Source organism: Hippopotamus amphibius, chromosome 16 (genome assembly GCF_030028045.1).
Source record: "Hippopotamus amphibius kiboko isolate mHipAmp2 chromosome 16, mHipAmp2.hap2, whole genome shotgun sequence".
NCBI lineage: Eukaryota > Metazoa > Chordata > Mammalia > Artiodactyla > Hippopotamidae > Hippopotamus > Hippopotamus amphibius.
Window position 1 is genome coordinate 36,986,501 of NC_080201.1, and position 1,153,433 is coordinate 38,139,933.

Here is a 1,153,433-nt window from a genome sequence, read left to right on the forward strand (position 1 = left end):
CAAGCCTTGGTAAAGTCAAGAAAATTGAAATCATATCAAGCATCTTCTCTGACCACAACACCATGAGAATACATATCAATTACAGGGAAAAAAAACTGTAAAAAATACAACCACATGGAGGCTAAACAATATGCTATTAAACAACCAAGAAATCAAAGAAGAAATCAAAAACTATCAAGAAGCAAATGAAAATAAAAACATGATGACCCAAAACCTATGGGACACAGCAAAAGCAGTTCTAAGAGGGAAGTTTATAGCAATACAGTGTTACCTCAAGAAACAAGAAACATATTGAATAAACAACCTAACCTTACACCTGAAACGACTAGAGAAAAAAGAACAAAGAAACCCCAAAGTGAGCAGAAGGAAAGAAATCATAAAGATCAGAGCAGAAATAAATGAAAAAGAAATGAAGGAAACAAGAGCAAAGATCAAAAAAACTAAAAGTTGGTTCTTTGAGAAGATAAACAAAATTGATAAACCATTAGCCAGACTCATCAGGAAAGAAAGGGAGAAGACGCAAATCAACAGAATTAGAAATGAAAAAGGAGAAGTAACAATTGACACTGCAGAAATACAAAAGATCATGAGAGACTACTACAAGGAACTCTATGCCAATAAATTGGATAACCTAGAAGAAATGGAAAAATTCTTAGAAAAGTACCATCTTCCAAGACTGAACCAGGAAGAAATAGAACATATGAACAGACCAATCACAAGTACGGAAATTGAGACTGTGATTAAAAATCTCCCAACAAACAAAAGCCCAGGGCCAGATGGCTTCACAGGCAAATTCTATCAAACATTTAGTGAAGAGCTAACACCTACCCTTCTCAAACTCTTCCAAAATATAGCAGAAGGATGAACACTCCCAAACTCATTCTATGACACCACCATCACCCTGATACCAAAACCAGGCAAAGATGTCACACAAAAAAAGGAAAATTACAGGCCAATATCATTGATGAATACAAATGCAAAATTCCTCAACAAAATACTTGCCAACAGAATCCAATAGCACATTAAAAAGATCATACACCGTGATCAAGTGGGGTTTATCCCTGGGATGCAAGGATTCTTCAATATATTCAAACCTCTCAATGTGATACATCATATCAACAAATTGAAGGATAAAAACCATATGATCATCAAAATAGACACAGAAAAAGCTTTTGATAGAATTCAACATCCATTTATGATAAAAACTCTCCAGAAAATGGGCAGAGAAGGAAATTACCTCAACATAATAAAAGCCATATATGACAAACCAACAGCCAACATCATTGTAAATCATGAAAAATGAAAGCATTCTCTATAAGAACAGGAACAATACAAGGGTGCCCACTCTCACCATTAATATTCAACATAGTTTTGGAAGTGTTAGCCACAGCAATCAGAGAAGAAAAAGAAATAAAAGGAATCCAAATTGGAAAAGAAGAAGTAAAATTGTCACTGTTCACAGATGATGTGATATTATACATAGAAAATCCTAAAGATTCTAGCATAAAACTGCTAGCACTAATCAATGAATTTAGTAAAGCAGCAGGATACAAAATTAGTGCACAGAAATCTCTTGCATTCCTATACACTCACAATGAAAGAGCAGAAAGAAAAATTAAGGAAACACTCCCATTTACCATAGCAACAAGAAGAATAAAATACCTAGGAACAAACCTGCCTAATGGAGACAAAAGACCTGTATGCAGAAAGCTTTAAGACATTGCTGAAAGAAATCAAAGACGACACAAACAGATGGAGGGACATACCATGTTCCTGGATTGGAAGAATCAACATAGTGAAAATGACTGTACTACCCAAAGCAATTTACAGATTCAATGCAATCCCTAACAAATTACCAATGGCATTTTTCACAGAACTAGAGCAAGAAATCTTATGATTTGTATGGAAACACAAAAGACCCCGAATAGCCAAAGCAATCTTGCAAAGGAAAAATGGAGTTGGTGGAATCAGGCTTCCTGACTTCAAACTATACTACAAGGCCATAGTGATCAAGACAGTATGGTACTGGCACAAAAACAGAAAGAAAGATCAATGGAACAGACTAGAGAACCCAGAGGTAAACCCAAGCACACATGGGCACCTTATCTTTGACAAAGGAGGCAAGAATATACAATGGAAAAAAGACAGCCTCTTCAATAAGTGGTGCTGGGAAAATTGGACAGCAACATGTAAAAGAAGGAAATTAGAACACTTCCTAATACCATACACAAAAATAAACTCAAAATGGATTAAAGAACTAAATGTAAGGCCAGACACTATAAAACTCCTCGAGGAAAACATAGGCAGAACACTCTATGACATCCATCAAAGCAAGATCCTTTTGGACCCACCTCCTGGAATAATGGAAGTAAAATCAAGAGAAAACAAATGGGACCTCATGAAACTTAAAAACTTTGCACGGTGAAAGAAACTATAGACAAGACAAGAAGACAACCCTCAGAATGGGAGAAAATGTTTGCCAATGTAGCAATGGACAAAGCATTAATCTCCAATATATACAAGCAGATCATGCAGCTTCATACCAAAAAAGCAAATAACCCAATCCGCAAATGGGCAGAAGACCTAAATAGACATTTCTCCAAAGACATACAGATGGCCAACAAACACATGAAAAGATGCTCAACATCACTCATCATCAGAGAAATGCAAGTCAAAGCCACAGTGAGGTATCACCTCACACCGGTCAGAATGGCCAACATTAAAAAATCTAGAAACAACAAATGGAGAGGGTGTGCAGAAAAGGGAACTCTCTTGCACTGTTGGTGGGAATGTAAGTTGGTACAGCCACTATGGAAAACAGTTTGGAGGTTCCTTAAAAAACTAAAAATAGGACTACCATATGAACCAGTAACTCCACTACTGGGCATATACCCAGAGAAAACCATAATCCAAAAAGAAACATGTACCATAATGTTCATTGCAGCACTGTTTACAATAGCCAAGACATGGAAGCAACCTAAATGCCCATCAACAGATGAATGGATAAAGAAGATGTGGCATATATATGCAATGGAATATTACTCAGCCATAAAAAGGAATGAAATGGAGCTATATGTAACAAGGTGGATCGACCTAGATTCTGTCATACAGAGTGAAGTAAGCCAGAAAGAGAAAAACAAACATTGTATGCTAACTCATTTATACGGAATCTAAAAAAAAAAAAAAAAAATGGTACTGATGAACCCAGTGACAAGGCAAGAATAAAGATTCAGATGCAGAGAATGGACCGGAGGACTCGAGGTTTGGAGGGGGCGGGGGGTGAAGGGGAAGCTGGGACGAAGTGAGAGAGTAGCATAGACATATATATAATACCAACTGTAAAATAGATAGCCAGTGGGAAGTTGCTGCACAACAAAGGGAAATCAGCTTGATGATGGGTGATGCCTTAGAGGGCCAGGATTGGGAGGGTGGGAGGGAGTCACGGGAGGGAGGAAATTTGGGGGTATATGTATAAATACAACTGATTCACCTTGGTGTACCTCAAAAGCTGGTAAAAAAAATGTGTAAAGAAATTATAATCCAATAAAGCTCTTTAAAAATATTTTTTATCTAGTATGATATATGTAACACAAAATTTGACATTTAACCATTTTTAAGTGTAGAATTCAGTGCCATCAATTACATTATAATGTTATAAAACCATCACCACTAATCTAATAAATCAGTTTGTCTATTTCCACAAATAATGCCTGTGGGTTTTGATTATGATTGCATTGAATCTATAGATCAATTTGGGAAGAATTCATGTCCTAAAAATATTAAGTCTTCTAGTGCATGAGCATGGTGTATCATTCTATTTATTTACTTCTGTCAGCAATGTTTTGTTGTTTTCAATACACAAGGTTTGCCCATCCTTTGTCAGTTTTGTTCTTGTTTTCTCATATATTTTGATATTGTAAATGGTATTTTTAAAATTTCATTTTGATTGTATATTATAAATATATGGAAATATATTGATTTTTCCATATTGATCTTGTACCCTGCAACTTTGCTAAATTCATTTATTTGTTCTAATAGCTTTTTGGTAGATTCCTTAGGATTGCCTCCATAGATGCTCATGCCATTTGCCAATAACAGCAGTCTACCTCTTCTTTTTCAATCTGGATGCCTTTTATTTCTTTTTCTTGCCTTCTTGTACTGGCTACAATTGCCAACAAAATGTTTGATAGAAGTGATGAGAGAGAACATCCTGTTTAATTCCTTATTTGGGGAATAAAGTATTCAGTCTTTCACTGTTAAGTATGGTATTAATTATATGGGTTTTTTTTTTTTTTTTTTTGTAGCTGCCTTTTATCAGATTGAGAAATTTCCTTTGTTATAATTTTTCTGAGAGGTTTTTTAAAATAATTAGATGATGGATTCTATCAAATGAATTTTTATACATTTATCAAAATGATTGTGTTTTTTTCTTACTTTGTTAATAAATCATACATTTTTTAATATTCAAATGTTTACATTTCTGGCATAAGAAGGTGCTGATTTTTGAAAAGGATATAGAAACCATCCTTTGCAGTGAGGAAATTAGATGGGAAAAGCCACCCTTCAAATGAGATCTTCCTTTTTAAATTAGCATGTTGCTATCCAGGAGTGACAGATGAGAAACAGCAGCACTTAAACAAATGCTGCAAACTGAGCATCATTTCTGTAATAGGAAGCAGAGTCCAGGCAGTGATTAGAAATATGTGAAATAATGTTATATGGAAGTAAATTGATAATTGGAGTCTCTAGGACCAAAACAGATGAGCAACTCTAAGGCCCTACTTGCTCTATATGATTGATCATGCTTTGAGTCTTGAAATAAAGACTTATTTGAGTCACCATGAAAAGAACCACAGCCTATTACTCACTTCCTAGGCCTGAATCTATTTATAGACCCAGAGCCTCTGGAATAATGGAAAAACCAGGAAACATTGAGTGTGAATATTGAAATAACACAAATGTGAACTGGAAATCTCCCTCCTTGCCATGGCCAGTGGGACTAAGGCCAGTGTAACTGATCATTAAGGGAATGAAAATACTAAGACTATTCAGAAATTACTGGACTCCAGCTGTGAGCCAGTACTAATTCCTGCAGACTCAGAATATACTATGATCCATTGATCAGAATGCAGACATATACAATTTTCTTCCCATCTCTGTACATTTGAACTTTGTTAATTTAGAGGTTTTAGAATTTAAGAGAAAAAGCCTTCTACCTGGAGGTCGCAACAATGTTTACTTGAAAATTCCACATGATTAGCTTGAATTCTTCATGTCACTGGATAAACTACCAAAAAAACAGTTGTGTTGGTTGGGGTGATTGATCCTAATTGTCAAGATGAAATAAGAGACTGCTACACAACAGGAACAAGAAGGAAGATTTCTAGAACCAAAGGGTCTTGAAGGAAACCCCTGACCAAATCTCCACTATAGGAATGTAAATCCAGGTACATAAAGAGGCTCCATGATTCTTCCTCCCTCCTCCCCAACCTACCAGTTGGTATATACATGGCCTAAGCCTAACTAATCAAAAACTCTCCCCCTGTCGCTTTCTCTTCTTCTCTCTCCCTCTCATCTTTTACTGGAAAGATACTTGGATGAAAGGGAGAAATTGTTGGCACTCAGTCATTCCAGCTGTGCTGCCCTGCAGAGGAAACCACTAGCTGCCCACTGATATCCATATGACCATCTTCCACAGTAATGCAGTTGAATGTGGGAACTAGCAACCCAGAGAGGAACCATATTTCCCAGCCCCCATGGTGCCAAGTGACTAAGCTCTCATAAATAGAATGAGCAGAACAATGCCTGCCTCACATATTAAGAAAAAAAATGCCCATCCCTAAACTCTTCTTTTTGCCTTTCTGACAACTGGAATGGCAGTGAGCAGAGGGACTTTAGAGGCCACATGTTTAAAACAGGAGCATTATCATGAGCTTGGATCCTTGAATATCTGCATAGAGCAAGGCTTCTTCTTTTTGAAGCCTTTTTGGCTTCTTCAACATTGGACTACACTTCTTGGACTGTTAGGTGAAAAAAGAAATAAATTTGTTCTTACAGCCACTGAATTAGAGGATCTCTGTTACAAACTTGATCCATACTCTAATAGTCAATTAATTTCTTTTGATCTCAGTCTGATGTCCAGTCTTCTGTCAATTCAGTGATCTCTATAACTAATATAGTAATTACAATTTTAAATTTCCTTGGGGAAATAAATACTGTAATCTGACTCCAGCCATTGCATTAGCTGAAAAAAATTAGATGACAATCCAGTGAAAGCAACATTGTCTTGAAGGGGATGCAAGTTATGGCAGAAATACCTGGTCATTGCCAGTATCTGTTCTTCCCTTCTCCCATTATAATAGTTCAACCACTTGTAGCTGATCACGTGGCTATCCAGATTCCCTTGAAACTAGAAATGGCCATACGACTAAGTTCTAGCCAATGGGATGCAAATAGAAATGATGTATACAGCTTTCAGATTGCTCTCCCCTTACTCTGTCTGGAGTACAGATATGGTGTGTAACAACCTATACTAGAAAATAAGGGCAACACAGTTCACACAGAAGAAAAATAATATAGAAACAGCCTGGGTCCCTGACACCAGGGACTGCTTTGAGAAAGATAAAAATTTCTACCTTATATAAAACACTATTTTTTGGAGGGGGAATTTCATTAGACCAGCCAAAGTAATGTCCTAACTGATGCATAAATTATGTTCTCAAAGTACAACTGAGACATTGAAAGGGAAATTAAAACATGTGGATTGGAAGTCAGGAGAAGGGCTCTGGCTTCAGTGGGGCCACTAACTTGTTAGGTGACTTGAGCAAGTCAGACCCCTTCTTGGAGTCTCAAATTTTCCATCTAAAAATGCAGCCCCTAGCAAGATGAACAGCCAATGAATAAGTTGAGAATATGCCATGCCAAACACAACAAAAAAGAAAAAGAACAGGCAAAATCAAGTCCTGCCATAGGCGAACAAATCCTTGGAAAACATCAAAAACAAAAAAATAAGCCATGCGTAATATAGGGGCAACACTATGCCCTTTCTTTTTTCTTTTTATTTTATTTTTTCTTTTTTGCCTTTGTGTGATTCTCTCAGACATTTGTGTTTTTAAATAAATCTTACAGATTCAGTGCCAAAATCCCATCTGCCTCCTCCTGCTGAGAAGTCATAATGCCATGTTTATGACACCAGGTTCTGTTTCCATGGGGATGATTATGTCAATGTAATTCCAGCATTATGACTTCTGGGTATGTTTGAAAAGATGGGTGAAGGCAATGAAAAATTTTCAAATATACACATTTGTTATTATTCTGATAACTCACAGCCACAGGAAAGATGATCCTGAATATAGAGAAGAGGAACCAGACAGACGCCCACTAAAGGATGACATTATTTTCCTGATTGCTGAAAAGGCCACTTAACCCCTCAACCCTTCTCCCTTGAAGTTTTTGGTCTGCTTCACTTTTAATTTTTTATTTAAGTTTTTAATATAATAATTTGCATGAGGCAGATGTAAGGCTTTTATGTGCTCCATCTCATTGCCTAAATCTTTCATCTGGGTGGGGATTGCATTAAGCTCATCCTGAATAATGGCTTCTATTCTTTAAATCCATTATTTAAATTCAATTTTGCCAAGAAGCTATCACTCCTACTCCATCTGCAAATATGGAAACTTAAATGTAGTGATTCCTCCTGAAATTTTCCAGAGAGAAAAAATGTCACCCATTTAAATGCATGCTTTGAGCACTGCAAATTCCTTGAGCAAACAACTTTAAACAACCTATTTCTTTTTAATATCAAAATTGTTTTTTTAATTTGCTGATTATAAAAGTAATCCATTTACTGTAACAAAATCAAACACTGAAGAATCTAAAGTAAAAAGCAGTGTCTATTCAAAACTGCTATGTTCCACAGAAACATTGTTTTATCTCCATATTTTTCCTAGATTTTTAAAAAAAAGAAACATCAATATTTATGAAAATTGAATCATATAATATTGTAGCAGACTGCATGTTCCAAAGAGGACCACAACAATAACCCCACCCTGTATGCACTTCTGCACGTGTCCTTGCCCCCTTCATGAGAAAGAAAAAGCTATTTCTCCACCGCCTGGAATCTGAGCAGGACTTTGGATGCCTTCAATCAGAATATGGCTGCCATGATGTTATACTAGTTCTGTGCATAGCCCTTAAAGGGCCTGTCAACTTGCACTTCCTACTTCTTGGAAGCTGGCCACCATGTAAGAAGTAGGACTCTCCTGAGACCATCAAGCTCTTGAGGAAGCCCAAGAAGGCCTGGAAGATGAGATTGCACATTGAGAGGTGAAGAAACCAAAGTTCACCAAGGCACCAGACGTGCAAATGAAGAAGCCATCTTGGAAGTGGATTCTTCCATCCCAGCTGACCCAGCTGATATACCTGGGGGTGTCAAAGACAAACGCCCAGCTGAGCCCTTCTTGATTCCTGATCTAAAAAATCAGATGCAGAGTGAAATCATTGCTTTTTTAAATGATTACCAAGAAATTTTTAATGAAGTGGGAAAATACTAATCATGGGACATTGTGTGAAAAAACTGAAGTCCAAAACTATAAACACAGGATGCTAGCTATGCCCTTGCTTGTCTCACTTACGTCACTGCAATAGCCACCTAAATAGGCTCCCTCAACCAGGCATGACCACCTTCAATCCATTCTCTATATTGTAGCCAGAGAGGACTTCATAAATTAAAATGGTTATTTTAAACTCCAAAGTTCTGGGGTTGTTTGTAACATAGCAACAGGTAACCAAAACATATTCTTTGAATATTTTTTGTTAAAACAAGTTAAATGTATCTCATCTCTTTTAAGGGTTCCCATTTTTTTATATGCATTTATTATACTTTTAACTCATCCCCAATAGATGTACTTTTGGACTGTTTTCCCTTTTATTATCATAAATAATACTGCAGTAAATATTTATTTACATATGCACCTATCTGATTATTTTCAAGGGTGAATGTTTATAAGTCATATTCCTAAGCCAAAAGATAATTAAAAATTCCATTTTGGTATCTTCAGCCTGATTATATTTCAGGGATGTACAGAGTTACTTGCACACAAGGATTATATGAGAATTTCTCTTTATTCCACGCTTTCACCATCTCAGGGGCTTATCAAACTTTATAATCTTAACCACTCTGCTAAGGTATAGGTATACATAGTTTCATTTTTATTGGCCATTTCTTATATTTTATAAATTGCTTGTTCATAGAGTATAAACTATTTCAAAGTCATTTTAAAGCTTAGTTTCTTTATATAAATAAATTGATATATAGAAGACATTCACCAATATTTCCATTACTCCTCCCCTTCCGGAGGAACACAGGAGGAGCAGATTTCCCTAATTAAGTGAACTGATGTATGGCTATGTGCCTTGATTTGGATGAAAAAAAAAAAAAGGAAAAAGACACACATAAGACCCAGGAGGAAACCTTTAACTTCTGTTGCACAATTCTCCATTACCTTTTTTCCCCTACTGCATCAATCATGAAAACACAGGTTGAGAGGAAGAGTCCCTAAGATCTAAATGGCCTGGAAGTCTAAACCAATCTGTTGAGAAAATTGCTCTGGAGAGTCTTTCAGACCCTCAGAGTTTGTGTGAGCAAGAAACAAATTTTTCATATTGATGCACTGAGAGTTAAATTGTTTGCTACTGAAGAATAACTTATCTGACTAATACTCAATACAATACACATCTGATTATATACATGCTTTCCAAATGCAGGGTTTGTTGTTTGGTTTGTGTGTTTTTCACTTGGCTCCACCCCTACCTACACATATAACACACACAACGTGGGTCACTTTGCAAGAAGCATTTAAAAATCTGATATGAATCCTTCCATATTTTTCCTTCATGCTCACCATACTATAACAAATATACACATACACATACGTAGGACTGTATGTAAACTGGGATTTTAGTCTTTGTTTAAAACAAAAAAAGTGTACTATTATACACCTTTTTCTACATCTTATATTTCTTGCTCAATAAGCGGTGGGTATATTCCCCTGCTATAACTCTAATTCACTCATTTCACCAATTGCTCAACAGAACAGAGTATGAATACAGTAGAATGTATTCAACCAGCCCCCTCTAGACTGGCATCCACTTTGGTCCAGTGTTGTGCTCTTAGAAATAACGCTGCAATAACCCTTTAGTGCCCATGTCCATTAATACATCTGCTTTTATTTCTATTGGCATTCTTGGAAGAAGCCTGGTAAGGTTAAATGATATATGTGTTTCTATTTCTAATAAATACTGCTAGATTACTTCTGCCAAAAGCTATAACACTGCACATTTCCATCAGGAAATGAGAGCATCATTTTCTTTAAATCCTCACAAGCATTATGTGTGTAGCTTTTTCTAATGAATGTAAACTCCTAACTCTTTAAATTTGCATTTTCCTGGCTACCAGTGAATTTTAGCATCTTTTTATGTATCAGTGACCATTTAAATTTGCTCCTTTATGGCTTTTCCTTAGTCGAATTTCTAACTGCTGTATTTTTTTTTTTTTTGTCAGTTTGAAGAAGTGCTTTGAATAATATGGACAACTTACCCCTAATCTGTCATTTGTATTACACTATTTTTCCCCAATCCATTTTATCCATTCATTTAATTGCTTCTATACCCATACAGAGGTTATTATAATTTGTTTTATAACATCTAAGTTTCTGGTTTTAGTTGAGAAGTTCTCCTTGACCCCTAATTTGCAAGATTTTTTTGCAGGAATATTGTAATATTTGTTGTTTTTGTTTTTAATACTTGAGCATTTAAGTCATGAGGAAACTATTTTACTTTTTTTACCCTTTTTTAGATTTTTAAAAGTTAAGATATTATATAAAATAAAATACTTTTTATTTTATTTTATATTTTATTTTATTTTATTTTAACAATTGTATCCAGAAATATTTATTTACAAAGGATTTTCAGCCAGCATTTCTTTAAATGATAGTGGACAATTGGAAAACACGCAGAGTCCAAGAATTAAGATTAGTCACATAAATTACAGTATATCCATCCAATGCAATTATTACAGCTATGAAATTAAAGAATATTTATTTATTTTTAAATTTTTTATTTTACTTTTCAATCTTTATTGGAGTATAATAGCTTTACACTGTTGTGCCAGTTTCCACTGTACAACAAAGCGAATCAGCTGTGTTTACACATATATCCCCATATCCCCTCACTCTTGAGCCTTCCTCCTGAGCATCCCTCCTATCCTCCCTCTCCCACCCCTCTAGGTCATCAGCAATCATCGAGATGATCTCCCTGCATTAGGCAGTTGCTTCCCACTAGCTATCTATTTTACATTTGATAGTATATAAATGTCAATACTACTTTTTCACTTTGTTCCAGCTTCTTCTTCCCCACGTCCCCATGTCTTCAAGTCTGCTCTCTACCTCTGCATCTTTAATCTTCCTCTACAACTGTGTTCATCAATACCATTTTTTTAGATTCCATACATACGAGTTAGCATACAGTATTTGTTCTTCTCTTTCTGACTTACTTCGCTCCGTATGACAAACTCTAGATCCATCCACCTCACTACAAAAAACTCCATTTCATTCCTTTTTATGGCTGCATAATATTCCATTGTATATATGTGCCACATCTTCTTTATCCATTCATCTGTCGATGGACATTTAGGTTACTTCCATGTCCTGGCTATTGTAAATAATGCTGCAATGAACATTATGGTACATGTATCTTTTTGAATTATGATTTTCTCTGGGTATATGCCCAGTAGTCGGATTGCTGGGTCATATGATAGTTCTATTTTTAGTTTTTTAAGGAACCCCCATACTGTTTTCCATAGTGGTTGTATCAATTTACATTCCCACTAACAGTACAGGATAGTTCCCTTTTCTCCAAATTCTTTCCAGCATTTATTGTTCCTAGATTTTTTGATGAAGGCCAATCTGACTGGTGTGAGGTGTTACCTCATTGTAGTTTTCATTTGCCTTTCTCTAATGATTAGTGATGTTCAGGATCTTTTCATGTGTTTTTTGGCCCTCTGTATGTCTTCTTTGGAGAAATGTCTGTTTAGGTCTTCTGCCCATTTTTGGACTGGGTTTTTTGTTTTTTTTTTTATATTAAGCTGCATAAGCTGCTTGTGTATTTTGGAGATTAATCTTTTGTCAGTTGCTTCATTGGCAAATATTTTCTCCCACTCTGAGGGTTGTCTTTTCATCATATTTATGGTTTCCTTTGCTGTGCAAAAGCTTTTAAGTTTCCTTAGGTCCCATTTGTTTATTTTTGTTTTTATTTCCTTTACTCTAGGAGGTGGGTCAAGAAAGATCTTGCTGCCGTTTATGTCATAGAGTGTTCTGCCTATGTTTTCCTCTAAGAGTTTTATAGTTTCTGGCCTGACGTTTAGGTCTTTGATTCATTTTGAGTTTATTTTTGTGTATGGTGTTACGGAATGTTCTAAATTCATTCTTTTACAAGTAGCCGTCCAGTTTTCCCAGCACCACTTATTGAAGAGGCTGTCTTTTCTCCATTGTATAGCCTTGCTCCTTTGTTGAAGATAAGGCTACCATATGTACATGGGTTTATCTCTGGGCTTTCTATTGTGTTCCATTGATCTACATTTCTGTTTTTGTGCTGTACCATACTGTCTTGATTACTGCAGCTTTGTAGTATAGTCTGAAGTCAGGGAGCTTGATTCCTCCAGATCCATTTTTTCTTTTCAAGATTGCTTTGGCTATTCGGGGTCTTTTGTGATTTCATACAAATTTTATAATTTTTTGTCCTAATTCTGTGAAAAATGTCATTGGTAATTTGATCGGGATTGCATTGAATCTGTAGATTGTTTTGGGTAGTATTGTCATTTTCACAATGTTAATTCTTCCAATCCAAGAACATGGTATATCTCTCCATCTGTTTGAATACACATTTTAAGTGTGCAGTTTGATGAATTGTAGCAATTGTATATGATAAGTAATCACAATCAAGATATAGAACAGTTCCATCATCATGAAATTTTTCTCATGCCACCTTATGTCTCCTAAACCCAGCTCCAGGCAACCACTGATATACTCTTTGTTACTATAGTTTTGCCTTTTTCTAGAAATTTTCATAAATGGAATCATCCATTATAGACTTTTGTGGTTGACTTCTTTCACTTAGCATAATGTTTTTGGGATTCATTCATGATGTGAAGTGCATTAATTTTTTGTTACTTCGCATTGTAATATAGAATACCATAGTATAGATAAACTACCATTTGTTTATCCACTCCCCAGTTTTTGTCTATTGTAGATTGTCCTACTGTAAACATTTGCATACATGGTTTTGTGGACATAAATATTTCTTTCTCTTGGGTAAATATTTTGGAGTAAAACTTCTGGGTCATATGGTAAGTGTATGATTACAGTTAAAAGTACTACCAGACTGTTTTTCAAAATGACTATACAATTTTATGTTTCAACCAGCAATGAAAGAGACTTAGTTGTTCTATATCCTCACCAGCTCTTGGAATTGTCAGTATTTTGAATTCAGCCATTCTAATAGGCATGTCATTATGTTTTTTAATTGGTTTTTCTCTGGTGACTAGTGATGTTGAGAATATTTTCATACATTTATTGGACACTAATATATATGCATTTGTAAAATATACATTCAAAAATTTGGTCCTTGTTATACAAAGAGCTTCTGCCCAATTTTTTTTAAGAATTTTTATTGAGATACAGTTAACATACAATAAACAGCATATATTTAGAGTGTACAACTTGGTATTCCAATCTCCCAATTCATCCCCCCCCCCAACCCTCCCTGCTTTCCCCACTTGGTGTCCATATGTTTGTTCTCTTTTTCTGTGTCTCTATTTCTGCCTTGCAAACCAGTTGATTTGTACCATTTTTCTATAGTCCACATGTATGTGTTAATATACAATATTTGTTTTTCTCTTTCTGACTCATTTCACTCTGTATGACAGTCTCTAGGTCCATCCATGTCTCTACAAATGTCCCAGTTTGTCTACTAACTTTGGGTTTTGTTTGCTCTTCTTTCTCTAGTTTCTTTAGGTGTAAGGTGAGATTGCTTATTTGGGATTTTTCTTGTTTCTTGAGGTAGGATTGTATTGCTATAAACTTCCCTCTTAAAATTGCCTTCACTGACTCCCATAGGTTTTGGATCATTGTGTTTTCACTATCATTTGTCTCTAGGTATTTTTTGATTTCCTCTTTGATTTATTCAGTGATCTCTTGGTTATTTAGCAGCGTATTGTTTAGCATCCATGTGTTTGTGTTCCTTACAGTCTTTTTCCAGTAATTGATTTCTAATCTCATAGTGTTGTGGTCAGAAAAGACGCTTGATATGATTTCAATGTTCTTGAATTTACCAAGGCTTGATTTATGACCCAAAATGTGATCTATCCTGGAGAATGTTCCATGTGCACTTGAGAAGAATGTGTAATCTGCTGTTTTTGGATGTAATGTCCTATAGATATCTGTTAAATCAAGCTGATTTATTGAGTCATTTAAAGCTTGTGTTTTCTTATTAATTTTTTGTGTGGATGATCTGTCCATTGGTGTAAGTGGGGTGTTAAAGTCCCCCACTATTATTGTGTTACTGTCAGTTTCCTCTTTCATAGTTGTTGGCATTTGCCTTATGTATTGAGGTGCTCCTATATTGGGTGCATATATATTTATAATTGCTATCTCCTCTTTTTGGATGGATCCCTTGATCTTTATGTAATATCCTTTCTTGTCTCTTGTAACATTTTTTATTTTATTGTCTATTTTATCTGATATGAGTGTTGCTACTCCAGCTTTCTTTTGATTGCCATTTGCATGGAATTCCTTTTTCCATCCCCTCACTTTCAGTCTGTATATGTCCCTAGGTCTGAAGTGGGTCTCTTATAGACAGCATATATATGGGCCTTGTTTTTGTATCCATCCAGCCAGTCTGTGTCTTTTGGTTGTGCATTTAGTTCATTTACATTCAAGGTAATTATTGATATGTATGTTCTTATTACCATTTTCTTTACTGTTTTGTTTTGTTTTGTTTTGTTTTTAGGTCCTTTTCTTCTCTTATGTTTCCTGCTTAGAGAAGTTCCTTCAGCATTTGTTGTAAGGCTGGTTTGGTAATGCTGCATTCTCTTAGCTGTTGCTTGTCTGTAAAGCTTCTGATTTCTCCATCAAATCTGAATGAGATCCTTGCTGGGTAGAGTATTCTTGGTTGTAGGTTCTTCCCTTTCATCACTTGAAATATATCATGCCACTCCCTTCTGGCTTGCAGAGTTTCTGCTGAGAAATCAGCTGTTACCCTTATGGGAGTTCCCTTGTATGTTATTTGTCGTTTTTTCCTTGTTGCTTTTAATAACTTTTCTCTGTCTTTAATTTTTGTCAGTTGGACTACTATATGTCTTGGTGTGTTTCTCCTTGGGTTTATCCTGCCTGGGACTCTCTGTGCTTCCCAGACTTGGGTAGCTATTTCCTTTCCCATGTTAGGGAAGTTTTCAACTAAAATCTCTTCCAATATTTTCTCAGGTCCTTTCTCTCTTCTCCTTCTGGGACCCCTCTAATACGAATGTTGGTGCATTTAACATTGTCCCAGAGGTCTCTTAGGCTGTCTTCAGTTCTTTTCATTCTTTTTTCTTGACTCTTTTCCGCATCAGTGATGATCACCATTCTGTCTTCCAGGTCATTTATTCGCCCTTCTGCCTCAGTTAATCTGCTCTTGGTTCCTTCTAGTGTATTTTTTTTTAATTTTATTTATTTATTTACTATTTTTGGGGGGTACACCAAGTTCAATCATCTGTTTTTATACACATATCCCCGTATTCCCTCCCTCCATTGACTCCCCCCCCACCCTCCCTCGAGTCCCCCCCACCCTCCCCGTCCCAGTCCTCTAAGGCATCTTCCATCCTCGAGTTGAACTCCCTTTGTTATACAATAACTTCCCACTGGCTATCTACTTTACAGTTGGTAGTATATATATATATCTGTGCTACTCTCTCGCTTCATCTCAGCTTCCCCTTCACCCCCCGCCCCCTCCCAAACCTCGGGTTCTCCAGTCCATTCTCTGCACCTGCGTCCTTGTTCTTGTCACTGAGTTCATCAGTACCATTTTTAGATTCCATATATGTGAGTTAGCATATAATATTTGTCTTTCTCTTTCTGACTTACTTCACTCTGTATGACAGACTGTAGGTCTATCCTTCTAGTGTATTTTTCATTTCAGTTATTGTGTTGCATACCTCTGTTTGCTTGTTCTTTAATTCTTCTAGGTCTTTGGTAAACTTTTTGATCTTTGCATCCTGTCTTTTTTCAAAGTCCTAAATCATCTTCACTATCATTATTCTGAATTCTTTTTTCTGTAAGGGTACCTATCTCCTCTTCATTTAGTTGTTTTTCTGGGGTTTTATCATGTCCCTTCATCTGGTACAAAGTCCTCTGCTTTTTCATTTTCTCTATCTTTCTGTGGCTGTGGTTTTCAGTTCCACAAGACAAAATGCTGCTGATACTGCTTGATACTGCTGTCTGCCCTCTTGTGGAGGAAGCTATCTAGGAGGCTCCTGGGTGCTTCCTGATGGGAGGGACTGACGGTGGGTAGGGCTGGGTGGGTGGAGCTCACTAAGACTTTAATCAGATTTGGTTGGCGGAGCTCAGTAAAACTTTAATCTGCTTGTCTGCCAGTGGGTGGGGCTGTGTTCCCACCTTGTTGGTCATTTGGCCTGAGGCCACCTAGTACTGGAGCCCACAGGCTCTTTGGTGGGGCTAATGGTGGACTCTGGGAGGGCTCACGCCAATGAGCAATTCCCAGAACCCCTGTTGCCAGTGCACCTGTCTCCACAGTGAGCCACAGCCACCCCCAACCTCTGCAGGCAACCCCCCAACACCAGCAGGTAGATCTGGTTCAGTCTCCTATGGAATCACTGCTCCTTCCCCCTGGGTCCTGGTGAGCACACTTTGTTGTGTGCCCTCCAAGAGTGGAGTCTCTCTTTTCCCCAGTCCTGTGGAGGTCCTGCAGTCAAATCCTGCTGGCTTTCAAAGTCTGATTCTTTGAGGATTCCTCCTCCAGTTGCTGGATTCCCAGGTTGGGAAGCCGGATGTGTGTCTCAAAACCCTCACTTTAGTGGGTGAACTTCTGTGGTATAACTCTTCTCCAGTCTGTGAGTCACCCACCCAGCATTTATGGGATTTGATTTTAATGCAATTGTGCCCCTCCTACTGTCTCATTGCAGCTTCTCCTTTGTCTCTGGATGTGGGGTGTCTTTTTTGGTGAGTTCCAGTGTCTTTCTGTTGATGATTGTTCAGCAGTTAGTTGTAATTCTGGTGCTCTTGCAAGAGGGAGTGAGTGCACGTCCTACTCTGCCATCTTGATCCCATCTCCCTGCCCAATTTTTATTGGGATGTTGACTTCTTACTCTTGAATTATGTTATTTATATATACTAGATACAAGTCCTTGCAAAAACAAATTCTCCCAATTTGTCATTTGCATTTTTACTCTCTTGATTGTGTTCTTAAAATCCCAATGCTTTTCATCTGAAGTACGTTTTATAATTTGTTTGCATTTTTTATTTTATGCTGCCTTTATCCTGTTTAAGAAATCTTTGTGTAATCAAAGTCACAAGGATTTTCTCCTATGTTTTCTTCCAGAGTTTTATTATTTTAGTTCTTACATTTAGGTCTTGATCCACTTTTAATTAACTTTTTCTTGTGCTAGGTAAAGGTATAAATTCATTTCTTGCATATGAATATATATTATTCCAGCACCATTTGTTGAAAAGACTCTTGGCACTTGATTGTCCATTTAAGTGTGGGTCTATTTCTGGACTTTATTTTGCTCCATTGGTCTCTATGACTATCCTTATGCCAATTTCAATTGCTACAGATTTACAGTAAACTTTAAAATAAGGTAGTCTTGCAAATTGATTTTTCTTTTTTTAAATTGTTTTAAGTATTCTAAGTCCATTGTCTTCCTATATAAATTTTTTGATTTGCTTGTATCTTCAAAAATCCTACTGTTTTTCACCTTCTCAGACCCTGGAGCATCCCAGATGCAGAGCCCAGATTGTGGAGATGTGGATACAGAGGAGGCCCAGAGTAGATGGAGTAACTGTTCTCTAATCTGTTCCTTAACAGATTTGCTTTCTTGCCTGAAATGACTAACATATAGGACAAAATACATTAAAGAAAGTTTCTCAAGACATATAATATCAACCAAAAAAAGGACAGTGGTCTCTGAAAGGTGAAGAACAAATGAGGCGAGCCCTATAATTGCCCTACCTATGGCCTAGAGAGAGTTCTCAGGTAGCAGCACAGGGCAGGGCAACCCAGGTGGAACATAGCAGTCTCCCTAAGTTGAAGACAGGAGCTGGGATCCAGAGAGGCTGAGGTAGCTAGAATTAGCAGAGCAGAGTATTGAAAAGGAGAGAAAGAGCTGCAAGGAAAAAGAACTCCAGAGATCTGTGACAGTCCCAATACTCTTCAACCCATGTGTGTGAGAAAACTATCAAAGGATTAGAAGGGAAAGTGCTCCAGGAGTACAAAGGGCCAGCATAGTGCCTGTTCACGTGATCTGGAGTGAAAAATCTTCATAATTAGAGGAACTGGTAGAATACTAAAAAGAGTTTGCCTCAATAGTGGAGAAATTTTTACCCTAAAATGAACATTGCTCTGTTCCCTTCTACCAAAGCTTAAGGTAAGACCCAAAAGGATCAAATTATTTCCAAGTAACATAATTGTATCCCAAAATGAAGTTCAAGTATATTTAAATAAGTATACATTAAAGAATAATGTACACAAGGAAAATTTCACAAAGCCTAGAATACATTCAAAAATTAAGAAACATGCAAAGAAGTAGAAAAATGCAAACCATAGTGAGGAAAAAAGTTGTTCAGTCAAACTGACCCAGAAATGACACAGATAATAGAGTTAGGAGACAAGCATACTAAAATAGTCATTATAACTGCATTCCATATGTTCAGGTTAGAGGAAGATTGAGCATGATAAGTAGGGACATGAAAGATATTTTAAACAACAGAAAATCAAACTGGTTTTTCTTTTTTCAATCTACTTCCTGTTCTTCATATTGGATAATATTTATCATTCTATCATCATATTCACTTACATTTTCTTCTTTCATATCCATTTGGATTTTAAGTCCATCCAATGAATTTTTAATTTCAGAAGTTTTATTTTTTATTTCTAGAATTTCTATTTGCTTCCCTTTTACTGTTTTTATTTCCTATACAGAGATTTCCTTTTCTATGCTGAAATATTTTCATTATTTAAAGATATGTTTTATTTTACTTTGTTGAGATAGTTGTAATAGTCATTTAAATAACCTTGTCTATTAGTTGCAGCAGCTCATTCATCTTGGGAGGGGTCAGGTCATACTTGACTGACATCTCCTCTTGAGAATACATTCCATTTTCTTAGTTCTTTGTATGTTAGATAACTTGGAATTATATCCTGGACATCATGAATGTTAAGTTGTGAACATTCTGGATTCTGCTATTTTTCTCTCATGAGAATTTTTAGCATAGAACGTCCTTGCCTGGTTTAAACTTCACACTGTCTTTGAGCAGCAGCTCTAGTACCAGCTTAGCCCTGTTGTCTTTAGCTGAGCTGCTTGGAGTCTCCTGCATATGCATAGTTTGAGAGTCATTATGCAGGTGTACAGGCCCCTCCCAACTCTTTCCAGCACTCTCAGTATTCCTGCTTCAATTTTCTCTTTCCCCTACAGCTGCTGTGGGCACTGCCATATGGACTCACAGAGAGGAACTTGCTGAGCTACTCATGCCCCTCCTCCAAGTAAGAGTGCACTTCCAACTAGAGTCTGTCTGCTTCTCATCACCCTCCCACACTTTCAGGCAATCACTTTTTGTATCATGTCTGGGTTTTATCATTGTTTTCTGCAGTGAGGGGCGGGTGCAGGCAGGTCGTGCAGTGTGGCCTTAGTTCATCATAACTGGAACCCTGGGAGAGTTCAGGAAGGAGTTATCTTTGGATGAGGTGTCAGATCAGAGTCAATTTAGCTGAATGGCTAATGGTTCTAGTGCATTTATTAAATAACCTATATTTTCCCATAGAAATACACATTTCTATCATGTGTAAAATTCTCAAGCATTGTCACTTATTTTGAAGTCTCTTTTCTATAACCCTGATCTGTCTATTCCCATGCAGCTATCACGTTGATTTAAATACAGTGACTGTGGCATAACCTTAAAAAGCAAATTCTCCATCATGGTTATTCTTCATAATTTTCTAGATTGTTCCTACGCATTTATTCTTTAATATATATTCTAAGATTATTCATTTCAATTTTTTAAAGTATTTGTATTACTAATTGGAATTTCATGAGGTTTATATATTCATTTGGGGAGAACTGCTGCTAACCATAAGTCTTTCTCTCCAAGTTTCTTGGGGAGACCTTCCTTTTATCAGTGAGATTTCATAATTATCTTCAAATAGGTCCTGTGCCTTCTTTTAAATTTATTCTAAACATTGCATAATTTGTCATTTATAATGAATGTCATATAACAATGTCATTTAAAACTAACATTTCTATGTGCTGCTTTCTAGAGTAATGTAATTCATCGTTATATTACTTATATCCAGCCACCTTAGCAAATTCTGATACTTTCTTAAAAAGTAAATTTAAAAACTCACAAAACGCAACCTTTTGATTTTCTGTTTATAGATGCCATTAGCAAAGGCATTGTTGTTCTCCCTTCCCCTTGTTTATGCCATTTTGTTTGATGCTTTATATTGTTGCAGTTCTAAAGACTCAATACTAAATACTAGCTATAGTAGGTATCCCCTATCTATAGTCAGATCATATGAAATCAGTTTATTTGCTGTTTAGTTCATTTTTGCTGCTGTTATTATTGAATCATGATTTGTTGTCATGATTCAAGTAGTTTCCTTTTGTTGCTATTTTGCTCACAATTTTAATAGCTACTGAATTTTATCAAATATCTTTTCTGTATCTATCGTTATAATATGACTACATCCTTTACTGTATTATTATAATGAACTACATTGATAGATTAGAATATTGACCTTGCAGGACTTCCCTGGTGGTGCAGTGGTTAAGAATCTGCCTGCCAATGGAGAGGACATGGGTTCAAGCCCTGGTCCAGGAAGATCCCACATGCCACAGGGCAACTAAGCCCATATGCCACAACTACTGAGCTTGCACTCTAGAGCCTGTGAGCCACAACTATTGAGCCTACGTGCCACAACTACTGAAGCCCACATGCTTAGAGCCTGTGCTCCACAACAAGAGAAGCCACTGCAATGAGAAGCCCATGCACCACAACAGAGAGTAGCTCCCGTCTCGCCATAACTAGAGAAAGCCTGCGCACAGCAATGAAGACCCAATGCAGCCAATTAATTAATTAATTAATTAATTAAAGAAAAGAATATTGACCTTGCATTCTTGGAGTAGATCATACTTAGAGTTATTATAGTTATTATTGTCTTGATTTTTAAATGGCCCCCAAAATTAACAAAAAGAGTTCAGCAATGATTCTATATTCATAAGCAACATTGGTTGATAGTATATTTTATGAGAATTATCACCATTAGGTGTTAAGATTATCCTGGTTTCATAAAGTAATGTAGGAGGTTTGGATTTTCCATGCCCTGAAATATCAAAACACATTGGAACAATCTATTTTCTAAAGGTAAAACTCATCTTGACATTGGTGCCTTTAACAATGAAAGAACTTGAATAAATTTCTAGTTTTTCCTATGATCATCAGTTTATTCAGGTTTTACAATTCCTGAGTAAAATTTAGTGATATCTATTTTGCTAGGAATAATCTATTTCCTTTAGGTTTCAAACCCGGATGTCATCAAGTTGCATGCAGTATTCTTCTGTCATTTTTAAATGGTTATAGCCCCTTACTCATTCCAAATCTTGTGTATTTTTGCTCTTTCTCATCTTAGTTAGGCTTGCAAATGTTTCTGCTTTATTTTTCCAAAGAAACCAATTTCTGGATTTACTTATCTATCTCTTTTTCTGTTTCATTATTTCAACCTTTATCTCTATTAATTTTCTTTTCTTAGTTACTTAGTTTATTTGGTTACTTTTTATAACTTTATATGATGAGTATTTTGTTCCTTTAATAGTTTTATCTTTCTTCTTTAAAAATTAAGACACTAGATTTTGGAGAGTTCTGCTGTGCTGGGTCATTTTACTTTGTTGGTGATTTCTTTTAAGTTTCTTCTCAAATTCAAGCTTTTTCTAAAGACCTGTTTCTTAATTTCCAAGTAATTAAGTTTTTTTTAAAACCCTCTCATTATTTATTTCCAATTTTATTGGATTATAATCAGAAAGTATGGTCAGAAAATTTTAAGGTTCTTTTTCATGGCCAAGTCCAATTTTTAAACTGTGCATGAAACCTGTTTTGTATCTGAAAGATGTAAAAGTTCTATATACAATTATCAAATCAAGTTTGAGTGTGATCCAATTCTACCACATCATTTCTTTTTTAACAAATCTTTTCTTAAAGGGAGACTAAAGCCAACTGAAAGAGCACCCAGTAGCCAGAGTTGTAACAATTTGAGCAACAAGATAAATAAAATAGTATTGAGTTGTAACATAAAATATAATATAAATTTCCATGAGTCCACTCTGATATAAATAAATTATTGAATAAAATTGGGAGAGAACAGATAAAACTCCAATGCAGAATTACAAATAATTTACCTGGCAACTCTACTTTCAAGGATATGGAGCAGAGCTCACAATTCTTAAGTGTGGGTTGTGCATAGTGACTTCCTTCCACAAAGTACAGTACAGAAAGAAGAGGAGGAAAGTAACCTTACATTGGAGAAATATGAAAAACACTACTTCATCCAGGTGATCAAGGTTAACATCTACATGATAAGTCACTCTTATAGTATATCCCCTTGATATGATGTAACAGGAATGGTATTTTACCTCTGCGGTATTTCTCCCCAAGAAAACACTACAGTTTACTCAAGAGAAAAAAAAATCAGACAAAATCCCACTTGAGTGAAACCCCACAAAATATTTGACTAGTAATCAAAACTGTCAAGGTGAGATGTCAGCAAAAATGGCAGAATAAGGACCTGCCAAAGTCCTCCCTCCATAAAAGCACAGAAAAACTGGCAAAAGTGGACAGAAAAAAAAACTTAGGGCAGCAAGCTTTGTGACATTATAACTTAACATTCCCCACACCTCAGCACTGTGGAAGCCTTGAAAAATAATAACCTGCATTCCTAATGCTGCACAAGAGGGAGCAGAATGAGGCTGGAGCTCTCTCTCAAATCCTCATCACCAGAAAGGAGCCATTATATGACCAATCTGATGGTCATATAAATTATTAAATAAATAAGTAATTGGGAGAGAGCTAATAAATCTCCATGCAGAATTCCAAATAATTTACCTGGCATTCAATAGAAGACCTCACTCAAAAAGTTTTCTTTGACTTCACTCAAATAGTCCAGTGCTAAAATCTTGTCCTTGGGAGGCATTTGTCAAATGTTAAAATCTTGGTTGCCTGAGGCAGTGAATAAGAGTTGGGGCAAACAATGGACTAACCAAAAAGCTTGAAATAAAAAGCTGAGGAATAAGGTATCTATAGGGGCTGAAAGGTCATGCACATGCATAGGGATACACACATGTTCAGGAAAGATCTGAGACTTGAGGAAAGTCCCAAGTTCTAGCCTCTGACTGGCTTTGAGTCTCTGTGTAAGCATCAAGTTAAGACAGTGGCAAAGTTGGAAATCACCAGACTGAGTGTTGAAGGTATTCCTAAATATACACACAGAGCCCCTTGGCAAATGCTCATAGACTTACTGGTTCCAGGCATTTAAGGCAATTTCTGTCCAATCATTAGCTGATTGGACACTAAGAGACTTCAGTGTCCACATATGACAAATATATAGACTTTAGAGAACTATTTCAGAAAAGTCACTAAACAAACAATAAAAACTACAACAAACAGCAATAGAAAAACCTAGGTAGTGTAGAGAATCTCATTTTCAGTGTTGTCATACATATTATTTGAAATGTCTAGTCTTCAACAACAAAAAGATATGGAACATGCAAAAAAAAAATCCATCAACAGGAATCCAGTGAAAATTGTCCCTTAGGAAGCCTAAACATTGAACTTACTAGACTAAAATTTTAAATCAACTATTTAAGTATTCCAAAAGGTAAAGGAAACTATGTCTAAAGAACAAAAGGGATCAAGCAAACAATGTGTCACCAAATAGAGTAAAAAAAATTAAAAGATGGAATTTATAAAAAGGAATCAAACAGGAAAGCTGGAGTTAAAAGTATAATAACTAAAATGAATAATTTACTGTATGGGTTCAATGTAAGATGTAATGCAGATGCAAGCAGTCAGGAGAGGAATCAGTGTACTTGAACATCAGATTAGTTGAAATAATTCAGATCAATTGAACTTTTCAGTCAGAGGAATAGGAAGAAAAAGGAATGAAGAAAAATGAACAGCATCTCAAAGACCTGTAAGTGTCTTTGTGACACCATCAAGTATACCAACACAAGCCTAACGGGAGTCCCACAAGCCTAATGGGAAGCTAGAGTGAGAGAGAAGGGCAGAAAGAATACTTGAAGAAATAACGGGTGGAGACTTTCAAAATTTGATAAAAGAAATGAATCTACACATCCACGAAGCTCAATGAACTTCAAGTAAGTTAAACTCAAAAAGAGCCATATCTAGGTATCATAATCACTCAAAAGCTAAAGACAGAGAGAATACTTAAAACAGCAAGAGAGAAGTGACTCTTCATGAACACAAACTAGGGATCCTCAATAGGACTAATAGCTGATTTCTCATCATAAATCCTGGAAGCCAAAAGGCAATGGGATGACTATTGAAAGTGCTAAAAGAAAGCAAACAAACAAAAACCCTGTCATGTCAACCAATAATTCTATATCCAGCAAAATTATCCTTCAAAGAATACAGGCAAATTTTAGGCATCATCAGATAAGATAAAGAGCTGAGAGAATTCATCACTAGCAGATGTGCTCTGCAAGAAATACTTAAGGAAATCCTTCAGGCTGAAATGAAAGAACAAGTGACTTGAATTTCATGAAAAAATAAAAAGACCAGTAAAATTAACTAAGTAGTTAAATATCAATGACGTATTTTTTTGTTTGTATCTGTTTTTTTCTCTCAGATTTAAATTTTTTAAATTAATTGTGCTCATGTTTGCACAACACCATGGATACACTAAAAAATATTTAATTGTATACTTCAAATGGGTGAACTATATGGTAGGTGAATTATATCTTAGTAAAGCTGTTACCAAAAAATAATAAACAACTGGACACATGGTGGCAATATAGTATGGTACCCTGGATGGGATCCTGGAAGAGAAAAAGGACATTAGGTAAAAATTAAGGAAATATGGATAAAGTATGTATTTAGTTAATAATAAAATATCAATGTTGGTCAATTAATTGTGACAAATTTACCATAATATTCTAAGATGTTAACAATAGGAAAAATTACATATGGGTATATGGGAACTCTCTGTACTATCTCCCAATTTTTATCTTATCTGAAACTGTTCTATAATTATATTTTATTTAATTTATTTTTATCAAAATAAAATTGATTTACAATACTGTAGTTTCAGGTGTACAGTAAAATGATTCCATCATATATATTATATATATATATATTATATATATATATACATACACACACATATCAGATTATATTCTATTATAGGTTATTACAGGATATTGCATATTGTTCCCTGTGTTATACAATAAATCCTTGTTGCTTATCTATTTTATGTATAGTAGTTTGTACCTGTTAATCTCATACTTCTAATTTCTGCCCCCCAACTCCTTACCCTTTGGAAACCTTAAGTTTGTTTTCTATATCTGTGAGAATGTTTCTGTTTTGTATATATATTCAATTGTATTATTTTTTAGATTCCACATATAAGTGATATCATATAATATTTGTCTTTCTCTGTCTGACTTCACTTAGTGTAATATTCTCTAGATCCATCCAATGTTGCTGCAATGGCAACATTTCATTCTTTATTATGGCTGAGTAATATTCCATTGTGTATACATAATGTATGTCTTAAACCAATCATCTGTTGAAGAGCATTTGTGCTGTTTTCATGTCTTGGCTACTGTAGATAGTGCTGACATGAACATTCGGGTGAATGTATCTTTTTGAATTAGGATATCTGTTTTTTCCGTATATATGTCTAAGACTGAGATTGCTGAATCATATGGTACCTCTATTGTCAGTTTTTTAAGAACCATCCATACTGGTTTCCATAGTGATTTCACCAATTCACATTCTCACCAAGAGGGTAGGAGAGCTCACTTTTCTCCACACCCTCTCCAGCATTTATTATTTGTAGACTTTTTGATGATGGTCATTCTGAACAGTGTGAAGTGATATCTCATTGTGGTTTTGATTTGCATATCTCTAATAATTAGCAATGTTGAGCATCTTTTCATGTGCCTGTTGACCATCTGTATGGCTTTTTTTTTGAGGGGGGGTACACCAAGTTCAATCATCTGTTTTTATACACATATCCCCGTATTCCCTCCCTTCCTTGACTCCCCCCCCCGAGTCCCCCCCACCTTCCCCGCCCCAGTCCTCCCCACCCTCCCCGCCCCAGTCCTCTAAGGCATCTTCCATCCTCGAGTTGCACTCCCTTTGTTATACAACAACTTCCCACTGACTATCTATTTTACAGTTGGTAGTATATATATATGTCTGTTGTATGTCTTCTTTGGAGAAATGTTTATTTAGGTCTTCTGCCCATTTTCTGATTGGATAGTTTGCTTTTTGATATTGAGCTGTATGAACTGTTTGTAAATTTTGGAAATTAACCCCTTGTCAGTCACATAGTTTACATATATTTTCTCCCATTCCATAAGGTTGTCTTTTTGTTTTGTTAATGGTTTCCTTTGTGTGTAAAAGCTTTTAAGTTTGATTAGTTCCCACTTGTTTATTTTTAGCTTTTATTTCTTTCGCCTTGGGAGACTGACCTAAGAAGATATTACTACAATTTATATCTGAAAATATTTTGCCTATATTCTCTTTTAGGAGTTTTATGGTGTCATATCTTGTATTTGGATATCTAGACAAAAATAAACCACCTTTAGTTTATTTTTGTGCATAGTGTGAGGGAGTGTTCTAACTTCATTGATTTACATGAGTCTTTCCCAACAGCATTTGCTGAAGAGACTGTCTTTTCTCCATTGTATATGCCTCTTTAGTCAAAAATTAATTGACCATAGTTGGATGGGTTTATTTCTGCGTTCTCTATTTGGTTCTAGTGATCTATATGTCCATTTTTGTGCCAATACCACACTGTTTTGATTTCCGTAGCTCTGTAGTATTGTCTGAAGTCTGGAAGGTTTATGCCTCCAGTTTTGATTTTTTTCTTCCTCAGGGTTGCTTTGACAATTCTGGGTCTGTTGTGTTTCTGTGTAAACTTTAGGATTATTTATTCTAGTTCTGTGGAAAATGTCATGGGTGATTTGATAAGGATTGCATTAAATCTGTAGATTCCTTTGGGTAGTATGGCCATTTTAACAATATTAATTCTTCCAATCCAACAACATGGGATATCTTTTCATTTCTTTGAGTGATCTTCAATTTTCTTTATCAATGTTTTGTAATTCTTAGGTTTATTCCTAGTTATTTTTTTTGGCGCAAATTAAAATGTTTTTTTTTTTTAACTTTCTGATCTTTCATTTGTTAATATAAAGAAATACAACAGATTTCTGTATATTAGTCTTGTATACTGCTACCTTGGTGAATTTATTTATTAGTTCTAAAAGTATTTTTGTGGAGGAGACTTTTGGGTTTTCTATATAGTATATCATGTCATCTGCGTATAATGACAAATTTACCTCTTCCCTTCCAATGTGAATACATTTTATTTCTTCTTCTTGTCTAATTGTTGTGGTTAGGACTTCTTTCCTATATTGAATAGAGGTGGTGAAAGTGGACATCCTTGTCTTGTTCCAGAATTTAGTGGGAATGCTTTCAGCTTTTCACCATTGAGTATTATGGGTTTGTCCAAAAAGGCTTCTATTATGTTCAGATATGTTCCCTCTATACCACTTTGGTGAGAGTTTTTATTCATGAATGTATGTTGAGTTTTATCAAATGTTTTTTCTGCATCTGTTGAGATGATCATGTGGTTTCTGTTTTTTCTTTTGTTAATGTGGTATATCATCACATTGATTGATTGGCATATGTTGAACCATCCTTGCAATCCTGGATTGAATCCAACTTGATAATGGTGTATGATTCTTTTTACGTATTGTTGTATTAGGTTTGCTAATATTTTGTTGAGGATTTTGAATCTATAGTTATCAAAGATATTAGCCTGTAATTTTGGGGGGAATGTCTTTATCTGATTTTGGTATCAGGGTGATGGTGGCTTCACAGAATGACTTTGGAAGTTTTCCCTCCTCTTCAATCTTTTGGAATAGTTTCAGAAGGATAAGTATGAGTTCTTCCTTTTATGTTTGGTAGAATTCCCTACTGAAGTCATGTAGTCCTGGACATCTGCTTGCAGGGAGTTTTTTGGATTTTTTTTATATAATTACAGAATTTATTTCATTTCTAGTGATCAGTCTGTTCAAATTACCTCTCTTCTTGACTTAGTTTTGGCAGGCTTTATGTTTCTAGAAACTTGTTTGTATCTTCTAGGTTGTCCAATTTGTTGGCATACAACTGTTCATAGTATTCTGTTATGATTTTTTAAAAATTTTCTGCAGTGTTTGTTATTTCTTCTCTTCATTTCTTATTTTGTTTATCTGAGTTCTCTCTCTTTACTTCTTTACTGCCCAGAGTTGATTTTTTTGTTTGTTTTGTTTATACTTTCAAAACTTCAGCTCTTAGTTTTATTGATTTTTCTATTGTTTTTTATCTCTTATGTATTTCCTTTATTATTTCCTTCCTTTTGCTGACTTTGGGTTTTGTTTTTTCTTCTTTTCCTAATTCTTTTAGGTGGTAGGTTACGTTGTTTATTTGATATTTTTCTTGTTCTTGAGGAAGATCTGTATCCCATAGATGTTGTAAGGCTGTGTTTTCATTGTCATTTGTCTCGAGGTGTTTTCTGATTTCCTCTTTGATTTCATTGCTGACTCACTGGTTTTTTAGTAACATATTGTTTAGTCTCCATGTGATCATTTTTCCCCACATTTTTCTTTCTGTGGTTGATGTCTAGTTATATACCATTGTGGTCAGAATAGTTGAAATAATTTTAATCCTCTTGAATTTGTGGAGGCTTGTTTTGTGTCCTAGTATGTGATCTATCCTAGGGAATGTTCCATGTGTGCTGGAAAAAATGAGTATTCTGTTTTTTTCAATGTAGTATCCTGTAGATATCAACTAAGTCCAACTGTTTTATCATGTCACTTAAGACATCTGTTGCTTTATTGCTTTTCTGTCTGGAAGATCTGTCCATTGATATCAGTGGGATCTTAAAGTCTCCTTTCAATATTTCTATTAGGTTAAGTTTATCATTGTTTTAATCTTTTAGTTTTTGCTTGTCTGAGAAATTCTCTCTCTCTCTTTCTATTCTAAATGATACTATTCTAAATGATAATCTTTCTGAGTAGAGTATCCTGGGTTGCAGGTTTCTCCTTTCAGGACTTTGACTATATCATGTTTTTCCTTTTTGTCTGCAAAGTTTCTGTAGAGAAATCAGCTGATAGCACTATGGGGGTTCCCCTGTAACTGACTTTTTTTTTCTCTTGCTGCCTTTAGAATCCTCTCCTTATTTTCAACTTTTGCCATTTTAATTATGATTTGTCTTGGTGTGAGTCTGTTTGGGTTCATTTTGTTTGGGACCTTGTGTGCCTCCTATACCTGGATATCTGTTTCCTTCTTTAGGTTTGGGAAGTTTTCAGTCATTATTTCTTTAAATACTGTTTTGATCCCCTTTCTCTTTCTTATCCTTCTGGAACCCCTATTACGCATAGGTTGGCATACTTTATATTATCTCATAGACCTTGTATGTTGCTTTCTTTTTTTCTTATTTGTCTTTCTTTCTGCTGTTCTGTTTGGATGATTTCCATTATTTTAACCTCTGCAGCACTTATTCATTCTTTGTATTATTCAGTCTACTATTCATTGCTTTTAGATCAGTTTTTATCTCAGCAATTGAGTTGTATAATTTTGATTGGCTCCTCTTTATAGTTTCTAGTTCTTTGTTAGTGATCTGCATTTCTATCAATTGGGAATAGTTCCTCTGCTTTTTCATTTTACTTAAATTTCTTTGTCTTTATGAATTTAGGATAAACAATTACTGTAGTCTTGAAGGGCTGTTTTTATGTAGGAGCATCCTTGTGTAGACAGTGTGAGCCCAATATTTTTGGTGTGAGGGCTGTTTTTGTTATGGATGCCTGCCATGTAGTGTGCTGGCTGTTATCCCCTTGATAGGGGGTATGATTAGTGTTGTGGTGACCAGAGCCTGCACTGGATGTTGGGCAGGGCCTCCCCTTTGCCCTGTGGCTGTCACAGCCCTGTTGGGGGCAGGGTATGCTCCCCATTTGTAGGAATAGAAGCCCTGAGGGTTGGGTTCAGTAAAGTTCTATTGCCCTTAAGTGTGTACTCTCTCACCAAGGGGGTGAGTGCTAAAGCAAGTGAGGCCTGTGTAGTTACAGAGAACCTATGCACCACTTATGCAGGCATCTGCAGTTCTGCACAGAAGCATCCCAAGTTTGCATCCCATTCTCCTTTCTGTTCATCTAGTGTTAGGCTCTCATGGGAGGCCAGGGCATTGTGGCTGCAGGAATTGAGGTTGTTGTGCTGCAGCCTGGAACCTATACTGCTGCTATGGTAGGTCTCTCCCAGGGCCAGTTGGTTCCAGGTCCAGCTCCAAGCTGTGATACGAGCTGGGCAGAACTAGAGTACTCCCTCTGGGAATGAACCACTACATACTCCTACACAGGGGCTATGAACTGGAGATACAGGGTTCTGTGATGCTGCCTGCCACCTGATGTGCACACCAACAAAGTCCTTTGCTGCCAGACCCACCCCCAGACCCGCCCCCACTGTGGGAGCACTAATAATGGGCTCCAATGTCAACCCCACTCCCACAATGTGCATCTCACTAAGCCCACTGCTGCTAGAGCCACACACTGCCAATAAGCATGCTGACAGTGGGGTTTCTATGATGGACCCACACCCAGCCCTGCAAGCACTAACAATGGTTAGGCCAGGACAATGCTCCAGGCCCTGTGACCTGTATCTGCACAGCTAGGCTGAGTCCTCTTCCTGGGTCCATCTGCTGAAGCCCGAGTTTCAGTGCCTAGCTTCTGCTGGTACTAGCAGCCCCACTGGGAGTGTGTTTCAGGCTGGGAAGTGTAGGAGGTGGTAGCTGTCAGAGCAAGTCTCTCTCTGCCCTGATTGCTAGCAAGCCAGCATGCACGCACTCCTCATGAGCAGAGTTCAGACCCCTATTGTCCCTCTATCTGTCCCAGTGGACCTCCCAGAAGGCAAGGAGGGTTCCAGGGCAAGGAGTCACCTGTGTGGACCTTTCCTCTTTCACAGGTCCCCCCCCAGGGTTGCAAGTCCCATTCTGATGCCTTTCTGTTTCTTTCCTCCTACCCAGTTATGTGGGGATCTTTCTTGCAGCTTTGATTGTATAAGAGCTCTTCTGCCAGTTTTCAGTTGGTTTCCTGTGAGAATTGTTCCACATGTAGATATATTTTTGATGTGTTTGTGGGGAGAGGTGAGCTCCATGTCCTCCTACTCTGCCATCTTGATCTCTACCCCAATTATAGCTTGTTTTAAAAATCATCTGTACAACTCTGAGACAGGTAATTGAGGTGCCCACTTTAATTAAATTTTTATTGATTCTCCCTCACTTTATGTATTTAGTTCCTATTATTTTTTGGTGCACATGTATTTCTTTGTTTTTAAGAACTTTTATTGAGATACAATTGACATACAATAAACCACATATATTTAAAGTGTACAATTTGATATTTTTTTTCTTATTAGTAATGTATATATGGCAATCCCAATCTCGCAATTCATCCCACCCCCACCCCCCAACCCCTGCTTTCCCCACTTGGTGTCCATATGTTTGTTCTCTACATCTGTGTCTCCATTTCTGCCTTGCAAACTGGTTGATTTGTACCATTTTTCTATATTCTGCATATATGGGTGAACACATATTTGATTTTTCATTACATAATATTCCTTATTTATCCTGTTTAGTGCTTTTACCATTCAATCCCACTTTAATTTCAACAGGGCCATTTTAGTGGGCTCATGGCACATGTGGTTTCTACATGACTACAATAAACTGGGATCTTTGATATATTTTTATTTATCACCTACACTTCTTCTTCACAGACTGTTTTGTAATCACCAGCACTTTATAACTTCACCTGCTTCCTTTTTGCACCATCTGCATCTCTACCTCCCAGCTCATAAATTTGCTGAGTATTTATTAGAATTCCCCCTACCATACTTCTGTTTGAAGAATTTTTGCTTTTGTTCTCTCTTATATAACAATGCCAGTCTATCCATGTACATTTACAGGTATTCTTTTGTTCACCTCATTTTCTGGTTTTTCCCAACTGAAGTTCTCTATTCTTTTTTTGTGGTCAGTCATTTCCTTGGTACATTCTTAGCTGGAGCTTTATACTTCAACTTCCTGCATATAAAGAGATAATTTAAGATCCATTTTTAAGAATTCAGTACCTCAGAAGTCACAGGAATCTTGAGGTTTATGAACAATTTAAGAAGTTATTAATGGAGAGAGGTAATAATTCAAACTGTCTCTCAATCCCTTGGTTTCTACAGAAGGGTAGGAAGACATTTCCTACCAGGAAAGGCAGAGACTTTTCTCTTCCATGAAAGACTTAGAATTCAACACATGTGGAGGCTAATATTGGAGATTGCTGGAACTTACCCTCCTGGATCAGACAGAAAGTATTTGATGCAAATGTTAGTGCAATGAGCACAACTGAAAGGGCAGCTTGTCCTACTGTAGAGGGAGTGTTTAAGACAAGTAGAACAGAGTTGCCACCCCCGCTGGCTAGGAGAAGGCAAGCAGCCAAGACTGCCCAGGTGATAAGAGTAGGTAGTATTTTTTCTGCTCTCATTTTGGAGACCTTACCAAGTAAGATTTGGTTTTCCAAACAGTCTTCTTTGTAGAGAGAAGCTATGCTTCAATAAAAATGAATTCTTTTTCTGTTACCAGTCAGGTTTATTTTAATAAATAAATGTGTTGTTCCAAGCGCCTGATTCCAAGTAAAGATGGGAAAGGCAGGGGAAGGGAAAAAAAGGAACCAGGGAGTTTTCATGTCTGCCCTCCATGTGAATCTACTGTAGGAATTCCTCTGCAGCAATCACTTGATTCCTGATCCAGGAATCACCTGATCCAGGAATCTAACCTGAGATTATTTGGGAGAAGGTACATGTTCAGTTTTCCAGAGAGAATGACCAATACTTAAAGCTTTAACATAGCCAGAGAAAGATAAGTAGACCAATTTTGGACCCCTGACAAGCTTAACTGAAGATTTTACCCCAGGACAAAGCAGGTGAGTTACTTCAATATTTCCTCTCTACGTATTGATGTGCATTCTCTCAGCCTTTTCAAACAACATTCTAGGACCACTGGTCTGGGCACAATGCCTGATGGTAATTATTAATACAAGTTCATTTTTTCAGATCCCAAGGAAGAGACCTAGTATGTATTTTTTATTGTAAGCTAAATAGTATTTGATGCTACATATGTGAAACATCTTGGCCAAAGTCAGATGAGTGAGTCCTAGGACCAGGTGGGAGTATTCATATAGTCTTACATGAGGCACTTCAGTTCTTTTTATCCTCAAATCTGCTCTCACCTTGTCATTTGAATATACAACATCTGTGCCATTGTTCTCAATTGCACTCTCTGATGGGAAGCTATATGACTTGATCTCTTACATATTATAGGTGTTTCATTAGGATTATCATTTAAAATAAGGAAAAGAGGCTCACTCCAGGGTGCCACATATTAAACGTTTTATCTCTTCTCTTTGAAACAATCAGAGCTGAATGTTTTTACAGATAATACCAGGTCTCATTAAAGGGGAGTAAGTGCTCACTTTTATGAACACTTTTCAGATTTCTCAATAACCTAGCTTATAAACATTTCCCTCTTCTCTTTTCCCATTTTCATGTTTCCCCTAATTTCCTTACCTTTTGAAATTCAGCTGGAGCGTCTCTGTCTTGTGTACCCTTGGCTGTGTTCCCCTTACTTTGCTTCCAGAAACAATTTCTGTGTGTTATTTACTTAATGCCACCCACCCACATAGTCACACTCAAAATACAAAAGTTTGCCTGTAATGGGCAGTCAGTAGTTGATGTCTTTATGTAATTTTCATGCTTTGCATTGTGTTTTGGAGAGGGAAAAAATCAATAAAGCTAGTTGCTGTTGCCCTTGCTTTACCTTCAGGTGTTATTATTATTATTGAGAAATAGTTGAGTCTGCAATTGGACAGCCTCTCCTCCTTTAAAAGGCAATGATGTGTCATGAGTGAAGGAGTCCATGGCACTTCTCCTCTATCCCCTCCACCTCTGGCGTGGACTGGGGTCATTCTAGATCCAGAGCACTAGTTCTCCCTCTCTGCATGGGGGCCCTTGACTTTATGCTCAGTTGAGTAAGTTTCTTTAGCATAGCAGAAGTCTCTCAGGTCATCCTCTAGCCTCCAGGCTGAGCCAATCCTAATCCCTTCCTCAGGAATATGGATTTGGACTGTGTAGCAAGATCCCTAGCATGTAAAATCACACATTGCTGGTGGCCCTGCCCTCCACCAGGTGACCTGGAGGACAGAGGAAGCAAAGACCTAGAATGAGGAAGAGGTGCAGAGAGGAGCCACAATGAAGGCAAAGAGAGGATTCCCCTTGGTGGCATCCATGTCCTTGATTTCATTCTTTTCTGCAACCCAGCTGCATCTGTGAGCTACCTGATATCCTTATAATCAATCCCCCTCACTTGTTTTTTCCCCTTGAACAGCTCCAGTAGCCATCTGATCCAACCAACCAGGTCCTTACTATCAAACATATCTGTCTTGAAGAATTGTTCTTCTCCTCTCCTTTTCCCTTTTCCCATGTAACTGCTGGCTTTTGCCTTCATGGTTTTGCTGCGTATGTACTTTTACACTTGTGCGGTGTATATGGATCTGTGTCCTTGTGGACAAAAGACACACTTATCCTATTCATGAATAAGTGCAGCAAAAGGCATTCCAGAACCTCCTTTCAAAACAGGAGGGAAGGGGGCAGGGCACAACCTTTAAAATAATGACATAGCCATTGAGGAAATGACAAAATCTGGTTGGAACTGATTACGTACAAGATGGCAGAAGATTCAACTTCCAGCAGACCTTAAGCTGCATTATATGCTCATTGTAATGCATTAGCATGATAAACTGTTAACGAGTCCAAGCTCGCTCTGCTCACTGCATGACAGGCCAATGAATCAGAGATGAGGTGTTGAGGCAAGGAATACAACTTTATTCGGAAAGCTGGCAGACCAAGAAGATGGCAGACTAGTATCTCCAAAAACCATCTTATTGGGGTCTGGTTGCCAGCTTCTTTTATAGAACCAAAGAGGGAGAGGCTGTGAGGAAGTAAAGTAAAAAGGGCCATCGGTCTTGTAAAACATCTCCAGGAATGACCAGCCTCAGTGAGGGGATGTGTTAATTTCTTCTTTCTTGCAGCCATTCACAGGTGGGCAGGGCAGATTGCCTGCCTGTGAGCTGAACAGAGGCACTTTAACATTCAGGCAAAGGGGTAAGATTCCTTGAGGCAGGCCATCATGTATAATTATAATAACAAAAGCAGCAAAAAGCAAAGGTTAAAGTCAAACAGATTGAACATGGAGTATGATTTAGCTCTTCCCTGTTACAAAATGACACACCCACCAGCACCATGATAGTTCTGAGGCCGACCATAAAAGGCCAAAAAGTGGGCAGTGGCCCAATTTCTGGAAATCCCTGCCCCTTCCCCAAAATAGTTGGAATAATCTTCCCACTCATTAACCTATGAAATTACCCAACCCATAAAAACCAACCACACCATATTTTGGGGTCTCTCACTTTCTGAGATGGCCCCTACTCTGTCTGTGGGATGTGTTTCTCCCAAGGCCTCTCTCACCTTTTGAGATGGACCATAATCTTTCTATAGAATATATATCTCTCTAAATAAGTCCACTTCTCACCTATCACTTTGCCTCTCACTGAATTCCTTCTGTGCTGAGACATACAGAATCTGAGCTTCATTAAGTCCTCAGACTAGGTGTGCAATCTCAATTAAAAGACGGTGAGTTTGAGTCCCAACCTGGGTTTTTACTGGGTTCAAATCCCATTTGAGGTGTGCGGTTTCCCCTTGGTGAGCCACCTGCACCCTTTATCAGGGGCAGTCACTCTTCAGCACCAGTCTATGTGGAAATGCAGAGCAGGTATCAAAGAATCTTTCATTTTTTCACAATAAATAAGAAATATGAATTTTTACAAGACATATCTTGGTTTTGAAATGCTGACTCAATTTGTGTTTAATAAGACAAAAAGACAACCCTCAGAACGGGAGAAAATATTTGCCAACAAAGAAACTGACAAAGGATTAATCTCCAAAATATACAAGCAGCTCATGCAGCTTAATATCAAAAAACAAACAACCCAATCCAAAAATGGGTGGAAGGCCTAAGTAGGTATTTCTCCAATGAAGACATACAGATGGCCAACAAACACATGAAAAGATGCTCAACATCACTAATCGTTAGAGAAATGCAAATCAAAGCCACAACGAGGTATCACCTCACATTGGTCAGAATGATCATCATCAAAAAATCTAGAAATGATAATTGCTGGAAAAGAGTGTGGAGAAAAGGAACCCTCCTGCACTGTTGGTGGGAATGTAAATTGATACAACCACTATGGAGAACAGTATGGAAGTTCCTTATAAAACTAAAAATAGAACTGTCATATGACCCAGCAATCCCACTACTGAGCGTATACCCTGAGAAAATCATAATTCAAATAGATACAAATAGATACATGTACCACAATGTTCATTGCAGTGCTATTTACAATAGCCAGGACATGGAAGCAACCTAAATGCCCATCAACAGATGAATGGATAAAGATGTGGCACATATATACAATGGAATATCACTCAGCCATGAAAAGGAACAGAATCAAGTTATTTGTAGTGAGGTGGATGAATCTAGAGTCTGTCATACAGAGTGACTTAAGTCAGAAAGAGAAAAACAAATACTATATGCTAATGCATATATATGGAAGCTAAATAAAAAACAGTACTGATGAACCTAGTGGCAGGGCAAGAATAAATACGCAGACGTAGAGAATGGACTTGAGGACATGGGGGGGTAAGGGGAAGCTGGGATAAAGAGAGAGAGTAGCACTGACATATATACCCTACCAAATGTAAAATAGATGGCTAGTGGGAAGCTGCTGTATAGCACAGGGAGATCAACTTGATGCCTGGTGATGACCTAGAGGGGTGGGACAGGGAGGATGGGAGGCAGGCTCAAGAGGAAGGGCATATGGGGATATATGTATAAATACAGCTGATTCACTTTGTTGTACAGAGGAAACTGGGCCAACATTGTAAAGCAATTATACTTTAAAAAAGACATGAAGAAAAAAAATTTGTGTTTAATTATGCAATAGACCAACAAAAAGAAACCCCACAAAACAGTGAGTGGGCTGCTTGAGATCCCTGCTGTAGACCTTTGCCATTCCAAATGTGGTCTGAAAACCAGCAGCACTGGCATCACCCAGGAACTTACTCAGAATGCAGAGTCCCAGGCCCATCCCAGACCTGATGAATTGGAATCTGCATCTTAACAAGGTCTCCAGGTCATTTGTCTGCACATTAAAGACTAAGAGATCCTGGCTTAATTCACTTGTTCATAAACTGGGCTTCATTTTGAAATTATCTGAGGAGATTTAAAAAGTACTGTTATCTGGCTCCCACTCCCAGAGATTCTGTTTTAATTAGTTTGGAATGCAGCCTGGGCATTTCTTAAGCTCCCCAGTTGATTTTAACATGCAGCAAATGTCAAAAACTGCTGGTCTGCCACAAGACCCCCCACGTCCTATCACCTCCCAGATAACACACCCAGCAGTACATTCAGACCTTATGTGTCTTGGTCTGTGAGCTGGCGACCCCTGGTCTGGAGTTGCAAATATTGCCAGAAGACAGAAGACTTTAGGTTTTGGTCAAAAACACCATGTTTCAAGAAAGTGTTTAATTTGATAGTCCTAAATTAAGAAGACAGGAATTTCTTAAATGCTGCCAATAAACACTGAGTATGAATATCTTAGGGAAAAAAAAACTATTATAGCCAAAAGAACTCAATTACACACTACAAATTTTCCAAATACATAGAGCTAAGCTAAGACCTGCACCTTAAATGATCTTAGCCATCTGAAAATTCCAGTCCTTCGAAAATGTAGTCAAATAAGCAACAATAGCAAAATAACCAAGGTTGAACCCTGAAAAAATGGACACCTAAAATTAGAGTACAGGAAACATGTTCTTTTCAATTCTGAGACCTAATCATGCACCCTGATCATTGATCCTACATTCCAGCAGCTAAAACAAGCTTTTTTTTTTTTAGTATCTGTGTCTATGTATACAGTTCTCCCAGTGTAATAAACTGCAAACAAAAAAACAAACCCACAGTCCTTTACCCTCCATGTGTCTGTGCTCTTTGCAGTGTGATGTGGTTTCTCCCATTAAGAGGGAAAGTCTATTGCCACCCTTTGAATCTGGGCTGGCCTAGTAAGTTCCCTTGGCCAGCAGAATGGGCAGAAGGGATGTTGTCCAGTTCTGAACCTAAGCATCTAGAGGCCTTGATCATTGTTTCTCTCTCTTTTGGGCCCCTGCTTCTGCAATGTGAGTAAGCTGGATTAGCTGAATTCAGAGAAGACCCAAGGCCTTTCTAAACCAACTGACAGCCAGCTGACATTTGAGAAAACCCAGCCAATATCAGCAGTCACCTACCTGATCCACAGCTAAACAAAGATGCATGAGCAAGCCTAACCAAGATCAAAATATTCACCTAACCAGCCCACAGAATCATGAGTCACATAAAAGTTTGATTGTTTTGGAGTGATTTGTTACACAGCAATAGCTAACTGACATACCCACCCTAGAGAATTTCAACTAGACATTAAAGTTCTAAAGAAATAACTAGAAAATAGCTAAGCTAAACTAGAAAAGACTAAGGAAGGCAACGAGGCCAACTACATGGGAGATGGCATCTCTGTCCTTGTTCACCAGGAGTGCACAAGGGTTCCCTTCTGCACAGCCTCACCAGCACTTATTATCTTATGTCTTTTTGTTAATAGGCATCCTAACAGGTGTGAGGTGATATCTTATTGTGGTTTTGATTTGCATTTTCCTGATGATTAGTGTTATATACCTGTTGGCAATTTGTGTGGAAGATCCTGTTTATTAAATACTCCCTTAGAAGTATGCTCTAGATATGTCTCTTTGTTCATACACACACACACAAAGTGACAATGCAATACTTGTCTCATTAAATCATCCCCAGCTCCTGAGAGTCTCAGGAAAGAGAGCTATGTAGCAGGTCACTGTTGTCATTTCTTCACATCATCTTGAGCTGGACACCACCCAAGACAGGTACCTCCCAGAGAAGGAAATGGTCCCAAGTGTTAGCAGTGAGCCAAGAGCAGCCCAGCCATGTGAATCAGGAATGTGCAAGGAAAGTATTTTTCGATAAGTTCCTGTGAATAGCAATTCTTAGAAAGCTTTCTATGGGATGCCATCTGGATGCGTAACTATCACCAGGATAAAACAGCGCTGGCTTCCACTCTAGCCACGTACATATCTTATAAATATCTATACTCCCAAGTTTTCTGAGTTTTTATTTTTAAAAAATTAAGGGAAACTTTATCTTTTCACATTTGGTTTTCAATACAATTGTAGCACATTTTCCAAAATGCCAAGTAATCTAAAAGTAATTTACATCTGAGCTAGGAATATGTCAGATTTTTAGAATATTTTCCTTCTTACTTCCTGAATTCTGCTCTGACTAATCTAGTAGTAAAATTAGTTAAGTGTTCAACTAGACACAAACTGCATGATTAGAGAGGATAGCTGTGAGAGCTGGAGGGAAACTAGGCTGATTTAAAATTTATCAAGAGATCATTTAATTCCATGCAATGAGCATTTCCTGCACTGACAGGGAATCAGTCATCATTATTCATTAAGACACAACCCACATGGAGCTAGATTAAGGAGTGATCATTCAGAAGCCTCACTAGTTTTTACATACAAATGAGACCCCATGGTTTTAACAGCACAGACCAGCCTACAGGTGGCAATTTCACCTTGCAGGTCATTAAAATGAGCCTGTCCTTGGAGCTTTATCCAGCAGACAAGGCCTCACCTCACTACATTCAGCCTGAAATGTGCAGCACGTTGCATCTCGCTGCCTCGATTAAACTGCACCAATCATCCAATTATTTCTCAAGCCTCTCTTGAAACAAGCCCCTAGAAAACCAAGAGGAAAAATCAAATTGAAGAAGGAAGCCCCAGGATTTCAATAGGCTTTAACCACAAAGGCTTCTATTTACTTCTAGGTGTACAAGGGGTAGAAGGGAAATAAGGCTCTTCGTCTCCTGCCTGGTCTCCCACAGGCAGGGACGTGGCTCAGCGGCAGAAGGTAAATGTGCCTCATTGTGAAGTCTCCTCTGGCCTCTCATTCTTTCCTTCCCTCTAGGCTAACCAAGCTGGGTGCCGTCACCTTGGCTACTAACGCATAAATCTTAGAGAGGAAGCAGCTCACTTTACTGACTGCATCATTAACTAGCAAGACCATTCTTTACATTTGATAAAGTGACCTGCAAATACATCTTTTGCAGAAAGTGTACATCCAAATGTCTCTTTACCAATAAAAACCAAGTGTCTGTGAAAAGACTCCTCTTGAGAAATGTAACTAGCACTTTCTGAATCCCTGCCCTCTGGCTGACACAACACAAAGCACTGGGTGCCCATGTTACATTTATTCTGAATCACTCCAGTGGGACTTGAAGTTCAGATGGGCCCTTCCTTTGCTTATGGATAGGCAGGAGAGGTGATGCAGAGTAAGAAATGCTGCAGGACAATTTAATAAAATGAGTCCAGCTTCCAGTTCTTCCCAGAGGACAGGGAGACATGGTTGGGAGCATGGACTCTGGAAGCAGACCAACTTGAGTTTGAATTGTAATTTTACCACCTCAAGACCTTGATAAAGCTCTTGAACTACCTCCCACCCTGAGACTTGGTTTCTACTGAGATAGAGATACTCCCTTCTACTTTAAAAGTGGCAATGAGGACTAGATGAAGTCATAATTCATGCAAAGTGCTTAGCACAGTATTTGACACACAGAGAGTATTCAGTCAATGCTGGCTGTTATTATTTATTTTACTATTTTCCTTGGTTTAATCTTTCAGTCCCTTACTGGAGTATCCTGAGAGTTTTAGCTAAAGCAACTTCCAGCAGATGGAAGTAAGAAGCAATTGGAGATCATTTGCCATGATGGTGATAAAGCAGTAATTAAATAGGAATTACCACCCAAACTCAACTGGGCAGGAGGGATAGGGTAGGAAATCTGGCCTATTGGTTTTTTATCAGAGGAAGAACTGTGCTTGTGGTAATGCTGGAGCTGGAGGCAGAAGAGTGTGGAGTTGAGAGGAAATGGGAGCCTCATCACCTATGGCTTTGACGTTGATTAAGACTCCATTCTTTGTACCACACCCTTCAACAAGACGAAACTTGAACACAGGCTGTGCTGCAAAGAGACCCAGTTTCGATTCACTGGCTCCCAGGGCCAGCCATCTGCCACGTCTGATTGGGGAGCAGAGATGAAATTAAATAGCTGCGGCATCACTTCCCCACTCCCTAAGAAACCCAGTGGAGGATGGCAGGCTGGCTGGCTGTGGCCACTTACAGGGCAGCCCATTCTGTGTTAATGGAGCAGAAACAAGCAGGACAGGAAAACTGGGAGAGATGCATCTTATGTTGTTTTCATAGAGGGACCTCAGGGAAAGACAATATCCCACAGCGATGTGAGTAAAAGAAATGAGAACCATGTTAGTCTGGTGACATCTCTATCAGCTCAAGGTTTCCCAGACCAAAGGAGCAAGGACAACTTTGAAAATAGTTAGGAGAAGAGCAGCCGCAAATAAGAAAAAAGGCTTATGCATGAGTTCACTGCCAAAATGCAAAAGCAGTGCAGTTCACCCACAGCATGGAGATGAAAGCCTTCATAGAGGCAGAAGGCACAGCTGGACCAGGAGCAAAGGGACCTTAGTTCTAGTCCCTCCCAGACACATAATGGGGGGGGGGGGGGGCGGGCGGGGAGGTGGTGCTCTGTCAGCACTTTTTTTCACATTCTTTGTTGACATAGATGAGAGACATTAGGAAGTGCAAGTGAGAAAGCAAGACCATGAAAAGCACAGAGAAAACCGTCCAAAGTTGGCCTGTGCTTGCTACAGCCCCTCCCCAAACAGCACCCCTGTGTCAGCGCCTGCTTACAGCTGCGGCCCCAGCCCTGCTATTAACCAACTGTGGAACTCAGAGATTCATTTTCACCTGCCAGCTGGAGGTGCTGCTGCTTGTTTTGCCTCTGAAATGTTATGAGGTGGATTCATTTAGGGCTTTACAGAAAAGATGCTGTCAGTGTCCTGTTCCTCTCCAGTGAGGCACAAATAAGACAGTAAATAAACCGAAGATTGGGAAATGGAGATTGGGGACCACCTCATCCCTTTCCTCCAGCATCTTACAAGTGAGCCAGCCATGGCTTGGGAAGGCTGGCTGATTTCTATAAGGTCATACACCCTTTTCAGAGATGGATCTAGGACTAGAATCTACAAAGCTCTAGAGGAAAAAAGCTCTCCATTGTTAGGAATTCCAATACTGAAGTATGAGTAAATTAATGACAATCTCCTTTATTGAAGGCATGAAAATCAGGATTGATTTTTTTACAGTTGTGACAGCTCACAAGAATCAAAGTCCTTCCCATTGAAGAGGAAAGTTAGAAACTTACCCTCAGCTAAAAATAACTCCATGCTTGTTTTGCTTTTGTGAAATATGCTTGCTGTGCCAAGAAAAAACAGAAAAACAGGATGACCTAACAATCCAATGTAACTTTAAGATGTTTTGCTACTTGGTGTACCCCCCCCAAAAATAATAAATAAATAAATAAATATATATTTTAAAAAAAAAAAGATGTTTTGCTAAAAAATGGAATGTTTTGCACCTGCTCTTGTAAGTTTCTGTTTGGAAACTTCCATGCTCTGTAAACATGTGCACTATAAAAGTAAAGCTCACCTTGAGTTTCAGGCCCAGAACTTTGGAGCGTTAGCTCGTCTGGGGCCGCAGGCTTAATAAACCTGAGCTCTCCAACCCTCCAAGTGTGGTGTTTGGTTTCCCGACCGACCAATTTCTGCAGCACCATGTCTGAGTCTATAAACTCAAAAAAACAAAACAATAAAACAACTAAGGGACAAAGCCAGCCAGGTTTGCAGAACAGGGTGGACCTGGGACAGCAGATACAGCTGGGTGAGTGTAAGGTGGCTGGGCGAGTCCTCAGAGGATACCAGCTGGGGTTGCCTGAAGCAGAGAAGTAAGAACTTCTAACATGCAAGGCACCCTTCTAGGTGTGCTGAGCTCACAGAGATGTAAGAAAGGGTGTGGAAGGGAATGATGCTACAATGTTGGGATCAGATCCCATGGAGTGTCACTTTCATGTACATTACATCACAGCAAGCCACCGAGCTAAGTATTGCTCTCCCTATTTTACAGAGAGGAGCCTCCAACAGTGGCAGAGAAGGAATCATGTTAATGTGTCTGTGCATATTCTTCCTCTGCCTGCTCACAATTTAGCTGGAAACGAGTAAATACATAGAGAAACTCAGGTGTGCTCATGAAGCTGACATTTCAACAAACTAAAGACTGTAATGTGGGAAAAGGAAATAAACATTCTCTGGTGTCTGCACACATTGTGTAGCACAGGGATGGGTGTGAAACATGATCTTGACAGCTCCTTCACTCTGCTTCTGTACCAAAGGGGCTGCTAGATGCTCCCATTAGCAGAGGGCTGGCCAGTTGCAGAGTACAGATTTGGGACCTTTCCCAAGACACAGTTTAAGAGGTCTGAACTCTGTCAACAGTGCGGAGTCAAAAAAGGGTTTCTGGGCAGAAAAGGAACTGGATTGGCATGGTGCTTCCAGGGGAGCTGGTCCAAAACAACAAAACTCAGGTTTGAAAAGTTGGTAGGAAGGGGTACTTGGAGCAAGAAGATGAGAGGTAATGAAGAAGTGATGAAAGTGGAAATAGAAGATGAATGAAATTACTTTAGGGCCCTGCCTATAGACAGCCTGTATGGTTAATTCATGTAAATGTGGTTATATGATATGGACCCATTAGGCTAGAGCATGCAGTTAGCAAGAATCTCCTAGAAATAATGGCTTTGAGCTAAAGGACTCTACCCCAGTGGGCAGCTGGTGAGGAAATCTTTCTGGGAAGGGAGGCGCTAGAGGCTCTCAAGCCCTGGAAAAGTGTCTCCTGCTTTCCTTAGCTGGGAGAGGCCCATCACCAGAGAGCACTTCTTCCAGACACATCAACCAAAGACTCCGGGAGATGAAGAGAGAGGTGTGTTTTCTGTTCCACTATTGGAGTCCATCCTTCCCCTCGTGCCCAGCTTCTCATCCAGTGATGGGGCTGAGCCACCAAAGTCTCCCACGCTGATTCCCTGAAAAACACGCAGAATCACGTCTTATTCCTGAGGGACTATCATGAAAGCACTTTGATGGTTAACATTTTTAATGAGCAAGAATAGATTTTTAAATTGTTGGTCCTATTACCCAGCTCTATCCCTGGGCTTCACTCAGAGTTAACCCCATGCCCTACTTTCTCCACCTATCACAAACAGAAAAGCTGGTTACAGATCCATTTCTTCCTCCCACCCTCTCCCCATTATTAGTACCTTAGTTGTAGCTGTCAAGAGACCTTGCAAAAGGAGAGGATGCTATAATTCAGCATTAGCTCACCAGAAAACACTAGTGGGAGTTGAAATCACAAGCAGGCAGAGAATGAAGTAGAACCAGAATTCATCACAAAGTCATTTTCGCCTCCCACACTGCCCTATGACCCAGACAAGAACCCTTATTTGCGAAGAACAGAAGGACTTCCTCCTGCATATCATAGGAAAAACATCGTGATGGTTGGCTGATGCTCTTTTAAGTGTCAGGATGTTCATTCCTCTCCTGGAAGAGAGCAGTATATTTAGAAATGCTCTGATCTTTTATCTACAATCAGCAGAAAAAATGTATAATTTAGCTCACTTTGAGGAAATGATGTTTGGACTGGAGTCCAAAAGCAGATGACGTGGATAATTGGCAATTCTCTGCCTCTAAGAACCGTGACAAATGTCACAGAAGAGCCTTGGCCAGCACTTCAACAAGAGATCCCCTAGAAGCCCTTGGGCACCTGCCTGTCCTGACAGGGAGATGTGGAGGAGGGCAGCTCTTGGAGGTGGCTGGCTGGCTTCAGGCACCTAGCATTTCAGCAATAGTAGTTTTGAAGGTAGAAAGCAAACTCTGCAAATGTAGCCAAGTCATCTTAATAAGGCCAGAGCCTCTTCATTAAAAAGAAACAGCACTTGAGTTCGGAAATCCAATAGAAGTTGCCACAGTGAATTGAAAAGGATGGAGGGCACTGGCTAAATATGCAGCTAAAGGCACATATGAATTTGTTACCTTTTCTTTTCTTTTCTTTTTTTAAATTAATTATTTTATTTTCCACTGTGTTGGGTCTTCATTGCAGCACAAAGGCTTTCTCTGGTTGCGGCGAGTGGGGGCTACTCTTCGTTGCGGTGCTCGGACTTCTCATTGCAGTCATTTCTCTCATTGCGGAGCACAGGCTCTAGGCATGCAGGCTTCAGTAGTTGCAGCATGCGGGCTCAGTAGTTGTGGCTCACTGGCTTAGTTGCTCCGTGGCATGTGGGATCTTCCTGGAGCAGGAATCAAACCCATGTCCCCTGCATTGTCAGGCAGATTCATAACCACTGTACCACCAGGGAAGTCCCTAGTTGCCTTTTCTTAAAGCTGGTCTCAAATTAAAGGCCAAGTGGCTAACCAGGGCCAGGGGAGGTAGTTGAGTGAGAGCTAGGGACTCTGGCACTCGGCTCAGATGCTGCACAAATGGCCTGGGCCTTACCAGGGCCTGTCCCTCTTTGTTTCCAACCCTGCAACAAGTACCCCAAGTTCTTCGTCACTCCAAGGCATTCAGGTCAGCCCCCTGCCTAAAACCCTCCAATGTCTTCCTATGGCACTTGGACTGAAAGCCAAACCCCAGTCAAGGCCTGCAGGGCTCCCACCTGATTTAGCTCCAGCCCCACCCTCTAAACTCACATCTACCCGTTCCCCTTTGTTCACTCCAGTTCAGCAACTCTGGACTTCTTTCTGCTCTGTGAACACAGCTAACTTGTGGCGGGTTCCTTCCCATCCTTCAGTTCACACATTACCTGCTCCTAGAAGCCTCTCTGACATTCCCTAGATAAATACCTCTTGCTCCCTCCACAACTCTCTAATCACTACCCTGTTTTTGGTTTTGTTTTTGCTTTTTTAGTCACCAAGCTCTGACATGACTGTATTTCTTTACTTGTTTATGGTTTTCTCCACACTAGAAGAGAAGGTCCTGGAGAACAAAGACCTAGCTTGTCTTGTTTACCACTAGATCCCTAGCACCTATAACAGTGCCCAGTTGCTATTTTTAAATGAATGAATGAATAAATGTCTTAGGAGACTCATAATAATAAAATAAATCGAGAAATAATTCTTCTAAAACTCAGCAATCAGGCAAGTACACATGGAAATACATCAATCTGGAAATCTTCACAGAGAATTCCATCACTGCAGCTCCAGCCACCTCTCTGCTCCCAGGTAGCACCTGACAGAATACAGAAGTAATTTGTAGCAAGTCACTTTATAACAAAAACCAGAGGTTCTAGTTGTCACTCCCCAGAGCCACTTACCTTCATTCGTAAGTATTTTTACCCAGAGATGTGTCCTGCAGTCAGTCCCATTAATATCTTACATAAACAAGCCACAAGAGGCATCAGTTGGAAAGTCTTTAAAATGATGTCTCAAGCAGTCTGAACACAGGCAGTAATTTCAAAGTCAGAGTCACGTTGCTGCTTGGTAAGGAGCAGCCTGTGGTGGAAAGGAGAAATTGGAATTGGACTCTCCTTCTGAAGTCCACTTACCTGCCTTTTCTTCTTACACTTCCATTTAGATGTTGTCTAGGCTGCCAAGTGCACACCCAGGGAACACAAAGAAGGCAGTTTGTTCAATTAGGATGCAAATTGTGAGCAGGTTTCATTTTGAGTCGCCGATCTAGAAAGAAAAGTAGAAAGAGATGAACTATACAGGGCCAAACTGTGCTTGCTTCCCTTCAGAGTAATTCTAACATTAAAAAAGGTTAACGGTTTGTAGAAAGATGGGCGTGTGGTCAGTCTGAATTCTCTCCTACGGCTCCCTCCCCGACTAACCGATTTCTATTGGTTACAGAATTTCCTCAGTGGTGACATAGATGTGTGTGGTACCTCTGTGAAGCCACAGCAAACAACAAAGAAACTATTCAGGGGATGTATAATAACAGTGATAACGCCCATAATAACTCAGCTGCATTTCCCCAGGAATCACGCGGGGAGACAGAGCTGAGCAGAGACCCCGGGGCAGGGACTGCGACCCTGGATATTGCTTGGCTGCTTCTGCAGGTATAGAGCCAGCCTGGGACTCTGCAGGAGGAGGACTTCCCGAGGGGAAACTTGAAAACTCAGGGTCTGATGGACTTGGAACCTCTAAACTCAGGGTCACTGCTTCCCACTGCAGTGTGACAGAGGCCTGAGGGCATGTGCATAGAAAGCATTACACGAATCAGGGTGGCCAACCTTTCTTTTCCAAATCTAAGAAAAAAAAACATTTAGAAGGCCAGACCTACTCAGAAGGGCAGCCCTGTGATTGACTCACCCTCTTCCACCGTTCAACCAATATTTAAGCGTATGCCACATGCAAGGCACCCTGTTGGGTGCTATGTACTCGATAGACAAGATAAAAACATTTCCTGCCTCCCCTAGAGCTTTTGTTCTAGTGTGAGTTTGTCTTTTTTTTTTTAAGGACAGCTTTATTGAGATATAATTCACATACCGTACAATTCACCCATTTCAGGTGACAATTCAATGGCTTTTTACATATTCATGGGGTTATTCAACCATCATTACAATCTATTTTAGAGCACTGTCATTACTTTAAAAGGTAGTATAAGTTTTAAAGGAGTTAATCGCTTAGTCAGTTATGAGTGGCAATTGTGGTCATTGCTTCTATTCTTTGGGAGAATGAAGTGAGTACCAGGAGGACCTCTCTGGTCTCTGATCTCCACGATGGCTCCTAGTAAAGTGACATTTGAATTGGGAACTGATGGATGAGTAGGAGACAGACAGGCAAAAGGAGTGAAGTGAGGAGGGGGCGGAGAAAACAAGGGCAAAGGTTTTGTGGTGAATCTGAGGAACTGAGACAAGAATTTTGAATTTTATCTTAGAACAATTGGTTTTTTAATTTTAAAGAGTTTTAAGTCTCCCTACTCTCCCCTCACCCCCCACCCCGCCATGGTCAGAGTTGCATTTCAAAAGAATATCTCCTGCTGTTGGCTGGAGAACGGATTGGAGGGAGGCAAGAGTGAAAGCAGGAAGGCAGTCAGGAGCCCAGCACAGAAGTCCAGCCACAAGATGATGGTGGCCCATGTTGGGGTGTTGGCCATGGATGTGAGAGCAGCGAGCTGATGCAAGATTTTTCAGGACCTGAATTCAAAGACCTCGATATTGATTGACTGTGGGAGTGATGAATCCCAAGTATGCCTGCACAGCTGGAATGTGGGTCATGGAAGGATAACTGGAAGAAAACCAGGATTTGGGGAGTTGGGAGAGAGATCATTACAGATTCAGTACTGGATATATTGACAATGAAGTGTGTATAGACTGAGCTGTCAAATAGGTAGTTGAATATGAATCTGATGCCAGAGGTGAGATCTGGGCTGAAGACACAAACACAGGCTGTTGACCATTGATGTCCTGAAAGCAGGTGAGACCACCCAAGGGAGAGACCACAGAGCAGAGAAGGGGGCCTTAGGCAAAGCCAAGGGGAGCACCAACATTTTTTTAAATTGAAGTATAGTTGATTTACAATGTCGTGTTAGTTTCTGGCATACAGCACAGTGATTCAGTTATACATGTATATACATATATATTATACATATGTATTATTTTTCATATTCTTTTCCATTATGATTTATTACAAGATATTGAATATAGTTCCCTGTGTTATGCAGTAAAATACTTTATCTATTTTATATATAGTAGTTTGTACCTGCTAATCTCAAACTCCTAATTTACCTTTCCCCATCTTTCCCATTTAGTAATTATCTTTGTTTTCTATGTCTGTGAGTCTGTTTCTGTTTTGTAAATAAGCTTGTTTGTATCATTTTTTAAGATTCCACATGTAAGTGATATCATATGGTATTTATCTTTCTCTGTCTGACTTACTTCACTCAGTATGATGATCTCTAGGTCCATCCGTGTTGCTGCAAATGGCATTAATTCATTCTTTTTTATGGCTGAGTAATTGTCCACTGTATATATACACCATATCCTCTTTATGCATTCATCTGTCAATGGACATTTAGGTTGCTTCCATGTCTTGGCTATTGTAAATAGTGCTGCTATGAACATGGAGGTACATGTATCTTTTTGAATTATAGTTTTATCCAGATATATGCCCAGAAGTGGGATTGCTGGATCATATGGTAACTTCATTTTTAGTTTTTTAAGGAACCTTCACACTGTTTTCCATAGTGGCTGCACCAATTTCCATTCCCACCAACAGTGTAGGTGGGGGAGAATGCCAATATCTTAATGGTGGGTAGAAGAGGATCAGCTGGTAGAAGAGGTTGAGAAAGAGCTACCAGGGAGGAGGAGGTAAACCAGGAGAGTGTGGTGACCTGGACACCAAGGGGAGATGGTGCTTTGAGGTGGGAGAGGCTATCTGTCTAAACACTGCTGAGAGCTGAGGCATAAAAAATGTCCATTGGACTTGATGACAGGAAAATTATGGGCGACCTTAGTCATTTCAGTGACAGGGAGGTAAAGGAAAAAGAACTTGTGCAGACTGTTTTGAGAAATTTGGCTTGAATGGAAGGAGAAGGATGGTGTGGATGAAGGGTCATGTGGGGTGAGGAAGGAAGGTTTATTTTAAGATAAGAGAGATGTAAGCAAAATGTAATGCTAATAGGAAGGATATAGTGAAGAGTAGAAAAGAAGGAGATTAACTGATGGGTAAGGAGCTTAAGACAGGAGAGGGTGAGATCCCAGCACAGCTGCAGGTGTTGGCCTTCCCTGGCAGGGCAACCTGCTTCTGCCCCCAGGAGCCCAAAGCAAACCTTGGTTTCATCTACAGACAGGAATGAGCCCACATTACACTGGAAGCAGAGATGATGTTCTCAAAAAGCCTGGTTGGGCACTGTTTGCTCTTAACTATGCACTGGATGTGGGATGAGAGTGCTTCTTACAAGCACCCCAAACGCGCGCACACACACACACACACACACACACACACACACACACTCTCACTCATTAAACATGTGTTTTGGAAACAGGAATCCCATAGGAGACCCTACTTCTACTTCCTGCCTTAAAGGCTTTTCCTTGCACAGCTGAGACTTCCGTTTATACCTCACACATCAAAACAGCCTTTGTCCATTCTTTCTGCTCTCAGAGTTCAGGCTGTCCATCCTTCACCTTCTCAGGATGATAATAAATGGCCAAGCCCCATGGACAGGCCAACTGGGACATAATAGCAGCAAAAGGAAGGTCAGAAATACAATAGCCCTCCAGAGAGGTGGTGCTTGTGTCACTACAAGACATCATTTTCCCAAAGGCAACAAGACAGACACTGAAAGATCAGTGGCAACAGAAGAGAGCAGCTGTTGCCTGACTCCCTGCCCCACTGACATGGAGAATTCACGGAGCCTCTGGCCTGAGCTGGAAGGGAGGCCACTGTCCCCTGTCCAGTCAGAATTCACCTGGAGTGGCCTTTGGTGTGGCCCCAGAGTGGCTGGTGAGGACGAGGACAGAGTTGGGCCACTGCGCTGGTGGGGGGAAGGGGAGCCACCCCAGAGCATGTTGTGAGGGTAAAATGGGATGATGGCTGGGAAGCATCCTTGAACAGATGGCTAATGTTGTCATGAATCATTAAATGTTGGACAGATTTAGCAAAGATTCATGTAGCCCTCTAGCCTGTATGGGAGCTTTGGGCCAAAGGCTGTGTGGTCACTGTTCTAACACCAACATGGACATACTAAAATCAGGCTCCTGTCTGTACAATAATCCAATGCCAGAATACAGTTAAAACTTCATTTTATACATTGTGTAATCAAATAACTACTATGTAGACTGATTGTTTTATATCAAACAACCTTCAATAATTACATACTAAAGTGTTATGCTTGTCAGTGCTGTTTCTCATTGATCAGCCAGTTTCTCTTTGCAATGACCCTCTGTGATGTGGAGGGTGGCTTCTGGTTTCCCTCAGGCATCTGTTGGGGAGAGGGAGCCATAAGAGACCTACAGATGAGCATGTGTTTCCTTTAGTTAATACTTTGCACTGTTGCCTTGGGTCTCTTAGTTAAAGAATCAAAGGGGGAGAGACAGGAATACAACACCAGAGAAAGCAGAATGCATGCCAATGGTAGGAATATGAGAAATTTGAAGATGCACTAGGAATACACCAAAAGACACAATAATTCCCACAGAGAACCAGCTGAACACCAGCAAATGACCTCGGACATCAGAAAGGACTGCAAAGATCCCGACATAACTGGGTAGGACAGAGGGAAAATAAAAAAAAAAAAAGAAAATGAGGAGGAGAAGGAAAGGGACCAGTCCCACACCCTAGGGTGGGGGTATCTGAAACAGAGGGGAGATTGCAGAATTTGGGGAAACATCCCTTATCTGATGGGGAAACCCCTTCTCCAACGGGGAATTTCCTTGGGTCAGTAGGGAGGCATTTATGACTGTTCAAAGAGGGTGAAGCAACTGAGCTGTGGCAGACAGGAAAGAGGGAGTAACAGATGGAAGGTCTGCACCACGGCTCAGTGTGCCCGGACTGAGACTTCAATTCACAGCTGAACAAGGGGTCTGGGAGAAGGAGCGTGGGAACTGGAGAACTGGTTCAGGGTAAAAAACATTGCTGGCAGTGGGGAGATGGACTGAGAGGACAGGAGGGAAGATATCCGCAGCAAAGAGGGCCTACCGCAGAGAGCCGTGAGGCCATAGTGGTGGCTGGATACTGCTGACTCACAAGCAGGGGTGAGGAGCCGTGGGCATAGCCTCTCTCTCCACACTTGTGACAGACAGAGGAAGGACCCCTGTGGGCCAAGCTAACACACTCAGGGATAACAAAGGCCCCCAGGTGGGACTGGCCTAGAGTGCCTGCAGCTGAGAGCCAAAAGCCCACAGAGTGGCCCAACTCTGAGACATTCTGTTTACACCTGAGCCACTGGCGTCCCACTGCAACAGGCACTGTCATGGCCCACTGAACCACTGTGTCCCAGACAGGGCACCACTGCTCAATTACTCCCAGGGGAAGGAGGCACTATTGTATCCTCTCTCTCCCCACAGACCAGTGCTTACAGATGAACAATAAAGGAAGCTCTGCTGGTCACAGATTAATACAAAAAACCCAAGGCAGGTAAAAGGACACTTACAGCTGAGACCCCAAGGAAACAGAAATAATAGTATTAATTCTATTGAACTGGTCCATTCTGGGGTCAGTTCTAGTTTTTTTTGTTTTTTTTTTTGTTTTTTTGTTTTTTTTAATTATGATCTTAGTCCAAAGGGATCTACAAGTTTTATAACATACTTTTTTATTCTAATTTTTATTCTATTTTTATTTTTAGCTTTTTTATATATTTCTATTTCTAGGTAAGTTTTTTGTAGTGCTGACTGTATCTCTCCTACCTTCTTTTCATCTCTTTTATAAATTTCTATTTTTTTCTTTCTCTTATTTTGAGTCACACAATGCTCTTCTGTTGCCCTGTCTTCTACCTGTTTTTAGTTTCTTCTATCTTAATATACTTATAAGCAATATTACTGGTCTGCTCTGTCTCCCTGCTTTATTCTCCAGATGACACACTGCTTTGGTATTTATTATTAGGTTTTTGTCTTTATCTTAGTTCTTAGTATAATTGTCTGATTTCATTCTGAGAATCTTCAGTCTGTCTGGTGGTATGCTAGCTCTTTATTATATTTGATCCTAGCTTTCAATATCTCCCTGGATTTTTTTTTTTCTGTGTGTGGTGTTATTTGTTTGTTTGTTTGTTTGTTTTTGCTTTTGTTTCTGTTTTGTTCTGTTTTGGTTTTGAATTTCTGTTGGTTTTCTCTTTGAATGTCTGGTAGCATACTGGGGTTCTTCTGTCAGGTTTTTCTAGTGCCTTATGTTCTATTGGATTCAGTATTTGTGTGTCTTATACATGTATGTGTTCCCTTGACTTAGTACTTGTTTGACTCAACACGCTGCCATTAGTCTGGGACTTGGATAGTTTTCTTTAAACCCCTTTATTACCAGAACAAACAACCTCTGAAGTTGGGACTACCATGAGGAAACAAAGAAACACCATGCAGGCAAAGGAGCAGGAAAAAAACCCACAAGACCAAATAAATAAAGAGGAAATAGGAAAAATGACTGAAAAAGAATTCAAAGTAATGATAGTAAAAATGATCCAAAATCTCGATAACAAAATATAGAAAATACAAGAAACAGTTAATAAGGACTTAGAAGAACTAAAGAAAAAACAAACAGTAATGGACAACAAAATAACTGAAATTAAAAATACTCTAGATGATATAAACAGCAGAATAACTGAGGCAGAAGAATGAATAAGTGAGTTGGAAGATAGAATGGGGGAAATAACTACCACAGAGCAGGAAAAAGAAAAAATAATAAAAAGAATGGAAGAGAGACTCAAGACCTTGGTGACAACATTAAGCACACCAACATTTGAATTATAGGCATCCCAGAAGAAGACGAAAAAAAGAAAGGGTCTGAGAAAATATTTGAAGAGGTTATACTGGAAAACTTCCCCAACATGGGAAAGGAAATAATTAACCAAGTCCAAAAAGCACAGAGAGCCCCATACAGAATAAACCCAAGGAGAAATACACCAAGGCACATATTAATCAAACAAATGACAATTAAACACAAAGAAAAAATATTAAAAGCAGCAAGAGAAAAGCAGCAAATAACTATAAGGGAAAACCCATAAGGATTACAGCTGATCTTTCTGCAAAAACTCTGCAGGCAAGAAGGGAATGACAGGATACACTGAAAGTCCTGAAAGAGAAAAACCTACAGTCAAGAATACTCTACCCAGCAAGAATCTCATTCCGATTCAATGGAGAAATCAAAAGCTTTAAAGATAAGCAAAAGTTAAGAGAATTCAGCACCACCAAACCAGCCTTACAGCAATTGCTAAAAGAAATTTTCTAAGTAGGAAACACAAGAGAAGGAAAACACCTACAAAAACAAACCCAAAACAATTAAGAAAATGGTAACAGGAACACACATGTCAATAATCACCTTAAATGTAAATGGGTTTAATGCTCTAACCAAAAGACACAGACTGGCTGAAAGGATACAAAAACAAGACCCTTCTATATGCTGCCTACAAGAAATCTACTTCAGACCAAGGGATACATATAGACTAAAAGTAAAGGGATGGAAAAAGATATTCCATGCAAATGGAAGTTAAAAGAAAGCTGGAGTAGCAATACACATATCAGACAAATTAGACTTTAAAGTAAAGACTGTTACAAGAGACAAGGAAGGACACTACATAATGATCAATGGATCAATCCAAGAAGAAAATATAACAATTGTAAATATCTATGCACCCAACATAGGAGCACCTCAATACTTAAGACAAATGCTAACAGCCATAAAAGGGGACATCGACAGTAACACAATAATAGTAGGAGTCTTTAATACCCCACTTACATCAATGGACAGATCATCCAAACAGAAAATAAATACGGACACACAAGCTTTAAATGACACGTTAGACCATCTCGACTTAATTGATATTTATAGGCCATTCCATCCAAAAACGACACAATACACTTTCTTCTCAAGTGCACACAGAACATTTTCCAGGATAGATCACATCTTGGGTCACAAATCAAGCCTTGGTAAATTCAAGAAAATTGAAATCATATCAAGCATCTTCTCTGACCACAACACCATGAGACTAGATATCAAATACAGGAAGAAAACTGCAAAAAAAAAAAAAAAAAAATACAAACACATGGAGGCTAAACAATACACTATTAAACAACCAAGAAATCATTAAAGGAATCAAAGAGGAAATCAAAATATATCTAGAAACAAATGAAAATGAAAACACAACAACCCAAAACCTATGGGACGCAGCAAAAGCAGTTCTAGGAGGGAAGTTTATAGCGATACAGTCCTAACTTAAGAAACAAGAAAAATATTGAATAAACAACCTAAGCTTAAACCTAAAACAATTAGAGAAAGAACAACAAAGAAACCCCAAAGTGAGCAGAAGGAAAGAAATCATAAAGATCAGAGCAGAAATAAATGAAAAAGAAAAGAAGGAAACAATAGCAAAAATTAATAAAACCAAAAGCTGATTCTTTGAGAAGGTAAACAAAATTGATAAACCATTAGCCAGACTCATCAGGAAAAAAAGGGAGAAGATGCAAATCAACAGAATTAGAAATGAAAAAGGAGAAGTAACAACTAACACCACAGAAATACAAAAGATCATGAGAGGCTACTACAAGCAAATATATGCCAGTAAATTGGATAACCTAGAAGAAATGGATGAATTCTTAGAAAAATACAATCTCCCAAGACTGAACCAGGAAGAAATTGAAAATATGAACAGATCAATCACAAGTACAGAAATTGAGGCTGTGATTAAAAATCTCCCAACAAACAAAAGCCCAGGGCCAGATGGCTTCACAGGCAAATTCTATCAAACATTTAGTAAAGAGCTAACACCTACCCTTCTCAAACTCTTCCAAAATATAGCAGAAGGACGAACACTCCCAAACTCATTCTACGAGGCCACCATCACCCTGATACCAAAACCAGGCAAAAACGTCACAAAAAAAGAAAATTACAGACCAATATCACTGAGGAATATAGATGCAAAAATCCTCAACAACATACTAGATAACAGAATCCAACAGCACACTAAAAAAATCATACACCATGGTCAAGTGGGGTTTATTCCCTGGGATGCAAGGATTCTTCAATATACACAAATCAATCAATGTGATACATCATATCAACAAATTGAAGGATAAAAACCATATGATCATCTCAATAGATGCAGAAAAAGCTTTTGACAAAGTTCAACATCCATTATGATAAGAACTCTCCAGAAAATGGGCATAGAAGGAAATTACCTCAACATAATAAAAGCCATATACGAGAAACCAAAAGCCAACATCGTTCTTTCTAAATGGTGAAAAACTGAAAGAATTCCTTCTAAGAACAGGAATAAGACAAGGGTGTCCACTCTCACCATTATTGTTCAACATACTTTTGGAAGTTTTAGCCATAGCAATCAGAGAAGAAAAAGAAATTAAAGGAATCCAAATTGGAAAAGAAGAAGTAAAATTGTCACTCTTTGCAGATGACATGATAGTATACATAGAAAACCCTAAAGACTCTACCAGAAAACTGCTAGCACCAATTGATGAGTTTAGTAAAGTAGCAGGATACAAAGCTAATGTGCAGAAATCTCTTGCGTTCCTATATACTAATAACAGAAGAGCAGAAAGAGAAATTAAGGAAACTCTCCCATTTACCATTGCAACAAAAAGAATAAGATACCTAGGAATAAACCTGTCTAAGGAGGCAAAAGACCTGTATACAGAAAACTATTAGACACTGATGAAAGAAATCAAAGACAACACAAACAGATGGAGGGACATACCATGTTCCCGGGTTGGAAGAACCTACATTGTGAAAATGACTATACTACCCAAAGCAATTTACAGATTCAATGCAATCCCTAACAAATTACCAATGGCATTTTTCACAGAACTAGAACAAGAAATCTTATGATTTATATGGAAACACAAAAGACCCCTAATAGCCAAAGCAATCTGGAGAAGGAAAGATGGAGTTGGTGGAATTAGGCTTCCTGACTTCAGATGATACTACAAGGCCACAGTGATGAAGACAGTATGGTACTGGCACAAAAATAGAAAGGAAGATCAATAGAACAGAATAGAGAACTCAGAGGTAAACCCAAGCACCTATGGGCACCTTATCTTTGACAAAGGAGGCAAGAATATACAATGGAGAAAAGACAGCCTCTTCAATAAGTGGTGCTGGGAAAACTGGACAGCTACCATGTAAAAGAATGAAATTAGAACACTTCCTAACATCATACACAAAAATAAACTCAAAATGGATTAAAGACCTACATGTAAGGCCAGACACTATAAAACCCCTAGAGGAAAACATAGGCAGAACACTCTATGACATCCATCAAAGCAACATCCTTTTTGACCCACCTCCTGGAATAATGGAAGTAAAATCAAGAATAAACAAATGGGACCTCATGAAACTTAAAAGCTTTTGCACAGCAAAAGAAACCATTAACAAGACAAGAAGACAACCCTCAGAATGGGAGAAAGTACTTGCCAACAAAGCAATGGACAAAGGATGAATCTCCAAAATATACAAGCAGCTCATGCAGCTTCATACCAAAAAACCAAATAACCCAATCCACAAATGGGCAAAAGACCTAAATAGACATTCTCCAAAGAAGACATACAGATGGCCAACAAACACATGAAAAGATGCTCAACATCACTCATCATCAGAGAAATGCAGGTCAAAGCCACAGTGAGGTATCACCTCACACTGGTCAGAATGGCCAACATTAAAAAATCTAGAAACAACAAATGGAGAGGGTGTGCAGAAAAGGGAACTCTCTTGCACTGTTGGTGGGAATGTAAGTTGGTACAGCCACTATGGAAAACAGTTTGGAGGTTCCTTAAAAAACTAAAAATAGGACTACCATATGAACCAGTAACTCCACTACTGGGCATATACCCAGAGAAAACCATAATCCAAAAAGAAACATGTATCATAATGTTCACTGCAGCACTATTTACAATAGCCAGGACATGGAAGCAACCTAAATGCCCATCAACAAATGAATGGATAAAGAAGATGTGGCATATATATACAATGGATTATTACTAAGCTATAAAAAGGAATGAAATAGAGCTATATGTAATGAGGTGGATAGACCCAGAGTCTGTCATACAGAGTGAAGTAAGCCAGAAAGAGAAAAACAAATATTGTATGCTAACTCATATATACAGAACCTAAAAAAAAAAAAAAAAATGGTACTGATGAACCCAGTGACAAGACAAGAGTAAGGATGCAGATGCAGAGAATGGACTGGAGGACACAAGGTTGGTGGGGCGGGCGGTGAAGGGGAAGCTGGGATGAAGTGAGAGAGTAGCATAGACATATTGATACTACCAACTGTAAAATAGTCAGTGGGAAGTTGCTGCATAACGAAGGGAGATCAACTCGATGATGGATGATGCCTTAGAGGGCCGGGATGGGGAGGGTGGGGGGGAGTCACGGGAGGGAGGGAATAAGCGAATATGTATATAAATACAGCTGATTGATTTTGGTGTACCTTAAAAACTGGTACAAGAGTGTAAAGCAATTATATTCCAATAAAGAGCTTAAAAAAATAAAATAAAGAGAATTAAAGGGAACTTCACTGGCATAATGTATTTTAATCAAACACTTGCCAACTACACTCCTGTTAAGGATATGGGGCATTGGGCCAAAAGGGGAAGGAATTGTGTTGGGATCACCCCCTTACTCCACCTCCACCTCCACAACAGAGAAAATTAATGGCACTGCCTTGGATACATTTGAGAAAACCACTTAACTAACTGCTGACTCTGCTAGTTCTACTTATTTACTTCCTTGTTCAATAGAAGTTGAAAAATCACTTGTATTATTAATTTGTGTAAAACCTTCCAGCATCAGAAGGTGACTCTAAAGCTATTTTTACAAAGTAAAGTTGGAATTCTCAGCTTTCTGCTTTCAAATGACTACAGTCATTCATCAGTGGTTCTCATAAACATCAAGCTTACAATTTTTTTACCTTTCATTTTCTAGATGAGATAAACATGTCTAGGTTTACTGAATTTCTCTAACTCTCACTGCACAGTCATATATAAAAGTACCAAAATAGCCCTTCGTCCTTTTCCTATCTTCAGACAGTCAGACAATTACCTCTCCCTTTAGGAAAATCTCCATTCATGTTGAATATTTATTATCTCTTTTCTGTCAATCAAGAAGCATTTATTCAACTTCTGCTACAAGTTTAGCACTGTAATGGGTGGTGGGTAGAGCCTTTATTGATTGCTGGGCCTCAGAGGGCTTATACGTCATCTAAAGAAAGCATTGTCCTGATGAAACAATGAATGCACCAGTGGATAGTCTGTGTTCTGTAATTGTACAGAATTATGTGGCATCCTTGGGCTTTCCAAGACAAGAGACTAGTAGGAAGGTGAGGGGACAGGAGGATGGAGGAACTGAACCAGAGAGAAGGCCAGGGAAATACATTTCAGGCAAGGGGACCACATCTGTATCTGTTTTGAAGACCATGATTAGCCTGAACTAACTCAAAAAGGCAGATCATAAGTAGCTAGTGAAGGTTTATTTACAAGATGAGCAAGGTGTTTACAGACATTGAGTTTTGCAGTGGCCAGAATGGAACGGATAATTAGACTTGAGTCGTGAAACTGAATGAGTGGAGGATATATAGTCAAAGTATTTGGCAGTGGCTAGCTCCAGGGGCAGAATCTTGAATCTGCTGTCAGTGGGGGAAGCAAGGAGGAACAAAAGCACCCAAAAGGATCTTTGGGGTATAAGAAGGCAGGGAAAAGCATTGATTCAGAGGACTGCAAATGTGGAAGCCAACCTGCAGTTTGTTCACGATGTCCTTCAGGGATTCTTGACTCCCCAGGATGGCATCCTTTCTCTCCTAAGGCAGCAAGACAAAGGCACATACCTTATAACCACATCTAGGTCACAATTCTTTTCAATGGTGGCCCCGGGCTTGCCGGGGGTTGGGGGGGTGGTGGTGTGCCATGGACTGTAATTTGAGAATAAAAGGTGCCTTCCCTCACAGGATGTGCACTTCCTGAGTTAGACACTGGACCTCTGGGTTTAAAAAAAACATTCCACATAAGACAACCTACCCTGTTTCAAAACCACCACTCTAGCCAGCCTCTCCTATAACCCTGGGAGCTAGAGACTGGTAGAGGCTCACTCTGGGATCCTCCCAGGGTCTGGCTACAGTCTCTGCTGCCCACCTCCCCCAACACCACTGCAGTGTCCATAAGGAGTTTCACCTCTAGATGGGGGCTCACCAGGACTGGGGTAGGAGCACAGGTAGAAAAGCTTCTGTCTCATCATCTGCTCTGGCATACACATGCTACAGTTTAAACCAAATTCAGGACTTGTTTTGAAACCATGGGTCTTAGAAATTGTTAAGTTTTGGATGAGAAGAGATGTTTATAAGCCCTACTGTCCCTGTCAGTCAAATGTATCACGTCCATGGGAATTTTGGCCTAGGGAAATATCTGCCCAAAGGAGAACCCACTGAGTGTCCTGGGTTCTAAGGAGAGCTATCCTTAGTTGGGTTAGGGACTCTAATAAGGGTGGGGGAGGGAGGATGCAATGCAGCAGAAGCCAAAGCAGCAGAAATGGAAGAAAGTTTCCATTCTTTCATGTTTACAACAGGGAGGATTCTCCCTTCCCTGAGGACACTATTTCAGACTTGCTTTTTCTTAGCCATTATTGTCATTAAAAAAACAGATGATAGATAGATAGAAGATAGATAGATGATAGATAGATGATGATAGATAGATAGATAGATAGATAGATAGATGATAGATAGATAGATAGATAGATAGATAGATAGATAGATAGATGATAGATAGATGATAGATAGATATAGTTTAAAAATAAAATTAATCCAAATCAGCTTTTTAAGAAGGTGAGCAAATTTTTAGAGCCCAGATCTGAAATCATGTAGATCTCTGTTCTGATTCTGGCTCTGCCCAGAATGTTTAACCTCTGGGCAGAGCCAGGTTACTGTTTCCTCATCTGTGAAATGGCAGTAATGACAGTGCCTTCCTCATAGAATTACTGTTAGGATTAAATGCGATAAATCATCCCAGAAGCTTAGCAGAGGTAGAGCCAAAACTCCTGATGGACATCATGGGGAGGTGTCCCAGGTAAATCTATAGGCAGGCTCTGAACAGGATCCCAAAGGAAGTCTCTGGGTACATGGCTCCCTGTTTTGTTTTTGTCGTTGTTTTTAATATATTTATTTATTTATTTATTTTATTGGCTGCGTTGGGTCTTCATTGCTGCACACAGGCTTTCTCTAATTGTGGTGAGCAGGGGCAACTCTTCATTGTCATGCACAGACTCCTCATTGAAGTGGCTTCTCTTGTTGTGGAGCACAGGCTCTGGAGCGCAGGCTTGATATCAATAGTTGTGGCACATGGGCTTAGATGCTCTGTGGCACGTGGGATCTTCCTGGAGCAGGAATTGAACCCATGTCCCCTGCATTGGCAGGCAGATTCTTAACCACTGCGCCACCTAGGAAGTCCCAGCTCCCTGGTTTTTAGTCATCTTCTGGGGCAGCAGGCATCCTTCTTTCAGGCTGAAACCTGAGTCTTAAACCACGTTTTCTCTTTGTCCCATTTATGATTTTGTGATTACAGACAGTGATACAGGCAGGCAAGCAGTCCCACTCCCTGCTGAGGAACTTTTTCTTGGTTCAAGCCAGATGTCAAGTGGGCAGTTACAGAGAAACAAAGCCATCAGGGTCCTGGCAGTGGAAACAGGAAGATAGATTCTGAAGACAGAAGTAAGAAGACAATGGGACTTGGCAATTGATGATGAGGGTTTGGGGATAATGGGGATGCCATAGAGAAGAGACCTTGAAGCCAGAACTGGGAAGTGTCTGTACTGGGGAGGAAAAACAAGTTCTACATAATTTAGATAAGAAAGGGTTTGATGAAAGATGGTAGAACAGATGAGGGTAAATTTCTAGTGGACAAATAAGAGATACAGTGTAAATATATATACACACACATATACATGAGTTATGAGGATAGAGGTGATATTTAAGGCAAGAGAATGATATTTAAGGCACAGGGAGTGAAAGTTTAAAGCAAAGGGGCTAATGCACACAGTTACACAAATGGAACATGTATTGATAAAATGGCAGAGTTGAAGGAACCTATGCAAAAACATAGCCCAACTCCATCACTTTAAGGATAAAGAAACGGAGGTTCAGAGAGCATCCGCGATTCATCAAGTGGTCCACAACATCCAGAAAATGGGAGATCAGGGGCCTGGGACTAAGTTCTCAGACTCCCAGTTTTTGTCCTTTCCTGCCGTCCTAGGCAGGAGACCAGGAAATGGCTGTATGCAAAGTGAATGCTGATTAATACTGACCACCAGAATGAAATTGGTAAGCGTGAGCTTCTAAACTGGGGTAAAATGAACTTATGAGTCAGGGAATTATGCATACTAAGTAAGTGAATGTCCTTTGTCCTTTAACATAGATCAATGAGAAACAACAACAACAAAAACCAAACCCAGAAAAATATCTTAAAATGAAATGGAATCTCTTTAACTGAGGGCTGATTAATGATTTCAAGGGCTGGAGAATCATTCCCCTACTTTTTTCAGGATAAGGAAGTGGCAGAAAAATTTGGATTCAAACCATTTCATTTCTGCTTGAATTCATCCTGCTTCTTTTCAGCCCAGAGTCATGCATGAAGTTGACCAGAAGGAAAACTTGATTGTGCTGCCAGACTTCTAGGTCGTAAGCTGTGCTTTCATAATTTGCAATATCTCCCATCAAAAAACAATTGAATCTAGAGATACTATCAAGATGGTGGAGTAGGAAGACGTGTGCTCACTCCCTCTTGCAAGAGCACTGGAAATACAACTAACTGCTGAACAACCATCAACAGAAAGACACTGGAACTCACCAAAAAAAAAAAAAAACCACCCCACATCCAGAGACAAAGGAGAAGCCGCAATGAGACAGTAGGAGGGGCACAATCACGTTAAAATCAAATCCCATAAATGCTGGGTGGGTGACTCACAAACTGGAGAACAGTTACACCTCAGAAGTCCACCCACTAAAGTGAGGGTTCTGAGCCACATGTCAGGCTTCCCAACCTGGGAGTCCAGCAACAGGAGGAGGAATCCCCAGAGAATCAGACTTTGAAAGCCAGTGGGATTTAACTGCAGGACCTCCACAGGACTGGGGGAAACAGAGACTCCACTGTTGGAGGGCACACAACAAAGTGTGCTCACCAGGACCCGGGGGAAGGAGCAGTGACCCCATAGGAGACTGAACCAGACCTACCTGTTGGTGTTGGAGGGTTGCCTGTAGAGGTGGGGGGCAGCTGTGGCTCACCGAGGAGACAGGGGCACTGGTGGCAGGGGTTCTGGGAAGGGCTCATTGGCATGAGCCCTCCCAAAGCCTGCCATTAGCCCCACCAAAGAGCCTGTGGGCCCCAGTGCTAGGTAGCCTCAGGCCAGACAACCAACAAGGTGGGAACACAGCCCCACCCATTAGCAGACAAGCAGATTAAAGGTTTACTGAGCTCTGCCCACCAAATCGGATTAAAGTCTTAGTGAGCTCCACCCACCCAGCCCTACCTACCATCAGTCCCTCCCATCAGGAAGCACCCAGGAGCCTCCTAGATAGCTTCCTCCACAAGAGGGCAGACAGCAGTATCAAGCAGTATCAGCAGTATTTTGTCTTGTGGAACTGAAAACCACAGCCACAGAAAGATAGAGAAAATGAAAAAGCAGAGGACTTTGTACCAGATGAAGGGACAGGATAAAACCCTAGAAAAACAACTAAATGAAGGGGAGATAGGCACTCTTACAGAAAAAAGAATTCAGAATAATGATGGTGAAGATGATCTAGGACTTTGAAAAAAGACAGGATGCAAAGATTGAAAAGTTTACCAAAGACCTAGAAGAATTAAAGAACAAACAAACAGAGATATGCAACACAATAACTGAAATGAAAAATACACTGGAAGGAACCAAGAGCAGATTAACTGAGGCAGAAGGGCGAATAAGTGACCTGGAAGACAGAATGGTGATCATCACTGATGCAGAAAAGAATAAAGAAAAAAGAATGAAAAGAACTGATGACAGCCTAAGAGACCTCTGGGACAATGTTAAATGCACCAACATTCGCATTAGAGGGTCCCAGAAGGAGAAGAGAGAGAGAAAGGACCCGAGAAAATAATAGAAGAGATTCTAGTTGAAAACTTCCCTAACATGGGAAAGGAAATAGCTACCCAAGTCCAGGAAGTGCAGAGAGTCCCAGGCAGGATAAACCCAAGGAGAAACACGCCAAGACATATAGTAGTCCAATTGACAAAAATTAAGGACAGAGAAAAGTTATTAAAAGCAACAAGGGAAAAACAACAAATAACATACACAGGAACTCCCATAAGGGTAACAGCTGATTTCTCAGCAGAACCTCTGCAAGCCAGAAGGGAGTGGCATGATATATTTCAAGTGATGAAAGGGAAGAACCTACAACCAAGAATACTCTACCCAGCAAGGATCTCATTCAGATTCAAGGGAGAAATCAAAAGCTTTACAGACAAGCAACAGCTAAGAGAATGTAGCACCACCAAACCAGCCCTACAACAAATGCTAAAGGCACTTCTCTAAGTGGGAAACATAAGAGAAGAAAAAGACCTACAAAACCAAAACCAAAACAATTAAGAAAATGGTAATAGGAACATACATATCAATAATTACCTTGAATGTAAATGGACTAAATGCACAACCAAAAGACACAGACTGGCTGAATGGATACAAAAACAAGGCCCATATATATGCTGTCTATGAGACCCACTTCAGACCTAGGGACATATACAGACTGAAAGTGAGGGGATGGAAAAAGATATTCCATGCAAATGGAAATCAAAAGAAAGCTGGAGTAGCAATACTCATATCAGATAAAATAGACTTTAAAATAAAAAAATGTTACAAGAGACAAGAAAGGACATTACATAAAGATCAAGGGATCCATCCAAGAAGAGGAGATAACAATTATAAATATATATGCACCCAATATAGGAGCACCTCAATACATAAGGAAAATGCTAACTATGAAAGAGGAAATAAATGCAAGGCAGAAATAGAGACACAGATGTAGAGAACAAACATATGGACACCAAGTGGGGAAAGCAGGGAGGGTTGGGGGGAAATGAATTGGGAGATTGGGATCCCAAATTGTACACTCTAAATATATGCTGTTTATTGTCTGTTAACTGTATCTCAATAAAAGTTCTTAAAAAAAAAAAAAAAAAGGTTGAATCTAAAGAGCTAGAAATGCATGTTGCATGAAGGATTTCTGATTACAGCACCCACTTTCAGGCTCAGAAAACAAACACTTCTTTAAATGATCCAAAGCCCTTCTAAACTGATCATCTATACTGGTGGCTCAGCCAGTATTTGAACCAAAATTGCCACTTAAACCTGCCCCTGTAGTTCACTGTACTGAGAGCACAAGATGGGAGAGTTAATTATCCACCTTGCATTGTATTTCTCTACCAAACACAGGAAGATGGCAGGGTGAGCACTTGATGGTGAGTGACTGATGTTATCGAGTTTCTTCATTTTCATTTTATCATGGGGTTGAAAGAAGAGTACACTCATGCTGTGAACGTTCGTGCTTATTTGGTACCTTTCAGTGTGCTCTACAAGATGGAACTGGGACCTGCTTTTTCTGTCAGATGGACATGCCTCAGGTAATCTCTTTGAAGCAAGGAGGAGGATTAGCCAGGTTCCAGAGTAAATGTTTCTCTCGGAGCAGCAGGGATTCCAGCTGCCCCATTTAGGGAAACTGCTCCCTTGGTCCCCACTGTGCCATTCCTATGGTGCATCACAGAGGAACCTATGCTGTTGTAAAGCGGGCATATGGGCTATGGGACAGCAAGAGAGTACCCTACCCCAGATTTCTCAGATTTTCAAAAATAGATGAGCTTGTTTCTTCATGAAACCTCTTTAAACCAGTCATGTAACAAGTTTGAGAATTTTAATGTATCAAAAATTTAAATCTTCAATTTAAATTTCTTCCACATCTGTGAAATAATTATTTCATTGTTCTGAGTGCTAATACTGTGATCTGGAATCTGATTGTTCAGACACTATTTGTGGGGCCTTGGATAGGATGTTTCCTCAGTTTCCTCATAACGTAAAATGAGGATACTAATAGTTCCTACTTCATAAGGAAGAACTAATATACATCAAGCACTAAGCCCAGTGCCTAGGATCTTAAGTGCTCAGTAAATGTAAGCTATTGTTAGGCTCCTTTATTACTCCATTAAGCTAAGAGGTCTAATGTTTTCTTCAAAAACCACCTCTTGGATTTATTGTTTTTGTTTTTGAATTAATTTCTGTTTCACTTTATCATTTTTTCTTGTGCTTTCCTTACATTTAATTCAAAACTTCTTGCAATGAGTATTTAATTCATTTATTTCCATTCTATCTTGTTTAGTACTATGTTTAAAAATACGAATTTTTGTCTGAATGTGGTTTTAGCCTTCTTATATGTAGTAATTTGATTCCAGTATAGATATTTTGAAGTTTCAATTTAGAAAGGAATTTCAAAATTTCCAAGAATCTGGCTTGTTTCTCTTTTGCTTATGAAACTAGGTGGGGTTTTCTTTGTCTGTTTGTTTTCCTTTTTCTTTACATAAAAGAATGCTGTCATTACTATTTCTAATTTTGAAGTCACTGGAGGCTTTGACACCCCAAATTTAGTCAACTTCAAAATGTTTTAGGGAAACTAGAAGGTGTAATCTGAGTTGTTTGGATATGGAATTAAATATTTATATATTAGTGATTATACTATTCCCATGCAATCATTATTTGTTTGTAGATTTAATTTGTCTATGTTTTTGTTTCCCCTTGCATTTTCAGATACTTGCTTTACATATCTTGATAGTTATACTGGTTAAAAAATTGTGCTATATTCTTTCTGTCTGAATAACTGGGATAGTTTCTATCTCTTGACAGAACACTGGCTCAATAGTCAATGATGGGTGTTCTAGTAAGCAGAGTATGTTGGGGGGTGGGGAGGGGCAGAGATGGCCCCACAGTGAAAAAGAGACCAAAGCAGTTTGGCTACCACATTCATCTTAGTCTCTGTCATGTCGGCCCACGGGAACGGGGGAAGAGCACAGAGGGGTAAGCAGGGAGGTTTATGGGCCAGGCCTGTAAGTGGCACTCACTGGTCCTGCTCACTTTCCATTGGAGAACATTCCAGTGAAGTCACAAGGCCACACTCAGCTGTGAGAGAGAATAGACTGTATGGTATATCTGAGCAGCCATATGGCAAGCTGTAATTGTTACCGTGCAAGCGAAGAACTGATTTTGATGGACAGCTAGCAATTTCTAGCATGATGCTGTTTTTTGTTTTGTACATTGAATTAGGCCACTTGTATTCTAGTTATAGATTTAATGCTTTTTTTTTTTTAACTTCTAATTCAATGTTGTCTGATAGCAAAGAAGACAGTTGCAGTTATAGTGGATCTAGAGACTGTCATTTTTCTTTTGTTTTCTATCTTGTGTTATATGGTTAATTTTCTGAACACCCGTTACTTTCTGGTAATTTAAAATTACCTTTGTATTTCAAATTGTAAGCTTTTAAAAACTTGATTGCTTGATTTATTAACTTTAAAAAAATGAAGTGAATATTGACATCTTGCTGTGAAAGACAAGGGGATTAGCTCACTCATACTTCCTTCTCAACCCCCACTGAGTTTTGTCAGCAAGCTGTAGGATTTTTGTCCCAGCCCATTAGTTATATTATTTTAAATTGCGAAGTTTTTCTTTCAAGTCATCTTTACATTCTTTACTATAAATATAAATTGCATTGTTAATTTTATATTTTAATGGATTCTTTTGTTTTTAATGTATCAAATTTTCTCCATTACTATACTTTTCACATCGATCCCCTTGGTTGACTGGATTTCGTCAAATATTATTTTCAAGAAAGGTTTGTGGTTGTTAAGATTCCTGAGTTATTGCCTATTTAAGAATTCTTCATTTGCCTTCATAACTGGCTGGGAAAAAACTTAGGTCACACTTTTTGTGAACTGGTGAGGAGAAATTCAGCCCTATGTGATGGGAATTTTTTGGTCTGAACTTCTCCAAGATGTTTGTGTTGCTCTTTCCATATCAAATTTTTCTGAAACATGCTGTATCCTCTTTTTCTTTTGGTTCTCCCTTATCTAGGGAAAACTTTATCATATCTTTGAATTTTTTTTCTGTGCCAATCATAGCCTTCTCTACCCACGGATATCAATTCTATATTGGATTAACCTTGTCCACCCCCATTTCTTTTCTTTTCCATTTTCATTCACTGTGGTTACCTCTCTGATTTGCCAGTCTCTCAGATGAAAAAATCAAAATGCCCACTCCTAGTAGCTATTCCCTTCCTTGGGGAGCATGACTTTGGAAGTCATGTTTTTTGCACATTGCACAAAGTGCGCAGTTGAGAGGGCAACAGGGGGCAGAAATGCAGTTTATGCTAGGTTCTGTGTCACGTGTCCTAGGCTAGTATGGGTCTGTATGTGCTCAGAGAAAGGATCTTTTTCTTTGCACAAAGGTACTAAACCTTGTGCCTATAAGGCTGAGTGTGCTGAGAAAGGGTGCCTTCTCCTAATTCACACAGCTGTCAAGTGGGCTGGCAGTAGCCCTGCTGGAGAATAATGTGGGACAGTGGTATGTGGTGCGGGAAGAACTTCCATCCTGGAATGACATTTTCTGTCTTTTTCCCCTGGTTGCTGAGTCAACTCTCATTTGATTCCCTCCAAATGCATTAGGTTTTTCATCATTTATCTACTGACCTGGTCCTCACCATGTGCAGCTTCTGGGAGGCCGTAGGATAGAAGCCAAATACAAATTCCAGTGAGTCTTTTGTCTTCCTGCTGCTTTTCAGTTTACGGGTTGAGTTTGTATTGCTTCCTTAGTTTGAATGCTGCTGACGTTGTTTTGATGATCCTTTCTCCCTCATTTTTCATTCACATTTTTAGGTTCCGAGATAGAGTAGTTTCATGAATCTGACTGCATACTATAATACCTCCAGCCTCTCCTTGATTTAAATGTGGTCTCCCTGTGTTGTTATAACTGTTTTCACATTGCATTGACTCTTCTCCTTTTCTATGTCATCTATTTAATATGCATGCTCATGCAGTACTTTTATCTGAACCTACTCTTTAGAGTTCTGGTGAAAAGTTAAATTTATTCAGGTATTCTATAAATGTTGTTTGGTGTCCATAAGGCACTGCAAGCTTATCACATATTGGAGATGACATCAAGATGATCCCACACTCTGATTTTTTAAAACTGAAATATGACTTTTTCAGACTTAAAGAAAATGGAAGGAAATCTGGAAAACACCATGTTTCTTAAAATGATGTTCTGGAAATGTAGCTGAATTTGACATTCAGTGAGGAGTTTCCAACAGACATTGCTTGTACAATAAACTTACACAGTGAATCTGCCATTGTGATAGAGGAAGCTTTAAATCAGATTTAAGTCTTGTCATGCCTGGATAAATGTGCTAATATTTTCAGTCAGTCTCTGTACAGCTGTTGAAACATTTTGGCTCTGCAGGCCTAATAAGACTTCTAAAATTCATGAGTTCTGTGTTCTAATTCTTATTATTTTTTGCTTTTCTAATTAGAAAGCTGTCATTGGCTTCTGTAGAGGGAATATCAAGATTTATTGATCCCAAAATATCTTTCAGAACAACAAATTTTGAATTTCATCAAAACACAAAGTTGATACATATGTCACAGATTCTGAATGCCTTCAGTAGTGGAAAACTTCAGAAATCTGCATATATAACATTTAAGCAGGAAGCTAAATCTCATATATCCATTTGCAAATGATGTTTGATTTCAGCTAAGACAGTGGCAGATTCCTGGCAACTTTGCTCAGCTAATCAGACTTTTTAATTTTTAAAAATACAACATAGTTCATTTTCCTCTATATTTCAGCAAATATTAAATATTTAAAGGTTTTTTTTTTCTTTATTTCCAGTTGCCCTAACTATGAAGTATCAGTCCTCAATTCTCTCCATGGGTTTCATGCTTGTTTTATAAACTAGTTGCTTCATTATCTTTTCATAAACTCTCTTAATATATCAAGTCTTATCTTCTTTGCCATATTCCTGTCCTTAAGATGTTCTTGACCATCAACAAAATGAAAAGACAACCTACTGAATGGGAGAAAAGTATCTGCAAATCATACATCTGATAAGGGACTAATATCCAAAATATGTAAAGAACTCATACAACTCAATAGCAAAAAAAAAAATCTAATTAAAAAATGGACAGAAGATATGAATAGACATTTTCCCAAAGAAGACATATAGATGGCCAACAGGTACATGAAAAGATGCTCAACATCATTTAGTGAGCATCTTTTCAGGAAAATGGAAATCAAAACCATTATGAGAAATTATCTCACATTTGTCAGAATAACTATTAAAAAAAAAAAGGAAATAACAAGTGTTGGTGGAAGTGTGGATAAAAAGGGACCCCTATGCACTGTTGGTGATAATGTAAACTGCTGCAGCCACTATGGAAAACAGTATGGAAGTTTCGCAAAAATTAAAAATAGAACCATCATATGATTTAGCAATTCCACTTCTGGGTGTTCACCCAAAGAAAATGAAAATGCTAACTTGAAAAAAATCTGCACCCTCATGCTCATTTCAGTATTATTCATAATAGCCAAGATATACAAACAACCTAAGTGTCCACTGATGGACAAGTGGATAAAGAAATATTCCACTGCATATTATTCAGCCATAAAAGAATGAAATCCTGCCATTTCCAACAACACAAATGGAACTTGAGGGCATTATATTAAGTGAAAAAAGAGAAAAAAAAAGACAAATACCGTATGATCTCTCTTATCTGTGGAATCAGAAAAAAACAAAAAAGCAAGATCATAAACACAGAGAACAGACTGGGGGTTGCCAGAGGTGGGGGCTGGGGTATGAGAGAAATGGGTGAAAGGGATCAAAAGGTAAAAAGAAAAAAATAAGCAAATATGATGCATTACTGAGCAACAACAACAAAAGAAGAAAAGAAAAAAGGAGGCATTTGTTTTTTTTTTTCTGGATGCACAAACCTAAAAGCAGGATGGAAGTAACCAAATTACCAATTTCAATTCAAGTTACTTTCCTCTTTAACTATAATACTACTAGAAAACTTACATTGACATATGTCTTATTTTATGTCCATGCTCACATTTTACCTGTTTTCTGTATTTGCATATGGGGAGTGGGGAGAAAAGAAAATAATAGAGTGAAAAAAACCACCTACATTACTCTAAGCCATTTTGTGCATGGTGAAATTGTTTTTTCTTCTCAAGAAAATGTAAAGTCATTTCTTTTTCTTAAACACATTCCAGACATTTTAAATGGATGTTTCCTCAAAAAGCTGCAAAATTCACAAAGGAGTTCCTTGAAGTATTTTCACTATTGTAAATAAGCAAACAAAAAAAGGCAAATCTATATACGTGCGTTTGTATTTTTGAAGAAAAAAATTATACATATGTAAATATAAATTTAATATACATACACATATAAGGTAGGAACTGAATCAATGTAAATATATTTAATACATGCATGTTATGTGCATGTTAATTTTCCCCACTGAAATAGTATTTATTATTGCTGTTTTTTCAAGGAGTTCAGATTATTTCATGCAAATCTAATTAATCTTCAGTACTTCTTCAAGGTGAATAATAAAGCACAATTAGCTGCACTTCTTTTTCTTATGTCAAGGAAAAAGAGAATCAAATATATAACAACAGAACAAGCTCTTTTTTTCTGTCACTCAGAAAAGTTGCATTTTTATATAGCAAACATACAGAGCGCACAAAAAATATAATGTGATAGATATATTTGTTGCATGTGTGTGTATGCACAGTTGGCTCTCTGTATTCATGGGTTCTGCATCCACTATTTCAACCAACCACGGATCAAAAATATTCAGAAAAAAAATTCCAGAGAGTTCCAAAAAGCAAAACTTGAATTTGCAGTGTATTGGCAACTATTTACAGAGCATTTACATAGTATTAGGAATTATAAGTAATCTAGAGGAGATTTAAAGTATACAGGAGGATGTATGTAGGTCATGCAAATACTATGCCATTTTACAGAAGGAACTTGAGCATCCATGGATTTTGGTATCCATGGGGAGTCCCGGAGCCAATTCCCTGTGGACACCGAGGGAACACTGTACAGTTTGATGGACTTTAGTACTCAAATGCATTCACATTGCCAAATATAAATTGTTCCAGCTCTTTCAAATTATTGACCATTTGAGACAAAAAAAACCTTTCAGTGATACCGCTTTTATTTCCTATTATTTATGTTATCATTGGAATTTTCTTCAGAGCCAGACTGATGCTCTGAATCGAAGGGAAAAACTCAAATTGAGTGACCAGTGAGGAATTCTCAGTGGATAATGAGCGCTTATAGCATTTATCTGGAGGCCTGCAAAAGTGGTTTGTAATCCAGTAAGATCATGGTTGTGGACAGAAGCCAGTGAAAGGTTTGGAATCAAAGACAGTGCAATCAGATAAGACAGCCTTAGTCCAGAATTCTTGTAGAAGCAAGGAGAACTCCTAAACTGGATCATGCCCCATAGCCTGAATCAGCTGTTGCTGGCTTCTCCTCAGCGGGTTTAAGAAAAATCACAGTCTGGGGCAGACTAGTGAAAAGTACACAGATTCTGTAATGACATACAGAAATCTGAATTCTTTTCATATTACAAGTGGAGGAATTTATTACATAATCTGGACTTTAGTATTCTTACCTATAAAACTGGGAAAATGATTTTTATTGCATATGATTAGTATGCAAATTTGATACTATAATTCACGTGAAACACTTAATACATAATAGGTTCTGAACAGATGTTATTTTTTGCCTCGATTTCTGAAAAAAAAAAAAAATTCTGTAAGTCAGATTTTACCTCATTTTTCTCAATTTTGCCAAGCAGCACACATATGATTTCTCATGCAAGATCCAGGTGGTGTATCTCAAAGTTATGAGGAATGTGCCCAATTCCTCAGATTTTTTCATGTGTCCTGCATTCATTTATTTGACATCAATTTGACTTGTCACTGAAGCTACCTGTTCTTTCTTAGATCCTTTCAAGACTCTACACATGGGTTACATTTTTTGTGACAAGTTTGACTTCTCAGGTGAAACTCAATAATAAGAATGGTCAGAAAAATGACTCTCTTTGGGGCTAGGGCTCACATTAATGGGCTTCATTGTAATATTCAGTAAGAAAATAAAATAATAAAATTTAAATGTTTAATCTACTTTATATTTTTATTAACATCTGCTTCAGTAAATTTGGTAACAAAGTATGAGTAATGGTAGGTACCATAGATTCTCTTCCTCATCCTGATCAATTAAATGAAAATATTCAGGAGGAATAAACTCAATATTGTGAATAATGAGAACAAAGAATGTGCCCAGATATATTCATTAATTAAGCAATAAAATTTAATGCTTTTAATTTTGTTTTTTTATGAGTGCAAACTAGATTAACAGTTCATACTTCTGAACAATCTTACTTAAATTCTATTTTTAGTAAGAGCACAAAGAAAATATTTGATCAGATATAGATTTATTACTTTAATCCAACTCCTACAGTTAGCACAAATACAAAACCACAATCATGTTTACAAGGTAAAAATTGTACAACAGCTCTGTATACTAAAATATTATCAATAATGCAGTTTGAAAATCAAAATATCAGCTGGCTGATTTTGCTTTTATGATGCATATTAGTATCTTTTTCTAGCATTATAATGCCACTTAGAAATATTTACCATTCTTTCAATTTATTTTCATTCCTAGTATGCATAATTAGTTGGAAAATTCATTTAATTGGCAGTAAGGTGGGAATTTAGTCCAAAGTGCAAAGACTCGTTTTGATGAGCTACGTAATCATAAAACATGCAGTGGTGAACTTTCAATTCATAAACTATTACTATTGTTCAGTAAAGATTATTGTAGCTGGCATTCATGAGAGCTTATTTTCACTTGATTATAAGCATGTCTCACCATCAGATTGGTTATGGCATGCAAGAGGTCCAAAACTCTGCCAATGGTGTGGCGACCACCTCACCAGCACGATGAGCCCACACGTTAACGGCTGCCTTGATTCAGCTTCAACACAAACTTAACACAATTATGGAAAAACTGTCTCAACAGAGTCTCTAACACCTTCCTTACTAGCTAACCAGACATGGGTCATCATTGCTTGGCTTGACTTCTCCTTCCAGCAGGAAATTCATCACAACCTTTGTCAAATAGCTGCATGTTCCCCTTTTTCCCAGGGGCGGAGTGTTGTAAAAGGAAGTCATGTCATCCTACAAAGGAAAACAGTAAGCAAGTCGTTTGATTTTTTGTTTAAAGAGTTGACAGGTAAAATCAGTGTCAGCCTAGAGGGAAAAATAAATTCATAGAAAGATTTCCTCGTGGAAAATATGAGCTTCTTGAGTTTTTCTTTTATTTTCCTGAGGCGTCTTCTCAGCATATAAAACAAAGACAGACATTTTTAGTATTCTCCTCTTTGCTGATAATTTTTATTTACTTAGGGAACCTTTTTACAGACAAGCATAAAATATTAAACAGAGAGCCTGGAAGGGACTATATTAGGTAGTATACAGCACCAATGTAGCCTATTACTTGTTCTCATCCTCCCCAGAATTTAATTTTATAGCCTTCTGGAATCTATGGCTCTTTTCTGGTAAAACACATTTTAACTGCTAACTATATAAAGGAAAATTTATCTCTTCTTAGATTTCTTTTTAGTCAGAACTTCATAGCTGAATTGACTAGTAATTAACTAAAAAGTAACATTAATTCCTCAAATAAATCAGACTTCCCTCTGCCTCTCAGGTACTCTATTTTGTACTCTGTAAATCTGTTTCGTAAGTTAAATGATAAGAGATTAGGGATATTTTGAAGAATCGAGACAAAAAAGCAATTCTACAAAAAAGCTATTTTTCCTACTTACTTGTTTTTCAACTTCCTTTAGTCGACTCTCATCTTTTTGAAATTCATGAAATGCTTCTTTCACCAGTTTGTCTAGATCTACTTTGTCTTGAAATTCCAGCTCAGGGTTTCTTTCCAGTACAATGGATACAACCATTAGTAACTAGAAGAGACAGACACATTGAAAGTCAATTATATGAACCATAAGAGTGACAGAGTCTGGATATGTTCTCATTCTTTACTCAGACAGATGGATGGTCTTCGTATTCCACAGTGTGTTCTGTAAAACGATAGGCTTTAGGATCATCCATGAATGGAATCTTCCTGACCTTGCACATTAGTAGCATGAGTTCTGTTTGGAAACCTTACCTTTTTTTTTTTCATTGTATGTATCCCTGTAGCTGTATGGAAATGTTTTTTTAGTCACTTAAATAAAGCTAATAATAACTTAGAAAAATGACTTTTCTAATCCTGTCAACAGTACACAGTGCCCTATTCCCCCAAAGTGTCTGAACTCTTTCTGGTCTTTAGGATTTAATCCTTGGTGCCAAGAAACCAAAACAGTGTCCAGTGGAGCAGAGGCTGCCTGGAAAGAGGTGGTAGGCAACAAAGGCGGAGAAGGCAGATGAGTTCAGTGGAGATTCTGGATCTAGGCTCACGATCAAATGACTTGGAGTCTAGCACCCCAAAATGAGTATAATTTTGTGACATCATAGTATTTCTCAGGGGATGGTTATGTTTTAAACAAAATACTTAACTCCGACTCTTTGTGACATGAGTACTCTTTGGTTTGTATAAGCTATCTTAGTTTTAAGGCATCATCCTACTGTTTGGCTACCCAACACATTTACCCTAAGTAGTAATGTTCATTTTATATGACAAACTGTAATATGCAAAGATTGGTATCTGAGTATACAATGCTTGGTAAACACTTTCTGATGATGATTATGGCTCCTGGTTTATACATGGAACAGGAAAAAGGCCTCATGATTCCTAACTTGGGAATTTTTCTGAATGTACTTTATTGAAATGCTTCCCAAACAGAGCCTGAAAGAACCAAAGGAAACAGAAAAGTCTAGGGGTCACAATGGGGGAGACGTTGGGGCAGGGCTTTAGCTAAACGAATTCAAAGTTTTGCTCACATTCTAAAGGAAAATTTCTTCTGCAAAGAGAATGACTTCATTTTAGGGACATCTATGGGCACAAGATACCAAAAGGTTAACAGCACAAGGAAGGCATTCATACCCTTCTAAAAATCCCATCTTTTCTTGACCTGCGTCTCTGCCTCACTCCCACACGCTATGAAACCGACTGGCAGATATTCCTTCCCAAATCCTGGCACATCAGAGATAAGGCTGAATCTCACTCAGCTGACTGCAGCTCCAGACATGCTGGATTTTAGGAGGTGCCACATCCAGGCCAGCACTCACTGAGAGCTTCTGTATCAATAAGACATATTACCTGCCCTCAAGAAATACAAAGTCTGATGGAGACATTCCCAGAGAAACAGACAAAGTGAGGATGAGCTACAAATTATATCCTTTTGAGAGATTCTCTGTGTATTTGATATAATGTTTTAAGAAGGCAAAAAATAATGTGTCCACATGTGTATGCATGTGTGTGTGCATTTTAGCATTTAACTTTATATGCAGCAATAATGATACACAAAATTACATGCCTTCTCTGTTCACAGAGAGGTGTCTGGAAAGGTGTCCCTTAAAACATCAGTGAACATCTACTGCTAGCAGATAACACAGACTTTTTTTGGCTTTCTTTTCTATAATTTTCTAAACTATTGAAACTTTCTACAATAGTCATGAGTTATTTCTGTAAACAGAAAAAAATTAAAATAAGACAAATAGAGAAAGGCCACTTCCTCTCTTTTATGGTGTTGTTGATGCACCTCCTGTGGGGGTGAGCACGTGGCTGAGAAAGTTGGGCAGTCAGCCTTTCTACCCTGATGGATTTAAGATGTTTGAATTGTTCATGTGCCTCGACTTGGGTCAACGATGGAAATCTTCTGCAGGACTCAACTGGAGAGGTGGAATTCCTGATCTCTTGGGCAGTTTCCTTTATACCAGTCTTCAGGGAACATACAGAAAGCACTTCTTCAGCAATCTACATTTTAAAATACAAACCTCCACAACGATCTGTCTGTATTTTGGCTGGTCAATATTTCCCAACATGTCTTCAACAAGAAGAGAGAAATTCATCTCATACATGGTCATATCTGACAGGGTCGGTTGCTGAAAGAAACAACTCAGCATTAACATGCTGCATTGATACACCCTGGTTCCCACTTAATAGGAAAATTTCATTTTCCAGTCAATAATCTTTTTAGCTTCTACAAAACCTTAGAGAGCATTTTCAGCTATATGACAATTTTATATATGTCAAACTACTGAAGCCAACCAGCTGACTATTGTGATAAATTACACCTCCTGTTTTTAGTAGTTATCTTTACTGTATTAATGTTTTTAGGGAAAAGGGGCTATATTAGAAAACCACTTCGATATACAAAAGGAACAGCCAAATATTAAGACAACAAATAAAAGTATATATTGCTTGCAGAATTAACACAAGAAGTTATGCTTGGTGTCAGACTTCAGCATGTAAGTCACTTGCTATGGAATTAACATCATTTCTGTGGCAGGTCCTTTCTGAGCTGGCAGAATAAAAAATGCATACAAATAAGTGACACAACATTATGTGCAGAAATCATAAGCAAACAGAAAAAAGCAAAACAAACAAAAAAAAAAGAGTTCTCTACTCTTTATATTTCATTTAAGACAAGAGTTTTGCAAAATCTTCCATTCACTTTCCACAAACCAAATGAAAGCAGAAAATTCGAATCAAGTCTGGGCATGGTGGATAATCTTCAAAGGATGGAAAGAAAGGCTCTAAAAGTTAGGCTTGTATAGTGGAAAGCAGATGGAGTCACCAGAATTACTACTAGAGATGCAGAGATGATGAGTCATACTTACTTGCTTTTATCTCAGTGATAATTTACAGTGAACTTAATCAAAGCCTCAGAACAATGTGTATCCACGTACAACTCAAAATGGGACCCAGCAGAAATGTCTCCTTTCAATCAAATGATAGCAATGTTATTCTGCTTGGTATAATAATGCTTCAATCCTATATTCGATATGGTCCATCTATTATATTCTGTTTTCAATACAATCCAACTATACTGTTAATGTTAAAAGGTAGTACCTAATTTGGGGAAAATGAAGCTGGTTGTTGAACAAGGTACAGGCATACCTTGTTTTATTGTGCTTCGCTTTGCTGCACTTCATAGATTTCTTGTTTTTTACAAATTGAAGGTTTGTGGCAACCCTGTGTTATTAGATGACCGTTACCAATTTTTAGCAATAAAGTACTTTTTAATTAAGGTATGTACATTGCTTTTTTAGACAATGCTATTGCACACTTCGTAGACTACAGTATATTGTAAACATAACTTTTATACCCAGTGGAAAGCTAGAAAATTTTATGTAATTTGCTTTATTGCAATCGTCTGGAAACAAACTTGCAATATTTGAGACATGCCTGTAATTATAACTGTTTAGATGTCTAACGATGAGATTAATGGGGTTACAGAAGGAAAGAAAGAACTTTTCAAGGGTTCTCATCAATTTCCTTTTAACATATCTCATTTGAAAAGTCAATCTAGCTAGTATGCAGTACGATAATTAAAGCTAGAGATGAGACATCAAGGTTGCCTTATTTTCCAGTCTCTGAAAGAAGTAGCAAGTGTAGCAGAGAAGAGAAAAGGATCAGGAGTCAAACTGCCAGAGAAGAAGGTCACACTCTAGGTCAGCTACTTCCTAGATGCGTGACCTTGGGAAAACCACTTAGCTGTGCTTTGGCTTCCTCTTCTGTCAAATGGTAATAATAAAGTACCTACCTCAAAGACTGTGTGAGGATTAAAGGAGCACTTAGAAAAGTGCCTGGCACATAAAACTATATACGTACTTAACATGTAGTTGTTGTCAACAAGGTGAGGATACTAAATGTAGGTAGCCCAGGTGATTAGACAATTAAAAGACTACCTGGCAGGTATTAGCAGGGGCCAGGAAAGAAGCTAACAAAAGGTTGCCGCAGTTCACTGTACACAAACACAAGGCCTAGCAGAAGCAGCAGGACGTGAACAGTAGAGGCCGGTTCCCCACCCACAGGAGAGAGAGCTGCTCTATACAATGGTCACAGAGCATCTGGGAAAGGGCTGGAGCACCTATACTGGCAACCAACAAGAACCACTCAATAGTTTGTGAATAGCATAAAGAATACTTTCAGAAAGTTCTTATTCATTTTTAAAAATAAGTCATAGATTCACAAAGTTCGAAATCTGAAAGGGTTTTCAGTAAAAAGCCCGCTCTGTCCCCACAGACAACAGTTCCTTTTTCCCAAAGGCAAAGGAAAGAATGCTACCACTTTCTTGTGGGTCCTTTCAGAAACACCCTATGTACATATAAACAAAATGAGTATGGGTGTGTGTATTTAAGAATATTTTATTTTCACAAATATAGAGATCAAACTAGTAGTTACCAGTGGGGTGAAGGAACAGGAGAGGGGCAAGATAGAGGTAGGGCACTAAAAGGCACAAACTATATATAAAATAAATAAGAGCTACAAGTATATACTATACAGCACAGGGAATATAGCCAATATTTTGTAATAACTTTAAATGGAGCATAACCTATAAAAATATTGAATCACTCTGTTGTATACCCAAAACTAACATTATAAATCAACTATACTTCAATAAAAAGAGAATACTTTGCATAAAGACCTTCATCAAAAATAATTTGGTTGATGTTTCAACACTATAAACAAATACAGTACCCCATTTCTAGAAAGCCTAATTATTCACATTTGTGCATAAGTGGAATGATTTAGGTGTCAGGATTAAATAAAATAATTAAATCAAAGAGGCAGGCCAGTTTATATAATTTGGGAAACCATCTGAAGGCAGGAACACAAATTCATTTGAGCCAGAGGTAAGTTACATCTTGATTAAATAAGTGTCTGATGACCTAAAAAGTTACTGTACTTTTCACATTCAATGCAGTTCTTAACTAGTAATTTCCTTACCAACAGTCACCTTGTTTCTTAAGACTTGATCTGGTTCTGTCTTTTGAATGTATGTTTTCCTGCTTGTGAGGTTCCCCTGGCCCGTTACACTTGGTGGTGAAGGAATACCACACTCAGTAATGCCCATGTGAGAAACCCTAAATTCACTAATAAACAAACAAAGGAAGGGCAGATTGCTTGGCAAAAGGTTTGACCACATGGTTTCTTTAAACTGAGAACTTCCTTGAAATATCTGAAATATAATACAAAAAACTTTTTTAATTAAATACAACTTTTAAGCAAAATATCCATTTGTAAAGCCTCTTCCTTTGTAAAGGAACACTAAAATTGAAAAATAAAAGGAACTCAGATTGGGAAAAAATACTTCCAATCCAACTGACCAGACTTCTTATTTTCTCCCTTCAGGTATCTGGATACCCCTCCTTTCAATTTTCTTAGAAAATGGAATAAGTGGAAAGATCATTTGCAAAGCAGAGAAGGAGAGAACTCTCTGCTCCTTCAGGTCCGTTTAGAAGTCCCTTTTACTGACACAAACACAGTGGGGCTGTACCTGTGGCAAATGCCTCCCAGCTACAATGATTCCATTGGGGGTGCGCTCCAGGATCTGCCACACTCGATCATAGAACCCAGGGGGAGTTCTATTCAAAGACCCATCGATCTGACGCCTGTTCAGCCAACATCTGTAGACCAAAAGAAAACGCCTCAGTGTTGAAAAACAAGCTTGTTCTGGCAGAAAGCAGGGCTTTTATATGGATTAATTGTTCCAATAGGGTGAGCAATAAAAGCCAAAATCCATCAATGATGCATATCTACCATGTGTTACAGAGGTTACTAAATATTTCATAGTGAAAACAGAGCTTGCAGGAAAGGAGAAAATTCCCAAGATTTTAAAAAATTTAACAGGCAAAATGTTATTCTCCAGTAAGTTACTTACAACTCACACTATGTGATCAAATGACTTTCTAACATGCAAAAGTAGCTCAATTTAAAAACAAAGGAGCAGTCAATTTCAAAATAAGTTCACGTGATCTTCACACACAATAAAATGTAGGCTCCATGAAGCATGGGCATTGTATATATAGCTTGATCCCTCCTATATACCTCTCCAAGAAAGGTGGTTAATAAACACCTGATAAGTGGGTGGATGCTCAAAAAAGCATGGTATATCTAATGAAATTACCTTACTTTAAATCTTATATGTTAATTTAAACCTTATATTTAGTTTTCTATTTAAATATGTTCAAAGTACCAGTGCTGAAAAATCAGCTACCAAATCTTACATATTATAATAATTGACATATAATAGTCAAAATTCTAGATCTATTATTTTTATGGATTAAGTATTAAATCTTAAAGACATAGTAGTTACTTCAATTACAAACTACTAAAGATGCAGAATTTGCATAATCTGAAAAGAACACACAAATGACACAGTAGTATATTCTTACAAAAGCTGAAGATAGGAACAAATATAAATTTTTTATACTTGGTATTAAAACAGACAGCAAAGTAAAATGTGTCATCAACCACAAGGTGAACATGTAATGACCAACAATATTTCTAGGCGTGAAAACAGCTATACAGGATCCAGCAAACAGAAAAACACATTTTTATTCTGGTGAAAGAGGACCAATGAAGTTACATCACTACGTAAGTGAGGAGGCATCTTTTTTAGATGTACAGCTTCTTTTGGCAGACCCACACTTGTGTGGCTGGGTTTAGTGCTATGCTAAAGAGAAAAAGCCAAAGGGGTTCCTTCATGATGTTTTATTTTGGATAATGGGTGTGCAAACTGAATATCCTATATTCTGCATTTGATTTTTTTCGCCCTATTCCCTTTGTTTGGCAACAACAAAAAAGATGTTGTCAGAGTTCTATGAAGTCATGGTTTATACTATAAAAAGGAGACGTTTGCTTAGAAAAACATAAAAGGTAGAAATGTGTGAATACTCACAGAGGAAGAATTATTTTAGAAGAATTCTCTTATTTTTATATTTTGGCTTTTTATTTTGAAAAAAATTTAGACTTACAGAAAAGTAAAATAAAAAATTAATGAAGTTCCTCTTTACTTAGCTTCCTCTACTTCTTGTTATCTTACATAACCAATAGTACAACTATTGAAACCAGGAAATAAACATTGATACAATACTAGTAGTCTATGGACCTTATTCAAATTTTGCCAATTTCACCACAAATTTCCTTGTTTTAGTCCCGGATCCCATCCAGGACCCCCCACTGCATTTAGTTTCCAGGTCTCCTTAGGCTCCTCTAATCTGTGACAGTTCCTTAATCTTCCTTTATCTTTCAGGGCTGACATTTTAGAAATGTCAGTTATTTTGTAGAATGTACCTCAATTTAGGTTTGTCTGACGTTTTCTCATAATTACACTTAGGTTATGCATTTTTTGCAAGAATACCCAGAAATTGTTGTACCCTTCTCAGCACAACATATTAGGTGGTATGTGATATTGACATATCTTATTACTGGTGATATTAACCTTGATCATTTGGTTAAGGTGAAGTCTGCTGGGTTTCTTCATTGTAAAGTTACAATTTTTCCTTTTATAATTAAAAAACTATCTTGAATGGAAATTCTTTGAAATTATGCAAATTTTCCATTTCTCATCATACTTCCACCCACTAAATTTAGTGGTCTTGCCTGCAGGAGTTATTACTGTTGTATTTGCCTAATGATGATTTTTCTATTTCCATCATTCCCTCTACACTTATTAATTGGGATTCTATTGTGATAAGAGTCCCTTCTCTCCTGTTTATCTATTTATGTCAGCATGGACTCATGGATATTTAATCTACCAGATGTAATGCAATAGTATCATTATTTATTTTTTTGCTCAAATTGTTCCAGCTTTGGCCATTGAGCCTCCTTCATGTTAACACACCTGTACAATTTTGGGGGCACTTTCCTACTTTCTAGTACCACAAGATGCTCCAGGTTCATCTTGTGTTTTTCCTGCTCCAGCCCTGGAATCAACCATTTCTCCAAGGAATGCCGGTTCCTTTCATTAGAAAGTGGTATTTGGAAATCAATATCTGGGCACTAGGCTTGCTTATTGCTATTGGGGTTTCATTGCTTCTAGGTTCTCTCAGTGGACAGTTAGGAAAGATATGATGTATGCTCACATATACATATATGTATATATCCACATTTAGTTTTGTATCTATCCATCTGTGTAAAAATCATGAATTTATACTGATACTCCTAATTCCAATCCAACACCACAGGGTATATTCTAGCCACTCCCCTTTCTTTATTTGTAACTACATTTTCCAATAGCGAAAAAAATCTGGCTCAAATTAGCCACAATGTATTTACTTATCTATTCAATCTGTGTGTGTATGTATACATACCATATATATAGCACTATGAGTGTTTATGTATGTATGTGTGTGTGTATAAAAATTCCAGAATTGTTAATTCCTACCTTTGTGAGAAAAAAAAATTATTATACGGAATATAGGATTTGTGTGCAGTTCTTTTTTTGTTTAGCTTTACAGTATCTAGTCAATGTTTCCCAAAGGTACTTTGGTTAATTCTTGTCTTCCCCTTCCCCTTCAATGTAGTAGTAGTATTCATTTGTAATATGGTTAGGGTCAATATTACTGTTTGTATTCTATTTTGAGTACCTTCCACATCTGGATTAATTTTAACCAATTATTTATGTTTGGGGAATATAAAATATTACCATAGTTTAAGAGTCAGAGCTATTCAAATGGTATACTCAGGGAAATACTGCTCTTCCCCTCAACCCTACTGCTCTATACCTATTTTTTTCATTCTTTCCACCCTGTTCCCACCCATTCCCTGAAGGTAACCAAATTCATTAGTTTCTGATTTATCCTTCCTGTATTTCTTCTGCAAAAATGAGCAGATATCCCCTTCTTTCTTATATGAAGAGTAGCATTTTACACATAATCTTTCATACTTTGCTGTTTTTATATAACAATATAGCCTAGAAATTATTCCATATCAGTTCATAGAGACCACACTCATTCTTTTTTCACAACTTCATAGTACTCTACTGTGTGGATGTACCACAGTTTATTCAAATAATCCCCCATGTATGGGGACTTAGGTCATGGGCATTCCAAAGTTTGCAATTATAAACAATGATGCAATGAATAACCTTGTGCATATATATATTCACATTTTTGGAGGCAAATCTCCAGGGCGGGTCCCTAAAAAAGTAAGATTGCTGGGTCAAAGGGTAAGTGCACATGTAGGCTTTTATTAGATGTCAACTTCCCATACAGAAGGGTTGTACTCACCAGCTATATATGGGAGTATCTGTTCCTAAAGAGCATCAGCAAATGCTTGCCATACTGTTTAACTTTGCCAGACTGATAGATGAGAAATGCATCTCAATGTGTTTTAATTTACATTTCTCTAATTATGAGTTAGTTTGAACAGCTTTCCGAATATTTAAGGTCCATTTTTTAATGTTTCAATGAATCAATCAATCAATCAATCAGTCATATTTTCCCCCATTTTTCTCTTAGGTTTTTGGTTCTCTGTTCCTCAATTTTTAAGATTCTTGGACACTAGTTCTTTGTAACAAATGTTTTGTTCCAGCTTCTCAGTTGTCTTTTGGCATCGTCTATTTTTTACCATGCAAAATGTTGTTTTTAATTTTTATATAGTCTTATTAATCTTTTATTTCCCCTGGGTTTGAGTCATAGTTAGAAAATCTTTCCCATACCAAGGTTATAGAGGAATTTACCCATGTCTTCTTTTAGCACTAGTACAGTTTTTTTTTTTACGTTTAGATCACTAATCTGTTTGGAGTCTATTCTTGAGTACAGTATGATGTATGGATTTTATTTTATCTTTTCAAATGGCTATCCAGTTATCCCATCACTATTTATTTAAAAAGTCCATCCTTTGGGTGATGACTTAGAGGGCCAGGATAGCGAGGGTGGGAGAGAGTCGTGGGTGGGAGTCGCAGGAGGGAGGGGATATGCGGATATATGTATAAATACAGCTGATTCACTTCGGTGTACCTCAAAAACTGGCACAAGAATGTAAAGCAATTATATTCCAATAAAGAGCTTAAAAATAAATAAAATTAATTAAAACAAAATGTCCATCCTTGACCCAATGATTTGTCACCTTTATCATACACAAAATTTCCATATGTGCTTGGGGGGGTCTATTTCTGGACTTTCTATTCTGTTCAACTGTTCTATTTTTCTCTTTATGTACCAGCATCACATTATTTTAATTACAAAGGCTTTTAAATATTTTTACTGTCTCTCTTAGAGCAAGTTTTTGTTTTATGTTTTTCTGGTTATTCTTGCATGTTTGTTTTTCCACAGAAAGTTTAATATTAACTGGCCTAACTCTATAAAACAGCCTGTTGGAATTTTATTGGAATTGCATTAAACCTGTAACAGACATCTTTAAATTGTTGAGTGTTCCTGTAGAAGAACAAGGATACTCTTCCATTTGTTCAAATCTACTTTTGCAGAAGACTTCTTTTCTAGGTATTTCTAGGCATATAACTATACCACCTTGGAAAGTGTCAGGTGCACAAATAGTGCTCAATAAATGCCTGCCTAAATACTTATATTAAAGCTCTTTCTGTAATAAAAATAACTCCAATTCAACAGAATCCAAAGTATTTGTTTTGCTTTTATTCTAAGGTTAGCACAACTTAAGTCTAAGACAGGGTTTACCCTAAAGAAGTTTACAGTCTACTTAGAGAGATGGAGTTGCAGGCAAGATATTTAATTAAAATTGCCAAATCCAAACTTTTACGCCAAAATGTTGGGAGGAGATTGTGAGTGCTACAAAGGATCAGAAAGGGAATTGACCAAAGTGGAATGAATAGAATAATAAAAATTAAGAAACATTTACAAACTATACCTGAAAAACGTATAAAATTCAAGTCAACACAAAATCACAGTTGAAGACAAACATTTTATATCTCTATGTATGCTGCCCATCTAGTAGTCTTTGATACTCTGCTGCATTTTATATTTCATTACATCTTACTAATTTCATATATATACACACACATATATATATACACACATATATATATAAAGTGTTATTGTAAATCCAGTGCCCCGTGAGTAACAAAGGACCCTCATTACCTTTCATTCTGTTGAGGCTGGAGAATATCCAACAGCAGCTGTTTCACCTCACTAGGTGACAGCTGATATAAGTCTCTGGCGGGCTTGTTTCCGCCACGGATCTGCAGTTCATACTCCATAGCATGGATGATCCACCTGAAACAAAACGGGAAACATGAAGCAATAACTCTAGAAATAAAATCACCCTGTGCTTCTCATGGCAATGCCCATAACAGCACTGACCCATCCAAAGGGGAATGAAGAAAAGGCCATTTGAATTTCCTGAACTGCTGATATAATTACTTCCATCAAGATTATGTGACATGATCGGGAGAGAAAAAGATGGCGGCGAAGTAGAGAGACGTGGAGTGCATCCCTCTCCACAGATGCATTGGGAATGCACGGAAGGACACAGTCATTCCCACAGAGAACCAGCTGAACACCAGCAGACGGCCTCGGACACCGGAAAGGGCTGCGGAGAACCTGACATAGCCGGTAGGGAGGCATCTACGAGGGCTCAAAGAGGGTGAAGCGGCGGAGCTGTGGCAGACGGGAGGGAGTGAGAAACATACGGAGGGTCCGCAGCGCAGCTCAGCGTTCCCGGACCGAGACATCGATCCGCGGCTGAACGGAGGGTCCAGGAGCGGGAGCGTGGGAACCGGAGAGCTGGTTCAGGGGGAGAAACATTGTTGCCGGTAGGGTAGGGTGACGGACCGAGAGGACAGGAGGGAGGAGGTCCGCGGAGAGGAGTGCCGATCCCTGAGAGCTGCCCGGCCATGATGGCGGCTGGAGGCTGCAGGCTCCCGGGCGGGGGGGAGGAGCCGCGCGCATAGCCTCTCTCTCTCTTTCTGCGCCTCTGCAACAGGCAGCGGAGAGACGCCCTGCGGGGCCACATAAGGCGCTCAGGGATAACAAGCACCCTCAGGCGCTCGGGCGGGGCTAGATTAAAACTCCTTGCAACGCCAGCAGCAGGGAGGCTGCCGAGAGAAAAAAAAAAAAAAAAACCAGCATCAAAAAGAAAAAACCCCGAGAGAGGCCCAACTCTAAGACTTTCTGTGTACGCCTGAGCCACCAGCGCCCTCTGCAACAGGCACCTCCAAGCCTGACTGAAGCAACAGTGCGCCACTGCTCACTCCCTCCCAGGAGAAGGAGCCACTATTGCACCCTCTCCCTCCCCACACACCGAGGCTTACAGACGAACAATAAAGGAACCTCTGCTGGTCACAGAATAACGCAAAAAAAAAAAAAAAAAAAACCCAAGGCAAGGAAAAGGACACTTACAGCTGAGATGCTAAGGAAACAGAAATAGTAGTATCAATACCTATTGAACTGGTCCATTCGGGGATCAGTTCTGGATTTTTTTTTTTTTTTCCTTTCTCTTTTTTTTTTTTTTTTTGATTTATTAAATACGATCTTAGCCCTAAGGGATCTACAAGTTTTACAACATAATTTTTTAAGGATATTTTTTACTCTTTTTTTTTTTTTTTTGCCTTTTAAAATACTTCTATATCTAGCTAAGTTTTTGGTAGTACGGACAAAATATCTTTCATACTTTCCTTTCATCCCTTTCTTTTATACACTTCTATTCCTTTCTTTTTCTTTGCATATTTCCAACCACATTACGCTCTTCTGTTCCCCTTTCTTCCAGCCATTTTAAGTGTATTTTATCTTAACATACTTATAAGCAACACTATCGGTCTGCTCAGACTCCTTGCTCTATTCTCCAGATGATGCACTGCCTTGGTATTAATATTAGGCTTTTGTCTTTATCTTAGTTCTTAGTACAGTTGTCTAATTACATTCTGAGAATCTCCATTCTCTCTGGTGGTACTCCAGCTCATTTCTATATTTGATCCTAGCTTACAAAATCTACCTGGATTGATGTTTGTATGTGTAGGGTGTTATTTGTTGTTTGTTTGCTTTTGCTTTTGTCTCTGATTTGTTCTGTTTCAGTTGTCAATTTCTGCTGGGTTTCTCTCTGAATATCTGATAGCACACTGGGGTTCTGTCAGGTCTTTCTAGAGCCTTATGTCCTAACGGATTCAATAATTGTGTGTCTTATACATGTATGTGTTTCCTAGACTGAATATTCGTCTAATCCAATACTTGGACATTAGTCTGAGGCTTGGACAGTCTTCTATAAACACCTCTATCACCAGGACAAGCAACCCCAAAAGCTTGGACAACCATGAGGAAACAAAGAAACACCATGCAGGCAAAGGAGCAGGAAAAAAACCCACAAGACCAAATAAATGAGGAGGAAATAGGAAAAATGCCTGAAAAAGAATTTAGAGTAATGATAGTAAAAATGATACAAAATCTCGATAACAAATTAGAGAAAGTACAAGAAACAGTTCATAAGAACTCAGAAAAACAAACAGCAATGGATGACAAAATAACTGAAATTAAAAATACTCTAGATGCTCTAACCAGCAGAATGACTGAGGCAGAAGAACGAATAAGTGAGTTGGAAGATAGAATGGAAGAAATAAACGCCACAGAGCAGGAAAAAGATAAAAAAATAAAAAGACTAGAAGACAGCCTCAGAGACCTCAGTGATAACCTTAAACGTACCAACATTCGAATTATAGGCATCCCAGAAGAAGAAGAAAACAAGAAAGGGTCTGTGAAAATATTTGAAGAGGTTCTAGTGGAAAACTTCCCCAACATGGGAAAGGAAATAATGAACCAAGTCCAAGAAGCACAGAGAGTCCCATACAGAATAAACCCAAGGAGAAATACACCAAGACACATATTAATCAAACTAACGACAATTCAACACAAAGAAAAAATATTAAAAGCAGCAAGAGAAAAGCAACAAACAACATATAAGGGAAAACCCATCAGGATAACAGCTGACCTTTCTACAGAAACTCTGCAGGCCAGAAGGGAATGGCAGGATATACTGAAAGTCCTGAAAGAGAGAAACCTACAGCCAAGAATACTTTACCCAGCAAGAATCTCATTCAGATTTGAGGGAGAAATCAAAAGCTTTCCAGACAAGCAAAAGTTAAGAGAATTCAGCACCACCAAACCAGCCTTACAACAAGTGCTAAAGGAACTTCTCTAAGTAGGAAACACAAGAAAAGGAAAACACCTACAAGATTATGTGACATGATCAGACTCAAAAATGAGGCCTGCTCTTGCATATGTGGTTAGGTAGTAAAACATGAAAATAGACAGGTACATAGGTTCTTACCAAACGAGACTGATGAGTAGTAGCTGCCGCACTACTATTTTCTTAATACTAGATTTATGAAAAAAAAACAAATAGGATAAAAGTAATTCATTTTAAGCAACAGGCTGAGATATGCTCTTATACAAATGTTCCTTTCTCAGGAAGGACAAGTATTTTTTACCTACTTGATTTATTTTTTAGTCATTCCCTTGTAAGTGGAAGGGACAGAGAAATACCTGCCTTTGAAATACACAATACAGGGATACAGTTAGTTATAACTTAATTATACTAGTATACTACAGAACATAATCAAGATTCCAGAAGAATCTATTCTTTAATAGATATTTAAATGCTGTTCATGTACCTATTCTTAAAAAATCTATGAGATATTTAAATGCTGTTCATAAAATATACTTTTATGAAAGAACTTTAATATGATTATTTAGGAAAACATTTATTGAGCATTATTTGTGTGCCAAATAGTTATATGCCTAGAAATGCCTAAAATAGTTCACTATTTTATGTATCAATAATTTTATTCTTTAATTTGAGAAGCTTTTAGTAAGTATGTTTACAGTTTCATTTCATTTCATTTATTGCATTCTGAGGAAAGAACTCAGATAAACTAGTTATGCAAACTAAAGAAAACTCTGGAAATAATACTGTGCCTTAGGGAACCAGAACTCTATACATCATTAGGAAAAGCTAGGGAATTAGTTTTACACAGCAGATTCCTATGCTTTATCCTTAAATCCTTTGGTGAACACTGAATAACAAACAGAAACAGAGAAGCTCAGCATGTGGAAAGAACATGTCTTCATTCACCCAGGCTTTGTCTCCCAAAGGGGGACTGTGTAGCCAGCCCATAGGTATAAACGTCTAGTTACAGCAACAAAGATTTAAAGTGATGAAGTTACTGAACCCAAATATTTCAATATCTTTCTCTTGATATACTTCTTTGAAAGACTGCCTACAAGGTTATTGCAGGTACAGAGATGAAAAGGTTAGGTAGAAATAATCAAAAAGTTAAAGTCCTTATTTCTGCCAAGGTTGGTTTACAGAACAACAGTAATGTATCCTCATGGAATGACTTTAATGTCTCTCAATGGAAAAAATGGTAAGAAAAATGGTTATCATTTCCAGTTGAGCAGGAAGTAATATGTACCAATCATATTACCCTGCCCACTGGGCCAGGCCATAGGTCACAAGGCAGTGTGTCCCTGCTCTGTGACTGCTCCAATCCCTATGATAAGGCAACTTTCAGCTCTTTTTCTTATCCTCTTCACTATTCTTTATTGTTGCCATTTCTGAAAGTTAAAAATTTAACTAGTCTGCCAGTCAAAATGCAGACTATGTGTTACATGACACTGAGACAGATTATACAGGCATGAGAGATACATGAGGCTGGAACATAATAATTAAAAAAATATATAGCATTACTATTACCACTGATAGTACATGAGAAATGTTTAATACTTGCTCTTTGGTAAGAACAGCACAGATGGCAAGGTATTTACAAACAACAAATACATGTTTGTGAGTTTCCTATGTGCAACAACAGAACATGTGACAGAGTTAAAATGTACAACTTGCGCTTTGCTAATCTGCTGAAAAGAAAAACTGGACTAAATCTGTATTACTGCCAAAGACTAGAATTTATTTACTTGTTCATCTTCATTATTAGGAACTGCATTTAGTCAAAATGTTATACAAGCATAAAAGCCACAAGGATATAGTTATTAGTTACTTTGGATGTTTTGATGTTAAAGTTGCTTATGAAATTAGTTGTTACAGCAACATTTCACTTACAAAAACTGCTCTATGGACACTCATTAAAATTAAAAATTCTATTTTTAATTTTACATGTTAGGCAGAGTTGTTTTCTATTTATTATTTTATTTCTTTATTTAACATTTAAAATTTACATTTGAGGAAGCTTAGTATAACAGAAGGAACCAAATTAAAAACTTAAAGACCAGTCTTTTGTCTTCCCAAACAAGTTAATGGCATGAAAAGAAAAATGGAGTGGGGGTACTGTGCTAGATTAAAAGTAACTTAAGAGATGTAACAACTAATGCCATGTGTGGGTCTTCTTTGGGACCCTGGTATTTTTAAAACAAAGTCATTTTGGGGACAACCAGAGAAATACAAATAAAAATGGTGTATCAGGTAACATTAAGGAATTATTGCTAATTTTGTTGGATGTGATAATGGTACTGTGGTTATTAAGAAAATGTCCTTTTCCTTGCTTTAGATATATACTTCCTATATTGAGTTAGTCAAAAATCTCCTTGTTTTTTTTTCTTTTTTTAAATAAATGTATGTATTTATTTATTTGCTCTGTTGGGTCTTTGTTGCTGTACACGGGCTTTCTCTAGTTGCAGTGAGTGGGGGTTATCTTCATTGTGGTGTGCAGGCTCCTCATTTTGGTGGCTTCTCTTGTTGCGGAGCACAGGCTTTAGGTGCGTGGGCTTCAGTAGTTGCAGCGCATGGGCTCAACAGTTGTGGCTCAAGGGTTCTAGAGCACAGGCTCAATAATTGTGGCACATGGGCTTAGTTGCTCTGCAGCATGTGGGATCTTCCTAGAGCAGGGATCGAACCCACGTCCCCTGCATTGGCAGGCGGATTTTTAACCACTGCACCACCTAGGAAGTCCCCCTTGGTTTTTAAGTAAAAATAAAAGGCACATTTTTCATTTTCACCAAGAACTTTATTGAACAACATATTCACCCTTTTGTTCCACTACCTTCTGCCATTTTTCAGGCAACTTCATAATTCCATCTTCCCAAAACTTTTTACCTTTTTGGGCAAAGAACTGTTCCAGGTGCCTTTTACAGCCTTCCAGGGAATGGAAGTTTTTTCCATTGAAAGAATTTTGTAAAAGCCAAAATAATGGAAATTCGAAGGCGCAATGTCTGGTGAACATGATGGATGAATCAGAACTTCCTGGCCAAGTAGCAACAGGTTTTTGCCTGGTCATTAAAGAAATATGTGGTCTTGCATTATCCTGATGGAAGATTATGCGTTTTCTGTTGATTAATTCTGGATGCTTTTCGTTGAGTGCTGCATTCAGTTGATCTAACTGGGAGTAGTACTTGTTGGAATTAATTTTTTGTTTTCTGGAAGGAGCTCATAATAGAGGACGCCCTTCCAATCCCACCATATATACAACATCCCCTTCTTTGGATGAAGACTGGCCTTTTGTGTGGTTGCTGGTGGTTCATTTCGCTTGCCCCACAATCTCCTCCATTCCACATTATTGCACAGTATCCACATGTCATCGCCCATCACAATTTGTGTTAAAAACAGAATGTTTTCATTATGTTTAAGTAAAGAATCGCATGTGGAAATATAGTCAAGAAGGTTTTTTTCACTTAACTTATGTGGAACTTACTGACCCCATTTGCAAGTTATTTTTCAAATGGGAATACTGTATTACTATTACTTGTTCAGCGCATTTTATGAAATTATTTTAAAAAACAAATAAGACAATCTTATGTTAAAACTATTAAAAGGCTTTTGAAATTATAGAGTTCAATTTGTATGTTCAATTGTTATGTTCAAATTATGTCAGCAAACTCCTTTTATTTGACTTCTCAGACTCAGGTTGGAAGAAGTGCTACACTGATATAACTTCCGGAGGTATCCTCTTCTAAAATAAGATTTTAATAACCTTAAATTTTTTAAAACACTTACTTTTTAAGGTCCTCCCAAAACTTGAGTTATATAAACTAAACACTATCTACCACATTTACCTTTTAAAATCTTCAGTACCATAAACAAAGGTAGTTGAAGATCTAAAAATTTCCCCTCAGGCTTCTCTTTACAAAATCTCAGCAGTTCTGTGAGCAAATTATAGAAAACATTGTACTCAGCAGCCACTAAAAAAAGAAGGTGACTGTTTTTCATTCATTTGAGCACAAATGAATCTAACTTATTTGTCAAGATTGTTAAAAATACATTATTCATTCAAAAACATTGGCCAAATCAATCTGTTTAGCTTGGAATTCTTCAAAAGACTAAAACAGAAACAGCAAAATAGCCTCAGATATGAACAGTCAGACACTTAGAGAAGGTAAATAACCCAGTGAGTAACACAGTTTAGAAAATCAAAGACATTTAAATATATTTTTAGAACTACTAATACAAAAGGGAATTAATTCCTTTGCATGGGAAAATCTGGCTTCTTACCCTCATTCCTGCTGACAAAGTTACCAAACCTGATTTGACAATTCCAATGTAAAAGCACTTAATGCAAAATGGGGAAAGCAAGCAACTGTGGAAGGTCAAAAGAATGAAGGCTATCCTTGGACCAGATCCTTATAAATTCAGTCTGTCTAAAGAACCAGGGACATGCTCTACTTGCCAATAAGCAAATGAGACAGAGGCAGATACACATGACTGACCAGATCAACCTTCAAATGTATCATGGTCTGACTTGACGATGAATTCCTCCACATTGCTGGAAAAATGTGAAGAGGCGGCCTAGTATTCCTACACAGTGCTGGGAATAAGCTTATCCTTCTAAAAACTCTGTTGATGTGAGGTTGGTTAGAATATTGCATATACATTGGCATTTTTCTTTCCAGTCTGCCCCAATTAAGAAGTGAAATATGAAATAAGGTACATGGAAATCTGACATCATTGGTAAATCAGAATAGCTGACATTTTCTCAAAAAATGCCATGAAGAGTAGCACTGATCCATAGCAAGAAACAATTAAAATAATCATTTTGAGGTTATTTCAAGTTACTAAGAAGTGTTTGTCAAGTTTACTGTTAAAGAAGTGAACGAATAACTGTCTACGCAAGTATTTTACTACACTATAGTAGATGAGAAAGTTGCAAGAAGGGACTATTTTGCTCGATTCCTATTAATACAGAGAGGGTGAAAATTTGATGAGGCAAAGTGAGCTTCCTGTTTGGTTAACTGGAGAACAATCGCTCACCCACTCTATCTCGGATCCGATCATAACAGAATAGAGGTAGAACTCCATCATTTCACTTCCTTACCTCGTATCAAATGTCAAAAACAAAGTACTATGAATGAGCATCAGACCATGCTAACGAACTCAGAGCTGCAATTACCTCCTTTTTCCTTTACTGCATGAACAATGTTATAGTCTGGTACCTATGACACCAGTGGACTTCTCTAAGCATTGGATGTGTGATTCACAGATGCAGCTGTGGGCATTAGAAGACAAGACATGCATGGATCGTAATTGCTTACAGAGGATGTTCTGGCAGTATGAAAAGCAGGCATGAAAAAGACTTGATAACATATATCCTCAGGGGTTATCTCCTGAATGACAGACCTAGAACAGAAAGCAGTTGCCTGGAGGTCTTTACAGTAATGGGCCTGTCAGGAACTTGATCTATTTCAACATGAAAGCTGGAGCACAAATCAATAATGCGACAGCAAATCAAATCATTATCACACTAGAATACCATTCCTGTGAGCAGGTTAATTCTGTTCACCAGAGTGCCTGATAGCAGTAATGCTGAAGAAATTGCACTGGCAGGATTAACCTTGGGAAAAAGAGAAAAGGAAAATGGCGGTATTGGTTTAAAGCATTTGAGGCAGTGGGTTATGTTAATAAATACAATTTAAAAATCCAAAAACCTCAGAGAGAGAGGTTAAAACAGAGAGACACAAACATACACAGTGCAGGAGAATTATGGGTAAGATGTACCACGACCAAGGCAAGTGTTCTTCTTTTTTATGTCCATTCAGCCTGGTGAATGTTGGCACTTCAGGAGGAATACAGTGTGAAAAGCTGACTGAACTATCAATCTCCTTCATCATAATCAACATTTAAAAGATAGAAACAACAGTAAAAAGTCAGATATGAATGAGTCTGAAATGCTTTAATTAACCTACAAGGAAGTAAAAAAAGAATGCTTTCCATAAATCCCTTCCCTTCTTTCTTTTAAAATCATACTACAAATGGGTGACTTAGAAAAGCAACAAATTCAACAATTTATAAGAAATCTGACACTCAAGGACCCTACAGATGAATAATTTGTTCATCGATTTTAAGCAAACTAAAACCTTCCAGGGCCCAATTCAAGGTAAATTTTGTAAAGAAACATATAAATAGAGTATGTGTTTGCTGTTAACAGTAAATTAACGTGCAAGCTGTTCATTTAAGGAGCTGAGATCTGAGTAAAATTTATTAGGAATAAAGTGCAATAAAAATATATTAAAAAGATACAAAAATACCTTTTTTCTTTTCAGAGGGGCACTATCACAAACCCCACAGACAGGATAACTACAGTTCCCTGAGGTTGTTAGATATCCTTTGAGTAGAGACAGGGTTCCAAAACCTATGGTGGAGGAGCACTGTGGGCAGACACAGGAGAATTTCTGAGTGTCTACCATGTACTTCAAGAGGTCCCACCAGGTGATGGAGGGGTGAGACCACGCCAGATGGCAGTGGAGAATCCAAAAGGGATTCTGAGTAAAGGTTTCTATATGAAACACTTGGGGATCAATCCATTGGGCCTTGAAAGAGAATCAACTATGGTGGAAAGGGATACCTTTAGGGTGAACATCTCTTGTGGGAGCAGAGGGTCTTTCAAACCTAGGACTGGAAGACAAGGGTGAGTATGTGTGTATTGGCAGGGGTGGGTGGGGGCATGGGATCCTCCTCCTTGGGATCTGTGGTCTGTAAAAAGAAATCCCCAGAGGTACTTGTTCTCCAAATGCCATAAGATAGAGGACCTCAAATTACCAAATGTCACAGCAACACTGTTTAAGTTTTATCCTTTGCAAAAGACCTTCACATTCCTTACCCAGAACCCCCCACAGTCCAACGAGGAAGCGAAAGCAGGGACGGCCTCCCTCTTTCATATACATGAGAGCTGGAAGAGGGATGGGGAAGCATGAACTCTGGAGTCATTCACCTGAGGTTCAAATCCTGGTTCTTGGTCTTGTAACCAAGGGTAAGTTACTTAATTAAGCTGAATTTTCATAGTATCTTAATATATCTCTTGCACTGTACAAGGGGCTAACTTAGAATCAGTTCCAAATCATTCCCATTTTCTTGGTTTCATGATGAATGAAGGGGGGCAAAACCTCATTTTTTATGTTTGTTAACCTGCAACTGTTCGGCCTCCTTGGTGTGTCTTGTACTGTACAATACTAAATAGTACTGATCCTGGACTGGAGGACTGACAAACGAAAGGCAAAAACCATCACGAGCCAATGCACATCATAGCTGCAAAATGAATACTTGAATATAAAATGGGTCATAAGTTGAAATCAGTTAGAAGGGACCATAAAGGCCATAAGGTTTTAGAAACAAACAGTAAGGCCTGTTTCCCTGAAAAGAGAGCAACAGTATATACATAAGTGAAAACACGCACAAAGTACTCAAGATTGAAGTACAAGAACTTTGGAGTCAGGCAGTCCTGGGTATAAATCCCAATTAAAGTTACTCACATATGTATCCCCTTAGATCCTTACTGGGAATGTAGCTCAGACAAGTACCATTATAAAGGTAATTTGTACCATACTCTGATATGACTAACTGCCCCATTCCATTAATAGATGAATGGAGAAAGAGCCACAACCTTCTAGTCTCTGTATGACTAGATTTTCGTATAAACAAGGCTCTGTTTAACTTTTGTCATTTCCTGAAGGACATGACTTGTATGAACCAAGTGCATTTATCAAAATTAAAAGAATCCTTTCTTTCTCTGAGTAGAGAGACATGTTTTTGTTTTCCCTAAATTCCCCATCACTAGCTCAAGGCAAACTATCTGAATCTACTTATAACCTGTATATTAAACAATCTGTCAAATTTTATTGAACACCTCCTGTGAGCTAGACCATAATACAGACAGGAAAAGAAGATCTAGTTTTTATCCTCAGCAGAAGTAAATTTCTTAAATAAATTACTTCTTATTAAAAAAAAATTAGACTCCTCACCAGATAACCACGTCCCAGTGTTTAGAGCTGACCCTGTGAGTCCAGCATATGGGGGAAAAACACATGATTAGTTGAGCGGGGACACTGTTAATCAATGGGAATATTATGCCACAACTGAGTCCAGGATGAGTTTCAGGACAGTGAATAATTAAAGTTTCCTGGCAAATTTCTTCATTAGGAGGGTTTTTTTTCTATCATCAGATAGTAAGTCAGATGCTCTGTCCTGACATTTTTATTTTGGGTGACAGTTTGAGGAAAAAAGAGTACTGTATTTCTCACAGAAGGCATTGAACATACAGAATAGCAGATACAAAAACAGGAAGAAAACTATTTTTAGAATAAACTAAACATACTTCATTCTCATGCAGAGAAACAAGCTTCAGGTCAGATTTGGATTCAAGAAAGACAATTACATTGGATTGTTGAGAGAACATAAATTAGCCTAAAATGCTGAATAATCAGTAAAGGAAAAACTACTAGAAGCTGAAAAACACAGCATTGTAAAATCCCAGGGAACAGTTAACTTTTACTCTAAGCCTTTGCTTAAGTCACAGCAAGGATGACTATCACTTAAAGAGTCTCCTGAATGGAATATTTATTACAGAGAATGTGCTTTGTTAAGAGTTATAAACCTATACTTCTCAGCCTCAGAGAAATGCCTGAATTTGTGACAACAGAGAACTTTTAATACCTGTATGGATACAAAGAATCATGCTTCTTTTCATTTAAAGAATTCACATGAAAGACCCATTTCTGCAACCTCATATATAGTCAAGAACTGGAGTTGAAAGTTTAGAGCTAACAGAGACTGAACAATCAGGATGTGATTCAAAGTTCTTATAATTGATTTGGAATACATCCTAATATTTGAAAGGAATTATTTTAAGGGATAAAAATAAAGGACAACTTGTATGCAGAGTGAATTCATTTTGCAATCAAAAGAAAGAGGAGATAAAGAATGGGAAGCTCACCTGAAATATACTCTAATTGAAATCAGGCAAATAGTTTAAAAACTAAAAGAATTTAAATAAAACTGAAAAGCATAACTTATAAAGTAGAAATCTCCCAGAGAAAACTGACACCGATTTTATGTATATTTTTCCACATACACATTATAGATATATATGTACAGTATTATTGTTCTTTTATAAAAATGGAACGATACATTTGCAACTTTTTTCACTTAATTTATCTTGGACATTTATAAACGCCAGTATGTTAACTCAATCTTGTTACTTGTAAGGGCTGGGCAGCATTTTATTGTATGGCTCACTATTTCAAACCAGGCTGAAATGAAGACTGCTGTTGAAGTATGTCTAAATTCCTAGAATGAGAATTGTTGAAACAAGAGGCATTCAGATATTTCCCAATAAGCAACTAGTTTTTAATATAGTTTTTGAAGGAAAAAATGGGCAATCATTTTACATAAAGTACTTCATACACACATGCAAAATTAAAACTAAGAAATGAAAGGGAAATCAATCCAGCAATAAAGAGGAAAGGAAAAAAGTAACAACAAGAAAGCATGGTAACTAGAAAACAAAATAAAATGGCAGAAATAAGTCCAAATATAAATGAAATGGCCCAAATATGACAAATATTTCTATTAAAAGATAATCTCAGGCTGGATTAAAAGTAAATATGGCATGAATTGTTAAATATAAAAGACATATCAATACAAAATGAAAAAAGAACACTGAAGGTGAAGGAATGGAAGACAGTATACCAAGCTAATAACAACAGAAAAAGAAAGCAGGCATGGTAGTAATACTAGACAAAAAGAATTCATTTGTTATATTTTATGCATTGTAATGGGATCATGGTTATGCTTTTAAAAAGTCCTTACGTCTTAAAGATACACAGCGAAGTATTTACAGATTAAATGATATGATGGATTTGCTTTAAATCCAGAGGGGAGTGTGGGTGAGGTGGGTAGTGGTGGGGTATGACTGAAATAAGATTGGCCATATGATGACATTGTTGAAGCTGGGTAATAGTATGGGCTTTATTATACTATTTTCTATACTTTTGTAGATGTTTGAAATTAAAAATAATTAAAAAATAATTTGATTACAAAATAAATGACACAAAGTAAGATATATTGTTAAACATGGTAACAAGCACAAAAACAAAGCTTTAAAATATATAAGGCAAAAGTGATAAAAATGCAAGGAGAAACTGACAAATTCATAATCAGGAGAACATTTTACAATTTATCAATAATTGAAGGTCAAGTAGGACAGAAATAGTAAAGATACTGGTGATCTAATTATACAATTAGCAAGCTATACACTCATTCACACTCACACACATTCATATATATTTGTGCCTGACAAACTACATATTCTTTTCAAACACTTGAGGAACATCCCCCAAACTGGCCACATATTAGGTTACTCTATATGTTTTATTGTTGTGGTTCTTTTTTTTTTTTGACATTTTTACAATTAGAACAGATTCACGTGATACTTGTATTCAATACAATAAAAAATGTTTTAAAAAATGAAAGAAGCATTTATACTTTATTCGGTGTGGTAGGCCTCTTAAGCATATTATCTTGTTTCATTTCACACAAAACAGTGAGGCTGGTATGAAAGTCAGAGGGAGGTTCAGTCGCTGGCCCCAGGCCACTTAAATGATGAGTGGTGGTCAGGACTTTCACTCAGTTCCGCTGGATGCCAGAGCCTGGTCACGTGCCTTTCCGCACTGCCTCACACAATGCTTGATTAGAAGATTCAAGGTTACCAGAGCCTTACTTTCAACTTCTCCCACGAGAACACTTACGATTTTAATGACTAAAAATTAGATTTTGGTAGAAAATGGATGCAGAAGAAAATTCTTAAAAGGACCAAATTTTTGAGTGTGTCCTCCTGACACCTAGTTTTAATAAAAAAAGCATTCTCTTAAGCTTTATCCATTTTATTTATAGGAATTTTTGCAAGTATTGTGCACAGTGGGGTTTTTGTTTGTTTTTTAACGTGATACACTTGTTTAAACCCCTGGAGTTTGATTTTACTAGAGAAAAGAGTTACTTCACTACATCTTACTTGGGAGTTAAATAAACAGGAGGATTTTTTCAGGCTATTAGTATTTATTTCTTCATACCGCCAGACATCTCTATGACTTAGGGGAAGATGCACTTTCCTAAATACCCACTGAATCTGGGGCAGCACTTCACTCAGAGAGGCTGAGAACAACTTGAACAATTCTCCTTATGCAAATGCAAAGTACTTTACTCACCCAATTCGTATTTTCAGCATGCCACTGAATAACTCCGGGTTATTGGAGATGATCCAGCCAATATGGATGACCAGTTCTTGCTGAATGACCGCCTCCCTCTCATCATGGATATTACACTTGTAATAGATGATGTTCTTAATCACTCTTGGAGACAAAGGATTAGAGATAACCTCTTCTTCATGCCCAAAGGCACCCAGAGTTACCTATAGGTGGCAGAATTTTATTGTAAAAATTTCCTAGCTACTAGCAGATAAAAGAAAAAAATTCAAGGCTCAGGATGACTGGCAGGCTGAAATTACTCTATGCAAGCTAGGGAATTAGGTAGAATAACTGTTCCTGCTATTTATTAAAATGGCTTTCAAAGCATGACTCCCACTGGAGTTCATGATGGTTCAGTCTGGTCTGAAATACAAGGGCAGGAGAGGGTCCCGGTTAGGGGAGTGGAGGTGAGTGGATAAAAGCAGGGAAGGAATGTAAATAACTATTAAGATAAAATTATTCTGAATAACTTTAGTACTAGAAACTCCCCAGAGAAACCAGAATACATTGACTAGTTTTACTTTAGTGTATAGTCTATATTCAAGAGTATATTTTTCACTTCTTCTACAATTGCTCATGTGGAAGTTTTTGCTCTTTAACAGCACTGTAATCTTTTCAAAGTCAGGTGCAAGGACATATAGTTGTAGTGCAGCCTCACTCTTCCTGGCATAGTCCCAGGCACCCAATGAGTGCTGAAATACTTGTTGATGTACCTCTGGCCTGTGGAGGGGAATGAACAAGGCTGCCCACAAGCCTGCGAAATGAGAAAGCACAGAGGGTAATGGCAATGAAAATTCAAAGCCGAAAGTGCTATTGAGGCTGGGCAAGAGGAATAAATACTCTGCTCCCCCTTTCTCCTCTCGCCTTAGCATTCTGCCTCCCAGAGAAGTCTTCAGCCCCTCCTTCCTCCTCATTACCCTTCTCTCTCTTCCTTGTACAGTGCACAATTATAAGAGGCAGGAAAAAGAAGAGGACATCAAAGGGTCCGGTGTTTTCTGAGATGAGGGGAGAAAGCAGTACAGGGAGTCTTCTGCCCCAACTTTGTGATGGAGTGAAAACTGAGAACTGCTAGCTTTTTGTAACAACCAGTTAGTCCAAGTATGATTACTTTTATTAAAATGTCAGCTTGTACACGGGGCTGGGGTGGGGGGCGAAGGGGAAGCTGGGACGAAGTGAGAGAGTAGCATAGACATATTTACACTACCAACTGTAAAATAGATAGCTAGTGGGAAGTTGCTCTATAACAAAGGGAGATCAACTTGATGATGGGTGATGCCTTGGAGGGCGGGGCGGGGAGCGGGGGAGGGAGTTGCGGGAGGGAGAGGATATGGGGATAGGTGTGTAGGTGCAGCTGATTCACTTTGATGTACCTCAGGGACTGGTACAAGAGTGTAAAGCAAATATATTCCAATAGAGAGCTTTAAAAAAATGTCAGCTTATAAAGAAGAAGACAAACAGAAGGCACATCATTGCTTCTGGAAGCAATGATGACTAAACCACTATTTCATTCCAGAGAGCTTAAGGTGATTTGAAAGTGCTTTGTAGAAACAATATTACTTCAGTTCTCAGGGTGGAATTTCATAAATGAGCAACTGCAAACGTGGAATGCTCCATTCTCATTTCTTTTTTGTAAAAGGGTTTATAATGCAGTCAATGAATGGACTTCATACACCTGAAGGGGAGCTGGCAGCCTCCCAGGTAACCAGCTCTGTAAGTGACTGCTTCCCTAGAAGATGTGCTGGTCTGGTGGTTAATGGTCCAGCCATAGCCTCAGGACAGGCTCCAAGGCCTCCAGGATTCTTCTCTGGGGAACAGAATCTCAGGATCACAGGCTGCAATTCCCCTCTACATAGTGTATAGAATGGACATGACCAACCCTAACTTACCCCCTTCTCCAACTGTCAGGTGCCAGTGACCTCAGAGATTGCCAAAAACTTCTCATATGCTCATACGTCATAGAATTAACTATATTTTCAGATATACTACAGGGGCCTAAAATCCAAGGAAAAATGGCTTCCCAAAGCCTGTTTACATTCTTTAAGAGGTGGCTCAGTCCAAGCCAACAATACAGGACTCTGTGGCTGGATTTGAGGATTGCAGTGAGGAAAGGCACCGGACAACTTACCACCTGTGGCTTGGTCTATTTAGCTGATGAATGAGGATGAAAATTCTACCTCTTAATAATTTGGAGAAAATAGAAAACAACATATGTGAAAAGTTATTTAAATTTTTCTCAGGAGTTTTTTTATTAGTACAATAATTTTTTCATTGTTATTAAATATTAAAGAAAAAAATAATTTGTTCTTTCAACATTTCAAAAGCTAGATGTCATGATGAAATAATTTCAATTTTAATGAATTAAGAGCCCTCAGATATGAACAATGGGTTGATTCCATCAAAGAGGGTTAAAGTTTTTTGTATTATTAAAGCTTATTACATTCCTAGGTTAACCGTTGGGAAGACATGATAAAGCACACATATTGCTAAAGAAGAGATAGAGAGCAAACAGGTTTTCATTCCAATCAAAGATGATTCAGCCAGGTAATTAGAGCTTATAGAAAACAAAACAAAAAATTAGCAGCCATATCCCACTCCACATGCCCACATGCACAGGCTCAATTCAAACCCACATTCACCAAGTGCCTCTCCAGAGCAATGCTGGGCACACTGGGACAGGTGCTGGACAAGACATAGACCCTGACCTCCAGGGGTTCATGGCCCACCCTGGGTGAGAGACACACAATCAAATGAACCGGGATTCAGGGCAGGTTGTGAGAAGTGTTGCAGGCCTATTGCAAGGACTCAGAGGAGAAAGGGACTGCTAACTAGACTCTGTGAGGAGGAACTGGCAAGAGCTGGCCCTGGTGTGAGGGGAAGAGAGGAGCTGGAAGGAGAGGTCACCTGGAGGGTTAAGGATCTGGGGAGCCAATGCATTTCTAAGGGGGAGAAGAATTTAAGTGGAGTAGAAGGGAAAATGTGCCCTTCACTACTCCCTGTCTTTGCTCCATCTACCCTAAGCCTGTCTGGAGTGCTTTAATAGGTATCATACCATTTTCTTTGTCAGCGTCTTCACTGATCTCAAGTTAACACAGGAGTTGAAAATTAAAGCTCTAAAGTGCAGCACAGATACTTAGTATCTGTGCATCTTTAAGACTAGATTTTGCTTGGGGAAGGAGCCTTTTGTAGAAATGCCTGAGCCACTGTAAATGTGGTTGTGAGAGGCCTATGACACTGAAGCTTGCCAGATTTAAAAGCCAGGATCCTACCCAGAAATCTTTGTGACTGTGACCAAGGGTCTGAAAATCAGATACTTACCTGTTTGCCCTGCACTAAAACATTAGTAATGGATGGGGCCAGGCTGTCCACTAGTTTACTTAAAAGACTTGCTGCATGGCGTACCACCGACCTGGAGGCAAAGAAGAGAGCAGGCCAGAGGTTGACAAATCTAAATGATGAATGAGTGGGGCCCCTGAATGGGGAGACTTAAAAATATGCACAATTAGGTCCTCATGTAATAATATGCAGGAAACACTGATCCTAAGACACAGGACTGAACAGCTGAAATTTCCCAGACTGCAGGACCACCCAGAATTAGGGAGGGAAAACCTCTTCCTCATCTCTGCCACCAGCATTATTCATGCCATTAACAACTTAAAAAGAAAGAAAAAGGAGTCTAACTATCCCCCTGGCAGGGAGTGGCAAAGGAGGAGGAATTGATTATTCTGATTTTGCATTTAAAAATTCATTATTAAGACTGTCACTGGTACATGCCCTCTATTCCTATAATCACTTTAAATCAAGTTTCTTTTGGTGCCTAGATAGCCAAATTCCTGGATTAGGGGACTCACTTAGTACTCAATTTTAGGAAGTGATACAATGAGATACCAGCAATTATTTTTTCTTGCCAGAATGTTGGAGGAAGGAATTCACACTGCTATTTTTACATTTCTGAAAAAGTCTTAGACTGTAAGAACAGATTTTTAAGCATAGCACATGCAATACATAAGACATTTTCCCCCCTCAAAAGTAAAAATTCATGTGGAACTTTTAGATGGAGAAAATAAAATAAAAATGTAGGTTTAAAACTCTTTTCTTGTATTTCAGGATATCCATGGGAGCTGACCTATAAAAAACACTTAACATTGCTTAATCTCAACATAGATGAACTAGTAGAAAATTAAGTTATATCTGATAAAGTTAGTGAAACAAACATTTCCTACTTTTAGAGAAGCTTTCACCCACACACTATAAGACCAAAAGACGTATTTAACCCTCAGAACGCAAATAAGCCCACACATTTCAAGCAGCTTGAATTTCCAAATTCTGTGCATGTTACCTGTTTCCCATGTACCAGAAAAGTAGTAATATGTGGGGCTATAGAGGAAGAAAATTTCTGGGTAAATGCAGCCCCGTAGCGTACCGCCAACCTGGGTGTGTCAGTGGAAAGCCATAAAAGGGAAAATACAGTAAATAAAACTTCCAGGAGTTTGTTCCTTTAAACATAACAGTCAGGACTCTAAACGTTTTCTAACCATTTATCTAAAATACAAGTATTAAACATAAAGCAAAAATAGGTTTGCTTAACCAAAGATAAGATTATAGACCACATTTGAAATTTACTGCCTAAAAAGCAACATCTATTGGTTTGCATGCCTTTACTGTGCCAAGAATTTACAGCAAAAATCTGAGACTTAACCACAGGATTATTACATAATTTCTTCTGGGTTGGAATGGTACATTTACTACAAATCATAGAGCTGAAATACTGCTAAGAGATTTTCGTCTAATCCCCTTATTTTAGAGATTAGAAAACTGAGGCTCACTGAGGTTAAAGGAGTTTCTTATGACACTGCTTGAGACTTTTTTTTTTTCAAAATTAGATAATGGGTTATTAAAAAATATATGTGTACATTTATATACTCTTAATTTCAAAATGTTAGATTCTGCTAGTAAAACTGTTAGAATTGCTCCAGAAATGCAGAGGGCATGCATTTAGGAATACCTACCCCACTGTGAAATTAAACAATCTTATCTCAACTTACCTAATTTTTCTTCAATCTCTGGGAAGATACTACCTTTGTAGAACATATCAGTTACTTTTTATGAAGCAACTACAATCACTGGCATTCATTCAACTTGTCATGAGAGAACTATTTCCTAAGTATATTATTTTTTGCTTGTGATTAAATGAAACACTGGCCTCTTCATGACCATTGATAACAGAGCAAGTTTCCCAAATACAAATTAGAACCTAAAGCACCCTGCTAGGATAGCGGAGGTACAGAGTAGGAAAGAGTCATTAGAGCATCATTCCAGCACGTCCTCTTCAGGTTCTATTCCTAAGGATGTCTTTACTCCCAGACATGTTTTTAATATCTTGGGAAAGCCACGATAAAATGCAATGCAGGTAGATCCTTAGAAAGTAGGCAGAGTCACAGTGCTGTAACCTCGAAGTTTAAAACTAAATATTAGGATGAATAACCACCTTTAAGACTGGTCCATTATCTTTAGGATACTGAATATGATAACACAAAAATAAAACAAGGACGCTAATACGAACCAAAGTTTTTTGCTGCCAGCTCTTCTATAGACTCTCTCAATGTGATCAGAAACAGTACCTAGACATCGGATAATAGAGTCTTTGTTGAAAAAAGCTTTTAATTAAATGCATAACATTTATTATCCTTAAAAAAAAAAAAATCACTCTTGAATTTTCATTTTGTTCCATTAGAGTTGATACATCCATCCATTAGTGTTCTGAACTACCTGACATTTTTAAATATGTGACCCAAATACATAGTGTGAATGTCCCCAGCCCTTGTTACTAATTAGTTTGAGTCTATGGTTTTGATAAGTACTTTATTTCTTGAAATTTATCATTTTCTTAATACACAATCTGTGTTTTTAAAAAATAAAAATAAGTTATTTTAATTTAACACAGAAAATAAAAAACAGAATATAGCAAATTGAACAAATACTGTAGACTCTGAATATATATAATTCTTCATTTATTTGTTCAAAAAAACTTTATGTGATTCTGTTACGTGCATGATCATATAACAGTGCTCAAAAAAACACTGCTGGGTTTCACTCTTTGGCAGCAATTTACATGTGGTCTAGCCTCATGACTGGTTTGTCAATAAATTAACCATGTGACAAGACACAGCACAAAAAAGGAAATGAGGGTAAAGAACAAGATCTTTATCATTTTACCCTAAACTTATTTTTATAGCTTTATAACAAATTGGATAAAATTATATTCAGATTCTGCAGATGCTTATGATTTTCAATGTATAAGCTTTCACAGATTTAAAACATTTAAAATCTTTTACATATCTAAGTAACAGATGAATATTATTCCCAAGTTTATAACAATGGTTTAAAAAATAATTCAACATTTTCATTACAAACTATTTTATATAAATTTTGTTTTATTTTAAAGCATTACTAAAATAACCATTTGTTTTATTTTAAAGCATTACTAAAATAACCATTTGTTTTATTTTAAAGCATTACTAAAATAACCATTCTGAATTCTAGGTTCCTAATGAAATGTTCGCTTTTTAATGATCCTATTGTTTTAAAGTATAAATTTTGATAAATGTCCTCAATATAACTGGGATCATGCTTATACTGTGATTTTTAAGATTAATTAGAAACGTGAATGATTCTGTTTGAAATTTGCTTAGGGTTCTTCTGCCTTTATTAAGTTAAAAAAAATTAAGACTATTCAATTCACTGTATAATACTCAAGAAGGTTATCTCTTAGTTACAATAAGGCAAAAACTAAGTAGACCTTATTGGAATAAACAATTATGTTTAGTTCACTACCAGAACTATAAATCTTATTAATTACATTGCTGTTTATAATATCGACTCAATTTCTAATTCTAACCAAATCAATATGCCTCTCTGGACAGAGGACTTTCAGATGAGCCAAAAACTTTGAGTAGCTAGACATCAAATACTTGAAATGTATCCTACACTATTCTGTATTACAAAATGCCAGAAGTAGACCATGATACAGAATTCAAAAATTCCTTAGAGTAGTGACTCAACATATGAATGTATATTTCAGGGACAATTGGGTTTCATCCTTAATGCAGAGTGGACAAGAACATGATTAGAAATGATTTATTTCTGTAAATAATCTTGAGAGTACAATTCTATTAAATGCCATGTTCCATTCCACATGGCTGCTGCAGACCATGAAGGACCTAATTTTTATACCTATAATGATTCAATATTGTTCTTGAAAACACAGAAAAGAAAACTGGAAACAAAAACTGTCAATAAACGACTATGGAGTCATCAGAAGTTAACAGTCACAGGCAGAATCCAGGCTTCAACACCATTCAGACAATCAGAGAAACAAACAAGCATCACTGCATGAAAGCAATTCAGGAGTTCATTCATCAAACAATCTATTCCACTCTAGGGAGTACGAATGAACATCTTCCTTTTAAAAGTTTAAAAAAAGAGGTTTAATAGAGGAAAAGATAAGTTGTAACGTTTTAGTGGATATTCATTATGCATATTTGATATATATTCAAAAATACAGAGCTCTTTTTATTTAAAAACGTTCTCTTAGACATGTACTCTTACCTTCCTTTGTGATGAAGTTGGGGCCTTCTCTTTTGAGCAGTACACCCAGCAGGATGGCTTGGCTAGCAAGACAACTACAATCCTGAAAATATAAATCACTATGAGTAACTGGAATGAAACGGGTACAAAAATTACCACAGGGCGTAACTAATCATGAAACCACATGATGCAAAGAGGAAATATTCTGCTACGCAATTGAGAAAAGACAAAAGGTCATTGATATACTACCAAGCATTAGATGACATGATAGAACTCTTTATTTTAGCTATCTTGGAAACAGAGGATAGACAAGCTGGCTTCCTGAGGTAGCAGGATTTAATAACCAAATTTTCCAGGAAACAAGATAAGTAATAAGTAGAAAATATGTTGTCTATAAGCATTAATACTGATTCTGCCACTCTCTGAGAGATTTGGCCAAGTCATTTAACCGCTCCCTTTTTGACTTCACTTGCTCATAAATGGGAGGCCATGCTGCCATCAACCCACTGTGGAGAGAAGGATGAAAGGAGGGGACATGTGTAGACTGATTATTTTATGTGTTATGTTTTATGCCTACTGTATCATATTCATGCTTATGTAGATCTATAGATACTATCAATGAATCACAAGAACTGGTATCCAACAGGTTATATATTTAGCCTATACCTCAAATTTGTATGGTCCAATAAAATGTCACTGTGTTTATAGCTCTACCATTAGAATTTCATTTCCTTTGATAGGTACTATACCCTACACCCCAACCCCTCCTCCTTTAAAATGAAAACAACCTCAGGGAAGGTATAATACTAGGTTGCTAATATAATGTTCATATGGATGTAGATATAGGATTGCTTTCCTCAGAGGCTGGAGAGACTCAAAGCAAGCATCAACCCTAAATACTGAGACAGCAGGGAAGACCAGGCTGGGAAAAGGAGAGAAAGGGCACTGAAAGAGAAATCTGGAGATTCTCAAAGGCAACTATACTTCTGTACTTCTTTAAGGGGCTATACGATACTTTCATACTCAAGACAACCCACTCCTTAAGCATCTTCAAGACATCCACGCTAAATTAGACCATGAGAACTACCTCTTATTACTGCCTCAGGTATAGACAAGCCATCTACCTCCAGGTTAATTGATACTTTCTCTGGGAAGACAAAAAGAAATATGGTTTGCCCCCAGGAGTTCCTGCTCTGCCAACCTCACTCAGGGCCATATGGGAATTGAATCTTCCTCACATTCAGTTTTTGAAGAATTTCATGGGTGGGTTTGTTTTTCCATTCAGTAATGGTGACATCTGGCTGCTGTTCCTGTTCAGGAGCATTGGAGGTGCTGCTTTGTCGTTTGACTTTTGAATGTTTGGGAACTTCTAGTTCCTCAAAACTCTTAAATTCTGGAAGCCTAGAATTTAAAAGAAAAAGTTTCAGAGTTCCTGCATTCTTAATGTAATCTCAAGAAGCACAGTAATAACCTAAAGGAACTTACTCTTCTGTGTCACTGATTCGTAAGAAGTCAAGTTGTTCTACCACAGCTCCAGATATTAATGTCTGAAATGTGATTGAGAAAAGAGTCACAACTCTTAAATTCATCAAGCTATAACCTTATGATCTATGCACATACTTTTCTGTAAGTACATAATACTTTTTTTAAAAGTTTACTTAAAATATACATCAGAGGACTTCCCCAGTGGTGCAGTGGTAAGACTCCGAGCTCCCAATGCAAGGGGCCTGGGTTTGATCCCTGGTCAGGGAACTAGATCCCACATGCATGCTGCAACTAAGAGTTCGCATACCACAACTAAGGAGCCCATGTGCCAAAACTAAGGAGCTGGTGAGCTGCAACTAAGGAGCCCGCCTGCTGCAACTAAGACCCAACCAACCAAATAAATAGTAAAATTTAAAAATACATATATATGATTTTTAAGTAATTTCTTAAAATGAGCATTCTAAAATCAGAGATTTTCACATACTACAACCCCCCTGAAATAGAACATACACATCAAGCTACAAGTTCATGAGTCACAATAAGTAGTAGAATCAACATAAGATGAACTGTTTTTTCTTTCTGTCCTCTTATTTATTTTTAAGCTCAATTAAAATTCAGTACTTATTAAAATGTTAAAAGATAAAATTTTGAAATTAAAAAAAACCCATGAAATACTAACGTTGTCTTTGGAAAAGATAATGTGAAATTACACTCTGGATTTTGCTACCGTAATAAATTTCAGGACTATCCAATGATGAGATACTGCCAAGTCTCCATTTTTCAGGACTATGAAGGTGTTGATTATCTGGGCCAGTGCTTCTCTACGTTCTGGCAACCAATATTTGGTCATTTTATATTCTATTAGTTCCTGATTATAGCTTGAGCAAACTAAATGAGGCCAAACTTGAACATAGTTGTTGTTTGTCAGTGGTTCATGATGAATGTATAAATGAATGATAACCCACAATGATTTTTAGCACTGTGTCACTTCTAATTATCTGATGAATTGTCAGATAAAAGTGAGAAATGTACTGCCCAGAAAACAAGCCATAAATTATTTTAAAAATAAGGCAGTTCTTCAATCAAAACTCTTACATATATCACTTTATTTTCTCACTGTTCATTTAAAATGTGAAGCAACAGGATACAGGGAATGTTGCTCTTGTTGGCGAACCACCCAGAGTTGTGCTGCTTTCTCTTTCAGTGAAATCTCATAAAGTAGATCATCAACAAATACCCACTACAAATGGCAGGATGGACATGTTACCAGCAATCGTACTAAAGCCTCCTTGCAGAGTCTGAGTAAGAAAGGCCAAACATGCAACTGATCTGCACGTTTTTATGTGGCCCAGCCACAGTCAGGGTCTGAGAGCAGAGTCTGTGCCTGGGCAGAGAACAGCGCCAAGCACAATGGAAGTCTACAGAGTGATATTTCCTAAGATGCAGGCTTACATCCACACATCTTGCTCTCTAGTTAACTAATCTGTTAGACAAATATTTACTGAACACCTATATATGCCAAGCACTCTGCCAGGTATTGAGGATATAGCATGAACAAAATAAAGTAGACAATAAACAAACAAACAAAAACCTAAATATGCTATGTCAGATGATAAGTGCAAAGTTGAAATGAGAAAGGCAGTGGATGAGGAATGCTGGGGCAGAGAAGGAGGAGGAGGCAGGGTTGCCATTTTATATAGGCGATTAGAGAAGACTTCTCTAATAGGGTGACATGTAAGTAGAGACTGAAGGAAGTGCTGCAGTCAACAATATGGATCTGAGGGAAGAATGAACAGCAAGTGTAAAGGTTCTGAGGCAGGAGCATGCTGGGTATGTTTTAGGAGTAGCAAGGAAGATAGTGTGGCTGAGTAGAATTGGCAGGGGAGAATGGTAGGAGATGAGGTCGGAGAAGAAGGTCCAGATCATGGACAGCACTATTGGAAGAACTCTGGTTTTCACTTAGTGTGAAAGAGGAGGTCATTGGAGTCTTATGATATAGGACATAATCTAACTGTCCTATGACCAGGTAGAGTAGGAAGAAGCTAATAACTGTGTTATGGCTAGTAGGAATTTAGGAGACTACTATAAAAATCCAGGTGACAGATGATGCAGCTTGGACCATGGTGTTAGTGCTAGAGGTGAAGGGAAGTGGTTAGATCCTGGACATAATCTGAGGGTAGAGAAAACTGGATTTGATAATGGATTGTAATGTGGGTTATGAAAAAAAAAAAGAGTCAAGAATTTTTAACTCTGAGGACTTCCCTGGTGGCACAGTGGTTAAGAATCCACCTGCCAGTGCAGGGGACTCGGGTTCGATCCCTGGTCCGGGAAAATCCCACATGCCGCGGAACAACTAAGCCCATGCGCCACAACTACTAAGCCTGTGCTCTAGAGCCCATGTGCCACAACTACTGAAGCCTGCAGGCCTAGAGCCTGTGCTCCACAGCAAGAGAAGCCACCGCACTGAGAAGCCAGCGCACCGCAAGTAAGAGTAGCCCCTGCTTGCCACAACTAGAGAAAGCCCGCATGCAGCAACGAAGACCCAATGCAGCCAATAAATAAACACATAAATTTATTTAAAAAAAAAAGAAAAGAAATTTTAACTCTGAAAGCTGATAGGCAATGCCAAAAACGGGGTTGCGGGGGTGGGGGGCGAAGGAGAAGCTGGGACGAAGTGAGAGCGTAGCACAGACATATATACACTACCAACTATAAAACAGAGAGCTAGTGGGAAGTTGCTGTATAACAAAGGGAGATCAACTCGATGATGCGTGATGCCTTACAGGGCCAGGACAGGGAGGTGGGAGGGAGTCGCGGGAGGGAGGGGATATGGGGATATATGTATAAATACAGCTGATTCACTTTGGTGTACCTCAAAAGCTGGTACAAAAGTGTAAAGCAATTATATTCCATAAAAGAGCTTAAAAAAAAAAAAAAGAAAGAAATTTTAACTCTGAAAGCTGATAGGCAATACCAAAAATATAAAAAAAGTAATTTTGATTTAATATTTTCTATTTGTATTAGCCTAACCACCTTAATTCAGCTCATAAACATTTAATCTGAACTAACAGACAAGTTCTAGATTCCATTAATAGGCTTTAGAGCTTTTGATTTAAAAAATTCAGTTGGTTGCAGAGGCTCCTGAATTAGTTTTTTTTAAAAATTGAAGTATAGTTGATGTACAACATTATATAGGTTACAGGTATACAATACAGTCATTTCACAATTTTTGAAGGTTATACTCCATGTATAGGTATTGTAAAATATTGGCTGAATTAGTTCTTTAAAAATATTGTAATTAATTTGCTAGGCATTAATACCTTAGTTCTGATAATAATTAAATAACTTAATATTGATACAATGCAATACAGTATTTAAAAAGGTATCCTGCTCAGTGATATTCAATTATATTCCACCAGGCCCTTTCTAAGTAAACATACCACCTGAGATTGTACTCCATCCCATTATTCTGCATCCCTATCTGGCTTTATTTTTGGTTCTGCTCCCCTACCAGAATAAATCTCATGAGGTCAGGGACCTCGTACATTTTTTTCACCATTATATCTCTGCTACCTAGAGAGGGCACTTGGTAAATATTTGTTGAATCAATGAACCAATATTTACCCATTTCTTACATAGAGAACACAGCAGTGAGCAGAGCACACTGGGAATGCAGAGATGAGTAAAGCCTGGCCTGATAGAGTTTTCAATCCACACAGAGACGCAGACATAAAAAACTAGCTATACCTAAAATAAGAGCTAGAGCAAATCTCAAGGAAAATGCCACAGACATTGGAAGGAGAAATTAATTCTAGTCCTGGAGACTTCACTAAAGAGGTGACATTGACCTACGTTATAAAATTAAAGTGTGACTTACAAGGAAAAAAAAGAAAAAGGCAATTCTAGAATAAAGTAACAGCATGAGCAGGAAAAAAAAGTCAATTACATTAAAGACTTTGAAAGTACTCAGGATACTTGGGGAGTGGAAAGCAGGGCTGGGAGTGAACTGCATGAACCCTGTTCTCAGGACATGGAAGCAAAATGTATGTCCTTCAAGCAGAAGGTTAGATGTTTGTTTTCTGGGGAGACTGAAGGGCCCAGTAGACAAAAATCTCCAGATATCAGCACCGGGGGATTCCCCCAGCAAAAAGGGCCCTCGCCACCAGACTACCTTTCAAGTAAATTCATCATGACAACGATCCTTGTTGCCAAACACACGGCTTCCAATAAACTTTCTATTCTTTCACTCTTAAAAAGGAAGGGATAGCTAAAGATTACCAGACATCTGATAAACGTCTCCAACATGAAAGACTGAGCCCCCCCGAAAACAGAGAAAAGAAACCTGAAAGAGATAATGTCGAAAGGAAAAATTTCCAAAGCTCTCTAGTTAATGTTCTCAGAATAATAAGACAAAATATAACATCCAGAAAAAAAGGACAAGATACTATGAATAGGAAAATTAAAAACATGATAGCCAAAACACAAAACTCAACAGAGGAGCTGCTTGATAGATATCAAAGAAATCGCCCCAGGAAGCATTACAAAAAGACACATTAATAAAAAATAAGGGGGAAAGATAAAAACTTAGAGAAAAATCAATCAATCAAGTATGCACAATACTGAATACAAGCACCAGTGAATAAGCATGTAAACGTGCTATTTACCACATTACCTACAAATTTTCCTCTTTCTTACTCAATATTAAGTATCTACTACATAAAAGACCATGGAATGATCACAACTTTTTAAAGGAAATAAGGCATTTAAGTCCATAATGGACTACAATTTGGATAGTTTATGTTAAAGGTCATAAAAGGATATTAAAAAAGAGAAGTGTCATTTCTGGTCTGAGTGATTCTAGAGAACTGGCCTTTAAAGTCTGTTAGTAAGACTTCAAACCCAGTGATGTTGAGAGAAGGGAGGCCACTCTAGGCAGAGGAAATGGAGTGTGCAGAAAGGGGCAGAACCTCACAAAGTTGAGAACACAGCAATAATCTGTATTGGCTGAAGAAGAAAGAATGTTTAGTAGGAGACAACTGTGACAGAGAGGCTGCTATGGCTGTAGGGAACCACAAAGGGCTTCTCTTATTTAGGAGCTGTGCAAATAATGCTGTAAAAACTCTGATTGGAACAAGGATTATCTCCAGGTTGGATGTCACTGTGTGGTAAGGAAAAGAGCACTGGACCAGGGAGTCAAAGAACCTGAGATTATACAGCAGGTCACTTTACCACTCTGGACCCCAGCTTCCCCAAATGCAGAGGTAATCTTTTAAAGTCTAAAATTCTGGTGGGAAACCACTGCAACTGCTCAAGCATCAGATTGGAGGGATCAGATAAACAGGTTGGTGAGAACAGGAATAGGAAGGTAGACAGAGAATAAAACCTTCAGACAAAAACCTCACACAGAATATAATTAAGAAACATAGCTGTATCTGTGGATTAATTGTGCTAGAAACAAAAACACTGACACTCAGAAGCCTACCTGGAGACGATCAACATGAACTTTGACTCCTCCAACCATGCCTTTCTTAAAAGCTGCCAGCATATCTAATATGGGATTAAATCGGCTACCTCTGAAAAATATAAACAGATAAACAAAATGTACACATTAATAAAATGAGAAATTAGTAATCTAGTACCAAGTGCCCTTTACATATGCAAAACACTCTGTCGCATGCTGAGATGGATATAAAAATACAAGGAGGCCCTGCTTCCGAAGGGTTCACGGTGTTAATGGTGATGAGAGGCGTGAACCTCACTTCTTTCATCAACCTACCTTATATTGTCTTCCCGGATGAGAACAAGGAAAAGTGGACGTCCATGCATCTTCCAGTATTGCTTAATAAACTGCAGTGCATTCTATTAAAACATAAGAATGAGGCAGGATGTAATGGCACAGTATCTGAGCTGATCAGGATACTTAACAATTAGTGGCAAAGAGCCAACAAAGCTCTTCTGTATCAGGATAATTCACAACCAAACCCTGGATAAGATAGACTACCTAGGGGTAGAAATGTTCTAATACACACAGGTTAAGCTAGAAACCATTTTAATTTTAAACTTCATTCTAAAAATAATCAGATCACACATGTTTTAAGGCTGCTTTTTTTTCTTTTTCTTTTTTTTTTTTTTGAGGCCTAATAAATAGTTCAAGAATGGTCCCAGGGAAGGAAAATCAACCCAGGGTTATCATCCAGAAGATTAATTCTCACTCCACATTACTGTAGATTTATATTACAACAGGTAGAAGATTGGGCTGAATCTATACAGAAAATCGGAAACATGGAGAGTTCTATATTTGACTCATTTTCTATCAGCACCACCCTTATCACATCAAAGACATACATAACACTTCATTATGTGTGAGGTACTATTCAGAGGGCTTTGCATATATTAACTCCTAATCCTCAGGACAGCCCTATTCAGTTATACAGATGAGAAAACAGGGACACAGAGAAGTTAACTAACTTGCCCAAGATCACACAGCTGGTAAACAGTGGAGTAAAGATTTTAACAAATGAAATCTGGCTCCAGACTTCATGCTCTGGGCCATGACCCTAAGCTTCTCTACTCTACAAATGGAAAAGGGAGTGGAGGAGATTTTAATTGAGTGGGTATTATGAGTTAGGTGAGGTTCTACTTGAAATTCTTCATAAATAAAATCATTTTGCCAACTCAACTTTTGCTCAAAAAGAGATAAACTTACTGTCGTATGAACATGGTTTACAAAACAGTTCCCTCTCTGCTTTTACAACTACAGTATATATCCTTTCATCCCATTTGTAGTAGGTAGAACAAGCCATACAACTTCATATAAAACAGAATACATCTATTATTCTAATGCTGCAAGCAGTTTAACTCCTCAAAGCTATGCAGGTATTGTTGTACTTTCATATTTGATACCGTGTTAACCCAGTATCGTAGACCCGGGAGCACATACGATAGAAGCAGTAGAAACAAAGTCTTCCCATTTCAATTAGAAGGCATTCTGAAGCTACCTTTATGTCATCTATCAGCAGTAAGACATCTTGAGACATGTAGAAATCACTTAGGTCAAAGATGATAGGGTAACAAACCACAGTCTTTCCTAGAATGCGATAAATCTGTAAGGGATAATTAAAAAAATATATAACAGACCAAAGGCAAAGGTACAGTACGACAAGTCCTAATAAAAATTAAAACTGATGTTTAATTCTGAATAAACAAACAAAATAATCTTAGTAAATGCTACTATAATCAGGTATCTTACAATGCTTAGAAATAATATAGCAGTGAGATGCTTACTTATTTTTAGAAGAATTTGTGATATCACACAAACCTAATTATTTACTTGGAGAAAATAACAATTTAGATAATTAGCCCAAGTATATGATGAAATGTGAGAATGGATGCACAGCAGGTCAAACATTCCCGTGTGCGGTATTACAGTCTGAACACTGCTCTGGAAGGAAATTTAATGAGCACCTTTGATGTACCGAGGCAGCCAATGGGCCTATCTGGCCTTCCGCAGAGTCCTAATTTTTCATTGATACCCAGATGGAAATAAGCCTGTAAGACACACACATGTAAATTAGAGCCAGACAAAACTTCATGCTTTTCCTTTTCTGTCCCCTTTTCCCCCCTTGACTACTGCCCTGCTAATTTCTGATTTTTCCAGAGAAAAAAGAGACCAGGGAAACTTTATTCAATGGATTTGTAGGAAAACAATCCAGCTAATGACATCAAGTTAGATTCTGGGGTACTGGGAGATTTGAGAGCAAAACTTTTGCAGATCCACTTACCAGCATTCTAAAATTTGACATTGTTCTTCCACTGTCACGCCATGAATTTATAACTTGCATGGCTCTATCTGATTCATACAAGCACAAAGAGAGACAAATGCTTCCGACGTGATAAAAGTTTTGGCTATTTAACATATATATACTACCAACTGTAAAATAGTCAGTGGGAAGTTGTTGTATAACAAAGGGAGTCCAACTCGAGGATGGAAGATGCCTTAGAGGACTGGGGCAGGGAGGGTGGGGGGGACTCGAGGGGGGGGCGTCAAGGAAGGGGGGGAATATGGGGATATGTGTATAAAAACAGTTGATTGAACCTGGTGTACCCCCCCAAAAAAAAAAAAAAAGTTTTGGCTATTTAAAATTCAAAAAAAGAGGGCCACGTAACTTCTACTAGATTCCCACCTTCAAGTATTTCCCATCAAAGTGGAAATGTCTTCACTGATTTTTCTGATTATATGAATTTTATGAAAAATTTAATCCATATGCTACAAGTGAATGGTCCTGTTACTCTCAAAACACCTTAAACAACAACTATTTCACTTTGGTATGTGTTAAAAGGAGTGTAATTTATTGTGTGATCCCTAAGAAACACCAAAAGTGTAAGACAGGGTTATAGATCTTTAACAGTACATAGATAAACATACACTCATATCACACACACATATATATGTACACATTTATGTAAATAGGTTCATATACTATATAATCTGATGTTCCATTTTTTTTAAACTTAATATTGTTTTTTCTACAAAGTAAAAGCAGACTTGGAATGAGCTAGGAGTTAATCAGTGCCACAGCCGAGCTCTTAATCCAATCAAGAGGTCTCCTTACCCAATTTGCCAAAAATCCCAGTTTTTTGTTATTTCTAAACTAATTCAGTAACCATCTTTGGACATGCACTATTACTTCTGCAGGATAATTTCCTAGACCAGATGGATCAAAGAGAATATACATTCTCTTTCAAACATAATGCCAGGTTGGTCACACTCTGGAAATAATGAACCAATGACATCGACATTAACAGTGTATAGGCCATTTTTGTCACTCTCTTGGGTCATAATCATATTTCATTTTAGTTTTAAATAACTGTATTCAAATATTTATGGTTGACCATTTTCCCATATATTTAATAGCTATTTGTATGTTCTACACACTTTTTCCTTTTTCCCTTCTCTACCAGGCGTTCGTCATTCTTTTTCATTTGTAAAAGGTCTTGGTATGTTAAGAGTATTACCCTTTTATTAAATATTTTACTCAATTTGCTCATCTTCAATGTTGTTATGAAATGTGAGAATGACTGCATAGTAGTTCAAACATCATTTCAGCATGTGGCATTTCAATCTAAACATTTTTCTGCTAGGAAATTTCACAAGCACCTTCGATGTGCCAGGTGGGTCATGCCACCTTCAACTATATTTAGTTAAATCTGTCAATCACTTCCTTAATGGCTTTTTGGCACTAATGTTATTCTAAGAATGGACTTCCCCTCCCAACAGTTGTAAACTGTTCTCCTATTTTTTTCTAGTGATTTTATATTTTAAATCATTAAAAAATATTTAAATCTTTAATCTGTCTGGAATTCATTTTTGTATCTGATGAGAGGTAGAACTCTAACCTAACAGAAAATCAAACCAACTGTCTCTACACAATCTACTGGTTATGATTTGAACTGATTTCAAATATCAGCCTCAATGTATACAAAATTAATGTCATCACCAGAGCTCTCTGTTCATTCTGCCATGGTGCACACATGTATGTCAGAGTTAGCTCTGCCTCTTTCTTCTTCTGCATTGAATGTTCCTAGAGAATAGCACCCCCTGAGTTGGCACTGTGCCTTAGCATACAGCTTGTGCTCAGGAAATAGCTGATGGATGAATGAGGGAGCAAGTGAATATCCTCCTGAGCCACATGTGCTGTGCATATTAATTCTGGAACAGCAGTGGTTTTAGACAAAGTCAACTGGCCAGAAAAAGTATGCTATATGCATTATACTGTACAGGTACACTGAAAGTACAGTGCACAGCACTAGATGGAGATCACTTTCCCTTAAATATTTTCAACTTTTCAGAAATAAATTTATGTCTAAACTACTTTACATTTCTTCTTGTAGGCAAATGATTATATTAATCAACCATGCATAAGTTAAAATATACTGATCTAGGTAGGCTTGAAGGAAATCATTAAATACTACTCTATTACAGTAAAAGCATTTTCCTAACTTTCTGAACCATGGTAGAGAAGGTCTATGACAATTAAGCAATCAGATGCAGAATGCTCCTTGCATTCTAGGGTGTAGATAATACCATCCCTACGTTGTACACATTCACACCATTTAATGCACTGAAACATACAGTAGGGACCAAGCCACCCAGAAATACAGAAATACTTCATTCTAGATCTGCACTGTATTCAGATCTCTCATGAGGCAAATCAAACCACAGTTACCATATCATGAAACATTAACCACACACAGTGAAAGCCCTGCCCTCAGCTGTCTGCCCTCATACCCTCTTCAGTGGGCTGAAGGAGGGTGCAGCTTCTCAGAGGAGAATGAGCAGCCATTGGCATAAGAATATATGTATTAATTAAGATGTGAGGGAACATTTTTACTTTTAAAAGGCAGACTATAAGAAGCAATGTAGCAGGCAGTATATGTTAGAGGATGAATCCCAAAATGCAGCTAGCTTGAAACAGAGGCTGCAGCCACAGAGAATCTTCCATTCTGACATGTGTACAGGGAAGCTAGGCTCCTGGTCACAAATCTGTCTTATTAGCCATGCCACACACCCAAACTGTAAATCATGTGTTAATACCATCTTTATAACAACAAAGTATAAAATAAGGTATGACCTGTTATAAGTTTTCACTTTGTAACAAAATGTTTCCTACCACCTTTGTGATTCCTCAGTACCATGTACGAACATCTGTCATAGCACTGATCAAAGTGGATTGTCATTGACTATTTTTCCTGTCATCCCACCAGACCCAGAGGTCTCTGACTGAGAACAGCTTTAAGCTTTTATTTTGTTGTAACATTAAGGTTTTAATCAAAAACATTTTAATCAACTTAAATGACTTAATCTTGATCATTTGAAAGAGACTATTCCAAACACTTCCACCAAATACTGTGAACTTTGTTCCTGTACTGCTTTTAACAATTATCAAATAAAAACAGTGGTTTAAAAATAATTAGTGGAGATCAACAATTTCCCATCCCTAATGAGGAGTAATATTCCTAAACTCAGGCATTGCAGGATCCGTCTGCAGAGCAATGCATATAAAAGGCCTCAAAAGTCATCTTTTAATCCAATCCGATAGGTATATAACTATATCAAAGATAAATTCAGATGTCACTTTATAATTATTTTGAGACCCAGCAAACCAAAGAGGGTAGGAATTACTTCAGACTCCAAACAGTAAGGCAAGAGAACAAGGGAAGTAGTTATTACCAATAATATTTAGGTGAGAAGATTTCTTTAAAAGTTAATAAAAGAGAAAATAAATGTAAAGGTTAATTTTATATACCACTACTAAAATTAAGCTTAATTTGTTATTTAAGTGATCAGTCCAGGTTAGTAATAGACTTTAGCAAGGAGCAGAAATCAACAAGACCAAGGCACACAAACACAAAGCAGTTATTCTTTAGTAACAATGTCTGACAAAGTGGGTCTCTCAACTTAGAAAGATTTTTGGATCAACGACTCTATCTTAGAACTGTATTTTAATGTGCTTCTTGACTATAAACTAAGTCTAATCATCATGCTCTAGTACCTCCACAAAGGAGACAATAAAGAAGCAGAATCACTTACTTTCACAAGCTCATGCTGGGCCCAGATTTGAATGGGTTCTACCTGTTGAGGAGTTTGAGTCTGAATACCATATGTGTTGAGGAACACTTGAAGGCTAAAAAGTGTAGGGAGAAAAAGAAACATTTTCAATAATGCATTTATATGGACAATGGTGAAGGAGGAGGATAAAAGGGGAGCGACTATGCTAGCTTGGAGTACATTATTCATCTGTTAATGTCAGCAGTATGTCATCTGCACTGGAATCCAGAGGCCCTCTCGGGTTCTTCACAAAGCATCAGCTATGAGCTTTGGGGGATGGCAGAGAGGTAAGCACTAACTTGGGAGTCCCCATAATGTTTGCACTGATTTCTCAAAACTACACACCAACTAAAACGAAATTATTTTTAAACATGAAAAGAATGTTATTCTGGCACTTAAAGTGACATTAGTGACATCCTTGAAACCCTGTCAAGGGGTCTATGAAATTAATTTTCTACCACCACACTATAAGCCTAAAGCAATCAATCCCCTTCCCTCCCCCTCAGAAGAACACACCACCCAGCTGGATTTCATACCGTTGGCTTTCCGCTATGAGCGCTACATAAACGACCAAATCATTTTCCAGTGGGCCCTGTAATACAGAATAAGGGAGGGGGGAAACATTTAAGATCTGGTCATCATCAGCTATAATGAGAATCAAGGACAATATTAACCATCTCTAAGCAGTTCATTAAAATGATGGACACCAGCTGGCTCTAAGCAGTCACCTCTCTTTCCTTGTTCTCCACTGCCTACTGATCAATTTGATGGTGTAGACAGAGTAATGGAACACCCAGGAATCGCAAGCCATAAATCTCAGCACTACTGGAGGGGCTAGCCTGTCAGGGCTATTTTGAATGATGCATAAGAGCAGTGTGGGGACCGAGAGTCATTTTCCATCATTTAACTACGAAGGGTAGAGGAGGAACTAAAAATAAAAACCCAACTTATGTATTCTCTAAAAAAATTACTGAGTTAAAATTGTTCATTTGACATCTTCACCACATAAAGCTATTCCCTTTCTTGTTATCCAGTTTTCCTGTGGCACCTTATACATCAAAATAGCTTTATTATAATATATAGCTTCTATGGTAGAGAATGAACTACCCAGTTGACTATATAATTAACACTGTTCGTTAAATGCAAGCTGCTGGGCTTAATAGTTCTAATCAAAAATAGTGTTGGATATTTGCTACTTTTTTTGGTGTGGAAAAGATTCACTATAGCATATATTACGCATTGTTAAAACGAATCCAATTTTGAGCTTGTATATAGCTAACACACAATATTATGAGGCACCAATAAATTACAGTATTGGGAAGCTCTGAAAATACTGATCAAATATAATTTCTTTATAGTAATGAATTCAACATTCCCAATAGTATGCTGTAAAATATTTGCTTTACTATCAGTCAGTTCCTCTCAATGGTATTCAATATGCCACTATAATTTATGTATGATAGAAGGTAAGAAACACCAGAATACATATATCAGCAGTAAATAACATACAAAGGATGGTTCCCAGAATCATCGTGAAAATGCCATTTCTGGCAGTTTTCAATGTGATTTAAATGAATATATAAGAGAAAATATGATGGAACAACTGTACAAAAATAAATACACATTAAAAATGCTATAAATCCTATTTTTATTTGATAAAGACTTTAAAAGTTAATGCTCTTCAAAAGAATAAGAAAAAGTAATTATTCGGAGTCACATCAAGATTTCTAACAAATGAAAACACTAAGCTTTATTTTTCTTGGATGAAATCTCCTATTCATCAAAAGGAGAAGTAACCCTAGAGTGGGCCATTATCTATAATCTTCAGAACAATGAGAGTTTTTAAATAAAAAGCAAGTGAATACATATATTAATTAGAATGCAGATGTTATTCCAATAACAATAAATAAGGCAGCTTACAGATCCTAATTGGTAAATTGGCATCTTCTTTTTGAGTCATAGGCCTATTTAAGACAATGTTGTTTCTATTTGTATGACAGAGCACTCAGATCTCAAAGGCCCACTACACACATTGAATCATAGAGAGCACCTGATTAGGGGACTATTTGATGGCTGAAGAACTCTTTCATTGTGAAAACTCAGCATTTCAGAAAGTTTCAATTCACAAACCATCTACCATAATGAGCTCAGGCCTTTAATCCCAGCCAAAACGGGACCCTTCACTCCATTTCCACCCACAGAAAGAATCTGCATCACCAGTCCCACCCCAACAATTCTCTTCCTTTCACTGACAAAGTTGAAACTATCTTTTGTCTATTTTCATAATTTTCTTCAAATAACCAAAATTGTTGTCTAAACCAATGAAGTCTCTCTGAAAACTTGCTAACAGTAATTAATACCTTCTATTTCTGAATGGTATTTTCCTTAATAATATTATAATATCTGCTTTTAGGTTCACAAAGTACACATGAGCGCGTGTGTGCACACACACACACATTCATATACATATACATGCTCAAGCCCAGTGTGGTCCTAGTGCTCTCCCTTTTATAAGCTTTTATGCACTCATTCATTTGACCAATAGTTAAGACATACTAACATACAAGGCTCCATGCTAGACCCTGATGCTACAAGATGAATACAACCCAGCATCCATCCTTGAGTTTAAAGTCTATTGGAATAGACAGATAAGCTTTCAAATGTGTTTATTATCACAGAAAAGTATCCCACTGATATCTTTCTTTGCCAGTACAGATCTACCTCTTTCAAAAAAATTGGCTAAAAGACATTACATTATATGGATGTACCATAATTTATTCAAGGAATGATTATTTTAGTAACATTTAGGTGGTTTCCAATATTTCAGAGAATCCTGAGGATTTAGGGAGAACAGTGTCAAGTACAGTATTTGAAACACAGTAATAACAAAGGGCACTAATACTTTCTGTACCTGTACTTATAGCTTTCACAAGTACCCTAGGGCAGCTGCTTTCTCTTCCTTGTTGAGATTTGCTATAACATCTATGTTGCCCTAGATTCCACTGGCTTCCACCATTCTAACACAATAGGACCATCCACTATCCCATTTTTATAATTACTTCTTCTCTGAATAATTCCAAACATCTTTTAAAAGAAATCCTCAGGTGGAATATACTCCTGGGGTGGCTGGTCCACGGTGCTCTCTCCTGGTTAAAGGAGGCCTTTACCAACACCATGGGTGGAACTCAACGATGCCAGCTTAGGCTATTTTTTTCCAGATCTTAACTCCAAGAACCTATCCAGGCCGTAACACAGGTCTTGGGTGGGAAAGGGCGTGAACTCTCTCACCTTACTGGCAGAACTGCCCCCATGGACGGAGTCACCTGGTAACTGGATGGATTAAGAATTAAGGACAGAAGATGGAGGAGTAGGAGGACGTGCACTCACTCCCTCTTGCAAGAGCACCGAAATTACAACTAACTGCTGAACAACCATCGACAGAAAGACACTGGAACTCACCAAAAAAAACCACCCCACATCCAGAGACAAAGGAGAAGCTGCAATGAGACAGTAGGAGGGGTGCAATTGCATTAAAATCAAATCCCCTATGTGCTGGGTGGGTGACTCACAAGCTGGAGAACAGTTATACTGCAGAAGTCCTGGCGTGAGCCCTTCCAGAGTCCACCATTAGCTCCACCAAAGAGCCTGTAAACTCCAGTGCTGGGTCACCTCAGGCCAAACGACCACCAGGGTGGGAACACAGCCCCACCCATTGGCAGACAAGCAGATTAAAGTGTCACTGAGCTCCATCCACCAAATTGGATTAAAGTTTTACTGAGCTCCACCCACCCAGCCCAACCCACCATCAGTCCCTCCCATCAGGAAGCACCCATGAGCCTCCTAGACAGCTTCCTCCACAAGAGGGCAGACAGCAGAATCAAGCAGTATCAGCACTATTTCATCCTGTGGAACTGGAAATCACAGCCACAGAAAGACACAGAAAATGAAAAGGCAAAAGACTTTGTACCAGATGAAGGGACAAGATAAAACCCCAGAAAAACAACTAAATGAAGAGGAGATAGGCACTCTTTCGGAAAAAGAATCCAGAATAATGATGGTGAAGATGATCCAGGACTTTGAAAAAAGATTGGATGCAAAGATCGAAAAGTTGCAAGAAAAGTTTACCAAAGACCTAGAAGAATTAAAGAAATCCTCAGGTGACTTATCACCTTACCAATTTTCTCTCCCTTTATTTCTCAGACATAGACTATCACTATTTACTTACCTAGCTCTGTACTCTGCCAACTAACCTGCTTTTCCTTTGAGATGGAAGTCCTTATCCTTTAAGTCCTTGTTCTTCAGTTCATCCCACTTCTTTCTCTTTCTCTCTCACTAAACTCATTCAACTCTGGTATCTTTCATTACCACTTCTAAGCAGATGATTTCATATTTATATTCCTAGTCTTGAACTTTCTCTTGAGTTCTAGTTCCCACATTTTTAACTTCTTTCTGGACATTTTCTTTTGGCTATTTCCAAAGTTAATAGGTCTAAAACTCAACTCCTTATCAACCTTACCTCCATTCCAAAGAGGCTCACTCTAGCTCAGAAACTTTGAACCATCTTTAACTCCTCTCTTTTATCCTCTATATCCAATTTGTCACCAAAATCTTGTCAGTTCTTCCTTCATAAAATACCTTGCTGGAATCTCCTTCTCTTTTCATTTCTATAGCAACACTCAGGATTGAAAAGTAACAATAACAGTAGCAACATTGTAGATTCTGTGTGGGAGGAGGCACTGATCTAAGTGCTTTAACAAACCATTATCCCCATTTTACAAGTAACAGAAATGAGGCACAGAGAAGTTTAAGTAACTAATCCAAGGTCATATAGCTAGTAAACAGCAGAGCTAGAATTCAGATCCAGGCAGTCTGACTGCAGAGTCTGTGTTCATAATCATTCACTTATTCTGCCTCTCAAAGAGTGGAAAGAGGGTAACTTTTAGAAGTGAAAGACCCACAAAACAAGTTCCATCTTGTCACTTCCTCTCCCATGAGCCTGGTTATTTAATTGGAGCCTTAAACTTACCATGGACAAAACTGAACTACTGACTTCCATCTTTAAATTCATTCACCCTTAAAGTATGTCTTATCTTTTTTTAATTTTATTTTTTAATTGAAGTATAGTTGATTTACAATATTGTGTTAGTTTCAGGTGTACCACAAAGTAATTCAGTTATAGACATATATGTATATTTTTTTCAGATTATTTTCCATTATAGGTGTTTACAATATATTGAATATAGTTTCCTGTGCTATACAGTAAATCCTTTTTGCTTATCTATTTTATGTATAGTAGTTTGTATCTGTTAATCCCATACTTCGAGTTTATCCCTCCACTCACTCCTTCCCCTTTAGTTTGTTTTCTATGTGTGTGAGTCTGTTTCTATTTCGTATATAGATTCATTTGTATTATATTTTAGATCACACATATAAGTGATATACAATATTTGGCTTTCTCCGTCTGACTTACTTAACTTAGTATGATATTCTCTAGGTCCATCCATGCTACTGCAAATGGTATTATTTCATTCTTTTTTTTATGGCTGAGTAATATTCCATTGCATATATGTACTACATCTTCTTTATTCATTCATCTGTTGATGGACATTTAGGTTGCATCCATGTCTTGGCTACTGAAAATAGTGCTGCAATGAATATTGGGGCGCATGCGTCTTTTCGAATTCGAGTTTTTGTCTTTTTCAAATATATGCCAAGGAGTGGGATTGTTGGATCATACAGTAACTCTGTTTTTAGTGTTTTAAGGTCCTCCATAGTGGCTGAACTAATTTACATTCCCACCAAGAGTGTAGGAGGGTTCCTTTTTTCTCCACACCCTCTCCAGCATTTATTACTTGTAGACTTTTTGATGATGGCCATTCTGACTGGTATGAGGTGATAACTCACTATAGTTTTGATTTGAATTTCTCTGGTAATTAGTGATGCTGAGCATCTTTTCATGTGCCTGTTGGCCATCTGTATATCTTCTTTGGAGAAATGTCTATTCAGGTCTTCTGCCCATTTTTTGATTTTTTTTTTTAATTATTAAGTTGTATGAGTTGTTTGTATATTTTGGAAATTAACCCCTTGTTGGTCACATTGTTTGCAAATATTTTCTCCCATTCCATAGGTTGTCTTTTTGTTTTGTTGGTGCTTTGCTTTGCTCTGCAAAAGCTTTCAAGTTTGATTAGGTCCCATTTGTTTATTTTTGCTTTTATTTCTTTTGTCTTGGCAGGCTGATTTAAGAAAATATTGCTGTGATTTATGTCAGGGAATGTTTTACCTATGTTCTCTTCTGGGAGTTTTATGGTGTCATGTTTTACATTTAGGTCTTTAAAATATTTTGAGTTTATTTTTTGATTTTGGTGTGAGGGAGTGTTCTAATTTCATTGATTTACATGAGGCTGTCCAGCTTTCCCAACACCACTATTTCTTAACTATTTAAGACCCCATACTATGCACTCATCTGATCTGGCCAAAAATGTGTTGTTATTCTTGATTACTCTTTTTCCTTCAAACCTCATAGCCAGTAACAGCTAAAACAAACAAAAAAGATAACACTTATTGAGCACTGTGTAACCATATTATTTACTCACAAAACACCCCTAATTAGGTTAGTTACTACAATTATTCTCATTTACTAATGAGAAAACTGAGGCACAGAGTGATTAAAAAACTTACCTAAACATCATATAACTAGTAAGTGGCAAAGTAGGGATCCAAATCTGGGCAATCTCATCTATCTCTTAAACATTACAGTATACCGTCTGCCTCCCTAATATGCTAACTCGCCAATAAGTCCTATTGGTTCTACCTCCAAAGCACGTCTCAAATACACCACTTTTCTCCATTTCCAATGCTACTACCACTCCACTCAAAGACACCATGATCTTTCACTTGGTCAGCTCTACCTACCTCTACTAAGTGTTCTACCCCACAATTTACACAGTCTACTCTGCAAACAGCAACAAGGGTGGTTTTTAAGAAAGTGTAAATCAGACCATCTTACCACCCCCCACATGCATACCCACAGATACCCTGTTTAAAACTTTCCACTGTCTTCCTACTATCTACAGAATAAGAACCAAAATGCTTATCAGAGCCTACAAGTTCTTACATAATCTAGCTCCAGCCTACCTCTTCTTTCTCATTCTTCCTCCTCTGCTTCACCATGTTTTAGCCACACTGAGTTCTCTCTGTCCACTGAAAATGACAACTGTGTTCCTATAACAGGGCCTCTGTACTTGTTGCACTCTTGCTTGGAGTGTTTTCCCTTCAGATTGATGTATGAGGCCCTCTTATTATGCACGTGTCAACCATCATCCCTTCCTCAGAAAGGCCTTCACCTTCTACCATGGCCAGCCCCCCCTCTATTGCTTTACCTTATTTTGTGTACTTCACAGCACTTGTCATCTCCAGAAATTATTTGATATTATTTACTTATATATTCACTGTTATTCATCCCTATCAGAAAACAATCCCCTGAGGACAAGGACCTTGATTTATCTTGTCCATTGCCTAAAAGAATGGCTGGCACACAGTAGGTGCTTACTATCTGATGAATGACTGCCCAGGCAAGTTTCGCTATGTTCTTCTGTGTTTATCTATGAAATGAGAATAATGCTATTTAGGAGGCCCATAGGCAGAGGATCAAACAAAAGAGGGCTTATAAAAATATTCATAAACTTTGATCTGCTAAAGAAATGATATTTATACTATTATTTGTTGTGTTACTATATCAATTAACCTCTCTAAGCCTCAGTTTCTTCATTGGTAAATTGGGATAATAAAAGTATCTACTTCTTAGGGTTATGAGGATAATACATAACATATGTAAGCATTTAACACAGTGTCTGGCATATACTCTTTTTTACAATATAATATACATACTTCATTTTTTATTGAAGTATAGTTGATGTATAATCTTACATAAATTACAGGTGTACAATATAGCATTTCACAATTTTTAACAGTTATACTCCATTTATAGTTATAAAATATTTGGCGTATACTCTTAAGTATTTAAAACAATTAGCCCTTTTATCAATCCAGTAACATGACCACAAGCCTGGATCACTGTTACAGGCTTCCTGGACTTCCTGCTTCACACCTGCCTCTGCCCATCTTCTGTACTTTATCGTCATGTAAATTTTCCTGTATCAGTGATTTTCACAAAGAAGTGGTCAAAAAATGTTTGTTGAATGAATGAAGAAATGGGAGGAAGGGAGGGTGGGTGAGTTATGGCATGTTTAGGACATCACTTTCATACTCCCAAACCAGCGTTTCCCAAATAAAGCCCCAACTTCCTGAGGACCTTGACAACGTCACTGCTATCTGCAGTTCCCTGTCTGTCCCCCTCTGTTTGCCTGAGAACACTCCACTAAAACAAACAGAACAGTTCATCACGTCCATCTCAAGTTTCTGTCCGCTGTCCTACATTTGCACTGCTCGTTCTGTTCCTTTCTGCTTATCCAGTTCCTGACTCACTCTTTCAACCTAGTCTCCTCCATAAAATTCCCCAAACATCAGGGTGCCAAGACATCTTCTGTCTCTATCAGCAAGACCAGGTGTTGTCTGTATGAGTCACTTGCCATCTCTCTGCCAGGGCTTTTTTCATGCTTATGAGTGGTCTATATAACTACAGAGTGTACCCTTGAGGGAAGTCTCATGTTCTTTTGTCACTTAGCATGTACTACATAGCACCTTATACCAAAAGAAGGCAGTTGGCACTTGTTTGATGGTCTGGAAGAAGAATATTTTTTTAAAGTATTGTTACATTTTCATTAGCAATACATGTATCTTCTCTTGAGCATAAAGGACAAATATTTGCAAATATAAACAGGATATTTTTAACAAAGGGAAAGAATCATAACAATGTACACTTATTTTTTTTATAAATTTATTTATTTATTTATTATTTTATTGGCTGTGTTGGGTCTTTTTTTTTGCTGTGCGCAGGCTTTCTTTTTAGTTGCAGTGAGTGGGAGCTACTCTTCGTTGTGGTGTGCGGGCTCCTCATTGCCATGGCTTCTCTTGTTGTGGAACACGGGCTCTAGGCGTGTGGGCTTCAGTAGTTGCAGCACGTGGGCTCAACAGTTGTGGCTCACAGGCTCTAAAGCACAGGCTCAATAGTTGTGGCGCACGGGCTTAACTGCTCCGCGGCATGTGGGATCTTCCTGGAGCAGGGATCGAACCCGTGTCCCCTGCATTGGCAGGCGGATTCTCACCACTGTGCCACCTAGGAAGCCCTACACTTATTTTTATAAGCTATTAAGGAATGTGTAAGTCATTTTAACTACATGATTCAGGACCAACAGCCTATAGTTGAAAATATTCTGATTTAAAACTTTCATTTCTATAAATGAATAAAGTCAGATTGGGTTTTTTTTAACATTTTTTTAATTGCAATAAAAAACCACATAACATAACATATACTATCTTAATCATTTTTAAGTGTACAGTGGAAGTGAAACTTCTATAGTGTAACCTGCTGGTGAGCTGGGCACTACCTGTATTAATACTGCAACCCATCTTGCTCAAAATTTAAAACTATGGTAATTACAACACTGCATGTACATCTGTCTAGATTCAAGTTTTCAAATTACCCAAACCTGGTCAAAGTAACAAGGCTAGGAGATTTTTAGCTGGGAGCTATAAATAAAACAATATAATACAACTTGAAAGTTGTATTCAAAGGGTATACAGAGAAACTTAAATGTGAATGTACCCTAATGGCTTTCCTTCCCCTTGTTCTTCTTTAAATTTCATTTTAATAGACAATTAATTCATATGGTTCAAAAACTTTAAAATTATGAAAAAGTTTTCAGTGAAGTCTCTCTCCTACCTGTGGCCCATGCATCCACCCCACTGTCTACCAACCAGGTAATTGCTATGATTATGTATGCCTGTTATGTAAGCTGGTACAGCCACTATGGAAAACAGTTTGGAGGTTCCTTAAAAATCTAAAAATGGAACTACCATATGACCCAGTAATCCCACTACTAGGCATATATACCCAGAGAAAACCATAATCCCAAAAGAAACATGTACCATAATGTTCATTGCAGCACTATTTACAATAGCCAGGACAGGGAAGCAACCTAAATGCCCATCAACAGATGAATGGATAAAGAAGATATGGCACATATACACGATGGAATATTACTTGGCCATAAAAAGGAATGAAATTGAACTATATGTAATGAGGTGGATAGACCCAGAGTCTGTCATACAGAGTGAAGTAAGCCAGAAAGAGAAAAACAAATACCGTATGCTAACACATATACATGGAATCTGAAGAAATGGTACTGATGAACCCAGTGACAGGGCAAGAGTGGAGATACAGAAGTAGAGAATGGATTTGAGGACATGGGGCTGGGGTGGTGGGGGCGAAGGGGAAGCTGGGACAAAGTGAGAGAGTAGCATAGACATATTTACACTTCCAACTGTAAAACAGATAGCTGGTGGGAAGTTGCTGTATAACAAAAGGAGATCAACTTGATGATGGGAGGTGCCTTAGATGACCAGGACAGGGAGTGGGGGAGGGAGTCGCGGGAGGGAGGGTATATGGGGATATATGTATAAATACAGCTGATTCACTTTGGTGTACCTCAAAAACTGGTACAAGAGTGTAAAGCAAATATATTCCAATAAAGAGCTTAAAAAAAAAGCAAACTAGAATCTATAATCTTACTTTCTCACATTTTAGACAAAAGGTAGCATACTATCAGCACATTTTTCCACTTAATTATATACCATGGTGTTCTTTTCATATATTAGTATACAGAACACACTCTCATTTTTGGTTATAACTGCTTAGCATACCCTTATTAATGTCATCTTTTCACATCTTTTATCATTTAAGGCTAGTCAATCTTTAGCACTGAAATCTCTGGACAGGTTATAGTTAAATAGTGGAACCATTAAACATCAGGTTTTACTTTTCACTCAACTGAAATCATTCAGAGGCATTACTACCACTGGATTATGTAGGGCACTAGAAGACTGTTATAAGAAAAGATCAGTAAGATGGAATTCTGGGAGGGGGCAGTGGGAAACATGTGAGTCTCTTCTAGCAGAATGGCATAGAAAGATGTACAGATTCTGTCCATTTATAACGTATTCATGGAAATAACATGACAGCCTATTAATAAGATTTATATTACAATTGTATTGATTACATTGGTTTTATACTACAGTTTAGAATGCCAAGGAATTAATATAACTCAAGAGCCTGCCTGCCATATGTACTATCACAAAACCTCCCATTTTTAAAGATGAGGAAACTGAAGTGAAGAGAGGTGAAATAATTTGTCAAAGGTCATACATTCAGTCAGTGGTAGAACGTAAACCTGACTGCAGATATGTCTAAGTCTAAAGTCAATATGGTGCATGTCATGGTATGTATTGCATGAATTATGTGCTGCTTGCTGCTGTGGTTTGTATTAGTCCAGGTGCTCCAGAGAAACAGAGCCAACAGGATGCGTGTGTGTGTACGTGTGCATGCACACACATGTGTGTTTGTGAATGTATAAAAAGAAAGAGATTTACTATAAAGAACTAAATCAGGCAATTATGAAGTCTGGCAAGTCCCTGATCTGCAGGGTGAGTCAGCAAGCTGGAGACCCAGGAGAGCTGATGGTGTAGTTCTAGTCCAAAGGCCAGGTGGCTCAAGACCCAGTTGTAGTCCAAAGGCAGGAAAAAAGGCCAATAATCCAGTTTGAAGGCCATTAGGCAGGGAGACTCCTCTCTTACTTGGGTGAGGGTCAGTCTCTTTGTTCTCTTCAGGCCTTCTGGGATGAGGCCCACCCACATTAGGGAGGGCAATCCAACCTGCTCACTCTACTAATCTAAATGTTAATCTCTTCCCAAAATATCTTAACCCTCATCCAGAATAATATTTGACCAAATATTTTGGCACCCCATGTCCCAGCCAGGTTGACACATAAAATTAACCAACACACAGTTGTAGGAATGTATTACAATCACAGGGAGCAGAGTGGTGAGCAAAAGCCTTTCTGTTCTACCAACATTTACTCTTCATTCACTGGACAACAGGTCTGAAGAAGACTCCAAGTGGTGTCTACAAAACACATTTTCTTATCTCCTTTTTGATAAGAGTATATTTCTTAAATTCTTGGCATTTAAATTTAAAAATTACCTCTTCTATTAAATATTGTTTACAGTATGTAAAACTCATAATTCTTATTTTTGCAACACTGCATTAAGCCCTGGTCTAAGTAGCTTTATTTTTAATACGTGCTGTGCTGCATAAAATAATCTACGGTGGCTGGCTTGAAGAGGTCTTTTACTGAAAGAAGAGCACAGGAGGAGGGAGAGAAGAAAAGAAAAAAAAGAAGCCAACAAATAAACAGGTCACACCCCATCCAAGGCTGGTCTTGCCTCAAGGGCAGTGCATTTGAAACATTCTCTGCCTCTGCTTCTGGGCCTTACAGAAACTCATTTATGCTCATTAGCCTTCATCAGTAGGTCCTGCCAACATCCAGTGTTTTTCCATTACGTTCATTTTTCAGTAAAACCTCATTAGCTGAAGAAACCAGGCAGATGCTTTATACATCTCAATTCCAACTGGAGACACCGTACCCACAGTATTTTTCCTGCAAGAGCCAAGTAACAGGCTACAGCAGTTTGAACACAGGCACATCCTGACTGGAACACACTGGCATCTTGTTCTGACACGTTCAACTAAGCCAAATCAGCTACATGGAGAAAATGAATAGGGAAGCAGAGGAAAGGTAAGTGGAAATATCTGACAAATAACAAGAACAAGCATGGTTAAAAAGCTAAACTTGGCTTAAGAGTAGAGCCGGCCAGGGAGAAAATGGCCCTTTAGGATCCTTGTATTTATACATTGCATTAATGATTATACAAGCTTTCTACTTAAGAGGAAACAAATGAATTTTAAACAGTATCCCCAGACCTCAGACACATAGTTTCAAATGCCTGAATGAATAAATTAGGCAATGTTTTTTTGAGAGCAGTCCTTTCAATGACTGCAATTATCTTGGAAGAGAATACTAATCATCACTTCGTGGCAACAAATTGATTTGTAAAACTGTTTTCACTCCTGTCTAAGCACATGCTGTAACTGGGTGTTTCTATTTTTTCATCTTAAAGAAATGACTGTGCTAAAGTTCTTGTCTATTTCCTGGAAACAATGCTAAAATGACTATATGGGTCCAGGTGGAGAAACCCTGACTCACGGTGTTCACACAGATTTAATTATAACCAACAGGAAGAACGAATGATGAGAAACTTATAGAAACGCAACACAATGGTCAACACAGGGAAAGACTGGTAAAATGAGGGTGGGACAGGGGAGGTAGAGGCAGAAGAAAGGGCATATAGGTTCCAAAAATCTAGCCATTTCCCTCTCAGGGTTTTTGTGTTGTTTCAAAGGACCTCAGGTGTTGGAGTACCACCAATGAAAGGTCTCTAATGGTAGACAAATGGAAACCAGCTATTTAGAATCATGAGGGAAAAGGAAGCAAGTCATAGCAAGCCAACTTGGTTTTGGTTTTTCTCCTTTGGATGCCTGTACTGAGTAGATCATTCTCTGGTGTCTGAGGTAGAAGGGGCCACATTTATCATCTGGGAGTGGGTAACGAAAAAGGTGTGAGGGAGTCCATGAGAGGGCTCCACTTCAGCCACAGCAGCACAACTTTTAAACTATTTTTTATGCTGAAATTCTGCCTATGATTTTGTCTGAAAAATCTGTTTCCTTGATAAAAATCAGTAACCCACTTGATGAATGAGGAGACTGAGGTACAAGGCAAGGGAAATGGTCCAGGTCCGGTAGCAAGTTAGTGGCAGACCCAGAAACAGAATCCAGGTCTCTGGACTGACTTGTTCTAGTGTTCTCTCTACCAAGTCAGACTGCCTCATCTTACCAGCTAAACAGTAAACTCTTCAGTACACTAGAGAATTGCCAAGTGCACGACTCCACATATGAGTGGAAATGAATGCACAAGCCACATGTACACTTACTACAATGTGAAAGCCACCTAAGAAGAGAGGCTTTGAAGGGGGAAAAATATAAAAACCTGTGCTACTTTCTCTATCAGCACTAGAGGCTCTTTCTAAGAACAAAAAGACTGGGCTAATTAAACAGTGCAAGGGAGAACCTGTGATAAGATTTACAGCTGCTGGGTTAGAGACCAAACAGTTACAGAGGAACCCAGCAAACTCTAGAATCCAACGAGCTTTTAACTACATAGAGCCATCTTCACTGGTTGAGGCCAAATTGTTTCCAGTGTGGATTCTCACTGGGCACCTGACTGCAGAGGACATACACTACCATCGCTCTTAGCAGAGTAAACCTAAATGTCTTCCATATTGATGAGATCGCAATTCAACAAATCTGTATACTAGGATGCTTAGGGTTTGTTCACTTGCTCATTCATCCTAACTTCATGGTATGCGCCAGGGATGGCAAAAAAGACAGATGGAATGTTAATTCCTATTCTTCAGGAACTCACCATATAACAGAGAAGACAAACTATATATGGGGTTCAGTAGGATAGTGAAAACAATGCTTTTAGCCGGTGCTTTGAGGGCAAGCATCTAATTTCGTCTCAGAGAATTGAGGACTTTCTAGAAAAAGGTATCTGAGGAGTAAGAATAAAAAAGATAAATGTAAAGGATGATATAATAGAGTAACTGCAGACAGGGCTACCTTAGATTGATGGTCAGAAAATAATTCTCCTGGGGGGTGTCATTAAATCTGAGACTGAATTCAATATCAAAAAGGAACAAGATCTGGTAACAAACACTCAGGCAGAAGAAACAGCAAAGTCCCTGAGAAGAAAAGACCTGAAGGGTTTGAGGAACTAAGAGAAGACCAGTGTATTTGGAGCACAACAGGCAAGCAAAAGAATAAGAGATGAGGGTGGAGTTAAGCCCCAAAAGGGCCTTCTAAGCAACAAGGCATTAGGCTTTCATCTAAGTGGAACAAAAAGCTACTAAAAGGATTTCAAACAAGGGAAAGACTCAATGTAATTTACATTTTTAGAACAACAGTAATAAATACATATATAGTACCTACTATAGGCCAGGTTCTGCCCGAGCATTCTGTATATATTAACTTGTAAGGGCTGCTATATAGACATGGTTTGCAGAAGGCAGAGTGGACACAAGGAGATTCACTGAGGGCTGCAGGTGAGAGATGATAGTGGTTACAATGAAGAAGGAGCAAGTGAAAAGATTTCAGGAATATTTAGGAAACAGAATTGACATGACACGACTGGATTGGGAAGGAGAGAAGTAGTGACATAAGTATGAAAGAATCAAAGATTACTTCTATGCTTTTACAAAGTTTAAAGGAGAAGGGAGTGTTCAATGGTGTTGAATATCTTTGAGGACAAACTAAAATCTGAAAAAAGAGCAATGGATTTATCAATTAGGAGGTCATGAATAACCTTTTGCATGTGGTTTTAGTAGGTAGGTGGTATAAGCAGTCAGACTGCACAGGGTAAGGAACAACTGGAAGCTGAAGAAATTGAGATGGTGCAAGTATTTTTCTAAGATGCATTAAAGGGAAGGAAAGAAGGGAATGTGACAGAGGGGCAAAGCTGAGGAATTTTCTTTTTTTCTTTTTAAAGTCAGTGACAATTAAACATCTCTATATATTCAGGAGAAGAAGTAAGTAGAGGCAAAGTAGTTGACATATAGAAGAAAGAATGGATATCAAAAGAGAACAGGATACAGGTGGAGGGAAAAAAGTTGAATGAGCTAGTGCCTGGGATTCAAAAGAAAAGATCCATTCATTATTAGAGGCATCTCAGCATGTACTAGAATACGTTAGTCTAGTTTTTCTTATTGAAATATAGCTGATTTACAATATTATATTCGTTTCGGGTTTACAACATAGTGATTCAAAATTTTTATAGATTATACTGCATTTAAAGTTATTATAAAATATTGGCTATATTCCCTGTGCTTATTTATTTTGTACATCCTTGTAGCTTATTTATTTATACATAGTAGTTTACACCTCTTAATCCCCTACCTCCATTAGCCTAGGTTTTAATTTTTATTTTTACAGACATTTCTGAGAACTTAAAACTCTATCGCCCACTTTTAACAATTTTGACCGACTGCAAGGAAGGGCTACAGACGATTATATATTCTTCATTGCCACCTTGAACTTGTATTCTTGGGCTAACTTTATTAGTTTTTTCAGTCTCTGATTAATGATAGAAGAATAATCAGGGTTCAGTTATCTAACCATGCCTCAGTGTCCCCTTTGCTCTCCAAACCGCACACTCCCAAAATGGAAGATGTTTTAAATAAGACTGAGGAAATAAAAAGATGCTCACAAAAATAATTAAGAACAGTAAAATATGAAGATTTTCTCATGAAAATTCCTAAAATTTATGAAATTATGTAAAATTAAATGCATTATATGAATATGGCCTTCTCCTAAGCCACTGAAAGTGATTCCCAAAAGATGTATTTCTTTGGCATTATATTCTGACATTTCTAATTTAACATTTTTAAGAAGTATGGGATGCAACAGGATAATGTAATCTGAGAAAATGCAACAGATAGTTAAGTTGTATCTAAGCCAAATCAAAACTATTTTTAATTTTTAAAGAGGAACTATTGATATCTTCCATATTAAAAAAATACCACTTGTCCAAATTAAAACACTGATTTGCATGTGTATAGGGACAGTCTTAATCAAAGACATAAAAAGAAATAAGAGGAATTTAACAGGTCAAATACTCAAAATTTAATTTCTTCTAAATTGAATATAATCTAAAAAATATATTCAAATGGCTCCTTACTTAATGAGGCTAATCCTTCCTTTACATTCTTTTCAATTCTTCACAAATTCAAATCTTAACATATCTTCTGCAAAAAAGCCCAACTATAATGTTTAATCAATAGACATTATAAAAGTTTGTACAAGAAGTATTATATAATGATCATTAATAAGGTCAAACACTCCGAGTACTAAAAAAAACAAAAATAAATGAAAAACTTTCCAACACAGGAGAAAACAAAGGAATGCAGAAACTAGTGGTTTCACATTCCTACTGGTAAGTGACTGGTTGATAAATGATTATTTGTTGGCTTAGCTATAGAAGCACTATGCTAGCTGTTATGTGGAAGGTGCAGCAATAAAAGACATGCTGCTTAAGACTATCTACCTTGGTCATAATTAAGGGATGATGAGGACACAGTAAAATGACATTAATATTATAAGCCCCATTGACAATGATTCTTCGCTTAAGCAAACTTTAGTCAGGCTCCTGAACCTCCTTGTAGGCTCATCTGTGTGCTTCCCTGTAAAATTCAGTTTTAGCAAGAATCCTGCTAAGTCAATTTAACCAGAACCCTCACCACCAATACCTATTTGTTCACCCTCTGTATCTGTTCAGATTCCTTATCCTCCACCATTTCCCAAGTGATATCTGATCACCCTGGCCTGTCTTAAGCAAAGAATCCTGTTGGTTGGTTGGTTTAGCCAGAATCTCCCTTATCTGCGATATTTCTTCTCAGTAATTTTCCATCCACTGACCAGCACCCGGCTCCTCAGTTATAAACTCCCTCTTGCCCATGCTGTACTTGGAGTTGAGTCCAATCTCTCTTCACCACTGTAAAATCCCACTGCAGTGGTTCCTATACCTACTGTGATTGTCCTTAACAGTCTGCCTTATCATTTTTAATAAGTGTCACTGAATAGTATTTTCTTTAATACCATGCAGTAAATGTGTGTACAAAGCACACCAGGCCACACTTCAGGACCCCAGGGTTCCCTCCCTGGATATGTACCTGTGTGACCTTGGACATGTCACTTCTCTTTGAATCTCAGTTTCCTGCTCTATAAAATGATGGAATTAAACAAGACATTCTTGATAATAATCTCTTAATATATTTTTAATATTCCACCATGTATGTGACACGCAGGTAATGAACACAGTGGTATGGCAAATAATTTTGAACTTTATCAGGGAAACAAGAAGGAATTAACTCCTCTCTACAGAGCTACAGGCAGTTTTATGGTTTATATAGATACACTTGATTAAAAAATAAAACATTCCCAAATCTAGGCTAAGGTCTATAATAATACATTTGGATCAAGTGTGTCTTAGGGAAGGAAAGTTTCTAGAAAGTGATTTTCATTTGTATGATTTTTATGTAAGTGTGAAAAATTGTTTTATCTTATAATCTCTTGCCTTATTTTCATTAGTTAATAAACACTATGGAATATAAAATATTTCATTTAGGAACAGAAAAATAAGTAGAGACCTTTTAATGGAAAGCAATTTAGCCACATCGACAGTCTTAAAAACAGTATAATGTTGCAGTATACATTAAATCTTAATCGGCTCTTATCAGGATAAACTTCTAAAACAGAAGTTAATACATTAAAGGGTATTACATTATATGGTACAGGAAACTTGATATAGCCATATATCACATTATATAATACAGGAGATTTGATATAGCCAAATAAAAAAAATCATATAGACATTTAATAAGATATTTTATAGAAATAATACAAAAAATAACTGATAATATAAATAAGTGTTAGCGACCGCAAAACTGAATATATAATAAGGCTATGCATAATAAGAAAGCCTATGCATAGTAATAGCCAGAATGTTGAAAATATAATGTTTTTCTCTGGACTTTTTAGGATTTTTCTCATTCTCATTAATGAGAAAGTAATATTATTTACAAAATAAGTTATTTGGAATAAAATAAAAATAGCAATAATATTTACTTGGTCTTATAATGTCAGACATTTTGTTAAGAGCTTTACATATACTATTACCATATAATTACATACAGCCACCATGAGTTATGAAGTATTACCCTTATTTAATAGATGAAGAAAGTGAGCCGTAGAGAGAGTAATTAAACCATCCAATGTCACAGAGTTAGTAAGTAGAAGAAACCAGTTTTATAGCTAGGCCTGTATGATGCAAAGCCACTACACTATATCACCTTCTTAAAAATAAAAATTTATTACATATATATGTAGTATTCTTTAATCTTCAGAAAAATAATTCGTGCAAAATTTTATGCACCTGTATTTTCAGAAAACAAAGTATGAAACCCCCTTTTCTTCATTAATTTGAAAAATGAGAGACCAACAAGTGTATATGTTTTCAGCTCAAATCTATACAAATATGTACATGATTTAGTAAATAAGTACTGACTTTAATCCTAAATTTAGAAACTTTACAGCTTGGAAAATAAGCTCTTATGACTAAAAAGCATTCCTTTCATATTGGCCTTTTCTCCAAAGACTGCCAAAGTAGATCAATCCATTTTAATTGGCATAGTAAATGTGCTAGTCTACTTCTCAGATTCAAAGCTTGGGTGTCACTGAAAATGATAAATGTGACACTGAATTCTCTCAAGGGTGCTTCAACACACATGATCTGCTCTATCATGATGATGAGGCCATAAATGTAAAATACTGCTTCAAGTAGCTGACCAAAAATAGTCATATTTTATTCAGTACAATGGCAAAAATACCTGGAATTCTCTAAGGACCCTGTAAGAGAACACTGCTCCTCAGGGAGTAGGGCTCCCAAAGCCCAGTCCTCTGGTTGGCAGCTCCTTGTAATATGGACCATTAAATAAGAGAGGGTTACACCTCCTAGAATAATGGATATAAAATCAAGAATAAACAAATGGGACCTCATGAAACTTAAAAGCTTTTGCACAGCAAAAGAAACCATTAACAAGACAAGAAGACAACCCTCAGAATGGGAGAAAATACTTGCCAATGATGCAATGGACAAAGGATTAATCTCCAAAATATACAAGCAGCTCATGCAGCTTCATACCAAAAAAGCAAATAACCCAATCCACAAATGGGCGGAAGACCTAAATAGACATTTCTCCAAAGAAGACATACAGATGGCCAACAAACACATGAAAAGATGCTCAACATCACTCATCATCAGAGAAATGTATGTCAAAGCCACAATGAGGTATCACCTCACACCGGTCAGAACAGCCACCATCAAAAAATTTAGAAACAACAAATGTTGGAGAGGGTGTGGAGAAAAGGGAACTCTTCTGCACTGTTGGTGGGAATGTAAGTTGGTACAGCCACTATGGAAAACAGTATGGAGGCTCCTTAAAAAACTAAATATAGAACTATCATATGATCCAGTAATCCCACTACTGGGCATATACCCAGAGAAAACCATAATCCCAAAAGAAACATGTACCACAATGTTCACTGCAGCACTGTTTACAATAGCCAGGACATGGAAGCAACCTAAATGCCCATCAACAGATGAATGGATAAAGAAGATGTGGCACGTATATACAATGGAATATTACTCAGCCATAAAATGGAACGAAATAGAGCTATATGTAATGAGGTGGATAGACCTAGAGTCTGTCATACAGAGTGAAGTAAGCCAGAAAGAGAAAAACAAATATTGTATGCTAACTCATATATATGGAATCTAAAAAAAAAATGGTACTGATGAACCCAGTGACAGGGCAAGAATAAGGATGCAGATGCAGAGAATGGACTGGAGGACATGGGGCCAGGGGGAGCGGGGGGCGAAGGAGAAGCTGGGACGAAGTGAGAGAGTAGCATAGACATATATACGCTACCAACTGTAAAATAGATAGCTAGTGGGAAGTTGCTGGATAACAAAGGGAGATCAACTCGATGATGGGTGATGCCTTAGAGGGCCAGGACAGGGAGGGTGGGAGGGAGTCGCAGGAGGGAAGGAATATGGGGATATATGTATAAATACAGCTGATTCACTTTGGTGTACCTCAAAAGCTGGTACAAGAGTGTAAAGCAATTATATTCCAATAAAGGGCTTAAAAAAAATGAGAGGGTTAGAACAGAAATAAAGGATATGTTTTTCTTCAAAAATCGATAGACCTTTAAAAACTTTTCGTAGGTTTGAAAATGAGAAAAAAAAAAGGCAAGTAGGGAATTCCCAGGTAAATTCATAAATTTATTTATATTTATGAATAAATGGGATTTTGTTCTCAAAAGTAAAATGCCAGGAATATAAGTGGGCTCAGTGCGTTGAATCGGAATAGGGGCACAAATTGAGACTTGTAGTAGATTCATTAAAACAATACTAGATCATAATATTCCTCCTACATCTTTATTTTGAACAATAAACCTTGTTTTCTCAGGTCTATTTTTCCTCTTTTACATTTCAGCCATGACTATAAGAAATCCTCATCTTGTAGATGAAATATTTCATTATATCACATGCCTATTATTGGAAGCTTTAATTTTAACAACTTCAGTGGGTTAATTAGAATGATGCTATCATATTTATTTAAGCTTTTTTTTTCTTCAAATTTAACTTTTCTAAGTTCTGTATGTTTTTGACCAAGCATTCAATTTTCATTGGCTCTGGTATAAACACTAGTTGACAGGAGACTTTCATTTCCCTTAAAGACTGCAGGCAGTATTCCTGAAGAGAACCTCTGTGTAGCTGTGGCATACGCAGGCTAGGCTTTCAGAAGCATTTTTGATGCCTTGACTATTTTATTCTGTTTCATTATGATAATTATAAGAACTTCTGTTCAGCACTCAAATTCATTCCCATGCTTGCAGATAATTTTGGCTTTCTGGTCCCACACAAGCACTTTCTTTTTTTGCCAAGCTAATGAAGCAGAGTTTTTTTAATCCTTCAAGTAGAAATTATGCCTCAAACTGGTTAAACTATTTCAGAGTATTAGAATGAACAAATAAAACTGAGCTTCATGCAAAATTTCCCTAAATCACCTAAGATTAATAAACCTTTAAAAACTGTGAACAAATCTGAAACAAGAATATAAAAAAGGGAAGCAGGTATAAATCCATATTCTAGGAGTGCTATATAACAAATCTACTAAATTAGGAGAGGCTTTTAACCTGTCTTGGACTGCAGCAAACTCACTTCCTGAACAGATGGTCTCCCACCATTTAATCACTCTTTAACTCCCTACAATCTGGCTTCTGGGCACAGTATCTACTAAAATCACTCAAAGGTTACCAATAACCTAGATCATGGAAGCCAGCAAGAAAAGTGATAGGAGATTCACAGTCAAACCCAGCCAAATAATTTTATAGATTAGAGAACTACACTCCATAAATGTTAGATCTTTCCCAGATTACATTGAGGGTGAACAATTCAAAATCTAAATACCAGCATCTGAGTTTCTGCCAGTGCTGTCCTGTTCTCCCTAGCCAACTAGGTAGTCAGCTTTCTTGAACCACCACTTCAAAGTTAACATTCTTCACACTTTCAATCCAATGACACTATTTTACCTTCTTGCTAGATTCTTTTGTCCTGCCCTTCATTGAACAGCCCTTTACTACATCATCTGCATTACCCATATCCTGACAAAGAACTAAGCCTCAAGCCTAGCTTTCCAATCTGCTCTCGTAGTTTCAATTCCCATCATGAGCCATGTGCGATAGCAACATGACCTTGTAACTTTTCTTCTCATTAGCTGTTGGGTACCTCAATTAACTACCATGTCTGCAGTGAAACTATCAAAATGCAAATAATAAATAATAGCTAACATTTGTTGAGTGCTTAACTATAAGTGAGGGGCTGCTCTAATCTCTTTACCTAATATTAACTAATTTAAATCTTCAATAACTCTATGAAGTATTATTCTGATTTCACATATGAGGAAACTAAGGCACAGAGAGGTTGATCAACTTGCCCACACTTGGATTCAAACCCATACAATGTGCCTCCAGAGTCTGTGTTCTTGTTTTTACCAGGCTGAACGTCTATATGAAGTCTCTACTATTTACATTCTTGAATACTAAAACAGCATTTTCATATCAAAGTGTTTTTTTCTGTGACTTTTCCTTTGATATTAGAATGGCTTACTTATATAAAAATTCCGTTACATTCAATATATATCTCAAGAAACAAGTTCAATTTTTTGCAAATTGCTTTAAAAATGAAGAAAAGAAATCCAATTCCTGGCTGGTCTCATTCTATTGCCTATTAAATATGTTAGTTTCAGATCGCATCCTGCAAACATTTAAGAAGATATTGTTTGTTTTCTTATTGAATCAGGAATCTTCTGTATATAGTTTAGTATAACACACATTTCAAAATAAAGTCCATTTGCTATACAGAACTCCAGAAAGCCCCAGCTGCTATAAAAGCATGTTCTTTTTAGGCTCACCTTATCCCCAGTGGAAAACCATGATGCAGAACACAATGAAGCTGAAATGTACATGGTCAACTGCTTACAGTTTCTTCCAAATATGAATGAGTAGCAAAGGCTTGAAACAAACACTGTATCCAAGTGACCTATCTCACATAAACATGCAGAGGCTCTGCAGTGAGAACAGTCTAAGTCTCATTCACAGATAATCAGCAGGTAGTCAGCACCAGAATTACCTAGGCAACAGAAATGATGGACCCCCAACAGGAACAAGTTAGGATGAAAGAAGAAGGGGAGTAAATACTCAAATAAAGAAGCTTGCTAGCCTCTGAAAAGTATTTTCCTTTGGATAAGGAAAAAAGGAATTCCCTAATAAAATTACTGTTAGAGTTGTGGACCTGGTCTCATCCCCATGCTAAAAGGGAAGACGAAAGTAACAATTGGACTCTTTTAACATGATAAATGTTATATATAATAAATCCCAGCATGCATTTTGTACCGATATAACATCTTTCCACTTAATTGTTCAGATCATTTCCACAGGCCTCTCAGTGTCCTAAGGCACTGGTGAAACTATTTTTCTGTGATGTGATATTGAGCCACGCTGTTCAGGAAGCAAAATATTTCCTCTGTTAACTCCTGCATACCATTATGAAGATCACTGCTTCCATGCTTGACATCCTTTCCTCCTTTCCTTCTTCAGCTAACACCTTCATACTAGTTCTGCCACTTGACAACTTTGTGACCTTGGAAAAATTACCAAATCTCTCTAAGATTTATATTATCTATCTGTAAAACGAGTATAATAATATTTATTTCAGAAAAGTGTTAAAATCGAACAAAATACATATACAACAGCTTGTACAATGCCTATATAATAAGAGAAGCACAATCAATAGTGGTTTTCTGTTTCTCTCACTTCCCTTCTCTAGGCCTGTCAAATACCAAATGAGACTGACAGAAGACAAAGAAGAATAAGACACATTCCCTATGCTGAGGAACCCTGCCAGAGAGGCAGGCATGCAAGTCAACAACTACAATAGCGTGACAAATGTTATAATGTGTAATATGCAAAGGGCTAGAGGAAAGCAGCCTTCTAAACCCATAGGACTTGTTTTCAGGGAGTAATTTATAGGATGATTAGATAATATGATCTTCTGTATAATTTATCTTTTCCAAATCAACGTGACATAGGAAAATAAGGGTAAGTGGAGCAGCCATGGTTACCCTATCTACAAGAATAAAGACCAGGTTAATTAACAGTTTGGTATAAATTATTCTTTTTCACATGTTTCTTTACCAATTTAAATAATTTGGGCATTTAATTTATTTGGTTTGCATCTACTTGGGGCTATCACAACTATACAGTGAACATCTACTCTATTCAAATCCCAGTGTTAGGTTCATCAGCCAAGATATGAAGAAGCACAGAGTGTGGCTGGAGAAAAAGGTATTTAACAGAAACAATGATATAAGACTCAAGAATGGGAATTGAGTCCTGGGCTTCTAGTTCTAGAGGGTGGTGTGAGCACATACGCTCAATTCTCATTCCTCTCCAGACCCCACAGAAATGACCATATAGATGATAAAAATAAACAAAAAAGATTAAAGCCATAGAAGTAAAGAGAAAAAGAAAAAGGGGCATCAAATAAGACATTTCAGTACATTTCTAGTGTAAAATGTAGCCAAAAGAAGTTCATTAATGAAAAAAGCAGAGCAGAGGAGGCCTATATAACCAAACTATACCACTTAGAGCATTGCCATGATGCTGCCACAGGTATGGGAGCTCACCCACCAAACAGAGGAGTCCCCGAGGGGTACTTGGTTTGCAGATACAATGGAGGGCAGATGGGAGAAGTGGGGCATGACACAGAACTGATTAAACGCTACAGTGGCTGGCCTGAGGCCCTACACAAGGAATCACAGTCGGCAGTAAAATGGGCTTTTTCTCTTACTGTACTGAACAAACTGGCTGGGGTGAGTTAATGCTTCTAGTGTTGGCAATGGTGTCCTCAAAGTAAAGCCCTTCACGTTCTGGTATTGGGCAAGGGTGATGAGAGTCTTGTTTGTTCCAAACCAGATCCCCAAGAGATAGAACTCCCAATCACATCTTCCTCACCTCCTGTCGGGGTTGGGGGATGGGGGGAGGAGACTACTTAATACACTGACAATAATCAGACCATCCATCACCTAATATACGATTGAACAAATGAAGATCACCAGGTATGTGAAAAATAATCAACAGGAAGAAAGGGAAACAACACAATAATAAAACACACAAAATTACCTTGGATATTATGCTTAGTGAAATAAGCCAGACATAGAAAGGCAAATAGTGCATGATTCCACTTATATGAAGCACCCTGAATACACAAATTCATAAACCCAGAAAGTAGAATAGAGGATACCATGAGCCGGAGGGAGGGGAGTAAAGAGAGTCATTGTTTAATGGGTATAGAGTTTTTGTTGGGGATGATAAAAAGTTTGGGGAATAGACAGCAGTGACGGTTATGCAACATTGCAAATGTATTTAATGCCACTGAATTGTATACTTATGAATGGTTAAAATGATAAATATCATGTAATACATATTTTGCCACAATAATAAAAAAGAAAAAGATCACTCAGGAAATTCAACAAATGGTGCTGTGACAACTGGATATCCACATACAAAGAATGAAGCTGAATGCCTACCATATACCATATACAAAAATTAACTCAAAATGGATCAGAGGCCTAAATGTAAGAGCTAAACCTACAAAATTCTTAGAAGAAAACACAGGCATAAATCTTTGTGACCCTGGGTGAGACAATGGTTTCTTAGATATGACACCAAAAGCACAGCCAAAAAAAAAAAAAGATAAATCGGACTTCATCAAAATGGAAATTGTCTGTGCTTCAAATGACACCATCAAGAAACTGGAATAATAGTTCACCAAATGGGAGGAAATGTTTGCATATAATAGAAGGAACTTATATGTAGAACACATAAAGCACTATTACAACACAATAATAAAAAGACAAAGAACCCAATTTTAAAATGACCACAGTATCTTGAGACACTTGCCCAAAGAGATACATACACATATACCCAAAAAACACACGAAAAGATGCTCAACGACTTTAGTAACTAGAGTAACCAGGGAAATGCAAATCAAAACCACAATGATAGACCACTTATATACTAGAAGGATATAATCAAAAAGACAGATAATAACAAGTGTTGACAGGAATGCAGAGAAATTGGAACCCTCATACATTGCTGGTAGGAGTGCAAAATGGTGCAATGACTTTGAAAAAAGGCCTGCAGTTCTTCAAAATGTTAAACACAGAATTATTATATGACTCAGCAATTCCATTCTATCCAAGAAAAATGAAAACATGTCTACAAACACTTTACACAAAATTTCATGGCAACATCAGTCACAACAGTTAAAAAGTGGAAAGAACCCAAATGTCCATTACCAGGTGGATGGATAAATAAAGTGTGGAATATACACACAATGAAATGTTATTTGGCTACAGAAAGGACTGAAATGCTGATATATGCTACAGCACTGATGAACTTTGAAAACATTATATGGAGTGAAAAAAGCCAATCACAAAATACCACACATTATATGAAACCATTTATATGATATACCCAGAATAGGAAAACCCATATAGACAGAAAGTAGATTAGTAGTTGCCTAGGGCTGGGGTAGGGAGAGAGAGAAAGGTTGAAGAAAGTGGAGAGTGATTGGGCTCATGAAAATATTCTAAAATTTATTGTGATGAATATACTAAAGACCATTGAATTGTACACTTTAAATTAAAGACTTGCACAGGATGTGAATTACAACTCAATAAAGCTTTTATTGAAAAATAAATGTTCAATAAATGATAGCAAATATTTTTTTTAAAAATTACTCTACAGAGAAAGAGACTATTCAAGGAACAGAAGAGATCTTAACTCTAATTTTATTCATAGAAAGTCTTATGAAGATAAATTATCCATAAAAAAAGGGACAAGAAGGAACAAGATAGCCTGGACTCAGTTTTCTTTCCTGTTCTAAATACAATTATTTACCCTGGAAATAATTCAATGGATAATGAGTCAAGGACACTGAGAGCTGGTAAGAAGGCAGTAGACTTGGCTGGCTAAGAACCAACCTCAGGACTTGAAGAATGGCAATGTGCTGAGATTCCTAAGATCCCATACACACTGGGCTGAGCATTGTAGAAGCCTGCAGCCTGAAACAACCAACAGGCATAGGCAAAAAAATAAACACAAAAGCAATAAAATCTGTTCTCTCTGGCCAAAGGACTGGGAAACAAGAACCACAACATTGACCAAGCAGGGAAATCCAACTCCAGCTCCTCTACTGAGGTACTAATTGACTAATCTGCCTTCAGCAGCAGCTTCAAAGCCTTAATGGGCCCATCCAACCTCTGCTTTACAACCAGGGCACTTGATGGGCCAATACGACTGTAGCATCAGCAAAGAAGCCCCAGTGAATTGTCCTGACCCCTGCTCGACAAATCTGGTTTTAGCAGGCAGTCTAATTTCATCTATGACAGTAGCAGCGAAGCTCCAAGGGCCATCCCAACCCCTCCTCCACAACCAGTACACCAGCATGGAATTTTGAATAGCTTACAGCAGCAGCTTCACAGCAGTGACAAGCCTACCCAACCCCTGCTCCACACCTGGGAAACCAGCAAGTGGGCCGATTACACCTGCATCAGCTGAGCTTGTTAACTCCTGGCCTTCCACCCAGTGGCATAAGGAGACTTAAGTCAAGAGAAATGGCATATTATCTGCAGAAGAACACAAATTTGAACTGGCATGGGATTTCTCATCAGAAACTATGGGGGCCAGAGGAAGTACACAATAATTCTTAGTGCTGAAAGATGACAACTGTCGATCAGGAATCTTGTATCTAATGAAAGTGTCCTTCAGGAATGAAAGGGAAATACGCATTATTAGACAAAAGAAAACTAAGAAATTTGTTGCTAGCAGATCTACTCACAAATAATGTCTAAAGAAAGCTGTGTAATAGCCAGTGGGAAGTTGTTGTATAACAAAGAGAGTTCAACTCGAGGATGGAAGATGCCTTAGAGGACTGGGACGGGGAGGGTGGGGGGGACTCGAGGGAGGGTGGGGGGGGAGTCAAGGGAGGGAGGGAATACGGGGATATGTGTATAAAAACAGATGATTGAACTTGGTGTACCCCCAAAAAAATAATAAATAAATAAATAAAATTAAAAAAAAAAAAGAAAGCTGTGTAAACAGAAAATGATAACGGAAGAAGGCAGGGACATTCAGAAAGGAAAGAATGATGAAATGCTAGAAATTGAGATAAGCACAATACACTTTTACCTCATGACTTTCTTTAAGGGTTACATTTACGCTGTTCAGAAATTTAGAGACAGCGGTGAAAACAGATCTGGCTTTTTTAAAAAAGAGTCTTTTCTGGAAATGGGGAAACTGCAGACTGATTAATACTCCCAAATGTAACATAATGCAACTGCACTGTAATCTCTATATTATTTCATTTTTTACAAAATACATCTATGTAACTTTTTTTTATAAATAAGTAAATTAATTAATTTATTTTATTGGCTGTGTTGGGTCTTTTTTGCTGTGCGCAGGCTTTCTTTAGTTGTGGTGTGCGGGCTCCTCATTGCTGTGGCTTCTCTTGTTGCGGAGCATGGGTGCGTGGGCTTCAGCAGTTGCAGCACATGGGCTCAATAGTTGTGGCTCACGGGCTCTAAAGCGTAGGCTCAAAAGTTGGGGCGCACGGGCTTAGCTGCTCTGCGGCATGTGGGATCTTCCTGGACCAGGGATCGAACCTGTGTCCCCTGCATTGGCAGGCGGATTCTTAACTACTGCACCACCTAGGAAGCCCTATGTAACTTCTATATGTAGTCAAAGGAAGAGGAAGTGTATAGGATTTTAAAGGATTATGCCTGAAAAATAGGCCTGGGTTTCAGGATGAAGGTTGCAGTAAGAGTGGCAGCCTAGGAGCGGGTGTGGATTAGTTGTGATATTAGATCAGCAAGATGGCTAAGACTGTAGTACAGGGATGGCTGGGAGAAATTTGGAGAAATTGCAAGATATAAGTGAAAAACAGGGAAATGAGGTGACTGTGTAAGGGTATAGACTCTACCCTGTAGGCACTACAGTGTCATGGAAGGTTTTCAGGAAACAACATAAATGAATCCATACTTTATAAGATCATGTGTTCTCAAGCACAGAGAATAAACAGGAGAAGAGACTGAAGACAAAGAGAGATTATTAAAACCATGCCACTGAGAAGTAATGAAGTCAGTGGGGATGAATATGAAGAGCTGTGTAGATGCTGCTGTGAAGGCAGAGCCAATATGATATCCACCTGAATGTAAGAGCTACTGGCATGAGAAGGGAATACTGAAGATGATCCTTATTCAAGATAGGGACTCTGGAGAGAAGAGCTGCTCTGAAGAGAGAAGATAAATTTGGCATTAGAAATGCTGGGTTTCCTTTTTTAATTTTAAACCACTTTATTGAGATATAATTGACATACAAAAAAGCTGTATGTATGCAGGAAAACAACTCAATGAGCTGGAGTTAAGTATACACCCAGAAATGTTGGTTTTAAATACTAGATTTGTGGAGAGATGATCACCAGGTAGCTGGAAATTCAAGTTTAAATATTAGGAAAGAGGTCAGGATTAGAGAAATAGATTTAAAGATATTTGCATAAGTTCACTATTTCCCATGACATACCTTCCTCCCACATATACAATCAAGCACACTCAAACATTCAAGTTAAACATTAAGACTTCCTACATAACAGGTGTTATGGTACCATGACAGGTACTAAAGCTACAAAAGTGAATAAAACATGGTCTCTGATTTCCAGGAACTTACATTCTAACGTCTGCAAAGGTTTTCTTGTTTTGTTTTGGTCAAAATCTCACAGTACCATAAAGTATATCTGCTTCTGCTCACAATGTGTTTCTACTCCTCTAAACTTTATTTATAAAAGGGGATTTTATTCTCCAAGTAACATCAAGAGAAAACAGCAATTTCTGACTAGTGAGAGAGTGATGAGGAGGGTCACTCCAGGTGATACCCTTTTCCAACCTCAGCCTTAACCCCAAAAGTACTTCCCTTTTCCTAAAATGAATTTGTTAAGGGTAATGTTAAGAAAATCAACAGCTGTCAATTCAGTCCTCAGTGTTTTGGATTTGTAATGTGCCAACAGCCCCATGCATACTCGAAGGAGCAGACTGTTCTACAGTTCTGGCACACTCCCTGCTCTCTGGATTCTGGAAAACTTCCTTCTGCCATAACCCTTCTGTGAAGGAATAAGCTGGTCCAGCAGGCCTGGGTTGTTTAAATTCCGAAAATTCCCAAGAAAGGTATGCTTTCAGGATGGGCTTTCTGGCTTCTTAGAATGTTCTGTCAGAGTGTTTCTGCATGTCTGAGGCCCTGGGCCATACTATATGACTCTGTCTGGATGGTTTATGCTAACAAGGTCAACAATTTATGGTCAACATCTGCTTTTTCTCTGGAGGGGGCTAGAGCTTAAATAACTGAGGTCAATCATGCAGGTGCTACATGCTTACACGACTGACCCCCAATAAAAACCCTGGATGCTCAAGCCTGAGCAAGCTTCCTTGGTTGGCAACATTTTGCATATATTGTCACACATCATTCCTGGGTAACTGTGTCTCACATGACTCCACTGGGAAAGAGTACTTGGAAGCTTGACCCTGGTTTTCTCAGGACGTGACCTGTGTACCCTCACTTATTTTATCCTCTCTCCTTTTTTTGTAATAAACTTTAAGTGTAAGTATAACAGCATCGGAGTCCTATGAGTCCTTCTAGTGAATCGCTGAGGTTAAGAGTGGTCATGGGGACCCCTGATATAACTTCCTTCAAAGTCAGGAATTTCTCTGGTTTCCAGGAAATATCTGAACTTTACTACTCTACTTACTTTTTCTGACATTTGTCAGGGTCAATCCCCACAGATCAGTTAATTCCAAGATCTGACCTGGTCAGTCATGATTGAGAGGACACTGACATCAGCAGTTCAGGCAGAGGGCCATGTCTGACTTCCATATTTCACCAAGCCAAGCTGTCAAGCCCCAACAATGGATGCAGACACGGCAGGTCTTAGCTACTGCTTAAACGGCTGAGAAAAATGGCACAGGCACCTCACCATTTTATATACCACCACAACCAAGCTGCCAGTAGGATGGGGCAATAACACCTCCCAGCAATTTTCTGCTGTCAACCCTTCCTATCATCTCCTTCTCAGAAACGATATACAACTCTGCATGGATGTAATCCCCACACGATTGCAGGGGAGAAGTCCCTGTCCTGACCGTAGAACAAGGCTCTTAGATAGGATGTGACTCCACCTGGGAGGTATGTCACAGATAAATGATTTCAATATAAAAAATGCACCTACAGTAAATTCTCTATAAAATTCACTCTCACTCACTTGTACTCTGACTTCTTGAGTGGGAGAGAAAGAGTTGCAAGTATACTGTATGTTAAAAATTACATATAACCCACAATGCTCCTTATATGTTTCAAGCATGAAGTACGTATTTAAGTTGTTGATTTTGTTAGCTCTGTGCTCTGATGTTCTCTGGTTCCTGCCTCAAATCTGTGACCTCAAATCTGTGACCATCAGGTCTCTTTATATTCTAAGAGAAGGCTTTGAGATTTCATCAACCTAGAAATGGGTCACATATGCTATGTAAATGATACACACTAGTCTTAAAATGGCTCAGAGTCACAGCACTAGATAATAGGAAGTTAAATATATTCCCATGTTACCATTTCTCCAAGTAAAACTGCATGTCTCAAATATGTACAGAATGTACGCTTGTAGTGCACTGACACGAGGGGTAGACAAAGGCCAAATCCCTGCCTTATATAGGAACTAGTAGGCCAGCATAAAATTTCTATCACATATTAACATAGGTATTTTACGTTCTTGAGAAAATCCTAACATTATTTACAAATCTCCTCCAGAGCTTCTCACCTAGAAACAAACCACTCAGTGTAACTAGATGTTTAGTTGAGGGCAAGCAAAAGAAGCAGAGAAACAGTGTGACAAGACCTATTGATACTAATGAGGCTGGTTGGCTCTCCCTTTTTCTCATTGAAACAAGCGTGTGTGTGTGTGTGTGTGTGTGTGAGAGAGAGAGAAAGAGAGAGAGAGAGATACATATATTTTTAAAGTAAAAGGAGCATTTCAATTTTGTAAGCATATTTTCTGTAAGTGCTGATGCTATTCTTATTAAATAAATTTTAACTGCTTGGAATCCCAGGCACACACTCAGGTTCATTCCCTTTCTCCTCAGGCAGTTTTGACAATCCACACAACATTTTCATTTTAACAGTTCTCATTACTGGTATCGTTTAATACTTCAGGGTTTGCTCAAGTCAACATTGGTCTTGCTGATCCTGCAAACATTATGTTGACACAACACAGTCTGAATCCATAGCTACTAAATGTAAAAAAAAAATTTAACTATTCCTTCACCCAACATGTCACCAAGTACTAAGAACAACTCTATCTGTCACTCAGTCCTGTCACAGAGACACAGCACTGGATAGACATCAAGTGCAGGGCCTTCCATGGAATCCCACTCCCTTCAGTAACAGTGGCATCTAATCTGTCCCCAAGCCACCCATACATACTGCATCTTCTCAAAGACATCTGACACCTTATACTCAACTTTCACTGTGAAGGTGAAAATATTTACTTGTGAGACACCTTGTTAAACACATCTGACTCACTTCCTCATTAACAAATAGCCCTTTACCACAAGTAAATCTTAACTAACCAGAAGACAGAAAAGTCTTGCCCTCAGAAGGAACAATAAAAAGCCATTCATAATAAAATTTCTTCTTAAATTAAGCTTAAATGTCTGGATGAGTCTAAGTTATAAAATAAAATATCTCTTTACCTGATTGGAAAACCTCATGCTCACATTACGTTGATTTTGTAGTGGGACATAACGCTGAACAGGATCAATGTCTTTAGGACTAATTAATTCATCAACTGAAAAAAAGAAGAAGGAAAATGGTATGATCAAAAATGTATCTGTACAACACTGTAAACCAACTAGACCTAATACATGTTTATAGAACACTCCATCCAACAAGAGAGGAATATATACCCTTCTCAATGAGCATGTAACATCTTTCATATGCTAGGCCATAAAATAAGCCTCAGTAAATCTAAAAGGAATTAAATCATACAAAATATATACTTTGATGACTCTGAATGAAATTAGAAATCAATAACAGAAAGAAGTTTTATAAATTCACAAACATACTAAAATTAAACAACACACTCCTAAATAACCAATGGGTCAGAAAAGAAATGAAAAGGGAAATTAGAAAATACTTTCTGATGAGATGATTGAAAAAGAAGACACGACATACCAAAACTTAGGGGATTTAGGTAAAGCAATGCTCATATTAAATGCTTAAATTAAAACAGAAAATTCTCAAGTCTATAATCTATATTTCATGTTAAGACAGCAGATGAAAAGAGCTAACTAAATCAAAAGCAAGCAAGAGGAAGGAAACTGAGTGGAAATTAATGAAATAAAGTATAGAAAAACAATAAAGAATGTAAATGAAACCAAACAGATTCTTGGAAAACTCAAAAGTTGACAAACATTTAGCTAGACTGACCAATAAATAAATAAATAAATAAGAAATAAGACTCAAATTACTAAATCAGGAATGAAACTAGGAACATTACTACCGACCTTAAGGATTACAATAGAATACTTTGAAAATTGTATGCCAACAATTTAGATAACCTAGATGATATGGGCAAATACTAAGAAATACATACATTACCAAAACTGACTCAAAGAGGAATAGAAAATAAGAACAGATGTGTAACAAGTAGTGACTGAAACTTTCCACACAAAAAAATGTCCAGGACCATGTGACTTCATTGATTAGTTCTACCAAACAGTTAAAGAAGAATTAAAACCAATCTTTCACAAAATTTTCCAAAAAACAGTAGAGGGACACTTCCCAAATCATTCTAAGAGGCCCGTATTGCCCTAATACCAAAATCAAAGACACCACAAGGGAAGAAAAGCACAAATCAAAATCTCTTTCTGAATATAGACACAAAATTACTCAACAAGAATACTACCAAACCAAATCCAGTAACATATAAAAATGATTACATAACATGATTAAATGGGACTTATCCCACAAATGCAAGAATGGCTTAACATCCCCAAATCAGTTATTGTAATACACCATACCAATTGAACAAAGGACACAAAAACTGCACAACCATCTCAGTAGTCACAGAAAATAGCTGACAAAATTCAACATCTTTTCATGATAAAAAGCATTCAACAAATTAGGGATAGACAGGAACTTCCTCATCCTGATAAAGGGCATCTATGAAAAACCCATGGTTAATGTCACACTCAATGGTAAAAGTCGGAATGCTTTGCCCCAAAGATCAGCAACCAAGACAATGATGTCTGCTCTTGCCACTTCTATTCAACATTGTGCTGGACATTCCAGTCATAGAAATTAGGCAAGAAAAAGTAATAAAAGACATCCAGATTAAAAGGAAGAAGCTACAGTAATTAAGATAATGTGATACTGGCATAAAGACAGAGATCAGCGGAATAGACTGAGAGTCAGAAATAAACCCTTACATGAAGGTCAATTGATTTTTGACAAGCGTGCCAAAACAATTCAATAGGGAAATGAATAGTTTTCTTCCCCACACAAAGTACTGGGACAAGTGAATATACAAAGGCAGAAGAATGAAGCTGGACATCTTCTTCACACCACCTACAAAAGTAAATGCAAAATAGATTTTAAAAGTTAAATGTAAGAGCTAAAAATATAAAACTGTTAGAAGAAAATATAAGAGTAAATCTTTGTGACTTTGTATTAGACAAAATTATATCCAAACATAAGTAACAAAAGAAAAAATTAGATAAATTGGACTTTGTCAAAATTATAAGCTTTTATGTCTCAAAGGACACCATCAAGAAAGCAAAATGACAACCCACAGAATGGGAGAAAATATTTGCAAATCACATATCTTGCAAGGGACCTGTATCTTGAATACATAAAGAACTCTTACAACTTAACAATAAAAAGACAAATAGCCCAATTTAAAAATGGCCACGCTATCTAAATAGACATTTCTCTAAAGAAAATGTACAAATTACCAAGAAGCACATGAAAAGATGCTCAACAACATTAGTCACTGGGAAATGCTTATCAAAACCATAATGAGATAACACCTCCTACCCATTAGGATGGCTAATATCAAAAAACAGACAAGAGTAAGGGCTGGAGAGGATGTAGAGAAATTAGAACCCTCATACATTGCTGGGTGGAAGGCAAAATGGCATACTTTGGAAACTAGCCTAGAAGTGCTCCAAATGTTAAACACAGAGTTACCATATGACTTAGCAATTCCACCCCTAGGTATATACCCAAAGGAAATGAAAACATATTTCAAACAATAACTTGTTCATGAAAGTTTACAACAGCATTATTCATAATAGCCAAAAACTAGAAACAACCCAAATGTCCATCATTTGATGAACAGATAAATCAAAGGTGGTATATCCATACAATGGAATGTTATTCTGCCATAAAAAAGAACAAAGTGCGGGAATTCCCTGGTGGTCCAGTGGTTAGGACTCCACACTTCCATGGCAGGGGGCAGCTGTGATCCCTGGTCGGGGAACTAAGATCTGGCATGCCATGTGGTGCAGCCAGAAAACAAACAAACAAACAAAGTGCTAACATTGGGTGGGCAAAAAAGTGCCCTTGGTTTTTTAAATAAAAATAAAAGACATATTTTTCATTTTTACCAAGAACTTTATTGAACAGTGTATTCACCCTTTTGTTCCACTATCTTCTGCCATTTTTCAGGCAACTTCATAATTTCATCTTCCCAAAACTTTTTATCTTTTTGAGCAAAGAATTGTTCCAGGTGACTTTTACAGTCTTCCAGGGAATGGAAATTTTTTTCAATTAAGAGAATTTTGTAAAGACCAAAATAAATGGAAATCTGAAGGTGCCATGTCTGGTGAATACTGCGGATAAATCAGAACTTCCCAGCCAAGCCGTAACAGGTTTTGCTGGTCATCAAAGAAACATGCGGTCTTCCTGATGGAAGATTATGCATTTTCTGTTGACTAATTCCAGATGCTTTTGTCGAGTGCTGCTTTCAGTTGGTCTAACTGGAAGCAGTACTTATTGGAATTAATTGTTTGGTTTTCCAGAAGAGGCTCATAATAGAGGACTCCCTTCCAATCCCACCACATACACAATATCACCTTCTTTGGATGAAGACCAGCCTCTGGTGTAGTTGGTGGTGTTTCATTTCCCTCACTCCACAATCTCTTTCATTCCACATTGTTGTACAGTATCCACTTTTCATCCTCCATCACAATTTGTTTTAAAAATCAAACGTTTTCGTTATGTTTCAGTAAAGAATCGCATGTGGAAATACAGTCAAGAAGGTTTTTTTCACTTAACTTATGTGGAACCCAAACATCAAAACGATTAAGCATAACCAAGCTGGTGCAAATGATTTTCAACACTTGATTTGGATATTTTGAGTATGTCAGCTATCTCCTGCTTGGTATAATGTTGATTGTTCTCAATTATTGTTTCAATTTGATCACTTACCAATTTCAACAGGTCTACCCGACCGTGGAGCATTGTCCAGTGAGAAATTTGCAGCACGAAAATTCACAAACCACTTTTGACAGGTTTGATAAGTCATAGCACCTTCTCCATATACTGCACAAATCTTTTTGTACATTTCAGTTGTTTTTACCTTTCTTGAAAAAATAAAGTATAATATGCTGAAAATGTTGTTCTTTTTCTTCCATCTTCAATATTAATATGGCTACACAAAAATTCACCAATTTTGATGTCTTTTTTTAAATGCACACTGATATGACAGCTGTCACATACAACCTAAAAAAATTGTTTCAAATGAAGTTAAAGACAAGTAAGTGCTACTAGAAGCCATCTTACAGAAAAAAACAAATGAACCTTTTGGCCCACTCAATACATAGATGAAATCTGAAGATAGGCTAAGTGAAAACAGTGAGTCATAAAGGCTATACATTATATGATCTGAGGTATATAAAATGTCCAGAATAGGTAAATCTATAGAAATAGAAAGTAGATGAATGATTGTCTAGTTCTGGGGGAAGGATGAAGAGATTAGCAGTACGTGGGGAGTGACTGCTAAAGGGTATGGGGTTTTTTTTTGGTGGGGCGGTGATGACAATATTTTAAAATTGACTGTGGTTATGGTTGTACAACTCTGTGAAATGCTAAAAACTACTGAATTGTAAACTCTAAATAGGTGAACTGTATATAATTTTACCTCCATAAAGTTGTTCTACAATAAAAATAATGTACTTGTAAGTGTCAAGGAAGAAAACTTCATTGAGGGAAGACAGTGTTTCCTGACACTAAATTTTAAAAGAGATTTCTGAGATGGAGAATTTTTTATGGGGCACTAACCAGCAAGAGGGTAATGTCTTCAAATGCTGTTGTACTATAAACATGGAAGCCTTTTCCACATGGTAGTTCCTTGTGGTAATTTCAGATGAAATACAAGGATACAACAAGGAAGGCAGGGGACTTTCCTGGTGGTGCAGTGGTTAAGAATCCACCTGCCAATGTAGGGGACGTGGGTTCAATCTCTAGTCCGGGAAGATTCTACATGCCAAGGCTAAGCCCATGAGTCGCAACTCCCGAAGCCTGTGTGCTCTAGGGCCCGTGCTCCACAACAAGAGAAGCCACTGCAATGAGAAGTCCACGCACAGCAACAAAGAGTAGCCCCCGCTCATCACAACTAGAGAAAGCCTGTGCACAGCAACGAAGACCCAATGCAGCCAAACAAAAACAAAACAAAACAAACAAAAACAAACAAAACAAACAAGGAAGGCAGTTTAGAGTGTTTGGGAAGGGAGGATAGGAAGAAGGTACTAAGTCAGTGCTCTCTGCTGTTTTCTGCTCTAAGGCACCTCAGACCCACTGACACCTCAAACCCACTGCACCTCAGCAGGGGTTCTCTGTGGGCCTGAAGGAGATTATGCTGGGAAGGGGTGAAACCCTGAAACGTAATTCTGCATAACCTCTTTGGAGTGCAAGTTGGCAGTATCTATGCAAATTTAAAGCAAGCATAGTCTCTGACCCAGCAATTTGCACATCTTTAAAGTTTCTGTTATGCTCAGACATATGAAAGTTAACTGAATAATAAATCAAAAAAGAGACTCCAACTTCTCCTAAAGTGAGTCTGCACACGTGTTTATTTTTACTGCACTTAAGCTGTAAAAATGTGCTCATTTCACTCCTGATCTTCAGTTCTATACTGATCATGTAAAAACATGCTGAGTTTTATACAAATTCACCTGAGTATAATATTTACTTAAAAAAATTACAGCCCATTTTCCATAGCTTTTTAGGTACTGTTTTCAGGCAGTGAATAATTCTGAAAAACAGAGGAGGGAGTCAACCACAAAAATGCTAGTAAATTCTTTGCAGCATTGGGACTGTTTCTCATTATATTTCTATTCTGAGGTAATTTCAGGGCACATGTGCAATGTTATTCAATAGACAAAAATCACCAAAGGTGTTTTTAGTAATTCTTGGAAGATGTTTTCCATAATAATAACAGTGATAATAACAGAATAACAAGAAAAAGGAGAAACAGCAGCAGCACGGCCACAGGAGCCGCCACAGCCTACTGCCTCTGCAACAGCAGCCACAGCAATACTTACTGCTTTCTCTGTTCCTGGCATTGTATAAGCACTTTGCATACATTAATCCTCACAGCACCCCTATCATCTTACAGATGGCAAAATGGAGGCACTGAGTGGAAAGCAACTTGCACATGGCTAGAAAAATGACAGAATTTAGATTCAAACATAGTAGTCTTTTTCCAGAGTCTGGGCTCTTGACCACATACTAATCTTGCCCTATAAGAATACTGACATTCTATACACAGAGGGAAAGATAACCAAGAGGAGGACACAATAAACAATTCAGACCTTAATATGTTATTGTTTTCCTACCCCAATCAGGGAGCATAATATAGAATGTTCTCTCTCACTGAAAAAAATATACTTTTGCAAAATTTAAACCAAGTCAACATAGGCTTGATTATGGCAAATAGTGACATATAATTTCAATTTATTAATATTAGCTTAGTTTATGATACAGGGTTGATTAACACAGTGATATTCTAAATGGGAGCAAATTATCTCCCTATCTCATTTGTCTAATCGTTGTGATGTGAAAAAATTTTTACTCCAACAAGCGTTTTACATAATTAATGTTTCACTGTCATTCTACAGAAATGAAGTTGTATCTTTATTATTTTTGTTATCTATAAATGACGACTGATAAATTAAGAAATCTTATGTCCTTGGAAAGCATAAATGCTAATTTATTAACAGTGATATGAATCAAATAGTTAACTGAATCTTTTGAAAAAGCTTATTTCTTTGCATTTCCTTCTCATTTCTCTCTTTGTTCTAAACTTGTATACTAGCTTGATGTACAAACTTATACCATCTGCTCATCTATAACCCACAGGCTGTATGCTTCTTACTCATGGCTATACCCTGCTACCTTGCGTAGCACCTGGCATTTGGTAGGCACTCAAGGGAATTATTAAACAAAACAATAAATTGGTGGGTTAACAAATCTGGGTACATTAATTGCCATAATCACTGATTTCCATAATGGTAAAAGTAATAAATACCTTAAAAGGTCAAATTAATAGACATTTTTCCCCCCACTGCACTGATTTTGATCATTTAGGAGGCAAAAACAAAGTTCTTCATTGTGCCAATTCTACAGCGCTGGTTTTCTGGGGAAGAGTGACATCCCTGAAAGAACTCACACCAGCCTAATTATAGAATATTTAAAACAAAAAAAGAGAAACAAGGATATGAGAGCAATGGCTTTCTACATTTCACAGTACATTACCACACCTCACAGAATCAAGCATTTCTATAAATAGGGAGAGCGGTCTTTAAACCCTAAGAAGACACATTAGGTTCATTAATATTTGCATTTTTATGCACAGAAAGGTTTATGAAATTTGTCAATAATTTTTGAGGGTAAAAAGAAAATATTAAAAAAAGAATTTTTGTCTCGTGAATGAAATGACAGTTTAAACAAAATTTAACAAAGCAAGTACTTTTTTTATCATGACACAAAAATTACATAAGACATACAAGGCCCAGCAGATAATTTATGGGGTAAAATTATGTGCTTCAAAGCCTAACCAATTGTTTTGTTTCTTTGCATCAGTCTTTAGTTGGCACTCTGCTTAGGTTGTTTTTTTCTGTTTTGAATTTTTGTTGGTTTCCTCTTTAATTGTCTGATTGTGTTCTGCAGTTCTTCTGTTTGGTTGTTCTAGTGCTTTATGTTCTACTGGGTTTGGTATTTGCTTTTTCTTGCGTGTATGTGTTTCCTTGATTCAGTATTTGTTTGTCTGACTTAACCTTTTACCATTAGTCTGGGGCTTGGATAGTCATTTTTAATGCCCTTTATTGCAGGGATGAGTGACCTATGGAAGCTGGATTCCTCGATCAGAAGTCAAGTCGGAGGCTCTGGGGAGGGAGAACTGAGTCCAGGACGCTAGACCACTAGAGGGAATATTAATTGCAGAGAACTCTCAAGGAGGCCTCTATCAGAGTCTAAGACATGGCTTCACCCGACTGCCTGCAACTGCCAGCGCTGGATACCTCACACAAAACTACAAACAAGACAGGCACACAAACCCACCCATCAGCACACAGATTACCTAAAGCCATACAAAGCTCACAGGTAACCTAAAACACATCACCTGACACAGCACTGCTCCTCAGAGGGAAAAGACTCAGATCCACACACCAGAAAGCAGGCACCAGAACCTCCCATCAGGAAGCGTACTCAATACACTGTACCAATCCCAAAACAGAGGGCAGAGACTAGAAACAAGAGGAATTACTATTAGGCAGCATAGCAAAAGGAGACATCAAATGCTATCAATTAGACAAAACGAGAAAAAAAAGAAATATCCTGCAGGCAAAGGAGCAAGATAAAAACCCACAAAACCAAAAAAATGAAGAAGATATAGGCAAACTGCCTGAAAAAGAATTCAGAGTAATAATAGTAAACATGATCCAAAATCTTGAAAACAAGAGAATATACAAGAAACATTTAATAAGGAACTAGAAGAACTAAAGAACAACACAATGAACAACAACGTAATGAACAACACAATAACTGAAATTAAAAATACTCTAGATGGAATCAACACCAGAATAACTGAGGCATAAGAACGAGTAAGTGAGCTGGAAGATAGCATGGTGGAAATAACTGTCCCAGAACAGAAAAAAGAATTAAAAAGAATGGAAGACAGTCTCAGAGATCTTGGGGACAATATTATGCACATCAACATTCAAATCACAGGCATCCTAGAAGAGAAGAAAAAAATAAGGGGTCTGAGAAAATCTTTGAAGAGATTATAGTTGAAAACTTCCACAACATAGGAAAGGAAATAATTAACCAAGTCCAAGAAGCACAGAGAGTCCTATACAGAATAAACCCAAGGAGAATCACAATGAGGCACATATTAATCAAACTGATGAAAATTAAACACAAAGAAAAAATATTAAAAGCAGCAAGAGAAAAGCAACAAATAACATATAAGGGAAAACCCATAAGGATAACAGCTGATCTTTCTACAGAAACTCTGCTAGCCAGGAGGGAGTGGCAGGAGATAATTAAAGTCTTGAAAGAGAAAAACCTACAGCCAAGATTACTCTACCCAGCAAGAATCTCATTCACAATCAATGGAGAAATCAAAAGCTTTACACACAAGCAAAAGTTAAGAGAGTTCAGCACCAACAATTGCTAAAGGAACTTCTCCAGGCAGGAAACACAAGAGAAGGAAAAGACCTACAAAAACAAACCCAAAACAATTAAGAAAATGGTAATAGGAACATACATGTCAATAATTACCTTAAATGTAAATGGATTAAATGCTCCAACCAAAAGACACAGACTGGCTGAAAGGATACAAAAACAAGACCCTTATATATGCTGTCTACAAGAAACCCACTTCAGACCTAGGGACACATACAGACTGAAAGAAAGGGGATGGAAAAAGATATTCCATGCAAATGGAAGTCAAGAGAAAGCTGGAGCAGCAATACTCATATTAGACAAATTAGACTTTAAAGTAAAGACTATTACAACAGACAAGGAAAGACACTACATAATGATCAAGGGATCAATCCAAGAAGAAAATATAACAATTGTAAATATCTATGCCCCCAACATAGGAGCACCTCAATACGTAAGACAAATGTTAATAGCCATAAAAGGGGAAATCAACAGTAACACAATAATAGTAGGAGACTTTAATGCCCCACTTACATCAATGGACAGATCATCCAAACAGAAAATAAATAAGGACACACAAGCTTTAAATGACATGTTAGACCATCTCGACTTAATTGATATTTATAGGACATTCCATCCAAAACCTACAGAATACACTTTCTTCTCAAGTGCACATGGAACATTCTCCAGGATAGATCACATCTTGGGTCACATCAAGCCTCGGTAAATTCAAAAAAATTGAAATCGTATCAAGCATCTTCTCTGACCATGAAACCATGAAACCAGATATCAACTACAGGAAAAAAACTATAAAAAATACAAAAACATGGAGGCTAATCAACACACTATTAAACAACCAAGAAATTACTGAAGGAATCAAAGAGGAAATCAAAAAATACATACAAACAAATGGCAATGAAAACACAACAACCCAAAACCTATGGGACACAGCAAAAGCAGTTCTAAGAGGAAAGTTTATAGGAATATAATCCTACTTCAAGAAACAAGAGAAATCTCAAATAAACAACCAACCTTACACCTAAAACAATTAGAGAAAGAAAAACAGAAAAACCCCAAAGTGAGCAGAAGGAAAGAAATCATGAAGATCAGATCAGAAATACATGAAAAAGAAATGAAGGAAACAACAGCAAAGATCAATAAATCTAAAAGCTCGTTCTCTGAGAAGATAAAATTGATAAACCATTAGCCAGACTCATCAGGAAAAAAAGGGAGAAGATGCAAATCAACAGAATTAGAAATGAAAAAGGAGAAATAACCTATGCTGCAGAAATACAAAAAATCAGAAGACACTACTACAAGCAACTATATGCCAATAAATGGGATAACCTGGAAGAAATGGATAAATTCTTAGAAAAGTACAATCCTCCAAGACTGAACCAGGAAGAAATAGAATATATGAACAGACCAATCACAAGTACGGAAATTGAGACTGTGATTAAAAATCTCCCAACACACAAAAGCCCAGGGCCAGATGGCTTCACAGGCAAATTCTATCAAACATTTAGTGAAGAGCTAACATCTATCCTTCCCAAACTCTTCCAAAATATAGCAGAAGGACGAACACTCCCAAACTCATTCTACGAGGCCACCATCACCCTGATACCAAAACTAGGCAAAGATGTCACAAAAAGAGAAAATGACAGACCAATATCACTGATGAATATAGATGCAAAAATCCTCAACAAAATACTAGCTAACAGAATCCAATGGCTCATTAAAAAGATCATATACCATGATCAAGTAGAGTGTATCCCTGGGATGCAAGGATTATTCAATATATGCAAATCAACCAATGTGATACATCATATCAACAAACTGAAGGATAAAAACCATATGATCATCTCAATAGATGCAGAAAAAGCCTCTGACAAAGTTCAACATCAATTTATGATTAAAAACTCTCCTGAAAATGGGCACAGAAGGAAATTACCTCAACATAATAAAAGCCATATATGAGAAACCAACAGCCAACGTCATTCTAAATGGTGAAAAACTGAAAGCATTCTCTCTAAGGACAGGAACAAGAGAAGGCTGTCCACTCTTACCACTATTAGTCAACACACTTTTGGAAGTTTTAGCCACAGCAATCAGAGAAGAAAATGAAAAAAAAGGAATCCAATTTGGAAAAGAAGTAAAATTGTCACTCTTTGCAGATGACATGATAGTATACATAGAAAACCCTAAAGATTCTAGCAGAAAACTGCTAGCACTAATTGATGAATTTAGTAAAGTAGCTGGATACAAAATTAATGTGCAGAAATCTCTTGCATTCCTATACACTAACAATGGAAAAGCAGAAAGAGAAATTAAGGACACTCTCCCATTTACCACTGCAACAAAAAGAATAAAATACCTAGGAATAAAGCTGCCTAAGGAGGCAAAAGACCTGTATGCAGAAAACTATAAGACACTGATGAAAGAAATCAAAGACGACACAAACAGATGGAGGAACATACCATGTTCTTGGATTGGAAGAATCAACATTGTGAAAATGACTATACTACCCAAAGTAATTTACAGATTCAATGCAATCTGCAGCAAATTACCAATGGCATTTTTCACAGAACTAAAACAAGAAATTTTAGAATTGGCATGGAAACACAAAAGACCCTGAATAGCCAAAGCGATCTTGAGAAGGAAAGACAGAGCTGGAGGAATCAGGCTTCCTGACTTCAAACTATACTACAAGGCCAAGGTGATCAAGACAGTATGGTACTGGCACAGAAACAGAAATATAAATCAATGGTACAGAACAGAGAACCCAGAGATAAATGCACACACATATGGGCAGCTTATCTTTGACAAAGGAGGCAAGAATATACAATGGAGAAAAGACAGCCTCTTCAATAAGTGGTGCTGGGAAAATTGGAAAGCTACATGTCAGAGAATGAAATTTGAACACTTCCTAACACCATACACAAAAATAAACCCAAAATGGATTAAAGAGCTAAATGTAAGGCTGGACACTGTAAAACTCTTAGAGGAAAACATAGGCAGAACACTGTATGACATATATCAAAGCAAGATCCTTGTTGAGCTACCTCCTAGGATAATGGAAATAAAATAAAAAATAAACAAATCGGGCTAATGAAACAAAAGCTTTTGCACAGCAAAAGAAACCATAAACAAGAAAACAACCCTCAGAATGGGAGAAAATATTTGCTAATGAAGCAACTGACAAAGGATTAATCTCCAAAACATACAAGCAGCTCATGCAGCTCAATATCAAAAAAGCAAATAACCCAATCCAGAAATGGATAGAAGACCTAAATAGACATTTCTCCAAAGAAGACATGCAGATGGCCAGTAAACACATGAAAAGATGCTCAACATCACTAATCATTAGAGAAATGCATGTCAAAGCCACAATGAGGTATCACCTCACACCAGTCAGAATGGCCATCATCAAAAAAATCTAGAAACAATAAATGCTGGAGAGGGTGCAGAGAAAAGGGAACGCTCCTGCACTGTTGGTGGGAATGGAAATTGGTGCAGCCACTATGGAAAAACAGTACAGAGGTTCCTTAAAAAACTAAAAATAGAACTACCATATGACCCAGCAATCCCACTACTGGGTATATACCCCTGAGAAAACCATAATCCCAAAAGAAACATCTACGACAATGTTCACTGCAGCACTGTTTACAATAGCCAGGAAACGGAAGCAATCTAAATGCCCATCAACAGACGAATAGATAAAGAAGATGTGGCATGTATATACAATGGAATATTACTCAGCCATAAAAAGGGATGAAACTGGGTTATTTGTAGTGAGGTGGATGGACCTAGAGACTGTCATATAAAGTGAAGTAAGCCAGAAAGAGAAAAACAAATACCGTATGACATATATACACTACCGAACGTATAACAGACAGTTAGTGGGAAGTTGCTGCATAATACAGGGAGATCAACTTGATGATTGGTGATGACTTAGAGGGGTGGGATATGGAGGGTGGGAAGGATTCACAGGAGGGAGGGGATATGGGGATATATGTATAAATACAGCTGATTCACTTTGTTGTACAGCAGAAACTGGCACAATAGTGTAAAGCAATTATACTCCAATAAACAGCTTAAAAAAAAGGCTAATCAATTCTTAGCTGCAGTGACACATTAGTATTACATATATTAAGAAATGAGCTGTGGAGAAAAAGAAAATGTAGATTCTCAACCTGATACATTATAACAAAAAATTCCAAATTTATAGAATGTTTCTAACTCAACTGATTAACAGGATCTAAATACATAAAGATTTTAAATTTACTTCATCAAAAAATAGCCCAAGCAAAGTTTAGGGGCAAATGGGAAAATACAGAGAGGTTAAGTTTCCTAATATATAAAACATTCATGCCAATTGATAGGAAAAATCATAAAACCAAAGTTAAGTGAGCAAAGCAAATAACTAGACAACTCATAGAGGACAGAGAAATGACTGAGAAATATGTTTCCAACCACCAGCATATAAATAAAAACATATCTTAATAGGTTAGCAAAATTTTTACTTTTGATGCCACAAAGGTTATAGGTGACATAATCACCCTGGAGACTCCTGAATAAACCAATAAAGTCTTTCAGTCATGGGCTGTGTAACTTTGGCTGAGTTGCTAAACTCTTCTGAACCTCAGTTACAACATATAACACCCATCTCATAGAGAAGATAGGCGGACTACTTAGGATAATATTTGCAAAGGCCAGAGCACAGACTATGACAGATTTTAAGCCAGGAATTATTTCAGGGCAACAGTCTGACAACATGTATGTAGAGTCTTCTCACTCTCGAGGCATCACTGCTTTCATAGCAGCAATTCAGCTAAAAATTTTAGTTTTAAGAAAACCAGTCATTTACACAGTAAGCTAAAGGAAGAGAAATCTTCCCAGGTGAAACTTTTAAAGCAATACTGTATTACATGTACTTTCAAGATGTTTACAATGTCTACTGCACAGAAATCCTACTTTAGGTCACTATCAATCTCATGGATACCATGAAAAAGATAACAAAAGAGCTCAGAAATTGCTATCTTTCTGCTTGAAGTTTCCTGAAATGTGATAGTTGGGAAACCTCTTAGCAACCACAGTGTAGAAATAAATCTGTATACTTTTATCGCTTTATTTTTTCTTTAAGTGATCACTAACAAAACTGTGGGCTATAATGAGCAAGGCATCAACTGTATCTGAATTCAACAGACCAATGAAAATCAAGACCTCAGTTTCTCATGTCCTCATGCACACTAGGGGGCGCTTGATCACTGACTTTCAATAGATTTCCAGGCTCAACCACTGGCTTTTATATTTGAGGTCAATTGGACAAGAAATATCATGAATGAAATCAAATGCAAAAAGACTTGTCTTAGTTACAAACATTGGAATTAGGAAGCAGTATATCAGAATAACCAAGCTGCCCTCAGAGAGAAATATATCCTAGGTTGTCACATTTGATTCTTGCTGTAAAGCTACTCTGACTAGCACAAAGTAGGCCTCTACAAATATCAGCTGGATCACTGAGTAGATGAATGGTTAGGAAGCAACTAGGGACACATTTACTTCTTGTGATGTTTTGTGGCTATGAGAGTACCTATAAGGAGAGTCCATAAGTATCCTGAGTTGCCTGTTTAACAAGAACTATGAAACATATTTTCACAAGTACTATCTCCTAAATGGTGGCTGAGAGGAGAGGGGAGGGTAGAAGGGAGGGCAGGAGGTAGAAAATCCATTCAAGTATATATTTGTCCCACAGTAAATGCTTTAGTATATTTTCTCATCAGTTAATCCTTATAACAAAAATAAAGAAACTGATGATCATGGAAGTTAAGAAAATTCAAGTCACTTAAGTAGTAAATGGTAGAACTTCTTTTCAAGCCCTGAACTGTCTAGATCCTAAACTCATGGCTCCCAAACTCTAGATCTTTCCACTATAGTCTAAGAAAAACATAAAGGAAAGGAAAAAAGGAAGAGAAACTAGGAGAGGAAGAAGTGGAGGAAAAACATAATAATGTCAGAGAAATAATCTATATCACATGATTATAAGTTTGTTGGGTGTTAACAATCATTTAAAATATAGTTCCTACTGGCAAATGAATTGAGTTCCAAATAATGACTTACTAAAGAATTTTAGGAACCGAAGAAAGTTGGGAACGTCACATGTACATAACATTTTGGATATTTTAAAGTACTTCTATGTCTAGTTTATCACTTTAAAAGTCTCTTGTTAACACTCCTAGGAAATTAAATAACACCCATCCTCAAAAGAGAAGAATCCTCTGTGAAAATCAAAAAGTTTTTCACTCTACTGTATACTTTGGGAGTTTGTGTGTATTGCAGAGAAAGTTGCAGTTAATTAAAACTGCTCAATAATTCAAGCTTAATCAAAGAACATGCCTTGTTTTAACTCTTGATGTCTATTAACAGTGTTTTCAAAGCATCTATCCTAAAAAAAAATTCTTCTATTCACCTATCTTAAGTTATAAAGTATGTAAAAGCTCTAATCTTTATGATTTGATCTTATAGTAGTACCTAAATGAAGGTCATCTCTGTGAATGTCTGATGTAAGGAAAGTTAGCTGCATATACAGTAGTTGCCCCATCCACAATTTCACTTTCTGCAGTTTCAGTTACCTGTATTCAGTCACAGTCCAAAAATATTGAATGGAAAACTCCATAAATAAATAATTCATAAGGTTTAAATCCTGTGCTTGTATTCTGAGTAGCATGATAAAATCTCACACTGTCCTGCTCCCAAATGGTAACCCCAACCATCCCAGGATCTCTAATTATGGACACAGTCTGCTTCTGACATTGGACCATCGACACCACCAAGGCGCCATGATCCAGGATCAACAGAAGCAGATGATCCCACTTCTGACACCTCCTCAAAAGGTCAAGAGTATACTAATGCTATGGCACAGGCCTACATCATTCACCTTACTTTATCTCATCAAGGAAAGGGTAACTTTCCTTACCCTTTACATCAGGCATTCACAGAGATGACCTTCATTTAGGTACTACTATAAGGCATTTCATCATCTCACATCATCACAAGAAGAGGTGTGAATACAGTACAATAAGATTTTTTTTTTGAGAGAGACCACATTCACATAACTTTTATTGCAGTATATTGTTATAATTGTTCTATTTTATCATTAGTTATTGCTGTTAATCTCTTACTGTGCCTAATTTACAAGTGAGACTTTATCATAGCTATGTATGTATAGGAAAATACATAGCATATATAGGGTTTGGTACTATCCATAGTTTCAGGCATCCACTGCTGGGTCATGGAATGTATCCCTGTGGATAAGGGAGGGATGTTATGTTATTTTACATTACTCTAGTTTAACTTTAAAAAAATTTCAATCCCAAGATCATGACTTTTCAGTGACTTTTATGTAATAAATACTCTTAAGGTTATTTATGCAAAGAATTCAAAAATGTACACTGCTTTCTACAGACTATCTCTTACATGAACATTTTCTAAACTTTCAAATTTAAACAACAATTAAAGGTATAACTAATGATCATTTTCTTCTAAAACAAGTCAAATGTTTTACCTTAAAATATGTCTTATCTGGTTTAAAATAAACACTTTTACGATTTATTAACCTATCTTATAGCAAACACTGATTTTCTAACAGCCTAAATTTTCTAAAGAAAAAAATTACTGTAATAATTAACTATTTTCTGAGAACATGGTGGGTAGTTCAGGCATTGGGCCAGGAAACAGCATATTGAGTCTTTCTGCTCTAACACTGGAATAAACGTAACATAGTTTTGTTGTATAACAATTCAGTAAGGCATATATAGAGCAAAATATTATTAAATTTCACCAGTTACAGGTGGGCTGAATTAGTAAAAGCTGTATATTACAGAATATTTTTAAAGATTTACTGTTCTATTATTTTCATGTAATTCCACTTAACTGCCCACAAAATGTTATTAAGCAGATAACCAACTGAGGTTCCTTTAATGAATAAATAAGACTTTGTTAGTTAATGTGGTGTCTGGAATCTTAGTAACATCCATAGAAGTCTGATGGTTCATGTTGCGGGGTGGGGGGGGCAAGTATACAATAGTCAAGAGTAACTAAATGATTCAATCATCTGAGACCTTCAGTGAGTTGTTAACCAGATGACACACAGCTAGGTCAGAGGGTGCTAATTAATATGCAGCATCTCTTTTTTTAGCAGGAGATAAGTACGTGGTTTCATCGTTTGCAACACACCTACTGCATGTTCTCTACTGCCTTTTTAGAAGTGCAGTAGGCAAAAGAGAAATTGACCGTTTCTTTGAAGGCTCTTTCTTATTCAAAATGGTCAAGAAACAGAGATGAAAGCATGACCTGGACTTTCTGTTCACTCTGGTCTTAACATAAGAAAATGCTATCTACACTCAAAATCTGTCTACATTCAGTACATTTATTTTGGAATAAGGAAGGTCCAATGTTTTACTACTGATTGATATTGTTTTCAATCTTTTTCTTTTTTTTTAAAGTTCAATCTGCTTATGTAGAATAAGGTCAATTCTTCATTCCCAATTCACTAGCCTTCTTAATTTTGTCTGGAGGCTTTGCTCAAATAGCAATTTTTCTAGCTGTATCAACCCCAAGCTGGATATATAGCAAAAATGAAGAAGGTTTAGATCTCAAATCCCATATCCCAGGTACCAGTTTTCAGTCTCAGATTCACAAGAAAGCTTCATCATGCTCATCTGTAATTTCCAAGTGTACTATATAGAAACTTATGATTCTGATGATAAAATTCTCGTTCTTACATAGGTTAACTACTCCTTTGCCAAAATATGTTTTTTTAGCTGATTATCAACAAGGCTTCTTTGTATTCATGCTAATAAGATGGAAATAAAACTCTAACTAGAGGTAACCTTACCAACTTGACTTGATTCTAAGAAAAATACTTCATGTATATATATTTTTCTTTTGGAAAATCTTAAAACCTGTATAAATAATATCAACTCCTTATCAAAAAGCTGTCCCTTTAAAGAACAAAATTTTTCTACAGGTTCTTAAATTAGCAGTACGTATAAATGGAGACCCAGAACATATAGTTAGGAAATGAGCAAACTGAAAGCAGCATTAACCTAATTTTCTTTTCTTTGGTTAGCTTCTGTCTGCTCTTATATATCATTTGTGTAAAGCTTGAATTGGAAATCTGGACTTTGAAATATTCTTCCCTAATGGAATGTAAAAAAAAAGAAACCAAAGATGATTATTCTTACAGCACAAATTTAGCTTTTATGTAGTAATGTTAAGAACAACAAAGACAATACCAATATTTCACACAGTAAGCAGTTCTTTTAGTGCAGGTACTGTATTTACAATCAGCCTGTTTCATAATCTGTTTATCATAAAAGAATTCTGACTACTATAACCTTTTTGATGGAAATGCTAATAATATTTAAAATTTTAGCAAGGAATGGTGCAGTGAGATGCATAATGTTTTTCTGTGTTCATTAAATTAATCTTCATTTCAATGTGTCCAAAGACACTTCAGCTGAAGTTTCAGGAGAAGCTGAAAAACAATTTTGCAAAGAATTATGAATTATGGCCCCATTATGTCTCCACCTCACTATGTAAATTGCCAATGTATATTTATTGGAAAGAAGAGAATTTTGAGACACATGATTCCTCTTGGCAAGTGGTTTACTAAAGCTATGACCAAGCATGATTGTTATACTCAATCAGAATTGTATTACATTTATAAAAGAGATTCAAAGTTTCCATAGCCTTCTGCTAGGAACCTATCCACTAAGCTGAATGCAGTCCCCGAATGGTCATAGTGGTACCCACAGCTATTTGACCTTCTTCCCAGAAATGTCCATCATCATTCAGTGCAATAGACATATTAATATAATTTTACATGCTAAGAAACTCCCCCAAGACCTCTCAACAGCATGAAACACCACCAAATCCAAGAAAAATGTCAACAAAGACATACTTATTTCTAAAGACTTGATAACAAGAAAAAAATAAAAAACTGTTCCCAACCTTCTTCACTTACCCAGAAGTTTTGTGATGATATAAAGGGCTTGTCCCCAAAGAAATAGTTTTCCATCACGGCCACAGTTGCTAGGAAATCGTTTCTGACTACCAGGGTTTCTTTTTTCAGATTCTACAAAATCAGCTGGCACATAGTAGTACTTTGGTATGACAGGATAACCTATGGAATTTAAAAATAAATATTTAAAATATTACAAATCAGTGTCCTCCCCAAATTTTCCCTTCAGAAAACTACAATGATTACAAAGCAGAAGGAGAGAAAGATTGTCCAATAGAATATAGGAAATTTTGACTCCTTTCAGAAATTCCCAGTGAAAAATGTGGAAAAATCTTCTTTAATTTGACAGCATATGTTATATGTTAGCCAACAACGTATACATAATCTCTTTTAACAACATTTAATTTAACACCTTTAAATGAATCAATAAATATACAGTATGCAAATATTTAGAGAAATAGAAGAAGCTATTTTTAATAGGATTAGTCTGTGGAAGCTTTACAAATAAGATACTGTGTAATTTTAAATGAAGAATTATAACCCTGAGTGATTGCTTAGAGCAAAGAAATCCCCATTTTAAACATTAAGCTCATTGTCTACTATTCAATATCACTGAAGAGAAAAAAAAATCATCTTCCCCCTGTGACCAACCCATTTAAAAACATTTCTTGGTAGAAACTAAAAATTGTTTTAAGACTAGAATCTTTGTGCATGATGTAAAGGGAGAAAAGTCAACATTCTAATAGAGTGCTACAGAAGACTTTTTCTAACATCAGCCCACAGTGAACTATTTTTCTAATAATACTACACAGATTTTCCTAAAATTTGCTTCTTTTTTCATGCATCAATCAATAGTGATATTTGTATCTAAAACCCGTAAAAAGGTCTATGATACACAGAGAATAGTCTGAACACCACTCTCTCAACATGAGGAAGCATAAAGTGTGATACACAAACTACCACCTCAATGTACCAATGATCTACCACTGAATACTGAAAGATCTGATTCAAGGGATTTTAAATATACCCGTTACAAGATTCATTACATTATTTCTCACATAGGGCAAGTCGTTATTTGGACATAAAGACAAAAAAACTGGTCTTAAACATTAATATTAATTTGAAATTCAATGTTTATCCATAAACATTTTGCTACTTTAACATTACAAGTATTTGAAAAGGTGAGCGCATAATATAAAGTACTTACTCTAAGATACTTGTGGAAAACTCTAAAGAATATGATAAACTTTGTGTGAGACAGAAATGGGGCCTGCTGCTGTGATTGCCAGTTTGTGCATCATGTCTGTAAGACCACCCATTTTTTTCTTTAATCAACACACCATAATTTTTAACTTCCAGATAAATATGTCTTCAAAGCTGTTCACTCATGAGAATATTTTATTACTTTACTAATACTTCTAAACACTGAAGATACCTGGAACTTCTCCTTTGGAATTCCTTTGAGAATTAGTTTTCTAGTTATACAAAAAAAAAAATCAGTTATGTTCCTTTATGGTGCCTGCTGGTGTTTAATGGAAACCAATATATTAATCATAAGTCTGGACCTTTTGACCATTTCTAAAATATTAAATCCATCCTCAAAGGATCACACTTTAGAACCATGGCAGACATTCAAAATAATGTGCAAAAAGCCCTGAAACATCTCCAAAGAGGAAGCCAAAATATTCTTGGCAATGGTAGTGCCTTTAGGCTAGGGCAGAGCCTCCCTTAGTGGCCCTCTGAGGGGGACAGCACTGACGGGGACAAAAAATATCTGGTGACGTGGATAAAAATGAGTCACTATATTACTGTCACACTATATAGAGTGAAGGAGTTTCACAGTAGGTAACAGAGTCTGCCCACCTGGCAAACTATTGTGTAGTAACTGTAGCCATGACCACTTAAAATTCATCTCCCTCTCCATCATCTTGCCTGATGAACTCCTTTTATAAAAACAAGTTTATTATAACAAATTAAGAGATTATTCTAATTCATTTGCAGCCCCATTCATTCTTTCATTTGAATATAAATTGTTCTTTTTAAAAAGGAATCATTTATACATTTCAAAGGAACATTTAGGGAATACTGGCAGAAAGAATTTCTTGAAAAAGCATTCCAAATATACCATCCGTGGTCTGATGAAGTACTGGAGTCAGAAGATCCTGATATTCTTTTACTTGCTTGGGGTTGCCTCTAAAAACACCTAAAATGTAAAATATAAAATCCAATAGCATTTGAGCTCAATAAGCACTACAGAAATTTTATCTTAGAAGAAAATTAATCTGATTGTAATTATTTTGGTAATTTTCTATGTAAATAATAAAAATAAAATGGAAAAAGGTAATGCAAATAAAAGTATATGGTAGTTTTCCAGGAAATAGATTTTAGAAGATCATGTTAGCATTTAGAATTGAAAACTGAATTTTAATTGAAATTTCTCTATTCTTAAGTGTAAATATTATAGATATTCACATCATAAATCACAGTATTCCCAATTTCTATTCATAAAAATTCTTTTTCATAAATATGAAAATATATTTATATCATTTTAAAAATAGTTCAAAGTTTTTTTTAAATTCTTTAAATGATTTAGCATTAACTCAGGAAGCAGAAGAGTAGCATATAAAAATGCAGAGTAGTTACCATCACTACAGTACAGTCTATTTTGCTGGCTGAAAGGAGTCATATTTCATTTCTCCTCTTCTTTAAACTTATATCCTACAGTTTAAATTTCAGGAGAAAAGCTCACTTACCATCAATCATCATGTAAAGGAAAAATATGGGAAATTCACATTCAATGCCATCAAACAGCTAAAACAGAAAATAAAATATTAAAAATTTCACCAACAGTTATTTAGAATCATTATATTAGGACAATTATATTAATTAGAACACTTACATTGTTAGAATATATATATATACATAAAAAATTTATTTATTGTAATGACAAAACTGGACTGATTTTATAAGTATTTTCATTGTTCTTTTAAAAAAAATTCCCATAATTCTTATTATTCAAAAGCTCATTCATTTAATCCACTACAAAGTAGTCATTCATTCCTCAAATATTTACCAAGTACTTAGTAATGCCTGGCATCAGCCTGCAGTAGGTTCCAAAATGTCTATACATTGTATATGTATCAAGAACCAAGGGCATGAAGCATCTGAGCCTACCCAGGGGGTCAGGAAAGGGTTTATAGGAAAGGAGGTGCTTCAACTAATGCTTGATGGATTTCTCTGGGGAGATGACCTAAGGGAACTCCATACAGAGAAAACCAAACTACATACTAGAGATGCATCAAAGGACGAAGTATGTTAAAGAAACTACTAGCAATTCAGTATTCCCACAACAAGCAAGGAAGAAGTAGTGACAGCTGAAGTACAACAGATGGGCCAGGACAGCCAGATCAGGGAGGGCCTGAGAAGTCATGCTAAGAGACAAAAACTTTGATCTGAAAGTGACAGGGTACCACCGAACAGGATCAAATTTACGTCCCAGATGAAGAGCTGGCAGTACTGAAGACAGTTTTAGGACAAGAAATAAGGAGACCAACTGGAAGGCTGCTGGGAACAATCCAGAGAAAAAGGATGTTAGCCTAAATTGATGTTTCTCAACTTCAGCACTATTGACATCCAAATAATTCTTCATGTGGGGGCTGTCCTGTGCATTGTGGGACCTTTAGTAGCCTCCCTGGCTTCTACCTTCCAGTTGCCAGTAGCACCCAACAACTTGTGACAACAAAAAATATCTTCAAATATTGTCAGATGTCCCCTGGGGAGCAAAATCATTCCTAGTTGTGGGTCACTAGCCAAGCAGTTAATAAAGAGGAAGGGACAGATTTTTAAGACAGAAAGGTGGTAAAATTTGCCAGCCTTGGTGAGTGACAAAGAAGGCTGAGTGAGAGGGAAGAGCCTAGGATGAATCTCAGGTTTGGGGCTTGGGCTGAAGAGTGGAAGGTGAACAGAGGCACACTGCAGGGCATTCTAGTGAGGATGTCCAAAAGGCAGGTGAATATGTGGTAGGGCACTTAAGGGTGAAGTATGAGTTAGGGATAGAGATCTGGGATTAACAGTGATTGCTAGAGCTATGACTGCATGGGTAGCATAAAAAGAGAATAGGGCTGAGAATGGATTCCAGGAGATGAGAAAAGTGTAAGTGGAGGCAGAAGAAGAAAAACCTGCAAAGCAGACTAAGATGGACAGTGGGAGAACTAAGCAAAGAATTAGGAAGAGAACAAAGTCACAGAAAATAGAGGAGAACCTCCCAAGAAAGAGGACTTAGTTGACACTCAAATGCCAATAAGAGGTTCAGTGCAATAAAGTTAGAAAAGCATCCACAATGACCCAGTGACATAAACTATCTGAAGCCAACACAGCTGGGGAGAGGAGCCAGACTGCAGTGTAAAGGAGTAAGTAAGAGGCAAACAAGAAGCCACAGCTAGAACACACCATGCTCTTCAGAAGTGTGACAGCAAAGAGAGAGGCAATGGGAAGCTGACAGGGAGGAGTCTGGGGTTTTTTTTTTAATGATTTTCAATCTACCCCATTAAAGCAAAGTCTTCAGCAATGTAGATGGATGCTTACCTTTTTGGGAATGTTACAGTTTTCTGGGCAGCTTAAAAACAGCTAGAATAAACCTAGATATAGGGTATGTATGTGTATTTGAAACATAAAATCTTTAAAACAATATCTAGAGGAGTATATTTCAGAGGAAAGTGTCTAAGCGAAATAGAAAAAAGAGATTTTGCTTAACATATTGAAAATTAGATCACAAATAGATATTTTCTATCATATTAGACAAATGGTATAGCAGGCAGGCAAATTACTGAAAGTGTAATAGAAAAATCACTCACCCACGACTCAATATGGCCCAATATGAGCAAATGAGCCTCAACAGCTAACACTTTTTCAGTGCTTACTATGTGCCAAGCACCATTCTAAGCATGTTTATATATATTAAATGATTTAATTCTCATAAAAACCTCAATAATAGTAGATACTAACATTATTTTATCAATGAAGAATATTAAACACAGAGAGGTTAATTAACTTGCCCAAGGTCAGATAGCTAATAAGTGGCAGAGCCAGAATCCAATACCAAGAAGTCTGCCTCCTGCATCAGTACTTTTAACCATTCTGTTACGCTATCTGATATGAGATATTTTTTGATACCTTAATTTCAGCTGGTTTGTAGTAGCGTCTATTAGGATCTTCCAATGATGTTCTATACCCATCTCTCAAGAAACGCTTAAATCCATACTTTCCTTTTAATTTTCTAACCACTTTATCAAGTGTCTGGTTAAACAGAACTTCATCATCCAAGGCAAATGCAGGATAACTGATGCAGGGGAGCAGGGCAGCATCTGTATTCTGAGGGCAATAAGAAAAAGAAGGGAAGATAAGTACCTGTAGTCATCTGATCAACACAGCTCAAGGAGAATCACAAAGATGAAAAGCCACTAAGGTTATCTAACTGACAGTGAGACTGCTGTGCTCCAAGGGACAGACAGATGTTTATATGGCATAGTTTGGAGAACCTCACAGAGGAGATAAAACTTCATTCAATAATAATGAGTGTTTTCAAGGTTCAACACTGGACTCAAACTTTAACACATTATTTAAGTCATGTAAAAATTTAACACCAACAATTAGTCATTAGGACTAGTCTGTCGTAACAATTTGTTTATAATAGTGAAAACAAGAAAACAATCTAAATGTCCAACAATTAGCTAAGTAAATTAGCAGCCATTAAAATTTATGTTATAGAAATGTTTACTGATATGGAAACATGTCCATTCAAAGAAATAGGTTATCAAGCACTATGAACAATATTCCTCCAGTTTTGTAAAGTAAAAATATTATATGTGTACATAAAAATACATGGAAACATACAAACCCAAATGTTGTCACCCTAAGATTATAACTGAATGGTGGAATAATGAGTGGATATATTTTTGTTATTTGCTTATTTGTGGATTCTGTTCATCTTTTATCATAATCTTATATTACTTCTATAAAATAGTTATTTAAAAATAATTAAATTATCCTATTTTAGGTATTTTCTAAGAATAGAGCCACAAATAACCCCTAGAAAAATCTGCAATCAGGTATTATACAGGCATATAAAAGCTTATTAAACATAGGAAAAAGGTGAATCGAATGAGAAAGAAAATAAGGAAAGCAATTTTATTCAAAAGAAATTAAAATTATGAAAAAATTTTTCTACATTTCTAATACAGTAAGTCCCCTACATATGAACAAGTTCCATTCCAAAAGCATGTTTGTAAATCCAATTTGTTCATAAGTCCAACAAAGTTAGCCTAGGTACCCAACTAACATAATCAGCTATATAGTACTATACTGTAATAGGTTGATAATACTTTTCACACAAATAATACATAAAAAACAAACACAAAAAATAAAGAAAACATTTTATATCTCACAGTACAGTACCTAGAAAAGTACAGTAGTACAGTACAGCAGCTGGCATACAGGGACTGCATCGAGTGAACAGGAAAGAAGAGGTACTGATGAGGAGGGAGAGGAGGCGGGAGATGGTAGAGCTGAAGGATCCTTAGCAATAGGAGAGGGAGGGCAAGCTGAACCTTCACTCATGCCTGACGTTGACGGCACAGGTTCTGGTTCCTTGCCAGATTCAATTTTATCTACCCTCTTGAAAAAAACAATCCAGTGATGTCTGGGTAGTAGCTCTTTTTTCCTTGTCATACATAACACGGTAGCACTGGATTGCATTCTGAATGGCTGCTGCAACCTTCATGTACTGTTCTACATTCCGGTCCCCTGCCTCAAAAACTAACAGTGCCTCCTCAAATAAAGAAAATCCCCTTGCCATTTCCTGTGTCATGAATCTCTTCGGTTCTTCAGTTACTTCTTCTTCCTCTTGTCACTTCACTCTCTCAATTATTTTCACGTTTGTTTCCATCATTTTTGCTTGGCGCTTCTTAGCAGTACCAGCTACATCATTGCTGCTTTTAAGCTTGCTTCTGGACATCCTGGGCTTGAAATAAAGATACTGTACTACTATACTCTATACAGTACTGTACAGTAAAGTACACAAAAGCACAACCACTTGTAGAGGATGCACACACATGACAATGTACGCCAGACACGTGAACTAGCTTATGCGATTGGACATGTGAACATACATTCGCATCTTTGAAAGTTTGCAACTTGAAGGTTCGTATGTAGGGGACTTATTGTACATAATACTCCATGACCAAAGAATTCATTTTGGTATAATGTTGCTACTCCCTCAAAGAGGAAAAAATATATCTAGTTCTCTACTGTTCTACAAAAACTCAAAGGACGAAGCAGCTTTCTCTACTGCTCTGCTTACTTCCTAAACAAGACCTCCACAGGCCAGAGGAGTTAAGTGGCATTCTCTCTTCTTATCTCTTCTGCTAACTTCTAACACTTTAGAGCATTTTCTTGGAAAAAGAAACAAAACCACATAACAATCATAAACAACAGTTCATATTAATTTATTATAAAAACATCTCACATGAGATCTTGACTCTCTGGGTAACAGTGAGCACAAAGTTTGCCGGTTGCGATTGTGGGCATCGAGATCCACAAATATAACTGACCAAGAACAGCCCTGGAATGAGACAGAAAAAAAATTTCCTAGATTAACACAAACACAACTTGTAGAACATTTGGCAATTTGACTGAAATAAATTTCACATTATAAATCAATATTACCTCAATTTACAAAAACAATAAAATTTTTTAAAAAGACAAGCAAAACAAATTTCACAAAACACTGGTTGCATTTGAGAGTGGCATTACAGAAGATATTAATTTTTTGAATACCTTCAGTATTTCTCAAATGTCTTGCAATAAACATATCAATTTTATAATCATAAAAATGTTATTTTTACATTTTTCTGATTTCTCCTGTTTTCTTGTAAATCAAAATGTATTGATTATAACTAACAAAGGATATTTATTTTAGTAAAAACAAAAAATAGGTTAGCCAGCACTTTTGACAAGGAATTAAGAACTAACTTGGATTCACAAGATCTGAATTGTACGGTTCTAATAAAGAATGATCAAATGAATTTAGATATAAAAACTATTTGATTAAAATATGAAGACAGGAAAATCTCAATAATAACATACATAATATTTGCCAATATTCACTATGTGTCAGGCACTGTGTTTTATGCTTCACGTGGATCATCTCATTTAATCCCCTTATGTAGACATCATTATGCCCATTTTACTGAAAAGGATGCTAAATCTTAGTACAACAGAGGCAAGAATTCAAAATCAAGTCTGACACAGGAGCCCACACCTTGAGCACTAAGTTATGCAGTTTCCCACACTAAAAATTATCTTTCAAGTAAGAAGCACAAACTTGAATAAAAAATCAAGTGTAACAAAAAATGATAATTGGTCTGCTAACCAAGTTAAAAAAATTTATCAATACTATTTAGCCATTAGTGCTTTCCATATTCAATAGCATAGTTGTTAAATAAACGTGGCTTTGTTCTTTTATTGGGGAGCTAGATATTTTGAAAACACAGAGAACGAAACTGAAATACAATGGCTGCTTCCATTACAAGAGAATACTCAGAAAAATACATGGGGAAAGGAAGAACAACACCATTGCAAACTTTATGTTGCTTCATTACCTTCTAAATCTCATATCAATTCTCACCAACTTCAAAGATGCATTTGCCCTAAAGATAAAATACACTGACTGAAATTCAAACTCTAGTAGTACTAGGCCCTAGATCCAAATATCATACTCACACTGTACTTTTTTCCTGTTAACCCATGCTCATACACGAACATTAGCTCATAAAATAGAATGATTTCTCATTCATAATATTATTTCTTAAATTGCTTTGAACTCTGACAAAAAATGAACAAGGAATGAGTGAGGCTGTCTCTCAACCAGATCAATGCTAAACTGTCTTTCTATTATTTGAAAGTCCCTACTTCTCATGTCTATTCACAAAATGGAGTCCAATAAACCTTCATGCAGTAGCTGCCACTGTCAGACTAATGTGTCCTCTGCTTTGAGTAAAGCAAGACAGAACATGACCTCTGCGCTCAAGGAGCTGACTCAGGTGGTATACAGTCCTAATCAGATGACTATTAAAAGACTGCTTGTGGAAATACATGACTATGTATCAGGTGAGTTGTTTAGATGAAATAATAATAATAATAATAATAATAAGCATCTAAAGTTAACAGGAGACAAACAAAATAGAGAACTTGGGGTACTTCATGGAGAAGGTGAGGGTCAGAACTAGGATCTGAATTTTGAGGGAAGGGGGAGCAAGTAGAGCAGTTAGAACAAAACAGCAGAGAAATGAATGCATATGAGATGTTGGGAGCGAAAGAATACAAAAAATAATGGGACATAATTTATCCTCAGGCTGATAATTAATAAAGTTAATTACATGTCAACTCAGTCTGCCTTGAATTGAATTTTTTAAAAGATACAATCTAAGTAGGATAATTTATAAATAATGAAGTGAAATGGCAAATTTGGCAATTCTTGCACTATTTGATTCACATAAGCAGCCAACTTCTATTTTCTAGCCACAAATAGTTTATCTAGATTCACCAAAGTATTTGTTCAGGTCTTTTCCTCTGCCAGCCTCTAAGAAATACACACAAAAGGAAAAATAACCTCATAATGCTACCATATTTTAACACTAAGATCAAAGGCTAGTAAACTACATTGTTTGACTGTCATCTTAAAAAATATACCATATGCTTTAGGAATACGGCCTGGATTTACAGAAGAATAAAATTCACCCAAGCCCATGGGCAGCTATTCCTATTCAGAAGCAAATTTTTAAAAAACATCATCAAGGAGACCTACAATGGAATTAATTATCACCCACTTTAAATTATCAGACAGACACATTAATTTTAGGCCTGCAAATTTCAAAGGAAGCTAGATATGTCTGCATTGCTCTGAGCACTGCATAATATGAGCAATCTTTCTAGTTATCGCCTTTTAGATTCTGGCCTCAGCTCATCTGTCTGTATCTTGATTTCTCTAATTAAAGATAGGAATATGAAAAGATGTTTTATACGTATATGTCATTCCAGAGTATCTGATTAACTTTGGTTATTTTATTTTTATCTTTTTTATCTTTCACTTCCTGAAACTATCATAATTCTGCCATGATATCCTGACTCCATCTAAAGAGCATAGTTTAAGACTGACAGTTCAAATTTTACTCCCAAACTGAGTTTCTGTAATTGCTTTCTACTATATACATTACAAGATGATTCAACCTGACTTGAGTTCCAATGATGGGAAAGAGCTGCACTGAACCATCTACCCAGGTCTCCATGACCACAACAAACACTTCTGAGATGGTACCTACGGCCAAGGGTGACATCTATGACTGAAACAGGCTGGGACCTGGGACAAACATCTCCTCTCCTCGAACAACAAAATACAAAGAAACTATAAGGGACTAAAAATAACTGCTTGCATGCAGCAGTTGGGCAAATTATGGACAGCAAGATACAAAGAGACCAAAATTCCAACTGCCACTTCTGAAGAGCCGGGAGCAAAACAGGATACTGTTCATGTCCCTTGCATACAATACCACCAAAGAGATGGGCAAACTACCTAAGTCACCTCTCCAGCCTGACCCCTGGATACTCCCCTACCCTCACCCTGTGTAAAGAACCAATTTGCTCCCTCTCAGCAAGCAAGCAAGCAAGGCAACCTGTAACTTGTTCTCTCTCCCCGCTGCTGCAGGAGCGGCCCCAATAAAACCTTCATGAATTTCTTGCCTGGCATCTGATCTATTCCTATTGATTAAGGAGGCCAAGAACCCTGGTAGGTAACATGACCATAAAATGATCTCTTTAATCTCAATTCAAAGTGAAATGATTTGAAGGCCTGTCTACCTTTCTTTTCCTCATTAGTGACTTCTCTAAACCTGAGCTAATGGGCTTGCTACCCTCATCTAGCATTAAAGAATAAAACAAGATGAAACTGATCAGTGTATCTACTGTGTCAATACTATATATGACCTTCTCTATTCTTCTGGAAACAAAACCACACCACCATGCTCAGGCGACTTTCTTAGCATTAGGCTGTCCTATAGCTCTGTGGCAGAGCCAAGAGAAATAACGTTTTTGTATTCTGCAGAAATGATATTACTGATAGGAATTATTGCCTCTGTACCATGGCTGTGGTGGTAATGTGCCTGCAAACAGCCAACTTTTACTTACTGATCCAACAGTAGCTCCCAGAAGCCCCTCTCACTAGAGGAAATTCTAGTCACATATTGTTAAATGAATTTTCAAACTACAGAGAGAAATGAACCTGAGTGTTAATTCTCAGGGTTTTAGAAGAGTAGAGCTGAGACTCAGACCCAGGAATCACAAAACTGTTGCTGATGTCTGTGACATGTGCTAAGTATAACTTATGATTTATTTAAGTATTGTCAAATATTTATATATCACTGTATATACCACTGTATATATTTATATATCACTACATATATTGTCAAATATATATATATATATACACAGAGAAAATATTTGAAACCTTGATGAAGTAAGTGATTCTCATATTAAGGATTATATGAGTATGAGTCTAAATGCTCCAAATTAGCCTTTATTATAAACTTATTTAAAAAATTAAGCCACTTGATCAAATTTTCTTCTTATATATTTTCTCCCAAACAAAAGTATGTTTTGAAAATAGTTTCAGAGTAAAGATTTAAATAAGTCCTTTTTCCTTAATAATGAGGCAAGTCTAACAACTTAAAAAAATAAGAAAGGAAGTGTAGGAACACATAATAACCAAAGCTAAAGGCTTATTCCACCTAACAATTTCCCATAAAAATAAAAATTAATTTTGTCTTATCCCCCACACCAAAGCATGAAAGGGCAAAAGTTCATCAAGTGGATACCTCCTTCAGAAAGAAGATCAATAATTAAAAAGAAAATGGTGTGGTCAAAAGGTACAAACTACCAGGTATAAAATAAATACGTCCCAGTGATGTAATGTACAGCATACTTTTGAAAGATGCTAAGAGATCTTACAAGTTCCCATCACAAGAAAAAAAAGTTGTAACTATGTGTGGTTATGGATGTTAACTAGACTTACTGTGGTGAGCACTTCACAACAGATACAAATGCCAAATGATTATGTTGTATACCTAAAACTAATATAATGTTTTTTTTTTAAGTAAACATAACAAAAACATGTTGACTATAAATTTTAGCCTTAATATGCCTGGATCACTCAAACAAAGAATTTTTTTTTAAACTACAATGATTTTTTAAAAATTAATTAATTTGTTTATAGGCTGCTTTGGGTCTTTGTTGCTGCGTGTGAGCTTTCTCTATTTGTAGCAAGGGGGGCTACTCTTCCTTGCAGTGAGCAGGCTTCTCATCGCGGTGGCTTCTCTTGTTGTGGAGCATGGGCTCTGGGCGTGTGGGCTTCAGTAGTTGCAGGACACGGGCTCAGTAGCTGTGGTTCACAGGCTCTAGATCGCAGGCTCAGTAGTTGTGGCTCACGGGCTTAGGTGCTCTGCGGCATGTGGGATCTTCCTGGGACCAGGGCTTGAACCCATGTCCCCCGCATTGGCAGGTGGATTAAGACAAATTTTTAACTTGTTATATTCACAAAAGAGAATTATATACGCTGTTTCTTTAAAAAAAAAAAAAAATCAATTCACCAATTTCTCCTACCTCCCACATCCTGCCTCTGGCAATCACCAATCTGTTCTCTGTATCTTTGAGATTTTGATTTTGTTTCTTTTTAAAGATTCCACATATAAAAGATATCATACAGTATTTGTCTTTCTCTGTCTGTCTTATTTCACTTAGCATACTTTACTTAGCACCTAGCATAATGCCCTTAAGGTCCATCTATGTTGTCACAAATGGCAAGATTTCACTCCTTTTTATGACAATAATATTCCATTGTATATATGTATACACCACAAATTCTTTATCCATTCATCCACTGATGGACACTAAGGTTGTTTCCATATCGTGGCTATTGTAAATAAAGCAGCAATGTATCTGTATATTGTTTTAGGTATTACGCACACTTCAGCAACATTAATTCTTCCAACCCATGAGTATGAAACATTTTTCCATTTATCTGTCGTCCTCAATTTCTCTCATCAATTTCTTACAGTTTTTAGTGTGCAGGTCTTTCATCTCATTGGTTAATATGTATATTGTTCTTTTTGATGCAATTGTAAATGGTATTGTTTCCTTAATTTCTCTTTCTGATAGTTCATTATTAGTGTATAGAAATGCAACAGATTTTTCTGTATTGATTTGTATCCTGCAACTTTATTGAATCTGCTTATTAGTTCTAACAGTTTTCTGATGGAGTCTTTAGAGTTTTCTATATATAATATGTATATCCATGTCATCTGCAAACATGTCATGAGCTGCACACCTCTGTTATGTGACCTATGAAAAGCCACCTCAATTCTCTGACCATTCATTTTGAGAGAAAGGCCCTTCCAGTTCCAAAGGTCTATGATTCTCTGAGTTGCCACCAACAGGGGACGCATTTTTTGAAAGCTCTATGTTAATTAAGTTAAAGACACATGACCAGGTCTTCCAAAACACTGTATCAATAGTCTTTAGAAATAATTGAGAATACTCATTAGACCTCAAGTCTTGAGGATGTTTCTTTAGGTTTTCACTTGAATTAAAAACTTTTCTTTATGTTAGTTCTTTTTCCAGCCACAGACTTTTAATTAGACCACAGATCTTTTAAGTATATGGAGCAATATTACAAACTGATTATTGTTTAGCAAGTACATTTCTAAGCTAACTGCTGTACAGGTGGGAATTTTAACATTTTCAAAGTCAGGTTTCTGTAATTCTCCACATCAGAAACAAAGATAAAAGGGAATTTGTAAAACTAGGATACTATGATATTATCCAACAAATCAGAAGATGGAGAGGCCCTACTTGCCAAATGTGACACCTGTGTGGCTAAAGGTATAAAACCTTATTTGTCTATATTTCTATCTGAAATAATCAAGGAATAGTCAAGTCAGCAAACATTTGGTGCACAGCTCTGCCAGAAACAGACATGAACTAAACAAGGTCAAGAATTAACTCTGCTGAGAGCAATTGTTCTCATCCTCAGCTGCACACTAGAATTCCCAGGCAGTTTAGAAAAATCTCAACACCACAGCATCCCTCTAGACAATTAAGTCAGAATCTCTAGGGGTAGAGCCCAGGCATCAGTATTGTTTTTTAAATTCCTCAAATCCAATGTGTAGCCAAGACTGAGAATTTATGGCTGGAGAACAATACCAGCAGTATATTTACAACTCGGAATCAGAATGCATAGTAAAGCAATTCAGTACTTTTAGAGTTATGGCTAAGAAATCTACAAAAGCTTCCTGGGAAACGTAGGCTGAAGGCACACCCCTAAAATACAGGTAGTTAGGAAAGGTACCATATACGTGTGTGGGTATATATATATGGGGAGGGGATGCATACTAGATACATAAACAGCGTACACTAAGACTCAGGTAAGACTCATCAAAGGAGATGGCACAGTTGCAAAAAAAGCGCTGACCACTACTTTGTAACAGCTGATCTAGACACGCAATTCCATTCAGCTCACTACTTGGCTGCCATGGAAGGCAGAAGAGCAAGACCTGCATCTTTCCAGACTGCTGTTGTAACACTACTGGTTTATTTGTAACTCTTCTCAGTCTCCTTCATATATCCCTGAGAGGTTTTTGAGTCCAGTCACTCTAATACCCTTCTTTAGTATTACCAGCACTTCATTAGTAATAACATGAGGTATCACTTATTGAGGGTTTAATCTTTGCCAAGCACTATGCCAAGTTTTTTATTTGCATGACTACCTTCTGAGTTAGGTCCTAATGTTAATATTTCTATGTTTTTTAATAAGGAAGCTGAGACTTAGGTAAATACCTAGCCAAAGTCACAAAATCACTGGTAGGAGTATAGAACACACAGTGATTCTATCTCCTGACCCTGAATACAATGGCATTCCTTTATGCCAGATAATCTTACTACTCACTCACTCACTCCTTTCTTCCTTGTCTACCTAATACATATACATATATTCTATAAATATTTATACACATGTATACACATATTTATACATGTGCACATATTTAAATGAATGTATTAAGAGTGAGGCAGAGGGATAAAGGAAATGAAAAGTATCTAAGGGACCTCCCTGGTGGCGCAGTAGTTAAGAATCCACCTGCCAATGCAAAGCAGGGGACACGGGTTCAATCCCTGGTCCGGGAAGATCCCACGTACTGCAGAGCAACTAAGCCCATACACCACAACTACTGAAGCCTCCGTGCCTAGAACCCATGCTCCACAACAAGAGAAACCACTGCATTGAGAAGCCCACGCACCCCAAAAAAGAGCAGCTCCTGCTTGCTGCAACTAGAGAAAGCCTGCACACAGCAACGAGGACCCAATGAAGCCAAATAAATAAATAAATAAATGTTTTTTAAAAAAGAAAAGTATTGAAAGATACATGTAGGATTTCCATGAGTATGTTGACTCTTCAGAGAGACAGAAATGTTGATACAAGCCAAGGGATCAAAGCCAGAGACACCAAGAATCTCCAGGAGAGGCATAATATTCATTCTCATGATTTTCGAAAGGCTCACACACACCCCAATCCCCACAAGCTCTGATCCCTCAACTTCTCCAGCCAGAGGTCTCGAGAGAAAATGAGTATGGGAAGTGTGTGATTTAGAGTCACCTCTTGGGCACCCACAATGAGGTGCTACTCCCCCTCTTCCCAATCCTTTCGTGTCTGTGGTCATTCTTCATCCTTCATGTCCTGGATTTAACCAGAATCCTTCTTCCTCCAGAGGAAGGATTCTTCCTCCAGAGGAAACTGATGTGAGAAAAGAGTTTATATATGTAGTGAGGGGAAGAGAGGCAATTGTGTTACCATGCTCCAATCTGAAACTTTCTTAAATGCAAGACTTGAGGTACCTAGTATCAATATTACAATTGCCATAACAAAATCCATGTCACATTTTACATTCCTAAAAATGTATCTTCACTGACTTCATTAAGCATTTTAATAGCTTAAGGTTAATTACAATATTAGTTGCACAGTTCCTTTGCCTTCCCATCTTAGGAATCTTTAAAAATTGCTAAAGAAAATTAGTCTACTGTTGATTCAGGGAAGTAACCTGTATTCCTGCATATTATTCCTTCCATTGACAGCTCAACCCATGGTCACCTGATCAGGGGTAGAAATTGGTTAAGGATATAAAAATTTGAGGCAACCCTCAAGGTTTCCCTTTTATCTGAAAGAAAATGAGTTTTGGACATATGATTACAGCCAGTTGAGGGTTAAGCTAGGATCACAATTTCCAATTCTTTGGCTTCATGCATGAAGCAAATTCCCCTCTGCATGACATATACATCTACATACATTAAACTGAAACCAACAAGGGAACTGACATGGAAAATATATAGTATATAATGCCGGGCATACTTAAAAATGTGAAAAGTGACCAGAAGACTAGAAGAAAAAGTTACTGAACAAAGAAAATGAGAATTCTTTATCAAGAGTTTTTTTTTTAATTAAGCAATCTTTTTTTAGTTAGAAAACTAAAATTTAAGAAGCAAATGATATTCAAAGGAAAGGTTGTAACCACGGGCTGCTACATAAATTTCAGACATTCTCTGATCATAATGAATGACTTGGTTAATAAATGACCAAATTAATTAAACATGCAATTCAAAAAAATAATCAAAGTCTATTGTTGCTATTACTGGTTTTTTTTACCTGGTTGCCAAAAAGGTTGAATCCATTAATTGCTTCTAGAGCTGCTTTTGCTAAGCCAACAGAGCTAGAAGAGAAAAGGAAATACCTTATAACTGATGCAACTGGCTACAAAATAAGAACCATTATCTGATGAATATTCACAAGCAAGTTTCTTTATTAACACTTATAACAACCTTCCTAAGAAGAATAATGTCTAAGAGACATCAGTCTGACATTTCACTATTTTAATTTTTCTTTCTCATAGTTAGTGACCTTCAGGGAAAAATATTTCTAAGTTCAACCTGATCTAGACAAATGGTCATACTATTGATGGGAGTAGTCTTAACGTCAGTATCATTTATATTCACTAACTCAAGGGAAAAAAAAACAGATTAAGTTTAGAGGAAGGTCTGCTATGATGATATGTGCATAGTAATACCAGGTTGGGTATCATTCATTAAGATTAACTAACAGCTTTTCTGATGTCAATTCTGAGTCCTAGAAAAGATTTCACATATCATACACTTAGCACAGAGTGTAGTTTAATATACCCATTCAAACAGTCTTTGCTTAAGGTCCAATAAAATAGGCATTATTTTATGTTCACAGAGCAAATGATCATCATCTCATTTTTTGCTATATTCTTCTCTTTGAAATAAAATGTGGACTCCTTTGGCCTCTCAAATGCCTCATACTAGTGCTAGAAAATGGGAAGACCCAAATTTCATTAAAAATATGACTGTCATCTTATAAATATCAACCTTTAAATATTTTAGATCTAATATCTAGTTTATTTTACTTACTGCAATTTTTTTTGTTTTATTCTCAAAGCAACTGCATATTCCATTAATCATTTAAAATTAATGATCTGTCATCATTCCTCTAAAGCAGTGATTATCAAAGTGTGGTTCCCAGAGTAATAGCATTACCTGGAAACTTGCCAGTTCTCACTGCTCTTTGGGACTGGGTTGTTAACAAGCCTTCTATATGATGGAATGTTCTTAAATTTGAGAACCACTGTTCTAAGCTATTCATGTCATCATGATCTGTATTTTCTATGGGTTGTTTACATGAAATGTTATCAAGTAAGTATTAATTTTACTATAGGATAGTAAATAGGTGGGAAACATTTTAAAATGAATGGGAAGGAAATATAGCCAATATTTTATAACCTTAAATGTAACAGAACATTTAAAAATTGTGAATCACTATGTTGTACACCTGAAACTTATATAATACTGTACATCAACTATACTTCAGTTTTAAAAAAAGGATAATTAATGTATGGAGATAGTGATCAGGTGGAAGATAAAGATAGGAAAACAAAAAATTATAATTAAATCTTTGAATCGGCATACCTAAGAAACTTTTGACACATTAACTCTCAGATGCCAATTTTAAGTTTTAAAATATCTTGGAATTGGTAAAACAATGCAGTTTATAGGAATAAAGTGAAATCCAGGACCTCAAAGATGAGCTAAGAGAAGGAACAGATTTTTTTGGTTGTTTTATTACAAAAGTAAAAGCACAAAGGTGAGTGACAGACTGTAAGATTTTATTCACAGCCAATATGATCACTGATCTACAAAAATGTGCTGCTGGTGCTATTAAGTACCTTTGGCAAGGTCCCAACAGAGAAGATAACTATCAAAATCAATTTTATTTCTACATACTAGCCATGGACATTTGGAAATTTAAAATTAAAAATAAATACCATTTACTATCACATGAAATAACATGTAGTATTTTAGTATAAATTTAATAAAATATGTGCAAGACCTGAACACTGAAAAATATTTCTGAAAAAATTAAAGAAGACCTAAGTAAAAAGATACCCCATTTTCACAGATTGAAAAACTGAAGATCATTAAGATGTCAATTCTCTCCAAAATGACCTATAGAGTCAATGCAATCCCAATCAATATACCAACAGGCATTTTTGTAGAAATTGACTAGCTAATTCTAAAATGTCTGTGAAAATGTAAAGTCCTCGGATAGCAAAAAGGTTTTTTTAACAGAGAGCAAAGTTGAAGGACTACTTCGGAGGCAGAAGAGCTCCGTGACTATGAAGGCAAAAGAAGAAATTTCTGAAAAGATGAGAAGAATCTGTGGTAGGGTAGAATAGTTTTTCTTGGATTTAAATAAAGCTATTTATTCTTGAAAAAAAAAAAAGCTGAAAGACTACTTGATTTCATGACTTACCATAAAACAACAATTATCAGTGCCATATGGGTTAGGGCACACATATAAATCAATAAAACAGTCTAGCAATAAACCCACATGATCAAAGCGTCAGGTAAGTCAATGGGGAAAGAATAGTTTTTAATGGTGTTGGAATAATGAAATATCCATATGGAAAAAAGATAAACCTCAATCTTTGCCTCATACTGTACACAAAAGCTAATTTGAAATAGATCACATACTTAAATGTAAAAGCTAAAACTATAAATCTTTTAGAACAAAACCTCGGAAAAAGTCTTCATAAATTTGAAGTGGCAAAAATTTCTTAGACACATAAAGCACTAACCATAAAACATTTTGATAAATTAGACTTCATAAGAATTAATATCTCTGATCTTCAAAAGATGCCATTAATAAAATGAAAAGGCAAATTATGCTCTGGAAGAAAATGTGTGTAAAACACATATCTCACAAAAGACTTGTACCCAGAATATATAAAGAACTCTTAAAACTCAGTAAGAAAACAAACAACCCACTTTAAAAATGAGAAAAAGATTTGAACACTTTGAAGTGAAGATATATGAAGATACATAAATGGCACATGAAAAGATGCTCAATAAAATTAGTAAACAGAGAAATACAAATTAAAATTACCACATGCGCATAAGAATGATTAAAAATAAAAACACTAACAATAGCAAGCATAAACAAAGATGTGGAGCAATTGAAATTCCTACCATACATTACTGGTAGGAATGAAAAATGATAAATCCTTTCAAAAAACAGTTTGGCAGCTTCTTAAAAAGTTAAAACACACATCACATAACTCTGGAATTCTACTCTTAGGTATTTCCCAAGAGAAACAAAAATATATGTTAACAAAAAGATCTGAATCCAAATGTTCACAACAGCTTTATTTGTAATAGCCCCAAACTGTCAACAACTCAAATGCCCATCAACAGAAAAATGGATAAACCAAACTGTGGTTTATCTGTACAATGGGATACTACTTGTCAATAAAAAGGAACAAAAGACTAAAAAAAAATACATGAATGGGAAGGTGGAGTAGACATAATTTTCCTTATTCTTCTAAGTACAATTAAAAACCCTGGACATTACATAAACAAAGATAGAAAGGCTCAAAAAGATGGAAAGAAGGCAGACTGCCTAGGAACCTCAGGATTCCAGGAACAGCAACTATGGTGAGTCTCCTGAGTATCCTTTTTGCCTCATATATACCAGACTTAGAGCTGAAGAAACCAACAACTAGGTGCATACAAAAAATCCCTAATGCGGGGGGGGGGGGGGGGGAATGAATTGGGAGATTGGGATACCAAATTGTACACTCTAAATATATGCAGTTTATTGTAAAAAATAAAAAAATTTTAAAAATCCCCAACAAAAGTCAATGGACCAGGAAAATGGCAGCCCAGCAAAACAGAAAACTTGTAGACAATAACCCCTCAAAAAAACTGTGATCCTACCCCCACCCACTCCTGTAAATGCTAAGTGGGAAATCTAGACTTCTATGCTCCTGAGTCTATAATGAGGAACTATACCCAACATCCAACCCCCTCAGTTGTGGTGGTGTCAGAAAAAATCCAGGGAGAAAGCCAAGACTTTCATTCCTGATGGATGGTAAAAAGTCTCCCCTCTCACACCTCAGTGTCAGTGGAGATCACATGGAGAGCCTAGACTCTCATTTCCACCCATCAGAAATTAGATGAATCTCCCCTTCCTCTTGGGATGGCACCAGAAGAAGTCCACTGGAGAATTAAAACTTTCACTAATAAAAAACAAAGCAAAACAAAACAAAAAACCTTTCACTACTGCCCAGCTGTAAAGAGGCCACACCCTTTCCCTGTCATGTAAGTAGAGGCCTACTGGACATCAGTAATGAGGTACCTCTATCTTTCCCAGCCAGGGAGGTATTAATGGAAGTCTACTAGGGAGCTAGACATAACAACTCAGACTCAGCAGTAATGAAGAGTCTCCATCTTGGGTGTCAACAAAAAAAACCCTGGCCTTACATTCTCACCTGGCAGTATTGGGCCGGTGTGCCTATCCCCTTCCCCTTTCAGAGTGGTGTCAAAAAAATACAGATAAAATGAAAAATTAGAGTCCCCGGGGTCTTATAATACCCCAAATGTCCATGTCTCAAAACAAACAAACAAACAAAAACCACTCCTATCTAGAATCAGGCCTATCTCAAAGTGAATAAAAAAGGACAATCAATATATAGTAACACTGAGACAAAAGAGATGTGAGAATTACCTAACAAAGATTTTAAAGCAGCCATGAAAAAAAAAAAAGCTGCCATGACAAAAAGGCTTCAATGAGCAATTATCAATATGATTGAAACAAATGAAAAGAGAAAGCCTCAGCTAAGAAACAGAAAGTCTCAGCAAATTTTTAGAACTGAAAAATACAATAATCAGAAGCTCAGTGAACAGAATGGAGATAGAAGAAAGAATAGCTAAACTGGAAGATAAAACAATAGAAATTATCCAGTCTGAACAAAAGAGAGAAAACAGACTTAAAAAAAAAAAAAAACAAATGAAGAGAACCTCAGGGACCTATGGGACTTTAACAAAGATTTAACATTCATGTCACTGGACTTCCTGGAAGAGAGAGGAAAAATGGTAGAGCTAAAAAGAAAACCATTTGAAACAATGGCAGAAAATTTTCCAGTTAGCAAGAGACAAAAAAGCTGAGTGAAAGTCAAACAGAATAAAGCAAAAATATCCATTCTAGAACACAACATAATTTCTGAAAACTAAAGACAAAGAAAAATCTTGAAAGTAGCCAGAGATAACACTTTACCTACACGGGAAAAACAATTAAATAACAGTGAATTGCTTAAAAGAAACCACGAAAGCTAAAAGGATGTGACACAAGAGTTTTTAAGCATTGAAAGAAGAGAATTGTCAACCCAGAATCTTATGCCAATAAATGTCTATTTATTTATTTAAGCAAGGCATTCTCAGATAAAGGAAAAATAAGCGATCTGTCACAAGCAGATCTACCCTAAAAGTATGACTAAAGTTAAGTTCTCAAAACAGAAAGGAAATGCTAGGTAGATAGGGAGAATATGGTAAACAAAAATACTGATAAATACAACAGGCTTTTCTTCTCCTCTTGAGTTTTATAAATTATGTTTGACAGTTACAGAAAAAGTTATAACACTGTGGTTCTAAATGTATATGAAGGAAATATTTAAGATAATTATATTATAATAAATGGGGGAGAGTAACAAGACACAAATGAAGGTAAGGTTTCTATAATCCCTCTAACTGGTAAAATGATGATATCAATACACTGAGTACATATGTATACACAGTAATACCTAGAGCAACCACTAAAAAGCTGCAGAAAAAAAGATACATTCAAAACCACTACAGATAAACCAAAATGGAATTCTAAAAAGCTGTTTAAGAACCCAAAGGAAGGTAGAAAAAGAAAACAGAGAAATGAAAAACAAAGAGAATAAACACAAAACAAAAAAAAAAATGGCAAACTTAAGCCCAAACATATCAATAATTACAGTAAATGTAAAAGGAAACTAAACCTTGAGAGATTAAGTGTAAGTGGCTTTCAAATGCATCCTTACTTTCTCTTTGGTGAAAACTCTCTTCCCTACTAGAATCTATGCAGACCATTTTACCCTGGTTCTCAAAAACAATTAAGCCAATAAACTGGGATTAAGATACTGCCCTACTGACTCAAATCTGCAGTCTAGCATTTCACTGCCAGTGAAGAAAGAACCTCATGCTTCCACAGGTTAAACAAATTCCATAGCAATTCACATGGTACTGCTAGTATACTTAAGGCAGGCACATGGTCTCTTTTCATAGCCAAAATCACTTTAAAGATATGACAAGGCCTACAATCTGGAGGAATAAAATCCAAATGAAGAATATGTGGTGGTTTAAAACACGTCTGCAAAATCTTTGACACTTCCCCCATTAAAAGGTGAAGCCTAATTCCCCTCACTAGAATACAGCCTGGTCTTACTGACTCGTAACAAATAAGATGCAGTGAAAGCTATGCTGCATGATTTCCAAGGCTAGGTCATAAAAAATACAACTCCCACATGGCCTGTGGGTTTTGGGACACTGAACCTTGGAATCTAGCCACCATGCTGTAAGGAAACTATATGGAGAAACTTCATACAAAAGTCCCAGTCAACACTGATACCTGAGTGAGGAAGCCTTCAAAGTTGACTCCAACCCCAGCCATGACTGATGGCAAACACATGAGATCCTAAGCACCCTAGCTAGTCTAGTCAACCCTCTGAACCGTGAGAGCTAACAATAATAAAAGACTGTTGCTATTTTATGCATCTAAGTTTGGGTAATAATAAGTAACCAGAAAAGAACCTAAGGCAGGTTCCTAACTGCATATGCACCCAGCACCATCATACCTAGCCTTGCATACTCCAAATGGAAACCAAACAGTACCTACATATTGTTCTAAATTCTTAGATTTACATTCTTAGAACCTAAGGGTTAGAAGAGCCTGTAGGAGTCAAACACTCTGACAATTCATGCAAAAACATTCACTGCCAACTGGTTTTTTTGCTTAAGGATGTGTCCCCAGTGCCCTAAGAGTTCTCCATTAGCCCCCAGTACACAAACACTTAGAGGCATTTAACCTAGTAATACCAGAATACTTCCACTTACAATGTGAGGTATATGTGTCATTAAGACTGTTCACAGTTGAAACCTGAGTTACAAATCCTTAAAGTGAGAAATAAAGCCTGTTTCATAGGGAAAAAAAAAAAAAAAAGACTGTTCACAGTATTTTGAGAAGTGAGAGAAAATAACTTATTCAAAAGGCAAATACGTAAAAAACCTCTGTACCTGGAGGAGACATATAATACAGACACATAATTCCGTATGTTTAAAAAAGGTGCAAAAAGACAGCTAAGGAATAAATTTGGAAATTGTCTCCTAAATAAAGCATTACAAAAGAAACACTATCTGGACTAGAGAATAGGTCAAATTCTTACCATTTTAATTTTCTTTCCCAATGCAACTGGTTGAATAATTGGACTCAATTGAAATTCACAAATGTGTTAATTTATTATTCACTGGTTATTTAAATCTGTGGCAACAGCAAGCTATCTAGAAACACAAACACACTCCTATTGTGATCTTACATTCACTGCTAAATATAATATGTATGTTGTAAGAATTAAAAGTATTTTACTGGCACAAGACATTCTCAGACAATTATTGCATGATTAGCTAATGAACATACTAATATTAGGTGACTATTACCAACTGAACATTCACCAATATGATTCTTGCAAGGTGTTACCTCAACACTTACTTAAGGGGACTAAAATAAAGTGATGTTTACCTGGGAGATAGTTTGTAATAAAGTGATTTATTGCATAATTGAAAGCTTTTCTAGAGAAGATGATGGGTTTGGATGAGATGACTTAAAACCGACCATGGAATCCAAAAGATTAACTGGCAAGCATGGAAACTAAATTCACAATCTCCTATTCATTAACATTATGCTTTAACTCCCTGAGCTACCCAAGCATACTTCCTGAAAGAAAAAGAACTTTACAGTACTATGGTTTTAATGGATGCTCATGAATTGTTCAGTACAGAAAAAATTCCTAAAATGAAGCAGAATGGATGGACAGTTGCTTCTGTCATAGCTCAATGACTGTAACAGCAAAAATGACTTAAAAAGACTAAGTAGTTACTTTAAATAACAAGCATTGTATGAAATAAAATGGTCACTAAAAGCATCTTAAACTGAGTAAAGTGGTGCTATGATGGTTACTTATCTGATATTTTAGTGATAGCTTTCTTTATTGGAAAAGCCTAGAGAATGGAATATAAAATAGTAAAAAACAACAACAAAAAACCACACACACACACACACACACACAAAACCCAATAATCTTTCCATCTGGATATATAACTACAATAATGTTTCCATTTGGGAATATATCTACATTACTAAGTTACTACTAAGTTATTACAGCTTTCCTTTTTGCTTCCCAATCGTCAAAAAATTCAAAGTTAGATTTGGGATTCAATTCACATTTTATAGAAGACTCATATCTTCTCCAAAACAGAGTTTTGGTTTAAAGGACTTAAAGGTAGCCCCAGGGAGTAGAAATATCCTTACATAAATGAGGAAGGGAAAATATCAAAATTAAAATACTTGAATTAAACTTGCAGCAGCTAAGAAGACTACCTGGATATGTAACTCTGGGGATTAAGAGTTAGTGTTACAATAAATAGGTACCAAAATAATATATGAAGGAAAATGTAATTAAATCAAATAACATAAGAGTTTTAAATGTAAGGGAATTTATTAAAAGAGTTAGAGAATAAACAGAAGAAAAAAGGAGAATTATTTGAAATAGTTCCAGACACCCTAGGAGAAACTAAAAGGAGTATGCTGCTTGAGGAAAGTTAAGTCAACAGAAAAACTAGGAGAGCAGGGAATGCTTGCTTAGGAAACAATGAGCTATAATGAGCTTAGAGCAATGGACTCTTTTTACCAAATCCCTGAAAAGGGTGAGGCTGCTGTGAGAATGCGGTTTGGTTAAATGTAATGAGATCATTTTTTAGAAAAAAATTCTTAAGTTTTTTAAGAAATGCTAAATAATTCAAGAATTTGGACTAAAAGAGATACCAGCAAACCTGGGGCTGAAAAGGGCAGGTGAGGAAGGGACTAACAAAAGCATATGCTGAATCAAGCTTTACTGATTGCTAAGCAAAGATATCCTTGAAACTTAGCAAAATGTCACCAAGACTGTACACCCTGATGTTCTTTCAAACTTCATGAAAACTTTTTAAGACTTTAAATTACAATGTGATACATCTGAAGGCCAACTGCCTGGAATTCAGTTCTGGCTCTACTACCTTCTGATTTGTATCATTTCAGGAGTGGATGGGAGGAAAGTACAAAACCTTCTAAACATTAGTTTCTTCCTGTATAAAAGGTAGTAACATTTCCTGCCTGGCATAAATAAAAATTATTCTGTAACTGTACAGTGCCACAGATTGCAACTATTACAGGACCACTGAGCATGGATGCTGAAGAGGGAGGCTCTATCTTCAGAACACTATGTGTATGTATTTTGGGGGCTCGGGGGGCAGTAATCTTTGATCAAGATGCAGTTTAGAAGGGATGTGCACAGTGTGGCAAAAGGAAAAAGGGACATTTACCAAGCCAGGGAGCACAAGGCCTTAATAAGCATCAAGGCAACAGTCAGATTGTGCTCTCTCTGATTCCTCCCAAGGAGGACTGCATGGCAGAGATAGAGAATGGCAAAGAAAGTTAGAGGACAAAGGGCAGTATGAGTACTTGCAGCAAGAATTACTATATACTATTTGAGGCTTTCTAAAATTATGAGAACAGCTTAAGGATATAACAAGGATATTGCATTCAGCAATCCTTGGGTCAGATCCAACTAAGCACAGATAGTACTAAGATGTCTTACAGTAACAGACTAAGAATTGTGACTTAATCCCTGACTGGCAGCAGCTCTACATTCCACTCCCCAGGCATAAGCACAGAAAGATATTGGCCTCCCACCACCACTGCCATCCCTGTGTCCATGAGTGCCATAGGGCTCAGGTCTCCTGTAGATTCAAAATAGACCATTTTGGCAGCAGAGGTGACATATCTAAAACAGGCTTGTGGATATCTAAGCTAAGAAGCATTTGGGGAAGAAAATGTTTAAAGTTCTTTAAAGTGTTATACCATGGAAAATTAGAAGATGAATGTTAAATGTATAAAACCCACACATCCAAAGCTAAATGGCAAACTTCATTTCCCATCCATTTGAATAAAATTGGCCTGCTACAATTAAGATTAATTTTGCATGCAAAAGGTAGCAAAGAACATCACTTAATGATCTTCCAAGCCTTGAAATAAAATCCTTAATGATTCAATTTAAATACTGGCACCTCAGTTACTGGAAAACAAGTTGGAGCCTGTTTTTTCACTAGAGACCTCCCAATAACCTCACTTTCTATGGTTAATGGTAACTTCTACCCAAGGTTCTTTCTGAGTTTACTACAGTTTGCATAAACAGGAAAAAACCCTACTCCAAATATTTTATACCGAAAACAACATCAGTGGGACCACACTGGCATATATTAAATAGTTATTAAAAAGCAGAGAAGGGACCTGATAAATCATAAATACTAAAATGGTAAATTTTAAAAAATTCACCCTTTCCTATCATATAAACTTTCTGTCTTGAATTTGATTGATAATCTGGAAAGCTGAGAACTTACAGCTGATATATAATATTATCTTCCTATTTTTAATATTTTCCAGAATTTGTTTAATGTCTGAATTGAACTTTAACACAAATTATTTCTTTCCCTTACTGTCTTCCTTACATACTGCCACTATTCTATTCTGTATTACAAAAATGCCTCCTATGAATCATAAAATTTATAGAAAAGTTTGTATGGTAGTCATCCAGAGTTAAATGAAAAATCCTTTTTGTTTCAATCTTTGTTATTAAAATATTCTTAAATGTGTGAGTATACTTACATTTCAGTGTTTACTTATGCCAGGTGTTCAAATGCTTTATATATACTAACTCAATCTTTACAAAAACTTTATAAAGTAGAATACATTATTATCTTCATTTTATAAATGAGGAAACTGAGGCATAGAGACATTATACAGCTAGTGATCTGGAGCCAGTTTTTGGTTTACTAAATATCTTACAGCAGCTTGATTTTTTGTGTGTGATTAGTCCTTCTATCCAAAAAAGTACAGTGCTGCAGATTCCTCTTAAGCAGCGTTTCTTGTTTCTCTAAGTCTCAATGATGTAAGCTGACCTACAGCTGATAACCTTTAGCTTCTTAAAACTTTCAGTGCAAAATGGATAGGACTAATTGAGCTATATTTTTTAGTTAAACAAAATATAAAGAGTATGAGTATCTCACTAGGATAAAAATCAGCTCTATAACACGAAAGGGAATTTCACATGCAATGCACATAAATTGGTGTTTGACAATTTTATTGTACTTGATCTTTCAAACAGTGTTATTTCAAAGAGGAAAAAGAAAATGACTTGGTTGAGCAGAAAGGCCAAGCCTTGCATTGGATACTGATATGCATGTACTGACACCTTGGAAACCTGGGAAAGACAACCTGCTCTTTTCCCGAATCTGTTGATGGGCACTGAGAACAGACCCTTCCTTTAATTTTAAGTGAATTTCATCTAAATCATATATATAAAAAAAAAAAACATGAAAATTACAGACACCAGACTTCCAATCTAGTTCTTTGATTTTTCTTTATACTCCACATATTTAAATTAAAAAAAAAAAAACACACTCAGAAATCAGCAAATTACCTTGAATGCAGCTCTGTGCTGCCATTGTTATATTTGCTTCCTCTTTCCCAGACACCAAAGTCAGGCACACGGTAAACTCTTTCTACACAAAATACAAGGTTCTGAATAAAAGAGACCTAAAAGAAAAGAAATGAAACATAAGGACATGTGAAATAACAGGACCTTTAGATATTGATAACAACAATTAGATATTTGAAAATTTGGATTTGAAATTCAAATATATACTAGCCTACCAACACTTTTTTAACATGCTGAAATTCTTGTGATTATTACATTACTATGAATACTCTCTTATATCCAATTTTTCTAATATAAAGCCTAAAGGGAGAACCTAATATACACAGTACAGAAATAAAATTTAAATCTGTCGATGTTCCAATTATAATTCTTCAATGATGTATTCATTGAAGAGGCTATTCATGAGGGCTGTGCATCTTAAGAACTGATAAAAATATAAAGCAATGTTTTATACTAGATAATAATATTTGGAATCTAAAATGTCAAATGTTAAAGAAACCTAAAACTTTGAAGATAAAAAGTTATTTCTCAGTTCTAAAATGAGTCCGTCTCATGTTAGATCAACCTAAAATCTTGAGTCTCTTACTCCTGGAATCTAATCTTCCTCCTGCCTTTTCCATAGCTATAGGTGCCCATTTTTATACTCAAAGCTTACAGTTGGAGATGGGCCCAACCAATAGTCCAGGAGTCACAGCTTTCGGGTAAAGATTTTAGACATTTAATTAAATTTATACTTTCAATAGTAACTATGGAAAGGAAAGATTATGGTCAGTTCTTACCTAGTAAAAGCTGATTCATTTTATTAAAACCATCTTATGTGGGCTACTGGTACTATTTACAGGGCTTTTAATTTAGTCATCATGTTTGGTTCAATATCGCAAACTGAGTATGTGCATCTTGCCTACTCTTCATGTCACTATCCCTCTAAAGTGGCAATACATATTATTCCCCCGCCTCCACCCTACACACCTAATTAACATAATGTATACTTTTAAGGATGACACGATAATAACACTAAAAACCAAGGTAAGGTTCCACCAGTAGACTAGAAACTTTGAGAAATTATAGGAAGAGAGAAAGCAGTAGGAAAGAATTGGTTGAGAAACCAGAGCAGAGGAAAACACATCTTCTTAAAATGATTCTTCCTTGTTCTGTAGGGTTTCTAGAAAGTCTCTATGCCCAGAGTCAACAAATACATTGATCAAGAGTTGACTAGGAAGCAGTCCACTTAGATTCTCTCACAAATGATGAATGGCTGAGGCAGCTGAATCCCTGACCTTTTCATTCTCAGTCCCAACATAGAGATATCTGCCCTCAGAGCCAAGAACAACCCACACGTTTCAGTGAAGGAAAAAGCAACTAGGGTGTTGGGGCCTCACAGAAATAGAACAGAGCATTCTAGGTTTCCACAAAACATACACCTATCCCATCACTTCTCTACCAAAGAGTGCAGCAGTACATACAGTAAATTTGTTTACTTCAAATATTGGGGAGGGTCTTCCCAGCTTTTCCAATTTCTTGTTACCCTACCTATTTCCCTAAGGAAAACTTGCCTAAATAAAAATCCTGATGTACTTTCATGAAACCTGGTGTCTTCAGCTTTTTCATGGTCTTTAGAGTTATTTAGATTCTATAAAATTTACAGGAAATACTTTACTTTTGTCAGGTCTCCAAGTTAAAAGATGTGAAACCATCTAAATCTTTCTTCCTTTTATGACAAACTTCTCAAGTATATAGTCCATATACTGCTTCTTTCCCCTCTTAGGAGGACTTCAGGACCAAGCCTGGGCCCAAGTGAGGCAGTCTGCTCAGCCTGCATGAATGATATAATAGGTGGCTGGAAAGGCATTTTTGGCTAACAAGCCCTATAAGGAAAACTAAAATCCACTTACATTCCAGTTCTGCAGAAAAGGAGTTTGAAAATTGCCATTCCACTTCATCCTAACAAGTAAAAAGCTTTTTAACTCTTCCTGGATCCAGAGAAAAGGGAGGGCACAGAGCAAACGACTGTCCCAAGATTGGAGAGGCCCAAAGGCAAAAACAGGCAGTCATGGCTTCCTAGGGCATAGACTCATGAGCAGAAATCCCCTAGGGAATCAGTGTTGGGGCAGTAAAACCTGAACTGTAACTGACGAATTGCTGGAGGCTCACTTAAAAACTCTTGAAAGTTAAAAACTTCAGGAGGACCCAGTCAAAAAAGGGTCCCCACAATATTGTGAGATTTACCTCCAAGAGCTCAACCAGGTTCCCATATAAAATATCCTAGAAAAATCCCCGCTGGCTTCCAGCAAGGAGAGGGGAAAAGGAACCATTCTGAAACACACTGAAACATTCTGTTTTCTTAAGAGGGGTCTCCCCTCAGGGGAAACTATTTAGCCAAAGCCAGACCTGCCTGGGCTATTTTCAAAGCCTAACTGACTGCAGAAGGGAAATACCAATACCAGGCAGCTCCAACCTTCCACATGGGAAAGAGAAATTCTCAATTCCAGCCTACCAGAGCCATCCTGTCCTACTTAAGTGGAGAGAAACATACTGAAAACACTTAATGAAGTTCACAGTCCAGGGGCACAGGCTAACTAAAAGACTGGGACCTAATCACAGGATTATAGAAGGCTGACTAAAACACTGCCTAATCATAGCAAAATAACAGCAACAATGTATCAATAACTGGTTATGTGTCTTTATGACTATATCTTACATGTGTATGTTTATGTATGCTTATATATAAATAAAATAAATGACAGCAAAGATACAAGGGATGAGAAGAAGGAATTAGAATTATTTTGTTATTAAAAAGTACTCACACCGTGTGAAGTAATAGTGTTATCTGAAAGTGGGCTTAGATTCATTGTAAATGTATATTGCAAACTCCAGGGCAACAAGTAAAAAAAAGTAAGAAAAAAAAGAAATGTAAATGATATGATACAAAGGAAAGAAAACAGAATCATATAAAAAGCTCAATTAAAACAAAGGCAAAAAAGAGTGGAAGACAAAAACAAACAATAAGGGCAACTAATAGAAAGTGGTAATCAATATAGTAGATAGTAATCCAACTATATCAATAATCGCTTTGAATGTCAATGTTTCAAATGCACCAATTAAAAGACAGAGATTGTTAGAGTGGATCAAAAACCATGACCTAACTATATGTTGGCTACAAGAAACCCACTTTGACTATAGACACATATAGATTGAAATTTAGTAAATAAATGGAGAAAAATATACCATGCTAACACTAATCACTAGACGAGAAAGCTGCAGTAGTTATTTAATTTCACACAGAGCAGACTTCAAATAAGGAAAGCTATTAGGGATAAAGAAGGGCATTATATAATAATAAAGGAACTGATTCTCCAAGAATACATAACAATCTTTAACGTGTATGTGACTAACGAGAGAGAATCAAATTGTGAGGAAAAAACCAATAGAACTGGATAGGGAAACAGATGAATTCACTATCCAAGTTTAACACCTCTCTATCAAAAACAGATCCAGCAGGCAGAAAATCAGTAAGGACATAGTTGAACTCAACAACGTCCTTAATCAACTGGATATAAATGATGTTTATGGACTGTTTCACCTCAGAAGAGCAGAATATATATTCTTCTCAAGCTTACATGGAATACTCAAAGACACACCACATTCTGGGTCAAAACCACACCTTAACAAATGTAAAAAAATATAAATCACACAACGTCTGCTCTCAGTCCACAACTGAATTAAAGTAGAAATCAATAACACAAGGACAACTGGAAAAACCCCAAACATGGGGAGATTAAACAACATACTTCACCCATAATAATATATGGGTGAAAGAAAAAAATGAAAGGGAAACACAGCTTTTCAAAATTTTAGGGATGCAGTGAAAGCAGTGTGAGAGGGAACTTTACAGCACTGAATGCATATATTAAAAAAGACGAGATCTAAAATCAATATTCTAAGTTTCTACCTTAGAAAACTAGAAAAAGAGCAAACAATCTAAAGTAAGAATAAGTAAAAAAAAAAAATCATGAGAATTAGAGCAGAAACCAATGAAATTTAAAATAGGAAATTAACAAAAATCAATGAAACCAAAAGCTGGTTCTTTGAAATGATCAATAAAATTAATAAACTTCTAGCTATGCTAACTAAGAAAAAAAGACAAGAGGACACAAATTACTATTAACATAAACAAAAGAGGGGACATCACTACATTTCCCATGGAAATTAAGAGTAAATAAAGGAAGACTAAGAGTAACTCTATGCCCATAAATTCGATAACCCAGATGAAATAGACCAATTCCGTGAGAGCCACAATAAAACAAAACCAACAAAAAAATAAACAGATAATCTGAATAGACCTGATTTATTAAAGAAATTGAATCAAAAATTAATGACCTTCTGAAACAGAATGCATCAGTTCCAGATGGGTTCACTGGTGAATTCTACCAAATATTTAAGGAAGAAATTACATCAATTCTCTATAATCACCTTCAAAGGATAAAAGCGGAGGGAATACCTCCTAACTGATTCTGTGAAGCCAACAATACCTTAATACCAAAACCAGGCAAAGACATTATAAGAAAACTACAGACCAATATCTCTCATGAACATAGATGTAAAAATCCTCAACAAAATATTTGCAAATTGAATCCAAAAAAGTATAAAAAGAATTATACACCACAAACAAGTAGAATGTATCTCAGGCATGCCAGGCTGATTCAACATTAGAAAATCTATTACTGTAATACATCACAACAGACTAAAAAAGAAAAATCACATGATCATTTCAACAGATGAAAAGTATTTGACAAAATCCAAAACTGATTCATGATAAAAAAAAACAAAAAAACTCTTGGTAAACCAGGAAAATAGGGGAACTTTCTGAAATTGATAAGGACTATCAACAAAATATATACAAATAAAATAATCTTTAATGGTAAGAAACAAGGTTTTCTCACTAAGATCAGGAACAAGGCAAGCATGTTCCTTCTCACCACTCCTTTTCAAGATCATACTGGAAGTCCTTGCCAATTTAATAGGGCAAGGAAAGGAAATAAAAGGTATTCAGACTGGGAAGGAAAACATGAAACTGTCTTTGATGGCAGATGACATGATCATCTATGCAGAAAGTCCAAAAGAATAAACAAAAAATTCTGGAACTAATAACCAAATTAACAAGTTGCAGGATACACATTTAATAAATAAAGGTCAATTACATTCCTATATACCAACAGTAAGCAAGTGGAATTTGAAATTAAAAACTGCACCCCCCAAAATGAAACAGGTATAAATCTAAGGAAATATATGTAAGATCTATATGAGGAAAACTACAAAACGGATGAATGTAATCGAAGAACTAAATAAATGAGAGATCTGTCATGTTCGTGAGTAAGAAGACAATATTGTCAAGATGTCAGTTCTTCCCAAATTGATCTATCTATTCAATAGAAACCGAACCAAAGTACCAGCAAGTTATTTTATGGATATTGACAAACTGATTCTAAAGTTTTTACAGAGAGGCAAAAGACCCAGAATAGTCAATCCAATTTTGAAGAAGAACTAAGTTGGAGGAATCACACTACCCAACTTCAAGACTTACTATAAAGCTATGGTATTCAACACAGTGTGGCACTGGCTAAATAAATAAATAAATAAACAAACAGATCAAAGGAACAGAAAAGAGAACCCAGAAACAGAACACCATAAGTATAGTCAACTGATCTTTAACAAAGGAGCAAAGATAATACAATGGAGCAAAGACAGTCTCTTCAACAAATGGTGCTGGAACAAGCGGACATCCACATTAAAAAAAAAATGAATACAGAGACAGAGCTTATACCCTTTACAAAAATTAACTCAAAATGGATCATTGACCTAAATGTAAAAGCAAAACTATAACACCTGGAAGATAACATAGGAGAAAATCTAGATGACCTTGGGTATGGCGATGCCTTTTTAGATAAACCATCAAAGAAATGATTCATGAAAGAAATAATTGATAAGCTGGACTTCGAAAAAGTTAAAAACGTCTCCTCTGTGAAAGATAATGTCAAGAGATTGAGAAAACAAGCCACAGACTAGGAGAAAATGTTTACAAAAGACACAACTGATAAAGCACCATTAACCAAAATACACAAAGAACACATAAAACTCAACAATACGAAAACAACCAACTCGACTTAAAAAAAGTAATTAACATTCTATGTTTGCAATGCATGTTTACTACTCTGTGATTCTGGTATTCTAGCCCTTGAATACTTATAACCCATACCTTTGTTTTATACCCAATTACGAAATATTCCCATTTGGATTTTCCATTAAACACCATGTTCTAAATTCTTCCACAATTTGTAAGTACTTCGCAATTCTGTTTTTCACTATAAGACCACTGGTTTTCTATGCTCCAGGTCTAGAAACATATCTGTGGCTACTGTGTCTTCTTTATCCCCCATATCATTCTGACACCAAGGTGCTATTTTTCACACCACTATTTTTTTTTGTCAAAAAGGTTCTGTGAATCTTGACACAGTATCACAATTCTCATGTCTAATATTCAAAGCCTTCATCATCTTCCCACCCTAAGCCTGTGTGCCTCTATACACTCCACAGTCTAACAGAAACCGTAGATTACAACTGGGCTTGGTCTTGCTCATTTCAACTGAAACACTTTTCTATGAACCTTCCTTTGTCCCAGTTCAGATCTTCCCTACTTGGTTCCCCTAAATTGCACTAGACCACAGTTCTTAATTTTTCTTTGTTTAATGTGTTTTTCCCCTCCACCTCTAATTAGTATTCAGGTCTACCATCTCTTATTTACAATATGAAAATCTCACAAACTCTGAAACCCATTGTTTTCTCTTAACTCATTTGTCAGCAAAACCCAGAACTGACATCAGATTATCTGCCTTATTTATCACCCTTTATGTGAATATGCATATGTCAGTGTAGAAATATTAAGGTGCTGTGCATGTGATTTTGCCCTAGATCTTGCTAGAGTTATCACATAAATAAGGTACCTTATTACCTTCAAAACACAAAAAAATTTGATATGTAAAACTTACTTGGTCCCAAAGTATGGGATTATAAAGAATTATGGACCTGTATAACTTTCTATGAACTCGGAAATATATATTTCTTGTGTTGATACTTCACACACAAGTAATACTGTGCTTTAGTAAGGACTGGGCATTTGGGGGAAATAAGCAATTGCTAGAACATGAAAATAAAGATCGCAACCAATTTCCAAGGGCAGGGTATTTTACGTGCTAACTTCAATTCTGACCCTAGTTTATGTACTGACTCTAGTTTATGTACCCAATGTTGTTAGCCCTTTGCTCCATCTTTACACCAATTTCTAATTTGTGTTACCTTGCTTTGAAGGCATAAGTCTTTTGGATACTTTTGGAAAAAAGCCACTTTTGCAAAAAAGACTGTAGAGAAAGATTTCTAATCTGAAAGAGCCAGAATCAAACGTTTTCTGTGGTATTTTCTGTCTTAGCTATAAAATAATAATTCAAATGTCTGAAATAGTTTCAAAACAGAGTTAAATGTCAGTGAAACAATCACATTTTGGGAGACAGTGAATTAGTGTTATAGTGTGCTAAAAACAAAATCTAAATAGATGTTATAAAATTTAAGGTGTATGTAATAAGAAAAATAATGACAAATTAGCAGTTAAGAGGGCCTCAAACTGAATAAGTATTGATGAAATCTATCTGAGTATTACTGTGTTGTTTCTGGCCACCAAAAAAATCTTTTTTTTTTAAGCTTTTTATTGGAATATAATTGCTTTACACTGTTGTGCCAGTTTTTGCTGTACAACAAAGTGAATCAGCTGTATTTATACATATATCCCCACATCCCCTCCTTTCTGTGACTCATTCCCACCCTCCCTATCCCAGCCCTCCAAGTCATCACCCATCATCAAGTTGATCTCCCTGTGTTATGTTGCAGCTTCCCACTAGCTATCTATTTTACATTTGGTAATGTATATACATCACTGCTACTCTCTCACTTCATTCCAGCTTCCCCTTCGCCCCCCACACCATGTCCTCAAGTCCGTTCTCTACATCTGCATCTTTATTCTTGCCCTGTCACTGGGTTCATCAGTACCATTTTTTTAGATTCCATATATGTGAGTTAGCATACAGTATTTGTTTTTCTCTTTCTGGCTTACTTCGCTCTGTATGACAGACTCTAGGTCCATCCACCTCACTATACATAACTCAATTTCATTCCTTTTTATGGTTGAGTAATATTCCATTGTATATATGTGCCACATCTTCTTTATCCATTCATCTGTTGATGGGCATTTAGGTTGCTTCCATGTCCTGGCTATTGTAAATAGTGCTGCAGTGAACACTGTGGTACTTGTTTCTTTCTGGATTATGATTTTCTCAGGGTATATGCCCAGTAGTGGGATTGCTGGGTCATATGGTAGTTCTGTTTTTAGTTTTTTAAGGAACCTTCATCAAAAAAATCTTTAAATCTTATAAAACATAGGATAGTGGGGCAGTTAGTTCCACAATGTCATTTAGGGACCCAGGTTTATTCCATCACTTGTTCTATAATTCCCCACGGGTTTTCTGGGGATGAGGGAAGGGGGAGGCAAGAGAAGAGACTTTATTTTATCTATTCTGCACAAAATTCATGTTTTCCTCAATTCATAATATCAGTCATAAATTCTTCAAATATTGCCTTTACTTGATTCTCTTTATCCTTTTCCTCCTATGAAACATATTTTGGATCTTCTCATTCTATCCTCAATTATTCTTAAACTTTCTTTCATATTTGCTATCTTTTTACCTCTCTCTTCTACGTTCTGGGTAACTTCCCCAGAACTATTTTCCAGTACATAAATTCTTTCTTCAGCAAGGTCCAATCTACTCTTTTAATACATCCACTAACCTTTTAGTTGTTCATATTTATTATTTCTAAAAAACATATTAGGTTATTTTTCAAGCTTTCTTTTTCATTCTTTATTTTGTCTCTACAATATTAATCTTTAAGAACTGAACATTCTTATCTTAGAGCCTCCTTCAAATAGTTGTTCTATTATCTAAAATTCTTTTGTATTTGCTGTATCTGGTTATTTGTTTTGAATAATTTACCTCATGTATTTTTAAGTGTTTGTAATTATTTAACTCATTTCAGCAAAGGTTTTCATTTGTTGATATGTATCTAAAAAGCTACATCTTTCATCTTTATTTCAGACCCCACTTCAGCATATGGTAGAAGCTTAGGGTTTCAATATAGGGTTCTAGACAATAGTAGTTTCCTATTCTCTGGGCCAGTGGGTTGAGGTTTTTAGTCCTCCTTCCACAGAGAGGAAAGTGCTTTATAACTTCATGCACAGGACTCGCATGTAACACCTCATTTTGAATGAGATCAAGGCAACATCTCTAAGTGTCAATGTGAGTTTTTAAAAACTCAAGCCCCTGCCCCATAAGATCTATGGTAGACTGATTGCTAACCTGGCCTTAATTCTTCACTCTTCTCTTAATCTATACCTTTGGAAATACAGCTTTACAGTTCTTTCCAACAAGGGGTCAGACACATGATTTGCTTTGGTCAGAAGCAATTTGTGGCAGAAACGAGGGTGTACCAATTCTGAGTCTAAACCTCAAGAGGCCCCACACGCATCTGTTCTCTCAGATCCTTAACTTTCCCATGAGAATAAGCCTAGCTCCATTCTGAAGGATGACAGACCATGTGGAGCAAAGATGACTTACAGCCACATGCCATCCTAAATCACCTACTGACCTGCCAACTAGTTATAACCTGCATGAGTAAGCTAAACTAAAATCAGCTGAGCCTGGTCATAATCAGCAGAACTGGCCAGGCCTTCTGTAGACTTGGTAGGAAACTCAAGCTGTTTATAGACACTACATTTTTAGGATTCTTTGTTAAAAGAACTGTAACAGCTAAGTGATACAATATATATGAATCTATTAGGCCCCTGGGCTTACCCATACCACCATATCAAATACTAATTTTCTCTTCATTTCTAGCATCCAGGGATTTCTTTTTCTTCCATTGGTGCTTGTTTACTTAGGTGGCTTTTGAAAATAAATTGTTATCGTTTACCTAGTATTCCATATTTTTGGAGTGAGAGAGGTTAAACAATCACCTTATTTAGTTTTATTGTCACATTTACAGAAACCTGACCAAATTTCTCTCATGACAGGTATCCCTCTAACTTTCTGGTTGTCCCCAAAATGTTAGAAGTAAAGCTTCTTCCAGTTCCTGGAATAATCTATCTGTCTCCCAAACTGGTTATTCCTACACAGTATTGCCTCTCTGAAGTATATTCTTTCTTTTTTTTTAAGCACTTTTATTGAGACACAGTTAACAGTCTCTAGTATATTCTTATTTCACCTCTGCACCCAGCTAATTCCTATACTACCTTCAAAGATCAACCTGAGTGAGGAAATTTCCTGGGAGAGAAAAACTTCCTTGACTTACTAAGTCTGGATGAACTACCTATCTTATTTACCATTATATCCTAGCACCTATCATAGTTTCTTATACATAGAAGTACCTCATAAAACATTTGTTGAACAAAATTGGCATATATTTTACACATCTGTAAACACTGACAGAAAAGCCACTTATCTTTTTAGCGCTTTCTTAATGAGGAAAAAGCCATTCCTGTCCTAAAGCAGTGATCATTTGCATGCACATACTTCAAGAATATTAAAACCAAAGAATTAATCTTTTCTCAACTGAACTACTCCTGCTTTCTTCCCAAAATATTAAAACAGTTTGTCACTGATGAGGAGTTATTCTTCTAACTATGTTATTACAGGTGACAAGTGTAGGTATATCCAATTCTAAAGACCTTTCATTCAGAGATTTCAAGGAAAACATTAATTATTTATGTCATTCTAATAAAAATACTGAAAAAAATTACATAAATTATGCCAGTCCAGAATACTGCAACCAACTGAAAACTAATAGCCATTTTCCAATACCATTAAATAACCAAATAATATAACTTGATTTAAAATGCCCATAAAAGGTCTTTACTAATTTTTAAGTGAGCCAAGTGAAATTTTCATAATATAGTAAACCGAAAAATACTAAAGTCTTCCCTTAAGACTTCCCAGTCAGGCAATGTGGGGACACTGAATAAAAATAAAAGGATTTCAGAACTGGAAAACAATATCCTGAAAGAACATTATTCACTGATGAAATATTTGAATACTAACTTTAGCACCTCATTTTAACATTGGTGACTTCATTCCCACAGCAGTTGAGAATCTGCAGCTAACGGTAACAGAATCAAAATGTACTAATGTTGCAGAAGAATGGCTAAGGAACAAAACAGATAATTTAGGTCACTGGAAAGGTTATTCTGTCACACTATGGAATATTAATGGCTCTTTTCTGTTTAACTCTTAACAAGAAATACAGGAAGATCATATATCCTAAACACCACTTAATTACATGGAAAGGGAATTGTTCAAAATTTCAGTTCCTTGCAAAAGTTCCTGCTTTCCTCTTAATTTGGAATAATTCTGAAAGTTAAATTTTACGCTATAATTAAAAAATGATCACTCAGAATTTGCTTTACAGCTAAATGCAACAATATATTTTTAGTTTGACCAATGTGAATAAATTCTACTTCCCAAGAAGTCATTTTACTGTCCAAATAGAAATCTTTTCACAAATGGATACTTTCCAAGGAAGCAAGAGATTCCTTATATGTAATTCTAAAGTAGCTGTCATACTGTTTAACAGATTTAAATGCATTATTATAAATAATTACGAATATTCTTTTCCTATAATATGTCATATAAAGAAGTGAGTTCATATTAAATAATGACTATTTTATGAATTTTAGATAATTTGTATTTATTTCAGCAATAAGTGAAGCAGTCATTCTAGCTTACCAAAAATTATCTCATAAAATTATCATTTAAATAATTTATCAGCTCTATTTCAATAACAACTAACATTTGGGAATATGTCTGATGGAGACACTTTTCTTTATTTGGATAAAGAAATCTGTACCAATAGGCTTAAATATTTTTTAATTCCCCAAGTTATAACATCCTGAAATGAGAAGCTATTATAACAATTAAAAATCCATTTTAATCCTATTGAACATTGTTTAAATTTCTCGTCTCTCCTGTCTCTTATCAAAACCACACAAGCACCAAAACAAGCAAACAAAATTCAATTCAAAAAATTTCAAAGAATGTGTATGAAACTAGGAACAAATTTTTATGTGGGAAACATTTTTATCTGGTTAACAAAAATAAAACTGTTATTTTTAAAAATTCACAGACTGGCTTAGAAAATAGCTCAAGAGATAATTTATACCAACCATAGCTTTCTGGGTATGTCCACTTTTAGCACCTACTGGAAATCATTTAAATTAATGAAAGCTCATCAAGGCCCTTTTTTTTCCTAGTACTAAAAAAATCTGAATCCTCTCCAATGCCTGTAAATTCAACTTAGATGACAGCAGCCCAAACTAGGTGCAGCACTGCGAAAATGATTTAACCACCCATGAGTAATAACTTGCATATTAATTAACAAATAACAACAATAAATCATAATAATAAAAATAAATCATAACCAAGATGCCTCTTAAATAACACTGTAATACAGTCTAAATTATGTGTACAAGTATCATCAACAAGAGAAAGATGAATTACCATTTTAGGTGTGAAAAATACGAACATTTAGAGAGAGAGAATGGGATGGGAGTGGCATGGGGAACACAGAATGGTAGCATTGGTTAGACAATGAATTTGACTGGACTTACCTTCTAGAGGACACTCTACCCTCGACAGGTCAACATTTTGTCTCTTTTAAAATATCCCTATCTATCTATCTATCTATCTATCTATCTATCTATCTATCTATCTATCTAACTATATACTGGTGTGTACATGGCTGGCTTAGGAGGCACTATATCTCTTATAAGACATGACCACCACAACAAAGAAATGAGGTAGAATAGGCTTTCTTTTATTAAGAAAAGCTGAGCTTTGGGGTGAGGGAAAAAGGATAAGAGAATATCTCAAGGAAAGTAATTTCCTGATTCTTGTACACTTACATTGTGAAAATTCAATATATTGTAAATGAAAGGCAAAGAAAGCAAACAACTACATGCAATAAATAAGGTGGCCATTAGCCACATGTGGCTGATTGCCAAGTAACTAGTCCAAATTGAGATGAACTTTCAGTGTAAAATACATACCAATTCTGAAGACCTAGCACAAAATAAAGAATATAAGATATCTCATTAATAATCTTTTCTATTTATTACATGTTAAAATAAGGATATCACAGATATACTGCATTAAGTAAAATACAGTATTGAAACTAATTTCATCTGCTGTTTCCATTGTAGCTATTGAAAATATTTAATTACATATGTGTCTCACACTATATTTCAAATGGACAGCGTAACTATAGAGGTTGGAAAAAAATAAAATGTTTTCCCAACTTGCCTGCTCAGCTGGAAGTGGCCTTACAATAGCTCTGACTAATAAAGCATAAGAAGTCTGCTGGGGACTTTTGGGAAGGCTTTTGATGTTTCTGATAAAAAGAGCCACTTCTGATTAAAAGTAGCTAATATACCAATTTTATCAACCTTCCGCCCTTCTTTTTGCCACGATGCCAGTAGTGAGAACAGCCATTTTGAGATGATGAAGAGAAGAGAAACTCACAGACCAAGCAGCTAACCATCTCCAGCACTGTATTATATGAGAAAAACAAGCACCTTCTCATTTAAGCCACTGTAGTAATCTGCAACAGATACAGGATGAAACAATGTAGTATTTCATAATGAACTATAATTTTAGAAGGGCCAGGGTGAAAGATAAATTTCAGATAGTCATATGACTAGCTATATTAAACATGACAACCTTAAATTTATTTAGTAACAGTCATATATCCAAAAAAAAAAAAGGCTAGAAGAGCATTTCTACATAATCACTTGAGAGGTTTGTATTAATTTTTCAAAAAGTCAAAGACACTAATTTGGACATAAGAAAAAATTACCAAGCAATCTCAAGGTAATAGCTGTATTCTAAGAACTTCTCAAATACACTATTCAAAAATGGGTACAAATATTCAGCCAAACATAATTTATAACAATATTACTATTATAAAAGAAATAGTGTCTAAGCAAAGGCCTGGCTCACAACTGGTGTTCACTCAACATTTGAGAATAAACAAACAGTTGCACATGCCTGACACATGGTAAAGAACCTCAGATAGCTACTAAATGTGCTGTTACACAGATGTTTAAATGTGACAAAATGGTTGTAGAATACTGAAGCTTTTTTTTAAAAATTGAGGTATAATTGACATAACAATAATATACGTTTTAGGTATACAATGAAGTTATCTTTTTAATGCAGTTATAAAAAATACATTAGGACTCCTAGGTTAACTGAACTGAACTGAAGGATAAAAAGCTGTTGGGGAGAAGGTATAAATAGAAAGTTACATTAAAAATAATTACAAATGGGAATTCAACTCAGAGAGTGGCAAAGACCTCAGAAAATCTAGTCATCCATAAAAGCAGTGAGAATACTGACAAAAATCATCAAAACCAACTTTTTCAGAACTGAAACTTAAGAGCTTGCAACAATGCAAGGAGCATTTAATCAAGAAAAATGACTGAACTCTCACTTAAGTAGAATGAGCTTTGGAAGTTCCTATCCCCTATTTCCTATTCCCTCTCCCTTGCTCAACTGTAGCCTCATAGTAGTCATGAAAATTAGTAGACTGAAAGCCACCAGAAGGGACAAAAAAGGTTTGGAACTCCCCAAAATCACCATCTTAGTGAACTGTCACTATGTGAACTGTCCGACAGCTTCTTAGATACAGTCACTCACAGAGCTTTTCTTTAAATGATCTGACCTGGAGCTTGTACAATGCACACAGCCATTTCCTTAGGCATGTACTGAACAGTGGCAACTATTTAATATTTCAACTGTCTAAAAGCTTTCTTTTTAAAAGATGGGCAATGAGATGTACATAGTGGTCTGTGAAAATCACCAACATATTCCTGGGAAGCCAAAAGGATATGCACATGTGCAGGATTGTGCCCATAACTGGAAAAGACCTGAGACATAATCTCACATCTCTAGCTGAACTTGAAGCTCTGCAAAAACAGGAAGTGAAGGCTAAAAGAGTTATATACTGCCTGTGAGAATTTTCATGTCACGGCCCAAAACACACACAGAGAACCTTGGGAAAGGTTAGGAGACTTACTGGTTCAAAGCAGGTAAGTATATTCTTGTCCAATCATTAAATGGATTGAGCTGAGCAAAGACATCAATGACTACATATCACAATACAAACTTTACAGAAATTTTCAGGAAAGACAGTAAACAAATAAGCACAACACTGACAATATCACGCCTTAGAGAAGCAGGACATGACCTCCAGAGTTAATACATTATATTATTTTAAATGTCTGGTTTTAACAACAACAAAAAAAGACATGAAAAGAAACAAAAAATTATGGTCCATGCATCTGAATAAAAGAAATTGATGGAAACTGTCCCTGATAAAACCCAGACTCTGGACTTACTAGACAAACATTTTAAATGCTCTAAGAGCTCAAGGAAAGCATGTACAAAGAAATAAAGATGATTTGGTCAGAACAATTTGGTGAGAACAATGCCTCACCAAATAGGGAGAGTCAATAAAGAGGTAGAAATTATAAAATGAAACCAAAATAAAAAGTTGAGTTGAAAAGGGCAATAATAAGAATAATTGTATTCAACAACTGTACTAAAATCATTCCAAGTTGTTCTCGAGTCACCATGGAATGAAATTACAAATCAATATCAGAAGAAAATTTGGAAAATTCATCAATATGTGAAAATGAAACAATACACTGCTAAATAACCAATGAGTCAAAGAAGACATCACAAGGGAAATTAGAAAATACACTGAGATGAAAGAATATAAAACCATAATATAACAAAAATAATGGGATGCAGCTGAACAGGCTGCAGAGGGAAATTTATAACCACAAATGCCTATATTCGAAAAGCAGAATGATAGCAAATCAAAACTCTAATTTTCAATCTTAAGAAACTAGAAAAATAAGAGCAAAATAAATCCATACAAAGCAGAAGAAAGGAAATAATAAGGACTACAGAGGAAATAAATAAAATAGAGAACATAAGAATAGTAAATCAGTGAAACCAAAAGTTGATTCTTTGAAAACATCAGTAGAACTGATAAATCTTTAGCTGAACTCACCAAGAAAAAGAGGAGCTATGATTCAAATTACTAAACTAATGAATGAAAGAGGAGATATTAATACCAACTTTGGAGGGGAAAAAAAAAAGGATTCATAACCTAGATGAAATGGACAATTTCCTAGAAAGACCAAAACTGACTCAAAAAGAAACAGAAAATCTGAATAGACACATAATAAGACACTGAAACAATAATCAAAAATCTTCCCATCAAGAAAAGCCCAAACACAACTAGTTTCACTAATGAATTCTACCAAATGTTTAAAGAAGGTTTAATACCAACCCTTCATAAAATGTTCTAACAGGAAGAAATACTTCCCAACCCATTCTCTGAGGCCTTTATTATCGTAATACCAAACTCAGACAAAGATGTCACAAAACAAAAACAAAATACATGCCAATATCCCTTAAGAGCACTGATGTGAAAAATTCCCAACAAAATACTAGAAAATGGAATAAAGCAATATATAAAAAAATTATGTATTATGACAAAGTAATATTTACCCCACATATTTTAGGTTGATTTGAAATAAGAGAATCAATCAGTGCAATACTGGGATTATAGTCAATCAGAACATATAAACAATGAACATGAAGATAAAACAGAAAAAAAACTCCAAATCAAAGTAGAGATAGTAAAAAGGATAGGGAAAAGGATAGAAATAAAGAGATCAAAAGATACGGGGCAAGGTATAAGAGTCTAATATACATGTAGCTGGATAAAAGAAAAAAAAATGGAACATAAGCAATATTCCGAGTAGACAGTAGCTGAGAACTTCCCAAATATTATGAAAGACATTAAGCTCAGATTTGAAAACTTCTACAAGCCCAAAGAAGGATAAATACAAAGAACAGCACAGGTAGCACAAAGGCAAAAACCAAAGGCAAACTTTTAAAACTGCCCAAGAAGACAATGTTTTCACATAAGCAACAATAGAATTCAAGCTGATTTATTAACAAAAGCAATAGAAGCCAAAAGACAATGTAAGGACATATTTAAAATGCTGAAAGAAAATAACTGTCAATCTAAAATATATTTCAAAATTAAAACAGAAACAAAGACATTAAAAAAAACAAATAATAAATAAGGAATGGACAATGATGCTAGACAGAATATCCCAGGAAAGAAAGATGATCATCATAACGGTGTATGTGAAAGCATATGTATATAAATGAATACACAGTTCAATAGTGATGTCTACAGCAATAACTTTGATGTTTTGTGCAGTTTAAAATGTATGTAGAATTAAAATAAATGCAAACAATACCACAATAGTAGGTGATAAGAAGGTATATAGACTAAAACGTGGTAAGGTTCTTGAATGATCTGAAAAGCAGTCAAACTATAAATATTGAGTAGACTCTAGTAAGTTGAGGATGCTGTGATTTCTAAAGTAGCCACTAAAAAATAACAAAAAAAAGCCTAATAATAATAAGTTAATGAGGAAGGGGGATGTTATAATAAATAGTCACTAAATAAAAAGAAAACGTTAAAAAAAGGAAAAAAGGTTGCAAAGAATAGATAGGACCAATAGCAAACAGAAAGATGAAAGATTTAAACCAAGATATATCAATATTTACATTAAACATAAATGAACTCCAATTAAAAGAAAAAGATTGCCAGACTAGATTTTAAAATAATAAGTATATGATGCTTACAAAAAATACAAGATACAAATAAGAACACAGTTTGAAAATGAATGAAAGTTTTAGAAATACCATACAAATACTAATCAAAACAAAATGGTCTTCTCAAAGTAGACTGCAGGAAAGAAATTTCATAGAAGTTAAAATGGGACATTTCCAATTAAAAAGTACAACAATCTCAAATCATGACCATGAAATTTTATATACACATACCCACACATGTGTGTATATACGCATGTACTGACATACATATATATATTTGTGTACATGTATACACACATACATACATAAATCAGAAAATTATAGAACTAAATGGAGAAAAATAAATTCACAATCACATTTGCAAACTGAATGAACATAGCAGATGAAAAACTGCACAACATATAAAAGATAACAAAATGATTAACAGTTTACCTAATTAACATATAAAGCACATTGAGGGACTTCCTAGGTGGTGCAGTGGTTAAGAATCCACCTGCCAATGCAGGAGACACAGGTTTGATCCCTGGTCTGGGAAGATCCCACATAACGCGAAGCAATTAAGCCCGTGCACCACAACTATTGAGCCTGCGCTCTAGAGCCCGTGAGCCACAACTATTGAGCCTGTGTGCCATAACTACTGAAGCCTGCACCCCTAGGGCCTGAGCTCTGCAACAAGAGAAGTCACCCCATGAGGAGCCCATGCACCACAATGCAGAGTAGCCCCCGCTCGCCACAACTAGAGAAAGCCTGCGTGCAGCAATGAAGACCCAACACAGCCAATAAATACAATAAATAAATAAATAAATTTATTTAAAAAAATAAAAAGCACATTGAAGCTAATGGCATTTTTATCATGTTTCTATGAAACATTAACCAATAACTACCATACCCTGTACAACTTGTTTCCTTATTTCATCCAGGACTTTTGCTCAAAAGCTCTTTTCCAGAAAGGCCTGTCCTGATAACTCTACTTAAAACAGTTTTATACTTTTATTTTCTAGTTTCCCCCTTACATGCGTAAAAAAATTATGTACCACTTTCGAACATTACAGCCTATATTTAAATATTTATTAATTCTCTTTTCCTTATTATAATATGAACTTCATGACATTAGAGACTAATCTCTTTTTTCACAGCTATGCTCTGTTTGGCCCACTGTAGAAACTCAATAAATATTTGCCATATAATTTGCATGATTCATGCAAGGATGCATGAATGAATACACTCATCCAAACATGAATGAATCTGCAAACCCTGGGTCACCCTGGCTGCCCTCATTACTTGAACACAATGAAGTCACATGACATGTATCACTCATATCTGCACAGGATAAGCAAAGATAGAACACTGTAAGTATAATGAATGGACACTCTCGTGCCAGACTACACAGTTTAAATCCCAGCCCTGGCAATGACTACATGTGTGACCCTGGACAAGTCACTTATCGGCTCTCTGCATTATTTTCGTCATTTGTAAAATGAAGATAATAATCGTACCTACCTGATAGCATTGTAAAGATTAAAGAAGTTTATATAATGCAAAGCACTTTGAACAATGACAGCATATAATAAATGTTATATAAGTGCTTACTACTACTACTATTTCATTATTATTGCTACTTCATAATTTTGGGAAACAAGGACAATGATGCCTTTTAATTTTTAGAGGAAAACATCCATAAATACTTCTGAGCAACCTATTCATTTTTTAAATAAATTTATTTATTGATTTTATTTTTATTTATTGGCTGTGTTGGGTCTTTGTTACTGAGTGCAGGCTTCCTCTAGTTGGGGTGAGCACGGGCTTCTCTTGTTGCAGAGCACAGGCTCTAAGTGCACGGGCTTCAGTGGTTGTGGCACATGGGCTCATTAGTTGTGGCTCATGGGCTATAGCGTGCAAGTTCAGTAGTTGTGGCACATGGGCTTAGTTGCTCCGTGGCATGTGGGATCTTCCCAGACCAGGGATCAAACCCATGTTCCCTGCACCGGCAGGCAGATTCTTAATCACTGTGCTATCAGGGAAGTCCAGCCTATTCACTTTTTATGTGCACACTTTTGAGAAGCAGGAACTAAGAATATCTTATAACACCTCTAAAATTACTCATAGAGATTTATTCTAATTATTAAAAGACAGAAACCCCTCAAGTTCAGCCTGAAAACCATTTCACATCAAAAAGTAGAGTCTGTAACACAAAAGTATCCACACAAAAAACAGAAGCAAAACACCAAACAAACAAAACAAAACAAAACCTGCTGATACCTTAAGGAGAAAACATGCAAACAAACCAAAAGTCAAAACAAAGCAAAGAAATAGGATAAATTAAAAACCTATCTTTAAAAATAAAAGTCTCAGTATATAAGAGAAAAAAAAATCATATTAAAAAAAAAAATCTAACAAAGTTCAACTAGAAACTATTGCTTAGTATGCTGGCTCCCAATCATACCTCACATCTACTATTAATGCCCTGTGTAGTACCCTCCCACACTGATTAACTGACTCGTGTAATAAATAGGATATTGTAGAACTTCCCTGGTGGCACAGTGGTTAAGAATCCGCCTGCCAATGCAGGGGACACGGGTTATATCTCTGGTTGGGGCAGATCCCACATGCCAAGGAGCAACTAAGCCCGTGTGCCACAACTACTGAGCCTGTGCTCTAGGGCCTGTGAGCCACAACTAGTGAGCCCATGCACTGCAACTACTGCAGCCCACATGCCTAGAGCCAGAGCTCCACAGCAAGAGAAGCCACTACAATGAGAAGCCCGCCATCAAAGAGTAGCCCACACTCACTGCAACTACAGAAAGCCTGCACTCAGCAAGGAAGAACCAACAGAGCCAAAAAAAATAAACACACACAATACATACATACACACACATACATATATAAACAAACAAACAGGATATTGTAAAATGACGGAGGTTGACTTCTGAGGCTAGGTCGTAAAAATCATTGTACTTCCATCTTGCTCTCTTGGATGACCTTCTCTGAAAGAAGCCACCTGACATACTGTAAAGACAATCAAGCAGCTCTACGGAGAGGCCTCTTGCCAACAACCATGTGAGTAAGCCATCTTAGAAGTGGCTCCTCCAGGCTCAATAAAGCCTTCAGTTAACTGTAAATCTGGCTGATTGAGTGCAACTTAAGAAAGATCCCAGGGACTTCCCTGGTGGAGCAGTGGTTAAGACTCCATGCTCAGAGTCAAGATGGCGGCACGGGAAGACGCAGAGATCACGTCTCCCCACAAATAGAACAGTTGCCAGAGGCCAGTGGGGGACCTGAGGCCCAAGCAGACCGCAGGAACCCCGCAGCAACTGGGTAGGACCTGGGGGAAGTCAGGGGGGCGGGGAAGGGGAAGCCAGATGGGACCAGCACCCCTGGAGGGTGGCTGGGTTGGGGGGAGGTTCCCGCCTGGAGGGACCATTGGGGGCTAGGGAGATTGGGGAAACTGCAACTGGGTTTCTCCTGCCCAGGAGGCTAGGAGTCCTGCTGAGCTCCTCAGCTTGGGGGCCTGCTGGACTCCCCAGCGGGGTCCTCCACCCTCCAGGGCCCCCTCCAGGTTGCCTGGGTCCTGGGGGTGTGGGAAGGAGGGAGGAGGGGCAAGGAGGTGGAGAGACGGAAAGGAGGGGGTGGGGGCTTTGAGATTGGGGAACGGGGAGGTGAGAGGGCGTTTCGCCTGCCCTCTTGGCCAGGGAGGCCAACTGGGCTCCCAGGCCTGATCCTTCACTCTCCGGGCTCCCCCCAGATGCTTGGAACCTAGGAGAGTCGGGCGCGGGGGAGAGGAAGAGAGGCAGATAGGGACCATACCAGACTGGGAGACCTAGGGAAGTGGCGGAGGCGTTACCCTAGCCCAGTTGGCCCTGGGAAGCCTGTTCAGCGTCAGAGTCTGGTCTCCTGCCTTTCAGTGCCCTCTGCAGCTGTGAGGGTTCTAGGGGAATAGGAGGGGGGGTGACAAAGAAGAGAACCCAAGAAGGAGGGACCCTCTGAGACTGGAGGACTAGGGGAGGTGCCTAGCATTTCTCCCACCAACTCGGGCCCAGGGAGCCCTCTGGGTAACTTGACCTGGTCCTTTGATCCCGGGACCAGAGGCATTCCTGGGCCCCTTTGCCTCATTGGGCCTAAGCCCCATTCCCCACCACCACCAGGGCCTTTTCTAAGCATAGGCCCTGCCCGTTGCCTAACTTCTCCGCCCCCACCCCTGCCCTTGTCTAAGCCCCATCCCCACAGCCAAGGCCTTTTCTGTTTTTTGTTTTTTGTTTTTTTTTTTCTTCCAACCACCTCACTTAGGCTATTGCAGTTGTTTTACCGTCCAGTTGTTGCTTCATCTTTTTTTGTTTTTAATTTTTTCTAACACATCTCTTAGTTTCCTATTATCGCATTTTTTATCTTGCTATTGTTCTGCTGTTCTCCTACTTTTTTTTTTTTTTCATTTTCCCTGCTCCACATGGCTTGTGGATCTTGATACACAAGCCCAGTGTCAGGCCTGAGCTCCTGAAGTGGGAGCTCTGAGTCCAAAACATTGGACTAATGGGGAAACCCAGTTCCCAGGGAATATTCTTTAGAGTGAGGTCTCCCAGAGGTTCTCAGCTCAATACCAAGATCCAGCTATACTCAAGAGGCTACAAACTCCAGTGCTTGAAACCTCAGGCAAAACACCCAGTGGGACAGGAACACAATCCCGCCCAGCCAAAGTGAGGGGAAAATGAGATGACAAAAAAATATGAATGGAATGAAGGAACAAGGTAAAAATACACAAGACCAAATAAATGAAGAGGAAATAGGAAAACTGCGTGAAAAAGAATTCAGAGTAATGTTAATAAAGATGACCCAAAATCTCAATAAAAAAATAAAGAAAATACAAGGAACAGTTGCTAAGGACTCAGAAGAACTAAACAGCAAACAAACAGTAATGGAAAACAAAATAACTGACATTAAAAATAGTCTAGATGGTATAAACAGAAGAATAACTGAGGCAGAAGAACGAATAAGTGAGTTGTAAGATAGATTGGGGGAAATAACTACCACAGAGCAGGAAAGAGAAAAAAGAATAAAAAGAATGGAAGACAGTCTCAGAGACCTTGGTGACAACATTAAGCACACCAACATTCGAATAATAGGCATCCCAGAAGAAGACGAAAAAAAGAAAGGGTCTGAGAAAATATTTGAAGAGGTTATAGTGGAAAATCTCCCCAACATTGGAAAGGAAATAATTAACCAAGTCCAAGAAGCGCAGAGAGTCCCATACAGAATAAACCCAAGAAGAAATACACCGAGGCACATATTAATCAAACTAACAAAAATTAAACACAAAGAGAAAATATTAAAAGCAGCAAGAGAAAAGCAACAAATAACATATAAGGGAAAACCCATAAGGATAACAGCTGATCTTTCTGCAGAAACTCTGCAGGCCACAAGTAATGGCAGGATATACTGAAAGTCCTGAGAGAGAAAAACCTACAGCCAAGAATACTCTATCCAGCAAGAATCTCATTCAGAATCGACAGAGAAAGCAAAAGCTTTACAGACAAGCAAAAGTTAAGAGAATTCAGCACCACCAAACCAGCCTTACAACAAGTGCTAAAGGAACTTTTCTAAGCAGGAAACACAAGAGAAAGAAAAGACCTACAAAAACAAACCGAAAACAATTAAGAAAATGGCAATAGGAACATACATGTCAATAATCACCTTAAATGTACATGGATTAAATGCTCCAACCAGAAGACACAGACTGGTTGAATGCCTACCAAACAAAGACCTTTACATATGCTGTCTACAAGAAACCGACTTCAGACCAAGGGATACATATAGACTGAAAGTAAGGGGATGGAAAAAGATATTCCATGCTGGAGTAGCAATACTCAAATCAGACAAATTAGACTTTAAAGTAAAGACTATTACAACAGACAAGGAAGGACATTACATAAAGATCAAGGGATCTATCCAAGAAGAAGATATAACAATTGTAAATATCTATGAAACCAACATAGGAGCACCTCAATACATAAGGCAAATGCTAACAGCCTTAAAAAGGGACATTGACTGTAACACAATAACAGTAGAAGAGTTAAACACAACATTTACATCAATGGACAGATCATCCAAACAGAAAATAAATACGGACACACAAGCTTTAAATGACACATTAGACCATCTCGACTTAATTGATATTTATAGGACATTCCATCCAAAAACTACAGAATACACTTTCTTCTCAAGTGCACACGGAACATTTTCCAGGATAGATCACATCTTGGGTCTCACATCAAACCTTGGCAAATTCAAAAAAATTGAAATCGTATCAAGCATTTTCTTTGAACACAATGCCATGAGACTAGATATCAATTACAGGAAAAAATGTAAGAAATACAACCACATGGAGACTAAACAATACCCTATTAAACAACCAAGAAATCACTAAAGAAATAAAAGAGGAAATTAAAAAATACCTAGAAACAAATGACAATGAAAACACAACAACCCAAAACCTATGGGACACAGCAAAAGCAGTTCTAAGAAGCAAGTGTATAGCAATGCAGTCCTACCTCAAGAAACAAGAAAAATATCGAATAAAGAACCTAACGTTACACCTAAAACAATCAGAGGAAGAACAAAAAAACCCCAAAGTGAGCAGAAGGAAAGAAATCATAAAGATCAGAGCAAAAATACATGAAAAATGAAGGAAACAATAGCAAAGATCAATGAAACTAAAAGCTGATTCTTTGAGAAGATAAACAAAATTGATAAACCATTAGCCAGACTCATCAGGAAAAAGAGGGAGAAGATGCAAATCAACAGAATTAGAAATGAAAAAGAAGTAACAACGGACACCACAGAAATACAAAAGATCATGAGAGACTACTACAAACAACTATATGCCAATAAATTGGATAACCTGGAAGAAATGGATAAATTCTTAGAAAAATACAATCTTCCAAGACTGAACCAGGAAGAAATAGAACATATGAACAGACCAAATACAAGTACGGAAATTGAGGCAGTGATTAAAAATCTACCAACAAACAAAAGCCCAGGGCCAGATGGATTCACAGGCGAATTCTATCTAACATTTAGAGAAGGGCTAACACCTATCCTTCTCAAACCCTTCCAAAATATAGCAGAAGGACGAACATTCCCAAACTCATTCTACGAGGCCACCATCACCCTGATATCAAAACCAGGCAAACATGTCACAAAAAAAGAAAATTAAAGGCCATATCACTGATGAATATAGATGCAAAAATCCTCAACAAAATACTTGCCAACAGAATCCAACAGCACATTAAAAAGGTCATACACCATGATCAAGTGGGATTTATCCCTGGAATGCTAGGATTCTTCAATATACGCAAATCAATCAATGTGATACACCATATCAACAAATTGAAGGATAAAAACCATATGATCATCTCAAAAGACACAGAAAAAGCTTTGACAAAATTCAACATCCATTTATGATAAAAAAAATCTCCAGAAAACGGGCATAGAAGGAAATTACCTCAACATAATAAAAGCTATATATGAGAAAGCAACAGCCAGCATCATCCTAAGTGGTGAAAAACTGAAAACATTCCCTCTAAGGACAGGAACAAGACAGTGGTGTCAACTCTCACCATTATTATTCAAAATAGTTATGGAAATTTTAGCCACAGCAATCAGAGAAGAAAATGAAAAAAAAGGAATCCAAATTGGAAAAGAAGTAAAATTGTCACTCTTTGCAGATGACATGATAGTATACATAGAAAACCCTAAAGACTCTACCAGAAAACTGCTAGCACTAACTGATGAATTTAGTAAAGTAGGAGGATACAAAATTAATGCACAGAAATCTCTTGCATTCCTATACACTAACAATGAAAGAGCAGAAAGTGAAATTAAGGAAACTCCCCAATTTACCACTGCAACAAAAAAAATAAAATACCTAGGAATAAACCTGCCTAAGGAGGCAAAAGATCTGTATGCAGAAAACTATAAGACACTGATGAAAGAAATCAAAGATGACACAAACAGATGGAAGGACATACCATGCTCTTGGAATGGAAGAATCAACATTGTGAAAATGACCATATGACCCAAAGCAATTTACAGATTCAACACAATCCCTATAAAATTACCAATGGCATTTTTCACAGAACTAGAACAAGAAATCTTACGACTTATATGTAAACACAAAAGACCCCAAATAACCAAAGCAATCTTGAGAGGGAAAGAAGAAGTTGGTGGAATTAGGCTTCCTGACTTCAAAGTATACTATAAAGCCACAGTGATCAAGACAGTATGGTACTGGCACAAAAATAGAAAGGTAGATCAATGGAACAGAATAGAGAACTCAAAGATAAACCCAAGCACATATGGGCAGCTTATCTTTGACAAAGGAGGCAAGAATATACAATGGGGCTTCCTAGGTGGCAGAGTGGTTAAGAATCCGCCTGCCAATGCAGGGGACACGGGTTCAATCCCTGCTCCAGGAAGACCCCACATGCTGCGGAGAAACTAAGCCCGTGCGCCACAACCACTGAGCCTGTGCTTTAGAGCCCGTGAGCCACAACTATTGAGCCCACGTGCTGCAACTACTGAAGCCCACGTGCCTAGAGCCCGTGCTGCGCAACAAGAGAAGCCACGGCAATGAGGAGCCCGCGCAGCACAACAAAGAGTAGCCCCCACTCACCGCAACAAAAAGAAAAGAAAGAAAGCCTGCGCACAGCAAAAAAGACCCAGCACAGCCAATAAAATAAATAAATTAATTAAAAAAATATACACAATGGAAAAAAGACAGCCTCTTCAATAACTGGTGCTGGGAAAATTGGACAGCAACATGTAAAAGAATGAAATCAGAACACTCCCTACCACCATACACAAAAATAAACTCACAATGGATTAAATGGCCCTACATGTAAGGCCAGACACTATAAAACTCCTAGAGGAAAACATAGGCAGAACACTCTATGACATACATCAAAGCAAGATCCTTTTTGACCCACCTCCTAGAATCATGGAAAGAAAATCAAGAATAAACAAATGGGACCTCATGAAACTTAAAAGCTTTTGCACAGCAAAAGAAACCATTAACAAGACAAGAAGACAACCCTCAGAATGGGAGAAAATACTTGCCAACGAGGCAATGGACAAAGGATGAATCTCCAAAGTATACAAGCAGCTCATGCAGCTTCATACCAAAAAAGAAAATAACCCAATCCATAAATGGGCGGAAGACCTAAAAAGACATTTCTCCAAAGAAGACACGCAGATGGCCAACAAACACATGAAAAGACACTCAACATCACTAATCATTAGAGAAATGCAAGTCAAAGCCACAATAACGTATCACCTCACACTGGTCAGAATGGCCATCATCAAAACATCTAGAAACAATAAATGTTGGAGAGGGTGTGGAGAAAAGGGAACTCTCCTGCACTGTTGGTGGGAATGTAAGTTGGTACAGCCACTATGGAAAACAGTTTGGAGATTCCTTAAAAAACTAAAAATGGAACTACCACATGACCCAGTAATCCCACTACTGGGCATATACCCTGAGAAAACCATTATCCCAAAAGAAACATGTACCATAATGTTCACTGCAGCACTATTTACAATAGCCAGGACATGGAAGAAACCTAAATGCCCATCAACAGATGAATGGATAAAGAAATGTGGCACATATACACAATGGAATATTACTCAGCCATAAAAAAGAATGAAATTGAACTATATATAATGAGGTGGATAGACCTACAGTCTGTCATACTGAGTGAAGTAAGCCAGAAAGAGAAAAACAAATACCGTATACTAACTCATATATATGGAATCTGAAGAAATGGTACTGATGAATCCAGTGAGAGGGCAAGAGTGGAGATACAGATGTAGAGAATGGACTTGAGGACATGGGGCTGGGGCAGGGGGCAAAGGGGATGCTGGGACGAAGTGAGAGCATAGCATAGACATATTTACACTACCAACTGTAAAATAGATAGCTAGTGGGAAGTTGCTGTATAACAAAAGGAGATCAACTTGATGATGGGTGATGCCTTAGAGGGCCAGGACAGGGAGGGTGGGGATATGGGGATATGTGTATAAATACAGCTGATTTACTTTGGTATACCTCAAAAACTGGTACAAGAGTGTAAAGCAAATATATTCCAATAAAGAGCTAAAAAAAAAAAAAGATTCCATGCTCCCAATGCAAAGGGTCCAGGTTCAATCCCTGGTCAGGGAACTAGACCCCACACGCTTGCCACAACTAAGAGTTCTCATGCCACAACTAAAGAATCTGTGTGCAGCAACTAAGGAGCCCATCTGCTGCAACTAAGACCCAGCTGAATCAAATAAATAAATAAATAAATATTTTTTTAAAAAAGAAGCAATTACTAACAACAAAACAAAAAGAAAGTGGTTAGCTGCTCCTGAATTCCTGAGCCACAGAAACTATGAGATAATAAACGTTTACTCTTTTAAGCCACAAAGTTCTTAGGTAATCTGTCACACAGCAACAGATCGCTTTTATACGTGGGTGAGTCAAAAATTATCCGCACTCTGGCTGTAGAATTTATTTCAATTAACTTTTAGAAAAGACAAATACATCATTTTTCGACAGAATCTCCTTGGTTTTCAATATACTTTGTCCATCTGTCAACAAGCTTTCGCATTCCCTCATTAAAAAATGTTTTAGGCTAAGTTGCGAGCCACAAATGCACCACTGTCTTCACTTCTTCATCAGAAGTGAATGTTCATCCTTGTAGGGATGCTTTCAGGGGACCAAACAGATGAAAGCCTGATGGAGCAAGATCAGGACTATAGGGAGGATGCTTTAATACCTCATAATGAAGTAATCCACAACAGATTTCAGTTTCAAAAAATTTGTGCGATAAGTACTGAAACAACTCACAGAACAGCACAAACAGAAACGTCTGCTATCTGCAAACAAAATTTGGACCATACTTTAAGGAAGGTGAAAGTTTCTTAAAAAGCATCATTACTGGTGATGAGACATGGATTCATCACTGCAAGCCTGAGAGTAAACGGCAGAGTATGGAATGGAAACATCCTCAATCGCCCACCAAGAAAAAGTTTCAAAAGTCAACCATCAGCTGGAAAATTGATGCTTACAGTTTTCTGGGATTCTCAAGGGCCAGTATTGGAACATCATCAGGAAAAAGTTTCAACAATCAACAGTGTTCGTTACAGTGAGATGCTTATCAAAGAGCCGAAGCCTAAACTTCCGATTAAATGCAGGGGACTGCTATCCAAGTGCATTGTGATCTTGTGTGACAATACACGCCTGCACACTTCTGCCCTTATTGTCAACACTCTGCAAAAACTTCCTTCTGAGGTGTTAAAGCATCTTCCCTATAGTCCTGATCTTGCTCCATTGGACTTTCACCTGTTTGGTCCCCTGAAAGCAGCCCTATGAGGACGAAGATTCACTTCTGATGAAGAAGTGAAGACAGCAGCGCATCATGGCTCACAGCTCAGCCTATAACATTTTTTGAGGGAATACAAAAGCTTGTTGACAGATGGACAAAGTGTATTGAAAAGCAAGGAGATTATGCAGAAAAATGATGTATTTGCCTTTTCTAAAAGTTAAGTAAAATAAATTCTACAGCCAGAGTGTAGATAATTTTTGACTCACCCTCACAGTAAGAAATAATTTCCATATGTCATCCAATCTGAAAACATTGGAAAGATCCTCTAGGTTTGATGGTAGACGATATCTTTGCAAAATAAAAAGTAAATGGTACATAAGACATGGTTGGCAAAGAAGACTTTTCCAGGTTTCATGTAGATCAGGCACCTACAGATTTGTACAGTATTTTAAAATAAGGCTCTTATAACCTATACCTCCTCTAAAGAGTTGAGGAAATAACTATCTGGCCATTCTTGAAAAAACAAGCTTTCAAACGTGGAAGTTACACTCAAACATATTATCTAAAGGAACTGGAGTATGAAGGACCATCTAACAAATTTGCGTCAGTACAACTGTCTCTATAGACATTCCAAGTGCTACCCCCCGTTAATGTTTATTTCCACTTAAATTTTAAGCTTGTAAGAAACATATCTGACATTACTTTTTTCAAAACTAACATGACACTGTGACTTGTGACCAATCATTAAAATATACCAAAATTAGAGTCATATAACAGCATGACATTAGTAAAGGGACATTAGAATCCATACAGGCATTTTTTTCCATCTCCATTTATAAAGATATAAGTGATACAATTTAAAACAGAGACATACAATAGGTCTTAATATTTTAATAAAAAAATAAAAGCAAATCCAAAATGTAAAAAGGAAAGATGATAATTTTACCCTTTGTAAATCTTTACTTTCAAAGTATTCTCTAAAACTTATAGTTTTGGGGTCACCAAAGTCTAAAAGGTCCCTTATTTATTAAAGAATTATGAGTTTTTCATATAATGAGGCTTTTCCAGAAAAAGGAAGGAAAAATTTATTTTAAACACAAAACAAAATCTCATATGAGGGTATGTGAGGTTTTTTGATGTTAAATAAAGTAAGTTTCTCTGGACCCATCTCTGAATAATACTGTTTTTGTCTCTTTTAATCTACTGTTAGGTAATTTATTTATGAAGGATGACATGGAACGTGACATAGAATGCCACGTGGTAGTTCACTATTTTTTCCCCCTCCAACAGATATAAATGAGTTATCTCCATTATTAAACAGAAGGACTGACGTAAGTGAACTTTATATTTAGTGAATATATACACAAGAATGATCTAAATAGAAGTTTCCCAACCCCTCCCTTACCCAAAATGTTTGAATACCACTATTTCACAATATTATAAAAACTGAGAACTACCTGGATGAAATGAAAACATGTAATTCTTTGATAAATCAAACAGAAGAAACCAAAAGTAGGTACTATTAATTTCTTCTTATCATTATTGCTTCTTTATTATTTAGCTATACTTCCAAATAGGTTTTACTTATGTATATTAAAAAGGCACAGCTGAATGAATGTACAAGATTATGAACTACTAGAGGGCAGGACTATATGCAAAAACTTCATAGCACCCTCAGCGCAGTTCAATGACGACTTTGGTGCTTACTATATAATACAATTGTTCTCCCTGCATGGATCACAGGAGAAAAATGATAAGTATATATAACATACCTACTCTTTGATGGAATTCTCATTGTATATACCATCTCAACTTTGCTTCAACTTTGGCACATTTCAAAATGTGTTAGTACATGGGTCTGTGTTTGTTCAAGCATTAGTGCCTATGAAAGAAATGTTTCTCAACTTTGTGATATAAATTATTTTCAAATTTTCTAATAAGAATAAGAACATTCTTTTGAATGTTCTAATCTTTTGAATGCACTTATCTTTTGAAAAACATCAAGAACTCTATTGAGGTCGCACAAATAAAAACAACAAAATATGATAAACGTATTTTTTTTACTTTTAAAAGGATGGGTTACAAAAAGCATATGAAAGAAATAATAATTGTGAGAAAATCTGCAAATACTATTTTATTTTCATTGTTACTAAAATTTCAGAATGTTACAAGTTTTTATTTCAGATCACCTGAAATATAGCCTTCATAGGAGTAAAGTTTTAAAATCTGTTAGATATTTTGCTCATTTTTAAAGTGCTGTTGCACTGAAAATATAAAGACTTCTTGGCTGAGTATCCAAAATCCAGTATCTGACTATATGAGTTTAAAAATAACCCATTTTATACAACTAAAAATAAATTTCAAAAAGTAAAAGAAAAAAATATTCTCAGAGATGAAATTTAGTACTAGAGAATTTGGGGAAATCATACCTCATCAGTGTTATAGACAATCTGGAGTCCTGAGGAAATCATTTCCACAAGGTAAAGAAGATAGAGTGACACTGTATTTATCTGAAAATAAACAATTATTATAATAGGTTAAAGGAAATAACAAAAATACTATGTTATGAAATTAAACATAAAAGATAAAATTACAGGTCATTTGCTTTACTAGTGTCATATGAAAGCTACCTCCTTTCCTATGAAAAATGAAGGAGCTGTGGATTTACTTCATAATAAAATCTCAGCTTTGTGTGTAAAACTCTAAAATCCTCAAATTCATTGTGATGGTTATTAATAGCTGATTAGGGACTATTTTGCTTTCTAAGATTTATTCTTAAACTCTAGATCTAAGTACTTCCACTTTGAAACAGTTCTGCCCACAGGCAGCTAAGTAATGTCAATCCAACTCAAGTGTATGTAAACAAAAAAATTCTTTGGCAAGTAAGACATTAGGACTATGCCAGTACACCATGAACAACAGGCAGTGCATCTTGTATTCAGAGAATACAGAACTTATGTAAGCAACTGCTGGAACATATTAATCAATAATTTAAAATATATTTATGAACAAATGAGTTTTTTAAATGAGTGTTTTTCTTTTAGTTTATTAGTCTATTAAAGATAAACATTATATGATCTGAACAAAACAAACAAAAGCAGAAGACAATAATGTCCACTTTAACCAAAAACAAAGATTCTCATAGAATTCTGAATAGGATACGTAAATTTTCTAGAGAAAACAGGCAGTGAAAGATGAATACTATAACATGGACAAACCTTGAAAGCATTACGCTAAATGAAAGAAACTGGTCACAAAAGACCATATGTTCTATGATTCCATTTATATAAAATGTACAAAATAGACTTATTCACAGAGACAGAAAGTAGACTGGTAACTGCCTAGGGTGGGGGTCTTTGAAGAAGATGGGGAGTGACTGCCAATAGGTACAGGATTTCTTTACGGAGTGATGAAGATGTTCTGAAACCGACTGATGTTGGCTGCACAATTTTGTGAATAGATTAAAAACCACTGAGTTGTATACTTTACATAGGTGAATTGTATATTATGTGAATTATATCTCAACAAAGCTGTTATCTAATAAACAAACAAATAATAAATGGGAAGCAGTGCAAATTTTTCATTTAGCCAGGAAACTGCTAACTTGAGTTAAAAACAAAGAGAAGCCAAGATGGAATTTTCTCACCATATAATTCTAACCCAGAAGATTATTACCCACTAACTGCCTTGGTGCCTTGTGCCTTCCTTGACTCTCCTCCAATCCTTTCTAAGAAACTGACAGAAAGTTGGGGCAGAAAATTATTCATGCCCTAGATGCCTTGGACAAAGCAGCCTTGTGCTGCCAGGCCTGCCATTGCAGGTAGCTCTCTCAGGAGCCAGGACTATCCTGAACGTCTCCTGACTTCCCAGCACTCGAAGTCCAGTGGGTGTCGGGGTCTTCTCAAGGTCCAAGTGGGACACATACAAAGATAGAGGATTCCAGTTCTAGGTGTTTTAGATCAGCATCAACTCTTTTTTTTAAAGAACTTTTAATTGAGATACAGTTAACAGACAATAAACAGCATACATTTAGAGTGTACAATTTGGTATCCCAATCTCCCAATTCATCCCCCACCCTCCAACCCTCCCCGCTTTCCCCACCTGGTGTCCATATGTTTGTTCTCTACATCTCTGTCTCTATTTCTGCCTTGCATTTCCTCTTTCATAGTTGTTAGCATTTGCCTTATGTATTGAGGTGCTCCTATATTGGGTGCATATATATTTATAATTGTTATCTCCTCTTCTTGGATGGATCCCTTGATCTTTATGTAATGTCCTTTCTTGTCTCTTGTAACATTTTTTATTTTAAAGTCTATTTTATCTGATGTGACTATTGCTACTCCAGCTTTCTTTTGATTTTCATTTGCATGGAATATCTTTTTCCATCCCCTCACTTTCCATCTGTATGTGTCCCTAGGTCTGAAGTGGGTCTCTTATAGACAGCATATATATGGGTCTTGTTTTTGTATCCATTCAGCCAGTCTGTGTCTTCTGGTTGGTGCATTTAGTCCATTTACATTCAAGGTAATTATTGATATATATGTTCCTATTACCATTCTCTTAATTGTTTTGTGTTTGCTTTCGTAGGTCCTTTTCTCCTCTTATGTTTCCCACTTAGAGAAGTGCCTTTAGCATTTGTTGTAGGGCTGGTTTGGTGGTGCTGCATTCTCTTAGCTGTTGCTTGTCTGTAAAGCTTTTGATTTCTCCCTTGAATCTGAATGAGATCCTTGCTGGGTAGAGTATTCTTGGTTGTAGGTTCTTCCCTTTCATCACTTGAAATATATCATGCCATTCCCTTCTGGCTTGCAGAGTTTCTGCTGAGAAATCAGCTGTTACCCTTATGGGAGTTCCCTTGTATGTTATTTGTCGTTTTTTCCTTGTTGCTTTTAATAACTTTTCTCTGTCTTTAATTTTTGTCAGTTGGACTACTATATGTCTTGGCGTGTTTCTCCTTGGGTTTATCCTGCCTGGGACTCTCTGCACTTCCTGGACTTGGGTAGCTATTTCCTTTCCCATGTTAGGGAAGTTTTCAACTAGAATCTCTTCCAATATTTTCTCAGGTCCCTTCTCTCTCTCTTCTCCTTCTGGGACCCCTATAATGCGAATGTTGGCGTATTTAACATTGTCCCAGAGGTCTCTTAGGCTGTCTTCAGTTCTTTTCATTCTTTTTTCTTTATTCTTTTCTGCATCAGTGATTATCACTATTCTGTCTTCCAGGTCACTTATTCGCCCTTCTGCCTCAGTTAATCTGCTCTTGGTTCCTTCTAGTGTATTTTTCATTTCAGTTATTGTGTTGCATATCTCTGTTTGCTCTTTAATTCTTCTAGGTCTTTGGTAAACTTTTCGATCTTTGCATCCTGTCTTTTTTCAAAGTTCTGGATCATCTTCACCATCATTATTCTGAATTCTTTTTCTGTAAGGGTGCCTATCTCCTCTTCATTTAGTTGTTTTTCTAGGGTTTTATCCTGTCCCTTCATCTGGTACAAAGTCCTCTGCTTTTTCATTTTCTCTATCTTTCTGTGGCTGTGGTTTTCAGTTCCACAAGACAAAATACTGCTGATACTGCTTGATACTGCTGTCTGCCCTCTTGTGGAGGAAGCTATCTAGGAGGCTAGTGTGTGCTTCCTGATGGGAGGGACTGATGGTGGGTAGGGCTGGGTGCGCAGAGCTCAGTAAGACTTTAATCTGATTTGGTGGGCAGAGCTCAGTAAACCTTTAATCTGCTTGTCTGCTAATGGGTGGGGCTGTGTTCCCACCTTGTTGGTTGTTTGGCCTGAGGCTACTTAGCACTGGCGCCTATGGGCTCTTTGGTGGGGCTAATGGTGGACTCTGGGAGGGTTCATGCCAATGAGCCCTTCCCAGTACCCCTGCTGCCAGTGCCCCTGTCTCCTCAGTGAGCCACAGCTGCCCCCCACCTCTGCAGGCAACCCTCCAACACCAGCTGGTAGGTCTGGTTCAGTCTTTTATGGGGTCACTGCTCCTTCCCTCTGGGTCCTGGCGAGCACACTGTTTTGTGTGCCCTCCAAGAGTAGAGTCTCTGTTTCCCCCAGTCCTGTGGAGGTCCTGCAATCAAATCCCGCTGGCTTTCAAAGTCTGATTCTCTGGGGAATCCTCCTCCCGTTGCTGGACTCCCAGGTTGGGAAGCCTAACGTGGGGCTCAGAACCCTCACTTTAGTGGGTGGACTTCTGCATTATAACTGTTCTCCAGTCTGTGAGTCACCCACCCAGCATTTATGGGATTTGATTTTAACGCGATTGCGCCCCTCCTACCATCTCACTGAGGCTTCTCCTTTGTCTCTGGACGTGGGGTGTCTTCTTTGGTGAGTTCCAGTGTCTTTCTGTCGATGACTGTTCAGCATTTAGTTGTATTTCCAATGCTCTTGCAAGAGGGAGTGAGCACACGTCCTCCTACTCTGCCATCTTAATCCTTTTCCCAGCATCAATTCTTAAGTAACTTTTCTCAGAACACAGTAGGGAAGAGCTTCATCCCATTGACAGGGTCATCCAAACATTTTCTTAGAGCACTGACAGTGGCCTGCCAGAAATGATCTCAAAGAAATTCCATCACTACTGACAGCCACTTACAGCAACACCTCAAAGAGCTCTCTGCTCTGACTTTTAGGAGGCTTCTATGAGAAAATATTAGTAAGTGGCAAATTGTACAGGGACTACCAAATAACAGGTTGACTAGCACCTGTTTGAAACCACCTATGTGCTAGGCACTGAGCTTAAATTCTGAGATACAAAAATAAATGAGCCATTATCTTCTGAAAACCCTATATCAAATAGTAAACATATTTGTCAAAGCAAAAGGTATAGAAAACCTAACTATGTGATAATCACAAGGAGAAGGTTGAGCAGCTACATATTCACGTAACACTAAATCTCCAAGGAACTGGTTACAAAGAAGCGTAAGAGTTTCTGCTGCAAAGAAATGGGGACACAACCGTCTGTGTTTGGAGGAATCATACTAAAGTAAGACATTTCAGCTCTCTAGAGAGAAAGGAACTATAAAAAGGAGATACTCTTATTTTAGTAAGGAATATATGAATAATAAGTAGTCAGTCCTAAAGACTGCAGAACCAAATGATGAACAGGAAGAAAATCCATCACAGATAAATAGAATATATAATATTTGTATCCTAGAAACAAGGCAATAGGATGTCCTGCTAAAAGGAGTACACAGATGTGAGAAAAAAAGTGAAAACAAAGTCTTACAGTGTATTCTTAGCATACAAAATTTATATATAAAATTTAATATAGTATATATGATAAAATTTATAGACTCCAGAAATGCCCTTTGGAATTACATTTTAGTGGTATGTTTTTAGCTTTATAGAAGGTTGATATATATTAAAACTGAACTGTCATGTAACAAAAACTTCTGATTTGCTACTATATTACTGTCAATTGTCTTTTATTCCCTAGTTCCTAAATATTGAAATTCCTCTAAATTTGATAACAAGCACAAGCTTTTGTCACTGAAAGTGCTACAGGATTCCTCCTTCGAAATAATAATAATATTATAATCCATCCACCTGTTCTTTTTGCTTTTGGACCACGAACTCAGTCAAATTCAATGTTCAATCACAATACCTAATTCAGTCCTGGTGGGATTTCTTCATTTCATGGTTGATTTTCTACTTGTATTTTGAATAATTTATGAAAATCTACCTTTTAAACATTGTAAATAGCCTCAAATTTTCTATGATGCAGAGTATAAATGGAAAAGAAAATTTGTAATCTTTTCTTTTTACCTGAAGATGACCATATTCTTCATAGGAGAGGATCTCATCTCCTGTATGTACACTGAAAACAGAGTGAAGACATGTTGTCGGTCGCGGATCCTGCTTAAACTGCTGGACCTAGAATAGAATATAAAATTTAAATAATGCTACTAACTCATAGTCTTATCCAAGATCTATGATTATAACCAGAGATTATAAATTATTTTTCAAGAAACTTTCTAATGGGGAAAGCAATAGCTTATAGAGAGAGGACAGAACAAAGTAGAAATGTTAGTTTTTCTAAAGAAACAAAACACAGATAAAACTCAAAACTATTAGTTTAATAGAGTTAATACAATTGTTAAATATTTAATTGACACTTCACAAACATAGCAACTCAGGTGTACTAGGGAGCTTGTTAATGTCGTAGCATTGACTTTTGCACTGTTTTGCATCTTATTTTAGAGACAAATAATGGTTTACTCTGTAGGACAGGATTTCGAGGATTGTATCTCACTGTACTGTGATTTGGAAATGCTTACACAACACTGAATGAAAGAGTGCTTCAGGCCACATTCTAATTCAGTAAGTGTTCACAACTTCAAATGCTTTTCTTTCTCCAGGGATCACAAATTTAACCCACACTCTTGTCGATGTGTTTTCATTTCTTTTGGCACATATAACTCTCATTACTAAGGCACCAATTCTAAGAGGATATAGCCCATACCGTTAGCTGTTAACTGAACATAAAATTTAACCATTTTAGAATACTAAGTAAGTACTAAGTGACAAAAAAGACAAACTCCAAGGACAAACAGATATTAATTCAATTCAGCAAATATTTACTGATACTAGTTATATGCCAAGTATGCCAAGTATGAGATAAATAGGAACAGAGAATGAATAGAATGAGACATAGCTCTATGTAAAGGCAATGACTTCCTTCTCTCTTTGATAGTATCTAGGCGTTCCTGATCTTGCCTTGTTTCACTTGGCTAAGGAACCACATAGAACCATACTCTCTTCTCTAACTTCAAATTTCTTCTCCATTCTTAAAGTCTTATCTCAAAAAAACCCCCAAATTTTCTTTTATAAAGTCCCTTCTGAACCCCAACTAAAATTTCTTCCTTTGGACTCCTACATTAGGGTGCTTATCCCTCAATTATGTCTCCAGTCTTTTATTTTTATGAGTTGTCTATATCTCCCACTAGCTTCTAGAAGTTACACTATCCAATATGGCAGCCACTAGCTACATGTGACTAATTAAATTAAATTACAATTATATAAAATTTAGATATTCAGTCCTTCAATCACACTAGCCCCAGATCAAGTGCTCAACAGTGACATGACTCGTGATTTCTTTAACTGTTCAACACAGTAACAGAAAACATTTAGATCATCACAGAAGATTTACTTGACAGTACTATGCTAGAGGGCTAACACATCTTTGTACCCTCAAGAGCCCAGCACAAACAAATAAGCCCTCCCTATGGTTGAAATCAACAAAATAAAAGTCAGGACCTATCAACAGATAATCAGAAATGAGAGAGTGAGGATAAAGGTAGGGACATACACCTTCTATCTATGTAGTGACCAAGCTATCCAGTGCTAACTCAGAGAAGGTGAGAAGGCTACCCCTTTCTCAATATCTGAAACTGCTGGCAATAGTCTTAGACTATACAAATAGAAATCAATGTGGTCACTACTTTCAAGTACCATGACTATTATCTCAAAGTGTTGAACATTATTCTTAGACAAAATGTAGTTAAATTAAAACAAAATATATTTTGCCCACTTGATAAGGATCTAAATGGATAAGGTTTTATTAGTTTAATAAAGTGATTGCTGCAGTTGACAAGGCAGTGTTTGTCATTTGTCTTCAAGATACACAAGTACTCAGCATGAGAATTTATATTCATTCAATCACTGTGTCAGGGGAAAAGCAACTACTAAATGATTAAAGATGCTCAAGTGGGGAATTATATAATTATGCTTTGAGTCTTAAAGTTGTTAAAAGACAAAGAATTTAAAATTTCAGAAAAAAAAGCCCCAAACTCTATAAGCTTTGAAAACTAATGGGGCATACTGCATGTAAAAATAGACAAAAAGTACTCTTGAAAGCAGTCAAAATCAAGAGGACTTTAATTAGTATTGTGTGATATCTGGCATTTGGCAAGTAAAAATAAAGAATGATTAAAGTAAAATTTTCTAGATTAAAAAAACTAGAATAATGTTTTTTCTTCTTGTATTTTATTTAGACTTTTCCTGAAAACTTTAATCATTGTGAATAAGCAGTTTATCATTCAGGAAAAGGTACTGAGTATTTTGTCATCCATTCTTAATTTATAGACTTAAAAAATGCATGTAGGCGGGAGAAATCATCTCATAAGGGAATTTTGGAAGAATAAATTTTATAAAATTTTAATGATTTCTCATGAATTAGAAACTACTTAGCATTTTACACAAGTAAACGTTTTAAGGAGATAATTAGGGGCAGCAACATTCATAGCCTATTGTAAAGCAAATCCCTGCCCTCTAACACTAGCTGCAGATTGAATCGATTCTGAAATCTGAATGCTTCTCCTTAAAAAGTGTTAATAAAAACAGGTATATGAACATTTAAAAGTAAAAAAAAAAAACCTAATGTTAATAAGCAGATATTATTACAAGCAGCAAAACAACAATAGAAATCATATTGCTCTACATTCTGCATATCAAGGAAAACTCTATTCACTCAAATTTGTAATAAATTAAAATATCTCCTTTAGGTAGAAAATGTTAGAAAATATGTCAGGAAGCATGCTTTATAGTGAGAAGCAACAAAAGTGGAGAGTCTCAGACTTTCTAAGCCATGAGTTTACTTCAGAAGATGAACCTTAAGGTCAAAGAACACATGAAGACTACAAATATGCTTAACTTTAGTTTTAAGGGGAGGCCAACAGATATAATTTCATATTTAAAAATACGGTAACAGTCTCTACTGCTATGGAATCATGAAGGAAAAGGTGAGCACCAATAGAGGTGAAGGCATGGTGGGAGGCACTGAGCTGGATGCATGGTTCACTCTCACCAAGTCGTTTGTGGATTATAGTAATATCCTTCATTCCTACTCGAAAGGTTATGGGACTCAAGAAAGATTATAACAATGAAAATGTTTTAAAATTTGTAAAACGCTACATTTTGTAGTATGCAGAAATACCTAATCCTAACGTGACCTATACCTTCTTACAACTCACACTTATTTTAATGGCCTACCATGCTACATAAGGCAAAACATGATAATCCTTTGTAATTTAAGGAATTCAAGACAGCTTAAGTTACATTCAAGCTGTATTCAAAAGAAAACATAATTGTGAATACTGGTTAGTAAAGCTGAATAATATTTAAAAAAGGACATTAACAATTGGTTAAACAAGTCACAAAGAGAAAAATTTGTATCACTTTCTTCCTTTTGATAATTATAATTTAAGTCTGTCAGCCTGGTTAGCAAACATATGAAATTCATGGTTCTCACAATGTTTCCTTGACAGAAAAGTTGAATTTATAAACATAAAGCATTCATGAAATGATAAATGTGAAATAAATAGTAAACTTCTAACACTTAGGAAAAAATAACTTTAATGACAATTACTTCAATATATATGACATAAAAGTTTAATTCAAATATGTCAATATGACATACCACTTTATTTCAATCATTGAAGAAAACCTTTATAATAATGACTTGCAAAGTCAAATCTCAGTAGAGAAATTACAGGTTTTTCATATATCTCTATTATCAACTTGTGAATAAATTTACTTTCTCTGCAAACTAACATTTTTTGGTTGTCATTTTCTGGTGACAGAATATAAGTGATTTTTGTTTTCATTTTTATTTCAGATACAGGTCTTAAAAAATGTGCTATCACAAAAACTTAATATAATATTGATATGATAGAGATATATAAAGTATTAAGTGATCAAAATTGCCTGCATTAATTACCAGAGTGCAGCTTTGCTAATGAATCATCAAACCTGGGAGTGGTCTTGGGAAACCATGATGCACTGATGTAACTATGTGGACACTTACTATATTAGGACCTGGAAACACAGAGGTGTAGGTAAGTAGGGGGAATATCACATTATACTTGTATAGAGCTTTACAGTTTATAAATTTTTATTATGCATATTATTTCTTCAATTTCCAAAATAACTCTGTAAAGTTTCCTGTTTTCTAAGCCTATAATTCCTGCCCTCTTTACATGTAAATGAATGAATATTATATTCATAAACTAGAGCTCCCTTAAGCCAGAGTATTCACATGTCCAAAAGGAATTTTCATAAGGATGTTCTCAAGTAATACAATATTGGTTAGAATTATGGCTATCGTGAGGTTCCTGAGAAACATGAGTATTTATCAAGCAAACACCAGATGCAAGATACAAACAAATTCAAGCCCAAATAACAATTCTCAACCAATCTCACTAAAAGTATTTCTTCAATTTCAGTATTTCAAAACCCTGGGCTGGGAAGGCAGAGCTATTTTAACCTATCTAGACTGCCCTAGGACGTGGCTTTACCTTTTGAAAGTACGTTCTTCTTCAGAAGATGCTATTGCTATATTGGTTAAATTAATGCCTCAGAATGATGTGAGAATTTCAGTCCACACTACAGTGTTTTACCTTATCAGCCTGACGCATATAGCAGTAGAGAATTCCTCTCATACATTTTATAGCCGAGTGCTCCAGCTCATGGGTTCTCCCCTTGTCATCATCAATGCGCCTGGGTGAGAGAGATAACTCATGAAACAAATTGGAAACGCATTTGAAAAGGAAGCAGAGCTTTTCATAATTAAATATTTAACTATCTAGCTAATCCTATGTTCTGGCGACATCTACTAATTCTGTAACAGTGAAACTCCATTTTCCCAGCAGATGTAGAAATGCTGCACAAAAAAAAAAAAAAAAATCCCATGATGAAACCTGTGCAGATTTCTCCTTCTTTTAAGGAAGTAAGCCAATTGCTTTAAAAATAGTATAAAATGTTTTCAACATTGACTTGGCTGAAACTTTAAAGGATATTTCTATACTGGAAAAATCTGCCAAAAGATTTTTTAAATTCACTGCTGCACAGTAGAGGCAATTTTAAATATCAATCCCTTTAGGTTATACAGTGGCCATTTGGATTCAAGGAAGAGTAGATTAAGATAGGCACATGTCTTCTTTGTTCTGCCATGTGTTTAATAATGCCAGGCTGGGCACTTCAGTCAGGAATGCCTTCAACTAAAACATGCATCCATCCAGTATGATACATGATGCATTTGGGTATAAAGTTTTGTATGCTCAGGTCTTAGTTTAGAATCAATTGACCATAGTTTATATCTCTTGCTTTTAAAAAGAAAAAAACAGCTAACACCTATTAACCTAGGTTAAGATGTTCTTCTGTCTTTAAGTTCCTTTTTTATTATTGATCAGTGGCCTCAAAAAAGATGAATAAGCGTCACCCACCAATGAAAAAATAAAAGTAGCTTATTCATTGTTTTACTAAATCTTAACTAAAATATCTGGCCATCATCCTCACTTGATAAAAAACATCACCTGTCTCGTTAAAAAGTATACTATAATTACTTCCTCTTTCAATTACAGATCTCACACAACACTAATGGACAGAATGATGATCATTTTAACATAGTATGGGGAATGTCAGTAAAAAGTAAGTTATTTGTCATTAGAACATCATTCCTCCTTTCATATGCAGGTGCTAAAATAAAACTAGTATGGTTTTGCTCTGTGATCTACTTTCCCCCTAATGTTACTGCCAAGTGTTCACAGAAGCAAAGTATGGTGTGGTTAACAGTGGACAAGGCACTGATAAATGAAGGAAACAGTATATCTGGAGTATAATAATCCCAATGAAATGTTCTGTACATAATTTCCATCTCATCTAAAAACAAAGAAATAATTCAGAAAGAAACAAAATGAAGTTTTTCTAAAATTGCCTTTAAAATAATTCTCTGCCCCTAATTTCCACAAGCACTAAACCAAGACTAAAATATTCCAAAATAATTCAGTCACAGTAAAGAATCCTTCTATTGCAATGGAGTTTTCATGTTTATCCTTTCTTCTGTAAATAATAGTGGTAACCAGTAGGATATTTCTCGTCTGACTTAGAAAATAAAAGAACAGTTGCATTTGAGTAAAAACATTTAGGCAATTAGTATATATCTATTCCCTTTCCTAAGATAGAAAAAATGAACCTGGTGATCCAAAATAATTCCCCCATTTTCTACCAGGAACTGGCAATATTCTACTCTCTTTAGCAAGCTCTATGGATACAAGTTCAAGTTTTAATATGATCTTAATAATATTTTTAACTTAAAAAACAGATAAATAACTTTAACTTTAGTCAATTTATTGATCACAAGCTATGTGGAGATGTTGATCAGCTATATCTACAATATGAAGTCTTGAGTTTATATCTAAACCAGAATTCCATACTTATAAATATGTAACTAGTGAAGAAACTAAACACTTGAATCCTATCATTGATGCATTATTTCCTCATAGCCAAGCTTCAAGGAAAATAAAATAAGAATATTGTTTGGTCATGTGACTTGACTGTTTACTAGCACTAAGCTAGGGCCACCTGTTATATTCAATTCCTAAAATAGCAATAAATCTGACAAGGGAGGGAACAGGCTAACTTCTTACACGAAGGCATCCTCTCTCTCCCTTAGACAGTACTGTGAGCTATCTTGTCAGTGTCTGCCTTGAGTTTTTGTATTTCCAACATATGCAAATTTAAACAGTCTGAAAGTACTTTTTCAAGTCAATACTCTTAAAAAGTTTACTCTTCTAAAATATAAAAAGTAAAGAAAACTAAATTCCATATTTAAATCCTAATTTAAAGCCATGTTTTTTTCTAGAAGTTATATTAGAACAAAAAATGCAAAAACCCTACATGATACTTTTTAGTATGGCACAAAGTATAGGTTGAACTTTCTTTTAACAGATTTTGTATAATTGACCAGGTTCAGAAACAGTTTTAACTTTAACCATGTAAATCAATATACTTATTTATAAAATAAAATAATATAATTATAATAGTTATAATCATATAATATAAAAATTTAATTATATTAATTATAATTATATTCACACAATTATAATGTAATATAGATATAATACAATTACATATAATGTAATACAGATATAATATATTATAATTATATATAATGTAATATTATAATTTTAAACAATGGTATATTCAGGACTACAACTTGATATGTAAATGACAATTTAAAAAATCAAACACATTAATAAGCATTTCTTTCCTCCTCCAAAATAAAACAAAATTACAAAGTGAAACTGTAATATTACATTTAAGAAAAAGAAACTATTTCAGTGTATTTTTGCAAATAAGTTACTTCATTGTCTCTTGACTTTATCTAATTATTTAATTAAATAGCATCAAATTATACTCCTAATGTATATGAAATATAAATGTGCATAAGATAATCCTTTTAAGTCCTCAGTAAACATGCACACACACACAAATTCAAACAGAAGTGAGGTTTCAAGAGATTGACAACAATGATTAAAAACTAATACAATTAGAAAAATCAAATTACTTCCCTTTAAAAAATTAATAACTATATTATGCATTCATTACCAATAAGAGATAGATATAAACTCCTGAAGAGAAAATACTGACAGCTTAATTTTTGAGGAATTCTTCCTAATATAATCTATATGATTTCATTAGTTTTTACAAGTAGAACTGGAAACAAAATTCTACTAATTTTACAACATGGGGATTCTCTAAACAAATCATCATGACTTCATATTGTAAAAGTAAAAAGGGCTTCATAGTAATTCTGTTGTAAGTATCCTTGCATTTCTCCAAATAGAAGACATTTTGCTTGCTAATAAAACAAAAAATCTGCCATTTTAACTGCATAAGAAGATAAATTACGCAGGGAGTTAGTACACAGATAGTGTCCCGAACAAAGAAGGGACTTTAAATTCTCTATCAGATGTTTGAAGCCTTCTGGGAAAAGGCCTGTACTCTTGCCTTTTTTTAAGCAATTTTCTACCAACATTTTATTTAGAAAAATTTCAAATCTATAGAAAAGTTAAAAGAATGCTACAATGAATAAACCTTTTACTCTTCCCCTGGGTTCACCAGTTGCTAAAATTAGCTTGCATTCTCTACCTATAATTTATTTTCTACACTATTTGAAGTATCATTACACATACATATTTCAGAATTATCTCCTAAAAACCAGGACATTCTCCTATATAATCATAATATCATTATCACACCCAAGGAACTGATACTATAATGTCTTATAGTGTATATCAAATATAATCCATTTATCCCCAAAATAGACTTTGTAACAGGGGTCCCCAACCCCCGGGCCACGAACTGGTACTGGTCTGTGGCCTGTTAGGAACTGGGCCTCAAAGCAGGAGGTGAAAGGCAGGCGAGCGAGAGGAGCTTCATCTGTATTTACAGCCACTCTCCATCCCTCACATTACTGCCTGAGATCCGCCTCCTGTCAGATCAGCGGCAGCATTAGATTCCCATAGAAGCTCAGACTCTACTGTGAATTGAGCATGTGAAGGACCTAGGTTGCACGCTCCTTATAAGAATCTAATGCCTGATGATCTGAGGTGGAGCTGAGGCTGTGATGCTAGCACAGAGGAGCGGCTACAAATACAGATTATCATTAGCAGAGAGGTTTCACTGCACAGAGACCATAATAAATCAACTGCTTGCAGACTCATCAAGACCCTGTTAGTGAGTGGCAAGTGACAGTTAAGCTGCATCTGGTGGCAGGCTTTAAGAATCCAACACTTACTTTAATCTGTGGTGGCCCGCCTATTATTTTATTTACCACTTCCATCCGTGCCTCTTTCCCACACTGTGCACTTGTCTCAGTCACAGTTTTGGTAAGCCCACAAGCTAACCTTAGCCAAAACTGAGTAAAAAGTAAATGTCGCTGGAGAGCTTCTTTGAAAAAGGGGAAAGACCTAATGATGAGATGGCAGAAGACTCTAAGACTGTCAACAAAAAGAAAGCTGCATTTAAAAGAAAATACAAAGAGTCCTACCTAAATTATGGGTTCATTGCAACAGGTGATTCACATTTCTAAGCCCAATTTGTATAATATGTGATGAATGGCTATCCAACCAAGCCATGAAAACTTCAAAACTGCCTCGCCACATTGAGACAAAGCACCCTACATTAAAAGACAAGCCTCTGGAGTTTTTCAAAAGAAAAAAACATGAACACAAAGAACAGAAGCAATTATTGAAGGCCACCACTTCATCAAATGTCTCTGCACTGAGAGCATCATTCTTAGTGGCTAACCACAATGCTAAAGCTAAGAAGCGCTTTACTATTGGTGAAGAGTTGATCCTGCCTGTTGCTAAGGACATTTGTCATGAACTTTTAGGAGAGGCTGCATTTCAAAAGGCGGCACATGTTCCTCTTTCGGCTAGCCGCATAACTAGACGAAGTGATGAAACAGCAGAGGATACTGAGGCACAACTGTTAGAGAGGATTAACGAGTCACCATGGTATGCAATCCAGGTCGACAAGTCTACAGATGTTGACAACAATGCTTTGCCTGATGTATTTTTCAGAAGGATACGCATGAGGATATGTTACATGCACTTTTGTTGCCAACCAACACCACAGCTGCAGAAATATCCAAGTCTTTGAATGATTACATATCAGGAAAACTGAATTGGTTATTCTGTGTCAGTATATGCATGGACAGAACAGTTGCCATGACTGGACGACTTTCTGGTTTTACTACTTGGGTCAATGAGATCACTTCTGAATGTGAGTCTACGCGCTGTGTCATCCATAGAGAAATGCTGGCTAGCCAGAAAATGTCACCTGAACTTAACAACATTTTGCAGGATGTGATTAAAATTATAAACCACATTAAAGTACATGCCTTTAACTCATGTCTGTTCACACAGCTCTGTGAGGAGATGGACAGAGAGCACACACATCTTCTCTTATACACAGATAAGTGTATAAGAGAGATAAGTGTATGAGATAGCTTTCTAAAGGTAAGTGTGTAAGTGTATAAAGATAAGTGTATAAGTAACATAGCTTTCTAAAGGTAGATCGCTGGCCAGAGTTTTTGAGTTACAAAAGCCACTCCAGAGATTTCTTTTAGAAAAACAGTCAACAGTGGCAGCACATTTCAGTGACACAGAAAGGGTCTCAAAACTTGCTTACATGTGTGACATCTTCAAGCTGCTCACTGAACTCAATCGGTCCCTTCAGGGGAGAACAATACCTGTGTTCAACTCAGCAGATAAAGTGGCTGCATTCAAAGCCAAACTGGAATTATGGGGGTGACGAGTGAACACTGGGATTTTTCACATTTCAAACATTAGCAGAGATTTTGAAAGAGACTGAGCCAGGGCCTTCTCTCTCCCAGCTGGTGTATGGTCACCTATCTGAGCTTTCAAAAGAGTTTGAGCATCTCTTCCCAACCACAAAAGACCCCCAAACTGGGAAGGAACGTTCCATGACCCATTTGTGAATAAGCCAGATGAACCGACTTTGTCCGTGCTAGAAGAGGATCAACTGCTTGAGATGGCAAATGACAGTGGCCTAAAAAACATGTTTGAGACAACTTCAAATTTCCATATGTTCTGGATTAAAGTTAAAACAGAATATCCTGAGATTGCCACAAAAGCATTGAAAAGCCTGCTTCCATTTCCAACATCCTATCTTTGTGAAGTAGGGTTTTCTGCAGTATTAGCAACCAAAACAAGATTATGGAGTAGACTGGACATAAGCAACACACTTTGGGTGTCACTGTCTCCCATCACCCCCAGAGGGAACCATCTAGTTGCAGGAAAACAAGCTCAGGGCTCCCACTGATTCTGCATTATGGTAAGTTGTATAACTATTTCATTATATATTACAAGGTAATAATAATACAAATAAAATGCACAATAAATGTAATGCACTTGATTCATATAGAAACCATACCTCCAACCCCCCACTTGACCCGTGGGAAAACAGTCTTCTAAGAAACTGGTCCCTGGTGCCATAAAGGTTGGGGATCACTGCCTTATAGTGCTTTTTAACGCATGATTCAATTAAGGTTCATGCATTGCATTTGGTTCTCATAATCTAGCCATCTTCACACTTATTTTTTCTTTTTTCTTTATATACTTTTATTGGAATATAATTGCATTACAATCTTGTACCAGTTTTTGAGGTACACTAAGTTCAATCATCTGTATTTATACACATATCCCCGTATTCCATCCCTCCCTCAACTCCCCCCCACCCTCCCCATCCTAGTCCTCAAAGGCATCATCCATTCTCGAGTTGAACTCTCTTACAGCAACTTCTCACTGGCTATCTATTTTACAGTTGGTAGTATATATATGCCTATGCTACTCTCTCACTTCGTCTCAGCTTCCCCTTCACCCCCCACCCCACCAAACCTCAAGATCTCCAGTCTATTCTCTGCATCTGCATCCTTGTTCTTGTCTTGTCACTGAGTTCATCAGTACCATTTTTAGATTCCGTATATATGAGTTAGCATACAATATTTGTCTTTCTCTTTCTGACTTACTTCACTCTGTATGACAGACTGTAGGTCTATCCACCTCATGACATATAGCTACATCTCATTCCTTTTTATGGCTGAGTAATATTCCATTGTATATATATGCCACATCTTCTTTATCCATTCATTTGCTGATGGGCATTTAGGTTGCTTCCATGTCCTGGCTATTGTAAATAGTGCTGCAATAAACATTATGGTACATGTTTCTTTGGGATTATGGTTTTCTCTGGGTACTTGACCAGTAGTGGGATTACTGGATCATATGGTAGTTCTATTTTTAGTTTTTTTTTTTTTTTATATTTTATTTATTTATTATTTTTTGGGGGGTACACCAAGTTCAATCATCTGTTTTGGTTTTTTTTAAAATTTTTTTTATTTATTTAATATTTTTTGGGGGGTACACCAAGTTCAATCATCTGTTTTGGTTATTTTTATAATTGTTTTTATTTATTACTTTTTGGGGGGTACACCAAGTTCAATCATCTGTTTTTATACACATATCTCTGTATTTCCTACCTCCCTTGACTCCCCCCCCACCCTCCCTCGAATCCCCCCCACCCTCCCTGCCCCAGTCCTCAAAGGCATCTTCCATCCTCGAGTTGGACTCCCTTTGTTATACAACAACTTCCCACTGGCTATTTTACAGTTGGTAGTATATATATGTCTGTGCTACTCCCTCACTTCATCTCAGCTTCCCCTTCACCCCCCCGCCCCCTCCCAAATCTCAAGTTCCCCAGTCCATTCTCTGCATCTGCATCCTTGTTCTTGTCACTGAGTTCATCAGTACCATTTTTAGATTCCGTATATGTGAGTTAGCATACAATATTTGTCTTTCTCTTTCTGACTTACTTCACTCTGTATGACAGACTGTAGGTCTATCCACCTCATGACATATAGCTCCATCTCATCCCTTTTTATAGCTGAGTAATATTCCATTGTATATATATGCCACATCTTCTGTATCCATTTGTTTCTTGATGGGCATTTAGGTTGCTTCCATGTCCTGGCTATTGTAAAGAGTGCTGCAATAAACATTATGGTACATGTTTCTTTTTGGATTATGGTTTTCTTTGGGTAGATGCCCAGGAGTGGGATTACTGGATCATATGGTAGTTCTATTTGTAGTTTTTTAAGGAACCTCCAAATTGTTTTCCATAGTGGCTGTACCAACTTACATGCCCACCAACAGTGCAGGAGAGTTCCCTTTTCTCCACACCCTCTCCAACATTTGTTGTTTCCAGATTTTGTGATGATGGCCATTCTGATCGGTGTGAGGTGATACCTCATTGTGGCTTTGACTTGCATTTCTCTGATGATGAGTGATGTTGAGCATCTTTTCATGGGTTTGTTGGTCATAGGTATGTCTTCTTTGGAGAAATGTCTATTTACGTCTTCCACCCATTTGTGGATTGGGTTATTTGCTTTTTTGGTATGAAGCTTCATGAGCTGCATGTATATTTTGGAGGTTAATCCTTTGTCTGTTGTTTCGTTGGCAACTATTTTTTCCCATTCTGAGGGTTGCCTTCTAGTCTTGTTTATGGTGTCTTTCGCTGTGCAAAAGCTTTTAAGTTTCATGAGGTCCCATGTGTTTACTCTTGATTTTCTTTCCATGATTCTAGGAGGTGGGTCAAAAAGGATGTTGCTTTGATGGATGTCATAGAGTGTTCTGCCTATATTTTCCTCGAGGAGTTTTATAGTGTCTGGCCTTACATGTAGGGCCATTTAATCCATTTTGAGTTTATTTTTGTGTATGGTGTTAGGAAGTGTTCTAATTTCATTCTTTTACATGTTGCTGTCCAATTTTCTCAGCACCACTTATTGAAGAGGCTGTCTTTTTTCCATTGCATATTCGTGCCTCCTTTGTCAAAGATAAGGTGCCTATAAGTGTTTGGGCTTACCTCTTAGTTCTCAATTCTATTCCATTGATCTTCCTTTCTATTTTTGTGCCAGTACCATACTGTCTTGAGCACTATGGCCTTGTAGTATCGTTTGAAGTCAAGAAGCCTGATTCCATCAACTCCATTTTTCCTTCTCAAGATTGCTTTGGCTATTCAGGGTCTTTTGCATTTCCATATAAATTGTAAGATTTCTTGCTCTAGTTCTGTGAAAAATGCTTTTGGTAATTTGATAGGGATGGCATTGAATGTGTAAATTGCTTTGGGTAGTACAGTCATTTTCACAATGTTGATTCTTCCAATCCAGGAACATGGTATGTCCCTCCATCTATTTGTGTCGTCTTTGATTTCTTTCATCAGTGTCATAAAGTTTTCTGCATACAGATCTTTTGCCTCCCTAGGCAGATTTATTTCTGGGTATTTTATTCTTTTTGTTGCAGTGGTAAATGGAAGAGTTTCCTTAATTTCTCTTTCTGCTCTTCCATTGTTAGTGTATAGGAATGCAAGAGATTTCTGTGCATTAATTTTGTATCCTGCTACTTTACTAAACTCATCAATTAGTGCTAGCAGTTTTCTGGTAGAGTCTTTAGGGTTTTCTATATATAATATCATGTCATCTGCAAAGAGTGACAATTTTACTTCTTCTTTTCCAATTTGGATTCCTTTTATTTCATTTTCTTCTCTGATTGTTGTGGCTAAAACTTCCAAAACTATGCTGAATAATAATGGTGAGAGTGGACACTCTTGTCTTGTTCCTGTCCTTAGAAGGAATTCGTTCAGTTTTTCACCATTGAGAACGATATTGGCTTTTGGTTTCTCATATATGGCCCTTATTATGTTGAGGTAATTTCCTTCTATGCCCGTTTCCTGGAAAGCTTTTATCATAAATGGATGTGGAATTTTGTCAAAAGCTTTTTCTGCATCTATTGAGATGATCATATGGTTTTTATCCTTCAATTTGTTGATATGGTGTATCACATTGATTGATTTGCGTATATTGAAGAATCCTTGCATCCCAGGGATAAACCCCACTTGATCATGGTGTGTGATTATTTTAATGTGCTGTTGGATTCTATTAGCTAGGATTTTGTTGAGGATTTCTGCATATATATTCATCAGTGATATTGGTCTATAATTTTCCTTTTTTTGTGACACGTTTGCCTGGTTTTGGTATCAGGGTGATGATGGCCTCATAGAATGAGTTTGGGAGTGTTCCTCCTTCTACTATATTTTGGAAGAGTTTGAGAAGGATAGGTGTTAGCTCTTCTCGAAATGTTTGATAGAATTCACCCGTGAATCCATCTGGCCCTGGGCTTTTGTGTGTTGGGAGATTTTTAATCACGGCCTCAATTTCCGTACTTGTGATTGGTCTGTTCATAGTTTCTATTTCTTCCTGGTTCAGTCTTGGAGGACTGTATTTTTCTAAGAATTTATCCATTTCTTCTAGGTTATCCAATTTATTGGTATATAGTTGCTTGTAGTAGTCTCTCATGATCTTTTCTAATTCTGTGGTGTCCGTTGTTACTTATCCTTTTTCATTTCTAATTCTGTTGATTTGCGTCTTCTCCCTCTTTTTCCTGATGAGTCTGGCTAATGGTTTATCAATTTTGTTTATCTTCTCAAAGAACCAGCTTTTAGCTTTATTGATCTTTGCTATTGTTTCCTTCCTTTCTTTTTCATTTATTTCTGCTCTGATCTTTATGATTTCTTTCCTTCTGCTCACTTTGGGGTTTCCTTGTTCTTACTTTTCTAATTGTTTTAGCTGTAAGGTTAGGTTGTTTATTCAATATTTTTCTTGTTTCTTAAGGTAGAGTTGTATTGCTATAAACTTTCCTCTTAGAACTGCTTTTGCTGTGTCCCATAGGTTTTGGGTTGTTGTGTTTTCACTGTCGTTTGTTTCTAGGTATTTTTTGATTTCCCCTTTGATTTCTTCAGTGATTGCTTGGTTGTATAATAGTGAATTGTTTAGCCTCCATGTGTTTGTATTTTTTGCAGTTTTTTTCCTGTAATTGATATCCAGTCTCATGGCGTTGTGGTCTGAGAAGATGCTTGATACGATCTCAGTTTTCTTGAATTTGCCGAGGTTTGATTTGTGACCCAAGATGTGATCTATCCTGGAAAATGTTCCGTGTGCACTTGAGAAGAAAGTGTAGTCTGTTGTTTTTGGATGGAATGTCCTATAAATATCAATTAAGTCGAGATGGCCTAATGTGTCATTTAAAGCTTGTGTGTCTTTATTTCTGTTTGGATGATCTGTCCATTGATGTAAGTGGGGTGTTCAAGTCTCCCACTATTATTGTGTTACTGTTGATGTCCCCTTTTATGGCTGTTAACATTTGCCTTATGTATTGAGGTGCTCCTATGTTGGGGGCATAGATATTTACCATTGTTATATGTCCTTCTTGGATGGATCCCTTGATCATTATGTAGTGTCCTTCTTTGTCTCTTGTAAGAGTCTTTACTTTCAAGTCTAATTTGTCTGATTTGAGTATTGCTACTCCAGCTTTCTTTTAACTTCCATTTGCATGGAATATCTTTTTCCATCCCCTTCCTTTCAGTCTATATGTATCCCTTGGTCTGAAGTGGGTTTCTTGTAGACAGCATATGTAAAGGTCTTTTTTTTATATCCATTCAGCCAGTCTGTGTCTTCTGGTTGGAGCATTTAATCCATTTACATTTAAGGTGATTATTGACATGTGTGTTCTAATTACCATTTTCTTAATTGTTTTGGGTTTGTATTTGTAGGTGTTTTCCTTTTCTTGTGTTTCCTGCTTAGAAAAGTTCCTTTAGCACTTGTTGTAAGGCTGGTTTGGTGGTGCTGAATTCTCTTAACTTTTGCTTGTCTGCAAAGCTTTTGATTTCTCCATTGAATCTGAATGAGATTCTTGCTGGGTAGAGTATGCTTGGCTGTAGGTTTCTGTCTTTCAGGACTTTCAGTATATCCTGCCATTCCCTTCTGGCCTGCAGAGTTTCTGTAGAAAGGTCAGCTGTTATCCTTATGCGTTTTCCCTTATATGTTATTTGTTGCTTTTCTCTTGCTGCTTTTAATATTTTCTCTTTGTGTTTTATTGTCGTTAGTTTGGTTAATATGTGCCTTGGTGTATTTCTCCTTGGGTTTATTCTGTATGGGACTCTCTGTGCTTCTTGGACTTGGTTCATTATTTCCTTTCCCATGTTGGGGAAGTTTTCCACTAGAACCTCTTCAAATATTTTCTCAGACCCTTTCTTTTTTCTTCTTCTTCTGGGATGCCTATAATTCGAATGTTGGTGCACTTAATGTTATCACTGCGGTCTCTGAGACTGTCTTCTATTCTTTTTATTCTTTTTTCTTTTTCCTGCTCTGTGGCAGTTATTTCCCCCAATCTATCTTCCAACTCACTCATTCATTCTTCTGCCTCAGTCATTCTGCTGGTTATAGCATCTAGAGTATTTTTAATTTCAGTTATTTTGTTATCCATGGCTGTTTGTTTTTCTGAGTTCTTATGAACTGTTTCTTGTACATTCTCTATTTTGTTATCGAGATTTTGTATCATTTTTACTATCATTACTCTGAATTCTTTTTCAGGCATTTTTCTTATTTCCTCTTCATTTATTTGGTCTTGTGGGTTTCTTCCTGCTCCTTTGCCTGCATGGTGTTTCTCTGTTTCCTCATGGTAGTCCAGACTTCTGGGGTTGCTTGTCCTGGTGATAGAGGGGTTCATAGAAGACTGTCCAAGCCCCTGACTAATGTCCTAGTGTTGGGTTAAACAAATACTAAGTCTAGGAAACACATACATGTATAAGACACACAATTACTGAATCCATTAGGACATAAGGCTCTGGAAGGACCTGACAGAAGAATCCCAGTATGCTATCAGATACTCAAAGAGTAACCCAACAGAAATCGAAAACCAAAACAGAAGAGAAACAAAAGCAAAAACAAACAAATAACACCTTACACATACAAACACTAATCCAGGGAGACTTTGTAAGCTAGGGTCAAATATAAAAAAGAGCTAGAGTACCACCAGACAGAATGGAGATTCTCAGAATGAAATTAGACAATTATACTAAGAACTAAGATAAAGACAAAAACCTAATATTAAATACCAAGGCAGTGTGTCATCTGGAGAATAGAGCAAGGAGTCTGAGCAGATCGATAGTGTTGCTTATAAGTATGTTAAGATAAAATAAAGTAAAAATGGATGGAAGAAAGGGGAACAGAAGAGTGTAGTGGAAATATGCAAATAAAAAGTAAGGAATAGAAATGTATAAAAGATAGGGATGAAAGGAAGGTATGAGAGATATATAGTCCGTACTACCAAAAAGTTAGCTAGAAATAGAAGTATATAAAATGGCAAAAAAATAAAAATAGAATAAAAAATATCATTAAAAAAATGTTATAAAACTTGTAGATCCCTTAGGACTAAGATCATAATTAATAAAGGGAAAAAGGAAAAACAGAACTGATCCCAGAATGGACCAGTTCAATAGGATTGATACTAATATTTCTGTTTCCTTAGATTCTCAGCTGTAAGTGTCCTTCTATTCGCCTTGGGTTTTTTGTATTATTCTGTGACCAGCAGAGCTTCCTTTACTGTTTGTCTGTAAGCACTGGTGTGTGAGGAGGGAGCGGGTACAATAGTGGCTCCTTCCCGTGGGAGTGACTGAGCAGTGGCGCACTGCTGTTTCATTCGGGCTTGGAGGTGCCTGTTGCAGAGGGACGCCAGTGGCTCAGGTGTAAACAGAAAGTCTCAGAGTTGGGCCTCTCTCCAGGTTTTTTTTTTTTTTTTTTTTTTCTTGACAGCCTCCCTGCTGCTGGCGTTCTTGGCTGCTTTCCGGGGCTTTATGCTAGCCCCGCCCGAGGGCCTGAGGGTACTTGTTATCCCTGAGTGCCTTAAGTGGCCCACAGGGGTCCCTCCACTGCCTGTTGCAGGCGCTGAAAGAGAGAGAGAGAGGCTATGCCCGCAGCTCCTTCCCCCTGCCCGTGAGCCTGAAGCATCCAGCTGCCATCATGGCCAGGCAGCTCTCAGGGGCAGGCTTTCTTCGTTGCAGACCTCTTCCCTCCTGTCCTCTCAGTCCGTCACCTTACTGGCAATAATTTTTCTCACCCTGAACCACCTCTCCAGTTCCCACGCTCCTGCTCCCGGACCCTCTGCTCATCTGTGAATCGACGTCTCAGTCCGGGAACACTGAGCTGTGGTGTGGACCCTCTGTGTGTTTCTCACTCCCTCCCATCTGCCACAGCTCAGCAGCTTCACCCTCTTTGAGCCGTCGTAGATGCCTCCCTACCGGTTATGTCGGGATCCTTGCGGTCCTTTCTGGTGTCCGAGGTCATCTGCTGGCGTTCAATTGGTTCTCTGTGGGAATTACTGTGTCTTTTGGTGCATTCCCAATGCATTTGTGGAGAGGGATGCACTCCACATCCCTCTACTTCGCTGCCGTCTTTTACTGTCTCCACACTTATTTTCTAATCTTCTATGATTACTACATTTTTTTAAGAGCCCAAGCAAGTTATCTTACTTGTCACAAACTGGCTTTGTCTGATTATTTATTTACAGGTAGAGCCATTTACACATTTTGGTAAGAAGTCAACGTGGGTGATGTGTCACATCAGAAGGCACCTAAGGTCAGTCTGTCCCACTACTGGTTTGCCTACTTGGTTAAGGTGTTACTGGTCCCAAGACCAACAGTTGCTTGACATTTAATGAAGCTACACTGTGCTTACATAGAATATGTTAGAAAATGCTGGTAGTGACATTAGCAAACAAGTGCTGAAGGTGACTGCCTTCATAATATCTATTTGATTTTCTTTACAAGTGCAACACATCAATGATGTAAGAGAGGAATCACGTTCATGTGAAAGATACAATTTTCAAATCAGAAATACATGCTCATATCACCTTCAGAGAATTAATACTCAGAAACCTAATTTTAGGGCTTCCTAGGTGGCGCAGTGGTTGAGAACCTGCCTGCCAATGCAGGGGACACGGGTTCAATCCCTGCTTCAGGAAGATCCCACATGCCGCGGAGCAACTAAGCCTGTGTGCCATAACTATTGAGCCTGTGCTTTAGAGCCCGTGAGCCACAGCTATTGAGTCCATGTGCTGCAACTACTGAAGCCCACGAGCCAAGAGCCTGAGCTCCACAACAAGAGAAGCCACGGCAATGAGGAGCCCGTGTACCACAACAAAGAGTAGCCCCTGCTCACTGCAACTAAAAAGAAACCCCATGCACAGCAAAAAAGAGTGAACACAGACAATAAAATAAATAAATTTATAAAAAAAAAGAAACCTAATTTTAGTTAAAATGTATCACTACTGACTGTGTCAGAACCCACATCAGATGATTTCTATATATAATGAAATATAGGTGAACTTGTGTATTGTGAAAAGATTGATTTTTCTTTTACTTTATGAAATAATTATTTGACTTACAACTAGATTTATCAAGTGATACCCCAAAGAAGTGTAGTGAGAAAAACATTAAACTGGGGGAGGGAAGGAGAAGAGTCCTGGCCCTGGCTCTATCATTAACTAGTTGTGTAATTTTGAACAAATCTGTTAACTACTCTAGGCCCTAGTTTTATCATCTGCAAAATTCAATCACCATCAATTTCCTCTATGATTGAAACCAATCAACTCAATGAGAATGGGCAATTGATTCTGTCAAAAGCTAATGCTGATTTACAAACCTAGAGATGAGAAAAATTTTGGTCACAAAATCATAAAATGTCAGAACTTGTCTCATGTAAATCCTTAAGAAAACTGAAAGGTTTGGAGGCCTAAAAGGAGATGTGAGCAGTTGCAGGTCACACAGTGACTCAGCAGCAGAGCCAAAAGGTAGCTGCCCACTTTGTCTTGGGCCTACAAAACCCTATTACCTAGACTTGGGGTTACTAGTAAAAGACACACCAGCTTTACCTGTATGCAAGAGCCAAAGCCCAGGCCCCAGCAGCGCAGTACAGACTGTCGTGGATCTTGGCCTTCTGATCGTTACCACATGTTTTTGTGGGAAAGAGACCTGTGGTTGGACTCTGATACAGCAGCAATGTTGACTTGACTGCAATTGAGGACAAGAAAAAGAATGAATTATATAGCCATCCATTTCCCTTGAGCTGAAGGTCTTAAACTTCTTTGGTTTCCTCATCCTACAATTTTGTTGTTTCTCAACTTAGCTTTAGGATAAAACTTCTGAAGATGTAGAAACAACTCCAGGTAAGTAACTCCAGCCTAAGTAGGGATCCACCCTGCAGGTAGGAGTCTTTCCACTTTTGAGGAAAGAACTCAGCTAATTGGCACTTAAAAAGCCTTTAGCACACCCTCGTTAATGTCAATAAGTGTTATAAGGCAATATCAGCTACAGAAAAAAAAAAAGATTAACCAAAAACTAAGTATATTTTCAAAAATCAGTTCAATAGAGAAAAGTAAAGCAAATATACAACAAAAAGTTGCATACATTTGCTAAGTCCAAAGCTAACTCAACTCTACACAGGCCAGAATCCTGTTTTTCACTGATGACCAACTTGTGCCTGGTCTTCAGAGCAATGTATTCATTTTATGTACTGTTATTGTACAGGTTAGTGATATGTTTAACATTTCAAAACTGAATCCCATCCTTACTTGACACGAAAACAGCAAGTGAATAATTATTTTGTGAACATTCAACTTAAGCAAAAGAAGTCTGAAATCAATGTTTTCCAGTATGCACAGGGTCATCATGCATGCCAAAATCCTCAGACACTTGAGTCCCTTATCTAAAATGGCTAATACAGTAGGCCCTCCATATCTGCAGGTTCTGCATCTGCAGATACAGAAAGCAGACTGTATTACCTTTTATAAAAGAGTCCTAAAATAGAAAAATAAACACACTAAAATTACATTTCCTAAAAGCTATTTTCTTCCTGCCTAACTATAAATGGATAAATGGAGTAATGTTTTTCCCAAAAATAAATTAAGTTACTCTAATCCAGATTGGCATATGTCAACTACTTTAAGACAGTTTTTCAAAGGTCTAAAGTACTCTGGTCCATCACAGAGATTAAAGAATTAAATTTATTTTTCTTTTTCTCAGACTAAACTGACATTATCATTTCTTTCAGAATACCAGGGTATTTATTATTTTTCCCAGAGTAAAAAACTGGTCTTCATAGTCTGAAGTAAACAATTGACATTTCCTTTAAAAGGTAGTTTAATCTTTTTAGCTAGTTATGGCTACAAAGATAAGTGGGCAGCATAAGAATATACACCAGAATCTTGACCAAGATAAGTTGAAATAAGGCTTCACAAGATACTGACACAAACAAAAAAATCCTTCTCCTTAGTGAGACAAATAAATCAAATTTTATATTTGACATACTAGGCCATGTAAATGGTACAAGAAGCAAACTGACCAAAAATTAACAGCATTTCCAACTTATGGTCTGATGAACAAAGAGCCCCATACATACATATTTCAAAGTTGCTTTCTTAAATTAAATAACAAAATTTGCCAGGTTGATCCTGACAAAAACAAAACAGCAACAACAACAAAAAAAAGGACCTGACATCACTAACAATAACCTGAGATTACCTTTTGTAGCTCAATGAATTAGAAATGGATATAAAAGCCTCAGGACTATACAGGAACCATGTATAGGTAATGAGCAAGGATTACTTCTACAAAATCTTTGTGTAAGAATTATTCAAGAAACAGCCTCTAGTTCTCAAATCTGGTAATGTTTAGGAAGTTGAAAAGGACACAGAGGACACTGGTGACAGTTTCAAATTATTCAAGGGACAGATATGACTTGCCAGATTCCTTTTATAGTCCCCATATCACATGCAATTGGACTATGTATCTGTCTAAGCACTGAAACTACCCCAACATCCAAATGAGAGAACATCATCTATATAACATATGTAATATAACTAAGGCAGAATAAATACCAATCATAGCTACCTGAGGACATGTTTTCCTCAGGTTTTGCTTACCAATTCTGTAATAGTGATCCAACTTATCCCACAGAGTTTCATTATCAGGTCTCGGAAGATTAATGCTTTTAAGAGGTTCATAAACTGAGCCTGAAAGATAAATGAAAACCCATCAGATTCAATCATTTTCACCCAGATAAACAAAGAAACTTCCAAACAAACAAAGAAACACTACTTAGCAATCTAATTTTCATTTTTATAGTGAACTATCATATTTTACTACTTGTCAAATCTTGGTGAGGAAAGGAGAAAGAAGAAAGCACTTGTAGTATTTATTTTTTTCAAACACAGTTTTATTGGAACACAAGCACTTCCATTTGTTTACCTATTGTCCAGAAAGCACTTGTAGTATTTCTAAACGTCACAAGGTATCCCCCTCCTCACCCCTGGCAGTCAAGCCAACTAACTCATGTGTATACTAGTCCTAACAACTCAAATATCAGTAGCACCCCTGTGGTAGTCTGGTAGCTCAATAATTTCAGTTCCTTCTGAGAAATATCAATATATCTATTTACATGCCCTGAAACCGACACCTTATTCCTTATGCTCATGTTTTGTCAGGCAGTTTTCTGTCAAATGACCATAATCCCAAAACCTCAAGGAAGAAGATACTGCTACACGTTCCAAAGTCATCCACTTCATGAATATTCAGGTAGTTTTCATACTGAAAGCCTGAAGCCTCCACTTTCTCCTAGGTAGATAATACTTGCCTTATTATGTAGACTATAAGCAGAAACCATTTCTACTTCTCAGCCATGGAAACTACACCAAGATGTTAGCAGGGTACACTGCTCAAAAACTACAGAATACATGTTAATCACGATAATCTGCCACAAAATGGATACAGAAAATTGTTCACTTGACTAGTGCACTTTGTCAACTGCTAACTGAAAGGAAGACATCTGACCCTTCAGCCATAAGAATAAGTACTGCCTCTCATTCTTGTTAAAAGCACTCAGAAATTATAAACATCTCAAGGTCACAATTAATCCACTTTGGAACGCAGGTAATGCATGTCATATAGTCTAACAACATAGCACATGAGTGAACCTATAATCTACCGGGGTGGGGGACGGGGTCATGTTGGCATGCATTAAGAATCAGTTGTTAAAGAAAATTAAAGCATTTATGTTCGTAAAATTGCTATGTCCAGTGTGCTAGTTTAAAGCCAAGTTATTTGAAATCTCTTTATGTTTAGGGGAGGTAAGGTAAAGATCTACACATTCAGGCAATAGTCCCATTATCCTCTGTTAGAAAGAGACATGACTTGTGGATGGAAACAGGGAATACAAAATGACTTGCTCTGAGTGAAGAGATTTTTCTAAAAAAGTCTTCACAATGACACCAACCAGAATGGCCCCACAGTGAAATATAGAGAGGACTACCAACATAGAGAGGAAAGCATCAGGACTGCAAAGGAGGCAAGGGCCCAGACATGCCCTCTGCCATCCTGCATTCAACGAGCTCTGGGTACGTTTAAGTATATTGGGAGTATATAGGCAGCCTGGCAGCTGGGAAGGAATGTTTGCATGGTAGGTGAGAGACTCCGGGAGTATACACACTCTCAATAAAATCCATCCATAATTAATAAAATAAAATCAGGTACAAATCATCATGTTTTAAATTGTGCTTATGGATATACAAAGACTAGAGGGGACACGTTTGCCCGGGGGAAATGATTGTGGGATGATTTGTTTTTATTTAGATTTTATTTAGACTTGTTTTTATTTATTTTGTCAGAAAATGAATTTTTTTATTTAAAGTACTATTCGTAGAGCTAATATTTTGCTTTATATAAGAAAAATAAAATCACCAAAAGTTGCATATGTATTTTCGTTACAATTAGGTAACTAATACATGTGCATATGGATAAAGATTGAAATAGAATATGCAAAACTGAAATCTACCTGCATTATAACAGTAGGTGAATTTATTTTAAAAGATTAATGACGTATCATGGTTTTTAGAAAAAAAAAAAATACTTCCTTTAAAAGTGCTATTACATTTAAAGGTTCCTCTTATTCCCCAAAAAAGACTAAAATGATTCTGTCATCTAATGTTTTTCAATAAAATTACCCATGGAGTTTCTTAGAAGCAACAATAAACAAACAGGAAACCAGACTTTTCAAGAAAATAAATACCCATTCAGTACACACTAAAAGAGAAGATGTTCAAAGCAAAGCAGAAAAGTGAAAAAGTAAAATCACTTAATCACTGAGAATCTAGATTTTCTTATACCTTCCTATATTGTCAAAGAAAGCCCATGGTGAATTCAAAACAGCTTGGCTAGATAAATGTCAACACTTTGGTGATCACCACTATATTGCTTCTGAAGTAACTGCATAAAATTAAATAAGGATGTTTCACACAATTTATGGTGTTCAGTACCACAAATGTGAAGTCAAAGGAAAAGTAATCAAGGGAAACATTTTAAACAAGAATTAGACATCCGAAAAGCATCAATACCAATAAAAACGTGGGGGAGAAAGCAATCAACAATGGAGTACAAATTCCAAAAAAAAAAAAGACTCAAAATAACAAAACTCTTTCAAAGTAAAATGAATTTTTAAAATATAAATTTCTCTTTTCCATGTTTTTCTCATTTGAATTTTGCCTATATCCAAACACCACAAAGTAAAATGTAATTTATCAGTTGTCAAGTCTGTAAAATGAGTTTAAACATGTCAATCTGATTTTTTACCTGTCAATTCCCTTTGTATTAGAAAAATACAATCTACATCTTCATTTCAGAACACATCATGTCAAAGGGATAGAGTGACAAAGAAGATGAAGCGGAAGTTGTTACTTGAACAGAAATATTACAGCTTTATCATGAAGGAAGAAAGGGCTAAAGAATTAAAGAATGAGTTGCCTGAGACATTTCTGTGACACATAAACAGTATTATAGAAAGAGTATAAATTTAACAAAGGTATAAGCTTTCTTAATTTTGCACTATAAACCCAGAAGTTTTCTGAGTGCTATGAAGAAATCACGAAACAGCACTGGTAATTCAAATAGCATCTGTTAAAAGCATAAGAAAGATGACCAAAGAGAAAATTCAAGGTGGAAAACTGATCAGCAAACCAAAACATCAAAAGTGTGTTATTTGGGCATCTTACTTTTCTTTATATGATTCAAAGCTCTTTAATACACACAAAAACATTATTAATCAAGATTTTGATGATCCCTAAAGTAGTTTTATCATTTTTTCATGTATGGTGGTAGACTAAGATAAATATCAGTATTTATTCACTCAGTTAATATATACAGTGAAGGCATAAGACTCTGGACCATACATCTAGTAAGCTACCAAGACCTACAGATTAGGAAGAAGTAAGATAAGGTCTGGAATAAGATATATGTGTGTGTGTGTGTGTGTGTGTGTGTGTGTGTGTGTGTGTGTACATATGCACATATGAGTAATTAGGTAGAGTAGTGAGTTCCTTAAAAGACAAAGGACAGGAAAATCTAATCCCCCTGTGGGGCTCTGAGAACAGGGAACTCCTGCATTGCAATCTCTAAAAATCTAGCAATTTCAAATAATGAACTGCCATCTAATTATGAAGGTAACAACTGAAATCCAGGAAGATGTAAAGTCATAAACATAAATACATATATGCACACATTCTTAATATAGTTCTAAAACATACACGTCTCATGAAACAACATACTATATACTAAGATCTTTTTGAAGTGATACACATGAAGGTTTAGGTGAAGAAAGTGTATTACTAAAGGGTAAATTTTATTAACACACTGACCCAAGTATGCCCTTTCACAGGATAGAGAATTTTATTATAAATTTAAATCCTTAGAAAGGACCATAGGATTCTGATTTTCTCCCTCAATGAAAATAATTTCTTTTCAGATTTTTAAAAAAAATGTAACATTCTATCACCCTAAAAATGGTATCATTAACATTTTGGTACATTTTGGTACATAACATTTTGGTACATTCTTCTCAGGTAATTTCTACTGTGTATATATTTTTTAATGTGTACATTTTTAATGTGTATATATATTTTTAGTATGTATATATCACACGTACACATAAAATTTACCATGCATAGGATCATAACATACATACTGTTTTTCTCATGGATGTAAATCCTTTTTTTCCAAACCTCATCCCTCATGCCCTCTTCTGTCCTCATATCCATACTTTTTTCTATGTTTATATAATCAAAGATAGAGGCAAAAATGACAGAAGAGTCTGCCCTTGCTTGTTTTATAAAAATAGGATCATGACACAGACCGGTCCTTGCATTTAGCTCCTCTCATTTAACAACAAACAGGGAAATCACTAACAGTGATGGCTCTTTCTCATAGATGCTATATATTCTAGGGTGTTGATGTACTTTACTCCACTAGCCCCCCCATTAGTGGTTATATAATTTGTTTCCTATTTTTACCATCACAAACAATACTGCAAAACACAGATATACATAGATATAGCCGGGAGTATGCTAGAATCAGTTAGAACTGGCTGGAGACAGTCAACTGCCAAATTTTCAGGAATTCTGGAACTGGCTGTGAAACACAGCTATAACTGAAAATTAAATTATATAAACTTACAACTAATTATTAAAAACAATGGTAATAAATAATCAAACCTTATCACTTCCTAATTATTTTACTACATTTTACTATCACATGTTTTTGAGTTTATTTAAAACTATATATCTGTACATTGGAAATACTATGTAATAGGATGTTATAATACATCTCTTCCCAACTCTGCATTCAGTGATGTCACGTACAGAAGTAGTACTGAATTAAATAATAAATGTACTTTTTACTACAAATGACAAATTGCGTTTTTTTTAAAAGGCTAAAATAATTCATATTTCTACCAAAAATATAAGTGCTTCATCTTTTAAAAGCTTTTCCAATATGATAGGAGTAAAGCAGTAGCTTTCTTTTTACTTAACTTTCATTTCCCAGACTATTAGTGAGTTTGAGAATCTTTACAAACTGGGCATTTGGATTTGCTCTTCTGTGAATTGCCTACATCCTATTGCCATTTGCTGTTGTTCTACCAGTGTTTTCATCATCAGTTTCTAAGAGCTCTTTGTAAGTTTTGTGTGTTATTTAACATTTCCATTTCAAATATTTTCCCCTGAGCTTTCATTAGTATACCAATATCAAAATTTAAAAAAAAAAAGTAACAGTCACTCTGTTTCTTTCCTCATTTGGTTCCAGTGTTCCTTTCTGTTTAAAAAGCTTTTTGATAACCCTGAGGTTACACATATAGTCAGTTACTGCAATTTTCGGCTAAGTTTTTTTATAATTTTAACATTATAAAATGTTAAAATAAATTTTCTCACTTAGCTATTTTATCCATTGAGAATTTGTTTTCTAAGCTGATTTTAAAGTAAGTAGTAAATTCCATCATTTTTAAAAAGATCAAATTGGTCCAATTTTTTCGGGGCGGTTACAAAATATTCAATAGAAAGATCCATTTGTCCTAAATTATAAACAGAGAACATCTCAAATTATGGGATTCAAAGAGACCATTTCCTCTTGAAATAATACAACTTAATTTTCAAAACCTATATAAAAACTCTAGTATCTAATAATGTAGTACTTGGGCTACTTATCTGCAAGTTTTCAAACCCATCATGGACATATGATATTTATGAACAGCTTAAACCATCATTGGCTTCATGTGCAGTTACATTAATGTCTCTAAAAATCTCCACTGCTTGGAGCAACATATATTGATTTTTTTAAGTATTGTATGTAGCACTCAATATTGACACAACATTAAAACATAAAGTAAGCTGCACTTTTGCATTTTCTACAGGTCTTGAGTTCTAACAGAAAAATACATATAAAGCATGAAAGTAGAATCTTAGCCCAAGGAAAGAATCAATCAATATCTTCCATCTGCATTTTACTCATGATTCTCTAACTCTGGGAATGGAGCAGGGTGAGGTTCACCAGTTCTAATGACTGCAACTTTGGAATCTTCTCTTGCCTGAGCTAATGGTAAGCAGCTAATTTTATAGACATAGGACATTAAGAGCTGTGATTTTTCAGTCAGGAAAGTCTCAAAAAGCCTTAGTCTCTTTTTTTTTTTTTTAATTTTATTTATTTATTTATTATTTTTTGGGGGGGGACACCAAGTTCAATCATCTGTTTTTATACACATATCCCCGTATTCCCTCCCTCCCTTGACTCCCCCCCACCCTCCCCGTCCCAATCCTCTAAGGCATCTTCCATCCTCCAGTTGGACTCCCTTTGTTATACAACAACTTCCCACTGGCTATCTATTTTACAGTTGGTAGTATATATATGTCTGTGCTACTCTCTCGCTTCGTCTCAGCTTCCCCTTCACCCCCCCGCCCCCTCCCAAACCTCGAGTTCCCCAGTCCATTCTCTGCATCTGCGTCCTTATTCTTGTCACTGAGTTCATCAGTACCATTTTTAGATTCCGTATATGTGAGTTAGCACACAATATTTGTCTTTCTCTTTCTGACTTACTTCACTCTGTATGACAGACTGTAGGTCTATCCACCTCATGACATATAGCTCCATCTCATCCCTTTTTATAGCTGAGTAATATTCCATTGTATATATATGCCACATCTTCTGTATCCATTCGTTTCTTGATGGGCATTTAGGTTGCTTCCATGTCCTGGCTATTGTAAAGAGTGCTGCAATAAACATTATGGTACATGTTTCTTTTTGGATTATGGTTTTCTTTGGGTAGATGCCCAGGAGTGGGATTACTGGATCATATGGTAGTTCTATTTGTAGTTTTTTGAAGAACCTCCAAATTGTTTTCCATAGTGGCTGTACCAACTTACATTCCCACCAACAGTGCAGGAGAGTTCCCTTTTCTCCACACCCTCTCCAACATTTGTTGTTTCCAGATTTTGTGATGATGGCCATTCTGATCGGTGTGAGGTGATACCTCATTGTGGCTTTGACTTGCATTTCTCTGATGATGAGTGATGTTGAGCATCTTTTCATGGGTTTGTTGGTCATCTGTATGTCTTCTTTGGAGAAATGTCTATTTAGGTCTTCCGCCCATTTGTGGATTGGGTTATTTGCTTTTTTGGTATGAAGCTTCATGAGCTGCTTGTATATTTTGGAGGTTAATCCTTTGTCCGTTGTTTCGTAGGCAACTATTTTTTCCCATTCTGAGGGTTGCCTTTTAGTCTTGTTTATGGTTTCTTTCGCTGTGCAAAAGCTTTTAAGTTTCATGAGGTCCCATTTGTTTATTCTTGATTTTCTTTCCATGATTCTAGGAGGTGGGTCAAAAAGGATCTTGCTTTGATGGATGTCATAGAATGTTCTGCCTATATTTTCCTCGAGGAGTTTTATAGTGTCTGGCCTTACATGTAGGTCTTTAATCCATTTGGAGTTTATTTTTGTGTATGGTGTTAGGAAGTGTTCGAATTTCATTCTTTCACATGTTGCTGTCCAATTTTCCCAGCACCACTTATTGAAGAGGATGTCTTTTTTCCATTGTATATTCGTGCCTCCTTTGTCAAAGATAAGCTGCCCATATGTGTTTGGGCTTACTTCTGAGTTCTCTATTCTATTCCATTGATCTTCCTTTCTATTTTTGTGCCAGAAAAGCCTTAGTCTCTTAAGCCTAAATTTCTGAAGACTCTGAAGTGCAGAGGCTAATAAACTAATAAGAAAGTACATATAAAGAAGCAGTTGAATAACCAAAATCCCAGAGCTAACATGTTCTCCAACAAAATAATCAGGAACTAAGGAGAATCTGAAGCCCTTGTATTGTAGAGGGTCAAAAAGCCCCACAGTTTCATGAGGTTTGGATAGTCCTTGTACTTACATGCATGTAGAGAAGGTGTGGAGGGCAGGAAGGGTACAGACCAGGAAGGCATGGAAAAGCAAAGAGACAGCCTTCTATATGAACATACAAAATATATGCAAAATACACCTGTGGTTTATCAGTAAATTATTAAAACATTAATTTCTGAGCTGTTAAGATAGCAAGGTTTCCCAGAGTATAATAATTATATGTTTATCATCTATATATGATACAAGGTACTTTCAAGCAACTCTGAAATTTAAATTAAACCATTAACTTGGGATGATTTCTTCATTTTAAAATTCCCTTTTACTCCTCCACTGATAAAAACTAGAAGGATGCTACTATAGAAGGGACAACTTACTCTAATACGTTCTCACCTTTGTATCCCTAATGCTGCTACTAGGAGGTTCTCAATCCAAATATTTATTAAAATGAACTGGGTGACCCACATGATTAGCAGAGGCCTTCTTGAATTCCACAGGCAGAGTTAATTGTTCCATATTCTGCATTCTTACAGCACTTTGTAAATACCTTAAGTTCAGTTCTTGCTTATGACAAGATATTGTATTTTCACTATTTGATTAATGTGTTATACCACACTGGAAGCCTAACTATAACAGGGACCATATCTAGTATATAGTAAATGGCTGTGAAAGTTTGGTAAGAAGAGGGAAAATATGGAGAGAAGCTGACAAAAATAGTTTTCCTGAAAAGTTTGTTTTCAGGAAACATTTGATGACCAGTTTACATTATTCTCACAGGCTACGCTATCTCCTGTTACTGTCCTATCCAACCTAATACAATGATCTAGTCCCATCTCTTCAGACTTTCATGATTAGTAAGGTTGAAAAACTTATCTTACTAACTCCAGAATGAATACCCATTAGTTTTTACAGTTAAAAGATCTGAATACACTATACACGACTCAGCACTTTAAGCATCTTCAAGATCACCAACATCTCCTTGCAAAACAAAAAACAGAATTTAAATCATGATTTCCTTTACTGTTCAGTTCCACCATGCAGAGAAATTTCAATGTGCCCCCAGCATAGGAACGAATATGACACCTCCTTACAATAAAGTACCTTGAAACAGTTAAAGGAAAGAGGTAGACTATTTGTAACATCATGAAAGACCAAAAACACATTGTATGAAAAAGTAATGTCATAGAATAAGATTGCACAGTATACTCTGTGTTGCAGAAAGAAACATGTATGTGTGATATTTACAAATGTATATGCATATATAGATAACTAAGTTATTTTTAAAAACCTTGAAGGATATATACCAAACTGTTAAAAATGATTAGTATTAGGGAGAGGACAGTGATTTTTACTCTATGTATTTCTGACTGTGTAAATAGTATATGAGAATGTATTCAATTACCACTCATATAATTTCTTAAAATGAGAAAGGGAAATTTTGAATGCATACTACTTTGCTTTGTACAAGATACTTTATATACATTGTCCCATTTCATCATCCTGACACATGAATGAGGTTGGCATTAAACTGAAGAACAGAGAAGTTATTAAATGGCAGTCTGAATGTGAACACAGGGTTCTCTAAAGAAACTATATGTGTGCTCTTTGTCCTATACCATGAAACCTCATAAAAACACTGGGCTAGAAGAGTTAAGAGCCCTTAATCCCTGTTTTCATTTTCTGCTTTAAAGAAGACCGATCCAAAATTATATGTACATATATATATACATATATGTTTACGTATTTAACCCCAATTTATTATCACAGTTCATCTGAACCCTCAACTTTTTTTTGTCAATTCGATTCCATTTTTATATTTTTTTATTCCTTTTTTATTGGAGTCTAGTTGTTTTATAATGTTGTGTTAGTTTCTACTGTACATCGAAGCAAAGTAGAGTTCCCTCTGCTATACAGCAGGTTCTTATTATTTTATACATGCTAGTGTATATATGTCAGTCCCGATTCATCCCAACCCCCCCTTTCCCCCTTGGTGTCCATACATTTGTTCTCTTTGTCTGTGTCTCTATTTCTGCCTTGCAAACAGGTTCGTCTGTATCATTTTTCTAGATTCCACATATATGCATTAATATACATTTGTTTTTCTCTTTCTGACTTACTTCACACTGTATGACAGTCTTTAGGTCCATCCATGTCTCTACAAATGACCCAGTTTAGTTACTTTTTATGGCTGAGTAATATTCCATTGTATACACGTGTCACATCCTTATCCATTCGTCTGTCGATAGGCATTTAGGTTGCTTCCATGACCTGGCTGTTGTTGAAACTTCAACTTTTTAAGCCTTTCTCCACGGCAAGTTGGGTAAGAAACATATTTTAAATGTAAAATATGAAGTGGAAAATATAAAATACTGCAACTTCTTAAAAATAAAGTAAAACGTGCCTCTTCAACTCATCCAAATAAGATGAGAAAAGGCCATTCCACTGTTCCCATTTTATTTTTAATAAAAAGGTATTAAGTTCTTCCAGCGACCTTTAAGGAAGGAGCACAGCCTATAAAATCTATTTAAGGATATTAAATCTGGTTGATGTTTCATGTGTTGACCTTATGAATACCAATCACTCAATTAGCTATTTCATTTTCCTTTCTTATTTATAGTCTAGTAGAGTACCTTGCCATAATATACCATGAATGTGTATGATTTCTGTGAGGTCAGAGTTGTATTCTGACAATTCTAATGTTTCTAAAAAGTTTCTGGAACTCTCTTTGTGAAAAAAAATGCATTCAGAAATGGCACAATTATTAAAAATTCTCAACAGTAGTTGTTTCATTCACTGTTATAACCTCAGTGCCAACAGTGCCCGGAACACAGTGAGCACTCAATAAATATTTATTGAACAAATGGAATTAATATCCTGTGGTACCCAAAATTTGCCAAGTTACTCAGAATCAGCTGCAGTGAATAAGGTCATTCATCACAGCAGATGAAGTTAGGTAAGACTCACTGATCAATACCTTAAGCTGTGACCATATAATATGTACAATTCTATTTTAATCTATTCTGTTCTGTTCTTCTATTGCTCACAAAGAAGGATCTGAGTGAAATCATAAAGTATATGATTTAAAAATGATTTGATTACTAGAATAAATGAATATAGCTTATAAGTCAGTCACTTTATAATACTAATCTGAACATATAAGATTTCTCAAGAGAAACCCAGAGTAATTATTTCATACTTATATTACAAGTAAAAATTTTCAACTCCAAACTTCTAAGACTTAAATGATAGCATCTCAGTTAAATAGTAACTGAATTACATGGAGGGGAAAAAGAACTTCACTATACACCATTCCCAATCTTTACAAGAAATACTTAATTTTATTATGTCTTCTGTTATTGTAGTGATTAAAAACATGTGACATTAGGCATTTTGCTGTGTCATATGTTGTATACACAAGTCCTACAGAAATAATGCTTGCAAGCTATATAGCATTTAGAAAGATGGAAACAAGCCATTTTCCTTTATCATTTACATTTTTATAATTCCTGGTCTGTATTTCCTGTCTTGGCAGAGTTTAGCAATGCATTTAATATGAATGTTATTACTACTAATTATAAATTGTCCTGATAATACTTTTTAGGGTAAGCTTGAATAGAGGAAGTCTTGAATGTTAAAAAAAAACATCACAATAAACTATGAATTAGCAAAGTAAGCTAACCATAAGAATAAAAACATTCTCAATCACAATCAAACAAGAAATACTTCTGACAGTATAGAGTTTGTAGACAATGGATGCTAGTTAATTTTCTCCTCATCAAAATGCAGTAAAGTTTAGATCACTGGCTAAGTAAAACAGGGCAGAGACGTTTTTGCAATTTTCTATGCTATACTAAACATCAGACTTTGGCAATTTGCTTCAAAGCTGTCCAGAGAGTCTGTGTCAATAGACTGCCTTCTGTGAAGACACGCATACAATAAAATCATAACTGACCAAACTTTCTTGTATGGAATCCAATCATATCTTTTAGAAGTCATCTTTTACTCTAGCGAATAAGGTTAATCCCAAGGTTCAATCTTGTAAGAAAAAGACATCTCCCTGTTCTCCATCGCCCCTCCTCCTCATCCCCCAGAGTGTAAGGAAGCTCCTGGATAGAGACTGTCATAATACCTAGGAGGTTGTGGAAAGAACATGGGCTATGAAAACAGACAGATCTTGGCTATAGTCACAGCTATGTCTTTCGTTTGGGCTCTCTCTAAGCTAGGTCTTCTCATCTGTAAAGTGGAGGAAAATTATTTAAACTCACAGTATTGCTGTAAGACTTAAATGAAATATTTTAAGTATAGCACTGGCATAGTGTATATTAACTACTAATTGTCTTCCCTTCTCCACCCTTAAACTTTTGAATCTCCTCTAGCACTAAGAGTAGGACTGGTCACAAAATGAAAAATCGAGGAATTCTGATTAATTGACTTTGTTAGGTTAACATCAGAAACCTCTTGATCAATGCAAGGATGGAAACCTCACACAGTGATTTTAAATCTGCAATTTCAAAAATCAGTAATTAAGGAAGAGCAAAAAGATAACTGAGTGGAATTTGAGCTGTAAATGTGATATTAAAATACCCTTGGGTTGCTATACATAATTTAGTGTCTATGTGCAGAAGCCATAGGAAACCAAGATTACCACTTTCTCTAACCATGCCAGAGGAAGGAGCATTACTTAGGGTGAAAGAGGGAGAAAAGCTCCACTAAAATATGACCCTGTGCTACACAGGAGTGATGCTAACAGGTCTTCAATAACCAAAATGAGTAATTATTTCTGAAAAAGCGTGATTATTCAGAACTAACCTTACCCTCACTAACAACCTTCCAGTCCGATTACGGCCAACTGTCAAACATCCCCAAAAGACATGCCATCTCTGTGGAAAGACAAAGCAAACTCAAGACCCTTGAGAGCAGAATCAAATCTGTCATTAAGAAGCCTAAGATGCACATTGGGCTGCTGTATCCATGTTTTAATGAAGATATTGAAACACAAATTAACCTACTTTCTAATACATACATTTTAAATTATAGAATTAAAATACTATAATAGGCATTCTTCAAATACTAAATGTATGCATTAAGCAGTATAGTATTCAAACCATCTAGTTTGGCTTAAATTGTTTCATGTCTATTCTAAGTGTAGCTTAACTTTGCCATATTTTTTATGGGCTATTAGTTTTTTATGTAATACAAAACTGAAAGAATGTAACTCTGGGTGAACACTAAAACTATTAAAATTTTGCTGTACTTTAATTTGCATTATAATTTAGTTGCAAGAACTTTATAGTAGTAAAAAAAGTGAAATAAAAACTAGAGTCATGACAATGGGTATTTAAGTCATGTGTTCAGTATAAGGTATTCAGCCTATACTACTGCAAATGAAACTAAACTATACTGTAACATGAAACCACACAGAAATTAGCCTTGAACTTGCTAGTTTTTTGCAGTTAATTTGAAGACCTTTAACTGTTTCCTCTCTTTTTCAAACAATTATATCTATTACTGTTGCCATGAAAATCCTGGCCTCTGTTCACTGATGCCAAATAGAAATACAGAGACAGAGCTTTGGAGGAGTAGAAAGGAATAGCTTTACTACTTTGCCAGGCAAAGGGGGAACACAGAACTGTGACCCGCCTCCCTGGGGAATAGGGAGAGGTCTTACAGTTGGGGCTTGTGGTCAGGGGAAGGCAATAAAGATCAAGGCAGTAACAGTCTTGCATTCTTCTGATGGGTTGGTGGCGAGGTAAGTAGGACTCAGAATCATCAGCCTTCAAGTCCAACTGGTCTGGGGTCTATATGCTTGTGGGCAACATACCATCATTAATCATCAACTTCTCGCACCTGGAGGGGGTTTCAACTTCTACAAAATAGGTCAAAGATATTGTTGTGTGTATTGTTGATGAGGAAACAGGACCTTGCACCAAGGCTACTCTTGACTGTTTCTCCCAGGTCTCATGCATCCCCTCCTTTCACTAATTAACAACTGCTTGGATCTGCCCATTGGAACTCAGGGAAGGTCATGGAGGCTGAACGAAGGCTGTTTCCTATAATCAAAGAAATAGGGCACACAGAAAGGCTTAGGGGCCTACTTGGTATCATTACTTGAAGCACCTATCCTCATTTTTATGTTCATTGTATAAGATTGCTGAATCCTATCGTACAAGGAAGCCTAGGGGGAAAAAATTTTTCTAAAGGCAGTGTTTACTGGCATCATTCTGATGAACTGATAAGCTACATGAGACATGAAAGAGGCCAGATCCCCCTCATACCACCACCACCACCAGGGGCCTCCACAAAGATCTACAAGCAATCAGCACTTCAGTTTCTCAAAGAAATACTTGTGGAAAATACATTTGAGTAGGGGGAAAAAATAAGCTTAACTTCTAGTGCTGATCCAATATGCCTCTCATTTCTATTCAATTGGCTAGGCAACTCCATGAAAACGGAGGCAGTCAATACATCTTGAAGCAGAGCTGCCTACTGAAATGGAGACTACAAGATCCTCTGGACATAGAAAGGATCACCAAATATAATTAAAGAAATAATGTACGATAAAGACACGAAGGAAATGTGAATAACATACCCAGTCATTTCCAATAACATTTGTTGAAAAATTTAACTTTTGTTGTTAATGTTTAGCAATGGGCTCAAACAAAAGTCCTGAACTAGCAACCCCAATGCCTTGGGTCAGCTGAGTAAAAGGATTTAGTCCAGGTAAATCCAGGTCAGAAGTCAGAACCTGGAGTAGACCAGCAAACTGGTAAAAGCAGAAAGCCACACTAGTAAAAGAAGGCCACAGAAACAGTCATGGTCACGTAGGAACTTTGGGGTCATGCCTAACAGGAATTAGGAACACCAATAGTGACATATTTATCTAAAGACTAAGTTCAAGACTGGGAACATGAGTTACTTAATTCAGAGCCCAAGATATAAAAGACATGAGGCGAGAGAGTAGCAAAGGCATATATATACTACCAACTGTAAAATAGTCAGTGGGAAGTTGTTGTATAACAAAGGGAGTCCAACTCGAGGATGGAAGATGCCTTAGAGGACTGGGGCAGGGAGGGTGAGGGGGACTCGAGGCGGGGGGGAGTCAAGGAAGGTAGGGAATACGGGGATATGTGTATAAAAACAGATGATTGAACCTGGTGTACCCCCCCAAAAAAAATAATAAAAAAAAAAAAAAAAAAAAAGACATGAGGATGTTACAAAGGACTGCTGCTCAACAACTGTGGTGCTATGGATAGACTTTTGCTCCCCAAAGTATAGTCGATCCAGTAGCAGCAGGGCCCTGCCTGGAAGCTTGCTTGAAGTGCAAACTCACAGGCCACGTTCTAGACCTGCTTGTCTCAGAATCTGCATTTTAAGGGGATCTAAGGATCTACAGAGCAAGTTATTCCATCTTGTAAAAAACAAGAGGGGGAGGGGAAGAAAGTGAAGAAGAAGGGATCAAAATCAAATAGCTTTGTTGTCGTAGGAATATCCAACTCCACAACCCCTAGAAAATAAGGCTGTAAACCAACTAAAATAACTTAATATCAAGACTAACATCTTGTTCATTAAAGCTCGCTTCAGGACCTCAAATCACTGTACAACCAATCCAAAGCTATCATGTCATCAACTCTGCCCAATCCCAACCAATTCCCCATCTTGTAAGATATGCCTTAAAATCACGCAACCTAAGTTCTAAAACCCTGTATTCTCCCCTGACTGCCCTGATAGTCAATGGTTAACAGCCACAACATTTTGAAGTAGAAAGGAACATGAACAAGCATCGAGTCCAAGCCCTTTATCTTATGGTTAAATTTCACAATTTGCTCAAGAATGCAGAGCTAGTTAAAAACAGAGGTAACATCAGAAATAAGATCTCCTGACTCTCGCTTCAGGGGTCTGATTTGTTTTTTAATTTACATTCATTATTTTGAGCTTTATGTCCTAGAGGATGACACTGCTTAACTCTAACATAATTGACCAATATACGCAAAACACTACACTTAGTGGGAACTCTCAATATCCATCATGCCAGACTGAATATAAACACATAAATTCACTTTTAAGCAAACAGATCAAAAAAGTAAAAAATAATATAGGGACTTCCTAGGTGGTTAAGAATCCACCTGCCAATGTAGGGGACACGGGTTCGATCCCTGCCCCAGGAAGATCTCACATGCTGCGGAGGAACTAAGCCCGTGCACCACAACTACTGAGCCCGTGCTTTAGAGCTCGTGAGCCACAACTATTGAGCCCATGTGCCTCAACTGCTGAAGTCCACGCACCTAGAGCCCATGCTCCACAACAAGAGAAGCCACGGCAATGAGGAGCCTGCGCACCACAACGAAGAGTAGCCCCCACTCACCACAACTAAACAAAGCCTGTGTGCAGCAACGAAGATCCAACACAGCCAATAAATAAATGAATAAATAAATAAATTTATATTAAAATAATAATAATATAATAATCTTATTATTACCAGCATCATAATAAAAATAGCTAACATTATTTGAGCATTTACCATGTACAAATATGCATGCTTTCATTTTAGTCTCACAACCCTATTATGTAGGTACTGTTATTATTTCCATTTTACAGATTAAAAAAAATGAGGTTAAATGACTTAACCAAAGTCACACTGCTAGCAAGTGGAAGGGCTAAAACTTAAAACACTGAGGTATGCTTTGTTTCTTTGTTTGTTTCACATAAAACAAAACAAAAAAGATGAGTATACATTTATTATTTCAGGTGTTCTCTTGAAAATTTCATTTCTTATTATGAAAATAATACAGATTCCCAGCAATATATAACCTGCTTCCAAAGGAACATTTAAATAAGAAATACCATTTTAATAACAATTTTCCCCAAAATATTAAGTCATTTTCCAAGCAATTCTGGTACTGATCACTGCACTTTCTCCATGTTAGCTGTGTAAGGGAACTCTTTCAGCTATCATATACTTGGTGCACCTGTCCTTAACCTAGACTTCATTTCCTTTTATTTCTATTAGTTCAAGACAACTGCAATGAACAAGAACTAAAAAGAACTCTCTTTTGTAAGTTAAATACGTAGTAACTGCTAGGCTCTGACCTGATGAGGTCTAACATGAAAACAGATTTTTCTTTAGTGTGTTATTTAGCCCTGTGTTTAATAGTTTTACAAAAAAGATTTTATATCATTTCTTATTCTGAAAATTTTTGAACTTACTCTAGGTGGCAAGATTTAAAAAGTTAATATCTTCCCACTTTATTTAAAAGTATATCATTTCACTCTCCTTCAATACGATATTCCTGAAATTTAAATGCCAAGTTCAAATTTCTTGGTATCTTAGGTACACTCTAAAGTGTGACAGACAAGACCTATTATGTAACCTTGATCTCTGTGTGTAAAAAAATACACTACTGATGACTTACATTTTTATAAAAATGTAGATGAATAATCTATGTGATTTCTTCCATTTTCCCTTCAAGGGAAGCAAAAATCAGTACACAGAGGCTGCTCAAGCTTTTTAAGCAAGGGGCAAAGGAAGTCAGAGCCATGCAGTTTGGCCCTGGAGATGCTGTCCACAGTTAAAGAACAATCAAGAATGCCCTCATCAAAGTCATAAACTTATTACACACTAGGGTCACTATTTTGCTCCATATATTATACTTTTTTTTTTTTTAATTTGAACTTTGAACCTTTTTAGACTTGACCAGTGGGGGAAATATATTTAGTATGAAACTATGTTCTTATTCAAAAACAAATGGAAAATAAAGCACTGCAGCAGAGAATGAAAGTGGGAAAGGACGGTGGAAAGGTATCCAGAAGTCCAACAGTGAAAGATGCTGAACATCAGACTCCAGGTTTGCATTTTATTCTTTGAATAACAGAGAGCTGCTGGGGAGGTTTATGGAAGGGCATCATATGATCCAAACTTTAGAAAGATAACTGTTGGCAGTGTAAAAGATTGCAGACAAGTGGTAAGTCCTAGGCACAAGAGTCCACTTTTGGTTAAAATATTCATCCTAGGGTCCTGAATTAAGATAGTGACAGCAGGGATACAGAGGAGAAGGAATATTCAAGAAATATTTAAAAGGAAGAAAAATTAGACTGAGGAAACGCTTCAATTTGCTACAGGTCTTAGGTACAAATATCAGTATCATACAGAGTAATACAGAAGGAGAGTCTAGTGATAACTTCTAATCCTCAAATAGTTTTCTATTCCTTTAAATAATAATAAACTTTACATCCTGCTAGGATTTTTTTTTATCCTTGCAATCATTGAGCAAATGATTATTATCAAAGCTACAAGCCTATTGAAAATTGGGATTAGGTGGGTTTAACAAATTAATTGTGCTTCATTGCGTATTTCCATAAAAACGAGATAACATATCCAAAACACGAGGACCTCAGAACTGATAGAAACAACAGATAAAAAGTCATAAAAAGAGTCCACAAAGGAAAGACAATTACTGTCAGAAATATGTAAATTAAGAAAACAAGCAATTATTTTAAATACCTCTTTATTAAAGATATTTAACATAGACAATTCATTGTTTTCAGGAGACCATTTAAAAGATGTTTAACACACAAAAAAGGTAAAGGTCTAAAATCAACTAGCTTATATGAACTGTATTTAAAACAGGCTCAATTTGAATGGGAAAAAAACCATCAAAGCAGAAAGAATATCAATAAGAATGATTAATGCTCTCTACCAAATGCCTAGCATAATACCAAATGATATTATGTTTAAAAAAAATAAGACTTTAAAGAAATTATTTTAAAATAAAATATACTTTTTAAATGTATTTAGCAACTTCCCTGGTGGCACAGTGGTTAAGAATCTGCCTGCCAGTTTACTGTATGTCAATTGCATCTCAATAAAAGTTCTTAAAAAAAAGAAAAAAAAGAATCTGCCTGCCAATGCAGAGGACACAGGTTCCATCCCTGGTCCAGGAAGATTCCACATGCTGTGGAGCAACTAAGCCCACGTGACACAACTACTGAAGCCCATGCACCTAGAGCCTGGCTCCGCAATAAGAGAAGCCACCACAGTGAGAAGCCCGTGCACCACAACAAAGAGTAGCCCCCACTCGCTGCAACTAGAGAAAGCCTGCACGCAGCAACAAAGACCCAATGCAGTCAATAAATAAATAAAAATTAAAAAAAAAAAGTAGCTAGAAGTATGAAAGTTTGAAGTGGCACCCAATGGGGCATGGCTCTATATACTACACTACATCATGAGCAAAGCCTAATGATTAATGATACACAGTGCAAGTCCTCTAGAGCTTCAGGTTTCTTACTATGAATTTCCAGGTGAAGTCACCTAACAAATCCACAGCTCCAAACTGGTCAAAACCTAACAGTGTTGCCCACTTTGGAATTAGCCACAGGCTGCTCTGTTGTTCAAAACTTATTTATTATAATGTTTTTGCTTAACGAAAGAGGATATAGCAAGGCCACCTACATTAAGATGGTCAAATTTTACACACACACACACACACACACACACACACACACACACACACCTGCACACAGGCTACTTGAGACCTGAGGCAAAATTTCCATCCTTGAAATCGATCAGTAAGTGCTTCTATCAAAACATTTAAAATCAAACATCATAGTAAGTTTAGAGGTTTAGTCCATTGCCCTTAATTTTTGAAGTGTTAGCTTTGCACAACTGCCATTTGGTTACACAGATGAAAAGTCATGACAGAAATATATTCAGAATACAGGAAAAAAAAAAAGATGAAACTGAAATCATCCTAAATCAGAAGCTGTTAAAAGTCCAGATGTAAATTATTTTAAATTTTTTTAAATAATAATAATAAAAAAGAATAAGCTGCCCTATAAGCTGAAAACTCCATGGAAAACAGTCCACTGACTGAAGCTGCAGCAAGCCAAGGTCATCTTTTTGGCATATTAATGATTTATAATTATAATCAACCATCAGGTACTTACCGTCAAACTTCAAAAGTTAATGTAACCACATCAACAAGAAGAATTTAAATATATACAAAATTCTTTACTGGTTCAACTGCCAGAGGAGAATAGAAGTGCAATAATGAATACAAGTTAAGAGTATGTTTTCAAAACATACCATGAAGAGAACACATACATGAAGGACTGTCCAAAGTTCAACTGCCCAATCCAAACCCTGTGCCTGTCCTTGCCAATCTACATTCACAGCTTTAGCCACAAGACTCCATCTATCATACAAATAATAACATGACCACTCATCCCACGACCAGGGCCTACATATCTGCAAAAATTCAAGTCTTGAATCTTAAATGGTTGAATAGGAAGACCACAGAAGTGGCATGATAATAAAAGGAGTACAACAGTTAAAACAATAAGCTTTAAATATTTTTATATAACAAATTAAAAACTAATGTATATTTCAAAAGTCAACAAAGAACACATGAGACACATAGTACATCAGAACCCATAGAAATGGCCAATTTCAATTTTACACTTAAAAAGATTCTCACTGGTTCTGGAAGTCACCTAATGTACCATATCTGCCTATAAAAAGCAACTTCCTCAAGAAACCAGTGAAATATGAACTGAAAGAGAAGCTATGAAATTAAGAAATTAAAAATAAAGAATAGTTCTTTTTAAAGGACTAAGATAAAGTCATATTACTGATGGTAAAAAGAAACTAATAAAATCTATAGGGGAAAAAAAGAACAAATACTAAAATAAAAAACAGCAATGAATTTTTCACCTTTTAAAAACCACTTCTAATCAAGGCAGCCAAGGCCTAACGTGACAACGAGAACAAGTATGAATTTATTAAAAACACATCATAGAAAACTACAATGAACAATCACAAAGAAGTTACCAAATTTTGAAGACCAAGTATATAACATGTGCAGTTACAATTTTCTTTTATGTGTTTTCTAGTCAGGGATTATTTTCAAATCTCTTTTGGATCTATTTTCAAGACTCAAAACAAAAAAAACAAAAAAACACATCCTAACTGCCTAAGTGTTTACCAATAAAAACAACAACAAAAAATCTTTACATCTCCCACAAACCCAGTATCTTTTAAAAGGTAAATCAAATTTCTATGTCTCTTTAAGCCTGAACCAAGAAAAGATATGGCAGCTCCTTGTGTGATTTTGCAGATTATTTCTCAGAAATAGAATCGTTAATCTCTACTTTAAGATATGGACAGAGATTATCATAATGATATAAAAATAAGATATAGATTTATAAGAATTTGCTACATATACACACAGAAATGTTCCTGTGTTAAATTTGGCCACATTCTAAAAGTTACTCTGTTGAATCAAAGATATGGCACAAATAAACAGTAGATAATCAAGGTGGCCATAGTTTCTGAATCTAGACTGATGACAGAGTCAATATTTGTGCTTTCACAACCATTCATTATCAAAGATGGACTGAATGCCCCAAATGCCCAGCACTGTGCACTATGCTAGTTGTTAAACATAGAGATAGAGACACATAGCACATGGTCTCCACCATTAGGCTGCTCCCTGCCTTCTCACCACTTTCCAATTTATTTGCATGATAGCCAGAGGATCTTCATAAAATATTATGCAGGTCTTATCATTCTATTATTTCAAATTTTCTACAGCTTCCCCTTCCGATTACAATAAAATCATTGTATCTTCAAGCCTTCCAGTGCCCTGCCCCTCCCAGCCATCCTCTCTTTCATACTATTGTCATTCACAATGCTTTGTCCTTTGAGAATATTGTTCTCAAATATCCAGCTTTATCTATCTCCAAGATCCTATCCAAGGGCACTCCTCATTCCAACTTTTCATCTGACTCCTATTTCCTTTTTCAGCTCAAATGTCACTTCCACAGACACCTTCTTTGAAGTCCCACGCTAATCCTGCAGGAAATACAGAACTGACAAGTGGTGCTAAGCAGAGGAATAACAGGATCAATTTTAGAAAAATGACCCAGATAAGAACTTGTAAAATGGACTAGCTAGAGAGGTGATACAATGGGAGATGATGGCTACAGGTAGCAAAGTTAAGTAGGAAACAACTAGAAGAGGCCAGGAGAGAGTTAGAGACTGTATGTATGTATGCAAAAGCCCTGTAGTCATCTTTAGCTTTGCGAAAAGTTCCATGGGCTACAAGTTCTCTAAGACCAGTTATCATACACAGTCATCCCTTGATATCCATGGGGGATTGGTTCCAGGACCACACCACCCCTGCCAAGGACACCAAATATGCAGACTGCTGAAGTCCTTTATATAAAAAGGCATGGTACAGTTAGCCCTCAGCAACCTCAGATTGTAGAACCCACAGATACAGAGGGCCAGCTGTATTACAAACTTTCCACAACATCAGAGAGGTCCAGTAAACATTAGCTAATTTGACATGAGTGAGAGAAGAGCAGTGAACATCACTAAGATGCAAACAGTAATCACTGGCATTCATTTATGGAATACTAGGCATTATGCACGCTGAAGAAGGGGAAGGCGGTAATGGCTGGGAGCTCTGGCTGAGTTTGTATCCTAGCTGTGTGACTTTATGTAAGTTACTTTGCTTCTCTGCATTTTGATTTTTGAACAGAAATAGTCAGCAGTCCTATTGCACAGGACTGTTGTGCGATTTAAATGTAAAGCACCAAGAACACTATTAGTCACATATTAAGTACTCAGTAAAAATTAGCTACTGAAATTGTCTCTCTTGCCATCATCAACATTATATTTATTATTGTTATATTAGTATCATTACAACTACTAAGTACTTCATAGCCATTATTTCATCTTCACGAAGGAACTTACGAGGGATATACTGTTGTATCCACTGTATAATTACAGAAAGTAGGTAAAAAAGCAGCTCACAAAGCTTATAAGTTTCATACTGAGATTTGAGCCTAGTTTTATGAGTCCATATACTAACCACATTACCTTATCTTTCAAAAGGGGCAGGAGGGACTAAGCTATGATAAGTAATATGAGTTTCTAAGCAATATGATGTACCGAGCATTTATTATCCTCCAGGCACTCCTCTGGGATCTACAGATACAGGAGTGAACAAAACAGATGAAGTCTCTTCTCTCATATGTCACAGAGAAGCTAAGAGGAAAATATCAAATAGTGAGAGGTATACTAGAGTATTAAAATTAAGAGTGATGTGTCTGGGGACCACTTAGATTGAGTAGGTAAAAAGGCCTTCCTAAGAAGGCTAAGTTTAACAAGTGAAGCTAAAAGACGAACAAAAGGGAAGAAAGGTGCCAGCAAAGTGGAAGGACATGGAATACATCCCTCACCACAGATGCATCAGGAATACACCAAAAGATGCAATAATTCCCACAGAGAACCAGCTGAACACCAGCAAATGACCTCGGACACCAGAAAGAACAGCAAAGATCCCGACGTAACTGGGTAGGACAGAGTGGGGAAAAAAAAAGGAGAAAGAGGAGGAAAAGAAAGGAAAGGGATGGGTCCCACACCCTGGGGCGGGGGGATCTGAAACAGATGGGAAATTGCAGAATTCAGGGAAACGTCCCTTATCTGACAGGGAAACCCCTTCTTCAATGGGGAATTTCCCTGGGTCAGAAGGGAGGCATTTGGGATCATTCAAAGAGGGTGAAGTGGCTGATCTGTAGCAAATGGAAAAGACTGAGAAACACACGGAGGGTCCGCACCATGGCTCAGCATGTCCGGACTGAGATGTCAGTTCACAGCTGAGCAAGGGGTCTGGGAGCTGGAATGTGGGAACCAGAGAACTGGTTCAGGGTGAGAAACATTGTTGGCAGTGGGGAGACGGACTGAGAGGACAGGAGGGAAGAAATCCACAGCAGAGAGTGCCTACCGTGGAAAGCTGGGCAGCCATGGCGGCATCTCGATACTGCTGACTCACAAGCAGCGGGGAGGAGCCGTGTGTGTAGCCTCTCTCTCAGTGCCTGCATCGGACAAAGGAAGGACCCCTCTGGGCCTGGCTAATGCACTCAGGGATAACAAAGGCCCCTGGGGGGGGCTGGCCTAAAGTGCCTGCAGCCAAGAGCAAAAGCCCGCAGAGTGGCCAGCTTTGGAGTCATTCTGTTTACACCTGAGCCACTGGCATCCCTCTGCAACAGGCACTGCCACAGCCAACTGAGCCGCCATGACCCAGGCAGGGCGCCCCGGCGGAGTCGTAGCAGGGGGGAGGAGCTGCCATTGCAGTCACTCTCTCAGCCTGAGCTACTGGTGTCCCTCTGCAACAGTCACTGCCCAAGCCGCCCAAGCTGCTGCGACCCAGGCAGCGTGCCACTGCTCACTCACCCCCAGGGGAAGGAGCCACTATTGTACCCTCTCTCTCCCCACACACCAGCGTTTACAGACTAACAATAAAGGAAGCTCTGCTGGGTGCAGAGTAATACAAAAAACCCATGGTGGGCAGAAGGACACTTACAGCTGAGACCCCAAGGAAACAGAAATATTATTATTAATTCTATTCATCTGGTCCATTCTGGGGTCAGTTTTAGTGTTTTGTTTGTTTGTTTTGTTTTCTTTTTATTAATTACTATCTTAGTGCTAAGGGATCTACAAGTTTTATAACATATTTTTTATTCTATTTTTTATTCTATTTTTATTTTTAGCCTTTTTAAATATTTCTATTTCTAGCTAAGTTTTTTGTAGTGCTGACTGTATCTTCGCTACCTTCTTTTCATCTCTATTTTTTATAAATTTCTATTTTTTTCTTTTTCTTTTCATATTTTGAGTCTCACGATGCTCTTCTGTTGCCCTGTATTCTATCTGTTTTTAGTTTCTTCTATCTTAATATACTTATAATCAATGCTATCGCACGACTCTGTTTCCTTGCTTTATTCTCCAGATGACACACTGCTTTGGATTTTATTATTAGGTTAGGTCTTTATCTTAGTTTTAATTGTCTGATTTTGTTTGGGGAATCTTCAGCCTGTCTGATTGTATCCTCGCTCTTTATCATATTTGTTCCTAGCTTTCAAAATTTCCCTGGATATGTGTTTGTGTGTATGTGGGTTTTTTTTTTTTGTTTGTTTTTCTTTTTTTTAACTTACTTACACTCTTAGTCCTAAGGGATCTGCACATATTATAACATATTTTCTAATTCTTTTATTCTATCTTTTTCGCCTATTTTTATTTTTAGACTTTTTCCATATTTGTATTTCTAAGTTATTTGTAGTGCTAACTTTATCTCTTCTACCCTCTTTCCTTCTCTATCCTTTATACATTTCTCTTTTTTTTCTCTCTCTGCTTTTTCTTTTCATACTTCCAGTCGAACTATGCTCTTCTGTTGCCCTGTCTTCTATCCTTTTCTAGTTTTTTTTTATCTTAATATACTTATGAGCAATATTATCGGTCTGCTCTGTTTCCTTGCTTTATTCACCAGAAGACGCACTGCTTTGGTTTTTGTTATTAGGTTTTCTCATTGTCTTAGTTCTAACTATAACTGTCTGATTTCATCCTGAGAATCCTCAGTCTGCCTGGTGGTACTCTTGCTTTTTATCATATTTGATCCAAGCTTTCAAAATCTCCCTGGATTTGTGTTTGTGTGTGGGGATTTTTTTTTTTTTTTTTTTTTGGTTTTGAATATCTGTTGATTTTCTCTTTGATTGTCTGATGGCATACTGGGGTTCTTCTGTCAGGTGTTTCTAGTGCCTTACGTTCTATTGGATTCAGTATTTGTGTGTCTTATACATGTATGTGTTTCCTTGACTTAGTATTTGTTTGACTCAATACTCTGCCATTAGTCTGGGGATTGGACACCCTTCATTAAACCTCTTTATTGCCAGGACAAGCAACATCTGAAGTCTGGACTATTCCATCAGAAGTCAAGTAGGAGGTTCTGGGGAGGCAGCACTGAATTCCGCATACTAGACTACTAGGGACGCCTCAGACACAGGGAAGAATAACTGCAGAGAACTCTCAGGGACTCCTGTATCAGAGTCTAAGACTTGGCTTCTTTTGACTGTCTGCAACTGCAAGTGCTGGATACCTCACACCAAACTACAAACGAGACAGGAACACAAACCCACCCATCAGCACACAGACTACTTAAAGCCATATTAGCCTCACATATACCCTAAAACACACCACCTGACATGGCCCTGCTCATCAGAGAGAAAAAACACAGAGCCAAACACCAGACCCCCACACCAGGAAGCCCACTCAAGACACTGGACAAACCCCACCACAGGCGGCAGAGGACAGAAACAACAGGAATTAATAATAGGCAGCACAGGGAAAGGAGACAGCAAATACTATACATTAGACAAAATGAGAAAACAAAGAAACACTATGCAGACAAAGGAGCAGGAAAAAACCCACAAGACCAAATAAATGAAGAAGAAATAGGAAAATTGCCTGAAAAAGAATTCAGAGTAATGTTAATAAAGATGATCCAAAATCTCAATAATAAAACAGAGAAAATATAAGAAACAGTTAATAAGGACTCAGAAAAACTAAAGAGCAAACAAACAGTAATGGATAACAAAATAAAATTAAAAATACCCTAGATGGTATAAACAGCTGAATAACTGAGGCAGAAGAACGAATAACTGAGTTGGAAGATAGATTGGGGGAAATAACTACCACAGAGCAGGAAAGAGAAAAAGAATAAACAGAATGGAAGACAGTCTCAGAGACCGTGGTGACAACATTAAACGCACCAACATTCGAATCACAGGCATCCCAGAAGAAGAAGAAAAAAGGAAAGGGCCTGAGAAAATATTTGAAGACATTATAGTGGAAAACTTCCCCAAAGTAGGAAAGGAAATAATGAAGCCCAAGAAATGCAGAGAGTCCAATACAGAATAAACCCAAGGAGAAATTCATCGAGGTACATATTAATCAAAGTAATGAAAACTAAACACAAAGTAAAAATACTAAAAACAGCAAGAGAAAAGCAACAAATAACATATAAGGGAAAACCCATAAGGATAACAGCTGATCTTTCTGCAGAAACTCTGCAGGCCACAAGTAATGGTAGGATATACCGAAAGTCCTGAGAGAGAAAAACCCACAGCCAAGAATACTCTACCCAACAAGAATCTCATTCAGATTTGATGGAGAAATCAAAAGCTTCACAGACAAGCAAAAGTTAAGAGAATTCAGCACCACCAAACCAGCCTTACAACAAGTGCTAAAGGAACTTCTCTAAGTAGGAAATACAAGAGAAAGAAAAGACCTACAAAAACAAACCAAAAACAATTAAGAAAATGGTAATTGGAATACACATGTCAATAATCACCTTAAATGTAAATGGATTAAATGCTCCAACCAGAAGACACAGACTGGCTGAATGGATACAAAAACAAGACCCTTCTATATGCTGCCTATAAGAAACCCACTTCAGACCAAGGGATACATACAGACTGAAAGTAAAAGGATGGAAAAAGATATTCCATGCAAATGGAAGTCAGAAGAAAGCTGGAGTAGCAATGCTCATATCAGACAAATTAGACTTTAAAGTAAAGACTATTACAAGAGACAAGGAAGCACACTACATAATGATCAACGGACCAATCCAAAAAGAACATATACCAATTGTAAATATCTATGCCCCCAACATAGGAGCACCTCAACACATAAGGAAAAAGCTAAGAGCCATAAAAGGGGAAATCGACAGTAACACACTAATAGTAGGAGACTTTAACACCCCACTTACATCAATGGACAGATCATCCAAACAGAAAATAGATAAGGACACACAAGCTTACATGACCCATTAGACCATCTCGACTAATTGATATTTACAGCACATTTCATCCAAAAACTACAGAATACAATTTCTTCTCAAGTGCACACGGAACATTTTCCTGAATAGATCACATCTTGGGTCATGTGAAGCCTTGGTAAATTGAAGAAAACTGAAATCATATCAAGCATCTTCTCAGACCACAACACAATGAGACTAGATATCAATTACAGGAAAAAAACTGTAAAAAATACAAACACATGGAGGTTAAACAATTCACTATTAAACAACCAAAAAATCACTGAAGAAATCAAAGAGGAAATCAATAAATACTGTAAACAAATGACAATGGAAACACAGCAACCGAAAACCTATGGGACACAGCAAAAGCAGTTCTAAGAGGGAATTTTATAGCAATACAACCCTACCTTAAGAAACAAGAAAAATATCAAATATACAACCTAAGCTTACATCTAAAACAATTAGAGAACAAAGAACAAAGAAACACCAAAGTGAACAGAAGGAAAGAAATCATAAAGATCAGAGCAGAAATAAATGAAAAAGAAAGGAAGGAAACAATACCAAAAATTAATGAAGCTAAAAGCTGGTTCTTTGAGAAGATAAACAAAATTGATAAACCATTAGCCAAACTCATCAGGAAAAAAAGGGAGAAGACACAAATCAACAAAATTAGAAATGAAAAAGAAGTAACAACTGACACCACAGAAATATGAAAGATCATGAGAAACTACTACAAGCAACTATATGCCAATCAATTGGATAACCTGGAAGAAATGGATACATTCTTAGAAAAGTACCATCTTTCAAGACTGAACCAGGAAGAAATAGAAACCATGAACAGACCAATCACAGGTACGGAAATTGAGGCAGTGATTAAAAATCTCCCAACACACAAAAGCCCAGGGCCAGATGGCTTCACAGGCGAATTCTACCAAACATTTCGAGAAGAGCTAACACCTATCCTTCTCAAACTCTTCCAAAATATTGCAGAAGGAGGAACACTCCCAAACTCTTTCTACAAGGCCACCATCACCCTGATATCAAAACCAGGCAAACATGTCACAAAAAAAGAAAATTACAGGCCAATGTCACTGATGAATATAGATGCAAAAATCCTCAACAAAATCCTAGCTAATAGAATCCAACAGCACATTAAAACACTCATACACCATGATCAAGTGGGGTTTATCCCTGGGATGCAAGGATTCTTCAATATATGCAAATCAATGTGATACATCATGTTACCAAATTGAAGGATAAAAACCATATGATCATCTCAATAGATGCAGAAAAAGCTTTTGACAAAATTCAACATCCATTTATGATAAAAGCTCTCCAGAAAACAGGCATAGAAGGAAATTACCTCAACATAATAAAAGCTATGGATGACAAACCAAAAGCCATCACCATTCTAAATGGTGAAAAACTAAAAGAATTCCCTCTTAGAACAGGAACAAGACAAGGGTGCCCTCTCTCACCATTATTATTCAACATAGTTTTAGAATTTTTAGCCACAACAATCAGAGAAGAAAAAGAAATAAAAGGAATCCAAATTGGAAAAGAAGAAGTAAAATTGTCACTCTTTACAGATAACATGATATCATACATAGAAAACCCTAAAGACTCTACCAGAAAACTGCTAGCACAAATCGAGGAATTTAGTAAAGTAGCAGGACACAAAATTAATGCGCAGAAATCTCTTGCATTCCTATACACTAACAACGGAAGAGCAGAAAGAGAAATTAAGGAAACTCTCCCATTTACCATTGCAACAAAAAGAATAAAATACCTAGGAATAAACCTGCCTAAGGAGGCAAAAGATCTGTATGCAGAAAACTTTAAGACACTGATGAAAGAAATCAAAGACGATACAAACAGATGGAGGGACATACCATGTTCTTGGATTGGAACAATGAACATTGTGAAAGTGACTACCCTACGCAAAGCAATTTACAGAGTCAACACAATCCCTATCAAGTTACCAACAGCATCTTTCACAGAACTAGAACAAGAAATCCTACTATTTGCATGGAAACACAAAAGACCCCGAATAGCCAAAGCAATCTTGAGAAGGAAAGTTGGAGTTGGTGGAATTAGGCTTCCTGACTTCAAACTATACTACAAGGCCACAGTGATCAAGACAGTATGGTACTGGCACAAAAACAGAAAGGAAGATCAATGGAACACAATAGAGAACTCAGAGGTAAACCCAAGCACCTATGGGCACCTTACCTTTGACAAAGGAGGCAAGAATATACAATGGAAAAAAGACAGCCTCTTCAATAAGTGGTGCTGGGAAAATTGGACAGCTACATGTAAAAGAATGAAATTAGAACACTTCCTAACACCATACACAAAAATAAACTCAAAATGGATTAAAGACCTACATGTAAGGCCAGAGATTATAAAACTCCTAGAGGAAAACATAGGCAGAACACTCTATGACATACATCAAAGCAAGATCCTTTTGGACCCACCTCCTAGAATCATGGAAATAAAATCAAGAATAAACAAATGGGACCTCATGAAACTTAAAAGCTTTTGCACAGTGAAAGAAACTATAAACGAGACAAGAAGACAACCCTCAGAATGGGAGAAAATACTTGCCAAAGAAGCAACGGACAAAGCATTAAACTCCAAAATATACAAGCAGCTCATGAAGCTTCATACCAAAAAAGCAAATAACCCAATCCACAAATGGGCAGAAGACCTAAATAGACATTTCTCCAAAGAAGACATACAGATGACCAACAAACACATGAAAAGATGCTCAACATCACTCATCATTAGAGAAATGCAAGTCAAAGCCACAATGAGGTATCACCTCACACCAGTCAGAATGGGCATCATCAGAACATCTAGAAACAATAAATGCTGGAGATGGTGTGGAGAAAAGGGAACTCTCCTGCACTGTTGGTGGGAATGTAAGTTGATACAGCCACTATGGAAAACAGTTTGGAGGTTCCTTATAAAACTAAAAATAGACCTACCATATGATCCAGTAATCCCACTACTGGGCATATACCCAGAGAAAACCATAATCCAAAAAGAAACATGTAGCATAATGTTCATTGCAGCACTATTTACAATAGCCAGGACATGGAAGCAACCTAAATGCCCATCAACAGATGAATGGATAAAGAAGATGTGGCACATATATACAATGGAATATTACTCAGCCATAAAAAGGAATGAAATGGAAATATATGTGATGAGGTGGATAGACCTAGAATCTGTTATACAGAGTGAAGTAAGTCAGAAAGAGAAAAACAAATATTGTATGCTAACTCATATATACGGAATCTAAAAAAAATGGTACTGATGAGCCCAGTGACAGGGCAAGAATAAGGATGCAGATGCAGAGAATGGACTGGAGGACATGGGGTTTGGGAGGCAGGGAGCGCAGGGGAAGCTGGGATGAAGTGAGAGCGTAGCATAGACATATATATACTACCAACTGTGAAATAGATAGCTAGTGGGAAGTTGCTGGATAATAAAGGGAGATCAACTCGATGATGTGTGATGCCTTACAGGGCCAGGACAGGGAGAGTGGGAGGGAGTCACGGGAGGGAGGGGATATGGGGGTATATATATAAATACAGCTGATTCACTTTTGTGTACCTCAGAAGCTGGTACAAGAGTGTAAAGCAATTATATTCTAATAAAGAGCTTAAAAAAACATTTAAAAAAAAGTCTTAAAATAACAAAATGAGATTGCCATATATACATTACTAATAAGAAAAAAATTACGAAATTTTACACTCTAAATATATGCAGTTTATTGCCTGTTAACTCTACCTCAATAAAAGTTCTTAAAAAAAGAAAAGATGAACAAAAGGAAGAAGCTGACCAACCAGCAAGATAAGAGGTCATTCCAGGAAGAGGAAATAGCTATTACAAAGAGCCTAAATGAAAACAAATTGTGTCTTAAGAAACCAAAGCATGCATGGCTGAAGAGCAGTAGGGGAGAAAGGGATATTCCATGAGGAGATTAGAGAAGCAAGCAAAAGCGTTGACTTGGGGTCACCCAAGGGAAGGACTGTGGATTTACTGGTAAAGGTAATGAAGGATCTCAGGAAGGTTACATGATCTGACTTACATTTTTAATAGATTTTTCTCACTGCTGGGTAGGGAACAGATTGCAAAGGGGCAAGAATATGAAGACAGGAAACCAGGCTATTTCAGTAGTTTAGATCACAGATGAAAGTGGCTTAGACTACGGAAGAAGGAATACAACTGGAGAAAAATAAGCAGATTTCTCTATAGGTTTTTGAAAGTGGAATAGAAAAGATTTACAAATGAATTGAATAAAAAGAGTGAAAGTGAGGAATAACCTCCTTATTTTCAGCTTGAGCAACTGGAAGAATAATGCTTTAGTTTACTGAGATGGAAAAGATTTAGGGAGGCATATATTGGGGGTAGGAAAAGGATTACAAAATAAGAGTTCTGTTTTGGCCAGGTTACATTTGAGATGTTCATCATATACCCATATGGAAATTTTCAGCAGGCAACAGGATCAGAATCAGGAATTCTGGGGAGTTCCTCTTACCCCTTTTCTGGCTTCACAGAAGACTAAAGATCAAGAACACAGTAAGAGGAAAATAGCTTCTATGATGTACAATGTAAGTATTCTCTAACAGTCTAAAGCAGTGAGATAAGCCACTGTACTCTTTGTGAAATCTTCTCACTTATAAAATCTGAAGCATCATCTTTGCTGAGGATAATGACAGAAAGAGAGTAAGCTTTAAGATCAGTAAGATTCATGCCAAGGGAGTTAAGCCACATCATATGGCTTCTATTTCCTAAATATTGTAAGATTTTAGTGCAGGACACAGTAAGAAGAGATCAGGGCTCCCAGCAGGATACAATTTACAAGTGCTCCTTGTAAATAAATCAAATCAAATTCCATCCTCCATGAAGGCAACCCATAGCATACCCAATATAAGCCAAAAATCTCTTCTAACTCTACATAAAATAATGACTGCTCTCCTTGCTGTCTAACAGGAGTTTCCACTGAAACCGTCAGAAATAATTTCTTTAAACTTGTAATGATTACAGACAAAAACAAAATGGACTTAGATTAAAACATGAGGTAGATTCTAGTTAATCTGATTCCATCCAATTGTATTTTAGCATGACTAGTTTTCTTAACTAAATGGCTACCATGAGAGTAGATATCAAAATGAGAGAAAGAGGTAAGCAACCACGTCTGTTTTTGTAAAATCCTACTCTTAAACACATACCGGCAATATTGTAAAAGGCATACATTTTTTAGGAAAGATAAAGAATAAAACTTATTGGGCAGCTACCAAGTATCAAGTGTTTTGCATATAACATGTTATTTAATCCTCACAATAACCCCTTCAGGTAGGTTTTATTACCCTCATTTTTACAGAGAAGGAAACCAAGTCTTAAAGATCAAACAAGATCAGACAAGTAGTAAACAACAAAGCCAGGATTAGATTCAGGTATAGCTGCACACAAAATGTGTACTCTTTCCTTAGGCTCTTAAAAGGGGCCACAACACATAACAGTCCAGGAGCCTCAGGCCTATGGTCTCTTTAAGCTAAAAGAACCTTATTAATTGGTTGAATTTGTTAAATTAGGCTGAAAACAAGGCTGCTATGTAAGTGCCTAAAAAGAACAGAGTGTCAGACACACAAAATAAAAAAGTTGAATTTTGCCCAGAATATACAATAAAACTTTACCAGGTATTGATATGCCCATCAAATCAAATAAATCAAATCAAATTAATCAAAGAACCTAAAAAGAAATAAGTAAAGGAGAAAACTCAAGTCACATGCTGATAAACTCAGATGCTGATAAATTTCCAGAGCCAAGACAGAGATAAGCCAATGATTCATTTTAAGGAATAATTTTTTAAATTATCTTATCTAAGAATAAAAGCAAAAATGCCAAGACATTTCTTACCTCATCACAAAATGCCATAACAATTACTAAATAACTGAGTTGTAACGCCAATGTGATTTCTCCAGCTGACCAATTCTGCTAACCTAATACAAAACTGTAACAGTCAATGGGAAATGGAAACAATCTAAGTTACTGGACGCTACACTCCTTCCCTAATAATTAGTTCATTCATCTTGGTTGTAGAATCTGCCTGTAAATTCATTGTCTTGTATGTTTTACCACAAGGCTCTTTAAAGAAAAACCTGGACATCCAGATCTCTTTTTGGATTTAAGCAGTCAAAACAAAAGAAAGTATATTCAACCACAGCACACTGACACATTAGCAGTCAGAGCACAACTCAAGCATGCACACACAGAAATGCAGGACACACTGAATTCAATAAAGAGTAGAAATAAAGAAAACATCACAGAAACAAATCCAGGAGGAATAAAGAGGGTTAAAATGCATAAAACCATCTAGGTATATTAGAAACTAATTTTCCAAAATCGAGATACTGGCTATCACTTTTGGTAACATTAGTTTCTAGCCAAAGGTAAAAGGAAAAGCTCAGCTATAAACCCAGGACATGCTTTAAAATGACTGTTAAATGAAATCACACTATTAAACACTTTCCCACAATGATAACGTCCAAGGAACTACAATAGCAGAAAACAAATCATTTCCAACATAAATGCAGTATTTCTAAATTAGTAAATAAACTATAAATGCCAAACCACTCTATTTAACAGATAAAGATTTTAAGTATTTCTTTATAATTATCAGTAAGTTTTGGTTAGATGAACCCCAAGTGTCAATACTGAAAGTAATTTATAAGGAATCCATCTTTTAAATGGCTTATAACAATTAAGTGTAGTATTTTTCAGTTTAGTTTCTTGGTGCATTCTATTTTGATTTAATAATATGGTACTGGAAAAACGTCTTGTATATGGCTTTAAACACTCTCTGTAATGTTAAAGTACAGTTCTTAGGTTTTGAAATTTTCAGGACTATTGATGCATAAAAGCGTATCTTTAGCATTCTATTTCCCCGTAACTGCTGAATGACTTTGGCAGTGCTGAAAACCCATCAAGCCCTTACTAGGAAAGCCAAGTTGAAAAAGAGAGCCTGGTGCTTAAAAGAAAGCATAGCTCAAAGACATATGTCCTCTTGTTCTCTTAGTTCAATGGTTAAACCAGAAATCAATTGGCAATGTTACATATAATATACTATTTTGTCATTTAGCAGATGAAACTATCGTTCCTTAAAGTATAGGCTTTGTTTTCTCCTGTTTGGGATTCTTTCCTAAGCTATATCCTATTTCTTTTCTTCAAGATTTTTCCCCTCCATCTTGCCAAAACAGGGCTTAAAATACAAATGGGAATAAAGGGTAGGGGAACGACTGCTGAAAGATTATGGTGAAACCAAAAAAGTATTTTTCACTGTCACTGTTTGGACTGGCTTATCTCACTTTTACCTGTTAATGAGTCCTGAGGCTTGAATACTCTGCTTAAGGCACACTAAAGACAAAGCAGTCTCTTGCCAATAGGCTTTTCCCAGTGTTCACACACAGAACAGGTTTTAAATGGCCCATGGTGGGTCACAACCCACAGAAAAAAGCCCCAAAGACTTGTCTTCACTTCAACTCTACGGCCACTTAACAAAGCCCTTGTCCTCCGGATGCACTCAAAGGCCTGGATTCCTAATGGAAATCCATACATGGTCTTTCCTGAATGCATGGACCTCTTCCAAATTGTTTTCAAACCCCAGGGCACTCATCTGGGGATCAATTCCACAGCTTCCATCCAGCTTGCAAAGGGTCTCACCAACAAGACGGTCTAAGAGCCAGTGCACCAACACCTCCTCCAGCCCTTACACCAGAAAGCCATGGGATGGAAGGCAAAGCACGTGGCCTTGAAAGATAATAGTCTCAGGACATGGGGCAACTTGCTTCAACTCTGTGGGCTTCCCTTTCCCGTCTATGAAAATGCATATTGAAATACCTACTTCACAGGGAGTTGAATGACAGAAAATAATTGGGACGCTGATCAAATTTTTTAATTTATAAAAGTTACTTTGTTATGCAAAAAGACAAAAATTATTGAAGTAGCTTTTTATCTACTCAGGTGACAATTAAGGCTCCCAGATATGAGGAACTGCCCCTGGTCAAACAGAACAAGTGTCAAGACAGGGGCTCCGCACTGCACTTCTCATGCCTCTCACACCACAGACCACATTCAACATACAGTGCAAACTTGAGCCCAACAATAAAAGAAATGGTGCTCAGGCTTGGGCCCACCAAAGGGGAAATAAAACCAAAATGATATCATATGGTGACATCAACCTTCAGAAACAAAGATATTTAAAATTACCAAGTGACCCTTTTGGGGTCTACACACTTACCAGACCTTAAGAAAGCTGGTGGAGAAGAGACGACTGCATCAGATGAGCTGGCCATTTCAAATTGTTGACTCTAATCATAAGCGTCGCAGGCTAAACTATAGCAATTTTCAAAACTGTTTAGTGAAGGTTAGAAGCAATCAGCGTTAGATTAATTGAAAGCAGAGTGAGCAGTTATTAACATGATGCAGTGTGCAACAAAGGCAATAATTGAGGTTCATTATAATTTTATTTTTTCTTTTATGACTTGAAAATTTGATTTTCTTTGCTTTGATAAACTACATTTGCTTATATGGATGAGGCAGGAAATATATAATGGCCACTTATTAAACATTATGTAAGAGTACCATCCTCTATGGAGCAGTGAAGTGATTATGCTACTATGTAACAATGCTCAGAACTTTGCAGTGGCAATCTGTATCATAGTCAGGTTAGTTCAAGCTTCAAACAAAACACTTTTTATACTCCTCTAAAAGTAACAAAAAGAATCAAGGTGACTGCTTTTAATGACACAGGAGCTCAATGATTCACTGAAGAAACTTTATAGTCTACACTGCACAGTTATCAGAAACTGAAACCTCAACTAATTTGGAAGGATGACTTCAAATGGTATCTCTTTTATTGCTATGATGTAAACATATAAAAACATCCAACATTTATACAAATGCACTCAACTACTTTGTACATGAAACTGCATTTTAAGTGACAGCATTCAACAACAGTCAAATAAAATTTCAATTTTTTTTTCCTCAGAAAAAGAAAGAGAAGGTAGGCTTTCAAAGCTTACTGTTATGACATGCAATTCAGAGGAAACTAAGACTGGAGAAGAAAATAAACCGCATGAGTTCGTTAGAGGAAAAGAGAAATGATGTAAAAATATATGTTGAGGGTAGAGCTCAGTTTCCTGTAAGAAAACTCCAGTTACTCTCTTTGACCAGATACTATCAACCCAATAACACTTTTTATAGCCCAGATAGACTCACTGTTAGTGGTCAACTCAATACTTCAGTATGACACAAAAAGTTTGAGAAAAAATATGAAACAAAAATATATGTGACTATGTAACTGTATTGACTCTAAAATGTACTAAGGACAAATTTTTGAAAAATTCTCTCATACTTGTGGTAGTTTTGCTATAATCCTAAGTAAACAAGTGAGGAACTATTTTTAAGGTTTAAAAATAGAATGGAATAAGCAACAAAGATGGGGTGGATTTCTCCTCTATGATTTATGAAATTAGATACTTTCTTCAAAAAAAAAAAAAAGACAGCTAAGAACTCTGCTGTCTGCACAACTAAGAACTTAAGAATTTCATGAATGGGAAAAGCCAAAATATAATGGGGTAAAAAAAAAACCCAAAACCCTAATACCAATGCAAATGTAGAGTTAGTTTTCCTAGGGCTATGTCTTTAACGGTTATTAGATTATCCACTTTGACATTAGCATTTCCCCACAGTAACTTAGACGGTAACAACATTCCTTCAAAAGGAAAGATTCTTAGTTGAAGACTTGTCATTCCACCATCTTTCCTGTTTATAGGGACACTTTTTAGCTCGAGATTACATCCAGCCAGGCAGCAATAAGAGAAGTTTCAATCCTGGCTCTCAGATGAGTTATAAGCCACAAGTGTTAACTTCAAAGTCGTGACTTCGCAATTTGAACAAGTCAGTTCAGGACGCTTGAACTGTTATAACTGCCTGCGCAGCGTGTTCTGACCTAGCTGGCCTCCGGGTTGGGAGCCACAACTGGGAACTAGGCGTCCTGGGGCCACTTGCCCAGGGAAGGGGCCCACTTCCTTCTGAGCCCGAACTATGCTCAGTGTGACCGCCTTCGTGGCCCGAGGCCCTGTCTCCCGCAATTTCTGCCACATAGATAACTGACTAGAGCTCAGAACTTGTAATGTGAAAAGGAGTTACGAAATAAGGCAACGAGCAGCCGCCGGTTTTCTAGAACCGGACCCTAGTCACATATAGGAATGACTTTCGGGGAGGAATACAGACTTTCGGGGAGGGCACTCCGGTGAATGTGGCCGCCGCCTGATTTCTAAGACTCCAGGCGAAGTCGGCACCACCACCTACTTTCCCAGAGGGAACACACACGAAATCCAGTAGGGGAAGCAAAACTGAGTAAAGGTGGCATCACCACTTAATGGGGGAAGACATTTGAGGAAGTCAGGGACCACCGTCTGCTTTCTAAGGGGAAACACGCGGGCACAGGTTCATTCCAGGAACCCCAACTGCCTCCCGCCCACGGCTCTTGAGGGGGAGCACCCCCTACGGTGCGGGGGAAGGGGTGGCGCCCCAGCCAGCCAAACCTGAGCGCTTGATCCGGGCTCTTCGCTCCAAGACCTTCCAGCTCACTTCTGCCATGAGCCCCGCCATCGCTCGGGCCGCCGCCTTGGCCACCGCCCCCGGGGCCGCCTGTCAGCTCCGCCCGGCCGGCCCCGCCCCCCGGCGCGACACTGTCGGGAGGAGCGCCGGCCGGAAGTGAGCGCGCGGGCGAGCTTCAACCTAGCGCCGCGGCCTCCCGAGCGTCAGAGGGGCAGCCCTAGGGGAGAGTGAGAGGGGAGCCGGGCGCGGTCGTACGAGCGTCGGAGCTGCGCTCTTTCTCTCTCGGACGGCGGCACGGTGCTTTCCGGCTGCCGTCAAGCGCCGCAGTGGGCCGGCCGGCGGGGGCCGAGGGGCTGCCATGGCGGCGGCGGCGGCGGCGGCGGGCCGGCTGCCGGGCTGCTGGGTGCTGCTGGCGCCGCTGCTTGGGGGGCTCGCGCTGCTGGGAGTCGGGCCGGTCCCGGTGCGGGCGCTGCACAACGTCACGGCCGAGCTCTTTGGGGCCGAGGCCTGGGGCACGCTGGCGGCCTTCGGAGACCTCAACTCTGACAAGCAGACGGACCTCTTCGTGCTGCGGGAAAGTCAGTGCTTGCCCGGCCCTCCCTCTGTCCGCGTGCCCCTCCCGGTGTTCCCCACACCCTTTGCCCGGATGCCCGGTCCTCCTGCATTTCCCGGCCCTTCTCTCCTAACCCTGTTTCTCTCCCTTTATTTCCAGCAACCTTGACAGCTTGCCCGTTTCCTCCATCTTTTCCAGACCCAGGTCCTGGCCTGACCACTCCACAGTTTGATCCACCCCCACAAGCACTCGCAACACCCCAGTTTTTTGTTTTTTTCCTGAGAAGACCGCGGCCTTCACTCACGCACCCCGCCCTCCTCATGGAATCATCTGCCTTCCAGAGTCCTTCCTGATTACCAGTAGTCTTCGTAGCTTGCCCCTGTGTTCCCTCCCAGAGCCCCTTCATTCCTGTCTGCTTTATTTCTTCCAGTTTCCCTTCCCCTTTGATGAACTGGAAAAGGTGCGACTTGACAATTTCCTCTCATAGAGGACTTCTCCCTGTCTCCTCATTTACCTTACTCACCCTTCTCTCCCTTTGTCAGGGTCCCAGCTTTGTTAGAAACTACTGTTCCTTCCCAAGGCTCTAAACCCTCCGCAGTTCACACAAGTATTTTGCAGGCGCCACTAATAAACCCAGTATCTCCCTGGAAAAGGATTCTAACACTGCAGGCTTTTCTCCCTTCTGGGCTGCCCTAGTCTTTTGCGTGCAAAAGACTTCCTTGCTTTGGCCACCACCCTGATCTTCCAAATCTCTGCTTTCTTTTCCACCTTGAGGTTCTTGGAAGTTCTTTGCTTTAACCATCACTAAACAAACTTTTTTTGTAAATCTTGATGCTGACAATGGGCATTAGAGGGTCTTAGTATTCTTGAGTACTCACAAAGCAGGTACTGTTTAAGGTCAAGGTTGTGAGAGAAGGAAGTGAAGCACTTATACAGAGTTTGACTGACAAGATCTTGGCCCAGATCTCTTGGAGTCCTCGCCAGCACCCCAGAGCCTCTTGTGTACCTTGGGTATTTCCCCTATCTTTGTATGACTCCATGTACTGCAGGAAGGGTGCATACTGCCTAACCTATAGCCACTCCATCCAAACTGGAGACAGAGACTTTCCCCATAACTTTAAAGATGCCCTGTGTTTGACTAAACAATTTCAAAAGTCTGTTCCAATGAGTGCTCATTGAGCTCCAAAAATGTATCAACCTGGGGGATGGTTCTATAGGAGCCACAAGAGGGTAGTCTTGTAGGATTGAGTTTTTTCTGCTTAAATATGAAATCATGTCCTTGTTACTAGTCAGATACCTACAGTAGGAGTTTCTGTGTCCTTGGTGTGATGCATCTGTGCAATGAACTAAACAGCCTTATGAGAGGCTGAGTTAGGTTTGAGGAAGACAAGACTTAACACACAGTATAGTTATATGGCATACTTTTTATACACTTTCTATAAGTCTGTCGATCTGATTCCTGGCAGAAGCTATTGGCTTCAGTTTGCCTTGACCAACTACAATTTAACATATTCATCCTTCTAGTTTCCCTGCTGCTTTCAATATTGAATTTGTGATATGCTGTTAGGAATCCCCATTCCATTAGTCTAATAGAATCAACCTTGAGAGGGCAGACAAACTGGAGTAAAATAAAAGTTTTCTTGTTGAAAACGGTGCCCAGAAAGCTTCTTTTAACCACTGATTGTTTGTCTCACTGGGAAGCATTTTTCTAATATATATTCGCTTCTTTTAGGAAATGATTTAATCGTCTTTTTGGCAGACCAGACCGCACCCTATTTTAAACCCAAAGTAAATATATCCTTGAAGTAAGTACAAATGTATTTGTTTCTGTAAAACAGTCATTAGTGTAATAATAGATATGCAATAACTAGTTGGATTGTCTTTGAAATCAGTTTTACTCTAATGTGTTGTTGTGATACAAAACCTCTAGTTATGTGGTATGAAACAAATAATTTGTTAGGAAAATTAATGAACATACCAAAGTTAAAAAATGATTTACTTTAAGAAATAAATAATTTTGAATGGATCCAGGTCTGTTCCTACATAAACACCTCTCAGTCCCTTGCAATCTCATATGCTTTCTTGAATGTCTTGGGGATTGTCCCTCATGCTGAGTGTGCCTATGGGAACAGCTCACTTACAGGCTCCTCCGGTCAGCTTTGTGTTTTGTGGTCTGAGGGAGGAGTTTGCACTGGTGTCAGTGACCTCTGTTCTAATTTTTCCTTTGTTGACTGATAGGTGGTGACTGCTAGGTGACTGATAGTGTGATTTTGAGCAAATTCAAATCAAGCTGAATTTTTTAAATGATCATATAATAGCTCTATTTTTTATATGTGACTGGCATTGCATGAAACACAGTGACCCCCATTGATAGTGAGCCAACACAGTTTTGTTACTACAAGAAGCAAGGATTGATCACTGTCTGGAGGAAGAGATGAGTCAGTGCAGGCTAAAGTGGCAGCTTCCAGAAAGTTATGGGACTTGAGCTTGACCTTAAGATAAGTGAAATTTAGGTGAGAGCTTTCAAGTTTCAGGACACAACATTAACAAGAGATGGTAATAAAAACAGCATGTTGTGAGGAGGAGGTGGAAAGATTTGCCTGACGGAAGTTTAAGGTATACTTTGAACAGTTATGGACTAGGAAGATGAGATCAGGGTAATCTAGGAGCCTTCATAAATATCGGAAAGAATTGCCTCAATCCCGTGAAAAGTGGGAAATCATTACAGGTTCTTATTTAGATCTTATTAAAAATACCATTTATCAACTTAAATGGTATTTTAAGTTGGTTTACTTGTTGACATGTGCAGGATAGTGTGTAGAAAGATCAGAGATTACCTCAGAAACTGTTCAAAAAGTTTAAGAAGTCCCCATATGGGCTGCTGAGCGCTCAGATTCTAGAGTATTTAACTTAAACTCAGACATATGTAAAAAAAAAATTGCCCTTGAGTTAGAACATTGAGACATTGAGGGCATAATCATAGATGGATAAACAGGAGCTTATCCCTCTTGAGAAATGTTCCTGGATACTAGATGTCAGCATGCTTGGAGTGGGGAGGGAACACATAAATATTACATCCAAGAAATAAACTGCCTAGAAGTGGTTTTTCATGGAAGATTAAAAGTTAAGGAATTTTATGGGCTATTAGACTTGGGTTCCACTGAATTTTTTTAAAATCCCAATTAATTTCTTTTTCTTGATTAATATAATGTTTTTTATACTTTTAAAATTTAAAAACTCTTGTATTTATTTAAGATAGTTTTCAAAACATCACTGTCCTTCACTGTTTTCTTCTCCCACTCCCCTATTCCTCTCTTAAATGCAACTACTTTTAAAACTTTGAGCTGTTTCTTCTGGTGTTTATTTCCATATTTTTAAATAAGTTTTTAAAGTGTAATTTCCTGAGTTACCATTTTGGATTTTTTGTTAGCACAGACAAAGAATCAGCATCTGTAAATTGTCTCCATCTCTATATAGTTATGTCATATTTTAGCGAGGTCAGTAATCATTGTATACATTCTGGCCGTGTAGATTATGTATACTTCAGAGCCAAGCAGTATATAGTATTTCATTTCTCTGTGGTTTTTCCCTCTTAGAGTAAATGATTCTTTTTGAAAAACTAAATTGCACAGTTTTCTGTGTACATGTTCTTAATTTCATTGCAGATTTTCTGTCATATCTGCCATATACCTGTGCTTTTTTTCTCCATTAGTCCTCTGTACTCCTCCCCCATCCGAATTCATTCTCTAGGCCTTCTGCAGAGTTACTATTCGGAGACTTTCGCTTTGTTATTCTTTGTTTATTTCTTGGATTCTGTGCCATTTTATTCTTTGCTTCTTCATTTACTTCACTGGAGTGTATCCTTCAAGAAATTCCTGAGGAAGGATGCATGGGTATGTCCTTCCATTTCCAAAACCTTTTTATACTCCCTCTTTGACTGGCCTGTAGTCTTCTAGCTTCATAGGTTGCCGATTTTATTTTATTTATATATTTATTTTTAATCATTTTTTAAACACAGCTCTCTGTTACAATGATCACGTCTTTTTTTTTTTTTTTTTTTGGCTTGTTGGGTCTTCATTGCTGCGTGCAGGCTTCCTGTAGTTGCAGCAAGTGGGGACTACTCTTCGTTGCAGTGCATGGGCTTCTTGTTGCAGTGGCTTCTCTTGTTGCGGAGCACAGGCTCTAGGCACACAGGCTTTAGTTGTTGTGGCATGAGAGCTCAGTTGTGACACAGAGGCTTAGTTGCTCCACGGCATGTGGGATTTTCCCGGGCCAGGGATTGAACCCGTGTCCCCTGCTTTGGCAGGCAGATTCTTAACCACTGTACCACCAAGGAAGTCCCTGGTTGCTGATTTTAAATCCATTGCTGTTATTTTTCCTAATCCATCAAGTATGACTTGTTTTATTTTTAATTTTAGAAGTTATCAGGGTGTCCTCTTAATCCGTTTTCTTTGAAATTTCATAATATGTCTTGATGTAGACAATTTTTCATTTATTACTCTGGGCATCAGGTGGGCCCCTACAAGCTGGAGGCTTCTATAGTTGACTTTTTGAAATGTTCTTATATTATTTCTCTGATGATTTTTTTGTTTCCTCTTTCAGGAATTCCTACTAGTTGGTTATTGGACTGCCTAACTCCATCCTTTATTTCTTTATTTCATTTGTGTTTTTGTCATTTTTTGTCATTTTGTGTCTTTTTTCCCCCTAGGAAGTTTTCTTAATTTTATCTTGGCTTTTTATTGACTATTTTTATGTTAGCTGTCATATTTTTTTTTTATCTCCAAGAAGTTTTCTTTTTTCTCTTATTGTTCTTTTCTCTCAGCTTGCTGTTCTTTTTTCTTTTTTAATGGATATATTTTCTTATGTCTTCAAGTGTAGTTTTGAAATTTTCTTTTATTCCCTCGATTTAGCTCTGTTTTTTTCAGATTCCTTATTGCTATTTGTTTTGGCCCTCTTCAGTCATAGTTTTCTTTCAAAGGCACATAACTCTTTATTATACTATATTAAGAATAAGGTGCTAAAGAGCTAATTGGAAACTCTGCACAGTGGGACTTACCTCCTGTCTCTTGTCCTGTAGGTATGTTTCTGGCTGACTGGCATCCTAGGAATTTGGCAGAACTGGGGGCAAGGGCCAAACTGTAAACTTTTGTAAACTTTCCATTAACTCCCTGTTTTTAGCCTTAGGCCAGTATCTTACCCTCTCCTGTAACTTGTAACTCTAATGCCTGAAATTTCCCAGAAATAGACTACTTGGTTGTTGCCCATGCTGAGCAAGAGGGAGAAGGGACCACCACAGACTTTCACTTAAACCTGTTTACAGCCTTATGCCTTACTTTTGTCTTCTGCTATTTCTGATGACTCCAAATTCTGAGCCTTTCAGAGGTTCTTCAAGACAAAAACCTTCTTGAGCCTTTTCTCCAAGTACTTTAGCTTATACAGTTGACCATTGAATGACATGGGTCTGAACCATATAGGTCCACTTATATACAATTTATTTTCCACTGAATACATACTGCAGTACTACACTGTGCGCAGTTGGTTGAATCTGTGAGTGCAGAACCGAGGATGTGGAGGACCAACTGTAAAGTTATATGTGGATTTTGTACTGCAAGTGGTCAGTGACCCTAATCCCATGTGTTCTTCAAGGGTCAACTGTAGTTTGCTTGCCCTGCTAAGGCAATTAGCATCCCTCCATCACCTATGTCCTTTCATGATCTCTTTGTCTTTGAGGATTATGCTTTAAAAAAAAAAAATCATTCCGTATCATTTTAGAAGGTTCTTTGAAAGAAGAAGAGATAAATGCATGTGTCAATCTGTTATTTTTTAAAGTTCTAATTACTATTTTTATGGCCATTAAGAAGCAGGGCAATTTTAGTAATAAAACCTGATCAGGTTAAGTTCCCACCCAGTCCTTTGTAATATATTACTGTCTATTTCAGGATACTTTTTGACCCCCAATCATGAATTTATTTGAACAAGTATTACTGCCAGGTACGTGCAGCATATGTATGACTGCACATGCATACGTACACAGGTACACATACAGACGTATACGCTTAGATACGGCTTGCTGCATAGTTGCATGTGCTTTTGCTACATCATCATTTATAAAGACCAGCTATTTTTCATGGAAAGGTTAAAGTATTGCTGGAATTCTTTGAGGAAACTGGCATTACAAAAAGTATTTTATCGTAATAAGGATCGATTTTAGAGGCCAACACAACTGAATTTGAATTCTAGCTATTCCATTTAACTAGCTATTTGATACTGAAAGCTGCTTAATCACTCCAAACCTCAGTTTCTTGGTCTGTTCAGTGAGAATAACAATACCTATTTCAGGTGATGGAGATTATCAGATAATAGTTATTAAGCACTTGATATAATATCTGAGACACAGTAAGTAGCTGCATTAAAATAGAGCTATTATTATGTTATTTTTCTTAATTATTCTTATTGTCAGTATTTTCCTCATTTTCACTTTAAGTAAAACCTATTATATATATTTTTATGTTCTTGATGCCGTTTAGAAAATAATTATCCATAGACTATTTGGAAACTATTTGTTCTTAAGTAGAATTAAATGTAAATTGAATTTAAGGCCTATTTTTTTCATTGGGTCACTCAGACGACATTATGACGAGACTCCAGAATGTTTTGTTAAGTTTTCAAAGTTAATACAAACCATTTTAGAACATTTTATTATTAAAAATGTAGAATTAGGTATGTATGTTTTGATAGTGTATTGCCAGGTTTGGTCAGAAAGAACTTACTTTTCACTGTGAATCTTGAAAGGCTTTCAGAAATAAAATGACTATTTAGTTTTCACTGTAAATTTCAAATCTGCATTAAAATCCAAAATTAAGTAATTTATAATGTCTTTTTTAAAAAGACAGTGATACTCCTCAGTGCTTTAGCAGTTGATAATGAGCCTCCATTTTTTTTTTTCTTTTCTTTTTTTTTTCTCTGACCATTCATGGGATCATGGTTCCCCAACCAGGGATCGAACTCACACCCCCTGAATTGGAAGTGCAGATTCTTAACTGCTAGACCGCCAGGGAAGTCCTTCCTCCATTTGTATAAACACCATCTGTATGTCCTGGTATCTCTGACAAAAGAACTAGGGGAAAGGACTAAGTCAGTGCTCGAACATAAAACTGTGCTTCCTCTTAATAAATATTTCAGCTTTTTCTTGTTTCTTAAGACTGTATGCATTCATCCTGAATTCCTTCATAGACCAAAGAGGCCTACATACATGAAGGATGATAAGCTATTAAAGAAGAGAATGAATTCAGTTCTGTGAATTTTTTAATTTTGCATTAAAAATATTTTTGTATGATGTAAATATAGAGGTATCCTTTTCTATTATAGCTCTTCTAGAATGTTTGTTTATTAAAATATTTGTTTCTTTTAGCAATTACAGTACATTGATAACAAGTGTAGTCCCGGGGGATTATGATGGAGATTCACAAATGGATGTTCTTCTGACATATCTTCCCCAAAATCTTGCCAGCGGTGAATTAGGAGCTGTTATCTTCTGGGGACAGAATCAAACATTAGGTGAATTTGTTTTAAGAGTTTTTAGTATTTATCACTGGATATTACAGGAAAAATATGCTTGGTATTCTTAGGTAATTGTAACAAAAATAATGTTCAGAAATCAGTTCAAAAATGCGGTTCTTGAGTGTCAGTAATTGTCTCTAAAAACTTTTTAAAAGTCTGTTTTCTGATTCTTCTTTTTCAACTTGGAACTGGTCTGCAGTCACCTGCAGGGAACAGAATCCACACTGTTAGCTTAAGGAAGAGAGAGATTTATTAAAGGATTTTTTTGCTTTACAGAGTTATTGGGTGGCTGAAGAACACACAATGGGTTGAACTTTCAGGAACAATCCTCAAAGCCTTCAAAGAAGCTACAGCCTTTTTACCATCAGAAAGTGGCCATTTGCACAACAGGTGCCAGAATGACACTTGTGCACCAGCAAACTGAATGCTTTACACGCTGCCTCTTAGTACTTACAATTCACTGATCAGACATTAAGGCAGAAATGGTGGAAACACAGCCTTCACCTCATTCCTGCCTTGCAAAACTCACAGTGTATCTAATTAGCAAGGCTACATTTTATTTAAAATCTTAGATGCAAGGATAACTGAGAAATGCTATCTTTGGTTTCTAGTCTCACCAGTACAGGAAATCACAAAAAGTTTAGAGTAGAGGTTGAGAGTCAGTCTACCATATCAACCCACAGAACCTCAGGTCTTATTTGAAAAGGCAATTAATTATACTAAAGTGGACAACCTCCTTCATGGAGCCAGAATGAAGGACAGAGGAGGAGAGGAGGGCATGGACATTTTAGAGTCGAGTAGTTTTGAATATATTGGATTCTTTACATCAAAACCTTAGTTGTCAACTGCCCTAGTGCTAAATTGTATAGAAAGAAGACTCATCTAAGAGATTTTGAGAATGAAGACTCAAAAAGAAGTTACTGTAATGCTGGTCTTCACTGTAGAATAAACCCTCCCAATAGTTTATCTTTACAAATTTGATGTCCATTTAAGTTAGATTTATAATGTCTCATTAATGCTAATAGTTGGAATTAATTTAGAGATGAATCTTGAAAAGAATAAAAGAATATTTTTCCCTAAGTACAAATATCAAAAATAATATTTTATAAAATGCCTGTTCATTTTTTTTTTTTTCTGTTTTTTTGTTTGTTTTTACAGATTCTAGCAATATGACCATACTCAACAGGACTTTTCAGGATGAACCACTAATTATGGAGTAAGTGTGTGCTTGCTTCCCTTTGAATGATTTTAAACTTATAAAATAAAATCTTTCACGTAGGAAACTACTTTGCTAAGTTGTATTGACTCTAAATTCATTCTCCCTTTAAAGCTGATGGGGGCCTGTTCTCTTAATTATATGGTATTCATTTGCCATGATGGAAGAAAGAGAAAAATGAAATTCATTATTTTGGAAAGAGGAAGAGATTTGTCTTTTTGGTTTTGTTTTAATAGCTTTGTATATGTCCATGATGGATCTTTGTTGATCCTAGCCATGTCATTACTCAGAGAACTAAGATAACTGTTTTTGGATAAAACTGTTAGTGATTGATTGACAGATATGAAAGGTAGAGGATTTCCTCTAGTAACTTAGAAAGATTTCTATATTAAGGAGAAACTTTGTCCTTTTTACAACTCTTCCTTAGTATTAACATTTATCTCCGCAAAGTAGAGTCATGTACCAGGATAAAGTTAATCCAGATTTCTGTTAGAATTCTGGTAATGTTGTAGATAGCGTTTTGGGGACTAAACAATGTACAGCCACATTCTTGTTTCCAGTGCTGCTTTTTGTACAGTTATTAAAATCATAGTCATACATCAGTAGGTCTGTGACCATTAGAAGTCTGAACTTTAATTCACAGATTAATCTTTTTAAAGGTGCTCAACTTGATTTCTTTTATAATTGTGTCTTCTTCATTGTTGTTACAATATTCAATGGCTGGTATAAATTTTTATACTAACTAGGGATTACTTTTGTGGGTTATTTTCCGTAAGCCCATCTGACTGAGTAATGAGAGTCATGATTCTGTAATAATGGTCTCCTTATCACTCACAGACCACCTAGGTTATGCAGAGGTTACAGACAACATCAAAATCTCACAACAAAAGTTCTTGCTTACACTGCATGTCCAGTGTGGTTCAGTGATAGGCTCTTTTGCCAGCGCTCAGTGTCTTACAGGCCCCTCTGTCTGTGGATTGGACCATATGAAACATGTTCTCATTGCCAAGATGGCTGAAGAGTCCAGAAACAAAAATTAGACGCTTTGGCCTCAGAGTGAAACGTCACTTCTGACATTCCATTGACTACAACAGATACTGTTGTATGTCTACTACACCTCCTCAAAGTTTTTTTTTTTTCTTTTTTAAACTAAATTAGAAGTGAGAATTTAATAGAATAACTGCTTAATGTTTTTAATGTTTTCTTTCCAGCTTCAATGGTGATCTAATTCCTGATATATTTGGTATCACAAATGAATCCAGCCAGCCACAGATACTATTAGGAGGGTGAGTAAATATGATTGTATCCATGTAATTAATTGTACATGTTGCTGCTGGAGGGACTGTGTATCTATGTGAACTGATTGCTTTAACCATTGGTGGAAAAGCCCCAGCTCATTGGGAATCCTTGTTTAAGATTTTTAAAAGGGCATTTGGTCAACATATAAGCTTTCTCAAACACTGTGCATTTGATCTGCAACTGGTTTCTGTGTAGAGCCAGTTTAATCCTTTTATCCATCTGAAAATTAGAGATACAAACTTTGCAAGTCCCCATTTAAAAATTGGTTCATTATATGTTTTTAGAAATGGAAAGATTTAATTTAAATAGTATGAATAGCTGCCATCTTGATTGAATTCTCCACCTTAGTCATATTAGCTCCCAGACGTTTATTGATAAGCCTTGTTCCTTCTTTGTTCGATGAGCAATTAATAATTGCCTGAAAGTGTAAACATTCTCTCTCTAAGCTCTGGAAACTTTTCCATGTATACTCTATGACCAGTATGTGTACTAGGACTCTCTTATTATACAAGAATGCTATTCTTAGGGAAAACTGTCTGGAATCTTGTAGTTCAAAGATCTCCATTATAATTCCTCTACACTTAAAAAGAACTATATTCCTAATACAAGAATTCATGATAGCAAGATACTTTTTGTGAGATACCTTCAACTTGGTTAATTTTTTCGATATTTGATAAGGCAAACATTTTAAGAGTACAGAACACTGTACTCTTTTTGACTTTCCAGCAAGTACAGAGTACCACCTTTATCAATCTGTCTTCCCAGGTATTATAAATCTAATGGATTTTCCTTCTGTGTTTTGTAGAAATAGTGTATTTTTATGATTACCTTCTGAAATGTGATTCACAGGCACAAAGACAAGTAAATTGTCAAAATTTGAGCTATTCTGAAGTGAAGCTGTCACATTTCCTATCACTTTTTCTTAAAGTTTTCAATAAAGAATGAGTGTTTTTATGCTAGTCATAGTGACCTTTGAAAGACTTATTGTGAATCTTTAATGAGAAACCTGTTTTTTCCTCAAACTTTGAAAAATATCTGGAAGAGAATCCTGCTTTAGAGACCAACTGGATGGAGATCTTGCTTTGCCTTTGTGGCCATGTCTGGGAGGAACTGAGTGTGGGTGGGACAGGAGAAGGCACAGGCCACTCCTACCATGGCAAGTCCTGCTTGTTTGCCTTGGGTAGACGTGATTGAGAATGTTATGATGACTTTTGGCCTGGTTTATTTCATGGTAATCTCCATTTTAGTGAAAGAAGTATTTGGAATATCTCTAACATGTTGTGATTTGACCTTTAGAAATTTAAACTTATAAAACAGCTATTCTAGATAATTGAAAAAGTAAAAACTACCTAGATATTGTGTGATAATGTCATAGCTTATTTATTTGTTCTGAATTCTCTATCACATTTTTTTTCTCTGATGCTTCTTTAAAAACTCATTCTGCCCAAAGACATATTTACTTTTAGTTTTTATACATTATACTCTGGTATACTACAGCATACTGGAGTGATACTCTGCTATTTTATATTTCTCATTTAAACTTCAGTTACAGATTAAACAATAGTGGCTAACCATATTATAGGTAACAAGTTTGTGTCCCACATTTGTCCTGATGCGTTTGTCCTGATAACATTTAAAATGAAGTTATATAAATTAGCAGAAAAGAATTTCTGTCAAGAGCATTGTCAGGATGACTGTTGCTAGCACTGTCATGATTCAGACAACAGATAGCTGAATACGTCTCTATGAGGGCAAGCATTAATATGTTACTAAAGTAAGAAAAATGTATTTAGCCATATCAATTTTATAAGTTAAAGACATATGATTAGGTGTATAAGTGAAAAAAACATTAGTGTTGCCATTTTGGACTATTTGTGTGACTTTTGATTGGCAGCCCAATCTTATCTATCAAGAAATCTAACCTATCTTTTGCTTTCTTTCCTTCTGCTCACTTTATGGTTTCTTTGTTCTTCTTTTTCTAATTGTTTTAGCTGTAAGGTTAGGTTGTTTATTCGATCATTTTCTTGTTTCTTAAGGTAGGACTGTGTTGCTATAAACTTCCCTCTTAGAACTGCTTTTGCTGCGTCCCACACGTTTTGGGTTGTTGTGTTTTCATTGTCGTTTGTTTCTAGATATTTTTTGATTTCCTCTTTTATTTCTTTAGTGATTTCTTGGTTGTTTAATAGTGAATTGTTTAGCCTGCATGTGGTTGTATTTTTTTGCAGTTTTTTTCCTGTAATTGATATGTAGTCTCATGGCATTGTGGTCTGAGAAGATGCATGATATGATTTCAGTTTTCTTGAATTTGCCGAGGTTTGATTTGTGACCCAAGATGTGATCTATCCTGGAAAATGTTCGATGTGCACTTGAGAAGAAGGTGTATTCTGTCGTTTTTGGATGGAATGTCCTATAAATATCAATTAAGTCGAGATGGCCTAATGTGTCATTTAAAGCTTGTGTGTCTTTATTTCTGTTTGGATGATCTGTCCATTGATGTAAGTGGGGTGTTCAAGTCTCCCACTATTATTGTGTTCCTGTCGATGTCCCCTTTTATGGCTGTTAGCATTTGCCTTATGTATTGAGGTGCTCCTATGTTGGGGGCATAGATATTTACCATTGTGATATGTTCTTCTTGGATGGATCCCTTGATCATTATGTAGTATCCTTCCTTGTCTCTTGTAATAGTCTTTACTTTCAAGTCTAATTTGTCTGATATGAGTATTGCCACTCCAGCTTTCTTTTGACTTCCATTTGCATGGAATATCTTTTTCCATCCCTTTCCTTTCAGTCTATATGTATCCCTTGGTCTGAAGTGGGTTTCTTGTAGACAGCATATGTAAAGGTCTTTTTTTTATATCCATTCAGCCAGTCTGTGTCTTCTGGTTGGAGCATTTAATCCATTTACATTTAAAGTGATTATTGACATGTGTGTTCTAATTACCATTTTCTTAATTGTTTTGGGTTTGTATTTGTAGGTGTTTTCCTTTTCTTGTGTTTCCTGCTTAGAAAAGTTCCTTTAGCACTTGTTGTAAGGCTGGTTTGGTGGTGCTGAATTCTCTTAACTTTTGCTTGTCTGCAAAGCTTTTGATTTCTCCATTGAATCTGAATGAGATTCTTGCTGGGTAGAGTATGCTTGGCTGTAGGTTTCTGTCTTTCAGGACTTTCAGGATATCCTGCCATTCCCTTCTGGCCTGCAGAGTTTCTGCAGGAAGATCAGCTGTTATCCTTATGGGTTTTCCTTTATATGTTATTTGTTGCTTTTCTCTTGCTGCTTTTAATATTTTCTCTTTGTGTTTTATTGTCGTTAGTTTGGTTAATATGTGCCTTGGTGTATTTCTCCTTGGGTTTATTCTGTATGGGACTCTCTGTGCTTCTTGGACTTGGTGAATTATTTCCTTTCCCATGTTGGGGAAGTTTTCCACTATAACCTCTTCAAATATTTTCTCAGACCCTTTCTTGTTTTCTTCTTCTTCTGGGATGCCTATAATTCGAATGTTGGTATGCTTAATGTTATCAGTGAGGTCTCTGAGACTGTCTTCTATTCTTTTTATTTTTTCTTTTTCCTGCTCTGTGGCAGTTATTTCCCCCATTCTATCTTCCAACTCACTTATTCGTTCTTCTGCCTCAGTCATTCTGCTGGTTATAGCATGTAGAGTATTTTTAATTTCAGTTATTTTGTTATCCATTGCTGTTTGTTTTTCTGAGTTCTTATGAACTGTTTCTTGTACATTCTCTATTTTGTTATCAAGATTTTGTATCATTTTTACTATCATTACTCTGAATTCTTTTTCAGGCATATTTCCTATTTCCTTTTTATTTATTTGGTCTTGTGGGTTTTTTTCCTGCTCCTTTGCCTGCATGGTGTTTCTTTGTTTCCTCATGGTAGTCCAAACTTTTGGGGTTGCTTGTCCTGGCAATAGAGGTGTTTATAGAAGACTGTCCAAGTCTCAGACTAATGTCCGAGTGTTGGGTTAAACAAATACTAAGTCTAGGAAACACATACATGTATAAGACACACAATTACTGAATCCATTCGGACATAAGGCTCTGGAAAGACCTGACAGAAGAACCCCAGTATGCTGTCAGATATTCAGAGAGAAACCCAACAGAAACTGACAGCCAAAACAGAACAAAACAGAAACAAAAGCAAAAACAAACAAACAAACAACACCTTTCACTAATCCAGGGAGATTTTGTAAGCTAGGGTCAAATATAAAAAAGAGCTAGAGTACCACCAGACAGAATGGAGAGTCTCAGAATGAAATTAGACAATTGTACTAAGAACTAAGATAAAGACGAAAACCTAATATTAAATACCAAGGCGATGCGTCATCTGGAGAATAGAGCAAGGAGTCTGAGCAGATTGATAGTGTTGCTTATAAGTATGTTAAGATAAAATAAACTAAAAATGGATGGAAGACAGGGGAACAGAAGAGCGTAGTGTGATTGGAAATATGCAAATAAAAAGAAAGGAATAGAAATGTATAAAAGATAGGGATGAAAGGAAGGTATGAGAGATATATAGTCCGTACTACCAAAAAGTTAGCTAGAAATAGAAGTATATAAAAAGGTAGAAAAAAAAATGGAATAAAAAATAGAGTAAAAAAAATATGTTATAATAGTTGTAGATCCCTTAGGACTAAGATCGTAATTAATAAAGGGGAAAAAAAAAATCCAGAACTGATCCCAGAATGGACCAGTTCAATAGAATTGATACTAATATTTCTGTTTCCTTAGATTCTCAGCTGTAAGTGTCCTTCTACTCTCCTTGGGTTTTTTTTTTTATTCTGTGACCAGCAGAGCTTCCTTTATTGTTCATCTGTAAGCATTGGTGTGTGGGAAGGGAGAGGGTACAATAGTGGCTCCTTCCCCTGGGAGTGAGTGAGTAGTAGCGCACTGTTGTTTCATTCGGGCTTGGCGGTGCCTGTTGCAGAGGGACGCTGGTGGCTCCAGTGTAAACAGAAAGTCTCAGAGTTGGGCCTCTCTCAGGGTTTTTTTTTTTTTTCTCGGCAGCCTCCCTGCTGCCGGCGTTCCAAGGGGTTTTAAGCTAGTCCCGCCCGAGGGCCTGAGGAGGCCCACAGGGGTCCCTCCACTACCCGCTGCAGGTGCCAAAAGAGAGAGAGAGGCTATGCCCATGGCTCCTTCCCCCCGCCTGTGAGCCTGCAGCATCCAGCTGCCTTCATGGCCGGGCAGCTCTCAGGGGCAGGCACTCCTCGCCGTGGACCTCTTCCCTCCTGTCCTCTCGGTCTCTCACCTTTCTGGCAACAATTTTTCTCACCCTGAACCAGCTTTCCAGTTCCCACGCTCCTGCTCCCGGACCATCTGTTCAGCTGTGAATCGACGTCTCAGTCTGGGAACGCTGAGCTGCGGTGCGGACCCCGTGTGTTTCTCACTCCCTCCCGTCTGCCACAGCTCAGCAGCTTCACCCTCTTTGAGCCATCATAGATGCCTCCCTACCGGTTATGTCGGGATCCTTGCGGTCCTTTCTGGTGTCCGAGGCCATCTGCTAGTGTTCAGTTGGTTCTCTGTGGGAATTATTGCATCTTTTGGTGTATTCCCAATGCATCTGTGGAGAGGGATGCATTCCACGTCCCTCTACTTTGCCACCATCTTTTTCTAACCTAACTTTTGCAATTTTAAAAAGTGTTATGCTTATTTTTGCCAGACCCAGGATTATTCTAAATTTAATTAAATTTGGCTAGCACCTTAATCTTATGGGAAATTTTACAATGATATTTTTTTTTTTTTAAGATTTTTTTTTTTATTATTATTTATTTATTTTGCTGCATTTGGTCTTCATTGCTGCACACGGGCTTTCTCTAGTTGTGGCAGGCAGGGGCTACTCTTAGTTGCAGCGTGCTGGTTTATCATTGCAGTGGCTTCTCTTGTTACAGAGCACGAGCTCTAGGCACATGGGATTTAGTAGTTGTGGCACGTGGGATTTAGTAGTTGTGGCACGTACTCTCAATAGTTGTGGCTTGAGGGCTCTAGAGCACAGGCTCAGTAGTTGTGGCACACGGGCTTAATTGCTCTGAGGCAGTTGGGATCTTACCCGCCCAAGGCTGGAACCCATGTCCCCTTGGCATTGGCATTGGCAGGAGGATTCTTAACCACTGCTCGCTTGGGATTTTGTTGGAAAGCCTAAGGCTGTAACATGGCCCAGTACAGGCATGGAAACAGGAGATTGCCCACAGATAAAACTAGCGTGATCAGTTTGGCTGGAGTAAGGGTGCAGATGGTTAGCTAAGCCAGCAACAGTAATAGGTAGAAGAATCTCTTTTAATTGCTACAGTGGGGGTTATCTGATAGGGACAGGAAGGGTGCTAAATCTGCTGAGGTGCCGGAGATAAGTGAAGTGTGTTAAATGTACAAAGGTGAGGCTTCAGTTTGTACCTCCGCCTCACTTTACAATGACTTGATATAATGTAATAATGTGCCACATTACTTAGAAATAACACCTAGCTATTAAGTATTAGAGCAGTTTTTGCACTGATGTGAGGTTATCATTAATGAGCATTTTCTGTAAAAGGGTGTTTGAAACTGATGTTGCGTAAGCATTCAGAATATTGTTTTTCGTATTGATGTGAAAACACTTGTACCTATAATTTTAATCAAAGCCAAATGTAATGTTGGTCTGTTGAGATTTTCTATGACTCATATACTGAGTTCAAACACATTACTGGGTCAGGCCCAAGTATACCTGGGAATATTAATATATATTAAGTATGTGACAGACAAGTACTTTTGCCATACTCCATTTACTTCATAAGTATTTGCATGAGTATTTTGAATGGAATATTAATGGCACTGAAAGCAGCCATTTTTAACTGTTATTTATGTGGGTGGATATTTTTCCTCCATTAGCAGTAAAAACTATCTTTATTTAAATACAGGTATTTAATCTCAATTCAGACAGAATAAATCCCTGTTTTTCCATGTAAGCTTCTGTCTTCTCACATTATAACCAATGACTGATTTATTAAATTACCCTACATTTTTACTGCTGATTTTGTTTGTTTGCTGGTGCATTACAGAAAATAATGCAAATATTTATCTTAATGAAATAATATGATATTTGTCATGTAAATCTATTGTTTAGAAAAAATATGAAAATTAAGAGATTTCTAACCCAAAATAAAAACAAATAATCACCAAGACAACTTTTAACTTTATAATCAGCATTAGTACTCATAATCTTAACAGAAAAAGATAGCTTTGAGATGATTCATATTTTTTTGTAATTTCCCTAGGAGCTCTCTCCCTTTCTCATCTTATACACCATTTATATTTTGAACATCATTGTTTAAAGGAATCTATTAGGACTTAAGAAAGAAGTTTTTTATTGGTATTTCCTTAGAAACAGAGCATCAGTTTTCTAGCTTTTCTCTTTTCCTAAAGAAACTTTGCTACTAGAGATAAATTCAGTGATGCTTTCCTTTCTCGCCTAAAGCTTTTTCTTTTCAAAATTAAGCCAGAGAAATATGTGAAAAGCTTTCGCAGATAACTTAGAATTGTATGTGCTGTGATTATTTCAACTGGCATGTTACTCAAGGAGCCATAATTTTATTTCCTGGAGTTCTACGAGAAGCTTTTGCGGAGTCAGTTAAATGACCCCCAATTCCCTGGTGATTTATCACACTGCTTTGTGTTACGTTTGGTTGGCAGTGTTGTATGTAGGTGAAATTTTGATTGTTTCCAAGTGAATTTAAGATATTAGTCTCAAAATTTACTCACTTTGCTTTTAGTTAAATCTTACAATTTTTTAGAGGTGTTTTCTTTACAGTAATCATTCAGAAAGAGAGCTTCTTTTGAGTTTCTGTGCCAGTAATAGTTCGACAGTAATAGTTCATCATAAATGTTGGTGATGTTTAAAAGTGTTTTGAATTCAATGTAGTTCTGTTAGCATATATCAAAATTTTATTTCCTTCTTTGAGAGGAAACCATTCTTTTTTAATAAATTTATTTAGTTATTTTATTGGCTGTATTGGGTCTTCTTTGCTGCGGGCTTTCTCTAGTTGTGGCGAGTGGGGGCTACTCTTTGTTGTGGTGCACGGGCTCTTTATTGTGGTGGCCTCTCTTGTTGTGGAGTATGGGCTCTAGGCGCATGGGCTTCAGTAGTTGTGGCACATGGGCTCAATAGTTGTGGTGCACGGGCTTAGTTGCTCTGTGGCATGTGGTAGCTTCCTGGGACAGGGATCAAACCCATGTCCCCTGCATTGGCAGGCAGATTCTTAACCACTGTGCCATCTAGGAAGTCCCCATTTTGTTTTGTTTTATTACTATTTGCATACGTATTGAAAAAAAGTCCATTTTAAAACAAGCATAGACTACCACTGACCTGTACTCTTAAAAATGGTTAAGATGATAAATTTTATGTATATTTTACCACAATAAAAATTAGAAAAATAAAAACAAGCACAGTTAGAGCAGACGTTGCATAAGCTTGGTATATATTTTTCAACTTAGGGTAAAATGAATCAAAATAATTTATAATTCCTGAAAATACATGTTAAGTTCTCTTTTATTAGAGTCCTATTGCATGTTTTAAAAATGTATATGCTCAAGAACAAGGATGCAGATACAGAGAATGGACTGGAGAACTCGAGGTATGGGAGGGGGTGGGGGGTGAAGGGGAAACTGAAACGAAGCGAGAGAGTAGCACAGACACATATATACTACCAACTGTAAAATAGATAGTCAGTGGGAAGTTGTTGTATAACAAAGGGAGTCCAACTCGAGGATGGAAGATGCCTTAGAGGACTGGGGCGGGGAGGGTGGGGGGGGACTCGAGGGGGGGAGTCAAGGAAGGGGGGAATACGGGGATATGTGTATAAAAACAGATGATTGAACTTGATGTACCCCCCCAAAAAAAAAAATGTATATGCTGTTGAAAATACCCTACAAATACTTGATTTTTCATAGTGGAGACCTAGGCTCTGAGCTGCATGAGTTCCTGCATTCCAGAGTAGTTCTGAGTAGAGATGAGGGCCTGTGCTTCTCCTCAGACTGCCTACTGCTGCTAGGGACATCTCTCAGGTGTAACATTACTGTTGCATACTCTATGGAGGTAGGAACATTTGGACAAAGTAAGAATATGGCTAAAAGAAATCTCCGCATTTTCTCTTATGAACGTAAGGTGCTATTTCTGAGAGGTCCTTAAGTTTTCTCTGGGGAGTTCACTGGTGGTTAAGGCTCCGTGCTCCCAATGCAGGGGGACCGGGTTCAATCCATGGTCAGGGAACTAGATCCCACATGCATGCTGCAACCAAGAGTTAGCATGCTGTAACCAAGGAGCCCACCTACTGCCACTAAGACCCAGTGCATAAATAAGTAAATAAATAAATAAATGTAAATAAATGGTTTTTTTTTTAAAGAAAGATTTATTTGATCTGTCCCATATCTTTGAATATAGAGGCCCAAGAGTGAGTGAATTACCCATCAAGTGTTTACCAGGGTAACTTTGTTATTCAGCAGTGCTTCTTTTCCCATTCTTCTCTCATGTATCCTACTCCTTACCATGTGCCTCCTGAAGAGGCATACCCCTGGGTTGCACGGCTTATTGTCCTCTGTGAGGCTTGGGGTTGGATGGGGAAGGATGAGAAGAAAGAGAATCTTAAACAATCCTATGTGCTTTTTTTAAATATCTACTTAGTAACTCAGGAGGTGAAAGTTTCCATCAGATGTCTCATATTTTTCTCACAACAGAAAGCTGTGTAGCTCAAGAGACTCTCAAGGAGCCAGCTAATTCAAAGGTTAAGTGACCACTATAAGCTTGCAATGTATAAATAAATGGTAGATCTGGGATTTGAATCTTGCTCTTCCAAGTTCTAAAGCCTGTGCTCTTGCCTTCGACTCTGTACAGCCATTACCATTGTTACAGTCACAGAGGGCCTTTGGTGGTGCTCCAACATGGTTAGCTTAGGCTTTCTCATAGCACAGTGGTTGTTTTCCAAGAAGCAGCAATACAAGAGGTGTAGACAGAAGCTGGAGATCCCTTTAAGGCCCAGTCCTGGCAGTTAAACAACATTACTTCTGTGGCATTCTAATAAAAGAACTACCTAATACTCTAGGGGATTTGAGGATTATGGATCCTGCCTGTTGCTGTGGGCATGCCTTAATTGAATGTAAAAGAGCATGTGGGATGGGAAATAATGTGGCCATCTTTGGGTGCACTGCATAGTAGGCTGTGTTTCTTTACCATAAGTAAAGACTTGCAAAGGAATATGCAAGCACAAATCATTTAAGCAACTAGATCCTCAGGTTTCATAGGTATTCCTGCCTAAAATCGATGAGTCTGAGAATGTACTTGTTTTCACTATAACTTTCTCCTCCTTCATATAAGAATGCCATATTCTTTACCCTTCCTAAATCTCACTAATGATACATTTCCTGAGGAGTAAATACCCATCGGGCACCAAACACAGATACACGAAACTAATAGAATTTCCAGTTTTTCCTCTTTCATAATACCTATTTCTCTTCAGATGAAGCTTGGCAGCAAAAAGAGCATTTTGATCCACATTGAGATGTTCTGAATTCAGATGTGCTAGAGTGGGGTTGTGGGAGTAATGACAATTTTTGTTTAATGACTTTGCCTCCTCCATTCCCTGACTACTGTCAAAGAATCTTTAATTATTGAGAGAGGGTCCTGGGAGAGCACAGCAAAGAGCATCCTTAAGAAACACCAAATTTGACAAAGCAGACCTTTCAGCTATTGTTGGTACTTTATCCCTAAGACACATAATTAAATGGAAGGAAGGTACTTTTCATGCTGATGTAATTCTGGATCATGATGATTATTTCAGATGTGACTGGAATGTTCTCAAGGACTACCAAACCTATGGATAAAACTTTTACATAATTTCTTTCATATTTGGTATGCATTTTTCTACAATGTATCTAAAACCTATTTTATCAAATCATATCAAGAAAATTCCATTTAAAGTCAAATATCTTATTTTGTCATATGAAATGTTTACTATTTTCTTTCTCCTAATTGATAGAAAATAAATTTACATGCTGGCTCCTGAGCCAAATAATTGTTTGCTGTATATACTTTTCTCATTTATTAAAGTCATAGGGAAACATTTGGTATGTCTAAAGAAATAAGAAAGAAATTGTGTCATTTCTTGTTTTTATAATCTATTTTAATTTAATTACTCCAAAAGCCAGATACCAGTGTTCAGTATTCACATGCATTTAATGGACTATTAAGTCTTTTATCATACTTATTGTATTATAAATTATTTTAGCTGTTCTTTACATTGCGTTGCTTTAAGTTCACTAAAGGTAAAGAGCATGTTGCCTTACTATCTTGTTTTTATAACCTATTTTATGAAAATAGATAAATCAGTGTTATCAAAATTACCTTAATTTAATTTTGACTGCTTTTAATAATCTTTCCTACAATGTATAATCTGTACTTTTCTCAGAGGTTTTTATAATATTCCTTGAAACACGTTAACACGTTTATTTGAATTGAAAAAATGAGGTCAAACTCTAATAGAAAGTGACTTTCATTTAGAGATTGGTTTGACAGTGAGGACTGGCGTTGCTAATTAGATTATATGGCAGGCATTTTCCATAAATTGAATGAACTAAATCAGCAGCTCTAATTTTTTTTTTTTTACTTTTATCATGGAAAAATTTAAACATATGCAAAGGTACAGTGAATAGGACAATGAATTTGCAAATAATACACCTGTCATTCAGCTAGTTAGCAGCTCTTGGCCAGTCTTATTTCATTTACAACTTTTCCTTCATTCCTCTGTCTAGCTCCCTCCCCAGACATTTTTAACCTATAAATATTTAAATATATATCTCTAAAAAATAAAAATGTTTTTTTTTTTATGTTAGTAATTTCTTTATTTTTTTTTCTTTTTTTTATTTATTTATTTATTTATTTATTTATTTATTTATTTATTTTTTGGGGGGGTACACCAGGTTCAATCATCCGTTTTTATACACATATCCCCATCTTCCCTCCCTTCCTTGATGCCCCCCCCAAGCCCCCCCCCACCCTCCCCGCCCCAGTCCTCAAAGGCATCTTCCATCCTCGAGTTGGACTCCCTTTGTTATACAACAACTTCCCACTGACTATTTTACAGTTGGTAGTTTATATATGTCTGTGTTACTCTCTCGCTTCGTCTCAGTTTCCCCTTCACCCCCCGCCCCCTCCCATACCTCGAGTTCTCCAGTCCATTCTCTGTATCTGCATCCTTGTTCTGGTCACTGAGTCCAACAGTACCATTTTTAGATTCCGTATATGTGAGTTAGCTACAATATTTGTCCTTCTCTTTCTGACTTACTTCACTCTGTATGACAGACTGTAGTTCTATCCACCTCATGACATATAGCTCCATCTCATCCCTTTTTATTCCTGAGTAATATTCCATTGTATATATATGCCACATCTTCTGTATCCATTCATTTGTTGATGGGCATTTAGGTTGCTTCCATGTCCTGGCTATTGTAAATAGTGCTGCAATAGACATTATGGTACAAGTTTCTTTTGGGATTATGGTTTTCTTTGGGTATATGCCCAGTAGTGGGATTACTGGATCATATGGTAGTTCTATTTGTAGTTTTTTAAGGAATCTCCAAATTGTTTTCCATAGTGGCTGTACCAATTTACAGTCCCACCAACAGTGCAGGAGAGTTCCTTTTTCTCCACACCCTCTCCAACATTTGTTGTTTCCAGACTTTGTGATGTTGGCCATTCTGACTGGTGTGAGGTGATACCTCATTGTGGCTTTGACTTGCATTTCTCTGATGATTAGTGATGTGGAGCATCTTTTCATGTGTTTGTTGGCCATCTGTATGTCTTCTTTGGAGAAATGTCTATTTAGGTCTTCTGCCCATTTGTGGATTGGGTTATTTGCTTTTTTGGTATGAAGCTTCATGAGCTGCTTGTATATTTTGGAGGTTAATCCTTTGTCCGTTGTTTCATAGGCAATTATTTTTTTCCCACTCTGAGGGTTGCCTTTTAGTCTTGTTTATGGTTTCTTTTGCTGTGCAAAACCTTTTAAGTTTCATGAGGTCCCATTCATTTATTCTTGATTTTATTTCCATGATTCTAGGAGGTGGGTCAAAAAGGATGGCGCTTTGATGGATGTCATATAGTGTTCTGCCTATGTTTTCCTCTAGGAGTTTGATAGTGTCTGGCCTTACATGTAGGTCTTTAATCCATTTGGAGTTTATTTTTGTGTATGGTGTTAGGAAGTGTTCTAAGTTCATTCTTTTGCATGTTGCTGCCCAGTTCTCCCAGCACCACTTATGGAAGAGGCTGTCTTTTTTCCATTGTATATTCTTGCCTCCTTTGTCAAAGATAAGGTGCCCATATGTGTTTGGGCTTACTTCTGAGTTCTCTATTCTATTCCATTGATCTTCCTTTCTATTTTTGTGCCAGTACCATACTGTCTTGATCACTATGGCCTTGTAGTATAGTTTGAAGTCAGGAAGCCTGATTCCACCAACTCCATTTTTCCTTCTCAAGATTGCTTTGGCTATTCGGGGTCTTTTGCGTTTCCATACAAATCGTAAGATTTCTTGCTCTAGTTCTGTGAAAAATGCCATTGGTCATTTGATCGGGATTGCATTGAATCTGTAAATTGCTTTGGGTAGTACAGACATTTTCACGATGTTGATTCTTCCAATCCAGGAACATGGTATGTCCCTCCATCTGTTTGTGTCGTCTTTGATTTCTTTCATCAGTGTCTTAAAGTTTTCTGCATACAGATCTTTTGCCTCCTTAGGCAGGTTTATTCCTAGGTATTTGATTCTTTTGGTTGCAATGGTGAATGGGAGAGTTTCCTTAATTTCTCTTTCTGCTCTTCCGTTGTTAGTGTATAGGAATGCAAGAGATTTCTGTGCATTAATTTTGTATCCTGCTACTTTACTAAACTCATCAATTAGTGCTAGCAGTTTTCTGGTAGAGTCTTTAGGGTTTTCTATATATAATATCATGTCATCTGCAAAGAGTGACAATTTTACTTCTTCTTTTCCAATTTGGATTCCTTTGATTTCTTTTTCCTCTCTGATTGCTGTGGCTAAAACTTCCAAAACTATGTTGAATAATAGTGGTGAGAGTGGACACCCTTGTCTTGTTCCTGTTTTTAGGGGGAATTCTTCCAGTTTTTCTCCATTGAGAACAATGTTGGCTTTTGGTTTTGCATATATGGCTTTTATTATGTTGAGGTAATTTCCTTCTATGCCCATTTTCTGGAGAGCTTTTATCATAAATGGATGTTGAACTTTGTCAAAAGCTTTTTCTGCATCTATTGAAATGATCATATGGTTTTTATCCTTCAATTTGTTGATATGATGTATCACATTGATTGATTTGCGTATATTGAAGAATCCTTGCATCCCAGGGATAAACCCCACTTGATCATGGTGTATGATTTTTTTAATGCGCTGTTGCAGTCTGTTAGCTAGTATTTTGTTGAGGATTTTTGCATCTATATTCATCAGTGATATTGGTCTATAGTTTTCTTTTTTTGTGACATCTTTGCCTGGTTTTGGTATCAGGGTGATGGTAGCCTCGTAGAATGAGTTTGGGAGTGTTCTGCCTTCTGCAATATTTTGGAAGAGTTTGAGAAGGACAGGTGTTAACTCTTCTCGAAATGTTTGATAGAATTCGCCTGTGAACCCACTGGTCCTGGGCTTTTGTGTGTTGGGAGATTTTTAATCACTGCCTCAATTTCCATACTTGTGATTGGTCTGTTCATGGTTTCTATTTCTTCCTGGCTCAGTCTTGGAAGATTGTATTTTTCTAAGAATGTATCCATTTCTTCCAGGTTATCCAATTGATTGGCATATAGTTGCTTGTAGTGGTCTCTCATGATGTTTTGTATTTCTGAGGTGTCCGTTGTGACTTCTCCTTTTTCATTTCTAATTCTGTTGATTTGCATCTTCTCCCTTTTTTTCTTGATGAGTCTGGCTAATGGTTTATCAATTTTGTTAATCTTCTCAAAGAACCAGCTTTTAGTTTTATTTATTTTTCTTATGGTTTCTTTCCTTTCTTTTTCATTTATTTCTGCTCTGATCTTTATGATTTCTTTCCTTCTGCTCACTTTAGGGTTTCTTTGTTCTTCTTTCTCTAGTTGTTTTAGGTGTAAGGTTAGGTTGTTTATTCGATCATTTTCTTGTTTTTTAAGGTAGGACTGTATTGCTATAAACTTCCCCCTTAGAACTGCTTTTGCTGCATCCCATAGGTTTTGGGTGGTTGTGTTTTCGTTGTCATTTGTTTCTAGATATTTTTTGATTTCCTCTTTGATTTCTTTAGTGATTCCTTGGTTGTTTAAGAGTGAATTGTTTAGCCTCCATGTGTTTGACTTTTTTGCAGTTTTTTTCCTGTAATTGATATCTAGTCTCATGGCGTTGTGGTCTGAGAAGATGCTTGATATGATTTCAATTTTCTTGAATTTGCTGAGGTTTGATTTGTGACCCAGGATGTGATCTATCCTGGAAAATGTTCCGTGTGCACTTGAGAAGAACGTGTATTCTGTCGTTTTTGGATGGAATGTCCTATAAATATCAATGAAGTTGAGATGATCTAATGTGTCATTTAAAGCTTGTGTGTCTTTATTGATTTTCTGTTTGGATGATCTGTCCATTGATGTAAGTGGGGTGTTCAAGTCTCCCACTATTATTGTGTTCCTGTCGATGTCCCCTTTTATAGCTGTTAGCATTTGCCTTATGTATTGAGGTGCTCCTATACTGGGGGCATAGATATTTACCATTGTGATATGTTCTTCTTGGATGGATCCCTTGATCATTATGTAGTGTCCTTCCTTGTCTCTTTTAATAGTCTTTACTTTCAAGTCTAATTTGTCTGATATGAGTATTGCTACTCCAGCTTGCTTTTGACTTCCATTTGCATGGAATATCTTTTTCCATCCCTTTACTTTCAGTCTATATGTATCTCTTGGTCTGAAGTGGGTTTCTTGTAGGCAGCATATAGAAGGGTCTTGTTTTTGTATCCATTCAGCCAGTCTGTGTCTTTTGGTTGGAGCATTTAATCCATTTACATTTAAAGTGATTATTGACATGTGTGTTCCAATTACCATTTTCTTAATTGTTTTGAGTTTGTATTTGTAGGTGTTTTCCTTTTCTTGTGTTTCCTACTTAGAGAAGTTCCTTTAGCACTTGTTGTAAGGCTGGTTTGGTGGTGCTGAATTCTCTTAACTTTTGCTTGTCTGGAAAGCTTTTGATTTCTCCCTCAAATCTGAATGAGATTCTTGCTGGGTAGAGTATTCTTGGCTGTAGGTTTCTCTCTTTCAGGACTTTCAGGATATCCTGCCATTCCCTTCTGGCCTGCAGAGTTTCTGTGGAAAGGTCAGCTGTTATCCTGATGGGTTTTCCCTTATATGTTGTTTGTTGCTTTTCTCTTGCTGCTTTTAATATTTTTTCTTTGTGTTTAGTTGTCGTTAGTTTGATTAATATGTGCCTTGGTGTATTTCTCCTTGGGTTTATTCTGTATGGGACTCTCTGTGCTTCTTGGACTTGGTGAATTATTTCCTTTCCCATGTTGGGGAAGTTTTCCACTATAACCTCTTCAAATATTTTCTCAGACCCTTTCTTGTTTTCTTCTTCTTCTGGGATGCCTATAATTCGAATGTTGGTACGCTTAATGTTATCAGTGAGGTCTCTGAGACTGTCTTCTAATCTTTTTATTCTTTTTTCTTTTTCCTGCTCTGTGGCAGTTATTTCCCCCATTCTATCTTCCAACTCACTTATTCGTTCTTCTGCCTCAGTCATTCTGCTGGTTATAGCATGTAGAGTATTTTTAATTTCAGTTATTTTGTTATCCATTGCTGTTTGTTTTTCTGAGTTCTTATGAACTGTTTCTTGTACTTTCTCTATTTTGTTATCAAGATTTTGTATCATTTTTACTATCATTACTCTAAATTCCTTTTCAGGCATTTTTCCTATTTCCTCCTCATTTATTTGGTCTTGTGGGTTTTTTTCTTGCTCCTTTGCCTGCATGGTGTTTCTTTGTTTCCTCATGGTTGTCCAAACTTTTGGGGTTGCTTGTCCTTGGGTTTTTTTGCGTTATTTTGTGACCAGCAGAGGTTCCTTTATTGTTCATCTGTAAGCGTCGGTGTGTGGGGAGGGAGAGGGTACAACAGTGGCTCCTTCTCCTGGGAGGGAGTGAGCAGTGGCGCACTGATGTCTCAGTCAGGCTTGGAGGTGCCTGTTGCAGAGGGCGCCGGTGGCTCAGGCGTAAACAGAAAGTCTTAGAGTTGGGCCTCTCTTGGGGTTTTTTTCTTTTCTTTTCTTTTTTTTTTTTTTTTTCTCTCGGCAGCCTCCCTGCTGCTGGCATTGCAAGGAGTTTTAATCTAGCCCCGCCCGAGTGCCTGAGGGTGCTTGTTATCCCTGAGAGCCTTAGGTGGCCCGCAGGGCGTCTCTCCACTGCCTGTTGCAGAGGCATGGAAAGAGAGAGAGAGGCTATGCGCGTGGCTCCTCCCAGCCGCCAGTGAGCCTGCAGCCTCCAGCAGCCATCATGGCCGGGCAGCTCTCAGGAACGGGCACTCCTCTCCGCGGGCCTCCTCCCTCCTGTCCTCTCGGTCCGTCACCCTACCGGCAACAATGTTTCCCACACTGAACCAGCTCTCCTGCTCCCACACTCCCGCTCCTGGACCCTCCGTTCAGCCGCGGATCGATGTCTTGGTCCGGGAACGCTGAGCTGCGCTGCGGACCCTCCGAATGTTTCTCACTCCCTCCCGTCTGCCACAGCTCCGCCGCTTCACCCTCTTTGAGCCCTCGTAGATGCCTCCCTACTGGCTATGTCGGGCTCCCCGCAGTCCCATCCGGTGTCCGAGGCCGTCTGCTGGTGTTCAGCTGGTTCTCTGTGAGAATTACTGCGTCCTTCCGTGCATTCCCAATGCATCTGTGGGGAGGGATGCACTCCACGTCTCTCTACTTCGCCACCATCTTTTCCTCCAGTCAAAAATAAGAATGTTTTTAAAATACATAATAACAATGTATTTATTATACCTAAAAAATTAAGATTAATTTAATATTAAATTTCCAGGGAGATTTTAATGAACATATATGAACAAAATTTCTTAGCATCTATAGCTATAAAGATGAAGAAAAGGAGTAGGCTTTATGCTGAATCCTGTCTCATTCTAGCAATGTCATGCTATTCTAAAGATAAGTAAACAAGTATATTTTAAAGCTCTGTTCATCTCTTTAAAAAAATGCATTTCCAATAAAATTTTACCTTTGGTTTAATAAGCTGTCAAAGCATATGTATTTTCATCAGTGGTACAGTAATAGTTAAAATAACTTAACCAGGACTTCCCTGGTGGCACAGTAGTTAAGAATCCACCTGCCAATGCAGAGAACACAGGTTCAATACCTGGTCCAGGAAGATCCCACATGCAGTGGAGAAACTAAGCCCATAAACCATAATTACTGAGCCTGAGTGCTGCAACTATGTAGCCTACATGCCTACAGCCCATACTTCACAACAAGAGAAGCCACCACAATGGGAAGCCCACACTGCTACAAAGAATAGGCCCCCACTCACCGCAACTAGAGAAAGCCTGTGTGCAGCAACGAAGACCCAACGCAGCTAAATAAACAAACAAACAAACAAAGTAAATAAATATTTAAAATAAATAACTCAACCTCAAAGAGATGTTTTTTTAAACACCTGGATACATAAAGCTAATTTAAATACCAATTTGAAGACGAACATTTCTTTGGAGACATATGATAGGGTGATCACTAAGAAGACCAGATGTAAAAACATTTTACATCATGATAAAGTTCTGTAAGAGAAATAGAACAGAAGCACAAGTTCAAGGATAAAGGGAAGAAGAACTTTTTTATGTGGCTTGTGGGTGTATGTGGATGATGGTAGATAACAATCAGTATGGTATCTATATTCACACTGGATAAATTTTTAAGAGTAATTTTTTTTTTGAAGTTGCTATACAATATTATATAGGTTAGGTTATAGGTGTACAATATAGTGATTCACAATTTTTAAAGGTTATATGCCACTTATAGTTATTAGAAGATATTTGCTCTATTCCCTGTGTTGTACAATATATCCTTGTTTTATACTTAATAGTTCATACCTCTTACTCCCCTGCCCCTATAGTGCCCCTCCTCCTTCCCTCTCCCCACTGGTAACCGTTAGTTTGTTCTGTATTATATCTGTGAGCCTGCTTCTTTTATGTTATATTCACTAGTTTGTTGTATTTTTTAGATTCCACATACGAGTGATATCATACAGTATTTATCTTTCTCTGACTTATTTCACTTAGCATAATGCCCTCCAAGTCCACCATGTTGCTGCAGATGGCAAAATTTCATTCTTTTTTATACTGAGTAGTATTCCATTGTGTGTTTGTATGTGTATGTGTGTGTGTGTATATATATATTACACACATATATATGTCACATCTTTATCCATTCATCTGTTGTTAGGCACTTAAGTTGCTTGGCTTTTGTAAATAATGCTGCTATGAACATGTATGTTTCTGAATTAGTGTTTATATTCTAGGTATATGTACCCCAGGAGTGGAATTGCTGGATCATATGGTAGCTCTCTTTTTAGTGTTTGAGAAACCTCCATACTGTTTTCCACAGTGGCTATACCAATTTACCTTTCTACCAACAGTGTATGAGGGTTCCCTTTTCTCTACATCCTCACCAACATTTGTTATTTGTGTTCTTTTTGGTGATAGCCATTCTGACAGGTGTGAGGTAATATCTCATTATGGCTTTGATTTACATTTCCCTGATAATTAGCCATGTTGAGCACCTTTTCATGTGCCTGTTGACCATCTACGTTTTCTCTTTGGAAAATTGTCTGTTCAGTTCTTCGGCCCATTTTTTAATTGGGTTGGTTGTTTTTTTGATGTTGTTATATGAGCAGTTCATATATGTTGGATTTTAATCCCTTATTGGTCATATCATTTGCAAATATTTTCTCCAGTTCTGTAGGTTGGTTGTCTTTCCTTTTATTGATGGTTTTCTTTGCTGTGCAAAAGCTTTTAAGTTTAATTAGGTCCCATTTGTTTATTTTTTTGCTTTTATTTCCTTTGCTTTAGGAGATAGATCAAAAAAAAATATTGCTGTGATTTTTGTCAAAGAGTATTCTGCCTGTGTTTTCCTCTAGGTGTTTTATAGTATCTAGTCTTACATTTAGATCTTTAATCCATTTAGAGTTTATTTTTGTATATGGTGTTAGAGAATGTTCTAAATTTCATTCTTTTATATGTAGCTGTCCAGTTTTCCCAGCACCACTTATTGAAGAGACTATCTTTTATTCATTGTATATTCTTGCCTCCACTGTCATAGATTAATTGACTATAAGTGTGTGGGTTTATTTCTAGGCTCTCTATTCTGTTCCATTCATTAGAGTAATCATTTTATTTTAAAATATCAATAATTCTAATAGAGTTAAAGGTTATGTGTCTTGTAGCCATTTAAAATGATGAAAATATTTATATTACTTTCTTAGAAATGAACTTAAAGGTATTAAGGGATATATGGGTTTTGTAAATTCTTTGAGTCTATTTGAGCAAAAATTTTCAAGACCTCTGGACTAGGCAGCTAAGAGAAGCATGCTAGACCTATCTTCACACTAGACCCATCTCCTAGTAACTGCTTTTACCTGGATATCGTAAATAATGACAACTCAGTACAGGCTGATCAATGAAAAGTGGGTGGATTAGCAGTCATTTCTGAGAGCAGTTACCATAGGCAACTAAAAGCTACAGTTGACATTAATTACATTTAAATTCATCCTTTGATAAATGCTGTTCTTTGAGATTAAGGATGATGATGCCCACAAATTAGAACACTTTGACATAATTATGTTTCTTGTGGGGCAAAAGCTAATAATTGGAATTTTCTGCAGAGGTCAAGAAATGTCAACAGATAGATTCAGCATGGCTCAGAATTGCTCACTTTTTCATCTCTGCTGTTTCTTCCTTTGTCATCAGAGCAGTTTGCATCTGTGACCTTGCCCTTCAAATGGAGTTGACAAAATTATAGTTTATATGGGTATACTTGCTTGAAAAATATGGTGTCTGTTTCTTATTGAAAAACTACTTTGTGTACAAAGAGCAACATTAAAGGCATAAGAAGTGAATTTTATTTTCAACTATTCACATTTTTAAACAATTTAATTCTGTTAGACAACTGTATATACATTCAGTTTTCGATCATCTTAAAATATACCACATAAGAAACAAAAGCTCTTTCTCTCTCCCCCCACCTTTGGTTGGCATCAAAATGGTAAATAAACACTGTATGTAAAATAAACTGTAAAGATCTACTAACTGCCTTTTAAGAGATGTTAGTGTAAAGTATCAGAGCATAGGCAACGACTTTAAAATTTAAAATACTGTGAGGAACTTGAATATTGATTTGAAATGTTCAAGATAGCAATATTACAATAAATATTTTGTTAGGAGGAAAACTCATGGGGCCCAGAAGGAAAACAGAGTGAGTAAAAATTATTATTTTTTTTTTTTTGGAATATAATTGCTTTACACTCTTGTACCAGTTTTTGAGGGACACCAAAGTCAATCAGCTGTATTTATACATATATCCCCATATTCTCTCCCTTCCTTGACTGCCCCCAACCCTCCCTGTCCCGGCCCTCTAAGGCATCACCCATCATCGAGTTGATCTCCCTTTGTCATACAGCAACTTCCCACTGGCTGTCTGTTTTACTCTTGGTAATATATATATGTCTATGCTACTCTCTCACTTCATCCCAGCTTCACCTTCACCCCCCACACCCACCAAACTCGTGTCATCCAGTCCATTCTCTGCATCTGCATCCTTGTTCTTGTCTTGTCACTGCGCTCATCAGTACCTTTTTTTTTTTTTCTTCTAGATTCCATATATATGAGTTAGTATACAATATTTGTTTTTCTCTTTCTGGCTTGCTTCACTCTGTATGACAGACTCTAGGTCTATCCACCCCATTACATATAGCTCCATTTCATTCCTTTTTATAGCTCAGTAATATTCCATTGTATACATATGCCACATCTTCCTTATCCATTCATTTGTTGATGGGCATTTCGGTTGCTTCCATGTCCTGGCTATTGTAAATAGTGCTGCAATGAACATTATGCTACATGTTTCTTTTGGGATTATGATTTTCTCTGGGTATATGCCCAGTAGTGGGATTACTGGATCATATGGTAGGTCTATTTTTAGTTTTTTAAGGAACCTCCAAACTGTTTTCCATAGTGGCTGTACCAATTTACAGTCCCACCAACAGTGCAGGAGCGTTCCCTTTTCTCCACACCCTCTCCAACATTTGTTGTTTCTAAATTTTTTGATGGTGGCCATTCTGACCGGTGTGAGGTGATACCTCATTGTGGCTTTGACATACATTTCTCTGATGATGAGTGATGTTGAGCATCTTTTCATGTGTTTGTTGGCCATCTGTATGTCTTCTCTGGACAAATGTCTACTTAGGTCTTCCGCCCATTTGTGGATTGGGTTATTTGCTTTTTTGGTATTAAGCTGCATGAGCTGCTTGTATATTTTAGAGATTAATCCTTTGTCCGTTGTTTCGTAGGCAACTATTTTTTCCCATTCTGAGGGTTGCCTTCTTGTCTTGTTTATGGTTTCTTTTGCTGTGCAAAAGCTTTTAAGTTTCATTAGGTCCCATTTGTTTATTCTTGATTTTATCTCCATGATTCTAGGAGGTGGGTCCAAAAGGATCTTGCTTTGACAGATGTCATAGAGTGTTCTGCCTATGTTTTCCTCGAGGAGTTTTATAGTATCTGGCCTTACATTTAGGTCTTTAATCCATTTGGAGTTTATTTTTGTGTATGGTGTTAGGAAGTGTTCTAATTTCATTCTTTTACATGTTGCTGTCCAATTTTCCCAGCACCATTTACTGAAGAGGCTGTCTTTTTTCCATTGTAAATTCTTGCCTCCTTTGTCAAAGGTAAGGTGCCCATAGGTGCTTGGGTTTACCTCTGAGTTCTCTATTGTGTTCCATTGATCTTCCTTTCTGTTTTTGTGCCAGTACCATACTGTCTTGATCACTGTGGCCTTGTAGTATAGTTTGAAGTCAGGAAGCCTAATTCCACCAACTCCAACTTTCCTTCTCAAGATTGCTTTGGCTATTCGGGGTCTTTTGTGTTTCCATGCAAAAATAGTAGGATTTCTTGCTCTAGTTCTGTGAAAATTGCCGTTGGTAGTTTGATAGGGATTGCGTTGAACCTGTAAATTGCTTTGGGTAGTACTGTCATTTTCACAATGTTGATTCTTCCATTCCAAGAGCATGGTATGTCCCTCCATCTGTTTGTGTCGTCTTTGATTTCTTTCATCAGTGTCTTAAAGTTTTCTGCATACAGATCTTTTGACTCCTAGGCAGCTTTATTCCTAGGTATTTTATTCTTTTTGTTGCAGTGGTAAATGGGGGAGTTTCCTTAATTTCTGTTCCTGTTCTTTCGTTATTAGTGTATAGGAATGCAAGAGATTTCTGCGCATTTATTTTGTATCCTGCTACTTTACTGAATTCATCGATTTGTGCTAGCAGTTTTCTGGTAGAGTCTTTCTGGTTTTCTATGTATAATATCATGTCACCTGCAAAAAGTGACAATTTTACTTCTCTTTTCCAATTTGGATTCCTTTTTTTTCATTTTCTTCTCTGATTGCTGTGGCTAAAACTTCCCAAACTATGTTGAATAATAATGGTGAGAGTGGACACCCTTGTCTTGTTCCTGTTCTAAGAGGGAATTCTTTTAGTTTTTCACCATTTAGAATGATGATGGCTTTTGGTTTGTCATCTATGGCTTTTGTTATGTTGAGGTAATTTCCTTCTATGCCCATTTTCTGGAGAGTATTTTTCATAAATGGATGTTGAATTTTGTCAGGAGCTTTTTCTGCATCTATTGAGATGATCATATGCTTTGTATCCTTCAATTTGTTAATATGATGTATCACATTGATTGATTTGCATATATTGAAGAATCCTTGCCTTCCAGGAATAAACCCCACTTGATCATGGTGTATGAGTGTTTTAATGTGCTGTTGGATTCTATTAGCTAGGATTTTGTTGAGAATTTTTGCATCTATATTCATCAGTGATATTGGCCTGTAATTTTCTTTTTTTGTGACATGTTTGCCTGGTTTTGGTATCAGGGTGATGGTGGCCTCGTAGAATGAATTTGGGAGTGTTCCTCCTTCTACTATATTTTGGAAGAGTTTGAGAAGGATAGGTGTTAGCTCTTCTTGAAATGTTTGGTAGAATTTGCCTGTGAATCTCTCTGGCCCTGGGCTTTTGTGTGTTGGGAGATTTTTAATCACAGTCTCAATTTCCATACTTGTGATTTGTCTGTTCATAGTTTCTATTTCTTCCTGGTTCAGTCTTGAAAGGTTGTATTTTTCTAAGAATTCATCCATTTCTTCTAGGTTATCCAATTTATTGGCATATAGTTGCTTGTAGTAGTTTCTCATGATCTTTTGTATTTCTGTGGTGTCCGTTGTTACTTCCCCTTTTTCATTTCTAATTCTGTTGATTTGCGCCATCTCCCTTTTTTTCCTGATGAGTCTTGCTAATGGTTTATCAATTTTGTTTATCTTCTCAAAGAACCAGCTTTCAGTTTCATCAATTTTTTCTATTGTTTCCTCAATTTCTTTTTGATTCATTTCTGATCTAATCATTGTAATTTCTTTCCTTCTGCTCACTTTGGGGTTTCTTTGTTCTTCTTTCTCCAATTGTTTTACATGTAAGGTTAGGTTGTTTATTCGATAATTTTCTTATTTCTTGATGTAGGACTGTATTGCTATAAACTTCCCTCTTAGAACTGCTTTTGCTGCATCCCATAGGTTTTGGGTTGTTGTGTTTTCATTTTCATTTGTTTCTAGATATCTTTTGATTTCCTCTTTGATTTCTTTAGTGATTTCTTGGTTGTTTAATAACGTATTGTTTAACCTCCATGTGGTTGTATTTTTTACATTTTTTTTCCTGTAATTGATATGTAGTCTCATGGCATTGTGGTCAGAGAAGATGCTTGATATGATTTCAATTTTCTTGAATTTACTGAGGCTTGATGTGACCCAAGATGTGATCTGTCCTGGAAAATGTACCGTGTGAACTTGTGAAGAAGTTGTATTCTGTTGTTTTTGGATGGAATGTCATAATGTTGCTTATAAGTATGTTAAGATAAAATAAACTAAAAAAGGATAGAAGACGACAACAGGAGAGCGTACTGTGACTGGAAATATGAAAATAAAAAGATAGAAATGGAAATGTATGAAAGATAGAGATGAAAAGAAGGTAGGAGAAATATATAGTCAGCACTACAAAAAACTTAGCTAGAAATAGAAATATATAAAAATGCTAAATTAAAAATAGAATAAAAAAGTATGTTATAAAATTTGTAGATCCCTTATGGCTAAGATCGTACTTAAGAAAGAAAAGAAAGAAAAAAAAACTAGAGCTCACCCCAGAATGGACCAGTTTAATAGAATTAATACTAATATTTCTGTTTCCTTAGGGTCTCAGCTGTAAGTGTCCTTCTACCTGCCTTGGGTTTTTTGTGTTATTCTGTGACCAGCAGAGCTTCCTTTATTGTTCGTCTTTAAGCGCTGGTGTGTGGGGAGGGGGAGGGTACAATACTGGCTCCTTCCCCTGGGAGTGAGTGAGCAGTGGCACACTGTCTGGGTCATGGCGTTTCAGTCGGGCGTGGAGGTGCCTGTTGCAGAGGGACACTGGTGGCTCAGGTGTAAACAATATCTCAGAGTTGGGCCTCTCTCCGGGCTTTTTGCTCTCGGCTGCCGGCATTCTAAGCCAGCCCCACCGAGGGGCCTTTGTTATCCCTGAGTGCCTTAGCTTGGCCCACAGGGGTCCTTCCTCTGCCTGTTGCAGACACCAAGAGAGAGAGGCTATGCCCGCGGCTCCTCCCCCTGACCCATGAGCCACGAGCATCCAGCTGCCACCATGGCCCGGCAGCTCTCTGGGGCAGGCACTCCTCGCTGTGGACCTCTTCCCTCCTGTCATTTCGGTCCCTCTCCCTGCTGCCAGCAGTGCTTCTCACCCTGAACCAGTTCTCCGGTTCCCACGCTCCCGCTCCCAGACCCCCTGTTCAGCTGTGAATTGACATCTCAGTCTGGGAATGCTGAGCCGTGGTGCAGACCCTCCGTGTGTTTCTCTCTCCCTCCCGTGCCACAGCTCAGCCGCTTCACCTTCTTTGAGCCATCGTAAATGCCCCCCTGCTGGTTATGTCGGGATCCTTGCGGTCCTTTCTGGTGTCCGAGGTCGTCTGCTGGTGTTCAGTTGGTTCTCTGTGGGAATTATTGCGTCTTTTGGTGCATTCCCAATGCATCTGTAGAGAAGGATGCATTCCACGTCCCTCTACTTCGCCACCACTTTTCTCCTCCAGTTCCTAGTTTTGAAGTAGCTGAGAGCAAAGGGTGGTGATTTAAAGATAGAATGAGTGTGCAGATAACATACAAATCTTGTCTTTAGGGCCATTCCACTCTACAAAGGCTGGACTCGTCGAGTCACCAGCACAGATGCCCACCTCGAGCAAGTGAACATTTTTTTAAAGGTTGGGACTTGACCTGCCTGCAGGCACTAGCTCTGTGTAAAAAGGGCCAATTGGCTGCCAGACCTTCTGATATTTCAAGAGAAGCTGGAAATCCTAATTTTTATTTGGAATCTGATATTTAATTTGTTTTACTCTGAATTCAAACTTTTGTAAACAATGTGTAGGTCAAATAAAATGCATTTTTATGCTGAATTTGGCACATAGTCTGCCACTTTGTGACTTTTGCTTTATCACTGTTCTAGATTCTTCATTTGAAATGTACATTTTATTAAATAGTTCTTAGGGCAAAATGTCACAAGTTAGTTGAGATTTTACAAAAGTCTAGATAAAACTTATTTCAAAGCAAACCTGTAAAAAAATTCTGTGGGAAATTAGATCAATAACTACTTGCATAGTAATTAAAGACAGCCATATGATTAGCCTCCTGGAGCTCAACTGTGTAAAGGCTTGTATTTTTTTACATCTATTGAGATGATCATGTGGTTTTTATCCTTCAGTTTGTTATTGTGGTGTATCACATTGATTGATTTGCGTATATTGAAAAATCCTTGCATTCCAGGGATAAACCCCACTTGATCATGGTATATGATCCTTTTAATGTGTTGTTGGATTCTGTTAGCTAGTATTTTGTTGAGGATTTTTGCATCTAAATTCATCAGTGATATTGGTCTGTAGTTCTCTTTTTTTGTAGTATCTTTGTCTGGTTTTGGTATCAGGGTGATGCTGGCTTCATAAAATGAGTTTGGGATTGTTCCTTCCTCTGCAATGTTGTGAAAGAGTTTGAGAAGGATGGATGTTAGCTCTTCTCTAAATGTTTGATAAAATTCACCTGTGAATCCATCTGGTCCTGGACTTTTGTTTGCTGGGAGATTTTTAATCACAGTTTCAATTTCATTACTCGTGATTAGTCTGTTCATATTTTCTATTTCTTCCTGATTCAGTCTTGGAAGGTTATACTTTTCTAAGAATCTGTCCATTTCATCCAGGTTGTCCATTTTATTGGCATATAGTTGCTTGTAGTAATCTCTTATGGTGCTTTTTATTTCTGCAGTGTCCATTGTAACTTCTCCTGTTTCATTTCTAATTTTATTGATTTGAGTCCTCTCCCTCTTTTTCTTGATGAGTCTTGCTAGAGGTTTATCGATTTTATTTATCTTCTCAAAGAACCAGCTTTTAGTTTTATTGATTTTTGCTATTGTTCTCTTTGTCTCTATTTCATTTATTTCTGCTCTGATCTTTATGGTTTCTCTCCGTCTACTAACTTGGGGTTTTGTTTGCTCTTCTTTCTCTAGTTTCTTTAGGTGTAAGGTTACATTGTTTATTTGGGATTTTTCTTGTTTCTTGAGGTAGGATTGTATTGCTATAAACTTCCCTCTTAGAACTGCCTTTGCTGCATCCTATAGGTTTTGGATCGTTGTGTTTTCATTGTCATTTGTCTCTAGGTATTTTTTGATTTCCTCTTTGATTTCTTCAGTGATCTGTTGGTTATTTAGTAGTGTATTGTTTAGCCTCCATGTGTTTGTGTTTTTTACAGTTCTTTTCCTGTAATTGATTTCTAATCTCATAGCATTGTGGTCAGAAAAGATGCTTGATATGATTTCAATTTTCTTGAATTTACCAAGGCTTGATTTATGACCCAAAATGTGATCTATCCTGGAGAATGTCCCATGTGCACTTGAGAAGAATGTGTAATCTGCTGTTTTTGGATGTAATGTCCTATAGATATCTATTAAATCCAGCTGATTTATTGTGTCATTTAAAGCTTGTGTTTCCTTATTAATTTCCTGTCTTGATGATCTGTCCATTGGTGTAAGTGGAGTGTTAAAGTCCCCCACTATGATTGTGTTATTGTTGATTTCCTCTTTCATAGTTCTTAGCATTTGCATTATGTATTGAGGTGCTCCTATATTGGGTGCATATATATTTATAATTGTTATCTCTTCTTCTTGGATTGATCCCTCAATCTTTATGTAATGTCCTTTCTTGTCTCTTGTAATATTTTTTATTTTAAAGTCTATTTTATCTGATATGAGTATTGCTTACTCCAGCTTTCTTTTGATTTTCATTTGCATGGAATATCTTTTTCCATCCCCTCACTTTCCATCTGTATGTGTCCCTAGGTCTGAAGTGGGTCTCTTATAGACAGCATATATATGGGTCTTGTTTTTGTATCCATTCAGCCAGCCTGTGTCTTTTGGTTGGGGCATTTAGTCCATTTACATTCAAGGTGATTATCGATATGTATGTTCCTATTACCATTTTCTTAATTGTTTTGGGTTTGTTTTTATAGATCCTTTTCTTCTCTTATGTTTCCCATTTAGAGAAGTTCCTTTAGCATTTGTTGTAAGGCTGGTTTGATGGTGCTGCATTCTCTTAGCTGTTGCTTGTCTGTAAAGCTTTTGATTTCTCCCTTGAATCTGAATGAGATCCTTGCTGGGTAGAGTATTCTTGGTTGTAGGTTCTTCCCTTTCATCACTTGAAATATATCTTGCCACTCCCTTCTGGCTTGAAGAGTTTCTGCTGAGAAATCAGCTGTTACCCTTATGGGAGTTCCCTTGTATGTTATTTGTCTTTTTTTCCCTTGTTGCTTTTAATAACTTTTCTCTGTGTTTAATTTTTGTCAGTTTGACTACTGTATGTCTTGGCATGTTTCTCCTTGGGTTTATCCTGCCTGGGACTCTCTGCGCTTCCTGGACTTGGGTAGCTATTTCCTTTCCCATGTTAGGGAAGTTTTCAAAAACTAGAATCTCTTCCAATATTTTCTGGGGTCATTTCCCTCTCTCTTCTCCTTCTGGACCCCTATAATGCAAATGTTGGTGTGTTTAATGTTGTCCCAGAGGTCTCTTAGGCTGTCTTCAGTTCTTTTCATTCTTTTTTCTTTATTCTTTTCTGCATCAGTGATGATCACCATTCTGTCTTCCAGGTCACTTATTCGTCCTTCTGCCTCAGTTAATCTGCTCTTGGTTCCTTCTAGTGTATTTTTCATTTCAGTTATTGTGTTGCATATCTCTGTTTGTTTGTTCTTTAATTCTTCTAGGTCTTTGGTAAACTTTTCTTGCAACTTTTCAATCTTTGCATCCAATCTTTTTTCAAAGTCCTGGATCATCTTCACCATCATTATTCTGAATTCTTTTTCCGGAAGAGGGCCTATCTCCTCTTCATTTAGTTGTTTTTCTGGTGTTTTATCTTGTCCCTTCATCTGGTACAAAGTCTTTTGCCTTTTCATTTTCTCTATCTTTCTATGGCTGTGGTTTTCAGTTCCACAAGATGAAATACTGCTGATACTGCTTGATTCTGCTGTCTGCCCTCTTGTGGAGGAAGCTATCTAGGAGGCTCATGGGTGCTTCCTGATGGGAGGGACTGATGGTGGGTTGGGGTGAGTGGGTGGAGCTCAGTAAGACTTTAATCCAATTTAGTGGGTGAAGCTCAGTGACAGTTTAATCTGCTTGTCTGCCAGTGGGTAGGGCTGTGTTCCCACCCTGGTGGTCGTTTGGCCTGAGGCGACCCAGCACTGGAGCTTACAGGCTCTTTGGTGGAGCTAATGGTAGACTTTGGAAGGGCTCACGCCAGTGAGCGCTTCTCAGAACCCCTGCTGCCAGTGCCCCGTCTCCTCGGTGAGCCACAGCTGCCCCCTACCTCTGCAGGCAACCCTCCAACACCAGCAGGTAGGTCTGGTTCAGTCTCCTATGGGGTCACTGCTCCTTCCCCCTGGTTCCTGGTGAGCACACTTTTTTGTGTGCCCTCCAAGAGTGGAGTCTCCATTTCCCCCAGTCCTGTGGAGGTCCTACAGTCAAATCTTGCTGGCTTTCAAAGTCTGATTCTCTGGGGATTCCTCCTCCCATTGCTGCCTGCCAGGTTAGGAAGCCTGATGTGGGGCTCAGAACCCTCAGGACCTCTTTGGTATAACTGTTCTCCACCTTGTGAGTCACCCTCCCAGCATTTATGGGATTTGATTTTAATGTGATTGTGCCCCTCCTACCATCTCATTGTGGCTTCTCCTTTGTCTCTGGATGTGGGGTGGGTTTTTTTGGTGAGTTCCAGTGTCTTTCTGTTGATGGTTGTTCAGCAGTTAGTTGTAATTCCGGTGCTCTTGCAAGAGGGAGTGAGCGCACGTCCTCCTACTCTGCCATCTTGATTCTTCTGTTGTATTTTTTTAATTCACTTTTGGCCTATAATTATAAATTTGTTGGAAACATGAGAAAACTCTTCTGAAATGACTTTATGTGAGACTTGTCATAGAATGTCTAGCCTGAGTGATTTTTTTGTACGTAATTAAAAATACCTTAATGATTAGAATTTAAAGAACTGATGAATCAATGGCATATCTTAAACCAAACTAGTGATTGTTAAATTGGACTTAACTGAAATTATTTTAAGCATTTCTAACCTTGTGTAGTATGAAAAAAAAAAGACATGAATGCTTCATATTGAATTACCATACAACAAATGCTAAATATTTTTTAATGTATGTCAATATTTTCTTATCATAACCCTGTATTGGGGGGGTTTGGTTAAAGTAATACAATCAAGTTGTAGGAATACTGCTTGGTTTGGTTTTTACTGTCTTGTTTAGTTTATAGATGATAGCCAGTATGTGCTAAAAATAGTGTAGAAGAAGGTTATTGGGAAGAAGTTACTGTTTGTAGAACATGGACACTTTGCATAGAGAAAATTTTCTCCTGTTGAATGCTTATTCTTTTTCCCAGATTCCACCTGCCAATAACAAATTAGTCAGTTGTTTCTTTCCACTTTCCAAACACTTAAAGATGAACTTTACTTGCTATCTACTCAGTTGGGTACTGTGTTGACAATTAGATTGGACTTAATTAGCCTTTAATTACTGTTCAGAGATGACATATCTATACTTCCATATTGGACTGTGACATAGTACTGTGAAAAAAATAGCAAATTCTAACTAGAAGTAGAGAAGAATGGGAGATGCTACTTGAGATTACGATTCAGTTCAGCCAGTATTTGGGAGCCAGGTCCCAGTTAGGCATTGTAGATACAAATATCTATGAGTCACTGTACCTGTGATACACTCTCAGAGAAATAGTTCCTCAAGTAACTTTAATGCAAACCAAAGTGTTATTAGAGTGAAACAGTGAGAGAAGAGTAAAGGCCTTTTTGGAGGAAGCTGATTAAAGTAGGGCCTTGATAAATGGGAATGTCTCTTCTTTCTGTAGTTCATAATAATCTACCAGTATGACCTTCCTAATTTTGATAAATGTGCTTTGGTTATATTAGATGTTAACATTAGGAGAAACTGAAGGATATGTGAAAACTTCGTACTATTGATTTTTTTAATGAGATAAAATTCACAACATTATTACAATTAACCATTATTGTATACAATTTAATGATATTTAGATCATTTACCACATTGTGCAACCATCACCTAGTTCCAGTGGCTTTTCATCTCTCCAAAAGGAAACCCTGTACCCATTAAGCAGGCACTCTCCCTTTCCCCTCTACCCCCACAATGATAACCACTAATCTGCTTTCTGTCTCTAGGATTTTCCTATTGTGGGTATATCATATAAATGAAATCACACAAGATGTGACCTTTGAGTCTGGCTTCTTTCATATAGCATAATGTTTTAAAGGTTCATCCATATTGTACCATTATCAGTACTCCAGTTCTTTTTATGACTGAATAATATTTCCATCATATGGATATATGTCATTTTGTTTATCCATTCATCCATTGGTGGATATTTGGGTTATTGTGAATAGTGCTGCTAAGAGCATTCATGTACCAGTATTTGTTTGGATACCTGTTTTTCAGTTCTTATAGGTATATAACTAGGTATAGAAGTGCAGGGTCATATGGCAATTCAGTGTTTTACTTTTAAAAGAACTGCCAAACTGTTTTCATAGCTAATGCACCGTTTTATATTCCTACCAGCAGTGTACAAGAGTTTCCATTTCTTTTAGCAGTTTGATCCAATTGAGTTAATTTTTGGTATATGGTATGAGGTAGGGGTCTAAATTCATTCTTTTGCATGGCTCAAAACTTTGGAATTAATATTTATAAAAGATAATTATCCTTCTCCACAGTCTTGGGAAAATATCACCCATGATAATATTATTTTTCTTACTCTTAAAGAATTAAAGATATAAATATGAGCTAAAATTATAAGACTCTTAAAAGAAAGCATAGGAGTACATTTTCACGACCTTGGATTTGGAAATGGATTCTTAGATCAGACAGCAAAAGAAGAAAGCAACACAAGACAAATTAGATGAACTGGGAAGTTGTATAACAAAGGGAGTCCAACTTGAGGATGGAAGATGCCTTAGAGGACTGGGGCGGGGAGGGTGGGGGGGACTCGAGGGGGGGGAGTCAAGGAAGGGAGGGAATATGGGGATATGTGTATAAAAACAGATGATTGAACTTGGTGTACCCCCAAAAAAGTTTAAAAAAATAAAAAAAAACAAACCCCCCCCCCCAAAAAAAATTTTATACAGTACAGGACACTATCAAGAAACTGAAAAGACAGTGTGCAGAAGGGGAGAAAATATTGGCAAATTCTGCATCAGATAAAGATCTAGGATCTAGTCTATGTAAAGAACTCTTCCAATTCAAAGCAATAAATAACCCAATTTAAAAATAGGCAAAGAATTTGAGTAGACATTTCTCCAAAGATGTACAAGTGGCCAACAAGCACATGAAAACATGCTCAACATTATTAGACATCAGGAAAATGTAAATCAAAACCACAAGAACCCTTCAGGATAGCTATAATAAAACAGTAATAAGTGTGCACAATGAAATAGAGATATTGGAACATCCACACATTGCTAATGAGAATGTTGGATGATGAAAGCAGTTTTGACAGTTCTTCAGAAGTCAGGTATAGAGTTAACATGTGACTCAGCAATTCTCCTCCTAGGTTTATACCCAGAAGAATCGAGAACATATGTACATGTCCACATAAAAATTTTACATGAATATTCATAACAGCATTTGTTTGTAATAGCCAAGCTTGGAAACAAGTCAAATGCCCATCAATAGTTGAACAGATTAACAAAAAATATAGCTATATAATTAAATATTATTCAGGCATAAAAAAGACTGAAGTACTGACACATGCTACAACATGAATGAACCTGAAAATATTATTCCAAATGAAAGAAATCAGGCACAAAAGGCCATATATCATCTGATTCCATTTATGTGAAGTGTCCAAAATAGGGAAATCCATAGAGACAGAAGGCAAATTAGTGTTTACCAGAGGCTTAAGGGAGGGGAGAGTGAGAAGTTGCTAATGAATAGAGAGTTTCATTTTGAGGTGATGAAAATGTGAAATTAGAGGTGGTGGCTATATGCTGTGAACATACTAAAAAACCACTAAATTGTATACTCTAAAAGAGTGAATTTTAGAGTGTGTGAAATAGCTAAGAATAAATGAGTTTTTAAAATATCTCACTTGCAAAAATTTTTGTTTTAAAACACTGCTCGTTTAAAGTTTGCCTTAAAAAAATTTTTTTTTTTTTTTTTTTAGGAATTTATCATGGCATGCTGCATTGACCACTAAAAATAAAATGCGAATTCCACATTCTCATGCATTCATTGATCTGACTGAAGATTTTACCGCAGGTAAGTTGCACATAAATGTAAAATATTTCTTTTAGGCTGCCAAAGAATAATGAGATTTTTACTGTTTTCCTAGTAATCATTTGCTATTGAATTGAACATTAAAACCAAAATGTAAAAGGTTATAAGGAAATCAGTGATATTGGAAAAATGTAAAAAGTAATGGATGTAATAAGTAAGTCTTTAGTTATTGTTTTTGCTGTTTGTTAACCACTTCAAAATTTGGGTTATTGACTAATAAATGTTTCAAATTTAATTATAAGAAAAATATTTAGCTTAAGTATTAAAGAACTTCAAAGACTTTAAAAATTTTTTATTATGGAAAATTTTAAGCATAGAAAAGTAGGCAGAATAGTATGGTTACACACATTTAGTCATCAGCTAGCTTCAACAATAATCAGTATATGGCCAATCTTGTTTCATCTGTATAACTATCCATGAGCCCTTCCCACCCAGATAATTTCATAGGAATTCCCAAACATTATGTCATTTCATTTATAAATATTTCAGTCTGTATCTCTGATACAGACGTTTTTATTTTTAACAACCACAAGATCATTTTCAAACAAAAAGATTAATGATATTCTCTTAATATCAAATATTTATTCACTATTCACTATTTATGCCCCAATTCTCTCCTAAATGTTTTTATTAAATTAGGGGCTAAATAAGGTACATACATACAAAGAAAAAACATGTCTTACAGAATTTCTTAAAGTGTGGATTTTTGCTGATTCTGTCCCCCTGATTTTAATGTGTGACTGTGTCCCCTGTATTTCCTCTAAGCCATTGATTAGAGTTGGGGCCTTGATCAGAATCAGACTCTTTTTTTGGTTGAGAATGCTTCCTGGGTGTTGCTTTTTGTTTCAGCTCATTAGGAAATATGTGATTAGGTTCTCTCTTTTGTGATATTAAGATTGATCAGTAACTTCAGTTTTCTTCAGCATGGACCATTCATTATAATGCTCTCCTAGTGGTTTGAGCAGCTACTGATGATCATTGTTAAGTCCACTATTTCAAAAGGATTTACACAATCATAGCACCCTGTATCTATCACTCCTCAGCATATATTATTAGCTGGAATTTTCTATTAAAAAAAAAAAAACTGCTATCATTTTCTTTTTAGTCACCCAAAGCACAGTTGAGATGGGCAGGTTAAATGCTTGAATTTTCTTCCTTCTCATTTTTTTCCAATTTTTTTAAACTTGGTAAAATACACATAACATAAAATTTCCATCGTGGCCATTTTATGTGTCAGTAATATTAAATACATTCGTAGTATTGATCTACCATCCAACTCTTTTCATCTTGTAAAACTAAAACTCTATACCCATTAGATAATAACTCTCATTCATCCCTTTCCTCAACAGTGTGGCAACCACTGTTCTATCTTGTTTTTTGACTACTATAAGTACTTTGAATAAGTGAAATCATACAATGTGTGGTATTTTGTAACTGGCTTATTTCACTTAGCATGATGTCCTTAAGATACACCCATGTTGTAGCATATGTCAGAATTTTCTTCCTTCGTAAACCTGAATTGTATATAACCACATTTTGCTCAGCCTCCACATTTTAGCTATTGTGAATAATGCTGCTGTGAACGTTGATGTACAAACATCTCTTAGAGATCCTGCATTCAGTTCTTTTGGGTATATATCCAGAAGTGGAATTGCTGGATTGTATGATAATTTTGTGTTTAATTTTTTGAGGAATGGCCATCACAGCAGCTTTATCACTTTACATTCCCACCAACAGTGTACAAGGGTTCCAATTTCTCCACATACTTGCCAACATGTGTTATTTTCTGTTTGGTTGGTTGTTGTTTTTTTTTCATATTTAGTCATTCTAATAGGTGTAATGTGGTATCTCATTGTCGTGTGCACTTGTTGTTTTTTGATTTTTTGTTTGTTTGTTTTTCTTGCTGCTGCACTTGGCTTGAAGGATCTTAGTTTCCAAACGGATTGAGGGATTGAACCCAGCCCTAGCAGTGAAAGTGCCAAGTCCTAACCAGTGGACTGCCAAGAATTCCCTTATTATAGTTTTGATTTGCATTTTTCCTTGTGATTAGTGATGATCAGCACCTTTTCATATGCTTATTGGCTCTTTGCATATCTTTTTTGGAGAAATGTGTACTCAAGTCCTGTGCCCATTTTTTAATTGGGTTGTTTCTTTGGTGTTGTTGAGGTTTAGTTACTCTCTGTTCAGAATATTGCTCCCTTACCAGATACATGATTTGCAAATATTTTCTCTCATTATGTGGGATACCTTTTAACTCTGTTGATAGTGTCTTTAGATGAAAAAAATTTTTTAATTTCATGAAGTCCAGTTTTTCTGTTGTTTCTTTGTTGCCTGTGCCTTTCGTGTCCTATCCAAAAAATCATTGCCAGGTGCACTGTCGTGAAGCTTTTGCCCTATATTTTCTCTTGAGAGTTTTGTACTTTTATCCCTTTCATTTAGAGTTTCGATCCATTTTGAGTTAATTTATGTATATGGTGTTAGATAAGGGTCCAACTTCATTTTTTTACATAGATATCCAGTTTTCCTAGCACCATTTATTAAAAAGACTTGTCATTTCCCCATTGAATGGTCTTACCATGCTTGTCAGAAGTCATTTGATCATATATTCAAGGGTGTATTTCTGGGTTCTCTGTTATTTCACTGATCTTTATGTCTGTCTTTATGCTATTACCACACTGTTTTGATTACTATAGCTGTACCACACTGTTTTGATTACTATAGCTTTGTAATATGTTTAATAATCAGGAAGTGAGTTCTCCAACTTTGTTCTTTTTCAACATTGTTTTGACTATTTGAGGAGGTCCCTTGAGATTCTATATGAGTTTTAGAACAGGTTTTTCTGTATCTATAAAAAGTGCCATTGGGATTTTGATAAGAATTGTTCTGAATCTGTAGGTCACTTTGGGTATATTGACATCTTAAGAATATTGTCTTTCAGTCCATGAACATGCAATGTGTTTTTGTTTATTTGTCTTCTTAATGATTTCTTTCAATAATGTTTTGTAGTTTTTATTGTATAAGTCTTTCACCTCCTTGGTTAAATTAATTCCTAAGTATTTATTCATTTTGATTCTATTGTAAATGAAGTGTTTTATTAATTTCCTTTTTGGATTTTTCATTGTAAGTATATAGAAATGCAGCTGATTTTTGCATGCTAATTTTGTATCCTGCTACTTTTCTGAATTCATTTATTAGTCCTAACAGGGTTTTGTGGGGTTTTTTTGTAGAATTTTTAGGATTTTTTATGTATAAGATCATATCATCTATGAACAGAGATAATTTTACTTTTTTTTTCTAACTTGCATGCTTTTTATTTCTTTTTCTCATTCCCCCCATTTTTTTTTACCAGTTTTCAAACACTTCTAATCTGCTTTTGCAATTACATTTTTATATAGCATACTAATTGCAAATGAGTAAAGCATGCCTAATGGTTGCTAAAAGTAATAGAACGTCCTTCCTTTAAAAGTATTTCACGTTTAAACTGCTAAACTTTATTTGAAAAATAGGTAGCAAATAATATTTTATAATTCAAACTTTTTATTAATTCTGGATGATTATGAGTTTTACTAGAGCATTTTCATTATCAAGATACAATTTGCAAAGTTAAGAAAATTTTAGTGTTGAAATTTACTTTGGATTTTACTGGTTTAAAACAAACTAGGCCACAAATTGAGCAAAACCCCAGTGGGTCCTTTATGATTCTAAGAGGTTAGGCTCCTGAATATGGGTTCAGATTGGAAAGAGGAGAGTTTAAAAAAAGAGAGGCTACTTTTAGTGTGGTATACCGGTACACTAAATCACGTGAAAACACAAAAATAAAGTTTTTAGTACATTGTCCTGGAAATTGTTAAAAACTTGTTTTTCAAGATAAGGATATTCTGTAGTTATAGGCTCATTTTCTGTTATTTCATTCCATTTATATTCGCACACATACACACACAGACTTTTTTATTTTACGATTCCTTTTTTAAGAAAGATCTATTTTACATGAGGTTTTGGAAACTTAGTTTCTCTCAGTTCAGTAATATTAGACTTCCTTAAACAACACTGACTCTGCCTTTAAGGTATTGTTTTGTTTTGTTTTGTTTTATGAATAACAGTGATTATTGTCAGATGTTAGAAAATATATCCAAAGAGACATCTCAGTAGATTTTGTTTTATTTAACAATGACATGAATACAAGTCATCCCATTACAACAACTGGAAAATCCAAAAGTAAATACATATAAATTCTTTAAAGCATACTTTTAGTTATTTAAGTATTATTGAATTTCACTAATTTATTCTAAAAAGCTGTAGCTGGACTGGGGATGTGAACACAGATATGTGATTTCAGGATATATTCATCAAAGAATGACACCAAAACATTTTAATTTCTGCTTTGCTCTCCCATCCTAAAGTCAGTATCCAAGGGTGAGGAATGAAAGTCAGTATTCAGGGGTGGAGATGCTAGCCTAAAGTACAGCTGTGAAATAGATGAAACCTTTCTTGAGGTCCCTCCTTCTGTACTGTTCTTGGTCTCTTTCACCCTTCTCGGGCTCTTTCTTTCAGCCAGCTGATGCTCTCAAACTGACCCCCAATTGCCTGAATTTTCTACGGGTTGTTTCCATCTCTTGAAGTAAACTTTCCCCTTACCATTTATGCCAACAAAACTTTTGCAGGATATCTACCTAGCCCAAGTGATAAACCAGTGAAAACAAGGTAAAGATTTGCTGCTACAGATTTTCCCTGGCCAAACAGCACATGCATTTCAAAAGAGGCCTTGAGTCCCATAAGCACTGAGTAATATAAAAATTAGCAGCACTTTGTCAGAGTCAGTGGGAAAATATTTTGTGATGGGCAGTTTTCTCCACTACCCCTTAAATCAGACCTCCTGCATGACTACAGTGCTACATGGTTTCCACATAGAACTAATATAGACAAGATGGACCCAACTATTTAAAACCCTCCTAACTGGGTCTTTGTCCTCATCTCTTGCTTCTTCAGCCCATTCATCCTGCACATTCTGCACCTTCAAAGCACTAAGGACCAGGCCACACCCCCATTAGAAACCTTCCCTGGTTCCCCATTACTTACCAGATGATTTCTGAACTTCTGTTCTGTCTTCTAGATGTCCTGTGGACTGGGCCTGTCCTGCCTTTCTGGTCTCTTGTGTGATTACACCCTACATGACCTGGGGTTGTTTTGTTTTGGTTGATTGGTTTGTTTTAGATTCCATATATAAGAGAGATCATATGGTTATTTGTCTTTCTCTGTCTGACTTATTTCATTTAGCTTGGAAAATGCCATTGAAATATTTTTGGTTCTTTTTTGTTTTTGCACTTAAATGTTTGATCCACTTGGATTTTCTTGCTGATATTTTTGTTATATCTTTAGATACATGTCTCTCTGTATTGATAGCCTCTGAGGGTTCCTAATTCAGCAGTACAGGCTTCCTTATAATTCCTACCTTACTATTGAGGTATTAATTCCTACACTTATTGTTTACCCATGTCCTGCCTTTTTATAGAGCATGTGGGTCATCAAAAGCTTCTTTTGATTTTCCGTAAATAAAAGGAATCTTTGGTCATTTAAACAAGAGATTTATTACACTTAGATAAAAAAAGACTCACTTTAAAAGGAACATCATAAATAGAGGCATTAAAATTTTTACAAGTGACAACGTAAGTATACACAGGAAACATAACCTCTTTATTTTCTAAAATCAAGGCTCTATGCCTTGGGCAGGTATTGTAGAAATAGAATTTAAACTTCTAAGTTAAAATTATGTATCTTGGTCTCTTGAGGGTTTTAATTTATTGGTTAAATTTATAGTTTTTCTGGATCTTAACCCATTTCTCTTCTCCTAGCAAAAATGGCAACTGGGTGAGCCTAAGGTTAGGCTTATATGTCCTCAAGGAATTGGAAGGAGAGGTCTTTCTTTGTATCTCTTCTGAGGTTCTCATACCACCGTATTGATGGCCGTTGTGTATTCGGTGTCCTGCTGATATTTGGCAGCTGGGGACCTCCTTATCTCTTCTTCTGGCTCAGTCAGAGCCTCCTAGTCTTTCTTGGCTGACTTGATCCTGTCTTGAATCCGATCTGTTTTAATGGATTCCTCTGAAGCTCCCTTTTCCATCGAGCCCTCTGACTTGGATTGTCCATTGTTCATCGTCTACCATGGAATTCATTTGTCTTGTACCATAGTAGCCCATGGAAGATCCATTGACCCTCAACTTGGCTACTCTTGATATTCACCACAGGGGGTCTTAAGTCCCTTTGCTACACATGAAAATCGAGAGAAGTTTGAGAATACTAAGTTAGACCCTCTATGCTCTGTTTTCTGTTCTGTGAGGATAACCCCTACACATAGCTATCACCTCAGAAGATAGGCCCCTCCCTGAGTTCCAGTAGGAAGCAAGGTCCTGGTCTTCCTTTGTACTTTGCTTTCCTTTCAACTTCATCATTGTTATCCCCCCTCCAGGTTGAACCCTCACATCAGGGGTGGTCAGGGAAACTGGCCTTGACCCTGTTCTGTCTTCCTGCAATCTCTGACTCCCTCTCTTTACCCCAAGCCTTCTCATTGCTTCTCTAGGTAGCTGACATCCAGACTTGAGTTTTTTCTACCTGTGACTTAAAGTAAAATTTGTTCAGATCCCTAGGTTTACATTTAATATGTAAACAGAATTCTGGGGATTTAAATATCTGTTTTCATTCTCAACAAATTCTGACTTTAAATGCTTTTTCCTGGCTGGAGATTCAAAAACTGGGCATTTTTGGAAATCAGAAGCTGAATATTGGCTCTATTTTGCGGTCCTGGTGTAATAACCCTTATATTTACCTAGGCCAACAGTTCTCTAAGTATAGTCTGAATATCCCTGAGGATCCCAGACACCCTTTGGAGGGTCCATGAGGTCATAAGACATTATTTGCCTTTTCACTCTTTTCACTGTCATTCTTGCTCTCATTCTCTCACAAGTGTACAATAGGGTTTTCCAGAAATTTAGAAACATATAATGATTTTATCGTTCTGACATCTTATGTTTTAAAAATGTTTCAGTTTTAAGTTTTAATATAATAAATTATATCAATAGATATAGCTCACATAAACACAACCTCTTTGGGGTCCTCAGTAATTTTTAAGAGTGTAAAGAGATGCTGACACCAGAAAGCTTGACAACTGCTGCCCTAAGCAAATGGATGCATCTAGCTGACTGGAGTCACTGTACAAAGTAACGAGAAAGAGTAATGTAATATCCTTCATACATACATACATTTATCAAGCAAAGATAAGATCTTGGCTGTGACAAGTCAGATAGATAACAATCTCTCTGAGCATTGCTCCACCCCTCTTTCTTGTTCCTGCCAAATAATTATCATGGTCCTAGCATCTGACAGGCAGCCAAATGAAGGAGCTCAGAGGCTGATCCATTGGTGAGATGTTCATTTCCTTCAGATGGGTTCTCAGAAGTAGAATTGCTGAATCATATGGTGGTTCTATTTTTTATTTTTGAGGAACCTCCATATTGTTTTCCGTGGTGGCTATACCAATTTATAATCTTGCCAGGAGTGCCCAAAGATTCCCTTTTCTCCACATTCCCACTAGCATTTGTTATCCGTCTTTTTGAGGCTAGCCATTGTAACAGGTGTGAGGTGACATCTCGTAGTTTTGATGTGCATTTCAGTGTGACCTGGAAATTTCTTTAATATCACAAATATTTTTTCACTAATTCATCACTTTCAATAATTGTTTACTGAGCCTCTACCCTGTGAGGCATTATACTAGAAACCAAGAGTTCAAAGATGAAAAACAAGGTCTCCAGACTCAAGAGCTACAATGACATGAATCTCAGGGATATCATTATAGCAAGACATCACACTATGTATGCTATATTCAGAAGTTTAAACTTGGTTTTTAAGCACACTAATTTGTGTCTTAAATGTTTTAAAATTCAGCAGAATTTCAGATCCAGATGCACTTTTATATTCAAGAGTATTATTTGTTCGTAGTGCATTTGATGGAGCTATACAAGATTCTTATATTTCTTTCCTTGCACACTTCTGCTGATCTCATGGCTTTAAGCATTATCTACATTCTAATGACTCCCAAATTTATGTATCTCCAGGCTGGACTTCCCTCTGAGAGCCAAAATTTCATATCCAACTACCTACCAGCCATAACTACATCCATGTCTGTGTCTGATAAGACATTTCAGACCATGTTTCCCAAACTTCAGCCTCCTCAACCCGTAATTTTCCCATCTCACTAAGTGGCAGCTCCATCCTTCCAGTTCCTCTGTCAAAAATGTTGGAGTCATCCTCACCACCTCTTCCTATCACACACAACATCATCTATCATGAAATACTGTTCATTCTACTTTCAAAATATGTGCACAACCTGACCACTTTCACCACCTCCACTGTAACCATCCTGGTCCAAGAAAATGTCATTTCTCACCTGAATTATTCCAATTACTGTCCCCCTGCTTCCACCCTTGTCCCGCTACAGCCCTGTTTTCAACATGTGAGCTGCTATGATCCTTTAAAAATGAAAATTAGGTCATGTCACTCTTCCTAAGGTTTTCCAGTGGTTTCTTTATTACATTTAGAGAACTAGCCAAAGTGCACAAAATGGCCTGCTAAGCCCCACATACTCTGGCCCACCATCACCTCTCTGACTTGCTATTTTATTTTCCCACTTGTTGCCTTGCACTGAACATGCTGAACTCTTTGCTGTTTCTTAAACACTGCAAAGCATGGCCCAGTCTCAGGGCTTGGGTTGAGTAGCTATTGTCTCAGCCTGGAATATTATTCCTCCAGTTATCCCTACCACCTCTTTCAAGTTATTTCTCCAAATAAATTTTACTTCCTTCACATCTTCACTCACATGTCATCTTATTGTCAGTGAGACTTGCTGTATCTGAAGTAGCAACTTTCAAGCACTCCCCTTTGCTCTTTCTCCGCTGTCTTTTTTTTCCCAAAGCCCTTTCACCTGCTGAAATACTCTAAGCTTATTTTTATTATGTCTTCTCATACTGTATCATGAATTCCATGAGGGCAGGGGTTTTTTGTTGTTCTGTTCACTGTTGTTTCCTCAGTGCCTAGAACAGTGCCTGCTACCAAATAGGGACTTGATGGATATCTGTTGAATAGTAGTAATGTTGGCAGCAGAACAGAATCTGAAGACATATGGCATGTTTTTAGGTGCTCAAACTGTCCCTAATTGGTAGGCCTTTTTCAGCTAAAGGTTTAACTGCTAACAAAGGAAGCTCCTTTGTTTCCAGAAGTTTAAACATATATGATTAAATGGATTTTCTTTTAACACACCACAAGGGATTTCTCAGAGCTATATACAAAACTTAAGAACTTAGGCTGTGAGAATTTTATCGAAGCAGATGTAGAAAATAACGGAGACATTTCTCAAGAGTTCTGTCCATTTTTCTAAAAATCCAAATTAAACCATTCCAACCCTTAAGATAACATAGGTTATCTTATAAATCCCTTCTAAATGCATTCAGTTTGAACTGATTCAAATTCTGTTCCAGATAATAGTTGATCTTTATCAGCAAAGATGAAGAGACCTGTTTACTAAAAACTGCAGTTGTTTTTGATGTTATCTGATAAGGATAAGGCACCACGGAGAGAAAGTATTAAGAAATGTCTTTTTTTGTAAGCATTCTATAACTTCTCTGATACTTTCACACGTTTATACCTTAACACTTCTGAAACTTTTCAGACATATTAGTCTTTTGTAGCAATTTTACACTTGCTTATTTTATAACTATTAGTACCTATTATTAGTACCTGGTCTTAATCCAGGGATGCCCACCCCTTCCTCACCCCTCCCCACAAAGGTCTTATCAAAGTGTTGAATCTGCCATAATTTTTTTAGTTTTTATCTGAAGGAGAGTTAAGAATTAAAAATAATCACTACCATTTATTGAGTACTTAGAATGAGCCTGGCCCTATTCTAAGCAGTCTATATGTATTCACTTATTTAATCATCATAACAAAATTATGGAACAAGTTCTGTTATTAACCCCATTATGTATATTGTGAAACCAACATAGAGAGGTTAAATAATTTCCCCAGAAATCACACCATGGAATCCCAAAGCCTTTCTGCCTCTAAACTTTCGGTTTATTACATATATGTTTCATAACTGTAGACCTGTATTCTTAATATTGTTGTGATCCTAAACCCTTCTGAGAATCTGGGAAAAGTTATAGAAACTCTCCCAAGAAAAAATGCCCATAAAAATAAAATTTTATTTTCATGAATACCCTAAGAACTATCCACAAACTCTCTCAAAGGATCCCCGGTTAAGAATGAAGTAATACAGCTCATTTTAAATATTTGAACATTACAGACATATATGATGCGGAAAACACAATCCCACATTACATGAACCCTAGATAGTAACATTGTTATTGCTTTGGTTTGTGTTTACCGGATTGTTTTTTTAAGCATATTCTATGCACAAAAGAACCCATATGTGATTTTATTTGGGGTTTTTTTTTTAATGATTTAAGGACTGTTTTAAAAAGTAAAGCCTCTGTTCATCAGAAGATGTCATTAAAATAAATTGCGAAGACAGCCACATTCGGAGAAGATATTTGCAACATATGTAACCAAGCATGAATTGGGTTCCAAAATAATTATAAATCAAGAAAAAAGACCACCTACTAGAAAAACTGGCAAAAAATATGGGCAGGCATATCACAAAAGAACAGATAGAAAGGGCCAATAAACATACATGTACAACATTTATAGAAATAAGAGAAATTAAGTGAAAGCTTTCTGCATTCAGCACTAATTATTTCTTTTCCCATTTTTTTTACTCTGAAAACCTCCAAGCATTCGGAAAATATTTTAAAAACTATTCAATATTCTTCACCTTGATTGAACAATTTTTAACTTTTTACTGTATTTTCACATATATACATACATGCATGCATGCACACGTGCACAGATAAAGAGAGAGTTTCCCTGCACTATTTAAGAGTGAGTTGTGGACATCTTGACACTTCACTTGTAAATACTTTAACATGCATCTCCAAAGAACAAGGATGTTCTCCTACAGAACTACAATACCATTATTACACATAAGAAAATTAGTAGTTATTCCTTAAAATCATTTAATAACCAATCCATAGTCACCCTTTCACAATTATTCCAAAAATATCTTTCATAACTGCTTTTCTTCCTATTGAGGGCCCAATTAAAACTCACATGTGTATTTTGTAATTATTTCTGTATTAGCTCTCCTAATCTAGCTATACTCTTGCTTTTTTTTTTTTCTTTTAAACAATATTGATTTTTTGAAGAGTCCAGGACACTTGTATTATAGAATGTTCTACATTATGGATTTATCTGGTTGTTTCCACATGATGTTTAACTTTTGAGCACCAGCTTCTTAAAGTAAAAAAACAGAAGATGTTCCAGTAAGCTCAGTGTTGTTGGCTTGGTATGTTTTTACTGAATAGGTGAAATTTTTTTTTATTCATTATGAAGAAAGAGGGAACAAATACTATAAATATTGCAAATATGATATTTTTAAAAAAAGAATTGAAGTATCAAGTATAGTGAGTGCTTATTATCTTAGTTGTATTTCCACAAAAAAAGTAGTATGTGGGTCATTGCAGTTATAGGGTCTCTGTCATCTTTTAAAATATATTAAATATTTTTAACTTTTTCTTATACTGGTGCAATATGTTAATTATTGAATAGAATAACAACATGGAATTTCTTCCTTTGATTCAAATTAAGTGGTACTTGTTGCAATGAGGTATGATTTTTTTTCTCGTGTTAAAAACACAGCTATATTTCAGTACATGAGATTCTGATATGTTGTATATCTATTCTTTGGTTCTATGCCACGATATTTATGCTCATGTTTTATATTCTGGAAATAAAAATAGTCTCCTTATGTACCTGATCAATTTGGTCATTAAAATCACTTACCTGTAAACTAATACACTTACCTGTAAAAGCTGTTGAGATCACACAAAATAGTTGAAGTCAGTTGGGCATTTGGTACCAAATGGAAATATATTCCAGATATTTATCACAGAATGGTAAGTGAACACTTTTTTAACAGCCATACACACTGGCTCCAGGTGGCCTGAGCCAAGGTCCTGTAGGGGGTGGTAGCCATGGGCTTTGGATTCTTCTCTAGACACCCTGGATTTTGGGCAAGTCCCTTTTGTTCTTTGAGACTTTGTCTTCTCATTTGTAAAAATGGGATAGTATCACATAGCTTGATACATTGGCTTTAGAGTGTTTCTCACTAAGAACTATAATAAGAAAATATTTTATTTCATAACCTGTACACACAGTTATACCATGTATGTTTATAGATACATACTTATACATGTATAAACATTTTTATACAACATTTACCTATACTATTTGTGTTATACTTTAAATTGTTGATGAAATTGATTTCATGACCCATAAAGAGTTTCAAACCCTTGGTTTGAAAAGATTCAATTAGTTTCAGATTCTACTACCAAAATGATTCTGCCACTTTGGTCATTCAGTCAGCAAACATATATTGAGCAATTCATGGGCCCATGTGAACAAAACAAAATCTGCTCTATTTAATAATTATCTTCATGGTCCATCACCCACACCTCATTTCAGGCACCAGTCTCATGGACGTACCTAGTCCTTATCTCCCAAAACTCCTGACCACAACCTCCTATCCACTTTGCCCTTATTTAACCTCTAGGCAGCCTCTGACATAAATTTTCTGTCCTTGTGATACTTGCTCTCATTGACCATGGTGAAACCTGGTTTTCTTTCTTTTCAGAACCTTCTGTGAGTTTCTCTTTCTCTCTCTGATCCATAAATGTGGGTAAAGTTCAGAATTTTGTCCTCAACCCTCTTCCCTTTTTACACTAAATGCTCTCCTTGGGCATTTCATCGATTTGTCCACTTCCATGGCTTACATCAATTACGTTAGTTATGCTACCAACTCCCAGATACATATCTCCTATCCAGGTCTCTCTTATGGATTTTACCAATGTCCTGTAACCTATAGACATTTCAAACTCAACATGTCCAAAACAAAACGTATTATCTTTCCTTCAAAACCTCCTTATCCTGCTTTGCTTCCTATCTCAGTGGTGGCAACATCTCCTCAGTTGTCAAGCCATTTACAGGAGTCATTTTTGTTCCCCTTCTTTCTCACTCCTCACATCTAGTCAGTTCCCAGATCTTCATGATTTTGCCTCCTAACAAACTAACCACTATTTCAGCTACCCAGTTTTAGTCCACTGTTTCATCTTGCTTACTTTACTGTGATAGTCTCCTGACTGGTCTCGGCCACCAGTTTCCTTCTCTTCAAGTCCAGTCTCCAGGGCATTCTAACATCTACAATAGACATTTGATCTTACCATATGCTTATTGAAATGTATTAGTGGCATTTTATTACCAGCAGGAAGAATGCCATGCTCCTTATCATGGCACACAGGGATCTTTCTGGTCTGATTTCTGCCCAGTGCTCCAGCCTTAGCTCTCACTAACCCCCATCTCTTGATGCTTCATGCCCAAAATTCTCTGAACTCCCCCTTCCCTCCTTTCACCTAGCTAACTTTTACATATCCTTTAGCTCTCAAATGAGTCCTCTCTTTTTTCTGGGACACTTTCTCTGACCCCCAGCATAATGGCTACTACGCTATTATAACTGCTTGTCCACCTGTCTTTTTCTTCTTACAGAGTGTCAGCTCTTAAGGAGAGTGACTGCTCTGTTCACCGTTTTAGCCCCTGCTCCTAACACAATCCCAGTGTCTAGTAATACCTATTTGAATAACTAAGGAAGGAATGAAAATGAAAGAAAGCCAGTTGCTAAGGGAGACAGTGTATTATCATGGTTAAGAATGCAGGGTTTGCATCCAGTGAATCTGGATTCCAGCCTGGCTCTACCACTGACCAGCTGAACAAATTATTTTGCCTAAGCTTCAAACTCATCTGTAAAAATGAGAATGTTAATAGTTCCTACCTTGTAGGGTAAAGAATAAAATTAGAGAACATATGCAAAGTATCCAGCACAATGCCTGTAGTATAATACAATACAGTTAGTTGTTATTTCATTCCGTTCTAATATATGAGCAGGTAGAACTAAAAAGCTATCTGACTATCATTGTATTCTTTTTGATAATAAAAACACACATACGTAGATAGAGAGCTACATGACCCACTGACAGAGATTGCTTACTTAATATCAAGAAACACAAGGCATACTATTATATATGGTCTTCAATCCCCGAAGATATTAGAAAAAGTAACTGATTTCCCAATTAGATAAAAATGCAACTGTCATGTGAGGTAAAACAAAATCTGTACTTATTATAGGGAACTGTGAGCCTAACTGCAGCGTATTAAAAATGTACTTTATAAGTGTATGCTGCATGAAATAGAAAGGGACTTTATTGTAGCTGATAACAGGTGGAAAGAATGTGAGGTTTCTGACGGAAACTAATGCCTACTGAGGTATGTCGCAAAGTGTTTTTTCTTAAAGTAGGAAAATAAAATGTAGCACTCTGTTAAAATTCACCTAATAATATTGCTCCATTTACCCTTTATCTCATTTTCACTGAATCTATTATCTATTAATAGATGATACCAGTTAGTTTACTTGCACCTTGATAATATTTCGTATACTCTCTGCAATCTGTTAGAGTAGCCCCAGCCCTCAAAATTTGATCTGTGAAGCAAGGGAAACACTTATCTGAGCTGATTAAAAGTATAGGGAGAGAAGCTCTTTCCTTCTTGATGCAGAAAGTTCTTCCCTCGTTGTGGGTTTTATCTAGCCTGATCCATGCATGTGGTTTGATTTTTTTAAGATTTTTTTTATTGAAGTATAGCTGATTTGCAATGTTGCACCATCTCTCTGTACAGCAAAGTGACAGTTATACACATACATACATTCTTTTTTTTAATATTCTCATGCGTGTGATTTGGAGAATTGAGCCTCTCTCTCTGATTATTGTTCACTAAAACATTGTCTGTTGAATAAGCTTTCCATGAGTATAGAAAGGGCACCAGTTAGCTCTTTAATGTCACTAGGACTCCATTTGGTACACTAGAGAAGGAATAAGTGACACTTTGCTATTATGGTTATCATTCTGAACAGGATGCCTGCCGGCAGATTAAATTCTTTACCTGTCAGAAAGAATCTGATTTATTTGGGGGCATTATTGCCTTGGTGACCTTGTTTGGTGTTTTATTTATTTTCAGGGCGAGGACAAGGAAGGGCAGCCTGAATCAAGTTAGTATTTTCTTCTTAGAAATAGATTGACTTGGTTATATTCAGTCTTTTATAAATTATCATCGTTATAGAAAGTAACTGCTAACTGAAATGAGCCGAACAAACTTACAGAACAGCTAAAAAAAACAGTGGTACAAATTGTAAGCTTGATTTATTAATGATTTCCTTCTTGAAGAGGAGGAGTTAAAATGATTGAAGAAGTTTAGTGATCTGTGTTTTGCTTTCATGAATATTTCCAAAATTGAGCTGTACAATTTGCACTCTATTTTTTCAGGAAGTATTTAGATACTTCTTATATTATTAATTCAGGCCTTTTTTTCTTTTCTTGCCTCGTGATTCCTGCCATATCTTTGTTCCTCAGCACCTCTAAATAGACACTGAGAATGAAGAGAGAGGAAATTTAAGTTTTTCACGTTTTCTCTATTTTTAGTAGTTGAAGGGTGTGTGTGGCAGTGCTGTCAAAAGCAATGTAGCTAAATGTCTGAATTTCAGGTTAGCCAACTGTGTGCTTTGTTAACTATGAGACCTGATGTCTCTTATCCAGGGACTTACTGTTGTTAAGGAGATGAGACATCAGTGAAACATTAAAGACTGATGAAACTTTTGCTTAAAAGTGCTTGTAAACTGAAAAGGCAAATTATTGATAAGACTGCAGTCATATGTAAAGCCTCCCAACTCAATGAAGTGTCATTTCTTTGCTCAGAGATCTTCAGTGTCTTCTCTTTATCCTCTAAATTAGTTGCTAGTTTCTTAGCCTGCAGGCATTGTGACCCTAGCATCCTTTCCAGCTTTATCTTCTGACCTCCCCTGCTGGTATCCTACACTTCAGCTGAACTAAAGTCAGTTTTTCCTGAATGGGCTCTGGTTTTCCTCATTGCCATGCCTTTGCTTATGTTGTTTCCTCTAAGAGTTTCTCAACCATGGAATTATTGCCATTTTGAGCTGGATAATTCTTTGTTGTGGGGAGCTGTCGTGTGCTTTGTAGAATATTTAGCAGTAGCCCCAGCCTCTACCCTCTAAATACCAGTAGTATCCAAAAATGTCTCACACATTGGCCAAATGTCCCCTGGGAGGCAAATTACTCTTATGAATTATTTCTGCCCTGTGTTTCTGCAATCTCCTACTCCTTTCATTGGCTTTTGCCTAGTTTACTGGAGACATAATGCCTCCCAGGCAGTTGTCTAACTCCTGCCATCATTTTAGATGATTTCGTTGTCCACAGAGATGACCTAGCCCAGCACCATGACCTCCACACCTCAGCCACCTCAGTTCACTCCCTATACCTTGTAGGTACCAGAAAATAAACTGTCCCCCAAATTGCTAAGCAGATATCCTCCTCACCTACCACACCTATCCTTTTAAGCTGCCTGTTTGAAGACGTCCCCTGCAACACTTTTTGGACCTTGCTGAGACTTCCAGGCCACGGAGAAACCCTGCTATTTTTAATTAATTAATTAATTAATTAATTTATTTATTTATGGCTGCATTGGGTCTTCATGGCTACATGTGGGCTTTCTCTAGTTCTGGCGAGTGGGGGCTACTCTTCATTACAGTGAGCGGGCTTCTCATTGTGCTGGCTTCTCTTGTTGCGGAATACAGGCTCTAGGCACATGGACTTCAGTAGTTTTGACACGAGGGCTCAGTAGTTGTGGCTTGCGGGCTCTAGAGCACAGGCTCAGTAGCTGTGGTGCACGGGTGACCCTGCTATTTTATATTCACCTATCCCCCCTCCAGCCTGGGCTTCCCTCTCTAGCCATGGTACATCATTACAAACAGTCTCTTGCAAATAACACTTAACTTCTCTCATGCTGTCACACTCAGACAATAATCCTAGGTAAACCCAGTCACCTGCAGTCTTTCTCCAAGAAGAACACATTATAATCACTGAGTATAATCACTGTCCCTAATCTCACTCTCAACATTCTAAAGTCAAAACCTCAGTTTATTCTGTCTCATAGTTCCTGAACTTTTTCTTCACTTTGTCACACTTTGAAATTGAAATCTCCTTTCTCATCCTGCTATGTGTCAGGTGGTCTGTCTGTCTCTCTTCCCCCTCTTCTCCTTTCCCATTCTTCTTCCCTCCCTCCTGCTACCCTTGGAGAAGAAAGCAGCACACACATTTCAGCAACCACTAACAGCTTGTATCTGTTCCCATGTTGGCATTTAGCAATGTATTTGCTCCAAGTAGCTTCAGAGGCAAATGTAGACCTGCATTCCCACCCCTGCCCCGCATATATTTAAGAAAATAAAAAGGGACAGTTGAGTGTTTTCTGCTACTATCAAGTCGACTAAAGTAACAAAATATCATTGGGATAACTGAAAAGATGTAAATTGGGTCATCAGATGTCTAAAACTTTAGGCAGTCTTTTACCAGGAGACTGATATGACATTTAGTAGCAGATTATGTTGCATGGTTTGATATTTCATCACACCTGCTTTCTGAATATAGATATGTTCTTAATCTGATATCCAGGATTGCATACTACTGATATTAAACACAAGGCAATGATGTATTTTATGCAGAAATGAAAAAAAAGTTTTTGAAACTCAGTTTTTCTGACATTTTGAAATTGAATATTTTCATTCTATTCTAGAATAGAATTTAATTTTAAAACAGTGCTTGGTGCCCTTAGATACTCAGCTCTTAATGACTGTATAATAATGAAAATAGAATTGTGTTTTGCTTCTATTATACAGTGTTTTGCATGTATTAATAAACCTCAAATAGTGCTTCTTAATCACCTAAAGATAACTCTCACTCTGTTAATAATTGACAGAATTGTAATGATATTTTAACTGTTACTAGTTACCTTTTCATGGGTTTAGATTGTAATATATACTTTCAAATCAAGCTTGTTTGCCAGGGCACTTTACCTGAATTAGAATGTGTGACCTGCTATGTGTTTTAATCTGATTGACAGTTTATGGCGTCCTCAGGCAGCACACACGTTATGCCAATAAACTTAAATGATTGTGGTAGCGCATCATATTTTTAATACCCAATGTAATGTACAGTAAGTAAATAGTTTGAATTATTATCTAGTCATATTCAAGATGAACTAAGTCAGTTTCGATCCTTTATATTTGGTTTATTATGAACTTAAAGTCTATTAACATTAAATGTTCTGAACCTTGAAACTATTATATCGGTGCAATTTAAGAAGAATATGAAATTAACATTCAACTTACGTTATTTAAAAATGTTTTCTCCAGGATGTTTACATTTCTCTTAAGAGAAATTGTGTATAATCACAAGACTATTACTTCATATTGTATGTTAGCATGCAAAGCAAAAAATGTCTAAAAGGAAATATTTAGTTGCACCATTCCTACCCTTTCCCCTAAAACCAAGAAAACTGTTTCCATTAATTAATTAATTTTTTTTTTAAGACTGGCTGAAATCATGGAGTAAGAAGAAATTTAAATTGTTAATAACTGGAGATCTAATTTCACTTGTAGCACCAGGGATCTCAGATATCATTCATGGGAGTCAGGTGCTTTGAGAATATTTTTAAATGCTTTTAGTATCCATGCTTAGAAACCAAAGAAATTAAAATGCGGGGTAAAATGAGCTAAAAGCACATAGGATGACTTTTTACAAATTAAGAGGTCGTCTTTTTTTTTTTTTTTTTTTTTTTTCCAATTTGATTTTTGAAAGAACCTTCATTACAGTGCTCTGGCAAGTAATGGGACCTTTGGCACTCCACTCTAGGAAAACACATAGTGCCAGGGACATGGCATCCTGTCAGAATTCTGAAAGACAATGTGGGTCCCCCCACCACTATCACCTTTACCAAAGTGAAATAGAATTTCATTTCTGAAATAAACTTTAAAGTGGAATTAGTCTATGTGATTGAGTCAGGACATTATAAAACAAAGCTATCAGGAAGGCAGAGCAAACTGAGATACAGGGTACTTTTTGACTCCTGAGAGTTTCAAGCTATCAGCTGACTTAAAAGTATGTAATATTTTCTCATCAATTTAGTAATGAAGGTCAGTATGCCAAACAAACACACCTTTTTTTCCTTAAAGGCAGCACGGAATATATCTATAAGATACCTCTGTTAGATCTAACTTTAAATTTTTCTGACCTCTTGGGCCAGAGTTAATTTTTTATGATCATTAAAAATATGCTGATGAAAGAAATAAATGGGTTCTCTTACAAAAAAAATTTAGGGTATGGACTACTAAACATAAAATAGAAGGTTCTCTCTTTTTTTTTAACTGTACAATTTGATTTTTTTTTTCTTATTAGTAATGTATATATGGCAATCCCAATCTTCCAATTCATCCCACCCCAACCTCCCCCTACTACCCTGCTTTCCCCCCTAGGTGTCCATATGTTTGTTCTAAAATAGAGAATTCTTAAAGCCTGCTGTGCTATTCAGTAAATCCTTTCCCATTGCTCACAGAAACATTTCTAGTATTGATCCTGAAACAAATGGTAATTATATAACGAAGTATGTAAAATGTTTAATATCTCAAAGTATGAGTCCTAATCCATTTTCATAAGCAAGAACTCAGTTTACCTTGGTGTCACCTTAAGAGGCTTCAATTAAAAGCTGTATATTTTAAATGACACTAACCTGCTAATGTGTTATGGCTACCTCTAGCTCTATTAATCCCCAAAACATAAAACAGCCAGATTTTTGATGAAGTTTGGTATAATTCCATGGTCTTATATTTAATGACTCATTTTACATTGATAGTAACATAAAATCACTTTTTCTTAATAAGAACTCTTAAAGTTTTATTTATTCATTTTTTATTTCTGTACATAACATAAAATATACCAAATAACCATTTTAAGTGTGCAGCTCAGCTGTATGAAATGGATTCATAATGTTGTCCTATTATCAGCGTCTTTCTCCATATCTTTTATCATCTTATAAAACTGAAACTCTACCATATTAAACAATAACTTCCCCATCTCCTCTTCCCCAAAGCCCTTAGCGACCACCATTCTACTTTACACCTCTATGATTTTGACTATTCTACATACCGCATATAAATGGAATCAAAGTATTTGCCTTTTTGTGATTGACTTATTTCACTTATTATAATATCCTCAAGATTTATCCATGTTATAGCATATGTCAGATTCCCTTTTTAAGGCTGAATAATATTCCATTGTATGTATATATACGGCATTTTTCTTACACACTCATAGCTTGATAGACACCTGGTTGCTCCACATTTTAGCTATTGTGAATAATGCTGCTATGAACATGGGTGTACAAACATCGTTTAGAGATCCTACTTTTGATTGTTTTGGATATATACCCAGAAGTGGAATTGCTAGATCATATGATAATTCTATTTTTAATTTTTTGAGGAGCCACCATCACAGCAGCTTTACCATGTTTTATTCCCACGAACAATGCACAAGGGTTCTAGTTTCTCCAAATACTTGCCAGTATTTGTTATTTTCTGTTTTTTTCATAGTAGCCATCCTAATGAGTATAATGTGGTATCTCATGGTTTTGATTTGCTTTTTCCTATTACTCAGTGATGTTGAACATCTTTTACGTAAGGATTGGCTATTTGCGTAGCTTCTTTGGGGAAATGTCTATTCAAGTCCTTTGTCCATTTTTTAATCAGGTTGTTTTGTTGTTGAGTTTTAGAAGTTTCCTATCTTATTTGGAATATTATTCCTTTATCAAATATGCAGTTTTCAAATATTTTCTCCCATTCTTTGGGATGCCTTTGTACTCTGTTGATACTGTGTTTTGGTGTAAAAAAAAAAAACTTAAATTTTAGGATTTGTCTGTTGTTTCTTTTGTTGAATGTGCCTTTGATGTCGTACTCAAGAAATCATTGTCATATCCAGTGTCATGAAACTTTTGCCCCGTGTTTTTTTTGAGGAGTTTTTTACTTTGGATCTTACATTTAAGCCTTTAATTCATACTGAGTTAATTTTTATATATGGTGTTAAATGAGTGTTCAACTTTTTTTTTTTTGCTTTTTTATCCAGTTGTTTCAGTGTTTCAGTACCACTTGTTGAAAATACTAATCATTTCCCCCATTGAATGGTCTTGCTGTCCTTGTCAAAAATCATTTGACCATATATTCAAGGGTTTATTTCTGAGCTCTCTATTCTTTTTCACTGACCTATGCTATATATATATATATTTATGCTACTACCAACCACACTGTTTTGATTATTGTAGCTTTGCAGTAAGTTTTGAAATTAGGACATGTTAAGTCCTCCAACTTCATTCTTTTTCAAGATTGTTTTGGCTGATTTGAGGGCCCTTGAAATTCCATATGAATTTTAAGATGAGTTTTTCTTTTTCTGCAGAAAATGCCAATGGGCAATGATAAGGATTGTTCTGAATCTATAGGTAACTTTGGATAATATTGACATCTTAACAGTATTATCTTCCAGCTCTTGAACATGAAATATGTTTCCATTTATTTGTCTTATTAATAATTTCTTTCAGCAATGTGTAGTTTTTATTGTACCTCCTTGGTTAAGTTAGTTCCTAAATATTTTATTCTTTTTTATTCTATTGTAAATGAAAATTTTTTTTAATTTCCTTTTTGGATTGTTCATTGTTAGTATATAGAAATGCAGCTGATTTTTGCACATTAATTTTGTATCCTGCTACTTCGCTGAATTCATTTATTACTTCTAACAGTTTTCTTATGGAGTCTTAATAGTTTTCTACATATAAGATCATATCATCTGTGATCAGAGATAACTGTAATTCTTTCTTTCCAATTCTGATGCCGTATATGTCTTTTTCTTGTCTAATTTCTCTGGCTAGAACTTTCAGTACTGTGTTGAACAGAAGTGGTGATATCAGTCATCCTTACTATGTTCCTGATCTTAGAGAAAAAGCTTTCAGTCTTTCACTGTTGAGAATGATGTTCACTGTGGGTTTTACGTATTTAACTTTTATTTTGTTAAGTAGTTTCCATTTATTCCTAGTTTCTTGAGTGTTTTTATCATGAAATAGTATTGAATTTTGTCAGATGCTTTCTCTGCATCAATTGGGTTGATCATGTGTTTTTTTCCTTCATTCTGTTAATGTGGTATATTATATTGATCAATTTTCATGTGTTGAACCATCCTTATATTCCAGGAATAAATCCCACTTGACCATGGTGTGAAGGATTCCACTTGATCCCTTTGGTATACTGCTGAATTCAGTTTGTTAATATTTTCTTGAGGACTTTCTGTCAGTAATTCATAAGGGTTACTGTTTTGTACTTTTGTTTCTTGCAGTCTCTTGATCTGGCTTTGGTATCAGGGTAATGCTTACCTCATAGAATGAGTTAGAAAATGCTCCCTTCAATTTTTTTGGAAAAGTTTGAGAAGAATTGGTATTATTCTTCTTTAAATATCTGGTAGAATTCACTAGTGAAGCCATCAGAACCAGAAATTCTTTTTGTTGTTGTTGTTGGGAGACTTGATTACTGATTCCAACTCTTAAGTTGTAGGTCTATTTCGATTTTCTATTTCTTCATGATTTACGTTCATAATACTCTCTTTATCATCCTTTTTATCTCTGTAGGGTCAGCAGTAATGTTCCCACAGTCATTTCTGATTTTAGTAGTGTGTACCTTTTTTCTTTTTTTCTCTTTGTCTTTCTAGATAAAGTTTTGTCAATTTTGTTTACGTTTTCTAAGAACCAACTTTTGGTTATATTGGTATTCTCTATTATTTTTTTAGTCCCTTTTTTTTTTTTTTTTTTTTTTTTTAAATCTCTACTCTGTTTCCTTTCTTCTGCTAGCTTTGGGTTTAGTTTTTAGCTTTTCCAGTTCTAAGTTGTAAAGTTAGATTGTTGATTTGAGATTGTTATTGTTTTTTAATGGAAGCATTTATAGCTATAAATTTGTACCACTGCTTTTGCTGCATCCCATAAGTTTTGTAAGCTTGTGTTTTTGTTTTCATTCATTTCTAAGTGTTTTTTAATTTTCCTTGTGATTTTTTCTTTGGTCCATTGGTTTAAGGATGTGTTGTTTAATTTCCACAGATTTGTGAGTTTTTTAGTTTTAATTCTGTTGTTGATTTCTAACTTCATCCCATTGTGGTCAGAGAAGATAGTTTGTATGATATCAATCTTTTTAAATCTTAAAAAGAGTTAATGTGTGGCCTAACATATGTTCTGTCTTGGAAATATCCCATGGGCACATGAGGATACTTATGCTGTTGTTGGGTAAAGTATTCTGGTTATGTCTGTTAGATCTAGTTGGTTTATTTTGTAGTTTAAGTCCTCTATTTTCTTACTTATTTTCTTACTGACTGTTCTGCTAATTATTGATAGTGAGGTATTGAAGCATCCAACCATTATTGTAGAACTCTTTTTATCTTTATATTTTAGAATATGGACTACTTTATAGTTTATTTCCCATTTTGCTGATCTTTTATTAAGTGTGTAAATGTTTATAATTGTTTTATCTTCTAGCTGCATTGAAAGTTTTATTAGTAGGTAATATTTGTCTTTGTCTCTTGTAGCCTTTTTTGATATATAGTCTTTTTGTCTAATGTAGTATAGCCACCTCTGCTCAGCTTTGGTTACTATTTGCATGGAATATCTTTTTCCATCCTTTTACTTTCAGTCTTGTTGTGGCTTTGAATTTAAAGTGAGTCTCTTGTAGAAAATATGTAGTTGGGTCATATGTTCTTATCCCTTCAGCCGATTTCTGCCTTTTCATTGTAGAGTTTTTATCCATTTACATGTAAGTTAATTACTAATATAGAGGGACTTTTAACATTTTGCTCTTTGTTTTCTATATAAGCTGTAGCTTTTTTCTCATTTCCTAAATTACTGTCATCTTTTGTGTTTAGTTGATTTTTTTATAGTGAAATGTTAAATTCCCTTCTCATTTTGTGTATATTCTGTCTCTATTTTCTTTGTGGTTACCATAGGGATGACACTTAGTATTCTAAAGTTATGACACTCTAATTTGAATTTATACCAGCTTAACTTCAAAACATGAACTTCATAAACTCTTCTTCTTTACTACTGTCCCCACACTCCTTTAGGTTGTTGAGATTCATTATGTGATCAAAAACATAAATTAATAAGTCTTTTAAATGCATTAGTCTCTTAAAGTATGTTATAAACAAAATGTGTTGTTATAAACAAAATGTGTTGTTACAAACCAAAGTTATGATATTACTTTTTAGAGTAGTGATTTTTTTAAACAATGTAATATTCCCTTATATCATGTAGAAAACAAAAAGTGGAGATATAAACCATTGTTACAATAATGCTAGCTTTTATAATTGCCTGTGTATTTACCTTTATTGAGATCTTTATTTCAACATATAGCTTCAAATTACTGCCTAGTGTCCTTTCATTTCACCCTAAAGGATTCCCTTGAGCATTTCTCTCAGAGCAGATCTAGTGGTCACAAACTGCTTCAGTTTTTGTTCATTTGGGAAAGTCTTAATTCCTCCTGTGCTGTTGAAGAACAGTTTGCTGTTGAAGAACAGTTTTGCTGGATGTAAGATTCTTGGTCGATTTTGTTTTTCTTTTAGCATTTTGAATATATTGGCCCACTGCATTCTGGTCTCCAGTGTTTCTGATAAAAATCTATTTATAGTCTTACTAAAGATTCTTCGTATGTGAATTGCTTTCAAGATTCTCTGTCTCTTGAAAGTTTTGATTATAATTTCTTGGCATAAGTGTCTTTGAATTCATCTTTTCTGGAGTTTGTTGAGCTTCTTGGATGTTTATATTCATGTCTTTCATCAAATTTGGAAAGTTTTCCAAATAATATCAAGTATTTAGAGTCTGGTTTCTAAACAGGGAAAAAGAGAAAAATGATGGAATGTGAGTAGAAAAGAGCCCTAGCCCTTTAAATCCCCCTGGAAGTCACTTCAGCAGGAAGGGAGGGGGATTGCAACAGTGCAACAACAATGGCTGCCGTCCTTTTTGTCTACACCTCTGTAATCAGAAGCGGCAATCAGTGATCAGAGAACAGATCTCTGATATTTGGAGGTCAGAGTCCTTTTTGCCAACCATAACTGCTCCAAGAACATGTGCACAGTAGCCTTCCATGGAGCTGGAGGTGCAGAATGAGTGGCTGATACTGTGCTAGGAGCTGCAATAGACCAAAATTAACTGTAGTTTACTATGTAAGCCTTCCCCTAGAACTTGCAAGCCTTCAATAGACTATAGAATTCCAAAATAAGTACATCAGATAGATTCTGCAAGTGCAGTTGTTTTCTTGGTGAGGAGATAGAGTCTTGGTGCTTCCTATTCCTACGTCTTCCTCTTCCCTAATGTCACTCCTAACTCTGAAAAAAAACCTCAAGAAGATCAACCCCATAAGCACTATAGAAAAGCCAGATTTGCCTGTTAACTCTTTGCCACTCATTCTTGTAGAATCTCTCCAATCTACTAAGGATCCTATCTTGAGCTCCAAGAACACTTCATCACCAGTACAGCCCTTTGGGTAGTGTATTGTGCATGCTGTATATCCTTAAGCTACTAGTTATCTAATTATGCTAGAGGAATAGAGGCTCAGGCACCCTCAAGTATGATGAGGTCAGAAAAAGAGCAGATACATTAGGTGGACATGTCTTTGGCCATTGTTACAGATTGGGGAAACTCTAGGGATATCTCTCTTTGTCTCTTTTCCTGGTCATACTCAGCTGTTAGGCTTCACTGATTGCCAGCTGATTGTTCTATTATTTTAAACAATACCTTGGGGCATAAATTGCTTCATAGTCTGGTATAATTAAGTTTGCACTCCTTTGCATGTTAGTTTTTTAGGTCAGTGTTTTAGGTTCAGACCCCAGGAAGGTTCTTCTTATTTATTCTTCCCCTAGTTCTCTCTGGGAAACTATCTGGTCTTTGGTTAGGTTATTTCTTTTTTTTTTCTTTTTTATTGGAGTATGATTGCTTTACAGTGTTGTATTAGTTTCTACTGTACAGCAAAGTGAATCAGCTATATGTATACATATATCTCCTTTTTTTTGGATTTCCTTCCCATTTAGGTCACCACAGAGCACTGAGTTCCCTGTGCTAAACAGTAGGTTCCCCTTAGTTATCTATTTTATACATAGTATCAGTAGTGTATATGTGTCAATCCCAATTCCTCCCTACCACCCTTGTTATCATTATGTTTGTTCTCTACGTCTGTGTCTCTACTTCTGCTTTGCAACTGCTTTGCAAATAAGATCATCTATGCCAATTTTTTTAGATTCCACATATATGCGTTAATATATGATGTTTTTCTCTTTCTTACTTACTTCACTCTGTATGTCTGTCTCTAGGTTCATCCACATCTCTACAAATGACCCAATTTCATTCCGTTTTATGGCTGAGTAATATTCCATTGTATATATATACCACATCTTCTTTATCCCTTTATCTATTGATGGACATTTGGGTTGCTTCCATATCCTGGCTATTGTAAATAGTGCTGCAGTGAACATTGGGGTTCATGTGTCTTTTTGAATTATGATTTCCTCAGGATATATGCCCATAGTGGGATTGCTGAGTCATATGGTAGTTCTATTTTTAGTTTTTTAAGGAACTTCCATACTATTCTCCATAGTGGTTGTATCAGTGTACATTCCCAACAGTAGTGCAAGAGGATTCCCTTTTCTCCACACCATTTCCAGCATTTATTGTTTGTAGGTTTTTCTGATGATGCCCATTCTGACCATTGTGAGGTGATACCTTATTGTAGTTTTGGTTAGCATTTCTCTAATAATTAGTGATATAGGTTATTTCTTTCATGAAACTGGCGGCTTCCTCTTAATTGCTTTTCTGCCATTGGTTTTGAGTGAGCCCTTAGGCTTGAACTTCCCTTCCTTCTGTTTTTTGTTTGTTTTTTTTTTAATTTTTTATTTTTTTTGGGGGGGGGGTACACCAGGTTCAATCATCTGTTTTTATACACATATCCCCGTATTCCCTCCCTTCCATAACTCCCCCCCTTCGAGTCCCCGCCACCCTCCCTGCCCCAGTCCTCTAAGGCATCTTCCATCCTCGAGTTGGACTCCCTTTGTCATACAACAACTTCCCACTGACTATTTTACAGTTGGTAGTATATATATGTCTGTGCTACTCTCTCACTTCGTCTCAGCTTCCCCTTCACCCCCCGCCCCCTCCCATACCTCGAGTTCTCCAGTCCATTCTCTGTATCTGCATCCTTATTCTTGTCACTGAGTTCATCAGTACCATTTTTAGATTCCGTATATGTGAGTTAGCATACAATATTTGTCCTTCTCTTTCTGACTTACTTCACTCTGTATGACAAATTGTAGTTCTGTCCACCTCATGACATATAGCTCCATCTCATCCCTTTTTATTCCTGAGTAATATTCCATTGTATATATATGCCACATCTTCTGTATCCATTCATTTGTTGATGGGCATTTCGGTTGCTTCCATGTCCTGGCTATTGTAAATAGTGCTGCAATAAACATTATGGTACAAGTTTCTTTTGGGATTATGGTTTTCTTTGGGTATATGCCCAGGAGTGGGATGACTGGATCATATGGTAGTTCTATTTGTAGTTTTTTAAGGAACCTCCAAATAGTTTTCCATAGTGGCTGTACCAACTTACATTCCCACCAACAGTGCAGGAGCGTTCCCTTTTCTCCACACCCTCTCCAACATTTGTGGTTTCCAGACTTTGTGATAATGGCCATTCTGATTGGTGTGAGGTGATACCTCATTGTGGCTTTGACTTGCATTTCTCTGATGATTAGTAATGTTGAGCATCTTTTCATGTGTTTGTTGGCCATCTGTATGTCTTCTTTGGAGAAATGTCTATTTAGGTCTTCTGCCCATTTGTGGATTGGGTTATTTGCTTTTTTGGTGTTAAGCTTCATGAGCTGCTTGTATATTTTGGAGGTTAATCCTTTGTCTGTTGTTTCGTAGGCAATTATTTTTTCCCATTCTGAGGGTTGCCTTTTAGTCTTGTTTATGGTTTCTTTTGCTGTGCAAAAGCTTTTAAGTTTCATGAGGTCCCATTCGTTTATTCTTGATTTTATTTCCATGATTCTAGGAGGTGGGTCAAAAAGGATCTTGCTTTGATGGATGTCATAGAGTGTTCTGCCTATGATTTCCTCGAGGAGTTTTATACTGTCTGGCCTTACATGTAGGTCTTTAATCCATTTGGAGTTTATTTTTGTGTATGGTGTTAGGAAGTGTTCTCATTTCCATCTTTTACATGTTGCTGTCCAATTTTCCCAGCACCACTTATTGAAGAGGCTGTCTTTTTTCCATTGTATACTCGTGCCTCCTTTGTCAAAGATAAGGTGCCCATATGTGTTTGGGCTTACTTCTGAGTTCTCTATTCTATTCCATTGATCATCCTTTCTGTTTTTGTGCCAGTACTATACTGTCTAGATCACTATGGCCTTGTAGTGTAGTTTGAAGTCAGGAAGCCTGATTCCACCAACTCCATTTTTCCTTTGCAAGATTGCTTTGGCTATTCGGGGTCTTTTGCGTTTCCATACAAATTGTAAGATTTCTTGCTCTAGTTCTGTGAAAAATGCCATTGGTAATTTGATCGGGATTGCATTGAATCTGTAAATTGCTTTGGGTAGTACAGTCATTTTCACGATGTTGATTCTTCCAATCCAGGAACATGGGATGTCCCTCCATCTGTTTGTGTCGTCTTTGATTTCTTTCATCAGTGACATAAAGTTTTCTGCATACAGATCTTTTGCCTCCTTAGGCAGGTTTATTCCTAGGTATTTTATTCTTTTTGTTGCAATGGTGAATGGGAGAGTTTCCTTAATTTCTCTTTCTGCTCTTCCGTTGTTAGTGTATAGGAATGCAAGAGATTTCTGTGCATTAATTTTGTATCCTGCTACTTTACTGAACTCTTCAATTAGTGCTAGCAGTTTTCTGGTAGAGTCTTTAGGGTTTTCTATATATACTATCATGTCATCTGCAAAGAGTGACAATTTTACTTCTTCTTTTCCAATTTGGATTCCTTTGATTTCTTTTTCTTCTCTGATTGCTGTGGCTAAAACTTCCAAAACTATGTTGAATAATAGTGGTGAGAGTGGACACCCTTGTCTTCTTCCTGTTCTTAGAGGGAATTCTTCCAGTTTTTCCCCATTGAGAACGATGTTGGCTTTTGGTTTTTCATATATGGCTTTTATTATGTTGAGGTAATTTCCTTCTATGCCCATTTTCTGGAGAGCTTTTATCATAAATGGATGTTGAACTTTGTCAAAAGCTTTTTCTGCATCTCTTGAAATGATCATATGGTTTTTATCCTTCAGTTTGTTGATATGCTGTATCACATTGATTGATTTGCGTATATTGAAGAATGCTTGCATCCCAGGGATAAACCCCACTTGATCATGGTGTATGATTTTTTTAATGTGCTGTTGCAGTCTGTTAGCTAGTATTTTGTTGAGGATTTTTGCATCTATATTCATCAGTGATATTGGTCTGTAGTTTTCTTTTTTTGTGACATCTTTGCCTGGTTTTGGTATCAGGGTGATGGTAGCCTCGTAGAATGAGTTTGGGAGTGCTCCGCCTTCTGCAATATTTTGGAAGAGTTTGAGAAAGATAGGTGTTAACTCTTCTCGAAATGTTTGATAGAATTCGCCCGTGAACCCATCTGGTCCTGGGCTTTTGTGTGTTGGGAGATTTTTAATCACTGCCTCAATTTCCGTACTTGTGATTGGTCTGTTCATGGTTTCTATTTCTTCCTGGTTCAGTCTTGGAAGATTGTATTTTTCTAAGAATGTATCCATTTCTTCCAGGTTATCCAAATGATTGGCGTATAGTTGCTTGTAGTAGTCTCTCATGATGTTTTGTATTTCTGAGGTGTCCGTTGTGACTTCTCCTTTTTCATTTCTAATTCTGTTGATTTGCATCTTCTCCCTTTTTTTCTTGATGAGTCTGGCTATGGTTTATCAATTTTGTTAATCTTCTCAAAGAACCAACTTTTAGTTTTATTTATTTTTTCTTATGGTTTCTTTCCTTTCTTTTTCATTTATTTCTGCTCTGATCTTTATGATTTCTTTCCTTCTGCTCCCTTTGGGGTTTCTTTGTTCTTCTTTCTCTAGTTGTTTTAGGTGTAAGTTAGGTTGTTTATTCGATCATTTTCTTGTTTCTTAAGGTAGGACTGTATTGCTATAAACTTCCCTCTTAGAACTGCTTTTGCTGCATCCCATAGGTTTTGGGTTGTTGTGTTTTCATTGTCATTTGTTTCTAGATATTTTTTGATTTCCTCTTTGATTTCTTTAGTGATTCCGTGGTTGTTTAGGAGTGAATTGTTTAGCCTCCATGTGTTTGTATTTTTTGCAGTTTTTTTCCTGTAATTGATATCTAGTCTCATGGCATTGTGGTCTGAGAAGATGCTTGATATGATTTCAATTTTCTTGAATTTGCCGAGGTTTGGTTTGTGACCCAAGATGTGATCTATCCTGGAAAATGTTCCGTGTGCACTTGAGAAGAAAGTGTAGTCTGTCGTTTTTGGATGGAATGTCCTATAAATATCAATGAAGTTGAGATGATCTAATGTGTCATTTAAAGCTTGTGTGTCCTTATTTATTTTCTGTTTGGATGATCTGTCCATTGATGTAAGTGGGGTGTTCAAGTCTCCCACTATTATTGTGTTCCTGTCGATGTCCCCTTTTATAGCTGTTAGCATTTGCCTTATGTATTGAGGTGCTCCTATATTGGGGGCCTAGATATTTACCATTGTGATATGTTCTTCTTGAATGGATCCCTTGATCATTATGTAGTGTCCTTCCTTGTCTCTTGTAATAGTCTTTACTTTCAAGTCTAATTTGTCTGATATGAGTACTGCTACTCCAGCTTTCTTTTGACTTCCATTTGCATGGAATATCTTTTTCCATCCCTTTCCTTTCAGTCTATATGTATCCCTTGGTCTGAAGTGGGTTTCTTGTAGGCAGCATATATAAGGGTCTTGTTTTTGTATCCATTCAGCCAGTCTGTGTCTTTTGGTTGGAGCATTTAATCCATTTACATTTAAAGTGATTATTGACATGTGTGTTCTAATTACCATTTTCTGAATTGTTTTGGGTTTGTATTTGTAGGTGTTTTCCTTTTCTTGTGTTTCCTACTTAGAGAAGTTCCTTTAGCACTTGTTGTAAGGCTGGTTTGGTGGTGCTGAATTCTCTTAACTTTTGCTTGTCTGGAAAGCTTTTGATTTCTCCCTCAAATCTGAATGAGATTCTTGCTGGGTAGAGTATTATTGGCTGTAGGTTTCTCTCTTTCAGGACTTTCAGGATATCCTGCCATTCCCTTCTGGCCTGCAGAGTTTCTGTAGAAAGGTCAGCTGTTATCCTGATGGGTTTTCCCTTATATGTTGTTTGTTGCTTTTCTCTTGCTGCTTTTAATATTTTTTCTTTGTGTTTAATTGTCGTTAGTTTGATTAATATGTGTCTTGGTGTATTTCTCCTTGGGTTTATTCTGTATGGCACTCTCTGTGCTTCTTGGACTTGGTGAATTATTTCCTTTCCCATGTTGGGGAAGTTTTCCACTATAACCTCTTCAAATATTTTCTCAGACCCTTTCTTTTTTCTTCTTCTTCTGGGATGCCTATAATTCGAATGTTGGTACGTTTAAGGTTATCACTGCGGTCTCTGAGACTGTCTTCTAATCTTTTTATTCTTTTTTCTTTTTCCTGCTCTGTGGCAGTTATTTCCCCCATTCTATCTTCCAACTCACTTATTCGTTCTTCTGCCTCAGTCATTCTGCTGGTTATAGCATCTAGAGTATTTTTAATTTCAGTTATTTTGTTATCCATTGCTGTTTGTTTTTCTGAGTTCTTATGAACTGTTTCTTGTACTTTCTCTATTTTGTTATCCAGATTTTGTATCATTTTTACTATCATTACTCTAAATTCTTTTTCAGGCATTTTTCCTATTTCCTCTTCATTTATTTGGTCTTGTGGGTTTTTTTCCTGCTCCTTTGCCTGCATGGTGTTTCTTTGTTTCCTCATGGTTGTCCAAGCTTTTGGGGTTGCTTGTCCTGGCGATAGAGGTGTTTATAGAAGACTGTCCAAGCCTCAGACTAATGTCCAAGTATTGGATTAAACGAATATTAAGTCTAGGAAACACATACATGTACAAGACACACAATTACTGAATCCGTTAGGACATAAGGCTCTAGAAAGACCTGACAAGAACACCAGTGTGCTATCAGATATTCAAAGAGAAACCCAGCAGAAATTGACAACTGAAACAGAACAAATCAGAGACAAAAGCAAAAGCAAACAAACAACAAATCACACCCTACACATACAAACATCAATCCAGGGAGATTTTGTAAGCTAGGATCAAATATAGAAAAGAGCTAGAGTACCACCAGAGAGAATGGAGATTCTCGGAATGTAATTAGACAGCTGTACTAAGAACTAAGATAAAGACAAAAGCCTAATATTAAATACCAAGGCAGGGCTTCCTAGGTGACGCAGTGGTTAAGAATCCGCCTGCCAATGCAGAGGTCACGGGTTCGATCCCAGCTCCAGGAAGATCCCACATGCCACGGAACAACTAAGCCCGTGTGCCAAAAAAAAAAAAATATACCAAGGTAGTGCGTCATCTGGAGAATAGAGCAAGGAGTCTGAGCAGACCGATATTGTTGCTTATAAGTATGTTAAGATAAAATAAACTTAAAATGGCTGGAATAAAGGGGAACAGAAGAGCGTAATGTGGTTGGAAATATGCAAATAAAAAGAAAGGAATAGAAATGTATAAAATATAGGGATGAAAGGAAAGTATGAGAGATATTTTGTCCGTACTACCAAAAACTTAGCTAGATATAGAAGTATATAAAAAGGCAAAAAAAAAAAAAAAGAATAAAAAATATCATTAAAAAATTATGTTATAAAACTTGTAGATCCCTTAGGCCTAAAATCGTATTTAATAAATCAAAAAAAAAAAAAGAGAGAGAGAGAGAGAAAGAAAAAAAAGAAAAAAGAAAAAAAAAAATCCAGAACTGAAACCAGAATGGACCAGTTCAATAGGTATTGATACTACTATTTCTGTTTCCTTAGCGTCTCAGCTGTAAGTGTCCTTCTCCTTGCCTTGGGTTTTTTTTGCATTATTCTGTGACCAGCAGAGGTTCCTTTATTGTTCGTCTGTAAGCGTTGGTGTGTGGGGAGGGAGAGGGTACAATAGTGGCTCCTTCTCCTGGGAGGGAGTGAGCAGTGGCACACTGTTGTTTCCGTCAGGCTTGGAGGTTCCTGTTGCAGAGGGCGCTGGTGGCTCAGGCATACATAGAAAGTCTTAGAGTTGGGCCTCTCTCGGGGTTTTTTTCTTTTTGATGCTGGTTTTTTTTTTTTTTTTTTTTTTTTTTTTCTCTCAGCAGCCTCCCTGCTGCTGGCATTGCAAGGAGTTTTAATCTAGCCCCGCCCGAGTGCCTGAGGGTGCTTGTTATCCCTGAGAGCCTTAGGTGGCCCACGGGCGTCTCTCCACTGCCTGTTGCAGAGGCATGGAAAGAGAGAGAGAGGCTATGCACGCGGCTCCTCCCCCCTGCCCGTGAGCCTGCAGCCTCCAGCCGCCATCATGGCCGGGCAGCTCTCAGGGACGGGCACTCCTCTCTGCGGACCTCCTCCCTCCTGTGCTCTAGGTCCGTCACCCTACCGGCAGCAATGTTTCTCCCCCTGAACCAGCTCTCCGGTTCCCACGCTCCCGCTGCTGGACCCTCCGTTCAGCCGCGGATCAATGTCTCCGTCCGGGAACGCTGAGCTGCGCTGCGGACCCTCCGTATGTTTCTCACTCCCTCCCGTCTGCCACAGCTCCGCCGCTTCACCCTCCTTGAGCCCTCATAGATGCCTCCCTACCAGCCATGTCGGGCTCCCCGCAGCCCTTTCTGGTGTCCGAGGCCGTCTGCTGGTGTTCAGCTGGTTCTCTGTGGGAATTACTGCATCCTTCCGTACATTCCCAATGCATCTGTGGAGAGGGATGCACTCCACGTCTCTCTACTTCGCCGCCATCTTTCTTCTTTCTGTTTTAAATAAAGTCATTTCCTTAGACAAGAACCTTGATACTCTGTGTTACAGCCTGCCTCTCCTCCTGGCAGGAATCTCTGAGCCATGGCTCCAGAGGTGGAAGTGTAGACAGTGATGTACTTCCCTTCCCATGACACCCATGCTTTAGGAGCGCCGGGTGAGGGTGGTAGTTTCTGATCTTTGTGGTTTGTCTCTCCAGCATGGAACCAACAAATGAGCTGGGATGCAGGTTATCAGAGCCCTGCTGTTTTGAATGTGCTGTGCCTGCGTAGATCCTCCACCCATGAATGGGGGCTGAGTTGAAGAAAGGATTCTCTGACATCTTGGCTATACTTGCTTAGAATTTAGCCTCTGCAACATGTTGCTGGGAGAGATGAGAAATCCTGGTGCCTGACCCTCCCAGGAACATACCATAGCCCTTGATTACACTAGAAGAATAGATCAGTGTAGAGGAACACTTTGATTGGTACTGGGGAGAAAGGAAGCCCTTTGGTTTTGTCTGCACCTGCCTGGTGCAGAGGTTCTATCACACTGAGCTAGGAGGGGAAGGCAGAGAGCAAGTCATGGTTCAAATACCACAGACTCGCTGTTCTTACTGAGTTTTAGTATATTTTCTTGAATAAATGTTTCTTCATCTAAAACAATTTCCAGAGACTTTAAATGGTTGGGTTTTTTAAATGATTTTCCCCAGTCGTGCTTGTTTTGCTGGGGAGCAGGTCTACAGCACTAGCTCCTCACAATGCGATTCCAGAGATGGAACTTTCACATTTGATAGGCTTTTGCCAACCTAGAAGCAGTCCATCATAATGCCAAATGGTGGGTTTTGTTTAAACCTATGGCATTGAATTTTGTTGCTCATTCTTTTGGGGAGGTGGGCTGTTTCAGGATGAAGGTTTATAGTGGACATGGGATTATTATATAACACAGGTTTATTCTGCTCTGTTAGAGTTTATTGTATAAATTAAATATGATGAATTTACAAAGCATCAATAGAACTTTCTTATCTGGCTTAACAAGCCATTCCTTCTTATTTTTCATAGTGTTTTAATTAGTTTTTTAATTTTAAATGATGAAGTTCCAATTCTTACATAAGGCCCTTTGACATTAAAAAAGAAAGGTTAAAACTCTTCTTATTGAAGCAAGCATTCTTAATGTGACCTATAAATAACATTCTACACTACATTACAAAAGGCAGAGAAGACAGTTGTAAAAAGATTAATTAGGCTTCCTAGGTGGCGCAGTGGTTAAGAATCTGCCTGCCAATGCAGGGGATACGGGTTCAATCCCTGCTTCAGGAAGATCCCACATGCCATGGAGCAACTAAGCCCATGTGCCACAACTGTTGAGCCTGCACTTTAGAGCCCGTGAGCCACAACTATTGAGCCCATGTGCCACAACTACTGAAGCCCACTCACCTAGAGTCCGTGCCCTGCAACAAAAGAAGCCATGGCAATGAGGAGCCCACACACCACAACGAAGAGTAGCCCCCACTCGCCACAACTAGGGAAAGATTAATTAATTTTATAAGGTTTACTATTTGCATTACAACTGTTTTCCATATTGTTAAAGATATACTTTTAGAGTTATCACATTTCTTAAATTATTTCATGTAGCTTGAAATGCATTTAATAGATACTTTTCATGTTTAATCACTACTGTACTTATTTCTGCTTTAATAGAAATATATTTCTAATTTCACATGTGAAGTTTAAGGACCACTTTAATCTAATTCCATAATCTTGAGGAAATTATTTACTTCTCAAAATTATCATTAACTTCAGATTTCGTATGGCTGGAATGGGTATATGAGCAATTTTTGTGATTGTCAAGTGTACTTAGTGTGTATTATCATTAATAAGCTTTACCTCACATTTGTTTTTGAATGAGTTAGAGGCCATGAGTATGTCTCATTATTTTAACAAGTTGCTTTAACTTGTTTCTTAATGATGTGATCATTCAGTTTTAACTTATTCCATATACAAAGAGCTTTATATACTACAAAATGACATGTGTTGGTAGCATTAGCATTTCACTGATGTATCATTACTTCTAAAACTAATTACCTGTTAAGTTTCTGACCAGCAGAAATATTAGCTTCTCAGGGAAACCCTCCCCAAATTCCCCCCAACAGTACCTCTGCCAACTCAGTACCCACCGTATATGTTCATAATTCTAGCTGAGCCTTTGCCATGTTCTATTTGTCTGTTTCCACATCTGTCTTCTCCAGGGAGAAAATGTTCTCAAACGCAAGGAGCTGCCTCATTTGTGTTTATCCAATACCTAACTTAGTGCTAGGCACATAGGAGATCCTTAAAAGATGTTGAATGAGTAGGTAGATAGATATGAAAGAAATTTTAAAGATCATTTAGTCTTATCACACCATTTTAAAGAAAAGGAAATGAAGCCCAGAGAGGTTAATGCTTTGCTTTACTTTTTCCAATTTATTGGAATTTATTACACTTTAAGCATTTTATTACTACATTGCTCTAGATTCAACAAAAATATTCCCTTCCAGTATATTCCAAAAATGATGCATAGAAACCATATATTATAGGTGGATTATATCATTAAGTCCACTATTATTCTAGTCTGCAGAAAAACAAGTTAAGAATAGAAAACAATACAGAAATCAAGAGTTTCTAGACTGGATGGGACATAACTGCCTATTGTCAGATGTTTGCTTTTGAGTAACTATGAGTTTAAATCATTTTAAATAACTCATTTTGTATGTTTAACTGTGCTGCTCTTGGATTTATAAGAGGAATAATCTGCTAAACTTTGCTGACCATATGTATTATATTTTGCAGTTCAGTCTGACATAGCAGTTATCAGAGAGACAGACAGCTTCTACTCATAAATTTTAGAGCATTCATCACTGTGATTGAATTGTACCACTGAAGAAATAAATTACTTTCAGGTTGAATTTGATTTCAAATGTCTGGCCACTATTTTTGTGAGCAAAGTCGAGGTTTCTTCTCTAACCCTACCCCTTGAATAGCAGCCCATCATTCAGTGAAAACTAAGAATTCTGTTAAAAATGAAACAGCTCATTAGACAGAAATGCATAAAAAATAAATTTGGTGGGAAAGTCCTTTAACATCAGTATAGATACTCAGAAATCCTAGATGACATGTTTCACCTGCCAGAAGAACTGGTTTTGGATAGTAGTGCTTGTGAAGGCAGTTTCTAAACAGTTAGCAAGTATGACGTCTTTATATATGTTTGTGTAAATTTGTAACATACACTTAGTGTGTATTTTACGTTAATAAGGTAAGCTTTACCTAACATTTGTTTTTGAATGAGTGGACATGATAAGAAAGGATCAGAATTTGGGAATGAAAGGGAATAATGGAAGTAGGTAGCTTTATTGTATAAACCAAATGTATGCAGACTGACTTCACTGGCCTAAGAAAAATCATAAGGCCAAATTCAGTTCTAAAATTTGTATTATAAAACCTTCATCCAAAAAAATTAATTTTAATGAGAGTTTATGGAAAATCTGAAAATCTTAATGATGATTAATGCCAAGTTCCTGTACCCCAGTTCTTTCCATCATTAAGTATTATAATCTCTAATGAATTCTTTACCTTCTGGAACATAGAGGATTCTTCTAGAAGATGAAGTGTGTTCTCATATTGGAGTTTTAAATTAATGTGTGTTAACCCGTAGAAACATTACAAGATTAGAAAAATTAAAGCTTCAAACTTGGGGAACTTACCTGGTAGTCCAGTGGGTGAGACTCCACGCTCCCAATGCAGGAGGCCCAGGTTTGATCCCTGGTCGGGAAACTAGATCCCACATGCTGCAACTAAGAAGTCCACATGCCACAATTAAAGTCATCCACATGCCACAACGAAGATCCTATATCCCACAACTGAGACCCAGCGCAGCCTAAAGAAATACATACATACATACATACATAAACACTTAAAAAAAATGCAAACTCCCCCAGATTCCTTAAGACCCTGATCTCATAAGAGTAGAGGAAATATATGACTTCAACTGAGATTCATATAATACTATGGGATTCAAAATATTACTAAATCTTTGAAGATCACTAACTCACCATAATTACCTTGATTACATTTCTCTTAAAAATCTTAACATTCGAGTTATAAAAAATAAATTCCCTATAATAAAAATGTAGCAATTAGAATATATCCATTCTCACTTGTTAATAATGTTCATCAAATGAAAGTTCTAACCCCCGTTAAATGTTCAATTTCAGAACTTTTAACAGGCTCCCATCAATCAGCCTTTTTTTTCTTACAGAAGTTCTAATAATGCTTTGACTGATAAGGGAAGGCAGGGCAGGAGTAGGTTTATAGTTTACCCAGCATTAAGGGCCTTCAGTCTTATAATAATGTTTGCCTGTGTTCCGGAGTATGGTATTTAAGTCTCTAGTCAGAGCTGTCTGCTAAGCATAGAGAATCTTCATTTGGGCCCCAATGTTTCAAGATAGGAAAGAGAAAGAAAGGGAAAAGAAGTCTGGATAGAAGCTTATGAACTTAAAAGGTGAAAATTTAAAATGATTCCTTCTTTTAGAAGGAATTTCGAAATTTAGGCTTCTTCCTTAGAATAGTATTGTGTGAATGGGGACCCATCCAAATAGGTTCCTCATATCATCTACTAAACTAGTACATCTGTACAGAATGTTATCTGGCAGTATTGTTTGGTATAGGGAATATAGGAAATAGGGTTGGTTCTCTGTGAACAAATATGTAACCAAAGTAATAATCTATCAGAGGTTTTAATCTAGTACCTCAAATTGACTTTGCAGATGTGTTTTTAATTTTTTCCCATGCTGCTTAAAATATTTTGAATTATATTTCAATATTTTTCAAGTGTGGTTTTCCATATTAAAAATTATATTTCTGTAGCAACAACAATTGGCTAGAACTAACTAGTTGCTCTCCTCTTTGGTCGATAATGGGCTCTTTTTAGTTCCTCTCAGTCCCCTACTTCCTACTGTCTCTCCCATCCGGAGATCTTTAGTCAGTTTGTATGCCCTGTGCCTTTTTACTATTTGATCATCTTGGTTGTACCAGGACCTCTTAACTTGTTTAAGTTAGAGCCTCATGCCTTATAGCATTTGAGTTGATGACCTCTGAGCTTCAGAATGCAATTAAACCACTGCTGTGAAAGGGAAGAGTTGTTGGCATTAGCTGGTTTATCTTAATGATTTCAGCAGTCATATGGTCTTCGGTGTACTGTTTTATGAACAAGTGGAAGCAGATAAAAGATAATTTTATTCTACACTCTTATGCTGCCCTTTCACTAGTGTAACTGGGACTAAGAAGGACTGGACAGTACTACAGAACAGATGTAAACATGAACTTGGCATATCCTCCTGGCTCAAGCATTGGAACAGTACGGATTACTGCTTTGAAGCATTCTTTGTGAAAATGTCTGATGCTTCCAGAAAATACCAAAAATGTTTTATTAGCTGTCTTTTTTCCAAATGAACCATGAACTCCTTTGGAAATACAGTGACTCTCAACATCCAAGGAGAATTTCTTCATGCAGGAACTCTAAATGACATTATGAATACTACTTTTTAAAAATTTCCATTGGAATATTTTTCTTAAAACATTGAGATGTCACACTGAAAGGATACAATACCAGAAATCACAATTTTTAATCTCTTCCTTCATACCATAGTTAGTGATTAACCTTTGTTTTGATTTTTCCTAACATAGTTTAGTTCACATAGTCCAACTTCCAGCTGAAGTCTTTAAAACTTCTAAGGCTTCCTTTTGATGCCAGCATTAACCAAAGGGTTCTTCATTTGAAAGAAAGGCTGTGCTGCGCTTGGGAACAATTAAAATGCAGTAGCTTAATCCTTTCAAGCTATGAGTGGAGATAATTGAAGCATAAACCATTTAATGTTTTTGTACACACAACTATGCGTCTATATTTTGAGAAGAAACTGCATGTACATTGACTATTTTCACTATTTTACTTATTTGAGGAATCTAATGAACAAGGATTTAATTGAGTTTGGGGTTTATATCTTGAATTTTTCACTAACTCATAACGCAATCTTTTGATGAGAATGATTTCTTCAGATCAAACCAGTGATGTCAGCTATCATCATATTGTTTCTATTAGCCTTTTTTAATTGGTTTTCAAGACAAGAAAGGCAAACCCACATCCAGAATATGTATCTACTTCTGTAAAATGAATTGCTGCCGGTTCTAGAGTAGATGAGATCCAGTATCACCATACCCCCAAATCCTTATTGTGGCTCATCCTGCACCCCATCTTCCCTACCCCACCCCTCAACCCCTACCTTGATCAACTACTCTCAGAATATAGTCTCGTGCTTAGTCTCCTGGCTCCTACCAGTACGTGTTAGCTAGGCTATAGTCCCTTTCTCCCTCAAATGTCCACACATTCCTGGTCAGGCTATCTTGTAACTTAACCCTACTTTTTGGCCTAGTGGCAGCAGAGAAGGTAGGACAGACTGTAGGAAGTGGAAAGACTGTTGCCTAATGAGGGTAGATACTTCTCCATCATCTTCCAGCAAGAGAAAACACTAGCCTTTAGGGGAAACTTCTTCATCATCTTCAAACAAGAGCGAATGTCAACCTTTAATAGGCCACTGAAAATGGGGATTCAGGATTTTCAGGTTATCACCTAGATGTTCCTATCCCATGGGTCAGGTATCATTCTTTCCCATCTAGGGCTCTAAACTTAACATAGCAGACCTGCTTAGGTTGAGAATTTAACCTTTTGGGGAGCTCTTCTACTCTTAACATTAAGTCCTGGTCATAGTCATCAGCTTTACTTGCCCTCCTGCTACTGGAGATGAGAACCTCTTGTTTTGCTCCCCAAGAGGCCCTCTGGCTTTCACACTTAGTTTTTAATTTCATTTCTCAATAATCGTACTCAGCCTTTGTGTTTTTCCTGTATTTCCTCAATTGTGCTTAGCAATAACCATCACATTCTACTGTCTTTATAGTTAGTGTTTTTCTCATATTTCTCAAAAAGCCTTAAGTATCACACCCAGTAGTACATTCCCTTCCACCAGACGACTATCCCAAGACAGCATCAGTAAAAGATAGTGTGGCTGTCTGTGCATGCTTACCCCTAGTGAAGGAATCCTTATTGCCAGCACCGTGATAGGTGATCCAACTCCAAAATCTTAGTATTTGCTTTCTCAGATCACTTTTGGTATCAACTGTTGTAGATTGGGTTCACTGCAAAGAAAATTCTGGGATGGAGATTAGTGTACAAGAAGTTTGTTTTAGAGAGTGCTCTTGTAGTCAGTATGAGTGGAAGGGAAGAGTTGGGCTATGATTCAATGTCAATAGAAGCCTCAGCTGACCTTGAGACCTCTGAATGTGAAATGGCCCTGCAGAGTTGTCCTGAGTTGTGGTGAGGGAGTCTAGTCTTTATTCCTCTGAACTGAATAGTTATTGAATGCAGGCTAGCACAGAAAAGGTCACAAAATTTGGCAAGGTAGCTCTCTTCAGGCAAAACTGTCCACCAAAGGGCTGACTCCTTAGGGCTCTCTGCCAGCAGCATTTGTGGCAGCTGAGGGAATAAGTCCTTCGTTCCTGTGAGGGGTCTCAGTGGCATGTCACAGCATCCATTAGTTTTATAGAGTACATTTCCTTTAATTTTATTGTGTAAATTACTCTGAACCATGTGGGAGGGTAAGAACTTTATTGCTTTGTTGACTAAAATTTTTTTCTAGCTGTTATTCTCGTTTCAAAGTCCGACTTGATTCTTCATATTGAATTGTTAATAATGAATTGTCTATTTTTATTTCTCCACATAATGAATTATTTAGTTTTTTCTGTAACTTGTTTACATAAGTGAATGATGAAATTTTTTTAAAATCTGTTTTATAAGGTACTTCCAATCTCTCATCTCACTTTACTACTTTTCAAAGTCTTAATAAATAGCTAGTGAAGCTGTGAAAGTAGAATCAACAAACATCATGGCAGTAGCAAAATCTGAGCCTGGAAATGTAGGTAGGTAGGCTTTCATCTGACAGGTAATGAGATTTACCCTATATCCTGAAAGAGCAGGAATGAGATCAGATTTGCACTTTTGTTTTTAATCATGCTGATAGCAGTGTAAAGGATACATGGGCAAAGGAGAGATCGGTTGAAGGTATATCAGCACACAAATCATTGATGTTGCTTGGGAGTTTTCCTAGAGGAGTATGGAAGTAAACACTTCATTGGGCGTATATGTTTGAAAGATCAAAGAAGTTATCTTTGTAAAAGACTACATTTCTATATCCTTAGGCAAAGCATCCTTGCTTGATGTGGTGAAAATAAATGCAGAGATATTTGACACATTGACGTAGATAATTGTTCCAGAGTCAGTTTTGAGTTCAACTAATAATAAAAGTGAACAAGTTATTTAGCTTTCCGAGTATTCTTTGAAAATCTTTATTATTATAATTATGGCATATATTAGCTTTATTAAATTTGTATAGGCCTTTACAGAAAACATTAATATGAATGATAGTCTTCTAAACATATTTAATTGGATGAAAAAAAACCTTTAAGAAAGTCATGGTCTTTATTACCACTTTCATCTTTTTAAAGTGCAAAAGAATAATGTCATTTTAATATTCCTATGAGTCGACTCATCATTTTAAAACTTCTGTATTTATTAAGTAAAATTGCCATTATGCAAACATAATAAATGCAGCTACTAAAATAGACTTGCAGATTACCTGGCTTTTGCATTGATAGATTGTTTGATTTGACTGTCAACCTACTGTTTTCAAAAAAATTTTTTTTAATTATTGCACTTTTTAATAAAACTTTTTTTAATTGGAATATATGAAGACAATTCAACTACTTAAAATTTTAAATACAATTTATTGTTCATTTAACATGAGCGCTAAAGATTGTGAATGCTGTAATACTGTTATTTATAATAATGCTGAACCTGACTATGATATATATAGTTAAGTGTCACTTTTAGGGTGAGAAAGCAAAATGTGATTATGATTAGAATATCTTTTTTAAAAATATAGCCTACCTTAGAATTAAAATGTGTAAGATAAAAAAGTAGTGCACATAATTGTTCTTAAAAATAAAGAATGCTTTTGAAGGACTAATACTAAATGCTCCCTTAAAATACATTTTCCTTAATTTTACTGATACAGGATCATCTGCTTTCCTTTCTTTGTTGGATCAAGCTCATTAAAATATAATTTAGGGAATTCCTGGCAGTCTAGTGGTTGACTCTGCACTTCCACTGTGGGGTGTAGAGGTGGGGGCAGGTTCGGTCCCTGGTCAGGGAACTAAGATCCCACATGCCTTGTGGTGTCGCCAGAAAGAAAAAAAAAATAGCATTTCTCCTTGATCTTGTAAGGAGGTCACATGACCCACCATTGATGATGCTTAGATGTGGATCATATAAACTGTCAATAAACATCACTTAATGTACAAAAAAGTACTTATATATATATATATATAATTTAAAATTTGTTAAAGTACAACTGTATTAAAACTATTTTTTATGTATTGTATTTCTTCCTGTTTCTAAATGTACACATTGGTAACAAAACATACAATTCTGTTATTTTCCTCCTAGATTTATTCCTCACAACATTGTCTGCCTCTGGTACCTTCCAGTTTGAGATATGGGAAAATTTGGTAAGAAATCTTTTCTTTGAAGCATTTTTAAATGATGGCTTTCAGTAAAAAGCACACAATTTTAGAAAATAAAATGAAAGTAATCAATTGGTCGGTTGGTTTCAACAATAAATAGAACAACTTTAAGAGCTTTTGGTTGCATTGCTGCATTCAAACTGCTGAATATTGCTAAAGGAAATGATTCATTCAGCATCAATTCCTCTGCAGGTATTTAGGCATGACTGCCAATTAAACCAATCAGTCTGCCCTAATGTGCATGTTAACAGGGCCCCTGCTAGGTTGTCAGCTGTTGAGAAAGGTGCTTGTCATTTAATATGTCAGCATGATAGTTTGTTGAAGAAAACCCCTTTTAAAAGACTGATTTTCCTCCTTGCCTTCAGGCTTATATGAAAAAATAAGAAAAACAGATACTAAATTTACTGCCAAGTTGACCAGGATTAAGGAACCTTTCCCAATATAGTTTTTTTAATTGTAAGTAGAATATCCCCAAACTGATGTCATGGTTTTACTTTATTTTTAGTTTGATGTAGAATATATGAAAGATTAATTAATGAAGAATAGACTACCCAGATTTTTAAAGTTGAATTACAGGTGCATAATGGAGGACAGGATTTGAAGATATACCAAATTGGCCAGCTGAGAGACATTCATCAAATAATGGTCAAGTATTAAACCTCACTTTCCTCATATGGAAAACGGGTATAAGAGTGCTTCATAGAGTATTTGTGAAGATAAAATGAAATAATTTGTGTAAAGTACCTGGCACACAAGAGACGCTTATCAGATTTTAGTTTGAGATCAGTTTATTTCCCAGCTATTTACTCCAGATTGTCTTTTATTCAATCCAAATTAAACCCATAACATTTTATGGATTTTTGTTAAAATACTCATGAAAAATAAACAGACCTTTAAAAATGTAAAGAGCAAGCCCATGGAAGAAGATTCATTATATGCCATCTCTTATAGCAGAGTCATGACTCGGGTTTCTTCATGGTAGGAAACTGGGATGAAGGGAAGAGCTTTGTTTAGGCAAGATTAGGGCTTTTAAATGCTACTAGCTACTTCCAACCTAAGCAGTTTGATCCTTTTTTCTTGTTTTTATGAGGCAAGAAAAAAGACATCTAAACCAGAAAGGTTTCTTTGTTTAATGTACTATATTTTTAATGTAGTTGTATTTGTTTTCCTGATGATAGAAATATGGTTTTTATATTCTTAATTTCTGTAAATGAAATCTTCCACTAGTGGGAGATACGTGTTTTCAGGTGGCCTTGAAAACAGTACTTCAGGTTAATCTTGAGGTATTAGAAAATGAGAAAATCACTCATTTTGGTTAATTAACTAGTATCCATCTGGGGGAGAAACACCTCATTACAAATAATGTATATATATTATATTTATTTATTATATATAATATATATTATGTATTATTTATAATAATAAATATATTTTATATGTTTATATATAAATATTTATATATTATATATATAAAAATTATGGACTACTTTTAAGTATATTATTTCATCTCAACCTAGGCTGATTTAAAGGTAATGAAGTCAAGCAACTCAATAGGAGAAAAATCTGCATGAAGATAGTAGATTTTAACTAGGATCTTTTTTCCCTTTATTGTTTTCTTTAAAGAAAATTAGTAAACTGGCTATTTGACAATAGAGACTAAGGGTTTTTCTTGAGATAAAACAGCTGGGTCAGTATGGTACTCATGTTAACAATAATATAAAAGTCATTAGTACAAATTAAGGAGAATGTAGACTCAAAAATATCTAGTTCAGATAAAGTGTAGGTTTTGTAAAATAGGATCATTTTTAATTAGAGATTGGACAAACAGTTGGCAGTCAAACCCTATAAAACCATATTAGCTAATAGAAGAATATGAGCTGCAACAAATCTTTTTAGTCAGTTGTGTGCACAGCCCCTTGGTAGGTGCTCTGGGAGATCAGAAGTCAACAGAAGACAAGGAGGAGGGCTAAGATGTCAGTGTACGCAACTCTGACTGGTATGATGAGAGGTACACACCTCGTGCTACAAGGAGTTAAAAGACAGAGCAGTTGCTTCCATTTGGTCCACCCAGGATCATCAGGGAAGGCTCAAGGAAGATGTGGTATTTGAAATGGCTAGTACAGATGAGCAGGATTTTAGTGACTGAAAGTGAAAAAAAGGAGGAGGAGGCCAAGGACATGCACAGGAAACACAGGGTGTATTCAAAGTAGAAAGTGGCTGGTTTGGACCAGAATATGAAAAGATATTGGAAGGTAAGATTAGAAGAATTGGTTTAGACAAGATTAGCAAAGGCCTTGACTCCTAAACTAAGTATTTTGATCTTTTAATATATATCCACTAATATGTATAAAAAATAGATAACTCTAATAAGAACCTGCTGTATAGCTCAAGGAACTCCACTTCACTGTACAGTAGAAACTAACACAATATTGTAAAACAACTATACCCCAATTTAAAAAGAAAAATTTATTGAGAAGGTTAAGGTTTTAGGAGTGAGAGTGAGGTAAATAGTTTTCATTATTGCAGTTTATCTGGCTATTGCATATCAGATAGGTTAGCATGGAAAATCTGGAGGCGGGGAGATAACAAGTAGAATTTACTATATCCTTGGAAACAGGTGGATGATTAAAGAAGTAGAATGTTGGGAATAGACAAAAAAGGCTAGATATGAAAAGACAGAATGACCGTTAATGCAAGGGTAACAGAAACAACAAAGGAAGATCTAATTTGGGGCAGGAAAAAAAACTCTTTTAGATAAGAGACATATCAAGGAAATGTTTAGGAATATAGTACTGGAACTCAAGGAAGAGAATAGGTAAGTATCATGAATGGAAAGAGTTTAAGAGAAGAACGGCAAAGCCAGACCCGTGGACAACACCCACCACCCTTAGAAGTTCAATCTTGGTGCTTAACTGCCATTTTAGGCCAGATGATTCTTTTTTCTTTCTTTTTTTTTTTTTTTTTTGAAGTGTAGTTGACTTTCAGTGTTGTGCCAGTCTCTGCTGTACATCAAAGTGTCTCAGTTTTATACATATATACATTCTTCTTTTATATTCTTTTCCATTTTGATTTATCCCAGATTGGATATAGTTTCCTGTGCTATACAGTAGGACCTTGATGTTTATCCTTTCTAAATGTAATAGTTTGCATCTACCAACCCCAAACTCCCAGTCCATCCCTCTCCCTCCCCCACTCCCCCTTGGCAACCACAAGTCTGATCTCTATGTCTGTGAGTGTGTTTCTATCTTGTAAATAGGCTCATTTGTACCATGTTTTAGATTTCACTTGTAAGTAATATTGTATTTGTCTTTCTGACTTACTTCACTTAGTATGAGAATCTCTAATTGCATCCATGTTGCTGCAGATGGCATTATTTCGTTCTTTTTATGGCTGAGTAATATTCCATTGTATATATGTACCACATCTTCTTTATCCATTCGTCTATTGGTGTTCATTTAGGTTGTTTCCATGTTTTGGCTATTGTGCTGCTATGAACATAGGGGTGCATGTGTCTTTTTGAATTAGAGTTTTGTCTGGGTATATATGCCCAGGAGTGGGATTGCTGGATCATATGGTAATTCTATTTTTAGTTTTCTGAGGAACCTTCATACTGTTTTCCATAGTGGTTGTACCAACTTACATTCCCACCAACAGTGTAGGAGGGTTCCTTTTTCTCCACACCCTCTCTAGCCTTTGTTATTTGTAGACATTTTAATGATGGCCATTCTGACCAGTGTGAAGTGGTACCTCATTATAGTTTTATTTGCATTTTTCTAATAATTAGTGATGTTGAGCATCTTTTCATGTGCCTACTGGCCATAGGCCAGTTGATTCTTTATTGTAGAGATCTGTCCTGTGCATTGTATGTTGTTTAGCAGTATCCTTGGCTTCTACTCATTTAGATGCTAGGAGCTGCCTCTCAATTATAAGAATCAGAATGTCCATAAATTGTCCAATGTCCTCTGGAGAACAAAATCACCTCCAGTCAGGAACCATTGCTTTACATGAATAAAGATGTAGACACATGATAGTCATCCTGTGTTGCTTCCTGATCATTTTTTAACACTATAAATATGGTGGTTTTAATAGTAAATATTAAAACCTGTAGGCCAAAGCATAGGTGGTCATCCATGAAAAGATACTTGTTACAACATAGCACCTGTGGTTGGGATTCAAGCAGAAAATGGCAAATCCCTTGTCAATGGCAGTGTGTTAGCTGCTTCGATGGTGGTTAGCAGAAATAATAGTATTACTACTAGTGTTCCTACTACCAATAATAGTTAATGTTAACTACGTACATGTCTGTGCATATGCTGAGCTAGTGAGCACTTTATACGGGTTATCTTACTAATCCTCACAAAAACCTTGTAAAAATTCATTTTAGAAAGAAGTAAACGGATGCTTATATGAGAACGGACTTGTTCAGGCCTCAGAGCTAGCAAACAGTGGAGCTGGGAGTTGAACTAGGAAATCTGTCTCTAAAACTTGGACCCTTAAATCATTGCACAGTCATTCCAGAAACCAAGTAGGTGAGAGAAAAGGTAAAAGACATAGTTGTAGCAGGGAGTTGGCCTGAATGGGCCACTCAAGGATGAATGTAATTCTCATCTCATTTGAATATCTTTTCCTAATTAACCCCCAACAGAATCTTCTTCTTTGAAATCTATAAAACATAATATCTTTCCTACTTAACTCGTACCACTCATATGTTACCTTCAGAAATTCTATTTTCCTGACTTATATCTTATCTCCCAACTGGACTGTAAACTCTTTGGAAGTAGGACTACTTTTTATACTTTATAGTCCGAAAACCACGGTACTTGAAAGCAGAAGGCACTCATTCTCTCTGAAATTATGATGGTGATTTATTAAAAGATAGCATACCCAAATTGACACCAAGGAAAGCACTCCAGATGTACATCTTCAACTCAGAATAGTTTATTTTATGATAAAAGTGGGACAGAAAATTGGGATAAGTTTTTGCAATACAACAAAAGTCTTAAATTATTTATTTCCCTGCTTTAGTTAAAATGCTTTGTTTCATCCTTGACAAATGAATGGATTATGATGGTCTAATCCAAAACTTTCTATCTTTAACAGGATGGAAATTTCTCTGCCAGTACTGTATTAGAAAAACCTCAAAGTATGATGGTGGTTGGACAGTCAGCATTTGCCGACTTTGGTAAGATTGTTTCTGTCTTTGAAAGTCTCTCCATCTCTCTGACCTAGTCATATTAATCCCCTGTATCTGAAAATAACATTAATGTCTTCAGAACTATTACAGATTTAAAAGATGCCTGTCCTAGTATTATGCATGGCATGTGGTCAATTCTTTAATGCAATAAGGAGCAATTTATGACATGTGTTTAAATTATAGTTTGAATTTAAGGGACTCCTGTTTGCAAGAGTAATGTGCAAAACAAAGGTGTGTACTGAGGCTTTTCTAGAGAATACCAAATAGTAATTATGACGTTTTTATGTACATCGACACTATGGAACAAAAAATACTTGAAGAAATTAACCTAACCTCTTGAAACTGCTTGAATATTAAAAAACATTTTTGTTTACATCTTAATTCCAAGGAAGAGTAGCATCTATTATGAATCTGTTTTCCATAGATTCTACACAATAAATCAAGTTCAGAACTTCCAAAACATATATGGTTCTTTCATTATTTGTCAGAGTTGTTATTAAAAGGATTTTGGTGTTAGATGGAAAAGTGGTCTAGATGACCACTACCTAAGAGTCCAACACTCACTCCCATCCTACTTTTCCTTCATTCTAACCAGCAAACACCTGAGCCTTTTCCTCAAAATGCAGGTGACATGTTACCACCTCATTTGTAAAACGAGGATGATGATTATAACCACCTCACAAGACTACTGTGAATAACACAGTGTGAGTGAAGCAAAGGGTCAGGCACACAGTCAGCACACAGGAAATTACTGTATAATCTGTCTTTTCATTGGACTTGTTTGGTCTTATTGTTGCTGCTTTTTACTCAGCTGACTAAATCAACTCGTTGTTCAGTGTCATAGAGACGTGTCCCATGGCAACTAAAGCAGGAGGTTTGATAGTGTTACTTGATGAAAATTTCAACATGAATCTCTCGTACTGTATTTTAGTTTTATTACGTTGAAAACTCCTTTGATTTTTGAGCAGATTTTTAGGGCCTGATTTATAGTCTTTAATGCAGATAGTCAAGTGATAGGATACATGAATTTTTCTTTTACTTTGCTGATGGACTTGATTAGCTGGATTAATGACAAATCCCTTTGCAAGTCTCTCTCTGGGGAAAAAATATATATGCATTACATAATTCTCAGGAGGCTCACGGACCTCCCTTAACCCCTGGTTAGGATGTGCCTAATAAAAGATGTTTGTTTTATGGTTGTGTGTTTTCTATGATGAAGTGCTTTTCTTGTAACAGTTATTAGTAGCTTTACTTAAAGTTTTTTTTTCATTGTGCTAACCATAAACATAGACATTTACATGTTCGTATTTTTTCAATGTGCAGAATGTAGGATATAGTCAATTAAACATAACTATTTCTCCCCTATTTTTAATAACTTTAGGTAGTATATCAGTAAACTTTTTTAATGGATCAGTAAATTCTAAATAAATAGCCTACACTGTCTTTTTAAAACGATGTATTTTTAGCTGGGTATTATCAAAAAACAAGACTGCTTATGAGTCCAAACAGATGGCAATGAATAAGGTTATGAATATTAATGTATAAAAATATGCATTTTCCTATACCTTTGAATATGTCTGTGAATTGCATCCTGCCCTCCAACCTCCACCCCTCCCACTCCTTTTGAACCAAGGTAAGGAAAATGACTGACAGCCAGGAAGTCAGCATGATTTCAGAAATTCACCATTTGTAAAAATAAAAAAATCAAAAAAGAAAAAAAAAAAGAAATTCACCATTTGTTTGGTTAAAAAAAAGCACATCCTTGAAGCACATGCTTGAATAAATGATATAGTTCACGGGAAGAATCCTGTACCAAAAAGGAGTGTTTAAATGGCTCCTAGCTCACTTAAGTTGTCTAGGAACAGAAGTTTTTTACCTATGATGGGAGTTTTTAGCTTCTAGCGTAAAATATTTTTTAAAAGATATCAAAAAACCTACTCTAAAGTGTAGGCTATGCTGATATAGTGAAAGGGAGGTAGGATGATTTGAGGTCAAATCAGGAACTTTTAGCAAATAAAACAAGGAAATAATTAGTCAGACTTATGGTAACATTATTTATTCCCTTTATAAGACAAAGAAATACTTTCTCAGAAATCAACTAAATAAAACTCTATGAAATGTTACACTGCCAATAAAAATGATAGTTATGAAAATTGTTGGGAGAAAAAAGCAGAACTGTATGTTGTACAATATGATTCTCTTAAAAAAGTCAGCCTAGAATGAAATATATCAAAATGATAATAATGGTTATGTTACAGTAGGATAATAGGTTACCTGTTTTCCAAATTTTCTGTTATGTGGTTACATTAATTTAACAATGAAAAAGTAAATTATATAAGGATAAGAGTCAACTATGGCAAGAAAGAAACCAAAGTATGTACTTAAAGTGTTCAGACTTTTTGTCTTAGTACCTCTAAGTTCACATATGATTGATCCTATCCTCATAGTTGCATGAACACTCCTTCAGAGAAGGTCATGTACTTCCACATAGTCTTTAACTCCTTTGTAGCTTTGTTGATACAGCCGTCCCTAGGTGTCCACAGGGGATTGGTTCTAGGACCACCCCACCACCACCAGTTCCTGCCAACTACTGCCAGATACCCAAATCCGAGGATATTCAAGTCTCTTATGTTGTAGAAAATTATGTAGTACAGTCAGCCCTCCATTTCTGTGGCTTCTGCAGTTGGTTGAATGGATGCAGAACCTGTGCATATGAAGGGCCAACTGTACCTTTTTAAATTAACTTCAGAAAGTGAAGTTAAACAAAATCTTCTGGTCTGATGGGATATGCAGAAGGTAATGCTTCTGGGACATGGAATAGGAAGTCAGGGGAAGATTATTAGACTCTCTGAGATGCCTGAGATTTTTATATCAAAAGAGAGGTAGATTTCAAAAGATGTGGTACACATATACAATGGAATATTACTCAGCCATAAAAAGGAACAAAACTGGGTCATTTGTAGAGACGTGGATGGATGTAGAGTCTGTCATATAGAGTGAAGTAAGTCAGAGAAAAACAAATATATATTGATGCATGTATGTGGAATCTAGAAAAATGGTATTGATGAACCTATTTGCAGGGCAGGAATAGAGGCACAGATGTAGGGAATGGACATGTGGATATGGTGGATGGGGGATGGAATGAGCTGGGAGATTGGGATTGATGTATGTGCACTGTCATGTGTAAAACAGATAGCTAGTGGGAACCTGCTGTATAGCACAGGAATCTCAGCTCAGTGCTCTGTGGTGACCTAGGTGGATGGGATTGGGGGGTGGTAGGACGGAGGGGATATATGTATGCATATAGCTGATTTAGTTCGTTATACAACAGAAACTAACAGAACATTGTAAAGCAACTATACACAATTTAAACAAACAAACAAACAAAAGATTTAAATGGTTTTAAAATACTGGATTTTCTAGGGTTGGAAACCAGTCAGGAGACAGGTCAGGCATGAGGTGGTACAAGCGTGAGCTAACTACATCAATTGGAGGGACAGATGTGAGAAACTTTGTGAAGAAGGAATTGGTAAATGTACTGATTGGTTTGACGCTAGAAGGAGTTTTAAAAAAAATAAAAGAATCAGAATCATTCTTTTCTCTACCATTCTTCATAGAGGTAGGTAATCAGGAGAGTAAGCTGATTTGGATATTAAGATACTTTAGAGTCATGACTTTAATAATGCTACTAGCATTGTGTCTAGTAAGGAAACAAAGCTGGAACATTTATGAAACATAAGTTTAGTAATAAAACCAAAACAAGTCTGAAAGTCCTCCAAGAGCTAAGAGATCAAGAACCAAGTGAGCCCTCCAAGGAAGAGAGTGTGATTAGAGAGTTTGATAGGAATAGGGAGGGAGCAAAAAAGAGTGCTAAAAGATGGTTAAAAAGTATTGATGATAATAAAATGTGATGCACAAGGACGATCATGAAAAGGCCTTTGGATTCATAGGTTAGCAAGGCACTAGTGGCCCAAAAGGTGTCATTTACAGAGCTCTTTAGCAGTTCCTGAGCCATAGAAATCAGCTAATAAATAGTGGCTGCTGCTGGTTGTTACCTGAGCCCTGGCCTCACGCTTAGGAGATGTGCAGTGCATAAGTGCCTGTAATAGTTAGCAGTCATCGTCTAGAAAACTTGTTTTGTGTCTTAAACTACTATATCACTCTTTTAAACTGTGTTAAAGTTGAGTGTTTTGCTAGGTAGGCTCAGAATATCAAAGTCTAGAATTTTGGCAAATAAGGTAGTATCTCTTTATTAAACTACATAGGACATAAAAGTCAAGAAAAATAAGGTACATTTTTTCAATCAAAAAAGTTTACATACAACCAGACTTAGAGAAAACATTAATTTTATATGCAATGCCAGATGTAATAGAAATCAATAAAAAGCTGCAAAACTGAAGGGCGAACACAAACCTTAACAGAACATCAACATTTTCTATAGATTGAAACATATATATATATATTTTATTTATTTATTTATTTATTTATTTATTTATTTATTTATTTATTTTATTGCCTGTGTTGGGTCTTCATTGCTGCACACAGGCTTTCTCTAGTTGCAGCGAGTGGGGGCTACTCTTTGTTGTGGTGCACGAGCTTCTCATTGCGGTGGCGTCTCTTGTAGAGCATGGGCTCTAGGCGCGTGAGCTTCAGTAGTTGCTGCACATGGGCTCAATAGTTGTGGTGCACGTGCTTAGTTGCTCCACGGCATGTGGTATCTTCCTGGGGCAGGAATCGAACCCATGTCCCCTGCATTGGCAGGTGGATTCTTACCCACTGCACCACCTAGGAAGTCCAAAACATATTTTAAATCTCTTAATATACATAAATTTATATATCCAAATCTAACTCTTATGTATCAGATCATCATAAAAAGATCACACTTTATTCTTCAAGTGAAGAAAGAATACTGGCATATTGGTGAAGCCTAGGAATTGTCAGTCAGGCCTAAATAATCATATAAGTAATAAAGGATTTAATGAAAACAGAAAACTTTGTCATCCATGAAACTTACTAACATATTGGAAAATATTGAATACCTTAAATAGTGTCATTTATGAGTGAAACCAAATCTTACTCAATTGAGTATCCCAATTGCCTAGTGCAGTAAATAATAAATGAGGTTTACTAAAGTGAAGGAGGAAAGGAGGAAAACCCCACAATCAGGTTGTGTTATGAAGTTTTTATGCTGCTTGGTAAAAATTCAGATCTTAATTCCAAATTAACTACAGTACACCTGAAATAGTTCAAAATAACAGCAGTTATACTTCCTCTTGTTTTACAGCTGGGTATATTTGGTAACAATTTGATAAATTAAAATTGTTTCTTATTAGTTTTGATCTGGAAATAAAAGAAAATCACATGAGCCATGTATGGAAATTTAAAACTCATATTTAGCCTGAATGCTAATGGGTAATTAAATTTTCAGATTCTCTTTTTTTTTTTTAATTTTTATTGGTGTTTAGTTGATTTACACTGTTGTGTTAGTTTCAGGTGTACAACAAAGTGAATCAGTTATACATGTACCTATATCTACTCTTTTTTTTACATTCTTTTCCCATATAGACCATTACAGAGTACTGGGTAGAGTTCCTTGTGCTTTACAGTATGTTCTTACTGGTTATCTGTTTTATATATAGTACTGTATATATGTCAGTCCCAAACTCCTAATTTATCCCTACCCACCCCCTCATCCCCTGGTAACCATAAGTTTGTTTTCTACATCTATGACTCTACTTCTGTTTTGTAAATAAGTTCATTTATATTTTTTCTTATATTCTACATATAAATGATATCATACAATGTTTGTCTTTTTGTGTCTGACTTACTTCATTCAGTATGACAATCTCTGGGTCCATCCACGTTGCTGCAAATGGCATTATTTGTTTTGTTTTTTTAATGGCTGAGTAATATTCCATTGTATATATGTACCACATCTTCTTCATCCAATCCTCTGTTGATGGACATCTAGGTTGCTTTATGTCCTGGCTATTGTAAATAGTGCTGCAGTGAACATTGAGGTGCATGTATCTTTTCAAAGTATGGTTTTCTATGGGTATATGCCCAGGAGTGGGATTGCTGGGTCAAATGGTAGTTCTATTTTTTAGTTTTTTAAGGAATCCCTGCACTCTTCTCCATAGTGGCTGTACCAGTTTACATTCCAGCCAACAGTGTGTGAGGGTTCCCTTTTCTCCACACCCTCTCCAGCATTTATTGTTTGTAGATTGTTTTAATGATGGCTGTTCTAACCAGTGTGAGATGATACCTCATTATAGTTTTGATTTGCATTTATTTAATAATTAGTGATGTTGAGCATCTTTTCATGCACTTTTTGGCTATCTATATGTCTTCTTTGGAGAAATGTCTGTTTAGGGCTTCTACCTATTTTTTGATTGGCTTCTTTGTTTCTTTGATATTGAGCTGCATGAGCTTTTTGTATATTTTGGAGATTAACCCCTTGTCAGTTGCTTTGTTTGCCAATATTTTCTTTCATTCTGAGGGTTGTCTTTTCGTTTGGTTTATGGTTTCCTTTGCTGTGTGAAAGCTTTTAAGTTTAATTAGATCTCATTTATTTATTTTTGTTTTTATTTTCATTATTGTAGGAGGTGGATCAAAAAAGATCTTGCTGCGATTTATGTCAAAGAGTGTTCTGCCTATGTTTTCCTGTAAAAGTTTCATAGTGTCCAGCCTTACATTTAGGTCTTTAATCCATTTTGAGTTTATTTTGTGTATCATGTAAGGGAGTGTTCTAATTTCGTTCTTTTACATGTAGCTGTCCAGTTTTCCCAGCATCACTTATTGAAGAGACTATCTTTCTTGCATTGTATATTCTTGCCTCACTTATCATAGATTAGGTGAACATAGCTGTGTCTTTCCTTCTCAAGATTGCTTTGACTATTCAGAGTCTTTTGCATTTCCATACAAATCGTAAAATTTCTTGTGTCAGTGCCATACTGTTTTGATGACTGTAGCTTTGTACTGTAGTCTGTAGTTGGGGAGTATGGTTCCTCCAGCTCTGTTTTTCTTTCCCAAGATTGCTTTGGCTGTTGGGGGTCATTTGTTTTCCCATACGAATTGTAAAATTTTTTGTTCTAATTCTGTGAAAAAACGCCATTGGTAATTTGATAGGGGTTGCAGTAAATCTGTAGATTGCTTTGGGTAGTATACTCATTTTCACAATATTGAATTTTCCAATCCAGGAACATGGTATATCTCTCCATCTGTTTCTGTCATCTTTAATTTCTTTCATCAGTCTTAACGATTTTATGAGTCTTCTGCCTCCTTAGGTAGGTTTATTCATAGGAATTTTATTCTTTTTGATGTGATGGTAAATAAGATTGTTTCCTTAATTTCTCTTTCTGATCTTTTGTTGTTAGTGTATAGAAATGCAACAGATTTCTATGTATTAATTTTGTATCCTGCAACTTTACCAGATTCATTGGTGAGCTCTAGTAGTTTTCTGATAGCATCTTTAGGATTTTCTGTGTATCTGCCAACAGTGACAGTTTTGCTTCTTTTTTTTCCAGTTTGTATTCCTTTTATTTATTTTTTCTTCTCTGATTGCTGTGCCTAGGACTTCCAAAACTATGTTGAATAATAGTGGCAAGAGTGGACATCCTTGTCTTGTTCCTGATCTTAGAGGAAATGCTTTCAGTTTTTCACCATTGAGAATGATGTTTATTGTGGGTTTGTGGTATATGGCCTTTATTATGTGGAGATAGGTTCTCTCTATGCCCACTTTCTGGAGAGTTTCTATCATAAATGGGTGTTGAATTTTGTCAAAAGCTTTTTCTGCATCTTTTGAGATGATCATATGCTTTTTATTCTTCAGTTTGTTAATATGGTGTATCACATTGACTGATTTGGGTATATCGAAGAATCCTTGCATCCCTGGGATAAACCCCACTTGATCATGGTGTATGATCATTTTAGTGTGTTGTTGGATTCTGTTTGCTAGTATTTTGTTGAGGATTTTGGTGTTTATGTTCTTCAGTGATAGTGGTCTGTAATTTTCTTTTTTTGTAGTATCTTTGTCTGATTTTGATATCAGGGTGGTGGTGGCCTCCTGTAATGAGCTTGGGAGTGCTCCTTCCTCTGCAATTTTTTGGAAGAGTTTGAGGGGGATAGGTGTTAACTCTTCTCTAAATGTTTGATAGAATTCATCTGTGAAGCCATCTGATCCTGGACTTTTGCTTGTTGAAAGTTTTTTAATTGCAGTTTCAATTTCAGTACTTGTGATTGGTCTGTTTATATTTTCTATTTCTTCCTGGTTCACTCTTGGAAGGTTGTAACTTTCTAAGAATTTGTTCATTTTTTTGAGGTTGTCCATTTTATTGGCATATAGTTGCTTATAGTAGTCTGTTATGATCTTTTGTATTTCTGTGATTTCTGTTGTAATTTCTCCTTTGTCATTTCTAATTTTATTGATTTGAATCCTCTCTCTTTTTTTCCTAATGAGTCCGGCTAAAGGTTTATCAATTTTGTTTGTCTTTTCAAAGAACCAGCTTTTAGTTTCATTGATTTTTTTGCTATGGTTTTTTTCATTTCTTTATTTCCGCTCTGATTTTTATGATTTCTTTCCTTCTACTAACTTTGGGTTTGGTTAGTTCTTTTTTCTTTAGTTGCTTTAGGTGGAAGGTTAGGTTGTTTATTAGAGTTTTCTTGTCTCCTGAGGTGGGACTGAATTGCTATAAACTTCCATCTTAGGATCACTTTTTGCTGCGTCCCATAGGTTTTCGGTCCTTGTGTTTTCCTTGTCATTTGTTTCTATGTATTTTTTTAATTTTCTCTTTGATTTCTTCAGTGATCTTGGTTATTTAGTAGCATATTGTTTAGCCTCCAGCTGTATGTGTTTTTTACAGTTTTTTTTTCCTGTAATTGATTTCTGATCTCATAGCTTTGTGGTCAGAAAGGTGCTTGATATGATTTCAATTTTCCTAAATTTTCTGAGGCTTGATTTGTGTCCCAAGATGTGATCTATCCTGCAGAATGTTCTGCTGTGTTCACTTAAGAAGAAAGTGTATTCTGCTGCTTTTGGATGGAATGTCCTATAAGAATCAGTTAAGTCTATCTGGTCTGTTGTATCATTTAAAGCTTGTGTTTCTGAATTTTTTTCTGTCTGGATGATCTGTCCATTGGTGTAAGTGGGATGTTAAAGTCCACCACTATTACTGTGTTACTGTCAGTTTCCCCTTTTGTGTTTCTTAGCATTTGCCTTATGTATTGAGGTGCTCCTATAGTCGATGTGTAAATATTTAGTATTGTTATGTCTTTTTCTTGGATTGATCCGTTGATCATTATGTAATGTCCTTCCTTGTCTCTTATAACAGTATTTTAAAGTCTTGTTTATCTGATATGAGTATTGCTATTCCAGCTTTCTTTTGATTTCCATTTACATGGAATATCTTTTTCCATCCCCTCACTTTCAGTCTGTATGTGTCTCTAGGTCTGCAGTGGATCTCTTGTAGACAGCATATATATGGGTCTTGTTTTTGTATCCATTCAGTTAGTCTGTGTCTTTTGGTTGGAGCATTTAATCCATTTACATTCAAGGTAATTATCAATATGTATGTTCCTACTACCATTTTCTTTATTGTTTTTGGTTTTGGTTTTTTTGTTTGTTTGTTTGTTTTTTGTAGGTCCTTTTCGTTTCTTGTGTTTCCCACTTAGAGATTTTCTTTTAGCACTTGTTGTAGAGCTGGTTTGGTGGTGCTGAATTCTCTTAGCTTTTCTTTGTCTGTAAAGCTTTTACTTTCTCAGTCCAATCTGAATGAGATCCTTGCTGGGTAATCTTGGTTGTAGTCTTTCCCTTCGTTGCTTTAAATATATCCTGCCACTACCTTCTAGCCTGCAGAGTTTCTGCTGAAAAATCAGCTGATAACCTTATGGGGATTCCCTTGTATGTTATTTTTTACTTTTTCCTTGATGTTCTTAATATTTTTTCTTTAAACTTAATTTTTGTTACTTTGATTTATATATGTCTCAGTGTGTTTCTCCTTGTGTTTCTGCTGTATGTGACTCTCTACACAACCTGGACTTGGGCAGCTATTTCCTTTCCCATGATAGGGATGTTTTCGACTGTAATCTCTACAAATATTTTCTCAGACCCTTTCTCTTTCTTTTCTTCTGGGACCCCTATAAGTCAAATGTTGGTTCATTTAATGTTGTCCCAGAGGTCTCTGAGACTCTCCTCATTTCTTTTCATTCTTTTTTCTTTATTCTGCTCCTCAGCAGTTATTTCCACCATTCTGTCTTCCATGTCACTTATTTGTTCTTCTGTGTCAGTTACTCTGCTGTTGATTCCTTCTAGTGTATTTTTCATTTCAGTTATTGTGTTTTTCATCACTGTTTGTTCTTTAGTTCTTCTAGGTCCTTGTTACACGTTTCTTGTATTTTCTTAATCTGTGTCTCCATTCTATTTCTGAGGTTTTGGATCATCTTTACTGTCATTATTCTGAATTCTTTTTTGGTAGGTTGCCTATTTCCTCTTCATTTATTTGGTCTTGTAAGTGTTTACCTTACTCCTTAACCTGTAACATATTTTTTTGTCATCTCTCTCATTCTCTCTCTATCTCTGTCTCTTTTTTGTTGTTGTTGTGGCTGTGTTCCTGTCTTGCTGGTTGTTTGGCCTTAGGTGTCCAGCACTGGATTTTGCAGGCAGTTGGGTGGAGCCAGGTCTTGGTGCCGAGATGAGGACCTCCAGGAGACCTCACACCAATTAATATTCCTTGGGACCTGAAGTTCTCTTTTAGTCCAGTGGCTTGGACTCAGTGCTCCCACCACAGGAGCTCAGGCCCAACCTCTGGCCTGGGAACTGAGACCTTACAAGCTGTGCGGCATGAACAACAACAACAAAAAACCAACAAACAGACAAGAGCAGAACAATAACAAGGAATAAAAAATAAAATAAAATTCGAAAAATAAAAACTATATTAGAAAGGCTAACAATAAAAATAACACAACACACTCAAAACAAAACAGAACCACCACAACAAAAAAGAATTAAAAATAAAATAGAGAAAAAAATAAGAATAAAAATAAAAGATAAATTTTTTTTTAATTTTAATTTAAAAAATTTTTAAAAAAAATTCCCTGGTGCCTTTTCTATCAGTGTCCTTGCCCTCACCGTGAGCTACAGCCTACCCCCACCTCTCCAGTAGGCCTCCAAGACCTCTAGGAGGTCCCTGAACCCACTGTGTCAGCCTTACCTCTGCATGTTTTCCTCTCACCCATCTATTCCTAAAGCTGTCCCAGAGCACGTGCCCACACAGGTCAGCTAGGGCACAGGCCTCCACAGGCATACCCTCAGGGGCTGGCCCAGCCACAGGTGGCCTTGGAAGGGCACGTCACTTGGCCCGCCTGGACCTGGGAGGCCACAAGAGGCCTCATAGAGGGGTAGCACTCCAGCTGCCAGGACCCTCGCAGCCAGAGGAGGCTTTGGCAGAGGCAGGGCTCAGGGCCAGAACCTGTGTGGCTGGAGGAGGCCCCAGCTGAGGCAGGCTCAGGCCTGGGACCCACATGGCTGGAGGGGCCTCTAGTGGAGCAGGGCTTAGGCACAGGATCCATGTTGCCAGAAGAGGCCTTGGCAGAAGTGCTGCAGGGCTCAGGCCTAGGACCCACGCAGTCAGAAAAGCCCTCGTTGTGGGGTTTAGGAGCAGGGCTCAGGCTCTGGGACCTTTGTGGCCAAAGAGGTCACTTGGGAGGAGGACTCAGGGCCAGGACCCACACGGCTGTAAGAGGCCTTGGCACAGGGGAAGGTGAGGGGCTGGATCAGGCCTGGGACCCGCATGGCTGGAAGAGGCTTTGTGGGGGGGAGGCGGTGCCAGATGGGCAGCAGGACTCAGACCTGTGACCCACACAGCCAGAAGAGGCCTTGGCAGGGGAGAGAGAGGCGAGGTGGAACAGACTCAACCCTGGGGACCCTGTGGCCAGAGAGGGCCTTTGCGGGGGTGGGCTCAGCCCCAGAACCCCAGCAGGCTCACCAGGGCCTGAGCATGCAGGGAGACGCTTGGTCGCATCCCCTCCAATCCACCAAAGGTCCCTCTCCATCTCCACTGATCCCCTTACCATGAGTGGGCTCCTCCAAGCATGGGAACCTGTCCCCTCTCCCAGCCCCCATCAGGGGCTCCAGTTCTGTTTTCTTCCACCTGCCTTCACCCACACATCCTACCTGGTCTCACGGTGATTCCTCTCATCTCCCTGGGTGTCTGAGGTCCCCCACCAGTGCCTAGTAGGTGTCCTAGTTGTGAGGAGACACAAACTCCACATCCTCCTACTCCACCATCTTGATTCTGCCTCTTCATTTCTAATTTTATTGATTTGAGTCCTCCATTTTTTTCTTGATGAGTCTGGCTGAAGTTTTATAAATTTTGTTGTTCTTTTCAAAGAACCGGCTTTTAGTTTCATTGATCTTTTCGATTGTTTTCTTGGTCTCTATGCCATTTATTTCTGCTCTGATCTTTATGATTTCTTTCCTTCTGCTAACTTTGGATTTTGTTTGTTCTTATTTCTCTAGTTGCTTTAGGTATAGGGTTAGGTTGTTTATTTGAGATTTTTCTTGTTTCTTGATGTAAGATTGTATTGCTATAAACTTCCCTCTTAGAACTGCTTTTGCTGCATCCCATAGGTTTGGGATCATTTTTCATTGTCATTTGTCTCTAGGTATTTTTTTATTTCCTCTTTGATTTCTTCAGTGGTCCATTGGTTATTTAGTAACATTGTTTAGCCACCATGTGTTTGTGTTTTATACAGTTTTTTCCTGTAATTGATTTCTAATCCAACAGTGTTGTGGTCAGAAAAGATGTTTGATATGGTTTAAATTTTTTTTAATTTATTGAGGCTTGATTTTCTACCCAAGATGTGATCTATCCTGAAGAATGTTCTGTGTGCACCTGTAAAGAAAGTGTATTCTGCTGCTTTCAGATGGAATGTCCTATAACTATCAATTGTGTCATTTAAGGCTTGTGTTTCCTTATTAATTTTCTGTCTAGATGATGTATCCATTGGTGTAAGTGGGGTGTTAAAATACCCCACTCATAGTCGCTTTTACATAAGGATTTTAAAGATCAAATGACTTCATATAGACAGATGATTATATTACAGAATAGGCTGTATAGGGTAAAGTTCTAAGTATTATGCTTTCTGGGCTTGGTCTCATTTTTTGAGTCATTTAAGACTGCCTTTCATTTAAGTCCAAAGACTTAATAATGGACTTTTGTTTGTTTGTTTGCTTTGTGTGTTTCCTATAGTTGAAAATTGGCTGCTCTTTGTTAGTAAGTAGCCTTAGTAATTTTTTCACTAAAAAGGACAGTGAATTCCAGTTGACATTAATCAATAAAATAAAATTTTTCAGAAATTCTCTCTTAATTGAACTAATATAGCACCTTCATCACCAGTCAGAAATTAAGTAAATATAAATACAAAATACTTTAGTATATGGAATTTGGACAACTAGATGTAAGTGCTGGATTCAAGGAATTTGAAATATAATACTTTGAAATATAATTCATAAAAATACCATGAATTTTATGGTACAGACATATCAGTTAAGTCAAATAGTTTATTCTTTAAAATTGTGTAGTGATCAGGTTTTCTTCCATTCATTTTTCTTCCTGTTTGGTCCCAAAATATGTACAAGATGTTAATTAACCTATTCAAGAAATACTTTTTTTTGAGTGCCTGCTATTCAGAATATTCTGGATGCTTCACATGTAGCCATGAATGAAGCATACAAGAACCTTGCTCTCATGGAGTTTAAACTCTGTTGAGGGACGGAAAACAACAAGAAGTAAACTTGGAAAATATTTTTAGAAAGAGTTAAGACCTTTGAGGAGAGAAAAGTACTGTAAGAGGAGGTGTGAAGGCCTATTTTCTGTAGCTGATGGGAGGTTATATTTGACCTTGGAGTTGAATGAAGTCACAGGAGATCTTGGAGGAGTGTTCCAAGCGGAGATAACACCTAAATGAATGTTCAAGGTACAGAAAGAAGGATGGCAGTTAACCAAGCCTTTAGGGACTTGAGAACCAAGGTAAGGAATTTGGGTTTTATTCTAAATGTAATTGGGAGCTTCAAGGAGACTTAAGAGGATATGTAGTTAATTAAGGCAATATTTTAGACATATTAATTTTGAGATGTCTATTAGACACTAAAGTGTTATACAAGTGGGAGATACAAGCTCTAAAGAGACATAGAATTGGATATCAGTATATCTTTATTAAAATACCTTTTAGAAGATGGATAATGGATAAATAAAGGAGTACCTGCCCAGAGTATCCCACTTTTCTTCCTAACACTACAAATGTAACTTATTCCAGCCACAGTGGTCTCTTTGGTGTTCTTCATACAGGCCAGGCACAGTCCCCTTAAGGGCTTTTTCCTCTGCATGGAAAGCTCTTATTCCAGATATTCTTATGGCTCACTCTCTCACCACCTTCTAGTCTTGCTAAAATGTCACCTTCTCCAGGAGGCCCTCCCTGACCACTCTATTTAAAATTGTAACTCCTGCCCCAGCACTCCTGATCTCTTTCCCTCTTTACTTTTCTCCATAGCATTTATCACTATCTGACATACTGTGTTTTTACTAATGTACTTACTCCATTGCTGTGTTTTGTTTAGTGCTATATCTCATGCCTTAGAGCAGTGTCAGTCACATTGTAAATACTCAAAGAATAATTTTGAATGAATATTTAATTTAAAAATATTTTAATTGATTTAACTAATTGGTTTTTAATAGTTGAGCCCAAATTTAGGGCATGTCTTAAATGTCTTCAACCATAATCCTAAGCCCAGACTTATTAGTGTCATTCACATGATGAGGACTGATCTAATATTACTTTTGCTCATTTTAATTAAAGTTAAGTGATTGAACTAAAAATTGTTCTGAATCTCTAAAATAGATGGATGCTGATTTCAGTAGGAGACATCCTAGGTCCTTATAAATTTTAATTGTTAGTTTTCATATTTCCATATTTCCAATTCCTGAATTCTGACAACATACATTATCGATAGTATTTACATCATTTAACATTTAAACAGACCACTGTATTTGTACAACTTCTCAATATCCTTTTAGATCTTTCTAGTGTCAGTTTGTTCTGAAAGATTAAAGTAAAAGCAACCAATTTAAATAGTTCTGTCTCTCAGACCTGCCCCTGTCCTACTAAGGAAAGATAGTACTATTAAAATTTTGGGTAAAACCAAAATACTTTATATGCACCCACTGCCATAAGGCACGGGAAGTGAATAGGCATTCTTAGAATAGTCTTCTAATGTACGTCTAGTTCGTTAGTATTTCCTTTCCATTCCATGTCACTGTGGAGATTGCACTGCAGCAGTTGCCATAGCAAAAGTGATTAGTCTCTGAATTTTTCTTCTAGCAAAGACTGTGAGGCATCTTTCTGAGTCATGGATGCCAGATGTGATTTTGATAAATATTTTGAATGCTTTTTGATTGGAAATGGTAATTTATATACAAATTGTAAAATTGCTACTTCAGAGTCTTGATTTTATACATACTCATCATTTAAAGCAGACCAGGCTGTACTCCTTTCATTTAAGATTACAAATATGAGGGAAAGTCTAGGACCCTTAATCCATGAAGTCTTTATGTATAAGTTTGTATATGATAGCGTCTTGCCTTTCTAGGTAAGAGGTTTTTTTTAGTAAAGGTATCTCTCTGACTTAGTATATTCTCAAGGCTACATTTTTCTTTTAATTTTTTTAAAGGTGCATGGTAATATGAGAGTGTATTTATTTCTTTGAATATTAAATTTAAAGTACTGAAGGAGTTTATAGGATAATGTTATTTTTACGTTATCACTTGGCTGTTTTGTTATTAACAGGTGATATTTTTAATACTTTATCTGATACAGCCTGCAGCTAATTGGGACACTTGTCTCTCTAAGCCTGCCCTGTTAATAGAACAGATCTATGATAATCCATGTACCTGACCTGTGAACTTCACCATGCATTTATCTCTGTTGGTTGATTGCCACAGTACTGGGAAAGTGATTATTACAGGATCTTGCCTATTCTTAGGCCTTCTAGTTACATATAGCCTGGGAAAGACTAAAAGACAGTGAAATTTATTCCTCTCTGGTACATTATACCTGAGGGGAATTCCCTGCTATCATTCAGAGCAGTATAGAATAATATACTCCCAGAACCTGAAAATAAATTATGAAGATCCCCTTTCTAAATGTCCTACGTCATTTTCAAGTAACTCAGGCTTCCATTTCAACCCCATTTTCTTTGCAACTCTGCATTTTCATTCTGTGTAAATGCCCCATCCATTGATAAGCAAAAGCAGAAATGTGTTTCTTGGATAAGCACAAGCTCTCTATGCTTATCCTTCACCCAATAAAGAGTTGAGTGATGGGTTGGATGGATAGATGGGTGGTGGATGAATGGATGAAAGTGCCCTTTGCTACTTATGCCTTGTCCAGAGCAATCCATTTCCTTAGCGCCTCTCACAAAGCAATTCCATTTTCCTGTTCATTCCACAATAGCAAGTCAGTACCCTATTATTCTCTGTAACACCTAGAGACAAATGGACATTATCTGTACCTAACCTGCCCCTGCTTATCATAATACCACAAACAACTAATGTATTCTTAATTTAATCAGTAGGTTTTCAAAGTTTTTTTAATCAGTGACATTAAGGATTTAGGAGTTTAGTATTTTTCAAATATTTGTTTACTTCTTTTTCATAATGCTTAATAGTTATTATTTACCAGAAACTCTTTTACAGATGTTTTATATTTATCTCAGTTAATCCTCCCAGACCTCTCTGAGGTGAGCACTATTTTTTATCCTTGTCATACAGATGTGGTAACAGGGGTTCAGATGTTAAGAAACTTGCCCAAGGGCAGAAAACTAAGAAGTAGTAGAACTAGGATGTGATCCTTGGCTCTGTTTCACAAGCTGTGAGACACCTCTTCTTCTGCATTAGTTCTTAAAATGTGTGAGCATCCTTGATGATGGTCTCTAACAGTGACCTCCTGGGAAGCATTGTTTTGGTTTTTTAAAGCCATGTAATATATTGATGGTGAATCTTTTCCTTCTGCGCCCTGCATTTTATGGTGGCTTTTCCCTTAATGTTTTTATAATTTTTATACTATCTGACCATTTTCTAAGTCATTATCCATCTCAAAAATTTGATTATATATATATATATATCAATAATTCTAGAATATATAATGCTATGGATTCCAGAAAAAATCAAAACCAGGCATTGGTGATTTTGATACAGAATTCACTATATAATAACATCTCTTGCATTAAGACAGCTTTTCATAAAAGCTCTTTATCAAATGTAAAAAATTTATAGTTTTTATTAGGATGAAATCATTCTACTATTAAATTTCTGAGTACATGTCATTTCCTAGAAATAAGCGCCTTGATTTCTCTTTGATTTTGGTTTTTCCCCCTACTCCAGATGTTTATAGTTTTGCAGCCACATGTCTGTCTTTTTCAATCAGTTTTTAAAACTAACTCACTTCTAAATTGTGACTCATCGTTTGAGACCAGGATCTCTGTAAATTTATTTAAACACATTCTTTCTTAAACATTCACTAATAAACGTATAAAAATTCTTTATGTCCTCTCCTAGTTCATATTTTTTGTCAAGAATTTTTTTGCCTCATATTATACAGATGATTTCTTTTTCTATTCTCCTTTGAAGTAGTAGTCTTTATTTGAAAGATCTATATTTGGCATGTGTTAAGGATGTCAATTAAGTCTCCTACATCTCATATTTCTTATCTTTGCAAAATAGCTGCCAGTTTTAAAAGTGACATATTTCATGATGAAAAGTTAAGGCAGCAGAGAAAAGGGATTTAATAGGTGGTTAAAGACAACAACAACAGCAGCAACAAAAACCACGATTTGAAATCAATCACCAACTCAGTAAAAGTGGTTGAGGGCTTATAGGGTAAGTATATTTTTTATTTTAAATCTATTACAAATCCCTATAGCAGTTCTATTTTGCTCTTAAAGATTTGCCATAGGCTTTAGATCCAAATAGATATAGATTCAAATTTCAGTTCTGGGTAAGTCATTCAAACTCGTTTTAACCAGCATATTTCCTCATATATAATATGAGGTTATAACTAGCTTGTGGTAAACATAAAATAAATTGGTATTGTAGGTGCTTTATTGCCATGACATTACATACTGAATAAGTGTGAGCTGCAATAATAATAATATTTTAGACCATTGAGTCTTAACCTCCTTCATGTCTCTTAAAACTGTCCTTTCCCATGGTTACTTCTTTAACTCATTTCTCTCCTAGCTTACTGAAAGATTACTGACCTTCTGGCTCTATTCTTGTGCCTCTCCAAACCATTCTTCACTCTGTAGTGCTGCTTCTACACAAAATGAATCTGAAATACTAAAATCCTTTAATAGCTTCCTGTGTCCTTATGATAAGGTCCAGTCTTTGCTGTGGTACACACGCCCTTTTAGATCTGGCTTCTTTTTACTTATCTATAACAAGACTGCACGGACACAGTGATCTACGTACAGTTCTCTAAATATAGCATACTCCTTTTTCTGTTTCAGTTCCAGGCGTGAATGTGAGATTCCCTTTGCCTAGAATCCCCTTTCACCTCTTTTCACCCACCTAATCCCTCATCATTTTTCAGGTTTTAACTAATAGTTATTTTTAAAAACACTAATCACAGTACCTGATGCATACTAGGCTCTCTGAAAGTGTTTGCTGGGTGGAAGAATAAATTGCTTATTTGATTGATTAGATGGTTATGTCAGGTAGAGTTTCAAGTTAGAGTGACTTGCTAAATCCTTTTTGCTCCTGCGGCACCTACTCTATTTTAGCATTTGCCAAACTCTGGTGCAACTATATATTTTTTTACTTCTGTTTCCCTTCCTTACATAGGAGTTCCATGAGGAAAGAGTACATGATTTTCCACATTTATATTTCAATGTCTAGAATATTGATTGGCACACAGTAAATGCTTAATAAATGTTTAATGAATAATTCCTTTGAAAGAAGTCTGTTTATTTAAATATTTTTAAATTTTTAACAATTTTATCAAGCTGTAATTTGCATACCATGACAGTCTCCCATCTTAAGTGTAGAGTGTGAGCTTTAACAGACTGTAATGAAGTCGTGTAACCATGACCACAATCCCAATTTTAGAATATTCTCATTAACCCACAAAATTCCCTCATACCCATATGTATTCTCCTATACAACCCAGCACCATATAACCACTAATATGCTTTTTTTTTAATTATGGTAAAATCTACATAAACATACAATTTGCTACTTTAACCATTTTTAAATGTACAGTTCAGTGGCATAAATTACATTCATATTGTTGTACAGCCATCTCCACTATCTATTTGCAAAACTTTTCATCACCCCAAACAGAAACTCTGTAATTAAGCAATTATTCCTCATTCCTCCCTTCCTCCAGCCCTTGAAAGCCTCTAATCTACTTTCTAATCTCAATGAATTTGCCACTCTAGATACTTCATGTCATAGGAGTCATGCAATATTTGTCCTTTTGTATCTCATTTATTTCACTTAGCATAATGTTTTCAGGGTTCATCAGGTTCTATCAGATATCAAAATAAATTTGTTTCCTTTTTGATTATCCATTTGTCTGTTGATAAACTCGAGTTCTTTTCACCTTTTAGCTATTGTGAATAATGCCAAAATGAAGATTGGCATACAAGTATCTGTTTTGAATCCCTGCTTTCCATTCTTTTAAGTATATACCTAGAAGTGAAACTACTGGGTCAAATTTTGGGGGAACCATTAACTTTTCCATAGCAACAGCACCATCTTACATTCCTATCAGCAATGCACAGAGGTTCCAATTTCTTCACATCATCGCCAGCACTTATTTATTATTATTATTATTATTATTATTACTATTACTACCTTCCTAGATGACATATGTCATTGTGGTTTTCATTGGTATTTCTCTAGTGACTAATAATGTTGAGCATCTTTTCACGTGCATTTAGGCCGTTTGTATACCTTCTTTGGAGAAATGTCTGTTCAAGTACTTTGCTCATTTTTTAATTGGGTTGTCTCTTTTTATTGTTGAATTGTTGGAGTTCATTGCGTATTCTAGATGTTAAACCCTTTATCTGGCTATTTTAAAATGTATATCTAAATACATATGATTTGCGAATATTTTCTCCTATTCTGTGTGTTGACTTGTCACTTCTTGATAATGTCTTTTGGTACATAAGACATTTTAATTTTGATAAAGTCCAATTTGCCTGTTTTTCCTTTTCTTCCTTCTGTTTTTATTTTCATATATAAAAATCTAGTACCAAATCCAAGGTCATAAAGATTATACCTTATGTTTTCTACTAAGAGTTTTATAATTTTAGTTCTTATATATTTATTTTTTTAATAATCATCTAGTTTATATTCATTTTTTCACTTTGGTAAACAATATATGAGGCACAAACAAACAAATATAGAGAGTTCAACAACATGGGGTACCCTTCTATACCACGAAGAAAGATGTCACTTTTTGAAGTGTTAATAGTTAACCCTTTCTCACCATATCTCTTATTACCAAATAGAAAGAAGTCTTAAAATTGAATGCTACCCAGTATTACAGAAAAAACTGACTCATAACTTAAAGGAATCTTCTAGAAGTTTTATAGTTGGTCCTTCTATCTATAGAGAGAAGAGTTGCTTAAATAGTAAAGTTACAAGAAAGAAAGACACTAAATCAACTTTTTAAACCTCAAATGAAAAAAAGGTTAAAATCTTCGATTTTTATGGTCAGAAAGCCTTTTCTCTATATCACCTAGGGAAATTTAACTCATTGTTCATTAACTTTTTTTTTTAAATTTATTTACTTTTTTTTTATGTACTTTTATTTTTGGCTGCGTTGGGTCTTCATTTTTGCATACGGGGTTTCTCTAGTTGTGGTAAGCGGGGGCTACTCTTCCTTGTGGTGCGTGGGCTTCTCGTTGAGGTGGATTCTCTTGTTGCGGAGCATGGGCGCTAGGTGCACGAACTTCAGTAGTTGTGGCACATGGGCTCAGTAGTTGTGGCTCTTGGTCTCTAGAGCGAAGGTTTAGTAGTTGTGGCGCATGGGCTTAGTTGCTCTGTGGCGTGTGGGATCTTCCCAGCCCAGGGCTCGAACCCATGTCCCCTGCATTGGCAGGCGAATTCTTAACCACTACGCCACCAGGGAAGCCCTGTTCATTAACTTGTTATTCTCTGTCTAGAGATACATTGTAAATTCCAACACAAAAAAGGCAGTAACTAACTTTTGCTTTTCTTACTCGCTCTAAAACATATCAAAATAATAATGATCCTTTAGTGTATAATGATAATGATCCATAGTAGTGTATATATGTCAATCCTGATCTCCCAATTCATCCCACCCTCCCCTTCCCTCCATGTCCACATGTCTGCTCTCTTTTTCCTGCCCTGCAAATAGGTTCATCTGTACCATTTTTCTAGATTCCACATATATGCATTAACATACAATATTTGTTTTTCTCTTTCTGGGTTTTTTCACTCTGTATGACAGACTCTAGATCCATCCACATCTCTACAAATGACCCACTTTCGTTCCTTTATATGGCTCAGTAATATCCAGTGTATATATGTACCATATCTTCTTTATCCATTCATCGGTCATTGGACATTTAGGTTGTGTAAAATAGATAGCTACTGGGAACATGCTATAAAGACAGGAAGCTCAGGTTGGTGCTCTGTGATGACCTAGATGGGTGGGATGGGGGGGGGTGTCGCGAGGGAGTTCCAAGAGGGAGGAGATATAGGTATACATATAGCTGATTCACTTCATTGTACAGCAGAAACTAACACAACATTGTAAAGCAATTATACTCCAATTTAAAAAAAAATAATGATCCTTGATGTTTGTATGTATAGATTTTTAACAAATGCAAGCTCTCCCTCATACATTACTTTATTCAGTTCTTACTAAAATTCAGGAGTAGATACAGCAGTATTCTAGAGCCAACCTGTCTCAGCTCCTGAGAGCTGATTGCTAAGTTTTCAAAAGTAAGTTTAATAAAAATAAATATTAAGTTATATAACATAATCAAATAAATTGTATTGGAAACTAAGGTAGTAAAAACTTAAGACATCATATCTTAATTACTTTACTACAAATTCTATCAATCAGAAATTTTTTCTCTACTAAGTAACTATTATTAGACTAACTTTATTTTTTTAATTTTTATTTTATATTATAGTTGATTAACAATGTTGTGTTAGTTTCAGGTATACAGCAACGTGATTCAGTTACACACATACATGTATCTATTCTTTTTCAAATTCTTTTGCCATTTAGGTTATGATAGAATACTGAGCAGAGTTCCCTGTGTTATAGAGTAGGTCCTTGTTGGTTATCTATTTTAAATATAGCAGTGTGTTTCTGTCCATCCCAAACTCCCAATATATCCTTCCCCCCACCCCCCTGTTAACTATAAGTTCATTTTCTAAGTCTGAGTCTGCGTCTGTTTTGTAAATAACTTCATTTATATCATTTTTTTTAGATTCTGCATATATGTGATATGATATGATATTTGTCTTTCTCTCACTGACTTTACTTAATATAATAATCTCCAGGTCCATCCATGTTGCTACAGATGACATTATTTCATTCTTTTTAATGTCTGGGTAATATTCCACTGTATATATGTACCGCATCTTCTTTATCCATTCATCTGTTGATGGACATTTAGGTTGCTTCCATGTCTTGGCTATTGTAAACAGCACTGCAGTGAACATTGGGGTGCATGTATACTTTCAAACCATATTCGTCTCCAATATATGCCCAAGAGTGGGATTGTTGGATCATAAGGCAGCTCTAATTTTAGTTTTTTGAGGAACCTCCACACTGTTCTCCATAGTGGCTGTACCAATTTACATTCTCATGAACAGTGTAGGAGGGTCCCCTTTTCTCCACACCCTCTCCAACATGTATGGTTTGTAGATTTTTTTTGATGATGGCCATTCTGATTGGTGTGGGGTAATATCCCATTGCAGTTTTGATTTGCATTTCTCTAATTATTAGCAGTGTCGAACATCTTTTCATGTGCCTCTTGGCCATCTGTATGTCGTCTTTGATATTTATTTCAGCCTTCTGCCCATGTTTTGATTCAGTTGTTTGCTTTTTGATATTGAGCCACTTGAGCCGTTTGTAAATTTTGGACATTAATCCCTCGTTGGTCACATTGTTTGCAAATATTTTCTCCCATTCTGTGGGTCGTGTGGTTTTTTTTTTTTTTCATTTTTGTTTATGGCTTCCTTTGCTGTGCAAAAGCTTTTCAGTTTATTAGGTCCCAGTTGTTTAGTTTTGTTTTTACTTCCCTATGAGATGGATCAAAAAAAGATACTTCTGCGACTTCTGTGAGAGAATGTTCCTGTGTTTTCTTCTAAGAGTTTTATAGTATCCAGTCTTACATTTAGGTCTTTAATCTATTTTGAGATTATTTTTGCAGATGGCATTAAAGGATGTTCTGATTTTATTCTTTTACATGTAAATGACCAGTTTTCCTGGAACCATTTATTGAAGAGACTGTCTTTCCCCCATTGTATAGTCTTGCCTCCTTTGTTGTAGATTAATTGACCATAGGTGTATGGGTTTATTTCTGGGATTTCTATCCTGTTCCATTGATCTATAAGCCTGTCTTTGTGCCAGTACCATACTGTTTTGATGACTGTAGCTTTGTAGTATAGTCTTAACTCGGGGCGCATATTTCCTCCAGCTCTGTTTTTCTTTCCCAAGATTGCTTTGGCTATTTGGGGTCTTGCATGTCTCCATACAAGTTTTAAGATTTTTTTGTTCTAGTTCTGTGAAAAATGCTGTTGGTAATTTGATAGGGATTTCAATGAATCTGTAGATTGCCTTAGGTAGTGTAGTCCTTTAAACAATGTTGATTCTTCCAATCCAAGAATGTGGAATATCTTTCCATCTGTTTGTGTCATCTTCAGTTTCTTTCATCAGCATCTTACAGTTTTGGAGTATAGGTCCTTTGTCTCCTTAGGTGAGTTTATTCCTAGGTATTTTATTCTTTTTGATGTGAAGGTAAATGTGATTGTTTCTTTAATTTCTCTTTCTGAACTTTTGTTGTTAGTGTATAGAAATGCAACAGATTTCTGTATATTAATTTTGTATCCTGCAACTTTACCAGATTCACTGATGAGCTCTAGTGGTTTTCTGGTAGCATCTTTAGGATTTTCTATGTATAGTGGCATCAGTGATAGCTTTATTGGGTTGGTCAAAAAGTGCCTTTGGTTTTAAGTAAAAATAAAAGACACATTTTTCATTTTCGTCAAGAACTTTATTGAACAACATATTTGCCCTTTTGTTCCACTACCTTCTGCCATTTTTCAGGTAGCTTCATAATTCTCTCTTCCCAAAACTTTTTATCTTTTTGAGGAAAGAATTGTTCCAGGTGCCTTTTATAGTCTTCCAGGGAATTTAAATATTTTGCATTAAGACAGTCTTGTAAAGAGTGAAATAAATGAAAATCCGAAGGTGCAGTGTCTGGTGAATATGGAGGATGAATCAGAACTACCCAGATTTTTTGCCTTGTCATCAAAGAAACGTGGTCTTGAGATATCCTTATAGAAGATTATACATTTTCTGTTGACTAATTCTGACACTTTTTGTTAAGTGCTGCTTTCAGTTGGTCTAATTGGGAGCAGTACTTGTTGGAGTTAATCGTTTGGTTTTCTGGAAGGAGCTTATAATGGAGGACTCCTTTCCAATCCCACCACATACACAGCATCACCTTCTTTGGATGAAGACCAGCCTTTGGTGTGGTTGGTGGTGGTTCATTTAGCTTGCCCCATTATGTCTTCCATGCCACATTATTGTACAGTATTGACTTTTCATCACCTGTTACAAATTGTCTTAAAAATGGAACATTTTCATTATGTTTAAGTAGCAAATCACATGCATAAATATGGTCAGGAAGGTTTTTTTCACTTATGTGGAACCCAGACATCAAAGCAATTCATGTAACCAAACTGGTTCAAATGATTTTCAACACTTGATTTGGATATTTTGGGTATGTCAGCTATCTCCTGTGTGGTATAACGTTGATTGCTGTCAGTGTCTCTATTTGATCACTATCAACTTCAACTGGTCTACTTAATCATGAAGCATCATCCAGCAAGAAATCTCCAGCACGAAACTTTCCAAACCACTTTTGACACATTCGATCAGTCACAGCACCTTTTCCATACACTGCACAAATCTTTTTTTGCATTTCAATTACATTTTCACCTTTCTTGAAGTAAAGCATAACATGCTGAAAATGTTGCTTTTTTCTTTCATCTTCAATATTAAAAATAGCTACACAAAAATTCACCAGTTTTGATAAGTTTTTTTTTTTAATGCACAGTGATATGACAGCTGTCACAATACAATCTAACAAAATTGTTTTGAATGAAATTAAAGAAAACTAAGCTCTACTAGAGCCATCTTATGGGAAAAAATGAACAAACCTTTTGGCCAACCCAATACTTCTTTTCCAATTTGAATTCCTTTTATTTCTTTTTCTTCTATGATTGCCATGGCTAGGCCTTCCAAAACTACATTGAATAAAAGTGGCAAGAGTACACATCCTTGTCTTGTTTCTGATCTTAGAGGAAATGCTTTCAGCTTTCTTTTCAACACTGAGTATGATGTTAACTGTAGGTTTGTCACATATGGCCTTTATTATGTTGAGGTAGCTTCCCCCTATGCTGACTTTCTGGAGAGTTTTTATCACAAATAGGTGTTGAATTTTGTCAAAAGCTTTTTCTGCGTCTGTTGAGATTATCATATGGTTTTTTTCCTTCAGTTTGTTGATATGCTGTATCACATTGATTGATTTGTGTATATTGAAGAATGTGGATGAGACAGGGCTGTACTGGAAGAGCGTGCCAAACCAAAGTTACAACAGTAAGGAGGGAAAATTGATGCCAAGCTATAAAGCAGTAAAGGATAGGCTAACTGTTGTTTGGTGGCAATTCTTCCGGCGATATGAAGCTGAAGCCTCTCTTAGTTTATCATTCAGAGCACCCAAGAGCCCTTAAAAACATAGCCAAGGACTCTCTTCCTGTTGTGTGGAAGAGTAACCCCAAAGCCTGGGTTACACAGGCCATTTTCCAGGACTGCTTTTTCTGGCACTTTATCCAGGAGGTAGAGAAATGTTGCTTGGAGAAGGACATCCAATTCAACATTCTTTTGCTGCTCTACAGTGCTCCAGGCCACCCCCCATTCATGGACGAGTTTAATCCCAATATCAGAATAGTGCATCTGACACCAAATACTACATCATTCATCCAACCTATGGACCAGGGAGTTATAGCGACTTTCAAGGAATATTACTTACATCACTCTTCGTTAGGCAGTAAAGGCGAGGGATGAATCAGGAACAACGTTGTGACAATTTTGGAAGGACTGTAATATCTACAAGGCCATAAAAACATTGACTTTGTCTATTTTTTGGAAGAGTTCGAAAATTTGATGCGAATTCTTCTTTAAATACTAATTTAAGCCCAGGGAAGCCTTCTGCTTGGATTTCTTAGTTGCAAAATTTTTGATTAATGGTTCCATCTTTCTGCTTGTTATAGGTCTGTTGAGATTTTCTAGTTCTTCTTGATTCAGTTTGGTAATTTGTGTGTTTCTAGGAATTTGTCCATTTCATCTAGGTTATATCATTTGTTGGCATTACAGTTATTTAAACTACTTTCTTATACTGCTTTTTATTTCTCTAAAGGCAGTGATAAGGTACCACTTTCATTCCTAATGTTAGTGATTTGCATCTTTGTTCTTTTTCCTTTGTCATCCTAGCTACAGGTTTGCCAATTCTTTGGATGTTTTCGAAATAACAACTTTTAGTTTCATTGTTTCTCTTTCCTGTGCTCTGTTTTCTTTATCTACACTATAGTCATTACTATTCTTTTTCTTGGTTTAGGTTTAGTTCACTTTTTTTCTAATTCCTCAAGGTATATACTCAAGTTATTGATTTGAGATCTTTTTTACTTTTTAACGTAAGCGTTAAATTTACAGCTATATGAAGCCATTAAAAGCCATGGAGGAAACTTAAATGCATACTACTAAGAGAAAGAAGCCAATCAGAAAAGGCTGCATATTGTACGATTCCAATCATACGGCATTCTGGAAGAGGGAAAACTATAGGAGACAGTAAAAAGATCGGTGAATGGCAGGATTGGGGAATGGAGGGATGAATTGCCAGAGCATCAAGGATTATTAGGGCAGTGAAAATACTCTGCATGATATCATAATGATGGCTCCATGTTATTATACATTTGTTCAAACTCATAGAATGTACACCAAGAGTGAACCCTGATGTAAACTATGGCCTTTGGGTAATTATAATGTGTCAGTGCAGGAGCATCAACTGTGACAAATATACCACTGTAAAGGGAGATGTTGGTAATGGGGGAGGCTATGAACGTGTAAGGGCAGGAGACATATGGGAAATATCTGTATCTTCCCCTGAATTTTGCTGTGAACCTAAAACTACTTTTTTTAAAGTCTCAATTTAAACAAACAATGAGTACACAAATAAATAAATAAATAAATTTATAGCTATAATTACCTCTGAGTGCTGCCTTCAGTGTATCCCATAAGTTTGGATATGTTGTCTTTTTATTTTTATTCATCTGTTTAACTGTTTTCTAATTTCTTCTTTGGTTCTTCTTTGACCCATTAATTGTATGTGTGTCATTTAATTTTCATGTATTTGTGTCTATTTCTGTTTATTCTGGTATTGATTTCTAGGTTCATTTCATTGCAGTCAAAGAATATACTCTGTATGATTTCAGTCTTTTTAAATTTATTGAGACCTGTTTTGTGGCATAACATATGATCTACCCTGGAGAATGTTTCATATGCGCCTGAGAAGAATATACATTCTACTGTTGTTGGTCAGAGTGTCTTATACATGTCAGTTAGGTCTAGTTGGCTTTTTAATGATGTTTAAGTGCTCTGTTTCCTTTTTAATTTTCTGTCTAGATGTTATGCATTACAGAAAGTGGGGTATTGAAGTCTCCAACTATTATTGTAGAACTCTGTTTCTCCTTTCAGTTCTGGGAATGGTTGCTTCATATACTTTGAGGCTCTGTTTTCTCGTGTATATGTGCTTACATTTGTTATATCTTCTTGATGAACTGACCCTTTTGTCAGTATATAATGTCCTTTTTTGTCTCTTGCCACAGTTTTTTTTTTATTTAAAGTCTATTTTCTCTGATACTAACGTAGCCTCCCCAGCTCACTTTGGTTACTGTTTGCATGGAATATCTTTTTCAGTTCTTTCACTTTCAGCCTGTTTGTGGCTTTGGGTCTACATTGTGTCTCTTGTAAATAGCATATAGTTAGACCTCTCTTTTTTAATCCATTCTGCCAATCTCTGCCTTTTGATTGGAAAGTTTAATCCATGAAAAAATGTCTTCATTTCTTTCTTTTGTGTTTAGTTGACTCATAGTGAACTATTTTGCTTCCCTTCTCATCTTCTTCTACATATATGTTGTTGATTTTGTGTATTCATGTTACCATGGGATTACATTTAAGAATCAAAGGCTGTGGGACTTCCCTGGCAGTCCAGTGGTTAAGACTTTACCTTCCAATGCAGAGAGTGCAAGTTCCGTCCCTCCTGGGGGAGCTAAGATCCCACATGTCTTGCTGTCAAAAAAAAACAAAACAAAGAACAGAACCAACATTGTAACAAATTCAATAAACAGTTTAAAAATGGTCCACATCAAAAAAGAAAAAAAATCTTTAAAAAAAAGAATCGAAGTAACATTATAACTTGAAACAACTTAACATTATAGCATACAAATAAATTGTGACCCTCAGTGGCAATTAAAACTACTTTACAGTTGTGAAGGAAATTCAAGATGTTTATCTTCTGAGAAAAAGTGCTAATTAGCTCATTAATGATACAGCCGAATGACTAAAATTTTCTGAAATACTTTTTTCATGGAAATTTCAAAATCATTCTGTCTACAGTATTTCTTTTTCAAAAGAATATTTCAAATTAGTCTACATCTTTCTGAAATTTGTCCTTTTTTTAATTATTTTAAACTAGTCCATGTTTATTTAAAATGTTGCCAATTATGAAATGATCTTGAAGGTGAATCTCTTAAAGGTACATATTTCAGTGAAAGATGAGTACAGACAGAAGTTGTAGGATAACACTAATTAGTGGTATTATGAACATCCATTTTAATGAGAGCCATTTTTCACCCTCTTTGGATGTAACACCCTCATTCATGCACTCCAGAGGAATCTACATGACCATAATCCTTCCCTGCTTTTTTTGCAATGATGAGTCTCGGCTTATGTGAAAGCTACTATCTTTGACATTGTAGTATCAACATTTAACACCTTTGAGTATTCACCATCCTAACAAAACTACCATTTATTAAGCGTATATGTGCCAAGCACAATGCAAAGGTCAATGGCTAAGAATATATGCTCTGGAGTCAGGCTGCCTGGGTTGTATTCTGGCTCTGCCTGTTACTAATTCATCAATTATGGGTAAGTTACTTAACCTCTTGGTACTTGTTTCTTTTTCTGTTAAATGGAGGAAATAGTATAGGATAATAACACAGTAGAAGTTTAAAGAAGGTAAGTGCAAAACTTATAACAGTGTTTTGAACATAGTAAACACTCAATTCATATCATTATCATTTAATATTTACAAGAAAATGTTGGGGTAATGTGTGTATTTTTCAGGTAAAGAAATTAAGGGTAAAAAATGGTAATTTGCCCATGGTCATACTGTTATCAAGTGATAGCTGAGATTTGAACCAAGTTCTTTCTAACACCTAAGCCCATGCTCTTAAAAACTGTACTCTGGCCTTAGTGGAAGTGGTCTCATGTTAGTGTTTTAGAGGAATCTAGCCTTTTCATTTTATGGCTGGAAAAACTGAATTGGTGAAGCACCTTAGTAACACAACAGTCATAAAAGCAAAATGTTTCCCATTCCTAATCTGTTGTGCCTTCTACTACGTCCAGTCACGTCTATGTCAACTGAAAAAAAATACACCACCTCAGAGTTGAGAATTATGTTTTATTTGGCAGACAAAACTAAGGACTTAAACCTGGGACCCAGAATCTCAGATAGCTCTAAGAGACTGGTCTGAAGAGGTAAGGGAGAAGCCAGGATATATAGGAGGGTGAGTCAAAAGTTAGGGTTAGGGTTAGGGTTAGGGTTAGGCACTCTGGTTATATTAAAACTGCACTGTCTTATGAGCACTTTCCATTCAAGGCTACTGTCTCCCCAGTCATTACTGTGCAGGTGTGAACGTGTTACATCAGTTCATTTGTAACTGCAGTGCAAGCAAACATGGATGCCCCACTTGTGATTTGCACAAAAGAAGAACAGTGTGCAGTGATTTATTTTTTGTGGTCTGAGGGTGTACCTGGTGCCGTTATTTATCAAAGACTTTGTGCACAGTGTGGAGAGAATGTTTTGTTGTCAAGAGGTGTGTACGAATGGATAGAGAAGTTCAAGGCAGGTTGCACAAGTGTTAGCCATCAAGAAGGAGCCTGACGCCTGTCCGCAGTTGATGACAACATTGAGCATACACATGAAATGATTCTGTTGAATAGACAAGTGACAGTTTTCTGGGATCCTCAAGGGCCAGTATTAGAAAATTATCAGGAAAAAGGTTCAGCAATCAACAGTGCTTGTTACAGTGAGATGCTTACCGAAGAGCTGATGCCTGAACTTTGGATTAAACACAGAGGACTGCTGTCCAAGGGCATTGTGAACTTGCATGACAATGCACGTCTGCACACTTCTGCCCACACACTTCTGCCCACACTGTCAACACTGCAAAAACTTCATCATGAGGTATTAAAGCATCCTCCCTATAGTCCTGATCTTGCTCTATCGGACTTTCATCTGTTTAGTCCCATGAAAGCAGCTGTTCAAGGATGAAGTTTCACTTCTGGTGAAGAAGTGAAGACAGCAGTGCATTCATGGCTCGCAGCTCAGCATAAAACATTTTTTAATGAGGGAATAAGAAAGCTTGTTGACAGATGGACAAAGTGTATTGAAAAGCAAGGAGATTATGTCAAAAAATGATGTATTTATCTTTTCTAAAAGTTAATTAAAATAAATTCTGCAGCCAGAATGTGGATAATTTTTGACTCCCCTTGTAGAAGTTTTTGCAGCAAAGACCAGAGAGTCAGAACTTCAAAAGGTTACTGTTAATTAAAGAGAACCAGATATCTCAAGTTATGGAATTTAGCACTTTTCTGTGTATGGGAAGATGCAAGAGTCTGGGGTCACTGAAATCATTCCTTTGCTATGCACCTCAGCTACCTGAGGCCAGTATCCTGTGCTTTCTCATCCTGAGTCTCCTCAGGGCTCAGCCATCATGGGTGACTGCAGCTGCTGACTGCTAGATGGCAGGCATCCTGTTTCTGTTCTGAGTTTCCCCAGGGCTCACCATTGGGGCAGCTGTGATGTGATGGTTTGATGGCTGCAACATCCTTTGTTTACTGATACAGCAGGCAGTTGTTTTTTTTTTTTCATTGATATCTATATATCCTGAGAATTCTTTAGAACAGGTTTCATCATGTGCATTTTGATTCTGATATCTGTCCAAATTTAAAATACTGGATTTCTGGCATTTAAATAAAGCTTGTGGGTATAAAGATTTCAGTTCTTAAATAATGAAACGAATTTTATTTGTGCTGTCATTTTATGCTTTCTTATTCTTATCGGAAATGGAGTTTGAGCCATTTTGCTGCACTTTGCTTAAGTGTGAATTTTCATGTTTAAATACGTTTCTGTTCTTTTGATGTTAAGGCCTTATTTCAGATGCAGAATTACATTGATGAAAAGAGACTAGCAGCCGCCTTTCCCTAATGTATGAGATGTACATTAATAAATGTATAAAGCAAAAAAATAGGATTTTGTTTCAGTTTCTTGTTTATTTTCGGAATTCAAATTATAGGTTTGACTTAGCTGGCAATTTGTCATAATAGGTTAATTTGTCTTTTTCTGCTGTTTTACCAACTTGGTGTTAAATAATATATGGTTTGATTTTTAAAGATATATTCAAAAGTTTTAAAGCATTATTAATAGGAATATTTATTCATTTTATATGATACATGAACATTATAGAAAAATTATACTATATCTATGTATGGTTAAATAACCATACAGTATTTGTCAGATTCACAGACATAGAAAAGGAACTTATGGTTACCAAAGAGTAAGGGTTGGGGGAGGGATAAATAGGAGCTTAGGATTAACAGATAGACACTTTATATAAAAATACCTTATATAAAAAAGATAAACAAAAAGGTCCTACTGTAGCACAGGTACAAGATATTCAATATCTTGAAATAACCTCTAATGGAAAAGAATGTGTACAAGGATATATATACACACACATATATATCTGAATCACTTTGCTTTACAGTAGAAGCTAACACAACTTTGTAGATCCACTGTACTTAAACTAAAAACAAGAAAAAGGAAGGAGTTTTTGATAATATAATATTCATATAGCTTAGATTCAGTCATAAGAATCTTAAGAATAATCTAACCTTCTTCCCAGCTTGCGGAAGTAAAATAAACAAGGCATTGCCATATAGAATGTTTAGGAGACATCATCACGTACCCACTGAGGAGTGGGCTGATTTGGGCCTCTTCACCCCTTACCTCCCCACTCACCAAAACAGCTGGCTTTTACCTCTATTCACATAATAGAGCAGGGGGATCTCAGAATAGGAATTTGAATACATACGTCATTAGTTTGCTTTATATCCTTAAGTAGGAAAAAGATTATTAAAACATAGTAATCAAAGAATCAGTATATTCGACAAATCAGAAAAGCATCAGTAGATAAGTCTCCTGGAGACGTTATTGAAACTTGATGGATATTTCAGTACTGAAATGACAATGCAAAATATTTTATCATTTCAAAAAGAACAATAAATAGAATTGGCAAGAGAGAAAAGAAGTCATCATGAAAGTCCTATTTCATGACCAGCACTCACAAAGCCTAAAGCTTTGTTAAATCAAATTTAGTTAACTTTCTGTATCCTTGACCCCGCCTCAAAATTTCCAGCGTTACCATGTCTGTTAGGAACCAGCAACATCTTATTAAAGAATTATAGTATTTCTGTCCTGATCATGTTCCTCTTCCTTCACAATATGTGTTTCTTGTCACTGAAATTCTGTTAAGGCCCTAGAACTTCGTACACTCGTCTTTAATCACCTAAGTATATTAGTGTATATTTATATCAGCATAACTTGAAAGTCAACTTGGATGCTATTTAACATTTGAAGAAAAATAAGCAAACTAATATATGTATTCATAAATCTTCAGTTTATGTTATTTAAAAATGAATATTTTAAAGAAAGTAAGTTTGTACTTTCCACATGATAATGTGACATGTTCTTCTTTTCCTGTCTGTGTATGTGTGTGTTTTGCAGGACCTGTTTCTTATTGTCACAGTTTGGTTCTTGAACATTAAACAAAAAAGAAATCAAATATTTCCATGCATGAGCCCTATTTTTTATACTATTCGTCATTTATTTTAAAATTCTGAATTTTATTTCTCTAAAGAATCTAATCTGGCTAGTATAATATAATCGTTTTTGTATCATATTCAATGTATTTTTGTGCCGATAATGTCGCTTACATTAATGATGTGTTCTTCTGAAAAATATAAAGTGATAATGCTTTATATACAGTAAGTCACCTACATACGAATGAGTTCTGTTCTGAGAGGGCATTTGTTAATTCCAATTTGTTTGTAAATCCAACAAAGTTAGCCTGGGTACCCAACTAACACAATCAGCTATGTAGTACTTTACTGTAATAAGTTTATAATACTTTTCACAGTAATACATAAAAAACAAACACAAAAAATCAACATTTTTAATCTTACAGTACAGTACCTAGACAAGTACAGTAGTACAGTACAACAGCTGGCATACAGGGGCTGGCATCAAGTGAACAGACAAGAAGAGTTACTGACTGGAGGAGGGAGAGGAGGTGGGAGATGGTAGAGCTGAAGGATCATCAGCAATAGGAGTTGGAGGGCAGGCTTCAATTTTACTCACGCCTGACGTTGATGAAACGCACTTTGCATCTTTGCATCTTTGAAAGTTCACAACTTTAAGGTTCATATGTACAGGACTTACTGTATTATAGTGGAAATGAACAGGAAATTTTTTTTTTTTAGTATGTGTATTTCCAGCTTTATATTAATAATGAATAACAAAAAATGTAGAATATATGAATACATTATCTGTCATATGTCTCACATGTCTCTTGACAAATGTAATGGAAAAGCTATTACTTCTACCTATATTCTAGGTCCATTTTAGCAAGAAATGTAGTTTTAGAAACTCTGTATAGGAATCTTTCAGCACTGGGTCCCACGTGGTAAAAGTTAAAGAAAGCCTTGAATTCTGTTTAGAACCTTCTGCCTTTATTTAATTAGTTGTGTGACTTGAAATATTTATATCTTTTGTATGCTGTAGCCACCCATGAGTGAATTTTCCAGATGGTGGAAGGAGTCACTTTGACTTATTCCCCATTTGAGCTGTCATGACGTGTTCTACTCTATAATTCAGAAATCACTGCTTTATTTTTATTGTTGAACTCAGAGTTCCAGGTTATAGATCAAAATATTTAGCCATCTACTTATAGTTTTTTCCCCCATCTGTGGAGTAACATTTGTCAGATCCTAAATTATTGCTTTCATTTTTCATGACCAAATGTTTCAGTGTTTCCCACTGGAAGCGTTTCAGTGAGTCCTGGAAGTAAGAACTGGGTAGAAAAAGCACTCTGTTCTTGGGGGAGTTATGCTTTTTTACTCTCTTGCCCACCTGCTACACAGAGTATACCACTGTCCTAAGTACACACAGCATACCACAATGATAGAAGAGGTATATAAGGATAATGTACTCCTTTATGATAGTTTGCTGCTCTGTCATTTTCCCCAAGTTATTTCCCCCACATTTAATTTTCACTGTGGCCCCTTTCAGTGGCCAAATTATGTTCCTTTTGATCATTTTACCGAAAAATAATACAAGAGAAATTGAGTTTCTTTTCTGAAAATGATGGAACATTCAGTAAGTGGTGTGAGGCAACTGGATATATCCATCTGTAAAAAAGTTATAACTAACATCATATGCTAAAATAAATTCCAGGTGAATCTAAGATTTAAAAATAAAAATAATGTCCCAAAGTATTGTGAATTGAAAAATCCTTTATAAGTTGTTAGCAATAGCTAGAAGCTATAAAGGAAAATGTTAATAAATCACTGACAAAATAATAATTTTCTTAATGTTAAAAGTATTCCTACAAATTAGCAGCAGAGGAAAAAAAAAAAAAAAAAGACCAACACTGATTGTTCTGCCTATATTCTCTTCCGGGAGTTTTTTGGTTTCAGGTCTTACATTTAGGTCTTTAATACATTTTGAGTTTGTTTTTATAAGCAGTGTGAGGAAATGTTCTAATCTTGTTCTTTTACATGTAGCTGTCCAGTTTTCCCAGTACCACTTATTGAAGGGACTGGTTTTTTTGCATTGTATACGCTTACTGCCTTTGTCATAGATTAATTGATCATAGACAGGTAGGTTTATTTCTGAGTTCTCTATTCTGTTCCATTGATCTATGTGTCTTTTTTTGTGCACTATCATGCTATTTTGATTACTGTAGCTTTATAGCATAGTCTGAAGTCAGGGAGTGTGATATCTCCACTTTTCTTCTTCTTTTCTCAAGATTGCTTTGGCAATTCAGGGTCTTTTGTTGTTCCATATAAATTTTATTATTATTTTTTCTAGTTCTGTGAAAAATGTTGATATTTTGGTAGGGATTGCATTAAATATATAGATTGCTTTGGGTAGTATGGACGTCTTAATGTTAATTCTTCTAATCCAAGTGCATAACATATCTTCCCATTACTTTGCATCATTTTCAGATTCCTTCATCAGTGTTTTATAGTTTTCAGAGTATAGGTTTTTTACCTCCTTGGTTTAGTTTATTCGTAGATGTTCTATTCTTTTTGACATGATTGTAAATAGGATTGTTTCCTTAACTTCTCTTTCTGATAGTTCATTACTAGTGTATACAAAAGCAACAGATTTCTGTATATTAATCTTCTACTCTGCAGCTTTACTGAATTCATTTCTCAGTTCTAATATTTTTTTGGTGGAGACTTTAGGGTTTTCTATACATAGTTTCATGTCATCTGCAAATAGTGACAGTTTTACTTATTCCCTTCCAATTTGGATGCCTTTTATTTCTTTCACTTAACTGATTGCTGTGGCTGGGATTTCCAGTACTATGTGAAATAGAAGTGGCAAGAGTGGGCATCCTTGTCTTGTTCCTGATTTTAGAAAGCTTTCAGCTTTTCACCGTTGAATATGATGTTAGCTTTGTACTTGTCATAAATGTAAACTTAAATAAAACTTGTTGAGATATGTTCCCTCTATGTCAACTTTGATGAGAGTTTTTTATTATGAATGGATGCTGAATTTTGTCGAGTGCTTTTTTTCTATATCTGTTGAGATGATCATGTGATTTTTATCCTTCCTTTTCTTAATGTGGTGTATCACATTCATTGATTTGTGAAAATGAGCTATCTTTGCATACCTGGAATAATTCCCACTTGATCATGGTATGTGATTCTTTTTATATATTTTTCAACTTTATTTGCTAATTTTTGTGGAGGATTTTTGCATCTATATTCATCGTAGATTCTGGCCTATAATTTTTTTTATAGTATCTTTGGTTTGGTATCATGGTAATGGTGGCCTCATAAAATGAATTTGGGAGTGTTCTACTCTCTTCAGTTTTTTGGACGAGCTCTTCTTTATATGTTTGGTAGAATTCCCATGAAGCCATCCAGTCTGGGACTTGTGTTTGTTGGGAGTTTTTTTATTACAAATTATATTTCAGTACTAGTGATGGATCTGTTCAGATTATCTATTTTTTCCTAATTTAGTTTTGGAAGGTTATATGTTTTAGAAGTTTGTCCATTTCATCTAGGTTGTCCAATTTGTTGGCATTGGACTGTTCCTAGTATTCTCTTATGATTTTTGTATCTCTGTGTTATCAATTGTTATTTCTCCTCTTTCATTTCTTATTTTGTTTATTTGGGTCCTCTGTCTTTTCTTCTTTTTTTTTTTTTTTTTTTTTTTTTTAATTTATTTATTTATTTTTTGGGGGGGTACACCAGGTTCAATCATCCGTTTTTATACACATATCCCCATCTTCCCTCCCTTCCTTGACGCCCCCCCCAAGCCCCCCCCACCCTCCCCGCCCCAGTCCTCAAAGGCATCTTCCATCCTCGAGTTGGACTCCCTTTGTTATACAACAACTTCCCACTGACTATTTTACAGTTGGTAGTTTATATATGTCTGTGTTACTCTCTCGCTTCGTCTCAGTTTCCCCTTCACCCCCCGCCCCCTCCCATACCTCGAGTTCTCCAGTCCATTCTCTGTATCTGCATCCTTGTTCTGGTCACTGAGTCCAACAGTACCATTTTTAGATTCCGTATATGTGAGTTAGCATACAGTATTTGTCCTTCTCTTTCTGACTTACTTCACTCTGTATGACAGACTGTAGTTCTATCCACCTCATTGCATATAGCTCCATCTCATCCCTTTTTATAGCGGAGTAATATTCCATTGTATATATATGCCACATCTTCTGTATCCATTCATTTGTTGATGGGCATTTAGGTTGCTTCCATGTCCTGGCTATTGTAAATAGTGCTGCAATAAACATTATGGTACAAGTTTCTTTTGGGATTATGGTTTTCTTTGGGTATATGCCCAGTAGTGGGATTACTGGATCATATGGTAGTTCTATTTGTAGTTTTTTAAGGAACCTCCAAATTGTTTTCCATAGTGGCTGTACCAATTTACAGTCCCACCAACAGTGCAGGAGAGTTCCTTTTTCTCCACACCCTCTCCAACATTTGTTGTTTCCAGACTTTGTGATGATGGCCCTTCTGACTGGTGTGAGGTGATACCTCATTGTGGCTTTGACTTGCATTTCTCTGATGATTAGTGATGTGGAGCATCTTTTCATGTGTTTGTTGGCCATCTGTATGTCTTCTTTGGAGAAATGTCTATTTAGGTCTTCTGCCCATTTGTGGATTGGGTTATTTGCTTTTTTGGTATTAAGCTTCATGAGCTGCATGTATATTTTGGAGGTTAATCCTTTGTCCGTTGTTTCATAGGCAATTATTTTTTCCCACTCTGAGGGTTGCCTTTTAGTCTTGTTTATGGTTTCTTTTGCTGTGCAAAAGCTTTTAAGTTTCATGAGGTCCCATTCATTTATTCTTGATTTTATTTCCATGATTCTAGGAGGTGGGTCAAAAAGGATGGCGCTTTGATGGATGTCATATAGTGTTCTGCCTATGTTTTCCTCTAGGAGTTTGATAGTGTCTGGCCTTACATGTAGGTCTTTAATCCATTTGGAGTTTACTTTTGTGTATGGTGTTAGGAAGTGTTCTAATTTCATTCTTTTGCATGTTGCTGCCCAGTTCTCCCAGCACCACTTATGGAAGAGGCTGTCTTTTTTCCATTGTATATTCTTGCCTCCTTTGTCAAAGATAAGGTGCCCATATGTGTTTGGGCTTACTTCTGAGTTCTCTATTCTATTCCATTGATCTTCCTTTCTATTTTTGTGCCAGTACCATACTGTCTTGATTACTATGGCCTTGTAGTATAGTTTGAAGTCAGGAAGCCTGATTCCACCAACTCCATTTTTCCTTCTCAAGATTGCTTTGGCTATTCGGGGTCTTTTGCGTTTCCATACAAATCGTAAGATTTCTTGCTCTAGTTCTGTGAAAAATGCCATTGGTCATTTGATCGGGATTGCATTGAATCTGTAAATTGCTTTGGGTAGTACAGACATTTTCACGATGTTGATTCTTCCAATCCAGGAACATGGTATGTCCCTCCATCTGTTTGTGTCGTCTTTGATTTCTTTCATCAATGTCTTAAAGTTTTCTGCATACAGATCTTTTGCCTCCTTAGGCAGGTTTATTCCTAGGTATTTGATTCTTTTGGTTGCAATGGTGAATGGGAGAGTTTCCTTAATTTCTCTTTCTGCTCTTCCGTTGTTAGTGTATAGGAATGCAAGAGATTTCTGTGCATTAATTTTGTATCCTGCTACTTTACTAAACTCATCAATTAGTGCTAGCAGTTTTCTGGTAGAGTCTTTAGGGTTTTCTATATATAATATCATGTCATCTGCAAAGAGTGACAATTTTACTTCTTCTTTTCCAATTTGGATTCCTTTGATTTCTTTTTCTTCTCTGATTGCTGTGGCTAAAACTTCCAAAACTATGTTGAATAATAGTGGTGAGAGTGGACACCCTTGTCTTGTTCCTGTTTTTAGGGGGAATTCTTCCAGTTTTTCTCCATTGAGAACAATGTTGGCTTTTGGTTTTTCATATATGGCTTTTATTATGTTGAGGTAATTTCCTTCTATGCCCATTTTCTGGAGAGCTTTTATCATAAATGGATGTTGAACTTTGTCAAAAGCTTTTTCTGCATCTCTTGAAATGATCATATGGTTTTTATCCTTCAATTTGTTGATATGATGTATCACATTGATTGATTTGCGTATATTGAAGAATCCTTGCATCCCAGGGATAAACCCCACTTGATCATGGTGTATGATTTTTTTAATGCGCTGTTGCAGTCTGTTAGCTAGTATTTTGTTGAGGATTTTTGCATCTATATTCATCAGTGATATTGGTCTATAGTTTTCTTTTTTTGTGACATATTTGCCTGGTTTTGGTATCAGGGTGATGGTAGCCTCGTAGAATGAGTTTGGGAGTGCTCCGCCTTCTGCAATATTTTGGAAGAGTTTGAGAAGGACAGGTGTTAACTCTTCTCGAAATGTTTGATAGAATTCGCCTGTGAACCCATCTGGTCCTGGGCTTTTGTGTGTTGGGAGATTTTTAATCACTGCCTCAATTTCCGTACTTGTGATTGGTCTGTTCATGGTTTCTATTTCTTCCTGGTTCAGTCTTGGAAGATTGTATTTTTCTAAGAATGTATCCATTTCTTCCAGGTTATCCAATTGATTGGCATATAGTTGCTTGTAGTAGTCTCTCATGATGTTTTGTATTTCTGAGGTGTCCGTTGTTACTTCTCCTTTTTCATTTCTAATTCTGTTGATTTGCATCTTCTCCCTTTTTTTCTTGATGAGTCTGGCTAATGGTTTCTCAATTTTGTTAATCTTCTCAAAGAACCAGCTTTTAGTTTTATTTATTTTTCTTATGGTTTCTTTCCTTTCTTTTTCATTTATTTCTGCTCTGATCTTTATGATTTCTTTTCTTCTGCTCACTTTAGGGTTTCTTTGTTCTTCTTTCTCTAGTTGTTTGAGGTGTAAGGTTAGGTTGTTTATTCGATCATTTTCTTGTTTCTTAAGGTAGGACTGTATTGCTATAAACTTCCCCCTTAGAACTGCTTTTGCTGCATCCCATAGGTTTTGGGTTGTTGTGTTTTCATTGTCATTTGTTTCTAGATATTTTTTGATTTCCTCTTTGATTTCTTTAGTGATTCCTTGGTTGTTTAAGAGTGAATTGTTTAGCCTCCATGTGTTTGTATTTTTTGCAGTTTTTTTCCTGTAATTGATATCTAGTCTCATAGCATTGTGGTCTGAGAAGATGCTTGATATGATTTCACTTTTCTTGAATTTGCTGAGGTTTGATTTGTGACCCAAGATGTGATCTATCCTGGAAAATGTTCCGTGTGCACTTGAGAAGAACGTGTATTCTGTCGTTTTTGGATGGAATGTCCTATAAATATCAATTAAGTCGAGATGGTCTAATGTGTCATTTAAAGCTTGTGTGTCTTTATTGATTTTCTGTTTGGATGATCTGTCCATTGATGTAAGTGGGGTGTTCAAGTCTCCCACTATTATTGTGTTCCTGTCGATGTCCCCTTTTATAGCTGTTAGCATTTGCCTTATGTATTGAGGTGCTCCTATATTGGGGGCATAGATATTTACCATTGTGATATGTTCTTCTTGAATGGATCCCTTGATCATTATGTAGTGTCCTTCCTTGTCTCTTGTAATAGTCTTTACTTTCAAGTCTAATTTGTCTGATATGAGTATTGCTACTCCAGCTTTCTTTTGACTTCCATTTGCATGGAATATCTTTTTCCATCCCTTTCCTTTCAGTCTATATGTATCCCTTGGTCTGAAGTGGGTTTCTTGTAGGCAGCATATAGAAGGGTCTTGTTTTTGTATCCATTCAGCCAGTCTGTGTCTTTTGGTTGGAGCATTTAATCCATTTACATTTAAGGTGATTATTGACATGTGTGTTCCAATTACCATTTTCTTAATTGTTTTGAGTTTGTATTTGTAGGTGTTTTCCTTTTCTTGTGTTTCCTACTTAGAGAAGTTCCTTTAGCACTTGTTGTAAGGCTGGTTTGGTGGTGCTGAATTCTCTTAACTTTTGCTTGTCTGGAAAGCTTTTGATTTCTCCCTCAAATCTGAATGAGATTCTTGCTGGGTAGAGTATTCTTGGGTGTAGGTTTCTCTCTTTCAGGACTTTCAGGATATCCTGCCATTCCCTTCTGGCCTGCAGAGTTTCTGTGGAAAGGTCAGCTGTTATCCTGATGGGTTTTCCCTTATATGTTGTTTGTTGCTTTTCTCTTGCTGCTTTTAATATTTTTTCTTTGTGTTTAGTTGTCGTTAGTTTGATTAATATGTGTCACGGTGTATTTCTCCTTGGGTTTATTCTGTATGGGACTCTCTGTGCTTCTTGGACTTGGTGAATTATTTCCTTTCCCATGTTGGGGAAGTTTTCCACTATAACCTCTTCAAATATTTTCTCAGACCCTTTCTTGTTTTCTTCTTCTTCTGGGATGCCTATAATTCGAATGTTGGTACGCTTAATGTTATCAGTGAGGTCTCTGAGACTGTCTTCTAATCTTTTTATTCTTTTTTCTTTTTCCTGCTCTGTGGCAGTTATTTCCCCCATTCTATCTTCCAACTCACTTATTCGTTCTTCTGCCTCAGTCATTCTGCTGTTTATAGCATCTAGAGTATTTTTAATTTCAGTTATTTTGTTATCCATGGCTGTTTGTTTTTCTGAGTTCTTATGAACTGTTTCTTGTACTTTCTCTATTTTGTTATCGAGATTTTGTATCATTTTTACTATCATTACTCTAAATTCCTTTTCAGGCATTTTTCCTATTTCCTCCTCATTTATTTGGTCTTGTGGGTTTTTTTCTTGCTCCTTTGCCTGCATGGTGTTTCTTTGTTTCCTCATGGTTGTCCAAACTTTTGGGGTTGCTTGTCCTTGGGTTTTTTTGCGTTATTCTGTGACCAGCAGAGGTTCCTTTATTGTTCGTCTGTAAGCGTCGGTGTGTGGGGAGGGAGAGGGTACAACAGTGGCTCCTTCTCCTGGGAGGGAGTGAGCAGTGGCGCACTGATGTCTCAGTCAGGCTTGGAGGTGCCTGTTGCAGAGGGCGCCGGTGGCTCAGGCGTAAACAGAAAGTCTTAGAGTTGGGCCTCTCGCGGGGGTTTTTTTTTCTTTTCTTTTCTTTTTTTTTTTTTTTCTCTCGGCAGCCTCCCTGCTGCTGGCGTTGCAAGGGGTTTTAATCTAGCCCCACCCGAGTGCATGAGGGTACTTGTTATCCCTGAGAGCCTTAGGTGGCCCGCAGGGCGTCTCTCCACTGCCTGTTGCAGAGGCGCGGAAAGAGAGAGAGAGGCTATGCGCATGGCTCCTCCCAGCCGCCAGTGAGCCTGCAGCCTCCAGCCGCCATCATGGCCGGGCAGCTCTCAGGAACGGGCACTCCTCTCCGCGGGCCTCCTCCCTCCTGTCCTCTCGGTCCGTCACCCTACAGGCAACAATGTTTCCCACACTGAACCAGCTCTCCTGCTCCCACACTCCCGCTCCTGGACCCTCCGTTCAGCCGCGGATCGATGTCTTGGTCCGGGAACGCTGAGCTGCGCTGCGGACCCTCCGAATGTTTCTCACTCCCTCCCATCTGCCACAGCTCCGCCGCTTCACCCTCTTTGAGCCCTCGTAGATGCCTCCCTACCGGCTATGTCGGGCTCCCCGCAGTCCCATCCGGTGTCCGAGGCCGTCTGCTGGTGTTCAGCTGGTTCTCTGTGAGAATCACTGCGTCCTTCCGTGCATTCCCATGCATCTGTGGGGAGGGATGCACTCCACGTCTCTCTACTTCGCCGCCATCTTTTCCTCCTCTGTCTTTTCTTCTTGATGAGCATGGCTAAAAGTTTATTAATTTTGTTTATCCTTTCAAAAAACCAGCTCTTGATTTCATCGATGTTTTCTTTTCCTTTTGATGACTTTGGGCTTTGTTGTTCTTGAGGTGAGGTGTGATAGAGGTATGAAATTAAGAGACACAAATTACTATGTAAAATAATTAAGCAACAAATATATATTGTACAACACAGGAAAATAGAGCCTTTTTTTGGTAATAACTTGAAATGGAGTAAAATCTATAAAAATGTTAAATTGCTATGTTGTACACCTGAAATTAACATAATATTGTAAATCAACTATGCTTCAGTTTTAAAAAGACAGGCATCATAATTAGTAAGAATAAAACCACAGTGAAATACCATTCTCATTAGAGTGGCAAAAATCAAAATATTGAATAATTTTTTTTATTGGTACAGCCTCTCTGGCAGATTCTCAAAATGTGGTCCAAAGTATGTATCCTGAGGAATGGGGAGAGGTTTTCCTGCAAGTTTTTCAGGGAGTCCACAAGATCAAATTATCTTCATAAGACCACTAAGATATTATTTGCCTTTTTCACAGTGTTGACTCTGATGACATGAAAGAATGGTGTGTAAAGCTGCTTGCCATTTGGCACAAATCAGAGTAGTGGCACCAAACTTTATTACCATTCATTGTATTCTTCACCACCATACACTCACAATATTAAAATAAAGATGAAAGAGAAAGAAGAGTGAAATAAGAAAAAGAGTTCCACTTAAGAGTATTTATGATGAAGCAAAAAGATAATAATTTTTTTAGCTCTCAACCATTGGCTACACACCTTTTCAATACTCTGTCAGGAGGTAAAAAGTATGCATAAAACAATTCTGCACAGAGGATGGTGGTTGTCTTAATGAAAAACACTGGTGTGCTTGAGTTGCAAGCTGAACTAACTCCTTTTTTTTTAATGTAATAACGATTTTCACCATTTTTGGCTTGAAGAACAACTGACAGACAAACTGTGGTTTTTCAGACTTGGGTATTTGGTAGCCATTTTCTCTAAAATGAAAAAAGTGAGCTTGTCACTTCAAGAAAACAACTGATGGGAAGATGCCAATTATAAAATTTGATCTTTCAAGCAAAAATTGGAATTTGGGAAAACTTTATCTGCTACCATGAGCTGACAGCTTGTCAATACCTAAAAACAGTTTTGATGAGATTGATGGTGATGTTAACGAATGTGAATTTTTTATATTGTGTAATGAAATGTTTCAGAATTTGCAAGGTCTGCATAACTCAATGAACCATTCTCTTCTAAATGTTTGATGCGTGATTTTACAAAGTCGTGCATTGGTTAAACACATTCACAGTGCAAGAGAGACTACTGTATTCAGAGTAAGAAAAGTTTACTGAAACAGCTTCAGATTCTTCATTGCAAGTAACTTTTAAGAAATTATCACTTGTTGGAGCAGGAAGATTTGTTTCTTCACTAAGTACATTTTTGTTGAGAGCTCACCATGTTCCAGGTGCAGAGATCAGCAGTGAATAAAAGAGGCAGAAATCCCTGCCCTCATGACTCTTATAGGATAAAACAAAGCCATTCTTTTAGGTTCATCCAAAGGGTGAAATAGGGGCTTCCTAGGTGGCGCAGTGGTTAAGAATCCGTCTGCCAATGCAGAGATCACGGGTTCGATCCCAGCTCCAGGAAGATCCCACATGCCGCGGAGCAACTAAGCCCATGTGCCAAAAAAATAAAAAAATAAAAAAGGGTGAAATACATATGAAACAACTCTCTTTAGTACGAAGATCAGGCACCTTTAAGTCATTCCCTGGCATTCATTTCATAAGATATATTTATATTGCATATATATGTAAATGCATAGCAAAGTTTGGGGATAACAATAATAAAATGGGTTCATTTTGCATGTAAAAAAAATGAAATTCTAACTTGTTGAGTTTTGATTATAGCATGTAAGAATATCAGAGTTATCTAGAAAGACTATTAAAATACTTCCTCCAACTACATATTCGTTCAACTACACATTTTCATATTTGTCAACCAAAACAACAGATAGGATACAAAAGCAGTATGAAAATCCAGCTTTTCTCTACTAGGCCAGATAATGCCATTCTTCTCGCAAGATGTTTTTGTTTTGGAAAACAGTTATTTTTCATGAAAATATTAGTTATGTTTCTATGTGATATATTTATGGTTTTTATTTTCACTGAAATATGTAAATAATTCTTTGTCTTAATTTCAAGTTAATACCCGTAGAAATACCCATAAATATAACCCACATAAACAAACATTATTGGGGTCCTCAGTCTTTAAGAATATAAAGGATTCTTGAGACTAGTTTCAGAACTGCTCTATTGAGATTAAAGTAAAAATTTCAATTACATATAATCATTGAATCAGTAATTTTGATTTTAGGAATTTATACTATAATTTCTCAAAGATGAGATATTATATGTACAGAGTTATTCGTTGTTGGATTATGTTGATTACCCAAACATTGGAAACAACTCAGTGTTTGTACATCAGTAGAGAATTGGCTATATTGAGATACACCCATAAAATTTAATACTGTACTATATATGAGGCAGATGTAAATTTATCAGTGTCAAATGCTCTCAAAGATATATTAAATAAAAAATTCAAGGTACCAAAAAGTGTGTAGTGTACGCTACCATTTGTACAAAATTGTATATAGTATATGTATATGCGTAGCCTATATGGCGAAGGATACACAAGAAAACTTACTATAGTGGTTGCTGCTGGGAACAAGAGTAGAAAGAAGACATTTCTGAAAACCTGAATACCTCTTGAACAGTACTAAAAAAAAATACAGAAACAGGTGTATCTGTTCTCCCCGAATCCTATAAAAATTTTGAATATTTTTCAGGTTTTTTTCCCAAAAGTACATGTCTAATTACTTACTAGGAGTTAAGCCAGGTTAAAAATCTAAATCTAATTAATCTTAGTTTTGCCTTCTTACCATTACATTAAAATCTCCATACACTCTCATGGAGTGGCAAGACATTCACAAAAAACAGTTATTTTTTGTAGTAGTAATTGTTTTGCCGCCGTAATGAGTTGACCTGCTGAAGAGGTACAAAAATTTGCCAAAGATGACTTGGACTCAGTCTCAAGAAGCTGGAGCAAATACAGACTGAGTCCTAAATGAATAGTGGAATTTGATTAGCAAAAGAAGTTTGCTGTTAATGGAGGAGCATGATTAAGACAGAAATAGGGTACATGTAACACACCCTGGTGTCAGTGGAAGACAAGTATAAGTACCTCAGAACAGCGGTTCAGCCAGAGGGCTTTTGAAAATATACATTGCTATGCCCCACCTTCAGAGGTTCTGATTCATTAGATCTGCAGAGAGGTATAAGAATCAACATTTCTGACAAGTTCCCAGATGACGCTGAGGCTGTGAGACTGGGAGCCACACGTTGAGAATCACCGAATTGGAGAAATTGTGATTTACAAAGTTGATGGGTAATCTAGGGCCAGAAAAATGAGTTGTAATTTGCTTAAACAATACCAGGGTCAATTAATTTCATGAGACTAAAAATGTTATGAATGTTTAAGATGAAACATAATATAAATGCAACCCTTTCTCATGTATATCTTCTTCTTTGTCCTCTGCTTAATTAAAAACAAAAAAATTATTATATCATAATTCATTAGAATCCATTTTTATGAATACAACTTTATTTTAGTGTTCTCTTGATTTTAAAATTAAAATTTATCAGAATATCAGTTTTAATCATTAGATCTATCTCATTAAAATTATCTGTTGTAGAGAGGAATTTCATTTGAAATTTGGCTAAGGCCAACATCAGATGGAAATTAACATGTGTTTAGTGTGTACTTTAGCCTCTAAGGGTCCACCATTCAAAAGGCCAAATTTTATCCAGAATTTTATAAAGTGAGTTAATCAAAATGCCATTCCTTCTGTTACAGTTTCTGTTGAGCCTTTGAGAAGGAATTTTAGCCTTCATAAAACTTGAGGTATATAATGTACTGAAGTCCTGACAAGAAGGCAGTCCAGAGTTAATAATTCTTAAGGATTGTGTGCCAAGTTCACAGACTGGTACCTCTATCAGCATGACTTTCCTCAGTCACATTATTTTTCAGAGAATTTGCTTATTATTACTTCCTAGCTTTGTGCCTCTGACTCATGTGAAACTAATTTTTCTGAAACTACTTCCTTCCTTAAGCATAATAACTTATTAAAAAAGTAAAAGATTCCTGTAGTCTGAGGTTAAAAAAAAAAGATATGCAGATTATAAAAGACAAAGGCTATGAAAATATTCTAGATTAAAGGAGGCTAAAAATAACAGTTAAATGCAATTCCTATTCCTAGGCTGGATCCCGAGTTTGAGGGGCAAAAATGCTACAAATGATGTTATTAAGTCAATGGACAAAATCAGAATATAGATATAGTACAACAGATGAAAGTACCTGTGTGAATTGATACTTGTACTGTGGTTAAGAGAATATCCCTATTCCTAGGAAATGCCCACTCAATTATTTAGGGCTAAAGGGCTATAATGTATATAATTATGGTTCAGAAAAAAAACTGATTTCACAGAGCATACAAATGATCAAGTTGGATTGGTTCAAGATGACAGAGTAGAAGGATGTGCACTCACTACCTTTGTGAGACATCCGAATCACAACTAACTGCTGAGCGATTATCAACAGGAAGAGACTGGAACTCACCAAAAGAGACACCCCCACATCCAGAGACAAAGGAGAAGCCGCAATGAGATGGTAGAAGGGGCGCAATCATGATAAAATCAAATCCTGTAACCACTGGGTGGGTGACTCACACACTGGAGAACAGTTATACCGCAGAAGTCCCACCAACTGGAGTGAGAGTTCTGAGCCCCACGTCCGGCTTCCCAACCTGGAGGTCTGGAAACAGGAGGAGGAATCCCCAGAGAACCAGACTTTGAAGGCCAGTGGGATTTGATTGCAGGACATCCACAGGACTGGGGGAAACAGAGACTCCACTCTTAGAGAGCACACAAAAAGTAGTGTGTGCACCAGGATGCAGGGGAAGAAGCAGTGACCCCATGGGAGACTGAACCAGACCTACCTGCTAGTGTCAGAGGGTCTCCTACAGAGGTGGGGGGTTAGCTATGGCTCACTGTAGGGACAAGGACGCTGGCAGCAGAAGTTCTGGGAAGTACTCATTGGTATGAGCCCTCTGAGACTCCGCCATTAGCCCCACAGAAGAGCCTGTAGCCTCCAGTGCTGGATCACCTCAGGCCAAACAACCAACAGGGAGGGAACTCAGCTGCACCCATCAGCAGACAAGTGGATTAAAGTTTTACTAAGCTCTGTCCACCAGAGCAACACCCAGCTTTACCCACCACCATTCCCTCCCATCAGAAAGCTTATACAAGCCTCTTAGATAGCCTCATCCACCAGAGGACAGACAGTAGAGGCAAGAAGAACTACAGTCCTGCAGCCTGTGGATCAAAAACCACAATTACAGGAAGACAGACAAAATGAAAAGGCAGAGGACTGTGTACCAGATCAAGAAACAAGATAAAACCCTAGGAAAACAACTAAATGAAGTGGAGATAGACAACCTTCCAGAAAAAGAATTCAGAATAATGATAATGAAGATGATCCAGGACCTTGGAAAAAGAATAGAGGCAAAGATCCAGAAGATGGCAAGAAATGTTTAGGAAAGACCTAGAAGAATTAAAGAACAAACAGAGATAAGCAATACAATAACTGAAATGAAAAATACACTAGAAGAAATCAATAGCAGAATAACTGAGGCAGAAGAACAGATAACTGACCTAGAAGAGAGAATGGTGGAAATCACTGCTGTAGAACAGAATAAAGAAAGAAGAATGAAAAGAAATGAAGAGAGCCTAAGAGACCTCTGGGACATTAAATGCATGAACATTCGCATTATAGAGATTCCAGAAGAAAAACAGGTAAAGGACCCAAGAAGATATTTGCAGAGATTATATTCAAAAACTTCCCTAACATGGGAAAGGAAATAGCCACCCAAGTGCAGGAAGTGCAGAGAGTTTGAGGCAGGATAAACCCAAGAAGAAACATGCCAAGACACATAGTAATCAAATAGACAAAAGTTAAAGACAAAAGTTATTAAAAGCAACAAGGGAAAAATGACAAATAACATACAAGGGAACTCCCATAGGTTAACAGGTGATTTCTCAGCAGAAACTCTGCAACCCAGAAGGGAGTGACATGATATATTTAAAGTGATGACAAGGAAGAACCTACAACCAAGAATACTGTACCTAGCAAGGATCTCATTCAGATTCAACAGAAAGTCAAAAGCTCTACAAGCAAAAGCTAAGAGAATTCAGCACCACAAAACCAGCCCTACAACAAATGCTAAAGGAACGTCTCTAAGTACAAAACAGAAGAGAAGGACCTACGAAAACAAACCCAAAACAGTTAAGAAAATGGTACTAGGAACATACATATCAATAATTGTCTGAAATATGAATGGATTAAATGCTCCATCCGGAAGACACAGACTGGCTGAATGTATACAAAAACAAGACTAGTATATATGCTGTCTACAAGAGACCCACTTCAGACCTAGGGACACACACAGACTAAAAGTGAGGGGATGGAAAAAGATATTCCATGCAAATGGAAATGAAAAGAAAGCTAGAGTAGCAATACTCATATCAGATAAAATAGACTTTAAAATAAAGAATGTTACAAGAGACAAGGAAACTACACAATGATCAAGGGATCAATTGAAGAAAAGGATATAACAATTATAAATATATATGCCCCCAACATAGCAGCACCTCAATACATAAGGCAAATGCTAACAGCTATAAAGGAGTAAATCGACAGTAACACAGTAATAGTGGGGGACTTTAATACCTCACTTACACCAATAGATAGACCATTCATACAGAAAATTAATAAGGAAACAAGGTTTAAATAACATGATAAACCAGATAGATTTAATTGATATTTATAAGACATTCCATCCAAAAACAGTAGATTACACTTTCTTCTCAAGTAGACACAAAACATTCTCCAGGATAGATCACATCTGGAGTCACATATCAAGCCTCAGTCAATTTAAGAAAATTGAAATCATATCAAGCATCTTTTCTGACCACAATGCTATGAGTTTAGAAATAAATTACAGGATAAGTAAAAATAAAAAACACAAACACATGGTGGCTAAACAATATGCTACTAAATAACCAAGATAGCACTGAAGAAATCAAAGAGGAAATAAAAAAATTTCTAGAGACAAATGACAATGAAAACATGAAGCTCCAAAACCTATGAGATTGCAGCAAAAGCTTTTCTAAGAGGGAAGTTTATAGCAATGCAATCCTACCTTAAGAAACAAGAAAAATCCCAAATAAACAGTCTAACCTTACACCTAAAGGAACTAAAAAAAGAAAAACAAACAAAGCCCAAAGTTAGTAGAAAGAAAGAAATCATAAAGATCAGAGGAGAAATAAATGAAATAGAAATAAAGAAAACAATAGCAAAGATCAATAAAACTAAAAGCTTGTTGTTTGAGAAAGTAAACAAAATTGATAAACCTTTAGCCAGATTCATCAAGAAAAAGAGGGAGAGAACTCAAATCAACAGAATTAGAAATGAAAAACAAGTTACAGCAGACACCTCAGAAATACAAAATGTCGTAAGAGACTACTACAGAGCAACTATATGCCAATAAATGGACAACCTGGAAGAAATGGATAAATTCTTAGAAAGATACAACCTTCCAAGAGTGAACCAGCAAGAATAGAAAATATGAAGAGACCAGTCACAAGTACTGAAATTGAAACTATGATTAAAAGTTTTTCAAAAAACCAAAGTCCGTGACCAGATGGCTTCACAGGTGAATTCTATCAAACATTTAGAGAATAGCTAACACTCATCCTTCTCAAACTCTTCCAAAAAATTGCAGAGGAAGGAGCACTCCCAAACTCATTCTACGAGGCCACCATCACCCTGATACCAAAACCAGACAAAGATACTACAAAAAAAGAAAATTACAGACCACTATCACTGATGAATTTAGATGCAAAAATCCTCAACAAAATACTAACAAACAGAATCCAACAACACATTAAAAGGATCATACACCATGATCAAGTGGGATTTATCCCAAGGATGCAAGGATTCTTCAACACAAGCAGATCAATCAATGTGATACACCATATTAACAAACTGAAGAATAAAAACCATATTATCATCTTAATAGATGCAGAAAAAGCTCTGACAAAATTCAACACCCATTTATGATAGAAACTCTCCAGAAAGTGGGCATAGAGGGAACCTACCTCCACATAATAAAGGCCATATACCACAAACCCACAGCAAACATCATTCTCAATGGTGAAAAACTGAAAGCATTTCCTCTAAGATCAGGAACAAGACAAGAATGTCCGCTCTCACTGTTATTATTCAACATAGTTTTGGAAGTCCTAGCCACAGCAGTCAGAGAAGGAAAATAAATAAAAGGAATCCAAATTGGAAAAGAAGAAGTAAAACTGTCAGATGACAGTTTGCAGATGACAAGATACTATACATAGAAAATCCTAAAGAAGCCACTAGAAAACTACTGGAACTAATCAATGAATTTGTTAAAGTTGCATGATACAAAGTTAGCACACAGAAATCTCTTGCATTCCTATACACCAACAGCGAAAGATCAGACAGAGAAATTAAGGAAACAATCCCATTCACCATTGCAACAAAAAGAATAAAATACCTAAGAATCAGTCTGCCTATGGAGGTAAAAGACCTGTACTCAGAAAACTATAAAACACTGATGAAACAAATCAAAGATGACACAAACAGATGGAGAGATATACCATGTTCTTTGATTGGAAGAATCAATATTGTGAAAATGACTGTACTACCTAAAGCAATCTACAGATTCAATGAAATCCATATTAAATTACCAATGGCATTTTTTACAGAACTAGAACAAAAAAATCTTAAAATTTGTATGAAGACACAAAAGATGCTGCATAGCCAAAGCAATCTTGAGGAGAAAAAACAGAGCTGGGGGAATCAGACTCCCTGACTTCAGACTATACTACAAAGCTACAGTAATCAAGACAATATGGTATTGACACTAAGACAGAAATATAGATCAGTGGAACAGGAAAGAAAGCCCAGAGATAAACCCACACACCTATGGTTGACTAATGTATGACAAAGGAGGTAAGGATATACAATGGAGAAAACAGAGTCTCTTTAATAAGTGGTGCTGAGAAAGTGAACAGTTGCAGGTAAAAGAATGAAATTAGAACACTCCCTAACACCATACACAAAAATAAACTCAAAATGGATTAAAGACCTAAATGTAAGACTGGACACTATAAAACTCTTAAAGGAAAACATAGGAAGAACACTTACATAAATCACAGCAAAATCTTTCTTGACCCACCTCCTACAGTAATGGAAATAAAAACAAAAACAAATGGGACCTAGCAAAACTTAAAAACTTTTGCACAGCAAAGGAAACTATAAACAAGATGAAAAGACAACCCTCAGAATGGGAGGAAATATTTGCAAATGAATCAACGAACAAAGGATTAATCTCCAAAATATATAAACAGCTCATGCAGTTCAATGTCAACAAAACAAACACAATCAAAAAATGGGTGGAAGACCTAAATAGACATTTCTCCAAAGAAGTCATGCAGATGACCAAGAGACACATGAAAATCTGCTCAACATCACTTATTATTAGAGAAATGCAAATCAGAACTACAATGAGGTATCAACTCACACAGTTAGAATGGACATCATCAGAAAATCTACAAATAATAAATGCTGGAGAGGCTGTGGGGAAAGGGGAACCCTCTTGCACTGTTGGTGGGAATGTAAACTGATACAGCCACTATGGAAAACAGTATGCTTTCTTTAAAAACTACAAATAGAATTACCATATGACCTAGCAATCCCGCTACTAGGCATACACTCAGAGAAAACCATAATTCAAAAAGACATGCACTCCAGTGTTCATTGCAGCACTATTTACAATAGTCAGGTCAGGGAAGCAACTTAAATGTCCATCGACACATGAATGGATAAAGAAGATGTGGTACATATATACAGTGGACTCTTACTCAGCCATGAAGCAGAACGAAATTGAGTCATTTGTAGAGACATGGATGGACCCAGAGACTGTCATACAGAGTGAAGTAAGTCAGAAAGAGACAAACAATATTAACAATGTATGTGTTGTATATTAACACATATATGTGGAATCTGGAAAAATAGTACAGATGAACCAGTTTTCAGAGCAGAAACAGACACAGATGTAGAGAACAAATGTATGGACACCAAGCAGGGAAAGCAGGGATTTGTGGGGTTGGGGGAATGGGATCAGTTGGGAGATTGGGATTGATATATATATACTAGTATATATATATAAATTGGATAACTAATATAAAAACAAAAAAAATTTAAAAACCAAACAAAAAAAAAGATCAAATAAATGGGGTAAAATGTTAATCGGTCAATCATTTACAGGAATAGGTTAAACCATTTACAGGAATTCTTGTACTATTATTTTTATTATTGCAATTTTAAGTTTAAATTATTTACAAGTAAAAAATTTTTTGAAACAACATGCAGAAAAGTGAAACGTGTAAGATTTAAAAGTTTGGTTGCCTTTATGAGAGAGAAAATTTCCTTTGCACATGAAGTTGGTCTCTCAGAAAGCTATTCTGTCACTTCCCCTAAGTATCAAAATATAGCACTCGAGTCAGCACAAGGAGCACATTCACTGATAGAGTTCTAGACTTCTGTAACCATATCTATAAAATATTACTGATAATTCCTACTAAAATGCATGATTATGATGTTATGACATGAGTGACTTATATGTTTAACAGAAGGTTATTTGCCAGCATTAAGTATCAGCCAAGTCATGGTCAAAATACTTGTGAGAAATAGGAAACTACTCAGAAGAAAGAGAAACTAGGAGAAAAGAAAAGTGTAAGTCAGAATCTAATCTGAGTATTTTGCCATTGGGGTAAAAATGAAGACCACAGACTTAGTAATTGCTCTTCTGGTTAGTTCCACATTAATTGCAATAAAATGGTTTTTTAATGAAGTCTGTGATATTACTAGAGTCAGTTTTTAAATCACATTTTGCGTTTAATTCTTACTTGGCTAGCTCCTTTTTTTTTTTTAACTATGGTATATATTTATACCCTTGGACAGCCTTCTCATTTTCAAGTATTCCTGCCTAGAGTTGCATCTTTTTCTCTCTCAACTTCTTTTACAGTAGTCCAGATGTATATATGTCATATTACATGTATCCTCTGTACTTTCCATTATTAATACAACTATTTTTTAATGTTATTCTCCTCTAAGTAAGGGTTTGTTATCACAAAGAATATTAAACATGAAGATCATAAGTAATTAAACTGTGAAGTTAAATGAAAGAAATTCATTTTTCACTATGCTGTGCCTTTTACTTTCCCTTCCTGAAATTTTCATCCCAAACAGCATCAAATTCCTTTTATTTTTCCTTTTGAATACATCACTGGAGACTTCATAGGCTTGTTATAGTTATATATCTCTTAATATTTAAACCTACGCAAGGAAGGACTTTTTTTTTATTGTTAATCCTTATATATTCTTCCAAGTGAAGGTACTACCTCAGGCACACATTCAATGATACATTAAACTATTGTTAATAAATCAGTGATTAAAGCAACACAAAATTAGGCCCTAAATTTAAAAGCTACATGACTACTCCATTGTGTGAATGTTCCCGTGAAGATTTAGCTCTAGGACATCAAAATCTGTAAACTTCATCAGGTAGGGGGCAGTAGATAGGAGGGAGCACTAGAGGAACTCTTAAGTTCCTCAGTAACCTCATCTCTAGAGGTCTTTGCAGAACATTGTGCAGCTGTTTAAAAACCAGTCAGTTGAAAATGACATCTGTATTCCCTTCATTTGCCTTTTTAATGATAAAAATGTATTGGTGCTTTTCAGAATCTAGGATGCTGAAAGCTTTATAACTCTTGAAGTTTATGCTGTATAAAAGAGGCTTAAAAGCATGTGTAAAGATAAATTATGTGTAAAGATATTTAAATAAGCCACATAATAATGGGTTGCTATTGTCATGCTTATTTTTCTCCTGTGGCAGCAATAAGTATGTAAATAAGTCAAAAGCTACATTTTTTTATCTGATGATTTTAACATTAAAACCTGAAATGAGGTGTTTTTCCAACATTGGATAAATATTTAACAATGGAAAAGTGAGCAATTTAAAACAAGTCATGGTCCAGGTAATGGCTACTAAGGGCCAGAGTGTTTTTTTAATTGAATCACATTCACTACAAAGCCATGCGTTAGATTCCTTGGTTTATCTAGATTAATGCAGACTTTGAACAAATAGGAAATTTAATCTGCCATACAAGAACACTATTTTGTGGCTGTTAATGGACTCGAAGTTTCTTTTGGCAGATGGAGATGGAAACATGGATCACTTATTGCCAGGCTGTGAAGATAAGAACTGCCAGAAAAGTGCCATTTACTTAGCAAGATCCAGGACAAAGCAGGTATATCTACTTGTTTCTTAATGTACATAGAGCTGTATTCTTGGGAAAATATTTTCAGAGGTTAGAAAAAGTATCTGAAGGATCAGAAAAGAGAAAAACCAAACATAAATTTACTTCCTCATTTTAACTTAAGTACATTTAAATCTATTTTTATTGGTTTATTGAGAGAAAAAAATACTGTTGTAATCATTTCTAGTAAAGAAAACCCATTCTTGATCCTATAATTAAATGATCTTTTAGCCTTTTATATGCTGAGAATGTGATGACACACTATAACTATAATAAAGTATTATATAGAAGAATATCATATCTATTTTCAAAGCTAATCTTATTTTTATTTGTGATATCTATTTCATTCTCTAATGCCGACTTATACCTGAAGCTTGTAGGTAAACAATTTAGAATTTGATAATCACAGCAGAGGATTAATGTGAGAATGATAGGTTATAACATTGAGACTTTTTCCATATTGGTAGCACCTGAAAGGAAACCAGTAATATAGTAGTAGAATTAATCAGTTATATTTTCTATTTTGGGGTAATAAATGATAGGATTACATTTTAATTTTTTTAGCCCTAAGACCCTAAAGAAAACAAATCTTCCTACAGTCAGCATTCTAAAAGCATTTAACTGTTACACCATAACCTTTATTACCTTGAACTTTTTTAAAGTTTTGAATCACGGAAAATATTAGGTCAAGTAACACCTCATCGTTGGTTCATACCTGTAAGTAAACCTAGTAATTACAGCCTGTCTTCAAGTGACCGACTACTGTAAGAATATTTTCAAATTATTCAGTCATCTCTCTCTGGGAAGATAAATGTCACAGTTCTTTGTTGACTGTTAAGGATGTCACATTAATGAAAAATCTTTTTACTTCTTAGACCTTAATACATATACCTTAACAGAAATACTTTATCCTCATTAATAAAATGTCAGCCTCTTCAGAAACTTGTGATAACTTGACATTTTGTGAAATTTCTCATCCTCTTCTGAAACAAGACCAGCAATTTTTTTTCAAAGTCACATGAAGTGTTAAAATATTTTGATGATATACAGTATTCTTTTGCATTAAGAAAGATTGCAAAATTTATTGCAGATACAGACCAGTTTTCTTAAACAGCTTGTTTTCTATAAATTTGTCTTTATAGTTAAGCCATTTTTTTTTCCCTTGGCAAACTGTGCTTTCTTTGGATAACATAGAAAATGTTTGGGATATCCTATGTATTAAACCCTTTTCAAGAAGCCACTTTTTATGTAGTTTGGCTTGGAGGCATATATATGAGTCACCCACTTATAAAGAAAAACACATCTGTAGGCAGGTTTGACGTCCTGTCGTTTCAGGCCAGCTGCGCCTGCTTCTATTGGGACATCTCCAGGTTATGTGCCAGTATCCATGGTCTTAGCTAATTATGGGCACATCTATCATTTAAATGTAATGATTTCCACTCTTCACATTTTTAGTTTGCATTAGGTTATTAAAAGTAAAGATTTGGGCATTCAGAAGAAAAAGGGATTTGCAAAACCTCATTTGAAAATGAAACTATTCTCTGTGTTCTCCTCATTATAATCAGTATAGAAATAAAGAATTTATTTGAAATGTAGCTTCCAGCTGTTTTGGAGACAAAGCTCATTCTCCTGGACACGCGGGGTTGGTCAGGTCTAGCGTTGTCTGGAAAGCCTCAGAGCTGCTTGGCTTTGAGAATAATGGCTGAAGTCATCGCCACACACAAGAGGCAAAGCAGGAGAGCAAGGGAGGCTCTGTCGTGTTCTAATTCTTCCTATGCTGGTCCTCTGAAGGGCCATCAGTAGTAGGTGATATTATAACTTTTAAAATACTCATTTGAGGTTATATTTCTGCTCAACACACATTTTAAAATGGACAGTTCAGCTACATGATTATTAACATCAGTTCAATCCTAAGATTTTGTGATTCTGTGAAAACCTTCTAAGGCTCTATGTGCTAGTTCCAGGAGAGGTGAATAGTGATAAATTTTAAAAGAGACTGTTTTTTTTCCAGAGTGTCAGTTACCTATTTATCAAAGTAAATTATAATACTCTACCACTTTGTAGAGATAAAGAATTTAGGTAAGGTGATGCTTATCTTGAGGACTTTAGTGGATCATTTGTTTTACAAATGGTGACTTTTTTTCTGAAATAACTATAATATCCGATTTTTTTTTCTCTTAACCCGCAGTGGATTCCTGTCCTACAGGATTTTAGCAATAAGGGCACACTCTGGGGCTTTGTGCCTTTTGTGCATGAACAACAACCACCGGAAATACCGATTCCAATTACCCTTCATATTGGAGACTACAACATGGATGGCTATCCAGATGCTCTTGCCATACTGAAGAATACATCTGGAAGGTATGGAAATTAAGTCAAATGAGAAATATTTGTAAAATATCTTCACCATGACACTTTGTAGCTGAATAGCACCTAATGTGGTACAGTTCCTTAAATAAGAAACACAAAGAGCTCAGTTCCTATTTTTTACATTGTGCCTGAACTTCTCCCAGCTGCTTAGAATACCTTTTCTTTTTCTGTTCTATAGAACAGTAAACGGCTTATTTTTCATTCAATAAAACTTGATCTTTAAAAGGTCAAAATTCTTATGAGCAAATGACTCAGTTACATTTTGAGTCTGAAGACCATGGAGGTTAAGAGTTGAGCCTCGGCGTCACTCTTGGTCTAGCCACTTAACACCTTTGTGACCTTGAACAGATTGCTTAAACTCCTCATCTGTAAAATGAGAGTAATAACTGCACCTCTACCTTGGAGTTGTAGTGGAAATTAAATGAGGTAAAAATAAATGAAACAATTAGCAAGATACTTAGCACATGCTGCCTTTGGTATCAGTGAATGTTGCCTTACTGTTGCTTGTTTTGTAATGGTGTTGTGAATTCCAACATGGCCATTGATAATATTTGTAAATACAAAATGTTTTAGTATATTTATTGCATTATCAATGATTTTGAATGTTATTGCTACTTTTTTTTCCTTAGGTAGAGGTGCGAGTAGCTAAAGAAATATGGTTAAATTCACAATTACCCTGATCTTGGCAGATTCCATAAACAGGACTCTTCCAAAATTTTAATGCTTTATTATATTCTTCATATTACAATTCGGTTATTCTTTCTTGCCTCCTACATCATATCTATACATAATTTTTCTTCTGAGCATTAATTCATTTGTTGACTCTGTAATTAGTGATGATTCAGCTCCACATCTACTACCAGGCTCGTGATGCAATACAACTTTCCTGGGGTAAAAAAAATCAGACTATTGTTGATTTTAACATCAAACAATGTTATCTAGAAATGTGATTTTTAAAAAATCATACATTATTAGTGAGTGTCCCTAAATATTTATAGAAAATTATGAAAAGTCTTTACTTAAAGTTTTTAAGGACCTTGATTTGAAATTATAAGTGACTCCAAGTTGTGTTTACAGAATTTTCCAAGGATATGAGCATCGTGCACCGTAATGCAGAGTAGTATACACACTCGTAACTTATGTGTATGAAGCAGATCTGATGTAACCAAAAGCAACCTCTGAGTTCAATGTGATTTTTATTCCTTTGAAGATATAGTGGCACATAACAACAAAGAAATGTAAAAATTAATTTGAACATTTACCCCATTCAAAAGAATAAGAAATTACATCCTAAATTCAAGTGTGATTACTTATTCTTAGAAAAACATGCAAACACTTTATATTTTTGTCATAAAAGTTTTTTTATCAACATATTCTTCAAACCAGCAAATATTTAACTTACCTTAACCATTCAGTAATGATGATATCAACGAGTTCAGCAGTGAACACTATGGCTCTATAGGAAACATAAGGTAAAAGGCAGTCATAGACTTTTTTTTTTCTAATTTATTATTTTTTTCAGGGGGTACACCAAGTTCAATCATCTGTTTTTATACACACATCCCCGTATTCCCTCCCTCCCTCGACTCCCCCACCACCCTCCCTCGAGTCCCCCCATCCTCCCCCTCCCAGTCCTCTAAGGCATCTTCCATCCTCAAGTTGAACACCCTTTGTTATATAACAACTTCCCACTGGCTATCTATTTTACAGTTGGTAGTATATATATGTCTGTGCTACTCTCGCTTCGTCTCAGCTTCCCCTTCATCCCCCGCCCCCTCCCAAACCTCGAGTTCTCCAGTCCATTCTCTGCATCTGCGTCCTTGATGCTTTTATAAAAGCAACTGTATAAAACCCAGGGTTTCTTTTTTGTTCTTTTGGGATAGATGAGAACTGAAGGATAGATTTCAGTGCATCTCAATGTTCATTAAATCACTAGATGAGAAGTAGCCCTGTACTTGAGAGATGTGTGTCTAGAAGAATTCAACATAATATATTCTTTGAAACATAGAAGAAGGAAAATAAGACATAATGTGCATAATAATCCTTTTCTACTGTTCACTTTTGTTGAAAAAGCATTTTATAATTTTTAACTGACTTCAAGACCGCTGCATTGCTAAGTAGTACAGGGTTGCAGTTTATAATTTCAGGGGTTGTTACCTACAGAATTCTGTCTCTTTTTTTTCTGCAGATTTTGAAAATCAGGTAGAGATTAACTACACAGTTGAGGATAAAATCCACAATATGTGTTTCATGAAAAGAAGTTCTGAAACCGTGACAACTTGTTTCTTTGTTTTCAGAGAAAAGTTGCTGTTTGGGTTTCTGTTTGTTTTTTATTTTATGCTAAAGGTCTAATTGTTGAAAGTTAATCTATAAAATCACATTACATGAAAAAGATCTCTATTAATGACATTTATAGAGGCAGTGAGTGACTCTAAACAAAACACCATGATCTGAGATCAGCTATTTTACATCTGTGCCACCACTGACTGAAAACCATGGTTTTTTCCCTTGGCTATCCCATTTCTACTCAGTTGCCCTGTGTTTACTGTCATCTTCCATGTGTAGTCATGTTGTCTTAATTGTCTGAATTTTTTTTTTGAAAGAAGAAAGGAAAACTTGGAATGATATTATTCCAATAGTATGCTCTTAAACTAATAATAATTCTATTTTTAGAATTTTTTAATTTTATGTAAAGTAACACTGAAAAGATTTTTTATGTCCTAAGCCTTTAGTATAGATGTAGAAAACTTTTTTAAAAGGAACAGGAGGATAAATTATAATAAAGACTATTTGAGTACTATTTATCTAATTAAACTTTAGCCCTTATGGATTTCTAATCACTATTATCTCTTAATTAGCCAGAGTTACTAGAAAAGCTAGTACACAAAAATGAAAAGTTTAAATTTATTTTTGCCCAATATTTGCTATATTGGAAATTTTATTTTATGCATATATTAGAAAAAAATTCCTTAAATACTCCCCTAGAAATGTTAATGTCGTAGGTAAAATTAAATACTAATTTAAATGTAGAGTTACTATTAGGTTTCTATAGGAAAATTTGATAAACTACATTTAAATTAATATTCTAAACCATACTGTATGATTTTTTTTTTAATTCAACACTAACATAGATTGTAATTTGCTCAGAATAAATGTGTGTTTGTTTAACACAGGTACTATAATCTAGAAGTTGTGTTAATGGCTTATCATTTGTCAAGCACATAGAGTGCATATTTATACCTTATTTTAAGCATTTAACTAAAGATATGAGAGTGACTTTTAATCTTTGTTCTGACTATTCCATATTACTTAATCAGAATGTTAATATATTTAAGAAAAGTTGTATTGTTATTAATAAATTGCAAGTCAGTGGATCATATTCTATGCAAAACCTCAGCTTCCAGCAGGGATTTATAGACAGTGCAAATCTGAAAGTACTAAAAGTACTAAAAAAAAAAAAAAATTTTTTTTTTAAACAAAGGGTTTTAGCAGCAAAGGAGCAGATGCTGAGTATTAGCCATGAGAACTCCCCAAATCAGTTAAATGGCAAGTAAATCAATAAATGGCCAAATACAATATGTTCCTTGTCAGTTAATGCCAGAAAGAAAAGGGCTTTAGTTTATAAAGTGATTTTCATGCAAATTGCTTCACAATAATTTCTCTGGAGTGCTATTATCTTTACTTTGTAAGTATGGAAGTAGTCTCAGATAAGTCAGATTACTTGTCCAAAATCACACAGTTGTAACCAGGACTCTAATTTAAGTTCACAGAATCTGAATCCTTTTTCTTTCTCTGTAAGAAAAAAATTTAGAAGGAAGTAATGTATATCCAAAAATAACACATTTTTAGCAGAGGTTAGACATGATGATTTGGGCAAATCGTAAAAGTCACTCTGACGAGAGAAAGAAGGAGCAGGCTAAAGACAAATAAGTAAAATCCATAAGTTTTCTGAGTCTTGCTGTCAGAGGAGATTGATTATGTGCAAGTATGGGGTCTCTTACATTAGTAATTCGGAAACTAGAGGTATAATTTGGATGTGTTGGTGGTACACACTCAGGCTATCATTATGAAAGGATGGAAGATGACCAGAAGCAAGTTGGGATCTGGAACTTTGTCAAAAAAGAATTACTGGGAACTTTTGCAGCTATTAGCTAATTACCCATTCAGTATAATCTGCACTTTCAACTTTATCCTCAGCTTTATAAAATCATTTAGGTTCACATTGATACCCTGAGTCACCAAGGAAAGGTTACATTATGCTTCAGATGTTCTGCTTTAGTAGGCAAGGAGATTGATAGTACAGATGCCTATATTCACTTGTATATTTCAAGCCACTGTTGTTTTTCATTTTTATTATGAAATTTAACAAAGGGTTTTGTCATCATTTTAAATTAAATCAAATATTTTACTAATTTTATGCTTTATTCTTCAAATGCTTCACCATAATCTTTTTTAAATGAAGTTAATCACCATCTTTTCCATGAATGTGAAAATATAACAGACTTCCTAATTTACAATAAAAGAAAAAACATTCCATGCCTGTTCTGCCTGAGAATGTTTAGTGGTAGTTTGCAAAACAAATCTTGATAGGCTATGTCACATAATTTCCATCTGTTCAAGTGTTACTAGGGAGAATAGCCTGTTTCTGACATTACAACCTACATCACTAAGTCTTATGATCTAAATCATTAACTAATCCTTAATGAATAATAACTGGGTAGAGAAGTTATCTGCATTCACAGCTTATTGAAGACTGAAGAATATTTTAATATTTTTGCTTAGCGTGTTTTATAGAAATATACATGGGGTAGAGGAAGGTTTTTTTGTAAAATATTAGTTTTTCAAAATTAATAAGGGTACTGAATTCAACAATCATATTCACATCACTCTGGATTTAATAAAATGTATTGCTCCCTCCTAAGCAAATAATTATAATGCCTCCAGAAGCATTCAATATGTGATTTTTTTTAGTTTTTTTAATCTTTATTGGAGTATAATTGCTTTACAGTATTGTGCTAGTTTTTGCTGTACAACAAAGTGAATCTGCTATATGTATGCACATATCCCCATATACCCTCCCTTTTGAGCCTCCCTCCCACACTCCCTATCCCACCCCTTTAGGTCTTCGCAAAGCATCAAGCTGATCTCCCTGTGCTCTGTAGCAGCTTCCCACTAGCTATCTATTTTATATTTTTTAGTGTGTATATATCATTGCTACTCTCATTATGTACCAGCTTCCTTCCCCTCAACCCCCTGCAGTGTCCTCAAACCCATTCTATACGTCTGCATCACTATTCCCGCCCTGCCACTAGGTTCATCAGTACCATTTTTCTAGATTCCATATATATGCATTAGCATACGGTATTTGTTTTTCTCTTTCTGATTTACTTCACTCTGTATAACAGACTCTAGGTCCATCCATCTCTCTACAAATAGCTCAGTTTCATGACCCTTTTTATGGCTAATATTCCATTGTATATATGTGCCACATCTTCTTTATCCATTCATCTGTCGATGGGCATTTAGGTTGCTTCCATGTCCTGGCTATTGTAAATAGTGCTGCAGTGAACATTGTGGTACATGTATCTTTTTGAATTATGGTTTTCTCTGGGTATATGCCCAGTAGTGGGATTGCTGGGTCATATGGTAATTCTATTTTTAGTTTTTTAAGGAACCTCCATATTGTTTTCCATAGTGGCTGTATCAGTTTACATTACCACCAACAGTACAGGAGGGTTCCCTTTTCTCCACACCCTCTCCAGCATTTATTGTTCCTAGATTTTTTGATGATTTAGTAAAATGTATTACTTCCTCCTAAGCAAATTATTATAAAGAAGCATTGATATGTGATTCTTTGAAAATCAGTTTTTACAATATAGACTGTCTTATCAGGCTTAACTTTACTTTCATTCTTCGCTTTCTGATTGTACTGTCTTATTTAGTAGCTTCTATACCTCAAATGAGGGAGTATATTAAATTAGCCCAGTATGAGGTGGCAGAATAAAAGATGACAGTATATGTTTGAAATCTTATCCTGGATAACTCATCATTGAAGAACTCATACTGTTTCATCACTGAAGAACTCATACTGCTATGTTGACTAACCTTCACTCACATACCAACTTCAGCTTCAGTAGTTGGAATTTATAAAGATCGTATTTTTCCTACAATAAGGTTGCCTATTGTTCTGTGCTAGCAAATCCTGTATTAAAATTTTTATCCCATACTGAAATGAAAAGGGATCCACTAGTTATGAGGGGGAAAATTATGTAGATGGTAAGTTAAAACACTGGCAGTCTCTGTTAATTCCAAAAGGATATATATTAAAAAATGTTTACTCTATTAGAAATCAGTTTTAATCAATTAATAATTACTCCTGCACACTGAGTTTATTGGCATGACGTTGCATTCTTCTATAATTTTTACATTTCCTTTGAATCCATAGGTATAGTCACTTCATGTTTGTAATACTTGCCTTTTTTAATTCCTTCATCAGACTTAAGCCTGGTCTGTTTTATTATTTCATTAATGTCTCTGTTTTTGTTGTTGTTATTATAGTTGTTTAAAAAGTTACTCTTATTTTCAATGATAAGGTGGATTTTTTTCACAAATATTTTATTTATTTCTGGTTCTGTATTTAATTCCATCCCTTTTTTGCTTTCTTTAGATTTATATTTGTTTTTGTTTGTTTATTTCATTGAATACTTAATAGAATTTTCCCATTTTCTTATTTTCTAATAAGTGTTTTTAAGACTATTTTCTGTGTACTTGGCTTCAAACCACGTATTTTGATAATTGGTGGTTTTATTGTTCTTATTTTTTTATTTTAAATTTTTCTTAACCTACAAGTTATTTTAAAAGGTGTTTTTAAATGTTTGTGTAAATATGTTTGGAGAATTGTTTTACATTGTTGTCTTAGGGTTTGCGTCTATAATTTTATTGTTCATTCTTAAGGTTATTGCACTGCACACGTAGGTCTGACTTGTGTGATACTTTTCAAAACTTGTTGAGATTTTTCTGATAGTTTTATGGATAACTGAATGAATGGTTACTTGAAATATCATTTGTGTTGTGTTATTTAAATCTTCTAGGGAACTCCCCTAGTAGTTCAGTGGTTAAGACTCTGCACGTCTAATGCAGGGGGCGCAGGTTCGATCCCTGGTCAGGGAACTAAGACCCACATGCCATGTGGCGTGGCCAAGAAAAGAAAAATTAAAAAATAAAAATTAAATCTTCAGTATACTCCTATACATGTTGATGTACTTTTAAAAATATACTTCCACTATGGAAGTATACAATTGTCAGCTTCTTTATCAATTTTTAATTTATGTGCTTGCAACCTTTCTATCCCTTTCTTTTCAGCTTTGCTTTGGCATTTTATTAAGGAAAAATTCGCATTCAGTGAAATGCAAAGATCTTAAATGTACAATTTGATGAGTTTTGATAATGTTTATACCTGTGTAACCAGTACTCCAGTCAAGATGTAAGACATTTCCATCACCACAGAAAATTTTCTCATGCTTCCCTTCTAGTTAATCCCCAGCCTCAGAGGTACCCAGTGTTTTGATTCCTATCAACATAATTTGATTGTACCTGTTTTGAACCCTAGAACACTGAGAGTAATTAAAGAAGACCAAAAAATTAAAAAAAAAAAAAAACAAGGGAGAGAGATACCATATTCACATATCAGAATACTCAGTATTCTCTCCAGAGAGCTGACTTTCTTGATCTATAAATATTTTTTATTCTTAATTTCTCCAACCTGGTCTATAGATGAACGCAGTTGCAGTCAAAAACCCAATAAGCTTCTGTAGAAATTGATATGCTGATCTAATATTTATCTGTAGAAAACTAGTTTATCTCGATTAAAACATTTAGATTAAAACCTAGGTTAGTCAAAATTATCTTGAAGAAAACAACAAAGATGGAGGACTCATTTCTACCTGACTTTAAGACTCACTGTGAAGCTGCAGCAACTGTGTTATTTGTGTAAGAACACATATAGAGATCAATGGAACAGAACAGTGAGTCCAGAAACAGAGCTATGCATTTATGATCAACTGATTTTTTTTTTTACATAGACACTAAGGCAGTTCAGTGAAAAAGGTATACAAATGGCCAGTAAACATATGAAAAGATGTTCACCATCAATGGTAATTAAGGAAGTGCAATTAAAGCCATGATACACTTGTTCATACCCACTAGAATGATTGCAACTAAAAAAGCCAATAACACCAAATGTTGGTAAGGATGTAGAACAACTGGAACTCTCATACGTTTTTTGATAGGAGTGTAAAATTGCATAATCATTTTGGAAAACTCTTCATTTCTTCATGAGGTTACACGCATGCCTTTCTTATGATCCAGCAGTTTCCTTCCTAGGTATTTATGCAAAACAAATGAAAACTTAAGTTCACAAAAAGACTTATGAAAGAATGTTCATAGTGTCTATTTTAATATTTATTTATTTGGCTGCACCAGGTCTTAGTTGCAGTATGTGGGATCCTTAGTTGCAGCATGCAGGATCGTTTAGTTGCAGCATGTGGGGTCATAGTTGTGGCATGTAGGGTCTTGTTCCCCAACCATGGATCGAACCTGGGCCCCCTGCATTGAGAGCAGGGAGTCTTAACCACTGAACTACCAGGGAAGTCCCTGTTTATAGTATCTATATTCATAGTAGCACCAAATTGGAAGCAAATCAAAGGTCCAAAAAGAGAATAAACAAATGATGGTATATTTATACAATATAATAATGCTTAGCAATAAGAAATAATCATAAATTACTGAAAAAGGGTAGTCAGCAGCATGGATGAATCTTCAAAATCTTAGGTTAAGTGAAAAAAGGAGTACATGATGAGAATTTTTAAAAACTGAATATATGAGTTTCTATCTCTTAATAGTAGAATATAACCTATTCAAAGAAGCAGTATAATTTAGTGGATAAAAGCTTGTACTGTGGAGCATAGATTCAAATTCTGGCTCTATTATTACCTGTGTGACAATGGCAAATAACAACCTCACTGTATCTCAGTTTTAATATCTGTTAGTGAGAATAATAATAATACCTACCTTATGTGGTTACTGTGAGAATTGAATAAGGACTTACAGCAAGGATTTAAAACACTGCATGGCCCAGCGTAAGTTCTATGTGGTATATCTACTATTATTTTAATTATTATTAATATTCTTATGTGGTCACACATGCATTAATTTATTCTTGCCATTTTATATTTGTATTCATCATTTTTTCTCATTTTTCTGCCTTCTGTTGAATCATTCAAATTTTTCTTCCTTTTGTAGTTCCTAAGATGGTTTGTATATTATAAATTTCATTTCTGTTGAAGTCATTACACTTAAATATTTAGTTCATACATTTAAACTTCATTTTTTTAGTGAACTACTATAGACAAAACAGTCCTTAGGACAAGATTTTTAAGTTCCACTCCAAATTCAGGTTTTTAAGTTCCACTCGAAATTCAAGTAGTCTGAAAACCCAGGAAAAGTCAGTGTTTCAGTCTGAGTCCGAAAGCCCAAAAAAAACTAATGTCCCAGCTCAGCAATGGCAGAAAGAATTCCCTCTTAGCCTTTTTGTTCTATTCATCTCTTGAATTGATGGGATGAGACCCACCCACATTAGGGAAGGTAATCTGCTTTAGAAAGTCTACCAATTTGAATGTTAGTCACACCCAGAAACACCCTCAGACATGCCCAGAATAATGTTTAACCAAATGTCTGGGCACCCCATGGCCCAGTCAAGTTGACACAGAAAATTAACCATCAAAATCTTTTTTCTGATCTCTGCTTCCATTGTTACATCTTCTCTCTTGCTCCCATTCTTATACTTCCCTTTTGTAAGGAACATTGTGGTCTTCTTCATGGGATGATTTCCTAAAGATTCTCTGACTTCCTAAAGATTCAGCCTCATACTACGTGCAAACTCCATCTCAACATCCCCAAAAGTCTCAATCCATTAGTGCATCAACTCAAGTCCAGAATATCAAGTCTTATCAGCTCAGAAGTCCCAGATCTCATCATGTAAATTATCTAAATTAGGCACATGTAAGGCTATCAGGATAATTGATATAGGAAACAAGTTATTTGCTTCCAGAATACACTGGTGGGACAAACATGGAATAATAAGTACTGCCATTCAAAAAGGGAGAAAACTAAAGGAAAAAGGAGTTGTTGGTCTCAAGCAATTACAGAATCCAACTAAACATACTACTTTTGGTTTGAAGGCTTAAGTCTAATCCTCTGTGGCCGTCAACTCCATTCAAGGGCCCTTGGATCATCCTTTTTTCCTAAAGGGCAGTACTTGTTTGCAGCTTAGTAATTCATCAGTCTCTTTCCTGCCTGTAGAATTTTGAGAGTCTAACAGCCTTCTTTCATTTCATCCTCTCTCTTTTCCTTTCCATCCAAGCTGTTAGTATTTCTGCTAGTATAGCATTCTCAAACTCTTGATGAGTCTCCTGCATGTGTCTTAGGAATTCTCTCCGTCATACAAGACCCTTCTCTACAAATCTTTCTTGAATAAACCCATCTCCATTTTTGGCTTCTGAGATGGCTAAAGGGATATACATGAGTCATGGACCTAATCTCTTCAGAGATATTTGTGATTGTGTACTTTGATTTTTTTGATCCTTTCAAGACATTAATGAAATATTGTCCATGCATGTCCTTGACATTTTCTCCTGAACATGTTTTCCTGACCGAATTTCTTAATTTTTGTATCTTTTTTAACCTGCATAGGCTGATAATTTCCCAAATCATCAAGTTCAGTTTCTTTTTGATTAACAGTCCTTCCCCAAATGTATTTCCTACCTATCACATTTTTTATAAACAGTGAAACCAAGTTTTACCTTCAGAAGTTTTCTTCAAAATCTCTTCTCTACATTCATCACTTACAATTCTGCTTTCCATATTATTGTTGGACACAAGTCAGCTAAGCTTTCTGCTGCTTTGTAACAAGGATCCTCTTTCCGTCAGTTTCCAATAAGTCCCTCCTCTTTTTAAGCCCTTACCGGCAGAGCTTTTAACATCCATTTTTTCACCAACAATCTGTTTATGATGATTTAGGTATATTCTGTGAAGGTATAGATTTTTAAAATTATTCTTCTGAGCCTTCACCATCAGTCTTTAACATCCATATTTCTACAAATAGCAGTCTGTTCAAAGCAGTTTAGGGTTTTTCTATCATGCGCCTCAAAATTGTTCCAGCCTCCAGTGGTTACCTAATTTCAAAGTCACTTCCATATACTTAAATATTTGTTACAGAACTACACCACTTCTTGCACCAAAATATGTATTTGTTTCCTATTGCTGCTGTAGTGTTATCACAAATTTAATGGCTTAACAATAAAAATTTATTTTGCAACAGTTATAGAGGTCAGAATTTCTATATGAGTCTTATGAAGCTGAAACCAGGCTGTTGGCAGGGTTGGTTTCTTCTGGAGGCTCCAATAGAGAATTTATTCTTTGCCTCTTTCAGCTTCTAGAAGCTATTCTTGTTCTGCTGAGGCCCATATCATCAGATCTGCAGGCTCTGCACACATCACCTTCTTTCTCCTCTGCTTGTGTCCTCATATCACCTTCTAACACTAACTTTGACCTCCTTCCTCCTTCTCATAAGGACCCTTGTGATTACATTGGGCCCACCCTGATAATCAGATAAAACACAGGATAATCTCCATACCTCAAGATCCTTGATCACCTCTGCAAAGGTCCTTTTGCTGTATAAGCCAAGATACTCAGAAATCCTGTGGATTAGGATGTAGGCAACTTTGGGTGACCATTATTCTGTCTGTCACAGGTTGTGTGTTGGCACATTTTTCTCAGGATAATTGCTGATATTTACTGAGCACTGCTGATGTATCCTGGTGATTTGCTCAGAGTTTTAAATATGATATTTCATATTTAATCCTCACTGCTATCCCAGTAAGCTGTCTCGCCATTTTCCAGTTGAGCAATTGAGGTTACCATAGAATGAACTGAACACAACAGATGACATATTGGAGGTGATAGATGGTCTTTAAATGCTATATTTTCATAACCTAGTGGATAGCCAAAACAATAATTTTTTCTTTATACATCTTTATTGGAGTATAATTGCTTTACAATGTTGTGTTAGTTTCTGCTGTACAACAAGTGAATCAGTTATATGTATACATATATCCCCATATCCCCTCCCTCTTGAGCCTCCTTCCAGACCTCCCTATCCCACCCCTCTAGGTCATCACAAAGCACTGAGCTGATCTCCCTGTGCTATGTAGCAGCTTCCCACTAGCTATCTGTTTTACATTTGGTAGTGTATATATGTCAGTGCTACTCTCTCACTATGTCCCAGCCTCCCCTTCCTCCTCGCCCCAGTGTCCTCAAGTCCATTCTCTACATCTGTGTCTGTATTCCTGCTCTGCCACTAGGTTCGTTGGTATCATTTTTTCTACATTCTATATATATGAATTAGCACATGGTATTTGTTTTTCTCTTTCTGATTTACTTTACTCTGTATGACAGACTCTAGGTCCACCCACCTCACTACAAATAACTCAGTTTCATTCCTTTTTATGGCTGAGCAATATTCCATTGTATATATGTGCCACATCTTCTTTATCCAGTCATCATTTGGTAAGCATTTAGGTTTCTTCCATGTCCTGACTATTGTAAATAGTGCTGCAGTGAACATTGTGGTACATGTTTCTTTTTGGATTATGGTTTTCTCTGGGTATATACCCAGTAGTTGGATTACTGGGTCATATGGTAACTCTGTTTTTAGTTTTTCAAGGAACCTCCATACTGTTCTCCATAGTGGCTGTACCAATTTACATTCCCACCAACAGTGCAGAAGGGTTCCCTTTTCTCCGCACCCTCTCCAGCACTTATTTTTTCTAGACTTTTTGATGATGGCCATTCTCCCTGGTGTGAGGTGTTACCTCATTGTGGTTTTGATTGGCATTTCTCTAATGATTAGTGATGTTGAGCATCTTTTCATATGTTTGTTGGCCATCTGTATGTCTTCTTTGGAGAAATGCCTGTTTAGGTCTTCCACCTATTTTTGGATTGAGTTGGTTCTTTTTTTGATATTGAGCTGCATGAGCTGTTTCTATACTTTGGAGATTAATCCTTTGTCCATTGATTCACTTGCAAATATTTTCTGCCATTTCTGAGGGTTGTCTTTTTGTCTTGTTTATGGTTTCCTTTGCTGTGCAGAAGCTTTCAAGTTTCATTAGGTCCCACTTGTTTATTTTTGTTTTTATTTCTGTTACTCTAGGATGTGGGTCAAAAAAGGATCTTCCTGTGATTTATGTCGTAGAGTGTTCTGTCTTTTTTCCTCTAAGAGTTTTATATTGTCTGGGCTTACATTTAGCTCTTTAATCCATTTTGAGTTTAATTGTGTGTATGGTTTTAGGAAGTGTTTTAATTTCATTCTTTTACTTGAAGCTGTCCAGTATTGCTAGCACCACTTATTGAAGAGGCTGTCTTTTCTCCATTGTATATTCTTGCCTCCTTTGTCAAAGATAAGTTGACCATATGTGCATAGGTTTATTTCTGGGCCTTCTATCCTGTTCCATTGATCTATATTTCTGTTTTTGTGCCAGTACCATACTGTCTTGATTACTGTAGCTTTGTAATATAGTCAGAAGTCAGGGAGCCTCATTCCTCCAGCTCCATTTTTCTTTCTCAAGATTGCTTTGGCTATTCAGGGTCTTTTGTGTTTCCATACAAATTGTAAAATTTTTGTTTTAGCTCTGTGAAAAATGCCATTGGTAATTTGATACACATTGCCTTGAATCTGTATGTTGCTTTGGGTAGTATAGTCATTTTCACAACGTTGATTCTTCCAATCCAAGAACATGGTATATCTCTCCATCTGTTTGTATTGTCTTTGATTTCTTTCATTGGTGTCTTATAGTTTTCTGCAGACAGTTCTTTTGCCTCCTTAGGTAGGTTTATTCCTAGGTATCTTATTTTTTTTGTTGCAGTGGTAAATGGGAGTGTTTCCTTAATTTCTCTTTCTGATTTTTCATGGTTAGTGTGTAGGAATGCAAGAGACTTCTGTGTCTTAATTTTGTATCCTGCAGCTTTGCTAAGTTCATTGATTAGCTCTAGTAGTTTTCTGGTTAGCCAAAATAATCTTGAAAAAGAACGGTGTTGGAGGTCTCAGACTTCCTGATTTCAAAACTTACTAAAAGCTATAGTAATCAAAATGAGTGTGGTGCTGGTAAAAAAAACAGACAGTACAATAGAATAGAAAGCTTAGAAATAAACCCTGACATATATGGTCAAAATGATTTCTGACAGAGGTGCCAAGAATATTCAATAGGGAAAGGACACTTTTCTCAATAAATGGTGTTGGGAAAACTGAATATCTGCATACAAAAAAAGGAAATTGGCCTTTTACCTTATGCTATACACCAGTGTTCATTGCTGCACTGCTTACAATAGCCAAGACATGGAGGTAACCTAAATGTCCATAGATGGAAGAATGGATAAAAAGATGTAGTACATATATACAATGGAATATTACTCAGCCATCTGCGTCAACATGGATAAATCTGAAGATTATCATTCTAAGTGAAGTGAGAAAGACAAATATTATATGATGTCGCTTATATTGCAAAGTCAAAAAAAAGTTGTACAAATGGACTTATTTGCAAAACAGAAACAGACTCAGAGACTTAGAGAATGATATTATGGTTACCCGGGGGAAGGGTGTGGAAGGAAGGGTAGATTGGGAGTTTGGGATTGACATGTGCACACTGCTGTATTCAAAATGGATAACCAGGAGGCACCTACTGTACAGCACTGCTCAGTATTCTGTAATAACCTAAGTGAGAAAAGAATTTGAAAAACAGTAGTCATGTATATGTATAACTGAATCAGTTTGCTGTATATCTGTAACATAACATTGTTAATCCATTATACTCCAATATAAAATAAAAAATTTTTTAAATGTATATATGTAATAAAAAAATTAACTCAAAGTGTATCAAAGAGCTAAACACAAGAGCTAGAACTATAAAAGACTTACAGAAGAAAACATAGGGGGACATCTTTACAACATGGGATTTGGCAGTATTTCTTGGTGATGACACCAAAACATAGACAACAAAGGCAAAAATAGACAAACAGAACTACATCAAAATGAAAAAATTTTATGCTTTAAAGGACACTATCAACAGAGTGAGAAGACAGCCCACAGAAAGAGAGAAAATATTTGCAGTCATGTGTCCATTAAGGGATTAATATCCACAATATATAAAGAATTCCTACAAGTAAACAAGAACCACCACCCTCACCCTTCCAAAAAAAAAACACAATTAAAAAATAGGACTTGGATACACATTCCTCCAAAGAAGATATATAAATAGCCAGTAAGCACATGAAAAGGTACACTAGGGGAATGCAAATCAAAACCATAGTGAGATACCTCTTCTCACCAGTTAGAATACCTATTTTTTTAAATAAAAGAATTAACAAAGTTTGGTAAGGATGTGGAGAAATTGAAACTTTTGTGTGTTTCTGGTAGGAATGTAAAATGATACTTCTGGATATATCACCAAAAGAATTGAAAGCAGGGACTCCTACAGATATTTGTTCACTGTGTTCATAGCAGCCTTATGCACAGTAGCCAAGATGGAAGCAACCCGTGTGCTCATCAACAGACCAGTGGATTTTTAAATGTGATCTATACATACAATAGAATATTATTCATCCTTGAAAAGGAAGGAAATTTTGACATGTTATTAAAATATGAATGAACCTTGAGGATATGCTCAGTGAAATAAGCCAGTCACAAGAGGAAAAATACTATATGATTTCACTTACAGGAAACACCTAGAGTAGTCAAATTCACAAAGACAGAAATTAGAATGGTGATTACCAGGAGCTGGGGGAAGGGGGGAATGAGGAGATAGTGCTTAATGAGTACAGAGTTTTAGTTTCTGAAGATGAAAAGTGTTCTGAAGCTAGATAGTGGTAATGATTGTACACCAATGTGAGTATACATAATGCCACTGAACTGTATACTTTTAAGTTGTTAAAATGGTAAATTAGGTATATTTTCCACAATTAAAAAAATCATAGAATGTTAAAAAGTGTTTTCTTCATCTGCAGAAATGGAAACAGTATAATATTTTATCAAAGAGAAAAAAAACTATCTTTCCTTACTATAATAACCTTGAAAATACCTAAAATATTCCTTTAATCAACTAAACTGATTATCTGGTTTTTTTTCTTCTGTTCTTATCTTCATGTTATTTCAGTTTGTCAAGGTATTTTTTTCTCTTAAGCAAATTATACTTATCCATATATTCATTCACTCAGAAACAAGGTATTGCTGGGCATTTTTTTTCAGATGCTAGATATACAGCAGGAGCAAGAAAAGATAAAGCCCTTGCTTCTCATTGACCTTTATATTCAGTGTTTAGGGCTGAGGCCCAGATGTATACTTTAACATGTTTGTCAAATAAGGCATTGCCAAAGTAATAACATTTGAGATTAAGCCAAAATTATGAGAAGGAGACAGCCACTTGAAAGCTACTGACTGCATCATAAAACTTGGTCATTAATTTACTCGTTGAACAAATTTTAGTGAGGGTGTAACATGTTCCTGGCCAACATGTTATTTGGAAATAACATCAGCCTAGAGCTGATACTGTAGGGGGAAAAATAGACCACAGACAAATACATGTAAATATATTATAAAATACAGGAAGAAAGTGCCATGTAAACAAAATTAAGCAAGCAATTGCGTGACAGGATGGGAGTGGAGGCCAGCTAAGAGGAGGTAGATAATTTTGGATATAGAAGTCAGGTGAGACTTTTCTATGGCCATGATATTTAGCTGCTCACTGAATGCAGTAATCAGGAAGCCATGGGAATACCTGTTAATGAACGTTCTGTGTAGAGGGAAAAGGTCCTGAAAGATCATGTTCGAGTGTTCCAGGGAAGTGACTGTGGCTAGAGTAAGTGATCCAGAAAATAGTAGTAGAAATAAGTCCAGAGAAGGAGCCAGGGGCCAGATCATTTACAGCTTTATGGGACATAGTAAAGGCTTTAGATTTTACTTGGAAGTATCATTGGAAAACACTGGAGGGTTTGAGCAGAGGCAGGATTTGAATTTTAAAAGAATCATTTCTAATTATTCTTGATGCTGTTTGGAGAATGCATTTGAGGTGAAGTTGGGGAAGATTTGAATAAGGGAAACCAAATAGAAAGCTTCTGCAGAATTCTAGGCAAGAGATAACAGTGGATTAAGGTGGTAACACTGATGTTGTGGGAAAGTGATGTTTTGCTATATATTTAAAAGTAGAACCAACAGGCTTTCCTTATAAATTGGATGTAGAGTCTAAGCGAACGGGAGGAGTCAAGCATGACTCCCTGGTTCTTTCCCTGACTGACTGAGTGGGAGTACCATTTCCTGAGGTGGGGAGCTGCAGAGGAGAAGCAGTTTGGGCACTGGAGAAACGAATATGTAGAATCTGTTTGGGTGGGGATGTTCATTACTCATCCCAGAGGAGTTGTTGCATAGGTACTTGAATATCTAAATATGTAGTTCAGGAGAGATAAAGTTGAAGAGAAAAATATTGAGAAACAGTCAGCTTGTATTTAGTATTTAAAACCTTAATGCTAAATGAGATAATTTAGGGAATTTGTATAGATAGAGAAGCAGGCTGATAACTGAACTATAGGGCCCTCACACATTGACAAGTCAGGAATAAAAAGTAGCCAGCAAAGGAGACTGAGGAGGTGTGGCCAGTGAGGAAAACCATCACAGTGTGGCTCCCAAAAGAATGAATATCAAGGTGTATTAAGTGATCAGCTACCTTAAATGTTGCTTAAAGTCTGGATAAAATGAAGCTTGAGAATTCACCATTAGATTTAGCAATGCAAAGCTCTTAGTAATTTGAACAAGATTGTTTTTGAAGGATTAAAGTCCAATGAGAGTGGATTCAAAAGTAAGTGGGGGTTTCCAGTTTCAGAGAAGATAATCAAAATGCATCTTATACTTCCTACTAATTATACCTAAAAATACATAAGATACATAAAACAATTAATATAAGACTCTGAAAGGTAGATAAAAGGACATAAACTGGCTAGGGACCTGAGGACTGGAGGGACAATCCAGTGATTAGTTCTCTAGTTGTTGTTTTTGTAATATTTTTATAGTTAGTTGGAGGTTTGGGTTGTTTGTTCAGTTGTTTTTATGTCTTAAATATTCTGGCCTGACACAAGAGTAGCCTACAAGAGTAGCTCAGAAATGCCATTGAGCAAAGGCAGAACAAATGCCCTAAGTAAGACTCTCAAGCAAGAGGACTGGGAAGATGTAGGACTTGTACAATAGAAGTCATTTTTGGCCAAATGTGTTATTTCTTACAGAGTAGGAGGCTAGAAGCCCAACAGCCAAGGTGCCATCTGAACTGGTTTCTGATGAGACCTCTCTTCATTACTTATAGACAGCCACCTTCCCGTTGTGCTCACATGAACTTTCCTCTGTTTCTAGTGTCTTTTTCTCCTCTTAAAAGAGTACTAGTCACCTATAGGATTAGGGCATCACCATAAGACCTCATTTTACCTTAATTACCCTAAAGGCTCTGTCTCCAAATTCAGTTATGTTGGGGGTTAGGGCTTCAACATATGAATTGGTGGGCAGTGGGGGGGGGAGGGGGATCATGATTCAGTCCAAAGACCTGCTGTACTGCAAATGAACACCATGACAGAAGCCACCATCCGTCTTACTGGCTGCCATGGAGATTGGGGAGTGGAATACATATGTCAACTGTGCATTGACAGAGACAGTCCTCTGCTTCTCCTCATCTGGTAAACAGACTGAGGCAAAGCCCTGTTGACCATTCCCACCTTCCATTATTCTTTCCCTCTTAAGTGCTTTGGAGACTAAGAATGGAGCATTGTTGACCATCCCCACCCTTCTATAAGCAAATGCCATCAAAGAGCCAAGGCCCTATTACCTACTAACAGTAGAGTGAAGAAAGGATTAAAGAGAGGAGAGAGCTAGAGAGATTCTTTAAATCTGTTTGAAGTCCTTGGTATGTAGCCATGCATGAAAATGACAAAGGTCAACAGGCTAACTTTTGATAATTGAACTGCAGTGTGAAATACTGCCTAGGTTAAAAATGGGTCTGGTAGCAAACAAGCAAACAAGTAGAACAACACAGTAGCTTCAAAATCTAAATTGACATTCAAATTGAATTCCACAAAAGTGAATGGAGACAAGAATTCTGATTGACTCCTCTAAGAAAAAGATTTAAATAGAAACTAAAGTCTTGTAACATGAGTCAAAGGTACAATCCGCAGTTGCTCATTGTTATACCATTGAACAAGGAAAACCTCAAATAAGAAAAAAACAATTGACAGATACCAACAAGATAACACAGATAACAAGAATTATGTAAAAAGTTTAACCAATTGCCATAAAAATGCTTCAGTAAGCAATTACTAACCCTATTGAAATAAATAAGAAAACAGCAAAGAAAGAGAAGTAATAAACCAAAAAGGAAATCTTAGAATCAAAAATTATAACTGAAGTTTGAAACTCACTGAATGCCTCAATAGCAGAATGGAGATTACAACATAAATAATTGTTAGTAGGCATTATCCAGCCTGATAACAGAGAAATTAAGAATTGAAGACAAGATGAACAGAGCCTTAGAATTCTGTGGGACAATAATAAAATACCTAGCATTCATGTCAGAAAGCAACAGAAAAGACTGCAGGACTGGAGACTTCCATGGTGGCACAGTGGTTAAGAATCTGCCTGCCAATTCAGGGGTCACAGGTTAGATCCCTGGTCCAGAAAGATCCCTCATGCCACGGAGCAACTAAGCTCATGCACCACAACTATTGAACCTGCACTCTAGAGGCCACTAGCCACAACTATTGACACCGCATGCCACAGCTACTGAAGCCCACATGCCTAGAGCTCGTGCTCCGCAACAAGGGAAGCCACTGCAATGAAGAGTAATCCTTGCTTGCCACACATGCAGCAGTGAAGACCCAATGCAGCCAATAAATAAATATATTAATTTTTTTTAAAAAGAATGCAGGACTGAAAAATATTTGAAGAAATAATGGCTGAAAACAGCCCAAATTTAGTGAAAGATCTAAACCTACAGATTGAAGTAAGTGAGCAAACTTCAAAAAGATTACACCCAAAGAAATTCACACATCATAATCAAACTTATGAAAACTAAAGATGAAGAAAAAAATCATGAAAATGATCAAAGAAAAAAGAAGCATTGCCTTTAAAGGAATAGTAGTAATTCAACTGACCACATGTTTCTTATCAGGAACCAGGGAGACTAGGTGTAATTGACAGCATTTTTGAAGGGCTAAAGAAACTGCTGGAGAAAATTATGCCAGAATTCTATGCCTTGCAAAACTATCCATCAGGGATCAGGGTAAAATGAATACGTTCTCAATGGAAGAAAGTCCAAAAATTCAAAGTCAGCATGCCTGCTGTAAAATCACTGTTAAAAGAAATTCTTCAAACAGAAATAAAATGACCCCAAAAGAAAACTTGGAATATCAGTAATGAAGAAAGAACAATATTTGGGTAAATACATAGATTATTCTTTTCCTCTGGAATTATTTAAACTATGTTTGATGGTTGAAAGCAAAAAATTTAACATTTTCTGATGTGGCTCTGAACATTTGAAGAGGTAACGTTCCAGATAATTAAGTTGTAAAGGGTAAACAGACCTAATTGGTAAGTTTTCTACATGGCAATGAAGTGGTAAAACAAAACAAATAATGTAACTTTTTCTGATATGGCTCTCAACTTATGAAGAGATAATGTTCCGGATAATTATGTCCAATAATTGTGTTGTAAAGAGTTAACAGAAATAATTGGTAAGTTTTCTACATTCCAGTTGAAGTTGTAAAACAGTGATGTGTGTTATACATAAATGTATTCCCTAGAGCAACCCACTCTAAAAGAAATTAAAAAAAAAATACAGAGATACTAAAAAACACAATAGATAAAGAGCAATATTTTAAAATATTCAAATAACCAACTGAGCATCAGTAAAGGAGAAAAAAATGAAACAGTGAAAACAACAGAGGAATTAATATCATAGCCAACATAAACCTTATAAATACTTATATTAAATGTAAATGTTTGAAACACACTAATTAAAAACAGAGAATGTCAAAATAGATTTTAAAATTATGACCTTATGTTATGTCGTCTACCAGAAAATCACTTCAAATATAATGATATAAGTAAGTTAAAAGTGTGGGAAAACATACCATGCCAACAATAATCAAGTGAAAACTGAAGTAGCTATTTTAACACAGTAAACTAGACTTCAGAGCAAAGAAAATTACCGGGACAAAGAGTGATATTACCTGATTACACAAAGGTTAATTCACCAAGAAATATAATAATCCTAAATGTATATGCATCAAACAACAGAGATGCAAATATATGAAGGGAAAGCTGAAAGCAGTAAAGGAAGAAATAGGTAAATCCACAAACTTAGCTGGGGACATCATTACCCCTCTCTTGGTAAGCAGTAGAACTACTAGACAGGAAAACAGCCAGATAGAGAAAAACTGAGCAGCAACACTGTTAACCAAGAAGATCAAATTCACATTTACAGAGCACTCATCCAACAACAGAAATATACACTTTTTTCTTGTAAGTTCAATTGACCTACAACACTGTGTTCTGAGTACACAATATTTCTATACATTACAAAATGATTACCATGAAAAGTTGAGGTACCATCTGTCACCATACAAAGTTATCACACTGTTATTGACTATATTACCTATTGTGTACATTTCCTCCCCATAACACTTTTATTTTCTCACTGAAGTTCGTACCTCTTAATTACCCTTACCTATTTCATTCATACCTCCACACTCTTCCCCTAGGGCAACCACCTGTTTGTTCTCTGTATCTGAGAGTCTTTTCTGTTTTGTTAAGTTTGTTCATTTCTCTTGTTTTTGAAATTCTAAATGTAACTGGATATACAGTATTTGTTTTTCTCTGACTTATTTCACTTAGCATAATACCCGCTAGGTCCATTCATGTTGTCACAAGTGGCAAGATTCCATTTTCCTTTATATCTGAACAGTATTCCATTGTATAAATATGCCATGTCTTTTTTATTCATTTATATATCTGTGGCTACTTAGGTTGCTTCCATATCTTGGCTAGTGTAAATAATGCTGCAGTGAGCATAGGGCTGCATTATCTTTTCAAATTAGTGGGTTTTTTTTCTAATGCCCAAAAATGGAATTTCTGGACCATATGGTAATTCTACTTTTAATTTTTTGAGAAACCTCCATACTGTAAAGCCTCCGTAGTGGCTATACCAGTTTACATTCCCACCATCAGTGCATGAGGGTTCCCTTTTCTCCACATCATTGCCAATGCTTATTATTTGTTATCTTTTTGATAATGAGTCATTCTCACAGGTGTAAAGTGATGTCTCATTTTGGATTAGATTTGCATTTCCCTGATGATTAGTGATGTTGTGCATCTTTTCATGTGTCTGCTACCATCTGTATGTCTTCTTTGGGTAAATGTCTATTGAGATCCTCTGCCCATTTTTTAATCAGGTCAGTTTTTTTGATATTGAGTTTCTTGTTTATTTTGGATATTAACCCCTTATCAGATATATCATTTGCAGATATCTTCTCACATTCAATAGGCTGCCTTTTCACTTGTTGATAGCTTCCTTTGCTATGCAAAAGGTTTTTCATTTGCTAGAGTTCCATTTGTTTATTCTGACTTCTGTTTCCTTGCCTGAGAAGACAAATCCAAAAAATTATTGCTAAGACTAGTGTGAAAGAATGTACTGCCTATATTTTCTTCTAGGAGTTTTGTGGTTTCAGGTCTTACATTTAAGTCTTTAATCCATTTTGAGTTTATTTTTTGTGTGTTTTGATAAAGAAGTTCACTTTGATTCTTTTCCACGTAGATGTCCAGTTTTCCCAGCACCACTATTGAAGAGGCTATCTTTTCATTATTGTATATTCTTGCCTATATTATTGACCATATAAGTGGGCTCATTTCTAAGCATTCTGTTCTGTTCCATTGAGCTATGTGTCTGTTTTTGTACCAGTACCATACTGTTTTGATTGCTGTAGCTTTGTAGTATTGTTTGAAATCAGAGTGTGCTATTTTTTTCTTTGTTCTTCCTTCTCAAGATTGCTTGGGCTTTTCAGGGTTACTTGTGTTTCCAGACAGATTTGAGAAATCTTTGTTCTACTTTTGTGAAAACTGCCATTGGTATTTTGATAAGGATTGCATTCAGTCTGTAGATTGCCTAAGGGAGTACGGTCCTTTTAACAATATTAATTCTTCCAATCTTTGAGCACTGTATATCTTTCTACTTGTGCCATCTTTACTTTCTTTCAACAGAGTCTAATAGTTTTCTGAATACAGGTCTTTTACCACCTTGGTTAGATTTATTCCTAGGTATTTTATTCTTTTTTGATGTGATTATAAATGGGTTTGTTTTCTTAATTTGTCTTCCTGATAGTTTGTTGTTAGTGTATAGAAACAACATATTTTTGTATAATGATTTTATGTCCTGCCATTCTTCTGAATTCATTAATTCTAATAGTTTTGTGCCATCTTTAGGATTTTCTATACGTAGTATGATGTCATCTACAAACAGTGACAGTTTTACCTCATCCTTTCCAATTTAGATGCCTTCTATTTCTGTTTCTTTTTCTTTTCTGATTGCTGTAGCTAGGACTTCCAATTCTGTGTTGAATAAAAGGGACAACAGTTGGCATCCTTGGTCCTCATGTTAGAGGAAATGCTTTTCGTTTTTCACAACTGAATATGATATTAGCTGTGGACTTCTCATTTATAGCCTTTATTGTTTTAAGGCATGTTCCTTCTCTACCCACTTTGTTGATATTTTTTATCAAAAATGGATTCTGAAATTTGTCAAAAGCTTTTTCTGCATTTAGATGATATGCTCTGTCCTGGAGAATGTTCATATGCACTTAAAAGCAATGTGTATTCTGCTGTTTTGGGTTGTAAAGTTCTGTAGACGTCTACTGGGTCCATATGATCTAATGTGTTGATTAAGGCCAATGTTTCCTTATTGATTTTCTGTCAGGCTGATCTGTGCATTAATGTGTCAACCAAAATTTCAGAAACAGAGACTTGATTGAAATAATGGGACATTTATTTAGGGTTTGTTAGGACTGCAGCCTGGGAGACACAGATTCAAGAAGCACTTCAACTCTGTTCTGTCAGACTACAAAATGGAAGAAACTTATAGAGATAGAAATTGTAAGGCCACAGTGAGCTGGCAAAAGGTAAGAGTGCTTGTTAAGCAAGAATTTGTGGGGTCTGAAATTATTGCATAGTCACAAGGGGGAACCTTGAGACTATAAAGTTGCTGCTGGTGGATGTTCCAAATACTGGTGGTGTCTTTGGTTTTGTACAGTTCAGAGAAAATTCAAGTTCTCAGTGGTGCAGAGTTATGTCTGAGACCAGATCCTCAATGGCCACATGACTACATTTTTGTAAGCCTGAACTATGATTATTTCATTATAGTTTCAGTTTGTCATCAGATGTAAGTGAGGTGTTAACGTCCTCTACTATTATTGTTACTCTCAGTTTCTTCCTTTATGTTTGTTAGCATTTGCTTTATGTATTTAGGTGCTCCTATATGTTAGGTGCATTTATATTTATAATTGTTTTATCTTTTTGTTGGATTGATACCTTGATCATTATGTAATGTCCCTCTTTATCTCTTGATACAGTGTTTACTTTAAAAAGTCTTTTTTGTCTAATGTAAGTTCTGCTACCCAGCTTTCTTTTCATTTCCATTTCCATAGAATACCTTTTTCCATCCCCTCAACTTCAGTCTGTGTGTGTCTCTAGATCTGAAGTAAGTCTCATATATATATAGGCAGGTTTTTTTTTATCTATTCAATTACTCTGTGTCTTTTGACTGCAGCACCTAGTCCATTTACATTTCAAGTAATATTGATAGCTGTGTACTTATTGCTATTCTCTTCATTGTTTTCGGGGTGGGGGGGAAGTGTTGTAGTTCTTTGTGTTCCTGTCTTCTTCTTTTATTCCCTTCCCTTGTGATTTGATGACTGTCTTTAATGTCATGTTTGGATTCTTTCTCTTTGTGTGTGTGTATCTACTATAGATTTTTAGTTTGTGGTTACCATGAGGTTTATATAGAGCAGTTTATAAATAATGATTATTTTATATTGCTGACCTCTTAAGTTCAAATGCATTTTATTAACAACCCTACATTTTTACTGCCCCCTACTACATTTACTGTTTCTGACATCATACTTTACATCTTTTTGTATGTTTATCCCTTAACTACTTATTGTATATGTAAGTGATTTTACTCCTTTTGTCTTTTAACCTTTCTGCTGTCTTTATACATAGTTGATTTACTACCTTTACTGTACATTTGCTTTTCCCAATGAGATTTTTCTTTCATAATTTTCATACTTCTAGTTGTGGTCTTTTATTTCCATGCAGTAAAATCCCCATAACATTTCTTGTGAAGTCACTTTTGTGATGAGGAACTCTTTTAGCTTTTGCTTGTCCATAAACCTCTTTATCTCACCTTCAATTCAGTGATAATCTTGCCTTATAGAGTGTTCTTGGTTTTAGGCTTTTTCTTTTCCTTCCATCACTTTCAGTTTATCATGCCATTCCCTCTGGCCTTCAGAGTTTCTGCTAAAAAGTCAGCTGAACTGAAAAGTCAGTTCCCTTATATGTAACTAGTCATTTTTCCCTTGTTGCTTTTAATATTCTCTCTTTATCTTTAATTTTTGCCATTTTAATTACAGTGTGCCTCGGTGTGGTCTTTGGGTAATCTTGTATGGGACTCTCTGTGCTTCCTATACCTGATGTCTGTTTTTCTCCCCAGGTTAGAGACATTTTCAGCTATTATTTCTTCAGATAAGTTCTCTGCCCCTTATTCTCTTTTTCTGCAACCCATATAATGTAAATTTTAATATGCTTGATGTTGTCCCAGAAGTGTCCTTATGTAGGAGTCCCAGAAGCACACATTTCTCTCGTCACCAGAGCTATATGCTCTAGGAGTGCCCCATTTGTGGGCTGCTTGGGGTCATGTGGGCTACCCCTAGCCCAGTTAGCTCTCAGGCCCCACCTCATTGGGAAGCTGCCATCCATTGGTGTGCAGGTCCAGGTCCTAGAATGGCTGGCTCTACAGCCTGGGGAGTTTGGGGCTAGTGCCAGTATGCTGGTTTGTGGGGCTAGGTCCCTGGGTGGCTGGCTTCAGGGCTCGCATGCCTGCAGTTGGCACCAGCCCACTGGTGGGTGGGGTTGGGTTCTGGGATGGCTGGCTGCAGGGCCTGCTGTTCGCAGATCTGGGACTAGCCTGCTGGTGAGCAGGACCAGGTGCCACGGCAGCTGTTCTGGAAATGGAGTCACCTGCTAGTAGGTGTGGCTAAGTTCCTGGGTCGCATTCTTCAGGGTCTTGGGCATCCTGTGGCTGCTGCTGGCCTGCTAGTGGGTGGGGACTGTTTCTGGGGTGGCTGGCTGAGGGGCTTGTTCTGACCCAGAAAGACCTACAGTTGATGCCGACCTGCTAGTGTGTGGGGCTGTGTCCTCACATGGCTGGCTGCTTGACCTGGGCATTCTTGAGACTGGTGCTTACCAGCTGATATGCGTGTAAACCCCCAGCACTAATACATTAGAGGGAGTATTCTAAAATGATGCTTGTTGGCACCAGTGTTATTGTGGTAGTAAAAGTTCCCCAAAATGGCTGCCACAAGCATCTGTATCCCCAGGACTAGTCCCAGTTGCCTTCTACTTGTCTGGGAGGCTCTCAGGAATCAGCAAGTTTATCTATCCTAAGCTCCTTTCAAATTACACCTCTGCACTTGATCTTGGAGCATGTGAGATTTTATGTGCACCCAGGAGTGGAATCTCTGTTTTCTAGAGCTCTTCAGCTCTCCTGTGTGCAAGCTCTGCTGACCTTCAGTGCCAGATGTTCTAGAGGTTTGTCTTCCCAGTGCAGGATCCTCAGTCTGGGGAGCCCACTATGGAGCTCCCTCCTTAGGGAGAACTTCTGCAATTTTGATTGTCCTCCAGTTTGTGGGTCCCTCCATAGTATGTAGGTCTTGGCTATACCACATCTCCACCCCTCCTACCAGTCTTGCAGTGTTTCCTCCTGTATATCTTTAGCTGCGGAAAACCTTTTTTGCTAGTCTTCAGGTCATTCTCATCGATAGTTGCTCTGTAAATAGTTGTAATATTGATGTGCCTATGGGAGGAGGTGAGGTCATTTTCTTCCTACTCCACCACATTGGCAACTCTCCTTGAAGTACATATTCTTTTCATGCAAACACATGGAACATTTACCAAAATAAAACAAACCTTACCATATTTACTTGTACAGCATATGACCATGACAGAATTAAACTAAAAGTCAATAAGTGATAATAAGAAAATCTCTAAACACTTAGAAATTAACCATGCTTCTAAATAAGTGAGTCAAAAAGGAAGTCTCAGGAAATTATTAATATATATTGAACTTAATGAAAATGGAGATACAATATATCAGAATCTTTGGGATACAGATAAAGCAGTTCTTAAGAGAAAATTTATAGGACTAAATATTTACATTAGAAAAAAATATCATTATCAAATCAATAATCTAAACTTCTAGCCCAGAAAACTAGAAAAAGAAAGCAAAATAAACTTGAAACAGTCTGAAGAAAAGAAATAATACTCATGAAAGAAGATTTCAATCAAATGAAAAACAGAAAAGCAATTGACAAAGTCAAGTCAAAAACTGGTTTTTGTAAAGATTAATAATTGTTAAACCTCTAGCAAAACAGGCAAAGAAAAAAAGACAGAGGATAGAACGTATCAATAACAAATGAAAACAGGATATCACTACAAACCTCACAGACTTTTAAAGGATAGTAAGGAACTGCTCTGAACTCTACTGTGCATAAATCAACAATGTATACATAATGGATCAATTCCTTGAAAACTGCAAACTACCGAAATCGACACAATGTGAAGTAGATCATGTGAACCAGGTTATAACTATTAAAAATATCAAAATTTTTGTTAGAAGACTGCTGAGCAAGAAATCCTCCGACCCATATAACTTCACTGGCAGAGTCTACCAATACTTTTTAAGAATAAATAACTCCATCTCTATACAGTCTCTTCCAAAAAAACAGAAGGTGAAGGAACACTTTTCAACTAAACTTATTTTAGGAGGCTTACATTTTTGTGATACCAATCCACACAAAGAGAGTACCAAAAAAAAAGAAAACTACAGACTGATATTATTCATGAACAAAAAGGCAAAATTGCCAAAGTATTAGCCAGTTGAATCTCTCTGATTCTCTGGCACCAAATGGGTATCCAACAATTCAGTCCTTTTCTGACACTACTGTTCCAGGTAGTTAGCGTCAGACACTACAGATTTAAGGGTTCAATCCCACAATAGTGCCCTCACTTCACATGTCAGTTGTAAGTTCCAGATGTCCAGGCTGCCTGGACTTCTATCTGACTTGGCTAAAAATTTGAGTTCCCGCAACATCCGCACCTTTCAGGTTTGATAATTTGGTAGAAACCACTCATAGAACTCATGAAAATGTTACTCCTACTATTACAGTTTATTATAAAAGATACAGATGAATATGCAGGTAAAGAGGTATGTAGAGACCCAAAGGGTCCTAAGCATAGGATCCTTTGTCCCCATGGAGTTGAGGTATGCCACCTTGAAGACACCCAGATGTGTTCACCAACTTGGAAGCCCCCTGAATTCAGTTGTTTAGGGCTTTAATGGAGGTTTCATTGTTTAGGCATGGTTGATTAAATCATTGGCCGTTGGTGGATGAGCTCCTGTCCCTCTACCCTCCCCAAAGGTTTTAAGGCTTGTTCTTTCTGGCAACTAGTCCCCATCCTGAAGCTATTGAGCAGCCCGCCAAGTCTTATTATCATTAACTCAGATATGGCTGCAAGGGATTTGTTTGAATACCAAAAGACATCCCTGTCATGCAGAAAATTCCAAGGATTTGAGGAGCTTTGTGCCAAAAACTGGATTCAAAGACCAAATATATATTTCCTGTTATACCACAGAATCCCAGCAATATGGCAAAAGAATAACATCTTGACCAAGTGGAGTTTATTCTATGAATGCAAGCTTAGTTTAATATTAAAAAATTCTTCTATTCTTCCACTTAATACTCTGAATGAGGAAAAATCATAACAATTAACATAGAAAAGTTAGTTGACAAAATTCAACACTCATTCATGATTAAAAAAAAAAAATCTCTCAGAAATGCGGAAATAAAGGGAACTTCGTCAACTTGGTGAAGAACTACCAAAAAATCTACAGCTAACTTTATACTTAATGATAAAAGGCAGATTCATTATTTCTCCTTAAGATTGAAAACAAGGCAAATATGAATACTCTGACTGCTGTCATTAAACATAGTACCAGAAGTCTTACCCCGTGCAGTAAGGCAAAAGAAGGAAATAAAAGACATAGAAATTGGAGAGGAAGAAATCAAACTTCCCCTGTTGCAGGTGACAGGAGTGTGAATGGTTGGAAACAAATTAACAGCACAATACAGTTTAAAATAGAAAAATGAAATACTTAAGTATAAATAAAATTTGTAAAGTATCTATATGCCAGTAACTCCAAATGCTGATGAAACAAATCAAAGAAAACTGAGGAGACATAACATATCCTTGAATTAGAAAACTTAGCACAGGAAAGATATTGTTTCTCACCATATAGATTTAATGTCATTCCTATTAAAATCCAATTTTGATAGGATTTTTTGTAGATATAGACAAACTGATTCTGTAATTTATGTGGAAAGTCAAACGATCTAGGATAGCTACATCAGTTTAAAAAAATAAAATTATAGGAATCACACTACCTGAGTTAAAAATTTTACTACAAGTATATAGCTACAATTTTCAAGACAGTGTTGTATTGGCAAAGCAATAGACACATAGATCAGTGGAACAGATTAGAGAGTTACATAAGTACAGCTAACTGATTCTTGACAAGAAAGGCAATAGCATTTCAGTGGTGAAATGATAGTCTTTTCAACAAATGGTGTTAAAACAATTGGATATCCATAAGCAAAAAGAAAAACCTCAACCTAAACATCACACCTTATACAAAAATTAACTCAAAATGGATCACAATCTTAAATGTAAAATGTAAAAGTATAAAACTTTTAGAAGAAAACAAAAAAATCTTTGTTAACTGAAGAGCTCTTAGATATGGCATCAAAAAAAAATCAATAAAAGAATGGTGATTAATCTTTATCAAAACTCACATCTTTTGCTTATGCAAAAGACATTGTTAAGGACATTTTAAAAAACAAGCCACATACTAGGAGAAAATATTTGCAAATCTCATATTCAAAAACAACTTGTGTTCATAATGTATAAAGAACTCTAAACTCAACTGTAAGAAAACAAGACTGAGTGTATAGCCTGGTTCCTAAGTTTTTATGAGGGTTAAACTTGGAATAAACAAGACGTGTTTCATTTCAAGACTTTCATAAGTACGTATTTACCATTTCTCAAGTTACTCTCTTATCATAGATTGTACGTAGCTGTGCTGTCAGTAATACCTAGTGTCACATTAATTCCCATTAGCTGATAATAATCAGTGTTTCTACACTAATTGCTCGGTCATTTTACCCTCACATATGGAATGTGTCTCCCTTCCTCCCCATTGCCACTACTGGATTTTCCCTACAATAGCAGCATCAAAGATTCTGAAATAAGTTTCACAAGTGTTTTCTATACAGAAATATTTTTTTAATCTAAGCCTGAGTGTGACAGGTCTGTAACAGAAAAGCAGCCAAATTGCTTTCTGAGCAGGAATAGAAAGAACAAGTCTGCTTGTCTCTTATGCCTTCTCTGAGCCCCTTTCCCATTTCACCTAGGCTCTGGGCACCTGTGCCTAATACTCTGCCATCTGAAATACAGAGCAAGGCAGCACTAAGTTCCTCTTCTGTTCCTGAACCATACTAAGCCTAGTCCTGATGTCTGGAAAGAAACATTTGTAAATGACTTCTTCCACTCACCTTGCAAGTCTCCATCACTCAAAGAAATCTGAACGCTTTGTCACATTTGCTTCACACCATTGAGATACAGCTGAGACCTCTGTGAATCTTGTGTTCTACCCTTTCGTCTTTGTGTCTCTTATTTACATGGAAACATGTATGGCGCAGACACTTATACATAGAATCTCCATTTCTAATATCTCTTAAATAGGTTTGTTTGCTTTGAACAAAGACTGGAAACAGTACTCAGGACCCACAAATGAACAGATGTAAATTTTAGCTCCTTTTTAGACAATTGAATAAATATCAATACTCGTTATAAAGTTGAAACAAATTCCTTGTATCTTATTTATCCTGTATAATTTCATGAAACACAAAATTATTTGCATTAAGATGCTCTTGCCTGAGATACTCTTACTGATTGTAGCAGTTCTTAGCTTGGACTAGAAACATGGTCTCCCTCCCAAATCTAAGAGCTAGAAGATCCTCTTACTGATTGTACCAATTCTTAGCTTGAACTATAAACATAATCTCCCTCCCAAATCTAAGACCTATAATAAATACACTTGCATATCACAGACAGCCATCTCCTTACAGCATAAGAAATGTAGATAACATATTCTTCAAAGCACAGTTTTGTTATTATAGTGTGTATTTTATGTTTGTGTACTAATTCTTCAAAATTCACTGTGTATTTTACATTACGCACATCTTAATTTGATCTAGTCACATTTCAGTTGCTCAGTTAGCCACGTGGAGCCTAATGGCTACCATATTAAATAGCACAGGTTTGGACTAAGTCATCACATTCTTTACGGCCTGAAAATTCAAGTCGGTGGTTATAAATCCAATTTTATTTGTTATTACCATTTAAAATTGCGTGGTAAAATGACCACATCTAATATTCTCTTTAAATGTCCAGGTATTATGCTCACTGTAAATATATTTTTATAATATTTGAATTTTATAATTGGGAAATAAAAGTGCATGGATTATATTTCTAATAAAATTAGCAAACTGGATTTAACATAATTTTATGTCCATTATGACCTGTGTAGCTCAATTGAATATATAGTATAGAGTGTTTTTATATATCATTGGGTGTAAGTTACCACCATATTAATGCTAACCACTGGCACTCAGTAGACTCTTCACATGTGACAAAAGATTACAGAGAATAATAATAATTCTATCCATTTTAATATTAGAAACGTATACATAGAATCAATTTTGATAATACTAATATATACTGTGGTCATAAAGATATTTTCCTATAGTTTATCATATAAGCTTAAAAATTTTTCCTTCACATACAGGCTTTTAATCTACCTAATTATTTTCTAATTATGTTCTTTTCCTCTTGGATAGCCGATTGTCCCCATATTTGTTGAGTAGTCTGGTGTTTTTCCCCACTGATTATAGTACAACCTTTGTCATATATCAAGTTTCTCTATGTACATGGTTCTGTTTCTGTGCCTTCTATTCTGGTGCCTTACCTTGTTTGTCAGTCTCTGTACTCATTCTACATTGTGTTAATTATTGTAGCCCTAGAATAAGTTTTGATATCTAATAGGGAAAACCTTCCCATATAATTTTTTTTCAAAATTGTCTTGATTATTCTTATTCTGTTTTTTAATCCACATAAATTTTAGAATTAACTTTTCTTGTTAAAAATAAAAAAAACCTCTATTTGGCCTCTGATGGATTTGATTTCATTGTATTTAAAGATTAATTTGTGAGGAGCTGGCATATTTGTGATGTTGACTCTTCTAATTCATAACGTTTATTCATATTTTCTTTAAGTATTCTTTAGTAATGTTTGTCATTATCTTCATAAAACTTCTGTCATCTTTCATTAGATTAATCCTTGGTACCTTAGAGATTCCATTGTTACTATGAATGACATTTTTTTTCTTTTTTTCTTTTCCTTTTTTATTTTTCTTTTTTGGCCATGCCATGGAGCATGGAGGCTCTTTGTTCCCTGACCAGGGATCAGACCTGTGCCCCCTGCAGTGGAGGCATGGAGGCTTAACCACTGGACCACCAGGGAAATCCCTGAATGAGATATTTTTTCTATTGATTTTCTTTTTTTTCCCTAAGCCTCTTTTTTTTAAATTTTTATTTTATATTAGTGTATAGTTGATTTACAATGTTGTGTTAGTTTCAGGTGCACCACAAAGTGATCTAATTATACATATACAAATATCCATTCTTTTTCAGATTATTTTCCCATAGGTTATTACAGAATATTTCCCTGTGCTATACATATGTCCTTGTTGATTATCTATTTTATATATAGTAGTGTGTATATGTTAATCCCAACCTTGTAATTTATCTCTCCCCCCACCACCTTTCCCTTTGGTAACCATAAGTTTGTTTTTTAAGTCTATGAGTCTGTTTCTGTTTTGTAGATAAGTTCATTTGTATCATTTTTTTAGATTCCACATGTAAGTGATATCATATAATATGTGTCTTTCTCTGACTTACTTCACATAGTATCAATATGAAAATCTCTAGATCCATGCATGTTCCTGCAAATGACATTATTTCACTCATTTTTATGGCTCTGTAATATTCCATTGTGTATATGTACCACATCTTCTTTATCCATTCATCTGTTGATGGACATTTAGGTTGTTTCCATGTCTTGGCTATTGTAAATAGTGCTGCAGTGAACACTGAGGTGCGTGCATCTTTTCGAAGTATGGTTTTCTCCAGATATGTGCCCAGGAGTGGAATTGCTGGATCATATGGTAGCTCTATTTTTGTTCTTAAAGAAACTTCCATACTATTCTCCTTAGTGGCTGTACCAATTTCCATTCTCACTGATAATGTAGGAGAGTCCTCTTTTCTCCACACCCTCTCCAGCATTTATCATTTGTAGACTCTTTTGATGATGGCCATTCTGACTGGTGTGATATGATTTTGATTTTTGATTTTTTGATTTGCATTTCTCTTATACTTACCCATGTTGAGCATCTTTTCATGTGCTTTTTGGTCTTCTTTGGAGAACTGTCTAGTTAGATCTTCTGCCCAGTTTTTGATTGGGTTTTGTTTTGTTTTGTTTTTGATATTGAGCTTCATGAGCTGTTTGTATATTTTGGAGATTAAATCCTTTGTCAGTCTTTTCATTTGCAAATATTTTCTCCTATTCTGTGGGTTGTCTTTTCATTTTTTCTTTGGTTTCCTTTGCTGTGCAAAAGTCTTTAAGTTTAATTAGGTCCAATTTATTTTTGTTTTTATTTTCATTACTCTAGGAGGTAGATTAAAAAAAGGTATTGCTGAGATTTCTGTCAAAGAGTGTTCTATGTTTTCCCCTAAAAGTTTTATAGTATCCAGTCTTACATTTTGGTCTTTCATCCATTTTGAGTTTATTTTTGTATATGGTGTTAGAGAATGTTCTAATTTCATTATTTTACATGTAGCTGTCCAGTTTACCCAACACCACTTATTTGAGGAGACTGTCTTTTCTCCATTGTATATTCTTGCCTCTTTTGGTGTAGATTAATTGGCCATAGGTGTGTGGGTTTATTTCTGGGCTTTCTATCCTGTTCCATTGATATATGTCTTTCTTTGTGCCAGTACCATACTATTTTGATTACTGTAGCTTTATAATATAGTCTGAAGTTGGGGAGCCTGATTTTTCCAGCTCCATTTTTCTTTCTCAAGATTGCTTTGACAATTTGGGGGTTTTTTGGTGTTTCCATACAAATTTTCAGATTTTTTTGTTCTAGATCTGCAGATGATGCTATTGGTAATTTGATAGGTGTTGCATTGAATCTGTAGGTTACCTTGGGTAGTATAGTCATTTTGACAATATTGATTCTTCCAAGCCAAGAACATGGTATATCTTTCCATCCTGTTTGTGTCATCTTTGATTTCTTTCATCAGTGTTTTTGCCTCCTTAATGGGATTGTTTCCTTAATTTCTCTTTCTGATCTTTCATTGTTAGTGTATAGAAATGCAATAGATTTCGGTGTATTAATTTTGTATCCTGTAACTTTACCAGATTCATTGATGAGCTCCAGTAGTTTTCTGGTAGCATCTTTAGGATTTCATATGTATAATATCATTGGAATCTGCAAATAGTGACAGTTTTACTTCTGTTTATTTTCTAAGGATCATTATTGGTATGTGAGAAAACTGTTGATTTTAGTACATGGATCGTATATTCACCAATCTTGTTTTATTCTCTTATCCTAATAATTTGTGTATTATCTTGGGTTTCCCCTGTATATTTTCATTTCATTTGAAAATGAGCATAGTCAGGGTTTTTACGATACAATTGTTATATCTCATCCTTCTTTTTCTGGTCTTATTGCATTGGCCAAGACTTTCATTACAGTATTCAGTAGTAATGGTTGTTTTCTGGCATCATTAACTTGTTTGTGATCAAAAATTGTATTTTTATTCAGAAGAGAAGTTTACTTTATAGTATGTAACAGAAGCTGGCATGATTTACCAGAAGGCTAATATGGCATTCTATGATTTAATTGAATGCATGTTTTTCTAATAAACACAAATTATAGAAATTTAGAAAAACAAATGGAAAAATAAATTAAAATTATCCATAGTCACTTTACCCAGAGATGATCACTATTTGCATTTTGGCAGATATGACAGAATCACAATTTAGGCTTTAAATGAGTCTAAAAATGGGAAAATTACTCCGAAAATCCCTTAAATCACCCATAAGCTAAAAGAACTGTAGATAGAGGTATATGGACCTGTACAATTCTCCCTGTACATATAATATATACTGTGCAATGAAATACAGAAGAATACACATGAAAATACAGTTCTCTAGCCTTTTTACTATACTTTTATTGTTGTTATCGAACAACAGATTATATAGCATTCTCTCACAGTGTGCCAAGCATTATACGTATCGTTGAATTTAGGATGTTAGAGGTATATGGGTCAACTCTAGTATCTACATGCTTTACTGACTTGAGCACCTGTGCTTGTGTAAGACTCAACTCCCTCATATAAAATGTGCCAGATTTTATAAATACCTATTATTGTGTATTCACTTGCTAGCATTTTTGTTTAGGCCCATATTTAGCATTTCAATAATGATGCCTTTTGTAATACAAAAATAGCAAGTAAAGAAATATAATAGCAAGGGAGAGACATTCCAAGAAAATATATTGTTCATTCAAGTCCTTTCAGGAGGTGGACAACCAATGTCAACTAAACAGAGTAGAATAGCAGATTGATACATGCTCAGATACATGTGGGAAATTTAGCAAAAGATTTGTGAACATGGATCCAATCAAGGGAAACAAATATGATTTATAAAATTCATGATAGCCAAGCTTTTAAAATGCTATTGTTCATAGAGCTTAGAAACTTCTTCCCTCCCTTCCACATAAGTAAACATCAGAAACCAAGTAGAATACCAAAATGAGAGTGATACGTAATGATCATTTTTTTGTATATTGTACAATGTGAAATAGAGTTCTAAAAAAGTGAACGAGAATCATGGATTACCTGAATTCAAACTCCTTTTGCATTATAGCCATTATAGGTAGGGTGTGTAAACAGACTTACTCAGGTTTTTTCCCACAGACCAGAAGTTGAACTCCTGGTCTTTCCCACTGAGTTTCAGTCTTTCTACATCTTCAACAACTTACTCTTTGTTAGCATGAGTATCCTAACATGAGAATCACAGTTTATTAGTGATATTTTATATAAATTTTCATTATCATAAGTATGCCATTACTTCAAATTTTTAAAGCCATCATTATCCCCAAAATAGAATTTTGTCTCACCTTCAAGTAATGGTAAAAAGTAAATTTGAGTGATGAGCTTAAATCTTAAATTGGGTCACTTGGGGTCACTCAAGGCAAAGGCCTGACAAGGAAAAAGGTTTTAGCTTTATAAAAGCACTAATTGTGTTACATCTGGTTTTTGTTTCAGAGTTTTAGATAATTATGTAAATTTTTGTCCTCTGCTTAATAAAGGATTTAATAGGTGATTATGTATACATTCCAGGTTTAATCTTATTTTATTGCATTTTCATTGATGGGATAATGCACTTTTTTTAAGGTATGGAATTATCTTAACTTAACATGTCAAGCTTTTCCCAAAAAAGATAAAATTGAAGTTAAATGTGGTTAGTTCTTTTGTCTCACGGGTATTCAAGTACAGAGGATTTCTTACCTTTTATGAACCCATGAGTATTTCATAGAAGTTGATTTTAAAATATGGTATAAACATGAAATATGGCTGGTGACAGAACAGTTTGTTTTCCTTGATTGAATTTAATTGGTATCCCCAACTCTAAATGAATCTGACTAATATTTATCTAAAACACAGATGAAGCAGTTGTCCAGAGGAGTCACCTTGGTAGAATAAACATTTCTTTAATAATGTTTAAAACACTTTAGAAGTTCTTCTATAAGAATTACCTGTATGGGGAGTGATTGTTAATAGGGATGGGATTCTGTATGTGTGTGATAAAAGTAATCTGGAATTTAACAGGGTTGATGGTTATACAACCTTGTGAATATACCAAAGCCTGCCAAATTGAACACTTTAAAATGGTGAATTTTTTGGTAAATTAATTGTCTCAATAAAAAGAAGTCAGTTAAAGAATCAGACTCACATAAGTCTCTCTGCTTTATATATACTTTGATTTTGTACAAATATTGCACTAACCAACCTATTTACTAACCTTAGTCATAACACTTAAGTTCACATTTACTGTTCACATTAAAGATTTACCATCTCTGGGAATGTCAGAAGACTCAACATCTTCCGAAGGCGTCCTCAAAGAGGAATCACAAAATTGTCCTCAGCAATGGCATTGAAATAATTATAGAGCATAATAGGGAGCTTGCTTGGAGGACACAAGATTTGTGTGTGTGGTTATTCTTTTATAAAAACCAGTCATATTAACTTCACTTTTTCAGGTATCTCACAAGGCAGCCCAGAAAAATATTTGTCCATCCCCAGAGTCAGAGTCTTTTTTTATTTTTTAATAAATAAATAAATTTATTTATTTATTTATTTATTTATTTATTTATTTATTTATTTATTTAATTTTTGGCTGTGTTGGGTCTTCATTGCTGCACACAGGTTTACTGTAGTTGCCGCCAGCGGGGACTACTCTTCGTTGTGGTATGCAGGCTTCTCTTGTTGTGGAGCACGGGCTTCAGTAGTTGCGGCACACAGTCTCAGTAGTTGTGGCTCACAGGCTCCATAGTTGTGGTGCAGGGGCTTGGTTTCTCCACGGCATGTGGGATCTTCCCAGACCAGGGATTGAACCATTGTCCCCTGCAATGGTAGGTAGATTCTTAGCCACTGTGCTACCAAAGTTAGAGTCTTATCAGGGGTACAAGTAGCCTACATCTCCATTTTCCTTTGCTTCTAACATACTTGATCACTTCAAAAAAAGAGGAGCTGAGGAGAAAGCTGACAGTGCTTAACAATAAATAAAGCTTTTAGTGTTTATTTTTCTTATTAAAAAAGCATTACCTGTTATCTTTAAAAATATTTATTGAGTGCCTGTTCTACTGAAGCAGATTCTGGGTGCTCAGGATACAAGAGTGAATAAGAGATAAATTTAGGAAAAGTAGACAGTAAACAAGGAAATCATGAATAAGAAAAATAGAAAGTAGTGCTAACACTGTGCAGTAAATTAAGTGATGTGAGAGTGACTGGTGATTACAAGAAAACACTGTTTTCTGCCTACTACAAAAAACTACATACAAATCAAAAGAAATAAAATAAAACATACTTAAAACCCTGCCCACCAAGAGATAACCACCATTAGTCTTAGGTGTATGTCCTTTCAAACCCCGCTCTACCTCTGTGTGCTCAGGAGTGTGTATAAGTATGTGTGTAATGTTTTGTTTGTATTGCAAAATAAGAACGTACTATTAATGCTGTGTTGTGATCTGCTTTTTTCATTTAAAATGTTATGAACAATTTTACATATCAGTAATATTACTTTTATAATGCCATTTTAACACTTATAAAATATTCCAATTGGTTGATTTAATGTCTTCATTTATTGGCTGCTTGGATGTCAATTGCTTAACAAAAAATCACATGAAAGATGTCACATTTAGCTGAAGTTCACATAATTTAAAAAAAATTATTCATGTCTAATGTTGAATGATACAAGTTTCTCTCCATTACTGTAAGATATATACTTTTCATTCTTCTGGTTTGGTTTGTTGTTTTGTTTTGTTTTGTTTCTGCATGTGGCATCTCAGTTCCCCAACCAGAGATCGAACCCATACCCCATGCAGTGGAACCATGGAATCTTAACCACATGGACTCCCAGGGAAGTCCTGGGTTTTTTTTTTTTTTTTTTTTGGGGGGGGTACACCAGGTTCAATCATCTGTTTTTATACACATATCCCCATATTCCCTCCCTTCCTTGACTCCCCCACCTCGAGTCCCCCCCACCCTCCCTGCCCCAGTCCTCTAAGGCATCTTCCATCCTCGAGTTGGACTCCCTTTGTTATACAACAACTTCCCACTGACTATTTTACAGTTGGTAGTACATATATGTCTGTGCTACTCTCTCGCTTCGTCTCAGTTTCCCCTTCACCCCCCGCCCCCTCCCATACCTCGAGTTCTCCAGTCCATTCTCTGTATCTGCGTCCTTGTTCTTGTCACTGAGTTCATCAGTACCATTTTTAGATTCCGTATATGTGAGTTAGCATACAATATTTGTCCTTCTTTTTCTGACTTACTTCACTATGTATGACAGATTGTAGTTCTATCCACCTCATTACATATAGCTCCATCTCATCCCTTTTTATAACTGAGTAATAGTCCATTGTATATATATATGCCACATCTTCTGTATCCATTCATTTGTTGATGGGCATTTAGGTTGCTTCTATGTCCTGGCTATTGTAAATAGTGCTGCAATAAACATTATGGTACAAGTTTCTTTTGGGATTATGGTTTTCTTTGGGTATATGCCCAGGAGTGGGATCACTGGATCATATGGTAGTTCTATTTGTAGTTTTTTAAGGAACCTCCAAATTGTTTTCCATAGTGGCTGTACCAACTTACAGTCCCACCAACAGTGCAGGAGAGTTCCCTTTTCTCCACACCCTCTCCAACATTTGTGGTTTCCAGACTTTGTGATGATGGCCCTTCTGGTTGGTGTGAGGTGATACCTCATTGTGGCTTTGACTTGCATTTCTCTGATGATGAGTGATGTTGAGCATCTTTTCATGTGTTTGTTGGCCATCTGTATGTCTTCTTTGGAGAAATGTCTATTTAGGTCTTCTGCCCATTTGTGGATTGGGTTATTTGCTTTTTTGGTATTAAGCTTCATGAGCTGCTTGTATATTTTGGAGGTTAATCCTTTGTCCATTGTTTCATAGGCAATTATTTTTTCCCATTCTGAGGGTTGCCTTTTAGTCTTGTTTATGGTTTCTTTTGCTGTGCAAAAGCTTTTAAGTTTCATGAGGTCCCATGTGTTTATTCTTGATTTTATTTCCATGATTCTAGGAGGTGGGTCAAAAAGGATGTTGCTTTGATGTATGTCATAGAGTGTTCTGCCTATGTTTTCCTCGAGGAGTTTGATAGTGTCTGGCCTTACATGTAGGTCTTTAATCCATTTGGAGTTTATTTTTGTGTATGGTGTTAGGAAGTGTTCTAATTTTATTCTTTTACATGTTGCTGTCCAATTTTCCCAGCACCACTTATTGAAGAGGCTGTCTTTTTTCCATTGTATACTTGTGCCTCCTTTGTCAAAGATAAGGTGCCCATATGTGTTTGGGCTTACTTCTGAGTTCTCTATTCTATTCCATTGATCATCCTTTCTGTTTTTGTGCCAGTACTATACTGTCTTGATCACTATGGCCTTGTAGTATAGTTTGAAGTCAGGAAGCCTGATTCCACCAACTCCATTTTTCCTTCTCAAGATTGCTTTGGCTATTCGGGGTCTTTTGCGTTTCCATACAAAGCGTAAGATTTCTTGCTCTAGTTCTGTGAAAAATGCCATTGGTAATTTGATCGGGATTGCACTGAATCTATAAATTGCTTTGGGTAGTACAGTCATTTTCACGATGTTCATTCTTCCAATCCAGGAACATGGGATGTCCCTCCATCTGTTTGTGTTGTCTTTGATTTCTTTCATCAATGTCTTAAAGTTTTCTGCATACAGATCTTTTGCCTCCTTAGGCAGGTTTATTCCTAGGTATTTTATTCTTTTTGTTGCAATGGTGAATGGGAGAGTTTCCTTAATTTCTCTTTCTGCTCTTCCGTTGTTAGTGTATAGGAATGCAAGAGATTTCTGTGCATTAGTTTTGTATCCTGCTACTTTACTAAACTCATCAATGAGTGCTAGCAGTTTTCTGGTAGAGTCTTTAGGGTTTTCTATATATAATATCATGTCATCTGCAAAGAGTGACAATTTGACTTCTTCTTTTCCAATTTGGATTCCTTTGATTTCTTTTTCTTCTCTGATTGCTGTGGCTAACACTTCCAAAACTATGTTGAATAACAGTGGTGAGAGTGGACACCCTTGTCTTCTTCCTGTTCTTAGAGGGAATTCTTCCAGTTTTTCCCCATTGAGAATGATGTTGGCTTTTGGTTTTTCATATATGGCTTTTATTATGTTGAGGTAATTTCCTTCTATGTCCATTTTCTGGAGAGCTTTTATCATAAATGGATGTTGAACTTTGTCAAAAGCTTTTTCTGCGTCTATTGAAATGATCATATGGTTTTTATCCTTCAATTTGTTGATATGATGTATCACGTTGATTGATTTGCGTATATTGAAGAATGCTTGCATCCCAGGGATAAACCCCACTTGATCATGGTGTATGATTTTTTTAATGTGCTGTTGCAGTCTGTTAGCTAGTATTTTGTTGAGGATTTTTGCATCTATATTCATCAGTGATATTGGTCTGTAGTTTTCTTTTTTTGTGACATCTTTGCCTGGTTTTGGTATCAGGGTGATGGTAGCCTCGTAGAATGAGTTTGGGAGTGCTCCGCCTTCTGCAATATTTTGGAAGAGTTTGAGAAGGACAGGTGTTAACTCTTCTCGAAATGTTTGATAGAATTCGCCCGTGAATCCATCTGGTCCTGGGCTTTTGTGTGTTGGGAGATTTTTAATCACTGCCTCAATTTCCGTACTTGTGATTGGTCTGTTCATGGTTTCTATTTCTTCCTGGTTCAGTCTTGGAAGATTGTATTTTTCTAAGAATGTATCTGTTTCTTCCAGGTTATCCAATTGATTGGCATATAGTTGCTTGTAGTAGTCTCTCATGATGTTTTGTATTTCTGAGGTGTCCATTGTGATTTCTCCTTTTTCATTTCTAATTCTGTTGATTTGCATCTTCTCCCTTTTTTCTTGATGAGTCTGGCTAATGGTTTATCAATTTTGTTAATCTTCTCAAAGAACCAACTTTTAGTTTTATTTATTTTTCTTATGGTTTCTTTCCTTTCTTTTTCATTTATTTCTGCTCTGATCTTTATGATTTCTTTCCTTCTGCTCCCTTTGGGGTTTCTTTGTTCTTCTTTCTCTAGCTGTTTGAGGTGTAAGGTTAGGTTGTTTATTCGATCATTTTCTTGTTTCTTAAGGTAGGACTGTATTGCTATAAACTTCCCTCTTAGAACTGCTTTTGCTGCATCCCATAGGTTTTGGGTTGTTGTGTTTTCATTGTCATTTGTTTCTAGATATTTTTTGATTTCCTCTTTGATTTCTTTAGTGATTCCTTGGTTGTTTAAGAGTGAATTGTTTAGCCTCCATGTGTTTGTATTTTTTGCAGTTTTTTTCCTGTAATTGATATCTAGTCTCATGGCATTGTGGTCTGAGAAGATGCTTGATATGATTTCAATTTTCTTGAATTTGCTGAGGTTTGATTTGTGACCCAAGATGTGATCTATCCTGGAAAATGTTCCGTGTGCACTTGAGAAGAAAGTGTAGTCTGTCGTTTTTGGATGGAATGTCCTATAAATATCAATGAAGTTGAGATGGTCTGATGTGTCATTTGATGCTTGTGTGTCTTTATTTATTTTCTGTTTGGATGATCTGTCCATTGATGTAAGTGGGGTGTTCAAGTCTCCCACTATTATTGTGTTCCTGTCGATGTCCCCTTTTATAGCTGTTAGCATTTGCCTTATGTATTGAGGTGCTCCTATATTGGGGGCCTAGATATTTACCATTGTGATATGTTCTTCTTGAATGGATCCCTTGATCATTATGTAGTGTCCTTCCTTGTCTCTTGTAATAGTCTTTACTTTCAAGTCTAATTTGTCTGATATGAGTACTGCTACTCCAGCTTTCTTTTGACTTCCATTTGCATGGAATATCTTTTTCCATCCCTTTCCTTTCAGTCTATATGTATCCCTTGGTCTGAAGTGGGTTTCTTGTAGGCAGCATATAGAAGGGTCTTGTTTTTGTATCCATTCAGCCAGTCTGTGTCTTTTGGTTGGAGCATTTAATCCATTTACATTTAAAGTGATTATTGACATGTGTGTTCCAATGACCATTTTCTGAATTGTTTTGGGTTTGTATTTGTAGGTGTTTTCCTTTTCTTGTGTTTCCTACTTAGAGAAGTTCCTTTAGCACTTGTTGTAAGGCTGGTTTGGTGGTGCTGAATTCTCTTAACTTTTGCTTGTCTGGAAAGCTTTTGATTTCTCCCTCAAATCTGAATGAGATTCTTGCTGGGTAGAGTATTCTTGGCTGTAGGTTTCTCTCTTTCAGGACTTTCAGGATATCCTGCCATTCCCTTCTGGCCTGCAGAGTTTCTGTAGAAAGGTCAGCTGTTATCCTGATGGGTTTTCCCTTATATGTTGTTTGTTGCTTTTCTCTTGCTGCTTTTAATATTTTTTCTTTGTGTTTAATTGTCGTTAGTTTGATTAATATGTGTCTTGGTGTATTTCTCCTTGGGTTTATTCTGTATGGGACTCTCTGTGCTTCTTGGACTTGGTTCATTATTTCCTTTCCCATGTTGGGGAAGTTTTCCACTATAACCTCTTCAAATATTTTCTCAGACCCTTTCTTGTTTTCTTCTTCTTCTGGGATGCCTATAATTCAGATGTTGGTACGTTTAAGGTTATCACTGAGGTCTCTGAGACTGTCTTCTAATCTTTTTATTTTTTTTTCTTTTCCCTGCTCTGTGGCAGTTATTTCCCCCATTCTATCTTCCAACTCACTTATTCGTTCTTCTGCCTCAGTCATTCTGCTGGTTATAGCATCTAGAGTATTTTTAATTTCGGTTATTTTGTTATCCATGGCTGTTTGTTTTTCTGAGTTCTTATGAACTGTTTCTTGTACTTTCTCTATTTTGTTTTCAAGATTTTGTATCATTTTTACTATCATTACTCTAAATTCTTTTTCAGGCATTTTTCCTATTTCCTCTTCATTTATTTGGTCTTGTGGGTTTTTTTCCTGCTCCTTTGCCTGCATGGTGTTTCTTTGTTTCCTCATGGTTGTCCAAGCTTTTGGGGTTGCTTGTCCTGGCGATAGAGGTGTTTATAGAAGACTGTCCAAGCCTCAGACTAACGTCCAAGTATTGGATTAAACGAATATTAAGTCTAGGAAACACATACATGTACAAGACACACAATTACTGAATCCGTTAGGACATAAGGCTCTAGAAAGACCTGACAAGAACACCAGTGTGCTATCAGATATTCAAAGAGAAACCCAGCAGAAATTGACAACTGAAACAGAACAAATCAGAGACAAAAGCAAAAGCAAACAAACAACAAATCACACCCTACACATACAAACATCAATCCAGGGAGATTTTGTAAGCTAGGATCAAATATAGAAAAGAGCTAGAGTACCACCAGAGAGAATGGAGATTCTCGGAATGTAATTAGACAACTGTACTAAGAACTAAGATAAAGACAAAAGCCTAATATTAAATACCAAGGCAGTGCGTCATCTGGAGAATAGAGCAAGGAGTCTGAGCAGACCGATATTGTTGCTTATAAGTATGTTAAGATAAAATAAACTTAAAATGGCTGGAATAAAGGGGAACAGAAGAGCGTAATGTGGTTGGAAATATGCAAATAAAAAGAAAGGAATAGAAATGTATAAAAGATAGGGATGAAAGGAAAGTATGAGAGATATTTTGTCCGTACTACCAAAAACTTAGCTAGATATAGAAGTATATAAAAAGGCAAAAAAAAAAAAGAATAAAAAATATCATTAAAAAATTATGTTATAAAACTTGTAGATCCCTTAGGGCTAAGATCTTATTTAATAAATCAAAAAAAAAAAAAAAGAGAGAGAGAGAAAGAAAAAAAAGAAAAAAGAAAAAAAAAAATCCAGAACTGAAACCAGAATGGACCAGTTCAATAGGTATTGATACTACTATTTCTGTTTCCTTAGCGTCTCAGCTGTAAGTGTCCTTCTCCTTGCCTTGGGTTTTTTTTGCGTTATTCTGTGACCAGCAGAGGTTCCTTTATTGTTCGTCTGTAAGCATCGGTGTGTGGGGAGGGAGAGGGTACAATAGTGGCTCCTTCTCCTGGGAGTGAGTGAGCAGTGGCACACTGTTGTTTCCGTCAGGCTTGGAGGTTCCTGTTGCAGAGGGCGCTGGTGGCTCAGGCATACACAGAAAGTCTTAGAGTTGGGCCTCTCTCGGGGTTTTTTTCTTTTTGATGCTGGTTTTTTTTTTTTTTTTTTTTTCTCTCAGCAGCCTCCCTGCTGCTGGCGTTGCAAGGAGTTTTAATCTAGCCCCGCCCGAGTGCCTGAGGGTGCTTGTTATCCCTGAGAGCCTTAGGTGGCCCACGGGCGTCTCTCCATTGCCTGTTGCAGAGGCGCGGAAAGAGAGAGAGAGGCTACGCGCGTGGCTCCTCCCCCCCCGCCCGGGAGCCTGCAGCCTCCAGCCGCCATCATGGCCGGGCAGCTCTCAGGGACGGGCACTCCTCTCCGCGGATCTCCTCCCTCCTGTGCTCTAGGTCCGTCACCCTACCGGCAACAATGTTTCTCCCCCTGAACCAGCTCTCCGGTTCCCACGCTCCCGCCCCTGGACCCTCCGTTCAGCCGCGGATCGATGTCTCAGTCCGGGAACGCTGAGCTGCGCTGCGGACCCTCCGTATGTTTCTCACTCCCTCCCGTCTGCCACAGCTCCGCCGCTTCACCCTCTTTGAGCCCTCGTAGATGCCTCCCTACCGGCTATGTCGGGCTCCCCTCAGTCCTTTCTGGTGTCCGAGGCCGTCTGCTGGTGTTCAGCTGGTTCTCTGTGGGAATTACTGCATCCTTCTGTGCATTCCCAATGCATCTGTGGAGAGGGATGCACTCCACGTCTCTCTACTTCGCCGCCATCTTTTCTCTCCTCCTGGGTTTTTTTTAAATCTTCTATCTGCTCGCTGGGCACATTCCACAAGGTAGAATCTTCAGCTATTGACTTTTTTTCCTGTATTTCTTTCCTCAGCTATTGCATTCATATTTACAACACAAGTTGTCAACTTCTAGGTGAAAAACCCCCAGATCTTTATCTTAGACCATGTCTTCTTTGCCATGTAGCTGTCCAACCATCTCCTTAAACTTGCCCTGTCTAAAGCCAAACTTAATCATACCTCCCCATCTCTTCAAATCTAACTCTTCCTCATAATTTCCCTGTTTACTACAAAGATATCTTCATGGCCCCAATCATTTTAGCATAGAAAAGTTAAATTACCTTTGACTCCTCCACAAAACAAATACGATCCTCTTTCATAATGTGATTTTCAGACTTTTTTTTTTTTAATTAATTTATTTATTGGGTCTTCTTTGCTACATGTGGGCTTTCTCTAGTTGCATCAAGCAGGGGCTACTCTTGTGGTGTGCAGGCTTATCATTGTGGTGACTTCTCTTATTGAAGAGCACAGGCTCTCAGCGCACGGGCTTCAGTAGTTGTGGCTCGCGGTCTCTAGAGCACAGCCTCAGTAGTTGCAGCACACGGGCTAAGTTGCTCTGTGGCATGTGGGATCTTCCCAGACCAGGAATCGAACCTGTGTCCCCTGCATTGGCAGGCAGATTCTTAACCACTGCACCACCAGGGAAGTCCCCAGACTTCTTTCCTTTTCCATCATCACTGCCACCTCCCTAGTTCAAGACACTTTCTTCTTAGCCTGAATTATTATTTTACAGTTTCCTCATTGATTTTTTTATTTGGTACCGCCTCCCTTTCAATTCTGCCTATAACCTCTGGATCTTGCTGTGTCAATTATCCCCACTTTGCCTTCAGAATCTTCTCATTACACCCTCTCTTCCTCCCAATCTTTATTAAAATATGTGCAAGTCTCCCCAAACTTAAAAATGTTTTTGTGACTCTGGAGAGCTGTCTCTGCTTTATTACCTCAAACTCACCCTTAACTTGCCAAAGTCTGGCTTCTGGCCATTCAGTCTACTAAACCTCTCATTCAGTCCCAGTGATTTCTAATTGACAAATCTAGTAGATCCTTCACAGCCTTATGTCACCAGATTTTTGTCTACATTTGGCTGTTGATAACTTACTCCTAAAACTTTTTTGGTTCTCCCTATATTCTCTCTCACTGTTCCTATACCATCTCTTCTGAGAACTCTTCTTCACCTTGGCAACCTTAAATATTGGTATTTCTGAGGGTTCCATTCTCAGCCCTTTGTTCTCACTCTGCATATTCTTCATTTACTTTGGCTACTTTAGTTACCATTTAGAAGCTTAGGACCTTTAAATCCCTGTATCTGGACCTTACACCTGCGTGTATAATTGCCTAATGGATCTTCACCTGGATGCGCTACCAATGGCACCGCAAACCTGAAACTATCTTCTCTTCCCTAAAATTGTTCTTAGTTTTCTGTTTATCTCAGGTGGTGGTAACATCATTCACCTGATCATTCAAACCAGAAATGTGGAAGTCATCTTTCATTTCCCTTTCTCTTCTGCTTCATCTCTCCCTTTCCCATCATCCAGCTTATCACTGTATTATACAGTATTCACAACTAAACAAAAAGTAGTATAATTTCCTAACCAATCTTTGTTCCTGCTGTGTGTATACTTCATAAGTTGCAGTGTGTTCATGAATTTCTTACTCTGAAAGTCTCAGTATTCTGTTTATAACATTACCCAGCTAACAAACAAAATGACCATTATATTTCATTTTACATAATTTAGAACACAAATATTATATACCTAGAAAAAATGTTGCATTGGCCACCGAATTCACTAATACAAGGGTTGCCTTTGAATAAAGATAAATTAAAACATGACAAAATATTTTCTAACCACTTATTTGATAGGAGCTTAGTATTCAGTCTTTCATCCTATTAAGTTTTGCCTTTCAGTTGGCCTTGCCCTACAGAAGTTGCTTGCTTCCTCTTTTCATTCAAGAAACATTCACTTTCTGCCCTGTGACTCTCATAGCCTAGCTGCTATCTGGGGAATAAATGTATTGCTTTTGCCCATAGCTCAAGTGAACTTTATTCTGGATATCAAGTTTATTACCTCGTTTGAACATTTCTAATTGTCAGTAATCTGTATTACAGGAACACTTAAATAATTTTAGTAATTTCAAAGTGCAGGTCATATATATACATATATATGTGTGTATATATATGTGTGTGTGTATATATATATATACAGTAAAACCTTGGATTGCAAGTAACTTGTTCTACGAGTATTCTGCAAGACAAGCAAACATTTCTAATAAATTTTAACTTGATAAACGAGCAATGTCTTGCAATACGAGTAGTACGTGATGCCAAACATCACATAATCACAACTGAGCCAATGGAGCTGACCATCAACGAACTGATGGATCTGCATCGCAAGCAACAACAAGAGGTTATGAAGGAGATCTTGTCTGCAAAGGAGGAGGAGAAAAAGGCAGAGGAATCCCTCACCTCGAATGAGATTAGGGAGATGTGTAAAATGTGGGAAATAGTGCAAAATTTTGTAGAAAAGTACCACTCGAATAAGGCTGTAGCAGTGCAGGCGATGAATCTGTTTAAGGACAGTGCAATGTCACATTTCCACGAAATCCTCAAAAGGAGGCAAAAGCAAGTGTCATTGGATAGGTTCCTTGTTAAAGTTGCACGAAAAGAAAAAGATTCCATTAAGCCGATAGATAGCAGTGATTCCGTTAGTGATAAAGTTGTCCTACACAATAACCCTCCTCTCTGTTGTCTCCCTCGCACTAGCCACGAAGGTTTTAAAAGGTAAGTGCAGGTTAATTTGTTTATTTTTCTTTATATTTTGTATTTGCTTTATTGTTTTGTATTATATTACTGTATTGTAATCATTTTTATATGAATATTTTTGGGTTGTGGAACAAATGTTCTGAGTTTCCATTTCTTATGGGGATATTCGCTTTGATATACAAGTGCTTTGGATTACAAGCATGTTTCTGGAACGAATTATGCTTGCAAACCAAGGTTTTACTAGATAGATAGATGAATGGATGGATGGATGGATGGATGTGAGCTTAGCTGAGGATCTGCATTTACCAGTAGCTGGGCAGCATGAGTTTCAGAGCAACAACTCAAAAAAAAAAATTGTTTCATTTTTTTAGAGGATTCCTAATGGACTTATTTGTCTTTCTTAATTTTTCTTCTGTGTGTAGAACTGTCTTCAGGTTTACACAGAACAGTAGACATATCCCCAAATTGAAGCTCTTTTCCTTCCATGTAAGCCTAGGCTGATAATGAAATTGGGGAATTAAGAGGAAAAGAGTTAAGGACAATCTAGAAGAGCAGAACTCACTGGATGTAGAAATGGCTAAAGTAAACCCACAAGCTCTAAGAGCAGCCAGGGAGAAAATCAAACTTAAAGTTAAATGATCCATCACACAGCATATTAACAATAACAACTTAAAATAACCCAAACTTTGTCAAGTGGTAGCTTATCAAGAAACAACACCAATTTTATAGCCTTGAAGAGAAATTAAAACCAGCCTTAAAAGGCTGCACACTAGACGTGTAAATATTGGCCTGTTCAGAGAAGCGGCATGTGATACGTGCATTTTACATGTTATGTCACTTAAGCATTTCACATGGGTATTTTCTGTGGGTTAAAATTTTCTGCACACATTGTGTGAAATGGAGAAGACAAGTGTCAAAACCATAGAATTGTACTTTTTTTTTTTTTTTTTTTTTTTTTTGGCTACACTGTGGGATCTTAGTTCCCCAACCAGGGATTGAACCCATGCCCCCTACAGTGGAAGTGCAGAGTCCTAACTGCTGGACCGCCAGGGAATTCCCTATTTTTTATTACGAGCTTTACTGAGGTATAATTCACTTGCCATGTAATTCACCCACTTACCATATACAATTCAATGACTTTTAGAATATTCATGGAGTTGTGCATCCATTACCACAATCAAGTTTGGAACATTTTCATTCCCCTAAAAAGAAGCACACCAGCCTTTAGTCATCACTCTCCAGTCTCACCAGCCCTAGGAAATGACTCATTTTCTCTCAGTTTTGCCTATTCCTAACATTTCATATAAATGCAATCATACAAAACATGGTACTCTATGACTGGCTTGTTTGACTTAGCATAATGTTTCCAGGGTTTATCCATGTGGTAGCATGAATTAGTACTTCATTTCTTTTTGTTGTTGAATAATGTTCCATTGTATGGGGACTTCCCTGGTGGCACAGTGGTTGAGAATCCACCTGCCAACGCAGGGGACACAGGTTTGATCCCTGGTCCAGGAAGATCCCACGTGCCGTGGAGCAACCAAGCCCCTGCGCCACAACTACTGAGCCTGCGAGCCACAACTACTGAGTCTATGTGCTGCAACCACCAAGCCCGTGCGCCTAGAGCCCGTGCTCTGCAACAAAAGAAGCCACCGCAATGAGAAGCCTGAGCACCGCAATGAAGAGTAGCCCCTGCTCACCACAGCTAGAGAAAGCCTGCACATAGCAATGGAGACCCAATGCAGCCAATTAATTAACTAAAAAATATTCCGTTGTATGGATACACCACATTCCATTTAGTCCTCAGTTGGTATATATTTGGGTTGTTTCTACTTTTTTGGCTATTATGGATAACAGAGCTATGAACATTCATGTACAAGTTTTTGTGTGGACATGTTTTCATTTCTCTTGAAATAACCTAGAAGTGGAATATACTTAGAAATGGAAGTCTTTGTTGAACCATTTGAGAAACTACCAGACTATTTTCTAAAGCAGCTGCACTATTTTACTTTCCCATCAGCTGTGTATGAGAGTTATTTTTCCATAAACTCAGCATTATTTGTTATTACCTGTCTTTTTTTATTGTTACCATCCTAATAGATATGAAGTGTTATCTTATTGTGGTTTGCAGTTTCCTGATGATTAATGATGTTGCGCTTCTTTTTTGTACTTAATGGCCATTTGTGTATCTTGCTTGCATAATTGTCCATTTTGATCCTTTGCCATTTTTAAAATTGAGTTATTTGTCTTTTTATTGTTGAGTTATAGTAATTCTTTATGTATCCTAGTTACAAGGCTCTTGTTAGATATATGATTAGTGAAATTTTCTCCCATTCTGTGGGATGTCTTTTCACTTTCTTGATGGTGTCCTTTGAACCACACATGTTTTTGTCTTGACAATGTCAAGCTTATATTTTCTTTTATTGCTTGTGTTTCTAGTGTTTTCTCATGAAGGAGTACTATATATTTTTAACAGCTTTATTGAGGTTTAATTGACATAGAGTAAACTTCACATATTAAAAGTGTGTACATTGACAAGTTTTGACATGTACATACACCTGTCCAAGTCTTTGGCCCACATTTTATTTGGGATATTTGTTTTTTTCATTGTTGCATTTTGAAAGTTCTTTGTATACAAATCCTCTCGTTATAAATATTTCCTCTCATCTCTGGCTTGTCTTTTTCATTCTGAGAACAGTGTCTTTCAAAGGGCATAAGTGCTTAATTTTGAAAAAGTTCAATTGTTATTGATTTTTCTTTAATGGATTGTGATTTTTAGTGTCATATCTAAGAAATTTTTACCTAATTCAGTCACAAAGATTGCCTCCTATGCTTTCCCCTCGAATATTTATAGTTCCGCATTTTACTTGTAGATCTGTGATCCATTTTGAGATAATAATTCCATATGGTGCAAGATATGGACCCAAGTTCATTTTTCGGTAAATTGTTGCAGCACCATTTGTTGAAAAAACTTCCTTTTTCCATGCAATTGCCTTTCTTTGCTAATACGCACTTAACTATATGTGTGTTGGTGAGTATATTTTTTCGCTCTCTGTTCTTTTCCAATGATCTTTTGTCCATCTTTGCAGCAGTACTACATACTTTAATTACTGTTGGTTTATAGTGAATAGTGAATTCAGATAGTTTAAGTCCTCAAGCTTTATTCTTTTTTACCAACATCATTTTGGCCATTCTAGATCCTTGGTATTTTCTATGAATTTTAGGATCAGTTCATCAATTTTTGGAAGAAAATAAAAAAGTCTCCTGAGATTTTGATTGATATTACATTGACTCTGTAAGTCAGTGTGGGGATAATAATTGGCATCTTAACAATATCGAATCTTCTGCCCTATATCGAGTCTTCTGCCCATGACCACTGTGTGTTTGTGTGTGTGTGTGTGTCCTTTTATTTTATTTAGGTCTTTAATTTCAGCATTGTGTTACAGTTTTCATTGTACAGGTCTTGTGCATCTTTTGTCAGATACCCAAGTATTGCATTTTTTTTATTGTTTTTGTCACTCGTAGATTTTTGTTGAAATTGCTGATTGTTGTTTGCTAACATATAGAAATACAGTTGACTTTTGTATACTGGTCTTGTATTCTGCCATCTAGCTCTATGTGCTTATTAGTTCTGGTAGGTTTTTTGTATAGGATTTTCTAAATAGGTGGTCAGATAATTTATGAATAAAGACAGTTTTTCTTCTTCATTTCTAATCTTATTGCCTTTTCTTTGTTTTTCTTGCCGTTTGCAATGTCTAGAACCTGTAATACAATGTTGAATTGATGTGGTGAGAGCAGACATCCTTGTCTTGGAGGAACAATGATCTTAGGAGGACAACATTCAGTCTTCACTAGTAGTATGATGTTCAGTGTACATTTTCTGTGAATACCCTGTAGCACGTTGAGAAAGTTCCTTCTAGTCCTAGTTTGCTGAGAGTTTGGATCAGGAGAGGATATTGGATTTTGTCAAATATTTTTCTACCTTTATTGAGGTGATCATATGGTTTTCCTTTTTTAGTTTCTCTAGTGAATTAAACTGATTTATTTTAAAATGTTAAAGCAACTTTGCATTCCTGCAGTAAACCCAAATTGATGATTATTTTTTATTTTTTTATTGCATCTGTAGTCTTCACTTTTGAGGTACTTATTAGTTCACTGAAACATGTCCATATCAGAATCCTGTTTTATCTTTGCATGGTTCTCTGGTTATCGTGAAGCAGAGACATGAATGAGTTTGAATGAACACTGTACCGTGCAAAGCAAGATCGGACTATACTGTTGGATTTGACATTCTAGAATATTGTTAAAAATTTTTGCATCTGTGTTCATGAAGAATATTGGTCTGTAGTTTTATCTTTGTCTAATTTGAGGTGTAATGTGGCTTCATAGAATGAGTTGAGAAACACATCTCTCTCATCTGTTTTCTAAAGAGTTTTTGTAAATTGATTATTTCTTCTATAAATATATTTGGTGGAATTCATCAGTGAAGCCATCTGGACTTGGAGTTTTTCAGGTTCTTTTAGAAGGCTTAAAACTACAATTTGAGTTTCTTTATCTTCTGAATGAGCTTTGGTTGTTTGTGATTTCCAAGGAGTTTGTTCATCTAACTTGTCAATTTTATTGGCCCAAAATTTTTCATAACATTACTTTATTACCCTTTTAATATCAGTAAAATCTGTTGTGATGTTACCTGTCTCATTCCTGTTATTTGTACTTTGTGTCTTCTCTCTTTTTAAATTTTTTAAATGGCCGTTCTGGTTGGAAGTTCATCAGTTTTAAAATTGTTCTTCCCAAGAAAGACCTGACTTTTGGTTTTGTTGATTTTTCTCTATTTGCTGTTTTCTACTTCATTGCTTTCCTCTATGGTATTATTTCCTTTCTTCTGCTTATTTTAAATTTTATTTGCTCTTATATTTCCAGTTTCTTAAGGAAGGAACTGAGATCATCAATTTGAGATCTTTCCTCTTTTCTAATAGTGTTTAGCACTATAAATTTCCCTCTAAGTATTGCTTTAGTGACATACTACAAATCTTGATATGCTATGTTTTTATTTTCATTCAGTTCAAAGTACTTTGTGATTTCCCTTCTGATTTCTTTTTTTCCTCATAGTTTATTTAGTGGTGTTTAATTTCTAAATATCTGGAGATTTTCCAGGTATCTTTTATTGATTTTTTTCCCAGCTTTGTGAGATATAATTGGCATATAGTGACATTGTGTAAGTTTAAGGTGTACGATATTATTTGATGTATGTACTCGTATATATTGCAAAATGTTTACTACATTAAGGTAGTTAACATCTTTTATCTCACATAATTGCTATTTTCTTATTATTATGGTTAAAAACATTAAAGCTCTACTCTCATAGCAGCTTTCAAGTATAGAGTACCGTATTGTTAACTGTAGTCACCATTTCTGTACATTGGATCATCTGAACTTAATCATCTTATAACTGAAAGTTTGTGCCCTTTGACCGACATCTCGCCATTTCCGCCACCCCTCAGCCACTGGCAATCACCATTCCACTCTCTATTTCTGTAATTTCAATGTTTTTAGATTCCACATACAAGCAGTATCATACAGTACTTGACTTTCTGTGTCTAATTTATTTCACTTAACATAATGTCCTCTGGGTTCATTCAGGTTGTCACGAATGGCAAGATTTTCTTATTTTTTTAAGGCTGAATATTCCATTGTATATATACACCACATTTTCTTTATTCATTCATCCATTGATGGACACTTAGATTGTTTCTATATCTTGACTATTGTGAATATTGTATGAGAGTTCAGATATCTCTTTGAGATCTTGATTATCTTGATTTCATGTCTTTTCAATATATACCCAAAAGTGGAATTGCTGTATTATATGGTAGTTCAATTTTTAGTTTTTTGAGGAAACCTTACGTTTTACATCTGCCTATGTCATTAACACCACACTGTGTTGTTTAATTATCAGTTATCTTTAAAGAGATTTAAATAACAAGAAAATCTTTTCTATTTGCCTACATATTTCACATTTTCACTGCTCTTCATTCCTTTGTGTAAATACAGATACTCATCTGGTGTTGTTTCCATCTGTCTGGTGGACTTCCTTTAACAATTCTTATAGTGCATAAGAAAAATATTGACATAAATGAGTATATAAGTATTATTAACCTTTTAGTGAAAGAAACCATAAATTTTAAAGACAATAAAAGATTGGGGTGAAATGTTTGTGACATATCAGAGTAATAATAATAGCACATATGATAATAACAGCAGATATTGAAAGTGTGTGGTGCTATGTACTGGGTGCTCTGTTAAATCATTTACCATGTATTTTCTCATTTAATCCTTACAGCAGCCACTTGAGATAATGTACTGTTTTGTTTTGTTTAATTTTTATTGGAGTATAGTTTCTGTACAATGTTGTGTAAGTTTCTGCTATACAGTGAAGTGAATCAGTTATACATATACATATATCCCCTCTTTTTTATATTTCTTTCCCATTTAGGTCACCACAGAGTATTAAGTAGAGTTGCCTGTGCTATACAGTAGGTTCTCATTAGTTATCTATTTTATACACAGTAGTATATATGTCAATCTCAATCTCCCAATTCACCCCACCTTCTTTTCCCCATCTTGGTATCCATAAGTTTGTTCTCTACATCTGTATCTCTATTTCTATACTGTTTTTATACTCATTTTACAAATTCAAATGTGAGAATAACAGGTAGGGGCTAATGTCCTTAACAATCAGAGATCTAAAAACCAGTAATTAAAAAAATTTAAGTGCCAATTCTTAGAAAAAATATGAATAGCTGATAAACATAAAAGTAATACTCAGCTTCACTCATAATCAGGAGAATGAGATAATTTTTAAGCTACCCAATTGGCAAAAATAAAAGCAATGTTACTAAAATTGGCAAGATATGAAGAAGGATATATATGTGTACACTACTAGAGGTATAAATTGGTACATTTTTTTACAAGGCCATTTAGCTTTACCTATTGAAGTTTAAAATATGCATATCCTTTGACCAGATGACTTCATTTGGAAATCCATTATACAAATTCTCAAGGAAAAATAATGTGTGTGTGTGTGTGTGTAAGGGGAAACAATTGAAGACAATTGATTATCAATAGCAGAGTGTTAAAACAGATGATGGCTTAGCTGTATAACGGAGTAAGCATTGAAAACAATGAGCATGTGGGGAAACAGGCAATTTGATGGGCTGCTGCTGGGGGATATAAATTGGTACAGCTTCTCTGGAGGGGAGTTGGCAAAATAGATATCAAAAGTCCTCATTCAGATTGTATCCCTTTTCCCCATGTGTGTGCTATATTATTGAGGGGAAAGAAGTTGCTGAATCATATGCATAGTAGAACCCAATTGGGTTTGTTTGTTTGTTTGTTTTTGAAGAATTGTACTCAAATATTTGTATGTTCCAGAAGACAGTTTGGAAAGATGCACACCAAATTAACAGTGATTATCCCCGGAAAGGAAGTATTTCAGCTTTTTAAATGTCCCTATTACTTGAGTTTTATAACTTTTGTAATCGTTTTGAAAAAAAAAATTTTTTAAAGCTATATTGGTTGTAATTGGCAAAAACAAAAAGCAGTTTACTCAAAAGAAGCAAGATTGTTTCTCCCCAAGGGTTTCCAAACCAAATGAATCAGAATTCTTTCTTCCTGGACTTAAATGGAGTTTTATTTTTATAAATAAGATGTTGGACTCTACCTGTAGGGCTCAGTAGAGCTTAAAAGAACTGAAATTTTACAGACCCCATCCCATGTTCCAGAGTACAAGACCAACCTGTTTAGTGAGCATTCAGACAAGAACCGTGGTGCGTGGCATTTATAATCTTTACACACTCATATCAAAAATTAAAATGACATATTAAATGATGCAACTGCAGTTAGAGTTTTTGTTGTAGGTTACATAGTATATTTGAAATTGTGGCCAGTTATGATACAATAATGAAATCCTTGCATCCCAATTTTAAAAAGGGAAACCAGTGACAAACAGTCACTCAGAATGTTGCCAGTGTGATACATTGGTTATAGAAAATTGTAGAAAGGCTGCCGTGGGAATTCCCTGGCAGTCCAGTGGTTAAGACTCAGTGCTTTCACTAATTGATGAGTTTAGTAAAGTAGCAGGATACAAAATTAATGCACAGAAATCTCTTGCATTCCTATACACTAACAACGGAAGAGCAGAAAGAAATTAAGGAAATTCTCCCATTCACCATTGCAACAAAAAGAATAAAATACCTAGGAATAAACCTGCCTAAGGAGGCAAAAGATCTGTATGCAGAAAGCTTTAAGACATTGCTGAAAGAAATCAAAGACGACACAAACAGATGGAGGGACATATCATGTTCCTGGATTGGAAGAATCAACATAGTGAAAATGACTGTACTACCCAAAGCAATTTACAGATTCAGTACAATCCCGATCAAATGACCAATGGCATTTTTAAAAGAACTAGAGCAAGAAATCCTACGATTTGTTGCATGGAAATACAAAAGACCCCGAATAGCCAAAGCAATCTTGAGAAGGAAAAATGGAGTTGGTGGAATCAGGCTTCCTGACTTCAAACTATACTACAAGGCCATAGTGATGAAGACAGTATGGTACTGGCACAAAAACAGAAAGGAAGATCAATGGAATAGAATAGAGAACTCAGAAGTAAGCCCAAATACATATGGGCACCTTATCTTTGACAAAGGAGGCACGAATATACAATGGAAAAAAGACAGCCTCTTCAATAAGTGGTGCTGGGAAGATTGGACAGCAACATGTAAAAGAATAAAATTAGAACACTTCCTAACACCATACACAAAAATAAACTCAAAATGGATTAAAGACCTACATGTAAGGCCAGACACTATAAAACTCCTGGAGGAAAACATAGGCAGAACACTCTATGACATCCATCAAAGCAACATCCTTTTTGACCCACCTCCTAGAATCATGGAAATAAAATCAAGAATAAACACATGGGACCTCATGAAACTTAAAAGCTTTTGCACAGCAAAAGAAACCATAAACAAGACTAAAAGGCAACCCTCAGAATGGGAAAAAATAGTTGCCTACGAAACAACGGACAAAGGATTAACCTCCAAAATATACAAGCAGCTCATGAAGCTTAATACCAAAAAAGCAAATAACCCAATCCACAAATGGGCAGAAGACCTAAATAGACATTTCTCCAAAGAAGACATACAGATGGCCAACAAACACATGAAAAGATGCTCAACATCACTCATCATCAGAGAAATGCAAGTCAAAGCCACAATGAGGTATCACCTCACACCGATCAGAATGGCCATCATCACAAAATCTGGAAACAACAAATGTTGGAGAGGGTGTGGAGAAAAGGGAACGCTCCTGCACTGTTGGTGGGACTGTAAGTTGGTACAGCCACTATGGAAAACAATTTGGAGGTTCCTTAAAAAACTACAAATAGAACTACCATAGGAACCAGTAATCCCACTCCTGGGCATATACCCAAAGAAAACCACAATCCCAAAAGAAACATGTACCATAATGTTTATTGCAGCACTATTTACAATAGCCAGGACATGGAAGCAACCTAAATGCCCATCAACAAATGAATGGATACAGAAGATGTGGCATATATATACAATGGACTATTACTCAGGTATAAAAAGGGATGAGATGGAGCTATATGTAATGAGGTGGATAGACCTAGAGTCTGTCATACAGAGTGAAGTAAGTCAGAAAGAGAAAGACAAATATTGTATGCTAACTCACATATACGGAATCTAAAAATGGTACTGATGAACTCAGTGACAAGAACAAGGACGCAGTTGCAGAGAATGGACTGGAGAACTCAAGGTTTGGGAGGGGGCAGGGGGTGAAGGGGAAGCTGAGACAAAGCGAGAGAGTAGCACAGACATATATATACTACCAACTGTAAAGTAGATAGCCAGTGGGAAGTTGTTGTATAACAAAGGGAGTTCAACCCGAGGATGGAAGATGCCTTAGAGGACTGGGGCAGGGAGGATGGGGGGGGACTCGAGGGAGGGTGGGGAGGGAGTCGAGGGAGGGAGGAAATACGGGGATATGTGTATAAAAACAGATGATTGAACTTGGTATACCCCCAAAAAAAATAATAAATAAATAAATCAAATTAATTTAAAAAAAAAAAAAAAGACTCAGTGCTTTCACTGCCAAGGGCCCTGGTTGGGGAAACTAAGATCTCACAAGTTACACTGCATAGCCAAAAAAAAAAAACAAAAACAAAAAAAGGCTGCATTTATCACTGGTTCTCATGTTTTGATATAATCTAATAACAAAATAGTGTTCTTCATTTCTGTGAAATATCTAGTAAAATTGTTTAGCTAAAAAGGTAGGATAGGTAAATTACCTGGAAAAAGTTTTACAAATTAGAATTTTATTATTTTTTTTGTTTGTTTAGTTTTTATTTCATAATCATAAAGTTTTCAATTCAGCTAAACTTGGAGGGGAATAAGGAAAATATGGAACCCAAAGAACTGCAGTGAGAGGACAAAGATTATAGGATATTTCAAGCAGATGGGGGTGAAGGGGTGCTCTCCTGAGCTACAGAAGGAGTGGTCTGGTGGTTAAGATAAAACAAACACAAGTCAAATTTATTAGATTTGTCCACAGTCAGCAATCGTGATCTTCTTGCTGGTCTTGCCATTCCTGGACCCAAAGTGCTCCATGGCTTCCACAATATTCATGCCCTCTTTCACCTTGCCAAAGACCACATGCTTGCCATCCAACCACTCAGTCTTGGCGGTGCAGATGAAAAACTGGGAACTGTTTGTGTTGGGGCCAGCATTTGCCATGGACAAGATGCCAGGACCTGTATACTTCAGGAGGAAATTCTCATCATCAAATTTCTCCCCATAGATGGACCCCGCCACCAGTGCCATTATGGTGTGTGAAGTCACCACCCTGGCACATAAATCCTGGAATTATTGTGTGAAAGCAGAAACCTTTATAACCAAAGCCTTTCTCCCCAGTGCTCAGAGCACGGAAGTTTTCTGCTGTCTTTGGAACTTTGTCTGCAAACAGCTCGAAGGAGATGTGGCCCAAGGGCTCACTGTCGACCGCGATGTCGAACATGGTGGGGTTGACCATGGCTAGACTGCGCGGGAGGCTCCAGGGTGGCAGCGTCTGCAAGGCCACAAATTAGAATTTTAAAATCAGTTATTAGACAGGAGGCAAAGGAGAAATTATTCCTTCTAGTGGAAGAACACTGTTATATGTTTGGTCTTGATCAAAGCCACCTCAAAGTTTTCTATGTAAATGTTATAATCTGGGAGTTTAAACTATATGTGTTGGAATTTTTTATCTAGAAAAATAGCGTGAAGCCAATCTTATATTAAGTACATCAAGGAAATTGAATATATTGCATATGTATCCTTACTCAATTGAACACTGAACAATTTACCTTTCTTATAATAGAACTTTTTTTCTTTTCCAAATTGCCCAGACCCAAAGTAATACCCAAAATAATATTTTCATATGGAAAAAAAGAAATCGGTCTTTATACTTTTATTTAAAATAATTATTAGAGAAAATTGAGCAGTAATAAAATTGAAGCCTTTTACCTTATTATTTTCTCTGTAACATAGAGGGACATGAAGGAATGTAAATATTAGAAAATGCCTATAAATAGGAGCCATTACATAAAATCACACCATTTACAAAAGTTATTTCTATATTTAAAGAAAATATTTTTACGTGGCCTGGTGTGGCACTACATAAGAGTGGTGATAATATAAACACTTTTTCTAAGATCTAACTGGATGACAGGAATTGTTCTAAGTACTTTGCACTTGGTATTTCATTTCTTTTTTTACAACAATTCTATAAGTACTCTTTAATTTTTTAGCATTTTTTTAAGAGTTATTTTATTATTTATTTATTTTATTTGTTTATTGGCTGTGTTGGGTCTTTGTTGCTGTGCATGGGCTTTCTCTAGTTGTGGCGAGCATAGGCTACTCCTCGTTATGGTACAAGAGTTCCTCATCGTGGTGGCTTCTCTTGTTGTGGAGCACGGGCTCTAGGCATGTGGGCTTCAGTAGTTGCGGCACGTGGGCTCTAGAGTGCAGGCTCAGTAGTAGTGGCACGCAGGCTTGGTTGCTCTGCAGCATGTGGGATCTTCCCAGACAAGGGCTCGAACCCGTGTCCCCTGCATTAGCGGGCCAATTTTTAACCAGTGAGCCACCAGGGAAGCCTATAAGTATTCTTATTACCCAGTTTGCAAATAAGGTTCTGAGTCTTCAGGAGGTTAAATAACTTGTTTAAGGTCCCATAACTGCTAAATGACAGATCCAGAATTTTAATCCAGGTAATGTGGTTCCAAAATCTAAACTCATTTGCCTATAGAGTAGGATTCAAAAGGGAGGACTTCATAGCTATGCAAAGTACAACACTTCTTTCTTTTTTCTTTTTTTTTTATTAATGTATCTGAGAGATGGTTAGCAATATCTACCCTGCTGTCCATCTGGGAAGCTGAAATTGTATCATTGTAGATTTACTGCTTTGGGTTTACAAAATTTGTGAATGTCAGGAATCTCCAGTTAAAATGCAGATATTCACCTGAGGAGTTATACACATCTAAAGGGATGATGACAGTGTCCAGGAACTCAGTAATGAAACACAGGTCCGATGGCTGTATAACAACGGCAAGGGAGGGCAGAGAGGTGGAGCTGGAAACCACAAGAGGAGAAGCCAACAACCAGCTACTCTCAGGATTTTTGCCAAAGGCTGAAAAAAGAAAATCACCAACAATTTAAGTTTTTTATGACGCAGGACAATAATTAGTAACATGTAGGGATTTTTTCATATTACTTCAGTGTGTACCATTTACCATCGTCTCTTTGATTCTAGGAAATACGGCACAGCTGATGATATTCAGCATTGGTATGTTATATTAATTAAATGCCTTTCTTTTGTCTCACAGCAATCAGCAGGCCTTTTTACTGGAGAATGTCCCTTGTAATAACGCAAGCTGTGAGGGGGCGCATCGTATGTTTAAAGTCTACTGGGAGCTGATGGACCTAAACCAAATCCGAAATGCGGTGGTTGCCACCTTCTTTGACATTTACGAAGATGTGAGTTCAGAGCTCTTCTGCGTGTTTGGAATCTAATTGCCATCCACCTTATCTCACTTTCGCTTCACCCTATTTGACCAGAAAATGTAGATGAGATAATGAAAGCAAATGAGTTAATTAAAGATAGCCCCTTTTAATGTTAAATGACAGAGGGAACAAATTTATTGACACCACTGGCTCATCAGTACAGTGAAGTATGAAAACGCCTCTATCTCATTTTATGCTTGTTTAGATTAAACCACTAGGGAGTCATGCTCATGACAATTATGCACTTGCAGGAATAAAGAACAGCCAACAGATAACAGATAACTGCCCTTAAACCGGCACAGGATCACAGAAGAATGGGTTTCCATGTGTACTCTCTCTTAACTTTGTAAACTAGAGGTGGCGGCTGTGGCCACAGATTCTTGTGACTGTCTTCAGCTGCCAAGTAGCCTGGGAAAGGCATTCAGGGTCCTGGTTTTCTTCTTTCTAATGTCAAAAGCCAGTTTATCACTCAGAAAAATAATAAATTCTGATTAAAATGTGTTAAATTCCAGAGTTAATGTCACAGTATACCCTTGTAAAATTACTTGATTATTTTAAAAAGTTAAATCTCCATCAGGACATTTATATCCAACCCTAACCCTGGTTGGTTTGTTGTTGTTTTTTTTGATAAGAGGCTGATTTTCAATTATATGAATTATCCGAGACCTGTTTTCCTCTGCCTCGCTGCTACCGAATCTTGTGTTATTTCAAGCAATTTCCAAGCATAAAAGTAATTGGTAAAAATATCACAAGAAAGAAAATCGAGAATTAACTAAAAATCAATTTTTAATTTCTGTACATAAAAAAATCATAAATGAAATTTAAAATTGTGTTTAAATCTGGGAAATAAATTAGCTATGAAAGAATTAAGTAATTAACATTCTTAACATAGAAAGGGTTTATTCAGACTGATGCAAGTCACCAAAAACTCCCACTGGAAAAACAGAACATAATTAAGTCAATGTACAGAAAAAAACACAAGTAGCTAACATATGAAAGGATACGATAAATGATCAACCTCATTGAGTCAGCAGAATGGAAATTTAAATGAGCACACCTTTTTTTTACCCCCAGTAAAATTAGCAAAGCTTCCCGCTTTTTTAGGAAAAAAAAATAATGGGAGCCTGAGCAGATAAAAAGGTACCTTCTTTCTCTGATGATTGGAAACACTTTGGTAGTCCAAAGCACAGGCCTTTAAAAATTCATGCAGGTATAACTGGAATGAAATACAAACTATTAACAGTTATCTTCAGAGATTAAAATTATAGGTGTTTTTCATATTATTTATATTTTAATATTCAAGGTTTTAATTTTTAATAGTATTTTTATTTTAAACATCAAATTGAACAAATGCGGTTTATATTTACATGATAAACATATCATGCATTTTCATCATTTTTTTCAGACAGTCCAGTAGTTTGTTCTTACCATTTTGTTTATGTTTTTTTCCAGGGAATCTTGGACATTATAGTACTAAGCAAAGGATATACGAAGAATGATTTTGCCATCCATACACTAAAAAATAACTTTGAAGCAGATGCTTATTTTGTTAAAGTCATTGGTGAGTATTTGTTTTATATGTTTTATATGTTTTATTATTGTTATTTAATTTTGTATTCTGTCAACGCGCATTTTCCAAAAAAAAAAAACATGCTCCTGCATAATTTATGTACAACTCTCCAAAGCAGACGATCAACTTCTATACGACAGTACCACCCTGTTCAGATTTTGCCAGCTGTCCCAACTATGGCTCTTTTTCCTTCTGACCCAGAAGTCTGTCTAGGAATACCTACTGTCACATCTCCAATCTGGAGCAGTTCCTTTTCATGTCCTTATCAATTTTTAAGGATACAAGTGTTACATTCTATAGGATAATCCTGTTTCTTCTTTACCTAGCTCAGGATACACATGCTTTACAGAAACTCCACTATGTGGAACTTAGTGGAACCAATGCTGTGCCCTCTCAGTGCATCAAATCAGGAAGCACATGATGTTGACCTGTCCTACCACCATGATGATAACCTTGATCATCTGGTCATCTTGATGACTACTAGGTTTCCCCACCTTAAATTCACTGTTTCCCCTTTTGTAATTGATTAGTATTTTGTAGAGAGGTATTCTGATATTACTTTAATATACATTTCCGTATCAAATTTCTATCTACCAGCCTTAGAGTCCATTGACAACTCTTGCCTGAATCAACCATCTATTTGATAGGTGTCAGAGTGATTCTGTTTCCAACACTCCTGCATTTTTTAGTTGGCATTCTACTCTAAGGAAGATCTTTCGCTTATCTCATTTATTAGTATAGATCTGTGTGTTTGTATTTTATTCAGTAAATAAAATCATTTCTTTTAAGGTTAAAATTGTTCCCAGTGGGGGCAGTAAGAGCTCCTTCGGGCTGGCTCCTTTATCTTTTTGACATGTGCTCTGGCAAAACAAAATATTCCAGTTTCATCTTTTACCTGGTTCCTTTTAGTAGAGGATGGTATTTAAAAACCCAGTTCTGGGTGCTCAGTGTACCGGTTGCTACTGGGCTGTTATTTCTTCCAGGTTCTCTCAATGGACAGAGCTAAGAAATACAGGTAATGTGTCACACACACACAACACACAAATATACATACCTATAACTATTTTATATGTATTGTTTAACAATGAGTTTATACCATTACTTCCATTTCTAATCCAACACAACATTTCAAGGGTTCTTTCTAATCTTTTCTGCTTGTAGACATCTTCTCTAACTCCCATTTTCCTCAATATAGTTACTTGTTTGTTCATTATTACCTGTTCCCAACCGCGCAAACTATCTGCCATCTCCTCCACCTAACACTTGTGTTCATCATAGAGATCCTGTACATGTTTTGTTAAGTGTATGCCTAAGTATTTTATTTTTTTGACGTGATTTTAAATGGTATTGTGTTTTTAAGTTGTTTCCACATGTTTGTTTTTAGTGTGTAGAAATACAATTGATTTTTGTGTGTTGATCTTGTATACTGCAACCTTGCTCAACCCACTTATTAGTTCCAGGAAGTTTTTTTTAGATTCCATGAGATTTTCTGCATAGAAAATCATGTCATCTGCAAAGAGGGACAGTTTTATTTCTTCCTTTCCACTCTGTGCCCTTTTTTTTTTTTTTTTTTTTTTCTTTTTCTTATTCTGGGTAGAATTTCCATTACTATTGATATGTTGAATAAGATTGGTGAGAATGGACATCCTTGCCTTGTTTCTGATTTTAGGGAGAAAGCATTCCATCTTTCACCATTAAGAATGATATTAGCTTTTTGGAGATGCTCTGTATTGTGTTAAGGAAGTTTCCCCTATTTCTGCTTTGCTGAGAGTTTTATCATGAATTGGTGTTGAAAGGTAACTGTTTTTGTGTCACTGTTATTATAGTTGACATCAAGACAGCCATATCAGTTCATTTGTGAATGAAATGACACAGTATTTTGTATAAATATTTATTACAGTTTTGAAATGGTCATAAATAGCTAAACACAGAAAAGCAACAGAGTAATGAATGTGTTGAGAGATTTGAGAAATGAAAATCACAGAAAATGTAATTTTCTTTTCTAACCAGCAAATTCACTCTTATTTGAATGCACTAAGAGTAACTCCGCATCTTCATCACTACTGCAGCCACAGAATACTGGTAGTATGAGTCTAACCATTTCTGTAGTTTTTATCCATGTGACTCTTTCCTATTCTTTACGATTTTGATGGGGGTATTACTTGGCTATTTCAGAGCTGCTCAGGAAAAAGTAAGCTTCTTTAAAGAACTAAGTAAGGATACCACAAACTACTTGAAAATGAAATGATGTGTCTGAGGTTTTTCTTTAATCCAGGGAAGTAGGAAATGGAGCATAGATGAAGCGACTTTGGCCATGTGTCGTTGACAGTTGAAGTTGTGTGGAGTATGAGTAGGCTTCCTGATACTATTCTTTCTAATTTTGTTTATGTTTGAAAAATTACATGTAAAAAATTTTTAAAAACCCAAGGGTCTCTTAGAGTCTGTGGCCTGTAACTTCCTAGCCTAAGTCCAGGATGGGTGTCACTGGGTAGCACTGCCATCACCTTAACAGTATCCTGGGGAAAATTTTCCCCACACATTTCCAGAGGCAGCCAATTTGGTGTAGGAGGTTTTAATTTTCGAAAACAAGACAACTTTACACTTAAGGATATTAACATAAATATTAATAACATACTTTGCAGAAAGGTCATGGGAAATGAGATACTAATTTAGAGCAATCATTTGTAAAAATAACCTTCTGGTTGTCTTGGGATGCTCTTCCACTCTTTCCTTTGATTGTTAGTTGTTTTCCTTACGCAAATAGTTACTAGTATATAATTACCCTTTCAAAGCCATCTACAATGTCCAGAGTTGATTTTGCCTAAAGTAATTATTATTCTAATGCTCAAACCGGCCTATGTTAAATGTCACAATATCTCAGTTAAGGAAATTTGGGGACTTAAGCTTATATACATGGCTAAGAAAAGGTAAAACTATCATTTTGCATGTGCCCTCACTGATTCCCACGAAACCACAGATGCACAGAATGCTCCTCAGACGGGACTCTGTGTGTTGCTTAATTGGAGGGCTTCCCTAGCTCCACTGAATCAGAACTAGCTCCTAGCTCTGTTTTTGTCTTATTCCTGTCAGCTACATTTAGAGGTTCTGCATCCTGATTCTACTAGTACTTAGCACAAATTTCTAACTTTCCTTGGATTTTTAAAATTGTAACAGTATCTTCACCTTTCACTTCCCAAATAAGATGAGACCTTTCAAAAGCTTTTATTCCTCTGCCTTCTTCCAGATTTTGTTGAAATAATGTGGAAGTGTATTTCTGGATGATTGATTTGGGTTTATCTTTTGTGCCTTCTACTTTCTAAATCCTTAAGTTACAACCATGTTATCAATGATTATTTAAACTTAAGTTTTACTAGCTTTATTGCCACCACTTACTTGTATACCACATGATATTTGCTTTGTATCCATGTGTCTTAAACAAAAACTAAAGACATTTTCCAAGAATGAATGTGAATAGTCAGTCACCCATAATCCAGGCAAGGATTTTTCATTTTAAATGCTACTAAAACCATTATACAGTATTGACCTTTATAGCTTTGACTTTATTCTACTCATCCTTCTCCCACCCTGCACATTGGTTTGATGTTACAGTATTTATGCACAATTATTGCAGTTTTTTGGTTTTGGCATTTGTGTAAAGTAGCTAATGTAAACTGAATCACAAAGCTAGAAGCCAAGGTTTTATACTTTAAATATCTTTAAGAATACATGGGCTATAGTGTATAATGTGGTTTCGTATGAAATGTTAAGATCCTAAGCATTGTCATTTTAAAGAAAACTTATGAACTGCACATCCCATTAGTCATTAGTCATATGTTTTGAACCAATTTAATCTAATAACCAGTAACTCACATAGTTCATTAAGTGGTTTAATTGCAGCCTGTGAGTCGGCTGTCTTAAATTTCATTAATCACTGTTTAAAACTTTGGTTTTTAAAGTCTAGGGGTATTAGAAGTTACTTTTTAGAGCAATTTATTTAAAAGGGCATTATAAAATGCTATAAGAAATCTATATAGACTTTTATAATATGGTTACAAATACTAATAAATTGCAAAAGTTATTGAAATGGTTAAAATCTTTAAACTTCTAAAACTTAGACTGGATCAGCCAAGATCACCTACTTAGTAGGAAAACATTTATTGACACTTGAAATGGGAAACACAGAGATACTTAAAAACCAAACAGTTAAAAATAGTTTTTGCCCTCAGGCAGCTCACAATGGCAAAAAATACAAATAGTAAGAGGCTGAAATTATATACCAGTATCTGTCCTGTTAAATTTCTCTTTCCCATAATGGGCCCTTTATGTGTTTCAGCACTTCCCAGTTTTTGTTGTAGTTGCTTAAGAAAAATGTTTTACTGCACTTATAGTCCTATGCTTATTATAATTGTCCCACTTCTAGGAAGTAAGTTTTTGCTGTAATAATAAATTCTTCTTTGGAGCATTTAGGATTTTTTTTTTCCCTAACTAAAGCACAAAGGATAGAATTTTTATTTTGATGTCACTAGGTAAATTACATTCTTGCACTGATTTAATAGACTACTGGTACTGTTTACTTGTTCATAAGCTTGAGTTTATGGAGTCTTAAAATAGTAATTTCAGGGTGGCATTTGTAAAAGCACGTTTCTTTTTTGATTATGTAAGAATTTAAGGCATTATTCCTTTTATATTTGTAAATTTTTGATTTGGTATTTGTTTTGTTTTCTCATTGCAAAAATAAGGCAGCCCATTGTAAAACATATGGCAAGTCTGGAAGCGTATTTTTAAAAAGATGTGCTCTTTGCCACTTATTAGATATAACTACTGTGAACACTGAGCATACTACTGGTTCCTAAAGTTTCGAAAGGCACTGCAGCAATGAAAGCTGATACTTTTGAATCCTGGAATCCAGAATTATAGAATCCATAATTTATTTTAAAAGACAAACAAGAGTAGCTAATATTTATTGTTTATCATGTGCCAGGTCCTCTGCCAAGTGTTTTGCATGGGTTTTCTCATTTAATAGTACCTATATGTGATAATTTTTAAACGCAAATACGTGAGAAGTGTAACTTTTAAAAATAGTATAATCTTACATATGGTGTAAGGAGAAAGAGAAAGCAGAAAAATTAGCTTACAAAATAAGTTATACTCCTGGTTCTGCTCCTCATTTCTGACTTTAGAGAGCATGTATCATCCATAATCCAGCCTCATTGATTCCGACTCTACCTATTCAAAGCTCTTAATTTTCTAGATAGTTTTGTTATATGTGAGCAAACTTACACAAAGAGCCCTTTAAAACTAGACCACTTCCCTCTATGCTAGGTCAGAGTGTTAAGCACCTAAAACTACCCAAAGCAGGATCGATCCCAGTTTGAAAGTTTTTGTAAACCTTATAAATTATTTTATCTTGCCACATTATTTTAAAGATTTTTCTGACTGTATAACAGAGAAAGGTGAAGTGGTTTGCTCAGGCCCATACTTTGCATTGGCTCACACAGCAAGAGATGGCCCTGCTTAATGCAGTACCCTATATTGTATGAATAGGATGCCTGAAAGGAGCTGAACTTGTGGTTTTTAGCCAGTGTTGGTATCAGATAGTCACTTTGGGATTTATTCTTGGTCAATGACACATAGACTTTAGTATGATTAAATCTGATATGAACAGAAACTGACAACATCGAAAGTCCTATTAATAACAGAAGATGAACTACTAACACATATATGAAATGTATGCTATATTGTGTTTCTTAGAAGCATTTAATTCGGTTCTTCCTTTCCTTTTGAAGAAGTTACATCTGATTTTAATATGTTTAAACGTTAAAGCTATTTTTAAATCATACTATGAACGTGTCACATTAATATACTGCCAAATATGGGGAGAGAAATGAGTATAAAAATTTCCCTTATGTAGCCTGTACATTTGAAGAAACCTAAAACTTTTCAGACTTTTTTTAAATTTTATTAATTCAAGGGGAAAAGATAGTAAGTCATATGTATGTGAGTAGGTGTGTTCCTTTTTTTCTGATGGTGAAACTAAAGGGTGGGTCACAGAGGGATTTAGAGATAAAGCCAAAGCTAAAAGTAAAATTTCACTCTTCTATAGCATTCCTTAACAAAGGAGTAAAGTTACTGAAAGTAGCCAAAGACATCCTTTTTCTGCCTTATGTCAAACATACATAGCTAGTACAGCCCAGAAACCGTGCAGTCTGAGTCTGCCTTTCCTGCTGCAGTAGCCATGTAGATGTCACTGGAAAAAAGGTCAGGTTGTTGTGTAGGTGAAATAATAATTTCAGGCTAAGAAGAAGTTAACCTTTATTTGGGAGTTCTGAATTCCTAATTAAACAGTATTATCAACCAGAATATTAATTAAGCTCAATGATTAGTGTCATTCTTGCTTGAGTGTGTAGTTGCAAAACCCAAAGAAATGCATATTCTATTTGTATTATGTAGACAACTCTTTTTATAAGACGTGTGTACAGACACACCTCAGAGATACCGTGGATTTTGTTCCAGACCACTGCAATAAGTGAATATCACAGTAATGTGAGTCACACGAATTTTTTGGTTTCCCAGTGCAAATAAAAGTTATGTCTGCATTATGCTTTACTCTATTGTGTTCACTACCACTATGTCTTTAAAAAATTGTAATTGTAATTAAAAAATATGTTATTGCTAAAGAATGCTAAGCGTCATCTGAGCTTTTCGCAAGTCATAGCAGTAACATCAGAGATCACTGATCACAGATCACCATAACAAATATAATAATAATGCAAAAGTTTGAAATATTGTGAGAATTTCCAAAATGTGACACAGACATAAAGTGAGCAAATGCTGGTAGAAAAATGACGCCGATAGATTTGCTTAACACAAAGTTACCACAAATCTTCAATTTGTAAAACAAACACAGTAACTGAGATGTATAATAATGGAAAGTGCAGTAAAACAAGGTATACCTGTATAATATATATGACATTACATGTATGATATGTACATATGTATGATACATTTAAATCTTATCATTTTGATCCTATTATACACTCTAGTGTGAAACCTCAAATTTAATAGAGGAAGTCTTGTAAAAAAACAAGATAGATACAGGAACCTAATTTTTAGCTTGCTATATACAAAACGAAAGAGACTATTATGTAATTTGGAGTAAATACTCTCGACTGTGCTAAACAAAACAGAGATTTTATCTTGTACAGAAAAGAAAATAATCCAATGGTTCATTGATTTCCCATCTTCTATAAACGTAGTATAATGTGTTTTTTAAATGAGTTAGTGTCTGGTGGTCACATGGTCTTTCAAAAGAGTGCCATTCCTTTTGTGACCTTGAGTAATGTACTGGCCCAAGCTCCAATTTCTGCTTCTGGAAAAAAAAAAGGGGGGGGGGGTGGGGGAGGAGGGTAATTAGATTTACCTCACAGCCTTGCTGCACAGATTAAGGAAGACCATGTATGAAAGCAAATTCATGTTCAGAGTTTGGCACTTACCAAAACATCAGTGAATGTTTGCTTAAAAAATGCTTGATAACCTTTCTGGAGGATAGTTTCACTATACATGCCAAAAGCTTTAAGATTAAACCCAGAAATAATTATATTCTATGAATGTATCCCAAGGAAATTATCAGAGATGTGCCAAAGATTTGTGTATAATGCACTATGTCTATAAAGGTGATCTTCCCAGTGGTGTTTTTAAGAGGAAAAAAGTTTGGATTATAGCGTAGGGCAGAACCTAAGTATCCTAATGAGGAGAATGATGTGTATACCTATATGTATATATCCATCTACACATACAATGGGATACCATACAATTATGTGGAAGAAATATATTTAACGATATGGGGAAAATTTGGGTTACATTAACAAAAAAAAGTTTACAAAATTGTATTTAGCATGATTTCATTTATGTAAAAAAAAATTTTCTTTTAGGTATTTGTATGTTAGTCTACTCAGACTGCCATAACAAAGTACCACAAGCTGGGCAGCTTAAACAACAGAAATTTATTTCTCACAGTTCCAGAGGCTGGGAATTCCAAGATCAAGGTGCCAGCAAGGTAGATTTCATCTTGAGGCCTGTTCTCTTGGCTTGTAGGCCCCCACCATCTTGCTCTGTGCTCACATGACCTCTTCTTTGTGCCTGTAGCAGGGAGAGAGCAAGAGAGCAAGCCTTCTCATGCCTCTTCTTATAAGGATACTAATGCTGTCAGGTCAGACTCCACCCTATGACGTCATTTAACCTTAATTTCTTCCTTAGAGACCCCATCTCCAAATACAGTCACATTGGGGACTAGAACTTCAGTTTATGAACTTTGAGGGGGCGGGGTATACAAACATTTAATCCATAACAGTGTAATACCTTACAACAAGTTGGTAACAATATCTAGATGGTTGGGTGAAAGTGATTTTTATTTAATTCTTTTTACTTCCCTATATTTTTTAATTTTTTCTACAATAACATATACTCAAAATGTTCACAAATATATATAGTAAATGACTGGTAGATTAGTGGGTCATTTTTTGTTCTAAGGGTCAGCCTTTTGTTCTATTCAGGCCTTCAACTAGTTGAATGAGGCCCACACACATTATGAAGACCAATCTGTTTTACTCAGCTTATTGATTAAATGTTAATCTTATCCAAAAACACCCTCACAGAAACACCTAGAATTTGGGTCAGGGGTGGGAATGGGGCAAGATAGCTAAGGGGCACAGGGTTTCTTTATTGTGGTGATGAAAATTGTGTTGTTGGTTGCACAATTCTGAGAACTTACTAAAAACCATTGCATAGGACACCTTTTTAAATGGGTGAATGCTATGGTGTGTGAATTATATCTCAATAAAGTTGCTACAAAAATGTGTGTGTGAAGGGAGTTTTGGAAATACTGTAGATCTGTTTATTAGCACTTACATCAATCACCATATCCAGTATATTCTCCCACATTGCACATTATTGTCTTTGCTTTTGACTACTACTTAGTTTTTCTCAGTGATGATCGATCCATTTATGTAGCAAGCATTTATTGCTATCAGTAGGAATCTCTGTACGTGGAAGAGGAAGATGTATGCATGTAAAATAGGTAAAGGACAGTGAAAAGAACTTTATACTCAAATGTCGAATGGAATTATATGTGCAATAAGATTATTAAGATCAAAGAAGGCTTCTGTGAAGATGAAAGGTGAGAACCTAGATCCTTGAAAGATGGTTAAGATTTGGACAAACCAAAATGAGTAGAGGTATAACAGTCCAGGAGAGGGTGGCCATGATCATAGTAATAAGAATGAACAGATAGTAAGAAGTAAAAACTCTCATCTTCTTGTACTGTGTTGAAGATTAATAAGAGAGAATATTGATAGTATTCATTGATAAATGGGCATCTGTGGCAAAGAAAAGATTTTTGTCAGTGACCCAATAACTGCAGATACTTACTGAATTAGTCAGGATTCTCCAGAGAAACAGCGCCAATAGAATATAGCAAAAGAGAGAGACAGAGAGAGAGAGAAAGGAATTATTATTACAAGGAATTAATTCATGCAGTTATGGAAGCTGGCAAGTCCAAAATCTGCAGAGCCAGTGTCCCAGTCTGAGTCAAAAGGCCAGCAGGCAGATGTAGAACCAGGAAGAACTAATGTGTAGCACGTCATGCAGGAAAAGCTGATGTTCTCTAGTTTGAAGGCCATTCTTACGCAGGAAAGGGTCAGCCTTTTGTTCTATTCAGGCCTTCAACTAGTTGAATGAGGCCCACACACATTATGAAGACCAATCTGTTTTACTCAGCTTATTGATTAAATGTTAATCTTATCCAAAAACACCCTCACAGAAACACCTAGAATAATATCTGACCAAATATCTGGGCACCTCATTACCCAATCTGGTTGACACATGAAATTAACCATCACACTTACTATTTACTCTCTTCATCAAAGAGAGTCTATGATCAAATTTGTAGATTAAGAAGATGAATTTTGCAGCAGTGTTCAGAGGACAAAAAATTGATGTTCATCAAAAAAAAAAAAAAATAGATGTTCTGACCCAAGAGGTCAGGCTGAGGGTAACCACTTTGGAACATAGTCATCCAGGTATGAGCTGATAAGACAGTAGAAAGAAAGTTGTAGCAATGGGTGTAAATAAGGTAAAAGTGTATAGCGTGGTGAGATTTTACACACGTATACTCCCTTGTACCCACACTCCTATCAAGATAAAATATTTCCAATACCCCAGAAAGGTCCCTCATATTCCCTGCAAAAGTGTAACCACTATTCTGATCTCTGTCATATATTAGTTTTTCCCTTTGGTAAAAATGTAATCATACACTGTGTACTCTTTGTATCTGACTTCTTTGGTTCAATATTATGTCTATGAAATTCATCCAAAACATACATTTGTAAATAGAATCTTACTGAACATATTTGCCTTTGTCAGATTTCTTTTTTGCCTTGTCAAGAGAGTATAAACACCCTTTCATGTCAGCACTTAACGTCTCTCTCATTCTTTAAGAGCTCCATATCATTCCATAATACTGTAGATGTTCCATAATTTATTTAGCATTTTCTCCCTTAGTGGACACATAGGTAGTTTCCAGTATTTCACAGACATGAAATTGATGAGTTGAGGGGCTGTGTTTTTAGTATTAATAGATAATGCCAAATTACCTTTCCCAACAATCATATACATTTATATCCCACCAGCATGACACTGTCCAGTTTACAACATATTCATCTGAGAGCTCTAAATTTTTATTTCACTAATAAATTTGTTTTTAAAATAAGTAATGCATGCAAATGGTGAAAAAAATACAAAAGAGTATAATAGTGAAAAGTAAGTCCCTTTTCACCCCTATTTCCCAGTGGTCCAATTCTTTTCTCCAGAAGCAACCTCTTCTTTGTGTCTATCCAAGATATTTTGTGCACACACAAGCTCATATGTTTATAGCTTTTATTTTATGTAAATGGTAGTTCTAGACGTTGCTTCCTCCACTTAACACTATATCTTGGAGATTATACCATAACAATATAATCGAGGGCTACCTCATTATTTTAACTGCTGAGTAGTACCATGTAGTATGGATACAACATAATTTAATGAGTTTCTTATTGATAGATACCAGGTTATTTTCAGTTTCTTGTTATTATAATTAATGCCACAGTAAATATCCTGTAGAATAAATTCCTAAAAATGGAATTTCTGAAAAATAATATATGTACACTTTTTACATAAGCTCTGTTGAAATATAGAAAAGTGTACATAAGTACACAGGTCTGTAAATTTTGACAAAGTAAATGCACACATGTAAATAAACTCAGATCAAGAGAAACATGATACCAGCAACCAGAAGCTTCCTCATGCCCACCCTTTTCATTACTAACCCGGTTCACGTACAGGTTACCACTAATTTAATTTCCAGCACCTTAGGTTAATTCTGCCTGGTTTTAAAATTTATAAGTATTTTTTATTTTAACAGATGTCCCTTCATAGAAATTGTATCAGTTTGCACTTCTACTTACAGTATAGGAGAATGTACATTTCCTAACACCTTCACCAACCCAATGGATTATTAAAATTTTTGCGTTTTACCAGATATAAAGTGAAAAGTATTGTCTTTATTTTTTTTGAAAAGTATTGTCTTAATTTGCATTTTTCTTGTCTTGAGTAAAGTTCAGCATCTTTCCATATGTTCCAGATCCATTTGTATTTTTATTTCTATGAATGGTCCTTGTCCTTTTTCATTTTCTTATTGATTTATAAATGTGTCATATTATATATTAGGGAAATTAATCCTTTGTGATATATGTAAATATTTAAATATTTATTTATATGTAAATCCTTTGTAAATATTCTTCAGAGTTTGTCATTGATCTTAGATTTTGTTTTTCCTACAGACATTTTTATTGGTCTTTTTCCTGACTAGTGAGATTGAGTGTCTTTCTTCCTGGTTTTTGGATTATTTGTACTTTCAATTCTGGATATTGCTTCTTAATATCCTTTGTTTTTGTTGGATTATCATCTTCTATCCCATGTCTAGAAACTCCTTGTATATTGGCAATAGTACCTCTTTGTATTTTTTTTTTAGAATTCATGGCCCCTTGTCATTAGTTTTTTTTAATTTTATGGTATCTTTATTTTGTAACAGCTGTATTGAGATGTAATTTACATACCATTACCATTCACCCATTTCAAATATACGATTCAGTGGCTTTCAGCGTATTTACAGAATTGTGCCAACATCACCACAATCAACTGTGGAACATTTTCATCACCACAGAAGAAACCCTGCACCATTTTTTTTTCACTTTTTATTTTATATTGGAGTATGGTTGATTAACAATGTTGTGATAGTTTCAGGTGTACAGCAAGATGATTCAGTTATACATATACTTGTATCTATTCTTTTTCAAATTCTTTTCCCATTTAGGTTGTTACATAATATTGAGCAGAATTCCCTATGTTACACAGTAGGTCCTTGTTGGTTATCCATTTTAAATATAGCAGTGTGTACATGTCAATCCCACACTCCCTAAATGTCCCTTCCCGCCACCCTTCCTGTGTAACCATTAGTTCCTTTTCTAAGTCTGTGAGTCTGTTTCTGTTTTGTAAGTAAGTTCATTTGTATCATTTCTTTTAGATTCTGCAAATAAGCGATATATGATATTTCTTCCTCTGACTTCACTGAGTATAACAAAAACTAAAATAGAGCTACCATATGATCCTGAAACCCTGTACCCTTTAGCTTCCACCCTCAACCCCCCATCCCAGCCCTAGGCAACCACGACTTTCTGTATCCATAGTTTGTCCATCCTGGATATTTCATGTAAATGGAATCATATAACATGTGGTCTTTTGTGTCTGACATCTTTCACTTAGCATAATGTTTTCAAGATCCATCCATGTTGTAGCATGCATCAGTACTTTATTCCTTTTCATTGTCAAATATCCCACACTATGAATATACCACATTTTGTTTATCTATCAGTTGATGGACATTTGGATAGTTTCCACTTTTTGGCTATCATGAATAATAATGTTTGGAACATTCATTTACAAGTTTTTGTGTGGACATATGTTTTAATTCCTGTTTTTTTCAAGCTCATTATTGGTATATAATTGCTTTACACTGGTCTACCAGTTTTTGCTGTACAACAAAGTGAATCAGCTGTATTTATACATATATTCCCATATCCCTTCTCTCCCACAGCCTTTCCACCCTGCTTATCCCAGCCCTCTAAGTCATCACCCATCATTGAGTTGATCTCCCTATGTTATGCAGCAGCTTTCCACTAGCTCTCTCTTTTACATTTGGTAGTGTATCTTGATATATAACTAAGAATGGAATTGCTAGGTTAAATGGGAACTCTTTGTTTATCTTTTTAAGGAATTGCGGACTGTTTTCCAAAGCAGCTGGACCATTTTACATCCCCAGAAATGTATTGAGGGTCCAGTTTCTCCACATCTTCACTCAAATTTGTTTTTATCTGACTTTTTGATTATACCCATCCTAATGGGTATGAAATGGTATCTCATTGTGGGTTTGTTTTGATTTTTTACAGTCTTAACCATTTGCATGTGTGGTATTAAAAAAACAAACAAAAAATATAACATAAAATTTACTGTCTTAATCCTTTTTAAGTGTACAGTTCAGTAGTGTTAAGTATATTCATATTGTTGTGAAACAGATCTCCATAACTTTTTCATCTTGCAAATCTAAAACTCTATGTCCATTTAATAACTGCCTCTTTTCCCCTCCCCTCAACCCCTGGTAACCACCATTCTACTTTGTTCTCTGAATTTGACAAGTTTAGATACCTCATGTAAGTGATAGCATACAGTATTTGACTTTTTATGACTGGCTTGCTTAGCATAATGTCCTCAAAGTTCATCCATGTTGTAACATGTGACAGGATTTCTTCCCTTTTTAAAGTTGAATAATATTCCATTGTGAGTGTATACCACGTTTTGTTTATTCATTCATCTGCCAGTGGACATTCATTTGGGTTGCATCCACCTCTTGGATATTGTGAATTGTGTACATTTCATTGTGGTTTTGGTTTGCATTTCCCTGATCACTAATGATGCTGAGCATCTTTTCTTGAGCTTTTTATATCTGTATATCATCTTTGGAGGAATGCCTATTCAGATCCTTTGCCCATTTTTTAATTGGGTTGTCTTTTTTATTATTGAAGTGTAAGAGTTCTTTATATTAGTTGTGTCTTTTCCAAATGTAATTTTCATGTTATGAATCAAAGCCTAACTTTATTTTCCTCCAAGTAGCCAATTATCCAGTACCATTTATTGAGTAATCCATCTTTTCCCTCCTTTAACAAATATTTATTGAGCAAATACATTTGGCTAGACCATAAAAAAATGATAAAAATTATGCAGAGTATACATACTGGTACAAAGACAGACTTTTGACTAAATTATGTACTATTTAGCAAGATAATATTTTAATGAAGGTTTAGGAAAATCATTTGGGGACAAGTGAAAAAGAAATACCAAGTCTGCCTAGAGTTGAGCGAAGAGGAACAAAGGAGAGAGAGAAGTAAAGTCATGGAGTGTTTGAGGATAAAAGAGTGATAACGAGGCACTGTGCTGGGATAAGGAACTTAAACGTTGAAAACTGATTTGCTAGTATGAAACATTTATTTCACTGTTTCCTCAGGTTGTATTTAATATAAACCTACTATAGTAAATAAACAAGTATCTTCTTTTGTGATGAAATAGGTCATGTTCATTTCTTGATGCCTTTGCACTTTATATACTCTGCCTATGTATAATATTTGTATTAGAATGATTGTCATTTCACATTTGTATAATATAAATATAAGGAACCATTTTCCATGGATATATTTGAACTAACCAGTAACCACAATTATTATCGATACAGTTCATGCTTACTGAGCAGTATTATCAGCTGTCTTCCTTTAATTTATAACATATAGAATATTTAATAGCACATAAAATCTGCCTTCTTACAAAGAAATTACTTCACATGAGGTGGTAGTAGTATAGTTGTGTTTCAAAGCTCATGTTAGTTATAGAAAGAGTGTTCAAATATCCTAATCTTTTCTTTTTTGGTAATTATAGAATAAATGTGTCATTAAATTATTTTTGTATATTAGTTGTAGATCCATCAATTATTTTATAGTTATGTTCTCCATAAAAGTTATCAAGGGTGCCCATACTCTTTGACCCAGAAAATTTGACTAGATAAATAGAAATAGTCTAGTTTGAGATATGAAGAGTTAAATGTTCTGTTTGTTTTTTTCAATTTAAACTTTAATTGGCTTGCATTTGGCATTTCTGTGTCAGATTCTGAGCCATCCTTGGAATGTAGCTAACCAACTGGAAAATAGGGCCAACAGTAGGTATGATATTATAGCCATAATTAATTACATCACCTGTATATTTCACAAAATGGAAGCAGCTTGACTGCTTAATAAAGGATTGGCACAAAGTGAACAAAAGAAACTTAATTTACTTAGACCTAAAGAAATTGGATTGGTTTTTTCTTTTGATCATGAATCAATAGGGCATAGTAATAGATTTTAGGGGGAAAATTAGAGCTCACTTTAAATATAAGCTTACATTATAATAGTAATAATAGGCTTTTTTTAATTTTTCCACAGTTCTTAGTGGTCTCTGTCCTAATGAATGTCCTCGTAAGATAACAGTAAGTAACCTTAACTCTCAGTGGTAAATATTTCTGTGAAAGTTCTCTGCATGATAGATACACACAAAATAGTTGTTATAGGTTAAATGAAATTGATGTTACTTTTTTTTATAAATTATTTAATTAATGGCTGCATTGGGTCTTCATTGCTATGCACGGGCTTTCTCTAGTTGTGGCAAGCAGGGGCTACTCTTCATTGCGGTGCACTGGCTTCTCATTGCAGTGGCTTCTCTTGTGGAGCACAAGTTCTAGGCATGTGGGCTGCAGTAGCTGTGGCACACAGGCTCAGTAGTTGTGGCTCATGGGCTCTAGAGCGCAGGCCCAGTAGTTGTGGCGCATGGGCTTAGCTGCTCTCTAACATATGGGATCTTCCTGGACCAGGGATTAAACCTGTGTCCCCTGCATTGGCAGGCAGATTCTTAACCACTGTGCCACCAAGGAAGTCCCTAATGTTACATTTAGAAATGATTAAAGTATCCTTCAGGGCTCAAGTAGAATTTACTGGAAATAAAGTACCTTTCCTAAACACTGTCTCACCTCAAGGTTCACTTCCTTAATGAAGTCTTTTCTGATAGTCTTGGAAAAATAACCAGACATCCCGTTATTTCTGGGCATACTGCTGCCATTTTGGCGTATATAATACTTGATCACACTTTATCTGTTTGTATTTAGTGCCTCTCCCCAGACTTGAGGTAAAGAACCATGCCATCTTTGTATATCTCATTTATAGCAACAGGGTCAAGCATATAGTAGACAATTAATAAATTTTTCTGGTATAATCTTAACATTGACTTGCTGTCTAATGGAATATTTCCATACAATAATAAAATGTGAAAATAATTAGGCTTATGTTTTGAAATTGCCAGTTCGTGTAAATTGTAGTAAGAATATTACAGTATATTTAAAAGCATGTGTGTGCATGTTTGTGTGTGTGTGTGTATGTGTATGTGTGTTGGTATATCCCTGTTTGAGTCCTCATAGTAACCCTTGTTACATAAGGAACTAACCCCCATTTAAAGATGAGGAAACTTGAGGCTTAGAGAAATAAATCATCCAAAGTCGTAGAGCCATTAAGTAATGGAACTAGAACACAGAACTAGGTGTTCTGATTACCATAATCTCATATTTTCACTACATCTTTAAAGCACTACTTCATTATCAATGTTTTATGTATGATTGGGAAACCAAAGATTTGTATGTAAAGACTTAATCTAGACTCTTCTTGAGAGCAAGACCTCTGGAGCAGTGAGGAAAGCAGGTCTATGAGCTGTGAAGCAAGGATGGTTTTTCAGAGATGACCCAGATTGAAGCAAAAGGGCCATGACTTTGTATTCTGCATCAATCAGACATTGCATGCAGGCAATCCCCAGGAAGGGGTTATAATTTGTACAAGCCAGCTCCCTTTGGCTGAGAAAAATTTTTAGGTAAGAACCCAACTGTGAGCTATCAGCAACCAACACTTGGAGCAGCTCAGGGAATATTTCCTCAGTCCTGAAGGGAAGGTCTGGACTGTGTTACCACATCCAGTGTGAATGGTATGAATGTCTGGTCAAACCTATCTGCTTTCATATCATTATAAAAATGTAGATATATAGTAGGGGAGGGTCTGAGGAAGAGAGATGCAGAGGGTATGTCAGAACTCTTTGTACTTTCCACTTAATTTTGCTGTGAATCTAAAACAGTTATAAAAATAGTCTTTTTTTCAATTAAGTACAATTTTAAAAAATTGGATTAATTGGAGGCCAAAGATTAAGTTGGTTATTCAGGTATAGTCTACCCAGTTTGTGAAATATTCAGATCCTTTGTTCCTATTCTTTTCTCTGATTGACTGTATTCCCATCATGTGGCTCTTTCATTACCTAGTCAAGCAAAGAACTTAAAAAGTTGTAATTGAACGCACTCATTTTACCCACAAGTTCTAGCAGAAAATTTGTTAAGAAGGGCTGTCTGCTTAAGGCAGGTTATACTTCTAAGATCACTAATGCTCCCATTCTCGTTATCTTAAACTAAAAGCCACTTCTGTCATATGGAGAACAGAGTCATTTAGAAAGTCACCTAAGTAAAGTGCAGCATGCAGAGCTATTCTTGCAATGATTACCCTAACAGTCCAGCACCTTTGGGCTTTTCTGCAGGTGATACATCTGTCTCCCATTCTTCCATTTATTACGTTCTTTGGAAGTTCAGATCCTGTTGAACTGCCCTTCACATCTATCATTTTCCTTCCCCACTGATGTCATAGATCACAATTTTACAACAGCCTAAAAGAAACAGATGCGCACTATACTCCCCCAGTTTTCCATATATCAAATGTATGCCCACTTGTGAAATTATTTATTTCGTGGTAAAGTGGGCCTTTTTCATAGTGCTTTGACATCAGATCCACTTGATCATAGTAAAAAATGTTATGTTAGATATGACCCAGTGTGAGACTAAGAGGAAAAATGTGCATACCATATGATAATTCTTTACCACTTGTTTAATTATAAATTGAATAAATGCTTTTCTGCTGCCTATTTATTCCCACCTGCTGCAGGCAACCTATTTGATATATGGAGAGAGGAGAAAATATTCAAACCAGCAGCTAATCTCACCCAAATTCCTTTATTGCCATGCTGAAAACCCCAGAGTCTTTCATTTTCATTCAGCTTATCTACCAGAAATGTTTTACTTTTGAAATCTCAGTGGCATCCATCAACTCTCTGATCAAAAATTATTTTTCCAGCCCTCTCACTCTTATTATTATAACTATACATACTCAACTGTAAATCTATTAATTTCTTGACCTGTATCAACCTGTTTTTTTTTTACCTCCCTCCTTAGTTAGCTACCATATATCAACCATCATTTTTGCCACTACCTTTAACTCCCATAAAGCACTCTCCTTTTACTCTACCTACCTGGCAAAATTACAACCCTGGGTTAATCCAGCTCTCTCTCTTCTTCACTCCTAGATCTAGGCTACTGGGCATTTCTGTAGAAAAATATACAGCCCTGAATATTGTCACCACCACTAAGGCATAGTTGTCAACCTCAAATGAGCATTCCTAATTGTATCACAGTCTTCTATGGATCCCTGGACACCTTTTCTCCCATTTGTTTTCTCAGGTTACTTTCAGGGTTTTTTCTTTGTCTTTGATTTTCTGCTGATTGAATATGATATGTATAAGTATAGGTTTTTAGGTATTTTTCATGTTTGATGTTCTCTAAGCTTCCTGAATCTGTGGTTTGGTGTCTATCACTAATTGTGGAAAGTTCTTATATTATTTCTTCAAATGTTTCCTCTGTTCTTTTCTCTCCTTCTTTTCATTTTGGTAGTCCCACAACACATATGTTACACCTGTGATAATTGTCCCACAGTTCTTGAATATTGTTCCAAATTTTCGTTAGTTTTTCTCTTTGCGGTGCAGTTTTGGAGGTTTCTATTGATATATCTTCAAGTTTACTGATCCTTTCTTCATCTGTGTCCAGCTCATCAGACATTCTTCATTTCTATTGCAGTATTTTTTATTTCTACCATTTTCTTTTGATTCTTTCTTAGAGTTTCCATCTCTCTGCCTACATTAACAATCCTTTCTTGCCTGTTGTCTACTTTTTTCCATTAGATCCTTTATCATATTAATCATAGTTATTTTAAATTTCTGGTCTGATAATTCCAACATCCCTGCCATATCTGAGTCTGGTTCTGATGCTTGCTTTGTCTCTTCAAATTTTGTTTTCTGCCTTTTAGCATGGCTTAAAATTTTTTGTTGAGAGCCACACATGATATATTGGGTGAAAGGAACTGTGGTAGATAAGCCTTCACTATGAGGATTTATGTTTATCTGCTAGGAGTTAGACTGTGAACTGTTTGTGGTAACTATGCTGTAAACAGGCAAAATTTTCCTCTAGTGTCTTTGTCTTTGTCTACTCTGTTGTCTTTGTGTCATCCTACAGACTTCCTCTTAAATGGGTCTGAGGTTTGCAGTTCTTTTAATTGATGTGGTGGTGAGGTATAAGGCAATGCAAGAGAGGCATCCTATAATCCTGTGATTAAGTCTCAGTTTTTTAGTGAGCCTGTGTCCCTGGGCTGTGGCTCAAGTGCTTCTCGGCTTGCCCTCCTTTATAGGTTAAACAGGAAGGCTATGGGGGCTGAAGTTAGGTATTTCCTTTCCCTTAGGTTGATTAGGTTTTGGTAAAACCCAAGTTATTTAAGCTCTAGCAAAATAGTTTTCCTTAAGGGTGAACTGTTGTGAAGGAGAACAAAGAACTCTGGGCATAATTTTAAATGGTTCCTTTACCCTCTCTGTGCTAGAAGCAGGAGGGTTTTTACCCCCAATCCTCCCCTCGAGAATTTGATGGAGCTCCTGGAGGTGAAACTTAGAAAGGCAATCCTAGGGGAGCCACAGATTTTTCTTTCTCCACCGGAGTTTTGAACTCTCAAACTAGCTCACACTGATTCTCCAGCAATTTCTCAATCACAGTTTAAGTGTTCCTGCCAGTACTGGCTCCAGTTTCAGTCTTCTGCTTCTGGGCTTCTGCTCCCAATAAGTTGTGATTCTCTGTATCCACCTTTCTCTTCAGTGTTCAGGGTAGCCGTTGCTCTGTTACCTTAGTTCTCTAATGGATCAAAGCAGAGATGATTTTCTGTTTCTTCAGAAACAGAGTACAGGAGTGATGACTTCCAAATTCTACGTGTCAGGCCAGAAACCAGAAGCTCTCCTTGCATGTTTATCAGTATTGTTTTATTTTGTTTGCTTATTTCTTACAACTTTATTGCAGTATATTGACATGCAATAAACACATATTTAATATATTCAATTTGATGTTATGATGTATATAATGTATACTTATATACACAATATATCTTCTTAATAAAGATATATAGATGGTAGATAACTATTATCAAAGTAATGAATATATCATACTCAAAGGTTTTTTTGTGCCCCTTGGCTATCCCTCCTTCCCATTTCCCTGACCCTCCTTCCCTCCCCTGCTTTTCCTCAGGCACCACTGATAGGTTCTCTGTCAGTGTTGCTTTATTTTAAAAGTTGCTTTTGTTTTCTTACCTCATGGCTTTTTCCATGTATTTTCCTCGGTGACATTTATTGCTCTTTACTCTGAATTCTTTTTGGGGGGAAAAATTTTAAATATATATAAAAATATACACTAGTGTAGTAAAACTCCTTGTGCCCATACTACCATCCAGCTTTTAACACTATCCTCTTATACCCAGTCTTATTTCACCTGTGCCCCTGCCTACTGCTTATTCCCCTTATGTCCTCCCTTAGGTTATTTTAAGGCAAATTCATCATATCTTATATTTTGTAAATACCTCAGTGTGAGGTAAAGACTTTACATGTGAGACTGGAAATTCTTATTCCTCATGAGAACTATTTTATGTTCTTCCCAGTCTCCCCTTACAACCAACTCCAACTTCCAGTTCTTAGAAATTCACCTTGCCTCCTACCTCAAAGAGAAAATAAGAATGTAAAATGGGAATTTCTTCAACTATCTGCAGTAACTTTGGGAAAATTACTTAGCTCCTGTTAAGTCTCTTTCTCCACATCAATATAATGGGAAAGTCATAGTACCCACTTATATTAGTTTCCTGTTGCTGCTAACAAAGTACCATAAAATTAGTGGCTTAAAACAACACAGATTTATTCTTGTACATTTGAGGTCAGAACCCTGAATGTGCTTCATGAGCTAAAATTGAGGTGTCAGCAGGACTCCATTCCTTCCAGAGGCTTCGGGGAGAATTCATTCCCTTGCCTTTCACATCTTAAAACCACCTACATTCCTTGACCTATGGCCCCTTCCACCATCTCCAGATCCAACAGTGCTGCATCTTCAAATCACTGACCCTGACCCATCTTGCCTTCGTCTTTCACTTATAAGGACACTTGTGATTACATTGAGGCCACACACCCTGATAATCCAAGATAATCTCCCCATCTCAAGATCCTTAATCACGTATGCTTGCTTCAGCAGCACATATACTAAAATTGCAACCACACAGAGAAGATTAGCATGGCCCCTGCGCAAGGATGACATACAAATTCATGAAGCATTCCATGTTTTTAAGAGAAAGAAAGATCCTTAATCACGTCTGCAAAGTTCATTTCCAATATAAGGAAAAATATTTAGCAGGTTCTGGGAATTAGGATGTATACCTCTTTAGGTTATGATTATTCTGCTTACCATACTCCCACCTAAGTTTTTTATTAAGATTAGAGGAATTAATGTAGGTAAATCATAGTGGAGGCCTAATACACAATAAGTATTCAAAAAGTATATCTGCTATTATTTGTCAACATTAATGTTTCTTCCCTGCCTCTGTAACATCTCTTTATTAGTAAGGATAGTGAGTTCCAAATATTTGAGAAATGTTGGTGTGCTATCTGCCTTCAGAATAGGACTAGAGGTCGACTTTACTTCTTGATTTTTTCTTATCATGTAAATCTTTAATATGTGTTACAGAACTTATGAAATATGAATATGGAAGATATGAATATCTTCAGTGAAAGCTACCATAAACGTCTGTGAATCAGAAGAACATATTCTTATTTCCTATTTTTTTCTTTAAATACTCAACTAATTTTTTGAATTTTTTATTCTCAGCACAAGGTACATTTTGGCCTTCCTCTGTGTTAGTGGAGATTATAGCTTCTTTCCTTGTCACTTGGTAATTTGTTTTACCAAAGCCTAGTGCCTTTCCCCACTTTATAGATTATGAGTTTAGAAGCAGGCAGATGAGTACTTTTCCATTTGAACAGCAGAAGAGTTTAGAAGTAGTCCTTTAATACTCTATATACGAAAAGAGTCTGTGCACATTCATTTTTCTTGATATTTTTTCTTAACAATATATCATGAACATATTTCCATGTGAGTCTATATTATACTTCTTCACTCTTTTTTTTGAAAATAATTTTTTATTATCTATTTTATACATATTAGCATGTATATGTCAACCTCAATCTCCCAATTCATCCCACCACTCTCCCCTCCCCCTGCTTTCCCCCTTGGTGTCCATATGTTTGTTCTCTACATCTTTGTCTCTATTTCTGCCTTGCAAACTGGTTCATCTGTACCATTTTTCTAGATTCCACATATGTGCATTAACATATGATATTTTTTTTTCTCTTTCTGAGTTACTTCACTCTGTATGACAGTCCTTGGGTCCATCCACGTCTCTACAAATGACCCAATTTCACTCCTTTTTATGACTGAGTAATATTCCATTGTATATGTGTACCTCATCTTCTTTATCCATTCATCTGTCGATGGACATTTAGGTTGTTTCTGTGTCCTGGCTGTTGTAAACATTGCTGCAATGAACGTTGTGGTGCATGTGTCTTTTTGAATTATGGTTTTCCCTGGGTATATGCCCAGTAGTGGGATTGCTGGGTCATGTGGTAATTCCATTTTTAGTTTTTCAAGGAACCTCCATACTGTTCTCCGTAGTGGCTTTATCAATTTACATTCCCACCAACAGTGCAAGAGAGTTCTCTTTTCTCCACAGCCTCTCCAGCATTTGTTTGTAGATTTTCTGATGATGCCCATTCTGACCAGTGAGAGGTAACACCTCGTTGTGGTTTTGATTTGCATTTCTCTAATGATTAGTGATGTTGAGCATCTTTTCATGTGTTTCTTGGCCATCTGTATGTCTTCTTTGGAGAAATATCTATTTAGGTCTTCTGCCCATTTTTTGATTGGGTTTTGTTTGTGGGTTTTGTTTTTTTTTTTTTTGGATATTGAGCTGCATGAAGTGATTCCTTCTAGTGTGTTTTTCTTTTCAGTTATTGTATTGTTCATTCCTGTTTGTTTGTTTTTTAATTCTTCACGGTCTTTGTTAAACATTTCTTGCATCTTCTCCATTCTTTTTCCAAGGTTCTGGATCATCTTCACTATCATTATTCTGAATTCTTTTTTTGTTGTTGGAAGGTTGCCTGTCTCCATTTCATTTAGTTGTATTCCTGGAGTTTTATCTTGTTCCTTCCTCTGGTACACAGTCCTCTGCCTTTTCATTTTGTGTGTCTTTCTGTGATCATGGTTTTCGTTCCTCAGGCTGTAGGACTGTAGCTCTTCTTGCTTCTGCTGTGTGCCCTCTGGTGGATGAGGCTATCTAAGGGGCTTGTGCAGGCTTCCTGATGGGAGGCACTGGTGGTTGGGAATAGAGCTAGGTGTTGCTCTGGTGGGCAGAGCTCAGTAAAACTTTAATCCGCTTGTCTGCTGATGGGTGGGGCTGCCACATTCCTTTTAAATAGCTCAGTGCGGGCAGAGATAGTATCAAATTTGCTTGCCAGTGTATTATACAACCTAGCACAGGACCTCGTGCTTAAAAGTTTGTCAGTTGACTTCTGTAGCACTAAAATGTAATCTCTTCATCCACACCCATCTCTTTTCTGTTTTCCTTTCACTAAAAATTAATGCACCAATTATGCTGTGGGTCCTACACACTTCTCAGGGACCTCATTCCATTGCTTATTCTATCAGGCCTGTGAATTCAACTCCACTTCCCTGTCGGTACCGTCTCTTCAGCATTTAAGAATGCACAAATCCCTCCTATATATAAACACATATACAAGTACCTTCCAAAACCCCACATCCTCTACAGCCACTGCCTAATGCATGTTTGCTCTTCCAGCCAAACTTTTTGAGTCGTCTACAGTTGGATCTCTCCAATTTACTTCCATATTCTTAACACACTGTTGTAATCAAGGCTTTGGCATCACTCCACTGAAACTACCCTTGATTCCGCTGGCCAATTTTAGGAACACTCCCTTTCCTTGGCTTCCTTTATGCTCTCCCTTCCTGGATCCCCTTTTACTTCTGTGGCCATTCTCCCAGGTTCCTTTATGGACTTTTCCTCTGCCCATCCTTTAAATGTTGCTGCATCTCAAGGTTCCATCCTAAGTTCTCTTCTCCCTCTATGTGTACTCTTGAAGTATTCCAGTTTCTCCCCTGGCTTTTTTTTTTTTTTTTTTTGTAATGTTGAGTACTCCGAAATCTATTTACCAGCTGTCTCTCCTGAGCTTCCTACCTTTATATCTTAGTGTCTTATAGAGACCTCTAATATTGAAATCTAATGTGTCCCCATAAAAACCACTCCTCTTCTCATGTTCCCCATCTCAGTTACCTTTTCCTTTCCCTCACCCCTCAAATCTACTAATTATTCTCTCCCATTAACTGTCACTTCTCTCTATCCTGTTACTTTAGATGAGCCATCATCATTTTTGGCCTGACTGGAGTCATCTGAGTCATCCTTCAAAAAGCAACCAGAGTGATCTTTCTAAAATCAGTGGCTGCCCTTTGCCCTTGAGAAATGGTTCTAATTTTGTTTGTAGAGTTCAAGCCTCTGTTTATCTCTTCAGCCTTATCCCTTGCTGTTCCTCCTCACACCCTCTCTCAGCTCTCTGTCAGGCACACTGCACTACTTGTTCTGTGTGCTCTCTCATCTTGCATTTTATTCCGCTACTCTGAAGCCTCCTCTTCTTATCTTCTCCAGAGTCTTCCAAGTGATCTTCAGGTGAGCTGTTAGATGATATTTCCTGTGAGAATTATTCCCTGGCTCCTCTTTTACATAGGATTAGACACATGTTCTACTGTTTCTTAGCACCTTGTGCTTAGTTAGTCCTACTACTTATCTTCTGTTATATAGTTGGTAAGCTATCTGTATTAACTCCTTGAAGAGGAAAGGCTGTGCCTGTTTATTATTCTGTCCTTACTCCCTAACACAGTGCTTTACACATAATATAATAAATTTTTGATGTATTATTAAATGAGCTTTCCCTAAAATTTGGTTTATTTTTTTAATGGTCCTTCATTGATAAATTTACCATGCCATCTCTTACCAAAATCACATATTCACTGTTAAGTGTGAGCACTTGCAAAATAAATTACAACTTATTCACAAGAGAAATGCACTCTGCAAAGCCCTGATATAAAGGGAAAACATACCTTATTTATGTTCCCAGAGATATGTCTTTTTACAGTCCTTTACGAAGGAAAATTATCTTATAGTTCTAACAGGAAAATAACCAAAAATAAAGAGAATAATATATTGAATTTAATGTCTTGAAGAAATGAATAAGAAACAATATAAAAAATTCAGTATTGAACTAAATTGGGCAATGTGACTAACACTAATGAAGATAAGGAAAAATATCAGTGAATGTTTATGAAAAACATGATTACCTTTGAGAAAAATAAAGTCATGCTGTAAATCAGCTATTTTTCTAATATTTTAGAATCATAAATTTATATTGCATAATTAAACCTAATACTGATTTTATATGTAATATCTGTAATACCATATAAGACATAGTATGTTGGGGCTTCCTAGGTGGCGCAGTGGTTGAGAATCCGCCTGCCAATGCAGGGAACATGGGTTCAATCCCTGCTCCAGGAAGATCCCACATGCCACGGAGCAACTAAGCCTGTGCGCCACAGCTACTGAGCCTATGCTCTTAAAAAAAAAGAGAGAGAGAGAGAGAGAGAAAAAAAAAAAGACATAGTATGTTAAGTTCTTCCAGTTTTGTTTTACCTTCCAGAGCCAATGATGTAAAATATATTTGGTCTTCACTGTAGGAACCCAAGTCCTTGAAACAGATCCTTAAATAATCAGGTACTTGAGACAGATATAGAAACCACCAGGATTTCTCCAGGATACTGAAAAGGATAGTTTTCTGAGGAAAATAGCGGCATTCCAACCCTAATTTCTTATGTCATAAAGAGGACAATTAGTTAGAAAGAAGCTATGTAATACAACACCTAAACTACATTACATCAGTATGACACATCCTAGAATAAGAAAAAAACAACCAAACAGTCCTTTTTTACTTACAGTATGGGAAAGTTGAGATATCAGTGATGTTTTTTAATTTAACTTCCTGAATTCCTTGAAATATCAGATGTGACATTTTAAAGGAAAGGTAGGATAATCTGTGGGAGATTTGTAGTAACATTTTCACAAAGAAAGTGAACTTACTAGATGATTGGGTAGTGTTCAGCATTATATAGGAATAACCAATTCTTAATCCTTTCTTACAAAAATTTATTGTCAATTTACTAAATATTTTCCATAAAAATGTATCTGCTTTATTAAAAAAATTTTTGAGAGAATAGTTCATTTTATAGAAACCCTAGTACGCCTTCATTTCATTAAGCAAGAACTCTTTGCACTTAGATAATGAAGATTATCATACTACTTGCCATAGGTTGCATCCTCAAAAGTGTGTCTGGAAAATTCAAATGAAACTAAGGATGTACAAAAGTAGCACCAGGTCCATTCCTAGACACCCTGACTCAAAACCTGCTCCCACCATTTACAAACTTTTATCTGTTCAATCAGGAACTTATATGTCTCACTGTATAATAGAAGAAACTGTCTCATGGAATTCTGAAGAACTCCATAATTATTCACTTAAAATAGGAAGTTAAAAGTGATTGCTTATTTTATATATCATTAAAGTATGACTGTGTATATTAAGTACCTTTTCCTTACCCCCATGTATATGGAAAACATTTCTAAACATTAAAACATAGGATTGGCACGTAAGTCTATACCCAGCAAACTACCTCTCAGAAGTTTGTCATTTCTGCCTTATTACTTCTCCTGCTGGATAGAACAGGGTGAGAAAATTCCACCCAGTGGACCAAATCCAGCTTGCTGCCTGTTTTTGTGAATAAAATGTTAGTGGAACATAACCACACTCATTTGTTTACATACTATCTATGTCTGCTTTCATGCTACAACATCAGAGTTAAGTAGTTGCAACACAAGACCTTATGGCTCACAAAGCCTACAATATTTACTATCTGTCTGGCTTTTTAAAGAAAAATTTTGCCAACTCCTGGGCTAAAATAACAACTACGATAGAAAGTAAGTTGCTCTCATCTTTCTCTGATTTGCTGTGTGTTCTGACCAGTACACCTAAACTTTTTTAAGCCAGCATCCTAATTATCCATTTAATCAGATATTTTCCTTTTCTGAGATGTTCCCTCCAAATCATTTTTAAACTATCTCTTGTGACACCACATAAAATACAGAATTCTTTTGTTTGAAATATTCTGCATTTATTGTTGAAAGTAAAACAGTTCCTCTCTTCATGGTTATTATTCTCTCTCTGAATTTGTCACATGCAAATTAAAATTTGCTTCTACATTTTAATAAAGGTTGCTTGATGCTAAAATATCTATATTTTCTGCTGTATCCTATGTACCTCTTCGCTTGTCAGGGCAATTCTGCTCCCACACACATTCCAGCCAGATTCTGCACTTCACTATAGCTGGCTAATAGGCTAAAGTTTGCCTTTAAGAGGAAAAGGTCATGCTGTTTTATTTTATAGTTATGAATGAAAAATGAGTATGCTGATGTCATAATCGTATGGGTCAAGAGTAAACAGCTATACAATAAATACTTTAAGATCATATCTTTTACAGCTAAAAAAATTAAGTGTAAACATTGCAAATTATATCACACAATTCGGAAAGCTTCTTAATGATCCCAATACAAATCTTTCTCTAACTGACTTATAGTTCTGTGAAATTTCAGTTGTGAGCCCTCATTTAACTCCTTTGCCTTTGTATTGGTTGAAAAAGGAGTATGCTACTAGAAAAACAATTTTTTGCACCACTAAAAGCAGCTGAAAAGAATGAGAAGTATTTCAAACATTGTTTTTTATGCACTCAACTAAATTAATGGTTTTATTGTCTTGTATTTAGTAAAAATCCAATCATTATACAAAGGTGTAGGTTATAGTAAATACTCTGATAAACTGCCAATTTTTATAAAGTATACAAAGTGTAGTCCCAATACATCAGTGGCTTTTAAAGAGGAGTCCCCAAACCACCAATGTCAGCATCTCCTGGGAACGTATAAGAAATATACACTCCTAGGCCCTACCAAGACCTACCAAACAGAAACATCTTGGGATGCAGCCAGTGAATCTATAATTTAATAATCCCTCTAGGAGATTCTGATGTATGCTAAAGTCTGAAAACCACAACCTTGGACTTTTAGAAAAGTGATTACTGTAAGCTAACAGCCTTGTCTTCTTACACAGCAATTATATATACTCAGAAGTGGAATTTCATCCAAACATACATTCTTGTGAATAAATTATTCCTGTAATTTTAGAATCCCACAATACGCTAAAGAAAATTAGAATATTAACTTGTTAATTGTTTCTGGTTTTGATCAAAATAATTTTGTTCACTCAGTAGTTCAGCATAATTGAAAATGAGATATCATTACCAAAAAGACATTAATTTATTTGGCCAAAATAAAAAAATAATAGTGCATACATATTGAGGACTTACTGTGTGCCAGGCACTGTTCTAATTGTTTTGCACATATTTACTCAATGTTTACTACAATCCTATGAGATACGTACTATGATTACGCCTAATTTAAATTGAGGAAACTGAAAGCTAAATAACTTTCCCAAGGTTACACAGAAGATAAGTGGAAGAGAAAAAATTTTAACCCAGATTGTCTGACTCTAAAATCTACATTCTTAGTTTCAAAATTTGGAAAGCTAATACCTAAAATATCTTCATGACATGAAATATATGGAATAACTCGGAGGCCTTTAAATTTTTGTTTTAAATATCTCAAGCTGCCTTTACAAAATACGGTTGAAATTTATTTTCTCACAGTTCTGGAAGCTGGAAGTCCAGCATCATGAAATAAGGGTGCTAGTATGGTCAGGTTCTGTTGAAGGCCCTCTTCCTGGCTTGCTTCTCCTCACTGCATGCTTACATGGCCTTTCCTAGCTTTGTGACAGGGGGAGAGAAAGAGAGGAAGTTCTCTGGTGTCTCTTCTTATCAGGACACACAAGGGCCAGGCCCTCATGACTCTAACCCTGACTCCTTCCAAATATCATCACATTAGGGATTGGGGCTTCAACATATTAATTTTGGGGAGACACATTCAACCTATAACAATTTAGTAAAGTATTTCAGAGAAGTAAGAAAGAAGTTAAGTGAAATATTCACAGTTGTCATTTTTGCTGACTGACATTCCCATAGATTGCATTCCCGGCATATCAGCTTTTCAGATTTTCATAAGGGAATTCAAGATATGTGTATAAATACTTAAACTGGAGGAATTGTTTCAGAAATCCCTAATCTTTTAAGTTGAAAATTCCTTAATGATACCAACAGTCACTCCCCAAATAATAAATTTATAAAAGTTGAGGTTCTTTGGACCATCACTAATATAACCAAGGTATATTAAAGGTATTAAAGATACAGCAATACTGCTAGCACCTCTACTGTATTAGAAGAGACACAAAGTAAAAAGTATCCAAGTTTTTACACTTGCTGAAGGCATAACCATATTTAGTACATTTTGCACTGAACATTCATATGGAGGTAAATGGCACTATTTAAGGGGGAAGAAAAATCCTGAAACATGTTTAATGCTATGACATAAGGGGTAAGAAACAGAAACACATATGCACAGGTATCAGGTACATCATTTCCATTGGAAAAGGCAGAGTAAGGATTGAATTATTCATTATGTACATAGTACAGAGCAGCAGTTCTCAAACTTCTTGCTCTGAAGACTCTGAATACTTTTTCTTATGTGAGTTTTATTTATCAATATTACTCTATTTGAAATTAAAACTGAAACAACTTTAAATATTCTTATTAAATCATTTGAAAGCAATAAACCCATTTACATGTTAACCTATATTTTATGGAAGGATATTTTCTTTTTTTTTTTAATTTTATTTATTTATTTATTTTTTCTGGGGTACACCAATTTCAATCATCTGTTTTTATACACATATCCCAATATTCCCTCCCTTCCTCGACTCCCCCCCACCCTCCCCATCCCAGTCCTCTAAGGCATCATCCTCGAGTTGAACTCCCTTTGTTATACAGCAACTTCCCACTGGCTATCTGTTTTACAGTTGGTAGTATATATATGTCTATACTACTCTCTCACTTCGTCTCAGCTTCCCCTTCACCCCCCGCCCCCTCCCATACCTCGAGTTCTCCAGTCCATTCTCCGCATCTGCGTCCTTGTTCTTGTCTTGTCACTGAGTTCATCAGTACCATTTTTAGATTCCGTATATGTGAGTTAGCATACAATATTTGTCTTTCTCTTTCTGACTTACTTCACTCTGTATGACAGACTCTAGGTCTATCCACCTCATTACATATAGCTCCATCTCATCCCTTTTTATAGCTGAGTAATAGTCCATTATATATATATGCCACATCTTCTGTATCCATTCATTTGTTGATGGACATTTAGGTTGCTTCCATGTCCTGGCTATTGTAAATAGTGCTGCAATAAACATTATGGTACATGTTTCTTTTGGGATTGTGGTTTTCTTTGGGTATATGCCCAGGAGTGGGATTACTGGTTCCTATGGTAGTTCTATTTGTAGTTTTTTAAGGAACCTCCAAATTGTTTTCCATAGTGGCTGTACCAACTTACATGCCCACCAACAGTGCAGGAGCGTTCCCTTTTCTCCACACCCTCTCCAACATTTGCTGTTTCCAGATTTTGTGATGATGGCCATTCTGATTGGTGTGAGGTGATACCTCATTGTGGCTTTGACTTGCATTTCTCTGATGATGAGTGATGTTGAGCATCTTTTCATGTGTTTGTTGGCCATCTGTGTGTCTTCTCTGGGGAAATGTCTATTTAGGTCTTCTGCCCATTTGTGGATTGGGTTATTTGCTTTTTTGCTATGAAGCTGCATGAGCTGCTTGTATATTTTGAAGGTTAATCCTTTGTCCGTTGTTTCGTAGGCAACTATTTTTTCCCATTCTGAGGGTTGCCTTCTAGGCTTGTTTATGGTTTCTTTTGCTGTGCAAAAGCTTTTAAGTTTCATGAGGTCCCATTTGTTTATTCTTGATTTTATTTCCATGATTCTAGGAGGTGGGTCAAAAAGGATGTTGCTTTGATGGATGTCATAGAGTGTTCTGCCTATGTTTTCCTCCAGGAGTTTTATAGTGTCTGGCCTTACATGTAGGTCTTTAATCCATTTGGAGTTTATTTTTGTTTATGGTGTTAGGAAGTGTTTTCATTTCCATCTTTTACATGTTGCTGTCCTATTTTCCCAGCACCACTTATTGAAGAGGCTGTCTTTTTTCCATTGTATATTCGTGCCTCCTTTGTCAAAGATAAGGTGCCCATATGTGTTTGGGCTTACTTCTGAGTTCTCTATTCTATTCCATTGATCTTCCTTTCTGTTTTTGTGCCAGTACCATACTGTCTTGATCACTATGGCCTTGTAGTATAGTTTGAAGTCAGGAAGCCTGATTCCACCAACTCCATTTTTCCTTTGCAAGATTGCTTTGGCTATTCGGGGTCTTTTGCGTTTCCATACAAATCATAAGATTTCTTGCTCTAGTTCTGTGAAAAATGCCATTGGTAATTTGATCGGGATTGCATTGAATCTGTAAATTGCTTTGGGTAGTACAGTCATTTTCACGATGTTGATTCTTCCAATCCAGGAACATGGGATGTCCCTCCATCTGTTTGTGTCGTCTTTGATTTCTTTCATCAGTGTCTTAAAGTTTTCTGCATACAGATCTTTTGCCTCCTTAGGCAGGTTTATTCCTAGGTATTTTATTCTTTTTGTTGCAATGGTGAATGGGAGAGTTTCCTTAATTTCTCTTTCTGCTCTTCCGTTGTTAGTGTATAGGAATGCAAGAGATTTCTGTGCATTAGTTTTGTATCCTGCTACTTTATGAAACTCATCAATGAGTGCTAGCAGTTTTCTGGTAGAGTCTTTAGGGTTTTCTATATATAATATCATGTCATCTGCAAAGAGTAACAATTTTACTTCTTCTTTTCCAATTTGGATTCCTTTTATTTCTTTTTTTTCTCTGATTGCTGTGGCTAAAACTTCCAAAACTATGTTGAATAATAATGGTAAGAGTGGACACCCTTGTCTTGTTCCTGTTCTAAGAGGAAATTCTTTCAGTTTTTCCCCATTTAGAATGATGTTGGCTTTTGGTTTCTCATCTATGGCTTTTATTATGTTGAAGTAATTTCCTTCTATGCCGATTTTCTGGAGAGCTTTTATCATAAATGGATGTTGAACTTTGTCAAAAGCTTTTTCTGCATCTATTGAGATTATCCTATGGTTTTTATCCTTCAATTTGTTGATATGATGTATTACGTTGATTGATTTGCGTATATTGAAGAATCCTTGCATCCCAGGGAATAAACCCCACTTGATCATGGTGTATGATTTTTTTAATGTGCTGTTGGATTCTGTTAGCTAGTATGTTGTTGAGGATTTTTGCATCTATATTCCTCAGTGATATTGGTCTGTAATTTTCTTTTTTTGTGACATCTTTGCCTGGTTTTGGTATCAGGGTGATGGTGGCCTCGTAGAATGAGTTTGGGAGTGTTCGTCCTTCTGCAATATTTTGGAAGAGTTTGAGAAGGGTAGGTGTTAGCTCCTCTCTAAATGTTTGATAGAATTCGCCCATGAATCCATCTGGCCCTGGGCTTTTGTGTGTTGGGAGATTTTTAATCACAGCCTCAATTTCCGTACTTGTGATTGGTCTGTTCATAATTTCTGTTTCTTCCTGGTTCCGTCTTGGAAGATTGTATTTTTCTAAGAACTTATCCATTTCTTCCACTTTATCCAATTTATTGGCATAGAGTTGCTTGTAGTAGTTTCTCATGACCTTTTGTATTTCTGAGGTGTCCGTTGTTACTTCTCCTTTTTCATTTCTAATTCTGTTGATTTGCATCTTCTCCCTTTTTTCTTGATGAGTCTGGCTAATGGTTTATCAATTTTGTTTATCTTCTCAAAGAACCAGCTTTTGGTTTTATTAATTGTTGCTATTGTTTCCTTCCTTTCTTTTTCATTTATTTCTGCTCTGATCTTTATGATTTCTTTCCTTCTGCTCACTTTGGGGTTTCTTTGTTCTTCTTTCTCTAGTTGTTTTAGGTGTAAGGTTAGGTTGTTTATTCGATAATTTTCTTGTTTCTTAAGGTAGGACTGTATTGCTATAAACTTCCCTCTTAGAACTGCTTTTGCTGCATCCCACAGGTTTTGGGCTGTTGTGTTTTCATTGTCATTTGTTTCTAGATATATTTTGATTTCCTCTTTGATTTCTTTAGTGATTTCTTGGTTGTTTAATAGTGAATTGTTTAGCCTCCATGTGTTTGTATTTTTTGCAATTTTTTTCCTGTAATTGATATCTAGTCTCATGGCGTTGTGGTCTGAGAAGATGCTTGATATGATTTCAATTTTCTTGAATTTGCTGAGGTTTGATTTGTGACCCAAGATGTGATCTATCCTGGAAAATGTTCCGTGTGCACTTGAGAAGAAACTGTATTCTGTAGTTTTTGGATGGAATGTCCTATAAATATCAATGAAGTCGAGATGGTCTAATGTGTCATTTAAAGCTTGTGTATCTTTATTTATTTTCTGTTTGGATGATCTGTCCATTGATGTAAGTGGGGTGTTCAAGTCTCCCACTATTATTGTGTTACTGTTGATATCCCCTTTTATGGCTGTTAACATTTGCCTTATGTATTGAGGTGCTCCTATGTTGGGGGCATAGATATTTACCATTGTGATATGTTCTTCTTGGATGGATCCCTTGATCATTATGTAGTGTCCTTCTTGTCTCTTGTAATAGTCTTTACTTTCAAGTCTAATTTGTCTGATTTGAGTATTGCTACTCCAGCTTTCTTTTGACTTCCATTTGCATGGAATATCTTTTTCCATCCCTTTCCTTTCAGTCTATATGTATCCTTGGTCTGAAGTGGGTTTCTTGTAGGCAGTATATAGAAGGGTCTTGTTTTTGTATCCATTCAGCCAGTCTGTGTCTTTTGGTTGGAGCATTTAATCCATTTACATTTAAGGTGATTATTGACATGTGTGCTTCAATTACCATTTTCTTAATTGTTTTTGGTTTGTTTTTGTAGGTGTTTTCCTTCTTATGGGTTTTCTACTTAGAAAAGTTCCTTTAGCACTTGTTGTAAGGCTGGTTTGGTGGTGCTGAATTCTCTTAACTTTTGCTTGTCTGGAAAGCTTTTGATTTCTCCGTTAAATTTGAATGAGATTCTTGCTGGGTAGAGAATGCTTGACTGTAGGTTTTTCTCTTTCAGGACTTTCAGTATATCCTGCCATTCCCTTCTGGCCTGCAGAGTTTCTGTAGAAAGGTCAGCTGTTATCCTTATGGGTTTTCCCTTATATGTTATTTGCTGCTTTTCTCTTGCTGCTTTTAATATTTTCTCTTTGTGTTTAATTGTCGTTAGTTTGATTAATATGTGTCTTGGTGTATTTCTCCTTGGGTTTATTCTGTATGGGACTCTCTGTGCTTCTTGGACTTGGTGAATTATTTCCTTTCCCATGTTGGGGAAGTTTTCCACTATAACCTCTTCAAATATTTTCTCAGACCCTTTCTTGTTTTCTTCTTCTTCTGGGATGCCTATAATTCAGATGTTGGTACACTTAATGTTATCACTGAGGTCTCTGAGACTGTCTTCTATTCTTTTTATTCTTTTTTCTTTTTCCTGCTCTGTGGCAGTTATTTCCCCCATTCTATCTTCCGACTCACTTATTCATTCTTCTGCCTCAGTCATTCTGCTGGTTATAGCATCTAGAGTATTTTTAATTTCGGTTATTTTGTTATCCATGGCTGTTTGTTTTTCTGAGTTCTTATGAACTGTTTCTTGTACTTTCTCTATTTTGTTATCAAGATTTTGTATCATTTTTACTATCATTACTCTGAATTCTTTTTCAGGCATTTTTCCTATTTCCTCCTCATTTATTTGGTCTTGTAGGTTTTTTTCCTGCTCTTTTGCCTGCATGGTGTTTCTTTGTTTCCTCATGGTTGTCCAGACTTTTGGGGTTGCTTGTCCTGGCGATAGAGGTGTTTATAGAAGACTGTCCAAGCCTCAGACTAATGTCCGAGTGTTGGGTTAAGCAAATACTAAGTCTAGGAAACACATACATGTATAAGACACACAATTACTGAATCCATTAGGACATAAGGCTCTGGAAAGACCTGACAGAAGAACCCCAGTATGCTATCAGATATTCAAAGAGGAACCCAACAGAAATTGACAACTGAAACAGAACAAATCAGAAACAAAAGCAAAAACAAACAAACAAACAAATAACACCTTACACATACAAACACTAATCCAGGGAGATTTTGTAAGCTAGGATCAAATATAAAAAAGAGCTAGAGTACCACCAGACAGAATGGAGATTCTCAGAATGAAATTAGACAATTGTACTAAGAACTAAGATAAAGACAAAAACCTAATATTAAATACCAAGGCAGTACGTCATCTGGAGAATAGAGCAAGGAGTCTGAGCAGATCCTTAATGTTGCTTATAAGTATGTTAAGATAAAATAAACTAAAAATGGATGGAAGAAAGGGAAACAGAAGAGCGTAATGTGATTGGAAATATGCAAATAAAAAGAAAGGAATAGAAATGTATGAAAGATAGGGATGAAAGGAAGGTATGAGAGATATATTGTCCATACTACCAAAAGGTTAGCTAGAAATAGAAGTATATAAAACGGCAAAAAAATAAAAATAGAATAAAAAATAGAATTAAAAAAATTATGTTATAAAAGTTGTAGATGCCTTAGAACTAAGATCGTAATTAATAAAGGAAAAAAAAAATCCAGAACTGATCCCAGAATGGACCAGTTCAATAGGATTGATACTAATATTTCTGTTTCCTTAGAGTCTCAGCTGTAAGTGTCCTTCTACTCACCTTGGGTTTTTTTGCATTATTCTGTGACCAGCAGAGCTTCCTTTATTGTTTGTCTGTAAGTGTTGGGTGTGTGGGGAGGGAGAGGGTACAATAGTGGCTCCTTTCCCTGGGAGTGAGTGAGCAGTGGCACTCTGTTGTTTCATTCGGGCTTGGAGGTGCCTGTTGCAGAGGGATGCTGGTGGCTCAGGTGTAAACAGAAAATCTCAGAGCTGGGCCTCTCTCAGGGTTTTGTTTTTTTTTTTTCTTGGCATCCTCCCTGCTGCCGGAATTCCAAGAGGTTTTAATCTAGCCCTGCCCGAGTGCCTGAGGGTACTTGTTATCCCTGAGTGCCTTAGGTGGCCCACAGGGCATCTCTCCACTGCCTGTTGCAGAGGCGCGGAAAGAGAGAGAGAAGCTATGCCCGCAGCTCCTCCCCTCGCCCATGAGCCTGAAGCATCCAGCTGCCATCATGGCCGGGCAGCTCTCAGGGGCAGGCACTCCTTGCCGTGGACCTCTTCCCTCCTGTCCTCTCGGTCTGTCACCTTACTGGCAACAATTTTTCTCACCCTGAACCAGCTCTCCGGTTCCCATGCTCCTGCTCCCAGACCCTCTGTTCAGCTGTGAATCGACGTCTCATTCCGGAAACGCTGAGCTGCGGTGCAGACCCTTTGTATGTTTCTCACTCCCTCCCATCTGCCACAGCTCCGCCGCTTCACCCTCTTTGAGCCATCGTAGATGCCTCCCTACTGTTTATGTCAGGATCCTTGCGGTCCTTTCTGGTGTCCGAGGTCGTCTGCTGGTGTTCAGCTGGTTCTCTGTGGGAATTATTGTGTCTTTTGGTGCGTTCCCAATGCATCTGTGGAGAGGGATGCATTCCACGTCCCTCTACTTCGCCGCCATCTTTTTTTCCCAGAAGAATATTTTCCAAAATAAAAAATTAGTGAAGAGTAACATTCCTTTGCATTTTTTCAAATATCCTTAATACCTGTCACAATAATAAATAAGAAACCCATGGAAGATTCTCACATCTCTTTCTGCATTGTTTTTTATTGTCTTGGTTGATATATTTTTTTTAAAAAATTAACCTTACACAGATGTATAGTAGGAAAAGGGAGTGTTTCATATGCTTTTCGGATAACTATACCAAAACTCAAGGTGGCAGTTGCTTAAGGGTTAGTTGTAATGTGGAATTGGAAACTATATCAGTGAATGTTTCCAACTCTGTCACATTACCCATTGGTTATTTAGAAGCCTGTTGTTTAATTTCCTGCACATTTATGAATTTCTCAAATTTCTTTCTTTTGTTGATTTCTAATTTAATTTCATTTTGTGGTCAGAGAACATTGTACAATTTCAGTACTTTTACATTTATTGGGACTTGTTTTATGGTCTAGTATATGGTTTCCCTTAGAGAATGTTCCATGTGTGCTAGAGAAGACTATGTATTCTGCTAAAGCTGGGTACAGTGTTCTATACATGTCTACTAAATATAGTTGATTTCTAGTGTTGTTAAACTCTTCTGTTTCCTTGTTGATCTTATTCTTCATTGATCTATCCATGAATGACACTGGTTTATTATTAATAATTCTAATAGTATCCAACAACCATTATTGTTGAATTCTCTATTTCACCCATCAATTCCTCGTGTATTTGGAGGCTCTGTTGTTAGGATGTATTTTTATTTATAATTGTATGTCTTCTTGTTGGATTGACCCTTTTATGTTTATAAATTGTCCTTTTTTATCTCTGTAATATTTTTATCTTAAAGTCTGTTTTGTCTGATATTACTGTGGCTACTCTAGTTCTCATTTGGTTACTATTTCCATGGTATATCTTTTCCATGCTTTTTACTTTCAACTTATTTGCTGTTTTTGAATTTAAAGTGTGTCTTTTATAGACAGCATATACTTGGATCACGTTGTTCTATCTATTCTGCTAATGTCTGCCTTTTGATAGCAGTGTTTAATCCATTTACATTTAATATAATTACTAATAAGGTGGATTTATGTCTGCCATTTTGCTATTTTGTTCCTAATATATCCTATGTCTTTTTTATTCCTCTTTTCCACCATTACTGCTCTCTTTTGTGTTACATATTTTCTAGGACATGATTTTAATTCCCTGGTTTCTTGTACTCTATATTTGAAGTTATTTTCTTCCTGTTTCCTCTCAGAATTACACTTTCCATTTTTTTCATTATTACTTTATGCAGTAGTGTTTTAGATTAGATAGGAGAAAAGAGCTACAAACAAAAATACATTTGAACCATGTAGTAAATTTACCTATAGTTAACCTTTACTGATACTTTTTATTTCTGTGGATTTGGGTTACTGTTTAGTGTACTTTCAGTTCAGCCAGAAGAACTCCCTTAGTATTTCCTGTTAATAACAAATTTTCTCAGTTTTTATCTCACAGTGTGTTAATTTTCCCTTCATTCTTCAAGGATAATTTTGCTACATTTTAGACTTCTTGGTTGACAGTCTTTTTTGTTCAACACTTTGAATATTGATCTTACTGTCTTCTGGACTCCTGGGTTTCCTGATGATAAATCAGCTTTAATCTTATTGAGGATCCCTTGTACATAACAAGTTGCTTATCTCTTGCCGCATTTAAAATTCTCTTTGGCTTTCAACAGTTTGACTATGATGTACCTTGGTGTGGATCTCTCCAAGTTCACCTTACTTGGTGTTCATTGAGCTTTTACGTGTGCAGTTTAATGTATTCAGTTAAATTTGGGCAGTTTCAGGCATTTTTGCATCACATATTCTTTCTGCCACTCCTCTCCTCTCTGCTCCTCTCATCTCCTCTCCTCTAGGACTCCTTTTATTGTAGATATTCTTGATGGTGTTCCACAGGTGTCTGAGGCTTTGTTCATTTTCTTTATGTTTCTCCTTTTACTTTCTGTTCCTCAGGCTGGATAATCTGAATTGACATATCTTCAATTTTATTGATTCTTCTGCTGATTTAAATCTACTATTGAGCCTCTCTAGTGAATTTTTTATTTCAGTTATTGTACACCAGAAGTAGTGTACAGTAATTTGTGTGTATGACTTATATCTCTTTATTGATACTCCATTTTGGTGAGATACTATTCTCATAATTGCCTTTACTTTCTTTGAACATATTTATAATAGCTGATTTAAAGTCTCTACTTAGTAAGTCAAACATCTAGGCTTCCTTGGGGGAAATTTCTGTTGACAACTTTTTTTTTCCCCTGTGTATGAAGCGTGCTTTCCTATTTATGTGTGTCATAATTTTTTGTTGTTGAAAACTGGACATTGCAAATAATGTGTCCACACTGAAAATCACCCCTTAAGTTTGTTGTTATTGCTGCTGTTTGTCCAGTGACTTTCCTGGAGTATTACTGTGAAGTCTCTACTCTTTATTGTGTGAAGCCATTGAAGTCCTTATTCAGTAAGTTTAATTGTCAGCTATGAGTGGACAGTTTTTCTTAAATAAAAGATTGAGAGATTAAGGCCTTCTCAGGTCTTTTGTCTGAAAGCAGGTTACACATATGTGTGGACTTATAGATTCCCAGGAATATGTCAGAGCTTTTCAAAGCCCCCTTTGAACATCTCATTTTTCCTTTTAAGTTTTGCTCAGCCACTCATTAGCTCAAACTGATGTCACCATCTCAAGCAGCTTCAATAAAAACAACTACTAACGATTGTTTTTAACAAACTTCCAGTTCCATAGAGCTGTTCACACCAAGTAAGCTCTCAGTCTGGCCAAATAAAGACAAATATTGAGAATGGAGCTTTTCAGGGAGCTGCCAGACAGGTCAAATAGTGATAATTCTCTGAGGATTGGACACTAGGGAGTTCCACCCCTCCCTTCACTGCTAGGCTGTTCATTTTCAAAGCTATCTTAGTAGTAAAGCTGTTGGTTTTTAGGACTACTTCAGAGCTTGGGAGGGGTTATGGGAATAGGACAGATTAAAACACAACAAAGTAGACTGTTCTTATTGAGAGTCAGTTGTTTTTCTTAGAGACCGCTTAATTCTTGCAAACTTTTGGTTAATTCTCAGAGCTCAAAAAGAATTTTGTTTTGACAATTTTTGAAAGTGTTCTTATTTCTTTTATGAAGGAGATATTTTTTTGGTCCTTACGAGATCTAGAAGTGATTCTCCTCTACTCTGTTTCTTCAAAATCCAATGGTCTGTCTTGTACTTTGAATGATCTTTCATGCATGCATGGTTTTGTAACATCATGCATTGGTCATTTGGAAAATACTGTTTTACCGAGGTATGCAGATCTTCCCAGTATTAACACATTTCATTACATAATACTTAAAAATCACATTTGTTAATATCACCACTGATCCTGTAAGTAAAGTTTTTAAGTTTTTAATGTGTCAGGTTCATAGTGGTAGATACGGGTCTTCCAAAACTCCAATTTCATTTGTAAGCTCAAATTTTATCAGGAGCAACAAATATTATCAGTCATTGTCCCAAAAGTGACACTCAGTTTGTCATTTTCAAGAAAATGTTGGCTACATACCCAAGTCTGAAAAACCATAGTTTAGAGCCACTGCTAATTACCCACCCTTTTTACCAAGATTTTTGGACTCCAGGGGTCCTTATGCCACACTTTGAGACCCACTGCTTAGAGTTATGAGGTCTGGATTTCTGGACCTTTTCTTTCAATATCAGAGTGACTGGTGCATGGTGAGAAGTTAATTTCAGCTTTAGGACTCATAACAGAGACTTGCTTACCTGATTTTTTTTAATTGACTCTGGGGCAAAAGAGAAAAGCCTAAATAAATCTGTAAAATAAGATTGTATGAAAAGGAGTATGAAATTTTACAAGTGTGAATTAGAAAAAAAAATTCAAGAATATAATTAGGAAGGTTCACGAAAAAAATAGTACTTATAGCCAAAGATATCAATCTTCCAGTACATAGCGTAGACTATGGGTAATAAAGTAAATTTCAGGTTACAACACTGTGATAAATATAGCCTCATAAGTGTTATCTCCAAGCTTCATTGCAATGAGACAGGTTTAAAGTATTAAAGGGCATACCCTATTCCAGAGAAACAAACCTAGGAGAGATGAAATAATTTATGTTAAGAAGTGTATACCACATAAGCAATGTTTGTTTCTAAGCATGTGAAGCAACTTACAGCTGGTAGGAATGTAAACTGGCAATACCACCTCAGTAAAAAAAAAAAAAAAGAATAGGCACTACCTGGTACAGTTGAAGATGCTTATATCATATAACTTTACAGTTCTACCTCTGGGTACATAACCCCTGATAAATGTTTGCTCTTGTGCATCAAGTGACATACATAAGAATGTCATGTTTATCATGGCAAAAAAAAAAAATGGTAACAAGTGTTGATCAACAAAAGAATGAAAAATATTTATGCAATGAAATACTCTACAGCCATGAAAAGTGAACTACAGCTACCATGCTTAAGCATGGATCAGCCTCAAATTAATATATTTTTTAAATAATTTTATTTATTTATTTATTTATTTATTTATTTTTACTGGCTGCATTTCATTGCTGCACATGGGCTTCCTGTAGCTGCAGAGAGCAGAGACTACTCTTCATTGTGGTGTGCAGGCTTCGCATTGTGGTGGCTTCTCTTGTTGCGGAACACGGGCTGTAGGCACACGGGCTTCAGTAGTTGCAGCACATGGGCTCAATAGTTCTTGAGCTCAGGCTTAGTTGTTGTGTGGCATGTGGCATCTTCCTGGAACAGGGATTGAACCCGTGTCCCCTGCATTGGCAGGCAGATTCTTAACCACTGATCTACCTAGGAAGTCCATACATAAAAATTTTTTTTTTGAAGGGAAAGGGGGAAATTTATTGAATTCTTACAATGTATCCAACCTTGTGCAAGGTCTTATTTAACTCCTAAAACAACTCTGTGTTTAAATATCACTATTCCTTTATTACAAAAATTAAGCAAGATCAGAGAAATTAAGTAACTTGCCCCCAGATGCATAGCTGGTAACTGGTAAAACCAAGCTCGTAACCCAGGTCTACCTAGCTCAGAGCCCAAGCTTATCCTAATATTCCAGGGAGCAAGGACACCAGGGAGCCAAATCACAGAATTTCATAAAGCCATCTATCTGTTGGACACTCATGTTTATAGGAGCATATTCACAATAGCTAAAAGGCAGAAGCAACACAGAATCCATCAACAGATGGATGGATAAATAAAATGGGGCACAAACATACAATGGAATACTTTTCAGCCTTAGAAAAAAGGAAATTCCTACACGACACATGCTACAACATGGATGAAACTTGAGGATATAATACTGAGATTAGCCAGTCACAACAAGACAAAGAATGTATGATTACACTTATATGAGGTATCTAGAGGAGTGAAACTCAGCAACAGAAAGTAGAATGGTGGTTGCCAAGGGCAAGGGGAAAGAGAGGAAGGAGAGTTGTTATTTAATGAGTATAGAGTTTCAGCTTTGCAAGATATAAAGTGTTCTGGAGATTGGTTGCACAACAATGTGAAGGTATTTATGTATTTATTTTTACTTTAAATTTTTCTATTTTGGAATATTTTTATATTTATGGAACAATTGCAGTGATGGTATAGAGAGTTCCCATATGCCCCTCACCCAGCTTCCCCTACTGTTAACATCTTATATAATTACTATATTTGTCAAAACTAAGACACTGACTTTGGTACAATACCATTAACTAAACTCCAGACTTTAGACTGTATCCACATTTCTCCAGTTTTTCCTTGAATGTCCTTTTCCTGTTCCAGGATCCCAAAAAAGACGCCATATGACACTTAGATGCCAAATCTCCCCAGCCTCCTCTGATCTGTAACAGTTTCTCATACTTTCCTTGTTTTTGATGATCTTGGCAGTTTTGAAGAATGCGGGTCAGGTGTTTTGTAAAATATGCATTGAATACTTGCTCATGATTAGGCTTGGGTTGCAAGTAGGAACTGGCTTTTCAATCTACTTTTAATTAAAATTTAAATTTGATACTTGATTCAGTTACCAGACAACTTTTAACCTTGTTTGGAAGAACTTAGATATGTGAATCTACTTTTTCAGCTGTAAATTTTATGACATCCAATTTCAAATCAGTGCTTTCTAATGAAAATATAGCATTCAAATTGAGATGTGTTATAAATGAAAAATGCATACTGGATTACAAAGCCTTAACACAAAATGAAGGATATGAACTATTGCATGAATAATTATTTACATCTATTACATGCTGAAATGGTAATATTTTGGATATACTTAGTTAAGTCATATATATTATTAATATTAATAATTAATATTAAAACAGGCATAAACAAATATATTTTAACATGTATGTATATGATAAAACTTATAAAGGAAAAAAGGAATAATTGCATGAAGAATATAGTTGAATGGACGTTAAACTATGAAAATATCTGTGATTTGCTTTAAAATCGTGCATATCTGAGCAGGGATTAAGATGACAGAGGAGGACTTGGAGCTCACCTCTCCCCACAAATACATCAAAAATACATATACATGTGGAACAATTCTCACAGAAAACTAACAATTCTCAGCAGAACTCCTAGAAAACCAAAGCTGCAAGACAGATCTCCATGTAACCAGGTAGCATGGGAAAAAAAGGCATTGGGTTGGGACCTGCATCCTTGGGAGGAAGACAGGATCCACACAGACCGACCCTTTCCCTGAGGAGCAAGCAAATTGAGCCACAATTTCAGCATCCCAGTCCTAGGGTTCTGCACAGAAGAGACAAACCCCCTTACCTCCTGGAAATCTGCTGAGATGGACAAAAGGGCTGGAGAAGCCTAAACTCTACTCACAACAAGTGCACATGTGCTGGCTTGCCAACAGTCGGGGCAGAGAGAGCCTTGCACTTGTGGCTGCCGCCTTGCTGCACTTCCCAACAGAAAGGGGCAAGCACCCCAGCCCCACTCGCTCCACACCACAGCTTGACATGAAATCTGGGGAAAGACTCAGTCTAGCTACGCAGAGACAGACTGGGACACAGAAATATTAAAAATCATAGAATAGACCCACCTCCTAGAGTAATGGAAATAGAAACAAAAATAAACAAGTCAGATCTAATGAAACTTAAAGCTTCTGCACAGCAAAGGAAACTATAAACAAGACGAAAACACAACCCTCAGAATGGGAGAAAATATTTGCAAATGAATCAACAGACAAAGATTAATCTCCAAAATATATAAACAGTTCATGTAGCTCAATATCAAAAAAACAAACAACCCAATCAGAAAATGGGTAGAAGACCTAAATAGGCATTTCTGCAAAGAGGACATACAGATGGCCAAGAGGCGCATGAAAAGCTGCTCAACATCGCTAATTATTAGAGAAATGCAAATCAAAACTACAATGAGGTATCACCTCACACGGGTTAGAATGGGTATCATCAGAAAATCGACAAACAGTAAATGCTGGAGAGAGTGTGGAGAAAAGGGAATGCTCTTTCACTGTTGGTGGGAATGTAAATTGATACAGCCACTATGGAGAACAGTATGGAGGCTCCTTGAAAAACTAAAATGGAATGACCATACTGGGCTTATACCTAGAGAAAACCATAATCCAAAAAGATACATGCACCCCAGTGTTCACTGCAGCACTATTTACAATAGCCAGGAAATGGAAGCAACCTAAATGCCCATCAACGGATGATTGGATAAAGAAGATGTGGTACAGTGGAATATTACTCAGCCACAAAAAGGAACAAAATTGGGACATTTGTAGAGACATGAATGGACCTAGAGACTGTCATACAGAGTGAAGTCAGAAAGAGAAAAACAAGTATCCTATATTAATGCATACATGAGGAATCTAGTAAAATAGTAGAGATCAACCAATTTGCAAGGTGGAAATAGAGACACAGGTGTAGAGAACAAACATATGGACACCAAGGGGGAAAAGCAGGGCTGGGGGGGGATGAACTGGAAGATTGGGATTGCCATATATACATTACTAATAAGAAAAAAAAAATTAAATTGTATACTTTAAAAAAATCATAGAAGAATACTATGAACAGTTATATGCCAGCAAGTTGGACAACCTAGAAAAAATGTACAAGTTTCTAGAAACATACAGCCTGCCAAAATGGGTCCAGAAGAAACATAATTTGAACAGATCAATCACTGGAAGTGAAATAGATTCTCTAATTAAAAGAAGAAAGAAAAAACTCCCTGCAAACAAAAGTCCAGGACCAGATGGCTTCACTGGGGAATTCTACCAAGTATACAAAGAACTTATACCTATCCTTCTCAAACTATTCCAAAAAGTTGAAGAGAGAGGAACACTCTGAAATTCATTCTATGAGGTCACCATCACCCTGATACCAAAACCAGACAAAGACACTACAAAAAAGAAAATCATAGGCCAGTATCTTTAATGAATATATATGCAAAAATCCTCAACAAAATATTAGCAAACCAAATCCAACAATACAGAAAAAGGATCATACACCATGATCAAGCTGGATTCATTCCAGGCTCACAAGGATGATTCAGCATACACAGACCAATCAATGTGATGCACCACATACAAAAGGAAAGACAGAAACTGCACACATGATCATCTCAATAAAGGCAGAAAAAGCCTTTATTGACAAATCTGACAAAATTGAAAATCCATTCATGATAAAAATTCTCACCAAAGTTGGAGGGAATGTATCTCAACGTAATAAAAGCCGTTTATCCCAAACCAAGAGCCAACATAATACTCAATGGTGAAAAGTTAAAAGCCTTCCCAGTAAATTCAGGAACAAGACAAGGATGCCCATTCTCACCACTTCTATTCAACATAGTATTGGAAGTCCAAGCCGTAGCAATCAGACAAGAAAAAGAAATAAAAGGTATCCACATTGGAAGGGAAGAAGTAAAACTGTCACTATTTGAGAAGACATTATACTCTATATAGAGAACCCTAGTGTCTCCACAGTAAAACTACTAGAACTAATAAATGAATTCAGCAAGTTAGCAGAATAGAAGATTAATATATAGAAATCTGTTGCATTTCTTTATACTAATAATGAAATATCAGAGAAAGTAAAAGAACAATCCCATTTAAAATCACATCAAAAAAAATATTTAGGAATAAACTTAACCAAGGTGGTTAAAAAAACCTACATGCTGAAAACTATAGAATGCTGATAAAGGAAACTGAAGATAATTCAAAGAAATAGATACCCCATGCTCTTGGATTGGAGGAATTAATATTGTTAAAATAGCCATACTATCCAAAGCAATCTACAGATGTAATGTGATCCCTATCAAAATACCCATTTTTCACAGAACTAGAACAAATAATTCTGAAATTTATATGGAACTGCAAAAGACCCAGAATTGCCAAAGCACTCTGAGGAAGAACAACAAAGCTGGAGGTATAATCCTTCCAGACTTCAGACTATACTACAAAGCTAAAGTAATCAAAACAGCCTGGTATTGGCACTGAAACAGACACACAGATCAATGGAACAAAATAGAAAGTCCAGAAATGAACGCACCCACCTATGGTCAGTTAATCTATGAAAGAGGAGGCAAGAATATACAATGGAAGCTGGAGGGACCAAAAGCTAGTACAACAGCCTTTGCCTCCCTCCTCCCAGCTTCTAAACTTATCGGACACAGGTGAAGAGAGGAAGAAAGAAAACTAGAATATTCCTGGACTGCAAGAACCTGACCAATCACTGCCAGCCACAAGCCTCCTGCCTCTGCTGCACCCCATCTGCATGTGACAGGTGTGCTCCTGATTAATGCCTCTTCTCTCTCCCCCTTCCCTCCCTCCCTCTCTCCTTCCCTCCCTTTCTCCTTCCCCTTCCCCGTTCTCTTCTTCTCCTTCCTCCTCCTCCTTCTTCTCCTTCCTCCCCTTCTTCTTCTCTTCTTCTCCTTCTTCTTCTTTCTCTCTCCCTCTCCCTCCCTCTCTTTTTTCTTCTCTCCCTCCCTCCCTTGCTCTCTCTCTCTCTCTTTCTACAGTGTGCTCCATAGCTTCATACTAATAAGCTTGAGAATGTTGGGGTCTTGTCATCTTAGAGTGACAACCATACAGAGGAAGAATCATGGAGAGGACCTATGTTGAGTATCCCTAAAGAACAGTGCAAAGTGAGCAGTTCTTAAGACTCTTTCCTGGGGACAACAATGGGTTGCGACCCATCCTGTCTCAAGAACTCCTGATTAAGCAGCTGAATCCAGGCTCCCCCTACCCCTAGACTTTTTTTTTTTTTTTTTTTTTTTGCTTCCTGCAGCTCCCACCAGCCAGCCTCAGGGAGCACATGTGCTGTGGGAGGCTTCCATCCCATCCTGAAGCAAGGAAAGTAACGGCCCAACAAATATTCTTCCAACAGGACTCTTTACTAAACTAAACATACATACTACCCCAGGAAGAAGTACCAGCATGGAAAACTACTTTACTCTTAAATCAGAGAAGCTGAAGAAGCTAAAATTTAGCATCCCATAGTTTTCTCTGAGATATATATGCAGGATCAGCAAGCATGGGAAATGCAAACCAACCCCTGCAGGGATTGCCATGGGCTACGCGTGCATGTCATGGATTCTGTGAGAAAATTCCCCTTGAGACAGCGTCCCATTCAAAATTTGTCCATATGTAGCTTAAAAGCCACCCAGGTTGTCCTATCACCTACAGCAATTATTCACATGCAAGGGAGTCAAGAGAGCATATCCTACTTTGGAGGTCAAAGAATCCCAACAATACTGGAAGGGTGTGTTTTGGGGAGCAGTGGGAATAGCATTCAATTTGTGGGATGAGACCAATTATAAAATTGTTATTTTAAAGGCTTTTAAATGCTACACAGGATGAACTGCCAACATCCCGAAGAATTATAAATAGAGCTTCATGTTTTTGTGAAAATGTCATATATTCATTTCTTAGAGTGTTTGGTTCCTGTTATATTATCAGTGCCTGTCAGTATAGCATGATGTTTTAGAATGTGGACCCTGTATTCAGACTACCTATGTTTAATTCTGGACTGCTGCTTACTAGACGTGGGGCCTGATACAAAGCCCTCATTTTTCTCATCTTGAAAATGGATATAATAGACTGTTGAGCCAATGCATATAAAGTTGTTACTGCTATATCTGGCATGTTGTAGATGTTCAATAAACTTTGGCTATTATTATGGTTGTTTCTAGAAATCTGAAATTCTCAGCATATTCACTGAGATCAGGATAATACTAAAGACAGATCATTGAGACCTGGTAAACGCTATAAATACACAGTAAATTCTTCACTTAAAGCTCTACCAATATTCAATGCCTGAACACAATTCTTCGCTCTTCTAGCTGGGACACTGCATTTTGATGATATTTGATCATGGCATCAGAAGAGACTAAATTCACAGAAAGACTTAGAAATTCCACTTACTCATAAAATGGGATAACTGAATAAAAAATAAAAAATATAAAATCTGTTCAGATTTCCACATCAACTCTGTTTTGTCCTTCAAAAAGGAGTCTTTTGGGGTCAATTTCAGTAAAAATTAAATTTATTAAGGGAGATAATTCAAGCAGTTATGCTAATTAATGTGTTAGAGCCATAAAATTAGACACTTAACACTGTCTATGTTGTCCAGATAATTAGATGAAAACTTTCCTTTTATTCATTCCATTAGCCCAGGTAATTTATGGTAATTCCCTATAGCCTTCTTGTTTATAGATTTTATGGACCTAGGAGACTTAGATTCCATATAAAAATTAAGCATCTGGGGATTTCAGAAGCAACATGAAAAAGAAAAGAATATATAGTGGAGAAAAGAGTCTCTTCAACAAGTGGTATTGAAAAAGCTGAACAGCTACATACAAAGCAATTAGAACACTCCCTCAAACCATACACAAAAATAAATTCAAAATGGCTTAAAGACTTAAATATAAGATGTAACACCATAAAACTCCTAGAAGAGAACATAGGCAAAACATTCTCTGACATAAATTGTAGCAATATTTTCTTAGATCAGTCTTCAAACCAAAAGAAATAAAAGCAAAATTAAATAAATGGGACCTAATCAAACTTAAAAGCTTTTGCACAGCAAAAGAAACCATCAACAAAATAAAAAGATAGCCTATATAATGGGAGAAAATATTTGCAAATGACATGACTGACAAGGGCTTAATTTCCAAAATATACAAACAGCTCATACAGCTCAATAGCAAAAAAACAATCCAATTAAAAAATGGGCAGAAGACCTAAGTAGGCATTTCTCCAAAGAAGACATACAGATGGCACATGAAACAGATGCTCAGCATCACTAATTATTAGAGAAATACAAAGCAAAACTACAGTGAGGTATCACCCCACACCAGTCAAAATGACCATCATCAAAAAGTCTACAAAAAGGGAACTCTCGTATACTGTTGGTAGGAATGTAAATTGATGCCGCCATATGGAGAACAGTAGGAAGTTTCCTTAAGAAACTAATAGAGTTACCATATGATCCAGCAATTCCACTCCTGCATATATATCCGGAAAAAATGAAAACTTTAATTCAAAAAGATACATGGACCCCAATGTTCATCACAGCACTATTTACAATAGCCAAGACATGTACAATAATTAACCCAATCAACAAACAATTGGCTTAAGACATTGTGCATATAGAGACTTCCCTGGTGGTGCAGTGGTTAAGAATCCACCTGCCAATGCAGGGGACACAGGTTTGATCCCTAGTCCCACATGCCACAGAGCAACTAAGCCCACATGCCACAACTACTGAGCCCACGAGCTGCAACTACTGAAGCCCACATGCCTAGAGCCCATGCTCCGCAACAAGAGAAGCCACCGGAACGAGAAGCTCACAAACTGCAACGAAGAGTAGCCCCTGTTCACCACAACTAGAGAAAGCCCACTGGCAGCAACGAAGACCCAAGAGAGCAAAAAAAAAAAAGAAAAAAGATATGGTGCATATACATACAATGGAATATTACTCAGCAGTAAGAAAGATTGAAATATTGCCATTTACAGTAATATGGATAGTCCTAGAGAGTAGTATACTTAATGAAGTCAGTCAGACAGAGAAAGATGTCACTTCTGTGTGGAATCTACAAAATAATACAAATGAATCTATATGCAAAACAGAAACAGGTTCAAAGGCATAGAAAACAAACTTATGGTTACCAAAGGGGAGAGGAAGCAGAGGAGGGACAAATTAGGAATATGGGATCAACAAACTAGTATACATAAAATAGATGAGCAACAAGGATTTACTGTATACCACAGGGTTAACATCTTCTTTTTAACAACCTATAAAGGAATATATGGAAAAAAATAACTGAATCACTATGCTGTACTCCTGAAATTCAATATTGTTTGTCAACTTTACTTCAGTTTCTTTAAAAAACATTCATGTCTAAAGAAAAATGCTTTCTTTTGCTTATCTACAAAACAGCAATATAGATATAGAATTTTGGTAATTCTTTCATGGAAGTAGTATGTTGTACAAAGCATAATATTCTTCTTTCTGCATAAAAATACTTCATTAACAAGTTTGTTTTTATTATATGTGTGATAGTCTTTCATGAATCTTGCTCAATTAACAATGCCTTATGAGTGATTCTGTTCTTGTAGCAACCTGTTTTCTCATGGTCATTGAAGCATGTGGACTTATACAGTTCTTAAAATCTCAATCAGGCAATTGTAGTATCAAGGACAATTTCTTGCCTGTCATCTTGGAGGAAAATCATTTTAAATAATTAATTAGATAATTAGATTATCTAAACTTCTTTATTAATTTTTCCCTACTTTATTGGGAAGAACAGTAGAATTTTTAATTCTGTGAAGTGTTCAAAACATTTCTTGATCATTTTCTCATCTCTTCTTAGGATACCTATTGCAAACATTGTTTGTTTTTTTAATATTTATTTATTTATTGGCTGAGTTGGGTCTTCGTTGCTGTGTGCAGGCTCTCTCTAGTTGCAGCAAGTGGGGGCTACTCTTCATTGTGGTGCGCAGGCTTCTCATTGTGGCAGCCTCTCCTGTTGCGGAGCACGTTGGCTCAGTAGTTGTGGCACACAGGCTTAGTTGCTCCACAGCATGTGGGATCCTCCCAGACCAGGGATCGAACCCATGTCCCCTGCATTGGCAGGCGGATTACCAACCACTCTACCACCAGGGAAGTCCCACATTGGTTTCTTTATACCCAATTTAATTAACCTTGATTTCTAAAGAGAATAAATCATTGTATCAAGGTATGAAGAACGTTCCAGAAATGAGCAATACACAAGTTGGAGATAAACCTAACCATTGTAACTAGGCTCTGCCAGTGATGTTTTCCTTAACTGGAAAATAATGTGTTCTCTAAGTCTAGTGCGGGAGATAAAAACGTTTTGGGACTACTCAGCAATATTTTTTATTCTATTATGATTATTATGGATGGATTTTATTTACTTTTATATTTATTGGGAAAATATAAACTATGTCCAGTTGTTCCAGAAGGGAAAAGCGATGCTATATTCAACAAAAATGTCATAATAAAACTATTCCAGGTGAGACCAAAAGTAGTAAAGAAATTTTTGCCTAAAATACTGATTCTTATGTAATAAAGAGACATTATTAGATCTTAGAAATATCCAATAAAATTAATGAAATATATAAATACAACTATCAAATCATTTAAAATGTTAAGAATTTCCTACTAATACAGGGGTTTTTTAGTAGATAACACTGGTTATCTGTTTATGAACATGTTCTCCAAGTAATTGCCATCTATGTAAGAATTTTATGTAGGAGTGTTTACTTTTTGTAATAGATTTGTCTGAAACTTCAAATGATACACTTATTTTCCAAGGTTTAACTATTTCTTTTTTATTACAGCCCTTTGGAGTGAATCAGCCTGGACCTTATATCATGTATACAACTGTAGATGCAAATGGATATCTGAAAAATGGTTCAGGTAAGACTAGATATGCATAATAGCATCTTTAATCAATATATTAACAAAGTAAACTGGATGACAAAAATTATCATCACGTTTTCACACTCTTTAAAAAATCTTCACTTTTTTATAATATACTTTCTTTATACTTAACATCAGTAGATTACAAAAGGTCTTCATGACAAATATATTAACATTAAATTCTTCGTGTATCCCTACTATATGGAGCCAAATCATTATCCTTATTTTTCAGTTAAAGTAACAGAGAGATTGGGAGCAGTTGCTTCACTTATCTTGATCAAAGTATGAAGTGGTAAATTAGTTAACAGAGCTCATCTTAGAAGAAGTAAAAATTAGGAATCCAGTCTACTCCTGGACTAAAACTAGTTTTTTCATATGTGGACTAGAAACTGGAATATTATACTAATTTATATAATATTATGTAATCATATGTTTTGATATATGATTATAAAGAAAAATCATGTTTTACATTTGAATAAAGGGAAATGCAATCAGTCAAGACAAAAGGGAAATAATATGATCCAGCCAATGCTCCCCTAGGCATTTACCCAAGAAAAGTGAACGCACTTAACATCCATACAAAGGCTTGTTCACAGTGTTCATGGCAACTTTATTTGCAATAGCTAAAAACTAGAAATGACCCACATGTCCATCAGTTGGCAAATGCATAAACAAATTGATTTGTCCATACAGTGGGACACTACTCAGCAAGAAATAGAATCAATCTCAAAACAGTTAGGTGGGGGGGGCGGGGGGGGGGCGGTTTGCCGGGAATAGCCAGACAAAAAAACAGTATATACTGTATGATTCCATGAACATATAAGATTCTAGAAAATGCAAATTGATCTACATCAGCAAGCAGGTCATCAGCTGGGAGGGACAAGAAAGAGGGATCACGGGGGAAGAGGAGACTTTTGGGGGTCAGAGATGTACTCCTGATCTTTTCTGATTTCACAGACATGTATACATACATATGTACACCTATGTACATATACACATATATGTCAAGACATCAAATTGCATGCTTTAAATATGTGCACTTCATTTTATGCCAATTATACATTTATAAAGTTAAAAAAAGAAAAAAAGAAAAGAAAAAAGGGAAATAAGGCTAAGCAGAGGATGTCTGATCTTGACAGATGGCTAGCTGACTGAGGTAAGATGCAAACCACAGTAAATACAACTGTGAACATTTCAATTCTCTAAGAAGGAAAAGGAATTCTAACATATTCATATGCTTCTTTGATACTGCTAGAGTCCTAACCATGAAGAAGTACATGTAATTAGAGTTACTGTCACTCCTCCATCTTGTAAATGAACTAAACAAGAGAGAAGAACTCATTTTATGGCCATTTTCATTTTATATAATGGCCTAACATAATATACCAGAGTGCATTTCCTTTTAAGCTAATTGTACACATTTAATACTGTCATCCTGTTACTGCATCAGCATGTTTTGTTTCCATAAGACACAACAAAACAAAAAAAACTGAAAATTCAAGGAGAAGTTGACAAACTCAATTAGTTTACCCTTGAACAACGTGGAAGTTAGGTGCACCAATCTTCTGTGCAGTTGAAAATCTGCCTGTAACTTATAGTTGGCCCTCATTCCTCCATATCCTCCAGTTCAACCAAGTGTGAATTGTGTAGTACTATAGTATTTCCTATTGAGAAAAATCTGCATATGAGTGGAACTGCACAGTTCAAACCTGTGTTATTCAAGGGTCAACTGTATAGTCAGATATGTTAATATACCACTGTCAGTCAAGGAAACAAAATAAATCTGAATATAGATGATTTGAACAAAATACTATTTACATTTTAATTCATATATAAAATTGTATATAAAAGATTCCAGGACCAGCTGGTTTTATTTTTTATCAGTTAACTCTTTTAGACTTTCAAGATGCAGATAATTTTAGTTCTAAATTAGATGTTTCAGAATGCAGGGGAAAAAAATGAAGTTACTTATTTCATTTTATGATAAAATAAAGCTAGTATAATTTTATGGCTAGTACACAAAGCCAGCATACCCAAAACCAAAAACTTAGCTCACTGGTGAATTATTATTCAAAAATGCTATCTAAAATACTAACAATTTAAATTCACCTGTACTTTGAAAGATTGCTTACTTAAGACCATCAAGTAGGTGATTATCTCAGGAATGCACTGATGGTTTGTTTAAAATGGTGAAAATCTCTTTATTATCATAACAGTAGATCAATTTTTTAAAGATTTGTCTTCCTCTTTTTTTTTTTCACATAATGGTATGTTGTATAAGTCTTTCCATGTCTGTTCATCTAGCCAGTCCTAATTTTTTTTAATTGAAGTATAGTTGGCTTATAGTGTTATGTTATTTCAGGTATACAACATAGTGATTCATTATTTTTATAGATTATATACCATTTAAAGTCATTATAAAATATTGGTTACATTTCCTGTGCTGAAATTATATCCTTGTGTCTTATTTATTTTATACCTGGTAGTTTTTAACTCGTAATTCCCATCCCCTATCTTGCTCCTCTCCCCACCACTCTTCCCTCTGTTAACCGCTAGTTTGTTCTCTGTATCTGTGAGTCTGTTTCTGCTTTGTTATATTCATTTGTTTGTTCAACTTTTTACATTCTATATAAGTAAAAACATAGTCTTTGTCTTTCTCTGTCTGACTTACTTCACTAAGCAAATACCCTCAAAGTCCATCCATGTTGTTGCAAATGGCAAAATTTCATTCTTTTTAGTTCTAGTTTCCTTTGGAATTGCTTTGTTTGTGGATGCAGTAACTGGATTATTCACTTTTTTTTTCAGTCTGACAATACAACAGTAAAGATCTATGTGATATATTTTTGTGCAGTTAAATGAATCATTCTCACTTCATAGAAAAAAGTCCAGAAGAATACTCATCCAATTATTAACATTTATCTTGGGAGAACAAGATTTCAAGAGATACACTTCCTATTTGGTACATTTCTATAACTATTTACTACTTTTAATCCTTTTTATTAAAAAGAAAAAAAAAGATAAAAGATAAATTTTACAGCAAACTGAAACCTACCAAAAATACTACTCTGAAAATTATAGAAAAGATTTTTTAATCAGTGATTGTTGTTCACAATATATATTTATTGAAACTCTACTACAAACCAGGCATTGGCACCTAGTAGGATATCTTATTAGATGCCAAAAACCCATTCAATAATATTCTCTACCCATTGCTTTTTTTTTGAATAAATTTATTTGTTTATTTTACTTATTCATTGGCTGTGTTGGGTCTTTGTTGCTGCACACGGGCTTTCTCTAGTTGCTGTGAGCAGGGGCTGCTCTTCATTGTGGTGCGCAGGCTCCTCATTGTAGTGGCTTCTCTTGTTGTGGAGCATAGGCCCTAGGTGTGTGGGCTTCAGTAGTTGTGGCATATGGGCTCAATAGTTGTGGCTCACGGGCTCTAGAGCACAGGCTCAATAGTTGTGGCTCACGGGCTTAGCTGCTCCGTGGCATATGGGATCTTCCTGGAGCAGGGCTCGAACCCGTGTCCCCTGCATTGGCAGGTGGATTCTTAACCACTGCACCACTAGGAAGTCCCCCGTTGCTTTTTTTTTAAGTGAATGGAAGAATATTTCTTTAGCATGATTGCTTTTTAATCTACTTCAAAATAGTAATGGAACTTTGGGTTTATTCTCACTCAGTTAAATATTTACTTCCCTAGATTGGGAAGGAATTTGTAAGCATAAAAGCAAAGGAGAAAATATCTATAGAAAAAATAAATGCATAAATCAAATGAATGCACACATTTTCGTGGCAAAAAATCATAAACAAAAATAAAAGGCTGTAGCAAACTGAGAAAATCAAAATGTCCAACAATAGAGAAATAATAATTTTTTAATAATTTCCAGCCTACAGAATATTTTAGAATAATTTTTAATAAAATGAACAGATGTTTAAGGTATAATACTTGGGAAGGAGGCACATCTGTTTGCATAATCCAAATTGTGTAGTTGTGGGTGTGGATGTTTTTAAGTGTACCCATGTGTAGGAAAAATATAAAAACAAAATGACAAAGAAATGTTACCAGGATTGTGGTATTGTCTTCATATAGTTTTTGCATTTTAGTTTACTACACTGATCATATATGGCTTTTAATTGGAGAAATATGTTAATAGTAAGTAATCATAATAAATATTTTTAAAATATTTCAAGCATATGCTATATTTCATGCATAAATATATGTTCTTAACAGGGAAGTGGCACTTAATTTAATTGACTTAGGCAGTACTATTATGAAAACCTGTCCCAAATCTTAAAGGATGAAAATTTCTAGTTTAAGTGTTAATTAAGCATGTTGAAGTCTCCAGAAATATTACTTGGTTAAGCCATACCTTCCAACCCATCCAGTCCTATTAGTAGAGAACTTTCCACTCTAGGAAGAGAATGGCTCCATATGAATACTTCAGAAACTGCACCCCTGGTTTTCTTACAAAACAGCTAAGGGTCATTACTCATTTAGTGGGTCATGAAATGAATTTAATGGCTTCTGATAAGCACTTTTTATTTAATAGAATAAAAGAAAATATCAAGAGTACCCCACATTTGGTATTGTTTCATGAAAGTTTTATTTTAGGGTTTGTGTATCTGTGTTCTTACTGGGTGATGACATGAAATGTAGTTTTTATTGTGGGCTGTGGTCAAAAAAGTTTCAAAGCCACTGCAAAGACAATAACATTGCCTTAGTGTTATTCAAACTCCTGACCTAATTACCTTTTCTTCTTGTAGACAGATCTTATCATTGTTACCAAATACTCTGTGGTCTTACTCCACTTCCTAGCACAACCTGAACAGCCAAATGTTATGTCAGTTATATTACAGAGGAGTTATTAGTTTTCTAAATAACCATTTACTATTCTTGTAAATTAGCCAGAGATCTGCAACAAAGACCCAAATTTCCTAAGTAATGTTGGATAAGAACTTAGTAAATAGGAGCATGTAGACCAAATTGTGTGGATTAGGGAGTTGTTGGTCATTTCTAAATAATAACACTGTTAGACCAAGAGCTGTTTTTCTACCTCATAAGTTGCATATTTGGCCCTTCTCTTATAAAAATTATTTCTCTTTAGTCCTCTAACATTACTGTTTGTTAACGTATCTGAGAAAAGCATAAGTAACCTTTACCTGCTATGCACCCTTCATCATAGGCCTCAAATATAAGAGCAGTTAAAATATATGGTAGACTGATGTGAAAGGGTAAAGAAGCATTTGGATTAAGGTATAGCAAAATTCATATTGATGGTAAACATTAGATTATTGAGAAAAAATGATTTGTAACACATAAGCACATTGTCTGTCTATAATTTTAACCTTTCAGGTTTCTCCATTTTAACCAGTAATTGCCAATTACATCTTCCAGTGTCAAAACATTTTCTTCTTCATGTTCAGTTCTCACCTACATATTTTCTGAAATTATCTTCAAAGTACAGTCATGTTCCATTTATCCACATGTAATTATCCATAAAATTTTTTTTTTAGTCTTGAGTCATTTTAATCACTCATCACATTTTAAATTGTCATATGCAAAAATTTGAGCTTGGGTAATACTTAATCAGGCATATTTTTGTGTCAAAAATCATAATTCACAACAAAAGAGAATGGAAAGAGTTATTATGCCCTGCTAGATTATCCATGACATTCTTCTTATCTGAAAGAATGAATTCTTACGAGAAGAATCATTCCCTTTCATTAACCTCACACCAACTAAAGATCTCACACGAATAGTTAAGTCCACAGAGATAAAGATGAGGGTGTGGCTAATAAAGTTTTTTTTTTTTTTTTTTTTTCACTGAAATGAAAGATAGAAAGGGAGGGAGGGAAAATATGGAATAGCTCTAAGCAATACTGATATATCCTCTTCATTTAATTGTAAATTTAATTAATTAATTAATTACAAGAAGTACAGAAAGTCTTAGAAACTGTAAGGAAGTTTACAAATTTTTTTTTATAAACTTATTTATTTTTGTTTATTGGCTGCATTGGGTCTTTGTTGCTGTGCATGGGCTTTCTGAGGTTGTGGAGAAGCAGGGCCTACTCTTCATTGTGGTGCACAGGCTACTCATTGTGGTGGCTTCTCTTGTTATGAAGCACGGGCTCTAGGCACACGGGCTTCAGTAGTTGCAGAGCATGGGCTCATTAGTTGTGACTCACGGGGTCTAGAGCTCAGGCTCAGCAGTTGTGGCACACTGGCTTAGTTGCTCCATGGCATGTGGGATTTTCCCAGACCAGGGATCAAACCTGTGTCCCCTGCATTGGCAGGCAAATTCTTAAGCACTGTGCCACCAGGGAAGCCCTGCTTACTCTAAATTTAGATAACAATTGTCTGAACAGTTTGTCCTCAGTAACATAGAATGTTGAGATCTCTTAGAAATCTAGTTTCTTTTTATATCCCTAAGTGGCTTCCTACTGCCTGAGAATCAAGGACTTTTATAATTGAACCCTAAATTACCTGTGTATCAGCCTTATCTTTTCTTATTCCCTTTATGCATCCTACACATATCCAGCTTCGTTTCCAGTATATTTAGCTTTCTCCACTTCCAAGATCAAGGCCTTTGTTCACCCTTTCAATCTCTACCTCTTCCCCATTCTTATATCTCAGAACTTCCAAATATGACAGTACTAGCACCACCCCCTCAGTTTGTCACTAACCCCACTCTCAAAACTGGAAATAAACTCTCTTTCCACCAGATGTCAATAGAACTTTATCTTGTACCTCTCAACACCTACCACACTCTACCTGTATCAATAGTTTTGTATTATCTCCCGTATGACTTGCAGGCTCATTGAGGACTGGTTCTATACCTAATTTTGTATTTATGTGTGTTGCCCATTCTAGGACATCCAAGTAGTTGTTGAATGAATGATTACATAAAATCAGTACTAAGCCTTCCATTTTTTTAAAATAAGTTTTAAGGCAGAAAACTTTACCAAAATAGATCATGGTGACAGTTCTTATCTGGTTATAAGCAGATTTTTTAAAATGTAATATAAAGTAGTGGAAATAGTTCATAAAAACTGAATTAAAATTACTAGATCTGTGGATGTTTATTATAATTATAAAGCCCCTGTGTTGTGCTGGGCACTATTCTAGACCCACTACATGTTATCTCATTGAATTTCACAGTATCCTTGTTTGGCAGCCCTCATTCTGTTGAATACAACTGAGGAAACTGAGGCTCTGAAAGCTAAAGTAATTTAGCTGTGTCATTCAGCTATTAACTAGTCGAGCTAGATTACTCAAGACTGTCTACCTACAAAACCCACACATTCTTAACAGCACTCCAGTATTTTTAAATGTCATCTTGTCAAAAGCTTGGGTATGCTAAAAAGAGGAAATCATCCCTAATAATCTTTGTTTCATTTCTGTTTAAACCATGGTAACTGTGTAAAGTGAAATGATGACTACAATTTAACAAACACAACTGTTGTTTTGTGATGTTTCTGTTTCTTTTTTATTGCTATAGGCTTATGATTTTTGTACTTCATGATCTTTTATTTTTCATAATGATTTCAGAAACAGCACTTAGGTAATAGGTACATTCCTTGCTTTCTGGAGATTGCTGATTCTACTTTATTTTGTAGTTGAGTGATAGTAAAAGAGTCTACTGACCCAGTGATTCTAAAACACTGCTTGATGTTAGTTCTTGAGGGATATCATCATTATCTTTTATGACCTAGGACTTGAGGGCTACTCTAAAGTAATATATAAACAACAGTGAGTAGTACTCATTCTGATCAGGAACTATGCAAAGCATTTTACATGGATATCTTCATTTATAGTATTAGGTGTAAAATTTCCTGTCAGATGCATATATTGCATAAAGTTTTTCAAATTAAAATACATGATAAGGACTTCCTAGGTGGTGCAGTGTTTAAGAATCCACCTGCCAATGCAGGGGACACAGGTTCAAGCCCTGGTCCAGAAAGATCCCACATACCACAGAGCAACTAAGCGCGTGCGCCACAACTATTGAACCTGCGCTCTAGAGCCCATGAGCCACAACTATTGAGCCCATGTGCCACAACTACTGAAGCCCACACGCCTAGAGCCCATGCTCAGCAATAAGAGAAACCACTACAATGAGGAGCCCATGCACCACAATGAAGAGTAGCCCTCCGCTCTCTACAACTAGATAAAGCCCGTGTGCAGCAACGAAGACCCAACGCAGCCAATAAACAAAATAAATAAATAAATTTTTTAAAAATACATGATGAAAAAAACACTACAGTATCATAATAGAACATATATTGATAGATAGGAAGAAAAAAAATATTTCCAGTACAATAAGTAAAAGTTATGATCCTGGTATTCTGCTCTTGCATTTCTTTCTTCCTTGATTTAATGAAGATAGATTTCCATTTTTCTAACACATTCTGAAGAAGATAGTAGATTCACCTTAAAACAACTAACATTTATAACATTCTTCAAGTCCAAAGAAGTTACATTTTCAACAGTTAAGACTGTAATTAAATTGTCATTTTGATCAAAGAGCTGGACCATATTTACAACTAAAATGCATGAACAGATTATTTTATTCAGTGTATCATTTTGCCTATCTTAGTATATTTAAACCTTGTCCATGTGAGCAGAACTACTTTTTAAAGTTTTTCAGTAATACATAGTACTGGTAGTTTTACTGTACAAAACAGAAATGACAGTCTACTTATATTTGAAGGTTATTCTAATATAATTACTAATTCATGGGCTGAATACTAAGAACCAAATAGTGTTCCTGCCAAATGTTTATGTGAGGCTATTGTTATTCTTTTCTGTTAAACTAGTTAATAGGAAGCACTTATTCTTTAATCAGTATACATTTTAGAATTTCTTTTAGTGATCTCTGAATAATTTAATAAATAAGATGGAATGGGTGTTCATTATTGCATTAAATTATATCTTTCACCAAGGAAGATACCACTTAATACACTCAAGTAGCTTAGGGAAGGATACGCTAGTGGTCTGAAGGACTTCTTGCCATTAAAAACAGAGAGGTTATTCCCTAATATTGACAAACTCAGACTTAGTTTTCAGATTAGAGAACTAACTATAAAGAACAAAAAGGATACAGATTAAAACCTTGTAATTAATTTTTAATGTCTACCAAAATCAAGCTAACTGATATTATTTAATGTTCTCCTAGCATTAATTCTTTTCATACCCTACCCTGTGAATCAATAGTTATTTGAAAGACTGCTCTACAGTTATAACTACAGTTATAATAGGAAAGCACTTAGATACAGGTATTACCTCAAGCAGAAACCTTACCTTATATGGGGATGCTCAGCAACAACCACCAAAACAATTAGAAAATGGATACAGGCCTTGAATAGATATTTCTCAAAAAATGATATACCAGTGGCTAACGAATACATGAAAAGATGTTCAGAATCAATAATCATTAGGAAAATGAAAATCAAAACCACGAGATTCCACCTCACACTTATTAGGATAACTATTGTCCAAAAAAAACAGTAACAAGTGTTGGCGAGGATGTGGAGACATTAGAACCCTTGTTGATGTGTGAAAGGTTGAATGTTTATGTTCCCCCAAAACTCATGTGATGAAATCCTCATGCCCAATGTGATGGTATTAGGAGATGGGGTCTTTGGGAAGTGATTAAGTCATGAGGACAGAGCCCTCGTGAATGGGATTAGTTCCCCAGAGAACTAATTAAAACACAAATTGCTGAGTTCTACCACCACAGTTTCATTTCAGTAGGTCTTATGTAGGATCAAAGAATTTGCATTTCTAAGTTCCCAGAGGGTGGTCCAAAAGTCCAGGGACCACATGTTGAGAACTATCAATAAGATTTTTCACAACTAAGAATAGTTTGAAGTATACGTATTATATTTTCTCTCTCTCTCACTTTATATATATATATTTTTTGTATAAAGTTTAATACATATTTAGGGATCCCTGACCTAAATAACTTGTAACTCATTCAGTTTCTCCATATCTCAACAACTGGAAGTTTTTATGTCAGGTGTAAGGACATTTAAGAAGGCAATATAGGAAATAAATTTATGTTGTTGTTACTAACTAATGTCATCATTACTTTTGTTATTATCTGTTTTGGTTTTTTTGTTGTTGTTGTTATTATCTGTTTAAGGGATATCATTTTCTGGGGGGAGGGGAGGTGAACTATTATAAATTACTTATTTCTAATTTATAACTAATAATATGCAGAAATCAACTTAAATTTTTTGAGCTGTAAATGTGAAACTTTGAAGTAATTTAATGTGGCATTCTAATACACTGGCAAATTTTAAGACTGATATTTTAGTTCAAATTTACTCATCCTGTAACTATTTCAAATAAATGTACAGAAAACATGAGAGAGTTTAATGTTTGATGGCTGAATAATTTTGCTGTTTTCTTTATAAGACTTGATTCACTGTGACAGAATATTTTGTTTTCTTAATATTAAATCAGTAGCAATAGTCTGATACTACTACCTATCCAAAATGTAATCTCTAAGCCCTATAAGAAGAAATTATACTACAGAGTTTATCACATCTTGACTTACCCTAACTCAAAATACACAATCAGTGGGACAAATATACTGAATTAAAAACAGAGAAAATAATTTTGTCATGTATTTATTAAAACTGGTCCCTAGGTCTAATAGGTTTTACTTCCAGGAACTCCACTAGATTTTCAGGATGAAAAGCCAAAAAAGATCCCCTTATATATGCCCAGAGCATTCCTGATAACAAAAGCCTACGCTCCAAGAAAAAAGACCTTTGGTAGGGGAATGGCACCAGCCCATCCAACCTTCCTGTCTCACTTGGGGGTGGGGGGGCGGTGCAGAAACCGAAGAACCACTTCTGAAGCTCACAGCCCAGGGACACAGGCCTATGAAAATTGTTCATAGGACTGTAGAATTCGTCCCTCCTCAATACCACCTTACCACTACCACTTCTGAAGAAACAAAGCAAACATCAGAATCAGACTCACATGTGTCACAGATTTTGGAATTATCAGACAGGAAATTTACAGTAACTATGATTAATATGTTAAGGGCTCCAATAGAAAAAGTGGACAATATGTAAAAACAGATGGATAATGTAGGCAGAGAGGTAGAAATTCTAAGAAAGAATCAAAAGGAAATGCTAAAGATCAAAATGATTGTAACAGAATGAAGAATGCCTTTCTTTGATGGGCTCATCAGTAGAGTGGACACGGACAAGGAAGAAATCACTGAGCCTGAAGATATGTCAATAGTAATGCCCCAAATTGAAATGCAAAAACAAACAAACAAACAAAAATAGAATGGAGGAAGAAAAATACAATAGAACATCCAAGAACTGTGGGACAAAGTGAAGCATATGTATAATTGGAGTATAAGAGCAGAAGAAAGAACAGAGTGGAAGACAATATTTGAAGAAATAATGTCCAAGAATTTTCCAAAATTAATGACATACACCACAGATCCAGGAAGTTCAGAGAACACCAGTTGGGATAAACATCAAATCTACACCTATATGTATTATAATCAAACTGCAGAAAACCAAAGACAGGAAATTTTGAAAATTAAGTCGGGAAAAAAATACCTTACATATAGCAGAATAAAGATATGAATTACAGCCAACTTTTTATCAGAAACCAATGCAAGCAAGAAGAGTGAAATATTTGAGGTGTTGAAAGAAAAAGCCACCAACCTAAAATTGTATATACAGAAAAATTATCTTTTAAACACAAAGGAGAAATAGACTTTATCAGACCAACAAAAACTGAGGGAAGCATCACCAGCAGATTTGCTCCCCCAAAAAAGTTAAAAGAAATTCTTTGGGGAGGACTGTGATAGGTCAGAAACTCATATCTACATAAGAAAGGAATAAATATTCTTTAAGAGAAGAAATAAATGAAGATAAAATAAGACCTTTTATTTCTTAGTTGATCTAAAAAATAACTTTTAGATTGTTTAAAGTAATAATAGTAAGAGTATACTGGGAGATGATAGTATATGAGTAAGTGACATGAATAACAGCAATGTCATAAGAGATGGGAGCAGGAACCAGGATTATTCTGTTATTTATTTAAATTGGTCCTTTCCTGGAAATGACAGTCAGCAAATCCTTACCACCAGCTTTGCATGATAACCTCTTTCAGTAAAATAATAGTGGGTTATAAAACTTAAATTTACTTTATCTTCAAAGATGAGAGTGACTTTGCAACACTTCCCCCTAGTTTATAGAGAACTAAAGAAGACATGAGATTAAATAAGCATAAGGAATATTAAGAATAAATCAAAAAGAAACTTATAACAACAAATATATAAAATAAGTATGAGCAAGTAAAAAAGACACGAGTAAAAGAAGAGAAATTACTAAGAGAGTGATTGTATATTGACAAATGAAAAGTTCAAGAGCCTGAGAGTCATTTGTAATATGTATGTGGTCTAAGAGTAGGGGCTGTGCGTATAGACAGTAAATTGCACAGTGATAGTGGTTTGCTCTGTGATGATTTTATTATTAATCAAAAAATATTTATTGATCATACAAATACAAGCTATAATCATAGGTACTTTAAGAAGTATAAAATATATTCATTATTCTCTAAAATCTACAGTTATTTGGAGAGTAGAAACAAGAAAAAATAAGATAAGCCACTAATGAAAGATTTTTAAAAAACTAATAACTTTCTGGAAGATGACTGACTTTATTATTCACAGGCCCCTTCTATGAGGCTTCAGTGTATAGAGTGGAGTCTAAAGAAAGGGCTAGGATTCCATATCATTATCTACAAGCCTTCATAGAAATTTGATATCCTTCTCCTTATTTGCCTGGATAACTGAACATGACACTTTGCCAGGTGCTGTGAATGTGCAAAAATATTAAGACGTTGTTAATTTATATTTCAGATACCAAAGAACTTTATATTTCAAGAGCTAGACATATGCATTTTAAAATATCTTCTTAAATAATAATTACAAAGCAATAAATAATAAGCATCAAATTAGTGGCAACAGTAAGTGCAATAGGAACTCAAAGAAGGAAGAGGCCATTGTGGACTGATTAACAGCTGACATTTTTGTGAAGGAAGTCTTCATTTGAAGGATTGGTGTATAATATGGATCAGAAATGAACAAGAAGTAATATAGATTTAGCATTAGCAAAGTCAAAACATGAAAAATGTAACTTTATTAGGAGCAACACAAAAAGGAAATAATTTGACAATCAATAAAGAAAATCTTGTTCTTTTTTTAAAACAACACACAAAAGCTATAATATCTTTGAATATTTTCTTTTTATTTTCATAAGTGCATTGAGGAAAAACTCTAATATCCTAGACAGATGTTCCTACTGGTTTTATTTAGTTGCTTTAGGGTCTTGGTATAGCTTGGCAAATGACCTGCAATTTAGTATAGACATTGGTCTTTACGCAAAATATTTCTTAGTTTAAACTTCAATTCAGTGAGCAGTTTGCCGACCATTATAATACATTTTACTTAATTGTGTATATGTATAAAAAGTAGCAATTTAGAATATGAATGCTACTTAATTTATTTCAAGATTTTGTATTCTTTTAAAATCAATAAACAATGCAAAATAGGCCTGGTTGCCCATTTCTTAAATATATTTTACAATAAACAAAAAAAAGAGAAAGAGAAAAAGAAAAAACAAATGAACAAATGAATGAAAAATCTCCATTTTAACAAGTACACTACTGGGGGCTTCTGGTTTCTGGTCCATTGTGTAAAGAGCTTGGAAATCATACTCCCATTCTCCCCTCCACCCCCCGCCAAATGATGACCAAAATGAAAATCAACAACTCTTCTTAGATCCATTAGAGAATTGAAGACACAGAGCAAAGCACTGCCCCCAGAACTGGAAAGACAGACAAATGCATAGAGTGGCAGCTTATAAGAGCAGAAGCCATAGCTAGGGCCAGCCACTGGCAGGAACACTTAAAGGGTAATTCTGGAGACTCAGTTTGAGACTATTTTAAGAGATTAAAAACTCCTGCCTTTGGGGACCCAAACTTTCATGATTTTTACCTCTGTGAGCCACACCAGGTTCTCATGGTCAAGATCTAAGAAAAATCCTCTTGTGCTTGTGTCAGGAAAAAGGGGGAAAGTAAACATTTTCAAATACTCCCAGAGCTACTGTTCTCCTTAACAGAGGCCTGCCCTCAAGGGAAATTATTTTACCAAAATCTAACCAACTTTGTTTTTCACCAGAGCCTAACTGACTTGAAAGAAATGAAATATCCAGCTCTAGCACCCTCTAGCTTTCCTGTCTCACCTATGAGGATGGATTGGGAATGGAGGGGAAAGGACCTGAGAAGCAGTTATGAAAGCCACAGCCCAGATTCATAGGCTCACTAAAAAACTGACATCTAATTATAAGACTAGAGAACACTTACGGTCCCCCTGCATCTTACTACCACATCAGTCAGGCTCCTATACAACAACAGGGGATTACAGCTGAGCAAGGTTCAAACCATGTTTAAAAAGGAAGCCCAAAGATAACAAAATAGAGAAAAACAAGGACACTAGAGGAAATTTTAGCCTCTGACACCTGCAGCTACGGCAACCAGTAAATGCAATCTAATTCACAGCCAGCTAAACATAAAACATAAAACCTCACACTAAAAGCCTGTTTATCTTAGTTCTCTTTACTTGATACATCATGTCCAGCTTTCAACAAAAAATTACAAGGCATGCTAAAAGTCAAAAAAACAAAACAAAAAACCCCACACTTTGAATAGATAAAGCAAGTATCAGAACCAGACTCAGTTATGACAGAGATTTTGGAATTATAAGACTAGAAATTTAAGGAAAGTATAATTAGTATCCTAAGGGCTCAAATGGGGGCGGGGGGGAGGAAATGCTAGAAAACAAAAACACTGTAACAGAAATGAAGAATGCCTTTGATTGGCTCAGCAGCAGTTTGGACATGGCCGAGGAAAGAATCATTGAGCTCGCAGATGTCAATAGAAACTTCTCAAACTAAAAAGCAAAGAGAAAAGGGAATAAAAAAATATATAGTTCATCTCAATGAATATTGAGGTGCAAATTGCTATACTAATGACCCCAATGACTCATAATATAGTTTCCTTCCACATTCACTCTACTTAACCACGGGGACATCAGCAAACATGATACAAGTAGAGCCTTGATAAGCGTTTAGACTTTGAGAACTTACCCTCTTGGAATGCTGCCCTGAGATCTGCCCAGTCTAGTCACCTTCAGAATGAAAGATTGTAAGGAGAGATGCCTACCCAGTCAACCCAGCTGACCTACCAGCTGAATGTAGCCATGTGAGTCAGCTCAGCCAACCCAGAGTCATGGGAAATAAAATGGTTATGGTTGTAAGCCACTAAGCTTTGAGTTGGTTTGTTATACAACAATAAATAATCACTAAAAGGAATGTATGATTTGCTTAAGAGCCAAATGTGAAAGAATTTACAGAGCTGGACCTGTCAACATTATTAAAAAGGTATGTTTGGGGAGTGCAGACTTGAGTAGACAGTAAAGGGAAAGTGCAGAGGAGGAGAAGTTGAAAACTTAAGAGTTTAAGAGAATGTGCTTATTGATATTCACAACTTTAGTCACGTCCTCTAGGAGAAAGGAACATGTGAAATAAGTGACTTTAGTAAAGCAAAAACTATAAGGTACTTTTGTGTTTTGTGTCTACTGATATTCAAGAATTGCATCTAGGTCTCTCCAAGTTGACTAACATGTGGCAGCTACCTAGTCTAATAAACATTTATTTTTAAATCATGTTTCATTAAAAATAACCTATCTTGCAATTTGAAATGAAAAAAACTGCCTCTCACCTTCGGTTTATAAAGTAGCTATGTGTCTTTTATCCCTGTTTCAGAACTAAACAGTTTTACTCCTTTGTGGGTTTTGTTGCAACCAAAAAACACAGCTTATAGCAAAATGCCATGGCCCATTGAAGAGGTATAATCTCCAACTTGAAAAATAAAGTGCACTAAAGCACAAGCCAAGCTTTCCCATTTATCTAATTTATACCACATTGTCCACGTCAGAAACTAGAGTTTACCTTTTTAATCCAGAGAATGACAGCTGAAACATAATTGCTCGTAACCTCAGAAAAGTTTACCTGCTTAATACAACTCTCTAAAGGAGCACTGACCATTAAATTAGACCTCCACAGGCAATAGCACCCAATGCAATTTGGCTTTATGAGAGTTGTGGGTTTATTTTATTGTTTCCCTTTACATTATTTTTTAGTGCACTGGCAATGGTCTTTATCATTACTTCATTAGCTGCTTATGTGCATTAAGCTTTAGAAAAGCAGTTATCAAAATCAAACCGCTCAATATCTCAAAAACTTAAACATAGTTACCATATGAACCATTAATTCCACTCCTAGGTATATTCCCAAGACAGTCTACAATATATGTCACACAAAACCTTGTACATGGATGTTCATAGCATAATATTCATATTCATAATAGCCAAAAAGTGTAATAAACAAACCAGAAGTCCATCAACTAGTGAGTGGATAAACTGTGGCATATCAATACAACAGAATATTATCCCATTAAAAACATGAAACATGCTATAAAATAGGTGAACCTTGTAAAAACATTATTCTAAGTGAAAGAAACCAGATACAAAGGGCTGCGAATTACATGATTCCATTTATATAAAATGTCTAGAATAGGCAAATCCATAGAAATAAAAAGGAACTGGCGGTGAGGAGTACTAGGAACTGGGCCAGAGAAGAAATGGGAAGTGACTGCTAATGGGTACAGGGTTCCCTTTTGGAGTGATAAAAATGTTCTGGAATCAGTGGTGACAGTAGTACAACCTTGTGACTAGACTGAAAACCACTGAATTGTACACTTTAAATTGGTGGACTTTGTGACGTGAATTATATATCAGTTACTCACATTCTAAATGTATAACTGGGAAGCAGATTGATAGGTAAAGCTTGAACCAGGGTTCTAAGCTTCCTGATTTATTCCAAAAGAGAAATCAGAAAAACTTCTAAGAAAAATCAGTGTTACGCTGTTTTTCAGGACCTAATATAAAGTTGAAATTCAACCTAAGAAAAAAAAACAGAAAATAAGAGGAATGATTATATAATAATTATAAAATAATCAAAACTAACATTTGTATAATGCTTGGCAGTTTTTAAAGCACTTTTATATACATTAAAAGTTAAGTACTGTTGTAATTGCCTCATAAAACCCATTCAATAGGTGGTATTGTAATTCTGATTTTATAGATGAGAAAATATTCAAGTTATGTTTTTCTGTTGTATCTTTAAGCATCCCAGGTCAAGATTTGTCTTTTTCATCTCTGTGTAAAAGGCATACAAGGTGCATTCAGCAAATGTTAAGGTGAACGAATAAACAAATCAAGGCTTAGGGAGGGCAAGGGACTTTCTAAAGATCAAACAAAGCACTGTCGAATCCTGTGTTTGGCATTCAAATCCTGTGTGCTTTCCATAACATCACATCACAGGTCTCCTGTGTTAAGGAACACATTTGTTCAAATTCCAGCCTTTGAGCTGATATCAAAGTTACTTACTTCAAGCCAAAATGGAGGTCTTCAACAGCAGTCATTGGTGTGGCATATTATTAGACCTCAAGAAAAACTGAAGTTAAACAATTGTACAAATTATACTTTGTTATTTATTACCAAACCTTCAGGTTAGTACAGCAGACATTTACCAAGTACCTGGTATGTGTCAGCCACTATCCTGGGCCCTAGGAATGGGACATAGAAATGACTAAGTTACTAGATTGGAAGCACCTCTTCTTATGGAGCTATTTTCAGTCTAGTAAGAGGTTCTTCCACATATTTCATCACTTTATCCTTGTCAGTTTTCTAGAAGCTGAGTTCAGAAATGTCACAATACTCCAAAGGATTAACAGTCAAACATCAGTAGATGCCTTTACTTCCACTATAAGCCACCCATTGACTACCATCATTGTTATAAGAAATTTTCCATAAATGGCTACAATCCTAATTTCTGAAAACCAGGAATTTAGCATTTAGGCATGTAGCTTCATGAATTCCCTATATAGTGTTCACTTACTGTAATACAGGCTCTTTCTTCTAGATCCACATTCTAGAGCACCTGGTAACACCACATACTTTTTAAAGGTATTAACTACTTTCTGTACATAGATTATACCTTTCTATGAAGATAGCCTATTTCTTGTTCTTAAGCTGATTTCTAAGTAGGACTATTAAAAACCAAGGTGTATTTATATAGTGACATTAAATTAACACTTCTTAGACTTATAATTTGATCACAGATTGATTAAGATGCTTCTCTAGTCAACAGTGCCTGATATATAGCAGGTGCTTAATATCTATAGAATAAACAAACTAATTAATCACAGACTTAGTGATTAGTGAGAATTCACTTACACTGGAAACTAGGTTTTCTCAAAGTCTGAAAAAAATGATGCACCTTAGTCATATAAGCCAGTAGAAGACTCTAACATCAAGCAGAGAACAACTGCTTCATTTCTTTTTCCTATGTGGGTTGCCATCCATTTATTTTTTTCTCTTTTTTAAAATTTATTTTTGGCTGCGTTGGGTCTTCATTGCTGCGCACAAGCTTCCTCTAGTTGTGGTGAGCAGGGGCTACTCTTTGTTGTGGTGCACAGGTTTCTTATTGTGGTGGCTTCTCTTGTTGTGGAGCGCTGGCTCTAGGTGCACGGGCTTCAGTAGTTGCAGCACGTGGGCTCAGTAGTTGTGGCTCACAGGCTTAGCTGCTCTGCAGCATGTGGGATCTTCCCGACCCAGGGATTGAACCCATGTTCCCTGCATTGGCAGGTGGATTCTTAACCGCTGCGCCAACAAGGGAAGCCCCATCCATTTAATTTAAGTCAGTGAATTTTAAGACAGAAAAATAAGAAGATAAGAAGCTATGATTTAGTAAATGTTTTAAATATCAAGTCTCTATAGCCAAATTTTAAAATTAAATACCAATATTTTTATTATTCTCAGTCAAAATTTCTTTTGGCTTCTCTTCACCTTCCAAATCTATTTTGTCCTCTTTTTTTCCCCACTTCTGAATTCTGGTGTCACATTACAATATGATGTTGAGAATCACAGGTAAGTTTAGCCTGTTAACAATAAGTAGCCTTTCTTTCCTCAATGACTGTGTTCTATATATTGGAATTAGCTGTCTCTCCCTAAAACTGGCTAAACACTTCAGCAATGAATTTAAATGTTGAAGATCATCACTGTTTTATTACATTTTATCACTTATTTTCTTTGACTACTATTCTATCTTAGTTGATAATTTATTGTTAAAAAAGTGGTCACTGGTATATTACCAGAAATCGTCCTACTATAACAGCTATGATATTCTATATTATCCAGAATATTTGGGGCAGTGGGGTCTCAGATCAACTCAAATATTTTAGTAAGAAGCCACAAAGGTCACTTTAGATTTTTTAATTAATTTCCACAGAATTAGAATATATATATATGCAGCATCTGACATAGAGATTCTTTTCTGTAAAGTTCACATGTAAGTTGTTTGAAAGTTTTAAAATTATTTTAAAATATCAGGAAAAGGATTATATTATCAGAGTAGATCATAAACACTAATTTCATTGCTGGACTTTTTCTGGCTAGGATATCTGATTTGATAAACATTTACAATGAGCCTTATCACAGTAGATAACACAAATTATTACCCCAGGTTGGCATTCAAGAATAAGCTACCATGATAATTGTTCTAGCTAGGAAGATTTTATTAGCTATATCAGAAACTTGCTCCATTAGCAATTAAATTAGAATAGCAGGAAAGGAAAAGATTTTTAAATTTTTAATTTTATCATTTATCAAAACCTTTTTAATCCATTGATTTTAATAGCATCCTAATCACTCTTGATAACTCAATAACATAAAATATGAAAACATATTTTTCTTTCAAAATCTTAGCTTAATTTTTCTTGACATTAGTCTACCATTTGTTATTGTCTAGCTTGCTATTCTCACAATTATAAATTCTTCTCACAGAGAAACATTGTCCCCTACCTAATAGCCCCATTGTTTTCTTATAAGAAAATATAATTTAAAACATACACCACATGGGACAAAAACATGATGATGTTTCTTTAACATCCCCCTGCAAGGAGTGAGAATAGTCCTAAATTTTTTATTCTGCCAGTTATACATTTCTAAACTACCTGGAATGAGCCAGAGAACCTGAGCTTATTCTAGTGTCGGTTAAGGGCTAGCCCATAGCCAGAGGATTGTCTTGTTCATAATTGTATCCTCTGTGAACATAATCATATTAAACTTGGTGCCCATAATAGAAGATCAACAAGATAAACCAACCTCATCTCACAGAAGACTTGCTTAAGTAGCTCTGACTTTAGGTATAGAATGGGAACATCACAAAGCCCAAGATATGCTCAGTGGGCTCAAATGCCTTATATAGAGATCCAAACTGTAAAAGAAATGAACAACTGACATTGGCAGGGGGAGGGGGTACTCTTGTCATTAGAAGTCCTTTTTATATAGCAATAAGACATATCACACTTCTTTTTCAACTGAAAAAGGGATCACAGGTAATGATGAAGGGTGTGGAATTTGGAATTAAGCTGCCAAAATGAAAATCCCAGCTCCACCATTTAGTAGCTATGTGGTTTTGGTCAAATTGTTTGACATCTTGATTTCCTCATAATAAAGTGAAGATAATTGATATCACAAATGCCTTTTATGTATGTATTATAAATTGTATTAAAAATTCTTATTTATAACTGATACTTTAGGTGGACTGTATTTCTATACTGGTATCTATGTGGTATAAATTGATATAGTATTTTGAATTGGAATTTGTTACAAGTCTCAGATCTGACACATTTGGAGGGTAAAATTTCTTTCATTTCTTCATTCATTTGAACAAATACGTACTGAGTGTCTAATATATGACAGGCCTGTTCTAGGCCTTTATAATATAGAGGTGAATAAAACAGACCAATTTCTCAGCCCTCAGAGAGATCACTTTCTAGTAGGTGAAAAGAGGTAATAAACATAAGTAAGTTATTTAATACTATGTCATGGTTAGGGGGGTGATATCTACTGTGGGGGTGGGGAATAAAGCAGAGTAAGAAGGGTAGAGAAGGAGTCATCAGTTTTTTGTAGGGTGGTCAGAGGGGCCTCTCTGAGAAAATGTCATTTGAACAAAGATTTGAAGAATATAAGGGAGTTGTACAAATGGTTAACTTTTTTTTTAAGCTCTTTATTGGAGTATAATTGTTTTACACTGTTGTGCCAGTTTCTGCTGTACAACAAAGTGAATCAGCTGTATTTATACATATATCCCCATATCCCCTCCCTCCTGCGACTCCTTCCCACCCTCCCTATCCCACCCATCTAAGTCATCATTAATCATCAAGTTGATCTCCCTGTGTTATGTAGCAGCTTCCCACTAGCTATCTGTTTTACATTTGGTAGTGTATATATGTCAGTGCTACCCTCTCACTTTGTCCCAGCTCCCCCTTTGCCACCTCCACCCCATGTCCTCAAGTCTGTTCTCTACATCTGCATTTTTATTCTTGCCGTGCCACTGGGTTCATCAATACCATTTTTTTTTTAGATTCCATTTATTAACTTTTGAAAAATACTCCAGGTAGAGGAGAAAGCCAGAGTAGAAGCCTTAAGGTATAAGCAGTCCTGGAATTTCCAAGGAACAGCGAAGAGACCAATGTCTTGGAGTAGAATGAAAGAAGGGGGTTAAGGAGTAGAAGATGAAATCTGAGTTAAATGCGGGCAGGGAGTATAAACTGAGTGAAACAGTAGATTATAAGAAGAACAACCGTTAAAGCAGGGAAACTAACTAGAAAGCTATTAAAATAATTCTGGCTAGAAATGATTGTGACTTTGACCAAGGTGATAGTCATGGAAGTAGAAGTAAGTGTTTGGATTGTGGATATTTGGGGATTGTGGATATATTTTATTTCTTGGCAGACTGGGTAGAGGATATGAGAAAAAGAAAGTACTCTAACTATAGGGTTACTGGCCAGAGCACGTAGAAAGATGGAGTTGCCATAACTGAGATGGAGCAGGTAGTGGAAGAAAAAGTAGGAGTTTTGTTTTGAATATATTCCCTTGGTAATGTTTTTTAAACATGGAAATAAGAAATGTTGAGCACATGGTTGGATATAAGAGCTTAGAGTTCAGGGATTGGAATTCTAGGCTGGAGTTATAAATTTGGGAGTGTTGGGGACTGATCTAAATAAGTTAACTTGGTCATACGTAACTCTTGGGTTCTTTTGGAGATAATTGTAGCCAAGGAATTTATTTTCACCAAGGATTAGCAGCTACTTTCCCTACATGAAAGAAAATCTCAAACCAATTTTGTGCAAATAAAAACGTTAAATATACATTCATTGGCAAGTGGACACAAGACTGTTGGTATAATGTTTTACATTACTTTGCACAAATGGCTCACTAAAGGGCAGATGAGACTATATATTAGTGAAATTAGAAAATACTTGGAGAAGATTGAAAACAAATGCGACATACCAAAATTTAAGGGATGCAGCAAAAGCAGTATTCAGAGGGAATTTTATAGCTGTAAGCACCTATATTAAAAACAAGGAAGATTCCCAAGTCAACAACCTAACTTTAGACCTTAAGGAATTGAAAAAGAAGAGCAAACTAAACCTAAAGCCAGTAGAAGAAAGGAAATAATAAATATTTAAGCAGAGATAAATAAAATAGAGAAAAAAAAATAATAGAATCACAGAAATCAAAAGTAGGTTTTTTGAAAAGATCATCAAAGTTGACACTCCTTTAGCTAGACTGAATGAGAAAAAAAATAAAAATTTTTAAAAAGACACAAATAAACAAGGGGACATTACTACCAACCTTGCAGAAATTGAAAGGATTATAATTGAAAAGTGAATACTACAAACAACTGTACATCAACAAATTAATCTAGATGAGTAGAAAAAAATTTAACACACACAATACCAAAATTGACTCAGAAAGAAATAGAAAATCTTAACAGACCTATAACAAGTAAATAGATTGAAAAAGCCTCCAAACAGAAAAATCAAGGACCAGATGGCTTTACTAATGAACTCTACAAACCATTTAAAGAATTAGCATCAGTCCCAGTCACACTCCTCCAAGAAATAGAAAAGGAAGGAACACTTCCTAACGCATTCTGTGAGGCTAGTGTTACCCTCATACCAAGCCAAATAAAGATGCCACAAGAAAACAAAAACAAAAACTACAGACCAGTATTGCTCATGAATATTGATGTAAAAATCTTCAACAAAATGTTTACAAGCCATATCTAATAGGACATTATAATAAACTGAGCAAGAGGGATTGATCCCAGGAATGCAAAGTTTGTTCAACATAAGAAAATCAGTTAAGATAATCCCAGTTATAGAACTAAGGAAAAAAACAAGTGAGACATGTGTTTTCATAGGAAAGACATTTGACAAAAGTCAATACCTTTAAAAAAAAAAAAACAGCAAACTAGAAATAGATGAGAACGTCCTTAACTTTCATAAAGGATAAAGGTCATTTATGAAGAACCCATAGCTGACATTATTCTCATTGGTGAAAGACTGAAAGCATTCCCCCTAAGATTAAGAACAAGACAGGGATGGCCACCTTCACTACTGGTATTCAACTTTGACTGGAATTCCTCAATACAGAAATTAGGCGAGAAAAGGAAATAAAACGCATCCAAATTGCAGATGACACAATTCTGTATATAGAAAACATCTTAGAATACGCACACACACACAAAAAACTCCAGAGCTAATAAATGAATTCTGCAAAATTGTGGCGTACAAGGTCAACACCCAAAAATTAATTGTGATTCCATACATCAACAGTGAACAATCCAAAAAGAAATTTTTTAAAATTCTTCAATTTACAACAGCATCCAGAAGAATAAAATACCTAGGAATACATTTAACCAAGGAAATAAAAGACTTATATGCTGAAAACTACAAAACATTGCTGAACTAAATTAAATAATACCTAATAAATGGAAAGACATCCCATGTTCATGGATTAGAAGACTTATTAATGTTAAGATACCAACATTCTCGAAAGTGCTCTATCAGTCCAGTGCAGTTCATATCAAAATTCCAATGGTTATTTTTGCAGAAATGGAAAAGCCAGTGTTCAAACTTATAAAGAATAGCAGAGGACCCTGAAAAGCCAAAACAATATTGAGAAAGAAAAACAAAGGAGAGGAGCTTATACTCCCCAAAATCAAAACTTACTGTAGTCAACTGTGTAGTGCTGGCATAAAGGTAGACATATAGACCACTGGAATACAATTGAGAATCCAGAAATACCCAAACATCTGTGGCCAGTTAACTTTGACAACATTGCTGAGACCATTCTGTGGGGGAAGAACAGGCCTTTCAATAAATCATGCTGGAGCACCTGGATGGCAATATACAAATGAAGTTGGGTGCCTATCTCACTCTATATTTTAAAAATTAAAAGTGAATTGATGACCTAAATATAAGACCTAAAACTAAAAAACTCTTAAAAGAAAACATACAGGTAAATCTTCATTTCCTTGGATTTGGCAATGGATTCTTAGACTTGACACCAAAAGCATTAGTAATAAAAGAAAAAAAAATGGATAGACTTGACTTCTTAAAAATGAAAAACTTTTGTGCACTAAAGAAGATTTTCAAGAAAGAGAAAAGGCAGCAGCACAGAATGGGAGAAAATATTTGCAGACATTTTCTGATAGACATCTAGTATCCAAAGTATATAAAGAACTTTTAGGGACTTCCCTGGTGGTTCAGTGATAAAGATTCTGAGCTCCCAATGCAGGGGGCCCAGGTGTGATCCCTGGTCAGGGAACTAGATCCTGCATGCTGCAACTAAGATCCAGCACAGCCAAATAAATAAATATTAAAAAAAAAAGAAGAAGAAGAACTTTTACACCTCAACAATAAAAACACAACTCAGTTAAAATAATAGGAAAAGAATTAGACATTTCTCCAAAGAAGATACACAAATGACCAACAAGCACATCAAACGATATTCAATATCACTGGTCATGAAGGAAATGCAAATGAAAACCACAGAGTTACCGCTTTACAACAACTAGGATGGCTTTAGTGAAAAAGAAATAATGTGTTAATGAGGATGAAGATAAAGGAACCCTCACACATTGCTTATGAACATGTAAAATGACAATTTCTCAAAAAATTAAACACAGAATTACCATACAACCCAGCAGTTACACTTCTGAGTATAGTACCCAAAAGAATTGAAAGCAGGGTCTCAAAGTGATATTTGTACATCCATTTTCATGGCAGCATTACTCATAATAGCCACAAAGTGGAATCAAGCCAAATGTCTATCAATGGATAAATGGATAAACAGATTAAAGAATATACATACAGGGAATATTATTCAACCATAAAAAGAAACAAAGTACTGACACTTACTACAATTTATATGAACCTTGAAAACATGCTAAGAAGCCAGACCATGTGTTATATGATTCCTTTTATATGATGCATGTGGAATAGATAAATCCACTGCAAGCAGACTCGAGGTTACCATGTGAGAAGGAAATGGGGAGTTATATAATGGGTATGGAGTGTCTTTATGGGGCAATAAAAATGCTTGAAAACTAGAGAGAGCTGTGTTTGTACAATATTGTGAATACATTAAAGGCCACCTAATTTTATACTTTAAAATGGTTAACTGGGGACTTCCCTGGTGGTCCAGTGGTTAAGACTCTACACTCCCAATGCAGGGGACACATGTTCGATCCCTGGTCAGGGAACTAGATCCCACGTGCTGCAACTAAGAGTTTGAATGCCACAACTGAAGATCCCATGTGCCACAACTAAAAGCTGGCACAGCCAAATAGATAAATAAATAAATAAATAAATATTAAAAAAAGAAAAGCTTGTGGAAATGTAAAGTAGTACAATCTTATTTTAGAAATCAGGTTTTCCTTTGAATGTCATTATCCAAGTGTCCCAGCATAACTTGTTGAGATTATTCACCCAATGAGTGGTATTCCTGCTCCTTCCTCTGGTATTCCATATATAGGAATGTAAGAAAATAATCTAATCTGGGTGCCGATAAATATTGAGATGCAGAGATGTTCACTAAAACATTGTTTATAGTAGTGAATATTAGGAGAAATCCTTAAGATGCAACAGTAAAAGATTAATTTTAAATTATGACATAGGCAATAAAGTTATATTTTTAATAATATCTGTATATACTTAGAGAAAATCATTTTAAAATGTGCATATAATAATATCTCTCTTTTAACTCTGTATCTTTGGTTTTCTTTTAATGGGATTTCAGTGTTCCAATAATATTTCTCTCTGCTTATCTTTTTTTAAAGAATTTTTTTAATTAATTAATTAGTTAATTAATTATTGGCTGTGTTGTGTCTTTGTTGCTGTGTGCGGGCGGGCTTCTTCTGGTTGTGGTGAGTGGGGGCTACTCTTTGTTGCAGTGCGCAGGCTTTTCATTGTGGTGGCTTCTGTTGCGGAGCACAGGCTCTAGGTGTGTGGGCTTCAGTAGTTGTCTCTCAGGCTCTAGAGAGCAGGCTCAGTAATTGTGGCGCACAGGCTTAGTTGCTCTGCAGCATGTGGGATCTTCCCAGACCAGGGCGTGAACCCATGTCCCTTGCATTGGCATGTGGGTTCTTAACCACTGTGCCACCAGGGAAGTCCCTAAAGAATTTTAGTGACATGAGAAAATACTCATGAAATAACATTGAGTGAAGAGCAGTAATACTAAAGTATGCTAATGTGTTTATTTGTGCATGCACATGCCTAGGCAAAAAAATTACTTGGTTAAAAGTATACCAAAATATAATCATGTGTTTACTCTGAGATTTTGGATAATTTATTTTCATTATTCTTTTTAATAGTTTTAAAGTTTTCTTATGAAACATACAATTTTAATTTGGAATTTATGTTCTATTATCTTCTTAATAGAGTACTATTGATAAATGTTTTTATTTGGTTTTTTTCAGTAAGGTAATTATAGAAAAATTCTTTATAAGTCTAGTTTGATGTCTATTAAGTCAGTCTTTGCTAATAGTATAATAAAATGTGTATATATTTAACATTTACTTTAACAATGTTTACTGTATGTGAGGCACTCTTTTAAGCATTATTATTCAATCAGCATAACTCTACAAGGTAAACTAATTCTATAGCCCATGTAGTTTCCTCGGTGAGATCAAAAAGCTGATCTGTTCATGCAGTTGCTTTACAGTTTTATGTACGTGGTTTAATTTTATTAAGAACACCTATCCCTAAATTCACTGATCCTTTTCATTATACCTTTCTCTTACTAACATAAGAATTAAATTAAAAATCAGATATATATATATACACACACATACACTTTCCAATGATTTCATATTTCTGGGTAACATTATTAGATGTTTAGCAGAGTCCCACAGAATATTGAAATGTTTAGATTTTTTTTTTTTAAAAAAAGCCCTGTCATTTTTTTTTTAATTTGGCTGTGCCAGGTCTCAGTTGGGGCACTGGGGATCCTCGTTGCCACATGCAGGACCTTTTAGTTGCAGCATGAGGGATCTTTAGTTGTGGCACACGAACTCTTGGTTGCAGCATGTGGGGTCTAGTTCCCTGACCAGGGATCAAACCCGGGCCCCGTACACTGGGAGCATGGAGTCCCAGCCACTGGACCACCAGGGAAGTCCCTAACCCTGTCATTTAAATATTCTGTTTAATCATGTAACAAATACCTAGCAAATAAATACACTCTTTTAAAGTGAACCATAATAGGGAAAGATTGATTTTTGGAATGCCAGTGTGAGGACTTCATGAACCTGCTCTCCCCTCCCCCCCCATAAAACAAACAGATAAACAAACAAAAAATACTGCCCAAACAACTAACATTAACCATCTCAGAACTCTGGAAATTAACCAAAGCCACAGAATGTTCTGAGCATTGTCTGTGCAAGAGGAACTACTGATACTTAAGACAACAGGGTCTGTGACATTTTAACTTGGGGCTGTTTCCAGCCCACCTCCTCTCTCTACTGAATGGTGCAGCAGCCATGAATAGCTAGTAGCCTCACAGTCAGTGGAAGGGACGGACCTTTGGAGACCATTAAAATTCCCATTCCTATAGCACTGTAAATAGTTGTCTAAACTAACAACTCCTTGGAAAATCTCCATTCTCAGGATGTTGGGGCTATTTGACTCAGAGTTCAACCCAGTGCAAAACAAACAAACAAAACAAAACACACACACAAGCAAACCTTTTCCTCCAGGACATTACCAAAAACAACAGTCTGCTGGAAAAATCCCAGGTATAGTGAACAAGAGCCTGGCCAAAACTTATTCTTGGAGATCTAGACAGCTAAGAACATGCCTAGAAAGGAAAGTACCTCATTCAACTACTTAGCTTGAGTGTGCTACCTTGAGGCTCTGCTCAAGCAAGAAATGAAAGCTAAGGCTATCCTGTAAAGTACCTGAAGTTTGAAGGCATATCTTTGCACACAAATCCCACTGACAAAGGCTGGAAGATATACAGACGAGATATTTAAGGAAATCTCATGGCCAGTCACACAAACAAGTGAAAGCACTGGTAAGACTATAGAGAAGTATAAAATATGGTTTATGTATTTCTGTTAAATAATACCTCTTATTTCCTAGGTGATTTACAGAACAACTGCATAAAGTAATAATTATAAATTTGTGTTGATGGGCTGATAATATATAAAAATATAATTTGTAAAATAACAATAATATAAGAGCAGGGATTTGGGGGCAAAGTTGTTGTATATGCTAGGTATTGTTATTTTGTTAAGTTAATATGCTAATTGCAATCCCTGGGCAACCACTAAGAAAATAGCTCAGAAAATATATAATAAAAGAAACAACTATGGAATTAAAATGGTATAATAGAAAACAACAAAAGAAAGCAGCAGTGAAGGAAAAAAAGACATATAGAAAACCAATAGCAAATGGCAGGCAAAGTCCTACCTTATCAGTAACTACATTGAATGTAAATGGAATAAACACTCCTATCAAAAGGCAGAGATTGGCAGATTGGATAATATAATATGACCCAACTAGGTGCTATCTGCAAAAGAAGCACTTTAGATTCAAAGATACAAATAAGTTGAAAGAAGAAAAAACATGCAAAGAGTAACCAAAAGAGAGCTGAAGTGACCATTCTAATATCAGATAAAACTAAGACTTTAAAAACAAAAGTTGTTAATAGAGGCAAAGAAGGACATTTTATAATGATAAGAAGGTCAATTCACATGGAAGATATAACAACTACAAAGACATACACACCTAACAACAGAGCCCCCAAGATACATGAAGAGAGAAATCGAAAATTCAGCAATAAATAATTGGAGACTTTATTACCCCACTTTCAATAATGTATTAAACAACCAGGCAGAAGATCAATAAGGAAAGAGAAAATGACACTATAACCAACTAAACCTAACAGACTTGTATAGAATACTCCACCCAACAACAGAAGAATATGCATTCTTCTCAAGCACACATGGAACATTCTCCAGGACAGACCATATGGTAGGTCATAAAACAAGCCTCAATAAATTAAAAAGGATTGAAATCATCATAAGTATGTTCCCCAACTACAACGGGATGATATTAGAAATCAGTAATAATTTGGAAATTCAAAGATGTCTGGAAATGAAACAATATACTCCTAAAAACCCAATGAGTCAAAGAAGAAATCATAAGAGAAACTAGAAAGTACTTTAGGTGAATAAAAACAAAAACACAACATACCAAAATATATGGGATGCAGCAATTCTTGGAGGGAAATTTATTGTTGTAAATGCCTGTATTAAGGAATAAGAGCAATCTGAAATCAATAACCTAACCTTCTACCTCAAGAAACTAGAAAAGAAACAGCAAACTAAACCTAAAGCAAGCAGAAGACGACATAGGGGAAATACATAAGGAATAGAAAATTATAGAGAAAAACCAGTTGAACCAAAAGTTGGGTTTTTTAAAGATTAACAAAATTTACAAACCTTTAGCTAGACTGATCAAGAAAAAGAGAAGACTCAAATTACTAAAATCCAGAATGAAAGAGACCACTACCAACCTTAACACCTAAAAGGAAGCTACAAAAATGGCCAATAAGCACACGAAAAGAAAGCTCAACATTATTAGTTATTAGGTAAATGCAATGAAAGCCACAATGACATAGCAGTTCATAACCACTGGAATGGCTGTGATCAAAAAGATAGACAAAAGGACTTCCCTGGTGGCGCAGTGGTTAAGAATCTGCCTGCCAATGCAGGGGACGTGGGTTTGAGCCCTGGTCCAGGAAGATCCCACATGCAGTGGAGCAGCTAAGCTCGTGTGCCACAACTACTGAGCCTGTGCTCTAGAACCTATGAGCCACAACTGTTGAGCCCATGTGCCACAACTACTGAAGCCCGTGCACCTAGAGCCCATGCTCCACAACAAGAGAAGCCACTGCAGTGAGAAGCCCACGCACCACAATGAATAGTAGTCCCCACTCACTGCAACTAGAGAAAGCCTGCACACAGCAACGAAGACCCAATGCAGCCAATAAATTAATAATTTAAAAAAAAAGATAGACAAAGTGTTAGTGAGAATTTGGAAAAATTGGAACCCTCAACTATTAATGTTGGGAATGTAAAATGATACAGCCATTTTGGAAGACATAAGTTGGCACAGAAACTTGTATGTGAATGTTCACAGCAACATTATTCATAAAAAGAGCACACATTGCATGATGGCATTTATATGAATCTCTAGGACATGCAAATCTATAAAGAAGGTAGATTAGTGGTTACCTACATCTGGAAGGGTAGGGGTTAGAAATAGGAATAACTGCTAATGGGCATGGGGGTTTTTTGGGGGGGTGATGAAAATGTTTTAAAATTTGATGGTGCTTACAGCTCAACACCTTTTTGAATGTACTCAAAACCACTTAACTGTATACTTTAAATGGGTGATGTTTATGTGATGTGAATTATATCTCTTACTGTTTTCTTTAAGAAGTGAATCATTAATATAAAGAACTGGGCATTTCATTCCACATTTTTATCCTTAAAGATGAGTTCTAGCATCTAAATTTTTAACATTTTATCATTTTAACATTTGATGAGAGCAATGTCTCCAGAGATGTATTGTTCTTTTTTCTTTTTTTAAATAAATTTAGCTGGACAACTTAGCCAGTCGGCACATTTAGCTCTCCAGCTGCCATACAATGTACTTGGTTTAGGTCGAAGTGCAAATTTTCTTGATCACCTTTATGTTGGTATTCCCCGTCCATCTGGAGAGAAGGTGAGTAAAAAATTTACAATTAATCTATTTTTTAAAATTTACTATTCAAATATTTGAATTCAAATATTTTTATTCCCTTTAAAGAATTTTCAAAATTCGTTGGTGGTGACCTATCCAAGCTTATCTTACATTATAATTTGAAGCACATTATAATTTGAAGATATAAACTTTAAGACTTCCTACCCCTCCTCTTCCCTGCTTTTTCTCTTATTTTCACCATCTAGCATACCAATATTTTTATTTTTATTGTCAGACGCCACCTCAACTTGAATTTTAGCTCCAAAGCAGCATTTGTATATAGCACTTTGAACAGAGCCTGCTATATGAGTGTTCAATAAATACTTGTGGAATTAATGAATCCATGAGACAGAAATACAATCCTTCCTGGAAAAGATCAAGAAATTTTTGCCGATAGGAGCCCCGTTTGGGGCCTAATATATGTAAATTCAGCTTAATCCATACTAGGATTTCAATTAATCAAAGAGTACTTAAACTTTTTTGTTATTTACTTAGAATAATTATTGTTTTTAAAGTGTACTAAATGTTAAATGTTCTTAAATTCTTTTTCCAGTCTATACGAAAACAAGAATGGACCGCAATCATTCCAAATTCTCAGCTAATTGTCATTCCGTTTCCTCACAATGTTCCTCGAAGGTAATGTCCTTGCTTGAACTGAATGTGGTAAAAATACTGTCAACTCTGAATCATAGATACAGTTACATCTTTTAAAAACTCTCTCTGTTCCTGCTGTGTTCCCAAGAGTGTCATCACTTAATTTGCTTCCAGCAAACTTTAAATGGCTAAACATACCTACACAATAGGTCACTGACATTTTTCATGAAAAACAAATTAAACCTTATTAGAAAAACAGCAGGTTAACAAACTAGGGATTTATACATATTCTGCTTAAATAAGTTGGTCTTCAGTTTACTGGCCATAAATTCTAAAATTTCAGGCTGCTGAACTTTATAAGCCATGATCTTTTTAGCAAATGCTTTGAGAGGTGGTATGTATCCTACAGTGGTTAAGCATAAATTTTGAAGTTCAACAGACCCAGGCTAGAAACTCAGATCCACTGCTAGCTGACTGAGACTGGAAAGTAGTCTTTTGTCCTCTCTGAGGGTCAATTTCTGCACTGTCGAAATTGGGAGATAAAATACCTACCTTACAAGAATGAGGATGAAATATGCTTAACACAGTATCCAGCATATAGTAAGTTTTCAATGAAGAGCAGGTATTTTTATCCTTATTAGCAAAACGTGTACCTTTTATAATGTAGCATTTAATTCTAAATCTTTATCTCTGTTTGTTTTTCTTTAAATTATTAAGTTGATTCCATTATTTCAAAAAGTAGGTGATGAAGGTATTCATTAACATTTAAATTTCATTGGGAAAAATATAACTTGTTCGTAAGGCTACTCTGATGTCAATGTGAAAAAATAACCTATGAATATGTAACTAGTGGCTTATTACATTTCTTACCAAAATACAGGCTATACTGTTCTTTTTTCTCCTTCCAGTTTTATTGAGATATAATTGACATACAGCACTGTATATGTTTAAGGTGTACAGCATAATGATCTGAGTTACATACATCAAGAAATGATCATCACAGTAAGTGTATGGAGCATCCATTATCTCCATAGATACAAGATTAAAGAAATCGAAAAAAATATATTTTTCCTTCTGATAAGAACTCTTACGATCTACTCTCTTAACAAATTTCATGTAAATCACATGGCAGTGTTAATTCTATTTATTGTGTTGTACATTACATCCCTAGTACTTATTTATCTTATAACTGGAATTTTTTACCTTTTGACTGCCTTCATCCAGTTCCCCCTCCCCACACCTCCCACCTGTGGTAACCACAAATCTGATCTCTTTTTCTATGACTTTTTTTAAAAAATGTAACCAAGCCACAATACTACGTTAGTTCCTGTTACACAACATGGTGATTCAGTATTTCTGTACACTGCACAATGATTACCAGAGTTAAGTGTGGTTACAGTCTGTCACCAGAGATACTACATAATTATTGACTGTACTCCCCACACTGTACATTTCACACCCATGACTCATTTACTTTGCAGCTGAAATTTTGTACCTCTCAATCACCCTTACCCATTTCTCTCCTCCCCTCATTCCTCTCCCCTCTGGCAACCACCTGTTTATTATCTGTATCTATAACTGTTTCTGTTTTGTTGTGTTTGTTCGTCTTGTTTTTTAGATTCCACATATAAGTGAAATCATACAGTATTTATTTGTCTTTCTCTGACTTTTTTCACTTAGCATGATACCCTCTAGGTCCATCCATGTTGTTGCAAATGGCAAGATTTCATTCTTTTTTATAGCTAATATTCCATTGTGTGTATGTATATATGTATAAATATGTGTAGTTCTGTTTTTAATTTTCTGAGGAACCCCCATACTGTATCTGTCTTTAAAATGGGCAGAGGATCTGAATAGACTTTTTTTCCTAAGAAGACATACAGTGGCCAAAAGGCACATGAAAAGATGCTTAACCTCACTAATCATCAGGGAAATGCAAATCAAAACCACAATGAGATATCACCTCACACCTGTCAGAATGGCTATCATCAAAAAGAAAACAACTAACAAGTGCAGGTTGTATTGTTCTTTATTAAATTTTTAGAGGGGATATTTAGATGGTTTGCTAGAACCAGCTCATGCCACCTCATGAGCTGATTGTGTGCATCTCTTTCCACTTCTGTTCAGTGAGGTCACATTAATCAGCTATGATGGGACTGTTTGCACCATGAAAATTGACAAGTGCCACTCAGGGCTTTGTTTTCCCTCCAGAGAGCCAGTTTACCAGCACACCCCTAGAGGTATTTTATGGTGGATTTATGGGCTTTAGAACTAAACTACTTAAGAAAACAACATTATTACAGCATTATGCTTGAAATAAGATAACATCAATAATAACAGTATGGTCTGAGTTCAGACTTTTTTAATGAGTCTATTAAAATTTTGAAATTTGTAACAAGATGAATCTGCACAAGTAAGAAACTGTATGAATTATAGTACTTCTATATCATGAATGTCATGACAGTCACTTAAAATAGTGGTAAAGCAAAAGACAATAAAAGGAAAATGCACTTAGAATATGCATAATAAGCAATGATTTGTGATTTTAAAAAGAAGATATCTGTGCATATATGTTTATGTATGTATAGAATGTCTCTGGAAGGATATGTAAGAAATTGAGAAGAATGCTTCTGAGTAAGAACTGAGTATTGGCCATTTGGTCAGTGTTTTTCATACCAAAATTCCTTTATTCGTGGGTTTTTAAAATCTATTTTTAAATTAGAACTACCCAGAAAAATCTCATGAAAGGACTTTATGAGATTTTTGAGGTAAGGTACTAAGAATAGCTAACCTCAACTAATTAACAGTATTTGTTTCTTAAGGTTTTCTTATTCTTGAATTTCTAGGAAATTCTGTTATAGCCTTTCTTCCATAAGCTCAACATATTTCATGTTTCTCTTGCTCTTTCTGGAAGAATGTTCTTTTCAAATTTATGTACATAATAAAAACCAAACTGATTTTAGTTTCAGGTGTATTTTGAGATTTATTGACTAGAGGCTAACTTATGGATCAGTAAATTTTAATTATTCCAAAGTAAGTCAATCACTGCTTGCAGTTAATCAGAATAATCTTACCTTTATTAAACTTTTAAAATGAAAATATATCCATTATCTATTTTCAGAGAGAACAAAAGTTCTTTGTATATAACTACCTGCAGTGTTGGTGATACAGACCTCAGTTTCAGGCTTTTCAGGGTTTGCAAGTGCTGTGTTAAATGGGCTATTTTAGAAGAAAGAGCAAGTTCTATTTATGCTAAAGTTTGTATATTGCCATTAACATTGAGGGACTAAAAGTGATTTTGTAAGACGTCTCAGTGTCACTGTAATAATGTGATCATGTAAACCCTCCGACATGACATTTTGCACAAGCATCTATCTACACCTCCTTGGACATAGTCATAGTATACATGTGAACAGGGGTCAAAAAATAAGATATAGAAAGCTTACAAAAATCATGTGACTACGTAGCCTTAAAGTTCAAAGTTTCAAATGCAAGTCAAACAAGACATAAAAACAATGTCTAGAAAAAAAAAACAGTGTCTAAGATTGCCCAAAGTACCCTTGATAAGTTTACTTAAGATTAATTCTCACAGGAGCAAAGAAAAATATCAAAGCCACTCATCAAAAATTCTGTTCTCTTTCAGTTCCCAGAGTAAAACGCTGAACTCTGATGGATCGTCAATATTCTCAACCCTATCTAATTTTAATTGCTTTTGTTTTACTTATAGTGAATGGTTTATGAGTTAAATGAATGGACTGATACATTAGTTAATAAGCTATTTTGCTTTTTAGTCTCAATAGAATTTTGTTATTTTTAAGTTAAAATGTATACTTTTAATTCTTCTCTTTTCATCTGCAGCTGGAGTGCCAAACTGTATCTTACACCAAGTAACATTGTTCTACTTACTGCTATAGCTCTCATCGGTGTCTGTGTTTTCATCTTGGCAATAATTGGCATTTTACATTGGCAGGAAAAGGTTTGTTCATTTAAATGAAACAGTAACTTTAATTTATAATAGTAATGTGTTGCTCTTTATAAACACTATATTTTAAACTTTTTCACATGACCAAGATTTTCTGATTTTTCAAGTTCTGTCCATAATGTCATCTTATTGATGATAATTTCTTTCATCCCCTTAAGTTACTAATGTCTCTTAGCAATTCCTACAGATCAAAGAAGACTGTATTTTAAACCTTTGATACTGTACAAAAGTAATAAAGTGAACACCCCCAAATCAACAGGTATATCAAAAAGCTTAATTAGAAGTAATTTTATAATGGCCTGAAAAATAATAATCATTTCTTAAATGAGCCTGTGGCCCATTATTTACCTATAGAGCCATGGACATTTTTTTCTGGGAATAACAGCTATCTCTTTATAAAAAATTAGAGCAGAGGAAGTTTAGGTGGGAAGTAACAAAGTGATAAACATCTTTTCCATCTATCAAGTATTCTTTGCACTAAACTAAACTGATTTCTGTTCTTTAGTATAACACCCTAAATAATAATTAAAAACAAAACTCCAGAAATGTAGTTTTTGTATAATGTTTATTGGAAAAAAAGGCTATCACATAAATTTATTAGTAGTTTAGATATAAATTGAAAAAGCTGATTTCTACTTCTATATGAATATATATTCAGTACATAACTAGTAGGTTCCAGTAATGTTCTCCAGAAAGGGCTTCTTCGTGTCACAAAAGTTTTCCTTTTTTGCACCTATTCTCTTGAGATTGTGATATTATGATAATCATTTTTGTTAACTAAAATTACCATCAGTTTTATGTTACCTGTTTTATGAAAAAGAGAACATGTTAATTGTTCTACTAAATGTTCATAGGTTTGTCTCTAAAAAAAAATCACTCCTTTCATATAAAAAATAACAAAGTTATATATTCAGTTGATTTTAAAATTTCAACTTAAGAGGTAAGATCAAAGGTGACCCTATTCAATTTTGTCTGTAAGTGTCAGAACACAGTATGAAATATTACATAGCTCTGGACCTATGAAGGAAAGGAAATTAATTTTATTAATTTCACAGGAGATCTGATTACAGTATAAACATTGTAGACTTACAATAATAATGATGCAGTGGCTAAAAGCTGAAGTTTTAAATACAAAAATGGATTGAAATACTTATTTGTGTACTGCCTCTGCCTGTGGTACTGTGGTTCTTCTCCTACCTCTTAGACCACTTCTCTTTCACCTACACTGGCTGCTCTTTCTGCCACAGTGTCTGCCTAGGGCCTCTTCTTTGTACACTTTCCCTGCCAGTTTTATCTAACTAAAATCATGGCGTGAGCTATTTTCCTCAGAGATGCCCAGCCCTCATCTCTCTCTAAAGGTCTCTGCCCCACTTCCACTGTTGCCGTGACACCTCTACAACATACAGTTTCCTAAAGCTGTCTCTCTCTTCTTTCTCACTACAGAATTTAATGTTTCCCTCCTGATCGTGCCTGCATACAATCTCTGCAGCTGACTCCACTTCTGAATTCCTTACACCAGTGCTTTAGTTTAGTTCAGCTTCTTATTATATCCTCCCTGTCTTCCCAAATTCCATTCTCTCCCCTTTACTCCATTTATCACATTGCTGCCGGATTACTCATCATTAAGTTTAGTCTTAATCATGTCACTCCTCTGCTCAAAAACCTCTGGTGACTATCCCCTGCCTAAAATGTGTAAGTCCCTTAGCCTAGCCTTCATAGTGCTTCCATGTGACCACCATACACCTTTCCAGCCTCTCTTTCATTAGTTGCTTTCACATATCCCAGGCTCCTGCCAGACTTCCCAGGATTGTTCCTGTTCTTCCCCCATCTTGTAGTGATTGTCCCTCTTCATTTCCATAAATACTGTCTTTTCAAAGCTTTCCCTTTCATCATGCCAATCCAAAAGTAATCTCTGTCTCAGAATATTGGTAACGTTTTTCACTTGTTGTCCTGAAGTATAGTTATTTAGTATGTTTTGCTTTTTTCTTTCTAGGCTTTAATAAGTTCCTTGAGAACAAGATACAAAACTGAGGGGTTTTCTAATCCCTCAAAATTCCAAGCACGAGGAATTTCCCTGGTAGTCCAGTGGTTAAGAATCCATACTTCCACTGTAGGGGGCACGGGTTCAATCCCTGGTTGGGGAACTAAGATCCCATATGCCATGCTTTGCTGAGAACAGAGAATCAGTGAATATAGGCAAAATAAGTAGGTTAACCCCAAAATAATTAATGTATTTTAATATAATTAGTTTAGATTCAGTAGTGTTAAGAATGGGAAAAATGTAATAGTTGATTCCATTCTTACAAAATCTAATGTTTACTTCTACTTTCAAATAAATAATAACAAACTAAGCTTTTAAGAAACATTTCTTGTTGGTTTTTTAAATTCTATTTAGGGGATCATTAATTATAAAATAGCTACTGTAAACTATAAAAATATTTCATAAGATTATTGCATAATAAAATCATACCTTTTACCTACTAATTGCTGAGGGCTTTTATTTTTTTAATTAATCAGTTCATATTTCAGAAAATCTTTTCTTGAGGTTTTCCTATCATTTATAAACTAGTCTAAAATTCTTTTTCAGAAAGCAGATGATAGAGAAAAACGACAAGAAGCCCATCGGTTTCATTTTGATGCTATGTGACTTGCCTTTAATAGTGCATAATGGAACGGCTATTCACTTGATTAACTGAAATACTAAACTTGGCTTATAGAAGAAAATAGCGGATTTTGAATATTATTTATAAATGATACATTCCTTGGTAATTATTGGAAACTATTCAAATAAATATGGTCTGGATGTATTACAAGGTCTTTTTTAAAAGCACTTTGTATACAACAATTTGGGTTCTTTTTCAATTGTGCTGTATATTTTTGTTCCTCTGTGGAATGTGTTGCATGTACTAAGATGTTTACGTATTTATAATCTTATTAGAATAATGATGATGGAAAAAGACACGTGTAAATAAAAATATTTAAAATGAGCAGGGTTTTTTTGTGTTCCACTTGAATCAATCTTGCTTCTTATTCTAACAGTGCAAATTATACTTTTGTGAATGTATCACAGATAAAGTTATCAACCATTCACCCTCAATAATAGCAGGTGAGGGGTCTTTCACTGATAGCATACAATACAGTGATTGGGGACTCTGGCTTTGGAATCGCAGTCAGACTTGCCTTAAACTCCTGGTTACACCATTTACAAGCTGTTTGAACTTGGCTAATTGCTTCAGCCTTAGTTTTCTTGTTTATAAACAGAGCTAATTCTACTACTCACCTGAGTTATTGTATACATTAAATGAGATGATGTATGCAAAGTACATAGCTTGGTGCCTAGCACAAAGTAAGTTTTCAATAAGTGGTAGTTATTATTATTATTATTATTAAATAATTTTTGTAGACTTCTACAACTAATTATCAAAATATATAGACCCGGTAGGATTTTATTTTCAGGCATGTGGAAATCATAGCCTTTGGAAAACCTAAATTCTTGGTGGTTGACACCCTATATATGATTTATTACTTGTTTATATTAACTGAAAATTATATCATAATACCCTCCAGGAATTAATATGCCCTAATAATTTTCATTTGAACAGTGATCCTTATCATGTGGTAATGAAAAGCATTTGATTTCTTGAAAGGAAACTGCTGTAGATAGCATCTGGGAATGCAAATCTTCAATCACATTTCTATTCTTCAGAGCTTGTAAGAGTCTATAATTTACATTCAGACTTCAGTGCAAATTTTTGTGAACTCCACCTCACCAAAAAGTTACATCTGAGATAGGGAAAAAAGTTTATATATCAGTGCTAATAACTTCCTAATGTGCAAATGGACATATGATGGCTATAAAACACAATTTTGTTCTTCATGTTATTTTTTTCCTTACAGTTCACTGAGAATGGCATGTGTATAAGTGGTTTACTTTGTGTATCTAAGCATGTTAATATGTCTTCTTAATAAATAATCTGTATTGAAACAAAGTATTTGGGTGACTGTGTAAATAATTGCTTTGGACCATGATAAGCCTTAGAGGTTATGAGGTCTAAATCACAGATTTGGACAGAAGTGACTTGCCTATAGGCATCTCCTGACTACCGTGCCCAGTTAAATTCACTAAACATTTATCAGCCTACAACACTGTGCCACACACTATCCTACACAGTCCCTAAAGACAGGTAGGTTTAGTATCTATCAACTGATATAGCATGAGTTTTAAAACTCAATTGTAGTCAGAGTCTACAAGGAATAGTGTTATAGGCAAATAAAATGTTAATGACAATTAAAAATATTGATACAATCAGTGGCTTTGTACTGTGTTTCTGTATCTTGATACTAACCTTCAATGCAACATCAGTGTCATTCCTTAAGGGGCAGCAGGTGAACAATGTGTCACAACATTGAGAATCAAATGCAGTTGACCCTGAACAAAATGGGCTTGAACTGAGCAAGTCCCCTTATAAATGGGTTTTTTCAATAAATAAGTACCACAGTAGTACGCGGTTGGCTGAATCCGCAGATGTAGAATCTCGGATACAGAGGTCCAACAGGAAAGTTATACTCGGATTTTTGACTGCGCAGAAGGTCAGCACCCATGTTGTTCAAGGGCCAACTGTACAAAGATCCTTGTATTAATTTCAAATACTATAGTGGAAAGAGCACAAGACTTTGAGGACAAACTAATCAGGATTCAGAGCCTAACTCTCCCATTTTGTGACTTCTAGTCAGTCACTGTACCCCTTTGAGCTCTGGTTTCTTCATCTGTAAAACAAGGATATTGAATGATACCCTATCCTAAAAAACTGTTTTGAATCTTAAGTAGCAATATGTGCATAGAAGGTGCTTGATAAGCGCTGGTTCTTTTCTTCCCTCCCGTTTCCCATTGCAGTGCCAAACAACAACTTAATATTTTTGACACTCTCCCACTGATCTATACTTCTATAATCCTCCTCCTTTTGGTAACTAGGAGGAGTAATTAAGACTTAATAACCATTTTGAAAATAACAATCACAGTACAGGCAAGCCTCGTTTTATTGTGATTCGCTTTACTGCATTTCACAAATACTGCATTTTTTTTACAAATTGAATGTTTGTGGCAACCCTACATCAAGTAAGTCTGTTGGTGCCATTTTTCCAACAATATTTGCTCACTTCATGTCTCTGTCGCATTTTGGTAATTCTTACAATATTTCCAAATTTTAAATTACTATTATATTTGTTATAGTGACCTGTAATCAGTGATTTTTGATGTTACTATTGTTTTTTTGTTTTGTTTTCTTTAAGGTATGTACACTGTCTTTAAAAAGACATAATGCTATATTGTATAGACTACAATACACTGTAATCATAACTTTTATATACAGTGGGAAACCTAGTAAGTTCATGAGACTTGCTTTATTACTACATTTGCTTTATTGCGGTAGTCTGGAACCAAACCCACAATATCTCCGAGATATACCTATACTTGTAAATATAATAAATACATTGTTGCTTATACACCATTTACCTGGACTAGCCCTTTATATTTCTCCAGCCAAAAAACTATATATTTTCAGAAACTTAATTCTCAAAATAGTTTCTCCTAGAAGGCCTCAGGATTAAAGGTAAAAACTTAAAACATACTTCTTATACCCTTCCCACTCTTGATAAAGGTAGGGGCCTATTACAAGTAGCTAAACCTAGAGATTCACCCTCAGATTAAGTATCCCTATAAATTTGTGACGTGCATCTCTACTAAAGGCAGTGGTTACTAAACCATCAAAGGTGAAAAACAATCTTGGCATCATAGATACAGCCTTTTCAAGCAGAGAAATCCTATAGCAAAATGTTTCAAGATATAGGAAAAATAAGATCACCAAGATTACTAAGATTAAGTAATCTTATAAAAACTAAGGATTTCGTAGGTGGCACAGTGGTTAAGAATCTGCCTGCTAATGCAGGGGACATGGGTTTGATCCCTGCTCCAGGAAGATCCCACATGTCATGCAGCAACTAAGCCCGTGAGCCACAACTATTGAGCCTGTGTGCCACAACTACTGAAGCTCATGCGCCTAGAGCCCGTGCTTTGCAACAAGAGAAGACACTGCAATGAGGAGCCCACGCACCGCAATGAAGAGTAGCCGCAACTAGAAAAAACCCGTGCACAGCAACGAAGACACAATGCAGCCAATTAATTAATTAAAGTTTAAAAACTAAAATAAATTTTAGTTATTACTAAAAATAAGATCACCAAGGTAAATTTAGATAGATTTGTACAAGGGTCCAGTGAATTCACATGGCAATTGCAAAAAAAATGAGCTTTATTCCATGTTTTAAAAAATAATTTTCCATTAGTTCTTTAGAAGATCTCTAAGAAAGTATAATAGTCAGGAAATATTAATCTTCAAATAGCTAGAACTAACTACTCAAAAAACAAACTCAAAAATTTGAAATATGTCCAAGAGACCCTGATTACTGAGGATTAAGCTAGGATACTTAAGGGCTAACTCCTCAGTATAAAATGAACTAAAGTTAAAGCCCTTGTGATGACTCGCAGCCTATCTTTACATCACCTAGCCAGTTATTTTAAAAAACTAGGGAGATAATAGATTAGGCAGTGCTCTTGATCAACACCTGGACAGGAGAAAGGAAGGAAGCAAGATTGGGCAGAGGCAGAAATCAAGTTGTGATTCATTCTCAGTGGAAGAGATAGGATGACCTCTTCTATCTCCTAACCTGTCCTAAGGGTAAGAAGCTGGGCCTTTACACCCCCACATTTATCAGTCATTGGCTGTAGGCTGCCCCAAGAGCCTCTATCAAGAAACAAAACGGGCTTCTCTGGTGGTTCAGTGGTTAAGAACCCATCTTGCAATGCAGGGGACGCAAGTTTGATCCGTGGTCAGGGAACTAAGATCCCACATGCTGCAGGGCAACTAACCGTGTGCACTGTAACTACTGAGCCCATGTGCCACAACTAGAGAGAAGCCTGCACACCACAACAACGAGCCCGTGTGCCGCAACAAAATACCCCTTGTGCAGCAACTAACACCTGATGCAGCCAATAAATAAATAAAATTTTTAAAAGGCAGAAATAACCAATATCAGAAATGAAAAAGGAGATATAACTATAGATAAAGTATATATTAAAACAAAATTAGGAAGATGGTAAGAACAATGTTATACCAATGAATTTGAAGGTTTAACAAAATAGACCAATTCCTATAAGGACATCACTAAAATAGATTCAAACAGAAAATCTGATTACTTCTCTGGTAGATGCTGTAATGTCCACATCCTCCTTCAAAAATAAAGGATTTATTACCCTAATTTCTGGGAGTGCCTTCAATAGTTGGCTGTCAGTCCCCTTTGGGGACTGCCTCAGCTAAAGAGAGCAGACTCAACTAAGATCACTCCACTTCTCTTGACATAAAAATCCTAAATGTGTATAAACTAAATACATAAAGTGAAACAGACCTGTAAGGAGAGACACATCACAATTTAGGTTAGAACTGTCAATACTCTTCTACAGTGATTGATTTAAAAAAAAAAAAGTAGAAAATAAGAAAATCAGAAAACTTAGAGATGGCCTGAAAAGCACTACCAATCAACTTAACCTAATGGATATTTATAAAACACTTCAACCAACAACAGCAAAGCACAAAGGTGTCTTAAGTACACATGGAACATTCACTAAAAGAGAACTTTATCTGGGCTATAAAACAAACCTCACCAAACTTAAAGGAATATACATCATACAAAGATCCTCAGACTAAAATTAAACTAAAGAGATACCTGGAAAACACCCAAATGTTTAGAAATTAATGCACTTTAAAATAACCATGGGACTAACAAGGAAGTCTCAAAAGAAATTTTAAAATATTTTTAACCAAATAAAAATAAAAATACAATGTAAGTCTTCAGACTAACATTGAATTCAACTAGAAAGATACCTGGAAAATACCAAAATATTTGGAAATTAATTCACTTTAACATAACCATGGAGTCAATGTGGAAGTCTCAAAGGAAATTTAAAATTTTTTTAACCAAATAAAAATAAAAACATAACATAAAATTTGTAGGAGACAAAGCAGTGCTTAAAGGGAAATGTATAGCATTAAATGCATATATTAACAAAGCTTCCACCCTAATAAACTAGAAACAAGATTACATTAAATCTAAAGCAAACAGAAGATAGAAGGAAATGATTAGAGCAGAAATCAATGAAATAAAAAGGTGGTTGTTTGAAAAGATTAATAATATTGATCCACCTCTGACCAGGAGAAAAAAAGAATAGACATAAATAACCAATGTAATGAACAAAAGAGAGGACATCACTACTGACCCCACAGATATTAAAGGCATAATAAAAAAAAAGTTAGGAACTAGCTATGCCCATTAATTCAATAAATTAGATTAAATGCATCAATTCCCTAAAAGATACAAACTACCAAAACATACCCAAGTGGAAATCAATAAGCACCATATCTATTTTTAAAAGATAAATTTTTATATTAAAAAAAAAAAAAACTTCCACAAAAGAAAACTCAGTGGAACAGATGGTTTCACTAGCAAATTTTACAAACATCTAAGAAATAATGCCTATTCTACACAGCATCTTGAAGGAAAAAAAAAAGAGGAAGGAGTATTTCACAACTTTTATGAGGTCAATATTTCCATAATGCCAAAACCATAATGCCAAGACATTACAAGAAAATAAAACTACAGGCCAATATCCCTCATAACAAAGATACAAAAATCCTCAACAAAACATTATCAAATTCTGTGCAGAAATCTATAAAAAGATAATATATCATTACCAAGTGTGTTTCATTCCAGAATGCAAAACTGGTTCACTATTCAGAGGGGAAAAAAGCAATATAATTTATCATACTAGTATGTCAGAAAAATTATTTTATCCTGTCAATAGACATAGAAAGCTAATTTGACAAAATCTAACATCCACTCCTTAATTAAAAAAAAAAAAAAAACTAAGCAAACTATGAATAAAACTTCCTTAACCTATTAAAGGGCATTAATTTAAAAAAAAAACAAATTACAGCTAATATTGATACCTACTTAATGGTTAGAGACTGAATGCTTTCCCCCTAAGATTAGGTACAAGGCAAGGATGTCCTCTCCCACTGATAATTTTCAACAGAAAATTATAGATTTAATAACCTATAGATTTAATGACCTATAGATTTAATAACATCACCATCAAAATCCCAGCAGTATTTTTTGTGGACATAGACAAGATTATTATAAAATTTATACGAAAGAGTAAAGGACCTAGAATAGCTTAAAATAATTTTGGAAAAGGCAGCAAAGTAGGAGGTCAAACTACCTGATTTTAAGACATTATAAAGCTATAATAATCAAGATAGACGGATAATGGAAAAAGATAGACACATAGATCAATGGAACAAAACAGAAAGTCCAAAAATAAGCCAGCACAAATATAGCTATTTGATCTCTGACAAAAGTGTAACAGTGATTCAGTGGAAGGTGGTCTTTGAAATAAATACTGTTAGAATATTTGGTCATCCCTATGCAAAGAGGAAAAAGAACATTGACCTAAACCTCACACCTCATACAATAATTAATTCAAAATGGATCATAACCTTAAATGTAAAACATAAAACTATCAAACTTCTAGAAAAAAAAATGAGAATATATTCATGAACTGGGATAAGGCAAAGAGTTCTTAGAAATAACACCAAAAGTATGATCCATAAAAGAAAAAAATCTAAATTTAAAAACATTTTCTGTGCCAAAAACACTTTCAAGAGAATGAACAGACAAGCTACATACGCGATGGATATATTTACAAATCACATATTCAACAATGGACTTATATCCAGAATGTATAAAGAACTCTCAAAACTAAACAATAACCCAACTGAAAAGTGAGCAAGAACTCGGACACTTCACCAAAAAAGATATATGAATGGCAACTAAATTCATGAAAAGATACTCAACATCATTTGCCATTAGGAAAATGAATATTAGAACCAGAAAAGATACCACTACACACATATTACTGTATCAATAAACTTGCATTTGTTTCAGTTTTAGTAAACAGCTTTAAGCATAAAGCAAACAGATCTTTCAAAATGGGATTTTGGCTTTTAAGAAAAAGATACCACATATGTCAGCAACGTTACTCTAAACTATATAATTAGGACCTTTCTTACTTTTTCACAATCAAATGAAAGTAACTGGAAGACCAGAAATTTTGCTGATAAGGTTTAAATACTTAAGTATGGGTAGTAGGTAATATTTCTTAAAACTTTTCTTGCTTTGGAATTACCCTAAGTAGAAATTTGGAAACAAGTGTAGGTGACACTGTTACTGAAAGAAATGGTTTTGACTCCCTGGAGACAAGTCTTCTTCAATATCATCAGCACAGGGATAATTTAGGTACATGAGTGTATGGACTGAACTGTGTCCTCCCCAAAATCCATATGGTAAAGCTCTACCCTACAATGTGACTGTATTTGGAGATAGGGCCTTTATGGATGTAATCAAAGTTAGATGAGGTTATAAGAGTACAACCTTAATATAATCTGAGTGGTGTCCTTATAAGAAGAGACACGAGGAGTTTGTGGTGCCCAGAGGAAGGGCCATGTGAAGTCAGAGCAAGAAGACTGCAGTCTGCAAGCCAGGACAAGAGGTGTCACCAGAAATTAATTTGGACTTCTAGCCTCCAGAACTGTGAGAAAGTAAATTTCTATTGTTTAAGCCATCCAGTCTGTGGCATCTAGTTATAAGAGCCCAAGCCAACTAATTCAATGAACTAAAAAATTAAAAAATTTCCTCTTTTCCTTCGCTAAAAACACCCCACAGTTATATAACACTGAAATCTTCATACACTGAGATCCCATATGACTTTGCTTTTCACTAAATTTCGCCATCATTGTAGCTATATCTGCACACTGTAAGAAAAGCAGTGTGAGACCTCTATTTTTTTTTTTTTACTATAAATAGATTCTCTAATAGCAGTTTGGTTATGTGTCGATTCCTATATTTTCCTTAGTTACGCTATATCTCTGTATATATCATAACGAAGGCTGCCATAACAAAAGGTCACAGACTGGGTGACTGAAGCAACACTCATTTTTCTCATAGTTCTGGAGGCTAGAAGTCCCTGATTAAGGCTCCAGCCAATGTGGTTTCTGGTGAGGGCGCTCTTTCAGGCTTGCAGGCCACTGCCTTCTCATCAGGTCCTCACATGGCATTTCTTCATGCTTGTACTCTCTGCTGACTCTTCTTATAAGACACTAATCCTCTCAGGTCAGGGTCCCACCCTTATGACTTCATTTAACCTTAGAGGCCTCATCTCCAATACAGGCACACTAGGGGTTAAAACTTCAACACATGAATTTTAAGAGAAACATTCAGTCCATAACAATCTCTAAACATAACCTGTCTTTTAGGCTATTGTTTAATAAAATGTTAGCGCTCCCAAACTCCAGCAAAAAAAATAACAAAAATCTGGTACATAAACAATGAGATAAAATGCAGCATTTTTTAAGTAAGTTGATGCTCCACAACACCATTTAAGTGCTACAGAAGGCTTGGTCAGAGAAACGCGAACTACAAGAATGAACTGTGAGGAGTTGGAGAGACTAGACCTATGCCTGGAAGATGCAGCAGCGAGCAATGAAAGCAGAGTCCTCAATCACCTGGGCACTGGCAGGTAATCTGGGAAGAGACTGGGTGCTACTGGGCGGTCTTCCAGGGAAATAATATTTCAAATACAGAACTCCCCAGCGGCAAGAGATGCAAACTGCTTTCCTTTTGATTTAGTCAACATATGACCACACTGTAGTCTCAGCTATGATCTGTGCTTTACTACATTCCTTGGAAAATCACTACAGACAATTACACTGGTACATCCAAAAGATAGGTGTCTTAAAAGGTAGCCACGAAATGAACATTTCCAATCCACTCCTTGGGAATCTATTCCTCAACCAACATACTAGAGAAAAGACTTCTAAGGTTTCACCAAAATGGTACTACCAGTAAGAGGTACTAGGCTGAATGAAACAATGCTGTGTATATACTTTGTGAATTACTACGGTTGCTCTAATCTCTCCCCTTTTATTATATCTTCAACTCAACTGCCAGATTAATCTTTCCAGAACTCCACTGCTCCACTATTAAAAACTGCCTCTGGCCTCCTGAGTTAAGTACAAGCTCCTTCGCTTTAGCAATCAAGCAAGAATCTCCATAGTCAAAACCCACCATATTCAAGTTGATCTTCACTACCAATCACAATACTTGCCCCAAATGTGATCTCACCCCTGCTCCTTGTCTGACTTGAAAGCTCTTCTGCCTTCTCTCCTCTCCACTTGGCAACCACAGACTTTTCATTCTTTGTGTGTCACCTCCTTCATGAAGCATTCTCTGATGACATCATACACACAAGGATTCTTCCTTCAGTCAACAATTACACATTAAGAACCATTATTTCATGAAACAGGAGAAGTTACAACAGACACTGCAGAAATAAAAAGCACCACAAGTGACTACTACAAGCAACTATATGCTAATAAAATGGACAACCTGGATGAAATGGACAGAGTCTTAGAAAAGTATAACCTTCCAAGACTGAATCAGGAAGAAATAGAAAATATGAACAGACCAATCACAAGTAATGAAATTGAAACTGGGATTGAAAATCTCCCAACAAACAAAAGTCCAGGACCAGATGGATTCACAGGTGAATTTTATCAAACATTTAGAGAAGAGCTAACACCTATCCTTCTCAAGCTCTTCCAAAAAATTTCAGAGGAAGGAACACTCCCAAATTCATTCTATGAGGCCACCATCATCCTGATACCAAAACCAGACAAAGATACTACAAAAAAAGAAAATTACAGACCAATATCACTGATGAATTTAGATGCAAAAATCCTCAACAAAATACTAGCCAGCAGAATCCAACAATACATTAAAAGGATCATACAACATGATCAAGTGGGGTTTATCCCTGGAATGCAAGGATTCTTCAATACATGCAGATCAATCAATGTGATAAACCATATTAACAAATTGAAGAATAAAAACCACATGTTCATCTCAATAGATGCAGAAAAAGCTTTTGACAAAATTCAACACCTATTTATGATAAAAACTCTCCAGAAGGTGGGCATAGAGGGGACCTACCTCAACATAATGAAGGCCATATACAATAAACCCACAGCAAACATCATTCTCAATGGTGAAAAGCTGATAGCAGTCCCTCTAAGATCAGGAACAAGACAAGGATGTCCACTCTCACCACTATTATTCAACATAGTTTTGGAAGTTTTAGACATGGCAATCAGAGAAGAAAAAGAAGTAAAAGGAATCCAAATTGGAAAAGAAGAAGTAAAACTGTCACTGTTCGCAGATGACATGATACTATAGACAGAAAATCCTAAAGATGCCACTAGAAAACTACTTGAGCTAATCAATGAATTTGGTAAAGTTGCAGGATACAAAATTAACACACAGAAATCACTTGCATTTCTATATACTAACAATGAAAGATCAGAAAGAGAAATTAAGGAAACAATCCCATTCACCATTGCAACAAAAAGAATAAATACCTAGGAATAAACCTAACTAAGGAGGTAAAAGACCTGTACTCAGAAAACTATAAGACACTCATGAAAGAAATCAAAGATGACACAAACAGATGGAGAGATATACCATGCTCTTGGATTGGAAGAATCAACGTTGTGAAAATGACTATACTACCCAAAGCGATTTACAGATTCAATACAATCCCTATCAAATTACCAATGGCATTTTTCACAAAAGTAGAACAAGAAATTTTACAATTTGTATGGAAATGCAAAAGACCTCGAATAGCCAAAGCAATCTTGAGAAGGAAAGATGGAGTTGGTGGAATCAGGCTTCCTGATTTCAAACTATACTACAAGGCTACAGTGGTCAAGACAGTATGGTACTGGCACAAAAACAGAAATGTAGATCAATGGAACAGGATAGAAAGCCCAGAGATAAACTATGGTCAACTAATCTATGACAAAGGAGGCACAGATATACAGTGGAGAAAAGGCAGCTTCTTCAATAAGTGGTGCTGCGAAAACTGGACAGCAACATGTAAAAATGAAATTAGAACACTCCTTAACATCATACACAAAAATAAACTCAGAATGGGTTAAAGACCTAAATGTAAGGCCAGACATGATAAAACTCCTAGAGGAAAACATAAGAAGAACATTCTTCGACATAAATCACAGCAAGATCTTTTTTGATCCACCCCCTAGAGTAATGGAAATAAAAACAAAAATAAATAAGTGGGACCTAATGAAACGTCAAAGCTTCTGCACAGCAAAGGAAACTATGAGCAAGACAAAAAGACAACGCTCAGAATGGCAGAAAATATTTGCAAGTGAATCATCAGACAAAGGATTAATCTCTGAAATATATAAACAATCATCCAGCTCAATATCAAAAAAACAAACAACCCAATCAAAAAATAGGCAGAAGACCTAAATAGGCATTTCTCCAAAGAAGACATACAGATGGCCAAGAGGCATATGAAAAGCTGCTCAACATCACTAACTATTAGAGAAATGCAAATCAAAACTACAATGAGGTATCATCTCACACCAGTCAGAATGAGCATCACCAGAAAATCTACAAACAGTAAATGCTGGAGAGGGTGTGGAGGAAAGGGAAGGCTCTTGCACTGTTGGTGGGAATGTAAATTGATATAGCCACTATGGAGAACAGTATGGAGGTTCCTTACAAAACTAAAAATAGAGTTACCATATGACCCAGCAATCCCACTGCTAGGCATATACACAGAAAACACCATAATTCAAAAAGACACATGCACTCCAATGTTCATTGCAGCACTATTTACAGTAGCCAGGACATGGAAGCAACCTAAATGTCCATCAACATAAATGGATAAAGAAGATGTGGTACATATACACAATGGAATATTACTCAGCTGTAAAAAGCGATGAAATTGGGACATTTGTAGAGACATAGATGGACCCAGAGATTGTCATACAGAGTGAAGTGAGTCAGAACGAGAAAAACAAATATTGTATATTAACACATATATGCGGAATATAGAAAAATGGTACAAATCAACCAGTTTGCAAGGCGGAAATAGAGACACAGATGTAGAGAACAAACATATGGACACCAAGTGGGGAAAGCGGGGAGGGTTGGGGGAAAATGAATTGGGAGATTGGGATACCAAATTGTACACTCTAAATATATGCAGTTTCTTGTCTGTTAACTGTATCTCAATAAAAGTTCTTAAAAAAAAAGAAAAAACCATTATTTCAGAAGCTGAGAGCGCTCCTTCCAATTCTTTTTGCCCACCATTGTCTGTGACTTACATTTAATAATCTTAATACTGTCCTACTCTCCCGCTAAGTCACTTTATTATATTTGTGGAAAAGGCTCTTAAATGTTTTATTTACTAGTTGGTTCTTGTGTGCAATCTCAGTTTAACTGTAGGTGATTTTCCTTAGGAAGCCAAACATACACACCTTGTATACCTTCCACAGCACGTGGTAAAGGGCTAACTACTTTTATATTAATTGATGTTAAATATGTTTTCACTTGTAAACCTTGTTAATACTTACTTTTCAAGGGATAGAAGGAAAGAGAGATTTTCAGTTGCCGCAAATTGTCCTTAACTTTTACTTGTTATTTATGAAGTCCCTACTGTGTGTCAGAGATATAGGCATAAAAATTCTATTATGATAGGGCCTTAATCACGGATGTTTCACCAGCACCTATCACTGTTTTTGCACGTAATTAACGCTCATTGGAATGTTTTGAGGGGATATATGAATCTAGCCTCCTTGCCCTCAAGCAACCTATATTTCAATACAGGGGGTAAATGAGATACAGGTGAGGAACGAATAAAGCAGTAGATGGGCAAGGTAATTTCAGAGCGTGATAATCACTATGGAGAAGATAAAACAGAATTAATACCACACACTATGCAGTTGTTTGCAAATTTGGAGATTTTGTATCAGCGGAGTCAAGCGACCCCATCAGCACAACTTGGTGGTAAACAGGGCAGTCTCCGGAAGCAGCTTTCTTGCATTTACAACCCTACTTCCCTCACTCACTGTGTGGCTCTGGGCAAATTACTTAACCTTCCTGGCCTCCTTTCTTCCCATCCTCTAACAGTATCATGAGGTGAATCGAGGATTACAGAATTGACACATAAAGGGTTTGGTGCTGTGCCTGGCAATCTGGGAAAGCGGTCCGTAAATGTCAGTCAGTAATCATTCCCGGGTCGGTCAGGTGAACTCACCCGGCGATAAAGGCAGGTGAGAACCTCAGACCCGCTCTGTCCCGAGCCCCGCCCAGATCCGCGCCCCCCGAGCCGAGGCAGGTAGGTAGTGGAGCAGGGCTGAGCGGCACAGGGTTTTGACCTTGAATTGAGGTCCTAGGAGGCCGCGGGGTCGGTTCCCCCTTTCCGTCTGCCAGGGCAGACGGAGGTGGGCAGGCTGACGGGGGCCGCCGAGCCGGGTGGGAGGCGGGCCCCCGTCCCTCCCTCAGGCGTGAGGCCTCGAAGGCTCGGACCCTCGCACCCCGCGCCCCGGGGCGGCGGGGAGCGGGCCGGGCTCTCCCTCGGCTCCGGCCGCTCGGAGCGCAGGCGAGACGGCGGCGCCCCAGACCTCCTCGCTCCGCCCCCAGCCCGGCGGTCGCCATCCGGGCGCACCGCCCACCCAGGGTGCGAGGCCGCGGGCGGTCTCGCCAGGCGATTGGCCGGGAGGGGTGCGAGGGGCACGCGGGCGGGGGCGGGGGCGGGCGGCGGCACATGCGCGCCGGCGGCGCGGCCGGCACGCGGCGCTCGCGCTCCCTGCTTAAATGAGCCTGGGCTCCCCGCGCCCGCCACTTCAGCGGGGCCCGCGCCGCGGCCGCAGGCGGAGCAGCCGGCGCAGGTCCGGTGCCCCGCGTCCGCGCTCCTTGGCTCCGAGGCGGTCGATGGGACGGAGCTCCGCGGAGCAGGAGGCGGCGCCCGTCGGGGGGCTGGGGCCGCGCGGGAGCCCGCCGGGAGGCTTGGGCATGGCGGGCCGCAGGACCTGAGCCCTGCCCCGCGGGGAGCAGCCTGGTGGCGGGCGATGGGGACGGAGCGGGGCTGCCGCCGCGCCAAGCCGTGAGCGCCGCGCTTCCGCCGCCGCCGCCGCCGCCGCCTCGTCGCTGCCTCGGCCCCTCGCGAAGCGCCGGGCCGCTCGGGAACATGGCCCTGGAGCAGCTCTGCTCGGTCCTCAAAGGTAAGCGCCCGGGGCCGCGGACGGCGCCCCCTGCGGGCGAGGCCGGCGTCCCCGCGTCCCCGCTGGGCGCCGAGCGGCCGACGCGCCCCTTTGTCTGGCGCGAGCGGACCGCGAAGCCCCCGCTCCCGCCGCGTCGACCCGCTCCCCGAGCGCTTCTCCCCGGCCCCTGCGTGCGGTGGCGGGGGAGCCGGGAGCGCAGCGGGACGCGGCGGCCCCTCCGGCCCTCCGAGCTGCGCCCTCGCGCCTCTTCCTCGGAATTGCGCGCATCGCTTTGCAAAGTTGTGGGTTTCGAGTGGAGTGAAGGCCGTTCTTTTTCAGCGTCAGTAACAGAAAGTCATTCCGAGCGAACAATGAAAACCCCAGCTGAGGCGTCGCGGCGCGGCTCTCGAGAAGCCCCGCGGGGGCGGGCGGAGGAACGGCCTGCCCGCCGGCCGGGTCCCACCTGCTGCGGCCACGGAGGCTGCGGCACCACTGCGGGCGCCGCGACCCGGCCCGGCCCGGCGCCGCTGCTCGGGGCTGCGCCCAGGCGCTTCCCGGGACCTCAGGATACCCTGCCGCCGCGGTCCGGTCCTTTCTGGTTTGTTGTACCGGGAATTAAAAGAGTCGGCTTGCCAAGTACACAAAGCCCCAAAACATACTACAGCTGCTTTGCATTTTCCAGGAGGTGTTGTTTTCGGTTAAAATTTACATACGTAGATAATTAAGATTGTGATATAAAGTTTCTGAAAATCGGACTGAATAAATCCTTTTTTCGGTCCTCAGAAGGAAACCCCACCACCAAAAAAGGGCTTCCCTTTTCCGCTACAGACTTAGATTGAAAACGGAATAGCTGTGTATTTGTAATGTTATTTTTTAAAATATTGGGTAAGAAGTTAAGGCATTGATTAGCGGTACCGTACATCGCTTTTCCTTGTATCTTGATATTTGTACAGTGAAAAATGTTGGATTATTTTTCCCACTCCATATGAACACTTTTCAAATTTGTTTTACTGGAAAAATCAGTATAATTCTGCTTTAAATTTTAAATGCACAAATTGTTCTTCAGATATTTCTAAATTCATAATTGATATTTTAGCAATTTAACTACCCACTGTATACGTCTGTGTACAGTTTGTACTAAGGTAACCTAAGACTTTCTATCTGGTGATTGTTTCGCAGTTACCCCATAGATTATTAATGATTTTCTCATTGTTAAAATTTTAAAACTCTGAAATCAATTTCTGTCGTCTTCCCTGTCTGCAACTCCCAACTTATATCACTATCTCTTGGAAATTAAGATCTTATTTTACTTTTTCAAAATACACCACGTGCACAGTGGGATTTCTGATAGTGCTCCTTATCTGAATTTTCTTCCTTGTCCTCATTGCCTTAGGATGTCCAGTATAATAACGACATTCCATCTGAGTAGCCCCCTCTGGGGAGAAATCATGTAGATCCATTATATAGCTTTACCTGCAGAACTTGACGAAACTGAGCTGGATAGGACGGAATCTCTCATACTCCTGGAATGGTGAAGGGTTTTGCAGCTTTTCTGCCTTTGCCTTTGTCGTTGGTACACACTGCCCTCTCTGGCCACCGTGGTGAAGCATTAGTTGTTGCACCTTTCAGAAAAGGATTCTGTGGTTGATGGCAGAGCTACAGTGAAAACAATGTTGTATCTGGCTTTTCTTTTTTGAATTTTACCCAACCTACACTATGTTTACATGCTGGTGTATTTTTAAAGCTCAAGCTAACTTGTTGTTGTTAGGTTTATTAGGGAGAAAGCAAGCTATCTTCAAGTCTTCTAAAGTTTATGTATATGTACTTGTAAATATGGGGAATTGGTCTGGAAAGATTCAAGAAATAACAAAAGTTGATTTTGAGAAGGAGATCTGGGAGACTGAGAAGAGTAAATGGAAGATTTCTGTTTCACTGCACACCCATTTGTATCATTTGATTTTTTTTTAAACCAAATGCATGTGTTACCTATACAAACATTAGTATTTTTAATTTTTAAAAATTACCTTTTAAAAAATGTTGGCTTTTCCCCAGGTGCTACCATTCATTATGTGCACCAATGCATGAAAAAGTAGCCCTTAAGTATCCTGTAAGGTGTAAATTGTTTCAACATTGAAGAGGTTCTTATCAGAAGCAGTTATTTAACATTTGCATAATTATAGATATTACCTTCCAAAAGCCTTGTTTGGAATATTACGGTCAGTTTCTACTAAAACAAATCATCCATAATGAGTGTGTGAAATTTTAAGTAGAAGGTAATTTTCTTTAAGATGCCATTGATTCTTTGTTTTACTTTCAGCAGTGAGAACAAAACGATAACTCTGCTAGGCTTTTAAACCTTTCATATATTGTTAAAATTGAATAATTCACTTTTAACTGTTTATGATCACTCCAGGTCTTATAAAATTTGATTTGCCTTCTGTCAAAGTTAAATAAGTATCATAGTCCCATGAAAATATTACATTAGGTTTATAAACCCGTTTTTCACTGTTCATATTCATTCTGCACACTTGCTTCAGGAGAATCCTATTAGATTCAGTTATATTTAAATCTTTATAAACTGTGGTTAAATTTATGGTGTTACAATGCATAACTATCCCTTGGCACTGTGTTTTAAAAATCTTCCCTGCAACTGTGACAAATTTTAACTCCTGTTCTTCATTCTTAAGCCTCTTCCAAGAAATTAAACCATACAGAAATAAGTACCATAATGAAAAACTATCCCTTTAATAAGGAAGTTTTTAAACATAGCCTTGTTAAAAATTAACTTTTTGGGCTCTTTCCCCCCAGGAGTTTGAGAAAATGTTTTAATATTGAAAGTTGAAAAGTCTGATTAAATGATGGTTTTATTATAGTAAATCCGCAGCTTCAATGCAGTTTATCTGTGTTTTGAAACAAAACTCACCTTTTAGGAAAAACATGCAGCCCTGTAATACACATACATGTGCATTACAAAACAAGTTCAAATCAAAGCCACTTTCCGTCCTTTTTAGGAATAAGATAGAAAAAAGATAAACTGTAAAGTTCATATCTAAAATTCTAAAAAATAATCCAAGTTCTGCTCTTGGTTACTACCCATTCAGCACAATCTCCTATCATTTTAAAATTTATGATCCTGCAGAGTAGTTGATGATTTTTTTTGTTCCCCTGCACCATGCAGCACGCGGAATCTTAGTTCCCGGACCAGGGATGGAACCCATGCCCCCTGTGTTGTGAGTGCGGAGTCTAACCACTGGACCCCCAGGGAAGTCCCTGTTGGGTTTTTGTTTGTTTGTTTGTTTTTTGTTTTTTTGATGTGTCCCTGGGACACTTTGAGATCCCAGTTATTGTGGTCTTTGAGTTGGAAAGGGGAATCCTGAAAGGTAATCTAACCCAGTAGTTTCCAAACTTTCTTTAAACAGAACTCCCTCAAAGGAACTCTTATGAGGGGGTACTTAAAAACTAAACAGAAGCAACAGATAAGAATGCACCACGATTAGACAGAAGCCTGTGTGCTGCAGCTGTGACCCAGGGCAGCTAAATACATAAATAAATAAAAGAATAAGGGTGCTCTGACTGCGGAGGAACCTCACCCTCTCAGTCGCTCATCAGAGTGGCCCCCGAAGGACTGACACTTTTTAGCGTATTTGTTTACAAAATTACAGGGTGTAATAATCTGAAAGTTCAATTTGTCCTAGTCAAAATGACATTAAGGTGTGTTGGTTTAAATATGCCTAGAGTAATATATTGCAAATTACAACCTTAGCGGGTGAGAAGATATCAAAAGAGATCTTCAAAATGTGACCTGGTCGTGTTAAAATCTGATGGTAGTTGCTGTGGATGTCTGAGGAAGACTCCTGTATAATTAGAGCATACAAAACAGCCATCTCAAGAGCATTTGGCTAACAAGAAGGTTGTCACATTCTTCAGGACAGAGAAAGCACTTTTGCAGTTGCTCTTTCTTATAAGTGATTAACAACGTGATTAGCATGTGAGGCTGGAGTGATCCCTAAGTTCGCCAAGGTCTATCTTCTTTCTTAACTAAAAAGTAAAATTGTTTGATTAAATTAGGGTACTGTTCTTTTTCTGTTCTTTGGAACATAGCTGATGGAAAACAAGTTACTGCTACCTCAAGGAGTATGTGGACTCTAATTGAACTCCATTCTGCTTTCATTATAGAAAATAGTGAGGAGCAGGGAGACCAGTTAGGCGGTTCTTACATTATGGTATCTCATGATAGGTGTACCAAACCTTATGTTTACCGCTTAGTTGCTAAAAACAGGAAGGCTTAGAAAGAGGTACGTTTAACTACTGACAAAGGTAAGTTGAGTCAGCTTGAGGAAATTGAGTGGTAGCATATCTGAAAAGGAAAAAAAAGTTCTTTTTCTGTCCCCTGATTCATGCTCGAAGAAGCGGGGTCGTCTGTGTGCCTACTATTAACCAAGATGTGTGCTTGTTAATTTGTTAGTGCAGCTCTGTACTATGTGTTGTAGTTACTAGAAGATATAATAGGGATTTTGCTTAGTTACTTCATGTATTCATCTGATTTTTTTTTTTTCTTTTTTTTTTATCTGATTTTTATTGAGTGTTGTTGTGGGTCAGCCAGTCTTCTAGTTGCTAGAGATGCATCAGTGGATCAGACAGACAAGTCCCTCTTTCTAGTAGGAAGAGACAGATAATAAGCAAAAAAATAACAGGTAATGTAAGTAATAAAGTATTATTTATATAATAAAACAGGATGAAGAAGAAAATGTAGAGCTTCTTTAGCAGTCAGAGAGGCCTCACAAGGCCTGAATAACAGGAAGGAACCAGCCATGCAGAGAGGGTCTAGGCAGAAGGAATAACCAGTCCCTAAGGCAAGAATTAGCTTGGTGTGTTGAAGTAATGGGAAGAAGGCCTGTGTAGCCATAGATAGCAGTCGGAAGGTCAGAGGGATGGTCAGTTACCAGATCACATAGGACCTCTGGAGTCAGAATAAGGAGTATGGATTTATTCTAGATGTAATGGGACTCTATTGGAAGATTTTTATGAAAGGCTGTGATGTAATCTGATTTATGTTTTGAAAGGATCACTAGCTGCCAAGTACCGAGTGGGCTATAAGGGACTGTGGCAGAAATAGCCAGTTTTCTTCCGATATCCGTTTTACTTTTCAGTGATTCTCTGAATTTTAACTAAGCACACAATCACGCAGAATGAATACTAGATTTTCCAGCTTTCCTTAGGATTGGGTGTGGCCATGTGACTAAATAAGTCTGATCAGTTGGATGTGTGTTCAACTTTGGGGAAGTGGTGGTGTTTTGGTCATTCAGTTAAAATTTTTATTTTGAGATCACTGTAGATTCTGGGCAGATGTTTTTAAAGGAAGGAAGAATGCCCTATGACATTTCTCCATTCTTGCTGACTGTAATGCAGGCATGGTAGCTGAAAAGAAGATACAGTACCTGGCACTCCAGTATCTATATTGGACCATGAGATGACCTTGGAAATGAAAGTCGTACACAACTGAACAATAAGATAGAAGGAGCTTAGGTCCCTAGTAATGGTATAGCCTTCACTCTAGCCCTTGACTACTTACCTGGACAGTTTGTTTACTTAATAGAGAATATCTTGTTTAAACTACTTGTTTGGGTTTTTTATCACTCATGCCAAACGTTATGCTAACATGATAGGAATGTGCAAAATCAGTGAAAGAAACAAAACCAAATAGAGAGCTAGTGAATAGTCACAGAAATGAAAAGTATGAATGCTATCTAATAAAATTTATCTTGAAAGAGTTCCTAGAAAAAGCAGGGTTTTAACAGCGTGAAGGTAATTTTGTAGAAGCAGAGGGAGGTCCATGGCAAGTTCAGATGTTCAGAAACAATTAGTATTTGTAGGGACATGATGAGAATACACACATACACACACACACACACGTAGTAGAGCATTCACCAACATTTCCAATACTAACTCATCAACTCCTTTGTGCCCACCCTCTGCCCTGCCCCATCCATCTTGGCCCACACCTGCTTCTATTGTCACCAAAAGAGAAAACAGGCAGCCTCTTTTTCTTTCAGTATACTGTCACTGTCCTATTGCAATGCTCTTCAAAGTGTGGTCCCAGGGCCAACAGCTTTAGCATCACTAGGGAATTTGTTAAAATACAAGCTTTCAAGCCCCACGCCAGGCCTACTAGATCAAAATCTCTGGAAGTCCCCCCCCCCCACTGAGTCTGTGTATTAATAAGCCCTCCAGGTGAATATGATACACACTAAAGTTTGAGAACTGCTGTCCCAGTGATTCATTTTTTAACCTGGAAGAACTGATGAGTGGAATTTGTACATTTTTAAGCCTTGATATATATTACCATATTAACCTCCCAAAAGCTTTGCCAGTTTACAGTCCAGTGGCAGAATAAGTTAGTTTCCTATATCCTGACCAACACTAGAAACTGCATTTTTTTTTTATATTAGTAAAGCTGAATTTCTCCTTTTTTTGGTCACATTTTTCTAGTGGCATAATCTTTTTTCCCATTTATTTGTAGTTTTTATTTATGTTTCTGTCTTTTACAAATGGTGTTCTCCCAGAAGTATAAATATAATTCACCTTTTTTCAATCTGCTATTTGTTTTTCTATTTATGAATAGCTTTAGATAGGGATCTGTTTTTTCCCAAAATGATTAACAAGTTATCCTAGAACCATTTATTAAAACTGCCCTCTCACCAAGTGTTTCAAATATCACATATATCGTAAAAAATTCTGGGATGTATATGTCTGTTTCTGAGCTTTTTCTTTTCCATTTTCCTATCTTAAGGCTCCTTGAGAATAAGGACCGTGTCTTCTTAGTTTGTTGTAGTTCCAGGGACTGACTCACTGCTTGTAACACAGTGGATGCTAGTAACGTTTGTTGACAGGTCATCTATTTCTTCCTCTACTGTTGCTACATTTTATAATTACTGTAGCTTTACAGTAAGTATATTATTTTTATGTATTTTAGTCTTTTATTTTTATATTTTCCTTGGCCAATATAAAAAAGTCTTTAAGATGACCATTAGAAGCATTTTAAGTGCCCAAAAAACTAAGATTTTTATTAAAACACTATTAAATATTGTATGACTTACTGGGAAGAATTGTTACCTTTACATTGTTTTATATTAAATTTATTTACCTGTTTATTTAATTCATTTTGGTCTTACTCTCTTCCCTTAATAGGTGTAATTATTTTCCAAGTAATTCTCTTGGGACTTCTAAGTTTTAAAATATCATTGTCTATAAATAATAATTTTGTCTCCTTTACACTATTTATTGCATTGGCCAAAGCTGCCACTATTAAGTAACAGTGGAAAGAATAAACCTGACCTTGATTTTTAGTTGATTGAAAAGTACAACCTTAAACTGGAAGGTCTGGGGACTAGATGGCAAGTAGAACTCTGATAACAATGATTCAGGGTTAAAAGAAGCAGCTTGGAGGATTGTACTTAATACCTTGAATAGCACCTGTCTTATCATTTAAGCCTTCATTTTTAAGTCACATCTGTACACTGGTCATTACACTACACTGCACTAAACTCCAGAACCAGAGGTGAGGAAGTAAGTGGTGAGCACTACCTTTTTCAAGCATCAGATCACAAGCAGTTCTCTGCATAACCAGACTCTGTGGTTGTGGAGTTTAGAATTTTTATTTTGGCATGAATTTCAGCCTTAAAAAATCAGTGCCTTCCTGGGTACATTGTCTTTGAATTCGAAGTGTGAGGTATTTCTGGATTTGAGAAATTATTGGAGAAGAGGGAAGAGGGGAGCAAGTGACACATATATCGGGACTAAGGACAAAACAGAGCACAACAGCACTGCTTCATGTACTAGATAATTCCAACATTTGGCATCAGTGGAGTTTGTTTTACTATCGCAGCCTGATTATAGCAAGCAATTTACAAAGATCCTGTTATACAACTAGGAGGAAACTGTGTTTATTATGATATAGAATTTAGGATGATTAATAGTCACAACTGTATCACCATAGCTATCACTAAATATTTGTCCCTGATTGTTTTGCAGATTTGCCTTATGTATATATCTTTTTTTTTTTTTTTTAATTCAGTGGCACAGTTCATTCGGTTGATAGAGTTGTGAATAGCTTTTTTAAACATTTGGTCAGGATTGTGAGCAACACCCTAAATAATGTAGAAAAGATTAATAGGGTTATTTGGTCTTATACTTTTATTTTTATTACAATTTTTCTACCTCGGTTGTATGTTCTTTGCAAATCGCATAAATCAAGTGTTTTACAAAGCCAAATTTTTATTAGTCATTATATAGTATAATTTTCCGGGCACAATTCATCTGTTTGCCATAGTTTTACTGTTGCTGTCCTGGTTTCAGTTTATTGATTTCTTACCTTCCCTTTCTTCCTGGCTTTGTGTTACTTGCTTATATATTGTGAATTATAAATGTGAAAACTGGAAGATTGTTACAGCTGTGAATCAGGAGGAAAGGTATAATGAGCACAGAATTTTGACCAGTTGTGTGTCATGTGAATGGGATGATATGCCTTGGGAAATAGTGTCCTCTATCAAGATACATTGATCCAGATGGTTGTGATACTTGCTGAATTCTCAAGTATCTAATGTTACCCTAGTCTGTCTTTCTGTCTTTCTGCCTGCCTGCCTGCCTGCCTGCCTGCCTGCCTCCCTCCCTCCCTCGCTCTCTCTCTCTCTCCCTCTCTTTCTTCCTCCCTTCCTCCCTTTCTTTCTTTCTTTCTTTCTTTCTTTCTTTCTTTCTTTCTTTCTTTCTTTCTTTCTTTCTTTCTTTCTTTCTTTCTTTCTTTCTTTCTTTTCTTTCTTTCTTTCTTTTTCTTTCTTTTTGTTTTTGGCTGCACCTCACTGCTTGCAGAATCTTAGTTCCCCAACCAGGGATTGAACCCAGGCCCTCAGGAGTGAAAGCGCAGAGTCATAACCACTGGATCGCCAGGAAATTCCCTACTCTTTTTGATTAGAAATCTTCTGTTTAAAAAAAAATTTTTTTGAAAATCCATTCCTCTAACTCCCATCTAGTGCAGAGATGTGAAGAGTTTGGAGGAAGGATTGTTCCTACATAGCATGAGGTCTTCAGCAGTACTAACAACCAAAGAAAAGGAGGGGAAATTAAAGTTGAGAGGAAACAAAAGTCAACAAGAAACCAAAGATGAAGATGTATGATTAGATTATAAGATGTAAACAACACTAGATGATAAGAACTCTGTACATTGGTGACTTTGGCTAGTAGATGCTGAGTGCATGCTACTGAGTGAGCAGTGGCTTCACAGTCACTTAACTAGCAATCTCTTCAGTGCATCTATCTCCCTCACCCCTAAACATCCTTTAAGTCCCCAGCTGCAGTTAACTCCACGCCTGAATTGTTATAAATCTCTCCTCCTTCCCATTTACACTACCTCTGCTCTGCTTCAAGACCTTATCATCTTTGCTTCCTAAGTGACCTCTCTTTTTAAAAATTTAGACTCCATACAACCATTAAGATTAGTGGTCTGAAACACAAATGTGATGTCACAGTGATTTTGCCTTGTAGTCAAAGGTCCAGACTCTTTAGTATGGCATTCAAGTCTTTTTCCAATCGTATTTCATCCTCCTGTTTCTAATCTGATGTACCACTTTTCCCCTCCACATGCTAACTGTACTATCTTACTCAGAATTTGCCAACACCTCCTATAGGTAAGTGCTTATGGCGCCATGTTTTTGTCTAAGCTGTTTCTTTCTCCATCTCTGGGGTAGAAGTTCTATCAGGTTCCGCTGGAATATACCTTTTGTTTCTAAAGTTTTCCTCACTCTATTCCTCTTAGCGCCCAGCAGAATGAATGGTTCCCTTTTCTGCTTCAGTTGTGCTTTCTGTATAGCCCCTGTTAAACTCCTTTTCACCTTGTATTGTAGATTTTCTTTGACAATAGGTTGACTCCTTAAGGACAGCAGTTTGTCCTGAAATCTATCATTTATTTAGCAGAATGCCTAGCACATATAATGGACTTTGTGCAATGTGCATCATCTCATTTAATCTTCATAACAACCCTGTGAGGTTGGTGTTATTAGCACAGTATCCCCGTTTTACAAATAAGTGAACTGAGCTGAAAAGACCTCACAGCTGGTACAGAGCAAAACTTGAACCCCAGCCTAGATCCACCTGACTCCCAAAGTCCATTTTCTTTTAACTGTTTTGCTGTATTTCTCCCCTACCTCAATCTGTGTATCCTCAGTGCCTGCTATTCAGTAGGTGCTCTGTGCGTGCTTGCTGACTGGATGAAGAATAAAAACTCCAGTTCATACTGGAGGCTGGTAGTGTGGTTTCCATTGAAAGGGAGAGTGAAAGATATCAGTGCATCATTCTTAAAAATAACGGTGTTATCTTCAAAACACAAACATATACAAAACAATATATTCATTGGGTATCAGAAATGTTAAACCGGGGGGTGGGGGAGAAGCTCCATTTTCTGAATAATGCTAGCTTCTGTAATGCAGAACACAGCATCGTACCGCACAGCTGTAGAGCGTCTTGAATCGATTTCTAGAAGACTGCTGCCCCCTTACTTCTGTCTTTATTACGGATGTTCTTACAAGGCAAATAATCTAATTGAAGTTTTACTGACATAGTACATTGCAGAGCGAGCCATTATGTGTGTAAAGTCTTTGAGGAGATGGAGTACAGTAATTACAGGATAATTGGTCAGCACAGTTTGTTGTAAAAAAAAATAAATAAAAAGTATGTGCTTTTTAATCATCATGAAATGAAAATGTACTATTAGTGCTTGTATAAATGAGTATAACATCAATTATGTTTTTTCTTGGGTTGTCCTAAGTGCCAAATAGTAACATTTAACACTTAAAAATCTTGAGAGCAAATAGGGGGTTTTAGTTCATCTTTTTTTGTCATCTGATTTTTCTTATAAACTTGGTAAAATCTAATGTAGATTCAACTTTTTTAACTTCTCTTCTCTTTTATTTCTCTAGTGTTGTTAATAACAGTACTTGTAGTGGAAGGGATTGCTGTGGCCCAAAAGACCCAAGGTAAAGAACTTACAGTGCTAATTTACTGCATGTTCAGGACAGTGGGATGGCTTATTTGGAAGGATTACAACTTTTAAGTACTATTTCCATAATCCCTCTAGGGTATTCCAATAACCTAAGGCTTTCTGTCGACCTATCAGCCTCAATTCAGCTTGGTTCAGCTGCAGTTAACTAGAGTAAATTGTTAACATAAAGTCTTGCACTGATGAATTTTAAAAATTGGCATAATTAGTGACTCCTAGAACACTATGGATTATGTCCAAAAATTAAATGATTCATGCTTTATCACTAAGCAAAAACAAAAATCCCTTTTTCCCAGTGTAGACAAATGAAACATTTCCATCAATATTTTATTCAAAGCCCTGGGGACCTGTTCCAATTGTCCTTGTCTATGAAAGAGAATTAGCTAGTGTGACTTTTGAGCCAGATTTTCATAGCAGAGTTTAGTACATTTCCTAAGTAACCTGATTTATTTTTATTTTCATCAGAGTTATACATATACATGACAAAAATCAAAGCATTCTGAAAAAGTTAATTAGGAAAAATCAGTCCCCCAGCCTACTTTAACCCACTTCTCCATGAAGATAACCACTCTTTTAGCTGATTCCTTTGGTATTTTCCTGCATATTTCTAAATAACATACTATACGGTTATTCTTATTTCAGTTACAGGCAGTAGACAATAATTTTCCCACCATGGAAGATGAGAATTAGCTCTTTCATGCACCTACTCTTCAACCTCAACCACATGCAAGTGTTCTTTTAACTTTATGCCCACAGCACCCACATCAATATCATTATAATCCTGGTTACATCTGTTCAGGATTTACATGAAGTCACCCACTGGGCTTTTTCAGTATGAAAATTTTGTCTTTGGGTGTAGGAAATTTTTCTTTCCCTTTTTTCTTGTTTAATTTTTAAAATTCCCTTTTGTCCATTTTCTCTCTTCGGTCTTCAAAGAACTCTTGTTTTGATTTATGTCATAGAGTGTTCTGCCTGTGTTTTCCTCTAAGAGTTTTATAGTGTCTGGCCTATGTTTAGCTCTTTAATCCATTTTGAGTTTACTTGTTGTGCACAGTGTTAGGAAGTGTTCTAATTTCATTCTTCTACATGTAGCTGTCCAATTTTCCCAGCACTACTTATTGAAGAGGCTGTCTTTTCTCCATTGTATATTCTTGCCTCCTTTGTCAAAGATAAGGTGCCCATATGTGCGTGGGTTTATCTCTGGGCTCTCTATTCTGTTCCATTGATCTGTATTTCTGGATCAAAGCAAGATCCTTTTTTGACCCACCTCCTAGAATACTGGAAATAAAAACAAAAATAAGCAAATGGGACTTAATGAAACTTAAAAGCTTTTGCACAGCAAAAGAAACCATAAACAAGACAAGAAGACAACCCTCAGAATGGGAGAAAATATTTGCCAGCAAGGCAACTGACAAAGGATTAATCTCCAGAATATACAAACAGCTCATGCAGCTCAATATCAAAACAAACAACCCAATCCAAAAATGGGCAGAAGACCTAGATAGGCATTTTTCCAAAGAAGACGTACAGATGGCTAACAAACACATGAAAAAGTGCTCAAAATCACTAATCATTAGAGAAATGCAAGTCAGAGCCACAATGAGGTATCATCTCACACCGGTCAGAATGGCCATCATCAAAAATCTAGAAACAATAAATGCTGGAGAGGGTGCGGAGGAAAGGGAACCCTCCTGCACTGTTGATGGGAGTGTAAATTGATACAGCCACTATGGAGAACAGTATGGAGGTTCCTTGCAAAACTAAAAATAGAACTACCATATGACCCAGCAATCCCACTACTGGGCATGTACGCGGAGAAGACCATAATCCAAAAAGAGACATGTACCACAATGTTCATTGCAGCACTATTTGCAATTGCCAGGACATGGAAGTAACCTAAATGCCCATCAACAGATGAATGGATAAAGATGTGGCATGTATATACGATGGAATATTACTCAGCCATAAAAAGGAATGAAATTGAGTTATTTGTAGTGAGGTGGATGGACCTAGAGTCTGTCATACAGAGTGAAGTAAGCCAGGAAGAGAAAAATACCTTATGCAAACTCATATATATGGAATCTAAAAAAATGGTACTGATGAACCCAGTGACAGGGCAAGAATAAAGATGCAGATGCAGAGAACGGACTTGAGGACACAGGATGGGGAGGAGGGGGCGAAGGGGAAGCTGGAACAAAGTAAGAGAGTAGCATTGACATATATATTACTACCGAATGTAAAATAGCTAGTGGGAAGCTGCTGTATAACACAGGGAGATCAACTCAATGACAGGTGATGACTTAGAGGGCTGGGATAGGGAGGGTGGGAGGGAGTCGCAGGAGGGAGGGGATATGGGAATATATGTATAAATACAGCTGATTCACTTTGTTGTACAGCAGAAACTGGCACAACAGTGTAAAGCAATTATACTCCAATAAGCTTAAAAAAAAAACTTGGTATTTCATTACTTATTTAAAAAAAATATTTTCTATTTTCCATTTCTCTTTTAAATGTTTTCTTCTCAGTAGTCTTCATTGAGACTTCCTAAAGTTTATCTTCTAAAGGAAGAATTGGAAAACTTTTTTCTCTAAAGGGCCAGCTAGTAATTGTTTAAGGCTTTTCAGGCCTTTATAGCCACAGGAGCACGTACTCAGCTCTGCAGTGGGAGGGTGAAAACAGCCACAGACAGTACACACATGAATGGGCGTGGATATATTCCAGTGAACCTGATTTACAGTAACAGGGAGCAGGCCAGATTTGGCCCAGGGCCATAGTTTATGGACCTCTGCTCTAAACTTTCTATTTTTTTCATTTTATTTTTAGAAACTTTCTTTTGTTTTCTGAATATTCTTTTTATTTTAGAGTATGCCGTATTCTTGTTTTATAGATACACATTTGACCCTTGAACAGTGCAGGTGCTAGGGGTACCGATCCCCACGTGGTCAGACACCTGCCTGTAACTCTGCGGCCAGCCCTCCGGAGTCGCAGTTCCGCAGCCTCACATTGAGCTGACCGCACGCCAAGTAGCGTGTGAGTGCACCCGTACAGTTCAGTCCCTTGTTGTTCAAGGGTCAGCTGTACTCTCTTGTTCTCTGAGGAGATTAAATGATTTGTTTAGTGTTTGATTTTTTTCTTAATAGTCTATAATCTTTGTTTCCTCAGAGTTGCTTTTTGGTTTTTAATCTGTTTTTCATACTAGAGGCTTTCCTCAAATGTCTGGTGCTCCTTGACTGTCCCTCATAATCATGAGGGGAGCACGCAGATCTGCTCATTAGCCATCTGCCAGTGTAGACGGGCTTCTTTACTGCCGCCCTCCCTGGTGAGTGACCGAGTCCACATCCTTGAGTCTTTTTTCTTTGGGCTCATTAGATTCCCCAGAAAAGATTAAGATTCTGTTTCCTGCTTAGAGGCTCTAATTCTGACGAAGAGGCCTTTGGGGAGTTGAGTGCGGGGAGAGACGGGGAGTGTGGTTCAGCATGTTAACATTCACCTCATCTCCCTGTTTTCAGCTTGGTATTTTCACCCTCAGCTGTGCCTGGTATCCCCTGGTCCAGCAACCCTGTTGTACCTTCTCCAAAGAAATAGTCTAATTTTCTGATATGGTGATAGAGCAGCAGCAGCCTTGATTTGTGGAGTAGGGGAGGATATTAGAAATCAAATCGATTCCAAAGAGACTTTTAACCAAGCCTCATGTGTTTAAAAAGCCCAACTTCACCACCACCTCCACTTCCAGAGATACCTATACTGCCAGTTGTTATCATCGCATCCACTTCTTTGTACTTACGAGTTCATGCCCGTAAAAAATGATTTACTGTTGTTTAAGTGGACTTTGAAGGAGCAGAGCTAAATGCATGTGTTCAATCTATAATCTTTAACAAATAAAATCCCTTTGTAACCTTTGAGTCTTATTTGACTTTGTGTTAAACTAAATGTAGAGGTACCATACCAGAGATAAACTCCTGGGATCCTTTTATTTTTATGTCAGAATTGAATTTTATAGAGTTTTACTGATTTATCAGGTTCTCCCACATGGTTTTGCCCTTGTAAAATCTAAGCATTTTATTTCCCCACTTTTACATGGCAGACTTGTCCTCCAGAGCAAATGTTTCTAGCCAGCGCAGCATACTGTCTTCACCTTCCTTTCACTTCTGCTATATTTAATTTGTTATGCTAAATTTGGCAGTAGTTCTTAAAGATTATGTATACGTGTGTGTAACAGAGTGGGCAGTTGTGGGGAAGTTGTGGGGGGAACTATAAGTAATATTTTAAATTTTTTTCATAAGATGGACAAAATATCGGAATCAAGCACATTCCTGCAACCCAGTGTGGCATTTGGGTTCGAACCAGCAATGGAGGTCATTTTGCTTCACCAAATTACCCTGACTCATATCCACCAAACAAGGAATGTATCTACATTTTGGAAGGTATTTGACCAGTTTCTGTCTTTCGTTGGATTAGTTTTTACTTTATTGTAAAACTAAATACATTGGTTAAATGCCCTGTTTAACTAGTTTGAACATTTAAATATGTATTTTAATTAAACTAGTCATTATAAGTATTTCTTAATACTGACATTAACAAAATAATGGTTGAAATTTTATTGGAATTTTGGATCTCTTAAAGTATAATTTAACTAGATGCATCAGTATAAGAAACTTCTCTGGTAAAAAACTTAAGCTTACTGGCATCTCTTATTAGGCATTATGCAAATTTATGTCCACAGTTACATTAAATGTTTCTTTCATTTCTTCTGTTTTTCTATTCATCATGGTACATTGTATTTCATGAACTAAGCATTAGCTTCTCAACTCTAATTTTAATTAATTAAGTACATTTAACTAATTTAATAAATATCATATGCCAGAGGGAAAGATTACGGTAGTTCTACAGAGTAGCATTATTATTATTATCAATATACAATATAACAGCATGAATTTTGTATATAACAGTTCTCATTATGATCCTCATGTGTGAAACAATAACAGAGCAGTTGTTGTGCTTTTCTCACTTGTGTCAGGCCATTTTTACTTTCTCTTGTTTGCATGGCCCTGATTTGCTCACTCTTATTTTCTAGCTGCTCCACGTCAAAGAATAGAGTTGACCTTTGATGAACATTATTATATAGAACCATCATTTGAATGTCGATTTGATCACTTGGAAGTTCGAGATGGGCCGTTTGGTTTCTCTCCACTCATAGATCGTTACTGTGGTGTGAAAAGCCCTCCATTAATTAGATCAACAGGGAGATTCATGTGGATTAAGTTTAGTTCTGATGAAGAACTTGAAGGACTGGGATTTCGAGCAAAATACTCGTTTATTCCAGGTAAAGAAGTTATTGTTTCAGTGGCTAGGTCTCACTATGGTTTTAGAATCTTATGACTAGAAAAGAGATAGTACACATCACATTATTTCTTACATTTCTTTATGTTTTATAGCATAAATCAAAGCCAAAGACATCACAATAAATACATTTAAAGAATAATTCAAAAATTATCTTATTTTCATGATCTCTACCAAAAATTATTTTGGCAGGTTTTTTCCATTGGAATGATTGAATTAATCACTCATTTGGATGAACAGTCTCTAGAAAATACTAAGCAATAGAATAAATAGCATTCTGCACTTGGAGACAAAAGATCTGGCTTTGAATCCTTTCTCTACCACCTACTAGCTATAAAGTTTAGTATTGAGCACAGAACTGTGCCTAAGAGTTGCTGTTGGTAAGATGGGAATATCTTCCTGAGGCCGCCATAATTTATTACCAGAAACCTGGCAGCTGAAGACAACGTTATTTATTCTCTCAGAGTTCTGGAGGCCAGAATCCAGCAGGGTCACGTTCCCTGTGGGAACTCTAGGGGAGAATCCATTCCTAGCCTCTTCTAGCTTCTTGTGGCTGCCCCAGCATTCCTGGGCTTGTGGCCTCATCACTCCAGTCTCTGCCTCCATCTTCACATCCCCCTCTCTCCTCAGAATCCTTAGCTTAATCACATCCTTTGCCTTAGAATGTAATACTCACTTTTTTTAACCTTATAAGGTAATATTCATAGGCTATGATGATTAGGATGTGGACATATATTTGGGTGGTGGGAGAGGACATCCATTCAGCACACTCTACCTATCTTACCTACCACACAGTTATGTGGGAACACCTTATAGTGCTTAAAGTCTGCTCACTGTAAAAGTATGCATATCCCTAATGCGGGAGCACAAAGATACACTAGTTATTGCTCCTGTCTTCAAAGAGCTTCACAGACTTAACAGGACAAAGAAGTAACCTAGTGTAACAATTATATAATCTTTTTGCTTTTATCTTTGTTTTCATGCAAGAAATTTGCTAACTTAAAATTAAAACATATTAAAATGAAAATATCCATATCCTTATCACCCTATAAATAAAAAAACTATTAACAATATGGTATGCATCCCTTCAGATGTTTTTCTATATCGTTTATTTCGTTTATTTTACATAACGGAGATCTTGCTGTTCTTTCAGCCAGATTACTGGCTTTTTGGCCTAAACAGCATAGTCAGCATTTTTTTCCCTGTTAGCACATGTATTATGGGGATTTTTAAGTGTCACTTCAGTATTTATTTTCACAACATTTTCCAAAAAGTAAAATTTATTCTTTTTTTTTTTTTTTTTTTTTTTAAGAACAGTTTTAGGCTCACAGCACAACTGAGCAGAAAGTGCAGTTACTATATACCTCCTAACCTCCCCTCCCCCCCCCACACAGCTACCTCCAAAAGGTAAAATGAACATCCTGCACCAGGGGTACATTTGTTACAACTGATGAACCTGCAGTGACACAACATCATCACCTGAAGTCCATAGTTTACATTAGGGTTCACTCTTTTTTTTTTTTTTTAATTGGAGTACAGTTGTTTTACAATGTTGCGCCAGTTTCTACTGTACAGCAAAGTGAATCAGCCATAGGTATACATATATCCCCTCCTTTTTGGATTTCCTTCCCATTTGAGTCACTGCAAAGCATGAATAGAGTTCCCTGTGCTATACAGCAGGCTCTAATTAGTTATATATTTATACGTAGTATCAATAGTGTGTATATGTCAATCCCCATCTTCCAATTCACCCCACCACCCCCCCTTGGTATCCATAGCTTTGTTCTATAGGATTCACTCTTAGTGTCGTACATTCTGTGGGTTTGGACAGATGTATAATGACATGTCTGCTGTTACAGTATCATACAGCGTATTCCTACTGCCCTAAAAATCCTGTATGCTCCACCTCTTCATCCCTCCCACCCCAGCCCCTTGCAACCACTGATCTTTTTACTGTCTCCACGGTTTTGCCCTTCAGAATGTCATATAGGTGGAATCATACAGTATGTAGCCTTTCAGATTGGTTTATTTCACTTAATAATATTTATTTAAAGTTTCTCCATGTTTTTTCATGGCTTGGTAGCTTGTTTCTTTTTAACACTAAATAATATTTCAATGTGTGCATGTACCACAGTTTATCCATTCTGTTGAAGGATATCTTGGCTGCTTCCAGGTTTTAGCAACCACAGATAAACCTGCTATAGACATCCATATGCAGGATGGACAAGTTTTTAACTCATCTGGCTAAGTATCATGGAGTGCAATTGCTGGATCACATAAAAATTTGTCTTTAATTTTTGGTTAAATAGATGGTGGCGATGGTTGCGCAACATTGTGAATGTACTTAATGCCACTGAATTGTACACTTAAAAATGGGTAGAAGGGTAAATATTATGTTTTATGTTTTACTACAGTAAAAATAAATTTTTAAAAATTGCAAACAGGTGTCTAAAAAAATTTAATTTGAAAATTCAGGTAGGAGACATATGTATCAACCTGCCAGAATGAAAAAATTGCTACTCTAAAATATCTCAGAATCTTTAATTAGCCTGTTTAAACCTATTTTAATTCCCAGTTTATTACATGTAACTGGTTGCTCAATTCTTGTTCAGACTGTTTTTTGTTTGGCCGCACCACGCAGCATACGGGATCCTCCCAACTGGGATTCAGACCTCTGCCGCCTGCAGTGGAAGTGCGGAATCTTAACTGCTGACTTTGGGCATGGTTATCAAAGTAGGAGGAAAATATTTAGCTTAATTTAGAATACATCACAAAGTCTGTTCTTTTTTAACTTAATAAACTAAACCCAACCTCCCTAAATGAATGGGAGTAAGGACACTTCAGCAATTTCACAGAGAAATCTAAATCTTAAGCAGCATTAGAGTAAAAAGTCATAGCAACTATCTGGCAAATGAATCAGAATTTCTTCATATGTAGGCAAGAATTCTAGGACATTGTCCTTGTTGCACTAAAATTTTCAGAATTATCCCAGTTACTTCCAGGAAGTAGCAATCCATTGAGAGCCTCTACCTCAACAATTATCAGCAGTAGCTCAGAGAGTTTCATTTATTTGAAAGATACTAATTTCTCATCATTGTTAGTAGGTTTCATCCGTATTTACAAATCACTAGACAAAATTTATTTTGTAAATATGACTTTAAATAACTAGACAGCCATGATTCAGCTATTTATGAATTGCCTATTCATTTTGATTTTTTTTCTTTAAGTGGTAAAATTGTGGCATCCTCACCCACATTATAAAGGCAAGAAAGAGTAAGAAAGAAAAATGTTAGTCAGAAAAATTGTCTAGAGAATTAGAATCTAGTCCTGACTTTGCCATTATATGATCTAAAAAAGTCATAATGTCTCTCTGATTCAGTTTCCTCATCTATAAAATAGAATATTACATGATCTTCTTGACGTTACTGTCATTAGGATAAAATTAAACGTAGGGTATGTAGAAACTCTGAAGTACTATAAAATGCAAATGTAAGGTAATATAGTCTAGAAATCCTAAGCATTTTATCATAATTTATCTGTATTTTAACCATAAGCCGTATGAAGTTGTTCTCATGATACATAAAACTAATCGAAGAAAAAGAGCTGCTTTTCTTCAAAGAATCTTTACCTATAAAGTTGCCCAACTTTGGTTTTTAATATTTTTAAAAACATTATTCAAATGATAAAGATGTCTGTTTTTTCTTTCAGATAGTCTAAACTTATTTTCAAAAGTATGACTGTATATAAAACTTTGTAATGTCTTTTTGATACTAAAATATCAATTCAGTTAATTTAGTTCATAAAAATCAAATATCTGGCTAATTTAATTAAATCAATTATTTTGATATAAACTATTGGTTGTCTGTTTTCTATGAACTATTTCGCAATGCAGAGTATCCTGCATATCATCTAGTCATCTTTCTTTATCCTGCCATTGTTAAAAAACAATTCACTAGCTACTACTGTGGTGGGGTGGGGGGTGGGTTGTAAATTAAATGTAACATAAAGTTCACTATTTTAACCCTTGTAAGTGTACACGTCAGTGGCATTAAGTACACTTACAATATTGTGCAACCATCGCACTGGCCATTTCCAGAACTTTTCTGTCATCCCAAGCTGAAACTCTGTCCCCATTAAACACTTAATTCCCCATTGCTCCCTCCCTACAGCCCTGTGAAAACAGTCTCTATGAATCTGACCAATCTAGGAAGCTCAATAAGTAGAATCATATAATGTCCTTAACTGTCTGGCTTATTTTACTTAGCATAATGTTTTTGCTTTTGGGGGTGGGGGGGGGGGGTATTTTTTTTTTTTGACATATGATAGACTGCATATATTTAAAGTGTAGAATCTGATTTTTTGTCTTATTAGTAATGTATATGTGGCAATCCCAATCTCCCAATTCATCACATGCCAACCCCCCCACCCCCTGCTTTGCCCCCTTGGTGTCCATATGTTTGTTCTCTACATCTGTGTCTCTCTTTCTGCCTTGCAGACCAGTTGATCTGCACCATTTTTCTAGATTCCGCATATGTAGCATAATGTTTTAAGACTCATCCATGTTGTAGTGTGTGTCAGAATTTCATTCCTTTTTAAGACTGGATAATATTCCATTGTGTTATATATACTGCATTTTGTTTACTCATTCATCGTCAGTGGACTAGCTACTGCAATTGACAGAGTTGTGAGTTTTCAGGTAGCATAATTAAGCTATTCATAATGGGATCAGAAGTATAAACATTATCATTATAAAAATATCAATCCTATAAGTGGGCACCTGAATATGCTCATAAATCAACAGTGGTCTATAGTTTATACCAGTGAAAGCTTTTTCTTGCTTTGTTATTAAATGTAGCATTAGACATAAGACATTAAGCCTTAAGGTAGCTCTAAAATATCTCAATGCCAATGACTTTCTTCTTTTCTCTGTTGCAGATCCAGACTTTACTTACCTAGGAGGTATTTTAAATCCCATCCCAGGTTTAGTATACTACGTCTTTTTCCTCATGGCATCTTTGATCAGTCTTATTTTCCTTTGAACATCATTCATCTGTTCTTTCTAGATTGCCAGTTTGAGCTGTCAGGAGCTGACGGAATAGTGCGTTCTAGTCAGGTAGAACAAGAGGAGAAAACAAAACCCGGCCAAGCAGTTGATTGCATATGGACGATTAAAGCTACTCCAAAAGCTAAGGTAGTATTAAGTATGCAGTCACTTCTGAGAAGAACATAGTAAGATGTGATTTGTATAATGTATTATGTTGGTTCATGCAGATACTTACTGATTATTTAAACTGACCTTATTAAACCAACTTTAAAAAATTTTTATTTCAGTCACATTACTGAACATCTCCTAACATCTCAGCATTGTTGTAATTAAATAAAGTACAATATAAACTTCAGGAATATCACACATACATTAATATTTTAAGAATTTTAAAATTCTTAAAATCTGTGTATTCCTAATTGTAGAGTTCAAGTATTGATCAGTGTGATCATGGATTCATAAAGACCTTTATGAGGAGGTAAAATAGGCCATAAGAGGCTAAAGTGTATTGTCAGAGGTCTTGGAGTTGGTTATAACAGTGTCAGAAACAAATTACAAATATATTATCTTAGTTCTGTGTTCTTACCATGCTGTCTTCTGCTAATCATGTAGAGTTTTTATTGGAAAGTACCACAGGGAAGGATGTTTTTAAATAACTCTGACAGATTGAGACTGGTTGCTAACTGCTTCTGCTTTTTGCTTTTAATTTGTACTTCTAGGAATAGTAACAGTAAAAACTATGTTTATTGTGTATATATGTAAAAGGAGAAAAGAAAGAGTGCGGGTAGGAGAACAAACCTTTAAAGAATTGTGAAAATCAAATTTAAATTTGCTGGTAATATGATCGAATAGATAACCTGAAAACCTGCCTATTATAACACCTAGAAATATTGGATAAAATAGAACAGACATCCTTTTAAAAGCATTGATAAGCTCCTGAAAAGGCGATAATTCTTACGAACTAGAAATGAAAGAACTATAAATCAGAGCAATAAAAACTGAAAACTGAAATTGATGGTACAGATGGCCCTTGCTGATTTTGGTAACCTATGACTACTCAGGGGTAGACAAGCCAGGAGCTTGGTATTACCCACACTGAGACAGCAATAAAAAGCCTAGGATTCACATGGCTTTTGAGAAGTCCCTCACATAGAGCTGGAACCCTCAAAGGGAGATGATTGCTGTGAAATGGTAGATTAGAAAAACTCTTCCACTAGTGCAAATTGGTAACAAGTTTATTTTTCTGGGCTCAGTCTCAGGATGGGGGTGAGGCTGAGGTTTCCCCTGACAGTTCACACTTACAAACTTATCTTTATTAGAGTTTGGGGTGTGAATTTATATTCCATGCTGAGCCTAGGAACCACTTAGCCCCTGAAATGAACAGAATGGTCCTGGCCTTATTAAACCTCTGAGACACCTGGCAAAGATAAATACAAAATAACTGTGGACGCTACAGAATTGCCATAGCTAAAACACTGCTGAAGGTATGCTTACAACCCAAAATTACAACACACACACGGGTGAACGACCAACCATGAGTAAATGAGCAGGCATAACTCAAGAGGTTTCTTAGATCCTCAAGAACTGAAGTGTTTTAAATGTCCTACAAGTAGTAATCCAAAAAATGAGAAAGAAAAGTACCAAGCACACTTTAAAAATAACCAATAGACCTTCCTCAAGTGAAAAGTATAGTATTGAAAGATAGATTTGAGAAAATTACCCAGAAAGTAGCTTGAGAAATGGGGACAGTGGCAATTTAGTAAGAAAATTTCAAGAAATGACAAAAGGCATTGACATGAAGTAACTCCCCAAACAAGAAATAAAAATGTTTTAATCAACACACAGTTACAGTGGGTACCACAGACAACAAGAATATCTTCAAAACAACTAGAGAGAAAAGAGAGCTTGCCTACAAAGAATAACAACAGAATAATCAATACCAAAATAGAAGCCAGAAAACAATAGAATAACGTTTTCAAAGTGCTAAGTAAAAACAAAAACTGACAATCTAAAATCTGAAAATTCCATGTCCAGCTAATCCGTCATTCAAGAATGAGGGCAAAATTAAGGTATTTTGGGGCAAAAATAATAATTGGACCAAGGGCTATGGTTAAAATCCAACTATCTCTTGTTTTAGGTTAACTGCAGGAAATTTTGAAAATAAAAAAACAGGAAAGAAATAGCAGACAAATACCAAAAGAGCTGATATAGCTATTAAAATTGAAATCAAAATGGTCACTGGTTCACAAGGAAGATGTGTGTGTGTGTGTGTGTGTGTGTGTGTGTGTGTGTGTGTATTTTGGGTTTTTTTTTAAGCTTATTTATTTATTGGACTGTGTCAGATCTTAGTTGCAGCATGTGGGATCTTTCGTTGCGGTGAGCAGGATGTTTCGTTGTGGTGTGCGGGCTTCTCTCTAGTTGTGGCACATGGGCTCCCAGAGCGTGCAGGCTCAGTTGTTGCAATGCACAGGCTTAGTTGCCCCACAGCAAATGGGTTCTTAGTTCCCCAAGCAAGCAGGGGTTGAACCCACGTTCCCTGCATTGGAAGGTGGATTCATAACCACTGGACCACCAGGGAAGTCTCAGAAGATATATTTTAAATTTTATGTATTAATATAGCCTCAAAACGTACAAAACGTGAATTTACAGTTGCCAAGGAAAGCTGACGAATCTACAATTATAGTGTGTACTTTTTTCTACCTCTCAGTAATTAATCAAGCATGCAAAAAAAAATGGTCAAGACTTAGAAGTTGTAAACAACACAGTATGCCTAATGGAACGTGGTATCTTGACTCCCAACATCCGGAGAATTTGCATTTTCTACAAGCATGCATGAAACATTTATGGAAACTGATCCATACGCTGGGTGGAAAAAGGAAGTCTGACATACATACCAGTCCTTGGTATCATGCAGAGCCTCCTCTGACAAAAATGCAATTAAATTAGGAACCAGCAACCAAAAGATAACTTAAAACCCATATGGTGCTAGGAAAGTTGGACAGCTGCATGTAAATCAATGAAGTTAGAACACACCCTCACACCATACGTACAAAAAATAAACTCAAAAGGGCTTAAAGACCTAAACATAAGACATGACACCATGAAACTCCTAGAAGAGATCACAGGCAAAATATTCTCTGACATAAATCATACCAGTGTTTTCTTAGGTTAGTCTCCCAAGGCAATAGAAATAAAAACAAAAACAAACAGGACCTAATCAAACTTACAAGCTTTTGCACAACAAAGGAAGCCATAAACAAAATGAAAAGAATTTACAGAATGGGAGAAAATATTTGTAAATGATGCAACCAGCAAGGGCTTAATTTCCAAAGTATACAAATAGCTCATACAACTCAACAAAAAAAAACCCAATCAAAAAATGGACAGAAGACCTAAGTAGACATTTCTCCAGAGAAAAAATGCAGGTGGCCAATAGGCACATGAAAAGATGCTCAACATTGCTAATTACTAGAGAAATGCACGTCAAAACTACAATGAGGTACCACCTCACACTGGTCAGAACGGCCATCAGAAAGTCTACAAGTAAATACTGAAGAGGGTGTGGAGGAAATGAAACCCTCCTACACTGTTGATGGCAATGTAAGTTGGTACAGCCACTATGGGAAACAGTATGGCGGTTCCTCAAAAAACTGAAAATAGAATTACCATATGATCCAGCAGCCCCACTCCTGGGCATATATCTGGGCAAAACTGTAGTGCAGAAAGATGCATGCACTCCTGTGTTCATAGCAGCACTGTTTACAATAGCCAAGACATGGAAACAACCTAAATGGGGTCCATCGACAGATGAATGGATGAAGAAGATGTGGTACATATATACAATGGAATACTACTCAGCCATAAAAAAGAACGAAAGAATGCCATTTGCAGCAACATGAATGGAACTAGAGATTATCATACCAAGTGGAGTAAGTCAGAAAGAGGAAGACAAATATCATATAATATCACTTATGTGGAATCTAAAGTATGGCACAAGTGAACCTATCTACAAAACAGAAACAGACTCACAGACATAGAGAACAGACTTGTGGTTGCCAAGGGGGAGGGAGGGGAGGGGAGGGATGGAGTGGAAGATGGGGGTTAGCAGATGCAAACTATTAAATATAGAATGGGTAAACAACAATGGGTAAAGTCCTACTGTATAGCACAGGGAACTACACTCAGTGTCCTGAGATGAACCACAATGGAAAGTAGGTTTTAAATGTGTGTATATACATGTATAACTGAATCAGTTTGCTGTACAGCAGAAATTAACACATTTTAAATTTAGTGAACTTCAATTTTTTAAAAACCCATATATGTTTAGAAATTTAATAAGATACCACCTCATAATTGATAGGTCACAGAAGAAATCAGGGTGGAAATTTGAACACATTTATTTTAAACTTAGCAATAGTGAAAATACTACATATCAAAACTTGTGAAATACAGCTAAAAGTACTTTAGAGAATTTATGGTCATAAATGCTTCTTTTAGAAGAAAAAGATTTAAACTTAATGAGCTAAAATTCAACTCAAGAAGCTAAAAGAATGACGAAAATATCCAAAGAAAGGGTAATAATAAAAGAGCAGAAATGAAATTAAAAATTTACAAAAAGAGTCAACAAAACCAAAAGCTGGCCTTTTGTTAAAAAAATTTAAACACATACCTCTGGCAAGATTGATCTAGGAAAAGAGATATAAATAATATTAGAAGTGGAAAAGGTCATAAATCAACTACAGCTGAGATTGAAAACCATTTAAGACAAACTATGAAGAAGACCTGCTGAACAAAAGAAAAAACAAACTGAGTATTTCCTCAATGAATAAATTACAAAGGGAAAAAGAAAACCAGCAGGGGAACCTGCAGATTAAAAAGTGTAAGTCAAATGAGTTTGTCTGGATTCAAACAAACTAAAAAAGCAGTCAGGGGAAGAGCATTAAGAGACAACTAGAAGTCTGAACACTGGTATTTGATATTAAGAAAGTATTCATTTGTTTGGTGTGATAGTATGAGGTTATTTTTTAAAGTCATCTTTAACAATACATTTGGAACTATTTACATGTGAAATGTTGTCTCTGGAATTTGTCTCAAAATAATACATGAGAGGCAGAGGTGGGGAGAGGTATAGATAAAGCTAAAGTTGGGGATGGGAAATGGGTTTATGATAGTATTTTGTCTGCTTTTGCATGTTTGGAATTTTCCATAATCAGAGTGCTTTTCCTGAAATATATAATGTATGTGTATATATATACACATTTACATATATATAAAATTTATCAAAATTAAAGAAATAGAAAACCTAAATACAGTCCTACCAAATTGATGAAATTGATTTTGTACTTGAAATTTGTTAACAGAAAAACTGGCCAAATTAGATTTTTACCAAAGACTCAAGGGACATGTTATAAAAACTTTTAGAAAACTGAAGAAAGAACTGTCCACAGCCTGTTTTGTCAAAACTAAATAAATAGCATGGGAGAATTTTTTAAAATATTTATTTATTTATTTATTTATTTATTTATTTATTTATTTATTTATTTATTTGGCTGTGCCAAGTCTTAGTTGTGGCATGCAGGATCTTCATTGTGGCACGCAGGATCTTTTGCTTGTGGCATGCGGACTCAGTTGCGGCATGCATGCGGGATCTAGTTCCCCAGCCACGGATCAAACCCGGGCCCCCACTGGACCACCAGGGAAGTCCTTGAGTGAGAGAATTTTAGAGCATTTCATTTATGAAATGAAATGAAGGAGGGGGCAAAAGACCCAAAAGACTAAGCAGTAACAAACTAAACCTGACAATTTTTTTTTTTAGAAATCATGACCAAAGATGGGCTTATCTTAGAAATTCTTGGACAGTTTAATATGAGAAAATCAAATGATGTAGTTTACCATATTGACACTTCAAACGAGAAAATCCAGATGTAGCAATAGATGCAAAAAATATTCAATAAAATTTAAAACCTATTGATAAACGAAAATCTCTCAGTAATCCCAACATAGGATGTATCTTCAGCACAATGAAGAATATGTATTCAGTGGGCCAAAAAGCACCTTCGGTTTTTTAAGTAAAAATAAAAGACACATTTTTCATTTTCACCAAGAAGTTTACTGAACAACGTATTCACCCTTTTGTTCCATTACCTTCTGCCATTTTTCTGGCAACTTCATAATTCCATCTTCCCAAAACTTTTTATCATTTTGAGCAAAGAACTATACCAGGTGCCTCTCACAGTCTTCCAGGGAATGGAAAGTTTTTCCATTAAGAGAATTTTGTAAAGACCAAAATAAATGGAAATCCAGACATGCAGTGTCTGGTGAATATGGCGGATGAATCAGAACTTCCCAGCCAAGTTGTAACAGTTTTTACCCGGTCATCAAAGAAACATGCGGTCTTGCATTATCCTGATGGAAGATTGTGTTCTGTTGACTAATTCTGGATGCTTTTTGTTGAGTGCCACTTTCAGTTGATCTAATTGGGAGCAGTATTGTTGGAATTAATCATTTGGTTTTTCCAGAAGGAGCTCATCATAGAGGACTCCCTTCCAATCCCACCACATACACAACATCACCTTCTTTGGATGAAGATCAGCCTTTGGTGTAGTTGGTGGTAGTTCATTTCGCTTGCCCCGTGACCGCTTCCGTTCCACACTGTTGTACAGTATCCACTTTTCACTGCCCGTCACAATTTGTTTTAAAAACAGAACGTTCTCATTATGTTTCAGTAGAGAATTGCATGCAGAAACACCATCAAGGTTTTTTTCGTTTAACTTAAGTGGGACCCAAGCATCAAAGCAATTCACACAACCAAGCTGGTGCAGATGATTTTCAGCACTTGATTTGAATATTTTGAGTATGTCGGCTATCTCCCAAGCGGTAAAACAGTGATTCTTCTCAATTAATGTCTCAGTTTGATTGCTGTCGACTTCACTGGTCTACCCAACTGTGGGGCACGGTCCAGCGAGAAATCTCTAGCACGGAACTTCGCAAACCACTTCTGACCCATTTGATCAGTCACAGCACCTTCTCTGTACACTGCACAAATCTTTTTCTGTGTTTCAGTTGATTTTTTACCTTTCTTAAAATAATAAAGCATAATATGCTGATAATGTTTTTTTCTCCCACCTGCAATATTAAAATGGCTACACAAAAAGTCACCAATTTTGATGCCTTTTTTTTTTTGGGGGGGGGGTACACCAAGTTCAATCATCTGTTTTTATACACATATCCCCATATTCCCTCCCTTCCTTGACTCCCCCCCCTCGAGTCCCCCCCACCCTCCCCGCCCCAGTGATGCCTTTTTTTAAATGCATGTTGATATGACAGCTGTCATAATCAATTTGTTAAGTTGTTTTGAATGAAGTTAAAGACAACTAAGTGCTACTAGAGCCATCTTCTGGAAAAAAACAGATGAACCTTTTGGCCAACCCAATACTAAAATCCTAAAGCAAACAACGTAATTAATGGTGAAACCTTAAAATCATTTTCTTTAAACTTATGTTTATTGCCAGTATTTTATTGGTGGTGGTCAGTGCAACAAAATGAGAGAAAGGAAAGTTCATTAATTATAAAAATAAATTGCTTTTCTGTACTATAGCCAAAAGTAGTTTGAAAGTAAAACTTTTGGGACTTCCCTGGTGGCACAGTGGTTAAGAATCCACCTGCCATTGCAGGGAACTTGGGTTCAATCCCTGGTCTGGGAAGATCCCACATGCCGAGGAGCAACTAAGCCTGTGCACCACAACAACTGAGCCTGAGCTCTAGAGCCTGTGAGCCACAACTACTGAAGCTTGTGTGCCTAGAGCCCATGCTTTGCAACAAGAGAAGCCACCATAATGAGAAGGCCGTGCACCGAAGGAGGAGTAGCCCCTGCTCGCCACAACTAGAGAAAAGCCCACACACAGCAACGAAGACCCAATGCAGCCAATAAATAAATAGATTTTTTTTTAAAGTAAAACTTTTTTAAAAAACGCTTTAAAAAGAACAAATCATAAAGTACCAAGAAGTAAAATTTTAAATTACATTGAAATACATAAGGCCTACAGAAATGGGGAAAAAAGACACACACACCATTTTCATGAATGGGAAGATGGAAATGTTTATTGTTCCCTAATTAATCTTATCAATTTAAAATTCAGTCCAAATCCCAGTAGGGCTTTCTGGGGAACTTGGCAAGCTAATTCTAAAATTCACAAAGAAGAGGGAAGGGTCCAGAAGAACCATGATGATTTTGAATAAAAACAAAGTGGGAGTACTTACCCTTCGAGATAAAGTTGTGGTAGTTGGACAGAATGCATTCATCACTGGGTATGCAAACTGGTAAAACTGAGTAAAGTATCTAAAAGTAGGACCACACATATATGGAAGCTTGGTATATAATAAATGTATAGCGTGCCAGATCAAAAGGAGATACTTTATAATTGATGCTACAACATTTGACCATTGATGTGCGATCCCTGTCTTGCACTTGACATAAAATTCATTCTTAAATGTTAAAACTAAAACTTTCAGAAGAAAATATAGGAGTATAGTTCTGTTAGACTGGCCAGAAAAGTTTGTTCAGTTTTTTCCATAAAAATGGCTCTAATAGTGCTTAGTTGTTTTTAACTTCGTTTGAAAAGATTTTGTTAGATTGTATTGTGACAGATGGCATATCAACATGCATTTCTAAACTTATTAAAATTCGTGAATTTATGTGTAGCCATTTTAATATTGAAGATGGAAGAAAAGAAGCAACATTTTCAGCATATTATGCTTTATTATTTCAAGAAAGGTCGCTTTGGGAGGGCTCACGCCAATGAGCGCTTCCTGGAACCCCTGCTGCCAGTGTCCTTGTCCCCGCAGTGAGCCACAGCTGCCCCCCACCTCTGCAGGCAGCCCTCCAACACCAGCAGGAGATGCAATATTAAAAGCTGAATTGAAAAGTTGAAAAGAATTTGTGAGGACTTCCCTGGTAGCATAGTGGTTAAGAAACCCCCTGCCAATGCGTGGGACACGGGTTCGGTCCCTGGTCCAGGAAGATTCCACATGCTGGCTTAGCAACTATGCTTGTGCACCACAGCTGCTGAGCCTGTGCTCTAGAGCCCGTGAGCCACAACTACTGAGCCAGAGTGACACAACTACTGAAGTCTGCGTGCCTAGAGCCTGTACCCTGCAACAAGAGAATCCACCACAGTGAGAAGCCCGCACACTGCAATGAAGAGCAGCCCCCACTCACCGCAACTACAGAAAGCCTGCATGCAGCAATGAAGATGCAATGCAACCAATAAATAAAAATAAATTGATTAATTGAAAAAAAAAGTCAAAAAGCAGCTGAAACACACAAAAAAGAAATATGTGCAATGTATGGAGAAGGTGCTGTGACTGATCGAGTGTGTCAGAAGTGGTTTGCAAAGTTCCATGCTGAAGATTTCTCACTGGATGATGCACCACCGCCTGGTAGACAAGTTGAAGTTGATAGCTTGGTTGTGTGAATTGCTTTGATGTTTGGGTCCCACGTAAGTTAAACGAAAAAAACCTTGATGGTGTTTCTGCATGCAATTCTCTACTGAAACATAATGAGAATGTTCTGTTTTTAAAACAAGTTGTGACGGGCAGTGAAAAGTGGATACTGTACAACAGTGTGGAACGGAAGCGGTCACGGGGCAAGCGAAATGAACTACCACCAACTACACCAAAGGCTGATCTTCATCCAAAGAAGGTGATGTTGTGTATGTGGTGGGATTGGAAGGGAGTCCTCTATGATGAGCTCCTTCTGGAAAAACCAAATGATTAATTCCAACAATACTGCTCCCAATTAGATCAACTGAAAGTGGCACTCAACAAAAAGCATCCAGAATTAGTCAACAGAACACAATCTTCCATCAGGATAATGCAAGACCGCATGTTTCTTTGATGACCGGGTAAAAACTGTTACAACTTGGCTGGGAAGTTCTGATTCATCCGCCATATTCACCAGACACTGCATGTCTGGATTTCCATTTATTTTGGTCTTTACAAAATTCTCTTAATGGAAAAACTTTCCATTCCCTGGAAGACTGTGAGAGGCACCTGGTATAGTTCTTTGCTCAAAATGATAAAAAGTTTTGGGAAGATGGAATTATGAAGTTGCCAGAAAAATGGCAGAAGGTAATGGAACAAAAGGGTGAATAACATTGTTCAGTAAGCTTCTTGGTGAAAGTGAAAAATGTGTCTTTTATTTTTACTTTAAAAACTGAAGGAGCTTTTTGACCAACCCAGTATAGCCTTTGGAGGAAACAGTTTATTGAAAACAAAGAAGACACAAGTACAAACCATAAAGATAAAATTTATCAATTATACTACATTAAAATAAATGACTTCCAGAACCAGCGAAGATAAAGTTAGCCCACTACGGCTTATTACTTTTAATTTATTATAACTGAAAACTCTAGGTAGAATACGAAAAGCAGCTACATAAGGATTCTGAAAAGTAACCATTAGAAGGTGGGTGTGGGAATGAAGTCAAAACTTGAATAATGACCCCAAAAGGGGGTGAGAGTCACAGTTTTTTTCCTTCTCCTTTGTCTTTTGGCCTGCTTTCTGGAGCTGATAGCAGGTGCAGACAGCAGAAAGTACTCTAGGCAGAAGACTGAGAAAGGAGCCCTTATAAACTCAAGGGGACCATCCCTGGTTGGTTTGTTTTTCCCCCTTTCTTAGGTCTGTCCAAGGTCAGCACCAGTCCCAGCAGCTACAGAACCAACTAAAACCCCAAGAGGAATCCTGTCTCCTTAACCAGTGGAACTTGGAAGAGGATATAGTGTTATGTGGAGAGTATGGAGGGAATCCCTTTTTATTTTTTTCTTTGTTCTTAGTCGCTCAGAACTCACAACAGGTTAGGAGACTAAAAACTCTGAGGGAAACTTATCTTTCTGGCCACCAGAGGAACTGGGAAGAGGAAACTGTGTTATCCAGAGAATGAGAAGGAGTTCGTGGAGAACAGGAAGCTAGAGAAAGGAAGGCATGAACTCTGGCTTACTCCTGAGCTGCATATGCATGGAGCAGGCCCACAGAAACTTGGCGAAGGTGGTGGGGACCAAATTACATCACAAACACTGTCCAAGTGCCTGAGTAAGGCATGCGCTGGGCAAGTCTACGTAGTGTAGCAAAGGCCTTGAACACTGAACCAGCACTGGAACCAACACCCACACAATGAGGCAGTATGTGCAATCTGAACCTTACTGGGTAGGTTGCCTGATAAAACAATAGAACTCAACATTTTCCACAGATTTTTAACAGGACCCACAGTCTCAATGTTGGATTCAAAATGTCCAGGATATAATTTTTAAATTACTTACAATATAAAGAACCAGGGAAATGTGATTAGTTATGAAAGGAGAAAACAGATTCCAACCCTAACAGGACTCAGATGGTAGAATTATTGAAGATTTTAAAGCAATAATATAACCATGTTTCATGAGGTAAACACTCCTGAAATGAGTGAAAAGATAGATATTAGCAGAGAAATAGAAGCTATAAGAAAAGAATCAAATGCAAATTTTAGAATGGAAAGAATATATCTTAAATTTTTAAAAAATATTCACTGCATGGGCCACTAGGCGAATGGAAATTGTAGAGGAAAGTCAGTAAACTTGAAGATGACTCAGTAGAAACTACCTAATCTGAAATACTGAGAAAAAAAGATTGAAAAGAAGTATACTAAAGTCTCAGGGACCTGTGCAACAGTTTCAAAAAGCCTAAAATTCATGTCACTAAAGTACCAGAAGGAGAAGAGGAGGAGATTGTTATGGAAAAAATATTTGAAGAAATAATTGCAAAAAAACAGGTGAAAGACATAAATTTACAGATTCAAGAAGCATAACAAACACCGAACAGGATAAAAACAAACAAAAAACGGAGCCTACGCATATCAAATCAATTAACTTGAAACCAAAGATTGAAAACTTTGAGATCTGACTGATAAAGGATGCATCTTGTATAAGGGGACAACAATTTGAATGACTGTGGACTTCTCTTCAGACATCATAAAAGCCAAAGATAGTGCATCAAAACCTTTAAGTGCTGGAAAAAAATAGCTGTGAACTTCAGAATCTTATATCCAGCAAAAATATCCTTTCAGATATGAGGGCAAAGTAAGTGTGTGCCTTAATGAAGACAAAGAACTCATCTCTTGCAGACCTGCTATAGAAGAAATGCTAAAGGAAATTTTTTAGATAAAAGAGAAATGGCACTACAATCTTGGAATTTCATGAATGAAAAGGCACAGAAATGGTAAACATCTGGGTAACTAAACCATTTTACCAACATCAGGAACAGAAGAGAGGACGTTGCTATGGACCCTCCAATAAAACAGTGGACCTTTCTGTGTCCACAAATCAGATGGCTCAAATGAAATGAAGTTCCTTAAAAGCCACACACTGCCCAAACACATGTAAGAAGAAATATGTAACCTGAGTGGCCATATATTTATGAAATAAATTGAATTCCCAGTTTAAAACCTTCTTACAAACAAAGCTCCTAAATGGATACACTGACAAATTATACCAAACATTTAATGAAGAAATAATGCCAATTCTTCACAATCTCTTCCAGGAAGTACAAGAGGAGGAACACTTCTAAACTCATAAGACAAGCATCACCCTGATATCACCAAAGACATTATCAGGAAAGTACTGATCAACGTTCCTCCTGTGATATTTTGCTTTGTAATAAATATATATATATTTGGTCTTCATCCCCATTTCTGGCGCAGAGCTCACAAGACCTTTGGAATTTCCTGAGTGATAAGAACAACAAGAACATGTTTTGTTATAATATTTGGTCTCATGTCCTCAGTTCCTGAAAATGTTTCTGAGTCATAAATTTGAAATGAGTGTCTTGTTATTCATAACAAGCCCCTTTCAACCACAAGTGAGTTTATGTTAATGAGGTGACTTCTGGAAATCCCTTAAAGATGGAGGCTCATTACCAGGGTAATTGGTAATCTAACAAGTAAACTGGCTTTCTGAGTCCTGTGAGCCACTCTAGCAAATTAAAGGAACCCAAGAATGAGATCTTAGGAACCTAGCAAATTAAAGGAACCCAAGAATGAGATCTTAGGAACCTCAGATTCATAGCCAGTCAGTCAGAATCATGTGACAACCTGGATTCGTGTTGGCATCTGAAGTGGAGGCCAGTCCCCTAGGAGTAAGCCCTCAACCTTAAGAATCTGATGCTGTCTCTGGGTAGATGGTGTCATAACTGATTGAGCTGAATTGTAGGACACCCAGCTGATGTTTGAGAATTACTGGTGGTGGGGAGGGAAAAAAACCCCCACATGTTGGAATTGGTATCATAATTGTTACTCCAGAAAATACATGCAGGACTTCCCTGGTGGTCCAGTGGTTAAGATTTAGCTTTCCAGTGCAGGGGTCGCGGGTTCAATCCCTGTGGGGGATCTAAATAAGATCCCACATGCCTCATGGCCAAAAAAACAAAACATAAAGCAGAAGCAAAATTGTAACAAATTCAATTAAAAAATTAAAAATGGCCCACATCAAAAAGAAACTTTTAAAAAATTGATTTAAAAAAAAAGATGAAAAATCCTTAACAAAGTATTAGCCAGTCTAATCCAGCAATGTACAAAAAGTATAATACACTTAAATAATCATAAGCAAGTGTGGTTTATCCCAGGAATGCAAGGCCGGTTCAGCATTTGAAAAATCAGTGTAACTCATTATATAAATTAAGAAGGAAAGCTACATGATTACCTCAATTTGTTAACAAATCAACACACCCATTCATGATAAAAAGAAATATTACAGAAGTAAGAATAGAGTGGAACTTCTGTAACCTGATACTGTGTCTGCCAAAATCTACAACTGACATCATACTTAATGGTGAAAAGCTGAATGCTTTCCCCCTCAAATTCAGTAACAAGGTAACTCCCATTTGACACCATATTGGAAGTTGTAGGCAGTGCAAAATGACATACAGAGTGAAAATTGTTTTTGCAGATGACATGATTATGTAAAAAGTTAACATGAAATATCCCCTCAAAAAACTTCTGGAACAAATAGATTGGCATGTCGCAGGATAAAAGACCAATAGACAAATATCAATTGTATTTCATATATTTATAGTTGATCCTTGTTTGAACTGCATAGATCTGCTAATACGTGGATTTTTTTTTTAAGGGTAAATATCTGCACCATCCATGGTTAAGTCCACAGGTACAGAACCAAGGATATGGTGGGCTGACTATGAAGTTATATGTGGATTTTTGACTGCAAGGAGGGTCAGCACCCCTAACTCCCGTGTTGTTCAAGGGTCAGCTATACTATCTGGTTCAATATTTGAAGAATGAATAATTGGAGTTCAAAATTAAGAAAGCAGCAGTACCATGTAAAGTAGCACTATCCCCTCCGCCAAAACAAACAAACAAAAAAACAGGCACAGCTGTAAACTGAAAACCTGCAGAACCCTGATGAAAAAATTCAAAGAAGACCTAAATAAATGGAGATATATACTGTATATACCTGTCGATGGACTCAGTAGTGTTAATATCATTTATTTTAAAATAGATCTGTATAAATGAACACAGTTGATATTAAAACCCCTGCTATATTTTTGTAAATGTTGACAAACTGTTCCTAGAGTACAATGAAAAGGTAAGGAGTTATAAGAGCCAAAACAATTTTGAAAGAGTACAAAGATGGAAGACTCACGGCCCGATTTCAGGACTTTAAATCTTCAATAATCAAGACAGTGTGGTACTGATAAAAGGACAGACACATAGGTCAGTGGAACAGAATAGAGCCCAGAAAAGAATTCATACAAATACGGTTAATTGATTTTTTTTTTTGCAGAGATGCAAAGTCAGTTTCAATGGAGAAAGAATAGTCTAGTCTTCAACAGATGGTGCTAGAACAATTGCATACCCATATTTCATTTTAAAAAAAAGGAAAAAAAAAGAACTTTGACCTATACCTATATCCTAATATATAAAAAATTAAACTGGATCTAAACACAAGTATAACACTGTAAAACTTTTAGGGAGAAAGCATAGGAGAAATCTCTGACATTGCATTAGGGAAAGTCATAAATTGGACTTCATTAAAATTACAGCTTTTTTTCTGTGAAAGACACTGTTGAGTGAAAAGGCACTAAGAAAATATTTGTAAATCACTTGCAAAAGTCTTCTTTAATCCAGAACTCAAAACTCTACAAGATAAGTACCCAGTTTTAAAATGGGCATAAGATTTGAATAGACACCTCACCAAAAACAATTTAGACATTTCAAAACTGCAAATTAAAACCACAGTGGAATAGCTCTATATCTCTATTAACATAAGTAGTTTTTTTAAACAACAATACCAGGTGCTGGGAACTATGTAGAGCAACTGAGAATTTAATAACACTCCTGGTAGGAATGCAGAATGATAACAGTCATTTTGGAAAACAGCTTGGTGGTTTCCTATAAAGTTACCATGTGATTCAGCAGTCTCCTGGCTGGGTACCCAGGAGAAAGAAAAACATTTACACACAAAGAAACATGAATGTGAGTGTTTATAGTAGCTTTATCCATAATAAAAACTGGAAACAGTTTAAGTGTTCCTCAGTGTTTAATAAACTGTGGTACACACAGTGTTCATAGCAGCACTGTTTACAATAGCCAGGATGTGGAAACAACCTAAATGCGCATCAACAGGTGAATGGATAAAGAAGATGTGGCACATATATACGATGGAATATTACTCAGCCATAAGAAGGAATGAAATTGAGTTATTTGTAGTGAGGTGGATGGACCTAGACAATCTGTCATACAGAGCGAAGTAAGCCAGAAAGAGAAAAACAAATACTGTATGCTAACTCACATATATAGAATCTTAAAAAATGGTACTGATGAATCCAGTGACAGGGCAAGAATAAAGATGCAGATGTAGAGGACGGACTTGAGAAGACACGGGGTGGTGGGGCGGCAAGGGCGAAGGGGAAGCCATGACCAAGTGGGAGAATAACATTGACATATATACACGACCAAATGTAGAATAGATGGCTAGTGGGAAGCTGCTGCATAACACAGGGAGATCAACTTGATAATGGGTGATGATGACTTAGAGGGCTGGGATAAGGAAGGTGGGGAGGAGTCACGGAAGGGAGGGAATATGGAGATACATGTATAAATACAGCTGATTCACTTTGTTGTACAGCAAAAACTGGCACAACAGTGTAAAGCAATTATATTCCAATAAAGATCTTAAAAATAAACTGTGGTACATCTATACAGTGAAATTTATTCAGGAGTAAAAAGAAACAAACTATTGGCGATGCAGTAGAATAGAAGAATCTCAAATGCATTGTGCTAACCAAAGAATCCAGTTTCAGAATACTGTGATTTTATTTATATGGGGAAGGTGGAAGTATAGGACAGAAAAAGATCATTGGTTGCCAGGAATCAAGACTGAAGATGGATTTAGACTGCCAGTGAGCAGCAGGAGAGAATTTGGGGGTGATGGAGCTTCTTGATTGTGATGGCTGTCGCTTGACTGTGCATTTGTCAGAGCATTTTATCATGTGTTACTTGAGACATGACTAAATGTCTTGATGTGACCACCTGTCAGCAAAGATTGAGAAACAGGAATGCTCTTAACTTGCTTTGGAAGGGTAAATTGCTACAACCACTTTGGAAAGTCATTTGGCGTGCTCTGGTAAAGCTGAAAATGGTCATGTCCTACAACACAGCAACCACGCTTCTAGATAAATACCCAGATACTCATCGTATGAGAGCATAACAAGAATACAAGGATGTTTACAGCAGTGTTTAAAGTGGAAGCAAGCTAAATGTCCAAAAAGAAAGTGGATAGTGACATTCCTACAATTGAGTCAATATTTTAAAATACACACAAAAATAAATGAAATGAAATATACAAAAAATACTATATATTTTTATAGATACATAAATTTAAAAATGTACATAAGATGTATTAATATCATACTCAGGATAGGATATGTAGGAAAGATAATGGGAACATAGAAGGTTTTAGCTGTACAGTTGACCCTTGAACAACACAGGGTAGGGCTGCCAACCTGCTTGCAGTTGAAATTCTGAGTGTAACTTTATAGTCAGCCCTCCATATCCAAGGTACTGCATCCTCAGATTCAACCAACTACAGACTGTATTACTGTGTATATACTTACTGAAAAAAAATCCGCACAAGTGGGCCTGCACAATTCAAACCCAATTGTACACAGAATTGAACTGCACAGATCCACTTATATACAAATTTTTTTCAATAAATATTACAGTACTATACAATCTGTGGTTGGTTGGATCTATAGATGCAGAACCACAAATAGAGCAGACTATGGGACTTGAGCATGTACAGATTTTGGTGTCCAGAGCAGGTCCTTTCTAGAACCTATTCCCCATGCGTACTGAAGGATGACTGTTCAGAGGGGGGTCTTTTGACAGTATCTAATAAGTATTTAAATGTTTAAGTGAAATTAATACTTTAGATCTTGCTCTTTTTTGAAATACTTCATGAAGAAATGATTCTATATTCGTAAGTTTTTTAGGAGTGTGATCTAGAATGTTGAATATTGAAGAATGTTACTTTTTATTAATAAAAGTAAATCAATTTTTTAAAGTTAACATAAAAAATACTGTTCACAGTTGACATGGAAAGTGAATCAAATTTTTTAAATTGTGTTAAACTAAAAGAGTAAACAGATGATTTTATTTAAGTATTTTAAAAGAAAAAATGTTAAAGATCACCATAAACCTTGAATACTCAAAATGGGGTAAAGTAGTTCACAGGTGATGTTCAGGAAAAATTCGCTTATATATACAAAAGGAGTCATTGGTGTTCGAGTATGTAAATAGTGTTTTAGTCTATTTTTATCAGTGGCCTTTCCATAAAAATAACAGCTTTCTGAGGATTTCATTGCATTTCTTTTGGGGTCTTTGGGGGCTCTAATAAAAGACATCCTTCTCCCCACTGGAGTTATGAACCAGTTGAGAACATGAGATTCAGAATAGCCCCTTTATTACAGTAAAGGCTAGGGGAAGCAGCTTAGTGAGAGAGTCAAACTAGACTTGCTAATTCCCTACCCATCAGGCACACCTCCTACCTAAGTCTAGACTGGACCATCCCATCCAAGGAAAGTACATCTGCAGAAGAGACCCACGTACCCAGGTCACTGTTTCTCTTACTTACTGGTCCAGGGAAAGAGGGAAGGAAAAAGGGACCAAATTTCCACCCCAACCATGTGACTCTCCACTTCTCTGGGGAGGGTATAGGGGTGAATAAGAGGCCAAGAGTCTTTATGTTTAGTAAAAGATCTCATTTTCTGCAAAATGAGAAATATTAGAAATATTTTCTGAAGATTAGTTGAATTAAACTGTTAACATCAATATTTAACTGTATCCACAATAGAAAAGAATGTCATGCTTGTCATATGACTTACCTTAAATCTTTGACTTTTACGAGTTATGTATTTAAAAAGCATTTACTGTGGCCTTGTACAAGTACCATGTTTCTCAAATAGGTATAGTATTAGTGATACTCACTGCTAGAGAACCATGGGCAGAATGTTTTGGTTATATGAATGATGGAAAAAGTTAAGAAAACAGATGATATATTTTAAACAAACATATTGCTTCTGTGTTAAAATACATTTTTTGGAGGTTTTGTGAAGTTTCGAAATGGAAATCCATTGCCAGTAATTTTCCACCATTCTCATGAAAGTGGCAAATTGGTGGTTTAACTCTGAGCTATATTTTTGAGTTTTTGTTCTTAATTTTATGTCATCAAGGTATTTTAGGGGGAAAAGTATTTTTGTTTTGTGAGGCCCTTTAAATTAAATGATGGGTGTGGCATCATACTGCTGCTTCAGAGACAGCAACCAGGAAGTGAATACCCACTAGATGCCTCCAGAGGCAATCAAAGAAATCTTCATTCTTCATTTGCTAAAATTTAATTTTAATTGTAGAGTCACATATGAGCAACTAGAGCCAAAAAGTGAACTGTGTGTAAAAGAGTGTGTGTGTGTGTGTGTGTGTGTGTGTGTGTGTGTACCCACACATGTAGAAGCATCCCAGGGAATGGGAAGAACATACACTTCAAGAGCCAGACCAACCTAGGTTCAAATCCTCACCCTAAGTAACCTTGGACAAGTTCCTCAATCCCTGTGACCCTTAATTTCCTCCCAGCCCACAGAGAATAATACCTATTTCTTTTGGAGATTATGCTCAAGGTCTTTCTAAGCCTACAGTCTAATGGAACTCTTCAAATAAGAATGGGTCAGGCACATTTTAAGAATAACTTAATGCCAGGTAGCAAGCTGCCTATGAAACTTGAGGAAAGGGCATAAGCAAAATAGAAACTATAATAATGTTTATTTTGAAACTCCAGTTTAAATCTTTCTGACCGAAAATGTAGGAATTGTTAATTTATGGAGTAAAATCTTAAAACCACTTAAATGTGCAGCAGTAGGATAGTGTGTAAATAAATGACAAGACGTCACGGAAATGATCACAGTTATGAAGAGTATAGATAAGTTTTGATGTGTTACAACAAGAGCAAGATGTGTGTATCTTACCATTAAATTTAGGTTTTAAAAATGTGAAGAAAAACTGAATAAAGTTAATCACACTAATTGTTAGAGTAATAGAATTATGTTTCTTTTATTTTCCCAGTTTGTCAGGACCACAAGATTGCTTTTATAACAAGGAAAATATGTAAGATAGTCATGCATTCATGGAGCTAGAAATTTCTTCTCTTTATAGACGGGACACAGACTTTAGGCTCCTTAATGCTTGGTTCCATTATTAAGACAACCAAAGAAACAGACCATTAGTCTTAGTTCTTTTACCTTAGGCATCAGCCTTTTATCTATTGTTTTTCTGTCAGCTGTTATAATTCAGTTCAAAGTTACATATTGATTGGATAATAGAATTACAAAATTAAAATTAATGTATCTTTTTAAAAGCACTGTTTTTCCTTGTTTTAATGTTACAGATTTATTTGAGGTTCCTAGATTATCAAATGGAGCACTCAAATGAATGCAAGAGAAACTTCGTTGCAGTCTACGATGGGAGCAGCTCTATTGAAAATCTGAAGGCCAAGTTTTGCAGCACTGTGGCCAATGATGTAATGCTTAAAACAGGAGTTGGGGTGATACGGATGTGGGCAGATGAAGGTAGTCGGCTTAGCAGGTTCAGAATGCTCTTTACTTCCTTTGTGGAGCGTAAGTAAATAATTCCTATAGCATTGAGATCTTTTACATAATCATTTATTCAGAATACAGTTATTGAGCATCTCCTTTACACAAAGAATGTAGAAGTAACTAGGTCTTAGTATGTATTCTTAAGGAATTGACTATCATGGGTGAAAAAAGACATGGTAATGCATAGATTGCAACACTACCTATTACAAGGATACAAACATATGACAGGGAGTGCAGAAAGTGGAGACTTCTCTCAAGATTTTCAAAATTAAAAATAATTATCAGTAGTATGAATTCAGCTTGGTGAATAATTGTGACTCCACCAAACCATGCTCCCCAAAGATTTAGGTAGACTTTTTTTTAACTTTTAAATCAATATTAACCATATAGAAAGTTGTAGAAATAGTAGAGTTCTGCTATGCCTTTCACTCAGATTCCCCTAATGTTAATATCTTACAGAACTGTAGTAAAACTGAGTATTAACACTGATGCAGTATTATTAACCAGTATATAGACCTTACTCAGAAATCACGAGTTTTCCCATTAATGTCCTTTTCTGATCCAGGATTCCACATTGCATTTAATTGTCATGTCTCCTTTGGTCTCCTCCATTTGTGACACTTCCTCAGTCTTTAATGATCTTGCATTTGAAGTGCACTGGCCAGCTAGTTAGTAGAATGGCCATCGATTTAGGTCTGTCCAATGTTCTCTCTTGCATTCAACTGAGCTTATGCATTTCTGTCAAGAATACCATAGAAAGCCCGTTCCACTTTTCTCAGTACATCATACCAGTGAGGTAGGGTACATAATGTGGGTTTGCCTTACCCTAACTTGGATCACTTCCTTAAGATACTGTCTGCCACAGTTTTCCACTATAAACTTAATAATTTTTCCTTTCTAACTAACAAGTCTCTTTGGGAGTATGCAAATACCCTTTTGCTCACTAATTTTAACCCCCATTAATGATCTCCCTGTGTTATGCAGCAGCCTCCCACTAGCTATTTTACAGTTGGTAGTGTATATAAGTCAATGTTACTTTCTCACTACGTCCCAGCCTCGCCTTCCCTCACTCCGTCCTCAAGTGTAGTCTCTACTTCTGCGTCTTTATTCTTGCCTTGCCACTGGATTTATCAGTACCATTTTTCTAATTTCTATATATATGCATTACCGTATGGTATTTGTTTTTCTCTCTCTGACTTACTTCACTCTGTATAACAGACTCTAGGTCCATCCACCTCACTCAAATAACTCAATTTCATTCCTTTTTATGGCTGAGTAGTATTCCATTGTATATATGTGCCACATCTTCTTTATCCGTTCATCTGTCAATGGATATTTAGGTTGCTTCCATGTCCTGGCTATTGTAAATAGTGATGCAGTGAACATTGTGGTACATGTATCTTTTTGAATTATAGTTTTCTGAGGGTATATGCCCAGTAGTGGGATTGCTGGGTCATGTGGTAGTTCTATTTTTAGTTTCCTAAGGAACCTCCATACTGTTTTCCATAGTGGCTGTATCAGTTTACATTACATTACATTACATTACATTCCCACCAACAGTGCAGGAAGGTTCCCTTTTCTCCACATCCTCTCCAGCATTTATCGTTTCTAGGTTCTTTGATAATGGCCATTCTGACCAGTGTGAGATGATAACCTAATTGTGGTTTTGATTTGCCTTTCTCTAATGATTAGTGATGTTGAGCATCTTTTCATGTGCTTCTTGGCCATCTGTATGTCTTCTTTGGAGAAATGTCTGTTTAGGTCTTCTGCCCATTTTTGGATTGAGTTCTTTGGTTTTTTTTTTTTTTGATATTGAGCTGCATGAGCTGCTTGTATATTTTGGAGATTCATCCTTTCTCAGTTGCTTCGTTTGCAAATATTTTCTCCCATTCTGAGAGTTGTCTTTTTGTCTTGTTTATGGTTTCCTTTGCACAGCAAAGTTTCATTAGGTCCCATTTGTTTATTTTGTTTTTATTTCCATTATTCTAGGAGGTGGGTCAAAAAGGATCTTGCTGTGATTTATGTCATAGAGTGTTCTTCCTATGCTTTCCTCTAAGAGTTTTATAGTGTCTGGCCTTACATGTAGGTCTTTAATCCATTTTGAGTTTTTTTTGTGTATGGTGTTAGGGAGTGTTCTAATTTCATTCTTTTACATGTAGGTGTCCAGTGTTCCCAGCACCACTTATTGAAGAGGCTGTCTTTTCTCCATTGTATATTCTTGCCTCCCTTGTCAAAGATAAGGTGCCCATATGTGTGTGGGTTTATCTCTGGGCTTTCTGTCCTGTTCCATTGGTTTATATTTCTGTTTCTGTGCCAGTACTATACTGTCTTGAACACTGTAGTTTTGTATTATAGTCTGAAGTCAGGGAGCCTGGTTCCTCCAGCTCCATTTTTCTTTCTCAAGATTGCTTTGGTGCTTTGGGGTCTTTTGTGTTTCCATACAAATTGTAAAATTTTTGTTCTAGTTCTGTGAAAAATGCCATTGATAATTTGATAGGGATTGCATTGAATCTGTAGATTGTTTTGGGTAGTATAGTCATTTTCACAATGTTGATTCTTCCAGTCCAAGAACATGGTATATCTCTCCATCTGTTTGTATCATCTTTGATTTGTTTCATTGATGTCTTATAGTTTTCTGCATACAGGTCTTTTGCCTCCTTAGGTAAGTTTATTCCTAGATATTTTATTCTTTCAGTGGCAGTGGTAAATGAGAGTGTTTCCTTAATTTCTCTTTCTGATTTTTCATTGTTAGTGTATAGGAATACAAGAGATTTCTGTGCATTAATTTTGTATCCTGCAACTTTACCAAATTCATTGATGAGCTCTAGTAGCTTTTTGGTGGCATCTTTAGGATTTTCTGTATGCAGTATCATGTCATTCGCAAAGTGACAGTTTTACTTCCTCTTTTCCAATTTGTATTCCTTTTATTTCCTTTTCTTCTCCGATTGCCTTGGCTAAAACTTGCAAAACTATGTTGAATAATAGTGGTGACAGTGGGCACCCTTGTCTTGTTCCTGATCTTAAAGGAAATGCATTAAGTTTTTCACCACTGAGAATGATGTTGGCTGAGGGTTTGTCATATATGGCCTTTATTAAGTTGAGGCAGGTTCCCTCTGTGCCCACTTTCTGGAGAATTTTTATCATAAATGGGTGTTGAATTTTGTCAAAAGCTTTTTCTGCATCTATTGAGATGATCATGTGGTTTTTTCCCTTCAATTTGTTGATATGTTGTGTCACATTGATTGATTTGCATATATTGAAGAATCCTTGCATTCCCAGTATAAACTCCACTTGACCATGGTGTATGATCCTTTTAATATGCTGTTGGATTCTGTTTGCTAGTATTTTGATTTTTGCATCTATGTTCATCAGTGATGGTGGCCTGTAATTTTCTTTTTTTGTGACATCTTTGTCTGGTTTTGGTATCAGGGTGATGGTGGCCTCATAGAATGAGTTTGGGAGTGTTCCTCACTCTGCTATATTTTGGAAGAGTTTGAGAAGGGTAGGTGTTATCTCTTCTCTAAATGTTTGATAGAATTCACCTGTGAAGCCGTCTGGCCCGGGGCTTTTGTTTGTTGGGAGATTTTTAATCACAGTTTCAATTTCAGTGTTTATGATTAGTCTGTTCATATTTTCTGTTTCTTCCTGGTTCAGTCTTGAAAGGTTGTACTTTTCTAAGAATTTGTCCGCTTCTTCCAGGTTGTCAGTTTTATTGGCTTATAGTTGCTTGTGGTAGTCTCTCGTGAACCTTTGCATTTCTACGATGTCAGTTGTTACTTCTTTTTCATTTCTAACTCTGCTTTGGGTCTTCTTCCTTTTCTCCCTGACAAGTCTGGCTAATGCGTCCTGTACTCTTTAGATAAGCCCATTTTTTTTTTAATCAGTTCCTTACTTTCTGTTACTGCAGGATGAACCAGGCTCAACTTGTGTTTTCTCTACCTCATCCTTGGAACCAACCATGTTTCCAAAAAGTCATTTCCTTTTTGTCCAGTGAGAAATCTGGCTCTAAGTATCCACAATGTATTTACTTATTCGATCCTAGGATACACATAAAGTAATTTTAGAATTGCTCACCCATATCCCTGTTAGAAATTTCCTAAAAGAGTACACCGTTTGTGTGCGGTTCTTTTTGTCTTGAGCCATGCTGTAAAAATATAGTGTACCAGTTACTTTGGTTAGTTGTTTTCCTCTCTCCTTTCCTTGTCGTTCACCTGTAGTACACTTAGGTTCATTTGTGACTGTTGTGATTGTTTATATTTAGTTTTGTGTCCCCCCCCATCATAGTTACTTTAAATTGTTTTTATTTTTGGAGTACCTGGAATATTGCCATTATTCAAAGAGAGCTCTACAAAAAGATATACTCAAATACTGTTCCTTTCTTAACTCTCCTTTGCCAGTCCCACCCCCCCCACCCCCAATTCTTTGCACTCCATTCCTACCAACTCTCTGTAGGTAACTAATCATATTAGTCCTTGGTATATCCTTCCCCCATTTCTTTTTACACAAAAGAGCTGATACATGTGTATTTTCTCATATCCTCTTTTTTCTTACATGAAGGGAAGCATATTATACTCTTTGCACTTTGCTTCTTTCACTTTGCTTCTTTCACTATACTGTTAAGTATATGGAAGTATGGAAATCACTCCATATCATTTCATAGAGATCATCTTTATTATTTATAACTCCATGGTAGTACATTATGTGTACATACTTTATTCAGCCATTCCTCTATTTATGGGCTTATGGGGTTATTTACAGTATTTTGCAATTACAAGCATACTGTTACAGTGAATAATGTTATGCATATGTATTTTCATATTCTTGGAGGTATATCCTCTGGATAGATTCCTAGAAGTAGGATTGCTGATATAAAAGGTAAATCTTTTGTAGTTTGCCGTACCCCTCCTGAATGGTTGTATATTTTTTTATTTATGATAAAATACACCCTCAACCATTTTTAGGTGTACAGTTCAGTGGCATGAAATACATTCACATCATACGACCATCACCACTCTCCATTTCTGGAACCTATGTAACATCCCAAGTTGAAACTCCATGCCCATTAAGTAACTCCCATGCTCCTATTCCCCCAGCCCCAGGTAACCTCTATTCTACTTTCTGTTTCCGTGAATTTCACTATTCTAGGTAACTCATATAAATGGAATATTTGTCCTTCTGTGTCTCATTTTACTTAGGATAATGTTTCTAAGAATTTCAGTCCTTTTTAAGACTGAATAATATTCCATTAAATACCACATTTTTGTTTATCCCTTCATCTGTTGATGAACACTTGAGTTGTTTCCACTTTTAGGCTGTTATGAATAAAGCTGCTATGAACATTAGTATGCAGTTATCTCTTTGAGTCTCTGCTTTCAGTCCTTTGCAGGATATACTATACCTAGGAGTGGAACTGCTGGATCTTGTCGATATTCTATATTTAAATTTCTGAGGACCACCAACTTTTTTCACAGCAGCTGTGCCGTTTTACATTCCCTCCAGCAGTGCAGCAGGCTTGGTCCCCATCCTCACCAAAACTTATTTTGGAGTTTTTTTTTTTTCTAGTAGCCATCCTAATGGCTATAAGGTGTGATTTTTTTTTTTCATTGTGATTCCAATTTGTCTTTTCCTAATGATGAGTGATGTTGAGCATCTTTTCATGCTTCTTCGCCATTTGTATACCTTCTTTGGTGAAATGTCTACAAGCATACCTCATTTTACATTTACATTTTATCGCTCTTCACAGATACTGAATTTTTTACACGTTGAAGGTTTGTGGCTACCCTGCATTGAACAAGTCTATCAATGCCATTTTTTCAACAGCATTTGCTCGCTTCATGTTTCCGTGTTACATTTTAGTAATTCTCACATTACAGACTTTTTCATTATTGTATTTATTATGCTGATCTGTGATCAGTGGTCTTTGATGTTACTATTGCAAAAAGAGTATGACTTGCTGAAGGCTCAGATGGTAGTTAGCATTTTCTAGCAATAAAATATTTTTAATTAAGGTAAGTACATTGTTTTCTTAGACATAATGCTATTACATAATATACTATAGCATAGTATAAAAGTAACTTTTATATGCAGTGGGAAACCGAAAACTGTATGACTCACTTTATTGCAATATTCACTTTATTGCAGTAGTTTGAAAATGTGGTATGCCTGTATTTAGTCCTTTACTCACTTTTTAGCTTGGTTGTTGGTTTTTTGTTAAGTTGTAGAAATTCTTTATGTATTCTGAATATGAATCTCATCAGCTATGTGATTAGGACATAGTTTTTCCCATTCTGTGCATTATCTTTTAACTATCTTGATTGGATACTTTGAGATACAAAAGTTTGATGTAGTCCAGTTTGTCTCTTTTTTTCTTTTTTGTCTATGCTTTGGATGTCATGATCAAGAAATCATTGCCAAAGACAAAGTTATGAAGCTTTTCCTCTGTTTTTTAAATATTTGATAACAAGTTTTTATTGATTTATAACATTATGTGTTTCATGTGTACAGTGTTATATTTTGCTTTCTGTATACACTACAGCATGCTCACCACCAAAAGTTTAGTTTCCATCTGTCACCATACAGTTGACCTCCTTTACCCATTTGCCTTTCCCACCCCTCCACCCCCCGTAACCACTACTCTGTTCTCTGTATCTGTGTGTTTCGTTTGGTTTGATCTACTGTTTGTTTGTTTGTTTGTTTGTTTATAATCCACATATAAGTGAAATCACATGGTATTTGTCTTTCTCCATCTGACTTATTTCACTTAGCATAATACCCTCAAGGTCTATCCATGTTGTTGCAAATAGTAAGATTTCATCTTTTCTTATGGTTGAGTAGTATTCCATTGTATATATATACCACATCTTCTTTAACCATTCATCTATCAGTGGGGCTTTGGTTCTTTCCATATCTTGGCTATTGTAAATAATGCTGCGATGAACACAGGGGCATAAATCTTTTCAAATTAGTCTTTTCTTATTCTTTGGATAAATACCCAAAGTGGAATAGCTGGATCACATGGTAGTTCTGGTCCTTAATTTTTTGAGGAATCACCATACTATTTTCCGTAATGACTGCAACAATTTACATTTCCACCAACATTGTATGAGGGTTCCCTTTTCTTCACATTCTCTCTAATACTTATTATCTCTTGTCTTTTTGACAGTAGCCATTCTGACTGGTGTGAGGTGATGCCTCGTTGTTTTGATTTGCATTTCCCTAATAATTAGTGATGTTGAGCATTTTTTCATGTGCCTGTGTCTTCTTTGGGAAAATGTCTATTCAATACCTCTGCCCATTTTTTTAATCCAGTTGTTTGGTTTTTGTTGTTGAGTCATATGACTTCTGTTATTTGGATATTAACCCCTTATTGGATACATGATTTGCAAATATCCTCTCCCATTCAGTGGGTTGTATTTTCATGTTGTTGATGGTTTCCTTTCCTGTACAAAACCTTTTTAGTTTGATGTAGTCTCACTTCTTATTTTTGCTTTTATTTCCCTTACCTGAGAAGACATATCCAGAAAAATTGTTGCTAAGACCGAGAGCAAAGAGTACACTGCTTGTTTTTGTTAAGGAGTTTTATGGTTTCAGGTCTTACATTCAAGAATTTAATCCATTTGGAGTTGATTTTTATGTGTGGAGTGAGGTAATGGTCTAGTTTCATTCTTTTGCATGTGGCTGTCCAGTTTTCCTAGAGCCATTTATTGAAAAGACTATTCTTTCTCCATTGTATGTTCTTTGCCTCTTTGTTGTAAATTAGTTGTTCATTTACATGTGAGTTTATTTCTGGACTCTCAGTTCTGTTCCATTAATCTCTGTGTCTGTTTTCTACGAGTAACATGCTATTTTGAATACTATAGCTTTGTAATATAATTTGAAATCAGGCAGTATGATACCTCCAGCTTTGTTCTTTTTTCTCAGGATTGCTTTGACTATTCAGAGTCTTTTATGTTTCCATATAAATTTTAAAATTTTTTGTTCTGTGAAAATGTCCTAGGGATTTTGATAGTAATTGTACTGAATCTATAACTTGTTTTAGGTAATATGGACATGTTAATGTTAATTCTTTTAGTCCATGAACACAGAGTATATTTCCATTAATTTTTGTCTTCAGTTGCTTTCAACAATGTCTTATAGTTTTCAGTGTACAGGTCTTACACCTCCTTAGTTAAGTTTATGCTTAAGAATTATATTCATTTTGTTGTGATTGTAAATGGGATTCTTTTCTTAACTGCTCTGTTAGTTTGTTGTTAGTATATAGAAATGCACCAGATTTTTGTATGTTGATTTTATACCCTGCAACTTTACTATATTTATGTATTCTTTACAAAAATTTTTGGTGAATTTTTTAGAGTATTCTATATGTAAAATCATGTCATCCACAAATAGTTTTACCTCTCCTTTTCCAGTTTGGATACATTTTATTTCTTTTTCTTGCCTCATTGCTCTGGCTAGGTCTTCCAATACTGTGTTGAATAAGAGTGGTGAGATTGGGCGTCCTTGTCTTGTTCCTGATCTTAGGGGAATAGCTTTAAGTTTTCAACATTGAGTATGATGTTAGATGTGCATTTGTCATGTATGGCCTTTATTATATTTTTGGTACATTCCTTCTGTACCTGTTCTATTGAGAGTTTTTGTCATAAATGAGTATTAAATCTTGTCAGATGCTTCTTCATCTATTGAGATAATCATATGGTTTTTATCTTTCATTTTGTTCATGGGGTGTATTCCATTGATTAATTTGTGGATGTTGAACCACACTTGCATCCCTAGGGTAAATCCCATTTGATCACGGTATATGATCCTTTTAATGTATTGTTGTATGGTTTGCTAATATTTTATTGAGTATTTTTGCATTTGTGTTCATCAGAGATACTGACCTATAATTTTTTTGTGGTGCCCTTGCCTGTTTTTGATATCAGGGTAATGCTGGCCTAATAGAGTGAGTGGGAAGTATTCCCTCTTCTTTGTTTGAAGAGTTTGAGAAGGATAGGTATTAAATCTTTGAATGATTGGTAGAATTCACATGTAAAAAGCCGTGTAGTCCTGGACTTTTGTTTTTGGAGAATTTTTGGTTACTGTTTCAACCACTTTACTAGTGATGAGTCTGTTAAAGTTTTCTATTTCTTTATGGTTCAGTCTTGGAAGATTGGGTGATTCTAAGAATTTGTCCATTTCTTCTAGGTTGTCCAATTTGTTGTCATATAGCTGTTCATAATATTGCCTTATAATCTTTTATATTTCTGTAGTATCCTTGTTAGTTCTCCTTTTATCAAAGCCTTCTCTCCTTTTTCGTAGTCTAGCAAAAGGTTTGTCAATTTTGTTTATCTTTTCAAAGGAGTGGCTCTTAGTTTCATTGATCTTTCCTATTGTCTTTTTAGTCTCTGTTTCACTTATTTCTGCTTTGATCTTCTTTCTTTCTCCTGACTTTGGACTTCGGTCACTCTTTTTCTGGTTCTTTTAGATGTAAGGTTAGATTTATTTGAGATTTTTCATGTTTCTCAGGGTAGGTCTGTAACCTTCCCTCTTAGTATTGCTCTTGCTGCATCCCCATAGATTTGGTATGTCATATTTTTATTTGTTTTCAGGTATTTTAAAATTTTTTCTTTGGCTTTTTTGCTGATCTAATTCTTGTTCAGTAGATTTGTTTAGTCTTCACAAATTTGTGATTTTTTTCTACCTTTCTTTTTCTAGTTGATATCTAATTTCATAGTGTTGTGCTCAGAAAAGATGCTTGATATGATTTCATTTTTAAATTTGCTGAGATTTGTTTTACATCCCAACATATATTCTATCCTTGAGAATATTTCATGTGCACTTGAGAAGAATGTGTGTTTTGCATTTGGATAGAATGTTCTATACTAATCTGTCAAGGCTATCTGGTCTGATGTTTCATTTAAGTTTACTTTTCCTTGTTGACTTTCTGTCTGGATGACCTATCCTTTGATGTATATGGGGTGTTAAAGTCCCCTACTATTATTGTGTTGTCAATTTCTCCCTTAGGTGTGTTAATAATTGCTTTATATAATTTGGTGCTCCTATGTTAGGAACATATACATGAATAACTTACATCTTCTTGATGAATTGTCTCCTTTATCGTTATATAATGTCCATCTTTGTCTCTTGTTGCCTTTTTTGGCTTGAAGTCTATTTTGTCTGATACGAGTATGGCCACACCCACTTTCCATGACTGCCATTTGCTTGAAGTAACATCTTCCATCCCTTTGCTTTGAGCCTATGTTTCTCCTTGGAGCTGAAGTGAGTTTCCTGGAGGCAGCGTATAGTTGGGTCTTGCTTTCTAATTCATCGAGCCGCTCTTGGTGCCTTTTGATTGGTGAATTCAGTCAGTTTACATTTAGGGTGATTATTGATAAATTAGAATATAGTACTGCCATTTTATTTTTTGTTTTCTGGTTGCTCTGTATCTCCATTGTGGTTTTTTCCTTGTATTTCTGTCTGCTATTTTAGTTTGGTGATTTTCTAGGATATTTTCTCAGTTTCCTGTTTTTATGTTTTGTTGTTCCCATAAGGCTTCTACAACACATCTCATAGTTAAAATACTCTTTTTTTTTCTGTTGATAGCATCGTTTTCATTTCCCTGTATGAGTTCTGACCTTTTCCTTCTCCCCTTTTATGTTTTAGATGTCCCAATTATTCAATTATTTCTTTTTATGTTGTGAGTTTGTTACCAAATTGAAGTAGCTATAGTTATTTTTACAAATTTTTTTCCTTTAACACTTATGCTATAATTAAGTTGTTTAACAACCTATTCTGCTATAGAGTTGCAATTTTCTGATTCTGTCACCTCACTCAAAGTTTTGTATACTTTTGCCTTTTCATTTCAGGTAGAAGAGCTCCTTTCAAAATTTTTTGCAAGGCAGGTCTAGTGTTAATGAACTCTCTCAGGTTTTGTTTGTCTGGGACAAAGCCTTTCTTTCTCCTTCATATCTGAATAATAATTTTGCTGGAAAGAGTAGTCTTGACTGTTAGTTTTATCTTTCAGTATTTTGAGTAGGTCATACCACTTCCTCCTGGTCTGTAGAATTTCTACTGAGAAATCTACTGATAGCTTGCTTAATGGGGGTTCTTTTGTAGGTTACCATCTTTTTTTCCCCTTAGCTGCCTTTAAAATTCTTTCTTTAAAGTCATTGACTTTCAAAAGTTTTAATATAATGTGTCTTAGAGAAGATCTTTCTGTATTGTGGTAATTAGATGTTCTCTTAGCTTCACAAACTTGTATATCCAGTTCTTTCCCCAGGTTTGGAAAGTTCTCAGCTATTATTTCTTTGAATAAACTCTGTGCCCTTCTCTCTCTCTTCTCCTTCTGGGATACCCGTCATTCTAATGTTACCTTTCCTAATAGAGTTAGATAGTTCTCATAGAATTTCCTCGTTTGGGGGTCTTAATTCTCTCCTTTTCTACCTGTATCATTTCTAGATTTCTACCTTTGCACTTCCATATGGTCTGCTGCCTTTCCAGTGCTTTCTTCATCTCATTTATTAAGTTCTTCAGCTCCAGAATTCCTGGATGGTTTTTTTAGAGTTTCAATCACTTTGATAAAGTATTTGTTCATTAAGTTTATTCCTGAGTACATTGAGCTGCCTTTCTGAGTTTTCTGGTAGCTGGTTGAGTTTCTTTGTGACAGCTAGTTTGAATTCTTTATCAGATCGCGTTACTTCAAGACTCTAAATTTGGTTTCTGGAGAGCTTTCATTTTCTTTTTGTGATACTGTGTTACCGTGGTTCCTCACAGTGTTTGATGAGTTGTTCCTCTGCTGGCATATTTGAAGTAGCAAACACCTTTCTTCTTTAGTAAAGCTTTTTTTGCCCCCTAGTTGATTCTTTTTTTTTTTTTTTTAATATTTATTTATTTATTTAGGCTCACTCAGTCTCAGTTGCAGCCGTTGGGACCCTCATTGCGGCGTGTGGGATCTTTTAGTTGCGGCATTTGGGCTTCTTAGCTGCAGCATACAGGCTTCTTAGTTGAGGCATGTGGACCCCCAGTTGTGGCATGTGAGCTTCTGGTTGTGGCATGCATGCAGGATCCAGCTCCCTGACCAGGGATAGAACCTGGACCCCCTGCATTGGGAGTGCGGAGTCTTACCCACTGGACCACCAGGATAGTCTCTTCCCCTATTGATTCTAAGGATTTAACAGGTTAGTAATTAGAGGCCTTTCTTTAGTTTTCCAGTAGGTGGCGCCATAGCACAAGTTTTGGTTTCTCTTACCTGAGCTGCCTCTGGTTATACAATGTTTGAGAATCAGCGCTTTCCTCATTGCCATCTTCCTTATTGTCAGTGCTTGTGCCTCCAGGGTCGTTGGCGTCTTGCTGCTGACGGTATTGCCACCTGGGGCACTAGGGTTGCGGGCACCTAACATGTCCAGGGTCTACCGAGTTGCAGGTGCTGCTACCATGGGAGTTAGGGGGAGGGGAGGAGGGGAGCTGGGGTTCCAGGTGTCTCCACTGTGACTGGGATTATCTGGTTTGTAGGTGACACCATTGTAGGCAAGAGGAATGGGGTAGCAGGTCCCAGTGCCTTTGGTTCCCTGTGGCTGCAGGTGCCACTGTAGCCAGGAGGTTGGTATGGGCTGCCTCCCATGCCACTGCTACCAAGTTCTCTGGGTTTTCAGGCTCAGCCACAGCAGCAAAGTGGCAGATATTGCAGGCAGTGACTGCTGTTCCCTGGGTTCCACCTCCTGTGTGTGTTCCAGTCCACCCACCTTTAGATATACAGATGTGTGCAAATCTCCAGTGTCCTGGTCTGTTGGGCAGAGTTGAGTCATGGATGTTTTCCTGGTTGTAGACTGAAGGGGAGAGACAAAGGTAGCAAGCACTTGCACCATCATCTTGCTGACATTACTCCCTTTCTCTATGTTTTCAAGAGTTTTATGTTTTCACTCTTACATTTAGGACTTTGATCCATTTCAACTTAATTTTTTATATAGTATAAGATAAGGGCCCGGCTTCATTCTTTTGCATGTGAATGTACAGTTTTCCCAGGACCATTTATTGAAAAGACTGTCTTTTCCCCTTTTAATGGTCTTGTCACCTTTGTCAAAAATCAATTGACATGTGAGGGTTTATTCAAGAGGCTCTTTATTCTATTCCATTGGTCTATTTGTCTATTCTAATGCCAATACCAACTGTTTTGATTACTGTAGCTTTGTAGTAAGTTTTAAAATTAGGAAGAATCTTCCAACTTTGTTTTTCTTTTTCAAGATTGTTTTCACTATTCAGGGTCCCTTGAGATTCCATGAATCTTAGAATAAGTTTTGCTACTCTGCAAAAAATACTTTTGGAATTTTGATAGGAATCACGATTAATCTGTGGATTGCTTTGAGTAATAGTGTCATCTTAACAATATTAAGTCTTCAATCCATGAACCCAGGATGTCTTTTCATTTATTTATCTTAATTTCTTTTAGCAACATTTTATACTTTTCAGTGTACATCTTGTATCTCCTTGGTTAAATTTATTCCTAAGAATTTTATTCTTTTCAATGTGCTGTAAATGTTCCATTTGTTCCTTATTAGTGTACAGCGATGTAACTAATTTTTGTTGATTTTGTATCCTACAACTTTGCTAAGTTAGTTTATTTGCTCTGAATATGTGTGTGTGTGTGTGTGTGTGTGTGTGTGTGTGTGTGTGTGTGAGTGTGGTCTTTTAGGGTTTTCTACTTGTAGGATCATATCATCTGCAAACAGAGATAACTTTATCATTTCTCTTCCGATTTGGATGCTTTTATTTCCTTTTCTTGCCTAATTGCTCTGGCTAGAACTTCTAGTACACTATTTTGAATAGAAGTGAAAGTGGACATTCTTGTCTTGTTCCTGATCTTAGAGGGAAAGCTTTCAACCTTTCACCATTGAGTATGACGCTAGCTGTGGGCTTTTCACGTAAAGCCTTTATCGTGTTGAAGAAATGTTCTTCTATTCCTACTTCATTGAGTGTTTTTATCATGAAATGGTGTTTGATTTTGTCAAATGTTTTTTCTGATTCACTTGAGATGATCATGTCTTTCCCTTTCATTCTGTTATTGCATTTTATTACAGTGATTGATTTTTGTACATTGAACCATCTTTATTGTGCCTTTTGGTCATCATATTGAAATGTTGCTGAATTCAGTGCTTGTATTTTGTTGAGGATTTTTGCACTGATATTCATGAGGGATATTGGTCTGTACTTTTATTTTCTTGTAGTATCTTTGTCTGGCTTTGATATCAGAGGTGCTGGCGAATAAATGAGTAAGAAGTGATATCTTCAACTTTTTGGAAGAGTTTGAGGACTGGTGTTAATTTTTCTTATGTGTTTGATAGAATTCACCACAGAAGCTGTCTGGTCCAGGGCTTTTCTTTGTTGAAGATTTTTTGATTACTGATTCAGTCTCCTTGCTAGTTAGATATCTACTGAGATTTTTTTCCTTTTGTTCAGCTTTGGTAGATTATGTGTTTCAAGGAATTTGTTTCATCTAGGTTAGCTGTTTTTTGGCATGCAGATTGTTCTTAGTATTTTTTTCTAATCCTTTTTCTGTCTGTAAAATCTTCACTAATGTCCCAGCTTACATTTCTGATTTTAGTAATTTGAGTCTTTTTAATCTCTTTTTCTCTTCTTCTTAGTCATTTTATCTAAAAGTCTGCCTATTTTGTTGATCTTTTCAAAGAACCATACTTTGGTGCTTTTTATTTTCTCTAGTTTTTTTTTTTCTCTATTTTATTTATCTCTGCTCTAATAATGCTTCTGACAAAGGCATGGAACTTTGAGTTTAGTTTGCTCTTCTTTTTCTAGTTCTTTAAGTTTTTGATTTGAGGTCTTTCTCCTTTTTTTGTCTCCTTTCTTTAATGTAGGCATTTATAGCTATAAATTTCCTTCTTAGCGCTGCTTTCACTGCTTCCCAGAAGTTTTGGTATATTGTGCTTTCATTTTCATTTGTCTCAAGATATTTTCTAATTTCGCTTGTGATACCTTCTTTGATCTGTTGGTTAGGAGTGTGTAGTTCAATTTTCATATATTTATGAATTTTCCAGTTTTCCTTCTGTTATTGATTTCTAGTTTCATTTCATTGTGACTGGAAAAGGTACTCTGTATGATGTCAATCTTTTAAAATAAAGATTTTTTTTTTGTGGCCTAACATATAGTCTGTCCTGGAGAATGTTCCATGTGCACTTCAGAAAAATATATCCTTTTTTTGGATGGAGGTTTCTGTATATGTCTGTTAGGTCCCATTGATTTATAGTATTGTTCAGGTCCTTTATTTTCTTATTGGTCTTTTTATTTTTTAGCCACCCTGCATGGCTTGTAGGATCTTAGTTCCCTGACCAGGGATTGAACCAGGCCGTGGACAGTAAGGGTACGGAGTCTTAACCACTGGACCACCAGGGAATTCCCTCCTTATTGATCTGTGTGGTTTTATTCATTATTGAAAGTGGAGTATTTATGTCGCCAACTGTTATCATAGAACTGTCTAATTCTTCCTTAAATTCTAACAATGTTTGCTTCTTATATTTTGGGGCTCTGGTTTTTGGTCCATATACATTTATAATTATTATGTTTTCTTGGTGAAGTGACCCTTTTATCAATGTACAGTGTCCTTGTTTGTCACTTGTAACAGTTTTGGCTTAAAGCCTGTTTTTGTCTGATGTAGGCAGACCTTATTTTATTGCACTGCACTGTATTGAACTTCATAGGTACTGTGGTTTTTTTTTGTTTGTTTGTTTGTTTTTTGTAAGTTATTATTACGTTTTTATTTTATTTTATTTTATTTTTTATTTATTTTTTATTTTTTATTTTTTTTTTGGGGGGGGGGTACACCAGGTTCAATCATCTGTTTGCATACACACATCCCCGTACTCCCTCCCTTCCCTGACCCCCACCTCGAGTCCCCCCCACCCTCCCTGCCCCAGTCCTCCAAGGCATCTTCCATCCTCAAGCTGGACTCCCTTTGTTATATAACAACTTCCCACTGACTATTTTACAGTTGGTAGTATATATATGTCTGTGCTACTCTCTCGCTTCGTCTCAGTTTCCCCTTCACCCCCCGCCCCCTCCCATACCTCAAGTTCTCCAGTCCATTCTCTGTATCTGCATCCTTATTCTTGTCACTGAGTTCACCAGTACCATTTTCAGATTCCGTATATGTGAGTTAGCATACAATATTTGTCCTTCTCTTTCTGACTTACTTCACTATGTATGACAGATTGTAGTTCTATCCACCTCATGACATATAGCTCCATCTCATCCCTTTTTATAGCTGAGTAATATTCCATTGTATATACATGCCACATCTTCTGTATCCATTCATTTGTTGATGGGCATTTAGGTTGCTTCCATGTCCTGGCTATTGTAAAGAGTGCTGCAATAAACATTATGGTACAAGTTTCTTTTGGGATTGTAGTTTTCTTTGGGTATATGCCCAGGAGTGGGATTACTGGATCATATGGTAGTTCTATGTGTAGTTTTTTAAGGAACCTCCAAATTGTTTTCCATAGTGGCTGTACCAACTTACATTCCCACCAACAGTGCAGGAGAGTTCCCTTTTCTCCACACCCTCTCCAACATTTGTGGTTTCCAGACTTTGTGATGATGGCCATTCTGATTGGTGTGAGGTGATACCTCATTGTGGCTTTGACTTGCATTTCTCTGATGATGAGTGATGTTGAGCATCTTTTCATGTGTTTGTTGGCCATCTGTATGTCTTCTTTGGAGAAATGTCTATTTAGGTCTTCTGCCCATTTGTGGATTGGGTTATTTGCTTTTTTGGTATGAAGCTGCATGAGCTGCTTGTATATTTTGGAGGTTAATCCTTTGTCCATTGTTTCATAGGCAATTATTTTTTCCCATTCTGAGGGTTGCCTTTTAGTCTTCTTTATGGTTTCTTTTGCTGTGCAAAAGCTTTTAAGTTTCATGAGGTCCCATTCGTTTATTCTTGATTTTATTTCCATGATTCTAGGAGGTGGGTCAAAAAGGATGTTGCTTTGATGTATGTCAAAGAGTGTTCTGCCTATGTTTTCCTCTAGGAGTTTTATAGTGTCTGGCCTTACATGTAGGTCTTTAATCCATTTGGAGTTTATTTTTGTGTATGGTGTTAGGAAGTTGCTGTGTTTTTTTTACAGATTGAAGGTTTGTGGCAACCCTGTGTTGAACAAGTCTCTTGGCATCGATTTCCTAACATTTGCTCACTTTCTCTCTGTCACATTTTGGTAATTCTCACAGGATTTCAAACATTTTCATTATTATTACATTTGTTATGGTTATCAGTGATCTTTGATGTTACTACTGCAGAATGACTTGCTCAGATGATGGTCAGCATATTTTAGCAATAAAGTATTTTTTAATTAAGGTACATACATTGTGTTTTTAGACATAATGCTACTTGCACACTTAATAGACTACAGTAAAATGTAACTGTAACTTTTATATGCACTGGGAAACCAAAAACTTCATGTGAGTACTTGAATACTCACTTCATTGCTGTAGTCTGGACCCAAACCAGCAATATCTCTGATGTGCACCTGTATTTGTATCACCATCCCAGCTCTCTTTTGCTAACTATTTGAGTGGAATATCTTTCTCCATCCTTTTACTTTCAACCTAATTATGTCTCTGGATCTAAAGTGAATCTCATAGAATATCATATAGTTGGATCTTGGTTTTTTTTATCTTTTCTGATAATCTCTGCCTTTTGAGTGGAGAGTTTAATCCATTTACATTTAAAGTAATTGCTAGTAAGGAAGGACTTCTGCAATTTTGCTGTTTGATTTCCATATGTCTTACAGCTTTGTTATCCCTTATTTCCTTCATTACAGCTTCTTTTGTGCTTAGTTGATTTTTGTAGTGACATTCGGATTTCCTTCCACATATGTTCTTTAGACATTTTCCTTGTGGTTACAATGGGGATTTCGTCTTTTTCTGATTGCTTAAGTCTTTAAAGGTATCTTTACTGTTTTATGAACATGTGGGAACTTTTTCATATTAAAAGATGTCATAGCTCATGTGTAGACACACTGACCCAGCTTATAAGTAGAGAAGCTTTGAGGACAGATTTTAGAATTCTTCCCTTAAACTCTTGGTAATTCAGGTGAACAAATCCTCACAAGGCAAAATGGTTCTGTTGCTTTTTTATCTCCTATAAAAGTGCAAGTGACTTGTCAGTATTTCCTAATAATTATTTTGTTGATTTTGCTTATTGTAAGAGCAGATCATATTGCATTGGCTTTGACAAACTGCATTCACACCATCATGTTTTTGACTTGGTTTTGAATGGCCCTTCACTTTAATCTACATCTGGACAGGGCAGATTAGCCTGTTTAACAGGTTTCTTTCCTCATGAGACACAAATGTTTTAGCTTTTATATCCTGACTGATGAATATGGTATAATGGTAAGCTATATGATTTTTGCAGATCCAAAGTTAGTAAATATTTCAGTATAACAGTAAGATATTATCAGATATTTTTCTTGAGAAATTTGGGAATTAATAAGTTTACCCTTTACTTATAATATCAAGGTATTATATTATTACTCCTTGGATTCTATATTAATATCATGATTGCATGTGAGCATGTACAGGCTTTATTATAGCTTAACTCTTCTATTTTTAATTTTAAAGATCTTTTTGAATTGCCAGATGGTCATTTGGGTTATGAAGTTAATTTTAGCCACGCAACCTTCCTACCTGCCTTCCATTCATTTATTTAACTTTTATCATACGAGGTATTTGCTATGAAGATACAAAAATGAATGGTACAGTCCCTGTCCTAAAGGATCTTACATCACTTAAGTGAGGTGATATATATGCAGATAAGGCAAATGCAGGATTGACTATGGCAAAGACCATTTAAGACAGAAAACAAAGTGCTTTCTTATTAAATATCCAAGTTACTTCTAGCGGGCAGCATTGATTATGGAGCAAGTAGTTCTTGAAGGAAGGCCCTTTGAGTTTATCCTTGAGGGTAGGTAGATTTTAGAAGATAAGACGTGTTAATTGGGGTTGTTCCAAACAGAGGTAGTATAATGAAAAAGGTATAGAAGCAGAGCTCATCTGGCCCACAGGAAGTAGTGGAAGGGAGAACAGAGAGAAATGAGCGAGGAAAGGTAGATTAAAGCTAGAACTTGAAGACCTTTAAACTAAAAGCTAAGTTTAGACTTTATCTTACAAGCATTGGGGACTTTTGAAGTATGTTATACTACAAAAAGATATAATCAGAGCTGTGCTTTTATTGGGGCATGGAGGCTACTTCAAAGGTTACTTCCATGGTTAAGTTGGGAAACCAGGAAGGTCTGAACCAAAGAAGTGACAGTGAGGAGAAAGAAGAGTTGTGGAGACAGCCTCCAACAAGGATGCAAAGTGACAGAGAGTGAGTCAAAGGTACTTAGAATTTGGGCCCTGACTGACTTGGAAAATGAAAATTGAACAGATAAAAGGAGAAAGTTTTGTTATTTTGGGTGCAGTGAATTCCTCAAGCAGTGGGAAATGTCGAGTTCAGCAGTGGTATTTGCCGCAAGTAGACTGTGCTGTTGCTTTTTGTTGACCTATAGATATAACCTCAGTTTGTTTCTAAAAACTGTTTTATTGTGAAAACATTTCAAACTTGAAAACTAAAAAACAACCCTACAAAAGGCTGTTTCACTGTTTCAGATAACTACAAATCACCGCTTGATACAAAGAGGCAGTTAGCAAGAAAGCCCTTTAGCCCTCTTACTTTTTCCTCAGTATATTTACTACCAGCATCTGTACCCCTGCTGCGCAGTACAGGGTCCGTCAGCCACGTGTAGCTGGTGAGCACTTGTGATGCAGCCAGTCTACATTGGGATGTGCTATAATTACAAAAATATATCCCAGAGTTCAGAGAGTTGGTATGAAATAATGAATGTAAAATATCTCATTAATAATGTTTTACATTGATTACAAATGATAACATTTTGGATATTGTTGCAAGGCTCCCCAATACCACCCACATATTAGGTGATTTGCTAGGACCAACATAAATTTGTCATAACAGCTAAGATTATTACAGTGAAAGGATCAGTAAGGGAAAAAGACTGCCCAAGTCTGGAGAAATCCTTTCACAGGCTTCATTATGCTCTCTCCCTCCCAAGTGGGCACACTGAGCATGTTCATTTCTCCAGCAACCAAAAAATGCAGTAATGTACAATGTTTCCGCCCAGAAAAGCCCATTTAGAGATTCAGCGCCCAAGGTTTTTATTGGGAGCCATTCACATAGGCACTCTCTGCCTTGCATATACCAAAATTCTAGACTCACAGAAGGAAAGCGAGTATTTGGCATAGATGACATTGGTAACACAAACTCTAGGCACTGTGAACCACCCTTACCAGTCAGGGAATGGAAGAAAGCCAAGCTCACAGATGCCATAGGGCCAACTTTGCACACAGAGCCTTCTAAAGGCAGCAGCCTTGGTCCTGCTGTATGTATTAACTTTCTGCGCAGATATATTAGGTTAAATAAACTATCAGTAGAATTAATTCCGCCTGTTTCTTTTTAAAGGCTTTTTATGGCTCCTGGTTCATATTCTTGACTCACATTATATTTATTTTGGGTAGCAGTGGTCTAAAGCTTATACGTAAAATTCTTCTCTAATGTGTTTTAGTTATATTCTCTATAAACACTAACGATTTCTCTTTAATACAAATCTGATGAGTAAACAGGTGACAAGCCTCCTTCAAGTGATGTTTTTACACTAATCACTAAAGGTCAGACTAATCGAAGATTGCAGTAGACTTAGCTCCATATCCCAAGTGTAGCTTTATCACCCAAGAACAAAAAGAAAACCTCCCCTCCAAGAAAAATGTGTGTGATCAAAATAAAGGATTTTGGGAATTTTTATAAAACAAAAGTCCCAGTTTAAAAGTGTCCGTTTGATTAAGCACATTTGAGAGCTCCAAACAGTACATTTTTACATGCTTATCATTAATTCAAATTGTGAAACTCTCTTTTGTTCTTCTCTAAACTGTTAATGATTTGTAATTATAAATCATCCTTGAAAATATTTCTAAGGAGTTTATATAAATGGACTAGTTCTGCGTGAGAGATTCACTTCATATCTACTTACTGTAGATTGCAGATGTGACTAAAATAGTACAGCTTGGCTGAAATGAATGGTATAGAATAGCAGCCAGGATATGTATGACTTCTTCCCAAGCACTGAGTACTAATATATACCTAACTCTTTAAGAAAGGGAATGGTTTTAGGAAAGTAATTTCCAGGACTAGAACTGTGAAAGCAGCAGAAGATATTTTTGTTAAAATAAATGCATAATGTGATTTTCAGTGACATAATGCCCTGCGGGCCCCCCCCCCCCCCCCCCCCGCAGGCTTAGGTGAAGGATAGAACAGTCTTTTAGCATCATTGCCACATCTCATCAGAAGTAGAGGGAAGCTAAAACCCTAACCCCCTCTTCTCTCCCACACCATGACCCAGTAGTGAGTGAAGGGGAAAGGAGAAAGTCTGCAGGCTGTAAGTAGAGAGCAGTTCATAACTGGCAGTATTTCTGCTGTTATCTCTGTCCCTTATTTATAAAGACTTATAATTCAGCCATTTTATATAGTTTTGAATTGAAGCATGTCGTTAGCAACCCATGTCAATAAGTGATACTTTGAGTCTCATTCTAAACACTTATGCTTGTCCATTGAACATTACATTTGTAATTTTAAATATAGCTCACATTTGTACAAAACGAAATCTGACAGTATCAGTGCTGCTTTCTAACTGCTTTAAATAATGTGGAGAACAGTTATAAAGAACTCTATGATGAAAAGCCGAGGGTATTTTCTACTCAGTGTTCAATCAGTGAGAAACACTGAGCAGAAAACCTGTCTTTTGGGCCACCTTTGGAGCTATGAAGAGCCATAAAAGTACTGTCACATAGTGTTCTATTGATGAACTTTAGAGCTAATGATAGTTTGACTCAGAAAATCAGAATACTTGGAAACCACAATGCTGTTTATAACTTCACTCACCCTGTCTTGAAAATAACTTCTCTTCCCTGTATCCCCATTTGTGAACTGGGTAAAATGGGGAAAATAAGAATTCAACATGTAATATGATATAGTATATAGTAGAATTATGGTATGATATATAAACAAAAAACAGAAAACTCCAGTTTTTAGAAATGAGGAATTCAAAAGTGCTATATGTTCTCTAGGACATTAGTTATATTTTAAAGCACACACATTTGTGTAATAAAATTTTATGATATATATGACACACCAGAAATGAGTACACGAGCTAACTTTGTACTTGAATAAAATACCACCATACATCGTCATTGGCTTTTCTATCCTTAATCTAACAGCTTATGTGTGTAACTAATATTTATTGTCCTTATGATGAGCTTTGAGACCATTAAGGGTTTTTTAAGAATTATACTAAATATGAAATTCAATGGCATATATTCCATATATCTTTACTGTTTTAAAAATTTTTTTCAAAATTCCAAAGAGTGCTTTTTTCCCTCTTTGTCTGTGGTAACGCATCCCTCCATCCATCAACAGACACTTGGGTTGCTTTCACCTTTTGGCTCTGGTGCAGAATGCTGCTGTGAACAGCAAGTGTCTGTTCAAGTCTCTGCCTTCAGTTTTTAAGAGTACATACCTAGAAGTGCAATTGCTGGAGCTTATGGTAACCTATATACATTTTTGAGGAACTGTCATACTGTTTACCACAGAAGCTGCACCATTTTACATTTCCACCAGCAACGCACGAGGGTTCAGTGTCTCCACGTCTTCACTAACATTTTGTTTTAACATTTTGAAAAAATGTGCCAGACTATATACTAGTTTCATAAGAACCATGGGAAATACAGTGGAGCCCTGAGTAACAGGGGTGTGAACTGTGCAGGTCCGTTTATACATGGATTTGTTTCAGTAGCAAATACTCCTGTACTACATGGTCCATGGTTCGTTGAATCCACAGATGAGGAGCTGTGGGTGCAGCGGGGCTGACTATGGGGCCTGAGCATCTGTACTTTGGTATCTGCAGCAATTCCTGGAACCAGTCCCCCGCAGATACCAAGGGATGACTGTATATTCGTATTGTCTTTACACTAAAAACAGTCTTTTGGTGCCGAACCTAAGTAGAAGTTTACATGAGCCAGCATCAGAGAATACTGGCCTTTGTCTTATTATTTGTGTAGTACGGAGTGTATTCACAGAAAAGCCTTTGAGGTAAGATACTGACTTTATAAGATTAAATATAAAATAAATCAGGATGAGTTATAATCTGTATGCTTTCTGTTCTTAGCAACAAAGTTTTCTTTTTTCCTACAGCTCCCTGCACAGGCAGCACTTTTTTTTGCCACAGCAACATGTGCATCAATAATTCTTTAGTCTGTAATGGGGTCCAAAACTGTGCATACCCTTGGGATGAAAATCATTGTAAAGGTAAGTCTACTGGCAAAGGCCAGCCTTTTTGAGAGAGGAGAGGAGTGGCCATTGCCTTTCATTAAGAAAAACTTAAAATGTCTTTGTCTACAGCTGTGCTTGGCATAACTGCTTTGGCAGGAATGAAGACATATAAAATAAGTGTTCTCCTTAATGGATCATAGACCTCTGGGATGTGGTAAAAGTAAAGAAAAATATTTGTTTATTTATTTATTTATTATCTGCTTTGGGTCTTCATTGCTGCACATGGGCTTTCTCTAGTTGCAGCAAGTGGGGGCTACTCTTTGTTTCAGTGTGCAGGCTTCTCATTCGGTGGCTTCTCTTGTTGTGGAGCACAGGCTCTAGGTGTACAGGCTTCAGTAGTTGTGGCACACGGACTCAGTAGTTGTGGCTCGTGAGCTGTAGAGAGCGCAGGCTCAGTAGTTGTGGCACACGAGCTTAGTTGCTCTGCAACATGTGGGATCTTCCCTGCCCAGGGATCGAACTCATGTCCCCTGCTTTGGCAGGTAGATTCGTAACCACTACACCACCAGGGAAGTCCCTAAATAAATACTTTACTATGGAAAGTTAATTTAATCTGATATGGCTATCTAAAGTACTTGAGATTTCATTTTCCTAGATTGGGCTGGTTGGCTCCTGTTATGGCACAGGTGACTTGCTCCATCCCATCTTTTTTAATACTTTTACACCTGGAGATCTTCACCTTTCTCTAAGCTCTTCTACTTAGATTCTTAAGCCTGGACTTTTCCTACCATCTAGCTATTTGGTTTTTGGTTTTTGGTTTTTGGTTTTTCCCTCTCCTTCAACAACATGAGTGTGGACCCAACTTGTCCCCAAAGCCTGCTTGGCCACGAAGCATCTGATTCTAGCGAATCTTCACCAGTGCCTGAGATTTATGGGCCTGAAGAAAATTGTGCATCTTTGCAAATGTCACCTGCTGAGGCCCTCGACACGGAGACGGTCTCTCCTCTTCCTTCCTCCATGGATGTGCTTATTCAGGACAGTCCTGATTCTTCCACAAGCCCCAGAGGAAAACTACAGCCCACGTCTGCCGAGAAGAGCACAGAGAAGGAAGAGAAGGTCCCGGTCAAGAAACAGGAGATCAGAACCGTGTTCTGTCAGACCCAGCTGTGTGTACTCAATGACAGATTTCAGAGGCAGAAATACCTCAGCCTCCAGCAGATGCAAGAACTTTCCAGCATCCTCAACCTTAGCTACAAACAGGTTAAGACCTGGTTCCAGAACCAGAGAATGGAATGTAAGAGGTGGCAGAAAAACAATTGGCCAAGGAATAGCAACAGTGTGACTCAGGGCCCAGCAACTACAGAATACCCAGGCTTCTATTCCTACCACCAGGGATGCCTGGTGAACTCTTCCACAAACCTGCCCATGTCGGGTAACCAGACCTGGAATAACCCATCTTGGAGCAACCAGAGCTGGAACAGTCAGCCTTGGAGCAACCACCCCTGGAACAGTCAGACCTTGTGCCCTCAAGCCTGGAATAACCAGACTTGGAACAATCAGTTCAACAACTATGTTGAGGAATTCCTGCAGCCCCAGATCCAGTTTCAGCAAAATTCTCCAGTCAGTGATTTGGAGGCTACCTTGGAAAATGCTGGGGAAAGCTATACCCTCATACAGCAAATGGCTAAGTATTTCAGTTCCCAGCAGCAAATCATGGATTTATTCCCAAATTATTCTATGAACATACAGCCTGAAGATTTGTAACGATGGCTGTATTATTCAGTCTCAATTTGAGCAGTGACTGTATTCTCTAGAATTTTTCTTTTAGAATTATGTATCTCTCTGACTTGATAAGCTGCTTTTCATTATGCCTTTTGTGTCAGTTTGGGGGGGGTATGGTTGGAATCTAATCAAACAGGTTTCAGAAGCATGGGCTTCTATGGACAACATGATAAAAGATGTCTGGCTATAGATAACTAGATTATAATACTATTTTTTGGATAGCTTTAGGATCTAGAACCTAAAAAATACAAAGCTATGTGACGAAGGATTGTTCATATTTTCTGGGATGGGTAGGCTTTACTTGTTAAGAACCTCAGTTGTGTTAAGGTGAAGGGTTAAGCTACAATGTGCTTTACAGACTTCCTCTGCCATTTTTGCTATTTTACTACAACCCCTAATTTGTTCATCACTCTAGTATTTGTAGAAAGATGTTTTGTAATTTTCCCACATCATAGTAGTACCAGTTTGGCTGGTGCATTTATAAGTATAAATAAATAAAAAATATCCATTTAAAAAAACAAATAAATAAATAAAGTACTTGAGAGCAAGTATTTTCAGGTAATCATTCAAAAACGGTAGACCACGATAACATACCTGAGTGGGTTAGTCAGATCATTTTTATTCTCTCTTGCGTATGGCCATCAGTAGAAATACTGTGGGTATACTCAAACCTACCATAGAACAGAAAGCTACACTTGCTAGAACAAGAGTATTTTGCTTTGGCATTTTCTGTGTTCATGTATTGCTTTGATTTGCAAACTATGTATTGATATTCCTTCTGAGTAAAGAATCAAGTTCTTTTCCTTTTTCCTAGTCTGTCTAGCTGTGTTATGATTCATTAGTTTAACCAGAAATCATAATAGGATTTTTTGTTTAAAAACCTAATTTTAAATTACATTTTCTGTGTTGTATTTGACCCAAGTGTTCTACTTTACCAATTTGTGGCAGGACTCATGAACGAATTTTAAGAGCCTCATCGTTTTTCTTTCTCTTCCTGCAGAAAAGAAAAAAGCAGGAGTGTTTGAACAAATCACTAAAACTCACGGAACAATTATCGGCATTACATCAGGGATTGTCTTGGTCCTCCTCATTATTTCTATTTTAGTACAAGTGAAACAGCCTCGAAAAAAGGTCATGGCTTGCAAAACTGCTTTTAATAAAACTGGATTTCAAGAAGTGTTTGACCCTCCGCATTATGAACTGTTTTCACTGAGAGACAAAGAGATGTCTGCAGACCTGGCCGACCTGTCGGAGGAACTGGACAGCTACCAGAAGGCGCGGCGCTCCTCCACCGCCTCGCGGTGCGTCCACGACCATCACTGTGGGTCGCAAGCAGCCAGCGTCAAACAGAGCAGGACCAACCTCAGTTCCATGGAACTGCCTTTCCGAAATGATTTTGCACAACCACAGCCAATGAAGACATTTAATAGCACCTTCAAAAAGAGTAGCTACACTTTCAAGCAGGCACATGAGTGCCCTGAACAGGCCCTAGAAGACAGAGTAATGGAAGAGATTCCCTGTGAAATTTATGTCAGGGGACGAGAAGATTCTGCACAAGCGTCCATATCCATTGATTTTTAATCTCCTACTGAAGGTGACGTGAATTATGAAGTATGTACGTCTGTAGCCTACAGAGCACCCATGCCGTTTGCAGCAGCCAACCCTTTTCTCCTGTCAGAACTAGGAAGACTTTCATTTCCCATTAACCTACTGTAATGGTGAAGTTTTTATTATCTCAGGCAGTCTATATATGTTACCCCAACCAAGGAACTTACTCCATTCAGTAAAAAACAAAAAATAAGCATCTACTGCTGAGTGTCCTAGAAACAAAGCGCGAGTTACGTGGTAGCATTTGGAGAGAGGGGCGGTGTCGCAGCTGCCTGCTGGCCTTCGCAGCAGGAAGACTGCTCCTGACTGATACAGCTCTGTCAGTATTTTGATCCCACAATAAGTTTAAAAGTAAGATTTTTCTTCACACTGCTTTTGTTTTTTTCTTTTCTCTAAATTTAATTTGTTTTATAAGCCAGTAATTTTACCATTTCCGTTTCTTATATAAATGGTTAATATATCACACATATTTCAATATAGGCATTTGTTCTAGAATTTGTCAAAATATAACTAGTTACTGTGGTAAGTGCCAGTTAAGACACAGAGTTGTGTTTCATCCATCTGTTACTTTTTGACTAGTTTCTCTCCTGCTGCCTTTTAATTACTGAGTCCTTAGTCTTTATTTTCTGTGATATGATTTAGCACCTTTAAGTCATATTTCGTCTTAGTTATACTAGAAAGTTTCATAACCCTGGGATGTATGTATCATTGGCAGTTATGACTAAAAACTTGAAAAAGATTAGAATTTTTAGAAATGCTTTGAAATTTCCCAAGTTTTATCACATTCAGTGATAGCCCATTCATTCCTGTGAGCAAAAAAGTCATTTAATTCATTTTGGGGGAGGCCAATCATTATGTTTATTTCCATTGTTTCTCATTACTAGATCTGTGTTTTCTATTATTTTTTTAAAGATTATTTCCTTCCCTTTGTATTAGTAAATCTTATAGCATATGGTAACCAAGGTTGTATGAGTGTTAAAGGAAAATGCCTACGAAACTGTGTAAGCCTTCAGATTGCTTCTTACTTGGGACAATACATTTTTCTAGTTCTTACCAAGAGTAACAACTTCCACTTTTTTTTAAACTGCACTTTTGACCTTATTTTTTTTTATGGTATATAAACGATAATTTATAAACATGATATAAAAACTCATTGTGTTTTTTTAGACTTTTGATATTATTTGATACTGTACAAACTTTATTAAGTCAAGATTAAAGACCTACATGACAGAGTTCTTTCAGTGTTCACATTAGCGGTTTTGTGTACAAATGTGCTGTGATGGAACTGTACACTATAATTTATTGTAAAGACCTTGGTAATGTGTACATAAGTGTTTGTTTCCTCTTATTGCATTTAGTTTCTGATAAATTTTTCACTGTGTGATATTTATTATTCTAAATCACTACACATCTGATATTAAAATTACATTGTTACATGATTCTTCAGTCATGTTACTTATGGCACTGAGATTTTGGATCTTAAGATATATATGGAAAGGCATCCATTTATTGAATGATAACTAATGCAGACATGACATTTAAAAGGTAAATTCTCATTTTTGATATTTTTTGTAGTTAAATTCTCAGTGAAATGAGAGATTAAAGTTTCACTGGATTTCGTTGTTCTTTTTTAAGTATTACACCTATATGTCTTCTCAGATTAATGAAAACTGTGACCTTAAATATGATACATATATAGTACTCCTTCAAAATGCTTATTATATCACATTTCTTATTTTTTAAAAAGTATATACTACCCAGAAGATAGGAAAACCTACACATAGTGTTGTCTTAAGTTTTTTTAAAGTCAGCATAATTTCCTGTTTTAAAAATATAACTTGGGAAGGTAAAAAGACTTAATGAATGTAGTATTCAATGAAGTAATGAACCAGAGCCAGATTAGGTAGCTGAATTCCTTCAGTAGCTGTCTGAATAGGCATTTTAGGAGGTAACATGCCAGACAACGTTTAGTAAATCCTTGATATAATAATAACTGTGATCTCATTATTAATGATAATGAAAGGAAAATTACCATATTTTCTATGTAAAATTTTATCGATTTAAAAAAAAACAAATAACTGTTAAATACACTTTTAACATCTATAGTAGAAAATAATACAATATGTTCAACTAGTCACTTGTAATTGTATTTTTATTTTTGAGATTTGTATCCTACTATCTCTTAAAAGGGCATGAAGAGGCCTACAAAACAGAAAGCCTTTGAAGAAGACATTTAACATTGAAACAGCACAGAAGTACATGGTTTCAGGCAACTCAGCAAGTAAAGCTTGGACAACAAATTTGATTCAAAATTTTCTTGTTGCTAAAACAAATGAAATCTTTTTGTTTTTCATAGTAGAAAATGCAAACTTATCTGCAAGAGGCTAGTTTTCTCTTAAACTAAAGAAAGGAGGGTCTTTATACTGAACGACATTTTCTCATAATTTAAAGAAAATGCAAAATACAGAGAGAGGCCATAATGGTAAATCTTAACCCAGTGAAGGCACATCTCAGTGTGGTCTAGGAACTACAGAAGGAGATGATCAATAGCTTAGCCCGCCTGAGACTGGTTTATTATTTATTACTCACTGAACTGTGGGTGAGTATTCGATCTCATTTGTTTCTTAGTCAAACATTTGGCCGCATACGATGTGAAGAGAAGAGAATGAAGCTAATAAATTTTAGGCATTATTACCAGAATAATGCTAATTGCTGTATATACTCTTTCATCTTTGAGGTCATTGAGAAAACTTTGCAGTTGTTTGCTAATGTGAAAGCCATAAATTTGAGTAAGAAGAAATTTAGCCATCTTGTGGAAGTTACTACACCCTTCACAGAGAATATAGCCCCCAGTGTTAAATGAAGAACAAAAGAGGCAAATCTGGAGGAGAGAAATCTTCAGTTCAGGAGCAGCATTAGGTGCGCTTGTACAGCGCTGTGATTTGTGGCATCATTGATCCCAAATTTAACACAAGGTATCAGTCCCCAAGTGCCCTCAAATTGCAGGAAAAACCTGCTAATCGCAACATCTAAAGTTTGTAGGAATAAAGTATGATGTACCTTTTGTGAGGGGAAATGTTCACCCCAAAGGTTTAACAAAAAGCAAAGGATTTTCCACATTTCAAATCACAAAAGAGATCAAAAACACTCTTTTACTTTGACTTGTTAACAGCTGTGTCGTGTCTTTGTCATGTTTCATATGATTATGAGGCATGAAAAGAACCTCCTAAATGCCTGAACATTTTTATAGTTCTGCTCTTGTCTGGTGAGGTTGCTTCCTTGTTTCAGGAGTGTGTCAGCTGATGAACAGGACAGGAAAAGCCTAGCTGGGATAATTCTCTATCAGAGAAAGGTATGCTCTCTTACAAAATGGTGTCTGCTGTATGGTGCATGATCAGAAGGAAGCTTGAGGTTTTGGTTTTTTTACGATCCAAGAAAGATTATCTGCTCCAGTGTTATAATGAGAAGACTGAAGCCCAGAGAAGAGAAGGTAGTGCCCGCGTCTCGGAGCTAGTCCAGCACCCTTTCCTTGCTTTCTGCTATCTCCCTGCTTTAGCTGGCTATATGCTTTAAAGGCTGCTCTAAACAGTGGCCCAGATGTTTCATGTAAGCTTGTCAATTATTCTGATTTAAAATGTAATGTATTCAACAGTTTTTTTCAAAGCATTATATTTTACTTTTTTTCTTTATGTAACACTTTGTTATTCTGCAATTTTGTTGCCATGATTTCTTGGCACCTGCAAATTCTGCAAGACAGTTACTGTGAATTCTTAATAAACAATGTTTGTTAACAATTTATACCCTTGAGGCTAGACAGAAAGAGCTTTCAGTGTTTTGTTTTTGTGATCTTTTATAAATCTAAAGGAAACAATGTATACTCTAGAAATTAAAACACTTGTGTGTGCTCTATCTCTTGAGTTTGGAGAATGATTTGAGTTCTGAGCTAAATAATATGACAAGCGGACCTCGGATATCTTTTTTTAGCTTTCTGCAAAATCAGTTATCCATGTTTTATATACCTCTACTAATAACAAACTCATAATTCTGAATTTGCTTTTTTAGAGCAGCTTATCCATGTATTTCTGTGGTTGGTTTAATGACTACAAAAGCCCAAGAAGCCGACGACTGGGGTGCATGTTTAGTGTGTACTGTATGTATATTCTTTTGCAACAATGATCTTTCTTTTAGAGATGAATTTCCAGACCACAGAAGACTCCTCATATGCTTAACACTGGATTTGATACTTCACAGTAAAGAATTTGACCCTTTGAACTGGGAATAAAACTTGTGTTTTGATTTCCTTGCTTGCCTCAATTTCCAGTCTCTAGAAGTGGCAAACAATCCTGATTTACTTCCCAGGCAAAGTTAGCATTTCCTATCCAGTCACTTCCAAACTAAAATAATCATAGTTATGATAAAAAATAAAAGCATCCTCAGGCTATTGCACAATTTTTAGTTTTCAAATAAATCTTCAAGTGAAGCACTTAAATTTTAAAAAAGAAAGACAAAGATAGTCTTAGGTTGCCTGCAGGATCCAGGCTGCTCCTCTGGTCACTGAAGTGATCGTGAGGTCTTCCACAGAGTGGGCTGTCAGACACGCTGTCCTTTTGAGGTGTAGAGTGCACCAGTCATAGCCAAGTTTAGTCAGGATGGGTGACTAGATTTCATGAAAGGTGTACCCTGAGGAGAAAACAAAGGAAGGCAAAAACTTTTGAGTTTTGCAGTGACACAGATCAAGGAGCAAAAGGAGAAGAAAAGAAGGGTAGTTGCCACTGGTCTGTCTCCACAAATAGTTACAGAGCAATTTTATTTTTGGTGTTATTTAGGATCAAGAAACAACTTTTATCTAAAAATGGTCTCACCCTCCAAGCTTTGTCATACTCTGTAACATCTGGTGACAGCAGGCCACTGAGCTGGTACATTTCTTTATTGAAACATTTTGAGTACCTGCTGATTGCCTGAAGGAATTTCCACCAAAAATCTAGGTTTTGAACCATGCTTTTCAAATCTTGTTCTGTTCTTCCAGTGATGACTTTGTCTAGGATTTGTATTAAGCTTTGTATTAAGTGGTATTTCAGAGAAGCATTCACAAATTTTGAACCCAAAAATAGTCATGTGAATTGTAGGGGAGTTCTTTCTATACCTTTGAGTTATTCTATGAGTCTATGTGTTACTCCTCAGAAGACAGTTTAGCTCCAAAAATATGCCCAAGTAACTTGCTGCAGCTGACTCAAATACATGGCCTCTGCCTTTCTCAGTCATAGTCTGACGGCAACCTTACTTTCTCAGTCATTAGTTTTTAATATTAAAGAAAATAATAAAAATAAAGCTTGTGGTAGGAGGCTTCTACGAGCCTCCCAGCAATTCCTGCCTGCCGGTATTCAGAAACCTGTGTCATCCCCTGTCCTTGAGTGTGAGCTGGACCTAGTGACCTGCTTCTAATGAATAGAATACAGCGAAAGTGACAAGTCTCCTCTGAGATTAGGTGACAGAAAGACTCTTCTGTCTTGCTTGCCCACCATTACTCTGTGCTTTCCTGCTCCAAGATGCTCTACGGAGAGGCCCATGTGACAAGAAACCAGGGTTTCCAGGCAACAGCACAGAGGCCCCCAGTCCAATCACCTGCAAAGAACTGAGTCCTGCCAGCAACATGTAACTGGGTCTGGAAGGGGTTCCTCCCCCAACCTGGAGCCTCGAGATGACCACAGACAACATTCGCTTATGGCTTGTGAGGGACCTTGAGCCATGCCCAGGTTACTAACTCAGAAACCCAAGATAATATATGTTGTATTAAGCTGCTAAACTTGGGGTAATTTGTTATGCAGCCATAGATAATGCGAAGCTAGAAAAGACAATGGCATGTCCTAATTTCACCCCTGGGGTAAAAGTATTGATGGACTCTAACATGATGTTTTATGTTTGCAGAAGACCTATCAGTGCAGCGGGCACATCCTGAACCTGGCAGCATGGAATGAGGAGAGCTGGTCTTCCTCCTGCATGAGTACCTATCAGCTATTTTAGCCTCCCAGCCACAAATAAAAACACTGAACTAAATCCATTCTCTCTCAAGAATGACAAAAGATACTGAACTTTGATTCTGCATTTGAAATGTAAATAATATTACAATTAAACCCTAACTCTTGAATAGTGTGCCTTTTAAATCACTCATCAAGTCTCCTCTGAGTAAGATGAAATTAAAATGAATAAAGAATAAAATTCTATTCAAATTCTATATAGTATTCCCATAATTCAGTCAAAATCTGTCATATTTCCAGTCATATTAACATCCAGTTTCCTAGACTGCAGAGCTACTTACAGCTCTATCAATACTGAACTTGAAAAGGTGATTCTCGGGAAAACTGATTAAGAAAGCAAAGGAGCCCCCATCCCTGCAAAAAAAAAAAAAAAAAAAAGAAAAAGAAAAGGTTGAGGGGACTGCACTAAGAAAAGAAATACAGATCTTTCATGTCCAGAATCACCCTACCCCAAAAATGAGAAATGTAGCCAAAACATTTCTACAGAGATTTTTCTGTTGTGATGCAAAATAGAGTTCCTGGAAGAGAATGTGCGCTCTCTCAGTCTCTCTCTCTCTCTGTCTCTCTCTCTTTTTTTTCTTTTCTTTCTTTTTTTTTTTTTTTTTTGCTTTGCTTTGTGTCAAAATGATTGAAAGACCAACTCTGCAAAGTTTTTTTCTTTCTGAAATTGTTTTCAACAGCTGGCTGACAGCCACAGCCACATGCTACAAAGATAAAATTGTATCTTTCATCATATCTGTGTATAAATATTTCCTTTGAATTTGAAGCTGCTATTGCTGACATTGTTTTGCCCTGTGCATAGAATTGTGTCCTAAATCTCTTTCTAACGTGAATGCGTCAGACCTTAGCCTCTAGAAATAGGATAGTACCTGTTGCTTTGAAAGCTCCACCTTATACCCTGATCTCTACAAGAGGCACCAAATGAATCTCTAGTCTTCCCATCCTGCCATTTTTAATTGCTAGATGGCAGACAGTGACTGTGCTGCTTGAAGCTTTACCTTTTTTTCTGCAGTATTGGGAGAAGTGCCTGCCTTTCCACTAGGAGCCTTGTGGATATCCTCTCTGTCATGTAAAATAAGCATACCCACACATGTACTGTCCAAAAACTTTCCTGCTATCACTACTTCCTTTCATAAGGATCCAGTGTTTTGTTTTCCCATTACCCACAAATGCTCACAGATTTTTTAAGGAAATACTACAACACCAAACCAGATTCTCTGAAGAAACTCCCAAAGTTTGTCCATGAAAATGAGGGAACTTCCCTAACTGGTGCAGGTCAGTGCTAGGCTGAGAGGTGTACAGAGAAACTGCCTTTATCAAAAGCCATGGCTTAAAGGACGTGCCAGGGAATGCTTCTGTTTTAAGCTAACACTTTCACCTAGAAAAACAGCTCGCTTCTCTTCCCCTCATCAGGTAGGCAAAGAAAGTGCCTGCACACTTTTTAATTGTAGGTTTACATAAACCCACAATTCTAGAGCATTGATTTGTTGGACCGTAATCTACACTTCAACACACTGAGCTGCATTTGGCGGCATGCCAGATGTGTAAAGTTGGCATTTAATGACGGCATTTCAGTGGCAGCCCCAGAATTTAGTACAGTACCACTGTCGAATACCAATGTGCCAGTAGCAAGAAAACAAGAGAACAGAAACAGCTTTCTCAGCTACCTTTTTTGTCTCTTTCTGGGAGATGGAGAAACGGAAAGCAATTAACTAGTTCATGGAAATTAACAATTTCGTGGAAACTACATCTCATAAAGAAACTCCCGTCAGAAGCAACCTATGGTAGCTGTTGCTATGTTCCAGGACTTTATCAATCGACCAAAGGTAGGTTAATTTTTAATACTTTAAAATATTAATTATACTGCCTATTTATGAAGTTTGTGTTTTTCCTGAAGATGTTATCAAGCATTTTTACTTTCTGAAAATAATTATGGACATCAGAAGTATTGTGAATGACATCACCATGTGTAACATCATTTCTGCCTCTCATGATTTACAACATGGAGTTCCATTTCCTTTTAATTAGAAGGGAGAGTGAGAAAATCTAATTTTGAAAAACATGAATTTTCTTATCCTAAAGAATGGGGTTTCTCAAACAACACTGTTAACATTTTGAGCGCGTGATACTTCATTACAGGGGGACCATTTTGTGTATTGTAGGATGTTTAGCAGTGTCCCTGGCCTAGATTCCAGCATCACCCCCATGTGTGACAACCAAAAGTGTCTCCAGATATGGCCAAATGTCCCCTGGAGGGAGGGGTCAGAATCAGCCCAGGTGAGAACACTGCTATAACGAGATTAATAACAAAAAGCAGTTGAATTCTATTTTGAAGAAATACTTCAGCTACTTAGCCATAAAAAAGAATGAAATTTTGCCATGTGCAATGACACGGATGGACCTGGAAGGTATTATGTTTCGTGAAATAAGTCAGACAGAGAAAGATAAATACTCTATGTTATCACATATGTGGAATCTAAAAAATAAAACTAGTGAATATAATAAAACAGAAACAGACCCACAGATAGAGAGAACAAACTAGTGGTTACCAGTGGGGAGAGGGATGGGGGAGGGGCATAATAGGGGTAGGGGATTAAGAGGTACAAAGTACTATGTATAAAATAGATAAGCTACAAGAATATATTTTACAGTATAGGGAATATAGCCAATGTTTTACAATAACTTAAATGGAGTATAATCTATAAAAGTTTTGAATCGCTATGTTGTACACATGATACTAATATAATATTGTAAATCAACTATGCTTCAATTAAGAAAAGAAAGAACTATTTCAGACTTATGAAAAGATATAGAAAATAGTGAGCATCCACATACCCAGAACACTGCCTAGCCCCTCCCTGTTTCATTTCCTTTCTTCGCTCTTCATCCCCCAGAGGCCCTAACTGTGGGGTTTATGCACACTATGCATATATTACTTAGAAATTACATATATTTCTCCCTTGTATGGTTGACATTCAAACTTTCTCATCTGTGCATACCTCTAAAGTTAATATTTCTACTCTGTTTCTAAACAGAGCAAGAATCTGTCTTATCTCCAGTCACTCTTTTTCCATCTTGCATGTTATTATAGTTTTATGGGTTGTTTTTTTTTTAATATCTCCACAAAGTGGTCAGTAGTGACCATTCTTTATAGTGAATATTTAGACTTTTCTCTATGCTTGTCAGTTCATTTGCTCTTCCTACCTTCTTGCATCCCAGACCTTACTACTGGGATCACTTCCCTTCTGCTTTCCTTTGGAAGTTATTTACTGATGCTCTGCCTAGTGATCTGTCCAATTTTTGCTTTTCTGAAAAATCTCTTATTTCCTCCTCATTATTGTATGACAGTTTATCTGGGTATAAAATTGATATTGACAGCTATTTTCTCTCAGTGTTTATTCTATGATTATCTGGCTTCTTTTATAAATCTAAATTCCTTTATCTATCAAAATAATCTGTCTTTTCCCTCTTAACTGATTTTATAATATTCTCTACTATTTTGTCATTTCACTATGATCCATGTCTACATATGGATTTATTTTTGTATTATTCTTATGATTCCATATGCTTCTTGAATCTGAGGATACATGTTTTTATCATTTATGAAAATTCTATCTTTCATGTCTCTTAATCACTTAGTATTTCCATTTCTTCATATATTCCATGTGCTACCTATTCTGTTTAGCCATATCCAACTTCTGTTTAACTCATGGTAGTTGGTTTTCTTGGGTTCCAATGAGTACCTAACTTGAATGATTATATTGGTTATTTCTAGAAATTCTATTTAGTTCTTTTCCAAATATACCTGCTCCTTTTATGGTATATTTTTCTTTACCTTTGCTTTTATTCTCTTTTCTCTGTTTAACAATTTTATAAGTATTTTATATTCTGTATACGATAATTCCACTACCTAAATTTCTTGAGGGTTTTAGTTATTTGTCCTCTGTTTTTTTTGTTATGCATATTTATTTTTAAAAAATTTTTATGGGAGTATAGTTGTTTTACTCCAATAAAATGTTGTGTTAGTTTCTACTGTATAGCAAAGTGAATCAGCTATATGTATACATATATCCCCTCTTTTTTGGGTATCCTTCCCATTTAGGTCACTGCAGAGCATTGAGTATAGTTCCCTGTGCTATACAGTAGGTTCTCATTAGTTATCTATTCTATACATAGTATCAATAGTGTGTATATGTCAATCCCCATCTTCTAATTCATCCCACCCCTCCTTCCCCCTTGGTATCCATATGTTTGTTCTCTACATCTTTGTCTCTATTTCTTCTTTGCAGATAAGATCATCTATACCATTTGTTTAGATTCCATATATATGTGTTAATACACAATATTTGTTTTTCTCTCTTACTTCACTGGTCTCTCTGTTGACTCATGCACATAGTAGTTGATTGCCTTGGGTCGTTAATTTTCTTTTTATTGTGAGTGCATCTATCAAAAGGCACTGTACCTGTAGGAATTTGATGAAGCCTGGTGTGAGGTATATTTCCTCCAAAAAGGATTTGCATTTGCTTCTATGAGATACCCCCAGGGTATTTTCAACCCAGGATAACTTTAGATTAATTTCTCATTTTGGGATTTTCAAAAAAAATTATAAAATTCTTTATTTTTTTATTAAAGTATCATTTACATTCAATAAAATGCATACAATTTGTGTCTAGTTGGGTGAGTTCTGATAAATATATACACCCATGTAGCCACCATCCCAATCAAGATATAAAACCTTTTTATTGGGAATTCCCTGCTGGTCCAGTGGTTAGGATCCGGGCCTTCACTGCCAAGGGCCTGTGTTTGATCCATTGTTGGGCAGGGAAATAATACCCCGCGAGCTGCTTGGTGTGGCCAAAAAATAAATAAATAAATAAATAAATAAATAAATAAATAAATAAAACCTTTCTATCACCCCAAAAGATTCCCTTGAGCCCTGTCTCCTAAGCCCTAGCAACCACTGATTTGCTTTCTGTCATCATAGTGTAGATTCATATTTCCTAGAGTTTCATATAAATAGAATTATATGTTATGCACTCTTCTGTGTCTGGCTTTTTTTACTTAAAATAATGTTCCCATTCATCTATGTGGTTATATATATCAATAATGCATACTTTTTATTGCTGAGTAGTATTCCAGGGTTGAATATACCCCATTTCATTTATTCTTTTGTTGATGAACACGTGGATGGTTTTCAGTTTTTGACTGTTATGAAGAATGCCTCTGTATACATTCACATACAAGTCCTTGTGTGGATGTATATGTTTATATCTCAGTCAATATCAAAGAGTAGAACTGCTAAATCATATGTAAGTACATATTGAACATTTAAGGAAATTGACAAATTGTTTTCCCAAAATTGCTGTACCATTTTACAACCTCACCAGCAATATATGAGTTCCATCTGCTCTACGTGCACATGAACACCTGTAATGATCAGTCTTTTTAATTTTAGCCATGTTAATGGGGATGATATCACATCGTTTTAATTTGTATTTCCCTGATGATTAATGATGTTTTGCATCTTTACATTTACATGCATATCTTCTTTGCTCAGGCTTTTATATATTTTGCCAAATTTTTTTAATTGGGTCGTTTCCTGTTATGGACTATATATACAGACAAACATACATACATACAACCCAAATGTAAGTCCTATGTCAGGTGCGTGTATTGTGAACTTTTTCTGGCTTTTATTCTCCTTTCTTTCTTTAAGTATTTTAAACATAATTTTCAAATATTTTAAACAGAATAGTTCATATTCTGTGTTCACTAATTCCATTATCTAAATTTCCAACTGATTTTGCTGCTGATAAATAGAAATGCAGTTGATTTTTGCACATTAACTTTATACACAAGCTTGCTAAATTCACTTATTCTAGTGGAATTTTATAGATTCCTCTACATTTTTTTATATATGCAAACATAACATCTGTGAATAAAAGCAGTTTTACACTGTTCTTGTCCCAAATTACTGTACTGATAACTCAAAGAAATAAAAAGGCACGGGCTTCCTAGGTGGTGCAGTGGTTAAGAATCCGCCTGCCAATGCAGAGGTCATGGGTTCGATCCCAGCTCCAGGAAGATCCCACATGCCGCGGAGCAACTAAGCCCGTGTGCCAAAAAAAAAAAAACAAAAAAAAAAAACAGAAATAAAAAGGCACATGTAAGAAACAACAAGTGCTGGATTTACTGGCATTGAAAGGAATTAAGCCAGAAGGCTTCCTGAAGTGTTCTGGGCACTTTTCAAAAGGAGGAGAGGGACAACCTGTTGAGAAGGTGGGTACACTTCCCAAACAATGTGAAGACTCAGATTGCAGGGGGATTCCTGAAGCTGACAGTAAACTGGGAGCCTGTTGTGTGTCTGAGTAACTGTGAGCAGCCCTCTTCTTGCACCTCACAAGGCAGGGAGGGCTGCAACAAGCCTCCCTGGAAGGTCTCACTCACCCGGGCCTGTTTTTCAAAAACTTTTGCGATGATAAAGGGAGTAGAATGTGGGTACCACATTATTAATTCTGATTGCTCAGAATATACGTATATACTTTCATACACATCCAGAATCCAGAATCTCATGCCATCACACCTTTTCATAGTGCTGAGCTGGAGATGAAAGGGAATAGAACAAGCACCAAAGAAACCAGAAAAGATGAAAGGATCCATTTCTTCAAATAACTCCAAAGACTTGAGAGACTCAAATTCTGCTTGATGGAGTGAATGCTGCAGATCACGTCAGCAATCAATAAGACAGAGCACATCTCCAGAGAGCTTTGAATAGGAGATGAACAAGCCCTAGCCCTGAAAGATTAGGGTTCCCTTGACTTTGGTCAGTATGCTGAGAATGCTACCCACTTGGGGTGAATGTTCCTTCCCATCAGAGATAGAGTGGACAAAGTTACAAATGATCACACAACCGCCTTCCCACCTTTATAAACAAAGCATTTGTATTAGTCAGGACTTTGACTTGGAAATAAACACAGCCTAAAACAATTCAATTAAGCAAAAAATGGAAATTTATATGGCTCACATAGATAGGAAGAATACTGGGAAAACTCACATAATATAGAAGTTCTGCAGGAACCAGGGCTTCAGAGGCTGCAACCTGGGACCTGACACATCCAGATTCATCTCTGCACACATCTGTTTCTTGGTGCTGATCTCATTCTCTCTCCCTACAATCAGGCTTGCTGTACATGGTAGGTACATGCTTACATTCTCCCAGCACCTTCGTTCCAAAGACCAAAAATGTCCCAGGAAGAAATCTCATGGCCCAATTATTGTACCACTTCCTGAGGCCAGTGGGTTGGCATATTCTGATGGGCTAGGTCTGAGTCACTTGCCCATTGGCTTGGATGGACAACCCCATTTAAATCACCTGGGGTGGGAGAAGACTTTCCCAAAGGAAAAGGGGGTGGGAAAGGAGAGCAGACACAGCTGAGCGCTGTGGTCCAACGTGACGCTCTATCTGCTCTTACGTGCATTTTGTCTTTTATCCTCCCCACACTTCCCACCCAAATCACTCAATATAACTTCCTGGATGCTTGATTTACTTTTTAGGGCATGCAGTGGGTAAAAAAAATTATTCCCCAAGACAAATGGATGGAACCCCAGAAGCCCAGAGTTGAGATGAGAAGTTGCCTAAGGAATTCAGGGAAAGAGTTGGGACAGACAAATGGCAGCGTGGAAGGGGCATAAGATGTTAGCAAACTTTAATATTTATTGAGCACTTACTAAGATTTATTAAGTGTTATAAACTTTGCTTTTTCTTCACAACTCGATTTTACAGGTGCTATAACTGAAGCTTAGAGAGATTAATCACCACTGAAAGGTCACACAGCTCCTAACTGGCTGCGCAGGAGTTCCAGAACCTCTTCTCTCAATCACTTTTCTGTATTGCTTCCCAAGGTGAACTAGATGTCAAAAGACTGGGGTTTAAACTATAAACAGGTGGGCTGTTGGGGTGAGTGCTTTTTACTTTTTACTTTCATGTATTTTCTCGATTTCATGAACGTATATTAATTCTAAAAACAAAAATACCTTGTACAGAAAACAGAGAAGCCTGGGCTATGGCTGTGAATCTGCTTTTAACTCACTTCCCAACCCTGACAATCTTTCTTTGCCCCATCTCTGGGCATCTGAGTTCTGGATCATCTCTGTGGCCGCTGACAGCTCAGATTTCCTGGGATCCTTGTCTGACCTCCCCTCCCAGGCAAGGGGACCAGTTTCTGGATCTAAGCTAGGTGAGAAGGCTGGACCCATAGATCCAAAATGCAAAACCAGGTCAGGGTAGCTCAGGAAGCCAAAAAACTCCAGGCATAGAGTCCAAGGCACAGGGAAAGGACAGCCACCTGGTGTGAAGGAAGGGCTGACAGGGACCAGGTGAGACATCCCAGCCAGGGCAGGAGAAGCTCCCACTCAGCCAAGCTGAGGCTGAGGGTGCGGACATCCGAGCACACTGCCTTCCCTCCATCTGCACCCTTTCCTCTGTGGAACTACCCTTTGCGCGCTGCATGCAGTCTCAGTGGGGCCTGTCCCTCCTGAGCAGAGTGTTAGAGTCCTAACACGTGCTTCCTCATGGGGACACCTCACTGTTTCTGATGTCACATCCCCTGAGCTGTGCTGGTTCCCATCTGCCCCAAAGATTGCTTCTTCCACTTTTCCTTCTGTTAAGTGTCTGCTTAAGTTCGCCAAAGTCAGTTTCTCTTACTTGTAACCAGAGAACCCTAACAGGTACAACTCTCTTTCTTTGTGTGGATAATATAATTTCACTCTGCCAAATTTAGGGTCCATAATCACTTACTGACTCCCGCTGAGTGCCAAAATCTGTACTGAGCACTGCCACAGAAATGCGGAGGAAAAAACCCACGGGTGCAGAGGTGGTCCACCCAGCTCCAGTACTGAGTCGCTTCTGGGTGCCCCGACCGAGCGCTTGACAACAGGCACTCGTGTCCAGCTGGAGTCCATCTCTAAGCTGCCAGCTTATGGTGAGATTTGTTCTCACGATGACCAGATCCTAGCACCCAGTCTTGCCCACGGTTTGTGACCCAAACAATGGTTGCCTGGCACCACCTCCCAGCCTGCACCTGACTGTGCTCCTCCTGCCCCTCATTTTCTCTCTGGCATTTGGCCTTGGACCTTCGCTTGAGGCCACTGCTCTTCCTGGACTGACTTCTGGCTTCCCTCTCCAACTGTGACTTGAATGTTCATTCTGTCATTCATTCAACAAATACTTGTTGAGCATTCCCAGCTGCCAGTCATGAAGGATCCTGTACTGAATTAGACAGACATGGTCCCGTCTGCATGAACTTAGAAGCCCTTAGAGAAGGCTGGTGTTAAACAAGCAATTAAAATAAAATGTGATGCATGAGGCAGAGGAAATTGAAGGACCTGCAGGGGTGCAGGGCAAGGCCCTAAATCTAATCTAGAGCTCAGGAAAGCCTCCATGAACAGAAATGAGTTTGAAGAGCACATGATGAATTCAAGATGAACCTGTTGAGCTGCAGGACCTGGACGGCATCCAGGTGACTGTCTTGCACTTTGGGTCGTGGGATCTCCTGCTGCTCTGGGCAAATACCCTCCCACCCAGACCCAACCCAGTGCCCAGGATCCCACGACACCAGCTCAAGGCCCCTGTCATCATTACGTTCCCTTGAATGTGAAACAGACACATTGAGGTCTGTCATCCAGGATGTCCCAAGCCAGCTGGGGAGATGAGTATGGCCCCTGCAGAACAAGAGACGCTTACTGGGGGCTGATAGCCTCATGCTTTGCTTGGTGGTGCCTCAAGGTGTTAGAGAAGGGTCCGCTGAGTTGTCAAAGCTTCATCGCAGCACCTACCAAACAAGAAGGGGGGGGGTAAATATTTGCTGATTGATTTATGATTGTTTGCAGAGCTGGGCCACAAAAACAGAAGGTATCTTGACTGAGGCAGGCTTCACCTGAGCTGGCCAGCCCTCAAGCAGCACTGGGTCAAAGAAAGGGGTAAGATGCCCAGACTGAGAGGGCGGAACAGAAGGGGCTGCCCCGGCGCGTAAACTCTGCTTAGATGTTTCATCCACCTGCATCTCTTTCCTTGGCCTGGTTTTAATTTCCATGAGCCAACTTGTCTGTTTCTTTCCACCCCTCCTCCCTCAGGGCCTAGTCTTTTCTCCTTATGGGATGCTGATCCTGCATCCTTGGGCCACAAGCAGGGGGGCTCTGAGGAAGTGCTCAGTCTTCCACAGGGAGCATTTAAATGTAATCTGCCCTTTAAACTTGTATTGCTGAGAACGCTTGTTCAAACCAAAAGCAATGTGATGACAGGGAAAAAGTTTTTTTTAAAAAAAGGTTACAATAATATCAGAACTGATAGTTGCACAGTGACACTCAAGAGGGGTGGAAAGTTCAATTTTAGATGTAACTCAAAGTAATACTCATAAGTTTCCCCCAAGCCAGCACAGTGCTGGAAAATGAAAATAGTATGTGGCTGGTGGCATAGACAGGCTCTGGGTGCCCTGAACCAGCCACCAGCCCAGCACATCTGCCAGCAGGCCAGCCCCATCTGGTACCCACTGGTAATTTTTCAAGCCAATATCATTTAAGTCTGAGGCTGAAACAGCCGATGGAGGAAGGGACACTATTGAGATTTTAATCTCACTTGTTGGGGACGGGGTGTGGAGGAGTTGGCCCCCTTCTCCAGGCCACTGCCCTCCTGGATCAGAGGGAGGCCCACTTTTACCTCTACCATAGGCCTTTATGAATTATTTTAATAATCTTTTATTACAAAAGCAAAACATGTGAGTTTTAGAAAATGAAAAAATACTGACAAGCAAAAATGAAAAGAACACATTTCCAACCACTCAGAGGTAAATTACCACTCTAGCTCCTTAGTTGAGGCCTGCCAGAGTTTTTCTCTGTGCAGATTTGTACATGTATTGTTTTTACCAAAATGAAGTCATATTGCACATTGATTTTTTTTGTCTGTCAACTTTTATTTTGAAAATTTTCAAACCTACAGTAACTTGAAAAACTAGTATAATGCGTACCTGTAAATGTTTCACCTAGAGTCATAAGTTGGTACCATTTTGCCACATTTGTTTTGTCTCTGTCTCCCTCTGTCCCCAGTATATATAAATTTCTGTATACCTGTATCCAGATATAGATATGTATATATCTATATACAGATATCTATACAGATAAACATAGCAATACAGCTATAGAAATACATGTTAACCATATGGAGTAAGTTGCTCATAGCATGACCCTTCCCCCCTAAATACCTTAGCATTTCTCCTAAGAACAAGGACAGTCACCTACACCACCACCAAACAATTAATGCGCTAACAAAATTTAACACTGATACAATACTATTAACTAATACACAGCCCATAGTTCCCTAATCACCCAATACCGACCTTTATAGTTAGTGTCGTAGGCTGGATTCTTTGGAAGCCAGTACCTATCGAGGTGGAGCTTGGAGTACAAGGTGCTTATCAGGCATCTATGCCTGTGAAAGGGAGCAGGATTGGGCAGAGGAAGAAGCTGAACCACACGGGCCTGGCAAAGCCTCCGTCCACCCAATGGGGAAGCTCTGGAAGGAGCGTTGCCCATCAGGGGGCCCTGTATGCAGCCAGCACGGCTCCACAGCCCTGCCCGGGTCAGTCACTCCAGGGGCTGCCCTGGGAAGGGCCTGACCTGGGGCGAGGCAGCTCTCTTGATGGAGCAGATCTGAAGGTGCTGCCCGCTGGCCACTCTCTACAGTTGGGCAGCATGAGGGGGTCTGGGTGGCACATCTCCTGGTCTTCATTCTGGATCCCATCACGTGTCACTTGCTGCACTAAGTTGTCATGTCTCTTAAGTGTCCTTCAAATTGTAACATTTCCCCTGCACTTTTTTGTCCTTTAGGATATTAATACTTTGAATGGCCCCGTCAGTTGTTTTGTGGAATGTCCTTCAATCTGGATTTGTCTGATATAGAGTTTCCCAACCTCCTTTGTTCAGCCAAAAGTCTCCCTTCCATTTTAATAAATTTCATGTCGTGTGATACCCAAACAACCATCAGATTTTCCCAACTGACTGGCCACTTCATCCAACCAGTGTCCAGTCCTGGACCACAAATTGCATCTGGTCGTTACGTTCCTTGCATCTGGTTCCTGCGTTCTCTGCACCTAGCACCGTATTCTTGTCATGGGAGTAGACCTGGTGGAGAGAGCAGCCACGTGCCCTGCAGACCCCACCCTCTGAGCTGTCTGAGCGCTTTTGTGTGGGGGCCCCACCTGATGACTTCCAGGCGATCGTGCTGGGCTATAGTCATCACGGGTGGTGATGCACGCTTTGTGAGACACGTATTAGCTGGTCAGTATGCACTCTGAATCTTGAGACGTGGGTCTCTCACCAAGTCGCCAGTGCTCACTCTCCCGTCTCCTGTTTTCACAGCTCCCCGTCCTCCTTCAGGTATTTACAAGAGCAGATGTGCCCAGGCATAGCCGTGCTCCCAGCAGGGGCATCGGAGTGGGAGTGAGGGAGGAGGGCGGTGAGGCTGGCGCTGGAGGCAGAGCCCCACCCTGACTCTGTCCTCACCTTTCTGTGGGACTTCAGATAACACCCCTTGACCTCTCCTCTCACCGAGCACACAAATACAACCCTCCTTGCCCTGCCCAGATTAAGCCAGATCTCAGAGAAGTCCACACAACCAGCCTGCTTCTGCCACCCCTGCCCAACTCGCCCTCCCTTCAGTGACGGGCAGCCAGGTCTCTCAGGCACCGATTCAGACCCAGCGCAGAGGCCAAGGGGGAGTGTGGGTGCAGGAAAGCCCCACCCCCACCCAGAAGGAGTCACTGAGAGCTCCCCACGCCCAATCCTGGGACCCCGTCAGCAAACACACAGACACATGCATGCACACACATGCACACACGCATGCACACATGCATGCACACACACGCCAGCCTCTGCCATTGTCACTCCTCAGCAGCCACAATACAATCAGGGCAGCCTTCTGGGAATTAGACACTCCTTGAAAAGGAAAATAGCTGTAAATGATTGAGAGAAATTTTCTTGGTAAGAACGCATCAGGAGGCAGAGATGTCAGTTAATTAAAAGAATAAAGTGGGGCCTTCTCTGGGCTCAAGCCAAACCCAGTGCTGCAAAAACAGTGAGATTCCCAGAGCCCTTTTCAAGCACTTACTTTCTGGAAGGAAGGGAGAGCTGTGCTCCCATGGCCAGGGTTAAGGAGGGAGAGAATGAAAGAAAGACAGTCAGAGGGACAGAAAGACAGAGGCAGAGATGAAACCATGAAACTCAGATTGGGGCTTGAACCCACGGTCTTTTAACTGAGATCACACGCCTGGCAACACCTCACCCAGAGCAGAACCAAGTACCCCCCCCCCCCCCCCCCAGGACCAGAGGGCAGAGGACCAAACTTCTCAAACCACTTCACCTTCATGCCTATCATGGTTTTCCTGACCCTTCTCCCTGCCCTTCATTGTTCCTGGGCTGCTCTCAGGGTGGAAGGAACTGGGCTTTTGGAGTTCAGAGACCATGGTTCCAGTCCAGCCAGGGCTGCTGAGTACAGTCATATGCCTTCTACCCCAAAATAACTGGCAGATGGAGTTCTGCTACCAGCTGTGTACTTATAGGACTGAGTTCACCCAAAGGTGCTGATACCGAGCAGGACCTTGTGGGGCTCCTGGGCACAAAAGCCTTTCTATGTCCCCCATTTCTTGATTACAGGAAATAGGCTTCATTCAGCCATGACCTTCCCTGAGTTCCAATAAGCAGGTTCAAACAGTCGTTAATCAGGGAAGGGAGGGGATGCAGAGATGAGGGAGGAACAGTCAAAAGAAACAATAGTGCAGCCTTGGGGCAGGGTCCCGGTTCCCCCTCAAGGGAGTAACAATATCTTTGAGCTGTTTTGCAGATACTGAAACCCCCACCAGGTGGGATAAATTAATGGGATGCTGCGCACAAGCACATAGACCCCAGACCAGTTGGAACCAGAAGGTTGATGACACTGACTCCCACTTACCTCACCACCAACCAATCAGAAGAATGTCCATGAGCTGATCATGCCCTCTTTGGACCGTTACTATAAAACTCCTCACTACCTCCTCCAGGTCGGGACACACAGTCCTGAGGGCATTAGCCCAGTGTGGCCCCCTTTGCCTGGCAAAGCAATAAAGCTATTCTTTTCTGCTTCACCCAAACTCTGTCTCTGAGAATTAATTTAGCATCAGGGTACAGAGGCCAGATTTGGTTTCAGTGCCATATGGGCTCAGAGTGGCCCCAGTCAAGGCCCTACCACTACTCAGCTGTGTGAGCTTAGGAAAGTCATGGCATCTCCTCCAGGCCTTGGTTTTCATACCTGTAAATTGGGGGTAGTAGTGATACTTGTTCTGCCCAATTGGCGGGTGTGGGTTCGTGACACATGGGATCTAACATTGCTTTGTGAACCATAAAGATGCTGGCCCTCCTCCAGGGCTCCCCCGTGGCCCTGCCCGGGCCTCCTAGTATGCCAGTGTAACCTAGCAGGACCCTATGGGGCCTGCCCGGGACAAGCCTTCCCCCATGTCCTCTGCTTTAACTCCCCTCTGATGTACCTAGATAACAGTATTTGATGTACATTTCCTGAGTTGTTTTACAGGTGTGAAAAGCCCCCACCAAATGGAAGATGTTAACTGCTTGGTGACCATGAACACTTAGCCCCAGGCATCCTGAAGCTTGTGGCCTGATAATATTAACCCCTGTGACACCACCGTCTTCCCTCACCATCAGCCACTCAGAGAATGGTGCACGTGCTGATCACATACCCTGCATCCCCTCCCTCACCTGGCTTTTAAAAATGTTTTGCAGAAACCCTTCAGGGAGCTCAGGGCTTTTTAGGGCATAAGCCACCTGCCTCCTTGCAGGGCCCTGCAATAAGCCTTCCTCTGCTCCAAACCCCCATGTTTTGGTTTGTTTGGTCTCACTGTGCGTTGGGCATGCCAACGTGGGCTAGCACCAGGGTCCTGCCCCAGCTCCCCTCCTGAGACCTGGCAGTGCTTTGGGACCCTGCCCCTGTTGTATCTGCCCCCTCCCCCATCCTTTTATTTCTCCTTCTGAAACAGTAGGGAAGGGGACAGGGCACAACCTTTGAAAGAATGACATAGCCTGAGGACATGACATAAACTGATTAGAGCCAGATGGGTCCAAGATGGCGGACAAGTTGACTTCCAGGCACCATGACAGTTCCAAGGCTGACCATGGGGATCAAAAAGAGGGCAGTGGCCCAATTCCTGGAAATCCCTGCCCCTTCCTGAATCAGCTGGAATATTCTGCCCACCCATGAGCCTATGAAACTACCCACCCTTACAAAAACTGACAACTCCCACACCCTGGAGCCTTTCTCAACCTCTGAGACGGCCACACTCTGTCTGCGGATTGTATTTCTCTATAAATACATCTCTAGATAAACTTCTTACCTATCACTTTATCTCTCACTGAATCTTTCTGTGATGAGACGTGAAGAACCTGAGCTTCACTGAGTCCTAAAACCAGGTGTGTGATCTCAGTTGGAAGATCTTGGGTCTTGGCTGGGTTTGAGTCCTGGCTGCATTGGTTCAAGTCCCAGGTGGGGTTTAGGCTGGGTTCAAGTCCCAGCATGTGGGTTCAAGTCCCAATCTGAGGTGCACAGTTTCACTTCCAGACCTCTTCTCAGGTTATTGTACATTTTCTTTATTGATTGATATTTTCTTCTTATTGTAAAAACAATCAAGGTCCTGGTTTAAAAAAAAAACAGCTCTCTGGGATAGAAGATGAAAGGAGGTTTCCCTTCCCCAAACCCCTCAGCCTCACCCTACATCGGCAGTCCTGCATTGCAGAAGCCAGCTCCTCGTTGTTCTCTCCGAAGAGCCCAGGCATGAGACAGCCTCCACCGGCAGGGCACCCGCCCTGCCCCACTCTGGGAAGCTGGCTTGCCCGTGCACCCTCAGTGGATGTTTGTGGGGAACGGAGGGCTGCACACCACAACCTCCTCAGCGTGAACCTCTGAGCCCCCTTGGTCATTTCTGGGCAGCTGCTGTTCACACCCCACCACCAGGAAATACAGGTGGGGGGCTCCCGGTGTTTTGCCTGAGAAGGAGTTGCTGACTGGGGTGCATTTATTACCAAGTCCAAGCTTGCTCTGCTCGCCACACAGCAGGTGAAGAAATAGGGAGACAAGGTGTTGAGGCAAGAAATACGACTTTATTCAGAAAGCCGACAGACCGAGAAGATGGTGAACTAGTGTCCCCTGAAACCATCTTATCAGGGTCTGGATGCCAGTTCCTTATAGAACAGAGCAGGGAGGAGGTGAGGGAGTAAAGTAGAAAGGCCATTAGCTTTGTAAAACATCTCCTGCTTTGCCAGCCTCAGGGAGGGGATGTGTTAATGTCTTCTTTTCCGCAGCCATTCACAGGTGGTCAGGGTCACATCGTCTGCCTGTGAGCTGAACAGAGGCACTTTAACATTCAGGCAAGGGGCACGGTTCCCTGAGGCAGGCCATTATGTATGATTATAATAACAAAAGCAACGAAAAGCAAGTGTTAAAGTAAAAGAAACAGATCAGTACGGAGTCAGATTGTGCTCTTCCCTGTTACGTGCTGGCAGCTTTTCTGAAATGCCGATAAATCACCAATCTCTGCCTGACTCACCAGGACAGATTCAGTCACTTTATAAACTGCGTCACCCCCCTACCCAGTGCCATTATCATCCCATGGCGGTTGACAAATATAAAACTCCAGTTGGGGGAGTTGACTAAAAAAATATGTGCACAACCTAAAGGTTGAGTTGTTTTACTCAGGGGACATACTGCGGACTTCAAGCCTGGGAGGCAGCATCTCAAGTAACGTGAGAGAACTCCTCCCAGGAGGCGAGGGGGAAGCTAGGACGTATAGAAGTTCTGCAACAAAGGGCAGGGAGTAGGAACAAAAGATTACTGTTAAAGAAAACCAGACACCTCAAGTTAAGGAATTGAGCGCTTTTCTGTGTGTGGGGAGATTCTGGGCTCACTGAAATCATTCCTTTGATATACACCTCGGCTATCTGGAGCCAGTATCCTGTGTTTTCACATCCTGAGTTTCCTCAGGGCTCACGGTGGAGAGTGGCTGCAGCCCAATGACTTAGATGGGGGGTAGTCTTTGTTTCCTTCCCGAGTTCCCTCGGGCTCACCAGCTCCCCATCAGGGGTGGCTGCGATTTGCTGACATGGCAGGCAATATTCCATTTCTCAGGCGCATCCCATCTGCAGGCCTCTGGCCATCGGGGTAGGCATAGGAAATGAGTGCACCATCCGTGGGTCTTTCTAGGAGGTAACTGCTGGTCAGAGGCGCCTGGCTTCTGGTCCCAGCTTGTTCTGGCTGCAGTGTGACTGTGGGCGAATCTTTCCCTCTCTTTACCTCAGTTTTCCCATCTTTACTAATCAGCATTGGTTGAATTCACTACGTTTTACTGGTAAATGCACTTTATTTGTCATGCTTTTGAGTCCTAACACGCATGCCCTAAGGCAGGTACTTACTTTGTTATTGTCCTCTTTTTTGTTGTTGCAAATTCAGGAATCTGAGGCAGGGAGAGGTCAAAGGACATCCCTACAGGGCACAAGACCCGTGGTGGCAGAGCCAAGGTTTAAGTCTAAGCACAACCCCCACATCATCCCAGGCTGCCTACTCAGGAGGCCGGAAAGGGGATCCTCCAGCCCAGGAGAAGCCCGAGGCCTTTTTTTCCGCAAGGGACTTGGGGGATGGGGAGGAGAGAGCCTGAAAAGCACTTGCTGGGCTCCTGCCACTCAGGGAGGCCCGGGAGCGGGCGGGGAAGGCAGGGGACCCTCCGGGGTGATTGGCGGAGGGAGACCCCCCAGGGGCGTTCGGAGGCAACACAGGGCCGGGCCCGGAGCGAGGGCTGCTTCGTGCAGGACTTCGCCTCCGCCACCCCTCACCCCAAGGTGGCTGTGGCCTCTCCCCTCTCAAAGCCTTAAAGCCCCAAAGGGCCAGCTCTGCCGGCTGCCCGAGCACAGGGGTGGTGTGAGTGAGCCCCGTGCCGCCCTAGTGCAGCGCGGCCCGAGCCTCCGCCTCGGCTCGCTTGACTTCCCTGGGGCTCCTCTTAAGGCAGGGGGCCTACACAGGCCCCGCTGCCGGGGCGACACCAAGAAGCAGTGGCCTTCCCGGGCTGTCCCCATCCCCCCAGACATGTCCCGAGAGGAGAGGCCCAGGAGGCCCTGGAGACTGCGGTGCAGGAGAACAGGACCTCAGTCCCTGCCATGCACACGCTTCCCGGGGGACCCTGGGCAAGCTTAGGACTCGTGGTTTCAAGAGACAGAAACCTGAATCCAACCAGCTCCAGGAAAAGGGGGTTATCGGGAGGACACTGGGGCTTCTCACCACCCATGTTCCTCAGGGACGGCTAGAATGAAGGACTCAAATACCACAGGGTGCTGCCCCCCCCCGCCCCGCCCTGTCACTACATCTGCCTTCCTGGCTCCCTCCGCATAGGAGGGGCAGAGCTGCCATGGCTCCAGCCATCACCAGAGGGGCTGCTCCCTCGCCTCACTCCCAGCCTGTCACGTCCCAGAGAGGGGCTTTGATTGGCCACGTTCCTGTCAGTAGCCCGTTTCCAGCCCAGTCAGGTTGGCCAAAGGGGCAGGGCAACATGACAAAGGCAGAGCCCTGGGCCACCTGTGTGTCCAGATCATTCCCAGAGGAGGAGACTCGCTGAGGGCCGGGAAGCCCATCCAGTTGCTGTCTGTTACACCTCTCTGCGAGACTTAATTTCCTCACCAGTGAATTGATGCTGATGTTGACCACTTCATGGCTGTCTGTGAGGTACGGATGAGATGGTGCCTAAGTAAATCGTTTGGTGCCTGGACGTAATCCACAAATATTAGCTTTATTATTCTTGCTGTAGTTGTTGACAGGATTTGCCTTAGCCAAGCGAGGACGGAGGTTCCCGCTGAGAAGGCTGTGGGTGCAGCAGGGCCTCCGCTGTGGGTCCTGCCTGAGCCCTGGTCCTCCTGAGGCCACTCACTGGTCCGTGAACACGCCCAGGGCAGCGGAGAGGAAGGCTCCCTCCCTAGCTGTACCACCACCCACCCCCATCTTGGTTTCATGGCCCATCAAACGGACAAGAATCCAGGTTTGCTTTCCTTCACTACAGTCATGAGCAACAAGCAGGAAAACGTGAGAAGAGAAAACGGCAAAATCTTATTAACACTTTATTGTTGTTGTTATTCATTATCATCTCCAGAAAACTGCTGGGATTATGAGGCTGTGTTTTCCTCACGTTTCCTCTAATGGCCGTTACCATGAGGGAAGCCATGCAGACTTAATTTGCTAATGCCAACTACTAAACTATGCAAAACCAGAGCTGCTAATGAATTTCTCCCCTCTGGCTGCCGGTGCTGATTCGTTTGGGGGTGCCTGGTTGGGGGGGGAGGGGCCTGGGGCTCACTGGCCCTCTTCCACACCCGGCAGCCGTCCACCTGCACACGCCCCCTGGGTGAGGGTCTCCTGAGATGTGGCTCCCTATCCCAAGGGGCAGCTGAATAGATTCTTTGGTAATTCAAGATGGGTTTTGGTTTTTTCAGTTTGAAAAGAATCAAATAGCTTATCTCAGAAGGAAGGAAAAGGACCCCTTTGAATTAAATGTAAGCCCACAAATGACTTCTCTTTCTCTGCTCTATTTCTGATGACTATTTATAGATCTGAGTCCTGTCACTGCAAAGAGGGACCTTTTCCTCCCCCCCCCCCCCCGCCTCCACTGCTCTCACCCCAGCTCCCTGAGGACGACGGTCATGGGGGCAGCTCAGCTGAGGCTTCCCTCCTGACAAGACGCTCCTCCAGGAGAGGCCTGGGTCTGCATGCCCAGGGCCAGGCTGAAGCGGGGCACAGGGCTGGCCTCGTGTCCGTCTGCTAATCTGTAAGTCACGGCAAGCTAAGGAAAAACACCCCTGGCTTAGGCCAAAGAAGGTAGCTTACCAGAAGGATGTAAGCAGCTCACAGGTGAAGAGAAAGGCCTGAATGAACTTTCCCAGCCTTGGAAACAGCAGGCGCTGGGGTAGCCTGGGGAGCCAGGTGACAGGAACTGTATTTTTAGGGCACAAATCCTCTCCAGGTGCTCTTAGCCAAGGTGGTTCAGATCTCTCAGAACCAACCCCTGTGTGACCTTGGACACGTTTCTAAATCTCTCCAGGGCTAATTTATTCTGCGAAATGGGGCTCACAGAGCCTTCCTCCCCATCTCTCACAGCTGTGGTTATGTATAACCCCGATGCCAGCTGCAGTCATGCTGTTCTTTGAAATTTAAATTAAATTGGCTGGGACCTCAATCCCCTGTGAATGGGAAATCCAGTATTTTCCCCCAAGATTTCTGTGACGCCCTGGGAATGACTGCACTCAGGGCCACCTCCTGACCATGCTGGTGTCCCCAGCCCGCCTGTCTCACTCCCGTGGCTGTTGTGATGTCTGCTCAGAGCTGATCCCAACATGCAACTCAGCCCCTCCCGAAAGGCTCCCAGGAGACATTTCTGTGGAAGAGCCTTTACTGAAAATGGGGCAGGGAAGAGGAGGGTTACACTGCTGATCACAAACAACCATACAAGGCATATTAGACTCTGTTTTCAAAGACATGGGGAGGCCATGTAGCCTAGCGGTTAAGAGCTCAGCCTCTGAAAGGTGTTCCACGGAGGCTCAAATCCCAGCATTACCACTTACGGGGCATGCAACCTGGAACAAGTGACTTCACATCACTTCCCTGCAGAATGAAGGGGTGTGTGTGTGTGTGTGTGTGTGCGCGCGCGTGTGCACACACACTTGTGGTAGCACCCAGTACAGAGTGAGTCCACATAAGAGTTACTGACTCTCACGAAGAAATCAGCCTCCTGTGAATTCCCTGGCGGTCCAGTGGTTAGGACTCCGTACTTCCACTGCACAGGTTCAACCCCTAGTTGGGGAACTAAGCCACACAGGGCAACCAAAAAAAAAAGAAAGAAAGAAAAAGAAATCAGCCTCCTGCCATCTTGCCCCATGAGGCCCACCCACAACCCCCACCCAGAGATAACCACTGTGAACATCCCCAGAGTTTTATATGCACACATGTCCACACATGTCAACATGCTTCCCACTGAACTGAGATCCTACGTAGACAGAGCTCACTCTTCCCAGAAGGGGAGGCCTGTGGAGGGGGCCCAGAGGAAGACTTCCTTCCTCTTGAGAAAAGCAATGAGAAGGAACCCAGGACCACTGCTGGCTGCCCAGGGCCTTGAACTTCCAGGACGCAGACGATCCTGAGTCCCCTCTCCTAGCCCATTCCTGTCAGCAGGGTGAGGCAGAGGGGCAAGTCAGGGCTTGGAGGTGAGGGTCCTCAGGGATGGGGCCTGACACAGAGACTACAGAAGCCCCTGGCCCTGAGAAGAGGCCAGATTACAGGGTGTGTGCACAGGGGCAGGAAGGTAACATCTGGTACATGTGTGTACACACGCTCACACAGCAGCCACGGGGGTCCCTGCCACGGCCGCACCACTCTCTTTCCTTTGACTCAACTCTGAGCTGCCCTGCAGTCAGGAGGGCTGCTCAAAGAGGAGAGCCCGGTCAGGACCTGGCAGCGAAGACCCCATCGGCCTTTCCACAAACACCATGCACACCCACAAGCACTGGGCACTGTTCACAGCCTGAGCAGGAGTCAGAGAGACCTGCGCTCAGAGCCCCACCCTGCCCGCTGCACGGCCCTGGGGGTGTGGCTCAAGCCCCCTGAGCGCGTGCCTGTCTTGCTGCTGTGGGGATTAAGGGATCATCAGTGTGGCAGGCTTGGCAGAGCACAAAGGGCCCACAACTGTGGAAGCCACAACGATTACCTCAAAAACCGACAAGCAAGGGGAGCAGCGGCTCAGCCTCCCATGGGCCGGAGGCATGGAGCCTCTTCACTCCACTTGTTTCCAGCTTTCCACAGTTGTCTCATTTATTCCACCAACAAGACCACGTTCTCCTGATGGGATTATTGAATCACTACATTTGGAGCGTTAGTCTGAAAAGACCACTTGCTGTGGTCAGCCCGGGCAACATCTGGGGTCTCTGAACCTTGCCTCCGGTCTCTAAAATGGAGAAAAATCAATCCCATCCCAGGACTGCCTAGAGGACACATGAGAAACTTCTTGTAAAAGTGCTTTGTAAACTGAGGTGCTGTAGACCCTCGAGGGAGTTGTGTGGGGTACAGGCTGTGCCCCACTAGAAGTTTCCCTAGAATGTTTAGCAAGGGGACAGGAGGGAAGAGGAAATGCTGGCCACACCCAGAGCGTGTCTCGGTCTCTCTCCTCTCCTTCCCTCCCTCCTCCCTCCCTTTTCCTTTCATTCAACACACATTCTCTCTCCTGACTTTTTAGGGGGAGGAGAGAGTAACAACACTGACAACAGCTCCTCATTTTTGCACACACTTCACCGTTTACAAAGAAAGCACTGTCACATGATCACATCTATTTTCTCTTTTGATCACTGAAATTCACATTTAACTAGGGCATCCAGTGTTTCATCTGGCAACCCAATACCCAGCCTCTGGGAGACCTCCCTCAGCACCTGCAGTCCTTGGCCCAGGCCCTCCCAGTGACACCGGGTTCCTGGTTTATCTGGAATTCATTGATCCAGGCTTCAGCAATGGCCCGGGCACCCCCGGTGGCGACGGCCCTGTGTCAGACTCTGTGGGGGTGAGATGACCTGGCAGGGTCTGCCCCGGAGAATCTCAGTGGGAGAGAGGGGATCACCCGTCAGCAACACTGTTACAAGGTGCGAAGCGCCAAGTGCATCCATGATACAGAAACTGAGGCCCAAGAAAGAAGTTATACAGTCTCTCCAAGTGTGAAAGCCGCGGTGTTATTCCTCCACCACTTTCACCATCCCTCTCTCTTCCTGAAGTGTTTCCATTCCTGTGCCCTTCTCCCCCTTCTCTTTCAAAGGTTTCCCTCTAGACCAACCATCAATACCCTGAATGTTTGGAAGGAAAAGTCTATCAGTGCTTCCCTTCCTGGGGGCCATTCATTCTCTCCTCCAACCAGTATTTCATCAGGTGTCTTTTGTGTGTCAAGCCCTGGGCTGGATGCACTGAGATCACCACGTGGGTCCTGCGGGTCCTGGGCCAGCAAGGGCTTCCCCTCTCTCCTCTACCCTTCCTGCCTCCCTCCCTCCCTCCCACCTTCCTGCCTCCCTCCCACCTTCCTGCCTCCCTCCCGCCCACCTCCCTCCCGCCCGCCTCCCTCCCTCCCTCCTGCCTCCCTCCCTCCTTGACTGCGCTCTTCCCTCCCCCCTCCCTCCCCCCTCCTCCCCCCCATACTCCCCGCCTACCGTCTGAGTGCCGGTCTCGCTCTCAGCGCTGGGGACACACCTCTGCCCTCCTTGCTCTCACGGGGCTTTCAGGAAGACCCTCGCTGTCACAGAGGAGGGGATGTGCCCTCGGTTTTCTCTCCTCTTTGATTTAGTTTCAGAGCAAAGGAAAAAAGAACCGCCAACCTGAGGGAAACGGGGCCGCTTTGCTCCTGGTGGTGAAGGAAAATCATTTCCCGAGCCCGCCCGCCCTCTGGCGGCCAGAGTCGGGGACCCGCCGCGTTCGCGTTACCCCGACGTGCTCGGGCGGCCGGGCCCCCGCGGCCTGGCTCCGCCCTCGCTCCGCCCGTGCTCTCCCGGGCACCACGTGCGACCCTCCCTCTGAGTCCCCCTCCGAGACCACCTCCTCCTGGCACCTTCCCAGCCCACCTCAACTCGAAGTCATCGGCGGTACTCGGCGCTCCCCAGCTTGTAACAGTGCTGCTCTCCTGTGGAACCGGAACCGGGGGTTCTCCCGGGCAGACCCTGCCAGGTCCTCTCATCCCCTGAGAGCCTTCCCGGGGAGGGGCGCCCGGGCCATTTCTGCAGCCTGGATCAATGCATTCCAGATAAACCAGGACCCAGACTGGGAGGGCCTGGGCCGAGGGCCAGCAGGAGCTGGGGGCGGGGGGGGGGGGGGGTCTCCCAGAGGCTGAGTGTTAATTAGTTTGTCAGATGAAACGCAGGATGTTCCAGTTAGATTTTACTTTCAGATAAACAATAAATGAAAAAATACTTTTTGTGTCTGTGTAAGTATATCCCAAATACTGCAGGGTGCATACGTACTTAAGCTAGAAAATGTTTTTGTTGTTTATCTGAAATTTGATTTTAGCTGATGTCCTGTATTTTATATGCTAAATCTGGCAAGCCTACTCAGTGGAGTAATGGCCATAAGATGCCCATCTGGACAAGGTGGGGGCGGGCTGGAGGGAGGCTGGGCAGACAGATGCCTTGCGAGGCTGGGGCAGGGCAAGGGGTCTGGGTCTAAATCCACCTCGGGGCCATAGAGAAGAGAATAGCAATGCAAACTTCAAAGCATGTTTACCTGGAATTTACATCCACATCATGGTGGTGAGGTGAGGGTGAAAACGAGGAGAACCTTGCCTGTTCTCAAGGCTCTGCTCATATGCTGATCTGCCCTCCCCAGCCCAGGCTGCAACCACATGTCCAGTGGCAACACTGTTACAAGGCCAAATACAAATACATGTTGTGGCTGTGGAAACTGAGGCCTGAAATAAGGTACACAATGCCTATAAAGTCACACACTACATATGAGAGCCATGGTACCATTCCTCCACCACTTCTGCCATCCCGCTCTCTTCCAGAAGTGTTTCCCCTCCTTACTGTCCCCTCCTATGTCTTCAAACTTGTGTCTGCAGGACAAACCAGCACATACCACACCCTTAAGGGCAGAAGCTGGTCTCCTCTGTGTTTCCCCCAAGGCACCTAGAGGTGTCAATAATTGGTGTCAAACGAATGGATTTAAAGAGGGAAAGTCTAACCCAGGAGGGGCTGCCTCCAAGCCTAAGGTATCTGATTGGTGTAAAGTCCCTAGAATGAGGCCTGGCAACACAGTCAGTGCTCTGTAAACGTCAGTGCTTTCCTTCATAACAACTGCTGACACACTGCTTCCTGGGAGGTGTCGCCACTGATTCTTCTGGAATGGTATTGCATTCCAATTCTTTCCCACACTTGATGGCACCCTTGACAATCACAAGATCTTTGGGGGAGATTTCACTGGTTTTCTGAACAAGGGTTCAGGTGGGTCCTGAGAATGCGATGTGACAGAACATTCCCTTGGAGAAACTATCTCTTGGCCTCATTTCGCAGTGACCATGGCTGTGCATCTATGTTTCTAGCAGTATTAGAGCCCATTTATAATGATTTAAGGTAATTACACTGGACAGGAGTTTGATGGCTATTAGGCCTCTTTATTTGGCTGAAAATCATTTGAAGCGTGAAGCTGCGTGAGACAATCAAGCGCCAGTACCATCACGAAACATCCTTGTATTTGGAACCAATTTAGAGTGTCATTTTTGATATCACAGATTATCCATCTTCAGATTCCAAGTCCTTGGTATCTGTGTTCTCCTGCTCTGGTATCAGGAGGACAGCCAACGGCAGTAGGCCTGCCCTGGGAGTGGGCAGCCAGGCCAGCACCAGCCCTAGGAATTGAATTCTCAGGGACCTAACACTCAGCTTTTTCACCAGCATCATTCCACCTTCTGTTTGCAGCAAGATCCTCGGACAAGTGGAAATGCCACCTAAAGTCTAGCCTCAGTGCTCCTCCTCTTCCCTTCACTCACAGAGTGAACAGGATAGACAAGACTGCCGCCAGCCAGCACACAACAATGCCAGCTCATGGGGGCTGGCCCTCATACCAAACCTGATGCTCTCAATATTTGAATATCACTCCTGAGTAGAACAGTCATGGAATTATAATGAATAAGATTCTCTCAGGCTGTGACTGTGCCATGCCAAAAAAGCTGGATTAAAAAGTAAAAAATTAATCAACAGGCCAGATGTTTAATTTTCCACAATGACAGATAGAACACATTCCATCTAAATGTTTCCATGTAGATATATACTCTGTTTTTTTTTCAGATCACTGCAACTTGCCCACAGCAACACCTAGGATATGGTTTCATATATGTATATTTTTATAAGCACAGGAAAAGTAGATTCTGCCCAAGAAGAACTGAAGTAAGGTAAGGCCATGAAAGTGCAAGATTGACCCATGGCCACTGCTGCTGTCCTGATGCCCCCTGTGCAGGCTCAAGGGCCCTTCCACTGTCTCCAGGGCCCCCTGGTAAGATGTCTCTCTCTAAAAGCAAGAACAGCAGGTGCCACGTGATTTGTCTGACCATCATTTTAATGAGAAAGAACAATATGGGAGCAATTACTGGGCTGAGGAGCCCAGGGTGGCCTGGGCCTGGCAGGTCTGATTCATTTATTCTCTTCTTTGTTGGGAAACTTGGACTGACTTTAATGATGAGAAATAAAGTGGCTCCCAGGAGCCGCTCTCGACACTAATGGAGCCCGGGCACCCTTTCTTTAAATAGACATTGAAATATGCAAGAACACCTATGTCATCTGAACACCCACGGACCAAGTTTTGAACACTTTAACTGCTCTTGGTAATTGGATTCTGTAAAACTCCAGCCATTTCACTGTCTCCATTTGGTGGGGGGGGAAATTCATTGTTTTTAATATCTGCTGGTAAACTGAGGGTTTTATTTGCACAGAGAAAACCCGTGAAACAGAAATTGGAGATAAGGATGGGAAAACTCCTTCAGTTTTGTACGGGTGACTTTAGAATTTTCCTCTCCCTCTCTTTCCGCCTCTGCCCAGGCTGGGGGAGTGTGCATGAGACCATCAGATGCTGATGGTTTTAGGCCATATGCTCTCTGCTTCTATTAAGGTTGGGACAGGAAGCCATTTACAGGAGCCTGGGGAGGGTGATGGCTCCGGCCTCCCTCCAGAGAGGTGGCACAAACCTGGACACAGGTGTCCACCTGACTGCCCTGGTCCAGCCAGGTTCTGAGGAGCAGGGGCTGAGGGTGCAGCTTTCTGCTTTAGTTAACTAAGCGTCCTCAGTGCTGGCCTGTGCCCTGGCCCCAGCTGTGGATAATGAGTGCTCAGCATCCTAGAGCCCTCTGCTCTCCCTCCCTGGTATTTCCATCCCCACCCACAGCCAGACATTTCCTCTGAGCCTAAGAGCCAAAACTCCTACTGCCTTCTTGACATCTCCACATGGACGAGTCAAGCTCAACACATTCAAACCAAACTCTGGTGTTTCCCCCACCTACTCCCATTCCAGTGCTCCCTGTCTCCAGGACGGGCCCTCTGACCTTCCAATGCATAAGCCACAAACCTGGAAGTCACCTGCATCCCTTTGGAGTTATCCTTGTCCGAGCCATGTCCCTAAGAACAGACCATGTCCGTCAGTGGCGCTGGCACACGTCCAGCCTCCAGGGCCTGCATGGGGAAGCAAGGGGAAGCCTTTCTTCTAGGCAAGGCAGGCTGGAAGTGCCAGGAAGCTAGAACTCTCCAGGAGCAGCCTTTGACCAGTGACTGATGGCTCCCTTATTCTTCTGAGATGTGTGTTTTTTTCTCATTTCACCACGTTTCCTGCAGGAATAAGCTCCAGTTGCCCAAAGGCAGGATGGGCTTCATAGGCTTGCAGTGTATACAGCTGTATGGGGCCCCATTACTTAAAAGGCCCTGTGCTTGGCTGAATACTCTGCTGTCACCGTTCTGAATGTCTCGATAATTTATGAGCACAAGCCTCACATTTTCATTTCGCACAAACTGTGCAAATTGCACAGCTAGTCCTGCCCAAGAGGTAGCTGGCTTGAGAGGACCCTGGCTGCCTTCCCTCCTTCCTTCCCCATCTCTCCTCCCCACTTGCCTGTTGGTATTTCCTGACCCCAAATAAATTACTTGAACTCAAATTCTTGTCTCAGGATCTGCTTCTAAGGGAAGCTGACCCGTGACCCTGACATATCCATTTCTCCAGAATCTGTCCAGTGTCCTTGGTTTATCCTCACCTAGCCTTGACACTCTCTCTCCTGGACCACTGCAGTGGCCTCCCAACTGTTCTCTCCATGTCCACTTTGTTCCCTCCAATTCCCTCTCCACAGTAGCCAGAGGGTTGGTTGGTGGTTAGTTGCTTGGTTTGAATGTAAAGCTAATCATGTCACTTTCCTGCTTGAGACATTTCAAGGGTTAATTGTTGAAGCTGTTTGATGGTACATAGGGACCTGTGATCTTTTTCTTCCTACTTCTGTATATATTTTAAAAACTCTATAATAAAAGCTAAACTACAAACAAAGTCTCCATCACTTCCCAGTGCTATTAAGAGAACCGATAAAATCACAGTGGCCCATGAGGCTTGCATGAGCTGGCAGCCCTTGCTTTTTTGCCATCTGTATATTAGCTATCCTGGCCTTTCTCTTCCTCAGATGCGCTGTGCTCCTTTCAGCCTCAGGGCCTCTGCACATGCTGTGCCCTCCACCAGGAATGCCTTCTCTCATACTCTTACTGCCTCCCAACAGTTACTTAGCATCTCTGTTTCTCAGTTTTTCCTCATTTGTGACACAAAGGTGATACCAGCACCCACTACACAGTGCTTTCTCATAGGATTGTTATTAGGATAAAAGAGCAAAGCAAACACTCAAAAAACAGCAGCTATTAATACTGCAAAAATAACACTGCTTCCTCCAGGATTTGAATAAAATTGACAGTCCAGGAAGCCTGGCCATGTTTATGCTGAGTTCCCTTGGTGTCTGCACCTCAAGAAGCTCCTGGGCCAGCCAGTTGCTCTCTACCCTCCACTCATTATGGTGAGACTCAAATGAACCTTAAAGATATCGAGGGCCTACAGGCATGTAGCATGATCATCGCATGCTTGGGGGACCTAAGAGAAGCAGTGTCGCTCAGTGAATCAGAAGCCCTAAGCCTCTGCCAGCCTGCTTAACTGGTTCCTTCTGGCTGCTGTTGGCCTTTGATGGGGCAGCCACACATTCAATCAAGGTCAACCTGAGGTTATCAGAATTAACCAGAGGTCAAACAAACACTTCCTCTCTGATTCAGCCAGCTCCTTGACCTGCTATGTGGCCATCTGATCATGGTTTAATTGGGTATCTTCATGTCCACAGAAATCCCAAAGGGCATGAGGTGCTGGAGTTAGGAAATAGAGAGCAGCCCACAGTTCCTGCGGGAGACTGTGTCCCCACAAAATTCATATAAGATCCTAATTCCCAATTTGATGGTATTTGGGAGGTGAATAGGTCATGAGGATGGAGCCCTCATAAATGAGACTGGTGCCCTTATAAAAAATACCCTAGAGAGCCCCCTTGCCCCTGTGGCCATGTGTGGTTATAGTGAGAGGGCAGCTGTCTATGAATCAGGAAGCAAACCCTCACCAGACACCAAATCTGCCAATACTCTTATCTTGAACTTCCCAGGCTCCAGAACTGTGATAAACAATTGTCTATTGTTTAAGCCAGCTAGTCTATGGTATTTTGTTATAACAGCCCAAATGGAATGAGACAGTTACCAAATGCCTCTGTGCCAACCTTTTGAGACACCTCATTGATTCATCCCAAAGTTACTCTCCTTTGGGGTTCTAAGGTTCAGAAGAGTCAGGAAATTTGCTCAAGGTCATACCGGCAAGATTCAAAACCAAGCCTCCCTGGCCCTAAGCCTGAACTCTTTCACCAAGTTTTGGCAGTTCTCGAACTCAAGATTCCTAGGCCCCATCCTCCCACTGCTAATTCAGTAAATCTGAGGGCAGGCCTGAGAATTTGTACTTTAAAAGTTTCCTGGGTGACTCTGAAGATCATCTAGGTTTGAGAACCATTTAGAGGGAGCCACCGTATTTCCCCAAATCCAAAAAAAATGGCCCCATGAGGCTCAATTGGTGAACTGGGCCCAAGTCCACCACTCACTTTTAACATGGTTAACCAGTCTATTTTGCATCAAGCCTGTCATTTTAAATCAAGCCTTTTAACATCTAAACATATAAAGTCCTTTATTTATTGACCAAATCTCTGTCCCAAGATAGCATTTATTCTGTGGCTATGTGCACTCTAGACACCTCTGGTTCTGTGCCCTCTCTCATACTGTGACCGCCTAGAAACAGAAATTGAGCATCTATCATAAGCTGCACAGAAGGACACATAGTACATGCCTCAGCCCAGCACACGTGGCTTGATAGGAAAAGACGTCCGCCTTGTCATCCTCCAATTTTAGTTCCTGGAGCTCTGTAGGCTCCTTTCTGGCAGGAAAATTAGACCAAGAGCTGCTTTAAAGATACTGTTCTATGCCCTCCAAGGCATTACTAGACTGGAATCATGTAGGCACTTTCTAGAGCAGAACCACCTCTGCAGTCAGAGCTGCGAGTCTAAACCAACTCAGGAGAGAAATTGCTGCTTATAAAAAGGAGACTTGCTGAGCTTATAAATGGCTTTTTTATGAACTTCTTTTCTTGCCTCTGGTTTCAGCACTGGATCATGCTAGATTATGCTTCTAATGCCTTAACAATTCAAAAATTAGGCTTATAATAAGAACCACTTTTAATAAGTCAAGGAATTGATCTGAAGAGTGGCTTATTGCATGCAGACTGTGTTTCTCTTTGTTCAAACATTATAATTCTCTTGTTCTACTACCACCTACAGAAAGCGTCAAAGAGCAATAACCGACTTAATAGCTAAAATAAATGTTTAAATTTTCTGTGTAAAAAATAATAATGTAGCTAAACTTATACATTAAAAAATAAGTTATTGGCTCTCCTGATGAATCTCTTTCCTTCAGAATTGGCCAGAAAATATATTTAAAATGCCCCACAGAATTAAAAAAAAATGCTGGGAGAGGCAGAGAAATGATTATGACAGTATAAATGATGACAAAACTTTTTAATGAAAAGCAGAACTTAGTCAATTAACTCTTGTCTACACCATGTCAGCAAATGTGTTTAATCTTTTCCCACTGAATTTTGTTTTTTCTTACTAAACTGATACAATTTGCCTAATTGGCATCAAGACTTGCAGTGTACCAACTTCTGTTAGTGCAATTAACTCAGTCCCTGCATGTATGGCAGAGACAAATAATGTGTGGAGTGTGGTGGCCTGGCTTCTCTGTACATCCCATCACTGGGACTTAAGAACCAAAGACATGCCAGGTGACAGATCCAGGATTTAGCCTCTGTGACCTTTTTGTTAGGGTCACTAGACAGACACTATATGGACACAAACCAAAGGCACATTGAAGAAGGGACACAACTGAGCCTGGGATGGGGACAGGTAGAGAGGTTTCACCAAGAGGGGACTTTGCAGCCACGTCTTGAAGAATGAATAAGAGAACAACTGGCAGATCACATTGTCTAAGAGACCAAATAACCAGATAATTGCTGCATAGTCACTTCATTACATGTTGTAGAGCTGGTGCGGTGCTGAGTCCTCTCTCCTTGCAAATGTCCTCTCCTCTTAAGGAAAGTGTTACTGGCAGGAGACTTCTGCTGGTACACATCCTCAGCTTTCCATTTCTGTTTCCATGATTTCCTTGCTAACCCAGAGAACTGACTTGGGCAGCACATCCATGGCTGTGGTGACAGGGAGCACTTCCTTCTTCTCCTCCTTATGGTGGTCCATCAGCACAATCAGCTCATGGTCAGGGCAGGACCATTCAGGCAGCTTTTTTGCAGCTTGACTGTGTCTCCCTGCCCAGTACTCATTTTCAGCTACTCTAATCTTTCCTGTGTTGACCTACAACCTTTTAATCCAATGTCCTGTGCAGACTAGGGAGAAGAGACACCCAGTGGGCTGCCGAGGTCTGGGGATCTGGGGCCACAGTGAGGGATCCTTCAGGGTAAAAGGAGTTTCAGTGGCCTGAGTCTTTGACTAGGAATCTGGAAAGTAGTGACCTCTTCGGTGAGGGCTGACCAAAGCCATTCCCAAATGGCACTCTTTGTGTATGATGGGCTCCACTTTAAGAACTCTCAATTTATGAAAACCTGAATTGACAAAACAAATACAAGGGCACACACGTTTCACTCAGTATTCAGGGCGATTCATACATTTCATCAATGCTGACTAATCTTTTTCTGTAGGGTCATATCTCGTGTTGCTTTACTATCTCAAATTCTCAGGGACGCTAATTCTTTTGTGGCTGTGTCTGCTGATATTCTATAATGGTCTATGAATTTCACGTTTTGAGCTCATCTTTCCCTGGCGCACATACGTGTGTGTGTGTGTGTGTGTGTGTGTGTGTGTGTGTGTGTGTGTATGCACCCTCACACAGGTGTTCTGTGAAATCTGGAATGCAGAAATTCCACACAGAGCAGGTCTGAGTTCCCCTCTGCTGAATAGCCAAGTATTTCACCTGTTTGTGATTAGATTCTCTCTTACATTTATTGGCTGTATATTGCTACAATAAGCAGCAAGAGTAAATCTGGGTTCCACATCCTTGCATGGAGTAAACTTGGGGTTTCAACTTCTCAAGAAGGTCTCTCTTTTTTCCATCCAGAGTCCTGACGAGATAAACTCCCATGCTTTGGGTCCCCTAATCACAGAGGTGCAGCCATTCCAGAACTCAGGTTTACACAGGTGTCAATTCCAACTCCCCACCACTTGTGACTGAAGTCCATGTGTCCTATCCCACTGTGGCCAATAAACTGTTTGGATAGTATTAAGGTCTGCTGTCCTTGGGCCATCATGGCATCGACTTTCATGGGTACCAATCTGGTGTGAACATCTCTTCACTGTTGGCATGTGGGGAAATCTGTTTATTTTGAGCTTGTCCTTGAATTTGAACTTTTCAAAAAATATTTTACTCTACTGTTTAATCCTTCTCAAGCTCTTCCAAAAAATAGAAGAGGAGGGAACACTTCCAAACTCATTTCACGAGGCTGGCAATACTCTGATACCAAAACCAGTATATCACAAGAAAAAAAAAAAGGCCAATATCCCCATGAACATAGATCCAAAAGTCCTCCACAAAATATTATCAAGCTGAATTCAACAATATATTAAAAGGATCATACACTATGATAACATGGAATTTGTTCATTAGATGCAAGGATGGTTTAATATTTGCAAATCAATCAATGTGTTACACCACATTATCAAAATGAAGGATAAAAATTATAGAATCATCTCAATAGATGCAGGAAAAGCTTTGGACAAAATTCAGCATCGATTTATGATAAAAACTCTGAACAAGTGGGTATAGAAAAAAGGTACTGCCACAGGATAAAGGCCATGCAAGACAAGCCTACAGCTAACATCAAACTCAATGGTGAAAAGCTGAAAAATTTTCCTCTAAGATCAAGAATAAGACAAGGATGCCCATTCTCACCACTTTTATTCAACAAATTATTGAAAGCCCTAACCATAGTAATCAGAAAAGGAAAAGAAATAGAAGGTATACAAATAGGAAAGGAAGAAGTAAAGCTGTCACTATTTGCAGATGACATGATACTATACATAAAAAATCCTAAAGATGCCACCAAAAAACTACTAGGGCTAGTCAATGGAGCCAGTAAAATTTCAGAATACAAAATTAATTTACAGAAATCTGCTGCATTTCTATACACTACAACAAACTATCAGAAAGAGAAATTAAGGAAACAATTCCATTTACAATTGTATCAAAAAGAGTAAAATACCTAGGAATAAACCTACTGAAGGAGGTAGAAGAACTGTACTCAGAAAATATTAAGACAATGGTGAAAGAAACTGAAGATGACACAAACCAGTGGAAAGATATACTGTGTTCATGGATTAGAAGAATTAATATTGTTAAAATGACCACACTACCCAAAGCAATCTAGAGATTCAATGCAATCTTATCAAAGTACCAATGGCATTTTTCACAAAACTAGAACAAATAATTTTAAAATTTGTATGAAAACACAAAAGACTTTGAGTAGCCAAAACAACCTTGAGAATGAAAAACAGAGCTGGTGGTATCATACTCCCTGACTTTGGGCTGTAATACAAAGCTACAATAATCAAAACAGTGCACTACTGGCAGAAAAACAGACACATAGATCAATGGAACAGAATAGAGAGCCCAGAAATAAACCCAAACACTTATGGTCAATTAATTTACAACAAAGGAGGCAAGAATACACCAGTCTCTTCTATAAGTGGTGCTGGGAAAACTGGACAGCCAGATGTAAAAGGATGAAATTAGGACATTTTCTAACACAATATACAAAAATAAACTCAAAACGGATTAAAGACCTAAATGTAAGACCAGGCAACATAAAACTCCTAGAGGAAAACATAGGAAGAACACTCTTCACCATAAACCACAGCAATGCTTTTTTGAATCCATCTCCTAAGGCAAAGGAAATGGAAGTAAAATAAACAAATGGGCCCTAATTAAACTTAAAGTCTTTTTCACAGTGAAGGAAACCACTGAAAAAATGAAAAGACAACCTACTGAATGGGAGAAAATATTTGCAAATGATATAACCCCAAGGGGTTAATATCCAAAACACATTAACAGCTAACTCAATATCAAACAAAACAAAACAAAAGAACAACAACAACAACAACAACAAAACCCCCAAACCCCACCCAGTCAAAAAATGGGCAGAAGACCTGAATAGACATTTTTCCAAAGAAGATATACAGATGGCTAACAGGCACATGAAGAGATGCTCAACATCACTAATTATTAAAGAAATGCAAATGAGGTATCACTTCACACCTTTCAGAATGATTATCATTAGAAAGTCTATAAATAACAAATGTTGGTGAGAATGTGGAGAAAAGGGAACTCTGGTTTGCTGTTAGTGGGAATGTAAACTAGTACAGCCATTATGGAAAATAGTATGCAGGTTCCTCAAAAAACTAAAAATAGAAATACCATATGACCCAGTAATTCCAATCATGAGTTTATATCCAGAAAAAAACCCCACTAATTTGAAAAGATATATGCACCCCAATGTTCATAGCAGCATTATTTACAATAGCCAAGATGTGTCCATCAATGGATGAATGGATAAAGAAGATGTGGTATATATACACAATGGAATATTACTCAGCCATAAAAAGAATGAAATCTTGCCACTTGAAACAACATGGATGGGGACTTCCCTGGTTAAGGCTCTGCACTTTCACTGCAGGAGTTGCAGATTCCATCCCTTGTTAGGGAACTAAGATCCCACATCCTACATGCCACACAATGCAACCCATGCCCCCCCCCCCAAAAAAAGAAAAAAGAAACAAACAACATGGATGGACCTGGAGGATTTTATGCTTAGTGAAGTAAGAAAGACAAGTGTTGTATGTTTTCACTTATATGTTGAATCTAAAAAATTAAACAAATGAGTATAATAAAACAGAAGCAGATCCAAAAGTACAGAGAATAAATTAGTGATTACCACTGGGAAGAGGGTTGGGAGGAGGGGAAACATAGGGGAAAGGGATTTTAAGGTACAAACTACTAAGTATGAAATAAATAAGATACAGGATTTAATGTAAAGCAAAGGGAATACAACCAATATCTTACAATAACTTTAGATGGAGTATAATCTATAATAATATAAAATCATTATGTTGTACACCTGAAACTAATGCAATATTATAAATCAATTATACTTTAATAGAAGAAAAGGAAGGAAGGAAGGAAGGAAGACAGAAAAAGAAAGAAAGAAAGGAAGAAAGAAAGAAAAAGAAAGAAAGAAAGAAAGAAAGAAAGAAAGAGAGAGAGAAAGAAAGAAAGAAAAAGAAAGAAAGAAAGAAAAAGAAAGAAAGAAAGAAAGAAAGAAAGAAAGAAAGAAAGAAAGAAAGAAAGAAAGAAAGAAAGAAAGAAAGAAAAAGAAAGAAGGAAAGAAGAAAAGAAGGAAGGAGGGGGAAGGAAGGAAGGGAGGGAAAGCAGTGGAGACATAGATGATATGATATATGGGGATCCCCAACAAAAGGAAGTTATCAACCAATAATTCTTTACAGAAATCTGCTGTAGAATTGACCTCAAAGAGCAAATAAATACCTCTAAGACTGTATTTCTCAAAGAACTCTAGGGACCTTCAAGGTATCACTAGGGGCTCTGTGAAAGATCATGATTCAAAAAATAATAACAAATATCAGTTATGAATGTCACATGCCTTGTGATGAAATGATGGACAAACAAGTAAATTATGATTTAAAAAGTAGAGTAACCCATAAGGACCTATGCAATTGTTACACTGAGCTTCCTGACAGGCAAAGAGTAATGGGAGATGCATGTTTCTTTTTATCAAAAAAGAAAATGTGTCAAATATAAGAAAAACTTATCATACTAAAATTAAACTCTGATCTTACAATATAGGTCATGGTAGGAGAATCTCTGGTGGGAAGGTGTAACCAGCTATCATTATTCTAAATACGTGTATGATGTTTACACTTTTTATTTCATATAAAATTAGTAGATATTTGTTGTAGAAAATATGAGACTCCAGACAGCCAGAAAGAAAATTAAACTCTCGATAAATCTTACCTTAGTTTATGGCATACCCATGCCATGCAGAATACTTAGGACTGATACAGAAAATGACTCTGTGCTGTCTCCTGAATCCTCAAAGAAAGACAAAAGCTTTCTAAGAAGGTATAGTATAGTGGACTCTGGTGGCTGCTCTGTCACTTTACTATATAACACTAGGCAAATTCAGCTCTCTTCACCTCAGTTCCCTCATCAGTAAATTGGGATAGGAACAATACCTAGTTGAGGGGTTATGAAGGCTAAAGGAGCTAATAAACGTAAAATGACAGGCACATAGTAACTGCAAGTCAAAGATTTGTTATTATCTGTAGAAATCAATTTAATATTATAACCCAATTCTTGGAAGGTTGATAATGTACCTAAGTCACATTTGGTAACTCTCACTTATTTAGGAGAGTTCATTAACTAGGGTGCTGCTTTCCTTGACCATGGCAGATAACAGGAAATTTATTGTACTTGGTGTCATAGAGGAGTACATTAGAAAAGATGGTTAACATCACTATGACCTCATGTATAGCTTAATATGGACATAGATGGATAGATACAGAAGTAAAGTAACTATAGATTTATGTGCATACATGGATTAATAAATACATGTATACATATATATACATATATTTCTCCTAACTTTGCCCATTGAGAGGGCCTCACTAGCAATGAGAAAACCCAGTGTTGAGATCTTTTTTTCTTTTTTCTTTTTCCTCAGATCTTTATTGGAGTATAATTGTTTTACAATGTCATGCATTTTCTGCTGTACAACAAAGTGAATCGGCTGTATTTACACATACATCCCCATATCCCCTCCCTCTTGAGCCTCCCTCCCCTCCTCCCTATCCCACCCCTCTAGGTCAGCACCAAGCATCCAGTTGGAGATCTTATTTTCTAAACACCATCATCCAACAAAAGAAACCAGGTCTCCCTGGAGAAATGGCTGATTTTTTTTTTTAGGTCTGGAGTAGGGAAAACATAAAATAAGCCTTGAGCATCTTGTAATACCAGAAAGTACCCATAAAAAAAAATTAAAAAAAAAAAGATGGGGACATGTCAAAGGGACACAGAAGCCAAACTGGAAGAGCTCCCAATGGCCAAGGCTGGAAAAATTTAAGCAACAAAATAAAAAATATTATTGGGTTATAACCCAAACATAAAATAAATATACATGAATCAATACTTATGTAAATAAACAAATGAATAAATAAATAATGGAGAAAAGACAAATATTTTGCAGAAGAATTTATAGATTCCCCTTCCCTCCAGGAAGTGGAGCTTAACCTTCACCCCGCCCCCAAGATGGACTTTACTTAGCAATTTTCTTCCAAAGAATAGAGTATGGTGGAGGAGGGGCAGGGAGTAACTTTACAGTAGAAAAACATGGCAAACACCACCTGATCCAAGTGATCAAGGTTAGCATCACCAATGATAAGTCATGTTGACAGCATGTACCTTGTAGGATGTGAAGAAAAGGATACTTTGTCTCTGTGATATTCTTCCTAAAACCCATAACTCCATAATTGAGAAAAACTTTAGATAAACCCAAATTGAGGGAGAGTCTAGAAAATACATAATCAGTACTTCTCAAAACTGCCATGGTCAGGAAAAATAAATAAAAACTGAGAAAGAGCCATATACCAGAGTAGAATAGGGAGTCATGATGAGTGAATGTAATGTGATACACAGGATGTTACTCTGGAACAGAAAAAGGACATTAGTAGAAAAACAACTGCAATCAGAATAAAGTCTGGGACATGGACGGACCTAGAGACTGTCCTACAGAGTGAAGTGTGTCAGAAAGAGAAAAACAAATATTGTGTATTAACACATATATGTAGAATATAGAAAAATGGTACAAATCAACTGGTTTGCAAGGCACAAATAGAGACACAGATGTAGAGAACAAGCATATGGACACCAAGTGGGGAAAGTGGGGAGGGTTGGGGGGGAATGAACTGGGAGATTGGGATACCAAATTGTACACTCTAAATATATGCAGTTTATTGTCTGTTAACTGTATCTCAATAAAAGTTCTTTAAAAAAAAAGAATAACGTCTGGGGTTTAGTTGATAGTAATGTATCAACACATGGAGGCTAAACAATATGGTACTAAACAACCAAGAGATCACTGAAGAAATCAAAAAATACCTACAAACAAATGACAATGAAAACACAACACAAAATCTATGGGATGCAGCAAAAGCAGTTCTAAGAGGAAAGTTTCTAGCAATGCAATCCTATCCCAAGAAACAACAAAAATCTCAAATAAACAACCTAACCTTACACCTAAAGCAATTAGAGAAAGAAGAAGAACAACCAAAAAAAGTTAGCAGAAGAAAAGAAATCATAAAGATCAGGTCAGAAATACATGAAAAAGAAATGAAGGAAACAATAACAAAGATCAATAAAACTAAAAGCTGGTTCTTTGAGAAGATAAACAGAATTGATAAACCATTAACCAGACTCATCAGGAAAAAAAGGGAGAAGACTCAAACCAACAGAATTACAAAAGAAAAAGGGGAAGTAACAACCAACACCACAGAAATACAAAAGCTCATGAGAGACTACTACAAGCAACTGTACACCAATAAAATTGACAACCTGGATGAAATGGACAAATCCTTAGAAAAGTACAACCTTCCAAGAGTGAAGAAGGAAGAAGTAGAAAATATGAACAGACCAGTTACAAGCACTGAAATTGAAACTGTGATTAAAAATCTTCCAACAAACAAAAGCCAAGGGCCAGAAGGCTTCACAGGCAAATTCTTTCAAACATTTAGAGAAGAGCAAACACCTGTGCTTCCCAAACTCTTCCAAAATATAGCAGAAGGAGGAATACCACCATCACCCTGATACCAAAACCAGACAAAGATATCACACAAAAAGAAAATTACAGGCCATCACTGGTGAACTTAGATGCAAAAATCCTCAACAAAATACTTGCAAACAGAATCCAACAGTGCAATAAAAGGATCATACACTATGAGCAAGTGGGGTTTATTCTAGGAATGCAAGGATTCTACAATATAAACAAATCAATCAATGTGATACACCACATTAAGAAGAATAAAAACAATATGATAGTCTCAATAGATACAGAAAAAGCTTTTGACAAAATTTAACACCCACTTATGATAAAAACTATCCAGTAGGCGAGCATAGAAGGAACCTACCTCAACATAATAAAAGCCATATGTGACAAACCCACAGCCAACATCATTCTCAATGGTGAAAAACTGAAAGCATTTCCTTTAAGAAAAGGGACAAGACAAGGGTGCCCACTGTCACCACTATTATTCAACATAGTTTTCGAAGTTTTAGCCATGGCAATCAGAGAAGAAAAAAATAAAAGGAATCCAAATTGGAAAAGAAGAAGTAAAACTGTCACTTTGAGGATGATGTCACCCTCAAAGATAGAAGATCCTAAGGATGCCAGCAGAAAACTACTAGAGCTCACCAATGAATTTAGTAAAGTAGCAGGATGCAAAATTAATGCACAGAAATCTCTTGCATTCTTATACACTAACAACAAAAGAGCAGAAAGAGAAATTTAGGAAACACTCCCATTTACCATTGCAACAAGAAGAATAAAATATCTAGGAAGAAACCTGCTTAAGGAGGCAAAAGACCAGTATGCACAAAACTGTAAGATGCTGATGAAAGAAATCACAGGTGATACAAACAGATGGAGAGATATACCATGTTCTTGGATTGGAAGAATCAACATTGTGAAAGTGACTACATGACCCAAAGCAATCTACAGATTCAATGCAATCCCTATTAAATTACTAATGGCATTTTCCACAGAACTAGAACAAGAAAATTTACAATTTGTATGGAAACACAAAAGGTCCTGAATAGCCAAAACAATCTTGAGAAAGAAAAATGGAACTAGAGGAATCAGTCTCCCTGACTTCAGACTATACTACAAAGCTACAGTAATCAAGACAATATGGGACTAGCACAAAAACAGAAACATAAATCAATGGAACAGGATAGAAAGACCAGAGATAAACTCACACACGTATGGGCACCTTGTCTTTGACAAAGGAGGCAAGAATATACAATGGAAAAAAGACAGCCTCTTCAATAAGTGGTTCTGGGAAAACTGGACAGCTGCATGTAAGAGAATGAAATTAGAACACTTCTTAACACCATACACAAAAATAAATTCAAAATGGATTAAAGACCTAAATGTAAGGCCAGACACTATAAAACTCAGAGGAAAACATAGGCAGAACACTCTATCACATACATCACAGCAAGATCCTTTTTGACCTCCCTCCTAGAATAACGGAAACAAAAACAAAATAAACAAATGGGACCTACTGAGACTTAAAATCTTATAGATAGCAAAAGAGACCGTAAGCAAGACAAAAAGACAACCTTCACAATGGGAGAAAATATTTGCCAAAGAAGCAACCGACAAAGGATTAATCTCCAAAATGTACAAGCAGCTCATGCAGCTCAATATCAAAAAAACAAATAACCCAATCTACAAATGGGTGGAAGACCTAAATAGACATTTCTCCTAAAGAAGAAGTACAGATGGCCAATAAACACATGAAAAGATGCTCAACATCACTAATCATTAGAGAAATACAAGTCAAAGCCACCATGAGGTATCACTTCACACCAGTCAGAATGGCCATCATCAAAAAATCTAGAAACAATAAATGCTGGAAAGGGCATGGAGAAAAGGGAACCCTCCTGCACTGTTGGTGAGAATATAAGTTGGTACAGCCACTATGGAAAACAGTATGGAGATTCCTTAAAAAACTAAAAATAGAACTACCATATGACCTAGCAATCCCACTACTAGGCGTACACCCTGAGAAAACCATAATTCAAAAAGATACATATACCACAATATTCACTGCAGCACTATTTACAATAGCCAGGACATGGAAGCAACCTAAATGCCCATCGACAGATGAACGGATAAAGAAGATGTGGCGCATATATATAATGAGCCATAAAAAGGAATGAAATTGAGTTATTTGTAGTGTGGTGGATGGATCGAGAGTCTGTCACAGAGAGTGAAATAAGTCAGAAAGAGAAAAATACCATATGCTAACGCATATATATGGAATCTAAAAAAAAACCTGTACTGATGAACCTGGTGGCAGGGCAAGAATTAAGACGCAGATGTAGAGAATGGACTTGAAGACACGGTGGGGGGTGGGGGGGGGCTGGAAGATGGGACGAAGTGAGAGAATAGCATTGACATATATACACTTCCAAATGTAAAGTAGATAGCTAGTGGGAAGCTGCTGCACAGCACAGGGAGATCGGCTTGGTGCTTTGTGAAGACCTAAAGGAGTGCATTAGGGAGTGTGGGAGGGAGGCTCAAGAGGGAGAGGATATGGGGACATATGTGTAAATATAGCGGATTCACTTTGTTGTGCAGCAGAAACTAACAGAATATTGTAAAGCAATTAAACTCCACTAAAGATCTGGAAAAAAAAAAGAATAGTAATGTACCAAGTTGGATCTTAGTGTTGTGACAGACTTACCATGGCAAAGTAAGATATTAAAAATAGGGAAGACAAGGTGAAGAGTTTGTGGGAATTCTCTGTACTATCTTCACAACTGTTCTATAAATCTGAAAGTACTCTGAAATAGTTTATGAAGTCCACCTTCCCCTCAAAAAAGGATGGGCAAATATTTGTTTTCTTCTAGATATCTGCTCAGTTAGAGTCTCAACAGTCTGCTCCTTATTTAGGTATCCAGGTAGATCAATCCTGAGTGTCCCTATTTCTCACCAGTTTTGCACTTACAGTCACTTTTTGGTTCCTGTAAGCATTTTAATCCAAGTTACATTAAAATAACATTTAAAAATAATTTTGATACATTTTTCAGGTACATAAGGTACAATCAGCTACCTTGTTTCCTTCATAAGTTTATTTTATAATTCCAGTGGAAAGAACCATAGTATTCTTCTAACGTGGTTTGAAGTCATATAATCTTAATCTTTGTTACTCACAATCCCACTGTCTTCTAGACTTTGGCAGTGAATTTATTATTTTATTTTTAAACAATAAAAGTAGAATCCAGAATCCCTTATTTATCAGTTTTGAAGAACAATAGAAATGATTGTGAAGTTTGAGATATGATGGAAAGACTAAAAATAGATCAATACTACATTTGCTAATTTGCCAAGTTTGAAGTGGATTTTTTTAATTAAATGGACACTGTAAAGAAAAAACTTTTAATCTCATTAAATGCCTCAGAGGCATTTCCTCTGCACTTAGTGCCTGGAATACATTCAAATTTTCCAAGGGTTCCTTTAGCAGCTTTTGTCGTGTTTTTTCTTTTCTTTTCTTTTCTTTTTTCATACTACAGTTTATTTTTAGAAATTTTTATTGAAGTATAAGTGACTTACAATATTATATTCATTTCTGGTGTAATCAAATCTAGCGATTCAGTACTTTTATAAGTTTCCAAAAAATCACCAGGTAAGTCTAGTTACTAGCTGTCACCAAAGTTATATTATTGAGTATATTCCCTATGCTGTATGTTACATCCCTGTGACTTGATTATGTTTTTTTAATTGAAGTATAGTGAATTTACAATGTTGTGTTAGTTTCAGGGGTAAAGTGATTCAGTTATACATATTTTTTTTCAGATTCTTTTCCATTATAGGTTATTAAAAGATAGTAAATATAGTTCCCTGTGCTATTCAATAGATCCTTGTTGTTTATTTTTTATATAGTAGTGTGTATGTGTTAATCCCAAACTGCTAATTTATCCACCTCCCCCCCCCCGCCCGAACCCCAGCTATCCTCTTTGGCAACCATAATTTTGTTTTCTATGTCTGTGAGTCTATTTCTGTTTTGTAAATAACTTCATTTATATCACTTCTTCAGATTCCACATGTAAGTGACATCATATGATGTTTGTCTTAATCTGTCTGACTTACTTCACTTAATAAAATAATCTCTAGGTCCATCCATGTTGCTGCAAATGGCATTATTTCATTTTTCATGGCTGAGTAATATTCCATTGTATATATATACACCAGAACTTCTTTATCCATTCATGTATTGATGAACATTTAGATCACTTCCATATCTTGGCTATTGTAAATAAAGGTGTAATGAACATAGAGGTGCATATATCTTTTTGAATTAGTGCTTTTATTTTCTTCAGAAAAAATACCCAGGAGTGGAATTTCTGGATCATATATGGTAGTGCTAGTTTTAATTTTTTGAGGGATCTCTATACTGTTTTTCATAGTGACTGCACCAATCTACATTCCCACCAAAGATGAAGTAGGGTTCCCTTTTCTCCACATCTTTGCCAACACTATTTATTTATTGTCTTTTTGATAATAGCCATTCTGACAGGTGTGAGCTGGTATCTCACTGTTGTTTTGATTTGCATTTCCCTGATAGTCAGTGATGTTGAGTATCTTTTCATGTGCTTGTTGACCATTTATTCAAATCCACTGCCTATTTTTTGAGTTGTTTATGTTGAGTTGTATGAGATCTTTAGGTATTTTGGATATTAATCCCTTATCAGATAGATCATTTGCAAATATCTTCTCCCATTTAGTAGGCTGCCTTTTCATTTTGTTAATGCTTTCCTTTGCTGTGCAAAAGTTTTTAGTTTGAGGTAGTGCCATTTGTTCATTTTTGCTTTTATTTCCCTTCCTGAGGAGATGTTTCCAAAAAAATATTGCTAAGTCAGATGGCAAAGAGCATATGTTTTCTTCTAGGAGTTTTACACTTTCTGTCTTACATTTAAATCTTTAATCCATTTTGAGTTAGTTTTTGTGTAGGTGTGAGAAAATAGTCCAGTTTGATTTTTGCGTGTAGCTGTTTAGTTTTCCAAACACCTTTTATTGAAGAGGCTGTATTCCCCACTGAATATTCTTTGTTATGGATTAATTGACCCTATAAGTGTGGGTTTATTTCTGGGCTCTCTATTCTGCCCATTGATCTATGTCTCTGTTTTGCTTTGTTTTTCACCAGTACCATGCATGTTTTGATTACTGCTGCTTTGTAGAATAGTTTGAAATATGGGGATGTGGTACCTCCAAGTTTGTTCTTTCTCAAGATTGTTTTGGCTATTCAAGGTCTTTTGTGTTTCCATACAAATTTTACAATTATTTGTTATAGTTCTGTGAAAAAAAATGCCACTGGTATTTTGATAGGGCTTGCATTTAATCTATAGATTGCCTTGAAGAGCATGGTCATTTTAACTATACTAATTAATCCAATCCATGAACACAGTATATCTTTCCATTTGTTTGTGTCATCTTCAATTCTTTCATCACATATAGCTTTCCAAGTACAGGTCTTCTACCTACTTGGTTAGATTTATTCCTAGGTATTTTATTCTTTTTGATGTGATTATAAAAGAGATTATTTCCTTAATTTCTCTTTCTGATAGTTCATTGTTAGTGAATAGAAACAGAAAAGATTTCTGTATACTAATTTTGTATCCTACAGCTTTATTGAATTCCTTTAGTTCTAATAGCTTTTTTGATGGTGTCTTTATGATTTTCTAGGTATATTATCATGTCATCTGCAAACAGTGACAATTTTACTTCTTCATTTCCAAATTGGATACTTTTTATTTCTCTTTTTTGTCTGACTACTGTGTCTAGGATTTCCAATATGTTGAAAAAAGGGATGAGAAGGCATCCTTGTCTTGTTCCTGATCTTAGAGAAAATGCTTTCAGCTTTTCACCATTGACTATGATGTTGGCTGTGGTTTTGTCATATACATGGTGTTTATTATTTTGAGATATGTCCCCCCTACACCCACTTTGTTGAAAGTTTTCATCATAAATGAATGTTGAATTTCATCAGAAGCTTTTTCTGTATCTATTGAGATACCATATGGTTTCTATTCTTTAATTTGTTAATGTGGTGAATCACATTGATTGATTGGCAGATTTGTAGATATTGAACCATTCTTGCATCCCTGGAATAAATCCCACTTGATCATGGTGTATGATCCTTTTAATGTATTGTTGAATTCATTTGCTAATATTTTGCTGAGGACTTTTGCATCTATGATCAGAGATATTGGCTTGTAATTCTCTTTCTTTTTTTGTGGTGTATGGTTTTGGTACCAGGGTGATTATGGCCTCATAAAATCAGTTTTGAAGTGTTCCTTCCTCTTCTGTTTTTTGGAAGAGTTTGAGAAGTATAGGTATTAACTCTTTAAATGTTTGGTAGATTTCACCAGTGAAGCCATCTGGTCCTGGGCTTTTCTTATTACTGATTCAGCTTCATTATTGGTAATTGGTTTGTTCATATTTTCTATTTCTTCTGATTCCGTTTTGGGAGAGTGTATGTTTCTAGGAATTTATCCATTTCTTCCAGATTTTCCATTTTATTGGAATATAATTGTTCATAGTAATGTCTTATGATCCTTTGTATTTCTGTGTCAGTTGCAACTTCTAGTTTTTCATTTCTGACTTTATTGATTTTGGCCCTCTCTATTTTTTTCTTAATGAGTCTGGCTAAAGGTTTATCAATTTGTTTTATCTTTTCAAAGAACCAGTTCTTAGTTTTCTTTGTCTGTTTTTTGTTGTTGTTTTGGTTTTTTGGTGTGTGTTTTTTGTTTGTTTGTTTTCATCTCTTTAGGCTGCTTATTTGTGATTTTTCTTGTTTCCTTAGGTAAGCCTGTATCACTATAAACTTCCCTCTTAGGAATACTTTTGCTGCATCCTATAAATTTTGGGTTGTTGTGTTTTCACTTTCATTTGTCTCTAGGTATTTTTTTTCTCTAGGTATTTTTTATTTCCTCTTTCATTTATTCAGGGATCCATTGGTTATTTAGTAAAATATTGTTTAGCCTCCACCTGTTTGTGTTTTTTGCAGTTTTTTTTCCTATAGTTGATTTCTAGTCTCATAGCTTTGTGGTCAGAAAAGATGCTTGATATGATTTCAGTTTTTTTTAACTTACCAAGTCTTGTTTTGTGAGATGTATGTTATCCATACTGGAGAATGTTTTATGTGCATTTGAAAAGAATATGTATTCTGCTGCTTTTGGATGGAATGTTCCATATGATCTAATATGTCATTTAAGGCTGGTGCTTCCTTACTGATTTTCTTTCTGGATGATGTGTCCATTGATCTAAATGAGGTGTTAAAGTCTCCTACTATTATTGTGTTGTTGTCAATTTCTCCCTTTATGTTTGTTAATATTTGTTTTATGTATTTTAGGTGCTCCTATGCTGGGTGCATATATTTTTACAATTGTTATATCTTCTTGTTTAATTGAAGCCTATATCACTATGTAATGTCCTTCTTTGTCTCGTTTGCTTGATATAATTATTGATACCTACCCCACCCCCAGCTTTCTTTCAGTTTTCATGTAATACCTTTTTCCTTCAGTCTGTATGTGTCTTTAGATATGAAGTGAGTCTCTTGTAGGCTGCATAGGTATGGGTCTTTTTTTTTTTTTATCCTTTCAGCCGCTCTATGTCTTTTGATTGGAGCATTTAAAATAATTATTGATATGTATGTTTTTATTGCCATCTTGTGTTTGTCTGGTTTTTTTAAGAACTTTTATTGAGATACAGTTAACATACAATAAACTGCATATATTTAGAGTGTACAATTTGGTATCCCAATCTCCCACTTCATTCCTCCCCAGCCCTCCCTAATTTCCCCACTTGGTGTCCATGTTTGTTCTCTACATCTGTGTCTCTATCTCTGCCTTGCAAACCAGTTGATGTTTAATTGTTTTGGAATTGTTTTTGTAGTTCCTTTTTTTACAATTTTATTTATTTATTTATTTATTTATTTATTTATTTGCTGTGTTGGGTCTTTGTTGCTGCACACAGTCTTTCTCTAGTTGTAGTGAGCAGGGGCTACTCTTCCATTGTGGTGCACAGGCTTCTCATTGCGGTAGCTTTTCTTGTTGTGGAGCAAAGGCTCTAGGTGTGTGGGCTTCAGTAGTTGTGGCATGTGGGCTCAATAGTTGTGGCTGGCAGGCTCTAGAGCACAGGCTCAGTAGTTGTAGCTCATGGGCTTAGTTGCTCTGCAGCATATGGGATCTTCCTGGCCCAGGGATTGAACCCATGTCTCCTGAATTGGCAGGAGGATTCTTAACCACTGAGCCACAAGTGAAGTCCCTGTAGTTCCATTTTATTCCTTTTGTCATCTTTTGCTCTCTTCCATTGTGATTTGATCACTATCTTTAGTGTTATATTTGGATTCCTTTCTCTTTTTTGTGTATATCTATTATAGATTATTGGCTGCCATTACTATGATATTTATATATAGCAATATACATATATAATTATAATTTTATAATATATATAATTATTTTAAGTTGATCTCTTAAGTCTGAATGCATTCTAACAACCCTGCATTTGTACTCCCCCACACTCAAACTTTTAATGTTTGTGAGATCATATTTTACATCTGTTTTGTGTATCCCCTAACTACTTATTGTGGGTGTAGATAATTGTACTTCTTTTATTGTTTAATATTTTTACTACCTTTGTAAGTGATAGATCTACTACCTTTACTGTATGTTTGTCTTTACCAATGAGATTTTTCCTTTCTTAATTTTCATATTTCTAGTTGTGGGTCTTTTCTTTTCTGCTTAGAGAAGTCCATTTAACATTTTGTGTAAAGCCAAATTAGTGGTGCTGAACTCTTTTAGCTTTTTCTTGTCTTTAAAACTGTTTATCTCTCCTTCAAATCTAAATGATAGCCTTGCTAGGTAGAGTATTCTCAGTTTTAGTCTTTCTCTTTTCATCACTTTGAATATATCATGCCACTCCCTTCTGGCCTGCAAAGTGTCTACAGAAACATCAACAGATAGTGTTTAAGAGTTCCCTTGTACATAACTAGTTGGTTTTCTCTCTTGCTTTAAAGATTCTTTATCACTAATTTTTGCCATTTTAATTTTAATGTGTCTTGGTGTGGACCTCTTTGGGTTCATCTTGTTTGGGGCTTTCTGTGCTTCCTGGACATAGATGTCTGTTTACTTTCCCAGGTAGGACATTTTCAGCTATTATTTCTTCAAATAAGTTCTCTGCCTCTTTTCCTTTCTTCCTTTCTTCCTTCCTTTCTTTCTTCCTTTCTTTCTTTCTTTCTTTCTTTCTTTCTTTCTTTCTTTCTTTCTTTCTTTCTTTCTTTCTTTCTTTCTTTCTTTCTTCCTTCCTTCCTTCCTTCCTTCCTTCCTTCCTTTCTTTCTTTCTTTCTTTCTTTCTTTCTTTCTTTCTTTCTTTCTTTCTTTCTTTCTTTCTTTCTTTCTTTCTTTCTTTCTTTCTTTCTTTCTTTCTTTCTTTCTTTCTTTCTTTCTTTCTTTCTTTCTTTCTTTCTTTCTTTCTTTCTCTTTCTTTCTTTCTTTCTTTCTTTCTTTCTTTCTTTCTTTCTTTCTTTCTTTCTTCCTTCCTTCCTTCCTTCCTTCCTTCCTTCCTTCCTTCCTTCCTTCCTTCTTTCTTTTTTCTCCTTCTGGGACCCCTGTAATGTGAATGCTAGTATGCTTGATGTTGTTTAAGAGGTCTCAAACTATTTTCTTTTTTTTTCTGTTCAACTTAGGTAGTTTCCACTGCTCTGTCTTCCAATTTGCTCATCTGTTCCTCTGTATCACCTACTCTACTGTTGATCCTTCTAGTTCATTTTTACTTCAGTTATTGTATTCTTTATGTTTCATCCTTCTTTAGATTTTCTAAATCTTTGTTTAACTTCTCACTATGTCCATTTGTCTCTTAGTTCATTGAGCAATTTTATGATCACTATCTCAAACTCTTTATCAGGTAGATTTTTTATCTCCACTTCACTTAGTTCTTCTTCTAGGGTTTTGTCTTCTTCCTTCATTTCTAAAATATTCCTCTGTTGCCTCATTCTGCCTGGTTCTCTGTGTTTACTCCTATGAAGTAGTAGGTCAGTTACATTTTCTGATCTTGGAGAAGAGGCCTTAGTAGAGGATATCCTATAGGGCCCAAGAGCACCCTCCCCTCTAGTCACCAGAGCTATATGTCCCAGGGTTGCCCACTATGTGGGCTGTGTAGGCCCTTCTGTTATGGTGAGGTTACCTACTTTGCGTGTGCTGGCAGACAGGATTGGCCACTGGCCCAGTTGGCTGCCAGGCCCTGCCTTATGTTGTGATTGCTGGCCTGCTAGTAGGCAAGACAGATCCCAGCACAGCTGACTATATAATCCAGTGTCTTGGGGCTGGTGCCAGCCCGTTGGTGGGTGGGACCGGGTTTCAGCGTGGCTGACTGAGCAGGCTGTGAGGTCCCAGGGCTGGTGCCAGTCCACTAATGGGCAGGGCTGGATCCTGGGGCAGCTGGCTAGGGGAGGGCCAAGGGAGCCTTGGGCTAGTGCCAGCCCACTAGTGGGCAGGGCCAGATGTCAGGGTGGCTGGCTGTGGGACCTGGGGTCTAGGGATGTGCTAGCCCATTAGTGGGTTGGGCTGGGCCCAGGGCTGCTGCTGGCCCACTGGTAGCAGGACTGGGTTCTGGGCTTGTGTAGGCCCACGGGAAGGTGTGTAAGCCCCTGGAGACAATAGGCTAGAAGGAAGACTCCAAAATGGCACTTGCTAGCACAGTGCTCTCACGGTGGAACAAGCTCCCCAAAATGGCTGCTGCCAGCATCTCTGTCCCTGGGGTGAGTCTCTATTGCCAGCCGCCTCTCCAGGATGCTATCCAAGATCAGCAAATGGGTCTGACTCAGGCTCCTTTCAAATTACTGCCTCTGTACTGGAACTCAGAGTGTGTGAGATTTTGTGAATGTCCTTCAAGAGCAGTCTGTCTCCTACAGCCCTCTTGCTCTCCCACATGCTGCCACTGGCCTTCAACGTCAGATGTTCTGGGGGCTTGTCTTCCTCATGCAGGCCACCTGGGCTTGGCGGCCCAATATGAGGCTTGGACCGCTCACTTCTTGGGGATAACCTCGGCAATTCTGATTATCCTCTTTGTGGGTCACCTACCTGGGGGTTTGGGTCTTGGCTATGCCACGTCTCTATTCCTCCTACCTGTCTCACATTTCCTTCTTTATATTTTTAGTCGTGGGAAATCTTTTCTGCTAGTCTTCAGGTAGTTCTCATAGAGGGTTGCTCTGTAAATAGCTGTAATTTTGGTGTGCCTATTGGAGGAGTTGAGCTCAGGCCCTTCCTACTCTGCTATCTTGATGATGCCTCTGTCATATCCTTTTCTAAAAGATATTTTCCCCAATGTGCAAATTCCTTTAGTGCAAATTTTTGCTCTACTCTTATTCTCTGAAGAAAGGTATCAAAATTGTCACTATTTGGAGGGAGTTTTAATTTCTCACTCTCCTAGATTAAAACTATCTTCTCTAATGTCTGTATTGATTTGGCAGAAATCTGCCAAGATCTTGTTTATAGAGTCTTATAATTTTATTTTTATAACAAAAGTAACATAAACCAGAAAGTTGAGAATAGAAGTTGCAACCAAATCGGCATGCAGGTTTGTTTTGGTAGGTCCTAAATAGCTAAAAAAAATCAATTTTCCATAAAAATTTGAATTTTCACATTGTCTTTTTTTTTTTTTTTGGATGAACAAGTTTATTTGTAAATTTAGTCAACATACATAATTGACCTAAAAACTTCAATAGAAGGATAAATCTTAAAACCACTTGGAAAGCCGTCTCTATGAAGTGATTTTCCCAGAACCTTATACCAGATAACACCATTTTAACTGGCAAAGGTTCCATAAACTGAAGCTGTGTCCCTCCCCCACAGCAAGTTTACCCTAAGGGTTATTATAATACAAACTCCACAAGGAAAAGTTCGGTGTTGTTCCCTCTTGGTAGAGGAAAAACTCAACCTAGTTATGAGACCAACCACAACACAAAGAAAAGCTGCACTACCTACTATATAAGTAACAGATGATGCTGGTGTGAATAACTCATATTATAGTCTAGAGCCCTTATAAATAAATCCCCCCGTTAGTGTTTGCATCATCAGCTAGAGGGTTAGTTAACATGTGGTAGAATGAGGACTTATGCAAGGCATAATGTGCAAAGCATTTTACTACGTATGAAAACAAGTGCAGTCTAGGTACGAGAGAAAACCAACCGGACTCTAAATTACACACACCTTAATGACAAGACTCCCCACCACATGTGAATGTAAAACATTTAATTTAAAAATGTTGACACTACAATATATAAAATAGCTATTATAAATGCACATAGTGTATTCTATAGCTGCCAGGTTTACTTTTTTTTTTTTTTTAAGGAAACTGTAAGTTACACTGTGGTTAAGACTTGTATTTTCACCCTTGAAAAAGCCCACATTCTATCACAGTGATGTATGGTCAGACTTAACAGCCCCAATTGTTGAACACTTGGATCAAGTCATAACCAGTTTTATTGCAAAAGGACCCTGTACACATTTATCAATTCTAGTACCTTAATAGCTACCCAACAAGTCATTAACATACAGAAACATGCATCATGAGAAGCAAGAAATATCACCCATCCCTTCTGCATATTAGCAACTTGTCACTCCTGAGCAACAGTGCTCACATCACTGAGGTCTGTGAACAGTCACTTTTCGCATTCATCCTGAGTGAAAGATGGAATGACTTAAGTACAAATGTAACATATTATAAACAATTTCTTACCAAAAAAGTCACAAATTAAACCAAAGTATTTTACAAAATTTACCACAAAACACCATAAAAACTGCCTTCACTTAAGCTCTCTCTCCCCGTATCCGGCGAGCCAACTGGATGTCTTTGGGCATGATGGTGACTCTCTTAGCGTGGATGGCACACAGATTAGTATCTTCAAACAAACCCACCAGGTACGCTTCACTAGCCTCCTGCAGCGCACCGATGGCGGCGCTCTGGAACCTCAAGTCGGTTTTGAAGTCCTGGGCGATCTCCCTCACCAACCTCTGGAAAGGCAGCTTCCGGATCAGGAGCTCGGTGGATTTCTGGTAACGACGGATTTCTCGAAGCGCAACGGTCCCGGGCCTGTAGCGATGAGGCTTTTTCACCCCGCCGGTAGAGGGAGCGCTTTTCCTGGCCGCTTTAGTGGCCAGCTGTTTGCGGGGCGCTTTGCCACCCGTGGACTTACGAGCAGTCTGCTTGGTTCGGGCCATTTTCTTTCACCCAATACCGAAGTCTTCGGCCCCCTCTCCGACCGCCGCGCCGCTCCTGCCACCCAATGAAGAGCCGCAGTCACTGAGATAAATCAGAGGCTCTTCCAACGAACGACTAAACCGCTCTGCCTTCACATTGTCTTTTAATTAATTAATTAATTGATTGATTTTATTGGCTGTGTTGGGTCTTTTTTGCTGTGCGTGGGCTTTCTTTAATTGCGTTGAGTGGGAGCTACTCTTCATTGTGGTGCGCGGACTCCTCATTGCCATGGCTTCTCTTGTTGCGGACCTCAGGCTCTAGGCATGTGGGCTTCAGTAGTTGCAGCACGTGGGCTCAATAGCTGTGGCTCACGGGGCTCTAAAGCGCAGTCTCAATAGTTGTGGCACACAAGACTTAGTTGCTCTGCAGCATGTGGGATCTTCCTGGAGCAGGGATCGAACCGATGTCCCCTGCATTAGCAGGCAGATTCTTAACCACTGCGCCACATAGGAAGCCCTCACATTTGAACCAGCAGTTCTGTTAACATTGGACTCTTTTCTTTTCTTTTTTCTTTTCCTTTCCTTTCTTCTTTTCTTTTCTTTCTTTTTTGGCCACACTGCATGTGAGATCTTCATTCTCTGACTAGGGATTGAACCCATGTCCCCTGCAGTGGAAGCGTGGAGTCTTAACCACTGGACCACCAGGACTCACATTTCTATCTGGCTACAATGAGTTGACATATGAGTCTTTCGGAACACCACAATCCTCATCAATCCAAATTGTAGTACCCTCGATTTACCCCATTTGTGCCTCTCTGCAGTGAATTAAATGTCCAAGTCCTGATCTAGAATAGCAAATGCTTTCTTTGTCTAAATGATTTTCTTTGAAGCGTCATAAAGAGAAAGAGAAAATAACTAAACATATGAAACAAAATGAACCTTGTACAAACCCTACAAACCCCTATAAAACCAGCTTAAAGTAATCAGTTTACACATGTTTAGAATAAGGTAATAAAGAAGTTAACAACAACTTATTATAAATGTACTAATTTTCAGATAGTACTATTGAAGCTGCCAACCACAATTTGGGGTTCTTGGTTGAGTACCCAAGAAACAAAGTCAGTTCCCAACCAGTACCCACCTTTGCAATTGCCATGGGATTCTACCCAGTCCTAATGACTTTAAATTCCATGCTGAGTGTTTTTCTAAATTTGAAGTGTAATTGTGACTAGAAAACATCAGTTCACAGATGATGAAGCATGGTCAATGGTGTTGAAAGAGGGAAAGAGATGAATACCTTTTCTGCATCCTTTACCATAGTGACAGCACAGTTACAGACTTTGCTGCTAAAAAGCCTGCTTGGGGAAGAGCAGCACAAACATGGCAGAGATGCACGCTGTCACCCAACTTCTCAGCCTATGTCGGACATTGACTTTTTAATGTCTACACCATGAACAAAACTATACGTATTTTCACTTCTTTCCTAAAAGCTTAATCTGTGAAAATACTATATAGTGGGAAAAAATAAAGGAGAACTGATTTATTTTTTTCAGCCTAATAGAATGTATATACTGCTTTTTCTGTTAATTATAATAAAATTCATTTTGTCTTAAGGATTTCTAAATATTCTGCCACATCTTAGAGCCCTGAATCGAGAGTCCTTCCTATACACTATGTAATGGGCTCCCTCTCTCTAAAGCAGGAGTTGGTAGAGATGTATCTGGAAAGTTGATTTAAAGGCAGGAAACCACATAGTCCTGTTGTCCCAAAGGTAAACAGGACCAATGTGAGCTGGGGAGATGTAGGTGACCTCACCACCCCCACCCTAAATTGTTTGTCTCCCAGGACCAAGACTTGATCCAGCCCACTTTCTGGGCCTTCTCAGCTGTTCCTTTAGGGCTTCTCTCTTCAGGAGCAGACAAAGAACAGATTCTACTGCCCTCTGGTTCAGGTTTGCCAAATATTCTGCTCCTTTTAAGCCTATAAAGTGGGATACAAAGGGGAAGACTGAACTTCAACAAATAGAGCCCTCTGGGAAATTAAATGCCGACCTGGTGGAGCACTTCTAATGGATTTTCCTTCACGTGATGTAACAGGAGGAGGCTGATGTGCTGGGGCTAGATGGGATGGGGCCAGATGCAGGTGGAGCGGAGGGCCCAATGGGTATTGTCCCAGAATAGAAACCTAAAGGAAAAGCTAAGGGATCTTACCCTAGCAGAATAGCCGCCCCTTTTACCGCTTTGCTCTTCACCCCCTCCCGACCTTCATCTATCCCAAACTGAAACAAAAGACACCCTGGTTGGGGGCTGGTAGACTGGTGGGCAGAAAAGAGAGGTGGAGAGAAAGTGATAAAGGTTTCACATAGATGAAAACTGGGTAAAGGGTGCCGAATGCTGTCCTCTGTGGACAGTGCAGAAAGAAACACACTAAAACCCAAGAGTCTGAGACCAAATAGGCTTGTGTCTCCTTGTGTGGGGAAAGTTGCAGAACCCCAGAGAGGAAATGACTGCATAGGAGTCTAGGCAGATGTGGCTTCAGAGAGACAGTGTGACTTCCCAAAGCCCAAGCACAGCAATGGAAGCAGCAGCAATGATGCCATTCACAACAGTGTAGACCCGGTTACACGACCTAAAGGGACCAGGCAGGTGGGGGCAGGGATGACTTCATGGACAGTTGGTAGGCAACAAAGAGGACACACCCCAACTTCCTGGTATGCCAAAAGCTCCTAGAACGTAGACGTAACCACAGGAAAGGGAGGAACTCCACATTTCCACAACCTTGGTCAAATAGGGGTCCTAGATAGAAATTGAGTTATAGAACAATAGAAAAAGTTCTATTTCTTGCCTACCTCAGTTGTGTGCCCACTACAAAATGTAAACTGCTCTGGATTTAGCCAAGGACCATAGCACCGTGAAGCTGAAATCATAAAACAGCCACGGTCAGTATATTTGAAAGGAATAACGCATAGTGTTGTATTGCTTATTGGGAATGAATGATTTATTTCATGATCTAAATTTTAAATCCTTTAATATGCCTCCTGAGGGGTCATCTGATCTGGAAAACTAAAAAGGAGTGAATAACTAACTAATGAGTGAAAAAGACTACAGAAAAAGCATAAACTGTTTTACTGAATTTTTTTCTAACATGAATTGCTTTGATCAAACAAGGTAAATTAGTAAACCAATCTGTTTCTAGATACAATTTTTATTAAAATTTGGGGAAAACTGTGCATTCTATGCAATTATTTGTGTGTAAAATGTATGTATGCTTACATGTGCGCAGAAAATGCCTGAGATGATGCATAAGAGACTGTTATTAACAGAAATTACCTTCTAAGGAAAAAGGCTGAGAGTCTTGAGTAGAGGAAAAATAATTCTTTATTCATGAATGTATCATTTTAATTTTAAAAGCAACTCAGCAATTAGCGAAAACAACAAAACCCGAAAAACCTAAAGCCATTGGTAAATCAAAGTTATCAGAGGAGTAGGCAGAGGAATCCAGTGAGCAACGAGAGTAGGACAGAGGAGGCCCCCTGAACTGGGGGCACGCAGCTCCCATAGTTCCTGGTCCCAGCCTCCTGTGGTAGCTCTTGGTCTTGGGTCAGGTTTCAGTCAAACCTTATAAATCCTTGTAATAAAACTTTGGGGAATTCCCTGGCTGTCCAGTGGTTAGGACTCCACATTCTCAGTGCTGAGGGCCCAGGTTCAGTCCCTGGTTGGGGAACTAAGATCCCACAAACCTTGCGGTCCAGGCGGGTGAGGGGGGACTAAAAACCTTCTTTACCTGAGTAAGCTCAAGGAGATCTTTGTTCCTTGCCACCCAAAGAGTCCTACTGAAATCGCCAGTCTCCTGGGAAGAAAGGCTGATTTGAAAACAAAATATCTAGACGAGACAGGCCCAGCTCATCTACTCTACCCATGAGCAATGGGAAGGAGTCTGAGTCACAATTTTGACCCTGTGTTTTTCACCCTTTATGGCAACTCTGTGGTCTCTCATCTGCCTTCTCTTGGCCATGGTTCTGACAGATGGACTGAATTCTGTAACATATAGCTGATAGGTGATATCTGGGCAGATTTTAACTGCTATTAATATGATGATGCACTTTATTTATTAATGTATTTCAGTTGAAAGTGGATTTTGTGATTTTGGTGACCCATAAATCCCTTTGAAATTAAAAGAAGGTAGAATATGTACAGTAATTGAATGGGAGTGACCTGCTGAAATATCAAATGTTTCCTTTCAATAGGACTGTCAGAAGCTGCTGTCCTGAAAAAAAAAAAAACAGAAATAAAAACAATACCAACTAACCAACCAAGCCCACTAAATACATTCCAGCCTCAAGGCTTTTGCAGCTGCTGTTTCTTCTGCCTTGAAGGTTCTTCTCTCAAAGAGCAGTATGGCCAGTTCCTTCACCCTCTTTCTGGTCTCTGCTCAGTTGTCTTCTTTATAATGAGGTCTTCCCTGGCCATCTTATTTTAAATAGCTTCTCCTACCCACAGTCCCATGCCTTCCCAGCACTCTGTAGCTGCATTTTCTCCTTTATTTTATCCTTAGCTTTTAGTGCTATTAGATATTCTTTAATTTGTTTTTTGTCTTCCCCTCCTAACTGAAATGCAAGCTCTATGAGAGCAAGGAATTTGCTGTTTTATCCACAATTGTATCTCTAGTCTCCAGTACAGTGTCTGGCACAGAGTGAGTGTGCATCAAAAAATTGTGGAAAGATTGAATGAAAACTGTATATTGAAAAGAAGACACACAGATGAGTCTTACAAAATTGCTGGACATTTTCCACACATACTCCCCCTGTGCATCTAAGATAAATCCTTCCACTACATAGTGACACTTACAAAGACAAATCAAGTGGCTGTATAATAGGAGGGCTGGGTGAACATACATTTTACCCTTACATACACAGTACTCACAGGCCCCACTGAGACTGTTAATGCCACAGGTTCTCTGTTCTTAGACCAAATCTAAATCTTCTACATGCTGTGTGATTTGGGGCCCATTTCTTACTTTGCCTTCTGAAATAAATAAAGATGGTTGATAATCTTCATAGCATAGCTAATGTTATAAAGATTAAGATAATGCATGTAAAAATTTATAAATATGTCATAAGAGTGACTTGTTTTTTAAATATGCCACATATTTCCTGGAGTGACAAATGGTTCAAAAAATGTAAGAATATAGAGGAAGAAATTTGTGTGCTGGGTAGGGTTGTGTCCTTTCAGAAGGAGAATCTGAATAACAATTGCTGGGGATGGAAAGAAAGTGAGGGAGAGTTTTCCACTGACTTTCCCTCGTCTGGTGTTGTGGGGGAGGTGGGGAATGAAGGAGATCCAGAAAGATTTATTTAACTTTATTTTCTTTCAAGGTTGATATAATTCTGAAAAGCAGTCACCAAGTTGGATTCAACATGTAGAAGCCACTTCATCTGCCAGCTTAAGAGTAGACAGGCGCTACCACAACCACTGAGCCTGTGCTCTAGAGCCTGTGAGCCACAACTACTGAGCCCATGCACCTAGAGCCCGTGCTCCACAACAAGAAAAGCCACCACAATAAGAAGCTGAAATGAAGAGTAGCCCCCATTCGCCGCAACTACAGAAAGCTCACATGCAGCAACGAAGACCCAACACAGCCAATAAAAAATAATAATAATAATTAATTAATTAATTTTTAAAAAAAGAGTAGATAGGCACTAAATGACATGAGTGGATGGAAATGAGAAAGTGAAGTTCAGGGTGAATAAAAGAGAGGTTTGTAATGGGAGCAACTGAAAAGATGAGGTCATTATTACATAAAGGTGGAAGTGCTGGCACAGTGGGGCAGTGGCAATCTGAGTGTATTCAGGACCACTTTTGTGCTTTATGAACTTCTTAAAGCAGAACATAAAAGTCTCAGTTAAGAGAAATCAAACTTACTACAAAATAAATTCTCAAATTCACAACTTATCACTGATAGGGGACGTATTTTTTTGATAGTGGACATAATAATACAAGCTCAACAGGAATCTAAAGAAATGTTAATTGAATTACAACATGTACAGAAAAAGCTCAAGAGTAGATGTTTCTGAGCAGAACCCTGGTACCATTTGCAATGTGTATATATTTTAATACAAAAAACTTTGTGTTTTATAAACCAAAAGATTTTAAAGTAAACTCATATGCAAAATGCTTGGGAAGATAACACATTCAGAAAAATTTATTTGCTCAGCAAACATGTATTCAGTGTCTACTCTATGCCAGGTACTTTGCTAGGAAATAGAAAAATAAAGACAAAAGTCACAAGCCCTACCCATTAAGAGCTTAAATTCTATCAGGTTCAACTTTCAAGTTAAACATAATCCAGTGCAGAAAATGCTAAGCACATGCCTAAGTCAAGAAATTGGTTGGGACATGTTACTTTGTATTACCATTTTTTAGGGAGCTTTATATTTTTGCTTTACACATGTGAACAATGTTTCAGTGCAATATACTGTGGTCTCAGACATAACTCAGCACCAACTGTAAGAGAATTTCCCCACGGTTTTCACCCTTCACTTCTTTTTCTCACACCTCACAACAGATCCATAAGCCATTACTTTCTGTGTTGTCTTTAAAAATCAATACAGAATTCAGCCACTGCTAAGTATCTGGCACCAATAACACCCTGGACATCTCTTGCCTGGATTGTTGCAATAACCTCCTAACTTCTGCCCTTACTGCTCTTCAATCCATTCTTGACGCAGCAGAGTACCCTTTGAAAATGTCCATCCCAACACATTACCTCTCTGCTCAAAATCTTTCAATGTCTTCCCACCTCACCCTGGGTAAAGGCCAAAGTCTATACAATGAACAGAAGGCTGTGTGTTCTGTCTTACTTTACCTTTCTGACCTTGTCACACTTCTTGGCATACTCCTGCTGCGGGATCTGTATACCTGCTATTGCTTCTGCATCAGTTGGAATGTTCTTTCCCCAGATACCTGGCAGATCCTTCCTTCACTCACTTCCATCCAAGCTTTACTTAAATGTCACCATCTTAGGGAGGTCTTCTCTGGCCACCGTATCTAAAATTTCAATACGATATCCTTTCCCCCAGATTTCCTATTCTCTTTTCCCTGCTTTTTCTTCTCCTTAGCATTGATTGTAATCACACTTAACATATATTTTACTTACCTCGTTTACCAGCTAGAATATAAGTTCCATGAGGGCAGGGACTAAATCTGGGTGTTGTTCACTGACATTGTCCCCCAAGTGCCTAGAACAGTGCCTATACTATAAATATTTCACTTATATATTTGTGAAATGAACAAATGGATGAGTATATGAATTTTTTATACAAGGAATTCATTATTATTCATTATTCATTCCACAGATATTTGACTGCTTTCTTTTGAAAAAGATTCTCTCATTGACCAAACTCTACTCAGATTCCCCTGAACTCTTTTTCAACTAGGCTTAACTTTTGGACTTCTGTATTCATCTACTGTGTTCTCCAATTTAAACAAGAATCCTAATAAATCAGTTGAGCCAGAATCTCCCATCCTGCATATCTCATCACCCTCAATATCTAACCAGGTTCCTCATTCGCTACCATCCCCCAGATGATGTCTGATTACCCTGGGCTGCCCTCAGCAAGAATCCTGTTAGGTCAGTTTAGCCAGAATCTTACCTTACCTCTGATGTTGTTTCCTAGTAATTTTCCATCCACTGACCCCCACTCTGCTCCTTGGCTATAAATTCCCACTTGTCCATGCTGTGTTAACAGTTGAGCCCAATCTCTCTCTCTCACTGCAAAACTCCACTCCAGTGGTACTATACCTATCACTATAGTGCTCTCCTCCCCACCCCAGTCGTTTTCCTTACTATGCTTTAAGTGTCATTTTAATACTTTACCACTATGTACAAAGCACTTTTTAAAGTAGAGGAAATAAGACGAGCAAGAGAGATATAATTTCTGCTCCCATGAAACTCACAGAAAAGTAGGAAGGGATCTTTAAACTCCTTTCACCCTCAGAAAACTTACTGCACAGCAGGACATAAGAACCATGGTCTTTGGTCTGTGCACAAATCTACAGATGGCATTTCCTTTACCCTTATAGAGCATCCTGGAAACTAACCATTATAGTATTTATCTCCCATCTCCAAAGAGCAATGGAATCCTTCTTATTACTGATAAACCACAGTCACGTCTCAATGTTCATCCAATTCTGGAATCCAATTGCTGGAAAACAGAGGCAGTGTTGAAGCTGTTTTCATGATGAATAATGGTCTTTGAGGAAAGAGGCCACGCCCATTCTAAAGTACCTGGGAAGAATGAGTATTCAATAAATGTTAGTTATTGTTGTTACTGATGACCACCTCAGCAATGGAGAATAGCCACAACTTGTGGCCTTTCCCAGAGCAACTTTTAGAGGAGTGGTCACAATTAACATTTAGAACTTCATTAATCCTGTTAAGAAAAGAGATAAAAGAATTCTTATAAGAAATTCTTGCAGCAGTTGAGGCCTGGCTTTTCACTTCAGGTCACCATTGATATGGTGGCTTTTTAGATAAAGAGATGTATTCATTCATGAACCTTCTTAGTCTGCCAGGCCCTAATCTGGCTGGAAAAAAAATATTTAAGTAGCTTATCTTTAGTTTGCTGAAAGAAAATTTCAGAATGGATCTTCTCTCCAAGGAGACACAGACTTGACCTATAATCATTTCAGTGAGTTTTATGACTCATGGAGATCCCCCTAAAGAGTATTCTACTATGGTTTCTTTTAGAGGAAAAGAGGGCCTCCATCACCAAGGCCAACAATCCTCTGAATTTCTTCTATGTATTTTTCCAGTTGGACCTGAGTAGCTTGTTTCTTTAGCAGAATAAATCTGCTAGTCAAGTTCACGGCTAAACCACATCTAAAGTAATGTCTCCATTACGTTGACCTAGAAACCGTAATTCTAAGATACTGTTCTTACAATTTTGAGGTATCTTTCCCTGAAACATAGGAGAAAGGTAATGACTGAGCTCAAATGACAAAGGCTGAGGCTGATGGCTGTTGGCTTTAGATAGTCCCCTGGGAGCTCTTTAATTCTAGGATATTTGAAATTAATGCCTTCTGTTCTAAAGAAAACTTGAAATTTTCTTTTGATTAAAGCAATTTCCTTTAAAAATTAAGCTATCAAAAATAAATTCAAAACTTCTTTCAGCCTTGTAGAATACCCCTAAAGAATTAGATCCTATTTTCTAAAAGTTGGGAAATAAAGAATAATTTCTACGGCATTTTCATCTCTGGCATAGATACATATCTTAATTACCAGGTAACAAGTCAATTGTCCATCAATAAAGAGCTAATAAAATAAATTATGGTACATTCTCACAATGTATGTTACTACAAAAAAGAATAAGAAAAAAAAGATGACGAAAATCTCTACTGACATGGAAGGATTTTCAGGATTCATCAGGTAATCAAAGCTGGTGCAGAGCAGTGTAAATAGTATTCTACTTTTTAAATTTAAAAAAGTAGAGATAAGAATATAAGTTTGTATTGCTTGACTTGTATAAAGAAACAACAACAAAAAAAGAAACAATGTAAGGATAAGTAAGAAATATAGGCAATTGGGGTGAGGTACACAGGGGTGGAGAGGACAGAGATGGAAGCAAAGTTTCTCTTTGTATAATTTTGAATTACATGAATGTATTTACAAAAAATAAATTTAAAAACCTTAATTTGCTTGTAAGCAAGATGTCTACATTCATAAAGTCATACGTCTATGAAACATTCAAGTTGAGATAGATGAAACTGAAAAATAGGTGATTCTGAAAATCATTTAATGAAATTTTTCTAAGGTAGATTGAATCTTTTTTTTTTTTTTCTTTTCCCTTTAAGAAACTGATCAATCCTTCAGACCTGGAAATTTAGAGAGAAAGCATTAGGACTCTTGATTAGGCTATCCAATATCTTTTAATATAATTCAAGTTCTGTAATAAATCATTCTAGGGCTTTTACAGCCAGATCTCATCACATTTGAACTGTTTCAAAGCAATATTGGCTGATACTAGAAGAAATTTAAATTCCTGTTGATTGGGTCTAAAATTATTGTCTGAAATTCTTCCTCTCTGCCCTCTGGAATTCACTGCCCATCAAAATTCCCATAGCCTCAACTCCTTCTGTGAACTTTCCCTTTGCTTTCTTATTCAAATGGAAACTGCAGCCCTCTTAAACGTTGGCTGCTTTTCCTCCTTTCCCCTGGGCCTGGAGTGTGACTTCAACCAGTCCCCAGACTTTGAATGCCACCTAGGATAACTGTTACAAAATTTCTATCCCAATCCTGATCTCTTCCCTGAGCTCCAAGTGATTAGATCTGATTCCTTAGTCTACATCTCTAGTTAGATATTGGAATTTCCAATTTAACTCTGCCAAAATAGTTCTTGATTCATACAACTGCCAAATCTGCTCCTTCCTTACTTAGCCTTTTTCATCTCTATAAACGACTTTACTACCACTTTAGTGCCTCAGATAAAAATCTGAAATCATCTTGATTTTTCTCATCATGTTTAAAAAATATTTTATTATTTTATTTTTGTTTTGTCTGTATTGGGTCTTTGTTGTGGCATGCGGGATCTTTTCCTGTGGCACGTGAGATTCTCTCTAGTTGTGGTGTGTGGGTTTTCTCTTCTCTAGCTCTGGCGAGCAGGTACCAGGGTGCATGGGCTTAGTACTTGTGGCGTGTGGGCTTAGTTGCCTCACGGCATGTGGGTTCTTAGTTCCCCAACCAGGGATTGAACTTGCGTCTCCTGCATTGCAGGACGTATTCTTTACCACTGGACTACCAGGGAAGTCCCTTTCATCTTTCAAATATTTACATCAAATCCATCAGCAAGTCCTATAGGACCAGGACCCATAATCCACTGATAGTACCACATTCTCACTGACATCCATCGTCAAACGTTATTGTCTCTCTCCTGCACACCTTTAAAGTCTTTGTTCTAGAAATCTTATGATTTGTATGGAAATGCCAAAGACATCGAATAGCTAAAGCAATCTTCAGAAGGAAAGACAGAGCTGGAGGAATCAGGCTCCCTGACTTCAAACTATACTACAAGGCTACAGTGATCAAGACAGTATGGTGTTGGCACAAAAACAGAAATGTAGATCAATGGAACAGAATAGAGAGCCCAGAGGTAAATCCACACACACATGGGCACCTTATCTTTGATGAAGGAGGCAAGAATATACAACGGAAAAAGGACAGCCTCTTCAATAAGTGGTTCTGGGAAAATTGGACAGCTACATGTAAAAGAATGAAATTAGAACACTTCCTAACACCGTACACAAAAATAAACTCAAAATGGATTAAAGACCTAAATATAAGGCCAGATACTATAAAACCCTTAGAGGAAAACATAGGCAGAAGACTCTATGACATAAATCAAAGCAAGATCCTTTTCAACCCACCTCCTAGAATAATGGAAATAAAGTCAAAAATAAACAAATGGGACCTAATGAAACTTAAAAGCTTTTGAACAGCAAAATAAACAATAAACAAGAAGACAACCCTCAGAATGGGAGAAAATATTTGCCAACGAAGCAACTGACAAAGGATTAATCTCCAAAATATACAAGCAGCTCATGCAGCTTAATACCAAAAAAGCAAATAACCCAATCCACATATGGGCGGAAGGCCTAAATAGGTATTTCTCCAAACAAGACATGTAGATGGCTAACAAACACATGAAAAGATGCTCAACATCACTAATTATTAGGGAAATGCAAGTCAAAGCCACCATGAGGTATCACTTCACACCAGTCAGAAGAGCCATCATCAAAAAATTAAGAAACAATAAATTCTGGAGAGGGTGTGGAGAAAAGGGAACTCTCCTGCCCTGTTGGTGGGAATGTAAGTTGGCACAGCCACTATGGAAAACAGTTTGGAGGTTCCTTAAAAAACTAAAAACGGAACTACCATATGACCCACCAATCCCACTACTGGGCATATACCCAGAGAAAACCATAATCCAAAAAGAAACATGTACCATAATGTTCATTGCAGCACTATTTACAATAGCCAGGACATGGAAGCAACCTAAATTCCCAACAACAGATGAATGGATAAAGAAGATGTGGCACATATATATATACAGTGGAATATTACTCAGCCATAAAAAGGAATGAAATTGAGTTATTTGTAATGAGGTGGATAGATCTAGAGACTGTCATACAGAGTGAAGTAAGCCAGAAAGAGAAAAACAAACACTGTATGCTAACTCATATATATGGAATCTAAAAAAAAAAATGGTACTGATGAACCCAGTGACAGGGCAAGAATAAAGATGCAGATGTAGAGAACGGACTTGAGGACACAGGGTTGGGGGAGTGGGGCAAAGGGGAAGCTGGGACAAAGTGAAAGCGTAGCACTGACATACATACACTACCAAATGTAAAATAGATAGCTAGTGGGATGTTGCTGCATAACATAGGGAGATAAACTCGATGATGCATGATGACTTAGAGGGCCAGGAAAGGGAGGGTGGGAGAGAGACGTGGGAGGGAGGGGATATGGGGATATGTGTATAAATACAGCTGATTCAGTTTGGTGTACCTCTAAAACTGGCCCAGGAGTGTAAAGCAATTATATTCCAATAAAGAGCTTTTAAAATATAAATAAATAAAATAAAGTCCTTGTTCTAGTCTCATAATGGTCTCTGCTTAGCTAAATCCAATACTGGTGTCATTGAAAGATTGTTGGGGTCAGAGTATTAGAGGGCGTGGAAAGGTAGGTGGTAATCAGTGAATGAGATTGAGAGTTTGGCAATGACAAAGTCCTAAAACCAAGGGAGTGAGTAGCTCCAGGGCAATGGAGGATAAGACCATTGGATATGAGTTCAAGGAAGTGAGAGGCCAGGGTGTTGGAAGGATCATTTACACATACATTTCAAGCTAAAAATTAAGACAGCAGTGGAGTTGGAGAGTAAGCCAAGAGTTATAATTTTTGAGAAATAAGAGGGAATCTAAGGGGTCAATAAATTGACAATGTAATGTCAGGTAGTAGGTGGTACTGTCTGGTAACTAAAAACTAAAGACTTTACATTTTCAGGAATGTGGGAGGGAGAAACATCTCAAAACAGCAATGAGATTCACCCATATTATCTGCAGGCTTTACTTCTAAAATATATACTAAATCCATTCACCCCTCTCCAGTTTTACTGTTGCCATCCTAGTCCACGCTGTCTACTTTTCTCTCTCTCTCTCCTGAATCCCTGCAATTGAGCTTCCTAATTGGTTTCCTTCATCCTTGTTTACCAACATTTTATACTGTGTGTCTTTGATACTGTGATTTGTTTTAACCTGAAGAAATTCACTGAGAAAGAAGGTATTTGATAAGAAAATTAAAATGACTCCCAGATTGTGACTACCTTGATAACTAAATCAGAATTAAATGCGCTTTCTGTATTCTATTCATTTTTTTCTCTTTCTTAGCTATGATTTCTTTTCTTCTGATTAAACAATGCTAAGACCTCTTAGCACTATGTCTAGGAAAAAGATTTGACACTTAAATGTCACTATAGATTTTGGATGATTTTCACAATCTATGTTATCAATTGTTTAATAAGTTGTTCTAACCCTTAAGGTATGGAAATTTTATTAAGCAAATTCACAACTTTAGAATATTTTAAGAATTGTATGCCAGAACAAAAGCATGTGTTCTTCACATGTGAATTGACTAAATAAAAATAACAGTATTCTAGAAATATATCCTATGGAAGCAACTAAGAATATGCACAAAAATTAGACTATAAGGTGGTTCATAGAAGCATTGTTTACAATGTTAAAAAAAAAACTATAAACAATCTAAGTATTCAAAACTAGAATCATCGTAGACTATTCTTAAAAATACAATGTCTTGCCCTATTTCTGATCAATTCAGTCAGGACCTCTGGGAGGACAGTGGAATTTTAAAAAAACTCCTCCAGGGGTCCTAATGTGCAGTTACTGAGTATTATAGGTGAGACTGCCCAGTCTTATCTCTTTATACACCATCAATGTGTAAATTTACATCTTCAGCCTAGACTGCAGGCCTTTCAATCCCATTCTTATAAACCCACTGCTTACTCAACATTGCTCTTTGAATGTCTAATAAGCTTCTCTAATTTAACAGGAACTCTTATTTTTATCCCACTCCCATTTCCACCCCAAATTTAATTCTACCAGCCCCAAGTTCAAAACATATCCAGAATGCAACCATTCCTCACCAACTCCGACTCTTCTACCTGGGCCCAAGTCATCCCTCTCCTGGCTTTTATTACAATAGATTCTCAACACAGCTACCAGATGCATTTAAAATGCCACTTAGTTTATGTTTCTCTTCTGCTCAAACCCTTTAATGGCTTCCCATCTCACCCAGGGTAAAAGCCAAAGTCTTTACAATGGACTTAATTGGGTCTTTCACAGCATCTCTGACTTCAGCTCCTTCTACTATCTCCTTAACTTGCTGTCACCCAGCCATACTGGCCTCCTTCCTCTAATAAACTAGGCATGTTCTGCTTTAGGGCCTTTGTAGGCCCACTGCTGCAAGTTTTCTCAAACAGCTTCGTGGCTAACTCCCTCACTTCCTTTAGATTAAAGTTCAAATATCACCTTATCAACGAAATCTTCCCCAAATATATAAATTGTCCAACCCCAATACTTCCTTGTCTCTCTTCTTTCTCATCGGTTATACTATATATTTGTTTGTTTACCTTCTGTCTTCACCACTAGGATGTAAGTTCTGTGAAGGAAGAGATTTTGTCTTGTTTATGATTGTATCCCTAGCCCTGAAAAATGCCTGACACATAGTGGGTACATAATACATATTTGTTGAATGAATGAACATATAGACGTTTTCACCATTATTTTCCCTCACACAAATGGTTAAACTTTCCAGTTTCTCTGCCTACTATACTATTGCAATAAACTGAAACTTTAAATGTGCTAATTTATATGGAAGGTCTGACATGACAGGGTTTGACAGGTAGGCAGTGGGGGTATACAACCATATGCACCATATGTATACATGTATGTATATAAATGTATATATGTATGTAAACATAGATACATATATACCATATATAACCATGCTGTCCCATCACTAAACAATCCAGTTTAGGAACTGCAAGGAATGCAGATTATCCAATGATCCAAACCCCACAATTTTTTCTTCTCAGAGTACCAACAGTCATCATTAATTCTAATGGTACTAATATCTTCATGACAAGGGTACTGTCTTCCACATACCCTGAAAAAATATTTCAACTGGAGTCACCTGCTCTACACCTTCCCAACTAGTTAAATTTATAGAACACTCCACACAACAACAGCAGCAATAAACGTTGTTTTCAAGTGCACGTGCATGTGCGTGCATACATGCGCACGCACACACACACACAAAAACTAGCTAGATAAAAGGCAGAAAGCAAAACTACTGTCTGAACTGCCTGAATCATACATACAAGGCTATCTAAAATAATGGATTAGATGGTTCTGTATTCAGTTAGTTGTGAACAATATGAATGGCCTTTCTGGTTCATATAGTCTCCTTATCCACCTCCTCCTCACCTTAACACCACGAAGTTACACAAGTATACCAAATTAAAAAAAAAAAAAGATTAAAAAAAAAAAAGAAATTGCACAACAATATAAACCTGGCAGAAATCTGAAATCACTCCAACTTCAAACTTTAAATTATTTGCCTAGTGAAAGCGGCCCTCAGATGCACTGTGACTCAGCAATTTTATGATGCCTGAGACATAAATGAGATAAAGGTCTTGTTCCCTTCATGGCATTAGCTAAATATGGAGCTGAAATAAATGAGCTACCTTAAAAACACAGTCAGTGGCTGAAATGTTACAGTGCTCATACTGACACAGGTTTGATTCAATAAGTGATGACAGGGAGGAAAGCACGTGTCAGCTGAAGCACACAGAACTGTCCTGAAATAACTTGTTGACCTGTAACATTAGCAAATAACAATGCTGTCTACAATTAACACGCAGAAATGGAGAAAATATTGTAAATAAATGAAAATAAAATAAAAATATGAACTGTGGTAACTGATTTAATTCAGGTAAAAAAAATAACTTAGACCTGTGGTGGGATGGGGGAGATTTACCCAGCTATTCTTCACTAGAAAACAGAAGCTAAAATTGAACCAAGGGAAAACCCTTGCAAAAAAAGAAAAAATATTAAGTAAAACTAAAACAAATAGAAAAGTTCAGCTCTTTTTGACTCTCTACGGACAGAAAGAAAATAAGATGAAAATAAAATAATACACTATATGAAGGTTGCAATAAAGACAAAGTTTTCAACTCATTCTCATGTGGAGCAGGCATGGATGGAGGAAGAAGAGGATATGGTAATTGGCAAGCAGGGAGAGCTGGATAGCTGAGATCAGGAAGAAGTACTGAGGAGCATCCCATATAGGCAGTGGAGGAAGTTGGGGAATCCCACTTGGGAATCCAAGAATTTAAATAAGACAGTTTATAGGCAAAAGGGCCCCCAAAAGTTGCTAATACTTAGTTGGTTTTAGCTCCTGTTTTTAGTATCTGTATCAACTCTTTTAATCCTCAAAACAAGCCAATGACATAAATACTATTAAGCCCCATATCACACTTGAGGCAACAGCCTCAGAAAAGTTGAGTAACTTGCTCAAGGCTACCTTGTTAATAAATGGCAGAGCCAGGCTACGAGCCCCACACACTCTAACTCCACCACCACGTTATACTGCCTCTTACCAAGCACTCAAAATGCGAAAGGGAAGGGGGGATTGAAATTATCAAGGTCTTTACTGCATTCAAAACCAGAACTTCATACTGCGTCTTATGAACATCTCAAAATGTGAAAAGGAAGTGAGGAAATTGAAATTATCAAGGTCTTTACTGCATTCAAAACCAGACCATCTGCATTCAAATACAGAAGAGTGAATTTCCCCCAAGGAATTTACAGCCTATTAATGGAGTTCAGACTTACAGCAAAATACCATTCAAGTCCCACATCAGACCTACCTACAAAAGGCACAAGCCAAGGGTGGCGGAAACTCAAAATGTTCCCACTAACCAATGTTCACCAGGTTGTCGAACCAAGGAAGACTTCACTGAAAGAGTAGCATTGTGGACAGGGTTTGAGAAAAACAGAAGAGTTAGGTGAAAAGAGCATCGTGACTTCACATCAATTACTCCCCAGGGTTTTCAGGATAAATTTCAACTCCTTACATTGGCACTCAAGGCCCTCCAAACCAGGTCTGGAGGAATAAGATGAGATGCCTATGCTGGAGTGTTTTATCACCAGTTCAGGTTCCAAAGGATCAGAACATCTTATTTTTTCTGTTTCCATAAATCGTTAGTGGGTTGCACGTAGACACTATGGCTTATCCTTTGTAACTCTCCCCTCTACCAGTCCAGGTGTCCATACATCTTAGTGCGTGGTGGGTACATAGCAAACATTTTCTGAAGCGAATCTAAATCATGGGCAGCAATCACCAGATGACTGTGCGCCCAGTCAGGCTGCCTGATACCATCTAGACCTCTGGTGTTGGCTAATTTTAAAGTTAGCAAGTAAGAAACTTAAACACATGATCCAGATGCAACGGGTGGAAATTGTGGATCTAGAAGCCACAAACCAATTGCGACAGGGCGTGAAACAATTGTGAAAATCTAAACCCGGACTAGGAATTAGATGAAGGAATTCATTACATGTGGTGTGACTCTGCCTTAAAAAGTCATCTGTTAGACATATATACATAATTTATAAACGAAATGATTTCCCTTTAAGACACTGGAAGTAGGGAGTATGGGGGGAATAAATGAAACAAGATTGGCAAAATGTAGCGAACCTTTCTACTCTTCGGTGTAACATACTACTTTTGGTGAATGTTTAAAAATGCCCTAATATAAAACACACACAGAACACACACACCCAGATGCCGTTTTTCATCGTAAGCCCCGAGGGAACTAGACCCAGAGGGTCGGCCGGCGGCATCTTGGATTCTGAAGACGACCTCCGCGAGCCCGGACCGACTTTCTATCCCGCCGGACTGGAAGCTGAGACCAAGGTGGCGGCCGTGGGCCGCGTCGGCCTTTTCATCCTTTCAGCACCCCCATAAACGCCTCTGGAGAGAGCTGATGTCCCGGAAAGCGCCGTGCAGAGTTAGTTACCCCGGTCTCTAAGCTGGGCGGGCCACCGGCCCAAAACCTCCAGTGAGCCGAGCACCCTGCCGCCTGCCGCCTGCCGCCTGCCGCCTCCCTCACTCCCCACGACCCCCATCCCCGCGGCCGAGCGCTCGGGGCGGGCTCCGCGTAGTGACGTCACGGCGCGCCGTGCGTCGGGTCAAGGTTCGACTCCGCTCCCCCTCGCTGTCTCGCTCCGCCTGCGCCGCCGCTGCCGCTGCCGCCGCTGTGGCTCTGGCTCCGCTCCGCCTGTTCCGCCGCCTTCCTCCCTGAGCGCTGCCCGGCCGGCCGCCATGGCGAACGTGGCCGACACGAAGCTGTACGACATCCTGGGCGTCCCGCCTGGCGCCAGCGAGAACGAGCTGAAGAAGGTACTGGGGAGCGGGCCGGCCGGGCAGGGTGTGAGGAACGCGGGCCTGCGCGGCTGGGACGGCCAGGCCGCGCTGCGGGTCGGCCCTGGAGCGGGCGGCGAGACCGGTCCGCGGCGGGTAGCGCACCCCGGCCTCGGCTGACCTTGGGCCGCCGGCCCCGCCCGCAGATGCAGCAAATAAAACCCACCTCTGCGCAAACACGACGAAAGCGCTTCCTTCCTCTCTCCCCGGCGGGCGCCGGAGGCCGGGCGCTCCCGGGAGGCAGCTGCCTGCCCGGCCTTCCCCGCGCCGAGGTCACCACCCTGGAAGAACAGGTTGGACCGAGGCGCCCGGCGCATCCCGGCCGCGGGAGAGGAGTTGACCACGCCGCGGACGTCGGCGTCAGAGCCGCGTCGGGGCTGGTCTGGGGCTTGGCGTGGGGTCGAGGCCGCCCCTGCCGGCTGCCTGCGGGAACGTAGGGATGTTTCCCGGGAGCCGCGGCGGCAGAGCTTCTCCGCCTCTCCTTCCCTCGCCGTTGACCTGGAGGTGGCGTGGGTTTGTGTCTGGGTGCATTGTTCTGTGGGCAGGTGACCCAAATGTTCTGTCTCGGTTAGGAAAAAGCTGTGGGTCCCAGCCAAACACCTGAGTGTACACTGACTAAAAACAAATAGAAGGCTTCATTATCGCTTTTTGCAGTGCTGCGATTCTTTCATCTCAGGATTTCAAAGCATTTGAGGCATTTGATTAAGCCCCACAGCATCTTCACGGGGCTTAGAGTATCCGGATTTGTAAGCTTAGAGAAATGAGAGTGCTCCTTAGGCGGTGGGACGGGTGCAATTGAGAGTAAAGGGACTTCCTGTTACCTTACCGGAAATGCTATTCGGTGTTACATAATTCATGTCTGTGAATGAACGTTTAAGTGCTTTATATCTCAGCCACCCAAATGTATGCAGCTCCACCAAGACTGAGGTCACTACAATTAAGACCCTAATCAATCCACTGTATGAAAATAAAACATGACCTTGGAGCTTTTCTTGGCTTTCTCCTGATGTTACAGTTAAAGGAGTCATCATGAGCCCGGATTCTTACCTTAGCTTAATTTTAATAATAGTGTTTTGCAGGCTGTAGAGCTTAACAGTCATTTCTCATTAGAGTTTATTGGAGTCTTCTTGGTCTGGTTACTGGCCATCAAAGACATTTGACAGTAGTGAAAATGGATTTTTCAGTATTTTGTTTTTCTCTGTGGCCTTGTTTCATTGTTTGTATCTGGCTTCAGTATAATCTATTTTCAAGTGTAAACTACTGTCTGCTTTGTTATTAGTGAGTAAACAGTATTAAGTTGGGAAATGGCCAACAGTGCCAATGAATAAAAGATATTTTGGGGAGGTTATGATTTTAGAATGTTGCTTTTCAGAAAATTGGATGTTATAACCTTTTTTTTTTTTTAATCTTTTATCAAAGGCATACAGAAAGTTAGCCAAGGAATACCATCCTGATAAGAATCCAAACGCTGGTGACAAAGTAAGTTATTTGAGACTTTTTCCCCCTGAGATTTCTGTTTTAAAGTTATACTGTCCTTCTTGGGAAAAAAAGGAAAAGTTGTAAGAAAAGTCCCATTTATGTCCATAGGGCCAAATTTTTATGTAAAGAGTATTGGTTTTATAATGGGAATACTAATATTCTAGGCAGTGGTAGGTGGTAAGTAGGACCGGTATCAAACCAAAAGTAACTTGTAACTTAGAATTAAATGAATTCTAGATTCCTACAGCCTTTGCCTATTCTTTTACTTGAAAATCCAGTTTTCCTTTTTACTTTTTCTTTATAGTTCAAAGAAATAAGTTTTGCATATGAAGTACTATCAAATCCTGAGAAACGCGAACTATATGACAGATATGGAGAACAAGGTCTTCGGGAAGGTAGCGGTGGAGGTGGTGGCATGGATGATATTTTCTCTCACATTTTTGGTGGGGGATTGTTCGGCTTCATGGGCAACCAGAGCAGAAGTCGAAATGGCAGAAGAAGAGGAGAAGACATGATGCATCCACTCAAGTGAATATCTTTTTTCTTTTTAAAAAAAAATACTAAATACTCTTTTTCAAGTAGAAACACTCAGTAAAGGAGGAAAAGTATCAAAAAATATTCTATCCTTTATCAGAAAAAAAAAAACCTCCCATTTGCCATGCTCTTCTCATTGAGTGACTAAGTTGAATTTAATGACCTGGATGTTGGTATTTTGCTAACAGATCTTAAAGGATGGTTGGTGTTTTTATAGAGTAGGGAGATGGTTTTGGTATATGCTTCTGAGGCTGCTCGTTTTTAAAATTTCAATTATGAAGATTCTTTTCTTTGAAGTATTTAAACCTCCTGAGTTTTTTTTTTATTTAAAAACTTACAAAGTGAGTGACCATCTGGCTAGTTTGTTGACATGTTACAGTCACTCATTACTTGATCCTCATTGTGAACTCTCGTAGATTGATTTCCATGGAGCTTGCTGGCTTCAAGCCTGACATTAACCTGCCAGCATATGAATGGTGTCTGACCTTGATCTTAGACTGTGAACCCAAAATAAAAATAATTATTTTACTTTGCAAAATTTGTGAGGGCTTTTATCGTGTTAATTTTTCATGAACCAGTTATGGTTTTACTAGTAAATGCCAAAGACTGAAGTTCAAATGTTTATTTAAAATATTTCTTTTGAGTATACAAGTTTATACATTTGAGTAGATAAGAGGAAGTAAAGTGTAATTTGTTAAAATTTTCCTGTTATTACAACATTTCATTTTGGGTGGTTTTGTAATACTCCATTCCATGGTTTATTTAATCATTCCCTTTTCTATAGGATGTTACCAATTTTTTTCTATAATAGCGCTGCTGTGAGTATCTTTATATATAGCTTTGTCTGTCTTTGGCAGAGATTCCCAGGCAGACCTCAGAGTTTTGAGGCTGATAAATACAACTTGCCTTGTAGAGGATGGTGCCAGTTTAGCTCCACTGGTGGAGAGTGCCAGCTTCACTAGACCATTACCCGCATTTTTCCTTCTTTTGCCATGTTTATTGAAATGACAATTTTTTCTAGCCTCTTGCATAGTGGTGTTGCATACTGATTGCAGTTTAATATGTAAGGGGAAGAAGACCTTCTTATCATGTAAATGGTTGGTTAAAAGTTCTTAGGAGGAGTATAAAGGGCTGATGGAACCAAGTGCTTTGGTCTAAGGCCTAGATATGCTATTGTTTGTAAGTGCTGGTAATATCTTGACCTTAAGTGTTTTGATCTTATACTATCTAGAATGTATAAAAAATTTAGCTTAAAATAACAATTTTGAGAAAGTTTGAATGCCACAAAATAGTATAGGTTCTTTGCAAAGTACATTTAACTTTCTTTGTTCCTCTATTTTAAGGTAAATCTTTACTACTAAAGGAGATTTTAAAACACTGTGAGAAGGGTAAAACCAAATTAAATGCACTGCTTCCAAATTGTACATTAATATTTTTGAGACATCTGATATACATAGATTTTTTTTTTTCAGGTTTATTTGGAAATGAATGGTCCTGCAGTTCAAATATGCTGTATGAATAAAGGCATGTCTGGTTTTATCAGTTGAGATTTTTAATAGGCTTTTTAACTCTGCTGTTTTGGTGTCATAGACCCCGTTGAAATTTTTGTAAAAGCTGCTCGAATTTTGCTTATAATTCACTGGGTTTTTCAGAATCTAAAACTTGTTCTAGGCTCTCTTTTGGTAACCTGTTCTTCTATTTCAAACTTTAGATAAGGCCAGTGTTTTTTTTTTTTTAAGACATAGGCAATCTAGCTGCCGCCCATAAATTGTAATATAACTTTGTAGCCTTTCTGAATTGTCCTTGAAGGGCACAGTAGAGCATGGACTCTGGACTGCCAGACTGCCTATATGTTCTTGGGCAAGTTACTTAATTTCTCTGTGCCTCAGTTTTGTCCTGTGAAATGAAGATAATAATTTTACCTCATTCAGAGGGTTGGATTAGGTGGAGATCTTCCCTGAGGCCAGAAGAAGGTGTGATGTTTTGAGTTTGTTCAGTTGTCAGCTTTATCAGAAAATATAGCACAGTAAATTATTGGCCTGATCCTTTAGGTTCTGGCTTTGAGCACGACATATATTGTTGATAGCCATAAATAATTTGAGCTACAAAATAAAGTCTCACTCAGTGGACTTAATGTAAGGTGTTCTTGAATTCTTTGTTTAAAAGGTTATAATGGAATTTGCTGTATCAGCTATTGTTTATATCTTGTATTTAAAAGAACTTGGCAAAATTTGAACCTAATTCTTTTCTCCCCAGAGTATCTTTAGAAGATCTGTATAATGGCAAGACAACCAAACTACAGCTTAGCAAGAATGTACTCTGTAGTGCATGCAGTGGGTAAGTGTGTTTTTTGGTTATGAAATAAATTTCTTCTGTTCTTTCAGTGGCACATTTTACATCAGATAAAAATCGTTCATGGCTTCAAACTGACTACCCAACCCAGAATTTCCGATACCTCTGAAAGTCAGTTTAAATACCAGTCATTGGGGGTTGAAGATGAGGGTGAAAAGCACAATTCCTGTTTGTCATGGCCTAAGGGGAAAATCTAATTTATACTTTTGCTTGCTTTAGCCAAGGTGGAAAGTCTGGAGCTGTTCAGAAGTGTAGCGCTTGTCGGGGTCGAGGTGTACGCATCATGATCAGACAGCTGGCCCCAGGAATGGTGCAGCAGATGCAGTCTGTGTGTTCTGACTGTAATGGAGAAGGTATGCATGTCAGTGTTTCTCTGCTTTTATGTTGGAATGGATTGGGAATGCAGAAGTTGGAGAGGTTTACAGTTTTTCAATGTGTGTTTGTATTCATTTTATTAAAGATACAGAGTTCTAAAAGAAAAGTGCAAAAGTAATATTTCCTTATGCATAGGCCCAGTGAACACAGATAAACAGTAAATTTATATTATGTTGAGTGAAACTTTAGTCTTTTTTTCATTCCAAAAAGACGGGCAAAGTTTTTTGTCCCTTTATGCTTTAAAAGGTTATATTTGGTAAAAGGGAGACAGCAAATTGTTTACTTCTCATTTTGATAAGTGGAGAATTTTACTGTAAGCTTTAGTTAGTTTTCGAGGATAGATTAATGCAAGTGAAGCTCTTTACGGAAGTAAATATTTTAGACTTTGTGGGCGAATGGTTTCTGAAACTGCTGTTCACTTCTGCCCTTTTAGCACTTTTATAGCCACAGACAATATGTAAACAAGTGAGCATGACTGTCTTCTAGGTAAATGTTACTTATAGAACAAGGGCATGCCCGGTTTGGCCTGTGAGCCTTAGTTTGCCAGCACTTGAAAGGTTCTGTGTATGTAATGTCTAGTATAGTAGCCACTAGCCACCTACGTGTGGCTGAGGAACTGAACTTTTAATTTTAATTATTTTAAACTTAAATAACTACAGATGGCTAGTGGCTACCATATTGCACAGTTCTAGAACATTCTTTTCCAAATTGCTTCTGGAAGTGACAAGAAAATTTGGAGAAGCTGCATATCATATTCCCCTCCTGGTGAGTCTCAGTGCATGTTACCTTGTTAAAGTTACTAGTAGTTCCCACTCTCAAGAAATCAGAGTTTATTGAAATCTTTTCCCATGTGCCATTACCATTTTAAGGAACAGGTGCTTTGCAGAACATACTTTGCAGAAGCAGTGTTCTTGAAGTCATTTATACATGTCATCTAAGCATTAAAAGTGCCAATAATTAGCCATTAGAAATTGGTGATTTTTTTTTTCCACAATATACCGTGTACAACTTTGGTTCTATTATATCACTGATCAGACATTTCAGAAGAATACATAAAAGAAAAAAACTATTGGAGTCATAAAGGGTGTTTGAATTTGTATTTGGTTTTCTCTTTCCATTGTTAAATTTAAGTGAAACTAAGACAAAAAATGAAGAAGCAGTTGTAGAAGTTCTAGCATCTGACCACCGATTTTGTTTGCTTGATCCTTAGGCTTTGTTTTAACTTTAAGTAGAGTTAGGAACTAAGAAAATATTGTTTAAGAAACTTTGGAATAGAAGAGACTAGGTAGCTGGGTCCTTTAGGTAACCTGCAGTAAGCTGTGAGTTTTTGTTATTAAGAATGATATTTTAATCAGAAGTTTAGGTAGCAGTTTAAAGACATTTAGGAAATTTATTTAGTGGATAAAGGCATTATCAAGACCTATCTTACTTAAGAGTGCAGTATAGTACCTTTGATGACCTCTTTTTCCAGGGGAGGTAATTAATGAAAAGGACCGCTGTAAAAAATGTGAAGGGAAGAAGGTGATTAAAGAAGTCAAGATTCTTGAAGTCCACGTAGACAAAGGCATGAAACATGGACAGAGGATTACATTTACCGGGGAAGCAGACCAGGCCCCAGGAGTGGAACCAGGAGACATTGTTCTTTTGCTGCAAGAAAAAGAACATGAGGTAATTTCCTTTTTATTTTCGCCTCAGAAGACCAGAAATGGGTCTTTTATGCAAGATACAGGTTGGATCAATTTGAGTTTCCTGAAGCAACAGTGAACACAGATGAAGTTGTTAAGTGGTTAGGCTGAGTTCCTAAGAACTGACTTGTTTAGTAGACCAATAAGATGGGTGCTGGTCAGAAACACTGTAGAAGGAGTCGCCTTGGTCCCAGCTCTGCCATTGCCTATTGTGTCTGTACCCCCATTTCCTTGTTTATGAAAATAAGGGCATTAGACCAGATAATCTAGGCAGCTTTGTTTTCACTGTGAAACTCCTTTGACGGTTGGTGAGTTGGTGAGGGCTTCAGTCCTCAGTACTGCTCTGTTGATTTGATTTACATATTGGTATTAGGTATCCATGTGAGCTTTTCTTGAAAGAAAAGATTCTGCAGTTTAAAAAACATTTTATTTTTAAATTTCTCTTTTTTCTTTCTTTTTTTTCTTTTTTTGGCCATGCGTGGCAAAATGAACTGAGCTGACAATGTCGCCTGGTGTATGTTATTTTGATGGTACCATTGCATCTGTATTTTTTAAATGTGCGATGGAGTATTATAGACCTTTATTCATGAAGAATATACCTGGAGCTTTGTTAACCACCCACATTCTTGAATATAGAAGCATTGGACAGGAATCTGGCTACATATTTGATCACATTACCATTTCGAGTTCCTTTGGAAGTCTTTAGATCACAGGTCAGCTGCCTTTTTTAGTTCACACTAAAATTTTCTCCCATTTGATGATGATTTCTACAAATAAAGTAAATTTTAAAAATCACTTCAAGAATCCAATACAGGATAAAGCTATATTGAGATGCAGATTCTGGGAATTTGCATAGATTCATTCCCTCACTGGACTGTGGCTTGCTCTCCTAGACTAGCCTTCTCAAGGTGTACTAGTCAAATTTATGCCTCAGCAAAACTGTAAATTGCTATATATCTTGCCAAACCTACCAATGGCAAGCGTCCCTAGATTGCTTTTTTTTTTTTTTAAGGGAGTAATTTATAGAATTCTGCTTAGAGTGTTAAGGGTTGAAATGTTCCATAAGTGTATTGGAATTTTAAAAAATAGAAATCACTGGTCTTGGAGACAAGGGACTTAAGTTCTAGCTCTCATTTACTAGCTTTAGCCTCTCTGGACTTGGCTTTGCATACTAAAAAAAAATGTCATCCCTCAGAAACAGTGTATATCTTATCAAAAAGCAGTTCAGTTTTGAGAGTGCTGTATATGCATGTGTATCATCTTTCAGTATAGGTGTGTGTGTGTTTTGGTGATGTTGCTATCAGTGCATTTGTACAGCAAAGAACCGCAGTGGTGGGTAACACCTGGTGATGTTAGTTTGTCCTCTGTACTCTATATTTTTACTTTTCAGGAATTATTACAGCTTCTGAATGTTTTACTGTTTGATTTTTGGTAATCTCTCCTCATCAGTCTTGTTTTTCAAAAATTTCCTGGCCATTCTTGCCTGTTTATTCTCTGTTTGAATTTTAGCATCAAATTGTTCACTCTAACCAACCTTCCTGCTGGTCCCCTCCCCCACAAAAAGCAGCCCTAATACCATATTTTTTATTGGAATTACTTTAAGTCGAGCTCTCGCATCCAAGAACATAGTATCCCTTCTTGCTCCCTACTTCTAACATAGCTTTAACCAAAAGGTATTTGTTTAAAGATGATTCTTGGAACAATAATGTAATGAGATGTTCAGAAACACTTTCGTTTTACAAGCTTGTGAAAGGATTGAAAAGTCCTGCTAAAGAAACCTTATTGAAAGTAATTTTCCACCCATTGTGAGAAACACCTGGGTAAACTTGCATAAAGTAGTATACATTCAGTGGTTCTTGAACGTTAGCATACGTTAGAATTCCTTGGAGGGCTTATTAAAACTACAGATTGCTGGGCCTCACCTTCATAGTTTCTGATGCAGTGGGTATGGGATGAGGCCCAAGAATGTACATTGCTAACCAGTTTCCTGGTGCTGCTGCTCCAGGACCACTGGTGAAGAGAGATGAACTTTCCTTCCTACGTAAATTTAGGAGGATAATTTAGGAAAAAGAGGATATCTTTCAGGTTTCCTCTCCTCTCTGAATGAACCATCCAGCATTATTCTTTGGAAGAGACTATTGTATTGAAAAAAAAACTTAGGTGACCTTTCACTGTAGTTAATTTTATTTCAACTTAAATTTCAAAAGTTAACTAATAGATATTTGTAAATTCTAATAAGCAGAAGTTATAAGTTGGGCATGTGTGAAATCGGATGTATTTTTCCCTACACATCGAATGCTCAAACATTTTTTAATGGTTATTGAATAACCTTTGCATTACCTAGTCCTTAGGCTTATAGTGTAATAGTAAGCCAACTTTAACATCTGTTCTATATTCACCTAAGCAAGTTTTGGATTTTAGGGGAGGAAAAACTTGTTTGTACTTGCATGAAGCATGGGGTTTGAGCCTCTTTACTGGCTGAGCATTACTGGTTGAGCTTTTTTAGTTGAACTTGGGCCATCCCTTCCCCTGTTAGGATCATGTCTGGAGGAAACTCCAAGTGAACCTATTCTACAGAATCCCACTGGTGCTTGTACAGCTTTTTGCTCAGAAGCAAGGTTCAGAAATGGGCCATAATTATAAAATATACCTGGTTCTGTGTTTTCATTCCTTTATTGTTACGTGCATGGTTCGGCGTCAGAAGTTGTTACCTCTTTATGTTGTTTGAAGGTTGAAATAAAACAGTTTGGTCCCCCCCCCCCCCCCCCCCCAAACAAGCCTTATGAGCTATTTTCCCAATTCCAATTCTTTCGTGAATGAAGTTTCTAGCATATTACTTGAGAATACCTAGGTTTCCTTATATAAATTTAGGGAAGCTAGGAATGGCTTTTGCAGCAAATGGTAGAATTAAGGTTTTGAAATTGATTCAAGGAACACAGCACAACAGAGTATGTCTCCATAATTTTTTAAAAACATGTTTTTTGTGTACTTTATTTGTAGGTGTTCCAGAGAGATGGAAATGATTTGCACATGACATACAAGATAGGACTTGTTGAAGCTCTATGTGGATTTCAGTTCACATTTAAGCACCTTGATGGACGTCAGATTGTGGTGAAATATCCTCCTGGCAAAGTAATTGAACCAGGTAAATCTTGAATTTTGACTGATCCAAGATTCTGTGTAATCTTCCACAGTAGGTAACTCCAAAAAATATTATCAAGTACCTTCTTGGGTAAAAGTTCTTAACACCTTCCCCTTTATTTACTCAAATAATAGGATGTGTCCGTGTAGTTCGAGGTGAAGGAATGCCACAGTATCGTAATCCCTTTGAAAAAGGTGATCTTTACATAAAGTTTGATGTGCAGTTTCCTGAAAACAACTGGATCAACCCAGACAAGCTTTCTGTAAGTGTTCTCCAAATTTAGGCAACAGATGACTTAAAGTTTAATAATAGTTGTGTTTATATGTCACCTTCCATTCTCAGTGCTAAGATTAGCTCACATAATTTATTAATTTGAGTGATTGATGGGCTGTCCTGGTTGTTATTAAAGTGAGAATAGCTGATGTAAAAGTTTAGAGGGCCAAGCAGGAAATAGTGAAGGAGTAAAGCAGATTGGGTGTGAGGTGGTGGTGGGAGGATTGGGACTCCCTGGAGAGCAGATCTCTCACCTGAAGAGAGCAACCTTCCAGCTTAGCATCTGCTGGTTGTTCATGCGGGAAGGCATGTCTAGTGTGAAATTTTCCACTGTTTAAATGTTAGCAACAGATTCTGTTTTTCTGTTTTCTAAGCAATAGATTGGTTGCACAAAAAGATGTCTGCAGATTTGGTCTGTGGGTCATCCATTTGTGGTCTCTAGCTTAAAGTGCAAAGACTGTGAGACATATACCTTGGATTGTATCAAAAGGGAAATTGATAGTTGATAAAGATAATCTTCCAGCTAACCTTATTTTTGTTTACTTTAATGAAGGAATTAGAAGATCTTCTGCCATCTAGACCAGAAGTTCCAAACATTATTGGAGACACAGAGGAGGTAGAGCTTCAAGAATTTGATAGCACTCGGGGCTCAGGAGGTGGTCAGAGGCGTGAAGCCTATAATGATAGCTCTGATGAAGAAAGCAGTAGCCATCATGGACCAGGAGTGCAATGTGCCCATCAGTAAACTCTGCAAACAGATTGCACAGGTGGATTTTCTTTCCACTTTTGCCTGGTTTGTTTTCAGCGATCCAGCTAGAGAGTCTGGTCAGTCCAGATGAACTGATGGACATCTGTTGGTCTATGTGTAACTTTTAAAATTGGTATAGTATCTACAGAGTGTATAATTTAAACTAACCACAAAGCTTTACATCTTCATTTCGACTGTTCTGTAGCAGAATAAAGCACTTGAAAGGAAACAAGACTCCCTTTCACACATGGGTTATAAGTCTCAGTTCTGGTATCTGTGCTTGATTTTTATCAGTTTTGTGTAGATTTTACGTTTCATATTTTAAATTCAAATCCCACATTGTAAAGTATGTGTACAATTTGTCCTGAAGCTTTGTGTTTGGCTGCACCTGCATAAGCTGCTACAAATAGAATAAAGAATTTCATAGCCTGTATCTATCATTTAGATGCATGGAAAAATGGGCTTTGCACACAATGGGTTTGGAGCTGACTGGGAACAATGGAAAAAATAACAATAGCTGAGCTGTGGTTGTAAAGTTTGGATCCCCTCCCCCCCTTTTCTTTTTTTTTTTCTTTTTTTTCTTTTTTTTTTTTTTTAACCATCTTGTGAAAGGTTTCTGAAACTCAATAATAAAAAGCAGTTGGTGTAAATTACTCTTTGTCTCACATTTTTAGAAGGAGGAAATATTTTGAAACTGTAAAATCTATCCTTAAACTGGAGAATGTATCCTTAGTTCTGGTTCTTAAACAGCCCTTAAAAACCCATTGGCCTGAAGCTTATGCCTCAGGGACATGCCCATTTTATAGTTTCAAAAGACAAAAGAAAGTTTGATATGTTGGTAGAAACAGGCTTTATTGGCTTCAATTAATGCTTTGTAGAGTCAAGGACGTCTGAGTTCTATAGCTCCTAAGTTATGATCCTGAGCACTGGGGCCAGGTTAACCTGGCCTCTATATTTCCCCAACCCACCCCCTTTTTTAAAAATAAGGTAACAGCAAATCAGTATTAGAACCATGTCTGCATAGAACCTGTTAAAATGCTCTGTTTTCATTAAATGTTAAGTTAAAGATTCTCGTCTCCATTAAGTTGAATATTTGAGATTGGGGGAAGCATTGATTACTATTGTTTTGTAGAAAGTTAGACTCTTAGGCTGGTATGAGAAAAATCAGGTAAAACTACTACGAAAAGGATGTTGATATTGCTCCTTTCATCTTCTATTACTTTCTTTTCATTCCCAGAGTAGATATTTTTAGAACACACTTTAATTTTAGGGAAAAGAGATACCAGTTGTAGGTTTTACATTTGGAAGAGGACAAACGGGAGAAAGCGGAAAACTAAAAATTTTAAATGTATTATGCCACCCTGAGCCTAATTGTAGTGCTTGTAGTTTATTTCTAGGTCTACTGGAACCTGAATGAAAAAAAAAAAAAAAAAAAAGGTGTCCTGGCATTAATCAGGGCCTGTGAAGTTTAAATTATTGCCCTATCCACTCTACCTCCATTGTACAAAAACTATTTTACAACCAGCCTGGGCAAGATGCAACAGCATAGTAGTTTTGTATCCAAGGTTACTTCCCCACAACCACTTTAAGCGTAAGAAATGCAGTGGCAATACAAAGTTTGTAGCCTTTCCAATAAAGGTTTATAAAACATTAGAGTTGTTCAGTGTAGTCTTTCTTTCAATTCTTATACCCAGGTTTTTGGACTACAGTAGAGAACCACATGGAAGGGGAATAAAACCTTGCTAAGGTCTGTTATTTCACTGAATCTACTGGCTCTACATTGTAGAGCATCTGTCTAGAGAATAAGCGTATGTCATCAGTACAAAGAACCTTCTATAATAGCTTTATTGAAATATAATTCCTATACTATTAAATCTGCTTTTAAGGAAGGGCATGCAGGGAATTCTCTTGTGGTCCAGTGGTTAGGACTCCGTGCTTCCACTGCTGGGGGTCCAGGTTCAATCCATGGTCTGGGAACTAAGATCCCACAAGCTGTGCAGCCCTCCCCCCTCAAAAAAAGTGCGCACTTAGGTAGTTTTCAGTGTATTCACAGTGTTTTGCAACCATCACCACTCCATTAGTATTTACTCCATTAGTATTCCCTGGTCCCTTGCTGCAATCTCTAATCTTAGTTTCTAAGTATTTGCCTATTTCGGACATTTTGTATAAAATGGAATCAGAACGTGGTCGTTTGTGATATGTTCATTTAGTATGTTTTCAAGGTTCATCCCTGTCATAGCATGTATCGGTATTTCATTTTTATGGCAAAATAATACTCCATTATATAGAAATACCATGTTTGTCTACCCTTCCATCAGTTGGTGGCATTTGAGTTTTTCCATTTGGAATAATGCTGCTATGAACGTTCATGTACAAATTTTTGTGTGGACATATTTTAAATTCTTTTGGATAAACCTAAGAGTGGAATTGCTGGGTCACATGGTAACTGTTTAATCTTTTTAAACTGCCAAACTTCCAAGAAGGCAGCACCATTTTACAATTCAACAACGTGTGAGGGTTTCAATTTTTCCATGTAACTGCCAACATTTGCTATCTCTTAGTATAGCTATCCTAGTGAGTATGAAACGGTTTTGATTTGCATTTGCCTAATGACTAATGATGTTAAGCATCTTTTCATGTGCTTACTGGCCATTTGTGTGTTTTTAGAGAAATGTCTATTCAGATCCTTTTTCCATGCTTTATTCATTAGGTTTTCTTATTTTCTAACCTATTTTTGTTCCAAGACACCGTATTACACTTAGTCATACCTGCATAGGCTCCTCTTGGCTGTAGCAGTTCTCAGATTTTCTTTGTTTTTGATTGATGACCTAGACAAATTTGAGGAATAGTGGTCAGATATTTTGTAGAACGAACATTGTAATATTAGTATTACATATGTAAAAGTTGATTCTTACAGGAATGAATTGGTATAATGTTTAAAAGAAAAACCTGTTTTCCTCTACTCATACACTTCTGACACTAGCTGGAGCTAGTCAGACCCCACAGGTTAAGGGCTGAGTCCCACAAGACTACCTAGTCTTCAGACACCAATCACAAGTCCTAGGTTGTCACCTGTACTTCTGACCAACTGGCTATGTAAATCAAGCGTACCTACAACCCCCTCCTCAGTTTCAGTAATTTGCTAGAATGGCTCATAGAACTCAGGAACACTTTACTTACTAGATTAGCAGGTTATAACAGATACAACTCAGGAACAGCCAAATGGTATAGGGCATAATCATTGGCCACAGTCTCAGCTCCTCTCCCCTTCTCAGAGGTCTAGGGGTGGGACTGAAAGTCCCAACCTTCTTACCATATGGTTGGTTCCCTCTGGCAAGCAGCCCCCGTCATTAACACAAACTCAAAAATGATTGAAAGGGGCTTGTTATAAGTTTAAAGATACTCCACTAACCCCATCAGGAAGTTCCATGGGGTTTTAGGAGCTTTGTGCTAGGAACCAGGAATGAAAACCAAATATATTTTTCTTATTCTATCACAGCATCACAATGTTACTGATATTTCAGTGAAACACAGCTGCATATTATAAACTCTCAAGGCACGTGTGTAAAAGTTACTTCCAATAGTCTTACTTGCATGAGTGAATCAGTGGTGTTACTTCAGGAGAAACACAGGAAACCTCGCTCCTACCATCTGCCAACGTTTTGCTTAGTTGTTCAGTTCCAGTATACATGTATGGTAGTATCAAAACAACCCATACGCACATGGGAAGAAACTGTATCAACTAGAGTATAGTGCAAAGCATAGTTTCTTTTACCTTTAATTTTATAGACTCCATTTCCTAAGTTACTTAGGTCAGCACCTTTTCCCCCACCCCCTTCCATGAGATTGTTTCATGTATTTGTAATATAGTTAAATCCTGTGATTGCATTAGGTCATCAATTAGGTCTTATCCTAGAAACTGCCCCACCACCACCTCCTAAATAATTTTTAAAAATCTGCATACAGGGAATTCCCTGGCAGTCTAGTGGTTAGGACTCTGTGCTTTCACTGCCAAGGGTGCTGTTTCTGTCCCTGGTCGGGGAACTAAGATTCCGCACGCTGCTTGGCGTGGCCAAAAATAAATAAAATCAAATCTGCATACATTAAGGGTCACTCTTGGTGCTATAAAGTTCAATATGTCTTGACAAATGCATAGTGTCATGTATTTACTATTATAATGTCATACAGAATAAAAAAATCCCCTGGACTTCACCTATTCAACTCCTCCTCTCTCCCGCTCCTGAATCCGTGACAACCACTTACTATTGTGCCTTTTCCAAAATTTCATATAATTAGAGTCATGTAGTATGTAGCCTCTTCAGTCTGCCTTTCACTTAGCAATATGTACCTAAGTTGTGTTCATATCTTTTTGTGGCTTATTTATTATCACTGAAGAAAATGCCATTGTATAGATGTACCACAGTTTACGTATCCCTTATCAGATGTTTGATTTGCAAATATTTTTCCCATTCCATGGGTTGTCTTCACTTTCTTGATAGTGTCCTTTGAAGCGCAAAGGTTTTTAATTTTCATTAAGTCCAGTTTATTTCTTTTGTTACTTAAAGTTTTTTTTTTTTAAAGTTTATTTGTTTATTTTTGGTCATGTTGGGTCTTCATTGCTCCATGGCATGTGGGATCTTCCAGGACCGGGGCTCGAACCCGTGTCCCCTGCATGGGGAGGAGGATTCTTAACCACTGGGCCACCAGGGAAGTCCCTTATATAAAGTTTTTAACCAAAGTGTATAACACTGGAGATGACTTTCAGTGTTCATTGTGGTATGGTAGCTGTCATCTGGCTCTGGGAGTATGTAAGACATTGTAGATCTTATTTGGTAATTGATAATGTACTTGGGAAGCCCACATGAAGTTACTGTTCAACAGTTACATCTATTAGGTCTTGGGTATTTTGCCCCGAGTACTGGTCATACCCACTCATTTTTTTTCTTCCAATTTTATTGAAATGTAATTGACCTACAGCACTGTATAAGTTTAAGATGTGACAGCATAATGATTTGACTTTCATAATCATGATATGATTATCACAATAAGTTTAGTGACCATCCGTCATCTCACATAGATAACGACAGCCAAGAAATAGAAAAAAACAATTTTTTCTTGTGTTGAGAACTCAAGATTTACTCTGTCAACTTTTATATAATGTAGAGCAGTGTTAATGACATTTATTATGTTGTACGTTACATCCCTAGTACTTATAACTGGAAGTGTGTACCTTTTGACTATCTTCATCCAGTCCTCTCTCCCCACACCTCTGCCTCTGGTAACCACACATCTGATCTCTTTGGCTGTGAGTTTTTGAAGTATAATTGACCTACAACACTGTGTTAGTTCCTGGTACACAATATAGTGATTTGATATTTCCATACATTTCAAAACGATCACCATGATAAATCTAGTTGTCATGTGTCATCATACAAAGATATTACAATATTATTAACTGTATTCCCCATGCTATACACTTCCTACCTGTACTCATTTATTTTGTAACTGAAAGTTCTCTTAATCTCCCTCACATATTTCTCTCATCTCCCCACCCTGCTCCCCTTGGTAACCACCTGTTTGTTCTCTGTATATATGACTCTGTATCTGTCTAGTTATGTTTGTTCATTTGTTTTTTTTTTTTTTTTTTTTATTTTATTTTTTTCTAAGCCCCATGGCATGTGGAATCTTCCCAGAGCAGAGCTCAAACCCATGTCCCCTGCATTGGCAGGTGGATTCTTAACCACTGCGCCACCTAGGAAGTCCTGTTTTGTTTTTTAGATTCCACATATAAGTGGAATCATACACTATTTGTCTTTGTCTGACTTATTCACTTAGCATAATACCCTCCAAGTCCATCCATGTTGTCACAAATGGCAAGATTTCATTCCTTTTTGTGATTAATATATATATATATATATATATATAAAGTCCCTGTATATATATCCTATATATATACACACACCACACCTTTATCCATTCATCTATTCCTAGACACGTAGGTTGCTTCCATATCATAGCTATAGTAAATAATGTTTCAATGAACATAGGGGTGCATACATCTTTTCACATTAGTGTTTTTGTTTTCTTTAGGAAAATGAATTGCTGGATCACACATATGGTAGTTATATTTTTATTTCTTTGAGAACTCTTCATACTCTTTTCCATAGTGGCTGCTATACCCAGTCATTTTCTTGCCTTTCCTTGCTAATTCATTTGTTTACGTCACACATAGTAAGTTAGATCCATAACCCTAGTCTCCCTGTCTGGCCTTACTAGCTTGGAAGTTTTTCTAGTCTCTCATTGTTAAGTAAATGCATTTTATGTTAATATAAATAGCTGGAGTTTGATTACAAAGAAATGCATGTAATCTAATAATAAAAACTCCTGGGAATTCCCTGGCAATCCAGTGGTTAGGACTCAGTGCTTTCACTGCCAGGGCCTGGGTTTGATCCCTGATCAGGGAATTAAGATCCCACTAGCTGAGTGGCTTGCCCAAAATAGTAATAATAATAATAATAATAATAACTCCCAAAGTCTTGTGATTAATTCATCTCCAGTTACAAGGGATTTGATAAAATTCTGTAGCCCACATAATCTGGCACAGACTTCTAGAGAATATTGTTAGTATGATTCTAACTGGGCCTGAGAAAGCTCTTTAGCAAGGGTAGATTGAGAACATTCAATCAATGACGTACTTTAGCAGTCTACGTGTGAATAGCTAATCCACTCCTGTGAGCCACGAATTATTTTTTCTGTTAGGAATGCAGTACACAGCCATTAAAAAATCAAACATTACAGAACTTCGTGACTTGGAAATATGAGTAATCCACTGCCCCTGTCAGAACCCATGTGCATGAGATTATCAATACAAATAGATTGGTCTTTATTCTTCAAGATTTTTTTTTAATGCATATAGAACCAAATCTCCCATCTTTAGTCCTCCTCCCAGAGGCAACCACTTTTACCAGTTTCTCATGTGTGTATGTAAAAATGGGATACAACTTATTTTACAACTTTTCTTTGGTCTTATTATTCCTTTGTCAATTTGCATACTAATACATAAAGATCTGTCTTCTTTTAAATGATCTCAAAGTTATATTATTTGAATGAACCTCTGTTCACTCCTCTATTGATAGATATTAGGATTGTTTCTAATTATCTCAATTACAAACAATGATATGCATAATATCTTCATAAATATGTCTGCTCATTTGTACACAATGTACAGATTACAAAGTTAAGCTTCTAATGCAAAGAACGCTGGCATGTAGTAGAACTTAAATAAATATTTATTGAATGGAGGAAGTGCCTCTTGATCTTCTGAACCAAATGTAAGATCTGAAGGCCTTAAAATAATTACCTAAATTCCTGAAAAGGAACTCTAAAAAGTAATATATCCCTGTTAGTCCAACGGTGTTAGATACTAGTGATTTCTCAACCTCTTCACCACTAGGGACCTCATGCTGAAATATCATTTTGTGTGCTAAACAAGTTATGATCACCCACGTTTTTACTTTATCGAGGCACAATTTTCAGTCTTGAAAGCTATGATGTAACTCACAGTAAAACTAAAGCCATAAAATAGGGATGTGTATTTAAAGCGGTCTACTTTAGAGGACACAAGATTTAGTCAAGGAGACCACCTCCTGAGACACTACAGGTACTCTTTCAGGGAAACATCCAACTAAAGACAGCCTAGTACCAAACCTCATGCACAAATCCTGATGTCACTGGGAACTGGACTTCCCATATGGGCAATTGTTTTTTTAGCTGGACGCAAGTCTCTAAGGTTCTGGCCTTGCTCAGGCATCTAAAAGGTAGATTGTACAGAGCTCACCAGGAGGGCTGAGCTATTTCTTCAAAAGCATAGCTGATCCCTTGTCCTCACTGCTCTTGACGACCAGACTCTCCAAACAAGCCTATTAATATGGCATGTGGCATGACAGGACAACATGGAGACACCTCACCCCATCTCCTTCTCATCCCTTTGATGCAGGAATGTCTTATTTAAAGCAGCTTAGGTTCTAAGTCCTTTCTTGCTTGATCCTAGACATCAGTCAGTAGCTAGGTATCCAGGATGATCATCCTAGGAAAGACAGGCAGTGTTGGATATTCCCTGTGTATCTGAACAGTCTAGAAACATCCATCAGTGGCCCCACTATAGGAATCTATGCTTTGAATACTGCACTTCTTGCTATCAAAAAAAGAGAGAGAGATTCAACTATTGGTTAGGGTCTTGTCATAGCTGATGCTTCAGAGGTGGGAAAGTTAGAAGACCAAGGATGTAGGGGTGTTTCACTGGCCATCACTCCTTTAGAAACCCTCTGACTCCTTATTTTTAGAACGGCTTTGGCCTTAAAGAGTTTGTTCACAAAGCTTCCTTGTCCTTTGTATTTTACTCACAGAGGACTATTGACTACATTTTTTCAACACAAGATTCCTTAAACTACTAAATACATAAATAAATAGATTTAAATTTATTTATTTACTTATTAAATAAAGTTAAGATAATGTTTAGAATGACTTTGCCAGTGGTATACATTTTTTTAAAATAAATTTATTTATTTATTGGCTGTATTGGGTTTTCTTTGCCACACATGGGCTTTCTCTAGTTGCCACGAGTGAGGCCTACTCTTCCTTCCGGTGCTCGGGTTCCTCGTTGCCGTGGCTTCTCTTGTGGAGCATGGGCTCTAGGCATGTGGGCTTCAATAGTTGCAGTGCATGGGCTCAGTAGTTGTTGCTCACAGGCTCTAAAGCGCAGGCTCAATAGTTGTGGCACACGGGCATAGTTGCTCTGCGGCATGTGGGATCTCCCTGGGGCAGGGCTCCAACCCGTGTCCCCTGCATTGGCAGGTGGATTCTTAAGCACTGCGCCACCTAGGAAGCCCAGTGTTATACGTTTTTATCTGACCAAGACATTTCAAAGCAAATAATGTTTAACTTTCTGCTTACACTGATGAGTACATATTTGCATCTAAGACACCTTGTGATTGCAATGAAAAAAAAAGCATACCAGTCTTAAGAAGTAGTGAGGCACATCTGGAGGAGGAAGTGTCCATAATACATAATACATTGTATTGTTGAAAGTCCAAGAGTCTCAATCCGTAGACAATCACGGATGATCATGGGTCCAGGGGTCTGTCTGTTAAGAGTTCACATGAAAGAGATCAGCTTATAAAGAAGTAAAATTTCAGCACACAAGCTCCCCAGTGTGGACTATTTAACTTTTTTAAGGTCCTGAATTTGAATGTAGTAGATCCACAAAGAGAAAGAACCTCTTCTTGTTCCATAGACTGGATCCCTCTCTGTTTGCTTGAAGAGGACAAAAAAGGTGACTATGTCAGGTGTGTTAGGGGCTTATAATGGGCTTTTTTTTCTTTTCTTTTCTTTTTTGTATTTTAGCTACCTTCATTCAATCCCCTCTCTCCGGATAATTATACTCTGGTTTTCCTCTAAAGCCAGGGGTCAACAAACTATAGCCCATGGGTCAAATCACCTACCACCTGTTTTTGTAAAAAAAAAGTTTTATTCTTTTACATATTTTCTATGCTGCTTTTGTGCTACAATAGCAGGGTTGAGCAGTTACAACGGAGACCATGTGGTCTGTAAAGCCTAAAATATTTGCTATCTTCTCCTTTATAGGTAAAATTTGTTTACTTCTGCTCCGAGGGATCAGTACCTTCCTCACTCTCAGCTCTTGTGAATTAGAGCCAGTTAAAGTTGGGTTTTCTCTCACTTGGCAACCGAGTCCTACCTGCCACAAGGGTGGACTCTGTCTCCTGGAATGGCCATGCCCAGAGCAATGGCTCCGGTCCATCCCCATCACAGATGGACAGGAAGTATGTTCCTCTGACCGGAAGCTGCAACTCGTTTTCTGTCAACAGGATCAAATATTTGAAATTGGGAGTTCCCAGAAAATCCTAGGTGCATGGTTATCATCCAATGATGCTCATTTATACGTATGTTGACAGTGGTAGAGGGCGTATATATTTGATGAGAAGGCAATAGTGCTGTGGACTAACAGGCTTAGCAGGATGGTAGCTTGCTGTCTCCCTCTACGTCTTAGGGTGTGGACAGTGTCATAATAGCTCTCTAACAGCATGGAATGACTGACATGTGCCAGGCTCACGGCTTAGTGTTTTACATATATTACATCACACAAACCCCACAACAACCCTGTAAGGTAGAAATTATTATTGCCCCAGTTTACAGGTAAGGAAGCCAAATCTCCGAGATATTAAGAAATGTCAGAAAGGTCACATGGCCAATCAGTGATGAAGAGAGGATTCCAATTCAAGTCCAAACTCCAAGGCCCAGGCTCTTCAATACGACACTATACAACCAAGTCAGCAAGCCCGTAGAAGCAGCAGCTCTTTGTCCACCCTCCCAGCACAAATCCTGTGTGGGGCACCCATTGGCCTGGTGTTGGTCACGTGCCATCCTTGAACCGATCCCTGGGGTCAGGGGCATTGGACTGGGTCCCATGCCCGACTGTGAGCCTGAGGTGGGGCCATTGTCACCTAAATGACATGACCTGGGTAGTGGCAGTGCTTTCATATAGAAGCATTCAGGACTAGAAGGGGATAGCATTTTGTGTGTATGAGAAACATCAATTGTCCACATTTGTGGGGGGTGGGCAGGGAGAGGCTGGGAGTTGATGTGTTGCCTCCACTCCAGCTGGAATGTTCAGAGGTCACCCCTAGAGGACCCTTTCTGACAAAGAGATGCAGATTTATCAGGGAATAGAGCCTGTGGAGAGCACCTGAATTAGGATCTTGACAACATCTGAGACAAGTCAATTGTTAAATATCTTGGTTTCCTTCCCTGCAACCTGGTGAAAGAGTCTTATCCGGCTCTCAAAGCCAAAGTGTCAAAATAAGTACAGCCTACAAAATGAGAATGTAGCAGACAGAGTCATCTGTAGGCCAAAACCTGCCCAGTGACTCATAAGGAAACAAATTCTCGCCTGACTAGAGTCTGGTATGCACATCCACCCACCCATCCAGGACCCATCCCACCCTCCCACTGCACAGAATCTCTGCACTGACACAGTCATATAATTGGCACACGTCCATAACGTCTATTTAATCCATTTTCTGTCTTGGTAAGAGGGTTTCAAAGATTAGGGGCTCTGTTCAGTGTTCCTGGGTATCAGGCATTCTTTAGGGGCTGTGTGCCCAGGTGTTTTGCACTTTCATCTCTCAAAGTTCAAAATGACGAAAGAGATGGGCTCAGCTACTAAGTTCAAGAATGAGCATTTGGAAGATGCCTTAGAGGACTGGAACGGGGAGGGTGGGGGGGACTCGAGGGAGGGTGGGGGGGGAGTCGAGGGACGGAGGGAATACGGGGATATGTGTATAAAAACAGATGATTGAACTTGGTGTACCCCCCAAAAAATAATAAATAAATAAATAAAATTAATAAAAAAATTAAAAAACAAACAAACAAACAAAACATGATTGAACTTGGTGTACCCCCCAAAAAAATAATAAATAAATAAATAAAATTAAAAAAAAAAGAATGAGCGTTCCCTTTTTTTATTTTTTAATTTTTTTATTTTTGAGCGTTTGCTTTTAAGTACACATGCGCGGGCACACGCTCAAGCGCACGCGCACCCCCCCCTCCCCCCCCCCCCCCGCAGCCTCTGGGGATGGGTATTGGGTAGGTGACCAGCTCCCCCTGGTGCTTAAACACTTTTTCATCTGGAAATTCCCTTTCTAGGCCTTCATCTTGGGAAAATTATGTCTGTGCAACAAGATTCAAAAGATTATGATTGTAAGGAATTGGAAATTACCTGAACATTCCCCATTAAATTTTGTTACATCCATTCAATGTATAGCATGTAGTTGTAAAAACACAATGTTGTAAAGAATGTTTTATGGCATGATGTTAATTATATAACAGAAAATGCATTCAATATGATGCTGTTTTTAAAATATATGCCTGCATAATGGTTCTGACAGGATGTACCTGAAGTTGAAAACAATGATTTTTCTCTGCATTTGAAGGTTATGGGTGTTTAAAAATGTTTTTATTACAAAAATATGCACAAATGTCAAATAATACAGTGAACCTCTGTGCACCTATTGCCCAGGTCATTCATTATCATCAATATTTGGCCACGCTGGCTTCACCTATCTTTTCCCCAATAAAGAAACACGTTTAATCTTAAAACTTATACTACTTTGTTGAATAGTAACGTCACACCTATTTTTTTAACTGACCTCTATTTCCTGAAGTATTTTAAAGCAACTATCAGACATCACTGAATGCCATCCCTATATACTTCAACATGTGTCTTTAAAAAGGACATTTCTTATGGGTTTACAATGCCATTATCACACCTAACAGATCAACAATAAACCTTCAGTTTCTGCCCTACCTGGATTATATTCGTATTTCCACGAGTGATTTTCTCTCCTTTTTGTTTGTGTTTTCTAGTTTTTTTTTTTTAACAGATAAACATAACTATTATTTAAAAAGCAACCATTTACAAAATTAAAAATCCTTTGATTTACATATTTTTTTTCCAGGAACACAGATTGCATTGAGCAATTAAATACTAAATCTGATGAATCCAGCAAAGCTCTAAAGACAAGGGCTTACGGCATTTTAGCAGCTTAATGATTCTTAAGAATTCTTCTTAAGGATTCATCAGCTGAAGTATTTCAGGGCATAACAACATTATGAGGGAAAATCCTTTGTCTTTAAGAGAGAGACAGAGACACGGAGACTGAAAGAGGCAGAGACAGAGCAAGTAGGAGAGACTGGTTTCCAAAAATCAAACACTAGTGAGGATCAGCAGTATCTCAAGGGAACCTAGGAGACCCCCCTCTCCCCGCTCAAAACCCACATTCCTACCTTTAAACAAAATTAGCCCCAGCCTCACTTACTGCGCTGATAAACCCTGCAACAGTTGTGGATAGCTGTAGTCACACCATTTCCTCCTCTCATTTCCTTTTACTAAAAATCAAGCTGAGCGGTTTGAGCATTTATAGACCAGATATGTATAATTCTGTTTTCCCCTCATTTTTCCTTATGCATATACTAACATATGCTTTGTCAGCAGCAACAGGAACTTAACTGCAGCTAACTTGGCCAAAAGGGAGAATTTATTGGCTCTTAGGATCCAATAAATCAGATAACCAAGCCACAGGAACAGTGGGGATGTGGCTGGGGACTTTGAAGCAAAGGAAGAAATTCAGAGCAAACCCCATGAAGGCCTTTGGGCCGTGGACTCTCATCTCTGATCTTCTCTCAATGTCAGTTTTGTTGTCTCATTGAAGACCGCTTTCCTCCATGAGACAAGATCCGTGTCTGTCTTTGGGGCTTGGGTTTCATATTTTAAAAATAATTTAGCCTTTTGAGAATTAGACTGTGTTTCAAGTTAGGCAATCCTGGGAATGGACTTACTGACGCATCTGCAGCCCAGGGGGTGCAGACTCACCTTAGAGTGAGGCAGCTCCTGACACGGGGGGGAGGAACATTCCCAGGACAGGGTGAGTCTGATCAGATAATACTGAGAGGTCCACCACTGCACCACATACGGCCATTGCAATTGCTACTTCCATTTAATAGTGGATCCTGGATGACTTTTAATGTCAGTAGATACAAATGTACTAATCTGGATTAACAGTTGCCTGGTAGTCCTTTGGAGGGATACATCAATCTCTCATTAATGGATGTGTAGGTTTCCCCCCCTTTGGCTATGGCCGACAATGCTGCCAAGAACATCCTTGAATACTGTCAACGAAAATTCAATTAACTGTCAAGTTAAGAAGAAACAAAGGGAATTTTATTCAAGCAAAATTGAGGATTATAACCCAGGGGGCAGATTCTCAGAAAGCTCTGAGAATGCCTGTTAGAAATTGAAGGCACAGTCATATACATTTTTGAGACAAAGGATTGTACATGGAAATGACATACTGATATTTTACATAAAGTTCACCAAGGACACATAGTCCAGGTAAGCAGGTACAGAGTGAGCAGCAAGTCACCCTGACCCCCTGCAGAGCTGGGAAAGAACATTGTTCGTTTAAAAAGTTACACTGCTAGCGTCAGAAGAAAGAAAACATAATTGCTCTTTACAGTTGAGCGGGCACTCCCATCTTTGAGGAGCTCTGGTGAATGTAATGCAGATGCACATTGCACAGTGTGGTGTGGGGGAGGCCCAAACAAACACAGCGAGAGGATTTTATCTTTAATTTTTTCTTGTCCTGCCTTAAACTATTAACTTTATTTCACACACACACACACACACACACACACACACACACACACGATCTTTCACAAGTGGGAAAACGTTCTAGGATAAATTCCTAAAGGTAAAATTTCTGGATCAAGGGATGCATGTATTCCCCCCCAGTTAAGACTGTTGACTTACAGTTTACTTACAGTGAAATACATGAATCCTAAGTGGACACTTCTGTAAGTTTTGGCAAATGAATAGAAGAGTGTAACCCACAGCCCTCTGAAGACACGGAACAGGAAAATGTGGCTCCAGGCTCTGATGGAGTAACAGGCACTGGATTTACCCAACCGCCTTAAATAACTATAAACTGCGGGGAAAAAACACATGAAACAATAGTTTTCAGACAAGAGACAACAAGCAACATGACAGAGTTCCCTGAGAGATGGGGACCAAATGAAGAGAACCCTAGGACGGCCCCAGTTTTCCGCCTCGTGAGAGATTCCAGGCCACAGTGCAGAAAAGGGGTCCCAAACAAAGCTTTTGCAGACAAGGCCTCTGTGGATATGTGTTTCTATTTTTCTTGGGGAAACACTGAGCTAGGAGTGGAATTGCTGGGTCACAAATTAGATGTACAAAGTAGACTTTGTAAGAAGCCACCAGTTTTCCAAAGTGATTGTATCACCCCCAAGATTTTGGTTGCTCCAGGCCTTCAGCATTTGGCATTGTCAGTCTTCTTCAGATCAGCCACTCTAGTGGCCACTCAGTGTTTTTAATTCGTATTCCTTTCAGTCACTGATGATGTCGGGCATTTTCCCATATGCTCATTGGCCTTTTGTATGTCATCTTTTGTGAAGTGTCTGTTCAAGTCTTTCCCCTGGTTTTTTAAAAAATTTTTTTCATTGGAGTATAGTCACTTGACACTGCTGTGTTAGTCTCTGCTGTACAGCAGAGTGAATCAGCCACACATATACATATGTGTCCTCCTTTTTGGATTTCCTTCCAATTTATGTCACCATAGAGCACCAAGTAGAGTTCCCTGTGCTATACAGTAGTTTCTCATTAGTTATCTATTTTATAGATAGAAGTGTATCTATGTCAATGCCAATCTCCCAGTCCATCCCACCCCCCCACTTTTCCACTTCCCCTGTTTTTCAATTAGGTTGTTTGTCTTATTGTTACTGACTTTTGAAGTTCTTTATATACTCGTTACAAGTCTTTTATGAGATTTACGTTCTGAAAATGTGTTCTCCCAGCATGTGTCTTGTCTTTTAATTTCCTAATCATGTCCTTTTAAAAAGCAGTTCTTAATTTTGATGTGGTTCAATTTATCAAAAGTTTTTAAGATTCGTGCCTTTTTGTCCTAAGAAATATCTGTCATAAATTGCAAAGATTTTCTCTTGTTTTCCTCTAGAAGATTTATCATTTTATCTCTTACATTTAGGTCTGTGATCCACCCCAAGTTTTGCATATATGTGAGGTAGGAGTTGAAGTTCATTTGTTTCTCTATATGGGTACCCAGGCGTTGCAGCACCATTTGTTGAAGAGACTCTCCTTTCCCACTGGATTGCGTTACCATGCTTGTCAAAAATTATTTTGTCAATACAGATGTGTCAAAGATACGTATGTATGTATGTGTGTGTGTGTGTGTGGTCTTTTTATGCCAAAGTCGTAAAAGTATGTGGTTCTATTTCTGGACTCTGTTCTGTACTTTATTTTTGTCTATCCTTAAAGTAATACCATACTATCTTGCTTACTGCAGTTTTAAAGTAAGCATGTGTATATTTAATGTTGACTGTGCCAAAATGCCCTCCCTCCAAAATGGTACAAACCCACACTCCTATCAGCAGTGTATCACTGTTGCTTCTCCCACTCCTATCAGCACAAGCATCATCAACCTTACAAACCATGGGACCACATCTTACCCACTGATGGTTCCCCATCACCAAGAACTGTGCCTGACACACAGCTGCCCAGCCAGTGCTGGATGAATGACAGGAGTTGTTAGCATCTCCATGAATATTGCCAACACTTATTAAGCTGCCCTGGTGGGTAACAAAAATGAGATGATCAAGCTAAACTCCAGGCAAATGATTCTGAAAGCCCAAAAGATTATGTCGTTAGGATTCGGGTGGAGTAATAACAATAAAAATAATAGCAAAACCTTACACAGTGTTTCTGTGCAAGCCTGTGTCTTTGTTGTCATGGCTCAGTTGTCACCCATGCATTCAAGCAGTTAGAAGACAGGACAAGGAAGAAAAGGGACACAGGGCAGTTTTCTCCTAAGGAAAGTTCCCAGCAGCTGCCACATGACATTATTTATGATGTCCCATTAAATTTATGGCCACACATAGCTGCAAGGGAGCCTGAAGAATGTAGGCTTGACTTACCCAGTTCTTCTTGATTTCTCAGATTTGGTTTTCTGTCATGTACAACCAAAAGAATCCTAATTTATACACTTTAATTCCTGGAGTGGGGCTTTGGCACTCAAAGTATATCATGATGCTGACTCAAAAGATTGGGGGCATTTTGTTTTAAAGTTTTAAGGTGGAAATAGCAAATAGCGGCTTGCTTTATCTGTAAAGGGGAAAATGTCCACAAATTTTTTTGGGGGGGGGCACAACCCCATGTAAATACCAACCCCAAATACCAGTTCCTAACTGGTGCCAGCAAGTCAAGATGGACCTGCACCAAAAACAAATGTCCAGTTACACTAGAGTTGTAAAAAGTATTTTTTAATGGACCTACCTCATAAAAAAGACTCTAGGCTAACTGGACCCAATGCATTTATATTTCAGAAACTCTGTGACTAAAAAAAAAATAAAAAAGGTTACCACTGACAAAAAAATAACAAAAATAACTAACCTGTATACTCTGTCTACAGAACATGTTCTGAAGGGAAGGAGTCCTCACTTCCTTTACATGTCATTTTCATATTGTATCTAACATTCCAAGTGTGTATTTTCCCTTCAGTTTAAACACTTATTGAACATGTACCATATCAGCACTGCTCTAAAGATTAATCAGATTATCACAGAAAGTGGTCAACAAATGAAGCTAGTTGCCGAGAGCTATGCTAAGTTCCACACACAGACACACACACACACAGTTTTCCCATTCAGTGCTCACAGTTGTGCTATTACCCCATGAGTAGGCATTATTAGCCCCATTTTGCAGATGGCAACACTGAGGTTCAGTGATCTCACAGCTAGTAAGTGCTAGAGCCAAGGTGTGCACCATGATCTGCTGGGCTTTGGAGGTTCATGGAAAACACCCACTCCTGAGCATGTTTCATGACAAGCCTTAACACAAGGGTGAGAGGGGAATACCCTCTGTATGTACGGATATATTATGTGGCATTATTTTTAAAAACCAAGACTTGTATATAATCTAAACGCTTAAGGGTGCAGTTAACCAAATGACGATTTATCCATAAAACTGATGAATGAATTAGCCATCCAGACTGCTCATCAGGCATTTTTATGAGCATGTTCTAATGTTGAAGGGGGAAAAATTAGGATCTAAACGCATGTCTCAACCATGTAAAAATACTCTCAGGAAGAGGACAGTAAGGAATGTTAGGGGAATTCCCTGGTGGTCCAGTGGTTAGGACTCCACGCTTTCACTGCCCAGGGCCCAGGTTCCATCCCTGGTTGGGGAACTAGGATCCTGCAAGCCATGTGGCACAGACAAAAAAAAAAAAAAAAAAGGAATGTTAGGCTTGATTAATTTTGGTTAGAGGAATACAGGGGATTTTAAAATTTCTTCCTTGACTTTTTTCCCACATGAACATCTTTACTTCGATAATCAAAATTTTTTTTGTTTTACACTGTTATTTAATGTACACTTTTGTGCTCTGACCTAAGCATCACTAGGATTCTGGATGTTTCTACAGTTTTGAAATTTAAGGGCTTCCTTGGTGGCACCATGGTTAAGAATCAGTCTGCCAATGCGGGGGACACGGGTGCGATCCCTGGGCTGGGAAGATCCCACATACCGTGGAGAAACTAAGCCCGTGCACCACAAATACTGAGCCTGCGCTCTAGAGCCCGTGAGCCACAACTATTGAGCCCACGTGCCACAACTACCGAAGCCCACGTGCCTAGAGCCTGCGCTCTGCAGAAAGAGAAGCCACCACAATGAGAAGCCTGAGCACCACAACGAAGAGTAGCCCCTGCTCACTGCAACTAGAGAAAGCCCGTGTGCAGCAACAAAGACCCAATGCAGCCAATAAATAAATTAATTAAAAAAAGAAATTTAATATCTTCAAAATGATTTCAAGGTTATGCATTCAGAGCAAAGGCAGACGAAATTGGGGAGAAGACAAAAAAGATTCATGAGAGTCAGCCCTTCATATCCATCAATTGAACCAACCTCAAATCAAAAAAATTTTTTTTCAGAAAATTCCAGAAAGCAAAAGTTGACTTTGCCACACACCAGCAACTATTTACATTGCATTTACAACTATTCATATAGTAGTTACAAGTTACATTGTATTAGGTGTTATAAGTAATGTAGAGATGATTTAAAGTATATGGGAGAATGTGCATAAATTATATGCAAATACTATACCATTTTATATAAGGGACTTGAGCATCCTCAGATTTTGGTATCCTGGGGGATCCTGGGACCAATCCCCTGTGGATACCAAGGGATGACTCTATCTCTTCTAATATTTTTAGTGATAGATTCTTTTTTTTAATTGTGTTGATCTACAATATTATGTTAGTTTCAGGTGTACAGCATAGTGGTTTAGTATTTGTATAGATTATACTCTATTAAAAGTTATTACAAAATAGTGGCTATAGTTCCCTCTGCTGTACAATATATCCTTGTTGCTTCTCTATTTTATGTATAGTAGTTTGTATCTCTTAATCCCATACTCCTGTCATGTCCTTTCCCCTTTCCCTCTCCCCACTAGTAGTTTGTTTTCTAGATCTGTGTTTCTGCTTTGCTATATACATTCGTTTGTTTTTTAGATTCCACGTGTAAATGATATCATACGCTATTTGTCTCTATCTGACTTACTTCACTTAGCATGATATTCCCTAGGTCCATCCACATTGCTGCAAATGGCATTGTTTCAATCTTTTTTTTATGGCTGAGTAATATTCCATTATGTGTATTTATGTATATATACCACATCTTCTTAAGCCAATCATCTGATGATGGGCACTTGGGTTGTTTCCATGTCTTGGCTATTGTAAACAGTGCTGCAATGAACATTGGGGTGCGTGTATCTTTTTGAATCAGTGTTTTCATTTTTTCCAGATATATACGCAGGAATGGGATTGTTGGATCATATGGTAGTGCTATTTTTAGTTTTTTTGAGGAAATGCCATACTGTTTTCCATAGTGATTACACCCATTTACATTCCCACCAACAGTGTGCGAGGGTTCCCTTTTCTTGACACCCTCTCCAGCATTTGTTATTTGTAGACTTTGTGATGATGGCCATTCTGACTGGTGTGAGGTAATTTGTTTTTTCTTTTCCTTTTTTTTTCTTTCTCTAATAATCAGCGACATTGAGCATCTTTTCATGTTCCTGTTGGCCATCTGTATGTCGTCTTTGGAAAAATGTCTATTTAGGTCTTCCGCTCATTTTTTGATTTTTTTTTTAACATTGAAGTGTATGAACTGTTCATAGTTTTGGATGTTAACCCCTTGTTAGTCTTGTCATTTGCAAATATTTTCTCTCATTCAGTAAGTTGTCTTTTCGTTTTGTCAATGGTTCCCTTTGCTGTGCAAAAACTTTGAAGTTTAATTATTTATTTTTGCTTTTATTTCTTTTGCCTTGGGAGATAGATCCAAAAAAATATTGCTACAATTTATGTCAAAGAATGTACTGCCTATGTCCTCTTCTAGGAGTTTTATGGTTTTAGGTCTTATATTTAGGTCTTTAATCCATTTTGAGTTTATTTTTGTATATGGTGTGAGGGAGGAAATGTTCTAATCTCACTGTTTCACATGTAGCTGTCCAGTTTTCCCTGCACCACTCATTGAAGTGAGTCTTTTCTCCATTGTACATTCTTGCCCCTTTGTCGTAGATTAATTGACCGTAGGTGCAAGGTTGTCTCATTTTTTTAAGTGGGAGATTGAAATCTCAATAGGAAACTCTAGCTGAACTGTTCCTCTTAAGAGAGCTGGGTGTGTGTCGGCAGTAAGTTTCACTTTCCTTTCTCTTGAGAGTTCTCCTGGCTTGGTGGCAAGACAAAGGCCAAAAGCAAGGCATCTGGAAGACCTCAGAAGGCATTGTGGAGAGAGAAGAGGTGGGTAGAGGCACCCCCAACTAGGTAGAGAACGGCATCAGCCCCTCCCTCCCAAGCGTCACCCACATACTTCTTTTTAGCCCAGCACCGCTGGGTGGATGGGATTTGAGCACTGAACCATCTGGTGGCCATTCCACGTGTAGGCTTTTTGAGGACAGTGACCACATCTTATTAGCTTCTGATTCCGCATTCCCTAGAAGTCTGTGGCTTATGCTGGGTCCTTATTTGAACGCTTTCTAGGTGTAGTTACAGCAAACACTATACCAAAAATAATCTAGAGTGATAAATGTATTTCCCAATCCTTGTCTATTTAATAAACTCTTTGCATAATAAACCACACCAAGTTTGCTCCCCAGACAAGATGTACGTGGTCCTGGATGTGTGTGTGTGTGTGTGTGTGTGTGCGCGCAGAACATCTCCAGTCCCTTGATTATCAACCAGTAATGACTTTCAACGTGCCTTGAACACAGCACCCCCAGCCCCTCTCTAAAGAGCCACCTGTAGTAAATGAGGTTTGTGGGTGCAGCACCACCTCCAGCCCCCAGTCCTGTGGGAAGCAGCTTCTCCAATGGCCCTGATGGGGCTGGTGATTCTAGGCCCTTCTCTACCTCTGCGCATGCACAGGACCAGCCAAAGGACTCTATTCTCAAAGGCTACAGCGACTGTTCAGGGAAGGGCATGTGGACCAAGGCAGAGCCCTCCTGTGGGATTTTTCGATGTAGAAATGGATAGACAAGCAGGCAGGCTTTGCACTCAACAGTGCACATCAAAACTAAAGTCAGCATCCCTCCAGGATTTCAATAAATTCCTCTTATATGATGCAATAAATTCCCTGCTGCTTAAGCTACTTTGAGTATGTTTCCATGTCTTCCACCTGAAAGAATCCTATTTTTAAAAAAAAAATATTTTTCAAATTTTCTTTAATAAAGACAGAAGTTTCAGTTTTAAGTGAAAAATAAAGTTTTGAATTCCAGAGCCACACGTTAAAATTGACGTGGTCTGGGAAAGCCTGGGAAATGCACGAAACCCCTTGTAGAGGCAGCTCCCCTTTCCCCACTGGCTTCAGGGCTGCTTCTCCAGATCCCCTGCCTGCCTGCCTGCCCTCCCCTGCCCCCTGCGAAGAAGCTGCTAGTTCTTGTTTCACTCCCACTAGAAAATCAAGATCTGTTTTCATTTGAACAACATTCTGCTTTAAAGCATCTGTGAAGTTTTCCCACCTCAAGCAATAAAAAGCAGCCCAGGGTCCTTGGGGTTGACACCTAAGAAGAAATGGAAATGGAAAAGCTGTGACTTAGGAACATAAGAATGACCATAAGACTGAAGATGTACAGTTAGTGACGCTTGATATTTAGATGTAAACTACAAAGAAAGTGAAACAGTCGCCATTTTGGACATATATTTTATTGTTTAGAAATTTCCACCAGAGCTATCATGAAGTACCTTTGTCAGGAGATGCCTGTGAGAATCCAGATTGGAAAACAGAGACAGGCAGGCCTGCCAGCTCTTCCTGCAAATCCACAAACATGGGGACCACCAGTCCAGCCTCAAGGTGCAAAGTGATGGACCACCAAGGTATAACCCAGCATCCCCCATGTGCAGATCTAGATGAACAGCAGAAAACGTCACAGGTTTAGATTTAAAGCGAGACCTCAAATGACAAATGACTTACTCTGGCGGTGCCCAAACAAGACATCAGAACCTGCAGAAAAATCTATCATGATCAGCGTTCCTATCTGAATGAAGTTAACCTCCTAAACCAGCGGACCTTATTAAGTTTTTACTCATTTATTTTAAAAGCAAACCAAGTATATACAGCATCTTTTTAAAAAAATCATGTAAACATTGCAAAGTTTTTAGGGGTTATTTATAATCGGAAGAGATTTATAAAAAACTACTGGACTCGTTAAAACTACAAATACTAAGCCCACCTCCCCCCATGAAAAAAGCAATTGTTACAAAAATATAAAAAATATACTAGCTTCTACTATTTAACCTTTCCACCAGAAATCTCACAACTCTGGGACACATCCTGGCTTACATACCAGCAATGAGCACAAGTGCAATTTTCTGATTTTTTAAGGAAGAAAAAGTTCCAAAACATTCCCTTTGTTATTTGAGATTGTGGCTACTTTCTTCAGAGGGACTGAAATGCTAGTGGGTGGGGATGGTTTGAAGTTTCCTGCTGCAACCCCTGCATGGACCCAGCGTGGGAGTTATAGCACAGGAGGCTGCTTTCAAAGCTCACTCCTTCAGCCTCTTCCGATTTCTCTCTCCAGTCCCTTCAATCTCCCTTTGGAATGGGCTGGATCCCCGGACTCCTGAGCTGCTCTTGGCTTCCCTAACCGCCCACCAGGGAAGGCCCACTGCAGGAGAAGAGGGCATTTAAGTCTGCTCCCGCCTGCAGTGCTCACTTTCTGGGAGCACGGGTTGGGTCCCCCTCCCAGGTTTGCTCCTGCCAGGGAAGCTGCACGCTTGGCAGATAATCCCCCACCCCCGAGAGATGACTGATGCTCCAGGACAGTCTGCAGAGTCTGGGAGGGGAGCCAGCAGCAGAGGTGGAGGGCAAACACTTTGCATGTAAAGTAAAATACTTCTACAAAGTTTGAATCAGATCACATGTACGCAGCAACCATGCTACCAGGCACTTGGACCAATTAAGAGCTAGGAAATGGACCAAATTCTGCTGAAACAACTCAACAAACACTACAGGAGGAGGCTGCGGTTTACTATCTTCATGTCCTTAAGGATACCCCTCACTCACTAGGACATTTTCAGTGTTTCCTTGCCCTACTATCACCTAAAGGCTCACTCAAGCCCTTGGGTGAGACTGGTTGCTGGGTAACAGTGGGATGGATCCACACCGCCGGGTAGAATCCCTCCATGTGACTGGGATGTTGCTGGGCTGAACCCCGTGTGCCTGGAGTCCAGGGAGACCTCTAGATGGGCGTCCCAGCCTAAGCTTGCTCAAGAGAACCCTTCACCCAAAGCCCTCGTGTATGTAGAGTCCTCATTACCTGCTGTGTGCTCCCAGGTGGAGGCCCAGTTCAACTCGCAGCCTGGCTCACACCCACTCCTCCCCTGAAGGACCCTATGACCTTGGCCATAGCACCCCCCGTGCCTGCCACCACCTAGTCTGGCGTCTGGTCCAGACCCGTGTGCTGCTGACCTTACCATTCTCGTCTGGGAGCAGGCTGCCTGCCTCCAGGTCAGGAGGGCGGGCCCTCTCTGAGCCCCCACTGGACTCCAGGCTCTCCTGTTTGAAGGACTAGATCACACCGCTAAGGGTTTTATTTCACAGATTACAGCGGTGAGTTTGGGATTTCCAGTCCTCATCATGGTTAAGTTATACATTTCCCGACACCTTGTTTCTCCAGATCTGAAACAGCTCATCCAACACACCTTGGCTGTTTCAAACCCCGAATGAATTTTCCAAAAGCAACAATAACAGATTCAGAGAACACCACCACATACGCCGAGCAAGTCCCCTCTACTTTGGTTACATCAAACAACAGGGCTTCTGAGACATCCCCAATTCACATTTGCTCAAGAAGAGAGGTGCTCCCAACATCAAGGCACAAAGAAAGAAGTCTCCTGGGGCAAAATGACGATGAAAGCGACCAGTGGCCTTCATCAGGCCTGAGGCGGAGTCGCTGGGGGAGGTGAGTCCAGTCTGGGCTGGGTGGGCATCAGGAGGAAGGCTGAGGGCCAGGTCTCCCTCTGCGGCCCGAGGAGTCCTCATGCATACGTCTCCAGGAACTTTATGTGGAAGTCCTTCACCTTCTGTAGGACGGTCTTTAGCTTCTCCACTGGAGGAAGAATGGTCATCCTGTCAGGAAAGAGAACAGCATCAGTCAGATGAGCTGCTCTGGAAAAAGGGGACAGAAGTCACCCCGGCAGGTAACTCCTCCACCTGCAGCTGCAGAGACCAGGAGGGTGGGCCAGCCGCGTGGGGAGGGACAGGCCTGTCTCGTCCACGGCGACAGCTCCAGGCCCAAGGTAGCACCCAGCATGTGTTGAACCACTTTTCCCCACCATTCACACCTTTTTTAAAGTCAACTCACACATGTGAACAAAAGCAATAAGCCAGTGGCAGCATCTCGGCACACTAACACATCCACTCATATCACAGGTCTGCCCAGCACGCGGACGGGTGCACAGAACCTTCTCTAGCGCGTGCCTCTTGGTATTTCCTATGGCTACGGAGTGAGATTCCACTCCTGCTAGATAGGCCTTTTCTATCTCCACCATCAGTCTCAGAGTGAGAAACTCCAGTCACAACGTTCCTCCACAGGAATTCCCATGTTGCCATGGTAACCAACTCCTCCCTCCAATACTGTCAACCTGCTTCCCAGCCCTACAGGCAGACCTGGAGAAGTAACCGCTTCTTGAATGAGCCATGAATTGCCAAGATGAACGCAACTAGGGTGGAAAGGCCATCCACACATATTTGTCCATGAGGGGGCGCTACTCACGACCTTCACCGACTCAAGACTTAGCCCCAGTGGCTAAGCTCATGACATTGCTTTTCTGCTGCAGGAAACATCTGAGAGTGCCGCGCATGGAGAGTGGTGCTGTTTGGAACAGTGCTGGCCTTGGTGGAAGCCTCTGCTGAGCTGCTCCGGCTCGCCCAGCAGAGTCACGTGCCTGTGAAAGGCGGCAGAGCAATTCTACCATGTCTCAGAGGCAACATCCCAGCAGACTTTTGGTACAGTGGACAAGCAACTGAGCCCTTGGATGCTATATGATACTATCACGGAGTTGAAAAGGGACAAGGGAAGGAAAAGAAAACACAGCACTGGGAACACTGCAACTGCAGATGGCATGTGATAGAAAGATGCAGTGGAGGGGAGGCAGAGCGGTCAAGGAGATGACCTTGGAGTCCACCCACAGTCTTCCTTAGTCCCTGGTGCAGGATCTCAGCTACCCCTGCGGCAGGAAAGAACGGGAGTGGGATGAGGGGGACGGGGTTCCGCGCATCCCAGTCTCTGCAGCCGCCGTGCTATTAAGAAACCCAAGTTGCCCAAGACAAACTGGGGACCAGGCCCCTGGTACAGAGCAAGTGGTACCTGAAGTGGTAGGTGCCTTCCCTCTGCCCAAAGCCGCTGCCAGGCACAACGCAGATGCCCGTCTCCTCCAGGAGCTTCATGCAGTAGAACATGTCGGGGGCCATCTTATGGGCCTGCAGGAGCGGGACAGAACTTAGGATTCATTCCTGGTTTCACACAGCACAAACATTACAATCTCAAAGCCAAATACAGAGATGGCAGGTTCTTTCCCGTGGCAGGGCCTGTCTGCCCTCCTTTCCTGTGAGAACCAAGGCAGGACGCTGGGTGCTCTAGGCAGCTGGGGCCAGGAACAAAAAACCCAAAGGCTACTTGGGGACAGCTGTGGGCAACAGGGCTTCTGCTCTCCACTCGGGAGCGCCAGCCTGTTGCCTGTGTACCCCACCCCCATGCAGCAGCTCCACAAGCATTGGTCGTGGCCTCCTATACACCAAGCTGGGGCTCTGCTCTGTGCCCGGAGGGCCTTAAGGAACAAGCCTCTCAGGGGCCCTGCTGATGGCGCTTCTCACACTTCAGTTTGCCCACCCAGGCCACCTTTTAAACAGATTCTTGTGCTCCCGTATCAGAAATTCCGATTCAACTGGCCAAGGGGTGGGGCCAGATTCTGACTGTTTAACGGTATTGAGGAGGTAAGGGGGTGTGAGGACACTGTCAGAGATACTGCTCTGGCCCTTGACCCTCAAACCAGGGTCTGTGGCACCACCTGAGAACCTATTAGAAATGCAGAACCCTGGGCCCCTCCATAGACTCCTTGAACCAGAATCGACATTTTTAACAGGACCCCAGGTGATCCAGGTACACATTCAAGGTGGAGAAGCGCTGCTCTAGGTGCAGTGGCCGGTGGAGGAGACAGCTCTCGATGCCTTCCCAGCATCTGTTCAGTTTTAAATGCATCACATCACACCTGGGCACCTGCCTTCAGCGTACCACTCACCTGGGGCCGACCTCACGCCCGCCCCATCACCGCAGCATGCTGCAGGGCTAGGTCTCCAAGAGCCCATCATCTTACACATTAAGTACCATCCCATCTGACCAATAGATACACAAAGTTCAGAGCCTCTAGGGCCAGCACATTTGCTCCCCAAGGCAAGAAGCAGTCCCAAGTGAACCCAGTGAGAGCTCCAGGCGTGGCCCAGCCCGCTGACCTGAGCTTCCTCCACGGCTCTGGCAGGGATGAAGATTCGAGGAAAGGCGTACATGGCGCCCTGCAAGGGGTTGCAGTGGATTCCTGGGACTTGGTTAAATAGGTCTTCTGTCAGCTTAGCTTTTTTGGCCAGGTTACCCAAGACGGATTCTTTCTCCTGATGAGACAGAGAAAGCCCAGGAATCAGCATCTCTGGACGTCAGGGCTCCAGACACTGGAAACTCTCCCTTCAAACTAGGGCGTCAGGGCAGACTGGTGAGAGGCGAGCTTGCGTGAACATGAGCACAGCAAACAGGGCAGGTGGGCGAAACACACGTCCCCCTCTAGGAACTTTTACAACGCACGCTCAGTCCATGAGGCTGCCACGTGCCCCTGGGCAGGGGCACGTGAGCCAGGGTAGGTCCTAGGTAGCCTGTGTCATGGGTTCTACTCTTGTACCAGGATGTCATTCCTGAAAAGGAGAAAAACCTGCCCATTGGTTTGAAAGAACTTGGCCCTGAACGGAACACCCTAAAACATGCTTCTAAGAGACGGCCTCACCACTTCATTCTGGGGAGCCACCCTCCCCTCAACCCCATGTGGTGTGTTTGGGGCACATGATCCAGGCAAAGCACTTCTGCAAGTACTGCTGGAGTTCGGGGGTGAGAGGTGAAGAGGTGTGGCCCACGAACAAATGGGTCAGCAAAACACAGCATGTACACACAGTGGAACGTCAGCCTTTAAGAGGAGGCACATTCGGACACATGCCACAACAGGGATGAACCCTGAAGACATTACGCTAACTGAAATAAACCAGTCACGAGAAGGCAAATGCTGTATATGAGGTACCTAGAGTAGCCACAGTCACAGAGACAGCGGGTAGAGTAGAGGCTACCAGGGGCTGGATCGGGGGGGGGGGAAGTGAGGAGTTACTGTTTAACGGGTACAGAGCCTCAGTTTGGGGTGATGAAAAGGTTCTGGAGACGGATGATGGTAATGGCTGCACAACAATGTGAGTGTACTTCATGCACTAAACCGCCCAGTTAAAAATGATCAAAATGGTAAACTGCATGTTCTATGTATCTTACCACAATTTTTAAAAAAGGTTGTGAATGTAGAACAGTTGGGAAATGATTTCTTGGTTATATGACTAATAAATTCCATTTCTGTTTAAACTAGTTAGAGTTGGGTTTTTGTCACTTGCTGTTAAAAGGGTCTGACTGCATCACTTCAAGCTGCAAGCATATCTGGTTAAGCAACAGGCAGGCCAGTGGCCTAGAATCAATGCCATGCTCATCCATTCCCTCTTTTAGTTTAGTAACAGAATCACCCCCCCACGCCAGGGTGTTCTCAGGATACAAAGCCATTCCCTCTGGGTGCCTGCCTATCCGTGGTGCTCACAGGTGAGAAAAGGAAAGGGTGTCCCCCTCCACACACACACATGCAACAGTCCTCCCACTTCAAATACAGCCCAGCTGCATGCTGAGACTTAACCTCATTGGGGTGGGTCAGGCACCACGTGGAACCACGAGCGCCCCCTGGAGGCCATCTGGAGAGAGGCTGGCCATGGAGACTATACGTGGTGAACACTGGCTGCAGCAGTGATGCAGGCAGGCCACGGGACACAGCTGACTCACCCTGCTGAACTGCTCGAAGGATTCCTCTCCTGGCACTGGGGGGTTCACAACGATGTCCATGGCAGCCTGCCCAGACACCGGCGGGCACAGACGCACTGAGAGCAGCTTCACCAGTTGGCCCTTGATCTCGGGGTGCAGGTTGATCACCTCCATGTAGCCTCCTCTGTAGCCACACCTAGAAGGTTGAAGAGAGGGAGAGGACCCACCAGTCACAGAGAGACCCCTACTAAGTGCATCCAGCCGGCCAGAATCTTCCGTAACCATCCCCATGCCCAACACTGAGCTGCCCGGTGTGGCCGAGTTCTTGCCAATGAGAAGTGAATGGGAGCGATGTGTGCAAATTTTACATTACTTCCTTTAAAGCATGCTTTCTCCTTCCTCTCTCCTTTTCCCAGCTTCCTGAGAAATGCAGCCTCAGTGCTAGAGATGATGCATGTTGAGAAGACAGAGCCTGTCCGCCAGCCCATCTTCAAATGACCTCACACAGCAGAGACAGTCCTGAGCTCCCCCTGCCTTTGGACTGTTATCACAGAGACACACTTCCATCTTGTTTGAGCCACTGTATTTTGGGGCCTTTTGGTTATAGCAGCTTAGCCTGACCTCTAATTCACTAGCCCTGCTCCAAAGGGGCACATGATTAAGGCCCGGCAACCCCTGCACAGGTTCACGGGGTGGGCATGTGAGCAGCAGCCGGAGGATTTTGCTGGAACTTCCTGATGCCTGATAAAAAACCAACACAAAGGAAAACAGCAGGGAACTTCCTGGTGGTCCTGTGGTTAGGACTCACTTTCACTGCCGAAGGCCCGGGTTTGATTCTTTTTTTTTTTTTTAAATATTTATTTATTTATTTAGGCTGAGTTGGGTCTTCACTGCTGCGCGGGCTTTCTCTAGTTGTGGGGAGCGGAGGCTACCCTTCATTGCAGTGTTCGGGCTTCTCAATGCGGTGCAGAGCACCGGCTCTAGGTGCCTGGGCTTCAGTAGTTGTGGCACATGGGCTCAGTGGTTGTGGGAACTAAGAACCCACCAACCACACGGTATGGCCAAAAAGGAAACAAAAAAAAAAAAAAGAAAAAAAAAAGGAGGAAAGCAGAGCTGAGAAAGAAAACGACACAAAGCCAGAAAGCAGAGACAGAGACCCAGTGACATTTTTAAGCTCGGATTCAATTTTACTCCTTGACTTTTTACTGATATGGTTTTTTAAAAAAGCCTCTTTGATGCAGGTCAATTCAAATTGAGTTTCTGTTACTTATTGCCAAAAGGATCCTGACTGATACAGCATCAAATCTCATGAAAATAAGCTGAGATCATACAAAAAAATAAAACCTTTCAGAACCAAATCAGCTCCATCAGCTACACTTTTTGGAGCTATGTCTCCTTCTCTGGACTGTGACTGACAACATTCAGATTAATGACTACAGAAAGGCAGGCACCAGCGCCTACCTTCCTCTGTATATGCACACACCCACCCAACCTCAGAGTGCCTGATATGATGAGACACTCAATAAAACACTTTGGGGATCAGGCTGCAGAATGAACCGGCAAAGACGGATCCCCATCTGATCCCTCAACTGGTCTTTCCAAGACGGGAAGATAAGTTATGGCATCTCGGAAAGGTCTCCTTTAACAAAGCTTGAAAGAAGAAACTTTCTGCTTTATCCTCTGCTGATGAGCAGACAATCAAATTGGGAAAAGCAGTGTAATCCTAGATAATCAGGACCTGAGGGCAACAGGATGCCAACTCAGGTTACCGACATCCAGAGTATTACCGTTAAAAGAGGAATCAATAACACAGATGGACAGATGGGTAGGTATGTGATAAACACACTTGAGTTTGAAAAATGAGTTAACAAAGAACATATTTGTTTAGGAAAAGAGCTACACAACACATGAAAGTCTAGCAAGGAGGCAGCACCACTGCGGGGGTAGACCAGAAAGACCGGCATAAATCAACCCCTGACTACATCAAATATAGCCCAGAACAGTTGGGCAACCATCCCAAGGGGACAGCTCACTTGACCTGGCCAAAATACTTCTTGAAGCTTCACAGTTATACTGGCCTCCAGACCCCCTCCCACACCCTGACACCTGGCATGTAGCAGAACCCCACAATGAGGGGAATGACTGTCCTTAGCTGTAAATGCACCGGCCTTTCCACCTCACTCTAGTTTGCAGGTTCCTCCTCTCCTCTCCTAACTTCTGAGCAGTGAGGGCCCAGGTTCAGTCCCTGGACCTCTTCTCTATCTACATTCACCCCTGGTGAGATGTCCAGGCTCAGAGATCTAACTATCTAACAACTCATACAGATATCTCGCAAACTTTAATCTCTGGCTGGATATCAGCCCTGAGCTGCAGCCTCACACATCCATCTCCATCTGGACATCCAATAGGCATCTGCAAATTTTACACATCCAAAACCAACTTCCAACGTTCCCCCCAAACCTGCTTCACCCATAGCCATTCTCATCTATTGATGGCAACTCTGTCTTTCCTGTTGTTCGAACAAAAAACTTGGCAATCATCCTTGATTTCTCTCTCTCACACCCACCTTTTCCATCAAGCAATACCTGTCAGCTCCACCTCCAAACATATCTAGGATCCAACATCTTCTCCCCACCGCTACCCTGGCCCACGATATCTCCTCTGGACTACAGTAGCCTCCTGACTTGAGTGCCCGCTTCTGTCCCTGCCCCCAGCACACAGCAACCAGAGAATCTGGTAAAATTAAGTCAGGAGAAGTGACACCTCTGTGTAAACCCTCCAAGGGTTCCCATCTCACTCTAAGTAAAAGTAAAAAATAACCTAAGAAGCCCAGGCCATTTGGCCTCCTATGACTTTTTTGGTCTCAGCTTCTTCCACTTTCCCTCTCACTCCTTTCTAGTCTCCTTGTCACTCCTTGAAAAGCTGCTCCTTCTACCCCAGGGCCTTTGCACATGCTGTTCCCTCTGTCAGGAATGCTCTTTCCTCAGACATCTGCGTAGCTCCCCACCTCCCCTCCCTTGGGTCTTAATTCAAAAGCCAACTCGTCAGTGACCAGACCCCACCTCTTGGCATTCCTATCTCTTCTCTAATTATTTTTATCCACTTGACATGTGATATTCGTTTGTCTACTGCCTCTCTCTCCTCATTAAAGCATAACTCTGCGAGGGCAGGGATGGCTGTGGTTTGCTCACTGCTGTAACTTCAAGTGCCAAGATCAGTACTGGACTCATAGCAGGTGCTCAATAAATATTAGCTGAATGAACGAATACAGGACTGAAGCTGACTCTTTGGCCCCAGAGGGTAGGCAGTGCTAAGGCAGGGTGCATACAGAGCTCCTGCACACAGAGCCTGGCCTACTGGCCCAGCAGCATTTGTCCACGCAACCTGCCTTCCCTGGCCCTCAGAATTCAGTCAAGGTCAGAGCAATAGCGACGCACTGGCAGAAAATACCAGCGTTGGAAGCTGCTGTGAGGTCTTGTTTTCATTTCATCACAGCCTTATTTCATACGCGCCCTCACACAGGGGCTGTCCTCCACCCACCGCGCTCCCCTTGGGGAGTGCGGCCTGTCTCCTCCTGCTTCTTAGATCAGCAGAGGCTGTAGATTAGGGCAGCCGTCTCTGTGCAGCAGGTTGAGGTGGGGCAGGGTGGAGCAGCCCTGGGACCAGGCAGGCCCCGGGGCAGCGGGAGGGAGGTGGGGGCCCACATACTCGCCCATGTAGCCCTTGGAGGTGGAGTGGAAGGAGGCGAGCTCCACGTTGCTGGAGTACTCGGGCCCCATCTCGTAAAGCACCTTCTTAAAGGCGTGGAACCTGCAGTCCGGAGAGTACACGTTGTCCTGGTACACCTGCAGGAGGGCACGGGACGGGGGCGATCAGCACAAGCCCCCCAGAAGCCTGAGCCACCCCGGCGGCGGCTGAAGGAGGGCACAGGTGCTCCGGGCCAGCCTGCAGCCAGGCTGCCTGCCACGAAGCCCAGCCTCAGATGCCACTTCCAAACCGGATGTGCCTGAGGGAACCTTCCGGAACAAGCAAGGAGGGAAGGCCTTGGGCTGGACGCCCACTGGACTCCCCCACAGTAGCCGCACCCAGTCTCCAGACCTCCTCTCTGCCTCGTGTGCCAGTGACGACATGGAGGACCCCGCCTGCCCGAGCAGGTCTCCCTCCCGCAGTGTGGTGCTCACTTCCGTCAACACGGTGAGTGGTGAAAGCACTTCGTGTACCTGGGCCCTGACCTCCCCACCTGAAGGGCTAACCGAGTTCCCTCAGCGCTTCATGGCTCTCACCCAGTTTTCCGCCCACCATCACTGTCAGTCCCCACACACTGTGTGCCTCCCTGTCCGCACACTCTAGCACGCAGCAGGCAAGCACCCCATCTGCCCTCGGAGATGAGCTTCCCATACCCAGTTTGGAGATGAGGGAAACTGAGGCTCCCCGGGGCGCTGCGGGTCAGCAGGCGGGTCAGGCCAGCACCGCCTTCAACAGGCCAGGCCACGCTTCCTCCTCTCCCCAGCTCCTCTACTGCCGCCCCCACCCCTCGCTCTCTTCCCAGACCCTGAGAGAAGAGGTCTGCGCACCAGGTCACTCTGCAGCTCCTTCTCTCCTATATAGAAAGGAAGATTTTAAGGTCCGTCTGCTAGTAATCATGGCAACAGTTTGGTGGGTAAGCCCCGGGGCGGGGGGGTGGGTATAAGGAGCAAAGGATGGAGCCCGTGTGCTAGAAGCTACCACTAACTAGAGATTATGCAGAAATGAAGACGTGAAAACAGGATTTGACAGGTCTTTAATTTCTTCCTTGCAAAGCAGGAAAAGAATGGGCAGGACTTGTCTCCAGAACTGGGGTTCAAGAAGCAGCAGCTGTGAGGTTAATTGAGATTCCCCTCCTCATAGGACACAGCTCTAGGCCCACCCAGCACCCACTCTCCCTTCTTAAGAGGCCCTCGATTTGCCTCAGGGAACACCCTCCCCTGCTCTCTGTCTGCAGGTCTGGGGGCACAGGGCAGAGACCCCACCCTTTGCCCAGGGCCTGGTCAGTTTGCATATTGCAACCACTGGGCCACAGTCATTGATTCAGAATTGGGCGTTTGACCCAAGTTGCACCAATGAGGCTCAATCCTGAGACTTTTGCTGGAACCACCAGGAAGAAATGCTCCCTTTCTAGGCTGGGAAGATGGCAGGCCTGTGTGTGAGGCCAAGGCAGCAGGATGGAATGAGGGAGGAGCTGGAAAATATGGAAGTCCCTGGAGCCAGACCCACTCCTTAGACTCCAACACCTTTTAACTTGTCAAATTTAAAGTAGCTTGGGTTAGATTTCTGAAACTTATAACCAAGATTCCAGACCAATATAAGGATGATTTTCAGTCACAGTCTCACAGGTTGTAACACTGAACATCCTCAATCTTGTGAGAATCTCTCCTCCAACACCTAGGAAGTTCTCCCTGGCTATACAGCAACAAGGCCTGGCTCCCTCCCCCAGAATAGAAAGCACACCCTCACCTCTGAGAGCTGAAGCTGCTCTTACCTCATCAGCCAGGAGAAAGAGCTTCTCCTCCCAGGCAAAGTGAATGACGTCCTCTATGCACTTTCTGCTCTGCACCTGACCTAAAAAGTCCCCAAACAAAAGCAGAAGGTAGGTTGTAATGCTGTTTAAATCGTCCCTACGTAAGAATCTCAAGCAGGATCATTTAGGTATCTGTGTTCCCTTGTGACTCTGGGGGACCACCCTCCTTAGCTGCTGTGACTGATGGGGTGCCGTCAACCTCCAGGAAGCCCCGAGGTTCAGCCCCTTCCCGCGGACTCACTGAAGCCAGGTACGTGGAGCGAGCAGTGTTCCACACCTAACTTCCTTGTTATTCTTATTAGAGGTGTGTGGTGTAGAGGTGTGTGGTGATCTGTGCCGGAGGACAGGAAGGCATGGAGGCATCATAAAGAGCAGGAGAATAAAACTGAAGGAGTTAAATCATTCGGCCCTGCTCCCCTCCTCACCCCACAGCAGCAGCACATGAGAACTGCACTGGCTACACCTTCTCCCCACACAAGCTCGTGAGGCAGGGACATGAGCTATAGGCTCAGTGCTGACCCTCAAAGCCAGCACTCAGCAGGGCCCCCGGAAATACTGTGGAATAAGCGCTAAACGAACGACCCTGCCCGCCAGCTCTGGTTTCTCCCATCAGCAGCTACGCGGGAGCTGCACCCGCTGAAGATGCTGTCGGGTACCCGCAGTGTCCCTGCCAGGGTCCCCCTTCAGGGCTTGATTCAGTACTTCATCCATCTTAGAGAAATGAATGCCAGCAGCAAAATGTTCACCCATCAGTTCACATGAAATACTGTGGGTTTAGGTGGGGAAACGAACACATGCAACAAGGCAGAAATGAACCTTTCCCAGTATTTCCCGAGGCCCACTGTGAGTGTTGCACTGGGATGTCTGACGCGCTCACATAGCTTCTGGAAAAGCCCCAGTCAGGCTTGCTTACTTCTCACAAAAGGCTGTTTCTTTGCTATACATAAATGTGCATCTATGGATGTTACATATACGTATACGTCTACACGTGTATGTATGTGCACATGTACTATTTATAGATGCATCTATATCTTGATGTAAAGCAGTATGTAGAGTATGCTACCTTTCCGTTAAAAACAAAAATAATTATATTCTTGTCTCCGTAAGAATAACAAGAATAAGTCTTAGAAAAAAACATATAGATGTATCTTATAAGAGCGTGGTATGATTCAGCCAGGATTTCAGACTTAAACTATCTAAGCAACAAACCAATTCCTCTACAAAGGGACCAATGTGTCTCCTGCCAAGCAAGGGCCAAGCGGGCTTCCTATGAAGCAAGCTCACGGCTCTGGGAATTAGGAAGGGCAGTAGCCCTGGATGCTACAAGGAACCAGCCGCTGTTGCCACAGACAGACAGTAGCTGCCTATCCAGGGGGCTGAGCCTGGCTGCAAATGTTTCTTGTCTTCCCTCCCAGGGCTGCCATCCCACAAAGTGTATCCTGTTAGAATGCAAGCCAAGGTTCCTGCACCAAGAGTATCAAACCATGTGTGCATGACGCCAGGGGAAGTGCTAAGGGCAAGGCCAGGCCTCAGGAGGCCTGCCGCTGAGAAGGAAAGGAGACCTGCTGTGCGCAAGGAACCCCCTTGATAGGAGCGATGCAAACTGTAGGACAAGGACAGAGCTTGCTTCTCTCCAGTGCCTGGGAGTGAGCAGTCACTCGGAACATGCCTGCTGAACCAGTGGATGGACAAACATGCGGTGCTGCAGGAGCCTCGCATAGGCTCTGGAGGGGCAGGGCACAGCTGTGCCCAGCAGGGGGAGACACAAGCCCACCCCACAGAAGAGGTGGCTCTGGAGCAGGCCACAAAGGCTGGGGAGGGGTCTTTGAAGTGCCCCTTGCCAGAGGCTGAGCCACAAACTAATGGGGACACCTGTTGCTTGCACCAGCCCAGCATCCTGCCCTGCTCTGAGCAACAGCACTCAGCTGCCTCGGGGGGAACTCCCTCTCATTAAACTCCAGCAGAGGACGTGGGGCACAGACCCAGCCAATCAGCCCCAGCGATTTCACTAGGTCAGGCATGGGCAGGTTGGCCAATGTGTGCCAGTGAGAGTCTGGCCTGGGGCTCTGGCTGAAACTACGGGCAAGGCTCTCTGCAGAGGACGCTCAGCTGCTGGGCAATGACTGGAACTGCGGAAGGCCACTCCAGGACAGACACTTCCTGAGAAGGATTCCAACCCGGAGATGAGCAGAGCTGGGAAACGGCCTGGGGCTCCTATGGAAATGACGCTGATTCAAGGGTGCTGCTTTACCCTGGACTTCACAGACCCACTGCCTTCAAGTCTTAAGATGAGTTTCTGTCTTGAATTCCAAAGAGCCCTGTTAAGCTGCTAATATTCCAGTCCATTTTGATACCTTTTAGCCAAAGTGGTCATAGTGTGTGGTCCAGGCAAGACATATGGTCATCACAGGTGGGTTTCTATTTTCCATCCCCCATCTTCCAAAAGCTGATTTTCACAAATTAAGACCCCAGAGAGAGAATTCCCTGGTGGTCCAATGGTTAGGACTCAGTGCTTTCACTGCTGGGGCCTAGGTTCAATCCTTGGTCAGGGAACTACACAAGCTGTGCAGCATAGCCAGAAAAAAAAAAAAAGACCTCAGAGAGCAAAACTAACCTCTGCCTGCTCATAAAATTATTCTTTAGAAAAATTGCTTATATTAATATATACTCACATGACCCTCCCCCCCCCCCTTTGACCTAAAACAGGAAAGAGGAAAGTCTAGTGCAGTTGTTTCTCCCCAGACAGGTGAAGATTTATGTAAGCACCTGGCCAAGAAGTTACCAACCCTATGATATAAACTAGGTATACAGAGTATTTCCCAAGATGTAGGACCTGCTACTGCAAGTTTGGGACCCGTAGCATCAGCATCACCTGGGAACTTGTTAGAAATGCAAATTGTCAAGCCTCACTCCGGCCTAATTACATCAGAATACCTAGAAGTGGGGCCCAGAAGCTTCTTGCGTTTGTTTTCGTTTTTTTAACAAGCTGAAGTTTTAGAACCATCATCCCAGGGCAGTGCTTCTCATCCTCAGCTGCACAGAATACTGATGTCTGGGCCCCATTCCCAGAGATTCCGGGGTGTGGCCTGGCCTTTGATGTTTTTAAAAGCTCCCTTTCTGATTCTAATGTGCAACCGGGCTTGAGAACCCAGCTCTGTCGTTTTTCCTACCGCACCATGGTTAGACCCTCCATCCCTTTCCCCAAGCAGATGGTGTAAATAAAGCAGGGTGCAGGGCAGCTGCACCCATGTTCTGCACTCGGGAACTCAAGTAGCGCTTTCAGCTGATTGAAGCATCATTTGATGTTCCTAAGAAGCAGATTCCACAATCAACTCCACCATGCTTTGGCGCTGACCCAATTTATCTCAACAAAGGAGGAGAGAGGAGCCCTTGTTCCCGGCATCCGAACAGCATTGAGGGCACATGAAGCCAGCAGCCCGGAAAGATCAAAAGAGGCAGAACTGTGCATTTTTTTAAAATAAAAATATGCAAAATTAGGAGCGCTTTTCTGCTTCTGGAATCAGGTTTTTTTTTGGTTTGTTCGCTTTTGTTTTTAATAAGGCATTTCCTTTTCAGGCCTCAAAATACACAGCAATGCTGTGTCAAAGAAAAACAAAAGCGCACACACCAGCAATCTGAAAACTGGTTCAGAAAAACAATAAGGAGTAAGGGTAAAATGAGACCTATCATTAATGGTGACAGTTTGTGCACGACCTCAAAGAGAAGATTCTGTGCAAATGCAAGAACAGGAAAAAAACCGGTCTTAATAATAACACAACCCTGCCCAGGAAAATGCCTGCATTTGCTCACCTCCTAAGGTGGCCTGTGGCAAATTTTATGGCTTTATGTTAGCAAGTCTGGAGTTGGACTGGGAACCTGGGAGCAACAAGGACTTCATTATTTCTTAGATCTTGGTGTCCAGGTGTCCAGTACTCCAGCCACCCTGCCCCTATCCCCCAAGAAACTGGCAAGCAAGTAAAGCACAGACCTGTGGGGTTCCCGGGGTTGATGATGCACAGCACCTTGGGGTCACAGTGCTCTTTTGCCTCCCGCACGGCCCGCCGGAGCTCGTTCACATTCAGGGCCCAGCAGTTGTCTTCATCCAGGTAATAGTTCACCTGGATGGCATCGAGTTCAGAGATGACCGCCGAGTAGAGGGGGTACTGTGGGATGGGGATCATCACACCCGTCCGTGACTTGCCACCCCCGGAGACCAGGATCTTTAGGATTGTCTGCAACAGAGAAGTCACATCTTACAAGGCCACCGTCACTTTCCACTTGTGGGGGCTGACCAACAGCTGACAAGCTGGAAGGCCCCAACCCCCCACCTTTCACCAGCCACCCCACTGCCTGCCTCCAGCGCAGCCCCACGTGACTTGCTGAACTTTCCTGAGTCTCACGTTCCTCATCTGTAAAATGAGGTCGCTGTGGGACTTCCCTGGTGGTGCAGTGGTTAAGACTCCATGCTCCCCATGCAGGGGACCCAGGTTCGAGCCCTAGTCAGGGAACTAGATCCCACAAACATGCCACAACTAAGGAGTCCACCTGCCACAACTAGACCTGGTACAACCAAATTAGTTAATTAATTAGCTAATAATTTAGTATATATATATAAATGAGGTCTGCTGTGAGAAATAAGCAAAATGTTTTAAAGTTCTTAGTATAGTGCATGGTACGTAAAGACAATACTTGTTAGTATATATATGTATTTTTTGGTATTTTTCAAAGAGGTCTTTTAAGGCAGTAGCCCACAAACTGGCCCTGTCTCAGAATTACTCTGACCTCACCCCTGAAACTCATTCTGTATGTCTGGGGCAGAGCCCAGGAATCTGTCTGGTCAGTAACAGTGCCCAAGGCTGGATAGACCCTTGAAACAAGGGATTGTTGAAATGTGATAAAATACTCAGCTACTGCCACCAGGTGGCGCTTCAACCTGGCTGTTTCCTGAGCTGAGTGGGCCCTAGGTTCACAGGATTCCTGAGAAACCAGGACCGGGGAGTCCTGCGGGGCACTGGTGGAGATGGCAATAAGTCACTGAACTAATAAGCCCAAACTCTTCTGGGCGAGTCCCCACCTTATTTATACACAGACTTAGCTCCTTTCTCTGGCTCTGCTCCTCGCTGCAAGAATGCCACTGGACTAAAAACGGCAATGACCTGATTCTTTCACTACATCTTGAGGACCCCTCCCCCCACCCTCCTCTGGAACCTCTACCTATACCTGGGTTTCTTTGGGAATAGAGAGGGGCCTTGATGGCAGAACAGTGGAAGACGCCATGTTTGGGAGCCTGAGTCCAAAACTAGAATCTCAAATGACTTAGAGCAGGCAGACCACCTAAGGTCTCTGGGCCTCAGTTTCCTCCCAGGCTCCAGGAAGTTTAATGCATTTGAAAGGCTTTAGGAAAGGACTAAAGCATTTAACAAACACCAAAAGCAAGAGCCTTGGAAGTCAAGAGACACAAAGCTAACTCCATCAAAGGAAGGGTCAGACAGGACAAGCTCTCTGAGCAGGGAGAACAAGTGAGTGGATGGCACCCAGCACTGACTGGGCACGCGGGCAGGGTGCCGGATGGGAATGGAGGCTGCAGGTTCCTCAGGCCCTGGGTTCAGCCCCTTCTGCTATGGAACCCCTGGTACCAGCCCCTCTTCACCTCGTCCACAGCTGATCCCCAGCCCAAACCGCCTCTTCTGTTGCCTCCTAAACATTCCCTTACATCTGTGATGCCCCTTCCTGCCACAGTTAAAGCTGAAGAACCTAAATCTACTTACGTCCCTCTGCCTACTTTGAATTCTTCAGTGGCTTCCACAGTTTTTAGGACAACAACCCTTCAGGCTCAGGCCCCACCTGCCTCCCAGCCCATTGCCGGTAAGTGGCCCTCAACACGTGCGCTCATGTCCCCCCGCCCCGCCAATGCTTCATTTCCAAACATACAGCCTCCTTTCAGCTCAAGGCCACTGCACATGTTGACCTTCTGCTCCAAATCTGTCCCTCCCCTGCCTCCCTGAGTTCACACCTACAAAGCTTCCAGATCTCTATCTGCTCAGCCTTCCTTGGAGAAACCTTCCTGCCCTCCCCAGCCCCCCAGGTCAGAGTTCCTGCTGCTCCCTCCTGTAACTTTGTCCTCTTCCAGAAGAGAAACTGAAAGCTTAAGATGTGGCATGTATTTACGTGCTATTAACTCCAATCTGATCCAGTACTGATGTGTAAGCAGAGGCCAAAGGTGTTTGGTTCCCCAATGTCTCCCCAGCACCTGGCACAGTGCCTGGCAGAGGAGACAAACTGTATGTGCTGAGTGAGAAAGGCTGATGCCGCCAGGAAGACGGGCACCCTCAAGGGCCCCAGGACTCCTCCCAGCTGGGCCTGCTGGTGCCACTCTGGAGGGAAACCAAGGCTGCAGGAGTATCCAGGTTCATGAACACTGAACAAAGTAAGGACAGCAGGCTCTCAGGGTGATCCAGACAGCAGGGACCAGAGGGAGGCCAACCTTTCCTCCCAGGCTGTACCCCTGCTAACTGGCTCACACACTTGGCCCCAACATGCAAGGCTGTTCTTCACGTGGGTGAAGAGTGGACAAAAACAAGCTCTCCTCACGTACAGAAATGCCGTCACTAGCTCCAGTGGTCAAGTAAATATTGTCCGGGTCTGCAGGTACACCACCATCTCTCCTGGTGATATAGGCAGCCACATCTTCACGGATGCAGTTGACGCCCTGGCTAGCACTGTAAGACCCTGTAAGACAGCAAGCAAGACAGTGACTAGAGGCGGGACGTCTGGCTCCACAGAGTCTGTGATATCCATATAATTAACTGGGGGTGGGGAGGAGGAGGAGGTCAGGGAGGTCTCAGTGTGGCCCCTATTTCCACTAGTCTAGGCTCTGGAATTGTGGCAAGCTGCTTACCTACCTTTCTGGGCTTCATCCACCCATTCCTGTCACTATCCAGCTGCCCACTCACCCACCCACCCGTCCATCTGCTATCCATCCATTCATCCATACCTCCACTCACCCACCCACGCACCCACCCACCCACCCTTCTGTTCGTCCACCCACGCACTCATCCGTTCACCCACCCGGTATTTACCGAGAACCTACGTCTATGTCAAGCATTATTCCAGGCCCTGGCTTCTAACCAGTTAAACGGTGCCCACACCTGTTTTACCCACCCTACTGGGATTTAGACAGTATGTACCATTACAGCTGGGACAGCTATGCTTTCATCACTGTTGCCTACACAGGGTTCCACAAACTTGAGGATGGTCACCCCAAAATGGCACCACCTGCCTGTCCAGGAGTCCAGAGCCCTGACCAGCACCAACCACAGACTCCCTGGGGCTGCGGGGTGTGACCTTCCTACCTCCACCCTATGCCAACAACATGCTCAGGTTGCCAGTTAGGACCAAAATCCAAACCATCATTTATATGGAGTTCAAAAACAGTGGTGACCACTTTGGGCTTGAGGGTATTGACTGCAAAGGGGCAGAGCGGAGCCTTTTGTGGTGTGGGAACGTTCAATGCTGTGATCTGAGCAGGGGTTACACAGGTGGGCACACATAGGTGCTGTACATTCATATCTGTGCGTTTTACAGGACGCATAATCTTTCGATGAACGTTCTTGTACTGAAACGCACTGATTCTTCAAAGCTCAGATCTAGTCTCTCTAGGAAGCCTGAGATACGGCCCCACCCCAGCCTCTCTCCCAGTCTGTGATTTCCCCAGTTATTTTATATAGATGAAGCCCTGCCTCCCCATGCTGACTCGGGGGCAGGGACCATCACCTATTTCTTCAGTGCATCTCTGTAGAGCACCTACCCCCTGCTTGGCCCCGCCCCACCACACCCGTGTAGGGCACTCTGCCTGGAGACTGATGGCAACCTTCCTCCCACGGCCCATAAACTGGCACCATCTGCTAAATCCCCCAGTGTCATCACACCCAGACCCTTTCACTCGATCACACTCAGTTCTTAAACCTCAGGGCCTTTGCACACACCATTTCCTGTCTGGTGTGCATCAGCAGATTCTCTTACCCTCCACATGAATTTGAATGCTAGTTTCTCCTTAAGTCCTCCCTCTACATTAGAGTCCCTTGTTGTAATCCCACAGCTCTCTGCTCTTGCTCCAAGAACTCATGAAAACCGGGGATTATGTTTTTGTGTTAATTCTTTTTAATGTTTGTTTCTCCCAAATCTGACAGTGAGCTTCATGAGGACAGAAACTCCACCTGCCTTGTTCACCAGTGTCCCTCAGGGCCTAGGGCAGTGCCTGGAACACGGTGTGGGCTCAGAGAGGAGCTGATGAGGGCATTATCTCCCACCTGCCCCAGGTGTGTCTAGGTTTCACCTTAATCCTACTTAAGATCCAGGACACAGCCCTGGCTGACACTGAAAACACTTGCTGATGAAGCTTAGCACATGGAACAAGATCCCCTCCCCGCTCCCCAGACATTCACATCAGATATGCAGGAGTAAGCCCCTCCCCGCCCCCTGGGTTGCAGTTCCTGGAGTCTCAAGCCCTCGGCATGGGTCTTTGAGAAGTGTCTTTGTCCTCCGGGCTGGGCAGAGGGTGCAGGAGGAAAGGAGCCTGGAGGCTGGGCCTCTGGGTCATTGTACTGCCCTCTGCCAGCTTGTGGTTTAGTACTTGCCACGCAAGGTGCTGGCCCACACCCCATCCAGGGAAGCAAAGGGCAGCTGGCCCCTTCCTGAGAGACATGTGAGGGACACAGACTTGGACGGAGGGCTGGTAGGGTGATCACAGCCAGGAAGGTAAGCACAGGGCTCTCCATAACGGGAAAGAGCAGAAAAGGGGGAGGGGACAGGCAGGGAGGTGACAGAGGCCAAGTGTGGCTTCTGATCTCCTGCTGAACACGCCGCAAGAATCCCTGTCCCAATTTGTGGAACACTCGGGCACGTGTCCTAAAAAAGCCCTTAGGACAACTATTATCCTCAGGACAATGGAAGCCGATTCCCTACGTAGGCACCAGCGAAGGAATGAGGAAAAATAAACAGGAAAAAGAACATGAGATGAGAACAAAGAGCCGGAGGCCTGGAGGCTGGAAACCCATCTCAGCAGGGACGGGAGAGAAGATCATCTTCACATCTACAGGGCCTCCCTCTGTCCCTCTGGTGCTGGGGGCCGAGGCTGGGGGTGCGCTCCCGGCACAAAGGAGCACAGGCGGTCGACAGGGACACGACACACAAGTGCGGAGGGGGTGGGCGGGCGGCACCTTCAGAGTGAGGAAGCCACCGAAAGGGGGCCACAGGCACCTCACAGCGCAGCCACAGGGACGTGAGAAGCTGGACCTGCTGGGCAGGTGCCTCCCTCCGGCCTCCCGCTTCAGAGGCCACCTTGGGGGCTCAACCTGCTGCTCTGAGGGAGGGCTCAGCCTCCAAGCCGGCTCCCGCTGTAACCCCAAATCCAGCCAAACGCAGGCTCGTGTACCTGAAGTGCCCCAGGCACCAAAAGATGGCATTGACCCCGTCAGCAAACAGGAGGCTGACAGAGCACGGACAAGAAGAACGTTGTTTTTCATTTACTCTGCACGTCGGCCATCCCACACACATTCACACCCTCACGCGACACATAACCTTCCATTTGGGGCCGGGGCCCAGGCCCACACGGAGAACACACGTTCTTTTCACCCCCGCTGGGACCTGGCAAGTTGGGGCCTCACCCAGGCTGTTCCCGCCACAAGCCTGCAGGATCCGCCGGGCTCGTTTCTTAGCATCTTCTGGGAAGCTGGGGCTGTCCAACAGGTTTGGGTAGGTACAGAGTGCCATCACCTGGAGGAACAGAGGCATGGGCTGGGCTGCCGGCACCCCCCACCCCGGAGGGGCACAAAGGGCGTCGGGCAGGAGACAGCGTGAAGATGACACCTCTGAGGGACAGAGCCGCTGCAGGCCGCTCCACAAGGGGCCCGCCTTGTGGGGGCCTGGGGACAGGTGGGGAGGAGGAGAGTGGACGCTCTGCAGTGGGAGGTGCTGAGAGGCAGGGCCCGTGATGACCTGGGCCCGGGCTGCCAGCAGAGGAGCTGGGAACAGAACGAGGCTGCCACTCTGCCCCAACCCCTCCATGAAGGACAGCGGCTCACGTACCCAAGGCCACCGGGACCAGGGGTTCCAGAGCAGGGGGCCGGGGCTGAGCAGGCAGGTGCACCCCAGCTGACAGGATTGTACAGACCCGTCCTTACAGCCTAAGCACCCCCTCACCCACCCCTCCCACTCTCACCCCTTTTCCTGGCCAGAACTGAAAACTGAGTCAGATTTTTCACCTCTGTAACAGAGAAAATCACCCCAGCCTCACAAATTAAGAGGATTAAGCAAGGAACTGTTTGCAAAAGTGCTGGTAAACCCCGCTTAGCGGGCAAGTCTAAGCCGGACGCTTACGAGCGGTGCCAGGAGCACTGAGGCAGGCTGGGGCTCACGGCTCTGACACCAGTTGGGGGACTTCAGGTGGGCGCAGGCTTCTTGGAACCCGGCTTTTCTTCAAATAGACTTGTGCGATAGGTGGTGACCTGGCCTGCCCTCCTCCCTGGGGCGCTTGGGAAGGCTGGAGGAGGCCAGCACCAGGTGGGAGAGGCCGGGCCTGCCATGGCCAGTGGCAGGGCTGGATCTGGGAGTGTGCCAGCCAGCCAGAAAGGGCTGAGGCAACAGGAGCCTGTTCATACCCAGGGCCCCAGGCACGTGTGGGGAACCCCTGCAGAGCGAGGCCACTTGGGGCCTCTCCTCTCCTAAGCTTTGTGCTTCCAGGATGAGCGTTCAGGACAACCAGGATGCTCTGACCTCCTCCTGCCTCCACTTCCCTGGCAGAGCCACTGTGTCTGGTCTGACCCAATTCCTCATCATGGGCGCAGCTTGGGGCCTCTGACATTCCTGGGCAGCTGGCATACTCCTGAGGTCAGCAGCAGTGGCCACGGGAGTCCACGCAGTGGATGTTCCTGAGGTCACTGCTAGCCTCGGTTCTTCTCCCCCATACCCTGTGCGAATTTCCTGAGGGGCTGCAGGCTGAGGCCCAGGGCCCCCAACACCCTCCACCCAGACAGCAGGGCAGGACTGTCCTTCCCGTGTGCCAGCGCCTGCAGCAGGAAATACAGGCAGGAAAAGACCCGGGTGTTCAGCACTCAGCTTTCCTGCCTGCCCCAGCCTGCGAACCTTAACCACACAAGGACCAACTTTGCTCCTAAGTGGGCCCCATTCCTCTCCAGGATAAAGTTCTCCCCGCAGCTGCTCTCCAGCCTCTGTTCAGCAAGCCCTGTGGCACTCGCCCACCTTATCTTTTCCCCTCTGGCCCACCAACCCCACAATTTTGGCCCATGCAGCATCCTTGCAGTTGGTGCTCAAACTGAAACACTGAAATGTGCCTCTTGAAGGTCTTCACACTCATCGTTTCACGGAGGCCCCCAGCAGTCCTCCGAGCAGCATCTGGTGATCTCCACTTGCCCAGAGCCACCCAATGGTAAGCAGCAAAGCCAACACTCAAACCCAGGGATTCTCACTTGGGAAGCCATAGCTGGACCCCCACACACCACCTCCTAGTCCACTGGGCCTCCACCTCTCGCATCTACTCTCTGATGCCCTCACCAACCCAGCTCCGAACTCAGCATCCAGGCCCACGCACCTGGGAGCCTTGTATACTAGAGCAACCTCAAAATGGGTTTAGGAATTTTAGACAGCTTTGGAAGGGGAGGACACTGAGGGAGAGAAGCAGCGGGACATCAGGCACTGGAGGGGGCTGCTACTTCAAAGGCACCTTCCTGTGGGATTCTGGTGTCTGCTGTGTCCTGAGGTGGCTGGACAGGCAAGGAGGCAGAGGTAATGTAATGGGCCTGGCTGGCTGGTTCCCTGTTCTCCCAGTGACCTCTGTTCCTGAGGGCCAGCTCACCTGTCGGAGGAAGGTGATTGGCTGCTGGCCCATGGCTTGGGCATCCCCGATGTTGGCACGGATGACCTCAGTGAATGGTTTTTTGATACCCTGAGTAGAGAGAAGGCAACAGGTGGTTACTTGGTGACTCTCAGACCCTGGATTCCAGAGGCCAAGCAACGCTCAACAGGATATTAATAAGCAGCCCTATTCTGAGCCTTGCCAGGTGTCAGGCACAGTGCCCTCGATATGCGTGGTCCCATTTGACCTTCGCAGCCATCCCCATGAGGAAGAGCTAGTATTGGGCTGGCCAAAAAGTTTGTCTGAGTTTCTCATAAGATGTTACGGAAAAACCCGAACGAACTTTTCGGCCAACCCATATCAACCCCATTTTATAGATGAGGAAATTAAAGCTTCAAAAGGTGACCCACGTTCTGAAAAGGCTAGAAGAGCTTTCCTGGGCTCCCAGAGCACCCTGAGGCAGCTGCAGCTCCACTCTGAGCCTGGGGCAAATGTGGCAGGAGGCAGGGGTCAGCAGAAGAAAACATCAGGGACAGGATCCCACACCTGCTCGCTCCCCGCCCCCAAGCGCAGCTCCACCTCCACCCCTAAGTGAGTGACGGGCGCTGCAGCCACCCTCCCCTCCAGAAGCCATCGATCAGCAAGGACCTCTCGGGGGTCGTTCTCTTGTAAACCTGTCTTTGTAGGATGAAGAGTGCGGGCTGATTTTCACATTGAAAAAAAAAAAAAGCATCAGGGATGAAAACACCGGCTGAAGAGCAAAATTGAGGCCACTGCCTGAGCAATGTGTTTCGCACAGAACAGAGATGGCAGAGAGAGGAGGAATCTGGAAACCCTGGCAACGTCACTGGGGAGGTAACTGTAGGACACCCTGGCTGCTGCAAAGGAGAAAATGCAGTTTGGATGGAGAGTTGTGGGAATCTGAAAAGGTGGGAACTCCACAAAGCTCCCTGATAAATCCAGAATCAGCCACAAGAGTTAGAATCAACTGCAGGTTCAAGGACCTCCCAGGGCAGCTGAAAGGATTATCTAAGACAAACAGTATGAAAGCACTTGGCAGAGTACAAATATCATCTTTTTACAAAGCTGGACCAGGAACAAGGTTGCAAGGGTCATGGTGGAGGAAGAAGGTGGTGGGGCAAGGGGTAGCCTGGGTGGAACGCCTGGCCACCTTCCCTTTCCCCAAAGGAATCCTAAATACAAATTTTAAAGGTACAATTCTATGGTTTTGACACGTATCTGCTCCATTTCACACGTGTGAATAAAAGCAACTTTAGAAAACTTTCCCTTTTTAACTCAGTAACTTAAGTAAAGACCAACGGGCTTAAGGGATGAAAGCAGCTGCCAAACAAGTTTTCCTGACCCTCATCTGCCCCCCTAAGCCCCTCCCATGTAGAAATTCTCCAGCTGCATCAAGAGCCAGGAGGCACAGGGGGCTCGGGAGGGCACCCCAGAGACAGCCCTGGACCTTCATAAACACGGCCCGATGAGCCTCCAACAGCTATGTCTGGAGGAGGGGAGGAGGGGAGCAGGGGAGAGAGAGGCCTTTTAATTCCCTCCTGCCCCTTTCACCAGGTTCTTCGGGGCTGGCCAATATGGAAAGGGGTCTCAGGGGGCCCAAGGCAGCGGGGCAGCACCACCCACTGCCCAGGGCTGGGCCAGGGTGAGGGCAGGCACCCTGGAGACAGGCTGTGGGGCATGTGGCCTCAGGGATCATCCCACAAGCGGAGCAACCAGGTCACTGTGTGCAAAGGGGTGGGCCTGAGCCACCCCTTGGCACTGGCCTGGGCCGCTGGCAGGCGACACTCTGTCAGCCTGACTCAACTGCCACGGCCCCCCGGGCCTGGCCAGCTGAACTCAGGTGATTTCCACGGTGTGGGCACAGTCCACTCTTTGGTAGGAAGTAAATCTGTCATGGCCCAGGGCCAGAAACGACAACACACAGCTGCGGGCCCTCGGCCAGCCCCATGCAGGGAGAGAATGGTGCCTGGACGAGATCCTGGATGTTCCTTTCCTGTGCCCTCCCCCCGCACTGCTCAATGAATTCGGAGCCTGCTGACAAGCAGCCTGGGAGCATAGGTCTGCGTACCTATGGTCTCCAGATACTTTGCTATGAGGGCTAAGCTGGGGGATGGGAACTGGCTCCTCTGAATGGGCAGGCGACCAGCCTGCCCAGCCAACAGCCACCATACAAAGGAGACTCCTGTATCTAGGTGCTTGAGATCTACATGGGTTGGGAAATACCAAGGAGTCAGGGGCAGACGCCTGCCCACGGTGACTCATCCAGGCCTGCAAGCACACCCAGCAGCAACCTCACCTCAGCTCCACCCCCGGGAGCCTGCCGGGTCAGCACGTAGCTTCCTAGTTCCAATTCTCAGCATCCTAGAGCCCACCTGTATAACTCACCTGCACACATCCTGCCCAGAGTTGCCTCCCTGTGGAGCACTGAGATGAGAGCCACCACAGCGGGGCTCCCTTCCCACAATTCAGCTCTAGGGGGGCTCAAGGAGCAGGCCCCCAGGCTCTGGGGATGGCATGTTTCAGAGGGTGTCGGCAGGGAGAAGGAAGAAGGAGGTATCATCGTCCTTCCCAGCTCACTGGCCCAGCATTAGGACAATGGACAATTCTAATAGGCACACGGCAGTTTCCTCGAGGTCGGGATGGCTGCTGTCATTTCATATGACATGCTAGTGGCAAGGTGTGGTAGGACAGTTACTCCCCAGAGAACCTCCCTCTCATTCAACAAACACCTGTAAATCATGCCCTGTGACAGAAATGGGCAACACAAGAGAGGCTACCACCTTTGAGCCCAGGCTGATGAAGAAGTAGACTCAGAGAAGGGAGAGAGGGCACAGATGACCCCAGGCCAGGAAGGCCATGTGAAAAGACCCCGGGGCCATGAGCAGGACTGGCGCAGGCAGGAAGTCCCACAGAGAGCTCAGAAGGAAGCCCCAGAGACAAGCTCAACTAGTCCCCAGGGTCCCTGAAAACGGGTGCAGGGCCCAGCTGAGGAAACTGAGGCTCAGCACAGGGTCTGGCCCCAACCATCATGACAAGCAAAGCTACAAGAAACCGAGGCAAACCTATACAGGCCTGTGATTAAGAGATGAAGTGGGAGCTCCAAGGGCTATTTCCTAACCATAGCAGGGAAGGCTAGAGGTAGGCTCCTGAACTCTGGGGGCCTGTGGGAGGGTCCACTGTAAAAGCTGAGATTTGCAGGGCAGAAGCAGGGATGAAAGTTGAATGAGCTCCAAACAGGATAATTCAAGATAGCAAGGCGGGACTTCCCTGGTGGCGTAGTGGTTAAGAATCCGCCTGCCAATGCAGGGGACACGGTTTGATCCCTGGTCCGGGAAGATCCCACATGCCGTGGAGCAACTAAGCCCGTGTGCCATAACTACTGAGCCTGCGCTCTAGAGCCCATGTGTCACAACTACCGAGGCTGCGTGCTGCAACTACTGAAGCCCACGCACCTAGAGCTCGTGCTCTGCAACGAGAAGCCACCAGAATGAGAAGCCCGTGCACTGCAAGAAAGAGTAGCCCCTGTTCGCCGTAACTAGAGAAAGTCCGCCTGCAGTAACAAAGACCCAATGCAGCCAATAAATAAATGAATAAATAAATTTATTAAAAAAAAAAAAAAGATAGCAAGGCTAAGGCCCAGGCAGGAGAGAGTAAACCCCACCAAGCACATTGAAAGAGGGACCCTTGGCACTTCTCCCCAAGTAACTCTCGTTAGCTTGAAAACAAATACTCTTGTTACTGATTGGGGAAGTCCCTGGGGGTCCAGGGGTTAGGACTCTGCACTTTCGCTGCTGAGGGCCTAAGTTCAGTCTCTGGTCGGGGAACTAATAATATCCCGCAAGCCATGCAGCTTGGCAACCCCCCCCCCCCCCCAAAAAAGAGTTCTGATTGGCTTCTAGTTGTTCAAAGCATCACTAAACATCTCCAACTAGTCTTTAGGAGAAATAAGTTGCTCCCATTTTGTAGAGGAATAACGGAGACCAAGGTGCTCTGAATGACTTGTCTGAGGCCCACAGTACACAAAGGCAAAGCCCGGGTTAGAGGTCCTTGGTGACCTGGGCAGGGTGGGTAGGTGGATGGTTCACCCAAATGCAAGCCTGCACTACAGATTTCTTTAAGATAGTATCTAAGCTCTAAAGCAAATGACCTGTGAGATTTCACCTCTTGTGCTTAGCATAACCAGAGTTTCCAAATTGAGTTCTTAGCTAACAGTAGGTACTACAGCATTCTCCATTTTTACCTGCGTTTAGATGCAGCACACTGATGTTAACAGTATTGTTTTTCCCTTCATGAATGTTTTGCCCTGATTGTGTGCTTTACAAACAGAAGCCCTTCCTGTCTCCACTTATGCCAACCTCTTCCCCTCCCCCAGTAAAACAAGGGAAAAAGAAGTAGGTTGAGGAGGAACTGTCAGATCTTTTCAAAACTCCCACTAATGGCAGCTTATTTTTAAGCACTGCCCCCAATGAACACCAGGATCTGAAGAGCTGATAGGCCCTCCCACTTGGAGCTGCTGTCAGTAAGAAACAGGGCCTCCCAGAGAACACACAGACCAGGCTGGAGGAGAATGGCCCCTTTCACACACCTACTTAGTCAAGCGCCCCTCCTCCTTCAGGCTCTCCGGAGCATTCTCCTCCCCTCCTACCACAAAGCAAGATGGACGGGACCTGCCTGGCAAGCCACCCCACAGTCAAAATCCAGAGCCACGTGTCCAGCCAAGCAGCCGGTACTGTTTACAGAGCACCTGGTGAAATGATTCCATAAGGCAGCTTAAAGGCCTTCAGATGGACAAAGAGGCACAAAAGTCAGGGCTTGGGGAAACCCTGGGCCCACCAGACTTTCCTTTTATAGACTAGGGAAACCAAAGCCCAAAGAGGATAGGCGATTCACCCCAAGTCACTCTACTCCCTGCAAGTCCCATCCCTAATCAAATTGAAACTTTTAAAATAACATTAGTCCAGTTTTGATCATTAAAGTTCAAAACAGAGGTAGAAAAACTGAAGCTGTGCAAAACTAAGCCAAGCCAAGCCAAGCCAAAAAAAAACAAAAACAAAAACAAACCACTGGGAAAATATGGCTCTCTCAGAAGGGGCACTGTTTAAGCTAGCAAAATGGAGAGGCTGTCTCTCGAGAATGAAAGGTTCAAGCAAGGCTATGTTGGCTTGGCTGGGGCTATTATCTTCTGCACCAAGAGTCAGGCAACTGAGATTAGACCAAGTGAGAAGAGAACAAGAAGGCATGGATTTGAACAAAAGCACTAGAGAATGTAGGTGGACAGAAAGACTGTCTCAGCTTACTCAGGGGTAGGACATGGCAGTGGGGCCATCTGTCCTAGACATCACAGGGTGTTTCCAGCCCAAATGACCAAGAAATTTCTCCACCTCAATGATGGAGCCATACCCTGTTGGAACACCTTCCTGGTTCCCCACTGCACACCAAACTTTGCACCATAAAGTACTGAGCCCAGCACACAAGACTCCAGTCCCCCTTTTCCATCTCATTCATCTACATATCCCTCTGTCAGACAGTGCTCTCCAAACGGCACCAACCCCCTTCCGCAAATGCCCAGAATTCCCAACCTTCTTTTTTTGCTCAAAGCCCTCCTTCCACCTGGAATGCTCTCACATTTTCTCTGCCTGCTAAAAAAAATTCCACCAACCCTTAAAGAACTGGGGGAAGAGAAGCTCAAGCCCAGAGAACAATATGGCAATCAATTCCCTGAAGGCACAGACAGTGTCCCCTTATGTCCTAATCATCCTGGAACTTCTTGGAGCCCACACCCCAGCTGCTATGTAACAAAAAGTAGAGATAATCCATGGAACCCCTACCAGCTCTGGAATCACAAAAATCAGTTGTCAAGTGATAAACTGGAAACAATTTAACCTCAGCTTTAACAGGGAGACTGTTGTCTTAAGGAGGGCCAGCTCCAGTCTGCCAGATATCAACGAGAAGCAGAACAGCAAAAACCCGTTTTCTCTGCCTGTGGCCAACCTTTGGGACAGGAAGGCACAGAGACCCAGCCAGCCTTCTGTGGGCCAAGCTTTAAACTCAGCCATGCGAGGAGTCAGAGGGAGACACTGGACTCTGACTTGTCCAACTCACTGTTTCGTGTCAGCAGAACTGGTTGTCCCAACGAGGTCTCAGCAGGCCATGAGCTCATCAAATCCCCAAAGTCCCCGTGTTAATGTCATGGTCCCACCATGGCTTCCTCCCATGCATTCAGGGAACACTGTTACCAACTCACCCCCAAGATGTCCAGTTCTGGTGCCTATGAGAGCGAGATCAAGGAACGCTTTCCCCTTCTGGGTTAGGCCTATCTTGAGCTAGCAGCTGGGTATTTCATCAGTTCTTACAAATCTTAGGAGTGTTTACTTTTTTTACATTACCTTTCTTGACTCCACCTCCTGAGTTTCCCCCAGCTTAGAACTCTGGTGTCCTACAGGGGCATCTCTTACATCCACCCCAGCCACCCTGGTTGTAGGGAGGCAGAAATCACTACCAGGTGTGTGGTCACTTTACCTACAGCGATGAACTCAAGTTAAGATCCCAGCCAGCCGGCCACCGGGAGAAAGAACATCCCAGGGCCACCCTACCACGGTCCAAAAGGCCCAAGCCTCTGCTACCCACTGGGGGTGACTGTGTCCTCAGAGAACAAAATATGTCTGTTAGTCAAGGATCCAAAGGGGGCCTAAGGGAAGGAATTGTGCAGGACCCTCCTCAACGACTCCACTTTTGTCAGGAATCATTACTGGCACAGTGACCCAAAAGGTCTCAAACAGAGAGAGAAAAAGCTTTGGGAGCAAACCCAAGTCTCCTCAGAGCCTTCCTGCCTCCGCTGGCACCTAACGTGATCTCTGAAATTCTCCGTATTTCTTTACTGTCTGTTGTTGTCCTCCCCCCACCCCCCCAATGGATCCTGGTTCCACGCGGGTAGGACAGCCACATAGCAGGCAGTGCCTGGCACTAAGGGCAGCTCAATCATAACTGATGAATTCAATTCAACAAGTGAACCGTATCTGAGGGCCTTACTGTGTGCCAGGTGCCAGGCACTAGTGGGTGAAGGGATGGGGGGAGGGCATTCTCTCGTTTCAGACAAGGTGGGCCGCATGAAGGAGCTGGCCACGCGGGTGGGAGGAAGTCCAGCGGGCGAACCCCAGCAGGGGACCACCGCTACTCTTCCCCCTACCAGTGCCCCCTAGCCTCCCCGGGCCCTCCCGCCCCACGGGCCTCAGCGCCCGCGCTCACCCGCTGCAGCTCGAGCTCGATCTCGCCGGCCTTGAGCACAATGGGTCCCCGCACCGCGTACTCCACCGCCTTCACCTGCGGGTTCATGGACTCGAGCGTAAGGATGCGCTCGCGCCTGCTCCGCTCGGGTCGCACCTTGAGCACCGCCGAGGCTTCGGCGGCCGCACTGCTCTGACTACGGCCCCAGGGGCCGAGGGTCCGGGGGTAGCAGCCCCGCCGGACCAGCGCCGCCGCCCGCTGCATGGCGCGCCCGCCCAGAGAAACCTTGGGACAAAAAGGGAAAGAGAACAAATACGTCGTGCACAGCCCAAGGCGGGCACGCGGGCACCCGCCCCCAAGCCCAGCCAAGGGCTCTTTCAGCGAACGGTGCCAGCCTGGCTTCGGGGACGGGTGGCCACCCCTCGGCGACTCGGACCCTGCACCTCGCCACTGCAGAGCCAAAGCGCTGCACAACCGGGTTTCGCAAAGGATGCGCCCAGTGCATGCATGCTACGTGCCTGTCGCCGCCTAGCCACCCCTTCCTCTAATCCGGCTAGAGCGCGCGCCTGGAGCTGCTTCTCCACTCGGGCGCCCGCAGCCGCATCCCAGCGCACGCACCACTCGGGCCCCAGCGCTCGCACACCCACTGCCGGCGAGTCCGCCCGGGCCTGCCCGCTGGCCCCTGGGCCTTGTAGTCCCCCAGTCTGTTTTCAGAGCAGGTGTGGAGAGCTGGTCGAACTACAAATCCCATAGTGCCCCGCGCTGGCCTGATCGGGGGCCGGGCTGGAGGCGGGAGCGGCGGTCTGGCTCCGCCGCGCGCTGGGCGGGCTCTTTGTCTGGCAGAGGGAATGCGGCGCCTAGAGGGGGTCTGGTGGGGGCTGTCCTTCTCAGCCTTCTGTGAATTTAGAGCTTTTTGCAGCTTATCCCTGGAAGCGCACCGCGCATTCCCCCATACACCCCTTCCCCCAACACCTGCAAGGACACAGGCTGAGAGATGGTGCAGTCCTCACGCTAAGTTTCATCAGCCAGGGCCCGACGGTGGCAGTGGCAGCTCTGCGGGGGCTGGTAGAAAGAGGCGCTTAGGAGTTTGGGACTTGACTGCCGCTCTTACCCGTCTCAACTTCGGTTTCTTGTCGTCAAAACGGAAATCAGCTCGCAGCCTCTAAGGGTTGTCATGAAAATTAAAGGACCAAGCAGCTGGTGTATACCAGGTGGTCAGGCTTCCTGACAACTCCATTTGAAACTCTACCCCACCTCCATTACCTCTCTCAAATTCCTTTCTAGCATCAGAAACTTAGACACTTTTTACTGGCTCCCCCATTAACCATGTAAGCTCCAGGAGGCAGGGGCAGCGTTCTTCCTGTTCATCATACTCACAGCACCTCCGAGTGTTCACAGCACACAGTAAGCACTCAGTAATTGTTGTTGAAGAATGAATGCTCAGTGCATGTTAACTATTATTTTGGCAAAGGTACCTGCAAGCAGAGGCATCCTGGTTTACCCAGAGTGAGTGAAGGGCGAGAGTAGGAATGGAAGAAACCTGTTCTGAGACACCAAAATCAACAGAGAGGATGTGGGAGAAGTCACTTGCTGTCTCTGGGCCTCAGATTCTCTATCTGCAAAATAAGTTGCATTAAATAACCTCTAAGGTCCCTCCTGGGCTTGGAAATTCTGTGTCTAGGTGTTTTCAGGCAGGTAAACAGTCCAGAGCTCCCTCACGCCAATAAACACACACACATCAGATTTGTGGAATGTGGGGGGCAGGAGGCACTTAAAAACACAGTAGTGTAGGGGAGAAGGTACTAGAAAATCTGGGTTTGAATATAGGTGCATATAGCCACTTACTACCAGTGGGCTGACTTTGAACATGTTACTTCGCCTTTGTAAGCCGTTTCCCCACCTGTGAAATGGGGTAACACACCAACCTCATGGGACTGTGGGGAAAGTTCAGTGAGGTAACTGTAAAAGTCAAGAGTTTGGAACCTAGTGCTATGGATCACTCTTGTTCATCCTTGTCAAGGGAATGCCATATATTTTGATTAAATTAATTGATTACCAATGAAGGGGAAAGGGGGATGGGGAGAGCAACAGAAACCACAGATCGCGCCGAGTATTCCTATGTTAGGCCTGCCAGGGCCCCTGGAAAGTTATTTGGGCCTCTCATCACTGGTCCCACCCCCAGCACCTGTGTCTACACCAGTTCCTTCCCAGCCTCTGTCTCAATGGATAGGTATTCAGTCTCCAGGTAAAATATTCTCCCCTAGGGAGCTTAGCTACTCTAAGGACTCCACTGCCTTCAATGTCTGCCTAGTTGGGGAGCTACACACCTACACACTCCTCTCCACCTCCAAAACACACTTAACCTTGACCTACGTATGCTGTAAACACATTCCCTTCCTGCTGTCTCCACCCTTGATCAGAGGGGACAGTGGGCTGGGAGGCAGGGCGGGCTTAGGTGAGCACAAATCCATTTGCGCAACAGAGAAAAACAACAGCCAGCACACAGCCCATCTACGTGGGATCCCTCGTCATCACTGTAGAAAACTAGTGTCCCAAATAGGTCCTTTGCCAACTTGTCACAATCACATGAGGAGAAAGTTCCCTTGCTTTCCTGTGAACCATAGTTTGCAGTATGCAAAGCACTTTCTTGCCTATCACTGCATTTGAACCTCATAGACATCAATGAAAGAGAAAGGGCAGGCATTATCCCTATTTTACAGTTGAGGCTCAGAGAGATTAAGTGACTTGTTCAGGTGGCACAGTTAAGTGTAGAGTAGTACTAACTCAGTACTGCAGCCCATAAACGCAGAGACCAGGCTTGCGTAGCTCTCTGGGTTTGGTAACTTGAGCTGCCTATTGCAAAGCTCTGAGCCCTTAAAAAGCTTTCAGATGGTAGTTGTGGTGATAATGATCATGGTGGTTAAAGTGTGAACTCTGCTTTTATTTTGCCCCTAGACCAGGTCAGGGTGGGGCAGGAGGCAGGATCCTAAATATTAAAGATAAAATCTGGCTGAAATAATCATAAATGCCCTCCCCGTGAGCTGAGAGATCCAAATACACAGCAAGCTCTTGATGACACAAACAGTTGGGAAAGTCATATGTGTGCAAGACATGGTACCAGTCTTTATTTCTTTCCTCAATAGGTTTTTCCTGGGCAACTATCAGGTGCCAGGTACTGGCTGAATTCCGGGTCTATAGTGTGTTTCAGAGACCCTCCTTGCCTACACAGAACATACAGTTTCTTAGGGAAGGCAGACGATAATTGCACACAGAAACATGATTACAAACTGTGATAACTGCTGAGGACTTTTATGAGCACTTATAGCCCAAAGTTCTGAGCAAAGGTTTCCCTGGGAAGTTGCCTGTCAGCTGGAGCTGCCCGGCAGCCTGGCTGGATGGTGAGGGATAGCAGTACTGGCAGGGGTGGTAGACACAGAGATGTGCCCTCTCACCTGGGAAGGAAGAACTTGCCTTTAACCAAGGGGTGTGGTCAACAGACAGCCTAGCATAGCACGTGCACAGAACCGCCTTGCCTGAGGTCACCGTCACACCCTATTATTGTTCCAGCGCGTCCCATAGTACTTGTTCCAGAACTTCCCCAGGAGGTTGGCTGAAGGTTTGGCAGGTTTGCATCATGGTTTTTCTCTCTTCTGCCTGATCCTGCTTCCTCCCACTTCCTCCTATAGGAGTGGATTCCTAATATCCATCTTGTACCTCACACTCCATTTCAGTGTCAGTGGTGAGATGGATGGCATCCCAGGTCATGGATCATTGAAGGCCAAGAAGTCTGAAGAGCTCCAAGAAGGCTAGGGTGACTGCAGATTAGGGAGGGGCAGGGCTGGAAGACATCGGTCAGAGGTGAGCTGTGGTAGGACAGGCAGGCCAGGTCCTGAATGTGAGAATTTTGATTTTCATCCTAAGAACAATGAGAAGCCCCTGGAAGGCTTAAAAAATAAGGGAGTGACATGATCTTATTTATGTTTAAAATTCTGCTCTATGGAGGATGAATTGGAGGGGGCAATAGAGGGTGCAGGAGGATGAACTGTGGCACAAATAAGGTCCAGGGTTGGCCTGGACTAGGGTGCGGGTGATGGGAAATGGACAGGCTCTTCTACATCCCCAGAACCTGGCATGATACCTGGCACACAGAGGTTCTCAGTAAATTTTTGTTGAATGAATGAGGAAATCAATTTTACGAGGTCATGCTTTCAAGGTGCTTGCAGTCCAGCAGGAGATGGGCAGCGCATGGTAAGTGTGGAAAAGGCAGCTCCCAAGAATGCAGTGTGGCCGGTCCTTGGAGTCAACGAGGACTATTCCAGTCAGTGAGGACAATGAGAGACCTTCATAAAGAACCACAGAACAGAACAGAAAGTGAGAGGGTCCTCCCAGAAGAGCAGATGGGTACTACGGGGCTGCAGGGAGGGACAGATGACCTCTCAGAATATCAAATTATGCTTGGGCTGGATGGTTGGGTGACTTAAAGGTAATTCTTAGTCCTTTGCTCCCAAGGACTCTTGGGAAGTCAGGTAGAAGTTAGTGCTATCAGTAATCGAATACCTTGGCTAGTAGTTTAGACAGTGATTCTAAAGTAGTATCCCAAGTGTTTGCTTAAAATGCAGATTCCAGAGCCTTGCTCCAGACTTGCTGCTCCTGAAACTCCAGAGAGAGTTTTGCCCAGGGATTTTCCTCTAACCAGGAGTCTGATGTGCCCTAAAATTTGAGAACTACAGGTGCAGGGCAAGGCAGGGCACAATCACAGTGGGGAAAGCCCAGATCAGGTAGTTCTGAATTCTGATTCCAAATATGTTACTAATGAGATGTGTGATCTTGAGCCAGTGCTAACTCTTCTTGGGCCCTAACCTCCTCACCTGCAGAACTACCTGCATTTCTACTGGATTTCTGTGTTATTGGCTCTTCTGAGAGCTTGAAGACAGTCCAGCCTCCCCCTCCAGTGCAAGAGACTCCCCCAGTCACAGCCGCAGCCTCTGCTCACCTTGGTTTCCTTACCTGTCAGTGAAGTGACGACAACATCTGCCTCAGAGGGTTACAGAGAGGATTAAAATGATATTAAAATTTTTATTTTCCTTATGGATATTTGGGTAGATTAGAAAGTCTGAAAGGATAAACACTCCATTGTTAACAGTGATTATCTCTGAGTGGTGGGATTACTGATGTTTTCTTTTTGCTTAATGTATTATCAATGTTTTAATAAATGATAAATTTAAAAAATAATGTTAAAAAATAAAATAAATTAAAAAAATATAAACAGAATTCCTATATGATCCAGCAATTCTTCTTCTGGGTCTATACATAGATGAATTGAAGGCAGGTAGGGACTTGAATAGGTATTTGTACACCAATGTTCAAAGCAGCATTATACACAATAGCCAAAAGGTGGAAACAACCCAAATGTCAGACACATGGATATATAAAATGTGGATAAACAAAATATAATGGAATATTATTTAACCTTTAAAAGGAAGGAAATTTTGACACACAGTACTACATAGATGAAACAAAGACATTATGCTAAGTGAAAAGGACAAAGGTACATTATGCAAGCACAAAAGGACAAATATTGTGTGAGTTTGTGTATATAAGAGGTACCTAGAATAAGCAAATTTATAGAGACAAAAATTAGAATATATTACCAAGGGCTGGGGGAAAGGTGGAATGGGGAGTTATTGTTTAAGAGGGGCAAAGTTTCTGTTTGGGAGGATGAGAACGTTCTGGAGATGGATGGTGGTGATGGTTGCACAGCAATGGAAATGTACTTAATGCCACTAGACTGTACACTTACAAATGCTCAGAGTGGTAACTTTTATGTTACGTATATTTTACCATAAAAAAAATGAACAAGGATTTCCTGTGTAATGCAAGAACATTTAAAGAAGGAAACAATTTAAATCGGAGAATGCTCATGGTTTTGGAGATGGCTACTGAGCCATTTCTGGGGTGTGTGGAGGCCTTTGCTTGGGCCTCTCTCTCCGCCCCCTCCCCGCCCTGCCCCTCTGTCTGCCACATACCAGTCAGCTCCCATCCTTGCTCCTCATATTTTCCTTTCTAAATAGGGCCTCATTTTTTAAAAGTCAGGCTTGAGTTCTTAGGGAAAATTTAGGAGGTTTTCACTGAGATCCCACCTGCTCTGAGTCTCTTTGGAGCAAATTATTGCCTCTCTAACAAGTAAATATTAGTTGAGGTGACGTGATAGCCAGGACACATGTATTAGTAAGCTTTCAAAATGACGTGCAAAGTGGGTTAAAGATAAACTTGGGAAGCAAAGCCAAGCTGGACATAGGCAACTGGCACATTTGACCCAAGTGTAATTCATGGAGATTGGGACTGGATAGAGACATTTCACAAAAAGCAGTATTTGCAGTTCAGTATTGCATTGATAACATTTCAAAACAGAGGCAGGCACGTTGTGGTCTTAGCAGCTGACTCAACAAAATCTAGGTATTGGAGAACAGGAAGAGGGAAGGGTAGAGGAGCAAAAGGGAAAGAACAATGGTATAAGCTTTAGGAGCAAATACAACCTCCTTTATTCAGAGTGTGTCTGTTGTTCCACATTCCTTGATTTCTTGCTCCCTGGTCTTGCAGGTATAGGAGGACTCTTTGACTTCACTTCTTCCATGGAGGACATTTGGGAAAGATTTCAGAACAGTCCAAGGGACTAATATAAAGAGAATCCTTAGCAGCAAACTCAATGACTCCAGCAATTCAGTACCCCAAAACAGACAAAATATTAAGCAATGGCTCAAATCAATACTTCCAACTGGTTTACTCACTGAGTTTTCCCACATATTTTCTTCATGAAGCCACAGAATCTTTCACCTAGAGAAGATTGCAAAATAGTTTTGGGACCTGGGAACTTAAGAGAAAAAACATTTATGCCCTTGTCATTTGTTGCTCTCATTTACTCCTTTAGTTTTTGGAGTTTTGGATTCTAATTCTTTAAATTTTTAAATTTTTCTTATTTTATTTTTTGTGGGGAAGGAACATGCAGCATTTATTGTAAAGGCACCAACACAAGGAGGAGGGGTGACTAGTGCTTTAAAATCTTGAACTACTGGATTCTAGTTCTTAAAGAAAGGGAATCTGTTTCCTACTTTATGCCTGGGGAAACAGGCACAGATTATCTGTGATTTGGGTTTAGCAGCAGGGTGGCCTGGCACAAAGCTTTCTTTATTAGTAATAATATTATTAAAATTATAGCTAGGAGTTATTAAGCATTTTTAATGCATCAGATACTGTGCTAAGCACTTTACTGCCTCATTTCATGCAAGCCTCAGAACCACCTTATGACTTACTTACTCCTGTGATCCCTATTACATAGATAGCAAAACTGATGTTCAGAGAGATTGAGCTACTTGTCAAGATCACATAGCTAATAAGTGGCAGAGCTGAGACTTGAACTTAGGATCTCAAAGGTTAAATGCTCAGTTCCATAAGACTACCCCCACTTGTGACACTAGTCCCCAAGCTACCTGCACAACTACAAACTCAAGGGATCTCACAACCCCTCGCTCAGATTCAGTAATTCTCTAGGATGACTCACAGAACTCAGGAAAGTTCTATGCTTGTTATTACAATTTTATTATAAAGGATATAATTTAGAAGCAGCCAAATGGAAGATATGCATAGGGTAGGTATGGGGAGGGGAGACGTGGCATGAGGAGTGGAGGAGGGCATACCATTCTTCCAGCATATGGATGTATTTGTTACCCAACCAAACTTGAGTCCACTTGCTGAAGAACTGCAAAGCCAATCTACTGACACTAGGTTGTGGGAAGGAAAGTACAGCGTTTATTGTAGGTCATCAAAGCAAAGGAGTGGGGAGACAAGCCTCAGAACCCTTCCAACTTGATCTTTGAGTCTGGAGTTTTTTTTAAAGGGGAAGAACAAAGAGGCTGAAATTAATCATCATCCTGTGACATTTCTTAATTATAGTTTTGGGAGTCAGGATGTCTCTGATTTACAAGTCTCTGGCCAGATGGTCCATGGCTTGGGGAGCTCATCCTGCCCTAAAGAAACAACCTGAGTTTGTATGTTAATGATGATATCTATAATAGCAGTGTTGGTACATTAACAATATTATCTTAATGATGTTATCAACAACAGCAATTTTAGTCATCTGACTGGCTGATTAGTGTTCAGTTAGCAAAGAATTGAGGTCAAGAGGGGATAAGAAAAGGAATAAAGTTTTGGATAGAGAGATTAATCATAAACTTGGTAAGGGATCTCAGTTTTAGGGGGGCTTGGTTTCATGTTCACCAACCCATAAGCTCCCCAAGGCTCCTTGTTCAAGAGTTTTTAATCAAGGCTTCATTACATAGCATGATTGATTATATCATTGACCACTGGTGATTGAATTCAGTCTCTAGACTCATTCACCTCTCTGGAATTTGGGAAGTGGGGCTGAAATTTCCAACCATCTAATCAAGTGCATGGCCAGCTCCTCTCTTGAAACTATCTAAGGGCTCACTTTGAGCCATCCTGTTAGCGTAAAACTCCGATTCCCAATTCTCCCTTGTACGCAGCAGCTTTTAAATGTTTTAACTTCCCTAAGTGTCTCACCCTGCTTTTTAAAGGAATAGGTGGTATATTGTATTCCTCAATCAGTAATCCTCTGCCCCAGGCATATGTGGGTCTGTATTCCACTGTGGCTTTCATGAGCCGTGCCCACTGCTGCCCACAGCTTTTCCTAGCCTGAGATCTGAGCTGTGCCATGTTTGGCCATCTGAGCTCCAAGTTAGGTGACACAGGGACCAATCAGACAGCTCTCACACAAGTTAAAATTTTGAAAATTAGGTCCCTTCTGCCTTCTCTGGTTCTTGGAAGGAAACTGGGGACTGGATTGCTTCTTCCCCTAAACCAGTGTTTGCCACACTGAGGAGAGGGTAGGGCAGGGGCAAGTAAAAACGCTATAAAACTCCTTCCATTTTGAATGTGACTTTTACTTAATTGGGGATTCACTTGGTTGCTATAGGTCTTTGACTGATTTGCTGAGCTCCTATTAAGCCAATCTCTAGTTGTTGATTTGATGTTTCCACTGGGGGAAATGAGGGCCTAGAGCTTCCTAGTCTACCATCTTGCTGATGTCACTCTAAGCATTTTTACTAATATGTGACCATAGCAAATTCTCTGTGGTCTCCATCAGGTAGGTAACAGGTGAAGTGGGACAAGCCAGGGCCTCGTAAAGACACCATGAAGCTGGTGTCTTTATTTCCTCCATGCTGAGAGAAGGCCAGAGTGTCAGAGCCAAAAGGGCCCTGCAGTTATCCAGCCCCAGCCCCTGTGAAGATAGGGGCCAATAGTGGCTATCACTGCTGCCCATACCATCAGCCAATTGAGATCTAAGATGAAGTGTGTTGATGAAAAACATCGCCTGCCAGATCAGTAAGCAAAGGATGTTGCAGCCATTAAGCCAGCAGCCACTGCAACCACCTCCCACTGTGCACCCTGAGGGGACTAAGGATGGAGAAAACAGAATATTGGCCCTAGATAGCTAAGGTGTACATCAAAGGAATGATTTCAGTGAGCCCAGACTCTCACAGCTTCCCAAACACAGAAAATCGGTAAACTCATTAACTTGAAATGTCTGGTTCTCTTTAATTAACAGTAATCTTTTGAGACTTCCCTGGTGGTCAAGTGGGTAAGACTCTGCACTCCTAATGCAGGGTGCCCGGGTTCGATCCCTGGTCGGGGAACTAGATCCTGCATGCGTACCGCAACTAAGAGTCTGCGTGCCTCAACTAAGAAGTCCGCATGCTGCAATTAAGAAGTCCGCATACCACAATTAAGAAGCCCGCATTCTGCAACTAAGAAGTCCACATGTTGCAAAGAAGATCCTGCCTGCCACAACTAAGACCTGGCACAGCTGAAATAAATAAATAAAAAACAAAACTCGGTAATCTTTTTTTAAAAAATAAATTTATTTATTGGCTGCATTGGGTCTTCGTTGCTGTACATGGGCTTTCTCTAGTTGTGGCGAGTGGGGGCTCCTCATTGTGGTGGCTCCTCATTGTGGTGGCTTCTCTTGTTGCGGAGCACGGGCTCTAGGTGCGTGGGCTTCCGTAGTTGCAGCACACAGACTCAATAGTTGTGGTGCATGGGCTTAGTTACTCCGTGGCATGTGGTATCTCCCTGGGGCAGGGATTGAATCCATGTCCCTTGCATGGGCAGGTGGATTCTTAAGCACTGCACCACCTAGGAAGTCCCAAAACCCAGTAATCTTTTAACGTTCCAACTACCTGATTTTTGTTGCAAAAACTACTATATATCCTGTCTTCTCCCTTACCTCTTCAGAGCAGTTCCTCAGAGCTATCTGAGAGGCTGTCTTCTGAGCTTAAGTCCTCAGTTTTGTCTGCCAAATAAAATACAATTCTCAACTTTTAGGTTGTGCTTTTTTTTCTTTCCCCCCAGTGGACAAGTGTTTCTCTCTCCCTTCCCAGGAAAAAGTTAAGTGCCCACATTGAAAGTAGTTTTACAGCTTGCTAAGTGTTTTCCCTTTTGTCCTCAACTCAATTTTCAACCATTCTGATAGGTGGGTGCAATTAACCTGTCTTTCAGATGAGGAAACTGGGAATGGAAGAGCTCAAAATTTCTTCTGGGCCACATAGGTTATCTAATGGCAAAATCAGAACTTCCCATTAGAAACTTACGTCTGTGCCATGATGTGATCAGCTGTAATTCTGCCTGTGGCTGAAGTGACATATGCAGTGTGGAGTCACTTTTTCCATGGACAAAGGGCATGTTGCCTCTTCCTAAAGGTGACAGGGTAAGGGACTGAGGAAGCCAGATTCCAGGACAGGAAAAGAGTTCAGACTTTTCAGGACCATTTCTGATGGATGATACAGCAGTGATGCAAGTCCCAGATGATGAGGACAGGGCCTGCTAGCCACAGGCACTTTCCCTGTAAGTGCAAAGAAAAGTGTCAGCTTTCAAGTCAAAAGCACCACTCACAAGGAACAACTGGAAGTGTTTCTTCACTTAGAGGACCAGCACCTTGGCCTTCTAGCTGCAAGGCCCTGGTTCTGGGCCCCCAGCTCTTCTTTCTTGCCATAGATTCAGGCACTCAGCTTGCTAGATTAGATACTTGATTAGACACCTTGGTCACAAGTGCAGAGCTCCCCCTTCTCACCACCTTAGGACACAGAGGACAGAGGCTCTTCACTTTTGAAAAGTCTGGGGAAATAGAGTAAAAAAAAAAAAAGTGAAAAAAAAAGGCAAATATTTCAAAGACCTGATAATCATGTGCTACCCTATCTAGGGCGTCCAGGTCCCTACTATAATCAGGGTCTTGCAGAGGACAAGAAAGGCTCCAGCCAATTCCATTATTTGAGGGTCACTTTAACTAAGGGGGGAAAGGCATAAAAATTTTGGTATCCTTTTATTTACTTATGTATTCAATAAACTTTCTTATATAAAATTTCTCAAACTCACAGAAAAGTAGGATACCCATATATCACCAACTAGATTCAACAACGGTTAACATTTTCGCCACATTTGCTTCATCTGAATATAATACACTTCATCAAACTGAAGGTGATATTGACTGTAAGACATTCCATTATTTTATAAAACAATAAAAAGGAGAAAACATTGCCATTTAATTAAGACACCACCAATTTCTAAGATACATTCCAATTTCAGGGATATTAAAAATGTAAAAAAACTTGTGTCTAAAAAGTATGTACTACATATTTCCATTGTATGAAATTCTAGATCAGGTAAAACTAATCTATGGTGAAAGAGATCATCAGAACAGTGATTCCCTCAATGTGGGCAGGAGAGGGGATTCATTAGGAAGAGCCAGGAGAAAATTTTCTGGGGAAAATATTCTGTATTTTGATAGAGTAACAGCATTCGTCAAAACTCATGTAACTGTAACACTTAAGATACTTATACAAGGGACTTCTCTGGTGGTGCGGTGGTTAAGAATCTGCCTGCCAATGCAGGGAACATGGGTTCCATCCCTGGTCCGGGAAGATCCCACTTGCCTCGGAGCAACTAATCTCTTGTGCCACAACTACTGAGCCTGAGTTCTAGAGCCCAAGAGTCACAATTACTGAGCCCATGTGCTGCAACTACTGAAGCCTGTGCACCTAGAACCAGTGCTCCACAACAAGAGAAGCCACCACACTGAGAAGCCTGCACACCGCAAGGAAGGGTAGCCCCCATTCTCCACAACTAAGAGAAAGCCCGTGCACAGCAACAAAGACCCAACACAGCCAAAAACCAACACGTAATATTTTATACCTCAATTAAAAAATTAAAGTAACAAAATGTTACTTAAAATCAATTTTGTTTTGCTAGAGCATTTTATTTTTATTTACTTTTTTTATATTTCTTATTTTATTTATTTATTTATTTATTTATTTATTTATTTATTTATTTATTTAGCTGTGTTGGGTCTTTGTTGATCTGCACAGGCTTTCTCTAGTTGTGGTGAGCTGAGACTACTCTTTGTTGTGGTGCACCGGTTTTTCATTGCAGTGGCTTCTCTTGTCGTGGAGCACAGGCTCTAAGTGTGTGGGCTTCAGTAGTTGCAGCACGCAGGCTTAGTAGCTGTGGTATGCAGGCTTAGTTGCTCCACAGCATGTGGGATCTTACAGGACCAGGGATTGAACCCATGTCCCGTGCATTGGCAGGCAGATTCTTAATCACTGTGCCATCAAGGAAGTCCTGTTAGAGCATTTTAAGGTAAATTACAGTAAATTTTTCAGCATGCATCTCCAAAAAATATAACATTTTACGACATAACTACAATACCATTATATCATACCTAAAATTTAACAATACTTCCCTGATATCATCCATAGTCTGCATTCAGGTCTAAGTGTAATTGTTTATTTTATTTTTGTTGTTTTTGAACTTATTATAAAATAAAGCACATTTACAGAAAACTTTACCAAACATATAGATTAGTGAATTATTGTAAGGGGAATACTCTTAAAACCACCACACTACACAGGAAAAGAGATAAAACTTTGCTGGCCATCTCAGAAGCCATCCATATGCCTCATCTCAATCACAAACACTCTTTTCAAGGTGACCAGAAATTTAAGCAAGATTCCCTGAGTTTTTGCATGTTGATAATATGTTGTTTGTTTCTGTTCCCTTTTACCCAGTTGGATACTCAGTTCAGTTGGATACAAAACCTTTGGTTCATGTTTTCTTTCCTTGATTCTCTTATATATATGGCTCTATTTTCTTCCAGCATAAAGCATTGCTGTTGAAAGTTTTAAGAAAATCTACTTTTCTTTCCACCATATTCACTTGGCCTTTTTGCCTTGATGCAAAAAAATGGCCAATTTAATTCTTTTCCTTTAAAGTCTAGACTACTTCTTGATGTTGGTCATTCTGGGTCGGTATTTTCAGGTGCAGGTATGTCTTTTCAATATGTAGTTTCAAATCTTATTTCAAGAAAGTTTTCTTGAATTATAATTTTTAGTACTTGTCATATTGTTCCCTTGGTTTGATTTTCTTTTGCAGTTACTCGTATTTTAAAATGTTGGACCTTATTTACATGGCTTCAGTATTTGTCATTTTCTCTTGAATCATTTTTCTTTCTTCACTCTTTTTAATTTTAAAACTTTTTTTCATCTTCTATTTCTCATAAGGCAATAGCTACAATGCGTATTCACTCTTGTTTTCTTTTTGATGTAGTTGCATTCCAGATATAACTTTTATTTATTCCTAATTTTTCCTGAGATTTATCACTTAATTGCTATAATTTTCTAGTTCTGATTTATGTTAATCTTTGACATCATATCTTTTGAAATCAGAGACCCCTTGTATTCATCTGATATTGGAGCAGGCAAAACCCCAGTCACTTCAACTGCTTTGCTCAAATCAGTCCACTCTGCTTTCCTATGAATAGCCTTTTGCTGGCCCATCAGATGCCCTGTTTCTTCCCTCTGGTTTCTCTCCTGCATAAATGTGAATATCCTGCAGAGTTTATAGTGTTGGTAGTGGGTGTCTTCTCTCTCCTGTATTTTGGACTTTTGGGAGGGACACCTTATCACCTGGCCTTGTTATAGATGTTGTCCATAGTTTGGTTTTACTATCTAGTTGCTGTGTTGTTTTTTTTTTTTTTCTTTTTCTTTTCTTTTTTATGGGGAGAAGATTCAGGGAGATTAAAAAACTACACTACTGCTTTGTCTTTCCAGTATCGTTAGGGAGGAAAAAAGAGCCAGGAGAGCTCAGGAAGCAAATTATTATATTTGCTCCCATTGGCCAGACCAGGACCAAGTACCTGAATCACAGTTAGGTGTGAATAGAAGAAGGTGTTTCCTAGAAAGCAAGCTATCACATTTTAAAATTCTATACCAAAGAAGGAGAAACACAGCAGATGTTCACTATAGTGTTTCATATAATGTTTCATTTTTTTTTTTTTTTTTGCACATGGGCTTAGTTGCTCCACAGCATGTGGGATCTTCCTGGAGCTGGGATTGAACCCGTGACCTCTGCATTGGCAGGCGGATTTTTGACCACTGCGCCACCTAGGAAGCCCCTAATGTTTCATTTGATGGGTTCCATTATTTAAAAAAAAAAGTAAACATTCATCTAAGATAATGCAATTACATGACCTGTCCTTTAACCATATCTATTTTAAGGTTAATTTTTATTTATTAACAAGTAATTTACAAATACATTCCTTTTTAAGATATCAAGGCACACATAAGGCTAAAGACCTCTTTGGACACTCCTCACCAACCCAGGTCCCCTGGCTATTTTTTGATGCTTGGCTGACTTTGCCTCTTCTTTTTTTCTTTCTTTTTTTTTTTTCTGTCTTTTTGACTTTGCCTCTTCGTCACCAGACTTCTGGTCCATGACCCCCTGCCTTGCTGAAAGAGCATTTAAAGTCATTTTAACATTAACCAGACTTAAATGTAATTAAGAAAGTGCATCCTTTAACAGCCATTTTGGAAGATTATCTGGGCTGCTGCTGTCCTCCATTTGTACAAAAATGTAAAACTTGAGAACAGTTGAGAATTTTTGGAAGCTGGCAGTTTCTCTGTTCTTTAGCATGGTGATCTCTGATCAGCAAGCCTACTGTTCCATCACAGCATTGGTAACTAATGGGCTTTTGGGCCCAGCTTTCACAAGGTTTATTGAGATTGTTTTGATTAGGGTGCATTCTGATTCAAGTAGAAAACTGTACTCATATTGGCTTTTAAAAAGGGATGTATTGACTCATGGAACCAAAGACTGTCGAGGTACTGGCACTTCGGGAGTCACTGGATACAGGGCTCAAATCAGGTCGTGGCAATATGCCTTGCCCAACTCCAGGGGGCCTCATTATATTGTGTGGCATGAGTCCAACACTATGTACTCTTGGCAATGCTGGAGTCCTATGCTGTGGGTCCCTCTCTTTGTTCTGTTTTCTCTGTTCACTGCCCCTTGCTGGCCTCCCTTCAAAGCAGTAAAAGTGCTGTAGTAGCTCCTCTTCCTCACCTCCTCCCATCCACCAAAAACAGGAGGGAACAGAGGGTTTCTTTCTCCCAGAAGCCCCAGGAAAAGTCTGGTCATGACTCACTGGCTCTGATTGGGTCACAGGTCCAGCTCTGAGCCAATCACTGAGTCAGGGAACATGGATGATTGGCTCATGCCTGGTCAAGGTTAGCAGCTTCTTCAGAATCCCTTGAATGAAGAGGGAAGGAGGAGGGAATCAGGCATGGTTACCGAGTGGGTCTGTGACAAGGGATAGCTTAGCCCGGCTTAGGTGGCACCCCCTCTTTTTTTTTTTTAACTTTTTATTTGTTTATTTTTTACAATAAACTGCATATATTTAGAGTGTACAATTTGGTATCCCAGTCTCCCAATTCGTTCCCCCCCCAACCCTCCCTGCTTTCCCCTTTGGTGTCCATATGTTTGTTCTCTACATCTGTGTCTCTATTTCTGCCTTGCAAACCAGTTGATTTGTACCATTTTTCTATAGTCCACATATATGTGTTAATATACAATATTTGTTTTTCTCTTTCTGACTCACTTCACTCTGTATGACAGTCTCTAGGTCCATCCATGTCTATAGAAATGTCCCAGTTTCATTGCTTTTTACAGCTGAGTAATATTCCATTGTATGTATGTACCACATCTTCTTTATCCATTCATCTGTTGATGGACATTTAGGTTGCTTCCATGTCCTGGCTATTGTAAACAGGATGGCACCCCCTCTTATGAGGCATCATAGTGATTGGGAGTGTGGGCTGTGGAGTCAAATGGCTTTGGTTCTAATATTGGCTTTACCATTTAAGGTCTGTATGACCTTGGGCAAGTTAACAAACCTCTGGCCTCAGCCTTCTCATCTAAAAAGTGGGGGATGACAGCACATCTCCCATAAGATTATTGTGACATCAAAATAATTAACTGTACATACAACACTTACAACAGTGGCTGGTGGGCTGTGGCCCAGGCTCACCCTGGCGTGGTGCGGTGACCCGCAGCTCCTTGGCCCTGAGGTGGGAGGGGCTTCCGGAGGGCTGCGGGTTGTCGAGGGGCCTGCCGAAGATGGGAGAGGCCCAGGCGGCCCTGGCCTGGGAGTGGGGCCGGCGGCTGGTGGGGAGAAGAGGGCTCCCGGGCAGCTGGAGGCGCCTGCAGCCTCCCAGGCATCCCCAAGAGCTGGCCCGCCCTCCCTCCATGACAGTAGAAATGATGGAAGAATTGCATAGCCTGGACTCCCATGGCAGGAATTATTAGAGCCCAGGTTTACTGGAGTTGGTGTTGGCAAACATGCGGGATCTTAGTTCCCCGGCCAGGGATGGATCCCGTGCTCCCTGAGGTGCGAGCACAGAATCTTAACTACTGGACTGCCAGGGAAGTACCTAATGTAGGCTTTTTTTTTTTAAGTTTTAATTGTGGTAAAATATACATAACATAATATTTACCATCTTAACCATTTTTAAGTATACAGTTTTGTAATGTTAAGGGCATTCATATTGTTGTGCAGCCAGTCTCCAGAACTCTTTTCATTTTCCAAAACTGAACCTCTAAACTCATTAGACAACAACTGCTAGGGACTTTTCTGGTGGTGCAGTTGTTGGGAGTCAGCCTGCCAATGTGGGGGACACAGGTTGGAGCCTTGGTCTGGGAAGATTCCACGTGCTGAGGAGCAGCTGGGCTTCTGTGCCACAACTGCTGGGCCTGCGCTGTAACTGCTGAGGCCTGCTCTCCTAGAGCCTGATGCTCTGCAGCAGGGGAGGCCACCGCAATGAGAGGCCTGCACACTGTCGTTTGCCACAACTAGAGAGGGCCTGCGCACAGCAGCAAAGACCCAACGCAGCCAAAAATAAATAAGTAAAAATTAAAACAAAAATAAAAAACCCCCAACAATTCCTCATTCCTTGCTCTCTTCAGTCCCTGGAGAAATCACCATTCTCCTTTTCTCTCTCTGAATTTGATCACTCTAAATACCACCTATAAGTATTTGCCTTTTTGTCATTGGCTTATTTCACTTAGCATAATGTCCTCAAGGTTTACTCATTTTGTAACGTGTCAAAATTATCTTTCTGGTGCAAACTTCCAAGACTGAACCAGGAAGAAACAGAAAATATGAACAGACTAATCGCAAGCACTGAAATTGAAACTGTGATTAAAAATCATCCAACAAACAAAAGCCCAGGGCCAGATGGCTTTACAGGTGAATTCTACCAAACATTTAGAGAAGAGCTAACACCTATCCTTCTCAAACTCTTCCAAAATATAGCAGAGGGAGGAACACTCCCAAACTCATTCTATGAGGCCATCATCACCCTGATACCAAAAGCAAAGATGTCACAAAAAAAAGAAATTAGAGGCCAATATCACTGATGAACATAGATGCAAAAATTCTCAACAAAATAATAGCAAACAGAATCCAACAGCACATTAAAAGGATCATACACCATGATCAAGTGGGGTTTATCCCAGGAATGCAAGTATTCTTCAATATACACAAATCAATCAATGTGATACACCATATTAACAAATTGAAGGATAAAATACATATGATCATCTCAATAGATGCAGAAAAATCTTTTGACAAAATTCAACATCCATTTATGATAAAAACTCTCCAGAAAGTGGGCATAGAGGGAATCTACCTCAACATAATAAAGGCCATATATGACAAACCCACAGCCAACATCATCCACAATGGTGAAAAACTGAAAGCATTTCCTTTAAGATCAGGAGCAAGACAAGGGTGCCCACTCTCACCACTATTATTCAACATAGTTTTGGAAGTTTTAGCCACGGCAATCAGAGAAGATAAAGAAATAAAAGGAATCCAAATTGGAAAAGAAGTAGTAAAAATGTCACTGTTTGCAGATGACATGATACTATATTTAGAAAACCCTAAAGATGCTACCAGAAAACAGTTAATCACAGAATTTGGTAAAGTTGCAGGATACAACATTAATGCACAGAAATCTCTTGCATTCCTATACACCAACAATGAAAAATCAGAAAGAGAAATTAAGGAAACACTCCCATTTATCACTGCAACAAAAAGAATAAAATATCTAGGAATAAACCTACCTAAGGAGGTAAAAGACCTGTATGCAGAAAATTATTAGACAGTGATGAAAGAAATCAAAGATGACACAAACAGAGGGAGAGATATACCATGTTCTTGGATTGGGAGAATCAACATTGTGAAAATGACTATACTACCCAAAACAATCTACAGAGTCAATGCAATCCCTATCAAATTACCAATGGCAATTTTCACAATACGAGAACAAAAAATTATACAATTTATATGGAAACACAAAAGACCCCGAACAGCCAAAGGAATCTTGAGAATTAAAAATGGAGCTGGCAGAATAAAGCTCCCTGACTTCAGACTATGCTACAAAGCTACGATAATCAAGACAGTATGGTACTGGCAAAAAAAAAAGAAATATATATCAATGGAATAGGATAGAAAGCTCAGCGATAAACCCACATACATATGGTCACCTTATCTTCGACAAAGGAGGCAAGAATATACAATGGAGAAAAGATAGCCTCTTCAATAAGTGTTGCTGGGAAAACTAGACAGCTATATGTAAAAGAATGAATTTAGAACATTCCCTAACACCATACACAAAGATAAACTCAAAATGGATCAAAGACCTAAATGTAAGGCCTGACACTATAAAACACGTAGAGGAAAACACAGGCAGAACACTCTATGACATAAACGACAGCAAGATCTTTCTTGATCTACCTTCTAGAGTAAAGGAAATAAAAACAAACAAACAAACAAAAAAATGGGACCTAATGAAACTTAAAAGCTTTTACACAGCAAAGGAAACCATAAATTGATGAAAAGACAACCCTTGGAGTGGGAGAAAATACTTGTCAATGAAGCAACTGACAAAAGATTAATCTCCAAAATATATAAGCAGCTCATGTAGCTCAATATCAAAAACACAAACAACCCAATCCAAAAATGGGTGGAAGACCTAAACAGACATTTCTCCAAAGAAGACATACAGATTGCCAACAAACACATGAAAACATGCTTAACATCACTAGTCATTAGAGAAATGTAAGTCAAAACTACAGTGAGGTATCACTTCACACCAGTCAGACTGGCCATCATCAAAAAATCTAGGAACAATAAATGCTGGAGAGGCTATGGAGAAAATGGAACCCTCCTGCACTGTTGGTGGGAATGTAAATTGATACAGTCACTATGGAAAACAGTATGAGGGTTCCTTAAAAAACTAAAAATAGAACTACCAAATGACCCAGCAATCCCACTACTGGGCATACACCTGGAGAAAACCATAATTCAAAAAGATACATGTACTAATCAACCGGTTTGCAAGGCAGAAGTAGAGATACAGATGTAGAGAGCACAGATGTGCAGAAAGTGGGGGGTGGGGGTGGGGGAGTGGGGAAGGGGGTTGGGGGGAATGAATTGGAAGATTGGGATTGCCATACATACATTACTAATAAGAATAAAATATCAAATTGTACACTTTAAATATATGCAGTTTATTGTATGTCAATTTTATCTCAAAATCTCTTAAAAAAAAAAAAAAAGACAGCATATCCTGATGTCCCTTCTCCCTCCTCAGGCTGAGTTACTTCTCTTTTGTACTCCCATAATATTCTGCATATACCTTTATGATAGTCCTTACATTACTAAATTTTAATCAATTATCTTCTATCTTCCTCATAAATGGTAATATTTTTTAGAACAAAAAAAAGAAAAAAGATACATGTACCACAATGTTCACTGTAGCATTATTTACAATAGCCAGAACATGGAAGCAACCTAAATGTCCATCAACAGATGAATGAATAAAGCAGATGTAGCACATATATACAATGGAATATTACTCAGCCATAAAAAGGAATGAAATTGGGTTATTTGTAGTGAGGTGGATGGACCTAGAGTCCGTCATACAGAGTGAAGTAAGTCAGAAAGAGAAGAACAAATATCATATGCTAACACATATATATGGAATCTAAAAAAATGGTATTGATGAACACAGTGGTAGAGGAAGAATAAAGAAGCAGAGGTGGAGAACAGACTTGAGGACATGGGGAGGTGGGGAAGGAGAAGCTGGAACAAAGTGAAAGAGTAGTATTGACATTTATATATTACCAAATGTAAAATAGCTAGCCAGTGGGAAGCAACTGCATAACACAGAGAGATCAACTTGATGACTGCTGATGACCTAGAGGGGTGGGATAGGGAGGGTGGAAGGGATGCTCAGGAGGGAGGCTCAAGAGGGAGGGGGACATGGGGATATATGTATAAATACAGCTGATTCGCTTTGTTGTACAGTGGAAACTGGCACAGTAGTGTAAAGTTATTGTATTCCAATAAAGATCAAAAAAAAAAAAAGAAAAAAATTATCTTTCTTTTGAAGGTTGAGTAATATTCCATTATATGAATATAGACCACATTTTGTTTGTCCGTTCGTGTGTTGATGGACACTTGTGTTGCTTCTACCTTTTGGCTGTTGTGAATGGTGCTGCCATTAACATTGGTGTGCAAATATTTCTTCAACATTCTTTCAATTATTTTGGATGTATGCCCAGAGGTGGACTTGCTGTATCATATGGTTATTCTATTTAAAACAATTTTTTTTTTACAGGAGGTTTGTTATTCTATTTTTAATTGTTTGAGGAACTTCCACTCTGTTCTCCTTGGTGGCTGCACCATTTTACATCCTAGCCACCAGGGCAAAGGGGTTCCAATGTCTCCACATCCTTGTCAGCATTTATTATTTACTGCTTTTTGAGAGTAGCCATCCTAATGCGTGTGAGGTGGTAGGGTGTTTCATTGTGATTTTGATTTACATTTCCCTGACAATTACTGATGTTGCATCTTTGCATGTGCTTATTGGCCATTTGTGTGTCTTCTTTGGGGAAATGTCTATTCAAGTCCTTTGCCCAGTTTTTAATCAGGTTGTTTGTTTAGTTTTTGTTGATTTGTAGGAATTCTTTATATATTCTGGATATTAGCCCCTTATCATAAGACACAGATTTGCAGATATTTTCTCCCATTCCATGGGGTACCTTTTTACTCTATTGATTATGTCCTTTGATGCACAGAAGTTTTAAATTTTAATGTAGTCCACTTTATCTGTGTTTTTGTTTTGTTGCCTGTGCTTTTTGTGTCATCCATTTTGAATTAATTTTTGTAAGGTAAGGGTCCAGCTTCATTCTTTTGCATGTGGATATCCAGTTTTCCCAACAGTTTGTTGAAGACTTGTCCTTTCCCCATTGTGTGGTCTTGGCACTTTTGTCAAAAGTTATTTTATGAGAAGTCATTATGTGGCACACCTTAAACTTACACAGAGTTGTATGTATGTAATTATGTCTCAATAAAACTGAAAAACAAAATCAGCAAAAAACAAAAAAACCACCCCAAAACAAACAAACGAAAAACAACAGTGACTGGCTTGGGACAAGTTCTAGAAAAGCCTTTGCTATTATTGAGAGAGATTTAACGATCTGGAGGGGAGAGTAAGGAAAATGCTCTGTACATTAAGTATTGAATAAAGAAGATAGGTTTCCTTTGGGCTAAGGCTGTGAGATACAGTGACTAGAAGAGACCCCTTTCAAAAGCTCACTCATCTTTTTTGGAATGAAGAGCTTCCAGGTTCAATGCATTTGCATACTTGGGGGTGGTTCACATAGAGGAGATCTGGGGTTGAGAGCCTAACTGCTGAAAGCCATGAGGGACAACTCATTGTGAGAGTTGATTCACAAACATTGTTCTGGAACTTTAGACTCTGATTCATGATTTTGCTGCCAGCTTGGGGAGCAGCAACTGCTTCGATCTGTGACAAAACACACTGATTTTATTTATAACTCTCTTCTCCATTTAACACATCCATTCCACAAATGACTTAGGTTGCAACTGTAAGCAGATAGGGGGTCCCTGGAGAAAGACAACCAGGCATGGCTTTCCTGACATAAGGGAAGCCATTTTTGGCCTAAGTCATTTTGTGATCTAATCCTGGCCACAATACTTGCTCCTGAACAGGTCTCCGTAATTAATGATCTTAGGGGAACAAAAGAATGCAAAACAAACTGTTATCTGGCAAGAGAAGCAACAATAACAAAGATAATATATCAGTTACAAAGACTCCCAATTCTGTTTCAACGGTAAAAATTAGCCTGAGGTGCTCAATCACCAGATCAACTGGAACCTTGAGGGATGATGATGTTGACATTTTCTGATCCTCTTGACTTCAGTCAATTAAAGCTTGGACTCTGTCAACTGCCTAAGCCCCTTCATGAACATGCATGTATGCTTAGCTTAAAACTTCCCCAGTTTTGCTGTTCAGGGAGACACTGCTTTGGGAATGATTCCTGGTGTTCTCCTTACTTGCTGCAAGTAATAACAAATCGCTCCTTCTCCCGATCTTTGGCTTGGTTGTGTCTTTTGGCTCGACACCCACCAGTTTTTGGGTAACACAACTTGAGGGGAAACTGGGGACTGTGACTGAACTTTCTTTGTAATGAAGTGGAAACTGTCATTTTGAATAGTGTTTCCTTCATGAATCCCAGGTCTCAAACATGGCAATTAAGAGAAGCTTGAGAAACAAAAGAGGCTTGTGTTCCAGGGCTTCTTTTCAAACCCCCAAATGTTGAATTCTCCATGCCTGTGTCTTGGCCTGGCATGTGATTTCCCCCAACAGCATCCTCCCACCTCTTTCTCAGCAACAATCTCATCCTGTCAGCAAGTGGGACATGAAACTGGGCATATTTTTATTCCACGCAGATAGGGTTATGTAAATTTCATTTTACAGTAATTTCTTTTGCCTTTTATTTTTTTGTGTGTACCTTTAGGAGTCTGCTTGGATTCTTAATGGGCCATATGCCAGGCTGGCTTTGTTTTCTGTTTTAAGCAAAACATACTGATTCCAATGACTTTCATCCAGGCACTCACACATTTATTGAGGGCCTACTATGTGGCAGCTGCCCTGCCAGGTGCTACTATAATCAAAGGCTTCTCCATATTCTTTTAAGCTAGTTTTTTACCCCCCAAATTGTGTTTTTGATGCCATCCCTTTTTATTTTCTTTATTTTTCAAAATAACATATTGGTTTAGTTAAAAGACATAATTCCTATGTGGTTACCCCTGTCCTGGAGGGTAAATGCACTGAGACTGAGACTACATCAGGCTATGTCCCATTTCCTTGTTTTCCAACATGCTTCTGAGGGCATCCTCCTCTCCTTCATCTTGCTGCATATGCCTTCTTGTTTTTCTAAAGTTAGGCCAACATCATGACTCTTCAGGAAAACTTTCTGGACCACTCTGATTTTGACATTCCCCTCCCAGGCTCCCTTGAGTCCACTACTCTTGCAGAAAGCATTGCAGTTGGACTCTTGAGTACTGCTTTACTTGTCTGTCTCCATTATTAGGATAGAAGCCAGGTGGGAGCCATGTCTGGTTGGACTTACTATACCTGAGGGTCTAATAGATAAGTATAAAATCAATGAATGAACACATGTTTACTGAATACCTACTATGCACCAGTCACTGTGTGAGGTTCTAGGGGCATCAAAATCTAGAGGAAAGATATATATTAGATTAATAATCATTTCACTACATAATCTTGTACTGATCAGTGCTTTGAAGGCAAAGAACAGGATGTTAGAAGACTGTGTGGTAGGAGTTCTTGAATAAGCAGGACTTTTATCTCAGCAGGAATGGAGAGGGAGAGCTGGCAGGAGCCCCTGGCTGTACTGGATGAGTCAACAGATAAGTGAAGGGGAAAGGGAACAACGTAGCTGCCTGGTCATCATGGGCATCTGCTGACTTGGCTTGTCCTGTGTCCCTTGTTCAGTTGAGAGTACCTTGATTTTTTTCTTGGAAAGTCAAGCGTCCCTCCTTTTCATTCCGGCCTAAGCCTCTTTCTAGCAATGGGTACTTGATCTAACCAAATCTGATATGTCATTTCCCAGGGCCCCTCCCATGTGATTAGTCTAGGGATCTTGGCAGAATTATGAAGGAAAACATTTATTTCTTTCAGCACTTGAAAGTTTGTGTTCAAGAGAGAAGAGAAGGGATAGATGGAGACAAATAGACTACTGATAATTTTTTTTCAGCATCTGAATCCAGACATACCTGAAACCATGTGGATACAGTTGTGACTAAATTCACATATGTGTGGCTCTTAAGGCTACTGACTAAACAATTCTTCTATCTTTTTATTTGGCTTAAGCTCATTTTCATAGGGCTTCAGTTACTTGCAACTTAAAGTGTCTCTCTCTCCCTCTCTCTTTTTTATTTTTTTGGCTGCATGCCTTGTGGAATCTTAGTTCCCCAAGCCGGGATTGAACCCAGGCCCTTAGCATTGAAAGTGCAGAGTCCTAACCACTGGGCAGCCAGGGAATTCCCTAAAGTGTCTCTTTTAATACAATGATTTTTTAATTAATTAATTAATTTATTTATTTTTGGCTGCGTCAGGTTATAGTTGTGGCATACAGGATTCTTCATGGTGGTGCACAAGCTCTTTGTTGCGGTACTCTCTCTAGTTGTGGTATGAGGGCTCCAGAGTGCATGGGCTCTGTAGTTGTGGCACGTGGGCTCTTTAGTTGTGGCACACGGGCTTAGTTGCCCCTTGGCATGTAGGATCTTAGTTCCCTGACCAGGAGTCAAACTCACGTCATCTGCATTGGAAGATGGATTTTTAACCACTGGACCACCAGGGAAGTCCCTACAATGATTTTGACTAATGTTACTCATTTGCTAAATCCAAAGGTAGGGCAGGCCCACTAAAGCAACTGTAGAGGTCACTGAGCCAGGAAGAGCAGCAACCCAAACACCAATATTTCCTGCATCAGGAGGGATTTCCCCTAAGCTTCTGTGTTCTAGAAGACTACAGCCTTTTCCCCATAGACCCAGACCTTTGGGTCTGCATCAGTGTTTGAGTGTCTAGCAACAGATGTACTGAGGGAGGGCTGATAAAAGGAGATACATATAGGAACCTTCCCAGGCCCTGGCCCAAAGTACTGGGAAACCACAAGCTGCTTCTATGTTGGAGGAATGTGGAGCAACCCTGATTTAAGAGTGGAGAGCTGGCAGGCAAACTGGCTTTTGCTGGACTGTGAATCATGAACCTGTAGGCCCGGCAAGCTGGGACTGTCAATGGCTTCTGTGAGCAGGAGCAGTGGTGGGCATGACTGCCATCTAGTGCCAGATGTCACCTTCTGCAAGTTGTTTACTGGCTGTTTCCAGCTGGAAGGCCTTTTGAGAGCAGAATGGAGGTAGGAGGTCATTACCTCTGTCTTCACATCAGGAAGAATCTTAAAATCAGACTTTTGATATTATCTCTAATTTAGCTTTTTATATTACATACAGTCCCACAGCCAAATTGACTGGAGGTGATAAAAGGGCAATCATTTCACAGTGTAAAATTTGAGTCTCATTTCAAACCTCTAGGTTACTAAGAATTTCATAGATAGAAAGAAAATAGATAGATAATTTTTTTTTTAATCCTGGAACGATCACATTCATGATTCAGGGTTCTAGTCGGAAACAGCATACTTCAAAGGGGTGACTGGGGAGAGTTTAATGAAAGGGCTACTCAGAAAGGATGGGAAGGGACCCAGGGAAACAATCAAGGATCAGGAAAGTACTCTACAGTTAGTGACAGCAGGAAGCAGCTAGCACCCATAAGCCAGTTGGAACAAAAAGCAGGAGAGGACGCAGGAGCACTGTTCCATAGGAGAGAGCCCTTGACAGGTGCTGTGGCCTCAGCTGTGATTCTTGGTTGGGTTCCTGAGAAGCACACCCTTAGAGGAGGATTCACATGTAAGTGATTTCATAAGGAAGTATGCCTGGACAGATGGGAGAGGGAGGGGGAGGGGGAGGGGGAGAAGCAGTGCAGAGAAGGCGAGAAGGCCAGGCAAGGTGTGATCTCAGGCAGAGTTCTGTGGGAGGTACCTTTAGCCTGACCCCTCAGAGGAACTTTGGGGGGTAGCTTATTTCTTAGAAGATCTGTCTTGAGGCAAAGAAGCTTGGCACTGAGACTCTTAACCTGTCAGTCATTGGTCAGGTGGGTGAGGAGGAGAGGAGCAGAGGACCTTCTGAATGTTCAGTAGGGTATAGTGCTAACTCTAGGGCTCTGAGAGCACTACCCAGGCACAGCTGAAGGTGCTGGGTGTTAGAAGAGCACAATGGGGACTTCCCTGGTGGCACAGTGGTAAGAATCTACCTGCCAATGCAGCAGTCACAGGTTTCATCCCTGGTTCGGGAAGATCCCAGTAAGTTGCTTTGGAGCAATTAACCCTGTGTGCCACAGCTACTGAGCCACGTGCTGCAACTACTGAAGTCCTCGTAACTAGAGCCTGTGCTCTGCAACAAGAGAAGCCACCGCAATGAGAAGCCCATCCATGTACCACAACGAAGAGTAGCCCCTGCTCAACTCAACTAGAGAAAGACCCAAAGCAGCAATAAATAAAATAAATAAGTTAAAAAAAAAGACATAAAAAAATAAAGAAAGAAGAGCACACGGAAAATCAGTACAAACGCGTCCAAAGGGATCTGTGTGAAGCATGAACATCTGCTTCTAGTGGGGACTAAACCAATGAGACATGATGATTCAGTTAACTCCTGAAGGAGGAAGACACTGAGATGGAGTTTTGGGTACAAGAGATTTATTTAGGGGAGAGGGTAATGTCTGATAAAGGGAGAGCCTCAGAACACAATCTGATCTTACATTCTCAGCCAATCCCACAGGAACTCTGAAACATTAGAGGAGTCATGCATTGGGCAGAAGTGACCAGGCCCTAGTACCCCTTGCTATGCCCAGGCATTGGCTGGTAATGGACCAGGAAGGGCATGGTTCCTAAAGCTGGTACAGCTGAAGGCTGTCAGCTAAAGGTGCTCCTTGCAGCTGAATGGCAAGTTCTTTTAGAAGGGAGATCAAATGGAGCATCCCCTCAGCTACCACACTTGATCAAATGTAGTATCTTTGTTGTCTTAGCCACCTCCCCAGACCAGGAAGGAAGAGCTTGCCTGCATGGAGTATAGAAACAAGAGGCCAAGAGAGAGAGATGTGGTCTTGGTGGCTCACTTGAGTAGCAGATCCAAATACGCCTGAGGCCCATCATATGCTTGGCTTTTTTGGTTATGTGAGCCAGCGAACAGTCTTTCTGCTTAGGCCATTTTGAGTTTGGGTTTTCCATTTCAGCAAAAGAAAGCTTCTTGATTAATATGCTCTCTGAGCTTCACTTTCTGTAAATGTAAAATGTGACTCGGTTTGAGAAGGATGAAGGACAATTAATGTAAAGCACAGGCACAGAGTAGATATCCCAAAATAGTATTTAACACTATGAGAGAAAAAACAAAGAAGGCAAAGCAAGACATGGGACACCTCTGGAGGCCCCTCTGTTTCTAGTGCAGGCCAGTGGGGTTACTTGTCTTGCATTGTCCAGAGGTACCCAGCTGTAAAGGAGGGCTGGCCTCTTGCTTTGAGACTGTGACTTTCCTGCAACAAGTGCTCCTTGACCCAGTGTGTAATTGGCCTTGTAGGATGAAAAGAAAAGCTCTCTTTCAGGACGAAGATGAGGGAGGTGTCTCACCCTCTTTCTCTTTACATGGACAGTTTTTTGTATTTATTTTTGTTATTATTGTTTTCTTGTACTCTTCCTTTGTGGAAATATGTAAAATTTATAACAAAATAAAAAGAATAAACATGAAATGACCGGGACTTCCCTGGTGGGCCAATGGGTAAGACTCTGCACTCCCAGTGAAGGGGGCCCAGGTTCGATTCCTGGTCGGGAAACTAGATCCCACATGCATGCTGTAAATAAAAAGTCTGCATGCCGCAACTAAAGATCCCACATGCTGCAACTAAACATGCTGCAACAAAGATCCCATGTGCCTCAGCTAAGACCTGATGCAGCCTAAATAAATAAATAAACTATTAAAAAAATGAAATGACCACTTTTGCAGTGTTGTGATGATGCCAAAGCTTTTGGGGGAAAAAACAAGAAAGATCAAAGACCTCTAATTTATGACTCAGGAGTTATTTTTGGTTTTCTGAGAGGAATGGGAAATTTTACATTTTAAAGATCTGCTGAGCTTCCCACTGCTCTTCTTCTTCTCTTCTACCAAAAATATAAAAGCTTTAAAAGGCTCCTCAGTAGAGATTTTGTGTTCTGAATGTTAAAAACACTGACAGGAGTAGAGGTGGGGGCTGTTACATTTTATTTCTCCCAATCTCCCTGAGGAGGCGCACGTCCTAATTACAAGAGAGAACAAAAAGTGGCTTTGAATAGCCATTTTGGTTCATCAAGTACTTAATACCTACTATTAAAGAAGCTCCTGCCTGGTCTAATTGCACATTGTGAGACTAGAGCACCTACAGGCATTTTAGCAGCACACGTGAAAGATCTTGAGCAAAGTTAGAAATAGCATCAAAAGCCATTGCAAAGTAGACCCCCCTGGCATGTCCTGGTTCATTCTTACTTTCCGTCTTCAAGTCAGGGATAGGCTAGCTGAACTTTACTGATCCTTTCCATTTTTCTCAGGGTCTGAGGGACCCCAAAAGCCCATCTCTATGTCGTTTCCTTTGTGGAGCCTATGCCAGGATGTCCTGGCAGAATTAGTTATTACTTCCTTTGGGTACCTGTGGTTGCCAGCATGCAGGATGGCTCCCAGTCATTCCTAGTTCCTGGGATACTTGCCCTCATTTAGTCACTTGCCACCCTGAGTAAGCCACCCTGTGTAACCAATAGGATACTGCAGAAATTACAGTGTAACTTCTTAAGTTAGACCATAAAAGATACTGTGAACTCCTTATTGTTCTCTCTTGGGTCACCTACTTCCACAGTGGAAGGCCAGCTGCCATGTCATAAGGATACACAAGCAGTCCAGTGGAGGAGCCCACATGGTGAGGAACTGAGGCATCCTGCCATCAGCCAGTGTGGTGGTTTTAAAAGATGTCCACAAATTCTTTGATATGTCTCTCTTAAGAGGTGGAGCTTAATTCCTTTCTTGAGTATGGACTGGACTTGATAACTCCTTTTTTTTTTTCTTTTTATAATTATTTACATTCCTGTACTGTTTTTTGCTCATTTTGAGCATAAATTTTTGGTATCCTAAGTGAATGGCAATGGAACTTTTGTGTTCATCACAGTAGTTTAGGGAAGGACAGAACTACATCTCTTCTTTTTTTCTTTTGGCCCTGCCATGCGGTATGTGGGATCCTAGTTTCCCAATCAGGGACTGAACCCATGCTCCCAGCAGTGGAAGCATCAAATCTTAATGACTGGACCACCAGGGAAGCCCCAACTCACTTCTAATAAATGGAATATAGCAGCAGGATGGTTTGTGACTTCTGAGACTTGGTCATGAACGAAATTGCAACTTTACCCTAGCTCTGTCTTTTGGATCACTTGATCTGGAGGGAATCTGCTAACATGTCATGAGGACACTCAAATATCACTGTGGATAAGCCCATGAGGTGAGGAACCGGGGCCTCTTGCCAACAGCCACATGTGAATGACATTGGAAGCCTATCCTTGAGCTCTAGCCAAGTCAGATGGCTATAGCCCCGTTGACAGCTTGACTGCCACCTCCTTGTGAGGGATTCTGTGCCAGAACCATGTGGTTAAGCTGCTCCCAAATTTATAATCATTTAAGTTTTTCATAGATAATTGTCTTTAAAAAATATATATATATAGTTTAATATTATTAGCTAAACTAGAGGAGGAAAATTTATTTATTTTCACCCTAAAATGGCAAAACAAACTTTATTATTTTTGTTTTTTTGTCAGTAAAAGCCAAAATTAACAGTCAAGAGCTAAGATTGTGGTGTATTATTTGTGGAGGTATACTGACAAATGAAACTGAAACTAACAAAACTTAAATGACATATATAAACAAAACACAAAGAAATAAATTAAAAATCAAAATAACCTTTTCTAAATTGAAGTATAATTGACTTATAACATTATATTTGCTTCAGGTGTACAACATAATGATTTGATATTTGTATATATTACCAAATGATCACAAGCCTATTTAACATCCAACACCATACATAGTTACAAAGTTTTTTTTCTTATCAAAATAATCTTTTAAAAGAAAGATTACTAAATTAAAGAGACAACAGAAAAATAGTGGAACTGCTTTGGAAAGCAGTTTGGCAGTTCCTTAAAAAGTTAAACATAAAGTTGTTACCAGGAAGAGCTAAATCAGACTCCATGCTGGATCTGTTTCTTTGACTTTAACCTTTGGTTTTTGATGCTTTTGTTATTATAATCATACATGATGGCCTGTCTCAGGGAACTCTGCACCCTGCCTGAATGTTAAACTAAAGGGCCTCTGTTCAGCTCACAGGCAGACAATCTGCCCTGCCCACCTGTGTGCATGGCTGAAATTACAGAGATCTTTTGCAAGACTGATGGCCCTTTCACTTTACTTCCTCACAGCCTCTCCCTCTCTATTCTGCCCTTTTACTTTACTTCCTCACAGCCTCTCCCTCTCTGATTCTATAAAATGAACTGGCATCCAGATCCCAATAAGATGGTTTTTAGGAGACATTAGTCTGCCATCTGCTCAGTCTGCCAGCTTTCTGAATAAAGTCATATTCCTTGCCTCAACACCTCATCTCCATTTCATTGGCCTGTTGTGCAGCCAGCAGAGTGAGCTTGGACTCTGTAAGGAAGTTACCATATTTTCCTGTAATTCCAAACCTAGGTATATACCTATGAGAAAAGAAAACACGTATACACAAAACCTTTCATAGGAATGTTTATAGCAACATTTTTCGTAATAGCTAAAAAGTGGAAACAACCCAAATGTCCATCAACTGTGAAGGGATAAACAAAATGTGGTATATCCATACAATGGAATGTAATACAGCTACAAAAAGAAACAAAGTACTGATACTTGCTACAACACAGAAGAACCTTGAAAACATTATGCTAAGTGAAAGCCGCCAGACATAAAAGGCAACATGCTGTATGTGATACAATAAGAAATATATTTGGTCTTTGTCCCCAGTTCCTGACACAGAGCTTCAAAAAAACCTTGGAATTTCCTGAGTGATAACAGTGATAGGAGCAGATTTTGTTATTCATAAGTCCCTTTTGACCATACCAAGGTTTATGCTAATAAGATATCTCTTGGTGAGCCCCTAGGTAGCTTCAGGATGGGGGCTGGTTGCCAAAAGGAACCAACTATGCAAATCAGAGGGCTGGAACTTTCAGCCCATCTCTGGACCTCTGGGGAATGGAGAGGGGCTGAACATTGAGTTCAATCACCAATGGCCAATGATTTAATCAATCATGCTTATGTCATGAAACCACCATAAAACCCCCTAAATGATGGGGTTTGGAGAGCTTTCACACTAAGGTGCCAGGAAGGTGGTGTGCCCAGAGAGGGAATGGAAGCCCTGTGCCCACAGCCCCACACCTTGTCCTATGCATCTCTTCCATTTAGCTGTTACTAAGCTGTATCCTCTTATAATAAACTAGTAATAGTAAGTAATATGTTTTCCTGAGTCCTGTGAGCAGTCCCAGAAAATAATTGAAACTGAGGAGGGGATCATGGGAACTCTTGATTTACAGTGGGTTGGTCAGAAGTACAGGTGGCTACTTGGGGCTTGCAACTGGTATCTAAAGCTGGGGTAGTTTTATGGGACTAAGTCCTTAAAATGTGGGTTCTGAACTAATGCCAGTTAGTTAGTGTCAGAAATGTATTGGGGAATTCCCTGGTGGTCCAGTGGTTAGTGCTCTGTGCTTTCACTGCCAAGGGCCTGGGTCTGTTCCCTGGTTAGGGAACAAAGATCCTGCAAGCTGCACATTGTGCCCCCCCCCCCCAAAAAAAAAGAAAGAAAGAAAAGAGAAGAGAAGAAAAAGAAATGTATTGAATTGTAGGACACCCAGTTAGTGTTTAGGCAATTGGAGAGTTGGTTAATGTGGGGAAAAATCCCCCCACACTTGTGTCAGAAGTGGTGTTGGAAAACACTACTGGCTATATGATTCCATTTACAGAAAATGATCAGAAAAGGTAAATTAATAAGACTAAAAGTAGATTAGTGGTTGCCTTTATTAGTCTATTCGATAGTCCTCAAGAAGAGTGCTTAGGTGCTATAGGGTGTTACTAGCACAAGAAGTCTGTGACTGTCTTATGGAGAAAATATGTGTATTAGATAAGCTTTGCTCTGGCATAAGTTAAAGTGCCATTGGCTGTTAGATTAATGCTAATAGATCAGCAATATATAGTAAATAAGATGTCTTTAAATGGAAACAAACATAAAAATAGGTTACGGATGAGACAGCAGTATCAAGCAGTATCAGCAGTATTTTGTCTTGTGCCACAGAAAGATAGAGAAAATGAAAAAGCAGAGGACTTTGTACCAGATGAAGGGACAGGATAAAACCCTAGAAAAACAACTAAATGAAGAGGAGATAGGCACTCTTATGGAATAAGAATTCAGAATAATGATGGTGAAGATGATCCAGGACTTAGAAAAGAGACTGGCTGCAAAGACTGAAAAGTTTACCAAAGACCTAGAAGAATTAAAGAGCAAACAAACAGAGATCTGCAACACAATAACTGAAATGAAAAATACACTAGAAGGAACAAACAGCAGATTAGCTGAGGCAGAGGGCGAATAAGTGACCTGGAAGACAGAATGGTGATAATCACTGATGTGGAAAAGAATAAGGAAAAAAGAATGAAAAGAACTGAAGACAGCCTAAGAGACCTCTGGAACAATGTTAAATGCACCAACATTCACATTATAGGGCTCCCAGAAGGAGAAGAGAGAGAGAAAGGACCCGAGAAAATAATAGAAGAGATTCTAGTTGAAAACTTCCCTAACATGGGAAAGGAAATAGCTATCCAAGTCCAGGAAGCGCAAAGAGTCCTAGGCAAGATAAACCCAAGGAGAAACACTCCAAGACATATAGTAGTCAAACTGACAAAAATTAAAGACAGAGAAATGTTATTAAAAGCAACAAGGGAAAAATGACCAATAACATACAAGGGAACTCCCATAAGGGTAACAGCTGATTTCTCAGCAGAAACTCTGCAAGCCAGAAGGGAGTGGGCATGATATATTTCAAGTGATGAAAGGGAAGAACCTACAACCAAGAACACTCTACCCAGCAAGGATCTCATTCAGATTTGATGGAGAAATCAAAAGCTTTACAGACAAGCAACAGCTAAGAGAATTCAGCACCACCAAACCAGCCCTACAACAAATGCTAAAGGAACTTCTCTAAGTGGGAAACATAAGAGAAGAACAGGACCTACAAAAACATAAACAAAACAATTAAGAAAAGGGTAATAGGAACACACATATCAATAATTACCTTGAATGTAAATGGACTAAATGCACCAACCAAAAGACACAGACTGCCTGAATGGATCCAAAAACAAGACCCGTATATATGCTGTCTACAAGAGACCCACTTCAGACCTAGGGACACATACAGACTGAAAGTGAGGGGATGGAAAAAGACATTCCATGCAAATGAAAATCAAAAGAAAGCTGGAGTAGCAATAGTCACATCAGATAAAATAGACTTTAAAATAAAAAATGTTACAAGAGACAAGAAAGGACATTACATAAAGATCAAGGGATCCATCCAAGAAGAGGAGATAATTATAAATACATATGCACCCAATATAGGAGCACCTCAATACATAAGGCAAATGCTAACAACTATGAAAGAGGAAATGCAAGGCAGAAATAGAGACACAGATATAGAGAACAAACACACGGACACCAAGTGGGGAAAGCGGGGAGGGTTGGGGGGGGATGAATTGGGAGACTGGGATACCAAATTGTACACTCTAAACATACGCTGTTTATCATCTGTTAAAAAACAAAACAAAACAAAAAAAACAAAAGAATAGGTTATGGACTAATCAGTTGACAAAAATTTTGTGACCTAAATGTAAGGCCACACACTACAAAGCTCTTAGAGGAAAACATTGGAAAAGCACTCTTTGACATAAATCACAGCAAAATCTTTTATGACCCACCTTCTAGAGTAATGGAAATAAAAACAAAAATAAGAAAAATGGGACCTAATTAAACTTAAAAGCTTTTGTGTGCAAAAGCAAAGGAAACCATAAACAAAAAGAAAAGACAACCCTCAGAATGGGAGAAAATATTTGCAAATGAAGCAATGGACAAAGGATTAATTTCCAAAATATACAACAGCTCATGCAGTTCAATATCAAAAAAAAAAACAGCCCAATGAAAAAGTGGGCAGAAGACCTAAATAGACATTTCACTAAAGAAGACATACAAATGGCCAAGAGGCATATGAAAAGATGCTCAATATCACTAATTATTAGAGAAATGCAAGTCAAAACTACAATGAGGTATCACCTCACACCAGTCAGAATGGTCATCATCAAAAAGCTGCAAATAGTAAATGCTGGAGAGGTTGCAGAGAATAGGGAACCCTCTTGCACTATTGGTGGGAATGTAAATTGATAAAACCACTGTAGAGAACAGTATGGAGGTTCCTTAAGAAACTAAAAATAGAACTAACATATGACCCAGCAATCCTACTACTGGGCATATACCCTGAGAAAGCCGTATTTCAAAAAGTCACATGTAGGGACTTCCCTGGTAGCACAGTGGTTAAGGATATGCCTGCCACTGCAGGGGACACGGGTTCAATCCCTGGGCCAGGAAGATCCCATATGCTGCAGAGCAACTATGCCCGTGTGCCACAACTACTGAGCCTGTGCTCTAGAACCTGCAAGCCACAACTATGGAGCCTGCATGCCACAACTACTGAAGCCCAGGTGCCTAGAGCCCATGCTCTGCAACAAGAGAAGTCACTGCACTGAAGAGCCTGTGCACCACAATGAAGAGTAGCCCCTGCTCACTGCAACTAGAGAAAGCCCATATGCAATAACAAAGACCCAATGCAGCCAATAAACAAATTTTTTTAAAAAGTCACATATACCCCAATGTTCATTGCAGCACTATTTACAATAGCCAGGACATGGAAACAATTTAAATGTCCACCTGCAGGTGAATGGATAAAGAAGATGTGGTACATATATATAATGGAATGTTACTCAGCCATAAAAAGAAATGAAGTTGGGTCATTTGTAGAGATGTAGTTGGAGCTAGAGTCTGTCATACAGAGTGAAGTAAGTCAGAAAGAGAAAAACAAATATACATGTGGGATCTAGAAAAATGGTTAAGATGAGCCTATCTACAGGGCATGAATAGAAGTGCACATGTAGAGAATGGACACGTGGACACGGTTGGGGGAAAGGGGAGGGTGGGATGAACTGGGAGATTAGGTTTGACATAAATACACTACCATGTGTAAAATAGATAGCTAGTGGGAACCTGATATATAGTACAGGGAACTCAGCTTGGTGCTCTGTGATGACCTAGATGGGTGGTGTGAGGGTGGGGGAGCCAAGAGGGAGGGGATATATGTATACATATAGCTGATTTACTTCATTGTACAGCAGAAACTAACATGACATTGTAAAGCAATTTTACTCCAAAAAAAAAAAAAAATGTTGTGACCAGAGGCTTGCAGGAACCTAACCTTATATTTCCCCTAGGAGCAATGGTTCAGTATTCACCAATTCATGGTGACTTTGTAGAATTCATTCATTTATTTAAATTTATTTTTTATTTAACTCTAGTTAATTGACAAAACTTACAGAATTTAAATACTGCAAATAATGAGAATTATTGGTATGTCCTTGTGTAGTTCCCTTTCACAGTGAACATGGCCTGGCCCTGTGTTGCCAACAGAATATAGCCGAAATAATTCTCTATGACTGTCTTTCTTTTTTTTTTTTTTAATTTTTATTTATTTCTTGTCTGCACTGGGACTTCGTTGCTGCGCATGGGCTTTCTCTAGTTGTGGCGAGCGGGGGGCTACTCTGTGTTGCTGTGTGTGGACTTCTCATTGTGGTGGCTTCTCTTGTTGTGGAGCACAGGCTCTAGGGGCATGGGCTTCAGTAGTTGTGGCTCATGGGCTCTAGAGTGCAGGCTCAGTAGTTGTGGTGCATGGGCTTAGCTGCTCTGCAGCATGTGGGATCTTCCCAGACCAGGGATCGGACCTGTGTTCCCTACATTGTCCGGTGGATTCTTAAGCACTGCACCACCAGGGAAGTCCTTCCCTATGACTCTCTGAGCCCATAAAAGCTTTGCATGCCCAACGTGCCCAAGGACAATAATAGCTGACCCATCTGAAACCCCAAGCTGAGCTGACTGGTGAAGGACTGTCTCTGCCAAAATGAATCTGTGAAGTCTGAAAGAGGAGACAGTTTATTCAAATATGCAGATACCAATTAAAAGGAATCAAGGATCATGAAGAATCAGGTAAACAAGAAGAAGAATGAAGAAAGCCTACAAAATTATGGGACATCATCAAGAGAAACCACATTCCCATTACGGGAATCTTAGGAGACAAGAAAGAGAAAGGGACCGAAAGTATATTTAAAGCAATAATGGCTGAAAACTTCTTTAACCTGGGGAGAGAAATGGACATCCAGATTCATTCAAAGAATCCCCAAAAAATTGAATCCAAAAAGGACTACACAGAAACTCATTAGATCTAAATTATTATAAGTCAAAGACAGAGAACTTTGAAAGCAACAAAGGAAAAGTGACAAGTCACATACATATAGGAGAACCCCATAAATCTGTTGGAAGATTTCTCAACAGAAGTATTTCAGACCAAGAGAGAACAGGATGGTATATTCAAAATATTGAAAGAAAAACAAAAACCAAGAATACTATACCTGGAAAAGCTGTCCTTGAGAAATGAAGGAGTGATAAAAGACTTTCTGAAACAAACAAGAGCTGAGGGAGATCCTCACCACTACACTTGCCTTGTGAGAAATGCTAAAGAAAGTTTTTCAAGTGGAAACAAAAGGACGCTACTTAGCATCATAAAAATATATGAAGGTAGCTGTGTCAAAATCACTGGTAATAGTAAATACGCAGTCAAAGTCAAATTCTCTAATGTTGTAGTTCACTTACAACTCTAGTTTAAAATTTAAAAACAAACTATTAAAAATAACCATAACTAGGGACTTCCCTGGTGGCATAGTGTTTAAGAATCTGCCTGCCAATTGCAGAGGACATGGGTTTGATCTCTGGTCCCGGAAGATCCCAAATGCTGCAGAACAACTAAGCCTGTGAGCCATGACTACTGAACCTGTATGCCACAACTACTGAAGCCTGTGTGCCTAGAGCCCATGCTCCTCAACAAGAGAAGCCACCGCAATAAGAAGTCTGTACATCACAGCAAAGAGTAGCCCATGCTCTCTAGAACTAGAGAAAGCCTGTGCACAACAAAGACCCAAAGCAACCAAATAAATAAATAAATAAACTTATTAAAAATAACCATAACTAAATTAATTTGTTATTGGATACACACTATAAAAATGTAAATTGTAAAATCAATAACCTAAAATGTAAAGTGGGGGAAGTAAAAGTGTAAAGCTTGGGCATGCTATCAAATTTCAGCTGTCTTCAGTTTAAAATAGAGTGTTATAAATATATTTTATGTAAGCCTCATGGTAACCACAAGGGAAAACCTGTAGTAGTTAAACAAAGATTATGGTAAAGGAGTCATGGCATAATGCTACATAAAGATATTAAATCACAAAAGAAGACAGCAAGATAAGAATCAAGGAACAATGGATCTACAAAATAGATAGAAAACAATTAACAAAACGGCAAGAGTAAGTCCTTATCTACCAATTCTTACTTGAAACATAAATGGATTAAATTATCCAATCAAAAAACATGGAATGGCTGAATCGTTAAAAATAAGATCCAATGACATGGGACTCCCCTGGTGGTCCAGTGGTTAAGACTCCACACTTCCACTGTAGGCAGCATGGGTTCAATCCCTGATTGGGTAACTAAGATCCCACATGCCACAGATGAGGCAAAACAAAACAAAACAAAACAAAACAAAACAAAACAAAACACAAAACCTCAATGATATATTGTCTTTAAGACCCCCAGTCTATCTTTAAAGACACATGTAGAATGAGTGTGAAGGGATGGAAAATGATACTTCAAGGAAGTGGTAATCAAAAGAAAGTAGCGGTAGCGATTCCTTTTTAATTCATTCATTCATTCGTTTATTTATTGGCTGTGTTGGGTCTTCATTGTTGCACACGGGCTTTCTCATTGCAGTGAGTGGGGGCTACTCTTCATTGTGGTGGGCAGGCTTTTCATTGCGGTGGCTTCTCTTGTTGTGGAGCATGCACTCTGGGCACGCAGGCTTCAGTAGTTGTGGCAAATGGGCTCAATAGTTGTGGCTTGTAGGCTCTAGAGTGCTGGCTCAGTAGTTGTGGTGCATGGGCTTAGTTGCTCTACAGCATGTGGGATCTTCCCAGAGCAGGGATTGAACCTGTGTCTCCTGCATTGGCAGGTGGATTTTTAACCACTGCACCAACAGGGAAGCCCTGGGGTAGCCATTCTTATAAGAGACAAAATAGACTCTAAGCTAAAAATGATCAAAAGAGTCAAAAGATCATTATATAACGACAAAGGAATCAATCCATCAAGAAGATATAAAAATTATATTTTTTTATTTACCCAACATTACAGGACCTAAATGTGTAAAACAAATACTGACAAAACTAAAAGGAGAAATACACACAGCTGGAGGGAATTTCCTGGCGGTCCAGGTGGTTAGGACTCCACACTCACTGCTGAGGGCTCAGGTTCAATCCCTGGTCAGGGAACTAAGACCCCATAAGCCACACGGCATGGCCAAAAATAATAATAATGATAATTGGGGATTTTAATACTCCATTCTCAACAGTGGATAGATCAACCAGACAGAGAATCAATAAAGAGCAGATTTGAACTACTGTTGCAAATAGCACCACAGACAAAATACACCTAACATAGCCCAATCCATCCAACAACAACAACAGAAAACACATTCTTCTCAAGCACACATGGGACATTTTCTAGGATAAATCATATGTTATGGCACAAAACAAGTCTTAACAAATTTGAGAAGAGTGAAAAATACCAAGTATCGTCACTGACCACAATGGTATAAAACTAGACATCGATAATGGGAGGAAAACTGGAAGACTCACAAATACATGGAAATTAACATATTTCTGGACAACTAATGGATCAAAGAGAAATTAAAATAGAAATTAAAAGTATCTTGAGACAAATGACAATGGAAACAATATACCAAAACCAACGGGATGCAGCAGAAGTGATTTTAAGAGGGAAGTTTGTAAATATAAACACATACATCAAGAAGACAGAAAGATCTCAAATAAAGAACCTAATTTTACATATAAATAAACAAGGAAAAGAAGAATAAACTAAGCTCAAAGTTAACATAAGGAAGGAATAACAAAGATTGGAGCAAAAATAAACAAAACAGGGAAAATAAAAACAATAGAAAAGATCAATGAAAATGAATTGAGGGACTTCCCTCATCGCTCAGTGGTTAAGAATTCGCCTGCCAATGCAGGTGACATGGGTATGATCCCTGCTCCAGGAAGATACCACATGCCACAGAGCAACTAAGCCCCGTGTGCCACAACTACTGAGCCTGAGCTCTAGAGCCCATGAACCACAACTACTAAGCCCATGTGCTGCAACTACTGAAGCCTGCATGTGTAGAGCCTGTGCTCTGCAACAAGAGAAGCCACTGCACTGAGAAGCCTGTGCACCACAATGAAGAGTAGCCCCCACTCACCGCAGCTAGAGAAAGCCTGCGCACAGCAATGAAGACACAACACAGCCAATAAACAGATAAATTAATTAATTAAAAAAAAGAAAGTGAGTTGGCTCTTTGAAAAGATAAAGAGAATTGACAAATCTTTAGCTAGACTACCAAGAAAGAGAGACAACAAAAGTCAATGTGAAATCATAAATGAAAGAGGAGACATAACAAGTAATAACACAGAAATACAAAAGATCATAGAAGACTACTATGAACAATTAAAACACCAACAAACTGAACAACCTTGAAGAAATGGATAAATTCCTAGAAACATACAACCTACCTAAATCAAATCAGGAAAAACAGAAAATCTGAACACATCAATAATGAGTAAGGAGATTAAATCATTAATCAAAAATGTCCCAAGAAAGAAAAGCCCAGGACCAGATATATTCACTAGTGAATTCTACCAAACATTTAATGAAGAGTTAATGCCAATCCTCAAATTTTTCCAAAAAATTGAAGAGAATGGAACACTTCCAAACTCATTTTATGAGGCCAACATTCTGGCTGACATGAAAGCCAGAGAAAGATACTATAAGAAAAGAAATCTCCAGGCCAATATCCCTGATAAATACAGATCCCAAAATTCTCAACATACTAGCAAACCAAATTCAGTGGCACAATATAAGATCATACACCTTGATCATGAGGAATTCATCCCTGGGATACCAGGATGGTTCAACATACACAAATCAATACATGTAATACATGACATTAAAAGAATGAAAGATAAACATCATATGATCATCTCAGTACATGTATAAAAAGCAGTTGACAAAATTCAACACCCATTCATGATAAAAACCCTCAACAAATCAGGTATAGAAGGAATTTACCTCACCATAAAAAGGCCGTATATAACAGGCTTACAGCTAACATCATTTTAATGGTGAAATGTTAAAGCTTTTCCTCTATAGACTGCATGAAAGAAGCATAATCAATGGTACAGGGACAGGACAAAAGTGCCCACTTGGGCCTCTTCAATTTAACACAGTACTGGAAGTGCCAGCCAGAACAATCAGGCAAGAAGAAAAAAAAGGCAACAAAAATGAATAGGAAGAAGCAAAACTGTCTCTATTTGCAGATGATTTTATATGTAGAAAATCCTAAAGACTCCACCAAAAAAGTGTTAGATCTAATCAACAAATTCAGTAAAGTTGCAGGATACAAAATCAGCATGGAAAAATTAGTAGCATTTCAATACATTAAGATTATTATCTGAAAAAGAAATAAAGCAAATAATTCCATTGGCAATAGCAGCAAAAACAAAATACTTAGGAATAAATTTAACCAAGAGGTGAGACATCTGTACACTGAAAACTATAAGATATTAATGAAAGAAACTGAAGATGACACAAACAACTTGAAAGATATTCCATGTTCATGGATTAGAAGAATTAATATTGTTAAAATGTCCATACCACCCAAAGCCATCTATACATTCAATGCAATCCTTATCAAGATTACAATGGAAATTTTACAGAAATGGGAAAAAATATAAAATTCATATGGGACCACAAAAGTCCCTGAATAGCCAAAGCAATCCTGAGAGAGAAGACAAATGCTGAAAGTATTATATTTCCTGATTTCAAATTATATTACAAAGCTATAGTTGTCATAACATTATGACATTGGCATAAAAATAGATATATAGACCAGTGGAACAGAATCAAAAGCCCAGGAAAAAACCTATGCATGCACAGTCAACTAATAATTGACAAGGGAGACAAGGGTATTCAATGAAGAAAAGACAAGTCTCTTCAATAAATGGTGCTCTGAAAATTGGATATTTACTTGCAAAAAGTGAAACTAGACTCCTATCTTATACCACTCTCAAAAATTGACTTAAAATGGATTAAACACTTAAATGTAGATCTGAAAGCACAAAAATAGATGAAAACAGAGAAAAGCTTCTTGCCATGGGTCTTGGTAATGATTTTTTGGATATAACACTAAAGCACAAGCAACAAAATAAAAAATAAACAAGTGGGACTACATCAAACTAAAAACTGCTGCACAGCTAAAGAAATAATGAACAAAATGAAAAGGCAACCTCACGTGAATGTGAATGTGAGAAAATATTTGCAAACCACGCATATGATAAAGGGTTAATGTCCAAAATATATAAGGAAATCATACAACTCATTAGCAGTAATAATAATATTGCCAATTAAAAAATGGGCAAAGCATCTTCTTTTTTCCCAAAAAAGACATACAAATGGCCAAGAGGTAAATGAAAAGGTGCTCAGCATCTCTAATCATCAGGGAAATGCAAGTCAAAACCACACTGAGCTATCACCTCACACCTGTCAGAATCACTATCATCAAAAAGATAAGAGATAAAAATGCTTGTGAGGATGCAAAGAAAAGGGAATCTTTGTGCACTATTAGTAAAAATGTAAATTAATACAGGCACTATGGAAAACAATATGGAGGTTCCTGAAAAAATTAAAAAACAAGAAAAATCTCAAACTATCTAATCTACCACCTAAAAGAATTAGGCAAAGAAAAACAAAATCCAAAGTCAGCAGAAGAAAGGAAATGACAAAGATCGGAGAGGAAATAAATAAAATAGAGATTAAAAAAGAGAAAAGATCAATAAAACCAAGAATTGGTTTTTTGAAAAGATAAGCAAAATTAACAAACCTCTAGCCAGGCTCACCAAGGAGAAAAGAGACAGGACCCAAATAAACAAAATAAGAAATGAAAGAGGAGAAATAACAACTGATATCACAAAAAAATCATATGAGAATACTATGAACAGTTACATGCCAACAAACTGAACAACCTAGAAGAAACAGACTGGAAGAATTAATATTGTCAAAATGGCCATACAACCCAAAGCAATTTACAGATTTAATGCAATATCTATCAAAATACCCGTGAAATTTTTCACAGATTGAGAACAAATAATCCTAAAATTCATGTGGAACCATAAAAGACCCAGAATTGCAAAAGCAATCTTGAGAAAAAAGAACAAAGCTGGATGTGTAATCCTTCTAGACTTCAGACTATACCACAAAGCTACAGTTATCAAAACGGCCTGATATTGGCACAAAAACAGACACATAGATCAATGGAACAGAACAAAGAGCCAAGAAATAAACCCATGCACCTACAGTCAATTAATCTACAACAAAGGAAGCAAGAATATGTAATGAAGAAAGGATAGTCTCTTCAACAAATGGTGCTGGGAAAGCTGGACAGCTGAATATAAATCAATGAGATTAGAACATTTCCTCATACTATACACAAAAATAAACTCAAAATGGCTTAAAGACCTAAATGTAAGACATGATACCATAAAGTGCATAGAAGAGAACATAGGTGAAATATTCTATGACACGAATTGTATCAATATTTTCCAAGATCAGTCTCCCAAGGCAAAAGAAATAAAAGCAAAAATAAACAAATGGGACCTATTCACATGTAAAAGCTTTTGCATAGCAAAGGGAACCATTTACAAAATGAAAAGACAACCTGTGGAATGGGGGAAGATATTTGCAAACAATGTGACCGACAAGGGATTAACATCCAAAATATACAAATAACTCATAAACTCAATGTCAAAGCAAACAAACAACCCAATCAAAAAATGAGCAGAAGATCTAAATGGACGTTTTTCCAAAGAAAATATACAAATGGCTAACAGGCACATGAAAAGATTATTAGCTCAACATCGCTAATAATTAGAGAAATGCAAATCAAAACCAGAATGAGGTATCACCTCACATTGTTTAGAATGGATATCATCAAAAAGTCTGTAAATAATAAATGCTGGAGAGGATGTAGGAAAAAGGGAACTATCATACACTGTTGGTGGGAATACAAATTGGTGCAGCCACTATGAAGAACAGTATGGAGGTTTCTTAAAAAACTAAAAATAGAACAACAATATGGTTTAGCAATTCCACTCATGGATATGCATCTAGAAAAAATGAAAGCTTTAATTCAAAAAGATACATGCACCCTCAATGTTCACAGCAGCACTATTTACAATAGCCAAGACATGGAAGTAACCCTAGTGCCCAGCAATAGAAGATGGCTTAAGATGTTTGGGTACACATACGTACATATACATATACATATGCATATACATATAATGAAATATTACTCAGTCATAAAAAGAATGAAATATTGCCATTTGCAGCAACATGGATGAACCTAGAGAATATAATGCTTAGTGAAATGTCAGACAGAGAAAGACAAATACTATAGGATATCACTTATATCTAAAAAATAATCTAAAAGATAATACAAATGAATCTATACACAAAACAGAAATAGACTCACTGACAAAGAAAACAAATTATAGTTACCAAAGGGTAAGGGGCAGGGGAGGGATAAATTGGGAGTATGGGATTAACAGATGCACACTACCACGTATAAAAATACACAAACAGGGACTTCCCTGGTGGCACACTGGTTGAGAATCCACCTGCCAACGCAGGAGACAAAGATTCAATCTCTGGTCCAGGAAGATCCCACATGCCACGGAGCAACTAAGCCTGCACACCACAACTACTACTGAACCCTGTGCACCTAGAGTAGGGTGCCTAGAGCCCATGCTCTGCAACAAGAGAAGCCACCATACTGAGAAGCCTGCACACTGCAGCAAAGAGTAGTCCATACTCGCCACAACTAGAGAAAGCCCATGCAGCAATGAAGACCCAACGCAGCCAAAAATAAATAAAAAATAATTTATAAAAAACATAAACAACAAGGGTTTACTGTATACACAGGACTTATATTCAATATCTTGTAATAAACTATAAAAAAAGAATAGAAAAAAGGAATATAGATATATATGTGTGTAACTGGATCACTTTGCTGTATACCTGAAACTAACACAATATTGTAAATCAACTACACTTCAATTAAAAAAATAAATGATCATTAAAAACATAAACAACCTGTGTCCATCAATGAATGACTACTTAAAGAAAATATGGTATATACACAATGCAATACTATTAAGTCATAAAAAAGAAGGAAATTGTGTCATTTGCAACAACATGGATGGACCTTAAGAGCATTATGCTAAGTGAAACAAGCCAGACAGAGAAAGACATACAATATTTGCTTTATTTCACTTATATGTGAAATTTTTAAAAACCCAACTCATAGAGACAGAGGTCAGATTAGCAGTTGTTATAGGCGGGGATTTGGAGGGGGGTATTGGGTAAAGGTGGTCAAAACTTCCAGTTATAAGAAAATGATGACTATAGCTAACAATACTGTTTTGTATATTTGAAAGTTGCTAAGAGAGTAGATTTTGAAAGTCCTCATTATAAGGAAAAAAAAATTTTGTAACTATGTGAGGTGATGGATGTTAACTAAACTTATTGTGGTTATAATTTCACACACACACACACACACGCGCGCAAAATATATGTATCAAATCATTATGTTATACAATTTAAACTTATACAATGTTATATGTCATTTATATCTCAATAAAACTGGACAAAAGGAATTAAAAATTAAATTAAATCAAATTAAAAAATAAGAACATGAACAATTCAGTTAAAAAATGGGCAAAAGACCTGAACAGACACCTTGCCAAAGAAGATATACAGATGACAAATAAGCATATGAAAAAATGTTCTACATCATATGTCATTAGGGAAATGCAAACTAAAACAATGAAATGCCACTATATGCCTATCGGAATAGCCAAAATCCAGAACAACAAATGCTGGTGAAGATGTGCAGCAACAGGAACTCTTATTCATTGCTGGTGGGAATGCAAAATGCTACAGCCACTTTGGAAGACAGTTTGGCAGTTTCTTACAAAATTAAACATATTCTTGCTGTATGATCCAGCAATCATACACTTTGATATTTGTCAAAATGACTTGAAAACTTATCTTTACAAAAATACCTGTACACAATGTTTATAGAAGTTTAATTCACAATTGCCCAAGTTTGGAAGTAACTAAGATGTCCTTCAATGGGTGAAATGGATAAATAAACTGTGGCACATCCAGACTATAGAATATCATTGAACGCTAAAAAGAAATGAGCTCTCAAGCCCTAAAAAGATGTGGAGGAAGCTTACATGCATATTACTAAGTGAAAGAAGCTAATCTGAAAAGGCTAAATATTGAATGATTCCAATTACACAAAAATTCTGGAAAAGGCAAAACAATGAAGATAGTGGTTGTCAGGGGTTAAGGGGGAGGGAGGGATGAACAGGTGGAACAGAGGATTCTTAGGGAGGTGAAACTATTTTGTACAATACTATAATGGTGGGTACATGTCATTATACATTTGTAAAAAACCACAGAATGTAAACCAAGAATGAACCCTAATGTAAACTATGGGTTTGGGTGATAATGACATATTGATGTAGGTTCATTGATTATGACAAACTATTCTGTTGCTGTCTTTTGATAGTTGGGGAGGCTCTGCATTTGTGGGGGCAGGGTATATGTGAGAAATCTGTATACCTTCTGTTTAATTTTTTGTGAACCTAAAATTGCTCTAAAAGTAATCTACTAACAAAAACTGTATTCTATATATGCCATAAATGAAAAATCAGTGTTAGCCATGAATAGAAGGTAGCCTTCCATCCTTCCTTCCCTTCCTCCCTTTCTGCAAAATTCATTCCAAAAGCCATCAGGTGGTTCAAAGCAAGGTAAGTCTCTGTGGGTGTGAAGCTGCTCAGCGTGTGGTTTCACAAGTTAGGAGAGGAGGATATCTCTACAGTATGGTGTGGGATGTCGGAGTCTGTGTGTGGGGAGGGCGGACAGTGGTGGTAATGGCCCAAAGCAAGGTGTTGAAGCCGGACAAGAATGAAGAATCTATCCACATACTGGGGAGGGGGCAATAAAAGGAAGGACCATGGGGTGTCGGGCTCAGGTGGGATGAAGAAGGCAAATGTGGAGAGATGGAATTCCAGCTGGGCAAAGAGGGCATCCATAGGGAGGGATGACAGCAGCCAGCCCAAGGTGTCAGGTCCAAGAGGGATGAGGAAGGCAACTGTGTGTGTTGGGGGTCAATGGCAGTGGCTGCTGGTGTGAAATGGTGGAGCCACTGCACAAATGCAATGGGGATGGAGGAATATGAGCCAGTGTAAGATGTCAAAGACCAAGTAGAGTGAGAAGGGCACCTGGACAAAGAAAGACAAATACTGTTTGATCTCACTTACATGTGGAATCTAAAAAAAAGCTGAACTCATAGAAACAGAGAACAGATGGGGGGTTATTAGTGGTGGCGGTGAGGGATGAGGGAAATGGGTGAAGGAGGTCAAAAGGTAAAACTTCTAGTTATAAGATAAACAAGTTCAGGGGATGTAATTACATCATGGTGACTACAGATAACAGTACTGTATTGTACATTTGAAAGGTGCTAAAATCTTCAAAGTTCTCATCTCAAGAAAAAAATTGTAGAGACTTCCCTGGCAGTCCAGTGGTTAAGACTTCATGCTCCCTATGCCGGGGGCACAGGTTCCAACCCTGGTTGGGGAATTAAGATCCCGCATGCCGCACAGGTGTGGGAAAAAAAAAAAAAGAAAAAGAAAAAAAGAAAAAGATTATATGCGGGGTGATGGAGATTAATCAAACTGGTAATCATTTTGTGATATATACATATATCAAATTATTATGTTGAACACCTTGAATTTATACAATGTTATATGTTGATTACATTTGTATAAAACTTGAAAAAAATCTGTTAAAAAAATTCTCCCTCTTCCCTCACCCAAGTCCCTGGTAACCACTGTTTCTACGAATTTGACTACATCAGGCACCTCGTACAAATGGAACTACACAATATTTACCTTTTCGTGTCTGGCTTATTTCACTAAGCAAAATGCTGTCAAGTTCAATCCATGTTGTAGCATATATCAAAAGTACATTCCTTTTTATGTCTAATAATACTCCATTATATGTATATAGCACATTTTGTTTATTCATTCATGCATGCATGGGCATTTGGTTTGTTTCCAACTATCAGCTATTTGTAATGAATGGTGCTATAAAAATTGGTATACAAGTATCTGTCTGAGTCTCTTCTTCAGATTATTTTGTGTATGTACCCAGATGTGGCATTGCTGGATCAAATGGTAATTCTATGTTGAATTTTTTAGGAACCTCAATACTGCTTTCCACAGCAGCTGTCCCATTTTACACTCCTACCACATTCCAGCAAGGGTTCTGATTTGTCCATGTCCATAACACACCAACACTTGCTGTTTTCTGTTATTGAGTGTTTTTATCATGAAACAAACAAAAAAACAACCTAATCAAAAAATGGGCAGAAGACCCTAAGAGACATTTCTCCAAAGAAGACATACAGATGGCCAATAAGCACATGAAAAGATGCTCAACCTTGCTAATTATTAGAGAAATGCAAATTAAAACTACAATGAGGTATCACATCATGTTGGTCAGAATGGCTATCATTAAAAATAATAAATGCTAGAGACGGTGTGGAGAACAGGGAACCCTCCTACAGTGTTGGTGGGAATGTAAATTGGTGCATCCACTATGGAGAGCAGTATGGGGGTTTCTTAAAAAACTAAAAATAGAGTTACCAGCGAAAACATGGAAGCAACCTAAATGTCCATCAACAGATGGTAAAGAAGATGTGGTATATATGTATAATGAAATATTACTCAGCCATAGAAAAATGAAATAATGCCATTTGTAGCAACATGGATAGACCTAGAGATTACCATACTAAATAAATGAAGTCAGACACAGAGACAAATATCATATGATATCACTTATATGTGGCATCTAAAATATGATACAAATGAACTTATGTACAAAACAGAAACAGACTCACAGACATAGAAAACAAACTTATGGTTACCAAAGGGGAAAGTTTATGTGTGCGTCAGAAAAATTTGGATTGGCAGATGCAAGCTACTATGCATAAAACAGATAAATAACAAAGTCCTACGTATAGCACAATATGACTATAGTCAATATTACAAGTATTCACATATTACAAGTCAATATCTTGTAATATATTACAAATATATTACAAGTCAATATCTTGTAATAAACTATAATGGAAAAGAATTTAAAACAATAAAGGGTGTTGAATTTTGTTAAATGCCTTTTCTGCCTCAATCAAAATGGTCATATATGGTTTACCCCCCTTCATTCTATTAATCTGGTACATTACTTTTCTTTTTAAGAACCTAAAAATTTTTTTATTTATTTATGCTGCACCAGGTCTTAGTTGTGACATGCAGGATTTTTCATTGTGGCATGTGGGCTCATAGTTGCAGCATGTGTACATCTTAGTTGCAGCATATGAACTTTTAGTTGCTGCATGCATGTGGGGTCTAGTTCCCTGAACAGGGATTGAACCCAGGCCCCCTGCATTGCGAGCACAGAGTCTTACCCACTGGACCACCATAGAAGTCCTGGTACATTACTTTTTTTCTCCAGCTTTACTGAGGTATAATTGACAAATAAAATTGTATATATTTAAAGTGTACAATATGATGGTTTCCTATATGTATACTTTGTGAAATGATTACCACAATCAGGCTAATTAACTTATTCATCATGTTACGTAGTTGCCTTTCTTTGTGGCAAGAATGCTTAGGATTTACTCTGTTGGCAAATTTCAAGTAAACAATGTAGTATTATTAACTAGTATTATTAACTATGCTCTACATACATTAGATCCACAGAACTTATTCATCTTATAACTGAAGGCTTATACCCTTTGACCAGCATCTCTCCATTTCCCGCATTCCCAGACACTGATAACCACCATTCTACTCTCTGTTTTTATGAATTACACCTTTTTGGGGGTTTTGTTTTGGTTTTCATATTCCACATATAAGTGAGATCATAAGTACTTACCTTTCTCTATCTGGCGTATTTTACTTAGCATTATGTGTTTTAGGTTCACCCACGTTTTCGCAAATGTCAGGATTTCCTTGTTTCTAATGGGTGAATAATATTCTTGTGTGTGTGTGTGTGTGTGTGTGTGTGTGTATGTGTATACATATGTATATATATATCTTCTATATCCATTCATCCATTGGCAGACTCTTGGGTTGTGTCCATATCTTAGTTACTGTGAATAATGCTGTAACAAACATGGGAGTAGATGATCTCCTTGAGATACTGTTTATTTCCTCCACACGTCGTGAAGTGGGATTGCTGGATAATATGGTAGTTATAATAATTTTCATTATCTCAGGAATCTCCATACTATTTCCATAATGGCTGTACATTATGCATATTATTACATTCACACTAACAGTGACAAGCGTTCCCTTTTCTCCACATCCTCATCAACACTCCCTATTGCTGGGCTTCCCTGGTGGCATGGTGGATAAGAATCCGCTTGCCAATGCAGGGGACGTGGGTTCGAGCCATAGTCTGGGAAGATCCCACATGCCATGAAGCAACTAAGCTCGTGCACCACAACTACAAAGCCTGCACTCGAGAACCCGTGAGTCACAACTATTGAGCCAGTGTGCCACAACTACAGAGGCCTGTGGGCTTAGAGTCCGTGCTCCACAACAAGAGAAGCCACCCCATTGGGAAGGCTTCGCACCACAATGAAGAGTAGCCCCGCTCACTGCAACTAGAGAAAGCTCGCGTGCAGCTACCAAGACCCAACACAGTAAATAAACGAGTAAAACTTAAAAAAGAAAACACTTCTTATTGCTTATGTTTTTAATAAAATCCATCCTAACAGGTGTGAGGTTATAGCTCATTGTGGTTTTGATTTGCATTTCACTCTTGATTAGTGATGTTGAGCACCTTTTTTTGTACTTTTTGGACATTTGTATGTCTTCTTTGGAAAAAATGTCTATTTGGGTCATTTGCTCAATTTATTTATTTTTACTTTTTCAAAAGGAAAGATTTTTTAAAAATTGTCATTATTTTCAGAACATAATTGTCTATCCAGAAAGCCTAGGAGTATGTATATTTTCTTTAAAAATTTTTTTTATTGGAGTATAGTTGATTTAAAATGTATTAGTTTCTGAAAAAAAATCAAACTATACTTTAAATATATGCAGTTTATTGTATGTCAATTATATCTCAATAAAAGTTCTTAAAATAAGAAAAATCTTGTATAGCTAAAAGACAAAAACAAAAAAATAAAATGTATTAGTTTCTGCTGTACAGCAAAGTAAATCAGTTATACATATACATATATTTACTCCCTTTTAGATTCTTTTCCCATATAGCACATTACAGAATATTGAGAGGAGTTCCCCGTGCTATACAGTAGGTCCTTATTAGTTATCTATTTTACGTATAGTAGTGTGTATATGTTAATCCCAGTCTCCCAGTTTATCCCTCCTCCACTTCCCCCTGGTAACCATAAGTTTCTTTTCCACATCTGTGCCTTTGCTCATTTTAAAACTGGATTATTATTTTTTGTTGCTCTTGAGTTGGGTAAGTTCCTTATATATTTTGGATATTAAACCCTTATCAGACATATTTTTTTCCTATTTTGTAGGTTGCCTTTTCATTTGTTGATTGTTTCTTTCGTTGTGCAGAAGCTTTTTAATTTGATGTAGTTTCACTCATTTATTTTTTATTTTGTTTCTGTGCTTTTGGTGTGATACCCCAAAAAATCACTGCCAACACCAGTGTCAAGGAGTTTTCAATCAACGTTTTCTTCTAGGAGTTTTACAGTTTCAGGTCTTAAATTTAAGTGTTTAATCCTCCTCATATTAAATTTTGTAGAATAGTTCAAAATCAAGATGGTGTAGTTTAGAGGTCTAGTTTCATTCTTTTCCACGTGGGTATCAAGTTTCCCAACACCACTTACCAAAGAGATGATCCTTTCCCAATTGTATGTTTTTGGTACTCTTGTCACATATTAGATGACTGTATATGTGTTGCTTTATTTCTGGGCACTCTGTTTTGTTCCACTGATCTGTATGCCTGCTTTTATGCCTATATCATACTGTTTTGTTTTGTTTTTGGCTGCACTGTGTGGTCTGTGGAATCTCAGTTCCCCAACCAAGGATTAAACCTGGGCCATGACAGTGAAAGCTTGGAATCCTAACCACTAGGCAACAAGAGAACTCCTGTACTATACTGTTTTGATTACTATATCTTTGTAATATAGTTTATTTAAAAATAGTTTTTTCATGGAAAGGCATTTTATTTTATTATTTTTAAAAAATATTTGTTTGTTTATTTATTTATTTATTTCTGTCAGGTTGCAGCATGTGGGATTTTTTTGCTGCAGCATGTGGGCTCTTTGTTGTGGCGTGTGTGGGCTCCTCTCTAGTTGTGGTGCACGGGCTCCAGAGCATGTGGGATCCAGAGCATGTGGGCTCTCTAGTTGTGGCATGTGGGCTCAGTAGTTGTGGCATGTGGGCTCAGTAGTTGCGGTGCATGGGCTTAGTTGTCCCATGGCATGTGGGATTTTAGTTTCCTGGCCAGGGATCAAACCCATGTCCCCTGCATTGGAAGGTGGATTCTTCTTTTTAAAAAATAAATTTATTTATTTATTTAACTTGTTTATTGGCTCTGTTGGGTCTTCATTGCTGCACATGGGCTTTCTCTAGCTGTGGAGAGCAGGGGCTGCTCTTCATTGTAGTACACAGGCTTCTCAATGAGGTGGCTTCTCTTGTTGCGGAGCACAGGCTCTAGGTGCATCACATGGGTTTCAGTAGTTGCAGCACATGGGCTCAGTAGTTATGGCTCATGGATTTAGTTGCTCCATGGGCATGTGGGATCTTCCTGAAGCAGGGCTTGAACCCAGGCCACCTGCATTGGCAGGCAGATTCTTAACCACTGTGCCACCTAGGAAGTCCGGAAAGTGGATTCTTAACCACTGGCCCACCAGGGAAGTCCTGTCATTTTTATTTTAAATATAGCAGTGTGTACATGTCGATCACAAGCTCCCAGTCTATCTCCTCCACCCCCAACTCTTCCCTGCTGGTAACCATAAGTTAGTTCTCTAAGTCTGTGAGTCTGTTTCTGTTCTGTAAATAAGATCATCCATATCATTTTTTTTAGATTCCACATATAAGTGATATGATACACATCTTTGTCTGACTTACTTCACTTAGTATGATAATCTCCAGGTCTATCCTTTTTGCTGCAAATGGCATTATTTCATTCTTTTTAATGGCTGGGTAATATTCCATTGTATATATGTATAACATCTTCTTTATCCGTTCCCCTGTCAATGGACATTGAGGTTGCTTCCATGTCTTGGCTATTGTAAACAGTGCTGCAATGAACACTGGGGTGCATGTATCCTTTCAAACCATGTTTTTCTCTGGATATATCCCAAGAATGGGATTGCAAGATTATATGGTAGCTCTATTTTTAGTTTTTTAAGGAAACTTCATACTGTTTTCCATAGTGGTGTACCAATTTACATTCCCACCAACAGGGTAGGAGGGTTCCCTATTCTCCACACCCTCTCTAGCATTTATTGTTTGCAGATTTTTTGATGATGACCATTCTGACTGGTGTGAGGTGATATCTCATTATAGTTTTGATTTTGCATTTCTCTAGCAATTAGTGATGTCGACCATCTTTGCATGTGCTTCTTGGCCATCTGTATGTCTTCTTTGGAGAAATGTCTCAAGGTCTTCTGCCCATTTTTTGATTGGGCTGTTTGCTGTTTTTGGTATTGAGCTGCATGAGCTGTTTGTAAATATTGGAGACTAATCCCTTGTCAATTGCATTGTTTGCAAATATTTTCTCCCATTCTGTGGGTTGTCTTTTCATGTTGTTCATGGTTTCCTTTGCTGTGCAAAAGCTTTTGAGCTTAATTAAGTCCTATTTATTTATTTTTGCTTTTATTTCCATTACTCTGGGAGACGAATCAAGAAAGATGTTGCTGTGATTTTTTTTTTCATTTTATTTATTTATTTATTATTTCTTTTTCGGGGGTACACCAAGTTCAATCATCTGTTATGTTGCTGTGATTTATGTCAAAGAGTGTTCTGCCTATGTTTTCTTCTTATAGTTTATAGCATCTGGCCTTACATTTAGGTCTTTAATCCATTTTGAGTTTATTTTTTGTGTTTGATGTTAAAGAATGTTCTAATTTCATTTTTTTTACATGCAGTTGTCCAATTGCCCCAGCTCCATTTATTGAAGAAACTGTCTTTCCTCCATTTTATAGTCTTGCTGCCTTTGTCATAGATTGATTGGCCACAGGTGTGTGGGTTTATTTCTGGGTTTTCTATTCTGTTCCCCTGATCTATATTTCTGTTTTTGTGCCAGTACCATACTGTTTAGATATAGTACAAAGCTACAGTCATCAAAAATCAAGGAGCCTGATTCTTCCAGCTCTGTTTTTCTTTCTCAAGATTGCTTTGGCTATTTTCTTTTTTTGTGTGTCTCCATACAAATTAAAAATTTTTTGGTCCTAGTTCTATGAAAACTGCCATTGGTAATTTGATAGGAACTGCATTGCATTGGTAAATTGCTTTAGGTAGTATAGTCATTTTCACAATATTGATTCTTCCAATCCAAGAACATGGCATATCTCTCCATCTCTGTGTCATCTTTGATTTCATTCATCAGCAAATTATAGCTTTCTGAGTACAGGTCTTTTGCCTCCTTAGGTAGGTTTATTCCTAGGTATTTTACTCTTTTGTTGTGATGGTAAGTGCGATTCTTTCATTTCTCTCTCTGATTGTTTGTTGTTAGTGTATAGAAATGCCACAGATTTCTGTGTATCAATTTTGTATCCTGCAGCTTTACCAAATTCATTGATGGGCTCTAGTAGTTTTCTGGTAGTATCTTTAGAAATTTCTACGTATAGTATCATGTCATCTGTGAACAGTGACAGTTTCACTTCTTCTGTTCCAATTGGATGTTTTTTCTTTTTCTCCTCTGACTGCCTTGGCTAGGACTTCCAAAACTATGGTTGAATAATAGTGGCAAGAGTGGACATCCTTGTCTTGTTCCTGATCTTAGAGGAAATGCTTTCAGTTTTTCACCATTGAGAATGAGGTTTGTGGTATATGGCCTTTGTTGTATTGTGGTATGTTTCCTCTATGCCCACTTTCTGGAGAGTTTATACGATAAATGGGTGTTGAATTTTGTCAAAAGCATTTCCTGTATGTATTGAGATGATCATACGGTTATTCTTTAATTTGTTGAAGTGGTGTATCACACTGATTGATTTGTGGATATTGAAAAATCCTTGCATCCCTGGGATAAATCCCACATGACCATGGTGTAAGATCCTTTTACTGTATTGTTGGATTCAGATTGCTAGTATTTTGTTGAGGATTTCTGTGTCTATGTTCATCAGTGATATTGGCCTGTAATTTTCTTTTTGTGGTATCTTTGTCTGGTTTCAGTACTAGGGTGATGGTGGCCTCATAGAATGAATTTAGGAGTATTCTTTCTTCTGCAATTTTTTGGAATAGTTTCAGAAGGACAGGTGTTAACTCTTTTCTAAATATTTGATAGAATTCATCTGTGAAGCCATCAGGTCCTGGACTTTTGTTTGTTGGGAGTTTTTTAAATCACAGTTTCAATTTCAGTACTTGTGATTGGTCTGCTCATATTTTGTATTTCTTCCTGGTTCCATCTTGGGACATTGTACCTTTCTAAGAATTGGTCCATTTCTGCCAGGTTGTCCATTTTATTAGCATATGGTTGCTTGTAGCAGGCTCTTATGATCCTTTGTATTTCCATGGTGTCTGCTGAAATTTCTTCTTTTTATTTCTAATTTTATTGATTTGATCCCTCTCCTTTTCTTGATGAGTCTGCCTAAAGGTTTGTCAATTTTGTTTATCTTTTCAAAGAACCAGCTTTTAGTTTCATCAATCTTTTCTATTGTTTTCTTCATTTCTATTTCATTTCTTTCTGCTCTGATCTTTATGATATCTTTCCTTCTCCTAACTTTGAGTTTTGCTTGTTCTTCTTTTCTAGTTGCTTTAGGTGTAAGATTAGGTCATTTATTTGAGATTTTTCTTACTTCCTGAGTTAAGATTGTATTGCTGGAACTTCCCTGGTGGTACAGTGGTTAAGAATCTGCCAGCCAATGCAGGGCACACAGGTTTGATCCCTGGTCTGGGAAGATCCCACATGCCGTGGAGAAACTAAGCCCATGTACCACAATTACTGAGCCTGAACACTAGAGCCCATGAGCCAAAACTACTGAGCCTGTGTGTCACAACTACTGAAGCCAGGGCGCCTAGCGCCTGTGCTCTGCAATGAGAAGACACCACAATGAGAAGCCCACGCACCAAATGAAGAGTAGCTCCCACTCACAGCAACTAGAGAAAGCTCATGTGCAGCAACAACGACCCAATCAGCCAATAAGTAAATAAGTAAATAAATAAATAAATAAATTAAATTAAAACAAATAAATAAAATAAATTAAAACAAACAAAACAACAAAAGATTGTATTGCTATAAACTTCCCTCATAGAACTGCTTTTACTGCATTCCATAGGTTTTGGATCGCAGTGCTTTCATTTTCATTTATCTCTACGTATTTTTTTTATTTCCTCTTTGATTTCTTCAGTGATCTTTCAGTTATTTAGTAGCACATTGTTGAGCCTCCATGCACTTGTTATTTTTACAGTTTTATTTCTTATCGTTGATTTTGAATCTCACAGTGTTGTGGTTGGAAAAGGTGCTTGATTTGATTTCAATTTTCTTAAATTTACCAAGGCTTGCCCTGTGACCCAGCATGTGATTAATCCTGGGGAATGTTCCATGTGCATTTGAGAAGAATGTGTATTCTGCTGCTTTTGGATAGAATGCTCTATAAATATCAGTTACGTCCATTTGGTCTAATGTGTCATTTAAGGCCTTTGTTTCCTTGTTGATTTTCTGTCTGGATGATCTGTTCATTGATGTAAGTGCAGTGTTAAAGTCCTCCACTATTATTGTGTTACTGTTGATTTCTCCCTTTATGGCTCTTAGTATTTGCCTTACAAATTGAGGTGCTCCTATGTTGGTACATACATATATATTTACATTTGTTATATCTTCTTGGATTAACCCCCTGATTATTGTGTGTTGTCCTCCTTTGTCTCTTGTAACAGTCTTTAAAGTCTGTTTTGTCTGATATGAGCATTGCTTCTCCAGCTTTCTTTTGATTTCCATTTGCATCAAATACCTTTCTCCATGCCTCTCACTTTCAGTCTGTATGTGTCCCTAGATCTGAAGTGGGTCTCTTGTAGACAGCATATATACATGTCTTGTTTTTGTGCCCATTCAGCCACTCTATGGAGCCCAAGCCTGCTGGGACAGCTGGTTGATGTGGTGGCGGGGGCTGTAGAGCCCAAGCCTACTGGGACTGCTGGTCAGCCTGCATTGTGGAGAGGAAGACTGCAAGGGCAGTGACCAGCTGGGCACCCCAGCCCACCCCTGTGTCAGCAGTGGCAGAGGACCCTGGCTTGCATGAGTATGGTGGCATGTGCCTGCTGCCACCACACTCTGGCCCCATGTTGCCCCAGGGAAAGGGGTCCACAGAGCTGCCCTCTGACACCCTCCATCTCTCATTTGCACCTGCCTCTCCCCATTCCCCATTGTTACCAGCTTTGGTCTTCTATCTCAGGGTTGATTTGGCCATTCAACATTTTTTGTGATTCCACATGAATTTTAGGACTGTGTTTTCTATTTCTGTAAAGAATGACATTAGAGGGCTTCCCTGGTGGTGCAGTGGTTAAGAATCTGCCTGCCAATGCAGGGGACACGGGTTCAAGCCCTGGTCCAGGAAGATCCCACATCCACAGAGCAAATAAGCCCATGTGCCACAACTACTGAACCTGTGAGTTACAACTACTGAGCCTACATGCCCCAACTACTGAAGCCCACATGCCTAGAGCCCATGCTCCACAATAAGAGAAGCCACCACAATAAGAAGCCTGTGCACTGCAATGAAGAGTAGTCCCTGCTTTCTGCAACTACAGAAAGCTCACGTGCAGCAATGAAGACCCAACACAGCCAATAAATAAAATAAATTAATTAAAACTAAAAAAAAGAATGCCATTAGAATTTTGATAGGGATTGCATTGAATTTGTAGATTGCTTCAAATGGTATGGATATTTTAACAGTATTAATTCTTTGAATCCCTGAACACAAAATTTCTTTCCATTTGTTTGTGTCTTCAATTTCTTTTTATACATCTTATAATATTTAATTGAGAGATATTTCACCTCCTTGGTTACATTTATTCCTAAATGTTTTATTATCTTTGATGCTATTATCTTTTTTCCTTTTGAAAGGAGTTTTATTGAGATATAATTGACATACAATAAACTGTATTCATTTAAAGCATACAATTTGATAATTTTTTATGTCATCTATTTCATACATATTGATGTATATATGGCAATCTCAATCTCGCAATTCATCCCACCAAAACGACCCCCACAATTTCCCCCCTTGATGTCCATATGTTTGTCCTCTACATCTGTGTCTATATTTCTGCCTTGCAAACCAGTTGATCTGTACCATTTTTCTAGATTACACATGTATGCATTAATATACCATATTTGTGTCTCTCTTTCTTACTTCACTCTGTATGACAGTCTCTAGGTCCATGCATGACTCTACAAATGACCCAATTTTGTTCCTGTTTGTGGCTGAGCAATATTCCATTGTACATATGTAGCACATCTTCTTTATCCATTCATCTGTTGATGGACATTTAGGTTGCTTCCATGACCTGGCTATTGTAAATAGTGCTGCAATGAACATTGGGGTTCATGCATCTTTTTTTTTTTTTTACTCAATACATTACTGATTTATTATAAAAGCATATTAAGGATACAAATCAACAGCCAGAAGAAGAGATACACAGGGCAAGGTCTCAAACAATGGAACTTCTGTCCTCATGGAGCTTGGGGCTGGGCATGATTGCACATGGAAGTGTTCTGGTTCCCCCATGTGGAAGCACTCTGAAAAAGGGCCAAAAAACTGTCCTATGGGTTTTTTTGTTTCTTTAAGAACTTTTGTTGAGATACAGTTAACAGACAATAAACTGCATATATTTAGATTTTACAATTTGGTATTTTTTTTCTTATTAGTAATGTATATATGGTAATCCCAATCTCCCAGTTCATTCCCCCCCAACCCTCCCTGCTTTCCCCACTTGGTGTCCATATGTTTGTTCTCTGCATCCGTGTCTCTATTTCTGCCTTGCAAATCAGTTGATTTCTACCATTTTTCTACATTCCGCATATATGTGTTAATATACGATATTTGTTTTTCTCGTTCTAACTCACTTCACTCTGTATGACAGTCTCTAGGTCCATCTATGTCTCTACAAATGTCCCAGTTTTATTCCTTTTTACAACTGAGTAATATTCCATTGTATATATGTACCACATCTTTTTTATCCATTCATCTGTTTATGGACATTTAGGTTGCTTCCATGTCCTGGCTATTGTAAATAGCGCTGAAGTGAACATTGGAGTGCATGTGTCTTTTTTGAATTATGGTGTTCCCTGGGTATATGCCCAGTAGTGGGATTGCTGGGTCATATGGTAACTCTATTTTTAGTTTTTCAAGGAACCTCCATACAGTTCTCCATAGTGGCTGAATCAATTTACATTCCCACCAACACTGCAAGAGGGTTCCCTTTTCTCCACACCCTGTCCAGCATTTACTGTTTGTAGATTTTCTGATGATGCCCATTCTGACCAGTGTGAGATGATACCTCATTGTAGTTTTGATTTGCATTTCTCTAATAATTAGTGATGTTGAGCATCTTTTCATGTGTTTGTTGCCCATCTGTATGTCTTCTTTGGAGAAATGCCTATTTAGGTCTTCCACTCATTTTTTGATTGGGTCGTTTATTCTTTTGATATTGAGCTGAATGAACTGTTTACATATTTTGGAGATTAATCCTTTGTCTGTTGATTCATCTGCAAATATTTTCTCCCATTCTGAGGATTGTCTTTTCGTCTTGCTTATAGTTCCCTTTGTTGTGCAGAAGATTTTAAGCTTCATTAGGTCCCATTTCTTTTATTTTTGTTTTCATGTACATTACTCTAGGAGGAGGATAAAAAAAAAAACTTGCTGTGATTTATGTCAAAGAGTGTTCTTCCTATGTTTTCCTCTAAGAGTTTTATAGTGTCTGGCCTTACATTTAGGTCTTTAATCCTTTTTGAGTTTATTTCTGTGTATTGTGTTAGGGAGTATTCTTATTTCATTCTTTTACATGTAGCTGTCCAGTTTTCCCAGCACCACTTACTGAAGAGATTGTCTTTTATCTGTTGTATATCTTTGCCTTCTTTGTCATAGATTAGTGACCATAGGTGCATGGGTTTATCTCTGGGCTTTCCATCCTGTTTGACTGATCTATATTTCTGGTTTTGTGCCAGTACTATATTGTCTTGATTACTGTAGCTTTGTAGCATAGTTTGAAGTCACAAAATCTGATTCCTCCAACTCTGGTTTGGTTTTTTCCTCAAGATTGCTTTTGGCCATTCAGGGTCTTTAGTGCCTCCATACAAATTTCAAGATTTTTGTTCTGTGAAAAATGCCGTTGGTAATTTGAAAGGGATTGCATTGAATCTGTAGATTGCTTTGGGTAGTATAGTCATTTTCACAATATTGATTCTTCCAATCAAAGAACATGGTATATCTCTCCATCTGTTTGTGTCATCTCTGATTTCTTTCATCAGTGTCTTACAGTTTTCTAAGTACAGGTCTTTTATCTCCTTAGGCAGGTTTATTCCTAGGTATTTTATTCTTTTTGTTGCAATGGTGAATGGGATTGTTTCATTAATTTCTCTTTCTGATCATTTGTTGATAGTGTATAGGAATGCAAGAGATTTCTGTGCATCAATTTTGTATCCTGCAAGTTTACCAAATTCACTGATTAGTTCTAGTAGTTTTCTGATGGCATCTTTAGGATTTTCTATGTATAGTATCATGTCATCTGCAAACAGTGCTGGTTTTACTTCTTCTTTTCCAATTGATGTTTTTTATTTCCTTTACTTCTCTGATTGCTGTGGCAAGGACTTCCAAAACTATGTTGAATAGTAATGGTGAGAGTGGACATCCTTGTCTTGTTCCTGATCTTAGAGGGAATGCTTTCAGTTTTTCACCATTGAGAATGATGTTTGTTGTGGGTTTGTTGTATATGCCCTTTATTATGTTAAGGTAGGTTCCCTCTTTGTCTACTTCCTGTAGAGCTTTTATCATAAATGGGTGTTGAATTTTGTTAAAAGCCTTTTCTATATTTATTGAGATGATCATATGGTTTTTATTCTTCAATTTGTTAATAGGCTATATTACATTGATTGATTTGTATATATTGAAGAACTCTTGCATCCCTGGGATAAATCCCACTTAATCATGGTGTATGATCCTTTTAACATGTTGTTGGAATTTGTTTGCTAGTATTTTGTGGAGGGTTTTTGCATCTATATTTATCAGTGATATTGGTCTGTAATTTTCTTTTTTTGTAGTATCTTTGTGTGGTTTTTGTATTAGGGTGATGGTGGCCTCATAGAATGAGTTTGGGAGTGTTCCTTCCTCTGTAGTTTTTTGGAGGAATTTGAGAAGGATGGGTGTTAGATCTTCTCTAAATGTTTGATAGAATTCATCTGTGTAGCCATCAGGTCCTGGACTTTTGTTTGTTGGGAGATTTTAAATCGCAATTTCAATTTGAGAACTTGTGATTGGTCTGTTCACATTTTCTATTTCTTCCTGATTCAGTCTTGGAAGGTTATACCTTTCTAAGAATTTGCCCATTTCTTCTAGTTTGTCCATTTTACTGGCATACAGTTCCTTGTAGTAGTCTCTTATGCTTTGTACTTCTGCAGTATCCATTGTATCTTCTCCTGTTTCATCTCTAATTTTATTGATTTGAGTCCTCTCCCTCTTTTTCTTGATGAGTCTGGCTAAATGTTTATTGATTTTATCTTCTCAAAGAAACAGCTTTTAGTTTTATTGATCTTTGCTATTATTTTCTCTATTTCATTTATTTCTGCTTTGATCTTTATGATTTCTTTCCTTCTGCTAACTTTGGGTTTTGTTTTGTTTTTTTCTCTAGTTTCTTTAGGTATGAGGTTAGATTGTTTATTTGAGATTCTTCTTGTTTCTTAAGGTAGGATTGTATTGCTATAAACTTCCCTCTTAGAATTGCTTTTGCTGCATCCCATAGGTTTTGGATCATCATGTTTTCATTATCATTTATCTCTAGGAATTTTTCATTTTCTCTTTGATTTCTTCAGTGATCTCTTGGTTATTTAGTAGTGTGTTGTTTAGCCTCCAAGTGTTTATATCTTTTAGGGTTGTTTTTCTGTAATTTACTTCTAATCTAATAGTGTTGTGGTCAGAAAAGACGCTTGATAGGATTTTAATTTTTTTTTAATTTACTGAGGCTTGATTTGTGACCCAAGATGTGATCTATCCTGGAGAATCTTCCATGTGCACTCAAGAAGAAAGTGTAATCTGCTGTTTTTGAATGGAATGTCCTATAAATATCAATTAAATCTATCTGACCTATTGTGTCATTTAAAGTTTGTGTTTCCTTATTAATTTTCTGTCTTCATGATCTGTCCATTGGCATAAGTGAAGTGTTAAAGTCCCCCACTATTACTGTCAATTTCCTCTTTTATTATAATTGTTAGCATTTCCTTATGTACTGAGGTGCTCCTATATTGGGTGCATATATACTTATAATTGTAATATCTTCTTCTTGGATTGATCCTTTGATCATTATGTAGTATCCTTCCTTGTCTCTTGCAACAGCCTTCAATTTAAAGTCTATTTTATCTGATATGAGTATTGCTATTCCAGCTTTGTTTTGATTTCCATTTGCATGGAATATCTTTGTCCACCCCTCACTTTCAGTCTGTATGTGTCCCTAGGTCTGAAGTGGGTCTCTTGTAGACAGCACATATATAGGTCTTGTTCTTGTATCCATTCAGCCAGTCTGTGTCTTTTGGTTGGAGCATTTAGTTCATGTACATTCAATGTAGTTATTGACATATATTTTCCTATTGCCACTTTCTTAATTGTTTTGGATTTGTCTTTGAGGTCCTTTTCTTCTTTTGTGTTTTCCACTTAGAGAAGTTCCTTTACCATTTGTTGTAGGGCTGGTTTAGTGGTGGTGAATTCTCTCAGCTTTTGCTTGTATGTAAAGCTTTTTATTTCTCCATTGAATCCAAATGAGATCTTTGCTGGGTAGAGTATTCTTGGTTGTAGGTTCTTCCCTTTCATTACTGTAAATATATCGTGCCAATCCCTTCTGGCTTGCAGAGTTTCTGCTAAGAAATGAGCTGTTAACCTTATGGGAGTTTCCCTTGTTGCTTTTAATAATTTTTCTGTCTTTAATTTTTGTCAATTTGATTACTATGTGTCTTGGCATGTTTCTCTTTGGGTTTTTCCTGCCTGGATTCTCTGCACTTCCTGGAGTTGGGTGGCTATTTCCTCTCCCATGTTAAGGAAGTTTTCAACTATAATCTCTTTAAATATTTTCTCAGGTCCTTTCTCTCTCTCTTCTCCTTCTGGGACCCCTATAATGTGAATGTTGGTGCATTTAATGTTGTCCCAGAGGTCTCTTAGGCTGTCTTCATTTCTTTTCATTCTTTTTTCTTTATTCTGTTCTGTGGCAGTGATATCCACCATTTTGTCTTCCAGGTCACTTATCCATTCTTCTGCCTCAGTTATTCTGCTATTGATTCCTTCCAGTGCATTTTTCATTTCAGTTATTATATTGCTTACCTCTGTTTGTTTTTTAATTCTTCTAGGTCTTTGTGAACATTTCTTGCATCTTTTTGATCTTTGCATCCATCCTTTTTTGGAAGTCCTGGATCATCTTCACTATCATTATTCTGAATTCTTTTTCTGCAAGGTTGCCTATCTCCACTTCATTTAGTTTTTTTTTCCCTGGGGTTTAATCTTCTTCCTTCATCTGGTACATTTTCACTTTGTCTATCTTTCTGTGATTGTGGTTGTCATTCTGCAGGCTGCAGTATTATAGTTCTTCTTGCTACTGCTGTTTGCCGTCTGGTGGATGAGGCTATGTAAGAGGCTTGTGCATGCTTCTTGACTGGAGTGACTGGTGGTGGCTAGAGTTGGGTGTTGCTATGGTGGGCAGAGCTCAGTAAAACTTTCATCTGCTTGTCTGCTGATGGTTGGGGCTGCGTTCCCTCCCTGTTGGTTGTTTGGCCTGAGGCAACCTAGCACTGGAGTCTACAGGCTGTTTGGTGGGGCTAATGGGAGGGCTCATGCCAATAAGTACTTCCCAGAACTTCTGCTGCCTGTGTCCTTATCCCTATGGTGAGCCACAGTAGCCCCCTGCCTCTGCAGGAGACCCTCCAACACTAGCAGGTAGGTCTGGTTCGCTCTCTTATGGGGTCACTGCTCCTTACCCCTGGGCCCTGGTGTGCATAGTATTTTATGTGTGCCCTCCAAGAGTGGAGTCTCTGTTTCCCCCAGTCCTGTTGAAGTCCTGCAGTCAAATCATGCTTGCCTTCAAAGTCTGATTCTCTGGGGATTCCTCTTCCTGTTGCCAGACCCCTACGGTGGGAAGCCTGATGTGGGGCTCAGAACCTTCACTCTAGTGGGTGGACTCCAGTTTGTGAGTTATCCACCCATCGATCATGTATGGGACTTGATTTTATTGTGATTGTGCCCCTCCTACTTTCTCATTGCAGCCTCTCCTTTGTCTTTGGAATAGGGGTATCTTTTCTGGTGAGTTCCAGTGTCTTTCTGTTCAGCAGTTAGTTGTGATTCCAGTGCTTTTGCAAGTGGGAGACTCTGAAGCTATTTTCAATGGGATTGCTTTCTTAACTTCTCTTTCTTGTAGTTCACTGTTTGTGTACAGAAATCCAATTGATTTTTGCATACTAAATTCTTTTCCTGCAACTTTATTGAATTCATTTATTAGTTCTAACAGTTTTTGTTGTTGTTGTTGTTGTTGTTGTTATAGCTATATAAGATCATGTCATCTGTAAACAGACAATTTTTTTCTTCCTTTAGTATTTCGATAGGCTACATTTCTTTTTCTTATTTAACTTTTCTGGTTAGGACTTCCAGTAACATGCTGAATAGAAGTGGTGAGAGTGGGCACCCTTATCTTGTCCTGATATTAGAGAAAAAGCTTTCAGCTTTTCACTTTTGAGTACAATAAGAGCTTTGGTCCTGTCATATATGTCCTTTATTGAGTTATATTCCTTTTATACCTAATTTGCTGAGAGTTTATCATGAAAGGATGTTGAATTTTGGCAAATGCTTCTTCTGAATCTATTGAGATGATCACATGATTTTTATCCTTCAATCTGTTAAAGTGGTGTACAGAATTATTGCTTTGTATATGTTGAATCCCAGGGTTAAATTTCACTTGATTATAGTGTATAATCCTTTTAATATGCTGTTGAATTCAGCTTGCTAATATTTGGCTGAGGATTTTTGCATCTACATTTATCAGGGATATTATACTTCTCTTTTCTTGTTTTCTTTTCTGATTTTGATACCAAGATAATGTTGACCTTCTAAAATAAGTTTAGAAGTATTCCTCTCAGGGCTTCCCTGGTGGTGCAGTTGTTAAGAATTTGCCTGCCAATTCAGGGGATACAGGTTCAATCCCTGGTCTGGGAAGATCCCACATGCCATAGAGCAACTAAGATCATGTGTCACAACTACTGGGCCTGCACTCTAGAGCCGGTGCACCACAACTACTGAAGCCCGTGCACCTAGAGCCCGTGCTCCACAACAAGAGAAGGCACCACAATGACAAGACTGCGCACCACAATGAAGAGTAGCCCACTCACTGCAACTAGAGAAAGCCCTCGTGTGGCAATGAAGACCCAATGCAGCCAAAAAATAATAAATATAAATAAATAAATTTCTCTTAAAAAAAAAAAGTATTCCTCTCTCTTCAATTTTTGGGAAGAATTTGAGAAGGACTGGCATTAATTCTTCTTTAAACATTTGGTAGAATTCACTAATAAAACCATCTGGTCCTGGGTTTTCTATTTGGGGAGACTAAAATTACTAATTCAATCCTCTTGCTTGTTACTGGTTTGTTCAGATTTTTAATTTTTTCATGATTCAGTCTTGGTTGACTGTATGTTTCTAGGAATTTATTCATTCCCTTTAAATTATCTAATTTGCTGGATTATAATTGTTCACAGTAGTCTTCTATGATCCTTTGTAGTTCTGTTCTATCAGTTGTAATGTCTCCTTTTTCATTCTGATTTTGAATCAGAATCACTTTCTGATTCTCTTTTTTGCTTTAGTTTACCTAAAGTTTTGTCAGTTTTTTCTTTTCAGAATACCAGCTGTTATTTTTGTTGGTCTTTTCTATTCTTCTTCTTTCCTCTACTTCATTTATTTCTGCTCTGATCTTTGTTATTTCCTTCCTTCTGCTAACTTTGTGCTTAGTTTGTTCTTTTTCTAGTTCTTTGAGATGTAAAGTTAGGTTGTATATTTGACATATTTTTTCTTAATATAGGCATTCATCACTCTAAAACTCCTTCTTAGAACTGCTTTTGTAGCATCCTGTAAGTTTTGGTATGCTGTGTTTCCATTTTCATTTGTCTGAAGTTACTCCAAATTTTGCTTTCGATTTCTTCTTTGACCCATTGGTTGTTCAGGAGGGTGTTGTTTAATTTCTATATTTTTTTTAGTTTTCCAGTTTTTCCTACTCTTATTTATTTTTTCATTTTATATTACTGGGATTAGAAAAGATATTTGGTATGATTTCAGTTTTCTTACATTTTCTAAGACTTGTGTTGTGACCTAACATATGATCTATCCTGGAGAATATTCTGTGTGCACTTAAGAAGAATGTGTATTCTGCTGCTATTGGAAGAAATGTTTTATATATGTCTGTTAGTTCAATTTGTTCTAAAGTAGAGTTCAAGTCCAATGTTTTCTTAGTGATTTTCTGGTTAGATGATCTATCCATTGTTGAGAGTGGATTGTTAAAGCCCCCACTGTTGTAGTGCTATTTTCCTGCTTAGATCTGTTAGCATTTGCTTAATATATTTATGAGCTCTGATGCTGGGTACATATATATTGATAATTGTTATATATCCTTTTAATAAATTGACCCCTTTATTATTACATAATGACCCACTTTGTCTTTTGTTGCAGTTTTTGACTTGAAATCTATTTTGCTGGATATAAGTATAGCTACCCATGATTTCTTGGTTTCCATTCGCATGGGATATCTTTTTCTTCCCTTAAAACTTTGAGACTATTTGTGTCCTTAAAGCTGAAGTATGTCTCTGGTAGGCAGCATAATTGGGTCTTTTTGTTGTTTGTCTGTTTTGCATTTTTTACCCATCCAGTCACTCTATATCTTTAGATTGGATAATTTAATTCATTTACATTAAAATAATCATTGATAGGTAAGGACTTACTAATGCCATCTTATTTCTTTTCTGGCTGTTTTGTAGTTTCTTGTTCCCTTCTTCTCCTCTTGCTGTCTTACTTTGTGATTTGAGAATTTTCCATAGTGGTAAGCTTTGATACCCTTCTCTATATCTTTTGGTATCTACTACAGATTTTTGGTTGCTCTTACCATGAAGCTTACATAAAACATAGAGTTATAGCAGTGTACTTTTAAGTTGATAACAAATTAACTTCAATTGTATACAAAAACTATCCTTTTATTCCCCCCATTTTATGCTTTTTATGTCACAATTTACATCTTTTTATATTGTGTATCCATTAACAAATTATTGTAGCAATAGTTTTTAGAATACTTTTGTCTTTAACCTGTACATTAGAGTTAAATGATTTATAGACCACCATAGTCTTGTATTAGAGTATTCTGAATTTTACTATATTTTTACCTTTACCAGTGTGTTTTATTTTTTCATATTTTTCATGTTACTAGTTAGCATTCCCTCATTTCAGTTTTAAGAATGCCTTTCAGCATTTCTTTAAGGCAGATTTAGTGGTAATTAACTCCCTTAGGCTTTATTGGTCTGGGAAATTCTTTATCTCTCCTTCATTTCTGAATGACAGCTTGTAAAATAGTCTTGGCTGGCAGTTTCTTTTTTTTTTTTCTTCAGCACTTTGACTGTATCGTCCCATCGCACCCTCTCCGGAACTACAAGGTTTATGCTGAGAGAGACATTGATAATCTTATGGAGGTTCTCTTGTATGTGAGGTGGTTTTGTTTTGTTTTGTTTTTTTCTTGTTGCTTCTATTAGTCATCTTTGATTTTAAACAGTTTTATTATAAGGTGTTTGCATAAAGTTTCTTTGAGTTGAACCTCTTTGGGGACATATGACCTTCACAAACTCAGATGTCCATATTTCTCCCTGGATTTAGGAAGTTCTCAGCCATTATTTCTTTAAATAAGCTTTCTGTCCCCTTCTCCCTCTTTTCCTTCTGGGACTCCAATAATGTAGAAATTGTTTTTGCTTGATGGTATCCCATAATTCATGCAGTCTTCCTTTACTCTTTTTCATTCTTTTTTCTTTGTTCTCCTTCAAATAGATAATTTCAAATGACCTGTCTTCAAGTTGAGATTCATTCTTTTGCTTTCTGAAGTCAGCTGTTAACATTCTCTATCACAATTTTCACTCCATTCATTGTTTTCTTCAGCTCCAGAATTTATTTTTCTGTCTCTCTGTTAAACGTCTCATTTTGTGTGTTGTTTTTCTGATTTCATTGAATTGCCTTTCTTTGTTTTCATGTAGCTCACTGAGGTTCCTTAAAGCATCTATTTTGAATTCTTTATTATTGAAACCATAGATCTGTATTTATGAGGTAGGTTATTGGGAAATTATTATGTTCCTTGAGTGGTTTCATATTTCCTTCATTTTTCATACGTTTCTTGAAGTGTTGCCCTGCTATCTTTGGATCTGAAGAAGCAGTAACCTCTAGTCTTTACTGTCTGGCTTTGGGAGACAATTTCTGTCAGCCTGACTAGGCATTCTGAGAATTTCTCAAACCTTTCCTATGGATATACCCACTCCACATTTCTTGTTCCCTTTATTATTATGATTTTTTTTGGTGCAGGGGGCAGGGGTGATTCTTAAGATTTGTATGCCTTCTTTGAATCCAACAAACTAGACCTTGTGCTGATAGCATCGGCTTTACTTTCCCTAGGGCAGTGGTGAATGTTCAAGTTTGTTTGCTTTCTCACAATCTTGCAGAGGTGGGCCAACTTTCTGTGTGTGCTCACAAGCTCTCTGCCAATGCTTGTATTTGCCACCTCAGCGGCACACACAGGGAGCTGGTTACAAGGCAGAAGGTTATGTGGGTGAGGTGTGGGGACTGCTGGGAATGCCTGTGGGTCAGCAGGGTGATCTGCTGGCAACGCCTCTCGAGAAGTTTGTGGGTGGTGCCTTTAATGGAGTCTGCAAAGCAGATGGTAGGATTCGTATCTCTTTGATGCATTCCAAGCCCTGCCTACTGTACTCCCACCTGCTTCCCACTCTCAGCTGTGCAACTTACCTCACTATTCTGGATGGGGTGAGAAAGAAGTGGGCCTCTTTGGCAGTGTCTTGTACAGCTGGGAAAACTGGGCACTCACTCACACTCTCTCACTTGCTTTTGTGGAAGAAATTTCAGGCCTAGGGGACGTCTCTTTTGCCACTGAGCTGTGCTACCCTGTGGGAGGGAAGACACAAATAAAGTAAAACTGCTTTTCTTGCCTTCTTTAATGTGTCCAATATTGGATTTACTTTTTGCTCCAAATATGTGCTAGAACTTCTCCACTGGACTCCTGGACTTCCACAAAGATACTCTCATTTGTGGGTGTTGTTAAAACCAGTGTTCTTTGAAAGGAAGATGGTAGAAAACTTCTATTCCACCATTTTGTTGCTGTCACTCCTGTGGTTTGTTCCATTGAATGGTTTTTGTATGTTGAACATCCCTGAATTCTGAGAATAAATCTCACTTGGTCATGATGCATAAACCTTTCAATATGTTGCTAAATTTGATTTGCTAGTATTTTGTGAAGGATATTTGTATCTTAATATATCAATGGAAGGAAGGAACGCAATATATGGCAGTTAAGACTGAACAACAGGGCTTCTCTGGTGGCACAGTGATTAAGAATCTGCCTGCCAATGCAGGGGACACCGGTTGGATCCCTTGGTCCAGGATGATCCCACATGCTGTGGAGCAACTAAGCCTGTGCGCCACAACTACTGAGCCTGCACTCTAGAGCCCTCGAGCCACAACTACTGAAGCCCACATGCCTAGAGCCCATGCTCCGCAACGAGACGCCACTGAAATAAGAAGCCCATGCACTGCAAAGAAGAGCAGACCCCGCTCTCCACAACTACAGAAAGCCTGTGCACAGCAACCAAAACCCAATGCAGCCAATTAAAAAAAAAAAAAAAAGACTGAAGAACAAAAATTTTAAGTTAGAAAGTTGAAAGAACTGTTTTACATAATTATTTCATATTTTAATAACAGTTATCAATGAAAGAAACAATGAACTTGACATTGGACACCTGTGAAAAATTATAATTAAATACTTTACAAATGTGAATTGCACCTTCCCTCAAAAGAAGATCCTGATATAGGAAATTTATGGATCTGAAATCAATTTCTTTCATTGAAAGACCTTTTAGGGGACTTTCCTGGTGGTCCACTGGTTAAGAATCCTCCTTCCAATGTAGGGGATGCGGGTGCGATCCCTGATCAGGGAACTAGGATCCCACATGCCATGGGGCAACTAAGCCCACATGCCATAACTAGTGAGCTCACATGCTGCAACTACAGACCCCAGCCTGTGTGCTGCAGCTGCTGAGCCTGCATGCTCTGGAGCCCATGCCACAACTAGAGAGAAGCCCAGGTGCTGCAACTAAGAAACCAAAAAATCAATAAACAAATAAAATATATATTAAAAAAAAGAAAGACATTTTAAATTCTAACCATTACATATGGGATAAATTGTCAGACATACCTACTTATGAGGACTGAATATGAATTTTGAAAATACATCATCAGTTCATTTTGGATAAAGGTTAAGAATGAATCATGAATTTACTGAAATTGCTTTAAAATCTATTCTTCCATCACTGTTAATATACCTCCATGAGAGTCTTCCTGTCTTGAGAACCTAGAGATGGTTTAGACATAAATTTTTCTCTGCAAGTGGTGTTTTTATCACTTCAACCAGATTTAGATAAATGACTAAACAAGAAACAACCTTATTTGTCACATTGAAAGCTTTAAATATTTATATAGATTGTTTCCATTCATAGTGTGTTTACAGAAACTAATATGTAGAATTGAAATTTCACTAATACCTTTGCTTTCCTTAAAATTGTAGAACAGATACCAGTGCAACAGCCCTTGTCTGTAATAAAATGCCGATTGGCAAATTTTGTCAGAACATTATTTTCTTTGTTATGTTTGTTCTGATTGTTGAAATGTAATTTTATGTGAGTCAAATCCCATATTTAAAAAAAGGAACTTGCATTTTGTATATTCATTTTATGAGTAATTCATTTTTATCTTAAAAGTAAATGATGAATTAAAAAAAAACTGCTCCTCTAGAGACTGTCATACAGAGTGAAGTGAGTCAGAAAGAGAAAAACAAATATTGCATATTAACACATATATGCGGAATATAGAAAAATGGTACAAATCAACCTGTTTGTAAGGCAGAAATAGAGACAAAGACATAGAGAACAAATATGTGGACGGCAAGTGGGGAAGGGGGGATGGGGGTGGAATGAACTGGGACTTTGGGATTCCCTTATATACATTACTAACGAGAAAAAAGATATCAAATTGTACACTTTAAATATATGCAGTTGTACGTCAATTGTATCTCAATAAAAGTTCTTAAGAAAAAACAACAATAACAACAAAACTGGTCCTCCATCGTGGACAGTAAGTAGCACTGGTTTAAATAGCAAGATTGTGTTCCTTGAGAGCAGAGGTTTCATTTTATTCATATTTGCCTGACGGTGGGCCTTAGGCAACTATTTACTAAAGGAATGAATTTTCAATCTGCAACGCTGGGTCCAGGGCGTTAATACATAAAATATCTACTACAATTCTTCAATGATTAGACTTGCTAACATTTACAGAAGTTTATCAAATGTCAAGATCTATGCCAAATGCTTTGCCTCCCACCCGCTTTTTCACGCTCGCGTTCTCTTTCCTCCGAGGGAGGGGGCGTGCTCAGCACCACGACCCGCCCTATCTGTGCAGTCGTTGGCCGAGCCCGACGCCCGTTACTGCCTACTCCCGGCCAAGCCACGCTCCCACGCCGTTCGTCAGGCCGAGAGAGGGCGTGTCCATTGTCCCGCTGGACAATCCAGGCAGTATGCTCTCGTGAGAACCGGGACGCGCTGGACTACCGGAGCAGTGTGGGTGCGAGCGTGCCCCGCGGTCCCTCAGAGACGGCGCACGCCGCGCCCCGCCCCCTCCGCACGCAGGCTCCGCGCGAGTTCGCGCACGCGCGCGCGCGCACCCGTCAGAGTCTCGGTCTGGCCGGCGGGGACCGGCGGGCGGAGGCTGGGCTGCTGAGGTACGAGGGGCGGAGCCAAGTCGTTGCTGCCGCCGCCGCCGCCGCCGCCGCCGCCACCGCTACTGCCGCCGCTACTGCCGCCGCCGCCGCCGCCAGAGAGGAGCATGTCTGCAACTCGAGCCAAGAAAGTGAAGATGGCCACCAAATCATGCCCCGAGTGTGACCAACAGGTGGGCGCCGGGGGCCGGGCGCGCGGGCCGGCGGGGCGGGTGCGCGCGGGCGGACGGCCGTTGCCGGAGGCCGTTGGCTGTGGAGAGGCCGCCTCGCCGGGGTCCCGGCGGCCGAGCGTGTGGGCCGGCCCTCCGGGTCTGCGGCCACGATGGGAGCCCCGAACCGGCCGGGCCGAGCCGAGGAGTTGCCGGGGAAGCGCCCGGGGCCGCGGCCCAGCTGGTGCCCACCTGACGGCGGTTAGACGGGCGAGTGTCTTGCCCTGTGGCCGGGCCGCGCGAGAGGGGGCGTGGGTTTATGGTGAGCAGACGGGGCTCCCTGTCCGGACCCTTCCCGAATCGCCTGGCCGGCTCCGGTGACAGCAGCAGGAGTGTGGGGCAGCGGCCGAAGTGGACGAGTACGGTCCCTCGGCCCCCTCCTGCCCCAACGAGAATGCCCGTTGTGCCGACTCCGAGTCGGGCTGCTGGCTTCCAAATCCCGCTCCTGCCACACAGGGTTGCTTTGTTCCCCTTTCGGATGTGTACGGTGGACCCCCAAAACTGTTGCCCCCGCGACCTGGGCGGATGCTTAAATGTGACAAAAAGGCCCTCAGTGTAATGATGTTTTCCTCTTGGACTTAACTAGTGATCTTTATGCTTTTCAATAATTTTCATAACCCTAATAGTCATCATTTTGGTCTAATTTTTAGTAGAACACTTTTAAATACTAAGTTCCCGTTAAAGTCCAGTCTTTCTAGGTGCTCCCTTCTTAAAATGCTGTCTATTCTTGTAACTTTTTAAAAGATGAATTTACCTTTCTTACCTTATGCGGTTTCTTGAACTTTTAATATCTGCTTTCTAAACTAAATTCACTAGGTCATGCAGTGGCTTTATGACCACTAGTGGCCTGGGGTTGAGATAGACATTCAAACTTAAAAGGGCTCAGCTATGACAGTAAACACTGCATGTGATCAACGTAGCATCAGAATTGTGGTCAGTAGGGATCCTCACAGCATTCCAGGGGCTTTCTCTGCTTCCCCAAATGACAGCTCAGGTGTAAAGAAAAAAAAACCATGCCAGTGGTTGCAAGAGCTACCACGGCTTACAAATTTCATGTTTCTTAGCGCATAAACACGGCCTTAGCTTCCAAGGTTTTGCAGAGAATGGCATGATTATACGGTACTTAGGGAAGCCCAAAACTGGCTTCTCACCAGGTGCCTTCCAGTTCAGATGCCAACAGGGGGTCATTTTTACCATAAGCAATATTGCCTGGTAATACTGCTGCCATTCCATCTTTATCAGTTTGACAGGGTCAGAGTGATAGAAGGTTAACCAAAGGTATTTGTTCTCATGATGGAGTTTTGTGAACCCTTTATTAACGTGTCATACATAACCCAATGAAAAAAAATGTTTTTACTGACTTCTGTATGTATAAAATTTGATTATTCGTAACTAGAAAAAGTAGATCATTTAAAGCTCCCTCAATTAAAACCATTTATAAGACATCTTTTATGCCAAAATGCAGACATTAATGTGTATTTCTTTTCAAAATAATTACCTCTCTTTTTACTTTCCTTCCCTCAGGAAGAGAAATTTACTGCCTCTGCTCTCTCAGCATTGTTTTATTGTTTTCAGTGTATAGGTTTTATACATATTTTGTTAAATTTATCGCTGTGAATTTAATTTTTTGGATGCTACTGTAAGTGGAATTGTTTTAAAATTTTCATTTTATCAATGTTCATTAATTATATATAGGAATACAATTGACTTTTTTTATTGTGGTAAAAAACATAAAATTCACCACATAAACCATTTTAAACTGCACACATACTTCAGTGGCATTAATCCATTCACAGTGTTGTACAACCATCACGCTATCTAGTTCCGGAACATTTTCATCCTTCCAAGATGAGACCCTGTTTTCATTAAGTCACTCTCTGATTCACCCTTCCTCTAGCCCCTAGTAACTACTAATTTGTTTTCAGTTTCTGTGGATTTGCCTATTCTTGATAGTTCAATAAATGGAATCATGCAATATATGTCCTTTGATATCTGACTTCTTTCCTTTAGCTTATCCAAGATGTACCATATATCAGCACTCCGTTCCTTTTTATGACCAAATTACGTTCCATTGTGTGGATGTATCACATTTTGTTAATCCATTCATCAGTTGATGGACATTTTGGGGGTTTCCACCTTTAGGTTATTGTGAATAGTGCTACTATGAATATTCATGTACAAGTTTTGTGTGCGTGTGTGTGATCTTTTAGACCATTACTACTCAATTTTTGTTTTTTGGCCACACTGTGTGGCTTGAGGGATCTCAGTTCTCCAACCAGGGATTGAAGTGGCGCCATGGCTGTGAAAGTGCTGAATCCTAACCAGTAGACCACCAGGGAACTCCCACAAGTTTTTGTTTTAATATCTGTTTTCACTTATTATATTCCCGTGAGTGGAACTACATGGTCATATCATAATCCTGTGTTTAACTTATTGAGGAATTGTCAAACTGTCATTCACAGGAGTTGTTGCATTTTACATTCCCACCAACATTGTATGAAGGTTCTAATTTCCCCACGTCCTCCCCAACACTTGTTATTTTTCGTATAGTTTGACAACTATAGAATTAGTATAGTTTGACACCCCCCAAAAAAAATAGAGAAGAAAATTCTCATGTTTGAAAAGCTTTAAGCTACAGTGTTGGCTCTTTACAGCTATGAGCAAATCTGTCAGTTCCTCAGCGGAGAGCATGCTGGGAGGATGGAGGAGAAATAATGGACACCATGATATCTTCTTAGTTCTGGAGGGTCCTCTGGAATGAAATTTCCTAGAGCTTGTTATTAATTAATTCAACAAATATTTATTAAGCACTTGCTCTGTGTCAGAGACTGTTTTAGTTCAGGAAATAAAGCAGTGAAAAAGAGACAAATAGTCCTTCCTCCTGCTGGGGGTCAATTAGAATAGTCATCCTAGTGCGAGTGAAGTGGGATGTCATTGTGGTTTTCATTTGTATCTCCCTAATAAAGACATTGAACATCTTTTCATGTGCTTCTTGGTCATTTGTATATATTCCTTGGAAAAATATTTATTCAGGTTCGTTGTGCATTTTTAATTGAGTTGTTCATTGGGTTTTTATTGTTTGAGTTCTAAGAGGTTTTGTATATCCTGGATACTAGACCCTTATCAGATATATGATTTGCAATATTTGCAAAAACCCATTCTGTGGGTTGTTTTTTCACTCTCTTGATAGTGCCCTTTGATGCACAAAAGTTTTTCATTTTTTTTCCTTTAAGAACTTTTGTTGAGATACAATTGACATACAATAAACTACATATATTTAAAGTGTACAATTTGATTTTTTTTTCTTATTAGTAATGTGTATATGGCAATCCCAATCTCCCAATTCACCCCCTCTAACCTCCCCCCCCCCAACTTGGTGTCCATATGTTTGTTCTCTACATCTGTGTCTCTCAAAAGTTTTTCATTTTGATGTGGTCCAGTATGTCTATTTTTTCTTTTGTTGCTTGTGCTTTTGGTGTCATAACTAAGAAACTATTGCCAGACCCAAGGTTATGAAGATTTACCCTTTATCTCATGTAAGAGTTGTATAGTTTTAGTTGTTATATATATGTCCTTGATTCATTTTGAGTTAATTTTTGTATGTGGTGTGAGGTAAGGGTTCAGCTTCATTCTTTTGTATTTGGATATCCCATTGTTCCAGCTCCTTTAGTTGAAGAGACTATTTTTTCCTCATTGAGTGGTGTTGGCACCATTGTTGAAAGTCAGTTGACAATAGATTGTTGGGTTTATTTTAGTATTTCTTTTCTCATTGATACACAAGATTATTTTAAAGACTTATCTTTAAAAAATTGAAGTGTAGTTAATTTACAGTGTTGTGTTATTTTCACGTGTACAGCAAAGTGATTCAGGTATATATATATGTACACATATTTATATGTATAAAATACATATACATACACATATATATCCTTTTCAGGTTTTTTTCCATTATAGGTTATTACAAGATATTGAATATAGTTCGCTGTGCTCTACAGTAGGTCCTTGTTTATCTATTTTATATGTAGTAATATGTATCTGTTAATCTCTAACTCCTAATTTATTCCCCCTTCCCCTTTTGGTAACCATAAGTTTGTATTCTATGTCTGTGAGTTTATTTTGTAAATAAGTTCATTTTGTATCATTTTTTTAAGATCCACATATAAGTGATATATAGTATTTGTCTTTGTCTGACTTACTTTACTTAGTATGATAATCTCTCGGTCCATCCATGTTGCTGCAAATGGCATTATTTCATCCTTGTTTAGAATGAGTAATAGTCCATGGTGTATATATATGTGTGTGTATACACATATACTCACATACATACCACATTTTCTTTATCAATTCATCTGTTGACACTTAGGTTGCTTCTTTGTCTTAGCTATTGTAAATACTGCTGCTGTAAATATGGGGGTGCATGTATCTTTTTGAATTATAGGTTTTTTTCTGGGTATATGCCCAGAAGTGGGATTGCTGGATCATATGGTAACTCTTAGTTTTTGAGGAACCTCCACACTGTTTTCCATAGTGGCTGCACCAATTTACATTTCTACCAACAGTGTAAGAGGGTTCCCTTTTCTCCACACCCTCTCCAGCATTTATTACTTGTAGACTTTTTAATGATGGTCATTCTGACCAGTGTGAGGTGATACCTCATTGTAGTTTTGATTTGTATTTCTCTAAAAATTAGCAAGGTTGAGCATCTTTTCAGGTATCTGTTGGCCATCTGTATAGCTTCTTTGGAGAAATGTCTGTTTAGGTTTTCTGCCCGTTTATTGGCTGGGTTGTTTGGTTTTTTTGATATTGAGCTGTAGGAGCTGTTTATATATTTTTGAAATTAAGCCCTTGTCAGCCACATGATTTGCAAATATTTTCTCCCATTCTATAGGTTGTCTTTTCATTTTGTTTATGGTTTTCTGTGCAAAAGCTTAGAAGTTTGATTAGGTCCCATTTGTTTATTTTTGCTTTTATATCTCTTGCCTTGGGAGACTGATCTAAGAAAGTATTGCTGTGATTTATGTCAGAGAATGTTTTGCCTATGCTTTCTTCTAGGATTTTTATGGTGTCATGTCTTATACTTAAGTCTTTAAGCCATTCTGAGTTTATTTTTGTGTTTGGTTTGAGGGAGTGTTCTAGCTTCATTAATTTACATGCGGCTGTCCAGCTTTCCCAACACTACTTGCAGAAGAGACTGCCTTTTCTCCATTGTATATTCTTGTCTCCTTTGCCCAAGATTAATTTTAAAGACTTTAAAAAAAAAATTGAGGTGTAATTAAACAAGTGGTTACCAATGGGGAGAAAGAAGGGGGGATGGGCAATATAGGGGTGGGGATTAAGAGGGACAAACTATCATGTATAAGTAAGCTACAGGGATATATTGTACAACACGGAATATAGCCAATATTTTATAATAACTATAAATAGAGTATAACCTTTAAAAATTTTGTATCACTGTATTATACAACTGTAGCATATAATATTGCACATCAACTATACTTCAGTTTTTAAAATTAAGGTATAGTTATATATTATATGCATAATTATATGTTGCATACATAATTATAAGTTTAATATATAATTAAAGAGAAAATATTTGCAAATGATGTGACTGACAAGGGCTTAATTTCCAAAATATACAAACAGCTCATACAACTCAATAACAACAACAAAAAAACAACGCAATTGAAAAATGGGCAGAAGACCTAAATAGACATTTCTCCAAAGAAGACATACAGATGGCCAATAGGCACATGAAAAGATGCTCATCATTGCTAATTATTAGAGAAATGCAAATCAAAACTATAATGAAGTACAAACTCATACCAATCAGAATGGCCATCATTAAAAAGTCTACCTCAGGTGCACTCAGAGCAGGGGGCCTTAAGAAATAGCTCCTCTGTTTACAACACACCCAAGAGGAATCTGGGTTCATTGTGACAAGAGGCACAAAACTTGTGGCCTTCCTATGAACAAGTACTCAACACTTGTCCTCCTGCACCTCCCTGTGGCTGCTGGGCAGGACCACTGGGACAGGGCTCAATATTAGAAGGAAGGCTGCAGTATTTAGTGGGGGAGTTTGCCACCTAAAGCCTGTCCGGTCCATGCATGGGTGGGCCATGAGTGGCTTTATAGACATAAAACCATTGAACCTCTCTTTTCAAGGAAAGAAAAAGAAAAATTGATTCTATATGCCATTCTGGAAAAGGCAAAACTAAAGACGCTAAAAAGATCAGCAGTTGCCAGGAGTTTCAGGGGAGAGGGGAGATGAATTCACAGAATATAGAAGTTTTTATGAGCAGAGAAAATACTTTGAATGACATTATAATGATGGCTGTATGTCATCATACTTTTGTCCAAACCAATAGAATGTGCAGTGCTATTCAGTTCATTAAAGTGAACTGTAAGGTGAACTGTGGACTTTGGTGATTATTTGTCAACGCAGTTTATCCTTGGTTTAAAAAAAAAAAGAAGATACCACTACGTTGATAATGGGTATGCATTTGAGGGGATGGGGTGTATGGGGAATTTCTGTACTTTCCTGTCAATTTTGTTATAAACCTAAAACTGCTTTAGAAAAAAAGTCTCAAAAAAAAATTCACACTCAGGGTAGAAGTTTTGGGCAAATTTTTGGTTTACTTTTATATATACATATTATGTATGTGTGTGTGTTGGATTGTTTTGTAAAAAAAATTTTTTTTTAGATCAAAAAAGTTTGCAGGCCACTGTAGTTAAGTTATACTGGCAAATAAAAGCAGATATTAACCTCCAAAAAAAATACAAATAATAAATGCTAGAGAGGGTGTGAAAAAAAGGGAACCCTCTTACACTGTTGGTGGGAATGTAAATTGGTGCAGCCACTATGGAAAACAGTGTGGAGGTTCCTCAAAAACTAAAAATAGAGTTGCTATATGATCTAGCAATCCCACTTCTGGACATATACCCAGATAAAACTAATTGGAAAAGATGCATGCACCCCATGTTTATAGCAGCGCTATTTACAGAAGCCAAGACATGGAAGCAACCTAAGTATCCACTGGCAGATGAATGGATAAAGAAGATATGGTGTATATATATATATATACACCATGGAATATTACTCATTCTAAAAAAGAAATAATGCCATTTGCAGCACCATGGATGGGCCTAGAGATCACCATACTAAGTGAAGTAAGTCAGAAAGAGAAATATAAATACCATACAATATCACTTATATGTGGAATCTAAAATACGACACAAGTGTACACATCTACAGAAGGAAAACAGACTTACAGACTTGTAGTTGCCAAGGTGGGGCGGGTGGGGCGGGTGGGGGGCGTGGAGGGCTCTAGGGGAGGGAAGGATTGGGAGTTTGGGATTAGCAGATGCAAGCTGGTTTGTTTAGAATGGAAAAACAACAAGGTCCTCCTGTATAACAAAGAGAACTATATTCAATATCCTGTGATAAACCACAGTGGAAAAGAATATGAAAAAGAAAATATATATGTATAACTGATTCACTTTGCTATACAGCAGAAATTAACATAACATTGTAAATCAACTATGCTTCAATAAAATATTTTAAAAACTAAGGTATGATTGATATAATGCTGTATTAGTTATATGTATTATAGCATTATATTAGTTACAGGTGTACAATAAGATTTGATATTTGTATATATTGTGAACTGATCACACAATAAGACTTTATTTATTTACAGCAGTTTTATGTTCACAGTAAAATTGAGAAGAGGGTACAGAGATTTTCCCATATACCCTCTGCCCCCACAGAAGCATAGCCTCCCCCATATCAACATCCTCCCCAGATTGGTAAATGTTAAAATTGATAACCCTACATTGACACATCATTGTTACCTGAAGTCCATAGTTTACATTAGAGTTCACTCTTGGTATTGTACCTTCTGTGTATGTGGACAAATTTATAATGACATGTATCCACCATTACAGTATTGTTGAGTATTTTTACTGCCCTAAAAATCCACTGTGCTTTACCTGTATATCCCTCCCTCCCCCTGACCCCTGGGAATCACCGATCTGTTTACCATCTCCATAGTTTTGCCTTTTCCAGAATGTCATATAGTTGGAATCATACAGTGTGTAACCTTTTCAGATTAGCTTCTTTCACTTAGTAATACACATTTATGCTTCCTCCATGTCTTCTCAGGGCTGGGTAGCTTTTCTTTTTCTTTCTTTTCTTTTTTTTTTTTTTAAAGCACTGAATAATATTCCATTTTCTAGAAGTTCCACAGTTTATCCATTTACATACTGACGGACATCTTGGTTGCTTCAAAGTTTTGGCAACTATGAATTAAGCTGTTATAAACATTGTGTGCAGGTTTTTATGTGGATGTAAATTTTCAACTCTTTCAGGTAGATATCAAGGAACATGATTGCTGGATTGTAAGGTAAGAATATGTTTAGTTCTGTAAGAAATTGCCAAAGTGTCTTCCCTTAAAGTGGCTGTAGTATTTTGCATTCCCACCAATGAATGAGAGTTCCTGTTGCTTCACATCCTTGTTAACCTTTGGTGTTGTGAGTGTTCCAGATTTTTGGCCATTCTAATAAGTGTGTACTGGAATCTCATTGTTTTAGTTAGCATTTCCCTGATGACATATGATGTGGAACATCTTTTCATATGCTTAAATGTTCTCTGATGACATGTCTTTTAAGGTCTTTGGCCCTTTAAAAAAATTGGGGGGACTTCCCTGGTGGCACAGTGGTTAAGAATCTGCCTGCCAATGGAGGGAACACGGGTTTGATCCCTGGTCTGGGAAGATCCCACATCCTGTGGAGCAACTAAGCCCATGTGCCGCAACTACTGAGCCTACGCCCTAGAGCCCATGAACCACAACTATTGAGCCCGTGTGCCACAACTACTGAAACCCGTGCACCTAGAGCCCGTGCTCCACAACAAGAGAAGTCACCACAATGAGAAGCCCACGTACAGCAACGAAGAGTAGCCCTCGCTTACCACAGCTAGAGAAAGCCCGTGAGCAGCAATGAAGACCCAATGCAACCAATAAATAAATAAATAGTTATAAAAAGTTGAGTTATTTATTTTTCTTATTATTGAGTTTTAAGAGTTCTTTGTATATTTCAGATAGCAGTCCTTTGTCAGATATGTTTCTTGCAAATCTTTTCTCCCAGTCTGTGGCGTCGTCTTTTCATTTTCTTGACAGTGTATTTTGCAGAGCAGAAAATTTTAATTTTAATGAAGCCCAGCTTACCAGTTCTCTTTTTCATGATTGTGCTTTATGGTGTCATATCTAAAAAGTCATCATCAAACCCAAAGTCATCTAGATTTTCTTTTGTGTTATCTTCTAGGAGTTTGTAGTTTTGTGTTTTACGTTTAGGTTTGTGATGCATTTTGAGTTAATTTTTGTGAAGGATGTAAGGTCTGTGTCTAGATGCCATTTTTGTTGTTGTTTTTAATGTGGATGTGCAGTTTTTCTAGCACCATTTGTTGAAAAGACCATCTTTGTATTGCCTTTGCTCCATTGTCAAAGTTCAGTTGACTGATTTATGTGTGTCTGTTTCTCAGCTCTTTATTTCTTTTCCATTGATTTATTTGTTCTCTCACCAGCACCACACTATCTTAGTTACTGTAGCTTTATAATAAGTCTCCAACTTTGTTCTTCTTACATGCTGGGTTGGCTATTCTGGGTCTTTTGTCTCTCCATGTGAAGTTTGAATCTGTTTGTTGATATCCACAAAATAACTTGATGGGCTTTTTAAAAATAATTAATCTATTTTAAAGCTGCATTGGGTCTTTGTTGCTGTGTGCAGGATGTCTCTAGTTGTGGCGAGTGGGGGCTACTCTTTGTTGCGGTGCTTGGGCTTCTCATTGTGGCTTCTCTTGTTGCGAAGCATGGGCTCTAGGTGTGTGGGCTTCAGTAGTTGTGGCACATGGGCTCTATAGCACAGGCTCAGCTGTTGTGGCACACAGGCTTAGTTGCTCTGCAGCATGTGAGATCTTCTTGAACCAGGAATTGAACCCATGTCCCCTGCATTGGCAGGTGGATTCTTAACCACTGTGCAACCAGGGAAGTCCCTTGATGGGCTTTTGATTGGGATTTCATTGACTCTTTAGATCCGTTGGGAAGAACTGACATCTTGGCAATATTGAGTCTCCTTATCCATGAACATGGGATATCCGTATATTTTAGTTCTTTGGTTTTGTTCATTATAGTTGTGTAGTTTTCCTCATATGGACCTTGTACAGTAAGTCACCTACATACGAACAAGTTATGTTCTGAGAGTGTGTTCATAAGTCTGTTTTGTTTGTTAAGACCAACAGAGTTAGCCTGGGTACTCGACTAATACAATCAGCTATATAGTACTGTACTGTGTAGTAGGTTGATAATACTTATCACACAAATAATACGTAAAAAACAAACACAAAGAATAAAACATTTAAAATCTTACAGTACAGTACCTAGAAAAGTACAGTAGTACAGTACAACAGCTGGCATATAGGGGCTGGCATTGAGTGAACAGGCAAGAAGAGTTACTAACTGGAGGAGGAAGAGGAGGTGGGAGACAGTAGGGCTGAAGGATCGTCAGCAATAGGAGATGGAGGGCAAGCTGCAATTTCACTAAAACCTGATGTTGGTGGCACAGGTTCTGGTTCTTTGATGGATTCAGTTCTGTCTACCCTGTTGGAAAATTGATCCAGTGATGTCTGGGTAGTTCTTTTTTCTCCTCATAGATGACACGGTAGCACTGGATTATGTTCTGAACAGCTGCTGCAACCTTTGTGTACCGTTCTACCTTTGGATCCTGTGACTCAAAAACTAACAGTGGCTCCTCAAGTAAAGAAAATCCTCTTGCTGTTTCCTGGATCATGAATCTCTTCTGTTCTTCAGTTACTTCTTCTTCCTCTTGTCTCTTTGTCCTTTTTCTAGGCCTCCAATTCCATCAGGTCTTCATTAATAAGCTCCTCATGTTGCATAGCAAAGAGTTCAGTGAAGTCATCCTCTTGCAGATCTAGCTTCAGCTTCTTGCTGAGGGTCACTGAGTTGCTGAAGACCTCTTTGGACTCCTCATCTACCTTCTCAAATGCACAAAAATCGTGACCAAACTGTGGGCAAAGTTTCTTCCAAAGCCCACGCATGGTGATGGCTGTAACCTTGAACCAAGCAAAGTCAGTGTTTTTTATGGCCTTGCAGATGTTGTAGTCTTTCCAAAAGTGTCTCAGAGTTGTTCCTGACTCATCACTTGGCTTTACTGCCTGACGAAAAGAGTGATGTACACAATATTTCTTGAAAGTCGCTGTAACCCTCTGGTCCATAGGTTGGATGAGTGATGTAGTATTTGTTGGCAGATGCACTACTTTGAAGATGGGATGAAAGTTGTCCATGAATAGGGGGTGTCCCAGAGCATTGTCAAGCAGCAAAAGAATGTTTCATGGGACGTCCTCCAAGCAATATTTTTCTACCTCCTGGATAAAGTGGTGGAAGAACCAGTCCTGGAAAATGGCCTGTGTAACCCAGACTTTGGGGTTACTCTTCCACACAGCAGGAAGAGAGCCTTTGGCTTTGTTTTTAAGGGCTCTTGGGTTCTCCGAATGATAAACTGAGAGGCTTCAGCCTCATATCGCCAGAAGCATTGCCACCAAACAAGAGACTTAGCATATCCTTTGCTGGTATCAACTTTTTTCCTCCTCACTGATATAACTTAGGTCTGGCATCCTCTTCCAGTACAGTCCTGTCTCATCCACAAGTGTTTCAGGAGATTCCTGGGCAGCTACCATATCTGCATGTGCTGCCTTGCCACTTACTTTTATGTTGTGAAAGTTGGCTCTAGCCTTGAACCAATGAAACCAGTCATGGCTGACATTAAAAGATGCAGCCTCTGATTCTTCGCCATGTTTCTTCTTCAAGTCTTCCTAGAGGCTTTTAGCTTTCTCTTTAATCAGCATTAAGCTGAGTGGGACTTGACACTAATGATGATCCTGCATCTACACACTGAGAAGTTTCTCCATCTCCTCTGTCACCTTTCCATGCTTCTTTGATATTATTGTTGACATCATTGGCACAGCAGACTTCACATGTTCCATGATCTTGTCCTTGTTCTTTAGAATCATGCCTGTGGTTGAACAATTCGTGTTATAAGAATGAGTGATGTCTACCCTTATTGCCTCGGTCTACTCTCGTGTAATTATTTTCACTTTTGTTTCCATTGTTGTTGCTTGTCGCTTCTTAGCAGTACCAGCTACATCACTGCTGCTTTTAGGCTTGCTTCTGGACATCCTGGGCTTGCAATAAAGATTCTGTACTACTGTACTCTATACAGTACTATAAAGTACACAAAAGCACAACCAGTTGTGGAGGATTCATGCATGTGACAGTGTACACCAGACACGTGAACTAACTTATGCGATTGGACATGTGAATGCATGTTCACATGTTTTAAGTTCGCAACTTGATGGTTTGTATGTAGGGGACTTACTGTACATTATTTTATTAGGTTTATGCTTATGAATTCCATATTTTTTGGTGTGCTAATATAAATGGTATTGTGCTTTTAATTTCAAATTCCATTTGTTCATTTCTGGGATATAGGAAGGCAGTTGGCTTTTTTGCATTAATCTTGTGTCCTGCAGTCTTGTTATAGTAGCTTATTTTAAGAGATTTTTGGTTGATTCATTTGGATTTCTACATAGGCATTCATGTCTTCTGCAAAGAAGACAGTTTTATTCATTCTTAATCAGTATACCCTTTATTTCCTTTTCTTGTCTTATTGCATTAGCTAGGACTTCCAATATGATGTTAAAAAGGAGTGGTGAGAGGGAATGTCCTTGTCTTGTTCCTGATCTTAGTGAGAATGTTTCTTGGTTCTCACTATTAAGTATTATGTTACCTGTAGATTTTTTGTAGATATCTGCTATAAAGTTGAGGAAGTCCCCCTCTATTCCTTATTTACAGAAATCTTTTATCATGAATGGGTGTTGGATTTTGTCAAATGTTTTTTCTGCATCTACAGACATACCTCGTTTTACTGCACTGTATTGTACAATACTTTGCAAATACTGCATTTTTTACACAGTGAAGGTTTGTGGCAACCCTGCATTAAGCAAATCTCTCAGTGCCATTTTTGAACAGCATTATTTTCTAATTAAGGTATGTACATTATTTTTGTAGACATAATGGTATTACGCACTAAACTATAGTATAAACATTACTTTTATACATATTGGAAAACCAAAAAAACTCCTTTAATTCACTTTATTGTGATATTCACTTTATTGTAATACTGTAGAATTAAATCTGAAATACCTCAGAGGTATGCCTGTATTGATGTGATTGTGTGATTTTTCTATAGTCTGTTGATGTGATAGGTTACAAGTTGAATCAGCCTTCATACCTGAGGTAAATCCCTCTTGATTGTGGTATATGATTTTTTTTAATATGTTGTTGGATTCCATTTGCTAATGTTTTTATTTTTCTCTATTGCCTGTTTTCTTTTTCATTGATTTCCTATCTTATTATTTCCTTCCTTCCATTCGATTTTAATTTACTCTTATTTTTCCATCTTCATGAACAAAATTAATTTTAGACCTTTCTTTTCTAACATAAGCATTTAAAGTTACAAATTTCTCTCTGGACACTGGCTAACTGCATTTGTGGTCAGATGACATCTCTTGAAGATTTCAGTATGGCCCATTATGTAGTCCACCTTGTTGAGTGTCCCCTGCGTACTTAAAAAGAGTATATTCTCTCAGCTGTTGGGTGTAATAGTCTATAAATTTCTGTTATGTTAAGGTGGTTGATATTGTCATGCAGATACCTTTGCTAATTTTTTTTTGTCTAGTTCTATAAATTACTGAGAGAAGTGTGCTAGAAATAACGCAGTTATGATTGTGGATTGGACTACTCTTTTTAGTGCTCCAAGTATTTGTTTCATATATTTTGAAGCTCTACCATTCAGCACTTACATATTTATAATTTTGTGTCTTCCTAATGTTTTGACCTTCTGTTAGTAAATGTCTCTCTTTGTCCCAGTAAATGCTGCTTATCTTGAAATTTGCTTTGTTTGATTTTATTGCAGCCAATCTAACCTTCTTATACTTATTTGCATGGATGAGTAGGAAAAACTGACTTCTTCCTCTCCTTTACTCTCCCATTACTACCACATTCACAACACTTCTGACACCAGATATGTAGGGGGTTTTCCTCTACCAAGCAATTCTCTGTGAGACCAGCTAGATATCTTACAGTTTAACTCAGTTCTGACACCATCTACCTGGAGTTGCAAGTATTAGGTCCCCAGGTTATCCACAATTCTGTCCTGACTTGGCTACGAATCAGAGGGTCCCATGACCTCCACCCCCTTGGATTAGATTACTTGCTAGACCAGCTCACAAAACTCAGAGAAACACTGTAATAAAGCAGCAGCCCCCAACCTTTTTGGCACCAGGGACTGGTTTCGTGGAAGACAGTTTCCACAAATTGGGGGTAAGGGGGATGATTCAGGCAGTAATTCAAGTGATGGTGGGGATGGGGAGTGGCAAATGAAGCTTCGCTCACTGGCCCACCTGCTGATCACCTCCTGCTGTGCTGCCCGATTCCTAACAGGGGAACCCCTCAGGGGTTGGGGACCCCTGTAATAAAGGATACGATAAAGGATGCAGATGAACAGCCAGGTGAAGAGAGACATAGGGTCTGGGAGGGTCTTGAGCACAGGAACTTCTATCCCCATAGAGTTAGGATGTGTCATTCACTCAGTACTTGGATATGTTGACCAAACTGGAAGCTCTCTGAATCCTGTACTTTTGGGATTTTTATGGAGGCATCACATAGACATGGTGGATCATTAACTCCATTTCCAGCCCCTCTCCCTTTCTGGACAACTGGTGGTTGGGCTGAATATTCTAAATTTCCAGTCATGGTTTTGGTCTTTCACCTCATTAGAACAAAGACACTGCTATCACCTAGGAAATTCCAAGGGATTTAGGAACTCTGTATTAGGAAGTGGAATCAAAGACCAAATATTAGAACAAAAGATATTCCTAATGCTCTTATCACTTAGGAAATTACAAGGGTTTTAGGAGCTCCCTGCTGGGAACTGGTGAGGAGGGTTAGGGTGGACCAGTATATTTTTTTCTTATCTTAGAATGGTGTCTTTTTTCTTACTTTTTTCCTTTAACCTGCCAGTATCTTTGTATTTAAACAGCTTAGTGTTGGTTTTGCTTTGTTATCCATCTGACAGTGTCTGCCTTTTGATTGGTCTGCCTTTTGATTGGCTTGCCTTTTGATTGGAGAATTAATCCATTTATATATGATGTAACTACTTATATGTTTGGATTTTTTTTGCTGTTTGTTTTCTGTCTTATCAGCTTCATATTCTTCTGTGTCTCTTTTCCTCCCTCTTTTGTCTTAATCACGTTATTGGCACTATGTTTTAATTTCTCTATTGGTCTTTTACCTTTATTATTTTGCTTTTGTGTGTGTGTGTGTGTGTGTACACATGTGCGCTTGCTCTAGAAATTATATTATATGGTTCCAGTTTATCAGTCTATTTAGAGGCAATTTTGGATTAATTCAGGAAAAATGTAGGAATTTTGCAACCATCTAGTTCCCTTTACTTTTCCTAGCTTTTGTGCTATAATTAGAGTGATCAGCTTATCTTATGTTTGCCTGGGCATTTCCTAGTTTTAGCACTGAAAAAAACTAGGCAACTCTGTGTCTGGGCAACTTCCTCAATCCTGGGCAAATTAGAAAGGTTGGTCATCTTTGCTATTGTTATCATCTTTGTTACATCTATAAATGTTATAAACTCAATGTGCTTTTTGCTTTAAGTTAGAGGTGGGCAAAATATGGCTCTCAGACAAAATATGGCTTCCATATCAAATCTGGCTCCTGGCTTATTTTTGTAGGACCCACAAGCTAAGAATGTTTTTTACATTTTTTTTTAAGATCAAACATTTTGCATTTTTAAAGCGTTACTAAGAAAAAGGAAAAAGAAAAATATGAGACACAAACAGCTAACCTGGGCTGGCACTTTGCGAAAAAAGTGTGCTGATGCCTTTCTTAACTAATCATATATGTCTTTAAAAGAAAATGATAGGAGAAAAATATACACACATATACTTATTTTTTAAAATATTTATTTATTTATTTGGCTGCGTCCAGTCTTAGTTGTGGCACATGGGATTTTTCGTTGCAGCGTGTGGGCTCCTCATTGTGATGTGCGGGCACATGGGCTCCAGAGTGCGAGGGCTCAGTATTTGCAGCATGTGGTCTCTCTAGTTGTGGTGTGAGGGCTCTAGAGCGCACGGGCTTAGTTGCTCCATGGCATGTAGGACCTTAGTTCCCTGACCAGTGATCGAACCCATGTCCCCTGCATTGGAAGGTGGATTCTTAACCACTAGACAACCAGGGAAGTCCCTACTTATCATTTTAAATATGAATAATTTGTAAAAACTGGAGAGCTTTTTTTTTTTTTTTCTTTTAAAGGAAATTTTAGTACATAGTTTCAGGAGCAATCTTGTGGATCAGCCAAATCTGTATTGTGTTTTATACAAATATGGTTTTTGGACAGTGGCAGAAATGTGATCAGAGAAAGATTAAAAAAGAAATATAGTTGCTATTGTTCCAGTGCCACTAAGCACCTCCAGTATATAGTACAAAAAGGGTTTTGTGAGGAAAACCTATTTAAACTCTGTTCTTAGTTTAAAATTAAATTTATTATGTTCTGACATAACTGACTTGAGTAATTGTAGTTTGGAAGAAATAATTTCAATATTTAAAGCATTTTCAGGGCTTCCCTGGTTGCGCAATGGTTAGGAATCTGCCTGCCAATGCAGGGGACATGGGTTCGATCCCTGGGCCAGGAAGATCCCACATGCCATGGAGCAACAAAGCCCCTATGCCACAACTACTGAGCCTGTGCTATAGAGTCCGTGAGCCACAACTGAGCCTGCACACTGCAGCTACTGAAGCCTGCGTGCCTAGAGCCTGTGCTCTGCAATAAGAGAAGCCACCGCAGTGAGGAACCTGTGCACCTCAATGAAGAGTAGCCCCTGCTTGCCACAACTAGAGAAAGCCTGAGCATAGCAATGAAGACCCAATGCAGCCAAAAATAAATAAATAATAAATAAATAATAAAATAAATCTTAAAAAATATTTTTTCATTTGTTCTGATTAATTGAGTAAAAGCTTAGGTTTACATTGTGTGCATAATACCTTCCAGTTTCTTCAGGTCACAAACTATTGTAAATCCTAATCTGTTTCACTTGGCAGAAAATAATCTTTCACAGGAAAAAAAAAAGCCTATTTTTAACATGCTGGCTTAAAAGTGAAAAGAATATCTAAGGACAGCTGGAAGTTTTCATCATAACAAGAGCTCAGTTTCATTTGGAAAGAGCTAGTTAATTATGCTGCATACATTCTTTTGAATATAACAAATAATAGATAAATTGAAGCATATTGTTTCAATTTTTAAAGTAAATACTTAAGGGAATATTCATGAGGATTTAATCAAACTTGTTGACTCTTAAATGTGCTGTTTTTTTTTTTTTTAGTAAGAAACTGAAGAAAGTAATGTTATAGTTGAGGTTTTCTAATTTTTTAAAGGTGAAGTTTTTTTTTTCAACTTGATTAAGAAATAATTCTTTATGATATAAGCTAAAAAAAAAGAGAAACCAAAAAGCCATGTTTTGTTTCTTGCTTTTTTTTTTGACTACGCAACAAATAAGACTATTAGAATAATTCATATTAGAATCCTGCAATGATTCTACAATACCTGGAGTATATCATATTATGTTTTTATATGTGTTTTATACATAATATATACAATCTTTAAAGTTTGAAGGAATTTTTCCATTTGTATGTATTATCTTTTTTAAAAAATTTAGAAACATAGTACAGGAAAGAAGTTGAGTGTTTCAGTTTCTTTGTAAAATTCTCCGTGCAGGCCTGTATTAAAAATGTAGTTGACAGTTCCCTTGTGGACATTCAGCAAACTCTGGAGACATTTTTGGTTGTCACAATTGGACGGGAAGTGCTACTGACATCTACTGGGAAAAGCCCAAAGATGCTGATAAACATCCTACTATGAAGAGGACAGCTCATCACAGCTAAGTTATTGGTCTCAAACAAAATAGTGCCAAAATTGAGAAATACCCATCAACGTCATTATGCTTTTCATTGCCAAGGTGTTTCACATCTATTGTTCATATTACTCAGAGTTTACCGAGTCCTTATGAGTGTATAGTGTTCAAAATTATTGTTAGCCTCTAGCATTTAAAACTTTTTAAGTAAAATCTATATAACACAAATTTACCATTTTAACCATTTTTAGGTGTATAGGTCAATGGAATTAAGTACATTCACAGTGTTGAATAAGCATCACCAGCATCCGTCTCCAGAACTTTTCTTATTATTCCAACTTGAAACTCTGTACCCCTAAAAAATAACTCCCCATTCCCCACTCCCCCCAGCCGCTGATAACCTCTGTTCTACTTTCTATGAATTTGTCTATTCTAGTTACCTCATATAAGCGAAGTCATACAGTATTTGTTCGTTTTAGTATTTTTTGTATATTTGCTGTTTTAATTATTACCTTAGGGTTTTTTGGTGTGTGTGTGTTTTTTGTTTTCTTATAAACAGACTTTTTTTTTTTAATTTGGAGAATTTTTTTTGACACAGAGCAATCACATTATGAATTGTATGTCTGCTGACAGTGATTTTCAGTTCTCTTTGTAATAAAGAATTGGAATGAGTTATTTATAGTGTGGTTATTTTATAGTTCCTTTAAATCTAGGAAACAAAATAAGATAAGGACTTTTTTTCCTATAGTTTGTTTATAGTTTTACTTGGAAAAATGTAAAAACAATCTTCATTCAAGGAATCAATTGATGTAGTGTACCCATAAATGATATTATTAGTAAATGATACTTTGAGTTAAAAAACATCCTGGTTTGGGGGGTGAAGGGGAAGCTGAGATGAAGCGAGAGAGTAGCACAGACATATATATACTACCAACTGTAAAATAGATAGTCAGTGGGAAGTTGTTGTATAACAAAGGGAGTTCACCTCGAGGATGGAAGATGCCTTAGAGGACTGGGGCGGGGAGGGTGGGGGGGGACTCGAGGTGGGGGGAGTCAAGGAAGGGAGGGAATACGGGGATATGTGTATAAAAACAGATGATTGAACTTGGTATACCCCCCCCCCCCCAAAAAAAAATCCTGGAAATGCAGCATCAGAACAATTCATTAATATCTTCAATACAGAGTACAAATTGTAGTGTAATTAACTCTTGAATTAATAGTATCCAACTTGCCCAACCCATTTTACAGTTGTTTCTACAGGAAGCTTTTTTTGTAAATGAATTTGGTAGAGGTAGTAGGTGCTTTGTTGTTGTTGTCATCTTAGAAGATAATAATTAGCTCAGTTGTAGGAATGTTAAACATTTTCATTAAGTAATGGAAATCAACCTATTAATTGATGTGAGTGTTTGTGTGTATTTCTCATTTAACCAAAACAGTCTTTGCTAGTTCTGAGTGTAGGCATATATGATTTTCTTGATGATATGTTTAATTTTAAATAACTGAATTAATACCTTTGAATTTGATTTGAACAAAGATGTAAACTGAAAAAATGACAAACATACCTATCTCTAGTATATTTTTCTCTTTTCAAAAATTAACATTTTTATTTGTGATTTGAAGGAACCACGATATACTTAATAAAATATGGACCTGGCTGTATCTGGAATAACAGTTGTGTTTTAGAAGTCAGTTATCAAAGTTTTTTCCCTTTAAATACAAGCTAGAGATCTGCTTTTCCAGTATTTTTACTGAAGATAAAGAATTCTACCAGAATATTAGTTAGCTTAGTGTTAATTAGTTTAGACAAAATGTTTATGTTCTAGAGTATGAGGCATCTTGAAAATACATGAATATAAAGCACTACAGCTGAGCTTTATGCAAGAAAAACAGGAGAATAGACTTCTTTACATATGGAATTACAATTTTCCGTCTGAACTTATTCCTGCTGGTACTATTTAGTTGAAAATCATTTCTGGTTTTGGTGAATAATTCTTGATTTCAAGGATCATCATCAGTGAAACTTTGGGGGCAGTATGTTTTCAAAAGATTTCCCGCCCACCCCTCCAGGGGGTTTAAATGCTAAAATATGAAATGCCTGAATAAGATCACGTTGAATTGTATCATATCAATATCCTAGTATTATACGCTAGTTTTGCAAAATTTTACTGTTAGGGGAAACTAGACAAAGTATATAAGGGCTCTCTCTGTAGTATTTCTTATAACAGCATGTGAATCTATAATTTCCTTAAATAAAAGTAAAGCAAGAAACAATATGGTGAAAGACCAGATTTATTCTCCCGCCTGAAACAACCAAAAAACAGATGAAACATTTGAGACAATGGTTTTCAAGGCACTGGACATTAGACAATGAAGGATAGTGACCTGAGAATTGAGAAACAAATTAGGTGAGCCCTATGATTACCTTAGCTGACTGCCTTAAGAGAATTCCTGGCTGTGGCACAGGGAAAGGAAACTCAGGAGTAGCACGGCAGACATTCTGAGTTGAGGAGACGGAGCTGAGTTCAGAGAGGTCAAGGAAACAAAAAGCTGACACAGTCCACAATATAACCCTATCAGAAATCCAAAATTTCCTATTAGGTTTTGTGCAATGAAAAGATAAAAGGGCTCTGATTGCCCTTTGCACTTCTACAACATATGTTCTGAGTTGACTTTACTATCAACCAAAGTATACCAGTTGGCAAACTTTCATGGCCTTAATACTGGGGCTCAAATTACAGTTATACCTGGGATCCCACTAAATTTAAACAAGGTACCCCTATACTTTTAGGAGAGTTAACACACAGAGAGAACTATCAGAACTATTGCTTCACCTAAATTTCCTATAGTCATAGTGTTTGTTGCCGTAAAATATCCCATAGTGGGCATGGATGTTCTGACCTATCAAGTAATTCTGACATTAAAATTAAGTCTATGGCACTCACAGTTTGCTTGACCAAATAGGACCCCACAGACTTCCTCATCCCCCCAGTTAAAATAGTTAATATGGCTCAGTATAAATTAAAACAGGGCCTTGATGAATTGAAACCTGTTATACAAGACTTATTTAGAGAAGGGGAGATTATCTTCACTGCTTCTCCATTTAATAGACCAATTTTACCTGATTTTTAAACTTAGAAAAAATGAATGGTGCCTTGCAGTGAATTACCACAACCTTAATGCCGTGGTCTTACCTGTTAAGACCTCTGTACCCAATATTATTGAAATTACTTACTCTTCCCAATCAATATCTCATAAATACTTTGCACAGATTTGACACATTCACATTCAGGATATACAGACAACAAAGGATTTCACAAAAAGGGCATGGGCCGTTGCCCCACACATAACGCCATAGTACAAGGCTTTGCCATGTTGGTTAAAGTCTTGAAAAATTATTTGGTTAGCTGGGACAGCTTTATCCCTGATACTATAAAGAAATAGCTATTGATCCTCTCAGCAGTGTTCAAATAAGTCTAACATCTTTGGGGCTGAAGACAACATATTCCTCATTTACAAATTTTACTTAAGCCTATTTATGCTGTTACTTACAGATACCTTGAATGGAGACCAAATGCTCTAGAATTTGTCCAGATTGCAAAAACAGGCAGTCACAGTAGTGCCCCCAAAGACCTCTTCACTGTAGAGGCTTTAGCAACCTCTTCCTTTGCCTCCTGAAGTCTCTAGATTACCCATTATGGCCATAAATTGTCTGTAAGCTTATGATGCAAGAAACTGCCCTTCTTGATCCCATACTGTACACCATTAGCAGTAATTGCTGGCGACATACTGATTTTCCTGGAAATTAAAAGCTCTTACAGGCACTGAGTCCATGACCCTCCCTCCTCAGCTGCTTGTTATGCCTTGGGTCATGGAAGTGGTACCCTGCAAACTCAGTATCTCATGAAGACCTCCTTGCCAAACAAAAATAGTCCCTACAGTATAGCCAAAGCTGAGCCCTCTGGCATACCCCACCTATAGGAGGGGTTGGTCTGCCTTGTCCTCAGTCCTTTGCCAGATGCCATGGTGCTGGATGACATCATCCCTCTACTGGGCCCTTTAGATACTTGGGGAGCCCCTTGGGATCAAATGAGTGAACACTGAAGGGAGTTTTTAGTTTTGGATGGCATCACAGTTGATGGAGCCCATGGGAAGGCTGTTACTGTTAATTCCTTAAGCAGGATGTTCCTGATCAAGGACAGGATCCAAGGGTCATCACCACTGGCCAGACTTCACGCAGTTATCTTAGCACTAGATACTCTTGCCAACAGTCAATTCTGTCTGCACATTTTTACTAACTCTTGGGCCATGGCCAGTAGTTTGGCTGCCTGGTCCTGCCAGTGGCAGCAACAACTCCTTACACAAGGTTGCCCCTTTGGGTAAAAATTCAGGGAATCTCTTGCCTCACAAGACATCCAATATTAACCAAACATTTCTTTGCACGTACTAAAGCCACAATACAACGCCTCACCAAGACATTCCTTATCCCTTTTGGAGTTCCAGACATTAACCATGGTGACCGAGGCACTCGTTTCACTTCTCAAAATACACAAGGCTGAGCTGCTGAACAAGGCATTCAATGGAACTCTTCATGTTCTTTACTAGTCTCAAGCTACCAACCTCATATAGTGCCCAAATGGCTCAATTAAACAAGTTCACATTTAATTAAGTGAAATGTTACCAGTTAAACATCAGTAGTGAATTGTAATAAAATGCCTGACTCCATTTTTGATATTTGATTGTTAACAGCTTTGAAGCCCCAGCATTTCTTTTAATGCCAGCAGAAAGTTCAAACCGTGTAAGCCACAGCTGCTCACATACAGGAACCTTCACCCCGGTCCCTTTCCCTAACTGCAATAAAAATAGAGCCAATCTCCTTTCTCTGCTCTCTCAAACCATTTTGGACCTCCTTAGGAGCCTTCCCTGCTATCCCCCAAAAGCCTCATTATGAAAGCCTTTACATACCCTCCAGGGGCATGAGTGGTATCATCAGGGTCAATATCGGAACGAAATTTTGGATAGGAAGTCGATTTGTCTCTGTAGGATGAGCACAGTGGTAAAGAAAAGGATATATTTTTCCAACACATGGTGCTGGAGCAATTGGATATGCATATGCAAAAACCCAAAAAACAAAAAACTTTTTTCCCCACTTGTTTTTATTGTGGTAAGATACACGTGACATAAAATTTATCATAAGCATTTTTGTGTACAGTTTAATTAAATTTTAAACTATGAAGCTTCTAGAAAATAGTAAAAAATCTTCATGAACATAAGTTAGGCAAATATTTGTTAATTACACCCCAAAAGCATGATCCATAAAAGAAAAAGATGATAAATCTGACTTTATCAAAATTAAAAGTTCTGCTCTTTGAAAGCCAAATAGAGGACTTGTATCCAGAATAGATAAAGGACTCTCAAAGCTCAATAATAAGAAAACAATCTAATTAAAACATGGACAAAAATTTGAATAGACACGTCTCCAAGGTAGACATATAGATGGCAATAAGCACATGAAAAAATGTTCAACATCATCAGTCATGAGGGATATGCATATTACCACAATGAGATGCCACTACCCTGTTAGAATGGCTAAAATTAAAAACTGAACCTACCAAGTGTTGCTGAGGATGTGGAGGAACTGGAACTCTCATACACTGCTGGTGGGGATATAAAATGATACAACCACTTTGGACAATAGTTTGGCAGTTTTCTTAGTTAAATACTTGCCTACTATATAATCCAACCATAAACTATCCAAGATGAAAGACAGTATATGTCTACACCAAGACTTGTGTTTGTTATATTCATAGCAGCTTTGTTTGGAATAGCTAAAAAACTGGAAATTAGTCCATGTGTACATCAGCAAGTTAATGGATAAACTGTGGCATATCCTTACATGGAATGGTATTTAGCAATGAACTTATTGCATGCAGCAATATGGACAAATCTCTATGCTGAGTGAAAGAGGCTAAACAAAAAAAAAGAGCATGTACTTATGATTCCACTTAAATAAAACTAGAAAATCTAGACGGATTTATACTGACTGATAGCTGATCAGTAGTTGCCTGGGAATGTTGAGGGGGATGTTAAGACAGAGGGTTAGGAGGGGAGATTACAAAGGGGCATGAGGAAACTTTGGGGGATAATGGATATATTCACTGTCTTGATTGTGGTGATGGTTTCATGGGCATATACACATGTCAAAACATTAAATTGTACCTTTTAAATATATGTAGTTTATTTTATGTATGTTATACCTTAGTGAAGTTGTTAAATGATTGGATAGTTTTTTCACTTAAAAAATATGTAAAAATCATGGACTACTTTAGGTAGTAATTTAGAAAAGAAAAAGAAACCTGCAGGGCTTTTGGGATTTGTTCAAGGTCTTTCCTCAAGTGGAGACTAGGATAACCTATGTCTCAACACCCTTTTTGTAGTCTTCCATCTTTCTTTCCCTCAAACTGGCTTTTGTGAATGATCCTTTTTCTGTAATTGGCACTGACCCTTTTCCCCTCTCATGTTTGAATTCTGCGATTCTTTTTCAGTTCTGCTTTATTATCGGTAATCTATTTGTGTCTAAGTATTGTTCCTTCCTCCCTTTGAAATCTCTGTCAAATGTATCTTTTTTTTTGTTAATACATTCTCTTTGCCAGCATTGCAGAACAGGCCAACAGCCTCTCATTCTGGGATTAATGTAATAATTTTCTAACTATTCCCTTTCTTCTCATCTAATCCATGTTGTAACTATTATAAGATTGACATTTTAGGAAATGAATTTTGTACTTCACATTCTTCCCTGGCCATTCACATATTAAACATTTACTGTATGCGTGGAACTGTAAAGGAGAATGGGAAGGACATGATTTTTATCTCAAATAATTTTAATGAGGAGGCGGAGTTTAAATATAAATGTGATTTCTACCTTCAAGTTACTATTGTTTAGTTGAACAGACCTCATAAACACTTGAGAAGGTTAACAAATAGTAAAGTAGTAATTTTTTTTTCCATTTCTTTCCCCTCCAGGTTCCTGTTGCACATAAACCTTATCCCTGTGGTTATGTATTTATTAATAGGAGACCTCTAAAAATAAAACACTCAGAGAAATCATCACCTTTTACAGGTAATTGTGAGAGTCTGCCACCTTTCCATCTTTTATGTTTCTATTATATAAATTTAAAATTAATTTTTGTGAGTTGAAATTTTTTTGCTGGTTAAGTTATAATATTAAAGTCTATTGAAGTACATCTTTGACTTTTATTGATACAGTAACCAATGTAAATGTTAACTACTTTACAATACTGATAAACTTTGTAACAAATTTTAATGAGAATTTTCATTTGAAAATGTTAAGTGGAAGAAAGAGAACTTTGGTTTTATCATTAATATAATTTTTTAAAGTACCAGTTATTTTGTTCAGTTTACTGATTTAAACTATCTAAAAAATTCCTGATTTTAATTTTGAGTTTATAGCTTTCTCTTTAAAGTTGATAAATCTAGATTTATTCAGTAAGTGTATTCAGAGAAGGTAGATTTTTGTTATTCTTATTTTTTTTTTCTGATAAGATCAGATTTCTAACAGTGAACCCCAAATGGGAGTAGATTTGTCACATACATTTATTGTGGCTAACATGAGCCAGGTACTGTGTATCTTGGCCAAATAGCAATAAATCTACTCCCAAGACAGGTTCAGTGCTATCGCAGTGGAGGAAAATATATATAGGAATATACATATGGAATATATAGGAAAAAGAGCAGCTAGTAATAAGTGCTAGGTATGAAGTTAAATTAGGGTATTATTTTGGGGGATGACTAGAAGGTGATTTTTGCTTGAGTAGTCAGGGAATATATCTCTGAGGAAGTAATATTTTAGCTAAGATCTGAATAGATGAAGGGGCTAAACATGAAAACCAGGGAAATCAAATGGTAGGCAGAGGGAAAAGCAAAGGTAAACGTTCTAAGGCTGGATTTATTCCAAGAGTGAAAAGTTGGTACTATGGGGGAGGGTAAATTTCCCTCTTTTCCCCTTGGTTGTTTTGCCTGGCAGTTAAAATGACACAAGGCAGATTAACAGGAGAAAATCAAGTTTATTACATGTGCGTGGAAATCTACATAAGTATAAAGAATTTCACAGAAAGCTAGGCAAGGTGAGGTATATATATTCTGGGCTAAGGAGAAGGCAGTAGAGGTCTGAAGCTTCAAGGGGAAGTGAGGTAATTCACAGGAAGATAAAAAGAGTTAATGTTTGGTTAAGAAATGTTTGCTGGGTCATCCAAAGCTAGTGGGACACAGAGAGGACTTTGATCAAATGGGCTTTTTGCTAGGTTCCTCCCTCTACCACACCTAATACTTTACCATAGTTATATATGGTGATAGCTTCTTCCTGGGACAGGCCCTCCTATCTTAAATTCTTTTAGGCAGTTAAGAGGGAAGTTCAAAGGTTCTTCCTGAGTCTCTTGTGCTTTGATTGTTTTCAGCTGAAAATAATCCACATGTGAGAGTGGCACACTTGGCCCCATCAGCACGATATAAGGAAATCTATTAATATCATATGTCATATTAGTAAGTATAAGGAAAAAAATCTCATAAGGTTATCTCTGTAGATGCTGAGAAAGTCTTTGGCAAAATTCAGTACCTGTTCATGATAGAGACACTCAAGAAAATAGGAATTGCAGGCTACTTTAACTTGATAAAGTATATATCTTAGTGTTAAAAGTTAGTGTCTTACTTAAGTGGGGAAACACTACAGTTGTATCCATTAAGATCAGGAACAAGGTAAGCATCCCCACTACTGTTAAGTATTACATTAGAGGTAAGTTAGCCAAGGCAGTTAAATAAGAGAAATCAGTAAGAGGCATAAGAATAAGTAACAAAGAAGTAAAACAGTAGCTGTAGATCATAGTATACCTGGACCCCAGAGAATCAGTAATAAAACTAACTCACACAGTGAAAGAATTCAGTGAAGGAGCAGGATTTAAAATTAACAAACAAAAATCAGCTTTTATAATGCAGGCATACCTCATTTTATTTTGCTTTGCTTTATAGAGTTTCACAGATAACTGCATTTTTTATAAATTGAAAAATTTCTAAATTTTTCAGTTGTGGCAACACTGCATCAAACAAGTCTTTTGGTGTCATTTTTCTTTTTTCTTTTTAGATTTACGTATTTTTTTTTTTAGTTTATTATTTTTTGGGGGGTACACCAAGTTCAATCATCTGTTTTTATACACATATCCCCATATTCCCTCCCTCCCTCAACTCCCCCCCCACCCTCCCTCGAGTACTCCCCACCCTCCCCATGGTGCCATTTTTCTAATAGCATTTTACATTGTGTCTTTTGGTAGTTTTTGCAAAATTAGAAGTGGAGCTTGAAGGTGTGACTAAATTCCTACAATCTCATGATAAAATTTTGTAACAGATGAAGAGTTTCTTTTATGGGTGAGCAGAAAAAGTGGTTTCTTTTTTTAAGATTTATTTATTTATTATTTATTTACTTATTTTAATTTTTTTAGCTGCACTGGGCCTTCATTGCTGCGCACGGGCTTTCTCTAGTTGTGGCGAGTGGGGGCTACTTTTCGTTGTAGTGTGTGGGTTTCTTACTGCAGTGGCTTCTGTTGTTGCAGAGCATGGGGTCTAGGCACACGGGCTTCAATAGTTGCTGTGCCTGGGCTCAGTAGTTGTGGCTCACGGGCTCTGGAGCACAGGCTCAGTAGTTGGCGTTCATGGGCTTAGTTGCTCTGCAGCATGTGAGATCTTCCCGGCCCAGGGATTGAACCTGTGTCCCTTGCGTTGGCAGGGAAGCCCCGAGAAAGTGGTTTTGTTACCGAGTCCAAGCTTGCTCTGCTTGCTGCACCACAGGCCAATGAATTGGAGACGAGGTGTTGAGACAGGAATACGACTTTATGCAGAAAGCTGGCAGACCGAGAAGATGGCAGACTAGTGTTTTCGATAAACCATCTTTGGACTTCCTAGGTGGCGCAGTGGTTAAGAATCCACCTGCCAATGCAGGGGACATGGGTTCGATCCCTGCTCCGGGAAGATCCCACATGCTGCAGAGCAACTAAGCCTGTGTGCCACAATTACTGAGCCTGTGCGCCACAACTGTTGAGCCCGTGTGCCGCAACTAATGAAGCCCATGTGCCTAGAGCCTGTGCTCTGCAACAAGAGAAGCCGCGGCAATGAGGAGCCTGTGTGCCACAACAAAGAGTAGTCCCCACAATCCGCAACTAGAGAAAGCCCGTGTGCAGCAATGAAGACTCAACACAGCCAATAAATAAATAAATAAATTTATAAAAAAACATAAAACCATCTTATTGGGGTCTGGATGCCAGTTTGTTTTATAGAATCAGAGAGGGAGAGGCTATGAGGAAGTAAAGTAAGAGGGCAGAATAGAGAGGGAGAGGCTGTGAGGAAGTAAAGTGAAAGGGCCATCACTCTTACAAAAGATCTCGAAGAATAACCAGCCTCAGGTGAAGGGATATGTTAATTTCATCCATTCATACAGGTGGGCAGGTTGTCTGCCTGTGAGCTGAACAGAGGCACTTTAGCTTAACATTCAGGCAGATGGGCAGAGTTCCCTGAGGCAGGCCATCATGTATGATTATAATAACAAAAGCAGCAAAAAGCAAAGGTTAAAGTCAAAAACAGATCTAACATGGAATCTGATTTAGCTCTACCTGGTAACAAAATGACAACAAATAATTTAGAATATTATATAAACTTAGTTGATAAAGCAGAGGGAGAGTTTGAAAGGATTGAATCCAATTTTATTTATTTATTTATTTATTTATTTATTTATTTATTTATTTATTTAATTGGCTGTGTTGGGTCTTCTTGGCTGTGCACTGGCTTTCTTTTAGCTGCGGTGAGTAGGGGTTACTCTTCGTTGTGGTGTGCGGGCTTCTCATTGCCGTGGCTTCTTTTGTTGTGGAACATGGGCTCTAGGCGCATGGGCTTCAGTAGTTGCAGCACATGGGCTCAATAGTTGTGGCTCACGGGCTCTAAAGCTCAGGCTCAATAGTTGTGGCGCACGGGCTTAGTTGCTCCAAGGCATGTGGGATCTTCCTGGAGCAGGGATCGAACCCATGTCCCCTGCATTGGCAGGCAGATTCTTAACCACTGAGCCACCTAGGAATCCCTGAATCCAATTTTGAAAGAAGTTCTACCACGAGTAAAATGCCATCAAACAGCATTGCATGCTACAGAGAAATTGTTCATGAAAGTATTAGAGGAACCACTGACCGAAACTGCCGGCCCTGGCCAGGCAAGATAGTAGACACTTGTATGAGTTATCTTACAACAGGAGGTCTCAGTAAGGAATGTGGAACTAACAAGTTACCACCAACCTGAAGAATTCGGGAAGGGTCAAAAGGAGAGAGGAGATGCCAGTCCATATGTCCTACCAACCTCCCAGAATCTTTCTCGTTGGAATCCATCTTGACTGAATGATGAGCTCGCCACCAGGAAGGACACTGAGTCAGAGTGACTGGCCAGAGACCAGCTGGAAACTAACCCATTGCCATAAATCCCAAGACTGCAAGCCACGTGGCAGAGCAGTTCTCCTGGGTTCCCTAACCCTGCTGCTCTCCACCCAGGTGCCACTTCCCGATAAAGTATTTTAAATTAAGGTATGTACATTTTTTATACATAAGGCTATTACACACTTAATAAGCTACAGTATAATATAAACAATTTTATAAACATGCACTGGGCAACCAGAAAATTTATGTGACTTGCTTTATTGTAGTATTCATTCTTGCCATGGTCTGCAACCAAACCTGCAATATTTCTGAGGTATGCCTGTATACTTACAGTAAACAGATCAAAATGTTAGCGAAAAGCCCATTTACAACAGCAAAATAGAAGGTTAAATACTTAGGAATAAATTTAATAAGGTGCCACACCTATACAAGAAAAATTTAAAACAACCCTGAAAGATACTAAAACATATTTAAACAAATGGCAAAACATGAAGATGTCAGTCCTCCCGAAGTTAATTTATAAAATCAATGCAACCTTAATAAAAATTCTAATAAATTACTTTGAGTTAGACTGATTTTAAAGTTCATATGGAAAAACAAATATGCAAAGTATAACCAGGAAAATTGTCAACTGACTCTTTTTTTTAAAAATTTTGCTTATTTATTTATTTTTATTTTTGGCTGCATCAGATATTAGTTGCAGCTTGCAGGATCTTCCTTGAGGTGTGCAGGATCTTTTTTTGCAGTGCACAGGCACACAGCAGGTTCTTCGTTGTGTCTGGCTTCTCTGTAGTTATGGTGTGTGGGTTTTTCTGTTCTCTAGTTGTGGTGCACAGGCTCCAGGGTGTGTGGGCTCTGTAGTTTGTGGCATGCAGACTCTGTAGTTGAGGCGCTTGAGCTCAGTAGTTGTGATGCAGAGGCTTAGTTCAATAAGTTTAGTTATTATCTGTCACCATACATTATTATTGACTATATTCCCCACACTGTGCATTTAATATCTGTGTCTCATATATTTCATAACTGGAATTTTTTTTAATATATATAATTTATTTATTGGCTGCGCTGGGTCTTTGTTGCTATGCATGGGCTTTTCTCTAGTTGCGGCAAGAAGGGGCTACTCTTCGTTGCAGTGTGCAGGCTTCTCGTGGTTCGTTCTCTTGTTGCAGAACACAGGCTCTATGTTTGTGGGCTTCAGTAGTTGTGGCACGTAGGCCCAGTAGTTGTGGCTTGTGGGCTCTAGAGCATAGGCTTAGTAGTTGTGGTGCATGGGCTTAGTTGCTCTGCGGCCTGTGGGACCTTCCCGGACCAGTGATGGAACCCGTGTCCCCTGCATTGCCAGGCAGATTTTTAACCACTGCGCCACCAGGGAAGTCCCTGTAACTGGAATTTTATGCCTCTTAATCTCTCTCACTTATTTCTCTCATTCCCCCCTCTTCCCCTCACCAGCTCTCCTCTGGCAACCACTTGGTTTTTCTATGAGTCTGTTTCTGTTTTCTGTTTGTTCATTTGTTTTGTTGTTCAGATTCCACATGTAAGTGAAGTCATCAGTATTTGTCTTTGTATGGCTTATTTCACTTAGCATAATACCCTTTAGGTCCATCTGTGTTGTCACAAATGGTAAGATTTCATTCTTTTTTTTAAGGCTGAGTAATTATATATACACACATATATATACACCCCACATCTTTTTTATCCATTCTTCTGTTGATGGGCTCTTAGTTTGCTTCCTATCTTGGCAATAAATGTAACTAATTCACAGTGAACATTGGGTGCACGTATCTTTTCTATTTGGTTTTTTATTTTACTTAGGATAAATACCCAAAAGGGGAATTGCTGGATTGTGTGGTAGTTCTGTTTTTAACTATTTGTGGAATCTCCATGCTGTTTTCCATAGCTACTGCACCAATTTACATTCCCACCAATAGTACATGAGGATTCTCTTTTTTTCCACACCCTCTTCAACATTTGTTATATGTTGTCTCTTTTGATAATAGCCATTCTGACAGGTGTGAGGTGGTATTTCATTGTGATTTTGATTTCTCAGGTTAGTGGTTCTGAGCATCTTTTCATGTGCCTGTTGGCCATCTGTATGTCTTCTTTGGGAAAATGTCTGTTTAGATCCTCTGCCCATTTGTTGTTGTTGTTTTGTTTTTATTTATTTGTTTATTTTTAATTAATTATTTAATGGCTGCATTGGGTCTTTGTTGCTGCACGAGGGCTTTCTCTAGTTTCAATGAGCAGGGGCTACTCTTTATTGTGGTGTATGGGCTTCTCATTGTGGTGTGTTCTCTTGTTGGGGAGCACAGGCTCTAGGCATGCGGGCTTCAGTAGTTGTGGCATGTGGGCTCAGTAGTTGTGGCTCAGGGCCTCTGCCCATTTTTAAGCAGATTGTGTTTTTTATGTTGAGTTGTATTCGTTCTTTTGTGTATTTTGGATACTAACCCTTATCGGATATATTGTTTGCAAATATCTTGTCTCATTCAGTAGGCAGCCTTTTTGCTTTGTTAATAGTTTCCTTTACTATGCAAAAAATTTTAATTTGACTACTCCTAGTTGTTTATTTTTGCTTTAGTTTCCCTTGCCTGAAAGGACATATCCAAAAAAATATTGCTAAGACTGCTATCAAAGAATGTATTGCTTATGTTTTCTTCTAGGATTTTATGGATTCAGGTCTTACACTTAGGTTTTTAATCCATTTTGAGTTTATTTTTGTATATGGTGTGAGAAAGTAGTCCAGTTTGATTCTTTTGCATGTAGTTGTCTGGTTGTCCCAACACCATTTATTGAAGAGGCTATCTTTTCTCCATTGTATATTCTTACCTCCTTTGTCATAGATTAATTGACCATAAAAGTATGGATTCAGGGAATTCCCTGGCAGTCCAGTGTTTAGGACTCTGCACTTTCATGCCAAGGGCTCGGGTTTAATCCCTGATTGGGGAACTAAGATCCCGAAAGCCGAGCAAAATGTGGGTTCATTTCTGGGCCCTTTATTCTGTTCCATTGATCAATGTATTTGTTTTTGTGCCAGTACCTTGTTGTTTTGATTACTGTACTTTTGTAGTATAGTTTGAAATTAGGGAATGTGATACCTCCAGCTTTGTTCTTTCTTAAGGTTGTTTTGGCTATGAATTGTACACTTTAAATGGGTGAATTGTATGGTATATGAATTATATATTAATAAAACTGATTTTAAATATAGCTAGGAAAACACTTAAAGAGAAAAACTAATAAGAGGTTTGATTAGCCCTGCTAGTCATTAAAATGTATTATAAAGCCTCTATAATTAAAACATGGTGTACTGGCATAGACAAATAGACCAGTGAAAAAATAAGTGCAGAATTAGACCTAAATTCATATGGAAAATTAGTATATGACAAAGGCGGTATTTCAAATCACTAGAGTAAAGATGGACTTTTTTTTTTGTGGTAAAATATACATAACATAGTATTTATCACTTTAACCATTTGTAACTGCCATTCAGTGGCATTTAATACATTCACAATACTATGTACCCATCACTACTATTCATACCTAAAAGTTTTATCATCCCCAACATAAACTCTGTACCCAGTAAACTATCTCCCCCTACTCCCCTTCCCCTCCCTGCCCCTAACCTCTAGCAATCTCTGTTCTCCTTTCTGTCTCTGTAAATTTGCCTATTCCAGGTACCTCATATAAGTGGAATAATACAATATTTGTCATTTATCATACTTATTTCACTATGCATAATATTTTCAAGGTGTCTGTGTTTTAGAATATATCAAAATTTCATTCCTTTTTATGGCTGAAAAATTTCCATTTTGTGTATCTATCACTTTTTTTTTTTTTTAATCCATTCATCTGTTGGTGGACACTAGGGTTGTTTCCACTTTTTGGCTATTGTGAATAATGCTGCTGTGAATGTTGGTATACAAGTATCTGTTCGAATACCTGGTTTCAGTTCTTTTGGAAATATACCTAGGAGTGGAATCACTGGGTCATATGGTAGTTCTGTGTTTAATGTATTGAAGAACTGCCAAACATTTTTTCATATGCTTGTTGGCAATCTGTGTATGTTGGGGAAATATTTATTCAAGTCCTTTGCCCATATTAAAATCAGGTTATTTATTTTTTTAATTGTTGAGTTGTTAAGAGTTCTTTATATATTCTGGATGTTTAACCATTTATTAGATACATGATTTGCAAATATTTTCTTCCATTCTGTAGGTTGCCTTTTCACTCCTTTGTGTCCTTAGCATAGAAGTTTTAAATTTTGATGTAGTTCAGTTTACCTATTTTTACTTTTGTTGTCTGCACCTCTGGTGTCATATCCATTAAATTGCTGCCAAATTAAATGTCATGAAGATCTTCCCCAATGTTTTCTTCTAAGACTGGTTTAGTTTTAGTTTTTATGTTTAGGTCTCTGGTCCATTTTGAGTTAATTTTTGTATATGGTTGTGGGTTAGGGTTCAACTTCGTTCTTTTGCATATGGATATACAGTTTTCCCCGTAGCATTTGTACCATTTGTTGAAAAACTGTCCTTTCCCATTGAATGGTCTTGACATGACACCCTTGTCAAAAATCTTTTTTTTTTTTTTTTTTTTTTGGCTGCACTGCACGGCATATAGGATCTTAGTTCCCTGATCAGGGGTTGAACCTGTGCCCCCTGAGGTGGAGCATGGAGTCTTAACCACTGGACCACCAAGGGAAGTCCCCCTTGTCAAAAATCAATTGACCATATGTATGAGGGTTTGTTTCTGGACTTCCTATTCCACTGGTCTTGTCCTTATGCGTATACCATATTGTTTTTGTTTGTTTGTTTTTGTTTTTAAGTCCTTCATTGGAATATAATTGCTTTACACTACCATATTGTTTTTTTTTTTTTTTTTAAATGCTCTCTTCTGTTCCTCCTTTTTATTTTATTTTTTGGCTGCATTGGGTCTTAGTCGCAGCACGTGGGATCTTTGTTTTGGCCTGTGGGCTTCTCTCTAGTTGAGGCATACAGGCTCAGTAGTTGTGGCACACGGGCTTAGATGCCCTATGGCATGTGGGATCTTATTTCCCCAACCAGGGATCGAACCCGCATCCCCTGCATTGCAGGACTGATTCTTTACCACTGGACCACCAGGGAAGTCCCTACCATATTGTTTTAATTACTGTAGCTTTGTAGTAAATTTCAAAGTTGGGAAATGTGAGTCCTCCAACTTTATTCTTCTTTTTCTAGATTATTTTGGTTATTCAGGGCCCCTTGCAATTCCATAGGAAAATAAGTACCTGCTTTTCCATTTCTGTGAGAAAGGCTATTGGAATTTTGATAGGGATTGTGTTGAATCTGTAGATTGCTTTGGGTAATACTGACATGTTAACAATGTTGAATCTTCCTATCCTTGAACACAGTTGTCTTTTCATTCTTTGATTTCTTTTAGCAATGTTTTCAGTATATAAGTCTTTTACCTTCTTGGTTAGATTTTTCCCTAAGTATTTTATTATTTTTGATGCTATTATAAATGGAATTGCTTTCTTAATTTTCTCTTCAGATTATTCATTGCTGGTGTATAAAACAAATTCACTTTTGTTCTTATACCCTACAAATTTGCTAAACTTTTTTATTAGCTCTAGTGGCTTTCTTATGGATTGTTTGGAATTTTCTGTGTATAGGATCATGTCATTTATGAATAGAGATGGTTTTACCTCTTCCTTTTCAATCTGGATGCCTTTTATTTCTTTTTCTTGTCTAATAGCTCTCGCTAAAACTTCTAAGTACAATGTTGAATAGCAGCAGTGAAAATGAGCATCCTTATGTTGTTCTGATCTTAGGGGTAAAGTTTTCAGTTGTTCATCATTGAATATCATGTTAGCTATGGGTAAGATAGACCTTTTAATACTAGTGCAGGTACAAAGAGGTAGCCATGTGGAAAATGATCTATTTGTTATCGTGGAATAATGAATGATCTACTTTTAGCATTTTCCAAATGGCTACCCATTTGTTCCTGTAATATTATTTAAAAGTTCACCTTAATCCACTACTAACATGAACTAATTCCTCTACAATCTTGGTGTAGAAAATAAGGCTATCTAACTGTGACTTAAAATCCAGAAGCATTAAAAGAAAAGATCGATAAATTTCACTAAATTAAAATCTTGCATGACAAACATCCCATAAAAAAGTTTGTGGGAAGAAGTATTCACAATCTATGACACAGAAAAGGGTAATATTTTTTAGATGAGACTACTTCTATAATTCTTTTTATTTAAATCAATTTTTATTGGAATACAGTTGATTTACAGCGTTGTGTTGGTTTCTGCTGTACAGCAAAGTGAATCAGTTATACACATACATATATCCACTCTTTTTTAGATTCTTTTCCCATTTAGGTCATTATAGAGTATGGAGTAGTTTCCTGTGCTGTGCAGTAGGTCCTTATTAATACAATTTTTTAGCTATAAAGAGGTCCTAAAAATTGAGAGACAAAGTTTTAACAACCAGATATAAAAGTGAGAATTAGACCTGAACAGACAACTCACAAAAAAATGTCATAAACATGACTCTCAAATATATGAAAAAAATGTTCACATTCACTCATAATTAGAGAAATGCAAACTAAAACAATACCTATCAATGGCAAAAATTTAAAAATATGAGAGTATTCTTTGTTGGTGAAGCTGTGGGGAAACAGGTGCTCTCATACATTGCTGGTGAGAATATACATTGTTATAAGCCTTCTGAAGGGAGATTTGGCAATTCCTAAAAATACTACATAGGTATTTATTTACCCAGCAAGACCATTTCTGGGAATCTACCATGAAGATATACCTCCAACAATATGAAAATACATACGCAGATATTTACTGCAGGATTGTATGTAACTGCAAAATATTGGACACAATCTAAATGTCCATATGTAGGAAAGTAATGAAACTGTTGTGTATCCATACAGTGGAATAATGGAGCTATAAAAAAAGGATGAGGATGATCTCTATCAACTGATACAGAGTGTGAAAAAAGTGAAAAAGGTAAAGCACAATAGTATTTGTTGTATACTACCTTTTATGTAAGAAAGAAGTATAAGATAATACACATGTACCTGTTCATTTGTGCACAATCAATACCAGAGGGGTTAAATCAGAAAATGAAGTGATTGGTAACCTATAGGGGGTAGGTGGGAAAGGGGTGCAAGGAAATGGAGAGATGGGAGCTGGGTAGTAGGAATGAGGAAGGAGTGACATTGAATAGAACGGGAAAGAAAAGAACTCATCCAAATAATTTTGGAAAATACCATCTTGACTGGATACTGTAATGTTAAAGACATAAAAGAACCATGAATTAATGCTATAATCTCGTCAGTAAATGTATTTCTCACAGGGGTATAGGTTAGCAGTTCTATGCTTTGTATGTGTACTCAAACTGAACAAATAGCTAAGTATGTTTTAGATAATAAGAACTGGGTTTCTAATAAGGAGAGGAGGAGGCTAAAATGAACTCCGTTGGGTTAGATTGGAATCTGAGACATCACTATATGTGTGGCTTAGTATACATATATACATTTCCTAACTCTGTCCACTGTGAGGAACTAGAAGTGATGACACCTCAGCAGTAGTGAACAAACTTAGCATCCAATGTTTTATTTCTAAGTATGATTCTCCAATAAAAGGAACCAGGGCTCTTTAGAGAAGTGGTCGATTACAGGACTGATGGGGGTCAAGGTGCCTGGAAAATCTTTAGGTGTGCCAGATAATAACAATGCTTTTAAAAAAAACAAAGAAAGCGGGGGAATATTTTGAAAGAACATGGGAACCAACCTGAAGGAGTTCCTAATGGCTAAAGCTGGAACAATTTAAGTAAAAGAAAAAATGGTATTGTTGAATTAATAAAGTACATATCCATGAGTCCATACTGATATAAATTTAAAAATGGGGGGAAAAGAGACAGTTCTTCCTTTATAGTAGAATTTCAGTTAATAACTTTGAATTGCAGGAAGTAGAAAGCCAGCATTAGCTAAACAGTAATTATTGTTGCAGACAAGATGCACTGATGGACAATAAAATTAGTGAGTGAAAATTTGAGGAGAAATAAAAGTTTTGTATAGAATCTAAGTATAGTATTTTATATAGATTCAGTTTTCTTTGATGATTGGATTATTGTTTACTTTCTCTACAGAAATGACCAATACCATGTCTTTGAAAGATTTACAAATACTTTTTTAATATGAATTTAAAGTAGGACATAGTGCAGCCATGGCAAGTAGAAACATCAATTCTGTCTTTGGAGAAGGCTCTGTTAGTGAAAGGACTATCCAATAGTGGTTTGAAAAATTTTGTTTGAAAAATTTTGTTCTAGTGATCTGAGTCTGAAAAATGAGCCTTGAGGGAGACCCAAATCTGTTTTAAATGAAGATCAGTTGAGAGCCATGGTGGAAGCTAATCCCAAAACAGCAATTCGAGGTCTTGCAGCAGACTTCGGATTTCTGCTACAACAATTTCTCGACACCTGGCTGCAGTAGGAAAGGTGAAAAAATTGGGCAGGTGGCTAGGTACCACAGCAGTTAATGGACGATCATAAACTCAAATGGTTAGAGATATGCTCATCTCTTAAGATTTGAAAGAACAGAGACGTATTTTGGAGAGGATCATAAGCTTTGACAAGAAAATGAAATTGAAAGTGATTGGGACAATGGTTGCATGTTGATGAAGTTCCCGAACATGTGTTCAAACCATCACTGGCAGCCAAAAGAGATTCTGGCCAACGGTATGGTGATCTACAAAGAGTGTTTCATTACTGCTTTTTAACCCAGGTATAACTAATGGTAGCATCTTATTGTCAGAAAGTTGAAATCATATATCAAAAGTTGATCTAAAAGCACTCCATATTGGTTAGCAGACATAGACCTATACTCTTCCATGACAACATTTGACCACAGAAATCACAAACCACCACAGAGCAGTTAACTGAATTGAGCTAAGAAATTTTGCCACATTCATTATATTCACCTGACTTTTTTCAACCAATTACCACCTTTTCTGTCACTTGAAACTCTAAGAAACAAAACTTTTTCCAGTTGAGAAGCAGTAATTGGAGGATCTGAATAAATATTAGCAATGCTGAATTTTATAAATATGGTATATACCATTTAATATTTGGGGAAATATATCATTTGAAAGTAATTAATGCTAACAGTGCATACTTTGGTTGAATAAAGCTTTTTTCTCCAAAATATTTAACATTTTCATTTGACCCATAAAAAGGCAATTTCATGTGGTTTAACTTGATACCTTCTCAGACCCTGACAGAACGTGAAGACTGAAAGGTACCTAAGGTACTGGAAAACTACAAGCTGCCCCTGAGTTTTGAGCTTCTCCACTGGAGGAATGTGGAGCAAGCCAGAGTGTGTGTGTGTGTGAAAGATGCTTAGGAGTCAGCCATGCAAAGGTCTGGGTAGAATGGGTTATAGGGAGATGAGCTGCCAGAGGCTCTCAGGCGCTCAGAAAATATTTTTTGATTAAAGAAATGAAAGCATGTTTCTAACACTAAAGCCATGTACACATGGCTCAGTGATACTTTTGGATAATACTTATTCTGTTACACAGAGCCAGTCCCTTCTTTCATATGTTTTCCATTCTTATTTTATATTTTTAAAAAATGGAGGTAGCCTGACAGAGACCATAATTAATGGCCTCTTTATGATTTTGTAACTAGATTGCAGTTAGTCTTTGTGGCACCCAGGGATTAAATTGGGATAAAGATACCAGGATGGTCCTCTTCCTGCCTTTTTCTCTCCTGACAACCTGCTATGACTAATCCATGAAGAAGAGGAGAGTTAAGGAATCTTGAAAGGTAAGAGGTGAGAGGACATCCTGGAATGGATCTTACCTGGAGGGAGAGAGAGACACAGAAAGGGAGGGAAGGAGGAAAATGGAGAGAGGGAATGGAAATCCCCTAAAGTAGAATTGACTATGAGCCCAAGGATTAAGGACCATGGGACACTTTACTGCAAAAAAGAAAAAAAAAATTGTTCTTTCCTTTGGGTAGATGCAATCCTGCACCATGACACAAGGCTTGGTGAGCAGAGCATAGGGTGCTTTTAGTCCTAATTTACTCCCTTGGCTGGATGCCCTGGTTGGGAGTCACATGCTCATTTCACTACTCCATCTTTGGGTTTATCAAGGAATCTACAGAATTTCTGTGGACATTTGCTTACTCCCAGGAGAGTGAAGCTTTTGATTTAGTTCAGACTGATAGGGTAAGAGGATTAAGACCAGAAGTGTGGAAAGGACTTTATTTCAAAAGCAGCACAAGGATGAGGCTAAATGGTAACAGGGCGAGAGGCAGTGGCTTGGCCAATGTGAAAGTGGTGTTCTATAGTTATATAGTCTGGATGGGAGTTGTTCTGTGACCCATCCATCCTTCCCTCAATTCTCAGACACCTTGTCAGACTTCCAGAGCTTGTTGCTGAATTTAGGTCAAAAACAATCAGTGGATATCCTTGTCCAGCACAAATGAGTGGTTCCAGGATGGGTAGGAAACCCAAACAGAGGCAGTGAAACATGATGAGACAGGAAAAGGAGCAAACATAGGATGGTGAGCTATCTTAGCCATCTTCCCTACCACCTCCAATAAGGGGTGTAGACCCGAGACAGAAATGGGCCCTTTGGTTCTTAATGAGGACATGGATCCAGTTGTGCCTGAAAATGATACTACTATTACTGTTTTTTGGTTATGTGAGCCAGTAACCCTTTTTGCTTAAGCCATTTGGAGTTGGGTTTTCTGTTTGGCCAAAAAAATTCCTGACTGATAATACTCCCTGAGCCTTATTTTAATTAACTGTAACCTTTTCAGGGTTTGGGGAGGAAAAGGGACAATTAATGTAAAGGACAGGCACAGAATAGATGCCCTATAAGTAGCACTTAATACAATGAGAGAAAAAGCAAAAGGAGGCAAAGTGAGGTGTAGGACACCTTTGGAGGCCTCTCTGTGTTCAGGACAGGACAGTAGGCTGAGTTCAGTGCTCAGTGTAGGCCGGTACCTGTCTTGCACTGTCCAGAGGTACCCAGATGTAAAGGAGGGCTGGCCTCTTGAGTTGCCTTGAGCCTGTGGCTTTCCTGCAACGAGTGCTCCCTGACATGGTGTGTTACTGGCCTCATAGGAAGAAAAGAAAAGCTCTCTTTCAGGACAAAGATGGCATCTTCTTTGTCTATTATTTGTATCTTTTTTTTTTTTTTTTAAATCATAGACTGTTCAGTTTTGGAAATATGGAGTATAATGTTGTGAACAGAATCAACAAAAAATGTGATGATCATCTCTCCATTGCTTTGGGAAAGTAGGAACTACAGCTTTAAACTTATAACTCTTTAATTTAGGAGCTATATTGGGTTTTCAAGAAAAATGAGAAATTTTATACACACCAAGACCTCCCAAGCATTCCAGTGCTCTTGTTCTCCTTTCCCAGAAAAGAAAGAAAAGCTTCAGAAGGCTCCTTGGTAGAAACTTTGGTTTGTATGAGTGTCAAAATAAAGAAGTGGGGATGGAGGCTGTTACACCACACCTCCTCTTACCCCCCCAGGAGCTTGGGTTGTAATTACAAAAGGGATTAAAAATGGCTTTGAGGGATTTACCTGGTGGTCCAGTGGATAAGACTCCACAATTTCCCTGCCAAGGGCCTGGGTTTGATCCTTGGTCGGGGAACTAAGATCCCACAATCCAAGTGGCACCGCCAAAAAAAAAAAAAAAAAAAAAAAAGGCTTTGAGTGGCCATCTTGGTTTCTCAAGTACATAATACCTGTATTAAAATAGTTCCTGCCTGGTCTAATTGCTTACTGTGAGACTAGAGCACCTACAGCCACTTTAACAGTACCATGAAAGATCTTGAGCAAAGTTAGAAGTAGCATCAAAAGCCAGTGGAGGGCTTCCTAGGTGGCGCAGTGGTTGAGGATCCGCCTGCCAATGCAGGGAACACGGGTTCGATCCCTGCTCCAGGAAGATCCCACATGCCTTGGAGCAACTAAGCCCATGTGTGACAACTACTGAGCTTGCGCTTTAGAGCCCATGAGCCACAACTATTGAGCCCATGTGCCACGACTACTGAAGCCCACGCACCTAGAGCCCGTGCTCTGCAACAAGAGGAGCCCACGCACCACAACGAAGAGTAGCCCCCACTCACTGCAACTAAAAAAAGAAAGCCTGTACACAGCAAAAAAGACCCAACACAGCCAATAAAATAAATAAATAAATAGCCAGTGGAAAGTGGACTCTTTCAGCACCCATCGTCAATATGTCAGATTCTCTCTTCCTCTTTCTCTTGGTGCTTCAACCACAATAGCTTCCTTTCACTTCCTTTGCCTCAGCTGATTTGCCCATGCTGTTCTTTCTGGCTGAATATTTGCTATTCCTCTTTACTTCATTAATTCTACCTATCATGCATATTTCCTCCAGAAAGTCTCCTCTGATTGCCCCACCCTACCACAGGTCAGATCTTGTCAACGGCCTTAGGGCCTCAGAATAGTACCTTCATAATTGTGATCACAGTAGTTATGTATTTATTTGTATAACAGTATGTGTTTGTATGAGATTCACAACAGCAGGAACTTTATTTTATTCACAAGATTGTACCCTGATCAGGAGCACAAGGTCCCGCATATAGTAGGTATCTAGTAAGTATTAAATGAATGAATATGTCAAGGCCAGTATCATCCACTTTGTAGAAAACCCTTGTTTTGGTATTGGTGTAAGTAAGGAATATGTTTGACAGCAGATAATTGAAAACCTAATGAACAGTGTTAAAAGTAGGTCTTGTTTCCTATAATTTATGAAAATTTTCAAACATGCAAAATACTTAAATTTTACAGTGGACACCTGTATGCCAACAGCCTAGATTGTACCATTGACATTTTACTATACTGTGTTAGCTTTATCACTTACCTACCCTTGTAACTATCTTTCTTTTTTTATGCATTGCAATGTAAGTTGCAGGCATTAGCACACTTCCCCCTAAATATTTCAGCATATATTATCATTACTTAGAGTTCAATATTTGCTTAAGGTTCTTGTTGAGGTAAAATTTAAATTCAATAAAATGCCTAAATCTTAAGTGTACTTTTCAGTACATTTTGACAAATGCAAATACTTGTGTAACACAAACCCCTATTAAGATATAGACTACTACTATCAGCCTAGGAAGTTCCCTCATACCCCTTTTCATTTTATACCTACCCCTAAGGGTAGGCAAACACTGCTCTGATTTTTTTCTACTATGGAATAGTTTTGCCTGTTCTAGAACTGCATGTAAATGGAATTATAGTATGTGTAAGGCTTTTGTGTAAGTCTTTTACTGAGCATAATGTTTTTGAGATTCATCCATTTTGTTGTATGTATCAGTAATTTGTTCCTTTTAAAAGTTGATTCATATTCCATTAAATGACTATACTACAATCTATTTATGTGTTTGATAGACATTTATGTGTTTTTTCCCCATTTTGGGTCTATTATCAGTAAAGCTATTATGAATATTCTTGCACAAGTGTTTTTGTGAACATATTTTCATTTCTCTTGAATAAACACTTAAGATTGGAAATATGGGTCATAGGCTATGTGTATATTTAGTTTTCCTAGACCTCTTTGCCAAGTAATTACAGTATTTTATACCCCCTTTCACTAATATTTGATGTTATTAGTCTTTTTATCTATTCTCATAGGTGTGGAGCTGAATCTTATTTTGAGCTATTTTCCCCCTTTCACATTATAGGGAATCTAGGGAGGCAGGTTACAACTGGGGTGCTACTCAACAATGAGCAACCCAGGCACTTTCTACTTTTCTATTCATCCTTGGTGGATTGATGATAATTCCATGCATGGCACCTAGGATAGGCAGCCTCCAAGATAGCTCCCAATGATCTCTGCCTTTTGGTGTTCTTGCCCTTGTGTAATTCCCTCAATAAGTAAGGACTGGACTTCGTGACTTGCTTCTTTATAGAACACAGCAGAAGTGATGTGATGCCACTTCTGAGATTACGTTATAAAAAGAATGTGGCTTCTGTCATTCTTTCTCAGATCACTCATTCTAGGGGAAGCCAGTTGCCATGTTTGGAGGCAGGTCTGTGAAGAGCCCACGTGATGAGGGACTGGGGTCTACCAACAGTCAGATGAGTGAGCTCAGAAGTGGGTCTCCCCCTAGTTGAGCATTCAGATAAGACTGCAGAATCACATCTGCATTCCTCAGAATGCAGAAACACAGAAACTGAGATATGTTGTTTTAAGCTGCTAATTTTGGGGGTAATTTGTTATGTAACGATAGATAACTGATTCAACATCTCATTGTCTCATTGTTATAAGATGGCTGCTTTACCTCTAGAGCCCCATGTTCATGCTTCAGACAGTAAGAAAAGTGTGAAAGGCAAAAGACAAAGGGTTTTTTGGACATGAATCGCTTCATTTTTATCAGGAACTCAGAGCCTTTCCAAAAATCTTAGTCAGTGGACTTTAGTTTATATCTTATTGGCCAGAGATAACACCACATGACCCACTCCTACTCAGAAGGTGGCTAGAGAGAAGGGGGACCTGGATGGAGTTTGCCTCAGCCAACTGTCAGTGTCTGCCACATTAAGCACTTCAAAAACCTCACAGGATAAAGACCTCTTCCTTAACACACACACCAGCCAAGTGCCCTTTTGGGGAAATGTCCATAAAAAGGATCTAGTCAAATGAAATTTTCAGAAGACTCCTCAGGGTCAGGATTGCAGGGCCTGGGTTCCCAATCCATGCCCTACACCATTCTCCAGGGAAAACTGAGGTGCTATCTTCCTCTGCTAGTTCTGTTCTTCCATTTCCTTGCATTAGAAACTGGAGAGTCATCCTGGAAATGTCCGTGACCACCACTTTTCCCCAGCAAAACAGCTCTTTAAGTTTTGCTAATATTATGGCCCTCATATTTTAAAAATTCCATCCCCCTCTTTCTTTATTGTCCATCCTCTCCCCATGCCTGAGGTCTAATACCAGGGGTATTTTGTTGGCCCAATCATTATCAACTTCAAATATAATTCTGTTACTTCCCAACTTAAAACTCTTACTGCCCCACTGCGCTCGAGATGAAGCCCAAACTCCTTCCCATGGTACGGAAGATCCTGCCTGCATAGCTGGATATGACCCACATCTGCAGCCTTAACTCTTTGCCTTGCACTTGGTGTACTCACAACACCAAACTGCTGACCTCTCTGCCCGGTAGGTTCTCACCGTTGATTAGGCAACTCCACCTGACTTCCTTAGGGATTCAGTTTTGGAGATAACTCTTCTAGAAAGCCTCTAGGACCACCAACACCCTCAACAGTGGGTCAGGTGACCTCCTCAGGAGTTGTGTATAAATCTTTTACCCTTTTGCGGGGGCGGGGGGGTCATATTCGGTTAACCTAGTAGAAAATTCAAATGATACAATTGGATATGGGATATGTCTTCTTCCTCTTCCTGCCCTCCAGTTCCTTTTTCCAGTTTTTTTAAAATTTATTTATTTATTTATTTTATTGGCCGTGTTGGGTTTTTTTTTTTTTTTGCTGTGCGTGGGCTTCCCCTAGTTGCGGTGAGTGGGGGCTACTCTTCGTTGTGGTGCACGGGCTCCTCATTGCCATGGCTTCTCTTGTTGTGGAGCATGGGCTCTAGGCACGTGGGCTCAATAGTTGTGGCTCACGGGCTTAGTTGCTCCAAGGCATGTGGGATCTTCCTGGAGCAGGAATCGAACCCGTGTCCCCTGCATTTGGCAGGGGGATTCTTAACCACTGCGCCTCCTAGGAAGCCCTCCAGTTTCTTAATGTATATGCAAGTCTAAATATATTTTCATATTATTTTTGCACAGTCTTAAGCAAGGTGTACTGTATTTTGTTTTTCCAATTAATACTATTTTGGAGACATATCACTTCGTATAGAACTATCATTCTTTTGAAGAACTGCAGTGACATTGTGTTGTGTGCATACCTTAATTTGCTCAAGCAATTTGTTGATGGACACCTGGGCTGTTTCTGATTTTGCTTTGACAGCAGTGCTGCGAAGCGCAACATCTGCACAAATGCATTTGAACACAGGTGGAGAATATCTTCTCAAATTCTTAGCGATGGGATTGCAAGATCAAAGGCGAGGTGAATTTTAAATCTTGATATAACACTCTAGTCAACCGACTTACTCGTCCCAACAACAACCCAACTCCTCCGTATTCGAATGTTAGGCCGTCTACAGCTCTAGACTACGTATTCGAGGGCAGGCACCTCCTAATATTCACATTTACCTGGCTGAATTGGCCCTCAATACATATCTGGCTTAACAAATTTTATACCTCGCAGCGCTGAGTCCAGGGCTGGGTATAGCAGACTCATCGGATGTCCATTACAGTTCTTCAATGATTAGACTTGCTAACATTTACAGAAGTTTATCAAACGTCAGATCTATGCCACGCGCTTTACCTCCCACCCGCTTTTCCACGCTCGCGTTCTCTTTCCTCCGAGGGAGGGGGCGTGCTCAGCACCACGACCCGCCCTACCTGTGCAGTCGTTGGCCGAGCCCGACGCCCGTTACTGCCTACTCCCGGCCAAGCCACGCTCCCACGCCGTTCGTCAGGCCGAGAGAGGGCGTGTCCATTGTCCCGCTGGACAATCCAGGCAGTATGCTCTCGTGAGAACCGGGACGCGCTGGTCGACCGGAGCAGTGTGGGTGCGAGCGTGCCCCGCGGTCCCTCAGAGACGGCGCACGCCGCGCCCCGCCCCCTCCGCACGCAGGCTCCGCGCGAGCTCGCGCACGCGCGCGCGCGCACCCGTCAGAGTCTCGGTCTGGCCGGCGGGGACCGGCGGGCGGAGGCTGGGCTGCTGAGGTACGAGGGGCGGAGCCAAGTCGTTGCTGCTGCCGCCGCCGCCGCCGCCGCCGCTACTGCCGCCGCTATTGCCGCCGCCGCCGCCGCCAGAGAGGAGCATGTCTGCAACTCGAGCCAAGAAAGTGAAGATGGCCACCAAATCATGCCCCGAGTGTGACCAACAGGTGGGCGCCGGGGGCCGGGCGCGCGGGCCGGCGGGGCGGGTGCGCGCGGGCGGACGGCCGTTGCCGGAGGCCGTTGGCTGTGGAGAGGCCGCCTCGCCGGGGTCCCGGCGGCCGAGCGTGTGGGCCGGCCCTCCGGGTCTGCGGCCACGATGGGAGCCCCGAACCGGCCGGGCCGAGCCGAGGAGTTGCCGGGGAAGCGCCCGGGGCCGCGGCCCAGCTGGTGCCCACCTGACGGCGGTTAGACGGGCGAGTGTCTTGCCCTGTGGCCGGGCCGCGCGAGAGGGGGCGTGGGTTTATGGTGAGCAGACGGGGCTCCCTGTCCGGACCCTTCCCGAATCGCCTGGCCGGCTCCGGTGACAGCAGCAGGAGTGTGGGGCAGCGGCCGAAGTGGACGAGTACGGTCCCTCGGCCCCCTCCTGCCCCAACAAGAATGCCCGTTGTGCCGACTCCGAGTCGGGCTGCTGGCTTCCAAATCCCGCTCCTGCCACACAGGGTTGCTTTGTTCCCCTTTCGGATGTGTACGGTGGACCCCCAAAACTGTTGCCCCCGCGACCTGGGCGGATGCTTAAATGGCCCGTAATGTAATAGTTCTAATTTTTGGCGAAATACAGAGATTTTCTTCTTTTAAATATATTTATTGTAATTTTGACTTAAGTAATCGTGAATCTTTTCTGTACATTGTTTTAAGTGGAACATTATTGAATAACGCCCCTATTGAAGCCCTTCCTTTCTGGGCGCTTCTCACTTCCCCCTATCCGTCGCGGTATCCGCTGTTAAAAATTTGGCGTTTCTGCTTCCACATCTTCTAAAAAATAATATGTGGTTTTATGAATTTTAAATGATTGCTTTCTACACAGATTTAATGGTGTCATAGCTGTAGTAGAAAAAAATCTCATTTTACTGTTTTAGTTTAAGGATGCCTTATTGTTTTACTAGAATAATACACGTTCCTCTAAACCTTATAATCTAATGAGTTAAAACTCTCGGTTAAAAGCATTAGTAAGGGCCTTTATTTCACTCCAACATGCAGATCTGGGTGTGTTTTTTTCTTTTCCACTGAGAGAATTTTTTCAAAATGACTACTTCCCTCCTCCCCCTTTCTCTCTCTCTCTCTCTTTCTTTTTCTTTTTCTTTCTTTCCTTCCTTCCTTCCTTCCTTCTCTTTCTTTCTTTCTTTCTTTCTTCCTTCCTTCCTTCCTTTTTTAAATCAGGAGTAATTTGAAATGGCTGAAGACTTTAATAATGTGATTTTAGTGCTTTAAGGAGCAAGCTTAAAGGTTGATCAAATCTTTTAACAGAAAATGTTACATGTTTTATTTAATATCTTTTATGGGCGATGGTAGGTATGCTGATCAGAGGAAGACTGCAAGGAGAATTACAGTTTATTGATCTTATGAGTTTATTGAGTATGCATTTTAGAAACAGTTTAGCGATGTTTTCCACAATAGAGTTAAATTTCCATTCTTACCATTAAACTAAATGTTCTGAAAAAATTGGACTTTTCTGTTTGTCTCCTCGTCAAAGATTATTTCAATATTTAAATCATTTCCATTTGTTCCATTTAATTGTGCGGAAGTATAAGGTTTACATGGTATGCATTATGCATTCCAGTTTCCATAGGGCATCAGTTATTGCAAATCCTGACCTTGTTGTAGTTGGCATAAAGTAACCTTTTGGGGAAAATAACCTGTTTTTAATAGCCTGGTTAAAAAAAGAGGAAAGGATAGGAAACTTGTAGCTATTCAACATTTTGTTTGGAAATACCACATTTTATTTCGTTGTTACTCACGCAGCCCCTGCCCCCAGCTGCCATAACAAAATAACCATAGGTTGGATGGCTCAAACAACAGTAATTTATTTTGTCGCATTTGTGGAGGCTAGAAGTCCCAAGATCCTGGCAGAAAAGGGAGCTTTCTGGTGTCTCCTCTAAGGACACTAATGCTACCATGAGGGCACCACCCTCATGACCTCATCTAAACCTAGTTATCCAAATAATACCATCACATCGGGGTGTTAGGGCTTCAACGTACGAATTCGTTGCTGGGGTGTTTTTTGGGGGGTGGAAACAATTCATTCTATAGCAAGTTACAGCAGTATAACTTAAAATGTTGGTTTGTGTTGTCCTTTATTCTAAATACTTAAGAGAAGATAACGTACGTGGTGACTAATTCAAACTTTTGGTGATTCTTAAAAGCGATTTGTCTTTTACTAAAGGTAACTCAATTAAGGAAAATAATACTTTTAGCTTTATAATTATTTGAAAGTAGAAGTTTCTTTTAAGTGAGCAAAAGCATTATAATCCAAGAAGCCATTTAAAAAAAAAACTTAGAATACTGCTGTTATTCTAAGTTGCTTGATGATTATTAGAATTTAGATATAGTTTATAAACATAAATGTAAAATCTTTAAAGTTTGAGGATATTGCCTCAGTTGAATAGATTTACATATGTTCTGTATGTGTGGGTAAGTTTCAAAACAGGTACAGAGATCAGCAAGCAAGAAAGACCTAGATTTTCAGTTGCTTTATAACATCCCCTTTTACATGCCTCTATTGAAAACGTAGTTCTGAAACATCTAAACCACAATACTTTTCATTTTCAACGGGTTTCACATCCACTAACTCAAATTACTGAGCCATTTTGAGTGTAGTAGTAGTCAAGATTCTTACTAATTTTCCAGTATCTTTGGTGTATGTTTCTGGTTTTGCCTTTTTCTCCTTTATTAGATCAGCTTTTTCCCCTTTTTAGGAAAAAATTTTAGGAAATTTTATGTGACATTTAGCAAATATGTCTGATAGAGGTAACTTTGATTTTCTTAGCAACAAAGAGTATAGATGGATTCTCTGTAATTTGGTTATTTTTGAGCTTTTTAAAGTCAGTGAAACAAGACTAGGATTTTGTTTTTTGCTGTTTTTTTTTTTTTTTAAAGCCTGTCTTACTTGTAAAACATGCAATCTAAATACCTATTTTTCAAGGAATAAAGTGATTCACAAGCCATCAGTAAACAAAAATTTGAATTTTTTTCTTCCATTTTAAAATCCTGAAAGTATAGCATTAGAACTTTCATTATTGTTGTCTTTGGCATTACAACTGAAATTTAAAGGAAGTTTAGGTGTTTGTTTAAAATCCAAATTATACAATAATTTAAAGAGATTAATATTACTCAAGTTGCCCACCCTATTTAATAATTCTTTTTACAGGATCTGTATTGTAGTGGTGGTTAGTTGGGTTTTTTTTCAGGGTTGTGTGAGGGGAACTTTCCATTTTCAAGTGGACCTTAGGATGATTTAGCTCAGGCACAGGAATGTTCCCTGAGCATAAGACACTTTCATTAAGGGATGTAAATCAGCCTATCAATCGAATTAGTCATGGCAAAGCCTGATGTACATTTCTCATCTTACTGTAGCACTCTGTTAATTCTGGATATGGGTTGATATAATTTTTTTGTGTATAAGAATTTAAATTTGTTGAGTTTCAGTAGCTGAAAGAAAATGGTTGTTTAGTAGCAAAGGATCTGTTGAGTAAGAACATTGTGTTCTGTGTTTTTTGGGTAGCATTAATGTAAAACAGTTTATATTACTGTGGATGGCCTTAATGATGTATTTAAGTGTAGAGGAAATGAGTCAGTATCTTTGAGCTTGGTTTCTATGAAGATGTGAAATTTTTTAGATGACAAAAACATATCTATTTTAGGCAAATTTAACACTATTAAGAAGTGTAACATTACATTTTGTGTCATGGTTTGAATCTCATTACATTCTTGATAAACTAAGCTGTTAGACATATCTGGAATTTATAGGAGTCATAGTTATTTTTCATAAATACAGACTAGAATTCTTTGTTCACTATTTTTATGCAAAGAAAAGAAATTCTGCCAAAATTCTGCTTTAGCTTACGTAGATCAAGTATTTATATTCTAGAATATGAGGCATTTTGTACATAAATGGATGAAAGCCTTATAATTGTAATTAAACTTTTACATAAGCAGAACAGTGGGCAAATGGAATTTATCTTACAAAGAGAATTTGTAATTACTATTCTGTGAGTACTTTTTGTTGATTACTTTATGGTTTTTAGTGAATGTGCTGTAAGTCCAAGGATCGTTAAGGTTAATATTAGTGAAACAGATGTGGAGGGAAATCTAAAACTTTTTTCAATGATTTTCAGTAACATTTGGCTTTTAAAAAATATTTATAGACTTGAAATGGAGAAAGGAGCCACTTGTAAAAATATTTTAACAGGTTTAGAAACAGAAGCCTAAAGAGCTTAAGTGTTTTATCCATCCTCTTTCCTGGAGCTGAGACTGTAAGATCCTAGACTTCAACTCAAACTGGTTGTTGTAAACTATTTTTTTTTTATCAGTAGTAATTGGCATTTTACCCTCATGTTGAAATCTGGATTGTTTTCATTTCTTTTTCCTTTTGAAATGTCTTGTAGATCTACCTTTTCTCCAATTCCATTCTCATTATGCCAGTGGGGCCCTCATAATATTATGTTGGGGTTACTTTAATGACTTCCCAACCATGCCCCTTTTTCCAATTTATTCTATATAAGCTGCTGTCAAACTAATATTTTAGGAAATGCTGCCTTTTCCCCATGTATTTTTCCTTGGCTCTGACCCTGTTGTGGTTTTCTGTTGTTCACTCACATCAGCACATGTTTATCATGCATTTGCTATATCATGGTGTGGTAATGCATTAGTAGAATGTGAAGATGTAAAGGACACAATACTCATCTCATAATTTGTTGTAAGGAGGTGGGGTTTAAATAAATCCATGATTCCTACTTTAAGTCATTTATCATTCAGTTCAGGAGAGTACATAAACACTGAGGAGTTTAACAACAGAAAAATAGTAATAATAAATTTTCTTTTTTTTGTCTCCAGGTTCCTGTTGCATGTAAATCATGTCCCTGTGGTTACATATTTATTAGCAGGAAACTTTTAAATGCAAAACACCCAGAAAAATCACCATCTTCTACAGGTAATTGTGAGAATTTCCCACATTTTTAGCTGTTTGATGTAGAAATTTAAAATTAATTTTTGTCAATTTACTATTCAATTTTTGTTGAACACACACTATTGAAGTATGTGTTTGGTTTTTATTAGCTATTGAAAATCAGCTTATGACATTAGTGTGCCGTTCATTCTATTTAAATGTTAACTCCCTTGTAATGCTGATAAAGCTTGTAACAAATTTTCTATTTTTTATTTTTGGAAGACAGAGCACCATTGAAGGGTTTAAGCAAGGGAGTGACCCAATCCCTTGGGTCATTTTTTTTTTTTTAATGTTTAATAAAGGTATAATTGACATCCAATAAGTTGCATATATTTAAAGTGTATGATGTTTTGTCATATGTTTACACCAATCACACAATCACCACAATCAAGATAATGAACATGTCCATCATTCCTGTAAGTTTTCTAGTTCCCCTTTGTAATCTTTCCATCTTGTTCCCCACTCCCCCAGATAACCACTGATCTGCTTTCTGTCACTGTTTTAAAACTTTACATTATATAAATGAAATCATACAGTATGTACTCTTTTTTTCACCTGGCTTCTTTCACTGAGCATAATTTAAGATTCAGCCATTTATTGTGTATGTCAATAAGAATTCATTCCTTTTTACTGCTTAGTAGTATTCTTTGTGTGGATATGCCACAATTTGTTCATTTGTTCACTGCTTGATGGACATTTTAGTTTTTTCCTCTCATAGTGCTGGTAAAATGCATAACAACTTTAAAGGTTTTTTTTTTTTTTTTCCAACTGCTGACTGAAACAGTATAACCTGATTTGGGTGTGAATATAATTTTTAGACACATTGGTGATTTTTTTGTAGTTCCCTGATAGAGAATATCTAAAAACATGTTTGTTTGAATTTTATCTTCCCATTAATGTAGACAAATTGGATTTATTCAGTGGATATATTTATTTATTTTAATTTTTAAATTTTTATTATTTTTATTGGAATATAATTGCTTTACACTCTTGTACCAGTTTTTGAGGTACACCAAAGTCAATCAGCTGTATTTATACACATATCCCCATATTCCCTCCCTCCCTTGACTCACCCCCACCCTCCCTGATTCAGCGGATATATTTATTAAAAAACAAAATTTTGTTATTCTTTGATAAAGTCAGAACTTTGTTCATGATCCCCAAATAAGAGTCGATTGATTACAAATGTATATATGCTAGGGATTGTTCTAAGCCTTAGGCCTAAAGTAATGAATGAATCTGCTATCAAGGTGGGTTCACTGCTGTCATGGAGTTTACTATATTCTTGTGGGCAGGAAATGGAGAATAAATAAGCAGGGAGAATATCAACTTGTGATAAACACCTTGTAAGAAATTAGAGTGCTGCAGTGTGCAACTGGAAGGCTACTTTTGGTTGAATGGTTGGAGGCGTCTCTGAGAGGTGACATTTTAAGCTGAGGCTGAATAGGAACATGGGGGTGGTAGCCATAAGATCAGGAAGAAGATCATTCTTGACAGATGAGATAGCAAATGCTAAAATTCTAAGGTTGTTAGAAGTTTGGTATATTTTAGGAACAAAAAGGCCAGTGTGGTTGCAGTGTATACAGTAAAAGCTGAAGAGTGTTTGATATGAGGCCAGAGGAATAAGCAGGGGCCAGATTATTTAAGACTTTGTGAACTATAATAAGATTTTGAGTTTTGTTCTTATAGTGTGAAGAGAAACTATCCCTGGATGTGGGATGAGGTACGAGGAAGGTGGCATGGTCTGATTGGCCTTTTAGAAAAATCATTCTGAATGCTGTCTAGAGAATAGTTTGTGTGTTACAAGGTGGAAGTGAGCTGTTGCAGTATGTTAACTGAGTGAGGATGCCAAGTTAGAGAAAGAATGGTTATAGTAGGAGATGATTCAGGAATTATTTATATTTATGCCTGTGAGAGGTCTCTTTATCCTAGGTCTATGGAGAGATGGGAGGAAAGCTGTTTTAATTCCATTTCTGCCTCTCAGTTTGCTCCCTTTCAGCATGATAACGGACTTACTATTAATCCATTAGTTCTTAAAGGCTATTGCTGGATTGGTTATATAGAAGTCATCCATAGAGCTTGTTAAAAATTCCTGTTCTTTTTTTTAAAATTTTATTTTTCTATTTTATACATATTAGTGTGTACATGTCGATCGCCATCTCCCAGTTCATCCCCACCCCCCACCCCGCCCCAATTCCTAGTTTTTATTCCCTAAGAGTTTGATTGAGGTATGGGAGCCCTGGAATGATTCATTCAGTGGATTTGCTGGGGTGGCATGTCAACTCAGTTCTGAGTCTTCAAAATGAATAAGACATGGTCCATGCTGTTAGTGGGACAAGTGTGTGTGTTTTTTTACTCAACAAATATTTTTGAGATCCTTCTATATACCAGTGATTCAGGTGAGGAAGGAGGTAAGGAAGAAACCTAGCAAGGACAGAGAAAAGGGGCAGATGCTACAAGTGTTAAGGAGTTAGAATCATTTGAAGGAGAGGGAAGACTTTAGAATGACTCCCAGATTTGACTGGGATTACTGGTTAGAAAGGGAAGAAAAAGCAAAGACAAGTTTTGAGGGAAAGATGAAGAAACTAGGTTTGGATATAGTTGTGAAATATCATCCATGTGGGGTTGTTTTTTTTTTGATTTTTGTTTTTCCAGTTGGACATACAGTCTGAAGCTCGGAATAGCCTCAGTGGGAGATAAAAGTTTTGAATCATCATGATTGTTGACATCATGGAAATGGATGAGCTAGTTCTATAGAGTCTGTAGGGTAGGAAGAGGAAGCAGGTTTGGGGACTGAACTCTGACAGACTCCAATCTTAAAGGGTAGAAGTGGGTAGGGAGGTCATGTCAACTGAGAAAAAAATGTCAGCTTCAGGAGAACAGCCAACAGAGAGTGGTGTTACATAAGTCAGGGTGATGAGTGAGAAGCAGTTCATTGTTATTTTACATTTGGAGTTTCCTAAGTTTCTGTTTAATAAGAGTAGCCTTGTGACCTCGAAGTGAAGACGAAACATTGAAGCCTAGAAGATCCTAGGGAAGAGGAAGAAGAACCAGCAAAAGAAAGAATAGAAAAAACAGAAATATCAGGGATAGACTGCTATAGAACCAGAGGAGGAAAGGGTTTTAAGAAGGATTAAGAGTACTCAAATCCTGGAAATCAGTTGGGTATAGAACACAGATGTACTATATGTTGTTGTATGTTATATGGAAGATCTGGCTTCAGATTCAGATTCCAGTTTGGTCACACTCTAACAGGTTAATTAATCTCCGTGAGCAGCTACTGTCTACTTGTGTATACAGAGGTTTATAGTACCAGCCTTAGAGGATTAAAGTATAGATGAAGTGCATATGAAAATGTCTAACGTAAAGAAAGCTTGGTGTGTTATAGGTACAATAAATACTAATTTTTACAATTAAGTTTCTTAAAAGTAAGATTTTCCTTGGCTAGTCCATAGTATGTGGGGAATTGAAGAGTACAATTTAAAAAATCTCCACAGTTTATCAAGTTCTTGATGAATGTTATCAATGGGATCTAGAACATTTCCATTTTAATTAGCAGAGAATTTATGGAAGAAGAAATGAAAATGGATAATATGTATTTGGAAAGATAACTTCACTAATAATCTGGGAAATGCAGTGGAAATAAAATACCATTCTTTTTTCCCACATTCTGACAAAAATGTAAAGGATTTCTAAGTGCTTTTATAATTAAGGCAAAATGAGTACTTTCATACTAGTGGTTAGAGTGTAAATTGGCACAACCTTTTTGGAGGGCATTCTGACAGTAGTTGTTAAAAGTTTTAAATTTATATAACCTAGAATGTAGACTTCTTTATCGATTGGTATGTAGCCTAGAGATATAATTGTTTATAATACACAATAAAATATTTACTAGGATTTTCAGTCAACAGTGTAATTGCAAAAAGTTGTTAAGCCAAATATCATCAGTAGGAGAATGTTTAATTAAGTATGGTACATCTTTTTTTCTTTTAATATTTATTAATTTACTTATTTTGGTTGTGCTGGGTCTTAGTTGCGGCACACAAGATCTTTAGTTGTGGCATGTGGACTTCTTAGTTGTGGCATTCATGTGGGATCTGGTTCCCTGACTGGGGAACGAACCCAGGCCCGCTGCATTGGGAGTGTGGAGTCTTACGCACTGGACCACCAGGGGTGTCCTTAGGGTGCATCCTTCAGGAAACAACAGTATGTGCTACTTAGAAAGGATGATGCAGGGATTTCCCTGGTGGTCCAGCAGTTAAGACTCCGTGCTCCCAATACAGGGAGCCTAGGTTCGATCCCTGATTAGGGAACTAAATCCAGCATGCCGCAACTAAAGATCCCAGGTGCTGCAACTAAGACCTGGTGCAGCCTAAATAAATAAATAAATAAATATGTTAAAAAAATGGATGATGCAGATTTGTAATTGCTGACATGGAAAAAATCTCTAAAGTACTGTTAATTTAAGAAGAAAGTGCAAAACAATACTTGTATTAATTCATTTTTTACAAAAATTTTTTTTCTTGTGATGAGACTTTTCAAATATACAATACACTATTAACTATAGTCACCATGCTGTGTATTATATCTCTATGACTGACTTATTTTATAATTGAAAGTTTGTGCTTTTTGGACCTCCATCTGTTTCACCCACTTCCCAGTTCCAGCCTCTGGTAACTACCAATCTGTTCTTGGTATATGAGCTCCTGGGTTTTGTTTTGTTTTGTTTTGTTTTTGGTTTCACACATAAGTGAGATCATATATTTGTCTTTCTGTGTCTGTCTTATTTCACTTAGCATAATGCCCTCAAGGTCCATCCATGTTGTCGCACATGGCAAGATTTCTTTTTTTTTTTTTGATGGCTGAATAATACTCCATATTTTGTTTACCCATTCATCTATTGATGGACACTTAGGTTTTTCCATATCTTGGCTATTGTAAATAATACCTCAGTGAACATGGGGATACATAAATCTTTTGAGTTAGTGTTTTTCATTTTTTTCGGATAAATATCCAGAATTGGAGGTGCTGGATCATATTGTGGTTCTATTTATAGTTTGTTTTTAAGACTCCACAAAATGGTTTCTACATGTAGTATTAATCAGTAAATGTATAAGTAGATCACTAGTTAACAAGGAGGAATCAAGGAAGACTTTCATTTGCATGATTAAACATTTACAACAGAAAAGAGAAACATCTTTAAAGCTCAGATCGCACTTATCTTAAAATCAAAGCTATAAAAGATCATTTTAAATTTCAGTGGGTTGGACTTCCTAGGTGGCGCAGTGGTAAAGAATCCGCCTGCCAATACAGGGGACACGGGTTCGAGCCCTGCCCTGGGAAGATTCCACATGCCACGGAGCAGCTAAGCCCGTGCACCACAACTATTGATCCTGTGCTCTAGAGCCTATGAGCCACAGCTACTGAGCCCATGTGCCACAACTGTTGAAGCCCATGCACCTAGGGCCTGTGCTCCACAACAAGAGAAGCCACTACAATGAGGAGCCTGCACACCACAATGAAGAGTAGCCCCTGCTCACAGCAACTACAGAAAGCCCGTGTGCAGCAACGAAGACCCAACACAGCCAATAAATAAATAAAATAAATAAAAAAATTAAAAAAAATTTCAGTGGGTTGAAACCTCTTATTTAATTGTACCTTTGTGTGACATACAGGAGGAAAATAAGTCATAAATTTATCTAGATTTGAATTCTTGGAAAACTCATGTTTTGCAAATGTACTAATCATCTTTGTATATTCATAACATACATGAAAATAGGGAGGTAGGACACTAGAACAATATAGAACTTTGCAAGCTGAAAATATAAAGAAGTAAAATCTATTATGGAAATTAATTTTAAATTGTAAAATTATCTTAATTTTGGTGAGAGGAAAAGATGAGTATTACAAATAAAGCTGTATTAATGCTCAGTGTTTTGTAAAAGGGCATAGAACCTCAAGGCAATTAATTATTCTTTGATATCTTTCTAAATGAGTTAGGAATGTAGTATTATTTCTTTTATCTTTTTTAGGGGGCCAGTATTACATGGAGATAAATTTTTAAAAATTGACTTTATTGTTCATGTAGGATTTCATTTCTAAATTGAATGGTTGACTGGGAGTTTTAAAAGTAGCCTTGAAATGAATCAACAGACAAAGGATTAATCTCCAAAATATATAAACAGTTCATCCAGCTCAATATCAGAAAAACAAACAACCCAATTAAAAGATGGGCAGAAGACCTAAATAGGCATTTCTCCAAAGAAGACATACAGATGGCCAAGAGGCACATGAAAAGCTGCTCAGCATCACTAATAGAGAAATGCAAATCAAAACTACAATGAGGTACCACCTCACACTGGTTAGAATGGACATCATCAGAATCTACAAACAGTAAATGCTGGAGAGGGTGTGGAGAAAAGGGAACGCTCTTGCACTGCTGGTGGGAATGTAGAATATAGCCACTATGGAGAACAGTATGGAGGTTCCTTGCAAAACGAAAAATAGAACTACCATATGACCCAGCAATCCCACTACTGGGCATATACCCAGAGAACACCATAATTCAAAAAGACACATGCACTGCAGTGTTCATTGCAGCACTATTTACAACAGCCAGGACATGGAAGCAACCTAAATGTCCATCAACAGATGAATGGATAAGAAGATGTGGTACATATATGCAATGGAATATTACTCAGCTGTAAAAAGCAATGAAACTGGGACATTTGTAGAGATGGATGGATCTAGAGACTGTCATACAGAGTGAAGTGAGTCAGAAAGAGAAAAACAAATATCGTATATTAACACATATATGTGGACTATAGAAAAATGGTACAGATCAACCGGCTTACAAGGCAGAAATAGAAACACAGATGTAGAGAACAAACATACGGACACCAAGTGGGGAAAGCAGGGAGGGTTGGGGGGGAATGAATTGGGAGATTGGGATCCCAAATTGTACACTCTAAATATATGCAGTTTCTTGTATGTTAACTGTATCTCAATAAATGTTCTTAAAAAAAAAAAGTAGCCTTGAGGTTAAGTCTTAATGTCAATTTGAAGAAATTTTTAAAAGAAGAAATTTTTAAAATAGAAATTAAAGGAAGTATTGTATTTCCTAAACTAAAAGTGTTTGTACTGTGGACTAAACCTTGAGCACTGTAGTAATAATCTATTCAAATATTGATCAGTTTGTAACTACTGTAGTAGTTATCTATTCAAATATTTGGTCAGTCACAAAATACTGACAGAAGCAGTTTTTGGTGAGAACAATCTCATTTTGTTCCAAATCTTTAATTGGTTTTCCAGGTGCATGTTCTGGGTGGTTTAGTGACATCAAGGGTGCTATTTTGCATTTAATAACAATGGATATACCTTTTTCCTTTACAATTTTTTCATTATAAAAACTGTAAAGTAAACTGAAAATCTAAATAAGATACTAGTTTATAAAAGGTAAGAAACTTTCTAACCTCTAAAGGTAAGAAAAAGATTTAAAACATTTAGAACTTGAAATAGCTTATTAGTATTTAACTGTTAATTTCTCAGTGAGTATAAGCTTTGGGTTAAGCTTAGTCAAATAACAACCTCCGCACTTTTTATTGGGGGAAGGAAAAAAGGGATAAAGATATTAAACCTGATGTTTAAATCATTCTTTAAGGCAAGTTAACAAGCAAAGGCTGATAAATAAGCAAAGTCCATAAATGACATACTCACTTTTGTGGTTAAGGAAGAAAAATGAAGAAATGATTATCACCAGTTCCTTTTAGAAACCCAAAGTGATTGAACATTAATTCAGTAGTAAGTGGTCCTCAACTCTGAATTACTTGACACTGAAGGTTTGGTTTTGTTATTTCAGAAAACATTGTTCCTTACATGCTAATCACTTAAAATTATTGTACATTCATATATGGAACATAGTTTTTGTTTTGCCTTTTGATGAAAAAATACACACCTTCATCTATGTGCCTGTATTGTGCATTCTTTTTTGTTTGTTTATGGAGTGTTATTATTTTACTTTTTTTAAGGATTTTATTGAGATATAATTGACATACAATAAACTGCATATATTTAAAGTGTACAGTTTGATATTTTTTTCTTTTTAGTAATGTATATATGGCAATCCCAATCTCCCAGTTCATGCCACACTGACCTCCACCCAGCCCCTGGCACTTTCCCCCTTGGTGTCCATATGTTTGTTCTCTACATCTGTGTATTTTAGGTTTTTTAAAAAAATTAATTAATTTATTGGCTGCTTTGGGTCTTCATTGCTGCACATGGGCTTTCTCTAGTTGTGGTGAGCGGGGGCTACTCTTCATTGTGGTGTGTGGGCTCCTCATGCGGTGGCTTCTCTTGCTGCGGAGCATGGGCTCTGGACGCATGGGCTTCAGTAGTTGTGGCACACTGGCTTAGTTGTTCCATACATGTGGGATCTTCCTGGAGCAGGGATTGAACCTGTGTCCCCTGCATTGGCAGGCGGATTCTTAACCACTGCGCCATCTAGGAAATCTGTGTTTTAGGTTCTTATTCATATAGTTCATATAATGATATCTGTAGTCGTCTTTTTTTTTTTTAAGATTTAGTTAGTTATGGCTGCATTGGGTCTTTGTTGCTGCGTGCAGGGTTTTCTCTGGTAGTGGTGAGTGGGGGCTACTCTTTGTTGCAGGGTGTGGGCTCTTCAGTGTTGTGGCTTCTCTTGTTGCAGAGTACGGGCTCTAGGCACATATGTGAGCTTCAGTAGTTGCGGCGCATGGGCTCAGTAGTTGTGGCACACGGGCTTAAGGTGTTCTGTGGCATGTGGGATCTTCCTGGACCAGGGCTTGAACCCATGTCCCCTACATTGATGGATTCTTAACCACTGCGCCCCCCCAGGGAAGTCGCCTGTATTTGTTTTAAAAGACATTTTTCATAAAATCCTCTGATTTCTTCTAATCAAGACTGATTTTAGGTCTGTTGCACAGCTGTCATACTAAAATTTCTTTCCATTTAAAAAAGATAATCCCACATTTTTTTTTTAAAGATTTTTTTGATGTGGACCATTTTTAAAGTCTTTATTGGATTTGTTATAATATTGCTCCTGTTTTATGTTTTGGTTTTTTGGCTGCGAGGTGTGTGGGATCCCTGATCAGAGATCGAACCCACACCCCCTGCATTGGAACGCAAAGTCTTAACCACTGGGTCACCAGGGAAGTCCCCCACTTTTTTTTAATATACTGGTTTTTTTAAACCCGTGTGTTTTATTTATGGAACTAATTTTCCAAAAATTTTCAGACCTGGAAAAAATTTTCATGAAAGACACATGGTGGTACATTTCCTATCTACCATTGTAGAGAGTGCCTTTACTTTGCACTCACACTTAAATGTCATTCACATTCTTCATTGGTACTCAGTGAGTCCTTTCCATCTGAAGGCTCAAGTCTTCAGCTTAGGGCAGTTTTAGCTATTTCTTTTTCTCCATTCTCTTTTCCTTCTGCATGCTTATTGGATGATATATCAGGATCGCCATCCACAGAAAACCTGACTGACACTGAATTGGTCAAATAGTTTACTTTTCCTATTTAGTGAAGAAAAATGAAGTTGACACTACCATTGGCCCTCTGCAGTGGGTTTCCATGTCTGTGGGTTCCACCAACCATGGGTTGAAAATATTCAGGGAAAAAGAATTTCAGAAAGTTCCAAAAACCAAAACTTGAATTTGCTGTGCACTGGTAACTGTTTACGTAGCATTTACATTGTATTCGGTATTATATCTAGAAATGACTTCAGCTATGCAGGTGGACGTGTATAGGTTTTGTGCATATAGTATACCATTTTATATAAGGTACTTGAACATCTGCAGATTTTTGTATCTGTGGGGGATCCTGGAACCAGTCCCCCATGGATACCAAGGAACCACTGTACGGGACTAGTGGTTCGATGATATCTTCTCTTTCTTGAGAAGGTGTGGCTTTCATGCTCATTCCTTTTTGCTTTGTTCCAGGAAATTTCAGTGTTTTCCTTTTCTCATAATGGACATGTCTGAATTCTGTGTTCAGACATGTCCATTATTTAACTTGCCTTTATACACTTTATTTTTAGCAGTTCATTTTGTTTTTTAATTTCTTCTTTTTCATTTATTTTTTCCTATCTTTTTTTGTGGTAAAATATACATGACATAACATTTAGTATTTTAATCAATTTAAGTTGTTCGGTTTAGTGGCTTTAAGTACATTCATTCATATCATGTGCTTAATCATCACCACTATCCATTTCCAGAACTCTTTTCATCTTCCCAAACTCCATACACATGAAACAATAACTCCCCATTTTCCTTCCTCTGCCCCCCAATCACGTCCCAGGTCATCGCTATTCTTTCTGTGCCTATGAATTTGAATTTGACTACTGTAGTTACCTTCTATAAGTGGAATCATACAATATTTGCCCTTTTGTGTTTGGTTTAACTTAGCATGATGTCTTCAGAATTCATCCATGTTGTAATGTGTCAGAATTTCCTTCCTGAATAATAGTCGATTGTAAGTACATACTACATTTTGTTTATTCTTGAATTGATGGACACTTGAGTTGCTTTCACCTTTTGGCTGTTGTGAAAAATCTGCTGTGAACATTGGTGTGCAAATAGCTGTTTAGTTCCCTGCTCTCAGTTCTTTTGGATATCTGCCTAGAAGGGGAAATGCTGGATCATAAGTAATCCTGTTTAATATTCTGAGGAATTGCCATATTGTTTGCACTATTTTTCATTACCACCAGCAGTGCACAAAGGTTCCAGTTTCTCCACATCCTCACCAACTTGTTATTTTATGTGCTTTTCATAATAGCCATCCTAATGGGTATGAAGTGATGTCTTGCAATTTTAATTCGCACTTCCCTAATGATTAGTGATGTTGAACATCTTTTCATGTGTTTATTGGTTATTTGTCTGTCTTTGGAGAAAAGTCTGTTCAAGTTCTTTGTCCATTTTTTGTTGTTGAATTGTGTAAGTTCTTTTTATTCTGGATGTTAATCCCTTATCTGACATATTTTTGCAAATATTTTCTTCCATTCCATGAGTTGCCTTTCTACTCTGTTGATAGTGTCCTTTGACATTACAGAAGTTTTTAATTTTGATGAAGTCCAAGTTGTCTATTTTTTCTTTTGTTGCCTGTACTTCTGGTGTAATATCCAAAAATCATTGACAGATCCCCTATCATGAAGCTTTACCCCTGTTTTTTTCTTAATAAGCATTTTGTGGTTTTAGCTGTTATATTTAGATTTTCAGCCCATTTTGAGTTAATTCTTGTATATGGTATAAGGGTCCAGTTTCATGTTTTAGCCTGTGGATATCCATATTTCCTAATTACCACTTGTTGAAAGTACTGTGTTTTCATGGTACCGTTACTGAAAATCATTTGACCATATATTTGAGAATTTATTTCTGGGCTGTTGTATTCTGTTGGTCTGTATGTCTCTGGTAAGGCAGTACCACATTTTTTTGATTACTGTAGTTTTGTTAGAAAAGTTTTGAAATCAAAACGTATGATTCTTTGTTCTTTTCCAAGATTGTTTTGGCTGTTTAGGGTCCATTGAGGTTCTATGTGATTTTAGGATGGAGTTTTCTACTTATGCAAAAAATCTTAATGATATAATACTCTCTTAAGGTATGCTTTGAAATGTTTTAAGATTTTTTTGTTTCCTGAACTACCTTTGTTCCTCATGTTTTGGTTTTTGGATTTTGGCTTGTGTTTTTTTTGTTTGTTTTTTGGCCTCAACCAGGGATTTAATCCTGGCCATGGCAGTGAAAGCCCAGAATTCTAACCACTAGACAACCAGGGAACTCCCTTTTCTCATGTTTTATCTTGTTCCTTTTCTCTCACACTTTTTAATATCTTCAAATAGCTGGTAATCCTTTTTTTATTTTATTTATTTATTTTTTTTGCTGCGTTCGGTCTTTGTTGCTGCGTGCAGGCTTTTTCTAGTTGGCGAGCAGGGGCTACTCTTCATTGCGGTGTGTGGGCTCCTCATTGTGGTGGCTTCTCTTGTGGTGGAGCATGGGCTCTAGGCACTCAGGCTTCAGTAGTTGTGGCACGTAGGCTCAATAATTATGGCTCTCAGGCTCTAGAACACAGGCTCAGTAGTTGTGGCACACAGGCTTAGTTGCTCTGTGGCATGTGGGATCTTCCTGGAGCAGGGATTGTACTTGTGTCCCCTGCATTGGCAGGCGGATTCTCAACCACTGCGCCATCTAGGTGTTTTTTGATTTCCTCTTTGATTTCTTCAGTGATCTCTTGGTTATATAGTAGTGTATTGTTTAGCCTTCACATGCTTGTGTTTTTTACAGTTTTTTTTTCCTCTAGTTGATTTCTAATCTCATAGCATTGTGGTCACAAAAGATGCTTGATATGATTTGAATTTTCCTAAATTTACCAGGGCTTGATTTGTGACCCAAGATGTGATCTGGGAGAATGTTCCGTGTGCACTTGAAAAGAAAGTGTAATCTGCTGTTTTCAGATGAAATGTCCTATAAATATCAATTAAATCTATCTGGTCTTTTGTGTCATTTAAAGCTTGTGTTTCCTTATTCATTTTCTGTCTTGATGATTGTCCACTGGTGTAAGTGGGGTGTTTAGGTCCCCCACTATTATTGTGTTGCTCTCAGTTTCTTCTTTTATAGTTGTTAGCATTTGCCTTATGTATTGAGGTGCTCCTATATTGGGTGCATATATATTTATAATTGTTATATCTTCTTCTTGGATTGATCCCTTGATCATTATGTAGTGTCCTTTCTTGTATCTTGCAACATTTTTAATTTTAAAGTCTGTTTTATATGATATGGGTATCACTACTCCAGCTTTCCTTTGATTTCCATGAGCATGGAATATCTTTTTCCATCCCCTCATTTTCAGTGTGTATGTGTCCCTAGGTCTGAAGTGGGTCTCTTGTAGACAGCATATGTGGGTCTTGGTTTTGTATCCATTTCAGCCAGTCTGTTTCTTTTGGTTGGAGCATTTAGTCCATTTACATTCCAAGTAATTATTGATATGTGTATTCCTGTTACCATTTTCTTAATTGCTTTGGGTTTGTTTTTGTAGGTCCTTTTCTTCTCTTATGTTCCCCACTTAGAGAAGTTCCTTTAGCATTTGTTGTAGGGCTGGTTTGGTGGTGGTGAATTCTCTTAGCTTTTGTTTCTAAGGCTTTTGATTTTCTGTGGAAGCTGAATGAGATCCTTGCTGGGTAGAGTGTTCTTGGTTGTAGGTTCTTCCCTTTCATCACTTGAAATATATCATGCCACTCCCTTCTGGCTTGCAGAGTTTCTGCTGAGAAATGAGCTGTTAACCTTATGGGAATTCCCTTGTATGGTATTTGTTGTTCTTCCCTTGTTGCTTTTTTTTTTTTTCCATCTTTTTTTTTTTTAAGTACTTCTATTGAGATACAGTTAACAGACAACAAACAGCATATATTTAGAGTGTACAATTTGGTATCCCAGTCTCCCAATTCATTCCCCTCCAACCCTCCCCGCTTTCCCCACTTGGTGTCCATGTGTTTGTTCTCTACATCTGTGTCTCAATTTCTGCCTTGCTTTTCCTCTTTCATAGTTGTTTGCATTTGCCTTATGTATTGAGGTGCTCCTATATTGGGTGCATATGTATTTATAATTGTTATCTCCTCTTCTTGGATGGATCCCTTGATCTTCCCTTGATCTTTATGTAATGTCCTTTCTTGTTTCTTGTAACATTTTTTATTTTAAAGTCTATTTTATCTGATATGAGTATTGCTACTCCAGCTTTCTTTTGATTTTCATTTGCATGGAATATCTTTTTCCATCCCCTCACTTTCAGTCTGTATGTGTCCCTAGGTCTGAAGTGGGTCTCTTGTAGACAGCATATATGTGGGTCTTGTTTTTGGAGCCATTCAGGCAGTCTGTGTCTTTTGGTTGGTGCATTTAGTCCATTTACATTCAAGGTAATTATTGATATGTATGTTCCAATTACCCTTTTCTTAATTGTTTTGTTTTTGTTTTTGTAGGTCCTTCTCTTCTCTTATGTTTCCCACTTAGAGAAGTGCCTTTAGCATTTGTTTTAGGGCTGGTTTGGTGGTGCTGCATTCTCTTAGCTGTTGCTTGTCTGTAAAGCTTTTGATTTCTCCATCAAAGGTGAATGAGATCCTTGCTGTATAGAGTATTCTTGGTTGTAGGTTCTTCCCTTTCATCACTTGAAATATATCATGCCCACTCCCTTCTGGCTTGCAGAGTTTCTGCTGAGAAATCAGCTGTTACCCTTATGGGAGTTCCCTTGTATGTTATTGGTCATTTTTCTCTTGTTGCTTTTGATAATTTTTCTTTGTCTTTAATTTTTGTCAGTTTGATTACTATGTGTCTTGGCATGTTTCTCCTTGGGTTTATCCTGCCTGGGACTCTCTGCACTTCCTGGAGTTGGGTGGCTATTTCCTTTCCCATGTTAGGGAAGTTTTCGATTATAATCTCTTCCAATATTTTCTCAGGTCCTTTCTCTCTCTCTTCTCCTTCTGGGACCCCTATAATGTGAATGTTGGTGTGTTGAATGTTGTCCCAGAGATCTCTTAGACTGTCTTCATTTCTTTTCATTCTTTTTTCTTTATTCTGTTCCATGGCAGTGGTTTCCACTATTCTGTCTTCCAGGTCACTTATCTGTTCTTCTACGTCAGTTATTCTGCTATTATTTCCTTCTAGTGTATTTTTCACTTCAGTTATTGTATTGCTTATCTCCGTTTGTTCTTTAATTCTTCTATGTCTTTGTTAAAGTTTTCTTGCATCTTTTCAATCTTTGCACCTAGTCTTTTTTCAAAGTCCTGGATCATCTTCACTATCATTATTCTGAATTCTTTTTCTGGAAGGTTGCCTATCTCCACTTCATTTAGTTGTTTTTCAGGGGTTTTATCTTGTTCCTTCATCTGGTATATAGTCCTCTGCCCTTTCATTTTTCTCTATCTTTCTGTGGCTGTGGTTTTTGTTCTGCAGGCTGCAGAATTGTCTCTTATTTTGAATTTTAGTTTTTTCTATTCTGGTTACTTAGAATCTGTCAGCTTGCCAGTTTGCTGAAGTTGGTTTAATTTCAGATTGTTAATAACACTCTTTCCTATTTCAAGCACTGCAGATTTATTTTCCTTTTTCCCTTTACCTTTTACCCATGTTTATTCTCATTTCAATAGGATTTTTGAGATCGGTAGATAAATGCATGTGCTTAGTCTGACTTTATTTTGTTTTATTTATTTGTTAAAGTATTTATTTATTTATTTACTTATTTTTGGCTGCATTGGGTCTTAGTTGCAGCACATGAGATCTTCATTGCAGCATGTGGGCTCTTCTCTGCAGCGTGTGGGCTTTTCTCTAGTTGTGGCACATGGGCTTCTCTCTAGTTGTGGCGTGCAGGTTTTCTCTTCTCTAGTTGTGGCGTGTGGGCTCTGTAGTTGAGGCATGCAGGCTTAGTCACCCCGTGGCATGTGGGATCTTAGTTTCCCAACCAGGGATCGAACCTGCATCCCCTGCATTGCAGGATGGACTCTTTACCACTGGACCACCAAGGAAGTCCCTCAGTCTGATTTTATTTATTCAGCACTACTTACATGTTAAGTACATGTAAGTAATGTTCTAGGTTCTGCAAATGAGACAGACAAAAGTGTCCCAACCTTGATAGAGCTTATATTTTGATGAGAGAGACATATTGAGCACATAAGTAGATAATAACAGACTATAGTAGTAGTAGATATTATAGAAAGTAACTTGGGCTGGGAGACTCAGAGGGGATGACCTATAAATTGACATCTGAAGGAAATAAAGCCTGTCTCATGAAGAGCCTTGAAAAGAGAGCTCTAGGCAGAGAATTAGCAAATGCAGAGACTCAAGGAGGGGAAGGGACTTGTTTTATTAAAAGGAAGGCGTGTCTTGAGAGTAGTGAGCAAATTGTCTAGTGGTATGAGATGAGATGGGTTGAGAGGCAGATGTCAGGTCTTATAGGAGGACTTGTAGTCTCTGGTCAGAAAATTTGACTTTCTTTTAAATAAAGTGAATAAAGCTAATGAAAGGTTTTAGAAAGGGAGCAATGTGTGGACCTTATTTGGAATCTGTTTTTAAAAACCACTTATGAGAAACCTAAAAATTTCAACACCAGTTGGATATTTGATATTACGGAATTATTGTTATTTTTTTATTGTGCTTGAGTTTTTAAAGGTCTATCTTTATTTTAATAAATTTACTTATTTATTTATTGGCTGTGTTGGGTCTTTGTTGCTGCGTGCAGGCTTTCTCCAGTTGTGGAGAGCAGGGGTTACTCTTTGTTGTGGTGCATGGGCTTCTCACTGCAGGGGCTTCTCTTGTTGTGGAACATGGGCTCTAGGCGTGTGGGTTTCAGTAGTTGTGGCACGTGGGCTCAGTAGTTGTGGCATGTGGGCTCTAGAGTGCAGGCTCAGTAGTTGTGGCACATAGGCTTAGTTGCTCTGTGGCATGTGAGATCTTCCTGGGCCAGGGCTCGAACCCGTGTCCCTTGGATTGGCAGGCAGATTCTTAACCACTGTGCCACCAGGGAAGTCCCTATTATTTTCTCTTTTATTCCTTGCAAATTATGTTAAACTGTCACTTGTCCATTTGAATGTATTGTTTGTGTCTCTATGGTGTATGTTAACACATTCCTTGAATGATTTCTCTTTTTCTTACAAATTGTAAAAATTTGGATCCAAGGGCTTGATGAGATTTGATTTTTTATTTTATTTTTATTTTTTTATTTTTTCCTTTTTATTTATTTATTTTTGGGGGGTACACCAAGTTCAATCATCTGTTTTTATACACATATCCCTGTACTCCCTCCCTCCCACGACTCCCCCCCACCCTCCCCGTCGCAGTCCTCTAAGGCATCGTCCATCCTCGAGTTGGACTCCCTTTGTTATACAGCAACTTCCCACTGGATATCTGTTTTACAGTTGGTAGTATATATATGTCTATGCTACTCTCTCACTTCGTCTCAGCTTCCCCTTCACCGCCCTCCCCCGCAAACCTTGAGTTCTCCAGTCCATTCTCTGCATCTGCGTCCTTGTTCTTGTCTTGTCACTGAGTTCATCAGTACCATTTGTAGATTCCGTATATATGAGTTAGCCTACAATATTTGTCTTTCTCTTTCTGACTTATTTCACTCTGTATGACAGACTCTAGGTCTATCCACCTCATTACATATAGCTCCATCTCATTCCTTTTTATAGCTGAGTAATATTCCATTGTATATATATGCCACATCTTCTTTATCCATTCATTTGTTGATGGGCATTTAGGTTGCTTCCATGTCCTGGCTATTGTAAATAGTGCTGCAATAAATATTATGGTACATGTTTCTTTTCGGATTATGGTTTTCTTTGGGTAGATGCCCAGTAGTAGGATTACTGGATCATATGGTAGTTCTATTTGTAGTTTTTTAAGGAACTTCCAAACTGTTTTCCATAGTGGCTGTACCAACGTACATTCCCACCAACAGTGCAGGAGCGTTCCCTTTTCTCCACACCCTCTCCAACATTTGTTGTTTCCAGATTTTGTGATGATGGCCATTCTGATTGGTGTGAGGTGATACCTCATTGTGGCTTTGACTTGCATTTCTCTGATGATTGGTGATGTTGAGCATCTTTTCATGTGTTTGTTGGCCATCTGTATGTCTTCTTTGGAGAAATGTCTATTTAGGTCTTCCACCCATTTGTGGATAGGGTTATTTGCTTTTTTGGTATTAAGCTGCATGAGCTGCTTGTATATTTTGGAGGTTAATCCTTTTTCCGTTGTTTCGTAGGCAACTATTTTTTCCCATTCTGAGGGTTGCCTTCTTGTCTTGTTTATGGTTTCTTTTGCTGTGCAAAAGCTTTTAAGTTTCATGAGGTCCCATTTGTTTATTCTTGATTTTATTTCCATTATTCTAGGAGGTAGGTCAAAAAGGATCTTGCTTTGATGTATGTCATAGAGTGTTCTGCCTTTGTTTTCCTCTAGGAGTTTTATAGTATCTGGCCTTACATGTAGGTCTTTAATCCATTTTGAGTTGATTTTTTTTTTTTGAGAAGATTACTTAATAGGTATTCTATCAGCAGGCACATAAAGTCTACTTATCTCTGTTTTTGTGATGTTAGCAGCTGTTGATATTTACATTTAGTTCAAGTTGGAAATGGTGATACTCATCATTCTTTCTTCAGTTTTTAGCCACAGTGATCCTAAAGTGAGAAATTGCTCTTCATTTGTCCTTTGGTTACCCAGTGAGTGGTACAGTTTGAATAGAAAAGGCAGGGTAAATGCTTTGTTCTTTTCCTTTATTTCACTTTTCATAGTAGTGAGTTGGTAGGTGTTTCAGTGTATCATAGTGGTTTTTCTTTTGTGTTTTGGCTGCGTCGGGTCTTAGTTTTGGTGCATGGGCTTCTCTCTAGTTGTGGCTTGCAGGTTTTTTCTTCTTCTAGTTGTGACGCTTGGGCTCCTGGGCACGTGGGCTCTGTAGTTGTGGCTCATGGGCTTAGTGGCCCCACGGTATGTGGAATCTTAGTTCCCCGACCAGGGATCGAACCCATGTCCTCTGTATTGCAGGATGGATTCTTTACTGCTGGACTGCCAGGGATGTCCCTATAGTTATTATTTTTATTGATGCTCAAATTATAATGGTCAGCAGGAGCCTCTTCAAGTTAGCCCTCAAGTCCTTTAACAAGATGCTGGTTGTCTTTGATAGCTTTCTTACAATCTGCAATAATTAAATGTTCTTGCATTGTCTGATATACGTCTAATCTGAGACTTGGAATCAGCTAGTTCTCCAAGTGTATAGTATTTGGAAATAACTGTTAGTATTTTACTTAAATTTATTTTATAGTAGCCTATTAAGCCTACTTGATTTATATATAGCCTTTTAAATTGTTCCCTTTAGTTCTTGAGATATGAATTTTCTTACTTGTTTTGCCCCTTTACCACCATGATTTTAGGCATTTGGGGAATTTCTTTCTTTTGAATTCAGGTATGTATTAAGGCATTTTTTTTTAAAATGTTGTTTGTCTTATACAATCTTTTGATCTGTTTGGAGTGAGGGGGTGGTTCCTTGCATTAATTAAATCACCATGTTGAGTAAAGTTCCCCTATTGCTATTCCATTTGGGATAAACATGTTCTTAGAATGTCAGAAATGACCTCATCTGTGGCTAAAGTGAAAACTGCTTACTTTCCTAGTGTTTTTGTGTTTTCCCTAGATACTTTCTGTTTGGTTTTTATTGGTAACCTTATATAAATATTATGGCTAAGGTCAGTTTTGCTTCTGTGTATTTGACTTATTTCAACCTGTAGTTTGGATGGGGGAAAGAGGAATGGAATATTTTTTTTCCTTTTGTAGTATTTCACCATTTTTAGCTTGGAAACAGAAGGAAAAGGCAGGAAGGTTGCTGTGGAATTGTGTGAACTTGTAGGGGCTGAAATTAAAAGCACCAAAGAAACTTGTCTTCTAAGATTCCTTCTACCTCATGTGTTAGTGTGGGTCTGAATTCTGTTGAATTTCTTTTTTTCCTGCATGGATGGGTGTGAGGGACATATAGATGTTATGGTTGTAGTTTTATAAAATACGCCAGGCAGCAAATTCTAGTGCTGTTTAGAAAGAAAAAGAAGAAAGCAATGAGAACATGGGCAAACAGTTCTTACTAAGCCCTAAAATGTATCACTTTTATTCATCCATACAGAAAACAAGCATGAGGCCAAGAGGAGGCGAACAGAGAGAGTTAGGCGAGAGAAGATAAATTCTACAGTAAATAAGGATTTAGAAAACAGAAAGAGGTCTCGAAGTAACAGCCATTCAGATCATATCAGACGAGGAAGAGGAAGACCTAAAAGTGCATCTGCCAAAAAACATGAGGAAGAAAGAGGTATGAGTAAATCCAAGCAGTTTTGTTTTGTTTTCAAGTATTAAAGTTTTCTGAGATCTTATTTAGATAGTAGTGAAGAAAGTATTTGGTAGGCATCGAATTCTTGGACTTAAAATTCCAACTCATATTTTAGTTTATAAAAACATTTCCTCTCAGGTAGACTCTTGTTTTTAAAAAGTCACATAAAATTAATTCTTATTGGAAAACTAAAGACTTAAATTAGGTAAAATTCACCTTGCTATAAACTGATGATAGTAAAGTTCAGAGATAATAATAATTTGTGTATGACATTCTGGCTAAGTTTGGTAAAAGTCATTTTTTTTTAAAGATAAATCTGAGTTCTGTTAAGACTTATTTCAAAGTATTATACTGTGAGTTTTTTTTTTTTTTTTTTTTTTTTTTTTTTATACTGTGAGTTTTAAAAATTTATTATTGAAAGTGTTCTTCAGTGTGAATTTTTAAATTGCTCTTATTGTGTTCCCTATTTTGAGGCAGCTTTTGGATAGTAAGGTGAATTCTTCTTGGTCTAAAATGTATTCATATTCTCCTTATGGATTTTCTCTTCTAAGTAGTGTGTCTACCAATAACTTGTTTGTAACCATCAACTAAAACTTTAGCTTCTCTTTTTCTTTGATTTATACAACTTTTAAAAAAACCTTTTAGTGTGGAAAATTTAAAAGATTACACAAAAGTAAAAAGAATAGTATAATGAACCCCATATGCCCATGAATATCTTTTTAAAAGTGAGACTTTCAAGCCAGTAATTAAATGAAGAAGAGATAGTTTTTATAATTCTTTAAAAATCTCTATCAAGTAAATCAACTGTACAATTAAAAACAAATAACATTATTGTTAGACACCACAAAAACTTCTATTAAAATAATGTCATTTTCAGTGAAATGCATTTATAATTTCTTACATTATTTGTGAGTTATGCTTTGCTTTTTCAGGTATTCAGTCTTAGATATGGAGGTGTTCAAGCATAAATGTATTTTAGACATTGAGAATTTTCTAACTGTACACCATTTCTCTCTGCTTTGTGTGCTTCTATTGGAATAAAATTACTGCTCTTAGGGAAAATAACTTCACTGGTATAGCTTTTATCAAAGTTAAAGATTTCTTAATATTGTATGGCTAAAGGATTAAAGGTTTATAATGTCTTTGACTGTATTCTGTGAAGACTGTGCTTAGATACTCCTTAATTCCTTGGGTAATTTTACTGCTTTTTCCTCTTTCCTTCTATTATGCGGATCTTCCAGAGAGTTTGTTTTCTCACCTTGAATGTGCTTCTTTAACAGTGGGATGATCAGAAAATATATGCTAAAGACTGGTTTCAGAAGGGAAACTAGGTAAAGAAAAGTCAACAAAGAAAAAAAAAGAGGGAAATACTGCTTGGCCCAGAAAACAGAACATTCTTTACAGTTGAAGTAAAGGGAATATAGCCCAAAGAATGGAAAAGGAATGCTTCTGGTTGTGGGTCAGAGGAGATGAGAAAATAGATAATGACAGTCTTTTATTTGGGGAAACAAAGGCTCTGTAGTTGTGCTAGGACTCTATACATGCAGATTTGGATATTTTATCTTACGTTAACTTGAAAAAGGAGGCATTTATTTTGCTATTAATTTTTTCAGGTAATTTTAGTTTATTATAGAAAAGTTTTAAGAAAGCTGTTTCTAGAATAACATATGCTTTTAATACAAACAGGGATGACCTCAAGGAAGTTTTTGTATAATAAAATAGAATCTTTTAACGTAGGCTAGGGGCAGGGGCAGTCAGCAAACTTTTTCTGTATAGTGCCAGATATAGATATTTTAGGCTTTATGGGCTATACAGTCTCTGTCATAGCTACTCTGCTCTGTCATTGTGTCTGGAAAGGAGCCGTAGAGAATATGTAAATGAATGGGCATGGTTGTATTCCAGTAAGACTTTATAAAAACAGGTGGCAGGCCAGATTTTGCCCCGGGCTGTATTTTACCATGTTTTCTACATATAATACCAACAGGCAATATGGACTTTTGAAATGTCTATATATTTTAGAATAGACTTCTTTGATATGCTTCTTAGTGTTTAAGTAGCTACTTAAATTCAGTATTTATTGATTCCCAGCTCATAGGGCACTTGAAGAATTTGAAGCAAGCTTTACCTTTGTTTTAATAAGGAAAACCTGACAATATGTCTAAAAGCACATTTTTAATTGACTTTATTGTTTTCTATATTTTGAAAAAAATTAGGAAGAATAAAGAATGAAAGGGAGATTTTTTTAGACATTTAGATAACAACATTATTATAAAAGCTGACTATTAAACTTAATTTTGATTGGTTTCAAATAAGTCTTCATTTTATATGTGGGGGTATGATTATTCTGGATATTAGTAATGCAGGAGTGACATTTTGACTGATTAAAATATATTGGGCAATTCTGAATATCTTATTAATGAACGTAGAGAATTAATGTAGACTTAGAGAATTAATGTAGACTTCAAGTTAGAGATGGTAGATTGAATAAACACTCTGCGCCCTCCTCAAATCCTAGTAAAATGACAGGAAAGGGATTTTTTTTTTAAAGGGCAAAGTCCCACAAGGACAAGGAATGGGAGAAGCAGCCAAATTCTGGAAAGTGATAACTTCTTTAGCAGACCCAAGAGACCTAAATTATAAGCTCCTTTGAGGAAAGCCAAGAAAGAAACTGATTTTCATTTCACATCTGCCTTAAGGTCAGGAATTTTTGCATCAGTTATGTCTGGAAGTATAGAGATGAAGGTGAAGCTAAAAACAAGATAATTTGAAAGTCTGTGTTTTAATAGCCTGCTAGGGCTGTTTACCCTTCCTCCAAGTTCATCCTTTGAAAAAGTTAAAGCAAAACAGAGTCTCTGGTCTAATAAACACCAGGCATCATTGAGGACAGGGGTACCAAATTAAGATGAGGAAGATAGGTGAAAATTGGAGATGGCAAATATTGAGTTCTCTAGTTAGGCTTTTTCATAAAGGATAAGGAAAAAAACAGGGAGGAGGAAAAAAATTAAAACTACCATTAATATTCTTCATAAGAGAAGATGTGGTAGTCATAAAACAAGAACAAGATGATGTTTGAAAGGAAGTTGCAGATATCAAAAAAGTCCCTGGAAAATGAACTTTAAAATGAGAGTCTCAAAAAATATACATATGTATTTTTATGTCTATATGATTTGCAGAAATGTAAAACTTTAACACAAGGGTTACAACAAAATTGAAGAAATGTACCAGAATGTATAGAAATAGGAAAAGAGATGAAGAAATAGAATAGGAAATATAAGAGATTTAGAGGACCAGTTTGAGGTCAACATCTGTAAATAATCAATGTTGCAGAAAAAGAACAGAAGATGACGGAGAAGGAAGTCATCAGTGAAATAATTCAAGTAGTTTTCCCAAACATGAAGGACATTGAGTTTCTATATTGAAATGCCTAACCAAATTATTCCCAGACCAATGAATGGTTAAAACTAGATATTATGCCAAAGCACATGATCATAAATTATCTCTCTCTGGTTAAAGGGAAAATCCTTCAAGTGTTCAGAGAAAATAATCAGAATGGTGCAGTGGAATACTACCCAGCAAGGAACAAACTACTCATGTCTGAAAAACATCAATGAATTTCAAAAACACGTTGAATAAAAGAAGCTAGACACAAAACAGTACATACTATATGATACCACTTACATGAAGTTCAAGAACAGGCAAAGTGAATCTGTCGTGGTAGAACAATGGTTGCTGGTGGGGTGGGGAGGGATTGACTGGAGAGCGGCATGAGGAATTTTCTGTACCTTGACTTTGTTATGGATCATCCAGTTGTGCATTTAAGGTCTGTATGTTTCACTGTATGTAAATTTAGCATTAACTTAAAAAATAAGTATAAAACGTGGTATAGGGTTTTCTTAACAGTGGCACCAGTAGTTGAAAGACAGTATTTTGCCTTTAAAATACTAAGAGGAAATCTTCAAGTCTTTACTCAATCACACTATTAACTAGTGTGAAGAAAGACTAAGGATACTTTCTGATATTCAGGGTCTCAAAAGATTTGCTATCCATACTCCCTTTCTCAGGAAGCTACTGCAAGATATATGACATCAGTGAAGAAGTAAACCAAGAAAGTATTCTGGACCTAGGACACAGGGTCCAACTTAAGAGAGAGATGAGAATCTCTACAATGATGTTGACGAAAGATCTCAAGATGATAATTGTGCAATAGGCCTAGAAAGCAACCATTTCAGATTGGAGGGTATCAGAAGACTTTTCTTGAAGAATTTCTTCAATAAGATAAAATTGATGTGTGTAAACATTCTGAAAGATTTAATCCAACTAGAAGAGAGTTTGGGTTCAATTAATAATGAAAACTAAGCAAATGAAAGAAGAGAGTATCTTCATTGAAAACAATGTACAGGAAAAATGAAATTTTACATAGTGAAAAATGTAAACACACAATATCGATCTCATCAAAATGGTAATATAACTATAATGGGAAGATGTGATAAGAAGAGTATGGTGGGAGAAATAGTCAGAAAACAATAAATCCTAATTTTTCATGGTGGAAAGTCAATTAATAATGTCTAAAACCAAAATCCAGGATGCTGTATACGATAAATATGTTATTTAGGTAAAAATCAAAAGGAATACCTGAAAAAGCAGTTTCATTTGAAAAGTGGGAAATGTGCATGAAGGGAGAAGGACTTCTGGTTTTTTTTTTTTAACAAGTTTTGTAAAAAATAATTTGACTCTAAACTATATACGTTTAACTTTGATTAAAAAGTCAAAACAAAACAGCCAGACAAAAGTGGAATCATAGTAGAGCCTGAAAAAATAATTTGGGAGAATATACACAAAGATGTTAATTGTGATTTTAGCTGGCTCGTGAAATAATAGGTGATTTTTCTTTCTTTTTTCTTTTTCTGTATTTTTCAAAATTTCTACCGTGAGCTTGGATTGCACTTGTAATCAAGTGGGGAAAAGTAGAGATATACGTTGGTTTTTCTTTTTCTGTAGCAGGGCTAAGGTGAAGAACGTAATATATCCATAAAGGCACCATTGATGTTCAGAAGGGTCCATCTTCAGGGTGAGGAAATTTATTCTGATTGAGACAGTGAGCGCATGCTAGTGAGGAGAAAGAAATACTTGAGATTCTTACAGAAATGATATCAGTATTACACTGTGTGTACAGAAATATACTCTCCATTTAGTCTTAGAATTGAGTTAATGGCATTTTAGTAATTCCTTTGTGTAATTTAAAAATTTCAGTTCAGTAGCATAATACTTTATAACATGTAGTGTACATTGAAGTATTATATACAGTATTGTCATTTAAAGGAATGTTGAAAACTTTAAAAAAAATACTACATCATGCCTTCGTATTAAAAGCTTTCCCTTTTTCTTTTAACAGAGAAACAGGAAAAGGAAATTGACATCTATGCTAACCTCTCTGATGAAAAGGCTTTCGTGTTTTCAGTCGCCTTGGCAGAAATAAATAGAAAAATTATTAATCAAAGACTTATTCTCTGATGTTTGTCTGCAGAATGTGTTGAAACTTTCTTCAGGATTGCATCAGCAATTCTCAAACAGTTATGGACTCTCAGGAGCATTTTGACTGCATCAATAAGGGCCATTGATTGTTTTTTTTCTTTATCATTTAGCCTGCCACACTTTGGGAGCAAAGCTGTAGGCTTGGACTGTTCTGGGATTTCCTTATTTACCAAGGAGTACTGTCAGTGTTTTGTGTTTGGGATATAGTATATTTACCCCCTCCGCCCTTAAAAAAAAAGGGGAGAAAAGGAAAAAAGCTGGATGGCTATTAAACGATTAAGGGATAGGGTTGGGAGTGGAATTATCAAGACTAGAGAAATAAAATGATAGTTTGTAGGTTTGCCACCAGAGATGCAATATTTTAGATACTTTGAAAAAGAGTGACTTTAAAAATATGTATTTCAGATTTTCAGCACTAACCTTGCATATTTGCAGTTCATTTAATAAACTGGCAATTGATATTTTTTTGAAAGGGGAATTAATAATATAAACTGTCAATTTTGTCTTAAATTGATTTTTTTCTTGGCCTTTATTTTTATGACTTAATGTATCAGTTATATTTTAGAAGCTACTTTCTAGACAGTTTGGAAGTTTGGGTGCTATATGAAGAAAAACATTTAAGGATATATCATACTTATATAAACACCTTGTTTTCTTGAATGTAATTTATTTATTGGTTAAAAAAATACTTTTTTGCTCTCAAGATGGTGCCTGTTAACCTAAACATAAAGTATATTTATTACATGCAAAATATTTCTTAGATAGCCACTTTTAAGCAGTAATGTTCTTTCTGAATGGATGTTCATTTACACATCCTGAAAATTATTTAAATTGTTACTCAACCTCACTCCGGAGGAAAAAATAAACCTTAATATTGAAACTAATAGATTAAATAGTGTGATATAAGCTTTTTGTTCCAGTGAAGTTTGTGAAGTGTATTTAAATTATTAATTTTCTAGTGTTAAATAATAATTGTTTATAGTTGATTTATTTTATACTCAGTGCTTTTGCATTTTTATATATCGATTTAATGCTTAACATATTCAAACTTGATAATGACTTTCCTTATTTTAAGTCAACTGTGGCCTCTTCCCACCCCCATCTGTTTGGAAGTCCTAAACAGTTAGACTTGGCCCTTACTTAAGAGAATTTTTCTTTCAGTTTCAGCAACAGCATTGTCAGCTTCAGCCTGAGTCTCCCATTACCTCCCGGAAGAAAAGAGGTTTACATTTTTTTCTACTTTATTTAAATGGTAGCCAGCAGAGGGAGCTTAAGTGGTACTCTAGGTAGGATGTAGGATTTTCCTAAGAATGCCTTTTTGCTCAATCCCCATATTTACCTGCAAGTACTACTTCAATTATCCTGTATGCATTTTAAAGCCCTAGTAATAAAGTTTATTCCCAGGAATGTTAATGTGATTTTATCTATGAAATATAAGAAAACTTTAAATTTTGAGGAAAAAAGTTAAAACGATTAATATCTAAAAATGCTTATGAACTGGGCTTCCTAGGTGGCGCAGTGGTTAAGAATCCGCCTGACAATGCAGAGGTCACGGGTTCGATCCCAGCTCCAGGAAGATCCCACATGCCACGGAGCAACTAAGCTCCTGTGCCCAAAAAAAAAAAAAATGCTTATGAACTTATACAGGCATACCTCCAAGATATTGTGGGTTCAGATCCAGACCCCTGCAATAAAAGCAAATATTGCAGTACAGCAAGTCACATGAATTTTTTGGTTTCCCAGTGCATATAATGTTATGTTTATACTGTACTGTAGTTTATTAAATGTGCAATAGCATTGTCTTTAAAAATGTATACACCTTAATTTCAAAAATACTTAATTGCTAAAAAATGCTAACCATCATCTGAAACGTCAGCGAGTCATAATCTTTGCTGGTGGAGGGTCTTACCTTGATGTTGATGGCTGCTGACTGTCAGGGTGAAAGTTGAGGTGGTTGTGGCAATTTCTTAAAGTAAGGCAACAGTGAAGTCTACCTCACTGACTGACTCTTGCTTTCGTGAACAATTTCTCTGTAGCATGTGATGCTGTTTGATACCGTTTTACCCATAGTAGAACTTCTTTCAGAATTGGAGTCAGTCCTCTCAAACCCTGCCCTGCTTTATTAACTAAGTTTATGTAATATTCTGTTCATCTCGGTAATCTTCACAGCATCTTCACTAGGGGTAGAGTCCATCTCAAGAAACCACTTTCTTTACTCATTCATACAAAGTAACTCCTCATTTGTTAAAGTTAGGTCATGAGATTACAACAATTCAGTCACATCTTTAGGCTCCGCTTCTGATTGTAGTTCTCTTGCTGTTTCTACCACATCTTCGGTTACTTCCTCCACTGAAGTCTTGTAATCCTCTAGGTCATCCATGATGGTTGAAATCAACTTCTTCCAGACTCCTGTGTATGTTGATATTTTGACTGCTTCCCATGAATCACAAATGTTCTTAATGGCTTCTGGAGTGGTGAATCCTTTCCAGGTTTTCAGTTTACCCTGATCCATCAGAGGAATCACTGTCTGTGGCAGCTATAGCCTTATGAAATGTATTTCTCAAATAATAAGGCTTGAAATTTGAAATTACCCCTTTATCCATGACCTGCAGAATGGATGTTATGTTAGCAGGCATGAAAACAATATTAATCTTGCTTGTACATCAGCATCAGAGCTCTGGAGTGACCAAGGTGCATTGTCAGTGAACATTAATATTTTGAAAGGAATCTTACTCTGAGGAGTAGGTCTCAACAGTGGGCTCTAAATAGTAAACCATGTTGTAAACAGATGTACTGTCATCCAGGCTTTGTTTTTCCATTTATAGAGCATGGGCAGAGTGAATTTAGCATAATTTTAAAGGGTCCTAAGGTTTTCAGAATGGTAAATGAGTATTGGCTTCAATTTAAAGTCATTCTGCTGCGTTAACCCCTAACAAGAGAGTCCTTTGAAGCTTTGATGGCAGGCGTTGAGTTGTCTTTAGCATGAAAGTCCTAGATGGCATCTTTCATTATAAGGCTGTTTCGTCTACATTGAAAATCTGTTGTTTAGTGTAGCCATCTTTGTTAATTAACTTAGATCTTCTGGATAACTTGTTATAGCTTTTGCATCAGCACATGCTGCTTCACCTTGCATTTTTATGTTACTGGAGACAGCTTCTTTCCATAAACCTCATGAACCAACTTCTGCTGCCTTCAAACTTTCTTCCACTCCCTCACCTCTCAGCCTTCATAGAATTGAAGAGAGTTAGGGCCTTGCTCTGGATTATGTTTTGGCTAAATGTTGTGGCTGGTTTGATCTTCTGTCCATAAGGAAGATCTTTATATCAGGCATAAGGCTGTTTCTCTTTCTTATCATTTATGTGTTCCCTGGAGTAGCACTTTTAATTTCCTTCAAGAAGTTTTCCTTTGCATTCACAACTTGGCTAACTGGTGCAAGAGACCTAGCTTTCACCCTGTCTTGACTTGCGACATGATTTCCTCACTGAGCTTAATCATTTCTAGCTTTTGATATAAAGTGAGAGATGTGACTTCCTTTTACTTGAACACTTAGAGTCCATTTAGAGGTATTAATTGACCTAATTTCAATATTGTTGCATCTCATTATAGGGAGGTCAGGGCAGAGGGAGGAAGACGGGGAATGGCCAGTTGGTGGAGTGGTCAGAATACACATATTTATTAAGGTTGTCATCTTTTGTTGTCACAGTTCATGGCACTCCAAAACAATTACAGTAGTAACATCAAAGATCACTGATTGTCGTTCAACATAACAAATATAAAAATAATGAGAAAGTTCAAAATATTGTGAGAATTACCAAAGTTGACACAGACACACAAAGTGAGCAAATGGTGGTGTAAAAATGGCACCTATAGACTTGCTTAATGTAGGATTGCCACAAGGCTTCAGTTTGTTAAAAAAAAAAAAAAGGGCAGCATCTGCGAAGCTCAATAAAAGTACACCTACACCTATTTAGGTCCCCAGGAAAAGCAAGAACAGCTTATGGAGTAGGCATCTCTTTTAAGAATTATTGATGTTAGAGTCAATCCATTTAAAGCTGAAGACCCTTAGAGGAAAGTAATGTTAAAATAGTCATTGGATACAATAAGGGAAGAGGCTGGTGACCAGGCTGGAGTTTGTCACTTAGAAATGTAATTGTATTGGATGTTCAAATGTTAAAAAAATTTTTAAAATTCTTTGATGGAGGGGCAAATTAGGCTTTCCCTCTTTGTGATGTAACCTATTTAACCAGTTTCTTTAAAAATTGTATTCACTGATAAGTATGTATATAAGCTGTCTTATTATAAAGCTGAATTTGTCTAGGCATGTTGTAGTGGTCTCAGGAAATAGTACTTTGTCACTGGTGTTGAAGAAACCTCTCTTGTCAGCAAATGTCCTAAAAGTATAATTGTAGTAATTTAATTACATAATCCAAAATTTGTTCTGCTCTAATATTTATAAGTGATATGGTTATTCAAAATGTCCTGAAATGACTCCATAATTAGATTAGATCTGTTGAAGGTATGTTCACTCTTAAATGTGAGCAATATTAAATAAAAGTTATTTGGGGGCTGTTAGGCTAACCTATACAAATTTGTATGTTTACTTTCCCACCCAATCCTATGCTATTCCAGAATGTTTTGGGGGGCACTTGAATGCTCGAGATCTGATTTTGTGTGCTTGGGTTTTATTTTTTAATTTTTTTTAAAGTGTGAACATTTCTTGTATTTTTATGGGCAGGTGTAAATTATCTAAAACGGAAATACTGCAGATTACTACTGTGGCAGTCAGTGGAAATGATCACACAGCTTGAGACAATTTATATCATGATGAAATAAAAATTTTAATTACACGACTTAGAAATTTAGCCAAAGTAAATTCACATTTAAATTTAAATTTCAGAAATACTTTAAAAAATAATAATGGTATGACATCGGTGTTGCTTCCTAAAAGTGCTATTAGAAGTGTTTTTCCCAAGATAATTCCAGTGGAAAAGCACTTGACTTTCTGAACTCTGGCAATTGCACTTGATTCTCCAGTTCTTACTGCAGAAATGTCTTAGCAATATATTTAATTTTTACTTTCCTCTCAACCTGCATGTTTGGCCTTTAAATTTGGAGAAATTAAGCTCTTTACATACTTCATACAAAAGTATTAATCAAATTTGATTCTGCACACAAAATATGCTCATGATACAGGTAGTCTCTCACACTGCCAAATTTAATGTGTTCTTCCATAAAACATGTGTCTATTATGATTTGAAGTTCGTTTAAAATTATTATTTTGGGACTTCCCTTGCGGTCCAGTGGTTAAGGCTTTGCGCTTCCACTGCAGAGGACACAGATTCAATCCCTGGTCAGGTAACTGAGATCCTACATGTCACACAGCATGGCCCAAAAGAAGAAAATAAAAAATGTAAAACAATATATATAATTTCCATTTTACCTTCTGGTTTTCCTTTGATACCTTATTTTCTTGAAGTTTCACTAGCATTTTCTATCCTTTTTAGCCTTTAACATTTTTTATAAATGAACCTCATTTCAATTAATTAAAATTTTTTATGTGTTTGTAGCTGGTGTTTTTTTTCCCCCTTTTACTACTGTTATATGCCTTGTTTTGTTTTTAATCTATCTATATACATACAGGTTTATATATTTTACTTTTTAAAGTTAATTTTTATGTGCTGTTTAACCCACTTAGTTTATTAGTGGAATTTATTGCTCAAAGACTACAATTACAAGTAATGAGTACTCTAACATACAAAGCAAACTCTGGATTAAAATGTATAAGACACATAATGAAGCTCTAGTCTGGACTGGAACAGTTCTTTTTTACCACAGTCAAATATTTTCTTTTTGTATTCTTAAGGAATCTGTTTTATCCTCTTATTGTTGATGGGTCCCCCTCACCACCTCCTTAATGTTTTATTAGTTTGCAATCTGTGTTCCTTTTATTTCTTATTCTTGCCTTATTGCACTAGCAAGGATTGCAGTACAGTGTTGAAAAAGAATGGTGAGAGAGGAGACCCTTGCCTTAATTCCAATATTGGAGTGGTGGTGGTGGTAAATATCCAGTATTACAGCATTAAGTATGATGTTAACTGTAGATTTTTGTTGTAGAATACTCCTTATCAAATTAAGGAAATTCCCATCTATCACTGTGTGCTGAGATTGGTTGGTTGGTTTGTTTTTAATCTGTTGTGTTTAAGTCCTAGTCTTATTATGTAAAATGAGAGGAAGGACATGCTTCCTCCTTCCAACATTTTGCAGTTACATTAAACTTTCCTATGAAATGACCCTAGTTTATTTTTAAATTTTTTAAATTTTATTGATTTACAATGTTGTGTTAGTTTCAGTTGTACAATAAAGTGATTCAGTTGTGTGTGTGTGTGTGTGTGTGTATCCTGTGTCAGATTATTTTCCCTTACAGGTTTTTTTAAAATTTTTGTTGGAATACAGTTGATTTACAATGTTGTGTTTCAGTTGTACAGCAAAGTGATTCAGATATATATGTGTGTGTGTGTGTGTGTGTGTGTGTGTGTGTGTGTATATATATACACACACACACACATATCCTATGTTACATTCGTTTTCTGTATAGGTTTCTCTTTTTTCTTTTTTTTTTAATTTTTGTTGGAATATAGTTGATTTAAAATGTTCTGTTAGTTTCAGGTGTAAAGCAAAGTGAATCAGTTATATATAGACATATATCCACTACTTTTAAAAGATTCTTTTCCCATATAGGCTATTACAGAGTAGAGCTCCCTGTGCTGTACAGTAGGTCCTTATTAGTTATCTGTTTTATATATGGTAGTGTGTGTATGTCAATACCAATCTCCAAATTTACCCCCTTACCCCCAGTAACCATAAGTTTTCTACATCTGTGACTGTTTCTGTTCTGTAAATAAGTTCATTTGTACCCTTTTTAAGATTCCACATATAAGCAATATCATATGATATTTGTCTTTGTCTGACTTACTTCATTCAGTATGACAATCTCTAGGTCCATCTATGTTGCTAAAAATGACATCTTGTTCTTTTTTATAGCAGAGTAATAGTCCATTGTATATATGTACCACATCTTTATCTATTCATCTGTCAGTGGACATTTAGGTTGCTTCCACGCCCTGGGTATTGTAAATAGTGCTGCAATGAACATTGGGGTACATGTATCTTTTTGAATTATGGTTTTCTGTAGTTATATGCCCAGGAGTAGTGTTGCTGGGTCATATGGTAGTTCTATTTTTAGTTTTTTAAGGAATCTCCATGCTGTTCTCCATAGCAGCTGTACCGATTTACATTCCTACCAACAGTGTAGGAGGGTTCCCTTTTCTCCACACCCTCTCCAGTATTGTTTGCAGATTTTTTGATGATGGCCATTCTGACCAGTATGAGGTAATATCTCATTGTAGTTTTGATTTGCATTTCTCTAATGATTAGTGATGTTGAGAATCTTTTCATGTGCTTTTTGGCCATTTGTGTGTCTTCTTTGGAGAAATGTCTGTTTAGATCTTCCATTTTTTGATTGGGTTGTATTTTTCATATTGAGCTGCATGAGCCTTTTGTATATCTTGGAGAGTAATCCCTTGTTGGTTGCTTTGTTTGCAAATATTTTCTCCCATTCTGAGGGTTGTCTTTGTTTTGTTTATGGTTTCCTTTGCTGTGCAAAAGCTTTCAAGTTTCACTGGGTCTCATTTGTTTATTCTTGTTTGTATTTCCATTATTGTAGGTGGTGGATCACAAAAGATCTTGCTGCAGTTTATGTCAGAGACTGTTTTTCTATGTTTTCCTTTAAGAGTTTTACAGTATCTGTGTCTTTAATCTGTTTTGAGTTTATTTTGGTGTGTGGTGTTAGGGAGTGCTCTAATTTCATTCTTTAACATGTAACTGTCTAATCCTTTAAGTTTAATTAGATCCTATTTGTTTATTTTTATTTTCATTTCCATCACTCTAGGTGGTGGGTCAAAAAAGATCTTGCTGTGATTTATGTCAGAGTGTTCTGCCTGTTTTCTTCTAAGAGTTTTATAGTATCCTGCCTTACATTTAGGTCTTTAATCCATTTTGAGTTTATTTTTGTGTGTGGTGTTAGGGAGTGTTCTAATTTCATTCTTTTACATGTAGCTGTCTACTTTTCCCAGCACCACTTATTGAAGAGACTGTCTTTCCTCCATTGAATATTCTTGCCTTGTTTGTCATAGGTTAGGTGATCATAGGTGCGGGGTTTACTTCTGGACTTGCAATCCTTGATCTTTATTTCTGTTTTTGTGCCAGCACCATACTGTTTTGATGATTATAGCTTTGTAGTATAGTCAGAAGATAGGGCGCCTGATTCCTCCAACTGTGTTGTGTTGTTTTGTTTTTGTTTTATTAAGATTGCTTTGGCTATTCAGGGTCTTTTGTGTTTCCATACAATTTTTAAAATACATTAGTTTTATTTATTTATTTATTGGCTGCATTGGGTCTTCATTGCTGCACATGGGCTTTCTCTAGTTGCGGTGAGTAGGGGCTACTCTTCATTGTGGTGTGGTGGCTTCCGTTGTTGTGGAGCATGGGCTCTAGGCATGTGGGCTTCAGTAGTTGTGGCAGACAGGCTCAGTAGTTGTGGCACATGGGCTTAGTTGCTCCATGGCATGTGGAATCTTCCTGGCCCAGGGCTCGAACCCTTGTCCCCTGCATTGGCAGGCAGATTCTTAACCACTGTGCCACCTAGGAAGTCCCAAATTTAAAAAATTTTGTTCTAGTTCTGTGAAAAATGCCACTGGTAATTTAATAGGAATTGCATTGAATCTGTAGATTGCTTTGGGTAGTATGGTCGTTTTCACAATATTGATTCTTCCAATCCAAGAACTTGGTATATCTCTCCATCTGTTTGTGTCTTTGATTTCTTTCATCATATGTTTTTTTTTTTTCTTTGTTTCTTTGTTTCTCTCTCTTTCTCTCTTTCTTGGCTGTATTGGGTCTTTGTTGCTGCACATGGGCTTTCTCTAGTTGTGGCGAATGGGCTCTGCTCTTCGTTGCAGTGGGCAGGCTTCTCATTGCCTGAAGGCACACAGGCTTCAGTAGTTGTGGCTCTTGCAGGCTCAGTAGTTGTGGTGCACTGGTTTAGTTGCTCCATAGCATGTGGGATCTTCCTGGACCAGGGATCAAACCCGTGTCCCCTGCATTGGTAGGTGGTTTCTTAACCACTGCGCCACCAGGGAGGTCCCCATGTGTTTGTTTTTTACATTTTTTTCCCCTGTAATTGATTTTTAATTTCATAGGATTGTCACTGGAAATGATGCTTGATATGATTTCAGTTTTCTTAAATTTACCAAGTCTTGGTTCATGATACAGGATGTGATCTATCCTGGAGAATGTTTTGCGTGCATTTGAGAAGAAAATGTATTTTGAACTTCCCTGGTGGTCCAGTGGTTAAGAATCTACCTGCCAATGCAGGGGATATGGTTTCGAACCCTGGTTCAGGAAGATCCTACACATCATGGAGCAACTAAACCACTGCACCACAACTACTGAGCCCATGCTCTAGAGCCCACGAGCCATAACTACTGAGCCAGTGTGCCGCAACTACTGGAGCCTGTGCACCTAGAGCCTATGCTTCGCAGCAAGGGAAGCCACCACAGTGAAAAGTCTGTGCACCTCAGTGAACAGTAGCCCCTGCTTGCCACAAGTAGAGAAAGCCCATGCACAGCACTGAAGACCCAGGGCAGCCAAAGGAAGGAAGGAAGGAAGAGGGGGAGGGGGAGGAAGGGTATTCTGCTGCTTTTGGATAGAATGTCCTATAAACATCAGTGAAGTCTATCTGGTCTAATGTATCATTTAAGGATTGTGTTTCCTTATTAATTTTCTGTCTGGGTGGTCTGTCCATTGGTGTAAGTGGGGTGGTAAAGTCCTCCACTGTTGTTGTGTTACTGTCGATTTCCTATAGCTGTTAGCATTTGCCTTATATATTGAGGTGCTCCTATGTTGGTTGCATATACATTTACAATTGTTATATCTTCTTCTTGGATTGATCACTTGATCATTATGTAGTGTCCTTCCTTGTCTCTTGTAACAGTCTTTAAAGTCTGTTTTGTCTGATAAGAGTATTGCTACTCCAGCTTTCTTTTGATTTCCATTTACATTGAATATCTTTTTCCATCCCCTCACTTTCAGTCTGTATATACCCCTAGGTCTGAAGTGGATCTCTTGTAGACAGCATTATATACGGGTCTTGTTTTTTGTATCCATTCAAGCAGTGTGTGTCTTTTGCTTGGAGCATTTAGTTCATGTACATTTATTGTGATTATTGATATGTATGTTCCTATTGCCATTTTCTTAATTGCTTTGGGTTTGTTTTTGTAGGTCTTTTTTTCTTCCCTTCCTCTTTTGTTCTCTTGTGGTTTGATGACCATCTTTAGTGTTGTTTAGGTTGCTTTTTCTTTTGTCTGTGTGTATCTATTATAGTTTTTTGGTTTCCCATGAGGTTTTAATAAAGCAGTCTATATGTATACAAGGTTATTTTAATGTTGCTGGTCTCTTAATTTCAAATGCAATTCCCATTTCCTGCAGTTGTACTCCTCTTCTCACCATTGCTGGTTTTGATATCATAGCTGTATATGGGTAATTTCCTGCTTTTACTGTATGTTTGCCTTTACCAGTGAGCTTTCCCATGTGTGATTTCCTTGTTTCTAGTTTTGTGCCCCCCTCCACCTAGAGAAGTAACTTTAGCATTTGTTGTGAAGCTAGTTTGGTGGTGCTGAATTCTCTTAGCTTTTGCTTGTCTGTGGAGCTTTTAATCTCTCCATGAGTCTGAATGGGAGCCTTGCTGGGTAGAGTAGTCTTTGTTGTAGGTTTTTCCCTTTCATCACTGTATATATGGTCCACTCACTTCTGGCCTGCAGAGTTTCTGCTGAAAAATCATCTGATAACCTTATGAGGATTCTCTTGTATGTTATTTCTTGCTCTTCCCTTATTTCTTTTAATATTTTTCTTTGTATTTAATTTTTATTACTTTGGTTAATGTGTCCCCCAGTGTGTTCCTCCTTGGGTTTATCCTGTGTGGGACTCTCTGTGCTTCCTGGACTTGGGTGACTATTTCCTTTCCCAAGCTAAGAAAGTGTTTTGACTATAAGCTCTTCAAATATTTTCTCAGGTCCTTTCTCTTTCTCTTCTTCTGGGACCCCTATAATTCGAATGTTGGTGCATTTAATGTTGTTGCAGAGGTCTCTGAGGCTGTCCTCAATTTTTTCCATTATTCTGTTCTGTGACAGTGATTTCCGCTATTCTATTTTCCAGCTCACTTGTCTGTTTTGCCTCAGTTGTTCTACTAATGATTCCTTCTAGTGTATTTTTCAGTTCAATTATTGTATTGTTCATCTCTGTTTGCTCTTTAGTTCTCATAGGTCCTTATTAAACATTTCTCATATCTTCTCGATCTGTGCCTCCATGTTTTCCCTGAGATCTTGGATCATCTTTACTATCATTACTCTGAATTCTTTTTCAGGTAGATTGGTTGTCTCCTCTTTGTTTAATTGTTCTTGTAGGTTTTTATCTTGCTCTTTCATCTGCAAAATATTTCTCTGTTGTTTCATTTTGTCTAACTTACTGTATTTGTGGTCTACTTTTCGCAGGCTGCAGGTTCATAGTTCCTCTTGCTTCTGATGTCTGCCCCCTGGTGGGTGAAGTTGGCCCAGGGGCTTGTGCAGGCTTCTTGGTGGAAGGGACTGGTGCCTGCCCTCTGGTAGGTGGGGCTGAGTCTTGTCCCTCTGATGGGCAGGACCATGTCAAGGGGTGTGCTTTGGGTTGGCTGTGAGCTTAGTACGGCTTTAGGCAGCCTGTCTGCTGATAGATGGGTTGTGTTCCTTTCTTGCTGGTTTGGCCTAAGACGTTCCAGCACTGGAGCCTGCAGGCTGTTGGGTGGGGCTAGTTCTTGGTGCCGAAGTGGGGACCTCTGGGAGAGCTCATACCAATTAATATACATTGAGGTCTCTGCTACCAGTCTGCTTGCTCCCACAGTGAGCTACAGCCAACCCTCACCTCCCCAGGAGACCCTCCAAGACCCCTAGACAGGTCTAGCCCAGGTTCCTATAGAGGTACCACACTGTACTGGGTCCCAGTGCACGTGAGACCTTGTGTTCACCCTCCAAGAGTGGAGTTCCTGTTTCTCCCCAATGGCCTTTAAGGCTAAATGCTCTGGCAAGTTCTTCCTCCCAATGCCAGACGCTCAGACTGTTTTGGAGGGCTATTTTTATGTGAGAACATCCCTATGTGGCCTATGTTGGTTTATTTTATTTTATTTATTCATTTATTTTGGTGGTAGGGCTGTTTTTAGTATGGATGACTGCCCCCTCTTTCCTCAGTGTGCTAACTGTTATCCCCTTGATATGGGGTTTGAGTGCTTGTGGTGACCAGAGTCTGCTCTGGATGTTGAGTGGGACCTCCATTTTGCTCTGGTTTCACTGCCCTCTCGGGTTGGGGTCTTCTCCCTTTTTGGAGTAGAGGCCCCCAGATCTGTTTCTTAGCTGTGTTTCTGAATTGTGGTATGAGGTAGGCACTTGCACTGGGAGAGAAGCCAAAGTATTTCTTCTCTGGAAATACTGAGTTCATCTATGAGTGTGCATCTGAGAGTTTGCTCTGTTGTGTCCCCTTTCGCCCATTGTGCCAGGCTCACAAAATACCGTTGTTGGCACTGCTCTTAGTCCCACCTTAACTGCCAGCAATTGGCCCTGGTGACTCTCAGGCATTGTTTTCACCAGGCCACCACCACAGATCCACTGAGGTCAGGTCCCAGGACTGCAGTAAGTCATGCACCTGGACCCACTATGGGAGCTTCGGAAGCAGCTCAGACTCTGGCCTGGCCCAACCCCCATATATATGTGCCCATAAAGCCCTCAGATGCTAAAGCAGACCCATCTCAGCTAGGAGCACTTGTTGTCCATTCAGATGTTCTACAGGAGCTAAATTATGAAGCCATCAGCTGAAGTGTAACTCTGTGGTTCACACAGCCACAAGCAGAGATTTCGGCTTTTCTTCCTTACTCACACAGCCCCTAGGGCTGAGCTGTGGTTTCAGCCCCACTTCTGGGCAGATTTCCTACTGGCTGGAGCTAGCTGCATCCTCCTGCCACAGCAGGGGGAGGTGCTGAGGTCCGCTGGCAAATTTCCTAGTGGCAGGAGCTATCCACACCCTATCAGGACAGTGGGGCAGGTCCTGGCACCCGCTGGTGGATTTCCTAGTGGCAGGAGCTATCAGCACCCTCCCAGCACCTGTGTGCTGAGTTTTTAATGAATAGGTGTTGAATGTCAGATGAGTTTTCCACATAAATTGATAGGAGTTTTTTTCCTTTAGACTGTTGATATGGCGGATCACATTGATTGACTTTAAAAAAACGAAACAAAACATTTATTTAAATATTTGTTTATTTGGCTGTACCAGGTCCTGGTTGTGGCACGTCGGTTCTAGTTCCCTGACCAGGGATCAAATTCTAGCCCCCTGCATTGAGAGCGTGGAGTCCTAGCCACTGGACCACAAGGGAAGTCCCTGATTGACTTTTTGTTTATTGAAACCAGACCTGCATTTCTGGTACAAACCTTATTTGATTGTGTTTTATTATTTTTTTTATATATTAATGAATTCCACTTGCTAATATTTTCTTGAGGATTTTTTTTTCTTTTTGGCCACACCATGCAGCTTGTGGGATTTTAGTTTCCTGACTAGGGATTAAACCTGCACCCTTGGCAGTGAAAGTGCAGAGTCCTAACCACTGGACCACAAAGGAATTGCCTCTTGAGATTTTTATGTCTGTATTCATGAAGGATATTGAACTGTAGTGTTTTTGTACTGTCTTTATCTGGCTTTAGAATCAGATGATACTGGTTTCATAAAATGGATTAGGAAGTATTCCATTCTTTTCTGTTTTTTTGGAAAAGATTGTGTAGAATTAAAGTTACTCTTTAAATGTTTGGCAGAATTTGCCATTGAAACCATTGGGGCCTAGAGATTTCTATTTCAAAAGGATTTTACTATCAATTCAGTTTCTTTTTTAAAATTTTATTTATTTATTTATTTATTTATTTTGGTTGTGCTGGGTCTTAGTTGTGGCAGGTGGGCTCCTTAGTTGCAGCTCATGAACTTCTTAATTGTGGCATGCATGTGGGATCTAGTTCCCCGATCTGGGATTGAACCCGGGTCCACTGTACTGCACCATCAAGGAAGTCCCTCAATTCAGTTTCTTTAATCATTACTGAACAATTCCAATTATCTATTTCTATTTGGAATGAGTTTTGGTAGTTTGTGATTTTCAAAGAGTTGGTCTGTTTCATCTAAGCTGTTGAATTTATGTTTATAGAATTGTTTATAGTATTCCCTTTCTTTTTTATCTTTTGTGGTTAGTGATATTCCCTCCTTCATTCTTTATGTTAGTAGTTTGTGTCTTCTTTTTTTCTTTTGTCAGTCTTACTAGAAATTTATTGATTGTATTGCTTTTTCGAAGAACCAGATGTGGTTTGTTGATATTCTCTGTTGTTTTCTGTTTTACATTTCATTAATTTCTGCTCTTTATTATTTCCTCCCTTCTGCTTGCTTTGGGTTTATTTGCTCCCCTTTTTCTGTTTTCTTATTGTTGATTACTGAGAAAAATCTCAATACTTTTCTAGCAGAAGCATATAATGCTATAAATTTGCCTTTAAGCACTATACTTGCTTTATCCCCCCAATTTTGTTCTGTTTTCATTTTTGTTCAGTTCAGAACATTTTCTAGTTTTCCTTGGTATTTTTTCTTTAGTATCCAAAGGTTTGGACACGTTTCCAGTTATCTTTCTGTTACTGATTTTTAGTTTAATTTTATTATCATCAGAGAACATATTTTATATGATTTCAGTTCTTTTAAAATTGTTAGTTTATTAGGACCTAAGATATGGTCTGTCCTTGCTAAGTGTTCCATGTGCTCTTGAGAAGAATGTGGACTTTGCTGATATTGTTCAGGTTTGTATCCTTGTTGATTTTCTACTACCATTATCTATTACTGAGAGACTGTTAAAATCTCCAACTATAATTATGGAATCTGTCTACTTCTTTTTGTTCTGTCAATTTTTGCATCATGTATTTTGAAGCTCTGTATGACTGTCATTATGTCTTGGTGAATTGACCCTTTTATCATTAAATATTTCTGTATTTTTGGTAATTATCTTTGCTCTGTAGTACTTGGTTCCAATATTGATACCTTATAACCAATTCACTTTTCTTTTAGTTAGTGTTTGCATGGTACATCTTTTCCATCCTTTTACTTTTTTTTAAATATAAATTTATTTATTTATTTTCTTTATTGGCTGCATTGGGTCTTCATTGCTGCGAGTAGGGGCTACTCTTCGTTGTGGTGCGCAGGCTCCTCATTGTAGTGGTTTCTCTTGTTGCAGAGCACCAGCTCCAGGTGTGTGGACTTCAGTAGTTGTGGCACACAGACTCAATAGTTGTGGCTCATGGGCTCTAGAGTGCAGGCTCAATAGTTGTGGCACAGGGGCTTAGTTGCTCTGTGGCATGTGGTATCTTCCCAGAGCAGGGCCCAAACCTGTGTCCCCTGCATTGGCAGGCGGATCCTCAACAACTGCGCCACCTAGGAAGTCCCAGCCATCCTTTTACTTTTAACCTACCTCTATAATTATATTTGAAGTGAATTTCTTGTAGAGGGCATATAGTGGTTTATGTTTTAATCATTTTGACAATCTCTGTATTTTAATTGATTTATTTAGACCATTTGTATTTAATTTTATGTTTGGGTTTAGATGTGCCATTTTATTGTTTTCATTATGATTTCTCTCTTTTCTTCTGCTTCCCTTTTCCTGACCTTTTTGGATTTCTTGAATATTTTTTAGTATTCTGTTTATTTTTTGCATTTTTTGGAGTAACATCTCTTTGAATGGTGTTTTTTTGTTTGTTTTTTTGGGGGTTTTTTTTTTTTAGTGGTTGCTATGGGTGCCCTAAACATACTTAACTTTTACAGTTTACTAAAAATCAGTATTTTTTTAGTTCAAGTGGAATGTAGAAAACTTATGACCATTTATATCCCTTTATCTTCTCTTTCTGTTATGGCTGTCCTATAAATTGTAAAACCTATCAGATAATATTGTGTATTTTGTTTACAGTTATTGTACATATTTTTAAGAACTCAAGAGGAGAACAGTACATTATATTTACCTGGATATTTATCATTTCAGTTGCTCTTCTTGATTCCTGATGTTCTAAATTTCCACTGCTATTATGTCCTTTCCACCTGGAAAATTTTTAGCATTTAAAGAGCTGATCTGCTGGCAATTAATTCTTATAGTTTACCTTCATCTGAGAATGTCTTTGTTTTAATTCATGAAAGATATTTTTGCAGGATTAAAATTCTAGGTTGATTGTACCTCAATAAAAGTTCTTAAAAAAAAATTCTAGGTTGGCATTTCTCCTTTCAGCACATTAAAAATTCCATCACTTCCTCCTGGCCTACATAGTTTCTGATGAGAATTTCATAAGTTTTCATCTGTATTGTGTTATTCTTCTCTGGCTGCTTTCAAGAGTCCTTCTCTTTAGCAGTGTGATTATGATGTGTGTGGGTGTGGATTTCTTTGAATTTATCCAAATTGGGATTTGCTGAGCTTCTTGAATGTGTAAGTACATATTTTTCACTAAACATGTATACAGTTTTCAACTACTCAAATATTTTTTTCTGTTCCATCTCCTTTCTCCTCTCCTAAGCCTCCAATGATACAAATATTAGACTTTTTTTGGTATTGTCTCAGATCCCAGGGAATCTTCTCATTTTTCAGTCTTTTTTTTTTCTTTGCTCAGATTGGATAATTTCTATTTACCTTTTTCAAGTTCACAAGGTCACTGACTCTTTACCCTTTTGTTTCTGTTCTGCTGAGTCCCTCCAGTGAATTTCCTATATTTATTTTTTGTTTCTAAAATTGCAATTTGGTTTTTCTTTGTATCTTCTATTCCTTTCCTGAAACTTTCTTTCCATTTGTTTCAAAAGTGTTCTTCCTTAGCATATGGTCATAATAGGTGCTTTAACATTTTCCTCTGGTTATTGTAACATTTGTGTCATGTTATGATTTGTTTCTGCTGATTGTTGAGGTTTTTTGTTTTTTTGAGAGTTGAAGATGCATGTATTTTTGTTTATTTGTTTTTTGGTCTTTACTATATGTTTTTGGTTCTTGGTGTGCTGAGTAATTTTGTATTTCTTCCCTGACATTTTGAATTTTGTGTTTGAATATCTGGATAACTAAGGATAACATTAATTTTGGTTGCTTTACTAAGCAATCAGCCAGGTTAGTTTCAGGCTGCACATTCTGATGTGCCTTTGTGAGCTGTAGTTCCAATATCAGTTTAATTTCTTAAGTCTTTGCAGTACTATTTTTATCAGTCCTGCATGTGTCCTAATCAGTGGCAAGTCTGAGGCCTGAGCAGTAGTCTGTTACTCACTTTTCAAAACTTGTGCTATGCTGTTTAGGATCAGATCCATGCATGTGCAGCTTAGAGGTGAGCCCAGTAATAAACTATTTTATGAAATAACACTTCATTTTCTACTTTTCACAACCTTCTTCACATTTTTTGGCTTCCTAGGGCCTCATTCCCAGTCCATCATCCAGAAAGCTGAGGCTTTAGTTTCTCTCCTCTGTTGTGTGCTGACTACATCTGTGGTCAAGAGGTAAAAAGACAGGGAAGAAAAGCAGTGTGGATTTTCCAGTGCTCTTGGGATTGTCTCTCTTCTGGTGAGAGAGAAGGGATCCACTCACTCTGAACCCTCTGGAATTTAGGTGCCTTCCTAGATGTGACTGCTGTGGTATTATCTGGCAGCTTGGGTGGTAGAGAAGGGAGAAAAGAAGAAAAAAATTGAGAGACAGACATAGCCTACTATCTCTGACCTCTAGGAATCCGCTTTCCCACTCTTCAGTTCAGAAAGGGAGGTCTTCTGTTGTCTCCTTTTGTGGGCACTTGGTGCATACTTCTGTGTTTCAGAAGTGCATACTTCTGCCTTTGGGTCCAGGCCAGTTGATAACTTCAGAAAAAGAACTATGAAGTTTTCAACATTTCTGTGGAATTTAGAATTCGAGTCTGCTTCCCCAATTGGCCTACTAACATTTACATTTCAGAGTCCTCAGGTACATGCTTCATGCATTCTGTCTAGAATTTAAAGTTACATTCAGTGGGAGAGACAGGCATGTACTTATTTTACTTCTTTGGACTTGGAACCCCACAGCTATTTTTTTCTTTTTTAAAAGACTATTTATTTGGTTGCACTGGGTCTTAGTTGTGGCAGGTGGGCTCTGTAGTTGTGGCATATGGGCTCCTTAGTTGTGGCATGTGGGTTCTAGAGTGCAGGCTAGCAGTTGTGGTACATGGGCTTAGCAGTTGTGACATGCATGTGGGATCTAGTTCCATGACCAGGGATCAAACCCAGGCCCCCTGCAATTAGGAGTGCAGACAAAATTGTCGCTGTCCAATATGCTTTGCAAAATGATGCTTGTATAATGCTGCATCTCTAACCTGAGTGTTTAGTGCATCAGTTTGGTGGCATTGTTCTTTATGGCAGTGGACTTCAGTCTGGGAAGTGAAGACTTTCCAGAAGGATACACAGGTATTGATAATTTTTTTAAGACTTTTATTGAGATCTACTTCACACACCATACAATTCACCCATTGCAAGTATAGCTTTCAGTTGTTTTGGTGTGTTATGTTATTTTAAGAAATTATGATAAAATATGCAAAATTTGCCATAATTTTAACCATTTTTAAAATGTATTTGTTTGCTTATTTATTTATTTATTTATTCTATTGGCTGTGTTGAGTCTTCATTGCTGTGCACAGGTTTTCTCTAGTTGTGCGGAGCGGGGGCTACTCTTTGTTTTGGTGCATGGGCTTTTCATTGCAGTGGCTTCTCTTGTTGCAGAGCATGGACTCTAGATGCGTGGGCTTTAGTAGTTGTGGCTTGTGGGTTCTAGAGTGCAGGCTAGCAGTTGTGGCACATGGGCTTATTTGCTCCGTGACGTGTGGGATCTTCCTGGACCAGGGATTGAACCTGTGTCCCCTGCATTGTCAAGTAGATTCTTAACCACTGCACCACCAGAGAAATCCCTTTTAACCACTTTTAAGTGTAGATTTCAATGACATTAATTACATTCACAGTGACATCCATTATCACCATCAATTTCCAAAAGTTTTTCATCACTTTAAATAGAAACTATGTAAGCATTTGGCAACAACTTCCCATTCTTCCTTTTCCTAGCCCATGATAAGTCTTAACCTACTTTGTCTCTATGAATTTTCTTATTCTAGGTATTTCATATGAGTAGAAGTGTACATACTTTTGACAAAGTACAACATTTTTGTGTGTGTGTGATAAAAATGCTCAACAAGTTGGGTATAGAAGAAACATACCTCAAAACAATAAAGGCCATATATGCAAGCCCACAGCCAACATTATACTCAGTGGTGAAAGATGTGAAAGCTTTTCTTCTAAGGTCAGGTTCAAGAGAGGTGTGCCCACTCCCACCATTCCTATTCCTAGAAGTCCTTGTCAGAGCAATCAGGCAAGGAAAAAATAAAAGCATCCAAACAAGAAAGGAAGAAGTAAAACTGCCTTTGTTTCCAGATGATATGATCTTACAAAATTAAGGAGGGCACAAACAAATGGAAAGATACCCTGTGTTCATGGATTGGAAGAATTCATATTGTTAAAATGTCTGTAATACCCAAAGCCATCTATAGATTCCAAGCAATCTCTATCATAATTCCAATGGCATTTTTCATGGAAATAGAAAAAATATTATGAAATTTATCACAAAGACCCCGTATAATAGCCAAAGCTGTCCTGAGAAAGAACGAAGTCAGAGGTATCACATTTCCTGACTTCAAACTATACTACAAAGCTATAGTAATCAAAGCAGTCTGTTACTTGCATACAAATAGACACATAGACCAATGGAACAGAATTGAGATCCCAGAAATAAATCCCCGTATATACAGTCAACTAATATTTGAGCAGAGAGGCGAGAATACTCAGTGGGGAAAGAGTAGTCTTCAGTAAATGGTGTAGGGAAAACTGAGTAACTACATGTAGAAGGATGAAATTGGACCCCTGTATTATACCACTCACAAAAATGAACTAGAAATGGATCAGAGACTTAAAATTAAGGCTGGAAACCATAAAACTCCTAGAAGAAGATATAGGCTGTGAGGTCCTTGACATCAGGCTTGGTTTTGGATTTGACACAAAAATCAAAGGCAACAAAAGCAAAAATAAACAAGTGGCACGACATCAAACTAAAAAGTTTCTGCACAGCAAAGGAAACCATCAACAAAATTAAAAGGCAACCTATTGAACAGGAGGAAGTTTTTGTAAATCATCTATCTGATAATGTGTTAATATCTAAAATATGTAAATAACAATAGCAAAAAATTTTAAAAAGCTTAAAATGATTAAAATATGGGCAGAAGAATTGAATAGACAGTTTTTCAATGAAGACATACAGGTGGCCAACAGATACATTAAAAATGTTCTCAACATCACTAAACATCAGGGAAATGCAAATCAAATCCATAATGAGATACCACCTCACACCAGATAGATTGGCTGTTATCAAAAAGACATGAGAGAAATTTTGGCTAGGGTGTGGAGAAAAGGAAACCCTGGTACACTTTTGGTGGGAATGCAAATTGTCATAGCTACTATGGAAAACGGTATGGAGATTCCTCAAAAAATTAAAAACAAAACTGTATAATCCAGGAATCCCACTTCTGGGTATATATCCAAAGAAATTGAAATCAGGATTTTGTAGATATATGCACATTCTCATTTCATTGCAACATTACTCACAGTAGCCAAGATAATGAAACAATCCAAGTGTCCATCCATGGATGAATGGATAAAGGAGATGTACATATATACATGCACAATGGAATATTATTCTGCCATGAGAAACATGAAAATCCTGCCATTTGTGACAACATGGAAGGAACTTGAGAGCATCAAGATAAGTGAAATGTCAGATGGAGAAAGATAAATACTATATGATTTCACTTATACATGGAATCTTAAAGAAAGAATGAATTCAATGATACAGAAAACAGATTGGTGATTACCAAAGGTAGGAGATGGGGTGGGTGGGTGAGATGGATGAAGGGGTCAAAAGGCACAAACTTCCAGTTATAAAACAAATAAGGTATGGGATGTAATGTACAGCATGGTGACTGTACTTTATAATACTCTATTGTATAATTGAAAGTTGCCAAGAGAGTAACACTTACAAGTTCTCATCACACACACACACACAAATTGTGTGTGGGGATAGATGTTAACTAGACTTATGGGGTGTGTATGATCATTTCACAATATACACAAATATCAAATCATTATGTTGTACACCTGAAACTAATGTAATGTCATAAGTCAATTGTATCTCAATTAAAAATAATAAGAGCTAACACCAATCCTTCTCAAACTTCTAAAAAATAGAAGGGGAAACACATCCTATCTCATTCTACAAGCTTAGCATTACCCTGATGCCAAAAGCCAGATGAAGACATCACAAGAAAAGAAAATTACAAACAAATATGCCCAAATCCTCAACAAAATACTAGCAAACTGAATCCAACAGCACATTGAAAGCATTATGCATCATGATCAAGTGGAATTTATCCCAGGAATTCAAGGGTAGTTCAAAATATAACAATCAATCAATCTCATTAGCAGAATAAAAGAAAAAACCCACATTATCATCTCAATGCCCAAAAGGAATTTGACAAAATTTAACACCTTTCATGATAAAACTTTTAGAAAACTAAGAATAGAAGAGAACTTCCTCAACATGGTAGAGAGATTTATGAAAAACAAGCTGATATACTCAATGGTTAAAAAAAAAACTACAAGCTTTCTCCCTAAGTGTCATTGGGAGTGACAAGAATTCCCAATTTTTAAAAAAATTATGTTTTTTAATTTTTAAAAAAATTTTTTATTGGGGTATAGTTGATTTACAATGTTGTGTTAGTTCCAGGTGCACAGCAAAATGTTATACATATATCCACTCTTTATTTTAGATTCTTTTCCCATATAGGCCATTACAGAATATTGAGTAGAGTGCCCTGTGCTATACAGTAGGTCCTTATTAGTTATTTATTTTAGTGTGGATATGTCAATCCCAATCTTCCAACTTATCCCTCTCCCTCCTTACCCTCTGGTAACCATTTATTTTCTACCTCTGTAACTCTATTTCTGTTTTGTAGATAAGTTTATTTGTACCCGTTTTTTTTAGATTCCACATATAAGTGATATCATACGATATATGTACTTCATTCTCTTTTATGACTGAGTAATATTCCATTGTATATATGTACCACATCTTCTTTATCCATTCCTCTGTTGATTATGTTTTTCTCCAGATATATGCCCAGGAGTGGGATTGCTGGATCATATGGTAGCCCTATTTTTAGTTTTTTTAAGGAACCTCCATACCGTTCTCTATAATGGCTGTATCAGTTTACATTCCCACCAACAGTGTAGGGGGTTCCCTTTTCTCCACACCCTCTCCAGCATTTATTGTTTGTAGACTTTTTGATGATGGCCATTCTGACTGATGTGAGGTGATACCTCATTGTAGTTTTGATTTTCATTTCTCTAATAATTAGTGATGTTGAGCATCTTTTTAAGGTTGGGCGGGTACTATAAAATTCTTAGAGGAAAACAGAGAAAACGTTCTCTGACATGAATCACAGCAAGATCTTTTTTGATCCACGTCCTAGAGTTATGAAAATAAAAACAAAAATAAATAAATGTGACGTAATTAAACGTAAAAGCTTTTGCACAGCAAAGGAAACCATAAACAAAGCAGAAAGACAACCCTCAGAATGGGACAAAATATTTGCAAATGAAGCAACCAACAAGGGATTAATCTCCAAAATATACAAGTAGCTCATGTGGCTCAGTATCAAAAAAACAAACAACCCAATCAAAAAATGAGTGGAAGATCTGAATAGACATTTCTCCAAAGAAGACATACAGATGGTTAAAAGCACATGAAAAGAATTCCCACTTTTGCTGCTACAACATTGTACTGGAGGTTCTAGCCAGAGTGATGAAAAAAGAGAAAAAAACATGAAAATTGGGAAGAAGCAAAACTGTATCTGTGTGCATACAACATGATCCTATACATAGGAAATCCAAAAGAATCCACAAGAAAGCCACTACAGCCACCATTCAGCAAAGATGATCATATGATTTTTATCTTTCATTTTGTTAATGTGGTGTATCACATTGATTTATTTATAGATGTTGAGTCATCCTTGCCTCCCTGGAGTAAATCTCCCTTGATTGTGGTGTCTGTTCATTTTAATGTACAGTTGAATTTGGTTTGCTAATATTTTGTTGAGAATTTTTACATCTAAGAACATCAGGAATATTGGCCTTTGATTTTCTTGTAGTGTCCTGATTGGTTTTGGTATCAAGATAATGCTGGCCTTGTACAAATGAATTTGGAAGTGTCCCATCCTCTTCAATTCCTTGGAAGAGTTTGAGAAGGTTTGGTATTAATTCTTTTCTAAATGTTTGGTAGAATTCACTAGTGAAGCCATCTCGTCCTAGACTTTTCATTATTGGGAGGTTTTTAATAACTCAATTTCCTACTAGTAACTGGTTTGTGTAGATTTTCTGTTTCTTCATATTCAGTCTTCTAGGTTGTATTTATCTAGGAATTTATACATTTCTTCTATGTTGTCCAATTTGTTGATATATAAGTATTCATAGTAGCCTCTTATGATCTTCTGTAGCTCTGTGATATCAGTTGTAATGTCTCCTCTATCATTTCTATTTTTAAAAAATTTGAGTCCTTTCTCTTATTTCTTGGTAAGTCCAGCTAAAAAGTTGTCTATTTTGTTTATGTGTCAAAAAATCAGCTTAGTTTCATTTATCTTTTCTATTGTCTTTTCTTCTCTTTCATTTATTTGTACTTCAATCTTTGTTGTTTCTTTCTTTCTTCTAACTTTGGGTTTAGTTTGTTCTTTTTCTACTTCCTGAAAGTGTAAAGTAAGGTTGTTTTTTTGAGATCTCCTGTGTCTTAATATGGGCTTTTATCGCTATTAACTGCCCCCTTAGAACTGCTTTTGCAGCATTTCATAGGTTTGATATGTTGTGCTTCAGTTTTCCAGTTGTGGCACGTGGGCCCAGTAGTTGTGGCTCGCAGGGTCTAGAGTGCAGGCTCCATAGTTGTGGTGTATGGGCTTAGTTGCTCTGCGGCACGTGGGATCTTCCTAGACCAGGGATCGAGCCCGCGTCCCCTGCATTGGCAGGTGTATTCTTAACCACTGCACCACCAGGGAAGTCCTGATTTTAATGTTAATAAATTTGTTGTCTTGTTTTGTGACCTATCATGTGATCTACTCTGGAGAATGTTCAATTTGTGCTTGAGAATAATTTGTATTCTGGTGCTGTTGGATGGAATGTTTTATGTTTGTTAGGTCATTTGGTCTAAAGTATGATCAAGTCCAACATTTATTTGTTGATTTTTCTGTCTAGATGATCTAGCCATTGTTGAAAATGGAGTATTGAAGTCTGCCTACTAGCTTGTATTGTTGTTTGTTTCTCCCTTCAGATCTGATAGTATTTGCTTAATATATATTTAGGTACTCTGATGTTGGGTGTATATATACTTATATTTCTTATATTTCCTTGATGAATTGACCCTCTTATCATCATATAATGACTGTCTTCGTCTCTTGTTACCATTTTTGGCCTAAAACTTATTTTGTCTGCTGTTAGTATAGCTACCCCTTTTCTCTTTTTGTTTCCACTTGCATAGAATACCTTTTGCTATTCCCTTACTTTGAATCTGTCTTAGATTCTGAGGTGAGTCTTTTGTAAGTAGCGCATTGTTGGCTCTTTTCTTAATCTGTCCAGCCACTCTATGCCTTTTTAATTGGAGAATTCAATCCATTGACATTTAGAGTAATTGATAGGTGAGAACTTGTTTAAAACCATCTTATTGCTTTCTGGCTGTTTTGTTTTAGTTTGGTTTTGATTTATTTATTTATTTATTTATTTTGGCTGCACCTGGTCTTAGTTGTAGCATGTGGACTTCTTAGTTGCAGCATTTGAACTCTTAGTTGCGCATGCATGTGGGATCTAGTTCCCATACCAGGGATTGAACCCAGGCCCCTTGCATTGGGAGCAGGATGTTGTCTTATGCACTGGACCACCAGGGAAGTCCCTCTGGCTGTTTTACAGTTTCTTTCTTTCTTTTTTTCTTCCTCCCTGTTGTCATCTTTTGTTGATCTCACAATGTACATTTTTAAATTGTGTATCCTTTAACAAATGGTTGAAGTTATACTTATTTTTAATTCTTTTGTTCTTTAACTTTTATTCTAGAGTTAAGTAGTTAGCACATCACCATTTTACAGTATTAGGGTATCCTGAATCTGATTATTTGCTTACCTTTACCAGTGTGTTGTATATTTTCATGTTACTAATACGCATCCTTTTGTTTCAGTTTGAAGGACTCCTTTTAGTGTTTCTTGTAAGGCAGATTCAGTGGTGATGAATTCCCTCAACTTTTGTTTATTAGGGAAAGTTTTAATTTTGCCTTCAATTCTGAAGGACTGTTTTGCTGGGTTAAGTATTCTTGGTTGGCAGTTTATTTCTTTTAGCACTTTGAATATATTATCTCATTCTCTCCTGGGCTGTAAGGTTTCTGCTGAGACATCCACTGATACCCTTATGAGGGTTCCCTTGTGTGAGAGAGAAAAGAGATGGTTCTCTCTTGCTTCTTTATGTTTGTTTGTTTGTTTGTTTTTTGGCTGTGCTGTGCAGCATGTGGGATCTTGGTTCCCTGACTAGGGATTGAACCCATGCCCCCTGCAGTGGAATCACAGAGTCTTAACCACTGAGATGCCAGAGAAATCCTCTCTTGCTTCTTTTAAAATTCTCTCTTTGCCTTTGGTTTTGGACACTTTTATTACTGTATCCCTCAGAGAAAAATGTTCTGGATTAAGATTTTGAGATTTGCTTCATGAACTTGGATGGCCAAATCGCTCCCCATATTTGGGAATTCCTCAGCCATTATTTATTGAAATAAGCTTTCTACTCCTTTCTCCCCTAGCACACATTTTTTTTTTTTGATGGGGTCCCATAAGTTCTGTATGCTTTCTACATTCCTTTTCATTCTTTTTTCTTTCTGCTCTTCTGTTTGTACAATTTCAATCAACCTGCCCTCTAGATCACCAATTCACTCTTCTGCTTGTTCAAGTCTGCTCTTGAAGCTTTCTGTTCAATTCTTTATTTCAGTCACTGTATTCTCCAGCTCCAGATTTTCTGTTTGGTTCTTTTTTTTTTTTTTTTTTTTTTAATGTTTTCTCTCGTTTTTGAGTTTCTCATTTTGTTCTTGTATTGTTTTCCTTATAGCATTAAATTTTTCATGTGTTCTCTTGTAGCTCTCTGAGTATTCATAGAATAATTATTTTGAATTCTTTGTCAGGCAATTCCTGGATTTCCATTTCTTTGGGGTCAGATACTGGAATTTTACTGTATTCCTTTGGTGGAAACATGCTTCCTCTGATTCTCCATGATCCCTGTAGTGTTGTATACGTATCTGCACATTTGAAAAAACAGTCACCTCCTCCAGACTTTATAAACTGATTTTGTTAAGGGGAGCCTTCTACCTGCTGATAGTGACCCTTACTGGTTATACTGTGACCCTGGTCTAGGGATGCATAATGCCATGTGGAAAGGTGCATGGTGGCACTGGATCCAATGGTATATGATATCTCTTTGGCTCCAGCACACTGGGGTCCACAGTATTGACAACTGTGTGGTCCTTGGCAAGTACTGCAGGAATTCTGCTGTGGCTTTGAAAACTTTTGGGCTCCTAAGTGGCACCTTCAAGACTGGTAGCAGGGCAGGCAGTGGTGATGGTTGGAGCCAGTGGTGTGCACATACTTGGTGCAGGGGCCAGCTGCAGGTGCCTAAGTAGTGACAGAGAGGGGCAGAGCAGATAGGACTGGGGCCACCTGTAGGCTCACTGGCATTTGTAGGGGTTGTTTTTATGCCAGCACCATACTGTTTTGATTACTATAGCTTTATAGTATAGCTTAAAATCAGGAAATGTGATGCCTCCTGCTTTGTTCTTCTTTCTCAGCATTTATTTGGACATTCAGGGACTTTTGTGTTTCTGTATAAGTTTTAGGAGTCTTTCATTTGTTTGCTTTTATTTCTGTCAAAAAATGCCATTGGAATCTTGATAGGAATTGCATTGACTCTATTGGTGGTTTTTGGTAGTATTAACGTTTTAACAATATTAAGTCTTCCAGTCCATGAACATTGGCTACCTTTTCGTTTATCTGTTTTCTTCAATTTCTTTCACCAATGTCTTGTAGTTTTCAGAGTAGAGCTCAAATTATTCCTCATTTAATTTTTTTGATGCTACTATAAATGGGATTGACATATTTTTTCTTTTTCAGAAAATTCATTGTTAGTGTATAGAAATGCTATTGCTTTTTGTATATTAATTTTATATCCTGCAACTTTACTGAATTCATTGATTAGATCTAATGGCTTTTTAGTTGAGTCTTTAGGATTTTCTATATGTATAATCATGTCATCTGCAAGCAAAGACAGGTTACTTTTTCCTTTCCAATTTTGATACATTTTATTTCTTTTTCTGACCTGATTGCTCTAACTAGGACTTCCAGTACTATATTGAATGGAGTGGTGAGAGTGGGCATGTTCTCTTGTTTCTGATCTTAGAGGAAAAACTTCTTCTAACATGTTAGAAGTGGGCTTGTCACATATAGCCTTTGTTATGTTGAGATATGTTTCTTCTGACTGAATTGTTAACAGTTTTATCATGAATGGGTGTGGGATTTTGTCAAGTTCTTTATCTGTATCTGTGGATTTGATCATATAATTCTTTTCTTTCATTCTATTAATGTGGTATATCACATTGATTGATTTATGTATGTTGAACCATCCTTGCATCCTAGGGATAAATTCCATTTGATCATGGTGAATGACCCTTTTAATGTGCTGCCAAATTCAGTTTGCTAGTACTTTATTGAGAATTTTTACATCTGTATTCATCAAGGATATTGGTTTGTAGTTTTCTAATGTTCTTTTCTGATTTTTGGTATCAGGATAATGCTGGCCTTGTAAAATGAGTTTGGGAGTGTTCCTCCTCATTTTTTGTTTTTGTTTGTTTGCAACTTTAATATGATGCCTATTGCTTTAATTTTTTAAAAATTTTGTCTCAGTTTATCTTTTTCTTTCAGTTTTATTGAGATATAATTGGTGTACAACACTGTATAAGTTTAAGGTGTATAGCATAATGATTTGACTTACATTCGTCATGAAATGATTAGCAAAGTAAGTTTAGTGAACATCCACATCTCATATAGATATAAAATTAAAGAAATAGAAAAAATAATTTTCCTGTGATGAGAACTCTTAGGATTTACTCTCTTAACAACTTTCACATATAATATACAGCAGTGTTAATTATATTTATCATATCATGCATTACATCCTAAGTACTTATTTACCTTATAACTGGAAGTTTGTACCTTTTAACCACCTTCATTCAATTTCCCCTCCCCCCACCTCCTGCCTCTCATAATCATAAATCTGATCTCTTTTTCTATGAATTTGTTTGGTATTTATTTATTTATTTATCTATTTTATTGGCTGTCTTTTTTGCTGTGCATGGGCTTTCTTTAGTTGCAGTGAATGGGGGCTACTCTTCGTTGTGGTGCACAGCTCCTCACTGCCGTGGCTTCTCTTGTTGTGGAGCATGGGCTCTAGGTGCATAGGCTTCAGTAGTTGCAGCACATGGGCTCAATAGTTGTGGCTCATGGGCTTTAAAGCACAGGCTCAATAGTTGTGGCACACGGGCTTAGTTGCTGTGCAGCATGTGGGATCTTCCTGGAGCAGGGATCGAACCCATGTCCCCTGCATTGGCAGGGGGATTCTTAACCACTGCGCCTCCTAGGAAGCCCAATTTGTTTGGTTTTGAAGTATAATTGACCTACAACACGGTGTTAGTTCCTGTTACACAACATAGTGATATGATATTTCTATACATTTCAAAATGATCACCACATAAAGTCTGGTTGTGATTTGTCACCATATAAAGATAGTTATTGATTGCATTCCCCACACTATACGTGTAATACCTGTGACTCATTTATTTTGCAACTGGAAGTTTGTACCCCTTAATCTCCTTCACTATTTTCTCCCCTTACCCCCACGTCTCTAGCAACCACCTATTTGTTCTCTCTAGCTGTAACTCTATTTCTGTTTTGTCGTGTTTGTTCATTTGTTGTTTAGACTCTACATATAAGTGAAATCATACAGTATTTCTCTTTCTCTTATTTCACTTAACACAATACCCTGTAGTTCCATCCATGTTGTCACAAGTGGCAAGATTTCATTCATTTCTATGGCTGAGTAATATTCCATTGTGTATATATACCACATCTTCCCTATCCATTCATCTATTTTATTTATTTATTTACTTACTTACTTACTTACTTTATTTATTTATTGGCTATGTTGGGTCTTCATTGCTGCACACAGGCTTTTCTCTAGTTGTGGCAAGCAGGGGCTACTCTTTGTTGTGGTGCACGGGCTCTTCATTGCCATGGCTTCTCTTGTTGAGGAGCATGGGCTCTAGGCACATGGGCTTCAATAGTTGTGGCTCATGAGCTCTAAAGCACAGGCTCAATAGTTGTGGCACATGGGCTTATTTCCTGCATGGCATGTGGGATCTTCCTGGGGCAGGTATAGAACCCGTGTTCCCGGCATTAGCAGGTGGATTCTTAACCACTGCGCTACCTAGGAAGCCCTATCCATTCATCTATTGACTGGCACTTAGGTTGCTTCCATATCTTGGCTATTGTAAATAATGTTGCAATGAACATATGGGTGCATATATTTTTTTCTAATTAATATTTTTCATTTTCTTCATATAAATACCCAGGATTGGAATTGCTGGATCATATGATAGTTCTATTTTTAGTTTTGTTAGGAGTCTCCATACTGTTTTCCATAATGGCTGCACCAATTTACACTCCCCACCAACAGCACACAAAGGTTCCCTTTTCTCCACATCCTTGTGAGCACTTGTTTTTTGTTGTCTTTTTGATAATAGTCATTCTGACTGGTGTGAAGTGATTTCTTATTGTGGTTTTGATTTGCTTTTCCCTGCTGATTAGTGATTTTGAGCATCTTTTCTTGTTCCTGTTAGCCATCTGTGTGTTTTCCCTTCTCTTTTATTTTTTGGAAGATTGTGAGAAGGATTGGTGTTAATCCTTCGAATGTTTGGTAAAACTCAGCAGTAGAGGCATCCTGTCCTGGGCTTTTTTTGTTGTTGTTGGGAGATTTCTTATTACTAACTCAATTTCCTTACTAGTAGTTGGTCTATTCAGATTTTTAATTTATTCTTGATTCACTCTTTTTTTAAAAAATAAATGTATTTATTTATTTATTTATTGGCTGTGTTGGGTCTTTGTTGCTATACAGGGGCTTTCTCTAGCTTTGGTGAGCAGGGATTACTCTTCATTGTGGTGCACGGGCTCCTCATTGTGGTGGCTTCTCTTGTTGTGGAGCACAGTCTGTAGGCACATGGGCTTCAGTAGTTGTGGCACACAGGCTCAATAGTTGTGGCTCATGGGCTCTAGAGTGCAGGCTCAATAGTTGTGACACACAGGCTTAGTTGCTCTGTGGCATGTGGTATCTTCCTGGGGCAGGGATTGAACCCGTGTCCCCTGCATTGGCAGGTGGATTCTTAACCACTGTGCCACCTAGGAAGTCCTTTTGTTTCACTCTTGATAACTTGTATGTTTCTTAGAATTCTTCTATTTCTTCTAGGTTGTCCAGTTTTTTTGGTGTATAGTTTTTCATAGTAGCTTCTTATTGTTCTTTGAATTTTTGTTTTATTGGTTGTAAAGTCTCCTTTTCATTTATAATTTTGTTGATTTGAGTCCCCTCTCCTTTTTCCTTAGGTTAGTCTAGTTAATGGTTTGTCAATTTTATTTTTTCAAAGACCCAACTCTTAATTCTGTTAATCTTTTCTGTTATTTTTATGTCCTCTCTTTCATTTATTAATGCTTTAATCTTATTATGTCCTTTTTTCCGCTATCTGTGGGCACAGTTTATTCTTCTTTTTCTAGTTCTTTAAGGCATAGAATTAGGTTGTTTATTTGGGATCTTTTTTGCTTCTTAACATAGGCATTGATTGTTATGAATTTCCCTCTTAGCACTGCTTTTGCTGCATCCCATAAGTGCTGATATATTTAGTTTCCATTTTTGTTTGTCTCAATAAGGTTTAAAATTTCACCTTTAGTTTCTTCTTTTATCCATTGGTTGTTCAGGAGAATGTTGTTTAATTTCCATGTGTTCATTAATTTTCCAGTTATTCTCTTGTTATTGATGTCTAGTTTCATACCATTGTGATCAGAGAAGATACTTGGTATTATTTCAGTCTTCTTGAATTTGCTAAGGCTTGTTTTGCAGCCTAACATGTGGTCTGCCCTAGGAAATATTCCATGTACACTTCAGAATAATGCGTATTCTGTTTTTGTCATTGGATAGAAAGTTCTATATGTTGTCTATTAGGTTCATTTGGTCTATAGTGTAGTTCAAGTCTGCTGTTTCCTTATTGATTCTCAGGGTGGTCTATTCATTGTTGAGAGTGGGGTATTAAAGTCTAACTAATGTTGTAATACTGTTTCTCTCTCTCTCTTTTGGCTCTGTTAGTTTTTGCTTTATATATTTAGGTGCTCCCATTATGGGCACATAAATACTTATAATTGTTATGTCTTCTTGATGGATTGACCTCCTTTATCATAATGTAATGACCTTCTTTGTCTCTTTTTACCATTTTAAAATTAAAGTCTATTTTGTCTGATAGAAGTGTAACTACCCCACTTTTTTTCTAAAAAAAAGAAAAAAAGCTATTTAGCTATTCTGTCTTTTGATTGGAGAATTTAATCCATTTATGTTTAAAGTAATTATTGATAAGTAAGGATGTACTATTGACATTTTGTTAATTGTTTTCTGGTTGTTTTATAAATCAATTTTTCCTTGTTTCTTATCCTGCCCTCTTTTTTCATGCTTTGATGTCTTTTGTATCAGAATGTTTGACTTTATTATGTCCCTTTGTGTAATTGCTACAGGTTTTCCCCTTGTGGATACCATGACACTTACATAAAATATCTTAAAATTATAACATCCTGTTTTAAGCTGATAGCAACTTAACTTCAATAGAATTTCTAAAATTTACACTTTTTCTTCTCCTGCCCTTCACATCTATGTTATTGCTGTTAAATTTACATATTTTCCTATTGTGTAATTAATAACAGATTATTGTAGTTATGGTTATTTTTAATACATTCAGTTTTTTAACTTTTAAAACTTGAGTTGTAAGTGAATTATGCACCATCATTAGCAAATTACAGAGTCTAACTTTGTACATTTACCATTAGCAGTGAGTTTTACACTACCTTTTAATGATGTTACTTAGTGTCCTTTACTTCCACTCAGAGAATTTCCTTTAGCATACCTAGGTCTAGTGGTAATGAATTCTATCACTTTTGTTTGTTCAAGAAAGTCTTTATCCCTCCTTCATTTCTGAAGGACAGCTTCACTGGTTGTAGTGTTCTTGGCTGACAGTTTTTTCTTTCAATATTTTGAATGTGTTGTCCCATTCTCTCCTGGCCTGATATGTTTCTGTTGAGAAGTCTGGCTTTAGTCTTATGTGGGTTCTGCTGTGTGTAATTTCTCTCTTTTCTTTTGCTGATTTAAAAATTCCTTCTTTGTCTTTGACTTTTGATAATTTAATATAACATATCTTGGTGTGGCCCTATTTGGGTTCAACCTTTCTTTGGACCTCATGGATCTGGATGTCCATTCAGCCATTTTGCTTTAAATATACTTTCTATCATTTCCTCTTTCTCTTCTCCTTCTGGAATTCTCATAAAGGGCATTTTTTTTCATTGTGTCCCATAAGTCACTAGATTTTTGTCACTCTGTCTCATTCTTTTTTCTTTTTTCTTCTCTGACTGGATAATTTCTAATGTCCTATCTTTCAGGTCACTGATTCTCTCTTCTGCATGGTTGAGTCTGCTTTTGAGGCTCTCTAATGAATTCTTCAAACTCTAGGATTTCTGTGTGATTGTTTTAGTTGTTTCTACTGCTTTGTTGAACTTGTTTTGTTCATGCATTGTTTTCCTAATTTCTTTTAGCTGTTTGCCTGTGTTTTCTTGTAGTTTACTCAACTTTAAGGGAATTATTCTGAATTCTTTGTCTGACAGTTTAAAAATCTCTCTTTAAATCAATTATTAGAACTTTATTAGTTTCCTTTGGTCGTGTCACATTTACTTAGTTTTTCATGATCCTTGATTCCTTATGTTCACATCTGCATATGTGAATACTTGAATTTCTCTTCCAGGCTTATCAAGGTTTGCTTTGGAAGAGACAGCTCTTCCCCAGTCAACTCAGTTTAGGTTTCTGGGCATGTCTGCTGGTAGCGTCCTTGGGCAGGTCTGCTGGTAGCATCCTTGGGCAGGTGGGGCCTGTTATTATGGTCTGTTTTTCTGGGAGATAACTGTTGGGTTCTGAGGTTGGGTTGGGAGTGGTGCCACTGGCTGAGAACAGTTGGGTAAAAGTGCTGGCTTGGTTCCCTACCCAAATGAGGCTGTAGGATGGGCTCTGTGGTTGCCTGGATTCTCTGGTCAGGCTTATTAGATGGTCAGAACTGGGTACTAAATTTAGTAGTAGACAGGGCTATGAATTAGCTTCTCTGCCCTGGCAGGGCAGTAACGTGGGACCCAGGCCTGTGTTGCTTGTTGTTTGGGGACCTGAATCAGGTGAGAGGATGCCCTGAATTCTCTGATCAGGTGAGGCCACTGGTTTTGCTCTGCAGATGGGGAAATCTACAAGCTGTGCCTCTGTTCAAATGCTCCTGTAAGCAGGGCTGTTGGATTGTCTATGAAGTGTCCTGTCTGCTCAGATTTCCCAGTCAGGCAGATTTGAGACTGTATTTAGCAATGAGCAGGCCTACGAATCAGTTTCTCTGCCCAGGCACAGTGGGAGAAGCAGCTCTAAAGCTGGTAGAGCTCTTTGTTGTCTTAATTCAAGCTGATCTGCTCTGCCTGCCCTTCCCTTGGCTTGAGCACCACTGGGCCACACAGCTTGCAGGTGTTTTCACCAGCCCTTCTGGTCACATGGGGCCAGGAGGGTAAGAGGTCTTTAATGTGGGGTTTTATATTAATGTGAGTTGTGTTTAATGCATCACATTCCTTAGTCTGAGTAAAATATTCTAATGTAGCAAATACACAGTCACCTAGAATCTGGCTTTCTGTAGGTATTTGATTAGGAGTATCCAGTGATGATATTTTGCATGTCTCTCTTGCCACATCATGTCCTTTTTACTAATGGAAATAAAGCCGTTAGTGCTGTTAGAAAGATTAGAGAACCAATTCCAGAAAATCCAAAATCCATTTCAAAAACTCATCCTTAAGATTCTGTTCCTCTAGAACCACTCCTGGTATCAAAGTCTTTATCAGTCAGGGTTCAACTAGAGAAGCAGAAACAGAAGTAGATATATGCTAAGAGATTTATCACAAATAATTGGTTTACATGATTGAGGGGGCTGGCTAGGCAAGTCTGAAATCCACAGGGCAGGCCATCATGAAGGGCAGGTTGGAACTCTTGGCCATGAGGTGAAGCTGCTGTCCACAAATGGAATTTATTTGGGGAAGCAGAGTATGTAGTATAGTGCCTGGAAGGTGGTTAAAAAAAAAAAAATAGCACCAGTAATTATTACATAAAAGAGAGTAAAGTAGAAGAGCAAAAATAGGCTTTTAGAGTCATGGAGTTGATCTTTTTACCACTCTGTCTTCATTATATCTGGGATTGATATATTCCTTTTTAAGTAGGGAAAAGAACTTCTAAACCTCCCAACCCCTGTCCTTATTGGGAAGTCAAGGAAAGCTTGGGTTATAACTAGGATTATCTTTAATTAGATCTTTGGCACTGTACCTTGCTGGGTTCTTTGACAGCTGAGTAATGTTTACAATGGTGGAACCTTGCAAAATCAGGGACTCAATTCTTGACCACAAATTTCAGGCACTGATAATAAAGCCCCAGGGATATAGGAGGTAGCTAAGGATTGACTCTTTTCCTCCTTTCTCATTTCCCTAAGACAACAGTTTGATGATTGGGACAGGCTTGAATCCCAATGAGAAAAATCTATCAGATCCTTAGAGGGATGGTAAGGTCCTTGCTTGAATATCTGCACTTCCATTTAGCCTTCCTAGTGATAATCCCATTTGTTTGGGCATTATCTCTATCAATTGACTGTACTTTGTAATCCGCACTTTTCTAAGTCTTCTCTAATCTTCTGCTAGGGACATAAGCTCTTGGATTGTCCCTAACTCAACTCTCCACATTTTTTGTAGTTGATAATAAGTGTTCACATGATAGACCTTTCACTTGGCTGTAATATGCCCTCCACATATATCTTGGTCTGTAAAGCTTTCTAGACATTACTACTGCATGGGACTGACTAGGGAACTTACCTGCCCAAGGTCATTCTTATTGGCCATGTGACCTTGAACAAGTGTATAAATTGTTCTTATAATTAGAAAAAAAACCCAATAAAGTTAAAACAGCATGAAGTTAAAAAAAAGTTATTTTGACAGAGATTAGGATGGTGGTCACCAGGGGCTGAGGAGTGGGGACATTGAGAAGATGCTGTTTAAGGGTACCAACTTACAACTAGTAGATAAATAAGTTCTGAAAATGTGATGCACAACACAGGGATTATAGTCAACAATACTGTATTACAAACTTCCAAATTGTAAGAAACTAAATCTTAGCTATTCTCACTACAAAAAAGAAATTACAAATATGTGCCGTGATAAAGGTGTTAGCTAGCACCACTGTAGTAATCATATGGCAATATATAAATGAATCAAACCAACACATTGTACAACTTAAACTATACAGTGTTGTATGTCAGTTTTATCTCCATAAAAAAAGGAAAAATATACCTGAACAACTTTTTTAAAAAAGTTATTTTGGACTTATTTAGACATAGAAGCAATGACAATAGGAATGGCTATGGCTGAATTCACTCATGTGGATTGATAACCACATAACAAACTGCTGTCTGGGTGCTGGTCAGACACTATTGATTGTGAGATGCACATGAATTTCAGAAATGCTACAATGTGAAAAATGAAAAAGTACACTTAAGGTTAATGAAAGTTATTCTGTTTCCCTTCAGCCAAGCCTCTAGAATGTAAAAACTTCATTTTCTTGATGTAGTCACATGTCTTTGATACATGAATTTTTGTAAAATAATTTCCTTCTATTCAAGACTTCAGGTCTTTAAATCTTCCTAGCATTAGGAGAAAATACCTTGGCTGAGGCAAGTGTTCGTTGTTGATTATCATCTCAGGCAATAGTAGAGGCTCTGTGATTGAGCTACTGAGCATACATATTTGGTCTTTTTCATTTTATTAGATGGAAAGCAGACTGAAAGTTATATCCCTCCTACAGAGATGTATGCTATTTGATACTTAGCCATGATTTCATAACACTTTAAATTTCATCTCAGTGTTGTATAAAGAACAACATCTTGGAGTCAAACAGACTTAGGTTTATATTCTGCTACCTACTAGCCATGTGACTAGGTACATTATGTCACCTTCCTAGGCCTCAGTTGCCTTATCTGTAACCTGATAATAGATTAAATAGATAATGTATTTAAAGTGTAAAATATTTGCCTATAATAGCTGTCCAGTAAACCATATTTTGATGAAAGTGATGTTCTACTGGAGAGCTAAGAATATGTTCTCTGGAAAGCTAGATGTCAAGCTTGGCAGCAGTGTTGCTAGAGCCTTGCTTGGAGTCAGTCTGGTCTGGAAGCATTGTTTGCTCTTAGGTCACTCCTCAAGAAATGGTGAGGTGACTTTACTTTTAGGCAAAGACAATTAGTACTAATAAATGCCATGTTGTTCAACGGCAACATTATATTAATCTGAAAGCAAAAGGAAATGTTGGGAATGCAAAAAAGAATAGTTTTGACTATCTGAGAAGGATTTTGAAACAGAAATTTAGGCATGAATAAAATTATTCATTCATTTGTGAAAGATGTATTTAGTACCTTCTCAGTGCTAGGTGCTCTGCTAGGTCCTGGGAACACAGTACCTATGTGTTCTAGTGAAGAATGCAGACAAGGGCCTGTCCTTGTGGAGCTTACACTGAGGGGAGGAGTAGGGATATGCAATAACAAGTAAACAATTTTTAAGAAAAGAAAATTACATAATGCTACTTAAGATCTGGTGGTAAGGAAAGGCTTCTCTGAGATGGTGACATTTCATGTGAAATCTGAATGACAAGGAGTGATTTTTCTTATCCTTTGGGTTCATTGAGCTTCTTGTATATGTGGATTTATAGGTTTGGAAGTTTTTTGGCCATTATTTCATTCCCTCTCTTTTGGAGACTCTGATTATACATACGTTAGGCCTCCTGAAGTCCCATATCTCACTAATGCTTTTGTCTTTTCTTTCTTTCTTTTCTTTTTTTAAAGTCTTTTTTTTTTTTTGGTATTTCTTTTTGGATAGTTTCCATTGCTTTGTCTTCAAGTTCACTAATTTTTTCTTCTGCAACATTTAACCTGCCTTTAATTCCATCCAGTGTATTTATTATCTCAGATGTTGTAGTTTTCATTTCTAGAATTTCATTTTGAGGCTTTTTAATATCTTCCATGTCTCTACTTAATACATTCCACTTTTTCTCTAGCTTTCTGGAAACTGCAGCAGTCATGCAGTTCACCTTGTTTGTTCCCCATCTCTCATGCATCACTGCCCTTTATTGCCTGATGGCTAATGTCTTGAGAACTGTTCTTTCATATATTTTGTCCAGATGTTTAGTTGTTTCAGGTAGTAGGGTAGGGACTTGCCTGGTGGTCCAGTGCATAGGACTCTGCGCTCCCAATTCAGGGGGGCCAGGTTCAACCCCTGGTTGGGGAACTAGATCCCACATGCATGCCACAGCTAAGAGTTTACATGCCACATCCAAGAAGTCTGCATGCCGTAACTAAGGGTTCACATGCCATAACTAAGAAGTCCTCATGCAACTAAAAGATTCCACATGCTGCAACTAAAAAAAAAAAAAAAAAAAAGATAGTAGGGTAAATACAGTCCTCACTCCATCTTGGCTGAAAGTAGAAGTGTCCTGCCTCTATTATTTAGATCATAATTATTCTCAGGTTTTAATATGTACAAAAAGGCCGCATATTGGTTTTAACTGTTCCTGTCAATAGAAAACATATTAGAGTCTGATTGTACATGTTTTCCTGATGTGTGATAAAGCACATGCCATTTCTTTGGTCTCTGAACTAATCTTTGTTCAGAATCTATTAACAACATAACCATCAAAAAGCTCTAATATTTTTCTTTTTTTAAAAAATTAAAATTCCATCTGTTTTAACCAGTAAGAGAAATTTGCTTCAAAGCCTTTTGGTATTTATTATGCTATTAGGCTATGATGGCATCACATTCCTGGGCTGAGCTACTTTATGGCATTATACATGGCCCAAGGACTCTAGAAGCCTATTTTAGTTTTATGTGGGTTGAGATGGATTTATGTTTTTTAAAATTGTGGTTAAAGTCTACATAACAAAATTTACCATTTTAACCATTTTTAAGTATATAATTCAGTGACATAAATTACATTCACACTGATGTATAACAATAACCACTATCTATATCTGAAGCTTTTCATCATACCAAAGAGACTCTGTACTCATCAAACAATAACTCCCCATTCCCTCCTCCCCCCACCTCCTGGTGATCTTTATTCTACTTTCCTTCTTTGTGAATTTGCCTAGTCTAGGTACCTCATATGAGTGGAATCATACATTTGTCCTTTAGTATCTGGCTTATTTCACTTAGAATAATACTTAAGATTCATCCATATTGTAGCATGTGTATCAGAATTTTATTCCTTCTTAAGGCTGAATAATATTCCCTCGTATGTATATAACGTATTTGTTTATTCATCTGTTGATGGACATTTGGGTTGTTTCTACCTTTTAGCTATTGTGAATAATACTGCTGTGAACATGAGTAAACAAGTATTTACTCTCAGTTTTTTTGGGTATGTGCCTAAGAGTGGAATTGCTGGATCACATGGTAATTTTATAATTTTTGAGAAATCACCACACTGTTTTACATAATGGCTGCGCTATTTTACATTCCTACCAGCAAAACACAAAGGTTCCAATTTCTCCACATTCTCACTAACACTTGTTTTTCTTTTCTTTTTCTCTTCCTTCCTTCATTTTTTAAAAAAGCAGTACCCATTCTAATGGGTGTGAAGTGGTATCTCATTGTGGTTTTGATTTTCATTTCCCTAATGACTGGTGATATTGAACACTTTTTCAAGTAGTTACTGGCTATTGTATATTTATTCAAATCCTTTGCCCATTTTTGAATTGGGCTGTTTGGTTTTTGGGGAGAATTATATGCACAAATCTATCTTGCTTCAAAGATCTTCTGGGAGTTTTAATATTTGTTTGGTGTTTTTTTTAAAATAAATTTATTTATTTATTGGCTGTGTTGGGTTGTCATTGCTGCATGTGGGCTTTCTCTAGTTGCCGTTATCAAGGGCTACTCTTCATTGTGGTGCTCAGGCTCCTCATTGTGGAGGCTTCTCTTGTTGCAGAGCATGGGCTCTAGGTGCGAGGGCTTCAGTAGTTGCAGCACATGGGCTCAATAATTGTGGCTCATGGGCTCTAGCGCGCAGCCTCCATAGTTGTGGTACACAGGCTTAGCTGCTCCACAGCATTTGGGATCTTCCTGGGGCAAGGCTCGAACCCGTGTCCCCTGCATTGGCAGGCAGATTCTTAACCACTGTGCCACCTAGGAAGTCCCTCGTTTGGTATTTTCTATCTAACATATCTAGAAATTGCTCCACAGAAATTTTTTTTCATGTTTCTATGACAGTGGCGTGACAGTGGCAGATCTTTCTTTGTAATAGATGAAGCAGACAGTGATTCCAAGTTACTTCCCACGTGTCTGGGCTGTTTTCAGCGTTCTCCTATTGTTTCTATATGGCAAACTTCCAGAAAAGAATCGTTGACTAGACTAATTGCAAGTGATTTGTGTGTGAGACTCCCAAGGCTCCAGTGATAGACCTGTTAAACTTCACTTTTCTTTGGGGTAAAAAATTTTATCTCAGTGAAATACAAAACATAAACAAAACAAACAAAGACACCTTCACTCTTTGGTTGCTAATTAGACTTGCAAATGAGAAATTCACTTTCTAAATTTCACATCGTTATTGAGAGAATTTGCTTCTGCTCCAGCAACGGCAGCTCTGACACAGGTTTGCCACGTTCCTCTTTTAACCCAAAAACTACAGCCCAAGAGCTACATAAATTTGGTGCTAGAGATATTGATAATTGTAACCAACTTCTGACCTTCATTAGGATGCTCAGGGTTAAAAGTTTTAAGTGTGATTCTGAAGCTGTAGAAATATAAAACACATTTAAAAATGTCAAACATGTTTGTAACTAAAGAATCAGTTGAACACATCTGAGTACACTTGTTTATGTCTTTTATGGTAGTGCTAACATTTGAGTGCAAATAAATGGAACAATAGCAGAAACAATAGAAAAGAACTACCATTTAGAAGTACTCACTATGTCCGGGGCATCATGCCAAATACTCTCCATTTTGATCATGTTTAATAATTGCAAATCAGGAAAATGAAGCTCAAGGATTCAAGAAAGTTGCTCAGGTTACATACTTGGGAAGTGGCAGAGACTGGTTACAAAGCCAGGTCAGTGTGACTCCCAACCTCATAACAGAAATCCAACAGCTTGTTAAATGGAAGAGAAACAGGGAAATACATTTCAAGTAGCTTAATATTATTGCAACTGGCTGAAGACATAGACATCATCTAGAAAATAGGAGATTTAAGTAGTTTTTTTTTTAACTGTGTTGGGAATGTTACATAAAAATGCAGAAAGCCAATTGCTCATCTTAACCTTCCTATTGGTTGCTGGTGTCTTCTCTAAGTGTGTTGCAGTTTTTCTTTTCATATTCAAATTTTGGATTAAAATATTTTGTTTATGTTTTGATTGGCTTTTATATCAACTATTATGGTCTCCTCATTGGCCTTACCACCACTTTCTGAACAAAATGCTACAAATAGTCTCCTTTCCTTAAAGTTCTTACCACGCCCCCATCTTTCAACTCTAAGCCTTGACTGCTTCCCTAAACCTGTCTTTAATGGATTCTGTTTCTTCATATGAGGTTTGAAAGTCTCCAGTTAATCTACTTTTGCCTATATTATAGTTCTTGGTTCTTGACAACCATATTTTTGAGACTTTTGTCTTATACTTTCTCATTTGTGGCCTTTCTTGGGGTTTTGGGGGCTTTTTTCTACCGTCTTTTTGAATTTATGGGAATTCATGGCCTTTCTCTTTTAGGTTGACGCCTAAAGACTTTCTCTAGAATCTCTCTTACTAGACCAGCTTTCAGCTTTCTAGAATGGAAAAACCAGTTGTTTCAAATTGATCAGAAATCTACTCTTGGATCAGTCAGTCATGACCAGTTGGGTAGGGACCAGAATCCCATAGTACAGACATGGCTGCTGGGAGTCTACTGATATAGACTATGTTAGGGGCATTCCTGGAGAAGGCAGAATGTTTACTAGCCAGGTACTCATCTAAGAGGTGCTTTCTACACTCTGTAGACCAGGGCATTGTAAAAAGTTATGATGTCCTTGTAAATAAGATAGAGAAACATGAGCTGAATCCTGGGGAATTGGGTGCAATTGTAAGTAACTGAACAACCAAATCCAAAGAAGGTGTACTGATGTTAGCCGAAGGCAGGTTATTAGTGATAAGCTGAAAGGCTCTGCTCACCCTGCCCTGAGTTCAGCATTTCTCTCAGTGATTCAGATGAGCTATCCCTAGAATGCAAGTGCCCACATGAACAGAGGCTATGGCCCTGAGTTTCTTGGTGCCATCAAGACACATTAAGAAAGTGATAGTCATTTGTCATTTTCTGGCCACCCTCAACTCCCATTCCTGAGTATACTACCCTCCAGTCTTAATGGGACTCCCATTAGAGCTCCCCTGGAAATGAGTGATGCAAAGATGGGGAAGTGGCTGGAGTTCACTCATCCCTCCACTCCCACTCCCAGCCTTTTCTCTATTCTTTTCTCCTGAGACTCCATTTACTGAACATTGGACTTTTGGATTTTATCTGTTCTTTCACATTTTCTCTCTTTTTATCCTATGCTCTAGGCGATTTCTTCTATTTTATATTATGATTTGTGAACATTTTATTTCTGCTATCATATTTTAAATCTCTAATTGCTTCTCTGATTATTCTTTTTTCTAATCCACCTCTTCTTTATAAAACCTTTCTTAAATCACTTTGAGTCAAGTTTTCTTCTATTCCCTCATTGTCTTTGTTTCCACCAGAATTTGTTTTTCATGTTTATATAGCTTGGTCTTTCCTCTCCAGTTGCTGGATCTGCTAATATCTTGGTGATCTTTGCTTGTCTGGTCATATTTAAGAAAGAAGGTCCATGCAAGTGGGGTGACATCTCTCCAATGATCATTCTGACTGGGTGCTCTAGACATGAGGTGGAAGAGTCAAGTGGGAACTCATTTTTAGGTTGAGCCCACCTGATGGCCAGAATGAGAACTTTACTGTGAGACATCAAATTGATGACTAAAAACCTTAGATTCTCCAATATGGAGAATTAATTTCTTTAAAGAAGAGCTGTCAGGGACTCGTTTGTTTACTTTTGCCTGAGGGCAAATGCCAGCTGCCTGTACTTACTGGGTATGAGGGAGGGACTGGAGGGTGGAAGTGGGTGGTGGAGAAAAGCAGGTGGGTTACAGTTGATCCACCTTCAGAGCTTGCCGGGTTCCCCAGGCTGACTGGAAACGCTCCTCAGCAGTCCTCATAGCTTGTCCTGGGCTGGCTGTCTAAGGCATCTTTTACCCGTTAACCCTCTTCCACCAACTTTCTGGCTTCCAAGTATATGGCAGCTATCTCATGCCCAAATGATACCTCCTTACTCTGTTCTCCTTCAGGTATTTCTCCTTTGTGCATTTCTGTTCCTTTAGTACAAAGAGTCAAGGCAGAGAGAGCATGTCTATTTCATTAATGAAAAACAACAATACACATTTACTGTTTGTTATCCCACAAGTAATATTTCTAGCAAAAGAACTATAAATTAATGTAATGGTTCCATCAAAACAAATACATTATTTTTTATTGGTTAAAAAAACTGTACAAGTAATATATAAAAACATGCTCCTTATAAAAATGCAAATACAAAAACATGTAGACTATAAAGGGAATCTGGCTTTTCTCTTCTTTTTTTCCCCAACCCAATTCTGCTCTTTTCCCAGGAAGTAACTGCTGTTAATAACTAGGTATGTATCCTTGACTATTGCTAATGTATTTATATATCTGTATCTGTCTGGTTATCAGGCTGTTTGTCTTTTTTATTTCAATAGGATCAAATTTTATGTGTTGTATTGTGAATTTTAACTTGGCCATATGTCTTGGATATCTTTTCATGACAGTAGATGTAGAGCTATCATTCTTTCCCCTGCTGGTTGACATTTAAGTAGTTTGCAGTTTTTCTTTTTCAGAAAGGCAAAATCTATTACTTTCTTGTTTCACTGACCCTTAGCATGTTTTCCACTCAAATTGAGAAATCCTTGTCATATCTGTAAAGAATCCCAGTGGATTAAATTGAAAAAACCTGACTGGATGAAATATAACAAGTTGAACAGATCATAATATATGATAATATTTAGAAGTACAACACTAAAGCTTCTTTATTAAAATTTATATTATCCTACCCCAGTTAATGATTGTAACAGAATCAAATCACATTTATTTTGCTCAGAGTTAAGGAGGCAAACCAGCTTGCATGTCATCTCTCAAACATACTAATAACAAATGCCCAGATTTAAAACGTCCTTGTTTTTTTCCTACTGTTCTTTTCCTACCATTTCCTGCCTTTTTTCTTAGTTTATTCACCATGCTCTAAACTCTTGATTTATTGCTCATTCTTTTTGTTATGGGTCTTGAAACTGAAATCAGTTTACTCTCAAGAGAATCATTAGATTGTTAATTTCCAAATGAATCATCTTTATAAGAATGCATAAAAATATCTATGAGAAAATATACATTTTGGGGACCCAGATCCACACCTGCCCTGGAGAAAGGTCACGTTCTCCACTTTTTTTTTCATCTTTATTGGAGTATAATTGCTTTACAATATCCTGTTAGTTTCTGCTGTACAACAAAGTGAATCAGCTATATGTATACTAACCCCTCCCTCTTGGGCTTCCCTCCCACCCTCCCTAACCCACCCATTTAGGTCTTCACAAAGCATTGAGCTGATCTTGCTGTGCTCTGCAGCAGCTTCTCACTAGTCATCTATTTTACATTTTGAAGAGCAGAAATCCTCCTGCGTGGCCAGTTCTGGCAGGTCCTTATATTGTTCCATACCAAAAGATTTTGAGAGTTCTATGCTTGGTTAGCACTGACTTTCCTTGGCTCTGTGGCAGAATGACACCACACCCCCACACACACACCCCCACACCCCTACCCCCATTTTCACATTTCTTCATCTGTAGAAAACTGGTGCTCACTGGTCTCCCCTCTGTAAGGTTGGATCAGAACTCCAGCTTACACTCTGCTTTTAACAAATTCACCAAGCACTAAACTATGTTCAGGCACTGTTGTATGCATTTCACATTCATTATCTCATTTAATCCTCAAAATAATCCCACAGATTAGATTTAGAGAGATTAAGGTACTTGCTTAAAGTCACACAGTATCCATTCATTTGTTGATGGGCATTTAGGTTGCTTCCATGTCCTGTCTATTGTAAATAGTGCTGCAGTAAACATTATGGTACAAGTTTCTTTTGGGATTATGGTTTTCTTTGGGTATATGCCCAGGAGTGGGATTACTGGATCATATGGTAGTTCTATTTGTAGTTTTTTAAGGAACCTCCAAATTGTTTTCCATAGTGGCTGTACCAACTTACAGTCCCACCAACAGTGCAGGAGAGTGGATACAGAAGATGTGACATATATATACAATGGAATATTACTCAGCGATAAAAAGGGATGAGATGGAGCTATATGTAATGAGGTGGATAGAACTACAATCTGTCATACAGAGTGAAGTAAGTCAGAAAGAGAAGGACAAATATTGTATGCTAACTCACATATACGGAATCTAAAAATGGTACTGATGAACTCAGTGACAAGAACAAGGAAGCAGATACAGAGAATGGACTGGAGAACTCGAGGTATGGGAGGGGGCGGGGGGTGAAGGGGAAACTGAGAAGAAGCGAGAGAGTAGCACAGACATATATATACTACCAACTGTAAAATAGTCAGTGGGAAGTTGTTGTATAACAAAGGGAGTCCAACTCGAGGATGGAAGATGCCTTAGAGGACTGGGGCAGGGAGGGTGGGGGGGACTCGAGGGGGGGGGCGTCAAGGAAGGGAGGGAATATGGGGATATGTGTATAAAAACAGTTGATTGAACCTGGTGTACCCCCAAAAAAATAAAATAAAAAAAAAAAAAAAAAAAAAAAAGTCACACAGTAAGTGGTAGAACGCTGGACTTCAAACCTGGGTCTGCTTCGCACCAAAGCTTAAGCTCTGACCTCTGTGCTATACATTCACCACTCAGCCAATGAACCCTCATGAGTGCGTGAGAAGAGAAACCTGAAGGCACTACCCACTAGATGAGTGGCTGGGAGGCTAGATGATGGCCCCCCAAAAGGTAGTCACCTCCTCATCTCTGGAACCTCTGAATGTTGCTTTATGTGGTAAAAAAGGACTTATGCAAATGTGATTAAGTTAAGAACCTTGAAATGGGAAGAGTATCCTGGATTATCCAGGTGGAACCTAAATACAGTCACATATATCGTCATAAAAGGGCGGCAGGGGATCTGACACACACACAGCAGAGTTGGTAAGGCAGTGTGATCGTGGAGGCAGAGACAGCAGTGATCAGCCACAAACCAAGAAACGCCAGCTGCTACTAGAAGCTGGAAAAGGCAAGGAACGATGTTCCCCTGGAGCCTCCAGAGAAAGCACAGCCCTAATGACACCTTGGTTTGGCCCAGCGATTCTGGTTTCAGACTTCTGGCCTCCAGAACTATGAGAAAATAAGTTTCTGTTGTTTTAAGCCACTAAGTTTGTGGTAATTTGTTATGGCAATCACAGGTGACTTTGTGACCTCTCTAGTGCAGTTTCCTTATCTGTAAAATAAGGATATTAATGGTGATACCTAGAATTGAAAAAAAAAAAAAGAATGTAAAGTGCTAGCATTTTCCTATCACAAGGTAAATGCTCCACAGAGCTATTATCACTTGCAGGATCTGATAGGAATATGTGTGGGGTGTTTTGGGAGCCCATGGGAAGGAAGGGCACTTAACCCAGCCTCTAGTTCATAAAATGCACATGACCATCCATTACGTAAGGTTAACAAAAAAGTTGAAGTTAATTAAAAATGACAGTGTATTGGCATTTATTGACCAAATGACAGAGAGTTCACAAAAAAACCTCCACCCCTAATTTCTAAGAGTGACTGCAACCATCAGAGAAACTTTTCAGGTGGTATCTCTTATTACCTGGTGGATGCCCCAGCGACTTTCTTATTTTTCTGGAGGTGATTCTGAATGGTCATTCCAGGACACGTTAATTAATGAACCATAAAAATAAACACTGCAACTGGAAACTGGAAGTGTAAATTCAGTTGCCTATCAGGAATGTAATCTGTGACCATCACACTTTGTCCACAGAAATGAGCAGAGGGAGGGCTGGGCTGGTCCAGGGGCCTGGTGCCCAGGCTTGTAAGGATTATTTCTCCCTGAGGGCTGCACTGAAGCTGGGCCAGGGAGTTTGCCTTTGAGCTGTTCCCATTTGTTCATCCAGCTCCTGGAGAGACGTCACTGACTTCGTTATGGGTTGTTCTGGGCTAGTAATGGAGGAGTTAGCAGGATGGCCTGGAGTGGCTCTCAGCGGGCTGGTGCCAGCTGACACATGCCACTTAGGTTTCCAAGGAGCCAAGCTGTCCCCACTCACGCATGGCTGATGCACTTGTGGCTAAATGCAGTGCTGCCAGGGCCCCAGGCCAGAATCAGGGCAGGAAATAGAATACCACCTCCATCACCAGGGAAACAGTGGTCTGCGTGCATGATTTAAACTGGGGCCAACAAGAAAGCTCGAAGGCAGGGTCAGCAGAGGAAGGGAGACCAGAGGGTGGCTTGCATGGATTCTGTCTTGGGTTATAACTGTTGACAAGCCACTTAGCTGCCCCCATGTTTAAGTTTATTTTCATATAAGATGGAGGTAACAATATTTACGCATCTCACTGGGGACTTATGAAAACAACGTTTCTGACAGACCGCTCGGGATCCATGGATGGAAGGTGGTATGTAAGTGCAGATGGTAAACTTACTGTATGTGTGTGTTTTCAGCAAGTGCATTAGGGCATGTAGACCCTCGGAAAACACATTTAGACTCTGACCAAAAGCAAACAATAATAAAAACTAACAATTTTAAGTGCATGGATTTGTCTTTGGTTTTGTGCAGGATTTGGGGGAATTGCATGTGTAATTCAGACTTCAAGACTGTTTTCAAACATTGCTGTGATTATTAATACTTACGGCTCAAGTCATTTGAGAGTGCTGTCGTTGTTGATTGTTTCCAAACATTTGCCAACTTTGCTCTAAAAAATTCCCAAATTAATTCTACTCTATAGTTTATGAGTTGCACGTGGAGTCTGGAACTTTTGTTCCCAAGTTGGAAAGGGGCAAAAATCTATTTAAAAGCCAAAGTACAAAGAGGAATCCTTGCTTTATCCCCTGGGGGTTTACTGTTTCTGAGGAGTCCTGAGTATGTTACATATACATTTGTTCTGTTCATTTAAGGTTAAGTGATGATTGAGCTCTGACCTCCCTTTAAGGTTAAGTGATTGAGCTCTGACCTCCCTCTGACCTCCCTAAATGTTGTTTTCTGTCACTTGGGTTCCTGAGGGAGTCTGTCAGTCTGTTCTTGGTTAATTAAACCTCTCTCTGGTACATATTGTCTGTCTAGAATAATTCCTGTGGGTCCAGGTGAATGGTAACTATTATAGAAAAATGTATAATAACACAAATAATACACTTAAAAATTAGAATGATTATATAAATGGAAAATAGAAAAGAAAGATCATCTGTAATTCTCTCATGCAGTATTAACCATACTGGCATATATGTATATTTTAAACAAAAATGGGATTCTAATGTATGTACTTGCTGTTTTGTGACCTGCTTTGGGGGTGAAGCCTTTACCTATTGGATCTGGGAGGAACACCATAGATCCTCAGAGTGTCTGGCCCGCAGTGGGGAAGGGGTCCTGCTTCAGTTGCGGGCATGGCATGTAAATGGTGGAATGAAGGCCTCAGAGTTTCAGTCAGCACTTGCAAAACGAGTTTTAAAGACTTGTTCTCTCAGTTGTCACTCCACTTCCTTAGCGCTCCTGTGTTTTGGCAACAGCCTACATCCCAGAACTGGTAAACACTTGCTGATTTTAGCTTCTGTGCAGATGATGATTCTGTTCACAGAACTTGATTAAGGCATGGTTTACATGCAGCACAATGTACAAATCTTACACAACTGTATGCACACATGCATGAACCAATGTGACAACCACCCAGGATATAAAACATCTCCAACATCCGAGAAGTGGCTTTGTGTCCCTTCTGAGTCAATTCCTCCTACCTCTAGGTAATCATTCCGTCCATTCTTAGACACTAATTTTATCATGTTATTTCCCACCTGAAAACATTCCACAGGATTATTGTGTCTTTATCTTGCTCCTTTGAGTCTAAATGTCTCTCCTTGACTTTCCAGGTCCGCTTTCTACTTTTTTTAAAAAAATAAATTTATTTATTTATTATTTATTTATTGGCTGCATTGGGTCTTCATTGCTGCACACAGGCCTTCTTTAGTTGCTGCGAAGGGGGGCTACTCTTCGTTGCTGTGCGCGGGTTTCTCTTGTTGTGGAGCATGGGCTCTAGATGCACGGGCTTCAGTAGTTGTGGCACATGGGCTCAGTAGTTGTGACTTGCGGGCTCTAGAGTGCAGGCTCAGTAGTTGTGGCACACAGGCTTAGCTGCTCTATGGCATGTGGGATCTTCCTGGACCAGGGATCAAACCCGTATCCCCCACATTGGCAGGCGAATTCTTAACCACTGCACCACCAGGGACGTCCCCAGGTCCACTTTCTTAAGAGTCCTGCCTGCTGAATCATTTGGGCCTCCATTGACATGTCCTGGCCCGAGGCCAGTCTCTGCAATGTCACTCCCATCTGCCAGGCTCCACCTGGAGCTTTGTTCACTCTGTGCCCTCACCTTTCCCTGGCCTCTCCGAATCTCACCCATCCTTCAAGGCTCAGCTCAAGTCCTATTTCTGGCAAGAAGTCCTTTCACTTTGCCAAACTTGTTTCCAATTTCTTTACCTCCCTCTTATACCCTGAAGTGGCCCAGGTCTGCCACTCCCTAAGCCCAGGCCCTGCTCCCCATCTATCTCTCCCCCTCTTCCCTTCCCCTTCTTGGTACTTTGCTACCAGCTCACCAAATTCTCTCCTCCATACCTCAGGTTCCACCCATTTTTCAGATTTGACACCAAAAATCCTGAGACCAGGCTCTCCTCCAAGGGTAGGGATAGGTTGAGAGGAGAGAATTTGAGCAGATGAAGATGGAATTCTTTTTCTCAGGTACAGAAGGGCTGGAAACACTGGTGTATCATGTAATTCTGCCCCATCCCACCCATGTCCTTCTCACCCAGAAGTTAGTGGCCATCTCACCTTCTCTGTTGTTCCAGTGGGTTAACTTTGCTCCCTGACCAAACTTCTGAGTTTCCCATGGCACACGCAGAGTTCAGAGCTCACAAGAGCCAGCACAATCAAGGGATTTAAATAATATATTGCAGCTAAAGTGCTTAGCACAGGGTCTGCCATAGTCAGGCTCAGAGCTAATATCAAAAGCCTGCAACCCCTACTGTGATTCCTGTCAAGCCAGGTGTGTTGGGGATCCCAAAGCGATTGTCATTGTGTGTGTGTGTGTGTGTGTTGTGTGTGTGGTCAGAAACCCTACCTACTACAGTGAACACAGGCCCTGGCGCCAAGGCCAGCTCTGCACTGACTCTCCCTGGGACCCTCAGTCTCTTCACGAGTAAAATAAGAATCATAGTCCATGCACCTCAGATGAACATAAGTGTGAGCACGCATCAAAGCACTTTGTAGGTGGGGACACCTTACCGGTGTGAGCCGGTAGAAGGACAGGCAATACAGTGTGTTGGCATGAAACTGGTTGGCCTAGTTCCAACTTGCAAATATGCTTGTGTTTCTGAATTGGCAGTTGGCAAACCCAGTCCCCCAGAGACAAAGTCAGGCTCTAGACAAGATGTTTCAGTTAGACTCCTTCAGCTGTAAGCAGCCTCAGGAGTCTGGCTGCCTGCATTGATATACAGGGTCTTACACTGACTTTGGAAAGTGGCTTCATCATTCCAAGCCTCAGTTTACTTGTCTGTGAAATGGGATAATACTCTCTTCCTCTTAGAATTGTTGTGAGGGGCAAAAGTGATTTCTGTGAAGGTATAGCACAGTGCCTGACATGTAGAAATGCTTGATAAATGTTAGTGCTTTTATTATTTTCTAATAAGTGTTGCTCTGTACATGTTGAATGAATGAATAGCTGCTGGTATGGATTTGGCTTATGAGGGTGCTTTTTATTCTTCTCTGGTATTTTCAGGCTGATTCCATCTGATCGTGCTTGGCTGGGAACAATTTTGACTTGGCATGTGGGAAAGGAATTGACAAAATAAAAAGGCTTCAACCAGGGGTAGGAATGCTGACTACAGAAGACAGTGAGATCCTGGGAGCAAACCCACCAGCCACCTGAGAGCTAGCAGAGGACTTCCCTGAGGCCAGGCCAGTCATGCAGCTGTCATTTCCCTCTCTGCTTCTTCAGAGAGGCCAACTTGACTTTGGTTTTATTCCCAAGCACAGTTCCTGGATTCATCCTGGCAGGACTGTGGCTGTCTTTCTGGATAGCCAGATGAGATAAGCTGTAGACATTTTTCTTTGAAAGAATAAGCAACCAATGTAGTATTGGGGGTCCCTGCCCTGTGGCCCCCTCCTCATCTCCTCAGACAACTGTCAGAGCTGAGCCTGTGGGCAAAGGCCAATTTCATGAGACACACACCCTTCTCAAACCCAGAGAGCGGTGTGGAGAGTTCCATGGCCACTCTGAGGGCAACAGTTTTGTTATTTGGTCCTGTCTTTGCCTTTGACTTAGTCCGTGACCTTCAGAAAGTCCCTTCCCCTCTCTGGGTCTCAGACCCTCCATCTACAAAATGAGGGAGTTGACCCTTACAGGCTCTAAAGTGCCTCCTGTTTCTGAAAGTGGCAGAGTGGTGTGAGTTATTGTTACTGAGTCCAAGCTCGCCCTGCTCGCCACACAATAGGCCAACGAATCGGAGACGAGGTGTTGAGGCAAGGAATACAGCTTTATTCGGAAAAGCCGGCAGACCAAGACGATGGCAAACTCACGTCTGTCAAAAAACCATCTTGCCTGAGTTAGAATTCAGGTTTCTTTTATACTAAAAAGGGAAGGGGTGTTGTTGGTTACTGCAGATGTCCTACTGCCAGAGTCCTTTGTCCTTGCAGTTGTCCATGTAGGTCAGTCAGGTCATGACGTTCCTGTAAACCTCCAACAAGGCAAATGTTATTCTTTGTTCTGAAAGTTTAATGAATGGAAAAGTGTTATACCTTTAAAGGTCAGAGGTGCGAGAATGGGCTATCCTGTATATTTCAGGCTATAAAGCAACATTCTAAACTTGTAGCAAAAGCAACAGAATGCGAAGGTTAATGTAAAACTAACAGATCCAACATGGAGTCCAGTTTAGCTCTTCCCTGTAACATTATCAACCTGGGTTAGAATTCTGGCTCCACTGTTTTCTGACTCTGTGGCCTTGGGTGAGCCCCATAAGTTCTTTAGATGGATCCCCCTCTGTAAAATGGGGATGATAAATAGTAATCTAGACATTTGCAGCTAAAGTGCTTAGCATAGGATCTGCCCATGGTCAAGTTCAGGAAAGCAAGCTAATATCAAAAGCCTGCATCCCCTTCTCTGATTCCTGTCAGCCAGGCCAGGTGAGTTGGGGCCCTGGAGTGACATGTGTGTGTGTGTGTGTCTGTCTGTCTGTCTGTGGACCCGTGCCAGTGTGTGTGTGGAGGGCTTGGCCTCCCCCAGGGCACTCTGGGAAGGTCTGTCCAGGGAGCCTCCCTGAGGGCAACAGCTGAGTTGGAGCAGGCAGCTCATTCAGCAGAAGCTGCAGGTCACGGCCTTCTCCTCAAGGCCCCAGTCTTTGGGGCTCTAGATATCTTCATTGCTTCCTGAGTAGTTTTACTTGAAGAGGTAATAGCTGGTTCTTCCCAGCCTGGAGGTAACTAAGCAGGTTCCCAGCCAGATTGCAAGCAGACCCCGTGAAGAAAAGCAACTTGTTGTGTTGCTGTGCATGGCTTTGCTCTGCCCTGGAGGGCTGCCTGAAGGCAAGGAGTCCCAGCTCTTCTCCTGCGCCCCTGCACCAGGATTCTGGGTTTTGAACTCAGGTCAGCTCTGTCCTAGGACTCCCGCACTTCTTTCTTCTCTCCTTGGACCACACGGTGTTTGTTTTACACTGGACACTCTGCTAAGTGATGCAGGAAGTAGGCCCCCAGGGAGGCAGATACTGCCTAGCAAAGCAGATAACCAAGTGAAGCCTCTGGATGCCTCTGGGGCCTGGGGCAGGCTCAGAGATAAGCGGAAATGCCAGGCTTATCGCTGCTGCGGCCCAAGTTCTAGAGAAGCCATCCTGGCCGGCCCACCTCGTTCCCAGGGCTCCGGGCAGTCGGGCATCTCCAGGCAGAGTAAACACTGGGTTGGCACAGCCACAGCAGCAGGACGGGGACTCTGTGCCCCACTCCGGCACTTCGCAGTCCCAGCGCCAGAGGCCAGCAGCGGGCGTCGGATTACACCCAGATATTTGCGGTAAGCAGGCTGGTCTGCTTTGAAGTAGGAGCCTGAGGAATAATTGCTAGGTTCAAGGGACTAAGGGAGTCTCAGTGACAATTGTCCCCCAGGTCTGGATGCTCTTGAACCAAGAAACTCAATCAGCAGGAAGCTTTGGTTGATGGGTACAGCCTGGGGATAGTCAGCACGACGCCTTTCCTGGCTAATGTGGGGTGTAGCGGGCAGAGAAGGCCAAGGGGCAGCTAACCCCGAAGTTGTCCACGTTGAACCCTGAGAGACTTTCTGAGGTTCTGTTTCATCTCTGGTTTCCTTTCAGGAGTAAGTGCAGCTTCGGGGAGGATGTGTCTGCACTTTCTGAGTGCATATCAGCTAATGGTGCATGCGGGGAGGTGGCCTGGGCCAGGCCAGGTGACTGGGGGAGCTGATTTAGGACTGGGAAGACACCCCCTCGTCCTCCTGCCCCCACCCCACAATGAGGCAACTGAGTACACTGCCATCCTTGTTGGCTGACTCTCTGGGGTGGGATGGGCGTGGTGAGGGGTGGTGAGTTCCAGTCTCTACTATTTTCATGTACTTGCCATGTGTACTTACCAGGTGCTGTGCTAAGTGTTTTACTTACCTGAATACTCAAATAGCACTGAGGTTATTGCACTGTTATGAGCCCCTTTTACAAATGAGGAAAGCTGTGTTCACGGAGGTTAAGTTCCAGGTATGTGACTGGCTCACACAAGCACTTAGGTATGAAAGCAGGTAAGTACACCTTTCCTCAAGATACGTGGCCTCCATCTCTCAGAAAATTGTCATGATATTTGATTTTTTTAAAACAAGACCCTTCACTGCCTTGTGCGGCCGCACTTGTTATAAATCCGCAAACCTACAGTGTCTACCACATGTCAGCTAGATGTTGTGCCCTTGAGCTGTGCAAAACCTGCTTTCCATCCTGCTCCCCAGCGGCAAACACATTGAAGTCCTCGAGCTGCTTCTCCTGGTGTTTGCCTCCACTTCTCGCCTCAATAATTTTGTTCCTTACCTATGGACTCCCTCTCAAGAGAAATGAAGATCGAGCTCTCCCCATTTTCCCTTCTCAACTCTCGTAATACATGTATCACTATTTTAACTTAATAAAGTATTTACTTCATTATGGCACAACATTATATAACATATATATAAAAAGTAATATTATAGTATATAAATATTATTCACTGAAAATTCAATCATGTACTTTAATTTCATTCTTTCCTGAACTCTGATTTTCTTGGAGGCTCTGATTTCTTTTGTTCCCCCTTTGCCCTGTTGTCAGCGTCATACTGCTGGCTGTGCGCCAAGCTCTGTTCCCCTGTGCCTTGCAAGCATTCTCAAGTGACCCCCCTGACAACTCCACGAAGTGAGTACATTGTTATTATGTTACAGCCCAGGAAGTACAGACTCAGAGAGGCTAAATAAACTGGCCCAGGGTTCTGCCTGAAAACTGGCAGAGGCAGGAGTTAAATCCAGATAGTCTGACCCTAGGCCCCATCCTCTTAACATTTTACTACCTGTTTAATTATATTATATTGTATACTGTTTCCCACCCCCTCTGAAGTCCTCCTTTTTGGGGACGCTCCATCTTCCTGCTTCAACTATGGGCCTATGTTGAAGCTGTTGTTTCCTGAAGCTCTTTTTTTTTATTTGTTTAGTCCCTAGTTTTGCTGGTGTTTATCCTCCAAGCAGCTTCCATAGAAAGGGCGCGTACATTTTTTTACATCTTGGAAAGTCTTAAAACTCTTCATTCTGTCCTCTGACAATGGCACAGTGTCTTCAAAATACTAATTCTCGCTCATCCAGAATTTTACATACAACCTGTCATGCCACATCCAGTTGTTTCTAGGATGAGAAGTCTGGTGTCATTCTGATTCCAGTTCTTTGATATGTGATTTTTTTTCTTTTAAATTTCAGGGAGCTTTTATAATCTGCTCTTTATTCCTCTGTTCTAAAGTTGCATAATGTCTGTAGTGTTTCTTTGATAAATTCCTTCCCTCTTTCTTTCATTTCTCCTATCGAACTCAAATTAATTAGATATAAGACCAGCTGGATCCACTGTCTCTCTTTCTTATCTTTTCTCTCCTAATGTACACATCTTCATCTTTCAGTTCTATTTTCTGGAATATTAGCTTAACTTTGTTTTCTAATGCCTATATTGGATTTTTAAATGTTAACATTCGTATTTGTAAATCCCAAGACCTCTCTTTTAGTCTATGCTTGTTCTTTTTCCATAACATCCTCTTCTTTTTTAACGGGTAGAACAATCTTTCACACTTTTCTGTGGTTACTGAGGACCGTTTTTGAAACTTTCTTCTGTTTCTTGTTTTCTTTGTTTCTGCCATATTTCTGTTTATTTGTTTTGAGCTCCCCTTTTCATCTTGGGGGCTTTCTTTGAATACCTGGTGATTCTTTTTTTCTGTGCATATTTCAGAATAAGGCACAAAAACCGGAGTGGGTGGCTGAGGCTTGTTGACTGCTTGGCTTTATTGAGGATCAGATGAGGAGCTCCCAAGGGAGCCCACAGTCAGTGCATAGAACTGTTGTTTTGTAGACTGCTACATCTCTCCAGAAACAGATCTCTGATCTGCCTGGAGGGTGAGGAAGAAGAGCTATAGTTTTGGATGGACTCCTCAGCCTTGCATTTCTGCTCCCTTCTTCCTCCACCTGGGGTCTCAGTTTCCACAGGCCTCTCTGGGGTTCTTGAAGGAAAACTGGCTCTGTCACCAGAAAGATGAGGGAAGAGACTTGGGGTTCAGTGCACACTGACTGCAGCCTATGGCAAACAGAGGTCGACCTGTGTTTTTCCGGGAGTGGATCAGCTGTCGGTCCTCACCTAGGAAAGATGACATGCCATTGCACTTGCTACTCTGTACACCCAGCTTGGCTGCCTCTTCTCTGGGCTGCATTCTCTTGACTTGGTGGGTAGCATGCCTCCCTTGTCCTTTGGACAAGCACTGTTGCCCAAAAAGAATTGCCCATGACTCTTGCTGTGCCCTCTAAATCAGGGAGTTGGAGAGAAGCCATGCACCAGCCCTCAGAGAACCCACGTGCTCATAAACTCATTTCTTCTGGAGGCCGAGAAATGAAAGGGATTCAAAACTCGTCTTCCTGGCTGCTCTTTTTCATCAAAGATGCCTAAGGACTTGTCCTGTCGGCATATTCTGAGCTTTCTCACAGAGGGTCCCAGAGCTTACTTCTGGGAATTGTAAGAGCTTCCTGCACTCTGCTCATTTGATTGTTCGGGGAAACCCCAGCCTCCTCCTTCCACAATTCTCCCGGTGGTCAGCCCAGCCTCCTGCTCCTGCTGGAGCCTCCTTAGTTCATTCCTTCCATATAGTTGCTTTGAATACCTATGTGCCAGGCACGCTGGTGCATTGGGGATCAAGGCAAGCCAAAGAGGCACTTTTCTGGCCTCAGGGGCCTTCAAGGTGGTTCCGAAACAGTGGATGACGTTGTTCGCAGTAAACGAGCTGCCTTGCAATTACTTGTCGCTTAAGGGAGACCTGGGGCACATCCTTGTATAATTTAAATAATTAGCTTTTGATAAAAATAGGTGTCTGGGACATTTATTTGTGTCCTCTGTTTTCACCTAGACTTTCAAGTTATCTTCCCAGGCTTTGTTAACCCAGGACTTGCCTGGATGCAGGCGGCTCTGAAGATCTCTAGAGCAGCGGTCACAGTGAAGCAGCCTGTGCCAAGCATTGGTGGGAACCATCTCCCAGACATGGCATCTGTCTCTTTAGACTGTGGGCACTTCCTTTCACAAAGATTATTGGCACCTACTGTAGGACAGATGTTGTGCTGGGTGTTAGACTTCCAGAGACTTCTCTAGGTGGACACTTCCCAAAGTTTGATCCAGGAGATGGTAGTTCCACAGGGAAGTATTACACAGGAAGTGCAGGGGACGGAGTGAGTCCCTAGTCAGATGCTGGTTTCTTTCTGTGGCAGATGAGATCCTGCTGAGGTGCACAGTGAATCCCCAGGAGGGACTGGAGCCCGGTGTGCCCCAACATTCTTTTTCCAAGGAGAGTTTATCTGTATGTTTTAAATCACTGTAAATGTAACAGAGCGGCACTCTTCTGAGCATGCTCTGGGCCATTCCACCAATGACACCCAGTCTGTGCTCCTGAAATGTGTCTGGATTTCCACATGGGCTGCTAAGGCAGCTGTCCCGACAGAGGCGGGTGGCGAGGGGTTTGTGGTCAAGCTGCACATTATGTTTACCCTTCACCTGCAGCTTTAGACAGCAAAATGATCCCAAGGTGCTTTTAGGTGTCAGAGTTCCAGGTCACATTTATTCTCGTAATTGCTTTTATTCAGAAGGAGGGAGTTTAGGGGATGCCTCCCTGGTGCCGGCCTTCCCCAGAGCCGCACTATCCTCAGGAGGTCGCGTGCAGGGCCGCCTTGGACAGAGTCCCTTTCTGGCCTTGCTTTCTCTCTATGAGGGCCTGGTCGCAAGTGGTGTCAGTGGACCGCTCCGCGGCAGCCTCGGGCTCTCTGGTGTCCTACCCCACCTTAGTGTCAGCTTAAGCATGTCCTTCTGTATTGATTGATGCTTCTGTAAAAGTTTCATTTGAACCAAGGGTTTCTGAGGCTAAAATATTGGGAAACCACAGGAAACACAGGCCCCCTTGCTCTCTAGGGCCCTACTGTGTCTGTTTCAGTTTAGAGACTGGTTGCCTGATGCCTGTGTCGTCATCCTTGGGGGAGAATGGGGTCGCTGGCAAATGCTCCCCAGAGGGCTCTGCGAGGAACGTGACCTGTGGGATGACACTTGGCAAGTAACCTAGGCCATTGGCCCTCACTTCTATTTTTAGGTACAAGTGACTAGTGACTGGGGGCCCCATGTGGGGAGGGACCTGCAGATGCACTCCACAGCAGCCTAAATACCTTAGGGGCATCAGCAAAGTAGGGGCACCAAAATTTTGTTTTTAATTTGCAGAAGCATCAAATTTTTCCTCATGGCAAAAATCAGAACTTTGTTGAATGGCCTCACGTTTCTTTCTGTTTTGGTCTTGCTTCTTATTGTGAATTGGATGTGTATGTGGTGGGTGGGACCCATCCGCTCCTCAGCGCTTTGGGCCTCTAAAGCCCTTACTCTGCCCTGTATCCCTGAGGCCCCCTTGTAGAGTCCAGCGTTCAGGACACTACCTAAAGGATCCCTTTCCTTCTAACCTTTAGTTTCAGCTACACAAACTTTGCCTGCCCTGGGCAGATTCTTAAAATATTTGCCCATCAGCAGCCTCTCAGAGAGGAATGTTAAATGCTGCCATGATGTCAAAGGGGCCCCCAAGGAGAAGGGCCTGGGCCAAGCCCAGCCTGTCACTCATGGCCACCGAAGAGTAGGAGATAAGCAAAGGCAACGGCTTGGAGAGAGCCTGGTCCTCTGCGCTCCCTGAACAACCCAGGCGAGCCTTAGCTAAACAACAATGAACTTCCAGGCACCGCTACCCAAGTGAAAGCCAGAGGTGTGCAGCTCTTCCAATTCCTCGCCCTTGGCAAGTCTTCGTCAGGATGTCAGGAGCCCCCAAGGAGAGTTTGGGGGCCCAGGGGCTGCCGGGGTTGGGCAAGGCCTGCTTAACCACCATGGACAAAAAGCTTAACATGCTGAATGAGAAGGTCGACAAACTCTTACATTTCCAAGAAGATGTCATGGAGAAACTGCAGTGCGTGTACCGAGGTATGGGCCACCTGGAGCAAGGCCTACACCGGCTGGAGGCGTCCCGAGTTCCGGGTCCTGCTGGGGCTGACTGCACTCCCCCGGCTGACACGCAGGCTGGGTGGCCGGAGGTCCTGGAGCTGGTGAGGGCCGGGCAGCAGGATGCCGCCCATCAGGGCGCCAGGCTCGAAGCCCTCTTCCGGATGGTGGTGGCTGTGGACAAGGCCATAGCTTTGGTGGGGGCCGTGCTCCAGAACTCGAAGGTGGTGGATTTTATCATGCAAGGGAGTGTCCCCTGGAGGAAGGGAAGCCTGGCCGACAGCCCTGCGGAGGTTGGTTCCTGCTTCCCTGCCCCGGTGCCCGTCTGGCTGGAAGGGAGGCTCGGGGCCCTGTTGGGGAGACCAGACAGGAAACTAGTCTTAGGAGAGCTGGAAGGCTGTTGTCCCCTCTTGTGCCTCCTGTGTGACCTGTTGATGGGAATGAGGAGAGATGGAAGCTTAAAGCCTGTAGGTGGGTTTGCAGACAGGGCAGGATAGGTGGATTTCTCCCCGGGAAAGGGAGAGGCAGTGCCCTGGCAAAGACTGTGGGGCCCTGGGCAGTGCAGGGCACCTAGGAGTCGGGGATGAATGAGCCATTAGGGAGAGTAGGGCAGTTACACTTCTTTGACATCCCAGGAACTTCTCTTCTCCTTACACCTGAGGTGGGAGAGAGTGGGAAGCGCTCAGTTTGCCCTGACAGAGCCACCTTCAGAAACCCAGACCTCCCTCCCTTCCTGTCCCCAACCTTGTGCTCTGTCCCTGAGTGGGTGGAGAGTGCAGCTGCCTGTGGGGAGATGAGTGTTGACAGTGACCCACGGGGGACACAGGCTGGAGCCGGAGCCTGGGGGTGGAGTGTGGCATTTCTGGGAGCAGCTGTTCCCAAGGGTTGCATAATCAGACTCACTGGCTAATGGAAGCTTGGCTGGTGTGTGTGTGTGTGTGTGTGTGTGTGTGTGTATGTGTGTGTGTGTGTGTGTGTGTGTGTGTGTGTGTAGAGGTAACACTCTGGAAACAGCGAAGGGTAAGCCACCTAGCAACGCTCAGATGGCCTGGAGCCACCCTTTCAGATCTCTGCAGTTTCTCCTCTGCGCAGAATCTGTGCTTAAACTCTGTGTCAGAGACTGAGGCTTTCAGGAGCAAGGCTGCAGAAGTTTGCCTTCCCTCCTCACACGCAGCCATGCCAGAACTCCCTCTGCAGACCCCTTCCCCTCCCCGCCCTGAGGCTTCTGCAGAGCTGGCCCCTCCCACCCCAGCTCCCTGCTCCCTGTACCTCTTCTGAGAGTCAGACCTGCACCAGAGATTGACCTTCTGCTCTTAACACTGATAACAAACCTGGGCTTTAAAACAGAAAATAAATCTAATTTATGCACATGATAAAAAAACAGTCTCCCTCCTACTTCATCCCCCAGTCCCTGGGACAACCCTCCTCCCCAAACAATCATAGGAGCCAGTTTCCTGTGGAACCTTCCAGATAGAGTCTGTTTATCTATAAGCACATTGGTATACACACCACCCTCTTTGTTTTATTTTAACTCAAATATTATTCACGTTGTACTGGCCTGGATTTTTTTTAACAGTGTATTTTGGGCATTGTTTCATATTTATAGCTAGAAGGCTTCCTCGTTCTTATTCTTTAAGCTGCAGGGAGCTGTTTTTGAGGCTGTGTCTTAATTTGTTAATCAGTCCCATATCATTGTTTGTTTCTATTGTTTCTCATTTTAGCTATTATAAATAATGATGCAGTAACTGTCCATGGAAGTGTGACTTTATCTATATGACACACTCCTAGAAGTCGCAATGCTAAGCCAAAGAGTAAATTTATACAATAAATAAAGCCAAACCAATCTTCAAAGAAGTTATTCTAATTCAATAACGTATGGGAATGCTTATTGCCCATTTTTGCTAACAGAGCATATCATCCAGTTTTTGATTTTTTTGCCTGTCTGGCGGATGAAAACATCTTATTATGCATGTGTTTCTTAAGAAACATTTTCATATAAAAACTGTCAAACATTTATAAAAATAGAGATTAGTATAATGAACCCTGTGAGTCCGTAACTGGAGGCTGATGTTTCCCATCCACTTCCCTCTTTCCGGATTATTTTGAGGAAAATCTGGGACGTTAGATCATTTGTTCCGTAAGCATTTCAGCATATATTGGGTTGGCCAAAAATTCGCTCAGGGTTTTCCAGACAATGTTATGGAAAACCCCAAACGAACTTTTTGGCCAACCCAATATCTCTAACACAAAATGGTTCTTTAAAAAAAAAAAAATTATCATGATACCATTATCATGTCTAAAAGGTGAATGGTAACTTGATGTTACCAGTCAGTTTTCAAATGTCCCTGATCGGCTTATGCCTTATTTATTTTTTTAATTTGTTTATTTGAGTTAAAATCCAACTAAGGCAATTGGTTATATGTCTCTTAAAGCCAATTCTCTTTAAAAAATTCTTAAAATTAAAAAAAAAAAAACAACTTTTTGTTTGCTCATGGCCTTTTCCCTCTTTTCTATTTCCATTTTTGCCTCTTTCTTGATTTGTAAGAACTCTTCATATATTAGTGAAACTAGCTGTCACATGTGTTGCAGATATTTAGGCATTACTAGATAAGGCAAAGTCATGGAACTTTCTGTTTTTTGAGTTCTTGCCTCAGTTCTTGCCTGTGATTGATCTGGCATGTGATTGATCTCCCTTCCGGTCTTTGTGTTTAATACACATGTCAGTAACTATGCACAGGCCTGGTCTAGTCTCTCAGTCAGGCTGTCAGCTCCTTACCGACTGTGAGGCCTCTGCTTCCTTCTGTGTGCTGGCAGGGCTGGCCATTAAATGGCTGAGACCGAGCCCCAGCTATTTAACACACGGGCAATGCTGAAAACAGTGCATTGTGGAGACTTTCTGGAGATCCTTTTTGTATTTCCTAGAAGAGTAGGGGCATAGCAATTTGTGGAATTGAATTCAGTCCTAGCACTGGCTGCCAGGACTTCGTGAAGCTCCTCCTCAGGTCTGGAGTGCCCAGTGGCATTTCGTTTGGTTGTAACAATGAATCGGATTATTACTGAAAGCGATGTGCTCTCTCATGGACAGGGTCAGGCTCAGCCAGGATGCGCAGAATCAGTCAAGCCGCTCAGAAGGTGTCAGTCCTCCAGAGGCCTAGGTGTTTGGGGTCTAGCCTCCTTCTTCTGGATGCTTCAGACAAGGCAGGAACCAAAAGGTTGAGCCTTGAAGTCAAAATCCAGCTCTGCGTGTGTGTGTGTGTGTGTGTGTGTGTGTGTGTGTGTGTGTGTGTTCGCACACATCTCTCTCCACCAAAGACAGAGGGAGGGAGAAGACAGTCTGAGCGCCACAAGGTCTGCCAAAGGACAGTCTGTTCAAGTCTTTCTCTACTGGTGGGTGAAACAGGAGGCAGCTGTGATAATGTTTCCAGTTCCCCCAACCACAGGAGTGGCAGAACAGAGTCTGTAGAAAGACATCAAGGGAGAGGTCTATGAGGAGAAGAGCATCTAGGTCACATCGACGATGCTGCGTGATAACCATAATGACAGCAGCTGGCGTTTACTTATCAAGTGTCCCCACGTGTCACGTTGTTACCATTAAGAGGGCAAAGCTCGCTGCTCTGGAATCCCAAAGACATGAGCTGGAAACAGGGCTGAGAAAAGTGGGCACAGTGTAGGAAAAACAGTGGAACCAACCTGGAACCAAGCAGATCCTTACGTACCACTGCCCACTCCCACTCCAAGCACAAAGGCCCCTCCATGTCCCCTGCCTATTGTTTGTGGACAAGCTGAAGTCTCCTTGGCCTCCCTTAGTCACAAAAGAGCAGGCCCAAGCAGCTAATGATTAGGACAATAGAGTCACAGTCTCAGCTAACTGCATAATGGCCAGACTGCAGCCATAACATGAGCTGCTCCAACTTGAACAGTACTGAGTCTATGGCTAGCAGAGTTCCAAGAACTGGCCTCTTTGTGGGCATCAACATAATTATAATTTGTTCTGCCCGTATATGTAAATGGGCATCTGCAATTGTCAACAGAGAAAGGCTGCAGACCCACTCTAAGAGTACAGTGTCCTATGTCAGCACGAAGTTACAGAAGACGCACCTTCACCCATAACCCCATACAAATGGAATGATTTTCTGACAAGTGGGGATTTGTAAGCAGCCTTTGGTAGGAAAGAGCTCTTTGCAGGAAAGAACTCTCTGCAGGAGGCCCCTTTTGTCTTGTCACTAAACTTAAACTGGGCACCTCCATGCTCTACTCATCTCTGGCTCAAGCACAACTTTCAAATCTTTTGATCACACAATACCTTGCCTGACATGTTGGTTCTTTCTGTAGCTCAAAGAAGTAGAAATGAAGAATAAGTAATTAACAGATGACCAGATCTCTTCCCTAGCTTCCCCTTCAGTAAACTCCCAGACTGTGTGAACAAACTGAACAAGATAGCATCGACAAGCGAGAAGCCTGCTTATAGTGGGGGATGGCAATGACTCTGACCCCTTACCTCAATGATTAACTGAGATTACTTCTCTCTTTCCTTTAAAAATTTTCATGGCTGAGCAGATCTTTGGAGGTGGTTTTGGGGGGACACTGAGTCCACTATCTCCCCAGATTGCTGACATTCTGATTAAAAGCAACTTTACTTTCTACCAACATTTGCCTCTCTCAAGTATTGATTTTTGAGCAACAAGCAGCTGGATCTGATTTGGTAACAAACCTAACCTTCATCCTTAGGGTCAGGGAGACATGCAAGAGAGGTGAGGGCTATGGTGCCTTAGTTAGAGGGAACTGATCCAGCTGAGTTTTGCAATGTGGGCCTGGCGTTGCCAGGTCTTCAGATTTTTTTTTCCCAGAGAAGCTGGGAACCTAGAATTTTTTTCTAATCAGTTTTAAAAAGGTATAATTTACATACAATAAACTACACATACACACACTAAATATGCACATTTTAAGTATATAGTTCAACAAATGTATTTACCCTAATAACTACCACCACGATCAAAATGTAGAACAATTCTATAACCCCAAAAGGGAACTTAGAATTTTGATGTAAAAATCTCTGAGATTTAAAATGGTGATAACAAATTTAAAAATGTTAAATGCTGTGCAATCCAAACAAAATGAGAGCTCTTTGGGGCCTCTGTGGCCAAGGCAGGAGAAAATGCCTTCATTCTCTGGCCTGAGACCAGACCTGCTTCTGTGACAAGTGCTTAGGAGGAATATTAGGGGCCATATCAGTCAGAGGCTCAGCAGCACCAGGGGGCCCAGCAAGGGTCAGGACACCTAGAAATACTTGCACTTGGAAATACGGAGAGTTCTGGATGATTTCAGGAGCATGAGCACATGCACTGGTCTGTTGTGGACCATTCAGTTAAGGAAAAGCTGCTGAGAGCCTCTCTGGGTGGGCTCCGAGAATCCTTACATGATCAGCTCTGTCTGTCTCAGACAGGACAAAATCACCAGAGCTATTGAGCACTTCCCATGTGCTGGGAGCACCTCTCAGGAAATTAACTCCCCCAATCCTCCCACTAGCTCTACAAGTAGATAATATGACTCTCTCTCTTTCACAGATGAGGAAAGTGAGATGCAGATAAGTTGAGGATCTTGGCCAAGTGGTGAAGGTGGGGTTTAAGCCCAACAAGTCTGGCTCAAGGGTCCTGTCCTGTAAAGAGGCAACCATGGGATCCACCCATCTAGCGCCCAGGCAGACTTTATTAATTGATAGTGGCACTATCCCCCTGCAAGCATGGATTTATCTGGCTTGAGTATCCAACCAAGCCAACATGGTAATAGCCATGACCAATTCATCTATATTGACACTTTAAGATTAAATGTATTTTCCATACCTGGTCTATTATTTTGAGGTCTGGTCTATTTCAATCGCCCTTGTCAGTGACTAGGTCTGCCCTGCAATGCGGTGACCCATTAGAAAGGACTTGGTGACCTTGGGAGAGCTCAGTGTCCTTGTCTCCAAAATGACAATAGTCATGTGTACCCTCTCGTATTACTGTGAGACTAGGTGAAATAACCTAAGTGCTTCTATTTAAGCACAAGGTAGGTACTCAACAAATATCTGTGGCCTGAATCATGATGTTGATGATGATGCTAGTTGTTATGGTTATTCTTTTAGAACAAAGAGCGAGTGGAAGAGAAAGGAGCAAAACCAAAGCACACGCTGAGCACCAGAGGTGTGCAAGCCGAGCTCAGGAGGCCTTGGGAAGGTGAGTGGGGCCCTGTTTGCTTTATCCCACATACATACCTAATTTCAGAATAAAAATACCACCATCACCGCCATCACCACCAAAGTGATTGCTGAAGAACTGTTGAAGCTTCTTTTCCTTCCTTTTTTTTTTTTTTTTTGGCAGTTATTTTTGTCCTTTATGTTTATTCTACTCTGTATTGCTATGTTTATTTACTTTGCTTTAAATTTTTATGGATGGCTTTTTTTAAGTTTAATTTTCTTTTATAATTTTGCATATTTACATGGTTCCAAAGTCAAATTGACAAAACAAGATATATTAAGAGAAGTCTAGCTTCTATGTATGTTCCCTGCATCCTGTTTTCTTCCCCACATATGTAACCATTTAAAAAAGTTTGTCTTATCTTATCTTTGAGGTCCAGTCTCTTTAGACCACACTGTAAGTGGTTATACATGCACGTGTGCATGCTCACACACACACACAGGCTCCCTTCTTAGACAAATATAAGCATACCCTACGCTTCTCCACCTTGCTTTTCTCCACCAGTATATCCTGAGATCACTCCATAGCCGCATATAGAGATCTTAGTTTCTCCTTTTTTATGCCTGGGCGGCCCTGGTTTAGTCAACCAACCCCTCTCCTGATGGTCACTTGGGTTTTTTCCAGTCTGCCTATTATAAACATGGTAGACTGAATGGCCTTCTGCATATCCTTCACGATATCTTTGGGATAGGCTCTTCCAAATGGGAGAACATTTTTATCCTGCTTATTTTCCTATAGAGAGCCAGAAGGTGGACCTGCCAGAGGGGACCGTGGAGAGGCTGTCCCCCATCAGTGCTTCGGGGATAGGATCTGACCTCCTTACCCAGGCAGAGGCCTCACCAGAACGGGTGCGCCCAGAGGTGGAAGTCAAAGCTCCTGGAGCAGCCATCGAGAACCCTGGGACTGGCCTGGAATTGTCTGTGGTGTCTGAAAGGGTCAGTGAGGCTCCCGCTGGCCAGGAGGCTGCATCTGGTGCAGGACGAGGAACATTGTCTAGTAGGCCTGACCCTCAGCCCTCGGAGGAGGGCATGAGGCTGACTCCAGTGCCACCAGCCCAGGCCAAGGCAGCTCACAGGGGTGGAGAAACACCTCCAAGGTAAGAGACGTGTCTTCGAGCTGGGCAAGGGAAGGAATTAACTGCAGCCCCTGGGCTGGAGCCTGGCTAAGGGGCCAGGTGCTCCTGTTGAGTGTCCACTGTGTGTGCAGCGCTGGCCAGCCTCGAGAGGGGAGGACGGGAGAAGGCCAAGGCCCTCCTTTCGGGAGCCTAGAGCACTGGTTCTTACCTGGCACCCATCAGAATTATGGGAAGGAATTGTTTAGATACAAATGCCTAGAGATTCTGATTTATTCGGTCTGGAGTGAGGCTCAAGTACTGTTTATTTGTTTGTGTTTAAAGCTCCCCAGGTGAGTCCCACATGGAACAAGACTGAGAGCAGCAGTAGTAGCTATAATAAAACTTAAAAATGTTCAGTGAACACATCCCGGGTGCCAGTCATTGGCTGAACATTTCACAGACATCATCTCATTTTATTCCCACAACATCCCCAAGAGGCAAGTGTGGTTAGTGTCCCCAATTTATTTATGAGGAAACAGGGCCAGGTTGCCCAAGGCCACAAAGCCAGGGATTCAGAGTTGGAATCTGAATCCAGGTGCTTGTTTGTTTACTATTGAAGTATAGTTGATTTACAATATTATGTTAGTTTCAGGTATACAGCAGAGTGATCAGAAGTTTTATAGTTTATAGTCTGTTACAAGTAATTATAAGCTAATGACTATAATTCCCTGTGTTATATAATATATCCTTGTTGTTGATCTAGTTTATACATAGTGGTTTATATCTCTTAATCCCCTACTCCTAATGAGTACCTCCCCCTTTTGCTCTCCCCACTGGTAACCAGTAGTTTGTTCTCTGTATCTATGAGTCTGTTTCTCTTTTGCTGTATATCTTCATTTGTATTATTTTTTAGATTCTACATGTGATATCATACAGTAATTCTTTTTCTGTGTGACTCATTTCACTAAGTACAATATTCTCTAGTTGTATCCACATTGCTGCAAATGGCAGAATTTCATTCTTTTTTATGGCTGAGTAATATTCCATTGTACATATATACCACAACTTCTTTATCCATTTATCAGGAGATGGACACTTGGATTGCTTCCGTGTCTTGGCTATTGTAAATAGTGCTGCTATGAACTTTGGGGCACATGTATCTTTTCAAATTAATGGTTTTGCTTTTTCTGGATATATACCCAAGATTGGAATTGCTGGGTCATATGGTAGTTCTATTTTTAGTTTTTTGAGGAACCTCAATACTGTTTTTCATAGTCACTGCACCAATTTACATTCCCACTAACAGTGTATGAGTTCCTTTTTCTCCATATCTTTGCCAACATTAGTTATTTGTGGTCTTTTTGAGGATAACTGTTCTGACAGGTGTGAGGTAATGTCTCATTGTTTTGATTTGCACTTCTCTAATAATTAGAAACATTGGTCATCTTTTCATGTGCTTTTTGGCCACCTGTATGTTTTCTTTGGAGAAATGTCTTCTGCCCATATTTTCATTGGGCTGTTTGCTTTTTCACATTGAGTTGTATGGGCTATTTATATATTTTGGATATTAACCCCTTGTTGATTGTATCACCTGCAAATATTTTCTTCCATTTAGTAGGTTGTCCTTTCATTTTTCAGTGCTTTCCTTTGCTGTGCAAAAGCTTTTAATTTTAATTAGGCCTCATTTGTTTGATTTTTTGTTTGCTTTTTTGCTTTTATTTCTTTTGACTTAGGAGACAGTTCCAAAGAGAAAAAAGGTGCTATGATTTACATTATAGGCTGAACATTCTTTTCCAGGAGTTTTATGGTTTGAGGTCTTATATTTAGGTCTTTAATCGATTTTGAGTTTATTTTTGTATATGGTGTGAGAAAGTAGTCCAGTTTGATTCTTTTGCATGTAGCTGTTGAGTTTTCCCCAATGGTGTTTATTGAGGAGGCTGTCTTTTTCCCCAATGTATATTCTTGCTTTCTTTGTCATAGATTAATTGACCATGGGTTTATTTCTGGACTGTCTATTCTGTTCTACTGATCTATGTGTCTGTTTTTGTGCCAGTATCATGCTGTTTGATTACTGTAGCTTTGTAATGTAGCCTGAAGTCTGGGAGGGTGATACCTCCAGCTTTGTTCTTTTTTATCAAGATTGCTTTGGAAATTCAAGGTCTTTTGTGGTTTCATATGAATTTTAGAATTATTTGTTCTCATTCTGTAAAAAATTTTATGGGTATTTTGATAAAGATTGCATTAAATCTGTAGATTGCTTTGGGTAGTATGGCCATTTTAACAATATTAATTCTTCCAATACAAGAGCATGGAATATCTTTCCATTTCTTTGTATCATCTTTGATTTCCTTCATCAATGTTTTATAGTTTACAGAATATAGGTCTTTTACCTCCTTGGTTAAGTTCCTTCCTAGGTATTTTTAAAATGTGATTTTAAAAGCAATTGTTTTTTACTTTCTCTTTCTGATAGTTCACCATTAGTGTATAGAAAAGCTACAGATTTCTGTATACTAATCTTGTATCTTGCAACTTTGTTGAATTCTCTTATTAGTTTTTATAGTTTTTGGGTGGAGACTTTAGGGCTTTCTATTTAAAGTATCATGTCATCTGCAAATAGTGACAGCTTTACTTCTTTCCTTCCAATTTGGTTGCCTCTTATTTCTTTTTCTAGTCTGATTGCTGTGGCTAGGACTTCTAATACTATGTTAAGGACAAGAGGAAAGAGTGGGATCCTTGTCTTGTTCCTGAATTTAGAGGAAAGGCTTTTAGCTTCTCACCACTGAGTATGATGTTAGCTGTGAGTTTGTCTTAAATGGCCTTTATTATGTTGAGATATGTTCTCTCTATACACACTTTGATGATAGTTTTTATCATGATTGGATGTTGAATTTTGTCAGATGCTTTTTTAGACATCTGTTGAGATGATTATGTGATTTTTATTCTTCCCTTTGTTAATATGATGTATCGCATTGATTTGCAAACATTGAACCATCTTTGGATCTCTGGAATAAATCCCACTTGATCATGGTGTGTGATCCTTTTTATATATTGTTGGATTTAGTTTGTTAATATTTTGTTGAGGATTTTTGCATCATATTTATCAAAAATACTGCCCTATAATTTGCTTTTTTGTAGTGTCTTTTAATGGTGACCTCCTAGAATGCATTTTGGAGTGTTCCACCCTCTTCAAGTTTCTGGAATAGTTTGAGAAGGATAAGCACTAGTTATTTTTTATAGAATACAAAAGAGAATTACCCTGCGAAGCCATCCGATCCTGGACTTTTGTTTGCTGGGAGTTTTTTTTTTTTTAATTACAAATTCAATTTCACTACTCGTGATCAGCCTATTCAAATTGTCTGTTTCTTCTTTTTTTAAATTAATTAATTAATTAAGTTTATTGGCTGTGTTGGGTCTTCATTGCTGCACATGGGCTTTCTCTAGTAGTGGCAAGTGGAGGCTACTCTTTCTTGTGGTGCACGGGCTTCTCATTGCGGTGGCCTCTCTTGTTGCAGAGCACAGGCTCTAGGCTCCTGGGCTTCAGTTGTTGTAGCACATGGGCTCAATAGTTGTGGCTCATGGGCTCTAGAGCACAGGCTCAATAGTTATGGTGCATGGGCTTAGTTGCTCTGCGGCATGTGGAATCTTCCTGGGGCAGGGATCAAACCCATGTCCCCTGCATTAGCAGGCGGATTCTTACCCACTGCACCACCTAGGAAGTCCTGTCTGTTTGTTCTTGATTCAGTCTTGGCAGGTTGTATGCTTCTGGAAATTTGTCCATTTGTTTTAGGTTCTAGGTTGTCCAATTTGTTCATGTATGTTGTTCACATATGTTGTTCACATATATTCAATAGGTTGTCCAATTTGTTCACATATATTGTAAAATTTGTTCACATAGTATTTTCATGATATTTTGTAGTTCTGTGGTATCGGTTATTATTTCTCCTCTTTCATTTTTTTTAATTGAAGTATAGTTGATCAATGTGTTACTTTCTGCTGTACAGCAAAGTGATTCAAATATATATACATATATACATACATACATATATAGGTATACATACATTCTTTTTTAAAACATTCTTTTCCATTATAGTTTATCATAGGATATTGAATATAGTTCTCTGTGCTATACAGTAGGACCTTATCCTCTTTCATTTCTTATTTTGTTTATTTGGGTCCTCTCTCCTTTCTTCTTGATGGGCATGGTTAGAGATTTATCAATTTTGTTTGTCTTTTCAAAAAAACCTGCTCTTTGTTTCATTGATCTTTTCTATTGTGTTTTGATCTCTATTTTATTTATTTCCTCTCTAATTTTTATTTTTTCATTCCTTCTGCTGACTTAGGGCTTTGTTTTTTTGTTTTTCTAATTCCTTTAGTTGGTAGTTTAGGTTGCTTGGTTGCTTGACACTTTTCTTGTTTCGTGAGGAAGGCCTGTATTGCTATCAACTTCCTGCTTAGAACTGCTTTTGCTGCATCCCATAGGTTTTGGAGTGTGGTGTTTCCATTTTCATTTGTCTCAAGGTATTTTCTGATTTCCTCTTTAATTTCATCATTGACCCATTGGATTCTTAGTAGTGTGTTGTTTAGTCTCCACATGTTTGTTCTAGTCCCATTTTTCTTTCTGTAATTGGTTTCTAATTTCATACCATTGTGGCTGGAGAAAATGCCTGAATACATATTCTTTTCAAGTGTACATGGAATGTTCTCCAGGATAGATCACATGCTAGGCCACAAAACAAGTCTCAAAAACTTTAAGAGGATGGATCTAGGTTTTTGGACTCCAGAATCTGTTCCCCTAATCACTGCACCATCCTCTTTCTTCACATCAGCATTTAGTTAAGTCCTAAATACTATGCTGGGAGGTTGGTGTAGGCTGAATCAATCCAGGGGGCTTTCAGGAGGATTATGCTTGGAGTCCTGCAGGTGGGGCTGTGTCCTAACCTCAGGACTCAGCTTCAGGACCTGCCCTCAGCAGACATGGTACAGGAGAATGAAGAGCCAGAACCTGCTGACTCTTAGGTCCTAGCTAGCCCTGTGTCCTCCAGCAGTGTTTTCCAGGGGCAATGCATCCTGACCCCCGTGCAGCCCATTGAAGGGCTTCCTGGGCTTCTCTCTAAGGGGCCTGGTGCCCTTCTGCACCTGCCCTTGGCTGTCCTGACCTGTAACTGAGCCCTCCAAGGCCTGGCGCAGGGAGGGGAGTGGGTATCTGTGTATGCTGTGGTGGCTGGCAGGGAAGCCCAGATCCTTTGTCTCCTGTGTTCTGGAAGGAAATGTGAGTCCCCAGGAGACCTAACCAGCTGGAGGGAGGGATTCCTGGCAGGCATCCCTGGATCCTGGCCAGGGCTCTAAATGTGGAATCTAGGGTGGGGGTGAACTTCCCATGAACCTGTTAGGGGCTCTAAAAAGATTCTGGGTGAGGGGGAAGGTCTGTATGTCAGTTTCAACCCTGAGCTGAATTTCAGACACATCAGACTGAGCTCAGAAAGTGGGGAGATCACTGCCCACCCTCCCTCACCTAGAACAGGGGTATGTCTTGAGGAAAATGGGTTTGAACTCAAGCTTTGGCTCTGATTGGCAGTTGCGGCCTGTGTAGAGTATCCTGAGGCCCTTGCTGGACTTGGTGGGACAGAGTGCTGCAATTGATTAGCAGTGCTTTTCCTGGGTGTGCTTCACAGGAAGTGGGGAAGCCTTGGACACTCAGAGTGGCATGGGGATGCGTGGCAGTGCCTCGGGGTCATCTTATGCCCCCAGGTATGAAGACTAAGGGGAACACAATGACTATTGGCCTCCTTAGGTGGCCATCTGACCACCTGGATATTCTTCCAGTAAGTGGCTTTCTGCAGTTTCCCATGTCCCTTGGTTAAGATGAGGTCTGGGGACTTCCTAGGTGACACAGCAGTTAAGAATCCACCTGCCAATGCAGGGGACATGGGTTCGAGCCCTGCTCCAGGAAGATCCCACATGCCACAGAGCAACTAAGCCCGTGTGCCACAACTACTGAGCCTGCGCTCTAGAGCCTGTGAGCCACAACCATTGAGCCCATGTGCTGCAACAACTGAAGCCCACACACCTAGAGCCCATGCTCTATGACAAGACAAGCCATCACAATGAGGAGCCCGTGCATCACAATGAAGAGTAGCCCCTACTTGCTGCAACTAGAGAAAGCCCACATGCAGAAACGAAGACCCAACGCAACCAATAAAAATAAATAAATAAATACATACATACATAGTTTATTTATTTTTTTAAAAAAAGGCAAGGCCTGAGCTGGACTTGGATGCCACCCTTCCCATCCTATCCTGTCATCACCAAGCTATCCTCGCTCCTGAGGGAGGATCAGAGGAATTTACCACCTCCCACCTAAGGCTTAGCCGTGAATAGGCTGCCGAACCAGGTGCATTCAGGAGCAGGCATTGCTCTCAGAGGACGTGCAGCAGCTCAGAGAAGGGGCCTGGGCCTCCGGCTGCTAGAGAAAGCCTTAACTGAAAAAAAAAAAAAAAAAAAAAAAAAGTGGTGGTTAAAAAACTTGTAACCTAAAAAAAAAAAAAAAAAACTTGTAACCTAAAATTTACCATCTTAACCATTTTTAAGTCTGTAGTTCAATAGTGTTCAGTCTATTCAAGCTGTTGTGACACAGATCTCCAGAACTTTTCTGTCTTGTAAAGCTGAAGCTCTGTTACCATCTGATACCTTCCCCGCAGATCATACTAACCACCATCCCACTTTCTGTCTCTGTGAATCTGACTGTTCTAGGTCCTTCATGTAGTTCATTCATTCATGTGTGTGGAACCAGTCTTTCTGTCACTGGCTTATTTCACTCAGCATAATGTCCTTGAGGTTCATCCAGGTCAGAACTTCCTTCCTTTTTAAGGACGAATGACCTTCCATTGTATGTATGTGCTGCATTTCATTTATCCATTCATCCATCAGTGGGCTGCTTCCACATTTGGCTGTTATGAATAATGCTGCTAGGAACATGGCTGTACAAATCTCTTTGAGATTCTGCTTTCAATTCTTTTGGATATATTTCCAGAAGTGGGATTTTACATTTCTGAGGAACCGCTATACTGATTGCCACAGTGGCTGCACCATTTTAGGCTTCACTGTTAGAACCTCCCACGTTTGTACTTTCCTTTCTTAGTCGACTCTCAGCACATATGTGAGGTGTTACTGTCGCCGTTTGACAGGAGAGGTTGTTGAGGCTGGACTTTCCCAAACGCAGCCCTGTCCAGCAACCTGGTGGCAGAACTACAACCAGGATGGAGGCCGCCTGGCTCCCTCCTGAGACTCAGTCCACCCCAGACCCTCAGCCCTTCACCTCTGCCCCAACACACATAGACCCCCTCAGTGGGGCTGTGAGGGGCAGTCAGAGGGCAGCTCTGAGAGGGAGGGTCTGAAGGGTCAGGGTCCTTCCCTCTGAACGTCAGGGTTTAGAAGGTCTTCCTGACCTCCAGCGGGGGTCCCAAACCACACTGCTGCTTGGTCTGGGTAACAAACATAGGGGTGAAGTGGGCCCGGTGGCATTGCCCAGTGGCTCGGGGGGCCTGTGGGGAGGCAGAGAGTTTCCTCAGCTGTGTAAGCTCACAGGCCCAGCACAGCCAGGACTGTTTATTCAGGAGAAACAGAAAGTCCAGAGACATCTGGTGCCCACTGCCCAGCCCCCATCCAGCACAGGTTGCTTCAGGTCTTCCCTGGATGCTGATCTAGTGGGGTCCTGAGAGCTGGTGGCACCATTGTCACTGAAGCCAGCCTCTCCCCTGGTGTCCTGTCTGGGCAGAGAGGCTAAGGGGTTGGAATCTGCTGGTTTCAATCACAAGCTAACTCTTACTATTATTATAAGAACACAAAGGGCCCTTTTTATAGATGAGAAAACTGAGGCTAAGAGGCAGTAGTAGGCATTTGAACCCAGGTCTGTTCTGACTCGAGTTCTTACTTTTAACCTCGGGGCCACATTTCTCTCTGCCCCAGGATCTCCATCCACGTGCAGGAGACGGATACCCCTGGGGAGCTGCTTGTGACACGGGGGAGCAGCCTCAGAACCACACCCCCTGCAGAGGCTGAAGCGGCTGCCCATCCAGGTGAGCAGGACCCACCTGGGCCCAGGTGCTGCCCCCAGGCCCCTGGGACTGAGTCAGGAAAACATATCCCCAAAGGAGCCAGTGTGTTTTCCCCACTGCGGAAGCGGAACAGCGATGGGGGAGCAAAAGCCAAAGAGAAGCAGGGGCCTGGGGCCGAGCCCACCATGGCACCAAGCAGGGCCAGGAGGGACAAGGGAGCCGATGCCAGGGTCCCAGACCCGCAGCAGGACACAGGCCCAGGAGCAGGGAACCCTGAGCCTGGGAAGGACTGCACAGCCAGGGGCACGGGCAGAGCTGAAGCAGGAAGGAGGACGCCCCCAGGAGCTGAGGCAGGAAGCCTGGTTCTTGGTAAGTGAGGCCGTTGCTGTGTGCCCCGAGGTGAGTGATTTTGAAAAGCCTCCTCTGGGAGGCCTCCCTCAAGCTTCCAGGGAGAGAGAGTGTGGGTCTTGGTGAGTCCAAGACTGAAAACAGCCTGCCAGCACATCCCAGGGCTGGAGACCAAGGCACGGAGATGTAGCAAGCTGAGCTCATGTTGGCTGTAGCCATTGGAGAGGAGGGAACCCATGGGGCTCAACTGGGTGGATTTCTCAAAGCCACCTGCCTGCCCGATACTATTGGTATCATTCTGGATTGAGACGGGAGAGGCTACTGCTAAAAGCAAATCCATTAACTGGTGTATATAATCCACTATCAGCCATTTGCACCCAGTGGGCTGTCTCTCATCCAGGATCAGGAAGCGGCTGCTGACCTGCTTTATGTCCCAATAGTGATGGGAGGCGTCCTTGTGTTTCTGTGACCCAAAGGGCGTCAACTCCTCCAGCCCTTAGGGCCACAGCCTCTTTGGTCCGGGCGCTCATCCCGTATGGCTGCAGGAAGGATACCCTTTGCTGACTCCCTGTCCCAGAATTTCTGGAGGTCCGTGAGGAAGGGCTGAGTATTCTGCAGGTCATCCTGGTCCCCTTGCCACTTCCGGGCTCTGCAGTTGCCCTGTGTTGTGCTCTGACTTCTCTGGCTGCTTCCTTTCTCCTCGTATGACCTGGTCCAGATGTGGACACAGGCCTCCCTAAATTCCTGAAACACAGCTGGCAGCAGGCTGTGACTGTGGCGTCTTTCCTGAGACTTGAGATGGTGATAAAGCCAGTGTTAGATGAGGATTCGCTGTGAGCCGAGCCTCCGGCATTTGTGGTGGTGTTTACCCTCACAGGCCTGTGGACTGGGGACACGTGAAACAGAGGAGAGGCTGAGAAACACGCTTAAGGCCACCGGGTCAGGGCTGACAGAACCAGGATCTGACCGTCAGGCTCCAGAACCTTGTGTGTAAACCTTGTGAACAGAAGGCAGTTACTTTGCAGCGAAGGCGTCTTCAGACTGGAATTCTAGATGTGGATTCCCTGTGACACACCCAGAATCCAGGCTTTCCAAGGGCCCAGAAAACAACAAAACCGTGCAAATGTTACCCCTTGTAGTCTAGGGCTTGGGCTCATCTTTGCAGACACAGAAAAAGATACACAACATGCTCTCAAAGCAAATTCAGTTTTCTACTTTGAGGAGCAGGAAGTTGCTTGTAAGGCAAACTAAGAGGAAAGAGCAGGTTTCCCCTGCTCCAGGCCCAGGGTTGCGGAGTTCATGGAGTTGTCCCTGGAACGCTCTGCGTGCTCCCTGGATAAGCCCCCAAGAAACCGGCAGAAGCTGTTTTTGAACCACGTGGGGCTGGGACTGCAGGTGGCGGGTGGGGCCGGGGGGAGCTGAGAGGTGGAGGCTGCACAAAGGAGGCTCACAGGCTGCTGTCTCCTGAACAGACGACAGTCCAGCCCCACCAGCCCCTTTCGAGCACCGGGTGGTGAGCGTCAGGGAGCCCTCGACCTCAGCAGGCTACACAGTGTGCCAGCACGAAGTCCTGGGAGGGTAAGTGGGCCCTCTGCCTTGATGAGGGGTGGGGCAACTGGACAACTGGGTGCTGCTGACGAGTCTCAGGAGCTGAGTGATGGAGCCACAGCTAGGAGTGGGGTGTCCCATAAAGCCTAAGAGCAAGCGGAGAGCTGGCGGAGAGCTTGCAGAGAGTGGATGAGGGGATATCTGTGGGCTGCAGGAGGGCCTGTATGGTGTGAGTGAGATGAAGTGTAGGGTGCAGGAGGCCCACAGTGCGGGCCTGGGACCCGTATGCTGGAGGTGGCATGAGAGCCGACATGCACCGGGGTAAGAGGGATGTCCTCCAGGATGCAGGATGGCCAGGGTGCTGTGGGTGGGGGGACACCATTTGGGGGGGACCTCCTCTGGGGTTCAGGACAGCCTGGGTTCTGTGGGTGGGGAGGACACCCCCTGAGGTGCAGGATGGCCTGGGTGCTGTGGGTGAGTGGGACAGCTGGAATGCAGGAGAGCCCACACGTATGGGGTGAAGAAGCTCTTCTCCAGGCTCAAGTAGCCTGTGTGGTGCGGGGGTGGTGACTGTGATACCTCTGGGGTGCACGGTAATCCCTGTGGTGTGTGTGGAGCAGAGGTAAGACCGGAAAGCCCAGGGTCCAGGATGGGGCTCGCTCACCACATGTGGGATGTGCTGCTGGGGCTCTGAGCCTGCTGTGTCATTGTGTCTCCGCAGGGGCCGGTTTGGCCAGGTCCACAGATGCACAGAGAAGGCCACGGGCCTCGCGCTGGCGGCCAAGATCATCAAAGTAAAGAGTGCGAAGGACCGGGTGAGGTTTCTGCCCCAAGCCAGCGGGTGCCCCAAGCCAAGCTCAGGACTCCTTCACTTCCCTCTGGGCCCCTCCACTCTGAGCAGGAAACAGCCAAGCCACCTTTCCTGCCTCTTTTCCATGACTTACACACTGCAGTCAGCAGGTCACCTTACACCCTGGGCAACAGGGTCCTCCTGGACCTCCAGGGTTCCTTTTTGGGCCTCAGGTTTCCTATCTGTGAAATGGGTGGGTCCCTTCTGTTTTAAGAAGCTGGTGTGGGTGGTGAGTTGAGGTAACCTGGTGTGCGAACAGGAAATGAGGATGCAGGGTGGGTGTGGGTGTGTGTCTTGGGAGGTGCAGCTGACTTCTCTTCCTGACCCATTTCTTGGAAACTCCTGTCCCCTTTGGCTCCACCAGGACGATGTGAAGAACGAGATTAACATCATGAACCAGCTCAGCCATGTGAACCTGATCCAGCTCTACGATGCCTTTGAAAGCAAGAACAGCTTTACCCTTGTCATGGAGTAGTGAGTCTGGGAGGCCGGGCCAGGGCTTGGGGTGGGGCTGGGAGCCAAGGTTCCAGCAAAACTCTCCCTTTCCTTTCCCCTCTCTGTGACACCCAGGAAATGTCATCACCTCCTCTGTCTGACCTCCAGTATAGAGCACAGAGGACAAAGCCATGTGTCACAAACCAGCAGCCAGTGAGCCTGATTTGACCTGCAGATATTGATTTGGCCTACACAATTTTTAGTAACTTTGATTTAGTTGTTAACAGTTGGAAATTGGGAAATTTCACGTTAAAACCTAGGTATCTAGCTTTTCTTGCAAGTATAAAAGCTCTAGTAATGTTGTATCTGCATTTCCAGTTGGAAATGGTGTAATGGAGCTCATAGTAACTGACCTTTGTAGACAGGGCAACCAATTTCCAATTTGCTGTAGTTCCCACCACTTCCAACTACCCATGACACTGAGGTTAAGGGCTCAGGGGACGTTTATTATTGTGCTTGCGTTGCTATTTTCCTTCCGGTAGGGCTGAGGAGGGTGAAACATTTGTCATGCCAGTTCTCTATAAAAAGTGGAAAAACAAAAGTTAGACTAAGGGCTATGTGTTCTAAGAAAAGTTTTGTCTCATATCTGGTCTTATTGGTCCACTTAGGGTTCTTGCCATGTAGGTACTAATTGGCCCCTGTAGGCCAATGAGTTTACAGCCTTGGCCTAGTATATCAAGAGTGAGTATCCAGAGTGAGCCTTGGATGATCAACACTGCAGACAAGCCCCAGTCTCCCATTTGGCCCACCACTTCCTTTTTACCGCCCATACTCTGAGCTGGGAATGGATCAGAGCAAGGGTCCCCATAAAACCCCAGATGGCAGTAGTGTGCTTGGGCTCACCTGGTGATGAGTGGACCAGTCCTCTGAGAGCCTTGCTCAGTCAGTGCCTGCCTTTCCCTTTGCCCTGGCAGTGTGGATGGGGGTGAGCTCTTTGATCGGATCACGGAAGAAAAGTACCACCTGACTGAACTGGATGTGATCTTGTTCACCAAGCAGATCTGCGAGGGTGTGCATTACCTCCATCAGCACTACGTCCTGCACTTGGACCTCAAGGTCAGGCTCCGCCCTGGGCATGTGGTGGGTGGGTGCCCAGGTTCCTGAGCCTCTGCTGCTCGCTCATCTTTGAGAGCTCTGTCAGCACACAAACCAGCTTCCATTCCTGGCTCTGCCGTTGCCTAATTCTGGTGTCTAGGGCAGGCCGAGTTTCTGAGCCTCAGTTCCTCCAACTGTGAAATGTGAAATTTAGTGTTGTTTGAAGATCAAATGATACAATAATATTTTTTCCATAAAGAATCTCTAAGATTAGTTTTTAAAAATTAAAATAGAAACATATGCATGTGGTAACAAATGTAGACAATATAGACGTGTATAAAATGCACAGTGAAAGTTCTTCCCACCTAGTCCCTGTGCTGAGAGGTCTTCTGTATTAGCAATTTGGCCTGACAGACAAACACACACAAAGGGGAGCATACTCTACACCTCATTTTTAAACTTGCCTTTTTAGTTAACAGTATATTGTAGACCTCTTTTCTCATTCTCTTTAAGGGCTGTGATAGAGTCCATTGAATGGGTGCATTACAGCTTCTTTTGTCTACTTGACAAAAAGTAAGCACATGGTAGCCATTCTTTTCTTTCCTTTTTGCACATGGGTTTATTTCTGGGATGTCTGTTCTGTTCCATTGATCTGTGTGTCTGTTTTTATGCTGCTATCGTACTATTTTGATTAGTGTAGCCTAGTAATAGTTTCAAATCAGGAAGTGTGATGCCTCCAATTTTGTTCTTCTTCCTCAAGATTGCTTTGGCTACTCAGGGTCTTTTGTGGTTCCATACAAATTTTAGATTGTTTGTTCTATTTCTGTGAAAATTGCTGTTGGAATTTTGATAAGGATTGCCTTCAGTCTGTAGATTGCTGTGGGTAGTGAGGACATTTTAATAGTGTTTATCCTTCCAATCTAATAGCACAGGGTATCTTTCCATTTATTTATGTCTTCTTTAATTTCATCAATATCTTATAGTTTTCAGTGTATAGATCTTTCACCAACTTGTTAAATTTATTCCTAAGTATTTTTTGATCAGTTGTAAATGGGACTGTTTTCTAAATTTCCCTTGCTAATAGTTTCTTGTTAGTGTATAGAAATACAACTGATTTTTGTATATTGCTTTTGTATTCTGAAAATCTACTGAATTTGTTTATATCAGTGTTTTGGTGAAGTCTTTAGTGTTTTTCTTTTTTTACCTTATTATTTTTGGTTGCATTGGGTCTTTGTTGCTCTGCGTACGCTTTATCTAGTTACTGTGAGCAGGGGCTACTCTTCATTGTGGTGTGTAGGCTTCTTATTGTGGTGGCTTCTCTTGTTGTGGAGCACAGGCTCTAGGCATGCAGGCTTCAGTAGCTGTGGCTCATGGGCTCAGCAGTTGTGGTGCACGGGCTTAGTTGCTCTGCGGCATGTGGGATCTTCCTGGTCCAGGGATCAAACCCATGTCGCCTGCATTGGCAGGCGGATTCTTAACCTCTGTGCCACCAGGGAAGTCCAATGTTTTCTATATATAATATCATGTCATCTGCAAATAGTGACAGTTTTACTTCTTTCTTTCTTTCTGAGTTGGATACCTTTTATTTCTTTTTCTTGCCTAATTACTGTGGGTATGGCTTCCGATACTGTGTTGAATAAAAGTGGTAAGGGTGGACATCTTTGTCTTGTTCCTGATCTTAGAGGAAAAGCTTCCAGTTTTTCACCTTTGAGTATGTTATCTATGGGCTTGTTATATATGACCTTTATTATGTTAAGGTATGTTCCCTCTATACCTTGTTTGTTGACAGTTTTTATCATGAAATGGATATTGAATTTTAAGTACTTTTTCTGCATCTATTGGGATGATTGCATGATTTTTATTTTTCATTTTGTTAATGTGGTGTATCACATGGAATGATTTGCATATGTTGAACCATCTTTGCATCCCTGGAATAAATACCATTTGATCATGGTATATAATCCTTTTAGGTATTGTTGAATTTAGTTTGTTAATATTTTGTTGAGAATTTATACAGCTATGTTTATCAGGTATATTGGTCTGTAATTTTCTTCTCTTGTAATATCCTTGTCTGGTTTTGGTATCAGGGTAATGCTGGCCTTATAAAATGAGTTTGGAAGTATTCCCTCCTCTTCTATTTTTTTGGTAGAGTTTGAGAAGGATTGGTACTAATTTTTCTTTAAATGATTTATAAAATTCACCAGTGAAGCCATCTGGTCCTGGACTTTTGTTCGTTGGGAGATTTTTGATTACTGGTAATTGGTCTGTCCAAATTTTCTATTTCTTAGTGACTTGGTCTTGTCAAGTTGTTCTGATTCTAGAATTAATTCATTTATTCTAGGTTGTCCAATTTGTTGGCACATAATTGTTCATGATAATCTCTTATGATCCTTTATATTTTTGTGGTATCAGTTGTAACATCTCTTTTGTTTCTAATTTTACTCAAGTTCTCTGTCTCCCCCACCCCCTTTTTTGGTAAGTCTAACTAAAGTCTTTTTTTTATTTCATCTTTAAATTTTTTTCCCAGTTTTACTGAGATATATTTGATGTATAACATTGTTTTTGTTTAAGGTATACAATGTAATTGTTGATATATGTACACACAGCAAAATGATACCACAGTAAGTTTAGTTAATATACATCACCTCACATGGTTACGATTTTTTTCCTTGTGATAAGAACTTTCAAGATCTCCTCTTTTAATAACTTTCATATATACAATACAGTATTATTAACTATAGTCAGCATCCTGTACATTATAGCCTCAGAACTTATTTATTTTATAACTGGAAACTTGTACCTTTGACCTCACCCATTTCCCCTCCCCCCCACCCCCCAGCTCTGTCAACCACTAATTTGTTCTCTGTTCATATGAGTTCTGTTTTTTTTTTTTTAGATTCTACTTATAACTGAGATCATAGAATAAGTGTCTTTCTCTGTCTGACTTATTTCACTTAGCATAATGCCATCAAGTTCTATGTTGTCACAAATGGCAGAATTTCCTTCCTTTTTTATGGATGAATAATATTCCATTGTGTGTATATACCAAATTTAAAAAATCCATTCATCTGTTGATGGACACTTAAGTTGTATCCATATCTTGACTATTGTAAATAATGCTGCAATGAACTTGAGGATGTAAATATCTCTTCAAGATAGTGATTTGGTTTCCTTTGGATATATACCTGGAAATGGAATTGCTAGATCACATGGTAGTTCTACTTTTAATTTTTTGAGGAAACTTCACACTGTTTCCATAGTGGCTGTAACAATTTATTAATGCATTCTCACAAACAGTGCACAATGGTTCCCTTTTCTCTACATCCTCACCACACTTGTTATCTCTTATTTTTTTGATGACAGCCATTCTAACAGGTCATATCTCACCATGGTTTTGATTTTCATGGTGGCCATTTCTGTGTTTTTTCTACTCTTCTGGAACAACAGGAGAATATTTCTCTACAACCCCTGTCAGGAATTTCAGTGGCTCCTCACAGAAGATGGGAAGTGGGTTGGCTGGACCTACATGTGTACACATTGCTTCTTCTCACAATCTTTCCTGATTGACATCAGAGTGTAAGGTTGTGGTACTATGAAAAATGGTGGGCGTGGTGGGGAATTGGCCTCAGGCTTCCCTGCTTACTAGAGCGAGTTCCAGAGCCTCTGGACAAGCTGCTTGTGGGATAAGCAGTTAGAAAAAGCTAGGATTCTGCTCTGTGATTCAGGGTCAATAAACAGCCTTTGGGGCAATGCCTGTGACACTACAGCAGGAGACAATTATTGCCAAGATCTGTTTCCCAGCCAGAAGTAGGGCCTGTGTTAGTTCAGCCCCTTTCTAGCCAGGAAATCTTGCATAAGTTTCTTGATCTTATTGATTGATTTTGCATAAACTCATCAATTGACTATTGGAGAATGATAATACCTACCTCCTAGGAATGCTGGTTGAATTAAAATATGGACAAAGAGCTCAGAGCTGCAGTGTCCAATATAATAGACACTAGCCACATTTAACTTTTTTTTTCTTCTTTCTTTCTTTTTTTTTTGGACCACACTGTGCAGCATCTTAGTTCCCCAACCAGGGACTGAGCCCATGCACCCTGCAGTAGAAGCATGGAGTCTTCACCACTGGACTATCAGGGAGGCCCCACATTTGACTACTAAGCACTTGAAATATGACTAGTGTGACTGAGGAACTGAATTTTAAATTTTATTCATTTTAATTAATTTAAATTTAAAACCTGACACTTGATTAAATTATTAAAACATTAAGTATATTTGGAGTAACTTCAGTATGTTAATTTGCTTTTCAAAAGCTATAAATTTCACAAAATCTAAATACAAATAATTCATGAGATCTAAATACATCTAAAGTATTTCTGATGAAAATTTAGTGTCTGAATTGAGATGTACTATAAATGTAAAATGCACACCAGACTTCAAAGGCAATATGATAAAAATAATGGAAAATATCTCATCAATATTTTTTATTTCGATAACCTATTGGAATGATAGTGTTTTTGATATATTGAGCTAAATAAAATCATTATTAAAGTTAAATTTTAGAAAATACTCTGAGATAAATGAAAATGAGAACACAACATGCCAAAACTTATGGGGGCGCATCTAAACTAGGAATGAAATTTGTAGCTGCAAATACATATTAAAAAGATCTCAAATCAATAATCTAACATTCCACCTTAAGAAACTAGAAAAAGAAAAGCAAGTTAAACTCAAAGCAAGCAGAGGATGCAAATAAGAAAGATTAGAGCAGAAATAATTGAAACAGAGAACAGAGAAATAGTAGAGAAAATCAATGAAACCAAAAGTTGGTTCTTTGAAAACATCAATAAATTGACGTCTTTAGCTATATTGAACTAGAGAGAAAGAGAGAAGACTCAGATTACTGAAATGAATGAAATGAAAGAGGGGACATCACTACCAAGCCTTGCAGAAATAAAAAAAGATTGTAAGGGAATATTATGAAAAATTGTATGCCAGTAAATTAGATAATCTAGATAAAATGGACAAATTCCCTAAAAAGACACAAACTTCTGAAAACTGATTCAAGAAGGAATAGAAAATCTGAATACACTTATAACAAGTTAAAACAATCAAATTAGAATAAAAAACTACCCACAAAGAAAAGCCTAGACCCATATGGCTTCATTGGTGAATTCTACCAAAAGAATTAACACCAATCCTTCACAAACTGTTCCAAAAATTAGAAGGAAACACTTCCTCACTCATTTTATGAGACCAGACTTATCCTGATTCCAAAACCAGGCAGACATCACTTCTTGTGTTGAAACTATAGCCCAATATCCCTTATGAATATAGATGTAAAAATTTTCAATAAAATATTAGTAAACTGAATACAGTAACACATAAAAAGGATTATACACATCACAAAGTGGAATTTGTCCCAAGAATGCAAGGTTGGTTTAACATGAAAAATCAATCAATGTAATGTGCCATATTAAAAGAATAAAGGACAATATCACATGATCATTTTAGTAGCTGCAGAAAAGGCACTTGACAGAATCAAACAACTTTTCATGATGAAAACACTAAACAAATGAGGCATAGAAAAGAACTTCTTTAAGCTGATAACGTCCAGATTATCTATGAAAAACCCACAGCTGATATTAAACTTAATGGTAAAATATTGACTGCTTTCCTTTTAAGATCAGGAACAAGACACAGATGTATATTCTTGCCATTTCTATTAAACATTGTACTCGTGGTTCTAACCAGGGCAATTTGGCAAGAAAATAAAAGGCATCCAGATTGGAGAGGAAGAAGTAAAATTCTATTCACAGATGACATGATTTTGTGTATAGAAAATCCTAAGGAGGGTGGAGGGAAACTATTAGAACTAATAAATGAGTTTGTCAGTGTTGCAGGCTGTAAGATATAAAAATCAATTGTATTTCATACATTAGCAATCGACAATCTGTAAATAAAATTAAGAAAATGATTTCATTTACAGTAGCATCAGAAAGAATAAAATACTTAGAAATGAATTTAACCAAAAGATATATAAACCTTATATTCTGAAATCTATGAAACATTGTTGAAAGAACTTGAAGATGATATAAGTAAATGGAAAGACATCCCATGTTCATAAATCAGAAAACCTAATATTGTTAAGATGGCAATACTCTCCAAAATGATCTATATGTTCAATGCAATCCTATCAAAATCACAGCTGGCATATTTGCAGAAATTAATGATCTAATCCTAAAATTCAGGTGGAAATTCATGGGACCCAGAACAGCAAAAACAATCTTGAAAAAGACGAACGAAGTTGGAGGACTCACATTTCCCAATTTCAAAACTTACTGCTAAGCTACAGAAATTAAAACTGTGTTATGATGTAAGGACAGACAGACAGATCAGTGGAATACAGCTGAGAGTCCAGAATTAAATCCTTATATTGTGGTCAATGGATTTTTGAAAACAGTGCCATGACAATTTGATGGGCAAAGAATACTCTTTTCAACAAATGGTGCTGGGACACCATGCTTGATATCCACATGAAAGTTGAACCCCTACCTCATACTATATACAAAAATTAACTCGAAATGGATATAGACCTAAATGTAAGAGCTAAAACTATAAAATTCTTAGAAGAAAGCATAGGAGTATATTATATGTGACTCAAAAGCACAAGCTAGAAAAGTTGATAAATTGGACTTCATCAAAATTTAAAACCTTAATGCTTCAAAGGACACCATCATGAAAATGAAATGACAGCCCACAGAAGGGGGGAGAAAATATTTTCAAATTATATATCTGATAAAGGAATTGTATCTAAGGCATGTAAAGAACTCTTACAACTCAATGAGAAAGACAAATTTGAAAATGGGCAAAGGATTTGAATAGACATGTATCCAGTGAAGATATAAAAATGGCCAGAAAGCGCATGAAAACATCATTAGTCAAAGGGAAATGTAAATCAAAACTGCAATGAGGTACTATTTCACACCCATTGGATTAGCTAAAATAAAAAATAAAAAATGGCAGACAAGAAGTGTTAGCTAGGATTTGGAGAAATTGGAACTCTTGTATATTGCTGGTGGGATTGTAAAGTTGTGCATCCACTTTAGAAAACAATTTGGCAGCTCCCATAATGTTAAACATAGACTTATCATATGACCCAGCAATTTCACTTCTAGGCATTTACTAGAACTGAAAACATAAGCCAACACAAAAAATTGTACACAAACGTCCTTAGCAGCATTATGCATAATAGCCAAAAAGTAGAAACAACCCTGATGTTTACTAACTGATGAATAGATAAACAAAATATGGTAGGTACTGTCCTTACAATGAATATTATTCAGCCATGAAAATGAATCAGGTATTGCTGTATGGATTAACCTTCAAAACATTATGCTGAGTGAAAGAAATCAGATGCAAAAGGTCACGTATTTATGATTCCATTAATGAAATGCCCAGAATAGGCCAGTCTACAGAGACAGAAAATACATTAGTGGTTGCCAGGAGTTGTGGATGAGGAGGATGGAGAGTGACTGCTGATGAGTATGGGTTTTTTTTTAAGTGATGAAAATGCTCTAAAATTAGATAGTGGTGAACTATCTAGTGAAAACCACTGAATTGTACACTTTAAAATGGTAATTTTTATGAGCCCATCATTATTATTTGTTTATTATTTATATTTCAATAATGCTTTTATGAAAATTAAGTTCACCTGTTTCTTTTTACTAATTTAATGTGGCTATTAGAAAATTTTGAATTATATATGGAGCTCACATATTTCTGTTGGACAGTGTCACTCTAGACCTTATAAAGAAGACACAAAGATGTTTAACCATCATTTTCCTGAACCTATCCGGGGAATCTCACGGCCCCACTGCAACATAAAGAGCAGTAAAGCCTTCTTTTGGGAGAATAGTACCCGACATTTGCTTCATAAGCTGTAAAGTTTTTAGTGCATATTCTTCACACCCTCCCAGGAAGAAGGCAGGAAGGGGTTATTATTCCCATTTTACAGATGGAGACACTGAGATTTCCGGAATGGGAAAGTACTCATCTAGGGCCAGGGACCCTGGTAATGGACCCCTGGACCTCAGACACTGGCCTTAGGTCTCCAGGTCATTTGTACCATAAGCCCTCCATGTACCCTCAACCCCTACCCCCATCCAACTTTGTCTGGCACAAGCAATAAGAATCGTTCCAGTCTCCCTCAGGGCCTCCAAGCTGATCTGAAACACTTAAGAGAAGTGTGTCGAGTCCACCACCTCCATCCCATGGGTCACAGCGGTCACCACAAAATGGCAGGTTGACTTTGGCAGCTCTGATTGCTTGACCAGACGGCGGCAGATTTGGTCTCACCCCTGAGGTTCTGATGTAATTGGTGAGAGTTGGGGCCTGGGTGTGGGGACTTTTGAGGATTCCCCTGATGATTCTAGCTTGTGGCCGGGTTTGGAACCACCACCCCAAGCCAATGGTCTCAAACAAGCATCTTGTGGGCCAAATCTGCATCCCAGACGTGTCATGTTTGACTCCCACACATGATGAATGCATGTTTAAGTTGGATTAATTTGTCAACATTTAAAAGCATGGAATCTTTACTCACACCTGCATTTCTGGCTTCCCTTGAGGACTGAGGAATTCTAGCGACTGGACCTGCGTTCCTGTGTGGTGGCCAGTGGCTGGAGCTGAGCAGTGGCTGCCCCTTGACACAGGGCAGGAGTCCTCCAGTTCCCCACAGTCGACACCATTCCTTACTGTCTCACACTAGCCCACCTCATTTATTTTTAGTGTCTATCCATCCCTGTAGGGCTGCCCTGTAGGGCTTTCCCTTGCAGGCTGAGAAACTGAGGCCTATCGACAAATAAGCGTGGGGGCTCAGACCTTCTTAGCTGTTGATTAAGCTACACAAACTTCTCTTTCTCTCCCAGCCTGAGAACATACTGTGTGTCAATCAGACAGGACACCAAATTAAGATCATTGACTTCGGGCTGGCCAGAAGGTAAGGGAGTTGTATCTTGGTACTCTGACAGAACTCCTTGGGAACTCTTGGTGGCTCTCTTGGACGTGCTCACCCACAGCTCAGCCAGTTTTTGAGTTTGGGGACTGATGTGAGCACACTCTCTCGCTGAGGCTGGTGGCCTTCACAAAGACTGTGTAGGCAGGCCTCGCTATTACCCTTGTTATAACCGCCCAGGGCGCATTGGTACTGCGGGCTCTGCTTCTCCTTGAAAGGCTGTGGGATTAACTGTACTTCAGACCACCTGTGTGAGCAGAGAGGCGAGTGATAGGTAAAGGGGAGTCCCTGAATGGGGGGCTGGGCAGCTCATTCTATCCATTCCCCAGGCCTCCTGAGGCCAAGATGTACCGGGCTGTGTGATGCATTCGTCACCAACCTGCCCCTCCAGAGAATGATGAGGTTAAATAGGAAAGTGCCTTTGTGACTGTGTAGGATGGTGCCTTGGGTAAGTGGTTCTGGGCACTCGGGACTGGGTTAGATCTTGGTAAAATGGTGACACAGTGTGGTGCCTGCTCATATGGGCAGTTAGGAAGTTTAAATGACATAATACATCAGCAGTGCAGACCCAGCCTATGAGGGTGGTTAGGTTCTCAAGGTTCAGTGCATAAAGTGAACATCATATCTAATTTAAAAAACATCGTAAAGTCCCTTAAAATGCCTAAAGCCTACTGAAGTATAGAGTTTTACTGTTGGATCCTGTGCAGTCTCACGGGTGATGAACACCGTGCATCTGCAGGGCTCTTGCCGTGGTGTGCACACCCGGTGGTGTGGCTGTAGCAGACCCTTGGCACTGGGGAGGGCATCCACAGTCTATAACTGTATCCTCATCCTCCACGCTTCCTCCAGAATTCTGTTTCCACCAAGAATGACATTTCTCTGAGAATCACATACTTTCTAGATAGGTCTTCACACCACAGCTGAATATTAAAATCTTGAAATTTTCTCTTACTCTAATGGTGGTTTTCCACAAAGAAGCTGTTTTTGTCACTTCATGAGACTTGCAGCATCTTCCTCTCCGTCCACAAGGGGGACGACGGGGAGCCTCAGCCCCATGGAGGCAGAGCTGCTTGCCTGAGCTCAGCCCCTGGTGTCCAGCATCTGCCTCCCAGAGGTGGCATCCAAAACCACAATGGTGGGCTTCCTAGGTCACTTCTCCACTGGTTGGAGAGGTAAATGTTACCTCTTTGCAGGTGTGAAAAGTGCATTTTCAGTGCCCCACACGATGGATGGGAGGTTAAGTGTGGCGTTGTTAGAGTAACAGCAGAGGGAAGTTCTTTTCATCCCACTGTACCTTCAGCATCCCCATTACACAGCATATTGTATTTCATGAACAATACCAAATCCTCCAACGCAAATGCTTAAAAATCACACTCAATCCATAAGGTAAAAAAATTGCTTAATATTTTCCCAAATAATGTGTAAAATTGGGATGCTTCCTAAACACTTGCACATCTTATACACCAGGGCGTGTTTTGCAACCTATTTTTCATGTCTCTGCCTGCCCCACAAAGAGCCTTTTTAACCATTTCTTTCCTAATCCCCAGATCCCCTCCTCATGAACTGTAATGCCACAGGTGTATTGTGTATCTGTGTAGGTACTGTGGCCCTTTGGAGAGCCCTAGATCATTGTAATAGCTAAGATTTTTTTGCCCTCCTCACAAGAAGCACTGTTCCTTCACTGTGGGGCAATATATTCTTCATTGAGACTGCACACACCGTGTCTGCAGGACCCTCCCAAATGCCAGGGGACCAATTACCAAATGAGGATTTACAGTGACACACTGTGAATTCAGAGCAAGAAGTAACAACTGAGGTTCCTGGAGTCTGGGAAGGCTTCTCTGAGCAGCCAGAAGAGATGAAGGGACAGGGTTTTGTTACCTGCAGGCAGCAGTGTGCTGGTAAATGTTTAACAACCTGCTGCGGCTGGAGCGTGAGAGGAGGTGGGGTTGCTTTGTTGATTTCCAGCTACCAACATGATGTCACTGGCTGCAGAGTTGGGAGGAGACATGCAGAATTGGCTCTCGTACACCCGTGAGAACCGGCTCCAGCACGACTGTGTGTGGAGGGGAGGCAGGAAGGATAGTGTGAGTTAGGGGCCGAGAACAGGATATGCACGTGCATGAGCAGGCTGGCCTGGGGGAAGCAGGAGCCGCGGGTGGGGGAAGAAGATGCAGCAGAAGATGAGGGCGCTAACGGAGCATCCTGAGTAGGGAGGCTCAGAGCTTGGAATGGTATCCTGTAGGCCACTGAGTCTCAGCTGGTGGAAGGTGAAAAGGGCTGTAGCCCAATTTACCAAAAACAAAAACAAAAACAATTAGTCAAAACCTACCCCCAATACACACTACTATATATAAAATAGGTAACCAAGGGCCTACTTATAGCACAGGGAACTATAGTCAATATTTTGTAATGACCTATAATGGAAAAGAATGTAAAAAATAATATATATATAAAACCGAATCACTTTGCTTTACACCTGACACAAACACAACATTGTAAATCAGCTTTATTTCAATAAAAAATTTTAAAAAATCTATCCCATCTCTCAGATAAATTTGTTAATCTGGTTAAGGGCATTAATGGCAATAATTTTGCTGACAGGACCAGAGGTGGAGGGCAAGTTCAAGAAAATAAATACAGGGAGCATAGTTTTTAGTTTTTATTTTATTTTTATTTATTTTTTATTTTTTTACTTTTTGGCCTACGGCATATGGGATCTTAGTTCCCCGACCAGGGATCGAACCCCCGCCCCCTGCAATGGAAGCACATAGTCTTAACCACTGGACCATGAGGGAAGTCCCAAGGAACCATATTTAAGAGACAGCCACCCAAGAAAAACTGCTGGGCACTGGAGAAGTGCAGGTGTCAGAAAACATGGTACTCGGGAAATTGCACTTGGTGGAACTGAACCAACAGGTTCAAAGGTTCTGGCTGTGAGATGAAAGGGAAACATCAAAAACTCAATAGTCTGGCAAACTGGTCATTCAGCAAAAAGATTGTTTGGCAGATTGGTTTTTGCCAAATTGGCCTGCTTCCTGGGAAGTGTGTCCTTCTAAGAGGAGGGACCTGTGGGTGGAATGTGCAGGGTAAGAGAGCATGCTTTATGCTCCGGAATAGCTAAATGTTTGTAAAGAGGGAGGAAATGACAAATTTTCCCCATAACACGAACTGTAGAAAGTACAGTTGTATTTCTGGGTGGGGCTGTGAGAAGGTGCTGAAATTGTGAGTGGAGGTATGAACCCCAGTATTGTGGGGCCGTACAGAGGCTCTGACATCCAGCAAGAGGGACCAGTTTTACACCAGGCTGGGTGATGAGAGTCATCAGTGGGTCTACGTAGGGACATGTCAAGGGGTTGAGGATAGAGACAAAATGGGAAGTATCTTTAAGCTTGGTCTCCAGAATGCTGGGTGCAGGGATGTGCCTCCTGACTCCCAGTCCAGTGCCCAGATTGGAACCTAAGTCCATTTCATCAGATCCTTTGGCAGTGCAAGGAGGTGCCTATCCCAAACCTTATGAGGCTGTGACCTCATATGGACCTTATGATCACAGAGAGCCTTGTGCTGGGAATCTGGAGAGGGGGTCTCAGTGGATATTTTGACACAGCTTTGGGGTGGATGGATCAGTTAACTATTGCCACAGTACTGTTGTATAAAAAATCACCCCCAAATGCAGTGACTTAAAACAGCAATTGTTTATTTTCTTCCACACATTTTTGAGTCAGCTGGGAAATTGGTATGCTGGACCCAACTTATACTAGCTCATAATAAGGAATCTTGTAAGCCAGTTGTTAAACGTGGCCATTATTAAAAATTAAATTGCACAAGCTTATGATTAAAGAAATTATATTGAAAACAAAGATATTACATTTTGAAAACCTAACACTTCCTAATTATTTTACTGCATTTCACTATTATTTATGCTCATGAGGTTATTTATGCCTGTTGTTATCTATATGGTGGAAAGACTATGGAATAGTGAGCAATTCCCATCTCTTCCCAACTCTTCATTCAGTGACATCGTGATGGTACTTTGAAATCAGACATGGTGAAATCAGTGTTTACACTACTGGCAAATGCTACAAATCAGGACTTAGTCCATAGTTTAAATTAAGGTTCACTCTTAGTGTTGTACATTCTATGGGTTTGGACAAATGTATGATGACATGTATTCATCATTATAGTATCATACAAAGTATCTTCACTGCCCTAAAAATCCCCTGTGCTTCACCTGTTTGTCTCTCCCTCCTCCCTAACCCCTGGCAACCACTGATCTTTTTACTATCTCCATAGTTTTGCCTTTTCCAGAATGTCATATGTTTGGAATTATATAGTATATAGCCTTTTCAGACTGGCTTCTTTCACTTAGTAATACGCTTTTAAGGTTCTTCCATGTCTTTTCATGGCTTGATGGTTCTTTTTTTTATTTATTTTTTTTAAGTGTTGAATACTATTCCATTGTTTGGATGTACCACACTTTATATTATCCACGCACCAACTGAAGGACAACTTTGTTGCTGTCCATTAAATTTTAGCTAAAGATTTTCTTCTTTTTCAAGAGTGATTCTAAAAACCAACTTTCACTAACCCCTTCTCCATTCAGCCATCAATTCTCTTCCTAGCCTTCCTTAAACTTTATGTCCAGAATACTTTTTCTAGTGTTTTTTCTTTTTGTAATTGTATAAAATGCACATAACATAAAATTTACCATGTTAGCAATTTTTAAGATTAGTTACAGTAGTCTTTAAGTATGTTCATATTGTTCTGCAACCAATCTCCAGAGCCCTTTTTACCTTGCAAAACTGAAACTCTGTACCCATTAAACAACTACCCCTCATTTTCCTCCTGCCTCCAGCCGCTGGAAACCATCATCCTACTTTCTGTCTCTGAATTGACTACTCTGGGAACCTCATATAAGTGGAATCATAGAGTATTTCTCTTTTTGGCTTATTTCACTTATTGTAATGTCCTCGAGGTTCATCCATATTACAGCATGTGTCAGAATTTCCTTTTTTTTTTTTAAGGGTGAATAATATTCTATTGCATGGATATACCACATTTTGTTTATCCATTGACCTGTTGATGGACACTTGGGTTGCTTCCACCTTTTGGCTATTCTAAATAATTGCTGCTATGAACATGGGTGTATAAATATCTCTTCAAGACTCTGCTTTTAATTCTTTTGGATATATACCCAGACGTAGGATTCCTGGATCATATGGTAGTTCTTTAAAAAAATTTTTTTGAAGAACTGCCATACTGTTTTCCATAGCAGCTGTACCATCTTACTTTCCTACTAACAAGGGTTCTAATTTCTTCACATCCTAGTCAAAACCTGCTATTTTCTATTTTATTTTCTGATGGTGTGAGGTAATATCTCATTGTGGTTTTGATTTGCATTTCCCTCATGATCAGTGATGTCGAGCATTTTGCCTCTTTCTATAACTCCTACCATCTTCCCTTTAACCACTCTGCACAACAGAGCAGTCCTCCCCAGCTTCTACCCAGTTTGTTTGTGCTCATTCATGCAGGCCAAATAAGATATACTGATCTTCCCTTCTTTTCAGATTGTAAATACCTGGAGGAGGAGGAGGACTGTGGTTTTCTTGCTCTCCGCAGTGACTTCAGTCTGCATTTAGGGCCTGGGTGTGTGATGATTTCCCAGTGAACCATGTGTGGTAGGATGTGAGGTCCAGAAAACATGGCTGGCAGCAAGGGTTGAGGAGTGTTCAGCTCCCACCAGGAACTGGCCTGGCACCTATATCTTCTCTTGGGGCTTACTTCCACTGTCTTCTGCACCTCTACTCCCCAGGTACAAGCCTCGGGAGAAGCTGAAGGTGAACTTCGGCACTCCCGAGTTCCTGGCCCCGGAAGTCGTCAATTACGAGTTTGTCTCCTTCCCAACGGACATGTGGAGTGTGGGAGTCATCACCTACATGCTGTGAGTGCCCAGGGGCCTGGCTCCCCGCTGGGGATGGAGGCCATTTATCTTAGTTTGGGTATCCTCAGAAGCAGCAAAAATTTGAGTGCGAGGCATTGATTGGGGAGGCATCCCCAAAAACACCAACAGAGAAGTGGGGAAGGAAGGCAGCTAGTAAAGTGTGTGTTGTGGAGTCAGTAACCACTGTGGGCAACTGGAATTTCATCCTGTGGGGACCCTGGGGCCGACCGTGGGACACCCGCTCAGAGCTAGTCCAGCTGAGGGGGGAGGGGCTTGGGGTATTTAAACACTGACTCTAATCAATTGTTGCTGGTGGGCTGGTCCCAGAGTTACTAATTCCCTGAAACTCCTGGGTGGATAAATCAGCTTCCACTGGAGAGAAAACCCTCTGGCAAAGAAATACAGGTGCTGCTGTGCACGTGGGGCTGGAATGCACTGAAGCGGTAAGGGGGTGAGCCGGAAGGGCAGGGCGTGGCTCCTGCGTCTTCTAACCTTGTCCCTCTGCCCCATGCTCCCTATTTTCTGTGGGCTGAGGAAGCAGAGTTAGGATGGGTTGAGAGGAGATCTGTGCACAGACCAACTGTCCTTCTCTGTCTCCAACTGTGGACATCCCTCAGCTATTTCCTCAGAGGCCCAATAAAATCAAGCTTTGCTCCTAGTCTTATTATTATGGTTTAAATCTTTCCCCACGCTTCGTGTGTGTGCTGCATCAGGTGGAGGAATCCTGTGGTCCAAGGCCAGCTAGTAAGGTTGTCCGGTCTCTCTGCCTGCCTCCCTGAGGCCTGGGTAGTCTCAGAGACAAGCCCAGCTATTTTAATATTCAGTCAAATGTACCTGATAAATGGGCATATTAGGTTGGGCCCCAATTTACTCTTTACTTCAGGGTAAGAGGGAACGTGGTGAGCATGATCAGGGACTTCTTCCAACACTCTTCCTGCCATCAATTTTTCAATCCTTCTTCCACTTCCTCCCTTTATCAAGCGTACTGGATTTCTCCTGTGGAGAGGCAATAGCAGTGCTTTTCTTTTGAACCCCCTTGGTTCTGGTTAGTTCCGCTTGACATTGTTAAGAGTCTTCCCTATCTTGTCAATGTGTGTTGGTAAGTGTGGCGTCCACATACTGACGGTCCTTTCTCTCCTCTGTAGACTCAGTGGTTTGTCCCCATTTCTAGGGGAAACAGATGCAGAGACCATGAATTTCATTGTGAACTGCAGCTGGGATTTTGATGCTGACAGCTTTGAAGGGCTGTCAGAGGAGGCCAAGGACTTTGTCTCCAGGTTGCTGGTCAAAGAGAAGAGGTACCTTTTATTGCTTGTCACCCATGAGCCATTCTGATGGTGACCATCCATCTGGGTGCTGTGGAAATCAGGCTGGTGCTGGACAGGGCTGCTGAAGCGAATGGTCCTTGCTTCCTGTACACCGATTCTGTCCAGGATTTCTTAGTCTGCTATTTCTTTGGGGGGAAAAAAGGTAGCAGGGAAAGGGACAAAGGAAATCAATTAAAAAAGCAATCATCTAGGAGCATAAAATCCAGACAGAGTTTTAGAAAGGACCATATTTACAAATTAGGCCTATTTCCAAGTTATCACTTTTTATAGGCTAATGTTGAAAAAAAATTGAGATATGAAGTTGTTATTCCACAGAATAAAAGACAGAAAACCTTATTTCTTGGTGATGAAGACCTACTGGTTTTCAGTAGCTATATCAAGGTCATGGGTTGCGCTGGTGAGTTTTCCGATACTCAGACATATGGGACAAGTGGTGGGGCCCAAGATCTGAACTCTGAGACCTCTCGTTCCCTTGGCCTTGACTGTTTTGTTTCCTCCTGATTGTGAAAAGTTATGTGAGAGGAAAAACATTTTATAATTCAGATGAACATGTTGACATTATTCTCTATGAAGAAAGATGAGCTTCTTTCAAAGCTCATGTTCTTTTACTTCTTAAGAGCAATTCCAGGCACAGCTGGCCCTCCTACTGTCCTGCCTTGATTCCTCAGCTCTCTCTGGGAGGTGGTGATTAATCACTGGGAAACGTTCCCTCAATAGAGGTCAGGGAACATTTTGCTGACGACGTTCTTGTACTTTTAAGGGTGGGAATTTTAGGTAGTAGGAGGTCTTTTTTTTTAGTACATGGCATGAATCTGCCCAAATGATTAATCTGTTCCACTGACTCAGCTTCCTACCAATTGAACAGATTTTGGACAGTCAGGAAAAGGCAACCCCAACTAAAAGTCTCACCTGCTGTTTGATTTCACAGCTGCAGAATGAGTGCCACACAGTGCCTGAAACATGAGTGGCTGAATAACTTGCCTGCCAAAGCTTCAAAATCAAAAGTTCGTCTCAAATCCCAGCTGTTGCTACAGAAATACATGGCTCAGAGGAAATGGAAGGTATCTGTTTTCCTTTTAGTAAAAGCAGCATTTGTCTTCTTAAAATGTCCTTTGAAAGACGTGTGCTACGTTTTTACTTACATTTTGATTCTAAATAGATTATTTAGGGGGAAAAGTTTCATGTCAAAACCTGTTACCATAATTAAAAAATGCCACAGACCAAAAGTGACTGGCATAAAAATAGCATTTAATTCATACTTATGTGAACACTTGAAGTGATAGAATGAAGTTTGAGCATATGTTCTCAATGACCATCGCAGTGAAGTGCTCAGAACTAACTGCCTGTAGCTTGAGGATGATTCCTCCATATTTTAGAAACAGGGCCTAGGAAAGCCCTATTAGGCTTTAAAAGCTTTATAATTTTGTTTACAACAGAAGTCTTTGCAACTGTGGATATAAAATGTATCTTAAAAACAATTGTCCTCCAGGGAAGTGACTTTCCAACATTTTGGCTTAGATCCTCAATGAAAAACAAAACCAAAATGCTTCACCCAGAGAGCTAGTATACAAGTCTATGTATACTCACACACACACGTGAAACAAACATACTGTGATATTGCTCCACAGAGTGTGATGCACTCTGATATTTTCTGTTCTATGATATTTAGTTTCATTAAAGAGAATTGCTAGTCATGCCCCACCAATTTGATTTCATGACCCGCTATTGGGTTGTGAGTTACAATTTGAAAAATACCATTCTAGGGTGCTCCATTTTTCACATGAAAAGGGTAGGATAACATATTTTCTCACTTCAAACTTGCTCCAAACATGCCCCTGAAAGTCATGTGACTGTTTTACTATAATTTTGCTAGAATCTTGTTTTCCCCTTGTTATCAATTTTAAACAAACACAAGTGGCTAAACTTAAGCAAGACCTTTTATTGTTTCTTCTTGTCTAAAAATATGCATTTTTCCCTTCTTTTTTTCTCTCCTTACCTTAAGAAACACTTCTACGTGGTGACTGCTGCCAACAGGTTAAGGAAATTTCCAACTTCTCCCTAATTCTCAACTCTGCTGCTTCCATGGGCCCAGAAATTACTGAGACTGGTGGTGAAGTCATGACTGAAGATTTTTAATAACCTGGCCTGCCACTATTTTGTAAACAAACAAACAAACAAAAGGTTATGGCTGTTGCCTTCCTTGTGGTTGAAAAGTGGCTATAAAGAAAGTGACCTGAGAACTTTTTCCTGCCTTATAAAATCACTACGTTGCAATGCTGTGATTACTTTTCAAGTGTACCTACTTTTGGTGATAAGCATAGGCATGCTTTAGTTAGGTGGGAAAGCTTCTACTTTGCATATGTCCAATTTAAAGCCTAAGCTTACTCTGGTTAAAGAACCCAGTGGACTATCACACAGGGCATGTTAGTCAGTGTTACCTCCTCCAGTGCAAAGAATTCCTGGCATTTTGGTTTGTTCAAGTGTGAGCTGACATTTTGTACTACATTTGTTGCTCTAGTGTGAAACAATGTGGATGTAGGGCAGAGATCCTCAAACTTGTTTTAACTTGTGCTCCCTTTGGAGAATCAAAACATGCTTCCTTTAATATCCTTTGAAATTTCAAATATACTGTCATGGCTAAATCAGAGCAATGATAGTTTTGAATATGCTTTTAAAATCCATACATACCTCTCCCTTCTCCTAATTCTGCCCTGTTCTGACATTGGCAGTCTCCCTCCTGATCTCTCTTCCTCAGTTATGAATCTATGGTCTAGTAAGTCTGGGAACTGATACATAATATGTGAAAGATGAGAATGTAATGACATTCGGCTTTCTGAGAGAAACACAGAAATGATGCACCATGAGAAAACAAATGAAAACTGCTCTCCTACTGCTTTATCATCACTTAACTAACTTCATGAAATGATTAACAAGGAGTACTTTATTATTCAAAAGTAAACAATCCTTTTAATTTCCTCACTTCCTAACCTGATTTCTGTGCTATTCCCATGATCTTCTTGGGCTAGCAGTTTTTAGTCACTTTTAGTTTTTAATTAGCGATGTAACAGTTTCACAGCCTTTCAGGATTTTTGTCCCATAATAAAAACTTGTGGGTTTTTTTGGGGGGGGTTTTGTTGTTGTTTTGTTTTGTTTGTTTGTTTGTTTGTTTTTTGGTAGAGGACATGGGTGTGGGGAGAAAGGCAGACGATGGAGAGGTTAATCCTCCTGCTGCATTTCTTTCTGTTGGGAAGCTAAGCTTTTCAGTATCATCACATGTAGGCCTGCTCTAAGCTGGCCGGCTAGTAGATGAATATCAGACGAGATGGCTGCTGGAAACCTCCCTTTCACGAGCCAGTAACAGTGATTTGGTGAAATGCTTTATTTTTAAGGTGTTTCGAAGGCAGCCTCCAGAAGGAGCTAGAGAGGACATCTATAGTTCTATCTATAGTGTGGTGACTCTTCCCTTCCATGGGACTTCACATTCTTGCGGAATGCTATGAATCTTCTTCTCAGAAAAATGTACAGTTAGTTATCCTGATCTAGAGCACCACTGCCTAACCGAAATATAATAGGAGCCATATACATAATTTTAAAATCTCTGATAGCGTCTCTAAAAAATAACTGGTAAAATTAATGTTAATAATTTAACATAATATATCAAAACCTATTTCAACATGTAATCAATATAAAAATTATTGATTTTCTTTTTTTCATACTAAGTCTCCAAAATCTGGTGTGTATTTTACACTTAAAATACATGTCTGTTCAGATTCTAGGTTTTTATCAGACACACAATTTGTATTTAGATTTCATAAAATTTACTGTGGAAAAATATACTCACATACTCAAGTTGTTCGAAGCATCTTAAATGTTTTCTAGTATTTTTACATTTAATTAAAATGAAATAAAATTCAAAATTCAGTTCTACACTTGCACATTTTAAGTGCTTAATAGCCATATATGGTTAGTAGCTTCTATATAAGACAGAGCAAATCCAGAGAAAATCCAATAGCTATCAAATTTTAATTTTTCCCCCTATATGCTGTTATTCTCTACCTAGACAAACAACTTTTCTCCAAAGTTCCTTTGAGGGATTTATTTAGGCTGGGCCCACATAAGTGAGAAGTATTGCAAATTAGTCTCCCTTATTTGAAATTCAAGGGAGTTTTTATGAAGCTTTAATTTTCTGGATATTTTTAGTTCTCTGCTGGTGTGTATTTAACTCAAAATTTTTTTAGATTGCAACTTTGCTAGTATTAACTATTTCTAATGGGATTTTTTTAATTTGAATGAACAGTCATTGAAAACTGCTGGGAAATCAACTATACTCCAATAAAAAATAAAAATTTAAAAAAAAAAGAAAGAAAACTGCTGGGCAGAGGAACTCTGAAAGGTAGTCAGGACCACTTTTTTCACCTATCAGATTTGGTGAAGGTGTGGGGAAGATGGAAGTTTTCACTTTTGATGCCTGTGTACCAAAGTAAAAGTCATGCCCATACTTGCACCCAGCAATTCCATTTCTAGAAATTGATCCCTCAGCAATACTTGAACAAGTGGGCAGAGATGTATGCAAAATGACGTTTACTGTAGTAAAATGGCCCATATAGGTTGAAAACAACCTATATGTGCCTATCAGTATGGGTTTAAATTTTTCCACATACATACAGGAGGTTACCTAATAGCTGTTAAAGATAGATTTTGATGTACTGCTTTTTATTATGAAAAAAATTATGCAACATATATATGGTATTATCCCATTCATGGACAGACATGCTTATACGTGCATTAAAACTTTTTAGGTTATGCAAGAAACTTAACAGTGGGGTGTGGAAAGTGGGTGATGGGGAGAGAGGGGTTTCCACTTTTCACTTTATTACTTTCTGAATCATTTGAACTTTTTTAACAATAAGCATGTATCGCTTTTATAATTAAAAATTAACAACCCATTGTCAAGTGTGGACCTTGTCTTGACCCTGATTCAAGCAAATAAACAATAAAAAGATATTTCAGAGACATCCAGGGAAATTTAATTCTAAAGTGCATATTTGATGATAGAATTTCTATTAATATCATGAGGTATGATAATGGTAATGTGGTTATAATGTGGGTTAAGTGACTTCAGGAAAAAGGCAGACATAGTTAACCAAGTGTGGCAAAATCTTAGCTGTTGGGTTTGCGTAGTCAGTATGGGGTATCATTATACTGTCCTCTGGTAAACAGGTATATATTTGTTATATACATTTGAAAACTTTCATGATAAAACATTTTTTAATCAGTTATATAAGCCAAGAGGAGCTGTTAAAGAAATGAGCTTCCAAAAAAGTCTTTACAATAGTACTGAAATATATGGACCCACTAAGTAGTATGCTTCCATCGCTGGGGTATGAATGTGTTGGAAAATTGTAAAGGATTCCCGTCCTAGGAGGGCATTTGGACAAGACTGCTTTAAGGCAATTCTTCTATCCCACAACTAGTTTAAGAAATAACCAAGTACCTACTACATTCCAAATAATCAAAATAGTTACCATCACCTGCTTTTAAAGGCACAGAAGGAAAGGTCACAAACAATACTTATATTTACTCTTATGAAATCAACAGAGATAAGGCAACCTTAGGAATGGGAGAAAATATTTGCAATCAATTTTTTTAATAGAGGGTTAATATTTACACTATATGAAGAACAACTCAACAATAAAAAAAACCACATTAAAAAAATGGGCAAAGGACTTGAACAGACATTTTCCCAAATGGCCAACAAGTACCTGAAAAAGTGCTCACTAATCATTAGGGGAATGTAAAACCACAATGAGATACCACCACACACACATTTAGGATGGCTACTAACAAAAGAAACAGAAAATAAGTGTTGGCCATGATGTGGAGAAATTGGAACCCTTGTGCAATGTTGGTGGGAATGTAATATGATGCAGCTGCTATGGAAAACAGTATGGTAGTTCCTCAAAATTTAAAAATAGAATTATCATGACCCAGCAATGTCACTTTTGGGTAAATGCCCAAAAGAATAGAAAGCTGGGTCTCCAAGAGACTCATATACATGTCTACAGCAGCACTATTCACAAGAGCCAAGAGGTGAAAAGCAACCTAAATGTTCATTGACAGATGAATGGATAAACAAAGTGTGGTATATCCACACGATGGAAAATTATTCAGCCTTAAAAAGGAAAGAAATTTTGACACATGCCATAATATGGATGAACCTCAAGGACATTATGAAAAGTGAAAAAAACAAGTCACAAAAAAGTACTGTATGATTCCACTTAGATGAAGTATCTAGCTAGAATAGTCAAATTCAGAGACAGAGGCAGAATGGTGGTTGCCAGAGACTGGGGGATGGAGGAACGGGAGTTGTTTAATGGATTTCATGGGTAAAGTCAGCATCGCAAGATGAAGAATTCTGGAGATCACATAACAATGTGAATGTACTTAACACTACTGAACTGGACTCTTAAAAATTATTTAGTAAATTTTATACATATTTTACCACAATTTTTTTAAAAAAGTGAATGTGCTTTAATTTTACCTGGTGATGAATAGATTGCTTTTGACTCAAAGCTAGAATCTAAATCTTGGCATCAAAATCAAATTATATACCTTCTTAAAATAAATGAGGAAAAGACTCATCCATTTTAGATCAAAGTAATAGAAACACTATTTAGTGAATGCCAAGTGTCGCACACTTTACAAATATTACCTTTAATTCTCATGAGGGAGATAATATTTACATTTTATAAACAGGAAAACTGAAACTCATTAAGGTTGTAAAATTTTCTTAGGGTATAAGTGCAGAGTCAGAATTTAAATGCAAATATGGAAAGTCTGGAGGGGGGTGGAGTCAAGATGGCCATATGGGAGGACGTGGAGTTCAAGTCTCACCACAATGGGAGGAACCCTCAAGCCACTGGGTAGGACGTGGGGGAGGGGAGGGATGGGGGAGAAGTGGAGACTGGACAGACCCACACTTCTGAGGGGTGGCTGGGAGAGGGGAGGGGTTCCCATGCCTGGAGGGACCCTCGGGGGCTTGGAGGATCAGGGGGGAGCATGCCTATCGTTTCCCCTGCCCAATCAGGCCCAGGAAGACTGCTAGGCTCCCAGGCTGGGTCCCCCACCTTCCGAGGCCTCCTTTGGGTTGCGTGGGTCCTAGGGGCATAGGAGGGAGGGAGGAGGGGGGGAAGAGAAGGAGAGGGGGATGGGTGGGGGAACCTTCCAGGATCAGAGGACCAGGGGAGGCATGGAGGGCGTTTTCCCCTGCCCACTTGGGCCTGGGAAACCTGCTGGGCTCCCAGGCCTGATCCTTCATTCTCTGAGCCCCACTCCAGGCTGCTTTGGTCCTAGGGCCATAGGAGGGAGGCAGGGGGAAAAGAGGGAGAGGATGACAGGCAGGGACCCTCCAGGACTGGAGGATCAGGGGAGGCATGGAGAGCATTTCCCACACCCACTCGGCCCCAGGAAGCCTGGGGCCCCTGGGTCTAGTCCCCTGCCTTCTGGGGCCCCTTCCAGCTGTGTGGATCCTAGGGGCATGGTAGGGGGGAAAGGAAGAGAAGCCAATGGGGAGGGACCCATCAGAATTGGAGGATGGGGGAAACGTGCCTATCATTTCCCCTGCCCACTTGGGAGGGGAGGCTGCTGGGGTCCTGGACCTGGTCCTCTGCCCCCAAGACCAGAGGCACTCCTGGGTCCCTCCTGCATTGTTGAGCCTAAGCCCCACCCCCATCCCCCAGGGCCTTTTCCAGCCCTGTGGGTCATAAGCATAGGCCCCAGCCACTGCCTAAACCCCACCCCTGCCTAGCCCCACCCCCCACAGCTAGGCCTTTTCTGGCTTTTTTTTTTTCCATTGTGGTTTTGTTTTACCTTCTGGTTGTTGTTTCATCTGTGTTTTAATTTTCTTAAACATATCTGTTAGTTTTCTAATCTTATTGTATTTTTTACCCTTTGTTATTTTTCTGCTCCTTTTTTTCTTTCTTTTTTTTTGCTGCCCTGTGTGGATTGTGGGATCTTGGTGCATAAGCTGGGGGTTGGGCCTGAGCTCCTGCAGTGGGAACTCAAGTCTGAACCACTGGACTAATAGAGAACCTCAGAACCCAAGGAATATTCATCAGAGTGAGGTCTCCGGGAGGTCCTCACCTCAACACTAAGACCCAGCTCTACCCAACAGTCTACAAACTCCAGTGCTTGAAGCCTTAGGCCAAACAACCAGTAAGACAGGAACACAATCCCACCCATCAAAAACAAACAAACAAACAAACAACAAAAAAAATGTCACAGATGAAGGAATAAGGTAAAAACCTATAAGACCAAATAAATGAAGAGAAAATAGGCAACCTACCTGAAAAAGAATTCAGAGTAATGATAGTAAAGATGATCCAGAATCTCGGAAATAGAATGGAGGCACAGATTCAGAAAATACAAGAAATATTTAACAAAGATCTAGAACTAAAGAACAAGCAGAGATGAACAACACAATAACTGAAATGAAAATACACTAGAAGGAATCAATAACAGAATAACTAAGGCAGAAGAATGAATAAGTGAGATGGAAGACAGATTGGTGGAAACAACTGCCGAGGAGCAGAATAATAAAAAAAAAAAAGAATGAAAAGAATTGAAGACAATCTCAGAGACCACTGGGACAACACTAAATGCACCAACATTCGAATTATAGGGGTCCCAGAAGAAGAAGAGAAAAAGAAAGGGTTTGAGAAAATATTCGAGGAGATTATAGTTGAAAACTTCCCTAACGTGGGAAAGGAAATAGCCATCCAAGTCCAGGAAGCAGAGAGAGTCCCATACAGGATAAACCCTAGGAGAAACACACTAAGACACACATTAATCAAACTAACAGAAATTAAATTCAAAGAAAAAATATTAAAAGCAGCAAAGGAAAAGCAAAAAATAACATACTAAGGAATCCCCATAAGGTTATCAGCTGATTTCTGAGTAGAAACTCTGCAGGCCAGAAGGGAGTGGCAGGATATACTTAAAGTGATGAAAGAGAAAAACCTACAACCAAGATTACTCCACCCAGCAAGGAGCTCATTCAGATTCAATGGAGAAATCAAAAACTTTATAGACAAACAAAAGCTAAGAGAATTCAGCACCACCAGATCAGTCTTACAACAAATGCTAAAGGAAAATTCTCTAGGCGGGAAACACAAGAGAAGAAAACGACCCACAAAAACAAACCCCAAACAATTAAGAAAATGGTAATAGAAAACATACATATCAATAATAACCTTGAATGTAAGTGGATTAAATGCTCCAACCGAAAGAAATAGGCTGGCTGAATATATACAAAAACAAGACCCACATATATGCTGTCTACAAGAGACTGACTTCAGACCTAGGGACACAAACAGACTGAAAGTGAAGGGGTGGAAAAAGATATTCCATGCAAATGGAAATCAAAAGAAAGCTGGAGTAGCAATACTCATGTCAGATAAAATAGACTTTAAAATAGACTGTTACAAGAGATAAGGAAGGACACTACATAATGCTCAAGGGATCAATCCAAGAAGAAGATACAGCAATTATAAATATTTATGCACCCAACATAGGAGCACCTCAATACATAAGGCAAATGCTAACAGCCATAAAAGAAGAAATTGACAGTAACACAATAATGGTAGGGGACTTTAACACACCATTTACATCAACGGACAGATCATACAAACAGAAAATAAATAAGGAAACACAAGCTTTAAATGACACAATAGACCTCATAGATTTCATTGATATTTATAGGACATTCAACCCAAAAATGGCAGAATACACTTTCTTCTCAAGTGCACAGGGAACATTCTCCAGGATAGATCACATCTTGGGTCACAAATCAAGCCTTCAAAAATTTAAGAAAATTGAAATTGTATCAAGCATCTTCTCTGACCACAACACTATGAGATTAGAAATCAATTACTGGAAAAAAACTGTAAAATATGCAAATACATTGAGGCTAAACAGTGTGCTACTAAATAACCAAGAGATCACCGAAGAAATCAAAGGATAAATTTAAAAAATACATAGAAACAAATGACAATGAAAACACAATAACCCAAAACCTATGGGACGCAGCAAAAGCAGTTCTAAAAGGGAAGTTGATAGCAATTCAATCTCACCTCAAGAAACAAGAAAAATCTCAAACAATCTAACCTTACACCTAAAGCAATTAGAGAAAGAAGAACAAAGAAAACCCAAAGTCAGTAGAAGGAAAGAAATTATAAAGATGAGAGCAGAAATAAAAGAAATACAAATGAAGAAAACAATAGCAAAGATCAATAAAACTAAAAGTTGGTTTTTTGAGAAGATAAACAAAATTGATAAACCTTTAGCCAGACTCATCAAGAAAAAAAGGGGGAGGATTCAAATCAATAGAAATAGAAATGAAAAAGGAGAAATCACAACTGACACCACAGAAATACAAAGGATTATAAGAGATTACCACAAACAAATATATGCCAATAAAATGGACAACCTTGAAGAAATGGACAAATTTTTGGAAAGGTACCATTTTCCGAAACTGAACCAGGAAGAATTAGAAAATATAAACAGACCTATCATAAGTAGTGAAATTTAAACTGTAATTAAAAATCTTCCAACAAACAAAAGTCCAGGACCAGATGGCTTCACAGGCAAATTCTATCAAACATTTAGAGAAGAGCTAACACCTATCCTTCTCAAACTCTTCCAAAAAATCACAAAGGGAGGAACACTCCCAAATTCATCCTATGAGGCCATCAACACCCTGAGACCAAAACCAGACAAAGATATCACAAAAAAAGAAAATTACAGACCAATATCACTGATGAACATAGATGCAAAAATCCTCAACCAAATATTAACAAACAGAATCCAACAATACATTAAAAGGATCATACACCATGATCAAGTGGGATTTATCCCAGGAATGCAAGGATTCTTTGGTATATGCAAATCAATCAATGTTATACACCATATTAACAAATTAAGGAATAAAACCCATTTGATCATCTCAATAGATGCAGAAAAAGCTTTTGACAAAATTCAACACCCATTTATGAAAAAAACTGTCCAGAAAATGGGCACAGAGGGAACCTACCTCAACATAATAAAGGCCATATATGACAAACCCACAGCAATATTGCTCTCAATAGTGAAAAACTGAAAGCATTTCCACTAAGATCAGGAACAAGACAAGGTTGTCCAGTCTCGCCACTCTTATTCAATATAGTTTTGGAAGTCCTAGCCATGGCAATCAGAGAAGAAAAAGAAATAAAAGGAATACAAATTGAAAAAGAAGTAAAACTGTCACTATTTGCAGATGACATGATACTATACACAGAAAATCCTAAAGATGCCACCAGAAAATGACTAGAACTAATAAATGAATTTGGTAAAGTTGCAGGATACAAAATTAATGCACAGAAATCTCTTGCATTCCTATACATTAACATCAAAAAATCAGAAAGAGAAATTAAGGAAACAACCCCATTTACCATGCAACAAAAAGAATAAAGTACCTATGAATAAACCTACCTAAGGAGGCAAAAGACTTGTACTCAGAAAACTATAAAACACTGATAGAAGAAATCAAAGATGACAAACAGATGGAGAAATATACCATGCTCTTGGATTGGAAGAATCAATATTATGAAAAATGACTGTACTACCCAAAGCAATCTACATAGTCAATGCAATCCCTATCAAATTACCAATGGCATTCTTCAGAGAATTAGAACAAAAAATTTTACAATTTGTATGGAAACGCAAAAGACCCCAAATAGCCAAAGCAATCTTGAGAAAGAAAAACGAAGCTGGAGAAATCAAGCTCCCCAACTTCAAACTATGCTACAAAGCTACAGTAATCAAGACAGTATGGTATTGGCACAAAAACAGAAATATAGATGGTTCAGGATAGAAAGCCCAGAGATAAACCCAAGCATGTATGGTCACCTAACTTATGACAAAGAAAGCAAGAACATACAATGGAGAAAAGACAGTCTTTTCAATAAGTGGTGCTGGGAAAATTGGGCAGCTACATGTAAAAGAATGAAATTGGAACACTTCCTAACACCATACCCAAAAATAAACTCAAAATGGATTAAAGATCTAAATGTAAGGCCAGACACTATAAAACTCTTAGAGGAAAACATAGGCAGAACACTCTACGACATAAACGACAGCAAGATCCTTTTTGACCCACCTCCCAGAGTAATGGAAATAAAAACAAAAATAAACAAATGGGACCTAATGAAACTTAAAAGCTTTTGCACAGCAAAGGAAATCATAAAGAAGACAAAAAGCCCTCAGAATGGGAGAAAATACTTGCAAACAAAGCAACTGACAAAGGATTAATCTCCAAAATATACAAGGAGCTCATGGAGTTCAATATCAAAAAAACAAACAACCCCATCCAAAAAATGGGCAGAAGACCTTAAGAGACATTTCTCCAAAGATCTACAGATGGCCAACAAACACATAAAAAGATGCTCAACATCACTAATCATTAGAGAAACGCAAATCAAAACCACAATGATGGATCACCTCACAACAGTCAGAGTAGCCATCATCAAATAATCTAGAAACAATAAATGCTGGAAAGGGTGTAGAGAAAAGGGAACCCTCCTGCACTATTGGTGGGAATGCAAATTGATATAGCCACTATGCAGAACAGTATGGAGGTTCCTTAAAAAACTAAAAACAGAGTTACCATATGATCCAGCAATCCCGCTACTGGGCATATACCCTGAGAAAACCATAATTCAAAAAGAAACATGTACCACAATGTTCACTGAAGCACTATTTACAATAGCCAGGACATGGAAGCAACCTAAATGCTCATCAACAGATGAATGGATAAAGAAGATGTGGCACATATATACAATGTAATATTACTCAGCCATAAAAATGAGATTGAGTTATTTGTAATGAGGTGGATGGACCTAGAGACTGTCATACAGACTGAAGTTAGAAAGAAAAAAACAAATACTGTATGCATATATATGGAATCCAGAAAAATGGTACTGATGAACCTAGTGGCAGGATGGGAATAGAGACACAGATGTAGAGAACAGACTTGAGGACACAGGGGAAAGGGGAGGCTGGGACGAAGTGAGAGAGTAGTATTGACATATATACACTACCAAATGTAAAATAGATAGCTAGTGGGAAGCTGTTACACAGCACAAGAGATCAGCTTGGTGCTTTGTGACAAGCTAGAAGGGTGGGATAGGGATGGTGAGAGGAAGGCTCAAGAGGGAGAGGATATGGGGATACATGTGTACATATAGCTGATTCACTTTGTTGTACAGCGGAAACTAATACAACATTGTAAAGCAATTATACTCCAATAAAGATGAAAAAAAATAATAAATGCAAGTGCATGTGGTTCCAAAGCTCACATTCATTCCCCTCTACCATATGGCTGTGGGACATCATGCCTGTGTCTGGGTCACTTGATTATAGCATTTCTCTAACCTTAGCTTGCTAAGTGTCTAGAACTAAAAGGGACAGGGAAATAAAGAGAAATCACTCCTTCAGTCACTCCTGTTCTATGCAGCAGGTATTATACATTATTTACAGCAGATAGAAGGCAACCACTATCATTATTGATACCGTTCTGATTAGGTTTTAAAAACTTGGATGTAAGCACTTTATTCTTCATGACAATATTTAATTAGATTATGCATTCTTATTTAAAATATGTATTTATTTACTTATTTGGCTATGCTAGGTCCTAGTTGCAGCACGCATCTTTTAGTTGCGCATGTGAACACTTAGTTGTGGCATGTGGGATCTAGTTTCCTGACCAGAGATCGAACCTGGGCCCCCTGCATTGGGAGCATGGAGTCTCAGTCATTGGACCACCAGGGACGTCCCCTAGATCATCTATTCTGGCATGACACCTCAAAGCCCCTAGCAACTTATCTTCCCAGGCCCTTTTCCACAGTTTTAAAATAAGTATTTAGTAAGGTTACATTTTTCAGTGTGTGGATATTAAAGACAATAAACCTTGGTCTCTTTCTTTTTTAAAGCATAAGTGACTTACAATATTATGTAAGTTTTAGGTGTATAGTGATTTGATTATTTCCATACATTATGAAATGATCACCAGTCTAGTTACCATCTGTCATCATACAGTGATTACAATATATTATTGACCATATTCCCTGTGTTGTACATTATATCCCCATGACATTTATTTTATAACTGGTGGTTTGTACCCTTAATCTCCCTCACCTATTTCACTCACCCCCTCTACCCTACCCCCCTCCCCTCTGGCAACCACCAATTTATTCTCTGTATCTATGAGTCTGTTTTGTCTATTCATTTTGTTTTTATTTTTTATTTTTTTGGGTGCATGAGCTTAGTTGCTCTGCGGCATGTGGGATCTTCCTAGAGCAGGGAACGAACCCATGTCCATTGCATTGGCAGGCGGATTCTTAACCACTGCGCCACCTAGGAAGCCCTGTTTTTTTAATTTTTAAAATTTATTTATTTATTGGCTGCATTGGGTCTTCGTTGCTGCACACGGGCTAGTTGTGGCAAGTGGGGGCTACTCTTCATTGTGGTGCATGGGCTCCTCACTGCAGTGGTTTCTCTTGCTGTGGAGCACGGGCCCTAGGCAAGTGGGCTTCAGGAGTTGTGGCACACAGGCTCAATACGCAAGCTCCATAGTTGTGGCGCACGGGCTTAGCTGCTCCACAGCACATGGGGTCTTCCTGGAACAGGGATCGAACCCATGTCCGCTGCATTGGCAGGCAGATTCTTAACCACTGCGCCACCTAGGCAGTCCCTCATTTTGTTTTTAGATTCCACATGTAAGTAAGATCATATGCTATTTTTCTCTTATTTCACTTAGCATAATACTCTCTAGGTCCATCCATGTTGTTGCACTCTGGTCTGTTTCTTAATTTTTTAATATGATGCTAATGTATAATTAATTATGAGACCTCTGTTGTTTTCTATATTTTTACACATACAAAATACTCATACCAGGAGCTGTACTAAATGCTTTACATGTCAGATACTCCTCCAAATTATTTTATGAGGTAGACATTTTTATTCCTACTTATAGATGAGCCATGAAGAAGCTAATTAATTTGTTCAAGGTTCCACAGGTGGTAAGTGGCTGAGTAGGGTTTTAAACCCAGAAAGTCTGATACAAGAGTTTGTGCTCTGGGGAGCAGTATGGTTCAGTGTTCAGCAACCTGGGCTTTTTTCCTGCTAGAGGAGACGGCTTTCGGCATAGCAAGGATTCTCCTAAAGTGATAATAATTGCACCTTGAATGCATATAAAAATAATATTTATTAACTTAGGTTGTACCATATATTGATTTAGTCAAACCAAGAGATTTACACAAAAACTTAAGTAAAATCTTTAGACTCCATTCAGCCTGAATTTCATATTCTGGATAGGACAGGAGATTGTCTTTTACTTAAAACAAAAAAGCAAAATAGCTTCAATTATATTTTGTAGGAGAGTGCAGACCTGTGGGGAGCCAAGGCTGAGCCAACCAGGCACTGTGGCTAGTCTAATGAATTTGCTGCCCATGTCAGACCCAGCCTGCTCAGCCCCAGTGCTGGCTTCTTTGCTATTAAGGACAGGATCCTTGTTATAAAAGTACAAACAAATTTCCAAAGCCCTCACATCTTCCTTGAGGTGGCAGATGCACTGTTGGTTTGCAATACAAGCTAGTCTAGAAGCTGAAATCACTCTGTTGTAGCCTGTTGTGCTTTGGCAGCATTTTCCAAAATTTTCCTTTTCCACTCTTCATAATCCTGTGTCAGATCTTCATCCTTTTGCGGTTTATGTGGGATCTCTACTACATTCTCTATTTCTATGAGAAAAAAATTTTTTTTAATGTTTCAAATCCTTATGTTTAGAAATGAGTAAGAAGTAAGCTTGTTTACTTTAAAACGTCTATCTTAATTATAGCAATAAGGAATAAGATACCAAAATGAAAAGTGGAAACAGAAGTTAACACATCAGTTTTTCACTCTCCCTTACACTCCAAGCGTTCCAAAACATCTTCATGATAGCTAACATTTAGCAACCCCTGAACCAAGCACTTTAATCGTATTATCTCATTCAACCCTTGCCACAATTCTGTGAAATGGGTGCCAACATTAATCACATTTTATAGATTAGGAAATTGAGGCTCACAGAAATTCACATAGCCAATGGGTGGCAAAGCAGGATTTGAACCTAAGCAGTTTGGCTTCAGATGTATTCTTAATTACACAATACTTCTGTAAACTTCTGTAAACTACTGCTTGGAAAACTGGTCTTATCAAATGAGTCACTGCCAGGATTTAGTTAAAATCTGACTTTTTAAAAAATGAAGTATAGTTGATTTCAATGTTGTGTCAGTTTCTGGCGTACAGCAAAGTGATTGCTATACATATATATTCTTTTTCATATTCTTTTCCATTATGGTTTATCACAAGATATTGAATATGTGCTATACAGTAGGACCCTGCTGTTTACCCATCCTATTTATAATAAGTTTGCATCTGACAGTCCCAAACTCCCCCCTCCACCACCTTCCCTCTCCCTTCCCCCTTGGCAACCACAAGTCTGTTCTCCATGTCTGAGAGTCTGGAGTTTGTTTCTGTTTCGTAGATCTGTGCCATATTTTAGATTCCACATACTAGTGATATCATATGGTATCTGTCTTTCTCCTTCTGACTTATTTCACTCAGTATGATAATCTCTAAGTCTATCCATATTGCTGTAAATGTAAAATCTGACTCTTGTCAAGGCAAGCTGCTAAAGCAGCAAAGGGCTGTTCACTGCATTAAACCCACTGTACACTAATCCCATTGTACTTATTCCAATGTTCATCTGATGTTAATAATGCCTTACCCTTTACTGAAGGTTCAACCATTGTCTTCTTTTTCTTCCGCGGTGGAGTACCTGAATCTCCAGTCTCTCCTTTAAGGAGAAAAAAAAAAAGGTATCATCAGAGTTAATTTCTCTCCTATTTTCAATTTTAGTTTTGGGGCATATTTTGGATCACTAAAAATTATATGCCTTGACTGACCAAATATTAGGATACGGAAAAGGCAAACTATCTTGCCCTTCTCTTTTCTTCGGCTTTTCTTGTCAGACTTCAGAACAGAGAATCTATTTTCTAGGCATGAATTTACAGAATCACAGGGGTTTTTTTTGTTTGTTTCTGTTTTCTAGTTATTAAGCTACTTTATTTGAAAAATAGGAAAAAAAATAATTTTCTCACTAAAAACCGACCTCACCTACAGTAAATATATAATTCAGAAAGCAGCTAGTTTGCATGTTTGAAAACACTTAACTTTTACCAGCAGGTTTACATTTCCAAATGTCATTTTCAAATGATACGTTCTTGCAACATGGAATGAATACTCACTGTCGATCTGCTGCCCAATCTTCTCTAATTGTTTACAGAGTCGATCAAATATGGGTTTTTTTACACCGGATGTTGCTGCCATTTTATTTTTGTCCACTTTTAGCTTTAGAATCCTACAAAAGAATTTGATAAATTACTGTTCTTAAGATCAGTACCATTATCTTCTTTGGCCAACCAGTTATTAACTTATTTCCTTTCCACTCAGGCTTTATGAAGAGGCCCTAACTGTTTAATTTTCCCTTTACTTCAAACATATAACATTAGCTAAAACTATGCAAACTAATCATTTAAAGCTATTTATTTAGTTATTTATTGTACTGTGAGGGTTAAAATGAACATGGGATCTGATATGTAACAAATGGGGCACATAAAAGACATTTGCTGTTGTACTTCATGTCTTATAGAACTCTTTCTAGTAAATCTCAGACATTAATCTGCTGAATGACAATTACAACATTTTAAAGTATTTAACTCACTTTAAACACTTATGATGCTTATATTTATACTACTACAAGAATAAAAACTCCCTCCTTAATAACACTTCACAACAACCACTAATGAAAAATACAAAACAAACTTCTTATTTAAGATAACAGGCCCATTCAAACCTTTCTTTGCTCAGTGAAACTTCGTTTCAAAAGTGCGGCTGTGGGCTTCCTAGGTGGCGCAGTGGTTAAGAATCCGCCTGCCAATGCAGGGGACACAAGTTCGATCCCTGCTCCAGGAAGATCCCACATGCCACGGAGCAACTAAGCCCGTGTGCCAAAAAACAAACAAACAAAAAAAAACAAAAGTGCGGCTGTCAATACTGTTTTCTACAATAATAGCCATATACCCTCCATATATATATATACACACCTTTGTTGAATTATAGGGACATTTTCTATTAAGGCCAATTAATCACTAATAGTGGGACTTCCCTGCCAGTGCAGGGGACACAGGTTCGATCCCTGGTCTGGGAAGATTCCCACATGCTGCAGAGCAACTAAGCTCATGTGCCACAACTATTGAAGCCCCCATGCCTACAGCCTGTGCTCCGCAGCAAGAGAAGCCACTGCAATGAGAAGCCCACACACCGCAATGAAAATTAGCCCCCACTCGCAACTAGAGAAAGCCCATGTGCAGCAATGAAGACCCAAGGCAGCCAAAAAAATTAAATAGTAAAAAAAAAAAAAAAAAATCACTAATAGTAGCCAATGGACCCAAACACACCAAAATAAGTGGTTAGTAACAGACCTTTTCTTTAAGGACCAACTATATTTTGTTTTCTAAGGAGTTTTCCAGCAAGAGAAAACAAGACAACTTTAGACAAAGATAACAATTACTAATATTTACAGAGCAACATTTCAGTACACACATATATAACCTCAAAGATTCAAATTAAGAATTTATCATTGAGGGACTTCTCTGGTGGCACAGTGGTTAAGAATCTGCCTGCCAATGCAAGGCACACGGGTTCAATGCCTCATCTTGGAAGATCCCACATGCCTCAAAGCAACTAAGCCTGTGTGCCACAACTACTGAGCCTGTGCTCTAGAGCTCATGAGCCACAACTATTGAGCCCATGTGCCACAACTACTGAAGCCCATGTGCCTCGAGCCCATGCTCTGCAACAAGAGAAGCCACGGCAATGAGAAGACCACGCACCACAACAAAGAGTAGCCCCCACTCGCTGCAACTAGAGAAAGCCCACGCGCAGCAACAAAGACCCAATGCAGCCAAAAATAAGTAAATAAAAATTTAAAAAAAAAAGAATTTATCATTGAGATATTTTATAAATTACTTGAAAAAGAGCTGCAATCAGTACTGAAAAAAATGTGACTGGAAAATCACAACTAAGCACTGTTTTAATGACAGATTTCAAGACTTATAAAAGGCAGACCCTGAAATCAGAATATCGAGCATATATATATATATATTCTTGGGAACGAGAAATTTATTTATAAGTTATAGACTTTTCTGAATGTTAAAAGGAATACTTACTTGCATGCTGAAAGTAGTGCAGCAGTGGTGAAAAGCGGCCTGGATAAGTCAAGATCCACTTGCTGTGTTTGTGGAAGACTAGACTCGTAGCTAAATGAAAGCAGTGTTTGCAAAGTTATTTGTTAGAAAATATTATTTCAAAGGGACTGAAAATGCAAATGAGAACTTATAAAAATTTAAATGTATAAAATATGCATTCTGTCACTTCAGCATATTAGTTATTTTTCAAGACTGAAAAATACCAGGACATAGGATACTTCTGCTTTATGCGTCAGTATCGATTTTCAATTATAAGTGTCATACCTTTGCAGCATCTCTGAAGCCATGTTCACTGCTTCTGTACAGCTAAACTGTACAGCTAGGTCTCTTATGCCAATACTCGATTTCAGGCCCAGTAAACACTCAAAAGATTGAAGACAACTCTGATACATCTTCTTGTTCAAACCAGAAAGTTTAATTAAATAAGCCTTTGAAAGGAAAAACAGATGAATCATAAAAATCATAAGCACTCTATATTAGTGCCTTTAACACTTTAAAAAAGTTTAATAAGTCAACTTTTTAAAATTAATTAATTCTGTGGCAAGTCACTCTACCTAAAGGTTTAGCTTCATTTAGTTTAAAATCAGTAATCATGTCTGGAAAGTTAAGTACTGCTGGCAAGAAGTTCATGCTATAGAAAGGCAGTCACGCATGTGTGCAGATAATTTAAAATACAACATAGTGTTATGAATTAAAAAACATAGGAGACACATACGGTTACTTGAAGGATGTAATAGCAAGGCAGGGTCATTCTAAGACAAACAGGAGCTTGCTAGAAGAGCATTTCAGGTTAAAAAAAAAAAAAGGCAACGCATTTACAGAGTCAGTCATTACAGGGAGCCAACCCATGGGGAGCCAATGGTGGTTTTTAATGCCACTATTTTATCAATGTGCCATTATGTGGTAGGCACTGTGTTAAAAGCGTTACATATAGTACATTGTTTCCTCCTTACAATTATCCAGTGAAATGGATACCTTTATCCCCATTTGATGGATGAGGAAACTAGAGACTCAGAGCTAGTACTGGTGGTGTTGAGATTTGGTCTCAACATGTGAGTCTTGCCATAGCTTGGCACTCAACCACTGTGACACTGGAAGAAAAATAATAAGTGGGTTTTAAAGCATGTGATTTAGGAGGACAATACTAGTGGCAGTGTGGAAGACAGCCTTGTGTAAAGAAAAGAGGTGCTCAGGGAAACTATGTAGTAAAGAATAAAGAGAACACTGCAAAAAAAAATTTTTTTCTCCAACTCGACAAAATGGTTCTAAAGTTCATCTAGAATAATATATGAGAATAGCCAGGAAAATTCTAAAACACAGAGTTTTGATGGGGGCTAGTCCAATCAGAGATGAAAACATATGATTAAACTTCAGTGTTGCACCAGATTATTCGGACATTCGGTGGAACCTACTTACCCTGTCCAAGGGGCACTTCATGCAGGAAGCTGCAAGGTCCAGGCACATGACTGCATTGCTGGTTTCTGTGGTTCGTGCAGACAGGCCAACACACTTCACATGGGACAGTCGCAAGTACTCCTCTGCTTTCCTAAGCAACACATTCACTAAAACTCTCTCCCCAAAATTTGCCCAATATTTCGGTAAACAATGAATTCAGCCTGGTGGACTTCATTCTGACCCTAACTCCGATCCAAGTTTATTTGGGGCTGGGAATGACAGTCACATCCTCAGAGGGAGCACCGGGTTTTACAAGACAGAACAAGCCTTCTGACTCCAGACATCACTGTGATCAAGTACTTTCAGGCAAAAGTTAAGTTCTTGAAATCCTCCAAAAAAGGCCAACCCTTCTTTCAGCCTTCCATTACTGGAACAAGCATGAACTGTGACAGAGGCAGGCAGGTGAAACCAGGGTCCCTTCTTCCTCTAAATCAATGGTTCTCAAACTTTAGTGTACATGACAGTCACCTTGGGGCTTGTGAAAACAGACTGCTGATCCCAGACTGAGTCTCTGATCAGTAGTAGGCCTAGAGTGGGGCCCAAGAATGTGCATTTCCACCAAGTGCCAATAAGATACTGGTGCTGCTGGTCCAGGGACCACACTTTGAGAAGCACTGTTCTAAATGATTACGAGTCCAGGAGATCATACTTCAAATCTTTTAAGAAGTGCTCCTTTCCTTCCCTTCCTTCACCTGAAAGCCCAGGCACCAGGCCTAGCCCTGGCCTCCACAGTTTAGCTACTATATTTCTAACCCTGGGTCATGCAAAACTCCTTCCCATCTCCGGGCTTTTGCACAGGCTGCCTGTCCCTGCTTGGGACCTCTTCCCACACCTTCCCATGGTTGGCACCTTCTATAAATTGGGTCTCAGCTCCAAAGCACTCCGAGGCTTTCCCGCAAGTTTTGTTTGTTTGTTTAATTAAAGGCAGTCGCCAGGCCGCATTCCGCCCCACCGCCAGCAGCTCCGCACACCACCCGGTTTCGTTTCCTGCGTAGTCGCTGCCACCAGACACTGCCCTCCATGGGGTCTCTATCCCGTCTGTCTGCCTCAGCCGTAAACGCGCTCTCAATAAGTTTCAGGGAAACGACCCAAGTTCTCCGCCTCTCTCCCTTTCCCACCACCATGCGTCCCACAGTGCTAGCTGTTCCCAGGGGCGTCTACACTCGCCCCTCCGGCCAGCTCACAAAGCCCACTGTAGGGAGTTTTTCTTGATGTAGGGTCCAAATCCCGCCGTTGCGCGGGAAAAGCAAGGGCCTCGTCTGAGGAGGGTGCAGGGCCGCTGGGGTGTGCGCAGCCGGACTCACCTCAGCACCTCCGGTTCAGCGACGCCCAGGCGCGGGGCTAAACTCCGGATCACACCGGACTCCATCGCGCGGACAAGAGCTACACCCGCAAATAGCTGCGAGGCGACGAAACCCGCGCGCAAACGCCGCGCCTGCCAGTGAGGGCCGGGCCCACCCCCGCTGCATCTGGATTGGTTGGGACAAGAAGTTGCGACGGCCCCGAAAACCAATCCTGGTCTTCCTTCTGCGCGTGCGCGCTGCGAGTACGCGCCCCAAGGCAGAAGGTGAACGTGCTCCGGCGGCTTCGGCTTCTTCCATTCCTCACTTTTAGGCAGACTCAAACGCTGCCTCTCGCTCCTGCTGTCTCATTCCTGCCGCCGAGAGATACCCCGCTAACTCTGCATTGTCCCGCCCTCTCACACACTGTGGAGGGATTGGCTGGCGCCTAGGTTCGTCAATCCAGCGTCAAGTGACAAGGACCAATAAATACGCGAGACTTGAGGGGCCAATCAAGGAGCCGCCTGCAGGTCCGAAGGCGGAGCTAGAGGGGGCGGGGCTTGGAGGGGCCGCAGAGTCACCTGACCGCGGGAGGCTCAGCGCGGGGTGGGTGCTGCTTGCTGCAGGCTTAGGGGAGTCGCCATGGTGAGTGCTGAGGGGCGGCGGGCCCCGGGCTGACCCTTCTCCCAGCCACTGCTCACTCTCACCGCCTTGGAGCCGTGCAGGCGGAGTCGGGGCCCCGCAGCCGGGTCGGGGCTAATACCAGCCGGGCTTGGCCTGCGGGGCGGGGGAAGGCCGCAGGCGGGCAGATCCGGGCTCGGTGGGCGGCGGCGCCTGGCCGCGGCCGTTGCTCTTTGAGGGGGTGTCTCCGCTCGGTAGCTCTGGGGGTCCGTGAGGGCCTGCGGCCCCTGTGAGTGGAGTCGGCCACCGCCCAGCCTTGAGGGAATCCCGAGTGCGGGGTCTAGGCTTCTGGCTGGAACGGGGGCGTGCGGAGGGCCTGAGGCTCAGAGGTGGCGTTGGGACCCGCCCAGAGGCTGCTCTTTTGCTGGCGATTCCACCTTTGTGCCTGGTAGTGCTTTCTTGTCCCTTCCTTGTGCAGGAAGTACCATCCGAAGGGGCCTTAATGGTGCCTGCGCCTTTTTCGGCCTCATAGCCCCCTTCAATTGCAGCGTGTCAGAGAATTCTAGGGACTCGCTTACGTGAATTTCCTGGAAGGACTCGTGCTATCTGATATCCATTAGTTCTGAGAGATGGAAAGGAGACTGCTTGTTTCTTTTAACATTTGTTCGTTGGGCGTCCAGGCTGCCTTACTGACCTCCCCATTGATGAAATCCAACTGGAAGTAGGCATTCTCCTTAGCGCCTCTCCGTGCTGGCAGCAAATCGTGGTGTGGCTGTTGGCTGGTGAACTTGAACTTCCTCAAAATGTGAATCCTTGTGTCTAGTTTCCATAAAGGCAAGTTGTCACTTGCCTTTTATTAGCGTTTGGCATAGTCTGCACTGTGTAAGTAATGTTTTGGGGTGTTCGTGTGTAGTATGTCAGTTTTAGTTATCTCACTGCATTTTATGTAGACAGGCTTCTGAAAACCTGTAAGCCTGGAAACAGGCTTCACTTTAAATGTGTTAATGCCAGAAAGCAGAATGTTTGATATACATTACTTTCATATAATATGATGCCATACAAGGTGATTTTGCTTTTTTGTCAGAATTTTTAGTTGGGAATTGATTTAAGAATGGTGCAAAAATTAAACTAGGATTTGTCTGTTTCTCAGCATTTATGGATTGACATTTATAGTGTTCTATAATCAAAGCACTTACCCGAGGATCTACTATACATCGAGATTCTGTGCTTGATGAACCAATTTGGAGAAGTGAGCCAAACACACAATCCTGTCCTCGTGAATTTTACTGGGAAAGAAAACTTGAGTAGCAGTCTTGTCACATTCACTGTCTTTGTGACTTGGGCAAGTCACTCAGTCTTCTTTGAGTCTCTTTTTTGCATCCGAAAACAAATGTTGCCTCTTTGGCCCTTCCCAGTCCTAAAATTGTAGGATCCAGTTCAATTCATCATGCATCTTGTGTGCCTTCTATGTCATGGACTGTGCTGGGCACTGGAAACATAGCCCTCGCTTTCAAAGAACTTAAGAGTCTAGCAGGGAAGACATGCTTGTGGAACTTAATGTAATATAGTCTGAGGATTGCTTTGCTAGCACTGTCAACTCCATATTCTGCCTGGGGAGCTTGGGAAAGACTGGGAAGTAACATATGACCTGAGATTCAGAGGAAGGTGAGCAGAAATTCTCCAGGTGGAGGAGAAAGTGTGTTTCTCATAGATAAAGCTGGGAGAAGTGAATGCTCATGGTGTGTGCCATCATAGGATTCCTGGGGAAATTTATTGGTGAATGAAGTTGGAGACATTTTGGTATTAAAACATATGTTTGGATGTTCCCATCCCTTCATCATTCTTAGTTCTCCCTACTTCAGTTGCTATTTTGTGCCTTATCATCATTCTTAAAATAATACTTTCCTTAACATAATGAAATTCTGTATCTTTGTGAGACTGGTTATTTTCATTTTATAGTTGATTTACATTGCATTGTTAGATTACATCTACACATGAGTGGAGAGATTGACAAGTAAGTTTCTAGGATGGTTGGAGATAATTGCTGGTATCCAAGATGGATATAATAATAATGGTAACTCTTATATGAAGTGCTTATTACTAAGTACTAAGCACTTTCTAAGCACTTTTCGAGCTTTATCTGTGTCATTTCATGTATTACACATAACAGTGATGTAAGTACTCTTTAATTATCCTTGTTTTCTGAAAGAGGAAATGAAAGCACATTGTTTGAATGGAGAGTGCTTTTATAAGTGATAAGTTCGTAGTGACCTTTGTTTTCGCTGTACCTTTTAACTGTGTAGACTTGGGGGGGCTGTTTGGCTTGAGTCTCAAGCTAGAATGGGCCTGATTGCAAATGTTAATTTGATCTTGACTCTAGTGTTTTCATTTTTCTCTGATGGGTGTAGCTGCTATGTATAGAGTCATTTGTAAATGGAAAACCACTTCCATGAGTGAGGAGTCATTGGTTACCTGGCTTGTGTTTTAATGAGAGCATGTTCCTGTTATAACTGACACTACTCAGTGTAACACTTCCCAGGAAGGGCATCTGGATGCTCCTTTAGAATAGCCATTTGTATAATAACTACATTGTCTTACAAGTAATATGTAAAAATACATTTCTTTATTATAGCTTTATCTCTTCATTTGTAGCCTAAGTCTGTAATTTTCTACATTTTGTGTATATATATTTCTACTAATTTTAAACGCAGTTTATACAAAATAGAAAAATTCTGCTAATTTGTTTTACTGAATCTAGTCATTTCTATACAAATATTTTTGAATTGTTTGTAATCTCTTTATAACCAGTTTTATTTGCTATATAACTATACACAGTAGCCAAAAGGCAGAAACAACCCAAATATCCATCAGCAGACAAGTGGATAAACAAAACGGTATATACACACGCTGGAATATTATTTAGCCTTAGAAAGAAGGAAATTTTGACATATGCAGCAACATGGATGAGCCTTGAAAATATTATGCTAAGTGAAATAAGCTGGACACAAAAGGAAAAATATTGTGTGATTCCACTTATGTGGGGTCCTAGAGAAGTCAAACTCCTAGAGAAAGAAAGTAAAGTGGTGCGTTGCCTGGGGTGGGAATCAGGGGATGGGGAGTTACTGTTTAATGGACACAGAATTTCCTTTTGGAAAGATGAAAAAAGTTTTGGAGATCGATGGTGGCAGTGGTTGTACAACAGTGTAAATGTACTTAGTGCCACTGAACTGCACACTTAAAAATGATTAAAATGGCAAATTTTGTTATATGTTTTACCACAATAAAAATTATAAAAATTTCCTGATGCACCCTTACTTATCTCTAAGCTGGCCGTCTGAACCTAGTGAAATCCATTGATTCTAATAATTGTTAAATCTATTGCATCCAGAGGTAAAGAGCCAAAAATCCCAAACCATAACTTGGTCTCATTGAAGTTTTCAAAGGACCAGCCCGTGATGAATAGCGAATTTCATTGAGTCAGAATCCTTAAATGCTCATGTCCTTCTTGCCAACATTTTACACTGATAGTTCTGTTGTATAAATTAGTGTTCAGTTTAAAAGATACATAACTCTTTTCTTGAAATTTATTTATGCTTATGAAGAAGTATGGTCATCGGGAAACTCAGTTTACTACAGTTTGCCATAGGAAAAGATAAAGAGATGGTTGGCATTGCTTATTATTCAATTAATTTTTTTCTCTTTCTAAAATTAGACCAAGAAAGTATTTGATTTTTAGAAATGATTCTACTTCAGAGGTGAATTTTATGTGGTTTTTGTTAATCTCGAATTAAATGTTTTGATTATCTTTGATAATGGAGCAGGCCAGATTTAACTTTCATGTTTATATGTAAGTCCTTTCCTTCCAACTTCCTAGTTCATTGTGTAAGAGGCATTCTATCTTTAGTCATTCCTTTTTATTAAGGTGGAATTCACATAACATAAAATTGACCATTTTAAAGCGAACAATTCAGTGGCATTTCGTACATTCACAATGTTGTATGACTATCATCTCTGTCTAGTTTCAAAACATTTTTGTCACCTGGAAGGGAAACCCTGTGCTCATTAAACAGTTATTCATCCACTCTCCTTCCTGGTAACCACCAGTCTGCTTTCTATTTCTATGGATGATTTACCTATTCTAGATGCAAGCATACCTTGTTTTATTGTGCTTTGCTTTACTGCTTTTTTTTTTTTTTAAACAAGTTGAAGGTTTGTGGCAACCCTGCATCTAGCAAGTCTTTTGGCACCATTTTTCCAACAGCATTTGCTTACTTCGTGTCTTTGTGTCACGTTTTGATAATTCTCTCAATATTTCAAACTTTTTCATTATTATATTTGTCCTGGTGATCAGCAGCCTTTTTTTTTTAAGCTCTTCATTGGAGTATAATTGCTTTACACTCTCGTACCAGCTTATGGGGTATACCAAAGTGAATCAGCTGTATTTGATCAGCAATCTTTGATATTACAATTTGCGGTGACACGAACTGTGCCTATATAAGTCAGCAAACTTAATTGATAAATGTGTGTATTCTTACTTCCCCCTGACCAGCTGTTCCCCGTTACTCTCCCTCTCCTTGAGCCTCCCTATTCCCTGAGATACAATGGTATTGAAATTAGGCCAGTTAATAGCCCTACAGTGGCCTCTATGTGTTCAAGTGAAAGGAAGGGTTGCATGTTCTCACTTTAAGTCAAAAGCTGGAAATGATTAAGCTCAGTGAGGAAGGCATGTCAAAAGCTCGGCCTCTTGTACCAAACAGTTAGCCAAGTTGGGAATACAAAGGAAAAATTCTTGAAGGAAATTAAAAGTGCTACTCCAGTGAACACATGAATGATAAGAAGGTGAAACAGTCTCATGGCTGATATGAAGAAAGTTTTAGTGGTTTGGATAGATGATCAGACCAGCCACCACATTTCCTTAAGCCTAATCCATAGCAAGGCCCTCTCTTCTGTTCTGTGAAGGCTGGGAGAGGTAAGGAAGCTGCAAAAGAAAAGTTTGAAGCTAGCAGAGGTTGGTTCATGAGGTTTATGGAAAGAAGCCAGCTCCATACCAAAAAAATGCAAGGTGAAGTTGCAGATGCTGATGTAGAACATGTAACAAGTTATCCAGAAGGTCTAGATAAGACAGTTGATGGTGGCTACACTAAAACAGCAGATTTTCAATGTAGACAAAACGACCTTCTGTTGGAAGATGATGTCATCTAGGACTTTCATAGCTAGAGAGGAGAAGTTAATGTGTGACTTCAAGAACAGGCTGACTCTCTCATTAGGGGCTAATGCAGCTGATGGCTTTAAGTTGAAGTCAGTACTCATTTACCATTCCTAAAATCCTGGGGTCCTTATGAATTATGGGCCTGTGCCCGTAAATGGAAAAACAAAGCCTGGATGACAGCACATCTGTTTACAGTGTAGTTTACTGAATGTTTTAAGCTCACTGTTGAGACCTGTTGCTCAGAAAAAAAGGATTGCTTTCAAAGTATTAATGCTCATTCACAATGCACCTGGTCACCCAAGATTTCTGATGGAGATGCACAGTGAGATTAATAGTTTTCACACCAGATAACACAACATCCATTCTGATCAAGGAGTTATTTTGAATTTTAAGTGTTTCTATTTAAGAAATATATTTCATAAGGCTGTAGCTGCCATAGATAGTGATTCCTCTGATGAATCTGGGTAAAGTAAGTTGTACACCTTCTGGAAAGGATTCACTATTCTAGAAGCCATTAAGAACATTTAGTGATTCACGGGAAGAGGTCAAAATATCAACATACACAGGAGTTTGGAAGAAGTTGATTCCAGCCCTCATGGATGACCTTGATTGGTTTAAGACTTCAGTAGAGGAAGTAACTGAAGATGTGGTGGAAATAGCAAGAGAACTAGAATTAGAAGTAGAGCCTGAAGATGTGACTGAATTGGTGTAATCTCATGATCAAACTAACAGATGAGGAGTTGCTTCTTATGGATGAGTAAATAAAGTGGTTCCTGGAGGCGAAATCTGCTTCTGGTGAAGATACTGTGAAGATCACTGAAATAACAATAGAGGATTTAGAGTATTACATAAACTTAGTTGATAAAGCAGGGCAGGGTTTGAGAGAACTAACTCCAGTTTTGAAAGAAGTTCTATTACAAGTAAATGGTATCAAACAGCATCACATGCTACAGAGAAATCGTTCGTGAAAGCAAGAGTCAGTCAGTGAGGTAGACTCCACTGTTTTATTTTAAGAAATTGCCACGACCACCTCATCCTTCACCCTAATCAGTCAGCAGCCATCAGCATCAAGGCAAGATCCTCCACCAGCAAAGACTGTGACTTGCTGAAGTTTCAGATGATGGTTAGCATTTTTTAGCAGTTAAATATTTTTTAAATTAAGATATATATTTTTAAAGACATAATGCTATTGCACACATAATAAACTACTGTACAGTATAAACTGTACTGTAAATTTGTATGCACTGGGAAACCAAAAAATTCATATGACTTGCTTTACTGCAATATTTGCTTTATTGGTGTGGTCTGGAACCGAAGATGCAGTATCTCTGAGATATGCCTGTATTTCGTATCAATGGAGTCATACAATTTGTGGTCTTCACTCAGCGTAATGTTTTCTAGGTTAGTTCACATAGCATGTATCAATACTTCACTCCTTATGATTGAGTAATATTCCTTATATGTATATAACACAATTTGTTTATCCATTCATCTGTTGATTCTTTTAGTTATTTTTTATTAAAAACATAATCTAAAACCAGCTTATTCATTCATACAGTGAACATCTATGAAGCATCCATTATGTGTCAGGCAATGTGTTGGGTCCCAAGGATGTAAAAATGGTCATCATTTATAATTATAATGTGATACATGCTGTTGTAGGAGTGTAAACACAGTGTTGATACAATGTAAGGGATGGAATGGTTAATTCTGCTTGACAGGTAGATGTAATTCATTTTGCAAGCAGATTTTTCTGATGGCAAGGAGAACAGTATATAGATGTCTTTTGTCCATTATAACTGTAGATCTCTATATTTGAAATGATAAGGTAGGTCCTTGAGAGTACTCTTTATGATGTTCTACTGTAAGTCACAATGATTTTAGCTATTTTATTTCTAAACTGTGTAGTCCCTCATATATTGTCTAAGGGGATAAGTGTTTTCATAAACTCATTCCTTGATCTGCTTAAGAATAGACTAAGGTGCAGATGAAAAGTAGTTTAGAAAAAAGGAGGCTTTTAGGGATTTGGGTTAGACTATACTTATCGCCACAGATTGGTCATGTTTCAGTTGGATTCAGTGTATTAGCAGAATATAGGCAGCCATAAACTACCGCTTTATATGTCTTTGAAGCCAATCTGCTACAAGAATGTTGAGTCAGTTTATGAGAAGAAATTCTCTGCACATATTACTTTTCTTCTTCAGCAGTCTTACACTATTAACTTTAGCGATAGCACAGCTCTCTGTTCAGTTGTTAAAAATCAATAAATGAGTTTGAGATGTAGAACTGGAATGAGCCTTATATTAAAGCTTTGGAAATATAAACTATGGTGGGAACTATAGAAATAACAGATTTGCTAGAAGAGAGTGCTAATGAGACATTAATGGAAGGTTTTAAAAAAAAATTTTTCAGCCTACGACACAGCAGTCACCTCAGGATGAGCAGGAAAAGCTCTTGGATGAAGCCATACAGGCTGTGAAGGTCCAGTCATTCCAGATGAAGAGATGCCTGGTAAGAAGGAAATATGGGAAGCTCAGTCACAGCCTGCATGTTCCTAAGAATGCATATGCAGTGTTTTCTGAAGTTGTACAGCACTACTGCTCCTGGTAAATCTAATCTTCAGTCCCACCTCCCTCACACTGCTTGGAGCAATTTCAACAGATAGCCCTGTTGAATTATTTACTTACCTTTATATTTATGTTTTGAGATTGTCTGTCTTCCCTACCAGAATGTAAGCTCCATGAGGATGAGGGACCCTGCCTTCTATTTACACATCACTGTATTATCACCATACACTGACCTGAATTATTATTAGCCGCATTAGTTCTATACGTCAAACCTGAGGAGTACTTGACATATAATGGTTGCTTAATAAATATTGGTTGTACAAATGGATTTAAACGCTTTCAATTTGAATTATTCAGCTTTCCCTCCCTATCTTGAAGGCTTTTATTTCTGTCCTGGGTAGGTATATTCTTTGCAGGAACTATGTTAAAAATTATATATTTTCACATTCTGAAAGGGTAAGAGATTATCTGTGTAGAAACTATAGATTCTTTTGATTAAAATTTAAGAAATGAAACCAAATAGGCTGGTACTTCAAGTTATAAGTTGCTATGTTGATGATGTTAGTAATATCTGGCCTTTGTAAAGTGTCTTAGAGTTTCTAAAGCTTAGCAGTATGCTCTTTTAACCAGTCATGTCTGTTGTATTGCTTTTCTTGCAAACCAATTTGTAAAAACAAAACTCTTGGAATGGAGAAAATGGGTGGGCGTGGAGCTTGCTGTTGTTTGTCTCTTTCTGTGTATGAATAGTGTTTCCTGTGTCTAAAGGAATTGTCTGCATTTATGTGTTAAGTGGGACACATGGACGTTGTGAGGAGGAAAGCATACTTAAAGGAGTAGTCATTCCAGACATCTCTGAAGAGTATGTAACCTATGACCAAGCCAATGTCAGAATAGTATTTTGCTTCAAAAGAATCAGTATGCCAGTTCTCTTGATTGCAGGTAAAATATGAATTAATAGAGCTATAGTTTCATAGTTTCTAGGGGTTGTAAAGACTGGAGTTATTGCCAGGAAGTTTGCAGTCCTAGATAAGTGAGATTTGCTAAGCTTTGTAGCCCTGGTTAGGAATTATGTATCTTATTCTGTTCAGTAAAGAGAAGGCAAGGTGAAACTAAACTAGACTTTTATGTGATTAAAATAATTTAGGTTCTGTATACTTTTAAAACTGTTTAACAGATCCTTGATGAAAGAGTTTATATAACCAAGTTAAATGTTTATTAGATTAAGCATTCTCACCGATTCTCTTGGTATTTCTGTAGGACAAAAACAAGCTTATGGATGCTCTGAAACATGCTTCTAATATGCTTGGTGAACTCCGGACTTCTATGTTATCACCAAAGAGCTACTATGAACTTTGTATCTTTTGAATGTTGAAGAATAAACATTTTGGTCATACCTTTTTCTTGATAAGGCCATATTTTGTTTGTTCCTTAAGTTTTTCTCAAGCTGTATTTTTTTTCATTTTCTTAACCAAATAGTACTCCATCTCCATGCAAATGTGCTAAGTGAGAAAAAGAAAAACTTAGTATCAGAAACCCTTTTTCAATGTTTAGACTTCTTTAAGTGGGTTGTTGTTGTATTCAATTTTCAGACTCTCATGAAGGATATTGAAAGTATTAGGCAGTTGGTTCTTTAATGCTAGGATTTTGTCATGCAGGACTCCAAAATGGAAAGGAAATCAGTGATTTGCCATTTCAAAACCCTTTAGTAGTCTGGCAGGCAGTCTTGTTTTAATTGCTTTGCTTTACCAGACATCTTTTTAAAGCCCTTATTTTAAAGTAAGGAAAGCCCAGAAGAAATTCTGTCTTTACTTAATTTAAATATACTCTCTTACAATCCTAGCATTTAAGAAATTTGCCCAATATGGGAGTTCCCTGGTGGCCTAGTGGTTAGGATTCCAGGCTTTCACTGCCATGGCCCAGGTTTAGTCCCTGGTTGGGGAGCTGAGATCCCACAAGCCGTGTGATGCAGCCAAAAATAATAATAATAATTAAAAAAAATAAAATAAAATAAAGAAATGGCAATATTAAAAAAAAGGAAAAGAAAAAAAGAAATTTGCCCAATAATTTAATGACTCCAGCAAGTTGCAGAATATTGCTTAGGTTGACTTAGCTTTGAATCCTTAATGATAATTAAAAGATATGGCTATTTCTGATGAACTGCACTACTTGGAAGTTTACCTGACAGATGAGTTTGCTAAAGGAAGAAAAGTGGCAGATCTCTATGAACTTGTACAATATGCTGGAAACATTATCCCAAGGCTGTAAGTTATTAAGACTCCGAGGGCTTTTAAATCTGCATTTCCCACTTTTTGTTATATTCTTCAAAATCAGCAGCTTTTTTTAAACCAAATTTAAAGTTATTTAATTTCTTAACGAATAGAGGTTAACATTTTGATAGTGATTTTTTTAAGATTTTAGAATACAATTAATTTTACTTTTTATTAGATTATTGAGGAATTTTGGAAGTAGAAAAAATGGACATATTTTGTTTAATTTCTTGACTACTAGAAAAATTAATATCATGACAATTATAAGAGATCTAATGTGTTTAAAGGTGATGAGTTAAATAAGTAAATATGGTGTCAGTAAACAGTTATATTTTAAATCAGATTATAGTTTCATTTTGTAAGAGAAAACCTGCTCCCTGTCTTGTTTATTTAATGTTTATATACACCGTGTTTGGATATAATCAAATTCTTGACTTGAGTATTTTATTTCTAATCAAATGTTGCCTCATAATTCTTCTAGTTATCTGTTGATCACAGTTGGAGTTGTATATGTCAAGTCATTTCCTCAGTCCAGGAAAGATATTTTGAAAGATTTGGTAGAAATGTGCCGAGGTGTGCAGCATCCCTTAAGAGGTCTATTTCTTCGAAATTATCTGCTTCAGTGTACCAGAAACATCTTACCTGATGAAGGAGAGCCAACAGAGTAAGTGCTTTTCTTTCTGGATTTAGATGTATTTTTTTTTCTTGTAAAACATAAAAAAGTATAGAAAAGTATATAGAAGAAAATAAATATCAGTAATTCACCCCAGAGTCAGCCACTGGTAGCATTTTGTGTATAGATTTCCTTTGAGATGCAGAACTCCTCCATATATGTGGTGTGATACAAAAATGAAAATTATGAAAATTATGTGTGGATTTTTATAACCTACTTTTTTCATTTAACATAATTGACAGCATTTTTTCATTCCACATTGTCTTTGAAACTATGACTTTTTAAATGTTACATTTTGAAAATTATATTTGTGATAAAATAATGAAGCATGCTTAACTTTTTTTATGAGCTAGCCTGTTTTCATGTTGTTTCTTGAATGTCTGTCAGTTTTAATTTATCAGTTTCTAGTTACCCCTGAGTATAAGTGATTTTAATCATCTGTGTACACAAATTAGATATTAACTCCAAAACAACAACAAAAAGCTGTTCAGAGAGAGCCTTATCTCTTCTGTGACCAGTATTCCAGCTTCCGAGTCCATTGTGCTTTTGTCCCACAAAAACGGCAGATGGTCAGCCTGCTGTGATCTTCATCCGACTGGGTGAACTATTCATGTGACAGGTTCCCTTGACTGAGGAACTTAATTCCCTTTTTTTTAAAGTTTGTTTATTCATTTATTTCTAATGTGTGTATTTTAGTGGTTTTTAGTATATCTGCATCATTTCCTTTTCAAAAGGAAAACTTTAATAAAAATTTAACCATGCACATGACAAAAAATTTAATTGGTATAGAAAAGATAAAAATTTAACAGTGTAGAGAAGATGGTGAGGTTATTTGCTTTATTATGATATGACTCAGGTTTGAGCATTTAATTAGGCAATCAGCAAAAAATTTTGAAAACTACTAAATTCCCCATCTTAAGAGATATAAAAAGGAGGAAATACTTGGTATCTTCCTTTACAGAGCCTGCAAAGCTTATACTCCAATTGAAAACATAAAATATTCAACAATAAAATGATAACAGTGACTTTTTTAGGCTTTTTGAACTAATGGAATACAATTCCAAGAACAAGTTTAGTTGGCTCAGGAAAGGGAGTGGGGGGACAGCGTTTTGTCCCTTTAAACTTGAACTGTCCTCTCAGATATTTTTGTCTCGAGCCTATTCCCCTTGAAATTGAGCACTAAGCAGTGAAGTTGAAGGTTTTTGTAAAGCATTTGGTGTATAAAAGAGGTAAGAAGGAAATGTACAAAGAAGAGGAATAGTAGTAAATTGTTCCTATAATTTAAATACTGTATGTAAAGATTTTTCAAACTGTTTCTTTGCAGTGAAGAAACAACTGGTGATATCAGTGATTCCATGGATTTTGTACTACTCAACTTTGCAGAAATGAACAAACTCTGGGTTCGAATGCAGCATCAGGGACATAGCCGAGATAGAGAAAAAAGAGAACGAGAAAGACAAGAACTGAGAATTTTAGTGGGAACAAATTTGGTTCGCCTCAGTCAGTTGGAAGGTGTAAATGTGGAACGTTACAAACAGGTTTATATCTTTTTACTTCTCACCTTTTCTTATGTCATGAGATATAAATTGAAGTCTAATTTTTAAAATCAAAAATTTTTAAAATAATACTGCATTGAAAACCATTGACAATCAAAGAAGACAAACTAAAAGCTATATTTTGAGTTTGTATTTGTGGATTGGAACACTCAATATTATCAAGATACCAACTTTCTTTAAATTGAGATTTCATTTATTTTACTATAGATTTACTCTAAAGCTACAATAAGATAATGTGATATTGGTGAAAGGGATAAATCCATGCATCAGTGGAGAATAAATCAGGAATTAGCATACCTTTTCTGTAAAGGACCAGATAGTACATATTTTTTGGTTTTGAAGCCATATAGTTTGCAGCTACTGAATTTTGCCAGTGTAGTGCAAAAGCAGCCAAATACAATATGGAAACAATTTACAAAAATGAGCGTTAAACTAGATTTGCTGACCCCTAGAAGAGGTGACCCAGAATAGACCCACATGTATATAATCAATTATTGTTGATAAGGGTGCACAGGCAACCTTTTCAACAAGTGATTCTGGAACAGTTGGACATCTCTAAACAAACAAAGCCTCTGAACTTCGACCCATTCTCTTACTGTGTAGAGAAATTCAGAAATATTGATCAAAGTCATAAGTGTGGAATTTGTAACTATGAAGATTTTAGAAGGAAACACAAAGGAAATCTTTATAACCTTGAATTAGATAAAGCTTTCTTAGGACACAAAAAGCACAAACCATAAATGAAAAAAAACTGATATCATGGACTTTGACTTTTATGAGATAGAAACCTAGCATTTTTTATTTAAAAATTCTGTAAAATTTTAAAGTTTAGTGTAGAAATGAAGTATGGATCAGAAAAATCTAAAATATGATTTTTAAATTATTAGTTCAAATGTGTTATTAGAAGAGTGACTTAGGATTTTGAGAATAATTTTTTAACTCTTAAATTTTTTTTTTCTTTTTCAGATTGTTTTGACTGGCATATTGGAGCAAGTTGTGAATTGCAGGGATGCTTTGGCTCAAGAATATCTCATGGAGTGTATTATTCAGGTAGGTGAGAACATTTCAGGTTTTTAAAGAACTTATTTTATATTTCATTAATTTTCATTGTTTTGGAAAAAAAAATCTTGATTGAAGAGAAAGTAAGTTTTCCTGAATAAACCCCTTTCTCCTATTAATGTAACAACTTGGTCTTTGTATTGATGTGTTTTTCCCCTCAAAATGTAGGAAAGAGTAATCTCCAGGTTTTCTAGGTATCATTAGGTTTAGTTTAATTATAAGTGTACTTTGGTTAATAGAATATTTCTTTCTGGGGTTATGTTTAGAGAGGCTTAAAAGTGGTATATTTGAATTTGGTTGTATAAGATCAAAATGATTTTTTCCCCACTAATATGAACTTTAAATACTAAGTCCAGAATATAGCATGAAATGCTTTTACTAATTGGTTTTACTAATTGATTTTTTTTCTTTTTATAAATTTATTTAATTATCTATTTTATTTATTTATTGGTTGTGCTGGGTCTTCGTTGCTGCACATGGGCTTTCTCTAGTTGCTGAGAGCGGGGGCTACTCTTCATTGTGGTGCACAGGCTCCTCATTGTAGTGGCTTCTCTTGTGGAGCACGGGCCCTAGGCGCGTGGGCTTCAATAGTTGTGGCACATGGGCTCAGTAGTTGTGGCTTACAGGCTCTAAAGCACAGGCTCAATAGTTGTGGTGCACGGGCTTAGTTGCTCCATGGCATGTGGAATCTTCCCAAGGCAGGGCTTGAACCCGTGTCCCCTGCATTGGCAGGCAGATTCTTTACCACTGCACCACCTAGGAAGTCCTACTAATTGATTTTAATAATAACCCATTATGATTTGATTTTCAGGTTTTTCCTGATGAATTCCACCTTCAAACTTTGAATCCTTTTCTTCGGGCCTGTGCTGAGTTACACCAAAATGTAAATGTGAAAAACATAATCATTGCTTTAATTGATAGGTAAGAGTTTCCAACACTGAAGGGCAGATGTTCTGACTTGGGAATAATGAATTTAAAACACTTTCATGAATTCTTTTCTGTTACATCTTTATTAATGATTTTGATGTAGTTACACTAGTTCTGTAAGTCTGAGTATCTACTAAGTGCTTGTCTAGCTTATGCATGAAACAAGTTTAGCTCTTAATTGTATAGGGGGCATGGAGATAATATTTTTAATCTGTGCATTTAATTGGCATTTAAAGACATTATACAGACCCAACATTTAAATTTTGTAAATCCAAAAATCACTGAAGAGCAAAACTTGTTTTTTACCATGATGAAAGTTATCTTTCAGTGGGAACCAGTTTGATCTGGAATCTTCTTTATCAAGTAGGCATAAATAGAGATGATTAAGAATGTTCCCCTAGTGAGAAGAAAAGTATAAAAGAATGATGGGAAGGGAGGAAAAGTAATATATTGAAATAGGCAGAAAGTTAACATGGATTTATGAGCCAAATAATATTTCTGCCCTATGTATTCTGGAAAGTTATATACAGTTATATCTTCTTATCATATAAAGAATTGGGTGATTTTTTTTTTCCAGAAAAACAATCCCATCAAATCAATAATCCCTAATAAGTGTATGATATAAAAATACTGTACCAGCAAAAAAAAAAAAAAAAAAAAATGTTCAAGTAATCACTCTGTCATCATGTTTTTTAAAAGAAGAATTTTCAGTTATTAAAAATGTTAGTAAATCCCCTTTAAGTTTTACGTCTTTAGCTCTTGGTCTTTTTTAAAAGTATAAAACCTGGCCTTTGATGATAGCTTTGAGTACCTGCTGGGCACTAGTGTGTCCTGCTTGTGAGCATATACTCATTGACCTTATGAAACCAGAAACCCAAGTGAAGATTTATTTCTGCAAATACTTTTTACTATATTTTAAATATCTGTTATTAGTTATTTATTTAATTAATTAATTAATTAATTTTATTGGCTGTGTTGGGTCCTTTTTGCTGTGCCCAGGCTTTCTTTAGTTGCGGTGAGTGGGGGCTACTCTTCATTGTGGTGCGCAAGCTCCTCATTGCCATGGCTTCTCTTGTTGCGGAGCACGGGCTCTAGGTGCGTGGGCTTCAGTAGTTGCAGCACATGGGCTCAGTAGTTGTGGCTCACGGGCTTGGTTGCTCTGTGGCATGTGGGATCTTCCTGGAGCAGAGATCGAACCCATGTTCCCTGCATTGGCAGGTGGATTCTTAACCACTGCACCACCTAGGAAGCCCTGTTATTAAAGTCAGAATTTATATAGCAGAATTCTCCAAATTATCAGATCAGTCCTGGGCATTAAGAATTATACATTATTTGGGCATGCCCTTAATGGAAGTTAATAACTGGATTTTCCTATGTTGGGTGTAACGTCACTTAACCATTTCTATCAGTAGTGATTCTTCTGTGCAGAGCAAAGTGTGGGTCCGTTTGTAACCATGATAAACACTTAGTGATAATGGAACAGACATTATTTTGAATAGTTTAAGATGTGGTAAATAGAGGTTAACTTTGCTGCTAGTAGAATTAGTTGTGTTTTAAACTTTTCAGTAGTAAAAATGACTTATCTTAAATGACTATCTTAAGATAGTCTATGCACTTTTTATATTTTAAAGATTGAATACATTTGTCATGTTTAATACATTTCTATCTGTAGCTACTAAATTAGGTTTCAAAGAATTTGGCAGAATTGGCCTTTTGAAAATCTGTTGTGTAGGTATAAAGTAAGAATGCATTGAAATAAGGCATTGTTGGTAAAACTGTTCCATTAAAAATGAATTGAGGGGGCTTCCTTGGTGGTGCAGTGGTTAAGAATCCGCCTGCCAATGCTGGGGACATGGGTTTGATCTCTGGTCCGGGAAGATCCCACATGCCACAGAGCAACTAAGCCTGTGTGCCACAGCTACTGAGCCTGTGCTATAGAGCCCGAGAGCTACAACTACGGAGCCCACATGCCTCAACTACTGAAGCTCGTGTAGCTCGAGCCCATGCTCAGCAACAAGAGAAGCCACCACAATGAGAAGCCCGCCCACTACAATGAAGAGTAGCTCCCACTCCCCACAACTAGAGAAAGCCTGCACACAGCCATGAAGACCCAACACAGCCAATAAACAAACTAATAAATATTTTTTAAAAAAGAATTGAGGGAATGATCAGCTACGTTCCCTGTCCTTTTAAAAAATCTTTCTCGAAGAAAGGTTCTAGGAGAAATACACTTGGAGAAAATACAGAAAAGCATAAAGAATAAAATGTCATCCAGATCTCTATATCTTTTTAAGTAAAGATTATTTTCCTTTTTAGATTAGCTTTATTTGCTCACCGTGAAGATGGACCTGGAATCCCAACAGATATTAAACTTTTTGACATATTTTCACAGCAGGTGGCTACAGTAATACAGGTTTGTATATGGCTTTTCTCCTAAGTTCTCAAAACTTTCAAACTTCTCAGCTGGTAGATCCTTTTTAATTGTTTAAAATAAATTCCATGGTTTTCTAACATTCCAGTCTAGACAAGACATGCCTTCAGAGGATGTTGTATCTTTACAAGTCTCTCTCATTAATCTCGCTATGAAGTGTTATCCTGATCGTGTGGACTATGTTGATAAAGTTCTAGAAACGACAGTGGAGATATTTAATAAGCTCAACCTTGAACAGTAAGTCAAAGTTAAACATTTTTTAAAAGCTTTTGTAAAGTGTTTTTTTTGTCCCACATTTGATTTTCTTTTGCAATTCCGTTTTGAAATATTAGCGTTCATCTTGTTTTAAGCATTTGTTAGATAGACATGCTTGGTACTCACCAGGGCAGAAAGGGGCAACCAGCTACTTGGTTTTGTACATTGATCAAGTAGTGGCGCTTATAGACCATAGCAGTCTTCAGGAACCAGTGTCTCCAATTCAGACCTCTTTGTACATATGGGTGAGTTTTTAAACTGGTAAGGAAGCTATTTATATCAAGTGGTAGTTTCCATGAGTGATTCCTATAGATGAGTAAGTTGTGAAAAAATTAGGGAGGCATATATGTATTTAAGGTGTGGAAATTAAATTGGTTTAAAATTTTTTCTCCTTTGAGCTTTGATTTTGTTGTCTACTTGGATCTTCCTCAACTATGCTGTCCTAGATCTGTTGCATCCACTGTGGGCAGTTCTGATGCTGATATCTTTTCCCAGCTGTCCCCTACTGTCCCATCTTCCACTGCTTCTGAACGTGCAGTCAAGCTAGGGCCCCTCCTTCCCCTATATTATTCATTTCACCTCATGTAATCTTTCTCCTTTCCATCTCTCTTCCAGTGGTTTAGTTGTGTCCAGAGGATTTTTTCTTTTTCTTTTACCTCTGTTTATTCCCCACTTTTCTTTTTGTCACTCTCATTTTTTGTGAGCCGAGAAACATTCTAGATCTTGAATAAGTGATGTATCTCCCCCGACCCCAAGTGAGTTTTAAAGTAAAATTAGACAAAATAAAGAATTAGAAATCCCAACCTCTAAAACTCTCACAAATGCCTGGATATTCCTCAGTCCCCACAGAATGTTCCTAATTTCATCCTGCTTTTCCTTAGTTATCAACATCTGATGCAGAAGAAATAATTTATGTATTTTTCTAATTTGTTGAATTGCTAGTTTTGATGGCTTTTTCATTGTGAATATACAGTACTTATTGGCTGCCCTAGAAACCTAACTGCCACTTAAAATACTTCCCTTAGAAATACCATATTCTAGACAGTCATTTTAACTCCAGGTGTACAACCTATTCATGAATTGGAGATTAGCATAACTTATTGTATCAGTAGGACATTAATAGATGAATAAATGTTTGTATTTAGACAGACATCTGATAGACCTCTCTTGAAAGTCTTTGGGGTATTTTTGGGTGGTGTGATTCACTTGACCCATTTCCTTTAATATATAAATGAAAAATTTCAAATTTTTATGAATCAAGTGCTGTTCGTGTATATAAGAAGTTAATTTTATTCACTAAAGGGCTGCTGTTTTTCTTTTTGCAGTATTGCTACCAGTAGTGCAGTTTCAAAGGAGCTCACCAGACTTTTGAAGATACCAGTTGACACTTACAACAACATTTTAACGGTCTTGAAATTAAAACATTTTCACCCACTCTTTGAGTACTTCGACTATGAGTCCAGGAAGAGCATGAGTTGCTATGTGCTTAGTAATGTTCTGGATTATAACACAGAAATTGTCTCTCAAGACCAGGTAAGAGAATACCAACATGCTATATTAGAAAAAGAGATAGTGTAGTTATGGTTTTAGACCTTGAGACAGGCACATGAGATGGGAGGGGAAGGTAATTTACTACTAAAAAAATGTTACAAGTAGCTTATTCATTATATAAATGAGAAAATTGGAGATGTATACAGAAGAAATTATAAAATAACTAAAATCCCACCAGGAAGAGAATAACTACTGTTGATTAACATTTGGTTCATCTCTTCCTAGAATTTTTTCTGTATGTGTACCAACATATATATACTTCGGTGCAGAAGAAGGAATTATGTTGTTGATACTGTTGTAACTTTACGCAACCAGAAATACTTTTGTCAGTGGCATTATATGCTGATTATTTCACCTCAGTAGGTTTCTGTGTCTCCCATGCTACAGGTGGATTCCATAATGAATTTGGTGTCCACGTTGATTCAGGATCAGCCAGATCAACCTGTAGAAGACCCTGACCCAGAGGACTTTGCTGATGAGCAAAGCCTTGTGGGCAGATTCATTCATCTGCTACGGTCTGAGGACCCTGATCAGCAGTACTTGGTATAAGTTAACTCTTACTATACCCCTCCAGCAGCGCCTAGTGAAATCATGTGTAGATGTGTTTCAGATGGTCTGATCCACCTTGTGGTATTAAAAGGTTAATTGAAACTGAATAAGAGGTTAACTTAACTTTTACTTTATGGTTAAATGCATAATTGTTTGTAAACTGCTGGACCTCATGAAGAACAAGTTGGTTGCTGTAGTTTCTTTTGAAGACTTCTTAAGAATTGTAGAAAAGCCAATCTTCCTTTAGTTGGGTGTCCAGTAATCATTCCATGTTCATTTTCTTTTTGAACTGTGTGTTGCTTTTAGAATTGTTCAGTTGTTTTTCCTAATAAACTGTTAAAGTATGAGCAACAATCCTTATATTCAATTTTATAGAAGTTGTATGTGTTTGCCACATTGAAAATGTGTGAAGACTTTAAAATTGCCTTTTTCTTAACCCCTTTTTCCTAGCAAAGAACAATCAGATGAGATTCTTCCTTTCTTTATCATTAGTCTTCAGTAAACCTTGGTGAAATGAATAAAACTTGTTGCCTGAGTAGGAGTATTGGTGACTGATACCGGATAATTTATGTTTACGAAAGGTAGCACAGATGGCTGCCTAATTATTCTTTGGGCAAAGTAGTTTAACCATTGTTGGATGCATGAGGCTAAGTGTTAGTCTGCTGTAACAAAGAACACCTTTATTTGAGGCTGAGTCCTGACTTTCTTCTTGTGTTAACTTTGTCATAGTTGACACTCTTGTACTCCTTCATAACCATTGTGGCAGAAAGCTGATTTCTGTTGGTAGTGTGATAGTCTTCAACTTGGCTTAGTGTCGAACAGTCTGTGCGCTGCAGGTGATCTGTACCTAGTGGCTGGCCTGATTGTTCAAATGTTTTAACTGATTCCCTTATGTTTCTGTCACATACACACATGGCCTATGTGTGTTTTCATTTTTCGTTGTATACCAGATGTAGTATTTAGGAAGTATGCTTTCCACCTGTGGCCAGTTGGTTATGCCCTGTACAGAAACAGCTTTAAGGTGAGGATCATCAGCTCTGACTTCCCCAAGGGGGAATGCACCTCTTCCTATCTGTCTACCATTATCAGAGAAATTTATAAAACCTGAATGTGTCACACATATTAAAAATTATTTCATGAATTCTTGTAGTTTTTCTGAAACGAGGCATTTGTTTCCTAATGGCTCTTCTAAAGCGTATTACCATGTCTCTTGACTTAAATGGTCTTAACATTTTTCTGAAGTAAGAGGTATGATATACCAGCAATATGCAAATTTTTTGTATCATAATAATAGCCAATATTTTGAGTACATGCCTTGTGTTAGTACTGGTAACACTTTACATCTGTTACTTGATCTTCCCAGCAACCTTAAGAGAAATATACTACCCCATTTTTCGAATGAAACTTACAGCTAAGAGAAGGTAAATAGTACTTTGCCCAGGTTCACACAAATAGTAGGTATTAGAATCTACTTTTTTTTTTCAGCTGCGTTGGGTCTTTGTTGCTGCCCGTGGGCTTTTTCTAGTTGCAGCAAGAGGGGGCTACTCTGGTGTGCGGGCTTCTCATTGCAGTGGCTTCTCTTGCTGTGGAGCACAGGCTCTAGGTGCGTGGGCTTAAGTAGTTGTGGCTTGTGGGCTCAAGTAGTTGTGGCTTGTGGGCTCAGTAGTTGCGGCTCGCAGACTCTAGAATGCAGGCTCAGTTGTGGGGTGGGCTTAGTTGCTCCTTGGCATGTGGGATCTTCCCAGACCAGGGATCGAACCCATGTTCCCTGCATTGGCAGGTAGATTCTTAACCACTGTGCCACGAGGCAAGTCCCTAGAGTCTACTTTTAAATGTATCTGTATCTTCAGAGCTCTTTATCAACACAGTATACTTTTTACATATGTAATGAAAATATGTTTAAATCTGCATCTGCCCCTAACTAGCTGTGTAACTTTGGGTAAGTTATACACCTCTCTGAACCTCAGGCTTCCCCATTTGTGAATTGGGGTTAGTATCTGTCTCTAGGGTGATTGTGATGACTCAGCAAGATAAGAAATGTAAAAGTATACCAGGAAGCCTGGTGTATTGTATGTATTCAAAAAATGGGAGCAGTCATGATGGTTAGAGTTCCCATTTAATTTTACAAATGATTAACTATAGTTTCTATAATTACAGAAAAGATTAATGGGCTTTGTTTGTTTGTTTTGGTCAGATTTTAAACACAGCACGAAAACATTTTGGAGCTGGTGGAAATCAACGGATTCGCTTCACACTGCCACCTTTGGTATTTGCAGCTTATCAGCTGGCTTTTCGCTACAAAGAGAATTCTAAAGTGGTGGGTTTACTTTTTTCCCTTTTTCCTCTGTGTATGTGTTTTAGTTTATTATTATAGAAAATTTCAAACATACACAGACAATGGTGTTATAAAATCCCAGTTTCAATAATTCTCGATACATTACTCATCCTGTGTTAAGTATTACTATTGATAATAGTGATGTTGATCAGTTACATACATACAGAGTGATGTTGAAAGATTAAATTTATGCTAGAAGTTTTTCCTGTGTCTGAAGATCACTTGTGAGACATTGATAAGTTTATTACAGAATGGCTCAGAATGCTTTAGTTTTTCAAGAACGATTTTTTTTCTTGGAGTCTTTATAAAGTGACATTTTCTGAAGTGATGCAGTAATCTCATTCAGAGGTTGTAGTACATAACAAGTAAGATCTAATTCAGGTTAGCTTTGCCTAAAGAAAGGGCCCTGTGTTGCATAATTGCTTCTGTCTAAAAGCCTGTAATTGAATAATTTTATGAGTTGTATACATTTTTTAATGAGCTTAGTCCTTTTGCAAACAGAATTATGGCTGAGTCTTCAATGGTATACTTTTGTAGAAAATACCTTATAATCTGGGAGTTCCCTGGTTGTCCAGTGGTTAGGACTTGCCCTTTCACTGCCAAGGGCCTGAGTTTGATCCCTGGTTGGGGAACTAAAATCCCACAAGCTTCACAGCACAGGCCCCCCCCCCCCCCCCCCCAAACAAAAAACAAAAAACAAACAAAAAAACCCCACCTAGCTAATGTACCTGAAAGCGGGACAGTCAGGTCTATATTAAGGAGCAAACCTCAGTAAACTTAAATTTCTAATAATGGAGAAGCGAGGTTTCTTCAGTAGACCCACCAACATGACATAGCATGTCTATGGCCAGTTTTTATGAGGCCAGCCTCTCGTGCACTTCCTTTTTCCGCAGTATTTTGTGGATAGGTATTTGTGAATGTAACAATAGAAAAAGCAACTGACACGCACTTACTGTGTGCCATACACTATGCCAAGGACCATAAACTTGGATTATCACATTTAGTCCTTGTAAAAGTCTGTGACTATTCTCTTTTAAAAATGAAAAGAATCAATTGCATTAACAAGAAATTTGGATGGTCAAACATGGATAAAATATTTAACCTCACTAGTAATTATAACAGTGAACCTTTTTAGAAGTCAAACTGGTAAAGAAAAAAGAAAAATAAGGTTCAGCAATAGCAATGGTGTGATGAGAATTCATTCTCATCTAGTAATGGTGGGAATGTGAATTACTACAGTCTTTCTAGAAAATTCTGGCAGTATGTAACTAGAGCCTTAAAAAATGCAATATTTCCACTTCTAAAATTTATACTAAGGAAAAAATTAGGGATTCAATAAAGCTTTGTGTTTATAGACCATTTATTATATCACATTTATTTCCAAAAGGAAGAAGTTAAGTAAATTATACTATATCCAGTCTGGAATATTTCCTAGTGATTAAAATGATTTTAAATAACTTTAGTATCATGAGGAAAATTATGACAAAATAAGTGAAAGAAAAGAAGTCTTATACAAATTACATGCAGCATGAGCCCAATTTAACTCTAAAGTAGAAAACAAAACCATACACAAAGGCTCCCAGTTACATTATATTTGCACAGAGAAAAGGAAGGAAGACATTAACATCAGAGTGTTATCAGTGATTATTGCTGGGTTATAGATTTAGAGATAGTTTTAATTTTTTAAAGATTCTCTTGCTTGTTTTCCTAATGTTGTTCCATTTGGGAATATGTTGCTTTTTCTGATGAGAAAAAACAAATACCAAATATTAAAAATTGCAAAGCCAGTGACCTCAAATGAATGTGTTGAGAAGACATCCTGCTTGATTTCTCGTGTACTCCACACATGAGACAGAGAAGGTAGCAGGAAAATGGTGAACTCAGCTTTGTCCCTTTTCCTCATCTGTAGTTGTTTTATATAAAATGAATATTCAAGCAAGTTAATCTTGAACTTACAGTAATTTAACCTATTTTTTCTTGTTTTAGGATGACAAATGGGAAAAGAAATGCCAGAAGATTTTTTCATTTGCTCACCAGACTATCAGTGCTTTGATCAAAGCAGAGCTGGCAGAATTACCCTTAAGACTTTTTCTTCAAGGGGCTCTAGCTGCTGGAGAAATTGGTTTTGAAAATCATGAAACAGTAGCATATGAATTTATGTCCCAGGTGATGATCTGCTCTCTTTCTGGGGTGTTTAATCTGTTTGCTCTGTTTAGTCACCTGTCTGTAGTTAGTGATAGTGCACATGGATTTACTCTTCAATCTGAAACGCTGTGTCCTGGCTTGCAGTCCTCATTTTACCCCAGATAAAACTTAACTTGCAAAAAAACCAAAAACAAAACAAGTTTCTTTGTTGCAGCTTGTCAGCGTCTTTGTCTTGTGTCTCTCCAAGCAAGGGCACTGCGTATCCTGATCTGAATGACTCACAGGATGGGGCTTTGATGGGAAATGCTTTGGAAAATGCTCTAGTAGATGGTTGGTTCCTAAAGGTCACTTCTGCTTTGTTTGCACCAGGCATTTTCTCTGTATGAAGATGAAATCAGTGATTCCAAAGCACAGCTGGCTGCCATCACCTTGATCATTGGTACTTTTGAGAGGATGAAGTGCTTCAGTGAAGAAAATCACGAACCCTTGAGGACTCAGTGTGCTCTTGCTGCATCCAAACTTCTGAAGAAACCTGATCAGGGCCGAGCTGTGAGCACCTGTGCACATCTCTTCTGGTCTGGCAGAAACACAGACAAAAATGGGGAGGAGGTAAGGTGGGAAGTCATTCCCGACCAACAGTGTTAGAGGAGAGGGGATCATTGATAGGGAAACGCTGCTGTGGCCTTTTGCTGTGGAGGTTAAACATGGAGTGCTTGGAACTCTGACAAAGAAAATTGCTTTGTTTTGTTAAAAGAAATGAAATGGACAGCAGCATATGGAGAGTTACATCCTGTGGTGAAGCCTCCACTTTGAGGATTTTGTAACATAGCAAGTTTGTACCACTACCTTTAAAAAATATGCAAAATACATAAGTATAAAATATTTAACAAATATATAAAACAAATATTTGTTTTAAAATATAGCTGTGTACTTTAAAAAATGAAGATTTAAATTGGCTGTGTCCTTTTAAAATATGAAAGAGCCACTGTAGTATGTTTATTTCTTTGTGTGAAATGGTACATGTGTGATTCATTAATCTCTTTAATACTCCCTCTGTAATACTCCCCTCACTCCCTTTATTCTAGCTTCATGGCGGCAAGAGGGTAATGGAATGCCTGAAGAAAGCTCTAAAAATAGCAAATCAGTGCATGGACCCCTCTCTACAAGTGCAACTTTTTATAGAAATTCTGAACAGATATATCTATTTTTATGAAAAGGAAAATGATGCGGTAAGTGAATAATAAATTGTTGTTTTCCTTTCCTATGCTTAGATTCGATACATACAAAAGTTTAACATCCTGGATACTTTCTTTTTTACTTACAAGGGTCAGAGTTTGGAGAATCCACCTAGTGGTTTCTTTCATTCTCCAAAATTCTTCTCTATGTAGATGCATCCAGCAGAAGAGCTCATTATGTGCAAGAAAATTCTTATCTCTTTTGTTTATGAATATTTTATAAAAATAGTCACACTGTTTAAAAAATACAAAGTAATTTACAAATGCTGAATAGTAGGCTGATTTGTCGTCACATACAAGTGTAGAATAATTCCCAAATAAAGGATTGATCAATATTTGTAGGTTAAATAAAATTTTGCTTTTTTTTTTTACTGGTTTATGGTGTTCTGTATTTTCATTAAGTTTTTTTGTTGTTGTTTTGGATGAATGGCCAATTAGTTGTTGCTCAAACCAGGAATCATGTTCTTGTCTCTCTCTCTCTCTCTCTCTCTCTTTTTTTTTCATAATTATTCTGGTAACTGCTGAAAAGTAACACAAGCTCCTCAAAACATTTTTATTAAATTACGTTATTATTTTTTGTGGTACATGCTTGATCATGAAATTGTACATATTCTTTTGTAGGTCACGATTCAGGTTTTGAATCAGCTTATCCAGAAGATTCGAGAAGACCTCCCCAATCTAGAGTCCAGTGAAGAAACAGAGCAGATTAACAAACATTTTCATAACACACTGGAGCATTTGCGTTTGAGGCGGGAATCACCAGAATCTGAGGGGCCAATTTATGAGGGTCTCATCCTTTAAAAAGGAGCCAGGCTCACCATCCTCCTTTCCATGTACATCCAGTAAGGGTTTTATTATACTAGGCTTCCCTTCCATAGATTGTGCCTTTCAGAAATGCTGAGGTAGGTTTCCCGTTTCTTACCTGTGGTGTGTTTTACCCAGCACCTCCGGACACTCACCTTCAAGACCTTAATAAAAGTATTCACTTCATAAGTGTTCAGGTCTGTCTGATCACCCTAAGTAGCATGATTGATCTGCTATTTAAAATTCCTGTCATCTGTTTAAAAAAACAAGCAAAAAGCCAAAAAAACCCCATTTAACTCTGTTACTAATGAAGCTCTCCTTCCTTTTTTTCTGTTTTGTTTCATTGTTGAGTGTATAATTTCTTTCATTTCTTGGGAGTACTAACCCAAAAGTGTCTGTCCCTTTGTTCTGAGATTAATTTAGAGGAAAGGAATACTGTATGTGAAATTCAGCTTGGGCTTCTCCCGAAATGCAAGATAAGGCCATGTGTAATATTTTCCCTAAAATTAGAGTATATTAATGCATGTTTGAGAATTTTAAAGCACCATGGTCCAAACCAGAAGCTATATTTTGCATATTTGGACTCAGCCATCCATTAAGAACTTATGTTGTCCTCTGGACATATTTATCAAAATAATTTTGTTCTAAATAGTATAAAATAGAAAATTTGTGATCTATATAATTTATGTATAACCTTCATTGTTGTAAATTTAGGGGGAAATGCATCATACAATTATGATTTTTTTTTTCACCAGTGAAACAATAAAGTTGCTATTAACAATTTTGCACCTTTTTCCTTTCATACTATCTTGATTCATAAGAGGAGCTAGTAGAATATGTATGGAGTTTAATGTACATTCTCACATTCACAACACTCACTTGTTCAGCCATTCACTTGTTTTAAACACTTACTGAGCAAGGCATCATCTCCTCTTTCAGTCATGTTTACTCATTTGCTTTCTTTAGCCTTACTCTGCTTTCTTAAGCGTGATACCTCCACATAAACTCCCAAAAGCCTCCTGCCTATATTAGTTATCTATTGTGTGACAAATTATCTCAAAACTTAGTGTCTTAAAACAAACATTTATCTCACACTTCTCTGGATCAGCAATTTGGGAGCAGCTTAGCTGGGAATAAAATGGATTAACAGGATAGTGTGTGCAAATTTGGTTAAATTACATAAACTTCAGCCACAATGATTTTAAGCCTTAGAGAGGATACATCCACTGGAGATGGGTGTCACAAAACCATTTTTGTCAACTATTTTTACCTTCCTACACATCCCATGGACCAGTGATTTTCATGCTTTATTAAACATACAAATCACATGGAAGTCTTGTTAAAATGCAGATTCTGGAATTCACCAGGTCTGGGGTAGGGCCCAAGAGTATACATTTCTAATAAGCCCCCAGGTACCCCCCTGTATTGCGGGTGCAGGCACCACACTTTGAATAACAAAGTCCTAGATGGAAATTCCACAGACAACATTTTAACAATACTTGGAATAACTTGTTTCACTTGTTTCTTAGATGGTTCTCATGTTTCCTTGAAGCAAACACTAAGGAGAAGAGGGTGACAGTGGCCTAGGGAAGTGTTTACAACTGTCTTTCCTTTGTGGAGTATAAGGGACTTAAGCAGTCCAGTATAGGAGGCAATTCTGTCATATGTACTATATGACAGTAGATCTTGGCTTTTCTAGGGCATAGCAATTTGATGAATGCTTTTTGGAATTCAGTGTTACAGCAAGTGGGTGCAGAATAGAGTTGATAGCTGAATTCAGCCAAAGGAGCCAGAAGGACATCTCATGGAGTGGTGGACCCCTGTCCCATGACAGGCAACACAGATGATCATAAGCAAAATGTAGGCGGCCCAGCACAGGCACCCCGCCCCCCCCCCCCCCCCCCCCCCACGATAGCCAGCAACTTTCGCCACTTCCTAATGCTGGGAGAGCTGCAGTCTCCCAGCCACAGCGCTGGAGAGGGCCAGCTGCTTCTGGGTACTGCAGATCCTCTCACTGGCTCTGTAGTGGTTCTGTCACCAGCGTGCTGCTTTGGCTCCAGTGTCCATCCAGAGAGGCAGTAAATCTTGAATCTCAGGGACATCTGAGGAAAGACGCCTGTCCCTGGGGGAGAGGCTCCAGTCTCTCCTGCTGCCTCTCCTCTCAGTTGGCTTAAGAAATGTGATGTGTTCTTTTTTTTTTTCTTCTCTGTGAGATCATCTCCATGTTAACTTGGCTGGGGGCAATATTGTCACGCCTCAGGGAGGTACACTTCTGAATGTTGATACAGAGGCTCAAGATGAAGTAAGTGATGCTGAAGGGGGTGAAGAATTTGATGATGGAGGCCATCATCAGGAAGTACCGGTTATGGAAGAGCTCAGTGTAGCACTCCCCACGAGGCAGGATGCTCCCTTGGTTGCATCCTTGCAGCTGATGATGGCAGGCCCACAGAAGAGGAAGGCTGCTACCCATGCCGGCACCATTTTGAAGATGGTCTTCCTGGTCGTGTGTTTCTCAGCCCTGTAAGTCACCTATAGGGCAATGGCAGGGGCCGGCAAGAGGGCTGGTTGAGGCATCTTCACTCACTCAGGCTGATACGGCATAGTGCCAACAATGAGGCTGAATATTACTTGTTAAGATAGCCAGTGAGTAGGCGCTGGGTGGGTTCTATTTCCACATCAGCCTACTCTCTCCAGCTGTACTACGCCACTCTAGGTAGCCTCCTTGCAATGGGTGAAGAGCTCCCCTCCTGTGAAGAAAGCTAATGGTCTGTCCCTTTGGACATTAGTGCTATTCTTTCATGTATGAAAGCAAACATCTTACACACCTCCCAGAACATATATATATTATATACTCAACATCCACATGTGGAACAGCACTGTGTTACACTGAGCTTCCTCTTTCAACTTTAAGTACATCCTGTAACTATGTGCTCATTCAGTACTTTTACTCTTGACCAATTCAGTCCCCATTATAGTTCTTGTAGGTGGCACTAAGTCGCAGTGGCTAAGAGCAGAGGCTCTGTCTGGAGTCAGGTGGCTTGGATTCAAGTATCCAGTACCACTTAGCTAGCTGTTTGTCCTGGGCAGTGAACTTAACCTCAGTGGCCTCAGTTTCTTCATGTGTAAACTGGGACACTTTTACCACAAGGTTGGCATGACCCGATGTATATCAAGCTCATGTAAAGTTCTTAAAACAGTGTTTGACTTAAGCCCTCAGGGCTTCCTAGGTGGTGCAGTGGTTAAGAATCTGCCTGCCAATGCAGGGGACACAGGTTGATCCCTGCTCCAGGAAGATCCCACATGCTGCGGAGCAACTAAGCCCATGTGCCAGAACTAGTGAGCCTGTGCTTTAGAGCCTGTGAACCGCAACTATTGAGCCTGTGCCTAGAGCCCATGCTCCACAACAAGAGAAGCCACAGCAATGAGGAGCCCGTGCACCACAACGAAGAGTAGCCCCCCCCTTGCTGCAACTAAAAAAAGCCCAGGCAGCAACGAAGACCCAACATAGCCAATAAATAAATGAATAAATTTATTTAAAAAAAAAAGCCCTCAAATGTTGGCTATCATTATTATTGGGTATAAAAATATATGTATAAAAGCATGAAATAAAACTTCTTGGTCTTTTTTACCCCCTATATCTTTGGTGTATAGAAAAAGTTCTGAGATGGTGAGAGAGAACTAGAGAAATAAAAGGCTCTCTGAAGATTTGGGAGATGGACATTTCCCCCCAGCTGGGCTGCCATTCTGTAGACCCTTTCACAGTATGTCACTGAAAGAGAATACCCGCTCTTCACATGGGTCAATGTGGAATATTTAATACTGGTAATTAGGTAATTTCACCGAATATGCATGCAATGTACACATCTTTTAATTCAGAGCAAAAGAAACCTAATCACCAAGTGAGTATCCAAGCAATGCTTACTCTGAGCTCCTGGAAATTTAGAAAATGCCACTTTAGGCCACATTGGTACTTAGGAAATGATTCTGGTTACATACTGTCAGAATATGAGAAACAGTACTAAGAGTGGGAGACAAGGATGAGCAGGGCTAGAGTGGTGAGGAAAGGCAATGGGTCTCACACGCAGCTGTATCTTAATCACTTGAAGACATTAAAAAAGAAAGCCAATCTTGGGCCCCTCCCACACCAATTAAATCTAAGTAGATACTTTTTTTTTTTTTTAAAAAAGCTTCCCAAGTAGGTTCAGAACTGCAGCTGAAACTGAAACAAATCGTGTGGGTCCCACAGAGTTTACTTAGGAGAAGAGCCCAAACCTTGTTGCTATTTTCTAATTTTTCAATAGTGAACATAGATTACTTGTACAAAAGATAAAAGGAATTGTTTTTAAATCAAAGGGAAGTTATTCTTTTCACTTCTGGTTTTTTCCTCTGTCTCATTTAAGACTCATCTCTGCCCCTGCTGATTACTTTCTTTGGGTCTCAAGTGCACAATCCTCAAGTGCACAACTCTAGTTTCTACTTACCTTATGGGTAGGTGAGGACCAAAGGAGCTAATCATCATAGGGGTTAGAGCCACAGGGCTTTTCTGATAAGAGAAATGACTCACAGAGGTGCTATGATGAGCTGTGGTCACACAATGTGTGAGTGGCTAAATCAAGACTGGAACCCAGGTCTCCTGACTCCTGAGCCAGCGTAAAAGGTATCCCTGTGAGTGATCTGTCACTTGTGATTGCTTAGGCAAACCCTGCCCACTGCTGTCAGCCCTGGAAATGCAGAGGTAATCCCCTATTCAGAAGCAGGGACACTCCCCACCCAGCACTGTCCTGGGGGAGGCAGCCATGAACTCTTACCAGGGAGGGCAAGAAGCCACTTAGCACCCACATCACCTTTCCACTGGGCTGGAATTTGGATCTTATCTTCAGCTGAGGTTATGTTTACATTAATCCGCAAATAGGTCTAGCGCTGTTCCAGGCACTAGGAATACATCATCGAACAAGACAGGCCTCTGCCCCCTTAGAACTTGGGTTCTAGGCAGAGACAAACACAGACCCAGAAAAATAGTGTCAGGTGGTGGTGAGCATGATTATAGCAGGCAAGAGAGACTGGAGAGGGCCAGAGCTGCTCTCTGACATGGGTGACCCAAGGAAGGCCTCTCCGAGGGGGTGACAGTTGAGCAGAGGCCTGGAGGAACTCAGGGTGAGCCTATCCACAGAATGAGAACACTGGGTGGAAAGATAAAGGTGCCTTAATAGGACTTTAGATCTGCAGCCCATTCTGGACCCTATCATGACCAACCACAGCACCTGTAGTATACTGCATAATGATAAAAATAAATCCTGTGAAAGGCACAATTTATATTGCATTGTAACTGTTTTATTTGTTAAATGTAAGTAAACAGATCACAATATTCATAACCTGGTTTTTCGCATTTCTCTCTTTCTTTTCCTTTTGAATATTTCTGGTCCTGAAACTATATGGAAGTAGTGTGGTGGTACCAGCCAGCATCTCCAAACCTGGCCGCCCCCCATGCCCGGGGGGTTTATGTCATACCTCTGCCCTCTTACCGCCTGGTGACAGAGATGAACCTGTCGTAGCTGATAAGGACGGCGTTGAAGACTGAGGCGGTGCACACCAGGTAATCTGTCACCAGCCATAATTAACAGCCTCCTCCCGAATTTCCCCTTCCAGATCAGGACTTAGGAGATGAGCAGCGGGATGCAGAAGCCGCCTGCGGACGCGGGGGGCTGTGAAGGGGGGCCCGCCCGGCTGCCCGCTCTCGCCCGGACACGGGTGCTTCACGCGCCCCAACTCCCATGGGACACCTCCGAGCTCAGGAACCCCTCTCCAGGGCTGCTCCGAGGCCGCCGGCCACCACCCGCCAGGGCCGCAACTCAATCCACCAGCAGGTGGGCCACGGCCAAGCTGAGGAAGAAATTGCGGCGAAAGCGCAGGCTACGGTCCACGGCCAAGGCCGCCAAGACCTGCGTGTTGCCCAGCAGCGCGGCCACCGATGCTAAGTGGCCGGTGTGCGGCCCGGTGCAGCCCCCTACCCGGCCCCGCCCCGGGGCGCACATGTTGCTCGAAGCTTGAGGTCCGTGGCAGGGAGGCCGCGGGACCGGAGAGGGGAGGCTGGGACAGGATGCGCGCGGCCCTGTGTGAGCTAGGGGAGCAGAGGGAGAAGTACAGCGGAGGGGCGGGGAGGGGGCCCGCAGCGCGGACCCCGCTGGGCCTGGGAGGCGGGGCGCACTCGAGGCGCAGAGCACTGGCTCGCCGCTGCGCACTAAGCTGTCCTGGAGTCTTCCGAGCAAGTCCTTACTACTTTTTTTCCGAATAGGAGTAGTTTTGTTTTATTTCGAGGATAAAAGTAATAAGTGCACTTGTTTAAAAAATATATAGAAGGGCATAAAGTAGAAGTAAAATTTCCTACCATAGCTTCTCCAAGAGATACCCACTTTGAGCATTTTGGTTACATCCTTTTATACTTCAGACCCTAACCCTTCTCTCCCCTAATGGGGGGAGAAAGCGTATTAGATCTAAAAAAACAAAACAAAACAAAACAAAAATGGGGTTCAGCGGTCCTAAAGTTGTATAACCTGCTTTTTCTCCCTGGGAAAATCTGGACGTTTTGCCGCATCCATGTGAACTACGGATCACCATCATTATCGTTAATGCCCCCATCGTTTTTCCACTGCATGGACGAGCGTATTTGACCGATCCGTGGATGGGCAACTAACAGCTGTTTCTGAGTTTTGTTTGCTTGGTTTTGTTTGTTTGTGTACCTTTGTTCACCTGTCCAAAAAGTTCTTCATGAGAAATCAAGGGAAGCAGTATTGTTGGGACAGAGGAATGCACAGTTACTATTTTATGACACGTTGCCATGTTGCCATCCAGAAAAGTTGTTCTAATTTAAATTTAAATTTTCACAGTGGGTAGTGGTGGTGTGGGTGTTAGTTGTTTTCCCAGAGCCCCTTACCTCTCAGCCTGGCCCTTTGTTTCTCTAGCATAGAAGGTCCTTCCCCGTGGGGAACTGGCTCAGAGTAGACCACCTGTTAGGCCCACAGAATTGCGGTGGGGGAGAGACAGCCTTTCCCCCAGAGTGAGGGGGAGGAGTTACACTGGTGGGAGGCTGCACCTTAACACACTTGTCTCCTGGGTTGTGGCAGAATCTGGCAGGTAGCGCCCCTGTAGTTTGGGGTATGTGGGGCAAAGGAAAGGGAGCCATGTGAATTACACAGATGTATAGCTGTTTTATCTGTCCTGTTATTTGTCTTTTGCAGACTAATTTGCTCCAGTGATGGGAAAAGTGACGCAGTGTCATGGATGCATATTCTTGGACCACAGAGCTGGACCTGGCCCTTTGGGATCATTTTGCGCAGTGACTCTCAAACTTTTTGAACCACAACTCACCTAGGAAGTACTTTTTGCATTATAACTCAGTGTATTCACACACACACACACTCATGCACACACTGCACACATGTACATGTACACATATATCAATGAAGAAAAAGTGTGACAAACACAGTAATTGCCCTTTGTACGCTGCGTTCTGATACTTTTGGTTCTAGCCTATGTTTTGTTTTTAGTATAAAATATAATTAGCCTATATTTTATTATTAATGCTGGTCTTACCTACTACGTTTATTTCATAATCCTCAATCCTAACCTACATTTAAGAAGCAGTAATCTAGCTGAACCCACTCATGTGGGTAAACAGGTCAGAATGAGAACTCACCTAACGACATCCAGGGAGTCAGGGTAGAACAGAGCTAGAACTGGGATCTTCTGGGTCCAGGCTGAGTCTGACAGACGTGGCCAGTCAGGAGATGACTGTCTTTCTCTTGCGGACAATGACGCTTTTAGTTTTGGAAACAAAACTCTGATAATTGAGGAAGGAAGAAACAAGCCAGCGTTTGTCTCCTTTCTTGTCCACTGACTGCTTCTCCGTTTGCTGAAAAGATACTTTGGGGCTAATGCAAATGACACTTGCAGCTGGTTGGAGGTCCCCTCTCCCACCAATAGGAGCTGAGGGTCCCATCTAGGCCAGCCTCACCAGGAAAGGTGATGGCAGGTCAGGGCGAGGTTGCAGGAAGTTCTGTTGTCTGTATGTAGGAAGACAGGAGAATGGGTCTGGCAGGCATACACCTCTCCCTCCACATCAGCTACTGTGTGGCTGGGGACCAAGCTTAAGAATCAATTCCTGTTTGTTATGTATGTATGCTGTTTGTTTCAGCACCCAGAGCCTCAGGGATGGGGCCCATGCAAAGAGCCCCTGGTTGACACAGCTGCCCCGGTGGGCCTGGAAGGTAGAGTATCCAGCCAGAGGATTTATCCTTAAGCTTTGCCTTAATCAGTTCAGGCTACTATAACAGAATACCATAGGTTGGGTGGCTTAAAGAGCAAACATTTCTCACAGTTCTGGAGGCTGGGACATCCAACATTAAGGTGCTGGTGGGGGCTCACTTCCTGGTTTGCAGATGGTAGTCTTCTTCTTGTATCTTCACATAGTGGAGATACTTATTCCTCTTTTATAAGGACATTATTCCTTTATGAGGGCCCCACCATCGGTGACCTAATCTAACCCTAATTACCTCCCAAAGATGCCACTTCCAAATACCCTCATGTTGGGAATTAGGGTGTTGACATATGAATTTTGGCATGGGGGGGGACCCAACATTCAGTCCATAGCAAGCCTTAAGGTCCAATGGAATTTGCTTGCTAGGTTCTGGACTTGCTTGGAACCCATCACCCCTATGCCTGTCCTGCCATTGTAGTTTGTTTGTTTGTTTATTTATTTATTTAATCACACTGGGTCTCAGTTATGACAAGCAGGCTCCTTAGTTGCAGCTTGCTGGCTCCTTAGTTGTGGCATGCAAACTCTTAGTTGCGGCATGCACGTGAGATCTAGTTCCCCAACCAGGGATTGAACCTGGGCCCCCTACATTGGGAGTGTGGAGTCTTATCCACTGTGCCACCAGGGAAGTCCCACCATGGTAGTTTAGAATCAAATAACTTGTCTAGTTTCATAGGTTCATAGCTGGAGAGGAATTTTGCCTTAGGATGAATCACACATTGAGCCCTACCCATACCTGATTTAGATGATATTTAGATGAGTCTTTCGACTTTAGCGCTAATGCTGGAATGGGGGTGATTCCTGGGGCTCTTGGGGTGGAGGTGAATGTATTTTGTATGCAAGAAGTACATGAATTTTGGGAGACCACAGGGTGGAATGTTATGGATTGACTTGCATCGCCTTAAATTCATATATTGAGGCCCCTCACCCCCAATGTGACTAAATTTGAAAATTGGGCCATTAAATAGGTAATTAAGGTTAAATGGGATCATAAGGGTTGGGCCCTAATCTGATAGGACTGGTGTCCTTTTAAGAAGACAGGGAGACCAAAGATCTCCACCATCTCCTGCCACCTCACCCCCAGCAGCACAGAGGAAGGGTCACGTGTGGACACAGTGAGAAGGTAGCCATCTACAAGTCAGGAAGAGAGCCTTCACCAGAAATCAACTGTGACAACACCTTGATCTTAGACTTCCAGCCTCCAGAACTGTGAGAAAGTTAACTTATACTATTTAAGTTATCTAGTCTGTGGTGTTCCGTTATGGCAGTCTAAGCCAACTAAGATACTGTTACAGCACTTAGCAGGTGGATGGAGACCTTAGCCAAGTTTTACCTTCTCTGGGCTTCAGTTTCCTTCTATGTAAAAGGAGATAGTAGTAGTGCCTCTGTTACAGGGTTGGAGTCCATGAACATGTAGAAAGCATATGTGGCACATAGGTAAGTGTTCAGTAAATGGAACTGTAAGGATTGTTATTACCCATTTGGAGCATTATCACCAGGATGCTTGAAATTCTTGGCCCATTCTCTCCTTCTACTCAGCACATCTCAGCAGCCTCCCCCTGCTGGGTGTTCCCAGGAACACAGATATTTCAAATTTGCCCCCAGGAGGCATAACTGAGACACCAAATAGGTACAAAAAAGAAAAAGAAATCATTAACTGTTTTTTAAAGTGGAAGTAAATCAAACTATACTACAAAGCTACAGTAATCAAGACAATATGGTACCGGCACAAAAACAGGCATATAGATCAATGGAACAGGATAGAGAGCCCAGAAATAAACCCATGCACCTATGGTCAACTAATCTATGACAAAAGAGGCAAGAATATACAATGGAGAAAAGACAGTCTCTTCAATGAGTAGTGCTGGGAAAACTGGTCAGCTACATGTAAAAGAATGAAATGAGAACACTCCCTAATACCATACACAAAAATAAACTCAAAATGTATTAAAGACCTAAATCTAAGACTGGACAATATAAAACTCTTAGAGAAAAACATAGGAATAACACTCTTTGATGTATATTTCAACAAGATCTTTTTTGACCCACCTCCTAGAGTAATGGAAATAAAAACAAAAATAAACAAATGGGACCTAATGAAATTTAAAAGCTTTTGCACAGCAAAGTAAGCTATAAACAAGACAAAAAGACAACCCTCAGAATGGGAGAAAATATTTGCAAATGAATTAACTGACAAAGGGTGAACCTCCAAGATATGCAAGCAGCTCATGCAGCTCAATTAAAAAAAAACCCAATTAAAAAATGGGCAAAAGACCTAAATAGATGTTTCTCCAAAGAGGACATACAGATGGCCAAGAGGCACATGAAAAGCTGCTCAACATCACTAATTATTAAAGAAATGCAAATCAAAACTACAATGAGGTATCACCTCACACCGGTTAGAATGGGCATCATCAGAAAATTGACAAACAGTAAATGCTGGAGAGGGTGTGGAGAAAAGGGAACCCTCTTGCACTGTTGGTGCGAATGTAAATTGATGCGGCCACTATGGAGAATAGTAAGAGGGTTCCTTGAAAAACTAAAAATAGAACTACCATATAACCCAGAAATGCCACTACTGGGCATATACCCAGAGAAAACCATAATTCAAAAAAACATACAGGGCTTCCTAGGTGGCGCAGTGGTTGAGAATCCGCCTGCCAATGTGGGGGACACAGGGTCCATCCCTGCTCCAGGAAGATCCCACATGCCACGGAGCAACTAAGCCTGTGCACCACAGCTATTAAGCCTGCACTCTAGAGCCCATGAGCCACAACTGTTGAGCCCATGTGCTGCAACTACTGAAGCCCACGTGCCTAGAGAGCCCGTGCTCCGCAACAAGAGAAGCCATGGCAATGAGGAGACCGCACACCACAATGAAGAGTAGCCCCCACTCACCACAACTAAAAAGAAAGCCTGCGCACAGCAAAAAAAGACCCAACACAGTCAATAAAATTAAAAAAAAAAATAAATTTATATATATATAAAAAAGACACATGCACCCTAATGTTCATTGTAGCACTATTTACAATAGCTAGGTCATGGAAACAACCTAAATGTCCATCAACCGACGAATGGATAAAGATGTAGTACATATATACAATGGAATATTACTCAGCCATAAAAAGGAATGAAATTGGGACATTTGTAGAGACATAGATGGACCTAGAGACTGTCATACAGAGTGAAGTAAGTCAAAAAGAGAAAAACAAATATCATATATTAACACTTACGTGTGGAATCTTAAAAAAATGGTACAGATCAACTGGTTTGCAAGGCAGAAATAGAGACACAGGTGTAGAGAACAAACATATGGACACCAAGGGGGGAAAGTGGGGGGACGGGTTGGGGTGGCATAATTTGGGAGATTGGGATTGACATATATGCACTACTATGTATAAAATAGATAACTAAAGAAGTCCTGCTGCATAGCACAGGGAACTCTGCTTCACTTCGCTGTGCAGTAGAAACTAACACAACATTGTAAAACAACTATACCTCAATAAAAAAATAAATCAACTGAAAGTAAAAATGATCTTTACTATTGTTATTGTTGGTTTTTTTGGTGTCTGGGTTTCTTGCTTTGTAATGTGGAAGGAGTGGACTTCATTTCCCTGCCAGGCTGTGTGTGGCTTTTGCACATAGAAACAGAACAGGGAATGGAACGTGACACCTGGGTGGAGCTGCCTTCTCTAGTCCCTGGGCTCCCACAGGACTCTGTCCAGCATCTCAGCCCTCAAACTCATTCCTACTTCTATGTTCTCTCTCTTGAGAGTGGAGTAAGATTATGGCTTTAGTAACCAGACAGATGTGAGTTTGAATCCTGGCTTCACCACTTACTTATTGAGTGATCCTGAGCAAACTTCAGAACCTCTGAGTCTTCATTTGATCAGCTGTCAAATTGTTATAATAGTAACCGACAGCATTGTTGTAAAAATTATTGGACAATAGGTACATATGATATCGCGCAGGGCCCTGTGGGGCTCCTGGGCACAAAGCCTTTCTGTGTCTCCCATTTCTTTGATTATAGGAAACAGGCTTCATCATGACCTTCCCTGAGTTCCAACGGGCAGAGTCAAGCAACTGTTCATTAGGGATGGGAGGGGATATGAGGGCAGGGAGAAAGAGTCAAGAGCAGCCTTGGGGCAGGTCCTGTTTCCCCATCAACAGATACACACAAGAATATCTTTGAGCAATTTTGCAGATACTGAAATCCCCTCCAGGTAGCAGAAGTTAACGATTAACAATGGTATGCTGCTCACAAGCATGTAGACCCCAGACCAGTTGGACCTGAAGGTTAATGATGCCGACTCCTACTTACCTCACCACCAGCACATCAGAAGAAAGCAAGACTGTTACTGCCTTGATCCTTATTGCCTACCCCTGACCACGAGCCCCGACTGTAAGACCTCTTGCTATTCCCCACGGAGGGGGCACAGTTCTTGAGGTGCTAGCCTACTGTGTTCCTCCTTTGCCTGGCAAACTAATAAAGCTATCCTTTTCTACTTCACCCAAAACTCTGTCTCCGGGATTTGATTTGGCACCCGCGTACAGAGAAGCGGAGCTTTCGGCATCACATATTGCATGGCAATATGTACCAAATAAATAGTAGCTCTTGAAGCCAAGATGTCAGCGGAGGCCTCCAGGCCTCTTGAGTTGGAGATATGCTTCTTGAATCTTAGCATTCAAGAAGTGGGAGTGGGAGTGGGAGTGGGGCGGGGGGGGAGGGGAGGGGGAGTGGGAGTGGGGTGGGGGGAGGGGAGGGGGAGTGGGAGTGGGGCGGGGGGGAGGGGAGAGGGCAGGGTCTAAGACTTCCCCAAGATTCCTGCAAATTCACAGAGGCTTTTATTCCAAGAGTCAATCAGTTTGGCTTGGAATTCAGCTTCCTTTTGACTGTGGGTTGTTTCACACCTGTGCACTCCTCTTATGGGTCACGTCAACTCAAAAATGAAAGTCAGTCCTTTCCTTGATTTCCCCAAAAACCTATAAGATTTGGGAAAGAGATCGCAGGAGAGTTTAAATCTCAGAAGTATAAGCTTAGCAGCTTCGAATGGAAACTAGACATTCCTAGTCTTAAAATGCCTCCAGCTGCTCCCACCAGGGCATTTTTATGGACTACTTCACCCCTGCAGTGCCCCAGCATCACACTATCCCCGTAGCTCCTCCCTATCTACTTCTTTCTCTCAGAGCAAAACATATCTTCCCCTTTCTCATGACTATCAGTCTAGCCATCTCTCTCCATTTTCTAGCCTTCTGTTGATGCTTCTACGTAAAGCAGCTTATTAAACTATTTTCGGGATCAAAGATCATCTCTTCCTAAGAGAAATTCCTGTGGCAACTGAAATTTTTACCTCCCATCTCCTGAATTATTATTATTTTTTACTTTTTTTTTTTCAGTTAATTAATTTATTTATTCATTGGCTGTGTTGGGTCTTTGTTGCTGCACACAGGCTTTCTCTAGTTGTGGCAAGCAGGGCTAACTCTTTGTTGCAGTGCGCCGGCTCCAGGTGCGCAGGCTTCAGTAGTTGCGGCACGTGGTCCCCGCAGCTGTGGCTCGAGGGTTCTAGAGTGCAGGCCCAGCAGTTGTGGCACACGGGCCTAGCTGCTCCAAGGCATGTGGGATCTTCCCAGAACAGGGCTCGAACCTGGGTCCCCTGCATTGGTAGGTGGATTCTCAAACACTGCACCACCAGGGAAACCCTATTTTTTACTTTATTACAGAATAAAGCACAAAATTCTTTTTGTCTACCCCCCAAAAAAAGTCTCAATTAAAAACCTATTGATACTAATACAAGCTCAGTCAATAGCTGTTACACACCAACAAAAACCAAAAGAAATTTGTTGCAAAAAAATACCATTTAAGATGGCAAAAAAGACACAAATACTTATGAATAAGCCTAAAAAGAAATGTGTAAGAATAGTATGAAGAAAAAATGTTAACTTTATTGAAGACTTAGAAGAACCACCGATTAAATGTAGAGACTCATATTTCCTCAATTGTAAGACCCAACAGTGTAAATATATCAATACTTTCCAATAAATCTATAAATCCAATTTAATTCCAACTAAATTCCAAGAAGATTGTCAAGCAAATTCACATGGAAAAAAAAATGCCTCAAAATAGCCAAGACCTTCTTGAAAAAAGATCAAAGGGACTTGCCCTACTGTGTATCAAAATATCGTAACCCTACAGTGATTAAGATGGTTCAGGAATTAACATAAGAATGTATGTAAAATGTATGTGATTAAGATGGTTCATAAATTAACAAATACAAAAAAGAAGCAAAATGCAGGATCCAGAAGCATGTGATTATTGATGTAGTTTATGATAAAGAAGACATTTATTAGTGGGGAAAAAAAGACAGATTATACAATATTTTTTAAAATAAAGGGCTGAAATTTAGGTAAAAATATTAAACTGCTATCTTTTATACGAGGGAGAAAAATATTCCAGATAAATTTAGAAACTAAATGTAAAAATGAATAAAACTTTAAAAAGTATTTTAGGATAAATAGTCTTGGGTGGGGAAGACCTTGCTTAATCTAGAAACTATAGAGAAAAAGCTATGGAAACTATAGAAAATTATAGAGAAAAAAATTTGACTACAGTCAAAACTTACAGTTTAAAACTTCTGTAAAATGACAGATGCTGTCAGCAAAGTTAAAGGTAAGTGACACCAGATATAGAAAACAAACTCATGGCTACTAAAGGGGAAAAGGAAGAGGGAAGGGATAAATTAGGAGTTTGGAATTAGCAGATACACACTACTATATATAAAATAGATAAACAGCAAGTTCCTACTGTATAGCACAGGCAACTATAATCAATATCTTGTAATTTAATTTTCCACTATAATGGAAAAGAATCTGAAGAAGGATATATCTATATCTATATCTGAATCACTTTGCTATACACCAGAAACTAACACAACACTGTAAATCAACTATACTTAAATTAAAAAAGACACATATAATAGAAGTTACTTCCAAAGAATTAGTATCTAGAATATAAAGAGCACTTTTACAAATCAGTAAGAAGCAAACAAACAAAAATACCCAAGGAATATGAACAAATTATTTATAGAAGACTTACACATGACTTGTAAACATGTAAAATGATGTCACCATCACTAGTAATCAAGTTGAATGCAAATGCAAATGCAAATGAGGCAGTTTCTATAGTTCATGATGATTGGAATAATTTAAAATGATTGATAATAGCTGTGACTGACAAACATGCAGGAAAATGGATACTGTCTTACGGGTGGCAGTATAAACTCATATCAAAATGTAAAATTCTCATACTTTTTGACCCAGCAATTTCAGATTTAGACTCTATCAAGATAATCATATGTGTATAAGAATGTGTGTAAAAAGATGTTCATTTCAATACTTCTTAAAATTATGAAATGTGAAGTGACCTAAATATCCATCAATATGGTAGTGAATGAATAAAATAGGATCCATCCTGCAGTAGATTGTAAATCTGGTCACAAATACTTCCTCTCCTTGCATCTGTGCCTTTACAATGTGATGTTGCAAATAGCCCTGATAAAAGCTGGAGTCTCTTTATCCACTCTTTGAATCTGGCTTGGCAGTGTAACTTTTTTTTGAGTGATACATGCAGAGGCTTGAAAAGCTCTTTCATATTGGGGCCTGTCCTCTTGCTGCACTTGGAACCCTGACACTGCCGTGTGAATGAGCCTAAGCCAGCCTTCTGGAGAATGAGAGGCCACACGGAGACTGAGGCACACTGGCCACCAACCTCCAGAATATGGACAAGGTCATCCTAGACCGTCTGCCTCCAGCTGACCTGCCTGCTGACCACAGATGCATGAGAAAGCTCATTGGCAATCAGTCAAACTGGATCAGACCAGAAGAATTGTGCAGCTGACCTCTTTAAGCCACTAAGTTTTGGGGTAGTTTGTTTCACAGCAATAGATATTGATACCCATCCACACAATGAACTTTCATGGAGCAATTTGAAAGAAAGAGGGGAAAACGTGCGTGTTGGTATAATGTTGGCACAATGGAAAGCTTGCTAACACAAATTAATAATTGAAAAAACAAAGACCTTGTAATTCTATAAACTATCCTATAGACTTCCAACAAATTCCCCCTTTTCCCTGTTAGCCATTGTTGATTTCTGTTGTTTGTAGCCAGATAGCTTTATTCATAGTTGTCCCTGGTAAAGTAAGTTTGGAAAACCCCATGTTAAATGGTTCTTTATTTCAAGATTTGTCAGTGAATCCTTCAGGACGGGTAGTGTATGCAGCTGCCCCATTGTTATTTGACATTAATATCCCCTTCCCACGTTGCCTTAACATCCCTAGAGATTAACGGTTCATACAATGCACTTTGGGAAATGCTGTCCTATTTGTTCTTATGACAAATATCTTTACGGATTCTGCCACTCTCTCTGCCACTTTGCTGGAAGGCTTTCTCATTTGTGTATTGTGTTATGTCACCTGTCCTATTCTCTTCAAATTCATTGCCTGGAACCCATTACAATGAAACTTAATAGAAAATAGTCTCTGCTTTAAAAAACATTCCCCTGATTTTCCCCATGAATATTATTCCTTCTGTAGGCACATAATTATCACTTTGTCCAATATGCATGTATCAGGGCAAGGTGCTCTGTTTCAGAAAATTGAACCAACTTACACTATCTTGATGAAAAGATTGTGTTTGGGGCACATGGCCGTGGAAGAGAAGCGATCATGGGGAGATGAGGACTTGGAGCACTGGGCTTGGAGTTAGAAGTCCTGGATTGAAATGGTACCACTGGACCCTGGGAGGGTTGCTGAGCCCCAGTTTATTCAGTTTATCCGTAAATGACGATGGTATTATAGGGACATTACAGGGACCTTCTGGTGCTCTGAGAAACTGGTAAGGGTGAAAGTGTGTGGTGAAGGACAAAGAGCTGGACCTGAGGGTATCAGCCCTGGCCCTTGCATTTCTGCACAGCAGAAACCCAATCTGATGTGGCCAAACAGAAAAGTAAGGTAACCACTTGCATGACTGAAATATCCATAAGTATCCAGCAGAACTGGATCCAGGGGCTCCAGCAATACCATCAGGAACTGCTTCTCTCAGTTTTTCAACTGATTTTCTGTCTCGACTCTTACTAGAAGAAGGGATATGAATAACAAATGCCCACTAAAATGAGGGAAAGATCCACAGTCCTCACCACTCACTATTGACTTATGTCAGGATTTTGTTTACCTGACATAAGTGACCAGGATGTAACTTGCCAGGACCTTGGCCTGTGACTTTGAGACCTGTAATTAGTCCAAGAGTCAGGAAAAGAGGAGCCATCAGCCCAACCTCTGCCTGTTTCCCCGAACACTGGCTTTTAGCCAATTCCTTCTCTTCTTTTACCAGGAGATGAGGGTGTTGGGCACTTGAAGACAAACTCTGTATTTGGGAAGGTAGACAGGAGACATACAGCATGGCCATACTTAGTAAACATGGATGGAACTGGATTGGATGCCCCCTTTCAGTCACTGGCTCAAGTTCATGGTGTTCATGAATCCTTATTTGTAAAAAAAGGAATTTTGGTTTTTCCATTTGGTGGAAAGGAGTATCCCACTGTTGGAGAGAGGATGGAAGTGAGGGAGGGAGGGGAGAGAGGAAGAGGAAGAAGAAGGAAGAGGAGGAAAAGGAGAAGGAGAAGGAGGCGAATGAGAATGAGAAGAAGAAAGAGTAGGAAGAAGAGGAGGGAGAGGAGAAGAAGAAAAAGAAGGAGAAGGAAGAGAAGGAGGAGGTGTGGGAGGGGGAGGCAGGGAGGACAAGTAAAGAGGAGATGAAGGTGTGGAGATCCCTAGGCAGGCCACGGCTGGAGGAGCAGGCAGCAGTATGTTCCCTCAACGATTCCTTTTCTCCATAGGGTCTCTGTTCCTCCATGTTTTTGTGGGCATCAGTTTCCAGTTTTCAAACTTAATTTTATGGCTGTTAAAGTTATAAATATAAATAATTTTAAATTTATAAATTATAAATATAAATAATTTTAAATTTATAAATTATAAATAATGGAAGGCACCAAAAATTTCAAAGATGATGAAAAGTACTCCCTGATCCCATTGACTGACTGTCACCAGACGTTTGGCGCCCAGGCCTAGAGACCCTGCGAGGCCCTGGACCTGCCTGCCTCTAACCTTGCCTCTTACCACTCCTTGATCTTGCTGTGTTCCAGTTACAATGACCTTCGTCCTGCCTGGTCTTGTCCTTTAGCACAATTGTTGCCCTGCTGCCTGGAGTACTCTGCATACCCCTTCCCGAACCATCCCCCAAACCATCTCTTCATGGCTGGGTCTTTCAAATCTTTTAGGTCTTAACTCCAATGTTGAAGCCTCAATGTTTCCTTTCCCTGCCACCCAGTCACTTTCTAACGTATCACTGAACTCTTTTTTTATAGCCTTTACAACTACCAGGATGTTCATCTTCATTGGTTCACTTGTTTGTGGTCTCCCCCATCTCAGATGAAAGCTCCATAACAGCAAAGACATCCACCATTGTGCTGAACTCGATATTTATTGAACAACTGATCAATACTTTTTGCTTTACAAAGATTTTTCATATACATGAGATTGTCAACTCTCAGTTAAATGAAGGCATGGATTATGAAATACGTTTTCTAAGAAAAGGAGTGGAGGCCCAGAGAGGGAGGAAACTCCTCGAGGTTACAGAGCCAATCCTAAGTGGACATGGGCCTGGGACTCAAGTGTCCTAACATACAGTTCACTGTGGTCATTATTCTTCCTTGATGCTGTGCTGTAAGGTAAAGATGAGGATTTTTCATTTGCTTCTTTTCCTCTCTTGGCAAATATTCTCTTGGCCTATCTTCCCCGACCAAAGGAGAATTGATGACAAATTGGTTGGTTGGTCTTTTTCATAGGACCGCTTACCCATATTTTTTTCTGCAGTCTTGGACAGAAGGGCCTTTAATGACTTGACATGTACAGCCCCAAGAGCAGCAGGAGGGCTGGAGAAGGAGGAAAGTCAAGGACAGAGTTGCTCATAGGGTGAGTTAACCCAAAAGGTCAAGGCTGTCTTGGATTCATTGGTCTTTGGGAAAGTGTCTGTCAGGGAATTATCAGTCCTTTCCAGCAAGTTTCTGGATTATGGCATGCAGCAGTTGGATTGTTCTTCTCTTAGGCCAGTGGGTGTACAATTTGTTCAGTTGACTAATTCTCTAGTCCTTTCTACTCACCAACAAGGTTCACTTCCATCTATACAGGTGGAAACTTCCAGAGGCTGCCTTCTAGCTGTGCTCTGCAGCTAGAAGATGGGTGTGTGACCTGAACTGGCCAATGACATCCTAAGGGAAGTCTGCTGGCTGGAGAACAGGAGATTCTGGGAAAGAAATTAATCCAAGATAAAAGAGATGTGAAGGAGAAACTCTTTTCCCCTTTTTCGTGGTGATGGACGTTGCTATGTGGGATGTGATTCCTTGGGGCTACTTTGGCTTTCTTGCAACCATGAGGGGAACATTATCATTATCATGGTGAGGACAGCAGGGTGAAGTGATGGAGAGAGCCTGGACCTCAGTGACCTCATTGAGCCACTGAACCAAGCCTTGAGACTTCCTCTAGACATCTTGGAAAATAGGAGAATAAACATCCTTTTTGTTTAATGCATTTTTGGTTGGGTGTTCTCTGTCAAACTTGAAACAGCCAAGTATTCTAAAATTTTTCTGATTTAGTCTTAGAGAGTCCTACATACAAATTGCTGCGTTATTAAAAGGGGAACTGGGTTTTCCCAGGCCTTATCCAACTGTGGACAGGTAGAGGTCCTACTAATAGTAATAACCATTACCCTTTCACCAGTTCTGGTCCCCACCAGCATGGACAACCTCCTCACGTCCCCCTTTCATCCACCACAAAGTCGTGCCCAGTTATTTCTCAGTCTTTGGGCTTCTCAAGTGAGCTCAAGAAACAGTCCTATGTTTTGCTGCTTTCCTCACTTGTATTTGCTTCCCTGAAGCCTCTTAACGGTGTATCTTCGTGTTGTCACCCCTCCGTGTTAATGTTGGCAGAGCACTGAAGTGGAAGTGAAAAGGTTTGCTTCTCAGCTGAACTCCATCATAGACCCATGAAATGGCCCTGGATGAACTCTACCCCCGTCCGGGCTCCCGTCACCATCTGGACTATGAGGAGGTAGATGGACAGTCTCATCTATGAGGTGTGTCAGCAGTGAGGTGATGGGATCCCAAGCTCCTGTCCTCAGAACGTGGCTCTGCAGTGTATACCAGCTGGGAGCATAGTCCCTGTGTCACCTTCTGGGCTGACACATGAGCTTATGCTCTGTCTCCATCTGCCAGGCCAATGGGTGAAGCCAGGGCCTGCCAGGAGCCTGCTGAAGGTGGGTGCAGGCAACAAAGAGTTTTGCTGGTGCTGGGAAGCCTGAGAGGTGGCGGAGAGGGAGGTATGTGGGCAGGTGGCTCCTCCTTTGCAGCAAAATCCAGGACAAGGCCATCTGTCTGTGCTGGCAATGCAAACACTAGGGTTTTACCTTGTCAAAGTTTTGTTCTTGCCAAGACCTGAAGATGGAGTAGGCAGTTACTGGGGCCGGAGGGAGACAATGGAAGGGAGCACACCAGGCAGAGAGAATAGCAGGTACAATGGCCCTGAGGTGAGGAGAGTGTGATGTTTTAGCACCTGAGAGAAGTGAGGGAAAGAGTCATGGAGATGGGCTGGAGGAGGCAGGAGGCAGGCTGCTCAAGGTCCAGGTGGCCATGGAGAGGATGGTGAACCTGATTGTGAAACCAGGGGAAAGGCTCTGAAAGTCTTGAGGGGGACAAGGCTAGGTCTGTACTTTGCTGCAGTGAGGAGAAAGGGTAGAGCAGAGCCCAAGTGGACGTGTGGTGCTGGGTGGGAGGCTAACACAGTCACCTTGGCCAGAGGCAATGGTGCCTTGGGACTAGACTGGTGGGCAGAGATGGAGAGAAGAGGATAGGTTTGAAATACAGTTAGGAGGAAAAACCATTTGGCACTGACTTGGCTACAGAGGGTGTAGGAAAGGACATTACCAGAAGTAACTCCTTGATTTTTGATTCTGCAGCTTGAAAATGTGGTGTCATTGACAAGATGGGGAACTCTGGAGGAGGACGAGTCTACAGGGATGCTCAAGTTCAACTTGGGTATAATAAGCTCAAGGTCTGTTTGGACATTAAGTGGGGTTTTATTTGTGGGTTAAGTGGATCAATTGGTCATACAAGTTTTGCTGGCTGTGGTAAGCCATTGCGCCTGATTCTGAGAGCAATGAAAGACTTTGGAAGGTTTTAAGCAGCGCGGGACCTGCTTTTGACTTTAGTGTGAGAAGAGATTGAAAGGGAGCCAGAGAGAAGGTGGGGATCCTTGTGGGAGGTGAAGGCAGCTTTGAGTACATGGCAATCACAGCAGGAATGTTAAAGCGACCACTGAGAAGAGAAGAGAGCAGAGGGGCTCCTGGCTTCTCACTCTCCCATGGGGCGTGCGCAGCCTTACGCCCTCTAGACCTGGGTCTCCCCATTGAAAACAAGCACCCTGATCTATATCGTCAGGCTTCCTCATGCTCGGGCCCCCGAGCTCGTGATGGCTGCATCTGCTGCCCTTCAGGCCTCTCTCAAGAACAGATCAGCGTTTCCACTGCAGGGGAGGCTGCAGAAGGGTCTCTGCAGGAGAGAGGATTTGTAAGAGAGAGACAGGCACCAGTGTGCAGATGGCAGCTCTATAATTGCATTTCTGTGCCTCACAACTCCAAGAGCACTGCATCCTGGGGGTTTCTGGGTCCCCGCCAACTTAGCACAGAGGGAAATTATCTCCAAAACTGGTACAGGCTTCAACCTCAGTTCCAGGGAGACCAGGGCTGGGAAGGGGTGGCCTGCTGCACCCATGTGGAAGAGCTGTGAGGCCAAACCCCGCCCAGGGATGCAGTCTTGGGTGAGGATGGGGTTGGGTGCACTGGGTCCCCACATTGTTGGTTTATGTCAGTGTCTGCCAACTCTTACTGGTCCAAGACAACATAAATATAGAAATTAAGTTAACCTTTAGAAACATTATAGAAATTTGACAACAATTTTACTACTGTTGAATCCAGCAATAAAAAATGTGCGCTCATATTTTGTAGGTCTTTGTGCTTTTATTTCACTTTTCTAGTAATTCCTTTTTATTGTATATTAAAAAACATCCATCTGCAACAAATTGGAAATAAAAATGAACCCTGGTACTTCAGACCATATAGTGTGGGAAGTGCTGATCTAGGTTACCTTGGGCAATCATTCTCCCCCTCAAGGCCTCAGTTTCTCCACAAGTAAATAAATGATGAGCATTTTTAGAGGTTTAGGGGAGCTTTTGGCTCTGAATTCTTATCCATTTACTCTTTCATTGAAGACATATTTATATGCCCAATAAATAGATGCCCACTACTTTGTGCCAGGCACAGTATGAGATGCTCAGAATAAAATGGTGAGAAATACAGGAAGTGGCCTTTGCACCCTTACAGCTTATACTCTGGAGGGAGAAGGCAGATATTGACAAAAAAAGTTTAGTTACAGACTAGTGAGTGCAAGGAAAGGAAGGACTGGATCAACAGAGGAACGTGTCCTACCCTGAGGGTCCACGTGAGATTTCCTGGAGAAGGGATGTTTGAGCTGGAATCTGAGAGTTTTGTAGGAGATGATTAGGTGAGAAGATGGAGGAGGAAGAGTTCTCATATTTGCCCCTTGGATTCACTTTCTACTCTTCTCCATCACTGTGCCCCAGAGGGCTGACCTCCAGGGACTGAATCTCTAGGCTCTCACTTCCAAGTGGGTTTGGAGACATCCCCAAGAGGTGAGTGAGAGGGAGCCGATGAGGTTGTGACTCCCTTCCTGCCTGGAGTGGCATTCCTCTACTTATGGCCACAGCTCCTGTGTCAACCACAAGTCAGATCTCTGAACTGCAAGAAGCATAATTAACTGAGGGCCCTTGCTGCTGTGCTCTGAAATCCATCCCTGCATCACTCCAAGGCCGTGTCTTGCATGGGCTGCTCCCACCCTTTGACTCTGTGCAGTAGGGGTACTAAGGCATTCCTGGAAGACATGGGACTCCTTTGATGGCCAATTTTGGCTCCTGACAACCTTGACAACAGCAGTTAAGGATGATCCTACCCATCCTTCTTTCCTTCTATTCTTCATTTGTAGTCAGAATTATATCATGTCTGATGGTTCTCCCAGCCTTTCTGAGTTCCCTCCCCATTTTCTCTCTTAAGCATTTTCCCTAATAAGATCCTAGCATGTTTAATCTCATCTTGGCATTTGCTTCTTGGAGAACCTGCTTTTGTCAAGAGGCCCTCCATCTTCAGTTACCAGCTCACCAGTTCCCAGGAACTGTTCCCTCTTCGCTTCTTTAGGCCTAGTTGTGATTCCAGCTGTTGCTAGTCCCTGGATGGTGTTTCCCTTAGCCCTGCTTGCAACTTTTCAAGAAGTGCCATCATTAAACTCTACTAAATTACTGCTATAGAATGAATGTTTACGTCGCCCCCAAAATTCATGTGTTGAAACCTAATCCCCAATGCGATGGTATTTGGAGGTGGGTCTTTGAAAGGTGATAATGTCATGAGGGCAGAAATAGGAAGGAGACCCCCCAGGGATGATCCTTTGCCCCTTAACTATTTGAGGTCACAGTAAAAAGACAGCTTTCTATGAATCAGGAAGCAGGCTCTCATCAGACATGGAATCTGCTACCACCTTGATCCTGGACTTTTCAGCCTCTAGAACTGTGAGAAATAAGTTTCTGTTGTCTACAAGCCATCCAATTTATGGTATTTAGTTATAGCAGCCTGAATGGACTAAGACAGTTACCCCTTTTGAATGCACCACTTGTTTACTGCCAGGATTCTCACTGATACAGTATTTTGGCACAGGGAACAACCTGTGCAATCTTCTGATGTGTGGGAAGGCTTGGTGTGTGTGTGTGGAACTGAAGATGGTCAGTGTTGCTAACATACAGAGAGCAAGGAGGGCACGGGGAGAGAAATCCAGGATGACTTTGGTCTATATCTAAAAAGCATTGCAAAAAACCTTTGAATGATTTTAAGCAAAGAGGTAATAATATCACGCTTTCATATTGAAAAGATGATCTGGTTGTATGGCGAAGACTAGATTTGGGATGAGCACAGAGTGAATGGAGGGAGAGTAGTTAGAAGGCCATTGCGATGGTCCAGGTGAGAGATGACAGTAGCTTGGGCCAGGAAAATGGCAGTGACAATGGAGAGTAGGAAGTGGAATTGGCAGCACTCAAAGGTGGATTGGATACTGGAGTTCAGGAAGAGGGATAAGAATGACTCCTAGGCTTGAATGGAAAGACATAGGTGCCACAGTATCTATCTATCTATCATCTATCTATCTATCTATCTATCTATCTATCTATCTATCTATCAAGACATAGATACTGTACACTGGAAGAGGACCAGCTTTCGGGGGGTGGAGTGAGGAGGTCATGAGTTTGATCTTGGACATGCTGAATTTGAGGTACCACTGAGACTGCCAAGTGGAGAAACAAGTAAGCAGCTGAACCCAGGTCTGTACAATCAACAGAGGAGAGGTCTAGGGTGGAGACAGACATTTTGGTGTCATTTGCACATACATTGGCATGAAAGAGATTTCTTGGAAATAGAAGACAATCAGAGGAAACAAGGTTTGGGGATCTTCCTGACCTCAGATTTGGCAATGGATTCTTAGATGTGACATCAAAAACATGAACAGCAGAAGAAAAAATAAATTGGACTTCATCAAAATTAAAAGCATTTGTGCATCAAAAAAGTGAAAAGACAACTTATAGAATGGGAGAATTTGTTGGGAAATCATAAATCTGATGTGTTAAATATGCAGAATATATAAAGACTCCTGCAACTCAACAATAAAAGACAAACAACTCAATTTAAAAATGGGCAGGGAATTCCCTGGTGGTCCAGTGGTTAAAACTTCCACTGCAGGGGTCATGGGTTCAATCCCTGGCTGGAGAACTAAGACCCTATGCCCCATGGCTTGGCCAAAAAAAAAAAAAAAAGGGGCAAAGAATTTGAATAGATATACAAATGGTCAATAAGCATGTGAAAAAATGCTCAACATCATTTGTCCTTAGGGAAATACAAATGAAACCACAATGAGATACCACTTCACACCTACTAGGATGGTTATAAACAAAAATACAGAAAATAGTGTTGATGAGTGTTGGAGAAATTGGAACTCTTGTGAATTACTGGTAGGAATACAAATGGTGCAGCCTTTATGGAAAACAATATGATGGTTTTTCAAAAAGCTAAATATAGGATTAGCCATCAATTCTACTCCCAGGTATATGCTCAAAGGAATTGAAAGCAGGGACTCCAGCAGACACTTGTATGCCAATGTTCATGGCAGCGTTATCCACAGTAGTTCAAAGATGGAATCAACTCAAGAATCCATCAACAAATAAAAAGATAAACAAAATGTGGCACATACATACAATAGAATATTACTCACTAATAAAGAAGAATAATGTTCTGATACATGTTGCAGCATGGATGACCCTCAAAAACATTATGCTATGTGAAATACAGCAGACACAAAGGGACAAATATTGCATAATCCTACTTATCTGAGGAACCTAGACTAGGCAATTTCATAGAAATGGAAAGGAGAACAGAGGTACCGGAGGCTGGAGGGAAGGCAAAACAGGGAGTTATTGTTAAATGGCTATAGTTTCTGTTTGGTGTGATGAAAAAGTTTTGGATTAGATGGTGGTGATGGCTATACAACAATGTGAATGTAATCGATGCTGCTGAATCATATACTAAAAAAATGATTAAAATGTAAAATTTTGTTATATACATTTTACCACAATTTAAAAAAATAAATATACCCAAACCATTGAATTGTACACTTTAAATGGGTGAATTGTATGACATGTGAATTATATCTGAATAAATCTGATTTTAAAAAAAGATTTTAGAGCTGAGCCTTAAGGAATTTCATCATATAATGTTTCAGTAGAGGAGAGTGGGCCTGCCAGCTGGCTGAGTATGAGCGGCCAAACTGATAGGAGCAAAACCTGGAGAGCAGTGTGTCACAGAAGTCCATGAAGAAAGTGCTTTAAGTATGTGGGAATGGCCAAGAGGCCAAACGCTCCTGCAAGGAAAGGCAATATGAAAGCCACAGACTAAGTTGGATTCAGCAAGATGGAGGTCATTGGTGAACTTGGTAAGAATTTCTTGGTGGAATGCCAAGGTCAGGATGTCATATTTTAGTGGGTTGAGTGAGTGGAAGGTGAAAAGTGGTAACACTGAGTGTAGTGACACTTTCTCTCTTCTCTCTCCTATACGGGGCTAAAGGTGGAGGCCTTGGCTGATTTTCCTCCTGATGGAGGTGAATGTCCAACCTCCATGCTTGCCCTGAGTCTCTGACTGGGTTCTCTCTAGGCTGGGTCCCAGATTTCTCTCAGACTTCACGGCCACTGCCAACTCCAGATTCCAGTATACTTTGCCTAAAAACTGACAGTGTGCTTCCCTAATGCTTTATTTTTGAAAATCAATAGGCGACCCTCACTTTATAACACAGAATAGCAAAACAGAGGTTGCCAAGGGTAGTGGAAAGAGGTCCAGAATGGGATTTAGTTTTGACTTGGCCATGAGCTCTGTGTGGCCCAGGCCCACAAAGATAAAGTAGGAGAGTCTGCTCTCCATGGTGCTGACCCGCATTGCCCACTGGAGGCTGGAACACGCTTGTCTTTTGGATTTGGGGAAGCATGTGATCCCCACACTCTTCTGTGTTTCCCTGCTGCCTTAGGCAAGCCCCCAACTTTCTATTGGCCTCAGGGTGTAACTAGGTGCTTTTCTATATTAAACACCTCTTGTTTTTACCTGCCAAGCATCCAGTCCTCTTCTGATGATTATACCTTTCCTTTCAGATTTTCCTTTCAGAAAGCACTTTTTTCCTCCTCTCAATCCATGGATGTGGGTGAGCACGTGTACCATATTGCCAGTTGAATCAGGGATAAAAGTGTGGTTTGTTGGGTTAGTAAGAGTCAACCTGGGATGTCTTTGGAAACTATTGGGAAAAAGGAGCTCTTTTCTTTGGGATTGCTGTATTGGGAGAACTTCTGGGGCCATGTCATACAAGGGCTGGCATAGGAGGAAATCTGAACTGAGAGATAGAGAGAAAGAGAGAAGGAGATGGAGAAAGTACTGGTAACACCATTTGAGCCCCTGGATGCAGATGTGTCTGAAATCAACATGCCCCTGAGATTTTTCAGGTGTGTGAGATAATTGATACTACTATTTTGACTAAACCATTTTGAATTGGATTTTTGTCACTTTAAATAAAGAGAATTCAACTAATACTGCCACAAGAGCCATTCTAGTTCTGTTGTTTTAGGAATTTACATTTCTTCACACCAGAGACATAATATTTAATGTCAGCTACAGTGGGTAGAAAGCAGTTACTTCTCTATGAATTCTTCTCAGAAATGAGGGATAGGATTTTTAAAAACAGCCCTTGTTATATAATTCATATACCATTAAAAGTGACTCATTTTTAAGTGTAAAATTCATTGATTTTTAGTAAGTTTATAGAGTTGTAAAATCCACTTTTGGGGGGGGAGTCAAGGAAGGGAGGGAATACGGGGATATGTGTATAAAAACAGATGATTGAACCTGGTGTACCCCCCCCCCAAAAAAAATCCACTTTTAGAACACATTTCCCCCACCCCAAAAAGATTTTTCTTCTTCATTTGCAATCAATCCCCGTTCCTATCCCCAGCCAGAGGTGATGATCATTAATCTACTATTTGCCTATATATTTGTTTTTTCTGAGTATTTCATGTAAATGGAGTCATACAACATATGCCCTTTTGTGTCTGTCTTCTTTGTAACAATGTTTTTGAAGTCCATTGATTTGTACTATGTATCATAACTTCCTTCCTTTTTATCACCGAGCATTCCATTGCATGTGTATACCATATTTTATTTATCCACTTACCAGAATGAACGTGTAGATTATTTTTATTTTTTTGGCTGTTATGAATAAAAATTCTGTGAACATTTGGATACAGATCTTTGTGTGATCACATGTTTTCATTTCTCTTGGGTAGATACCTAGAAGTAGAATTACTGGGTTGTATGAAAGTTTTAGGTTTAACTTTTTAAGAAAAGGCCAAACTGTTTTCCAAAGTGTCTGCACCAGAAGTACACGAGGATTCTATTTTCTTCACATCCTCGCCAACACTTGCTCTATCTGTTTTTTTGCTTATAGACATTCCAGTGGGTATGAATTAGTATATCATTGTGGTTTTTATTTGCATATCTCTAAGGACTAGTGATACTGAGCACTTTGTCATGTGCTTAATAGCCATCATATACTTTCTTTCATGAAATACATATTCAAATCTTTTGCCCATTTAAAAAAATTGGATTGTTTGCATTCTTTTTATTTAGTTGCACATGTTCTTTGTATATTCTGGATTTAAGTCTTTTGTCAGATGTATGATTTATAAACATTTGGGAGATGGAAGTTTAAATCAAGAAGCTAATGGTTCCTACCCATTTCTTCGTGCCCAGTGTGGGCCTTGGCTTAACCTGAAAAATGGTTAAAATCTGCCTTTGAACCCTCTTACTTCATGGACTTATGTCCTACCAAGTGTTCCCATTTCCCCCAGAACTAGGTCTTTGCCTTAGTTTCTTTGGCTGCAAACAACAAAAATCAACTCTGACTAAATTAAGCAAAAGGACATTTGTTGAAAGGACTTCTGGAGCTGTTGACCAAGACATACTCAGGCCACATGCCCTCCCTCAGCTGTGCCAGGTGGTAAGTCTTGGTCACTTTGCCTTCTTCCATGGGTGATAGGATCCTTGATTTACTCTCCTGCCAAGACTCCACACAGTAGAGAAGAGATCATTCCCAAAAGGAAATCAGGACATTGTTAAAATGGGGCAAGTAGAGGCTGGGCCACAAAAATATGTGTCTACTCTACAGGATCCTCACAGGGGGAAGGGCTGAGACTTCCTAGCAATAACTCCAACTTTTCTTGTAAAGAGGCTGGCTCTCTGTAGAATCAAGAGGAGGCATTATTTTCTGGAATACCTTTCTCTGGCATTGGAGATTCTGAAAATAGTAAATATTTGGGGCAGTTGAAGAAAATTCAATAAATAGAACCAATGAGCAGAGACTGGGGGGAGAAAATTTCCACTCAATGTAAGGATGGGATTTCTGAGAGTCAGAGTTTTCCAATGATGGAATGAGCTTCCCTGGAGGAAGTGAACGCCCCAACATTGGAGCTGTGTGTAAGCTGAGTCTGGATGAGGTATTGCAGTGAGGAGAGGAGTATGTCTTCTTATGGTTAATTTTTTTAAAAGAACTTTTATTGAGATACAGTTAACATACAATAAACTGCATATATTTAGAGTGTACAATTTGGGATCCCAATCTCCCAATTCATTCCCCCCAACCCTCCCTGCTTTCTCCACTTGGTGTCCTTATGGTTAATTTTACCTTTCAACTTGACTGGCCCAGATATTTGGTTAAATTATTATTTAGGGTGTATCTGTGAGGGTATTTCTGGATGAGATTAACATTTGATTTAGTAGACTGAGTAAAGCAGATTACTCTCCCCAATATGGGTAGACCTCATCCAATTCATTGGAGGCCTGAATAGAACAAAAAGGAAGAGGAAGAGAGAATTCACTCTCTGCCTGACTGCCTTTGAGCTGGGACATTGGTCTTCTCCTGACTTTGGGCTTGAACTCAGACTGGATTTTATACTACCCACCCTTTTGGTTTTCAGGTCTTCCAGGTTGCTGATTGCAGATCTGGGGACTTCTCAGCCTCCATAATTCCACATGTGCGAGAGCCAATTCCTTCTTTTACAATAGGAGATGTATATGTATATATATGTATATATATATATGGAGAACTCTAATATAATATCACTGGCAAAATGGCAAGATGATCTCAGAGATCTCCTCTCTCCCACGAATCTCTGATTCTACAGTTTTGCTTCTGGAGCTGATATGGCTCTGACCAGTGTGATGTTGGTGACCTATTCTCCCAGCCCAGCATTATCAGAGCACTGTTTCTGTTTACCCTCCTTTGTTATGTATTTCTACTATTTCAAGGCCTGTGCTTGAAATCACAGGGGATACTGTTTAGGAATACGGAGAGAAGTTGCTTGGCTCTGAGTCAGGTAAACAGGTATGGACAAAATGCTTTTGTGTTCTGTTATTTAGGGGGCATGAAAATGAACTTGGGTGAAGAAGCAGCTGCGGGAGTGGCTGGGCCTGGAGCACAGGCTCAGTCCTTCCATGTGTCCCTGGCTCTGCTGGCTTTTTCTCAGTCTCCTCTTTCTTTTCCAGCCCACCCCCTTCCGCCAACACACACACACACACACACACACACACACACACACGTTGCCTTGTTCCCAGCTTGAGAGGACAGAGCTGGGGCAGGAGGCATATACCAATTCTATAAGAGGAGGAAGGAGGGGGATGTGAGTGGTTTGGTTTTGGACTGCATTCATCAGTGGGCTCTGTCCCTCTCACACTACAGGCTGATGCCAATTAGCCTATTGGTGACCCTCTGACTGGGCTCCAGTCCCAGCTCTGCTACCAGTCAGCTATGTAGCCTCATACAAGACCCCTTCATTCTTTGAGTCCTGATATCTGATATGTACAAGGAGAGTTTTGCGTGCCTCTGAGGCAATTCCACCTGGTGGCTACTTACTTGAAGTCTTCCAGAAGAGGATTTCAGTCTTAGCTCTGGGACTCACACCAGCTGTGGGCCCTTCGTCACACTGAGTCTTAGTTTTTTCATCTGTAAGGGGGGTGATAATAGAGGGATGGTTCCCAAATGTGGCTGCTCACTTGGGGTTCTTAAAAACACTGATGCCTGATTCTCATCCCCAGACTTTCTGGTTTAATTGGTATGAGGTGTG

General features: G+C 38.3%; 10 protein-coding genes, 3 non-coding genes and 1 pseudogene across 26 annotated transcripts; 9 read left to right on the forward strand and 5 right to left on the reverse strand.

The window, feature by feature from the left end:
* Nucleotides 1-73,929: 73,929 nt before the first annotated feature.
* Nucleotides 73,930-299,603, reverse strand: PHKB (phosphorylase kinase regulatory subunit beta). 6 transcript variants are annotated; one of them, XM_057713038.1, is made up of 32 exons: nucleotides 299,454-299,603; nucleotides 297,143-297,255; nucleotides 261,403-261,492; nucleotides 259,354-259,492; nucleotides 243,625-243,724; nucleotides 238,994-239,101; nucleotides 233,666-233,746; nucleotides 202,013-202,128; nucleotides 190,495-190,558; nucleotides 181,219-181,314; nucleotides 178,869-179,066; nucleotides 176,450-176,507; nucleotides 175,822-175,899; nucleotides 173,700-173,858; nucleotides 154,699-154,793; nucleotides 122,136-122,191; nucleotides 121,582-121,675; nucleotides 117,456-117,539; nucleotides 116,990-117,094; nucleotides 115,768-115,850; nucleotides 115,474-115,564; nucleotides 109,992-110,053; nucleotides 109,745-109,907; nucleotides 108,528-108,609; nucleotides 106,483-106,540; nucleotides 104,238-104,328; nucleotides 100,884-101,086; nucleotides 86,556-86,690; nucleotides 80,993-81,122; nucleotides 77,484-77,591; nucleotides 75,368-75,508; nucleotides 73,931-74,717 (listed from the first exon to the last, which is right to left on the reverse strand). In XM_057713038.1, the coding sequence occupies exons 2-32, from the start codon at nucleotides 297,195-297,197 to the stop codon at nucleotides 74,580-74,582; spliced, it is 3,261 nt and encodes a 1,086-aa protein (XP_057569021.1). In that variant the 5' UTR covers nucleotides 297,198-297,255; nucleotides 299,454-299,603; the 3' UTR covers nucleotides 73,931-74,579. The 6 variants fall into 6 exon arrangements, with proteins under 6 accessions (XP_057569019.1, XP_057569020.1, XP_057569021.1 ...); XM_057713039.1 differs by having other exon boundaries at nucleotides 297,143-297,237; nucleotides 299,454-299,468; XM_057713036.1 differs by lacking the exon at nucleotides 297,143-297,255 and having other exon boundaries at nucleotides 73,930-74,717; nucleotides 299,454-299,570.
* Nucleotides 299,604-299,621: 18 nt separating this feature from the next.
* ITFG1 (integrin alpha FG-GAP repeat containing 1) lies at nucleotides 299,622-607,283 on the forward strand. 3 transcript variants are annotated; one of them, XR_009049769.1, is made up of 20 exons: nucleotides 299,623-300,047; nucleotides 301,755-301,827; nucleotides 307,434-307,579; nucleotides 308,741-308,798; nucleotides 310,010-310,084; nucleotides 344,161-344,255; nucleotides 388,015-388,076; nucleotides 393,192-393,273; nucleotides 448,976-449,070; nucleotides 451,268-451,440; nucleotides 513,543-513,693; nucleotides 515,173-515,281; nucleotides 530,911-530,954; nucleotides 567,439-567,517; nucleotides 598,705-598,829; nucleotides 599,401-599,483; nucleotides 601,317-601,457; nucleotides 601,569-601,681; nucleotides 603,300-603,417; nucleotides 606,011-607,283. XR_009049769.1 is itself a non-coding variant. In XM_057713042.1 (18 exons), the coding sequence occupies exons 1-18, from the start codon at nucleotides 299,828-299,830 to the stop codon at nucleotides 606,068-606,070; spliced, it is 1,848 nt and encodes a 615-aa protein (XP_057569025.1). In that variant the 5' UTR covers nucleotides 299,628-299,827; the 3' UTR covers nucleotides 606,071-607,283. The 3 variants fall into 3 exon arrangements, 2 of the variants coding, with proteins under 2 accessions (XP_057569026.1, XP_057569025.1); XM_057713042.1 differs by lacking the exons at nucleotides 601,317-601,457; nucleotides 601,569-601,681 and having other exon boundaries at nucleotides 299,628-300,047; XM_057713043.1 differs by lacking the exons at nucleotides 567,439-567,517; nucleotides 598,705-598,829; nucleotides 599,401-599,483; ... (2 more) ...; nucleotides 603,300-603,417; nucleotides 606,011-607,283 and adding an exon at nucleotides 540,153-543,078 and having other exon boundaries at nucleotides 299,622-300,047.
* On the reverse strand, nucleotides 511,142-511,711 carry LOC130839143 (peptidyl-prolyl cis-trans isomerase A-like; annotated as a pseudogene).
* On the forward strand, nucleotides 536,913-537,015 carry LOC130839442 (U6 spliceosomal RNA). The gene has a single exon (XR_009049840.1). It is a non-coding gene; the product is annotated as a U6 spliceosomal RNA (small nuclear RNA).
* A 13,000-nt stretch (nucleotides 607,284-620,283) lies between the features above and the next one.
* Nucleotides 620,284-693,557, forward strand: NETO2 (neuropilin and tolloid like 2). Of its 4 annotated transcripts, none has more exons than XM_057712651.1 (9): nucleotides 620,284-620,678; nucleotides 631,625-631,681; nucleotides 635,988-636,128; nucleotides 636,779-637,027; nucleotides 641,980-642,024; nucleotides 642,108-642,235; nucleotides 662,068-662,296; nucleotides 685,557-685,670; nucleotides 688,417-693,557. In XM_057712651.1, the coding sequence occupies exons 1-9, from the start codon at nucleotides 620,645-620,647 to the stop codon at nucleotides 688,995-688,997; spliced, it is 1,578 nt and encodes a 525-aa protein (XP_057568634.1). In that variant the 5' UTR covers nucleotides 620,284-620,644; the 3' UTR covers nucleotides 688,998-693,557. The 4 variants fall into 4 exon arrangements, with proteins under 4 accessions (XP_057568634.1, XP_057568635.1, XP_057568637.1 ...); XM_057712652.1 differs by having other exon boundaries at nucleotides 641,980-642,003; XM_057712654.1 differs by lacking the exon at nucleotides 636,779-637,027.
* LOC130838930 (homeobox protein NANOG-like) lies at nucleotides 686,481-687,398 on the forward strand. Its single transcript, XM_057712655.1, has one exon. The coding sequence runs from the start codon at nucleotides 686,481-686,483 to the stop codon at nucleotides 687,396-687,398; it is 918 nt and encodes a 305-aa protein (XP_057568638.1).
* Nucleotides 693,558-746,431: 52,874 nt separating the features above from the next.
* LOC130839048 (histone H3.3A) lies at nucleotides 746,432-747,538 on the reverse strand. Its single transcript, XM_057712861.1, has one exon. It carries the CDS (start codon nucleotides 747,413-747,415, stop codon nucleotides 747,005-747,007), a length of 411 nt encoding a protein of 136 aa, XP_057568844.1. The 5' UTR covers nucleotides 747,416-747,538; the 3' UTR covers nucleotides 746,432-747,004.
* An 18,183-nt stretch (nucleotides 747,539-765,721) lies between these two features.
* On the forward strand, nucleotides 765,722-778,190 carry DNAJA2 (DnaJ heat shock protein family (Hsp40) member A2). The gene is made up of 9 exons (XM_057711839.1): nucleotides 765,722-765,928; nucleotides 767,369-767,428; nucleotides 767,733-767,956; nucleotides 770,219-770,299; nucleotides 770,534-770,667; nucleotides 772,161-772,357; nucleotides 775,375-775,519; nucleotides 775,651-775,778; nucleotides 776,343-778,190. Exons 1-9 carry the CDS (start codon nucleotides 765,851-765,853, stop codon nucleotides 776,532-776,534), a joined length of 1,239 nt encoding a protein of 412 aa, XP_057567822.1. The 5' UTR covers nucleotides 765,722-765,850; the 3' UTR covers nucleotides 776,535-778,190.
* Nucleotides 778,191-798,381: 20,191 nt separating this feature from the next.
* GPT2 (glutamic--pyruvic transaminase 2) lies at nucleotides 798,382-830,100 on the reverse strand. 2 transcript variants are annotated; one of them, XM_057711415.1, is made up of 12 exons: nucleotides 829,989-830,100; nucleotides 829,492-829,755; nucleotides 822,226-822,315; nucleotides 820,019-820,127; nucleotides 816,949-817,082; nucleotides 814,342-814,585; nucleotides 810,315-810,394; nucleotides 808,505-808,641; nucleotides 804,818-804,992; nucleotides 803,203-803,358; nucleotides 802,061-802,173; nucleotides 798,382-800,820 (listed from the first exon to the last, which is right to left on the reverse strand). In XM_057711415.1, the coding sequence occupies exons 2-12, from the start codon at nucleotides 829,732-829,734 to the stop codon at nucleotides 800,730-800,732; spliced, it is 1,572 nt and encodes a 523-aa protein (XP_057567398.1). In that variant the 5' UTR covers nucleotides 829,735-829,755; nucleotides 829,989-830,100; the 3' UTR covers nucleotides 798,382-800,729. The 2 variants fall into 2 exon arrangements, with proteins under 2 accessions (XP_057567398.1, XP_057567399.1); XM_057711416.1 differs by lacking the exon at nucleotides 829,492-829,755 and having other exon boundaries at nucleotides 829,989-830,054.
* A 9,007-nt stretch (nucleotides 830,101-839,107) lies between these two features.
* TRNAR-CCU (transfer RNA arginine (anticodon CCU)) lies at nucleotides 839,108-839,180 on the forward strand. Its single transcript has one exon. It is a non-coding gene; the product is annotated as a tRNA-Arg (tRNA).
* A 68,899-nt stretch (nucleotides 839,181-908,079) lies between these two features.
* Nucleotides 908,080-908,209, forward strand: LOC130839427 (small nucleolar RNA SNORA11). The gene has a single exon (XR_009049829.1). It is a non-coding gene; the product is annotated as a small nucleolar RNA SNORA11 (small nucleolar RNA).
* A 40,166-nt stretch (nucleotides 908,210-948,375) lies between these two features.
* LOC130838361 (UPF0547 protein C16orf87 homolog) lies at nucleotides 948,376-1,076,417 on the forward strand. 2 transcript variants are annotated; one of them, XM_057711320.1, is made up of 13 exons: nucleotides 1,037,793-1,038,269; nucleotides 1,044,101-1,044,191; nucleotides 1,044,951-1,045,308; nucleotides 1,053,232-1,053,689; nucleotides 1,055,141-1,055,246; nucleotides 1,055,938-1,056,031; nucleotides 1,056,431-1,056,540; nucleotides 1,057,476-1,057,617; nucleotides 1,066,524-1,066,594; nucleotides 1,072,422-1,072,550; nucleotides 1,073,696-1,073,848; nucleotides 1,074,807-1,074,939; nucleotides 1,075,881-1,076,417. In XM_057711320.1, the coding sequence occupies exons 1-13, from the start codon at nucleotides 1,037,793-1,037,795 to the stop codon at nucleotides 1,075,938-1,075,940; spliced, it is 2,382 nt and encodes a 793-aa protein (XP_057567303.1). In that variant the 3' UTR covers nucleotides 1,075,941-1,076,417. The 2 variants fall into 2 exon arrangements, with proteins under 2 accessions (XP_057567304.1, XP_057567303.1); XM_057711321.1 differs by lacking the exons at nucleotides 1,037,793-1,038,269; nucleotides 1,044,101-1,044,191; nucleotides 1,044,951-1,045,308; ... (8 more) ...; nucleotides 1,074,807-1,074,939; nucleotides 1,075,881-1,076,417 and adding exons at nucleotides 948,376-948,728; nucleotides 953,611-953,707; nucleotides 973,396-973,578; nucleotides 978,989-980,014.
* Nucleotides 1,076,418-1,089,157: 12,740 nt separating this feature from the next.
* Nucleotides 1,089,158-1,096,417, reverse strand: ORC6 (origin recognition complex subunit 6). The gene is made up of 7 exons (XM_057711924.1): nucleotides 1,096,038-1,096,417; nucleotides 1,094,695-1,094,824; nucleotides 1,093,543-1,093,706; nucleotides 1,093,240-1,093,329; nucleotides 1,091,257-1,091,369; nucleotides 1,090,737-1,090,805; nucleotides 1,089,158-1,089,708 (listed from the first exon to the last, which is right to left on the reverse strand). Exons 1-7 carry the CDS (start codon nucleotides 1,096,100-1,096,102, stop codon nucleotides 1,089,581-1,089,583), a joined length of 759 nt encoding a protein of 252 aa, XP_057567907.1. The 5' UTR covers nucleotides 1,096,103-1,096,417; the 3' UTR covers nucleotides 1,089,158-1,089,580.
* A 122-nt stretch (nucleotides 1,096,418-1,096,539) lies between these two features.
* Nucleotides 1,096,540-1,122,980, forward strand: VPS35 (VPS35 retromer complex component). Of its 2 annotated transcripts, XM_057711921.1 has the most exons (17): nucleotides 1,096,540-1,096,658; nucleotides 1,104,256-1,104,354; nucleotides 1,105,668-1,105,764; nucleotides 1,106,548-1,106,671; nucleotides 1,107,159-1,107,341; nucleotides 1,108,675-1,108,888; nucleotides 1,109,873-1,109,956; nucleotides 1,110,777-1,110,886; nucleotides 1,113,209-1,113,305; nucleotides 1,113,412-1,113,560; nucleotides 1,114,904-1,115,111; nucleotides 1,115,517-1,115,672; nucleotides 1,117,873-1,117,995; nucleotides 1,120,000-1,120,179; nucleotides 1,120,528-1,120,767; nucleotides 1,121,244-1,121,387; nucleotides 1,122,015-1,122,980. In XM_057711921.1, the coding sequence occupies exons 1-17, from the start codon at nucleotides 1,096,656-1,096,658 to the stop codon at nucleotides 1,122,192-1,122,194; spliced, it is 2,391 nt and encodes a 796-aa protein (XP_057567904.1). In that variant the 5' UTR covers nucleotides 1,096,540-1,096,655; the 3' UTR covers nucleotides 1,122,195-1,122,980. The 2 variants fall into 2 exon arrangements, with proteins under 2 accessions (XP_057567904.1, XP_057567905.1); XM_057711922.1 differs by lacking the exons at nucleotides 1,096,540-1,096,658; nucleotides 1,104,256-1,104,354 and adding an exon at nucleotides 1,105,204-1,105,349.
* The last annotated feature ends 30,453 nt before the right edge of the window (nucleotides 1,122,981-1,153,433 follow it).

Coding starts and splice junctions, on each gene's coding strand:
- DNAJA2 (XM_057711839.1), top strand. CDS start 765,851: ATGGCGAACGTGGCCGACACGAAGCTGTACGACATCCTGGGCGTCCCG. Junction 767,957..770,218: donor GACATGATGCATCCACTCAA/GTGAATATCTTT, acceptor TTTTCTCCCCAG/AGTATCTTTAGAAGATCTGT. Junction 775,520..775,650: donor TGGCAAAGTAATTGAACCAG/GTAAATCTTGAA, acceptor CTCAAATAATAG/GATGTGTCCGTGTAGTTCGA.
- GPT2 (XM_057711415.1), bottom strand. CDS start 829,734: ATGCAGCGGGCGGCGGCGCTGGTCCGGCGGGGCTGCTACCCCCGGACC. Junction 820,128..822,225: donor CAATCACCTTCCTCCGACAG/GTGAGCTGGCCC, acceptor CTGTTCCTCCAG/GTGATGGCACTCTGTACCTA. Junction 814,586..816,948: donor GAGCTAGTGACGGCATTTCT/GTACGTGAGGAG, acceptor TCTCTGTTGCAG/ACAATCCTAAAGATCCTGGT.
- LOC130839048 (XM_057712861.1), bottom strand. CDS start 747,415: ATGGCCCGAACCAAGCAGACTGCTCGTAAGTCCACGGGTGGCAAAGCG.
- ITFG1 (XM_057713042.1), top strand. CDS start 299,828: ATGGCGGCGGCGGCGGCGGCGGCGGGCCGGCTGCCGGGCTGCTGGGTG. Junction 301,828..307,433: donor AAAGTAAATATATCCTTGAA/GTAAGTACAAAT, acceptor TGTTTCTTTTAG/CAATTACAGTACATTGATAA. Junction 344,256..388,014: donor GACTGAAGATTTTACCGCAG/GTAAGTTGCACA, acceptor TTTTCCTCCTAG/ATTTATTCCTCACAACATTG.
- PHKB (XM_057713036.1), bottom strand. CDS start 299,520: ATGGCGGGGCTCATGGCAGAAGTGAGCTGGAAGGTCTTGGAGCGAAGA. Junction 202,129..233,665: donor TTGTCTATAACACTGATGAG/GTATGATTTCCC, acceptor CTTTTCTTTTAG/GTCTCTTTTATTCAGAACCT. Junction 108,610..109,744: donor AAATTCTTCAAAAACTGAAT/GTGAGGAAGATT, acceptor TTATATTTTCAG/GATTGTAGTTGTCTTGCTAG.
- LOC130838361 (XM_057711320.1), top strand. CDS start 1,037,793: ATGTCAGGAGCCCCCAAGGAGAGTTTGGGGGCCCAGGGGCTGCCGGGG. Junction 1,055,247..1,055,937: donor CAGCACGAAGTCCTGGGAGG/GTAAGTGGGCCC, acceptor GTGTCTCCGCAG/GGGCCGGTTTGGCCAGGTCC. Junction 1,057,618..1,066,523: donor TCCTGCACTTGGACCTCAAG/GTCAGGCTCCGC, acceptor TTTCTCTCCCAG/CCTGAGAACATACTGTGTGT.
- NETO2 (XM_057712651.1), top strand. CDS start 620,645: ATGGCCCTGGAGCAGCTCTGCTCGGTCCTCAAAG. Junction 642,236..662,067: donor AAGCTACTCCAAAAGCTAAG/GTAGTATTAAGT, acceptor TTAATGTTACAG/ATTTATTTGAGGTTCCTAGA. Junction 662,297..685,556: donor CTTTACTTCCTTTGTGGAGC/GTAAGTAAATAA, acceptor TTTTTCCTACAG/CTCCCTGCACAGGCAGCACT.
- LOC130838930 (XM_057712655.1), top strand. CDS start 686,481: ATGAGTGTGGACCCAACTTGTCCCCAAAGCCTGCTTGGCCACGAAGCA.
- VPS35 (XM_057711921.1), top strand. Junction 1,106,672..1,107,158: donor GGAAACATTATCCCAAGGCT/GTAAGTTATTAA, acceptor TAATTCTTCTAG/TTATCTGTTGATCACAGTTG. Junction 1,120,768..1,121,243: donor CAGACAAAAATGGGGAGGAG/GTAAGGTGGGAA, acceptor CCTTTATTCTAG/CTTCATGGCGGCAAGAGGGT.
- ORC6 (XM_057711924.1), bottom strand. CDS start 1,096,102: ATGGAGTCCGGTGTGATCCGGAGTTTAGCCCCGCGCCTGGGCGTCGCT. Junction 1,094,825..1,096,037: donor GCTGAACCGGAGGTGCTGAG/GTGAGTCCGGCT, acceptor TGTGTTGCTTAG/GAAAGCAGAGGAGTACTTGC. Junction 1,089,709..1,090,736: donor GGTTGAACCTTCAGTAAAGG/GTAAGGCATTAT, acceptor TTTTTCTCATAG/AAATAGAGAATGTAGTAGAG.